We start from the raw sequence: 1,109,482 nt of genomic DNA, 5'->3' as shown, positions 1-1,109,482 counted from the left end.
TGATACATAGTGCTGCAATGCATGCAAATTGCATATGATACTCTTGGTATGTTGTGAAGCACGTACCATATATGCAAATGACAAATGTCCCCAGTGACATGCTTCAAAAGAAGCATCTATAAAAGCAAGTGGCTGCAGAATGCATCGGTTCATTTCCTGTGAGCAGACAACATGTTAAAGCACAATGTCACCATTACTGGGTGATCACACAACTTCTTGTGAAGTTGTTTTACCAAAATAGCAGCTATGCGTTAACAGCATTACAAAAGTTTAGAACATTAAAGGAATAAAAATAGGTTCTATTACTGCAAGTGGTTTATGAAAAATGATCCAGAAATTTAGAGTCAGGTTCCTTAGATGTCAAAACTGGCAGAGGTCAGAAGCCCATTGAACGGCAGACAGTGGAGGAAGTATCCACAGTGTCTGAGGAAGCAGCAGTGCACAGCATGTTGAACAGTCTAGACAAACCCGTAAGCACGATTCACAAAGTCATAAATTCTGCACTGTTATACTTACAAGATTTCTCCTGTTCAGCAGTTGCTTAATCATGACTTAGGTGCATGAGAAACCATTTTCCCTACAATTTCTTGCTCAGACTGAAGTGGACAGTGACTGGCCACAGAAGATTTTCTAGACTGATGAAGCTCACTTCCACTCGCGACTGGAGAATTTGGGCAACTGCAAACTTGCATATTGTGCAAGAGATTGCACTTCATTCCCAAAAGGTTACTGTTTAGTGTGGCACACACAAACACTTACCGACCATGCATGGCCATTTGAAGTCGGAAGAAATGTGTAAACAAATGTAAAGATGCAGTGTTAAATCATAACTTCATAAAAATTATTAATTTAATTAGCATAAAAAATGAACTACTTAATTAGCATAAAAATTTTACAGTGGAATTCATTATTGGACTTTTCTTTTTCAAGGAGCTTGATCCTGCTGGCCTAATTACCTGTGCTGTTAATGGCCAATGATGTGCATCTCTCTCTTTCTTGTAAGTGTTGGAGTCAGGTGATTCCAACACTGACAGCATCAGTGCTTGGATTCAACATTTTTTATGCAGGATGAGGCTGAGATACTGAGACAAGGAGTGATGAGAGCTTGATCCACCTTTGCTGCAAGTTGCCTGGTGTTGTACTACCTTACCTCAGTCATGAAGATATTTTCAGGTGCAAACTTTGTTTACTCACACTTGGATAAAGGATTAAACTAAATTTATTATAGTCTAACTAAGTGAACAACGATCTTTCAACTTCAATAATCTCAGGTGGTATGGTCACATAAACAGAATGGGCAAGGAGAGATTAGCAAAAGAAGTGTTCTCTGCCAGGTTGGCAGGAAAACGACCCTGAGGAAGACCAAGATATAAGTGAATTGATACAGTACAGAGTGCCTTAGACGATAGAAATATAAGATCTGATAGTGTTGTAGCTTGACAAGTAACAGACTGATTTGGAGGAAAATTGTAGATAGGAAGTTAGTAATGATGTAAATTTTTCATGTAGTACTATCATATCCTGTACACCCCTTCAGAGTACATGTCAGGAATTTGATGATGATGAAGACAACATGTGTGCACCCTACATTTTGAATACCCACTATGGTATTGCAGCGCCATGTATCCTAATGGCAACTTTTAGAACTATGGCTTTTGCACAAAATAACATTCCACCACCAAACATCATCGTGTTAAATAGTAAATCGTTCCAGTGAGTAGGTTACCCAGTTAAAGTCATTCTAAATGTGAATTTTAATTACAAGTTGATCCTTGAACAACACAGGTTTGAACTGCACGGGTCCACTTAAATGCGGCTTTTTTTTTTTTTTTTTTTCAAAAAAAAAAAAAAAAAAAAACGGAAAATTTTTTGGAGATTTGCATGAATTTGAGAAAACTCGTAGACAAACCGTGTAGCCCAGAAATATCGGAAAAATTAAGATAAAATTAGTTATGTCATGAATGCATAAAATATATGTAGATACTTGTCTATTTTATCATTTACTACCATAAAATATACACAAATTATTATAAAAAGTTAAAAATTTTCAAAACTTATTATGCACACAAATACTTACAGACCGTATATGGTCATTTGAAGTTGAGAGAAATGTAAACAAATATAAAGATGCAGTGTTAAATCATAACTGCATAAAATTAACTTGCTAATTAAATTAATTAGCATAAAAATTTTATAACGATTCATTAGGCTAGGCTACTGTGAAGCCATCAGTGCATGAATCGTTATACCTGTGAATAAATATGAATTTCTTCTTCACATTATCTTTTCATTTTTGATGTCTAGTGTTAGTAATACATATAGCAACTACAGTGTTTTGTATCATATAAGACACTACTAATGTAGGTACTGACAGACGATTCATCTTGTAAACAGACACTGTAAACTTATGGTATCGATAAATACAGTCCAGTACTGTAAATGTATTTTCTCTTCCTTAGGATTTTCTTAACATCTCCCCCCCCCCCCCCCTCCCTACTTTAAGAATACAATATATAACACACATGGCATATGAAATATGTGTTAATTGACTGTTTATGTGATCAATAAGGATTCTTGTCAACAGTAGGCTATTAGTAGTTAAGTTTTGGGGGAGTTAAAATTTTTAGGTGGATTTTTGACTGTTAGGTTGGCACCCATAACCACTTTGTTCCAGGATTGACTATAATCATCCTGCTACTAGTCTTTGATTAAAGAAGATTCTATTTTGAATAATTCCATTAAATTTCAAAAAATGGAAATAATTTTGCATCCATACTACAGGATCCAAATGCATAACTTTGCTAGGTGATGATGGGTATTAAGAATTTTTTTGTCTATCAAGTTTGAGGTCTCATTTTTAATATTTTTCTGTGGAGTACAGGCACTAAAATTATATGCCTCTTCATAATATTTCTGATTACTCTTTAAAATGCCTCTAATAAAAAAAAAGTATTCAAAATGAATGTTTTAAAGTAATATCCACCAAATTTGGCTACTACTGCATTTTATCTTTAATTATTCTGTATCTTTGAAGGATACAGAATAATTAAAGGTTAATTAATCTCTTTCTGATGAATATGAGAATTATGCAAGTTGCCATCGATTCAGTGGCAAGGTCAGCTGTGAGGGTTCAGTTTCTTTTTTCAAAATGTCCACTTCTTACAGCTATTTTTAATTTAATATGTTGTATTGCATAGAGGCTTCTGGAATGTAGTCATATGTAATATCTTTTGTGACTGAAGAAAATTGCACAGTATTCAATTGTATGTATATTATCCACATACATACCTTTCACCACCCGTTTTCATCAGAACAGACATGCAGATTGCTGTTTTGTTAGCTTATTCCAAAATGTTTCATTAAAATGATTTGGCATATAGTGATCAGAATTAAATGAATCCTTGTCTTCACAGCATAGTAAAGAATATTTCTGTTCTATTTACTTTTGCAGATACTTTGCCATTCTTTGATTTGGCTGCAAGTTCAGCTACTGTTGATATTGAAAGAAATCCAGTACATTTTGCATTTTTTTTCCCCAAATCAGCAATAATGTAAAGTCATCTACAGATGATTGCAGTCATTTTAGAGTATATTAGATGTTATCCATTTTTATTTCATTTATCTCTTCAGTGTATAGATTTAAAAGAAAGGTGGGGGGTGGGTGGGAAGAACCAATGCTTCCGTCTCGCATTCTTTTCAATCTGTACACAGAACCCTGCTTAACTCGTTTTTGCATTTCAGCAATTTCAGAATTCTCATATCTTTCAAATCTAGTTGTTTGGGATACAAGTCATATAAACTTCCTATCACTCCATTTGTTCTCTCCAAATTTTTCTGTGCCTCTATTGTTCTGATTTGATTTGCTTCAAGGCCACCCTTTTAAGACAAGATTGCTTCCCTTTTCCAGGATTTTTTTCTGAATCCAAGTTAATCTTCACTCAAGTTCTGTTTCACATGCTATTTTGTTTTTACAGTCTGTTTCATTAACTCTCTTTGGTATCGGAATTCCCATTTTGTAACAACTGAAATTTCTCATATCTTGCTTTCATTATCAGTTAAGCTCTTGTAGTATCTTGACCTAATGCTTTTTTATTGTTTAACTGGTGAGGTGCTGTCAGGTTTTTTCTTACTTTCATCTTTGCTTGTCATTAATTTATTTGTGAATCCTCTCTACTGTAGCTCCTCCAAATCAATCTTCTCTTTTCTCTATATTTTGGATCTTTCAAGATTTTATCGTTTTGGTATTTTTGTCAATTTACTTTAAATTTCACATTTTAGTATAAAATTTCAGCAAAATAAGTAAACAACAGTGGCTCAGCCAGATTATAAAACATCTTAATTACATGTATAAACAGTTGACAAGTATAACATAATAAATGCAAATAGTAAGCAAAAGTAGTTTAGGAACAAAATAGAATGTTATGACAGAATCCTAATTAATCATGTTACATGATTAATTCAAGGATTAATTCTATTTTTTTCAATATGATTTTTCTGCAGTGTTTTGAGCAAATCTTTCTAATTTAGGGAGAGGGTAAATGATATTTGCTAGGGTCGATTTCATTTCTAGGCATTTTAATATATTTGGCACTGAGTAAGCATAGTGGTTGCATATTGCTAAGTTTAAAAATCTATGTAAATAAGTCTAACCAGCATTACATGTACTGCATCAGTACATGTAATGCTGGATAGACTGTACTGTTAACTGCATCATTGGAATCTTAAATTTAAGTTTCCAACTTAAATTCAGGCTTTTAAATTAAATGTTAACAAGTTTTTCCTTTCCCAACCCACTACCCATACACGGTACTAACATACTTTAGGTTGATTAACCAGCACCTCAGGTATGGGATCAACATAAAAATCAATTTTTAATCAAAACAGGTTCTAAGTTTGTGAAGTTATGATTTGAATCTGCAGTTCTGTTTGTGTAAAAATATTTGAACTATATTGCAGGTTGGAAAATTACATTTTTGACTGTTCAAAGGGAAAAAACACACTGAACTAGTTAGGTTGTAATTAATGCGATTTTCAATTTAGGGCAAATTATACAATGATACCAGCTCATGTTTAATGCAAACCAAAATTTGGTTAATGCGAAGTTGCCAATAGTTTTCGACACTTCAGTCTGCATTTGTTTATCTTCATGTATGCATGTGTTGCTACTGCTGCCATAATGTTTTTTTTTTTTTGTCAGTTTTAATCATTTCAACAAGCATCCTTGATAAACGGAAGATTCCTTCAGATAAAAACACCATGAACGAAAAAAAAAGCTTATTACATTACAGCAAAAATGTGATTGAATGACATAGAATCTTTAAAATTAAAATAGGACAAAAAGGTTAAGCATATTCTCTTTATCCTTTACTGTAGTATTTCATTAACATAATAACGTAGGTTTAAAATTTTTCATTACCTTTTTCCATTGAGCTGGAGTAATTATTTGAATAATGCAGTCACTTTGTGGAATTCATTAGCTGTATATACAGCTATGTAAAATAAATAGCTATTATTTATTTTTAGTTTGGGATTGAGTATTTCAATGCTTGCTTCCAGACTATTCCTTTCACTTCAACTTTCCTTTTTATAAAATTTCGTGGATACTGTGTTAAAGGCTTTTAACACAATATTCACATTTTAACTAGAAAAACCACTAAAGTTGTTGATATACTAAGGTTCAAATTGAATTTCTAATTCAGCAAGCATATTCAGTACTCTAACTTTTCTCTATACCCAAGCTGTTTTAAAAATTAGTTTGTTTGATTTCTCTAATATTAAAAAAAAAAAAAAAAAAAATTAAATTTGTTTTGTTCTTAAATATAATGGAATCAAACCATTGACTACATCTAGTACTAACAATTTTGATATTAATGCCATTATATTCTGAAGTATTCTTTCACTTCTGATTTCATTTTCACAAGTGAGAAAAAGATACTTGGAAATACCAATTTATTGAGCTGTGATGGGTTTAGAATTCCTTTTCACTCGCTTTAACAAATTGATTATTGAATATGTCAGCTACCTCCATTCTCATTAACATCTTGTGCTGGAAGGATTAGATGCACCTTTGCTATATACAGGCCAGACCTATTGTTTTGTATGATTTGTATTTTAAGATTTCATTGTAATAATTTTTACTTTTAATTAAAAAATAAGCTAACTCCTTTTATTCCCGTATATAGGGAGTAGGCGAGGCCGTTTAGCCATATCTAACTTTTGGAGACTTAGTGGGCAGTTCAATCTCCACTGGTACCCAATCAGAGAGCTGGCCCAAGGCTATCTATCACTAATTAAGCAGCACACAGTGAAGACAGACGGCTCAACCAGTGCCGTCATCTCGTGGTTCCTAATACTATATTTAATGTCTGAAATAGTGTGGGTTCCACGGTCGATTTTCTTCAGTTTATGGGACGAAAAACCCGAGTTTCCGGTAGAAAAAAAAAAACGCTTGCCTGTGCCAGAGATCGACCAACTCGGGAACCGGTCGAAAAAAAAAAAAGGCTCAAAAATTTCCTCTAGCCGCCGACTAGATTCGAAACCAAGAAGTCTTCCTTCGTGCGGTCAAGCACTGTGGTGTGCAAACGCCACATCCACTGAGCTACGCAGGCCCTACTTTTCATTTATAGTATCTTAAACACCTTACCAGCCATTAAAGATCAAATACACACCCTCAAAGACTTCGTATCCATTATAAATTTCAATGTAATATCAATGGTATTAGAATTTTAATATGCACTTCGCATCCATGGAAATGTGGACGTGTATATATACATCCTGGTCTGTAGTAGTTAAACTTTTATAGTACTTGAAGCCGTGTTTGTAGTATTGATTGTCATGGTTTCCCACAGTATTGCATTTCCTTTATTAATATCTGTACACTTTGTGTGTGAATTCTGGTATCCTTTTCCTTTAATCTTTTGCACTCCAGAATATTAATTTGTCTTTTCCTTACTCTTGGCAGTCTGCTGTTTATTGTCCTATTATTTTGCACGTCTATCATTGGTCTGCAAATGAGTTCATAGCAGTTTTTCTAAATTATCTTATTTTGCCAAGGCATTTTTTGTCCTTTTTGTTTTCAAGATTTTTCTTCTGATTGTTGTCTCCTTCATTTATTATCTCCAAGAGTGTTTCAGATTCATTATTTGTAGATGTATTTTTTAGTTTACTCTTATTGAAAGCTTTCCTTTTTGAGGATAAATTTGCTGCTAGAATCTTACATTGCCCTTACTCATGACCATATTGCAATCAGTCAACATTTGCTGCAGGCTATACCTTCCAAGATTCAACTTCGTTTCAGAATCTTTATTAGGTATCAGATATCATTGGTTTTCATTTAAGTATCAGTTTGTCTAACTCATTCTATTTATGCTTCTCTTCTGAAGCAGATGTTGGATAACACTAATATAACAGCATTTACCAGTTAATTATTTTAACTATGATTAACTACATATCAGTGAATATTTCATTTCCTTTTATCTCATGTTTGATTAAAGATTTCTCCTTAATCAACAAAGGGGTAAAAATTATAACATTTATTACTCCAAAAGCATCTCCGTTTCCTTCCCATTTTACTTTAGATAACAATGTCAAATGCCTAATCTTTGTGGTGTTCTTATGTTTCCAAAGATTATAATTTTTATATGAGGGTTTTGCTTGATAATGACAAAGGACCATATAGAATCTTTTACTGGACATGACTTATCAATTCTTTATTTTTGTTACATGCACTGTCGTTATTTCCATAATGACCTAACAGGTCAATTAATGCATTTCAGTCTTCTATAACTTCCTGCATTGCAATACCTCAGCCAAGTTCTCTTTTTTCCAGCTGCTCAAGTTAATCTTGGCAGCACTCCAATGCCATGTCTAATATTTCGGACTTTTAAATTACTTGTGACCAAATCAATCTACCTAGACTTTGATCATCCTCTGGGTATTTTCCCTCCCATTTTGGCATCAAAAATCTCTTTTAATGACCTTCCATTCTGTTTAAGTGACCATTCCGTCACCTTAGATTAGCTCTGCTAACACATTCTTGAATGTTAATCTAATCCTTGCAATCACAGAATTTTTTGTTTCTTGAACTTGGAAGTGTTAGTAATAGCTAGATTTCCTTGTCTCTAAAACTCAGACAATGTTTTCATGATGTCTTCGTTTTTTTATATTTTTCTGCCATCTGTTCTGGCCACTCGTTTTTTATTTTTCCTTTCCTGAAATTTCATATCTGTGCTATACAGAGCATAAGAGAATTTAACGTTGTAACGACCATTATGTCGTTAGAAGGCGCTATGATAGCACAATTAATATCTTGAAATTTTTTTATTAATTTGGATATTATTATTATTTGACACGTCCAGGGAATCCAAAGACTCATCGAGGGAGAGTGTGCCAACAGCATCGAACGATCGGACCCCTTCCAACTACTGACCGTACTTACTTAACTGAGCCATTAGTAGCAGAGGCTCTACCAATCGACCAACCTATATCACCGATTAACTTCTTATTAGCGCCTCTTGTACGTTAGCACTGCCGTATAGTTACAGAAAAATCTACATAGTTATACATGCAATTCCACACCCATTTCTTTGCATAGTGAGCTGAAACCGAACATGGTGGGAAATTCAAGGTCTGATCAAAAGATCAGAAAAACAGGAAAAATGCAATTTTTAGTAAAGTGCACAACCGCATTATTTTCGAGTTTTTACACAAAAATGCTATAAATTGGAGCACGTGGTGTGTATTTAAGTAGTTTTCTTTACATATAGCATAATTTAACTTAGCGATTGATAGAGAACACAGAAATACATATACGTGAATTTAACGTTGTTATGACCATAATGGTCGTAACAACGTAAAAATCCAGCGGTTAGACGGTGCTGAGTTCGCACAAATCTTTCAATTTTTTTTTTTTTTTTTTTTTTTTTTTTGCATGTCACCCGCTAAACTTCTTATTTGAACAGTTTGAATATTAGCACTGCCATATATGTACAGAAATATCTATGTACAGAAATATCAATGTAGTCATACAAGCATTTCCACACGAATAATAGTCCATATGATTGTATTGTGAGCTGAAACCTCACCTTGTGGAAATTCAATGTTTTAGAACAGAAAACAGGAAAAAAACTGCAATTTTTAGTAAAGTGCACAAACGCAATATTTTCGTGTTTTTACATAAAAATACTATAAATTGGGACATGTGGTGTGATAATTTAACTTACTGATTGATAGAGAGCTCAGCAGTACACACTACACCTGAACTGAACGTTGTAACGACCATTATGCCGATAGAGGGCGTTGAGATCACACCATTAATGAATATCTTGCAATTTTTTATTAATTTGCATATCAACCGATTAACTTCATTATTTAAATTAAGGGGATATTAAATCCCACCGTTGTTTTGAAACCGAATAAGAAACTCAAAGATCGGAATCAAAGAGTTTCATGCTGAATATAGTAACTATAAACGTATCGGCGTCTACTAGCGTAAGCTAAAGCACACGTAGTTCAAGTACGTAGTACAAACTAGGGCAACTCGTAGCAAAGGTGGAGAAAGTTCTGATCGCTATTCTTAGTTCCATAATGTAAAACCCATCTCCTAGGAGACGTATGATGTTATACATTATGGTGGGAGGTCTCTACCCAGACCGGTTTCGATCTTTATTGAGATGACCAAAGTATAATACTAAGGGTATAGCGAAAAGAACTTATATACTCTGCTATACGAGTTGTCAAAAAGGTGCACCCATAAATTATTTAAAATAAAGATTTGCAACGCTTGTAAGCACTCCGTATCAAGATTGTATCATGAGCTGAAACTGAACGTCGTGAGAATTTTAAGATTTTTTGAACAGAAAATACGAAAAAAATTAAAATTTCATTTACTTAAAATTGCATTTTAAGTAAAGTGCTTTAACGCGTTATTTTTGCATTTTTATACAAAAAGGCTACGATTTGGAGCAACTGTAAAATAATTTAACTTACTGATTACTAGTGAATACAAGTGTACACATGAACTTAACGTTGTAACGACCTTTATGCCGATAAGAGTGCTCTGAGATCTCACTATTAATGAATATATTGCAATTTTTTATTAATTTGCATATCAAACTTTTAACGTCATATTTGCAACCCTTGTATGTTATCACTGCCGTATCAGGATTGCATCATGAGCTGAAACCGCATCGCTGGTTTGTTAACACTGCTGTATAGCAACAGAAAAATCAACCTAGTCATGTGCTAACATATAAGAGGTGCAAATAAGTTAATCGAGTGATATCCAAATTAATGAAATTAATGAATAGTCCATAAAATTGCATTGTGAGCTGAGGCCACACGCCGTGTGAATTTCAAGGTTTTTGAACAGAAAACACGAAAACATGAAATTTTTATTAAAGTGCACAAACGCATCATTTTCATGTTTTCACACAAAAGTTCTATAAATTGGGGCTTGTGATGTATACTTAAGTAGTTTTAAGTATATCTACATATAGCATAATTTAATTTAGGGATTGACAGAGAACACAGATTATACGTGAACTTAATGTTGTAACGACCATTTTATAGTTAGAGGATGCTGACATCGCACAACTAATGAATATCTTGCATTTTTTTATTAATTTGCATATCATTCGATTAAATACTTATTTGCACCGCTTGTATACTAGCATTGTCGTATAGCTAAAGAAAAAATCAATGTAGTCATAAAAGCAATTCCACGCGAATAATAGCCCATATGATTGCTTTCTGAGCTGAAAACGCACGTCGTAGGCAACTCAAGGTTTCTAAAAAGAAAACACGAAAAAATACTATTTTAAGTAAATTACACAAATGTATTATTTTGATTTTACACAAAAATGCTATAAATTGGGGCACTTTTTCGTATTTTCCGTTCGAAAAACCTTGAATTTCCCAAAGAAGTGTGGTTTCCGCTTACAATGCAATCATATCGGTTGTTATTCGAGTGGAATTGCTTGTATGACTATCTGGATTTTTCTGTAGCTATACGGCAGTGCTAATATACCAGTGGTGCAAATAAATTAATCGAGTGATATCCAAATTAATGAAAAAATGCAATATATTCAGTAATAGTGCGATCTCAGCGCGCTCTAACGGTATAATGGTCTCAGTAGTTTTCTTTACATATAGCAGTGGTGTTCAACCTTTTTTCTACGCGAGCTACTTTTCTATAAAAAGTTATTCGGCGATCTACTCTCTTATATAAATCGCATTCCCTCAACCTGATTATGCACAAATAAACTAAAAACTTTATTTGTGTATTTAAAAATTTATCACTTTTAATTATTTTAATACAACAAATATTTTAATACAACAACAACAAAAAATATTGGAATAAAATATTTATTTCTCTATTTTGGAAAACTAAAGTTAGAAAAAACAACAGATTGATTACAAACTCACAAGTTACAGGAAATGCTGATTGATTAAAAAAAAAAAAGTTAATGTGAAATTTGCCATTGTTTGGACATCGCAATATTTTCATAGTCAAGTTATGATATGAAAAAGTGGCCAATTGCAGACAATCATCCAAATGATCATTTGTAATTTGGTTTCTAAATTGATTTTTTATGACGGTCATATTTGAAAAAGCGGATTCTGTCAAGTATATCAATCCGAAACACGACAGAATTTTTCGCGCAATATCAGTTAATATTGGGAATTTTTCATGTGCATACTTCCAAATGACTTCATTGTTTATTGATTTTAAATGTAAACTCTTCTGAATGTTTATTATCTCAAGTTCTACTTTAGCTTGGGTTATATCAAACAGCCCACTAATTTTATTTGAAATTTCTGTAATGCTCAAGTTTTCTTGAAATGGATTATTGATAAAAGATACAATCATTTCGGTTTTATTAAAATCTTTAAATTTTGAATTTATTTCTTCCTCAAGTAATTCTATTTCACGAATAAATTCTTTTAAATCATAGCGAAGCATTTCTTGATTTTTTCAAAAAATTTTAATAAATATGGGAGATGTATAAATTCGCGGTCATTTATATTTTTCTTTAATAAAAGTAAGTATTGTTGGAAAGTTTTTATTGAACTTAACATGTCAATTAAATTTTTATCTCTACCTTGTAACTTTAAATTTAAATTTCTTAATTTCGTACAGAAATCTACTAAAAATGATAAGTGTAACTAAAAATGATAAGTGTGTAACAACCATCTTTTATCATTCAATTGTGGATAAATATCTTCTTTTTCATCAAGAAAAATGTTTATATCGTTATTTAATACAAGAAATCTTTCTAAAAATTGACTTCTGCTGAGCCAGAGAACATTATGTACAACAGAAGTTCCCTATCACCATCTGCCTGCAATTTAAATAACCACCGTTGCAGGGCTTTTCCTCGAACAGAATTTACAATTTTAAATGTAATATCCAAAACATTTTTTGTGTTTAATATTTTACTACACAGTACTTGTTGGTGAATAATACAGTGGTACGTTAAAAAATCTGGATATTTGTCATCGTTTTTACATAATGAAATGAAGCCTGATTTATTACCTATCATTGCAGGAGCACCATCAGTAGTAATAGACACAAGTTTAAAAACCGGAAGTTTGTGTTGTCTCACAAATTCATCAAATTCCGAAAAAATGTCTTCTCCCCTAGTCCTTCCCAATAATGGTATAATTTTCAAAAGTTCTTCTTTACTTGAATAATCTTGAAAAACCATGCAAATAAATACCATTAACTGAACAATATCAGTGAAGTCGTTTGATTCATCAAATTTTAATGAAAACGCAACACACTGATGAATGTCTGACATTAACCTGGCCTGGGAACTTTTCTCCGGGAATTGGAACTCTTCCTTTCGGCAATTTGAAACCTTGTCTGCGGCCTAAACGTAGTCTCTCTCTCTCTCTCTCTCTCTCTCTCTAGCGACATCTCTAACCAAGAAGCTCATTTCTGGAAGCAGGAAGGTCCTTTCTCAAGCAACCTGGATCCGGGAAATCTCTGACGGCGGCACTGGACCCGGCGGCCTCCTCTCTGATAGAAATTCTGGAATTACGACCCCTTCTTTTGCTTCATTCCCATTTTATTAGGCCTCCTCTGAGACTTTGCATGAAATTCGGCAACCCCCAAAGAATAGCATGAGTCTTTCATCTTAAGTTTCAAGTTCGGCACGCCTTTTGTTCGCCTCCGCTTTCTTTTGATTGTAAGTTGCCGGCCATTGGAAAGTTGTTTGAACTCTTTTTGACTGACTTTGGACATGTTTACACTTAGAGCCTGCAATCCTTTCTCATACATACAAGTTTCAATAACAATCTTTCTAATGCTGCTCGGTACAGCTTCGGCGACAAAAACATTGCCTTTGCTTTTAATACACTAACATATTCTTTTTAAAGCTTCAAAAGAGTTATTTACAAAAACATCTAATACAAACTATACCGAGACAAACAAAGTTTATTTTTTTACAATATTCACATGGGACTTAACCTAAGTAAAAAATCGATGTGATATGCTTTGAAATATTTAATATTAAACTACAATCGAGTTTATACACTTTGCTTATAATCGTATTCACTCGGCTCGCTGTTTGACTTCCACTGATCCAAATTAATTCATTTACCCGGACTTAAACGAAAAATAAATAAACAATGGCAATACTCTTAAAGCGAATTAAAAATAATACAAAATAATGATAAATAAAATATTATGTTTTTAGTTTTAATTAAATTTGTAAGGAGGAATACACAAGAGATCGACCAAAAATCGCTCCGCGATCGACCGGTCGATCGCGATCGACGGGTTGAACACCCCTGACATATAACATAATTTAACTTAGCGATTGTTATAGGACACAGCAATACAGAGTATATGTGAACTTAACGTTGGTAAGACCATTATACCGTTAGAGCGCTTTGAGATCGCACTATTAATGAATATTTGTCATTTTTGCAAGATATTCATTAATAGTGCGATCTCAGCGCGCTCTAACGGTCCTGGTACTTTTCTTTACATATAGCATAATTTAACTTAGTGATTATTATAGGACACAGCAATACAACATATACGTGAACTTAACGTTGTTACGACCATTATACCGTTAGAGCGCTTTGAGATCGCACTATTAATGAATATTTGTCATTTTTGCAAGATATTCATTAATAGTGCGATCTCAGCGCGCTCTATCGGTATAATGGTTGTGGTAGTTTTCTTTACATATATTTGGCATTTTTGCAAGATATTCATATTAATAGTGCGATCTCAGCGCGCTCTAACGGTATAATGATCGTGGTAGTTTTCTTTACATATAGCATAACTTACTTTCCGATTGTTATAGGACATAGCAATACAGAGTATACGTGAACTTAACGTTTTTACGACCATTAAATCGTGAGATCGCACTATTAATGAATATTTGGCATTTTTTAAAATTAATTTGGATATTCGATTAACTTATTATTTGCACCGCTTGTATGTTAGCACTGCCATATAGCTACAGAAAAATCCACATGGTCATACAAGCAATTCCACTCGAATAAAAACCGATATGATTCCATTGTGGGCAGAAACCGCACGTCTTGGGAAATTCAAGGTTTTTTAAACAGAAAATACGAAAAACTGCAATTTTTAGTGAAGTGTAGAAAGGCGTTAATTTTGTGTTTTTACACCAAAATTATATAAATTGTGGCATTTGGTGTGGACTTAAGTAGTTTTCTTTACATATAGCATAATTTAACTTAGCGATTGATATAGAACATAGCAATACAGTGTATACGTGAACTTAATGTTGTTACGACCATTATACCGTTGGAGCGCGCTGAGATCGCACTCTTAATGAATATTTTGTATTTTAGCAATTTGGGTATCACCAGATTAACTCATTATTTGCACCGCTTGTATGATAGCACTGCCGTATAGCTACAGAAAAATGAACATGCTAGCAATACCACGCGAATAACAGCCGATATAATTGCATTATGAACTGAAACCGGATGTCTTGGGAAATACAAGGTTTTTTGAACAGAAAATACGAAAAAATGCAATTGTTAGTAAAATGTAGAAACGTGTTATTTTTGTGTTTTACAGAAAAATGTTATAAATTGGAGCACGTCTTGTGTATGTAAGTAATTTGCTTTACATATTACATAATTTAACATAGCGATTGATAGAGAACAGAGCAATAAAGAATATATTTGAATTTAACGTTATAACGACCATTATGTCGTTAGAGGGCGCTGAGATCGCACAATTAATGAATATCTTGCAATTTTGTTTAATAATTTGCATATCACCCGATTAACTTCTTATTTGCAAATCATCCTAGTCATAAAAGCAATTCCATGCAAATAATTGTCCATAGGATTGCATTTTGAGCTGAAACCGCATTGTCGTGAATTTGAAGGGCTTTATTTCTCTTCTTTTTTCTTTCGTTTTACCAAAAACAAGAAAAAATGCAATTTTTAGTAAAGTGCACAAACGCGTTAGTTTCCGTTTTTACATAAAAATGCTGTAAATTGGGGGACGTGGTGTGTAGTTTTCTTTATATATATATATATATATGTGTGTGTGTGTAATAAATTTTTTAACTTGGGGATATTGTATATTAGGATAACTAAGTAATTTTATAAACTTGGTTATTTTAACTCCTAATCCCAAGTATGCAAATAATTAAGTTTGCGCCTGAAACAAAGTTCAAGTCTAAAGATGGTACAACATCAGGGCAACTCATTGTAAAGGTGGATAAAGCTCTGTTCACTATTCTTAGTATTTTCCCATAATGTAAAGCACATCTCACTAGAAGATGTATACTGCAATGCATTATGGGTGGGTAATATAGTAATATAGTTAAAATAACCAAGTTTATAAAATAACTTGGTTACCCTAATATACAATATCCCCAAGTTAAAAAATTTATTACATCTATATCTCCTCCAGAGATTTTTATTAAAAATAAAAACACCTTGTTGCAACTTCTATAGGTAAAGGTGATAAGGCTCCGTATTACTAAAACCTTGGTATTTAGGGTCTAGCTACTCAGTGAGGAGACCTCAAAAAAAGATTGAAACCGGTCTGGGTAGTGACCCCACCCATAATGCATTGCAATATACATCTTCTAGTGAGATGTGCTTTACATTATGGGAAAATACTAAGAATAGTGATCAGAGCTTTACTTATATATATATATATATATGTGTGTGTGTGTTAAAGATACCAAGCTATTTTAAATCTGGTTTTACTCCATTTCCCAAGTAAGCAAACAGACAAATAAGTCAAGTTTGCGCCTGCACGTAATGCAAGTCTAGCTGACCCTGCAGGTAGTGCAAGACCAAGATAACTCATGGTAAAATCGAAAAAGCTCTGATCACTAATCTTGATATTTACCCATAATGCAAAGCACAACTCCTGGAGGAGATGTATGATGCTTTGTATTAAAGGCAAGGGGCCACTACCCAGACCTGTTTCGACCTTTATGGGGGTCTCATCAGTGGGAGCTTGGCTAGAAATATCAAGATTTTAGTAATACAGAGCTTATAAATATTTTACCAGAAAAAGTTACCATAGGAGTTTTAACCTTATTAAATAAAAATCTCAGGAGGAGATATAAATGTAGAAAGTATTTTACCTTGGGTATATTAAATGTTAAAGATACTAAGCTATTTTAAACCTGGTTTTTATATCATAATATACCCAAGGTAAAATACTTTCTACATTTATATCTCCTCCTGAGATTGTTATTTAATAAGGTTAAAACACCTTATGGTAACTTGTTCTGGTAAAATTCTTATAAGCTCTGTATTACTAAAATCTTGATATTTCTAGCTTGGCTCCCACTGATGTGACCTCAATAAAGGTCGAAACCGGTCTGGGTAGTGGCCCCTTGTCTTTAATACAAAGCATCATATATCTCCTCCAGGAGATGTGCTTTGCATTATGGGTAAATATCAAGATTAGTGATCAGAGCTTATTTCGATTTTTACCATGAGTTATCTTGGGTAGACGTCGAAAATGCAATTCATCGAAAAAACAATTCACCGAAAAATTTTCGATGAATTCTTTCATAATTCATCAAAAAAGTCATTTTTCTTGCAAACGTTTAGAATATGTTCAGTAACAATGCGGAACGTTACTCATATTCAATGGTGAGCTATGGAAATTTTAACAAAGGGCTCGCATGGCCAACCAAAAAAAAGAAAAAAAAAACGGTATTTCACACAAAAACTTTTATTAATTGATTGGCTACCAGAAGGGAGAAGGGTAAGATAGCGCATGCGCTTATTTTATTTTCAAATTTAACGCAGAGGTTGTTAAAGAAATCAGCAATACAAAGTATAGTGCATTATACCTTGTTCCGACATTATGTCGGTAGAGAGCGCTGTTATCGAACTAATATTGAATTTTTTAAAAATTTGAATATCACCCGATTAAGTTCTTATTAGCGCAGTTTGATAGATAGCACTGCCCTATGCCTATATAAAAAGTTTCGTATCGCTGGAAATATTTTCCAGCGAGTATCAGCGTATTCGTGCTTTAAGAGTGAAAACAAGCAGATTTTAACTAAAAAACAAGAAAAAATTCACTTTTTGCAAAATTTCACAGAAACGTTATTTTCGTATTTTACACACACAAAAGCTATGAAATGAAGTAATTTGAGTGTATTTAAGTATATTTCGTTGTATGGCACATAATTTAACTCAGTGGTTGTTAAAGAAACAAGCAATACATAGTATAGTGCATTATTCCTTGTTCCGACATTATGTCTTTAGAGGGCGCTGTAATCGAACTAATGTTGAATTTTTTAAACATTTGCATATCACCCGATTAAGTCTTATTAGCGCAGTTTGATAGAGAGCAATGCCCTATGCCTATATAAAATGTTTCATATCGCTGGAAGCATTTTCCAGCGAGTATCAGCGTATTCGTACTGTAAGAGTGAAAACAAGCAGATTTTGACTAAAAAACACGAAAAAATTAACTTTTTGCAAAATTTCACGGAAATGTTATTATCGTGTTTTACACACACAAACCCTGGCAAATGAAGCTATTTGAGTGTATTTAAGTATACTTCGTTATATGGCACATAATTTAACGCAGAGGTTGTTAAAGAAACCAGGAATACATAGTATAGTGCTTTCTACCTTGTTTGGAGATTGTCATTAGAGGGCGCTGTTATCGAACTAATGTTGAATTTTTTAAAAATTTGCATATCACCCGATTAAGTTCTTATTAGCGCAGTTTGATAGATAGCACTTCCCTATGCCTATATAAAACGTTTCATATCGCTGGAATAATTTTCCAGCGAGTATCAGCGTATTCTTGCTGCAAGAGTGAAAATAAGCAGATTTTGACTAAAAAACACGAAAAAATTCACTTTTTGCAAAATTTCACGGAAACGTTATTTTCGTGTTTTACACACACAAACGCTATTTGAGTGTATTTAAGTATATATCGTTATATGGCATATAATTTAACGCAGAGGTTGTTAAAGAAATCAGCAATACATAGTATAATGCTTTCTACCTTGTTTGGACATTATGTCGTTAGAGGGCGCTGTTATCGAACTAATGTTGAATTTTTTAAAAATTTGCATATCACCCGATTAAGTTCTTATTAGAGCAGTTTGACAGATAGCATTGCCCTATGCCTATATAAAAAGTTTCATATCGCTGAAATAATTTTCCAGCGAGTATCAGCGTATTCTTGCTGCAAGAGTGAAAATAAGCAGATTTTGACTAAAAAACACGAAAAAATTCACTTTTTGCAAAATTTCACGGAAACGTTATTTTCGTGTTTTACACACACAAACGCTATTTGAGTGTATTTAAGTATATTTCGTTATATGGCATATTATTTAACGCAGAAGTTGTTAAAGAAACCAGGAATACATAGTATAGTGCTCTATAGCTTGTTTGGACATTATGTCGTTAGAGGGCGCAGTTATCGAATTAATGTTGAATTTTTTAAAAATTTGCATATCACCCGATTAAGTTCTAATTAGCGTAGTTTGATAGATAGCATTTCCCTATGCCTATATAAAAAGTTTCATATCGCTAGTATCATTTTCCAGCGAGTATCAGCGTATTCGTGCTGTAAGAGTGAAAACGAGCAGATTTTGATTAAAAACACGAAAAAATTCACTTTTTGCAAAATTTCACGGAAACGTTATTTTCGTGTTTTACACACACAAACGCTATTAAATGAAGCTATTTGAGTGTATCTAAGTATATTTCGTTATATGGTACATAATATAACGCAGAGGTTGTTAAAGAAACCAGCAATATATAGTATAATGCATTATACCTTGTTTGGAAATGATGTCTTAGAGGGCGCTGTTATCGAACTAATGAAGAATTTTTTAAAAATTTGTATATCACCCGATTAAGTTCTTATTAGCGCAGTTTGATAGATAGCACTGCCATATGCCTATACAAAAAGTTTCATATCGCTGAAATCGTTTTCCAACGAGTATCAGTATATTCGTGCTGTTAGAGTGAAAACAAGCAGATTTTGACTAAAAAACAAGAAAAAATTCACTTTTTGCAAAATTTCACGGAAAGGTTATTCGTGTTTTACACACACAAACGCTATTTGAGGGTATTTAAGTATATTTCGTTATATGGCATATAATTTAACGCAGAGGTTGTTAAAGGAACCAGCAATACATAGTATAGTGCTCTATACCTTGTTTGGACATTATGTCGTTAGAGGGCGCAGTTATCGAACTAATGTTGAATTTTTTAAACATTTGCATATCACTCTATTAAGTTCTTATTAGAGCAGTTTGATAGACAGCAATGCCCTATGCCTATATAAAATGAAGATGCACCTTGGACAATGTTGTATGCAGATGACATCTTGCTGTGTGTAGATTCAAGAGAAGAAGCGGAAACTAAACAGGAAAGATGGAGAAAAGTACTGGAAGAGAGAGGTATGAGACTGAGCAGAAGTAAGACAGAGTATATATGTTGCGCAGTGGGCGGTGGCCAGGAGACAGACCTGGAGCTGGAAGGAAATGTTATCAGGAAGGTGAGAGACTTTAGATACTTAGGTTCGACAGTGGAAGAAGATGGAGGAGGTGAGAAGGAAGTGGGATGCAGGATACAAGCAGGTTGGAGGAACTGGAGGGAGATGGCTGGAGTGTTATGTGATAAGAGGGTGCCGATCAATCTGAAACGCAAAATTTATAGGACAGTAGTGAGGCCAGCTATGACATATGCTATAGAAACTGTGGCCCTAAGGAAAAATAACATTAGCAGGATGGAAGTAGCAGAGATGAGAATGCTTAGGTGGATGTGCGGTGTGACCAGAAAGGATCATCTGAGAAACGATTATGTCAGGGGAACAGTGAAAGTTACGAACTTAGGAGCGAAAATACAGGAGGCAAGGTTGAGATGGTTTGGTCACGTGATGAGGAGCGAGGACGAATATGTGGGAAGAAGGTTCATGCAGATGGATGTGCAAGGAAGGCGGAAGCGTGGGCGGCCAAAGAAGAGATGGAGGGAGCTGGTAGAAGAGGACTTGAAGAGGAAGAATTTGGATGTGGTGACAGCCCAAGACAGGAAGGTGTGGAGGAGACTCATAACAAACAGTGACCCCACTTAAGTGGGAGAAGCTACTGAAGAAGAAGAAGAAGATAGAGTATTCGTGCTGGAAGAGTGAAAACAAACAGATATTGACGAAAAAACACGAAAAAATTCACTTTTTGCAAAATTTCACGGAAACGTTATTGTCGAGTTTTACACACATAACCGCTATCAAATGAAGCTATTTGAGTGTATTTAAGTATATTTCGTTATATGGAACATAATTTAACGCAGAGGTTGTTAAAGAAATCAGCAATACATAGATAGTGCTTTATACGTTGTTTGGAAATTATGTCTTTAGAGGGCGCTGTTATCGAACTAATGTTGAATTTTTTAAAAATTTGATTATCACCCGATTAATTTCTTATTAGCGCAGTTTGATAGATAGCACTGACCTATGCCTATAAAAAAAGTTTCATTTCGCTGGAATCGTTTTCCAACGAGTATCAGTGTGTTTGTTCATTAAGAATGAAAATACGCAGATTTTGACTGAAAAACACGAAAAAATTCACTTTTTGCAAAATTTCACGGAAACGTTATTTTCGTGTTTTACAAAATCAAATGCTATCAAATGAAGCTATTTGATGGGGGGGGGTGGGGGGGGGGGGGGGTGGGGGGGGGGGGGGGTGGGGGGGGGGGGGGGTGGGGGGGGGGGGGGGTGGGGGGGGGGGGGGGTGGGGGGGGGGGGGGGTGGGGGGGGGGGGGGGTGGGGGGGGGGGGGGGTGGGGGGGGGGGGGGGTGGGGGGGGGGGGGGGTGGGGGGGGGGGGGGGTGGGGGGGGGGGGGGGTGGGGGGGGGGGGGGGTGGGGGGGGGGGGGGGTGGGGGGGGGGGGGGGTGGGGGGGGGGGGGGGTGGGGGGGGGGGGGGGTGGGGGGGGGGGGGGGTGGGGGGGGGGGGGGGTGGGGGGGGGGGGGGGTGGGGGGGGGGGGGGGTGGGGGGGGGGGGGGGTGGGGGGGGGGGGGGGTGGGGGGGGGGGGGGGTGGGGGGGGGGGGGGGTGGGGGGGGGGGGGGGTGGGGGGGGGGGGGGGTGGGGGGGGGGGGGGGTGGGGGGGGGGGGGGGTGGGGGGGGGGGGGGGTGGGGGGGGGATGTACTATGTATTGCTCGTTTCTTTAACAACCTCTGCGTTAAATTATGTGCCATATACGAAATACACTTAAATACACTCAAATAGCTTCATCTGATAGCGTTTGTGTGTGTAAAACACGAAAATAACGTTTCCGTGAAATTTTGCAAAAAGCGAATTTTTTCGTGTTTTTTAGTCAAAATCTGCTTGTTTTCACTCTTACAGCACCAACACGCTGATACTCACTAGAAACTGATTCCAGCGATATGTAACTTTTTATATAGGCATAGGGCAGTGATATCTATCAAACTGCGCTAATAAGAACTTAATCGGGTGATATGCAAATTTTTAAAAAAATCAACATTAGTTCGATAACAGCGCCCTCTAACGACATAATGTCCAAACAAGGCAGAAAGCACTGTACTATGTATTTCTGGTTTCTTTAACAACCTCTGCTTTAAATTATATGCCATATAACGAAATCCACTTAAATACACTCAAATAGCTTCATCTGATAGGGTTTGTGTGTGTAAAACACGAAAATAACGTTTCCGTGAAATTTTACAAAAAGTGAATTTTTTCGTGTTTTTCAGTGAAAATCTGCTTGTTTTCACTCTCACAGCAACAATACGCTGATACTCTCTGGAAAATGATTCCAGCGATATCAAAATTTTTATATAGCCATAGGGCATTGATATGTACCAAACTGTGCTAATAAGAACTTAATCGGATGATACGGAAATTTTAAAAAAAATCAACATGTTCGATAAAAGCGCCCTTTATTCAGTTTTCATCCTTGTACATAGTAATGTTTGTGTTACTCATTTATTAAATATTTCCTGAAGGTAGATGACCCTCAAGGTACAAAAATAGCGACTTTCCTTTAGAGGGAGGGTGATGCTCAAGGTAGATCGGCTGGCGACTTCGTTCTACCTTGAGCATCATCGTCCCTACCTAGGGAACATGAACCTGAAGGGTGTGGAGTCAGTTCAACCTTCAGGTTCATCCTCCCTAACGAGGGATCATGAACCTGAAGGGTGAGGATTCAGTTCAACCTTCAAGTTCACCTTCCAAACAAGAAAGCACTGTACTATGTCTTGCTGGTTTCATTAATAACCTCTGCGTTAAATTATGTGCCATATAACAAAATACACTTAAATACACTCAAATAGCTTCATCTGATAGCGTTTGTGTGTGTAAAACACGAAAATAACGTTTCCGTGAAATTTTGCAAAAAGTGAATTTTTTCATATTTTTTAGTCAAAATCTGCTTGTTTTCTCTCTTACAGAACCAATACGCTGATACTCGCTGGAAAATGATTCCAGCGATATCAAACTTTTTATATAGGCATAGGGCATTGATATATATCAAAGTGTGCTAATAAGAACTTAATCGATTTATATGCAAATTTAAAAAAAAATCAACATTAGTTCGATAACAGCGCCCTGTGTTCAATTTTCATCCTTGTACATAGTAATGTTTCTGTTATTTATTTGTTAAATATTTCCTGAAGGTATATGATCCTCAAGGTAAAAAATAGCGACTTTCATTTAGAGGGAGGGTGAGGCTCAAAGTAGATCGGCTGGCGACTTCGTTGTACCTTGAGCATCTTCGTCCCTAACTAGGGAACATGAACCTGAAGGGTGTGGAGTCAGTTCAACCTTCAGGTTCATCCTCCCTAACGAGGGAACATGAACCTGAAGGGTGTGGATTCAGTTCAACCTTCAGGATCACCTTCCAAACAAGAAAGCACTGTACTATGTATTGCTGGTTTCATTAATAACCTCTGCGTTAAATTATGTGCCATATAACGAAATCTACTTAAATACACTCAAATAGATGCATCTGATAGCGATTTTGTGTGTAAAACACGAAAATAACGTTTCCGTGAAATTTTGCAAAAAGTGAATTTTTTCGTGTTTTATAGTCAAAACCTGCTTGTTTTCACTCTTACAGCACGAATACGCTGATTCTCGCTGGAAAATGATTCGAGCGATATGTAACTTTTTATATAGGCATAGGGCAGTGATATCTCTCAAACTGTGCTAATAAGAACATAATCGGGTGATATGCAAATTTTTAAAAAATTCAACATTAGTTCGCTAACAGCGCCCTCTAACGACATAATGTCCAAACAAGGTAGAAAGCACTGTACTATGTATTGCTGGTTTCTTTAACAACCTCTGCGTTAAATTATGTGCCATATAACGAAATACACTTAAATACACTCAAATAGCTTCATCTGATAGCGTTTTTGTGTGAAAAATAACGTTTCAGTGAAATTTTGCAAAAAGGGAATTTTTTCGTGTTTATTAGTAAAAATCTGGTTCTTTTCACTCTTACAGCACCAATACGCTGATACTCGCTGGAAAATGATTCCAGCGGTATGAAACTTTTTATATAGGCATTGAGCATTGATATGTTTCAAACTGTGCTAAGTAGAACTTAATCGGGTGATATGCTAATTTTTAAAAAATTCAACATTTGTTTGATAACAGCGCCCTCTAACGACATAATGTCCAAACAAGGCAGTAAGCATTGTACTATGTATTGCGGGTTTCTTTAACAACTTCTGCGTTAAATTATGTGCCATATAACGAAATATACTTAAATAGCTTCATCTGATAGCGTTTATGTGTGTAAAACACGAAAATAACGTTTCCGTGAAATTTTGCAAAAAGTGAATTTTTTTGTGTTTTTCGTCTAAATCTACTCGTTTTCTCTCTTACAGCACCAATACGCTGATACTCGCTGGAAAATGATTCCAGCGATATGAAACTTTTTATATAGGCATAGGGCATTGATGTGTTTCAAACTGAGCTACTAAGAAGTTAATCGGGTGATATGCAAATTTTTAAAAAATTCAACATTAGTTCGATAACAGCGCCCTCTATTCAATTTTCATCCTTGTACATAGTCATGGTTGTGATGCTCATTTATTAAATATTTCCTGAAGGTAGATGACCCTCAAGGTACAAAAAGAGCGACTTTCATTTAGAAGGACGGTGATGATGAAGGTAGATTGGCTGGCGACTACATTCTACCTTGAGCATCATCGTCCCTAACTAGGGAACATGAACCTGAAGGGTGTGGAGTCAGACCAACCTTCAGGTTCATCGTCCCTAACGAGAGAACAATAACCTGAAGGGTGTGGAATCAGTTCAACCTCCAGGGTCACCTTCCTAACAAGAAAGCACTGTACTACAGGGTGTTCGGGATAAATTTGACATATTTATAATTAATTATATTTTTTCGTAAGTTACATGTATTAACACACACTTCTCTTCATTTAAAAGTTTGGACCCTTCTTCATTCATATACAAGATGTCAGAAAGGATGGATAGCTGGAACCCACCTGAATCATGGAAGAGAATAACTTGTATCATGATGATTCGTGCCCGCCATCAAAATAAGGATATTACGGCTGCTGCCCAATGCTCCCTGAATACAGTAAAAACAATCAGGCATGAACTAGAGTCTTGCAATGGTGACTACGAGGATGTAGCAAGAAGAAAGATCCCTAGCAGACGATCTGATTGCGTTCGTACAGCAGAATTCCTCGCAAATCTGCAGGAACAGGTGTTGAAGAACCCTGGCATTGGAATTCGGGCTTTGTTTGTGGAGTTGCTAACTGTAGTCAAGCCCTGGATAACAAGGGTAGCCAATGGTAGGCCGTATGTATGGCAGCAGGATTCGGCACCTTGCCACACCTCTGGGAAAAGTCAAAAATGGTTGTGTGAAAATTTCTACGACTTCACCAGTCCAAATGTTTGGCCTCCAAACTCCCCAGACCTTATCCCCATGGATTATTTTGTATGGGGCGCAGTTGAAAACGACACCAATCGCAATTCCAGTAATACAAAAGCCCAGTTAATGGATAAAATTAAAACAGTTTTTGCGGCCCTTCCCAGGGAGACTGTAGCATCAGCTTGTTCGAGGTTCCGAAGCAGAATTGAAGCTGTGATCGATGCTAATGGTGGTTATATTGAGTAAATCGTGTTGATAGTATTGTAATTAACTCTGCCTGTAATGTTTTTTTGTCACTTCATTAAATTTAATAGATACAAAGAAGATTTTCTTTTTCCTTACGAAACTGTCAAATTTATCCCAAACACCCTGTATATATTGCTATTTTCTTTAACAACCTCTGCGTTAAATTATGTGCCATATAACGAAATATACTTAAATACATTCAAATAGCTTCATCTGATAGAGTTTTTGTGTGTAAAACACGAAAATAACGTTTCCGTGAAATTTTGCAAAAAGTGAATTTTTTCGTGTTTTTTAGTCAAAACCTGCTTGTTTTCACTCTTACAGCACGAATACGCTGATACACGCTGGAAAATGATTCCAGCGATATGAAACTTTTTTTGTAGGCATAGGGCATTGATATGTATCAAACTGTGCTAATAAGAACTTAATCGGGTGATATGGAAATTTTTAAAAGATTCAACATTAGTTCGATAACAGCGCCCTCTAACGACATAATGTCCAAACAAGGCAGAAAGCATTGTACTATGTATTCCTGGTTTCTTTAACAACCTCTGCGTTAAATTATGTGCCATATAACGAAATACACTTAAATACACTCAAGTAGCTTCATCTGATAGCGTTTGTGTGTGTAAAACACGAAAATAACGTTTCCGTGAAATTTTGCAAAAAGTGAATTTTTTCGTGTTTTTTAGTCAAAACCTGCTTGTTTTCACTCTTACAGCACCAATACGCTGATACTCGCTGGAAAATTATTCCAGCGATATGAAACTTTTTATGTAGGCATAGGGCATTGATATGTATCAAATTGTGCTAATAAGAACTTAATCGGGTGATATGGAAATTTTTAAAAAATTCAACATTAGTTCGATAACCGCGCCGTCTAACGACATAATGTCCAAACAAGGTAGAAAGCATTGTACTATGTATTGCTGGTTTCTTTAACAACCTCTGCGTTAAATTATGTGCCATATAACGAAATATACTTAAATACACTCAAATAGCTTCATCTGATAGCGTTTTTGTGTGTAAAATACGAAAATAACGTTTCCGTGAAGTTTTGGAAAAAGTGAATTTTTTCGTGTTTTTTAGTCAAAACCTGCTTGTTTTCACTCTAACAGCACCAATACGCTGATACTCGATGGAAAATGTATCGAGCGATATGTAACTTTTTGTATATGCATAGGGCATTGATATGTATCAAACTGTGCTAACTAGCACTTAATCGGGTGATATGCAAATTTTTAAAAAATTCAACATTAGTTCGATAACAGCGCCCTCTTTTCAATTTTCATCCTTGTACATAGTCATGGTTGTGTTACTCATTTATTAAATATTTCCTGAAGGTAGATGACCCTCAAGGTACAAAAATAGCGACTTTCATTTAGAGGGAGGGTGATGCTCAAAGTAGATCGGCTGGCGACTGCGTTCTACCTTGAGCATCATCGTCCCTAACTAGGCAACATGAACCTGAAGGGTGTGGAGTCATTTCAACCTTCAGGTTCATCGTCCCTAACGAGGGAACATGAACCTGAAGGGTGTGATGTCAGTTCAACCTTCAGGGTCACCTTCCAAACAAGAAAGAACTGTACAATGTATTGCTGGTTTCTTTAACAACCTCTGCGTTAAATTATGTGCTATATAACGAAATATACTTAAATACACTCAAATACCATCATATTTTAGCGTTTTTGTGTGTAAAACACGAAAATAACATCTCCGTGAAATTTTGCAAAAAGTGAATTTTTTCGTGTTTTTTAGTCGAAATCTGCTTGTTTTCATTCTTACAGCACGAATACGCTGATACTCCCTTGAAAATGATTCGAGCGATATGTAACTTTTTGTATATGCATAGGGCAATGATATGTATCAAACTACGCTAATAAGAACTTAATCGGTGAATATGAGAATTTTTAAAAAATTCAACATTAGTTCGATATCAGCGCCCTCTAACGACATAATATCCAAACAAGTCAGAAAGAATTGTACTATGTATTGCTGGTTTCTTTAACAACCTCTGCGTTAAATTATGTGCCATATAACGAAATATACTTAAATACACTCTTTGAGTGTATTTAAGTATATTTCGTCTTCATCTTTTCGTCTTCATATTTCGTCTTCATATTTTCGTCTTCATCTGATAAGCGTTTGTGTGTGTAAAACACGAAAATAAAGTTTACGTGAAATTTTGCAAAAAGTGAATTTTTTCGTGTTTTTTAGTCAAAATCTGCTTGTTTTCACTCTTACAGCACCAATACACTGATTCACGCTGGAAAATGATTCCAGCGACAGCAAATTTTTTTTTTGGCATAGGGCATTGATATCTATCAAACTGTGCTAATAAGAACTTAATCGGATGATATGCAAATTTTTAAAAAATTCAACATTAGTTCGATAACAGCGCCCTCTATTCAATTTTCATCCTTGTACATAATAATGGTTGTGTTACTCATTTATTAAATATTTTCTGAAGGTAGATGACCCTCAAGGTACAAAATTAGCGACTTTCATTTAGAGGGAGGGTGATGCTCAAGGTAGATCGGCTGGGGACTGCGTTCTACCTTGAGCATCATCGTCGCTAACTAGGGAACATGAACCTGAAGGGTGTGGAGTCAGTTCAACCTTCAGGTTCATCGTCCCTAACGAGGGAACATGAACCTGAAGGGTGTCGAGTCAGTTCAATCTTCAGGGTCACCTTCCAAACAAGAAAGCACTGTACTATGTATTGCTGGTTTCTTTAACAACCTCTGCGTTAAATTATGTGCCATATAACGAAATATACTTAAATACACTCAAATATTGAATTTTTTAAAAATTTTCATATCACCCGATTAAGTTCTTATTAGTGCAGTTTGATTGATACCACTGCCCTTGGAATCATTTCCCAGCGAGTATCAGTGTATTCGTTCTGTAAGAGTGAAAACAAGCAGATTTTGCCTAAAAAACACGAAAAAATTCACTTATTCAAAATTTCACGGAAAAGTTATTTTCGTGTTTTACACACACAAACGCTATCAAATGAAGCTATTTCAGTGTAATTAAGTATATTTCGTTATATTGGACATAATTTAACGCAGAGGTCGTTAAAGAAACCAGCAATGCATAGTATAGAGCATTATGCCTTGTTTGGATATTATATCGTTAGAGGGCGCTGTTATCGAAATAATGTTGAATTTTTTAAAAATTTGCATATCACTCGATTTAGTTCTTATTAGCACAGTTTGATAGATAGCGCTGCCCTATGCCTATATGAAAAGTTTCATATCGCTGAATCATTTCCCAGCGAGTATCAGCATATTCGGCTGTAAGAGTGAAAAAAAGCAGATTTTGACTAAAAATCACGAAAAAATTCACTTTTTGAAAATTTCAAGGAAACGTTAATTTCGTGTTTTACACAAAAAAACGCTATCAAATGATGCTATTTGAGTGTATTTAAGTATATTTCTTTATATGGCACATAATTTAGCGCAGAGGTTGTTAAAGAAACCAACAATACATAGTGCTTTAAACCTTGTTTGGACATTATGTCTTTAGAGGGCGCTGTTATCGAACTAATATTGAATTTTTTAAAAATATGCATATCACCCGATTTAGTTCTTATTAGAGCAGTTTGATAGATAGCATTGCCCTATGCCTATATAAAAAGTTTCATATCGCTGAAATCGTTTTTCAGCGAGCATCAGCGTATTCGTGCTGTTAAGAGTGAAAATAAGCAGATTTTCACTAAAAACACGAAAAAATTCACTTTTTGCAAAATTTCACGGAAACGTTATTTTCGTGATTGACACACATAAACGCTATCATATGAAGCTATTTGTGTGTATTTAAGTATATTTCGTTATATGGCACATAATTTAACAGAGGTTGTTAAAGAAACCAGCAATACATAGTATAATGCTTTTTACCTCGTTAGAGAGCGCTGTTATTGAACTAATGTTGAATTTTTTAAAATTTGTATATCACCCGATTAAGTTCTTATTAACGCAGTTTGATAGATAGCACTGCCCTACGCCTTTATAAAAAGTTCCATGTTGCTGGAATCATTTTCCAGCGAGTATCAGCGTATTCGTGCTGTAAGAGTGAAAACAAGCAGATTTTGACTAAAAAACACGAAAAAATTCACTTTTTGAAAAATTTCACGGAAAAGTTATTTTCGTGTTTTACACACACAAACGCTATCAAATGTAGCTATTTGAGTGTAATTAAGTATATTTCGTTATACTGGACATAATTTAACGCAGAGGTCGTTATAGAAACCAGCAATACATAGTATAGAGCATTATGCCTTGTTTGAACATTATATCGTTAGAGGGCGCTGTTATCGAAATAATGTTGAATCCCGATTAAGTTCTTATTAGCGCAGTTTGATAGATAGTGCTGCCGTATGCCTATATAAAAAGTTTCATATCGCTGAATCATTTCCCAGCGAGTATCAGCGTATTCGGCTGTAAGAGTGAAAAAAAGCAGATTTTTACTAAAAAACACGAAAAAATTCACTTTTTGCAAAATTTCACGGGAACGTTATTTTCGTGTTTTACACACACCAACGCTATCAAAAGAAGCTCTATTACAGTGTGTTTAAGTATATTTCTTTATATGGCACATAATTTAACGCAGAGGGTGTTACTGAAACCAGCAATACATAGTATAATGTATTATTCCTTGTTCAGACATTATGCCTTTAGTTTGCTCTGTAATCGAACTAATTTTGAATTTTTTAAAATGCTGTAAGAGTGAAAACAAGCAGATTTCGACTGAAAAACACGAAAAAAATGCACTTTTTGCAAAATTTCACGGAAACGTTATTATCGTCTTTTACACACACAAACGCTATCAAATGAAGCTATTTGAGTGTATTTAAGTATATTTCGTTATATGGCACTTAATTTACCGCAGAGGTTGTTAAAGAAACCAGCAATATACAGTTTAGTGCATTATACCTTGTTTGGACATTATGTCGTTAGAGGGCGCTGTTATCCAACTAATGTTGATTTTTTTAAATATTTGCTTATCACCCGATTAAGTTGTTATTAGCGCAGTTTGATAGATAGCACTGCCCTATGCCTATATAAAAAGTTTCATATCGCTGGAATCATTTCCCAGCGAGTATCAGCGTATTCGTGCTGTAAGAGTGAAATAAAGCAGATTTTGACTAAAAAACACGAAAAAATTCACTTTTTGCAAAATTTCACGGAAACGTTATTTTCGTGTTTTACACACACAAACACTATCAAATGAAGCTATTTGAGTGTATTTTAGTATATTTCGTTATATGGCACATAATTTAATGCAGAGGTTGTTAAAGAAACCAGCTTGTTTGAATACCAGATCTTTGTTTTACTAATTATGTAATTAGTGCCTTCTTGTTAGTGGTATTGGACTTTTATCCACCAAAACTAGAGAAGGTTGTATTCATTACAGTAATAATTAGAGCGGTTTCAGTATCTTTTCAGCACTCTAGCTATCACTTGTACCTTAAGTGCTTGCCATTTTGTTTCTTGAGTACTGACATTGTCTGCTTGTTTTTCAGGTTGTAATCAACTCTTACAAGAACAGGTCTGTTGCTCCTGTGGCAGGGTTGACAGTCTCTTATGAATCTATGGCCTTAAGAGAGAAGAAGACAGGAAAGATGAAGTGAGTGGTCTGTCCTGAAGGAGATTGGGGCATCGAATAATTATAGATCATATAGGATTTTTCTATTTAATTTTACTTTTAAGGGACTCTCTCCAGTTTTGGGGGACAGTTTCCCAAAAGTAGATTTTTCAAATCAATGGACTAGACAGTTTTGTCTTTTAATTTGTTTGGTGTTTTCCCTTACTGTTAATGTTTTTGCCTATGTTATATAATTTTTTTTAAGTTATTTTAATTTAATTTTATATTTTTAGTTTTTATTTTGATTTTTTATTAATTTTTTAATTATTTAATTAATTATTTATTTAATGATTATTTAATCCTTAATTTTGGTATGGGATAATGATAACTAGCTTTTCTTCTTTGCATTTAGACAGTTGCTCAGTAGTTGGTTATTTGGGAATTTTGAATAATTGTTTCATTCCCATACCTCTGCATTAACATTGCTTATTAGGTGTATGTCAGAGGCTTGGGGAAAACACTTCTCTAAAAGTGATAGAGATATTGGTGTGCTTGTTAGCCTGGTTAACATATGCTCTGATGGCATTATTTAAGAGTATAGTACCATAGGCTTTAAGTAAATAATGAACCTAAGAGGTTGATTAAACCTGAGCATGGGGGCCAGGCTAACATAAAGATATGTTTAGGATTAAATTATAATTAATTTTAAAAGTGAGAATTTGGTGATAAAAAAATAATAATGATAAATAATAATAGTAAAAAAAAAAAAAAAAGGGTTGTTGTGGCTATTTTGTTTACTTTTCTTGGAATTGATCATGGGAGTTTCAGAATGATGCTGCCTTCATATAGGTAGCATAATGCAAGTGGGGAACTCCATCTTTTCCTGAAAATATTTGGTCCCAGTTCTGCTAACTGTAGTCTCAGGTAGTTTTTGATGGATGCTCTTGAACTTCATTTAATATCCTCTATTGTTTTCTTTTGTTTTTGATATGTTACAATATTCCTAATTTTCCAATTGTGATATTTAATTTCAATTAGTAGGTAGAGCAGTTGATTTTTCAAGCTTCCTTTCCCTGGTAGGTCTTGAAGGTATAGTGCTTGTTCCTTCCTGAGTGTGGGTATGTTGAAGGTGCTGCTTACATTAGCCCATATTTGTGTTGCCACTGCGCATTCATAGAACAGGTGTTCTTGGGTTTCTTGTAGGGTGCAAAAGGCACAATTTGCACTCGGAAGTATTCTACATTTCAGGAGTTTTGCATTTACTGGTAAGATGTTGTGTAACATCCTCCAGTTAAAATTATGTCTGGATGGATAGGTGTACTTGAAGTAACAGTGTTTCCATTTTTCCTTTTCATGGGGGAGTGTGTCTGTTGGAATGTTGCTAATTGCCTGTAATATGTCCTCTTTTTTTAGTTCTTGAAGGTGCTGTTTGTTCTTCTTTGTGGTGATGATTCTTGCTTGTCTAGATATGGTTCTGTAGTATTCTGATGAAATTTTTGCCTTTTCACCACTGTGGGTTTGGCCTGTGAACATTTTGTACTTTACTCCTAGCCAGTACTGGCACATTTCATGGGAGGGTGTGCAGTTTGCATAATCTTAATTACCTGCATAATTTTCTCTACTGAAAGCATGTCTTTTATTCTTGGGATGTTCAGCCCCCCCTTGTTCCTTTCTTTGAGCCAATTTGTCTTTACTGACCTTTGCCTTTTTATTGTTCCAGAGAAAGCTGTAGATGATGTCTTCCAGTCTTTTAGTTTGTAGTTTGCTGAGTGGAAATGGAGTTGTGTAGTATTTTATCAAGGGGATCATTAACTGTTTGATGATTTGTGCTTTTCCAGTGGCACTTAAGAGTACAGATTGCCAGGTTTCTTTTATATAGATGATTTTCTTAATTAATTCTTCTTCATTTTCAAGTTGGCCTAGGTGGTTGAAAGGAATTCCTAGTATGGTGATTGGTGCTAGATGTTGTGTTGCACCAGCTCCTAATACTTTTATTTTTGTTTTTGATTTGTTAATCTGAGATCCTGTTATTATGTTGTACTTTTCTGTTGTCTGGAAGAGAGTTTTAAGGGCAGTATTGTTGGTTATGATGCAAGTGACATCATCAGCATGTAGAACACATTTTATTTCATGTTTCTTTGTTGGTGTTATAAATCCTCTAATTTCTGAGTTCTGTCTGATCATTTTTGCAAGCAACTCAATTTGTGTTACATATAAAGCTGGTGAAACAGGGCAGCCTTGCCTTACACCTTGCATTATGTTGATGTCTTCAGAGAGGTTACCATTGTTGCATATTTTGCTAATTATATTCTTATATAGACAGTTTATCATATGTTGGAAGTGTGGGCCATAGTTATGTGATGTTAGGGTTGCTGTTAAGAGTTCATGGTTAACTCTGTCAAAAGCTTTGCTTTGGTCAAGGGAAACCAGTGTTGCATTTATTTTTTTTTCTTGAGTGTACTGGATGATGTCTCTGATTAAACTAGTTGTCTGGAAGGTGTGTCTGCCTGGTATAGCACAGGTTTGATTTGTGTGTATTATTGTTTTTAGTGTTGGGCTCAGTCTGTTGGTTATTATTTTGGCTAATATTTTGTAGTCAGTGTTCAGTAAGGTGATAGGCCTCCAACTGCTGACCTGCAATATGTCTGTCTTAGGCTTTGGGATTAGGGTTATAATTCCTAGTTTCTGTGAAGGTGCTAATTCACCATCTTTGATGAGTGTGTTGTAGACTTGTGTCAGGATGGGAGCTAGATTGTTTTTAAATGTTTTGTAAAAGGTACTCCCAAGTCCATCTGAGCCTGGTGATTTATTTACTTTCAGTGTGGAGATTGCCTGCTTTACTTCTGTTTCTGTAATTTCTCTTTCCAAGTCCTCTCTGTCTTTTTGTGGTATTGTAGGTAGGTTACTGATTATTTCCTCCCATTCCTTTTTGTTTGATTGTTTTGTGGCATGTAGTTCTCTGTAGTAAGTTGTGAAGATTTTACTTATTTCTTTAGAATCTGTAACTGTTAAGCCTAGGTGCTGTATTTCCTCTATTGCCTGTTCCTGTCATTGTTTTTTAATTTGGTTGTAGAAGGGCTTCGTGAATTTTATCTCTGCTGTTATGTTGGTCAACCTGCTTTTTAACTGTAGGGTGTTTAGTTGTGTTTCTTTGATTCTTTCTATTTCTGATTCATACTTTTTGATCAGGTCCTTCATTCTGGGCATGTTGTGGTTGTTTGAGCTAGCTTTTAGTATATTGATTTTCTTGTAGAGTGTGGAGGTCATCTGTCTTTGTTCTTTCTTTTTGTTTTTTTCCCATTCCATTATTATTGTACGACATTTTCCCTTTAGGTTTTCCCACACTTCCATTAGTGGTCTTTGAGTTCTGCTTTGTTCTGTTTTTACTGTTTCCCAGTTTGCAGATACAGTCTCTTCCAGTGTTGCTAGTAGATCTGGCTCTTTCATTAGAAATGGGTTCATGCACCAGAATCGGCCCATGGTTTGGTGGTTTGTAATTTATGTTGATGATTACCATCATGTGGTCTGATAGATTTTTACTGTTATTTACTGAGACTGTATCTGTTGAGTCTAGGAGGTGATGTAGATTTTTACTGAGGTAAAGCCTGTCTATTCTTGTGGATACTCTTCCATTGGTCCAAGTGGGTGGGGGTTGGGTTGTATTTAGGATTTTGTGTGGTTCTTCCAGGCTGTATTTCACACACAGAGTGTTTAAGTCGGTTCTGCCTTGTATTCCTCTATGGGTGTTGCCTCCTATTTTATCTGATTCATCTGTTAAGCAGTTGAAGTCACCTCCAAATATGTGCTCATGGGGCCCTTCCATGTAAGTGTCAAGGTTCCTAAAGAAAAGTGATCTTTGGTGTCCATTGTTGGGTGCATATATATTTGTGAAGTTTACTCTTTGGTTTCCCAGTTTGGTTATTACTGATATTATTCTTCCTTCTTGGTCTCGTGTGCTGGAGATGGTTTTCCTGGAAAGTTTGCTGCCAGGCTTATGGCTGTTCCCCTGGCAATATTGCTTCCTCCACTCCAGTACACTGTGATGTTGTGTATTTTCTAAATTTCCTTGATTTCTGTGAGTTTGGTGATATGGGTTTCTTGAAGGAAAAGCACATGGATGCCTTTTATTTTCATTTGATTGATTATTTCCCCTTGTTTTTGTGGAGTTATGCAGCCCCTTGTGTTTAGGGTGCCTATTCTGAGAAGTGTTCTAACCATTGTTGAGTTTTAGGATTTTTTCCTCCTATTTTGATCTGGTTCCTTTTCCTTTCACTTTCCTGTTATTTTCTTTGGTCTTTTCATTGACAGTAGTGGAGTTGCTGTGACATACTGTTTTTGTATGTCAATTTCTGCTATATTTTCTCTGTTTGTTGGGCAGTTTTTTTGCCTGTGATCTTTTGTTTCTGAAAAGGTTTCTGTTGTACTATTAGTTTTAGTGTCATCCTTGGTTTCTTGGTTTGAAGGTTGGTTCTGTGTTGCTCTATTCTGTGTCTTTGTATGGTGTACCGGGGTTGCTTTTGGGTTTGGGCATGCCTCTGTTCTGCTTTTAGTTGTATTATTCTGTTTTGCTTCTCTTGGCTTGCTCTTGATCGAGCTAATCTGTACCTTGGGAGTAGTTGATGAGTTGGACTGTGGGGTAGGCAGTGATAGTGTTCCACTGCTTCTCTTGGTTTTGATTTTATCATCAAGTGGGATACTTCCCCTTTTTTCTCCATCAGAGTCATTGTCTTCAATTGATTCCGGAATTATTAGCTGCTTAGGGGTATTTCTAACATCACTTCCTCTGGTATTTGTTATTGGCATCCCTTCTTCTAAATTTGGTTGTTGGTCTGATTCTTTGCATTGTGTGGTAGTGTTTGTAGTTTTAGAAGGTGCTGGATGGTTTGGGGTTGTTGAGTGTTTTGCATTTCCCTTTGCATTACAGAGTTACAGTGATGATCTTGCATCTGTTTGTTATTGAGATTTCCTGACTTGTGGTTGTCTCTGTTTTTTCATTTTCTGTAGGTGGGTGTGTAGTACTTCTTGTATCTTTTCCAATTAGTGTCTCCAGTGTTTCAACACTTGTTGTTAGGGTAGAATTTGGTTTACCATTTTCAATTTTGTTATCTCTTGGTGTTTCTTTTCCTGTTATGTTTGCCTGAGGTGTGCTTAAATTCTTTTTATTCACGGTGGTTGAATTCTTGCTGATTGCATCAGCAAATGTTTGGATTTGGCACTGATATGCCCTATGGTCTTGAGTGCCACATTTCCTGCATGGGGCAGTGCATGTTGGCTGGGTGTGGCCAATGAGAGAGCAGTTCCCACAGCGTGAATTAGGACGGTCTTTTGCAAGATGACCTTCTTCGTAGCATCTACTACATAATTTAGTCATTCCTGGGTAGGTTATTGTACCAACATAGCCTTGGATGTCTAAAAAGTTGGGTACCATTTTTAACATTTTAATTTTTATGTGTACAATGCCATTTTCTACTGTGGGAAAATTCTTAAACACTAGCCTCTTAATGCTCAGAACCTGTCCATACTTTTGGAAGACAGTTTGCAGATTATCATCAGTAATTTCTACTAGAAGTCTTCTAATTGTCAAGGTTTTATGTTTGATCCGACGGAGTTGACCGAATAATTTTTCTGATCGTAATTTATTCCTTTATCAATCAATTTTTTTTTGGCTGACATGTTCCTAAGTGTGATTTCAAAACGTCCACGTGCTTCATCCCAACAGTTTAAAGCCTTCATATTATTTAATCCTACTATTTCTGCGACAGTTGACAACAAAATATCTTCGTTAACACGTTGTTCAAAAGTAACTCGAGTGGAAAAATACCGAATAATTTTTGATTGTGCCATAGTAAAAGGTTACTAGACACGGCAGAATATAATTCACGGTTCTAGATTATGCAGTTCAGAAAAAAAAAGGTAAGGAGATTTCGACGAGTGAGAAGAAATATGAGTGCACATATATAACTGGTGGTCAGGAACGAAGAACGATAGTGTGGTTCCAAACAAATTCACTTTCACACGTGCACAAAGAGCTATGGCAACGTTAAGCAGACGCCATTAATACGAACGTACTACACGTGGTTGCCAAACGAGTTAGAAAATACTAATGAACACAGTTCTGGTAATTTCAAGTATTGTTCACAATCGGCAGGCAGATCGGTGACGAAAATTTAATCTAACGAAGATAGTATTAATGAAAATACTTACTTTAAGAAGAGCACGGATATCAAAGCTACTGCTACACTACTACCTACTCTTGGTAGGTAGTAGCGTAGGTAGTAGCGATAATAACGTTTATTTCACTGAAACGTTATTATCGTCTTTTACACACACAAACGCTATTAAATGAAGCTACTTGAGTGTATTTAAGTATATTTCGTTATATTGCACATAATTTAACGCAGAGGTTGATAAAGAAACCAGCAATATATAGTATAGTGCATTATACCTTGTTTGGACATTATGTCGTTACAGAGCGCTGTTATCGAACTAATGTTGAATTTTTTAAAAATTTGCATATCACCCGATTAAGTTCTTATTAGCGCAGTTTGATAGATAGCACTGCCCTATGCCTATATAAAAAGTTTCTTGGATATGATTACGACCAAAAAAATATTAAAATGTACAACTCCGCCATATCGACATTTATATTCAAATTACTGGACTTATTTTCTTTTATTTTTTTTTTTCAGAAATACAAAATACCACTGAATCTCTAAGCAGTGATAAATCTATTACATAAAATAGGAAAACGACGAAATTAACATGGAAATAATAGTTAATTAAAACCAAATATCTAGAGAACTTCAATGTAATATGCACCACACATTATGTAATTCGTAAAAAGAAAGGAACCACTATATTATAATAACATGATCTCCACTTTGTCTTTGCACTAGCTCTTGACTTCTCTATAACTGCTGACACCATAGAGCACACAATCCTTTAAAAAATTATGGTAAGCTATTAACATAAGAGGAAAGTCCAAAACTGTTTTTAAACTTTCTGAGAAATGGTACCACCATTACAAAAAGAAATGGCACGTAAAGCAAAAGGAGCAAGACTAATTGTGGTCTTGTGATTGGGACAATTTTATCGCTATGTCTTTTCTAAATATTTGTAAATGATCTAACCAACCAACATTTATACAGTCAGATGTATCGGTACGCAGAAGACAGACTATTCACATCCAGACACAAAGATCTGTCAACAGCATTAAAACATTTATGGAGCAGACTTTGTTATCAGGATCAATGATTGAGCCATGAGTAATTGAAATGGCATACCATATAATGCCCTAATATACAAAAACTCATCCTCGTCAAAAAATCCATGAAGTCACAAACCTCAGATAATACGCTTTGACGGAACACAAACACAAACATCAAAACTCGCTCCTTACAAGACAGGTTACTTCCCAGTACTAGGAAAACATATAGAAATTCCTATCTCACAGTAAATTCTATAATGTCTATAGTGAGATATATTAAATCTTTCATCCACATCACATCCCCGTGAAGATTCCTGGAACCTGAGCAACCAATTGGAAGACTTGGTCTCTCGGCCGTGGGGCGGGGGAAGGGGGGGGAAGGAATTTTTCAGGTACAAACGAGTGAAGGATTACCTGGGGCAATTTGGAAGAGCTACGTTAGCAGCCTTACCACCAAACTAAGCTGTAGTTGACCATTAACAAACTCTTTGAATCTCTTCATACTCCAAAATCTCAGGAAACAAGTAACCAGCCGTGACTCTGGAAAACCACTCAGACAGCTTAAAGAACATGAGCAGGAAAAGAATGAAAATGAACAAGAATATCTGGAATATTATTTACTTGAAATGTCAGGAGTATTCATCACAAATAACAAGGTATAGACAAAACTATAATAGAAAGAAATATCAAATAACAGAAACAGTGAAATAAAAAAAACGGTTATGATGTAAGATATAATCACATCTATGTGCACAGCGGAGTTAACAAGGAAGAAAGAGCAAATGCAGAAGAAATTATTTTTAATAATCTCTAATCAAATAAAGAGAATATCATCTGTTAAAAATACAGGCGTTGCCCGGGTTACGGACGACCCGACTTAAGGCGTTCCGTACTTACGAAGGGGCTCTCAAGGCTCCCTATAAGGATAATTAATAACTAAATCAGTGGTTCCCAAACTGTGCGCCGCGAAATATCCGAATATTTTCACTGAAATATCTGAAATAACCGCACCCACTGCGCACTGCAACTGTTAGGTAGGCCTATGACTATGGGCACCATGGAAAAATTCTGGTATACTAAGGGCGCTGTTAACCGAAAAAGTTTGCCAACTACTGAATTAAATAATTTAAATAATTAAATTAGTAATTCAGGAACTAGTTTCTTCCGCGCATGTAAACAAACCCAAATATATGAGTTCGTTTTCACATTCTGTTTGTTTGAATTAAAAGAAAGAACACACAATTGTTTCTGTAACTTATTATTAGAGTACAGGGTTATTATAATTGATTCACAGCCAAAACAAGATTTAAACAACATTATTTAAACAACAGTTTGACTAGTGATACAGAACAATTCAGATTCTACCCAAGAATCTATGAAGAGGCAGGCAAACAAGTGCTGCCATCTCTTGGACCTAACCCTAACAAGATATGTCACTGTCTGAAATAATGTGGGTACTACGGTCGAAAGTTCCTCCAGTCAGCGACTGGACTAGAACCTAGGTCTTACTTCGAGCTGCCAAGACAAAGTCGCAGAGAATAAATGCATAGCCATTAATTTTCTAGTTTTGTGGTCCAATTTGTCCGGGTCTTCTTTTGTCCAATCTATTATGCCAGCAGTGCATCGGATCACTGGTATAGCCCAAGAATTCATTGCTCTAATCCTGTTTATTCAATTTAGTTTTGTTTTCAGAATATTTTTAACTCTTTTGGTGTATTCTGCTTCTGCCTGTTGTTTAACGTTCGAGTGGAGAATGTTATGGCTTCTAATATTCCTACGTATTTATAGTGCTCCTCAGCTGAAATTGCTTTTTTATATTTCTCTTGATCAAAATTAAAATCGCTAGTGTCATTAATTTTTCCTTGTTTAATAGATAAAAGTGCGTGTTTATCTAAACCAAATTCCATTTTGATGTCCTGACTGAAAATACGAACTGTGGTCAGTAAAGAATCAATTTGCTGGACCGATTTTCCATATAACTTCAAGTCATCCATATACAATAGATGGGAAATTTTAATACTACATTTAGGAATTTCATATCTAAGTTTTTTTGTTCAGAATCATAGATAAAAGTATCAAAGAAATGTTGTAGAGCAATGATGACGAGGAATAACCTTGGAAAATTCCACGTTTAATGCTAATATCTCTGAGTCGTTCATTATTCACTATTAAAGTTGTTTTCATGATTTCATAGCAGCAGACAGAAAGGAACATATGTTTATGCTAATTCCAAATATTTATAGTGATTTTAGGATCCAGGAGTGTGAGAGGGAATCGAATGCTTTCCTATAGTCTATCCATGCCATGTTTAAATTAGTTTTTCGTCTTTTTGAATTTCTGAGAATCATTTTATTAATAAGGATCTGGTCTTTTGTTCTCCTGGATTTTTGAAAATTGCCTTTTTGTTCAATCGGATAAACCTGATTATCTGATAAGTAGTGGTATATGGAATTTGCTATGATTGCAGTGAACAGCTTAAGCATAGTTGGTAGGCATGTTATAAGGCGATAAGTACTTGGGTCTGCACCATTATCCTTATCTTTTATGAAAAGAAAAGTGCGCCGAGATATCATCCAGTATTCCACTGAGCCTGACTGCAACAAATAATTAAGTTGTTCTGCCATTCCATCATGTCGACTGGTTAGATGCTTTAACCAAAATCCATGCAGTTGGATTTTGCACTCGTCTTTGCACTCCAGTATTTTTAATTTTCTAGCTTGTGCGCTGACCATTTCTTTAGTGATAATGATGTTTTGCATTTGTTTTTGTTTGATTTCTGATTCTATTTCCTTAATCCATGAGGCACTTTATTGTGTTCAATAGGATTATCTTGTCTTCCAAAATTTTAGTGTTTCATTTTTTTTGGTGAATGATAGTTTGCATTTGTATTTCTCTGGAGAGGCTGGAAGAACTGACGCTGGTTCTGTCGGAATTGCATATTTTGCACATATTGGTTTATTCTTGCTTCATATTTTTTAATTTTACTTGCAGTCGCTATAATTCTTTGTTTTAGCTCTTCAGTAACTTCAGCAATTGTTTTGTTGGCCAAATTATATGTGTAATCAGTTTGTTTTTGATGTTATTGTTTTTCAGCCGTCCTTCTTTAAAACTCTTTAAGTTGCTCAAATGTGCTCGAAGTTTGTTGACTTGTCGTTCAAACCGAATTTTCCATGGTACAGATTCTTTCATCCTCGGCTTTTGCTCTTGCGTTTTGCAACCAAGATTCACTGTAATGATATAGGATGTGCTGTATAGGATCTGATTAGTTTCCTTTATGCTGTTTGTTGTGGTGGTTTTAATCACAGCATTTGCATCTAAGAGGAGCTGTTTTAGCTTGGATTTATGTAAAGTTTTTAATGCTCGTAGTCTTATGCAGTCATTTATGGATTTCATATGATCCAATATCCCTAACTTCATTTTACACTGCACTTTTGTCAAAACATTCTGAGGTATATCGTCAGCTTCATGCCTACTGAATTGAATTCCAAAGTTTGATATAGCTACCTCTTGATGATTTGCTGTTAGTGGAGTTGTTGGTTTATTACGTAACTCTTGCAGCTGAAGTTCAGTAAATATTTTGTTATGGAAAATGAAATTCTTTTGATCGATAAGTCTCTGTTCAGTTATTGCAGATTCTGGGGATTTTTGTTTCCTACTTAAATGCACATGCTTTCTAACACCTCATTTTTCGGTCTTGATCTGTAAAAACATTTCATAACTTATCTGTTTTCTTCTACAGTCCATTTTTTACGTTTGGTTTCTTCCAGTCGCTTTTCAACTTCCTGCCCTGATTGCCCAGCAAGAGGAGCTGGGCCCTGTAGCCCACTTGTCGCCTGATGTCCAGGAACTATAACATCTGACGCAGTCCTTGATAACCCGGGCATCGACTGATCCGGAATGGATCTCTTCTTACTTTTCACCATTAAGATGGGGGATAGAACACTGTTATTCTGGTTCATCAGTTGAGACCTGTCTGACAAGGGTGGCCCTGCTGGCAGCTATGCTACCACCAGAATAGCTCTGAACATCACTGAGGCACGCAAGCCCCACCGCCAAGATAAAGTCGTGTTCCTTCGGGTTCCTTCAGGGTTATTATTATTATTATTATTATTATTATTATTATTATTATTATTATACAAATCAAACAGAGAGCCAGGAATTGATGGTATAAGACCTAAGAATATCAAGCAAATGCAACTAGCTTAGGTCCGATCCTACTAAAATTAATAAATAAAATATTAAAACAGGACAGATACCAAGTATGCTAAAGACCGCCATAATCACACCCATATACAGACATGGAAAAAGAAACTTAATCAACAATTACAGACCCATAGCAACATTACCAATTATCAATCAAATTATGGAGCGGATCGTACTGAAAAAAACTCACAGCATACACTGAGATCTTTCATATTATCCCCCAAACACAATATGGTTTTCAGAATAAGGGAACAACATCTCTCTTGGTATTAATTACAGACGTAATTAATACCGCCTTAGACAAAAACAAAATTGCCATGGTAGTCTTTATTGATCTAACTAAAGCATTCAATACACTTACACATCAAACCTTGTTAGAAAAGATGAGGCATGTTGGAACAGACGGGCCTCTGCACAGGAGGTTTACAAACTACCTCGAAAATAGAAAGCATATCACACGTATCGGGTCAAACCGAAGCAGAGAGCTACCAGTAACCTGTTGGGTGCCACAGGGAGCTGTACTCTCCCCAACTCTATTCAACATTTACTCACGATATTAATCAGTTACCACTCAAAGGTAAGATATTCCAATACGAAGACGATACAGCAATAATATCCATCCATAATAACGCAAGCATAGCCCAAACAAATATGCAATATAATATAAATCTGATCATAGACTGGCTCACGAAAAACTCCATACACCTAAACTAAGATAAGACAAAATGAATGATATTCAGAAATCCACTGATTCGACCAGTTGATAACAAATATATAATCATCCAACATCCACTTTCCAACATAAAAAACACACAGAACAACAAAACGACTACAATCACTCAGGTTGAAACAATACGATACCTTGGAAGTTACTTCGATGCAGATATGAACTGGAATAGCCACATAAACCATCTACACAACAAACTCCCAACAATAACTGGCAAATTCTACAGGTTAAAAGACATAGTTCGCGTACGGCTAAAAACACTAACATACAAAGAACTATGCTAAAATATACTAAGATACGCTATAACAACGTATGCTTTCTGTGCAAACTACAAATTAAATAGATTAATGTCGCTACAGTACAAAATGACAAAACTGATCTTTTGGGAACAAAGAGAAAATAACGACCTTATAAACATTGCAATGTCAGAACACAAAATTTTGACAGCAAAACATTTATGTCAATATGCAGCCTTGCTAAAACATTATTTCGATGCCAACTACAGGACAGTTAGAAATACATACCGTATAACAAGACCTCAGACTACTAATTATATCACATATAAATACAATAATCACTACAGAAACGCCACGTGAAACTTCTACATCCCAGACATGATAACCAAATTACCTTTTGAATACAGAAACCTTACAAACTACAATGGCCTGAAAAGAGCGCTGAGGACATACTACGAACAAGAAACATGCACCCAAAATACCATACAAACTTAATGAAACACAATATATTCGTTCAGGCTTCCAGTTCAGCGACGCATCAAGACATTCCAAGTTGTCGTGTGTGTGTGTGTGTGTGTGTGTGTGTGTGTGTGTGTGTGTGTGTGTGTGTGTGTGTGTGTGTGTGTGTGTGTGTGTGTGTGTGTGTGTGTGTGTGTGTGTGTGTGTGTGTGTGTGTGTGTGTGTGTGTGTGCGCGCGTGCGTGCGTGCGTGTGTGCGTGCGTGCGTGCGTGCGTGCGTACGTGCGTGCGTGCGTGCGTGCGTGCGTACGTGCGTGCGTGCGTGCGTGTGCGCACGCGCAAATTTCTCAATCATAGCAAAAACAAAAACCATAATAACCAACTAGTGTCATACTCAGATAAGCTTACATATAAGCTTCGAGGATGAAAGCAAAGAAATTAGTTCTCATCCAGGATGTATCATATGTAACCAAATGCATATAATGTACATATCACACGAAAACCAATGTATGTAATGTATGTATTATATAAACCAATGTACGTAATGTAAATATCGCATGTAAACAAATGTAAGTAATGTATCATATGTAAACAAATGTATGTAATGTACATAATAATTGTAACAAATGTATGTAATGTACATAATAATTGTAACAAATGTATGTAATGTATATAATAATTGTAACAAATGTATGTAATGTATATAATAATTGTAACAAATGTATGTAATGTAAAAAAAATCTTTTAAATGTAAATCATTACAATTATTATATAATTGTAACAAATGTATGTAATGTAAAAAAAATCTTTTAAATGTAAATCATGAGTTTACACCGTATGTTTGTGAGAATAAGGAACCATAATATTTAGATTGCATATGTATAAATACTGTTGTATAATCACACCTTTTCAAACTTAAAAAAAATAGTAAACTACAACATGTAATGTTATACAACTTATGTAACTCCGAACAATATAATTGTAAATTATTACTATGATTAGTATATATATAAAAAAATGTTATCATCACTACTATTTAAATCTCATTATATGTAGCACAAAGTGTTGAACCTTGTAAAGTAATATACTGAATAGATTATCATTGTACATATGTAAATATTTGAAAGAACAATAAAAAAATATTATTATTATTAACTCAGAATTACAGACCAATAGCTACACTACCAGTCATCTTCAAAAGTCTAGAAAAAATAACACACACCAGACCACAGAACTATTTACAGAAGTACAACATCATCTCACAAAACCAATATGGCGTTCAGAAAACAAAAAGCACCATTACTTTATTAGAAGACATCGCCGACACAATAAACAAAGCTCTCGACAAAAACAAGTATAAGTCGTCCTTATACTGCTGGACCTAACCAAAGTATTTGACACACTTGGACATGACATACTACTCACCAAACTATAGTGAATAGGTATAAGAGGAACACTGCATACATGGTTCAAGAACTACCACTCAAACAGAACAAGTAACAAAAATAGGTACAAGTCACAGTCGGAGTATACAAGTAAAATACGATGTACCTCAAGGCGCCATATTATCACCCACTCTATTCAACATATACATTAACGATGTTCATGACATATCCATAAGAAGTCAAAAATTTCAGTATACAGATGACACTGCACTACTAGCAATCCACACAGACATCAATACGGCGCTCTGCAAAGCACAACAAGACCTAAACGAAATCAGATCATACTTCCATCAAAACGCAATTCTAATCAACGGCACCAAAACACAGATGTTGATAATACATAACCCAAGAATCATACGCCCTGCATCACTATCGATACATTGTCACACATACCGCTGCATTAACAACAAAAATACCTGCCAATGTTCCGAAATCGAACCTGTAACACATGCAAAATACCTCGGTCTCTATATAGATTCCCACCTTAATTAAATGGACAAAACATATAGAATACCTACACAGCAAACTCCGGATCATCGCAGCAAATCTCTTCAAAGTTAAAGACATTATTCCACCCAACATAAAAAAAAAAACTCCTATATCACGGTATCTGCGAATCCCTAATCAGATACGGAATAACAGTCTATGCAAATACATCACAGAGCCACTTAACAAAATTAGAAACATTACACAGGAAAATCGTATCAAAGTGATCTGGACACTTTAAACGCAACAACCAATATCCGACAAGCACATGGCGATACACAGAATTTTGAGCATTAAAAACCTGAAACACTACATGACATTAACAAGGAATTACTTCAACATTACCTATCGAAACAACAGAGACACATATCGTATAACACGACCTACAACAACTCTCTACTTCCCCACACCCTTCAACAACTCATACGGTTCTTTTGTGAGATCACATCCGATACCCACACAACTCAACAACCTACCAAGAAAGTTAAAACATGTAGATAACCACAGAACATTAAAAAACAAACTCCTGAAAATATACTAACAAAGTTAAGAAACCATTAACACTAATATACACATCACAAATCACTAGCATCTAATGCCTACATCCCATACATTAACCGTAGCAACAACACAAATAGTAAAGGCTAAAGCCTACTCTCTTCATAAAAGCTAACACAAGCTTCGAAGTAGGTGGGATTAATTTGCCTCACTCATCTACAAGTAATCCTTATAAGCAAATGCAGAAATTTGTATGTATAATCACTCTTTCTCAAACTTTAAAAAAAATAAAATAAAAAATAAAAAAATATACAAAAAATTCTGTTTAATCTTCATTGTTAATATTAGAAGAAGATGTGTTGTGTAAATACATAATATAAAGGTAAAAAACATTATTAAAAATTTCAATTGAAATCCAATGTAGGAATTGCAGCACTTAGTGCTGAACTCTGTAAAATTATAAGGTGCAATGTCACACAAGATGTTTATTGTATGTATAAATATTTTATCAATAAAAAAAAGATTATTATTAGAATACAAAAAAATTATTATTATTATTATTATTATTATTATTATTATTAATAGAATAAGCCATTAAGCGATGAAGGGGACGGGCCGCATTGTTCCAGATGTAACAAAAAACAACACTTCCAGTTCAGTGATGCATCAAGACATTCCAAGGTGTCATGTGTGTGAGTGTGCGCGCACACGCACACACATGACATGCGAATTTCTCAATCATCGGCTGCAGAGGAAATCAAGCCTATTATACATAGATTTGATTTCATAGCTTCCCAACACAGCAAACAAACTAATAAATAATAACTGGTGCCATCCTCAGATAAGCTCACAAATAAGCTTCAAGGATGAAAGCTGAGAAATAACATCTCATCCAAGACAAAAAAATTAAAATTAAAATTAAAAAAATATTATTATTATTATTATTATTATTATTATTTTTTTTTTTTTATTTTTTATTTTTTTAGAAGATCAATAAAAATATTATCATATAAAAAAAAAACATGCACGCACGCATGCGCATGCACACATGCGTGCGTGCACATGCGTGCATGCGCTCTCTAGGGTTTACAGGGTACGCTGAGAGTAATAATAATAATAATAATAATTTTTTTTTCATATGATATTTTTATTGATCTGCTAAAAAAAATTATTATTATTATTATTACTCTCGGGGGACCCTGTAAACCCTAGAGAGGTGGCTGTCGGATAGGGGAGCCCACCATGCATGTGTGTGTGTGTGTGTGTGTGTGTGTGTGTGTGTGCATGCATGTGTGCGCATGAGTGTTTTTTTTTTTTTTTGCATGCACACACACACATGGTGGGCTCCCCTATCCGCCACCCAGGGGATGCGCTCTCTAGGGTTTATAGGCCCTCCAAGAGTAATAATAATAATAATAATTTTTTAAAAATAATATAATAATATATATTAATATTATATTAAATAATATTATATTATTTTATTAATAGAGGGCGCTTTAGCAGCAAGCGGTCGCAAGTACGCTATTTCGATGCTCTCATTTTTTAAGTTGCAAAGTAGATCTTTTCTTGTGAATTAAAATTTAAAGTACATCAGTGAATTCCGTTCTTCAAGACGAACATATTGATGTAAAAACTGTAAGTATCTGTTAAGTAATAAGTAAAATATAAGTATTGAAAGTTCGACGTATACGTTAGTCAACTACGCGAGAAGAGAACAAAGGAAGTCGTCATATTAGAAATTACAGCAAGATCGTCAAACAAGAAATATGAAGTGCTACAAATGCCAAGAAGACTTAACGGGGGAAAGAAAACAACGTAACATGTTGGAACTGCCAGAGAAACATGCATTTTCTATGTTCAGGATTGTCTGAGGCTACTTGGCAGCGAAAATCAAACAAGAATCGTGACGAGTGGAAGTGTCCCCATTGCAGAGAGAACAAAGGAATGTCGCCTTCCGCCGCAGATCTTTTCTTGTGAATTAAAATTTAAAGTACATCAGTGAATTCCGTTCTTCAAGACGAACATATTGATGTAAAAACTGTAAGTATCTGTTAAGTAATAAGTAAAATATAAGTATTGAAAGTTCGACGTATACGTTAGTCAACTACACGAGAAGAGAACAAAGGAAGTCGTCATATTAGAAATTACAGCAAGATCGTCAAACAAGAAATATGAAGTGCTACAAATGCCAAGAAGACTTAACGGGGGAAAGAAAACAACGTAACATGTTGGAACTGCCAGAGAAACATGCATTTTCTATGTTCAGGATTGTCTGAGGCTACTTGGCAGCGAAAATCAAACAAGAATCGTGACGAGTGGAAGTGTCCCCATTGCAGAGAGAACAAAGGAATGTCGCCTTCCACCGCAGGCGGAAAACAGCATATGCAGAAAACAACCGCATGCAGTAAAAAACTATCAACAACAGAGGGAATTAAAAACAAAGAAAACAACAACGGAAACCCAGGTGAGCCAACTTTAAATGCATTACTTGAAAATAGATTACAAAATCTAAAAGACTGTTTAATCGATTTTGTTGGAGAACTATTTAAAAAAACATACCGCACAAATTACAGAAAAATTCAACCAATATGAGGAATTTATGAAATTTAATAATAACTCGGTAGAAGGTGTATTGCAGACCGTTAGAGAAATTAAAAACTGCGTTAAAGAGCCAACGGAAAGACAGCATAATTTAATTAAATAGACAACGGAACTACGGCAAGAACTAACCTCTTAAAGCAAGAGTACGAACTCTCAAACCAACAGCAGCACAAAAATGATCTCTTCATAAATGGTCTCCCAGAAATAGCTAGGGAACATCTAAGAGACCGTAATACAACTAAGCCAAAAAATTGGCTTTCCCATTGAATCGAGAGATATGCAGTCAGTGCATCGGTTACCACAAAAAATGGAAAAGAGAAAATAATACCCGTCCTCCCGTCGTAGTGCGACTCACCAACAGCCCAACAAAAACTACACTTATAAAAGCTAGCAGGATTAAAAAACCTGTAGTCAAAGATCTGAAAGGAGACCACGACAATACCCCAATATACTTGTCCGAATACCTAACGCCATATTATTAGAAAATATTCTACCAAGCAAGGAAAGTAAAAACAGAAAGCAATTACCAGTTTATATGGATAAGAGACAGCAAAATATTCCTTAGAAAGACACAAGACGCAAAACCAATCGAAATAAAATCCGTAGACGACCTCAACAGGCTTCCACTTTGAAAGGAATATTGACAACTCGTAAAGAAGGAACAGCACACCAACCAACACGAATGCAGACCATCAAGCAGACGTAATCACCCCAGAACATGATAATTACCACATTCTGAAATCAATAACAGAATGGAAACAAGTGACAATCCCCCAAAAAAGAACTATCTATTCTCCACATCAACATCAGAAGCATTCAAAAATACTGGCTGACCCTGCAAGCTTATCTGAAGGAAGATATAGACGAAATAGACATTTTAATACTGACTGAAGTATCTACGACAAACGAAGAGGCATCCAGCTACCAAATGCCACACTTCCAACAACACAAACACTGCAGACGAACGGTGGTATAATAATATTTAGCAAACATAAACTAGAAGTAATAACAGCAATAAATTATAAATTAGAATATGCAGAAATCATATGCATCGAAATTAAAAACATCAAACAAGAAAACTCCCTGATATTAAATGCAATATACAGACCACCCAACTTAAGCACCACAAAATTTCTAGAAGAACTAAACAGATGGCTTTCAGCCACGAAAGTAGGCACCTCAGAATACTTGATAATAATAGGAGACATTAATATAAACATTAGGAACATAAATAACAACACAGAGCAATACCTAGACCTATTATCGGCATATAACATAACCCCATCCATACAGTCGTATACACGAGAAGAGATAGTCGGAAACACAACAACCTCATCCGGCATTGATCATATAAATATAAGGACCCCTCCAAACAGCCACACAGCAGCCATCATAACATACAAACTAGCAGACCATTATTTCACAGCATTACAGTTATACACCGAACCAGAACCCATAAAAATCACTGAGACTACAAAACAGTATTATAACATTCTAAACGAAACAATAGTAAACGATGAAATCAGAAAAACAGACTGGATGCAGATAGCATCTTTAGACTCTGCTGAAGCTGTATATAGTAATCTGAAACTTGCATTTAACAAAATTTATAACAAAGCATTAACAAAAATAAAAATAGGCGCCCAAACGAAACAAAATCCATGGATAACCGACAACATACTAACAGACATACAAAGAAAAGAAGCCCTATGGAAACAACTTAAGAAGTCGCCGAACAATATCAATATCGCTTTAAAAGCTGAATACAAAAGAAAACGGAATCTCCTAACAACACAGGATTAGAACGGCAAAAAGAAACTATTACAGCAACAAATTAACAACAGCTCAGAATGACATAAAGGAAACCTGGCACCTGATTAATGAAATGCTGTACAATATATACAGAACCACTGCCTCAGAAACAATAAAACACAGCTTTGCCTGCGACCCCAAATCCCTCAAACAGTTGGCAAACAACTTTAATCAGCACTTCGTGAACTGTGTCCAAGAAACAACCTTTCCTCACACAAACGAATATTCTCCACTAGGTCCACGAACAACCCAGTCGATGTGGTTCCTCACAGTAACAAAAGAAGAATTATCACTGGCAATTCAACAAATTAACCCTAACAAAGGGCCGGGATAGATGGAATCAGGCATCAAGAAACACTCAACCATCCTACTTCCAGTTATACAAAAACTGTTAAATAAAATCTTCGAAACGGGACACATGCCTGAAACACTGAAGACTGCATTAATCACACCCATACGCAAACAGGGAAAAAGAAACATTATAAGTAATTACAGACCCATTGCCTAGCTGTCTGTAATCAACCAAATCATGGCTCTCTACATACGTTGAAAAATTTCAAATCATACCCAAAACACAATATGGTTTCAAAAAAAGAAAGGAACTGCAACACTCCTGGAAGATTTCAGAGATCTAATAAACGCTGCATTGGATAAAAACAGAATAACATTAGTGGTATTCATTGACCTAACAAAAGCATTTAACACACTAACACACAAAACCTTGTTAACGAAACTAACACATATCGGAATTGGAGGTCGTCTACTCCAGTGGTTTAAAGAATACACGAAAAACAGAAAGCAGACGACATGTATAGGATCAGCATAGAGCAAAGAGGTACATGTAACCTGTGGAGTACCGCAAGGAGCTGTCCTATCTCCCATTCTATTTAACATATACACACACGACATAAGCCAACTCCCCCTAAAAAGCAAAATCTTCCAGTACGCAGACGACACGGCCATAGTATCCATTCACAACATTGCAAATATCGCTTACACAAATATGCAACACGACATCAATCAAATCACTAACTGGTTAACTGAAAACGGCATATATATAAACCCTGGAGAAACAAAGCTAATGGTATTCAAGAAACCCACAAACCTTGCCCGTAGAAACTAAATATCTCACTATCCAACATTCATCCTCCTATACACAAAGTGCAGAACCTAAAATCACAACCATCACACAGGTGAAAACAACACACTATCTCGGACTTCACTTCGATGCAGATCAAAGTTGGAATAGCCATACAAACTACCTACATACCAAGCTTAGGATAATAGCAAGCAAACTATACCGATCATAAGACATCGCCCCAACCCACATAAAAATACTAATCTATAAAGCATTATGTGAAAACATTTTAAGATATGCAATCACATCATACGCATTCTGCACCGACTACAGACTTAACAGGCTACAGTGGTTGCAAGATAAAATGGTAAAACTGATATTCTGGGAACAACCCACTCTTATGCAGGAAGCACGGACAAAACACAAAATATTTAAGGTGAAACACTTATACCACTACACAGTCATGTTAAAACATTACTACAGCCCAACATATAGAGTAACCAGAACAACATATGAAATAACAAGACCACAGTCAATAAACTACATAACATATAAGTACAACAATCATGACGGCAAAGCCACCCGAAACTTCTACGTACCTGACATGATAAACAAACTGCCCTTTGATAACAGAAACCTAGGAACATACAGACAGCTGAAACAGGCGCTATATAAATATTATAGCGAGAATGATTCAAGAGCAATTCCTGTTTCTCTCCCCCCACATGCACACACACACACACACACAGAAACCCCTCTCAAAAACCATCACTAAATCCAACCCTATTTGCACACAAAAAAAAAGTTAAACTGTGATAGCAGTCGAAGTCTTCCAAGCACATACCAACAAACAGTAAAATCAACACCTGGCTTGTGACCAGTATAGGAACATAACCATGAAACCATCACCATCTATCGTCTATCGTCCTCAGATAAGCTCTGCTAAGCTTCGAGGGAGAAAATTATTAACTTGCAAGTATCTGTTATTCACAATTGTAATGTGTTATAAATATTATATATATATATATATATATATATATAATTATTACAGCATCTATGTATGCAATTTATCTGAGACAAAAATAAATAAATAAATAATAATAATAATAATAATAATAATTATTATTATTATTATTATTATTATTATTATTATTATTATTATTATTATTATTATTATTATTATTATTATTATTATTATTATTATTATGTATATTCTATATTCAAAAATTCTCTATAATATTTATTGTAAATATTAGAACATGTGTTGTAAATACATAATATAGAGGCAAAAAATGTATTTTTAAAAATTTTAATTGTAATCCAATGTAGAAAATGTAGCACTTTGTGCTGAATTCTCTAAAATTATAAGTTGCAATGTCACTCAAAATGTTTATTGTATGTGTAAATATTTTAGCAGATCAATAAAAATATTGTCATATCAAAAAAAAATTATTATTATTAATATTATTACTCTAGTGGGGACCCTGTAAACCCTAGAGAGCACGTCCCCTTAGTGGCGGATAGGGGAGCCCACCCTGTGTGTGTGTGTGTGTGTGCATGCGCGTGCGTGCGTGTGTATATATATATGGTGGGGTGGTCCGAATATACTGAATAAGGATTTGTGGACCAACAGGGCCATAAGTGGCAATCATCTTGATTGTAAGGGAAGCGGCACTCCCATGGACCCCTAGCTGGATCTATCCTCTCCTTCTTCTACTTTGAGGAAGATCCACTTACTTTAATCTTTCCTATAAGGCCTTATCAGCCAACTCTTCTTATTTTATGATCCTTATGCTATTAGAGTACTCCAGGGCCATGGGGTCTTTTCATTTCTGGCCTTACAACTATGCCCACTCTATAAACCTTACTATAATTCTTCTATAATCTACTCTTTTCCCTTCAATATACCCTGTTCCTCCTATGGGTTTAAATTCGGAAGAAGGCTAGTTCAGAAGCCTTAAGGTAGCAGCCCTACCACTGAACTATTCCATCGTCAGGCTAGTCCCCTGACATGGAGAACATAATCCTACTCGTAAGCTGACAGAAAAAGATAATTGGATTGAATCTATGGGAAACGACCCTGGAATGGAAAAGGTAAAACAAAAATGGAAACGACAAAATATAATACACATAGCAAACTGGAATGTAAGAGGAATAGCATATAAAGAAATAGAATTAGACCAGTTATTAAATGAAAGAAATTTTAAAATAGCAGTAATCACTTAAAAAAAAAGAAATTAAAAGGAACTATGAGAACTGAAAATTTTAATGTGATATACAGTGGAGTCGACAGAGACCAAAGAGCACAAGCAAGAGTCATGATTTGGATTCATAACTCCCTTTCAAAACAGTTAAAACATTATAAATTATGGAATCAAAGAATAATAGAAGCTAGAATAAAAATAGATAGAGGTTATTTAACAATAATTGGTTTATATGCCCCAGAAGAAGGAAGAGAACAGGATAATATTGATTTTTATAATCAGCTACAAAACATATATAATAAAATAAATAAAAATGATTACATAATTTTAGCAGGAGACTTAAATGCAAGAATTAGAAAAACGAAAATTAATAATAATATAGGAATACAAGGAGAAAACACTCTAAACAGAACCTAAAAATAATGAATTCCTTCTATAAACAGAAAGACATACATAAATATACTTGGGCAGCAAGAGGATGGAAATCAATATTAGATTACTTCATATTAAGTGAAAAGACATCACAATTTTCACTAGATGTTAGAGTTCACAGAGGATATGAAATAAGCAGTGACTACTTCCTTGTTAAAATAAAATTAAGATTACCACCTAAATGACTACAAGTAACAAGAACAGAAAGAAAATTGAAACATTTGTTTATAAAACTAGACTATTGAATGACACAAATGTACAATGGCTATATGAACAAAGAATTAAGCAATATCTAGATAAAATAAAACAAAATGAAGAAATAGAAATAGAATGGCTTAATATAAAAACGATACTAAATGCAGCAGCAAATAAAAGCTTAGGAAAACCAAAAAATTCAATAAAAGGAAAAAACTGAAGATCTGGGATGATACAATCAAAGAAATAATCGAAAAGAAAAAAGAAGCCTATCACAAATAGTTAAGCAGTAAAAGATTAGAAGATGAAATAGAATATAAAAGAATAAGAGCAATAGCTAAAAGAGAAGTCAGAAAAAGACATAGAGAATCATGGAATAAATTTGTTTCAAATTAAGAACATGATTTATATAAAATAAGACCCAATGTATATAAGATTTTGAAACATTTAAATGCAGATACGAAAGAAAACATAAAATTAAACAGTGAATTGAAATTAGAAAAATTTCTAAATTACTACACAGAACTGTGGACAGACAAATATTTTAAAAAAGACAACTGGCAAAGAATTAACGAAAATGAAAAGGAAATAACTGAAGAAGAATTAGAAATCAGCTTGAAAGAAACAAGAAACGGAAAATCACCTGGAGAAGATAAGTTAGGTTCAGAGCTATATAAATATGCAGGAACAAGATTCAAAGAAAGACTCTTATTATTTTTAAATAAAATTTACTCAACTGGTATCCCCCCCCCCCAATAGAATGGAAAAAAGCAATTGGGATTCCTATCTTTAAGAAAGGTAATAGAGATGACCCTAAAAACTATAGAGGTATCAATATACTAAATTCCTGTTATAAAATATATGGTAGAATCTTAAATAACAAACTAATGAAATATTCCGAAAACTTTATTCTAGAAGTACAGAATGGATTTAGAAAAGGACGATCATGTATAGACCCGGCCTTTTGCCTAAAATTAATAATAGAGAAAAGAAGAGAATACAATTTAGAAACCCATATTGCATTTATTGACTTTGACAAAGTTAAAAGAAACATATATTATTTAACATATTAAAAGAAAGGCAAATACCAAATAATATCCCAAAAGCTATCACAAGTATATATGAAAATAATCAAATACAAATAAGATTAAATCACGAGCTATCATATACCAGAGAGATAAACCAAGGGGTCCGACAGGGATGTCCCCTCTCAGCAACTCTTTTTAATATCTACTTAAATGAAATAATAATAAAATGGAATAAACATTTACATCAAGGAATTAAATTTTCTCCTAAAGTTAACTTAAACACTCTCCTCTTTGCCGACGACCAAATAATAATTACAAATTCTGAAGATAACTTACAGAAAGCTATTTTAGATCTAAATGAGATATCCAAAGATTATGGTATGATAATATCAACGGAAAAATCAAAACCTATGACCTTTAAAGGATAAGATCCAGCAAGAACTAAAATAGTAATAGATAACAAGATCTTAGAACAGGTGAATTCATTTAACTACCTAGGATGTACGATCACATATGAAAATGAAAAAGATATAAACGTAAAAATTGCAAAATATTTAAAAATAACAGGTGTAATTAACTCTATATTTAAAGCAAACCTAGTTCAAAAACAAACCAGGATAAGTGTATACAATACATTAGCCCTACCAGTCTTAATGTATGGAAGCGAAATCTGGACAATAAAACAAAAAGACAAACAAAGATTAACAACAGCAGAAATGAAGTTTATGAGAAAAACTGAAAAGTATACCCTATTTGATTACAAAAGAAACGAAGATATTATGAAAGAATTAAACCAAGAACAAGTAATAGAAAAAAATTAAAAAATATAAACATAAATGGATGGAACACGTTCAAAGAATGAAAACAGAAAGATTACCAAAACAAGCCTTAAAGTATAAGCCATTAGGAAAAAGAAAACCAGGACGTCCTCTTAAACGATTCAACGATGACTTCTAAGGCCGGAACAGGCCATGCTAGGCCTAAATCCTTGATACGCATGATTATTATTATTATTATTATTAATGCAATAAGCCATTAAGCGATGAAGGGGACGGGCCGCATTGTTTCGGATGTAACAAAAAACAACACTTCCACTGTTCAGGTTCTCAGAAAGCACGTGGAAAGCAAAAAGAGCCGTGAAACGGACCGAATGGCGATGTCAACAGTGCCGTGAGAAAACGAAGAACAAAGACCAGACACCAAAGAAAAGTAACGACGCACATCAAGGTAAGCCTCTTCCGGATCCTAAAATTACAGATAATTTTGATTCATTTAAACTCATGGCAAAAGACTTATTAAATGCACACATGGAATTATCAATTAACAAAATTAACAAAAAATTCGAGGAGTATGAACATTACATACAGTTCAATAACAAGACCTCTGAAGAAATGTTAGGAACCGTGCGAGAAATAAACACGAAATTAACGGTAGCGATAGAAACGCAAGAAACACTCCAACGCGAAAATCAAGAATTGCGGAAAGAAGTAAACACACTCAAGTGCCAAATGGAACACATGCGACAAAAGGAAAGAAAAAAAGAATTTCAAATTGAGGGAATAACGAAAGAAAATACAGAAGTCTTAAGCAACATAATGCAACTGATCAGCAGCAAAATTGGAATTCAAATCACAACCACAGATATCACCTATATCAACCGAGGCCCACAAAAAAATAAAGAGAGACCTCCACCAATCATCGCTCGTTTTACCCAGAAATCTGAGAGACTCCATTCTTACAGCAAGCAAGAAAACAAGGCCGACAACAACGATCCTAACTGATAAGAAACTCCCAACACCAATCTATATAACGGAACAATGGACTCCATATTTCAAAAATCTTCTATACTAAGCAAGGAAGACAAAAACAGAGAAAAACGACAAGTTCCTGTGGACAAAGAATTCCCAGATACTTTTGAGAAAGAATGAAAACAATCGAGTATACATAATTACAAGTGAATCCGACTTACACAGCCTACCAATATAAAACACTGACTTTTCACATCCTTAAGAATAAGATTAGAACTTATTTAAAAACTATATAATGGAGATCTCAAACATAGGCGAACATATCCAGTCAGACAACATAAACTTCAAAGTCTTTGACTCTTTGAAGAAATGGTCAGACAACATTTCCACCAACATCAACTTCACTATCATACACACAAACATAAGAAGTATAAAAAAACACTGGCTTACATTGATAACACAGCTCAATTATACCATGATGAACATAGATGCGCTAATACTGACCGAAGTTGCAATAAACCACACAGAAATTTACGCATACAACATAAATAATTACCAAACCTACAACTTATGTAGACCAAACAAAAGAGGAGGTGGCATTGTGGCATTTATCAAAGAAAAATACAATGTGATAGAAAAACAAACTCACTTCGAACATGCGGAAACACTAATTTTGGAACTCACAAATAGCCACAATAGTATCAAGTACACAATAAACACAATATACAGATCCCCAGATAATAATCCACTCAGTTTTCTTCACGAGTTAGAAACATGGCTAAGCGGCATCGAACCGCGTATAACACACAGGCTCATCCTAATAGGGGGTATTAACATAAATACTCTTGACCATGCTTCTTCAACCACTAACACATATCTTGATATACTAAGTCAATACAACATAAACCTTACCATTAACTCCCCAACAAGAGAAGAAATACTCAATAACTCACTAACACAATCATGCATTGATCATATCAACATACGGGCTCCCATCCATACATATACATCATCAGTAATTAACGTCAAAATTGCCGATCACTACTTTGTCTCAACTTCGTTTTATTACGTTTCCTACCCCCCCTCCCACCACCACAAAAGTCGACAAAACTCGATCATAATAAAGAGCATTGTCGATAACCAAGTAAAAATACAGAGTGGAATTATACGATCATGTAACATTATACGAGAATTTTCAAATAAAGTTCACAGAAATATACAAAAAAGCAACAAAACCTGCACAAACGAGGCGACGACAACAATCCATGGATAAATGACGACATACTAAATACTATTACTGGAAAAGAAAATATATTGAAAAAACTTAAAAAGTCACCCTGTAACACACATTTACAAACCTTATACAAAAACACAAGAAATAAACTAACAACAAAAATTCGTAGGGCAAAAAGACGCTACTACTTCCAAAAATTCATGGAATATAACGACAATATTAAGCAAACATAGGCTTCATTCAACGAATTAGTAACCCGAAAAAGAAAACTTCAGCACAAGATTTTATTGCAAAAAGCTTCGTTCAGGACACAAACCAAGAGGAACCAGCAGACTTATTCAACCATGCTTTCACAAACAACATCACACAATTTTATTGCAAAAAGCTTCGTTCAGGACACAAACCAAGAGGAACCAGCAGACTTATTCAACCATGCTTTCACAAACAACATCACACAATTCAAAAAAGACAAACTGCCAACGATCAACAAAAAACTACCGACACAAAGTCAACAACAAACGATATATTTTCCACCCATAACAAAACAGCAACTGAAAGAAGCAATCCTACAACTAAATCCAAAGACCACTCCAGGAATTGACAAAATAAGACACACACTTTGAACAAATAAATCCAATAATTTTGAAACTCGTGAACATAATATTCGACACAGGCATTATTCCACAACAACTAAAAACTGCAGTAATTACGCCAATAATTACACGGCAAAAGAAACGATACTCAGAGCTAAAGACCAATAGCTACACTACCAGTCATCTCAAAAAATCTAGAAAAAATAACACACACCAGACCACAGAACTATTTACAGAAGTACAACATCATCTCACAAAACCAATATGGCTTTCAGAAAACAAAAAGCACCAATACTTTATTAGAAGACATCGCCGACACAATAAACAAAGCTCTCGACAAAAACAAGTACGTCGTCCTTATATTGCTGGACCTAACCAAAGCATTTGACACACTTGACCATGACATACTACTCACCAAACTATAGTGAATAGGTATAAGAGGAACACTGCATACATGGTTCAAGAACTACCTCTCAAACAGAAAACAAGTAACAAAAATAGGTACATGTCACAGTCGGTGTATACAAGTAAAATACGGTTTACCTCAAGGCACCATATTATCACCCACTCTATTCAACATATACATTAACGATGTTCATAACATATCCACAAGAAGTCAAATATTTCAATACGCAGATGACACTGCACTACTAGCAATCCACACAGACATTAACACAGCTCTCTGCAAAGCACAACAAGACCTTAATGAAATCACAACATACTTCCACCAAAACGCAATTCTAATCAACGGCACCAAAACACAGATGTTGATAATACACAACCTAAGAATTATACGCCCCGCATCACTATCGATACATTGTCACGCATACCGCTGCATTAACAACAAAAATACCTGCCAATGTTCCGAAATCAAACCTGTAACACACGCAAAATACCTCGGTCTCTATATAGATTCCCATCTTAAATGGACAAAACATATAGAATACCTACACAGCAAACTCCGGATCATCGCAGCAAAACTCTTCAAAGTTCAAGACATTATTCCACCCAACATAAAAAAACTCCTATATCACGGTATCTGCGAATCCCTAATCAGATACGGAATAACAGTCTATGCAAATACATCACACAGCCACTTAACAATATTAGAAACACTACACAGGAAAATCGTGTCAACAGTTATCTGGTCACTTTACACGCAACAACCAATATCCGACAAGCACATGGCGGTACACAGAATTCTGAGCACTAAAAACCTGAAACACTACATGACATTAACAAGGAATTACTTCAACATTACCTATCGAAACAACAGAGACACATATCGTATAACACGACCTACAACAACTCTCTACTTCCCCACACCCTTCAACAACTCATACGGTTCTTTTGTGAGATCACATCAGATACCCACACAACTCAACAACTTACCAAGAAAGTTAAAACACGTAGTTAACTACAGAACATTAAAAAATGAACTCTGGAAAATATACTAACAAAGTTGAGAAACCATTAACACTAATGGACACATCACAAATCACTAGCATCCAATGCCTACATCCCATACATTAACAGTAGCAACAACACAAATAGTGAAGGCTAAATCCCACTCTCATCATAAAAGCTAACCTAAGCTTCGAAGTAGGTGGGATTAACTTGCCTCACTCATCTACAAGTAATCCTTATAAGCAAATGCAGAAATTTGTATGTATAATCACTCTTTCTCAAACTTAAAAAAAAAAATAATAATAAAAAATTATACAAAAAATTCTGTTTAATATACATTGTTAATATTAGAAGAATATGTGTTGTAAATACATAATATAAAGTCAAAAAATATTATTAAAAATATTAATTGAAATCCAATGTAGGAATTGCAGCACTTAGTGCTGAACTCTGTAAAATTATAAGGTGCAATGTCACACAAGATGTTTATTGTATGTATGAATATTTTAGCAATCAATAAAAATATTATTATTATTATTCCTATGAAATTATTATTATGTTCCTCAGATAAGCTTACATATAAGCTTCGAGGATGAAAGCAGAGAAATTAGTTCTTATCCAAGATGTAACATATGTAAACAAATGTAAGTAATGTATGTAATAACTGTAACAAAAGTATGCAATGTAGAGTGATTATATCCATTGATATTGTATATATAGAGTGTAAAAATTGCAAAGAACCATCTGTAATAATCATCATTATGATTATTGTAATAATATATGTTGTAAACAGTTATTGTTATTATTATTATTCAAAAAAAAACTTTATGTACGAGAAAGAATTTGTTATGCATAATTGTGTTATTGTGTTCCTATAACGTATGTAATTTATCTGAGAAATAATAATAAAAAATGATTATTATTATTATTATTCCTGCCACATATGAGCCATTATAGTATTATTATTATTATTATTATTACCATATGTGCTGTTCATCAGTGATATACGAGTTACATACAAATCCGACCTAAAGACGTTCTCAGGAACGAATCTCGTTCGTAACCCGGGGACCTGTACTGGAGGGAGAGAATTCTATAACTAAGATTAAGTCCTGACTTCCTGACTTTTTTGGTGTTTATATCACAGAACAAGGAAGAGATGAAGATTATAATACCGTCTATTCAGATTTACAAAAAACAAAAGATAAAATAAAAGCGAAATATTATCTACTAAAAATGGGAGATTTCAATGGCAGAGTAGGAAACGTTCCACTTGTTACCATAGGTACGATTTTATCCATATACAGCACTAACTTAATAATGATTAATACTTTTTTTTTCAGGCATAAAGATTGCTATAAATTGCCGTGGAAACCAGAAACTTAAAAAGTATAAAAGGCTATATAATTGTTAATAGGAAAACAGCTAATATGATACTAGATAAACGGGTATTTAAAAGTGCAGTAATAGAAGTAGATAATAATCCATTGCAAGGAAAATTAAGAATACTCGAAAAGATGGTTTAAAAATAACCCAATAAATATAAAGAAAAATCCCGAGTAATCTTCTAGAATTGAAGCATTTATTTGAAAAGAATAAATGATAAACTAATTAAATGAGAAGCAAATAAAAAATATGATGATATAGAGATAGAATGGAATGATTCAAAAAACTACACTAATTAACGCAGTAAAAAAAGTAAATGGAAGTGTAGAAGGGGAATGAGAAACTGCGACGAGAACATCAATGCAATAATGAAAGCCAAAAAAACAAAACAAAAAAAAAACATATTCTGTACTCGTAAAGAATGGATAAACATACAAGCATATAATGTTAATTGCTAACCATACGGTATAAGAAATAACATTACAAGATATCCAAAATAGCAAAGAAAATCAGGCATATCTAATCGGATAGACGTAAACATTAGTTATAAACATCGCAGAGCAATAGCAAAAAAAGCATGCAGGAAAAAGAATTGAGAAACCTGGGATCAATTCATAGAAAAAATGGAAAGAAATATTTTACTCAGAAAATCCAAATACATAAATAATTTTAAGAAACACGAATAAGAGAGTGAAAGAATAAAAAAAGAGAATAAAAAAGAGAAATAACATTACAAGATATCCAAAATAGCAAAGAAAATCAGGCATATCCAATCGGATAGACGTAAACATTAGTTATAAACATCGCAGAGCAATAGCAAAAAAAGCATGCAGGAAAAAGAATTGAGAAACCTGGGATCAATTCATAGAAAAAATGGAAAGAAATATTTTACTCAGAAAATCCAAATACATAAATAATTTTAAGAAACACGAATAAGAGAATGAAAGAATAAAAATGTGAAAGTGAATGAAACTAGAAAATGCATAATAATAGTAACTATTAATCATACAGTATAAGAAATAACACTACAATATATCCACCAAGCAATATAGCAAAGTAAATCAGGAAAATCCACTCGGAAAGTTGTAATAAAGTTGGATCTTATTAAATATGCAGAAATACTGTTTGCAAACGGCTTTTAAAATCATTGCAGGAGACTCTATATGACACATAGACATTATTCACATAGACAAATACCTATTGAGGTATGATATACCTCTCCTTAAACTCATTCACAGATGAAGCACTCACAACTACCTCCGGCAACGCATTCCACCGATTCACCACCCTCCAAGCAAAAAAATGTAGCCCTCACTTCCTTGTTAGCTACATTCTTACACAATTTCCACGACTGACGAAAAAATTCATCATCAAAATCTGTCTTACTCACCTCTGAATCCTCTCCATCACGTTTTCATCAATAAGCAATCTAGGCGACCAGATCTGTGCGCAACAGCCCAGATATAGCCTTATAAACTGGAACAATAACTTCGCTATCTCTAATTGTCAGTGTGTTCTTCAACAACCATGCTATTTGATATGCTGTTTTGGCCACTTTTGCAATATGCCCTATAACTTCAATTCTCTGTCCATAATCACCACATCATGTAACCTCATACTCCCAGAGTGCATCACCTTACACTTACTTACACTTACCGACGTTAAACTGGCAGCCATTTAACTTTGTCCATACCGCCAGGATATTTAAGTCATCGTGTAAGAGCTCTACGTCACCTTCATTGACTATCGCTCTTCCCAATTTTGCATCATCAGAAAATAAATGGATAATTCATGCGAAATTATTTTCTATGTTGAATGCATAAATTAAACAATACATGACTAATTACCGAGCCCTGAAGTACACCACTTTTCATCTGCCTTCTCCCGGACTCAACTGCTCCATAAACTACACTTTTATATCTGTTCATCAGCCACGCTCTAATCCAAATTACTAGCTTTGGATCCATTCCCATTTACTCCGTATGCAGCAGTGTTCCATGTGGAATCCTGTCAAATGCTTTTGCAAAGTCCAGCAGTATCACCGAGTAAGCATTTACTTTATCCAATTCCACTGTTACTTTATTATATAAAAGTAAGTAAATTACTGAGCAAGACCTACTCCCCCTCACAAAACCATGTTTCCCCTTTAAAAAATTATCACCTTTGTGTCCATCCAGTCCTGAATTCTGATTTTTATCAATTTCTCCAAAACCTTAATCACCACTCCTGATATACTGATTGGCCTATAATTTGATATCTTGTAGCCTCCTTTATGCAGTGGAATTATTTCCCTTTCCACTCTGCTGGAACCTTTCCATAACTGACACTTCAATTAAATAGCTTGGTCAGCGGAGATGCTAATTCTCTCGCACATTCTCGTAACTCACGGGCCGATATGCCATCTAACCTAACGGAAGTGTTCGCATTATAGTTCTGCAAAACACGACGCACTCTATTTCTTCTGTCTCTAGTCTCCCATCAGTCACTGACACCTCCGGTATTGCAATATCACAACCAGGATGGTATACCTTTGCAAAATGATCACTTAGCAACTCAGCTATTTGATTTCTTTTGTTACTTCCCTACCATCGACACTTTTTAAAATCATCTTTCCGTAGATATTCCTTCTTTTACTTGACGCATAGCGAAAGAACTAATAATTTCTTTTGGACTCATCAACTAACTTCTTATCATGATTCTCTCTGGCCTTCCTTATTAAACAGCTCAATCTCCTTGCCTGTACCTTGTACTGCTCATGGATATGATGATTACCTTTTTCTTTATGTAGAAGATAAACTTTGCGTGAAGAACTAAATGGCTTCCAAAAAGATCGAACGTGTTTTTTCTAGAATTGACATTAATAATCTTAATGGAGATGCATTGTGAATTTAACACAGAAACACACACAGATAATATTTGCAGATAACCAGAAAGCCTTTCACAGAGTCAGAGTCTTAAAGAACAAACTGTAGATAATAATAAAGAAGGTGAACGTCTCAAATTATCTTCTTTTAGCAATAACTAACATTTATCAAAACAACCAAATAGCTGCTGTAAGAATCAATAAAAACTACAGAATGGAAACCAATAAACCGAGAACTGCCTCAAGGAAGTCTTGTATCACTACTCTTATTTAAATCTATATATATCAAGTAATAAAAAAATGTTAGTGAAATATTAAACCAGCATTTAAACTAGGTCATGGAACTATACTTAATATCTCTTTGTTTGCAGATGATCAAATAATCAAAGCAAGAAAATAAAGATAACCAAGGCCTCCAGAGTGCAATTTACTAAATTTGGAATGCCTATATTAACAGACAAAGCAAAAATCATAAATTTTAATCTACCATCCTAAGTCATAAGTAAAACCTTGTAGGAAAATAGAATTTAAAACAAATGAACGCTTCACATACCTCGAATTTGCAGTATCACAGACAAAAGAATCTGATATATGGATATCAAAATTTCAAACTTCCTCAAGGAAACAGGAATAATCATTTCAAACCTAACCATCTTCAAAGCATATGAGAATAGGAGTTTATAATTTTTGCAAGTCTCTCTCTACGGTAGTGAATTATGAACCTCCTTTAGCCCGAATTGCAGCACATATGCAGTTTGGCATCGATTCTACAATGTGTTGGATTGCCTCTACTACAACATACCAGGTGTTCACTACACAGCCCCTTTAACTTGCTCAGATTTGACGGAAGTGGACTTTGCTCCTGGATCTGTATTTCTGACAGATTTCTAACAGATCTGAATCCCATTGAGAATGCATGTCCCATGCATTCTCAACGAGGTTCAGATCCGGATTTTGTGGTGGCCAGGGGAGATTATGAAAGTCGCTGACATGCTTCCAGAACCTTGGAGGACATCCGCTCTTCCAGCAATATCAGAGGATTCGCTCCTTACCAAGAGAACATGTTCCACACTATCTTTAGACCTTGAGTTATTTTCACAAGGCAAGCTTGGTTCATTAGGAGGTCCTGCCAAACTCTCTGCCGATCGTCCATCATTGGCACAGAACCAGGTATACCTGACCACAAGACTTTTTTCCAGTCTTCCAGTGTTCAGTCACGGTGTTCCTGAAACCATTTGGACGAATTTTCCTGTTCTTTACAGAAATCAGTGGTTTCCGTATAGGCACCCGACTGCTAATACTGATCCTTTTTAATTCCCTGTGCATAGTTCGAGAGTTCTGGGCCCGGAACAGGCTTCATTAAATGCTTTGGCGAAGTGCTGACGACTTTCCTGATAGACTGTCTTAAGACCACAGTTATGCCTTTCAAACAAGCAATGTGAGTTATTTTTCCACGGATTAAACATCCGGATATCTTACCTTTTGAGAAAGTCGGCTCTGCTGTTTTCGAAATCGTGACTCAAGACAGTTGGGGATCCACAAAAAGTCTTTTCTCGAATTCTGAAAGATCCTTCATTTTTCCCATTGTTATTAACGCTGTTGACGATTACTGTTCATCAGCAGCGTTCTCAAATAGTTATCTAGACCACGTGGTGACGTATCTGAACCAAATATTTTGCACATACGCTGCCTAAGTGACTTTTATGTGCATTTGCATCAAGGTTTTTAATTGAGTGGCCGGTATGTGCATAACTAAAAGGTATGTGTTCGAATTCCCTCTGTTGTCCTACGTGTTTGTGAAGGTCTTTAGGTGGTAGTCAGCGTTCTTCGTTGGTACGAAACTATTGCACTACTTCTTGGAGGTCCGAAGAGGCATGAAAAAATGGTCTTCACAGTTAGGACACTCTATTATGTAATCGTTAGCCCAACCGTTGAGCTAAATGTACGAAAAAGCCATTCTAACTCATTCTTCCGAATTTCGAAATTAAACTGAAACTTGAACTTCACATAATTAAATATATATCTGCAAAGGGACCATCGATATTTTCTGTATTGAAAAATGCAAACGTGTGACATGTGACCTGATCAAAGTTTCTAGAAACAGATCTATTACGATAGAAATCTCTCATATTGTCTAGGATATTTGCAGAAGCATTTTTTTTAAAAAAATGTTCCCTCGCAAAATCATACTAAAAATAGCATATTCGTTCACTCGTATTCCATGCACCAGATTTCATAGCAAGAAATTAGCTTAAACTTGATCAAATAGATGATAAATAATTAACAAACCTGTTCAGAGATGGCGACACTAGGAAATTACCAAGGGTAACTCCTATAGAAGTGTAGCTCCCATTAGCCCTTTTCATCAAAGACGGTTCAGAATAACACACTGAAAGTACGCACTCACGCACATCCCCCCCACACACGCAAAGGCGCACACCCACACATACACACGCAGCCCGCAATCATTATGACACAATAGCAATGAACTGTTCAGTGCTTTTTATTTTTTCTTTTGTTCACTGATATTCTCACCAAATAAAGAAATCAGATTAGCCAAAGCATCATAGAACTATATTATGGTTCACATACACAAAAAGAGAATCAAATTGCGAATAAAAAAAGTGATAAAAGTAAGTTTCATCGATGATTGAGAAATACAAACTTAGAACATGTAAATTCATTATTTCAATTGGCCTCTGACTAATACCTGGCTAATGCCAGTGATAATCAAAACATTAATTTTCGAGAACTTCAAATGTAATTACTTAGTAATTTCATCAATAATTATTACTAATCGGTTAAATATCATTATTTGATTAAAGAAACAGGAAAATGGAAAAGCTGGGATAGCATATCTAGCAATGACAGAAAATGTTCTCTCTCTCTCTCTCTCTCTCTCTCCCCTCTAACCTCTGCACTTACGTCTAATCATATTTCTAAGATTAATATTACTCAAAGGCTTTGTTCATTCTATTCCGTTACAGTTTCTTGGAATGTCTGTTCACACATTAATTAAGTGACGGGGTAGGTCTCTTTCTCCCCAGGGATAAATGTCTTATTTTATACCACGGACAACGGGCAATAAAACACTAGGCAAATAAACACTAGGGAAAACTTGGCTTGTTAGTCAAGTATTTCGAAGTAATGTCATTATCTCGAGTGTTCCAAGAATGGTATATACAGAATTAAATTAGTCTATAATGATTTATCGGCCTTAGGTTGCGTACGCGATGATACTACACCCTCACCTTTACTCCAGCTTATTATTGATTTAGACATATTTTTTGTTCTTCAGTTGTGTTTCTCGCAGTTTTCAGGTTTGCTGATGAAAAAACTCTTTTCATCAGCAAACGGCGCATAGCGCCAGCCTTATACAAACTATATCACGTTTGTATAAGGCTGGCTTAACTCACTTTCATCGGAGACACCCACCTGTAGAAACACTATTTTATACTGCAAGTGGAATCGAATAGGCTTTTTCAAACAAAAGGAGTTGGGGCTGCCGACTTGCACTTCTTTAAGAATATTTAAATACTTAGCAAATAAACTGCAGTCTGCTCGATCATGGATATTTACATGCTGCTTCACTCTGCTAAAAAAATAGTACATCCAGTTTTAAAAATTATTTAAATTATAAACGTGAATGCTATCCTCGGTAATTAGAAAATTTTTATCCCAGGATTTTTCCATTTCCATTTTCTTACTTAAAAAAAAACTTAAAGAGTTTTTTTTCCTTGCCAAGTCAGTTTCCGACCGTGGTAATATCACATCGATTGGAAAATGTTTTTATTTCTTAAATATGTTATGCTACATATTCAGAGGCTTAACTGCCATATTGTGAAGTCTCACAATGTGGGTTGTAACGAGTTTTGTGTAGAAGTTTTCAAAATCGTAGAAACTTGTGTAATTTGGCATTATTTCATCACTATATACGCATACGTATTTGGTATCGAAATCTGCTACATGCAAAGATATGCAGGATCCTAGACTCGAAAGGTTGTCTAGTTTCACATATCTAAGTAAATTGCCTAATGTAGAGAGTAGAGTATCATCTTCCAAACAACTTTATTCCTATTTTCACCAACAGTTATCATACATTTTAGTCATAAAGAAATAACGACACTAATGACGTTTTGGGTCATAACTCTTTTGTCGTTATCAGGGTTACAGCGCGGTGTGGTAACGATTTTCCACATTTGCTCACATCATTTATATCATCTCTTTACGGTTGCCTCAACTAACGTGCATTATTGATGCGGTGCCACATCTGGAGTAAATTATGTCGCATGATACATGCTTAACTAATTAAGAAAAATTAAGCTTTGTTTAATTTATACATTATTTTATCATCCACGAAGTTTAGCTTTCGAAATATAACAACGTGCCAAAAGTTCTTTGCATATTACTTCACTTTATTTAGTATAAATTAAAAAAGCAAAGTGCAGCAAATAACTTAAAGTTACCTGCAGTTAGGGATGCTCTATCCTGTTGAATATTTCCTCTTCCAGAAATATCACTCGAAATGCATCAACAGTTCTAAATAGGGTTATCTCCGTATTCGCTTCAATTTTACAATCACCCGATAGAAATACTGCTTACTATAATCCAGTTACTGAAATAATTCTTGCTTAACAAAGTCCTTCATTCAACCATGAACTCTACTTTTTTAAACATGAGCTCTTGTTTTATGCCAAGCGCTTTCATTAAAAATGCAACATGATACAAATAATTAAAAATATCAGCATGGCACAAGTGGCTCGGGATTGAAACTCCTCTAGCATGCCCTCACTCTGTACTGTAGCTTCCAATAAATGCGAAGAAAACCATCAAAAATCGATATATAATTTTGAAATGGTCAAACGCTGCACCTATCCAAATGCAATCGAATTTGTTTCACTCGCCAACGGCCAATAGGCGCAGTTTAGTCCTTTCATGTTGCACCTGCTCTGATATCCAAAGCGTACTACTGGGAAACCTAACGACAAGGCTGACCAGCACCATTGATATTCTCCAACTTTAGCATAGATTATCAAGTCAAAGTTTTCACTTCACCACTAATTTTTCATCAGAAAGAAAGAAAGAAATAACCGACAAACCAACTGGCCCTGATGATATACCATCCTAATACTGTACTAAAACCTTGTGTTCCAGAATTATGTCCTATATCGCCCTGTTAACCTCTTCTGCTCGACAGATATTTATCCTTCGGCATGCAAACAAGCCCAGATTCAACTAAGTCCAAAAAAATAGCGATAAAAGTCGGCCAACCGCTCTAACCTCAGTTGTCGAAAACCATGGAAAGAGTTATCAGCAAAAATCAGAAACGGTTAACTATATTTTCACTGCATGGAAGTCCATCAGCTAATTAGTGACCAGTCTACCACTTTCCGTCGATAGCATAATCTTCTGGCCTTCACCATATCTATCTTTGAACGAAGGTCATGGGAAAGTTTGGAGAAACTCATGTGCTGTTGACATTTGTAATGCCTCTGATTGGTTATGGCACAGAGGCCTACTCAATAAACTACTATCCTACAGTCTGCTTTCCTCATTTTGCAATCGGTCTCTAGTTTCCTGTCATGTCTCTCATTTCGTCATGGTAGATAGTTTCCTCTTCTCAGGATTCCCTACCAATGCTGGAGTACTTCAGATTTTCAGAACTACTACTTATTCATGCACAAAAATGAACTTTTCTCATCGTCTTCAAATCCTATTCGAAATTTTGCTAATTACAGTACACTCCATTTTGCTTCTTCATTTGACAAATCTTTCACACCCAATCCATGAAAGCCTCAAACGTTTTCATAACCATTATCTTGATATTGATCTCCTTGATATTTTTAGTGGGGTGAGGATAACTTACGAGTTCAGTGTTATGAAAACAAAGTTCTGTTAAATTTCTCTCAAGAAAGAGCTCAAAGTATCCTTTACTATAATACCTAGATCTCAAAACATGATCAAATTTTTCATCTTAAACTGCGTTACTCTAGTCTTTCATGACACAATCACATTTACACTATTATTTCCACAGCCTACAAAAATTGAGCGTGTTTTCCGATCACGACACTATTGCTTACCTTACCTGGGGGTGATACACTCAAAATCTATCCAAATTGCTGGATGTGTTACAGAAGAGGGGAAATCCGATTAATCAGTGACCACTTTCTCACGAAATTACGACAGTCATTCTCTCACAAATGTTCGGTTTCTTCTCTGTGTCACTTCTATAGTTCCTTTCACAAATAATCTTATACAGATAATCACTATCATTCTTCCTGTATATTCCAAGATTGCATACGAAGAGTAGGTTATACAGTCTTATGATCAACACCCAGTTACCGTTCAGATCGAACCAGCTTATCTTTCAACAGAAAACGTCAACAAATTCCTTCTTTCTTCTTATCCTCTTACTCACACAGGTCTTGTGACCGACACGAGCAAAACTTATCTGATATCGACCCTATCATAAGACCTATCTTATATATGTCTTGTGATAAAGTTGCCTTATCATCCATGAATGGAAGTCTTTTACCTACCATTGGTCAACTTGTGACCAATCTGCCCAAACACTTTTATTGAAGCACTGGCTAAGAAGAAAGTTGCCCTCGTAATATGATTCTTGTGTTCCGCAAAAGTGACCTAGAGAGAGAGAGAGAGAGAGAGAGAGAACGATCGCCAAAACATTACGATCTATGTCTGCAGAAACAGAGACAAAGTGGCATTAGATATGTACAATTAGCGGACATAATATTCTTTCGCTCTTCATAGACGTAGCTGCTTCGACTATAACTTTAACCACCTCAACACGATCCATGCTATCACGATATTTAACCAAAAGTTCATGGAAATGGCCTGGGGACTTAAAATTAGTCCATATCCAGTCTTTTTATGAAAAAAAATGCCTTTTTTTCTATCGATCTGCATGCATATTGCTCTCACCTGGATACTTTCTACAATAATGAAAACTTCTACCATCTGGGACGCGAAGAACTTAATATAGGCATTTCAACTAAAGGCAAGTTAGTCGGTCTCATAAGGAGATTGCAAAACTTTCTACACGGAAACAAGGATTTTTTTATTCTGCAAAAAGAATCAAACTGGGAGAGAACGAACGTAATTCATAGACATTTTATATGCGTCTCATACTCGTAGTCTTCGTTGCTTTAGTTGTAATTAGTCAAATTTGATCGCTTCTCCATTCCTAATTTCCAAGATTCCTTCATAGCTCATTACTGGAATTAATGGTTCTTTCACAACTCAGTTATTAACGAAAACTCAGCTAAAGTGGATTATTTTATAATATTTTCTCTGTAAGATATGTCGATCATCTCTCTCTCTCGACTTTTCATTTAAATCATACAGCCAGTATGCATTTGTCCTGTCTTTTATTTACAGCCATTTTCTCTAATTTATTGCCACTCATTTTTTTCCTCGCCTCTCAGAACTTTTGTACACAGAAATAACAACCAGGAGCCACATATTTATGGTTCAATTTCAAGTGACTTCAAAACGAAATTTATACGTCTCAGATGCAAATAAGTTTTCTTCATTTCAACACACTTTCAACTCCTAACAATAATTAAAATTTTGCAGTTCAAATGTGAATAACTTTCCCCTCTATTTTATTTTCACTTTTTTTTACTGTTGAAAATCATAGATATTCGAAAATTAAATATTATTTGATTTTGGTAGGATTATGTGCTGAACTAATTACATTAAGAAAGCTTCCCGTAGCTCACTCTGTATAGACGAAGCCTTTTGGTCGGAAAAGACCCGGGTTCGATTCCCGTCAGTGCGTAAGGAACCTTTATCTGGTCTCTTTCGACTAAAGGTGCGTTAGCCGGTCTCATACGGAGGTAGAGAGTTTTCTTCACCTGGAAATTCGTTTTTTTTGTCCACCAGAACAGGCAAACCGGCCTGTAAACACACATGGATCTACAGTTATAAAATACATACTTAATTCCTCATTAAGAGGGCTTAATCAGTCTCCTAAGGGACGGTAGAGGAATGGGGGGAAACCCCATATGAATAAATAAATTACATTAAGAAATATTATTTTCCAAGTATTCTAATTTGAAAACTGTACATTTAATTCAGCAACATTTTTAAACTAATCATTTATGGTCACAATATACTCTGTATACTCTGAGAAGGAGTATACTCTGTGTATAGTATTGAACTAGGAAAATTAGACTGCGCAATCTTCTCTTGCTTTCTTCATGAAAGCAAAAAAAATTCTGATTTATTGCAGACTGTTGAATGCACGTGTTTCTAAGTACAAATCCAAACTGTACAGTACTAATGTACTATAGTTTTGCCATTTTGTGTGCGTGTCTAAAAGAACAAAAAAAACTAATAACTCATTCAAGGTACTAATTCCCATCCTTATTCCCATCTTTTCGTGGATGGGAATCACACACACACACACACACACACACACACACACACACACACACACACACACACACACACACACACACACACACACACACACACACACACACACACACACATTCCGAGAGAGAGAGAGAGAGAGCTTACAACACGCAGATCCAGAATTAGTAAACAGCTACTCTTTTTTTTTTTCACAATAAAAATTACCTACCTACTTATCCACATCGTGCTATGTGACACATAAGGCCGAGAAGTATATTCTCCATTATCATCGTCCTTTGCAACTAATTAATTTCGGTGTTTTCCCAACCAGCCATTTTTCCCCCTTCTCATTCTCTGCTGAGTTAGTTTAGGCCTTGGCCTTCTTCATTTCTTTTTCCCCTTTGGGATCCATGTCAGAGATACTCTTGGAACTTCTCCGCTGCCCATTTTCAGTACAAGTCCAATCCATTTCCATCTGAATATGTTTTATTTCATTGGTGTTTTTTTTATCTGCCTGTTTAATATAATTTATTATTTCTTATAATTTGTTGTCAAGATATTGTGATATCTTATACAAGCATTTTTTTGAAAACTATTTAATTTATCTTCTTGTTTCTTTGTTAGTTTTCATGTCTCTGAAGATCTTAGATTTAATCATAATATTTGGATGATTTCCATATGTTATTCAATCTTATGAAAGCAGTATTTGCTTTAGTTAATCTGTGTTATATCCTTCTATTTCACCTTCAGTATTACCATTCTCTCCTAGGTATCAATTTGTTTTCACTTTTTTTTTCTCTATTGAATGTTGATAAATTGAACCATGAATTTCATTCTGGCATTTGTGGTTTAATTTAAGAACTTTTGCTTTATACATACTTATTTTACGTATAACTTTTTCAGCTGTTATACAATGCTTATCATTTGCATGTATATCAGTGTGGTTTAATGATATCACAACTTCATCTGCATAATCTGTTTCTACTAGTTGTGATATGGAAATAAATATTATTCCTCTATACTTTTTTTTCATAATCCAATAAATAACAATTTTAAAAATAAGTAGTCCATGCATTACACAACTCTATCTCTCATCAGTCTTTATCTCAAACTATTCTTACCGTTCTCTAAATTTCCTAAATCTAAAAAATTTAGGTAAGGGGGAGGTTTTAAATTCTATACTGTGTTCGTTGATACTCCTTAAAGTAAAATGTGATATACTCCACGTTTTAAAACCAACTTATTCATCCTTAATATATTTCACTTTTAATTCTATTTAACAACATTTTACAATAATAACTGCGGGTGATGACAGCAGATTAATTTTTCACATCTTATGAGAGTTCCTTTGTTTTGGATTATGGTTATCATTAAAATTACAAATCGTATATTGCAAAAAAGTAACTCTATATTATACTGTATACATAACACTAGCTCTATATCATCAGCGTATTTCACAGAGCAGAAAGCAATCAACGGACACCATACAGTGAGAAACAAACACCTATGGCACCGATCTAAATAAGACGTAGGACCTCCTTTCGCTGGATGAATGCAGCAGTCCTACGGGACACACTTTTCACAAGCGTACACCATAGCGATCAATGAGAATTTTGAACCATTCTTCGTGTACGCATGTAATGAGGTCCTGAACTGTTGTGGGACGGAGGTCCCTTAACTCCCCCGAACGCTCCAGATCATCCCACAGATGTTCAATATGGCTGAGATGAGGGCTCTGTGGAGGGGCCAGCCAAGTGTCAACCATATGACACGGTGCATTTTGCTGAAGGAGACAATGGCCAGTTCCTTAGAAACGCCACAAAGTAGGAAGTACTGCATTGTCCAGAACGTTCAGATACCTCGCGGAATTCAATGTTCGTGGTACCACAAACAGAGGTCCGAGGCCAAACTAACCCAGAACTTCACTTTCAACATGTCATCCGATGAATGACTATTTTTACGTAAATATTATCCTTTGCAGCACCCTGCGGTAATAATCTATGAGTGTGGTGAGTCGTCCACTGTGGTCGTGCACGTCACTTGCAGTTGACTCCCGGCGCTTCCATCTCAGTATGATATCACTGATTGTTGACCTGGGGTGGCAGAATGTTTGAACAATTTGCCGATTAGATAGACCTGCAACATGAGATCCTATCACATTATCTCTTTCAAACTCCGTCAGTTGCACTGACTTGGGAGCATCATATTCTTCCAATTTATACCTGCTACTAACACGTGACTCGTTACATGGCACGATGTCCCTTGCCCATGGGCGTGTCCGTTGATTTCTTTCTAAGCAATGCATGTCTCTCCCTTCTTTGATTCATCACTGCTGCTGGAATAAACACGTTGCCGTTATTAGTTAACGGGAGCTTGCTTATTTCATTCTTATTCTCAGTACACCAACATGTTATTTAATTCTTAATTAAGTAACATGTTGATTAAGGAATAATTAATTCTTCTGGCATTTCCATTTATTTTACATTAATGTTTCTTACATTGAATATTACCTTTTATATAAAACTTAGGCTGTCGTTAGTTCTGCTGATGAGCTTTTTTTTTTCCTGAGTTGTGTTTATTTCTGTAACTGTTGTTGCTATTTGGAATTACTGTTGAAGCAGCTACAACTATTAGGCCACTTTATTTTCGTTGCTGGATGCTACCGAATTATGTGAATAAAACATCAACCACTGTCTGATGCTTCACCTACATGTACGGCGCCTCTGAAAGTTTCACGTCGCTTCATAATCTGTATCTCTTTCAAAGTTTATTGAATTTCATGCCCACCTATACTGTATTTCATTTTCTGTCGATCTACTAGAAAACGATGAGCATGCTGAAATGTCTCTCCTCAAAACATTACACTTCCACTTTGTAAAAGTATGAGGCCTAAATTCAAACCCTGGTAAAGCCATTGTGATTAATACGAGAGTATTGACACGAAACTTTAGTTTTTATTTCTCGCGTGAACTTTTTTCTCCTTTAAGCTGGTTAGGAGGAAGAATATATAGTTTGTTGCGTTTAATTTTGTACTCCAGGGAATGAGCGGAGAAGAAAACTACGCCTTTTCTTTTGTTAATTCCCACGAGTCAAAAATTCTACAGTGTGCTTTATGCTTCTTTAGGGAATACCCACATGTAAATTTCATCACTCTACGCCAACTGTCTCATTAAGTTTGGAGAGATTCGCTTTAAGTTAACAAGTGGTCCAGCCCCATGACTGTTAGTCGCGATAAAATATTACCCTTTCTTGCTATTCATTAGGAGAAATTTGCATGTTGAACATTACTTATAGATGTTCAATACGCTGGATAAAATCTGTTCCAGTGAAGAACCGACAAATCAAAACCATACAGTATTTTATTTAAAAAATATCTCATTTCTTTTAATTCAAAAAATTAATTTATGATAAAAATGCAATTTTCACTTTTCACTTTTTTGTTTCAGAAACCGAAGTACAGATGCAATTAAGTAGCCATATCAATATTTTAATTAGAATAGTCATAACATATGTAAACTGAAGTAGGATACAGATTGCGTCTCTGGTGTGTGTGTGTGTGTGTGTGTGTGTGTGTGTGTGTGTGTGTGTGTGTGTGTGTGTGTGTGTGTGTGTGTGTGTGTGTGTGTGTGTGTGTGTGTGTGTGTGTGTGTGTGTGTGTGTGTGTCAAGAAAAGAAACGAATCCGTTAGCTAGTGTTATAATATACTGCTTGTAGTCAAGGAGTCGAAAAAAATTAATCAGTCATATTCAAGAAGAGTTCATCAGACTAATTGATCAAGTAAACAAACTAATCATGGCAAAGCGAGCTTATTATCTTCTAATAAATACCATTATATGGGACACACTTCAGATATTATCAGGTTGTCTAAATCGAGAAAAGTCAGTCGGTCGATAATAATGAAGTCTGTAAGGTCATCCTTGTTAACAGCAGGAATAGAAATAAAATTGCAGAGGATAGTAGAGATATCAATAATAATCTATCATGAGTACCAATAAGGTAAGCAATTGCGGACGTTTAGAGACAATCATCTGCCATTTCAACCAGATATCAATTCATGTTATTATTGTCATTGTTACTATTATTATTATTATTATTATTATCATCCAAGACCTCCAAGGAGTTGAAGACTCATCGAGAGAGGCTCTAAATCACCCAAACCAGCTGCCATACCTTCCCTTAAATTCATTCACACTAAATGCACTCACTACCCCTAAAGGCAAACTATTCCACTCACTCACTGCTCTGTGAGAGAAAAACCTAGTTCTTTTCCCATTCTTGAATGAGAACAAACTTACCTTCCATGATGGCCCGTGTGTTCTCCTTCCATATAACGAAAAATTTCATCGGACGATATATATATATATATATAACACCCATTGAGAAGTTTATAGACCTCTATTATATCACCCATCTTTCTTCTGTTACCAGAGTTTGCAATCCACATATTCGTAATCTGTTCTCATAATCTGAATCCCACAATCCATAATCTTTGTAACTCTTTGCACCCTTTCCACAGCTTCTTTATCCCCTTGTAAACCAGGAGACCAAATCTGCGCACATTAGTCCAGGTGTTGTCTTATCATGGCCTTATAAAGAGTCAAAATGAATTCTTTATCCTTACATGTCAAGGTTCGCTTCGACATCGCAATTAGCTCCTGAGTTCTATTTGCAACTTTTGCTATGACCTTTGAACTTTAAATTCATATTCACCATTAAACCAAGATCCCTAGCATCATCAGTTTCTTTGTAACATAATCCTGCTAATATAATATGCAACTGGAAATCTCATCACACTAAAGTACATAACTTTACACTTACTAACATTAAACTGGCAGCCATTTTCGTTTGCCAAATTTACAGTCTGTTCAAATCATTTTGTAAGTGTTGAATATCAGTAGTATCCCTTGTTTCCCTGCCTATCTTCGCATCGTCGGGAAACAATTGCACATCTAATTAGACTCTGTATGATGTCATTAATGTATAGATTGAACAATAATGGCCCAAGCAGAAAATCCTGAGGTACACCACTGGTCAATTTATATTAATCTTTGTACTGGTTATGGGCTGTATTACCCTTAGATCACGTCCAGACATTTCGTCCAGACTTGATATAGGCCTAAGCCTTTACAAGTGTTTTACCCTATGCCTGTTCTAGTTATCATTGTAGCGACTCTCTACTGGCAACACCATGCCACCAGTGTGTCCTCTAGGGCCCTTAAGGAAAGAACTTTTATATCCTTCTGCATAAGCCCAAGCTGTTTTAAGCCCTTATAACTATTTGCACTCCATACGCCATTTAAAGAGATAGTGGCACTGGTAAACCTCGGAGTTGCCCTATGCTCCTCCCGTATCTTACTAACTAAATCATGGTTATTTTTATAATAATTTACTTTATTATTATGGCTATAGGCTAGCGGGCGCCCTGTTCCCACCACCTGGGAATCAACTACCCAAACGTCACCATCTCTTTTAATCACTAAGTCTGGTTTATGCAAACCCGCTGAGGTCCTACAATCTGGTTCCACCGCAGTCTCCCAACCTTTGTTCTTAAAGCGGTTGTTCAAAATGGAGACCACGGCATCATGCCTCCTCATGCGGACCTCATGGGTGCGGAAGCAAGGCTATATAAATCTGACAGATTAACACCCACCGTACACCACTTTTTAATATCTGTCAATCAATCGTCCACTAATCCAAGTCATGAGTTTATATTCCAATCCCAGTTTATGCAATAGCCTTTCGTGTGGTATCCTATCAAATGTCTTAGCAAAATCCAGCAGTATCATAGTGTATCGTTTACCTTTATCCAACTCTTCCGTAACATTTTTTTAAACATTTTCTAAAACATGATCTTCCTTTAGTAAACCCATGCAGAGTGTAGCTTGTTTGTCTACCCATTTCTGTATGCGAGTTCTTATCAGCTGTTCTATATCTTCACCACTACACCAAAGATACGATAGCTCGGTAGTTAGACACCTCAGTTTTTGCACCACCCGTGTACAATGGAACTATCATAGATTCCTGTGGTATCATTCCTGAGCTGAGACTAAAGTTATACAAACATGTGAAAGGGCCAGCCAATTCGGTCGAACATTCCTTTAGCAAGCGTGCTGATATTTCATCTGTCCCTATTGATAAATTCTCTTCCAGGTTATGCGACTGCTCTTCAACCTCATTATCATGCACCTCTAATTCTTCATCCAATGTAGCATCCACTGTACACTATATTAGATACACCTGGTTGATATATCTTAGCAAAGTGAGCACGCACCAATTGAACAATCTCATTAACTTCTGACACTAGAGTTCAAAAACATAGGGTGTGCCCTCGAATAAGAATTTTTTGGTTTGATTAACATGAATTGCAAAATGGCCTGGTACATTTCGCCCATTTTAATTTCTGGAGGACAGGATGAAGACTTATGAAAACGAGGCATGGCACATTTACCTCACGATTGGCAACTATGTTGGGGTCTGACGAATATTCAATGAATATTAACCATCAGATAATATCTTTCCAAGAACAAATGTTTTTGATAGTTCGAAAGAGGAGTCATGGTTCGAGACCGTTTCATATGGCTTTTATTGGCGTAAACCGTGAGAACATGAAATTCGTTAATATCCTGGACTGCTGTTGCTAACAGTGCAGTCATTCTGTTGAATTATAGCTTCTAAAAATGTACAAAAGCTTGAACTAGAATGATAATTTTAATCTAAACCACGACATAAAGTTTTGTAGCCAATTTACTGGAGGGTAATATATAGCATTACATGAACATCTGTTTACTGAACCATATGTGGACTTTGGCAGTGGAGAAAACATTGCTTGAGAGAAGAACTGATGGATAATTTTTCAGAAAGATAGAAACTGATTGAATCTTTCAGACAGATGTAATATTGATGCCATAATGACGCTAAAGCTGATGGAGAGTGCAATGACCCTTCACAGAAGGTTGTTTCTTAATTAAGACCAAACGTGGTCTGCAAGTTACTCGTTTTGGTTTAAAAAACTATGTATTTATTTAAAAATGAGGAATGATTGTATTCGAAGACGTCTGAGATTACAGAAACTTCAATCATCTTTAAATTTACTTATTTGAACTGTATTACGATTCATGGTTCAAGATGGCGTTTCATTATCTGAAAATACACCACTCTGAATTTAAAACGAAACATCAGAATGCATTGCCGCAATCAGTCGATAATAATGAGATTCATATACAGAGTTTTTGAGATTATCAGCTACGTTTCACTACTCTGTGGTGAAAACTTGTTGGCTGCAGTTGGACTGGTGTCTAACTGAAGCCAACTATTGGACTGGATCTGACTGGAGATAAAATGTGGAGAAATTTACGAGACAGCCTTTTATGTAATTGATTTCTATGATGTTCTATAGCATTCCGTTATTTAAAAATTACACTTTTTTTATTAATGATTACTTAATTTGAAAAAAATAAAGTAATCACTAACAAAAGAAAACCTCTACTAGAAACTTTTTATAGTTGATTTTCTTCAACTAGGAAGGAAATCTCTGCTATAAACTTTTTTATTTATAAAATGATAAATATGTCGTGATTAAACACATTTTGTTCCTTTCCTTCCTTTCTTCTCCTTATCAATTGCAATATCATCGTTTCTATTCTAACGTCCTTGTGTCTGTTCACAACTTTGAATTAAAGAAAGCACGCCTTCAGAGTGGAAGTATATTGAGGGTATTATACGCCCTGGAGCAAACAAAAAGTTGAATTCCCAGTCATTTTCTTTTTATACATATGGTTAAATATTGTTGTCAGCAAAAATAGCAACAGAAATAAAAACAATAAATGAAATTATTCTTCCGGAAGCTTCTGCATTCGTTGTCGTACCGCATGCTGTCGTGTTCGGTATTAAAAACGTGGAAGGTGGGGAAGGGAGGTACCTCTTAAGACTTCTCTGAACGGGTGAAGAACATAGCTTCTTCTGAGTAGTTCAACCTCAATCCCTTTCTTTCCGAATTCTTATACTATATTTCCGTGTGCCTTTTCTTTTTAATAATAATAATAATAAAATAATAATAATAATAATAATAATAATAATTTACGTGGCACCTCCAGGGATTCAAAGACTCGTCGAGGGCGGACACTTACTCAACAACTCTGTCTCCCCCCGTTCAATCCACCACTTATGCCGGCCTGGTTGGCCGACTGGTTAGCATATTCGCTTTCCAGCTGTGGGCATGGATATTTGTAACGTCTGTGAAAATACTAGTGGTGATGATGGGAGGTAGATGACGTTAGTGTAGATGATGATGGTAGTTGGTAGATTAAGTGGTGAAGCAGAGAGATGTAGAGTAGGTAGGTGCTCTCGTTCGATGAGTCTTTGGACTCCCTGGATGTGTCACATAATAAGAATGATTATTATTATTCGTATGGGGTTTCCCTTTCCTTCCTTTCTGTTCTGCCCTTTTTTTTGGGGGGGGGGGGAGTGCGGGTTGATCCCTCCTAATGAGAGATTAAGTATATATATTTTTTATGACTGTAGATCCGTGTGTGTGTGTGTGTGTGTGTGTGTGTGTGTGTGTGTGTGTGTGTGTGTGTGTGTGTGTGTGTGTGTGTGTGTGTGTGTGTTCACAGGGTCGGTATGCTTGTTCTAAGGGACGAAAAACCCGAGTTTTCGGGTTGAAAACCCTGTACTTATGAATTCTTCGTAAGAAAAGATATAAAACATGTAAAACATAAACATAAAATATGTAAAACAATAAAGAACAATGGTATTTTCAATGTCGCGCTATCAATAAGTAGAGCAGTATACTTATACTGGGTGATGAAACTCATCTACCACATAAAACAATTCATCAATATCCAATGCATAGTGAGATTAAAACTGTAAGCCTGATGGAAATCGAAGACGAAAGTCTTGGTCCAACTATTTCGAGGAACAAAGAAGTCACTAGAGTCTAGAAAATTTGGATATGCCAGACAATAGTCATATAATTGTTCAAAGAGTATTGCACGGACAATACAGGGAGAACGCACGAACCAGTCACAAAAGCAATTAGATCTGCATGTACTACTTTTGTAATTTTTTGTAGCGAACACCTCTTAATTGCATAAGGAAACAGAACCACTTGGACGTCTGTGTTGTTGTTGTTCACACAGTCATATCCAAAGGCTGTTTGCAACATTTCACAAGTTTTTGAAGCAGTTTAATAGAATATGAAAGAAAACTGGATTTAAACTCTTAGCTTTTCTCACATCACTCCGTCCGAAAATTGCAGAATACTACAAGTTGCAGAGCAATTTCATATGAATGACTTACAGTATATGGAAGCACTGCAAGCTGTATTGCACCCAGATTAACTTATCATATTTAAGCATTACAATAATACCCAAGGTTGTGGTTACAGGGGCACACCAAGGGTATTTGCCTTCCGGGTTCAAACATTTATGGGCCGCCCCTAATATTGCATTATATAATCCAAATTAGATATTAGCTACATAAAATGCCACCCTATCAATGTTTCCGGCCGGGTGCGGTGCACCCCCTTGCACCCTCGGGTTGGCACGTCCCTATGTAGTTATATCAGTTGCTTTAATATTATTTTTGTTCTAGGTGTTTATCAGAACTTTTCAGACACTCCCCTCGTATATAAGTCAATGCTTCAAGATCAGAATTCAATGTGTTTACAATAAGTGAACGTACATCCCAATCTAACGACAGTCGCCAAGTCATTAATTTGACTAGTGTTTCTTTATTAAGCAAAAGAAAAATTCATCATAACATGCTAAACTAAAAAAGAATTTAAAATAAATTATATTCATAATACTGAAATAGAAACAGCATAATCGCTTCCAGGAATTTGTATAATATGCTGTTTTCAATAGTTTAATAGAATATATTTCAAGTATAATTTTATCCTCTAAGCGAGGGAGGGATTCCAGACATACTGCACGCAATCTAGAAAAGATTTACGCGTGTTAGGAGTGATGCAATTTTTTTTTTAAGTTATTTTGAATCACTGCATTCTTCGGCATGAAACGCTTAGATCGTAGTTTTCGATCTCAGAGTTTCGCATACCGGCTGTAAAATAATAAGGGATTTTTATCCCCTTAATTTAACATATACAGCTGTTAGTATTATGAGTTCTCCCCCATATCAGTATGATTTTTTTTATTATTATACTTTCTTTCTTTTTGCATTCAGTGATGTGAGAAAAGCTAAGATTTTTCACCAGTTTTCTTTCATATTCCATCAAACTTCTTCAGAAACTTGTGAAATGTTGGAAATAGCATACATGTAAACAAGATAAACAAAATTAATAGAATATCGATAAAAACGTATTATTTAAATATCACACTTCTTCATCAAAGTTATTAATCTATGCCTAAGCTACACCATTAGAAATAGGATTATTGGCCTCTTATGAAAAATCACAATAAAAGTATACAGTCTTATCACTGGAAATCGGAATAAGATGATAACGTTATGCTTTAATGCGCTAATAAATCTGCATCATTATTCTGTTGTAGATATTGCTTTTTTATATTTCATATTAATGCTCGATAAACTAGTCCTCCTTGACACTCATAAAACACTGCGATGTTTTAGCACGTTTCAGAAATTTAATCTCGACACAGCAGAACAAACTTTAAAGTGTGAAAGATATTCATGACCCCTTTATTGGTTAACGCATATCCAAGTGCAACACCAGAGCAGTTCCACTGATGCGTTTCCCATGTTTACTCTCTCATAGATGTTTCATGCATGCATTCCCACTTGCCGAGGAGCTCAGACTTTACAGTGTAGTCTATCTCGAAGGGATTTCATAACTTCTCAGGCTAGAAAATGTAAGTGGTTAGCACAGAACTGGAACTGAACATTCATAAGGCTAGTTTTCTTCCGTAAATACACCTCATTAATTTTGCTAAAATACGGTTACAGTAGTTAACTCTTTCTTTAACGTATATTTGTTTAGGATATGTTTTTTCTTATGGATCCATAAGAAAAAACTCTCAGATCCATAAGTTCAGAAAAAACCCAGCTCTCAGATCCATAAGTTAAAACCAGTTTTAACTTATGGATCTGAGAGCTAGGTCAGAAGTAAAACACTTGACCAAAGACTAGAGACTTCAGATATGAGAGTCCTGAGAAAGATTATAGGCGTGAACAGGTGGCATCAATGGCAGTATCATATTAAAAACGAGGATATTAGGAAAGAACTTGACATTGTCAGCATCCAGGAATGCGTTAGCAGAGCTAATCTCAGGTGGTATGGTCACTTAAACAGAATGGGCGAGGAAAGATTAGCAAAACAAGTGTTCTCTGCCAGGTTGGCAGGAAAACGACCGAGAGGAAGACCAAGATATAGGTGGATCGATACTGTACAAAGTGCTTTAGACGATAGAAATATAAGAGCTGATAATATTGGAGTGTTGACAAGTAACAGACTGATTTGGAGGAAAATTGTAGATAGGAAATTAATAATGATGTAATTTTTTTCATGTAGTACTATCATATCCTGTACACCCCTTGAGGGTACATGGCAGGAATTTGATGATGATGATGATGATGATGTTTTTTCTTCTTTTTTATAAGTGAAATATTTCATGCGTTAATGTTGCTTCTCCTCTCTCTCCACACACACACACACACACACACACACACACACAAGAAATCATAGGAAACCATGTCCTATGATTTGAATTCTGTTCAGCACCCGATATTCTTTCAACATGTACAAAGGCTAAATTGAAGTAACGCGGTGGCACCTGAACGAATTCTAATAAAAAGTGATAAAATGCAGTACAATTTGCTTCTACATAGAAAAGGAGGAGTACCTAAACTGTGATTACGGATAACTTTGTAATTCGTTTTGAATGTTCTAAATTAATTTTCCAGTGCATAAGGTAGAAAATCCTTAATATTTAGAAATTAAGATAAAATAAAATAGCACGAGAATAAGCACACAAATATTTTAAAATAAGATTTTTTAGAAATATATTTTTTCGTAATTTTTAAACTGCTTTTTTATTCAAACGATTTTAATTCAGATATAGCCAGAGATGGACTACGCATTGTTTACACATTTTTCTGTCTACGATGACATATTATAGCCACTGTACCGGCTTTGATATGTTTACACTTCCGTAAATACATGAATGCCAAATTTATTATTTTTTTTATGGAAGCTTTTTCACTTGGCTATGCTACTAATTATATATTGGATTTTATTCTTTATCTAAGTGTTAGCAAACAAAGTTTGCGCCTGAAGTACTTTCTGGACTGGGGCAACTTGTGGTAAAGGTGGTATAAGTTCTCATCACTTGCCTTAGTATCTCCCATAATGCAAAGCACATCTCCTTGAGGACATGTATAATGCTACTCATTAAGGGAAGGGCCACTACCCAGACCGATTTCGACCTTTATTGAGGTATTATCAGTGGGAGCCAGAACCAGAAGTGGTGATACTAAGGTGGAAGTAATAGAGAAGTCATATTAGAAGTCATACTTCCACCTTAGTACCATCACTACTGGTTCTGGCTCCCACTTATGAGACCTGAATAAAGGTAGAAACCGGTCTGGGTAGTGGCCCTTCCCTTAATGAGTAGCATTATACATATCCGCAAGGAGATGTGCTTTGCATTATGAGAGATGCTAAGGCAGGTGATGAGAACTTATACCACCTTTACCACAAGTTGCCCCAGTCCAGAAAGTACTTCAGGCGCAAACTTTGTTTGCTAACACTTGGATAAAGGATTAAATCCAATATATAATATGAATGCCAAATGTCCATTGAAATGGAAATAATATTTGGATACTATTACGATAACATGGATACGAAGCATAAGTATTTGATATACAGTATTTCATCCATATAACCGTTTTAGTGTTATTAAAAGCATCAATTATTTAAATTGTATTTTAAAAAGTATATATTTAAATTTTTTTTTTCATTTTTTTTCTTTAAATATATAAGAAACCTTGAAATAATAATAATTACGTAACTATTATGGCTGTTTAATGTATTTTAATATTCAATTAATTTATGTAAATTAACGTGATCTAATATAAACATTGTAAAATTTATAAATGCAAAAAAAAAGCATAACGAAAATAAGGCCTACAGGTGCAAAAATAATTCAAAATTGCTCTCGATATATTAGTAATAGAATAATACTCTTCTCAGAACTAATTCTATATAAATTCAAATGAATTTGGAAAACACAGAACCAAACTGGAGACTGCTTTCTGTGATATTTAGTTTTGTATTTTATGTTTGTCAGATTTCCAATATTTGCTCCCTATTTTGTAAAAGTTATACTTTAAACCGATAGAAATAGGATTTTCTTGTTTTTTACTGCGTTTACTTATCTCTTAACTGGATATTTATTTATTTATTCCACTGTGAAAAGCTTAACTTTTCTTTGCAGCCTGCGGAAGAGGATAGTGGACCACGAAAATTCTTTCAGTCTGCGACTTAAGTGTTAAATCGATGCCTGTCTACTGGAACAACGAAGCACGACGCCTTTTTATTCAAAAGATTTCTTAAACTCAGTTGTTTGATAAAGTACAAATATACTTCTACAGACTTGACTTCAACTCTTTTCTTTCAACAGATATTCCTTCTTCTTTGGCTGTTTTCATTTCCGCTTACCTTACCGACTATTTACTTTCCTTCTTTCCTTCTCACTATATTCTTAGCTTTGCTCTTTTTATCAGTGTGAATGCTTCATTTATAACTAAATTTTTTACGTATTCTTTCAGTTTAGAGAGAGAGAGAGAAAGAAGAATGACGACTTTTCCCCGACACTACCGTTTTACGAATTAGTATGATTAATACTAATTAATACTTGCGCCCTTCGATTGGAATAGGCCTAAGTTCGATTCTCGTCGTGACGGGAGGAATCTTTATGTGGACTTTTACAATCGAAGGTGAGTTAGCCGATCTCATACGGAGGTAGCAGGGTTTTTTTCTCCCGGAAACTCGGTTTTTTCATCCCGCATACTGACAAATCGGCCATGCAGAACATACGCAATTTACAGACAAAAAATACTATTTGTGTTGGTGGTGGGCGGTAGATGGCGTTGATGGAGATGATTATTAGTAGAGGTTTGGTGTAGTGGTATGATCAATGTAGGACACCTACGAGACTGTAGGTGTCCTCCCGTGATGAGTCTTCGGACTCCTTGGAGGAGTCACGAATAATAATAATAATAATGCTTTTTGCTACAGTGATGCTGCAACACCATATTTCCTGCCAATAAAAGGCATCTTGTTATTTGAGTTCAGGTCAAACATACCCTGATTGCGGCACCACAGTGACTGTGAAAAACTGTTTGATGACTATCGGTAAACAAACTTCTAAAGCTTCTGTAAATCTTTCTCTCTTACTACATGTAATAAGTGTTGTGTATAAAGATGGTAAAACTGCTTCGAACACTGAACTACAAAATTGGAACGCCAGCTTTTTCATGAAAATCAATATATCACGTTTTTTCTTTCTCTCTTTCTCTCTCTCTCTCTCTCTCTCTTTTTTTTTATTCGAAGTCTTTTATCCTTCATCTTGCAATGTAATTTAACATCAATAGTTTAAAAATGGATATTTAATATACACATATTACATAAGTATTAAATACTTATATTACAACTAATTTTGTTATAATCATATTTATTATAATACGTAAATACATTTCGTTTGTTTTGCATATTTAATTTGTAATAAATATAATTATGACTAATTCTTTCGTACTATTAGTATTTACATTATATATAAAAAATGAGTCTTCATGAAATTCCTGACATGTGCCCTCAAGGGATGTTAGGTTATAATGATAGTACTGCATGAAAAACTTACATCATTACTAACTTCCAATCAACAATTTTCCTCCAAATCAATCTGTTATCTATCAAAACTCCAACATTATCAGATCTTATATTTCTGTCTTCTATGGCACTTTTTACTGTATCATTCGCCTATATCTTGGACTTCCTTTGGGTCAATTTCCTGCCAACCTAGCAGAGAACACTTGTTTTGCTAATCTTTCCTCTCCAATTCCTGCCAATTAAGTGACGATACCACCTGAGATTAGCTCTGTTAACACATTCCTGGATGCTAACAATGTTAAATTCTTTCCTAATTTTCTAATCCTCGTTTTTAATATGATATTACCATCGATGTCATCTGTTCACGTCTCTAATCTTTCTCAGGACTCTCATATCTGAGGTCTCTAGTCTTTGGTCAAGTGTTTCACTTCTAACCCAGCTCTCAGATCCATAAGTTAAACTTGGTTTGAACACTGTTTTGTATACAGCTAATTTAGTGCTTTGACTAATTTTTCTCTTATTCCATATAAATTTATTCAGTTGACTTCTATTGCATACTAAAAATTAAGTTCTCTTAGAATTAAGTTCAAACAATCTAGTAAAAAAATAACGACATCTAGAGAAGCTCACTCTCAGTATTGAAAATGTTTAGGTGCTTTCAATATAATAATATTTCTTAAATGATTAGAGTCAGTAGTCAGTACTTCATAAGCGAGTTCTAAGCCTTCCAACTTTTTTTAAACTGAGAACTGCATTAGAAATCTTATATTTGTTTTGATCGATTCAGGGTAGCTTTAAATATTTCTTAAGGAATTTATTTATTTATGACAGAGATTGACATAACTTGAATTTTTCGTGGTTGCTCGTAATGTTGGTATATGTTTTTTCATTTGGTTCAATAACGTTTCATTACAAACTAAAAATATAATAATTTTTCAACTCTGATTACAAGTTTTATTATATTTCTAAATAAGTTTTTAATTATTATTATTATTATTACTATTATTTATCTTTTTTAAATCTTTTATCTGTTTGTTTTTATCTATTTTTTTTATCTTTTTTCCCTCTTGTTTCACATATTTTTATTTATTTTGCGAGGAATTAACAAAGTCTCAAAATAAACACATAAGACAACCACGAGATTTTGGTAGCTCTATCATAAAGATATAGCATATGATAATTTATCATGGAATCTACACTTGCGTACTTAATTGGCAGACCTTAAAGGATGAAGGCAATTGTAATTTTCCGACTATATCTCGTGTTCTGTGTTTGTCTCGTAGGTCTTAAACATTAGTGGGAAGAATTATTGGTTACACTTTCATATTTTTCAAATCAGAAATCATTTCTAGTTTTATTCTTCAAAATCAAACTAATATGTATCGTATGTTATAATTAATTTTCTTTTAACTTTCTTTGCTCTGTCATTTAATTTCATTTTAAAGAAAATTATTCTTTGCCAATTAAAAAAGTCAAAAGAATTTATTAATCAAAGATGTATTAAGATAACTTTATTGGAAATTTAGTGGTACCGTGCATTTTATAAAAGAGGCCACACTTTTGACGGCACGAAATATCTGAAAGCTATGTTTGTAATCAGAGCATCAGAACATTTCAACTAGAGTATGCCAAACCTTTTACTGGATAGCGGAAAATTTTCTAGAGAACATAATCTGAACTAAAGCAATAAAAATAAATTTCTTTCAATAAGCACATTGAAAGAAATTTTCGTCTCCAATTTTTTTGACTGCTCTGAAGACAAATTAGTACCAAAGGTCGAAACTTCACATGTCTTATATATAATTAAAAAAACATTACGATAAAGGAACAAGAACAAATATATATTTTTAAATAACATGGTGAATTTAGATCTTTTCACCAAAACTAATTTCTTTATTGACTCAAGAAAATGAATTATAGTGGTATGATGTGGTACGGTAAACATAGTGCAGTTTCAAAGCTCATTACATGGTGGCAATTGGTGTTATTTTCATTAAAGTGAAAGAGCATGCCATGCAGTTTTTTCCCCTATATCTTTTCAGATGCAAATCAATTTAAGAAGGAAAAGATCAATGGATTAAATGAATTATTCATCTGCGCACAAGTAATCGACAATATATCAAGTAACGTAGCTCGAACTATTTGTTACTCGAAGACAACAATTGATATTGATTGAAATTGCGCGTGATAGAACGTAAACCTGTAGGTGTTTATTGGCAAAATAAACGATAGCACATCTGTGCTGCTGCATCTCTTGTGTTGAACAGAATACTGGATAAAAAGATTTCCCTTCTGTTTACGAAGAATATTCTTTGCTTTTACAGTACAGTGACAGAACTATTGAAATATACAAAAAAGGCATCGAAACTTAAAGTGAATTGAAATATATTATAGTTCGCCCACCGTTTCCAGGTCCCTGCTTCGCGTCTTTCCAAGAATAGTCGATTCATGCTGAAGGGGAGAAAAAAATGAAGGACGTCCGAATTGGTCGCCAACACGCGAAATCACGTGCTTTATAGGTAAAATTTTCCAACTGTTATACAAGCAACATAGTTAACTACAATAATCATAAAAGAGAAGTTAATTTTCCGACCGGTAATAATAAACAACTCATCCCACTATACAGACTGATTACCCTATTATCGGAATGGATTCTTCTTTTTCTGAGATGCGCAGAAGTGTCGAGGGACCTCAAATCGGTGGGCGAACTATACTACGTTCATTTGTAAAGCATGAAATATAGTTCACTGCATTGCACGTGTATTCTAAGCAGGTGTGACATACTTTCTGCTCATTGATATGTTTTACATAAAAAATCAAATGAAATAAATAAAAACATTCTACGATATCTCAAGCCACAAAATATCTTTTAGCGATTCAGCCGGTTAAGACGACCTTTACGAGCGATTCTAACAAATCTGTCTTCCAAGTGTTGTTCTGAAGTAAGAGTTGGACTCTCAACTTGTAGCATTTTCAATAAAACTTCAGACTAAGTTCTTACATTTGTAATTTCTAGCCTAACATTATTATATTAATATTCATATAACCTTTCCGTATAGACACTACCGAAGATAGTAGTATATTATCCAGGATGGCAGCATGATGGTCATTGTTACGTTAAAACAACATTAGACTGCCATAAAGTGGGCTTGCATTGAAACTATGCTATCCAATGAAGAGTTAACTAGGTAATCGCTACATCCACGTCTTTTTCATATAAAAATGGCATACGCAGAATTCGATGCTCCAGGTAACAGCTTCTCCCTTCTCCTCTGGAATTTAACGTCATCCTCAAGAGGTACATTATACACCTGAATAATAATTAATATATTTTATGAGCACGTGTTTGTTCGATATTTGAGATCTAAGGTTTGAAGAGTGATGTGTTGGATTTCATGGTAAAACGTGTGGTTTCATGTATTCGCTCTTTTGATTTTTTTTACAAATAAAGCAGCCATTGATTGGTTCTCGGTTTGCATTAGTATATTCACGTGCCATTCATTTGGATACTCGAATGTTTAGGAGATTGGGAACTTGAGAACCGTAGAAATCTGTCCGATACCTGTAAGTGGCACACACTGTCCACCTTTAAATTCTTTAAACTCAGTGATTTTTCGAATGCAAAAGAAAGTTAAGTTTTATTGAAAACATAAATCTTTATTTATATCTTTATTTATATTGATAGATACAGATGGATGTGACCTTACAGCACACAAATTCTAAAAATATAGCATATAAACGTTTCATATCTTAATCACACAACTATAATTATTACAATTAGCCTTCTCAAAACATTCTTATCTATAAGCGCTATGCTTACCGATGGATATATTAAACTGATAAATAAATAACTAAATAAATGGAGAACAAAACTGAGTTTCTATGATAAACAGTGAAATGTTATTCCACATAAGTCATAATAATATTTTTATTGCATACTGATACATGTCGCAGCCAGTTGAAAACTTGCTTAAAATATTTCGAACTCTTGTAAAAAAAAGAGCTTGAATTTACAAATAAAAATAAAATCTCTACTTCCGCTACGGAAAAATATTGATGTGTTGACATTTTGACTCGCATATGAATTTTGAAAGGAAAGATTCGTTGAAACACACACACAGATAGAGAAAGGTAAAAATACAGCACTAAAAAACAAAATTCTTCCATTCTGTAGTACTAGAAAATAAAATAGGAGGATAGTAGAAAGAAGCAACAGCACGAAAGAGGTCAATAATGAAGTGCGTATGTGAATTTATAATGCACCCAATACATTTCGAACTGGTAATCCCTACCACTTCCATTGCATTTTACTTATATATCAATGTGAATGCGCTATAAAATATTCATAAAGTTTTTAATGGATATTTTAAAAAAAGTAAAAATAAAGAGCCTTTTGATTTCCCCATAGATGCTCAATGCGATGAAACATATACAGACTGTTTGCGTTGCTTCTGCCTAACCATCTATACCAGGCCTAACATTGCTTGGTATGAAATGTAAAGATGCCTTTATTTCGCTTAAAATTATGATTTTTTAAACATTAAGTTAAATAAAGTTAAAAACTCATATGCTTAGTTATAAGGTAGGTTTTGTTTTTGTATATATTCATTTGTTCATATGCCTATGTATTTATTCTTCCCAAGCTCGTGGCTGAATTACGGAGCGAGTTAGACATATAGCTAAACTTATTTCTACATGCGTCAAACGTACGTACTTCATACTTTTGGATTTTGGATTTGACAACGAGTGAGGTCACTGTATGAATAGAATTCATACAGTGACCTCACTCGTTGTCAAATCCAATTGAATCAAAAGCCGTTTGCGACTTATATACTACACGGTAGACAGTTAACCATTTCATTTGTAACATATGTCTTTCTTTTATTTCGACGTTTTGCCGAAATATGACAAAATTAGCTGATTATAAATGCCAAATCTTGTTAAATTTCATTCCTGTTTGATGGAATTATTCATTGCATCATTTTGAATGCGTTTGTCAAATTTTGCAACTAAAAGTGATCTATTTTAAATAAAATTTGAGATAGCTTGACAAATTTGGATAACTATCCACAATGTGCTATAACAATAAATTCCATTCCAGCGAAGGCAAGAAAAAAACTTAGTTTGAATCAACAAACCAAACAGAAAGCGAACAAAACACGAATGATAGAAGCTTACCCATTATGCAAATGCACCGAAAACAACCAGTGCTTTTAGTATTTATTAGGAAGAAATCATTTCACAGTATATAAAGAAATTATTTATATAATTGCATGCAAATTTTATTTGCATATAAAATATAATCCTTATTAATACTTAGCCTTTGATTTGTGTGGGTGTGTGTGTGTTTGTAATTGCGCCTAGAAATAGTTCTTGATAACGAAAACCGCTGAGTAGTTTTAGCAGGAAATTTCTTTATCTAGTAGAAAATTTACTGTCTTCTATTTGAGGTTTTTTGTGAAGCTCGTCGTAATTCACCTGAGTATCATTAGTGCTAGCATCAGTATCATATCACTTAGAAAGATCTGAATTCGAATTCTCTCTGGGATGCACGAACTATTTTTAGGGGATTTTCAAGAGAAGGTAAGGCGGCTAAACTCACACTACTGTTACAACTGATACTAACAACAATAACAATAATAATAATTGCTCCGGTACATTGAAAACAAATAAAAAATCACTAGAATCATTGAATTATTTTTCTTATTATTCTCCTCCTCCGCAAACACGTCTATTGTCATCATTCAACCAGTTCTTACCAAACTAATATAGCTGTTTCTAACATCTAAGTCCTCTGCAAAGTGATCCCTGCATCATACCTACAAAAATACATCACACCTACACTTACAAAAACTTTGCAGCACATGATGCAGGAATCCCGTCCCTCCGACACTTCGTTAGGTCGTATTGATCAATCTCTGTCTACCAAATTTGGAATGATAATCTATAAAATGAAATTCAATCCAATAATATAAAATGAAAGGAGGAGGAGGGGGGAACTGAAGGGATTGCTTTCACCTGAGACACTTGTTCAGATGACATCGTTTGACTGTTTTAAAATAACTTGGAATATAGGTGTTGCCTAAGGTGAGTAAAGTCTCCAATTTCCGCATTCCATTGGACCATATAGTGAGCAGAATTATATTGCAGGGAGATGAAATCAATGATATAAAAAGTGTGCTTATTAAAAAAAATCTCATATATGTAAAAATGGAGCCAGGTATCAGGAGAGAAAGGAGGTTGAAGGCGATCTGGAAATGGCTACTTGATTGACACTGTTGCTCTAATTGTTGGGAACCAAAAAATCCCATTTCAAATTCATCAGTATCATGTCTGCAGCAGCAGCAACGACTACAACAACAACTGTGTTATGTTTTCCCCTCAAGCTAGTGATTGGCGAGGTAGCAATGCTACTTTACTAGGGAAATATTATAGAATAAGGTATTTTCCCGTTACATCCTTGTCCAGTAGTATGCTATGTCTGTAGATATGTGTGCCTGTTTTGAGGGACGAAAAACCCTCCATTTCCTTATGAGACGAACTTTATCTCACCTTCGATCGAAAACAACTTTAAAAAGGTTCCTCTCGCGTCATAAGTTAGATTCGAACAGGTCTTTCCAATCAAAGGGCTCCGTCTAAACCATTTGAGCTACGGAGACATTAAAATAAACTACAATTACAAAGGCCTGCAAAATTCGAGTCATGAAAAGGTGTCTGGAAACTATTATTGTTTCTGATTTATTTTTGACCGCTGATTTTAATCATCTCTTCCATTTTTCTCTATCACGTAAGAATTTTTCACAAAATGGATCTCAATATTACAGTAAAATAGTTTTAAAACGCATTATATTAAGTAAAATAACAGCATTTAAAATTTTCCGTAAATAGTTTTGGGATGAAAGTATTGGAAAACATTTTTTTAATTAAAGTAACTAAAGATTAATCTTTAGTATATACTTTATATTTCGTTGTGGTATCTTTTTCGTTTTCCTTCAAAGCTTACTTCTGACCTTTTTCTGTGAAATTCTTTTCCGGGTCATCTCTTTGCAACATCCAGCAATAGTCCGATATCATGGTGACATTCCACCTGCCCTGATACCTTTTTTCCATCATCTTGATGTCTTGATGGAATTTCTCTCCTTGGTTTTTGCTGACAGTTCCCAGATTCTCAGGAAAGTAGCCTAAATGAGAGTTGAAAAAGTGCACTTTTAAGCTCATGGAGTGTCCCCCCAAATCCTTGAATTTCTGTAGCATGTCTTCCACAATCATTTATAGTTGGGACATTGTGATTTCCTAAACATTTGGTCACCACCTCTTTCAAAGCTTTCCACGCTTCTTTTTGTCATCTTTTCTTCAAACAGTTTATCCTTTATAAGTTTCCTGATGTCCAGACTGATAAAAATACCTTCTTTCAATTTTGCTGTAGATAATTGCGGAAATTTTGCACAGATGTATTTAAAACACTCTCCTTCTTTCGACAAAAGCCTTGACAAATTGCTTAATCAATCCCAGGTTTATGTGAAGCGGGGGTAAAAGGATTTTTTCCCGAGCAACCAATGTTTCGTGCAACCAAAGTTTCACATTTTTACTTCCAGGTTCTAATGTGACTCTTTCTGGCCATTCCTTCTGATACAATGTTGCTCTCGATCTCGGCTGTCCCACTCACGCAAAAAAAGCGGGTATTTGGTGCATCTCCTCTTCTCATCTCCTTAGGTGAATTTTTGCAACTTCTTGAAGCCATTACAAACACCACTTAAAACACAGTTATACGAATTTTAACGAATGGCATCAACACTATTACATGACAGATGGAAGAATGGAATGATTTCCTTTCATCCTAACGGATGGTAGGGGCAGCTATGCTACTATACTAGGGAAGTGACTGAGCAAGGTGGTTTCCTGTTGCCTTCCTTGCATTGCTATGTCCTATTCACGGGTCCGGTTTGCCTGTTTGCGGGATGAAAAACTCCAATATAAACTGGGGAAAAACCTACTGTTCACGACCAAGACCGGTTAAATTGGCTATGGATGAGGAAGATCCTTAAGCTCCTCACGTCTCCGACAAGAATCGAACCTAGGACACTCCTCCCCCCAGTCATATGGTTGCGAAGCGCACAACCACTAGGCTAACCGCGTGGACTATTACACGCCACTACGTAAAAACATTAAACAAACCCCGCAAACACATTAAATTAAATCTTCACACTTAGAAAATATGCCACCTACAGACACTTACAAGAAAATATAAGTGTCTGTGAGTGTCTGTGTAGCCACCTGCACTTTTATCTGCATTCCTTCCTCCCTCTCCTATCTTAAGGATGAGAAGTTTCGTGGAAATTTCTTTATTTACCATAAAAAGAGACTTCATAAATGCATTTATACAACGAATTAATTGTAAATGAAGGAGAATGAAAATAAATATCAATGCGCTGAATTTAAATCCAAATACTACTAATATAATAAAAACGATAAAATTGGAAATTGGGTAAAATTGGTGGGTGATGGTATTTTTTGACTATTTTTTCTGAACTCAGCGCCTAAAAATCTACAAGAATCAATTATTAGTTCTGAGACAAGCATTCCATAGCAGGCCTGTGTTATTAAAACTAATAATAATAAAGGAATTTCCCCCCATTTTTTACATGAAAATATTTCCGAGATAAAATACAGAAATGTAGAAATATGAGGCAATAGGTTTGCGAGAAACATGAAATGTCCAGACCATCCAAACATGAGTTATCTAAATATGATTTAAAGTTTTGATTTTAATGAAAAGTTTAACTGTATCAATACGATTTGATAATGCGAATACCAAATATACCAAACTCAGAGCAAAATTCATTCGACCATCATCCAATCGAATCAGGATATGCTATAAATGTCTTCATGCATGCTCATTTTACATGAGACAGTTTCGCTCTGTACAGCTGCTAGAAAATACTTGCAATATTCAGTGGAAATATTAATCGATATCGTTTTAAAATTTTCTCCGTTGGTATCATAATTCTAGTCGTGAAACATTCAACTGAAATGGAATATCCCAAACGAAAGAACGAAATAAATTCTTAAGGCATCAAACCTAACGTAATTTCAATAATACTGTATGATAGGAATAAGAAATATGAAAGCATATTAATCCTTCATGCAGAATTTTCTTTCAGTGTCTAGTTAGGTTGCAAACGAAACCGAAAGACATCTCTTTATTAATTCTTCCCCCCCCCACCCCATATATAGTTAATAAATTAAACAAAAAAATCCATCATTGATCGATACCTTCTCGATTTTTATTTTTATTTTTTATTTTATTTTTTATTTTTTAATTCTCCTCTCAGTCATGTTATTCCACTATTTCGGCAGTAACGATGAAAAGAAATCGATCTAAAACTGAATTGATGGATCAGGCCATAATAGATGAAAGCATCAGAACCATTAGGAAAGGGCCCGCAATTTTTAGAACCTACTTATGAATTGTAAATGAATCGAAAATCTAATTAAGACTAATTCAAATATTAATAATAACATTTCAAAAAAATTTTTTTTTATCAAGTTCCAGTTTAAGTACTGGACTTCTTTTTGCGTACTAGACCAATCCGGACTTTTTTGTTATTTTCATATTGTTATTGGAGATAACGGCGGAAACATCTAAGGCTATAGAGATCGTGCATTATGTGTGTTAAGTGCATGGGGAGATCTTAGGGGGTGACCTAATTTCCGCAGAGGGAACTTCCATTTCTGTATGAGACCTGCTACCTCACATTCAGTTGAAAAGCCGAAATCAAAGTTTTTTACATCATAGAAGGGATTTGAACCCAGGTATTTCCTTCCCAAGGATATCGTCTATACTGACTACGGTACAAAGGCTCAATAGGGTGTTTATTAATGAACAATTCTTCAAATAATGAATATTCAAATCAAATGAATGGTTTCTTTTTTATAATTGAATCCTTCTTTAGAAACGCGAGTAAAGAAATGATCAGAGGAGACAATCAATAAAAAGGGTGTATTTTGCAATAATATTATTGTAAAGTGACACTATTCATTATTACAACTTACCAAATTTGGCAATTTGGTATTCATTTGCTGATAATGTTGAGCAGTCAAGAATTACAACGAAACGTAGATTCTCTGTTTTAAGTGAGTTAGTGAGTGAGTGGATATTATAATATGAGTATTAGCACATCAGACTCAATTTGAATTACATAAGGAGGCCAATTTTCATCCGACGTCATATGGCTACATTTTAATTGCAGTATGAGTTAATTTCTATGTGATAATCGGATTTTGATCCTCGCTTACCAAGTGTATACAGAGTAATCAAAATTACAGTATAGTTCGCCCTCCATTTCTAGATCCCTTCTTGGCTTTGTGCCAAGAATAGTCGATTCATGCTGAAGGGGAGAAAGAAATGAAGGATGTACGAATTGGTCGCCAACATGCGAAATCACGTGCTTTCTTGTCTGTCGCTGTACTAGTACTAGCTTAATTTTTTTTGTTCTCTTTTGGCATTATTTTTTTATTATTAATTTGTATGATGGATCCAGTACAGTCAACAAGTTCTGTTGTTTCACGTTTCAGTAGCTCTTGCAAAAGAATATTGAATAATGTGCTGACATTCTGCGAAAAAGAATCGTCAGAAGGCCGTCTTCTTGTTCCCTTTTCTCAAGTCAATAAACGTGCAAGTGCAATTGCGGGCGTATCGGGGTCGACTGTTAAAAGAATTCGTAGGGAATCAAAAGGTGAAGGTAAGCCAAAATTTAAATCTCCTAAAAAAAAAAGCGCCAGAGAAAGAAAACCATCGAAACCGTAGCTTTGAATGATTTTGATGTAGACGTTATAAGAAGAGCTATTCACGAATTTTACGTATTCGAGAAAAGAGTGCCAACTATTCTGAACTTGATTCCTGTGCTTAAAGAAAAAATTAATTTTCCTTGGAAAAGAGAAACTTTGAGGAAAATACTTCATGAAATCGGATATTGTTTTAAAAAGTCCCAGAATAAAAGGAAACTTATCATGGAGCGAAGTGACATTGTTTTATGTAGAACGCAGTATTTGCACGTATTAACACTCTACGTACATTTTTCCAACTATTATACAAGCAAAGTAGTTACACTTTAAAAATAACAATGTTCGTAAAAGAAAAGCTAAATTTTCCGACCTGTAATAATAAACAAACTCAGTTTGTTTATTATTACATCCCAGAAGACAGACTGATTATCCTATTATCGGAATGGATTCTCCTTTTTCTGACATGCGCAGTAGTTTCGAGGGACCTCAAATCGGTGGGCGAACTATATACCTGTTTAGGTCCTTGGGAAGCGCCATGCAGTGAGCCAAATGCTGCAAAACTTTGCAGGAATACAACGAACGTCATGCGGAAGCGATATCTGAGAAAAAAAAGTGGTCCTAAAATTCACCACCAGGAGCGTTATAAACACTAAGTGCATGGAAGTTGCATATCACACAAGTCGGCAGTTGCTGTAACAAATGATAATATTGGATTTTTTCCCTTCATTCTGGTTGTTCATACCGTCCACACTGCCACTAACCTTGCCACAATGTGCTTTTCTTGTGAAGATGTGCTACCTAAACAATTGCAATGCTGTTCCTGCACTTCGCGAATTTCGTCACCTGAACAAATGTTGACGAGGTACATTATCTCCATGTGCTCTGCGACGAATGATTACTCGTTTCGAAGAGACGGGATCGTTGGGAGTTAGATCTGACAGAGGTCGCAAACCAATCAGTTCCCAGCAAGTGAATGAAGTTGCTACTGCCGTTGTGGAGCAGGCCAAGAATAACAGCGTTGGTTCCTTCAGTGATCGTGCTGTATCAGTGAACGTGCACATCCATCTGTAGCAGATGGATGTGCCTTACACAACTGTCTGGAAAATTCTATGGAAGATTCTGCATTTCTACCCACTCAAGCTAACCCTGACACAGCAGTTGCGCCCGCAGTACTTTAAAAGTCAACTGACATTACTTCAACATTCCTTGCTCGAGTGGAGCTGGACGCTGCTTGGCCGTGATGATTTTGTGTTGAGAAGAGGCCCACTTTCACTGAACGGAACTGTGAATACTCACATTCGCCTGGTATCGGCTGCGCCAAACACCCTCATGCAATCCAATAAATGCTTTTGCATTCATCCAAAGTTACTGTCTGTCTGGTGCGGATGTACAGCTTCGTTTATCATTGGACATTCGCCAGTCGGGTCCTGTGACCTGCTCAGTTACTGCAGAGAGATATCGCGATTTGATAAACATTTTGTTGGGCCACAGCTACAGAAGCGCTGTGTATGGATTCAGTCATTTTCATGCAGAATGGGGACCCTCCATACATTGGTCGATCAGTACAGAAAGTTCTCCGAGAACCTTTCATGGAAGTTAGGGTGATCAACCGTGGGCTTCCCATTGCATGACCGTCTCGTTCACCCGATCTGACCCCCCCCCGTGACTTCTGGCTCTGGAGATTTTCCAAAGACAGGATTTATCAGTGTAATGTTATTTAAGATCATTATATGAATTTTTGAATTAATATCTTTAATTATGTTTTAAAAATGTTTACTCTTCTAATACTTGGCGATATAACATCACGGCTCGTTCTATATATGAATGATCAATTGTTCATATTCCACTTTGTTTTTTTAAAAACTATTCCTATGTAGCCACTGAAGATGGTCTGTAATATTCAGACCGAAATATTTGGCAAATTAAATATTCTTGTGCTAACGTATATATATTTCTAAGGGTTTATCAGGATCATCCTGATAACTTGCTAGCGCTGAAAGACTGCATAACGAAGCACGTACCCAACATCAGTCCCGACCAGCTGCGTTAACACGTTCATTGCCAAGCTGAAAATTGGAATTTCGTGTGGTGGCCAAATTTTTTTTATTTTTTTATTTAGTTAGCGACGTCTACGCGATAACGCGTGATCGGCAATGAACGTGTTAAGCTGTTGAATCCACTGTACAAAGGATGCAATTTGTGGCAGCACATTGAAAAGTACAGCTGGTGAACGCATAATGGAAGTGAATAAAATGTGTTATTTATGCTTGTTTCGCTTTTTCCCCCTTATTACACACACAGAAAAATCACTACATGGCGATTAATTTTTGACCTAATTTTTTTTTTTTTTTTAATAAGATATCGCTCCCGCATGACGCACGATGCATTTCTGCAGTTTCGCTGCAATTTGGATGACTTGGTGGCGCCTCACAAGACTAGGTACTTTAATTTTGATTACCCTGCGTTACAAGTATGTCTGTTAACTGCGCGTATTCTTCTGACAGGCGTGGCCGTTTTGCTGCATATAAAATTAGATTTTCTGGAAGAAATTAAACTCTGACACCTCCATATGAGACCCGCTAATTCAAGTTAAGCTGAAAAGTTGTTTTATCCTTATAAAAGTTGTTTACCTTCTAGACTAGATGGACTCTAGTCTTTCAAACAAAGGACGTCGAGGTCTTAGCTGTTTAATTTTAAATCAACCTACTCTGAGCTCATCTGAGGGCACTACCTTATTTACTACCATCAGTGAGAAAAATGACAGCATGGCATGAAGATTGGTGTGATCTGATTTTCCCTTTCAGTCGTTTCTGACCGTAGGTGACTTCGTACACATTGCCCACAATGTATTCCTGGTGAGATTTTTACAGCGTAATTCATCATTGCTTGGTCCAACCCCCAATTTTAACCGGGCTCGGGATCGGCATATGGCTGGGACGTATTCATGACTCTAATCCATGTGTGTTCACAGGACCGGTTTGCGTGTTCTGGGGGACGAAAAACCAGAGTTTCTGGGTGAAACCCCCCCAGAAATTAGCCTTATGAGACCGGCTAACTTACCTCGAAAAAGACCAGATAAAGATTCCTCACATCACTGATGGCAATCGAACCCAGGGCTTTCCTACCAAAGGGTCGAATAGACCTTCGTCTATACTGACTGAGCTACGGTGGCTCTAAAGATTGGTAAAATTATTTAAAATAAATATGTGATTCGTCCGCGCGGTTAGTATAGTGGCTGTGCGCTTCGTAACCATATTCCTGAGGAAGGAGTGTCTTAGGTTCGATTCCCGTCGGAGACGTGAGGAGCTTAAGGATCTTCCTCAGCCAAGACCGGTTAACGTAGCCAAGTTAGCTGGTCTTGGGCGTGAACAGGAGGGTTGTTTTTTCCCCGTTTTATTCTGGAGTTTTTCATCCCACAAACAGGCAAACCGGACCCTTGAACACAGCAGGATACAGCCATAGGATATAGTACAGCAAGGAAGGCAACGGGAAACACCTTGCTCATAGTCACTTCCCTAGTATGGTAGCATAGCCGCCCCCTACCGTCCGTATGGATAAAAGGAAACTAATCATCGTCATCATATGTGATTCATCATAATAATACGATTGTTGCCCAAAATATTCATCAATTATTTTGGCTAATCTAGATATCTAACTGCTTTCATCGTTTTATAATTTTCTGCTTCACACCGGGGATGTAGTAGGGCCAGGGCGATTCCCTGGTACTTTTCAAAAACTATCAAAAATTTTAAATTCATTATAATAAATTATAAGAATTATAATAATGAGACTCATAATCCATTTCAAGCTTTCGGTCAAAAAATAGCAGCTTGCAGCTCTTGTCATTTGTTTTCCAGAAAACAAGGCAATCTCTCTGCAATATGACCATCACAATAATAATAATAATAATAATAATAATAATAATAATAATAATAATGCCGCACTTCGTGCTCTAGATTTTTGTTTCCTGGCACTATATCTTTTAGGACTACACCCCTGGCTTCGCAGAATCAGATCACGGTGTTAAATAAATAAACGACCATTCATTTACTGAGGATTTCGCATGAATTATCTTTAGCATTTTCTGATTATTTTACTTTCAACATTTTTAAGCAAAATTATTAAATTTTGTTACACAGGAAGCTATTCCGAAATATTGATTTAAATGATTCACTTTGGAAGAACGTCTTCTTTTTAAAATATAGAATAATAATAATAACAAAAGAACAAAAATAGATCTACATCCTTTCACACTCGTGACTTCTAAAGAGAATGCTCTAAACTTATGCATATGGTAACTCCAGGCGGTTGCCTGATCGACCACGAGAAGCTTCGTTCACATTCACCTGCTCAATGTTCTTTGTGAAATGTTTTTCACAGCATCTTACTGAAAACCTAAGCAGTGGTTTACTCGATGGCAAAGATAGCGGTTTGAATTCCTTTTCAATTCAGCCTAACAATTTAGTAGACGGCTGAGTAGGCGGTATCGTTTCGATAAAATAAAGAAATCCTAAGGCCAAAATAAGTATACCTTCTGTTTCTTTTTCCTTTTTTTTTTTTTTCGTAATCTATAAATTTATGAAATAAACACAGTTTTAAGCATCTAAAATAATGTCATATTTATTCAAATGTGATATATTTTCTCACTTTTTATCTCTTTATTGAGTTATCTTCTTATTCCTTCCCTCCTCGTTCTGCCTTGGGGAGGCGAGGATTTTTTTTCTACATTTACCCCTTACCGTATAGAGGATAAGGTGGTTAGCCTATGTCTCCGGTTTGTACTATGTCTCTAGATGCGTGTATTCACGGGGCCGGTTTGCCTGTTCTGGTGGACAAAAAACCCGAGATTCCGGGTGAAAAAAACCCCTACCTCCGCATGAGACCGGTTAACTCACCTTTAGTCGAAAGAGATCAGATAGTACCTCACATCACTGATGGGAATCGAACCCAGGTCTTTCTGACCAAAGGGCTTCGTCTATACTGACTGAGCTACGGAGGTCATTCAAATTAATCCATCAATTCAATTCTCGTCCGTCAGAGATGGGTTGCGTCCTGTAATTAGGGTTAAGCAATTAATGCAGTGGCTTGCCAGTCCCCATAAGGACCAGTATTCTCCGTATGAGATCGGCTAACCCATCTTATTATTTGAAAAACCGTGATAAAGGTTTTTCGCATCATAGAAGGGATTCGAACTTTAGTCTTTCCACGCCAAGGGTTCTGTTGAAACTAACTGAACTACGGAAGCGCTTTCAAATTAATATTGCCACAGAAATCAATATCTCGTTAATGCGATCGTGAAGACTCTTAGAATGGTTCAACACAATTTACCCAAACCTACAGTCAAAACGGAGAATATAACATTATTTCGTTTGGAAGTTTATTACAATATCATTGTCGCCGTCATCGGATGATGAAGAAGAAGATATAATGTTCCAAATTACAAATATACCCAATTAATTTCATTTAAGTAATCCAGAGATTTTCCAAACACTCCGATATAAGCAAATACTAACATCTGCCTCCATATATATACTAAGCAATGTTTAGACCATTCTAAACGATGTTTAGAATGGTCTAAATATTCTAAACGATTCTAAACATTCGGATAATTCAGTAAGAATAACTAGTGCATAGTTCAAATATTGGCAAAAGTTTAAGATCTAGAATTACTTTACGAGCCTACACAAGAAACAAGATTAATTACATTATTTGTAGAACGGAACTTTGGAACTAAAAGGTAGCAAGGAAGTAAACTAAAGAAGTAGAAGTAATTAAAAGATTCCTAAGGATAGGAGTTGAGTAGATTTTTTTTATATAAGTGAATCTTATAGTTGGCTGAAAGCAAAACCAGCCGTAGTAATAAAAAGAAATTATTGCCGTAATCGGATAATTAGAGAACTGGACATTCAAAGAAGAATACTGAATAAATCCAGTCAGTCTAAAATTACGACTTATTTCTGTACTACCATGAAAGGGAATTGTACGGAGTTAAACTAGTTGATGAATGATAAATAAGAATAATTAATGTACCTTATAGTTGTTATCTGGATTTTTGAAGCGCAATTAGTAATGTTTTAGTTATTTAGTGTTTCGCAAGTGTGATAAATACAATTTGAAAGTGTGCTCACAAAATATTGGAAGTACTGAAGATTATTTCTGGTAAGGACAGTCATATTAGTTTATTTCAGTGTATGCAGATTTAAGTATCAGTTCCGTTGCGCTGTTTCTAACATTAACTGTAGCTTACCATCGAGGCTGAGAGTTGAAAATATAGACATTGAAGTGATATCTACTGTGGTTAGTGCCTGTTATGAGTTAATCGTAGAGTGTAGCTGAGAGATACATGGAAACTGAATAAATAAGAAATTCTATTGTAATAATTTGAGTAAAGAAACTTTGTGATTCTGAAACTGTGAATTTGTTTGAGAAAGTTTGAAAGATTGGATTAACATGAATGACTTGACCTGATGTACTAGCTTGACTGAGTTGTCATATTTAAAAGTGGAATTCATGTATTTGTTATATAACCATATATTAAATGTTTTGTTTGTTAATTTAAATATTGTGTTTGCCTGAAATTTTTTTTACTGCACCGTTCACAAAAATTCGAGTCTAGCGGGAATCCCAGAAAGAAAATAAATACCATCGGCCTGAATGAATGAAAAGACTGCTAACTAATTTTGAATTGATCCTACTAATTCATATAGACTTATCTAAGGATAGAGTGGCGCAGTATAACAGAAATTTCTCTACCCTTAGATCAGTGATTAATTTGCAAATTAGTTTTCCTTTATTTTATGAAAGTGACTTATAGCAAGATGGCGGATTCGAACGTCAAAAGAGAAAGAGAACACGTCACGACAAAATGGCACCGGCACCTATTGAGGCAAGCTAGCCTCAATAGGTGCCGGTCCCAAGCCCGGATAAATGTGAGGGTTGATGTCAGGAAGGGCATCCGGTCGGAAAACTTCAGTGCCAACTCAAACTATGATTATGAGTCGAAGAAAAAATGATATAAGGGCTAGGGCGTACCCCTTAAGCGACGCGCAGCCACATCGCCCTACAGCTGTGAGAAGTGGACGAGGGCTACCGCATCAAGGGCGGGTGCGGTTAAAGAAGCGAGCCCAGCAGGTGGAGAGGATTTTGCGAGTGGGAACATTGAATGTTGGAAGCATGACTGGAAGGGGAAGAGAGGTGGCAGACATGATGAGGAAGAGGAAGTTGGACATTTTATGTGTGCAGGAGACAAGGTGGAAAGGCAAAGGAACTGGGAGATGGATATAAATTGTTCTACTCTGGAGCGAATAACGAGGGAAGAAATGGTGTAGGAATTGTGGTGTGTGACAGAATGAGGGGTGAAGTACTGGACGTGGGTAGAAGGAATGACAGGATCATGTGAATGAAATTGGGTCTTGGAGAAGAGCGGGTGGTCGTATTATGTGTATATGCCCCGCAAGTTGGTTGTACAGCAGAGGAAAAAGATGAGTTCTGGAACGTGTTAGATGAAGAAATGAGGGAATTGGAAGAAAATAAGATGGTGATTGTCGGAGGAGACTTGAACGGGCACATAGGAAGACAGAATAGAGACTGTGAAAGGGTGCATGGTGGCCACGGAGTGGGAATGATGAACCAGGAAGGAGAGAGGGTTGTGGACTTTGCAGTAGCGTTTGATCTGGCAATTGTGAACTCGTTTTTCTTCAAGAGGGAAGAACATTTGATAACATTTAGAAGTGGTAACAACAGCTCACAAATTGACTACATTTTGACTAGAAGAAAACATCTTAAGGTTGTGACAAATTGTAAAGTAATTCCAACAGATCAAGTAGCACAACAACACCGACTGCTGTGCGCATACTTTAAAATAAGATCGAAGATAAGAACTTCTGGTTGCCATGGGATGAAGACAATTAAGTAGTTTCGCTTAAAAGAGGAGAGTGTGAGGAATCGTTTTAGGGAGAGAGTGTTAGAGAGGATTTCGGATGGACTGGAAAGTGTACAAGATTGGTGGAAACATAATTCAAAAGTAATCCTGAGCTGTGCAATCGAGGTGCTTGGTGAGACATCTGGAAAGATTAGAGAGCAGAAGGAGGGTTGGTGGTGGAATAATGATGTACAAGTGGCAGTGACAGCTAAGAGGAAGGCAAAGCAGAAGTGGGATGAGTCAAGAGTGGAAGAGGACAGAGAGGTGTACAAAGAGAGAAAGCAAGAAGCCAAGAGAGTTGTGGCACAGGCGAAGGCCATGGCATATCAAGATCTGTATGATCAATTAGAAACAAAGGAAGGACAGAGAAAAATTTACCAACTAGCGAAATGTAGAAATAAAGCAGCTAAGGACATCTTACATGTGAGGCAGATCAAAGATGCTGAAGGAAGAGTATTATGGAGGGATGTGGACATAAGAAACAGATGGAAAATATACTTGGAGGGACTTTTGAATGAGGAAAATGCAAGGACTCACAGAGAAGATGGGCAGCCTTCTGAGGGGATGGTGCAGAACATCAGTAGAATGGACGTGACGGAGGCCATGAAGAGGATGAAGAATGGAAAAGCAGTGGGCCCCCGACAGAATTCCAGTGGAGGCATGGAAGGCACTGGGGGAAGAGGGAATTGACCTGCGGTGGGACCTGTTCATGAAAGTTTGCCAACAGGAAAATATACCCGAGGAATGGAGGGAGAGTACTCTTGTTCCCATCTACAAGGGTAAAGGGGATGCACAAGACTGTAAAAATTACAGAGGAATAAAGTTGATGTCCCACACAATGAAGATCCTAGAAAGGGTTCTTGATGGTAGATTGAGGGAGGAGGTGGAGATTGCAAAGGAACAATTTGGCTTCATGCCTGGTAGATCAACAACAGATGCTATCTTTGGGTTACGACAGATGATGGAAAAATATCGAGAGAAACAAAGGGAGCTACATCTGGTATTTATTGATCTGGAGAAAGCATACGATAGAGTGCCAAGGCAAGAAGTCTGGAGGTGTCTGAGGGAGAAGAAGGTGCCGGAGAAATATGTCAGGTTGGTGCGGGAAATGTACAGAAATGTGAAGACAAGTGTTCGGACCTGTTTGGGACAGACAGAAAGTTTTCAAGTAACAGTTGGCTTACATCAAGGGTCAGCATTAAGTCCGTTTCTGTTTAATATTGTGATGGAGGTGAGAGAAGATGCACCTTGGACAATGTTATATGCAGATCACATCTTGCTGTGTGTAGATTCAAGAGAAGAAGCGGAAACTAAACTGGAAAGATGGAGAAAAGTACTGGAAGAGAGAGGTATGAGACTGAGCAGAAGTAAGACAGAGTATATGTGTTGCGCAGTGGGCGGTGGCCAGGAGACAGATCTGGAGCTGGAAGGAAATGTCATCAGGAAGGTGAGAGACTTTAGATACTTAAGTTCAACAGTGGAAGAAGATGGAGGAGCTGAGAAGGAAGTGGGATGCAGGATACAAGCGGGTTGGAGGAACTGGAGGGAGATGGCTGGAGTGTTATGCGATAAGAGGGTGCCGATCAATCTGAAAGGCAAAATTTATAGGACAGTAGTGAGGCCAGCTATGACATATGCTATAGAAACTGTGGCCCTGAGGAAAAATAACATCATCAGGATGGAAGTAGCAGAGATGAGAATGCTTAGGTGGATGTGCGGTGTGACCAGAAAGGATCATCTGAGAAATGACTATGTCAGGGGAACAGTCAAAGTTACGAACTTAGGAGCGAAAATACAGGAGGCAAGGTTGAGATGGTTTGGTCATGTGATGAGGAGGACGGACGAATATGTGGGAAGAAGGGTCATGCAGATGGATGTGCAAGGAAGGCGGAAGCGTGGGCGCCCAAAGAAGAGATGGAGGGAGCTGGTAGAAGAGGACTTGAAGATGAAGAACTTGGATGTGGTGACAGCCCAAGACAGGAAGGTGTGGAGGAGACTCATAACAAACAGTGACCCCACTTAAGTGGGAGAAGCTGTAGAAGAAGAAGAAGAAGAAGAAGAAGAAGAAGAACAGTTTTACATTCCGATTAAACTGCATATAGTTGTAAGTCTCATTTAAACAAATAACACTTTCTGTTTTTCTCTCTGTCTCTATCACTCTCTGTTTCTGTGTATACATGCTTCTCTCTCTCTCTCTCTCTCTCTCTCTCTCTCTCATTACAGTATGTCTAGTTACAACGAACTTCACTTGCGGGCACACCATTTCTTTAGTTTATAAACGACGTGGGCCTTTTGGCTCAATTGACTGATAAAGTCGTTTAGCCAATATCGATTGTTTGTCCAGTTACAGACAGCGGTTTATAATCCGTTGAGAGCTTTCCGCGGATTACGTAAGAGGAACAGGGGGAGGTGTAAGTGTGCCAAGCATCTCCGATCAGAGACGTTCCGAGGATATTAAACAAGTACATCCTACCTCCGATCATTAACCGTCCTTAGCGAAAGCAAGTCGAACAAATGGCGTTTTTCTCGTGTTGTTGCCGTTCCTAATTATCGATGATGTCTCTCTCGAGGTTGTAAACACGTGCTGCCAAACTGAAGAACTGCGGCAAACTAGTGATCCATCGCCTAGTTGTCTGATGTTTGCAGTTTTATGTATCCACTTTTCTTGCAGAAAGTAAATGTTACTCAATATCAATTGAGTGACATCTGATGAAATGAAATAAACATGAATAATTTATTACTTCACAAATGCGTAAGAAATTTGTTCAAATAGACTTCAAGATATCCTGTAGGGACAAAACATCGTATATTATTCCAGCTCAAGACGAATTTAAGTGTCGTTTTTTTCAGACATCAGCTGCTCTGAGACAGACTAAAACATTGTGTGAATAATCAATTACATGAGTTGTTCATATAAAATAAGGAAAAAAATCTTTCTGGGTATGCTCCGGCTTGCATAGGTTTTAAACAGTTGAGTTCCTTTGTTTACTAGACTGTTAACTTCGTAAAAAAATTAACAGCTTTTCAGATCTAATTAACAACGCATGAGATGATGTTTATAAAGCATAATGTTTATTGTTTTCACCATCGAGGGTTGTAAATCATGCTAAACCTAACAATGAAGCAGTTAAAATACACGGTCGTTATGAACAGGTAATGTTCTGTAAATCATGTGCCTCCATTTACTGTTGTATTGTCATCATTCATGGATATTTCCTTGAATAAATGTAAGGTGTTTCATTCCACATAGGATGCAGGCTAACCAAAGCACATACACAAGCACTGCAGATTGAATAAGTTCGCATCATAGCTGCTCTTATCAATGGAGAGCCGATCAAGCAGTCAGAATTGGTAACTTCTAGAATAGGGAATATATTTTCACCAATAAATTTTCGTTGCTGTTCAGACTTTTTACAGAATGTTATTTGTGTGTACACGCGTTTACTTGCGATAGCCTTCTCTGTCTGAGAGGAGCAGCCAACGTTTGAAAAAAAAAGAAAAAAGAAAAAAAAGATGATATAAATAAATCGGCCTGTTTCATAATGATAAAAATGCTTAAAATTATATCAGTACGGATCTGATATCTAACCAATATGAAGATAAGGCAATTACAACAACAACAAAAATTGATTATTATATTGAATGTTCACTTAATGATCTAAAGTTATAACATATAGGCAAACTTTAATATAATATCTAAGTTATTCTTAAATACGAAAATTAATAATTTTAAGAAATGAAGATCACTAGATATGTCTTCTACTTGGAATACGCTGTAAAAGAAATTAATCACTAAGTTTTTTTTATATAAAAAAACTTAGTGATTAATGTCATATGTTGCTATATGACACCATACGATCCACCAAACGTTGATGAACTTCAGCAAAAACTTGTAGATTACGGACAATAAGGATGGGAGATTGCTGTCGGTATTCCTCAACAAACAGCTTTCTCTTTGCCGTATATGAACCGTAAATGAAGAAGGTGTAGCAGACTGCTCATTTGAACTTTTTTAAATTAGTAAACGAAGACATACTTTTAGGTACACAACAGTGGCGACCGGTGAAAATTTTAAGTGGGGGTGCTGCATATACAAAATTAAAAAAAAATATTTTTTTTCCTAATCAGTAAACAATTTATTAATAAATAAATTTACATATTAAAAATTGCTTTATTAAAAATATTTCATCCTCACCACGAACAAACACCAATCATAAATGTTTCGTATCTCAGGGAAATAACGCGTGCAAGCATACGATACACTGCCCAAACGAGCAGTGTCGGAATCGCTTGTAACGTGCAATGATAAGCGTAAACGAATATTGGCGAGTCTAGCTGCAATTGGCGCAATAATTCTCACACTGTGTTAGATCGCAGTGCATTTGTTTCATGTAACGATAATTGAAAAAATATAAGTATTTTCATATTTTCGACAGTGACACTCATCATAATTCAGCCTTGCATCTATAATAAATAAATAAGTATAGGTTATTTTAACAAAATAAAATAAGATTTACAAAAAATAGTTCGCCCTCACCACGAACAAGCACCAATAATAAAAGTTTCGTATCTCACAGAAATAACGCGCGCAGGCATACGATTTATCTGTAATCGACACTGCCCAAACGAGCAGTGTCGGAATCACTTGTAACGTGCAATGAGAAGCGCAAACGAATATCGGCGAGAGTAGCTGCAATTGGCCTAACATGATAATTCTGAAATTACGTGATAATTATCACGCAATAATCGTGATTAATACGAAAGAAATGCACTGCGTTAGATCGCAGTGCATTTGTTTCGTAATCTAAAGCGTTAATCGAACAATTCAAATTATGAACTATTCAATGACTCTCGAAACACAAGCTGTAACCTCTAACATGTTGCACTGCATTTATATAATGTTGTAAGCATTGTTATTATTTATAAACACAAACAAAATTTAATTTTTTCATTTTTTCCTTGGGGGTGCTGCAGTGTCGCAGTGCTTATGTACGAGTCGCCACGGGTACACAATCAACCGAATAACATGCTCGAGAACAGAGAGAACTAGAAAATTAACCAGACCGCCAGCGATACGTACAGAGTTAGACAGTTGTTCAATAATTAGTGGCAGAATCGTGAAATGATCTTATCTGACCCTGCCGTACCTAGTTCAACCAATGCTGATATGCTATTTTTGCTTTTCATATAGTAGAATAAAGCCTGTCTAGCCGTGTGGAAACGATGTTTGCATCCCTAGGCTGCCGAAAGAAGACAGTTTATTCTAGTCATCGATTGAGGAACTTTTTCTTAAGCTTTTTTCTACTGGTTTCCGAGTTAGTTGATCCTAGCACGGGCACGAGGATTTTTCCACAAGGCGGTATTTCTATCTCTATTGCACTCTCTTCTCCTGGTGCCATAGTTAATATTATTAATACCATGGGCAATCTACTCTGTGATTGGCTAAGGGTAGTGGCTAGCTGTCCGCTAGTCTTCATTAAGTTAGTATTTGCTAAATCGTCTCGCCTACCCCCTTTGGGAAATGAAAAGGCATTAGCAGATTTTGGTAGAATAGAATAGAACGATACTTGAAGATTTACAGATTGCTCCTGAGGAACTAGTGTGTGTATGTGTGCAGGTGTATTTTATTTTATTTATTCTAATTGTTTAAAATACATTATTTGGAAATAGTAGGTGTCCCTCAAGAGTCCCATGTAAGTGAGTATGAAATTAAAATAAAAGATTTCACAAAACATTCAAGTGGATTTTAATAAGTAAGACATGGAAGCAGCCCCCCCCCACACACACACACACAAAGCCAAAACAAACAAAACAAAAGTCAAAACATGTAAAATTGTAAAATTCAGGTCTAAGGAGACGAGAGATAGATGACAGAAGGACACAAGAATATAAAAAAATACAAAATAAGTACCAGATATATATAAGTAGTAATTTTAAAGATGGCAAAATATACTTGAATGAACATTTGACTGCGAACACTAAGCATCTACTTTATGCAGCAAAAAGACACTTCACATATATGGAGGATAAAGTGTGAAAATGACTTCCAAAAACTTAAAAGAAAAACATTCATTCGATTAATTATTTATATGCATAATTGCATATAGATAATTATATGCCTGGGCTGCTGCTTCTGTTCAGTTATTATAGTCTTATGCCATTGGGTATGCTAGCGTCCATGGAAATGCAGGAGAGAGAGAGAGAGAGAGAGAGAGAGAGAGAGAGAGAGAGAGAGAGAGAGAGAGACGTTCGGGATTATCAATAAGTCTAACTACTGTCTTTTGGAGCGGATCAAGAATTTTTATGGTTTTTGTGCATTATTCAATTTCGAGAACAATATTTTTAGTTTGGGTTATCAGAACAGTGTTAAAACACTGAACAGTACGTTGAACAGAGTAAGTAGCTGCACAGATGCAAAATGATTATTTGAGTGCAGTGCAAAAGCACATCAAGTTTTTGGAAGTTGAAGTAGTTATGATGGGTTATTCCAAGAAAGCTGGTATCAGCCTGTCAAATCTGATCTTGCTTTACAAGCCTGGCACTTTCAGAAATAAGAAGCGGTCTTTTTTTTTTCTTTCCCGAGAAAGAAGAGAAACCTTTCTAGCATCCATTAGGTTGTTCTCTTCCATCTGAATGATGTAATATATATTGATCGATGTTTAATGTAGATCTTTTAAACGGCCTTGTTTAATCCAACTTGGAAAGTTGAATTTATTTTGTAACCTAGTAGGAAAAAATCTTTCTGCAACACACTTGTGAATAGGTTTATCAGGTTAGTGAGAAATATAGAGCAGTGTTGTATTCGTAGAGACTATCCATTATGAAGGGAAATTTCTGTCATTTAAGAGAAGACTGAATCTTTACAGAGGAATGGATCAATTCTTTAATGGGTAACTTTTATCGTCGTTTCAATGGAATCTCAATAGAATATGGACCTGCTTCCATGTGATGAAATACACACTTTTGGAGAATGAAAGAGTAGTACAGTGTACACACACACACACACACACACACACACACACACACACACATACACAGAGAGAGAGAGAGAGAGAGAGAGAGAGAGAGAGAGAGAGAGAGAGAAGAGAGAGATGATATCGTACAGGTGTTAATTCTGGAGTGCAACTTTTACGAATTGGGGAGAAGATGCAGTCACGTCTGGATGACTTATTTAAGATTCTTCTACGACGACTTTCTGGAGACGAGCCGCAAGACAATATATATAGCATTCAGCTGCATAACTGGAAGCGATTTGCCTTTGTTGTCTAGACAGGAGGTGGAGGAGAAGGATAATAATAGCAGGTACGCTAAGTTTTGCTTTTGATGCCACACCAATGCCATCTAGATGTGAGAAAGACACACACACACACACACACACACACACACACACACCGCGCGCGTATGTGTGTGTGTGTGTGTGTGTGTGTGTTGATTGTTTTGTGTGGTTCACAACTCTCTAAAATATCGTTTCTTTCTTATTTCAAAAGAATATTTGGCAGTTTCTGCCCCGTGTATTACTAGCTCCCCGCTCTCTCTCTTTCTCTCAACTAAATGGTATTGGTATAACAGTACTAAAAGACAAAGCTTAGCTTATGTCCTGTGATCATCCTAGTATGTGGAAACATAACGTTTGACAGTTGCAGCGCACCCCATATCATTGTTCAATGAAACATTGCCTATTGTGCGCATGTTTTGCTGTCAACAGGCAATGTTTCATTGCCTATTGACAGCAAAGGTTCTGTTCACGCTATTTTACTAGCGTGAACAGAACCTTCTATTGCCATGAAAACGTTGCGTCACATCATTCCTTAATTACCAAGCAGTCAGAAAGCATGTGCATTACAGTAGATTAATTCTTAATCAGAAGCGTGAATGACTCTCCTATTGTTGGGAATAAGTGTGAGGGATTTTTGATTTTTTTTTTAAATCTTTTGATGTGGGATGAGAGCCTTGATCATTCTTCATCACAGGCATTTGTTTGACTTTTTCAATCCACTCATTGTATTTCAATGTAGAAAAACATGCTTCGTGTTTTGCACTCAACTTTCTGGATCTCATAAAAATTAAGTCAGTGCACACTGGTCTATTTTGTGTACGTAGTTAGATAAACGATGATGTTTCACCCTGATATTTCTGAAATATTAAGCTAATTAGATAAAATGTTTTCCTCAATAACAATGAATGTTCACGTTTAGATGTGTGCACATACAGCAGTAGGAAAGAAAATTGAAACATGACGAATACTTTCTGGACTTAACCTTCACATCATTCCTTCGTATAAAGGTTTTAATAATTTTGCTTCGGCTTTTGTCTGCTTACAACGATCATATCAACGACTTGACTGTTGACTGAACTGATTTGTTACAATTATCAATGGAACAATGTGGTCCGCTTGACAAGTCATTATTGCTCTAAGCAACATTGAACGAAACATGGCTTGATAAAATGGTTCAAAGTTTGTTGGGAATTATGGTAGAAAGGTATTCTTTCGTGCTCTGCTTCTTTTACATTCCAGGGTAGAGACGTCTAGTTGGCTTTGCAGATCTAATGAAAAGATGACAAGGAGATGAATAAAAATAAAACTCCTAGATTTGTTTGAAAACGCTTTTACCAAGTCACGTTTCATGCATTGGATACAATTAACTTACTGCGTATTTTAGTATCATTACAGGAATTTGTATTAATGAATATGCACTTTTTTTAAAACAACAACAACAACAACTGAGGTTTGATGCATTTCCTCTATTTGAGGAACTATTTGAACTCATGAAAAATTCCCTAAAATTTTACAACCACAGAACTGCATTAATGAAACAGATTCCTTATCATCTTTAGGAGGTGAGTTCCAGGGTAACGGATGTCAATGCTGCAGCCAATGAAGTTTTAACCGTGACTCTGCTATTGACGTTACCCAGCCATGACTAGAACTCATAACTCAATAACACCCAATCCACATATTTTCTTCAATCAGATGAAGGGATAAAGAGTCAAGGACTCAGTCCATCTCCTTTTAGCACCTTCGTAGCGCAATTAACGGAAAAACGACGGTACGTTGCGTCCTTCAATTGGAAAAGGCATAAGCGCGAGTCTCTTCATGACGGGAGGAATCTTTATATGGACTTTTTCAATCGAAGATGAGTTAGCCGATCTCATAAGGAGGTAGCAGGTTTTTTCTCCCTGAAACTTGAGTTTTTCAGCCCGCATATAGACAAATCGGCCCTTCAGAACACACGCAATTTACAGACAAAAAATACTAGCTGTGGTGGTGGTGGTGGGCAGTAGATGGCGCTGGTGTAGATGATTGGTAGTAGAGGCTCGGTGTAGTGGTGGAGACGGAGTCCTCCCGCGATGAGTCTTCGGACTCCTTGGAGGTCACTAATAATAATAATAATAATAATTCAACCATTGCCGTTTATTTATGGAAAAGCAAGTTCATGCACAATCCCATCCCAGTAATCAAGATACTGAGATATCTTCTCTTTTGAGATTTATTTAAATTAGCAGTGTAATTTCGAATTTTCGAATTTTAAACTAATAAAAGCACACGTAATATATCACTCTGAGTTTATTTTCTAAACACCATTAAATAATTTGCGTTTCAATTCATTCAACATACTTCATTTAAAAATAAACAGAAAGAAAGAAAGAGAGAGAGGGAGGGAGGGAGAGACTTAGTTTATTTATTATAATTAACTATTCATTGATCGGGTAGCCTGACTTAATCTTTCGGCGAAGTTAATTTCAATTTCTTTTTTTTTCTTTTCGTTTTTCTTTTTTTATTTTTTAAATTGTCGTTGATAAACATTATTTATTTATTACCGATCACACAATGCTAGAAGAAAATAATGACGCATCTTATCCAGTATTCCGGTTCCAAATCCCACTTGTGCAGGCCAGTGTAATATTATTAAAACTGATAGGAAAACCACCTTTAGCTTGTTGTAGTTGTGTCCGCACGTAATTAACTGATAATGACACATTGGAAAAGCATTGCCGTTGCTATGGTGCCACGGTTATTGTTTGCTTACTGCGTGAACAGTAATTAAAAGGCTGTGAGTCGGGAGATTTATGTATTGTGTTTCGAAGCCTAACTTTTAATTTTCAGTGCTTGGTATATCTGGGAAACGCTTCTAAGGATAAATGCTAGGAGATTACGTCCTTAATTCGTAATACCGATAAGGGTTATTTTTTAATCGCTGTTTTCGTTACTATAAAGTCAGCAAAGAGCTGTCTGTGGTAAGCCAAACTGTGCAATTTTAAATATTTTAATCGCATTTCTTACTTCTTGCTATATTTCGTACGTTCTACCATCGCCATCTGTTCCACTTTCTATTATGTTTTAAATAGCAAACATTTTTTATATTTGCGGTTGATAACTATTAATATGGTTAGTATGTACATTCATCTACATGTTAATCATATTACTAAAGGAACAACGAAAAAATAAAATAAAACAAGGACCATTACTTCTCTTGAGTCTACAAAAACAAACCAATTATATCCCACCATGTTACCTTGTTCGTTAGACTGGAAATATCAGCTAGGTTTGCTTTACAATAGCAATGAGCACCAGAGTGATAAACAATGATATTTATGGTGACAAGAAGTTTTCTATTTGATGATAACATTTTTTTGCGGCCAAAGAATAAAAACATGTTCCACACCCAAAGACAAATATGTCGCTTTTTTTTTTTTAATTTGTTAAAATAAAGGTTGTTTACATGGTTTTCTATTTTAGGTAAACCTACTCATGTTTTCAACAGGACTTTCTCTTTTTTGTGTCTTATTTTCTTCTTTATGCGCTTCATCTATCATTATTACTGCTATTTATTTACTTTTTTTTTGTTTCTCCCTCTCTCTTTCTCTCACTACCTCTTACGCCGTGCTCATATTTGTGTCGTAAATTGGACTCTAACCCTGAATATTTGAAAGTAGTGACGAACACTTACTGCTTAACTGTGGTCTGTGGTTGGTCAGTCGTTTCTTTAATTCTTTACGGTATAATCTGCCACATGCCACCTGGTGGACGCTAGCGCACGAGAACTGACTAGCATAATTTCATATGATCTTTTTTTGATTAACTTCCGCATTAAGTAATACAAAGAAAATTCTTTAAAAAATATATCAGAAAAAAAAATAACTTTTACAAACCTACCACATATGTCCATAAATAAATAATTATGCTTTCATACCTTCTGTTTCTATTGAAAATTCGTGTATTATGATACACAGAAAATATTCCTTTCACACGCGGTTTCCCTGACATGATAAATTTCACCAGTTTAACAATATTATCATTTCCAAGTCTTTAATATTTCTTCCATTTATATAGAAGAAAAAATGGAATATCTATTCCAATTTTATTGTGAGAGTAACTTCATTGCAGTAAATCCTATACATTTATCATCGTCATAGTTTACACTAATGCGCATGCCTACACTCGAATGTGATGCGAACATTCAGAAATAAATCCAACGTATTAGAAAACCGATTATTTTCAGATACGTCGGTTATCTGGGTGTGTAGTTCTCTGATTTTCAAATTTTATGCCAGAAGAAAAAAAGCACTAGATTCCTAGAGGAAATAAACCAAAAAAAAAAAAAAAAAACCTACCATCGAGCTAATTTTTAGTTGGAGATCCCTTTTTGCAGTCGATGGGTTTTGAACATCTTTCAGACCGAAGGACAAACATCGCGGTGTTCTCGTCTCTGATTATAGAAGCTAATTTCCCGTCATGATTAAATCTAATTCAATTTGAAATTATAGTTGAACAATACCATGTAAATTTATATTTTGAGTTAAATTTGGTTTCAAGTTGAAATATGGTGGATGTCCTCATTCGAAACCGACGTCATCCGAATCAGTATTGACATACATTTTTTAGCATGACATTCGATATTCTGTTTCTTTCATTCTTCACTTAATAGGTATTGATTTTCAATTACAATTAAGGTTACTTTTAAAGAAATGTCATAAAATGAATTTATTGCACGCTCACAAGACTTATCAAGTATTGTACGTGCATGAATAATTAATATTACGGAAAAAACATGAAGAAAAAAGTTAACTTCCATATTGATCTCTCAGGGGAGAGTGGAGAAAAAGTTGTTCGATAAGCTGGACGTTATGTACGAGAGGTGTAGTCACCCTTTGGAGATCTAGCTCAACTAGAAACAATGCGTTTATTCTCTAGAACCTACAGATCTGAAGTTCGAATCTCTAGATTAATAGAAATTCCTCCCCCCCCCCAAGATTAATCTATTCTTCGGTATCTCTAGAAAAGATAAACCATAACAACAGAAGACAAACGTTGGAGTTTGTCTTTAGTTAAACGTAGAGTTTTTCAGCTAATATATTAGATGAAAGGATCTACGTTAGTAAATTTAAATTGCAGTGGTTATTTCTATGTAGAGATCATGGTTTGCAGTTTCAATTTCCCAACTTAATTAGGTAGCATTTATTGTTTTGAAGTGAAACCTTAAAATATTCTAAATAACCAAAATATCGTTTATTAGATTTTTTCTAATGAATCAATCGATCTACCTTAATAATTGCATTTTATTATTGTACAGCTATGCCTGAAAATATTTATAACTGGTGCAAGAACAGTTATAATTTTGAGATTTTAAATCGTGTTTAAATTGGTCTTTTTTAGCTCATCGAATAAAATGTTATCATCTTCACTTGAGAGTAAAATCAGGTCAGTAGCACACGATTACGCACAATACAATGACGACACTGATAGTATAATTGAGACACGAGGACTAAATTTTGTCGGTTCATTTTTCAAAATTCTTTACTTTTCTCATGTATGATCTGAGCTATTTTTTTCCCAGTAAGAGTAAGAAGCACGCATCTTAGAGAAGGTTGACCAAGTCCGTCAAGGAATTGTATAATGGTTTTAAGTTGAAATATGGCGGATGTCCTCATTCGAAACCGACGTCATCCGAATCGGTATTGACATACATTTTTTAGCATGACATTCGATATTCTGTTTCTTTCATTCTTCACTTAATAGGTATTGATTTTCAATTACAATTAAGGTTACTTTTAAAGAAATGTCGTAAAATGAATTTATTGCACGCTCACAAGAACTTACGAGAATTGAGTGTAAGGTCTAATTTGATGAATTTATTTAACAGGATAGCGACAGGTGATTAAACTTTTTTAAGTTGGCTCAGGACATTTGTAACATAAATAGATCGTAAGAGTTTGCTGCATTTGGCTGAACCTGACTTTATTAGACTGAATAAAAAGATAAAGACGAGTTAGAACATGCACATAAAGTTAATGTTTTCTATGACTGGTGAAACTATGCGGAATGGCCTTCAATAGTAGGCTACAGAAGAGGTAATTTTCTGTAACTTTAAGACAGAAAATTACAGCGTAGGTTAATTGATATTTCTGTATGATTATGTAACATAGCAGTGAGTTATTACCTTGCTTGGTTACTAACCAAATGAACGAATAACGAATAATAATAATTGGACTGTCATATTGTACTATCATTTTACACTATGGTTTAAGCCAATAAAAATACAATTTGGTACGCTAAATCTCAAATTGCTAAACGTAACAGGGTTCACCACAAGAAGGTGAGGATTGAACTTTGGGTCAGAAGCCCTGATCGGTTTTCCGCATTCGTCAAAAGGCTACATGGAGGTCCCCCCCCCTCCCACACTTATCCAACTTCATCTTACACCCTCTGAAGGTACATTTCAGGAATTTGATGATGATAATAATAATTGGGATTGCCTGAAATTTCAATTAGCACAGCCTTGTTAATCACTTCTCGAGTTTTCCAGTTAATTTTTCTGTTTTAGGGAAAATCATAGAGAGGAAAAAAATGATAATAAATATATAAATTATCATTTATATATCATATACAACTTAGGAAAATTCCAATGTAATCTAGTTGTTTTTAATCACAAAAAACTGTTATCTCTAGAGATATGCAAATTTGTCAAGATCATATGAATTAATCATATAGTAGAACTGGCATTTCTACTTCCGCCTATCTACGACTCTTATCGTTGGGTAGAATTAATTATGAAACACCTATGTGCATCTACAAAAGTCACATGGCACTAGATTATCGCAATAATTCTTTGATGACGCCTGAAAGCCTCTTGTTTGTCTTTGCCACCTGCTGAGGTAACGCTGTACTATTTAAGCGCTATCCTACACAGACATTATTTATGTGTAATATGTTGCATCTTACAGTATTACCGTTCAATTCACGTTCAAAGAGAACTACAGTATTTTATGTCATCGTGCACGGATACTATTTCTAGAAATAAAATTAATGCGCTTATTTTCGGAGGTTAATGAAGATATTTCAATTTTATATTTGCGATTTCCATTCTTCAATTTCGAACTTTTGCTTCTTTGCCTACTCGATCATTATTTGTCATTATGTTATTGTTATTCGATAATTTTCAATAATTGCTAGTGGCCTATTTTTATAAGCTGCCCGGGTTCTTTTAGAGAGAAGAGTATGGAAGAATGAATATCCTTATAGAATTTTTTTCCCTAATGTCAGTGGGTAAAAATGAAATAGGGATAAGAGTATTTATGTTTATTTATAGGGAGTACATTTGTAGTGCCAGGCGAATGAAATGGGCAGATGGTGGACTTCAGGCGGAAAAGAAGAAAATTACTGGGCGAAAAGATCTGACAAGTTAATTTTTCTGTTATAAGTGTTTCAGCGTAAAACGATGAGTAAAGGTTGGCAGTTTTCAATATTTCCTTTTCTTTTGGATGAAAATATTATTAAAAATCCATTATTATTTTATAGCCAAATATCTGACACTTAAAGTTTCCATATTGACCAGAAAGAGATTATGAGAATGCAACTTTCAGCATCTCAGTTGCCTTAGTATCGTACTGATTAAAAGATACGAACCCTTAGGATATGTTCATCTTTCATTGTTTGGCTGATTAGAACCAATAGTTCTAAATAGCTTTCATCCCAGTGATAACTTAATCAGAACACTAACTACAGGTGAACCTAAAGATCGCTGAGCAAAGTTGAATAGTTCATGTCTTTGAAGTGGAGCATTACCAATGCATTCCCGATGCTAAAAAGTTCTCTACTTTTTATTATATATAGAGAACTTTAAAACCTGTGGAGCATTCATAACTAAAAATTCACATGTATACCACAGTAATTAAATTTTAATAATATGTAGATATTTCGTCTTAAGTATCTCAAGTCATCATCAGTATAGTTATTACAAACAATACTAGGAATTACATTCAAAGCAACAGTTAGTGCGCATGCTTACATTGGAATCCCTCTATGCGTACACATGCGTGTTTGAGGACCCCAAAAAATTTTGCTGTAATTAAAATTAAATTACAATATATCTGATAAATTTATGTTATGTAATTGAGGATAATAATTTCCCAGACCTTTGAGGCTTCATCACTTTCTTTATACAAACCGCTCATTTTTATACAAGGATCTATGTAGCAGCTTGATGTTTTCCCACTGGATCCTATGGTAAGGGTTTTCAGCTTCATGTTGTGCGAGGCCAGGTTTGATAAGAAGGATGTGGTCTTGATGTTCAGAAATGAGTTTACTTGTCTGGATTGTGATGTTTTGAGTAACTGATGTTTTTCGAGTTGCTTTTTTTGTATTGTATCCATTTAATAAGGCTGTATCTTTAATAATTTCCAATTCGCGTTTTAAAGATTCTTCAGAGGAACAAAATGTGTCTTCCTCTTGTTTATAAATTTTATCTTTCCACGTGAAGTATCCTGAATTGTTAACTCAAAAATTTTCGACCTCCAGCCTATTTTCTGGAACAACTAGAAGATAGAATTTTCGTTCTTGAACCAAAAGCAAAATATGGCTACAATATGTTGATGACGTCTTTGCAGTCTGGAGTTACTCTGAACAAGAACTACACTCATTTCTAAATAAAATCAACAACTTTCCTCCTCGCATCAAATTCACACTAGAAAAAGAATCATTACAAGATAACTTCTTTCTTGATATACACATCCAAGGAAAACAAGGTGATTCGATTTTCACTTGTCTATCGTAAACTAACTTTTTCAAGTAATTACATCCAAAATTCATTGGCTCACCATCCATTTCAAAAATATGGCATCATAAATTCTTTGGTATCTAGAGCACAAAAAGTTTGTTCTTCTGAAAAATCTTTAAAACAAGAATTGGAAATTATTAAAGATGCAGCTTTATTAAATGGATACAATACAAAAACAACTCAAAAAATTATGAGGCACTTCCCTACACATCAACCCAGACAAGAAGAAGCCCGTAGGACTCCTATACCATATATCAAAAGCATCTTGGAACATCTGTCAAAAATTATGAAGAAATACAAACTCTCCGCTACCCACAAACCAATCAACCAGACCCTACCTGGTTGGATCTGATTGACTGTTTTGGTTACACATCAATCAACAAGATGCTACCTGGCGTATACAAAGTTCCATGTTTTTGTAAGATGCCTTACTATGGACAAACAGGAAGATCTATAAGTAAACGCATCTCTGAACATCAAGACTATATCGGTTTTATTCAACTGCACAAATCTGGCTTCGCACAACATGCAGTTGAAAACCCTAACCATAGAATCCAATGGAAAAAAATCCAAGTTGCTACATAGATCCATATATAAACATGATCGTTCATGATATAAACAATCTGGGAAATTAATATCCTGAATTGTATAAAATAAATTTATCAGATATATTTTAATTTAATTTTAATTACAGCTGATTTTTTTTTGGGGGGGTCCTCAAACACGCTGTTGCTTTGAATGTAATTCCAGGAATTGTTTGTAATAAATGTACTAATGATGTCTTAAGATACTTAAAGCGAAATATCTAGATATTATTAAAATTTAATTACTGTGTTATACGTACGCATTTTTAGTTAGTGATGCTGAAAGTTGTATTCTCATAATCCTTGTTCTAAAAACTAGGAATAGTAATATTTAAGTCCTCTTGATGCCTGCAGTAAGCAAAGCAGTTGGCTAGTAGCGGACAATGTAAATCACCTAAAGTCTGTCACAGATTTTGAATGCCACAGTGGAATTAGAACTCAAAGCTTATAGGTTGAAAAGCAGAGACACTATCTTTATGATCAAACATATCGGAAAATTGCATAATATCGGATTTCTGTATTTACTGATACCTAAGGGTAGCGTTGAAGTGTTGTACAACAATTAAGGGAGCACTTCGTAAGATAAAAATATATTTTGCAAATTTTATATATATATTTTATTTATTGCGCTCAGTAATATTTCTCATAATATTTCTCAAATTTGTGGCTTAGTTGTCATGGCTAGAACTTCTACATCAATACTGTTTGGTTATGCTATTATATGTGATTTTAGATTATCGAATGTTTCTTGTCAAATGGCCAAAAAGAAAACGCAGGGCAGTAGGAACAATATTTTATGCTGATGGGTTTTGTTTCTTTTCTGAGAGCAACCATTTGTAGTAATTTATTATAATTTGCAGTATCAATAGAGCCTTCGTAGCTCAGCTGGTATAGACGAGCCCGTTGGTTGGAAAGAGCCGGGATCGAATCCCATTAATGACGTGAGGAACATTTATCTGGATTTTTACAACTAAATTGTATAGGTAGCGAGAGTTAGCTGACCTCCTACGGAGGTAGAGAGTTTCTTTCTCCCGGAAACTCGGGTTTTTTGTCCCTCAGAACAGGCAAACCGACCCTTGTGAACATAGACGTACACCAATAAATACTTGCCCTTATTGGGTGCAGAAGAGGAGTGACGTGCCGGCTGCATTACTTCGTCATGACCCATAATCAGTGATCCCACCTGTCCTAAGGGACGGATGAGTTGAAGAAGCAGAGAGAAATTGGTATAATATCTCATTCCTTTCTTTTTCCCCCTCTCTTTTAACAAATTTCATAACTAAATGAATGCTTAAATATATCTTTTTTTTCTGTTTCCAGCTGTCCCCCAACCCCCTCAAAATAAACACATAAATATGCTTTCTTGATTTTATTTTGGAACAATGTTAACTCTTGAGTTCACTTCAACCAAACGACACTTTACACTCTTTTATTAAGCAGTGTAAGAATTTCCCAGTTGCACAATTGATATACGTTGCACAATGAATACAGTGCACCTATAAAGACTTCTTTGGTGAAGTGAAGAATTTGATTTTTCCGATTTGCTTATTTCAACTTATGAGATACTAGAAAACCCATTTAAGAAATATCCCAGTTTTTGACCACTTTTCAGCAAGTATTACTTGGCTTGTTCAATGTTCATTTGTTCATTTCTCAGTTAATTGTCTATTTCTTTATGTCAACAATTTATGAACAATTAATTTAAAAAAAAAGAGTCTAATAATCTTGCTTTAAATTTGTCTTACATTAATTACCTGAAATCTAAGGTGAATAAAATACAGTACAATGAAGAATAAATGGAAATCTATTGCTTTTTTAATTACATGAAAGTAAACACACACACACACACACACACACACACACACACACACACACACACACACACACACATACAAAAGCAGTTCGCATGACATCAGTTTCTCCGAAGACGATCATCGTATGCAAGCTTCTTGCATCTACTCAATTTAAGTCAAAATATAAATTTCCAAAGCGTTTTAGTTCGCCCTGAAATCAACTTAGGTTAGATGAAATATGAAGAGGTATAATAAAGGAATCGAATTCCATAAAGTCTTGAAATGAGATTTCATATGAGAACTTCGTTTCCATTTCATATCGTTATTAAGACATAAGGAATAGAAAACAGTATAAGCCGTAGAAAAACGATAATTTGTTTAAACTCCTATACTAGTTTAAATAATAGGATACTAGATTGATTTTTAGTATTATAATATTGTACAGAAAAGAATTCTTTATTTTGCAATTTATAGGCTGACAAGTAAGGGACTGCACGAAGGTGCAAGAAAATTGGCGATGTAGATGCAAGTCAAAAGAACTATCATAATAAATGTATTTACCAATGTATTCTTATCTCAAAATCAAGTGTATTTATGCTTTTATTTACACTTCGTTCAAAAGTATTCTAGCAGCAATATATTTCATAGAAACCTAAACTGCGTACATCTCTACTTTATAGCGTGTGAACTCTTTTTCTGCATTAATCACCCTTTTCATTTTTCTAGGCATATTCTCCACCTAATCAATGTATATTTCGATTTCAGTGAATGAATTAGGGCAAGTTCCAATTACAGTAATTTAGTTTAAGTAAATTTAAATAATATATAAGCAATAGAAGCTACTGCACGTAAAATACTGCACAATCCCTTAACATTCACATGCACACACAGCCGTGACTGACTTCAATACTAGTGAAAAAATAAAATTTAGTACTTTTATCTTATTTTTCATTGATTTTAATTTACGTTAATTGATAATTTCCCCAAATTCTATCCCAAGTAAACCGACATTCGATGAACAGACATTTTTATTTTAGATACTTCTGCATGTGTTTCGTTGAATTCTAATAATATCAATTTAATCTACGTGGTGCAAGGTTTTTCAACAATAAAGATTAATCTAAAGCTTAAAGTTGCAACAAAGAATTCCAAAATAAGATATGAAACAGAATCAAAGAGAATATTTTTATAGCTAGCATGATTAAGGCCCCCCTCTCGGATTAAAGATTGCACTGAAAGTGCTTGTATACCAGAAAGACGTGTTCATAATCTTTTTTACTTTTAAGCTGTCCTTCTTTGATGCTATAAAGTTATTTATTATTTTTGTTAGTTATTTTTTGTTTGTTCTAAGCCACTTTAATAAAAACTTGTGTTTACTTGTAACATAAAGTAAAGAAGAATAACGTACACTACTAGCTTAAAAGTGAATTCTGTTTCCGAACATTTCTTTTAAAAGTGCTCTCTTTGGATTACACAAACTTGATAATAATTCTAAAGGTAATGCTAAATTATCCTTCGGCTCCACTCATTATAATCAAAAGAAATTGTACCAAAATATGAATGCGTAGAGACATTGAAAATATGCTGAACCGATGCTTGCTACCGATGGAAGTTTCAGAGGTTTCTCTATTCGGAAGTCAGGGAATATTAGTGAGAATCTAATTGGCTGCTTTAAAAACAGAAGATTTTTTAATCCTTTTGAAACTCTCTAAATTAAGTTAAGGGAAACACTTTAATCCTTATGACTAAGCCATGTGAAATCTTGAAATCTTTTTGGAAATCTTTCTCTCAACTAAGTTAAGAAAAATATTTAATCCTTTCAAAATCTCTCTCTCAACTAAGTTAATAGAAATCTTTTAATCCCTTTAAAACTCTCCAAACGATCTTAAGAGAAACCTTTTAATCTTTTTAAACCTTTTGAAATCTAATTTAATAGATCTTTTAATCCTTTTGAAACTCTATCAACTAAATTAAAAGAAATATTTTAGTAAGTTTGAAATCTCTCTCTCTCTCTCTCTCTCTCTCTCTCTCTTTATCTCTCTCCTTCTCTCAATTAAATTACAGAATCCATTTCCTTCCTAACAATAAACCGCGACAGGAAGAAATCTGGTCTACTTAACGAAAACCAGCAGAAGCATTTATTATTATTATTATTATTATTATTATTATTATTATTATTATTATTATTATTATTATTATTATAATTATTATTAAATTAACAACTTCGAGCAATCTATAACAGCAATTACCATCTAGCAATCGCTAGATGTTTCAATCCGAACTCATGTTTCTTCCTAGAAATTCAGGTTTATCCTTCTACATAACATGGTCTGAAGAATGGGCGAAATTGACAGACTCTACTCAGCAAAATATCTTTAAGTAGTGGTGGTGGAATTTTTTCTAGTTGGCTGCAGTGTACATTATACTTCATTAGCGCCACTAATGGACAGGAATGAGCGATATACAGCCTCTCCCTGATACGTCAATCTCGTCTTCCCCTGGTGTGGCCTGTATCCACAAACGGGGATCTGCTGTTTGCAGAGAGCATTCTCGCTACCAAAGGATATCTTCCTAGTCGGAGGAAATGCCAAATACACTACTAGGTCGTAAATTACCTTCATCGTCCTTTGAAACACCACCACTACCAACCTGCTTATTTTTGACCTGAATTGTCGAATGTGCTTGGCCTTAAGAGCAGGAGTTTCGGCCTCTATTATATCCTTCTCTACTCTATGCAGCGTGTGATACCATTCAAGGGCTGAATAACGTACTTACCGACCCAGATCCTCTCTCTTCCATTTTGAGGGTACAGCAGTTAAAACTGTGTAACGCAGGCCGGACGCTAGATAGTATACTAGTCGAACCATTTAGTAAGGAGTCAGGAGGCTTCCCGATCAACTGATGCATAATCCTTCTGCCACATACTCTGAAAAGTCGTGCCTAGTGAGAGGGTCCAAGTAGTTGTTTGTGGGAGACACTATCGAGGCCGTGAAAGGAGCCTGGTCGTTTTCTGTATGGATGTCATGTTCAAGAGTCTATCCCCCCCCACACACAGCATATCTGCACTCTTTCTTTTCATTAAATAACAAACTAAAAATGAAAAATGAAACAAACGATGAAGGCAACACTGCGAACATAATAAATCTCCTTCAACAACCAGTTCATCCAAACAATTCAAATCAAACACAATCACAATATTTCAAACTTACCAGAATCATTACCAATATATATATATATATATATATATATATAAACCAAAAGTTTGGAAACAATGTGTTGATGATATTTTCATTATTTGGAATCACAGGCACACATCTCTCATAGATTTTCTTCACCATCTTAACATCCACATTCCTAATATAACATTTACTGTAGATCTAGAAAATAATAACTCCTTACCTTTCCTGGATGTCATGCTTACACGATGCTCTGAAAGATTAAAAATCTCTATATACAGAAAACCTACTAATACCAATAGATATCCTAGGCAGTGCACAACAGAAAGTATTAATTTTAAAAGTAGCATCTCCATCCCATACATTAGCACAGTCTCTAACAAATTAGCTGAAGTTCTTAAAAATTACAATATCAGGACGTTCTTCACCACACTCTAAAATCCGTTCTCTAATCAGCCATGCAAAGCCTACTCATCACAACTTAAAATATCCAGGTGTATATAAATTATGGTGCAATTGCAATATCCCTTATTTTGGACAAACTAACAAATCTATTGAACAACGTATAGAGGAGCATAAGAGAGACATCTCTTACAAAAGATCTCATGCAACTGCGTTATCCATTCATGTTCTTTTTTCAAATAATCCTAATGATGATCAACAAAGCCACTCCGTTTGCTGGGATAGATCAGAAAATATCTTTCGCTGTGATGATGAGTTTCAGAGAAAAATTATAGAATCAAGGGAAAACATGCTGAATCCTGTCTATTTAAACAACAATTTGAGTTATAACATCCCAGATAGCCATGCTGCAGTTATTCAATATTGACATTCACGTGAGCCTGCACGCACACTTCCAATAAACAATGGCACGCCTGTTTGAACTTGAAAAAATGCAACGTTTTTTATGTATCAATTATGTGTGGCAATTTTTACCTGTAATTTGCAGTTTTTTAGATACTTCAATGTTTATTACTATTCTCTTCCTTTATGAATACCTGATGAAGGCTGTTGTAAGCCGAAACTAGTTGTATTATTCTCATTAAAATCTTTATAAGTTATCTCGGTTTTTTAAGTCATTAAATCTATATATATATATATATATATATATATGAAAAAATTAGTTTGAATGACTATAATACCGAACTGTACTTCGGTCTTATATATTACTTCTGTTGATGTAATTTTATTATGTCTCTGTGTTATTTTACATAATTCTTTGTCTTTGATACCTGAAGTAGTTGAATTTTGTTAAACGAAACTAGTAGTATCTCAGCATTAAACCTTATTCTTTTTATTCTAGGCATATATATACCTAGATAGTCATTCAAACTAATTTTTTCATGACATTATCTACCGAATAAATATGTACGCCAATATATATATATATAGTTATTTGAATTGACTCGGGATGTATACATTTAGAAAATTAATATTTAACTGACTAGAACCCGAGAAAGTATAACGCCAAAAACTTTAATGAATCACGACTAGTTTCATCGGTGTCCCGACTTCTTCAGGTGAGTAAGAAATAACACAAAACTTATAAAACTAACAAGGTAAAAAACCTGCACTTTCCAGCTTAATAAAAAGAAGAAGAATAGTAACAGTCATATTTGAATTGGTGACCGCGTGCTTTGTTAGCGTGAGTTGAATGTGAGTGACAGCTGATTTTAGAGCGCCAGTACTGGATTACTGCGCTATTGGAATCAGGCAAACTGTAGCTCAGATTGTTGTTCATGAGTGAAGGGTCCAGAACTATTTCTTTGGATTCTACAATTCGTTTTTCAAATTCATCATTGCATATACAGTATATATATATATATATAAATTGGTTGTGCGATTCCAATCAACTTGGTGTTGACGTTCTTCGAGGTTAGAGTTGGCGGAGAAAAGAACATGACTGGAAAGGGCACTCGCTCGTGTTCTTCTGTAGGAGATGTCACGTCTATGTTCCTCAAGACGTAGTGAAATAGATTTATCTATTTCACTGGCCAAAATAAGGTCGACCACAGTTGCACATAACTTTATAAACACTGGAAAATGCAGTTGGTTGTGTTTTGGTTTTGGTCGACTCAGAAAAGAACAAAGTGTTGGCAGAGTGGTATAGTCGGTCTTTATGTTGAATTATTTCATAATCCTAGATAGTCTTGGGGTAAGAGAGCTAATAAATGGTAACTGGATGTTAGTGATAGGGTTGTATTCATTTTTCTGTCGAGGTTGTTGACGTGGTCTCAAACGTTTAGTGATGTTACGAGATAAATATCCATTATTTAAGAAGATGTTTTTCAGGAAGTTGAGTTCTGTTTGAAGGTCTTCTTCTGTAGAAGTAAGACATCTTGCACGATGGGCAAGAGTGGAGATGATGCCAAGTTTTTGAGGAGGGAAGTGATGAGAAGAGGCATGCAAATATCTATCAGTGTGGGTGGTTTTTCGAAAATTCGAAAATTTAAGACAGTGAGGCAATCTACTGATCTAAAGATAAGTAGATTACCTGATTGCATAGGCTATGCATGAGGGTATGTGCTGATTATGTGCGACTGTGGTCGACCTTATTTTAGTCAGACAGATAACTCTATTTCACTACGTCTTGAGGAACATAGACGTGACATCTCCTACAGAAGAACACGAGCGAGGACCCTTTTTAGTCATGTTCTTTTCTCCGCCAACTGTAACCTAGAAGAACGTCAACACCAAATTGATTGGGACCGCACGACCAATTTATATATATATATATATATATATATATGCAATGATGAATTTGAAAGACGAATTGTAGAGTAAACGGCATTTTACTCTTTTTGAATTAAAAGATCAGTAGATTACCTGACCGTCTTAAATTTTCGATTTTTCGAAAAAACCCACACGTATAGTTATTTGCATGCTGCCTCTTCTCATCACTTCCCTCCTCAAAAACGTGGCATCATCTCCACTTTTTGTGTTTTTTATATAACACAAAAAACATTAGAGTTTTTTGTGTTATACTTTCTCTGGTTAAATATTAATTTTCTAAATATATATATATATATATATATATATATTCAAGATACCAAGTAATTTTATATGAACTTGGTTTTAATCCTATTTCCCAAGAACGCAAACAGACAAGATAGTGAAATTTGTGCCTGCAAGTCTAAGGCAACTGATCCCTAAGGTAATGCCAGTCAAGGCAACTCGTGGTAAAGGTGGGTAAACTCTGATCACTATTCTTAGTATTTTTCCTCTGATGTAAAGCACATCCCCTTGCGGAGATGTATGATGGTAAACATTGAAAGCAATGGTCACTACCAATACCGGTTTCGACCTTTGTTGAGGTCTCGTCAGTGGGGGCCAGACCAGAAAACACATTAGAGAAAAAATACTAAGAATAGTGATCAGAGCTTTATCCACCTTTACCACGAGTTGCCTCGACTGACACTACCTTAGGGATCAGTTGCCTTAGACTTGCAGGTGCAAACTTCACTATCTTGTCTGTTTGCTTTCTTGGAAAATAGGATTAAAACCAAGTTCATATAAAATTACTTGGTATCTTGAATACATAATATATACTCAATTTAAAACTTTCTACACACACACACACAAACACACACACACACACACACACACACACACACACATATATATATATATATATATATATATATATATATATATAAAGTACAAGTAACCCTATAATATTAGGGTTACTTGGTAACCCTAATATTATAGGGTTACCAAGTATATTAGGGTTACCAATTACTTGGTAACCCTAATATACAGTATCCCCAAGTTAAAAATATGAATTTTTATAATATGAATTAAATAGAGTTGAATGACTTAAAGCGAGAGTTAGGTAAAAAAAGAGGGGGACAGCATTCATCAGGTTACATTATAAAAGAAAAAACACTAAACACTGAAGGTTAAAAAAAACTATGAACAACATTGAGGGTCTCTATACATAATTAGCATGAAAACGTTGTAGTTGTATTTAAAGCTGTTCTTTCGTTTGTTGCATTGTTGGGAGAGTGTGTGCTTGCAGCATCACGTGAACGCCAGTACATCATTACAGCCGAATGACTATCTGGGAGGTTGTAGCTCAAGTTATTATTTAGATGATCAGGGTTGAGGATGATTTCCCTAGATTCTAGGATTTTTCTCTCCAATTCATCATGGCAACGAAAGATGTTAGTAGATTTGTCCCAGCGGACTGTATGACTTGGGATTTCATCATTAGGATCAGCCGAGAAAAGGATATGGCTTGATAAGGCACTGGCTCGCTGTCTCTTTTAAGCAATGTCCCTCATGTGTTCCTCCAGACGTAATTCGATAGATTTGTCCATCTGGCCAAAAAAAAAAAAAAAAAAATATATATATATATATATATATATATATATATATATATATATATATATATATATATATATATATATATATATATATATATATATATATATATATATATATATATATATATATATATATATATGTGTGTGTGTGTGTGTGTGTAATTTTACCAAGTAATTTTATAAACTTGGTTTTTTACTCCTTCTCCCAAGTAAGCAAAACAGTTAAGTTTGCGCCTGAACGTAGTTCAAGCCTAGAGGTAGTGCAACACCAGGGCAACTCGTGGTAAAGCTCTGATCACTATTCTTAGTATTTCCCACAATGTAAAACACATCTCACTAGGAGATGTATACTGTTTTACGTTATGGGTGGGGGGGTCACTACCCAGACTGGTTTCAACCTTTATTTGAGGTCTCCTCAGTGAGTAGCTACACCCTGAAATACCAAGGTTATTAGTAATACAGAGCCTTATCAACTTTACCTATTCAAGTTACTACAAGGTGCTTTTAATTTTAATAAGAAACTCCGGATGAGATAAAGATGTGAAAAGTTATTTATCTTGGGGATAATATATATTAAGGATACCAAGTAATTTTATAAACTTTTTTTTTACTCCTTCTCACTAGGAGAAATATAACAGTATACATTTCCTAGTGAGATGTGTTTTACATTATGGGAAATACTAAGAATAGTGATCAGAGCTTTACCACGAGTTGCCCTGGTGTTACATTACCTCTAGACTTGAACTTCAGGAGCAAACTTAACTGTTTTGCTTACTTCGGAGAAGGAGTAAAAAACCAAGTTTATAAAATTACTTGGTTTCCTTAATATATATTATCCCCATGTGTGAAAATGAAGAAACCAAAAGCACAGCTACATCAACCACAGTTCACCTTCAATGCCTAAATTATACTCTTGGTGATTCATTTCGCCACAAAGGTGGAACCTGTGCTACCTTTGTATATTTTAACATTGCCTGTCAGAGAATGCCAACTTTAAAATCCCCTGCTTCTGACTTGCTCTGGTTGAAGGTTTCCTTGACCACTTGGTAATATTCGTCCGCTGCATTTACCAGTCTCCAAACTCTGAAAACCACAAAGACCTCTCGCTTTCCTCTCTACGAAACACGACCATCTTCAATCCAGCTACGCAAACAGCAAAACATCGTCCAAGGTGACTTGAATGTCCCCAACTCCAACTGGCTCTCCTTCTCCAACGCTGCATATCAAGCCGCACGTGATTCAGAAAGTTTTGCTGTAAGCAATGATTTAACGCACATTGTGAATCTACCTACCTTAATTCCAGATAATCCCCTCTACTATCCCCATACTCTCTTGATCTTTTTATTTTAAACTACTTCTCCTTCCAGACACACTGTAAAAGTTATCTCTCCACTCGGCAATTCAGACCATAATCTAGTGCAATTTTGCAGTCTCAAAGAAAGTCCCTTCTCCGACCACACCAATCTCTTGTCCTCTAGCAATGAAACGGTACAAAGTGGGATGATCTCCGGAATTATAACTCTCTTTTATTGGCATTACTATTGCACTGAGCGAGTCCCAGAAATTATCCTCAGTCATCATGAAGTTATTCAATCCAAAATTCTCATCCATTTTCCCAGACTTGGTTCAACAAAAGATCTATGAAAACAGTCGAAGAAAAGAACTCAGTTTACTGCAGATAGTTTGCATCAACAACCGAAGCCTCATGTTCAGCCTATGCAAAATCACGCAATAAATATAAATTAACTATCAGCAAATCCCAGACCCAACTTCATAAACGTCACTAGCAGAAAACTTGTCTCTTGTCCAAACGGTAGCATTGCCTTCTGGTCCCTCTCAAAATTCATCGGTCTCAACTTCTGCTCACTTGTGCCCCCACCTCTCTCACATCTAGATGTTACCCAAAGAAAAAGCTGACCTCCTAGCATCCCTCTTTTCCTCTAACTCCTGCATTGACGAAGAAGAAAAATCACTTTCTTCCATACCAGCAACTGAGCATACAGTATATGCCTCCTGTGGCCTTTGGGCAGAAAGACATAAGAAGAATAATAAACAACCTAAATACTACAAAGTTGTGCTCCAGAGTTAACATCTGTTCTTTGCCATCTCTCCAATCTTCTGTAATCAGCAGGCACCTATCCCATTTCATGGAAACTAACATACATCCAACCCATTCCAAAAGAAGAGAGAAAAAACGCTATCGTCCAACTACCGACCAACTGCCATCACCTCAGTCCTCTCGAAAATAATGGAGAAAAGTTATCGATGGTCAACTTCTTCACGGGTTAATCAGTGACTATCAATATGGATTCCACTAATCCAGATCCACGGATTATATCTTAGTCTACATCACTTACTAGTGGATACGTGCCATAGAAAGGTTGGAATAAATGTGTGCTGTTGCTCTTGACATTTCCAAGGATCCTGATCGAGTTTGGCATTAAGGCCTTCTTGTAAACTTACTTCCTTCGGTGCCACTCTCTGTAACTGGATAGCCAACTGTCTCTCTGTTTGGATAACCTAGTCAACTTCAATGTCGCCTAAACGCAGTCCTGCTTTTTCTCTCGCAAAAGAGGTCTCACCTCACCTTCCCTCCCAATCTTCAGTAATACACACATCACCAAACAGAATGAACTCTCTCTCCTCGGACTGACATTTACCTCTAATCTCTCTTGGTACAAACACATCACATCAATGTCATACTCAGCTTCTAAAAAAACTAGGGAATCTTTTCCGCTCAAGAAGCTATTTTACATCCACCAACCCACTCACTCAGTTACTAAGCCTATATTATTGTTATTATTATTAATACGTCGCACATCCACGGAGTTCAAGGGCTCATCGAGGGTGCGAACCTACTCTACACTTTTCTAACTCCACCACTCAATCCGCTAACTATAACGAACCGCAACTACACCAACGCCATCTACCGCCCACCACCACTAGTATTTTCACAGATAATCACAAATATCTATGCCCACAGCGGGATTTGAACCCGCAGTTTTTTGGCTGGAGGCGGATACGCTAACCACTCAGCCAAGCAAGTCGGCAAATATAAATAAATAAACCAGGACTATATAAATGCCAAATCCATCCATCTTTAGAATAATGTACACACACACATTTGGGTGGTGCACGTAAAACCTCCTTAAAAAGTCTTGATGTTACCCAGAGGAGAGCAATTCAACTCATAGAAAGCACTTCCCTTACAGACTCATTTCAACCTCTATTTCACAGACGCAATGTGTTTCTTCTATAGGATGGTGACTGCTCAGGTGAATTGGCAAATATCATTCTTCCTCTTGCTGATAGGTCTGTTAAAACAAGAGTCCTAAATATGTACTATAAAAGGATGCTATCCAGCATCCTTTTATAGTACAACTGAAAACTCATTGAACCTGCTTCTCCTTTTTCTTGTTTATTCCACCCTCCTCTGTCCTCTGGAACATACTTCTTCATAATGTGTTTCCTAATAATTTCAACTTACAATTCTTTAAGAAGAATGCCAATAGGTTTCTTCTTTCTCAACCCTCTTCTACACCTCACACACACACAGCACTAATGCTATGGGTTCTTTTGCCTCTCATGTGTGGGATAATAAATATAAAAAATTGCATTACATATTATTCTTAAAGTAACTTAATGCTTAATCTACTTGTGTATGGGCTATTGACTTCACGTTAGTTTCCTTAGTATCCCATAATACAAAAGTAGTATGGGACGGATATACCCAGATCCATTTCGACCTTTATCGAAGTCCTGTTAAAGTGAGGGATGCCTCTGCAAAAACTCTTGAGTGATCTGCAAAATCACTAAATCTCACTGAGTGAGAAAATATCATTAAAGTCATCACTCCTGACCTGACTGACTTAAGAACAGGTAAGACACACACACACGACATTTAGCGGTTTCTTCATCGAGTGACAGATTAAAACCTACCACCGAATAGGACCTCTCTATTCCTAGGAAGCATGCTCAAAGACGAGCTATATTAAAACATCGGTGTTAGCCAGACCCAGGAAAATACCTCTTTGCAAGTAATGGGGTCTTCTTCCAAAAATAAGAGATCATTTAGACCATTCTAATCTCAGTGAGCTAACAAAGATCATTTTAATTCTAGATTACTCCAAGATACTCAGCGGCGGTTCCTTTCAGTGACAGGCAAAAACTTATCACCGAACAGAACCGTTCATCTCCTAGGGCAAGCCCCACTGAAAGACCCTGATCAATGCAACCTTAGCAGAAGCTATGCCATAGGCAAGCTTCCATTGGAATGCAGTGATAAAGGCCACTTCAGCAAAACAGTAATTTATGCGATTAACAGCTTCCACAAGACTAGTAGTGAAGTTACTTCACCCTTATGAGTACTCTCGGGTAATAGGATTAAAACAAGATTTTAATTTCTTGTCAGGAATAATATATTCTTAAAATACTCTATCGCAGAAGTAGGAATGATTTTTGTTTTGCATATTTATCACTCCTACACATGAAGGCCATAAGGCGTTTAGCAATTAAATGCTGTGTGTCAGATAATTACGGGATTCTTCATTATCCCCGAAATGGTGAGGGCAAGTTCTAAAACAGAACCTATATTTACCACCAAATAAAAGGATTGAAAAAGGATATAAATGTTTAACCACATTGTTAACAAATTGGTTAGACATTATTATTTGTGATTAATATATTATTAACTTACCACATATATTTGTTAAAAATTAGTATCGAATTGCGAATTCGATACTAATCGTATTGCGAATACGATTTTAAGAGTTCTTTTGAACACATTTAGTAACACATTTTTAGCATTATCAGCCATCTAGAATAACAAAATAATGCAATGGCTAACTTTTCATGCTTTCGCCTTTGGTTTTTTCCTGATAACAGAAGTGTTCAATAAGCCATAGAAACTTAAAGAACTAACCACCATGTTCTGTTTCTACTATTAGCCTTTCATTTGTATGCCTTGCAACTGTCTTGCATTGGTTATTGATATAACCTCCTGAGTTAAACTGTGCGAAGTGTGACTGTAAGGCAGTGTCTAACAGCAGGTGGCGTGACTTGAGCGGACTTACTCTCTATTTTGTATTCTACTCTAAAGTGGCATCAGCGTTATCTATCGATCGGCATGATACGGAGACTGATGTATAAGGGAAGGTCGAATAGCTGGCGCTCTAGGTTCATAATGTGGACAACCAAACAGCAGCTACTCGTATTACAATTCTATGCACAAGTCTTTATCTATAAGTTTGTTTTAATACTTTATTAGAGGAGAGAAATGTACACTACACACACACACACACACACACACACACACACACACACACACACACACACACACACACAAATAGTCGATTATTTCTGAGCAGAAATTAATTAGGTTAGAGGTAATGTATTCAGGAAAGATGAAATATTTTCTATGTACTGTTTTTCACACACACAGTATTAGTGGAAGAACAGTTCATTAAACCGAAAAAATAGTAAACTGAATTAAATATTTAAGTTTTTTATGTGACCCTGGCCCACGAATGATCATAAACCTATAGTGCATCATTACCTCGATTGGCTAAGATTTTTTATTTCATTTTATTACATAATCTGGAAATTCCGCTTTAGAGAGACCAACAGGAACCTTTTGCAACTATTTCTGCCCCCTGTTAAGCTGGGAAAAAGATCACACACACACACACACACACACACACACACACACACACACACACACACACACACACACACACACACACACACACACACACACACACACAGGATGACGAAATTGATCGCCTGCCCTAAAACTGATCATAAACCTTCAATTCCAAAAAGACGGATTCAAACGCGAACATGCAACCTGTGTTGGTAGCAGAGCAACAAATGTATATTTTGTTTTCATTACTCTTCAGGTTTCGCATGATTTCTTTTGTGTATGAAGAAAATATGTCTAAGAAAAATTATTTCTTAAACCTACTGAAATCTAAAGGAAGATTATTGAAAAACTTTAAAAGCTATTCTTGCAAAGAAATTTCTTATATTTAACTGACCGTAGCTAGTATACGGAATGATAATTTTCTGCAAAAAACACATCCATTGCCCTTGAAAGAAAGCGCAGTTAAACCCTTTTAAGAATGAGCTGTTACTAAAGGAGTCTTGTTTAATAACATGAGAAACGGAAAAAAAATGGCAAAGTCATAAAAAACATCATCTTCGCAAGAAAAGTAATCTGAAAAATATTTCCAAGAATGACACCTTCTAAGAATACCGTGAAATATACATGTAATTGCTAAAATTCAGCAGGATTCACAATAAAACTCTCTCAGTTTATCTCTTCCTCTATATATTGTTGGTATTTATATATTAGTGTTGGAATCACTCAATTCACGTTCTTCTTTTTTAAATTTCTGTACTAATCGCTAAATGAATTATGTTCTTCTTCCTGAAAGGAAAAATTTTATGCTTTTGCTGCTATTTCCTACATATCATGATTCAGAAACTTTGTTTACTTCCTGCTTTCTTACTGGAGACGTTCAATATCCTTAAGTATCTACCAATATCTCTCCATTCCTCTGCTGTAACATTATCGGTTTCCTTCCATTAAACCACTGCAGTTAATCCACATTTCTCCCCTACTCTTAGACATTCCCATCTGCTGATGCTGTCATTCCCATCCCATCTTTAGACACATGTTCCCCCTAATCCACTAAAGGTTTTACCATTTCTTTCTACAGTTTCTCTTTCTGTATTATACGAATCGACGTTTGTTTCACCCCCATAAGCCATTTGGACCCACTTACGTATCGCTTGTTTGTGCACTTCTTGAAAAAAGAGCACAAACATATTTAGCTTATGGCATCGCATCAAAATCTTCACTTAGGAAGGATAAAAGTATTGTTTAATAAGCAAAACCAACTACAAATATTTTAAACATCAGCTGAATAAAATTCTTAGAGTAGAAAAATATTTTATTTTTCATTATTTCTTTATCTGCAGAAAGATTTTTTTTTTCTGTTAGGTACGAATGGGCAGAAAAAGGCATTTCTGGGATACTAAAACCACTATTGATACATGTGCCCGATAGTCAAGTCACGTTAACACACGCATTACGCAGTACGTGCGTGTTGGGATGAGAGAGTAGCAAAGACCTTGAGCGTTCTCACGTACAGTATATTATCAACTGCACGTGTCAGCGAGAACGATAGAGAGAGATGCTTGCCTGTCTCATGTTTTTTCTTTATATATATATATATATATATATATATATATCGTACTAGATCATCGAGTTAGCTATGAGAAATTATCTTTGTATGATCTAGAAACATATTTTAGATACTCCCAGCTACAGAGTCAAAGTAAATCAATATTTTACATTCTGATTAAATATTAAAAAGGCCTAAGAAGTAATGCTGAATCTTACAATGGAACAAGTGGATGGTGAAAAATTATACATAGTGAACAGCGTCAATTAATGAAGTACTATGATTGTTGTAACTTATTATTGTAAGAGAGCAGACGGCTAAAAGGCAGTCGAAGAATTTTTTTTTTCTGTCTCGTCTTATTTCCGTGCATAAAAAATACTGCTGTGATGAATTCAAGACAATGCGATATTATTAATATTAAATTGTTTAGCAAAACCTTTTGTAATTCTTTATTTTTATTTAACTTTCATTTAAAGTCTGTAACATACACTTTTCTTGATTGTAAGTGGAAGCGCCAGTAAGTGGAAGGCCTTTTCTGACGTTTTTCACCAACCTCTTTCCAAAGGACAAAGTCATAGAGAAAATCAAATCTTTTTAATTATGTTTGTGATAATTAAACTGAAATTATATCTTACTGTATAAACTTTCAACAATTTTAATGTTAGAAATATCTTTAATTTTGTCAAACTGCGAGTTTAAGAGAAAAGATTTGGTTTCTCCTCTAACCCTATTAAGTAAGAATATAAATGTGCAATAAATAATATAATAAAAGACCACCAGAAGAACTGGAGAAAGTACACCGGATCTTCCTATATCTGTTTCCTGTTAAGTCTTACTTATTATCAGGGTCGGTGCGAGAGTAGCTGACGACCCTAGGCAAAGAAAATTTAGGTGCCCCTATGTCTCTATGCAGTAATTAGTGCGTCATTTTTTTCGATACCCAAATTCGATTAGTGCGCCTCTAAAATTTGATCAGTGCGCCTATCTGATCAGTGCGCCTATTTGATCTTAAATGTTACAGATTTTAAAAATTTTCTGTCTATACATTTTTATACCTAACTATTTAAAAAAATCACTTACCAGAATGAAATAATTTAGTTATCGATTTAAAACATTTTACAACGTTATTTTTAATGGCATACTACACTACTTCCATGTACACTATGAATATCAGAGTTTCCCAAACTGTGTTCCGCGAGAAGTTCCTGGAATTTGTAAATTTAGTTTTCTAAGCATATTTTATGAATAAATATTTTATAGTGGAAATATTCTGAGGAGAATAACATTCGAGAATATGTCGAAAAGCTCGGACCCAGAACGCCTAATAACATTTGTGTATCATTAATTTTCACACATCGAAACCTTTCAACATTTGGGAAAGAGAATTATGATCGGTCATAAAAATTGCCTGCAAGCGGATTATAACAATCGGAGGCGTATAATATTTTTCGTACAAGCGAAGTTTTAAAGCAGCAATGCAGAGGCTGACCCTGATGAACAGAGAAGCAGTAAAATTTGCATAAGAGTAGAAGAGGCAATAGGGCCATACCGGCGGTTGTATGAAAAAAAGAAACAAAATGCCCGCCAAACTACGTTAGCTCAATTCTTTGTTAAGAAGTAGAATAATAAAATTTATTATTCAGAATATGTTTTATTGTCTTTCAGCTTCATGATTTTACTTTAACTAGGCCCTGAGACATACCTTAATTCTTTTATAAAAAAATTAAGGTTCAAAAAAAAATTTAAGGAACGAATTATACTTTTCCCCATAAGTTATTATATTCGATTAGTGCGTTTTCGATTAATGCGCCTGTTTTAAAGAACGCATTAGGCGCACTAATCGAGGGATTGCTGTATATATACTGTATTTTGTCATACTCAGCCAAGCACACGTACACCTACACATGTGGATATTTATAAAAATAATATCATTATGAACATTTATATATAAAATTTATTAATCAAAACCAATACATATATGATTTCTCCTAATATCTGTATAGCAAGAAAATTATTACATCTTAAATACAAAAAGTATGAAAAATTAATCTTTGGGGCTTTTGCTTTGGCAAAGTTTTGAACTAATTCATTTATATTGATTGTAGATGCAATTTCATGCTCCATAGATATTATTGCTAGACCAGTTAGTCGTTCCTGAGCCATCTTAGAGCGAGTGTAAATTTTTGTAAGTTTTAATTTCGAGAAACTCCTTTCTGAACTTGCTACCGATACTGGCAATGTCGAAAAAATTCTCAGAGCAATAAACACATTTGGAACACTATTTTCTAAACTATTTTGCATATGTATGACAGGACATCTAATGAGGAAGTGTTTTCTGGAATTCGCCTTGCTATCATTTGTAATTCACTACATAAATTTGTTCCGTCAATATCTCTAGAATTATCATGTGTTAAATCATTTTCCATATCAAACATTTTTTTACGCAGATCTGCTGAAGTAATATTTTGAAATTCATATATATTTAAAAGAAAACCAAACTTTTCGTTAATTGTAGACATGTGCTTGAATTTTTCATCAACAGATGCAATTGCGGTATCAATAATTGAAAAATAAAAATCTACCTTAAATGTTTGTTTAAAATCTTTATGAATTCATCCTCTGCTTCATACACAAATTGTTTCTTTTTCTTTTTTTCTAAATCTAACTGTTTCTTGCTCAAAACAGGCATTACACCTAAAACCTCAGCGATGTTTTCCGCATCTTTTAATATCTTTTCAAATTTATCCTCATTTCGGATTTTCATTAAGAAATTCTTTGTATCATTAATACAATTTATGGCACCATTTATATCAAAGCTTACATTCCGAAGTTGTTTACTTGTAAAGTTTATTTCAAAAAGTATATTATACCACATTACTAAGGATACGTTAAATTTGAACTTCCTTAAAGTTTTACGAAGACTACTTGCGTCTAATTTCATGGTATTTCCACTTAATCCACACAAACTATCATCTTGAGATATTTCTTGCAGTGCTTCAAAAACATCGGACAAATTCTATCTTAAGGGCTTTAATGAGTCAATTGGAATCACCAATCGTGTATCAGAAACTGGTTTGAGTGTAAAATTACTTATGTGTCTTTTGAGGTATTCCCATCGACGAGTCGAACCGGAACAAAATACATATAGACGATGTGCCGCGTCAAAAGATGCTGTGGCATCTATGTATTATTATTATGTATGTGTAATATGTATAATATGTATTATATGTATGTATAATATGTATTAGTAGTGCAATTCACTACTAAATTTAATCAATGTGAACTACTGGGTACATACATTGCTCTCGGGTTAATATTTGAAATTCGTCGCTGCACACCTTTTAGATCACCTTTCAGGTTACTGGCGTTATCGTATCCTTGACCTCGTAAATCTTGTATTGGTAATGAAAAGAGTTCCTAGTATTTCATTTGATAAAAATTCTCCAGTGGTATTTTCTATTTCTATAAATCCCAAAAAGCGTTCTTTTATAGAAGCCGTGCTATTACTAGTGTCTACGAATCGAAGTGCTATGCTCATTTGTTCCGTGTGACCAATTGTCGGACGTACAGTCGATAATTATGGAAAAATATTTTGCGGCAACAACAGATTCTAAAATTTTCTTTTTTATCACATTGGCGAAGATGTTTATTATTTCATTTTGAATATCTTTTCCAAGATAATGCACATATGTATCTTTATTTTTTATTCTTCGAAAATGTTCATTCATTATTGGATCAAACCTGGCTAGAAATTCGACAAATTTCAAAAAATGTCCGTTTCCATGAGAAAACAATGTCTCATTTGTTCCTCGAAATGGTAAATTTTGAATAGCTAACGTCTGAACTAAAGTCTGAACTATAAGTAAAGAGTCGTTCTAATACTTGCACCCAATGTTTCTCCGCTTTTCTAATAACTAGCAAGTTCTCTTCATCAATGCTTTTCTTTTCTTTTATTCGAATTTCTATTTCTTTCCACTTATGGTAATCTTCAACGTGTCTTTGACTTTTTTCATGCACACTAAAATAGAAGAAGCATTTTACCAGTCCCTCAATCCAGAATCAGCAAGGTTAATCTGCCATTGATCAAATAATAAACAGCAGAAGCAAAATGCAGAATCCGTAGATTTTGAATACAATAACTACAAACGCTGCATTGTCTCGCCGTTAAAGAGTCTTCGAGTATAATGAGTCATTGAAAATCTTCTATTATTGTTATCTTTCGGAAAATCAAAATTATGAATCTGTTCAGGTCCATGTTCAACTAATAGTTGACGTAATTGATTGATGGTATACATTTTTGGTCGTTTTTATAGATAGAAATACACTTTTATTAATACAGACCAGTATTTTACAAATAAACATTTATTAAAACCTTTTAATAGGTTTTAATAAATGTTTATTTGTAAAATACTGGTCTGTATTAATAAAAGTGTATTTCTATGTAATTGATTGATATTGGAAAATGTTGCAGGACACCAAGTTGCTAGATCATTATAATTTAAATTTGTAAAATCAAATCCTTGTATGATATATCTCGATGTTTTAATTCAATTTTTGGTATCTGTAAAATTCTCCTGCAATTCATTAATCGAAACTATAGACAAATTATCCAACGAATAATCTTGAAGATTTTCTTCTTGTATGCGATTACGATCTTCTCGGCGAAGATATTTTAAAAATGTACCTTCTTGTTTTTTCAAACTTTCTTCCTTTTCTGCTTTATGTGTGTGATATTGAAAACCCGATTTTGTTTTATCTATTTTTCAAATTCAGTAATTGAAATATTTATAAATAAAAATAAACTTAATTATAAAAAATATGGACTTTAAACTATTCAGTAATTCACAAATAAATTTTTATAAATTTATTTAATGAAGTATTTATCAATTATATATACCTTATAAGTTATAACTTATCTATCATACATTTATAATCTAATAATTCAAAAATATCGTTTTCTATGAACATAATTGACAAATTTCTCAAATGCATCTAACTTAACGGATTGTGTAAATATTTTTAACGCGTTTAAGTACAGAAAATGAGCGTTCACCGCTAGCATTACAAACAGGCAGTGTCCATGGCCGCATTTATACTTTTGGAGACCTGAGGTGCAACATCATTATGAGGCCTCCAAAATAAGCACTTTTTTAGTTTATTGAAAATAAAAGTCAACATTTCCATAACTAATTTTAATAATACAATACAAGATTGATATACATATATTTGCATTTTAAAAAAAAGTATAAAGATAAATCAGTTCAAATTTAAATAAAAAAAATCAATAAATAAACGTTTTTTTTTCCTGGCTTTGTTTTAGCAAATATATCTATAATGTCATCATAATTAATCGAGTCCATTATATCTGATTCAATGCATAATAACGATGGTTCACTTGTTTTATTCTGGTGCAAGTTACTTCTTAAATAATTGTATAAGGATAAAAGTTTTTTTATTTTTTATTTATTTTTTTAAAGAAAAGAAAAGAATTTAAATGCAATCGAATTAAGCTTGCTAATGAAGGTAAAAATAGGAACTTCATCAACTGTAAAGTTCAGATATTCTCATTAAAAATAAAAATTTTAAATTTACAGTAATAAAAATTGTAGCAAATTATGGAATTACAACATAGATCTAAATATAAATATAGAACGTTTCAGTTTGTAGTAACATGTACAGTATGCCTCCCTGGTTGACAGAATTGTTAACGTATCTGCTTTCCAACCACCCACTTTAGGTGAAAGGTAAATTTTGTCGCCTAGTGCGAGACCACCTTACTTACTGGAGGCATGGGATTCACATAAAAAAGCATATAATATATATAGGATTAATTCAGTTCCAACTTTATTGCACAATTATTAAGATTTATTCAACTCCAGATTTGATTTTTTTAAAGTTGCAGTAATAAGTATAATAATTCCCGCTTTAGTTAAAATGTAGAAGCAATCAATAGCAACGATAACTTGCTATGCTCGTTAACATCCACTTTTTTATTCGACATTTTACCCTAAAATAACTAGAATCTTGATGCACAAAAAAATGAACTGAAAAATCAATTTAATTTATAAATAATAATAAACTTGAAAATCAAATGCTCTGTTTATGTGATATAGAAACTGCTCTTACACACTAATTAATACAAATAGCAATAGCACATAAAAAATAACCTCTGTTGTCTCAGAAACGTGTTTCAAAATGATCGCAAGTTCAAAACTCAGCGATCTGTTCTTTCCTAACAGGATTCTGGGAAATCACAGGGTGAAATATTCTTAAGAACATTATGGATTAAACTGACCATATATTTAATCTCTGGATTAAACTGCTAAGTCAATGATTGGTCAACAAAGGCAAACATTTAGTAAGAGAAAATTTCAGCAGCGAAAACCATCTGTGACAAAATGAAACTTTAATTTTTCTTAAATTTTACGCTGAAATGGTACGCTAACATACATGAATTTTACGGAATACAGGAGTTCCTGTTAGTTTTATATAGTTTTACATGTAGCAAAATCTGGCGTCACGAAGTCTTGACGCCCTAATGATAAAATCGGCCCTGCCTATGATAGGCTTTTATCTCATACATGGTGTTTATGTTTTTTCCAGTTGTTTTTGATAATCTTTTATTATGTCCTTTAGTGCACTTATCCTTTAATTTTCTAAGAAATTTCATTTTCAGCCACTTATAATCAATTTCATCCTTTTTGATCTCTGGTCAACATTCCGAGCCATACAATATTGTTGTTATTGCCATGATCTCATAAAAGTTTAATTGTGTTTCTTTTTTTGTTTGGATTTTTTTTACCGCTCTCTTATAGAAAACCGTGCATTACTTGCAAATGGTGTGATTTATAATCTAAATGACTGAAGATTAATCTCCTTATTTCATAATTATTAAATAAAGTATTAAATGAATGAAGTTCTAAAGGTTATAATGTTTTAAATTTATTATTTTTTAAAATTAGTGTTGCAAAATGTAATTGACTTGCATCATAAAGCTATGTGCTTTGCTTAATGATCTGAAATAGTTTATATTTTTACTTACTACTGCTATAAGAATACTCTATAATCAATCATGGATTCTTATTCTCTCTCTCTCTCTCTCTCCGTTTCAATATAGCCCGCATTTCTCAGTACCCATAAGGTGCACAGAAGTTTGATAGAATCACCATGGAAACGGCATGTATTATGTAACGCAGGTCCTCATTTTAATCTCCTTATTTCATAGTTATTAAATAAATTATTTTAATCACTAAAGCGTAAATTATAGATCACTGAAGCTAATATATGCTTGAGCAATCGATAATATATATATATCGGTAATCTTAGATTACCGCATTTTTCACTTGGAAACTAGGAAATGCGGTAATCTTAGATTACCGCATTTCCTAGTTTCCAAGTGAAATAATATAATATATTATTCTTAAATCCCCTTCTACCGCCCATGGGAAATTTCCATTATCCCTTCATGCGATTGTTAAAATTCTTGAAATGAACTTGCGTAGCGAATTTAAACAAGTTTTCCATTCCGAGGACTCGAAACAAACAATAAAATCGTTTTAACTGTTTAGAATTAAACAAACCGAAAACGACGAAATCATTTACGTGTGGTCTTTTGACATTGATTTATTGCTCTGTTTGGAGAAAAATTCCTCAATTTAACATCACTGATTTAAAAGGATTTTGTCTTTGAAGACGATTTATTTTTATTTTTTATTATTTATTGCAGAACTATCACCTAGAAAATGGAAAGGGAGATGCAGCTGCTGCAATATGCACTTTGAATTATAAGTTGACTTAATAGTAATCTCAGATATTACTTTCGAATTTGTTTTGCAATTGGATTTAAAGTAAAATATTTCAGTTACATGTAGAATTCCATATTTTACGAAAAACTTCCTCCTGATTTGAAAGTTCTATTATGGACGATCATTCATTGATTAGCATACTGCACACTATCATTCAATAGAATGAGATAATTCTTTTTTAAATTAATTATGTGAATCCTACAGATGAAATTTTCTAAACCTACATTACATTTAGTGACCTGGATAGGCCATAGGATGCGCTAATCCCGAAACCAGGTTCAAGAGGACAAAACGTGGAACATTTTAAACTACTTCAATTATCTAATAAGAATGACAGTGATGTCATATTGGAGGAGGAAACAATCTGCCAGCTAAGGATGTTCAGATATATCCATTCCAATGGTGGGATTCTAATCAACGGCCTGTAAGAGCTCACTAAAATTGTGCCATCTGAGAAAATGTACTTAGAGAAAATGTTGTGGCGTAACGTAAAAGCTTACATTAGTGATTTATAAAAAAGTATCTTATGTCTGGAGCTGTTGCATTTGTTTCTCTGTTCAACAACATTAGCGAGTCTGCTGTTGTTGAAAATATTCCGAGGACTTATCCAGCTGACAGGTTGGTGCAGTCAAGAAGTAGCATGAAAATTTTTTGTCCAAATGAAGATCTGTGACAGAAAGAGCTAAAAATCGTCACATTGATTAACTATTAGAAAAGGATATAAAGAACACTCTCTGAAGAATTTTACAATGCGTCTACAGCCATATCCGCCAAACAACCGTCAACTGTATAAACCTTTTCATTTGTCAACTTCTCAGGATGAGAATGTCACAGCGCATTGTTCTAGGAAGTCATTGAAATAGTTGGAAGAAAAGGACTGTTTCCGTTACATATCCGATGTACACAGTCTTCGAGTCCTAATTTTATAAGGGCGCATCTGTGGCAGATGTTTCCAATCGGATAACAAATATATACGTTTGCATCAAGCTTCGTTAAAGAAAACGTTGCAGAAATTCTTCGGAATCATCAACGCCGATAATCTCAGACAGTACATGTGTTGATGATAGAGGCTGGAAGATTTGATTTAATAATGTTGTACCGTAACGTTTACTGTGAAGCATGCAGCATTTATGTTGAATGACAGTAAACTGATCGTTATTGGATTTTCCAAGAAATAGGGACCACTTATAGAAAGGCAAACATGTTTTAGTTGCTACGCTTGCATGTAGCCGCTGATTTGTGACTTTCATTCGAAGACAAAAGCGTTTCACGAAAAGTTACAAAAACAAAAGCAACCGCTTGTTTAGGCCAGGGAAGTTATGAGGAAAAAAAATTAAGAAATAATTTTTTTCTTAAAATCTCTTGAGTACTTAATTGAAGTTTATTGTACTTGACCTCGATTTTTTAGTTGTATCTCTTCGCTTTTCTTGGTTCTAATCTCCACGATAGGAACTTTTGTTTTGGAACTATTAAAATACGAATGAAGTAAAAGGGCCGGGTTATATCTGAATACCACTTGCACTAACTGAACCCATCCGAATCGATCCAGAGAACCTGACACTTACGCCACGCTACCGGAGCACAGACCAGCTATCTCTGTTCAGGGTTGCTCACATCAACTGAAGCAAAAATCGTACCTTTATTCATATTTCACAGTTCACTATTGCATTTAAGTGCCAATTTGGATTTTATTTTGCATGATGAAAGAAAATATAATTCAGGATTTGTTAAGATTATACAATGACTCAGGGGAGACTACTTTAAGAAGGATATTTTTTTTCTCTAACTAAATAAGCAGGAGATAATAATTTCAAGGAAATGATGCCTTAGGCAACATCATCCATAGACAAATACATTAAAGTGTAAGCGAAATAAAGTATTTCGTTTGCATCAATCAGGTAATTCAGTGACATCACGAGACTTCCATATCGACATTGTCCTGTTTTTTTAAATATTTGCATTGGTGCCGAGTTATCGGATTAAATTTCAATGAAGATTGCGTATTGGAATCGATGGCTGTGCTGCACTTGTGGAAATGATAAAGGAAATGCGTTTGTCGTTACAGTTTTATTTCCTTCCGGAAGAAGCTTACAAAGAAGAATGAGTTAATATTGCGATGTGTAACAGTAGTTCTACAAGTTTTTATGTTCTAGGAAGGCGTTTTTTTTGCCGTTTTTTACTACTTACAGGACTGTTCATGTTAATGATAGTCATTCCAAAATGAACAATGGCTGAAACATTTTGAATTTCTGAGGTCTTTCTTTCAGATAAAGTGTGGGAATTGAAATTGTACCCAGCAGGAATAGGATGCCAAGAATGTAGTTTTTACTATATAAGTGCTTTCTTACAAACACATTATATATATATACAGCTGTCTGTTCTTTAAATAGCTTGGCTTCATTTCTTTATTTACAAGGCGCCCCCACATAGAGATGGTAGCCCTTTTCCTTTTCGGAACACGAATTTTTCACAACAGACAAAATATTGGAAAACACACGAAACCGAAAGGCATAAAATACTAGTACCATAGCTTCAGATTTAATTCCAACTAAACCAAAACGTAGAGGCGTTATTTCTCTCCCCAGTAAATGCTCAGTTTATAACAGTCAAATATCCGAGATACTTTAAATGCTTCTTCTAAATTTGATTTTGACTTGATTTGAATTACGCACAATCATCTAAGGCTTTTGTACAGTGTGTTATTCTCTGAATGAAAACGGCTAACCAACTCACCTTCATTTGGAAACTCTTATAGAACTTCTTCGTCTCTAGAACTAGAATTTCGTTTCCTCGAGCTGAAGTCTTTTTTATCCAAAGAGCATCGTCATTATCCACATTAGAACAGCAATGCATCAAAATTCTCTATACAACCCCTACCCCATCTCTCTCTCTCTCTCTCTCTCTCTCTCTAACTGATTTACTACACTATTCTCTGTTAGTATATTTTTTGCACAATGTCTTCTTTATACGTCATACAACTGGTTTTATTCAACAAAAATGTCATATATATTCCCCTCACTTTTCTCTAATACAGAAGGAACTAGTGTGTTAGAGACAACAGACGTCCTGTCTCTGAGGAACGTTTTATAAAAATTTATGGCGCTGTTTCGTTTATTGTTGTTTCTACTCAGCGTCTTCGTTTATCGTTCTTTTCTTTGGATTGTAGACATCCTTATTTCATTTTATTTTCGTTTTCAATAAAAATTATTAAAACACATTTTTAATTTTCGAATTTTCGATAGAAAGCCTACTAACAATATCTGAAGAAGCGAAAAGTAATTAACACTTTATTTTTGTGGGATTTTTATATAAACAGTTTTTTAAGACATTTAATTATTATTACACAGATGCAATCGATGGTTCATAATAAGTAACGTTTTGCAACTTATGAATTATTGATGCCATTTTGACCGTAAAACAACTACTCGTTGTTTTATACTGTCAAAAGGTGACAGTATAAAATTTTTATACGAAGATACATTAGAGCCTCCGTAGCTCAGTTGGTATACTTTGGGTGGAAAGTACTGGGTTCGATTCCCGTCCATGACGTGAGGAATCTTTATCTGGTCTCTTTCCACTAAAGGTGAGTTAGCTGGTCTCATACGGAGGTAGAGGATTTTTTCATCCGGAAACACGTGTTTTTCGTCCCTCAGAACAGACAAACCAGTCTGTGAACACACACATGGATTTACAGTAAAAAAAATACTTACTGAAAATCCCTCATTGGAGGGCTCAAGCACTAAGGGACGGATGAGGAAAATTGGGGAATCCCACACAACAACAACAACAACAACAAGAGGATACATTAGAAACGAATACTGTATTTACTTGGAAAACAAACTAAACTCATAAATAAATAAATAAACTGAGCATTGTTGCTGAAATGTCAGCATCTCCACGTAGTCCAATTTCAAATTCATACAGCTACATTTTTCTTCTTCATCGTCCATCTTTCGACAATTTCTAATCCTGACTTTTTCTTTTGCAATGTAAATTTTATTTTTAGATGGTCTGTTATTAAACATTAATTAGCAATCGATCTGATTTACTTCATAATCTTCATGATCATCTCCTTTTTTATTGCTTTACTAGTGATGAAAAAGACCTTCACCTTATTCCTCTCCAGAATGCATATACTCCTAAGTTTTCCCAAACTTCTACTTTGCTATTATTCTCTTAATCATACTTTTATATGTAGACCTCTGCACCTCTCAAATCTCATTTACAGTCATCTTCTGTCTTACAGGTTACGTGCTTCATGAAGCACGTAACCTGTAAAAAACGAAACGTGTAGATATTTCTTTACAGCTTTCTTCCTGGTTCTCAGCTATACGCATTTTATCGAATAAGCGCTCCTCTACCACTCCCATGCACTTTCGTCTTCTCAAATGCTTTTATCTCAGTCATTTTGATGGCTCTTCCTCCAATCCGTCCCTTCATATTTTAATAGTTATTTTGCCTTCTCTTTTGTAATTGCTTCACCCTCTGTTTCTACTATTTCTAACTTAATGCATATTTCTGTGTGGATTATCGGAAGTTTACCGTATCATTTTATACTTCTTTACTAACTTTCTGTCTGCTCTTCTTATCACAGTATCATTTCAGTTCTGGTAATGGCGCTTATGTTTAGACACCTTAAGTACGATGTGTCAAGACACGTTACAAGTTCGTTAAATAATGAAAACATTAGTGTCATTCCATTAGAAGAATGTGTTAGGTGTCTTTATTTTGAATATTGAAAGCGATCGGCATTATTTTAGTACAGTAACATAAATGCTTGATGGTTACTCAAATAAAGAAAACAAATCCATAGGTAAATACTTGCTGTAGTAGACGATGCAACTAAGAGTAACATAAATACTTATACTCCTGAGCACTCAACATCGTACATTGGGATGCTCTTTATAATAAATCAGTAGTGAATCGCTTAGTGGTGATCGAAAAAATGCTATAATCAAAGTTTGTAAAATAATATATTAAAAAAAAAACATTAAAACAAACAGCATGAAATGGTACTAAATCAGTTAGGAAAGTTTATAACCTTGAACACGTTCCGTCAAGTAGATACCTAATTTCTATCTTGTTTTTCATCAGAATCCCAAGTGCCATCATATCGTCTAAGTTCACCACTGCTGGCAACGATTACAGCATGATATATAACAGCAACTTCTCTCGATCAGAAAGAGACCTCAGTACCTACCATGTTCGCATAAATAGAAGAAGGCTCATAAAAATATAATCTTGTTCGTTGGGGAGATAGAGATGCACGTGCATCAGAATCATTTTCATCGGCGCCTTCACACGAGGGAAAAACAGGGGTCTTTCCAGTCTCTTTCATTGGAAAAACACAGCTTCACATTATATCTGGAATCCGAAGAACTGTAAGGACTTTTCAAATGAAAATGAGACAGTCGTTTTCATAGGAAAGAAATTTTTTTCCTCTCAGAATTCCTGTATTTATCACCATAAACAGATCAACCTCCCAGAGAATATATACAGTTATCAGTTATGACATACTTGCTTCATACCCTTAGTTGCTTTGACGCAATCACGAAGAAAAAGGACAATTTTCATCGGAACTAGAGAAATCTGATTTATCTAGTTCTGATGAAATCTCTCAACAAATCCAGCTCACTTGAACCAAATTTCTTGAATTGGCAAAGCTATTTTTGAAATTGTGCAAATACATCTTAAGCTGTAAAAAGTACTCTTGTATACTGAACGAGCATGAATATCAACAATGACGTAGTCAATGAGACTTTTCTTATTTCTTGTGTCTTCTTCCCATGTGAACTTGTGCACATCTTTATGTTGAAACATGATGTTAGGAATGACTAGTCTGTGTACTGAGAAGTCCAGTAAATACTATTATTATTATTAGCTTTGCCCTATTCTGCAAATTTTCCCAAAACATTCCTTAAATGCCTGGTGAGATTCATTTCCTACTCTGCTGTTGAGCTCACCAACAAGGACCACTTTTTCTATTTTCTTTATGTCAGCTGCCTGTTCTAATGACTCAAAAAATTCTTCCACTGCTTCCTTGGAAGAACCTTCTGTGGGGCACAAATAAGTTTCATTGTCCATCATTTTCAAGAAGTCCAAACAATTTGAACCGTAAAGTAAACAGATCATTCAGTTTGTTTTAATCGATTCTTCATGATGTTATTCATAAATGTTTCCAGTTACGTGCGTATAAATTGCAGAAGTTCCATTATACCAAACTTCTAGTTGATTTAAACGAGATTTAGCTAAGATACTCTGCAATGAACCGATGAAAGCGATAGATTCCTGGGATCAGTTACGTTTTCTCACGCGACCGCATTTAATACCAGTGGCCAGGCAAACAGGCATAATGACCTCATTTGGGAATTTAGCAACGCGTTAAATGGCCACTGAAACATGAAGAGATTCGTCTAAGCTGAATGTATGGTTGGTTCTATTAATGATCACTTCATTGACCTATTCTAATGCCTACTGTGACAAGCAACGCATTTTTTCGATATGTTAGAAATGTGCGAAGTGACATAACGATCAGCAGGTGTAATTTTCCAACAAGATCATCAATATAGTTTAGTGACATTGATGTCAGTTTCTGGAAGAGGAATTTCCTAAACCACTGCACTGAAGGTTAGACTCGAGTGGTTGGCATGTCCGGTCACTTACCTAAATTTATGGATGGATGTTTTATTGTTATTTCGGTGTTACGTCAGGAATATCTTCTCATGTCATTATTGCATGGAATAATATTTAAGCAGATCGGTTTCCTAGGGGTGCCCGTGTAACAGTTTCAGTTGCTAAAACTTCTTTGTGAACTTTTGTGGTATACAAATAGCCTGTAATCATTTAAAATTATTTTAGAAATGTTTTACTTTGATATCAATCATTGCAATAAATTATCTAAGGCTATAAGAATGTTTATTTATATATATCGCACTATTTTTTACAATACTCCATATTCAAAACCTTTCAAATTTTCAACCTTTCAAATATTTTTAAATCTCAAAGTCTTTTATTGGACAAACAATTGAAACTTTTGTTACATAAACTGCTTGACCTATTCACAATAAAATATGAGTACGTTACTAATAGTAAGCAGTTATACTGTCTAATGGGATCCCTGGTCTCATTTACAATTAATATAATTACCGTTTCTATGGAATTTGATGCATTTTAGTGTTGAAAACTTTTCACCTTCCTGTTTAACTTCATATGCACATTCGATATTTATAAACTAAATCTATCTCACTCGATGATTTTTTTTTCCTATACGAACAAGAAACACTGGAAAAATATGATTTCGAAGCCTGTAGGTCGCAAGTAAAAATTAAGAGGACTTTTCAAATGAAAGCAAGTTAGACAATCTCATGCGAAAGTAGCGGAGTTTACTCTGGAGGAAACTGAATTCCCTGCTCTTCCAAAATGCACAAACCGGCTGGAAAACATACGCAGCTACAGACGTACACTCATCTCACGGTCTTTGCTGGCTAGGAATAATCCCAAGTACCCAATTCGCACGTTAGGACATTGGTAAACCAAGTGTTGTCCATCATGACTACTCTAAGTAGGCAGATTACGCTGCTAAGCATATTTCGCTGATGAAGGGATCACAGTAGATCATATAAGCTTCTGCTCCGATGTTGTTAACTTCGTATAATCATCTTGTGAGAGTCCAGTTAGTGACTGGCGAGCGGGTGCATAGCAACATACTTTAATTACAACAGTGATGATTTGTTCCCGTAGGAGAATGACTCCATATGGTCGTTCTTGTTCGATAACAGTCGAAGCATAATGCCTTTGTTGCAAAGGAATAATGAAATGAATTGATTTTCGTAATGAAATTATTTTCGTGTAGAAAACGAGCACTTGGCTTGAATGAATTGAAAATATTTAATATTCAAATAAATGTACATCCTTAATCTACATATAACTCCTTTAGTTTCGACTGTTATTTCAGGTGGATGTGTCTAAGCAGGCATTTTCTGTTTTGATGTTTTGCATTAAAATGATTATTAATTTACTCTTGCTAAGATAGTTTAGGTAAATGCATTCTCCACTGGTATAATAAAAATATCAAAGATAACTTATGAAATAATTAAATGATTTTGAAACATATTTTGATGTCAATAATGTCGTAGTTGTGTAGGACGAAACAAAAGATCGCACCTGTGTGCACAGCGCGGATAACTATAATTGTATTTTCCTCGGTAAGATAATTCCTACTGTAAATGTGTAATATTCGGACAGGAGTGAGGCAATAAAGTGAAATGCTGTAAAGTTATATTTATGAACAAAAAAAACGACAAACGACCTTGGACAAAAATCCAGGTTGTGAGAGGACAGAATACCCTTGGTAACTTACGAGTATTCCTAGAAACATGTGAGAAACAGGCTTTGTCATATAGGAAGGCAGCATGACGAGTGTCAATATTTAACCAAGATCCGGTGATGAGTGCATGACTAATGTTCCTGACCCTCTCCCATCATTTCCAATCCAAATATGGTTAAATTTTGGTCTGCATGTATACAAGCAGTTTTATATATTTTTATATATTTATATACAGCATGTGAGAGTGTTGTATATAATGCACGATATATTGGGAAGGCACAAGATCTCTGCACGGTGGATACCCTATCATCTCATCAAGTATGTTTATATTCGTTGTCTTTCTTTTCCCTATACACCACCACCACCACCACCACCACCAGAGCACAAGCATACTATCACTCGAAATCCAGATTTTCTTCCTTAACTTTACTCTTCGTTCATAATAATAAATGCTGTTCAGAAGTCTATTCGATGCTTGTCCAATTTACTGCCATCCAACTTGATTTGCTATCTTAGCGACTGTTTGCATTCCCACTTGTATAGTTGTCCATCTCATGAACACAGTACCGCTTTGATGACGTTCTTCCCAAATACAGGCAATGCAAAGTGTACTTTTATTTTCACAACCACATATTTTATAATGTATTCGAAACAATTAATATCACTGGTTCAACCGGATCACACAGCTGTGACATTCACATACCAAACTGGCATGTGAGACTGTGACATATATCTCATTTGTCTCACATGCATATTTATATGAATTACCGAAGAGATAATATCTTCATATCCAGTATTTTCATACATAGTACGTAGTCAAATAAAAACACAGAAACTGTTCCGTCATTTGAATTATGTGCTTTCGTATGTTTATTTTCACAGCTTATAATCAGTAATACTTCCTAGATATATAATGCTTTTTTCGCACGTAAATGTGCCTACCGGTCTGTATCTAACTCAAGTATTTGACGAGTAAACTAATTCTCTTTCGTGCAGAAAGCAACATCTGTTCGAAAAAGCAGCGTTGGAAACAAAAAATGAAACTCTACACCAAAAGTTTACATTTTTGCATAATAACCGCATTTTTATAATTAAAAACTCGCTTCGTCGAGCAGCATGCGAATTATTTCAAAAGTTATTCTTTTTTTTTTTTTTTTTTTTTTGCTAAAATGTAGCACCTAACGAGCAATAAGTCTTTTATATATAAAATGTAACAAATCCATGATATAAGCATTCATTTACATTCTTTATTTATTCAAAATAACAAATGAAAATTTGAATGAAAATTTAGTAATTAAATCCTAGCAAGTAAAGCTTGAAGACGTACTGGTATTAAAACAATTCCATAAATATTAAATTCATATTTAATTACTATAATGCACTGATCGTATTAGGATAAGATAGGATCAAGTGGAAATTAGAAACTAAGCTGTAATTTACATATCACAAATATTAACGTGATATCATAACACACACACGCACGCGCGCGCGCGCGTACGTGTGTGTGTGTGTGTGTGTGTGTGTGTGTGTGTGTGTGTGTGTGTGTGTGTGTGTGTGTGTGTGTGTGTGTGTGTGTGTGTGTGTGTGTGTGTGTGTGTGTGTGTGTGTGTTATGATATCACGTTAATATTTGTGATATGTAAATTGTTTCTAATTTTCTAATTTCTAATTTTTAAGTGTGTGCGCGCACACACGCACACACGCACGCACACACACACACACACACACACACACACACACACACACACACACACACACACACACAAAGATATTTAATATAAATTCGATTAGTTATTTGCTTTAAAATTGCCTTTTTTTAAGTAAAAAAAAAACATACTAAAATGAAATAAAAACTTGCAAACTGTTTATAAATAATGAATACACTCAGTTGCGATCTACATTGAACGTAACGGCAGAGAAATAAAATAATTCCCTAGCCTTCATTCGCAACGCAGAAACTGCTACCTGGTACGTGGATTCATCGAACTCGGAAGTGATGTTTCTTTACTAAAGCCATTATCACGGCCATTACTTGTATGTTTCAAAGGGACAGGCGATCGAATTTCTGAGCAGCAAGCTGATGTAGGTTTATGACGGAAAATGTGATCAGAAGAATGATGAAGAAATATATATGTAACAATAAATCACCTCGTTGGATTTATAACCTTCATGTGATTCTACTAAAATAACAAACCTGCACGATATCGAATATGTTCAAGAAATACGGCTATTGGAACTAATCAGTTCCCATTATTGTAATTCTTTAGAGGCAAGGGTTACTCTGAAATATGAAAATATGAAAAAATAATATGAAAAATTTTAGGTGTTTGTTTATTGGGTTGTCGATTGAATATGAAGTTTTTCACTGTACAGTGTGGGAAAACAGCATAGTACACATACTTTGCATGACTAGGACCTTTTTGTGTAAAAGGTCCTAGTCATAAGTAAATATGCCATTTTTTTGACATATTTACAAATTGTATGGAAGATTCCATGCATTAAAAAAGAGTGCAGACTGAATGAAAGATTTACAGCGAAGAAAGAATTCTGCGTTACATAGAACACTAGAAGTCCTATAATTTAAAAGATAGGTTCATTTTGATTATAAGTAGGACAAATATTTACATACCACAAATACCGAGATTAAAGTAAATCGTAATCATATTGACTAAATCAATAAAAGCCATCTGGTTTGCAGAGTGGATAGCATATATTTTCTCTCCGTACAGCAGGTCACGGACTGGAATCTCAGCTTGGCATGAATATTTTTTGAATGTCTTTAGTTGGCAGTTGAATGAGATTCTCTTTTCCTTATTGCAGGCATGAAAATTCACAAGTTTTTCATGATCTCTACTGTTGCCTCTCTTAAGATCCATAATGCCACGATTCTCCGATTTTTTAGATTGACTGTATCATCCAGAAAGCCCCTTTTTTATTTTATTAGTTTCTTGAAAACATGCCTTCTTAAACTCAAGAAGCTTTACAAGCTAGTTCAGAGCAGGCCATTATAAACATTTCCGCGGTGGGAATCCTATCCACGTCCTGTTGGTTGGAGAACGGGCGTGCTATCCACTCGGCCGACAGTCAGCCACAGCATTTTTATTCCAAGCGGGTTATTTCTTTAAAAGCGAAGCAGGTATGAATCACCTAACTTCAGTGTCTGAAGTTATGCGATTTCTAACTTCAGACACTATTCAGGCTCAGTTTTTTGGCTTATCAAACAATTTTAGTGACGTATACTGCTGTCAGAACTCTTATGTTGAAGGGTATGTTGAAGTCAAGGCCAACAATTGTTTTTTTTGGCACATTTTAATACTGTGAACATTTCACAAAGCGATATTTATTGTCAGGTGGCCATCGAATAAAAAAAAACATTTGTTATGCCGAACAATAAATTGTGGTTAAAGCAATTCAGCCATGGAATTATGGACAGACCAATATAAACGATGCAGGAAAGTCAGGTCGACCAAAACGTCAGTCTGCAAGTAATTATTACCTGAGTTTGGGACAAAGAAATTATTTTTAACCACTTTAAGCACTCTCAATACCGAATCATATAGCGAACAAGTGACTGAGCGAATTCATCTAAAAGATATCCACATTGATGTACATTGAAGTTCTGTTGATCCACAATATGCCCAATTGTACACACATCCAGTTTAATTCATCAGTACCTCTATGATTGTTCGAAATTGTGTCCCTCAATACTCTCCTTATGGGGACCTTTTGCCATGGAAGAAAAAAAATTTCCAGCATTTGATCCACAAAGGATACAGAACCCATCCGTTAACATTTTTGATTAATGTGTCATTTACATATTTAGAAAATTTTCTTTCTAAATATTTCTATTTTTTTCTTTAGTTCTAAATAAGACCTTTAGATTTATTATCTATTAGTTTTAAGTTATATTGGCTATATTTAATTATGAGAATGAAGTTATCGATATCAAATGAATAGTTCTTTAATTAATTAATAATTCAGTATTAGAGAGAGAGAGAGAGAGAGAGAGAGAGAGAGAGAGAGAGGATCGCAATCAGAATTCAAGGAGTCTAGAAGAAGTTCGATTGAAAGCAACGACACGTGTACAGATCAGCTGCATGTCATTATAATCAGCACTATTCACGATAATGTCATGTGTTTATGCCTTAACAGACAATTACTTGGTGATGGCACTCTCGAGGTCATTACGTGAAAATTTATGCTTTGTTCGAGGTTGCCCTTTCATTGCTGCAATGACAAGTGTTCTAACATTCCGTCACTTGCTTGAAAACGATCGATGCCATTAACGAATAATTATAAGCTGCAGCGAAAAGCTGTTCTCAGTGAGGGAGGTGTGGTCAGTACAGGAAGGTGGGGCACATGGGGATAACGAGTAATTTGCAGCGTAGTTTAGCCCTAACGACCGGAATATTAGGATATCATCTAAGGGAACTTTTCTTAATCATCAAGACATTAGTCTGAATAAACGTATCTATCATGAAGGTCGTAAGAGTATGTTTAGGATCAAAGTTATTTTTTCCTTACAAAGCATGTTTCTTTCTACCTTTATAATAAGTTTTCTCTTTTTTTTTTTTTTTTTAGCAAGCGGCACGATACTAAATTCTTCAAACTATTCTACTTTCTCTTTTCTCACATTATATGTGATCGTGGGTCAGATAATAATGTACAGTATATTTCTCAAATACACTGAAAGCTTGCATATCCGTATAGTAAAGTTCAGGACCCTAGATCTGAAGAAGACAGATTCATGCATTCAATTTTAGTAATCGACAAATAGAGTTAGCTAATCGTTGGCAAATCCTCCAAAGACACTCGACATTTTTAATCTCGCCACTCAGCAAAATTGAACACACACACACACACACACACACACACACACACACACACACACACACACACACACACACACACCACCACCACCACCACCATCACCACCATCATCACATTTGGAACATTACCTCTCATCTAGCATGCTCTGGGAATACACTCAACCTCTGGGACAGTGAGGAGGACTGGTTGTTGACACATTTCACCAAAGGACAGCATAGCCACTAGGCTAACCTAGTGGTTATGCGCTTCGCAACAATATGCTTGGGGAAGGAGTGTCCTAGGTTCGAATCCCTTCGACGATGTGATGAGCTTAAGGATCTTTCTCAGCCATAGCTAAGTTAGTCGGGCGTGGACAGCAAGGGTTTTTATCTGGGGTTTATCATCCCGCAAGCAGGCAAACCGGCCCCGTGAACAGACAGGCTACAGTCATAGAATATAGTACTTAATCCCTCATTAGGAGGGCTTAACCAGTCCTAAGGGGCGGTCGAGGAACGGGAGGAACCCAACACGAATAAAATAAAAAAAATTCAAAGGACAAAGAACGTCGTTGCTCACTTAGGAGGATAAACTAGACGTTGGAGGATTTTTTAACATTTTTATCAATATATTGTTATAATACCTAACTAATACATATAATGTAATAAAATTACATTGATTACGGGACGAAGTTTTAATGGTTGGAGAAAGAACAAAAGCGAATAAGTCGAAAATCCTTGGGCATGTTTTGCACATGCACAGATGATCTGTAGTTGAACAGTCGAACTAATAGGTTAGAAAACCTTTCCAGAATCATATTTACAGTACTGAAGACTCTCATAATGATTTTGAAACTGGACACTGTAAAATGTGAACACAGAATAGCAATAATTTATGCATAAAGTATACAATTTGTTAAAAAAATGTAGTACATAATTTATAAACAGCTTTGCATCTTAAACAGATTACAGTTTACACAACAAGATAATATATGTATATAATAAACATTGATGGGCGCCACGACCACGCTAATATAATAATGTACAACTAAATAATTCAGTAAATTCGCAATAATGAGTTTTACAGTTAAGCCAATTGCAATCGATAATGAGCAGCCATTGAAAAACGTTCACGTGATAGCTAGAATAGTATCACAGATCACAGTATCAAGTATAGGCAAGCAATATACAGGTTAAAAGTATTCAAATTTAATTTAACAGATTTAAATATCTTTCTTATATAATTCTTTCTTAATCCCACTATATGTGCTATATTAGAAGGATATATTCTATATGTATCACTGGCGTTCCATAGGTTAAATAAGCATACTACTTTTTCCACTAGTGCTTAACTCCACATTCTTTTGAATAACATTCTTTCGTATGCGTTCAAAAAAACTGTCTTTACGTATTCAAATCTAAAGTTACAAAGATAAGAACCTTTATTATTTCGAAGTTTAACAAAGCATTCAAATGATAAAAATATTTATGCTATTACAGTGTCTGTTATTAAAAATCTTCCCTTTTATTTTAATGCAAAATGTTATGATGTACTTTCAACAGTTATTTAAAAACCAAAAAAAGGTAACATATTTCTGTTAAAACGATAACTTTTTAGTTATAATTTTTTAACATCTGAATGTGAAAAATGTTTAATTAAAATGGATTGGAATGTGCAGTTTTTTTTTTTTTTTTACTCTAGAGATTTTTAACAGACCAAGGGTTGCCCTTTAATTCAGTCTTAATCCTTTCCTCTCAGAAAATCATTTTCTGTCGACTAAATGTCATGTGACACTACTTCGCTTAAAGGTACAAATAATACAATCCAATTGTTTTATAACTCTCCCAAAAGGATATATTATTGGGAAAAGTTGACAATAACAGAGATTAGTTTCTTCACCTGTGGAAGAAAGCGCTTTTGTGTGATAATTGATATTTGCAAAGTTTAGTAATTTATAAAATTTAAATACTTCTTTTGATAATTGAATTATTATCACTGATGAAATCATATACTGTACAGCAATGAAAATGATCAAATTATATGTTCTCTGTTATATTCCATTAAAATATTGAAATAAACGGCAGGCTGATATTTGCCATCTTCTGAGGAATCGGGGGTGCACGTTTTTCAGAAATCAACTGATGTGAAAGAATAACATGAAAGGGCTGCTTCCAATGGGAGTCTTTTCATTTTATTGCAAACGTGGGCTGGTCTTTTGAAGAATTTCATCAATAATCTATGGATGAAAATGGTACTTGTTGTGAAGTGGCAGTCATTGATTTTCAGAGAATGTTCTAACGGATAATGACATAAACAAAACTTTGACCGCATTCATATAATGGAAAATAAAATGACACCTAGCGGCAAAAACTATTTCCATTTCACAAATCTTTTCTACCTCGTCTGCGATATGTACATTTACAATACCACAAAATCGTCATGGAGTTCACTACAGTCAGTTAGATATTTAGGTTTTGTATAAAGGCAGATTAAATAAATAATAGAGTATGCAAACTGTAACAAATGATAACTCTGACTAAAACAAAATTATTTATCTTAGTTGCGCAGTTATTAAACAGTAATATTGCTTAATGAAACGCACAACACCTTCTTAGTTTTACAAAGATGCTGAAATATTCATTCCTTGAACTTCCTTCCCTTTTCAGAAACTGAATGCATTTGTATAATTGTTTCCATATTACAACATGTCATATCACCGTATTGTTACTGATATTCAAGTTACTCTTGCTGAACTTTAATTCGTTGTACTAGCTGGATTTGTGTATGTTCGTCACGTTGTAAGGGGAGACGCTACAAAGGAGCAGTCTTTAAATTATAACAGAAATGACAGCACATTTTCAGTACCATTAAACACCCCGTTATTGCATACACTAAGTTAATTCAATCATGTAATTTCTAACTTCGTTTGACCATTGGAACATCGTTTTGATCAAGGAGAAATTTATTTAAAATAGATTTATGCTATAACATAATATTAGCAACAACAGGAGAGCACTGTCATCAAATGGCGCGTTAAGATATTGTTTTATCTTAATAATTCTCATTTTCTTATTTTTTCATTTGAATTAAAACAATTACAACAATTAAATTTCAAGTTTTTGACTACATTTCAATAAATTTACGTGCCTTGATTATTAAACTATTAATTTTTAGCATTTTAGCCCACTCTATTCAACAAATTTTATGTCTTATCAGGCGACATAATCGTAACAGCATTGAACTCAGTCCTTATTAATTGTCATCGTCTTTTTATGATGCTTAATACCGCTCGGTATATGAACATTATTTGTAAAGTAAAATTACGTTTTCGTTTTTTCATAAATCCAACAATACTGTCCTTTCTGTTATAACAAACCACTTTTTAAATATATATAAGTAACATAATTAATCACCAGGAGAGGAGCAGCTTCTCCTCCTGGTTTTCCCTTTCAGTCTTTTCCGACTGCAGGTGACTTTTGTAGGCAATTGCCTACAAAGTGTTACTGGTGAGATACAGGGTAGTTCATCATTTCTCTTCCCCCCCCCCCCCATTTTATCCGGGCTCGGGACCGGCATATGACTAGGACGTATCCGTGACTGTAATTCATGTGTGTTTTAATTTACAATCATTTTCATGACTGTAAATTGAAATTTCTGATTTCTACTGATATCATCTGCGTCTATTTTCTGCATGAATTCAGAAATAAAAAAGGAAGGATTCTTTCCAGCAGTCTAGTGAGGCACTGGAAAAAAGTTCTTCCTACTCCCTTCTGCTTGGAAGAGATTCATACTAGATCCTAACTTTGTAGTACTTGGGTCCTTGGAAATATGTTTTTGTGGGGGAAGGGCCCTTCAAACCTCAATGAAAAATATGATTCATATATAGTAACTCAAGGACGTTGAAGCCGAAAATAGTATTGGAGGGAAAGCTTATTTTTTCCCTCCACCACGTGCTATTCATTAAATATAGAAGAACATTTATATATTTGGCACACAATGCTAAATAATGTTTATTATTATTATTATTATTATTATTATTATTATTAATCGTAGTAGTAGTAATGGTAGAATTTTTGTAGCCCAAAAAGTACTATAGTAATTACTAAAATGACACTTGGGCTGTAATGACTAATGCCAATGGATATTGACTGAAAGAAGAAGAAGAAACTTGAAAGGAAGTCTGTTAAAGCAGCCACTTTTGTTTCCGTTTCAATCACATAAAAAAGACATGAAAACTCTGAACGTTTTTTGAAAAATCTAACACATATAGAGAACATAAGTGGTTAATTTATGGATATTTTTTTACTCCATATACTTCTGAGACAGCGGACATCATACTATGTTTCCTTTGAGAAGAGAACAGGAGAACTTGTAATCAGTATTAGCTTTAAAAACGTGAGACTAAGAAAATGAATCTTCTTGTCAAGTTCAAAAAATATTTTCAGTAAGAATTTAATATATTTGAATAAAGATCTCTTTTCACGGTTTCGTATAAAATTAAGACAGTTTGTTATAACATTAGACAAGAATATTTCAAATATCTTTGTTGCAAATTTTCAGGTCTTTGAGATGATAAGTGTAAAAATGTTTGTGCGACCATATATAAGAAAATAAACTGCAAATGATCGCTTTCAGAAGGAAAATGACGCAGCCAAAAATTAAGCACAGGTTGGGTTTCAAAAATGTAATAACAAAAGGAAACTGAAAAGATCCCAATTTCAAAAAGCATGTCCGAAATTTTTTTAGGATCTTGGAAAAATTAAGTGCAGTGAGCGAACTGCAGTGTGATGTATTCTGCCAGGATATAAAAGATATGGAACAAAAGGAACCAGAGATACTGGAACTTATCAGGATGGCAGATTACTATTAGTGTTTAGAAAGAGAAACTGATTAGCCAAGTCTCATACAGTGGAAGAGTTGTTTTTTTTTTTTTTTTTTTTGTAGAGTAGGCAAATCAGTAATTAATTACTTTTACGTCATTATCACACATGCCAGTGCTTGTTCTTGTCCTCAATAAATAACAAAGCATCAGGAAAACAGTTAATAAAAAATGTTAATATTCTAAGTAGAACTGAAACAAAGGAAAAGTTATTTCATTACTGTCTTTAACAAATTCCAACACCACAACCATCCACCCCGTTTTGATACAGTAAACGGAATCCCCTTCTCGTTTCATGATAAGTGAGCATTCACCGTCTTTCAAATTACATTTCCGGATTAAAAGTCTTACATCTTTTGAAAAGATATATGCGTTTCATTCGAAGATGCCATTACTTATTTTTCATTAAAATGCTCAAACGTCCTCATGAAATGTCACCGACACACATGGAATGCTCCATAAGTTCTAATAATACAAATTTATGTTTCGTTTCTCTTTTATTAAGAATTACTGATCGTTGTTCATTGGGATTTAGTGGCCGTGCACACTAAAATTACATAACGTGGCGGTTCAAGTTTTGCTTCAGACCGGAAGTTAAACACCAAACTGCTACTACTAATTTCTGCAAAAGGTTAACGAAACAACAACCAAGGTCAAACACAGGAAAGCTGAGAAATGGGAAATAGACTCATTATAAATCAAGACACTGCACCGCAAATATTATGCAGCGGCTTAATATGGTTATACATATTTGCATAATATGGAACAGGAATAAAAATAAACAATCGAATCACTGAATTAAATATTTAGATACCAACGTATCGTCAGCTCAAACTAACATCATCTAGGGACTAGAAAGGCAACTGCACACACACACACACACACACACACACACACACACACACAACAAAGTGAAATTACCTATAGAATCACGTGCACAAAAGCTAGAGGAGAGAATTTCTCGCCTCGTGGCTATCTTTTGTAATTATGGTTGACAGTAAGATAAGGCAGTGCACCAAAAATTGTCTACAATCACACCATCAGTTCTGTTGCAATTATTAGGGATCTGCACCACTTTCAGACTCTTCCAAGATAATTTATGATCTGAAGTGAGATCTTCGAAGTAACTTGGTTGATGAAGTGAGTTTTATCCAAGGCATGTTGTCTGACTTTTCGGCTGTCCATTCGTTGTGTTTTTTTTCTTTTTCTTTTTCTGACTAAGATACTTCATCCTATCTGTCCGAAATGCTAGGTTGACAGGGAATAATCATATATACCCCTGGAAATGGAAGATCTTGGCAGTGATCTGTCTTAGGAATGCAGAATATGTTCAATGGTTTGTAGGCTGATTTAATAAATTTGGTTTAGAGATTGTGTTTTTTTAAGGAGTTGGTCAAGAATATTTTTGTTTTTGTTATAACCTTTTTTTTTTTTGATGATCTCGAGCCAGAGACACAGTAAGGCTTTACTTTGTATCTTTCTTCTTCTTTTTTTTTTTGAACAAGCATTGGGGCGGTATCATGTTAATCATTAACCACGCTAGTGTTTAAGTAATGCTATATTCTCTTAAATATATTAAGATGATACAACATGATGTATTAATTGATAAAACTGAATGTTAATAAAAATTGAAATATAATTGAATGTTTGACACGATTGTGTCAAACATTATATAATACAGTTTAATATTTATTTTTTAGCTAATTTAATATTTTGGATAACGTTGCTGTTGCCTACATTAACTCTTAGAACATAAATTATTTGACAGTGCCCATGCGCTGTTGATTCGAGGTTATTCGATTCTAGTTATTAGACAACCAACTTTTCAACCAATTTATGAATGGCATAAATTTAGTCCATCATGCCTAATAGAGCTTTACAATAAATTTTCATCATTGAGGTGAGTTTATGTCCAATTTCCTTATCGATTGACAATGATTTAAATATCCTCGACCAAAAGGTTACTCTTTTTCTCAATGAAAAGGGCGTGGACGTGCAATGTGTCCAGACGGGTAAAATATGCGTGAAAGTCACGCAACCACACAACAATAGTACGCGAGCTGAGTAGAGTAGGCAAGAACCAATGCCATGATGTAATTTATTTGTTTACATAATTAACAATGTAAGATAATAAAAGCAGTCAGTTAGAGGAAACAACTCGTTAACTTTCTCAAATAAAGTCGTGGTCGTGACTTTCAACTTTATTTCATTCACAGCATGCTAATAAGCTATTTAAAGAATACAAATATATAATCTCTCCACTACGCATGGATTTTAGTAAAGCATAATCTCAATATTCACACGCATGAACACAAAATTACGAAGTCTTAGCTAAATATATATTAATTTTTTTTTTTTTTAATTATCTGTTCCCAGTTGGAGGAAAGAATGTGTTATACAATTTCATAAACATCACATCTTAAATTCTTTAAAATATGTATTTTTAAAATTATTTAAGGTCTTATTTGCATTCCATATGTAAGTTTAAAGGAAATGGAACATTTGGATTTAAAAAGAAAACATTCGGCTGTTGTAGCAGTAAATTATTTGTTGTATTCTTTATCTCTGGAATAAACTTCATTATATGCTCTGCAGTTTCTGAAAATAATAAAAAAATTCCGTTTCGCTGTGTAATGTACACGATGCCTGTTTAGCTATTTTTACGTAGCTCGATTTTTTTATTTTTTATTTTTATAATAATCTTCTGTAAGAGCATCTATCATGCGTAGGTTACTGTGAGAAAGGACCATCTGCTCATGTAGAACATAAGTAATGAATCTCACTTTTTCTTTTTTTTTTTTTAAAGGTAGGTTTGCTATTAGGAAGCTGACTACTGACGAACTGCAAAGAACAAAATATCAAAAGAGTGAAAGAAGCAAGAAAGTGACTAATTCTGGCTTTGAGAAGTTTAATTATCTCCACCAGTACGATTCCTGTTACATTTAATTACACAAATTTTACAATTATTCATAAAAAAATGGACAGGAAAAACTTGCTCGATTCTTTCGCTAAGATTTTTGCAGCTATTAAAACAACTTAAATTCTTCGGAAGAAATTTCGACTTTGTTGTAAGTCGGCATTGTCATAATTTTTAATTATAGTTGTAGAAAAAAATCAGTAATTATTAAACATTAAATTTAAACAGAATAAAAATTAATAATTCAAGAAAAAGTGAATATAAGGGAGAATACTTGGCCTAGCCAAATCTAGTGAATCGCACACCGGGCGGTGAAAATCATTTACAACTTAAGAGATTCATTCTCAGATTATGTAATCCATACCTGCACTAATATACTATATGCTTATAGGCTCTCCTACGCAGAATTCGGATAAAATGGAAAAATGGAAAATTACAGTGCCAAAAATGAGAAATGGTGCTCAATGCACTTCGCCCTTTCTGTCTTGAATATCTATCTTCTATCGTGTGTGATATGGAGCAGAGAAGTGATCACATTTCATCCAGTCGAGTTGTCAGTTGTTAAAAAATATCTACAAGCAAGCAATTGTGGTAGGCAGTTGTATTTACTGCCGTATATAAAATTTCCAGGATATTCCATCTTTCTTCGAAAAGATTTAAAGTCAAAGAATATTGATGGTCAAGCTAATTGCTCTTTTATTCGACATGCTTCCAATAATTTTGAATCTTCAACTTTTCTTTTGCCTCTATTAGTAGTATTTTCATTTTGGAATACCACATTACTTGAGTGATTTTGTAATTGAGGATGCAGGTATAATAAGCACGATTCTTCTCAACGTGTTAGTGTGAGAACATGTTACGTTTTCATATCTGCCATGACTGTTCTTTTTCACTTAAATTTTATAAACAAGTATCTTACTAAGTAAATTCCCTGGAAATTAATTGAATAGTTTAAACGCCCTAGTTCTAAGTTTAATTATCCTTATAAAATTAAATGGACGATAAGTTTAAGATATTAACAACGGTGAATATGATCGATGATTACTGATGCAACGCTCTTCATGACTGCTTAGGATGGTTATTATATGAACCAAGCACGTTATTCTGTGTAGATTATCTAGGTGCTAATTTTAAATTTAGGTGATAATGTTAATCAAGACGCAAATAATATTAATAGCTTAACATTATAGGGAGTGTTCCCTTTTGTAGAAGAGGTTAAACATGATCGTTATAATGTGATTATGATTTCGAATGAGTATTCGATGATGAAATGACTTTGGTTTATTAATAGGTTGAGGAGATTATAAGAGCATGTCAGGCATGCATGTTTGTTACTGATTGGACGAAAAGAAGTAGGTTCAGCTCTAATTTCCGTCTGGCTTAAATTTCTTTTTCTCTTGTTTTAGATTTCTTTCTTTCTTGCCTTTTATCGGACTGACTGACCTAGTGGATAACATCAATGCTCTGTGATCAAAAGACTGTGGGTTCGAATTCCGTTGTAGCTTATGACCTATACTAGGTCATGAGCCACAGTGCTGAATGTACGATAAATTTACCATCTTTACGTGACATTCAGAAAACTGAATCCCACTGTAAACAGATTAAATAAACTGGTCTCATTGTAATATTTCAACAAACATAGGTAAATTCTTAATTAATCTCTTTTGAGGATTATCGAAAAATTATCGTTACTGCATTTAAATGGAGCAGTTGAAGTTGACATTCATTAGTTTTGCTGGATAATAAGTTAATTATTAAAGACATGAATAAGATTGCTTCTAGCAAATCGCTTTTTAAAATATTCTCAGACACGTGTGGAGCAGCGGTCGCCTACTAAGTAGCTCATAAGTTTTTACCGATTACATAGCGCTTGAAAGTTCGTATTTCTATTTATTTAAGAACTACATAGCTTATTAAAATGGGTTTTTATCTGAACAGAAGCCGTCAATAAATGCTGCAAGATATCATGTATCATCAAAATCATTAATACATGAAAACTTCCATTCCATAATTTACAGATGTAGTTGTTCTTTTACAGTTAACATACTTTGATATTCGAAGAATCTTTCATCTTATAATGTATAGATCACCCGAACTAATTATCAGAAATGCAAATCTCAAACTACGGATAGACCGAGAGAAATAATTAGATACATTTTGGGTTTCGAGCAGTGCATTCGAAATTTATATGACAAGATGATTTGCATCTGTAATATCTGAAAATTATTACTGCCATGGAAGCCCTGATAAAAAAAAAATAATTCACCATAAAAATAGTACACAGAGGTTCGAGTCTAATTAATAGAAGTGACAATGTCCCCTGTCCCTCCTCCTGTCGTGAATTCGTAAAGAACCTTCTTTGATGATTGGGGTTTAAGAGAGAGAGAGAGAGAGAGAGAGAGAGAGAGAGAGAGAGTGAAATGATAATATGATCATAAGAAGCAATAACAGAATGCTTTTGTGAAGCGTTGTCACTAGTGTCTACATTAATCTGATGGTATAGTTCGATTCTAAGGCAAATGGATACCTTTACTATGATAACTATATAACCAACGAAGAAACATGAAATAGAAACTATAACCTTAATGATTTATATTATTCATCATCATATTATATTCATTATCTGATTTACCTGACTTGTTAATTTTCATAGAATTTGGATCCCTTCAAGTATAACCATCATATGGATAGTGTTATTTCGTAAGCGAGATATTTCATGTCCACACAACAGTATTGCTATGAATGAATAGATGAAAAATAAATAAACTTAGGTGTTGGATATTTTTGATCGCTCGGATCGATGTTGTTACTTTGAAGGCTAACACTGTTGCTAGAAACAAACACACCAATATAGTGGTTTAATTAGATTAAAATACTAGAATTTCTTAGTAGATAATTAAAAAAATCATGCAATGGGTGCACTACTCAGTAATTCATAAAGGACTCGCTTAAAATAAATAAAACAGATAGTACAAAATAAACTTACTTAGTATACGATGTGGCTCATAAAACTAAATATCAAATGCGATATCAATCCATAAATATAATCACCCGGTTAGTTTTATGGATTGATATCACAACAAAAACACAACAATACATTAGTCTGGTTTTTTTTTTAAAATAAGGTACGTTTAAATAAAAATTCTGTATTTTGATTTGTTGAGATCAGCTAATATCAATGTAAACAAACAGATAATTAACAAAACTTAATGAGAGGCTGTTTCACTATCGTCTGAAGCTATCATTAAAAACGTAAACGCGATCGAAAGCTATGACGAACACAGTGAATTGAAAAATGGCAAAAAGTCGATTTCCTATATCATGACTTCTGCTGTAAGGCACAAATGAGGTGACCCGTACGTGACTATGTGTAAAAAACACCTTCCAATTCTTGTTTAGCAATTGGAAAGCATTTTGGTAATTCTTTGTTATTTAAACGTCTGTCAATTTACCAATTCTAGAAATGGCGTCTCTTTCATTTAGTGCATGCTTGAGTTATAAACTTATTGTTATAACTAAAGTGTTGTACATGGAATTAGAATAGTGTTCTGTGCTATTTTTATCAAGATGGTTATCAAGAAATAATAAACGCGATTGTTTCCTTCTTGGAATTCTGTAAAAATTGTTTCATCAGAAGCACTTCCATGTTACTATGTGATGAAACAAACATTACAAGATGAAAGAAGTCATAAGTGATAAAATGAAATAAAAATTTGCACCTTTTATTCATCTAACGAGTCGAGAATGATCTGTGAACAACATGAATTAATAAAACTTAATCTAAATGAAATGTATCCGCGAGCACTTAGATGGTGTCTGATGTTTCTTGATGTTGAATTATTTAAATGAAGCAGACAGTGAGAAGGAAAAGTATAAGGTCATCAAAATATTATTTCTTATATGTTTCAATTTGTCAAATCATAATAAAACCATTTCTTAGAAATCATAGTAAAACACTTTGCAGTCACATAAAATATCTTTTAACGTGAACTGTTGAAAAACAAAAAACTGCTTTCAAAAATATTGCGTTTCGCCACTAAAATGAAGTCAATAAAACCTTAAGACGAGTAATCCTCTATAGAAAAATTGCTGTAACCTACACAAATTAGGATATTTAATTATACTGATTCCAAAATTATTAGTATATAAGGAAATTCAATGAAATTTAACACTACATACGCGAAATATAGCATAAGACCCATGTAGTAGTTTTTCATGTTGCTGTTTTCAAATCAGGTCCTCACAAATGTCAATTCTTTACCGAAGAAACTACTTGTTTAAGTGATCAAGACTTTCGCTGTAGAAATGTATCATCATAGGTAGTGCTACATTATCGAAGCTTCTGCAGCCTTATAGTAGTAGTTGTATAGGACTGCATGGTAATTGCTACATTAAAAAAAAAACTAGGGGTCCAATAACCATGTGATGGTATTGGAAAACATCTAGTGGCGAAACAAGATAGCTGAGTGACACTACTGAAATGCAGTTTACTTTTTAGAGATTTCGCTTTCATATATAAATGCAAATCAATATGTAATAAATGTAATATTTTTGAAGGTTACCAACGTCTAATGTCTTAGTTAAATGGCACTAAAATAAATCCATTCATAATAAGGAAAGAAAGATGTCTTGCATTATATTGGGTGGTTTAAGCTGACTAGCGTAAGGAATGACTAAGTAAGAGGTGAGTTATACATTAACTGGAATGGAACATTGAGAGAGTTATATGAATAGATGTTAAGGTGTTACACTAGAACTTAGGATGATTGGTAGAACTATAACATTTCGCATTATGGAGTCGTCGAACTTGAAGCTAAGTGGAAGGCGAAAACTTTGGAATTATGTGCTCCATGTAACTTCGGAACTTTTGGGCTAAAGGGTTTTTAGGCAGGTTTGAACTCTGGTGGACGGGGAGATTATTGATTAGAAGATGGATTTAAAATTGATATTATTATTGTTCTAAGTGGGAGTAAATATAGGAGCTCAAGATATTTATGGATTGATTTTTACATATGTGGTACGTGGAAAGTATGCGTGATACATCTGAATATGTGGTACCCTGATGAAAGCCATTAATTGCTCTACTATGTAAATATACTCGAAGAAATGGGTTTTGCTCTTTATTGTTGGCCACGTTCTCACTTTAATATCTTATACATATTTAGACGCTAAAGCTTTAATTTCACTTTCAGTATTATTGGAAAAATTAATGAACTGACCTCTGTGGAACTTCTAAAGAAAGCGGTCTAAGGAATCATCATTCAGAGTATCAGCTTTTTTTCCATAGCCATTCTTCTAGCTACTTCAGCGGCTTAAATTTAATACTGCTTTTCTACAGTTTGTAAACAACACATTGTTTGGTGCGGTATTAAGTGTCTTGCGGAAATCCAAATATATAATGACTAAATTAATTCCGGCGTCTAACTCTTTTGTAAACGTATTATAGTCACTGATTAAGTTTGATAAATTTGATAAACAAGACTTGGGTCTAACAAAGAAATGTTCTAATTCGTTTATATTTGGTTGTCATTTAAATAGCTCTTTAACTCTATCTAAATGGAATCTCTTAACAAGAGATTCCATTATTTTACTTACTAAGGATGTTAGATGCGGAGACATAGATTCATGTCTCACTTCCCTTCTTCCTTTGTAACTTTGACCATTGACACTTGTCTTTCTCTTACTAACGAATACTAGCACTGAACCCAATGCAGCTGTTATTATTTAAATCTATTGGTTACCTGACTTGATGTGAAATGTTGGTATGTGTCTACTACATCTGGAGCGTATTAAGTTTAATATTCGTATTTTTAAAGTCCATTCTCGGTTATTAAAACATCTTCAAGTTCTCTAAGTGTGTAAAACCGATTAATAACTTCGTATACGACCAACACCTGATCATGTGTGAGTGTCAGTAAAAAGAATTAAGGCGTTGACCCTATCTAGATTTAATAATAATGTTGTCTTCTCAAGTACCAATGAGTTGGTCACTTTTCCTTTTCAATGTCTGTTAATTACGCATGCAATTACCTTCATATTTCTTTTCTTGCTCAAGTCTTATGAGCTTCTTTTATACATCTACCACTAAATTCCATATTTTGACGATGAACTTGAGCTTGAAGTTTTCCTATAACATTCATCTTATTACACTAATGCTAATTGTTTTGGAAAAAGCGAGTAGATTGACTAGTTGAATTAAATCATAGACTTCCAACTCTCTGCTACCTAAGGAATAATCACGATATTCTTTATATCAATGTAGTCTGCGTTGTTGATTGCTATAGTTGATATGTCTCCTATCTGAGCTGCTGTTTCTTAGAAACGTGACGCTCATTACTATTTGTACTATTAAATCATACTCTTTTAGATCTTTGGATTTCTGGTTGACTATTTCAACAACAGACCCCAGGTTGTTGCTCCACCTTTTCTAGCATTCGCTGATCCCTTGGCGTCCCTTGACGTTTGCTTCATTAACTCTCTGTACGATGTTTGGCTAAGGTGATGATACCCTGACATTTACATTGACCGACAATGCTGACTACGATTCATTTTGAGTAATGTAGTTCTTTACCAACGTCACTAATGAATTGGCCATGGCCCCTGATATGGTGTCCTGTGATGATTCAAGTAGCGTAATCACAGTTCTTCTCCACATGTTGTTGATAGCACAGAATCAACAACGATTCTAGTGGTATACTAAGCTGATTTGATACGGAGGAGTTTTTCCTCAAGATTTATCATCTTACAGAATAGCCATACCAGCCAGTGGTCTGTATAGTCTTAGTTGCTTTGGCCTTAACTACAACCAGCCGAGTATACGTAAATTGGTTTGCATTTTGTAGAAATAGACGTGTAAGGACAAGAATATTAATATTTTTTCATTCTAAAAGAACGGTTTTTTGTTGTTTATAATTACAACCAAAGCTATTTTAACATTGGATATACCTTAGATGTAGCGAAATCCTGGTGAAGTCCTTGTTTTTCTCCATGAAGCCAGGTTTAGTTTTGGTTCCGTAAATAACAAAGTTTGCATTCCGATATTTCGATATGAAAATATCTAAAATGGAAAGCAAATTATCGTTATTCAGCTCCATTGCTAATCGCAGTTTATTGTAGATCTCACTAAGATACTTTCAGGATCTATTTAATTTATCTTCACCTCTGAAATATGATTTCCCAGTTACTTTATGAAACTACTAAAAATAATAAATGCAGAAAAGCAATACACGTGAACTATAACACGATAGCTGCAAATGATTAATTCGAAGAATGTTTGATTTCGCTGTGAGAGACTTACCACTTTATATCTTGTTCGGAGTGCATAATTAGTCACAATCGGTAATATCGCTCGTGGAAGGCATCTGGAATTCTTTAATGTTGGAAGGTTAACATTATAATAATTATAAATTTCCACGCTAAATAAGAACTATTAAAACAGTGAAAATTTGAATAATTATCATTGCAAATTGCGGAAATGTTTTCTTGTTGGATTCCTTAAAATAAAACGGTAAGAAATATTGTTTTGTAATTAAGTTTAATAGATAACTTAAGTTCTTAAATATTATATATTTACATGAATTGGTGTTATCAACGCTGCACTCAAATTTTTTTTGGAATTGCAAACATTTTATTCTCTGGTCTGTATAGATTGAAATAAGGATGACTAGGAAATACAGTTCATCTTTTAGGACGAATATAATCTTTAAAAGGCAGCCATTAGTATTGAGAGAGAGAGAGAGAGAGAGAGAGAGAGAGAGAGAGTTTGATTATATTGGATGAGGTCGAGGAAAAGCGCAAAAAACTGACAGCATTTAAATAATTATATAAATTAACATTCTGAAAGTAAGATTGGTATTTAATTAGAACGTTTCAATTGACGGTGAGTTTGCCATGCTTATACGCAGGCGGAGAAGTTTTCTTCTCAAAAATTTGGGTTTTTAATCCTTCAAAGCAGGCAAGCCTGTCAAAAGACCAGACACAATTAACAGCCATAATCACTTTGCAGATAGGATTACCTGCCTGATAAGTGCATTAAGTAGGTTTAAAAGAAGCCAAGTTACTTGACCAGGATAGGCTATTGAGCCTAACATGCAAAGGTTTCCCCTTGATGTAATGTTTGCATTGATTTGCAAAAATATTCCCATTTTTATAAAACAAATTAATGAAGAAGTCTGTCTTTGGTCGTTTCAGTGTTACTAAACATAACTGAAACAATAGTTGAGGGATAATGATATCTTGAATGAAATTGAATGATATCTTGTATTCCTATTGGTCGAATGATATCTTGATCTGAAAGTGAAATGGCAAGGTAAAAGTCACTAAGCCTTAAGAAATATGGAGTGATAGTAAGAGATTCTGCAAATGTTTGATGTAAAGTAAAGATTACTAGGGAAAATGTTTATTTACGATTTTCTACAAACTCTGGAAGGCTGAAGGTGATGATAAGTAATATATTTATCCAAATTACTTCAGTTCATAATAGAGAATTGTAACCATGAAAATAAAAACCGGAAAGAAGAAATAGGATGAAAATCTGTTGCTCTCTGAAGAGTACTGGATAATATATGGAAGAAATACATGTTAAGGATCCTAAATTTAATGATCGAATTGAAGAGTGTTAATCTTTGTTTCCCTATTCTTCCTTAAGACACAAATACCGAAAATGAATGAAGGCAATGAATAGGTAGTACAAGAAAGAGGCGAATGTTGCTTGCAAAATATTATTGATTGATTGCTACTTTTAATTTTTTAATAGGTTTTAAGGAGGGTATTAAAGTTATGGAAGCAAATTCGAAAGAACAGTACAGGAGGGAGTATTAGAAGAGGAGGCAAAAAGGAGTGAATACTCCTTTGTGCCTGAGTATACTGAGTGAATGTGTGCAATGAGAGCGATGAGTGGTTGGTAACAGAAGGATCATTAATCAGTCTGAATGTTCTCTGCTGAACACAGAGTGCAATTTTAATGAGATTTTGTAGAAATCTTCCCAGACATGTAAGCAATAATTCGTACATGGACGAATCTGGAATTTTTAATGGATATGCAGATGTTGAAGTAGTGTCTGGAGTGGAAGAGTAAGCACAGTTTTTAAGTTTACGATGCTTTTACGTTCTCTGATTAAGAAATTCCAGTAAGTTCGTGAGCCAGACAGACTTATCGAGAGAATGCTAATACGCTGTACTCTCATCTTTCAGTCTAATTCGATGCCATATTGTCATATCAATAATTTCAATCGGATTTTCTGCAAAAAAGAATTAAGAAGTTTGGGATTATTGTCGAGAGATATACCCGCTGTGCAAAATAAATAAGAGTGCGAAAACACATTTCCAATTCGTGTTGCCTTAGTTTTGCAATAAAGATTTCCAACGGAAGTTGCTTAAGAAATGGTATGCCTGTGGCACGTAGTATAGGAATGCACTATATAAAAATGTTGTATCATCCTGATTTGTTGTGATGACTTAACGTGGATATATTGAATTTATATTATAATGGCAAAGAGGAGAAAAGATAAATTATTCTGGGATAAGAGGGATTTTATTGCCAAGGAATTTTGAGGGGAGGAATTTTCAAGGATAAGAGGAATTTTGATTTTTTTCTGGGGAGGAATTTTCAAGGAGTAAGAGGAATTTTCCTCTGACTTTTTCAACTGAAATTGAGCTAGATGATCTCAGACAGAAGCAGATGTCTGTTGTTAGGAGAAGGTGTTTTTCCTTCTGCAAACCAGATTAACCAGGGGTGTATTGGCAAAACATGTTTTCTTCATGACTGATTTTCAGCTATGAAGTGAACAATGCGTGTTCCAGTTCGGGCAAACCAGTCGAACGACAGATCCAATTAGGAGACATAATACGCTTGCCTCATAGCCTTAATTATTTCTGCTATAATTCCAACTAAAACGAAACCATACTTAATCTCGTGCTCTTAACTGCAATTACATTAATCCCCTAAGCTAGACAATTCAAACATCCGCTATCTATTACGACTAAGATTGTAACTAAGTTAGCTAAGTTAATATGTTATTGTATTTCATTGCATCTGAAAACTGAAGTTCATGTAGATGAGAATATTTTGTACTTATATTGGCTACTGTAATTTAATATTTGATAGTATGACGCTCACAATTATAGTAGAATTAGTTTTACATGATAATATTTCTCGCAGTTTTCCAGATATTTAATGAGGCTAACTACGTAATTAAAAAAAAAAAAAGAATCCGCAGTGCGGAGTTGAAATTTCAGCCCACGACTGACGTGCTGTTATGGATATGCTTATTTAGCTTTACTATCTAGAAGTAAGAGTCATTTTAATTAAAAACATTAGCTCCATGACTCACGTGGTCGCGGGTGATTTTCCTTCGTAACATCAACAACAATTCGCACTGTGAAAAGACGTTGTTCTAGGTTCAGAGACATCGGGATTTTAATTAACCTCAGAGGAAAATTCATCGGCATGGGGTCGTCGTGTGATTTAAGCAACCATACTAGTGGTCAAAAATATCGCCATATCGACTAGAAATATGTATCTGCATTTCCAGCTACTAGGCACTTTACAAAAGTCAATGTTCAACTCTGTTACTCGGATGCAAAAGAAAAGTCGAGCTCAATTCATCCCTCTCCCCTTTTACACAGCTGATTTGTATACTGATCCATAGCAGTGTAAGCTTTTAGGATTGGAACGATAAATGATAAATACTTGAAAGTATAAATAATTGTGAAAAACGGTTACATTAATTGAAATATATAGAACCGAACAGTTATAACTGGAAAAGCAAATACGATCTTGTAATTTATGGTTATAAATTTTATCGTTATAAATGTTCTATTTAACATATTTTAAGTAAATTACCACATACAGTTTCAATGATTCATAATGCGTCATTATTGATGATTGAGGATTGTTGAGGAGATTCCATGAACAAGCCAAGAGACCCCACTTACGAAATTACCAAGCAGTTTCGGTGGTCAAGGAAAGACCATGTCCTGGAATATGGACCGGAAGATATCCAAATATTCGTGATACAAACTAGAGAAGGTGACATATGGAGTAATTCATGTATTTAAATGATTGAAAGAAAGCAGTGACACTGTGTGACTATTTTCCGAGGTCTTGCAACGAATCCAAAAAAAAAAAAAAAACAGACATGATGGTTCTGTTCAACAGATGACTACCGAAATATCACAAATGTATCGCTGTATCTTGTTGATACGATATGATATTATATTTCGAACAAACCAAAACAACAATGCTTCTGATGAAGTGTGAAATTTCGCCTTTTCGGATGTAACTCGATCGTATACATATTTGAGCATCATGTGGAAGGTCTCCCCCCTCTTCGGAAAACTATAACAGACTAACGGAAGAACAGAGCCTAACTAATTCTTCCTTGAAAGGTTTGACGAAAGGCATACTGCCTGTACTTTTCTTCAAACTTTTACACCTGTAAGTTTCTTACTTCACCATCGTATAAATTTAACAATCGCATAAATTCGACACAGATGAATATATAATTGACGTAATAATTCTGCGAGCCTTTAGAGTTAAGAACAACGTTTGCGCACGTATACCATTCTTACGCATCTACCATATTATGAACTGTATCGGAAAACTTATAATGTTACAAAAGGCACGTAATATGATTTTCCGGTTTCTCAAATCATTAACCGACGCCTAGTTGATCTATAGGATAGATACATCATCTCTAAGGTAGCCATTCCCCTTGGAATGGCTACCTTAGAGATGATGTATTATTTACCTTAGAGCGAGTACTATTTTTGCTTCTCAAAAATAGTACTCGCTCAAGTAATATGATATTCCTGGCACCATCAGTCCAATTCCTAGAACTCGAAGAGTAGACATGAGATATTAAAATTCTGCTCTTCATATGGTTCTCACTATACTCTAGGATTATTATACTTTTGATAGAATGAACTTTTTTTTGTAGAATGAACTATTATACTTTTGATAGAATTATAAATTCTTCTTGTACATTATATTTGCAAGCCTCAATAGTCCATTTAAGTTGCTTAATTATATCACCTACTGAAATCAGTTGCCAGACCTCTATTGCATACTTTCATTGACGAACTTCGCTGACACGGTTGCAATTAAGCTAAATCCGTGCTTATTAACTTCATACAGTTGGTGTTTGTTCGTTCAATGATTTCAGTCCATACTTTCAGCATAAAGTGACGCTTAAGCGAAATGTATTGCCTTCAGAAAAATTGAAAATTCATGTTCTTTTTAACATTGTTTATCCACTATTGTGCATATCATTATTATGCGTATTTCTGATTTTAGGATTCCAAGAAAACCAGCTGTGATAACTCATTCACATTAGATGCACTCATCACTTCAAGAAGCAAACTATTCCACTCACTCGCTGCTCTGTGAAGGAAACCTCTCGCTCTTATCCCTTTTTTCACTGCGAGCAAACTTCCTTCCATGAGTGTCCCTGTGTTCTTTTCCCACATAAAATTTCATCCACCGATATCCTATAACACCAATTAAAAGGTTATAAATCTCTATCATATCACCCCTGTTTCTCTTGTTAACCAGAGTCTGTAGGTCCACGTACTCTCAATTTATTCCCATAATCCCCATATAATCTTTGTAACTCTTTTTTGCACACTTTCCACAGCTTTATCCCCTTGAAACCCAAGTGACCAAATTTGTTCAGGTAAGGTTTCATCAAGACCTTGTAAGAGGATAAACGACTTGATTATACTTACATATCAAGGTTCGTTTCAACATAGCAATTATTCTCTGAGATGGATTCAAGAAAATTAGTTCCTCGATATGGAATTTTCCACCATTCTATTTTGAGTTTATGACCATTCTTACAGAAGTTCCGTGTTGTTATTTTATTTCTTGATTTTTTTCATTAATTTATTTCAATTTCTATCTCTCTGTCTCTCTAGTTTCTTTCAGTTTTTCCTTGATGGGTTTTATTATTCATTATACTCGCAGCAGTAAAATTTTTCCCCATTTAAACTTTCTTCCTTTAATCTAATACTTCTTAATTTTCCTTTTAAAAATAAGTTCAGTTTATTTAAACTGAGAGTTTTAACGATTTATTGTCATATTTAACTATTTTAAAGAGTTTTATTTATTTATCCAATGTTATCCAATCTCATTCTTCTCTTAGTTTTCTTTTTAAATATTTGTAAATATAACTTTGCATTTTAATCTGCGAGCTTTTAATGATTTATCGTAATATTGTTTATTATTAGATTTACTCAGTATATCTATATCAACTTCCTTTCCACCTCTCTCTCTCTCTCTCTCTCTCTCTCTCTCTCTCTCTCTCTCTCTCTCTATCTATCTATCTATCTATCTATCTACCTATCTTTTCTCGCTATATTTGACTAAATGTTCAATTTGTTACCGTTTCTTGCTACAAGGCTTCAGTGTGATAACTGTCCCGTTGTATAATCATATGTTGCTATAGTGCTTGAGACACTAGAACCCTACTACTTCCCTCTATCAATGTGCGTGCGTGCGTGTGTGTGTGTGCATGCATGTAGCAACGCCCTCTGTGTAGGTATCGATTGGCGCATGCTGGATCGGTCAACTCCGCTATTAAGACGACGGCAGTCGGTATGTGGAGTACCGGTGACACACGTCGGCTTCGGTATCGCCATGAAGTGGTCTGGTTTCGGTCGAGCATCCTCGCCACCTGATCCCTCAATGACTGCAGCAGGTCATAGTGGGTCATCCTTCGGAGTACAGTCCAGCGACAGCTGTTTGTCTCCTTCAAGTACGGGTGTCCGTCAGCCCCCGCAGCAAGTGTATCCGTTCGGTGTGCAGAGTGACCTTGGCGAGTTTACCGTTAAACCACCCAAGGTATGGATACTTACAATAGTCAGTCGTTTTTATAGAATAGTTCTGGATATTTGGCTTTTTGTTTGCGGTAAGTAGTTATTCAAATTACCTAGATAATGATGAAAAGGATTCGTTGGAGGATTGATTGAATCTAGTAAGTAACGAAGTCGCTACTTCTCCCCCTTCAGTTTCTCTTCTTACTTCGGCTAACCATCACCTATGTGTATATTTTGATCCACAGTTTCTGCTGCTAATGTGAGGTTCTAGTTTCTTCACTTTTCCCAGAAGGTGCCTTTTTTCTAGATTTCAATTTTTATTTGATAATCAATCAAAATTTTATATATCATGGATACTCTTTCGTTAATTATTTCAACTGAATCTATGTCCGAACATTATGGATTCAGTTCGTTATGGATTATGATGTCAGAATTTAAAAATATTTCTTCTCAGATGTAAGAAACCAGTGGCATGTAAGCGAATCATAATGCCCGAAGCAAAACATCAAAAATTATCGTTCCTCTTCTTAGCTGACAGAAATTTAAATAAGCCATCTATACTTAGCTTTCCTTCACTGAGTATTTCAATTCCACTCTTACTACTTATTATTTTTAGTGATCAGATAATATTTTGCAACGAAAGGGTAAACATTTCGATTACAACATAATTCTCGAAATTCTAAAATAGTGTAGATAATATTGCTCTCATATTTTCTCTTTGTGTGAGTGTGTACATGAATTCGGCAGTCATCATTCATGCATAATATATACAGTAATTGTGGTTTTTAAATCGTACTTCAAGGTACGATTTTAAAACAGAATTACTGCATATATTTTTAAATTTCAAATATTCTTAGATTTTCAATTTTAAAATCGAACTTTGAATTAGTAATGCCAAATATAGAGAAATATATTCGCAAGGAGCTCATTTCTAACACAAAGGTAACTAATGAAAGCAGCAGGCATTTGTTTGGTAATTTGTTCCACTGTCATGTATATTTACCAATATGAGAAAACATTAACTGCGTTTCTAGCAAAATCTTCTGTTAATTTATTAAATTACGGCTACACTTGAAATTTAAATTTTTTAATCAACAGTTTAACTATTTCATATCAAAGATTATATAAATGAGCAATTCAGATTTCAAATTATATTATATTATTATTATTAGCAAATACGTCTTATTTAAACAGTAACCTCGAACTTGCTCTTTTGACAAACTGAAGATTCTTATTTGAGTCTTAATCCTATCGTTTTCTTTTATTACGTGAGACACTGTGGTGTACCATTTTGATCAGGTGGATTCCTTTTGAGAAGATGATTCTGGTATTGGTCGAGTAGTAAATGTTGAAAACTATGTGCAGATAATGTAGGTTTTGCAGTTCTTTTTAATTCATTCTGTTTTAGAGTAAACTGTAAATTCAGCCTAACTTCGGATTTTTAGCAGCTACATCGAGACCAAAAGACGAATCACCTTCCCAAAATGAAATCTATCTGATGAAAATAATGTCTCCCTCCCCTCCAATATATCACATACAACAAGAAACAGAATTAAGAATGGAAAAGACACACATATTAAAGATAAAGAACGTCTTAGTGTCTTCTAATAATACCATAATTTAATTTGCAGGGGTACACGTGAAAAGAGAGTTTCTCACATACATAGGCTTTGATATTTAATAAACATGAGCCATTTGAACAATACACACCTCTAATGCAGAAATAATATTAATAAACACTTGTAAAAACAAATATGAATGACAATAGCAGTAATGCATAACAACAGTTGAAGATCAGTGAGTTGGATTATCGCCTGTATAATATTCCTTAAAGAAGAATTAAAGGAAATATTGATGAAGATGATGGGTTGAGAGTGACGAGGAATAAACAGGAAAACGTGGAAAACTTCAAGTGCATTTTCAAAGGAAAAACCTATAGAAAAAGTGAGACACTTGAGATTTTCAAGAACAATTTTTAGTGACAATTGCAAAATTATATATGGAAAAAATAGAGAACAGAATAAGCGAAGTTGAAATGATGGGGAGTTGAATATATTATATGGAATAAGAGAGAAAAATTATTGTCTAAACAGTAAATAGCAGTAAATAAAAAGTATTTAATCCAATTTTAATTTATAAAATTGAATAAAATAAAATAAAATAAAATAGTTCATCAAAGAAAAGGGAGGAGACTTATAGATATGAATGTTCTGAGGAAAAGTATGGGACTGAACAGATGATTAAATGAAGAATCATATAAAGATGAAGATATCAAGAAGGGACTTGAAATGGTTCGTATTCAAGATGTGTGTACACAGCCAAACTCAGTTAGTATGGTCCCAAACAGAATTGGAGAGGAAATGTTAGCAAAACAGGATGCCAGGATGACAGTAAAAAGACTTAGAGGAAAATCCACATCCAGGTATATTGATGCAGGCAGAAGTTCTCTAGAAAGCAGAAATATAAGATCTGAATGTTCTGATAGGTGACAGAATGATTTGAAGGAACATGTTCTTAGGAGTTCAGTAATAATGTAAACGCAATCGTCTTCTACTATAATACGATCTTGTACTCTGTATATAGGATGTAATATAGGTGTATGTCAATAATCTGAGGACGATAATGATATAATAATCTGATGTCTTGTAGCTTAGACTGTTTTGGTACTTATTCTAAATAACCCGTCCTACATTTTCTTCTGTTATTTATTTGTTTAGAAACAATTATTACAATTATAAATACAATACGTATATAGTTTTGTTGATTTCAAGGCTGCTTAATAAGGATTGTTCATTATTTTTCTAAGTTACTACGATATTTTGCTAAGACATACACTCTCCTATCATGAAACAGAATCTAAGTTTAAGTATGATGATTACGAAAACAAATTCGGCAGATAAAGTTTTATTAACTGGTCACATGTCCTACCAAAGTACCATTACGTCACGCACGAAAAACACAAAGTAGTCTGGTAAAAAATATACTGCTGTATGAGACCATTTACTCACATTTAGTTGAATCACAGTTATATAATCAAGCCTAGTTTATGTTCAGACTGGTGATGAGATATTTCTCCTTTTGTGGATTCTTTGAAATGTTTTTCTGTAATTTATGCACGCAAATAAAACATATTTCACAGTGTATACTGAGATGAAATATAGATAAATTCCCCTCCTTTTTTGTGACTATAACACAAATGGAATTTTTTGTATCCAATGCAGGTTATCAATATTATTTTTTGTTCTCTGAGGATAAACAGGATGTTTGGAAACATTTTTCACACATGGAAGAATTGTTGATCATCCATGGTGTTAGTTATTGTTATATGTGTGTGCAACATTTATAATAAGACTCATTTTGAATAAGTGTTTCCGATTCGTCTTTCTGTTACTGTCATCCCCGTAACAGGGATTTTTATTTGTTGTTTGAGATATTTTGTGGAGCCAGTTTATAGAAAGGATGTTATCAGCCTATCTCCAATGGTGGTTTTTAATGTGACTGAACTGTACATTGGAAGTGTTTGAGGAAGTACCTACTGATAACAGCAATTCTTTAGCTAACATGTATTGCCAGTTATGAATCTTGTCTTACAACTAAATGAAATTATAAGTGGTAAAGTGCAATGCATCTTTATGCAAGGGTTGCAAAGAAAAATATGACCATTTCCACGGGTTTCATTCCTTGACTCGTTTTAGATAAAAAAGATTATATTGACAAGTGTTCCATTTCAAAACGGTGGAATGAGGAAACAGTTATTTCCCCAGATGGCCACTAGTATTTTTCGTGATGACCATGAACTTATTGTGGTCGTCTATGCGTAGTCTATTTCTCAAACCGTTCTCGCAAATGTAAATAGTATTCCGTTGTTTTGTACTCTGTTGATCATGTTCCAAATCGAATATAATTTATTGATGCACATCATCTGTAGTACACCAAAACATTGGATGTATCTGAACTTAACTAATTAATCAGAATATTCAACGTAATTCCAACAAACAAACGAAAGCCTATAAAGTACTCGAAGAATTTTTCACTGCTTTGAGTTTTTTTCCTAGAACACTGGATAACGTGAAGTAAAAAGCTTATACATCCATATCATTTGCAAATAAAATACGGACACTGAAGAGGCAGATTATGAACAGCGAGTGAACTTTTGCCGTTGGATGCTTAAAGAGCATTGTATGAGCAAGAAGTTTTGTTCTTGAAATGAAGTAGATAATACCCACAATAAACATTTATGAGCTGGTAAAAGTCAGCATTCCAGAGTAGAACGAATTTTCACTGGCAGGTTCCGTACACCAGTAAATACGACCACAAGTGTTGAATGGTGACTTTCCTTGGGCCTCAATGAAGAGAAGGCACATGTTTCTCCATTATAACAGAGTTCCATCATATAGTTTCCGATTATCCGAACCATCGTATTCTGTCTGTTGGATTGGTGTGACAAATTATGTCTCAGCTTTTTAACGTATTGACGATTACTGAAATCTTTAGTAGACACTCTCTCAGACTGATTTCAATCACTTTCTCATAAAAGATGAGTTCCTCTCTTTCTCTTTCTCTTGCGCCTTTTATACAGTCTTTTGTAAAGGGAATTGTTGTAGAACATCATCATCTTTCCTTCATCTTCTTCTATGCCTATAAGACAAGAGGAGCTGCTGGCCAACATCAAGACACAGTTTAGATTCAAAATTGCTGAGTCAGCATCTCGTCTTATTCTTTCGTTGCATCTGTTTCTTCTAAAGAACAGAACTGGAAGTGATGTTCTAAAAATAATCACAAAAATTAAATAAAATGAGTATGTCTTATAATATTTAATATTAATCATAAAGATTATGTGATTGAGTGGAAGACCACTTCATTGCATTCTGCGCAAATTTCGAAACGCATCGAACTGAAAAAAATGACATTTAACATCAGTTTAAAAGAGAATGAGCTAGACAGAGAGAGAGAGAGAGAGAGAGAGAGAGATGAATACTTTGCCATTTGAAAGATAACTCCTACTCTTCTGATTCTTGTTGAAGAATAATCAGAATAGTAGGAGCAGGAAAAGACACGTATAGAGTATGAATATGTGTCTTTATATAAAAACATTGAGAACACAAAGAGTTTCATAAAATAGATCAACATGACATAATGTTGTTTCCACGACAATAGTGGATTTCTTTAAGTAAGAAATGTGTGTTGTTGTTTCCGAACAATTCTGTGTTGTAGTTGACTGGTGCCACAAATATTCATTTGAGCGAAGCAAAAAGAAAACGAAATAACGATAGTTTAGTTCTCTGCGCAGTCGTTAAGGACCGATGTGAAAATGTGAAAACAATTTGAAATAATGAAAGAGTTCCGGTAATGGTAAAGAAACTCTTGAGAAACTCTTCTGTAGATATAGTTTATAATTCTCAATGTGTTTCAGCACACTATCATCGAAGATGTTTATATATATATATATATATAAATGTTAGTCGATTGAGAAAAGGAAGCCTAGTAAAATCTCATGTGTTGTTAAGTTCTCCAAATATAAGAAATGAAAGAGTTTTTATTTTCTCCTCAAGAAAGAAACTAACAAGTTCTTTAAACTCAAGGACTCTAGGAAAAGAAAAAAAAAAGCATATGAAAATATTTCGTGTCAAGTAATTTTGAATGTGCTTTTAGAGTGTAGCGCGAGATACATCTAAAGCACCTGCATAAAAGGAAAAGGTGACATTTCAGGAAAAAAAACTAACAAAGTTGACTACAATAATATCCTAAAATAGGCCAAACATGATAATATAAGCCACTTATGCGAATGACGCTTCTTACTTCAATGGGTGTATCATTTGAAATAGGGCAAGCAATAAAAAGTTTCTAAAAATATGAGAAAAGTGGTAGTCTGCTAGTTATTCTAGAGGGCGCCGTGTAATAAGAGGAATTTATATTATGGTATAACTGAATATCTGCCCTTGTTTGTGAGATGAGAAGATATTTTGATTTATTATTTTTTATTTACTTAGTAAATAATTGTATTCCCATTACTGTTACCGATTTATTTATTTGAATCCATGCGTTTCAGGAAGAAAGAATCGACCATTGTCCTATGGGAATTTGCGGCAGATAGTTTCGCTCAGTAGAGTTCCGTGCTGTCTGTACAAAACTAAACTGCTGAGCCACACTGAGCATGGAGCCACAAACTAGTGATCAGCGCTTTTATCGAATTGGCGCGTTACTGTGTCTATAAAAAGCATACCTTCTGGAAAGGATTCGTGATAAGAACAGAAAAAAAACGGAAACCTTAGGCACTTTTACAATTTCTCAGTATGGCAGTTTATTAAATATTTTTTTGGAACTTGTAGCTCAGTATCATTGCTGCAGTTCCCAAACATTTAGCACGCTGCACATGATGCAATACTTCTTAGGTCTGATTAACTACTACCCATATTCATTTAAATAAAGAAATTAATCAATAACAGCTGATTTTAATAGGAGAAAAGGATGTGTACATACACTCCCTTTGAAGAAAGTTAGAAAAAAATCGAAAGTTATACAACCAGTATACTCTAATAATTCACTTATGTTGCTCAAAGCGTGATATAATTGACATTTCAAGACAACCTTACAGCAGGAAAAATCATAGCAAAAACAATGGAAACCACTGAATTGCCAGGGAATTCCTTTTGCAAAATGTATAAAAATGATCAGCACATCCGCAACATTTACTTCCATTTGGATAATAACTGGTAGAAATAAGGAATCACAGACAGGATGCGATCGACCAAAAGTAAGCCTTAGCTGTCGGTTACCATTTTTGTATCACATTTCTTTATAACAGTTCAGCACAAGAGCGGTTACAAAACCGATAGTACATCAATTCCAGTAGGCAGCACAAACAATGACTCGATCGAGTAGTGAAAATATAATACCCAGTGCTTGCACTGGGTATGACTATCAGTGATTTGAGGAGCACAATATTTCAATTAGTCATTTTCAGCCCTATTCCTCCTTTTTTTAAAATTTATTTTGTTCTTCTATGGTCATTTCTGAACACAGAAAAACAAAATAATTTTTTTTTAAAAAAAGGAGGGATTCCTTTCAATGGCAAAGCAGTATAGAACCAGAAATTATAAAGCAGAAAAGGAACGCAGTAATTTGAAATTTCTTTCCAAATTTTCATTAATAAATGAGCAGTCTTAATTTTGATGATTATTGGATCCTGATTAATCCAGAATACTCTTTTTGCTTTAAAATTTCACGAACCAACGAGCGAAACTAAGAGAGAAAAAAAGTTGTGTACTGCCTAATTACATAGTTTATTACATAAAGAAGGCATAAGTGAAAAATTGTTTATTTGCCTCATGGTTGGACTTATCTTAACAAAACCATGTTATTTATTAAGGTGGAGATTTGTAGATGGAAACGAGAGTTTTTTTCTAAACTGACTGATGTAATGTGATGGAACATACAAGTATTCTCGTTACTTTCAGTATAAAATGTAGTTTTAATGCGATAATTAAAAATTGATACAAAAAGAATATTCTACTAATAATTAACAAATTAAAGTTGTTGAGAATGAGAAGCGAAATCCAAAAAGAAATTAATTCAAAGTTGAGAATGGCTGAAACCGATAATATAACAAAGGTAACATGTGGTAAGCTGTTCATATGTTTACTAATAAGTAAAAACTATGTAATGCACGGCGGTATTAGTATTAATAATTGATTTTTAACTAATAAACAGAAAAACAAACCCTTCTTAAGGACGGAACAAAAAGAAAAACTCTTGATTAGGCAACAGTATTACTAACACTAAACCTCCCCCACATCAAACATTGCTTCATTTTCTGGCAACGGTTTTATAACATCATATTAAAGAAATGTTTTCAACGCTTACGTTGGTTTTCTGTCTACCTACAAACGTTTGTGGATTTGTTATTAATGTATTAAATGTTTCGATGAAAATAAGAAAAATTTGAGCTACGAATTTCATTATAAGTATTGGACTCAAGTATTTTGAGTGATTTTCTAGTCATAAATTTTAAGTTCCGTTTCTTCATAGTTTACAGACTAAACTATTGCTATCATCCTTAGATTTATTTTATTTTTATTTTATTCATTTTTAAATGTCTTGACAAGGTACGCAGCTTGAAAGAGGAAGTTTTGTTAACCCATAAACTATTAGATTAAATGAATTTTGATGGAATTTAATACAGCTACTGAAATTCATGAAGAAAAGGTACGATTTAACCTTTCTATTAAACAGGTTTGATGTATTTCTCCATACATTAGTGAGTTGAGTATCAGGATATAAACTATTTCAGAGATTTCGATATAATTTGAGATGCCATATTAAAATTCATTAGTGAAACATCAATTTTCAGTCGCATAGATTAGTTAATTACTTTCTATAGATTTTGATAAAATTTATTACAGAAAAGAGAATATATATATGCACAGTAATATCAGTAATATATGCCGCTTAATATATTTTCTGTGATTTATATAAATAAAAAAATCTAACATCTAACAATAATAATAATTAGATATAGACTTTCCATTTTATAGGATGCCAATGGAGGTTCTAAACCAGTATGATTTGAAAAGTGTTTTGTAACTGTGTTTACTTGCTTTCCAAAATATATACACATAATGTATACAATGTACCCACAATTGACAGGTATGAAAATGTGCTACTTGGTCTTAGATAACTAGGAGTAATATCGACAACAACAATAACAACCTTCTATTGAAAAAAATCACGCAATTGCATATAATTCATTTTGGCAATTTTTGATTCTTCTCTTCCTTAACGCCACATATATAAAATGGAAAAACAACGAAGTCTTTGAAATTTTTTTTTCACATTCACCAAAAAATAATCAAATGTTTAAAATTTGTGTACATTATTATCGTTAAGTTGATCAAATGCTATCAGTTTGTTTTAAATTCATACTGACTTGTAATTAAATAATTTGCAATTTAACATATTGAAAATTTTTCCAATTTCAGATACCTCCGCAAACGGAATATTTGTACAGCACGTCTCGCAGTCACCCAGCTTCCCTTGCCGTCCATTCAACTCCTAACCATACCATTCACACCTTACCCGTGCCTGCTTCTTCTCCCAACGAAGAGGGAGTTCCAATTTCAGCCGATGTTCCCTCTCCTACAAACTCCTATCATTCTCTAGCAGGACATTATGTCCAACAAGGTCCGTTTCCCTCATCCAGTTCGTTTGGTGGAGGAGCGTGTAGCTTGGCTTCCAGCATTAATGATTTCACATTTGAAACTGAACAACTAGAATCAGCCATCCGCCATAACGATCCAATATTTGTGAAACGTATGTTGGAACTTCATCATGGTAAGTTTTCCGTAAACCTTCACGGCAGTCTGTTAGACAAGTCAAGTTATGACTCTCACAGTCACTGTGTTAGTCAAGAGGTAGAAATCTTATTAAGAAAGAGTCAGACCCTTCTAGATAGGCTAGACCGTCGTGAAAGTGTGTCAACAGAACATGATACTCCAGCCATCTTTATCAATGCCTTGCATCTTGCTGTAGAATATAATTCACTCGATGTGGCCAGGATTCTTCTTAAATATGGAGTAGATCCTAACGAAGGAGGAATACCTATGCTGCCTTGTAGTGCATCTTGGAGGCATGGCAGCATTTCTCCAACCATTGGAGAAAGCGAAACTGTAGGTGAACCAGCACGACGTGTTAGTCATCTTTTGAGTCCAGAAATGGCTCGATTTGTTTTTAATTCAAGTCCTAGTAACCATAGTGATGCTAGCAATGGTTCTCCGGGACCACCATCCTCGCCAAGAACCTTTCTTACAGTAAGGCCAGATTTAATCTTGGCTCTTAGAACTGTGTACATTATGCAAGACGATCGCCAAGTGTCATACGAAGATGAATATACCCATGAAACACTTTATAGCCTTCCGCCTCTCTTTCTAGCTGTAACTTTGGGAAGTGCCAGCATGGTGCGTTTATTACTGAAGTACAGTGCTATCCCTAACATCCAAGATCACTACGGAGTGACCCCTCTGCATCTAGCAGTGTGTCAAGAACAAGTGCCCTGGAAATGTGTGCATCTACTGATCGAAAGTGGAGCTAAAATATCTCAGCGGAACAACCAAGGAATTACTCCGTGTGATTTAGTTGATTTCGATCTCAGGAAGCTTCAATCATCCGTTATAGAAGAAGCATTTACCACTCTTCTTCCGCCTACGTCAACGCCATCTAACACAATATTTGGTGAGGAGTCAGCATTTGGTGCTAATTTCAAGAGCAATCTGTTACGTCGGTTTCAAACAACCGATAAAAATCGAAGCTCGAAGAAACGCGATTTCTTATCAGTAGATGACGTGAATCGCCTTTCTCCTGAGAGAGCATCATGTTCATCTCATCACGAGTCTTTACATAGCCGTTTCAGTAATCGGAGTACTCAGAGTGCTGGAGATGAAGAGAAGTCGATAATGGGAACAGAAAAGGTATGGTTTTTGTATGCTCTAGAGCTAATTCAAATTTAACTTGCTGAAAATAATTTACTGAAGAAAAGTAAAATGGATATGATTACGCCTAAAATAGATTAATGGATACTTTTTTATTTTTGAATAATAGAAAAAATGTACTGGTGGAAACATCTTTTTTCTGGATAATTTTTCTTAAATTATGTGGTTAATATATATGTGAATAAAGGTGTACTTATCAGAGGTGTAATATTCACCGATCACAGAGTGAAACTGAATATCCTTTGGTTTATGTGTGTGTGTGTTTTCATTCGAGTAAATAAATTGTTTTGGATTATATATTCATTTTCTAAATGAGAAAACTAAATGAGGTTTCAAAAATTTTCAGGCTGTCTTCAATGATAGAAGTTACCTTCATTTTTATCTCCTCTCTTCTCTCATATTAATAACTCTCAATTTTAATATCTGCAAACAAGGCGTATTAACCACTTATAATGATACATAAACATTTATAATTATAAACATTATCATACATATTAATTACGCAATTTTATAGTTACTAAGTATAATTAATATTTACAAATAAGAGTGGTCAACAAAAACTACAACCTGCATTATTGAAATCAGGTTAAGTTTGATAATTTTAATGTATTTTGTGGTACTGAATCCGAATCCAAAAACTCCCATCACAAAAAGATTTAATTATCAGTAATCCTAAACTTTTTAATGATTGTTATTAACTTCCTTTTTTTGTAGCTGTTGTGATTCTCAGGCATGTAGTGGTAGTTTGAAAATTAATGGAGGTATGGCGAACATGCCGGAACGAGAGTGAGCCTGTTTTATATCAAAACAGTCCTGTAAAATAAACTAGACCTGATAGAGTAGTTCTCAGCCGCACTGAGAAGGAAGTTTCAGAATCTTTGTGTGTGTGTGTGTGTGTGTGTGTGTGTGTGTGTGTGTGTGTGTGTGTGTGTGTGTGTGTGTGTGTGTGTGTGTGTGTGTGTGTGTGTGTGTGTGTGTGTGTGTGTGTGTGTGTGTGTGTGTGTGTGTTTAATATTTTATTATGTCATATTTAAAAGTTAGAGGCTGTAAAACAAACCGGAACTACTTTTTTATGGTGTATGCATAGTTGGTAACTATACTTGCGCTGTAAGGACTGCATACTTTCATTACTTTGGACGTGAAATAAAGGAAAAAAAGAAAGTAAACTTCTCGTTGTTGTCGCAGTTCAGTTAATTTAACTTAATGGATTCAGACAGAAGAATATTGTACGATTTGGAGGACTAGAATATCATACAACAGCTTTTAGTTCCTGTTTAACTAATGTATCAGGATATTCTTATGAAAAGCAAATATTTGATATCGTACACAAACTTTAATACTACATTAACAACCAGTGCTTTATTATTTAGATATTTCAGCCCAGCATGACCATTATCGCATGCTCATGCCGACACTTTTATTTTCGGTGTAGATAAAAAAAAAACTATTTCATCAGATGAAAGCATTTGAAAATTTTCAGCAAGCGTCACCTAAAATCAAGAAATTCGGAAATCATGTTAACGATTTGAATTTATTTAAAAAAACATTTTGAATCTATTAGAGTTCGTTTTAAGCATGTATTTGTTATCCACAGAAACTTTAATTAAACGCTGAGTGTTTGTGTATTATGTCTGTTAATTATGTGTAGTCTTCTGATTGCCCTTTTTTGCCGAATGAAAAATCGAGTTTGTTTACTAGAGGGCTACCTTCGGATTTAAATATTAAACTTGGCTTCATATTTTTAGACAAAAATAATGGAATTTAGCGAAATGAAACTCATGAGCCAAAAGACTGACACTTGTTTCTAGACACTTCCAAAATAAACTTGAAATACCTTTTTTTTAAATAATACTATCAGGAACAAAAAAAACATTCTATAACATCTCACATTTGAAAATATACCGAAGTTGATCAATGAACTAAGGTACACTGTGATATTTGTGGCAATTCAGTGCTAAATATGGAAGAAGCATTAAAACCACACACACACACACACACACACACACACACACACACACACACACACACACACACACACGCACACAGCTTCTCTTTTGTTCTTATGAGACAGCAGAGCAACGATAGAACCCATATGACAAGAAATTGCAATCCTCACCAATACATTTTACAGCAGGAAGAGAAACGTAAGCCTTAGTTTGATCTTTAATTTTATTAAAACTTTGAGCAAAAATGGGCACCAATCCATATTACCCAACTGAATGGTTTTCGAAAATTCTAGAAGCCAAACCTAAAGGGACTATATTTGATGGAACACAAATTAGGGAATTCTTAAAAGATAAATAATTAAAAAAAAAAAGAATCTGGATAAAATTGAACTAGCGCGGAAGTCATTCAGAAATATCGCTGAAGGTGTTATAGTCAATAATAAAGCTGATATACCAACCCGAAAGTAGCATGTTGATGAACATTTGATATTGCTTTTACTTAGACTTCTTTCCTAAAAACCTTAGTTCTTTGAGTGAATAGAGGTGCGAACTGTTCCAATAGGACATCGCTGTAATGAAGAAACGAAAATGATACGATGGGAGACTACTGCTGGTTTCTTCGAAGGTGCTTGAAAGATGAAAAAAAAAAACTTATTTACTTACACTGCACTTATAAAGACATATCACAGCGAGGTTGTAGATCATGAATCACTAACATATAAAAAAAGAGCAATGAATGTAATTATTAGGAACGAGTCATATTTTCTGAATTCGATTTCTTGTTCAACACCTTAATACTTCATTCCTTCTGTGTTTATTTTTAGGGCGTCTTTTTATTTTCATTGCGTCTTTTTATTTTTATTCATCTATTTATTTTTTATATTTAAGCTCTAGAATCGCGAAGTGGTGAACTAGAATCTGCCCAAAAAATCAGATCTTTTCCAATTTGAACAAGTTTCACAGACGTTCAAACATGCTCAAAGGAAGAATGATTTAAAATAAAAGAAAATATTTCTTTTATTTTAGATCGTTTATACCGCTTTCTTTGAAATAAATAGAAATGTAGAAATTAATTAAATTTGATTAGCGTAATAAAAATGTAAAAATACGATTATATCCCAGTCATAAAATGGGTCATGATCGACAGCGTAAGAGAGAGATGTATAGAAGAAAAGCAATGTATATTACAAACATCTGAAGTTCCTCGATTTCAGTGTAAATGTAAAAATATTAATAGACGTAATGGTTCAATATGTCAGGGCAAATTTCTATTGTACGGATAATATTTAATTAAAACATTTTATTTTCTAGGAAAAAAACTCACTCATAAACTGCATAAATGTAGCTGTATAGTTTTTAGTAACTCAAACTGTTCTCTTCGTCCTCAAACAGCATTCGTGTCTCCCTTGGGGTTGGGTGAGTCCCAGCGTTTGGTAAACGTGGATATATATTTAAATGACTGGGAATGCACATTAATCTAATGTCCAGAACTTCATTACATTGAAACATAATTTTAATTTGTAATTCAGGAGTGATGAGGCGCACTTGTTGTGACATTTGCTGTTAGAATAATTATTAAGAATTCGTTGTATGTAGTGTGTCACATTTTTTGTTCTGTGATGAGAGCACTCCTTATTGACTGGAACAGGTTAAGCTTCAAAATCTTCCCTGAATAATTAGCTCTACATTTTTCTAAATGTAGTAGGTAATTACATGAAGCGCTGGAGAAGACTGTTAGGTGATATCCTGGTATGGATTTTAAAGTGCCGTGATAAATATTCTTAATAGAAAGTGAGATGTCTTTCATTTGAAAAAATATTGAAGTAATCTGGTGGAGTTTACGTTGGAGGTATTTTGTCCAGATCATTCCATTTTAAATTAGCATCCATGCAATGAGTCAGATGTTTAACTTTCTTTCTTTCTTTCTTTCTTTTTTGTTTTTTTGAATAAGAGGTTGAATGATTCTGGAATATTTCATAATTATCGTGTGTGTTTTTAGATCTTATTTATTAAGATTAAGTTACTGTTGAAGTAAGTCTTATATTGGTAAGAAGAATGGGTGGTAAGATTGTACTTCAAGGGACTTTATAATCTGTTTATGTCACTTGACTATCATTTAAATTCATTCTTGTAACTATCTGATTTGCGAAGCATGACTATTGATGGTATCTTGAATGATCAACGTGACAAATGTTTGTGTTAATTTCTGAAACTATGCCGAGAATGGTTTTAATTAATTAATTTATTTCATTTATTGAGAGTTTCTGTTTAGAGTGTTCTGTATTATTGCTATTCTCTTTACTTTGTAGAGGAGTGTTGTCTTTGTACGTTTTGTATATGAAGAAAAGTTCTTTTGTTCTTGTTTTATGTAGACATTTAAGAAGAATTTTTTGTGACTATGTGCAGTTTTCGACATCTGTTTTACTTTATTTTCAGGAATGAATAGTTTCCGAGATTTTGGTTTTGTGAGGGAAGTACTGTGGATTATCATGTTCGCGAGTTTCAAAAATTCTAACATGGAAAGTTCCACTGCGCTCCTATTTGAATATACAGAATGGAAAAATAATCTGCAAAAGATTATCTGCTGACATAGAGTGCGATTATTCGAAAAAATAGTAAATTTATAATTGTCAGCAAGTGATGCGCTCTAAGGATAACAATATGACATGATTAACTAGTACACAAAGGAAAAGAATTCAAAGTGACATGTTTGGAAAATACAACGACAAGAATTCCTCAAAATACATTTAATATAATATGCAGTCACAGAGATGATCAAAAATTCATTGAAACTACAAATCATCAAAGGAAAAGACTTCATTGAAAAATTAATCGATGGTACAACATCTTCGGCAAACCTGAGTAGATTATAAGCGAACCGTGAAGTTTACCATTTAATAAAAGTATTTATAACAAATGAAGACGAGAAGTGTGGCTTTAGTGCATTAGTGCTGCGTGGCAAAAACAAAAATGTCCTAGTTATCGAGAATAATGGCGCTCTCGATTAACACAAAATATTATATTATTCTCATAGTCTACAAATTCACATACACAGAAAAATACAAACAACAGTTTCTTTATCTTTAATATCTTTAATATTGATACTACAATGCAAATGTGACATGCCATGCGCTTTATTATATTCAATATCATAGTAAGAACCTCCGATGCAGAGATTCTCCCAATGGTCTTTTAACCCATGAACGTTGCCTCGGGATCCAAATATGGTAACCACCTTCAATTTCATAACTCTCTAATAAGCAAAGGTGGTGATATTACAACGGTGCTGACAATTATCTACTGCCTAGAGACAATTATTACAAACGTACAGGTCACACTGAAACTCACCCATGCCTGTAGGCTGGGAATGTATAGACCTCTATCAACTCAGGCAATCAGACAGACAAATATATTCTTCTCAATTTAGGTGCGAGATGAATTTCATCGCCCGATGTGAGGCTCTTCCCTGCTTATTAGAGACCTCAAGTGGTCTCCTATAAACAGACCAAACAGAGAATTTGAAAAAAATCCATATTTGATCTTTAGAACTCAGTTTCCAGATCAGATAAAAAATAGAAAAAAATTATAAAATTAAAAAATCAATAGAAAGTCTCCATAACTAATCCACGGTATTAATGTCTATATGCGTACAACCTTTCATGGTAGGAGTCCCATAAAGATATTTGCGTAGCATCGTAGTAAGTGGCATGATCTTTGAAGAAGTAAGATTTACATATTTGATTTTACTCAGAGGAATTTATTTCCATTGCTTTCCTCCATCTCCCAGAAGAGCCTAGAATTATCAAACATTGGCTGAGGCGAGTACTATAGGAAGGATTTTTTTTTTTTTTTAAACTCCAATTATTATTCCTACAACTCACCATAATCGACCGTATCACACACACACACACACACACACACACACACACACACACACACACACACACACACACACACACACACACACACACACACACACACACACACACACACACACGCACACACACACACACACACACAGAGAGAGAGAGAGAGAGAGAGAGAATGCGCTCAGCCTCGATTATGCTGAGAGGTGGAGATCAGGCTGCCTACTGCTGTTCCAAAGTCTGTAATAGTGGGGCATACTCCATTTGGAGAATAAGAATGTATTAGAGGAGTTACTGTAAAATATAAAAATTGTTAGCTAATTTAGTAAATGAATTCATTTAGACATAAATATTCTTCGATAAACATATTGAATATATATATATGAGAAACTTTCTACAATTTTTTCACAATTTACATCTCAGCTGAGAATGCAAGAATGAAATTTTATAGAAGCAATCAAAAATATTGTTTAGAGATTAAAAATAACTGTTTCAAATTTAATGTTATTTTTCAAAGAAAATGATAATAAATAAAGGAACAAAATTTTCAAATTTATTTAGAAATTTAATTTTTTATTCAAACTAACTAACAAAACAACCAACAGTTGAAATGTTAATAAATATTAAATAAAAATAAAATTTATTTTATATTTATTACTTATTTTCTCCAAAATCTTTGGTTAGATATATATTGAATAAGAATGATCAGTCTGGTAGAATCCCAGGGGAGTTTGGCCCCGTTAGGACTAATGCCACAACAACAAAAGCCTACAAGTCAATGCATTTTGTTCTGTTAATTAAGTAGTTACTCTGCGATTTCACCTCCTCTCAGTGTTCATTGTACACTCCGTCCGTTTTACGTCATGTCTTGTTTATTACTAGCCAATCACATGATCCCTTAAGGGCGTGCCTTACTGCAGATTCAAACTCTGACATTCCAGTCGAAAGTAACAATGAATATGCATTAGCACTAAATCGATTATACTCATCAATTGAAGTTAATATTTTAACTTTTAAAATAAACTTATCATTTTAATAACATGACCATATTCTAAGGTTAAGAATCTTTAGATTCTAAGGCCAAGAAACCATTTGGTGGAAATGACTCGATTCTAATCCTATTTAGGACACGAAAAACCTTCCTTCACTGAAAGTCAGTTAGCCGGTGTCATATGGATTTTTTAATAGTCACATTAATTTCGGTGTTCTTAATTAGTGATATTTTTGTATTTTTATTGTATTTTTATAGTAGTGCAATAATTTAAAATTTTTAAGAAATATTTTACTATTAATGTTATTTTTCGAGAAACATGTGAATGATAAATTTGATATCATCATCATCATCATCATCAGCCATTATCGATTCACTGCTGAATGAAGGCCTTTCCAAGATTACTCCAAAACTGTCTGTCCATAGCTCTCCTTTTCCATTTCACTCCTGCAAATCTGATGATATCATCAATCCACTGTGATTTAGGTTAGCGTCGTAGTCGGTTTTTCCTCTCGTGGAATCCAATCCAGTATTTCTTTTGTCCATCGTTGATCTTGTCCTCAAGCAATATGCCCAGCCCATTGCCACTTCAGATATTTCACTCTACCTATGATGTCAGAGACTTTGGTTTGATTTCTAATCCATGTCTTCCTTTTGTGATCCAATCTTGTGATACCAAGCATACTTCCATACTTCTTTCCAAACTAAATTATATTGTTCTTAATTTTTGAATTTCCTTTGCATTCAGTGTCCATGTTTCACAGCCATATGTCAATATAGGAAGAATATATTGATTAAAAACTTTTCTCTTCAGGCAAAATGGTATTTGGCTTTTGAATATTGAATGTAACTTTCCAAATGCTTTCCACCGAGCATGTGCGCCTTTTAATTTCGTCCATGATATTTTGTTCCATTGATATCTGTTGCCCTAAGTATATGTAATAATCTACTTGTTTAATTTCCTCATTATTGATTTTTGTTATTTCTGTTGGACAAAGCTATTGAACATAACTTGCGTCTTCTTTAGGTTTATCTTTAGGTCAGCGGTTTTGCTAGCAATTTGGAGTTCATCGATACGAGTCTGTAATTCATGCGCAGTTGAAGTAAAGATAACTATGTTATCTGCAAAGCATAAATGGCTCAAATATCATCCATTTATCTTCGGACCTTTCCCTTCCCAATCAAGAAGTTTGAATATTTCTTCTAGGCGCACTGTGAATAATTTTGGAGATATTGTGTCACCCTGTCTTATACCTCTCTGTATTCCCATAGTAGAGAGATGTTTCCATTGAAATGAATTGCTGCTGTGTATTCTGATTTGATGGTTCTGATGTATGGCTCTTCCACTTGTTGGTTTTGTAATTCTTTAAGTACTGCACAAATTTTAAGTGAATCAAAGTCTTTGTCATAGTCAATAAAACCAAGACATAGTGGTAATTGATATTCATTACACCGTTCAATAATCTGCTGTACAGCTTGAATATGATCCATTGTACTAAAGCTCCTTCGAAAGCCTGCCTGTTCTTTTGGCTGTGCTAGGTCCAGAGTCGCACAAATCCTATGAGCTAAGACTTTTGTAAACACGTTGTAGACTACTGATAGACGACTGATAGGTCGGCAGTACGCTAAGCCTTCTATCTCATCTTTTTTATGTATCAGTTACATAAAAAAGTTTGGTACATCAATTTTTCTTCAGGCATAAAGTAAATAGATTTGCTAAGAGTTTGTAGATTATTTCTCCACCTGTTTTTAGAAGTTCAGTTATAACTCGATCCTCACCTACAGCCTTCCCATTTTGCAAGATTTGGATGCTCCACTTCTTCTGGTAGAATCGGTGGTACTTCAGCTGTGTCGTAGTTGTATTCTTCTTTATTTACTTCATTATCCTGATTTAATACTGAGTAAAATTCTTCAACTCTTTTTGCTATAGCATATCTATCTCTGGTGATGGTCCCGTCTTGTAGTTTGACTGCAACCATCTGTTTGTTGCTGTTCATCAATTGCAGCTTGGCATTTTTGAGACTACGGTTGTTTTCAATTGTTTGTTGTATGAATTTACAATTGAATTTTCTTATTTCTTCTGTGATACGCTTTCTGATCGTTTTTCACAATTCAGTGTTCGGTAGGTTAATTGATTGTTTCATTTCTCTTCGTTTCTTCATAAGCTGTTTCATTTCTTCACAGATTTTGTCTTGTTTCTGTTCTGTGGTTCCAGCTATTTCAAGTGAGCATTGTAAAAGGTTTTGGGTAATAATGTCATTACTTCCTGATAGATCAGCATTGCCATTTATAATAAGATGTTTAAATCTATTGTATAGTTCGTGTTGGAATATATCTTTTTTAATGTTAGGTTTGTGTACATCTATGTTTTGTTTTGATCTCCGAAACCTTTTCCTTCTTTCTTTTTGACAGTTTATTTGGATTTTACTGCGTACCGTACGATGGTCACTTCCAATGTTGAAGGTGTTTATAACAGAGCAGTCTTGAAAGATGTTCTCTTGTTGCTGAGGATAAAGTCAATTTCACTAGTTTTTCCATTTGGACTTTTTCATGTCCATTTTCTATGTGTTTTTTTTTTTCTTGAAAAGGAATTAATGATATATACAGGTTTTCTTTTTCTGCAATTCTATTAACCTTGCTCCTCTGTCGTCTCTCATGCCATATCTAAAAATTTCCATTGAACTTTCATCGGAATGTTGAATACCAATTCTAGCATTAAAATCTCCCATTACAATTCTGAAATGATGTTTGCCTTTATTGTAAAGTTGGGATGCAACATGATAGAAGGCTTCAATTTCTTCGTCAGTATGACTTATTGTTGGTGCATAGACTTGTATGATCTTAAGAGTGTATCTTTTCAAGATTTGAACAACAATACTTGCTGTTCGATCGGATACACCGTCAAATTCTATTATGTTGTTCTTCAGTTTTTTGTTGATCAAGAATCCAACTCTGCTGATTCTTTCCTTATCTTGGCCTCTATAATATAGTATGTCTCAATTTTTTAAATGAAGAATTTCTATTTCTTCCCCATTACGTCTAACTTCGCACAATCCAAGAATGTTCCATTTTAGTCGCTTTATCTTCAGTTAGTTCAGTTAGTTGTGCTTCACTGCTCCGAGTCCTACAGTTTAATGTTCCAAGGTCTATTTTCCAATGGCAGTATGATCTGGTTACCCAGGCATTCTTAGCACCCTCTGCCTTCATGTTTAACTACATGCTGCCATAGGTGGTAACAATTCTGCCTCCGGAGAATGAGGGCCATTTTATTTCTGTCGGATTCATCTTGGAAGCTTAGGCCATAAATCCACCAAGCTGACCAAGTGCGGGTTGGTGAATGGCAATATTTTCACATGGGATCGCCAGTCCCAAAATCATTGGTTCATGGCTCTTTATTCAATATATTCAGAGCTGCCCTGATATCCAACGGATGGTAGTCAAGGTTTACCCCCATCCACCACCTAGGGGAGGCACTCGGTAGGCAGTGGGAGCCCCGAGAATAATTAATATTATGATAGGGCGATCGATCCTAAATACATAGTATGCTGAAGCGAGGTTTTCCTTTAGGAATCTCACCTTCACTTGAAAAGCCCATAAAACAGTTCTTTACATCTCAGAAGGAATTCGAGCCCAGGTCAAAACAACCGAAACATGGCATTACTGATTCAATACGAAATTTTAATGAAAAATAAAGTAAAATAAAAATTCGTTTTCTCGGAAATTCAGCTAATATGAATAAATGCTTTTGAGGCTAGAGCTATTTGTTAATGGTAAATTAACAAACGGCTCTAACATCGAAACGCCAATTTGCGGCTGCTGTGGCATAATGGTGATCGTTTAATATCTTGTACTTTCAATATCCGCGTGTAAAAAGTAGTGCCATCATATTTTCAGGGTTTTTTTATCTCAACTTAGCGAGTCGAACCATAAGCAAGAATCGTAGTTTTTCTTCATTATCTTAAAACGAATTGACAATTGCTTGACACTATTTCTTTTTAAAAGAAAAATACTATACGAGAGTGTGGCTTAATTGCGTAAGAAGATGATGTTATTAAAAATTGTGGATCAACAGTAAGAGCTGTTTTTCATTTTATTATTATAACAGGACACAGATAAAACATATCTCAATCCAACATTTTTTCGATACATATTTGGAAAATTACATCTTATAATTCCCTTTACCTGTTGTGTGGAAGTGAGGAGTCACAGTACTCAAATTAAGGATTAATTTGCTCATTCTCAAGAAATAAAGGCGTTTTTAGACCATCACAGCTACAAACAGGGGCGGCTAATACCATCATATGCTCCTTGACATATGATTCATTGCGCGGAACTCTTAAGATTCACATGATTTGCAAGTAAGATTAGATTGGAATTAAGAAGTATAATTAGAAAAAACGTTCGAGTGAGGAAAAATAACTACAGGGATTGCTATTTAAAAAAATGAACAAAGAAAAAATTATTTAGTTTCAAAACTTAGCAACAAAATATGAAACTTAACATTTTATTTTATAATTTAAAAAAGTTATCGAAAATTAAAACCTAGCAGAACTTTTTTGGGCGATCATTAAATGTGGAATGCGAAAAAAATAATTTGTTGTTTTTTTTATAATTTATTCATTAATTTATTATTTAGTTGCAAATTTAGAAACACGTTTTTGTTAGCTGCCATGTGAATATTGTCCTTAACAAGTTAGCTAGTTAGCCACGAACAAAAAATATTATGAATAATAGTCAAAATTACCTGAAGAGTATCAAAGATAGAGATTATCCCATTTCTTCTATAAAATCCATCTTTTGTAAGGGGGCGGAGGAAGTAAGTTGAAACGTTATAGTATAAGGAAAGAAATCCAACTAGTGATATATTTCTTTATCTCATTTTATCTTAAACAAATAAATTTATTTATCTAAAATAAATAAACTATTCTCCATTTCTAAATTGCGACAAATAACTTTATTATATTACAGAATAAAGTGAATGAAGAAAAACTCATAGTTTGTAACAAATTTCAGTGTTTCATTCGATCAAATGATTGTAGATGCACTTCTTTTAATGTTCATATTTCAACAAAACATTAATGCGTTTTCTCTCTCTCTCTCTCTCTCTCTCTCTCTCTCTCTCTCTCTCTCTCTCTCTTTCTTTCTTTCTCCAAATTGTAAACTTTCATATAAATATTTATGAAATTCGTCATACTGCACCGAGAAAGTTTATGAGACGTATTCATAGCACAGCAAAATAGTAATCCGTTTTTGAGTTAAGCATACCGTACTTCGTATGTCTTCCTCCTAAGTTCGAAAACTACGTAACTTTGTTTATTAAACAGATTTTTTAATACAAAGTGTATATAAATTTCAACTATCAATGCATGAAATCACGTAAATATTTCTCAGAGTATGATTTTAATTTAGGAAATCAGTAAAAATGAGTAAAACTTTATTCATTTTTCTTAGAAAGATTAACGATTAGAATATTTTTCAGTCTTACAGGATTCTTCACTCCCCCTAGTGAAAGACAATTTTTTTGTGTCCTGTAGGAGAAAAAGGGTAGAATTACGTCCTATCTACCAAGAAAAGCTCACTGCATTTTTTTATTGTGGTCTTTCTCCAGACAAATAACAAAAGAATTCTGAATAGCTTGGACAAAACAAATCTTCAGATCCTAATGTTATCACATGTTCTCTCTACCCAAATATGCCAACCATTGATTTCACAATGAACACCTATTCGATATCATCTTTGAAATGCCTCATAGTTTCTGACATTTACCTCAACTTTGAAGCAAGAATATATTCTGCCTTCACTCCCTACAAAAAAAAGAGCACTAAAAGTCGATCATTAGACAGACTATGGTCCTATTGTCAGCTGACGTCTCTCGAAAATAATGGAGAAAGTCATTAACAGTTAACTTTGCCATCTGGAGGCCGATCAATTAATTAATGACAACCAATACGGATTCCAGTATTTTCATTCCACAGCAGATTCCCATAAAACATTATCCACCTGTGGACACGAGCAATGGAAAGGTTTGAAGGTACCTGTATAGTCGATGTAGACACTACCTGGACATTTAATCGGCCTAGAATAATATCCACAGCCTCCTCGGCCTTCAAAATTTTGGTTTCATTTTTCATTAAAGATAGTGTATTTTCACCTGCTCTACGGCTTCTTTATTATGCATGTTCTGTCACTACTGCATGATGCGTATTTCAAATTGCGCATGTGTCTATATGTTGAGGTTTGCGATATAGTCAGAGAACTACATTCATTTCTTAATATCCTCTGAACATCTTCCTTTAACTCACTTTCCACCTCCTGGATGACATTTCTATGCATTTTGAGCATTATGTCTTACAATATGCCCTACTCAGTGCACACGGATCATTTAATGGTTATTATAATTTCTCTCAGTCTGATTTAAACTCTAACCCAAATGTCGTGCTTTCAATTTTAAAGTGATCTTTATTTTTCTGAGTAGTCTTTAGCTGGTCATTGCTAACGGAGATTATGATGTCGCTTTTGAGTGTTCCAAATTGGTTCAACCTAGATGAATTCGTATGTTTTTTACTCTTTATTATATAATAATATCTGTATAAATACTATCATATCTCATTCTTTTGCCTCATTCTTTTAGAAGGACATTATAATAATATTATATTTCAGTAACAAGGTTTTCGCACGCATTTTAAGCTTGGTGTTTCATGGACTGATATAATTTTCATTATTATTATTATTATTATGTGACACCTCCAGGGAGTCCAAAGACTCATCAACAGCATCAAACGAATGAACCCTTTCCATCTACTAACCGCGCTCAAAGTTGCTTAACTTTGTTTGTGAGCTATTAGTAGCAGAGCCTCTACCAATCGACCAATATACATAAAAACATAAAAACATATAAATAAAAACAGTAAACCAATATATAAATAAATATCAGATTGTGTTGATTTGTTTATTTGAAAATGTTTTGTTTTTGAGAAGAGTTAAAATTTTGGTTGATTTTAAATACAGCATTATGATCTGAAAATTTAAATACATTTAATGTTTTACGAGTCTTCTCGACATATAGATATTTCAGAATTTTGTGTGTTTTAGAGTTCTTCTCTTTCGAGTATACTTCAAAATTTATCTAAATACGGTTTCAGAGAGACAATTTTTATCTCAAAGTTAAAAACAAATCCTCTCTGAGTTTCATTCTTTCAGAGAAATAATGTTCAAAATTTCTAGGTTGGCTTTGTATTAATTGCAGTGACTAATGATAAGTGGCAGAGTATCACGTCTACAAATTGCGACTTTTTTTTTCTGAACGATGTAATGGTTTTAATGCCAGTTTCACTTAAAGAATGACAAATGACAATCTCATAACGGAGATGGAAGGGAAATCCTTCCACCTCTATTTGGGATTGGCAATTGACAATAATACGTATGGAATAAACTAGACTTACTTTTTTAAAAAAATAATGACATAATTAAAACTAAGTTAGAGGGTTTAAGGACTAAGGGTCTGTTTTATATAACTAAAGCTTATATTATTAACTACCAGTATTACAAGAAAGAATCAAGGATCTAGGTTTAAAGTTCGGAAAATTTTTCAGTTTTTATGAGATGTAAATTTTATAAACAAAACGAATCATTCGAAAAATTCGCTAATCGTTTAGAAAAATCTTTTGAAACTTTCTACTACTACCAATAATAACGCACTGGCTCCTTTTTGATCAGTTTTTATCTATAGGAATGAAAATAAAAATAGAAAATAGACCAAAATAAATAAATAAATAAAACCAGTAAGTCCGGTTATCCTACGAAAAAACATCTTCACTTCCATATAATGATGTGATGCGTTTGACATTTCTCAGTTGATCGATATTTTTACCAGAAGCTGAGTTATTCAAGGAATCTTTACTCATGCAGGAGACAAATATAATCTGATTCTGATAGGTTGAAGGGAAAGGGTAAAGAACTACACATTCCTGCTTGTTCCAAGGTGGTGATTAATAGAGAAAGAGCGTTAGGAAATTGGGTCAGCGTAAAGCACTATAGTGTTCCATGGTTATGTGAAAATGTCAAAGTCTCTTCTTTGCCTCTGGCATCTATTCCTGTATAACTCGGGTAATTTATCAGGGATTTAGAAGGATGAGGCATTAATACGGCTAATGAAAATTAATATGAAAAATTTACAGAATTATTTGGCTTCGAGCAAACAACCACAGGGACTGAGGTTTCATACAAGCGTGTGTATGAGGATTCACACACTTAGAATAGGCTTGTGGAATAGCAACCTGGAAAAATTTACATGCAGCTCCCTGTTACTCAACTTAAATTTTTTTGCATCGGTTGTCACTTTTGAACAGTGCCTTAGAAAAATCATTGGATTTCATTTTCTCTCAAATGCATGCCGGTAGCTTGTAATAATACTTTCAGACACTTTCTTCTTGTAGAGTTTGTACACTGACAAGAGTGAATAGTATTTATTTAACAGGCAAAGTTATTGATATTTATTTTAAATGAAGATAAAGATATCGATAGCGTGGCTGTGGTCACACAATACTTAGAGATTCCGCATTTAAAAAACAAAAGGAAATAAGAAATATATCTAAGCAACATTTATGTAAACATGCTTCATAATATATACAAAATAATTGTATTGATGTGTTAGAATATGTAGCGTATATGTGGGAATAAGCATGTTTAATGATAATTCAAAGGTTGTAGTGCTTTCATTGGTTTTATTTAGAACTATATAACTCCTCAAAACCACCCCAGCTATTCACACAAAATCAAGAATTTGCTGGAACTGCGGCAGTCTGTTATATAAAATGCACCAGTGAAAAACTAAGAAAGAATGTTTTAAACACACAACATCAAAACAATATAAGAACCTGCAGACGAATTTTCGAGCACGTGATAAACTATAAACACGAACGTCTTTCTTAGGGAATACAGCATAAAATGCAAATACGATGCTGCTTACATCAAATAAATTGGTATACCTGCCAATTTAAATAAACACAAAGCAGCATAAAGCCTACAATCCTTCATCCGACTTTGACTCGAATACATATATAGAAGGATAATTCAACAATTAGTGATGCACTGAATTGCTATATATTCTATGGGGCACCGTTCTTGTTTGCATATTGTAATCCAAAAATTTGCATTATGCAATATGCAATTTTTTATCGATATTTTGATTTCGTATAAATCTTTGATTTCATATAAAGGAAATCAAAGATTCAAAGATGAGTGTTTGAATGAAGTTAATTACCTTTCAGGGGTAAATGATTGTGGTATGCAGAGGAAACGTTTGTTCGTGCAATTGCACAATTAAGCCTTCCAAAATCCATAGTTGGAAAGGTGCTGAGGAAATTAAAGCTGAAATTGAGTCTAAAATAAGAACAAGGTGCACCTAAAATACTGACTAGAGAGAGCCATGGCTTTATGAGAAGACTGCCTAACCGATTTTTCAGTCATCCCCAGAGAAACATTATTTAGACATGCGAGAAGTCATATACAGTCTCATAAGTGTTTTCATGACACGTAACTCCCATAGTTTTTAAGAACAAGTATTACAGGCCTTGGTAAACTAGAAAAATACATATCGTTGATTCACCGGCTAAGGTGAATAGACCTGAACCGTAGGGCAATAGAAATCGTTCCTGTGGGAAAACGAATCAGGCCACACGCTTTTCAGTTTGACGGACGTGTCTAAGTTTGGAGATGCCCGGAGAATGCTTTTTATCTGAGTGTGTTGTTCTATCAATTAAGTTTGGAGATGACTGCTTAATGACGTGGAGATTGTTTCTCGCGCTATTGATTAGGCCCACTGCTCTTAGTGAGTGCATTAAATCACGACTGTGTGGTCCTAGATTGAGGTTCTAGTTATTGCTGCATTTCCTTCATTGTAGTGAAAATCTGTCGGTCCTGCCTCTTTCATTTTCTAACTGATAATACAAGACATCACAAGGCAGAGATTGTATACACCTAGTGTATACAATCTCTGCCTTGAAGATACTAAATATCATTGTATTAGTGGAAAATCTTATTCTAACTTGTAAAACGTACTAGGATTAAGTGTAAAGTGTACTAGGATTAGTGTAAAGGATTACACTAATCCTAGTACGTTTTATCCAGAATTATCCAGAACAAAGTCCTGATAATTTGTTGTCGGTTTCTATCTGTAAAAATGTTTTGTTAATATCTGAGTACGTATTTTTACACGTATTAGGTCTTGACTAGAATCATCGCTAATGAAATCATTGCTGATATTACAAGTGATGCGACTAAATGAACCAAAATTATGTTTATTTACGAATACCAATTAAAACTTTTTTTAATTTACCAGGATGACGTTTTTGAACTTCATAGATGATTGTCTCGTACAGTTATTCCAAACATTTTGCTGTAGTCATACCAACTCACAGATAGTTCATTTCTTCTATCAGAAATGGGATTAGTGCTTGTAATCTTCAAAACTCAATTCAAGACAGCATACGCTAGCAAGTATTTCTTTGTAACATTGGAAAAACGACAAACGCATATAAGAAGCAGGTGGCAACAACATAAGTATAACTAAATATGCATTTAGGGCGAAAGTCGATATCATATCGACAAGAGTGAATGAACTAAGAAATTTTTTCTGTTTGTTAGGCTAGATCTAGATAAGGCTACACTGAACGCATAAGGCATTTAACTACCATATATCACGCACAGCAATATTTTATGTAATACTATTTTAGTCAGAGTAATATTGTTTTATTTTGATTCTCACCGAACTCTTTTTCCCGATCATTAAACTAAATTGAGAGCAATTAGCAATTAATTCTAAAACTAAATAGTATATGTGTGACAAATTTCACCATATTAAGATGTCTTCGCTGCCTGACGCTTTCCTTATTATATCTTTAACAAAAAACGTCTTTCTATATCAAAATTATAGTTGGTATTAGAGAACCTTTCCCCATTTCCTTTTATTTCTTTGGATTTTTTTACGGACTTTTACTTCTACAATCTCTGTTACCTTAAAAAATTGGCAAAGTAGAAGAAGACATACACAATTAACAGATATCATAGCATCGTATTCTTTGGTGCTTCGACTAAAATTTTATCGCCAGTCCTCTACTATGGATCACAACTTTGTGGCGAGAGCGAACTACTGTTTCTTATGAGTCTTAGAGCGATTCCATCTTCTGAAGAATCTAACTCTTGGTAGAATCTCATTAGGGGACAAAGTTGAGAGGTGATTCCGTATTTATTACGGAATCTCCTCTCAACTTTCTTGCGATCTGGCGATCTTGAAAGGCTAGTGGACTATCAGAAGAAAATGATTCACTTCTATTAGTCTGAATGGAGGAAGAAGATAATAGTATCAGGGAGATGATTCGTCGTCTATGGCTCATTGCTTTGATCTTCAATTTATCGAGTATCTTACACCAGGATTCTTCCGTTAAAATGTCGCTCAGAGGCGTCTTACAAAACAAGGTCTACCATCATCCCTAGAAATTTCTTTTCACAAGTAAATACTAAGAAGAGGAATATTTTGAATCTAATGGTTCCTAATCACAAAGATAAGTTGGTATTTATTTCAGCTGCGGAGCTTGAAGGGTTTAGGGGGAAGCATTTCTCAGCTGCACCTGGGGAATCTGAAAACAAATCTACTGAATTTCATTTATTTCGGTGAACAGCAGTGTCCGCTGAGATAATTTCCGTTGTAAACACTATTACATCAAATCGAATCGTGAAATGCTGGATGCTTATGGACAACTTGGAAACGGGCTGTTTTTGTCGCTCAATATATTTACTCTGTCAAAATTTGAATATAGGAAAGAGATAGCCGAGATAGCATGGAAAACAAATTTTTAATATTGGGTTTATATTAAGAAACTAATTCTTTTCGTCACTTACCTACTCTAAACTTTTATCCGAACTAGGTGAGCATGTTATGGGGGTGGTGATCTTATCTCTGTCAACAAGCAACAAATGTTAGCTTATATGACCCAGAGATAGAAGCTAATGATGATTCCATGAACTATTTCCATTTGAAACTGGAAACACATCCTTAATTCATAACTTCATTGCTGGGTGTGACTCCGTTCTGGCAAAGAACTAATGTTGGCAAAGAAGGAAGTAAGAACTCAAACTCCTGTTGTCAAAAATATAGTGATATGATTTTTGTCACCATTAATACAATAATAACAAAAGAGTTCCGTCAAAAAGCTCCCTTTTAAGACATTGTTGGACTTTGCCTTAGAAAACACCCTTAATTGAACTGCAACGCGAACGACTCAGGGGCACTAACAATGATGATGTCATTGTTTGTATTTTCGTAAAAATATCCTTCTAAGAACTATGATCAGTTCTAATTATTGCAGAACCGATTCTTGTGCTATCTAATTCACCAACATCAAAATACATCCTCAATGAAGAACGAAAGAAGCACACACACACACACACACACACACACACACACACACACACACACACACACACACACACACACACACACACACACACACACACACACACACACACACACACAGAAAAGAGAGAGAGAGAGAGATCAGAGCAGATACGGACGATGCACCATTTTCGTGGCACAGAATACTATGTATATGCAACCTAAGCAATCACCACCATTCGAAGAAACAACAGGTATGATTTGATGAAACAACAGGGAACTCCATTTCCGATCGATATTAGATTAAATGTCGCGGCTGCAGAATGACAACAAGAAACAGTTACATTAGAAAAACGTGACTCCCAAAGACTAAATGGTAGTTGCAGAAATCGAAGGAAGGAAATATAATACCTTTAATGACAAACAATAAAGAATTTATAAGTGTTCTGAGTATTTGTGAACACCTGCGGCTTATTTTGAGACCAGATGCACGACATCATGTCCATAAGTGGAATCAACAGCTAATAGTTTGGAGATTCATTTACGGTGGGAACTTCTACTAGGAGTTGATATCGTTTACAAGGAAGAGGAATCTTTTCAATCATGATAGCTTCTGACCTCAAACCAAAATAATCTAAACCACAGTTGTAGAACTCCAATATTCTGATGGTGATCCTGATTTGAGAAGACAATAAAAATTGTAAGACTTAAATTATCTATAAAATGTAAAAAATGTTTCTATTCTGCTTAAATGACTCAAGAATGCACCAGCAGTTTAGGTGAATGGAATAAACCTGGGAAATACTGACCACATTTTCTAAAATAATCAACATTTCCCAGATTAATCTCTCAGTAATATTAACATTAATGAGAAAAATCCTCTTCCAGGAATTTTTCTTTAACACACCAAAGTGGAAATGGAAGATATTCCAACCAAGTTGAATATCTCGTAGACTGTGCTCATCATGATTATTGTTTCCTCATCAATAAGACGATCAACATTGCCTTCGAATAATTTTGCAGATTCGCTTGGGACATCAAACTACTTATCCTGATATTAGTACTGTCCAATATTTTTCACTAGATTATGGCTATGGTTATCTACTTTCCCACATTTGTTCTGTTTCATTGCCGGAGCACTTATTCTTTGGAAATATAACAATTTGCTAAATACCAACTATATATTTGGTTTAATCCTTTATCCAAGTGTAAGCAAACAAAGTTTGCGCCTGAAGTAATTTCAGGACTGGGGCAACTCGTGGTGAAGGTGATATAACTTCACATCACTTGCCTTAGTATCCCATAATGCAAAGCACATATCCTTATGGGTATGATGATTATTACTAAGGTGAAAATAATGCAGAAGTCATTTCCGGGTAGTGACCCTTCCCATAATGCATAGCATTATACATACCCATAAGGATATGTGCCTATGGGATACTAAGGCAAGTGATGTGAAGTTATAATACCACTTTTACCACGAGTTTCCCCAGTACCGAAATTACTTCAGGAGCAAGCTTTGTTTGCTTACACTTGGATAAAGGATTAAACCTAATATATAATTGGTAGCATTGCCAAGTGAAAAAACCTCCATCAATGCGCAAAATGAAGTTTCGGAATTTATTTTGTTTAGTTTTATAGCAAAATAAAATAGCAACGAAAACATTAAGGAAAACTGAAGATGCAAAAATATTAAACAAGATTAGAAACTCAGAGAATGTTGTAAAATACAGCCAATAAATGATTAGATCTAAAACATAAAGAATAATGGAAAAATCATATATAAAGAATGAAGGATAACAGACGGGAAAAGAAAATAATGAACTGGATACCAAAGGAAAAGAGAAATAAAGTAAGGAGCCGAGAAAAAGAAGAAGAAAATATATGGTGGAATGGTCTTAAAAAGGGAGACACTACAAGTATTTGCGCTTAATAGTGAAGAAGGACATTAAAATAACTACTTGACTTACTAGTAGGCATAAGAATACATGCGCATGTTGAAGGAACATTATTCTGACAGGAATGCTGTACACGTATTAGTTTTCTAATACGTATTTATTTCATGTATATATATTAAATTATTTCTTAAAATAAGCCAGAAGACATGCTCATCAGTTTTATAACAACAAAGAAAAATAACGTATTTCTACATGTGATACAGACGTGTAGAGAATGCTTGATATTTAACGTTGCGTGGCAGGCATCTTTTAGATGATATTGTTGATTAGACCTGTTACATTAAACCCATTAAGATACATCCATTCTTAATTCATCCATAGCATCAGAATGGGCAGAATGAGACAAGAAAAACAGGAGCTTGCTTTAATAACAGTAAAAAATCCCAACAAGGTGGGTCATGTTTTGATTGTAGACATTAAACAGTACCAGAATATTAACTGATTCTTAGTGAAGTTCGTTATTTCAATGTTAGCCATTTTATACTCATTTGGGTCTTGCATCTTCAGTTGCCTCCTCCCTTTTCTTGTTGTGTAGATAACAAAATTAGCTGAAGAGATTGTGTTTTGCTTCAAGAAGGTAGCTGAACTTGAGTAATCACGCTGTCTCTAGATTTAACGCAACCCAAAAGCCAAGTAGCCTTACTAATCAATCACTTTTGCATGAAGCGGAAGATTACAAGGTGACGTATTTACACTGGTTTGTATGTACATTACGAGAATGGTCCACTGACTTCTGAGGAATTATTATGTCAGCCATTGATGTATCATTGAAGGATTTCTGTTAATATACTAGATTAAGAGTTCGTTATATTAGGCCTCATTAGCCTTTTAATTATACAAAGAGCTCATTTAACTTACATGTAATATACTAATTAATTCCTTTCATTTGGTTTTGTTTTTATAAAGTTTGTGGCAGGTAATATATGTTTTATTTAGAGCTGTTCAATGAAATAATTTGATTCGGTTTCATGATGAATTTTCACGAGAGATTTAAACACGAATTTTTTGTTTGCTGGACTATGCGGAATATGCTACATTTGCAATCTTCAAAACAATCCATATTTAGCTACAAAATTTACTGCATCAGATAAATAAAGCATCAGAGTTAATATGCGAGGTTTTCACATCACAAAGTATCCTTACAATTAACAGAAGCAATACACTGCGGTTTCAGTTGCTTCTGCCACAATCTCGTCATATTTTCTACACATGTATGCAGTTTGTTTTTGTAATAAATAGTGCTGAACAAAGAAAATTCATTAACGAACCAAAAATAACCTAAAGAACTATAGTAAAGAAAATAAGCTCTCACGAACTTTATGTTGGAATTACGATTGAAACAATTAAGGCTAAGAGGCTCGTGTATTATGTCTGTTAATTACAAATGTATGTTTATGTTCTTCAGGCCAATTCAGCCTGTTTTTTGAGTTGATTAAAACTTTCATCTCCTTATAACATCGGCTGACTCATCGAATAAAAAATTAGAAAAGTTCTTTACGTCCCACAGGATTCGAACTCGGCTCCTTCCAACCAAAAGACTTGGTCGTTACAAATTGAGTTAGGGAGGTGGGCTCACGATGCAGCATGAAATCTAAAGAATAAGAGGATGTTATTTACATAACAACTACACTTCATGGATAAAAGATGACGCAATTCATTCTTTGATTCACATTTTTGTTAGAAATATTCTTTATTTCTTAGTGACCACAGACGGCACTATGTCTTACTCGTGTAAGAACACAGGTATAAATAACGGTGGATGAGAAAGCGCATCAGAGTTGAAATCTCCAATCGATAAACTCAACGAATTCCACCGATCTACAACATGCTAAAATGGTCGGAGATCATCGTTTCATTTGGCATAAAGAAATAGGTCTCGCTGTTGAAAGAACATCACTCAGCTTGATTTCTCTGTTCGTATAATTATTCTCATACGGGAGAGAAAGAGAGAGAGAGAGAGAGGGGGGGGAGGCTAGATAAAATGCAGTGGAAATAACTGCTTATGTTTATTATTAAGTAAATTTAGTAAAACATTACGATGTGCTTGTAGTCGAACGACATTTTTCTTTTATTAGAGAACAAGAATGTGATGATTGGCAGACCTAATTTCTAATCTCTCTCTCCCCTATTTTGTCTACAAGTATTGAAGTATTGAGAAGTAAACACATTAACTGGTAGTGTAATATTTTAACTCATTAGACGCAATAGCGTTGTAACTTTGTCTTATAATAGTAGTTAGAGGCTCTCAAAATAGCATTAATGTTGAGTGGCCTTCTAGCTTAGGAGATAAATGAAGTGAGGGCTGTTAGCGTTAGATATTAATAAAATTTACCTGGGGAATAGAACGTTAAAATATCTCCCGTTATCCTAATTGAAACTGTTATTAACCGTAAAACGCACAACACATTCTTCACAGTCTGTAATTATGACAAAATAATTACTTAACGTTTTAAGAAGCTCTTTAATAAAAGAATTTTTTTAAAAAAATAATAGATCAGTGTGGAAATACATAAAGAAGTGAATTTTTTTTCTCTCTCTATCTTTCACTGCAAAAATAACTGGAGAGATATATTACTCCATAACGAATAACATTAAATAAACTTATGACAAATAATATAATCATAATTTTATTTGACAAAGTTTATTATCCTCTTCATATATACAAAATATTTAGAAATATACAATTGAAGTATTACTATTACATTTTTGTTCGCTACGAATATTCAGTATTTAATGTTAAGTGAATATCTTATTTAAATACATAAATGATAATAACTAACAATGTATTTTCTATTTTTCCATACATATTTACAATTATTCATTTCATGTGTTAAAAGAGCGATTTTTTCATATTAACGATATTGGTTGTGGAATATTTTTTTTTTTTTTTAGATAAATATACATAATTTTTGCAGCATTTTGTCATTTGCATTTATTTTTTTTTTCATCTGCAGTTCAATTAATTTTCAAATTATATTCATAGTTTCTTTTTTGGTATCATCAGGGAATGCTGAATGGATTTATTTCACTTTTTCACAATGCTATTTTTAAATTCAAAATAATATTAATAATATTTTTTTCATTAATAATAACACTGTATTTTACGTTTTTTCACATACATATTTACAATGATTAATATAATATGCTAAGAGTAATCTCTTTCATTTTGACAATATTGGTTATGGATAAAATTTGTATAAATATATATACAAGTTTTTTTTTCTACATTTTTATCTATTACATTTATATTTCAAAATTAACAACAAATAATGATAATAGAAATATTTATTTATTTTTTACAATTTTTATCACATTACATACATGTGTTACAATTATTATATACATTTGATTACATATGATACAACATTACTTAAATTTGTTTACATATGATACTTACATTACGTACATTTGTTTACATATAACACGTGCATTACATACATTGGTTTTCATGTGATATATACTTTACATAAATTTGGTTACATGTGATATATACTTTACATAAATTTGGTTACATATGATACATACTTTTTTCATTTTTGTCTTGGATGAGATGTAATTTCTCAGCTTTCATCCTCGAAGCTTATTTATAAGCTTATCTGAGGATGACACAGGTTCGTTATTATATATTGGTTTGTTTCGTGTGTTGGGAGGCTACGAAATCTACGATTGAGAAATTCAATCATTTACAATTCAATGTGTGTGCGCGCGCGCACGCACGCACGCACGCACGCACGCACGCACACACACACACACACACACACACACACACACATAATAACTTGGAATGTATTGATGCTTCGCTGAAATGGAAGCCTGAACGAATATATTGCGTTTCATCAAGTTTGTATAGTATTTTGGGTGCATGTTTCTTGTTCATAGCATGTCCTTAGACCTCTTTTCAGGCTATTGTAGTTTGTAAGGTTTCTTTATTTAAAAGGTAATTTGTTTATCATGTCTGGGATGTAGAAGTTTCGTGTGGCCTTTCCGTAGTGATTATTGTATTTATATGTGATATAATTAGTAGTCTGAGGTCTTGTTATACGGTATGTATTTCTGACTGTTCTGTAGTTGTCATCGAAATAATATTTTAGCAAAGCTGCATAGTGATATAAATGTTTTGCTGTCAGTATTTTGTGTTCTGACATTGCAATGTATATAAAGTCGTGATTTTCTCTTTGTTCCCAAACGATCAGTTTTATCATTTTGTACTCTAACGACATTAATCTATTTAGTTTGTAGGGTGCACAGGAAGCATACGTTGTTATAGCGTATCTTAGCATATTTTGGCAGAGTGCTTTGTATATTAGTGTTTTTAGGCATGTGGGAACTATGTCTTTTAACCTGTAGAGTTTGCCAGTTATTGTTCGGAGTTCGTTGTGTAGATAGTTTATGTGGCTATTCCAGTTCATATCTGCATCGAAGTAAATTTCAAGGTATCGTATTGTTTCAACCTGAGTGATTGTAGTGGTTTTGCTGTTCTGTGTGTTTGTTTTTTATGTTGGAAAGTGGATGTTGGATGGTTATATATTTGTTATCAACTGGTCGAGTCAGTGGATTTTTGAATATCATTAATTTGGTTTTTCTGAGTTTAGGTGTATGGAGTTTTTCGTGAGCCAGTCTGTGATCAGATTTATGTCATGTTGCATATTTGTTTGGGCTATGCTTGCGTTATTATGGATGGATATTATAGCTGTATTGTCTAATAATAATAATAATAATAATAATAATAATAATAATAATAATAATAATAATAATAATAATAATATTTGCATGGCCAATTTCTTAGAGATACTGAGGACAAAATTGAAGTGAACAAGACGTGGCAATGGTTCCAATATATACATATTAAAAAAAGAAACAGAAGAATTTATTCTAGCAGCTCAAGAACAGGCATTACAAACTAATGCAATCAAAGCAATAATTTTGAACATCAATAATAACAGTAAATGCGGATTATGCGATCGGAAAGATGAGACTGTAGAACATCTAATCGGTGCATACAGCAAGATATCTCAAACTGACTATAAATACTGCCATGATCAAGTTGCCAAAATAATTCATTGGCATGTATGCAAAAAATATTGCTTTCCTACATCTGATAACTGATGGCAGCATAAAATAGAGACATAACTGGAAAACGAAACAACAAAAATTCTCTTGGACTCTCAAATACAAACGGATCGACATTTGGAACACAATACACCTGACATCACAATTATCGAACATCGACAGGTAAGGATTATCGATATCCCTGTACCCAGTGATAACAAAATTAACAACAAAGAACTGGAAAAAATTACTACATATTGTGATCTGGAAATCGAAGTTGGCCGCTGTGACTTGAACACACCAAAGTTATCCCAATAGTTATTGCTGCACTTGTCGCAATTTTAAAGAAGCTATCCAACGATTTACATCAATTAAACATCAACTAAGTGACCCCATATGACCTACAAAAAAAAGCATTACTTGGAACATTCCATATTTTACGACGCTACCTGACGGATTATTCTTAGATTCTTGGGTAGAATCTGAATTTTTCTGTGTCACAAATCAAATTGTTGTTTAAATAATTTTGTTTAAATCTTGTTTTGACTATGTATCAATTATATGAATAATATTAAATAAATTAACTGTTAGGAAATGTCTAAAATGATGCATTTTTTCGCTTTACTGGTTTATTAAAATAATTTATTAGTTTTTCTTTTAAGTTTACATTTATAAATTAGGCTTATAAACATATAGAAAACCACTTGCTTGAATCTCTTCAGAAATCTCAAGAAATTTCATTTTCAAAAGTTGACGCTCTAACGACTAAACTTTAATTTAGACTCATTTTTTTCAAACATTCATTAACTTGGGCCAAATTATCGCTTTCCACTACCCCATCATGATGTTATTCGTCCGTATTAGAATGATTACTAAAGTTTCAAGAACAGTTGATCAAACAATTATCAGAATTTATACGTATATTACGAGTATATCCCTTTTAAAAAGTGCTCGATTTCGAGATTAGATCATGGATTTTAGCTACAGTGAGAGTGGACCAATGCTGAACGCTATGTAATGAAATTCTGATTTTATTTGTTAGTTCTGATCAGCCAACGTAAGTCCGAAATCAGGTAGTTACAACAAGGAAATAAGAGAAATTGATCTTTACAATTTTCTGCTTCGTGGAATAGACAATCATCTTTACAATTTTCTGCTTCGTGGAATAGACAATCATCTTTACTAAACTACAGCATAATACATCCTTTGTAAAACTAGTTTCTCTCTATGACAGTGGAGCAATGTGGGATAAACGATGCAACACTATTACAAAATATAGAACCAACGCTTTGTAATAATTTTGGTGTTCTGTAAACTATGATTATACATCGTACTGCATATGCGTAGTTTACACACACACATGACAAATAACCAATAGTATTGCATTTGATTACACATTGGTTAATAATAATATTGCAATTATTACTAGAATTATTAGTATGACTTTAACGTCACAGAACAATTAATGTGATTTTTTTAACATTTTATTATTTCTCAGATAAATTACATACATTATATGAAGACAATTATGCATAACAAATACTTTCTCGTACATAAAGTTTTTTTTAAATAATAATAATAACAATAACTGTTTACAACATATATTATTATAATATTCATAATGATGATTATTACAGATGTTTCTTTACAATTTTACACTCTATATATATACAATATCAATGGATATAATCACCCTATATTGCATACTTTTGTTACAGTTATTAGATACATTACATACATTTAATTACATATGATACATTGCTTACATTTGTTTACATATGATACATTACTTACATTTGTTTACATATGATATTTACATTACATACATTTGATTACATATAATACATACATTACATACTTTGGTTTACATGTGATACGTACATTACATGCACTTGATTACATATGATACATCTTGGATGAGAACTAATTTCTCTGCTTTCATTCTCGAAGTTTATATGTAAGCTTATCTGAGGATGACACCAGTTGGTTATTATTTATTTATTTATTTTTTTTTTTGCTGTGTTGGGAAGCTACGAAATCTATGATTGAGAAATTCTCGCACGGGCACGCACGCACGCACGCACACACACACACACACACACACACACACACACACACACACACACACACACACACACACACACACACACACACACACACACACACACACACACACACACACACACACACACACACACACACACACACACACACACACACACACACACACACACACAATAACTTGGAATGTATTGATGCGTCGCTGAACTGGAAGCCTGAACGAATATATTGTGTTTCATTAAGTTTATATGGTATTTTGGGTGCATGTTTCTTGTTCGTAGTATATCCTTAGAGCTCGTTTCAGGCTACTGTAGTTTGTAAGGTTTCTGTATTCAAAAAGTAATTTGTTTTTCATGTCTGGGCTGTAGAAGTTTCGCGAGGCCTTTCCGTGGTGATTATTGTATTTATATGTGATATAATTAGTAGTCTGAGGTCTTGTTATACGGTATGTATTTCTGACTGTCCTGTAGTTGGCATCTAAATAATATTTTAGCAAAGCTGCATAAATGTTTTACTGTCAGTATTTTGTGTTCTGACATTGCAATGTATATAAGGTCGTGATTTTCTCTTTGTTCCCAAAAGATCACTTTTATCATTTTGTACTGTAGCGACATTAATCTATTTAATTTGTAAGGTGCACAGAAAGCATACGTTGTTATAGCGTATCTTAGTATATTTTGGCATAGTGCTTTGTATATTAGTGTTTTAAGGCGTATGGGAACTTTGTCTTTTAACCTGTACAGTTTGCAGCTTATTGTTCGGGGTTTGTTGTGTAGATGGTTTATGTGACTATTCCAGTTCATATCTGCATCGAAGTAAATTTCAAGGTATCATATTGTTTCAACCTGAGTGATTGTAGTGGTTTTGCTGTTCTGTGTGTTTTTTTGTTGGAAAGTGAATGTTGGATGGTTATATATTTGTTATCAACTGGTCGAGTCAGTGGATTTCTGAATATCATTAATTTGGTCTTTTCTGAGTTTAGGTGTATGGAGTTTTTCGAGAGTCTGTCTATGATCAGATTTATGTCATGTTGCATATTTGATTGGGCTATGCTTGCGTTATTATGGATGGATATTATTGCTGTATCGTTTGCGTATTAGAATATATTACCTTTGAGTGGTAGATGATTAATATCGTGCGTGTAAAGGTTGAATAGAGATGGGCAGAGTGCAGCTCCCTGTGGTACTCCACAGGTTACTGGTAGCTCTCTGCTTCGGTTTGACCCGATACGTGTGATATGCTTTCTAATTTGAAGGTAGTTTGTAAACCACCTGTGAAGAGGCCCGTCTATTCCAACATGCCTCAGCTTTTCTAACAAGGTTTGATATGTGAGTGTATCGAATGCTTTAGTTACATCAATAAAGACTACCATTGCAATTTTGTTTTTGTCTAAGTCGGTATTAATTACGTCTGTAAAGTCTTCCAAGAGAGATGTTGTTCCCTTTGTTTTCTGAAAACCATATTGTGTTTTGGAGATAATATAAATGATCTCAGTTTATGCTGTGAGTTTTCTTTAGTATGATCTGCTCCATAATTTGATTGATAATTGGTAATGTTGCAATGGGTCTGTAATTGCTGATTAAATTTCTTTTTCCATGTTTGTATATATTGGTGTGATTATGGCGGTCTTTAGAATACTTGTTATCTGTCCTGTTTTAAAAAATTCATTTATTAATTTTAGTAAGATAGGACTTAAACTAGTTGCATGTTGCTTTATATCTTTAGGTCTAATACCATAAATTCCTGGGCCTTTGTTTGGTGTGATTCTGCTTCTTTTATGGTTGGGAACCATAATGTCTGTTTTGATTGTGGTCCAAGTGGAGGGTCTTGTTTTGTGATTGGGGGGATATTCCTGTGCAGTTCTTGGATGGAATCTGCAAAGTATTGGTTAAAGTCATTAGCTAGTTGTTGGATAGGTTTTGCGTCTTTCATGAAGCTGTGTTTTATGGTTTCGGAGGCGGTGGTGTTGGGAACAAAATCTAGCATCTCGTTGATCAGATGCCAGGTGTGTTTCATGTTGTTTTGTGCATAGGTTAGTTTGCCTCTGTAGCAGCTTCTTTTTGCATTTCTGATTTGTGTTGTAAGGCGATTCCTTTTTATCTTATATTCAGTTTTTAAAGCCCTATTATTTGGATATCGCTTTAATTCTTTCTATAAAGCGTCCTGTCTGTGTATTTCTAGGATTAAATTTTGTGTTATCCAAGGATTTTGTGTTGTTTATGAATGAATTTTGACTTTGTTTGTAGCTTTCTTATATATTTCCTCCAGTGTGAGTTTAATGTTGTTGTTGTATAAGATATCTGCTGAATCTGATGCCAGGTATTCCCAGTCTGTTTTTCTTATTTCGTGGTTGACTATTTCTTCGTCTATTATTGTTTTCTGTCGCTTTTCTTCTGTGAGACATTGCATGAGTATTGTCTTGGTGTGCAGGTTTAGAGCGGTGAAGTAATGGTCTGGTACTTTGCACTTTATGACTGATGCAATGTAACTGGTTGGTGGTGCTCGGACGTTTATATGATCTAGACAGGAGGCAGTGATGGTATTTCCGAATATTTCTTCTCTAGAACATGATGTTATTGTTGGATTAGATTATATATGAATAGCGTGTCTAGGTATTGTACAGTGTTGTTCCGGTTTTCGTTTGCAATATTTATGTTTTTGTCGCCAATTGTCATTAGGTATTCAGTTGAGCATATTTCATGGCTTGAAAGCCAGCAATTGAGGTTGTGCAAGAATTTTACCATGTTTAGGTTTGGTGGCCTGTAAATAGCATTTAGTATTATGGGATGCTGTCTATTGGTGGTATTAGTGATTTCGAGGCAAAGGGTTTCAGCATGCTCAAACTGATAGGCCGTTTCTTTTGCTATTAATTTTTGTTTGATAAATATTAATATTCCACCCCCTCTTTTTGTTTGGCGGCATGATTGATCTATGTTGTTGTTGGAAGCCTGGAATTTGGAAAGCAGTCTCTTCGTCATTAGTTATGGATACTTCTGTCAGAATCAATATATCAATAATATCAGTGTAATTCCTCAGATAAGTCTGTAACAATAACCAATGTTTAATAATTTTTTTTAAATAATTTATTGATTGCTAAACTATTTACATATACAAACATCTTGAGTAACATTGCAACTTATAATTTTACAGAGTTCAGCACAAAGTGCTGCAATTTCTATATTGCATTTCAATTAAAAGTTTTAATAATACTTTATTGCCTTTATATTATGTATTTACATCACATTTTCTTCTAATATTAACAATAAAGATTATACAGTATTTTTTTGTATATTAATAATAATAATAATTTTTTTTTAAAAATATATTTTATTGATTGCTAAAATATTTATACATACAATAAACATCTTGTGTGACATTGAATCTTATAATTTTACAGAGCTCAGCACTAAGTGCTGCAATTCCTACATTCGATTTCAATTAAAATATTTTTAATAATACTTTTTTGCCTTTATATTATGTATTTACAACATATGTTCTTCTAATATTAACAATGAAGATTGTATAATTTTTTTATTTTTTATTTTATTTTATTTATTTTTTTTAAGTTTGAGAAAGAATGATTATACATACAAATTTCTGCATTTGCTTATAAGGATTACATGTAGATGAGTGAGGCAAGTTAATCCCACCTACTTCGAAGCTTGGGTTAGCTTTTATGAAGAGAGTGGGATTTAGCCTTCACTATTTGTGTTGTTGCTACTGTTTATGTATGGGATGTAGGCATTGGATGCTAGTGATTTGTGATGTGTCTATTAGTGTTAATGGTTTCTCAACTTTGTTTTTATATTTTTCATAGTTCGTTTTTTAATGTTCTGTAGTTATCTACGTGTTTTAACTTTCTTGGTAGGTTGTTGAGTTGCGTGAGTATCTGATGTGATCTCACAAAAGAACCGTATGAGTTGTTGAAGGGTGTGGGGACGTAGAGAGTTGTTGTAGGTCGTGTTATACAATACGTGTCTCTGTTGGTTCGATAGGTAATGTTGAAGTAATTCCTTGTTAATGTCATGTAGTGGTTCAGGTTTTTAATGCTCAGACTTCTGTGTATCGCCATGTGCTTGTCAGATATTGGTTGTTGCGTGTAAGGTGTCCAGATCACTGTTGACACGATTTTCCTGTGTAGTGTTTCTAATTTTGTTAGGTGGCTGTTTGATATATTTGTATAGACTGTTATTCCGTATCTGATTAGGTATTCGCAGATACCGTGATATAGGAGGAATAATGTCTTTAACTTGGAAGAGTTTTGCTGCGATGATCCGGAGTTTGGTGCGTAGGTATTCTATATGTTTTGTCCATTTAAGGTGGGAATCTATATAGAGACCGAGGTGTTTTGCGTGTGTTACAGGTTTGATTTCGGAACATTAGCAGGTATTTTTGTTGTTAATGCAGCGGTATGTGTGACAATGTATCGATAGTGATGCGGGGCGTATGATTCTTGGGTTGTGTATTATCAGCATCTGTGTTTTGGTGCCGTTGATTAGAATTGCGTTTTGGTGGAAGTAGGTTGTGATTTCATTTAGGTCTTGTTGTGCTTTGCAGAGAGCTGTGTTAATGTCTGTGTGGATTGCTAGTAGTGCAGTGTCATCTGCGTATTGAAATATTTGGCTTCTTATGGATATGTTATGAACATCGTTAATGTATATGTTGAATAGAGTGGGTGATAATATGGCACCTTGAGGTACACCGTGTTTTATTTGTATACTCTGACTGTGACAAGTACCTATTTTTGTTACCTGTGTTCTGTTTGAGAGGTAGTTCTTGAACCATGTATGCAGTGTTGCTCTTATACCTATTGAGTATAGTTTGGTGAGTAGTATGTGATGTTCAGGTGTGTCAAATGCTTTGGTTAGGTCCAGCAGTATAAGGACAGCGTACTTGTTTTTGTCGAGAGCTTTGTTTATTGTGTCGGTGTAATGTAATGGTGCTTTTTGTTTTCTGAAAGCCGTATTGGTTTTGTGAGATGATGTCGTATTTCTCTATAATAATAATAATAATAATAATAATAATAATAATAATAATAATAATAATAATAAATTTAGTTATAGTTTTAAGTTAAAACTATAACTAAAACGATAATAAGGATGTTACAGTTTATAATTCAAATTTCATAATGGATTTTTATTAACATTCAGCATGAATACTGAGTACATTCTTTTATTTTTCGTAATATTATTCTATAAGTAAAATAATAATTTTTAACTGTTTGCAGAAATTTTTGGCAATTTTATAGATATCAAATATAATATCAAGTAATGTCACATTCATCTTTTGATTCATTAAATTTTAAAAATTTGTACAAACTTTAACAGTAGTAATATATGATAATTCGTGATAATTCTTACGTGATAATTCTTAAAGTATGCAAGAGAAAGAGAGAGAGAGAGAGACGTACATAAAAGAATAAATGTAATAAGATCGGACGATGGCAAAGTTGATAAGGTAGTATAACAACATATTAAGATAATATTGGATCCCATTGTGATAATGAGATTATGCATACTGTGCCTTTATAATCCCTCGTCTTCGAAGCTAACGTAAGCTTTTATGAAAAGACTGGATTAACGTTAACAATTGTACTTTCATGGATATCATAAAAGATGTGTCCCCTTTAATCTATCTCGTACATAGTCGACCTTGTTTAGCAGATATTATGTGGGGTCAGTTGTGCTAAGTGGTTTGGTAACACTTCCACAGATCGTGTTTTAGTATCCAGTAGCTACTTAGATATTTTATGTTGTGTACAAGAGAGTTAAGTAGTGTAGTTCTGTTATTCATTTTCCCATAGTTGCAATGAGTCGTTGCATATCATAGTTATTATGTAGACAGCTGTAGTAGCTCTCGTGTGCACAATGTATCTCTCTGGCTACGGTGAGTATTATTGAAGTAACTGTTCAATATGATTACGTGGTATCTCAGGTTCGATTTACTTAGAATGATATATGTATTAATTAAAGAACTGGTCAGTGATTAATGTATATTTGGTGTCCAAAACACTCTAGAATGATCTGTGTTTCTAATTTCGACTGGTATCTAGTTGCAGTGTTAGCGTGGAATGCTATGTCGTATTTTACTATTTCACAAATAGCTTGTTAGGAAGTGATTCAATTCAGCACTGACTATCCATTTAACTGGACAGTCAGTGCTGTTTTCGATAATGTTGTTGCTATCAGCCTGCTGCATCCAAATGAAGAAAATCTCTCTCACAATCTTTGTCAACCTAATCACTCATGAGTCATCCACATTCAGTTGTTTCCTACTGTTCTCATAGGGAGTCAAATAAGAGTCCAGATATTTAGCACGTTTTTATTTAGCACGCTGATAATTTGACACGAGTATAGTTTGGGGAAAATAGCAGAATTCCGTGACAACATACCTTTTGAAAGTTGCTGTTTGGTGTCTGATGGCAGGGAATGCATGTTCAACACCTTCAGTTCATCATCATTTCCCACTATAGTAGTGGAAATCAATGCTTTAAAATGGTCTCACAGATAAAAGTTCAAAGGATTTAGCTGAGATGATCATTGAATTGATAAGATGAATTGATCTATCTCTACCAATACAACTTTCAGGAAACTTTTGATGCAGATACCCTTGAGCCTCACTACTGAGGAGTAGTGGAGTTTCTCATATGTGAACCACATGGTTTTTCATTCATGCAAAAGTTACGCCATCGAGCATATCATGGAAAATGCAGTTTTGTGAGAAACCAGAGGTAAGTCTCCAGTAAGAATGTGTAACAAAACATACAGTCCTCTTAATCTATGTTCAATCTGCACACTGATTGAGAAATTCTGATGATATCCCGACTGAATGACTGCATACAAATTTTTATTGGCCCACATATTATTGCTGCGATAATTAAAAATAACATCTGACTGATCATTACCTAGTCTGTCAAAAGCACAGAAGAGTCATTGGTCCTGCATATAATGTTATGTCAACCTGACAAAAATACCATTCGATTATGTTTAAACCTGTTGTTTAAACATAATCGAGTGGTTATGATTTTCATAAAGAACTCCAACTACTTGGATCAGAACATTCACCGAGTTGCCTTTACCTGTTCTGCATATTTTCGGTGTAATTATGTATTGTAAAAACCTCCTATCCCGTAAATCCTAGAGTATGATGGGAATGCCAAATCCCTCTGTATATTGCAAGTGCAGGACCATAATATTTCATTTCAAAGGCCCATATGCTTATTTGTACATTAGAAGCACATACACTGCTTGGAAAGAAGTCAACGGATACCCCATGACAAGAGGTATAGTGCTATGTAACGAGTCACGTGTTTGCAGCATGTATAAATTAGAGGAATATGATGCTCCCAAGTCAGTGCAACTGTGTCCGAATGAAATAGCTGCTAGAAGAGAACTGACGGAGTATAAAAGAGGAGTTGTGATAGGATGCCATGATGCTAGCCTATCTATTCGGAAAATTGTTGACAAATTGGGCCATCCCAGGTCAACAATCAGTGATACCCATACTGAGACGGAAGCGCAAGGAGTCAACTGCAAGTGCTACCCACAGTAAACGACTCACCACACTCACCGAACGTGACCATAGGGTGCTACGCAGGATAATACGCAAAAACCGCCTTTTGTCTGCCGATACTTTGAATGCAGATTTCTGGGTATCGACAGGAACACGAATATATACAAAAATTCAGAAAGGAGATCTCCACATGATTTTCCATGGTAGACCACAATATGCAAGCTCCCCAGAACCTACATGCAGCGTCGTCTTTAGTGATGCAACAGGCGTGTAAAGTGGGATGCGGAAGCTTGGAAAGCTGTTTATTGAACAACGAATCACGCTACCCCATCCACTGAGCAGATGGACAGCCCACAACATTCCAAAACCTCATTACATGCGTACAGGAATAATAGTCCAAAATTCCCATTGATCGATAGCGTACTCTTGTGGAAAGTATATTTCGTTGGATTTCTGCAGTCACTGCAACGAAAGGAGGCCTACATATTATTAAGGTAGACGCCATATCTGTTTGCTCCTCACCCTATAATGTCCTGTGACGTCTTTGTAAGCTGTGTATTCAAACCGAATTTTTGTAATCTATTTGGACTGGATGACGCCTCCAAGGAGTCCAAAGACTCATCGAGGGAGGGCACCTACTCTACAACTCTCCGAATCCACCACTTAATCCACTAAATACCAACCTTATTACCATCATCATCTAAACCAACCATCTACCTTTCTTCTCCTCCTTCACCACTAACACCATTAGTATTTTTTGCTAAATTGATTGTGTGTTCTGAAGGCCAATTTGTCTGTATGTGGAATGAAAAGCCCGAGTTTCCGGGAGAAAAAAATCTGCTGTCCCCGTATGAGATCAGTTAACAGCTTCAATGTCACCTCAGATGACTATAAATCTAATCTGCGATAATGTGTAATTTATTGAACAATATTTGTTGATTGAGCATATTGAATGTTTTGGTTAGATATTAAATCTTAGCTCAACTCTAATAAGTATGCCATCTAATCAAATAAATGTGGAGAATTTTTTCAATCGCCGCATTTATTACCTTAATTTATCGCAACAGCAATGCCTTCTACTGATGTTATTATTATTATTTTTTCAATTTTAGATTTTTATTTTTATCGAATAGGAATTTCTATACTTTCAGTTATTACTTCATGATTAAATGAAATTTGCAGTACTAGTAGCCAGTAAATAAATTTAAAGTATGAAAGTTGAAAAAACATTTATAGGCCACTCTAAATGAATCAAATCAAGATTCGTAGTACTCAGAGTAATGGCGTGTGAATTTCGACGCTTTACATTAAAGATTATATTTGGGCAATGCGATTCGGTTCGGTTGTTCATTAAGCGAGGCAGGATTAATGTCCTTTGATTAAGTATTGTATCAAATAGTGAAAAGTGTCGTTGGGAGGATTAGAATATTTCACATGATTTGATATTTGATCATCAACAAAAATGTTGATATACTTCAGAAGCAATTCGATAAAAGAATTCAAAAAGTAATTTTCATTAATACTGGATTCCAACACTCGCTGGAAGTGTATACTGGTTGATAAAGGGCTTCTTATTACTTAGAAATTGTGTCAGAAAGAAACAATCCCAGAAATTTGAATTCAAAAATTAATGAACTTGAATTGCTCTCTCGTGCAACTTAAGCATTGCAAATGATAAACGATGCTGAAGAAGTATTATGTTGTAAAAATATAGAGTTGTATATTACTGATGTAACGTTCTGTGGTCGATGAAGAAACGCATTTCAAGCAATGATGAAATATAGGTATGACGAAAATTTTATTTTGATGTTCTACAATAGTTTTCAGATCACAAGAATATTAATGATGAAGATTATGGAATTTTTCAAAAACAAGAAATGTGCAATATGGAAGTAACTAAGGTAACAATAGAGTTGTATTTTAATTTAATTTAATTAGTTTTAATTTCAGCCTATTAGGTTTATTCCATGAACACTTGTCTGTGTACGTAGAGGGATTCCAATGTAAGCATGCGCGCTGCTGTTTTGTTCGATCATTGCACTGATGATGTCTTATGAGACATAAGACGAAATATTTACATAATAAAAAGTTATTTACAGTGGCATTCGTGTTATTCTATAGTTATGGATAGTTCACAGGTTTCACTATATAAGAAAAAACTCTGTAGTTAAAGTATTTCTAATAAAAAAAAGAAATAGCAAATTCAACCGAAGCAAGCTATGTACTTAGTGATTTTGAGTCCGAGGATGCTTCAGCTTCATAGTTAGTTACTTCAGTATCAATTGCGTTATTATCAATGAAGGAGAAACTTCAACTGACGATAAAAAAAAAACTGGAGTAGTCTACGAAGATCCAACTGAAATTAAAAAAAATGTAAAGACTTAAGACGAGTTTTTAGAAAGGTACTGATGGATTTTGGAAAATAAAAAAGTGGAAAATGTTTAAAACGAATGACGTTTAGTTTCTTAACGACACTCAACCAAGTATTGGAATCAAAGAGACCTTTTCCGCTGCTGGATTAATTTGCATGCTCATTTTAATTAGCATACAAATTGACACTAAACAAAAATTGACATTTATTAACATATTCAGACTAAAACGACACTGAATAAAATATTGCTTATGTTGAATTACAGTATATAATTGTTTGTATTTTTGATTTCCATATCGATAAAGTTTTTTTTAATGTTCTAACAATTTTTTTAATTTATAATTTACATTAATGAAATTATTATCGCATTTTCCTTTAGAAGAAAAATAGAAAAATGCCAGATTTTTGTATATTTCTATATGGTGTTTCATGTTTCAATAATGTTTTGTATATTAATATTTATTAATTTTCTTTAAAACATACCTGTTTAATAAGAATTACCATTAAGTTGTCACTAAAACCATATTTATGAGCTTTTTATCGAATTATTGGTAATTGAAAATAAGTCGGTACATTTTCAAATCCTATTGTCCAGGATTGGAAATAATGGTTATGACTCCACATCTTGGCTGAAGTTTTGAGCAGAAAGTCTTCTTCGGATGCTTTATTGCATTTTTGGTTAATTAGTACGTCGTATTGAGCACACTGTATTGATATTTACAATGTCTGCTGACAAATTCTGGAAATAATAGTTCCATTTTCAGATGCTATAAATAAATAAGCAATAAAAATTATATAACATCAAACGACAGGGGTGCACAGTATTTCAAATGCTATTCAGGCTCAATGCGGATCATATTATGAAAGAAAGTGGTGCTAAATCTGATATCGTTATCATAAATATTCCACTACTCAACTGGTTAATTTATGTAGATGGCGTTATGCTCCTAAATAAATCCTATAGTATACGACGTCTTCGGAATTCTTTGACCGAATAGCAAATTTATTATAATTATTACAGCAGTTATAACAAATATCGTATAAAAGTCGCAATAAAAAGACAACATAAAAAACACGAAAATAGACAGCAATGGGAAAATATCAAATGCACTCTTAATGAAGAACCTATAAAACAAGCAAAATACTTCAATTATTTAGATATCTTAGTAATAGAAATTTTCAGAAATACTAAACTAGCGGTATACAAGGCAGCACCCAATTTTAACATATAGAGCTGAAGTTGGGTTAGAAATAAAACAAACAGTTGTTCAAAGATTAGACCACAGAATTCTGAGTACAGTTATGGAATGAACAGATGGCATTAATAGTAGAATCATAACAAAATGACGCTATTAGAAAGGAACTTGATATTGACAACATGAAAGGGAATAAGGGAGACGACAGGCTAGCGATACTGATATCTGAATGATCGGAAAATAACCTCGAGGATGACTAGGATCTATGTGATTTACTAGAGATATCGAATAACGAACGAAATGTTGGCGTGACTGTATTGGCGACGCGACATATAACACTTTGCAGTAAATCTAGTATACGAATAAAAATTGTTTATAGGAAAGTTGTAATAATGGAAGCTTAATTTCTGAGTTCAAAAAATTTCTCATGTGTATCCATGTGGGTAAATATTAGTAAGTTAACGATTCTGGTGATGATGCAGCATCATTTAGCAGTTATTGAGAGTGTTAGTTGATGCCTTACTCATTTATATAGTGCGATATTTGGACGTTGTGGCTTTTTAAAGTGTTTATGAGGGCTATCTATTTAGGATACAGTTATTAATCCAATGATTCACATCTGCTTGTTTTTTGTTTTTCCAGTTCTTGTTTACTTTTTGTATATTTCTATAAAGTGAAGTAGAAAGTTTTTATGAAAAACATAATAATAATAATAATAATTTATCATCTGATATTTTTCATCACTTTTTTTCGTGATGAAAATTTTTGCTTCATATTCTAAATGAAAAGTAGCTTTTTAATGGATTAATAATAATAATGATAACTGGTGATACAATCCCAAAAGGCCCACGATGTATTATATTATATTTATTTATTTATTTTTTGAAACAGATTAAATGGCTATAAGCCGAAAGATTAAAAACAGAAACACTATTTTATTAAATAAACTGCAAATATATATATATATATACATGCAATTAATTGATATACAATTAACTGATAAATGATATAGTGAATATATTTCAAGTTGTCCGGCTTGTTGGCCGAGTGGCTATTATTGCTTTCCAACCAAAGATTGTGCTCTAATCCTGCTATGGGAGTGGATGTTTGTGATTTTCATTAGTTTAAAGATGAATTTCATTGTCTGGTGTGAGATCACCGCTCCGCTTGTTGGAAACCTGAAGTGGCTTGAAACTGTTCCGTATTTGGTCTCTAAAGTAGGGTTTCCAGACTATATAAAAATATACAGAATTTCTTAAATAAGGAAAAAATCCTAGCTCACTCACGATAGGATTTATACTATAGGTTTATAAACGAAACATTCGTGGGTGGGAGCCGTACACAAGAAAAACCGTTTCAAGACCTAACTTTATTTTAATTCCCACTCACAAAAGGTTGCAAGCGCATAGTATATTAGTACTGTGAGTAGGCTGAGGATTTTTACTTTTATAAAAGAACTTTGCTCCAGAGTGCAAACATGGAACTTTCAATACACTTCACTACTCCAGTAGTTAGGCTGGTGGTTTCAACACTGGGTGATGAAGTTCAGTTTTCTCCTAAAGAACATCACAAACATCCCTACCGGAATTCGAACCAACGACATAGTGGTTGGAAATTGAATCCGCTGTCTACTGATCGGCATAATTTTTGTAACTTTGCTCCAGTAAACCCGCTTTAGAGCAAAAATATTTTTGCCACTGTCTATGAGTTTCTTTCGATTTTTCTCACTACGATTCTACATAAGCAAATGTTTCATTCTCCTTGAAACAAATTCTCAAACCAGTAGTGGTGCTTTTTAAATTTCAAACGCCATAAGCGATACTCACTCGTCATAAACGCAAAGTCTCTACACTAATTCCACAAATGAGTATTCACAACTGCACACAGTCATTATGATATCACTACTTTCATGCATTTCAAATGCAAAACAATCAAATGATCATTTAACCGTAATTTGTTAAAATAAATCTATACCACGTTCTTCTTGGTTCTTTGAAGAAGTTTAAGTACATAGACTGACATTTCAGAATTGCTATTTTCCCATTTTTAACACGCCTATTTAAATGAACTCTTTCAAAAATTCTTAGCAAGAAAAGAATTTGGCGGAATGTACACTTATTTCTTCCATCGAACAAGTAGAATATTCTTATGATTAATCAGGAAGGTTAACGGTCTTGGCAAAGTACTGATTTGATTTTCCTAACTTCACCTGTCAAACAATGGAGTGTACTTTTTTGTTCACTTTTTTTTTTTTCCAAAGCACAAACTGCATATACCTTTATTCATTCAAAACGTATGTTGTTTCAATTATAATCGAAAATCAAAATCTCACTTGTATCTTTAACTTTCCGCTTGCTTGAAACCATAATTCAAAAGTACACTAGAACTGTCGGACAGTGAACGAATTATTAATTGGTATGCGAATGAATTAAAAAAAATCATGGTATTTTGTATTTGCTTAGAATAAACTATTTCTAAAACAGATCGAACACGCCGTCTTTATATATATATATATATATATATATGCTTCTCATATGACTCCAAACATTCCTTTATCCGACTCAAGGTTAAATCAACGAACATTTTCAACAAACCGTTTGCATCGTATTAAAATCTGCTTATAATATTTTATATCAGTGGTGAAATCACCGATGGCTAAACCTGGTTTAGTTTAGTTTGAATAATGTATCAAACAACTAGAGTTTCAAAAGTAATTAAATTATACCTAATGAAAATAAAAATATATAAAAGAAAGCGTGTTAAAATAACGAAAATAATAAAACACCTTGTTCGAAAATACATTGGGAGATTTTAGAGTTTATCAAAAGATCTGGGAAGACCACATTTTAGCGTATTAACTGAACTCATGTCTGTGAGTTGTTGACCTCTGGTCTAGTCAGTGAAAGTGACAGTATAATACAATCACAAGTTGAAGTACAATGATTTCAGAGACAATTTGAATACTGCGACCACACACACGGATAGAACTACTTGTTAACAAATGTAAAAATAAATTCAATTACATTAGTCTACCGGATATGCTGCAGGTTTCCAAAGTTTTGTGAGTTGAATTAAAAAAAAAGAAAAAAAAAAAGAGAAATTCATTGAAATTTAATTAAAGAAATAATCTACATTGCACGAGCATAAATCTAGAAACACTGACCCCTTCCCAAATCACTTTCCCGTATAGTCTCAAATTGCTGTAGACTAAACCACGATTGCAAAAACTAGCTACACACTCTCCACTCACTCGAAGGAACATCGCCTGTGTTAGACCATTAACAAATGAAGGTTAAGTGTAGAAGCTGAAATAAAAGGAATTTTCTTTCCTTTTGCGTACGCTTCCATAGCTCTAACGACCGAGAGAATAAATGTTCTTTCACACAAACAACACCAATTTGTGGTCTAGCAATATACGCTTCTCTTCAGTGCAGAAGGTAGCTAAGCATGATTGCTGCACTGTACTGTACATTTCGTTTACAGGTGTAGAACTCTGACAGAGAAAGTTAACCAATAGCAAAGCCAAGTAATTATAAAACAATTCTTTTCAAATAACATAAACTATCATTACAGTTTTTCGCGTAAGGGAGGGACGATTTTCAGATATTTTATTAAGAGCCGTCAAAGAGAATTAAGAGCTAATTTGACATCACTCAGTTTGTTCGATTTTCCGACAAAGCCTTGACCTGAAAATCGATCGAAAGTGAACAAGGTAGCATGATTTGTATCAATCTTTCTTACTAAGTTTGTGTGGATAAGTCTTTCTGTTATTGTGTGTAAATTATTTCTGTGTATAGCAGTAATCGTATTGGTTATCAGATGTGCAATCTCTGAAGAATACAATTATATTATTGCAAAGCAGAGTACACAGTGGCCAGAATATCAGACGCATTCCCATGCTAAACAAATTTCAGGTGGAACACTCAACTAACGACACGTAATAGGCAAAGTCAATAAATTAGCGATATTTTGCATTTAAAAGATAGCAAACATATTCAAGTGTGTACTCTCTTTCGAATATGATAATTGATGAAAATCATGGTGTAAGTGTCTTCAAAAGAAAGATGAAAGAGGAAAATTACCGAAAAGTTTACACTGCAGATCATTTCAAGTGGTGTGGCCTTCATTTCAAATACACATTTTATTAGATTTTTTAGAATGGTTTTTACATTAAACTGCAAGATCTCAATGCCATATACTTTACTGCAGGATGTTTGCGCACATGACTTTCTGGTCAGGGTATTTTACTATTAGAAGTTACTATTTTAGCATTATAAGAGAAGTATTTATGGCCATGAATCTTGTCTGTATTGGAGGGGTAGAAGCATTATAGCGTCTGAGAGCGGCCAACACAAATCTCTGCAGAATATAGACCTATAGGTCAAGGGATGAACATTTTACTTCAGACTGCTTCGCTGAAGCTAAAAAACTAATATCGAAACATGTATCAGTATTTATAGAGCGATGCCAAGATTCATAGCTTTATTAAAGAGATAAACTTTATACACTGCTCTGCTTGGTAAGAAGTCAACAGACACCATAGTGTGAGGAACAGATAGCCATGGCAGCCACCTTAATAAGATGTAGATCCTCGTTTCGTTGCAGTGACTGCAGCAATCAATGAGAATTTTCGACCATTTTTCTTGTACACATGTTGTGGTCCTGGACTGCTGTGGGGCAGAAGTCCCTTGATGTCAACCGACATACCAGTTCATTCAAGTCAAGTGTGGTGACATTCATGTCCACAAACAACGCAGCTGCAGCAGCCTTATGATACGGTGGATTGTTTTGATGCAAGAGACAATGGTCAATTGTGGCGTTTGAAATATTCTGGACAATGCAATGCTTTCTACTTTGTGGCGTTTCCGTAGAAACGCCACAAAGTAGAAAGCATTGCATTGTCCAGAATATTTCAGATACCTCTCGGAGTTCAATGATCTGGGCACCACAAACAAAGGTCCAAGGACAAATAAGGAAATACAGAACCATACCAGCACACCAGTACCTTCGAATTTCATACTTAGGGTTACACACCCTGATAAGAGACGTTCACCGACCATCCGCCATACTCACATCCATCCGTCTGCTCGGCAGAAGTTGCAGTATGATTCGTCGTTCCATAAAAAAACAGCTTTCCAGTCTTCTATGTCTCTGTACATGCTATTTGCACCACTGAAGACGACACTGCATGTTTCATCGGAGATTCTATAATGAGCTCCTACCATGGAAGCCTATGTTGTGAGCCTCAGTTCTAAATGGTTTTGTGCAGATTCGTGTTCTAATCAATGTCCTGAACTCCGCATTCAACATGTCGGCCGATGAAAGGTGGGTTTTACATATTATCCTTCGTAGTACCCTAAGGTCACGTTCGGTGAGTGTTGGGGTTGGTGCACTGCGGATAGTACTTGGAACTAACTCCTACGCGTACATTTCAGTAGAGTATCACTGATTGTTGACTTGGTGACCTTGAATGGCCCAATTTGTCCACAAATTTCTCAACAGATGGGCCTGCAACATGGATCCTATCACGACGCTTCTTTCAAACTCCGTCAGTTTCCTGTTCATAATTATTTCACCCGTACACAGTTGCACTGACTTGGGGGCATCATATTCCTCCAATTTATAACGACCATGAACACGTGACTCGTTACATGGAACGATGCGCCTTGCCGGGGCGCCCGTTATCTTCTTTCAAGCAATGATTCCGTGTATGTCTCATACATCGACTTACCGAAAGGACTAATTGCATTTTGAAATCAAACATTGTGTTAAATTCATAACAGAAGTGCGTATGTCAGAGAACAAAATAATTATATCGACTCTGCTTTTCTTCTTCTATAAACTTTGTGGTGCTGATGCGATTGACTAATTTCTGAATGGATAATCAAGATTCCTTTAGCAATAACATTTAGAGTTCCTCGTATCGTTAAAGTGTTCAATAGTTTTGTAAAATAAAAGCAAAACAGTATATCAAATAATATTAAATGAGATTGAATTTCTCTGAATTCGAGATTTTCCTGTTGCTTTAACAGATTAGAAGTAACTGAAAAGGGAAGTGAAGACGAAATAATAAATAAAGAGAGATTGATATTAAATAATCAATCTCTCTTTTATATACATTCACACTCGCTGGCATGAACCTAACACATATAGTTATTCTTATTTCATCTCCAAAGCCCCCATTTGATCCAACTCTTTATTCGGCAACAAACCACTACCAAAACTCAAACGTAATAGCTTTTAGCAAGCTACAACTATAAAGCATGATTTCGAGAGCATCTTTTTGTTCAAATAATTAATGCGTTTCCTCGGCCAACAATATGCTATCGCAAAGAGCATGTGCAGAGGTAAGATGGTGCTGATCTTTGTAGAAAGATTAGTTTGTTACTTCAACATGATCAGCAATTTCTAATATGAACCGTAAATTTATTAGGGGGTAAAAATTGCCTCAGTCAGACATTCAATATGTTGAAGTTTATTGCGTTTCTCGATATTCATTACAGATGATACAGAATCCCTGTACATATTAACAATCGATACACCTTGGAACTCTCTTTGATTACAATTGCATCAAGCCACTCACCAGGTAGACTTACTGTCTATTACATCTTGATAAACGGAATATGATATTTTAGCGGGTTCACTAGCAATACAGCAGTTAGTTCCTGTAGTGAAATTTTAATTTTTGGTCTTTTGTCAATTGATGTTTAACTCTTCCCAAACGTGCACTATAACATTAAGATCTGGAATCTCTATTGGCTAATTATAATACGTTAATTTCATCAAATCCTTTCATTAATAACTTTGGTTTAGTTGGGTTTGATATCCATTATCAGGCTGATTCAATGAGTAATGATGCTTCAATCATCCTTTCTTTAGTTTTTACCTGGATTCGATGTTGATCTAAAAGCTAATGAAAAAAAAAGAAAGAAATGTACAACTTTCATTAGAACTTCTCATCTCACGATATTAATTTATATTGTCTCTCTGAGAGGCTTTAATTTACTATTTCATCTTTATTGTTCAAAAGCGTCCGTCATGTTTAATATGACATTCTGATTGCAATACCTTTGCAAAAGCTTATTGTTGACTGAGATGGTATCTAAAATAATCAAACCATAACTTGTTTAACACTAAACCTAGCTTCACTGCTACTTCGACGATTCGTTTAGTGAGAATTCGCTCACCTTTATACGTTTTTGAGACACGTGGTTTATTGCTGGTAGGCAGTATTTGAAGAAAATGTGTGTTTTTCTGGACTACATGTAATTATCTCAAGGGGTGTAAAGAATATTACAATAATACAGAACGATTAATTTCACATTAATAACAACTTTCCTCCAAATTAATCGGTTATTTTTAAGAACTAAATTATTGTTAGAACTTATATTTGGTTTTGAAGAACACGTTGACCTGTATTAATCCATCTAGATCTTGGTCTTCCTCTAAGTCTTTTCTGATATAGAATCCAACACCAATTTTAATCATGCCACTTAAATCGCTCTGCTCATACATCCTTGAATACAGACAATGTCAACTTCCTTTTTATTCCTACCTTATTAATGTGATACTGCATTAATGCCACCTACTCATTTGCATATTTTCTCAGAACTCTATATCTGTAATCTTCAGATTTTGCTCATGTATTTTATTTCTAATCCAACTCTGAGATTCATAAAGTAAAATCCGCTTGAATATTTGAATACTGCAAGTTTAATATTTAACTAATTTCTCTTGTACTCATATGAATTTATTGAATCTTCTTCGAACAACACCAGATTTATTTATTATTCTATGTATATCTCCAAATGCAATTTGCTACTTTCATTAAAATTGTGCCTAAACAGCTGAAATATGTCATCTGTAATACAAATCCTCCATTGAGGATGATTTTGATGGTTTCCATGTTTTTGCCGTTTTTATAGTTTTTGTCTTCTATTGTTGTGTTACCTTTATCATGCCAAATTTATTGCAGCAGTTATTCAGTTTAGTTAAATAATAAACACTTGTTGCGGATTAATTTTGATATCACATACCTGCATAAAACTATGGATTGAGTTGATTACATCGATTTTGATAACAATCTTACTTCTACGTTTCTTCATAATGTCAAACCATAAGAAAAGTAAGAGAGTGGGGAAACCCTTTTCGAATAAGCATACTTCATGATTCCAAGAGAAAAGCTCTTAAAAAACTACAATCTGCAGAACACAATTAAATATCACTTTCATATTCTGCTGATTTCTGGTGTTTGTCTTAATGTAAAAATCTAATGTTGTTAACCCATTTTGGACTGATCCATCCTTTACTTTTTCAAGTTAAGTTTCTTTTTCACAATGTTTCTACGTCTTGTTCTGACTTATTCTTGCACAAATATTGCCTGTAATACATAGTGAGTAAATTCCTTTGTAATTCACACATTTGGTTTTATATTTCACCTTCTATAGATGAATACTATGACGGTTCTAATGGTAATCATCCGGATTTGACCTTCTGTCTTCTGTCTAGACAATGCAAAACTTGCAAACCCAATAATTGAGCATTTTTAGTCTGACATGATCTACTCCAACATTTCGGGTTTTTGCTAGCTCTTTCTACCTAAAATATTATCACTAATTGCATTCCTCTTGAATTTCTATCACTGTTTTTCTCTCATTTAATAGTTATCAACATTAATACTCCCTACATGCAGAAAATATTTAAGTTGTTATGTAATCTTTGTTACCTTTAATTCATTTTACAGTACACTTTCGAAACTTTATTTCTAAGCTCTTCGATAGCTTCGTTATTGTATTACAAACTTAATCTTTCTTTGACTTTTGTTTAGCTACTTTCACATGTATACCTCAGCTTTCTTACATGTTCTCTAAGAGTACCTGATGACGAACTTGCCCAATATCACTTCTTCTTTTCCAGTATGGCCTATTGAAATTCTTGAATCTACGATTAAATTCGGATTGTTCCTTGCAAACAATTGACCACACATTTCTCTAGCTTCAATCAATGTTTTTTTTTTCTTTTTCAGATTTAACATAACCAATCATTCCTTTATTCTTACTTTGTCACAGAGCCTTCGATGAATAATTTTTGTTTACAAACGTTTTTGTCTTTTTTAAATAATATTTGTATGTATAAGCCTATATTCACCTCTGAAAGCTGCTAGAAATTTATTTTAAAAAGTTTTGTGTATTTTTTCAGTTGATGCGCATATTATCTTGATCAATATTAAATGGTGATCACTTCCTATTTTAAAACTTCTACATACTCTTTTATATCCTGAATCACAGAGAATATAACACTATCAACAATAACAGTCAATGAGATATTTCGTGTTTCTTGCGTCTTCTCTCCATAAGAATTTATGTACGTCTTCATATTGAAAATAAAGTTTTAGTAATTACTACTCCTGTCCTGAACAGAAATCCAGCAGGTACTTACCATTTCTGCTTGCTGTACTTTTTTTTAATTTTTTTTGTAAACATTGCAGTATATTTGGTATTGATTTACACTTTGCTATTTTAGATATCCAACAAAAACTATCTTTTCCTTGTTCTTTATGTCATTGCCTTTTTTAATATTCCGAATTTTTTAAAATATTTTTAGTAGAACCTCGCGTTCAACCAAAAAGGAAAAATAACTGTCATTGTGCGATTTCCCATTTTTGATTTGCTCACATCACTCGAGAATTTCTACTGTGTTATTTTGGTAACGAGATTAAACTGCAGATTTAAAATTAATCCAATAGCAATAAACAGGAGAAAGATACAAGGAAGAACACTCTGCATGAATGAACTATCTTTGGATTTCAGTTAGTATATTGTCGATTTTTAATTTTCAATTCATTACTTGAGGATTTGAAATGTAGAATTTCCATAAATATCCTAGAACAATTTTATTCATTTTTGCTCTACCTGAAAACCAAATGGAGCTAATCTGAACCAAAAATGACAAACGTTGAAAAAAGATTCTTCACTAGCCGTAAAACATTTATACGGTTCGATTTCTCATAAGTATTTGAATATATTTTAATGGTCAAAATTAATTTTGTATAATAAACAACATTGTTGAAAGTGGTTTACAAATAACAATATGCACTCATGAGCTAAAACAGTATGACCACCTGTCTAGTAGTGTGTTAATCTTCCTTTGTTCGAGATCGCCACTTGCGAATTATATCCTGGAGATCAGTGACCGAGGAAGGCGCTGCCATCGACAGACGGGCTGCGTTCTACATGATCCCACAAATGTTCAATGAGATTCCAATCAGGAGAATCTGGAGACCAGTGGAGCAAACCGGATGCTAGGATATTATCTTCGAACTATGCTTGCACAATGTGAGCCTTGTGACACGGGAGGTTGTATTGCTGGGAGAGTCCAGATCCATCAGCCGACGTTATCACCATGTCGGCCAATATCTAGGTCGAAAACAATTCCCAGGTAAGAATTAGTGGTCAATGCATGTTTGATGTAGATGGGGATTCAATGAGCTCATAAGAACAATCTCCATGCAGAATACCACCACAATCAGCCTGTTTTCGGGTAACCCAGTAGTCTGATTGGCCAAAACAGTGTGGGCACCATGTATGGGCTTCTGAGTGTATTAGTTACTAATTCCATTTTATCGGCACTTAGTGAAGAAAGATGAACTGATACTTAAAACACTTTTTAGTATACATGTAGAAGTTTATTAGACCTCATAAAATAATGAATGGGATGAGACATGCAAAATGTTACCAATAAGAATGAATTGATTTTTAAATTCATTCCTAAATTTATTTATTGAAATTTATGTAAGTCACATTATTACTATTAACATTGCAGTTCGTAGTGAAAGGGCTATAGTTATACGCATTAGACGTTCTATTTAAAGTTATTAATGACCAAGGAAAATTATATTAAATGTATACTTCGTAATCTTTCCGTTTTTTTTAAAACTGTTTTTAAAATAGTTTACTTGGATAAACGATGGAATTGTTTATCCAAGTAAACTTATGAAACGATAGCTTATTAGATTTAAGAGTTACAAAACAGCGAATTAAAACTTTGCTTTACTTTTTTTTAATTATGCAGCAGAAACTGTTATAAGCTAATCTGTATAATTATTAAAAATATATCATCTATAAAGCCTACAGTTTCTAGGAAAACAGTTAAAACACACATCACAAGAGAAGAAACTTAAAAATTGCTCACTATGAAACAATATATCTTTTTTTATGTGTACGCTAGCTTATGAATCTAACATTGAAGTTTCTGTCTCTATCTCTCTTTGCCGAGCTACTTGGCAGTGGATAATGTGGTAGCTCCTTTCCAGCCAACAGACTGTAGTTAATACCACCGTTCCATGGATGTCTGTGAAAGTCTCCAGGTGACTTGATTTAATCCGAGGAATAAGACCACAGTTTTGTTTATTAGAGGCCTGAGTAGTTTGAAAAAGTTTCATGCTTATATACAGTATATATATATATATAGCAGGTTTTCAGATTATCTAACCATAGTCTATGTGCGAAATGTTAAATGAGCAAAAGGTGTACCATTTTTTGAGTTATTTTTTGAAATTGTGCCAGAAGCAGAAGTTGTTAGCAATAACTTACGCATCTAAGTTGTTGCTAACTTCTTAGAACTGCATATTTCCTTCTGATCTGCTTGCTTGTTTGCTGGAGGAAAAATCATATGAAACCGGCTAACTTATTATCAGACGAAAAAAGCCTATAAAGGATTTTCGAGTCCTTTCGTGGGTGAAAGGATATAAAAATCTGATCCCCCATATAGCATGATAATGTAACAATATGCATTTGCGCCCTCTCAACGAAGTATGAAATACCTTTCAAGTGTTTCAAATATTGCAACATGCTTTAAATCATTGCTGTCTCATATTCAACCTTTTCTTCTGTAATTGTGAATTTCCTTTCTTGTCATAATTAATAAGATAATTCTTAACTCTTATAGATATATCATAAACGCTGTTTCTTCCTAAACTGGAAGAAATAAAATTTATATTCCTGCTTTTCAGATTAAACAGATTTCAAAACTATTTTTGAATTATTCATAATGACTGCCCACAGTTAAGAGAACCGTAGCTGGTAGGGTGCCAAGAAGAGTTTCCGACGTCTAATAATAAACACTAATCCCACAAAACGCATTGAATACCTTATTATTGGAATGGATTCGCCTTTTTCTGCCATGCCCAGAAGTTTCTACGGTCTCTCATCTGTGGTCGGATTTCATTAGGAAACTAACACAACTTTCGAAAGTATATTCTTACGGAAGATAGTAACAAAGAGCTAAAGATAAGATTTAATTTGGAATGATTTAGTTCACTTCCGAGACTTTTTTTTTAATCAGTGGAAGAATGACTTCGCCGTAGTCATTGTTGAATAATTGATGCTGATTTTTCACTTCCATGAAGTGATATGCGTTTCAAACCTCATATGTTTATCTAATGACAACTGAATAAGTATGTTATTGTCCTGAGAAAGTAATTGTTGTTGAACTTCTTCATCTAACAGTTCGACTATAGATTGCCATTAGACTGAGTACTGTCCAAATTTGTTGGAGCCATTTTTATGCATTCTGGTTAGATGGAACTGCAAATAACCAACGGTAATAGGCACGCATGATTTATGATTGTTTACTGTTTTAAAAAAATGGAAATACCTTGGTAAGCCAATGAAACAGAAGAGGCCAAAACTCTTCATAAGTTTTCTACTAGGGAAGAGTGAAGTCTTCGCTAGTGGCAGTGGTAGGGTTGCAGATATCTTTCCACACAGGAAAGATATCTAGAAAGACAATTACAAATTCATGACTTTTTTGGGATTCGAACTCATATCTTGTTGGTTAGAGAACGTGTATGCTATCTATCCACTCGGCCAACCAAGCCGACTGGAGAATAATGTCAGAAGTGGCTAGTGCTGAATATTTTCAAAGAGAAATGAGTGAAGAAAAAGTGTAGTAATTGCAATGGAACCGATCTTTATGATCTTCATAATATTATTGTATCTAAAGTTGGGAAAACTCTGTATAAAAATTTCATAACAGGCTATGTATATAATTCGGAAGATAATTTGTCTCAGATCATTTTGATATAAAAGAGCGTTTAAACATAATTTTATTCCTATATGTAATTATTACATGCATCGTATTTTAAAGTAAACAGAGCTGACTCCGCGATTCCACTATTTCATTAATTCACGTTAAATATTTTAATTTCTCTTTGGTAAAACTGAACTCTTTGAAAGAAACTTTCTAGGTCGCGATACAGTGTACTCCTAGTTAATGGGCATAAACGGGTGGCATACCAAGAGATGGTGGGAAGTGGTAGTAGTAAGAGCAGGAAGGATTAATTGATTAGTTGGTGAATCTGGATTGATTTATTCTTTAGGAAAAATGATAAATAAAATGCACACAAGCATTAAGTGTAGTTAATAAAATATGAAAAAATCTCAGTGATATTTATTTAATATAATAACAGTTTATCCATTGTCAAGGATTCGCCTTTAACTAGTCTTTTCAAGGCGTTTCATTTCTTTTTCATAAGTGTTATTTTTCCTATTCTCGAGTATTTTTGCAAATTAAATATGCAAGTTTAAACTATTAACCAAAACACGTGGAACTAAAGAGTACTAAAAAGAGTACTTTTAATACTCTTTAAAATAATACTAAACTATTGCACAATTGCATATTTAAAGTAATATACAGTATATTTAATTTGAAATGTTTACCGAGATTCCACCACCTTTTCAAATAAGTACTCTATGTTTTGATCTAGCAAAATATTCTGCAATATTTTGAATTGCCTTACTGAGATTCATATTGATTTGTATCTTCAAAAAGTAAGAGATAAAGTCCTTTGAGCTTTCTGTCAAGTGACCTATATAGAATTCAATGGTTTTAATAGCTGTTTCGACTGATCTCTAAATCGGAAGTGGGTGGATTCAAAACTTGAGATTGTGGGGTTGCCCTTTCATGCATTTTAAAGTGTTATCCTGTCCATTAGACAACAGGCTAAAAAGAAAATAATTCAAAATTCTGCGAAGATTCAAACGTATAAGAAATAATTAAAGGACGAAAAATTTTATAAATTTTGAAAAATAAATCTTGATATTATTTTTGTTTTCGCTACCCCTTCTAGTTATTGGTATATTGAGGAAAGGACGACAAAACGTCTTGCAATAAACTGATAAGATGAAAGGCTAGCCATTCTGCTCTAAAGGAAAAGAATAAACTGACATTTATGAATGCCATTTTATTCTTTATGTTTAGGAGAGAGAGAGAGAGAGAGAGAGAGAGAGAGAGAGAGAGAGAGTAAACAGAAATATGAAAATTATTAAACGATTGGCGTCAGGAGGAACAAGAATTCTGCTGAAGCGCAAAGAATTAAAATATGTGAAAAACTCGGAGAATGTTCAGCGAGTTTGTTTAAAAATAATAAAAGGCGTCTCTTCTTTTTTCATATGGATGAGTTTGTGAAATATCGAGAAATGAAATGAATTAATAAAACTGTGAGTGAAGAATAAGCCTAATAGGACCGCTAGTAAATGTGCCTGAATTTATCGATTCTTTCTTGGATAGATAAGCTATTTTGGTTCCAGCCGTCTTTGCTGCATATGTTCCTTTTCAGAGAGTGACTTTATGATTTTATTTATCTTAATTTTTTAAAACTTTCTTGTTACCAGACTAGTCCCATGTTTATTTTAATTGGTGACTTTTCACACTGCTTTTTTACTGCAGGAGTTTTATTAAATCGTGATTACTGATGACAAATCAGTTGAGGATAATATCTGAAATATAGACTCAGAAGGCTTTATTATTTTTCTACAAACTAAACGTACAAGATTAACTTCATAAATTAACACAAAAATTGCTTAACAAAAATTTCTACTGTGTGCGCAGCGCGCGCGTGTGTTTATGTGTGTAGAGAAAGACTATCTACATTTGAAGAGAAGGCCTATTTGTGAAAACGAATATTAGATAGGTACAAAATACATAGTTTTTAAGGTAATCTATTTATTAAGTTAAAATTTAATTATAGGCATGTGTTTCCATATGAAGAATTTTTCCCCACATAATGAGGTTTTCCGGTTGTACTAAAAAGGTCTGCTATTTTCAGCGGTTTTTTAGTGGAATGAGCTCTCATCTACTTAAGAATATTGATGACGACTTCTACGATGTTGGAAACGGTACCCGTTGGATTCGGTTCTTCAAGGAATTGAGATAGTTCTCTGTGATGCTAATGCACAAAGGAATAGCCAGTTTGTAGTTTTCTGCGTAGGCTCCACTTGAAATTTTTGTAGAGTGAGTGAGTGATAGATGACCATTGTTTCTTATGAGCTTTAGATGGAAACTATAAATAATGGCTATTACAGCTATGAAGAGGTATTTTCATATTCCCTGAGATCAGGTGGAGAGGTTCCAGTAGTTTTCTAGGTTGTGTGTCCTGTGTGTGTCTGATTGAACTTAGCAGATATAGTGTCCAGTACACATCTGATAATCGCTGTATCTACGGGCCAAGTATAGGGTTTCAGGAATTTTGAGATAAATGCAGAGATCTGAGTCAATAAGTGTGAATTTATTCAAATTGGTCAGAGTTGATGGGAAATTACGCCACAGCCTCCACTGGATTTCTGAGTCTGCTTTGATGGTTGCAACTTCCTAAGGGAGGTTACACTGCAAATTGGATAGCACACGTCACTGTGAAGTAGATTATGTAGGCAAGATGGCTGGATGCAGTGGCAACATTGAGCGATATATTTCCTTTTGTATTTTATAAGTATTTAGACTCGTGTGTGTTCAAGGGGACGGTTTGCCTGTTCGGGGGGGGGAGTAAAACGCAAGTTTCCAGACGAAAAACACTCCACCTCCGTATGAGACTGACTAAGTCATCTTTAGTCGAAAGAGACCAGATAAAGGTCTCTTTTACCCTTTATCGAACCCAGGTTTCATGTCACTGACTAGAATCGAACTCAGGTCTTTTCAACCAAAGGGATTCGTCTCCACTAACTCCACTCCTCCGATTGAGCTACGGAGGAGTGGAGTTATTAAGCATACTTTTCACCTACTGTCCTTGTTTTTTTATTTTATTTTATATTTTTATTTAATTCAGTTCATGGATTTTGGACTGTTGCACTGGCATTAATTTTCCTCTACATGCACCGATTTCCCCTTCAGAAACAGAAAACTTTCCGTGAACACGTTTGGCAATAGTTACATACGTATAAAATGAATTTAGGCAATTAGTTGGATTCATGCCGCTGCTACCATCAATGACTTTATATCATGTTGGAAGGCAGACAATTTTTTTAAATTCTTCTGAAAATACATTATTAATGATTATTTATATAGGTACATAACAATTCTTGATTAAATGCAGACAATTCATTTCACAACGATCTCACTGATCGTTGTAAAGCACTGCACTTGTTTCCCTTTTGTTCTGATAATGTTTCTTCTAATATCCTCCAAGCTTGCGTTAACAGTATTGGAGGTTGATTTTGAACAGTGCAAGTCGCAGTATCACCACAGGTTAGGTTTCGTTTTAAATGAAAATATATTTCTGATTTGGCATGCAGAAATATGCTACATTTCCAAACAGAAACGAATGTACGATGTAACTGGTGTTCGAAGTCGTATGAAAATGATGTTCGCTAGGCTGCAAGTATAGGTCCGATTCTAGCGGCAGACTGGAGGAACCTCTTGTATGTCTTTCTTCGGCAGGTTTCAGAGTTAGACGACCTTCAGCACAGATAAGTAGGATTTTTTCTCTTTGACATTTGAGTTTTTTAGATTTTGTTGGCAACGTGATGACCGCAAGTTGTCTGTACTCTCTCCTGAATAGCTTAGTGGTCCAGTGATAACTTAAGCTCACTATCAGTGAAGGCTTGACTACCCACCTCTCTTTAAAACGTTAGTTACAGCTAAAAGAGCTCCGCTTACTCCCTTTGGGGAATAAAAGGCGTTAGATTATTTATTTTTTATTTTATTCAAACGAATGAGCGCCCGCACAAATTAATCTTTTCGCATTCATGCATGTAATTTGAAGGAGTTGCTGCCGTATTGCACTGGGCCTTGCGTGTTTTTGTTTTCTTCTTACCATCCGAGAGAACTTCATTAGGTTTGTACTGAAGCAATTTTCCATAACGTTACAATATCTATACGGTGCTATTTTCAGCTCTCTAAAAGTCCCAGATTTCTTTTGTCAATGACAGTTTGTTAATCATATCAGGTATATAAATCTTTTGGTTAGTATTTATGCAGTGATTATTATATTTATGTGAAATATTTTGATGCCTGCGATCTTGTTAATCCCATATGCTCTTCTAGTTATTCTATAATTAGGACTGAAGCAGCGTTTAACCTTATTTGTGTCGTGGCATAGATGTGTGTTGTTCGCACAACTCATATATTGTTATACTGTAACTGAAGGTGATTTCACATAATTTCTTGTAGATTACTATATTGATGTATGGCGGAGTTATGTCTTTGAATTGATAAATTAAGTGTTTAAGGGTCTATGTGTATATGGTTTTCGGTCAGCCAGATGGTGACAAGATTAATGTCATGTTGCATGTCTGTGTGAGTTAAGTTGACATCATTATGTATGGAAATTATGGCGTATCGCCTGCATATTGGAAAATCTTACCTTTTAATGGAAATTTGGTTTGATTAATACCGTGCGTCTATATGTTAAACAGAGTTCGAGAGAGAAAACATCCCTATGGGACTCCAGAAATTACCCGCAGCTCTCTGCTGCGGTTGATCGTATACGTGTGATGTGTTTTCCATTTTCAATGTATGTTTTAAACGGCAGTAGAGGTCCACTAAAACAGCACGTGTTAGCTTGTCCAATAAAGTTTTGTACGTCTGAATCGAATGCTATGCATAGTTCAACAAAAAACAACTGTTGCTATATATTATCTAATTAGCTCTGCTTTAAATCAGAGAAACCCTTCGGAAGTAATGTTGTTTTTTAATTCTTCTGAATTTACATTATGTGGAATTTTTCTATATCTGTGGAGAGTTTTTGTGATATACGATGCACTCCAAAATTCAGTTGGTCCAACAATGCGAAGTGGTCTACAGTAGTTTACCATGCCTCTTTTTTGCATTTATGTCATGGGTGTTTCACGCTGTCTTTAGTGTATCAAATGGATCTACCCAATTACAATGATGCTATTTAATAGGTTTTAGATAATCAGATGACTTCATTTAATACCTTATTTAATACCAATCATTGATTGGGATTAATGTAGTGAATTAAAATGAGGAGTTCCATCGTTTTGTTATCGTTAATGTCTGGATTGCAGGTGGACTTGGCGATGAATGCCTTTTGCAAGAGATGGGGATTGTTTATCCTTTTTCAGATGGAGTTCGCAAAGCGTTAAATTACACTAATAAATGTATCAAACTGTTGCATTAATGGTACTGCATTAACTATTATTTGCATTAAATATTAATTAGAGTATCAAATACTAACTATTAATTGCTAACTATTAAACTGATAATTAATGTATTAAATATTAACTATCAATAGCTATAATTATTACTTATTGTATTCACTAATGTAAATTGCTGAATTAAATCTATTAGAACAAACATTGTATTAAATTTTGTTTTTAAATGTCTTCAAAATAGTCTTCAAAATAGCTATAGAAATTAGGATTTATTGAAACTAACATATGCAGATACTGCTGTAATAGCTACGTAAACATTTGAATGGTTTCATGCGGTTTGCTGATGATTCCTGAGGATGATAATCATCGGGAATTGACGGAACCTTTGTAAACTCTTTCAGTTCTGCTTCGAATTATTCACGTTTAATTAGACTTGCGATAGCAAAAGAAGTTGGAATTTTTATAGACTCGTGTAACTGGAATTTAAGTGAACAAAACTTGGAGTGCATTTGGACTGAATGGAAACAGTAAGTGAAGAATTTTCAACATTTGTTGGATTTGGGTCAGTATGATGTTTGGTGTACTCGATACAATAACGGCTGGCTTTTCATGTCCGCATATTTTATGATGTCGAGAGGTTATTAACCAACATTTGACGAAACCGCTCTGGAAAATGTAAAAAATGATTTAGATAATTGTTTCCAACTTTTCAGAAACGACGGATAAAATGCATTGCAGCACTATTAAGCAATGTTGAAGAAAAAATGGAATATTGATACTTTAAATGCCTTTCATCCTATTTGATCAAAATATTAACTAAAACCGCTAGGTAGAATGTTACTAGATTACCGGAGACTAAAATGGAACCGTAATCAAACTGGAGTGAAACGTTAGTAGCGCTCTTCAACTTTCTTACGTCCGTTTTCATTTTATTTTCTCGTAGAGCTGTAGTCTTTTTCGATTTACTCTAGAAGGTTGCAACACTAAAACGCGCTGCAACTGTTCCAATAATGTAAAAGCCGCATAACTAACGCATTTGTGTCTTCTTGGTCATCTCTTCGTTTGAGCTCATGGGGGAAATACTGTTAGTGCCGAGATCGATGCATTTTCATTTTAAACTTTGTTTCTTTCCTCTAATCTATACTATATGCAGTCTAACAGGAAGTCTCTTTCATGGTACTGGTGTGAATATCATTAACTGGTGATTTCCATTACTTCTTCAAATAATCGAGAAAAGTTGCTGAAGCATTTGCTACTGATATCACCTTACGGTATACACGTATCTATAAGGATTCCGATAAATTATCAATTCTACTAACACATTTGTCATCATTGATGTACACTGTATATTGATATTTTCTTTCTCTTCGACTGAGCATACCATATAACAAGTTGCCTTTCTTTGAATGTGGTTTCAAACCACCACTCTCATCTCTTTATCTTTTGAAAAATGAGTAGAATTCTGTAATTTCTCTTTTCTAGAGAAAAAAATAATTTTTTCACTACCTGTAAGGCACTATTGAATTTTTTTCACCTGCATGAGTACCTTCATCGATCATCCTAAGAAAGAGAAAAATACAAAGCCATTACACATGATTAACAGCTCATTACTTTCACTTAAATATTTTACAAAGTAATGGAGAGTTATAAGAAAGTTCAGTCTATGCACCGTCTAGAAATTTACCATTTCATCGACGATCTTCAACTTTCTTACGTCCGTTTTCATTTTATTTTCACGATTTTATTTCGATGATTTTTATCGCAAACGTTCCAAAGGACACATCTCTTGATATATCACCCACTTCCTGACAAGTGCTGCAAAAGGCTCTGAAAGAAATTCAAGAATTTGATCTGTCTTGCAACAGCGTCCTTACTGATGCAACACTACAGCGCAGATATGACGATATGGTGTGCTATGAAACCTGATTACCATTGTTTGCGATAAAATTTCTCAGTCACGCTAAAATGAAATAGAAAAGTTATTTTGCAACGAGTTATTTTGTTATTATTTAACAGCACTGAATACATTTGGCATTGCGAATGTATTCAGTGCTGTTAACTCCTGCAATCGAAAACTTTTCCTTCTTTGAATATTATACAGTATAATTAATTGCTATATTTAACGATCAGAGCAATAAAATTCAAATTCTCCTCCTTTAGTCGATAAAGGACTTAACCAGATTTTAAAAGGTGTTCTTAATAAGGTTTTAATGAGGTGTTTTAACTTGTTCCATAAATATTAAGTTAGAATTGTATTGTAGATGGAAGCTTACTGCCGACGCTGGAATTATGGCTTTAGAAAAGTAATCAAGGGTAATAGTATTGTGCTAATATCTTTGGCTAGTTATGAAAATGCAGATGGTCTACATTTATATAATATATATATATATATATATACTTTTTCTTTTGTAAGTACCTGTCGAAAGCATGCAGCATACCGAAAATGATGGCAAACAGTTCATTAGACAGCTGGAGTAACGGTACTCAGTAGGCAGTATTTTATCGAATAAGGTTATCAGCCTTAGTTTTCTTTTGTTTAAGACTATTGACTTTAGAGAATTCCTGAAACGAAATCATCAGTATTGACCTATTAAAAAAGGAGACAGATCTCAGTTCTTAGGAATAATTAATGACATCCATGTGAGAGGCTTCTGATAAGAGAAGTTATTCAATACTTTTATTTAACCGTATTGACTGAAATAAAGTTTGTAAGCTTATGATAAACAAAATCGCACTGAAGGCGGAGGAATATCATCGACGAATTCCAGTTTGAATTTCAGTAACTTCGTGAAGGATTTCTTTTATTGATTTTACAGTTAAGTGTAATCTGTATACTGTAAATGCTGCATACATATCAATCTGAATTGGGTGCAAATAACAAAAGTTGTTTATTAATAATTGTCTTATATTATTGAAAATTAAATTAACTGATCGAAATGATAGATATACAGGGTGTTCGGGATAAATTTGACAGTTTCGTAAGGAAAAAGAAAATCTTCTTTGTATCTATTAAATTTAATGAATTGACAAAAAAACATTACAGGCAGAGTTAATTACAATACTATCAACAAGATTTACTCAAAATAACCACCATTAGCATCGATCACAACTTCAATTCTGCTTCGGAACCTCGAACAAGCTGATGCTACAGTCTCCCTGGGAAGGGCCGCAAAAACTGTTTTAATTTTATCCATTAACTGGGCTTTTGTATTACTGGAAGTGCGATTGGTGTCTTTTTCAACTGCGCCCCATACAAAATAATCCATGGGGTTAAGGTCTGGGGAGTTTGGAGGCCAAACATTTGGACTGGTGAAGTCGTAGAAATTTTCAGACAACCATTTTTGACTTTTCCCAGAGGTGTGGCAAGGGGCCGAATCCTGCTGCCATACATACGGCCTACCATTGGCTACCCTTGTTATCCAGGGCTTGACTGCAGTTAGCAACTCCACGAACAAAGCCCGAATTCCAATGCCAGGGTTCTTCAACACCTGTTCCTGCAGATTTGCGAGGAATTCTGCCGTACGAACGCAATCAGATCGTCTGTTAGGGATCTTTCTTCTTGCTACATCCTCGTAGTCACCATTGCAAGTCTCTAGTTCATGCCTGATTGTTTTTACTGTATTCAGGGAGCATTGGGCAGCAGTCGTAATATCCTTATTTTGATGGCGGGCACGAATCATCATGATACAAGTTATTCTCTTCCATGATTCAGGTGGGTTCCAGCTATCCATCCTTTCTGACATCTTGTATATGAATGAAGAAGGGTCCAAACTTTTAAATGAAGAGAAGTGTGTGTTAATACATGTAACTTACGGAAAAATATAATTAATTATAAATATGTCAAATTTATCCCGAACACCCTGTAGTAGTAGTAGTAGATTATTGTCAGTACTTTACGAATTTGTGGAAACTGATTTCTGATTAATTTGGCTAATTTTGAATAATTCGTCTTATATTTAGAATATTTAGACTTGTTTTCCCTCAATCTTTCTGTATGAAAAAAAAAATAGTAACTTCTTCATAAAACAAGTCACAGCGTTTTATTTCACGATCGACATCATCATAATGAAATTCCTGGTATATATATATGCTCAAAGGATAAAATGAATATACTACACGATCACGTTAGCATTATTACTTACTTCCTGTCAATAGTTTCGTTCTCAATTAGTTCGTTATTTGTCAAGCTCCCCTACTGTCACATTTTATATTTCAGTCTTTTAAAGTATACTACTAGCAGCATCAACCCTCTTAGGTCTTTGGTCTTCCTCTGTACCTTTTTCTGTCATCTTGTATATCAAACGCCTGCTTGCTAACCTTTCATCTTTCTTTCGTGACCATACCACTTCAGATTAGCTGTGCTCACACATTCTTAAATGCTAACAGTGTCGATTTCCTTCCTAATATCTTCATTTTTAATATTATGATATCTGTTCACACTCATAATTTTCTCAGAATTCTGTTATCTGCCGTCTCTTGTCGTTGATCAACATAGGTATTTCTTTCTAACTCAACTTTGCTTCATAAGTCAAATGTTTTGAACACTGTCTTGCATATTGCTAATTCAGTTTTTTCTCTACTTTCTCTCTTATTTTATATAAATTTGCTCAACCAACCTCCAACATACCGTCATTCTTATTCTATTGTCTATTTCCATATTTTGCCTAAAATTGTTCCTAAATAGATGAAATATTTCATTTGTTCCATATTTTCCATGTCTATATGTATTTTCATGTTTTTTAATCGTTTTATTGATAATTATTATTATGCTCAATTTATCATAACAGTTATTCAATTTAGTTAAAGAATCATGAATATTTGTACTGCACACTTATATAGGAGTATAACATCACTGCATAGGTAGCTTTATTTTGGAGATATTTAATGCCACTTTCCTTCATAATTTGATGCATGTCGCTAATAAAAAATGTGGAGACAGAGTGTACCCTTACCCGATTTTACATCTAGCCATCTTCCCATTTCTTCTTTAATTACGACTGCTGAGTGTTACAACTTTAATATTAATATTTTCTCTCCTTTTTGATTTAAAATGAAAATATAAAAGTAAAAATATTATTAATTTCGTTTAATAATCTTTAAAAGTAATTACTAGAGACATTCAAAATATCGTCAGTGTTTATATCGCCTTCATTATCTCCGATTTCATTTAGAACAGGGGCTTTCCTCAGTTTATTAGCTTACTGAATAGTCATTAGAGCATTTTGCCACAACTGTTATCAGGGTCGGCCTTACGCCGATTGGACTAACTGAGAACAGTCTGGCCGCGTGCTGAACAAAAGCAAAAAGATTCTGTTAAATAGAAAACACGAGATAAAAAACTAATTATAAAGAATTATTATTAATTTTTTTTTGTAAAACTATAATCAGCATTTTGTTCGCTATTTTTAATATTACTTAATGGCATATATCTCTGATACCTAATTATCTGAAATTAGGAATCTACTAAAATGATTTCAATTGAACTCCGTTTTTGTCATAGCAGGAATGCTTGTTACATTTTTCAAAATTCTTTTCCAATTCTTCCAATGACTTTTGTTTCGCTATTTTTTACGCAAAACTCAGGATTTTACTTTTTTCTCTGTATTCTCACAGGGCACCTACTTCCTTACTCGCTAGGAGTTTTAGATTTTTTTCGTCCTGATTCTAAAGAGACAGTGTGCATTTAACTTCTCGAGATCACATGCAACTTGGCTTTTTCTGCTCTTGCAAAGATCTTCCCCAGATGCCTTCCTGAATGAATTAATAGTTATTTTCTTTCGACTTTGCGAATGATTCTCCGAGGTTTAGTGCTTGTTTTAAAACTTTTCTTATTTTTTACCAAGCAGTATTAGTATTTTTTAGTCTAAAAGTTCGCCCGTGAAAGATGCTCATCTTTGTTTTCTTAGTACATATTTTCTTTATAATACGATATTCATTTTTATCCTGTTCAAAAATAAATAGGGTTCACTTTCTATATCAAGTACCCTGTTTGAGATACTTGATATAGTTTTGTTTCTCGATCCAGCATGAAAATGACCACAAGAACATAGTCAATAAGATTTTTCTTACTCCTTGTGTTCTCTCCACGTCATTACTCATATGGTTTGAGTAATGACGTGTCCCTCTGATCCATGTCATGAAGAAATATCGAGTGTGAACTTACCATTTTTTAATAGTTTTGCTTGTTCTACAAGTTTTCTCAAGACATTTCTAAATGTGTGGAATGCATTTCCTAGTATTCTGTTTAGATCAGCAACAAGAATGAGGATTTTCTGTTCCCGATACTTACTATGATGACCGAAAAAAATTCATCTAATGTTTTTTCTCTGTAGATCCTTCTGCGGTTACATATGTACAAGGAATGAAGTCTTATTGTCCAATTTTCCGATTTGAAATATGTCAATTTGTGATCGTCACTCTTTTTAAAGATGTTTGCCACTCCAATATTTAGTTAGAGATATGAATAAAATGATGGCGTAAAAAGTAACAGATTTTATAGAGATTTTTGCAATGTGTTTATTATGATTATTATAATTCTAATTCTAATTATAATAATTATTATTATTATTATCTGAGACCTCCAGGGAGTCAAGGACTTATCGAGGGAGGCTATAAATCACCCAAACCAGCTATCATATCTTCCCTTAAATTCATTAACACTAGATACACTCACTATCCCTAAGGGAAAATTATTCCACTCACTCACTGAAGTTTGGGAGAAAACCTGGCTCTTACTCCTTCTTGACTGCAAATAAATTTAATTTCCATGGATGTCCCCGGATTCTCTCTCTCTCTCCCCGCCTTCCATATAACGAAAAATTTCATCAGTTGATATCTTATAGCACCCATTCAAAAGTTTATAGACCTCTATCATATCACCCCTCTTTTTCCTATTAACCAGAGTCTGCAATCCACATACTCTCAATCTGTTCTCATAATCTAAATTCCATAATCCAGATATAATCTTTAACTCTTCTTTGACCCTTTCAACAGCTTCTTTATCCCTTTGGAGACCCAATATGTGTAAAATAATCCAGGTGTGGTCTTATCAAAGCCTCATAAAGAGGCAAAATGATTTCCTTATCCTTACATGTCAAGGTTCGCTTCAACATCGCAATTATCCTCTGAGTTGTATTTGTACGTTTTTTGCTATGTGACATTTGAACTTTAAATTACTATCCACCAGTAAGCCAAGATCTCTTGCCTCTTCAGTTTCTTGTAGCATAACCCCGCTAATATAATATGCCGCTGAATCTCTAATCACGTATAAAGTGCATAACTTTACACTTACTAACATTAAATTGATAGCCATTTTCGTTTGCCCAAATTTTTAGGCTATTCAAATCATTTTGTAAGCGCTGAATATCAGTAGCATCCCTGATTGTCCTGCCTATCTTTGCATCATCGGCAAACAATTGCACATCTGATATTAGATCCTGCTTGATGTTATCAATGCATAAATTGATCAATAATAGCCCAAGGACTGAACCCTGAGGTACACCACTGTTCACCTTAAATCTGGCAGATTCACATCTACTGTATACCGCTTTTTGATATCTGTCTACCAACCATCCACTTTTCCAAGTCAAGAGTTTATATTCCAATCCCATATTCTCCAGTTTATGCATCAGACCTTTTGTGTGGTATCCTATCAAATGCCTTAAAAATCCAGTATTATCATAATGTGTCCATTCCTTCATTACTTTGTTTATATAAAGTAGATGAAATATCCCATATTTACCTCTGAAGACGAAGTCGTTATTAACTAGAAAAGGTTTCTACTGCTAACATGGATTAGGTAAAGTCTGTTTTTTTTATCTTAATTAACTGAGTACTTTTGCCTTGTCTCTTTTCTCGAGTTCTGATAAAATGTCATCTGCTGTTTTATGTCTCTTATATTCCTTTATTTTTATGTTGAACATTATACCTTTTATGACGCTCTTTTATGACTAACATTCAATAAAAGTAATATATTTTTACGTGAACTCAAGGGATTTTTATATTGCCAGAGGTTGTTTCTTACTTATTGATCCACTAGTTTTCCTTACTTCAACTTAAATAGAATTTCCATGTGCTTATTTTCATATTTTATTGTTAAAAGTTACTTCTATTATATTTTATTTTTTCCCACCGAATTCACTGTTAACTCTTTATTTATTGTTTTGATTTTCATTATAGAATAATTTCTCTTAGCAATTAGTTTATATTTTCAGCAATTCCTTGTAATTACTCTGCTTTCAAAATTATGTTTCCGAAATTAATTCAGTTTTAGAAATACAAAAATAATGCTTACTAATTGATAGCGACAAATATCCTGTAAAATCCCCATAAAGTCCAATTATCCAGTTTCAAATCAGGCTTCAATGTATATTTGGTATGTCCACTAACATTTACTATTACTGTCTTGTTCGAAAAATTTAATACGGAGAGGGAAAGGAACGAGTTTTATCCTTATTGGACATGTGTCGGGTGATCTCATTAACGGGAAACTGTCTATCCCGTCCCACCCATCCTCTCCTATCTTATTCATAATTTCCCATACTTCGTATGGATATGAATATATAACATATTTACTGAGAATAGTGCTAGAACTATCCCTGGATAATAAACCTCACTTGAACGTATCATTGTATTTTAAACATGACAGCACTCACGGTCAGCTGAGTTGAGAAGTGGCCAACTATGAAGAAGACAGAGGAGGATTCGAATGAACACATGTTTTTTGCACAAGACGGTAAAAAAATCTGCCTTTTTACTGAATTAAACAAAAGCCATTTCTTTTCCAATGTATAACATTTTAAAAGTATTTCTTAAACTTGTGTTATTTGTTTATTTATACGGTCAAGATTTTGAGCCAACATCTAAGCGGAGTCTCAGAACCAATGCTTATGCTGTCTGAGCCTTAAGATGGTACGTGGAGATCAGTTTCTCCTATGAGCGTACAGTGGCAAAGTGAAAAGTTTGGGCAGATAAAATAATATATAGTGATTGTGTGTGTGTGTGTGTGTGTGTGTGTGTGTGTGTGTGTGTGTGTGTGTGTGTGTGTGTGTGTGTGTGTGTGTGTGTGTGTGTGTGTGTGTGTGTGTGTGTGTGTGTGTGTGTGTGTGTGTGTGTGTGCGCGCGTGCGTGCGCGCGCTCGCAATACCTTAATCGATATTACACGCTCACTTTGATATATTTGCCTTTCTTCACCCACTACTTTATTCGGTTAGTTACCCATCGTAATCCTAAACAAACATAATGCACAGATAACATTCATCACTGAAAGGCAAATGTTACTTTTTTTAAGACAAAGGGTGGGACTTTTCTTCTGTATATTTCCCACAAAATTAATAGCTACGAAGTTTAATCTGATGTCGGGATTCTGATTTACTTTTTTGATGTGTTGCGGCATACAATGGATTCCGTGGGAAATAATGCAACCGGCTTTAATTAGAGAAACAAATTAAACGTTCATTACATTTTCTGACTATTTGTTTTTCTGTAATTGTAGCTACTGTAATTAAAAAAAAAGTTGACGTTAGTTTCATCCTTTTTGTATTTTATGGCAGTTTCACTACTAATTAAACAAAAGCTGAACTCACTGAAAGGGAGAAAGCTAGCTTAGTCGGTAAAGCACAAGACTTTTGGTTGTGAGTTCAAGCCATATGTTGGACTCTTCCTTTTAATTACAGAAAAACCCATTATTTTTATATCCTGAATACCTTCCTACCACAACACGTAAATTTGTCGTATATTTACTTCCATGGATGGATTAGTGGTTCAACTCTGCTCTAGAGGACAGAGTTGGAGCGTTTTCAAGACACTTCCGGTCTCCGACAAACAAGATGGAGGTCTCACACCGGGTGATGAAATTTATGTCTAATTTGCTATAAATTACGAAACCTCTTGCGTGCGACTGTTAAAGAAAGAACTGACTGAACTCTGGAAATAGAAAACACTATTATCATGAATTAATTACTCATATACATAAATTTTAATTATTATTAAAATGTTAAATTTTCAAGAAAAAATTTAAAACTTTCTTAGAATATTATCAGGAGTGATTTTCTATTAAACATAAGAAATGTAAATTTTACAGTTATCCCGAGAGAGAGAGAGAGAGAGAGAGATCAGCGATTTAGCATACACTGTTGTAGAAATCACTAACAAAATATCACACACACACGTCCCACCTGCGATAAGTTGTAATTTTATTTATCTAATTTCGCACTGAAAGCAGTGAGATCTATTATGGTCCCACATGCAGGACAAGAAGAGGCCTAGGCTCCAACAATATCATATGATATTCAACTACAGACCTAGGGATTCGAGAGGTCATTCTTTGATAAGTCCTCCATGCCGCCAATGTGCCCTGCAAGACACGCATATCTTGAAATCAAACAGAGAAAGAGTCCAGAGCAAAGTACACTAATACATATAATGCATTAGTTGAACCAGGAATCCTATTTAGAGTCCATTAGTTGAACCAGGAATCCTATTTAGAGTCCAAATACGGAACTTTTCTCACCTCTGATTTTGTATCCCAAAGAGATTTCCAACTATTCATATCCATGTAGTTTCAGCTCTACCGATAAAATTCATATCCCAAAGAGATTCACGAATATCCATGTCTATAGTGGGATTCGAATCCATTGCCGGTTTCTTGAAAAGCGGATACGCTATCAACTTGCAAGCCAGACGTTCTTATATGCTGAGGATTTTCATAAGAATGACTACTTTTAACACGTTCACTTAAGAACTCTAGAACGTGTGAATAAGATCTTCATTCGGAACTCCAGACTAAATCCACTTCATATGCTGTTTCTAACCGCTATCTTTTTTATTATTTAATGACAGTTTTTATGTTGTTATTTTTTCTCTTAATGAGCATGTTATAATGATTCGTGAAAATTCCATCCTTTCGCTTACTGCTGCTTACTGCTATTTGTCTTTCTGCTGTTCAGAGTACATAAGTATGCATCTGGTCTTGAGGACAATCTTGTTAGGTTGAAACATTAAAAAACTAAAAAAATATTTCAGTAAAACGGTAGTTTATCCGATCATTTTTTAATAATGAGAGAGAAATTTTGATTCTTCTGAAAAACAATCCTCCTTCTCCAACGCACGTATCACCATTAAAAAGAAATATGCAAGAGTGTGTGTGTATGTGAGCTTCAGAAAGTTCGTTAATGAAGCACACTTCTTTTTGAGATGTCTTTCGAAGATCTCTCGGCTCTCTGTTATTCTTGATTTGTTCTGTACACATCTTTTTATGCAGAGTAGCTTTAAGAGAAGTTAATATCTGGTTATTTTATTATTTATACTTCACGTGTACAACGGACTGACATTGAAAGAATTTAACTGACACTTGTTTATTGTCAACGTTTGAATTTCATCCCCGCCAGACTTTCACACATTGAAGAAAACAAAACGAATTTGATTCATTTGATTCAATTCACGAACGTACTATCTTTCTATTCAACATAGAATGTGAAAGATTTTAGAAGATTATTTATTTTATTTAGTCAATTTACGCTTTCAATTCATTTTGGTTTAATTTCTAGTAGTAGTATATGTAAATAAGCTCCGTTCAGTTTTTCAAATATTTCGTTATCACGTACTCAATTTAAAATAAAAGAAAAAAACAACACTTTGAAATAAAAACGAAACATTTAAAGTAGCCGATTTTCATTCATTTTTCTGCCAATCTTTTAATATATAATATCAGAAATCTATAATAATGCTAACATCTTTTGTATAAGATAAATGTATTTCATTCCTCTTCTTCATTATTTATTTTTTTGTGCATTTTTGTTTCAAATTGTTTCTTCATCTGTAATTATAACGTTAATAATCGCATGGTGTTATCAAATTTAACGGAGATCAATTCTGTGTTGTGAAATTTTCTTGTGATACTTGGCAATTCCTTTAACGATTTAAATAGCTTCCCACATGTTAGTAGCTCAAGTAGTGCTAAGCCGATAATTATGTTTAGCTTTTCAGTGCCATTAGAGCATTATGTTCATTTCAGCTCACTGTGCATTTCCCTAAAGGGATGATAACAGATATATTAAAATCGTTCTGACTGGACTGTGATATAATGTGTTTTAACAGACACCAGGATAGTGTCTAATGAACTATGAAAGAGCCTGAACTACCTTTGTAGAAAATATGCTACTTAAGACTCTGAAACGTCTAGATACTGTTATTTTTTTATCACAGCTAATTCATGGACTCTTTATAAACTATTATTAATGTTCTTGTCACGTATAATAGACAATTATATTAAAATTACTAGACTAAAAGCTTTTTAAATGCACTGTTGATCCTGAAGCCAAACAAAATTCATTTTTTCCCTCTTCATTTTACTTTTAATACGGATATCATCTCTCACATAAGCACATTGAATGAAGTTCTTTAATAAACGCGATTGTATCTATTTTAGCCGATATCCATTATTCGCGGATTTCAAAGCTTTCAGATATAATAATTAATTCTAGGGTACTTTTGTGTGTGGGAGGAAGGTGGGCATGGGGACTGTAAAATTTCTCTGAATTACTACAGTGTTCAACAACACAAAAATTATAAAGTAAATTGAAGAACTTTATTGAAATAATGAGCTTTTATTGATTATTTATTTTCTATAAATAATCAATAGCTTCTATACTAAACTTAACCATGATTATATATCAAATTAGCCTAATTATAATTCTATATTAAGATACTTAAACTTTTGTTTAACAATTAATAGGTACAGGTGTTAGTAATGTGTTAATTAAACTACTTTTAGACATATAATGACATGACTAAATTTTAACTTATATATATTTATTTACTAGATATTATCAACATATAAAGAGACATACAAAGAATACATTTTAGGAGAACATGTTTTACGTTTCTTGAACGTAAAGTGTATAATGTTTTCGAATTTAGCTATCTAGCTTCTAGTTTTGTGAATGTTTAAATAATATCATATATATTAGAGTATACAATATATACGGAGAATTAATATCATATATATTAATGTAGATGTCCTTCAGGGCTTTTGATTTCATTAATACTCATATTCATAAATGACCTGCTTTCACTGACCTCCAACCCCATTCCCAGTTTTGCGATGCTAGCATTTTCTACTCATATGACAAACCTTGCAGTACGCAAACATCTCTGCCTGCAAGATCATCTACAATAAGTGTCCTAAACAAGAATCTCTGCACTATCTTTCAGTGGGGGTGATAACGTATGCTCAGCTTAATGTTTCCAAAACACAGTTTATATTTTTTTCTAGTAAAATACCTTATTTATTATCCTTTTAACTTTCGTAATGCTCAACTTTACACTTCCTCACTTTATAATGCTGAACTCAATACTGACGACCAGATCTCTCTCTTCTCGACACATCTATAGCATACTCAACTTCCAAAACAGCATTATTGTTTTGCATGAGACGTTATTAGTTTTCACTCATCCAATTTCTTTCTCTGTTCAAATTCTGAATCAGCCCGACCTTAGAATGCAGATCTCACATTTGCGATGTACGCCTGAAATCTATTTAAAATCTTGATGCTGATCAGAAAAGAGCAGTTCAGTTGATTTATAACCATTTCTCCGAGAGTCTCTTCAGCCACTGTCTCACAGACGGCTAGTTTCCGCAAAGTGTTTCTTCTACAAATTTCTCAATAATCACTTTTCAATAGAACCAGCATCTATTATATTTCCCTTTATGCTGAGCTATAGCTGCCCCGCATCCTATTACAGTTGAACTCTATCACACCGAACCCGCTTCTCCTATTCATCTTTCTTTCCATCTACCTCAGTGATCTGTGAAACAACTTTTCCTATGAAAGTATTTCCTAAGGACTAAACGATACATCTTTTCGAGAAGAATATCAACAGATTACTTTACTCCACGCCAACCCATACACCGTATTTATTTGCTATAAAAATGGCAGCCACTTGTATGTGACAGATATAAAAATTTTAAATATTAATATGAAACACGCATAAAAGGCTTTGTAAAATATTTCTTGGAATCGTCTCTACTTTATTTATGAAGAACAACATACGTGGACTTCTAATTAAAGGTGTTGGCTCAGTTCGTTGCTTGACAATGATTTTTCAAATGTTGTGCTAGCATCCTTCGATTCATTAATTTTGATTTAAGATGATTCGTATTTTACAATATTGCATATAACTTTCTTGATATGCAGGATTTCTATTTGGTAAATTATTTGCTATTCTTTGTATCTCCGAGTTTCAATAAATAAATCAAACTGATTAAGCTACGATTAAGAAAGAATGTGATGAATTGTTTAATTCATCCTCCTCCACCTTATCATCAGTATCATATTTTCAGAGATTTAGGCTTGTTTCGGTCATTCCATCTTTTCCTTTGTCGTTCTTAACGCGTATGTCCTCGAGCTGTATGATATCGAAATATCTCACAGGGTAGTTTCGAATTCTCCATTCTTTCAATATGTTCAATCCATTTATTTCTGTATTCATACATTTTATCTAATACTGAGTATATTTTTAGTTCTTTACGCATTTCTGGGTTTCATTTTTGGTCCTGGAGAGTATAGCCCGTAGTGCTTCGTAGAAATTGTATTTTTCTACTTTTCGTTTTCCCTCACTACCATACAGTAGTAAAGAAGCTTCAATTTTGTATGATATAGAGCAACCGAAGTATTTGTAGTCAGATAATTTGTTGTAAAATTTTATTTTTAATCCTGATTTTACTTTTGACTAGAGATGACCCTTTAAAAGGCACGATTATTTGTCATCTGCAGATTGTATATTAAGTATAGTTTCACGATGTACTCATAGTGTAAATGCTGATTTTATATTTTCTGCCATTTCTTTGCTATTTCACCTGTATAGATTAAAAAGGGTGATGATATTGGGCACCCTTCACTGAGTCCCCTGTTTATTAGTTTCCATTCTGTAAATTTTCTGTGATTTTAAGAGCTACTTGATTGTATGGATGCATTCTAGTTATTGCTGAGTGCAGCTAATTTGAAATATCTAACTTCAATGTGATCCATGGTTTATTCTCATTGCTTTTGCCATAAACGGTAACCAACAATTACCTAGTGTTTCTCTGTTGAATTCATTACTTTTACTTTGAGGTGTTTATTGTAAAAGCCAGGTCAACAAAATAGCGTCCCTTTTGGAAGCCAATTTTTTTCCTTCCCAAAAGTTTATCTTCTACATATGATTTGCGTTTCGAAGTTCATATTCATATGTAAAATTTATCTAATATTTACGAGACTTACTCTTCTGTAATTTTACAGTTATTGCATTGCCTTTTTTATATAGTGGAATGATAATGGCCTTATTCCAACTTTTTGAAATGTTATCTGCTTTCTGGAAAGCAGATGCGATTCAGATACTGTTGCGAAATGAAACAGAAGATATCGCTGAGAACAAAGCTCTACAAGATATAATTAAAACTTTCTGAACTATGCATTAAAACAACTACATTCTTTGAGTAAATATATCATTATTAAGAATCGTTCAATCTAAATTGAAAAAAACATTTACTAATCATTCTACAGTATTTTAAGTGGCAAAGCAGCAAAGCTCTTGAAAAAGCAAAATACACACGCATCACTAAAATTTGATCATATAACAGAATAACGATTTTCTCAAAGACAAAATAGCCTGCACTTTATAAAAGGGAAACGTTTGAATAGCAGCTTCTGGTTTTCGTGTAGTGAGATTCAGGAATAATGGGAGAAATCTCTAGACAATACCCAAAACGAAAACATTGTTGATGCTGCGAAAGAAAGAAAAAATCTTCCCTGGATTACCATATCGTTACGAAGTGGATTTGAACGTATGTGCTTTCAACTCCGCAGGTTATTATAGTGATAATTTAAGAAAGTCATTTGGGACAGCCGCAGTCGCCTCATAGAAATGATTTCACTGAAGTTTCTCATTTTACTAAATTTATTATTATTATTATTATTAAGAGAGACCTCCAGGGAGTCCGAGACTCATCGAGGGAGGCGACATACTACACACACCAGCTATCATACTTATTCTTGAATTCATTCACACTGCTTGCACACATAACATCTAATGGCAATCTATTCCAATCATGCACCACCCTCTGAGAGAAAAATTTAGCCCTTACACCCTTCTTGGCAGCCTTCATTCTCAGCTTCCAAGGATGCCCTGTCATACTTTCCCCACCCTCCATAAATTGAAAAATTCCATAAATTGAAATCCTCTATGACCCTTTCAGCAGTTTGTAAGTCTCAATCATATCGCCCCTCTTTCTCCTATTTGCAAGTGTCTGCAATCTACAAATTCTCAACTTGTCTTCATAATCAGTATTCCGCAATCCTGATATCATTTTTAACACTCGCCTTTGTACTGTCTCTCCAATATATCAGAATCACATCGGAAACCACAAGACCATACCTGCGCACAATAGTACACGTGAGGTCTTATCAAGGCCTTGTAAAGAGGCAAAATAACATCCTTATCTTTACATGTGAACGTTTTCGTTTGAGCATTGCAATTATCTTTTGAGTTGTATTTGCAATCTTTGCCACATGGCTCCTGAAATTCAACTTCCTATCTATTAACACTCTAAGATCCCTAGCTTCATCAGTTTCTTCTAGCCTAATCCCACCAATATAACACAACATTGGATAGGTAATCATGCCGAAGTGAATGACGTTACATTTGCTGACATTGAACTGACAACCATTTTCCCATGCCAACAATTCTAGCTTATTCTAATCATTCTGCAAGGACTGCATATCAGCAGCACTCATGATTATCCTGCCTATCTTTGCATCATAAACAAATAACTGTGTGTCGCTTGTCAAATCCTTCCCAATATCATTAATGTACAGATTGAATAACAGTGGACCAACCACTGAGCCTTGTGGTACACCACTTGTTACCTTAAACCTTGCAGACTCAGATCCACCGTATGCCACTTTTTGATGTCTGTCAGTAGGCCATCCTCTTATCTATGCTAATATTGTATAACCCAAATCCATTTTCTCCAATTTATGCAGCAGTCTGTCATGTTGTATTCTGTCAGAAGCTTTAGCAAAATCCAAAAGTATCATGGTGTATCCATTCCCCTTGTCTAGTTCAATGGTAACATTGTCATAGAATGTGAGCAAGTTGCTAAAACATGACCTTCCCTTACTAAACCCATGTTGTTCATTGCAAAGTAGAGATTCACTGTCAACCCATTTCTGAATGCGTGCCCTAACCAATGTTTCTAAAATCTTCACCACCACTCCTGAGATACTAATTGGTCGATAGTTTGATACATCGGTCTTTGTACCACCCTTATGCAATGGAATTACCATACATTCCTTCCATTCCTGCAGAATCTTCCCTGTTTTGAGACTCATATTAAACATCCTGGTCAAAGGAATGATCAATTCAGTTGAACACTCTTTTAGCACACATGCTGATATTCCATCAGTCCCTATTGCTGAATTCTTATTCAGATTGTGCAACAGCTCTAATACCTCGGCCTTACACACCTGCGTTTCTTCATCTAGTGAAGAGGTAAGAGTGAGCTCAATGTTGCGCTCACTAGGTTGATAGCTTTTAACGAAATAGGCACTCATTAACTGAACAACCTCTTCTGCATCAGTAACCCTCACTCCATCTGGATTTTGATTCTTTCTTTTACTTGCAGCATATCGATAGAATTCGTGTAGGTTGTCTTTAGCACGCAGAGCCATTTTCTTTTCATAATCAGACTTTGCTCTCCGTACAACAGTTGTGACTATTCTAGCCTGCTGCTTATTACGTTCATAACGGACGTCATCCTTATGCAAATGATATTCCTTCCACATCGTCCTTTTCTTACGAATTTCTTGCTTCATAAGATTACATATCCATCTGACTCCTACTCTATTTATTCTTCGAACTCTCGGGACACATTCTGATATCGCATCATTTAAATATTGTTTAAATGCTTCCCACACACTGTCGATATCCTTTCCATCCAGAAACCGATCCCATTAAACTGAACTCAGTATCCTCCTCAGTTGGTCATAATTTCCTTCTTTTTAGTTCAACATGTAACATTTTCTGAATGGAACATTCATAAACTTAGTCACTTCCAAGTGAGTACCGCATGATCACTCTCACCAACTGGAGGCAGAAGTTACGTCTTAACTGAAATCCCCTCTGACACTATAATGAAATCTAGCACTTTTTGATCCCAAGTTCCTTCTGTCACATGCTACGTGAGGAAGTTGTCCCGCACCAGCTCAATAAATGCATTTTCATTCTTGTCATGAGATTCTACTGCTACCCAATCAATATTTGGATAATCAGCCTCCCATTATGATTACTCTTTTCGCGCTCACATTTTCTATCTGGTGATGCATTTCTTCATCACCAGCAACCGATTCACCAGGTCTGTAACAGCACCCCACTGTGAAATTTGTCTTATTAGATTCCACCTCACATCAGATGGCTTCAAACTCACTGCCACGTGAATTATTGTTACTAGTATTACTACATTCATAGGTCTCAACTCTAGCTGGATTTAAGTCATCCAATATCATTAGCGGCACGCCCCCTCCTCTCCTATCCACTCTATCCTTCCTAAAAATACTATATCCATGACACTCGATACCAGTTAATAGGTCTGATTCTGATAGCCAGGTCCCACTGATTCCCACAATCTGAGGGCGCAAAATATTGACTAAGGCTACAAACTCTACCCTTTTGTTCCTGATATTCCTAGCATTCGTGTACAGACATAATAATCTACCTTCATGTTCTTTAGTATACCCTTGTTTGCAGTCTGCCTGACCCAATTCGACAACTTGCAGATCTTTATTCTTCTCTAATGCTTTGCACATTTAGACATCTTTGCACACGTATGGTTGGTCCGAACCGGACGAACACAAACCCGAAATCGTTTTCACCTCCTCAACATTCCCATGACAAATCCCATTCCCATCATTCAGTTATATACCATTTTCGCTCTTACACTCACATTCACATTATTCCTCCCTTTATAATTTAGTTTCCCTGACTCTCTGTGTTAGGTCTCGTACTAGTTATTAGTTTTTCCAGACTCCTGATACCAAACGAATTCAGGTGTAGGCCATCCCTCTTATACAAATCCAATCTTCCCTCAAACTCACTCCACACATCCGAAAACTCGCATCCATTCCTTCTATTTAGCCTACGCATTGAATCGTTTGCCAACATAGCCCTTCTTTTTTAATCATTTTTGTCATAGCGAGGTAAAATACAACGATTTTCACTTTCTCACTCTTCACTCTCGCCTCTTCCATCAACCCTTTCATGTCCTTTCTCATACTGAACTTATCACCAGTTAAATCGTTCGTACCTGCTACAACTACGATTTCATTTACTTTTCTTTTCTGTTTCTGAATTGCTCGTGCTATATTTTTAATTTTCGCTCCAGGAAAACTCGATGTTATAACTCGCTCATCTATAGCATGTTTTATTATAGAGTCACCATACCAAATAATTTCTTTCTTTTTACTAACAACGTCACTGACCTGATTTTCGTTATTTCCTGACTTACCTGTTTCCTTGCTTTGTTGGTTCTTATTTTCCTGTTCATTTTTCTTTTTCTCCCTGTGTTCATTTAAACGTCTCTCGACTTTTTGCAATTCCAGCGTTATCTCTCTGATGATCTGCTTCGACTTCGCTATTTTGGCGGTTAATTCGTTTTCGTTAATCTCCTCCATGTACACAATAACCTCGTTGGCAGGGCTAACCTTCTTGTTCTCGCCTGCGGTGCTTTTTTTCAGCATTACCGTTCTTGCCCTTTTTTGGCGCCATTTTAAACGTATACTAAATATTAAAATGTCTTAATAAAAATATATGATAAAATACTAAATACACTACAAAACACTAAAATCTACACTAGTATACTACAAAACACTAATTTTCTAAAGGAAAACACAATAAAAACAAACAAAAATCTTTACAGGAGCACTAAATTCGCCATCCAACCACTATGTATTCTCGAAACAATCAAATTTATTCTGTTAAAAATGAATTAAATTCGGTTACAAGACCGAATTGAATAAAACACTGAAACAATCTGAAATTGCACAAACATAAATGGAGATATTTAATCCCTCCCAAGATAGGTTATAAATCTACGACACATTTGCACCAAATGTGATCAGCGATCAACGACCAAATATAATCTGTAGAGCAACGTTCTGAGCTTATCTTTTCATACTAATTAAGGTCCTTCTGCTGTTAACAGGAAGAGTATTCCATGCTATTAAAAAACATTTATTCTTACAGAGATTCGAACTCATAACATCTTGGTGGAATAGAGAAGTGCTCACCACACATCCAAGCATCGTATGCTTGCATTAAATGTAAACTTTTAAACGTAAACATTTATATATTTTCAAATACAAAAAGTATTTATTATAATAATGATGCTGAGCTGGTATTTAATCGTTGGGGAAAAATTCAGATTTTAACTCTCGATGAATGAAATCCATTGAGAGTTAAAATCATGAATTAAATACACTGAAAACAACATAATGGTGACTTCATAAGTAGCACAGGAATAATAACGATATATATTTTTTGTGTTTTTTTTCATATCAATGTTAATAAAATTTTACATAGCAAAAAGTTTCCTTTTGCCTTCATTACTGCAATAAATAAGCACAGAATAATACTTCTTAGCAAAATCATTAAATATTCCTTTTTTTAAGTTATTCGGCTACTTTTTGTATTTTGTACTTTATACCCAACTGTTGTCTCAACGTAAAAGTAATTTCTAGTCTTTTATTATAGTGTTCTATTACTATTTTCCTAACAAGGAGCCCGAATTCTTTGTGTAGGTTTAATTAATCGTATTCTCTATTGATTACCGTAATGAAATCTAGAAACGTGAAGAAGGGGAAGAGAGAGTATTGCCAATTTGTTTAGGCAAGTTGGAATTACTCTGATCGCCAACACAATTGATTTTTGACTGCAGTGAATTACCAGATTTTTCCATCGAGGTGGATACTCTGCGTTTCACGTTAACACCAAAGCAATTAATTCTTCAAGTGTGTAGAAAGCAATCCTGATCGAACGAACGACGTTTGCAGAGCACATAAGAATTCAGCTTTACTTTTTTTCTTTGAGAATCCCTAAGTGATAAATAACGAATTTAATCAATAGTCAATCTACCATTTTAAGCCCTGTGGCTAAGTATCTGTGCAAGTTGAAATTGAATACTTATTAACTGAATGCCATAGAAACACTAAAATGAATTTTAAGGTTCACACTTAAACATTTTTCTGATGCCAACTCGGTTATTAAAATCTTTTCAGAATCAAAACCAAATGGCATTTCACTTTCCCGTTCTTAAATATTATCTGTTAAACTATTCTAGAACAGCTACTGTTAATTACTGTTAATAATTATTGTTAATTAACAAATTAACAAATTTAATTTAATTAATAAGTTTCACAAAGCGTCAATTATTTGTAAATCGAAGAAAGACTTCCAAAGGATTTCACACTTTGTTTTTACTTACTAGTTTTAGAAATTTGGTGATTTGGTTTTCCTTCACAATACTTTGCTTTCAGATATAATCATAAATTTCAGATATATTCAGATATTTCTATAAAGGAAAGCACGTGTTCAATCATTTCTATAAATAAACAACAGTCTTGCGAATGATGGCAGCCTGCATTGCCCACTCCCTGTCCCAGGCTAGGAAACAGTAACGTCCGACCAATACCTCATCTAAGATCCAAATTCCAGTAGTAGTATCTTGGATACTCCCATACGCTAACAATATCTTTTACAGTAGCGCTGAGATCTTATTTCTGTACATAACATTTATAGAGAAGAGGTTGTCGGGAAAAGAAATTAACTGAATAAATAAATTAATGGAGTGATTATAGGAGATTAAGTTAATTTAACAGCAGTAGTCGAAACTTATATCATTATTATATCGTATCATTATTATATCCGTCATTGAATTCACTGATGATGATGATAATGCCGGCTTCTGAGTAGGAATATGGTCCATTCCGGCTTCAATCTCAGATCAGAAGCTGCAGCAAGTTTCTTTAAAGGATCGCCTGGATTACTTCCATCCAAGTTTTTGTTTCCGATATTCTTCATCTTTCTTTATTTTATTTGTTACTTGTTTAATGTTTTAATTATTTCTTTGTTTCTTTTATGAACAAATAGGATATATATATTTTGCAATTTTTCTTATAAATTCAGTTTTGACTATATTGCTATTTGCCTAACTTTTTTGTTTTATATTACAGATACCACTTTTAAAAAGTAATGTTGGTATAGTTAACGTATTGTAATTTTTAATTTAAGCTGTGTCTGCACTAGGTTAGGTTTATGCACAGATTTTATTACTCCTTGTATTATTTCAGTAATTTTCGCTATTATGTCCTTTTCATCTTGATATGAAATCCAGCACAATAAATAAGTAAAGAATCAACTTGTTCGAAAGTTTCATTATTTGTTACTATTTTACTTCATTATTTAAAGATCCGAGCTGCATTTTATCTTTGAATCAGTGATTATTACCTAATCATATGCAAAAATGACTGAATTTAAATGCATAGTAGAGATAGTTTAATGCCATGATGGTTACAGTTCCATCATTCTATATCATCAGTATATATATAATTCATATATGCAGTAAAATAACGTAGTTTAAGATCTATTCCATTCATGAAAAATGCAAGTTCTGAAACAAAATTTATGAAGGTAACTTTGTATAACAATATTTTAATAGAATAATGCTAACTGCATTATTATTATTATTATTATTATTATTATTATTATTATTATTATTATTATTATTATTATTCAATTCAGTTCAATCACCCATGAACATGGAGATTTTTCATTTCACAACGTTCCAAATAAGGTCATTCACCTCCATACCATTAACTTTCTCCCACTCGGAATAAAAAAAAAACATTTGATGGAATGAAATGTCCTAATAAAATGCTCATTAAAAGAGTTCGGCTAGCACTTCTTCCTAATTCACTTTACTACGAATTTTATTAAACAAATTCTGTCTCATATGATCATGCTTTATCATGCTGAGTTTGTAGCGCACGCACGCACACACACACACACGCACACACCTTCCCTGTATTTTTCTTGGTCTGTATTCATGTAAGTTTTCTTCCGGTACTGCTTTGTTGACAGAATTATCAGTTAATTCATACACCATTAAGCAACAATTGAAAAATAATATTAATGACTGATTATTATTCTTTTTATTTAATTGATGGTTTAGTTACGTCTTACTGATTCGAATCATACGATTCTTGTTTCAGAATGCATACAGCTGTTTAAAATTTATCTATTCCGATAATTTGATATTATACATTTGTTTATAATTAACTGTTCTCTTAGTTAAATGAATATAATGTTTTATAAAAATTGCACTGATCACAGAAAAACTAGTTTATATACATTTTCACTCCTGCACTGTCCCAATTAAGTACGATAATTAACTCATAAATTCCCAATAATAATGGAATTATTCATTCATGCACTAGAAATCGGAAAATATAGGAATAAGTTGTTTTTTTAAAGATATATTGCCCATTTGATGAATATAAAAGAAAAAGCACCAGAGAATCGAAGATATTAAGTTGAGAAGTGGGCAAGGTGTTTATGATTTCAGTACCGAAATGCGTTTCATGTAATAACTGAAAAATTGCTGAGCCTATTTCGACAATGTCACGTGTTGTTCTAAAAACCGTGCGGGGTGTAATTACGAATGTCGAGTTTCAACTGCTTGTGAGATACTGAATTAGTCATGATCTCCAAAAAATTGTCATTAGTTTTTTTCAAATAAGCACTCCGAATTCGGTTTCGGCGTCTCACTAATAATAAAGACAACTGCTTATTAAGTTATTAGTTATAAATTATCATGCAAAGTTTGAAAAAATAATGAACAGCTCTCCATAAGTAAATTATGTATGTCGATCTAGAGCAACTTATTAGTCAAATTTATTTTTTTTCGAGAAACATCTAAGACCTAGAAAGACATATGCATTAATCAACGACTTCTGTATAGGTTCACTTTATTAAACTGTAATAATCAGAATAATTACACAGGCCTGCGATGGAAAAGTTGCTGAGAAGTAATAATTGATTCTTATAGATTTTTAGGTGTTGAGTTCAGAAAAAATAGTAAAATTCCATCACCTACAAATTTTACCCAATTTCTAATTTTATCGTTTTTATTATATTAGTAGTATTTGGATTTAAATTCGGTGCATTGGTATTTATTTTCATTCTCCTTTATTTACAGATAATTAGTTGTATAAGTGCTTTTTTGAAGTGCCTTTTTATGGTAAATAAAGACATTTCCAGGAGAGGGAGGGAGGGAGGGAGGAATGTAGATAAAAGTGCAGGTGGCTACTTTGAATCTGATTCGCCAAGATAATGGATGCCTTTCTTGTTGTCACATATTTCCTTGTGTGATTCTTTAGATGAACTTTAGTCGTTAACTACTAAGGTTATCATATTTCTGAAAGTTGGCATATTTTCTAGGTTAGTGTGAAGATTTAATGTAAAGTGTTTGCGGTTTTTTTAATGTTTTTAAAAAGTGTCGTGTAATAGTGTTCATGTCATTCGTTAAAATCGTTTAACTGTGTTTTAAGTGGTGTTTGTAATGGCTTCAAGAGGTTGCAAAAATTCACCTAACATTTTCTGTTACATATACGGGGAGTTAATGATAAAAAAACTTACAGATTTCGTGAAAAAAGTGTATTATGAGTATTTTGAGATGAAACTTGGTGACTTAGATAAGCCATGGGCGCCGCATATAGTATGTTCCATTTATGTAGAACTTAGAAGGTGGTGAAAGGGAGAATAAAAATATTTCCATTTCGGAATTCCCATGGTATGGCGGGAACCCCGCTACAATACCGACTGTTACTTCTGTTCTTTGAATGAAAATTAAAAAGACATTCCCTATCCTAATTGACTATCTGCAAAACTCCTAGTGGAACATGGGCTTGAAATACTTGCCAACACCTCCACAAATTTTAGAAGAATCACTCCGCAGCAATTCAAACCAAGAAGTTGAAGATTTAAATGATGATGAATACAAAGATAGTGGTCCACCTGAAATATTTTCACAGACCGATTTAAACGACTTGGTCAGAGATTTGGGTCTTCCTAAGGAATCTGCAGACGAAAAGAATTTGTTAGCCCCTGGCACTTCTTTCTCATGGTTTAGATATAGAGAAAGAGATTTTCTTCCCTACTTTTCAGAGGAAGGTGATTTGTTTTACTGTAGAGATATTCCCGGACTGATAAGCAAAATCAACGTAAAATATGAAGTCATTGATTGGAGGTTGTTTATCGATTCCTCAAAAAGAAGCTTGAAAGCTGTACTTCTATATAATTACAATACGTATGCTTCAGTACCAGTAGCACATTCCGTGCATTTGAAAGAACGATACGAAAATGTAGCCTTTATTCTCGGTAAACTTAAGTACAATGATCATGGATGGACAGTTTGCGGTGATCTTAAAGTCATATCTATGATTTTGGGACAATAAAGAGGATACCCCAAATACCGTGCTTTTTGGGCAAGTGGGACTGCCGAGATCGAGAGCAACATTGTATCAGAAGGAATGGTCGGAAAGAGTCACATTAGAACCTGGAAGTAAAAATGTGTTACATAAACCTTGGTTGCTCGGGAAAAAATCCTTTTACCTGCGCTTCACATAAAGCTGGGATTAATGAAGCAATTTGTCAAGGCTTTGTCGAAAGAAAGAGAGTGTTTTAAATACATCTGTGCAAAATTTCCGGGATTATCTACAACAAAATTGAAAGAAGGTATTTTTATCGGTCCGGACATTAAGAAACTTATGAAGGATAAACTGCTTGTAGAAAAATGGCAACTGTTGAAAAAGAAGCATGGTAACCTTTGAAAGAGTTGGTGACCAAATGTTTAGGAAATCACAAGGACCCCCAACTATAAAATGATTGTGGAAGACATGCTACAGAAATTCAAGGATTTGGGATGCTACATGAGCTTAAAAGTGCACTCAACTCTCATTTAGGCTACTTTCCTGAGAATCTGGGAACTTTCAGCAAAGAGCAAGGAGAGCGATTCCACCAAGACATCAAGGTGATGGAAAAAAGGTATCAGGGCAGGTGGAATGTCACCATGATGGCGAACTATTGCTGGATGTTCCACAGAGACGACCTGGAAAATAATTTCACAGAAAAGTTCAAAAAAAGAAGTTTTGAAGGAAAAATAAAAGACACAACAACGAAATATAAAGTATGTACTAAAGATTAATCTCTAATTACTTTAAAAATTTTTTCCTATACTTTAATTCCAAAAATGTTCACGGAAAGGCCCCGCCTACTCCCTGTTCGGGAACAACATAGGCGTTAACTGATTTTTTAGCTGATTTCTGATTGTATATAATGCGTTTTAAAGCTATTTTACTGTAATACTGAGATCTATTTTGCGAAAAATCCTTACCTCATAGAGAAAAATGGAAGAGATATTTGAAATCAGTGGTCAAAAATAAATCCGAAACAGTTAATAGTTTCCAGACAACTTTTCATGACTCGAATTTTGCAGGCCTGTGTTATTAATATCATGAAGCTTTAATTTGTTGTTTATAAAGAAATAATTGCTATTTGTGTAATGAATATATCATATTTTTATCAAATTTAAAATACCAAAAGAGAATTTAAGAATTTTATATCCTTCTGGAAAATACTAATTTAATTAAATAAATATGTGAAACATGGAAAGAAAGTTATACAGTTAGATATTAAATTAATTAGATATGAAATTTAGTAAGTTATTTAATTAGGTAAATTCGGTATGAGTGTGTATGATTAAAATTGATGAACTAAATCCAGTGAGAATAGAACAAAAAGTGTCATGGAGAACATATGACGGTTAGTGTTATTATAGCGACTTACCTGACTGTTTCGGCTTGACCTTTTCTTCCAAGAACTGCTCATTGCTTCTGTTTTTTTTTAATTTTTTATAATTTCATTCTTTCCTGCTAATTTTGATTAATCGCTCTCTCTCTCTCTCGCTCTCTCTCTATTTCATCTTCAGTCTATTTATCTTTTTATTTCTAGAATACGCTTCTGTAGTATTGCTTAGATAGAAGGATTGTATCTGAAAAGATCAAACTTCGACTAAAATGTTTAAATCCCTTCTAAAGTGAGATTTTAAGCAATTACATAAGACATTCCGAATTCCTAATTTCTACAAACTCTCTTTATACCACATGTGGACTAAATAGATGCAATATATATTTTGTTAACAACCACGGGAATATTTAAGCCACCCAAAATATAATAAACATGCTAATAGACTGAATATTGATTTAGAACTAAACGAACATTACATCTGAGAGAGATTCATTAATAAAATACCATTATTTTAATGACATTTAAGAATTAACAACCCAACGTAAAATTAAGATGAAAGTTTAAGTAATTTTGCGGTTAGCCTTATTCAATCCTGAAATATATGTTGCCAATGGTGAGCGTGATGTTCAGTTATCTGTACCCGGCAGGTAAACGGTGAGCAGGTTCTGCAGACGAGGAGTGTTTCCGGTCGATATCATATCTTTTTAGTATAGTAAGTGCTCTTCATGCTTAACAGTGCTAAGCCGTCCGAAATAATGGGCACTCTTGTGCTTACCAGGAGTGACCCTGACAAAAGGTATAGACAAGTAAAGTATCCTCTCGAAGCGATGCTCCTTATTGGGCTTGTAAAACACCCAAGTTATCCGGCTTAAAAAGAACGTAATTTGAATACCGCTACAGAATTAAGCATTTTGTGGTTAATTAAAGTGGTCTATCGTAAAATGACTTAAATACACATGACTCAAGAAGATTTTTTTTAAAAAAATATGAAGACTAGTACACAGGAGATATCCAATAAGCTTGATTTTGGCGAATACTTGAAAACCAAAAAATTCAATGAAATAGTCAAGTTGCGCTTTGCAATGGCTCATTTTAGTGAAGATCAACAAACCCATAGATTTTTCTTTTGTTAATCTTCACTGCTCTTAAACATTAGAAAAGGTTTCCCTCCAGGTTCAAGGAGCGTCCTTTTTTCCTCATTTTAATATGTTTTTTTCCAGTTTTATCATGATCTTATTTTGTTTCCAAAGAAGTTTTAAAAATTGTTTTTTTATTTGTATTTTATTTTACATTTAGTTTTAGTTTATCGTTATTTAATATTTTTCTGTTTTATTTAATCTTGATTTTTATGCATTGATTTTTTAATCCTCGTTTGGTTTGTTTGGCTTGTTTAATTAGTATCACTCGCTTACACACACACACACACACACACACACACACACACACACACACACACACACACACACACACACACACACACACACACACACACACACACACACACACACACACAAAGTTTCAATTTAATGTTTCTTTTCTCCCAGAAACTCAGGTCTTAACTTACATCCTAGAAAAATCAACAGTAGATCTTATACGTTTTCAGACGATAATATCAGAGTGAAGAATCTTGACACTAGCAGTTTCCTGGTGTATACTCTCATCATCTGAAAGTTTACATATTGTCTGTAGCTATGATCAACAGATAGTGACAACTATGGTAACAGCTACCAACCGATTTCCAAAAGATAGAGCTAAGCGTTTCCAGGTATATCTCTTGGGAATAACATGACATAGAAGATTTATTTATATGTAAAGGATTTATAAATTTTTATATATGCTTAAAATTAAATAATAGACAAAACGATAAATGCATCCTCATGTATATTTTATGTTTTTATTTAATTTTATGTAAATAATTTCTTATTTTCACAGTACTAGGCATCTGTAACGCAGATCTTAAAAAGACTTTCTATAAAAATATAGAATCTAAATAAATTTGAATTAAATTTTAACTATTAATTTTGTGAATTATATTAGTAATAATATAATAAATAAATACACTTATGTACCTGGGTGACCTGAAAAATATTGACTATTGGAAGTCCAACAATAGCAAATAAATATGTTTTCTGGCGTTCACATACCAGTAGTAGTACTCAACGTTGCTACCAAATAATGAAACAATTTAAAAATAATTAAAAAATAGTTAAAAAATAAACGTTTTGAGCAGTTATGCACTTTAGCTAATGGTGGCGCTCTTGGTTAGGCTTCAACACGTATTTTGTTACTGCGTTCGCATTTATTTTTTATTTTTATTTTTATTTATTTTTAAATATAAATACTATTTTACAGTCTTCTGCAGCCATAAAAGTCTTGTCACAAGTGTAGAGATTAAGGTGGAGATAAGGCTTGGTAATTGTAAATAATTTCCTCGCGCTTAATTTATTTTTATATTTTTATTTTTATTTTTATTTTTTATCGGCGTAAATCTTACTGTTTCATTATTTCGACAAAATAATAATCCGTTATTGAATCTTCTGGTTTGTGCCTATCGAACTGAATCTAATGTGTCTTTATGAACAGTTTCGTTAGTTGGTTGATTCCGTTAGTTTCTTTTCAGCCTTTGAAGTTTTATCGATCAGTCAAAACTCGTTCGTGACGTGTTATTTCACATAAGCGAATTTACCATTTCGCGTGTATTCTGGGAAAGATTAAGCGCAACTTAAATTTCATGTATTTTTTTATTATTGAAGATGACACAAAAGAGCTGATGAAGACCTATGAATGTTGACGAAGTCTTAAAGTTAAAATATGATCAATGTGGTTATTAGAAGTAAATTTCTATGAAATAGGTAATTGTAATTGATTTTGTATTATTTTATTTTGTATTAATTTATTTCTAAAGTAAAAGATAAATCTCCAGCATTAAACAAATGTCAAGTTATTCGTTCTTGGCTCCCCCCCCCCTTTTTTTTTAACTAATAGAATCGGCCTTCAAATGCAACTTCTGCACTAACTTTTACACAGGATTTCGTTCTCATTTCACAAAACTTCTTTAAGATTCGCAAATTATACTCCATTTTATCATTTTTTCACCAAAAATATTTCTCTTTATCTATGAAATAATGCTGAGATTTTCAGGAAAAAACAAACAAACATATTCTCGCACATTGATGCTGGTCTCTACCCCTTTCCTAACATAAATGAACTGCATTTATTTCTGCTTAGCATCCAGAAAAGCAATTTTCTATTCTCTGGCCTTACTCTTTTCCGAATAATTACTATGCGCATTTCAAATCCTTTCCACACAGAAAGCGAGCTTCTAATATAAATATTATGATCTTAATGCCATTTTCTTACATTATTATTATTATTATTATTATTATTATTATTATTATTATTATTATTATTATTATAGAATCAAGAAGCTGCATAATCGAATGCAGTGAATGGTTGAAATAAAAACTAGTTTACATGCGAGTTTTGAAACATTCAGGATGTTTAGAATTCTACAATTTGAGATTTGTCTTCATAAAGCATTTTCATTTCCATTAAAATAGTTTCTTTGTAACACAAGAAAGAGAATAATTTATTTTTAGGATTTAATTTAGCAAAGTTCACTATTTTCTAAATCCCAATTTACAAGATTGCAAGTTGCAAATTTTCACTTATTATTATTTGAATAGAGGACTTCGGATATTAAATGCTTTATTGAATATTTTCACAAAAAAGATCAGAATAAAGATGGATTTTCTTTATTTCCTGTGTTGAGGAAATTAGAATGGAGGTATCCTCAAATAAAGTGGATGTTTTGCAATTCATATCAACTCTCACTATCTCTTCCAATAATAAGATAAAAGATCACGTGGTTCGAAGGAACAGTAAATTATGTTTACCTTTCATCTTGTCTGTGTAAATGCTTCATTATGAAGCTAAGTGGGGATGAAAATCTTGAAGACTTCGTACCTTTTCCGACGAGAAAAGCTACTCCAAGGATCTAAAGCTATTTAAGATATAAAGCAAACACAAAATCTTAATTAATATATCTTAGAAAGACGCACACTTGAATGAGCTGAAACTTTTGTTTCTTTCAGTACTTCGATGCAATAATAAAATTTACATATGTTTCTCGTTTTTTAATCATTCGAGGATATTACAGTTATTCGCAAGAAATAATTATGTTCCAAAGATAAATGCGTTTTATTTAAAGCAGAAAGAATCTGGTTCGAAAAAATTTCTTAATTAGGTGACAAAAGGCCGATATGATTAACTACTTACTGTATAAGCATTTTTATATTCTTATAATCATCTGTGTTTAATACTTCGTTGAAAATCTCTTTGTTAACCTGTGTTTTATATGCTATCTGCTTTTAGCTTTACATATTTTTAGAATTATAAATTAAATAACACTTCCTTATTTCACTAAAAGTCATTCTAGTGACTGGTTTTTCGCAAAACAAATATCCCAGTCACAGCAGTTCCAATCATAATTCTCAATCCGTATGGAAATTTAAGTGAACATACAATCCCTTTCATAACAATAGATCTGCCCCTACACAACGACCAAACACACACACACACACATCAAATTTTTTTAAAGAAATGAATAAATAACAATAATAATAAATCATATTTTAACAATGATAAAATACACATTAAGATGGGCATTTTACCAACGTATATTATATGAATATGAATAATGGGTATTATATGAATATGAATAATGGGTATTATATGAATATGAATAATGGGTATTATATGAATTCTATAAAGAGTTTAGCAATGATTACAGAATTCATATCTTTTGGTTCATCAAAAAATTCAGTATCTTGAGAGGTACCACTTACAGTGTTGTTTTTCTTGGACCTCCCTAGTATCTTTCGCAGGCAGTTTCATTGCTCCTGTCATAAAACTCTTCTGTCATAAACTTTAATGGCGCATTCTACTTGAAAAGTAATGCAGTAATCCCAATAAACATGGATCAGAAAATCTCGAGTTTCCGCAAAACACCTCTCGTAGCTGCAGCACGAACGTGACAACCTGTAGTGCTGACAGAAGATAAAATGTAAAAAATAAGTATAAATCCCTTGACAACTGCAAAAGAACGCTGTTAGGAACCTCACAGCACGTACTATCCCGCCAGTTATATGCCATTGAGACTTCTCGCCGTGGATAGCTTTATGAAGCCAAAATTTCTTGATTCGTGTGTGATAGCTGTGCATCCATGTTCAACATGTTCTTGCAGTTCGTCGACATTCTTCACTGGGGAAGAATACAAGAATGATTTCAAATACCTTTTCCCCCAACATAAAAATCTACTGGATTTATGTCAGGTGAGAAAGATGCCATGTAATTGGTCCATCTCGACCAATCTATCTTTCTAGAAACCTTTGATCAAGAGATTCTCTAGTCTAACGGCTGAAGTGTGGTAAGGCTCCGTCATTGCTCAACTACTTCTCTGCCACTCCAAGTGAACATCATCGAGAACGTCATGAATGATATTTTCTACAGGTTTTGCAAGAAGTCATGATACAAAGGTCCGGTAATCCTGTTTTTCCAAACAGAATTACCGGACCTGGGTATTGGGATTTTTTGCAAAAGACTTTCGTATTAAGCTAACCGATTAAGCTACCGAACAGTAACCATCAACATGGAGAATTGCTGTTTATTAACCGAAGGCTTCATGCTTTGTCACTGGTTTTCTCTCAGCCCTTTGAACTCTTACTGATCCGTCAGAAACCCTTGTTCGCGATATGAATTGAAACTGTCATCTCGAGTAAACTTTGCCTTGTCTGTTGTGAAAGTCACACAAAAGAAAAATAATCTATCTCGTTACACCATTGTTACAAATTTGCTGAGCCACTTAAGGCTCGATAAATACACTTGCCCACTTGCTCGTGGCGAGTAATTGCAGACTGGAAAAATAGAATATTTTATACATTAAAATATAACTCGAACTGGTTCAGCAATGTTAATGATTTTGTGGAACTCCTATTTACTTATTGAGACATGTCAATTAAAAAGTCTTGAACGAGTAATTTTTTTTTCTTGGCGAGTAGTGTTTTGCATAATTTGTCGAGCCCTCTTGAACCACTTACAAAAGGATGATGGTTCGTTAAGGTAGAAAAGGCCAGTCTGGGTTTTCAATGGGTTTGGTTTTAATTGATTGCTGCTATAATATGTGGTTAGACTATTTAAGACAAGTGATAGGGTAATTTCAATGGACTTGAAATGTTTTGATTGAGTAGCTATGGCAAGGTCATCAGCATAGAAAAAATTTCTAGTTCCTGGAAAGATGGGGAGATCATTGACTTAAATATTGAAAAGTGATGGTGATAACACACTTCCCTGGGGAAGGCCATTTTTTGGGGGATGCCAGAGGCTCTTCCTATCCCCAGGTCCACAAAAAAACGTCTGTTTTCCAAGAGTGATTGGATCAGGACAACTAGGCAATTATCTCTAGTTATTCTGCATATTTTATTTCTAAGTGTGAAATGGTTTATGGTATCATAGGCTACGGTTAGGTCTACAAAGACTTCTCGTGTGGCTAGTTTTTGCTCATAACCATTTTCTATATATTGGGTAAAGTTGAGGATTTGTGATGTACAGGATTTTCTCGGTCTAAAGCCCGCTGCTCATCAATAAGATGGGGTTCGATTAGGGGTTGCATCTATTCAAAATTAATCGTTCGTAGAGTTTGAAGAGGTTGCTGAGTAGTAATATACATCTGTAATTTTTTGCTTCACTTGAAGTTTTCCCTGGTTTCAGAAAGGCCACCACTTTAGCATGCCTCCAGATAGTTGGTATCCTTAGGGTTCTGAGGAAAGTGTTGTATAGTTTTAATAACCAGTCTTTAGTCCTGAATCCAAAATGTTTAATTTGTTCATTACAGATATCATCAAGGCCTGCAGATATTCTAGGTTTTTAATAGGTTTATGGCAGCATTGAGTTCATAGATTCATAGATTCATAGAATTCAGGATACTCTTGAGGGTTGGTGCGACTGGTTCTATGGAGCGGTCAAGATCTTCTACGAAATCTGAGTTATTCATATTTTGTTCCTCACTTGGGGTTCTAAGTATTTTATTTTTTGGGTGCTTTTTAGGAAATTTTCCATTCAGCAGCAACTGGTGAGCAATTTGATTAGCTGTTACCTGTGGATGCACATATAGCTTAGTGAAATCCTTCCTAATTATGCTGTTCCTAACGTTCCATGCCTTTCTGCTACTATAGGTCGTATCAAGGCTTCTGTTTCTTTTTTCCCATGAGGAACGCCTTTCCTCTGCCATCTTGGAGCATAATTTTTCTCCTGCTTGGATAGTCTCCTCTGAGAATGGGTTGTTGTTGTTGTAAGTAATTAGCATACTGGGATTGTACGTCACTGGAAAGGCCTGGAATGTAATTTGTGCAGCTTCCTCGGGGGGATGTGTTTGCTGGAGATTTTCCTCAGTATTTGTATGAATTTAGGATACTCTTGAGGGTTTGGTGAGACTGGTTCTATGGAGCGGTCAAGATTTTCCATGAAACCCTTCCAATTAGTTCTTTTTTTTTTTAAATTAAATCGTCGTCTGTAAGGGACTGCGTTAGGCTTAATGGCTGGGTTCAATTGAAGCATCATAGGTCTATGTTGGGTAAATGGAATGGGATTTAAAACCTTTTTAACACAGATGTTGGATATTTTTGAGCTAACAAATATGAGGTCAGGGTTATAGCCTCCCTTCCATCTGCCACTGTTGAAAGATGTAGGGAGTTTCAGATTATGTATTAGGTTTAGAGAAAGGTGTTCAGCCCATTTTTCAACAAGTTCTCATCTTCGTTGGACTTTGTGTAACCCCAGTTAATACTATGACTGTTGAAGTCACCTAATACAACATTAGTCATGTCTGCATTATTATTGAGGAGAATGTCGGGGAAGGAGAAAGCTTCTTCTGGCGGTTTATAAACTGAGGTGATTGAGATATTTTTAAATGTGATTGTAATAATCTCAATGTTTCTCTTGTTCGGTGAGTCAATGGAAGATGGCATTAAGTTTTCTTTTGTAAATATTGCACTACCATATTTATCATGTGATATCTCTTTGATGAGTTTCATGCCATGGATGTAAGGTCTTGCGGCACCTTCCCCTCTGTGAGTTTCTTTCAGGCAGAGCACATAATAGTCATTTTCTCTGCAAATATTTGCAATGAAATCTTGCTTGACACTGGAGAAACCTTCAATATTAAATAATATTATTTTTAGGCACTAGACGGGATCCTTTAGGCTGGAATTTGGGAGCATTTCAGATCGATCACTTGAGTTTGGTTGATAGCAGCTTTATCTTCCCCTAATGGTATAACAGGGTTCAGGAACGAGAACCTAGCTGCTGCGCACCCCAGATATTCCGATATGCAAACAACACAGCTATGGTGTTTTCATATTTACAGTGTAAATTACCCTATGCAATTATGAACCCGATATTAATCTATTTACTGAATGGTTTACAAATAACGCCATACATTTAAATTACTAACAAATCGAAATCTATGGTATTCAAAAACCACAAATACAATTTCTTGACACAAAAAACCAGCAGTCTTCTTTCTATTCTTCATATTTTGGATGGTAGTTATTTCTGTGCAACTAATCATCATGCAAGTAAATGTAATAACAATAACTTGGAGTCTACCACGATATGAACTGGAACATATAAAGACATTGCTACCGCGCAGTCATACGCGCACGCATGCACGCACGCACGCACGCACGCACGCACGCACGCACACACACACACACACACACACACACACACACACACACACACACACACACACACACACACACACACACACACACACAAAGTCATTATGTAAATTCATTCCAAGATATGTAATAACATGTGTAATAACAACATGTTTACTGTGCCTATGCAGCGATGATAAAAGCCACCTTCACCGAGAACTATAGAATAATCAGGAACGCAAATCAAATAATAATACCACAGTCAATAAAGTATAGAACATATAAATACAGTATTTACTATTGCAAAGCTGTCTAGTTTTTATATTCCGTGCGTGATAAATAAACCACGATCTAATAATCGAAGCCTTCCTTCTTATGGAGAGCTAAAAAGGGCATTACAAAAATATTAAGATAGATGAAGAAGTTGTAGCTTTAAGGAAATTGCCTAACATTAATTCACCTAACGGCCACTGAATTAATGTTCGCAGAAATCCGTATAGACATGCACCTGCCAATACCAATCCTCTTCAATTCTTTGCATAGTAATGAGCGATATGGATCGGGAACACCCTCATTAAATGCATCGGTCAATTGCTGCACACAAAGATGTTCTGTTTGTCAATAAAAGCTTGTCGGACGAAAGTGATCTCGTTCTTAAAGACTGCTTAGGATCACAGTTACGCCTATTAGACAAGCAAAATGGGCTATTTTTTCACTGATTAAAATCCCAGAATATCTCACCTTTTGAAAAACCAGTCAACTCAGCTGTGGCCCAGCCAGACGGGCACCCACAATAAGTTCTTTATCGAAAGATCCTTTGTTTTTCCTATTGCGATCAATGCTATTGACGATTGCTGATCAGAAGCATTCTGAAATAGTTGCCTGGTGGCCAAGTATTTTACATAATACGCTGAGTAATTGACTTTTAAGTATACCTGCATAAAGATCTCTAATTCAGTGGCCGGTATGTGTATTTCGGTCTCGTACTACCATATCATATCACATTATCATATTCTAAGGCATTAATATTCATATAAATATTCATCGCGATTCTCTCCATGATGGCTTATGTATGCGCGTGTACATATACTCTTATATGCTAAAATAGAGGCACATGAGCTGTCAAACAAATCCCTGAATCACACCAGAACCAGTGTCGCGTGGGACTATCCACTATTATCCTCAAATGAGTTTAATATAAGCAACAAGGTTGTTGGTTGATGCCAACTAGGAAAATACAAAAATAACAATGGCAATGCAACGAGCAACTTTCAATGCATATATCACAATAATAAATCTGTCGCATGTACAGATCAGCAGTAGAACCCAGCAGAAGATAATAAATATTATTATCATTATTATTATTAATTCTTGATTAATAGATCTTAAGGCTTCTTCGATTAACTTTTCTTAATTATTCACCTAATCAAATAAAATCAATCAAAGATTTAAAAAAAATTCAGTTACTTTAGAAAACAGAATATATATGCAGGTGTGAAATTTTGAACTTGGTAGAAGTACTTCAGTGCGATTATAAATGCTCTTCCGATCAATAAATAAAAATAAAAAATAAATTATTCACTGACTTGGAGACAAAAGATTATCTGGAATAACTGGCAGTAACTAAGCAGTTTATTTATTTTATTTTATTTTTATTTTTTAAACACCAGGTTGAAAATCAATAGTAAATTCCCAGTCAGACAAGAACAACTTATCCGTAATAAAACACTACTTTACCACTACTTCTGTTACTACTACTAATATTAATAAGGTATACATAAAAAAGTGCAACGCCTGCCTAGTTTGGCCGAGTGGTTAGCTTTTCTGCTCTCCAAAACCAATAGTATGCGGGTTCGAATCTCGCCAGGGTAATGGATGTTTGTGATTGTCCTACCATTGCCTTGTGGAAAGGGCATCTGTGATCCTATCCTCTTCTTCTAGCAGAAGGGTTCGCTCCCAAAACGTATGTCTGTACAGGAGTGACCATACCGCGTCAAAACGACGTCAGATGTGAATAACTAACTAACTAAAAAAGTGCAGTGTAAGAGATTGAAATTCAGCGACTTTGAAACAAAAAGACAACAACAGTTCCGATTTGTCAAAGGACGCTAGCAACACCAATGGCATTTGCAAAGCATTTGGAAAAGCTGAGCATCCAATATAACACCATCTCAAATCCAGAAAATAGTGTTATTAGGAGCATCTCGCATTTTATTATGCTGTGGAGATAACAGAATTGGAAATATCAGCCAGCCAAATCTTAGATTGTATTATTACATGTTTCTTGTGACTCTGTGATTGTGAATCCTAATAATAAAATTTTATTTTTAATTTTCTTATTTACAGTGACAAAGCTTATTATCCCCATCGCATATAGAATATTTACAAATATACAGTCGTATTACTGTTGAATTTTCTGTTCACTATAAATATTTAGTCCGAAATGTTAAGTAAATAATGTTATATAAATATGCATAAATATTATTAATAATAAAAATAATAATGTATTTTACATTTTTTTAACCCATATTTACAAAGATTCATTTAATGTGCCGAGAAAGATCTTTTTCATTTTAACGATATTCGTTATGGAATAATTATATAACTACACATATATATATATATTTTTTTTAATTTTATGTTTTTTGCTAGCAGCAGGGAATTCTAAATGGATTAATTTCGTTTTTCACACTGTAATGTTTTTAAAAAATCGATAATAATAATAATAATAATAATAATAATAATAATAATAATAATAATAATAATAATAATAAGTTGTTGTAGGTTTGATAATTATTTATGTTGTATGCGTAAATTTCTGTGTCGTTTATTGCAACTTCGGTCAGTATTAGCGCATCAATGTTTATCATGGTATAATTGAGCTGTGTTATCAATGTAAGCCAGGTTTTTTTATACTTCTTATGTTTGTGTGTATGATAGTGAAGTTGGTGTTGGTGGAAATGCTGTCTGACCATTTCTTCAAAGAGTCAAAGACCTTGAAGTTTATGGTGTCTGACTGGATAGTTCGCCTACGTTTGAGATCTCCATTATATAGTTTTTAAATGAGTTCTAATATTATTCTTAAGGATGTGAAAAGTAAGTGTTTTATATTGGTAGGCTGTGTAAGTCGGATTCACTTGTAATTATGTATACTCGAGTGTTTTCATTCTTTCTCAAAAATATCTGGGAATTCTTTGTCAAGGAAGACAAAAACAGAGAAAAACTACAGGAACTTGTAGTTTTTCTCTGTTTTTGTCTTCCTTGCTTGGTATAGAAGATTTTTGAAGTATGGAGTCCAGTGTTCCGTTATATAGATTGGCAAAGAATTCTTTGTCTTCCTTGACAAAGAATTCTTTGTCAAGGAAGACAAAAACAGAGAAAAACTACAGGAACTTGTAGTTTTTCTCTGTTTTTGTCTTCCTTGCTTGGTATAGAAGATTTTTGAAGTATGGAGTCCAGTGTTCCGTTATATAGATTGGTGTTGGGAGTTTCTTATCAGTTAGGATCGTTGTTGTCGGCCTTGTTTTGTTGCTTGGTGTAAGAATGGAGTCTCTCAGATTTCTGTTGGTAAAACGAGCGATGATTAGTGGATGTCTCTCTTTATTTGTTTGTGATATCTGTGGTTGCGATTTGAATTCCAATTTTGCTGCCGATCAGTTGCATTATGTTGCTTAAGTCTTCTGTATTTTCTTTCGTTATTCCCTCAATTTGAAGTTCATTTTTTCTTTATTTTTGTAGCATGTGTTCCATTTGACACTTGAGTGCGTTTACTTCTTTCCACAATTCTTGATTTTCGCGTTGGAGTGTTTCTTGCGTTACTATCGCTACCGTTAATTTCGTCTTTATTTGTCCCACGGTTCCTAACATTTTTTCAGAGGTCTCGTTATTGAACTGTATGTAATGTTCATACTCCTTGAATTTTTTGTTAATATGTTCCATTTGTGCACTTAATAAGTCTTTCACCATGAGTTTAAATGAATCAAAGTTATCTGTAATTTTAGGATCCGGAAGCGGCTTACCTTGATGTGCGTCTTTACTTTTCTTTGGTGCCTGGTCTTCGTTTTCTCACGACACTGTTGACATCGCCATTCGGTCCGTTTCACGGCTCCTTTTGCTTTCCACGTGCTATCTGAGATCCCTGAACAGTGGAAGTGTTGATGTTTGTTACATCCAGAACAATGCGACCCGTCCCCTTCATCGCTTGATGGCTTATTGCATTTGTTGTTACAGCTCATTTTGCTTGAACTTCGTTGTCTCGGTGACCTTTAGCCTTTCTTCCCGTTAGCGACTATAGTGCGACTTTTAAAATGGCGACGTCCTTTGTTCTTCGTTGGCTGGTGACTACAGTACACTCTATGAACTTCCAACAACAACAACAATAATAATAATAATAATATGTCATACAGACCACATCGTTTATACAATTCACACATTGTATTTTCTGTTTATATATATATACAGGGTGTTCGGGATAAATTTGACATATTTATAATTAATTATATTTTTCCGTAAGTTACATGTATTAACACACACTTCTCTTCATTTAAAAGTTTGGACCCTTCTTCATTCATATACAAGATGTCAGAAAGGATGGATAGCTGGAACCCACCTGAATCATGGAAGAGAATAACTTGTATCATGATGATTCGTGCCCGCCATCAAAATAAGGATATTACGACTGCTGCCCAATGCTCCCTGAATACAGTAAAAACAATCAGGCATGAACTAGAGACTTGCAATGGTGACTACGAGGATGTAGCAAGAAGAAAGATCCCTAGCAGACGATCTGATTGCGTTCGTACAGCAGAATTCCTCGCAAATCTGCAGGAACAGGTGTTGAAGAACCCTGGCATTGGAATTCGGGCTTTGTTCGTGGAGTTGCTAACTGTAGTCAAGCCCTGGATAACAAGGGTAGCCAATGGTAGGCCGTATGTATGGCAGCAGGATTCGGCCCCTTGCCACACCTCTGGGAAAAGTCAAAAATGGTTGTCTGAAAATTTCTACGACTTCACCAGTCCAAATGTTTGGCCTCCAAACTCCCCAGACCTTAACCCCATGGATTATTTTGTATGGGGCGCAGTTGAAAAAGACACCAATCGCACTTCCAGTAATACAAAAGCCCAGTTAATGGATAAAATTAAAACAGTTTTTGCGGCCCTTCCCAGGGAGACTGTAGCATCAGCTTGTTCGAGGTTCCGAAGCAGAATTGAAGCTGTGATCGATGCTAATGGTGGTTATTTTGAGTAAATCTTGTTGATAGTATTGTAATTAACTCTGCCTGTAATGTTTTTTTGTCAATTCATTAAATTTAATAGATACAAAGAAGATTTTCTTTTTCCTTACGAAACTGTCAAATTTATCCCGAACACCCTGTATATATGAGATAATTAATTTTTAGATGAATATACATACTATCAGCAACGGAAGTAGTAGAAGTAATAATTTATTATTAATATTTTTCAGTAAATTAACATGTGGTTTCTCAAGTTTGATATGATTCAAATTTTATGCGAGGGCATTAAAGATTTGGTGTTTTGTGTGTGTTGGCTCTCCAAAGCACCATGGAAATGACTCTTTTGTACAGGTCACTGTTTGTTCTGTTCGAATAGACTGCTATGCCGTATCTTAGTATTGTTTCACAGACATTATGATAAATAATATCGAATAATAATAGTTTCTTTTGGAGGTGCATATTTCGGCCATTACTTGATTTCTTGTCTGTTTATATAGTGCTTGTATTTGGATGTCATTAAGTGATTTTTAAAACTAAAAAATCACTTAATATAAAGATTAATCTTCCAGAGATTAATCTTAAGGACAGCGATATGCAGTATTTTGTCGTTTATCCACCAGGGGGTTCCCATCTGTTTGCTTTCTGGTGGGAAAAGTTTTCATGGAAAGTTATTGGTTCCTGTAAACTAAGGAGTCTGTTCTAGTTTTTGTTTTTTATGAGATCGTCAATAATGTTTTTATTATTACTATTATTATTATTATTATTATTATTATTATTATTATTATTATTATTATTATTATTATTATTATTTATTATATGACTACATCAGTCATAAAGTGCAAAGTAGCAGTCCATTACTTCACCGCTCTAAACCTGCACACAAAGACAATATCCATGCAATGTTCCACAGAAGAAAAGCGACAGAAAACAATAATAGACGATGAAATAGTCAATCACCAAATACGAAAAACAGACTGGGAATACCTGGCATCAGATTCAGCAGATATCTTATACAACAACAACATTAAACTCACACAGGAGGAAATATATACGAAAGCTGCAAAGAAAGTCAGAATTCGTTCAAAAACAACACAAAATCCTTGGATAACACAAAACTTAGTCCTAGAAATATACAGTAAGGGCGCTCTATGGAAAGAATTAAAGCGATATCCAAATAACATAGCTTTAAAAACACAAATAGGATATACAAAAAGAAACTACTACAGAGACAAATTAACCTCTGCAGAAAACGACATTGAAACACACCTGGCACCTGATCAACGAGATGCTAGATTGCGCTCCCAACACCACCGCCTTCGAAACCAACCATAAAACACAGCTTCATTAAAGACGCAACACCTATGCAACAACTAGCAAATGACTTTAACCAATGCTTTGCAGACTCCATCCAAGAAATGCACAGAAATATTCCCCCAAGTGACCCTCCACTTGGACCACAATCAAAACAGACATTATGGTTCCCAACCATAAAAGAAGCAGAACTTCTCTCTGCAATACATCAAATCAAACCAAAGAAAGGCCCAGGAATTGATGGTATAAGACCTAAAGATATAAAGCAACATGCGACTAGTTTAATTCCTATCCTACTAAAATTAATAAATAAAATATTTAAAACAAAACAGATACCAGGTATGCTAAAAACTGCCATAATCACACCCATTTACAAATATGGAAAAAGAAATTTAATCAGCAATTACAGACCCATAGCAACATTATCAATTATCAATCAAATTATGGAGCAGATCATACTGAAGAAACTCACAGCATACACAGACACCTTTCATATTATCCCCAAAACACAATATGGCTTTCAGAAAAATAAGGGAACTTGGAAGACTTTACAGACGTAATTAATACCGACTTAAACAAAAAAAATTGCCATGGTATTCTTTATTGATGTAACTAAAGCATTGGATACTCACACACATCAGACCTTGTTAGAAAAGCTGAGGCATGTTGGAACAGACGGGCTTCTGCACAGGTGGTTTACAAACTAACTTCAAAATAGAAAGCAGGTCACACGTATCGGGTCAAACCGAGGCAGAGAGCTACCAGTAACCTATGGAGTACCACAAGGAGCTGTACTCCCCCCCAACTCTATTCAACCTTTACATGCACGATATTAATCAGCTTCCTCTCAAAGGTAAGATATTCCAATACGCAGACGATACAGCAATAATATCCATCCATAATAACGCAAGTATAGCCCAAACAAATATGCAACATGATATAAATGTGATCACAAACTGGCTCACGAAAAACTCCATACACCTAAACTAAGATAAGACAAAATTAATGATATTCAGAAATCCACTGACTCGACCAGTTGATAACAAATATATAACCATCCAACATCCACTTTCCAACATAAGAAACAAACAGAACAGCAAAACCACTACAATCACTCAGATTGAAACAATACGATACCTTAGAATTTACTTCGATGCAGATATGAACTGGAATAGCCACATAAAACATCTACACAACAAACTCCGAACAATAACTGGAAAACTCTATAGGTTGAAAGGCATAGTTCCCACACGCATAAAAACATTAATATACAAAGCACTATGCCAAAATATACTAAGATACACTATAACAACGTATGCTTTCTGTGCACCCTACAAACTAAACAGAGTAATGTCGTTGCAGTACCAAATGAAAAAAACTGATCTTTTGGGAACAAAGAAGCAATAACGACTTTATATACACTGCAATGTCAGAACACAAAATACTGACAGCAAAACATTTATGTCACTATGCAGCTTTGCTAAAACATTATTTTGATGCCAACTACAGGACAGTCAGAAATACATACCGTATAACAAGACCTCAGACAACTAATTATGTCACATATAAATACAATAATCACTACGAAAGGCCACGCGAAACTTCTACATCCTAGACATGATAAACAAATTACCTTTTGAATACAGAAATCTTACAAACTTCAATAGCCTGAAAAGAGCTCTAAGGATATACTATGAAAACGAAACACGCACCTAAAAATAAAATACAAACGTAATGAAACACAACATATCCGTCCAGGCTTCCAGTTCAGCGACGCATCAAGACATTCCAAGTTGTCGTGCGTGCCGTGCGAATTTCTCAATCAACGGCTGCAGTGGAAATCAAGCCAATTAAAGATAGATCTGATTTCATAGTTTCCCAGTACAGCAAATAAACCAATAAATAATAACTGGTGTCATCCTCAGATAAGCTTCGAGGATGAAAGCTGAGAAAATATATGTCATCTCATCCATGAAAAAATAAATAAATAAAAAGAAATGTATCATATGTAATCAAATGCATGTAATGTACGTATCACATGTAAACAAATGTATGTAATGTTGTATCATATTGTAATGATAAGTATGTAATGTATGTATCACGTGTTATAAATTACTATAATTATTATTGCGAAAAAAAATATTATTATTATTATCAGAATACGTGAATGTATTAAATGTATGTAATGTTGTTTCATATGTAAACAAATGTATGTAATGTTGTATCATACGTAATCAAAACTATGTAATGTATGTATCATATGTAATAAATTATTATTATTATTATTATTATTATTATTATTATTATTATTATTATTATTATTATTATTATTATTATTATTATTATTATTGTCGAAACTGGTTTGCTTTGTAGAGTTCTGTTGCTCGTGTTTGTGGAGCAACTGGTACTAGTGCTGTGGAAAATGGTGGCAATTAGATAATGATCGGCTATTTTTTGTTGTTATTATTGATGATGTGTATAGGTGTGTAAGCGCTTTTATGTTAATATGATCGATACATGATTTTGTAAGTGTGTTTCTCAACATTTCTGCTCTTCTTGTATAGTTGATTGTCAAGTTCATTTTACACTGACAGGCAACAGACCGCCCTATTAGAATAAGGTGGTCTGTTGCGTGAATGGTGATACCATTTATCCAGGTTTCTAGTTCACGGAGCAAATTTTAAGGATTTGTGTCTGGAGGTCTATATATTGTTAATAATGTTTTTTTTTTGTTGTTGTTTTGTTTTGTTTCCGCATGTTCATAGCTTAATGCAATTTCGGCAACACCCCATCCTTCCTTAACGAAGACCATAATGCCAACCCCTATTTCATGATTTCTACAGCAGGTGTGCTTGTGAAAATTTACAATGTTGCACGTACGCCACTTTGTATCGTTTTTAGAAATTTCCGTTAGAATTAGTATGTCTATATTAGTCAGTTTATCATTAAACAGCGCTATTAGGGTAAGCCAATGTTTTGTCATACTTCTTATGTTACTATGTAAAATTGTGAGTTTAGGGACTGAGTACAGGTTGTTTTTCCAATGGCTCAGTGTCTCGTGAACAGGGTGTTCCTGAGGCTGTTCTGTTTGACTGGTTCATCTGGGTTTGCGTTTTCCATAACAGTGTGTAAGGTACTTTACAGAGTTACTTTTTATTAGGGTGGAAGAAGGTATTACCTTCCCCACGACTATCCATCTCAACCTTCCAAACTATACACTTAAGTCCTTTCTTTGGTTGAAAATATCCCTTCCCCACTCAGTCAAATTCATCTGCTGTCTCTATCGCTCTCCTAATACCACCAACCACTCCAAGCTCTTTAATTTCCTCTTCTTAAAATTTGATTTTCTCCAGTCCCACTCTCATAACAGTGAAATCATCCTCCTAGGTGATTTTAAAGTCCATAACACCAACTTGCTTTCCTCTTCCAGTTGTACAGATCCTGCAGACAGAGATGCTGAAACATTTGGTATCGCTAACCACCTTACACAAATTGTTCACAAGCCAACCAGAATATCGGATAACCCGAACCACTCCACAAATACCCTAGATCTCTTCCTTAACAATGATCCTTCCAAATATGCAATGAATGTAGTGAGCCCCCCCTCCCCTCTGGGAATTCTGACCACAACCTGGTGCTCATTTCCTCCCACATGCAACAACGCTTTCGCAGTCACTCACACACAAGAGTAGTTTGGCATTATAACAGTGCCAAATGCAACAGCCTTCGAGACTACTATGCTTCATTCCCATGGTTGGACCATTGTTTCCGGTCTTCCAGTCTAAATATGCACCGAACGTATCACCAAAGTAATCTTCACTGCCATGAAAACATTCATTCCCCACACTTTTCTGTACTGCCGTCCCTACCTAAACCCTGGTTATCCAAACGATGTGCCAAGGCTGTACAAATGAAAAATCAGGCATACCACAACTGACCCAAATCAAGAAATCAATCCTCCTTCAATGCCTATACTGAAGCCCGAAACAGATGCAAGAAAATTATCAATGTTTCCAAAAGAGAATTTGAACGGGAAAAAAAGCAGGAAACTTGCAGTCTGTCGAGATGGCAGCAATGCCTTTCGGTATCGTGCCAAAGCAATTGGTCGTAACTTTTTCCCTACACTATTCCTACCCCTAACATACCCAGATGGCTCAATTGCAACATCCCCGCAGAAAAGCTAATCTCCTAGCTTCACACTTTGCCTCTAATGCACGCATAAATGACAATGGCAAACGTCCTCCAGTCATTCCAACTGCCCAACATACAATACCTCCTGCATCCTTTTGCCAGAAAGAGATAATAAACCTTAAATTAAGGGGATAAAAATCCCTTATTATTTTACAGCCAGTATGCGAAACTCTAAGATCGAAAACTACGATCTAAGAGTTTCATGCCGAAGAACTATCGGCGAATCCAAGCGAATCCAATTGGCTCACCTCAGTCCTATCTAAAGTGATGGAGAAAACCATCACTTTAGATAGGACTGAGGTTAGTCAATTTTCAACTCCTACTCTACCTTGAAGGTACCCAGCTATTAAGCGACCACGAGTGCGGATGCCAATCAACAGGAGGTCTATTCTCATATATCTCTGGACAAATGCTATGGAGAAATTTGGCGAATCCCAAAAGGTTGCACTTAATATCTCTAAAGCTATTGACCGTGTCTGGCACAAAGGCTTGCTAAGCAAACTCCTATCATTTGGACTGTCTCAAAACTTCTGCTGATGAATTATCGGCTTTCTCTCTGAACTCACACTATGTGTGATGGTAGACGGCTCCCTATCCTCTCACCAGGTTTAGTTCTCTAACCGACCCTCTTCCTTTTGTATATCAATGCCCTACTTCAATTGACCTCCCATCCAATAAGCAGTTTTATAGATGACAGCACATTATACTCATCCCTTTCATTTAACAAACCCTACTCTACACAACTGACTTCAACCCAGAGAACATCAACCACCACTGCCCTTAATTCTGACCTCCAAGCCATCCTTCCATGGGATTCAGATAATCTCGTCAACTTAAATGCTAGCAAAACTCAGTTCTGTCTTATTTATAAAAAAGAACCATTTCCCCCAGTATTATTTTTGATAACATTCAAATTCCCAGACAAGATGATATTTATCTTCTCGAATTACCCTGACATAAGGCCTCTCCTGGTATAAACACAACCATTGCATCCTCAGCTTCCAAAGAACTAGGCTTTCTCTTTCGCTCAAGACGTTACTTCGCTTCAAAACAGCTGCTAACTTTATACAAATCGCAAATCCGCCCAGCTGTCGAATACTGTTCTCACATTTAGAGTGGGGCTCCTAAAAGCTCCCTCAAAATGTTTGACTCAATACACACAAGAGCAATTAGACTGATAAATGACCCATCTGTTATCAACTCACTCGCCCCCCCTCACTTTCACATAGACGTTTGATCTTTGCAATTTGTATATTCTATAAATATTTCCATGGGAAATGTTCATCTGAAACAGTATCAATAATAATTCCCCCCACTCTATACTGAGTCCATTGGAACACGTATAGCTGCCGCCCAACATTCATTCACAGTACACCTTGAGCCCCAGAGAACAAGTTTCTTTTCCTCCTCCTTTATTCCTGCTACTGCTATACTGTGTAACAGTCTTCCCCCTGACGTATTTCCCAAGGAATACAATATACAGGCTTTTAAATCAAATGCAAACAAGTTTCTCCTTTCCCAACCCACTACTCATATACGGTACTAACGTACTTTTGGTTGATCAGCCAACCTCTCGTGTATGGGCCCAACATAAAAAAAAGTTCTACAGGCAGGCTGATTAGACTAAAGCGGATGAAATTACATATACATGACTCCGATCCTCGTTTCGCATAAATATCTAAGAGTTTAGTCCAAATAAATCTGTAGTGTTTTTCCATTTTCGTTTTCCTGGCTTAAAATAGTAGGTTCTTGTATATGGGGTCCAATGGTCTGTTGCATATATCGGTTGATAGTGGATGTTAAATATTGTTATTGTTGACTGAAATTTTTTGCAAGCAACAATAATACGATCTCTCCAATTTTTGCTGCTTAGGTTTGTTACGTTGTGGTCCACGGCTAACTGAAGTGATATCTGTTGCTGTCACTGGAATTCCTGCATTAACGGATACTATTTGTATTAGGGTGGACAAGTCTTCTGTCTTGTCACTTGAAATTCCCTCTATAGCTAGTTCTTGTTCCCCTCCTTTTTGTGTCATATGTTCCATCTGTATTTTTAGGATGTTTACTTGATTTGTTAATCTCGTGTTTTCTCTTTTCCTAATCGGTTGATATCACTTGCTGTGTTTTAATAAACTCTTTTTACAATCATTGTTCGAAATGATGTTTCGATGAATTGTTGTTCGACGAATTGTTATTTGATGAATTGCGTACTTTGTATGAAAGCAACCCATAACTACGAGCCTTTCTTTTTCTCTCACTCTTTGCTTTTCATTCCACGCTCTCTCATTTTCTTCAGTTCTATTATTTTATTGAAGCTGTTACGCGCACGCACACACACACGCACGCACACACGCACACACACACACACACACACACACACACACACACACACACACACACACACACACACACACACACACACACACACACACCAATCAGACTTTGTTCAATAAATTATTTTAATATAAACTGCGATGCTAATTTATAAGCGGAAGTTTTAGCATTTAATTCTGTCTTACTTATTTCTCTTTGCTATTTTGTGTAAGTAATTATGTAAATATCCTACCTTAAAAATTCTCTTCATGCAACAAATTATTAATGTAATTATACTGTATTAATATATGACTTGTACTACGTATTATTAAATAACTGATACATATGAAGTAATTCTATTTTCATTAATAAAATCATTTTAGAGTTCTGAGCGTTATCCTGTAAAATATTTCTGCCTAGAAAACGAAGCGCTTCAGTTGAATCGGTCGTATGGATGGTAGATATCGATCCGCGTAAAGCTGTTTGTTTTGCTCTTAATAGTCTACAAGATACAAGTCAAACACCAACATTCTTTGATACCCACAATTGTGTACTCGCTGCGGGAAATAAAGCTCACGCGATACCTCCTTCCGGTAACCTCCTAGAATAGTCACGGTCGTAGGACTATTTTGATGGAGTACTTCAGCAGTAATACTTCAGCAGCTCTTTTCCTCCTTTTTGTTCTCGTTCGCGTTTATGTCTTCCTGTTGATTATAACGGAGTTTATTCTTTGTTCCGTAAGATGAGTATAGTGAAAGTATTAACTCCGTTAACTTAGTCAATTTCTTTTTTAATGAGTACAATTTAATATTGCATATTTTAAATGACAATTGATTTTCCTGTTTTTTAATACATTTCTTTGAATTTTAGTAAGTGTCAAAAAAGAGCATTCATAATTTTATGATAAAATGTAGATGCATTATAGTAGTGCAGTACAAAGACTGCAAGATGTGTTCCTAAATTACTTATCATGAACTTAAAGTGTTTAGGTCTATAGCCTATTCATGCTCTCAAAAGCAATCGGCCGGCAAAAGCAAATCTCTCCAGTGGATGACCTGATCTTTTTTTCTCCGATAGTTTATATTGAAGTGTTTGTTTATTCTTTCTGTTTGCATTCTTTTAACATGCTTCATTCAAGTTTTTTTATGTTTCTTTGTTTTCTCAATAACTGGTTCTTGATTTAATTTTTCGTTATGCCGATATTTTTTATGATTATATAGATTATGTTTTTCTGTTTTTTTTCTTATAAATTTCATTTCAGTTGGTATTAATCATTATTCATACATTTGCTTTTCCTTCCATAAAGCAGCGCTGGTATAGCTATGTATTATACATTTTTAATCTGATCTTCTTTGTTCCAGATTTAGGTTTAAGCAAAGAATATATTACGCATGATTTTTTTAGCTATTTTATAATTTTAATATTTATTTTTTCATTTTGAAATCTTCTTGTAATATGCTAAATAAAAAGTTATCTTTTATCTTGTAGGTTGCTTTTTCAAAAAAAATCAATAAATGTAATATGTACTTAAATATGTCTCTAGATTTTTACTCTCCTCTCTTTTATTATAACGTTTAGGCAAAAAACATGAACGTCCTTTCCTAGAACCTCTTTTTTAAGATGCCTGAGTTAATCAGGCTAGCAAAAAGGAATATAAAATTTTGCAGGTGAATAGCATCTGTTTCTTTTCATGATTTTACAATAGAGAAGTAGTTTCTAACCTTTGCATCATTATGAAGTTCTTTTAAATGAATTTTACGTTCCACTGATGAGATCTCATCCCATCCATGTGTTTAAGATTTTTGTATACATTTCTTGCGGTTTTATTATCAAATAGCGATTATCAAATAGCGTACCTTTCGGAAATTAAGAGAGCAAGAAAATTAAAAAGAAAAAAATTGATTATCAGGTTGCGTATGAACTGTCCATCCTAACATTTAGATGTGGACAGACTATGGTGATGATCAGGTGAATTACATTTCAAACAGAGGTAAATTAAACAGTTATTTGAAATACATATTTCCGATTCATTTTCTTCTAAAACTTCAGTAAAATATGAGATGTATCAGGAATACAATTTTCATATAATTTTTTTTTCTTATGCAAATAGTACAGTAATTTCTTGATTCACTACTTCGTTTTTTTTTTAATTTCGCCTTCTGACTATTACCGTGATTCTTAAGTCCTTCCTACTTCCTTTTATTTTTGAGCTAAGTTTCAAGTAGCTGGCTCTATATACCAATTCTCGTCATTTCTAAAATTCGAAAGGTTGTGAATCAGCACACATACTCTAGATAGTCTTGATGATGCTAGAATAATTGCGTACATTTTATTCGCCTAAAAATGGTAATGTGTAACACGAAGTTTCTCTCTCTAAATTTGAATTAAGTAAAAATATACTTCATTTTGAAAACCATAATATAAATCATTGCCAGTTGGCTTTTTTTTTAAATATGCATATATTTATTCACTATTCGTATTCGTATTTAAATTTCCATCTTACTTGAAAAACATTAATCATTGGAAAACTCAGTACTGACTTATTTCACCTACATATTTTTTTTCCACATTGCCATATACGTGGATATGACGAATTAAACTCAAGTAGAGAATATTTCTTAAAAACGTTTTATGTAAATCTCAACCAAGAACGGATTGCAGATCTAATAGTTTCTAATTATATAAATTATTAGAGAATAATTTACTATATAAATTATAATCCCTGTTCTCTTTTTACAGTGAACAATAAAGAGTGATTCCGCAGTGTTGTAAATCTATATCATTTCGTAATTGAAACTCATCGTTATCATATCGCTCCTCTCCAAAATAATGGAAAAATCCATAAAGATTAACCTAATTACTTTACTTAGAACCCTCCCAGATAATTAAGAATTTTGCAGAAAGTCTGCCGGAGGCATTCGAGAATAGCTCTTTCTGGTAGATCACTCGATTCTGACAATCGCTACCTATAGAGAAGTCTAAACGATATTTGTTCACAACAACTTCTGACGAGCACCTATACGTATGTGTATATTATGTATATGAGTGTATTATCTATATATCTGCATTATGGCTGTCAGTTGCGTGTGTTATTTTTAGCCGATTTTTCTGTTTCGCGGGATAAAAAAAATCTGAATTTTATGGTAAAAAAAAACCCTATCATATCCGTATGAGGCCGGCTAACTCGCCTTCAGTTGAAAAGTCCTTATAATGGTCCAACTTAGGTCTTTCTAACCGATATATATGTCTATTAATTTTTTCCTTATGAGGTCAGTTTATTGAGAGAGAGAAAGTTGAGTCTGTTTATTTTATTTTATTTTCGCCAAATATTATGTTGCATTTGTGATACAGCTAAGATTAGGACAGAACAGAGAATAACGATGAAGGGCGAAGGAGCAGCTATAAAATAAAATATTTTCATTAATTTTTTTTTTTAGCATGCAATCAAAACACCGAATGCTACAGTCGCCTGAAGATTATTACTGTCAACAAAATGATAGACAAAATGATACACGTTAAAGGGGAAGTTGGGATGTGATATCAACTTTGTTTGTCGTTGTAGTTCTAAGCAACAGAAGGTGCAAGACCTACGAAGGATAGGTTTTATAGCAGAGAAAGTCTATCGAGTTGTGACTGAAAGGATTGTGAGAATTTAGAGACGACGATATAGCTCTCAGTAAATCTCTGGGTTTGTGTGTGCTTTATTTGAATTAAAATATTGCTGATATATCCTTCAGATCTGCCTGTAGTATTTGAAAAGGGGGGGGAAGCTGGTTAACGTCTTTCATATCGATCAATTTGATTAAACTTATAGCTGCTTATTTAAAATTTCGGGATCTGCTTATCATGTGACAACGAAACTTTAGTGTTGGAAAGATTTCTGCTCTTGATATAGAAACCTAAATTTCTGAAAAAAATAGAGAAACAGTCCTTACACTATGATACATCCTAAACGTTTGTGAGGAAAGGTGTTCAGACCTTCTCCAAGACATCAAGGATGTACAATGAATCAGATCAGATTAGATAGGATTAAGGCTATCAAGGAAGGTTTGCAATATTCCATAAAAATTACTATGGATCAAATGCTTTAGGGCAATGTTTTTATAATATGCAAATGAATGGATTATTGAGTTATTACTAAATAAGTACATCCCAGAATTGTAAAGGCATTTATGGCAAGAAATAATGGTAAATATGGAGCAGTGAGAAATAAAAAGCGAGAGAGAGAGAGAGAGAGAGAAAGGTCAGCACTGAAATACTTAAATACAGAAGGCAAAGTTTGTGGAAATGAGATGCTGAGTTTAAATTCAAATTTTTACCTTTTTTTTTTAGGAAAAATTTGTGTTAAATCTACAGCATTATGACACTTAATAAACAACTAGTAGTTACTTAACAGACGCAAAAGGATCTGCGAAAAATAAGAACATACACTAACAAATAGTGCACGTAATGTTATTGGAAAGAGGCATTCATCTCAACTCTGTGTCAAACGTACTTTGCAATAAGCAGAGAATAAATCACACCTGTAGAATTTTAATTTGGTTTAATCCTCCTGGCAGAATAACAGAGTGAGAAGAAAGAAAATAAAATATTGATTTTCATACTTGAAGAAAGGCAAGTGAAATAAAACATGGATAAAATATTATGTTGTATTTAGGGATGAACTCAATTTGTGGTAATAAAAGGAAGTAATTAAGACGAATTGATCAAGAAAAAAAGAAAACAAAAAATACGAACTAAAATACGAAACGAGGAAAATTTACTGCAAAGATGGAAGACAAGAAATTAAGATCATCAAAAAGAAGGAAATGAGAAAAATGAATTATAATAAAATGCAGGAGACGGTTTTTATGTGTGTCATCTTAAAGATAATCCACAGTTATAAATGAAAATGGAATGGGAAGAAGTAGACCGATATAATTTTATGATATCTTCTCTTGAAAAAATAAAAAAATAAATATAAAACAAAATAAGAAATCAGAGATGAAGGTAAGAAAATAAGTAAGAAAAAAAGAAGGAGAAGGAAAGAAGTGTCATAGATAACACTCAAAAGTGAGAGGAGGCAGTTTGTGTCAGATATCAGATTTTGCCATCTAGATTGAAGTGAGACATTATTATTATTATTATTATTATTATTATTATTATTATTATTATTATTATTATTATTATTATTATTATTATAAATTTTATTAGTATTATAATTTTAAATTTTATTATTATTATAAAACAAAAAAATGAATGAAACTACACGAATTCTGATTATAAAACTTAGAGAAGCATATCGAAAGAAAACTATATAATACCTGGAAATGTCATTCATATGTTTTTTTTATATATTGTATCATCATCAGTCCCGTTGCTTTATTAAGATTTAATTAACTTACAAAAATAAGAAAAAGAACAGAATCGATAATTTAGTAAGGGTGAAGAGCAGCTTTATCATGATGATGCAATCATTCATTGGGTCACTCCCTTTTATAGCTGTTTTCTGCGTGCTGTATTCTGAAAATGTTTAAATTCCTCTAAATCATTTATTTATTCATTCATATAATTAGTTTACAGGACTAAACTGTTTAAATAACAGATTAGCCTACTAAACAGTAATTATAATGTGTAGTTGTAATTCATATTTGTGATTGAAGAGAAACAATCAGTATTCAATGCATTTGGATGATAATTGATGTCTAAAACGGCAAAGCCACTCGAAAATTCTTGCACGACTCATTGAGTGATTACTAAACGTTATTTGTGTTAATATACGTGTCAGTATACTGATTTTTGCAAAAACAATTATGCATACATGATGGTTTCTTTCATATCACGAAATGCTACGTGCTACAACAGCACGCTAACCTCAACAGAATGGAACACTACAGTAAGATGTGGCATTAAAACATTTGCAGTAACATATCCACCGATACGTTTCAATTCACGCACTCAGGTGGCGCTTTTTAGAATTTGTCTCTTACTGTTTACTTGTCTTTCTGTGATCTTGTACTGACATTTCCTACGATATTTAGGCGAAAATTCTACGTTAATAAAGTTTTACTTACGTGAGTTTATCTCCATTTTTATAATTCTTTTAATTGAAGTTTACATCTCACAATAAATTGGTTAGAAATGTCATGAGTTTCGAACTCCTAAGAGTCTAGTATACTGTGAATAAAGCCTTAACAAGTTTAATATGTACATCCCCGGACGATTTGAATCTTTTGAACAGAGTAAAATATAAATAGTAGGAAAAATAGTCTCCTTGTATATGATCGACTTACTTGGCATTAGCTGAAGATTACTCGATCTGACTTGCAAACTTTTATAAATAGTCTCAAATCTTAGATGGGACGGACTGGAACCCAAGTCTTTCCTCTCAAAGTGCGTCCTCCTCCGTAGCTCTAGGTTCACGTCTATTATTCGTGTATTACTCAAGCATGCTTTATAAGAGCTTTTTAATTATTAGTCAGATAATTAGTCAGATGAATTAATCAGACTCATACGGAAATGAAAGAGAATTTTCACTGTTTTCATTCCCCCCCATAGTTCCAACTAAACAAAAGCAAACCAAACCAAATCAGAAGAAAGTCCATGACAGAATCTTTCGAACAGTGCTCTACCAGAGATAGTACGTCCATAGCGTAGTTGGTAAAATGACATCTAATGATTCCATAAATTATACCATATGCATAAAGTGGTGCAGCATGTGGAGTTGCATCCTTTTTCGAACTATGAAAGAAGCAAAGCCAGGTCACTCCGCATGAGTCAATTGTCTAGCCTGTAGTTGATATAAACGTTTCTATTCCCAGATGAGATTCGAATCCAGGTCTTTCGAATCGAAAGATAGATAAGGGATAGATAGGCTTTTCTTTATTTTTGAAGTTCTAAATATGAATTTCAACTTGTATCAAGTTCAGTATCAAATTAATAGTGGCCAATGATGAGATAAGAATTGTTATTAGCAATATAATCAGCCAATCAAATAAAATTAATTATCCAGACAGAAAATTTGATTCACAACCCGTGTTCGATAACGGTGTTTGGTGAATTGTATTCTGGGACGAGAGGGACATAAAATATTTCTCTACTTTATCAAATTACAATTAGAAGTACTTCAAAATTGAATCCAGTATCGTTTGAAAACAAATATGAAAATTCAAAGCGGATAATATTATTTGAACTATTTGTTCTATCTGCAGAAAAAATGTTTAAGTCACATTTTACGATCATAGTGGTTATGAATATACTTTCATTTAGCAATCATCTGTTTTCTCTTGGTTATAATATGGATGTAAACGCGAATATAATTTATGTATACAGTAAGTTCATCTGTGTTACACCCATAGCTTGAATAAAACACACACTCATTTAAAATGTTGGAACCACCTGTTGAGGGCGGTATCACAAGGGCGGTTATTGCATATATTGGGAAATCCATCACTTCGCGAATGAATAGTTTTACGAATAGTTTTTCTATTTGCAAAAGTCAAATGCCAAAAATTGTACAGTTCAAAAGGATAACTGTGCATTTTGATGTATGATTAAAATGTTTATCACTAAAGAAATAAAACTACTTTTATCAGCAACAAGAAGTTAATATGGCAAGAAATTTCTTTAATAAATGTTATAATATAATTAATACGGTGCTATCATTTAATACAGTGTTAATATAGGTAATATGGTGTTATCATTTTGACATTTTAACTAAGAAGAATAATTAAGAAATGCAGTGTACAAAACAGAACATTTTATGATATAAAAGTAAATAATACCGATCAAAATATAAAGTTAACCTTACTCATATTATAAGAACAATTGCTTCATCGCATTGAAAAGAATGAATAGTACTTGATCCAGTTTGCAATATTATTAACTTCTTTTGTTGGTCTTCTACAGTATTGTCGAATCCTGTATTTCATCTTACGAATAAGCACTTCTAATTGCTATCCACTCAAATATTGATCTTCTTCTGTATCTTTTCCTGCTATTCTGGAATTAAACACCTGTTTCACTAACTACCGCCTCTCATTCTTTTTAAGTGATGATAACATCTTCCATTATCTCTACTCTCAAGTTCATGAATCCTAACATCTTCATTTTTCATATGATTCTGCATTTGATGCCGACTATTTGCTCTTCTATCTTTGTTGGTCTTTGATCGATTTTATGCTTTATTTCAAACATAAGTCTCCAATTCATAAATTAAAATTAATACGAACATTACCTTTTATACTGTTAGTTTAGTATTTCGACTCATTTCTATCTCATTTCTCTATAATATAAATTTTAAAAAATATCATTCAGTATAAATGTATTCAATTGGCTCCCTACGACATCAGCTCTGATCACTTCATTATTTTTCCCTGATAGTACTGCCCATTTTCATAATATATATAATGAATTTGATGTTGATTTCTCAACTATTAGTTTTAAAAGTGAAATCTGATCCAGACAACTCCAGTTGTTTGGCCTCAGCTGAGCTTGTTGTATCCACTGTAAATTTCATATTCAGATTTATTTTTCTTTTCTATACATGGTAACCATGAACGTTGTAACCTAATAATCAGCATTCGATCCTCTGAAGGCCTTCTGAAGTATGCAGTTCAACCGGTTTAAAACTTTTATACCTCAATTTTTCAGCCTTTATGATAAAATATCATCTATTTCATTGCGTTTTCACATTTCAGGTATTGGATGGCTTTTTCTAAATATCCTTTCCACCATTTCCCCCCCCACACACACTCACCTTTTTCGTCTCAGATTCTTTTCACACTATTCCATCCCTAAACTTTTTTTTATTAGCATTCAGGACGTTTTCTCAGCTTCGCGATATTATTTTCTATGTTTCTATCAAGGTGTTCCAATGACCGGCTAGCTAACTTTTAGACATTGCTTCTCGTTCTTGCCTCTTTCTCTGTATCCTGTATATGCACGTGCCTATTTGCTAGAAAGTTTCATATGTTTTCTTCATTTCGAGGATCTCTTTTTTATTTTTTTACTTTTACAATGTTCTGATTTTCAACATACTTGTGAACAACTTCACAACATGCTTGTTTGACTAGTCAACCAATGTTTCCTTCATGTTTGCTACTAGTTTCCCTAGGTTTGGTTCTTGTTTACGTTTATAATATTTTACAATATATTCCAGATGGATACATACCTCAGAAAGTTGCTCGACTTTGATTGAATTTAGTTTTTGAATATATATTTGGTTTGAATACGATCAGAACTACTTTAGCAGAACTGAATGGTGAATTTCTGTTCTCTTCTTCCAAATCTCATGTGTAACGCTTTTGTACTGAATTAGAGCGAAGATATCACTATCAGCAATAATATACTCAATAAGACTTTTCTCATTTCTTGTTTCTTCTCTTCATGAATTTGTGCACATCTTTATGTCAGAACATATTATTATTATTATTATTAGCTTTGCTCTTTTCTCCAAATTATCCAAAAAACATTTCTGTGTCTGGTATTAACTGATTAGTCTACTATTTAGACCTTTAACAAAAACAGTGTTTGTATTTTATTTATTTTTAATATACCAGTTACTTTCTTTAATTACTCAAATAATTCCATCACAGCTTCCTTAGCAAAACCTTCTTATGAGTCCACAAGCAAAAATACATCTCCAATTCTCTATTTCGAAATTTGCTAACATCACTCTTCCTGAAATTACCTGTCAATCAAGGAATTTATTTGCAGTTTATGAGCACTTCATTTATCCTTCTGTTCAGCTCCACTTATTTACCTTTGACATTTCTTACATTGATGGTGTTTGGCTTCAGTCTGCTGATGTTAAGTTTGAGTTTGTTCCAGTAGTTGAGTTTTCACTATAAGTCCTTGTTCCTTGGTGAAAACAGAGTGGATCCCTTGTTTAAATGGAAGAAATCCTAGCAGGTAAAACAGTTATTGTACTGTACCAACATTTTGTTCTGGGTTGTTCAGCAAAGTCACAAACTGCCAGCCTATCAAGTTCATTCAGTATCTCAGTGGATGCCTGTTAAAGGGAAGCACCACGAGAAGGTGAGAATCGGACATTGGGCCAGATGCCCGTCAGTGCTTCGCATTCCTTAAAGAATATTTAAAGAAAAGCCAACGTAATCTCTTCCAGTTATGTTGACTGTGCTTGTTGTCTTCTTCATTACCAAGCTACAATATGTAAACCTTATTGCGCATGTCCAGTACTTCCCCCTGAAAAATGAACCATTGTACCACTCGATATTAAAATTAATCAAAGTATATTTTAATATAAATAATAAATATTAATATTAATAATAACATATGATATAATTAATATAATTGTAATATAAATATTAAATTCATATGGAATATCTCATTAAAATGTATTTTAAAGCCTAACCGCACTGTTCCTATTTTCAACATATTTAAAACCAGTTGTAACTGCAGCTTAAACAAGAAAGGAATACATAAAATGTAGAATAAATTCATTTTATATGTTATTTTATTATCCCTTTATCGAAAGGAGACACCTACCGAAACTGAATTTATTTGTATTTTAATATGAGGGGCCATTTACTCTAACTTTAACGTGCCATTTTTAGACTTATTCTGAAGACGTGTTTTTGTATATAAATTTTATCGACCAGAAGAATAAAAGTATAACTCTGTAATGAAACGGAAACTGTTAGCTAATAAATGTTTTAGCCGACATTTAGAACGATACCATTCAGTGTCTGCTCATCGCACACTGGTTTTTTTAATGTTAGTAATTTATCATCTTATGACATGTAACTTCTGGCAATCTTTATTGCTTTCCGTTCCACTCCTTCGATAAGTACTCTCATTCATTTATAATACTTCAACTAAATTCTTCTTAGTATTGATATAATCATTTGATAGAACTTCTTTTCGATATTTTCCAGAGTTCCGTTTAGATTCGTATTTCAGGCATTTTTTATTGTGTGAATGTTTTCTTTTTCGTTTCTTTTTCTTCGTGTGAAAGCGCCCTCTTAAAATTAATATAGGATATTAAGGTTGTCCTTAAATAGCATTTTATTTGGTTTTAATCACTGGATTAGACGGTAAATGAAAATTTCTTGGACGTATTACTCTAAACTGAACGAATTAATAACCTATGATTCGCTTAAAATTTAATTTTGTGAAAAAGATAAATAACAGTACGGCATTAGACTTTTATTTAATTTTATGACAAAGAAGGATAGAACTTTATAGCACATTAGCACCATATAAAACAGTGTTGATATTTTTATAAAATCAAAGTCTTTTATTGGCGCTTGAGGTCTCCAGTAAGCAAGCAGGCAGTTTCATAGTTTTATACTCGGCAACAAAAATGATCTTTTGCCTTCGAAAGCATTCCTGATAAGAGAGAGATTCGGAAGCTTCCGTAGGCCGAATCTCATCTGGGACACAAAAAACTTAAACGAGGTTTGGTCAACTGAAGGTGAGTTAGTCGGTCTCACACACTGGTGGGAACATACTTCCAGAAACTCGGATTTTTCATATCACAAAAAAGGCAAGCAAGCCAAGGAACACATGCTTTTCACAAACGCCAGCACTCATAGCTGCTTGTGTTGTTTCGTCCGTAATTCTAAACAACGGTAACAGCTTAGCTGGAATCGAAGGCTCGAACTCAGTCTGTTATTACAAAAAAGCGTAAACGCTATATACTAATCCAAAAAACCAACAAAAATATTTCAATCGCTTTCTCAGAGTTTTCGCTGTCTTGATTGCACTATTCAGTTACTCAACCGACTGAGTTTTTTTATTCTTTTCTATTGACAATTCTACTTTCAAGAATTTAAACGTTCCCTTCACTATGGAAAACGTTTTATAATAAGCAAGATGTGCAGCATCTTGCTTATTATAAAAGCTTGAAAAGAGTATGTCTGGTTGTGGTATGAGAATCTTAAAATAGAAATTTTGAAACATATAGCGCATATTAAACAAAAAAAATGAATTCCGATACTTCCTCAAAGTCAGACTAATCTGACTTTGAGGAAGTATCGTCATCATCATCATCATCAGCAGCAGCAGCAGCCATTTTACGTCCACTGCCGGACGAAGGCCTTCCTCAGAATTCTCCATTCATTTTATTCCCAAGCTTTTCTATCCCATTGAATTGCAACCATTTCTATAATCCCATCATTTCAGTCTCTCTGGTCTTCTTGTAGCTCTCTTTCCATCTCTGGGACACCATTCAGATAATAACTTTGTCTATTTCTGAATGTTACATCTTGAAATATGACCTGCCCATTGTAAGTTGGATCTTTTGTTGCTGGTCTAATATCTCTCACCATAGTCTGAGCTCTCATACAAGTATTGCCCTTTTTGTCTGAAATGATAACCCCGAGTAATTATCTTTCCATTTTCTTATGGGTAATCCTCAATTTGTTGGAATATTTTTTTGCTAAAGTGCACTCGTCACTCCATATGTCATCACCAGAAGTATACATATGTCAAATATATTTCTTGTAAGGCAGATTGTCACGGTGTTTTCAACAGGCTATCCAACCAAGTTGAATTCTACGTATAATTTCTTCTTTACAGTTTACCCTCTACTGTGATATTTTTCCTAGGTAAACATAACAGCTTACTATATCAATTTCCTGCTACTCAGTTTGTATTGGGTTTTTGGTGATGTGTTTATTATACATTATTTTTGTTTGGTGCTTGTTTATATTTGATCCCTTCTTTTTACGTTTTGAATTCAGTTCACTGATCATTTGTTGAAGTTCTTCTGCAGAGTTTCCTAAAAGAACACTGTCATCAGTGAATCTTAGGTGAATTAGTTCTTTCCCATTTACCATAATCCTCTATTTTTAAAATCCAGATTTTTAAAAAATTTCTTCTAGGGCTGCTGTAAATAATTTAGGGGAAATGGCATCTCCTTGTCTAACTCCCTTTTTTTACAGGAAATTTCATATTCGGCCCTGATTTTATAGCTGTAGTTGAATTTATATATACATTGCGAAGCATACTAATGTAGGTTTTTCAATTTCTTGATTTTTAAGTGCCTTTTCAAAATCAATAAATGCCAGGCCTAAAGGGTTTTAATATTCATTTATCTTTTCAATGATTTGTCTTATTACAATATGACTAATAGTCTACAAATATGCATTCCAAAATAAAGCTTAAGCATTCAAATTATTATGACAGAACAATTAGTTGTTACAATTGTTTATTTACGACTATTCACTTATTTACATTACTTTAGGAATTCAGTAAAAGAAAGTTATTACTAAAAAGAGTGTGTGTAGAAGGATAATACATGAACATTTCTATATATATATATATATATATATATATATATTATTTGATCATCAAGGATTATTTAGATGTACCGATACCTAAACATAACCGATCCTGAAGACAAATAACTACTAAATGTCAAAACCTTAATACTTAATATTATGCTTCAGAAATCCTAAGGTCGTTCATGAATATTTCAACAGTGTAAGCGTTCCATCAAATCGCGCGTTACATGTTAACGAGCTTTATAAAGGCGTATTACTTCAGAAATAATTGCTCATGAAATCTGTGCTACTCACAGTTCACATGAAAAGTGTCTTTGATAAAAAAAAACATTAAAAAAAAACTAAACCGAAACAACAAAACGGAATTTACTTTAGAACTTTTTTTCCTGATTTTTCAGTGATCCTAGAGTTAGTCGAGCTTTGGGGTGATACGTAGCGTTCTTTGAGGAGAAAAACACTATTTACCAGCGAAACTTCGTAGAATCTCCGAATTTTATTCGCAGAAATAAATTAAAAACTAACTAGAAGATAGAGACAGCATAATACTACTTAGAACTAGTTCAAAGCACTTTTTTACATCTGCTTTTGAATATAGTAAAGAAGAACATGCTATCTAAAGACAATAAAACATTTAAGCAACCAATGGCTTTGAACAAATTCTACAAAACACCGAATAACCCAAAACTTACAATTATAACTGTGAGCGACTTATTGTTGACCAAATGTTAATTCAAGTGGTTTTAAAAGGAATATAACCATATTATTATGGTTATGATTTCTTTCTTAAATGTTTAATAATTGGACATAAACGATCTGTAGTTTCGAACACATTATGAAAGAACTCCAATTCAACTGTTTCACAATATTCTTAAAGCAATATTTATATATAAATTCTATATCATAATTAGACATATATTTATTTCAAATATTATAGACCTGTACAGACCCTTTTTCATAGTTAAAATACGCATAGTATTAATAATTTCAATAGCTACCTCCGTTGTTATTTTTCTCCAGACTATTAAGTAGTGCATGGAAAAGAGACGGATTGTTCATCGAAGTTCTTGAAGTTTTCACTAAAGATAAATGGATTTCTCTGCGGAAAAGACATTTCCACACAGACACGCTTGCATGAAGTAAACCGGCTATGCCTCCAGGAAAATATGTTAATGCATTGATTCAAGCGGAAACGAAAAGTTTTGCGAAACGTCTGAGAGAAAAAAAAAGTGATGACAGTAACGCCTGCTGTGGATTACTCAGTAAATGATCAGCATTTGGATATGCAGGTAGTTCAGATCAGAGCATGAGCACGAATGATTAGACATATTTCGTACACTCGTTCTACGTAATAACGTTTAATGCATAGTATTTAATTGTGAAATGGCTAAAAATAAATAAATCTAATGCAGCTATGACAACTAAAAATCACAATTAACTCCTTCAACGTCTCTATTAAGTCTACTGTTCATATCTATAACAGCAGACGCACAAAGGACATAAGGAAAAGAGAAAGAAAGACTGTTTAAAATTAAAATTAAAAATTTCTCTTAGTTATTCATAAATTTCACCTCTAAGATGGGTGAAATTACATTTTATGAATTCGGTACAGAAATATTTTTAAGAAGTAGAGGTGCAAAACAAGAAATAATTCTGTTATCATCCATCCGACAATTTTAAATATTTGTTGCAATGAATAAATTGTGCTCTCTCTCTCTCTCTCTCTCTCTCTCTCTCTCTCTCTCTCTCTCTCTCTCTCTCTCTCTCTTTCTCTCTCTCACACACACACACACACACACACACACACCCGTACACAGCGTATTATCTTGTCATCAACGAAGATGACGTTGTTACGGTAACTATTGTTTGTTTACATTAACTGCGATCAATATTTAGACAGCGCCACTTCATTAGATTTTCTTATTCACATTAATAACTGATTAGTCTGATTTAATTAAGATGCAATTAACTAACAGTCCAAAATCAAGCTCGCTTTTAAAGTAAATATTTACATGATTGTCAGAGCTTATAAAAATTAAAAACAAAACTAAAAACTATCAAATCTTGCTTATATTTTCTCTCTTAGTTATTCATAAATTGTATAATTAAATGACTTTTAAATAAATAAATTTAAATACTTCGCTTAAGGGAACATGAAAAAATTAATAATGTGTGCATTATCATAACAAAATTATTCCTACGACAAACAACAGAGTGCGGGTGCAGTTACTGTATAAGATAGCCAGGAAACGTAATTGGTGATTGCAACTCCAGGCTTCAGATGTAAAGCCCTTATAGCTTGTTTTTGCATCACACGACTTAAACACAGGTCCGGAAATTCTAAACCAATGAGCAATCACTATCATTTCAGAATCGTCCTCAGAGGACTTTTCTGCTCAAGTTCTACGCAATGCAAACATTTCTCTCACATAAAGCGATTGACATAAATAAAAAATAATTTTCAAGGAACTTTATTATCATTTAGAATATTTGATGGTGTCTTTGTACTAGACTTTATCACATTAATTTACATGTTTCATTTCCCATTTCGGAATCAATGTCTAACTTTACTAACACTAAATACAGTATGTCATACCTATATTACCAATGAATTGTTGTAGTGTTTTAGATATATTTATGGGGTACAAATTATTATTAAATTATTTACAAGTTTACTGTAATTCTAATTACACTAATTTTAAATTAAGTCATATTAATTTAATTATTTTTCGAAATTTTATTTAAAAGAAAGCGATATTGACGTGTTGGGCAATTGTCATTTTTGTTATTCATAAATATAATATTACGTATTCCTTAATACTCTAAATCGCCTCAGGTAATGTATTTTTTTGTTTTGTCTTTATCTTAGATATAAGATAAAAAGGAACAGGTCTCTCAGGGCACTATGGAAACATATTTAAAATATAATCACAAAGGTTAATCCTTTAGAAGGGAAAGAGATGAATAACTTTTCTTTAGTTGGTAAATTAATAAATAATCGAGGGTAACGCACAAATGGTAGTAAAATTATAAAATTATACTGATTATTTAGAAAAAAAAATTCATTTGAGAAATTTTGTTGTGGAAACCCGCTTACTCCCATAATATGAAATGCTAAAATTTTTGAGTTCCTTGTCTGAGTTTTCTATCTAACAAGTTGGGCTCATACTTTATAGTTTTAATGCTTATGCAAGTTTCTTAATAAGATGTTGTCAAGCGCCAGAAGATCGATCGATAATATATTTCGTGCGAAAGAAAGCCTGTGAACAGACATATCGCGACATAAAACACAAAGGGCGGCTTCGTGCAAGAAAATTTGTTTAAAAGTCTTGTCCAGCAAGATATAATAAGATGAACAGAGTTGAGATAATTTTTCTCAATTTCCAAGCCCGTAACAGCTTAGTCAAGATGTTTTCCTTGACCAAGTTATTAACTTTAAATTAGGATACTTTCATCTATAAATTCAACTTTTGTGAATATGAAGAAATACATTCGAAATTAGTCAAGAGATCTCAACTATATTTCCATAGCATCCTGGTATACCTTAGGGTACACCTTAATAATTGAGAGGATAACATATGATTTAAATATGAAAGTAAATATTGCGAAACATTCTTTTATTAAAGTCAGAATAAGAATCGATTTTATATGCAAAAATATAATTTGTCACTTTATGCCTGAGTGAACAGAAATAATGCTACCAACTTCAATTTTCAATGGAAGCTAGCAGTAGTATTGGAAATTATGAAAATAATTAAATGAAAATCATTCATCTCTCAATATCGATAATGAATTTGTTTTGTGCATGTGCGCGCTTGCATATTAACTAAAATATGTAGATCCTCAGAAGACTTCGTGTTTGGTAATATGATATCTCTAGAGGAGGATCTCATGTAGCATATAATGCTTTAGTCATCTTATGATACCGAATCAATTTATATCAATGTATGCAAGTGTAGAAATAGGCAATTTGTTACAAACAAATATTCACAAGGGGTTCCCTCTTTCGAATAGCTTTACTAACACACACACACGCACGCACGCACGTACACGGTAGTTGTTTCTTGGTGAAAAGAGTTAAAAATTTAAAAGCATAGCAAAAATATCCTGAACTTTTCATTATTGAATATGAAAAAAAAATCGCATATTTCGCTCTTTAAAAAATACAAAAATAGCGAGTCAGTGTATTTTTATGAATCCATATACTTTGCCAGCGAGATTCGTCTTTCGGTAATGTCTGTAACTTGGAAACTTTCTAACGACAAGTAAGCATATGCATTGACCTATGCGGAAGTTTTAAAGAAGGAATGCAATATTCATGTTCTAGGAGACGAATGCAATATTTCTATTTTTCTCCAAGTTGGAAAACCAACACAAGAAATTGCATAAAATAACAACACGCGGAGCTCATTTCATTCCTGCCATGAGCTGCTTTAGTATTGCACTAGTTAAAGGAATGATCTTAGGAAAACGCATTTTACTTTTTCTTTGTTGGTATTATTTTATATTCGGGTTTTAGCGATCTCTGAACACTGTACTCTTTGGCTCTCTTCAGAGGCCACGCAGAAACTCTATGTCACCTAGTTAATGTCGTTCTTCATATCATTGGTTTGGAGACACAAATTATTATTTGAAGAAAAGAAAGTCTTAAAGGCTACATCTTATAATTAACCTGCTTAGAAAAAGAAAGAGTACATCCGTATCTTTTATGAAGCACAATGTCCTGCATCGCGGTTTATATACAGGAAATCATGCGTGCTATCGTACCATGGTAAACGAACGTGTAGAGTGTTAGTAGCCACACATACCGGTCACGGAATTAGAAACCTTTATGGGGATATGCATAAACGTCACTTACGTAGTGTACGTAGAGCATGTGATGACTCATGTGACCAAGTATTTTGGTCACATGAGTCACCACATGCTCTAGGCTGCTATTTAAAAATGCTGCTGGTCAGTAATCATCAACAGCGTTGATCATAGTGGGAAAAATAAAAAATCTTTCGGAGTTCCATAAAGGGCTTATTGTGGGTGTCAGTCCGGCTGGAGCCACAATTTCGTAAACAGCTGAGCTGACTGTTTTCTCAAAAAAGTGAGATATCCAGGCTGTTTAATCAATGGAAAAATAATTGTCTAAGAGGTGTAACTGTGCTCCTAAGACAGTTTGTCAGGCTCGAGATCGCTGTTCTCTGAGAAGGCGTGCACAGCAAACCGAACTTCTTAAGTGCAGCAGTTGACCGAAGCGTTTAATGAATGCTGTTTCCGAGCCAAATCTCAAAGAAGTATACTCAGGAAAATTGAAGGATCGATATTGGCTGTCGCATGCCTATACAGAAACCACTGATGTCAGGAACACTGTGACTATACAGTGGAAGACTGAAAAAAGTCATTTGATCCTACGACTCACAGAATTTAACGGGAGCCCCACGAAGCAATGCAACGCAACTTGCCTCGCAAGCACAACTCAAGGTTCTAGACGTCGTATTATGGTGTGGGGCATGTTCTATTCGTATGGAGATGATTCCCTGATATTGCTAGAAGGTCTGGTGTCCTGCAAAGAATATAGGAACATTGTTGCCGATGAAGTCCATTCTCAAATGTTGACTTTTTATCCAACGTGTGACGGTTGTTTCTTGAACGATAATGCGTATATAGCGCAAGAATTGTTCAGCAATAGTTCAGAGAGTATCACACCTACTTCAACCATCTTTCTGGCTACCATAAACCCGGGATCTGAACCCTATTGAGAATATATGGAACACTTTAAAAACAGATCAGGAAGCGAACTACTCTTCTGTCAAATCTGAGCAGTTAAAGGACTGTCTTATAGACGTAGATGCAATTACAGACGTAGTTGCAATTATGGATATACACTGACATCCATAAAATGACAGCCAGTGGCAGTACCGTCGACAGGGTGTAGCATAGAGGCAGCCTAAAGGAGGTCCAAATCGGTATTTCATAAAAGTTTCAAAATTCATTGGCTCGTATGTGTATATCGCTATTAAGAAAATCAGCATGTTCTCGGTATGTGTATCCCATTTTCTATTGCATGTTAGAATCAATGGTCTCCCGCAACCACGTACCTCGGCTTTGTAAGCCTACTTAGGGCTCTTATAGGACGAATAATTCTGTCTGCACAGTATATTATGGATGGCAGTGTACACACACACTGACATCCATAAAATGACACCCAGTGGCAGTACCGTCGACAGGGTGTAGCATAGAAGCAGCCTGCCTCACGGCGCAGCTTAATAAGGGCGCTCGTTCAGCCATATTGCGGTAGGCGCTGTCACTACGCTAACAATTCCTGTTAGTGTTGCAAGTACGGAAAGTTAAGTTTTTCCAAGCTTAAACTGATTAAAAATTATTTTGCGAACAGCAATGACCCAAGAAAGATTGGTCTAGCAACTATATTGATAGAGGTGGACATAGCTTATACTTTAAATTTAGAAGAGCTTATAAACAGTTTCATTGTGCGATATCCCCGTAGAGCAAACATTTAATTAATATTATTATGTAATCGTTTTGCATTAATAATTCTCTTGTAATAAAATCAAAACAGCAATTGTAGATTTTCTTATATTTTTGTCTTATAATCCATCAGGGGAGATATTTAATTGGTTGCCTCAGGACGCGATCTAATCTGGCGACGGTCCTGCGATTATATGTATATATATATATATACAAATTATCTGTCCCTTCCACCTCCTCACATTCCTCTCAACATAAGTATTACAGTAATGCCATTACCATTCCATATATATATGGAACTTCAGAAAAACTAGAAAGAACTTGAAAGAAACATAATCTCCTCAATGATTTCAAACCTCATTTGAAGCTAGCTTCCCTTCTTCGCTCTCCTAAGGATCCACTTCCTGCTCACTCTATTCCGGTTATTTACAAAGTTCCTTGTTCTTGCATCGTATCATAATATTATGGTCAGACTATAATATGATAAGGGCATATACCTAACATACGTCTGAAAGAAAGCAAAAAATTCATCCGCTGCCACAACTATCGTCAGTCAGACCTTGGATAATTTGAGCAGAATCGGATCGAAGAAAACTACTCATTTGCAGCAAATACAAACTTGAAAGGCACTTTTTAGAATCAATAGCAGACTTAAAAAACCTGCTCAATCTTAATAAATATGGTTGTATTAAACTTCTACAAATTTGAGAAACTAATTCTAAAGTCTCCCGCCCAATATCTAAGACTAGTAAACAGTCATAGAGAGGAGTGCCTTCATAGAACTTTTGTCCCAATTTATTCTAATCTCATTTATTCTACTTATTGTTTTTGTGTGTTATTACAATTTTAACATTGTATTCCAGAAGATGTCTCTGTGACTGAGATGAAATACTGAAACAATTAAACCTGTTGTTTAATTATCTCTCTTTATTCTGTAAATTGTTCCACTATAAACACATGATTATTACATTGAGAGAACTTAATAATATACATACTGACCTGTTTATTTTTCGAGAATAGAAGCACCAATTTTCATGGGCTAAAATCTTTCTCTCCTAAGACCTGCTAACTTATTCTCAGTAAAAGTGTACGTATATGACACAATCATAGATTATAAATAATATGCAATACAACTGATTAATTAGCTGACGCCTTTAAAAAGATGAAATACCTAGAACAACACTTACTGTTAATTTATGGATGGGCTGATGTTTTTTTGTTTACTCTACATATAGTTTTTTTTTATTAATTTTATATGTTTTTGCATTGTTTTCATAATACAAAAAACAAGCTACATCGGCTATACATTTGTTGGTTAGAGAACGGTTACGCTATTCACACTACGCCAGTTGACAGCATTTTCTGAAAACAAACTGCGAATTCTAATCTCAGTTGCAAGATGCCGTTTACCTGAGACCTGAAGTAGCTTGAAAAAAATTTCTATGATTGGTTCCTAGAGCAGGGTTTTAGATTAACTCGTAGCTCATTCATGGTACTAATGTAAGAAAAGTTTGCAACTTTTCGCGGATGAGATTGTCATAAATCAACTTTTTTCCTTTCAAAGATAAAATATTTTCAGGCTCTTTCTTCGAAATATATTTGCTTAAACAATATGCAGTATTTTTAATACTTACCATACGATAATCTCTATGCGATATTTTCAAAGGTATTTTTCCACCAAAAATTCTCCAGTTCAAAATCTCTTGATTATTATATACCAATATCTTATAAATATTTTTTTCTTAATTTGCTTAAAAAAACCATTATATAATGCATGTCGCTACCAGCGTAATACGCTTGCCTCAGTTGCTGCAAAGAGATAAACTTCCATTATTTCAAAGAGTAGAAATGAATTACAAGTGTAAAAATTAAATTTCTCAATAATCTTTTTGGTTTTGGACTAAACGTATTTAAGAAAAGTGAAATAAAATTAATAGATATCAATGTTTATAACGATGTTGCATGTACTGTATATACAACATCTCGTACCTAATAGCTCCGAGGATGCATATTTTCCACGCATAACTTTAATTCAAGAACGACTTCAAGTTTGGAACTGTATTTGTTCCCAAACTACTCTCTTTTACCAAGATAACGTTTTTCCAAAGATGAATTACTTCTATTTTTCTATAATACAGTATTATAAAAAATAAAAAGAAATGAAAATAAACTCACTTTTTAGCTCTGACTTTTTTGAAAATCTCACTCTCTATCCTAGACACTGATAGTCATCACTGTATTCATAGTTATTCTGGTAGGAGCGGGGGGGTACTAGAGACAAGTGCCACCATTATGTAGTTCATAAGTTTAACTCTATAACGTTATCACGTTCACATTAATCGAGCTGTGTTAAGTACCTTATGTCGCACTAATGTAGCATAATGTCCTCCTGGCTTGTAATATTATTACCTAAAGCAGTGTGAATTCTACGATCAATTTTATTGAGTTATATGATTCAAACCCCCAATTTCCTAAAGAAAACACTCTATTTGCTTATTTCAAAGATTAACTAACTCGTAATCCAGTTGAAAAAAAAAACAAAAACTGACAAAGCTCTTTTAGTCGTAGACTATAATCGAACACAAACGTCTTTTCTTTGGCATTCTACCGCTATGGAAGCAAACGTTATTTCCTCAGGGCTACACAGGAATGTAAAATGTATAAACATTTAATTAACAGTTACATTAAGTAATTTATTAAGTTAATTAATCAAGATTATTAATTTATCCCCTTTAATTTATTTCAAGGCCTTTATTAAAATGAGCTTTTTTCACCCTTAATAGATATTTTTTCGATTTTAATCCCCGAATATCACCTTAATTGTCATTTCTTCTTTCTTTCAGTGCTAAACATATTCTGATAATCATTTGGCCTTGATATACCACTACTAAACAGTAACAAAGATTGTAATCATGACATCGATACAGTAATACTATTAATACTACATGACAGACATCGAAGGACTTCAGGCTTAAAATTTCGATATTATATAATGTCACAAAAACTGAGAAAAATATTATTTTTTTATTTAGATTTCATAGACACTCTTTCTTTATCCCAGAGAATAAATACAGCTCAGATCATCACACGTCACACTGTCTATCAATACATATTGTTTTATCGCAATTGCATTTTCGAAACCATTCGTTTTCTTTTTCTGCAAACGTAATCACAGTTTCTCACAAACCATGATTTCATTACACTGCGGTTCTCTTTTTTCGTTTTAAAGTTCCCTTCCATTTCCCAGTCAATATCTCAGTATGCTTTTCAGATATTTCACCGATTATATATCAACGCTTCTCACTTTTGTTTTTGTTTCCGAATGGGGGTGATTTATTTCCTGTTTGAAAACAGTTTTTAATATATTTTCACAAAACATAAAAATGAGTTGTTGTTTTTTTGTAAATAAAAAGTCTAAAATTACTTCGACTTCCCTTTAGATATGTTATTTTCTTTTCCATTACGTAAATATTTCAATAGTGTTCTCTAAAAGATGGATCCTAACTTTTCACGTAATGATGAAAGATTACTGATAGTAAGAGTACTCCATGTCTTCGTTTTTATAATTCGACTGTAAGTTTTTTCGAACGCATTAATTTAAACATGATCTATTGTTATCTTTCCCTGTTATTCCTCCTATAATAAATTCTCGGCATACCGTTATAAAATCAGTATCAGTCATATGCTGTCAATTAATATTCCCATTTTATCGTCTAAAACTGCATTTGCTTAACACAGTCATTTTAAAAGACACCCATCCATCGTTCTTTGTTTCCAAATCGCTTTCTTATAGTCTGATAAAATACCTATAATTCTAAATAGATATTTATTGGAAATCACTTTGTAATTTTGCTGATTTCAGTTCAGTCAGGAAACGAGAATACGGAAATTTGAAAGGAAGAAATATAACTAAAATAATTAGCCTGCTATCATAAAAAAAGGGAAGAGTTCATTTTAAAATAGCTACCAGTATATTGGATTAGAACTTTATCGAAGCTATTATACTTTATATACAGATATATACCTCCTCGATACCGACATCCAAACACGTTGTGCAAAGAGAAATAACTAGTGATTCGCTGGGTAATGCTCTTCGCAACGCAAATTGGCATTGATTATCAATTGGATGCCAATCGATGATCAGATTATTATAGGGAAGGGTATGCTATCCAAACTCTGCTGGTATAAAAATGTTTGGAGTCACAATATAATATAGCGTCTTTTCAACTACAAATGAGGAAAGATAATGCAAAACTTGAAGGTGGGGAACCAAATGATATAAATTTGTATTGGACAGGCAAACAAAGAAACATTCGTCTTTCAATCAAAGATTGAGATAGTTTAGTATTTTAATTGGAGGCACTTCCTGATTTATTGGGGAAATATTTCTACGGTGTTTGTTTCAATAGGTTATATAACAGAATAATTGTTGCGGAGGTAATAATGGTTGTAGCAGTAGTAATGACTAAAATCTCCATGTCCTATCACTAAAGCATAGATTATAAGATAATCCTACCAAATACCACGTACACAGTAATGTATTCTAAGTTCCAACCTTCCGTGGGTGAAATTTTAATTAAAAAAGAAAATAAAAGTAAAATCGATACTAGTTCGAAATAAATTTAAACAAATCAGTGTGAAAAATAGGAAAGAAATAAAATATATCGCATGCATATGAAAACATGTGCCATTTATTCATTAAGTAAACACCTCGGTTACAACACATTTCTGCACATTTATAATAAAAACCGTTTCAAGTACTGCTGTATTACGTAACATGAATAATATGACTGAGAATTACTCTAATTTTACCCTTTTTTTAAAAAAAATATAAGATACGATACGATATGATATGGACCATTGATACAGTGAAGAGGGCACAAAGGAAAGTGTAAAAGATGATACTGGGATTGTGGAATACAGATTCCGAAGACAGATTGAGAATTTGCAGACTGTAGACATTAGAAAACAGTAGAAAGAGGGCTAATATGATTCAGCCCTCTTTACTTTTCTACTTTATGGAGGATGGAGGAAGGATCGTAGGCCAACCACGAAAGTTGAGGATGAAAACAATCAAGAAGGGGATGAGAGCTACATTTTTCTCTCATAGAGTTATGCGTGATTGGAATGGATTACCTTTGGAGGTTGTGAATGCAGATAGTGTTAATAAATTAAAAAAAAAGTATGACAGCTGGTGAGGATGTATTGCGGCCTCCCTCTATGAGTCCCTAACTGACCGAAATCTCCCTCTTAATAATAACAAAGCTAATAATTTTATCTTATGTAATTAACTGAAAGTGAGTTCGTCATGTAAGGGAAAAAAATATTTCCTCCTGAAAGATGAACATTGCATGCATGAATGCTCTCGTTACAAATTCACTGAAAGAACGAATAGGTTATGTATGTTTAACCAATTAAGATCATATACATTGAGATCTATATTTATAAAAAAACGTCTCCTCTGCTATTAAGGACAATCTACACTGTACAAGGAATGCTATAAGAAAAACGAATCCTTTGTTTTGTAACCGCGAAGGCAATTCTGTAATGCGGTGAAGATGAGGTGTGCAGGATTATGCCCAGATTATTTATTTATTTATTTTTATTGCAAAGAAAAATGTGCAAAACATTTCTTAGCCGGGAGCTCCTCCATACCAACTCCACAATCACTAAATCATGACAAATTCAAAAAACGTTTAATTCTACCTTGCTGGTAGAATTCAACTGGCTTATCAGCAAATAAGTTTAAGGTAAACTTATTGCTAAGTTTAGCAATGTTTAAGTTAAACTTATTGTTAAGAAGATTTAATCTTTAGTCTGATAGATGGAATCTTGTTAGGTTTGCTTACTAGTAGTCAAGGCGGAGGGGAGAAATTGAACCACCGACTCCATAATTCTGATCTGATTGCTGTATGATTCGACTTGAGCAACAGTGACCATATAAAAATGTTTATGTGGTCTTTGCTTCTTAGATGTGATGACTTTTATAGCTCGTTCATTGATTCTAGTAAAACTGAACACCTAAACGTAAAAATTACGGGAAAAAAACGAGTCATATTAATTTAAATATAGTCGCAGTAAAATGCATTTGATTGTGATTGCTATTAGTAGTAATGAAGAGAAATGCGATCTTTTTATAATGTAATTTAGATCGATATTTTAAATCTCTCGGGTTTAAAAAAGTACTTATCGCTTCAACAAAACATGCTCAAGGCTACTGAAAAACCAAACAAACACTTTTATTAGACAGTATCGATGACTCATGTGGTTTCAGCTGTATGTTCGAAAAATGCGCTATAGAAGGCATTATAAATGAATTCGTGATAAAAATGACACGAATATAAGTCACGTGTGTTCTAATGATAGTCACTATGAACAGCACAAAATAAGGTGTCAATATTTCAGTGTTTAGTAGTCTTAAGGAACTAATACGTTCAGACACATTAAAAATATCTCGCTAATCAATTTTCGCAATTCAATAGATATTATTAGAGATTTACCTAAAAGCTTGTGTAAAACGACGAAAAAAATTCCAGTTGTAACGCACATAAAACAGAAGTAATTTAACCAATAAAGTTAATTAAAATAGTCTTTGGATAAATTATAAGTATTAGTAGCGCGGCTGCATCCCGTAGTATACGTTGAGTTGTAATTTGCACCGTCATCCATAGCCTACATCCTGGATAAGATGTGATCTGACCACTTAATAAGTAGTAAGTAGTAAGGATTTACCAAAGTAAGATATTCAAAGCGATTAATTAAAAACAAGTACGTGACATAAATCTGAGTAATTATTAGTATTATATATCATTCCGTATTTTATAATGTGAACTCACCAAGGAAAGGCTGTTTGCCTATAAGTATCTTACTATGGGTACTGTGAATGGGCTAAAGGTTAAATAATTTGCAAAGGATCAACAATCTGGAAATGAAATACGAAAAACAGTTTAAACCCATTACTGGTCTCGGTAAGCATGTCTCATGATAACAACATATGGAAGTTTCCACAAAATATGTAGAAAGCATGATGTCGAAAAAAGTTTTCGCTGCACGGTTTATTGAGAGATTTAGACGTATACCGTTTTATTAAATATAGCTTAGATTTTTGCTACAGGTGACATTCAAGTTTTTACACTACTCTCCCCAACTTTATGTGATTTGTCTGATTTGCATTAACTTATTCCAATGCATAATTTAACACGAATAGGTAAAGTACTCAGTTAAAAGAACCATGGCAAGGCTTTCGTTTACTAACTCTCGTTAAAACAGATATATGAATAAAGCATTATTAATATACTTTTCTCTACAACGTGGCAGTGATTTACTGTAGAGCAGAAAATATAACGTCAGTCAAAGAGCTACAAGTAAGCAACTGCGAGAACAGTTTGAAATAAATAATAAAATCACTTCGCAAGAAAGTTTATTATTCTGAGAAACTGCAGAGAAAGGAGGCAATAAAGAGAATAGGTTAAATAAATGCATTTTACTTTTGTTTAGAGAGAAAGAATAGAACCTTTATAACTTTGTAATTAACAATGATAGCCTTTGGTTGGAAGGATCAAAATTCGATTCCCTTCGCATTGATTTATCGGAGCTTCTCAATTAAATATGAATTAATTCAGTATCGTGCGTAGTGGTATAGTTTCTTTCAGCACTCACAGATTTTTAATCCTGCAAAACTTGTACTTTGGTCAGGAAATACACGCATCTGTATTCTCTGACATGTTTTACTTCGTGGTTTCCTTTGATTGATGAGAAACGCATACGTTGACCTATCGTGGGAAGTTTCGTTATTATTTTCAATGGGAACTAGATACGGTAAGAATCACAAGTTGGTATTTACAAGTATAAAGCGTTTTTATCGGAGTATTTAGTTATTTTCCTTTAATAATTTATTTCAGATATTGCGTTTAACATTGTTTCTAACGTTTAATTAGGAGTTTCATAACTCCTGTATGTAGCAATCAGTCCACAATACCGCTCCACCCTCTCTCTCTCTCTCTCTCTTTCTCTCTCTCTCTTTCTCTCTCTCTCTCTCTCTCTCTCTCTCTCTCTCTCTCTCTCTCTCTCTCTCTCTCTCTCTCTCTCTCTCTCTCTCTCTCTCTCTCTCTGTCTCTCTCTCTCTATGTATATAAGATAATATTAGTATAAATTTTGACAAGCATGCTGCTATCACTGGTCGCGTGTTGTTATATTTCAATTGCAGTATTTGGAGTGTACTCAGATGTACTTAGTTATATACTAGAGATGTCTCTAGTTATACCACGCAGTCATTTGAATAATGCATCACATCTGTTGACTTTACGACACTCGATACTTATTTAATTCTCTCATCCATAAGCTGTTTCACACATCCCATCATCGGCTTATCAGATAATCATTCTAAGAGGATAACAAAGTAGACTTGTTTGGCTCTCTAGTTTCAACGCTCTCTTCCTCTCCCGTGTGAAGTCACTTAGATCATGGATTTAAGAAAAATAAATGCATTTCCTTAGAGAATGCAAAGATACATTTATGAGGCTTAACGTCATGATTACCCAGCGTCTCTTTTCTTCATTCACTATTTTTCCAGTTGTGTCAGTTAATGGATGAACAGAGCTAATCTTCCAACGAGTCACGGCCAACGCACACTATATTCATTGTTGCATTGGGAAAAATTGTTGCAAAAAAGAGAAATTTTCGTAATCTCCACATCATATTCTTGTGGATGGTATGTGGTGTTAAGTTCATTTCACGTAGATATTGAATTACGGCAATATTATCCATTTTCAGAATATTAGTTCGCTTGATCATTTTGGGGACACATAAAAAAAAGACAAACGTTGGAATAACTTTATATTTCTACAATTACTTACAAAGAGTTATTAATGACACAAAAAAGAGCCTCCGTATCTCAGTTGGTTTAAGTCGAGCCCTTTGGTTGAAAATCCCCAGGTTCGAATTCCGTCTGTTAAGTGAGGGACCTTTATCAATTATTTTGAATCAAATGGTGATAGCCGGTATCATAAGTATATGAAGGATTTTTCGACCCTCAAAACAGACAAACAGATTCCCCGTGAACCTACGTGAACTATAGGAATAAATACTTGCTCTTAGAGAATGCAGCATAGAAGTGATATGCCCTCTCTATGAATTCGACGTGACTCCTAATCAGGGGGCTCTACCCATCCTAAGATACGTATGGGTTTAAGAAGAATGATAAAGAAAGAATTCTCTCCTTCTAATCCACCGTCTTTATACTTAGGTTACGAACTTTTCATTCTTCCCTAGTATTTATGATTCTATAATCTATCAGGCGAACTATAAAATATACAAGAATCTACTATTTATAGCGCACTTTAAATTTTAAGCATATAATATGAAGCAAAAAGAACAAAATTGTATACAAGGAAAGTTAGAAAAGTTAATTTTTATTTGAAAACATATCTGTTTTAAATTAATTTTTTGAGGCCTGCGTTAAACTCATATTGTAAATGAGTTAATCCCCTAAATGTCCAAGTCCGCAGAAATACCATAAGTTAGATATTCCAGTTAGCAAGCAGAGAAACTTTGTTTAACCTTTTCTTTTCTTATCTTTTCTTTCTTTCTTTCTTTCTTTCTTTTTTCTTGAAAACAAAACTTGAGATTTTAATCTAAATTAATATAACGCAAGACAAAAAAATAAATTGTCTCAAATAAATTGATACAAATAACTACAAATCATCAGTAAATATTTCTCCTCACCTTTTGTGATTCAAGTTAAAATCACAACTTCCTCATACAACTTGAGAAATATTCTTATATCTATTTTTATTTCCAATTCCCGCATATTACGCTTTCAAACAATATGATCTTGTCATCTCACTTCTCCAAATTTTATGACGATGTATTTTTTGAACAATATTTAAATTATACTGTTTATCTGTACGTCTGTATTCCAGAGAATTTTCCTATAAACAAGTAATAAGCCTGGTGTTTCTGTGGGTTTTGGTATTTCTTTTATATCATAAATCCCGAGGTAACTGTTTCAGCGAAAAACGATTACTATATAAAATATGAGCAAAGGCTATTTTTTGTTTGTACGTGCAATATTTGTTTGTACGTGCTCATGTTTGTACGTGCAATATTTCGATGAATAAAATATTGGGGGATAATTCAGATATCTTGCTTTAAAATTGTAGATGACTGTAAAATCCATGAGAAATGAACTGCCAAATAAATTTTTTATTTAGTGTAATATATATATATATATATTTAAGTTTAAAATAACTCACATATTTACTTTATTTTCATGTGTAGTAAATATTCTTAATAGAGTCGAGAGATATCTAACAGCTCTAACGGTGAATGATTGAACGAGATATAAGCATATTAAAACAATGAATGGGGAATGACACAAGAAATAAATTTTCTCGCTACTGTTTTCACCAGAATAAAAGCAAGAGAAACGTAGTCAAAACTACAAAAGAAATTCTTCTTAACAAGAAAAACTCAGTTTTGAAAACAAAACTGTGTCGGGTAGAAAGAAGGGTAATGAAATAGAAAAAAAGTCCAAAGGAATGCAATGTAAAATATATGAGTAAATAAACATGAAGAAAGCGATTCTCCCTGACCTGAAGAACTCTTGATACGATGTAGGAGACAAAAGAAAGATGAATAAAGTTACTGAGAAAGAAATTCGAGCTAGTGAAAAGAAAGGTAACTGCTGGCAGATATCCAATCGCTATATCAGAGAAATAACGCCATAATTGAGCAAAATTAAAAACAATTATTAGTGAAAAATCAGTCAGAAAATAAACGGAAGGTATATGGCAAAAACGATTTTCTGGATTTGAAGCATAACATAAAAAATATTACTTATGAAAATGCAGAACGGGAAACGATAAAGTAGTACACGGGCATGATGATTATTATGTTATTGGACTCAATGTAACCTAAGAAGCTGGGACATACGTTAGAAAGTTATTCTAATTAGCGATAGGCGTTTTTTCTATATACTCAAAATTACAAAAAGTCAAAAACCTCAAATGCTGTTTCCGCATCATACCGTAAGTGCATTCGAATCCTTCGCTTTCAACTCATGAAGAATAAACTTAGGAAAACTGAGATAAAGACATTTGCAGTGACAGCAGAATGAAGAAAATGAAGAAAAACATAGCATAATAAAGGAAATGATACTTGAATGAACTTCAATCTGGAAGGTGAAAATAATGAGGTTGATGCATTACCAGAAATTATAGTGACCACGGATTTCATATATATATATATATATATATATACTAAGATTTCTTTTATTAAAGTTCATATAGATTGTAGCGGTCTCATTGGTTCACGAAACTGTGAACTTACATGAATCGGTATAAAATGATTCTTGACATCGTATCGTTATGTATGGGATTCGAAAACGCATGGAACCCCCTTTTAAAGCCGAAATTGTTCTTTTAAAACAAATTATATTCTACTTTCATAATCCAGAATATGTAGACAAGGAGGATGTCACACGATAGGAATGAACTTTACGTTAAAATATTCATAATTCTGTTTCTGGCGAATGAAAACATAACAGCTGTTAATTAGTTCTAGTAATTTCCTATTTTCCATAAGAGAAATCTGATCAATAAACGAATGACTCTAATTTCATTAGAGTCACTTTATTTATTGATCGTTCTTCGTTTTCCACATTACACAGCGCTTTCGATTAGTGGAAAACATACTTCCAATTCTCCTCTAGAACTGCGAAATGAAAGCATTATAAATATCCCAGAATGCAGCGTATTTTAATTTAGAATTAACCGAGCTTAAATTCACAGTTAAAAGCATTGGATCATTTGTATCAGCATTTATGTTTTCGTTTAAGAAACCAGTTCTGAAACGTACACGTTTCACGCTGTTAAAAAGCGGATGTAATTTGAAAAAAAAACAGATAGAAATAATACAATGGTATTCCCAAAACAAGTAATACTTTAAAATTAAGACATTCTTTTTGTTCTCTTTGACAAACATTATTGGTCTTTCAGTCTCCTTGCAGCAGCGTTGTTCCACACTGAAGCACGCGTGTGCAGTGATGCTCTTGTAGAAGGAAGGTGGATTGAGTTAAAATCAATAAAGTGTCCATTAACCGTCCTACCTTCCCAGCAGGCGAGGGTATATTTAATTTGGTGACTTATTACCCAGTGACGGTAGTCATTAGCACTAGGCTGCGGCCGGATATTAGCAGGTGGACGGCATGAAATAATTATTCGAACTGTCGCAATTATTAGGCGTCATTTAGAGAAAATGCGATTACAATCCTGTCGCTACTCTTCTTTTAGTTTTATTCAGGAAGTTATGAGAGATCTTTTAGAGAAAAGATTATGCACTTGGAGTGCTAGTAATATAACTGTAGGACCTTGGACGTAAAATACTTAAATACTGCATACCTAGACTTGCGATGATAATATGTATTATATATGCATTCAATTAAAGATTAAAAGTTAGGCGATCTTTATGTTATGGCAGCATCCTCTCAACATGTAAACTTAAATAGTATTTAGATGTTTCATTGAAACATTAATAAAAGATGATTTATGAGGATTTATGAACATTGTCATCTTCATATGAGACGAACTAATGCATTTTACTTCAAAAACTTTCATATAAATATCCTGTTCTCCCATACGGGGTGAATCCCAAATCATTTCAAATAACCAGCGTCGTCACGATAACTGCACTGTGGAGCATCTTCAGCAATAATATTAAATTTGTTGCATCTCATTTCTGGTAACTAAAACTAAAAAAATTTAGGCGTAAATATTGGTTTATCTTAATATTGCATAATAGCATTATAAACTATATAGAACTTTGAGTAACAGAAAAACGAAAAATAAATGAGAGTTCAACCAATGTAATGAAAATTCATGCCGACGGAATATCTCATAATATTCAACCAAAGTCTCCCGGCAGAGAACCAGGAAATCAGGAAATTGTGCTTATGGAGATAAGCACAATCAGTATATGAAGAATCTTCGGAAAAGAAGTCTAAGACTTAGGAGGGAGGCAAAGTATCTTGTCGATATAAGTGTAGTTATCGAGAAAAAGAAGACTAAATATTGTGAGATCCTGTTAAATATAAGATATTATATTCGGGAAATGGTGATCAGAGAAAGGAAAGGGTAGTTGTAGAATTCAATACTAATTACAAAGATAAACTTCGTTGACAGGTAATTTCAAGTAGAGTGATAAGGACACATTTTAAGATGGGGGAATTGTGCAATGAAACTTATTTGAGAATGTAGGCTTATGAAGATTCAATTAACGAAGAAGGGGAGTAAATTGTTTTGGTCAGTATAGACAGTTAACGTAAAAATAATAACGAAAATGTGTCTGTGTTTGTGGGGTCTGATTGACAGAGTATACACAAATGTTTTTGGAAAATTTGAAGAAAATGGCAAAATTAATAATAATGGTAAGTTCTTGATAGATTTCTCCTCAGTACACGAAGTAATCATTACTGACATTATGTTGCCAACATAAAAATGAGCATAAATTCACGTTGGGTGAAGACGGAAGAAATAAGAAAAGTCTTATTGACTAACTCGAGCAGCTTTCATGAACTGTACGTAGGCTTATTAAATATACAATATTATTCAAGAAAAAAGGAAAGGGTTTAAAACCAAACCTTGCAACTAACCTTGAAAAAAACTTAGGAAAATATTGATTTAGCCAGGGAGCAATGTGGGGAGGTTATTCGAATAGACAGAAAGATCCGAAATTCGTTGGGACTCAGTAAGTTACATAATCATGGAAAGGAAGAACTCATATGGAAACTTACTAGCTAGCAAGTTAGCAGACACCCTGAGAGAGACACACCCAAAGAAAGACGTAAGAAAGGTATGGTGTGTGTGGGGAGGGGAGGTGAACGTAGCTAAACAAAAGTCCTTGGAAGAATTTAGTAAAAATGTAAAAGATAAATGTAACGAACGTGGAAGTATATTTTAGAGGCTGTTGAAAAATCTTAGAAATAGAGAAAGGATACCCTAGAAGGAATCACAGATGAAAAAGGTGATATAAAATTGAAGATAAAGACATTCTGGATGTTTGGAGTAAAAACTTTGAAGAAGGAGCATTGATTCACTATATGTAATTTTTCTTTCCTTTGGACTCTTTTTTAATTTAAAATATGGCTGCATGGTGAAAATCATCATCCAGTATATCACTATTATCATGACACATCTTAAGTTTATTGTAATCAGTAAATATATCTTTATCTTAGTTTATTGTAATCATATCTTTATCTTAACTTTAGACGTTCCCTATTAAAACATTAGCTTTATTTCTGCTCCAGTATTTCTTTCTCTTTTAATTAAATCAACAAATCAGAAACTAGAAGGTCCTATATTAAGAATCACTGCTTTATAATTAATTAAAATTTTCTGTAATGTACGTAAGTCCCATAATAACTCCATTTTAGACTGAGGTTTAAATTTTTGATTTTTTCATTATTATTAATCATCTGTTATATGTAAGAGAACATAAGGAAGATAAATTATAATTCGTTTAGGGAAATGAGAATTATTCATCGCAAACATAAATGGCATCTTTCAGTTAAGGTGTACACTTCTGTAATCAAAGGTCTGTCATTTCTGATTTCCCTTAATTATTTATTACAAAGTAACTACAGTGCTGATTTTATAAAACAGTAGTATGCAATCTTACTTTAATGGAGCATTAGGGACATTAACAGTTATTGATAGAGTCCACACAGGAACATTTCTCATTAGTGCAGGAAAATGTGACTTGCATGAGTAATAAGAGTGATATATCTCAAGTGCAATAATTCAAAAAGAAGAATATATCTTTCATAAAAAGTAATTTCAATAACTGTCCGTTTAGATCTGTCTATACGTCTATGGACAATATGCTAAAAACTAAAACAAAGTAAAATAAAATGCAGGTAGCATTCATCCTTTGATGAAGAAACAAGAATAGTGTTCCACTTGACAATGAACCGCGTTGAAAGGTAACACAATGTTACCTTTTCAATCTTCATTAATTTCTTTAAAATACGAATTTACAACCCAGCCCGTTAAAGAAGGTCGGTGACCACCCCTCGCAAATTTTGAGCGATCCTCAGCCACTCTGAACAGTCCCTCAGAGCTCATGCCAGTCCACTGTCTGATGTCTGCCAGCCACGATTTTCTTCGTCTTCCTTGTCCTCTTCTTCCATTTATCTTCCCTTTTAAAGGGAAGTCTTTATTTATGTCAGTAACACTTTAAGAAGAGTTTCCATAGATCAGTCAGTTTCGATCATGTTTTTTTCAGTTGGCAAGATCCGAAGTCGAATTCCACAATCAGTCACAGTGGGCATATTACACATTCATTTATATAGAAACTTGGCCACTTCTTCCTAGAATATGGTTACGAGATCCAAAGATACTTGGAAGGTAGTGGACAAATAAAAGTCAGTTGAAACCACTTACGAAGATCATGAAAATACTTTAAGATGTAATTAATGGTGCCATTCTGGTCCGAGTTGTTATATAAGAAAAAGTCACTTCTTCACGGTAATGGAACTATGGGCTTGATATTTGAAATGGACAGCAGTAGGAGTGTGTGCATGTTAGTTAATAAGACATTCCGATGTAGCAAATCAGCTCATAAACTAGCAAACAATAGTACCAAACAATTCATCACTTTATCGCACTAATCTCATAACAAATCTGATGTTTTGATATTAGATTTTTTTGCGATTGATCTCTTTGTTCTGATACTTAAATAAATGCAGATATTGGTAGTGTGATTATTTTTTCCCCTCGGAATCACAGGAAATGCAAATGAAGTTTATTCTTGAGAGTTAGAACACAAATGACTATATCCTAGATTTACTGTACATTATGATAAAGGAATGTTTTGGCGAAATAAATATTAGGATAACACACACTATTGAGGCATCGAAATGTTCCATAATGCGTGAGTCGTACTTTGGAACTGATCACAATTTCTGCTCTTGCAGATACAACTATTTCCAGTTTCTGACAACATGAATCAGGTATTTTGGATCATTCTTCCTTCAACATGACCACTAGTCCATTTACTATAGTAGGCCATCCATTTGTCGCAAACGTTTGCTGTTAAATTCAGATCGTGAGTTTTTGTAGGCTAGTTGCGATTTTTCATTATTTCATTCAAGCCATAGCAACACCTGAAGTATATCATATTACGTTATCGTATTCTGATACAGGGCTATTCTATAAAACTGCTGCAATCCCAAGAAACATCTAGAAACGTTGCATATCCTTTCGTGTAACCCCTCCCCTCCAACACACACATATTTAAATTATATGACATACATTAAATTTAAACATTTAAGCATTTAAACACACACACACACACACACACACACACGCACGCATACTCGTATGTGTGTGTGTGTGAAGGAGTGCGTATAGTAAAGACACACCTGTGACCACAGAGTAACAAGTAAAATACTGAAATATTCATATTCGTATTCATAGAAGATTATAGCATCTTTAAATGTAATTTATTTTACCCTAAGACCTAATTGGGATATAAATAATATTTCCATTAGGACATAAGGCAATAAACAAATTTTTACACTTTATTTATAAATATATTATACCTGTCATAGCAAATCACTCGCAGTATTTGGGCAAGCGTGAAGTGCAGTTTGGTAAAACAGTAACAATTATGGGTGTGTGGGGGGAAGCTACTCCAGTTATTCGAACATGTTTATTTTATCAGCTTAACTGGTAGCAAATGCTATACAATAATCAAGCGGAGAAGATACTACGGGTAGTAAAGTTATAAGTCAAAAATGATTAAAATGATTAATATATTAAGTTAGATGAGTTACTTAAAGCTGTTGCAATTGATTAAAAAGTGACGAAGCCATCTAGTCGAATTCAAGCCATATTAGAACGCGTAGAACTATTTAATGCTATTTAGAAAGAGATTCGTTTATATTTGCATCGAACTGAGAAAGGTGTATAAACTTAGCAATGTGTTCCACATAAACTCACAGCCGACAATAAACTTGTAGTATATTCATTTGCTTGTTGCTACTTTTGCTTTAAAAATCCAAACGGGTCCAAAATTGTTATTGGACCGGTTACTTGATGTAGTGAAACAACCGCTCCAATAAGAAAAATTTAAGAAGCTAAGAAAAATGGTTCACAAAAAGAAACCTCAAATGATCATCCTTAGTTATCATAAACCTGTGCAGCATGTTTCGAAGCTCAAAACTCGCTGAAGATTCTTCTGCTTGTGTTGAAGGAATAAAGCTATCATCGTAGTAGCATTGTCCACTACGAGCTACCATCTCCTGTCCAAATGATCACAAGGGACGTTATTCGATACGCCTGTAGCGGGTTTTAATTATGATGCGCTTCTCCAAAAACAGCATGATTGGGTAACCGCAAAAGCGTCGTGTTCCTACAGGATAGAGTGAAGCCTCACAGGAAGAGAGTGATGGGAATGGAGTGGAACTAGTTCCACAGCTTTAGTTGGGAAATTCTATCCGGTTCACCATAATCCAAAGACACATTTCCATCTAATTATCACATCTTCTCTTTCAGGACTGTCATATAAACAAAAGATAATTTCAGAATCAAGTAGACATTGGAAACTGAATTGAATGATATTTTTGATTCTGGAATCTTGAGTCTTTAAGAAGATTTAGTTTATAAACCTTCTTCTCATTTTAAAATGTTACCAGTTGTGAATGTGCATAATTTTTAGAGTGTCTTTTTTATGTATTTAAAAATATTCTGTTGAACTTTCTGACATTATAATTTGATATTCACGTCACAAAATAATTTAATAAAGATGTTAACTGTTAACCACTTTCATTATGGCTAAATGGCATGGTCATAATTATATATCTGGAAATATGAACACACATAATGCGTTAATATCATCTATTATAATAGGCAAGTGATGCTAAAAAGTTCAAAAATGTATGAAAATTCTTACATTTTAGATGCCTTCATGTCTCGTTTGGAAGAACTACACTAGTCTTTGTTTTAAAATTTCTATAACTCGTTAGATGAATTTCATTTCCTGTTACTAGATCACTATTGTACTTATTGGATGAAAATTACATGTACAGAACATTGTTTACTGGTTATCATTTCCTAATTCTACCCACGGTACCAAATGTAACAGAGGTTTACTCCTTTTAGGGTTAAATTAGTTAGTTAGTCGTTATTCACATGTGCCTTCAATGGACGCTTAATGGTCACACCAGTACTTCGCAGGGTTGTGGGAGTGAAGCCTTCTGCGAGAAGAAGTGGTAGGGTCACAGATTCCCTCTCTACACAGACAAAGGGAATCTGGAAAGTAGAACAATCACAAACATTTATGCCCATTGTGGAATTCGAACCGGCTGCCTCTAGACTGGAGAGCAGATACACTAATCACACGGCCAACCAAATCGGCTTTTAGGAGTAAATGCATAAGTTCGTAACTCAGTCTCTTTAGGGGTAAACAGACTGAGTTATGGGCAGTCTTTTCTCCTGAAATACAAATCTTGTCTCCCAAAAACGAAAAAAAAATAACATTCAAACAACGTTTGAATTTACGGCCGAAGCAGCTCAGACTATGAGTCCTGTGTATTATATCTGTGAAATTATATCTGTGAAAACCCGAAATTTTCCAGGAGGGAAAACCCTTCCACCTGCGTACGAGACTGGCTAACTCATATTCAGTTAAAAGCCCTGATAAAGATTCTTCTCATCCTAGACCATATTTGAATATAGATCTTTACAATCAAAGGGCATCGTCTAAATCAACTAAGCGAAATCTCCACATTTAAACAAATGTAATGAACTGATAAAATATTTTTAAACTCATCACCTTAGGTACTTCTGAGATAATTTTAAACAATTAGGAAGCATTGATTAAGTCAATGGAAGTTTTCTTTAATATGCTAAATAAAAACTGACCTTTTTCTAGTTCTTTGAGTAAAAGCTTATGGTACAATTTTTAATGAGTGCGAGTTCATTTGCAGGATATTTGAAACTTTAACCGTTAAGCACAGCATAATAATCTAAAAATGACATCACTAGCTCTAATTACTTTACTTTCTAGAACTTTTTATAATAATTGCCCTATTACACAAAAAAGTTATTTACAGAACGTCATTTCCATGCTCTTCAGATCCCAACGAACATTTGTGGTGTTGGCTTTTCTTGGAAAGGTTTCGGGATTCGATAGCGAGTGTTCAACGGAGGACCGCAATTTTACTGCCACGAGGCACAGAACTCGCCTTTCCACTTCTCAATAATATGACTTAAAGATGATCCGAACAGCTGCAGCAGGAAAGAAATTTTCAAATGAGTTGTTACAAAGTGACATCCTATGATGGTACCACGTCCAAAGTCACTGAGCTCTTCAGTGTTATTTTTATTTTACTGCTAATAATAGTCTGATGATTGCAAGACCGCCTGCTTCGTTTTATGCTTGTAAGAGTGATGACTATGATATATCCACTACTACGAGGGAGTGTCCAGATATTTTTGTTCAGTATTCATTTTTTTTTATTTCTGTAAATTGAAAATAAATACATTCTTTATTTCTCAAAATATTCTTCACGTTCTTTTTTTATGATAATAAGCATTTTTGTGATTCCGTTAAATGATTGCGAGTTTGTTGTGTGCTGTTGAAAATAATTAAATTCCGCTGCCATTCTCTTATTTCAAATTAATTGCTCACAAATTAGTATTTCAGTATGAATATGACAAAATTCTAAGGTTTTTGGACCCAACTAATGCCAAGAATTCAGTTTTGATTATTAGGTATAATCGTCAGAGCAGACCAGTTTCAATTGCATTCTTATCTGTAGGTAATTTACCGAGATGTTTTCTCACCGTCGAGTTAATCTATCTTGCCGTTGTTTCTGCTAATCACATAATCCCAGTTCCAATCATGACAGACATTAGCTCACGGAAACTAACACGCATTGTAATGACAAAGCAGTGCAATTTACTGCATAAAATTTAAATGAAAAAAAAAGTTAATTTCTTAATCTTAAGTTTTGGAATTTGCGTTTTGAATAATTTCACGTAAGGAGAATTAAAACATCAATGTAATGATTATAAAGAAAAATCATACAAGGACTACAAGAAATATACATTTAAGAATGAGAAAAATCTTTAAAAATCGCATGCTTAATTCGCAAGAATTTTCTCCTACGATTATCTGCCATGAATATTTATAACAAAGGTGTCGCTGTCGGATGATATGTAATAAGCCGTTTGTGCATGAAATGCATATACTTTTGTTTCAATGATAATCAGTTTAAATAGATATGTTAGCCCGAATGGAAACGTGTGCAGTATAGATTAAACTTAAATAAATATTTCATGGTTATCAAATGAACGGAAACGTCATAAACAAGCAGTTAGCTCAACGCTCAACAGATAACGACACAACAGTGAAATTGAGAGGTCTGAGAGTTGTTATGTTGATAACGATTGAAATGTTGATTGAAATGTTGATAACGATCAACATTTCTATATTAATATCAAAATATAATAACATGATGTTCCTAAATGAGAAAATTAATTTATTATTTTAATGAGAATTTCTGTGTATAAGAAAATACATAATAATTTCCCCCTTTAGGCATTCCTATAGACATACAACGTATATAGGAAACATATAATAACACGAGAAAGTTTTTTTCAGATTCTATTAAGCATTCCCTGAAGTGCAAGACGAAAAGCTAAAATTCTTTCTGATATCATTAACGTCTTCATGAAAAAAAAATGGTATAAGATTTCAACTGTTTTGTGAAATACTAACAATTAAAGAGAGAGAGAGAGACACACGCACAGATATGATGACATTATTTTTAGTCTAACATATTTGAAATATATTTAAAGAATATGCTTATTTGTAATGTAATTTTTTTTCTCAAGAAACTCCATTGCAAGTGAATAACGATCAACATTTCTATATTAATATCAAAATGTTTTGAAGAATGTGCAGTTTTTATTATATGGACGAGATCACTTATCTAGTTTGTGGGAAGTTCAGAAGAATACATTTAATTTATTCAGAAGGTGATTTAGAATTTGAGTGGACTCTGATAACTAGCAGAGATATACCTTCGATTGAAGTTACAGTCGCAAGTTAATTTAGGCAGTGTGCACAGCAAATTGCCTTGTTCATATTTCCATAGACAAGACCTGATTTTAATCGTTTGATGAATCATAATAGAACTTAAATAGCATTAAGGAATTTTTGATTTTATTTATTTTTCTATAAGTGTTTTTTATTGAATGATTTTATGTATAATACTATTTGCAACGATTTGATGTCATTATGATTATTATGATAGTTGAGAAATATCTTTTTATCTGTCACCATAATTTTATCTACCTTTTGTAGGTAAGTTTCTGACTCTTTAGCTAGAGAGCTTATTCATTTACCGACCATCTCGTAGCTCAGTTACTTTAGACGACGTCTTTTGTTCAGATAAAAATGGGTTTGAAAGTGTGTAGGACGTAAGAATCTTTATCAGGGCATTTCAAATGAAGGTTAGTTAGTTAGCCAGTCTCGTATGCAGCAGGAAGGACTTTTTCTTAAGAAACGTGGTTTTTCTTCCTGCAAAAAGGAAAAAAAAACCCGCAAGAATAACACACACTCCACTAACAGAGATAGTACATTGACCTTATTAGTTTTTGTTACTTTGGCCTTAATTCCAAGTAACCAACTGACCAGCCTTGAACTACGTAATCCTCTTTTGAAAGAGGTTGTCATTTTGTGTGGCAATAGCAAGACGAGGAGTCTAACAATGTTATAGCAGAAATGTTTCACTCGCTTTTCATATCCATTCAGTAATTATTTTTTCCTCTTTCCGAATGCATCTCTTTTCTTCTTTGAAATGCTTGATCCACATGAGGGTGTTATTAATCAACAGAATAAAGAGTATTCATTTAATATGATTTCATTTTGAGTGAACAACCTCACCAATTTAACCTGTCACGCATTTAAACTGCATGAAAACAGGAATATAAAATAATCAGCCATTTGACATTCTTACACCAAAATACTGCATTCTAAGAGCAGATAAAGATTAGAATATCAGTTTAATAAAGAAATGACGGCCCCTTGAAATTATATACCCCACGGTGTATACTAACTAGGACATTTAACTGACAGTCTATTGATTTTAAGACGAAAAGGAACGTGAGATTGTATGCAAAAACCTCATCTTCAATTTTCTAGTAAGCAGAATGGGAAGAGTCTTCTCACACTGGGTGAAGAAATTCATTTACCACCGAAAGATATTCCCAATTATCCCTACCTTGCTCACAGCTGGTTTCGAACCAGCAGATTGTTGGACGGAGAGCGGCTATCGAATGGACCAACCAAACTGGTAGTGGGATTTCCCGCCTGTAAAAGTTTGTGAACCTTACCTTACGTTAGGACCGTTGGTGAGCCAAAACCAAAACATTGTTTACTACTTAAGCACTTTCACAAATATCGATTACACAATGGGATTCATATCTAGAGACTGTTGGTTGAAGAGAATAGATGCTATACATTTGGCCAACAAAGAAATGGATATACACATGGTTTACTAGGCTAGTTTGTTGACCAAATGGATACCATCTCTTCTCTTGAAAAAGTTTGATTTGGTTTCTAGAGCAGAGTTTTCGGATTATCAAAACCTTACTCCCATTATGGTACTAGTAATAATGTATTAGAGGTTTACAAATTTTTGTGGGTGGAAATCACATATAAACATAAAATAAATTCAGCGAACTACAGTAAAAAGGGATAAGACAACGCCTACACCCAATTCGAAATGTAAATGCATTTTAGAATTTTTTGAATAATGAAATCGAGATAGTGTTACTCTTTTTGAAAAAAAATGAAAAGATTAGATATTAGTAATGCGATTTTTGAGAGTGAATTCTAGTTCAAAACTTGAATGACGCTTGTAAGTGTCATTCAAGTTTTGAACAATTATCGTAATCAAATCTGAAAAGAAAAATTTAGTAATCAAATTTAGAATAGAAAAGTACATTATACATTTAGCCGCTTTGTAAAGGAATGGGTTTACTTTGATTCGGATCAACATAAAGCTCAGGTTTTAGAAACAATCGTGAACTCTTCATGCTTGTCTTCCGTAATTAAAATTTATGCTAGACTGATTTGCTTATATAACTTGATATCAGCTGAAACAATTTAAGTGAGTTGGATATTACCAAAAACAAATTTGAATATAATAAATATTTTTCAATATATTATAATATGATCAATATAAGTTCATTTTCTTAGGCTAACACAATTTCATTGGAAATTCTCTCTTCGCCAAAGGTGTAAAATTCTTAAATTCGCAAATAGGTTGTTCATTCTCTCTCTCTCTCTCTCTCTTTCTCTCTCTCTCTCTCTCTCTCTCTCTCTCTCTGCTTTTCCTTCTTTTTTTCAATTGATACGTTATTCGAAAGAAGAGCATTTCTTTTCACAGTTCTGAATTTTAGTATTTTCCTTTCCTCGCTTGAATGTGCGATGAAAATAACATGTTTTCCCTTGGCAACCAAGCAGCTGAATATATTTAGAAATCACTCTTTTTTCCTCACTTTGGGATCTCAGCAGATTTTCTGCCAAATAAATTTATGATTCTATCTCTAGAAGATGATATTGAAAAACAAAAGAATAAAGGTTTTCAGTTCTTTATTCTGTAGCTAAGAGACATCACCATCTGTCCTTGGAAAATGATGTAAATTCTTTGAGAGGGAAAACGAAAACGAGAGTTAGCACCAAGAAGCGTGCATTTAAAAACATAACACCAGTAAATCTCTAACATATTTCAAAATGATACAAAATGCCATTGACATTCATAAGTAAACAACAACTTTATTGAGTCTATTTCAACGTGTTTTTTAGGAAACATGTTGTTGTAATTGTTTTATTGCTCACCTGTTATCCATTTTCTCTTTTCATTGCTTATACACATAACGGCCACTGAATTAGAAACTTTTATTCAATGCCATGTTGGACCTCCTTTAGCAACTGCCAATACCGATCCTCTTCAATTCTCTGTGCATAGTTCGATGACATAAGTCTGGAACCGCCTTCATTAAATGCTTTGGTCAATTGCTGTGGACAGCGATCATCGTTCCTGACAGACTCTCTTAGGACCACACTTACGTCTCTTAGATAACCAATAATCTTTCCGTGTACATTCATCTTCCTTTAAAGGCAATGCATGCCTTTAGAGGAAGATGAATTTATTGAAGACTTAAAAGAGTTCCATCTGGTCTCTCAGAAAAAAAATAATACAAAATCCTATAAAATAAATGAAACAAACACACGCAAGTACACGGTACTAATATGTTATATGCTTGTTTGTAACCTGAATAAAGCACCTTGAAATTAAGCTATAATGAAGTCCTCTTTTTGCATCCAAGATAGGATTCAAGAGAGATCTTCGAAACTGGCGTAGATACTAACTGAGCTGCAGATTATTGCAAATGGAATAAACGTTACATTTGCCTCATTGCGCAAAAAACTTTATAAAATCATGGAGATGTTCAGAAGAATGCCCAAAAGGGAAGAGATGTTTCTCTCTGTGTCTCTCTCTCTCTCTCTACCGGCTGTTTTCTGCTTACGTCTTTACAGGTATTTCCAGACACTTCTACCAAAATAAAATCCATAGCTACTAATCAGTAAGCCTATAATTACCTTATCAGCAGTTAGTCAACATACTGAAAATCCAACTTCAAAACCACAGCACACGTGCGTTTTCTTCTCCTATTTCTTTCTGTCTTTCCATGGATTCAAGTGTTTTTCACGGACTAAAGCTTGGAAAAGAGTACAGAAAGTTTTGCTTTCTTAATCCATGTTCAAACCACTTTCAATATATCTATAAACTATGCGTGTATGTGGTTGAATAAAAATTTCTCTTATATCAAGATAGGGAGATATTTTTAAACGCCCCTTATTAATTAAAGCATTTTAGAAAATCATAATATTCTCGAACCTTCCACGGTTGATTTTTTGTTAACAGCATTTACGTTTTCGTGGCAATTTGTATAATTGACGATTTCAAGTAGAAAGCGAGTAGTATGCATTCAAATTTTCGAATCGCGCGCAAAGCGTTCACGTGGTAGCACTCAACAGGATAAAAGGCAAAAGCGGCTGCGCTAAGCGAATTGTGTTAGAAGGAAGTGCGCTCCGTGAAGGAATAAATTTGCAAACTAGGATATCTTGTAATGTCTCAAAGACATCATTTAGATGATTTCACGAGAGGAAGAATTATTGCAAAACTTGAAAAACACCGCAGAATTACTGATATTGCCAGAGAGTTTGGAATACATAGCGTTATATCTCCAGGCTCTGGGAAGCGTTTCAAACCAATAGAAATGTGTTCCAGACGTTTGCTAAGAGTTTTCGTTATAACAGCAAAAAATCGATGGAGAACGGCAAGTCAGTTTGCAAGTCGGCTCCATTCAAGCACAGGGCGATTCGACAAACTGTGGCACGACGTCTGCGACAACTAGGACTTTACGCCGAAGATGGTATTGTATCCATAAAAAATGAACTAATGTACGCTTTACAGAAAAGTGGATTTTTTCTTGTTGAGATCATGGGATACAGCGTGAAAGTGCTACTGCTTACCATCTTTAGAATGTTCTTGAAAGGGATAGATATGGCGATGTTGGGAACATTCTGTGGGAAGGCATTATGCTTAATGGACGCATCCACCTACAAGTGCTTGAAAAAGGGACTATGACTAGTGAACATATTGCAACGAAGTTTATCGTCATGTTCGATTGTTCTAGTATGCGAAGAATTCATTCTTATGCATGGCAGTCCAAACCACATTGTACAAGAACAGTTGAGATACTGCTGGAGTCCGAATATATTAATCGAATTGAGTGGCCAGCACGGTCCCCAGATCTCAACCTCATAGAACATTTTTGAGACGCAACAGGGGAGACGTATTCCTGCTCGAAATTCCCCTCCAGGAAACAAACTAAGCCTTATCCTTGCTCTGAAGGAGGAGTCGGCCAGTTTGCTTCGAACTCCTGAATCACTTGGTGCTAAGCATGCTACCTCGCTATGAGAGCTGCATCGCAGATAGGGGTGGACATACGGCATACTGAAATGTCTCTCCGCATAGTTTTGTCTAAGCACTGTACATAAATACATCCTTAAGAAATTTGTAACTTTTACCAAAAATGTTTTGAAGTTTAATTTGTTAAAATTTCTAACACGTTTTTGTGTAATCTGATTTATTAGTATGCTAGCGATAAATTTATGTCCAGATTTGGCTGTAGCCATGAAAATTGTTTCACATACAGGTTTCAAATATATTTCGTTTGGGCACTAGTGTATTTTTAGCAAAATATGTATGAATATGAAACCGCTCTTTTGAAAAAAACGAAAGTCATGGCATTTAAAGGAAGGGAATAAATAAGAAACAAAATAGTTCTAAAAAACAAACCGGTTGAACAAGTTCATAATTTTGATTATCTTGTGAGTAATATAAGTTACATTGAAGAAACAGAAACAAACATATTCAACGAATTCATGCATCTGTTCATTGGACATCAACTGATACCGTATGGTCACTCAGATGCTCGGTGACATTCCACGCCTGTCCTCGTCACGTGGTCCTGTTGTATACTTTTATGAAGGATTCAACTGATCTTCAGAGAGTTGATCAGTTGAATCCTTCAATCTCATTGACGGTCTACCCCTTCCTCTTTTCCAGGAACTTTACCTTCTATTACTGTTCTGAGACGTCCTCCTACCATCCTTTTAATATGTCCAAAGGATTTCAACTTTTTTTTTGTCGATATCCGTAAGGAGCCTTAAAGTTCTACCAATCCTTTCTAGCACGTATCCGTTTGTCCTCAGTATATGATATCCTCAACAGCCTTCTGTAATACCACATCTCAAAAGCAGATAGCCTTTTCCTACCAGAATTCTTTAGGTTCTAAGTCTCACATCCTTAAGTCACTGTTGTAAAAGCAGCTATATCTAAAATCCTCAAGTTTTTTTCCTATGGAGATAGGCCTATCCTTCCAGATTTTAGACACGACTCTGATTATTGTTTTAGCCATTTTTAATCTTCTTTTGATGTCTTTTAAGGAGCAATTCTTCATATTAATAATGAATCCCAAGTACTCGGACTTCCTGACTTCCTCAATTCTTTCTCCATTAAAATAAACTTGTTTCTCAGGAGCTTCCCTGTCTGTATTTCCTTTAAGAATCACAATCTTTGTCTTGCTAGGATGGAGCTGAAGTCCTGTGTTATTACTGATCTCTTTAACTTTGTCAAGAATTTGTCTTAATTTTTCCATGTCATTACAGAGAAGTACTATATCATCAGCATACCTGAGATTACTGATCAATCTACTATCTATCCTAATTCGTGTCTTGAGGTCATCCAATGCTTCACGCGTGATGTCCTAATTCTAATTCTTCTAATTCTCTTCTAATTATTCTTCTAGTACTAATTCTTTAGAATTCCGAACACTTTATTTCCATGATCCAGGGCGGTTTTAAGGTAACGGCGAACCCGGCGGCGGCCGGGGGCCCCGCTCTTTAGGGTCCCCATTCTCTTATTGTGAACTTAAATGAAATGACTAAAAAATGAATTAAGAAAGAGTATGGCACAGTCACGATTAAACCACCTAAGTTTAATGAGCATTGAACATGAGATTTTATAAAATATTAACTTTCATGACCTAATACATAATTTTGCAACATCAAATTGTAGAAACGTCACTTTATAATGCTAGTTTTGTTATGGGGAAGCGTGTGGGTGGGAAGGAGTGAATTGTGTTATTTTTGTTCTGAATATCGCCTTCACATCCACCAATGGAATTACTTGGGACTTCAAAATCGATGAGTAACTTATTATTATTATTATTATTATTATTATTATTATTATTATTATTATTATTATTATTATTACTGAACATTAGGAAATATGATAGGGGCCTCACATTTCTCTTCCCGCCGGGGACCCCAAGAATGTGTTGATTCGGCCCTGTAATGATCAAAGACATATATCTACAAGATCATGAAATCTTAGCCAGTTTTGATATTACTTCTCTGTTTACTAATGTATCCACAAAATAAGTATTAGTTCTTTTACGAGATATATTATCTAAAAAACTCGACACTCTTAAGTCACTTCTTAAGTTTATCCTGTATAAATTCAGGATATTTCATTCTTGGAAACACTACCTCCAAGCAAAATTACGGGTTAGCCATGGGCAAACTATCTCCTGTACTGCGAATATATAACTAGAAGCTGTCGAAGAAAAGGCTATGAACTCTTTTCCATTAAAACCATTATGGAAAAGATATATAGACGACATTTTTTTATTTGGAACCATGGTCCAGATTCACTTCAATAGTTATTGAATCATCTTAACAGCCAACATACTAGGATAAAAATTTACAAAAGAACTAGAAGTTAGTTAACAGTTCGCTTCCTTTTCTTGATGTGAAACGTACTCGTTCATCTGGAAAACTAAAAATCTCCAACTTCAGAAACCCAACACATACGAATAGATATCTTCACGCACAGTCCATTCATTATCCACCTCCAAAATGTGGTATTATTTCTATTTTGGGAACTCGTACTCTCATCAGCGAAGAAGAAGGAATAGCGGAAATCGCCAATGAATTCCTTCAGCTTTAATAAGCTGCTTTTATTAATTTTCCAAAATAACGGTTATCCTAAGCAGAAGAATTCTAAGCTCTTGTTCAATCCATCTACACACCATACAGGGGAGAGTAATGCTATAAAAAATTATATCACTGTTCCATATATTAGCTCCATTTGTAACAAATTGTCAAAAATCCTCAAGAAATATAAAATTAATATCTATTCAACCTCTTCGATCCTGTCTTCGTCCAGTTAAACGTAAGCATAACAATTGAAAATGTCCAACTGTATACTCCGGTGTATCCAGGTGTGACTATAATTCCCCATATTATGGACAAACAGATAAATCAATCGAACTTCGTATCGAAGAACATTTTAGAGATATCAACCTATGGTAAAACCAGGGTCACAGCCTTATCTAGTCATGTACTTAATTCTTTTGATCCCAATCACCATCAGTCCACTACACATTCAGTAAACTGGGTTAAATCCGAAACTATTTCTAAGCGCTGTGATGATGAAGTTGAAAGAAAAATCTTGTAATCAACAGAAATTGCACTAAATCCTGTTCACATTAATATCAACCTCAGCCACAACATTTGTGATTGTTATTCCTCTGCTATTCAGCTATGGCAGTCTCGAGACCACGTCCTCACATGAAAACCACAACTCAGCTGGTCTGTGAATCAATTCTAATTTGAGCAATCCGTTAATAATTTAAATCTTTGGTGATGTACCTAAGTAATGTTTTTTGTATATCTTTGTTTTCTTCTTCGTATGTATTATGAAGTCTTCTAGAAAGACAAAACTAGCAGTGCCTTTAAAAATAAATTAGTTTTTCTTAATCAACATTCGGCTATATAATCCCATAAGTGATTCTCCTTATATATATATATATATATATATATATATATATATATATAAGAGAATTCTTATTTTTTCTAAAGAGATCAGCGCTTTTAAAAAGATTTCTTCTGAAGCGACTGGTCTCTTCAAATAAGCGTTCATCAAGTATCCAGAAAATTGGTAGTGTAGGTGAAGGCAGACAGTTTGTAAACATCATTTATGAACAAAATCTTTTCAATGTTCAAGATTTCTTCTACGTTTAGATAAACAATGTTTTTTAAAAATCTAACTACTCATCAGGCGGACGCTTCACAACTCCTCTTCTGTTATATAGAATGTGTTGTGGTGTTCTTTTTTTAGCATTGCAACTGTTTTTTTTTTTTTATTTTCTGACGTTCCTTTTATAATTTACGGTTCTTTCTATTTTTAGACAAACAGTTTTCCTCGTGGAAAGCTTTCATTTATTTCTTTCATTTATTCTTTAACTGACGGACTTCTTTATTCGACCATTTTTCTTTAAGCTTTCATGTCTAGTATTTTGTTTTTATTACTATAAGAATAACTTCTTGAAAATATTACAAATTCCCCTTCACCCACATAACACCTAAGTGTTTCTTTCCCATGACACTCGATACATTATGTTCTTCAGAAATATTACCGTTTGCATGTAAATGCAGTAGAAGATATTTTGTAACGCTCACGTTTGTAGGAGCTTCAATTAGAGATAAAGAATTGCGCGTCTTTTATTCTGTACATATTTTAAGTGAAAAGATAAAAGCTTAACATGTCTTGCATGTTATCATAACTTTATGTATTCAGCAATGCAAGTAAACACTTAGTTATTATACTAAACTTATTAGCACACCTGACAGCAAAACTTCCTGGTCATATTCGATCAGTTTGTTTTATATATTGAAATAAGAACTTCGGAATCTTAGATATTATTCGAATTAAGTAAGATAAATTGTATAAACGTAAGGTTCATTCACATTTTATGTGCTCTATTGCAAAAACAGTGCAAGAACGCCAGTCTAATTGAAGCAGAAAAAGTTCATTTCCCCAAATTCTACGAAGAAAATAATTTGAATTCGAAATTCCAGTTAACTAAATAAACAAGCTTTATAGACATATGCTTTTTTAATTTAATAAAGTAAAAACTAGAGATTGTATGTGGGAAATAAAATCGGTTACATGTTCAATATCCGGGAAAACGCAATTAATTAGATTACGAAAACAAGGGATGCTCAAAAATACAATAGTACTTTTCCATCATCCCTCGAAAAATACGTCTGCACCCCCCCCCCCACTAAAATGAAATAAAAAAAAACACATACATACTTTTTATTTTTATAATTTTCATATCATTCAGAGTGTTTTATCATACGCTATTAATTTCAATATCAAAGTATCAAGTCTTAAAATATCAAAGGTAATTCAAATTAATAAAACGTTCAACGTTTTTGAACAAAATTAAGGTTCTGTTTCTTCCTAATTTCATCCATTCTACACCAGATAAGCACTCATGTGAGACAACTGGTTTATTTACTTCTTAGCGAGGAACCAAACACCGGTTTACTTTTTGATCCCTTTTGATTAGGTCATATGCTCAAATTCTCTTAACTTGTGAAGTGGCAGCTCAATGCATGAAAAAAAAACATGAATAATTGACTTAGTACAAAGGTAAGAAAAGAAATTTCAATAGTGAATTTCGATTTTATGTACAAGTAGGTTTTCGTTATTGAATTACAGTCGTAATTGTCTGTGGTTCAATAAACATTGCAATAATTTCTCTTGCTAGCATAGCGAAAGAAATTTTATACGATAACACAATAGATTTTCGACATTAAGCCAAATATATTATACTATAAATTATAATATATAATAAAGTAACAAGAGTGGTTGATGAGGGTTAATCAAAGACAATGAGACTATGAACTTTTTAATTTCACAAAAACAAATATGCTTTTAATACTTTGGTTGACGATAAGTTGACGTTGAGTAGCAACGAGTACATTTAGATATGAGGCTAATGGAATGGCTTAGAATTCAGCTATCTGAGAGATACCGAAGAGGTGTGTATGAGAGAGCTGTTTTAAGGAGGTGAAAGGTTACAAATGGAGTTCTAAGAGTTCGTTACTGGGAACATTAATATTAAACCTCTATGTGTCATGATATCTAATTGAATTTAAAGGCGATATTCAGTTTCTTGCTGATGATTATGTAAAACTGAACATCACGAATAATTCTAATGTATTGGCTCTTCTGATGGATTTGAGTAGTCTGAAATTATAAGATCGATGCTTGGAGATATATTATTATGCTTTCATAATCAAAGACGAAAGGCTGTGTATTCTACTGGTCGACTTTACTGGAGGGAGTACAAGTGCCAAGGGGTTTGGTAACGAGAGCTGAAAGGAGGATAAAATTCAAAGAATGCAATGCAGATGTGATGAAACCCAGAGGATAACCTGATGCTGAAATCATTGCTCAGTAGAGAAAAGGATATGGTGTAGTTCACTGTATAAGGCCCGATTAAACCATATCGGGAATACTAAGCTCAGAATTGGTTACATGGATTTCGAGGGGGATGGTTCTCAATATTACTAGGCTATGAAGATAAATTGAAGATGTAATCTTCAGAGTTCGATAGGAGAATATTATTCAGAGATATAAGATGTTATTTATCAGATAGGTGTCGAGGAGTATTTTCTAAATAGTAGAATAAAATGACAAGTCATAGTGAGGCGTAATACCTTGGAGGTAATCGTTTGTGCGCGTGTGTGCGTGCGTGGAGTTCCGTGCCTGAGAATGTAGTAAGAGCTTTGCATTAAATAAATTTAAGGACTGATACGCAATTATTTTGTACAACCTAGAGCCTCAGGCCATGAGTCCTTTGATCCAAGGAGGTGCTGTCACAACAACAACGACAACAACATCGATTACTTTTGACTGTTAACATATAGGGGACATATATTTACATTTCATTGACAAAGATTTCGTTTTGGATAAATACGTTTCAAGAATTACATTTGAACAGTTCAGTAGGAGGAAACTTTTGGTCACAATAGAGGACTTTTACATTTACTTCCTCTCGTTGATTGGAAAAGTGACATAATCTGCAGACTTCTTTATCTGCTCGACACATTCCTTCACCTAAACACGACTGGTATTGACACAATTTAATTATTACTGCAATGCAATTCGGGATGATTTTTTCGATTTCAAATTCAATATTTATTATGAGCAAATATTATGCATAGAATTACAATTAATCAAACAGCCCAGCCAGAGTGGAGATTGGAATGGAAATTGGTTTCTCTTCAGTTACATTTCTCGCTTTCTTGAGAAAGAAAGAGCATTGCAGAAAAACCAATCTAGAGAAGGAACTTTTGGAATAAAATTGTACTATTGGTTCGCATTTTCCTTATTTTCCAGGCCTGAAACGTCTTTATTAAACTCAAACTAGCTCTTACAAGATGAACGTTTGAGTGTATCAGGATTCAAAAAACAAAAATATAGACATATTTATTTTATTTTTAATTCATTAAAAATAAAATAAATATCTTCAGATGTTTTCAGTTACTGAAAACATCTTCAGATGTTTTCTGTAACTGAACAAATGTTGAGTTCGCTTAATAAGTTAAGTGAGATCTAGTTCGAAACAGGAAATAAATGCTACAAATAAAACACTGTATCATAAAATAGTTTTATTATACTTTACATTATGATGAATGACCAAAACATTCTTATTCGATGACCATGATTAATAAGAATGAATATAAAATGAATGCATGAATATTCTGTATAACTAAAGGAGAAATATTATTATGTAACACCTCTAGGAAGTCCAAAAACTCATCGAGGGAGGCATTATCTACTGCCCACCACCACCACCATGTGCACAGACAATCACAAACATCCATGCTCATGGCAGGATTCGAGCCAGCCGCGTTTTGGTTGGAGAGCGGATACGCTAACCACTCGGCCAACCAGGCCGGCAAAGACTCATTCAGGGAGGGCACCGCCTGTACAGTTCTCCGTCTTCACCAACTACAGAGAATCGCAACTACATCAACATCATCATCCACACCAACGCCATCCACTGCCCACCACCACTAACATTTTCACAGACAATCACAAACAGTCATGCACAAGGCGGAATTCGAACCCGCAGCCATTTGGTTGGAGAGCAGACACGCTAATTACTCTGCCAACCACGAGCGACTAAAATTCACAGAGAAAAAAATTTGTTTTTGAGAATGATGGCGTGCCAAATGAAATCAATCCTCCTCTAGAATGGTGCACTTTTCTATATAGTACAGCTCGCAAACCGATAAGCGTTTTCTATGTCCCATTTATCTTAAACTTTGAATCTGTGTTTAGAAAAAAGAATATTTTCAGGTGAGTGCTTTTATTTCATTCATAAATTGAACACTGCCATACATCTGGAGCTTTGTACTTGCTTATGTGTTCGAAGACTGGTTTTGGATGATTTGTATCCATGCAAGGATAACTAATGTTAAGAACGTTTTAGTTTGTAAACAGCTCAGTCGAAGATATCAAATTCATATTCATAAAATTAAAGTGATGAATAACGTCTTGAAATGAATTTGGAGTAGATCGGGACTACAAATATTTAAGTATTTATTTTGCAAGTTTCTTTTCCATTCTTATGTTAGGATTCATGGTTGATAGTAAAAATATGGTAAATCACAAATTCTGCCAATCTCATCTGTGATGTGGGAGAGAGCTGTGATATGAATTGTTAATCACGGCACACAGTGACATATGTATCTGTGACAACTGTAAGTGCTGCGTTGAAAATGACACTTCAGTAGTCTAGAAACGTTGCTCTATTCCCAAACTAGAAAAATATTGGCAGACCATGAGTGATTCGCAATGGACTGTATGAGTGCGTGCTTTACATAAAATCTGTGGAATGAAAGCAATGTCATATGAAATCGTTTCTTTGATAGGTAAAAATCTTTCGAAACGTTCGTGTCAGTGATCGATGATCGCTTGCTTGTGACTGTGACAGTGCGTGTGTCCTCTTTGGCATGTTGTTCTTGCAGTGTGTAAAGATTAAAAGACAACGCTTTTGTTCTTACTTCGGCACTATTTTCGAATAAAAAAATATACTGGTTGGATTCTCTTCAGAGTTTGTGGAAAATGCACAAACCGTAAGGCCAAACTTGTAAAAGGATTTATGAATTGATGAAGTAAGGAAATATTATACAAGAGCTTTCCAAAGTGAATTTTAACTTCGAATGAAGGTCAAAGATAAAAAGAATCGTATTATAGAATTAAGACCTTCTCCGGGAGGCGTTTTGAGAACGAAAAGAATCAGTTGGATACGTTCATAACCAATCTGTGAATGAAACTTCAGGTTCACAAATGTGTATAGGGAAAAGAAATGTAAGTTACCCATATAAAAGCTTTCTTTTTTTTTTGAAAACAACAGTTCCTCGCTCTTATGGTAATATAGCGACAAATATTTGTCCCTACTACCAGAGATATTTTCATTTCAGAAGTTTCACAGAAACATTTCAATAATTGAAAATATTCCGGACATTACGATCTATTTCTACACCAGATATCAGTATGGTAGCAAATATAAATACACTGGAAACCGGAAAACCCACAACAGATATACCTTACATTGATGAAACGTTAATCACAATAGCCAAATATCATTTCCCTATCGTTGATAATATCAAATAGGTAATGCAAATCCACGAAATTAAACTCCAAAAGTAAAATTAGAAATAAGCTGTATTTACATATTTTGCCTACATTACAAGTCTATATCCAATTTTTCCTTGCCTATTAGGCTGAATGGCCTGTCACAGCCAAGTAACAAGGCTTTCTATGACACCTACTTAATGTTCTGATAGCGCAGTTAAGCCTATCTGAATAGTATTATAGCAGTCAATTCCGTGTGTTTTTCTGTCCGGTTTGTCTGTTTTGCGGGATGAAAATCCCGAATTTCCGGGAAGAAAAACCTCGCCACTTTCGTATTAGACTGGCTACCACACCTTCAGCAAAAGTCCATATTAAAGGTTTTTCCCGTCCTAGATGGGATTATTCGAATCTAAGTCTTTCCAAACCAAAGGGCTTCGTCTATACTGACGGAACTACGGAGACTCATAGAGATTTATATATCATTCTTAATTTCATTTTAATGAATTTTAGTCAGCAAAATAAAATTGCATATATATTAACCAAGGTTTATATATAGTGGAGTTTAGCATGTTATAAAACTTTGTCATACGCACATAGCAACTGATAAAGGCTTATCGTGCAAAGAGTGAATAATTTATTACTTTTATTGTTGTTTATTTTGCTGCAGATCTCTTTAAGCAGAAATGTTTGGCTAAATCATTAGATTACTGATAGCTGCTTGATAAAGTATTACTAACAACGCTTTCGCGAATACTCCTAACATATGAAGTCTCAATTTTGTGGAGCTGAACTAGATATTTCACACGAAGAATTTTATTTCGTATCCATTGGCGCAACTCTGGAGAATCCTTCAGTTCCTTTTGGGTCCCCCATATTAAGCACGAAAACTATTTTTTTATGAGTTACGTTCCTTCCCCTGTTTCTAGGATACAGCAAAATGCGTGAGCCTCGGTCTCTCTGTTTATCACTTTTACTCTGCTCACTAACGTGCCTTACGCTTCAAGATACTGTGCGTCTCTGGCTGCGGTGCAATTTCATAACTTCTACGACTTGAGAGCAATTTCATAAAAGTTCTGACATGTTTTCGATCTTTGAAAGGATTCCAGAAAGAAAAAAAGCACATATATTAGCAAAAATATAAGCAACATTACGTAAATATGTACAGAGCTTCTGAAATAACTAAAGATCAAGAAAGAACCCAGCTGGAGTGTTTTCTGTTAGAAATTGAAAATCGGAAATGGAAATATTTAACTAAAACATTTTTTAGCTCTTGGAAACGCCGTGATCCATTTTGCTTCAATTGCCTTACTTTAAACATATTTTCGGACATTTTTAATGGTCGTATTTTTTCCTTCAAAAGGAATGACAGATAAGCTGGAATGTAACTTAAAAACTTTACGATTCCCTTCTCTACAAACGACTTTATCAGAACTTCTAGAGTATATAAAAGTCCTCTTAGTATCTAACATAAAAATTTGTACGTCAGTGGTCTCATTCGGAGTAGATAATCCATTTGTTTGAATAAATATTTCCTATTTTTAAAATCGAAATTTTAAATTCACTTTCGTTTATTATTATTGCAGTACTTGGTGATATCGATAATAAAGATGATAATATCTACAAGTAAGCAATTATGTACACTTGAAACATTAAACAAAACTATGTGTCTACTTCTCTTTCTAGAAGGTTGCAGCATTTAAAAAAAGGATTTTTAAATGACTGATAATAAGAGAGTTTCTAATTTTGTTAGTAGTTTGTGAAATAGATTAAGTTACTCGCTTTAGTTTGCAGTAAAATCAAATTTATTTGTTTCTCTCATTAAGATTATATCAAGACAACTTAGTCTACAAGTTGAGCGCACCGTCTGCAGTAGTGTGCCTTTTGCTGACAGGTTAGTTTGTTTTGTACAAGGAAGAGTTAACTGGAGTCTCTTGAAAGGAAACTTACTAATTCAGCCAATGGGAATGTTTCTAACATTCTGGTTGAGAGTTGTATTGAGAAATTTAACGCATCTCAATAAAAAAGTTTTCAAATGGTTTCTTAAAAAAGTACATAACAACCTGACAAATGTTAGGTCGTATATTTTATATACAAATCAGGTTGCATAAAAATTTTCTTCGAATTTTTGAAGTGCTAAAATTTATGATTATTTATGATTACGTAATAAACGTAACCATAAATATGGATTATTTTTAAAATATTTCAGATTACGTTTTAAATCATACTCGTAAAACGTAATCTGAAACTATTTACTGCATACCTCATATCGCTGCACTTGTATAAAATTTTCCATTTACAATTAATAGAATCCTTCATTTTGAATATTCTAAAATAATGGAACTGCAATTGCTAGACTTTACCGGATTATATGTTTGCATTCATTTTATATTAACCAAATCTATGATCTGTCCTATATACGAAGTGTTCCCGTTTTCTATATTAAGGGAATAGTAACATACTTAACTTAAGGAAACTGACAGTGAAAGATCCTTAAAATTCTTGGAGCGAATTGATTTTATAATAATATAATACTGATGGATTATTCATCATTCGAAATATTATTTTTAGCTTTCAAAAAAAGGGTTCAGGAGAAGTAAAGAAAATATTAAGAAAGCCGCTTCATATTGAATGCATAATGATTCTGGAAAGAATGCAATTTCTGTAGGCTGCATAAATATTTATCTGCCTTACTGACAAAATCGACTGTATTCCGAAAAATGCAAAGCGACAGATAATGGATTGCAGACATATTTTAATGTTAATGTATTTGATTTTGGATGTTTCTGACGTATTAAATAAGTACAAAAATGAAACCAAAAGCTGTCTCATCTACTTAGAGGTGAAGAAAACTGAATGTGCTGATATAATTTAATGCGTCCCTAAGATTGGCTTTATTATGCCTCCAAATTGCGTTTATTCTCTAACCAGTTTTTATGTTCGGCAGGACAAAGATCCCAGATTTCGTGAGGAGGAACTCTTTAACAGTTGTACAACACCGATTACTTCACGTTTAACTGAAACACACATAAAGAGTGAATGAAAGCGTTTCCTTTAGATACTGATAGTCTTCGGATTCCAATCCCACATTCGCATGAAAATTTAAAGTTTTTAGAACTCTTCCTATAATTTGTTTTGGTTATAAAAGTGTATCGTAAACGACTTTTACTGCCTTATCAAATGGAACAAGAAGTGCTATAAAGCTGTTCAGTTTTTACAGAAGCAATATTCTCAATTTATTTCACTAAGAACTGTTCTAATGTATTATATACTTTTAAAAACTTTTGCTGTTTAGATTAACAAATATGCATACGTAATACTGAATTAAAACTTTATTGTAAATAAGAAAACAGAACATTTCAATTTAAAACTGAGTGAATATCTCTAAAATAGCAAAAAGAGCCAAAATAACATCCTTAAGTAATGAAGTTATGATAACTGAGTTTTCTCCGGAAAAGTTAAAAGGTACATTCAGATGCATTTGCTACTTAACTAGCTGAATTTAATAAAGTTGAGTGCACTGTGTATTATAATATCTCCTCTTGAATTACTAAGTTTGGAAACATCGCTATCGACATAATGAAATTTCGGGAGGACGGCAACAAAAGGGTGGGGGGAAAATGGTTTAATAAAATCTTTGCCTGAAAAATAACAAAGCTAAAATGAAAAGTATGGGGAACTAATGGCTTATGATTAAAAAGGCAAAGGTGAGTATCTGACACTTTTTCGTATTCCAGTTATTATATCAACTTCTTTACGATACCTTTCTTCTGCTTTTTATTACGACGAACTGATATTAACAGATATTTGCTTTCACAAGTTATATTAAATCTGTTCCCTTGAAATACTTTTCCTGAAATGATCGATGTTACTCAATAGAGGTCAAGCGGCTAATGTATGACCCTTCTCTCACATACTCATACTTACTCGCTAATGGATGACTTGTTTCTGCCATACGAGCTTTTACAGGATATTTTACAGGGAACAAGGATATTGTTCCCTTAGCATAGAAAAACATGAGTAGCTTCTGACAAACATTCATATACAGTGTTTAAAACTCACAGAACCAACTTTTCACCATCGTTTTCAATCCATTGCTACTCTTCTTTAGATCTCCACTTACTTTTTTTCCTAAAGACTACGGCCTCCAAGAGAAACACTTGATTAGGTTCCACCCCCCATCTCTTCGTAAGTAGTTGTCACATGAGTCTTCGTGTTTTATAATCTGTTCGCATAAAGGTGCGTAAGATATAAAATTAAGAAAAGGGGTTATCACTGAAAGACATCCAGATATTGTTTTTCTTTTTCTGCATTTTCTGCAAATATTTCCATAGCAATATCACGAGGATGATCAGAATATTCTTTTTTATTTCACTTTTTTAAAGCAATTGGAATTGATTCAGAAAAGCACGTTCTCCAACTATCAACCATCCATTATTATTCTGTCCCAAATTACTATTAATTTTTTTCATCTTCATTTTTATTCCATTGAAATTTACTGTTAATTTAAAATATCTGCCTTTTTACGTATTTTCTAAAAATTGCAGCTATAAATAGTTCACAATCTAAGTTAATAAGTTTTTTCTTTTTCTTTTTTACAAGTCTTTGGGTCTTCCACTGTATTAGTGGAAGACCCAAAGAATCCAACAACGTTTGATATTTCAGATTCATGAAATATAAAAATAATGAATTGGCGCCGTTCTGCCTCACTAAACATTTCCCTCGTTTACAAACCTCTTAAAGGTTGTTTAACAGATGAATTAACGACTATGCTTTTCTTTATTTTTTAGATAAGAACATTGGGCGTCGGTTGACAGTTCACAAGTTTATGCATTGTGAAAACCAGAACACAACACATATATTTTAAGTGGAATATCGTGCTTTTTTCCACCATTGCTTAGATAATATTTCATATAGTTTAATATATATATATATATATATATATTGCCATCTATATATATATATATATATATATATATATATAGATGGCAAATAGAACCGTATATTGAAAAGGAAAGATTTTAAAATTTTAACACAGATTTGAAAATGGAAGTATTCAATCGGCACCAGAGAGAAATATACGATTCAAATTAAAGTGGGATAAAGTAAGGCTGGTTTCCACCGTCACGTTATTTTCAAGCTAAGCGTTGATTGTTTTAAAAATGTGTGTTCTTTTCCTGTTTCTGTTTCTTGTTCCAGAAAAATAGAAGAAGAAGAATCTGTCTTCGGTCGGCAATGACCAGCGTTCATCATCAAAAATTATCGAAAACTTTTATGGAGAATGCCTTGAATGAAGTTTATGGAGATGGCGCAGTGGATCGCAACACGGTGTCATATTCGGACCATGCTTTCCTTAAGGGTTGCACCGGCATTAAAGACGATTCAGGAAAGCGAGGTCCCCTGTGATACCGTGCTGTGATTTTATGCAACATCTCCAAAAACTTAATTTAAGGTGCATTAAATATCAACTTGGGCAGGTCATTGATACTTACGGTATCATTTGCTTGCTGGAAAAAAAGATCGGCGCAAAACATGCGATGAAATCAGAAATGAAGCAAACAGCTCAACCCCATCTCTTTTCAGAAATCTTCTGAAATTTTGAAGAAAATGTTCTCTGACAGATAACACCTGACAAATAAGAATCCTGTAAGATGATTGCAAAAGAAACGCATCGCAATGAGACTGAATGTAAACAGGATTTGAAAGCAATGGTTGTATTACCCGAAACATAAATACAAGATTTTGAACGAAAACCAAAAATTCACTTCTCACAGTATGGAAACATCCAATGCAATTGAAGGCACTTAGCCTTCAATAATAATAATAATAATAATAATAATAATAATAATAATAATAATAATAATAATGATTTATGAGATAACAAATGAAGTCACAGAGATAGGGGGACTGCATGTGGGATCGACTGGGAAAGCAGCATGCTACTGGAAGTTTAAAAAAGACATTTTCTTCCCCGAAAATTTACAGCAGCACTTCTTCATGTGAGGTAGGTTTGCTTCTTTGTCTGAAAATGAGAATACATATTTGACAAGTGAAGTATCGAATTTCATGATAGACTGCGTATGGCAATTATTTCCTCATCAACCCTCACCGTACGCTCCTGAAATCGAATAATCAAACCTTAGCGTCTTCAATCTATTCCATAAGATGAAAGAACCACTTCTTGGGAAAATGCTTCACTACCATTGACAATGTTTCTACATCAAATACATCAACAGAATAGGTTTGCTGATAGGAACGACTTACGCCAGTTTTGGACAGCAGTGATGGTGTAAAATGACTTCTATACTGAAGACCCGTAAATGTATATTGTTATATAAATGTTAATTTAACAACAAACGTAGAGTGTGCAAAACTTTAGAAATCACCGTTGTACAATACTACATTTGAACAATCCATTTTATTATAAATTCGAATTGATATGAATAGATGCATTCGTATTTTTGAAGGCTCTTTATGAAGCATTTACTACATCATTTGAGAAATTCTGTTAGTGTGTTGTATAATTTTAACGATAAGTTATACATTTATTCCTAGAGAGATATTTTTGAATAATAATACTCAGAAAACATTGTATTGTTTATTCTCATAGAAGATTGTTCTAAAAATAATCTTATTCTTTCTCTCCTACTTTCATGAAATTTCTTAAGATTCTCGAAACACATAGCGTAAGAACATAAAACAGCTACTCTCTGACGTTGTGTGCATAAGAACATCTGATGACTTCTAGTTAAGTACTTTATAGAATAAAAATAATCATTTATATTTAGCTGGTTTATCTTATCTGTTATACCTATAATCTTATATGGAGGAAAGTGCATGAATCTCAAGCTGCCGCAGAGGATACAGATATGTTTAGAAAACGCCAATGACTAGGAAAAATTAACCATTTCTTTAAGGAGAGGAAGAAGCGCTTACATAAATAACTGGTGAAAGAGACGTTTTTCGAAAGAACAAGAATGATAATGCGCTAACGGCGATGAAGCTAACTAGTTAAGTGCCTTAAGACAAGAGTCTGTTTTGAGAATACGTAACATGTACTGTAGTGGGATCTGTCTCTTACAGTGAAGAAGCAATAGATACTGAATCTAACCCAAAAATAACAAAGTAAAGTCGGAATGACATATATCAGCTGAGTGAACTTTAAGTGCTGCATAAAGCACTTCTTCATTGAAGAAGAGAGACACAGACAGTAAGAGGAGTTGACATTGATTATAAATTCTCTTGAGATAACGTTGCACTCAAAGCATGTTTCTGCCCGGATGTAAATCATACATTTTTACAAATACACAAAGATATGAAAGGAGGAGCATATCCTGTTGGCTATTCTAATATTCAGAATTTTAATATGAACTATATCTTTCGGAATTGAATAATATTTTTAAAAACCAGCTTTAAGGATTCTGAGAAATGGAGATGCGATATTCTCAATTCTTTGAGATTTCTGCATGGTTACATTATTGAGTTTCCATGTAAGAATGAGAAACAGTAATACATAAATAATGAATTCCATGACTACTTATTATTTCCCAGAGGCTATAGAATGACACTGTACAACCGTAACCTTTTCAAAAAAGTAAAAACTGAACAAATTATTCCTAATCCTAACTCATGTCTGTATTTTCTACGGTCGATTTCTATTAAAGAAGAAAATCCTACTTTCCGGGGCCAAAAATCGTCTAAGCTGTGGAATTTGCTCAAAAAATGTTTTAAAAACGTTTCGGTAGGAAGCGACGAGTATCGAAGTTATCAGTTCGTTTTCTGCATACCTAACAATCTTCGGGACGTCTCCAGAATGCTATAGGCACTTGAAATAGTAAATAAGCCAAACTATTTACCTATGGGATATACTAGTGGAGCTTCATTATTTTAACATCAGCTCGCAATTAATGGATGCATAATTGAAGCTCTCTTACTCCAGTGTTGTTAGAAATCGTTAGCAAACACAAATCGGCAGAAATCTCTCGATATTGAATACGATCGATGATGTAACAGTAGCAGTTGCTGTTTTATCAATAGCACACGAATTTCTATCACTCTGGATGAGACCCCTCCCCCAATAATTGGCTTATTAGAGACCTGAATTACTTGGAAAAGTGTCGTTACTTAGTTTTGTTTCTAGAGCAGGGCTTCCGAATTATCAGACATTTAATCCACTCAGAGTACTGATGTAATATATATTTATATATTCTGTAACCTTTCATAGGTGGGATTCGCATTAAAGAACTGAGAAGAAAAGTTGTTGCCGATGGCTATTATAGCAAGAAGTGAGAAAGAAAAGTTTAATAAAGGTTTTGGGTTAAAATGTAGATGGACGAAACTGGTCGCAACACGTGTGTTAACAGAGGAGGGAGAGAGAGAGAGAGAGAGAGAGAGAGAGAGAGAATTATTGATGCACATTATGACGAATAACTATTAGCATTAACATGCACGCACACGAGAGTGACTAATCCTTGATGAATCTAATTAATTTCTATCCACATTCCGTCAAGAAGTTTTAGGAAAATCTTCGGAAAATCACCTCTAATACCAGAACTATTTTCCATAATTGGATGGATTAACGACATACATAAGTTAATTGTTGAAAAGTGAAGTGATGTTTGGAACGAAAATGAAAATTAATTCACGTCTGATGGAAAAGGGGATACTATGCATATGCCAAGATAAATAAAATTTATTTTGTGGCAAGAATATCATGTTTTCTAGAGATTGCAGTGTTATTAATGCATGTGAAGAAAACAACAACAGAGAAATAAGAAAAGATTAAGTTTATTAGCAATGACTTTAACAAGTTTATTATATTCCTTCTGAAGAAAATTTTATGGATCAATATTTAACTCTTTAGAATTATATGTTCTACAAGTAGCGTGCAATTTAATCCAACATTTCAAATAAAATCGGTAGTGCAATGCCTGCTATCAACAAAACTTCGGATTGGATTTACAGTCAATTGGAATAGGTCGTTGTTATATTGAATAAAGAGAGCAGATAAAAGTGTAGAGCCCTGTGAAAGATAAAGTTCGATCTATCATCGGATGCACTTCGCGACCACGGAGGAAAGCCTGCAAATCCGATTGCAAAAGACCGAAGAGAGACCATAAGATGAGAGCTTACTTAGGAGGCCCTTATGCCGAACCTATCAAACAGCATTCTTTCGTCTGTCGCGAACGATATGTGAGGGTGTTACCACTCTATTATAATAAAACGCAGTATCGGTAATCTCCCCATCGGCAGATGGACTAACGGCCTGCACAGATGGATAATGCAAGCTTATTATTGACCGTACTAACGTTTCTTATTACAGTAATACGAAACGAAGAGAAGGACGTTTAGTGATGTCACGGGGGGGGGGGAAGTGTGATGAGGTCAATCTACACATATATAGATGACATTATAGATGACATTATTGAACAGCGTGCTCCATCATATTTTTACTGAAGAAAATATTGTGTGATAAGAACTAATTTTCCTTGAATGAGGCTATTTTTATTATTGAAAGTATCCAATGATAATTATAGGCATTTAATCAACTGACGGATTAGACGCCTTTATTTTTCGGATTGTTTGTTTGGTTTCTTTCTTCTGATGTAGAAGAAGCACGTAGTATATAGGAACATTAAAACAAATAGTTGTGTGTCCTACGTAGTGGTGTCATCGTATCAAGTGCCATTGAATTTAATCATCAGAATCAAAAATAAATGAAATAGAAATCTATGTGATATCTTGGCTTTATTTTATATTATAAAATAATAATAGTTATATAAGAGAATTTCCTTCTCAAAAGCAAGTAGGCAACACCTTTTTAAACCTAAATTCCCTATTCTTTCATGTTCTTCACTATTCTTCATCAACTCAGCTTGGTGCAATTTGGGTAGCATGCTGGGTTATTATTATTATTATTATTATTATTATTATTTCGGGCAACTGCAAGGAGTCGACAGACTCCTCGAGGGAGGCCCTAACATCATGTCAAGAACAACTATTCGACATTCACACATACTATCATACCTCGCCTTGAACTCATTCACGGTCATAGCACCCACAACAGACGCTGGCAGCTTATTCCACTCATTCACCACTCTCCAAGTTAAAAACCTAGCTCTAACACCCCTGCTAACCATATTCTTGCCCAGCTTCCATGTATGGCCCCTAGCCTTCCCACCACCAGTCCTATTCTCAAAATTATCTTCTGGATTAATCATATAGAAACCCTTCAGTAATTTGAATGTTTCAATCATATCACCCCTTTTCCGCCTATCAACCAATTTTTGCAACCCACAAATCTTCAACCTGTTCTCATAAGGTTTATTCCACAGACCTGATATCATCTTGGTCACTCGTCTCTGGATCCTCTCCACCTCCTCCCCATCAAGAAGAAACCCTGGCGCCCATATATGGGCACAGTAGTCTAGATGGGGTCTTATCAAGGCTCGATATAGAGGAACAATAACTTGTTTGTTTCTGATTGTTAAAGTATTTTTCAGCAAACAAGTGATTTGATGAGCTGATTTAGCCACTTTTGCAATGTGCCCCTTAACTTCAACTCCCTATCCACCAACAATCCCAAATCCCTGGCCACATCAATCACCTGAAGTACGGTTCCACCAATGTGATATACTGCTGCTAATCTTTTCACTCCAAAATGCATAACCTTACACTTTGCCACATTAAATTGACACCCGTTTTCCCTAGCCCAGTCCTCCAAACTATCCAAATCATCCTGCAAAATTTTGACATCCTGTGCACTCACAATTGCTCTACTAACTTTGCATCATCAGCAGACAAGTGAACACTTCCTCTCAGATCCTTTCCTATATCTTTAATGAACAAATTGAAAAGTAGTGGTCCAAGAACAGAACCCTGTGGCACACCACTAGTCACAAGCTGTCTTTTGGACTCCACTCCTGAATAAACTACTCTCTGGTATCTCTCCATCAACCACCCTCCTATCCATCCTACCAACCCTATATCCATCCCCATCTGCTCCAGTTTACTGATTAGAGTGCCATGTGGTATCCTGTCAAAGGCCTTTGCAAGGTCCAGTAGAATCATTGTAAATCCATTACCATTATGCAGTTCAGCCGTCACTGTGTTATAAAACGTGAGCAAGTTACTGAGGAATGATCTACCCTTCACAAAACCATGTTGTCCCCCATACAGTATTCCATTTTCATCTATCCATTCCTGTATTCTTTTCTTGACTAATTTCTCCAAGACCTTGACAACGATTCCTGATATGCTAATCGGTCGGTAATTTACAACAGCAGTCTTGGAACCTCCTTTATGCAGTGGAACTATTTTCCCCTCTTTCCACCCCTTGGGACTAACCCAGACCCGAGACTCAAATTAAACAAAATGGTCAAGGGTACTGACAATTCTTTAGCCGTGTCACGTACGACATGAAGTGGTATGCCATCCAATCCCACAGATGTATTGACATTGAGGTTTTGCAATAGACTACTCACCTCCACTTCATTCACCACAATTCCCGTATAATCTATTGGTTCATTCATTTATGCAATGTCACCACCTGGAAGATATATTCTTGCAAAGTGCTCGCTCTGTAATTCAACTATATCAACTGATTCGGTTACCTCCCCGCCATCGGCAGTCTTTAAAATCATTCTGCCATATACATTTTTCCTTTTACTTGCAACATATCGAAAAAGTTTAGGATTCTGTTTAGCTTGCATGGCCAATGTTCTTTCGTAATCCTTTTTTTCTTATTTGCTTTTTTGTTAAATATTTGAGACAAATATTTTATAAACAGGTAACGACGAAAAGTGTTGAATTGTTGTTTACGATAATTCCAAGTCATTGAATCATTAATCAGATGTATTTTGTGTGTTCAGTTGTTGCTATTATTTAGATTTATGGCCGAGGCAACCAATTATAGCGATGATGGGCCTATTACGTCGGTTCAGCTGCTTGTATTTTTCTGGCTGAATTGTTTGTTTTGTGAAAGGAAATCCCAATTTCAGGAAGAAACCGTATCACTTCCGTATGAGACTGGATAACTCACCTTAAGAATCGCAGTTGAAATCGGTTGAAGGATGCGACTTGCTGAAGTGTTTCGGAAGGAAGCGCTCTTTACACCACCTCATTTTATTCAGATTAGACTGAAAGTCTAAAGGGGATTAAGTAATATAAGAAATAACAATATTCCAAATTATGCAAAACTAGTTGTTGAAATTCTATCTGTGGAGATGTCTGGGGAGGATGAAGAAAAGAATAAGAGTCTTCAAATTTTAGCTTATATCCTGGTGAATAATTTTGTTTCTTGAATAAATGTGATCGATCGATGATATTCAATTAAAAGCCGGAGTTACCGAAGGTAGAATTTTGACCACAATAATTCTTGCAATAATCGTAATCAGTACTCGCAGTATTTATGCTTAAGAATCAATACTGTTTGATATCTTAACGAAATATTAAAAAAATGCAGATTTTGTAATGACAGCTACATCAAAGTGACAGTTAGATCTTAATAACAGATATGGATTTGGATAATGAATATTTTTGATCTAAGAAGAGAAACAAAAGCAGTCTTATTTGTTCATTTTTTCTATTCAGAGATCGGTTAAATTATAAAAAAAAAAGAAATTACTATTTTTTAATGTCGAGATTCAATCTATTTCTTTTATTCTGATCGCAAAATTTATATACTGTATTAATTAATGATATAATATTCTGATTAAAGAAATAATATGAGATTAAAATGTGCATACATAACATATTTAGCAAAGAGTTAGATGGCTGATTATTTCTTTTGACGACGGAAATTACTTCCTGTCCACTGTGAAATATTAACCTTTAATGTTACCCTTTGGCACACTTATTATTCTTTTTTTTTTTAAAAAATTTTAACCTGCGCACCGAGTGATTTTATAACCTGTCAAACAGCACTCGTCACATTCGTCTTGATTTTAACCATTGATGAAAAACAACAATATTTCATGCCAGCGTGAAATATTGTTGTTTGGCTATGTTACAACATGCCCAAGTAGCGATTTGCTAATCAGCCGATTGCCAAATGCCCTAGGTGCTAGTCTGTTCCATTAATTTTCTTACGTGTACCATTTCGTCTAGCATCCATAATCCTTTCTTGTAGGAACTGCTAGTGAATGAAAATGCTAATGAAGTAACAAATAAATAAATAAATAAATAAATAAATACGAGTTCCTACACGAAAAAAAAAAAAAAAGAAGAGGCAAACCCTATAGCTTGGGAACAGAGAGACAAAGAGATGGTTATAGAGCATGTGCTAACCTGTAACCGTTAGACAGGGCTCAACTCCATCGCTTTATTCAGTACGAGTGGACGCGTGTTCAAATATAGACGTTTTCTTACCCTCGGTCGGAAAATGTTGGAGTGAAAGAGTGAAAAGCGAGTTAACATCAAGTTTCTTGTGAAACTGAAGAAATCCGCGACGGAAACTTTTCAATTATTGACTGAGGCTTACGGTGAAGAGTGCATGTCTAGTTCACGCATTTTTGAATGGTACAAACGATTTTCGGAAGGCAGAGAAAGCATGAAAGATGATGATCGCCCAGACCTCCCACGCACAGCAGTTACCGGTGACAACATTAAAGAAGTGCGATATGTGATTCGAAAAGACACAAGGTTGAGTGTTCGAGCTGTAGCTGAGAAAGTTCATTTGGACAGGGAAAGTGTTCGACGCATTTCAACCGAAGAATTGAACATGAAAAAGGTTTGTGATGTGAAAGGAAAAACGAAGGCGATCCTTAACAGCCCTCCAGAAAATGATCTGCAGAATTGCTTTGAACGTTGGCAGCATTGTATGCAACTGTGTGTCAACTCAGAAGGGAACTGTTTTGAAGGTCGTATTCTCAATTTGTTAAATAAAAAGAGATACAGACACAGTCTCGTTTTTACTGTCAGACCTCATAAATAACTATATTATCATTGTCATACCGATAATATCTTTAATGTTTTCTGACTGTCCTGAAACTAACTAGAAAACAACTTAAGACACAATCCTGCAGGACTGACATTACATTTTTCTGTAACATTTTCATTTATAACACTTGATTTGTAATTTAACAGCTAATAATTCATCTAATAAGGAAAAATACTAGTGCAAGGTTTACTAGAAATGAATCAGAACACTAATAGTTTTGTGTGTTTAAAGTAAGATAAAGGAAGTTCTACATGCATAACGAAGAGCAATTCGAAACCACAGCCTCTTAACTGGTGATCGGAGACATCATTCGCTCTGCAAACGAGCTCAGCATTTGGTATAACTGAAGAAACTTTCTTGATTTAGACAGGTCATATAGTTAATGCAGAAATTTGAAAGATAAAAATAATTGCATTAAGAGGGTTAATCATAAGCTCCAAATCACAGCGAAGTATAAAAAATAAGATTATCGATTACATTAAGTTACATATCAGTACTACATTCTACATCATTCTATAATCCTATAATTCCTATAACATTATGGCACGGCGTCATCTCCGTACAAAAAACACAGCAAAGCTTCTGTTTAGCGTTACTAATTGCTTTATCGTTTGAAGTATTATACATAAATCTTTTTTTTAGAAAACTGTTGCGTGAGATAAAAAAAATATATAGACTTCTTTCGTAATTACCGTGCCAAAAATCAATACGGAATTTCGATAAGGAATAAAAAAAAGTTTTATTTTGTGTTCCAGCGCAACTAACATCTTTTTGCAAGAAGAATAAGCAAAAGGTTTTGCTGCGACAGCAGTAAAACTCAAAGCATTAATCCGTCCTTCGGAAATTTGCTACATTATGGCAGAATTATTTTTAGACAATATTATTCAAAATTATTTGACAAGATGTATTATATAGACAAGATACGAGATTAGTTGCACAAGATTTCTGCTAAAAAGAAGATTATGTTTACAATAAATGATAGTAATAAGTTGTTATTTAAAAAAATATATATATAACTGCCACATTATCTAAATTCTGATGGAATGTTTCTTCTCCTTCTGTTCCCTGTGATCACAGTGAATGTTTTATTATTTATTTTTTTAATCTTTAAATTTCCCTGTTAGTGAAGAATTCGCTTAGAAGTAATTCTTTCGGTAACATTGTCTATATAGATACAGGTTCCGTATGTGTTGTGTACACTTCTCTACTTTATGTAATGTTTGCTGTTAAACCATCTTTTCTTATTTTCTTATTTACTTCATCATCATAATTGATGTGTACCTATCTAGGGGTATTTGTGCATTAATTAGTTTCCATTATTTCCAAGTTCCATTCAACAGTTTTGTTTTAATTAATCTGTTGCTTGCAATCACTTTATCATCTCGTGGTCTTCTATGCACTACTATCTGCATTTTCCTAACCTCTTGGTCTTCTATGCACAACTAACTGCATTCTCCTGGATCTCTGTCATCCTCTGGGTATTATTTCTATTCACTATCCAAACATCGAAACCCTGTTATGCTAAAAGTATTTCTAGTGTTCCTAATCTCATATAAATATAGCAGTTTGAACTGCTTTTCTATTGGAACTTGTATGCCTTTTCAAGACTCGAAAACAAGTAAAAATCCTTGTTATATTCCCATAATTTCTCGAAAATTTATCTTAAAATAAACCCAGCTTGTTCTTCTCCAAATTTTTTCCCGCTATTTTTATTCCTTTGTTTTAAGTTTGAACGCATAAATCCTACTTGACATTATTTTCATTTAGGTAATTTATTTAAGCCTTTCGAATTTAGGCCTTTCGAATCATTTCAAGAGTTATATACCTCCTTGTTTGAACAACTCAGGTAGAATATCATTTAATCTAACTCCATTTCAACATTTAAGATTTATGGTGTAATTTCATGGCTCAAGAACGGATATTGTGGTCCTGATTGTATTCCTCTTGACTACTTCCCACCACTTTCCCTGATTGTTTCGTTTAAAATCGTCCGAAGAAATTTGTCTAGCCATCCAGATTACTTTTACACTTAATTCAGAATTCTTACATGTTTTACTTATTAACTTACTTGATAAGAACTTTTGATATATTTCTTTTTTTATGCCTTGGAATGCCTCTGCAACTTCTGATGTTTATCAATGCAGAGAACTTTACGACATGTCACCCTGACTGAATCAATTAATCAATCCCCGTTTTCTTCAAATTTTGACACCGAGTTTTCGATGTATGATATTTGTTTTAACATTTTCCATACTTTAAAGGAATATTAGTTCTAATTATATTTTTAATATGGAAATCATCGCAGAAAACATCGCAGGACCTAACTTTTTTTTGCATAATTTTAATAAAAAAATTACTTAAACCAGAGATCCAAAGATATGATAAATTTCATTAATCGCGTGCGAGTGGAGGGATGGATGACAAAGTGAATCTAACACATATTTACAGATGTCGAGATAGGTACGTGACACATATATTTCTTTAAAAATTGAACTCTACTGAATTTCAGTAAAACTCGTACTCACATAAAGTGCCACAATACATCAACTCAAATCAACATATATGGTATAGGCGTATATTTTACCTTCCTAAAATTTATTTTTACCTTTCATAAGTTATTAGTCAACATGGTTATAAGTTGACCTTTAATTTCGGAAAATCGCATACTGAAGCTTACTGATAGATAATTAATTTCAATCAATATAATAAAATATTTCAGGATTTTCAGATAAAACAGAAGAAATTATCTTATTCATTTTTATTAATTTGATATGGATGTAAATATAATGGCTCAAATATTCTATCTCTTCTTATATTTAATTACATTATTTCTTGAATGATATTATCAAATTTACCCACTAGTTTCGGAAAATAATTTCTGTATCATATTAATGCATGGATGCCAATCTAAGATCCATGGAACTGTTAACTATATTTGCTATCGTAGTATTAAATATTAAATTAAAAATCATTTGAAAATAACTATATTGAATGCATAATTTACAAATAACATTTCATCCATAAATTACAAAATATCTTTGAAATTAGAAGAGGTTTATTTATGTATCTTATGGATAAAAATATAAAAATTATGAGCAAAACTATATACCTCTTGGCAATTCAGTTAAGCAGTCAATAGCGTCAGTAGCACTATTTGAGAGTGAATGCAAATTCCTGTTGCCTGCAGGGACAAAGTGCGTAGAGCATTCATCAGTGATGTGATGCATGGTCTTCACAGCTACACATGCCAAAAGGGTGACTGCAAATTTCACGACAAATGTAATAAGTGAGCACAACAGTTTTGTCCCGTCCTAAATCTCTTTAGCTGGTTGAAGAGATGATGAGGTAGATTAAATTCTGGATATTTGACAGTTGGATTTGTGATCAGATACTTGTTTGTTGTTTATTTATTCTGGAGTCTTATCCACCAGTCCCGGGGACAGTGATCTAGTATTTCGACAAGCCAGATAGAAGTTCTGGAAATAAGACGGCGAACTGTAGGTGTGAAGATATCTTAATGTATGGGAAGGTTAATATTATTTCGGATTTTATTTATTTCTTTGATGGTAGCTTCTCTACTGAAGAATTGAAGAAATGATGTGGGATAAGACATGTAAGCACGGGAGAGGGGTAGACCATAAAGGTAAGAGCTTAAAGAGATAATTGTGATTGTTATGGTGAGCTATGTATCCACGAGAGTTCTGTGGTTACTTCGGATTCAAACTGGAGAGCAATATTTTGCAACTCACTGCTGTTCTAAGGGTCGGCTCTAAGTTGCACATGTGAGCTTGTTTACGATATTGTTACTGGCAGATAACATTAACCTAGTATTTTCCAAATGGTGGAGGTATATGAAGCTGCAATTGTGTATGAGAACAAAGCAGCAAGGGTTATATTCATGGCTTAGAGTACTACTGTTGCGTTTAGTTTTCTGTTGGCCTTGTGATTAATTAGGTGAAAAGCTGAAGTAACCGTTGTGCTAGAAGTTGAGGATAGTCCTAAGTTTCAGAATAATTTTGTAGTAAGCTCAGATCTTTGCTTGGTGTTTCCTCGAGGCTTTGGAAAGTATTATTGTGGGTGGAAATTGCTCTGTCGTCACCTTAGAAAAGCTTTCGATTGACTGTTGGAGTGCTGCCATTTGTATACAAGTTGAATAGAGCTGGAGTGAAGACAGATCCTTGTGGTAGTCCATCCTGTAAAATAAATATTTTGCTTTTTTTGTGAACTCAGAAAAATCTTTATTTTCCTATTGGAGAGCATTTTTTATAGCAGGTTTTTTTTTTTTTGGCAGTTCATTATTTTGGCGGATTTATACAGTAAAACGTTCTTCCATACAGTGTCATAGGGTGATGTTAGATCTATAACGGCAGTACCTGTTTTTAAATGTCTTTCAGTATTCTTCTATGTGGGTTGTGATGGCCAGGACCTGATCACAGCAGTTTCTGTCAAATCTATTAATCTTGCCTGTTCATTTGATAAGATGGCTTCTATTTTTGGAGAAATCCTAGGGAGGATAATCCTTTCAAGAAGTTTGTAAACATGTAGGGCAATACTGTAAGGTAATAGTTATTAGGAACGTCTTCTGATTTGTTGGGTTTAGCAAAGACTGCTATCTTTGATTCATGCCAAAGTTCTGGGAGTCGTTCATCATTTATTATTGAGGAGATGAAATTAGACAGCCAAGTTTTTGCTTCTTAAATCAATGAAAATCTTTTAGAACATCCATTCTTCTCTTGTTGTATGGAGAATCATTCTTTTCCATATCAAGACAGAGAAATAGAAATCAAGACAAATAGTGAAGGAAGCACAATCAGAGACAATCATAAAAATGATACGTTTCACAATTACATTCTTATATAATGAGCTATTCATTATCACACAGTGTGATGGAGAGATAATTTTGTTTAGCCTAATTATGTCTACGAAATGATCCTATCTATCAACCTATTCATTGAACATCATCAGATTCCTTATATTCAGTAAGATGCTCGAGGTTATGCAAACACCAGTCCTCGCCAGATGGTCTTGTTGTATGCTTTTTTGAAGGCTTCAACTCTCTGAAGATCAGCCACACCAGACACACCATCCATCATCTCACTGACGGTCTACCCCTTCCTCTTTTTCCAGGAACTTCACCTTCTATTACTGTTCTGAGAAGTCCTCCTTCCATTTTTTCAGTGTGTTCAAAGTATTCAACTTTCTCCTGTCAGTATACTTATGGAGCCTTAAACTTCTACTGACCAATTTTATTCGCCTTTCAATATATGATTTCCTTGATATTCTCAACAGCCTTCCGTAACACCACATCTCAAAAGCAGCTATCCTCTTCCTATCAGACTTTTTAGGTTCCAAGTCTCACAGCTGTTGTAAAGTAGCTGTTGGAAACAGAACTGCATCCAAACTCCTCAAATTTTATTCCTTTGGAGATAGATCCATCCTTCCAGATTTTAGACAAGTCTCTGACTGTTGTTTTAGCCATCCCTAATCTTCTTCTGACGTCTTCTGAAAAGCAATTCTTCACACTAATAATGGATCCCAGGTACTCGAACTTGCTAACTTCATTAATTCTTTCTCCATTAAGGCACACTCGTTACTCAGAAGCTTGTCTGTCTGTATTTACTTTGAGAACTATACTTTTTTTTTGTCTTGGTAGGATTGAGCTGAAGTCCTCTTTTCTTGCTGATCTTATTCTCTTTGCCAAGGATTTACCCTAGATTTTCCTTGTCATTACAAAGGGTAACCGTATCATTAGCGTAGCTCAGATTAGTGATCAACATACTACCTATCCTACCTAATACCTGTCGTAAGCTCATCCAATGCTACACGCATCATATCCTAGCGTAGATACTACACAGGTGAGGAGAAATCCTTGCCTAACTCCCTTTCCAAACTGAAGCAATCAGTTAATCAAGTATCAGTTCTTACGTAGCGTCTTGCTCACTGTACAAGGTAATTTTCGCCCTGACACTGTGTTGAGGAAAACCAATAATTTTCATTATCTCTCGCAGTTCAATAAATCATAACAGACTTCGTAAATATGAAGTTTCATAAAACTTTGTCCAGCTAATGTGTACAATTCTTAACATTAGTTGGAAACATTTTATCCGACCTTTATCAATAAGAATTCACTGATTAAAACCCAAATCCAGATGAACATTTTTAGTGTGCATCTTAAATCCCTACTGTAATTTCCTTTCAATTTGAATAGAGTTTTCTCAGTATACAATTCGACACCTTTTTTCTCTTTGCGACTCACAAAACGGTCAGAATGAAAAGAAATAACAGATATTTTTTAGAATTTCAAATCCATTGTGTTCCTCAAAATCGAGGATGAACTCTGCTGAATTCATTCGAATGGACAGATGGAGTTGGATGGGCTTATTTAATCTTATAGGTGCTATTCATCTTGCGAAATGAGTTATGATACCCACACAACAATATTCGAAGTCGTGTGAAAAATTCACTGAATTCTGTTTGTGATTAGAAGCATTTAATATTTGATTTTAAGGTGTTAATAGATATTTTTAATATTTTACATTTTTTTATCGTTTATGAAATTCAGAATTTAAAAAACAATTTAAAGTTGTTTGAAAATTAAGTTTTGTTTATTTATGCATTAAATATTTTCAGCAGCTATTCCATAGTACTCGATTTTGGCATTTTTCAGTAGCTTTCTTCCTTTTTTTTTTCCTGTTTTTCAGAAATACTAGTTGAATTTTTATCTAATTCAGCAAAACCGAGCTTATAACTCATATTATTTCATACAATAACTACTAATTAAATCATTAGAATCACGGAATGATAGTTATTATTACCCTCCTTTGTCTATGTTCTGTGGCCAAGAAAACATTCATCTTTGGCGATGAGTGTTCCTAACGCGGTGAGTGTTCCTACCAGCTGCTAACCAATTCCTAAAACCTAGGATTAGAAGGACCCCCTCTCACTTTATGATGAAAGAACCAAATAAACTCAATAAAAGGAATAAATAAAAATAATATTAAAAGATTTATTTTTATATGCTTGCAAAATAAGTCGACGCCTTTCTAGATACACTTTCCGTTAATGCTTTAATAATTTGCACAAAATCTCAAACTCCTTCTCTATCTCCCACATCGAGTGCACATCATTTTAGGATAATGTTTTATTCAACGTTAGATTTCCCTTGCACAGAATTTTCAAATTAAAACTGAAAGTTTGTAATTTTGGCAGCCTCATGATTGTACTTTTTGATGCTCATGAAATATGCAAGCGAATATCCACAAATGTGTAAAAGTGTTATGCTTTTTACATTCATTTTTTGAACTTTTCTTTTATTTTTATTACCTTTAGGAAAGTGTGATTCCTCATCTCAGATTATGTACTCGTAAGTTACGCAGACGAACTTTCATCGCAGACCAAAACCTTTTAGAATTAAATTTATTATTCACTTTACTAAACTTGATAATCATAATCTTTTAAAGAAGGGCTAAAAAGTAATCGAAATATATGAATATCTCAAAATTATTATCCGTTGCAAGAGTGGAGAAAGAATTCACCTCTGACAGAAGAAAGCATTTTTTAATTTAGAAATGCTTTCTTCTGTCAGAGGTAAATTTATGAAGTAACAGGAATAACATTTCGTTTTTTTATTGGAAAAATAGACTCTCCGATATTTTTATAGTTTGATATAAACCAACATTTTTGAAAGATTCTTCTTCTTCTCTCTATTAGGCCTACTGGTCTGTTACAGCGCTATCTTAGGCCCTTTCAGGATAAGGTGACTAGCCCTATGCCTCCCGGTATATTCTATGGCTAGAGCTGCGTGTGTTCACAGGGCCGGTTTGCCTGCTTGCAGGAAGGAAAAAAAAACAAAAACTGATAAAATGTTGCTACTCACGCCCGGCTAAGTCGGCTATTTCTGAAAAAGATCCGTAAGCTCCTCAAATCAACGACGGGAAACGAACCCAGAACAATCTTTTCCCAGACATATGGTTACGAAGCGCATAGTCATTAGGCTAAAAGTTTGAAAGCTCTTTCTGATGTAATATCATATCAATAATATTTCTAATAAAGATAACGAATATAATTTTTATGCTGATGCTGCATACAGGATCGTTTAAATTTTCAAATTTCTTACATGGAATCATAATAATTTAATATATAGATGAACTAAGAATAATCTTGTGGTAGATATTATTTTAGATCTAATCTTCAATAAGATATCTTCAACCAATCTTCAGCCAAATGTGATCTTCAGGCCACCAATAGCTAGCATCCTGGTCTCCAACTGAGTGAGGAAAATCATACATCACCTACAGATATTTACGGATATCCAAATCACAGTGGGATTCCAATCAACATCCTCTTGGTATCATAGCGCGGATGTTATTTATTCTACCAACCGGACAGTATTTTATTCTATCTCTTCCAATGTTCCTCATGCAATAACGTAATTAAATTTAGAAGTGTTAATACTAATGTATACAAATTTACTAATGATTAAATAAAATATAAGGAAAAATTATTTGAAGTTGCAAAATATAAATATACACAGCTCAGCTTTTTCTTACATAGATGAAAACAATTTACTAATACGTTTTTTGTTAGCAGTGGGTTTTGACTTCATAAAGAAAGTTTATAAAAAAATAAAAGAGTTAAAAATAATACAATAAGTTAAAATTACGCAATATGCATTTCGGAAAATGTAGTTTCCTAAATAGAAATTTCTAATACATTGAGAAAAATAACTTCCTTTGTTCAGTTTTAAATAAAGAAAGCAAACGTACACAGTGAGCGACACTAGTGCTTCAAATCAATATTTATGTTTAATGTAACTAATTTCTTGTGATTTATGGCAGATTATCAGAAGTATCTCTTCCGTGATGTCAGTAAACTGCTGATTCTGTTTATTGTTAGCTTTTCGTTTAGTAACAAACTGATATACTGCAGAAATTGTATTGGCGTTCATCGGTTCTGAAATGTGCTGCGATGAACTAAAACAACTACCTACACGAAAGACAAACAAACTAAATAGCACGACGAAGGAAATCTGTCTATAAACCCATTTCGACAAGAATGAATCCTCAGTTATGGATTAGAGAGCATGAAAGCTGTCAGCCAGCTGTTTCAAAAGTGATGCCAGAAATTCTCGACATTTCCAACTCCTGCTCTTCTAGTTCGCACAGCACTTGTGGCGACGTTTCTGTGAAGGTAAAAATTGATCCATTTCTTAGGTACTTTACGGCAATCACGTCATCCGCAGCGGAAAGCGCAACAGGGTTTGTGTCTACACTTATATGACAGCAGGTTGACATATCTTACTTCCCGTGCTCTTAGATACAAATCTTGTTCTTGCCTTGCCCCTGTTCCGTCCATTATTTCTTTATTTACTGTTTTTGATGTTAAATTAAGAACACTACTATAATGGAACGATATACACAATTTGCACCAGGAACAACGACGAAGGGTGCACATTTTGAAATAATGAGGAATTTTTTGTCGCCGAAAATAAAACAGGTGTTTGTTTTCTTTTTTTATTGAATATAAATAAATATCGTTCCCTCAGCTTTTTTGTTGTTTTCTACCACATTCTGAAGATTTCATCTAGAAATATTTGTGCATTGTTTTTTCCCCGGTTCCATAAGAGTATGATTTAACTTATAATTTAACTCAGATTAAAAAAAATAATAATATCATGATGTTATGACATACGGAGCAGAAACCTGGCCGGTCAAAAAGGAAATAATAGATAAAAAAAACAGAAAGAAGAATGGAAAGATGTCTGCTCAACATAGGACTCAGAGATAAAATCAAAAATGAATAACTAAGAGTTAAAATCATATTTTTAGATATTGGAAAAAACATACTTCGAAAGAAATGGAAATGGGTGGGACAAGACTCAAGGATAATAGATAGACAAAAGTTATACTGGAGTGGCAGCCATATGAAGGTAAAAGATCAGCTGGAATACTTGAAAGAAGATGGTCAGACGATATAAGAAAAATAATTGGAACTCTTTGGCACCAAAAAGCTCAGGATAGAAACAGATGGAGAGGATTGGGAGAAACCTATAGCCAGAAGTGACTATAAAAAGTTAAGAGAAGAAGAAGAAGAAGAAGAAGAAGAAGAAGAAAAAGATAATATTCATTAAAATGGCCTTTAGAAATAACATATAAAAATGTTATAAAATTTTGAAATGTGATATTAAATGGCCAACTGTCAATCACATAAGATATGCAAAACTGCTATATGTACAACCAAGATACACAAAAACCTAATATGGTCTAACAAATGCGCGATCGGCAAAAACTGAATGACCATAACAACTTATTTAAGTGACCTGTGCAGTTCCTTTTCAAAAGGATTTTTGTATGACGTTAACATAGGAATCTTGTGTAATACATCTTCTAAAGCACCGGCTAGTTCGTTCACGTCGTATTACAATTTGTCCTCCTATCCTTGGTATTGCTATAGATATTCTGTATGACTGAAGTTTCGTATTTCTTTTTTAAGGGTCGAAATATCCTAAATGCATTTTGGAGAATAGTTTGGATGACATACCATGTTTTTATCTTCCTTTCATGATATTCTTCTGATGTTATGAAAATATCGTATGATTATTTCTCTTCTGGACAATCAGATCTGTCGAACGTTACAGCATATTTTTATCAAGTCGAAACTCTCATCATGATAACAATTTCCCTGTTCACCTATTTTATCTGGCAATGAAATAGTTCGAGAAGAAGAAGGAGTAAGAAGAGAACATACACAACTTTTATTAGTTACCTCGGCACGGAAGGAATTCTATCCTTCTGAGAATGCGAATATGAATAAGGAATGTTTGTAATAATCTACACAACCAGAGAGAGAGACTCTTCATATTTCTTTTAATCGAAACAGAAATAAAATCTTTTTTATGGTATTTGTACTTCAGAGCACCTCAGTGAGCAGAAAAGTGAGGAGAAGAAGAAACTTGTTGACATTAAATTGAAAACGGGTAGATTGCACTCTTTAGAAATTACATAAGATCAAAGATCGTTGCCCAAAACAAAACGATAGAAGGAATGAATGAATGAATCAAAAGAAGAAAAAAATTGTTCTCTGCTCTGCTCTGAGTTTGGAATTGAACTGTGCAAAGGTGTTGAATAGTTGCTGCAAATGTATTAATAGACAGAGAAGAGAGAGTGAGAAAATTGTAGATGCCAATTCTGAATAATTTCCCATGGAAATATTTATAGAAAATGTGCAAATAGCAGAAACTGATCATCAATGGGAAAGAAAATGGAGTGACGAGTGATGCGACATGGGTCATTAATCGACATAAATACTCTCTTGTGTACTGGGTTAAGTATTTTAGTGGACTATTAGAGCCATCAGCTTAAATAAGAGAATAGTATTCAACTGTTGTAAGAATTTGTGATTTTCAGAGTCAACAGCTGATCATAGATTAGTTATCTCCTTGAGAGAAATAGGAAACATATTTTTTGAAACACCGAAGAAACGATGAGAGAGAGAGAGAGAGAGAGAGAGAGAGAGAGAGACAGACAGACAGACAGACAGACAGACAGACAGACAGAGACAGACAGACAGACAGACAGACAGAGAGAGAGAGAAAGAGAGAGAGAAAGAGAGAGAGAGAGAGAGAGAGAGAGAGAGAGAGAGAGAGAGAGAGAGAGAGAGAGAGAGAGAGAGAGGTTAAAGTAATGCCAAGAAAAGAAATCTCGTTTTGTTTAGAAATTTGAGTGTTTTCAAAAGTAAGACCGGAAGAAAAAGATCAATATTTGATAGAATTGAAATAGGATTCTGTTTTAATAGCATTGAAATTAATGGATTTATCATAATCCTATTGAAGGATGCTTGGGGATCAGAATTTAGAATTGAATAAGCTAGTATTCTAGAAGTTCAGGAGATTTATAGAGTGCAAGGCTTGTCATACAAGAATGGGAAGAGTAGCGTACTTTCATCAGCAAAACAGCATATTCCACTTGATCATAGTCTCAGGGAACATCAGAATTGCAAAGTTTCAGGATGAAGATTCATTCAAAAGGATTTGCAGCTGACAATCCATTTGCAATTGAAGAAATAGAAAATAGAAGGCAGACAATATAACAGGTGCTTAGCTAACAGGCTTTTGTACTAAATCCAATCCCATGTCTTAAATATAATCCTCCATAGTCTCCATATCACTTTTCCAAAAGGGGTTAATATAAGTGAGAAGATCCCTGTTGATTGATAGTGGCAGAATCCATATCGACGATAGTTTATTAATTGACCAGCTTCAAGGGTAGCATAGAAGTTGCGTAAATGATTTTTAATTACTAAAATGAGTGGAATTGAACAATATGGGAATAAAATGAAAGGCGAAATAGAGCAGGAATCAACTGTGAAGCACAAACGTTCAGTACAATTGGAGGAATGCCAATAGGATTAGAGGTATTCACTTTGGACACGATTCTTCAGATCTTTTTTCAGACTAAAAATGAAAGGGAACCTCTAATGTGTTTAGAAACCATAGGAGAGCATTTACAAAATCAGTTGTGAGAAAAATTAATGAAACAGGCGTGTGGTTTCTTCTGTGATAAAGAGAACATCCCGAGTATAAGAAGGTAGAAGTGAAAGCAGAGTTGGACACGAGTCATAGCCTAAATTTCGCAAGAGACCAGAAAGCATGACTGCTATTTGTATATAATTTAATTTTCTGCTTTCAGTCCTTTCAAAATTAGTTTTGAAGGCTTTATATTTTTGCTTGCAGCTGTTTAGGGCTTTGCTATTAAGTGAAAAAGAACATGAAGATTTTGATGAAAGCTCATTGTAGTATGCTGGTTCTTCTGTTCTTCAGCATTTACAGATTTCTTAGAGAACTAAAGTTTAGATAAGAGGCAACACTTAAAATGAAATGTGATAGAAATGATACTATGATACTAATAACACTAAACATTAATAAGATATCAAATAAATAAAATTGCTTGAATGTTCGATTAGTAGGAATGTCTCGAATGAAAATAGGCTACAGATTCAAATCCTTCTCTGTGCATGGATATTTATGATTGTCTTTAGATAGGAGAAGTATTTCATCTTTCGATGTGAGCTCACCACTCCTCTTACTGGAGGCCTGAAGTGGCTTGCAAATGTTCCATCGTTTGTCTTTAGAGCTGATGTTCTATACGATATTGAAAAATAAATTTAAAAATATGAAAATATATAAAATTAATAAAAACATTACCCACCCATGGTACTAATGCACTGTCAGTTTTTAACCTTTCGTGGGTGGGAGTTACAGAAAAAGTGGATGAGAGTGGATGTGTGAGTATTGTTTCATGGGAGAAAAAAATTATCTGATATTCTTTAGGCAGGTGAACAATATGTGTAGGCTACCTGGTTCGTTAGTTATTATATAATGATACAACTGCCGTGAGGTCCATACGGACAGGTACGGCGTCATCTTATGAAGCCAACATAAAATTATTGTGATAACGTACATTTGTCTGTGAACTGAGACGAATTGGGGGCGTTAACCTAGATCCCCGCTTAGTTTAGTTCACTTTTTAATAATTTCTTTCAGAATGGCGGTCTAATATCTGTTGGCTTAGGGATTATTCACGGATATGAAAGGGAGTGAAGATGTAGCTAGCGGATTTACAGACAGATCGGATGCCATTAAAGTTCGACCAATTTTTCATTGTTTTTTGCTAGAAAGCATCCCATCTGCGTTTTAGACATCTAAGGATTAGCCATAGATACCGAGATTATGCAATATATAGGTATTCTGAGAAGAATGTAGTCATCCCCTCTTTTAAACACATCCACAATCCATCCACATCTTACCAAGGAAAAATCGGATCGCTTCCCCCCCCCCCCCCGATTGACAATGCAATGAAGCCATCTGAATACAAAAACAATGAAGTGGAAGAAGAGTTCGATAAAAATTATGACCAATAATAGCTTGGCTGCCTGATATGTGGATATCAGGCAGCCAAGTTGCCTGATATCCACATTAACAATTGCAAGTAACTTATCCACTTCTGATATGTGGATAACTTACTTGCAACTGTTTCAAGATTTATTCACAAGAAAAAAGGAACGGTTAAGATTTCAATAATAACTAATTATTAAACGCTTGATTTTTCACTTTTATCATTGGTACAGGTCTTAGAGAACCATGACTTAGATACGGAATGGGAATTTTAATTAAAAAGAAAAACGTTTCCAGAACCAATAAGAACTGTTTCAGTGAATGTTGGGCACAAGCACAAATATTTGGGTTAAAAGACACAAACTAATAATCCTGCCAATGAAATAATGCACAGAAATCACATAGAAGATCATATTTATTATACTGTACATACAACACTAGGATGAGAGTGTAAATTCCTGAGTATGCTTTGATATGCATGCTTAATATTGTGTAATTTTGTTTTGTTTGCCTTGCGTATTTTAGTGCGTCTATTTTTGGTGTGTTATAACGTATAATTTGACAAAACACGTTACAGATAATTATGGCACCTGTGCGAAGGAAAATGGCGGCCAGTAATGAAGGTTCGCCATCGTTATCAAAGAACGGTAGCATAAAAGAAATGAGTCAGTGTACTAGCTGTGAAATGTACGCTTTGCGGAGTGCGGTCGGCGTGTGGTTAGATGATAATAAAGGATTGAATGTGTGTAGAAAATGTAGGGAGAATGCGGAATTGAAGTGTATTTCGGATCGTGAGTGTGATATTTTCGTCAACCTTCAGAATGAAGGAAATAGGGATATGACAAGTAACGGCAAGGTTGTACATGAAAATTGTGAGAGTGTGAATGTAGAAAGTGTGAATGATAGTATAAATGGTTTCTCAGAGAACAAAAAAGATGAGATAGATGCATTGAGTGAGATCGCGTTGTTGAATAGTGCGATAGAAAGAGCAAAACAGCAGCTAGAGTGCATGAACAAAAGTAGACGGAATGAACCAACCAATAATAAAAGGTATGACAGGAAAAATAGACGTATGAATGTGAACATGAACAAAATGAAGGATAGAGTGCTGTATGGAGACTTGTTAGTACGAGGTGTGTTAGTAGAGGATTTGACAAAATCGTACCAACCTGATGCAACCATAAAGGACGTAACTGCGTCTATTAGAGAGCAAAAGGAAAGGGTGAAAGAAATGATTGTTGTGGCAGGTACGAATGATTTGAAAGGAGATAAAATGGAAATGATAGAAGACCTGAATGAATTGTTTGAGGTAGCAAAAGAAAAGAGTGAGAGAGTTAGAATGATTAGTCTTTTGCCACGGTATGACAGTGAAATGTTTAAAAGGAGGGCTATAATTGCAAATGACTTTATGCGTGGGTTATGTATGACGAGTGGTGTGGAATTTGTGGATGTGTGGAGTGAGTTTGATGGGCGAAAGGATCTATATAAGATGGATGGCTTGTATTTGAATGGTTACGGTGTAAGAAGACTTGAGAAAGTGTTGCTGAATGTAGTGGATGTGCAAATTCAGGGAAACTAGATTTGTTAGGGGGGGGAGTAGAGATACAGTCCTTATGGAGGCAGTTGAATGTAAGAATGAATATAATATGCTAGAGCAAATAAGGACAACAAATCTGAGTGGGATAGTTAATATAAGGCATCAAGGTAGGGTTGGGGCTAATGGGGGTCTTAAATTCATGTACACTAATACTAAGAGTATTAGGAACAAGAAGGAAGAGTTTTTGGCCATGGTTGGCACTTCCAGACCACAGGTTATTGGTATTAGTGAAACATGGCTAACTGTAGATGATATAACTAGTGGGATTGAATGTGATGGGTATAGTGTGTTCAGGAATGACAGAGAGAATAAAATGGGGGGAGGAGTATTGTTGATGATACTGATGAGCTCCAGCCAAGGAGAATAGAAGTTGAATTGCAGGATAGAGAAAAGAGCACATTTGAGGCCATTTGGTGTGAGATTGTGGCTAGCAGAACTAAATATACAATTGGGTGCTGCTATAGACCAGGTGATGGAAAAGATGGTGGCGACAGTATGCACAAGCAAATAGAAGAAATGGGTGGAAGGAGGGTGATTATTATGCGAGATTTCAACTATGGTCGCATTGATTGGAGTGAGGAGAGAACACACGGGAGGAAGGAACTGTATTTTATGCGGTTATTAAGGGATAACTATCTGCGACAGCATGTAATGGAAAATACTAGGGGTCAGAGAGTGCTTGACCCAGTAATTACATCTGAGGATTTGGCTGTAACAAATATGACCACATTGCCACCAATCGGTGAGATTGATCATAGGGTCTTAACTTGGGAGGTGGCTAAAGGTGCAGAATTTTCAATTAAGACAGGGTACATGTGGAATTATCGGGCTGGAAAGTATGACAAGCTTAGGAGTTTGGTTGGTTCAGTGCCATGGCATGTACAACTGCAAGGACTAGAAGTTGATAGTGCATGGGAGGTAGTTAAGAAGTGCTTGCATGAAGCAATGGCTGACTGTATACCTAGAGTCCGAATAATAAATCAAGTAGGGGTTAAATGGATGAATAACACCATTAAGCTTGAGTTGCAAAAAAAGAAACAACTATGGAGGGAATTTAAGGAGAAGGGTGACCGGCAGGCACATGAACGGTATAAAGCGCAGGCCAGAAGGGTGACGAGTGTGGTAAGAAAAGCAAAAAAGGATTACGAAAGAACATTGGCCATGCAGGCTAAAGAGAATCCTAAACAGTTTTTTTAGATATGTAGCAAGTAAAAGGAAAAATGTACATGGCAGATTGATTTTAAAGAATGCCGATGGTAGGGAGGTAACTGAATCAGTTGAGATAGTTGAGTTACTGAGTGAGCACTTTGCAAAAGTATATCATCCAGGTGGTGACATTGCAGAAACGAATAAACCAGTAGATTATACGGGAATTGTGGTTAATGAAGTGGAGGTGAGTAGTCTATTGCATAACCTCAATGTCAATACATCTGTGGGATTGGATGGTATACCAGCTCGTGTTGTACGAGAAGCAGCTAAAGAATTGTCAGTACCCTTGACCATTTTGTTTAATTTGAGTCTCGGGTCTGGGTTAGTCCCGAGCGGGTGGAAAGAGGGGAAAATAGTTCCACTGCATAAAGGTGGTTCCAAGACTGCTGTTGTAAATTACCGACCGATTAGCATATCAGGAATCATTGTCAAGGTCTTAGAGAAAATAGTCAAGAGGAAAATACAGGATTGGATAGAAGAAAATGGGATACTGTATCGGGGACAGCATGGTTTTGTGAAGGGTAGGTCATGCCTCAGTAACTTGCTCACGTATTATAACACAGTGACGGCTGAACTGGATAAGGGTAATGAGTTTACGGTGATTCTACTGGACCTTGCCAAGGCCTTTGACAGGATTCCACATGGAATTCTAATCAGTAAATTGCAGCATATGGGAATGGACATAGGGTTGGTGAGATTGATAGGAGGGTGGTTGACGGAGAGATATCAGAGAGTGGTTTACTCGGGAGTAGTGTCCACAAGACGGCCTGTGACTAGTGGTGTGCCACAAGGATCTGTTCTTGGACCACTACTGTTTAATTTGTTCATAAATGATATAGGAAAGGATCTGGGAGGAACAGTTCATTTGTTTGCGGATGATGCGAAGTTGGGTAGGGCAATAGGGAATGCAGATGACGTCAGAATTTTGAGTCTGACGTCATCTGCATCTGAGTCTGTGGTGGATGCTGTGACAGTGAATGAGTTTAAGGCGAGGTATGATAGATACTGTATGAATGTCAAATAGTTGTGATGAACATGATTTGGGGACTCCCTCGATGCGTCTAATGACTCCCTGGAGTTGCCCGTAATAATAATAATAATAATAATAATATATCAGAGCACATATTCAGGAATTCCACATTTGACACAAAAGTAATGATTAAGGAAGCCCAAAATTTAAGATGTTAGAATATTGTTCCAGAGACATTCAGGCCAAATAACGAATAATGTTCTGCTATTTTTCTGATTCTATTTTGCTTAATGTTCAGTTCTTTTGTAATTCAGCTCACTTACGTTACCAAATATTTGATAGATTACAACATTTCGTGAGTGTAATTCGCAAAAATAAATAATCGAACTTTGGCGGGACGCTGTGGAAGCCACGATTTGTAGATGTTTTTATAAAATTCTAACAAGTATATAGCTTAGCAAAGAAACCTTACTAAATATTCCACATCCCTCTCAATTTCAGCTAAAACAACAGCCGTAATAATTCAAAGAGATTCAAATAGATGCATGCAATAGATACCAGAAATAGACTATACGCAGAAAAAATTATCCAACATCTAGATCCTCTATAAATAGTATATATTTGTAGTTATTCCTAAGTGTAACATTCCAATTTCCATGTGAAATCTGCAAAAGAGCATTTACGTTTCCAGAATATGAAGCCTTTTTGCAATTTTCCCAAATATTGTCTTCGCTTTGTGTCGTCTCAAAGGAGATATTTCTGCTTATGAAGGCTCTAAAATTCAAGGACAGAATGCTCAGACCTAAATTCCACCATTTTTGATCTTCGAATAAAACTTTCTTTCTTCCTTCTATCAAATTTATTTAATTGTCCCTATTGTTCTCATAAAATTTCCAAGTAAGTCTGTACTTTTTGATTTTAAATTTCCTATTGAGAAAATCATAATTTTATTCAGCCTAACTTATATGTTCAGAATTCCAACCTGCTTATATTTTTCCAACTGGTCCGATCTAGCAGAAAGACATGCCAAAGTATTAACCTGTCTTCTCTGTCTCATCCTAACAGAATCCAAATTAGTACAACTATTGTAATTCGGAAGAGATCTCTGAACCATCCTTTGGTGTCAGTGTTATTGATTTAATTAAGTTATCCTGTTTATTATTTCTTCGTTTATTTCTTATCTTTTTTTCAGTTTTACTCTCCAAAGCATACCAAAACCTCTGGTTAAAAAGCCAGAGTTTTTTAGCCAGATTTTTTGGTATGCTTCTTCTTCTTCTTCTCTTCTTGGAATACCCGTAACCTGCATTTTGTGGGAGGTTAAGATGTATGAATTACAATTAATGTAATATATCAATCAAGAAATTAGATGTACTAGTTCTGTTCTCTCATTATTCCTCCTCAGAACAGTTGACAAGTACTATTAACAGCTGAACTTCAACATATCCATCTCTTCAATTCACTTTACTGTCTTTCTAACAGAAGTCGGTTATTACTGATTTGTACTGATTCTGTCATTCTCCTTTAAATCTGTTACGACACTCGCAGTAGCTATTTTCCACAAATTCACAATTTAACTCGAAACTCACAATACAATTTTTTCTTACTTTTAGTTCCTTTTCTGTACTTTCATTTTGAACATCTCTCACTCTTTGTTTTAAATCCAGTGTTAACTTCTTTCCTCCAGTTTTAGACGATCCACGGTGATACGTTTATAGGTTAAAATAATTTCTATGTGCGATTGTCATAAAAAATAAGAACGTTCGATTCATAGAAAATCAGAGAGAAAAACAAACAGAAAATATGATTCCTTAAGCATACTGATTTAAAGAAAAAATACAGATGATATATTAAAATGAATCATCGCTGTGCCAGAACCAGTTTAACAAGTAAATTGCCACTGAATCGACGGCAATTTAAATATCAATGCAAACAAATGGACATTAGAAAATTTCTCACTATTGCTTTACTTTGGTCTTTTCAATTATTATTGCATTTAATAATACAATCAACACCAGATTTATAGTTATAAATGCGATTAATCAATACACATTCAAAAAACTCTAGAGTTCTTTGTTAATGTGTATCGATTGATATACGACGAAGCAGTGCAGTCAACTTTTCACTTCACTGTTTTCTCAAGAGGCAAGTTATAAGATAGTTATTTTCCACAATGCAGCATAGTCAAACGTTAATATCTCTGCAGCTGTCACAACCTACTGGAAAATATTTTTCAATAGCGAACCATGAGTGAAAATATCTGTTCTTGTTGAAGCAAGGAATGACTAAACTGCGAAAAAAAATAACAGATGCACCAAGTTCGCTCCTGCTTGCTTGCTTCTAAGTTTAAAAACAACAACCGTGCAGAAAGTTCATTTTATTTGATGACATAGGGGAAATTTTAGCGGTTTGATGTTTCATACCGAGAGAATCCAGGTGAAGATATAATCGATGATCGTAGATCAGAACGTCATGAAGTTCGTATCTCAGTTATGCAACTATATAACTTGTGATTAACGTCTCTGTGACACAACTAAAAGCGAGAAGATATTTTTATACTGTACATAGCGATGTAGAAGGAGCTAAACATATATAAGTTCTTTTCCCTATTATTGATTTAGCTGGTATCACAGAGAGTGGCAAAGTTTTTACTCGGGGTTTTGGGCTCTACAAGAACTGCAAACTAGTAGCAGAGCAAATGCAGTAACAGATGGGAACTTTATAGATAGGATTAACTGCCCTTTATATTAATTAACTAGTTAATTGATTAGTTTTCATGAAGCTAAGTTACTTACTCAGTCACCGATGAGCTATTGAATATACTATAGCACATTTATAACAGGATTGCTAAAGCTCTCTAGTGGCAAAATGTTGATGTTCTTTTATTTCTTTTTTATAATAATCGCGACACACTTTCTCTCTCTCTGGAGACCAAATAGGAACTTTTTCAAGTCACAGTAAACGCGACAGTAGTCTCTCACGTGGTAAGAAATTCATTTCTGTCATGTCCAAACGTTTATAGTCACAAGCGTCCATGCCCAAGCAGGATTTAGCACACAACCCTTCGGTAAAAAATGACATGTTTACCTCGGGCCAACAAATATAAGCCAACAAACAATACAACTAAGTTAAAAATTGAATTACTAATCCACAAAGTTGTTTGTTAATATTTTTCAGTACTAAATTAATTATAGATGAACTAAATTTGGTAAACGATAGAATATTGATATTACTGCTAAAAGGTCTATAATTTCATGTGGGTATTGACATAGCATTAAATCTGATATAGCAAATAATTCGTCTGGACAAGACCAAAACACTAAAAATATCTGACTGTAGTAATTCAGTTTGTCTACAAAATAATTCAAATCAATTATAAAAAGTACAATGATATTAGTTTTAAAACAAAAATAAAACAATGAAATCTGTTCTGCCTGTTTTATTTCCCCCAAATCACTCTTACAAATTATCTATGTTAACACAAAGGAATTTCAGAAGTCCTTGACTAAATTATCACACGATAATCCGCACATACCAAGAAATGAAATCTACACAGTCTTCATGCTCGACGTCCTTTAAATTTTAAAAGAGGACGTCCACTGCAGGCAAGAAACATAATCATTTGAAATTTGGTGGACAACTAATTGCTAGTCTTTTATGCTGCATTAAACATTTAAGAATATTTTTTTAATGAACCCACTTTTGTTGAGGAGAACGTATTTAATGACGAATTTCGATATGAATTCCTAACATTAGCTGATACTCTGGAAATACGTGGAGAAAATATATATTTAGCCGTTATGCCTATACTTCTTCGAACACATTGCGTACAGAGTCGAGAAGTGATCGTACGTTTAAAAGGACAGATTCCATGATGACACTTCACTCTCATGATCATAGAGGGATAGACTTTTTTAAAAAGTAAGGTATTGGATGAGCTTATTTATTTGGAATATTTCGATTAGAATATCAGTAGATTTATCTGGATATCTATCATGCCTTTGCATGAAACTGAAAAGCAAACGCTTTATTTAGGAGTCTTAATAAAGAGAAATTAATTAGTGAAATCAATTTTTACACTGAAAGGCGTACAGTACATAAAAATAATGACCCGTCATTATTGATTGTGTCAACTTATATTAAGGCTGATTTTTAAATTTACTTATGTTCATTGTCTTCAAGAACATAATGAATGTCTGGCTTCTTTAAAGTGATGATCATCATTTTATGCTTTGTAAGTGTTTGTTCTTTTCACTTCAAAGGAATAACGCCTTTAGCCAAAAAATAAGCAATGCGTGATGACATATGATCTTTTAAAACTGGTATTTTGTGTGGATGCGAGGTACAAGTCAACTTTGATAAGGATTAAAAGCTAATATGCTTTCATGTTGTCATTAAACATTGCAACTGTACTCTAAGCAAAGAAGCTGATTGCAATTTTTGTATTTGTCTGCACAAGAAAAGACATTGGTGATACAATATCTAATCTGGCAGATGTCTTGTACAACCTCTAATCTATTTCAACGTACAAACTCTGAAGAACTTCACTGACTAGCTGATACTGAACTTAAGCAAACCAACTGGGGAACACACATCATCATATTATATCGGCTTCATAACTGAGCTGTTCTGTTAATAATGTCAATCAACCCAATCTATTTTGATTATTATTACTATACTATCAGAAAAGTAGTCCTTTATGATTTCTGTCATTAAGTTGTGCCCATAACGATGGTTACACTAGAATTAGACATCTCTGCATATTACTTGACCTGAAGTAATATGAAGAAATTTCATTAGATAAGAACTACGTTAGATAAGATAGCAGACGAGAGGATGCGCTGCTAATGATATTAGATGATTTGAATCCATTTAGGATAGAAAGCTAGGACTAAAATTTTCGTAACAGTTTTCCATGTGTTAGTAAGTCTGAAGCTATCTTGTGTAAGTGGGGGGTCTAACAAAATAAAATAGATTAAGGTATTGTTACAGACGTAATGGATCAGTTGTTAGTGATAATGAAATTCATCGCTAGATCAATCGGGTGGGTTCTGAATGAGTAATCATCATGGATGGCTTTAATTATCCGAACATTCATTGGGTAGAAGTGAAACATCATGATCAGAATGAAGCCAAATTTATTGAACTCTTGCGAGAGAACTTGCTCAAGCAGATAATGTAACAGAAGAAGTGAGATGTCAAAGATTATTAATTAGGATTATGTTAGACAGGTTTCAGTTAAAAGTTGTGATTATTTCTGCCTCTGGTTGGAGAGAGTGATCATGCTTTACTGGCCTGAGAAGTTTCTTAGAATACGGATGTCTTCTGAGAAAGGTTACACGCTGGTAAACAAAGCAGGAAATTATGAAGAGAATGGTAGTTTTTTTTTTCCATGGTATCGGTGGCTGGATGGAAAGGATATCAACAGTGCAAGAAAAGCACTAAAATACTTCAATGGTGAAATATCGAAATGTGTCCATAGAGTTCGAAGAATAAACAGGATAGGAGTTATAAAAATGGATATGCAGACTTATTAAGCAAGACTGGATATCCATAGATAAGCAAGAAGAAATACTAGGTGTGAGACATACTATCTACATAAGGATGATGTCGGTTATGAAAATGTTTACGCTCAGGCGAAGGAGCTACAAGTATCGTAGGGAAAACGAAGTCTGAGTAGGAAAAGAAACTGCCGCTGAACGCTTAAGATAATTAAAAAATAATTCAAAAAATAAAGAAGTTTTATGTAAGAGAAAGAACAAATGTTAAAGAATAACTACTGAATGCTTGTGGCAATGCAAGAGTGATTGTTCAAAAAATGAGTGCCCACTTTGTTAGCCCCTTTGCCAAAATGGCTAGCAGTTAAATATTAATGAATACAAAGTTATGCATTAGTATCTCATATCACACTTATCTAATGTGATATGAGATACTAAATGGCATATTGTAGCGGAGGGAATATGCTAGACCTAATCAGGTTAGGTATAAGTTCACGGTCCATACAGCAAAGATTGAAAATACAACAGAGGTTTCATTTCAATGCTCACATATTAATATGTAAGGATAAGAAAATCATAATGCCTCTTTACAAGGTCTTGATACAACTGCACCTGGACTATTGTACGGAGAAAATCTGATCTGGTTTTCCTAGTAATACAGATACAGTGGAGTGGGAGCAAAGGACAGTGCTAAAGATCATATCGGGATTACGGATGTGGATTATGAGGACAGATTGAGAATGTGTGGACTCCAGGCACTGCAAATAGGAGAAAGAAGGAGCGATCTGATATTTACTTATAAACCTCTAAAAAGGTTATATGGGGAACTAGCATGTGGAATTTTTCGCTTTGTGGAGGATAGGATAGCACGAAAGTGCATCCATGAAATTTGAGAATGAATGCAATCGAGAAAGGGAAAGAGCTATATTTTTCGATCGTAGAGCGGTATATGATTGGAACAGCTTGTCCTTGGAGGTGGTGAATGCAGATACTAATTCAAGAAAATGAATTCTAGAGTCAGAGCTGGCGTTGGTAACATATGGTCTTCCGCAGTTGGTCGCTAACTCCCTGAAGATCTATGATAATAATAATTAACTGTACTGTAATAACATCTTATTTATCATCATACAGAGTATTTACATACATACAACAACGCATACTATTACACTTTCTGTTCAGTACGAAATGTAGAGTACAGTGATTTTTTTAAATATAAATGTGCATAATTTTTTTTTCAATATCAATATCATAGCTTATTATTATACAGCCTATTTACATATGCACATTTTTTATATCAGTATCTTCATTATTATTATATACCGTATTGACTGTTTTGTTACATAATTCGCAGTCATTGATTATGAGGATTACGTGTAGATGAATGAGGCAAATTAATCCCACCTACTTCGAAGCTTCGGTTAGATTTTATGAAGAGAGTGGGATTAGCCATCGTTGTTGTTACTGTTTATGTATGAGATGTAGGCATTGGATGCTGGTGATTTGTGATGTGTATATTAGTGTTAATGGTATATCAACTTTGTTGGTATATTTTCCGGAGTTTATGTTTTAATGTTCTGTAGTCATCTATGTGTTTTAAATTTCGTGGGAGTAGCGTGGGTATCGGATGTGGTCTCACAAAAAAACCGTATGAGTTGTTGAAGGGTGTAAGGATGTAGAGAGTTGTTGTCGGTCATGTTATACGATATGTGTGTCTCTGTTATTTTGATAGGTGATGTTGAAGTAATTCCTTATTAATGTTATGTAGCGTTTCAGATTTTTAATGCTCAGGATTCTGTGTATCGCCATGTGCTGGTCGGATATTTGTTGTTGCGTATAAGGTGTCCAAATCACTGTTGACACAATTTTCCTATGTAATATTTCTAATTTTGTTAGGTGGCTGTTTGATGTGTTTGCGTAGACTATTATACCGTATCTGAGTAGGGATTCGCAGATACAGTATAATATCTATGGAAGAATGTCTTTTACTCGGAAGAGTTTTGCTGCGATGATGCGGAGTTTGGTATGTAGGTATTCTATATGTTTTGACCATTCAATGTGGCAATCTATGTAAAGACCAAAGTATTTTGCATGTGTTACAGGTTTGATTTCGAGACATTGGCAGGTTTTGACATTGACAGATATTTAAAAAAAAAATTTATTATATGTATTACGACATATAATACATACTTGATTACATATTTTTCTTTTAAAAAAATTCAATTCAAAATAAAATAATAAAAAAAAACAAATTTTTTATTATTATTAAAATTATGATTACATATTGTGATTACATATTTACAACACATAAGATTACATACAACAGGTTTAAATCTGTTTTTTGTTTGTGACAATGAAATTCGTACAGAATTTTTTTTCTTTCTTTTCTTTTTTTCCCCTGTATAATGTATTAATAATAGTAATAATAATAATAATAATAATACAACAGCTTTTATTCATTTAACAATGAGTTATATATATATTTATAATTTTGATTTTTTAGTATATTTAAGCGCTGTAACTACAGCATGGGATGTAGAAGTTTCGTGTGGCCTTCCCGTAGTGATTGTTGCATTTATAGTGATATAATTAGTTGTCTGAGGGCTTGTTATACGGTATGTATTTCTGATTGTCCTGCAGTTGGTATCGAAATAATGTTTTAGCAAAAGCTGCATAGTGACATAAGTGTTTTGCTGTCAGTATTTTGTGTTCTGACATTGCAGTGTATATAAAGTCGATATTGTTTCTTTGTTCCCAAAAGATCAGATTTATCATTTTGTGCTGCAATAGGGTGCACAGAAAGCATACTTTGTTATAGAGTATCTAAGTATATTTTGTCATAGTGCTTCGTATATTAGTGTTTCTAGGGCTGTGGGAACTATACCTTTTAACCTGTAGAGTTTGGCCAGTTATTGTTCAGAGTTTGTTGTGTAGATGGTTTATGTGGCTATTCCAGTTCATATCTGCATTGAAGTAAATTCCAAGGTATCGCATTGTTTCAATCTGCGTGATTGTAGTGGTTTTACTGTTCTGTGTGTTTTTTATATTGGAGAGTTATATATTTGGATGGTTATATATTTGTTATCAACTGGTCAAGTCAGTGGATTTCTGAATATCATTACTTTTGTCTTATCTGAGTTTACGTGTATGGAATTTTTGGTAAGCCAGTCTATGAGCAGATTTATGTCATGTTGCATATTTGTTTGGGCTATGCTTGCGTTATTATGAATGGATATTATAGCTGTATCGTCTCCGTATTGCAAGATCTTACCTTTCAGAGGTAGCTAATTAATATCGTGCGTACAAATGTTGAATAGAGTTGGGGAGAGTACGGCTCCCTGTGGCACTGCACAGGTTACTGGTAGCGCTCTACTTCGGTTTGACCCGATGCGTATGATATTCTTTCTATTTTGAAGGTAGTTTGTAAACCACCTGTGCAGAGGCCCATCTATTCCAACATACCTCAGCTTGTCTATTAAGGTTTGATGTGTGAGTGTATCAAATGCTTTAGTTTACTCGTTTTATGTGTTATTAATACTCTTAAAACTTAACTTGTATCTCACATGCACAGTTTATAATTATTTTATATTTTTTACCATAATTTATGTTGTGTAATAAAGAATTTTTAAACTTTGATCTAACCGAGTTGTCCCCTATCAAATCTATCTCCCATCTATCCTGTCGATAAGTTGAGTGTCATCCTGTCAGTCGATATAGACGATGCCCTTTCGGTTGTAAAGACCTGGTTTCAAATCACGTCCAAGACATGAGGTGTCTTTATTCTAACTTTTCATTATAGGTATCTGTTCTCTAATACGGAGGCGAAAAGGATTTTTCTCAGAAATTCGTGTTTATCATCCTGGAAAAGTGCGGGATGATACCCCTTCCACACACATTCAGAGAATATACCTTTGATAGATAATTAACTGCCATATCATAGTATTAATTAAGTATTTATGAGTACAAGTAACTTGTCCTTAACAGGCCATCCGACTTATCAAGATAAGGAAAAATGAGGTGAAGAAAGCTATAATTTTTAAGCTATTTGTGTATAATACGTACTAAATTTAGTCGTAAGAGTAATTCTAATTTTGAAAAATGGCATATAAAAATATCATTTGCAACAATGTTGTTAAATGTAGGCTTATATCTAAAATACTATCACATACACGATATTACAGAGAGAATAGGCAAGATAAATGATTTAACTGATAGGTAAAAGAAAAAAAGCTACCCCTTTTACTTTTGTTCTTATTCTCACACTGTGCGAAAGACAACATGACAACTAATGATGTCATGTACAACACAGCTTATTTCCTATTTCCTTATATTGCACAAAACAAGTTAATCCTCTTCTTCATTTTCTACAACTGCTACTACTATCATCTTTATTTTAGTTATCAAAATTTCCTTAGAAGTGCCACTTTTCTGAACTGTTTTTTTATTCTAAGAAATATTTCATTTAACTTCATATCTTTGCGTCTAATTCCCATAATCCTTTTAATAGTTTTCGGGGTATTTTCCCCCCTTCCTTGTTCATATCTATGTCTTCATAAGTTGTTTGTTCTCTCACTTCTCTCCACTCAAGAGAAGTCCTGTTCATTACAGTGAAACTCAATCGTTTTTTGCTACCACATCACGATTTCATTTTTATGGTTTTCCATCCACTCGTGAACACTCTTTTCTTCCTTCTTAACATTCTAATTTCCCACCATTAATTTTCTTTTCAGAACAGAATTGCCTTGTATACGAAATACCTCACGGGTTGTGGTTAATGGGATTCTCTTGAAATATAGACTAAGTGAACAAGCCAGAATATGAGATGGCTGCTGAATAAACAATTAGGCAATCCAGCAGTGATGCTAAGAGGATGTAAGTAGTAAAGAATACAGCTCTTCTTAGATTAACACATGCGCAAACTGATAACGACATCATGACATAACTTTTTTTCATTCCATATTACATGCATACATGTTTGTTTAGTGCTTCCATAGTTATTTCTAAAAAAACTCATTAAAGATTTATATTACTGTTAAAAAAAAAGAAAGTGCAGGAATTGCGCTATAAAATTGATGTTCTTTAAGTGATTAAAACAATTCTCGTAGGAAAAATTTATTACCATAATTATTAGCAGTAAAAAGAGTGTAGTATTGCCGTTCCACAAACATATCTTGGATAGCAACGGCATGAAGTCATGAAATTCATAATTTGTACCTTTACACTACATGTAACTACCGCTAGATGGGTTCTAGGTTAGCTTCTGTGCTTTAGAAGCAGAGTTGATTTCTTTTGTGAGAAAAATCAAATCATTCGGTCGAAAAATCGTATGCAAAATGCCATAAAGTAAATATTGAAGAAGAAATTTTCCGAACGTTTCGGGAAGTGACTGATCGTTAACGTGATTTTTTTTTTTATTCAGACTCTCCTTGGATATAAGAAGTGGATTGTTGTAATTGAAGACGATATTCTTCACCATCTTATAATTAACTATTCAGTTATGATTAAAGAATTTTAAAATTTTTCAGTGAAGTTTAGTATGAGTTATCAAGAATAAAAGTTTCATAAATTTTTGTGAAATTTTTGAAATTGACGCAATTTCTTAAGAAACTTTTCTGAGACATAAGTTTTGATGAAGCTATGAATAAAGCACAGTTTTCGGCAGGTCGTTAACATTCATCATATGGTTTGAAAGTACTGCAGATAATATTCTGGGCTCCCCATAAACTATTTCAATAGATCGCAACATTGAAAGAACCCTCAGATTTTTATTTCACTCCTACCGAAGAATTCTTGTAAACCTACATGGGTTGGTTAAGGTTAGATAATGGGAAAACTCTTCTCTAGAGATCAAATTGAACACGATTATTTTTTCAAGCCGCCTTAGGGCTTCAATAGGAATTTTTGTCAGACCTGGATTAGAAAGTTTAACTTGTTGACAGAAACGCGGTTGTGGATGAATAGCTCACCCTTTTATCTGATAAAGGAAACTATCCTTAATTTAGTCGGCTGAACAAGGAAACTACCCCCTTGGATTATTATTATTATTATTATTATTATTATTATTATTATTATTACGCGACACCTCCAGGGAGTCCAAAGCCTCATCGAGGGAGGGCACCTACTCTATAACTCTCTATCTCCACCACTCAATCCACCAACTACAGCGAACCGCATCTACTACCATCATCATCTCCACCAACGCCATCTACTCTCCACCACCACCACCACCACTACTAGTATTTTCACAGACAATCACAAACATCCATGCCCATAGCGAGATTTGAACCTGCTGCCTTTTGGCAGGAGAGCGCATACGCTAACCACTCGGTCAACCAGGCCATTAGTGACCACAAACTATTCCCAGTCAAACGCACACTCCATTTTTCCTGATGATAGTTTATTGCAAAAAAAAATCGGTTGGTAATGATCACCCATCCTTGAATCTTTTCCAACCGCACCTTCAAACCTTTATTTCTTGCCCGATAATATGCAAGCTAGAACTGCATTGCTCTACTAGATGCACAGATGGATATATTTGCAGTTCTCCAACTACTGTGGTTGATTCTTTTGAAACACAAATGTGTTTCAAAAGAATCACATTTTGACATTTTGAAACGCAAATAGACAATAGATACTCACATTTTAACATTTTGAATTTATTTTGGACTGCCCTGTTAAGTATCATCTTTATCCAGGAGGTTAAATATTAGATTAGATTTCTACTGGAAATCAATGATGTGAAATAGAAAGATAGGATGGCGAGACTTCAATCTCTTCCGTCTCGCAGCTAGTATGCTATGTCAGTAGATACATGTGTTCACGAGAGTGATTTGTCTGTTTTGAGGAACCATAAACCAGATCTTTGAATGAACATCCCTGATGAAGGTTCCTCGCATCATACAGGAGATTCGAATCCAGACTTTTCAAGCAAAGGGATCCATCAAAACTGAGTTACGACGGCTCTCTCTTGGTGGGCAGAAGACGTTAAATAGGAAGTTCTGAAAAAGAAGCAATTACATCAAAAGTTCCTGTCACTGAGAGAATGAAGATGAGAAAATGCGAGAAAGGTTTGTATAAAAGTATATAAACAAAAATCATGGAATGATTTTGGTAAGAATATATATCGAAGGTAAATATTATGAATTCGAAGAAATGTTCTGGAAACCGTTGAAAAATATTATAAATGTGGAAAAATCATCAAAAGAATAAAAGACGGCAGAGGTGATATAAAACTAGATAAAGATATTCTGAATGTTTGAAGTATTTTGTATTTTGTATTTTGTAGCTGTTTCAGAACAGACAGTGGTTGTCGGGATCAGATTTCACTTTATGACAAGTAGCTGAAACATTATAGGAATATAATGAGGATCTGGAAATCTGGGAACCATTTGGGAATATTTCCATTTACTTCGCCACATTTATATGCACAGACCTCTCTCTCTCTCTCTCTCTCTCTCTCTCTCTCTCTCTCTCTTTCATATTTATATGAGAGACAGATACAAAGTTGTTACAGATAGAGGGATACAGTCAGATTCGAAGTTTGTTATTAAGTCAATTGCACAATGTATTTGTTTAATCGTCAACTCCATTCGTTCGTCTGTTCACTCTGTCACTTATTATTAAAAAGTTACTACAGGTCAGGCGTTAATGGTTTTGTATGTTTAAAAATAATTTGTATTTAAACTTACTTAATTCAAACTTCTAAAGAAATGAAGCCTCCTGAGCATTTGTCTTTCGTTTATTATTATATATGCTAAAATTGACAATTCATAGTAATATTTAAAAATATTTAGCGCATTTTAAAGCTAAAACATGTTATTATTCATGCCACGTAAGTAACTTTATATACTGTATGTTGCAACAATCATCTTTGTAAAATATGTCACTTTTACTTTATAATTTGTCATAAACAGAATATTTTAAACAGAGCATTAGCAATGCTGTAGCATTGCTAATGCTGTAGCACTTTGGAAAATATAGCAGACGACAAAATATTCAGAACAATTTCATGTTTTTATACAATTTATAAAGTATGCTATTAACGGAAACATTTTGGCTTGAGATCATTTGTTTAGTGTTTATTAATACTTCAAAATTGCATCTACCATATATTATATCCTTTATTATTTCGGAAAATTTCCATCAATTCTCGTTATCTTCTCTCTCTCTCTCTCTCTCTCTCTCTCTCTCTCTCTCTCAAATAGCCGGGAAGGCACACAAATATCTGCTGTATTGGAAGAGTGTGAAAGTCATGCGACACGCACTGTGCGATGAAGTTAATCATATGGACATCTTAGCAAATTTCTTAACACATATCACACTCTGTCAGAAGAAACGGCGCCTTTATGCCTCGGGCGGCGTGCACGCTTCTAGCTTCATTTGGTCAGTCGACGATCTGTCACATGTTTCGCTACTATCGCTTAACTGTAATTCTAATCATGGTGGGAGGTGAAGTGACATCACCGTTCTAATAAAGAACTCTTGAGCTACATATTTCCGTTCTCTTCTTTTCCCTCTGATTTTCTTTTTCTTTACTGCCGGTAACCGAAAGAAGGGTTATTGAAATTAGCCTTTTTTTCTTCTTTCTTCTCCCCCCCCCAAAAAAAAAAAAATTGAATCAGATAAATGTAGTCATCATAGCTTTTTTAGTATGTTTAGGTGCTATTAATCTGCGTTCTTGATATTCTTTACCTTGTTTCTCATTGCTGTCCATGAAGGGAAAAAAGTGCAATGACAGAAGTTGACCGTTCAACAGCTGTTGCTGCGCAGAAACTAATGCCTATAAATGGCTCTTCACGGAAGCGTGCCAAATGCGTAAGACAGGTTGGCTGCATTACTTCCGATGGGATTTGTAAATCGAATTTTGTGGGCTTTGCCAAGAAATAGTCGTGAAGAAATACGAGGAACTTGAATATACACAAAGGGATGATAGAAAAGTTTCCAAATACTTCCCTTTCGGTTTAAATGTCATTATGAAATACGAATAAACCAGTAATCAATCCCGCACCCCTCTTTGTGTGTATCAAAATAATATTAATCATTTGATTCTTATTTTAATTATTGGACTTCAAAAGTTGAAATGCATTTTTGTTAATTTTATGTCGTAATTAATAATTTTTAGCTTTTTATCTAAAGACAAGAACAATCATTAGGATTGACACAATAAGTACATATTTTTATACAAAAATGCTTATTAAAATCTTATTGCACGCATTGCATTGCATAACAGATTATTATAATTAAGCAAAACACATTAAAACCAAATATATTGAGCTATTGACTTCCACGCGCCTTTCTTAATAGCCACGCATGGTGTTTCTATATGAATCTAAACATTACTGTCAGAATCAAACTTGACTGAAGCCATAACGGTTCATTAATTCATTTCATTTCATTCGGAGCGGAATAATGGATTAATGAAATGGTTCGAAAGACCCCTCTAAAGTAACATAATTATATTGCAATATATTATTTTGTATTTGTAATTAATATAATCATTTTGTAAAGTGCTTGTACACAAATATATGGATAATAAGAGACCAGTATAAGTATGTTAATAAAAATGGTTTCTGAGATTTTTATAATAATAATAATAATAATAATAATAATAATCAGGTTTTATATATTCGTCTGTCTGTGATTAGCACTTACCGACCAGCCTGTGGTCATTCAGGTAAGGGTCTCCTCTCAAAATTATACTTACTCTCAATTTTTGAAGAGTTTCCGATTTAAAAAAAAAAAGAAAGAATGAAAGAAATGAAGATATTAGACTTCACCTGAAATTTTCTAAACCACAGAAAGCTAAGTGATGCGCAATGATTTTACCAATTTTTATGTAAATCGTTGAACTGAATTCGTTAGTTGAATGCATTTCGGACATTAATTAGATTTAAGTTGATGAATTAGCATTATATCGGCACATTTATCGATATTCTAGTTGTGAAACGTTTTAGTAAGCTTACAAATAACAAACCTAAAGCAATGGATATATTTTTGCAATACTGTCAATAAATTTAGTGGTTAATCATACAAATTATGCTTAAGTTGTGAGCTCAGAGTATTGTTGCCACTCTCAAAAACGTAATATTATTGGTTATCTACTCCAGTTATTACTATTACAGTATACCTTCATGAAATCCCAGGATTTTTATACTAATTCCACACTACACCGTCTAGTCCACCGTCTGCAATCCAGAATTAAACTTGTACTGCCCGCACAGTGGTATTTTTGATTGTTAAGTTAGTGTGTTCTCTGGTCAGTTTGTCTGCTATCTGGAAGGTTTTTGGGGGATGAATTGTACTTTCTCCGTATAAGACTAGCTAACTGTCCTCATTTTCACAGGACCGCTGCATTCATTCCAGCGAAAGGAGGTCCTATATCTTGTTAAGATGGATGCCATGGCTGTTTGTTACTCAAGGTATGGTGTCAATTGACTTCTTTCCAAACAGTGTATGTGATTTGGCATAGATTCCACCAGGTGTTAGATTGCATCTACGTCTATGTGAATGCATAGATATGTTTTGATATCATATTAACTTTTGGAAATCGATTCGCACCCTGTCTTCACACGTAGCTGTCAACAGTCGCAGAACTCATGGCTATTGATAATTTTTAAGGCATAACAACAAAAGCAAGCTAGAAGAATGTTGCCATCTTGTCCCTGAACTATTACTATCTGAAATAATGAGTTCTACGTTCAATCTTTCTGAATTTGGTTTAAAAATCGAGTGTTAAAGAGAGAACCCTACTTACCTATCGCAAATATCGACGAACTTCGGAACAGCCTAACAAATCCTACAAAAAAGTTCATGTTGTCGGTGATTAGAATAAAACGTACGACAGCTTTTCTTCTGATGGTGTAGCATTATGAGAAAGGGCAGAATACTAGGAATAAACAGCATAGCATTATGAGAAAGGGCAGAATACTATGAATAAACAGCACAGCATTGGATAGATTACAAAAACATTTAGCATGCGTGCGTGCATGTGTGTGTGTGTGTGTGTGTGTATGTGTGTGTTTGGTGTGTGTGTGTGTGTGTGTAGTACATTGGCAGTACCATGAGTGGTCTAAGTTTCATATAATCCGGAATCTCCACTTTAGAGATTGAACACGAACATTTTCAAGCTACTTCAGGTTGCATTAAATAGAATAATGGTTTCACACTTGCCAATGAAATTCACCATACATGGAAATTATCATATAAATATATGGACAAACTGTATCGTTTTCAACTTTCTTCCTATTCAGGTAAAGATGTTACTACTGTGAATAAATATTTCGCTCGATGCAAAATAAGCCTTTGATTTTGGAACCTGAAAATGAAGAATTGAAGTGAAACTTTTATTTTATTTTTATTTATTCAATTTCTTTATGAAGCTTGAAGTATTATGTTTACGAATACAAAACTTCTAAAATATTGAATAATATATAGTTCAAAACAGTGGTTGTTGTACGTCGAGCACGGAAGACAAAAAACTTGAAGTGCAAGTGCAGTGGAAGCTCGTCATAACGGGAGCTCACGCTGTTCGGAATTGCCTATAACAAGTATTATTATTATTATTAATAATTTTAAAAAATAATTTATTTTTTTAAATATAATTTATAAAAAATTTATAAAAAAAATTATTTAAAATATAATTTTAATAAATAAAAAAATCAAAATTATAAATATACATACTTCATTGTTAAATGAACAAATACTGAATTATTATTACTATTATTATTAATACATTATACAGCGAAAAAAAAAGAAAAGAAAAAAATTGTACGAATATCATTGTTACAAAAAAAAAAAAAAAAAAGAATTGAACTTGTAAATAGGTAATCTTATGTTGTAAATATGTAATCACAATATTAATCATAATTTTAATTTTAAAAAAAAATTGTGTATATGCAAATAGGCTGTATAATAATAAGCTATGATATTGATATTGAAAAAAAAAAATATATATATATATATGTACATTTATATTTTTTTAAAAATCACTGTACTCTATATTTTGTAATGAACAGAAACTGTAATAGTATGCTTTATTGTATATATGTAAATACCCTGCATGATGATAAATAAAATGTTATTACAGTTACATTTAAAAAAAAAAAAATCATGGTACTTCAAGTTTGAGGTCATTGCTCTGCCCAGAGTGAATTTCGTTATGAAAGTCAGTCTGTATTTACAGCCAATATCTATTTTTGCGTGTTAATTGCGTGCGTTCTCTTGACCAGTTTCCAGATAAAGAACTCCAATTTTCCGGAGAAAAACCCTTCCGCTTCTAATGAAATTGATTAACTCATCTTCAGTTGAAATCTAGACCGGGTTGGAATCCAAGTCTTTCCATCTGAACGGTTTCGTCGAAACTGACTGTGCTACCGAGTCTCATAACAAGTATTAGTTATAACGAATATCCATTAAAGGCAATTCCTTTTTTTTTTTTTTTTGTAATAGATTTCACGGTTTGATATGAACACAGATGATTAAGAAAATAACTATTTATTAACTTAAAAGCTAATATTTCGCTGGTATTATATCCAGCATCTTCAGTCTAGTCTTAGAAAGTTTGAAAAAATGAAATAAAATAAAAGTAATAAATATTAATTTGGTCTTAAGATGACTGTCTCCCAACGGAGACAGTCATCTTAAGTCATCCTCTTCTTAACAACGGTTATAATCCCCATAAAATAGATAACATACTAAATGCTACCCAGAAATCCTCTCTATCTACCACAGAAGACTACAACAAAACTATCACCATCCCATACATAAAAGGCACATTCTGAAAAGATATCTACGGTGCTTAACAAACACCAACTACGCACAGTATTTAAACCTTATGTAAGATTAGCAACTCTCATCCGTTCACCTAAGGACAAATGCACTCCTTTATCACATCCAGGAGTCTATGTAGTGCCCTGTTCTTGTCACCGAGCCTACTACGGACGGACAGGAAGAACTGTGGACATCCACCTCAGTGAACACAAAAAATATATCCGACACTTTCGCTATGGCAAGCCAGGTCTGGCAGACCATGCTTTGGATACCCCTGCACACAGGATCAATTGGAAAGAAACAAAAGTAATGCACAGAAGCTTCTACAAGTCAGAAAGGTTGTTCCTGGAATCAACAGAAGCCTTAAAACATACTCCAAACCTTAACAAGTATGGCTGTATAAATCTACCAAAGATTTGGGAGACAGTCATCTTAAGACCAAATTAATATTTATTACTTTTATTTTATTTCATTTTTTCAAACTTTCTAAGACTATCATTTGGACTACTATTTCAAAACTTTGAATTTTTTTTTTTAAAACCTAGATGGCGCCATATTAGGACTTTAGTCTTGTGTTGCACGCTGCAATTACTTTTACTAGCCCCACTGTTATATCGGATTGTGGTTGTTTTGCATTTGTAACAAACTTTGTGTTGTGTGCTCTGAAGATGCTGGATATAATACCAGCGAAATATTAGCTTTTAAGTTAATAAATAGTTATTTTCTTAATCATCTGTGTTCATATCAAACCGTGAAATCTATTACAAAAATGTCTGACGAACACATAAGCCTATCCACGCGTATAAAAGGCAATTCCGTTTCTGATTAGAATGAAAAATCCATCGTGGAGAATAACTATTTGCATAAATTCGGTAGCGTAGGATGAACAAATACAAAAATTTCGTATTTTGACTGGTAGAAATTAAACTTGGCTTTATCGAAAATACGTATGTAATTTTTATGTTGAGTAATTGTGATGGAGGTTGAGAAGATGCAATCTATGCTACAATAATCTGTTTCATATTAACTGTAGATCAACAGTCCGTTGGAATTCGAAATATAAATACAACATTCGAAGTATGAGTAGAAGCTCATTTTACTTCATATCTTGTGTCACTATCGGACAAGTGTACTTTTTAACCAACAATGCAATCGCCTTAAACATGAAATATCTTCAATGACAAACCATTCCTTAAACAAAGTGCTGTTTTCTTAACTAGTGCTTTTATTCATCAAATTTAAATCAGATTAGGAATATATAAAACATATTTGATGAACTAGAACGCATGTGTCTAGATGGCTACGAAAATTTAATTCTAGTTAATGTTTCGTTACATATCCTTAACTAGTATAATTTTAAGCCCTGACTCAAATTTCGATCAAAATAACACTAAAACTGCCACTACAATCTGAATAGCTTTTGAGTTCATAAATGATAAATTAATCGTTCATTAGACACCTTTTGAATATCTAACAGTGTAGTTAATGAGATGCGCATCTTTTAAGATGGATATAATATATAAACGTCGGAAATATGTCATGGCTTATAGTTGCCTTAGAATAAATAAAAAATAAACTTGATTCAACACATCCATTGTTATGTGGAAGAGTTTCAGGAAATAAGGTGTATTTACATAAACTAGTTTCCTTTTATTGAATTATCAACCTTGACTCTCAGTTTCAGAACGGGCTACGGGCACTTCTTTAACGACATGATTTAAATGATTTCCAAGATTATGGTTGACGTGATTTAGCATATCAAACACTTTAATTAAGACTTTTCGTCATTGAAAATAAGTTACATTTGTTTTGTATTATTCTGGTTATATTTATACCCGAATTACTATTCTTTGCACATTGTGATTAGATTTGTTATTTTTGTCTGTCATTTACGTAATAATTATAATTTACATAATTAATATGTGCGAAATATCTAACAAGTTGATTTGAAGAGATAACAAAAACATTATCCTTTTAATATTCATCTGTTCGTTGATATGTTTTATGATTACTGAATAAGATTTTAATCACGTTCTCTGTGAGGGAATCAAATATATTTATGTTACTTCAGTGTAATTGGTAAGCTTATTCTTATTCTTTTTTTATTTCCATCTTATTAATAACTACTGCAGTTTATTAGATTCATGTAATTATACTGTTTATGTAATCCCGTTTGGATTACATAAACAGTAAAGATTAGTTAATTATGAGTTATTATTATTTAGTTTATTTATTTTAATTAAATGAGACAAATATTTTTTCTAATAATATTAATGAATGTAGCATTATAAATTTCCATCTGAAAGCCAACTCATTTTCTGAATGTTAATGTTGCTATATATATTTAGCAGAAAAAAAAAAGTAAAGTGTACTCTTAAACGAAATAGTTACTTTAAATGATTTTTCACTATTTTGGGTAAATAAATTTACCAGAAATAAATAAATTTATATTTAATAAATTTAGTGGTTTTATTAACGTATTTCATCCTGTGGTAAAATATATTTGTCCAACTTAATGAAATCAAGACTGTAACACAAACATCCATTTACCTTGCTATCGGTGATCTCACAAAGAGAGAATATTGGCTCAAACATTCAAATAATATTTACATAACATGAATGTAGCATTATAAATTTTACAGCCAGTCCAAGAAATATTCATAAAAGTAGATGGAAACTTTGATTAAAACTTTTGGTGCAAGCCGCATGAATCTGAGCTACAGCTATTGGCCCATTGCCATAAGATAAGCTATCTACACAACATAAGTCGTTTAGCATAATTTGGTTCGATGTGATGCGAGTGATCAAACTCTCCAAGCTGGAATTAAAAACGACTTTTGAGAATAAATTTAGTATAAGCCATCACTTGCTCATATGTTATTTGCCCGTAATGTTGTTTTTGATGTAAGGTATCTACTGTGGTTTTGTTTGTTTGTTCATAAAAATTTAAAGAAAAACATTTTTAATAAAATATATATCATGAACACTCATCTATACTGTAGCATTAAATAGACTATCTGTTCAACGAATCCGAACTGTTGCCGGTTACTTGTTACTATCAGTAACCGAAGCCAACCGCAAATGACAAAATTTCAGGTGAGGGCAACTTGCTCCCAAAACATAGTAGAAAGACAAAAGCGATTACCAACCATACTGAATCTAGCACTGAACACAATGATATCCACTGAAGGAAGCAACATGGACAATAGAGAAACTTTATAATCTGCAGTTTTCCACTGGTAGAATATAAACGCATTTCATAAACGGATAATAGTGTAGCAGCTGCGGCATCAGTTCACTGTAGAAACCGTTGATCTCAGCTACCAATAAAAACGTCTTTGAAAGAGACAAGAAGGGTAGACATTAAACCAAGAAAGGAGCGAAAAATAGACATGCAGCGGTCCGCCAAGACTCAGCTTAGTTTTACTCCAATAAAGCGCAATAAATTTAGAGAAAATCTCATAAACCATTCTTCGGAAACGTGGGCGTCAACTCGAAATACATAGTTTCAGAAATGTTTCGCTGGCAGCCTCTGAATCTGCGGTTATCGTTTTTTTTAAATCTAATTTTTTAAATTTCAGATGACATCACGGGTTATTTTATTGCTGAGAAATCACAATTGTTGCAGTGGGCATAAAAATATCATTAAACTTTCCAAAGGTTAATGATGAGCCACTTTGCAAAATAACGGTATACGTTTGCAACGCAGGAACTAGTCGGTCAGTTGACGAAATGAAAAATGCTACTGATCGGATCTTTTTTTCCCCACTAACAACAACTAAATTGATATACTTAAATAATTAAGAACTCGGATCGACGCAATAAGCCGAAGACCTGTTATGATCCTAACGAGAAAGAATCTTTTTTCCGGTTTTATTTTAAATAAAAGAAATTTCTAGAAGTACATTAAACTTTTCTAGTAAATATAACTCATCTGAATTTGCAGTAATATTCTAATTCTATATGTAGGTGGGAGGGTAGACTGAATACTGAAGCTTGGGGAGTTTGCTGTTGATTGGATACATCCTACTTATAATATGTTATAATATAATATAGTGACACACCTTTCTGGCAATCGTACAGCAAAAGTATGTAAGTTCTTTTCACTTAAACTCTGATATTCTAGGTCTAGCTACTCACTGATGAGACCTCAAAAAAGGTTGAAACCGGTCTGGGTAGTGACCTCTCCTCATAATGTAAAACAGTTCTACAACTCCTAGGAGCTGTGTGTTTTTACATTATGAGAAAATATCAAGAATAGTGAGGGATCTTGCTCCACCTTTGCAAAGAGTGGCCGTGGTGTGGCACTACCAAGTGGTCATTTACGCTTGGATCCGCCGACAGTTCGTCGGCATAAAACGTTCAGATCGTAGTTTTCGATCTTAGTTTCCCTTATTGGCTGAAAAACAATAAGGGATTTTTATCCCCTTAACAACGGCTTTGTTTATTGATTTCGTCCAAAAGAATAAAAAAAGAAGTATGCGCGTAAAATATTTTCTTCGTAAATTTACTAAGAAAAGAGAATAAATTTTATAATTACTTATTCATAATTTTAGCTCTACATCCTTAAGAAATTGTGGCAAATAATGTGCTCTTACAGCTTGCGTAAAAGCACTGTACAGTTTGAGTAAGCAGGGTACAGTTGCAACGTAGGGGCCGTTTGCATATCTTTTATCTACCATTGCTCTTTGGTAAAAATTGAAAACCGGTCCCCACTCTAGAGACCAACCATAGAACTTTTTCAAGCCACTTCAGGCCTCCAATAAGCGGGGAGGTGGTCAAACATTGGGCGATGAAATTCATCTCCCATCTAAGGCCAGATACCAACATTTATGTTCGTAGTGGGAGATTCGAACCCGCAGCCTAATGGTTGTAGAGCAGATACGCTAACCACTCGGCCAACAAGTTGTGTCACCATGTTGTGTCAGCTGTGCTGTCCAGAACACTCGTAAGGATATGACATGACATATAACCTGTAAGTTAATCACCTTGATCGGTAAGTCAAAAGTATACAGGATGTCCCAGCTCAATATGTATTTACCACTTTTATCATAACTGGACGATGATCATGGCGACTCTTCAATTATTGACTTACTTTCGTTCAACTAGTCATAAATATTTACACTATTTTTGAGATATTTGAGGGGAACTACTTTTAACAACTAAGCAGTGTTTTTTGCTATTTTGTCCTCAAATAGCTTGTTTTTGCAAACTGTTATTTGCATATTCTACCTTTCACGAGAGTTAATTTTCCGCCGTGTTAATAACACGTTGAAGCTTTGGGGGGAAATTGCATGCTATTTTAAGAGTTAATCTAAAAGTTGGAAATATTAATTAAAATTCCTTTCTTTGGCAACATAGCTTCTATCTTCCTTTTCGGTTCTATTAATATACTTAATTATGTTTACCGACTTTCGTTTCTTGTTTCAGTGTATTTTGACCCTCATACGTCGTACTTTACATTCAAATATTTCTCGTTAATTCTACATGTAACCGATACTGTTTACATTTCCTCTCAACTGGATGATATCCGGTAGTCGGAGTCTTTTCTGTTACGAGTGCCAGAGCTTGGTTCCCTTTATATTCTATTCTTTCCCTTTATGCAAAGAGCTTCTTTTAGTTTAATTTAAAAGGTTTAATGTAATGAAACTGTAGTTATATAAATTTTTTGTTAATATTAGATTAGAGCGGCGACTCAATAATATTTTAGTCACAAATTTAGTTTCTTTCTTCGCTTAATAGCAACATCTACGACACGCTTGCTGAAACAGAAATATTATTTTTATTCGAAGAATCTACTCGGTTCTCTGAAATACTGCAGATTTTTCTAGAAACCTAGTTCTCTTTCAGATAACTTTCTTTCGTAATGATAAAGAACAGAGCGGGCATTCTTCTTAAATATTAATGCACTCGTCCTAATTTGCTCTGTTTGATTATGAATTTTGAATTCTTCATGAAAATTGGATCTGGACTGAGTTGATCCCACTGATGATTAATTAATGATTATTGATAAAGCCAATCGTAAATTGTATTTAATCTCTTAGAGAAATTAAGAAAATTGAAACCTAAGATGACTCAATGAGCAACAGAGCAAGCTTCGTCTTATTTTAATTTTTTTTAAATCCTATTGGTTAGCCCACTTTTTTCAGTTAATTTTATAATTTCTTATGATTTGCTTATGGCACTAACTTAATCATATAATTATGGAAGTTCATAACAAAGAGGCTACCACATAATGGACTCTGTTTGTAAATTAATAATCTTATAATTTTTTAGCAAAATACTACGATTTTTAATAAAGTTGGTTATGTATTATTTTCCTAGTGCTTTACAAATAGACTGATACTACACTTAGCGACAGTTATTAGATTAATTAAAAGAAAAAAATTGTGCAGCATTTAAGATCTCTTATCAGCACTCCGTAGCTTAGTCGGTATAGACGAAGCCCTTTATTCGGAAAGACCTGGGTTCGATTCCCGCCTATGATGTAAGGAACATTTATCTGATCTCTTTCGACTAACGGTCTCATAGGGAGGTAGAGGTTTTTTTCACCCAGAAACTCGGGGTTTTCGTCCCTCAGAACAGGCAAACCGGCCCCGTGAACACACACGGAAACTTACGTCGTGAATACTTACGACAGTATGTAGAAGAGATAGGGTACTCACCACATGTCGTTACGCCCGTAGTTAACCATGAGTCACATTATGGTAGTTTACCTCCCAGATAGGAGACGACACGTGAATGGGAATTAGCACCCAAATAGCCTTTTGACGCCTGTATAATCCTTCCTTATTAGAGCTTTGTTATTCGGTCTCTGACATGATAACAAATAAAGTTGTGGGCATCAATATTTTACCGACTTTTTCATCATCATCATCATCATCATCAAATTCCTGCCATGTACCCTCAAGGGGTGTACAGGATATGACAGTACTACATGAAAAATTTACATCATTACTAACTTCCTATCTACAATTTTCCTCCAAATCAGTCTGTTACTTGTCAAGACTCCAACATTATCAGATCTTATATTTCTATCGTCTAAGGCACTTTGTACCGTATCAATCCACCTATATCTTGGTCTTCCTCTGGGTCGTTTTCCTGCCAACCTGGCAGAGAACACTTGTTTTGCTAATCTTTCCTCTCCCATTCTATTTAAGTGACCATACCACCTGAGATTAGCTCTGCTAACGCATTCCTGGATGCTGACAATGTCAAGTTCTTTCCTAATATCCTCATTTTTAATATGATATTGCCATTGATGCCATCTGTTCACACCTCTAATCTTTCTCAGGACTCTCATATCTGCGGTCTCTAGTCTTTGGTCAAGTGTTTTACTTCTGACCCAGCTCTCAGATCCATAAGTTAAAACTGGTTTGAACACTGTCTTGTATACAGCTAATTTAGTGTTCCGACTAATTTCCCTCTTATTCCATTTGAATTTATTCAATTGACTTCCCACCATACCAGCTTTGCGGATTCTGTTATCTATTTCTATATTTAATTTACTATCTTCAGTAAAAATCGTGCCTAAGTAACTGAAATGTTTTACTTGTTCCACAGGTTCTCCATTCACAACATAGTTGACATTTTCAATGATTCTGCCTATTTTCATTGTCTTTGTCTTTTTATTGCTGACCTTCATACCATATCTATTACAACAGCTATTCAATTTTGTCAGAGAATCTTGCAGACTTGTAGCGGATTTATTTAGAAGTATAACATCATCCGCATAAAGCAAAGAGCTGACATTAACATCTCCAATTTTGATATCAGGTTTAATACCACTTTCTTTCATAATGTGATCCATATAGATAATGAATAACAGAGGGGATAATGTACATCCTTGTCTCACACCAGATTTAACATTAAACCATCTTCCTGTACTTCCTTCAATTCTAACTGCTGACTTACAACTCAAATAAAGACTAAGTATTGCTTGATATAATGCCCCATTGACACCATATAACTGCAACATATTGAATAGCTTCTCTCTTGGCACCTTGTCATATGCCTTTTCCAAATCGACAAAACTTAAATACAGATCTATGTTATATTCCCATGCTTTCTCGACTATTTGTCGTAAAGTGAAGATCTGATCCTGACAGCCTCTATTTGGCCTGAATCCAGCTTGTTATTCACCAAGCTTTACTTCCACAATTCTTCTCAACCGTTTCTCAAGTATACTTGCATAGATCTTGCCAGGAACACTCAGTAGGGAAATACCTCTGTAATTCTCACATTCAGTTTTATTTCCCTTTTTATATATGAGTATTATGAGAGCTCTACTCCAATCATCGGGAATTCGTCCCTCTGTCCAGGCTTTCTGAACTATGCAGTGCAGCCACTGTAAGACTTTTATACCACCATACTTCAGCATTTCTGGTCGAATATCATCTATTCCTGCTGCCTTTCCACATTTCAAGCCTTTGATGGCTTTTTCTACTTCAAGTATGGATATGTATTCCTGACTACATGCCTGGTCAGTGTTTTTTTATCACTGTGCTGTCATCACTGCTTGTTTCATTTAGCAGTTTTTCAAAGTAATTACTCCATACTCCAAGGATATCTTTTTCTCCTGTTTTCATGTCACCTTTATCATCTCTAACTCCTTTTACAGCATTCTTTCCTCCATTCCTAAGCTTCTTCTACAACCTCCAGAATATTTTGCCACTTCTTGATATTTATTTTCCATATTCTTGCCAAAGTCCTCCCATGACTTTTGTTTAGCTAGTTTTACACACTGTTTAGCTTTCTTACATTTGTCCCTGTATTCTATAAGAGTAAAAGCTGACTTATTTGCCAGGAACTTTTGATATGCTTTCTTCTTTTCCTTCACTGCCTCTTTAACTTCCTGTGTCCACCAGGGAGTTCTGATTTTTTTATCCTTGCACACAACCTCACCACATGCCTCTCTGGCAGAATGAATCAATGTTTTCTTCAGAGTTTGCCACTGAATCTCCAAGGTTTGATTCCTGTTCTCAAACTCTTTCATTTTCTTTTCAATAATCTTTCTGTATTTTACTCTACAGTTCACATCTTAGAGCTGCTCAATTTTTATTCGCTTTAAAACTTTCTTACATGTTATTCTTTTCAATATGAAATTCAATTTTAACCTGCTCAAGACTAAATAGTGATCGCTTCCAATTTCAAATCCTCTGTACACTCTGGTGTCCTGCACCAGGGAGAAAACATCACTATCAACAATAACATAGTCAATGAGACTTTTCTTATTCCTAGCCTCTTCTCTCCATGTGAATTTGTGCACATTTTTATGTTGGAACATGGTGTTAGTAATAACCAGTCCATGTCCTGAGCAGAAATCCAACAGATATTTGCCATTATTATTAGCTTTGCTCTTTTCTCCAAATTTTCTCAAAATATTTTTATATGTCTCGCAATCATTTCCTACTCTGCTATTTAGATCCCCAACAAGGACCAACTTTTTCTTTTTCATTGTGTCAGTTGCTTTTTCTAAAGCGTCAAAACATTCCTCCACTTGTACCTTAGTAGAACCTTCTGTGGGACCATAGGCACAAATAAGTCTCATTGTCCAGTTCCCCATTCTCATATTTGCCCACATTACTCTACTTGAGACTAACTGCCATTCAAGAAGATTAGCCTCATATTTTGTGTTGAATACTATGGCTACTCCTTCTTTTCCTTGATTGTCATTGCCTGAATATAACATTTTGTATTTATTGCTCAGAAAGATCTCACCAGTTTTGGTCTTTTTTGTTTCAGTCACCCCTATTATGTCGATCTGGTACTTATCTAATTCCTCATTTAGCTCCATTTATTTGCCATTCAGGCTTCTTACGTTGATAGTACCGATCTTTAACTCTGGTGATGTTGAGTTGGGGTTTGTTTTCAGATTTGTTCCAGTAGCTGACTTTTCGCTGTTCGCCCTGGTTCCCTGGCGAAAACAACGGGGGCCTTGTTTAACCGGGCGACGCCCCATCCGGCATGAAATTTTGTCATGTTGTACCATCATTTTTTATTTTGGTTTAACCAATAAGAATACAATTTGGTCGGCTAAATCCCAAATTGCCAGCCCATCCTCGTTCGTTCAGTATCAAAGTAGATACCCAACAGGGTGCACCACGAGAAGGTGAGGATTGGACATTAGGTCAGGAGCCCTGGTCGGTTCTCCACATTCCTTTAAAGGCTATGTGGAGGTCTCCTCTCAGTTATACAGCTTTGACCCTTAAGCACCCCGACTTTTTCTAATTATATAATTAGACTTAATTTATTCAGACCAGAATTATGTTTACGAAATTTTTCTATGAAGTTTGTAACTGTTCATCTTACTAACTAAGGAATTTTCATTCCCATCTAGGAAGATGCCTTTTATCTATAAATGAAAAACATTACTCTAAATGTAAAATTGCTCACGATACTTCTAAGAATCATTTCATATTAATTTACTGATTTTTAAAATTTTTTTTTATCATTTTTGCATTAAAATATTGTTATTTTTCCGTATTGATTGCCTTCCTACCTTGGAATGCGAATAGTAAAACCTTACCGAAAGATGATTATATTTTACGTCGTTAAATTTGTAATGCAGTCTAGTCTTAAGGCAGTTCAGCATTCTTTTGCGAAAACTCTAGCAAAAAATCTTTAATTTAAAGTTTGCACAAAGATAAACACTTGATTCTTATGTCTCTTCTTTATAAGATTCTTTCTGCTAACTTGTAATTTAAAAATCTAGTTCTCTTGTTGTAAATATTAAAAAGTTATATAAAAAATAAAGAGATGTGCGGTAGGGGAAATAAAGCTTCATTTTGGCACTGTTCCAACTTCATATCTCCTCTTTTCTCGTATCTTCAGGCTTCTGCTGCATCCATTTAGTATCTAAGATCGGACTTGACACAGTAAACTATAGCAATAACGCTGAAGAGATACATGATCCTTGACTTCAGTGTCGATCTCGCTGCAGGTGAATTTTAGTCGTTCGCCCACCAGTAGACACCCGAGAGACACAATACTTTGATATCGATTTCCGATTCACAAGTAACCAAACCTTCACAGCTTTGCTTCTGACTAGGTGTTCAGTGCTCACCTCTTTCTCCTCTTACTGCGTGTACTGGTGGCCGCAGAATCTAGGTGAGGATTAATTAGTCTTAATAGCTTATGTATATCACAATGATACTTGTTCTTTTCCCCATATTGGCTGTTTTAAGCAATTTCCTATGCGATTAAATCCGTAAACATGTATCTCTGTGATTTGATATTGATTTTATCCAATACTTGCTTTGTTTATTTGTCAAACACACTGAAGTCCATAAATGGACAATTCTCTTGTCAGAAATTCTATAAATTGACTTAAAGAAAATATAGATGTCACGAATGAAATGGTTTGAAAATAACGATATATTAATAATGTAAGCTTACAGACATGCCTATATGAGCACATTTCATCAAATTAATGACTGCTATAATTAATAACGGATAAAGATTGGTTTAAAATGATGATGAGAATACGGTTCACTATGATAAGGAAGTGGTCATCCATTGCATAAGCTCCTTGTTTTCGAGGTGTTGGAGACATGACAGAATACTGAGGAAGGTTCAGGAGAATAATTTCTAATGGTAAAGAGTGCGAAGTTTTGAGCTGCGATTCTTAAGGCGACTGATATATGCAGGTTGCTGAAAGGAAGTCACATCGACACTCCTTTTGTAATGTCTTGTGAGTGAGTAGAAGGAGGAGGAAACATGCTTGAAGCATCTACAGAAAATCTATGAGAAAACGAATTGAAAGGATTTTCCAATAACATATCAGGAGACACTAGAATACAATTTGGATCAATCATTTGGATTGAATAGTCTGAAAGGCATTTAAGGCTAATCTTGAGATCAGTTTAGTTTCTTTTCTCATCCTTCTGTTAACAATCGTGAGAATAATGGGCAACGCTGAATACGTGTCTGACCTGATCGACTGATTCTTTGAGTATACCGTTATACACACGTCTCTAGGAATGTCGGAGTACATTTGCATATCAACTGCATCTGTGTTTCATGCATCGTAGACACTGCATTGCAACTACCGATAACGCGACCCGATAGCTCAATGTTTCCATTTATTTGTTCATTACCTGTACATTAAATGGGTAGCATACAGGTTAAAAAAATACTAGAAGCAAATACTTATTAAACACAATGTTCATATTTTTACACGTATAAATATATATGTACCTAACGATATGCTGTACATATACTAAATATAACTATATTCAGTGAAAGCCAAGGATAGTTGGGCAGTCGTGAGCTGCAAAGACCATGACTAATACTCAAGTATACTCAAGATGATCAAGAATATTAACGTATATGAAATCATGCTTAGGTGGAGTGAAAATTCATTCTATATTTATTCAATAATTCTTCTACAGTGATCTCAGAAAACAAGAAAAAATCATTGGCCATAGGAACCACACATCATTAATACACATATCTCCCAATCCCATAGTTTAGTTGATTTGGCCTCAGTTTCAAAAAAATTATTGTACAGTGAGCATTTAGCCCTCTTGCTTTGTCCGTTGTAGTAGGTAATGGTTGCATGCATATATAAACATGCACTCATGAGCCTAAATATTATGACCACATTATGGGCATCACAGGCTTCTCAAAATCACCATGGAACACCCTGACGACCTGGGGATTGTTTGGTTTAACTGGTTTGGACTCTCTCTCTCTCTCTCTCTCTCTCTCTCTCTCTCTCTCTCTCTCTCTCTCTCTCTCTCTCTCTCTCTCTTCCAGTAAGACAATTCCCTGTGTCTTAAGGCAAATTTGTAAGCATGGTTTGAAGAGCATATGCGAGTATTCTATATGTCCCCCCCCCCACAGAAGACCAATATTTGAATCCCATCGAGAGTTCGTGACCGTGTAGAACGCAGCATCCGCTGGTCGCGCCAGTGTCTCTCGCTGTCGTCGACCAACAGATGTTTTCCTGTCTAGTTGGTCCAGAAGACCTCAGAACAGAACACCCTCTGTGGTCTAGTGGACTCAGAGCCAAGACGAATGCAAGCGGTTATCTCGGCCCAAGGAAGCCACTAGGTAGATGGTCATAATATAGAATAAAGAATAGAATAAAAACAAATAAAAGCGAATATAAATAAAATAAAGAGAGTAATATAATAGTGATATAAATAAAGGAAAAGTAACAGCAAGTATAAAATGATTTTAGTGAACAAAATGGAAAACAAAATTATGGGACAGACGAAAAGAAAAGAAAATAATATGAAATGTGTTTAATCACGAATGAAATTCATACTGCTCATAAGAAAATCACAATTGTTAAGGGCGATAATTAACGAGGATTTAATCTGATTTCATTGCCCTCTTACTTGCTATGCTCAATGCTCTTTCACGACTAAGTAACGTGGCTTCATAGAAACCTAATTAATGCTCTTAGTGGTTAATCCTATCTAAATAATCTGCTATTTCTGTCAGTTACGTCGATTCTCTGCTATTGTAGTTGTTTTTGATTTACGGCCAAATCAACTAGGCCTATAAAGTCGGTGTGTTATGGGAGTTAATTACGTTTGATCTTCTGGCTAGTTTTTTGGTATGTAAAACGAGAATTTTTGGAAGAAAAAATCCCTACCATGTCCATATGAGACTGATTATCCTACATTTAACTAAAAAGCCATTATAAAGATTTTTTGCTTCCTAGATGGTATTCGAACTAAGGTCCTTTCAACTAAAAAATATGATCCTTATCGAAGGCTTGAGGATACATTTTTTAAGGAAAAGGACATCACAAAGTTCTTCATTCTTAACCACCAACTGATCCCCACCTCCACACGGCACTGATAGGCTGCGGGTTTTTCTATCTCTTGTGTATTGTACTGATATAAAAATGAATACAATGAAGGCATGTTTTTTTTTTCAACAAATACAAACTCTGATTTCAACAATGAGTTAATAGATTCCTTCTGTTATATGTATTGAGCGATTGTAAAAGACACTTAATCGTCCACGACCTTACATACACCACTTAGGAGACATTTACTCTACTCTTACTCTCGAACACACACACACACACACACACACACACACACACACACACACACACACACACACACACACACACACACACACACACACACACACACACACACACACACACACACACACAGTGATTTTGTTGGCAATACTAAAAGGATACATGAATGTATTTCAAGATAATATTCTGATGGAAAGTTCGACTTCCACTCCAATTAATTCTATGCCTATAGATGACATGTGCTTTGCAGGAAGGTGAAAAACACGAGCTTCTGAGAAAGAAAAATCTTTCATCTTCATATGATACCAGGTAACTCGTCTTCGATTGAAAATATCAGCTGCTCTTTGCAACTTGGATATGATTGGAATTTTGACAAACGTTTCGAATTTCTCGTAACGGAGCTTAATAGGCGCTAAAATTTGTAACATTCTCTTTAAGATTCTGTTTATATTGTTTCTGTAATCATCAATTCATAGGTATATACACAGTTATAAAGTAAGGTCTGAGTAGCTCAGTGGAAGTAGTGTTTGCATTTTCTGCATTAAGCAGCCCGAAGATAGATTTAAGTGCAGGTCTAGTCGCCGACTAGAGGAACATTTTCCCCGCGGAAACTCAAGAAAATCGACCACTGCCATCTCTTGGTACCAAACCCTGTTAAGGTTAGGTACCAAGAGATGGCAGCACTTGTTTTCCCGTCTCTTCATCGGTTGCCTTATGATTGTAATGGGCCAGCTATCTCTGATTGGCTACTGTTGAAGTGCCCAATCGGTCTTAAAAATCTAGGTATTGTTAAAAGGCGTCAGCTACCTTCTGTAAGGGAATAAAGGCGGCAGCTGATTATGTTATTTATTATAAATAAGGTTTTCATCTTACCTGTTGCACTCTTCGGTTTTAGTTTAGTCAAATTTTGCTTTGCCATCAACAAATAGTTTGCTTTTGCGCCATTTAATGAAAAAATATACCTATGAGTTTACTAGTGTTTTAGATTTCATATTTCATCTTTTTTTCTTTGCAGGTTCTTCTAACTAGTTTTCACTACATATATTTGCCTATAAGTCCATACTGGTTAAGCCTAAATGTAAATATAATAAAAAACAGTTCTGTAGCCACTCTGGAATTTTAATCATATGCTGAATACGTTGATTTTGTGTGTGTGTGTGTGTGTGTGTGTGTGTGTGTGTGTGTGTGTGTGTGTGTGTGTGTGTGTGTGTGTGTGTGTGTGTGTGTGTGTGTGTGTGTCCCTCCCAATAGTAACCCGACCAGGAAATCATTTATTACCTATATGCTCGATTGCATGCAATGCATATATTACATATACCTTCCAAGTACTGATTAACATTTATATTTATATTTTTGTACAATATTCATATTTACATTTATATTTTTGTACAATATTCATATTAGATTTATATTTTTGTACAATATTCATATTTACATTTATATTTTTGTACAATATTCATATTTACATTTATATTTTTACATCTATATGTACATATTCCGACCTTTACATCCATATTTATATTTATCTTTTTATATATACATATATTTGCACTATATATTCACACACTATCAGTAATTTATGTTACATTACAATGACTGGTGTTATTGGCAAATTTAATTAATTCTGAGTAATACTCTTGGTAACTGGTTTCCATTGTGATTTTGATATGTTGGAGAGAAAGAGTGTACAAAGGAGAGTGTTAGAAATGATATCAGGATTGGGAAATACTGATTATGAAGACAGATTGAGAACTTGTAGACTGCAGACACTAGCAAACAGGAGAAAGAGGGGTGATATGATTGAGACTTTCAAACTTCTAAAGGGTTACACAGGATTTCAATTGATGGAATTTTTTAATTTATGGAGAGTGTGGGGGGAAAGGACAAGAGGATATCCTTGGAAGCTGAGAATTCAGTCCACTAAGAAGGAGGTGAAGGCTAGATTTTTCTCTGAGAGGGTGGTACGTGATTGGCATGGATTGCCATTGGATGTTGTGAGTGCAAGAAGTGTGAATGAATTCAAGAACAAGTATGTGGCCTCCCTCAATGAGTCTCTGACTCCCTGGAGGTCTCTCTTAATAATTTTTTTAACATTTTTTATTACTTAAAATAAGGGGATATTAAATCCCACATAGTTTTAAAACCGAATAAGAAACTCAAAGATTGGAATCAGAGAGTTTCTTGCCGAATATAGTAAACTATAAAGTATCGGCGACACTAGCGTTAGCAAATGCAAGTGATCCTAGTACGTAGTACAATACTGGGCAGCTCGTTGCAAAGGTGGAGAAGTTCAGATCGCTATTCTTAGGTCTTTTCCATAATGTAAAAACACATTTCCTAGGAAATGTATGCTGTTATTACATTATGGAGGGAGGTCACTACCCAGACCGGTTTCAGCCTTTTTTGAGGCTTCATCAGTGAGTAGCTAGACCTAATAATACCAAAGTGTATAGCGAAAAGAACTTATATACTCTGCGAACGAATTATCCAAACAGGTGCAACCATTAAGTTACTTAAATATAAAGAGCTAATAAGCTTCATTTCGGCAATGAAAACATTACTTAAAATAAGGGGATATTAAATCCCACATAGTTTTAAAACCGAATAAGAAACTCAAAGATTGGAATCAGAGAGTTTCTTGCCGAATATAGTAAACTATAAAGTATCGGAGACATTAGCGTTAGCAAATGCAAGTGATCCTAGTACGTAGTACAATACTGGCAGCTAGTTGCAAAGGTGGAGAAGTTCAGATCGCTATTCTTAGGTATTTTCCATAATGTAAAAACACATTTCCTAGGAAATGTATGCTGTTATTACATTATGGAGGGAGGTCACTACCCAGACCGGTTTCAGCCGGGGTGAAAGTGAGGGGAATCCCATCATTGGCCTACGAAAAATGCGGGGTCAGAGTGCCCCTAGTAGGAAAGAAAAAGAAGGGAGGGGAGTGACAGTGAGGTTGAGGTGGGGAAATGAGGGGGGATGGGAAAGGGGGAAAGGAGAGGAAAGGGAATAGGATGGGAAGGGCGGGTGGGGAGGTGAGGAGTAGGAAAAAGGAAGTGTAGGCCTCAGCTCATATCTCACATCTATCTAGCTCCTCACTATTAGATGATGCTGTTTCACCCCAGCTGTCCCGGCTCTCAAGATTGAAAGGACCACGGAGGTAGCCGGTGCCCAGGTGACCTGCCCCTTCAGGGCAGCCCGCCTCGAGTAGGTCTGCGCTGCCTGGGTTTTTCCTCCGAACTATTTCCGTGGGAGACCAGGGAACAGAACAGACCTCAGGGGGGACGCAGAGACCAAGGAAATGACTCAGAGTGGAGCTGCTGCTGCAGATGGAGATCTTAAAGCAGCAGCAGGCAGAACTTGATGTTGTTGTGTCTGACATTACACAGGATTGGAGGTGAACACCACTTGCTCTTAAATGTGGTGTCCCCCAGAGCCTCTCTTTCAAGATGTAAGAATCTCCTTAAGGAACCGTAGAACTTGTAAAGAACGATCCTGGAGAGATCCAACAGATTGGGAGGATTAGTAGGATTAGAAAATTTCTTTCTTACCTTCCAGATGTGGTATTTTAGCTCGTTAATAATAAACACCACTAACTTCTGCTTGTTGTTAGCTGGGGGAGCGAACTGCAGGAAGATTACTTGCTCCTGCAGCAGGAGGGGGATGCGGAGCACGTCGCTTAGCCTCCTCCAGATGAAGATGGAGATGGGACACTGATAGAAGGCGTGCTCCACGGTGTCCAGGCTCCCGCAGAAGTCACAAAAGGGGTTCCGGGTGTTGTGGAACCGCCAGATGTTGATGTTGACTGGAAGGTGTCCATACGCAATCCTCCATGCCAGGTCCTTTCTCGACGGGTAGCCTCGATGTTTGGAGAGGTGGCCGAAGAGGATCTCGTTGTGGTTGATCCCCAGATCCGGAACATCGGTACGAACGATGTTGAAGAAGTGTTCGTACCAGGTGTAACTGTTCCGGATCGCGGCGATGTTCACACCCGACGAGCGGAGTTGTTGCATTAGCTGGCACAGTCTGTTGTAGTCCTCTGGAACAATGTCCGCCTTGGGACCCTGGTGGACTGGGATCCCAAAAAGGGGAAGCTTGTGACCCAAGAAATACCGCACAGGGTAACTGCAGGGATGTGTAGTCTGCAGCACCCTGTTTAGATGGAACGCGGTATTACTTAAGTACCTGATGTTAAAGGAGGGGAGGCCAAAGCCCCCCCGCTTCTCCGGAAGTTGAAGGATGTTGAGTCCAACCTCCTGGCGTAGATTTCCCCAGAAGGACTTCAGGGGCTTCCTGTAGAGCCGGCTTTCTTGATCCTCGCTGATGTTAGTGATGTTCAGGACGTGCTGGAGCGCAGGGCAAATGATGGTCTTGATGACGGTGGCCCTGGAGGAGAGTGACAGCTGTCCATTTTTCCAGTCCTCGAGTTTCTCGACGGTGTTGTTGTCGAGATGTTCGATGTTAAGCACGGACTGTTCTTCAAACGGGACCCCCAGGATGGTGAGGGGTCGGCAGTAGGGACGAGGCCTGCAGGAATGTTGTGCAGGTCCCAGACTCCGTACAACTTGATCTTGGTTTTGTCGGGGTTGGATGTTAGTCCCGACACATTGAACTTCTTGAGGATGTTAAAGAAGTTCAGTACGGAGTCATTGTCCCTAAGAGAGCCCACCACGTCATTCGTGTAGGCAATTACCTTAGAATCATCCGTGGTGAGAGGAAGTGGAATTCCTCTAACCGCTTGAGAGTTATTCACAGCCCACAGGAACGGTTCGAGGGCTAGAGCAAAGAGCAGCGGACTGAGGGGACACCCTTGTTTGACCCCTTTCTGGATGGTAATGGGGTCAGATAGGTGTCCGAGTAGAGCTGTTGTTGTAGCCTCCTCTGATGATGTTGAGGAGTCGACTGCTGACCCCGACTTTCTCCAGGATGTAAAAGAGAAAGGAATGCCGGACGCTGTCGAACGCTCGGTTGAGATCAATTGTCAACAATGCCATAGAGTACTGTTTGATGTTAACCAGACGTAGCACTTCTCTGATGAGGATGAGATTGAACTCCATCGATCCACCAGGAACACCATACACTTGTGTACTTTTGATGATGTACCTCATCCCGATTTTCAGTCTGTTGTTAAGAACACGGGCGAGGATCTTGTTGTCCGTGTTCGACAGACTAATGGGGGAGTCAGTTTTTGATGACCGAAGGGTCCCTGTTGGTTTTCGGGATGAAGGCGGTATGGCATTCCAGAAATGGAATCCTTCAACATCTTCCTTACCACCGGGAACCTGCCACGAGAATGGGGAGGATGTGATCCCAGGCCTCTCGGTAGAGTTCCGTGCTTAGGCCGTCTGGCCCAGGCGCTTTCTTATTACGGCACTGTTTGAAAGCTGATGTTATTTCGGCCCCTGCGCACATCCAACCCTGCTTGGATGTGCGCAGGGAAGGAGTCAATGTTCCAACAGGAGTAATCCTGGGGGGTACTGTTGTCTGAGTAGAGTTGACTGTAGTACCCCCAGAAGGCGTTCATGATGTCAGGTGTTGTTGTGTGGTCACACCCGCCTTCACTGATGGAGGTGATGGTTCGCTCCTGCCGGAAGTTGACGTAACGCCTGTTGTAAAAAGCGGCCGATTGCCTGTCTTCCGAGCGGAGGTGGAGACGGATCTTTATGTTCTTTTCTTCCACCTGCTTTTGCTTCTCCAATTCGATGTCGAGATTAATGTCACGGATGGTGTTGTGACATGGAAAGCCTTGGCGTTGGCTGGCCACGAACCAGCTCCTCTCCTTGTAGAGGTCACGGAGCCGAGCTCTTCTGAGAAAGGCACGTTCCTGGTCCCATTTTTTCATGTTTTCTTTGATGGTGATTTTGAGCCGTGCCCAGGCGTCCCAGTCCCAGCCAGCAGTGCTCCAGGTGGAGCACAGTTGGTTAAGCTTGGCCGAGAACAGGGACGGGAAGTTTGATGGTAACTTCCAGGGGGCCGGACCAACATCTACTACTTCTAAAGGATGGTACCTGAGCACGACTAATTTGTGGTCCGAGATGGAATAATTAACTGGAACGTGCCTTATTGCTTCGGCTCTGGAGACAAGGGATGGTGACAAGTAGAGACGGTCGAGCCGTGTGCCGATGCCTTGGCCTGTCCAAGTATAATCCCGACGGTAGGGGTAGTGAGTCCTCCAGATGTCCGTCAACTGGAGATTCTTAAGGTGAATTTCCAAGTCTTGGTAGCCAGCAGTACCTGTATTTGGATTTCCCCCTACTTTGTCGTAGGCCGGGTCCGCCACACAGTTGAAGTCCCCCATCAGGATGACATGATGGGCGCCGTACAGATAGTTGTGTAACGACTGGAAGAATGCAGGTCTTAATGTTGCATTTGCCGGGGCGTAGATGTTAATGTACCTGGTGGTACAGCCCCGGTACTTCCAGTCGACGGCAAGGACTCTCTCCCTTCTGTATCCCTCTGGATGTTATGGAAGGCTCCGAGGAGGGGGGATAGCATACGTACCCCGACCCCGGCACGTTGACTTGTGCTGAAGCTCCAGAATGATGTCACGGGGTACTTATGGCTCAGTTCCTGCATGTCCCGGAAGTGGAAGAAGTGAGTCTCCCGCAGGAACAAGAGCCGGATGTTATGGGCTAGCATCAGATTCCACACCTCCTGTTGTTTTGATGGTGAACGGAGCCCTCGGATGTTAAGAGAGGCGACACAAAAGGGGGGTGGCGACACTACGATGTTTTAGGTTATTAAACCCGGCCTAGATCTTTAATGCGTAGCCTCTTTACATACTTGCTGAGGTCGTCGATCTGTAGGGGGGGAGGTAGTATATCCCGCTTCCTGCAGACCGGCTTCCAGTTTTGAGCGCAAGTTCGAAAAGACCTCGAACTCGTGCTGGCTGTTAGAGATCTTAAAGCTTGTGATCTTGTTGTCCTTAATCTTATAGCTATAGAGATTAAACTGGGAGCCGGTAAGTCTTTGGATCTTAGAGTTGATACTTTCCCTACGGGAAGAGGAGGTTTCTACCTCCATCTCGGACTCCGATGTTGTGGAGTCCAAACCTCCCTTGGGGCGACTTCGTTGGTGTTTCTTCTCTATTTTAGGGGAAGCCGCCTCTTTCCTTTTCTTAGGGAGGTCTTGTGGGGGTAGAAGCTGTTGGTCCCCCTCTTCGGTGGTCAACTCTACTGCAGGGGGGATGCTGGCTGCCTGCAGGGGTGTCTTGTGAAGCGTCCATTGACGACGCTACCTCTGATGTTGTTGAGGGGGGGATAGCTGTTGTTGTGCTATCCATTGCGTCGTCTGTTCCCTCGGCTGTGTGGTGTTCTGCTTCCGACGGTAGTGGAGAAATGTCGGAAGTGGCCGAGGGGGGGACTGGTTCCTCAGTAGATGTTATCACTGGCGGGGAAACAGTCTCTTCTGCTGATGTTGTTGCAGTAACTGGACGCTTCTTTATTTTCCCAAGATGGTCTGGGAAAATGTTTTGTCCCCTGCGGCGGTGGTGGTGGTGGTGATGGTAGGTGGTGCTGGGAATTCACCCGCGTCTATTACAGGCTGCGGGTTCAACGGTTCTATGGGCGCCCCTGCCCTCTCTGCAAATGTGCGCAGAGAGCATGATGTTACTGTGTGTTCAGTACTCGCGCACTTTCGGCAGGGGTGTGTGCACTGATGGGAAATGTGCCCAACGCCGGAACAGTTGAAACACCTGGCTCGGGGGCAGTCACTACCCAGATGTTCCACCGAGCCACATCGCAGACACTGTCTTTGAACTCCGGGATAATTCACCAATACACGCGCCGTGCCGATGTTCACGAGGTTGGCGCATGTCCATGGTGAAGGTGACCTCACCGGAGTACCAGGCGGGGTCTTCCTGGGAGACGCTCTTTTTAATGTTGCTCACTTTTCCCCATTTTGAGAATGTTTGTATCAGCACGTCGTTGCCGGCTTCTAAGTGCTCCATGGGGAAGCGGCTGATGGTTAACTGGCGCACTTGGGACCCAACCATGGAAGGGGTTACCTGCTTCTCTTGTACTTGGAAGCCCTCTAACAGTCTATCTCTCGTGGAAACGTTCTTAACGACTATCAGAAATCTTCCCCCTCCATAGAAGGTGAAGGAGAAGATGTTATGAGCTCCTACTAGCTCCTTTAGGAATTTAGAAAGAATCCTTGGGTCCTCCATCCCTGGTATCTCCACTCCTAGAGTCCTGGTCCTGGGGGGACGAGGATTGTTTTGCTTATCTCGATCTCTGCGTTCTAAAAAGAAAAAAAAGAAAAAGAATTAGAGTCCGAAGACTCTGAATTAATCCCGTAGTACTTCAAAGGAAGTACTACCAGCAAGTTAGTACAGTTAGTATAAAACAACAAGTTAGTATCCCGATATTAATACAAACAACAAGAAAAACACTAATAAGACAAATATAAAGGATATCCGGGATCACGTGACTTTCCGTAGAGGTTACGTCTCGTCAGTCAGGCTTCGTCAGTGAGTAGCTAGACCTAATAATACCAAAGTGTATAGCGAAAAGAACTTATATACTCTGCGAACGAGTTATCCAAACAGGTGCAACCATTAAGTTACTTAAATATAAAGAGCTAATAAGCTTCATTTAGGCAATGAAAACATTACTTAAAATAAGGGGATATTAAATCCCGCATAGTTTTAAAACCGAATAAGAAACTCAAAGATTGGAATCAGAGAGTTTCTTGCCGAATATAGTAAACTATAAAGTATCGGCGACACTAGCGTTAGCAAATGCATGTGATCCTAGTAGGTAGTACAATACTGGGCAGCTCGTTGCAAAGGTGGAGAAGTTCAGGTCTGGGTAGTGACATCCCTCCATAATGTAATAACAGCATACATTTCCTAGGAAATGTGTTTTTACATTATGGAAAATACCTAAGAATAGCGATCTGAACTTCTCCACCTTTGCAACTAGCTGCCCAGTATTGTACTACGTACTAGGATCACTTGCATTTGCTAACGCTAATGTCGCCGATACTTTATAGTTTACTATATTCGGCAAGAAACTCTCTGATTCCAATCTTTGAGTTTCTTATTCGGTTTTAAAACTATGTGGGATTTAATATCCCCTTATTTTAAGTAATTTTTTATTATTTCTCAGATAAATTACATACATTATAGGAACACAATTATGCATAACAAATACTTTCTCATACATAAAGTTTTTTTGAATAATAATAATAACAATATCTGTTTACAGCGTATATTATTATAATAATCATAATGATGATTATTACAGATGGTTCTTTGCAATTTTTACACTCTATATATACATTATCAATGGATATAATCACTCTATATTGCATACTTTTGTTACAGTTATTACATACATTACATACATTTGATTACATATGATACATTACTTACATTTGTTTACATATGATACATTACTTACATTTCTTTACATATGATATTTACATTACATACATTTGATTACATATAATACATACATTACATGCATTTGGTTACATATGATACATCTTGGATGAGAACTAATTTGTCTGCTTTCATCCTCGAAGCTTATATGTAAGCTTATCTGAGGATGACACCAGTTGGTTATTATTTATTGTTTTTTTTTTTTTTTTGCTGTGTTGGGAAACTACGAAATCTATGATTGAGAAATTCGCGCGCGCGCACGCACACACACACACACACACACACACACACACGCGTGCGCGCACACGCACGCACACACACACACACGCACACACGCACACGCACACACACGCGCACACACACAATAACTTGGAATGTATTGATGCGTCGCTGAACTACAAGCCTGAACGAATATATTGTGTTTCATTAAGTCTGTATGGCATTTTGGGTGCATGTTTCTTGCTTATAGTATGTCCTTAGAGCGCTTTTCAGGCTATTGTAGGTCGTAAGGTTTCTATAATAATAATAATAATAATAATAATAATAATAATAATAATAATAATAATAATAATAATAATATCTTTTTTTCGTACTGTAAATATAAAAACTTAGCAAAAAGCACTAACCCATCCACGCAAAAATACACTCACTCTTGGGGGGGGGGGAGCAAACGGGCTGCATCAAATACAGTTAATCCCTCACTTTGAGAGATACATGAATCACCCACAGAAGGTAGAAGGAAAAGAAAAGAAAAGAAGAGGAAGTATTCACCTGTTAATTTTCTTATATCGGTCAAAAGTTTATGAGACCAATGGATTTGTTATCTTAATTGATTATACAATTTACTGAGACATCAAAAATACCTGAAAAGCTCTTCACTTTTATAATCTGGAAGTATTTATCGCGTAATAAATTTAAGCAAATTTTCATTTGTTTCATTTTAGACTAAATTTTATCTTTAATTATCTCTAATATTCTTTTCTTGTTTGTATGATCGTACTTTAATTTTTTCCTTTTAGATAGTTACTGGCGATTCCTCATCTGCTGGTCATTCATCAAAAACCACTCGTCGAAGGAGTGGACGTAGCCTTGGAGGTCGCAGTAAGTTATTATTATTATTACGTATTCTTTGCGATTGATCTAACCCTTCATTTAAATTCATAAAGAGTTTTATCGTCATTTTATTTTCTTGATTGAAAATTGCTCTAGGATATGTACTTTCAATGAGTCTACCATCGATTTAATAAATTATCCGTGATGTATAAAGAGCAGGTTACAAACAATTCTAACTTACTCGTATTATTTTAAATCCTTAATTAATTCATTCTGCACTAGTTGCCATTTCGAAGATCCAATGAGTCACTTTACATTACCAAGTAGCAGCGATAGACCAGCTAATATTATTATCTAAAATTTTATTAGTTACTTTCAACAACAGATAATTCACAAATCCCAAATCATGTTGTTTAAATAAACAACACGAATATAAACAAATCAAAGTAATTTTCCTTCATCTCTTGTGTTCAGTGTTTACCTGCATACCATTTAATTAAAATTATGTTGGATACACAAAAGAAACAAAAAAAGACCGCGATGTGTGAGCAAACTTAATTAAATGAATACTGTAGTCCAAAAGAAAGTCGAAAGAAGCCGCAAGCAAAATGTTTGTAATATTTAAATCAGAAAGTAAATTATTACACTTCTTCCTCTCTCTGGTGGCTTTTACTGAGTAGTTTCTTGATGTGAGGTTGTTTTCCATATTACGAGTTTGTGATCAAAAGCTGTTACTTATTTCAGATGAAAAAATCTTTTCTGTTACTCTAATCATAATCTTTAAAAGTAAAAGGGTATTAATACACTGTTTGCCATGAAAAAATAATTTATATAAATATTGTTGGGATTTAGAACATAATTAGAGATAAAATGAATTTTTATTAGCTCTAATAATTCTTTATTAAGAATAGCATTAACAATAGTTTAATTTTAAAATATTTAATAAAATAATATTTTACTATTACTCTTACTTGTCACCTCTAAAGACTCATTGAGAAAGAGAATTTTCCAGCACATAACTCATCGTCTCCAATACTTAATCCACCAACTACACACAACGCTGCTACCATCAAATACCGTATATACAACACTGCCCACTATTTACCATCGATGCTATTTTTCGTTTGTAAATTGCATGTGTTTTCCTGGTAGACGTGCCTCAATGCTAATGTCATGGACGAGTTTGAGTTTGGGAGTTGCTCCTTCACTTATAAAAAATCAAGGCAAAGGAGTATTGAAACGTTTTTCCATTATAACCTTCAAGCAATAATGTTCGCGTTAATTCTGAATAAAACGTAGTTGTTAGCAAGTAGTCGTTTTTCAATTTTTATGATAATTATTAATTTTTACTTGTGAGTGTAAATAGAACAATGGAATGATAAGGAATGCAAAACTCTTGCAATTAGAATGTATGCCAACTGTTGAATCTCCATTAGTATTGTGCATATTATAAATTCCATCCTCTTTTTTGATGTCTTCAAAATACAAAATTAGCAAAAAATTAACAGGGCTTTCTCAATCAAGTGTTACTCTGTTTACACTTAATTATGAATGGAGAGAAGGCATTGATTATGTTTTAATATATGCAGATGCTTTCTACTCATATTTTGTATTTCCATGAATTTGAGATATCAATCATTCAGTACAATTATGCATTTTTATGGGATCCCGAACAGCAGAAATAGTATACCATAAAAAGCTTGAAGAATGGAGTTTCCAATGCGCTATTATTATTTACAAAGTTTCAGGTTAAACATCCTGTATCTCTCACACGTATTATGTTACCACCAGATAGGGAGCTGAGACTTTGGTAGCAATGAGTTTTCTTCACTAGATATTAGTGTCAAATGTGATCGAATTCCTTGAGCTATCAACAGCTACTTTCAGTTTCGTCTGTTAATTACTTCAGAAAGCTAAAGTTAGATCAGTAGAATAATTTGATAGTTCTTGTCACTTTTCTTAGAACTATATTGAATATCAACTAATTTTAAAAGAAAAGGGTAAATTCCACTGCCACTGGAGCACACAGAAGGCGGCTCAAGACAGTATTCATCTTTGGGAGCACTAACTTCAGAAACAGTCGGAGAAATATTAACAATATCATCAGAACCAAGGAAAGTTTGATATCCAGAAAGAACAAAAATTTTCTGCTATTTTAATGAAAAAAAAATCAAAGCAAATATTTGAAGGTTATGACGTGTATGAATGTAAGGTTATTAGTGTAAGGTGAGGATCCCATTTATCAAAATCATCAGTGCTAAAATTGGCTGAAAAATAAAAACCAGAAGATTTTTCTATGGATAATAATTCTAGAACAATGGATGAAAAAAAGATGAAAGTGTGAAAACCAGTTTAGATATGTTAGAGAAGAGTTTTTGGAAGAGGAACTAGAAAGCTAGACTGCTATTTGAAAGTAACGTAAGTTTACAGCTGTTGGTCCATTGCGATCAATTTTGGATCTGTTTATAATTGATTGCAATGCTTTGAAGGGTTATGCTGAGATTTCAATGAGATTTCCATTATGATATACTTGATCTTGTCTCGAGTAACTCCTGTACATCATTTCACAGAACCAAAACTTAATATACCACAGAACACAAGAATTTAAACTAAAACTGAGTAATAAGTGATAGATGTATAATTGTTTTATTGATGTATTCAGCGAAGTGCTTAGAAAAGAAGCCATCATCATCATCATAACGATAATTGCGAATATAGACCTTACTGGTCTCTTCCTTTCTCGTTATCCATCTAATATCCTCTTTTGAGGTTTACCCTGCCTTCTCTTTCCAAGTAGTTTCTATTTTATTATTTATTTAGGATATCGGGTGTTAGCTATTCGGTTTAAATGTTGTATTCGATTTTGTTTATAACTGTTTAGTTTTTCTTCTATTGATGTTATTTTTTATTCTTTTAAAATATCTTCGTTCCTTTTTTGGACTAATAATGTGTATTTTGCAGTTTTTCTCATGAATCTCATTTAACGTGTTTTTATTCTTTGTTTATCTTGTTTGTTAATTGCCCAAATTTCGCTGCTATATAATAAAGTGGGCATTAGTAAATTAGTGATATTTTCGAGCGTGTTTCTTTTTATACCATGATTGGATTGAATGTTCTATTTGTCAGGCCTATAATCGCTAAACATTTTGAAGTTTTTAATTTTGTCTTTTTCTCCCTCATATGATATTTCACATCCAAGATAACTGAAAATATTTATTTGCTCTATTATTTTATTATTAATAACTATTTTACTTGTAACTGGAGTTTGTCAACAAAATGCCATTGTTTTAGTTTTATCTATGGATATTTTCATTCCAAACTGTTCTACTATAACGTTTAAATTATATATTGCTCTTTGTAAATTGTCTTCCTTATCTGATATTATTACCTGATCATCTGCAAATAATAGCAAACAATAACAATAGCGTATTGTATTCCCGTAAGCTCTCTGGTCAAATTTTATACGAAACTTTTATAGTTTCTATATTCAGCTTTGAAATAATGCTAGTTTTAATATCCAATTGATTTTTATAATTCTTGCATCGCCGAACTGAAGCCTTTTTTTTTGGCTCTTTATTTTAATAAATAGTGTATTTATTTTGTTATTCCGGGAAATTGCTATACCTGGATTGTTTAAGGTGTTCCACTGTATTAATATTTCATTAATATATATTAAATATTAAAATAAATATTAAAAAGTGTTGAAGACTGAGGACATCATTGTCTTACCCCTCGGTTTATAGATTGTTTTTCAGATACGTTTTTATTTATTTTTATTTTTATTTCATTATCTTTGTATATATTTAATATTCAATGCATGTAGTGAAGTATTAGGTATATTTATTCTTTGTAACATATCAAACAGTATACATCTTTTTACTTTGTCAAATGTTTTTCTTTTCATAATTTATAAAAACAAAAGATGAGTTTCTAAATCAAATTCTCTTATTTTTCCTATAAGTAATTTTAAACAAAAGCAGGTTTTGTTTTATTCCCCTTTTAAGTATAGGCATTACAATATCTGTGTTCCATTCTATTGGTATTTGTCCATTTGTATATATTTTATTTAAACTTTTTAATAATCTGTGATGAATTTTTTTCTAGAAAATTTATACAGTTCGGAGTTCATTCCATATTCTCCTGCTGATTTATCATTTTTTATTTCGTTTCGGTTGTCCATTAATTCTTTCATTGTTATTATATCATTTAAAGCATTTTCTAAGGTTTTGGTGCAATTTTAGTTATTTTTTAACGGATCTTTTAACATTATATATTTTAACATTATATATTTAATATTCAATGCATGTAGTGAAGTATTAGGTATATTTATTCTTTGTAACATATCAAACAGTATACATCTTTTTACTTTGTCAAATGTTTTTCTTTTCATAATTTATAAAAACAAAAGATGAGTTTCTAAATCAAATTCTCTTATTTTTCCTATAAGTAATTTTAAACAAAAGCAGGTTTTGTTTTATTCCCCTTTTAAGTATAGGCATTACAATATCTGTGTTCCATTCTATTGGTATTTGTCCATTTGTATATATTTTATTTAAACTTTTTAATAATCTGTGATGAATTTTTTTCTAGAAAATTTATACAGTTCGGAGTTCATTCCATATTCTCCTGCTGATTTATCATTTTTTATTTCGTTTCGGTTGTCCATTAATTCTTTCATTGTTATTATATCATTTAAAGCATTTTCTAAGGTTTTGGTGCAATTTTAGTTATTTTTTAACGGATCTTTTAACAGATAATGTTAGTATTATCTGTTAAAAGATCTGTAAACTTATCCAACAATTCTTTTAAATCTATTTCGCAATTTATATTTGCAGTTTCGTTTATATCCGTATTCATGTGGTTTAGTATTTCATACGCATTAGGTCTTATTTTGCATATGTAATTTTCTATGTACAATATGATACAAATTTTTCTCAGCTTTATCTGTCTTTTTCTGGTTTCTCTTTTGGCTATTACTCATATTTTTTATTATTCAATTTCCTATTGTAACCATCTTTTAAAAGCCAACTTTTTTGTTTTCAATTATTGTTTTTATTACATTGTCCAATATACAGGGTGTTCGGGATAAATTTGACATATTTATAATTAATTATATTTTTCCGTAAGTTACATGTATTAACACACACTTCTCTTCATTTAAAAGTTTGGACCCTTCTTCATTCATATACAAGATGTCAGAAAGGATGGATAGCTGGAACCCACCTGAATCATGGAAGAGAATAACTTGTATCATGATGATTCGTGCCCGCCATCAAAATAAGGATATTACGACTGCTGCCCAATGCTCCCTGAATACAGTAAAAACAATCAGGCATGAACTAGAGACTTGCAATGGTGACTACGAGGATGTAGCAAGAAGAAAGATCCCTAGCAGACGATCTGATTGCGTTCGTACAGCAGAATTCCTCGCAAATCTGCAGGAACAGGTGTTGAAGAACCCTGGCATTGGAATTCGGGCTTTGTTCGTGGAGTTGCTAACTGTAGTCAAGCCCTGGATAACAAGGGTAGCCAATGGTAGGCCGTATGTATGGCAGCAGGATTCGGCCCCTTGCCACACCTCTGGGAAAAGTCAAAAATGGTTGTCTGAAAATTTCTACGACTTCACCAGTCCAAATGTTTGGCCTCCAAACTCCCCAGACCTTAACCCCATGGATTATTTTGTATGGGGCGCAGTTGAAAAAGACACCAATCGCACTTCCAGTAATACAAAAGCCCAGTTAATGGATAAAATTAAAACAGTTTTTGCGGCCCTTCCCAGGGAGACTGTAGCATCAGCTTGTTCGAGGTTCCGAAGCAGAATTGAAGCTGTGATCGATGCTAATGGTGGTTATTTTGAGTAAATCTTGTTGATAGTATTGTAATTAACTCTGCCTGTAATGTTTTTTTGTCAATTCATTAAATTTAATAGATACAAAGAAGATTTTCTTTTTCCTTACGAAACTGTCAAATTTATCCCGAACACCCTGTATGTGATTTTTTATTTGTATGATACTTTTCGTGTGTTCTTAGACTTTCATATGCTGCTGATGTAATGATTTCTTTTATATTATTCCATTATTAATTCTCGATGTGTTTCATTCTCTTGTATTTATCTAAGTAGTCAATCCTCTGCTAATATAAATTTATTGTACTTGAATAGGCTTACTTTGTAATTAGAGTTTGTTTCTCTAGTTTGTTTATTTATTTATTTATTTATTTTTTGTAACCAATTTTGTGGAAACCTTCATTTTGTCTTTACTAAATGGTGATCTGTATCTATTTCTAGCCCTCTCCTGTCTTTAACATCTAGGAAGAGGTTTGCTGCGTTTTCATTTGCTATAAAGAAGTCTATTATTGATTTTTATCCTCTTGCACACGATGTATATTTATGTATATTTTTATGTTTGTAGAGCGTATTTATTATTTTTAAATTATTATATATTAAAATATCAATGAGTCGCTTTCTATTTTCATTTACTATTGGTTCTCCAAATTTTTCTATAATATTATTAATTTTTTCATTCCTATTCTGGCATGAAGATATGCCTATAATTAATATATAATCTTGTAACTGTTTGTAAAAGTCATTTTCTTCTTCTTTTGCTTCTTGAGGGCACTACACCTGTTAAATTTACTTTATTTTATTTTAATCACACTTCTGTTATTCGTTCATTCCAGTATGTATAATTAGTTGTTTTTGCTTTAATTGATTTATGGATCCAAATTATTACACCAGCTTTTGCACGCATTTGTTTGTCCACTCTACTCCACTATATATGATATGATAATGAGTTGTTTCTTTTGTTCCTTTAAGTTTCTTTTTTGTTTCTGCAAGAACTGCAATTTCTATATTTTCATCATTTTATCTAATTCTTCTTTATGTGCTACACTTCTAACGTTGCATGTATCATATTTCACCACATTTTTCTTTTTCCAAAGTTTCTTAACCTTTTCCAGTTGACGGTCTTTTCCTATGTTTTCTGTCCGGTTTGGATTACGTTGAGACTTGAAAGTAACATGTGTTTCCTTTTGTCAAGTTACTAGCATGAAAATAGATATCTACTAAAAAAAAGACAAATAGGCCTGCATTTTTAGTAGATAGTGGAAACTACAATTTGAGAGGAAAGAGTCATCTCCTCGCCCTCGAATTGCTCTAGTAGCACTGGGGGAGGGGAGTAAGAAGTAAGAGAGAGAGAGAGAGAGAGAAAGAGTAGAGGAAAAAAGAGTAGAAGACCAGTCTAGAGATATGGCATTCCCAGTGTATATTGTACGAAGTAAGATCGGGAGTCTAGTCTAGAAATTATAAATTTCATCCTACTTGCTATTATTATAAATCGGGCGACATGAATATGAGAGTAACTGTGTGTCTTGCTGCACAGGAGAAGAAATTAACACCACCTTGCCGCCTGAAATATCCAGAAGGAAATCAATATCCACCGCATTATTTCTTGGTGATCTATTCGAATGATCTTTGGTAAGGAAGAGATCAAAAGTGTTTGGAAAGTGATTACGATTCTCTGTTTTTTTGGTAAGAAGCAATTCCTGTGGGGTACTTGCTAACAGTAAATCTCAGCGCACGTATAACTGTTGGGTCAAGTGAAGATGCTGAGGAGAGATGGAAAATGGAAGCATTCAGTTAATTGGAAACTGTGTGTGCACTCAGACAGGTTTGCCTGTTTTAAAGATGAAAAACATTTTCTAGGCGGATAAACTTAGCAACCTATGCATGAGAATAGCTAACTCACCTTTAAAAACACTTCTAAGGTTTCCTCACCTCCACGACAAATGTCTCTTGCTTTTGCGAATGCATTACAGAGAGATATTATAATGAAATTAGCTGAAGTTACGCACATTACAAGGTTTGAAGAACATTGTTTTTCTACTTGATTTTTTTTTTTTTTTGATAAAAATTGAAGAGTCACAAATTTCCCTGATTGGCTGGTCGAGTGGTTAACGTACCACTCTTCAAACAACAGGCTATGAATTCAAATCCCGTCGTGGGAATGGATGTTTTCTGAATATCTTTAGGTAGGAGATGAATTTTATTTACGGGTTGGTGTGAGACCACGACCCCGTTTATTGGAGGCCTGAGGTGACATATACATTCCATGCTTGGTCTCTATAGCAGGATTTATATAGTCCTGTTTTAGAGATCAATTTACACCCAATCAAGGTACTAATGAACAACTTTTCATGGATAGAGTAGCATAAAATTATAACTAATTTCTGTCATTTCTGTCCAATATAGCAATTACCGAAGGAAATAAAAAAAATAACAATCCTAGTTGTGTAAAAAAAGTGGTAAACTATTTTTTAAAAAAAATGAAGCGGCTTTGAATCATAGGTACTTGTTAACTCAAAATACGGATAGCGGTATATCGAATTTCAAAATAAATAATGTGCTGTTTTGGGTATTAATCACTGTGTTGATAACTGCTAATCAGTACACTAAAGCGTTTTATGTTAACAGTATCAATATGATCATTTTCTACAAACAGAAATCATAGCAATTTCTTAAAAATAAGGAATACCTACTCAATTATTTTTTTATTTCGTATACTGTTTTGTGCACACACAAAAAATGAATACTAAGTTTTTATTGGTTGGAATTAACAACTTCTTCGTTAAAACGTTGAATCGAAAATAAGTAATATTATAGGCTACAATTTGCCTTCTGATTCAGTAATCCTTGAAATTATATTAATACACTCATGGCTCATTGACTGTTCCAGCAAATGTCTAACAATTTGTCTTCGAAGTCATTAATATCATGGGAAGCAACCATTGCCAACTCCAGAAAACAGAGTCACAAAATCCATTAAGATGAATGTCAAACGCCTTCGGTATGCAGGGTCAAAGTTCTGGTTCCGCTACCTATCGCAGCTGTCCTATGAGCCAATTAATTATCATCAAGCACTCAGCCATCTGAGTACGAAACGGTTCGGAAAACGTGTCAGAGATTAAACGCATGGTATTTTAGGAACAAGAAGGAGTGGTTCAGATGGTTTGTGAATATGTTTATCGATTGGCGATGATTGTCGTGCACCAATTTTTAAAGAAGCGTTTAGTCCCGAGCAGCACAAAAAAGTGAATTTCATGCGCGGATATTCGGAAGGTTTGGACATTTTTGCAGTTTTTTCCAGCGGATTTTGCTTTAATTTGGCTCAAAACGTATTTATAATAATTTATAACACGAATAATATTTATTTCTTTGAACCAAAAGTCACAAAACGATGATATCACACCACGGTATCTCAAAAGGAAAACAAATTGTATGTATTATACCTAAAACGCTCAGGAAGAAATTACCATTGAAAGCTTTTAACGTTAGTCCTTATTCATTGCATAAGAACTACGGAAATTTGACAAAACAGTGTGGTTTTAAAGTCACTCTTGAGCATTTTAAGGTGAGATTTTGAGAAATATCACGAAAGTGTTTACTAAAATAGTTTCTGTTAGCGGTGAAAGGTTAAAAACAACAAACGAAGAAGGTAAAAAATGCTTTTGCTAGAAGGAACTCAACAGATTTTTTTCTCACTTTATAAATAAAGAATGCCTGAACTCGAATAGAGGGCAGCATCTTCGGTTTTGTTTATTTATAGCAAGACGCTTAGAAAGATGAAGAGAGTAGAAAGTTACCACGTAAGTGGAACATTTCTGCTTCGATGAAGACAAATTTTTACTTTCCAAGAGAAATGGAATATAATGTCTTTGCCTACTTGAGAACGTGAGGGTGTGAAATAGAAAGGTGCAAAGTATAGCATCGATCACTTGAGATTACCATGGACGACATAATTTATACTTTGGCATGAAAAATATGACCTCGATGTGGTAATAAAAACACTTTGACCAGTTTCGCTGAAATATACAAAAGGATTAAAGAAGGAAACAACATAAGCTGCGTGTATTATAAATATGAAAGAAGCGTAAGCACTTCTACAAACATACAATTTTGTTTATATAAGTCTCCCCATCTAAGAAATTTTGCCATTTTAATCAGGAGATAGCAGATGCGCTTATTATGATGCATCAAAACAAGCTGCGTTCAGTTAAATATTACAATTATTTAGCATTGTTCTCAATTTGATGAGGTGCCCTAAGAGCTCCCTAATTATACGTGACTCAATACAGAGGAGAACAATTAGATTGATTAATGACCTATTACCATTTCACTCCGCCCACTTTCACACAATCGTTTAGTCTTATTGCATGCTTCGTCTAAAAATATTTCCACGGTAACTGTTCATATTAAATTCCATCAATAATTCTTCCACTCTCAACGAAATACATTGAAACGCATGCTACGGCCACACAGCACCTCTTCATACTTCAGTTCCAAACTCAGATAACAAGCTCCTCCCAACATTATTTTTGCTGCTACACTCTGGAAACAGCCTCCATTCTAACTTGTTTCCCAATGAGTACAGTTACACGTCTTCAACTCAAATGCGAACAATTTCTCCTTTCCCATCTCTCTACCTATCCATGGTACCTAACGTGTTATAGGTTTTGTGGATTCAACATACAAAATCCTTCCATAATTATTTCCTGTATTAGTATATTTAATTCCATTCCTTTTCTGAAGAAGATCGTACAATACATAAGACTCTCAGTAATCCGGCCCGTTCAATTATATGGTCGCACCCTTTCATAATTTATGGAGATAAAATAAGAATTCTCAATCAATTATTCTCAATCAATATATTCGGATATTGATTTTTCTTTTTAAAATACACCCATCAAAATTACTTTTTTTATCTTTCCAAGTTATTACTGATAAAAGCAGGTTTTCATCTAGAGACTGATAATTGATAATGTCAAGTATTGGTTTCCATAAAACACTATTTCTATTCTATTTACTTTACATTACGTTTGCAGTTTTGGACTGAAATTTTAAAACATAATGTTTGGAATAAATATGAATTGTCACTTTTCTAATATAGAAGTCCTATCTATAAAAGACCGAAAAGAAAGTATCGTGATTTGTTTAATAATCACACAGAAATGAGAAAGTTATTGACATATCATCTAAGCGGCTTCAGAGTGTAGTTTGTGGGTGGCATTAATGGAAGATGCTCCTTCCATAGCACGTAAACAGGAGACATGAATGAAGAGAGGTCAGTGGCGTAACCACCATGCTATTAAACCGCTCAGTGCAAGGGTCCAACAGCTCGGAGGGACTATTGAAAAGTCTCTCTAGGGCTCAGTGAATCGCTCACGAATCCAATGATTGTCTGTTGCGGGAAGGAGGAGAAGGAAGTGAATAGTCAGTGCGGCGAGTTTGAACTGAAAATAGATGCTCACCGATTGTGCTTCGGTTTACACAGATTTACGAACAATGGTGGGGGCTTTAATTGCAAGATCATATGAGCTTGCAACTTAAGTTACTTTCCCCCATTGAAACAAGATCAGGGAAATGAATGAGAAAGCACGTTTTATTCGTTTTTATAATACTTTAAATGGAGACGAGTGAATTGATGTTTAAAAATACATTTTACTGGCTATAATCTTAAAATGAACTCATAGACAACGATGAAGGAATCTCTGTAAAAATCTTTAAGATGAATAAATGAATGAATCTCTATAAACCTTTAAGATGAATGAATCCTTGTGAGGTGGCATCAATGAGAACCCTACTGTTTTGATGGAAACTTGCCAGTGCGAAAAAATTTACAACATTGTTACTAAAATTGGAGTTGCGCCAAAAACGTATTAATGTAACGTTACTATTTTATAGCCTGCGCGTGATGGATCTCGATTTTACTAGGCTACCGAGGCTAAGAATGAAAAAATGACTCGCTTGTACTTAAAACATATGTGAGGAGATCACATGTTTTGGAACTGACAGTGCAAAAGAAAACAGTTTGTCATCAAAATGGTGAACTTTGCTTTCACTTATTATATCTGTCATTGTTCTACTATAATAGGGTATAGTAAAAGACGAATATAAAAGATGGCGATAGTGAATATCTATATTATTCACTATGCCAATAAGGAATAAGGAATGGAATAGTATAGCATTCACTTTAGTTTATTCAAAGACAAGAGAATAACAATTTTATTTTTAATTCAATTTTATGGCAATTCTATCTTTGAAATGCGTAGCACATTTGTAGTATGGATGATTTAGATAATCTAGAAACATGGCATTTTTTCTAGCAACTTAGGTTTCTAATAAGCGCAATGATGGCATTACACCAATCGTTGAAAATAATCTTAACTCATTGTCATTTAATTCAATGTTAAGACAGAAGCATAAAATATACAGCTTTTGTCAGTTTAATAAAAAAATAAATGAATATTGGTACTACGGTTGTCAGTGCTTTCTTAGTTTCCTAGCTAAAAGGTTAATAGACGACTAAATTTTTTTACATGCTTAAACGAGTAATATTTCAAACGCCTAAAAGTTAAATTCGGAGTTTCTCACGTGACATGTAATAGGTAAAATCCAAGCAAAATGTTATAGCAAGTGAAATATTGTTTGTTTAATATCAGTTACATTATTTCTTTGCAATTCTGTAAAATTATAAAAGAAGAAACTAAAACCTTTGATTTGTTTAAGGTTTTTTTAACATATTATTCCAGAATAAGTCATAAGACAGACCACATATGCATGGCTTACTTTATATCCATAATCAGTAACTATTTTTTGAACATTTTGGCTTTTTTGGCTCCATACTTTTTTATATAATCTATATTGCTCTTGAAATTTATTTGGGACTTGAACAATTTGGAATTTAAGTCGGTCACAGTATTGTGAAGAACCATTGAACAGTAAATGTAATAATTCCATCTAATCATATTTGTTTAAATATCGAACAGATTTCCGTACTTGAACTTCTCAATTATGCAATCGTTAATAGCAAACTACCCTTTTTAAGGTTTGAATTTCCTATCGTTTTCCAGTTCCCTTAAAAGCATAAACTATTCCCACCAGAGAACATACGTGCATTGACAGATCCTACAGAGATAGTAATAACGGACATGCCCTTACCAAAATTGGGAAATGACTTACTCTTAAGATATAACAAATCACTTAATCTTTTTCTTATTTTATTCAGCCATTTTATCCAGTGTTGGACGAAAGCCTCACTCCCAAATTCCTCTTCTATCCTGTGCCATTTCCGATTGTGTCTTTAATCTTCTTCTCCTCCTGTCTCTTTAGACTTCCTATAACTTTCTTTCCGTCTCTAAGATAGCATTCATATATCATCTTTGTCTATTTTCTAGTATTACTTGAGTGATGTATCCAAGTGATATATAACGACCTGAATACATCACTTGGATTTTTAATGGGTTACAATGTCTCTTTATTTTGATCTCCAAGCATTGCGCTATCTTGAATCGTAACATTAAGCAGTGATCTTTCCATTTTCCTCTGAGTACTTTTCAACTTGTCGGTCTTTTTTACAAAGCAAGGACTATTCGTTATTTCTATATATCATGATCGGAAGTAAAATTGTGAAATATTTTAAGGCAGATTGGGATGTCTCCTTTGAGAGTTTCACAGTGATTTTCAAAAGCTATTCATCCAAGAAAGATTCTTCATATACTCGTAAGTAGTTCCTTACAGCTTTTCATAATCTTTTGGTCCTAAGTTAAGATTAAGATTATTAAGTCAATGTGCTAGGGTTTCATCGGTGCTGTTTTTTTTTCGGTATGTATTTGTTATACATTTTTGTTTTGTTTTTATATTTAATAATTTTTTTTTCATTCAATTCATTAAACATTTCTTGAAGTTTTTCTGCAAGCAGTATAATGCTAACACATCGCAGGTGATTTAGTACATTTCTAATTACTGTAATATTTGAAACATTATACGAATGCATAAAACGGGATCTTAATATGTAAAAAGGGATATGTGATTGAACTTATATTCTACGAAATAACAGCTTATGTGGTAACGATAGCCTTTCAGATTCAAATTTAGATCTGTGTAGCAGTTTTGGACTTCCAAGATTAACAAAACGATTCTGCAGTATTGTGTAAGCTCTTCTGACTTTGATGGATGATAGTTCGCCAACTCTCTTTTGTGTTATTTTGATCTGATAAGCGTTGTTTTTTCTGTCTATCAGAAGCGATATTTCCGTTTTCTGAGATATAAGAAGAAGAATAAGAAACAGTATTTATGAGATCAAAAGAACGAACAACATACCTCGAAAACTGTTATCCATCAAGTTCACTCCCTGTCTAACACGCAAAAGAGATATCATTCTATTAAATGATGAAATTCAACACTAATATAGATTTCTAAAATTCCCATCTAAAATAAATAGACTTTTTTTTTATGAAAATAAGTTGAAGTTTTTGTTTCAAAATGACAGATTATGAACAAAAGCACAAAGATGAGGGGATGAAATTTCATAGAATATAGGAATTAATGATTAACAAAAAATATCGAAAATCCCCACAATCACATTGTCAATAGCATAGATAGATAGATAGATATTTTTTTTTATTGTAAACATAACAATCTAGATATATATATATTTTTTTTTTATTTATTTATTTTTTTTTATTTAACTTGTTAAAATAAACATTACACGATAGGCAACAATGACTATTTACATATTATAAGTATATATTTACAGAGAAAGAAAAAAAAACATTTTCCTTTCGGGTGTACAATAGAGATATAAATGAATATTCAAAATTAACAGTTCAGTTTCATTCTGAGTTATCATTCAGATGGAGCACATTGTCGTCGTCAATCCAGAAGAGGGTACCAGTTGGATTCCACTCCTCTAGGAATTTCGCGACAGTTCTTGTTTCTTTGAAGTGCTCAAGTTCCAATAGAAGCCTGCTTTTTAGTTTCCGACGGAGGATGAGCATGAGGGTTTGTGCAGTTTCAGTGATGGATGGGTGCTGGTTACTTCTTGTCTGTTTTAGGTAAAAGCTGTAGATGACGGCCTTAGCGCAGATGAAGATGAAATTGCATGTTCTGTGTCTGTTTTCTTCTGTGTGGACTAAATTCCAGTAGTCTTCTTGGCTGTGTGTGTAGTTACAGGTGCTAGAGGCGGTATTCACGGCATAGGTGATTATCACTTTGTTTGCAGGGCAGGTCAGATATGTGTGTTCCACGGTGCCTGAAACGTCACAGAATGGACACAGATCCGTTTCTCTTAGCTTAAATTTGTAGAGCTTTGAAGGAGTTGGCAAGATGTTATGCCATAGTCTCCACTGTATTTCGGAATCTGGTTTGGCACATTTTGATTTATATGGCAGATCCCACTGAAAACTGTGTGGTATATGCAGCCTTGTAGATGAGAGTGTTAAGGCTGAATATAAGATTGGTGAGGATGGGGACACTGACATGAGGAAGTGGTATATTTTGGGGGGGTGGGGGGGGGGGGGGGTGGGGGGGGGGGGGGGTGGGGGGGGGGGGGGGTGGGGGGGGGGGGGGGTGGGGGGGGGGGGGGGTGGGGGGGGGGGGGGGTGGGGGGGGGGGGGGGTGGGGGGGGGGGGGGGTGGGGGGGGGGGGGGGTGGGGGGGGGGGGGGGTGGGGGGGGGGGGGGGTGGGGGGGGGGGGGGGTGGGGGGGGGGGGGGGTGGGGGGGGGGGGGGGTGGGGGGGGGGGGGGGTGGGGGGGGGGGGGGGTGGGGGGGGGGGGGGGTGGGGGGGGGGGGGGGTGGGGGGGGGGGGGGGTGGGGGGGGGGGGGGGTGGGGGGGGGGGGGGGTGGGGGGGGGGGGGGGTGGGGGGGGGGGGGGGTGGGGGGGGGGGGGGGTGGGGGGGGGGGGGGGTGGGGGGGGGGGGGGGTGGGGGGGGGGGGGGGTGGGGGGGGGGGGGGGTGGGGGGGGGGGGGGGTGGGGGGGGGGGGGGGTGGGGGGGGGGGGATAATGCAGTCGCCCTGCTTAGCCAGGAGTTGATTCCGTGGATTCCATTCTTGGTGGAAAAGTTCTAAGGTGTTGTTTTGCCTATGGTGGTGATGCTCGTGTAAGATCCGACTTCTCACCTTTTGTTGGAAGGCTGCAGTGAGTTGGTCAGTTGCCTCTCTCTGTGAAGTTGCTGTGCTGTCTGGTCTTGTATGTCTGAGATAGAAGTTGTATATTACCGCTTTTGCGGTGATGAAAAGGTAATTGCAGAATGAATGGTTATTTGGCTCCACATGGACGAGATTGAAATATTCCTCTTCTGTATGAAGATTACCACAGGTAATAGCTGCCGTTTCCCGAGTCAAACTGATTAATTTAGTGTTGACTGGGCATTCCAAGTAGATATGCCGGACCGTTCCTAATTGGTAGCAGAAGAGGCAGTTATCTGAGACGTTTGAGTTAAATTTTCGTAATATAGTAGGAGTAGGTAATATATTATGCCACATTCTCCACTGAATATCTGCGTCAGGTTTGATGGCTCTTGTGCGATATGGTAGATCCCATTGAAATAGTGTTTGATCAGATGATGCAGGATTTTCCAACAAAGTGCTTTGGTTCGCCTATTGTGTTAGTGTGCTGTAGATCTTGTTGGTGTTGCTGGGTGTAAGTTTCTCCCATGAGTTATTGGTTTTTATCAGAAAGATAGGCGCCAAAACTTCTGAGTTTGGAGGGCTAAGCCCCACTTCTGTTATGCTATCAGGCATAGTGGCTTGAAAAGCGGCCTTTACGGTGTCTATCTGCTCAGACTCATTCCCATATTCCAGGTTTTCGAGCGAATTTGGAAAGCGCCAGGTGAGGCTTGGAGAAAGAATGTCACCCAAGATCCTCACGTTTCGCCAGCTCCATGGAGGAAAGAAAAATTCTTTCTGAGTGATCGGGCTTCTTACCATCGTGTTGTGAAAGATGGGTTCCATGAGGATTTCAGGTAGGGATGCTGTCTTCACTGTGTGCTGGAGGTTTAGCTCTTCCATCGTCGAAGGGCATCTTTGTAGAAGTTTGTTAAATTTACAGGCACTTGAGCTGTTGTCATTCTTAAGGTGGTGGAGAGAGAGACCTCTAGTGGCAGAAGTGAAAATATACTCAGTTGTGCATTAGATAGGCAAGAACTCCTCATTATTACCTAGCATGCCTATAAAGACTGATCAACCAGCACATCTTAATTGTTGAAAGTGTTTCACTTGGTTATATTATAAATTAAACATACCAAGAAATTATATACTTGGTTTAATCCTTATCCAAGTGTAAGCAAACAAAGTTTGTGCCTGAAGTATCTTTCAGGACTGGAGCAACTCGTGGCAAAGGTGTTATAACTTTTCATCACTCGCCTTAGTATCCCATAATGCAAAGCACATCTCCATGCATGTATAATGCTATGCATTAAGGGAAGGGTCACTACCCACACCGGTTTCGACCTTTATTGAGATGAAAAAGTAAAGGGCTGCTCATCATATGTCTAGAGTAGTTACTATATGGGGGGTGCAAGAGAGCCTGGTAGTATTAGGAGAAAAAAAGACAGATAGATAGCATGAGAGAGAGAGAGAGAGAGAGAGAGAGAGAGAGAGAGTGCCTCAGCTGTCTTATATCATCGTATAGCCAAAGGCTATCAGTTTTCCTTTTTCACCAATCTCATATAGATGAACAACCGAAAAACCAATTGAAACTAAAGCGCAAAGATGACTGATACCCAGGTGGTTAGCCCAATCTGGGTTAACCGCCTTGAGTTGCCTTTCTCTGCCTGGGATTGCTCTCCAGTCATCCCTGCAACTGACTATAAGACTACATTGAATTAAGAGGATGCTTCTTTCTAAATTCAAAAAACCTCCGACTGAATAATAAAAGTTCCACAATACAATATTATAAAGCATTTGGATGTCATATTGTTGCTTGTCAAATCCATGTTTGTTTGTTTTTCTAACCTTCCATAAATGGTATTTTAATTCGTTAATTATAAAAATCAAAATTCTCTTCACATTGCTGAGAGGTAGTGGGTATTGTAAAAAAAAATAACCCGTTCTGTTGTAAATCGTGGCATGTCCAACACATTATATAATCTGTTCCAAATACGCAGAGCAAGTGGGCAGCTGTAGAATGCATGTTCTACTGTTTCGAATTGGTAAGAGATGTCACAGATTGGATCTCCGATGTTAAAGTACTTCCATTTGATGGCATTGACTGGAAGGGCTACCATATGCAATTCTCCAAGCAAGATCCTTCCTGTTATCAAGTTATGAAACAAAATATTGTTGTCAGTGCCCAACTGTGGGACTTCGCAGCGAAAGATATTAAATATTTCTTTATACCAAATTTTACTTTTTTTAATGTAAAGAATGTCAATCCCGGAGTGTTTTAGCAGTCTTAGAGTTAAGCACAGAGTGTTGTAGTATTCAGAAATAATCTGTCTTTGGACCTTTATAATCATTAACTCCAAACAGGGGAAGATGAAAATCCGAGTAGTACCGGAGAAGGTCTGAACATGTGTGATTAGTTTGCAACATTTTATGGATTTTTGAAGCTGTATTGCTTAAATAGCAGAATTTTAAGACTGGATGTCCAAATCCTCCATGCTTCGTTGATAGTTGAAGAAATTCCTTTTTGACTTCTTGGTATCGGCTAGACCAAAAACTTGCACATGTTTACTATGTAATTACTTTTCTTCAGCTTCTGTGATGTCTGTAATATTTATTATGTACAACTGAGCAGGAAAGATTATGGTTTTGAGTACTTTGAGTCTCTATAGAAGAAAAGGAGAGAGGCCATATTTTCCAGCCTTCTAACATTTCCAAGTTCTTGTATATAACTTGGACTGGTAATATCGCGGTCTCATCAGTGGGAGCCAGACCTAGAAGTGATGATACTAATGGAGAAGTCGTATTTTCCTATATGAGTTAACAAAAGGTGTCACGCCTTATTATTAAAATACTCTGGATTAGAGATACATAGTTGCTGATGGATTTTCACTTGGTTATATTTATAAATTAAAGATAACAAGAAATTATATACTTGGTTTAATCCATTATCCAAGTGTAAAGCAAATAAAGTTTGCGCGTGAAGTATATCTTAAGTTGTTGTGCTAATCTCTTTATTTGTATCGGATTGTTAATCTTGAAAAGACCGAAAATTTTTTGATTGCTATTTTCAGATAATTTCTCCCAAATAATTATGAAAGATAAAAAAATGCTCTCTCTCTCTCTCTCTCTCTCTCTCTCTCTCTCTCTCTCTTATCTTCTTTCTTTCTCTTTCTTTGTTAGCAAGGTAATACTACCAGAAACATGCTGGTTTTTATAAAGATAGCAAAAGTAATTCAATTACATTATTTACCTTTAAATGCAATTTAAAAGAGAGTATGAAAGTAATAGTTCGTCCTACAAAATGCAAAAGACTTATACCGACATCTACTGTATTACTTTCCATTCTTATAAAACGTGGTATGCATTTAAGGATATGTGGCAAGATATTTTAATAGAAATCTACCCGAGGGGGTGTGCAGGATTTGTATTAGACCCACTCATGTGGAATAATCATGAGCATTGATCTATGCATTCCATTGCTTTACGGGATGTGAGTGCATTATAGAAAGAATTGTTTATGTTGTTAGTTAACCCATCGCGTTCAGCACGCTCAACTTCAGCTTCTGACTGTAAATACCATCCTTCCAGTCCCTGTTTCAGAGCACTGACGATAGCAGTCTTATAGGGTGTGGTTTGGATTGTATGGAGAATAATCTAACATATCGCATTTCATTTTACAGGTCTTTTTGAAAAAAAAAATGTCGATACCGAGAGGCAAGTAGAATACGCAAAATGGAAGGTCCGGGAAGGATGGGAGCACATAATTTGGATGATATGTAACAAAAAGTGAAATGCAGAACTTCTGTAATAAAATTTGTTTCTATTATTATATTTATACTTTCACATCTTCGAATTCCACGAAAGAAAACGAAGAAAAAACAAGAATTATATATGCTTCACATTAAAAACAAATCTTGGATTTGTTTTTAATTTTTTATGTGCAATTTTTTTTTAAATATCTTAGCAACTTCACAACTTTATAAACTGAATATAGCTAGCCAGAGTATTTTACTGATGATCTAAGGTCTTTACAAATTGATTTAAAACTTTGGAAAAGCCGACAAGTGCGGTTTAATATATACGGTGCAAAAATGTGCAATTTAATAAGAATATATTAACAATATTATGTATATATATAATATATTGTTAATATATTCTTATTAAATTGCACATTTTTGCACCATATATATATATATATATATATATAAAATATACCGAATAAACAAGTTTAAGTGGAAGTTAACGAATACAAATAATTTGCGCGTTTTCGTACACAAAGAATTCAAGAAAACTATTAAAGCTCATCAGATTTGCAATCTTATGATCTTTTGAGCTTGCAATATAAAAACTCATGAAGTCCAGAATGTAAGTGTAATTAAAAGAAGCTTCACTTCTATGGAAAAGGAGGTTATTATAAAGTTATACACGTCTCTGGTTAGGCTAATATTGGATTATTATGGCTGTTAGATTTACTCATTAAAGTTTTAATGAATATCAAGAAAACAGAGAGTAGCTGAGGATAAAAAGTATTATTGTATTATAATCTTATAAAACTAGTTATAATTATGAGAAATAGTAGATGAGTTTTGATAAATTTATCGAATAAAAGATACGAGAAAGAGATTTAATTAAAGTTAGTAATGGTCATATATAAAATGCAGTATGTAGGAGTTTAGTTAGCTGGACTAGAAGGCGTAATAAAAGCGAGAGTGCAGAATAGCTTGAGAACAGATATAAAGTATTGTACAATACTTGAATCGCCCTCACTAATGAGTTACAGAAACGGGGAATTTATGTAACTAAGAAATAAAGAACGTTAGACATTATTATTATTATTACTTGATCCCTCCAGGGAATCCAAAGACTCATCGAGCGAGGATGGCTACTTTACAACTCTCTGTCTTCACCACTCAATCCACCAACTACACCAACGGCATCTGCTTCCCGCCATTATTATTTTCACAGACAATCACAATCATCCGTGCCCACGGAGGAATTCTAACCCACAGCCTTTTGGCTATCCACTCGGCCAACCAGACCGGCAGAAATAATAAGGGTAAGTAAAAAAATACCACGCCCAACGTGGGGTTCGTACCCATGACCCCGAAATTAAGAGTTTCGTGCTTTACCCTCTGAGCTAACCAGGCATTCAGCGTACCTATTCTATTATGATGCTTTTGTGTATAAATATGTCTGGAAAATAACGAAATAATAATAATAAATAAATAAATAAATACATAAAAATGTGAGGGAATGAAAAATAAGGAGAAGAAAAGCTATGCCTTAATAGATAAAAAACCAAACGATACGTACTCGCGTGAATTTCGCGGTGTCACTTTGGCGGTTTTTCTCCTTGAGCTCCTGAATAAAATTAATCATAAGCATAGCAGACTGATATTTTCCAATTATGAATAAAAATTACTAACTGCATTTGTTAATAAAATCATCTCTCTCTTCTCAATCATATGTTCCTATTTGATTCATAAATTTATATAAATGCAAGCGACCCACTAGCTTTTGCATCACCAAAGATTAACTGCCAGCGGTGTCTTTGTGATAACTGGAAGTTAGCCAATTACTTACATGGGGAATTCGAATGTACCGTGGGGAGATGCGATAAGGCGATCTCCAATCCTTCAATCTCTCATTTCCGTCAATCGCTCAGACCGCCTCTTCAGGGGATAAACGGTATGGGTGATTGACAGATAGGGTAATCTTTATAATATTGGGTAATCTTTATAATAGTAGCGTCCCACAAAGAGTCAATCCTTTTTATAGGCTTTATAACGTGACATTTGGACAATGCATGGATGCACTGATATGGAGCATTATATCAATACGTATTAGTTACTTATTACAGATTTCCTAGCTTAACAATTTCTTTCTAATTATCCAACCTTCGATGTCTTAAATTGATATGATATCTTTATTAAGAAAGAGAAAACAGTGTCTATCAATTCTTAAATTCGATTCGGTATTTCGACTAAATGCCGAATCATTTGAAGCATTTAGTGTGGTAATATTATTATTTTCACAACATTAATGGCATCCGTTCTTCAGTAATGAAGAACATGATTTCATTTACTACTAACCAACAAATTCTGAAATATTCATTTATGGAAGAGGTGGTAGCTGCCAGCCACACTTTACACATTTCATAGTCCCTTTTGCATCGCGGTAATATCGATATTGACTGTCTTAGCTACTGTATCGAGGGTATATATATATCAATTACTAAAGATTACAACAGCGATCACAACCGAGTTCTCTTTAATGTCCTTCCTGTAGTAGAGGTAAGTTCTACACTTTAGTGTAGAACTTACCTCTCATGCTTAGGTATATGTAAAACCACCTTGTTAATCAATGAAACTTTCATTTTTTTCCTATTGAAATTCAACATCTTAATTCTGGTTAATCCACGCATTGCAGTTTGTCTGAATATATATATATATATATATATATATATATATATATATATATATATATATATATATATATATATAAGGGACCACTTGCAATTTGGAAATCGAATTCGTTTGGATACAATTACACATCCAATACATAGTAAATAGATGTATAATTATTATTTGCCAATTCTACAATTAACAATATTTCATATTGCTACTGCTTATTCTCAAGCGTGTAATTCCCGTAATTTTGAGAGAAGACCATTTTCACAAAAGTATTTCTCTTGTAACTAAAGCACAAATTCCAATTTTCTATTAGTCTTCCCATTGTACTAATTGAGTACGGCGAGATGACGTCACGAAAGTGAATAGCTGTTTTTGTTGCTTTTAATTAATGCAAGAGTCCAAATTGAATATTAATTCAACGGTGTTCCAACAGAGTTTCCTTCTATCATGATGAACTCGAAAACTGTTTTAACTCATTCTTCCTAGTAACGAAATAAATTTAAATCTCGAATAGTTACTGCTTTGCATTTTGAAATATTAGATATGACTGTTAGAATATCTGACAGGTAGTACACTTAGCATTAAGTTTGCACTTCTTTCCAGTTTTGACTATTTACTTAATCCCATAAGCCCTTAAGCACTAAGCTATATTCTGCCAAACAGCTTACTAAGCTGGCAAATTAAATGATTACTTAAGTTCTAATTAATTAATTCTGCGCACTTTTTATAACGAAGAATGCTGACTAAAATGCAATTAAAAGATAACGTAAAATCAGTTGATCAAAAATAATGCGACGAAACCTGTTGAATGCTCATTTAAAATAATTTTGTGTATATCGTCAGTTTGGAATTTCCTATTAATCTAAAATTACTCAAAAAAGTATATTTGCCCTGATTTATGCCCATATATGTTTATATATTTTTTATGAAGTTCTACATTCGTGAATCACGTATATATCTGTAACGAAAAGCTTATTTTTATAAGTTTTTCAGTTCTCGACTATTTTATTTTACAAAACTGAATCGATGGGTTCTTTTTTCCTTCTTCTTTATAAAGATCAAGGATATTAAATTTATATACGAACAAATTTACTCTGTTAACTTTATCACACGTAAATGTATAATTGAGTCAATCTTTTTTTGAATCACCCTGTATATAATGTAAGGATCAGGAACACGAGATGGCGACAGTTGGCTGCTGTACTAGTTGGCCAGTGAACTAGACGGCGCCTCCCTAGGAGACGAAGCTTCACTCTTTTAATTCTTATTGATTTACTAACCTTACTTGGTTAAGAAGTCGCACTTAGCACTCCTCTCTAGTAATGTATCAACCGATGTGCAACGTGTTAAGAATCGTTCATTTGCTACTATGGGAATCATCTCTGCGATTTCAAAACTTCTGCCATTGAGGGTACAATATGAATAAATCAGAGATTTATTACAAGATAAATTAATAATTAAAAGATTATTCTTTCAAGATTATTACAAAAGAAGCCTAATAATTTATCTTGTAATAAAAGTTATATTATTTTTAATCGTATTTGTTTGTTTTGTTTCATTTTCTGCATTATACTACTTTATTATCTGCCAATTTCTGCATTATATTTCATACACATATTCTCACTTCCCACTTCTGATACTCTGATTTACTTCTGGTAAAGGCTAACCACTCGGTCAACCAGGCCGGCGATGACGTAAATATTTTGATAATGTACAACATTATTTTTTATACAAAATTATACAGCAATAATTTAAGACAAACCTATTCATTTTGGCTTAGACATTAATGCATTGAAGACATAATATTGTTGTAATTTTGCCACTGCAAATGGTTCGTTTGAAAACAAAATTGAAACGCTGCAAAAAAATCAGTCTATGGTTATTAAATTTAGTTGAATAAATAAATCCTAATAAATTCGTCAGTTGTACCCAAATCCAGTAAATTATGTTGAACCATTTCTAAATTCAATAAATGCTACCGCATTTCAGTGTACAGGTTTTAATATCACTTATAAACATATGCCAAGTTTTGGAATAAGAATACATCACTTGAAACTAAAATTGAAGCATGCACTTTCTAAATCCAATATTTTATTAAATTCAATTCAGTCAGAGCTGAATTATTATAATTTATATTTTCCGCTCGTTTTTCGTCTTTGCACCTTTATCCCCTGCAATCTTTTTTTCTTTTGGAATGTTAATTGGCTTGGATAAATTTCAAACTTCTGACATTATTTGAAATAATGACAGAAGAACAGGAAATGATAAAAAAAATTTCACTAATCGGTAGAATGGAATTAAAATGGAACTCAGCGTTTATGGGAAAGATACGATCTCGCCTTTTATTCTTCAAAGGGAAAAGGCGAGACCATTTTTCCCTAACTCACTTTTAAAGAAGGATAAGCAGCCTGTCTCCATCTTTGCCATCACAAATAGTTAGGCCAAGGCTATCAACGATTTTAATAGATATCCACCGAGAGGAGAGGAGAGTACAGCAGCCAACTGTCGCCATCTCGTGTTCCTGATCCTTACATTATATACAGGGTGATTCAAAAAAAGATTGACTCAATTTTTTAAGTCTATATATCAAACATAGAACTAGTGACAAATATGATGGAAAGTATATTTGATTATACTCACAATAAAGTTTATAGATGTTCAGTTAACGTTTATAGATTTTCAATTAAAGTTTATAGATGTTCAATGTCCCCCCCCCCTCTGGCTGCACGGATAATATCAAGACGGTAGCTGAATTCATTCCATATCCGAAGAAAAATGTCCGAGCTTTTTCCCTCACACAGACAAACCTGTTTACTCAAATTGATAATTCCAACGACAAATGCTCTTCCTCGTTGGAGATTTATTGTTAAAACAACGACGAAACGAACGCTGCACTGCATCGCCGACTCGGTTTTAATGAGCTCACGAACGTAAAACATTGTGTTCTGCATAGTAGCCATTTTGCTCACAGCTAACGCTACTGCACGGCTGTGCGCTAGGCAAGTACTCTAGCGGTAGTATTTAAACTTTAGGACCTCCGCTTTCAAATGGTATGTAGATCATTCACATACGATGTATAGTTCAAGAAATACAACCGTACAAAATTGAGTCCATCTTTTTGAACCACCCTGTATTATTGTCTAAAATCGACTATGAATGAGTTCTACGGTCGATTTTCTTGAGTTACGAAAGAAAAATTCCGTGACAGAGATGGAATGACTCGGAAACCAGTGGAAGAAAGGATTAGAAAATAGTTCTTCCTCTAATCAGCGATTAAAAACAAACTTATATCTATCTTTCTTCTCCAGATTAACACTTTGGATGTAAATGATATTTCCATTAGATACACTGTATAGTTTATGGTGTTTATGATTTGTATTAAAAGTTGGAGTTGTTTCATTTTTTTTTTCACTTACGCCATTTTGATGGCAAAATTAAACGATACAATTGCCCACAGTATCTAGGGTGTACTATTTTACGAACTGAATGGTGAAGACCATAAGAATGCTATTACAAAACGCATCATTTTTATGATTGTGTGCTATCATTTAGTGGTTATTGAAATTACTGCAGGTGAATCAATTTATCCCCTTCGCATGGACAGTAACTTGTTTCATTTCTTATTTAAATGTATTAGAATTATACTTTTGTTTTTGTTTTTAAACAAAAGTTTTTAAATAAAAACTAAAATAGTTTAGTCTAAAAGACATATAAATATTGTATGGCTTTAGAGATGCTTCCACATATCAGTCGAAATTTCTGCTTTATGAACAAGCTTAGGAGCCTAATACACAGAGAACACTTTAAATACTAATCTACCAATAAATACCAATATATTTAAATACTAATTTACTAATTTACTAATTTACTAATTTTAAATACTAATTATATGAAGAGCCAAAGACTTTTCATATAATTGAAGCCTTTGGCTCTTCATATAATTAGTAATTTATTAGGATACCTTCTTAGCAATTCTCATAGAAGGGGTGTAAGTTTTGCTCGCTACAAACTTGGTATTAACTAGGTCTACCTACTCACTAATGAGACCTCAATAAAGGTTGAAACCGGTCTGGGTAGTGACCGTCTCTCATAATGTAGAACAGTAATACAGCTCCTAGGAGTTAAGTTCACATTATGAGTAAATTCCAAGAATAGTGATCGGAGCTTGCTCCACCCTTACTATGAGCTGCCGCTTTTGAGTTTCTTATTCGGCTAAGAAACAATATGGGATATAATATCGCTGAACTTAAATACTAATTTACTGTTGATAATTGTATTCTATATTTTTATGGCTTCATTCTTAATTATGTCTCATTTCATTAAAATTTTTCCAATCGAAACTTTATCATAATATTAAAACTACACTTACATTTAAAATATAGTAAAATGTTGATATAAGAAAATGAATGCTAAAACGATCAGTAATATGTTCTTAAAATGCTTTAGCCAACATTTTATAAAACCGGAATGTTTTGGTTTCTAAAATGATACCGTAGGCTTTGTTTGTTCGATAAAATTTACACATATATGACTTCCATGATGTTCATATCTTGCATACTTTGGTCTATATGTTTATAAAGCATGTAAAACATACGCATGAGAGAAGAAAAAACATCTTTATCATGTTAATACGACGGAAAAAATTCCATTCTGCTGAGACAGTCACCTCAAATGGCTATTGAAAAGTGGAAAGTAATTCATGAAATTCTCTCTCTCTCTCTTAGAGAAATCCCACCAGCAACATCAGATGGAAAAATTCTGAAGTATTCCTTTATAGAATATGCCTGTAATACGTGATAGTTTACCAAATTCCGGAATAATAATAGAAACGGATTCTCCTTTTTCTCCACAGGTTCTGTTCCCTTGAAGTATAAGGAATTATCCCGATCAAATGACTGCGGCATGGAAGTCTTCTTTGCACGCTATAAGGATCCACTATCGTATTTACTGTTGGCTTAAAGTCAATTGAATAAAACACTGTATTTGGTATAGAGAGAAGAATTCTGGATAATTTAACTCTTAGCCTTTCCATGGTACTAATGTACTACAGATTTAGACCATCTCAGGAATGAGTTTATCATTAAAAGGATAACTAGAATGCTCTCATTTCTGCAATTGTACGTTTTTCGGTGTTTGGCGGCATTTTCATCGGTATATGAATGATTTAATACTTCGAAAGAATTTAATAAATGAAACGGAATTCAATTGAATACAAGCTTATCTCTAGCATTTAAATAAAATTTCAGAAAAGTTTGAAATTTAATAATAGTTAGCACAGCATATATTAGAAATTTAATTTTCCTTAGCAATATTGCATTTTTATCTTAGGGATTGAATGTTTAAAAAGTCAACATTTTCATTACAATGGATTTTATTTTCCATATCATGTTACTCCAAGCGTGCAGCTACTTTTTTTTTATTTTTTGAGAGGAACGTAATACGTCGCATCCAAAGACCTTATTTTTTATTCAATATTAACAAATAGTCACATAATATGTGAATGTATTTCATTCAATAAAATATACCAACACATTTCAATTCAGAATTACTTTAATTTGTAGTGCTTGCAATCAATAAGTACGATATTGTTTTCGCCTGTTAATAGTATTTCAATAACTGATTGGTAATATTCTGCTACATAAACGATGTAGCAGAATATTCTACATTTTTAGAATAGAAGTGTGCAGTTGAGTATAATAAATTACTCTGAAAAAATTATTTCTCAATAAAATAGGAAAAGTATATTTCGAAAGCTTTGGAAATGTAAAGGGAAATGCATCTTGTTACAGTCAGATTTCAAACACAGAATAAAATAGAACAGAATAGAATAAGCGAATTAATTTTACATTTGTTGTTCTTTTGATGCATTGTAACGTGAAGATAATATGTTAACCAAATTCTGAGGAGCCTTTATTATTACTAAATTTATTAAAAGGAAGACATTATAAAATGTAGACGCTTATGAACTTCATCTGGTATAGTGCAGAATTATTCCTAAAAATTAATATTTTTTTGCTTCTTGAAATATTTTATAATAATACTCCGGCTGATACTCGGAAATACTTATGAACTTGATTTTTTGTCTGAGTTTGATAAAGTGGGTAGCATTTTTCACCAGAAACTTTTCCTATGAATTGTAGATAATTTGTTATTTATTTCAGAATAATGTTTATAAATTTAAACCTAGCGTGAAGGGGGAAAATGATACTGCTGTTTAATCAATTAGATGATGGAAAATATGAATCTCAGTTTATGTTTTTGTTGCAACAATAGGTTTAATGATCACGTTGACGAATCATAGACTGGGCATTGTAGGATCCGATACAAAATATTAAAAAATATGTATATCATGGAAGTGGGTCAGAGTAAAGCTATTTTACTCCAACTGCATTAATGATACTACTATCTAGATTATTTTGTTTCTGAGTTGTCAGCAAAAACACTAAATTCATGTTGAATTTTTTCTTGACAATTATTCATAAGACTATTACACTTTTTTTATATAATCTTATCAAGTAGCTTTATTTTATCCTCCTACATGTTTCGCAAATTTTTCTATTGGCATCCTCAGGGAATACAAACTAGTAAGCAAAAATGAAGGTTACAGACTAGGTTATAACTGATGGTTCTAATTCATACAAAAATTCATACTCATTCATTCATACATTGGTATTGTCGCGCACAATACCAATTTTTTGTATGAATTATACCATCAGTTATAACCTAGTTTGTAACCTTCATTTTAGCTTACTAGTTTGTATTCCCTGAGGATGCCAATAGAAAAATTTGCGAAACATGTAGGAGGATAAAATAAAGCTACTTGACAAAGATTATATAAAAAAAGTGCAATAGTCTTAAGACTAAATTTACTTTAAAATTACATAATCGAAAGTTACTCACTGTGAATGCAATTCTTGATGCAACCCCAAAAAAAAGGATCTCCTTATATTGGTCATTGCTAGAATATAAGTTTTCGGGAGTTGAAGAAAAGAGAACTAAAAGGAAAAAGAAGTAGAATAGAATGGCTGAGGAAAGAGCAGACTGAGGTTTCCCCGTTGCCAATATGTTTCTTCTTTCTTTAACATTTTTTTCTGCCCACCTCCTTTTTTGTTCACACTCTTCTTCCCTTTCATCAACTTTCAGAAGAGTAATCTGCTAAAAATGATCAGAGAAACGAAGTTATTTCTACTGCACCAAGAAAGACAACAATCATTGACGAGTAACTTTTTCAATCCCGTAACTTTAAATTTAATCTAAGTGTTTTGGCAGGCGACGCGAAATTAAAATAATTGCCTAGTTACTAATGTAGTTTTAAATTTCACACAACGAAGAACTTTCTTGATTCAGAAAGAAATGTATGAGCATTTATTCTCTTGAATAACTTTATCAACTTGTTGCAGTAATCGCCATTTTCAGGGGTGCTGATTTGGAAGATTTTGAGCAAAAAGCACATCCCACTGAGAAAAACGTAAAATGAAAGCGTAAATTATATGCCCTGATTCAAATGAGTATCGATTGAAATAAAACCATAAAGTAATGACTAAACTAACGATACAGTCCAATCAATAATTTGTTTGTAGTTGATTTGATTACGGCGTACATCAACTGAAATCTCTTACTGTAGCTGAAAGAGGAGCGACTTTTATTTATACTCCACAACAACAACAACACACACGCACGCACGCACGCACGCACGGTGTTAAGCATTTGAGAAATATTAGTAAATTCTGAACAGACTAAAATGCATAAATCAATTGTTGTTTAGTCTTCAGTCTTCAAATATTAAGTAAAACTAATCGGAAACATTTATTCTGCTGAAATATACCCCATAGAGACCAAAGATCATATTAAGAATCTGACTGCAGTTTCCCAGTTCCATATATTCAAAGTGCAGATGTTTGAAAATAAATTGAACCATTTCGAATATTTCTTGCTCAGTAAATAGGATTCGTGTAGTCTGTAAAGAAATTGACATAGTAATATTGTTATAATCGTACAAATGCTCAATGTTCACATTGATGTTCATATAAAACACATCAAAGCCACTATAAGGAAAAGATAGTCTCACACTGAATGATAAAATCTAACTGCAAAGGATTCACAAACATCCTTGCCTTAATATGATTAGATCTGGTGAAAAATATCTGATTTTGATTTTTTTCCCCTCTCTGTTTGTCTGATGGGCGTGTAACTACCTCAAGATTTAATTAATTTTTTTTTTAAAGATTACCTAGTATTGTCATTAATCTCTTGGCGAAATCTATAGAAATCACATATTGGACTCGAGAGAAGAAACTTGATGATTTCCTAGAAGTTCAATCAGCTTTCTGCTATAGTTTCGTATCAGCTTTTCCACCAGATTAATTCTTTAGAAATCAAGTTCCTGGTACTAATTGAAACCACGAAACAGCAAATATAGAAAGATTAGGAAGGAATGAAACCGTCGATTGCTAAACCAAAGAAAGAAAAAGTAGTTCTTTCTTAAGTGTACAAGTTTAGTTGACAGACACTGGGTTTCTTACTTGGAGATTTCAGATGAGCTGCAGACTGCAATAATAAACCTTCGTAAACGTTAATTTACTTCTTGATAACAGATAGGAATTTAAGTTGAGATTTAAGAGAAGAATTTTCATTGTTGAAAATACCAGTGGAATAGTCTTCATCACCTGGCTACGGTAAATTTATGTAACTTTCAGAAATATGTATGGAAAAAAATAAAATTAATAAAACAAATAAATAAGGTGAGAGAATGAATGTGAAAAGAAAGATAAACTGAGTAAACTTACACAAGCTACCGTAACGGGTGAAATTCATGGTATGCGCTTGGATTTAAAACAGTGATGATTAGTCAGTGTATGGTGTCAGTGCACTGATTTGGCTGATCTCAAACTGCGGCTGAAGCTTTCTTTTCATTCGGATGCTCCAGTTTTACCATCAAAAATATAAAACCTCCCTTGAACACATTTTAGACTTATTCAGTTACATGAGTAAACCTGGATATTTTGTGGAGCTCATGCCTTTGCCACCCTAGATGGACAGACATGTCTCTTGCTTGAAGGCAGATATGATATTAATAATAAGAAGAATAAATTACTAAAAAAAGGAATAAGTTCATGTGTGATTAAAGTGTAATTTAGAAGCACTTTTATCTTTTTTCTAAATTCACAAGTATATCTCTTCGAATTTTGTCTTATCTTAGGAATTAACAGCGCAAAAGTCTCTCTGCAATAAGACATCAGTTTCTTGAACATTTCTTAGAATCATATTCCAGCTGACAATCTCACTATGGTTTTATGCATTTCCAAAGATTTTATATAGAACATATTGGCTGATTTTCAGGGTTATTTCCAATTAACTGTCAATATCCTTTTTTTTTTTTTTCCCATAATAACTGTTTGCAAATTTCGTGAAAATAGTCTCTGGGGAAAATGACAATTTTTAACTAGACAGATCACTTTTGTATTCCTCGGTTTATTACTCTTTATTCCACGCGTATCTCAGGGTGTGGTTACACTGCTCAGTTCTGCCGGTGATGAGCACGTGTTTGGTGCAACAGCGGAAGTTGGTTGAAAAGGTATTTCATATATTCATTAGGCTAGACGACAACTATATCTCCGAATTATCTTTCATCAAATAAATGATAGATGCTTTATCGACGTCTATTTTCTTCATAGAATTATGCGAAATCATAATTGTCATCGTCAAGTATTTCCCATTGCAGTAAATGATCAGGATTTTTGTGTGTGTGTGTGTGTGTGTGTGTGTGTGTGTGTGTGTGTGTGTGTGTGTGTGTGTGTGTGTGTGTGTGTGTGTGTGTGTGTGTGTGTGTGTGTGTGTGTGTGTGTGTGTGTGTGTGTGTGTGTGTGTGTGCGTGCGTGCGCTCGCGCGCTTGTGTTGCTGCAGAGAAACGAATCGATCGCTATTGCATGGCGATGCTGATTTTGACAGCCTAATTACGCGGTCTCTGAACAGGTCAAGTAGTCGGCAAAAGATAAGCACACACAAGAGCGACAAAGAGAAGAAATTGAGAGGAGGTGAGAAGAGAGTGAAAAGAAAGAAAGAAAGAACTAAAAACGAGGAAGAAGTAATGTATACTATATTTACAATTTTTACCTATATAAAATTGATATAATTTCTAGCCATATATAATCTGCGTTATCTCTGTAATTCAAGAAATATTATCTAATGAGTTCATGAAAATAAAAAGAAATGTAATAAAAATATATATACTTAATTAATGTGAACATGTTCTCGTCATATAATCAATATTGGCCTGTGCTGTTAACAAAAAAAACCATTAAAGCATCTTCAAATTACTTTTCTGTATAGTCCGATATCTGCCACAGATCTACCAACAGTGTATTTATCTTCATGTTAGAATATCCATTTATTCCACTTTTCCTAGTTGGAAAATGTTTCCAATTTCTTTGCCGGCTCTGCGAAGCCGCAATGATATTTTATTTTATTATTTCATTGAGGATGCGATGAACGGCTTTTCATTTGCAGGTGAGTCAAGTCGTTGCGGCATGGTTTTCCCCCTGCAAAATAAACAAATAAATAAAAATAAAAACTGAGCAACTTGCGGGGAATACACGTAGATAACGCACATAATACATTGAATTTATAGTATTAGTTTTCTTAGCCGTAATTCAACGAAATGATTTTTGCTTTCTCTGCGCATGAGCCAAGTAACGCGTCGTGTTTCCAAGTATATGATCATACGAATCATATGAACTTCTTCTTCTTAACATGCTTCATATCCAAATAGAAAATGTATGATGTATTCAAGGAACGAATCCTCGTATAATTATAATTTTGCAATAAGCATACTATATTTTAATGCAAAAATATAAGTGCAAAATATACCATTATAATCTAGATTAGATATTAAGAACCAGCGGCTTCGAGCGAGATTCTACATTATGCTGTGCTTAGTGTTTTGTATTTTAATTTGGTCTTTTATGATTTAATGCAGAAAAATAAGTAACTTTATTTAAACATAAAACATGATTTATCTTTACATATGTAATTATAATCCATGGTTGAAAATTGTGGTGAAAAAATTCACCACAGCGAATTTTTTTGCCATTAAGTCTGATATTTGTTAATTTATTAAGATTTACTCAATCTACAAAATGAGAGCGTGTGTTTCAATCTCTGAAGTAAATTCTCAAAACTCCAGCTGAAATGAACCATCACTTAATAGAAAGGTGTTGTCTCCCTGATATCTCTTTTATTGTTAACATGTGTGCGTTTTTTATGACGCTCCCAACAATGAAAAGTTGAAACCCTCTAAATACACTGGCTGCATGAAAATTAACTGAAAGCAGTACGTCGAAAAGCAGTCAACTAACAACATTTAATCGAACAACAGTTCACCGAAAAGGCAAATGATCTTAAAAAAAAAAAAAAAAAAACTCTTTAATTTTCGATGAATTTATCGGAACATTTTTCTTGCGAATTAATGTTTTACAGTTTCTTTAACATTATTTACCACACTTTTAATAATTAGTTTGTTTTAGAAAGTATACTCTGATTTGTACATATATACTTCAGAGTGTGGTTCAGTTAGTGATTCATCCTATAAAACAATTCGTCTTTGGATTATGCACAATACATATAAAACATTGCTTTGTCTAATTTTGTTAAAACACATTGTATGACTGAAATCAAATTCTACACATATTAATATAGCTCATAATTACTAATTCCAAATAAAAATTCACAATATTTTTGCTTGTGGTGGTGGGGACAAAAATTTCTCCCTTATCATTCTAGATTTGCAGTTGGCATTAATAAATAATCTAGTATTAGTAACAGGTACAATCGTGATACTAAATCCGTCCGACCATTGAAACCGTTCATGCATTTGGAGTGATGCCCCTAAGAGTTCCATAAAAATTTTGGATTCTGTAAGGAAATGAGATGTTAGATTGATAGGTATTCATTTTCTTCTGCAAATACTTCTAGGTTCACACTGTTCCTCAGAACTGGTATCAATAATTACCACACTCTAGGTGCCCAGCCTTTCGTGGGATGAGTTCTCCACAATAAATAAATACCATATATAGTTTTATTCTCCGTAATGTATATAGGAGAATATTACAATATGTATATTGTAATGTATATAGTTCTCTTCATTAAGTGAAAATGTATCCTATATAGAATTTTATTTCTCTTAATATTCAGGAATTTTAAACATATTAAAGAATAATCACTGGCTGAAAAAATCCTGTTCTGAGTATGCAAAGATAGAGAAACCTACGGTCGTATGTGGACTGCCTGCTGTTGCGATCAATTAGTTATAACTTCGATCTTTTCTTTGTCTATGATTTGATGTTATTCCAATGTCCGATATAAATACTTATTATTATTATTATTGTTGTTGTTGTTGTTGTTGTTGTTGTTTCTTTACACTCTAATTTTCAAATCGATCGGTGTGTAGTGAAAATGTTTTTTTTTTTTACAATTCATTCATTTTTAGTAATTATTTTATTATATGATGTTTGTGTTCCATGAACTGTGATGTCGAATTAACAATTTTTCGATGAATTGCATTTTCGTTAATTATGTTTCGAGTGAACGGGCTTTCTATGGATTTGTTTTACGTTAATCATTGTTCGATGAATTATTTTTCTATATAATATTTTTGTCTGTAAGTTAGGTTAAATAAACTGAGGATATTTCTCAATAAATAGATCACTATATTCTTCATACCATGCAGCATATAATAAACTGTAATCAAGATATTGATGTTCAGGTGGAGCAATGAAAATAATTTAAATAACCCCGTTATTAGCATTATTGGATTGAAACCTAAACAGCACCTTTTATGTAGTTTTGGTTTATGCTAATCCCACCCAACAAAAGTTGTAAACCTATAGTTCATTAATACCGAGGGATGACGAAGGGTTGGATAATTGGATAGTGTAAATACTAAAATGACAAAAATCATCTACCATATTCACCAATCCATGTCCACAATGTGACTTAAACCCACAGACCGTTGGTAGAGAGCGAAAACACTACCTCCTCGAACAATAAGGTCATCAAGTTGGTGATAAAGCAAATAATTTATTAATTCTGGAGCACTTTCTACTTGTTATGTGAGCAAAAATGTATTTATTGTTTATGAGCCTCTGAACCAGCATGCGCTTTCCTACTAGGGTAAATGAAAGCAGGGAGGATGAAGAGAAAATTATGTATTAAAAATTAACCTAAACAAAAACTATGACTGGAGCGTTTAAAAATCTTTGGACTTCAGTAGGCCTTATTGGACTCAGTACACATGGAACAAACCATGGATATTAACACAACAGAAGAGAGAAATGTCCAGTCCAAATAAAAATAGCACACAAAAAAAACAAATAGTAACTCGTCAAAACATCACATGTACATCGCTCGCCGAAGAATTTCCCAATACTTTAAACCACGCAACATTTCTCAGAGAAAAAAAAAATTGAACTCCGTTTTTCTTTGTTTTTATGTTAAGAGAAAGATCATGAGGTTTCGCAGTGTTGTGCAAATGATTCCCTTTCATTAAATATTTCGGGGATTAATCAGTCAAAGAAGATCCCAAGATACCGGTCTTTTTTAATGTTCATTTAAAGAAAGTAGAATGCATAATGGAAAGGAACGATTCATTTAGTAAGTTTCTTTTCTTCTAAGATGTTCTTTCACCTTCACTGACTGAAGTATACAAATCTAGAGTGCATGAAATGACTGAATGAGGTATAAAAAGCCTTTCCCCTCCTTCATCAAATCCCCTTCAGAAGAATAGGAGATCCATGGAATACTTGTTTCCCACCTAGTGCTTCTTGGTATTTCTTTCCTATGATTTTCCATCTGCACACACATAAACACATACACATAGACACGCTCTTCGTACACTATCTTTTCATCCTCTATTTCCTCCCTCCCGCCCTCTCATCTCTTTTCAGCCACGACAACAGTTGAGTGGCGTTCTAATGATGTGTCTGCACGATACAAAACTCTTCTTTTTTCTGATGCACGAGCAGGTCAATTCTTTCTGGCTAGTAGGAAAAAAGGCAGATTGAGCAATGGTTATTGTACAGTCTAAACATGTGCATTCGTCAATAAATATTTTAATCAACTGCAATTCAAGCAGGTTTCTTCTTTTTTTCTTTTTATTATTAATCATTAATAGCATTTCCGGTTACAAAAAATTTTATTGCATGTAAATGATATAACACTATATTTCATTTTTGGGAATTCATTGTGTAAGCGCTTCCTTAGGGAAATTGAAAGTACGACAATTCAGAATCTGTTTGAGTTACATCTTACAACTGAGCTTTGTACTGATTTCTTCAACGCCATGTGCCAGTTATGAACCTCTTTGTTCATACCTCGCAATATAATCACTTTTTTTCTCTACACATTCTAATTGTAGCCCTTTATATCTTTTTAACAGATTAAAATGATTTGTGCTGAAGAAAAATATTTTAGAATTAAACTCGTAATCATGACATTGGTTGTTATACAAGCAGTTCCTTATATATTGAATAAGTTATACAATATAGTTGAACTATATTTAGTTTCATGCATTAAATTCTCTTTATTTGATGGTAATTAGCAAGTAATGCATTAGATAGTGATAGCGGTATGTACTGTGTCACATGACGTGATGGAGTAATCAGGTACATCGACATTCCCTGGAGAGAGAGAGAGAGAGACTGTGTGTGTGTGTGTGTGTGTGTGTGTGTGTGTGTGTGTGTGTGTGTGTGTGTGTGTGTGTGTGTGTGTGTGTGTGTGTGTGTGTGTGTGTGTGTGTGTGTGTGTGTGTGTGTGTGTGTGTGTGTGTGTGTGTGTGTGCTGTTGACCTTTCGCCGAACAAAAAATTATCTTTTTCCGAAAATCTGAAAAAAAAACCCAAAATCGTCATAATTTATATGTTCAGTGTAAACAATGTTAAAGTCATCTAGTTTTGGGTAAAGCATATTTTAGAGTTGTAAAGTGTGAAATAGAAAACTTCGTGTTCTGAAGACACATAATCAGACATGCTGGCTCGCTCATGACAAGACGCAGAGTTCGAAGTGGATACTATCTATCTAACAAATGCACTCATGTCGTAAGTTAAATGCAACAAAATTCACGAGTCAGCCTATATATACAGTAGATGTATGTTACACAGGAGATCTGTTACACTTTTTTTTTTCTTTTTGGTAGTAAGGGAACAATAACTTTTACCGACGAACATTTTCATATAATAAATTTAGTTTAATCCTTTATCTGTACTGTGTCACATGACGTGATGAAATAAACTTTCAACATTTTCATATCAAAGGTGCTCAATTGGTTTTGAGCCATTCAATATATAAATAAATAGACTGTTTTCCTTTTTACAAATAATTGAAAGATTACAGCCTTCGACAACGGCCATTACTAAGGTGCCGTTGTCAAAGGTTGTAATATATTTGCTTTTTTATTTTATGGATTATGATGATGATGATGATGATGATGATGATGATACGTTACTCTGAGCTTTATGCATCATTACTTTACCTTCACTAATATAATATCTAGAAACCTGCCGACAAGTACTTAAATTAATATAATTAATGATTCCGGTTCGTTACATAATGTAGAAAGTTCATCCAGAAATTACGGCCGTTAGGAAAAGATCCATGTTTACACCCCACCATTTAGTGCTACATAATTAGTCTTGTTATGGCGATATTCCACCCTCTACCTTTTCTCACTCAATTACATTAACTGCGGTTTCTTACACTCGCTCTGATGACGACGCCTACTAATTAAACGGTGTCAACATTAATTAGTACATCCACAACTAAGGAAATAAATTAAGGGACGCTATTGAATGTAAACTGCCGTTTTGGAGAGTGCATTACTCATATACTGCCCTCAGGTAAAACAATGTGGATGGATATACCCTGAAGAGCTCCACTGAAAGTGACCAGACTTCCGGAAAAATAGTTACACTCAGTGACGTAGATATTCCTTGAAACTACTTCCTCGATGCCATGTAGATTATGAATTTTATTATAAATTATACAAACCTTTCATCCTTTAAACAGTTTGATTTATTCCCAAGAAAGCGTGACGATTGTTTTATTTATTTATTTATTTATTTTTCTCATGCCAGAATTTCCTTTATTTCATCTCTTCATATATTTCTGGAGTTAGATATTTAGGCAGTAATTCTAGCATTAATGAAACAGAGCATTAATCCCTAGTATTACATTAAATATTTATTAATAGACAAGAGAAAGGTGAACACCAATCTTCCCTTCGATTCATTAGTTCGTGGCTAGTTGATGATTTCCGCATATTGAAAAATATGTGGAAAGTTAATTAATGCGGAAAGGAGATCTGGAAAAAAAATTTGGAAAAGAGAGGGAGATGGATGATGACAGACAAATATAGAGTGGGATTGTAAGAAGCTGTTGGACTAGAACTGGAGAGAATAAATCACTGCGGAGAGAAACTGCAAAGATGGTGAAACTTTTCAATATGGGTAAAATCCATACTTTTAAATTGAGAGATGACAAACAGCACATTAGGGGCATTTAGCGACCTTTCTCAGGAGATGCCTCATCCGGTTCACAAAAAAAGGACGATGAGAAAGAGAGGTCGAAGAGGTTTAAAATTATAATGAATGATAATTTAGATAAACATACGAAATCAAATTTATAAAATTTTACCAGTAGCTTAATCTTCACACACACACACATGCAAGCACACTTTACACACACACATGTGTGTGTGTGTGTGTGTGTAAAGTGTATGTGTATATATATATATATAATTGGATACACACTTCATTATATATACACACACACTTCTAGGAAAATTTTAATCTGTTATAATGGAGAATGTAATAATAATAATGGCTCTAAAGGAATATTGGAAAAGATATCGTTCGACACTCCTTTGCAGAAATCAATAGCTAAACTATGTTCGCACCATAATGGGATCTATATTAAATATTGCTAAGATCAGTCTTGCAGTTGGAGAAAAGTTCGACTCTGCGAATGCAAATACCTCGAATATCGCATGATATCCTGCGGCATCTACGTTCACCAGTTTCATTCTATTAATAACTCTTGTTTGTTTCATAGATTCATTTCCTAATGATTTTACTTCAGTAGATATGATTTCTGAAATTAAAGCCATGCATTATTTTAACGTTTATCGCTCAGTCATAAGTTTTCCTGATGAGGTTTTTTGTTTTTGCTGACCATAAGAATACGTTAGCATTCACATTATTTTATCTAGTTTTGTGCATGTACCACTGTTGTATGAGCGCATGTATAAACGACAAACCTCCGTATTATTTAAGAGAGAGGTTTCGACTTGAATAAATTTTCTTCATTTATTATCCACATGGACATGGTTACTCCACTGGCTACATGAAATAAACAAACACATTTTGCTATGATTCTATTTCTGTAGTTAAAAGGTGTCTCAGCCTGTGAAATACAACAGAGACTTTTGATACAATATGATAAGAATTTATGCTGCAGCAAAGCGCAGACAAGTCAGTTCACGTATAGAAAAAAATTGCTGAGCAAGTGATTGATGAAAAACGAACAGAATCCTGTTCATATCAATGCCTCATGAAGCATAAGCCCATGCAGTGTTTTTTTTTCTCTCAACGGGAAGGTAATTATTGATGACATGGCAAACCAGGTGTGAATTATGTAGAGTTATTTTTATGAACTCACCTAAACCAGACTTCATTTCCACAAAGTTTGGGCAAGACATTCTGAAGCAACCCACAGAGTAGCGTAGACAAAACTCTTTGGATATTTGTAAATCACCTTCTGATCCAATATTCTGAAGACGGTTTGAGACGCATTGTCATTGTGACGAAACGTAGATCTATCACTATAAGTAGAAAGGTAGAGGATGAGATATGGAATGGAAACAGATAGCTTACCATGTCAGAGAAAACATCCTACTCTTGAAAACGCCAACTCGAATGTTAAAAATGATGGAATGACAACAATAAGATCTGCATAGTATAATGAATTCTGCATGATATCACAAAACCAGCAATTGTGTAGTAAGTATAGCATTCCTTTCAAGGTGTGATTGTGTGAATTGCTGTATAGCAATTTCCATTATGAATCAAATTATAGAAACACTCAAGGTGTTACTTGAGGTCCAACAGCACCTAACATACAGGGTGACCCAGAATTAGCTATCTATTTCAGTGAAATTGGACGAGTTTTTAAAACAATCATGTTTAATGATGTTTATAATGTTTAATATGTATTATAAATGTAAAAATTTCTATTTTAGTTTTATTTTCATCTCCTTTGAGAACCTCAACCCTAATAATGAATACACAAAAACACATCTTTGTTGTAACATCTCGTATCAAAGGAGTGCGATGCAATGAAATCAAAAAAAGATTTACAAGGAAAACCGGTCACAGAACCGGTCCTACAGACAAAGCGATTCGTGAACTTGTGAACAAATTTAAAAGAACTGGATACGTACACCACGAGGCGGGAAGAGGACTCTCAAGGAGAGCACGTAACATTATCGAAGGAGTACGAAAATTGTTCGAGGATGGACCAACAACGTCGGCTAGGGAAGCCAGTCGAAGACTCAACATATCCAAAATAACAGTTCATAGAATCTTGCGTTCGACACTGACGACAAAGGCTTATCACATTCAGGTATTGCATGCCCTAAATGAAGAGGATTATCCAAATAGAGCAGCAAGATGTGCAGAATTTGTGGATCAGATCGAAAACGGAGGTTTATTGGATAACATCATATTCAGTGATGAGGCGACTTTCCACACGTGTGGTGAAGTCAATCGACACAAATTGTCATATCTGGTCCAATAAAAAACCACCTGAAGTCATAGAATGGCAAAGAGATTCTCCAAAAGTTAACGTGTCGCTTGGAATGACTAAATCCAAACTTTATGGCCCTTTCTTCTTTCGGGAAGCATCTGTAACAGGTATCGTCTCCCTTGATATGCTTCAGCAGTTTCTCGAACCGCAGCTTCTTGACGATGGCATTCTGGATAATGTTGTGCTTCAACAAGATGGAGCACCATGTCATTATGCACTAACTGTCCGAGAATACCTCAACAGACGCTTTCCGAATCAGTAGATTGGACGCGGAGGCCCTCAACCTTGGCCTCCGCGTGCTCTTGATTTCACACCCCTGGATTTCTTTGCATGGGGATTCATAAAAAGAAAGGTTTATCGCCAAAAGATCAAGAGTTCAGCTGAACTTAAAGAATGCATTCAGTTGGCAGTGCAAGTCATAACTCCTGAAATGCTTCAAAATGTGTTTCGCAACGCAAAGAATAGATTTAAAAGTTGCAGGGATACAGACTGAGCACATGTCGAAAGTTCTTAATAAAGATTTGACATATGATTTATAAATCTATCTGTTTTTGTATCATAATTAGATAATAAACATGAAATTATGTCAGTTTTTAAGATTTTTTCAAATTCATAGAAATAGATAGCTAATTCTGGACACAGTGTATATATACTGGAACGTCGCATGCGTTTTTATTATGCTGCTGCATCACCTGTTTGACGTTCAGGCGCGCTTGTATGGCTTTTATTTTTTTACAATCAGGGTGAAGGATTAGGTGCAAACTGTATGTGGCTTGTCGCCCAGTAGTTTTTCTTTTTGTCGTATTAGTGGTGAGTGGAGAATACTATCATCAGAAAGCCTGTGGCTAGAGTTTGGAGTCAGCGAGAGAAAAGTGTTTATGTATACGTGTATAAGGAAGAGGGTTAATGAAATAACAGATTTCTGAGGAACACGTACTCTAACAGGAAAATCTGAAGAGAGAAACCTTCCACGATTACACGTAGCGAACGACCCCAGAGAAAACTTGGCAATCCAATTATAAAAAGAAGGCAGACCATTAGATGGTAATTTGCTGAGAAACCCTCACAATAAAACACAATAAACTGTCATGGAAATGTTAAGTGCAACAGCAAAGGTTTCTTTAAATCTTTCAATGGCACCTTTGTAGAGTTGGATGATGTAATTAGAAAAAAAAATAATGCAAAGTGGGCTGAGTTCAACATTTTGGGATATTTATTATATGTACGAATATTGTTTTTATGTACATCTAAAAACATTTTGATATTTCTCCATGTTATTTCACTTTTGGGGGCTGAAAAATTTTCCCTGTTAATGACTAAGACTAGTAATGTGCCAAAAGCATTTATGATTATTGTTATTTCAATCACGCTGTAGATCTAAACATCATTCAAGAGGTAAAGATCCATTTCATTATCGTCGCTCAGCGGAAATTCCTAAAAATGATTCGTGTGTTGTATATGTTCAAAAACAAACTGCCATACAGAAGTCTTTAAAGCGTAAGAGTCGAGCAATTTCAATTCGTTTATCAAGTCATCCTACCCCCGTGCTATTTTATCTCAGTTCACACACACAACATAACGCTTCTATTTCTAGCTGACAATAGCTGAGCGTGACTAGTTTTCCGTATCACCATGGTGACTGCTCCAGAGGCAACGAAATCTCTTTTCTCGAAAGCAGGAAGTCCTAGAAATGACTTCTTTACACGCCAACGCGAAACCTTGTTTTAAACATGTGTTGTTCGTGCGTAATTACATAAAATGTTTAGTTTTACATGTCTTCTATAACTTCGTTCAATCATTAAAGCTTTTTCTCTTTGATGATTGATTAACAATAAAGTTAATGAATGATTGATTGATTGACGATGTTTTCTTAAATAGTTGCTTACCAATTTAATTACGAAAAATAAGAATGGCGTTATTTATTCATTTGCGGCAATGTTTTATCAAAGTTAATTAAATGAGAAGCGCAATAAATATAGATAAGGCAAAAATAAATAACATAAAACGATAGCAAATGTTATTAAATGATAAAGTGTAAGTAAAATGGGATAAATATTTTGTGAACGTTATAACCAGAAGTATTGGATTATTATTATTTTATTTCTATTTTTTCGCTTTTTATATGGAAACGATAATATTTTATTCACAATGATACACAATAAAATACTGGGGTAAATATTTTTTTTATTTTTAATTATCAGAAATTTCTTTCAAATTTTAACACTAAAAATTCATAATTGGATCCATGTAATTTATGGATCAATCTTCTCGGTAAGCCATTGACGTTTTGACTTTACTTGACTACTTTGAAATTATGAAACTCAGAATACTAATTTTCTTCTCTTTATAGGTGTGAGATCAAGATCTCCAGTTGATACAACTAGCACTAGTTTACAGATATTAACCAAGATGGCTACTAATTCTGAGTGCCTACTAGCGATACTGAATGGTTTACAGAAGCGACTGACATCCATCATCGAAGTTTCTGATCAAGTCGATGGAGAGATGTTGCATAGGCCAGTTGCGGCCTTACTAAATCAACTCCTCATGGTAAGTTCATAAGCTGGGTGACAGCAGTAGATTACACCAGAATATTTTAGCTGAAATATTTAGCATAAAAATAATCCATTTAGACAGGGTAACACTACATATTCCATATTTTCATCCAAAACAGTCATAACTTGATACCTTCTTCTTCTTCTTTGAGTGCTATCGCTTATCGGAGGTCGGCGACCACCTTGGCAAATTTTGAATGATTCTCAGCCACTCTGAGCAGTCACTCAGAGTTCATGCCAGTCCACTGTCTGATGTCTGCTAGCCAAGATTTTCTTCGTCTTCCTTGTCCTCTTCTTTCATTTATCTCCCCTTTTATAATCAATTGAAATCATATATTTTCATTATATGATAGTAGGTGACCAAGATATGCAGTTTTCCTTTTTTTATGGTATCTAAAAGTTCACGTGATTTCCCCATTTTTTCCAGTACTTCCTGATTGGACGTTTTTGCTGTCCACGGAATTTTTAACATTCATCTATATAACCACATCTCAAAAGCTTCAAGTCTTTTTATTGATGTTTATAGCATTTAACCATGCGTATTCTAAGCTCTAAATTTAAACTGCGGTTACACAGTGGTGATTTCATGAAGAGAACATTTTTTCTTGCCATTTCAGTTCTAACTTTTATTTCCATTTCTGGATTGCAATCTTCATTTAACCAGCATCCGAGATATTTAAACTTTGCCACTCTTTCTATTTGTTTTCCATTTAAAGAAAGTGATGAATTAAGAATTGGTTTCTTGCTTATCACCATGAATTTAGTTTTGATGATATTTATTTTTAATCCCAGTTTTTCACTCTCTTCATTCACTAGTTCCAGAAGATTTTGAAGATCCTGAATATTGTCAGCCAAGAGAGCTGTGTGTCATCAGCATATCGGATGTTACTGATGATTTCACCATTTACAGTAATCCCTTCCTTTCTTCCTTTCAAGACTTTTTGAGATATGGCTTCAGAGTATATGTTAAAAAGAAGAGGTGACAGCACACATACTTGCCTACGAGTACTAAAATCTTCATTTCTGTACATTTAGATATTGACTTGAAATGAGTAAAAATTCTCCATCAGTTCGAATGTATATGTCATGCATTGGTGGTCAAGCATGAATTCCTTCTTCCCATAGTTATTTAGCATATATTCACGCTAACAAAAAAACAGCATTGCAATCGTTCCCATTTGATATTATTGTAGTGCCAAAGGACACGGCAATGAGTTTGGCCCAGTGAACTGCATTCTACAGGAAAGAGACTCGGATTTGGATTTATCGGAGTTACCAACAGCTACCTTATATGATATCTTATATGTATCATATATCATATATGTATATCATATATATATATGATATATGGTATACCATATCATATATCAGGCCTATCATATATGTATCAGGCATATCATGTATTGTGGTGGGAAAACGGATAATATGTGAAGGATTGTTACTGACAGCAAATGACTTCGCATCTCTTTTGAATCGTTATTGGTCTGAATGGTAAAGACTGACTCCCCAAAGAAGAAGAACTCGCACAGTTAAGCTTCACAAAAAATAACTCAGAATGGCATCAGTACCTGGAGAGAATAAGAAAAGCAAATAAATGCATTCAGATGAATGCGGCAAGACATTTTAAGCAAAAGTAGATCGTAATAACGGGTTCGATATTTCCGGAATGCCATATATAAGTTTATTAGCATATTAAATTTATTAGCATATTAATATTTAGCATATTAATATGCTAAATATGAGTTTATATTTAGCATATTAAATTTTCAGAATGAGCCCTCTCCTAATGAGGAATTAGTATATATATATATCTTATGACCGTAAATCCGCGTCGGGGCGGTTTGCGTGTTCTGAGGGAGGAAAAACCCGAGTTTCCGGGTGAACCACACCTACGTATGATACCGACTAACTCACTTTTAGTGGAAAGAGACCAGATAAAGGTTTCTCACGTCATGGACGGGAATCGAACCCAGGTCTTTCCGATCAAAGGCTTCGTCTATACCGACCAAGCTATGGAGGCTCTAAGTTGCTGATGATTGTGTAATACAGTAAGGTTAGTGTATTTTTTTTCCTGATATCCTATAGGAATAACTTTCTAATGAGTTTTCGTTTATTTTAACAGACTGCTGTTGAGGAATACTGCAGGGATCACGAGAAGACAACGAAAAGTAAAGAAAATTTAAGCCTTTCTCTGTGCCATTTACTCCAGATATCAGTTGGCTTCCTTAGAGGCGGTCAATCGCTTCAGTACACCGGGCTGCTCATCATTAACAAAGTTATTGACGTGTGTATCGTATACGGAGTGGGTCTCTATCAAGTTGACAGCAGTAAGGAACACATGTTCTCCCAGAAGGCTTCGCACTCTTCTAGTTTCAAAGAGAACCATAACCAAATTCCGATTCATCTAGCAAGTTGTGTACATTTATTGCCATGGAGGACTAAACCTTCCCCATCAGATCAATACACCGACAGTAGTGAGCTGTGTGCCAGAGACAACACAGGCAGCAACAAATGGTGGACTATTAACTGGAAGATGGGACAGAAAGACCAAGTGCCAGGGTTCAGTACTCCGATTTCGCAGAAGACAACAGAGAAGCAAAGTGTGTTAAGCATACTTACAGAAGAGGGAGTGGAATTAATCTTGAACGTGCTCAACAATGCCATCACATTGCATAAACGTGTCATAGGTACTCGGCAACATTGCACACCGGGACACAGGTAAGTTAAAAAAAAGAGACTGTTTTTGTTCTCCTTGTATCATGATTTCCGACTGGGCAACTCTGAGTTGTTGAAAAAGAATGGTTATAATAAATTAACTGTTTTATGTAATGAAGATTGAACACTTATCAATAGGTCGTCAGGTTTCGTTTATGAAAAGCATTAATCTCTCATAGATTATTCGTCTTAAATTAGAACGTTGATTTTTATTCAAAACATAATTTTAGAAGACAAGAAGAAAGCTACAAGAAAAGAGACTTTGGATTAATATATTTGTTTACATACAATTTAAAAAGATCTTCACACTGTACACACTACATTGCTGAAACATTCGCTTTTAAGAATTTTCTCAGTGATTCAAATCAGTCAATTCGAATAGATATTCTTTTTAAGGAAAAAAATATCCATTCGAATATAGATTAAATTGTTGTTCTAAAAAGATATATATTTTAAATTCTTAAAAATATATAATTCCCTCGAGATATTAAAAAAACTGGGCAGTGATATACTCTCTTCAAAGAAAATATAGACCAGAAATTTAAAAAAAAAGCTTCCTTATCAAGAATGAAATATCACGAGTGAAATATTTATAATTAATTTCTTGTTAAATTAGAAAATAAAGGCTTCCTATCAAATTTGATACTCTTAGATCTAGTATAAGAGAGGGTTCTTGCGGAGCAATAATAAATCCAAATGATGTTTTTATAATTATCTTCTCCTGAATCTTAGCTACTTTGACGTAAACAAACGAACCATTTAACCTGATTATTATACAAAATTTCCCAGCTTAATCCAAAAACAGGGATACATTTCTGAACAAAACAAATGATGATTACACATGCAAAGTATAATTGTCATATGAGAATCATATACAAGACTGAGGCAAAGACAGAGTGAGTCGAAATTGAATGGACCATTTTGAACTGCAGAAATACTGAATACTAAGGAATGGTATTTCTACCGAGGTACATCGCCGTAAAAGTACAGGAGTTTTTCAGAAAATAGAGCAAAGCAATAGCATATGGCATGTGAATTTACACCGTTCCTTCTGGAGTTTGAACAGAAGAGTAGAGAGTTTTTGAGCATCTATTTTCACACATCACTACTAGTTGACATCACATGGACATTGCATGGACGCACCATAAGTTTCATGATAACAAAACGACACATAGAAATGCACAGCAATTGCAAATCTCTTGATGTTAAGGTAATACCGCAAACGACAGAACTCTATCATCAAATGTTCAATAAAAAAAAATAAGCGCAATGCCATCTGAAAGGTGCATTACGATTAATAAAATATTTTACTGTAAAGATATGCTTTCTGTTGAGTGTCTTCAGAGAGGTTTAAATGTGAATGTTGAAGGCCTCTGTAACACTGAATCACTTAGGGTTGGCTTTCGACGCAGAAACTCTGGGTTGTGTGAAGACTCATCATGTCATATGACAACAGCGCACGCACGTGGGCACACACACACACACACACACACACACACACACACACACACACACACACACACACACACACACACACACACACACACACACACACACACACACACACACACACACACACACACACACACACACACACACACACACACACACACACACAGAGCCAGCTTGCGATCGAGTCGTAATAGACGATGATCTGTAGCACGCTATCATTCGTAGGTTAAAGACACTTGCCGAGATGTTCTATGCCGGAATACAAGTCTCCTTGCATTATCTTTGGTGACTATGTAAAAATAAAAGTGATGTGTTATACGAGAGTCGACAAAGCGTGGCTACTTTTATGATACACAGCTGTGCTTATTGTCTTATTTTATACAAGATAAAAACAAATAAAAAAAACATCTTGTTGGGTTATAGTTGTTACAATGCACAAAGTGAATTTATCTTATTAACTTTCCCGCTAAAATTTATAAGGAGCGAAATGAAAACAAAAATTAGAGGGGCAAAAAAAGCCATCCGTTCCGAGATAATTTCAGTTTTGGAAATCAGCCAGATGTTGAAACTCAATTTCTACACTACATGAAATGCAGTGTGGGAATTTTTACCTAGTGTAAAAATGAAGCATTTAATGGGATGACCTATAAATTATGAACTAGATGTGTTTAAAATAAAATGACAATATTTATTCAATTAAACGTGATATTACTTTACAGCATTATTTCTAACATGACATAAATAACAACAACAACAACAATAATGTCGAATTCAACACTGCAATGCCCCTTCATATTTCGCCTACATGAGTATAAAAAAGATTAATGCATACCCAAGCGCTGGCTCTCGCATTTGTTTCTGAATGTTGAGACGGAAACAAATATTCAGCTAAAACCAATATCTAATGTAATGTGGAGCTGTGGATATTGAATCCAACCCATGAAATGTGTGCTTTCCAAAATCATCCTCAGAGAAGTTTAACACAAACTTCGAGGATGTCAGTAAAAACGTCACAAAACAAAAGAAAATGAGTGCTGTGTAAATATGACTAAAACACTTGGGTAATTTTAATGATTAATTTCTCCACAAATTTACAAATGATCCATTATTATAATGTAATTAAAATCTTAATAATAATAAAAATAATAATTTGAAATATGGAGTATGTATATATATGCGTCACTTAAGTGTCGATCTTTGTAAAAAAGAAATGTTAGTAGCTATGCAAATAATTATTTACCAGCATTAATAAATTATTATTATCATATTAATATTATTGAAGATAGTAGATATTTCATATTTTGTACTGTAATCATCACTGTAAGATTTAAATTTTTGGGATAGACAGTTACAGTCATATACAGGAACGAATATTTTCCTGTGCATAAGAATGGAGTACATTATTCTACGATTTACAACGTTGCTTGGAGATAATAATAAAAACATAAGAACTTTTCCTAGAGATGCGTTCGGCATAATATAATTTGACTAATTTTGCCTTTGCAATAGTAAAACTGAAGAGACATATTTTAACAGCGCTTGTTAAGACCAAACTTTAATTTATTTCATTCAGTCTTGGAGATATTATTATTATTATCATATGTATATCATATCCTTTCGAAAAGTTTTGCAAAAAAACGATAAGTTATAATAAAAGAGTAAAGCATTAAATTTAAAAAAAAGTCGTTTTCGATAAATAAAACCGGAATTATAACCAGAGAACTCTAGAAGCGAGGACTACATCTAACAAGAAATTTATTTCACGGAAGCATACTCCACATCTAAACACATCACCTTTGTAAGTTCATTCATTTATTCACATAAACTAATAATAGAGTCTAAATTTATTCAGAATTTGAATTTTCGGTAGCTGATATTTCTGTTGTTTAGCGAGAAGTGTCACGTGTCTGTAATAGATTTACATTATTGAAAACAAAATTAAACTGCGCTGTTATACTTTTTAAAATGCATCTGACAAAAATAAATGAGATGACTGAACAAAATTTTGCAAGCTTTTCAAATGGCCAAATTTTAATAAAATCCATCCAGTGAGGTATCTGGAATAGCTTCTTGGTAGGCAAAACGAATCTAATCTAATCTAATAACGCATCTTCTAAAACACAACGTTTTGCAAGAATGGCATTGGTATCATTCAGCGATGCAGTGATATCATCTCATGGTACATTAACTGAACTAAGTACTGTTTTTGAAATAAATGTTGTAGACAGCTTATTTATTTATTTAGTATGAGTCGTTCACAGTTATTGTCATTTGTATCATATAAGCTGTATCATTTTAGCTAATTTCATTCCACAGATTATCGGATTTAAAGAAAAATTGAACGATTCAAGAGATCTTAATGAATATTCCACTAAAGTTCATTAAAATCCATTAAACTAAAAGCGGGGAGTTGTCATATGTGTACGGAAAGGAGGGATAAAGTGAATCTATTAATAGGCACATAGTTTAGCAAAACGCATCTAAAACGCGATAGTAAGTACATTGAATAACAAAACTAAAATAAAGGTTTGTTTTAGTTTTGTAATACCATTAACATTATGGAGTCAGAAATTAAATTACTTGGTAATGGTGGTTCTTGATAAATTTCCTGAAAGGGTACCTTTAGCACTTTCAAATGTCCAACACACTACTTGCTTAATGTCACACGCTATTTTAGTAATAGCAAGCATACGGTCTTAAAAGAATCAAAAAATGTTGCCAAGCCACTTTCCTAAGTGGTCTAATGGACACGCCGTCCGTGTTCCTATCTAAGATGAATTGAGCCAAAGGCGCATCTTGAATTGCATGCAATAAGGTCATATAACTGTAGACTTTTGCCATTAATCAAATTAAAATAAAAACCATAGACTACTATGCATATTGAAATAAATGTAAGTCATTTTTTATAACTCCCTAGCAGTAGATAAGAATTGCTATATACGGTAAAGGGAAAATGCTAAACTCTGCCCAAATATTTGTAGGCCAGAGTTCCAGCACGAATCATTTTAGAAGCAAATGAAAATGTGCTAGCTGTAGAAGGAACTTAAGAGCACCATTAAGTAAAAACCTTTGGAGCGACAGTTCATTTTTTAGAAGCGTGTTGTAAATTTGCAAGCAGAAGAAACGTGCTAATGCATATTCTGATGGCACGGGATGACAGGTAAAAGAAGGAAGCTCATTCTTGAAGGAATGAAAAAAACAGAAAAAATAAATAAAAATGCACATTTAAATGACGAAAATTTGAATAAAAATGTTATTGTAGAAAATCACGTAGTAGTAGTATAATAATGTGATTACAAGATACTGTTACTTTTATTATTATTATTATGCAGATTCCTTGTAAGATATAGAAAAACCTCAATGAATATAACTACGTGGTTTTAAATGAACAATCTATATGTATCAGAAACTGGATTATAATAATAAGAATTTTTCAGTAGATCATAACAGGTAGTCTGGTTAAATCTGATAATCACTTCCACCAGCAAACATAACCTGTTCACGCTGAACGGGAGGTGACTATCCAGAAATTGTCAGATTTCATCCATTGTGTAATTTGTTTTAGTCATCGAGAATTTGATGATCGGTACAACGAGATCAGTTCTATACTTCCGAGCAGAAAAAATGCCTAAGCCTATGACCGTCATCTCCGTCCCTCACATGAAAGCTGGAAGTCTTCCAAACAACCACGAGAACGACGACGACGACGAAAGAGATTAGGGTTGTTCTTGTGTCACAAAACGACTCTGGAGAACATAGCAACTGTTAGTTGCATGTGGTGGTCAAGTGCACAAAAAAGGGGCGTTCTTTGGGACTCTCAGTTCTTGTCCTTTGGCGTATCCTGTTCATAATGATCATTACAGATGTCAGCTTGGTCCCATAATAATGACAATAATGAATATCTTTATTTACAGGAAGGGAACTTGCTTAAACCACAGTTACTTCTTAATTGAATGAAGTCCACTTTGAAGTATGTGCGGATAATAACTACACAGGCTTCATCACGGAGTCTGTAATTGAGGAAAAGCAAGCGGAAAGCTTTATCTGAAGCAGTGCATTAAAATTCAAACATGTCAAGGCACATTCAATTCACTAAGTGATTTCACTTCATTCTAAGCATAGAATATTAGGCATCAATAGTAAAAATGTGCAGTTTTGTGTTTGCAAATATCAAACATAATGTGATGCTTGTTGTTTGGAAATTACAAGATTGCGCAGTAGGCAATGCTTTATATATATATTTTTTTTTTTTTTCAATTTATCTGCAATTATTATAATTGCAACTATTATAATTTATGCAAGGATTGAGAGTCCAATGAAAAAAAATACAGCTTTCAACACAGAATTTCTCAGTAATGAAAAGAGAGTTCTCACAATACCCTCATAAGGTCTCTGATTGGTTTGTGCGGAGAATGAGCATTCGAATTAGGTATCAGGCCAGGACATGTTAATGAAAGCAATAATAAAATCATACAGACTCGTGGACTATTATATAGGGCAATACCGAGGTAACACATGCCGAAAGTTCTATTTTTATAAGCACTCTGATCAATTTTTATGTATTTTAAGTTGCACATTTTTAATTACTTGGCTATGAAATAATAACGGACTCATAATATTCTCTATTTATAGTACTAGGGGAGGGGGGCTCTTCCCCATGACGCCTACGGCGCCCAACCCCCCGAGCTCCGGACTGGTAGGCCAGTTCTTCTTGAATTCTGATGACTCGAATTTTGAAGATTCGACACTCAGGGTAGTCCTGAGTTTCTAAATATTTCAAATAACTTGACAAAAAAAACGTGACACAAAAACGTTACAAAAAAAGGCTTATCATTTTATATTATAGAGTAGATACAACTCCAAGTTGAATCACTTAGCTCTTATTCAACTATTATAGAGAATTTATATTTTATAAATCAATTTATAAAATAATATAAATTGTTTAATCTTTCGTTTTCCGGAGAAAGTAGAAGTCATTACTGTTTTAACCGTAACCTTTTTTTGATCATGAACAGCCATCTCTCACCATCGCCGAAATTGAGACTTGCCATGGTGCTGGATAAGAAGCGATGTTTAATGCTAACATTTGTTCTAAGTACTCTCTCTCTCTCTCTCTGTGTGTGTGTGTGTGTGTGTGTGTGTGTGTGTGTGTGTGTGTGTGTGTGTGTGTGTGTGTGTGTGTGTGTGTGTGTGTACGCGTGCGCGCGCACGTATATGCGCTCTACAGTCGATTTTGCTGACTTGCAGAATTAAAAACCAGTAAAGAAGGCCAAGAAATGTTCTCGAAGTGATAACAAAAAATCTGTAATAGTCGTTATTCTGCAGACCTAGACTTTCGGAATTGAAAGTACGGAGGCTGAATTCACTGTACATCTTTGTTAATTTATGTTTATCAGAGGAAACGTTTAAAATACTATTAAAATATTTAGCCATATCACAGAAAATATATATATAATACATATCACAGAAAAAGCGATTCTGAAAAGTTAGAATTGGAGATCAACTGATATTATTTGTGAAATTCTGATTTTTTATCCTCTTTTTAATGAAATGTAACACAAAAGGCAACCTAACTTGGTTAGTTTTGTTCCTATTTTTTATTAAAGGATTGTATTTATCAACGATTTTTTTCCCTAAGAGAACGGTTTGTTCTGTTTCTAAAACACCGTGTCGCTTTAATTATTGCGTAAGAGATGATGGAGAAATCTAATTAAGAGTTGCTTATTACTTGAACATAATTTCGACTTTAAGTGAAACATTTTAAACAAAGAAATCGTGTCCCTGCACGATATTAATGTATATTATATACCACAGAAATTTTTAAAAAATTGAATTTCGAAAGATAAAGGAAAAATGGAATGACTTGTTATGAACATAGAGTACTTTAGTACAGATGGGGGGGGGGGGGGAATTCTATTAATATTATTATTTTTTTTTTATTTTATTTATTTCTTATTTTATATAATCTGGAAATCCTGCTGGTAAACCGAACGTTTTTTTTTTTTAAATCATTTCATGCCAACGAAAAGGACGTCGGTTTCAAACAGGACTATAATATTTATCTCCTTCCTCAAGACAATCAACATTCATGCCCAAAGCGAGATTCGAACTGGTATTTGTTTAAGACAGATACTTGAACCAAATATCCATGCTCTTCCAATTAGGCCGGTAACATGAAAGTAATAAGCGCGATGATAAATAATAAGAATATTTGCAGCAGTTATTTTTATGACCATTGCAAAGTCAAAAATGACTTTGCAACAGCCATGCCGCCCTAGTCACACACTGATATCAATATTCAGTGTCGGAACTAAATTTCCACGAATAACCAAGTAAAGACAGCTTTCTTCCATTACAATGATCAATTTCAACTTTTGTCTAGAGTGAGGAACCTTTATAACATCCTTTGTACATGTAGGAAAGCTAACTGATGTTATACGGCGATGATTGCGATTTTCTTCCCACAAGAAAATCTTTTGTAATTATGGCCTCAGTAATTAGGCTTTGAAGACAGTATTCTCTTAGAACAAGAATTGTAGGAAGTCACTCCTCAAGAATCATTAGCGCCGAAAACTCCATTTACGAGTTGAATATTATTGATTCTTCACAAATCTCATCATTCAACGTATTTCGACTAGTTATTTCTCTACCTCACCAGCTGCATCTTTTAAAAATAAGTGATATATCATTAACACTCTTCTATGTACAAAAAGCGAACCAAAGCTTTGCTGAAACTTTCCATAGCATGTTTTCAGTGGTGAGTGACATAAACTGAGAACAGCAGTGAATTTTGAATGGCGAATTCATGCTGGTGGTTAATGGGCTACTTTGTAGTGGAGAATTTGACTATTGACTATTTGACTTTCTCCATTATTTTGGAGATAAGTGGGGTCACGGAAGTTTCTCGATAGTTTCACGGTAGACTTCTATCTCCTTTTTTTTTTTTTTGAAATAGGCTGGATATGAGATTGCTTCCACACATTGGGATAAGTACCAACTATGTATAATAGATTGTGGAGACGACACAGAACAGATGTTAGCTCTGGAGAAAAATATTCGAGAACAAATGAAGAGATGACATCAGAACCAGGAGTCTTTTTAATATCCACGTTATTATTAATTTTACGTATTTTTGCCAAAAAACTACAGGAGGCATAGTGTTTAGATTCCGGTATGATAGGCTGCTATTCCTCAATGCAGGAGTCTGTGGAAAAGAGTGAGGTTAAGAGCTCGGCTTTATCTTTGAGTGAAGAAAGAGTGGTACCATCAGGATGACAGAGAGAGAGAGAGAGGGGGGGGGTGGAAGTGCAGGTAAGCAAAAGTTGCTTCTAACAGCCTTAGCAAGAGAAGAGAAGGCACGACTTCCATTTAGATAGGACATATAATTTTTCTTGTCGGCCTTTATGAAATCGAAGATCTATTAATGACTACTTTACATTTGTTTCGTGCTTATAGGACAATTATGAAGTTGGAGGTTTTTATGCAAGCCACCAGCGGTAAAAAGAATTTTTTTCTTTAACTGCTCTGATACATTTTCTATTAAACCAGGGGATGGAAAACGAACGAGAGTTCTGAGTAGAATGGAGGATGAAGGTTCTATTGCCAGTAAAGTTCAGAATCAATAGTCGAACCATGAAAAAAAAGGAATAGATGTTCAGGAGGTCATCCCATTTAGCACCTTTGTAATGACAGAGGATGCAATGTTGGGAGAGTGGCTTGAGGAAGGGCGTTCTGTGATGGAGGCCTGTACAAGATTGTGGTCTGAGTTGTGGAGAGGGGAAGATGACCTTTACTGTCATTTGGAGGGAGAAATGGTTAAAAAGTGATTCAGAGTATTGGTTGTGTGAAGATTGTTGTCAGAAATCCGTGCAAATAGATGAACGATTTGCGTTAGGTCATTGCAAATGACCAAGATTTCTGCCTCTCGTCCAGCTTGGTCGGTGGTATTGGAAAAAGAGAGCCAGTTGAAATTATGAGGTCGCCTAGAAAATGACTTCACTCGTTGGATGGCTTGACTGCAGATGGTCGAGTTCATGGAGAGGAATGTGAACAGGTCTAAGTAGATATCGGAGTTTGGAGGACTGTAAATGCAGCAGATGAATATTTCTAGATGGGGCAAGGAAACCTTGAGCCAAAGTATGTCGAGAGTAGGGGATTTTAGATTAGCCAAGCTAGACAATATAGTAAACAGAAATTATTTATCATCATCATCATACTGTCAAGTATTTAGGCTGAGAGTGGCCTGTTCCGCCTAAAAAATCAAGATTGAATCTCTTAGGAGGATGTCCTGGTTTTCTTTTCCCTAATGGTTTGTAATTTAAGGATTGTTTTGGTAATCTTTCTGTTTTCATTCTTTCAACGTGTTCCATCCATTTATGTTTATATATTTTAATTTTTTCTATTACTGATTCCTGGTTTAATTATTTCATAATTTCTTCATTTCTTTTGTGATCAAATAGAGTATACATTGCAGTTTTTCTCATAAACTTCATTCCAGCTGTTATTAATCTTTGTTTGTCTTTTTGTTTTATTGTCCAGATTTCACTTCCATATAATAGCACTGGTGGGGCTAATGTATTGTGTACTTTTATTCTGATTTGTTTTTGAACTAGGTTAGTCTTAAATATAGAGTTAATTACATCTGTTAGTTTTAAATATTTTGAAAATTTTAGGTTTATATCTTTTTCATTTTCATATGTAATCATACATCCTAGGTAGTTAAATGAATTAACCTGTTCTAAGATCTTTTTATCTAATACCATTTTAGTTCTTATTGGATCTTCTCCCTTAAAGACTATCGTTTTTGATTTTTCTGTTGACATTATCATTCCATAATCTTTGGCTATGTGATTTAAATTTAAAATATCTTTCTGTAGGTTATCTTCAGAATTTGTAATTATTATTTGGTCATCAGCAAAAAGGAGAGTGTTTAAGTTCACAGTAGGATAAAGTTTAATTATACCTTGATGGAAATGTTTATTTCATTTTGATAAATATTAAAAAGAGTTGCTGAAAGGAGACATCACTCGGACTCCTTGGTTTATCTCTCTCGTACATGATAGTTCATAATTTAACGTTATTTGTATTTGATTATTTTTATACTTATGATAGCTTTTAAAATATTATTTGGAATTTGTCTTTCATTTAATATGTTAAATAAAATGCTTCTTTTCCCTTTGTCAAATGCTTTTTCAAAGTCAATAAATGTAATATGTGTTTCTAAATTGTATTGTCTTCTTTTTTTCTATTATTAATTTTAGGCAAAAGGCCGGTCGATGTATGATCGTCCTTTTCTAAATCCATTCTGTACTTCTAAAATAAAGTTTTCAGAATATTTTGAGTTTGTTATTTAAAATTCTGCTATATATTTTGTAACAGGAATTTAGAATACTTATACCTCTGTAATTTTTAGGATCAGCTTTACTACTTTTTTAATGATAGGGATCACAATTGTTTTTTCCATTCTATTGGTGGATTACTTTGAATAAATTTCATTTAAAAATAATAGGAGTGTTTCATTGAACTTTATTCCTGCATATTTTTACAATTCTAAACCTAACTTACCTTCTCCAGGTGCTGTTCCATTTCTTGTTTATTTCAGGCTGATTTCTAATCCTTCTTTAGTTATTTCCTTTTAATTTTCATTAAATTTTTGCCAGTTATTTAAAATATTTATCTGTCTACAATTATATGTAAAAATTCTTCTAATTTCAATTCGGTGTTTACTTTTACGTTTTCTTTAGTACCTGTACTTAAATGCTTCAAAATAATCGTATATGCATTGGGTTTTATTTTATATAAATCATTTTCTAAATTAGAAAAAAATTTGTTCCATTATTCTCTATGTCTTTCTCTGATTTCTCTTTTAACTATGGCTCTTATTCTTTTATATTCTACTTCATCTTCTAATCTTTTACTGTTTAACTATTTATGATAGGCTTCTTTTTTCATTTTGTTTATTAATTTGATTGTATCGTCCCATATCTTCACTTTTGTTTTTCTTTTTATTGAATTTTTTGGTCTTTCTTAAGCTTTCATTTGCTATTGTATTTAGCATCATTTTATATTAAGCCATTGTATTTCTATTTCTTCATTTCGTTTTATTTTATCTAAATATTGGTTAATTTTTTGTTCATACAGCCATTGTATATTTCTGTCATTTAATAATCTAGTTACGATCCAATTACGATCTAATCTTAATTTTATTTTAACGAGGAAGTGGTCACTACCTATTTCATATCCTCTATGAACTCTAACATCTAAAGAGAACTTTGATGTCTTTTCATTTACGATAAATTAATTTAATATTGATTTCAATCCTCTTGCTATCCAAATATATTTATGTATATCTTTATGTTTATAGAAAGAATTCATTATTTTAAGGTTATTATAAACTACAAAGTCGATCAATTTTTACCATTCCTGTTTAGAGTATGTTCTCCATATATTCCTATATTATTACTAATTTTCGTGTTTCTAATTCTTGCATTTAAATCTCCTGCTAATATTACATTATCATTTTTATTTATTTCATTATATATATATTGTAACTGATTATAAATTTTACTTATATGTTATTTAATTTTGTTGTCATTTTATGTAATGTTTTTCATAATATATCGCAATACAGCGGTAATAATAAATTATACCTGTCGGAAAAAACGTAAAACTAATTGCAGAAATATTTATCCACTTTATTCTTAGAAATTCCTATATTAATATCGCTATAATTTTAACTTAATTCCCAATTCAATTTAACCACTTTTCTTATCCGTCTTTCCAAAACAATATAATATAACACAACACAGAACAATAATATTCTGCTATATTTGATAAAAAATGTTTAATTTTATATTATATGTTCAAAGTGAACTATATATTCAAGTTTTCGGAATTTGATTTTGAACATATAGTTTGTACTTTGAACAAATTTATAAATTTGAAATAAATATTTATACTCTTCATATTACATGGGTAGTTTGAACAAGCATAATCTCAGTAAAGCGTACTTTCTTTAGAAGGTAGCGCTGCTTAACCGGAGGCTTTTTATTTTGATTTGAGCTACAGCCAAATCAACTATGTCCCTCGGTGTATCTATTTATTAGCATAACAAAATGAAAAACACGAGTTGATGGGAAGGACAACAACAAATAAACAACCATCGTTATATGAAACCAAATAACTCGCTTTCAGTTGAAAACTCCTTATAAATATTCTTTGCATCCTGGATAATATTCAAGCTTTGGTCTTTCTAGTTAGCCGTAAGGCAAAATAAACTAATTTAATAATATTGTTATTATTATTAATACTTTCTTCATACATTCAGCCACTTCCTTGTCACACGTAGAATAATGATATGTGTCCTTTGTCTGGAATGACCTGGCCTCAGTCTTGTTTCGGAGAAAATTAACTTTATAAAAGAGTTTTAACTGAAGTAACACTGCCAAACCAGATGAAGAACACAAGTTTCAGTGATCTAATACACTCTATCATCATAGCCTTCTTAATTCTTTTACCATATTTCTAAGTGAAGGACTTTGCTAAAGCAGAGCATTTTATACCACATAAGGGCCCTTCCCCAATAAGTAAAAAGTTGTAGTATGAACAAAAAGGTAATAAAAATCATTCAAGGTGTGTGTGTGTGTGTGTGTGTGTGTGTGTGTGTGTGTGTGTGTGTGTGTGTGTGTGTGTGTGTGTGTGTGTGTGTGTGTGTGTGTGTGTGTGTGTGTGTGTGTGTGTGTGCGTGCGTGCGCGCGCGCGCGCTCTTTAGGATAAGAAACACTTGTTTAACATACAAGCACATGCCACTAGGATTCCAATACACTACGTAAGTAGCAAGGTAGTAGTTTAGGAATAGAAGGTTATAAATAATTAACAGAACATCATAAAATGCAAACTTTTCATTGCTATCTCCAATCCCGACCTAAAAGTGGGAAAGAATCGTTCGATAGAACCATATAATAATATTGTCATAATTTACAATGATTCATATAGATGAACATGTAATGATTATATAAACCCATATTTATAAAGAAATACAATTCTGATATTTTCCACACTCTTTACTGAGTACTAGCGACTACTTCAAATTAGCAAAATTATCTATTTGCACGTTAGATACGCATCCACTACAGATGATACCTCCAGTAAGGAATGACGGGAAATCATTATTCATAAACGTGCTAAGAAAATATGCTTTATGTTCATCAGAGATTCATTTATTCCATTTATCGTCTATATTATTATTCCATTTATCGTCTATAAAAACCCTCCATATGAGATCGGATAAATGCATATATAATAAAACATTAGTCATCAAATTATAACTGCTTTATGTACAGCAGAATATTCTAAGATCAAATTTAAGGCCTGTGTGTGTGTGTGTGTGTGTGTGTGTGTGTGTGTGTGTGTGTGTGTGTGTGTGTGTGTGTGTGTGTGTGTGTGTGTGTGTGTGTGTGTGTGTGTGTGTGTGTGTGTGTGTGTGTGTGTGTGTCATCTCTCCGGCTGGCAAAAAAACAAAATGGGCGTTGGACGTGCTAATGGAAATTACCTGTTGAGGAAGATCAGTGATGTGAAACACAATGACATTAATAACGGGGATTGAACAGAGACAATGTGCTTCTAGGTTTAGATGTATTAGTGCTGAAAAAAAAAATCACGATACAAAAAATAATCTTCAATATCAACAGAAAAAAAAACCCTCACTAACCGAGGTGTAGAAACGGAGCTTTATTGCTACAGGGGTTAAACAGTAAGAAACGTGCGAGTAAAACTTTGATCAGAATACGTAATACACTGTGACGTAAAGAAGAAGCTACAGACGCTGAAAGGGCCTTAATCTTGAATGGATTTTGGGATTTTGGTTCCCAAATGTGAAGAGACTGGCGTGCCTAACACAAAGGAATAGAGGCTATTGCTGTACATAAGAAAAACGCCTCAGAAAAGTTAACTAAATTATTATGAAACTTTCACGTAGGAGTGATATTCATACCACACAACCAGCTTGCAGTACATCATCGCTCTCTTAAAATTTTTCGCTTTATTTACAAAGGACCGGAGGTGTAAAAAATATGATTCATGATATTTGCATCAGGTTGAAGGGATATTCGTTGTAAAAAAAGACTAAAAGAAAATGCTGAGAACGCGATCTCTAAAAGAACCACGAAATCGGGAATAGCGAATCATAGCTACAGATTTCCAGAAAGATAAATGTCAAAGTTCTCTCCTTCATTTCATGAATCACTGGTTCTAGCAAAAGAAAGCCGCAAAAAAGACAAAGTGTCTAATAGAAGATAAGTGACTATCTTTCTTCTACTCACCAGTTTCACATTAAACCTAGTAAAATCTGTCGAGATTGTAGACACTTAAGTGTTGGTTGTAGATAATGTATTCAAATAAAACTAGCGCACACTTGAATTCATTGTTAATTTATTGATAAATTGTCATGAAGTTCTGAAAAATATATAAGTAATCTGTTTAGTAATATAAAAATCTAATTACATTACGCTTGCTTATTAATGAACTAGATGTTAGGCGCAAATAATTTTTTCCTTGAATTTGTTGATAATATTCAAACGAAAAAAGTGTTTAAAAACGATAAAAGGTATATGTGGATAAAAGAATAATTTATTTCTATTTTGAAGATCACTTATTACAATAGTAAAAGAATAAACATCTCAGCTGACTAAAACAACAGTAATGAATGATTTATAGTGCGGCATATCTCGAGAATTCTCATGTTATATGCATTGAACATGAATACACCACTCTTCGTTCTGCATATATTTTGTAGCAAGTTTTCCTGGCTTCAATTGGCTCAGAAATGCTGAAAGAGTGACCCAACATTTCCACTTAGGCTAGAAATATTTGGGTTTAAACTTTTATCGGAAAGAGGAATTTTTTAAAAAAGTCTTTGCAGTCCAATGAAAGTTAGTAGATGCCAAATGGCATCGGCTAACTAACTTTATGGAATATAGAATACATATTTTTGGAATAACACAAATCATCATTTCTAATGTTTGACACTCATATACATACAACATACTATACTGACTGGCTGAGTCTTTTTCGGACTGAGTCTCTTTTATCAAGAACAGCTAAATCTAACACTGCTGTAGAATCTTCCAGTTATTAAAATTATCTTAGAAATAGTGACAAATGATGAGTAGTGCCATTGAGTATTCCTTTATTTCATCATTAAAGGAACCAAATATTAAGTTCTGCAAAAGAAGCAATTTTTCTAAATCCTCATAGTGATCATTTCCTGATCATGAGAATACTCGTTTGGTTTGGTTTGGAATACGGAGCATATAAAGCCATGAAATTGGTTATCATATTTCTTGACTGCCTGTGTTCTGTTTTTCGTGTGAAAAACCCGTGTTTCTTGGAGGAAAATCTTTGCCACCTCCATATGAGATCGGATAACTCATCTCCAGTTGAGGAGTTATTATAGGGTCATTCCAACAAATTCAATTGAGATACAGAAGATCCCTGTGCATTTTCCCACCTAATATTATCACGGTTTATATAGTTTATATCACTGTCTTCCTCATCGCAACCTTTGTCATGAAGTACCTGATGGCAATTAAAGTGTGCCTCATTCGTAACAACCCTCAAGTAAACGCTCTCATTTGGTACACTTTTACTTTTGCATATATAATAAAACATTAGTCATCCTTTAGCAGTATAACAGAGGCTTACATCATAGAGGCTTAAGTCAAGGTACCCACCTATTATAACGGCACAACGACTTGTCACTGAGGGCTATGATGCAACAACAGTATGGCACACAGAATGGACTGCCCAAGCCCCAGTAATCCGGCAGACTGTCTTTAACTCAAACAGCCTTCCATTAGGGTTAGACCTACCTCGAAAAACATGGACCTCCCTAAATAGGGCTCGAATCAACCATGGTAGGTGCGGAGCTTCCTTGTTTACTTGGGGGTATAAGACCAAACTTATCTTGTCACTCTGGCGAGGATAACCAAACTATACAACATATCACATTTGACTGTCCACACAGACTGACTTTATAACAGTTTCGACAGATGCTGTCGATTAGCTAGAACTTTCAATTTAAATTTTATGTTTACTTGTATATTTTATATGTATATATATGACTATAGTGTCACTTCACACTACTGTATCCTTTTATACATCTCTTATAGCAGTATAAGATATGTATAAAAGATGATGGATATTATATTTTATTATCTTGTATTGTCCTCTTGTGTGCGTGTGTGGTGGCATATGCATATATTCTTCTTTGCCAATCGCTAAATAAATAACAACATAGTCGCAGTTATTTGTTTATATATTGGTTTCATCAAAATTTTAGATTTTATCATGTACTTTTCCTAATTAATTGTGAAATCGATGTCCATTTTCCCCCAGTGCTATTTCTGCTTGACTATTTCACAGTGCTATCTTAAAATTAATATTAATTTACAGATTTAACAAAACCTAAGCCTGATTTAAAGGATGGATAGGTCCTATTAAGTGATTCATCAATAGTATATGTATTTTACATGCTTGTATCTTAAAATATTCTGAAGGAATATAAACTCTGATTCGAATTTCCTTAAAACGGGAAGTTTCTGCTAATTCAACATATGCATAATTGAAAGCATGTAATGCTACTGTGTCTTTAATTCTGCATCGCAGGAGTTAACAAGGCGCAACACGATTCGATTGTAACCTTCTGATAAGTTATTTCGAGACGTCTACCAAATGCACAAACATCGTCCCACGCACAGAGCTGAGGTGATTGCTCAACCGAGACATTCGAGCAGTCAATAATGCAGTGGCTAGGATCGCTTTGAGTTCCCGTAACACAGCGAAAGACGTATACGGAATGTGAAGGATTAAAATTCTGTTACCTCACGTATAGAACTGTTATAATTTTAATTAACATGTAACTTTCATTATAATTATCTTTTAAGCTAATTATCTCTAACATTAGTTAACAGAAAGATTAAATTATTCAATGGTATACATTTTTATGCATATTTTGTTTACCACAAAAATCACCTTCACGGTATTCCAAAAGCATAAATAGATATTGAAATGTTCAAGTAACAGAAAAAAAAAAAACATATTAATTAAGTAATTAATAAACTGAGTTTTATAAGTTGCATTTCTTAAGTTCTTAGTTGTACTCAACGAGAAGCTGATGAAAAGACTTCATTATTCGGCATAGAGTGGGGATAAAAACAGGAAGAAAGAGAGAGAGAGAGAGAGAGAGAGAGAGAGAATAAAAATGGAGTTGTGCATGCTTAAACACGCAAAATGTATATACATAGCAAGACAGTATTGTTTATGAACCTTATTTTAACTTAATTTTAAAGTACTGTATATAATAAAAATACAGACTAAATAAGAGTTAAGCTTATGATAACTCAGCACTTATCCCAGTTTAGCCGAATAATTGCCGGACATAAAGTTGATTGCATATTTAACCAACTCTCATCATTTGGTGTTTTTTAAAATCAGATCTTGCCGTGGTCTTCATGATCATAAAACAGATTCACTGAGAAAGAATAGACTGGCTTTTGAAGCTCTAAATTTCGTGATTCCTAAAATGTAACATTTCGCAATAACATTTATTATTATTATTATTATTATTATTATTATTATTATTATTATTATTATTATTATTATTATTATTAGCTACTATTAAAATCATAAGTAAGAGTAAAGTCGAACTTTGCAATATTTCAACTGCGAATAGATTCGCATTTCTTGGCAATAAAAATATGAATTTCTTAGGTGTTTTAGAAAATCATTGTTTTTAAACAGATTTGTCACTTTTCGGCTAAATGCCAATTTGAATGTCACATTTCAAGAGAAGAATAAGATGAACTCTTACTGACAATTCAGGTAATTGGAAATTCTGGTAATTTAATCTGCTTATTGTCCATCAGTTAACTACTGAACTGCTCATAGAAAACGTCTGATGTGACAGCTCGTGGTGTAACGAGTAACAACAACTGACCGCTGGGGAGCGATACAGAGACGCGAAAGTGTCCAGTAAATTGTATTAGAAAGATATAGCACAAGAGATGGGAGACACCAAATATCGTACAGTGCATTTAAATTACGTTGAAACAGTTTATTCCCATTTTCTACACTTGAAGTGAAGCAGCACGGTCGCTTCTCAGCGCTTTCTTCTTTCATTTTATTTATTAAAAAACTTAATAAATAAAATGAATATGGGTAACTGAAAATTTCCTTTCGAACTCGTTTCATTTCTGGAGGAAGCAGAGATGTAAAATATGTTTAATGCATTTTTTTCTTGTTGTATTTCATAAATAGCAAGCAATAACAATGCTTTATTAAAACTCCTCCTAAGTGACCGATCATCCTGTGACTGCCAAAGATAGTGTATATTAATTAAATCAAATTAGGTTCTTCAAACATCAAACAAATAACGAGGTTCGAATACCTGATTTTCGAAATATAGCCGTCGATGTTTTCTTTCTAAAAATTTCTCCATAGCGAACACCGTCTGCGGAGATGAAGCACTTAATTGAAAAATTTGATTACATGAATTGAAATGCAATAACATAGTTTCCAGTTACAGCTCATGTTCTTAATATCATCCTCATACACTCGTAAATGATGCATGAAACTAAGACTGGATTATTTTCTTCTACTTGTTGTTTACTTGCCTGAACCATTATAGAAATAATGTTCAAGAAAATGAAGTAATTATGTCACTCCAATCACAAAAGTTTGTAAAACTATAGTATATCAGTATATGTGTGAGCTGAGATACGTGAGCTAAGTTGGGTGAGATAAGGATTTTGTTTCTATTTTTTTATTTATCTTTACATAAGCCGAAAACAATCATTCTCTAAAACCAAACTTGGAACTTTTCACGTCTGGTGTTTGATTTTTTTCAAGTTACTTCAGGCCTCAAATAAGCTAGCCTTTAATGTTCAGTTGTTGTTCTTGTTATTGTTGTTAAACTGTTTTTCACTGAACTTCTGAAGGCAAATCTCTCGAGTTTTTCTTGCATAGAAATTGTGATCATGGACTCACATATAACCTAATATTTTCAAGTAATTTACTTAAAAATTACATATTGATTCGAGAATTCTTAAACAGATTAATAAATGAATGGATAAACAGAATAAATATTTCAAACGTTTTGAATAAACAAAGTTGTTATCAGAATGGGAATTCGATTCTTCTTCTCTTTAAATAAAAATATGATGAATAAGACAGAGATCTGTTTGTAAGAGGAACAGCGTACCTCATAGCTGTAATGCACAGAACTAGTTTCAAATCAAGATAGCATTCAGATATAATGTTTGTATTTCAGCATTTTGCAAACGTCTACTAAATTGCCTAGGTTGTATAAGAGAAATTAGTCTGTTACGTTAAATGATAAAAGAACATTGTTTCAATAAATGAAATCCGTTAACATATTTCTTATTAATAGATCAACACTAAGAAACTAAGAAAAACTGATTCATCGCTTGTTTTATAGCAATTACAATTATACGTTTAATTAGTCGCGATTAGCGATACAGTATTCCGAAATTAGAACCTGACAATATCCAAAGAATAATGCAGAAGAACGAAAGTACCTATGTAAAGTACTCCACTACCTGAAGTTGTATACATTTTTAGTTTCGAAATGAAAGTACCTATGAAAGCACTCGATTTCAAGTAGCGGAGTAGTCACTCTAATAAGCACAGGAAATGTAAATGTTCAGACTTGTTCACAGATGAAAAATGTTCACACATGAAATGTAAATGATCAGTAAATTATATCCACAGACTGATCTACCACAATGCGATTAGAACATACAAAAAATAGTTCAGAAGAGGGAGATGCTGTGTACTTAGCCAACCAGGGGAATTGTTACTCATCAGGTGTTTATCAAAATGTTATCTAAATTGTCAAAGTCTTAATATTGTTTTCATATTTCTTAATCATTTACTTTCCCCTTTCTCAGACATGCGATGGCCTACCGTGTCCCTATCCTGCTCTCTCTCTCTCTCTCTCTCTCTCTCTCTCTCTCTCTCTCTCTCTCTCTCTCTCTCCCTATTGTTATTTAGAAGGAACTCACTGGTTTAGTATATTTCTCTGAGTAATTGTGAACGCAGACTTTAAAACAATACAATACCCACTTACACATGCTAGCAAAACGTGATCACATAATGTTTATCGCATTTTCTTATTTGTTCGAATTATAAACACTCTGGTACTTTCTGGTTTATTCAATGTCACTTCTGTTAGCCCAAATATCGCTAGCCGTTCACAACTTACTACTGGAAGCATTCTAGTTATAAAATGTAATAAAATATAATCTTAAAGAGATTATATAAAATCTAATATGTCGAAATATTACAATATCGATAAACTGCGCTGACAATTTGTATTTTCAATCTTTACACTTTAAGAGGTTATTACTATTATTACTATATCTTTACTAATTTTTGTGCACCACAGATGGCGTCACTGTAGCTATCACTGCCTTCAAATTCTGAGTGCACGAATTTTGCAGTACGTTAGTCACTCAGAAGATGCCCAGCGGAAGTTGATGGAAGAAGTGCATTTAAAAATATTAGTATCAGCCTTAGATTCAACTCATGATCCTGTAAGTATGCTTCTCTTTTATTAAGATTAAAATATGATTTTAAAGCATCCTTATGATATTGTGATTGTTGTTGCATGACAGAGTTATATATTTACTCGATTTCATTAATTTATAGAGAGTGCCTCTTCATAAAACGTGACTTACATCAGTCATTCACAGCTGAAGTGTACTGAATAATACCAGTAATATTTCAAGAATAATATCAGGATAATACAGCCGAATTATAAAAGTCCTCTGGAAGTTCAGGAAATATTTGATATCAGTCATTATGATATCAGTCAGAAAATATTTGATATCAGTCACAAAAAAGGCGTGTTAGTTTGGCGTTAATAGCTTTTGAAATGATATATGTGCGGAATTAGACGTTAAGACCATTATTTCTAATTTTGTGAATATGAAATTCAAAAATTCTAAAATTTTAATTAAAAACATTTCAAGTATATTTTATGTAATTTAATTTATTTTTTGTTATTCTGTAAAGATGTTATTTTTTGAATATTTATATTAAATGTTCTAATTATTTCTGAATTCTTTTCTTATTTTACTTTTTCATCTATCTTGGGTTTCTTTTATTTTCCTAAAATATAGTTCCACTTATTAAAATTATTTAAAATATTTTACAAGTTACCAAGAATTTAGTAACTTGTAAAATGTAAGAATTTTTTAAACTTTAGTTCAAATAAATGTTAACTTTAATTAAAATTCATTTTAATTTTGTTAGCGATTCGGGTCGGTGAGAAGGCTATAATCTCTATCATTATATTCAACGATTAAAGTGAAGTGGCTTTATCAAAATTTGCTTTAACTTTTGAGAATGTTTTGAATATTCGGGTTTTTAACGATTATCCTGCCTAGTCAACACCCCCGGTTCATTACATTTAGCGAACCAATGTGTGGCTGTTCTGTCAAAATTTATTTAAGAAATTTCAGATAATTTAAATTTTTATTATCGTAAAAGAACCACGCACTCTCGGATCGTTACAGGGGCGCTTAGATAGAAATTGCATGCGGGCGGCAAAGACCCTAGCGCCAGTTCTGACCCTACGTATACGATCATAGGTACTTTCATTCTTTTGCATTATTCTTTGGATATTGTCAGATTCTAATTTATGAACATAAGTGTTATATCAGGCGATGTGTGTCCTATTAAGAAGAACTTCATGATAACATTATAAGGATAATATGCAGAATGTTGTTTTATATATCGGTATGTCATATTATATGACATATCGTAGTTGTCATTAACCAGACAGAGAATGGAAGAAGAGGATGCCCAAGAAAAGTAATTTTCCTGTCTTTTCTGTCTCCATGGTGATTGATTGGAAAGTGTAGGCTGTTGATTCTGGGTTAAATGAAGGTGAAGCAGCTTCAAATAGTTTACACATTTATGTAAGCCATACCAATGGCTAGATAGTTTACACATCATCCACATAGCGTCCAAAACGATGGTTGAGGCTGCGTGAAGACAAATAGTCTTCTACATCTAGGTAGTAATTTACTAGATAAGAGGGGAAAAGGCTCTCCATGGCCTAAATAGGCATCATCGACAGTCTTCTCTAGACTGATGTTGATGATGCCTACTTCATCTGCTCGAAGCATTATTATTTTGAACTAGACAACGAGCACTTATTCAAAACGAGTGCAAAAGCGTTATTACAACAGCATTGTAACTTGAACCGGAATTACTGTGTTTGTATGTGTAGCGTGGTTCTTATAAACTGTTTATCTCTCGCGCCTGTGTGTGTGTGTGTGTGTGTGTGTGTGTGTGTGTGTGTGTGTGTGTGTGTGTGTGTGTGTGTGTGTGTGTGTGTGTGTGTGTGTGTGTGTGTGTGTGTGTGTGTGTGTGTGTGTGTGTGTGTGTGTGTGCAATGTTTCAACCCTATACCACTATTGTTGTTATTCTACTTATTTCAATATTCAGCTCACTATGGATTATCTGTTAATTATAGATTGAAATTATTTGATTGTGTGATTTGAATAAATATTAAATAAAAATTTCTGTTTCTCCGTGTTCATTTATACTATTTATAAAAACGGCATGCTTAGGAAATAACTAAATGATTATAAAATGACGACTACACTAACAAGGACAGGAAGATGTGCCCAGTATGCAGATTATAACTGCTAAGAAATGGGTTATCTTTAAAAGAAGTAACAGAAAACTGTAAACAGTTGAAGAAGGTGGAAAATAATGAATTAGCCGACGGTGATAGCGTAAAGTACGAAAACTAGAAGAAGATTATGAAGAAGTCAAACTCACGAAAAACCCTGGTTCGGAAAACAGAAATGGGAAATTGATTAAACCTCTGCCCAGAGAATGGAGAAATTTCAGTGAATAGCCTTGACTCATTAGAAGAAAATGTAGAGAATTCAAATAAGTTGTAGGGAATTTCCAGAATATTCATTTGGATATATAATAACAATAAGAGTTCAAAACCTGCTCAAGACATGTTACTAGATTTACATTATTCACAATGTAACGAGAAACATCGAAGTTAAATGATGAATTATGTGTGTATTTTTTGTCTCCTTCTTTAACTGGGCGCATTGATACTTTTCACAAGAGATTAATTTGGTAACCTTATATCATCAATGTAATCACAGCATATTTTGAAATGATTTGAGAATACTTGTAAGCAATTTATTTATTTATTTATTCGTATGGCATGAATAACAAAACATGCAGTATAATACTGTCACTTTAAATATATAAAATTTAAAAAAGTCAAAAGTCATTTTAAAACCAATAAAATTAAATGGTTACATCCATATTGGTCAGATAGTTCATAGCTTCTGGTCCAATTTGTCTCCTGAATATGCTCTGAGATAACACTGAGTCACAATATGGTCCACAGTTTGTCTTTGAGCTCCACAATCACAATGCGGGGATGGTCGTTTACCCCATTTAAAAAGCATGTCCGCACATACACATGACCAGTTTGTATTCTATTAAGCTGAGTCCAGGAGTTTCGTGGGAGGTGTGAGCAAGCATCAAAACTATGTTGTAATTCTTTGAGAGAAAATTTTGTGATGTCATCTGTCTGGCTCTCCCACTGTTCTTGCCACTTTTGCTTCAGGTCAAAGTTAGATTGTAGTAGTAGTAGTTAGGCTAATTGTAGTGGTGGATGTCTTGATCTCAATCGTCGTACACTTAAGTCTGGGAGATCTAAATGTATTGGTAGGGTTGTGTTCTCCAAGATTTTCTTATACTCCTGTAAGAGAGCTTTAGTCCTGCGCAGATTTGGTGGAACAATGTTGCTAAAAGCTGGAAGCCATTGTGTGGGCGTTGATTTAATTGTACCAGAAATCAGTCTCATTGTATTATTTAGTTGGAATCAACACGTTTAACATGTGTGCTATTTAGCCACACTGGTGAGCAATATTCGGCAACAGAAAACTTGACCAAGAGCTGTAATCCGCAGATTATCAGCTGTTGCTCCCCATGTCGTGCCTATTAGTTTTTGTATTATGTTGTTACGGGTTCTTAACTTAGCAGAAACGTTTGTTAGGTGTTGCTTGTAAGAGAGCGTGCGGTCCAGAGTCACGCCCAAGTACTTTGAAAACTTATTGTGTCGTAGTAAACATCCAACAAAGAAGATATGTAAAGTGACATCTGCCATGTAATTATTAAGGTGAAAGCTTGATACTTCTGTTTTGTCTGGATTGAGCTGGAGCCTCCATGTTTTGTAATATTCAGCTATTGTTTTCAGATCTTTTGTAAGTACGTCTTCAGCCTGACTCATGTTTTTGTGTCGAATGGCAATTACAGTGTCATCAGCATAACAGAACTTGCGTGAGATGGTAGCAGGCAAATCATGTGTATAGGTTATAAAGCAAGGGTGCCAATAATGACCCTTATGGAAAACCATTATTAAGTTTTCGTTGTCGTGACATTTTATTTCCTAATATAACTTGAAAGAAACGTTCAGTGAGCATGGAGAAAATTAAATGTTCAGTCCGTTTACATGGGGCAATGCTAAGAAATTTGTATATAAGACCTTCACGCCATACTGTAACACAGGCTGCTGTTAGGTCCAAGAAAACAGCTGATGTTTTTTCTTGCTTGAAATCCAGCTTCTATGTATGATGTTAAAGTAAGCACTTGATCACAGCAAGTAATCAAGTGCTTTTTCAAATGTTTTTCTCTAAAACCAGCTTTTTCAAATGGACATGCTGCATAATTGGTATGGACAATCTGTTGTACAGAAGGCGTTCTAACATTTTATAGGTGCAACTCAATAAAGCAATAGGTCTGTAACTTTTTGCCTCTGGGGTGGTTTTCCAGGTTTAAGAATAGTAACCATTTTTGACTTCTTAAACTGGCTAGGTAGTCAGCCAGTCAATAATATATCAGAAAAGAATTCACAGAGCCAGTTTATAGTATTTGGCCAGCTATTAATCAGAAATTCAGGATGGACACCGCCGAAGCCTGTGGCCTTGCCTGCTTTGATATCTTTTATGACGGCTTTTACTTCATCTATAGTGAAGACTGAGGCATATTGTGAGAAGCATTTGTTTTTAAAGCTCTAAAGTTTTTAGAGCTTTAAAAACAAATTTGTTTCTAAAGCTTTCTTGGTATTTTCACGGTCCCTAGGTTCCCTTGACATATTAACGATTTGATTAGCTATTTTCTCAGGGGAGATAATTTTGCATTTTCTTTTAGGTAGATTAGTTGTGGATAGTTGTTGGAGAAGATTCCAAGCTTTTCTACTTGATTGTTTGAAGTCAAGGTTTTCAACCGTATTAATCCATTTTGTTTTTCGAGATGAGCTCAGGCTATGGAGTAATTCATCTGCTATTTCAGAATCTTCACTTTTCGGGATCTCTCTATAGAGATGTTCACTCTTTTCATTCCATCCGGGGACATAATCTTTTCTATAACCTCTAGAAATATATTTTTTCGCAGTTGATATGATTGCTCCTACAAATCTATTGTACTCCGCAACTCTAGCAGGTATTCAACGAATACATTTATCCAATTCATTAGCAACATTTATCCAATTTGTTTTTTTTTTTTAAATTCCAACGCGGTCGTGGAAAGGATCTTGCTATAGGTAGTGTCATACCAATTTCCAGTAACACCGGTCGATGTTTAACTGTGTGAGAAGTTAGAAAGTACATATCGTCTTGCTAGTAATGGTTGCCCTTCTGTGTTTATTGAAACAAAACATAAGTCCGGATTAGACTCTGTTTGCCATGCTGACGATCTCAAGGTGTTTTTATCCTTTGCATTAAATACAAGGTGTATATTATTTATTTCTGCCTATTGAATGAGGGTAGTACCACAGTCGTTGTTATCACGGTACTTCCATTCTTCATGATGGCTATTAAAATCACCAATCCATACTGTTGGACGTCGATAAGTAGGTATCACATCTATAGACCATGATGTTAAAGGAGGTTTATAGATATTGACTATTGTTATGTTGTGAATTTTCACACTCTTAAGATGAGTATCGTTATCACATCTCGTTGTCAGGACAGAAATATTTTTCTATATCATCCTTGATATATATTGCAATGCCATAATTCCTGTGGTATGTAGCACCAATCAGAATGTAACCAGTTATTTTTCCTCTTCTGTTAAGGTCGTCTTTGTTTTCAGCATGCGTTTCTTGAAGAAGTACAACGTCAATGTTTTTTTCTTGTAGTATTTTGCAGAGGTAGTCACATTTTGCTCTGTTAATTCCCTAGATATTCAGTTGACACATCTTAAGGATAAATCCCAGTTTTTTGTCAGCATCATGAATAAAATTAGAAAAATAAGTATTGTTTGATTGCATGCCTAAGTCAGGAGAACTAAGTGTTAGACTGGCTGCCAAATCGCTCTAGCTCAATTAGCGTTACCCAGGGTGCACCACGAGGAGATGAGCTAGATTACACCCCTTTTATTATAAGCAATAATAAACACTATCGAAATTTCAGGAATGAGGTTGTGATATATTAGTTTATATTTAGGCTTAATTTATGTTTTTATTTACTGCTGAGTAAATTGAATTTTTGGAATGATTTGAAAGACGTCTATAATCTTATTGCCCTCGGTCTAAGATCAAGGAGTTGGCATAAATGCTGAAACTATCTTACAAAGTGTCCATAATGAGCTGAGTAAAACACCTGATGGCTACAATCTTTAAAAATAGAGCAAACATAATGGATATCTTGGCATAAAATGAAAAGAAGAAAGAAAGAAAGAACGAAAGGAAGAAAAGGGCTCTTAATGACTTTTACTTGCGGGGTAGAGTAGTAAGATAGAGAGATAGATACATAGAGAGGGGGGGAGGGGAAGGAAAAGGCGACAGTATTTATTTTATAGACAGGATGGATATTTGAAAGCAGAGCTCTAACTTAAGATTCTTCAAACATAAAGTTTCTATTTGAATCTGCGCGGAAAAATAAATTCCATTTTGTTTTATGGGTTTGAGTTTATTATACCGTAACATTTAATGGGTACATAAGACCAGCTCTAATCTTAAAATGAAGCGTGTCTATAAGAATTTGCAAGTTAGTTTATTTTCTTCGATCGTGTTTTCTGGAAGAGAAAAACTTCAAATAGCTTAGTTTATTTCTGTGGCCAGTACCAACTTTTTCGAAATCTGCTTGATAGATTCAGTGATCACACTTTTCCGCTAGTCCGTGTAGAGTAGGACTGCCATTTATAAGAATGGTCCGCACCAATTAGTATGTAATCCGGTACAAGAGTAGCAGGTTTTCCAAAATGACAGCGGTCACTAGATTCTACCTTAGTGTCGGCAAAGTGGTCATAATTTGCCTATCAGTATCTTATGGATGTAGTTTCTTCTTCTTCATGTAGCTTCCTCAGTGAGAGGGTGCAGCACCATGTCCTTCCAGTTCTCTCTGTTGGTGGCTTTCCTTTTTGTTTCTGCATAGCCATGTGATCCTGTCCATGATCTTATATCTTCAAGCCATGGCCTTCGTTTTTTGCCTCTTGATCTTTTTCCCATAATTTTTCCTTCTAAAACTGTTAATATCCTCTGTCCTGCTGAACCTCTCAGTACATGTCCTGCCAATCTCATCTTTCTCTGGATCATTTCCTGTAATAAAGATCTCTTTGTTCTCATTCTCTGCAGGACATCTATATTTGTATTTGTATGTAGTTTTGTATGTATATTTGTATGTAGTTTACCTTAGTAATATGCTATAAGTTACTAACTGTCTGCTGGTAGACAGTTAGTAACTGTCTACCAGCAGACATCATCAGATTATCAGATTAAAGAGTAATATTAATAATAATTTTATTGCAATAATTGTTGTTGAAAAATACACGAATAATGTGATACTATTAATTAATATAAATCCTTTTGTTCTTTTAGCAACTTTTATGTCTGGTGCTCCAAATTGTGGCTACCTTAGCACTCCATCCTCGACATCACGTCACCTTAATTCAGGCCGACATTCCAGATTGTCTCACTCAACTTGTATTGCCGTCTGATGAATGGTATTATACAAACCACAGCACGAAATATGCGCGTTATGTGAAACACCATGCTGCGCGAGTGCTAGTTTACGTAGGACAAGAACAGAGAATAAGAAACAAAGTATATCTGTTTGATATGCTAGGTGAGAAACTTTCTGATTTCTGATAATTATATATCGAAAATGGCATTTGCTCAATGAGTTGTTATTATTAATGAGCGTGTATTTTCTTGATCACAGAACTAATGTAAATAACTATTTGGGAACATTGATCAAGTGTAAACGGATAAGTATTTTAATACCGACTAGTTTCACCAAACTTTAGCTATTGTTGCCTAAATTCAAACTATTTTTCTTGGAAGTAAACTATTTACCAACAATTAACTGGCCTGACAATGGGTAGCCCATTTCACCTTCTTGTGCTGACCTATTTAAGGAGGATCTCGAAAATAAAATTCTATTCTCAAATAAATCCTAAACCAATAATTTGGTGGAGATATGTAAATGATATCTTCATTGTATGGAACCACAACAAAGATGACCTAATTGATTTTCTCAATAAAATCAACTCATTTCACCATTCTATTAAATTTAGTCTAGAACTTGAAAAAGACAAACAACTAATGTTCTTAGACATCTGAATTAAGAAGAAAGTTAATGGCCTTATGAACCTATCAGTCTACAGTAAACCTAGGAATACAGGACGTTATCACCTCCTCACACCACATTTCTCGCAAACTCAGCATAGTACACATACTAAAGAAAAGAGCTGTCCGCATTACAACAGATGAAAAGGGCCTCCAAGATGAATTAACATTGATATCTAATAACCTCGCCTTGAATGGCTACCCACGAAGACTCGTCAACAAAATCCTTTTCTCTGAGCCACCACAAAGAGAATGAGAAGAAACTCAATATATTACAACAATCGCCATTCCGCATGTGAGCAGTATCTCTAACAAGCTCGCTAATCTCCTCAAACCAAACAAAATAAGAGTGACATTCAAACCTATAGAAACAATTCGTAAACTACTACGATCTCCAAAAGATACCCATCCTTTCTATAAGTATGCTGGAGTCTATAATATCCCATGCTCAGTGGTTCAAGTTACATCGGCCAGACTTCGAGAAGCCTCGAGATTAGACAGAAGGAACACATTGATTATGTTAAAAACAACAGACAAAACATATCAAGCCTGTCATCACATTTCTCCATAACTAACCACATCATTGAGTGGGACAAAAGTTGCACCCCTTACATAGAAGAAGACTACCACTCTCGAATGTTTAAAGAAGCAGCCACAGTCGCACGCACTACAGATAACCTTAACAGGAACTAAGGTTTAATACTTTCAGAGATACGAAAACCCTAATTAGATCTCTGAACACACAAGAAATGAACTTTAATGCTAACTATAAAACGTTCCTTAGCAACAAGTAGTAAATCATGAACACGCGATACGTATATTATTTACGTTCAATGCTATTTTAGTTTGTAACTATAATTTTTAGAATTTACAGTTAAGATCTATTTTGTGATATGTTTTAACCTCAGTGCTTGTACCCTGACGATGCCAACAGCTTAAGTTTGGTGAAACTAGTCGGTATTACACGTTTACACTTGATCAGTGTTCCCAAATAGTAATAGTTATTTACGTGAGTTGTTATTATTATTTGATTTTTAAATTATGATTTTTTTTGAATGCCGAATAAAAACTGTTGATAATTGATTGTTGATAATTTGCTGAGGGAAAAACATTAAAATATCTTTTTTTCTTTCTCCTTTGTTGAAGTATACGAGTTAGTTGATTGATGCGCAAATCTTCCATTACCCTTCTGACTGGACTGACTTTACTCATTTTCTGAATCACATTATACATTACACTATACTGAAATCTACTGTATATAGTTTTTATTATTAAAATATAATGAAAATTAAAAATCTAAGATAAAAAAAATTGTATAATTAAAGTGGTGCAACAGGATCAATCAAATTAAGAAGAAAAGCCAAACGGCTATTTTTTTTCTGGCAAAGTTGATAAATTAAGCGGATAAAAATCCCTTATTGTTTTTCAGCCAGTATGCGAAACTCTAAGATTGAAAACTACGATCTAAGCGTTTCATGCCGACGAACTATCGGCGAATCCAAGCGTAAGTGACCACTTGATAGTACCACACCAAGGCAACTCGATGCAAAGGTGGAGCAAGCTCCCTCACTATTCTTGATATTTTCTCATAATGTAAAAACACACAGCTCCTAGGAGATGTAATACTGCTTTACATTATGAGGAGAGGCCACTACCCAGACCGGTTTCAACCTTTTTTGAGGTCTCATCAGCGAATAGCTACTCACTGATGAGACCTCAAAAAAGGTTGAAACCGGTCTGGGTAGTGGCCTCTCCTCATAATGTAAAGCAGTATTACATCTCCTAGGAGCTGTGTGTTTTTACATTATGAGAAAATATCAAGAATAGTGAGGGATCTTGCTCCACCTTTGCATCGAGTTGCCTTGGTGTGGTACTATCAAGTGGTCACTTACGCTTGGATTCGCCGATAGTTCGTCGGCATGAAACGCTTAGATCGTAGTTTTCAATCTTAGAGTTTCGCATACTGGCTGAAAAACAATAAGGGAATTTTATCCCCTTAATTAAGGATCAATAAAATGTTATAATTCGATATACGTGGGTGGTCTGAAAAGTTCTCGGCCTAACAATGAAAATACGAATTTGTGATTCCAAAATTAATTTTATTTTTCAACATAATCTCCCTTAAGACTACTACATTTATTCCAGCGATTCTCCAGCACCATTATCCCGTCCCTGTAGTGGTGGTTCTAAATAAGATCTGCAAAATATCCCCTCAACAGCTGTGATTAGAAGAAAAACGCTAACCAGCGAGCAACAGTTTTAGTTTTTGGGAAGATAAAAAAGTCAGAGGAAACCAAATCTGGGGAATAGGGTGGATGTTCCAACAATTCATAGTGCAGATCCCTTAATTTTCCCATTGCCAATACATTTTTGTGGGCAGGTGCATTGTCCTGATGAGAGATGATTTTTTCCTTCTGCAAACCGGGTTTTATCGAAATTTTTTCGTCTAGTCTGGCTAAAAGATCGAAATAATATTCTTAAAAAGATCGAAATAATATTTGCTTAAAAAGCATTGTGCTTAAAAAGCACAATGCTTTTTAAGCAAATATCGATGTCCACGGCAGGATTCGAACTGTTGGTTTTTCAGAGCGTGTAGATTAGCCACTCTGCCACTAGGCTGGCGGGCAGTATCATTCTATTAGTTATTATTATTATTATATTTCTATACATATTACTTCAATTTATCCCATTACTTAATTGTTTGACGCAAATTTCTCTCTCTCTCTTTATATATACATATATATATAAATATTGGAACTTTTGTTTTTTGCTTAATGCAAAGCAAGCTCTGCATAAAACAAAGTATTAAAATCAATTTTTATCAGTGAATTACTTAAACTATGAATTTCTCAGAAATAAATTATGAAAAAACGAAAAAAAAAAATAATTAAAAATGCCCGTTTGATACTTATGTCATTAACCAAAAGTAAAATATCTCTCATTCTTAATATTAAACACAATATCAAAAGTGGTTAAACAAATATTAAAGTAGTTAAATAAAGATCTCCCGAGAGATTTCATAGTTTTATTTCTGTAAGGTAAACTTTGACTAATATTTATTCAACATATTTTCACTTCGTATTTTCTCCATATTTCCGTGTTTTCAGCATCTTTGGATGTCTTAAGACAGACCTCTGATTTGATTGGAATATTTGTAAATATATACTATTCTTGTTGCTCCGTATTTTGCTTTAATAAGATTTCACAATTCATAACAAATTAGTATCTATAGCAATAGGTTTAAGAAATTTGCATTTTAATCTTACAAACAGAGCAACTGACATTACCTCCGGCCCTTGGATATTACTAAATTAGCTTTGAGAATTTAAACACAGGTTCAGAACTTTATTAAAATTAGAATTTCAGGATTCGAAAACTAGCATGTTCATATCTAGTACTGTGCATGCTGACAACTATAAAGAACTAACAATTCCAGGCAAATTTCTAAATTATTCTGGAAACGAGAAACAACCTTTCAAAATTATGAATTCATTAATCAAGCCAAACATAATCATATAACATTTCTAATAATGAAAATGCATAGAATTTTTTTTCGTATTTATTTATTGGATAACTATTTCTCAAATTCAAAACATTTTTGTACAGTCTTGAAAATTTTTCATGAGGACTCAAACAAAATTGGCGTATAGTCTCGAAAAATTGACACACTCATTCTTGTTCGGAATTGGATTGTGTAGAAAGGCATGCATCGCAATATTATTTGAAAAATTTCTCAGATCTCTCAGATGTATAGGAACTATGAAAAAATAAGTGTTCTTTCCTGCTATTTAATCTAATCCTGAGCCTCCGTAGCTCATTCGGTATAGACGAAGCCTTTGGTCGGAAAGACCTGGGTTCGATTACATCCATGATGTGAGGAACCTTTACTGGTCTCTTTCGACTAAAGGTGAGTTAGTCGGTCTCATACAGAGGTAAAGAGAATTTGTACCCTGATACTAGGGTTTTTCGTCCCTTAGAACAGGCAAACCGGCCCAGTGAACACACACACACACACTAATCTACAGTCATAATTACTCCATGAGGGGGGGTCCTCAACTCTTCCTAATAGGGACAGGGGGGGAAAGGGAGGTGTCACCATACGAATCAATAAATAAATCTAATCCTAACATTCCATGTTCTTGAAAATGGGTGTCGTTCCTTAAATCTCACTCTAGCAGATTACAGTGTCCACTAATTAAGATTGCATAAGAAAATAGCTAAACAAAATGCAGAACCCAGGGACTTATTTTGTATCATTACCAGACAGATGATATCAAAGCTAGACGGATAATGGGAATTAATATGGATATATTTTCACTTAAAGTGAACTAAATCTTAATCATCTATCATAAAGACAAGGCAATGTTTGAGATAGTATAAAAAGGATATAGAAGAAAGCCCTAGTTCTTTTCCACAGTAATAGATGTATGGAATAAATGTGAATTTCTTTTTTTTTTTTAAGTACAAAGATATTGTAGAAATGTTTACCACAGTTTGTCATGGAAGTAAATCTGATCAGTCTATGGGTATAATTTCCACAATTAACAAATTAGAAGAGTGTGGAGTTCATTTTCATAGGTAAACCAGATGGTTAACTTATCTTTTATGAAACAATAACTAACACCACCACAGAAACGCATTTGAAAACGAATGTTTGTCAATTTGAATCCTGTAGAAATTAACAAAGTTGTGTGATCGGGTTTCCTCTCCACATGTTGAAAAATCTTTTCTCTGCATGAAGATATTGCCATAGTGTGTAGGGCAAAATTTTTAATTTTTGTTTTCTTTCATTTTTCAAGAGTATCCAACATTGATCACTTAAAACTGTTCTAAGTTCTGCAACCCCTCGTGTTTAGTATCCATGTAAAAATATTGAATCATCAAATGGATATTTAAATTAATGTCTTCAGTTACAGGAGTATATCCTATATGAATTAGTCAAGCTGCTGCATTTAGAAGTCCTAGAATTTTTTTTTAAATATTTATATTTATATTTACCTGCCGAGTTTCTTTGGATTTCGGGAGCATAATTTTAGGACAGGATGGTTAGTCATATCCTTAAATATATATTTTCGTATGTAAACTGCTTGTGTTCTCCTGGCCGGTTTACTTGTTTGCTGGAAAAATTTCAGTTTTGTGATAGGGTTTTCGGGATGAAAAACCTATCACTAATGTATGAAACTGGGTAACTCACCTTCTGATGAAAAGACGATACAGGTCCTTCATATGCTAGACTGATTCGAATCCCTTTTTGAACGCAAAGTGCTAACCAAAGCGCTTCGTTAAAACCGACTAACCTACGGATACTCCGAAGTACATCCAACATACATCAAAATCACTTTAGATGTTATTTCAGGTACAAAACATTTAAAATGAACTCAAAATGAGACAATGGTAAGGTGAGATTCAACGATGCATCTTTATATACAAAAATAACCATCACAGAAAATTTTATTTTCTTTAACATTTTATCCATATTAAGCTTGTAAATACTGTAACGCATTGTAAATACTGTAACTATTTTTCAGAAAAGCTTTCTCCAGAGGTCAACGAACGGGATATTTAACCATGTTTTTTTTTTTAATTTAGTTAATTTCTGCGTGACTTATCTTGAAGAGGGTTTGTTTTCAAATATATTTCTCCATCCTCTTGTTTGGTATCTTTTAGTAGACAATGAATTATTTGGCATCTAGCTTCTTTTTGAAGAAAACTAAATAGCTTTATATTTACTCTTTACTTTTTTTTACTACATCCTATCCTTTTTTTTTATATCAGTCAAATTCTGTTATTTTTTGTCAGAGACTACTTAGTATTATGAAATTATATGTTCATTGATTCTCTGCTCTTTTCACAAATGATGACACACTGAATTATAAACTTATAAGAATAAATCTGTCTTAAAATGTTCGCCAGATATCTACCATTAATAAACAGACAAAAAACTTCAAAAAAGGATAAATTTTTTGACATATCTAAACGGCACATCACACTAATAGAAATATTATACTGCTGTTCATAATACTTTCGTTAACATTTAAGAAAAACTGTTTCATAAGCACTTTTGAAAAAAAAAAAAACGAACAACAGCGCTTTATTAGATATGATCGGAGTTAATGCTTTGCCAAATAAAATTCCATCCTTTCCTAAATAAATACTGCTAAAACAATGTCTAATAAGAGACAGAGGAAGAAAAATCTTATTTTATCATTCAGTAATTGCATTTTTACTTAACAAGGAATTCCATGGAAATAAAGTTTGCTAGAACTGTTTACTGCCTGTAGAGTCATCTATTTTGCTGTTGGTTTGAAATTATAGTAAGAAGCAGTCTTTTGCTTGTTAGTTACAATCAAAAATCTAGTAAGTTGAACGCTTCAGTTCGAAGCTTTGTCATTACTACTGTAGAAGAAATAAAATTTCAAGAAAAGAAAAGTAATTTGTTTCACTAATCCATCTAAATCACTTTTATACAGAGATTAGATGTTCTATTTTAACAAAACCTATAAGAAGATTTCAACAAAAACAAATTACTTTAAGAATTAATATAAGAATAGAACGGACTGCTCCTGAGTAGATATGTGAAATTCCATATAAAGATGTTATCATGTTAAAATACTCCACAGATGTCTTGTGTTTCAGTAATATTTTGAACGCTGTCAGTACAAGAGCATCGTGCATCTCCTGCTCTCTCTCTCTCTCTCTCTCTCTCTCTCTCTCTCTCTCTCTCTCTCTCTCTCTCTCTCTCTCTCTCTCTCTCTCTCTCTCTTTGAGATTCTTAGAGATGCACAATAACTTCATAATTAACTTCATATTTCACTGCTTGTTGCATAGATCACTAGGATAGCACAATTTTCATTTGTATTGTTAAAATGAATTATCATCATGTGAAGATAGTTCGTAGTGTTCCTCCTTCACAAGAATAAATTAACTCAGCATAGTATAATTCTGTATTTGATCACGAAGCTCTTGATATTGTTGAAATAAAATAATGAATAATATTGAAGCCTTAATTGTTCATCACTATATAGCTAACATCATATTTAACCAACTTCCTCCTTTAGATATTAGTAAGTAATGTTAAAAATAGTAATCTTAACGAATACTTATATATAAGCATTATCAGTCTCTCTCTCTCCAGATCAACTCTTAGAAGTTTCCATTAGGTTATAAATAAACTCATGTTTTTGTTCTATTTTTTTCGTAGAGAAAAATGTACGATGTTTCCGATAATGTCCTTTCGCAGTCTTTGAGACACGTGGAAACACCTTCGTATTTGATTTGATTCTAATAGCTGTAATGTTATTTTTAGTAAGTTCTATTTCTCCTTGTAGAAGAGCCGATCGCCCCACCTACTCCACTGATGGACTCTGCTGACGACACGTACATCTTGGAAACATCACTGCCTCCATCTAGTGTCGTGGATAGTAACAACAGAACCATCGGAGCTTCTGTAGAAGCCATCGTTCTGGAAATGTTAAAGACTACAGAGGTTCGTGTTTTCTCTTCATTACCGAATAAACAACAACCACTTCTCATTATTTTATGAGGAATTTGTAATGAATTAAAAGATAATTGATTTTCATTGTGAAAACTGAATAATAAAAATACATTTAAATATGCCTGATTTCCAAGGTTTTGTTATAAATTATTTATATATATATATATATATATATATATATATATATATGCCTCTCATTTAATATATATATATATATATTAAAAAAACTTTATAATTTATATAAGTGCTGTGTGACAATTTGGGAAGCTTATTAAGAGTCAATATTTTGTTATTTAGGGATCGCTGTTAAAACAGTATCAACAAGAAGACATTTCCAAATGTAAGTTTCAACAGAATACATTTTAGAAGCATATTTACATTATAAAATGTAAATGTTTGAATATACTTTTTTATTTATTCGAAATACGTTTAAACGCTGCAAGCGTTTAAACGTATAAACAAATAAACAACATCCCTATTAAAGTCTGAGTACTTCCACTTTTTTATTGGATTGAAACGGATTAGTGTTAAATGGTCTTTAAGTGGAATTAATTGCCTCTCATCTGTTTTTAATATGTAGTGTGGTCGATGCTGTCCTTTGTCTCCTTTATAAGGTGATTGATTCACAATTAATTTATTTGGATAAACATCTGTTGTCAACAGTAATAGGGTAACAACACGATCGTATTTTTGTGTTTGTTCATATAATTGGAATCAATTAATCTAGTATAAAATAAATAATATTACATTTTGTCATAATATTAAATAATGTCAGTAAATGTAAAGTCATTCACTTCAGCTAGAAGAAACTGATGAGGCTAGGGATCTTGGAGTGTTAATAGATAGGAAGTTGAAGTTTAGGGGCCATGTGGCAAAGATTGCAAATTCAGCTCAAAAGATAATTGCAATGCTGAAAGGAACGTTCACATGTAAAGATAAGGGTGTTATTTACCTCCTTACAAGGCCTTGATAAGTCCTCACTTGTACTATTGTGCGCAGGTCTGGTTTCCTGGTTTCCGTTGTGATTCTGATATATTGGAGAGAGTACAAAGGCGAGTGTTAAAACTGATATCAGGATTGCGGAATGCTGATTATGAAGACAGATTGAGAATTTGTAGACTGCAGACACTAGCAAACAGGAGAAAGAGAGGCGATATGATTGAGACTTACAAACTGCTGAAAAGGTCATACAGGATTTCAATTGATGGGATTTTCCAATTTATGGAGGATAGGGAAAGGACGAGAGGGCATCCTTGGAAGCTGAGAATGAAGGCCGCCAAGAAGGGTGTAAGGGCTAGATCTTTCTCTCCGAGGGCGGTTCGTGATTGGAATGGATTGCCATTGGATGTTTTGAGTGCAAGCAGTGTGAATTCAAGAATAAGTATGATAGCTGATGTGTGTGGTATGTGGCCTCCCTCGATTAGCCTTTGACTCCCTGGAGGTGTCTCTTATTAATAATAATAATAATAATTTTTATTGGAATGAAATTTAGTAGAATTACGTGAGGATAATACTCGTAGAGGATCCACTCTTTTTAAATGCATGTAATTATATAATATCGCCCCCTGATATATAGACAAAACAGAAAGTATATCTCTTATTTATCGTGTGAGGACAACTCTAAATTTGTGAAATAACTCTGTTTCCATTTTGTATAACATCAGCTAAATCTCCTTCGCTAGCTAGTTTCCTGCAGAGGCTGATATTATTGTTCATTGCTTTCTATACGTTTGGCTCTACATCTTTTTTACTAAAGGAAAGAGTCATTCTTGCCACTGCGCGACGGGATGCTCTTTTTTTTATGTTTTCGACAAACATTTTGTGTAAGCAGAGTGCACGAGTATGAATAAATGAAAGGTTGATAATAAAGAAGAAACAGATTAACATTGGATTTAAATGTATAATTTAAATTTCTGAAAAATGCATAGAAAAGACAGGTATTGTTCGTATAAATGAGAGTAGAGGATATAAACAAAGAATGAACAGAGTTAGTTTGGAGCCGAACTATCAGTAAATAATGGTTGACTGGCACTTGTAGAATCGGAAATGTAGGAGAACAATTGCTGTTTAAGCGTCTGTAGATGTCTCGATGTCTATGCAATAGGGAACGGATTGAATCAATGAGCAAGAGTCAATCATCAATCTAAATACTCAATTCACGATTAACGCAAGTATTTTAGGAGAATTAACCTATATATGAGAGATTGATTTTTAAGATTATGTAGATTTAGGATTTGTACAATATTAATAGATGTTCAATGATAAAAGCTAAAGAAACAATATACATTGCTTGGAAAGACGTCAATGGACACCCCGATGGGCAAGGTGCATCGGGCCATGTAACGAGTTACGTGTTTGTAGCCGGTATAAATGAGAGGAATATGATGCTCTTAATTGCGTGCAACTGTATTTTGGTGAAATGGCTCCTAGAAAGGAAGTGATGGAGTTCAAATGAGACGTTGTTATAGAATGCCATGTTGCAGGACTATTTGTTCGACAAATTTTACGCAGTGGTGGATAGTCCACTGCAAGTAGTCTACCTGCAGTGGACTACCCACCACACTGAACGTGACTGTAGGGTGCTACGAAGGATAATATATGTAAAAAAAAACACCATTTGTTAGCCGGCCCGTTGAACGGAGGTTCTGGGCATCGATTGGAGCACCAAACTTCATAAAATCATTCAGAACCGTGTCTCAGTACATGGGTTTTCATAGTAGGACACAATATGCAAGCACCACGTTACCCAAACCAACATGCAGCTTCGTCTTCAATGATGCAAAGAGCATGTACAGTATCATGGAAGTTTGGAAAACTGCGTTATGGAGCGATGGATCACAATATATCCTCTACAGAGCAGATGGACGGGTGTGGAGGATGCCGGGTGAACGTTTCTTACCAGAGTGCATAACCCCAAGTATGAAATTCGGAGGTTAGTATTGTGATGGTACGGTATGGTCCGGTTTTTCCTCGATTGGCCTCGGATCTCTACCTGTGGAGCCACGAACATTGAACTCAGAGAGGTATCTGAACCTTCTTGACAATGCAATTCTTCCTACTTTTGTGGCGTTTCTGCGGAACTGGCCATTGTCTCTTTCAATAAAGGTTGCTGCTATAACTGCGTGGTTTGTGGACACGAACCTCACCACATTCTACTGGCCTTCATAGAGCTATGTTTGCAGCCATAATGAACATGTGTGAGATGTACTAGAGAGTCGAGTGAGGTAAAAGGATGTCCTTCCCAGAACAGTCCAGAACCTCATTACATTAGGAAAAATGGTCCAAAATTCCCATTGATCGCTATCATACGCTTGTGGAATGTATTCCCAGTAGGACTGCTGCAGTCATTGCAGCGAAAGGAGACGCCATGGCTGTTTGTTAAGGTAGACGCCATGTCTGTTTGTTCCTCACACTATGGTGTCCGTTGACTTCTTTCCCAGCAGTGTAGTTTAACTCTGAAAAACTTGTCCTGCTGCAATATGTTTATGCCAAAAATATTACACAGCTATTCGAAAGAAATCAATAAAAAATGTCATCTTGTGTTCAGATTCTACTAACCTACCGCTATCGTAACAGTGAAAATCATAAAGACAGTGTAAACAAATTATCATATTTTCTCATAAACGATGTGCACCAATGGAATAAAAATGTTCTCAAAAAGTTTTACCAAAGTTAGTGAAATGTTCATAAAAATGTAATCATTATGTTTACTTATTTTTTTTACTAAAGGGTGATACTTAATAGATTGATTTTAATACCTTTACTTAGTTTTTTATTTTGATTCATGATTTTCACGTAAATCGTTATCAAATATACATCATAAGTTTGCGTTTGTTTGGACACTTGCAAAAAAAAAAAAAAACACTGAAGGTCAGAAATGATGCATGCTTCATTAGTTTCCGCCGACACGACAATATTTGTCTAATACAAAATCAGAGTATGTTACAAAATTACCAGTCACACGAGTACTGAATTTATAATCAATTTTTGAAGATTATCAATGTCCTCCTACAGATGAAATAGAATGGACCAAAAAAAAAAGTGTGTATACGTAATAATATGGCATCAGTAGCGAAAACGAAGATAAAAAACAAATTCTTCCACTATTATGGATATTATAGGGATGGACGAACAAGAGAATTTAATTGTAAATTAAATAATATTTTCCAAAGCTTACTTAATAAAGTATTTAATCTATATCAATCACATATTAAAAGTGCATACTCGCATTTTTAAACTCATTTTTAAACTCGACATCTTTAAATTCGTCGAAAAATATTTACATATAAACGAAAAGATTGATGACAATGAATTGACAGAAATTCAATTAGAATTCATATAATTGTTGAAAGATTACTCAGCAGAGAAATGAAATATTAATTGAGCTTTTTTGGGGGTAATTAATTTTGATATGATGTCTGAACCATCAGTAATACCTGAAGGTATTTGCGTAGATCATCTTGTAGGAACAGAGGAAAGGAAAAAAGCTGGAACATTAGCTTTCTTTGGAAGTAATGTTGTGGTACAACTAACTGAATATATAAAAGAGATTAAAGACAGATTACAACGTGGATAGAATTTACGATTTTATCAAGTAACGAGAAGAAGTAATATTAATTTTCTTTAATTTTTATTTACTTTCAGCCTTTTGGATTTTAACAATCGCAGTTATTGAGAGATTTAATGCTGAAAAAATGTTGCTTTAGGAAATAAGTTTGCAGAGTGATGAAATAAAAGTTTTCCATTTTAAAATAATGATAATCGTATACTTCTGATCAGAAATTAAAAAGAAGAATCACCAAAGAACGAATGAAATAATAACAAATCTCTTCCATTTTTGCATTCTCCGCATAAACGTAAGCAGTAGGAAGTTGAGAATAGTTGTGCAAATGATACTGCACAGCAGGAAATCAATACGGATTAATTATAATACGAATTTTGAATATGAATTGTGAATTAGATTGACTACAGGACAATATGTACCTATAGACGAGCTATTAGCGTAGAAGATATCCGGAGTATTTGGAAAACAGATATTTTTTTTCTTTTTTTTTCTGGTGGTTTGCTAAACAGATTGCTGTCTCTAATGAGATCGTTAGTGGTAGCTAGGGTTTTCGTTGGGTTGTTTAGAGATAATGCTTTCATTTCGAAACAAGGGCGTCATGTCTATAAACTACTCTTGAACAACGGCTGCGACTCTACAAATAAGCTATTATTTGCAAAATTTACTTACAGTTTTTATATCCTTGAAGGAAACGGAATTCGAATAGACCGACATTCTTGTTCGTACAGTTTTGAATTCTTTGCTAAACCTTGTATAAGAACAAAATTTATAAAACAGTTTTAAAGTGTGGCAGCGGAAATTTTTACAATTACTCGGATTCCCTTCAGTAATATATTCCCTCAAATAATGTAGTGACAAAATTATTCGCTAATTTACCTGAAAGTACACAAATGCTTATCATTAAGTCGGATTCAGTACACTGTTTAGCGGCCAGCGAGTAGAGCATGTTGAAATTTATCCTGTCTAATGTTGCTTCCACGGATGCTTTCCACTGTTGCCTGTGTTCACTCCTAGATAGTATTATGTAACGTGATTATTTAACGCCTGTTGCTGAGAGATACTTCTGTCCATCGAGGATATTTAAATGCTGCAGTCAGATGGGGGCTTAGAGAAGTTTAGCAATTCTAAGATCAGGATGACCTGAATATCACTTTTTTTAACTGAAGTTATATATATATATATATATATATATATATATATACAGAATGGTTCAAAATTCCACGTACAAACTTTGAGCGGAGGTAGAGAACATCAAAATTAACCATATTCACATAGGAAAGCATGACCGGAAACGCTACCGGAAGTTACTAACAGGGACACAATGTGAAAGATACAGAAATAACACAAGGCAGTAAGTACTGTAAAAAACTTTATTAGGCGTAACTGAACAGTTCAATAGTAGTTGGATACATAATATGGTAAACGAGGTGCATGTCTGCTATCTCAGCTTTCGTAAAACGACGTACGACGTCGAAAGCTTGAATGAGGAAGCCTCAATTGCTCACCTGGAGCGCTGGCGAACAGCGCCACCTATCACTTTCAAGTGGCGTTTCCGGTTATGCTTTCCTATGTGAATATAGTTAATTTTGATGTTTTCTCTACCTCCCCTCAAAGTTTGTATGTGGAATTTTGAACCACCCTGTATATATATATATATATATATATTTTTTTTTTTTAATTCTTCCTTGCTGACCTAAAGAAGAAAACAAAAACCTATCAAAAGTTTTAAATTCCATCTTAAACACTATGATAGACCTCAAAATTAAAAGGTTTATGAGAACTGGTTCATGTTATTGATGATACACTGCCTCATAACTTTCAGCATTATGCTAACTATATACTTTAAAAATGCCTCTCCTGTTAGATACACTCTTCGTAATAGTTATGGATATTGTTTCAAAGATTCGTTACAATTTTGATAAACTTAGGCAATCTCCAGAAAACTATACATGAAAGGATGCTACTTTTTTCTGGGTGAAGTTGTATGATTCAACTATTCCGAAAAAGAGAGAGAGAGAGAGATTCTTGAGACAGAACCAATAAATATCGAATGATGTTATCAATTATAGAATCAACTTCCGATCAATGGTTAATATCAAGACAAAAGTTTCCTCCATTATTATTTTGGGATGGCTGTCAGACCTGCACAGAAAATAATCAACTTTTCATGCAATATGACCTGGTTTTATTAAGTATTTAGTGAATATCATGGCATTGTCACGCAGGTGATGTATTCTAGTTACGTGTTTTTATTATATTGGTAAAATCATTCACATTAGAAGGAAAAACAGTGGTAAAACATTTGATTGCTGTGACGAAAAAAAAAATTAATTTTTGCATCGGATGAAGGGATATCAAGAGCTACTACAGGGAGCTTATCCTTCGCTTGCTTATCTTCTCTTGGAAAGTTTAAGATTAAGATTTGTATAGGCAATCCTCATTCAGGCAATGTATTGTTTCCTCAATTGTTCAACAACAGTATACTGAATTAATTTTATAGTGATTCTTGTTTCAATTTCTTTATAGTATAAGATAATTATGCTGATATAAGTACTAAGATAATTAGTATTTATACTTGTACTAAATATCATAGTGCTTAGTAATTGTCCTAGTATTAATTACTATTTCTACTAGTGCTAAGATAAAGTTTACTATTATAAGAAAAGTTTTGAAGAAACCACATCTCCAACCAAAAAAAAGCTGATTTTTTTGTGAAATTATATATCAAATTTAAATTATTACAGATCCTGTTAGAAACATAATAGAATCATATCACTAAGAACATTTTTTGAATAATCATTGTAAGTCTAGCCCACGTCATAGTACGGAGACTGGTTTCTCTCTAGATGGAAGTTATATCCGAGTGTCTATCCATTGCACGTCCCCACTATATTTTTCCAGCTAATTACAATTAAATTTATGAAGCCACTTACAAACAGTGATAGTAACACTGCGATAAATATGAATCTCCCTAATAAACTACTCCCATCAAAAAAGTCACATCACAAACAGACACAACATACAAACCAAGCCGGAATCTCTTCACTAAAACTCACTTTCACATTAATTTTACTAACATCCGTAGCATTAACAAAAACACACCACTTCCAGACCAGACATCCTATTCCTGACAGAAACCCAGATTGCCACTACATCTCCTACATCCGACATCCAGTAACCAAACTACATACTTCATGATTCCTTTCGCCACAACGGTGACATCTGTGCCTTTGTGAAATCCGACATAGCCTGCCAAAGAATGTTTACTTTAGAATCCCCTGATTGTGACATTCTCTGGCTGAAGGTTTCTTTTCCCCATTTAGTAACATTCATTTGTTGCGTTTACCGGTGTGCAAACACTGATAAACATTCTGACCTCTTCACATTCCTTTCCATGAAACTCGACCATCTACAATCCAGCTATCTAAATAGTGAGGTCATCTTCCTGGGCGACCTCAATGTCCAGAATTTTAACTCGCTCCCCTATTCCAACACCCCTGACCAAGCTGGTCGAGAAGCAGAAGTCTTTACCATAAGTAACGACCTAACATTAATTGTGCACTTACCTACTCGAATTCCTGACCGCTTCACCATCCAAATATTCTTAAACTCTTTTTGACAAATTCTCCATCCATTTACACTGTAGAGGTCACCTCTATTCTCGAGAACACTGACCACAATCTTGTACAAATCTCCTTTCGTATAGAACGCCTCTCCCTCAACCACTCCCGCCCTCGTGTCCTCTGGCACTAGAAAAGAGCCAACTAGGATCACTTCCCGAATTTCTAATCCTGCTTTCCTTATCTGACTATTACTTCCACTCATCTGAACTTATCACCTCCTGTGAACAAGTTACAGAAATTATTCTCACTGGTGAAGACCTTCATCCCCAATTCTGATATAGTTCCGCGTTCAGTTTCCAAGCCATAGTTCAACTGAAAGTGTACCAAAGCAATTGAAGAAGAAAGTTTGGCTTACCGCAACTGTCTCGTTTAGAGAACTCCAGCTTCATACTCCATACACCAAAGCACGCAACATATGCAAATTAGTCATCAGCAGAATCAAATATGATTTCATAAAGGCGACAGCAAAACACTTGCCTCCTGTCCAAGTGGAAGCCGTGCTTTCCACTGTGGAAGGCACGGCTCAGTAGAAGTCAGTCCCTCGCTATTGGACGCCACTTCGGCTCTCCCACACTTCCACCTGTCTCTGATCCTGATGGCACCACTCTTACTTCACCCAAAGATAAAGCTGACTTCCTGGCATCACTCTTTTCCTCAAACTTCTACATTGATGAACAAGGGATATCACCTCCGACCGTACCAGAATCCAAGCACCGTATGCATTCTTTAGTTCTTCAACAAAAAGAACGGGAAACTACTAAAAATTTGGATACTAAAAAGTCTTCTGGTCTTGATGGCATCTCTCCAATTTATGCTATGCAGTACACTGACATCCCAGGCCACAAGGTCATCACCAATTAGTTCTTAAACATTTATTTTCATACTATCCTTCAATGGGGCGAGCACAATCCTATCATGTTCAATGCCACTAAAACACCAAAAAGACAACAGAAACAAGAGAAATGACAACACCAAAGTGTTGCCTTTTCTCTTGTTCTCTTGCAAAAGAGAACTCATCTCATCTAATCTTACGTTAAGTAACACACAACTCACCAGACAAGATCAGTTTACTTGGACTAACGCTTACCTCTAGTCTTTCCTGGCATAAACACATCACATCAATAGCCTTCTCAGCATCCAAGAAACTAGGAATTCTCTTTCCTTCAAAAGGCTGTTTTACATCCAACCAACACCTAACTATATACAAATCGCAACTCCACCTGTGCTTATAATACTGCTCACATGTTTAGAGTGGTGCATTAAAACTTCCGTTAAAAACTTTGATACTGTCCAGAGGAGATCAATTCGGCTCATAGATAATCCCTCTCTTACAGATTCACTTCAACTTCTATCTAACAGACGCAGTATTTCACTACTACGTCTGTTCTACAGGTACTTCCATGGTCATTGCTCTAGTGAATTGGCAACCATGATGGTTGCCAATTCATTCTTTCGCCTTTTGCACCTGTTAATACAGGAGCCACTACCGCTCAGCATCCCTTATCTATGCAACTGCAAACACACCGAACCTGATTCTCTTCTTATTCTTTTATTCCGTCCACCTCTGGTCTCTGGAATAGTCTTCCTCATGAAGTATTCCCAAACAATTACGACTTGCAGCTCTTAAAAATACACATCAATAAACTTCTATCTCATTCCTCATCTGCACTCCACACACGGCACTGATGTGCTTATAGGTCTCTTGACCTCTCGTATAAGTAATCAATATAAATAATAATAATAATAATAATAATAATAATAATAATAATAATATTCCGCGGTACTTCAGACTTTTAAAGTACATGACCCCTGTACCGATTGGCTTTCATAATATTAGAATAAGATTCTTAGTCTTACTTCTCAATATGTATTTCTGTGTGTGAATTGCGTGTATTCTCTCGGCCGGTATGCAGGATAAAAAACGGATTTCCTAGATGAAAAACCAACCCACTCCGTTTGAGACCTAGTAACTTATCTTTCGTTGAAAAGGTTCTTCACGAATTCGAACCCATATCTTTGGTTTCGAATTCGTGAAGATTCGTGAATTGGGGTTTGAAACTCTTTCAATGAAAGAGCTTCACTGAAAGCGACTGATCCACAGAGGCTCTAATCATTGTTAAGTAGCAGTTCATTTTAAATAATTCAGTTATTAATAGTTAACTTAATGCAACACATATACTAAAAGATAAGTCACGAATGTTTTGTTATCATTTCCAGATAACTTTCTGCCGTCACAAGCAGATACAACATCTTTCTTCCTTGCTGGATTACCCATAGTAGCTCATCCGATTATAATTCTCCGACTTTTACAGCATAGATTAGTTGGAAGCATGATTCACCGTCGATGGTGTGGTTCGACTCCCAGATCCAGTATAGGTTCTACCGAAAACCGTAGTAGAAAGGAATCAACTGGAGATGGAGATTCTTTAAGAATGAGGCGTAACGTCAACTTAACTATCAACTGTACTGTGCCTTCTTCTAGAATAGACATTGAAAATCGGAGCTCCATAAAAGACTCTACAGACACGCGTCTCATTATTCAGACATCGGTTCCAGTGACGTCAGTAAAAGTCATGATGGGTCATTCAAGTAGTCAAAGGTCGCAAAGGTATAGGAAAGACTCAGTGGGTGTAGCAGAAAAGTGTCCTCAGAACAGCAACAAAGATACAAGTCAATGCACCTCACCCAACTCCTACCAGAAACGTATGTTTCAGTTGCCTAACCTAAAGAAGAAAATAGCAAGGAACCACAGCGCTGATCACAGCACTAAAAGTACGCAGAGTGAAGAAAATGACACGAGTGAAGCCGATATTGCAGCTTTTCAGAGGGAGCTTCAGAATCTTCCACGATTTGATCGACAGGTTAGAACTTCTAATTTACATTTTTATATCTAATTATCTAATTAAGACTAATTACTTTAATATAAGTTACTAGCAGCATCCCCACTCCATATCATTAGAGTATAGTAGCGAACCTTTAAAATGCAATCTAAATAACCAATAACCTGAAATAAATCATTAAAAACACCAATAATGAAAAATATTGTGAATACACAGATCATCAATAATGAAAAATATTGTGAATACACAGATCACCAATAATAAAATCATCTGTCTGCTTCAAAAAAAGTCTGTATACTTTTGAAATCTTTATTTCAACCACAATATGTTATTAACAAATAACCACAAAACCTTAACAACAGTACACATTTATATTAGCAAACGTTATTTTAAAACATAGTGTGCGAGAAATGCCTAAGGTAGACTGAACTAGATTATTACAGTATTGTTCATAATCCAGACTGTTGCTTCATTTAAAATCATTGAAAAACATCCTTAATATCTTAACACTTGGTGTTGATTTTAATTTTCTTTCTTTTCTTTTTTTTCAGATGATATGTGACCAATTGGTAATTATTTTTAATTGTACAATCAGTACTTTTAATTTAAATTTTACTTGTTTGCAGTTTTAATTGCAAAAGAAGTTTAATGTTAAGAAGCCAAATATCTTCAACATGAATTATAATTCTAAGTAATGCACAGTTATCTCTAAATCAGCGTTTCAAAATGAATGTTTCGGCATAATTTTAAGTTGGAAAATATGAGATATAATCTCAAAAAATTTAATATTGTATTTATCATCAATATCTAATGAGAAATATTCTAGGCGAAAGAGACAAGCACATTATTTAAAGATATATATATATATATATAGTAAATATTAGTGTTTACTGTTCGAAAGTGTTCACATTGTTTACATATTCTTCTATAGTTAAGTTTTGATTCTCCCTTTTCGAACCCTTTTGAAAATTTGAAATCCTTTGGAAAATTTAGTCAACAGATAGTACAGAACAACATAAGTTTTGCATGAATTCTACCAATTAGTTACCTCAGTGATTACGAACGGGTTCTTATTTTTAAATCACTAAAGTATTTTAAATATTTACTTAAGTCTACAAATTTTTAGAACACTCTTTTGGAATAAACGATGTAAACAGAACGTGGTAAAGAAATACAAACGTTTGGTAGCTTTATTATAACCTAAGTACAATTGAAAAAACCAACATAATTAACGAAAATATGTAATTAAATTCTCAACTGAAATACAAATATCACAGAAGAAAAATAATGCAAGAAAAGTTCAAAAACTACCAAAATAGATTAGAGTATTTATACAGAAACGACCATGGTTTATATCGATTGAGAGAAACAAGTAATAGAAATATGAATGGCTATCGCAAATTTTATTTTCAATAATTAAGTTTCGTATCGACATACTTGAAATTGTCGTTGTCGAAATTAAATGAAATTTACAAATTTATCACAAAACATGAAAATTCACTTAGCCAAATTGATGTAATTATAATCTTCACAACAGACACAATGCGATATTAAGAATCATTGCATATTGTTAAAAGAGACCCATAGAATATTGAAATTAGATGTAATAATGGCACAGCTCTTTATTAAGTTAATCAAAGCAATCGAAAGTTTGTTTATTGATTTTTTTCTTAAATGCTTCCTATTATACTGTATATGAAGTCAGTGCATCGAATTAAGCTTCTAACATTAATTTAATAACATTATTTTATTTTCCAGCTCTCGGCTGATGATTATTTACGAGAAATGGTCGATTCTGCAGACCCTCTGATCAATAGACCACGATCCTGTTCTGTGCCTCGTATAACTTTTGATGAGAATTCGTTGATGTTGCCTTGTGGAGGTCATGGACCTCTAATACGTAGCGCTACTACGGAGGGAACTTACACTGCACGTCCAGTAATAACTCCAGCTTCATTGTCGCCAGGTAGGAGAAACAATACAGTTTCACGGTATATAGTTTGTACGTTTTGATAAGAGAATAATTGCTTAACGTAGAAAGACATGACAAATAGCAGACAAAATTCAAATATTTGCGTTCACTAACAGTTTTTGTAAATCATAATAAGTATATTTTATTATGTGAAATGTTTTAAATCGTGTAGATAGCTCGATATGAAACATTTGAAGGAATAGGAATGGTTTACGTCTGTTCCGCATTTCACTTAGAACTTACATGAGAAAGACTTACAAAATAAAAATAATAAATAAATAAATGCAGATGTTTCACTTTAACAAAAAATTAAAAAGAAATTGTACCGATTTATCATGAATGCTTCTTTTTACCAATAGGAAAAACAGATCTTGATATTACCATAGGTTACGGGTTTTGAAAATGTCAAAATACAAAAAAAAAAAATCGAGAATGAAGCAAACATGGTTTTGTTATGATAAAATGAAATATAATGAAAATTAAACGAAACTGTAATATGAATTAAGAAAAGCGAAATTGAAATTAAAATTTAAAAAGCGAGAATTTCTCTGGTATCGTAGTATGAGAATCATAGGTATACAAGTCTTCTTATATTTCTTGACTTTAGATTATTTTAATTAATTAATTGAATTATTTTATCTAATCATATATAGTTGACTGTTTTTCTTCCTATGCTTTTAGTAGACCCTTATCCTTCCAATCATCCTTGCATTTTTAATCGTTATTAAGGGTAGCATGGTTAGGCCTCAACCTATGCAAATTATGTGATCTTCTGACTGGTGTGCCTGTTTTGCAGAATCAAAAACCCGAGTTTCCTGGAGAAAAAACCTTTATTTAACTGAGTCACGTTCAGGACCGAAAATTCGAACCACGTCTTTCCAACCAAATGACATAATCGAAGATGACTGAGCTAAGGAGCATTCCTTTCGGTTCACAAGTGATGAATAGCACTCGTCCGTTATCAACAACTAGACCAATATGATATAATCGGTCTAGTTGTTGATGGCGCGCACATATTTTAAACCTATCAAAGCGAATTAGACCTTACAAACTTCAACAAATGTATAGCAAGAGATTTCTAAACAATCTGTCCGAATCTTTCACTGGATTGTTTCGTTAGTTGGATTGATCCAATGTTTTTATATGTTCGTATTGTTAACCAGACCAACTTTTTTTACAGATAACACTCCTTTGATGGAACATTTCTTCCAAAAATCAATGAGTAATCTTCTACTGATACCAGAATGCACCCCGTCTTCTAGTATCAGTTCGACAACTTCTTTAGACACATTAAGGTAGCAATGATTTCTTAACAGTTTCCCTTGGTGTATCTAAATTATCTGAATATGAATTTGAAGTGATAATCGCTTTTCGGTAATAGCCTTTCAACTGAAGGAATTAGCCTTCATCATACTGGGATGGTACGGTGTCAATCAGAATCCAAGTCCATTTATCTGTTTTACAGAATAAATTTACTATTGCTATGAAGGAGCCCGGCCTCATAGTTTTATTGATGTCAGCATAATTCCGACTGCTGCATTCTCCAAGTTTACACGGTGAAAAAAAAATGAAATATAAATCATCCATATATCATTTTATTCAGCAGAAAAACTCTTCAAATGTCGTTTACAGAAACGGCTATAAGTATTTATTATAAAACTCAGTAAAACATAAAAATAAAAATTCTTAAAAATTTGGTATATTCCTACTAAATCACCCGGTGTGAGACCACCGCCCGCTTTTTGGAGACCTGAAGTGGCTTGAAAATTTTCCATGTTTGGTCTCTAGAGCAGGGTTTCTGCATCATGTAAGAAATAAATAAAAGATACAATATATATATATAATTAATAAAATATAAAAAATCTCCTTAGTCCCCCTCGGTACAAAATGTACTACAGGTCTGCAAATAACCTTTCGTGGGTGGGAACAACACAAAAATGTAACTATCATCGTTTACAGAATTTGCAGGATGCAAGTAGTGATACTTGTTATAATTAGGTACAGATTTGTTTACGTTATACGATATTTATACAGATAAAGAAATATAGAAGTGATCTGTATTACAGGGACCATGACTTCACACGCCACAGAGACATCAGGGACAAGCTCTGAAGAAATTCCACCTTTACATCTAGCTATTCTGCAAGTACTGAGGAAATGGATCTGTATGTGCCGTCAAGACTTCCAGAATCCCAAAGTTGTTCAAGAAATGGTCGACTTTTTGTCACGAATTGCGTGTATAGGAGAACTTTACCAGCGATGGACTGATGAATTAAAAAATTTGCTTGATATCGAGGTAGGATAAAGTTTAAATTTCCATTCTTAATATTCAAAGTTGATATCAAAGTTGAATGCTCTGTTTCTAATCGCTGCACAGAACATTCATTTCTAATGAAAAATTACCGAAATATAATGAATTATAGACATTTTTTAAATGATTTTCATTGTTTGTAACAAAATTTATCTGATAGATACTGTAAATGTCTCCTACATTAAACAAAATAAATTCAAACGTTTTAATGATTCAATAATAAAGTTCTAGCACCTCTGACTTGATAAATGTCCAACGAGCTGTTCCAACTTTTTATGACATTTAGAAAATTAATTAAAATGATACATTTTTAAGCCAGTTCGCCTTCCTTACGAACTGCTCTTAATTCGAAACAAAGAACCAAAGTAGTCGAAATACGAGAGGAAACTTTTCAAATGATATTTTCTCTTAATCCACACACACACACATACGCTTTATACTTTGCACGAATTCTACGGACTTTTGTGTATTTGGCATAATACTTATAATATACTGTACTTTTATTTATCTGTCATCTATCATTTCGTTTTTTTTTGTTTTTTTTTTGTAGTTTTCCAGATAACTACATCAATGCTATATTAAATTTGTCTATAGTATACGTACAGTTATATTGCAGAGTCAACTTTCATATCCCTCATCGATAAAGAAACGATTTAAAGGAGCTTCTAATGGAAACTGGAGGCTCATTCAAGTTTTCTTGCCTCACATTAAAAACTGGAATTGTTGGGGAAAAATGGATAAATCTAAAAAAATAAATAAATAAATAAATAAAAAACGATGAGTTAAATTATACGAAGATTTAATTCCCAGTAAGTGAAATTAAAATAAATGAAGACATCTTAAGTTAAACTAAAATAACATTTTGCCTATAAATATGCTGCAAGTCGGTTTGTTCGAACTTCTTTGATGACATCAACAGTGACGATCACCTTAATAATCTGAAAACTGGTTTTCCCTTTCAGTCGTTTCCGACGATAGGTGACTTTGTAGGCATTGCCAACAGAGAATTCCTGGTGAGTCGTTTACAGGGTAGTTCACTATTGCTTTCCCCAAGCCCCAAATTTTATCCGGGCTCTGGACCGAGATATGGCTGGGACTTTTTAATGACTGTAATCCATGTGTGTTCACAGGGCCAGTTTGCTTGTTCTGGGTGAAAAAAACACCCTACCTCCGTATGAGACTGGCTAATTCACTTTTAGTCGAATGAGACCAGATAAAAGTTCCTCAGGTCACTGACAGGAATCGAACCCAGGTCTTTCCGACCAAACGGCTTCTATACTGACTGAGCTAAGGTGGCTCTAATAATCTGAATGAGATGTTTAACTTTGTTATAAATCCGTGGATTGTAATATATCGTTTACGATGCATTTTCTTGATTCTTATGGATTTCTTCCAGACTAACTTGGACGCATTAAATGCTACGCGCGGCAAAGGAGTTTGCACTGACAACACTCTCCCTAGAAAAGCTTTTCAAGTAAGATTGAATATTCAGGTATTTTAAGTTTTATTACTATGGAAACACGGCCAATACTACGAACGGAAAAAAAAGGAACACACACACACATACACACACAAATTTCTCTTTGCAGCTGATTCTCTTCCAAGTATTACATAAAAGTATGCCGGCTTGCAATTTGCTTTGAATCACGTAATCGTATTTTGCTGGTGGTATTACTTGGAGATTCGACGCTCTTGCAGAAACAGTGCACGCTACTAATTCAGTGTGCCGAAACTAAATAATTCATGTATCGCATATCACTCTAGGTATAAAAGCACCTACGGTATGCTAACAATCCTATCCAGAATATCATTATCAAGTATAAACATGTTGTTCGTGTGTTTCAGAGGTTTGACTAAATTTGAGAGCGCATAGTACATGGGTTAGCGAATATGGGTTATTATTATTATTATTTAATTCAGGGATTCTGAATTTTTTTCTTTTTTTTTTCTTTGAAGCAACCACTAAGCAAGCTCCATTATATACACAAAAATATTTCTTGACAGCAAGTGACCTTATAGATAATGAATAAAATAAAATATATTTCACACATCGAAATAATGACTAAGTGTACTGCTAATAATAGTAGACTGGACTGGGATAGTCTTGTTCCTAAATCAGTTTCTAGACAATCTTATAGTTTTTTATTTCATAAATTTTTCACCTGTAAAATCTATAAACGCAAACATAAATGGAAATATATTAGAAAAAATTATCATGATCATCTCAAAGATTAAGTTATTTTTCTATAAATTTTAAATTTATGATCACCGTATTCTTTTTTTCAAAATTTCCTTATTGTATGATTAGATCTTTTATTTGATCAATCCTTAGTTTTATATTGGCTAAAGCACTTTTAATCAGCCGATATACTGGGCTTCCTCAAGGTCTTTCTTACCATTTTAAAGTTTTACTTCATTCGCTTTACTAATCTTTCATATCCCATTCTGTTTCAGTGACCATCACATCTTAAATTAACTGTTTCAAACATTACTGAATATTAGTAAAGTTATTTTCTGATACCTTTGTTTTAATAGTCTGCTCTTAATAATCTATTTAGTTCCTACTTTCCATCAGAACTCTCTTATCTCTGGTCTCAGTCTTGGATGAACTTTTCTTTTAAGCTCAGCTCTCAAATCCATATAACGTAATAATTGGGGTGAACACTGTCTTATACACTAGAAGCATTTATACATAAATTATTAAAGTACAACGTAATCAGATTTTAAATTTAAAGTCTATTAATAGTTATAATCCATTAATAGTTATTAAAATATATTTTAATAACTATTAATGAAAATAATTTGAACATTTTACTTGAAATCATAATAAAAGACAAGTTAAATAATGATTGAGGATCCTTCAAAATTGAATAAGTCGCCACAGGTATTTTCAAATGCCAGTTTTTAAATGATAATATTTGAAAATGCTCACTGTTTGGGTATTATTTTCAAATGCTACTTTATTTAATTTTTTTTCTCTTTTCTTCTTTCTTTTTCTTTCTTTCATGGTAAGTCCTTCACTGAAAAAATTCCGGTATCACTTTTTTTCAACTTTACGACAAAATATTGCACTGTTTATGAGTACGGGGGGGGGGGAGTCTTGAATCAGAACTTTCCAGAATTCCCCCCCCTCTTATATGCATAACGAAAATTTTTAGGTGAAATATATTTTGAACAACAATATCGAAATGGGGAAAGATGTTATGATGTTCTTTAGCATGGTTATCGTGATTGTTGGCTCCAGGTAGTTTCCTGATTATGTTCTTGGTCATAGAGAATGGGAGACCTTTTTAGTGTGATGTAGTCTCTTCCCTGATAATAGGAAATATGTATGCAGTTGTGAGAATTGCTACTTATCTTTAAATGAAGAGTGGACAAGATACATGGAAATGGGAATAATTTACCATATTGATTCCCTTTATGCAAAATCCAGAATTTTAGCATTCGATTGTCGTATTCTGATATTTCAACGATACATCGTTTGGGATTCTCGTAGAAGTTGGTATATTTATTGAACAGGTTAGTGATTACTGTTAAAGTGCCAATTATATGTTGTTGACGTACGTGATACTTGATCAGATTAGTCAATGCGGTTCAGGAATATATCTTGAGTTAGAAATATATCCAAGAATCGTTTGGTGGCCAAAGTTTGTTAGACGGTCAAAAGGGAAACTCAAGATCCAAGTAACGTCCAAGATATTGTGAAAGTTAGATTGGTTCGTTTTTTTATGGTTACCGTTATGATCGAGAAAGTTACATATGATATTGATTTTCATCTAAAGCTGTTGTAAGAGGGTGGACAGTCCAATTACAGGATTAAAATTTAAAATATTCAAAATGGGATATAAATAAGTAGTTGTCTTACTTTTGCAATAGAAACCTCAAATTCTGTCATATAATGTGGGTTATCGAAAGAGGAGAAGGAGGATGAGCGCAAAAAAGAATTAAATGCTGCAAAAGAAAAGAACAGTTATCAGATATATTTGAGAAAGAAAATGTTCTAAGGATAAGTTGTATGAAAGCTAAATTTCAGCGCTTCCAAATAGAAGGTAACTTTCCATCTCTACATTTCATTTCCTATGAACATTTAAAAATGTAGTACATGAACAGATTACTCTGAAAAATTGTAGTACTAACAGGAAAAATATTTACAATAATCGGCTGATCCAAATTACTGCTGCTAGATTATGCGTGATGTTTTTCATTAAGTGTCTATTTTAATTTGTAACATATTGAATTGAAGTTGAAAACAGCGATATTTTTATTCAAAGCACACGATCGTCAACCACAACATGAGAATATGAGCAGGTTTCATATAGGTAGCATACTTGTAAGTTAGCAATATGATAATATTGCTGACTTACGAGTGGCATCGGATATTGTTTAGTATTACTAAGAGGCAACTAAAATTATGCTGATTGGTGTATCTCTTGCAATTGTGAGTGGCAAAATGTTTTCTCCCACTTTTTGCGCGATACCATCTACCCCACTTTCAGTTGAAAAACTTATGAAGGTTGTTCGAATTCCAAATGGTTTTCGAACAGAATTCTTCCCAACCCAGTTCATGCCATTCTGATTGCCCTGGAAAAGCATGAAAAATATCTGAATATCTGAGTGAATTAAAACGTTGCCTATTTATTTGTACACGTATTTTATTGCTTCTGAAAGGCTTATTAATTATAATTTGGCTAGACCTAATAATCATATATGCTTTATTCTAATCTTTTTCAGGAAACGGAAAACATCGAAGATAGAAAAGATGAGCAAACAACAATTGACGAAGAGTACGAAAAGGTAGGTAAATTAATAATGGTAGGAAAATTGAAAAACAAAATAAATAAATACGAATAAGAACGTAATCTATAAATGTGTGTCTAGTAGAGTGTGAGTATAGACTATGCTGCCAAAAATCATCGAAACACAACCAGAAATACACACAAACAATCAAAATATTATGCACTTTTCATAAGGTATAGGCTCATCTTTGGTTAATATTATACATTCAGTCTGGTTTTCAACTTCCTGGTATCTCTGGCAGAGTTCAAGCGACCAACTACCATAGCGTATCAGAAATTATGGAAAGGAAGTTATCTCTTGAGTCCTGCTAGCGGCACTGCTCGTACCTCCAGAAATGATTCCTCACATGTCGTTTCACGCCATTCCACAAGTGTTTATGATTCCGTGGTTGAAAAGCCCTTATACATTGACATTAGTCGAACCCAAGCTTTTCCGTCCAAATAACATCATTGTTACAACTGAGCTACGAGCTTCTCTAGAAGAACAAGAATTATTGAAATGCCATTTTATGTAGTTCTCACCCAAAACAGTTATAGACCTAAAGAACATTAGTACAGTGGATGGGCTCAGATTTATACTTTTTTAACTTATTTTTAATTCATTTTTACATAATCCTGAAACTTTGACATCACGCCACAAGATTGTCATTGCAAGTGTCATACTTTTTTTCAAGCCACTTCAGGTCTCAAGTAAGCGGGTTGGTAGTTTCACACAAAGCGATGAATTCATCTCCGACCTAAAGACAACTGCAAACATTTATGCCTACAGAGAGATTTGAACTCACAGTCCATTGGTTGGAGGAAAGCAGGTAAAGTTAACCAAACGGCCAACTACTTATGCCGGCCACTGAATTAGAACCTTTATGCAGATATACGTAAACGTCACTTAGGCAGCGTATATATATGCAAAATACTTGGTCATAGCGTCACTACGTGTTCTTGCCAACTATATAAGAATACTGCTGGTCAATAATCGTTCAATAGTGTTGATCACAATGAGAAAAACGAGGGATCTTTCGGAGTTGGATAAAGAGCTTATTATTGGTGCCTGTCTGACTGGAGCTATAATTTTGAAAACAGCAGAGCAGATTGATTTCTCAAAAGATGAAATATCTCGGATGTTGAGTCAGTGGATCAAAACGTTAGGTTAGAAATAAAAACTGGAGGCGTATTTGAGAATCTTCAGTGAAATTCAAGAGTGAACAGATGGCACTATGGATATAGCCATATTAAAAATGAAGATAACAGAATTACCTATTGGCTTTTTATCGAAATAACAGAATGACGTTGACATTACTGTTGTTAAAAGATGTGCAAACAGATCGTATCTAATATGGTATTCTGACTTCAACAGACCGGAGAATGAAAGATCTAAAGCAGATGTTTGAAACAAAAAAGTCACGAAGAGTACCCAGATAGTGGAAGTCCAAAATGTAGGTGAGTTATGGAAATACTTTACAATCGAAATGTAAGAACCGATATGTAGAGACCTAACAAGTAATAAAGAGGTCTGGAAGGAAATAAAATAATAAACTATTAATTCTATTAGACTATAATCTCCCAATGAATGTACACATTGGAAGATCTTAGTCGTTAGAAAAATCCGCTTCATGGATTTCTTACGACTAAGAAAACTGCAGCGTAAATCACTTACACACTTCCTTATGTTAAACCTCAGTGTTTGACAATTATGTTTATTTTTATTTTATTAGACAAGTATAAATATACAATTGTCTCGCCATTGGTTAATTATAGATGCCATCATCTTGAATAGCTTTTCGTTAAATGCTAAAAACTAGACATACAGCATGTATTATAAGAATGCCTTTGTCTGATGCCAGTGTTTTTACTGCGTGAACAGATTGTATGAAGGTGTGCTGAAAAGCTGTGATGATCACCATGAAAGAATTGGGATAGAACCACGTAACTTACACATTATCCTACATATTCCCCAAGAAGTGTTATGTGTTTTATTATTACCACTTATTACCACGCTGCTGCATCATTTGCAATCCTCTGAGAAAAAGTCTTTCCCTTATTGCAGTCCTCACCTGCAAATATGCTTCATGATCCATGGTAAATTTTGTTCTTTTCAAGTGTGTCTTTAAATTTGAGAATACGAAAGAGTCGATGGGGCCAGGTCTGGTGAATAGAGTGGGTGGGTGAGGCAGACATTGAAAGCCCAAATTATGTATTGTTGGTTGGGTTTCATGAGCCGTGTGAGCAGGTGCGTTGTCCTGGAAAAGCAACACGCCTCTGCTCAGTTTCCCGCGGCGTTTTTCTTTCCGTACCTTCTTCATTTCCTTCAGAGCTGAATAAACTGCTGCTGCTGCTCTAACATTTTCACCTTTTTTTAGGTCCTTGGTAAGGATTACACCATCCACATCCCAAAAAGACAATGGCAAGAATCATGCCTGCTGACTTTTGAGTTCGGACCTTCTTTGGCAGTGGAGAAAACCTTTGTGTCTGCACTCCATTGACTGTTGTTTGGTCTCTGAGTCATAGTGATGAAGCCATGTTTCATCAACAGTTAAAATACGAGCCAACAAATTTGGACCTGCTTTCTCAAAATGACCCAAAATCTCTTGACATGACAGCACACGTTCTCTCTTTTGTTCGGTATTCAAACATTTGGGGACCCACTTCGCTGAGAGTTTGCAGTCCAGATTCTGGTGAATAAATAATGACCCCAACTCATTCCATGGATATCCACATAGTATTTACAATGTTTTGCTGGTATTCGTCTATCATCACGGATCGTGGCGCTGCGTCAATGTGTTCACTTGTGATCGCTGTGGAAGGGCTTCCTGACCTGGGGGCATCTGTTGTCTCAGAACGCTCAGTTTTAAACTTAGCCACCCATCTGGCAATTGTTGGATATGCTGGAATACATTACCCCTAAAGTATCACACAGAATTAGATGAATCTCAGTTGTGGACCATTCTTGCAGCACGAAAACTTGATGACTGCCCGCACCTCTGTGTCTTTGAATTTCTTCAAAACCTCTGACATGTCTTCTTACATATCCTAAAAGAAAAAAACAAATTATTACAATTTGATGAAACATGTAGATTAAAGAGTTTTAAGATATATACTGTATTGTGGTTATATCAGTATCAGTTGCTTTAATATCATTTTGTTCTTGGTGTTTATCAGAACTTTTCAGCCCTTGTAGAGTAAACTACAGAGTAGAAGTGGTTGGCCAATTGAAATTTTTTTTTAAAAAAATTAAGAATTCGCTACTATTCAAATATTCGTTCTCCTATCAGACAGACATACATTTTGAAATTTCATAACCTTACTTCAAGTTTACACAAATGTACTAAGAATTCCGGATAAGTGTATTCACTTATAAATCCAGAGTCCTTCAATGGGTAGCACTTTGACATTTTCTTCTTTTTCTGAAAAGTGAAATAAGTGGGGACTTTAAATGTCTTTTGTTGTTTAGTTATTGTGAAAATAAGTTTATTTAATTATACTTCAAACATAATATTTTATGTTTGAACAAACTAACTAACTAAATAGTTTGTTTGTTTGTTTCTTATTCAATCATAATAAAGTCGAAGATCTGTGGACAGCCATCATTATTATAATTTTAAATCAATTCATATTTACTTCAATGGCGTTTATATTTTTGAAGGGAAAACCCACACAGTTGTAGTTGAAAGTCTGAGAGACACAAACAGTTCTGAGATTATTTTTGAATCGGTGCTTCTTTTTCAGTGGTCGCGAAGGTATGAAAGCTCTTCCGAAAACAAAAAGTTAAGAAGACACTCTTTTTTCTCAAGCTTAATATGCGAATGCCTAATGATTCACTTATTTAGTTGGAATCTAGCTATATTTTATTGATTTTACACCCCGAATAAGCATTTGTTGGAAACTACTTGGCCAAATAACTTTTTATTCTTTCACACTTTTTACTAAAATACTTAGAACATATTAGTTCTGATAAATATTGTTAAAACATTTTTACTATTATCAGCTTCGATTCAGCAATAAATACACCAATACTAAGACAAACCAGAGAAAAGGAAAGGATATCAGTTAACATTATATAAGGTCATTCTGTTTTTTTTTAAGTTCATACTGATTTTAAAGTATCTCCGAACATTATATTTTTTATGCACGCATTCGCGTACATCTAATATTACTATACTAATGAGTATAGAATGTTCTTTTACTCAGAAAGTTTAACAAATATATATTTTTTTTCGAAGATGGACATACATTAAAATCACGTCGCGCATATTATGCTGTGTGAATTCGAGAAGCGAATAACTAGAGTTCTTACAAGAAACAACATTCAAGACTGTTTTCAGTAAGTCAGTTTTGACTGCAAAGGAATGCTAGCGGTGTTTCTAGGAATTCATCTAGAATACAAATGAGTCGATGAAGCGCGTTTGGGGCTTATCTGTTCAGTTCGATAATGACCTGCTGCACTATACTTGAAGACTGCCCTGCTGCAAATGTTCAAGAACTTGCCCATTAGCGTGGTTCGAGTCATTTCGCCATTCATTGCCACTTGCAACAGACGAGAATTATGCTTTCCATAGGTTGTTACTAGACACTGTCAAAGATCTGGTAAATATTTGTGCTTCACTGCATTATCGTGAACTTCGAGCGCCGTTTTTGAATGGATTCATTACTGGAGATGAGAAGGGAATGCTCGGTATCAATTTCAATTGTCAATAGAGGCTTAGTTGCTGAAAATCGGATATACAATAGATGAGTCCCAATCTTCAGTTCTACAAAGGTTTTGGTGTATTTTTATAACAAAAATAAAGATTTTCAGGAGGGGATTTGTTTCAAACTATTTCGGTCCAATCAAAACTAAACTATCTTATCTTATCAAAGCTGAAAGTCAACGTAATCACGTAAAGCTTTTGTTTTTCATCATAAAAACGCATTCTGCTAGGATTATACATTCTATAACCTTGGGTGGAGGTGAAAAATTCAACATCTACTGTGTTTGCCGGACGTTACACTTAACTGAGATAATAGACTATGGTACACTCTTTATTTTATTTATGTGATTCCCGCACAAGAAAGGTTGTAAACTTACAGTGCATTATTACCCTGAGAGGGTAGGTTAAAGATTATTTGATTATTTCTCTTTTTTACGTTTCTTACGTATCTCTTCAAGTTTTGAAAAAAATTAAAAATAAAATAAAATAAATATTGCAGGATAGACGTACTAGTTTCTCATTAATTCATTAATTAATGCTTACGTTGTAAAATATCGTAATTTAAACGTTTAAATGTTGTATGCAATTATTCAATATTAATTAATAAAATGAGATAATAGTGATCTGGAATTTTATTAATTATCGCACACCAAGAGACCTGTACCGTAACCAGTTTCCTTTTTCCTAATATGCACTACGAAATAGGCTAATCGGTGACTCTTGTCTTAAAGTCATTAGATTGCCAACTGTTCATAAGTCTACATTTGTCTGAATTAAAAATTATTTCATTGTTTAAAGGTACCAAAATGAGTGTTATCTGCATTCTTTACTTCAAAGCTAATGGGATTTTCACAAATGTGACAAGGAAACGTTTGTAGCAAAGATAGCAAATTATCGTATAGAACAAAATAAAATAGATGCTTCATTATATATATATATATATATATATAAAGGAAAAGAATACTAATAAACATTGAATTATTTAACAAACTGGAAATTACAGGTACAAATTGCCTCACATAATCGATACATAAAAACGTTGTATTTTTTCAAGTTGTTCCAACTGGCGTGCCATTGTTTGTTGCAATTGTGCGTGCAGGTTCACGTGAACACCAATATTGTGGTGCGATTGCAATATCCCATACTTTGGTCAAACTAACAAATCTATTGAACAACGAATAGAAGAGCATAAGAGAGACATCTCTTACAAAAGATCTCATGCAACTGCGTTATCCAGTCATGTCCTTTTTTCAAATAATCCTAATGATGACGAATATCTTTATAAATATCCAGTCATGTCCTTTTTTCAAATAATCCTAATGATGACCAACGAAGCCACTCTGTCTGCTGGAATAGATCAGAAAATATCTTTCGCTGTGATGATGAGTTTGAAAGGAAAATCGTAGAATCAAGGGAAATCCTACTGAACCCGGTCCACTTAAACAACAATTTAAGTTATAACATCCCAGATAGCCATGCTGCAGTTATTCAATATTGGCGTTCACGTGAACCTGCACGCACAATTGCAACAAACAATGGCACACCAGTTGGAACAACTTGAAAAAATACAACGTTTTTATGTATCGATTATGTGAGGCAATTTGTACCTGTAATTTCCTGTTTGTTAAATAATTCAATGTTTATTAGTATTCTTTTCCTTTATAAATACCTGACGAAGGCTGCTATATGCCGAAACTTGTATATATATATATATATATATATATATATATATATATATATATATACAGTATATATATATATATATATATATATATATATATATATATATATATATATATATATATATATATATATATATATATATATATATATATCCACTATACAAGAGGTAGAAGAATCTATAGTACATTAGCACAGTGTGTAGGGTGTGAGAATTGAGGAAGAAGAATTTTATTGACATGTTTCTCGAAGGATTGGCGGTTGTTTGTGAAAACTTCAGGAGGACAGCTGGTTCAGAAGAGAGAGAGAAAGAGATGAAGATAACAGGGAGAGAAGAAGTAGGTTCAGTGTGCTTGTAATTGTGCTGAAAAGAGATGTCGGAAAATGCTGCTTTTGTATTAACAGGCCGAACGGAAAGTGGCAGAATAACGATGGCCGGTTCAGTGGAGTAGTCACCATGTAAGTATCTTTAGAAACGACACAGAACTATCATTCCGTCTGTGAGATAGTAGATGAAGTGAGTCAAGAGAGGGATCATCTATCAGTCGAATCGCTCTCCTCTGGGCAGCATGGAGAATTTTAGGGAGGTTTTAGGCGTACCATCCCAAATGAGAACAGTATTAATATAGATGGATTTGGAATTTGTACAGAGTTAGCAGATTAGTAAAAGTAACATCATTAGCTAAAAATAATGCCTAGGTTTATTATAGATTAAGGAAGCTATTGATGTGATGTGTTTGTCTGGAAAGGCTGCCGGTAATTGTCAGTCCAAGGAATGAAATCTGATACAGTATGGTGATTTTTGAATTGCTGAAGGGTAAGGATTCTTCTAGGTAAGGACTGTACAGTAGATATTAGGAAATGTGTCTTACATAAATCTTCTAATTAGCCCTAGATTAATACCTGGCTTTCAGCTCTGTAAGTGAAGCACTGGTTCGCCTTTTTATATTGTCTATTCACTTTATTCTAGATCTGCCTCTTTTTCGAGTTTTTGTAATAAGTCCTTCAAGAACTTGCTTGGTAGACCATTTAATCTACTGATATGGCCAAGCAACATGAGTTGTTTCCTTCGAATCTTAGTTATAATGATATCTCTTGGACCGGCGAAAGAACCGATTCTTTGTCTTACTTGAAAGTTTTTCATGTGATCAGTGTATGTTATCTTTAGGAGTCGTTATAGCATCCTATTTCAAATGCCAAAAATCTCTTTTCATCTTCTTTTAGGAGGGTAAAATTTTCACTTCCGTGTAGAAGTACTGAATTAAATAGTAATGCCTAATGTGTTGATAATTGTATGCTTCCTATTTGTCCATAATGGTTTTAGTTTTTAGAGTGCTATTGTTGCTTTTGTAATTTTTGTACTAATATCCTGCCTTAATCTGCCATCTTTATTAAAGATATTTCCTAAAGTATTTAAACTGATTAACTTCTTCTATGGGTGTATCCTCAAGTATGATTTTTCAGATTTTCTCTGATTTGCTTTCCGCTAGAAAATTAATATTATCAGCAAAGTTTAGATGTTTATTTCGTTTCCTCCTACCGTTATTCCAATATCGCAGTTCTCCAGGACTTCATTTACAATGTTATTTAACTGCTTCCTCGAAGCAGTTAAATAACATTGGTGATAATTTGTACCACTATTGGGAGCGCTATAATTCCTCTTGATTTCCGCCATATCATTTCAGAAGATGAGTACAGGGATTCAATCAGTCGTATTATTTTGTTGTATTATTATTTTTCCAAAGGGCATCTTGCCCAACAGAATCAAAGGCTTTCTGTAGGTAAATAAAATTATGGTACTTTTTTATGTTCTACATATTTTTCTCTAATGATATGGAGCGTAAATATATAATCCATTGTACGCCTGTTCTTTTAAAATCCAACCTAGAAGTCGGAAAAATTGATTCCATTTTTGCTTCAATACGCAATACTTGAGAGTAAAATGTCCAAAATATTTTGCTTGGGTGTCTTATGAGGCTAACTATCCTCAAATTATTACACTTTTTGCTGTTTCCTTTTTTTTTTTTTTTTGGAATAAGGATAATGTTCCCAAGTCTTTTGGTCAGATCTAAATGTTCCACACCTTCTGGCAAATTTAGTGGATCAAAAGAGTCAGTATGGATTTCAGAAAGAGCAGAAGCATGATCTGTTTTAAATAATTCCTTTGTGGTATTTGATTTGAGTTGTGTTAAACTCATAGCAAAACATGAATGTTTCTCACGAGAAACATTCATGTTGAAATGTGAATGTTTCTCGTGAGACTAAATCCAAATTTCAACATAAATGTTGCTATTACTAAATTATGGTCATTTCCAATGATGTCAGCCAGTAAAAAACCTAGTACGGCCTGAGTGCTGAGTTTATAAGGTTTTATATTTAGTTTTTATAAGAATATAATCAATTAGATTCCATGTTTTTCAATCTGGGAAGATCAGGATTTTCGTGACATTTTATGTGAGAAAAGTGTGTTAGTTATGGTTAGATAATGTGGAGGTGAATAGTCTACTACAGAACCTTAATGTGAATACATCTGTGGGATTGGATGGTATACCGGCACGGGTCTTGCGTGAAGCGGCTAAGGAATTATCAGTGCCCTTGAACATGTTGTTTAATCTGAGTCTTGGGCCTGGTTTAGTCCCGAAGGTGTGGAAAGAGGGGAAAATAGTTTCACTGCATAAAGGAGGATCCAAGATTACAGTTGCAAATTACGGACCGATTAGCATATCAGGAGTCGTTGTCAAGGTCTTGGAGAAAGTAGTCAAGGGAAAAATACAGAAATGGATTGATGAAAATGAGATACTGTAAAGGGGACAGCATGGCTTTGTGAAGGGTGACAAGGTGACGGCTGAACTGAATAATGGTAATGGGTTTACAGTGATACTGCTGGACCTGGAAAAGGCGTTTGACAGAATACCACATGGAATTCTAATCCGTAAAAACTACAACATATGGGAATGGATATATGGTTAGTGAGATGGATAGGTGGGTGGTTGATGGAGAGATATCAAAGAGTAGTTTATTCAGAAGTAGAGTCCAAAAGACAGCCTGTGACTAGTGGTGTGCCGCAGGGTTCTGTTCTTGGACCACTGCTGTTTAATTTTGTTCATTAACGATATAGGAAAGGATCTAAGAGGAACAGTTCATTTGTTCGCTGATGATGCAAAGATGGGTAGGGCACGATAGTGAATTCAGAAGATGTCAAAATCTTGCAGAACGACTTGGATAGATTGGAGTTCTGGGCTAAGGAGAATGGATGTCAATTTAATGTGACAAAATGTAAGGTTATGCATTTTGGGGTGAAAAGATTAGCAGCAGTATACCACATTGGTGGAATGGAACTGTACTCCAGGAGATTGATGAGACTAAGGACTTGGGAGTGTGGTGGATAGGGAGATGAAGTTTAGGGGGCACATTGCAAAAGTAGCTAAATCAGCTCATCAACTCACTTGGTTGTTGAAAAATACCTTGACGAGCAGAGACAAGCAAGTTATTGTACCTCTGTACCGAACCTTGATAAGATCTCATCTCGACTACTGTGCCCAGATTTGGTCACCTAGGTTCCTTCTTGATGGGGAGGGGGTGGAGAGGATCCAGAGGCGAGTGACTAAGATGATAGCAGGTCTATGGAATTAACCATATGAGAACAGGTTGAAGATTTGTAGGTTGCAGAAATTAGTTGATAGGCGGAAAGGGGGAGATATGATTGAGACAATTCAAATTGCTAAAGGGTTTCTATAGGATTAATTCAGAGGATATTTTTCAGAACAGGACTGGTGGTGAGAGGACTAGGGGACACCTATGGAAGCTGGGCAAGAGTGTGGTTAGCACGGGTGTTAGAGCTGGGTTCTTTGCTTTTAGAGTGGTAAATGAGTGGAATAAGCTGCCAGAGTCTGTTGTGGGTGTTATGACTGTGAGTGAGTTCAAGGCAAGGTATGATAGATACTGTGAGAATGTCGTATAGTTGTGTGGACATGATGTTTAGGGCCTCCCTCGATGAGTCTAAGGACTCCCTGGAGTCGCCCGTAATAATAATAATAATAATAATAATAATAATAATAATAATAATAATAATAATAATAATAATAATTCTATAAAGCAAATTCTGTCAGTTTCATTGCCCTTTTGTTTGTCATTTGTTTCTCCTAATCCAAAACGGGAGAAAATTCCTTCCTATATCTAATTCTATTTTTGCAATCTAATCTCCCTTATATTATTAGAATTTTTTTCCTTAGGTGTTTCACGGATCAGGTATTGATTTGGTGATAAACGTGATCCACTTCCTGATCATCATATGAGGTTTTTGGTATATATACTTGTATAATAGATAGATTTAGTGGTTTATCCTGTAGTTTTACTACTGCAAATCTACTTACTAGTCAGGGGTTTAAAGTCTGTGACACAGTACTTAACTTTTTTTTTTTTTGGATAAAGAAAGCAACTCTTTCTTGTCCTCCTTCTGGAGTACCTGACTAAAGAAAGAGATTTCTCTTTTCTGTTGTTAATTCTCCATTATTCTGGCCATCTTCTTTCACATAGTCCAATGATGAACCATTCATGGCGTGCACATTCTTGTTGCAGAATCTTGAATTGACCACGTGAATATAATGCTCTAACATTCCATCTTCCAATCATAAATCTGTTTCTCAGACGAAATTCATGTTTAAATATATTTATATTCGTTGGAAGGTCATTGTCATCAGTAGAACATTTTTCATCATCTCCCTTAGTGTCTCCAAGAAATGTTGCAGTCTTTGTTTGTCCTGGCATGATTTGTAAGGTTTTCTTCATAACTCAATAGTGGGTAATATCTCATCTTCCTTTTTTGGAATCGGTTGAATTGCTTACTTTCCCAAAATGTGATAAGTGCCAGCTGGCTAGAAAAGATTGTAGAAACGATTCAGAACAGGTGTTAGTTCTAGAGTACAACATTCGTGCTCTAAAACAATTACAAGGATGCAGTCGCGGCGCGAAGAGTTTTTATTTCCTAAGTGTAATATTCTTCTGATGTCATTTTTTATCGAAAACCAATAAGAGGCATATGATACCCTGTTTATGATATGACAGGACGCGATTTGTCTTGGTCATCTATGCAGGAGCTGGAAGAGGAGTGTCTTTGTCGATCATTTTAATAATGCTTAAGAAAGTCAATATAATATCAGGTTAGTTTTTCTTTTTTCTTTTATTTCTCTCTCCTTGAGAAGTATGCTGTAATGCACACGAAACTAGCACAAAGTCAAATGTATCAAAATAATTCTTCGACAGTCTTCATGTGGAATATGTCCCAACACCTGTTGGGACATATTCCACATGAAAACTATAGGGTGGTTTATTTTGGCCGCAGTGACAACATTGTTTATTGTATGTTTCATTTTGATTGGGTAATATATTAGAAGAGAAGAGTATGAGGAATGAGGAAATAAAATGAGAGGAGGACTCAGTGATGGCGCTCATACAGAAAGCAACCAGTCTCCTTTTCATAACGAGATCTTGGCAGTGCCTTCCACGTACTACTCATACTTCCTCTCCCTTCAGGCATGACCTGGCAGAATATGTAGTAGCGCGATTATATCCCATCTGATCGGTAATTCTTTCCGATTCGTTATTCACAGGTCCGTGTACTATCTAGCCGCCAGCGTGGGGTACTATTTCATTGATACACTGAAAGTGGAGGAGGTTCAGGTTCTAAATATATTTGGTATATTCTTGAAGGGAATCACTCATTTCCATGGAGAAGAGGAGGGGAGGATAGATTCCAGACTTCATCACAACCAGATTGAAATACTGTTGCGTTCATACAAGGGAAGACTAAAAATCAGTGCCGATTGCCTTATAAAATACTTATCGTTGTACTTTGTGTCCTCATTTTCACTCTCAGAATTTTCAATCTTTCTATCTACAGAATAAATATTTTTTTGTTAGTGCAGTTTTTTAATAATGGCACATTCAACTGATTTCCGTCCATTCGGAATGGATGGTTACTGAGTTATGATCAAATCATGAGAGAAAATGCCGTTGAAATTCATCAGTAACTATTCAGTATTCATGATATTATTAATCAGAGGACTGAACAGCAAAATAAAAGATGGGAGAGTATAGTTTAAAAGAAAAATCTATGTTAGGCGTTTATACTGTGAAAGGTTAAAAAAACAAAAAAAGTATATCTCGGCAAAGAAAAGACTTCACCTAGAATCATCTGACATCAGTATATATATAATTATTATAATTAATTATATATATATATATATAATATTGTGTGTGTGTGTGTGTGTGTGTGTGTGTGTGTGTGTGTGTGTGTGTGTGTGTGTGTGTGTGTGTGTGTGTGTGTGTGTGTGTGTGTGTGTGTGTGTGTGTGTGTGTGTGTGTGTGTGTGTGTGTGTGTGTGTGTGTGTGTGTGTGTGTGTGTGTGTGTGTGTGTGTGTGTGTGTTACTCTATCGTGCATTAGCACATGTTGGATATAATCCAGATATCTAGTCGAATACAATACTAGTACAATTCGTATATAATCCTGACATCTTACTCTTTGATTGGGTCATGAGTACGAATGGATCCAAAGCAGTTCAATACATCAATTTATGTGCACTTGATCGATCAAATGTCTTGCGATTCGCGACCAATGATTACTCCGAATCGGCAGACACCATTTATGCCTTGTCATTATATTTACTGCTGTTAATTTAAAATTTCGGCTAAAGCAATTACGTCTCTGATGTTAGCATGTATTGCGTATATTAATAACCTGTGTTTATTTGTCCGGTTTGCCTGTTTTTTTTTTTTGCGGGATAATAATCGTCTTGCGTTTTCTGAAGGGAAAACCTTTCCATCACTGTATGATTTGTCATTAGCGAAAACAACCATTTGCCTCCTTGTGTAGTGATATTATTAGTTACTAAAACAATTAAATCTAACGCTTCTTTATAGACATATGCACTGTAGAGATATTTTTTTTTATTAGATCTTGCATTACAATGGCGATTGATCTTCCATCTCATACAAAAGTCTCATACTCAAACTGAACACAGAACATATACAGTTAACAGTATAGTCCAGAGAGCTGTCTAATTGACCGGGTGGACAGCTCTTCCACTCCTCAACAGGCTATGGGTTTTATTTTCACCTTGAGCATCAATATTTGTGAATACCTTTAGGAAATAGATGAATTTTATACCCTGTCAGCTAAAATCCCTGAGGCGGCATTAAAAGTTTCCATGTTTGTTATCTGGAGCAGGGCTTCTAGATTACCTAATCATCCTTTGTCCATTCACAGTAGCAATATACTATAGGTTTACACTTTCTATGTGTAGGATTCACATAAAAATTTTAAAAATATATAAATCTTTCCTCTAGCCGAACTATGTTAATCACTGAAACTATTGCACAGTATCAAATGTATTCCACCACATTGGCATTGGGTGAACTCTTCTTATAAATGTTTCTACATAAAAGAATAATTATATTGATCACAAATAAAGTTTTAATTGTCAACATTTCCAGATATATAAGTTATATAAAGTATATAAATTAATAATTATATGAAAAGCCAAAGGCTTTTCATATAATTATTAATTCGGCGACATATAAACTTGTTTAAGTTAAGGGATGTTACATCCCATATAGTTTCTTAGCCGAATAAGAAACTCAGAGAGTTTCATGCCCAATATAGTAAATATATATAAAGTTCGGCGAGTCCAAGCGTAAGCAAATACCTGGATAGTGTTACAACTGACCCTTTAGGGAATGCAACGCTGAGGCAACTCATGGTAAGGGTAGAGCAAGCTCCGATCACTATTCTTGATATTTCCCCATAATGTGAAAGCTGAGGGTAATATCCCTTAACTTAAATAAGTTTATATAAGTTACGTTATTAAAAGCACTCTACAGATTGGTAAAACTGTTGTAAAAATTCAATAACCTTGTCAAATGTTATCATACTTGTACGTAGAAATACTGATTTTCTCTTCTCCTTCTGATGGTAATTCTGGTCAGAAATTCTGACCAGAATTACGATCAATAAGTAATCGGCTGAGGTACACATACTGACCACAGAATTAGAAACCTTTATGCAGATGAACGTAAACGTCACTTAAGCAGCGTATATGCAAAATACTTCTAGGCAACTATTTAAGAATGCTGATGGTGAGTAATAGTCAGAAGTGTTGCTTCCCAATGGGAAAAAAACAAAGGATCTTTCGGAGTTCGATAAAAGACTTTTGTAGCTGCCTGTCTGACTGGAGCCATCATTTTGAAAACCGCAGAGCTGACTGGTTTCTCAAAATGTGAGATAACCCGGGTGTTTAATCAGTGGAAAAATAACCACCATTTCTTGTCTAAAAGGTGTAACTATGGTCCTAAGACATGCTTATGCTCTGAAAATGCTTGTACGGATAAGCAAAACTTCCTGTGTGCAGCGATTTACCGAATTTAATGTAAGCTCTTCCCGACCCATATAGCACAACCCGCACGCACAGTTGGGAGCGCTGATCATCAGACATGTTTGAACTTGTCGCAACATTTAAAACCATTTAAGGCTCATATTAATTTTGATAATTTTTCACGGAACACTTATTCACTTTCCGCGGAACACAGTTTGGGAAACCCTGTTGTAGGGAATGGAAGAGGATCGGTATTCACAATCGGATGCATATATGGAAACCACTCTCTTAAATAACGTTTCTAATTCTAAGGGTATGTGTAATTTATTTATTTAATCGTATAAAGTTTCCTCCCTTTTCTCACCCGTCCCTATTGGGGCGAGTTGAGCCCCCCCTCACGGAGGTTTAAGTATTTATGACTATAGATCCGTGTGTGTTCACGGGGCCAGTTTCTTGTTCTGGGGACGAAAAGCCGGAGTTTCCGGGTGAAAAATAATCCCTATCTCCGTATGAGACCGGCTAACTCACTTTTCTTAGAAAGAGACTAGATAAAGGTTCCTCAAGCCATGGACGGGAATCGAACCCAAGTCTTTTCGATAAAGGGTTTCGTCTATGCTGAGTGAGCTACAGTGGATCGGCTTGTGTAATTAAGTCATAGTGTCGAAGAGCTCACCAGCCTAACACTCTCTGCAACTAATATAGACCAGTGTTCTTAAACATTTTGACACTGACTCTGATAACCCGTCAACATATTTGAATAATATGTACTCTACACATGTTTTTTTCATCTGTTTTCAGTTGATACAAAAATGGTGCGACTAAACCAAAATTTTAACGGTTCGACAGACTTTAATAGAGAAGATCCTAAATACCAAACATCATTTAATTGCATCTAGTGGAATTATTAATAACAGTTAGAATATTTTTTCCAATAAAATTATATGAATGAATCTGAAATTGAACGCGACTTGGGCAACTGCTTGTACCTATCGTAATTGCCAATTTTTATTGACTTCCATCCAGAGCAGTGTGGAATTAGAACAATAAAATAACCGGACATTTCGGTATAATTTCTGCAAATTTTGCATTGAAAATGGTACGATGAGGCAGAAATTAGTGGAAGGACTCGACAAATTTTTGCAACGAATGAATAAATAAAAGTCGTTTTATCTGCGATTTATAAGTGTTTGAGCATTTTGCTACAAGACGTGGGTATATTAGAGTTATCGTTACAACTGGAAAATACTGTTTTCATTTATTTAATATTATTACACAGCTAGACATAGAGAAACATTTGTTAAGCAGGACTCGTTATTATAGGATGCACCCGTTACATTGGGCAGCATAATTTTTACGAATTTCAAAGAAGTTTAGAGAGTGTAATTAAAAGCGGAAATTTCTCTAAATAACACCAATGCATGTTAAGAACTCTGTTCACGCTCCTTGAAACTTGCAAAGGATGATTGAGCATAATTTCCTTAATCTTGGGACTTTAATGTTTTCTTGATGTGGAAACTCGAAACACGATTAGGATTTTATACTAAATGCACACCACTATTATTATTCTCTCTCATGACTATTTCCATATATATTTCATTAAATTTATCACCTATAATCATATCGGTATGAACTTATTCCGTAGAGTTTTTCCGTAATACTTTTAACTCCTTAATGAAGAAGTCTTTATCTGCAATTTACTAAATTGCCTTTCGTTAATTTTACAATTCTTCCCCATCCTAACAAATTTAAAACTTATTTTCATATTTACTCCCATTAAATATTCTGTATTGAATTAATTTCCAAAATTATCTTTCACATTATCTTCTCACGGCAAAAAACTCCATCTCACACATAATCCTCCCATGTATACAGGTAAAGACACATAAATACTGAGTTTTCGCTTCTTCTTCTCTACCTTCTGCATTTCGTTTTTTCTTTGGCAGTGTGAACACATTAATCATAAATAAAGTTTGATATCTTTCTCGATCAAATTAAAGACCAACATTTGATCTGTTGAAGTAATTAGGTAGCAGTGCCGAACAAATATCCAGTTCAATACTCACTAACTATAAAGATACCAATGTGTTTAAAACGTTTTGAGACTCTGCGGAATCCTACATAAAAGTATTTCTTTTTCGCTGAACTCACATGAAAATTTTCATACAAATATCGGAATGAAATGATCTCAATCAACCTTCACCTGCAAAATATCAATTAGTCTAAACAGAATACGATACATATCACAAATAATAAAGCAACATAACTGTTATAGAAATAAGTCAGTTTAATAAAAAATTAGTATTTTCCAATTCACTGATGGGTTATTGTTATTTTCAGAAACAACATTTAAGTTATAAATGTTTGTATTCTCTTAGCTATCCTTACAGAGGAACAGAGTTTAAGAAACATTGATATAGACCATACTTGGTACTTCTATTCAACCGAATAGAGCCGATCCTTGTGAAATCACCATCTTTAACATTCCTGTAATTTATCACAGGCTATGCTGAGGTCAGATGATTCCATTCGTTCATTTGTGTAGCTTATTAATCTAGTAAAAGGTACAACTGAAAACTTTTTAAAGCATTTCAGTAGCACTTCTAAATTTGATAGATCAATCGCCTAAATTTTGACATGAAGTGAAAGTGAAACACGAACTCTTTACCAGCATTATAGCTCTATGCATTCACTTAGTTCCGCATTTTATAAGCTCTCGTAACTCTTCTTCTGGTTTCGTACAGAGCTGATCTGAAGTACAAGAGTCTGCATCAACTACGTCCACTCTCCAACTTGCATGATGAATTTTCTATAATTAGCAAAGTCGGCAGAATGCTTAGAAAGTCATTTCCGGTACTTCCGTTTAGACTGAAGCTCATAAAGCACCCTTCTGCTCCTTTCAGTTCGTTACATTGTTAGCCATGTCACTCTAGGCTCTCTTTATTTCTCTGAATCAATTCAAAAAATAACGATGTGCTCTTTTCTGAAAATTCCCAAGACTTATACTTTTCCATTGCCAATTACATATTGAGAAATCCATTGTCTCCAATATTCCATTGTCTAGTACGTCTTTTTGTGTGTGGCTTGTTACTGGTTGAAAGATTATTAATTACTTTTTTATTCATTAAAATAATTCAAGTTTGCTGATTATTCCAGAATGACTGAGCTACCCTTCATATGCATACCTTATCATGCCCATTCGGTTCTTCCCATTGCAATTCTAGTCCACATGTAATCATACAGACAGTCCATATCAGAAAGTAAGTAGCACTTCTCTTGTACTATATCCACTTTGAGTATCTGAATTTTTATGAATTTTATTTAGATTTGGGCTTGGTAACAATTTGTAAGCAACGTTTTATAAGCGTTATACTTTATCCTAACGAGCAGTATAATAAAATTTGATTAACGTCATATGTGAAATATAGAAATCTTCTACTAAACTAAATTATTAAACTACATTTAATTATAAAGATATAAAGAAGACAAAAACTAATCACAAAGAATTTTCAATGCGTATTGATTCCGAAATGAATTTTAACTTGAAGGAAATGAATATGTTAATTTTTATGTTAGTGTTTTAATTGCTTTTTTTTTAATTTACTTAATATGGAATTGACTACATAGGATTATGAATAGGTAGCCTGACCATGAGGCGAATGTATTTTTTCAGTTGTAAATTCTATCGATTTGTAAAATTTTCATTTTTCGGAGGGGTGGGAGCCTCGCTTCTGCACAAGACTAGTTAATTTACCTTCAGTTCAAAAATTCTTATAAAATGCTCCTAATGCGTTTGTCATTCTTTTTATTATAGAACAAAGGCGTTTTTATTTGGAAGGAGGAAATTTTATGATTTCATATGATTCCGATTGTCTTCTGTAAGCTGTTTCATACACGTCATTGTAACTCGAATTGCACATTGCTGCCTTGAGTTAGTAACACTGAGCTTTGCGGTTTACAACAATAATTAATTGTCTTATTACTAGTTTTATTCATTTGTTTCCAAAGTAACTAATTACAAGATGCTTTCTATAATTTATTACAATCTTTCGAAGTATAACAGTAATGACCAGTCGATTGTCATGGCAGTTTTACAAAATTTGTCCATTTTGTGGTTTCTGGTTTCCTTTCGTAAAATTTCGAACTTTCATACTTTCATTTCCGCTACAAATATTAACTGCATTCATACAGCCGACTAATTTACAGTAATTATCACTTAATTGTATTCATATTTACATTTAAACCAAAAATGTTAAAAATTATGGGTTATAATGAAACGTTTATTAACATGCACGTTATAATGAAACGTTTATTCATTGTGGTCATAATGCTAATGAATGCTGTAGACATGAGTCTAAGGGCATGTCAATATTTTCAGGTATTTTATCATATAAATAATTCTCGTTTTAAAATAAAAGGTATTAATAATTTTTTAAATTGTTTAATTTTAATTAGCGAAAAATTGTGAAAAATCAAATATTAAATGCTGCATACGATACTGCTTACTTATTTCAGCATATATTATCAAATAATATTATTTTATTGCACGGCCTTTCGTAGGTGAGATTCACTTTAAAAATAAAATAAATTACTTCATATTAATATTATAAATTAATCGATTCGGAAGTCTTCCCATATCTTTTCTTTTAATTGATCTTTTTTAAATTTAAATGTTGAAATTTTCTGTTTTGATTGGCTCCGATATTTGTTTTGATTGGTGTATTGAGGTGTTTGAAGATAACAGAGATAACTGTGAAAACTAACGCTGAGAAAATTTCATCACCTTTAATGTCATATGTATGAAATAGATGTAGAGTCATTTGCATGAAACAGAGGAGTTGTTTAAAGCGGAGTTGTATAATCCGTTTAAAGAGTAACTCAGCAGCAGTTACTAATGCCTATATGTGTTGGTGGCACACCTTCAGAACCATTTTTACGTAACCTGACTGTAAATGACCTTAGCATATTCAGGAATTATCAGTATAGCAATAAAGGGTTATCTGTAGTGAGCAATGTTTCCACATTTTGTTCAGTCGCGATAGATCATATTTATCACTTCAAAAACTGACCAAAAAATAAAATAAACGGCCTACTTTCAGTTCTGTAGAATTCATGTTCCGGTCAGAAACTTTTTAAAAAAATAAACTTGCTTCCAAAAATAGCTTCTGAAACCCGTAGCAATGAATGTGCTATTGCAGTTATGAAAATACAAGCAGGACGTGTTACGTATGCTTATCAGCATTCGTATCTTTCAGCAGTGGGAATGTCTTGGATGGCTTTAGATTCCTGCATATTGTATGTGATAAAATGACTCGAAAAGAAGCGAACGTCCACACTATTGTAATATTACGTGATGACAGAAATCTTGCATATTCTCATTCCAATCTGCTTCGTAGCCCATCATGAAGTATAACAGTTGCATGGTAATTTATTTTCTTTACAGTTCTTGTTCACTCACTATAAATTAATATCATATTCATATTTGATTATGTTCAGAGCGATGAGTTAACAATTCGTAGAATCAGTTCAGCTCTCGTAATAGAATAAATAGGATATTTTTATTACAACAGCGTGTAGACTTTATATGCAAATATTTGTCTCTAAATAGTTCTTTAATAAATAATGAACATTTGGAAATATTCATTATTTATTGAATTTTTGGAAATCAGCAGGCAGTCATTCTTTATGCTAAACCCGTCATTAAGACGGGTTTAGCGTAATTGTTTCCTGAAACGTCACAAAAGTTTTTCAGTTCTTCAATCTGACTGTGCATATATTGAAGTATTTGTGTAATTTCTCTGCAAAACATTCAATATCAATTGGTAAATAGTCGACAGCACACTGGAGACAAATGTGCATAATGTGTGGCCTACAACCAATACCGATAATCTGCCTCTTCAGTTCAGGTTCAAGTTTTTGACACACATTATTTTTGCCAAGTCTTTTGCAACCACCAAAATTGGTGTTCGTGTTATCTGCACACAAAGTAACAATTTTGTTTTGTAAGGCAAGTTTGGCACTTACTTCCTTCAACATAGCACACTGTAGGTCAGATGCTTCACCAGATAAGGAAATGAAGTTTATAATTTTGTCTTGAACACCAAATGGCAAAAACGACTGGAAGAAGTTTGATGTCTTTTTTGTTTGATACATCTAAACATACTGTAATGCTTTTTTTGTTTTATTCAAATCCTTTATTACTTCTCCCAATATGCATGGCACTAAAACGTTGGTAATTCTTGCTTCTGATTTGGTACGTGCTGAAGAAAATTTTGGTTCATAAATTTTATTTATCAATGTCGACAAGCAGTTATTTGCGCGAAAACTTTGTCCATGACGCACAAAATGATAAGCAACAAGAGCTTCACTTCCTGCAAATTTATCGCTTTCACTATCACCATCACGTTCTCACCATAAATGAGATGATGTTTTAAACTGAAGCCAAAGTCTTTTCAGCATCCTTATGTTTCTGGCTACGTAGATGTTGGTTGATATCGCTTCTGCCTCCATGAACGGACATTGCAATGTTTGGCATACCACTTTTGTTCCATCGTTACCCAGCTTGTCCAGTTTAATAAATTTGAATTCTTTCCGGAGATCGTCATTAAAACTGCAGTTTCGCCTCTTTGACATCAAGGATAGACTTAAAGCTTTAAAAATAATACTTAAAACTTTAAACCACCAGCATTGAATAACAAAGCCACGAGTTAGCATACCTATAATACGATTATAGATTTATGATTGACCAATAATAATTTATGATTGACCAATATTTATAGTTTTTATAGTATATTTATAGTTTTTATTAAAAACGGGATGTAATTAAAATGGTCGCAGACTACGCGATTTTGTCGTTTATAATAATATGAGAATGATGCATTCAGTGTTTAAGCACAAGGAAATATAAAAATATACTTGGTCAACCAGAGGATACAAATCAGTAGTTGACTACGTTATGGAAAATTTTAAATCAGCGAAGTTATTTTAGACGTAAGAGTATATCGATGCTTTGAATTAAACTCCGATAATTATATGGTATCAGCAAAAATTCGATTTAAACCAAAGTGGCTAAAAATACATAAAATTGAAAATTCTTACCAACCAAGCTACAAAATTTCTTCATTACAGGATCCCCAAGGTAGACAACAATATCAAAAATGCACAAACTCAAAAACAGAAACCATACATGAAACAAGTGTCATCATAGAAGATGAATGGAAAAATTTGAAACAAATTCTCACAAAAGCAGCAATAGAAATCTTAGGAATAAAACGCAAATGGATTAGAAAAAGAGGACTACGATACTGGAACAAAGAAATAGAAAATATAATAAAAACAAAAAAGGACATTTACCAGAAATGGCTAAATTCCAAAACAATAGAAGCAGAAATAGAGTATAAAAGAAATAGTGCAATTGCCAAACGAGAAGTAAGGAAAAAACATAGAGAGGTGGATGGAACAATTTGAATACAACGAATACAGGATATAAAATATATGCAGGAATAAGCAGGATTGTAGAGGACAAACTACTAGATAACTAGAAGAACAAACTGGTTTCCGAAAAGGCCAAACCTGCATAGATCCAATTTTTACTCTAAAATTATTAATAGAAAAGAGAAGAGAATTTCAAAAAGAAACACACGTGGCCTTTATTGATTATGAAAAAGGCTTTGACAAAATTAGTAGACAAAAATTATTTAAAATATGAACTGATTTATATATACCAAACCAACTTTTACAATCCATTCCAGAAATATATACGGAAAATAAAATAGCAGTTAAATTAGAACACACCTCAGAACGGAAAGATATATCAGGAGGAGTACGCTAAGGATGTACCATCTCACCTCTGCTTTTCAATATATATATAAATAAAATTATAACAATCTGGAAACAGTATAACCCATTTGGTATACCTAACATATGAAGATAGATACACTACTATTTGCAAATGATCAAATAGTATTAGCTACATCAGAAGATGATTTGCAAAGATCATTAAAATGATATGATATCTCAAAACAATATAATATGACAATATCTAAAGTTAAGAAAATGGCATTCAAAGGAGAAAACCCAACAAGATTTACGTAAAATAGTGATAGATAATAAAATATTACAACAAATAAATACTTTCAGATACTTGGATTTGATTTATCATACGATGAAGAAAAAATCATATACACCAAAATATCAAACTTTGTCAAAGTAAATGGCATAATAAATAATATATTTAAGTTAAGCCATCCTTAGTACAAAAACACACTACAATCAGACTATATATTGTCTTGTTAAAACCTACTCTACTATACGGAAGCGAAACATGGGCCATAAAAAGGAAAGATGAAAAACGAATTAATTCAAACAGAAGAAATGAAATTTCTCAGAAAAATAGTTGGATATACCAAGTGGGGTCACAAAACAAATGAAGAAATTTTACAATCCCTAAAAATAAAACCAATTAATTACTACATAAGACAGTATAAACAAAAATGGCTAGAACATTTAAATCGAATGGACAACAGCAGACTACCAAAAATATTATACGGATACCAAATAAGTGGGAAAAGAAGAATCGGAAGACCAAGAAAGAGATGGCATGAGACCGGAACAGGCCACTTGGCCCAAATTCCATGTCAGGAAGAAGAAGAACATTAAAAACGGGACAAAATTTACATTTTTATTAAAAAGACGGGACGCCCGGTAATTTTGAAAACAACAAACGAAAACAGTACTGTCCCGTTCAAAACGGTACGTATGGTCAGCCAATCGAGTTACCATATCTTTACAGGCACTCCCTTTATTTTATTTTATTTTTTTCGAAATTGACATATCTCTACCAATCAATAGGAAAAATAGATTTTTCTCTTAATATTTTCCAAATAACAAATGTATATACTATTCTTATAAGGTAAGATAATAAAGAAGCATACAAAGTAAAACCTAACAAAACCTGATTAAATAAATCTCCATATAAGACAAAATGTATTCCGATCCATACGTCTCTAGAATTCCTGATGTTTCTAAAGTTAGCTAATTTTTCTATCAACAAAGAAGCAGATTAACTGTTTCATGAATAAGCCAAATGCTATTTATCGTTCTTTTACTTTCCTTAAGTTTTCCGATTATTTCATTCAACATCTTTTATGGAAAGATATGAGGTACATCAAGGTGTCCACGTAATTTAACAAGGCAACTTCGTTTATGTCAGTTCAAAGAAATTGACAGATTTAAATGGTGTCTGACAATGACATTTACTCAATCAAATCACACTGTGAACTGAACTACGAGTTTCTTCTTGATAGAGTGTCGGATGAAAAACTAATTGTCTTATTTCGATACTTTTATTTGGAGATCATTATTTAATAAACAGCAGTTCTAGATTATTAGCTGCTTTTGTGGGGAAAACCACTAACTTAAGTTATTTTAAACTAGTAGTTTCCAAGTTTTGTATCTGCGCTCCTCAAACACGATTTAATCGCATCATTTTAAATGGTAGGTTTTATCCTTCTTTCCCTCCCACAGATAGACACCATAACTTTAAGTACTCTCTCAAATAATATCACATCATATTCAGTATTTAATTATCTATTTTAATCGCTCGAAGTTATCTGAGGATGAAATAGGTATATTTATTGGAAAAAGCATAACATTCTAATCAAAGCACAAAGTTGTTCTTAACCCAGTCTGAAACTGCAAGGTTTTGTATTTAAGTGTACAAAAGTGACAATATTGCTGTGAGAGAGAGTGAAACAGAAACATATGTAATAAATATGTCAAATAAAATTCAACATAAAGAGGCGATCATCATCACCCCTGAAGTTATGCTGAAGATATTCGCATAGGATAATGAGCGAAAGAAGTTTAGTTGAAGGAATATCGTTATAAAATTATGAATTGCTTGCGTGATGGTCCGAGTAGATAGAGTGCCCACTCTCCAACCAATGGGTTGCGGATTCGAATACCACGGTGGCATAGATGTTTGTCCTTAGGGTGTGGGATGATTTCTTTCCCAGTGTAAGATTACCATCCTGCTTAATAAAGGCCTGTAATGACTTTTGAAAATGAACCATGTTTGGTCTTCAGAACAGGATTTCCGAATTATATAGCACTTAGCTCACCCAGGGTACTAATATGTACTATATATAGGACTGTAACTTCTCACTGCCGAGATGAGCAATAAAAAATATAAATGTCTAAATTGTTCACAATGAAGGTTGGATCTTAATCTGTGGTCACATACACCTTACTGGGGAATAGCCCTTGATATATTCAGGAGGAAGAGAGAAAATATTTTGGAATTATTAAAATTATGTAATGATATCTACATAGTTAAGAATGAAGTAATGAACTTCATACCGAGAATGAAGTAAGTTTTAGTCATATATTGCTTTGTAGTTGAAATTTCGATAATATCTTAAGTTACTTACCGTTTAACATTTTCTCTGAACTTAATAGGCAAAAAAATGCAGCGATGCTGTGTGCGTGTGTGCGCGCGCACCACACACACACACACACACACACACAACATTATGCACAGGAGAGGAGGCAATACAACACAATGGTGGCATGTGTTATGATGTTACTGTCCTGTCAAGAGTCACTTCCATCCAGAAGTTGACTATTATGAATCTGTACCTGCAGCAGAAACGACAAGATAAGGCTCTAATCTCTTTTATCCCGCAGTATCCTATCTGTTCATTTGGCCGGTTTGCTTGTTTTGATGGACGAAAAACCCAAGTTTCTGGGAATGGCTGACTCACAATTCGATTGAAAACATCTGTTTTCAATCGAATTGTGAGTTGAAAACAAGTTGAAAACATTTCAACTTTTCAGCTCGTCTATACCAATTGAGCTACGAAGGCTCAGCAGTGTTACTATCTTTCCATGAAGACAAGAATAGAAAAATAATTTATTATTTCCAAGGATTCTGCATGAGCGGTGTCTGGATAAAACGTGCTTTTTTATATAGTTCTGTTGTTAATGAACAGCAGTAATGAAGAGTTTCTACGAGAACGAAACGAAAAGCCAGAAGAACTAACAAACGAAGATCAAGAAAATATGAGGAATTATATTTATTGCTTGGTTTTACAGGTTTGTTGATCGGTAATGAGAATGTTCAGATATTTATTGGCTGTCGGTGTGATATCAAAGAGGTTAAAATATCACTTTTATTCCAAATGTTTGGACAGTAATGACAAACCTCACTTGCTGCAACAAAACTATCTATTAATTTGTTTAATAATGCGAAGTTGAGAAATATTTATGATGTTTACGTAGCATAGTCGGTGGCGACAATGCTCTTTGTTTAGGTGGTCCAACCACGTGTGCAGTTGGTGGGATTTTAATCACAAAATCTCGATTCTTTCTCTCGTCTCCGCAAGAAAAAAAAAAGCGGGATACCTACTAATTTAGGGTCATCGCAGACTAAAGAGATAGGATTAACCGCCTTTCATTAACAAAATACAAAATTAGGAAGAGAGAGAGAGAAGGAAAACACACATAACGAAAGATGAAGGGAAATGTTTTCATTTTTATTAATTTTTGTTTGTGTTTTTCCAAATTTTTATCTTTTTACTTTATATTATTCGATTAAACATAGCATAATTTTAGCAATATTTCTTGTAAATTGAAGATATTTCGCTTAGCAAATTATACGAACACATCACATTAGAATAATAGAGATGTGTGCATACTTTTTTTTTTTATATAATTTTGGTAAGCATGAGGGAACGAAAATTTTAATTCGCTTTTATTTTTAAGTTGCACCTTTATTTCTATTGTCCATGATAATATTCTTTATGCTGAGAAAACTTGCGATGTGACTTTCAATCATTCTAATGAATTATATGTAAAGAAACGACCTGTCCAATGAAGGTCTCAACGTTCCATCGATTTTGCTTTATTTACTAAATGCCTCGATTTTTCAATGTGTCTTATATATATATATATATATATATTAGAAAAATTTGTCGCTGCATAAAATTAATGTAAAATTAAAATTAAATAACATAAAATGAAAATCACTTTTATATGCTAAATACACATATTATCATAAGAATTTTTTTCGGTAGTATGAACACATCATACCGTTCCCATTGATTCTCCTTGAAGTTTGAGTCTAAAGCCAACAAGTCGTCTAAAATAAAACAAACATTAAAAAAAGATAAATGAATAAACAAATAAAGCCGAAAAAAAGTAAACAAAATTAATAAGATCAAATACAACGACTGGTAGTAGCTCAAGTTCCAAAGACTGAAACTTTCAGATAACGCGCGATAAAACAATATAAAAGAGTTTATATGTTTTCCAAATATAATACAGTTATTACTCCTGAGAGATTCTGTCAGGGATACGGTGATAAGGAAACCAATACTTACCATAGCAAGAAAAAAATTTGCTTCCAACGAAGTAACAGTGGAATTTTAATTTCAACTATCTCTTCAAACAATGAATTGTTCCCCCCTCTCAGAAAAGCAAACAACGCAGCAGCCACTGTGCATATGAGGGTGTCTCGCGCAGAGTGGCGGTTGAGGGGGGGGGGGGGGAGTAGAAAGACGCTTTTGGTAGCGTCATCATACTGATGCCCGTCTCTTAAATGCAAACATTCGCCGATGTCTGCCGTCCTCAACGCATATGTACAAGCAGTTTACCTGTTAATACCGTGATTTTATTTATCATTCTAGAAGTAGTGAGGGGGAAAAGTCTCGGTTATATCTGATGACCGTTGAAAGATTAGTTCGATGGAGAGTAACTGGTCCAACGTGTAGCCACTAGGAGGAGTAAAGCGTGCGTGGAGGGACGGTAAGTGTTTAGTTCTCATGTGCTCTTTGTGTATTGCGAGGGAGTATGTGCTACTGTGGGCGATACTCGGGAGCGGTATTAGAATTTGTCAGTCAACCGTGATTATCTAAACTTTTTCCCCTCTTTTTTTTCTCCATCAAGCCTTAAAGGAAAGATAATCGGATTACATCACAGAGAAAGAAAGAAAAGAGAGAGAGAGAGAGAGAGAGAGTCTAAGATTAAACAGTGCATATTTAAACTTGGATTCACATGCAGTGTGCGGTAAATTGCTGGTCCAACATATTTTAATATTTTATCGCAGCTGTTCAGGATGAAGTTTTGTGCAAGAGTGGTTGTTGTTATTACTTTGTTGCAGTTGTTATTGTTATGTTTCGTCTTGTACACTTTCGTATTTTTATTTATTTTTTTATTTTTTTCATTCACGTTTTTTACTCAGAATACAAACAGAAAAATAACGAGAAAAAATAATGAAAATTATTTTATTCTGCAGAATAAAAAACAGCATCTAACATAGAAAGTGCTTTCAACGAAAAGAGCATTCACATCTGGACTTTCAATTATTTCAATTTTCAATTTTTATTATTTGCCTTTCTTGACTTGTGTCCATTCTGATCGTAATTATGTCGATAATAATAATTATTCAAGTCAGTGTGTAAAGTTATGTTATTCGTACTTGCTTTATACTTCGATATAGTCAGTCAATATTTTTCATTTGTTACAGAATTTATTTTATTCTTATTTTTTTCGAGTAATTTTGTCTGTCTTGTATAAATGAGATTACCTACAAATTGCTCACCTTTTCTAGTTTGATGAGAAATTTCTTATATCCCAAAACGTAGTCTTCCGCTGTCTCAAGACAGTATATCTTGTCTCAAAATACTGTATAATACATTTAATCTCACTCTTGAGGTAAGGTAAAGATTACAACAGGGAATAGCTTCCCAGAAGTGCATCTTTTTTGTGTTATTTTTGTAACTCTTATTTTTATTGTGGTTTTGGATAAACTTTTAATGTAGAAATGCTTCTATGTAGAGCTAACTGTAAGTAATTTCGCCTGCTAAAATTAAGCTAGGTTTCCCTTTCAGAAAGTTCGCACAAACATTTTTATAATAAAATTGCAGATGAGAGAAACTAGTCTTTGTTTCAAATGCCAATCAAGCTGTCTTGAGAATAACATCTTCATATAACGTCTGCGAAATTCCTTAAAACGTTTAGGAAACCATCTCCTTATAACATATATCAGTGGTTTCTTTTTTTCACTGACGGTGTTTTTAATACTTGATTTATCTACATCACATCCTTATTTACTCTCCATAGTTTTTCATCATCAAACACATCCCGGCCTCTGAATTAAAAACCTTTATGCAGATTTACGTAAACGTCACTTACGCAGCGTATATGCAAAATACTTGATCACGTGCGTCTTCGCGTATTCTAAGCAACCATTTAAGAATAATGTTGATCAGTAATCGTCAATGTGCGTTGATCACAGCGGATAAAACAAAGAATCTTTTAGAGTTCGATAAAAGGCTTATTGGGTGCTGGTGTAGTCTAGCTGGAGCCACGATTTTGGAAATATCAACGCTGACTGGTTTCTCTAAAGAAGAGACTTCGCGCGCGGGTGTTTAATCAGTCTAAAAATAACATCCTTTGCTTGTCTAAGAGACCTAACCGTGGTCCTACGGCAGTCTGTCAGGAACTAGATCGCTCATCTGATCGGCTTGTACTAACAAACAGAACTTTCTGTGTGCAGCAGTTGACCGAAGCATTTAATAAATGCTGTTCCAGACCCATATCTCACCGGACTATTCGCAGAGAATTGAAGAGGATCGGTATTGGCAGTCGCATGCCTATACTTCCAACACGGTATTAAATAAGTATTGAATTCGGTGGACGGTATATGTCTGGCCCTTTTCTCCAAGTTGATTACGGTATCCATCCTCTGCCAAAACGAAAGAAGATAATTAGTTATTAGATTCTTCATTTCTTAAAATTTTCAGGATCTGTGATAGTTCTTCAATTGTTAAAATGCCTACCCATATACAGTTTTCTTCCATCGACATCGAAATATGCTTATCAAAAGTTTCACCTCATTAAATATATTTAGAATGAAAAAGCACTCTTAAAATTCGGTAATTTCAATGGCTTTCATCAGCTGCTTGTTATTAGCAAACGAAGGATTTAACTCTACTAGAACTCAGATTTACGTAAACTGTAAATATACTAAAATAACTTAGAAAGCATCCGTAATGTTTATTAAAATTAGACATTTGACATGACTAATACAGGCTTGCTCAAGTATCCGCATAAATATGGCTGCTCCACTGGTTTCAAAGAACAGCATGCAAGGATTCAATTTTTGTGAACTGGAGGTGTGACAGCTGAAGAAATATATTAGGGACTAAGGGCGCCGCATAATGACCGTGTTTCGTGTCGCAGAAGTTAGAAGAATGGTTGTTGACAACAATAAAGGATTATTGATGAAGTGCAATGTTGTTCATGGTCGCGCTGACAGAATTATGAACAACCGACTTCACTTCTGTAAAACTTGTTCGAGACTAGGGACACAAGCGACTCGCAAACACAGAAAAGCTATTTGATTATCTAATACTGTTTGAAGTAATAGCACGAGGATGGTGACGCTCTTCAGTGATACACTGTCCCTGACAACGAAACAAGTATCCGCCACTAGAAACCGGAGAGAAAGCGCCAAAATTTGGATTGCAAACACACGATATCCTCGGTCATAAAATAACACCTTCGGAAGGGTGTGTGTGTGTATAGTAGCGGGGTTAGGGGTGTTCGAGGCTCGCATTTTTGGATATAAGGATTACTCTTTATTATCAGGAAAGTGACTGGACACCAAACATTGCAGGTTACAGTCAGATGCCACCTAATTAGCTAAAGCCGTCGTTACTTTACATGATGCACACCATACAGAGAGCCGAAATGAGAATGCAGCATCCCTGAAAAGCGTTCGGCTTTAAAGTTGCTCTTGAAACTAAGAGGAATAAATAACTTGCGTATATAGTTTATTCCTCCTCATCCCACAGATGTTCAGTTCGGTTGCGAGACGGTGACTTTAGCAGCAGCGATATGGCAAAATAACTTTCATGCTTCTGAAATCATTCCTAAACAAGCTGTGCCATGCTGCATGTCGAATTTTCTTGTCGAAAGTATCCATTACTAGATGAAAAACACAAACATGAAGAAATGCATATAATCTGCAAGTAGGTGTTCGTATGCTGTGGCATTCAGACGTTGATCTACGAATCTAGCGCGTACCAAACAAACACCTCTTCCACACGATTAACCGCCAGATTGCATTATTGCCACCTGACACGATGAGTCCATTCATTCATTTATGTTGTTATCTATAGGTTGGGCCACACATGGCCCAACCTATAGATTGAACAACTGAACTGGAATTCGTAAAGCCAACAGACCTTCTCCACTTTTCGAGTCTAGTAGGTATTCCTGCATCCGCTACACACACACACACACACACACACACACACACTGAAGTCTAAAATGTAGACAGGATCTACACTCGATACTGTTGCATTTCATCAAACAATCTGACTAATCTGCGATACACTTACACTTGACTCTAATAATACATTCGGAATTGCATAGGTTGCGCGTGTAGTCCACTTCTGGTTCGATCTGTTAATATGTTTCTTGAATAGCTGGAAGTTGTAGTGTTTCGGCAAAGAGGACGAAAATGGCGGTATCAAAGAACAGAGGGAAATGCAACAAATCTATCCATGAGTTGGCTCAATAAGTGTGAAGCTGAGAAGTATATAAATGATGTTGGCTAGTTCAGTGCATTAGTGAAATGCTGTATTATAGTTCTAGAAGTCTCTTTCGGTGTCGGATGATTAAACTTAGAAGAGTGTTCATGGTCATGAGCGCCCTGTAGACCAACCGGTCATAGGTTAATCATTAACGTTAGTTCCAATTCTGACGAATTAAGCAAATCTCATCCCATGGTATTCCACCTCAATCGGACTTGATATTGGAAACCTTGTATGAGGGATCCATTAACTTTTGCTACTGCACCATATGCATAACTATCAGTCTACGTGATGTATCAGGAACTGCGAATCAACTGCGGCTAACATACCCTTTTCCCTCTTCTCTGGTGTTCAACCAGCGTGCTGCTGACATCCTATGATGAGTTTAGTAATGAGAGTGTATTGTGGACTTTATGTTATAGAATTAATAAGTGAGAACGTCCAGGGCTCTCTCTCTCTCTCTAGGATATTGTGGAATTGTTCCTGCGCTCCCCTACGTTGCATAGAGATGTCGACTGTTGTGCAACCTTCACCTATTGATCAGTCTGTTCGAGGTTATACACTTCGCTCGCCACCAGTGCATACTTTCTTTCTTTACAGTTTAACAGTGGGTGATTTCCAAGGAAATAGTCTTATAAAATCAGCTTGTTTGTGTACGTGGTTATTATATCTGTCACTTTCCCCACGTGTATGTATTTGGTGTATTAATTAATTCGATTTCTGCACTAGATTTTCTTCGCTCTCCTATTCCCAGAATTCAGTGTATTGTTTGTCCGTCCTGTAGATTCGCTGTTTTGAGGTCCATCAAAAAATGTACGGTGTAAATGTTAATAATGATCATGATTAAAGGAAGTAAAAACAGCAGTTTGATATATACAGAACTTGTAACTGAAATGCCTTAAAATACAGCGCAGATGACAAAAATTTAATGCTTAAAGTACGATTGCTGAAGAACTCTCGACACTGTGTAGTAAGTTTGCACAGTGTCGAGTGCAAAGTTAGTGCAAATTGGCAGTATCATTTGCCAATTCGGAACCTTAACATACGCATTAACAAATCGACGTATCTGAATACCAATTAACATTAAGAGAAAAATGGCAGCAGCGAAATAACTGTCGTTAACAGCAAAATAATGATCAAAGGCAATCAAAATGGCATTAGCAAACTTATATATGTATTGGTAGCGCCTTCATAACGCTGCCGCCAGGACAACCGACATTTGCCCTACAGTTAGAAAGAGAACCAAGGTTCGAATCTCGTGTAGGAAGACTTTTTTCAACAGAAGGTGAGTTAGCTAGTCTCGTAGGTAAGCTTCAAAGTTTCTACTCCCAGGAAGTGTGAGTTTTCTTCCCGAAAAAACAAAAAAAAAAGCTTCAGAGAACACTCACCCTTAAGAGACACAACACCTAAGATATTCATTTTATATCTTGGTTGCTTTTGCGTAATATCGGCTAACCCAAAGAACATATAATAGAATTAAGGTATACAGAAAACCTAAAACTTAAAAACTTGCTGTTCTGATCAATTTCTCTCTTATTCCATATGCATTCGGTCATTTAACTCCATATCATATTAGCTTTGCTACTTATGTTGTCAATTTCCATATTATTTTTCTGCCATCTCTAAAAAGCATGCCTAAATATCTGAAATATTTTACTACTTCTAAATATTTTACCTAAATATTTAGAAGGTATTTAGAAGGGAATAAAATAGTTGTAGCTGGATTCCCAGCTATAACTATTTTATTCAGTTGTAGCTGGGAATCCTTTAGATTTGAACGGTATTTATTTAACTTATAACATCATCCACATAAAGGAAATAACTGCGATTCTGGTATAAACATCTCCAATTCTGATATTAAGTGGAATGATACTTTCTCCATAGTGATCGCTACAGATGATGAATCTTTAACAGTGTATATAATGCGCACCCTAGTCTCACACCTGATTTAACATCAAACAATCTTCCACTACCTCCTTGAATTCTCACTTCTCATTTACATAACACAGAAATAGGCTGTATATTATGTGAAATAATGTACCATTTAAATCATGTTAATGTAACGTTTTGAACAGATTTTCTCTTCTTACCTTTTAATGTGCTTTCCTAGATCTATAAAGTTGAAATACAGACATTTGTTATATTCCGATGATTTCTCAACTATTTGTCTTAAAGTGAATATCTGATCTTGCTCTTTTTGGCTAGAAGCCAGCTTATTGTTCTTCAACTTTTCCTTTCAAATTTAGCCTTTACTCAAGTATGCTTGCATAGATCTTACTTGGAACACTCAGTAAAGAAATTCGTCAAATTCCTCTGTAATGCTCACTTTCAGTTTCATTTCCCTTTTCATAGGTGCTTACTATGAGAGCTTTACTCCAATCATTTGGAATTCGACCTTGTGATATGAGACAGATAGAGAACGTCCGTGAAAAATGGAGTTGGTGTTCTGTGTGTGTGTAAGAGAGAGAGAGACCTTCTGAATTGAATTATGCACTGCAACCGCTGTAAAACTTCTCTCCCTTCATATCTAATCTGAGCACTTCATGTCGAATCATGCTTCACGCCTCCAGTTTCTTTTCCTTATTTCAGGTTTTTAATGGCTTTTTTCTACTCATGTATTAACTTGTACTGCTGGTTTCATTCCTCCTGAATATCACTGTTCTATCATTTCTTGTTTCATTTAGCAATCCTTCAAAGTAATTTAATGACATCTTGAATACCTATATCTTTAGTTTTCATATCACCCTTAATCATCTCTGAATCCGTTTATATTACTCTCTCCTGCATTTGTAAGCTTTTCAATAGCCTCCAGAACATTTTCCCACTTCTTGATATTTATTTCTATGTTCATACCAAAATTTTCCCATGACGTTTGTTTAGCTACTTCTTTTACACATAATTCGATGTCTTGCATTTTTCTTCTGTATTCTCTTAGCCTTTTGATATGATGTCTTCTTTTCCAATGATGCCTCTTTAACGTTCTGAATCCGCTATAAAGTTTTCATTTTTCTATCCTTGTAGACTACTACATGCCACCTTTCTGGCTGAACCAGTTAACGTTTCCTTTGGAGTCTTCAGGTGAGTCTCCAAAGTTTTGCAAACCCTTTCATGTATTCTTGGATAATATTTGTACATTTAAATCTACAGTCACTTTTGAAACTGCTCGACTTTGCGCCTTTTAAAACGTTCAATATATTTTTCGATTTTATCTTACTCAAAACTAAATGGTTATCATTTCTTTCTCTTTTTTTTTCATATTATACACTCTTGTGTTTTCCGATATCACTTTCAGTAATCGCATAGTCAATTAGAATTTTCTTATTTCTTGTGTCCTCTCCATGTGAATTTGTTCATATCTTTATGTTCAAACATAGTATTATAAATGAGTCTAGTCCTTCCTGTAAAACGAAGAAAACTTCATATATCAGCATGGCATCGACAATGTATTTCTGTCTGAAATCATGAGTGTCAATATATCGACACTGATAATTCCTTGAGATGCTAATGTGTCGTGCACATTCCAACATTGGGAAAGTAACATCGACTAGGAAGATTTTATTAATTTTTCATGAGATCGAATTGAGTACATTAAGTACAGAATGTTTCAGATTAAAGTACCTCTATTCAGAGCACTCTATAGAGAGAACCAGTAGATGAAATACCCTTAAATCGGTAAGTACTCTGACAAGATCATAGGGAAGAGATTTTGAAATAAACAATTTGTTCAAAAATGAGCGATAGGGGAAATATGGTGCTGTGAACGCGATAAAATTACATTAATATGAACCAAATGGCACGTTTATATTAGCAGTTCTGGAATCCTATGGAATTGATAAAAAAAACTAATAGCTATATTAAAAGATGTTTACCAGAATGCAGTTGCAGCAGTTAGAATAGGTGATGATTTGGGGAAATGGTTTAAAACAAGCAGAAGTACTAGACAGGGAGACCCAATATCACCAAGCATTTTCATCGCACATTTAGAAAGAGCAATGTATAAAATGAAAGAAGATGCCAAAGGAATATCTGTACACGGAATGAGAATTAACAATCTGAGATTTGCAGATGACATTGTTATTATTGAAGAAGACGAAAGAGAACTACAAAAAACACTGAAACTGTTAAATGAGGAAGGGAAGAGATTTGGACTTGCTATGAACTTTGAAATAACAAAGACAATGGTATTTGGTGAGAAGAACATAAAACAAAAGATACAAGTGGATGGAACTGATATAGAAAATGTAGAACAATTCACATATTTTTGAAGTAAACTGACATATGACTTGGACTGTAAAAAAGAAATAAAGATCAGGATTGCAAAGGGAAGAACAAATCGGAAGGCCATGGATAACATCTGGAAAAGTAAAGTGATCAGTCTGCAAACAAAACTAAGAATATTGGAAACATGCATCTTCAGCGGTGTACTGTACGGATCTGAAACGTGGGTAATAAATAAGGAATAAATTCTGATAGAGCTCTTCATAATAAATTATGAAGAGCTCTGTCAGAAGATACAACCAAAACAGAATCTAATGCAGAAGATTATAAAACGGAAGCTGCAATTATTTGGACACATCTGTAGAATGAGTGAAGACCGACCGGAAGATAACGACATTTATGTTTGGTATTTTGGATGGTTTAGACAGAAGAGGTAGACCATACAGAGAATGGATAGACGATATAAAAGACTGGTGTGGAATGGGTGTACAAAAACTGCGACACTGTGCACTGGACAAAGAAAGGTGGAAGAAGATAGTGAAACAGGCATCAGACATCAACGGGCAGTGAGCCCATGATTCGTGATGATGATGATGATGAAATGGCACGTGATTGTGATATGAACTAGAGTCCATGACTAACGATATTATTCAATGATGTTTATTTCGCTCATTTCGTAAAAATACTGCGATGTAAAAACCATATCATATAGAGCTGACATGCTTCAAGAAGATACGGATGACAAATGGCGGTGACGTTCAATATCTTGACCTTTGTGATGGACCAATAGCTGCTACCGCCATACAGCATTGTCTAAAGCAAAATGCAACTATTCTGTCTCACATGATGTGCAATTTTGGCTTTTAAATCTGCCAGGTGAAGAATTTGCCCCGATACGCCATGCTTTTGTGGTAACCCCAAAACCAAACGTCACAGGGGTTAAGGTGTAGTGAACGGGTTGGCCATTTCATAGAAAACGAATGGCTGATTACCCGTGTATTATTACGTATAATGCGAAACATTTATGGTTAAAATTTATGGTTTAAAGTTAGGGGTTCGCATTATATGCTTATCTTAAAAAATATAACATCATATTAGACTTGCACACACAATATATACTACCAAATGCCTATGCAACCAAATCTACTTGACCCACTCGCATTCGGCGTCCGAGCGCGCATCGTATCTGCGCATAAAGCCAGTAATGTTAAGTAGTGCTAATATCCCAGCCCCCTTAGCGGGATATTAGTACAGTTATATCGGTTTAACCACAGTTCATTTTAAATATTATTCATTAATATTTAAAATCTGAAAATAAGCTCATTTTGTTGGCTCATTTTCAGACCTAGTCTGAAAATGAGCCAACAGAAACATAAACGTTCATCTTTTGAAGCAGAATTTAAATTGCGTGTCTTGCAGTTTGCAGAAGAACATAATAACAGTGTTGCTATGAGAGAATTTGGTGTAGCAGAGAGTAACATTATACTTTGGCGTAAGCAAAAAGACAGTCTTGAAAAAATCCCCAAAACGAAACGTACCCGTCGTGGAGATGTACATCTTTTCGAGAACTCGAAGAAGAGCAAAATGAATGGATTTTGACGCAACGACAAGATGGTAACAAGAAATGCAATTCGTTTTCGAGCTCTACAACTCAAGAATGGTAAATTCAATGGAAAAACACACCGGGTATTTCATATTTTCTTGCTTGGCCTGGGTGGTGCAACAGATTTATGGAACGCAAAGTATTAACATTACGACACCGAACAAAAATTGCGCAGAAGTTACCAAAGCATCTTGAAGAAAAAGTGGAGTCCTTCCATAAATTTATCATAAAATTACGGAAGTGTCACGGATATGAACTTTCTCAAATAGGCAATATGGATGAGATGCCCATGTACTTTGATATGCCTGGGAATCGAACAGTAAACTCAGTTGGTGAAAAGAGTGTCCTCATAAAAACAACGGGACATGAAAAAAACGCATTTTACCGTTGTTCTAGCATGCATGGCAGACGGAACCAAATTAAAGCCGACAGTGATATTTAAAAGGAAGGCAATTCCGAAGCATATGCAATTCCAAAGCATATTAACAAAGAGTATGTCTTTGTTCACGCCAATCAGAAAGGTTGGATGGATGAAGAAGGTGTACAATTGTGGCTGGATCAAATATGGAACATACGTCCAGGCAGCCTGTTACGTCAACAAAGCACGCTAGTCTGGGATATGTTCCGGGCGCATTTAACGGAGGCAAGCAAAGAGAAAGCACGTGAGCTACGTACAGACCTAGCAGTCATACCGGGTGGTCTAACATCTGTTTTACAGCCGCTTGATATCAGCTTGATTAAGTCGTTTAAAGATCACTTACGTGAAAAATGGAGAGAATGGATGTCATCTGGTTTGGTGAAGATGACAAAGGGTGAGAATTTTCGGAATCCTGAGATCACCCTAGTCACCAGCTGGGTTAAAGAAGCTTGGGATTCGATACCATCTGAAATGATTCAACGCTCATTTCTTAAATGTGGAAGAAGTAATTCAATGGATGGATCCGAAGATGACGTCATATACGAAAGCGAGGATTACGCATAACAAAATGGAGAGCATGATGACGACAACTGCTACACTGATGACGCAATGCCTACAGATGAATTTATAAATGAAATGTTTGATGACTCAAAAGATGAAGAATTTAAATGATCTTGACATTTTGTTTTAAAATAAATATTTCTTTCGTTAATTCGTATTGTTTTATTTATGATATTAGGGAACACGATTAACAGATCGCATTATACATGGACATGGCATTTCAGGGTAGTTTTCAAACAAAATTTCTAGTTCGCATTATACCCGAAAATATACGGTACTTTAATTTCTGTGAAATGTTGGCGCAATAATTGCTGAACCTCACATCCTACGTGGAGAGATGCTCCATCTTGCATCAACATTGTTTTGTTTAGGTATCCCTTTGCTGCACTTGCGGTATGACGAAACTGTTCAATATATTCCGATAATGCAAAGCTGTGACCGTGCAGGTCATAGAATCAGTGGATGGCTTTCTTGGGAGAAAAGCAGCTCGATAAAGAAACTCTCTGTAAATCTTATCGATACTGTGACGTTTATCGAATCTAAGGGAGCTTGTTGAAATGCGAAGATTCTTTGTAATCCAGGTGTGACAGTTTTACTGTTCCACCAACAAGAAAATACGCTTCATCACTCCACAAGATGTTCCAAGGCCAATCCTCGTCCACCTCCAAGCGTTCCAGAAATGTCAATGCAAACGTTCCTTGTTTTTATAGAAAATCTAATTGTCTTGCCGCCCACGAGCACTGCATGAACCTATGAGATTCGCATTTGACTGCTCAACAGCCGTAGTAACTACATCTTCAGTAATTTGAGGAATTTCAGATTTACGCCTTATTCCTGGTCGGACTGTCATACTGCCTGTTCTCTTCAAATCGACGAACCATGCGTCGCTCTTCATTTGGCGTTTGCGTAAAGTCTTTAGGCGTATGTACTCGCGAAGTGCTGCTGCAGAATTTCCCCCATTCCTATAGAAATAATTCACAAGCAAGGCAGGGTCAGGCAAAGTGAGACCCATCGGGCAAGTCATATTACTGACCGAGTGAGCGTGGCTGCCTATCGACTCACGTAGTGTGCAAAATTCCCTATCTTTTCTCGCTCACGGCGCCATATTTCCTATATCGATCATTTTTTGAAGTCATTGTTATTGTCAAAATCTCTTTTCCCATGAGCTGGTTAGAGTACCCAACAAGTTTGAGGGTATTTCGTCTGCTGGTTCTCTCTACAGATTGCTTTGAGTAGGGGTTAAGTATGCTTTGTTATTTTGAAGTGCAGCTTAAGCAACTTAGTCTATGTCTATGAGATCAGTGCATTATGTTTGTTAATTGCTTGTTTTCTCTTGGCTTTGCCTATTTTGCGAGCTGAAAACCTCGAGTTTCTGGGATGAAAAACCCTTTCACTTCAGTATGAGCCAGCTAACTTACTTTCAAATGAAAAGAGCTGATAACGTTCTTCGCATCCTAGATGGGATCAGAACCCGAAATATCTGTATAATCAAATGGCATTCGCGTGGATGCTCGGAATTGTAAATAATAATAATAATAAACTGATAGAATTCCCTATTAAATTAGTTTTAAGTAGATTTTACATTGCAAATTATACTTAAACGATATCTTTTAACTAAATTTATATCGGTATATGATACGCTAAGATACACTTAGGAATGCTTATGCTCGGTGATACTTAGTAATACACTTTGTCATCTTTTATAAAGTGTATAGCTAAAATTATAAACTTTTATCATCGTCGAGAAATTATTAAGGAATCTTTAAGCTTTATGGAAGATCCTTCAATTCACAAAAGTTATTTGGAACTATTTCACGAAATGCAGTGTGGTAGGCATCTATACAGGCTAACTACGCTAATGTTAATGTTATCGGGTTCTATTATTTGGCCAAAAGAACGATTTGTTTTCTGTTTGCAACTTTAAAATGTCCTTGAGAGATATCATTTTTACTTTCCACACCCATTATTAGCTTACATCTATTTTATACGGAATACAATTCAACTAAAAAAACAAAACAAAACAGAGATGTTTGTCGTCTGATGGTATTTGTTAAGTTCCTTCAGTTTTGAAGCTAAGGCGCGTCAAGTAAGGAAAGTCAAAAGTCAAGACGGATTGCCTCTTACTTCATTAACGTAGCAGGAACAGCATCCATTAGGCAGGCATTAATACACATCTAACGATATACGCGAAGATAAAGTGGGAAGTTTTCACGCCTCGATCGCCGTTGAGTTCGCCATTCACAGGCAGGTTCATGTTTTACTCAGAGTACGCCATTTAGCCAGAGATGGAAAGTGGTTCCACACGGCTAGAATTGAATCTACAGCTTAACTAAGTGGTATAATAGTCTTCTAACATTGTTTCGCATTTGCTTCAGGGAAGAACGTCCTATTCTAATAAAGCATTTCATTGAAATCTCATGGACAAATCGAAGTTTGCTTGAAGGTCTTTAATTTCTACCTACATTATCCTTCTGTTGAATATAATTAACAGTTAACAGTTAATTATTTTTAGCTTACTGTTTCGAATTGTATTATAATGCGCTGCTGAACACTACACTTTACTACTGTTGAGATGATTTGTTGAGTGAACGTGTCTATATTTTCTTGAGCGAGTCTTACGTCGAACGAATGATTCTAGTACACTGCCCAGACAATCTTATGTGTTGCTATGTATTTTCCGTTGTAATGTGATTAATACGACCTTCTATAATTGGTTGTACCGAGATCGATCGATGCAAACAAACAAAATTAAATCAATCGTAAAATATCTAGGCACACACAGACACACACACTAACCAACACCATCTCTGAGAAAAGCAATAATTGTATTTTTGTAGTCGGTTGGAGAACGAGCGTCTTCCCCCCCTCCACACACACACACCCTTTCCTCTGAACGCACAACAAAAGAAAAATCGTATGGCAGTACCAGGCAGTAGAAATTCCAACATTTTCCAAATGAGGTGGTAAAGAAAAGAGTTGAATTCTCCACGATTAATTCCTTGGAGACACCTGCATCTTAGCCGAGACCAATAAATGGTTTTAAACCCGATGGGATTCACGGTAACAAGTACTTTACCATCCTACGAACTAATTGGAAGAAAATCTGAAAAGAGTAGCGCATAGCACACGGTCTTTAACATTCTGGAACGTGCGTCAGCAAGGAGGATAGATTTTTTCTATTTTTTATTATTCGATAAAATTTAATCATTTGCTGATACCGGTGGTGACTAATGCTGTGTATACTAATAGAAGTAGCCTTGACTGAAGAATGTAGAAACAACACAGTTTTCACTGCAAAGTCAAACCTTCAACGTGTGTCACTCGAATTTTCAAAAATAAATAATAATAAATCATATCGTGGCTTGATCTCATGATTATAGATATTCGATAAAGCTTCACTTTTACTTCTGTGTCGTCTTTTATTTCTTGCTGCTTGAGGCTATTTTGTCAGCATATATGTCACTTCAAGGATAGTGTAATGCATTCTCCCTGTATTTATTTATCGAAATGAAAGCCGAGAATTTTCTAGTGTTTTCTTTTTAGTTCATTTGTGGTTTTGTAAGGAAAATTAGTACAGCGCTATGTTTCTAAATATGCGAATAAACTAAAAAATCGCATATTTTTCATTGGAAAAATACCAATCACTATTTCTTATTATGAAAAATAAATGCGAGGTAATGCTGTAAAATAAAAATTTAATGAGGTAGCCCAACTACGAAAGCCTTCAGAGAAAATACCCAATGCTGTTACATTTCGGATGTAGTCATTATTTTGTTTGTAGATGACATTCAAAATTATTGACAAATGCATTTCAAATAAATAAATAAAAAAAACAACTTTTATAAATATAATGTAGGTTACCTTCGTAACAAGTAGATATTACATGACACCTAGTGGATTCCAGTTTGTGCTGCATCGAAAGTAACGTCTGTACTTTCTGCAATTCAGAGCTATTAGAAAGATTAGTAAAGTCAGTTGCAGTGTTACGAAACTACTATTTCTGTTTACGAATATTATCTTTGTAAACAGAAAATAATAATTCCATGATAACCCCTGATATAGGCAATGGATACATTTATGTCCGATTAACGTCAGCACGATATTAACAAACTTCAATTCTAGTAATTTTAAAGTACCATCCGAAATACCATTAATAAGTTTCTCGTGGTTGAAAAACTGTAGGATTTTTCTTTCTTTCTTTTCCTTTATCGATTTTTCCAACCAAAAAAAAAAAAAAGGAAAGGAAAGAAAAGAAAAAAGAAACCCGTCACGTTCTGTAATTACAAAATCTTAGAATCTTTTATCATACTCAAAAATTTATTCTTTAAAACGCTTACATTTTTGGGAGGAAAATTAAAAGTTATATAAAAAAGATTTTTTGACTTTTATTTAGCATACCTTTAATAAGATTCATCTACATTAAATAATCCCAGGAAGTCATATTGAGAACAATCGTTTTTTATGAAAAAAAGTTCCATTGGAGAAAAAATTACAGTCGTTATAAATAAATACATATGTAAATAACCAGTCCTGATAAACATCGTGTCCTCTGTTTAAAAAAAAAAATGAGAGTCAATGCCAAAATAACATAAAATAATATAGAATATCTTAGGATATTCTATCACAGAGCCTTTTAGCGACATCTTAGGCTTGAATATTAGCAGCATTGATTTAGGTGAGTCTGAATATGTATTTAAAGCTTAACAATATATATATATATACTTAAACACTGTTCCTTTCTGTTCGGAATGTCTTCTCATCGCAGTTATTATTCGGAAAAAAATTGAATTTTACATTAAGAATAATAAACAAAAATTAAATAATAATAACAATAATAAAATTAAATATAGACTTTAATTATTAGGTTTTGTTTTTGTGTCTGGTTAGTACACGCACAATTTTTTCAGAAAACAAAATTAATTACTAGTTTCGTACAACATTTTATTGTATTCTTGCAGATTAAAAAACAAACAGAAAAATGTATTCATACGAACCTAAGTTATTAAGTTTTGTATTTTTATAAACGAATATTTTTTCATTATTGAGTAAATGAAGATATTAACATTTTCACATTTAAAAAATAATGCTTGTAATTGCAACAATATGTCTTTTACATTTTATGGATATGTCAACAATGTACTGTTTTGTACAACGTCTGATGATTCTGAAATGATTTTCTTTCTGTATCTGCCCAACATTTGCCTCACGTAACCTTATTGTCCAAGGCTTTATTCGATAACGTTAGACGTGATTGCTTCATGAATGAAATCCCAACAGAAACGTGTATTACATTTATCCATAATAACATTGCAGCCAAATGGGTAATATTCAGTAAGTTCCATAAAATAACTTCAGTCTGATAAAGAGAACAGAACATGTGAAAATAGTTTTTATTCAAAACGACAGGTGAAAAAAAAGGAAACAGTTTCACAATCAAAAGAAGTCATAATTCCATTTTTTGTTTTTTTTCGTGTAAAAAACAAAATCAGCAAAATCTAATAAATAGCATATGCATTCTAAGTCGCTACCTAACATGTGATACCATATAATAAGTAAAGTAGAAATTTGTTCAAGTCTCTGTCGCTTTTCGTCTCAGAAATTGCTGTTATATTTAAGTAAAATTTGATAAGGTTTCTTAGCAAAATGTATTTAGACATTCAAATTCAGTTCTTTTGTTCCAGACTAAACAGAGAATGTTCTAAAATTGGGCATAATTTCACGTTTCAAAAAAAAAAAAAAAAAAAAAAAACGAATCTATTACATTAGTAGATATATCTCTTTACATTATATCAATTAAAATTATTCGAAATCAACAAATATAAGTATAACGTAACGTAACATAACGTAACTAACAACTGATAAACTGCTAAAACGAATTTTGTATTATTGTATGCTAATATCCATCAATAACATGAAAATCAAAATAGGACTCTGTGCTAATCTGTTTCGGCTATCTGGAATTCCGGTTACACCGCAATTGCGCGCCACCACTTCATGAGTTTAGAACCAAAAATACAAAATAAAAATTATGGCTTTCTTTTAAAAAAAAGTACTTTAATTTACTGTAATCAAATTATATATTTATTATTTTTTTATTTACTAAAATACTTCATCTTGACAAGGTTAGGCCACCTTAGCACAGCAGCAACACTACTATTGGTAACTTGATAGTATTGTTTTAGAGTACTGATATTTCGATACATACCCTTCTTAAAGAAGTAGAACGCAGTGTTTTATTAAATTGCATAGTAAACATAAAGGTGCTGCAATTCCGGCATAACCTTCCATCATCTTGTTGATGTCATTAATTGCACTCAGATTGAAATAGAAAATAAGTGAAGCATTTATCAAACGTTTGTTGAGAAAATGTTGTCTTTTTCGTTATTCTATAAACGTGATGGCATATTCTGTATATGTAAGTATAATGTAATAACAGTAATTATATACTTTATATAAGAGGATATGCCTGTATAGTTCTTTGGAAATGACGTTTGCTTCATGCGCTACTCTGTCCAAAGAAAGACCGTCAGAGTTCGATTCAAGTAACCAACCATAAGAATTTGCCTAAGCCTTTATTCGGATGGTTACTGAATTAGCTGATCTTTTGCAGAGGCAAGTAGAGTTTTTCCCTCCCGGAAACTCGGCTTTTATTTTTGCACCTCAAATAATCGACTGTAGCCTTCAAACTATTAAAACAATAATACAAGTGTTAGGGTTAGGGCAACAAGATAGAGGCACATGTCTACCGTATCTTCCTCTCCTGAAAGTCTTGATTCATTGATTCAGTGGGAAGCAGTTCCTCCTTATTGATTCAAGAAGGAGGAACTGCTGCCCACCAATCTCTTCAAAAGTTAGTTAGTGCTAACTTTATACAACAGAAAAGGTGGAGAGACCAGATAAGAGAAGATTCTTTTAAGTATTGAAGGGATTCACATGTAGAAGACGAATCTTGTATTATTCGCATATCTGGTTGATAGGTTTCGAGGAAAAAATCGCTTATTCAGGTGGTTCAGTTTTTCTCGTGTCCTTTGAGAGAAATAATAGACCGCAGTCTGTTAGTTCTCTCAAAGTGTGTTTTAAGACTGAAGTTTTTGTTTTATAGCATAAAAATGTTTACATTTCAGAACAATTCCTTGACACATTCACTTGAGTCCCATTAACTTCTTTTCCTCCTCTTCTCAAGAAATAAAAAATTGCAGTCTCTCGTATACAAGTAGCAACATATGGAGGGATAAACGCTTTTTGAGTGAAGTTCACTTGGCTTTTTCTGATATTACGTAGGAGCAGCGTTAAATATCAGAATGTAAGAGTCTGTTTAGTCTTAATATGAATTGATTTATCTGAATCATTTATCAAAGTGATTTATCTGAATCATTTATCAAAGTGATTTATCTGAATTTATCTCAGTAACATCTTAATGCGTTTTACTAGGTATAATATGCATCTGAATTTTACCACTAAATTTTGATTCTGTTTACAGTTGCAGTGAGTAATAAAAGTGAATTCTATTGTTCCTAATTACAAAACAAGTGGTTAAACATTTTACTTCGATATATAGTTCTTCGTAATTAACGTCGAACCCGAATAAATTCATAACAACGAATGGTATCAGAACTTTCAGGTACATGGTTTCTTCATTTAGTTTACTGAATGAAATAAATAATAAGATAGATATTAATAGGAAGAAAAATAATAAGAAAAGTTAAAAGAAAAGTAATACAGACTGCTAAACTAAACGATCTTGATTTATTCTTATTATTATTAATTGCCAAAAACTGCTCTACGATGTAGTAGGGAAATTTATCTAGTAAAAAAATTACCATTATAACTTCCACTGTTTCATATAAAAATGCTGGCGTTAGGCTTAGGAATACTTGGCGTCGTACTCTCGTACAGAGGACTTAATATTATCGATAGCCCTGAACTCAGTTTCCAGTGAGTATCCATATGGCTATAATAGGATGTACTAATTTTCTATTTACATTGTTTACAGAGACCGGAAATAGAGTGAAGATGTACAGAATGAGAATCAGAGCATATTCTATAGTGTATTAGAGTGCGGCTAGACAGAATACTTTTATGGCAAATAGTTGAAGTGAAATTATAATGGAGTGTCAGCAACCGAAATTAACTAGATGAGTGAGAGAGAGAGAGAGAGAGAGAGAGTTGTACAGATTTAGTGTTATAAGCACATTCCAGTGGGGTGATTTCACGGCGTGACATTCACCGAGCAACTTGCTGATATTTCGGCCATACAAGGGAAGGCGACCCGGAAATTAAGCTACGTTGGACTAAGATGGTCAGAGTTTCATGAAGCATGCATTACCATCTCTCTTTCTCTCTCTCTCTCTCTCTCTCTCTCTCTCTCTCTCTCTCTCTCTCTCTCTCTCTCTCTGTGTGTGTGTGTGTGTGTGTGTGTGTGTGTGTGTGTGTGTGTGTGTGTGTGTGTGTGTGTGTGTGTGTGTGTGTGTGTGTGTGTGTGTGTGTGTGTGTGTGTGTGTGTGTGTGTGTGTGTGTGTGTGTGTGTGTGTGTGTGTGTGTGTGTGTGTGACGTTAAGATATGGTGTGTATATTTTAGTTTAAACCTGCTTATCTATCAAGAAGAAATAGTAGAAGCCAAAATTCTGTTATCATCATATGGCGTAGTTAGTGTCATCATCATTTGTTCTTTTACGTGTTATAAGTCATGGAATCTTTCTTTTTGTTTTTTTTTTCAAAATCACAAAAAAAAACGTAGAAGAAACAATAATGACATGTTTTGGGAAGAATATAACAAAAAAAACGTTTCGACATCTTAAAACCCTTTTCAGGTGGTGAAATTGGTTTCCAACTTGCTTGGTGGCTTACTAGATAAGATATTGAAGTGGAATTTTGGTTACGCAGTTTACTCGCACAGGACGAATATTTATTATTACAATTATTATCAGAGTATCTCCAAGAAGTTAGGAGACATCCATGGAAACCTGTGTTAATAAATACCCACCCTAGATGTCATATATTTCTTGAATTCATTCCCACTACCTGCACTCACAACCTACAAAGGCATTCCAAGCAGGCAGCTCTTTGTGAGAGAGAGAGAGAGAGAGAGAGAGAATCTAGCTCTTATTCCTTCTTGCCTGCCTTCATTCTAAACTCCCATAGATGCCCTTTATTCTTCTACTGGTATCCTATAAGACGCTTTCAAAATTTTTAAGTGTCTATTATTCACTCCTGTTTACTAGTGTCTGTAATCTGCAAATTCTAAATGCCTCCTCATAATATATATTCCACATGCCCAATATCATGTTTAATGCTTTTCTTTGTACCCTATCCACTATCACCTCTGTAAGATTAGAATAACCGGATCATAAGGGTAATTTTAGTACATTTAACCGGATCATTTTAGTACAGCAAAATGTGTTTGGTATTCATTTCTTGAAATATTTCCTGCAGATAATAAGATAAAACTAGTGGAAGACGTGTGCATCATGTAGTTCATATTTTTCTATCTTTGTTGACGACTTCACATGCCACGTGCTTCCTGGTAATTAACGTGTTTTCTTCAGATTTTACCTTTAATACTTTATTCTTGATTTTGCACTCATTCACTGTTTCCCAATAACGATTATATATTTGAGTCTTCAGATCGCATCCGAGAGTTTTTTTCCGCATTTATGGGTTTCAAAACTGTATTAAACATTTTCCTTCAATATGATGTTAATTTGTTTTCTTTCTAAACACAGTGGTGGTATGACTGTTAAGTCATACCACCACTGTGTTTATGACTGTTAAGTCATACCATCAATGATATGACTGTTAAGATTCTTTATGTTGAAACTTATTAGAAGCATTAATTTCAAACATAAAGAATCTTATGTTGTAGCATTAAGTTCCAACATAAGATTCTTTATGCTGGACCTTAATGCTACTAATAACTAGTCCATGTTGTTCACAGCAATAATCTAGCAGCACATGCTAATAAGCCTTTCCCATGTTTCCAATGAGAAAATATAAAATTTATATATGCCTAGAATTGCTTTCCTGCTTTGTTTAGGTCTCCAATAAGACACAACTTTTTATTATTCCTTATATCAAACTCCCTCTCTCTCTCTCTATCTTTCTCTCTGTTCGCGTTCATGAATGTTTGGATCTTTATCCGAACTTTTGCAATTAATTCTCGAATATCGTAACAGAAAGTAGAAGATATACACCAATAACTTAATTCAATTGAATCCACATCAATTGTTTTTGGTGAAAGCAGTTCATTGCAAAGGCATATTTTCGATACTGTTCACTAGACAACACAATTCCTATAATATATGTCATATACAATGTTAAGTAAATAGTAAGCTGATAATATAATATTGTTAACTTTAATCATATTAAAAAGTAGTTTGCATTATTTAAATAAAAAAATTTGCAGGTTAACCTGCAAATTTTTTTCCCGTAATATGACATATAAGAAGCCTACGAATATTGAATAAATAGTTTTTCCTTTCTTCGCTCAATACTGTACATATGAATATATGTTAATATTAAAACATTTGCTGAAATTAAAAGTCTATTTAAATTTGATCTCAATTGACACTTTCTATCCCATAAAGTTTCTAGTCCTTCTAACCAAAAATTATATTTTTGTACAGAGGCAGAACACCAAACAACTCCCTTGAATATTACAACTCCCTTATTGAATAGTAATACATTTCCTACAACAGCGCACTCTATTTTGTATCACACAGACATTGGCTTTGCTGTTTAAGTTCTGATATTTTTCACTGTTGAAATTAGTATCACTAATTTCCATCACTTCGTTCAAAAAAACTCTAATTCCAATAAAAATTCGATGGATTTTTAGTTTTCTAAAATGTTGGTGCTAAAATTAAAAATCGTTTAAAATTTGAGTCGCGAATAAACTGATTATAGTATTGAGAATTTAGCGCAAAACGTTTTCTGATACCGAGATTATGCATTGTAACGAAGAGCGATATTGCGTATAACAGTAGTTCAAGCGAAACAGCTTCCCACAGCATTCAACATACAGGTGGTGGATAAAGAGACCTAGAGTTTCTATAGCAACGAGTGAGATTACCTCCCAAATGCTGGGAGAGTTTAATGCGGTGTTGACCAAAATGCGGTAGATTTGTGAAAAATCAATTCACTAGTTCTACGGGAGTGTTAGATGTGTGATGCTATAAAAAATTGCAATAGGATTTGTGTAGTTCACTTTTGTTATTTTTTCCCCTTGGCGTTTGTACTGGTAGCATCGCAACTTAGGGTTACGACTGCATTGCTTGAATACCTGACAAGCAAGGAAGATATAATTCTCAAGTTGAGGGTTAAAATAAGAGCATCAGAAGTTTTACATCTTGGCAACCTTAAATATAACATTATGCATATGATTTATTTTTAAAAGTGTACATCAAAAGCATTTTTTTGCCCGCAAGTATGATATATAAAATTACAAAACCACTCATGTTAAACTGTATTTATTACAAATTTAGAAACAGGAAATTATTATCTATTGGTTCTCTCCAAAATATATTTCAAACCGCATACTTCAATGTATGAAGAATATTCTTCATATAAAGTTATTAGGAAATACCACCACAGTTGTAAGTAAAAAAGGACATGCGAAGACATGTAATATTCAAATAACCGTCGAAGTAAACCAATATCCCAAAATTAGGACATCGTATATACCAGAAGGTCAAACTATGGTAGAAATTAGCAAAAATGACGAGAAGTCCACTCCTTCTGCTTTAGGTGTAAAAACAGTAAGACCACTAACGGTGAAAAAATGTACTAAAGTGTGAAAAGAAAAACCGAATAAGCCTTGATTGTAGCACACCTATTGGCCGAATTTTCACATGACCTCATCTTTACAAAGATTTCAGAAGATACGATGACAGGACAGCAATGGTATTTCAAATAACAGATGTCAAAAAATCCGAAGCAAATCACTCAGCAGAAAAAGGCACAAAAGATAGCTTGACAGAAGAAATAATTCAAGAAACCGCTGAAGAAAATGATATTTCAAACAGAGTAAAATAAAGTATACTAAAAGCGACAGCGACTTCCTTTCTAGATCTCGCAATCGGAGACGTAGAAGAGAAGAAAAATTGGAAAGAAGAGGAAGAAGAACTTGGAAGCATTAAAAAGCGACAATGAGAAAAGGATTAAAAAAGTCGAGCCAAATTGTGTGTGTGTGTGTGTGTGTGTGTGTGTGTGTGTGTGTGTGTGTGTGTGTGTGTGTGTGTGTGTGTGTGTGTGTGTGTGTGTGTGTGTGTGTGTGTGTGTGTGTGTGTGTGTGTGTGTGTGTGAGAGAGAGAGAGAGAGACCTAAAAATATTTTAGGCTTAAATATAGACGTTTTATAAACTTCGCCTTAATTTTTGACAGACTTTGATTTTCTTCAAACGTGCTACCCCCCACCCCCACACACACATACACACATTCGGAAAGTTCAAGCGAAAAGGACAGTAATATCAATACTTCAAAATTCAACCCAAGAATCTCTCAAATTGTTATAACGTATTTATCTCAAAAGACAAAAGTATGCTAATCTGGCATATAGCGAGTCAGATGAATAAATTAAAGAGCAATAATTTTTATTACTTGGCTGTAAATTACTTAAGGAAATATTCTTTCCTTTTTTTCTATATTCCTTTCTCGCATTTTTAGTGAACCGTTTATTAAACTTTAGTGAATCGATTCGAAGCTATAATTATAATTCTACTCTAATTTGATGGAATTTAACGTATAATATGCCCACCCTTCAACTAACAGGCATCTAGTGTGAGACCAACATCCTGCTTATTGGAGGCCTGATGGTGTTTGAAAAAGTACCATATTTGATCCCTTAGCACATCACAATACCAATAATAATCTACTATAGGCTTATAGCTTTTTGTGTGCTGTACGAAACTTTTTCAGATGAAACAAAAAGCTAAATAAAATAAATGCTTCTTTTTATTAGTGTTTACGATGACTAACTTATGCACTATAGACTATTTCAATTTGTAGTTTATAATATTCTAAAGTTTCGAAATCGTTTTGTCTAATCTTTATCCCGATTGAAGCAGTGGCATAACAATGATTTTTGTGCTTCCTGCATATGAACTAAGCTTTGAGAACTCTTATTGTAATCGTTAGCGCCTTTAACTGATCCTCTTTGGGAGATATGTAAATAGTAAACACGCTAGAAGAAAAAACTGCACATATTATTTTATTTTGTGCCATTGCTTCTGTTGTAATCAGTTGTGGCGATACACCAGCTGAAATAACCTGGGCTCGAATCCCATCTAAGACATTAGTCGAACGCATACTTCTTTCTTTCCAGTCATGAGTAACCCTTGTGAAAATTCAATGGCAACGCTATGAAAGATGAACAGTTTACTGGAGATGTTTTTATTTATAAAGAAATAGAAAATCATAAGAATGGGACGAATTTATATAACAAATAAAAAGAAGCAAATAAGCTTGGAGAATGTCAGAAAGAATCACGCTTAAGAAAGGAGAAAAATGAAGTAAAACCAGTAAATAAAGGCATTTTCTGGATTAAAAGAAACTGAAAACAGAAAATAAAAATATATATTCAGAGCCTGGTTTAGAAGCAGATTAAAAGTGATAGCTCATGAACGATGTAATTCATAGCGGCACTTTAAAAAAACGACAATTGAAGAGAAAAAAGGTAATCCACCTAATTAGAGTCTTCAGCAGCAAGCACTTCTATAAAAAACAGAAAACATCCTTTTATCTCTTCATATTAACAGAATTAGCAGATGAAGAAGTTTACAAGGCATTAAGTAATTAGTAACAGAAAGTAAATGAGCAAGAACGCAGAATAGAATACTAATCCCCTCACAAATCTTTATCCTTTTAGGGAAGGTGACTCATGACTTAATTTTAAAACAAATTTTTCTGTACGCTAATGATTTCAACAAACATACTCTTTAAAAGAGCATGTTTGTTAAAATAATTAGTAATATTTAGTAATATACTAAATCAGTCTTTCCTAACTTTAGTATTGAGCACATTGAGTTTTCGGGATTCCATTCGTCATTCATCAACATCTAAAAAAAGGAAAATAATAGGAATAAACACGTTTTCGGAAATATATCACATTACTGGAAAAAGCTGAATAGATCTATGTTTAGGAAGATAAATGAAACAAAAAGTGATTGATTTTTCACAAAAGCAAAAACGTTGAGAACTAGAAAGTTAAGAGGGCCTCCCTCTTAACTTTCTAGTTCCGTCTGTCTTTGGCCAGTATCCACCATCTCGTGTCAAACCTTTGTAGATCATTCCTTCATCTTTTTCTTTGGCGACCTTTCGTTTTCTTTATATCCACTCACTGCTTAATTTTGTCTACCTTTCGCCTGGCAATCGTCTAATACGCCAACCCATTTCCATGCTTTATAATACTTCACAATATCTTTCACGTCGACTACCTCTCTAATTTGAGTATTCCTAATTCTATTCCTTTCTGTTCTGGAGAGCATTCATCCAATGCTCTTTGGGCGACATTTTTTTTTATCTATGGAAGTGAGACATCTTTACTCATGTCTCACTTCCACAGGTAAACAATGAGCACATATTAAATAGATTTCTTTTTAAGCATACAGCCAAATATAAAGGATAATCCTTACGCAGCCAAAATGCTTTCTTTCCTTGTGGGATTCTTCTATTTATTTCTTTATCTGGAACAAACTAATTGAACCAGGTAGATATAGTCCTCTCCCGTTTCAGTAGGATTATGTACTAATTTTAGTTCGATTAGATATGAATTTGTCATCAGTTTTATTTTCGTCATGTTACTTTTTTAAAAATCTTAAGAAAAGATTTAATGAAAAGAAGACATTTCAGTATGAAGAATAATCGGAGTCGATACCTCAGTAGGGAGGTCGGTAGCAGCAACCTCCTTTGGTTGAAAATACTCGCTGTGAATTTCATCTAGGCCGCCAGAAACATTTAAAAAGAACATCTCAAGGTAAAAGGGTCTGTCTCACAAAAGACAGCAGGATTTCCTAATTAGTTCTTTTCCCTGCGAAACAGCTTCGCCGTCCGGAGAAGAGGCATTCTCAGACAAGACAGATTATGACGATATGATTAACCGCCTTATCATAGCACAAATTAGATTAATGAAAAGCGAAGTTGCTCGTTCATAAGAGCTGACTGAGCCGAAAACACTAAGGAAGAGTGGATGCAGTGAGAAAATTCGGAATATTTAAATACTACTGTTAGAACTATAATATATGATTAACAAAACAGATTATAATAACCAGTATAAAGGATAATTTGGAAAGCTTATTTGAAAATCAAATTACACACAGTAATGAAACGAATCACTATTATAAAACTGTGACAAAAATAACTTTAGTATCTACAAGGATACATTAATTAACAACAAAATTACCAGAGGAAGAATATAAAAATTGTATTTACATCATGGAGTTTGATTATGAATAGAGGTGAAGGATAAAGATTATGACAGTGAAAATTGGGAAGTTTAAACACATTTATTTTGGCCTTAATTGATTAATATTTGAGGACATTTCTTGATAGTTAATTTGATGGAATAAACTATCAGTGAACCATGTCTGCTGTTCAAGCGTATAATTTCTGTTAATTGCTTGTTCTTCGGATGGATTGCTTGTTTCGGTATGATAACTTCGGTTTCCTGAAGGAAAATCGTTGATACATCCGTTCTGAAATGGATAATCTACTTCGATTAAAAAAGTGGTTATAAAAATTCGTCATCCAAGATTGTATTCAAAATCAAGTCTTTCTAACTTCGGTTTCCTGAAGGAAAATCGTTGATACATCCCTTCTGAAATGGATAATCTACTTCGATTAAAAAAGTGGTTATAAAAGATTCTATTTAAGAATACAATCTTACAAAAGATTGTATTCAAAATCAAGTCTTTCTAACCGGTGTGCAAAGGAATCACTTTCGATTCACGAAATCCTGAAGATTCGACCCTTTAGAGAGTGTTAAAATGTAATGAATTAAAAAAAAAATACAGATGCAGAGAAATTTTGTAAATAACATGTTTAATGGAATATTTGCTTAAATAATAACTTGTTTAATTACTTTGCACAAGTAATGAAGTAATATGGATGGAAATATTATAAAATCATGGATGTAATGGAAAAATATTATGCTGTATATCTAATCCATACAACATATAAAACTGAAATATTCAATCTAAAATATTCTTCTTACTTTATTAATTAATAAAATAGCTATGCGGTATGCAATATACTGTAGTGTTTTTTGCTACATTTCATTTTATCATTTTTTCCTATTTGGTTTTTCTTTATCATTCATTTCTTTCAAGTTAGTTTTATCAGTTCTCACTCTTCAAGCTGTTTTCTTTTCCTTACTTCCATTTTGTTCATTAATCCTTTTTTGATTCCTTGTAAAGGTCACTCGAACTTTTCAGCTATAGCTAGTTGAAAAGCATGAGAAAGTTGCATTTCTTAGATTTCGGTATTGTGCCTTTCCTGAAATTGTGCAGCGGGTAGGCCTTTTATTTATGTAAATTGTGATACACTCATAATTTATGCAAACAAATTGATTAATTAAAATAACCAAGTTAATAATTTCATTAGGTAATCAGGATCCATTTGAACTAATCGGCCTATTTTAGATGTGCTTTCATATAAATGTTATCTCTTGTTGAATGGGATTATTTGTGCACATTCGAAAATACCAATATACCTCAATAAAGTGAAAATATATCAGGTGTATATAAATATTTAACACACGCTATTTCCTTAAAAGAATTTAGTTGTATGTCTGCTTAACTACTATTCCATAACGCTAAATCTGCAGAAGAAAAAATTATCTGTACAATGACTATATAATCTTTTGTTTATTTATTTAACCGATTACCTGATGATTGGAGTTCTGTTTACTAACTTCACATCTCCGAAAAATCGGCCGTAAAACATATCGTATTAAAACATAATTTCAAAAAATTCCACACTAAAAATTGCTGCCTGGTTCTCTTTTTGGAAATTAAAAATCTAGAGGGTTTATCCCTATTTATTTATAAGTTTTACTAGAAAAATTATTTGCTGAAAGTGCTACTAAAAGCGGAAAGATGGAAGAATATCATAACTATGTCTCGTTTCCTGAATATTATTAATTATCCAAATGAGATTACTATAAATACAGTTCATTTATAATTTAGTTTATATATTCACACATTAGGAAAACAGAACAAAAACTATAATTTATTTTAAACGAATAGCAACCTTTCATATTCATATGAAATTTCCTCATTTCAGACAGTTGTGTTACAATGTTTTTAAACCGATTCATGTATAAACTTGGATAAGTGACTGACTTGGTGAGATCACGCTGTATTTCAATGTAGTCGATATACACATTAGTTTTATAAGAAATTTGTCATCTAAGTTGCATAATGTAATCATGGTTTCCATTAAGGGCACTCATTTTTTTTTTCTCCAAAAATTCAGAGGTAAATTTTCTCGACTTTCTATTTTTTTTTTCGCGGATACATTAGCAATAACGACGACCAGTGAAAAATGAGAAACTGATAACTGACAAATTGTAAGTCGGAAGGAGCCCAGTCGTAGAGCTACTGTTACCTTAGGGTAAGAAGTTCTCCATTAAATGCTAATGCTGATAAAATATTGCAATTTGTTGGCGGTAATATCGTCTTGGCGAAGATCAGTATCAATACTCGGTGTTCGGAAGATTCACGTTTCTTTCAACTGTAAATGTTAGATATATCGCAACTGTTATTATTGAATTAACATTATTGAATTAATTTTAGATTTTTTTCTTAAATGCTCCACGTTTCGGTTAATGCTCTTGCTAAAAACTCCACACAAGTATTAAAACACCGATTAGAGTAGCTGATATATCACCTAAGTAGGAAGCAGGTTATTTAATCGACAAGTTTCGAAGAGCTGAGAGTGTACTGGTTTAATTTTTTATTTATTTATTTTGACCAGTAACAAGGTGGTTCATAGTTTTCTGTTTAATGTTGTAGTCTACGACATTAAAAATAAGTCTCTCTCTCTTAGAAAAGAAGACGTTTGAGTCATCATCACGAACCATGGGCTCACTGCCCGTTAGTGTCCGATGCCTCCTTCACTATCTTCTTCCAGACGTTTGATTGAGTACTGTTAATCATAATATAAACGGTATAGATGATTTGGTTTACAGCAATACAAATCATTCGGTTTTCGTAATAATTGTGAAAGAATTACAGTGTGCGTATCGTGCAGGCCTTTAAAAATATTGAACAACTTTTTTTAATATCAGTATTCTCTGTGAAGACGCACTCTGAATAAAAATGGGATTACATAACTTAAATATAAAGAGCTAATAAGCTTCATTTCGGCGATATAAACAATATTTTAAATTAAGGGCATGAAACTCTCTAATTCCAATCTCTGAGTTTCTTATTCGGTTTTAAAACAATGTGGATTTTATATCCCCTTAATTTAAAAAAAAGGGATTACATAAGTAGTTTTTTTCTCTCTTCATCTAATTATTTTATAGTGGCGCCAAATCTTGTATTTTCGCACGCACGCACAATATTATATGTGTGTACGTGTATACCTAACTCGTATGTAGGCATTAAATGGCTCTCCCTATAAGTCGCGCCTTTATATAACAACTGTTAAAAATCACCGAAATAAACATGAATTCGTGTTTTTTTTTGTTTTTTTTTGATCATTTACACGCATTGACAACTGTGTATTACTGATTGAACACTTCAATAATTAAAATTAAATTCATCCTCCTCAACAGCTTAATGGTGTGTTTAAGTCTGATGCTGCATCAATAGATTTCTCCATCTGTCTCTGTCATAGGCTGCATGTGGTGCAAAGTGTTCATCTAGCTGTCTTAGGACTTTCATTACCATATCCATTCATCGTGCCCGGGGTTTTCCTGCGGATCTTTTCTCGGCAGTTTTATTTTTAAGTACTTGTTTCATAAACTGACAACCTGCCCTCCAAACCACTCAAATTTCTTACTTCTTATAAATGATAGAACGTTAGGTGTTAAAAATAGGTGTCGTAATTCTTCATTATGTCTTCTTCCATACAGGTCCAGTATATTACTTGTAAGACGGTCCAAAACATTTTCTCGGTACTTTTCTTTTCACTGTGATAAGTTTCTTCTGTCTTCCTTTGATAGTGACCTTTCACAAGAGTATGTTAATATCTGTCTCAGGTTAAATAGAGTTTATCTTTGGATTTTCTTAGTACTATTCTAAATTCCAGGGGTTCTAAAATTGCAAACTATCCACAACTGGCCTGTTTAATTCTCGCGTCTCTCTTTAAGCATATCATTGTTACTATTAATGTTGACTCCTAGAGTGTTAAAACTATCCACTTGCTTAAACATTAATTACACACATATATTTAATCTTTCCTGGTTTGTGACAAAACCCAATTGACTTATTTGCATTAATTAAATTAAAAGTAGGTTCCATAATATCCTGGAAAGATCTCCGAGGATAACGATATCATAAGCATAAGCCAATAGGTTTCTTTTTCCATTATTTTCCATATCCTTTGGTCATTTAGGTCGCTAAATGCTTTTTCTATTGCAACGTTGAACAGGGTCAGTAAAGAAATGTTTCTTGGCAAAGTCCAGATTTTATTTTAAAATTTGAAATGTTCCCGTATGAAACGTACCTTACAAAGGACGTGGCAATTACATAATTATATCATATTCATACACTTTGTTAGTATTTAAAAAAAAACATCTGATTGCATCCTATAATGCGTTTTGAAGTATGCTGTGTTTTAAGTCCACAAATATTAGATGTAAATCTTTATCAAATTGATAATGTTTTCTCTAACAGTTCTGAAAGCTTAAAAATATGATAAATTGTCAACTTTCCCTTGCAGAAGACACACTGATAGTTTTAGATGATGATTCAAGCATATTCTTTAATTCTTTTCCAGATTAGTGTAGACAGTGTTTTGTAGCAAGTGTCAAAGAGGGAAATACTTTTATATTTAGTGGTAATCACGCGGATGTCCGTTTAAAAAATAGGACATAGTATGGCTGTATTCCAATCAACTGTTATTTCTTATTTTTGTTATATTAGCTTGATGAGTCCATAAATCTCAGTTGTTAAGGGTATTCCTAGAATTTTAAAAATGCTGCTTTAATTTTATTTTCGCAAGTTGTATTATTATTTTCAGTGCTTTAATAACATACTCGATTCAGTCAGCGATGGTTTCTCAATAATGGGTTCTTCAATATTTCTTCTGAACTTTGTAACCCTGCCACATAAAGTTTTTACTAGGTGATATTGGTTTGTTTAGTACTACCTCAAAATACAAATTCCTCAACAATTCCCTTTTCTTGAGTAATTACATCTTATCGGTCGTTAGTAAATATTTGAGTTTTTATCCCCTTTTAAGTATATTACTACATCTAAAGAACCTATTTGGTTATCTGTATTATTTTCATTTTCTTCAGTTAATTTTTTCTCTACCAGCCTTTTCTCTCGACCACAGTATTTTGCATTCTGCAAGTCTTATTCTCATTATAATCTGGTGATTGGTCCTGTAGTATTTTAACCTCATCCCATTACGTTCTTAGCCTCTTTACATACATTACTGAACCTGTTGTTTGTTAATAAAAAGGATTTTCTTCCGGACAATGTACTAATATTTTTGAATTGAGTCCATTTGTTTTCTATGTTTCTTTCAGGTATAGGAAGGATCGAATATTGCATTTCCTGCTTTATCTCTTCTGCATATTGCCTATATATTTTACATCTTCACTATTCGATATTATAGCAAATTATGCTATTTCTGTTAATATCTTAATTTCAAAGGAAATCTAGGTTTGAAATATGCTATTCTCAGGAAGTGAGCAGTATCTGTATTAGCTCCTTTCTAGTTACTATAGTTTCCTGTACATATCTTTTGCCTATTATTTATCATTAAATAGTCTCTTTGGTTGTTAATGTTCTATCTGAGGGAGTCAAGTGTTTTTTTGTTTTTTTTCAAATGAAATGAAATCATACCCATGATTTTTAAAATGAAATTGTACGCAAGTAACATTGTTTGCAAAGAAAATATACTTTGCCATCTACATAACACTCTACCAGGAGAAGAGCATTTATGAAGGAGTTTCGACCGAAGATAACTTAGAGATAATTTATCTAGTCTCATCCGCGAGTAACACGCAGAGGGTTTTCATTCCAGAAACTCTGGCTTTTAATCCCTACAAACAAACCATCCAGAGGACTACACGCAATTAGCATACATAATCCGCTAACCTTCTTGCTTTAAACTGGGCTAGAATAGAATTATTCTAGCACAGTTTAAATTGTATGACGCGATGACATCTACAGCCAAGTTTTGCATCCGGACATTAGTTGTAAACCCAAATCTAACTCACCATTTATCGATTAGAAATATACAGAAAAGTGGAAATATAGGAAAAAAACTAATGAATTCATAGAAAGACACACTTCATGCTTTTGAAATGAGAGATAGAGATAGAAAGAATATTTCCGTTTTGCATACTATAAATAACTGCGGAGAATCTTTCACAATTCAATTAATTCAAATCTTCTCTCTTAAAAGCACTAATCTACCTTATGCACACTTTTAGAGCTCATTGTGATTGCTGGGAATGCCATCATCCCGCTTGGAGTCCTCAAATTACTTTAAAACTGTAATGCTCGGTCTTTAGAGCAGGGTTCCGGATTTACATAATAATCTTTAATACCTAAGTATCTTTAATACCTCTAAGATACTTAGATGTTGAAGTTTACAACCTCTCGTAGTTGGGTTTCATATTTTTTCATATTATTCATACTATATTTGTAATATTCTGTTTAGGATTTCTTTGCATATATGCGTAATTTTCACTTTATTCGTTTTAATTTTATTTCAGCTTCAGCAGCTTGTTGTAAATGGCGAACTACCATGTTCCAAAGAAGAAGTTGCAGTGTTGGCTGGAATACAACTCAGAATTCAAGAAACCAGGCCAGCAACCAGGAAAAAAACGCTTTCTCGCCCGACTAGCGAACAAAGTATGAAACTAAAAACCATTACTGAAGATGCCAAGGTTAGTACTAACATTCACGTCTATGTAATCGTTAAAAAAAGAGAGATAGAGAGAGAGAAAAATTCATCGTACACAGATTTTAAACAGAGTAATCGGAATTATTTGATTGCCTTTCCAGTCAATTAGGAAAGCCGCGTCTTTTCGTCAAATGCTAGTTAAAAATACACTAAACAAATCCTATTGCATTCGCTTAAAATCTGTGAGAATGAATTTTATTGTGATTAAATCTGAACAGATCCATATAGCTAAAATTATTTTGTAGCAAATCAGCCATATAATAAAGCAGCTATAGAATCACATGTACCACAGTAAAAATAAATTTATTATACAAATATTTAGTTTTTCGTATCGTAAGACATCATCCGTATGAACAGTAAATAACAATAAGGAATGTGTATAAAACACAGTAAAGCGCATGCGTTAAATTGGAATCACTTTCTGTATACAGTCGTTCATAAGGTAAAACTTATGAACGACTGAAAATAAAAAAAATAGATCAGTAAAATAACACCTGAGATTGCAAATTTATTGAATACGGTTGAGGATGACAATTACCCTCACTTTAGGAACAGTAGGCAATCATTACGATCAAAGATAGATCGATGATGAAGTAGGGCTTCAGCACGTTCTTCGTATAAACCGTTCGTGTTTATATATGGAGCTATGTAAACAGCTTGGTGCTCTCTCATTGAATGCTGTGAGTAGTGTTTTCAATCCAGTGTTGTGACAGGCCATATTTATGAGGTTTAATACGCAGAATATGGTTCTAATATTAAGAGATGCGTTTATTGACAGATATACCTGATTATCCGTGGTAAGAAAAGTTGCACAACCATGGTACTCTGTATACACCAGGTAGCAACAATGGATAGAGAGTTTGTCTTTTGGAGAAGAAGGTAGCAGGTTATGTATTTAGTTGATGAGTTATAGCTGGCGATGAGATTATATATATATATATATATATATATATATATTTTTTTTTTTTTTTTTTTTCCCCAGAAAGTTTGTAATCTGTTCAGAAGATATTAATTTAATATATAGTTTAGGAGTCCTGTGGACTTCTTTTCTGGATTACTGCATAGAAAAGTCGTTAGTTATTTTCTGAGTTCTTGGATTATAACCATTTAATAGAATCCTGTTCTTGTTTAAGAGATTCTTCCGAGGAACTAATCTTGTGTGCACCAGACACTAGGAGTTTTATGATGCCATATTTTTGAATGATATATATCTGATGCCATATCAGATGAATGCTAGGCTGATGTATTGTGGATATAGCGACCTGTAAAAGTTGGTTTTCGATAGACAGAAGCGGAAATGGATCCATCTTGTTTATTGTATATGAACATATAGAAAGGAAATTCCTTTCGGTGATTATTTTTCGGTGAGTGTGAACTTAATACAAGAATGTAGGGTGTTCATTTTTTGTCGAATGAATGAAGTTCTGGTTCTGTGTGACTCCAGACTGTAAAGACGCCATCTATGTATGTATAATGTACTAATATAATATAATATAATATAATATAATATAATATAATATAATATAATAATAATAATAATAATAATAATAATAATAATAATAATAATAATAATAATAATAATAATAATAGGTTAGGTGATATTGGTGAGCCCGTTGCAATTCCTTCCACTAATCTGTATATTTTAACTTATTGAAATAAGTCCACTAATGCCTCGTAGCCTTAGTTGATTCGGCCTTTGTTCAAACCACACTGGTTAACTATATTTTATTGGAATAGTAATTAAATTATGTTTGAAATGTAAGCTGCTTTAACAAGTTCTCAGTGGACTGTGAATGTATAAGTTTTAAAATGTATAATAAAAGTTATCTAATTTTTAAAAAGTAGCAGTTAAAAGTTAAAATAAGAAGAGTATATAATAAACATGCGAACAGCAGTGCAATTATTTAGATGAATTGTTTCTTCAGTGGGGTCATATTATTTATTTAGTGAAGGGACCTAAATGATTACATTCACTAAACTCCTTGAGTGTTGTCTTAATGCATACATCTCACTAATTTGGAATAATATCGGCAACATAGTAGTCTTGAAGACCGAGAAATACCAGGACATGATGAAAAATACGTTGCGAAAGATCGTATGCCGTGTACTTTACAGATATAATGAAAGTATGTAAATTGTGGTGAGGTTCTAAAACTAGAGTGAAAACTTCATAATTCTTCCCCCTGTTCGCTTATAAAGTAGCATTTTGTGATTGACAATAATTCATCAGAACACATTGTATGTATCTTGCTGATCACTTGGACATATCAATCGTATACGATCAATCTGTTGACTCAGATGCTGCAGGCTAGAATGATTATTTTCATAATTTAGTTAGTGATAACCATACGTATTTCTTGTTTAGCATAAAATCTTACACTTGATTTAATTTTTCAGGAAATGCCTTTACACGAAGTAATCTCTCCAAACTCTTCTCGTCATAAAATGACAACAGTTGATTCCGACGACGATCAAAATCATCATTCAGAAAGTAGCTCACAGACCAACTGTACTGCTTGGAGAATTCCTAAAGGTAGTTTTATTCTAAAGCAGTGGATGAGTGCTAACGGTAATAAACCGTCTCTTTCTAATACAATCACATTACAGGAATGTGTTCCCCCAATGTATTATTCAGCGAAGAACATGGCGAAGACAATAAAGGTAGGTCGAGTTTTCTTTCGTTAAATTTCTTGGAGACAGAACAAGTATTAGAAACAACTCAGATAAATAATTGTTTACATCTTCTCTTAATACTTTTGAAGAATAACGATCTTTTGATGATGATGATAATGATAAGAATAATAAATTAAAAATTCCACAGTCATCTTTCATTTAAAATGTTTACTGCTGTATGCTTTCATTCCTAATGCATACTCCATATTAGATTGTTGGATTTCTTTAAAAAAGAATCATATAATTTTTAAATATTACACGTTACTGCGAAAAAGTCGCAATTGGCGATCAGTAGCTCTTTATACTTAAATCAATAAGGGTATGCAAATCTGTAATTTCTTAGTATTTTATTGTTTTAATAATTCAAGTATAATGTGTAATGAATCAAGTTAAGTATAATGGTTAATAATTCTTAATATATAGTACATTTATATCGCATTAAAAATGTTATATCTCAGTGAAACATAACTTTTTAAAGCGTGTCCATAGATAGTTTTCGTCAGCTTATTGTTACTGTTGTTATTAAACTGTTCCATCCGCTACTGGGACAAAGTTATTCTCTAATTTACTTTATTTCCCGCTATTCCTATGATCTCGTCTCTCCGCTTCATTCTCTCCCTCTCTCTCAGAAAATCAAACTGTATTAGTACATTTTACATTATATTTAGTTATCAAACTTTATCTTTAACTGTTTGGCTTTGAGAATAGAATTGGCGATTTCTGTGACATGTTATGGACTGAATTTTTACCTTCTTTGGTCTTTTAATTACCATAATATGTCGCTCCATTGCTCTTTTGCATATATTTTCTAAATATGTTTATGAACTCTTTGTAAATGTATGGAATATAATAGAGTGTTTCCGCTTTCTTTTAAGAGGAGATAGATACATCTCAAATAATTATTCCATACTTTGGTTATTTTGAATTGAAATTCTATTATTGTTGAAGGATATTATTTGTTTTAGAGAGGTATATTGTGTCACGTATTCAGTATTGATCCAGCTAACCAAACAGGGATTTTTGATCTTTTAGTCATGATCAGTCTAAATTGCTGCATTGTTCAGATCATTTGTTAATGCCATCAGCTCACTAATGCCCTTTGGCAAGATGGTAATATCATAAACAATTTGAATATTGCTTATCTTCTTTCCTAAGACACCAACACCACTGTAGATCAAATCACGTTTGTTCCAATAAAAATTCTAAAAGAATAAATAGCATGGTCTATGAAATTAAATATTTTCTTATTTCCGATAAATAGTGATGTACAGAGATTTTTTCTCATTGTTTTTCAATAATTTGATTTTCTGTATGCAAGTGATCTGTTGTAGAACGGTTTTTCCTAAGTTACACTTCCTCAAATGGCTGATTTTCTTCTAGTTGTTATGAGGTTCTAATAAACGATTTGTAGTTATGGGAAATAACTAGAAATTGTACAGTTATTTATTTCTGATTTACAGTTTTTGTGATTTTTAAAAGGTCCGCCTTTGATTTTATCCGCCGTCTAGGATGAATCCACTGATAGTAACGTTGTTGAGCAGTTTCACGGGAGTAGGCAAAAAATCTTCAAGCACTGCAAAACTTAACATTGATCTTGTCTTCGTCAAGAGATTTCCCAGTTTTTCATTTCGTATATTGTATTCTTGATTTCTCTGCTGCTTATCTAAGGACAGCTTGCTTAATTCTTTTTTTCCAATTGTGTAACTAGCAAACGCTAACTTAGATTTAGGTTATCACAGAACAAGTATACAAATGCTTCCCTCATATTATAGGAACAGAAACGGAAACTCTTTCATTCTCCAGTATACGAGAGTGAATTACACCTGAAAAAATTGTACATTCAGACTTGCAAGAGACTTCCTGCTTACAGCTGTCGAATATTTCAAGTTAAAGAATTATTGCGTGGAAAAACGAAGAAAAAAGTAAGTGGTAATGATTATATTGTTTTCGTAAGGTGCAAATTCCAAAAATCTTTAATTATATTCACTTCATTCCTGTATTTTGGCATTTAAGCAGATAAATACTTTAAATCTCGAGCGAGGGTGACATTTTTATAACTGAATATAAAGAAATTATATCAAATGTTTTATGAAATGATACTTGTGAAAATTGTCTATAGAATGTGCTAATATATGATAACATAATATTATCGATATTATTTTATCAAATTATATTCATATTAACATTATAATATTAATGTGTGCGAATGATTATAAACCGGTCGTATATTTATTGCCGTTCGGTGTGCTAAATGTTAGAAAATCCATTCTCCTCTTCCAGACACTAAACATGGTATTTCTTCAAGTCACTTCAGGGTTCTAATTAACTGGATGTCCGTGGTAGTCTCTCATCAGGGAGGAGAACTGCCCACCTATCAAAGATTTTCACAAACATGCAATATTGGAATTTGAACCAAAGACCTGTAGGTTGGGAAAACGGAGACATTAACCAATTAAACAACTGGTACGCACTCACCCACATGCATCTAGTCAACAGTGAAATTTTGATCGCTTCAAAGGTTTTAGCTCATTCGATTAATTCACTGTTAATAATATATGAATATAATTGGAATCAATGGGTATCCACTACCGTTATTGAATTCATTTAGAATTATTTAAGCAAATGGAAAAATTTAATTCTTAAACAGATTTTTAAGATAGAAATTGAAAATGAATATATATATATATATATATATATATAAAAATATATATATATATATATATATATATATATATATATATATATATATATATATTATTATATATATATATATAATATATATATATATATATATATATATTATATATATATATATATATTATTAGCCTACTGTTGACTGGAAGACTTACCTGTAACGTAAACAGTCGATTAATGAGGAAGAGAAAATACATGTACAGTACTGTACTGTATTTATCGATACCGTAAGTTAACGTCGTCGGTTTACAAGATGAAGCGTCTGTCTGTCAGTACCTACATCAGTATTGTCTTATATGATACAAAACACTGTAGACGTTATACGTATTACTAACACTATACATCAAAAATGAAAAGATAACGTGAAAAAGAAATTCATATTTATTCACACGTATAACGATTCATGCATTGATAACGAAGAAGCAGCAATATGATTGCTTTATAGCAGCCTAGCCTATACACTAATGAATGAATCTTTAAAAATGTTTACTTTATGCTCATTAATTAATTTAACTAATTAATAACAGTTAACTTTATGCAGTTATGATTTAATACTGCATCTTTACGTTGTTTGCATTTCTCTCGACTGCGAATGGCGCCATGTACGACCTATAAGTGTTTGTGTGTGTAAAGTGTTGATCACTGTCGACAGTGATCAATACTCGACTGTCGAGGCTCTCAACTAATTCTGGCTATTCATTCCATCCCTTCACCACTCTCCAAACAAAAAATTGTCCCAACCCGCTTACTTACTTACACAACTTCCGCGAATTGCTTTTAATATTTCATTTAATACTATAAATAATTAGAAGTGCATTTCAAGTCTGAATTTCGTCTCTTTTGTTGATCAGTATTTCTTAGAGAAAGGCATATGTTTGATGTATTATGTAATTCATTATAAACGAATAAATGCTAAATTTTAAACCCAGTGAGAAAATAAATAATAAAGACAAAAACGAAAAGAAACAATATAATAAAAAAATAAACTGCACAAACTTCAAAACAAATTAATGCATAAAACAGATTTTGGATGTTGTACTGAAGTTTTCAGAACAGTCTCAAGAAAGCTGACAACTCGCAAATAACAACATAAGACCATAATTACCTGCAGTTTTGATGAAAGAATGCGTCTTGCTAAACAAAACATAAAAATATATTTTAGATATTATTCAAAGATTAGAAAAAATATTTAGGACTTCTAATTACCTGCAGTTCGTTGATCATTTATTTGAATATCTGTTTCTTTAAGACTAGAAATAATTGAACACAGCTTCTTTTGAAGTAGTCCATCCTGTCCGTCTTCAAAATTCTGATGACATGAGAGTTCCGTGTAAATGGGTGAGAAAAAAATAAATAAGATGATAATAAAGATTGCAGTAACAAGATAGAGATTTGTAGATTAAGTTAATCTTTTAACTGGTATTGAACCGACTGGATTCATGAAAAAAGGTTGGTCTAGCGAGAAAAAAAAACGTGTTAATTGAGATCTTTACGGGAGGGGGGGGGGTTATCGCAGTTAAAACTAAAAATAAGAAACGAAAACTTGATCACTGAAAAATGTGCTGAGAAAGAATTAAAAAGATTATTTAATTTAGGTAATTATTCACAGAGTGTGCTAAGAAAACAGTTTCGGCCAACTAGAAAATAAAGAGCTCTTCCTTCCGGAGTTATTAACCGGTTATTCGTAGTGATAGCGACATCAATTATTCGTGATGAAAATGGGTATTTAGCAGACACACACAGTTACAAGAATTGGGGAAAAACTAAAATTTGCTCTCTTGTTCATAATGGAGGCCAATTCTGCAACAAAATTTGAGAAATCTGAATCGACCAAAGCAAGTTTTAGAAGGAATGATGAATGTATGCAACCGGAGACACTGGATGAAAATTGAGGGTGGGCATTCCTCACAAAATGAAAGAATACATATGATAGTAAAATGAGATTATACAAGAACGAAAATAGTTCGGATCGAAAAACCTTAAAACCGAAATGAACATTTTTAAACCTTAATATTAAATTGCGAGAACGATTTCCCTAAGATAGATTATTATATCTTCAAAGTAACGTAGCAATGTAGACAGAAAAACTGTGAATGGGAATTAAAATCTATACCAAAAGAGAAGTCATTTTCCATCGTAGTAGTAACAATATTGCAAAACATAAATGAGTTTGATAAACAGGACTTGCTTTTAACAAAACAGAGACAAGATTTCTTTATAATGTTAATCTAAAATATCACTGTATTCTAACCTCTACAACACATTATTTTTACCCGTTTTTTTTTAATTATTATTCATTGGGGTCCCCCCCCCGATCCCCGACCGCCACTTAGGACTGGTTGATTGAGTATGTATATAAATGAGGGATTAAGTATGTATTTTTGACTGTAGCAGCGTGTTTCAAGGGACCCGTTTGCCTATTTTACGCGTTACAAAGTAACGAAATAACGTTTTGCCCTTCTGCAGTCAACGAAACAGAACTGCCTCGCCCGAGTCTTGTGTACTTTCATACTTGGCAGATTTTATCTAAGTTCATTCGCAGTTATAAGTAAACGGATTAAAAATATCTCTAATTCGACGATGGGTTATTTATGTTGAACTGTGTTTAAGTTCAAAACGTGAAGAATTGAAGAGTATTAAATTTCTTTCGAGTTTGGGCAAAAAAAGCTCAAAATTTGCAAGCACTCAAAGGAGCATAGACTGAAGAATGGGAATGAACATTTTCACCGTCTCCAGGAGAGGGGATGAAACAACGGTGTGTTCAGGCCTAAGCCTAGCACCCTCTTCCGATGGAATAGGGTGCTAGGCTTAGGCCTGAACACACTTCCGGATGAGACCGTCTAACTCAAATTCAAACGAAGATCCCTTATAAAGGTTTATTCTAGCTCTAGACAGGATTCGAACTTCGATCCTTTCACACCAAAGGCAACCTGGAAACCGTCTGCGCTACTGAGATAAAGCTGAATTATTTTGAATTAATTCAGTACATACTGAGTGTTCGGCTTATTGAATAGCTGAAAATTCAGCAGTTGGAGCACCCTCCGTTAATGATGTCACGAACTTCGTGACATCGTTCTTGACTCATTCTTGAGAGAGGCTCAATTTGGTTCAAATACGAGCACGCTAGTCGACCGTAAAGCGGTTGAATTTGTTTCAAATGTGAATAAAGTCAACGACAGAAAAATGTAAATTTGTAGTACATTAATAGCGTGGGTGAGCTAAGATGTAGATATGCGAAAACCTGCTCTTCTAACGACCAAACAGAACTTATTGGAGGCCTGAAGAGGCTTTTGACTCGTGCGATTTCCTAAAATTTCGATTTGTTCAAAGTTCTAAAAATTGAAAGTTGATAAATGTAAGGGAACAGCAAAAATTCAATCAGGTCGCTAATAACGTGCTCCCTTCGTGACCTTAAAGGAAATTCCTTAGAAGAACCAATAACTTGGTTCATTCCAATTGGCAAAAGTTGCGTAACTGTAATGATAGCCCTAAAGGGGTGGAAATACTGAGTCTTTTCTCCAAATATTAATAGAAACTTATATTAGAAAGGATTTCATAATTTTCATTAACGAAGAGAAAAAAAAAGAGTCCATTTGTCGATCAAGGTGGAGTATGGAACATCCTCGCTTTAGTTTTAGCCAATAAAACTTAACGCTTGTGTTGAATTGGGTTACTTAAATGACTTGATTGAATCTTATGCAGGTTTTTAATCGTTTTTTAATCAAAGAAATTTGTTTGAGGAGAAGAGGAAGGGTCTGAAATAGCAGAATAACATTCAAAATCAATTGGGCATGTGTGTTTTCCGAATAGATTTTCATCACAGATCTTGAAATTTGTATCCTAAATCCTCTTATAATGATGCAGGAATAATTATTGAGTATCAATGGTTCCCGCTTGTTTCACTGTCAAGTCTCTGCTGACCATCAATGTCACGATGGTCAGCAGAATCCCATCTTTACAGGAGACAACACAATCTTTAGTATTACATTAGGTTATTGATCTCATCGGGAAGGCGCAAGGTGGTGATCCAGATATTTCAGTTCTTTCCCCACCCGCAAAGCAGACAAACTGACCAGTAGAGCATACGCAATTAACAGACATAACACCTTTGCCTGCGGCCTGTTTGACTGGGTGTACATGAGTCAGCTTTCCAACTAAAAAGCTGGGGTTCGAATCCCATCACGGCCGTGGATGTTTGATTGCCTTATTAATTCAGTGTGGAACAGCATCTAAGACCTAACCACTTCTTTCAGCAAGAAGTTCAATTCCGAAGCCCTGTGGTGTTGTGCAAAAGTGGCCATACGGCGTCGATGGACGTCAAATGTGAATAACTGACCACGCACTGATTTCATTGTCTTCGTTCTTTCGGCTATAATACCAACCATACCGCAAACAGAGAATTTCGTCACTAATTAATTCATAAAAGATTTGCCTTCGGAATTTTAAAAATGCCTGCTAACATCTTCTATTAATTTATCGATGGTTTTGAACCAATTACTCAGTCAAGTTATATTCTCGCAAATAAGAAATGCAAAGAAATAAATGCGTGCTATTTTGAGTTCCGTGAATGTGTTGTGTCACATAAACAAAGCTCCCTCAATCATTGTTTTTCCGTTGGCATATTAGATTACATTTCTAGTACGTTTATAAATATGTACAATGTTCATTTATTCTCCTTTTAATTTCCTTGTACACATTAAATTAACGTTATTTGTAAAGCATACTAACTGATTTAATATTTCTGATTTTCGTGATCCCTTAGTTATCTGAAAACAAAAGCATTCATTACTGAAAAAGAAACAATTTTGTACGCAGTGTTGTTGCGGACTTCGTCTGGTGTTAATAAAACAGGAAAAGTTTGTAATTATTGGCTTTCTTTCAACATAGCTGTGTCGAGATCTTTGGTTTTACGAATGAAATATTAATAATCTTCAATCCACTATTATTTTAAAAATCAACCAACGAAGTTAACAATCCAATTTGTCACTATGAATGTCAAATGAACTTCGTGCGAACAAAACTAGAAGTTCCTCTTCAGAAATACGATAGAGAAATCCTAAATTGAATGAATCAGTAATTAAGAAGTGATACCATAGTTGTTAGCATAATTCAAATGATGACTCGCTTCAGTTAACAAAATGAGGTGCTTGTTAGATCGGTTGAGTAAGTCGTGGGTCGTACTTAATTGCATTAAGAGTTTTATTGATGTTACCAATGATAAAGAATTTTATTGGTGATGTTACCAATGATAAAATGACTATGGGCTTGTGTTGATGCCGCCATTATACTACATATGAATATGCTGCTTGGAAAGAAGTGAACGGACATACTCCCCCCCCCCTTCATTGGCAAGGTGCATCGTGCCGTGTAACGAGTCACATGTTTGTAGCTGGTATAAACTGGCGAAATATGATGTCATTGCAACTCTGTTCGGGTAAAAAACTGACGGAGTCGGAAAGAGGCATTGTAACAGGATGCCATGCTGCAAACTTATCTGCTCGGCAAATTGGGCAAACCCAGGTCGGCAGTCAGTGAAACCATACTGAGATGGAAGCCCAGGGAAATAATTGCAAGTGCTACCCGCAGTGGACGACCCATCACACTCACAGAACATCACCATAGGATGTTGCGAAGATTAATATGTAAGTATCATTCTTCGAACGACACTTTGACTGCGGAGTTCCAGCATCAACTGGAACACGAATCTGCACAAAATCATTCGGCATCGAGATTCACAACATGGGTTTCCATGGTAGGACCGCAATTTACAAACCCAACATTACCTGAATTCACATGCAGCGTCATCTTCGGTGGTGCAAAGAGACGTGGAAGCTCGGAAAGATGTGTTATAGAGAGACAAATCAAGTTACACCCTCTACCTACCAGATGGACGGGTATAGGTGTGGCGGATGCTTGATGAACGTCTCTTACTAGAGTGTGTAACCCAAACTATGAAATTCGGAGGTTGCGGTGTAATGATATAATCCTGTTTTTCCTGGTTTAGCCTTGGACCTCTGTTTGTGGTGCCATTAACATTGAATTCCGAGAGGTATCTGAGCATTCTGGACAATGCAATGCTTCCTAGTTTGTGTCGTTTCTACGGAACCGACCTTTGTTACGTTCAGCAAAACAATGCACGGTAAGGCTGCTGACATATGTACTGTGTGGTTTGTGGATATGAACGTTACCACACTTCCCTGATCTCCACAGAGCCATTATCTCAACCCTATTGAACATTTGTGAGATGAACTGGAACGTCGGGTGAGGTCAAAGGACGTACGCCCCACAACAACCCAGTACCAGGCCTACAAGAAGAATGGTCCAAAATTCCCTTGACCCCCTATCGTACGCTTGTGGAAAGTATGCCCTGTAGGATTGTTACAGTCATCACAGCTAAAGAGGTCCTATATCTTATTAAGGTGGGCGCCATAGATTTTTGTTCCTCCCACTATGGTGTCCGTTAACTTCTTTCCGAGCAGTGTAGTCATATTGTGTCTTTCAAAACACCAATAATTATTTTGTTATTTCTTATTGTTTAGGAGTTTTTTTTTTGGAATTTGTACACTATTCAGCATCTCTTTGTAATAAAAAAGCGAATAATTCTACAATTTACTTGTAACCCATATTTAGAAAGCAGAAATCAAAATTTTTTTCTGTTTTCTTTCCCGTTTAATAAAAAATAGTTAAAAGCGCATTTATTACAAAGAGATTCTGAATAGTGTCCAAAAATCCTTCATTGTGTGTCACAGCACAAATATCTGATACGAAAAGCAGGCACTATTTGGTTTCTCCTTAAGAAAATATATAAGGAAATAATTTTTAAAAAAATTGTCTTTTTATGGTTTTGATGCAATTTTGTCAGTTTGTTTTGCCAAACTTACCTCTCTTAGTGAGTTACGGAAGCCCTACTCCCCCCCCATTACCACCACCACCAACAACAACAACAACACGCTTTAATCGTGAAAACTTTGGCGACAACATTTTCCAAAGACATTTTTGTTGCTTTGTTTCATTTTGTATCAGGTATTTGTGCTGCTACACAACGAAGGATTTTGAGTTGTCGTCGCTCCAGAATTACTTTGCAGTGCGCATGAATGTCAGATGAATTTGTACATCGTTTCATCAAGAAATGTTACATTTCGCCATGAAGCGCTGTTATGGCATCGTAATCGTAATAGGTCCTGAGGTATCATTTGTTTTCCTTTTTTTATAGGATTATTCTCATTAAAACACTGTTGAATTTTACCACAAAAGGTGTCACCGTACCACATAAAGGACAATGGGTTCCTTAGCAAAATCAAAATTCTAACTCAGTCCTGGGAAACAAGAAGCATTTAATTTTGAAGTCTCCTATTTTTTAACCATTAATTATACGGCTAAGTCCTGTTAATGTCTATTTATGTATATTAATGTATATTATGTTAAAGAAAATTCTCTAAAACATAAAAACTAAACGATCACTTTATTTTTATTCCTTTTGGCTTGCTCAGTTATTATTCTGTCATAAGTAGCTGACGGTAGGACAGTGATTATGTTACTGCCCTATCATACTTGCTAGCACAGTCAATTTCAAGTACCATAAATATATTTATGTAATGAATTCAGATAGTCCAACTGAGAATTTAATATTCTGATATGAAATAAATGTTCTTTGGTATACTAAGAATTGCTTCTCTTCATCTCATCTTGCATAGCCCTACTCTAATTTAAACCTATTTATTTGTCACCCACTTTCCCGATTTGCCAGTGGCATACTTTATGTCTGTAAATACGTTTGCTCTTGATCAATAAATAGGCAGTAACGTTCACGTTGAAAGACTATTTCTGAGAACTAAATTTGCCATTGCAACTGCGATAATGTACAATTAAACGAATTGAAACATGTTAGGCTATTTCTAATAAATCCATATTTTGGAGCATCCTATATACTATTTTTAAAATATACCTAGCAATCATTATAAAGAAGAGCAATAAATTCCCCCCCGCCCTCTTGGACTGTTATATTTTCGTGCTAGATTATGAAATGTTGCTCAGAAATATCTTTGCTTTTGAATTTTCAGTGTAGTTTTGTTTGATTATCATCTCCCAGGAAACACATTTTATATTTTTGTATGTTTATGTTAAAATATAACATTTCTCTCAAAAATATATATATTAAAATTCACAATACTAACTTTAATTGGTATATGGAGGATGCTAATCTTAATTTGTATTATTGCAAATTCTTTTGATCATATAATGTCCCGATCGTCGCTAAATAAGGATATTATTTAGTTTTACAAAAGAAAAAGAATTAAATGTGTCAAAGAAGTTCGCTTTGATTAAATTCTATCTAGCATTGCGCAGTTTAGAAAAATAAAAATTATACAGGTGACCCTTGAATAACGCGGGGGTTAGGGGCGCAGATTCCCCGCGTTGTTCGAAAAACTCCCCAAAAACTTAACTACTAATAGCCTACTGTTGACCAGAAGCATTACCTTACATAAACAATTGATTAACACATATTTTGTATTGTATGTACGGTTATATGCTATATTCTAACAATAAAGTAAGCTAGAGAAAAGAAAAGGTTATTAAAGAAAATCATAAGGAAGTGAAAATACGTTTACTGTATTTATCGATATCGTAAGTTTACGTGGTCTGTTTACAAGATGAATAGTCTGTGTGTCAGTACCTACAATATTATTAGGTATAATATCAACTCTCCATCTTCACTACTCAATCCACCAACTACAGCAAACCGCAACTACCACCATCATCATCTTCATCAACGCCATCTACTGCCCACCACCACTAGTATTTCCACAGGAAATCGCCATGCCCACAACTGGATTCGAACCCAAAGCCTTTTGACTGGAGAGCGGATACACTAACTAGTTGGCCAACCAGGCCAGCATTTATTAATATTATTATTATTTGACACCTCCAGGGAATCCAATCGAGGAAGAGCACCTACTCTACAACTCTCCGTCTCCACCACTCAACTTCATCCACCAATCGCATTTACACCAACGCTATCTACTGTCCAACACCACTACTATTTTCACAGATAATCACAAACATCCATGCCCACCGGAGAATTCGAACCCGCAGCCTTTTTAGCTGGAGAGTGGATACGCTAACCACTTGGCCATCCAGAATATTGTCATATGTGATACAAAACACCGTATATGTTATAAGTATTACTAACACTATACATCAAAAATGAAAAGATAACGTGAAAAATAAATTTTTCATATTTATTAACAAATATAACGATTCATGTATTGATAACGAAGAAGCAGCAATATGATTGTTTTATGGTAGCCTAGCCTATACGCTAATGAATGAATCGTTATAAAGTTTTATTTCATGCAAATTAATTAATTTAACTAATTAATAAGAGTTAATTTTGTGCAATTATGTTTTAATACTGCATCCTTAGGTTTTGTTTACATTTCTCTCGACTGCAAATGGCCATTTACGGTCTGTCAGTGTTTATGTGCGTAAGGTTTGATAAATTTCAATTTTTTATATTAGATTGGTAGCAAATGATAAAATAGACTAGTATCTACATATATTTTATGCAATCATGACATACCTAACTTTTTCTTAATTGTTTCGATATTTCTTGGCTACGCGGTTCGTCTGCGAGTGTTTTTAAATTGTCGCAAATCTCCAAAAAGTTTTCCAATATATTAAAAAAAATAAATAAATAAAAAACGCGTATAAGTGGGAACGCGCAGTTCAACCCCGCATTCTTCAAATGTCAACTGTATATATGAGTGTGGAGCTTCCGTAGCTCAGTAGTATAGAAGAAGCCCTTTGGTCGGAAAGACCTGGGGTAAATTCCCGTCAGTGACGTGAGGAACCTTTATCTACTTTCTTGTATATAGTATCTAGAGGACTAACTCACTATTAGTCGAAAGATACCAGATAAAGGAGGTGGGGGGGTTCACCCGAAAACTCTGGTTTTTCCTCCACAAGAATAGGCAAACCGGCCCGTGAACATACGTATCTACAGGCATAGAGCTAAATGAACAGAAAATCCTCGACACCGCAAGGTAAAAGAGGAGGGAAGGAATAATAATAATAATAAGATATATATATATATATATGTGTGTGTGTGTGTGTGCCTGTTTTTGGTCTGATTGCAATATCTCATACTTGGACAACCCGACAAATCCACAGAAAAACCAGAAAACTTTATAGCATAGCATGTTACAGCCAGTGTCTCAGTTCTCTCTATCTCTCTATTTATATATATATGTATATTGCAGTAAAATACTCTAGTGGAAAGAATGATGAGTTTAGCTTAGAACTGCTCAGTGAATTTGTATCTTCACAGTGCTATCACACGGATGTAAATATAAAGTGATGTTTTAGTGAAAACATTGAAGTAAAGTAAATATGTGCTTTACGAATAGATTTCTCAATAGGCTGTTCCAACTATCTGGAAAGGGATCACAAACTTCTATGATTAAATATAAAAAAGGACATTTTAGGTATCAGATAATAATATTGGTTTAAACTCGTTGATGTGTCGCACACAAGCAATCAAAGAAGGTAATTAAATATTGATTTTTTTCTTTTAATAGGCGAAAAGCGAACCGTTTCGATGTTATAAAAATGATAGATAGCGGCAAATTTATGAAATGATATTTCTGTTTGATTTTAGCGCTCGACAGAAAAAGAAAACAAGCTAGTCGAGATGGAATATTTTTTTCAGGCAATCGCTCTTCTTCATACGTGTGTGGTTGTTGGAAGTGAAGGAATGCACACTTGTGATCTTTGGAGATTGTTTAGGCTGATTAAATATTGATTTAATGCAATGAATCTTAGGATTTATACCTCTGTAGAGTTGAAAATATCTTATTAAAACAGAATATATTTTATTCTTAAAAATAACTTTTTTGTTATTCATAAAATAATGTGATATGTCGAGTTAATAATGAAATAAATAAATAAATAAATAAAATAAAAATGATATCGTATGTCTAGTGAGATTTGTGAAAATAATCAGAAGACTAGCATACTGTAGAAAACGACTTATGGAACATAATATACTTCGTATATTTTGTCATCTAATCGCATAATATAAAAATAAGTTCTTTCAGATAGATATTTGTTACTATCTAATTAAACCATCAATACTTAGTAGATAATCTGTGAGTTTTTTTACTGTTTTACAGGCTACTCGTCTTCTAGGGATTGGTTTAGACCACATTGTGATTCTTGACAGTAAGACCTTGCTTCCTGCCAAGTCACAATTTACTTCTGATCTGCAACAGTGGAGGACTGGAGGAGGACGGTCTCATGACAGACTGGTGTTGGAGTTCAGAGGAACCAAGTGGTCCTTTATTACCCCGTCACAAGGAACGCTACATTCTATCAGTACGGTCTTGTGGGAAATAATGCAGGATCTTGATTCTCATTTCCTGGAGGATCATATTATTACTACGAAACAGGATCTTGATAAAGGTAGAAACGGAAGGAACTTTCTAAATAGTATTATTATTGTATAAACCTTGAGCTAAAATTGAAATATAACTTTATATATTTCAATTTTAACTCAGGGACAGGTCTATTCCAATAATAAAAATATTATTTGAAAATGAATACAGGTTTTCATAGGTTCATCATCTGTTTACGATTATTCTCTCACTGTATCTACTATGTAGACTTTCGAAACTAAATCCATTGTAGTAATATTAACTCTTATTTCACTGGTTTGATATATCTGTTAAATGCGTGTATTTTCCTAGAAGCTTCATCGTGCGTTTTTGCGGACGAGAAAGGTGAGTTTCTGAGAGGCAAAAACGCTTCCACTTGTATGAAACCAGCTATTCAACTGAATGGTCCCCATTCTTCTAGAATGGATTCGATCCCAGGTAAAAGCCATTGTTGAAATCGACCGAGCCACAAAAACTCCTCATACATTCATATTTGAGCAAAATGATTTGTAAGCCTGAGGAGTTTTACAGAATTATTTCAGAATTTATTTACGAATATTCCAAGTTATGCCGGATATATAGAAGACAATAGTTTCTCGTTCATATCCATATATTACTTGTCATTTCATTTTGTTGCCCAATTGCTAATTATTATTATTATTGGCCTTCCAAAGGAGATTGAAGTCCATGTAGAATGGCAAATTAGTAAACTTACCAATTACCACAATTCATACTTTATACCTTTACATTATAATGGGCCCGAACTTATAATTTGTTTAATTCTTAACTGAATTGCTAACGGTATCTGACCCAAAAATGTCGCAAATTTCATAGTAACATACAATATTCAAATACAATTTAATATTCAGTGCATATTTCCAAATAATTGCGAAACAGAAGCAAAATACAAAACATATTAGCTTAAGTACAGCACATACCCTTCCAATGTCATTAGTTTGAAGAAGATAAAGTCGGTTACAATTTACGATTGTTGCATGTTGCTCCTTTTTCGTGTATTCGCAGTCATATTTATATAAGCTTCTTGGGCTACCAGTAATCTATAGGTTTATATTTCTATTAATTACACATCAGCAGAATTCTTATTTATGTACTTGTGCTCTTCGTAACTGAACTACTATCTATCTATATGTTCAATGAGCATCTACAGATTCCGTATGGTCACTCCGATGCTCGATGATATGCCACACCAGGCCTCGCCATGTAGTCCTGTTGTTTTCTTTTCTGGAGGCCTCAACTCTCCGAAGATCAGTCACTCCACATACACACACACACCATCCATCCATCTCATTGATGGTCTACCCTTCCCCTTTTTTCAGGACATAAACCATATCGCAATTACTTATTTCATTTATATTTAGAATTACTTTTTTTAGATCTTACAATTTACCAGTATTCAGAAATAATTAATTGGTGGACCATATTATCGCATCTTGAAGCATTTTTATGACGGCCTTTGTACTTCATATACACTTTATTACAGAAACATCGTGTTCTTTACAGCGTGTTTATTTCCAGGATATGTTATAATAGCTCATCGATGCAATAGCAAATGATAACGTTAGAAACTATACAAATTTCGAATTCAAATATATTTATTAATATTAACTGCCATATTTCTTTCCACTAGAATACAGGAAGTGTCTTCTCCCAGGATTGGAATGCATGACAGTCTATAAAGAAGAACTAGAAGAATTACAAAGGCTTCTGCATTTCCCAGAAGAAGTTGCCTTACGGCTAACCGACAGAGAATATGACCTCTTTTATAAAGTTGCTCCAGTCCACTATGTTCGTCAGATGACTGTTGATCTGACCCATCACTCCCCATCTGTACAAACATCGGAAGAAACTGTTCAGGCTCTTGTCAAAAGATTCAATGAAGTACGTTTTTGCTACCATATGTTTTGTATTAAACAGTAACGCAGTGTTTACTGATATTATTTAAAGATATAATGTAACGGCAGTGGGATTGGTTGGACGGGTGTACGGCATAAGCACCCTAAGGTTACCAAGCCAATATATTGTCTGTTAATCGCACGTGTTTTCAGGCTGGTTTGATCCTTTAGAGTAAAAACAATACGAGTTTTTTTTTATATAGAGGAAATTCTTATCACTTCCATATAACTCACCGTCAGTTGAAAAAGCATTATAAAGGTTCCTCGCCACCTAAAGAAATGAATCGGGCAAGCGTTTCATGCTCTGGCGAATGAACAAAAAGAACATTAGAATCTAAGCAAACAAAATATTTAAATGTTACTACCCTGACTGAAAGATCATCATAGAAACTCAACTAGTTCTTCGTCACCTCTGAATTTCATAGCTGGGGGGCACTCTTATAAGAGACATTCACCACAGCCACACCATCTGCTCAGTAGATGGTGGAGCGTGATTCTTCGCCCTTGAAATAGCTTTCCGAGTTTCCACGTCCCGCTGTACACGCTCTTTGCACTACTGAAGACGACACTGCATGTAGGTTTGGGTAATGTGGGGCGCTCATATTGAGGTCCTACCATGGAAACCTATATTGTGAGCCTCGGTTCTGAATGTTTTGTGCAGATTCGTGTTCCAGTCGATGCCCAAAATTCAACGTGTCGGTTGAAGAATAGCTGCTTTTACATATTATCCTTCGTATCACCCCTATGGTCAGTTTTGGTGAATGTGGATAGCACTTGCAGTTGATCACTTCGCTTCCATCTCAGTATGGTATCACTGAATGTTGATCTAGGATGGCCCAATTTGCCAACAATTTGCATTGACTTGGAAGCATCATATTCCTCCAATTTATACCAGCTACAAACATGTGACTTGTTAAGTGGCGCGATGCAGCTTGCCCATGAGGGATGTCCATTGGCTTCTTTCCAAGTAGTGTATACGTAACCTTGCGACATACCATGACGACATATTTTGCCCACACTCATCGTGAGCATCCCTTAAAATAATAATGTTTTCTGTTTTTGTCATTTAGTTGCATACAAAAAATTGTTTTTTCCCACATTGGTTATTTCCTGTTGGCTTTATGAATGGAGAAAAGAAAAGAAAAAAAAAAGAATACATCATGCCAGTGTCAGTGAACAAACACTATTCAATGTGACATGATCATCTATTTTGTGCTCATTATTTCATGTATCATCCATCTACACCCATCAGCGTGAAATGTCATTCTTTAGTTATATCACCGCCGGCATATCTTGAGTTGTCTATCTAAATGGCACTGGATTCTCGTGCGATATCTCTAAATGTGCTAGGCATTTCTGAATGTCTCACTTTCTAATCAGTGCCTCCAGCAGTTGTTTCAAGAGATAGTTCTAAATAAATAATTTTACGGAGTGATCAATACATGTGTATATAATACTGCAGTATAGTAATCGGTGGCGCAGCGACAACGAGGAGTGGTGATGAAATATTTACTTCTCATCTCGGCTTTTGTGTATGAGTCTAATGTAACCTAGTTTCTTAAATACTCTCAGAATTAAAATGCCAAGTTATTCCTAGATCTGCTGTCTACCCATTGATATGTCTCTCGGTTGGTTTTTCTTTGCAGGAGAAGATCCCTGCGCCACCGAAAGCGACTAACTCGGCTTCAGTTGAAATGCTTTTATAAATATTCTTCGTGTTTTGTATGGGACAGAACCAGTTCTCTCCATCATTAAGAATATACTTAATAATCATAATAATAATAATAATTACATAATAAAAATTAAAAATTCATTTTCCAAATTCCCTGTTTTTTTTTTTAATATGAAGTCTTGTTCTTTACCCGTGCACAAATATGAGGCAATATTCACTCGCTACACAATTCATTATTAGTGACAGTTCTGGACTCACATATTTGTTTCTCACTGTGAACACTATAACTGCTAATCAGATTCATTGTAGTTATCAATATAATTAAGTAATAATTACTGAAAATATCATTAGCTGTAATGAATGTACTAGTTTCGCTTACTATAATAGTTATGCTTAATATCAAACGTGTGGAGTGCATCCGTAGCTCGGTTGATTTCGACGAAGCCCTTTCAGCTGAAGGTAAGCTCCATAGTTTCATACGGCGTAGCAACCTTTTCGTCCTATATATACACACACACAAATATTTAAGCATAAGACTCCCTTATTCTAAAAATTATGGTTATGAAACCAGTCTTAGCAGGTTGTTGTGGGTATTGAAGGTCGCCTGTAAGTACAAATAATATACTGCGATTAGATAAATTGGCTCTATATATATCTCAAAACCAATTTTCTTGGTGAAAACAAAAACAATCGCGCACCAAGATTTTTGATGAATAATTTATGTTTCATATTTTAAAAATTATTGCTAGTTTATGAAATGTTATGTAGCATTCTGCTTTCAAATTGAAATTAAAATAACAGTGGAATATACTTAATGGTTGATTTATCAAAGATGTCTAACTAAAAGTTGAATCACCACTGTGAGCTTTCAGAGCTTCCTCAGTACTTCAAGAAATGGACTTCACGAGGTATTGAATATACATTCACGTGTCCTATTCCGAAGGACTGCAGAATTCTTGTAGTATCATCAGATTTACTGGTGGAGATGCTGGCACAAGCATTTTGTCCTACCCAGTCCCGAAGATGTTCAATGGAGGGGAAATCCAATGACATGGGTGTCCATTTCATTCAAGATCTGTCGAATATCACACAAATTGAATATCACACAAATTGCTATAGGGTAAACTGTCAATATGAATAAGTATATTTGGCCTGCAACGATGTTCAAATTTCATATGACCGCTGTATTCAGCCGTTGTTAAACCGGTATCACTGAACCAGAAGAGCATTAGCAAAGCATTCCTCGGACGAAGACGTGAACCTGGCATGCTAGATTGTAACAATGCGAGTCAGTGAAGGTCCAAGTTTTCGTGTTGTTGCTGCTGTACTCTTTTCCATCAGGACTCGAGGTTCATCTCACCATGCGACCTAATGATAGTGTTCCTTCGAATATCTTAGCCATGGACGCTTGTTTTTGTTGTATTGGCGTTGTGGTAGTCTGATGTTACATTCCATTCAGGACAATGTCTCGCACATAATGTGCATTCAAATAAACGTTTACTTCCAGTCCCGGATTTTACTCAGCAATCATGTGACTAATTGTAGTACATCCATTGCAATTTACGTAGTAACATTTCCCACTTTCACTTACATTTCTGTTATTCATACCATTCTCGGAATATGTAGAATAATGTTATGCATGGCGATACTTGGATGGCAAACGGTTTCGCAGATATTACGATAGTTCTGTCTTGCTCCAACTGTTATCTCCGTTCTAATTTACCTTGTCATTACCTTTGTTCATTACTTCGCACACTTAACGCATATACAGGTTCCTAGAGTCTAACCCACTACTTCCTATTCATAGCCAGTACTGTCAAATATCATAAATTATTGGTCCTCTACTGTTGGATTCCATTTAGCATGACGATGCCTCTTATATTTTGATCACTGAGTGTATAATATGCATTTCCGAACACCTTCAAGAAACATCTCAAGTGCTTATGTTGGTAGACTTATTAAACAGAGTTTTTTCTTTTATCAAATGTCGTATAAAAGCAACAAAATCAGACAAGTTGCTTTCGGATTCTAGAATGTGGGACATTAATAAGGCCTGTAATACGACGATGCAGGAAAAGGGAAAAATACTTATCAGAAGGGATAAAACAAAAGAAAGCGATGTGTATGCGTGTGTGTGTGTGTGTGTGTGTGAGAGAGAGAGAGAGAGAGAGAGAGAGACCCTTCCGCCCTTTTTATCTATGTAAACACTAATTTCTCGACACCCGCATCGATCCTCGTATGGCTTTTTAAAAATACATCAGAAAGTTCAAAACTCCTTGGTCGAGTTAACAGATGCCACGAAGGCGATACAGCCAACATAAAAGAAAAATTGAGCATGCTCAAGATGAAATAGTCGATTAATCTGCGATGAAAGAACAATTTAAAATTTATTCCAAATTAAAATAAACATTCATAGAAAAATATTTCCAGAAGCGTTCTAAAAATCGTGATGTTTGTATCTTAGATTATGAAGAAAGCAAAGTTTAAAATTTTCAGAACAGGGATCGGAATTTTTTTTAATGGAGTTATATATAAACACCTTTCGATAATAAATGGAGGAAATAAGACTAGCATATCAACATATGTATTCGTCAGAATTTCATGTTTTACAAACTCACATTTTATTTTAATAAACTGACAAAATATTTGTGTGATTAATAACGGCGCATAACTTTTAAACAGAGCATAGAAGGCAGCTACGAACTGATGGCAAAGCATGTTATTACTCTTTTTGCCTTGAGGCATTTTTTCGAGTTGCCATTTCGAATAATCATTTCTTCTTAATGCAAATCATGTAATCAATCTTGGTAAGATTTTAATAAATGTTTCATCAAAAAAAATGGTCTCTCTCTCCCTTAACCTGATAAAAAAATCTTGGCATGTTTAGAATTTGGAATGTAAATTAAAAATTATTTCGGAAAATAAATAATAGTGTTGAATATTTACGCTCTGCAACTATCTAATTTTTTAAAAAATATGGCGTTTTCTAATTATCTCTTTCTTTTATTATTTTAAAATACTTAGTTTGCTTATTTCCAGAAAATGTTTAAATTCCTAATATATTTTTAGGAAGAGAGTAGTATTCATTTCCGATCTCTATTCATATCTTCGTTAATATAGGTCCTGCATTTTAAAAATGCGTTTTTCAATAATGTCTAATACTAGAATTATTTTGTCCATTTGAATCAGGTTATTTTAGACTTCAAACTACTTGAAGCAACCATATGTATAGAATCGATCAATTAAAGTGCCATATATTGATCGAAATAATTGTTTTGGATAAGTAGTAGCAGTGACCTCCCTTAATAACGGATTGTTTCTTCTTCAGGTTAGCTCCTGGGTAACTCATATCATCATTTCTCAACCTACGCATGAGGATCGGAAGGCAGTACTTTCTTGCATTCTACGAGTCGCTATGTCGTGCTGGAATCTCGGCAATTTCAATGCCGCTGTAGAGATATTAGCAGGACTAAAGTAAGTCAAATATGATTCATCTTTATACCATGCAAATAGTTAAACGATAATTGTTTTCATATCGTTACAACTGTTTTGCAGTTGTAACTATGATTGTTTTCATAACAATTACGTTACAACTGCGCAAATAGTTGTTACAGAATGTAACTTAGTTAAGCGCTTCAAGAAAAGGTATGCAATCATCAGAATAATTCTGAAATCTAAAGTTTTTCGCCTTGTTGAATAATGTATTTTTTTGTGTGTTCTGTGCTAAATGACTGGTGTTATTTTTATGAAACGAAACCAATCAGATTTAAGTATTGTAAACGGTATGACTGAAACCCTTAAACTAATTTAGATAACAGAGTGAACGAGATGGGTTTGATGCTCACTCGGTTTCGATGATGTGTTTTGGCTAGAAATATCGAAGCTCGAATCTCGTGTAGAAGATGAAGAACTTTTGTAACTTAAGAAAAAAAAAAACTGAGGTTGAGTTACCCTGTCTCATATGGTTTTGATAAGGTTTGTCTCGTTACCTGGAGTGTTAGCATTCCGAAAAACTGCGACTGACGTATCTCCAACCAAGGCTACAGGTTCGAGTCTCGCCATGGAATGGATGTTTGTGATTGCCTTGTAGATGAAAGATAAATTTGATCTCCTGGTATGAGACCACCACTCCACTTATTGGAGGTCTGAAGTGGCTTGAAAAAAAGTTTCATGTTTGGCCTCTGTACCGAACATGAAAAAGGATTTCCGAATCATGTTAAAAATATATAAAAATATAGATATAAAAGTATTAAATAAAATGTGTGTGTGTGTGTTATGGTAGAGTTATCCCAAAATATCAATATAAATAGAAACAAAATCACTAGCCAGATAATGTACAATCCCTTTCGTAAGTGGGAGTAAGATTTTAAAAAAAAAACTATAATAAAACTTGTTTGATAGTCGAGATCATGACATCTAACGAATGATTAGCATAGTCCGATTGGCAAATACTAATATCATACTTCTCCGGAAAAGCTTATTCAGATTAATACATTTAATGTTTATTTATTAAGATATGGGTTATGTAAGAAGATATTAATGCTTAGTGATGAAGTAATGCATTCAATCATTAAAATATGCTACATATTGTTTACCTTTTAGTATTCACATAACTTCAAGTAATTGTAACTTCTACCTAAGAAAGATTTGTTTTAGACTATTTCTTTCTCTCTCTCTCTCTCTTTCTTTCTTTCACTCTCTCTTTCTCTGTCCCCATAATCAATTTAATAGAGCTTCATTTAACTTATCCTACTCCTGTATCTTGAGAGGATTTCTTTAACAAAATGAACCTAAATTTCTCCCGAGATGAGATCATCACGGTATTGAGGCTGACTGATCATTACATTAAATCAGTTATCCCACAATAACCGCCATCCTGAAGAGTGCGCATTCATGATATAAACTCTAAAATAGTTTTCTGCAGTGTTTACAGTTCTTGGTTACAAAAAAATTAATAAACAGCGCATAGTAGCAATAGATTTGGAACTACACTGAAATTTCTTAGAGTAAAAAACTTTCTCGTCAAAAATGAGAACTTGTTATTTTGTAGGGGGAAAAAAGCGATCTGTAGGTTACGCTTCATCTCTTTTCAGCGATATGCATTAATCTTGAAGGATTAAAGGAGGTCATTCGGTATAATAAATCGCCTTACAGTAATTTAATCCATCTTAGCTGTGCGATGACGCGTCTGTTACCTACAAGCTATCTGCAGTAGCAATATTTAATGTATTCATTATACAATATGCCTGACCAATCCGTTACTCACTCCGACATTCTCTCTCTCTCTCTCTCTCTCTCTGTGTGTGTGTGTGTGTGTGTGTGTGTGTGTGTGTGTGTGTGTGTGTGTGTGTGTGTGTGTGTGTGTGTGTGTGTGTGTGTGTGTGTGTGTGTGTGTGTTCTGGTAGAGTAAATATAATTTACAGGTGTGCAAATAGTGCTGTTATAGTAAATGTAAGATAATTAGATGTCCATCAGATCGATACATGCTCTCATCGGATTAATTCTGGAAACCAGAGTTTGCTTGCTCGTTCTGAAACATTTTATTGCGGATTCGATTTCATGCGCTTATATTATTTCCCTGTAAAATAACAATACTTTCGGGTATCAAAATTCTTTAAACTGCATAAGTTGGGAAGAAAGCACTGGTAACAGAGTTACAGTTAAGACCACCATCATAGCAAGCCTGAGTGCATGGCGATGATAAATGTACCAGCAGGGAATGTAAACATTCTCGGAAGGCAAAAGTGATGCACGGACGAGTGTGAAGCAGTGAAGTGGATGAGCAACGAACAGAACGCTGTAAACTTGTGTTTATAAAAGAGGAACAACCTTTAGGGATAAAATTCATCATTGCAAGAGAATCAATGTAAAAAGAGAGGTTTGTAGCTACCACCACTTTTACTAATAAAGGGTAATGAACGTGAAATGTTCAGTGAGATAAGAACGAATATCACGGCGATCTTGAGCATTTCTAAGATGCCGCACTGAATAGCATTGTACTTGTCTATGTCAAATTATTTTCTACGAAACGATTTTTTAGTTACTAAGTAAATCAATATAAATTAATATATACATATATACTGTATATATATATATATATATATATATTATGTTTTTTTGAGTTATTTTTATGCAGCCCCGAAATAGCACCGCCTGCACGAGAGGGATTCTCACTTTCATTGAAAATGAAAGAGCGCAGTGGGCTCTTTTTTTATTCTTTTATTTTTTGACACCATCTCCGCCCTGCCGAATGGTGACACACACGCGCGATTCACCTGTCCGATACGACAAAATTGGATTCCAATATGGTTTTCGCGCAGAACGTGCAGCTATCTTCAAAGCAGTATTTCTGGATTACATAGAATTAAATAACATAAATAATTATAATATATTATAAATATTTGTTTGTCGATATCGGTCCTCGGACTTCACTGGCTCTCTCTCTCTCTTTTCCTCACTTTCTGAGTGCGCGTACTACTTATTCTGCAGTGTAAGTCGATGTTTATCATTATTAAGAGAGACCTCCAGGGAGTGGAGAATCATCGAGGGAGGCCACATACTACACACACCAGCTGTCATACTTATTCTTGAATTCATTCACACTGCTTGCACTCACAACATCGAATAGCAATCCATTCCAATCACGCACCACCCTCTGTGATAAAAATCTAGCCCTCACACCCTTCTTGGCGGCCTTCATTCTCAGTTTTCAAGGATGCCCTCTCGTCCTTTCCCCACCCTCCATAAATTGAAATCCTGTGTGACCCTTTCAGAAGTTTGTAACTCTCAATCATATCACCCCTCTTTCTCCTGTTTGCTAGAAGTCTGCAACCTACAAATTGTCAATCTGTGTTCATAATCAGTATTCAACAATCCTGATATCATTTTTAACACTCTCCTTTGTACTCTCTCCAGTATATCAGAATCGCAACGGAAACAAGGAGACCAGACCTAGCTACAATAGTCCAAGTGATGACTCATCAAGGCCTTGTAAAAAGGCAAAATAACATCCTTATCTTTACAAGTGAACGTTCCTTTCAGCATTGCAATTATCGTTTGAGTTGTCTTTGCAATCTTTGCCACATGGCCCCTAAACTTCAACTTCCTATTCGTTAATTAGGCAAGATCCCTAGCCTAATCTCACCAATATAATACAACATTGGATATCTAATCATGCCGACGTGCATGACTTTACATTTACTGACATTGAACTAACATCCATTTTCCAATGCCCACAATTCCAGCCTATTCAAATCATTCTGCAAAGACTTCATATCAGCAGCATTCCTGATTACCCTACCTATATTTGCATCATCAGCAAATAACTGCATGTAGCTTTTCAAATGCTTCCCAATATCATTAATGTACAGATTGAATGACAGTGGGCCAAGCACTGACCCTTGTGGTACATCACTTGTTACCTTAAACCTTTGCAGACTCGGATTCCCCGCATACCACTTTTTGATATCTCTCAGTCAGCCATCCTCTTATTCATGCTAATATTGTGTAACCCAAACCCATTTTCTCCAATTTATGCAAAAGTCTGCCATGCTGTATTCTGTCGAAAGCCTTAGCAAAATCCCAAAGTATCATGGTGTATCCATTCCCCTTTTCTAATTCAATGGTAACATTGTTATAGAATATTAACAAGTTGCTAAAACATTACCTTCCCTTAGTAAACCCATGCTGTTCATTGCAAAGTAGAGATTCACTGTCAACCCATTTCTGAATGCGAGCCCTAACAATTTTTGCAAATTCTTCGCCACCACTCCTGAGATACTAATTGGTCGATAGTTGGATACATCGGTCTTTGCACCACCCTTGTGCAATGGAATTACCATACATTCCTTTCATTCTTGCGGAATCGTCCCTATTCTGAGACTCATATTAAACATTCAGCTGAATCGGCCATTCAAGGAATGGCCGATTCAGCTGAACACTCTTTTAGCACATGTGATGATATTCCGTCAGTCACTATTGCTGAATTCTTATTCAGTTTGTGCAACAGTTCTAATACCTCGGCCTCACACACCTGCGGTTCTTCATCTAGTCAAGACGTAACAATGAGTTCAGTGTTGCGTTCACCAGGTTGATAGCTTTTAACAAAATTGGCACTCGTTAACTGAACAACCTCTTCTGCATCTATAACCCTCACGCCATCTGGATTTAGAAGTCTTATTCTTTCATGTTCATTCTTTCTTTTACTTGCAGCATATCGATAGAATTCTTGTGGGTTGTCTTACCACACAGAGCCAGTATCTTTTCATATTCAGACTTTGCTTTCCGTACAACACTTGTGACTATTCTAGCCTGCTGCTTATAACGTTCATAACGGACGCCATCCTTATGCAAACGGTATTCCTTCCACATCGTGATTTTCTTACGAATCTCTTGCTTCTTAAGATTACAAATCCATATGACTCCTACTCTATTTATTCTTCGAACTCTCGGGACACATTCTGACATCACATCAATTTTTAGTATTGTTTAAATGCTTCCCATGCACTTTTAATATTCTTTCCATCCAGCAACCGATCAAATTCTACTGAACTCAGTATACTCCTCAGTTGGTCATAATTTCCTGCTTTGTGGTTCAGCATGTAACCTTTTCTGAATGAAACACATATAAACTTAGTCAATTTCCAAGTGAGTACCGCATGATCGCTGTCACCAACTGGAGACAGAATAGTTACGTCTTTAACTGAAACGCCCTCTGACACTATAATCAAATCTAGCACTCTTTGACCTTAAGTTCCTTCTATCACATGCTGCTTGAGGAAGTTGTCCAGCAACAGCTCAATAAATACATTTTCATTCTTCTCATGAGATTCTACTGCTACCCAATCAATATTTGGATAATTAGCCTCCCATTATGATTACTCTTTTCGCGCTCACATTTTCTATTCAGTGATGCCTTTCTTCATCACCAGTAACCGATCCACCAGGTCTGTAACACCAACCCACTATGTAATTTGTCTTGTTAGATTCCATCTCACACCAGATGGCTTCAAACTCACTGCCACATGAAATATTGTTAGTAGTATTAATACATTCAGAGGTTTCAACTCTAACTGGATTTAAGTCATCCAATATCATTAGCAGCACGCCCCCTCCTCTCCTATCCACTCTATCCTTCCTAAAAATACTGTACCCATGACACTCGATACCAGTTAATAGATCTGATTCTGATAGACAGGCCTCACTAATTCCTACAATCTGAGGTTGCAACATATTGACTAAGGCCACAAACTCTACCTCTTTGTTTCTGATACTCCTAGCACTTATGTACAGACATAATAATCTACTTGCATGTTCTTTTATACTCTTGCTTGCAGACTGCCTGACACAATTGGACCACTTGCAGATCTGTATTCTTCTCTAATGCCTTACACTTGTAGACATCTTTTCACACATATGATCGGGTCCGAATCGGACGAACATAAATCCCGAAATCGTTCTTGCAAAAATCTATCAAAAATTCCATATTTGCATTTTTGAATGTCCTTTTCGTAATATAAAGAGCAGATAGGGTGAAAGTCCTCACATTATCAGACATGCCACTTTGGCCCGATGTTGATGTGTAACGTTATTTAAAAATACATAATTCATCGGTATTCCAGCAATAGCATTTTTATATAATAAAAATGATATTGTTGGAAAGCGATGAATTATGTACTTAAATTCTCAAATATGTAAATTGATCTTATTGATCTCCATCAGATGAATTCAATGAGTTAGTTTGGATTGCCTTTTTTATATTTTATACTTTTATTCAATGACATTCGCTGTTCAGTTTAATGAGTAAAATGTTTTCTTTTCTAGTCACTGGTAGACATTTGCACTTTTCAGATTTTATGAATTTAATTCTATGTAAAAATGCTTAAAGATGAAAAGGAATTGCTTTCTTGCTACTGAAATATATTTTTGACATTTATAAGAAATATTTCTTATACCTGTCATTTAGGGAGGAAAATTTCAAGATGCATTTCTAAATCCCGTGAGTTCAAAAATGAATCCACGTAATTCATTTCTGAACCCACGGAAGCTTCATCTCTTGATTGTTGAAAATTTTTCCTTCACATTAAAAAGCATGCTTCATGATTTCACTCCCCGGATATACAATTTAAATAAAAATTTAACAAATATACACTCTCTTTTAACTTCGTTTTCTCCTGGTTTAAACTCAAATCATCAAATCAGTGATATTTAGAAAACTGTTCAGTTTCAGGCTAGATAAAACTGGGTCATCTGCGTTATAAATGCAAATATTCTCAATGGATGTCATTATCTTTGGATGAAGTATTTATTATGTAAACATGATTTTTGGAAAACATTCTTTTTAAATACGTTTTCTCATAAACGTATAAAGTCAAAATAAGTAAGTGTTTCATAATGGGAGAGAATAAAAATATATACCTGTATTTTTCTTCATTAATCTTTGATCATAATGATCAAATTAATGATTATATAGTTTAGAAAGCAATCACTATTCAATTTAACAAAACTGAATTGCAGGGTAGCCCATAAGTCACGAAAGGGTTTAAAATTTAATAACGTTTTATTTATTAACTATTTATTATTAGTTTTGTTAAAATGAAATACAGAATCTGGATATTTTTAATAGTTATGTTTTATTTACATTCTAAACATCATTTGTGACTTATGTATCGCTCTGTATATCAATAATATGAATAACATAAGGCGGTATAATCGCAAGTTAGAACAAAATGTGCTCTGTGTATTTGCTTCTGAAAGAATGTAAAAGAATATTTTCGAAGAACGGTATATTTGAATAATAAGAATTATTCAAACATTGCAGACTTTAACTGGGAGACAATTTTGAAATCCACTTTTTTTCTTTGCAAAGATGCAAATTGTAGTACAGAAATATATAACGAACAGTAGCAGTTGTGATAAGCACATAACACATTATTAGTTTCTTGTACAAACATATATAGCACGTACATCTTGAATGAAATGGTTGGATCATACCAAAGATACGAGGAACTTTCTATAGGCTTTTTTCTTTTTTCAATCAAGAGCAAGTTAATCCATTCTTAGACGAAGAAAGCAGGATTTTCTTTCTTTCTTTCCTTCTTTAGCGAACTGACTCTAACTTTTCTTTCTCTGTAAACGTTCAGTAGACTTACAATGATATGTCTGGTTTCTTTGGTTGTTTTTATACAACCAACCAACCTTAGCCATTGTATTTTTTATTTAATAACAGGATAGAGTCTTTTGAGATGGCACATTACAGAGAAGTAACATATACAAAACAGGAGACAGTGGGGTGATTAAATCCTTCTACTGCTGATACAAAAAAGTAAAATGATTTCCTTTTATAGATAATTGATGAAAAAATTGGAAAGTAAGTAGCGGCGAGATACGAATGAATACTATGACATTGATATGAATATGTCATACCTGCTTTAAGATACATATTTCTAATCTTTCTTTTTGAATTATCTCAATAAATCATTTTTATGAAAAACTATATACACCAATCTTTTAAGTATCATTCAGTATAATTTGCAAACATAAATTCAAAGTGGATTTGACAGTGAATTCTCAAATTTTGCGAAAATATGTTCCGCACTATTTTAGGAGAAAAGTATGAAAGTGACAAAAAAAATAGTGCCTTGCGTTTCCGTTGAACCCGCTCTATTCTTATAAAATAAACGTCGAAGAAAAAAAAAAAAAAAGAACATACAAAATAAATGGAACAAAAGCTGTCTTCTCTTGCAAGCTAATGATTTTCACTTCACAACAAAAACTAAATAGCTACAAACTGTATAACACCGGAAGATTCTTACCTGTAGCATTTGCTGTTGATTTTTTTTTCTCTTTGAACCCAATCTTGATATTCTTGATTTTCTTACTACTTTTTCTGTGATTCCATTATTTTTTTCTGATAGTCTATATACTACGCTTTCTCTCTCTCTTTCTCTCTCACTAAGCATAAGAAACTCGCTCCCATGTTTCTAACTGTATTTTAATATTAACGTGCTGTTACATATAAGAAAATGTAAAATCATGTTAAGATTTGGTTGTGGTAGGGTCAAAGGCAAATTTCTATAAGTGGATATCCAAATCAACATTACTTTTTTTTATATATTTAATTGATTAAGGTTGAAGGATAAAAGCACTGTGCGGAAACATCATTGATATTAATGTAAGGAACATTTGTAATTATTATTTCTACACTGTTTTAACATTGTGAATTGAAATAAAAAATGGGATTTAGTAAAAATGGGACCCAGTTAATGATGTTTGGGGAAACCGTATTTCGTAGTTGTATGCGAAGATGGATAGTAAAAAACCACTGGTGGTTTTAACCCAGAAAACTAGGAGATTTTTCATTTCTATATAACTGCAGTGTAGAAGAATTTTTGTAAATTATTCTACCGCTAATCGTTTGATGGTGTAATAATCCAGTAATCGGTGTGCGTTTCTCATTAGCATTGAAGGTACTTATTGAATAACAGTAAAATTAATTGTAATATAATGCTGATTGCCTTCTACTAAATATTACCATGAATTATTTATAGATGGCTTAATATGCTTATGTTCGTATACTTTCACAAATTAGAAAAGAAGTTTATATTTGCTTTTCTCCCAAACAGGTCTGAGAAATTGAAGCCTTTCTGGTTATCTCTGTCAGACAAAGATAACTTGACTACATTGGATATGCTAAGTAAAGCTCTTTTAACATCGGAAATATCCCAAGAGTATAGAGATGCGGTGGACCGATCTCTGTCTATTCCCCATAGTAAAGTGGTTCCTTTCTTTGGAAGCTTTCTTCGAGATTTGCAATCGGTGCTTCACGGCATGCCTAGTCTAGTAGTTCTTCCAGCTCATAACAGCCAGCACTTAGATGTGAGTTTCATGCATAGATCATATTGTAAACATTCAAATAAAACTCTTGTTTTCCAAAAAAAAAGTATCTCAACAACGAACTCAAAATAGCGAAATATTAAAATGCATATTTATATCAGTTGTCATTTTAACTTGTTTTTAAATGGTAATATACTTTGTTTCCCATTTATTGTATCTCTTTAACTTGATATTTATCATAATTTATCACAAATAAAATAGAATCTAATCTCGCGAAAAACAAATAAGATCTGGGACCTAAAATACAATAATATTATTGAAATAAATGGAATAAAGTATTTCAAATGAAAAACTGTAACGGTGGATTTGGTATGCTACTCTAGTTCCAGCTATTACTTCTGTGTGGTTCTTACTAATTTAGATTATATTTTACTAATATATCTTACTAACAACTATTAATATAATAATAATAATATATTATTATATAATAATAATAATAATAATTTTTTACAGGTTTGTGTTTTTTAAATACATTAAGTTTATTATCGTCATATATACAGAATATTTACAAATATACAATTCAAATGAAGCATAAAATGCTAAGTAACAATTTTTATATTAACATACACAAATAATCATAACAATGCTACACTCTGCAATTTTATGGGCATATTTGTAATGCTATATTTGCAATAGGTAAAAACCTTTTTGAAATAATTGAAATATACAGTACATTTTAATTAAATCGGTTCTAGATAACATATGATGCAATTGCATGTATTCTCAAAGCTTGTGCTAAGGTGTCATATCTATAGAGGATAGTTTGCAAGGTGCAAATCAAACGGCAGTTTGTTTAGCAAATCTGGAATATAAAAATTCCGGGTGGCTTTTCCGTAATGATTGTTGTATTTATATACAGTATAATGTAATTAGTTATCTGAGGCGTTGTTATACGGTATGTGGTTCTAGTTATTCTATAGTTAGCATCAAAGTAATGCTTCAGCATAACTTAGTAACATAAATAATAATAACAACAATTAAGAAAACGAAAACATGTAAAGTAGACTGCTTCTTCAAATGGCAATGGATTCGAACAAAATAACACAGAAAATAGCGCTAGAGAAAGTCATATATCAAGTTTCCAGTGTTCGACTTACGCGATTTATTTATTTATTATTATTATTATTTTTTTAATTTATTTCCGTTTTTGGCTAGTTCATACCGGTTCTGTGTATGAGAAAATTAGTTTACGTGTTTACGTGAAAATCTTACAGTGTTTGTTTAAATTTAATTAGAAGCTTTGGTTAATTAAAAGCCTTGGTCAGAGCTGTTTCGCAGTTGCATATCTTCAGACTTTAATTTACCTGTTTTGGTTGGCGGTATATTTTTTCTAATTGATTGATCCCTGCAATATCAAATTAATAAATAAATCTTGAAAGAAAAAAAAATTGTTTATTACCATACTTAGACTTAGAAGAAAGTGTTGCTGCAGTGAGATTAGATCTAGAAGTAAAAGTTAAAGGCGGATGATATAAAATGAATCAACACTTCATACCGTTACGAAAAAACTAAAGTATATAAAAACGCCGTGTGTGAAACCAGCAAGAGTTTCTCTTATACGACTATGGATAAGGACAAAAAAATGGAAACGATTCCAGCTTCATGTAATGAGCGTCAAAATGAAGAAGCGTTCCAGTTATTACTCAAGAAAAAGTCTGAATTTTTTGAGTCTTTAAAAGTGATGATCCTGATAGTGAAACATTTAATGCTAGTACCAGATGTTATCAGAGCTTCCATAGCTCAGCTGGTATAATGATCCCTTTGGTTGAAAAGACCAGGGTTTGAATCCCATCTAACGTGAGGAACCATTATCAAGTATTTTTAATCAAACGGTGAGTTAGCCGGTCTCATACAGGGATAGAGGTTTTTTCTCCGGAAATTCGAGTTTTCGTCACTCAGAACAGTCAATAGGTTTCGTAAACACACAGTTCTACATAAAATACTTACCACCCCCCTAGAGCAGTGGTTCCCAACGTTTTACCACTTACGTACCCCTTTTAAACCCATTTCTATAAATTGTACCCCTTGTTTTTAAAATAGCTGTTTTTAAATATTGACACTTTTGTTCAGTGTCTATCTTAATGTAACGCACTTACTTATACTCAGTCAATAACTAAACTAATACGCGTCAATAACGTCTTAAGTCAATAACGCGTACCCCGGGGGTACGCCTACCACCGGTTGGGAACGGACCCTAAAGGAATGGCAAGCCAGCTGCCATTCCACTGTTGAGGGGACTCAACCAATCTTGGAAGGATGAGAAACGAGAGCCAAATGTTGTCAAATCCCAAAGACCACCACATAATTTCTTACAATGGGAGAAGTTGCCAAAATTCCACACGCATATTGAAGACGGTAACTGATGACCAAAATTATGAATCCAGGTAAAATGATCTATTTTTGGAATCCATGTCGTGACGAACATTATTTTTGTTATTGAAAAAGAGAATGTGAAATTTCAACTTAATCAAGGATACAAATGCATATTATGAAGATGTTCATAAGGAGAAACGACATTGTACCAAGAAATGAACGTTAGCCCCCCATTAATATGAATGCTTCCAAGTCTTCATGCCAGGCACGTAGTGAAGATGAATCGGTGATTATCTGTGCCAGTTTACCTTACTGTTTCTTTCTTTTCGTTTTTAAATTTTCGTAATTTCATATCATGCTAAATTAAGGTATGCATTTTTTTTTCTTTATTTTGATTATGTTTACGAATCCCAGATTTTTCCCTTTTGTTCCACTTCCATTTATTTTGAAACTAAAATCTCTCGAGCTCGCGAATTTCGAGTTGAGTTACTTTTGTTTTAAAAATTCAAGTTTTAATAAACTAAACTGACATATTCCAAAATATTTAATCTGAACAGCATATCCTATCAAAAGTCTTTGTCCAATTGTGAACAGAAAATGGCTGATGATGATGAACGTTACATTACAGTTAGAGGGCTTTTATATATATTTTTATAAAACGTGTACTGAATGTCATACCCATCGTTTTGAGTGTTATTTGAATGAATAGCACAGCAGTCAATTATCTCTGTAAACATTCCAGTCATGTTTTATACACTCATTAATCACTATATATTGTGAATATCTTTTTTAGTTTGTTTCGGACTTTCACGGTGAAGATCACTTTATGACTAGGATAGGAGTCGGAGGAATAATCAACGTCGATAAAATCTTCAAAATTCATCAAGTGTTAGAAGACATCCAAGCCTTTCACATGCATGCCAGTAGACGAATACAAGCTGCAGCAGAAATTGGTCCCGTGAGCGATAATACAACGTAAGGATGATTCCACTTTCTTTTAGATGTAAATTGTGTTTCATTGAGACGTGTAAACATATCTGATGTTTTTCCTAATCTTCTCTTGTATTATTATACATTAAAAACAATATATTAGAATACTCCAATTTATTATAACAGTCAATCTATAAAACATCTGTAGAATCGTGTGTTTGCCAAAATGTGTTTTATTCCTAGCGCCTGCGTAGTGCAATCGTGAGAATAATTCAAAATGTGTTCAGCCTTACACATAAGCACATGTCATGTATATTAAGCACATATATGCATTCTTCAGCTTTCAAAAAATTTGGAAGTGATGATAGTCGGTATATAACTCACTTATTGCTGATTTTTAAGACTCTCTCTCTCTCTCTCTCTCTCTCACCCTCTCTCTCTCTCTCTAACACTGTCGTATTAGTTGCAGTGGTATGGATTTCTTCTCTGTGAGCCCCAGTTTTTCCCCAAAAATATAAGCTTCGGATACAGTTTTTGCAGAGTTTGAAATACTTCACTACACAGCAGAAGTGAATGCGTAGAGTTTGGCATTGCCATCGTTGATAGAATGAAGTTTTATGCTGGAAAATTTAATAATAATAATAATGTCCATTAAGAACCAACATTAATTAGGTAATAATCAAAAATTACACTCATTCACGGGACTCTTCCGAACTTTGAGAAGACGTTTTACAGTTCTACCACGAGATGACTGAATTATAGCAAAAAATAAAATAAATAAATAAATGTCTGCAAGGAAGCGTTGTCTGCGCAGATGAACTCCGTAGAAGGTTTCTGTTGTAAGAAAGTTCCACAGACTGATATTTATTTCCGAATAAAGTTTTATTATTAAAAAAATAAACAAAACAATGAGGTTTATAATTTGTTAATGCAGCTCAAAAATAAAATTCTATTAGAAGTTATTTTTAGTCAATACGAAAACAGTACATTCTTATTAGTTTCTTTTTTTTGTTGTTTGACTTCGAAATAGATTTCAATCCTTTCTAATTAATATTTATTGTAATTTACAAGTGCTTTCTTCAGAATAATTAGTACAAAACTAATGATTTTAATTGTGAAATAAGAGCTATTATTATCATCAGTGTTTTATTTTACAATGCGTTACGAGCTATTTGATAATACTGGCGTTCATTTCGCTACGCAGTATGAAAGAAACAATCCGAAGTGACTGGAGGGGAAAAAAATCCTCTGAAAAACATTAACTCACTATTTGGCCATTAGCTGTTTTTTTATCACTTTCATTGTTCCCGAACTTCACAGTACACCACTGTTTCTTTTTTTTTTTTTTCATAGCATAATTTTATTCTTTAGACAGAATCATTTTCAGAGAGTGTATTGAGTATTACATGTGGCGTACCAACAAATATCACCTCACCTGCTACTTATAGCACGTGTGCCACAGAATTGCCATCACCGAGGTGGTTTTCGTGAATCGTGGGGCAGCACTTTAAGATATGAATAATGTGAGGAATATTTTTTCTTATTTAGACAAAAAGAGTGGAAGTTCAAAAGAACAGTCGTATCATGGATAGATGTCATAAGCCAGGTTAAAAAAAAAAAAAACGCATTTTCTCATAACATAAATCTACAAATAAGAAAAAAAAAATTCTCGCAACACCTGAAAATGTAATCTTAAAAAAACTGAAAAAAATATTTTTAAAAATACTTAAAAATATTACTGTTCTTTTTTCAGTGAAATAATTACTTTATGAGCAAAAATAAATATATAAAATAAAAATGAATAAAATAAGATAAAATAAAAATCTTATTATTTCGATGGTGGTCTGAAATGTTCTCGGCTTCGACTATCGACACGATGGTGTTGCCATCGTACCGATAGTTTTCTAAGTCGGTACATCTGTCATAAGCATCCATGTGAAATTGCAAGTCATTCTATCAAGTAGTTTGTTTTATACAGCTGTCTGAAGCAAAAGTGTTGTCTGTATCCCTTGAAATGGATAAAATTGAGTATCGTGCGGTTATAAAATTCTTTGTAAAAGAAGGTTTAACGCCAAGATAAATTCATTAGAAGTTCATAAAAGTTTATGGGCACTCCTCTAGTTAGTTTTCGACAATTAAGAAATGGGCTGCTGAGTTTAAACGTGGCCGTACCAGCCTTGAAGGTGATCCATGTGATGGACGTTTCAAAAGTGTAACACCAGAAATCGTCGATCAAGTGGACAATATGGTATTGAACGACCGACAAGTCAAAGTGCGTGAAATTGCTAAGATTATGGGAATTTCAAAAGAACGTGTAGGACATATTTTTCATGAAGAATTGCATATGAAAAAGCTTTGGCAAGATGGGTGCCGTGCTTGCTCACAGCAGATTACACTCGCATGAAAATCTCTGAACAGTGCTTGGAGTGTTTTAACAAGAATAAAACTGATTTTGTACGTCGATTTATTACTATGGAGGAGACTTGGATTCAGCATTACACACCAGAATACAAACAGCAGTCAAAACAGTGGACAGAAGCCGGTTGTTTAGCGCCAAAGAAGACAAAGTCGGTTCCATCAGCAGGAAAGGTCATGGCATCGGTGTTTTAGGATGCTAAAGGCATTTTGTGTATTAATTATCTTGAAAAGGGTAAAACAATAATTGATCTAATAACTGATAACTAATCGGAATATTATTCCGATCTTTTAACCAGACTAGACGAAAACATTTGTGAGAAAAGACCCAGTTTGCAGAAAAAAAAATCTTTCATCAGGACATTGCACCTGCCCACAAAAGTGTTTTGGCAAATGGGAAAATTAAGAGATCTGCACTAGGAATTGTTGGAACAGCCACCCTACTCCACAGATTTGGCTCCCTCTGACTTTTATCTCTTCCCAAAACTAAAACTCTACCTCGCTGGTCAGCGTTTTTCTTCGAATCAAGAGGTGATTACAGCTGTAGAGGGGTATTTTGCAGATTTTACTGAGCACCACTACAGGGACGGGATAATGGCGCTGGAGCATCGCTGGAATAAATATATTAGTCTTAAGGGAGATTATGTTGAAAAAAATTGAAATTATAAATTAGTTTTTTTCTGTTAGGCCAAGAACCTTTCAGACCAGGGCTCGTGATTAATGGCGAATAGGCAGTAGAAGGTTAGGAACACATTGAATACACAGTGAAGCCAGAAATCAGAACAACAGTGCTAGAAAGACATAAGTACCTTATAGAGAGTTGTCGTTCCTCTGAATAAGGCCTCGATTCAGAGGTTCATAAAGACACTTATGAACTTGATTCTAATCACAGACTTGAGGATCTTTTCCTAGGCCTTTTGCCGACTGAATCTAGGTTAGTCACAAACAAAAAATCGACAAGTCGTGTTTTCTCCATCAAACTCGTTTTTTAACCGCACTACTTAGAACAATCAACTGCAGGCACTACTGGTGTTTGCCCCTTAGCAGCCTGAGTAACGATTCCCAACTGGACATCGATGTTTGTGAGAATATTGAAGTGGCAGACATTTTTGTTACCTGGTAGAAGACTACCACTCCGCTTATGGAAGGCTGTGGTTTGAAAAGGTCCTGCGTTTGGTTTATAGAGCAGGGTTTCCTTAGTTGACTCAACTTACCCAAGAGACTAATATTAATGTTCTATATGTTTACTATATTATACGCGAGCACACACACGAATTAATGCAACATCAATAAGAAACAAAATTTGTATGATCTCCGTGATATTTATTTATTTAAATATAATTTAGTTATGTTTGATTTCTACTGAATAATTTTATATTTTCAGGAATATCACTTCAGGTGTTCCTCAGGAAGACGACAGTTTGTATGAATTAAGTATTAATTCTTATCAGTCAGTCCAACCGCTAACAAACAATCACTCCATCAGTTACATTCCTCTGAATCCCAAGAATCTCGATCTCCATGTTCTCCAGTGTATGCATCATGGAACCACAGTAGTCCACTGGGAAGAAGAAGGATCGCGCTCTGCCGTCTGTTACTTAAAACTCGAATTAAGTAATGGCACAGTGACATGGTGTCGACCTACATGGAGTGCGCTTCGCGGAAGTGGACCTCAAGACTACATACTGAGTCTAAATATTGAAGATCCTGTCTGTCCTGGACTACTACTAAAGTATGAATGTGGAGATATAGCACTGAACAATCTCGAAGAAGGATTCCTCGACCTCGGTTATGTCAAAGACATTACGCTAGGTAGTACTGCAGATTTCACATTAGTATCTCGTCGTCATGGCCTGGAGCAATTTACTCCTTCTTCTAATTGTCTTAAACTACTCTATGGATCAAACCTTTCGGATAACAGATCTGTAGAGTTCGTAGCACCATCCATGGTGGCCCGACTTTGGTATGACGGTCTGCAAAGAGTTGTCAGTCTTTTAAAGCAACAGCAGAGATTGAGTGATGGCAGAATTCAATGGCTGAAAGAATGTTTTCTTCAGTTGTACTTCGAGGACCAGTTGTGCTGTGGCCCCACACCTGCAGATGCTATCAAAGTAAAAATGTTTTGTCATTATCACATCATTATCGTTTATTTTTATTTTTAAGTCTTATTTATATAATATCATTCTGTGTGTGTGTGTGTGTGAGAGAGAGAGAGAGAGAGAGAGAGAGAGAGAGAGAGAGAGAGAGAGAGAGTTTAAAATGCTTTTAGAGTGCAGACAGCCGTGCTTGTTTTTCAATTAATTGATGACATTTAACTAAAGCATTGTATAAAATGTCTTTACAAATATTGGAATTCCGAAGTAGTGACCAACAAAAGTTATACTATCGAATATATAATGTTTCTCGTATATTGATAATATGGGTATATGGTTGGAATGAAAGTATTATTATTATTATTGGACCTCCAAGGAGTCCAAAGACACATCGAGGGAGGCACCTACTCTACAGCTCTCTGTCTCCGCCAACTACAACTAACCGCAACCACACCAACACAATCTACAGCCCGACACCACCACTAGTGTTTCCACATATAATCACAAACATCCATGCCCACGGCGAGATACGAACCCACAGCCTTTTGGCTAGAGAGCGGACACGCTAACTGCTCGGCCAACCAGGCCGGCTTGTTTGCAATACTTGTTAGGATAGACATTGCACCCTTTTTTCACACATGACTGATAACTGTATCGGTGGCCGTTACCCAATATATTGTTTAAAGGCCCATGTTGTCCGCGGTTTGTCGGTTTTGCATGTTGAAAGCAAAGTTTCTGGGAAGGAAAATAAAAAGCTGTGCTACTTTCTTATGGAACCTGTTACCACACCTTTACTTAAAAACGCTTATACTTAGTCCACGCATCCTAGATAGGATTCTAACATTGGTCTTTCCATGTAAGAAATCTTCGTAATCCCCACGACTGCTCTGTGGAAACACTTGTAGTGTAGTAGTAGTAGTAGTGAGGATTCTCATCGAGTATTTCACATTCTTCATCTTCGTTGGTCTTTTTTAAGCCAATGCACTTATCTGATTGCTGATACTCGCCAGTCTCAGTGATTATGCTGAACCAAGTATAATTGAATGCATTTCAGCAGTAGATATAAACTAGGTATATTGTGACAATACACTAGGCATATTGTGATACTTCGTTGAGTACAATATTTCGAACAGTGTCAGCGTCGATCAGTGTTTATTAAGGTCTAAACTTGCTTCTTGATTTTTAACACTAAAGAAAATATAAATTATTTGTACATTAGAGTTGTAAAATAAGATTGAAGTTTATTAAAAGAGTCTCCTTATTATTAGTATAAACAAATACCTTTTTTTCCAAATTGTTTAATGTCTTTCTTCTTCTACTGTTCGTACGTATCAACCGCACCACTTACTTATTTATCCTCTTCGTGTCTCATGGCGCATAAGGCCGAGATTCGTTTCTTCGAGTTACCTTTGAGCCGCCAGTTTGCTAGCTCTTCCAGCCAGCCAGTTTTCTTTCCTTTTCAGTCATTTTCTGTCAAGTTAATTTAGGCCTTCCCCTTTTCCGTTTTCTTTCTAGAATCCATGTCAAAGCTACTTTAGGAATTTCTGTGCTGTACATTGTTAGTATGCGTCCACATTTTTAGTATTTTACGCAAACATTTTGGTTTGAAAACTATTTAATTTAGCGTCCTGTTTTTTTTGATCGCTAAAAGATCTTTATTTTGGTTTTATTCTGGTATTTTGAAGTTTTCCATATATTATGTAATCTTCTGAAAGCAGTATTAGCTTTTGTCAGTCTTTCAATTATATCCCTCTCACCCTCTCAGTTCCACCTTTAGTATCTACATTTGCTCCCAGGTGCGTAAAATTTTTAATGCGTAGAAGTCACTATTTCAGAAAATAATATACCTTAGAGCTTAGGACCATTAGATTATGTCAGTTATTTGCTATACGTTTCCATCGGATGTCTATGCAATCATTAATAGCCATGGGATCAGTTATCAGTGACGGCTATGGGTGAATACTAGTTGGCTGTCTTCCAACTTATCTTCCACATGAATGTTAGTTAGTACTAGGAGAACTATGGCACTCCTATTAGGAATAAAATGCATTATTGGATTTCTTTGTTACAAAATGCTTTTACACAGTATAATTTTTTAAAGTTTTTTCCTTTAAAAAATCAATTATTTTTAGAAATGGGCATCAGCAAATCCTTATCATATTTTCACAAAGTGTCTGTCTTGCTGATTACATATTCTCGCGAGTCATAATGCTTGCTCTGTTCTCTTGTTACCTTTTGGTTTGTCATTTCCATTATAGTTATTTCGAACTTTTGCCTCTTGCACTTACATAAACTCCTCTTTCACGTGATTTCAGAGACAACATATCTAGATAGCTAGGGATATGCACCTCCTCAACCAATCCGGTCACTGAAACGATGACCTTTCAGATAATTCGAAACCTGTCAGAATAGATGCAGAGAATCGCTATCATGATAGAAATGGATATGTTATTGCTTTAATAAGAAACATCTTCCCAAAAGTCGCTATTTATTTTGAAAAAAAAAAAATTGTATGTTGCACCACTGAGATAATCTCGCAAAACGAACTTCCAACGCTGAAAATTCATGTTGGAAATTCATTCCAACTGTCGCTTAATAACTGTCAGTCACCAACCGTATAAATTATTGCAACGAACATTATCAATTCAGTCTGGAGTACGTCACTTCGTTGGTGATCCAAAATGTTACCTACGCATGTCAAAATCAGGATCACGTAATGATAAAAGTTCACTCCCTGCACAAATGAATTCTTCAAAGCCAGTATACATTTTGTAAATTGTACGAATGTACTATTTACAAGTCGAATACTGTAGCATCCTCTAAGCCTTTCTCCAGGAGTGCGTTGCCTGCTAGGAACATGCCATGAACTTCATGAATTACGTGACGTTCAGTTTCCATCACACATCTACGTACATCGATAAAAATTTGTCGATTTTGTCAAGACAATTTGTCAAGCCAATTTGTCGAGACAATACGTTCGAGCGTATTCTTATTCTTCAGACAACTAAGTCTATGAGGTTAGTGCATTGTGAGAGTTAACTGCCTATATTCGACGTCGGTTTGCATGTTTTTTTTTTTTGTTTGTTTTTTTGATAAAAATTCATAGTTTTCGCTAGGGAAAAAAACCTTACCAACTCCGTATGAAACCGACTCATTCACCTTCAGTTTGAAAGTCTTTATGAATGTTTTTCTTGTTTTAGATGGTATTCAAACTGCGGTCTTTGCAATTGTCACTTTGTTTGAGACAAACAAAGTGACATCGTTTTCGCGACTTCGCTTTGGAGATGCCTTCTTTTCAGTACATGCAAATAATTAAACATGGCAAATATATTAGCAAACAATACTTTTCAGAAGCTTCAGAAATGTTTGTGAAAACTAGATATCATAGCTATACACACTTACACAGCCAGTCAGCACTGTAACAGACTATATTTGTATTGGTTACATCAGATGATATAATCAAATATAATAGCTCAATAAAATGCTAAATAAAAACTCAGTTATTGGTTTAACATATGATGTCGAAATATGATAGTGAACATTATTATACGTACGTATTGAAGTTATAGAAATAAACTTACATTGGAATTTTAAAGAAAGTATGCCTTTTTCCTATTCTTTATTAATTTGTGCGGTCAATTTAGAGACAGCTTTGTGATATTTTGCGAGGAGAGAAAATCCAAAAACTAATAGAAAGGGTGACATCATAAATTATGTCACACACTTTCTTTTAGTTTTTGGATATTTAGATGCATCAGCTAAGCAGTTCAGCAGAAAAAAAAAGAAGTATTTGAGTATTGTTAAGAAACAAAAGGATTCTACATTTCCGATTCGATGTAAAGAAGTATAATTCCAAGAAAGATCACGCAAGTAAGAAAGAAGACAATTTTGAAACAAACAAACAAAATAAGAAAACATAATGAATCCTGGAATTATGCTGGAGTTTGCGTGCATCTTAAGAAAGGAAGTTTACAAGTAGAGTGCGTAATTTGTGGTCTTCAACTTAAAACGATTTTAAGCCGGTATTTGTGATAAACAAGGCAAGTACAATGCCAGAAATCAAGTGATTCTTTTGGAGAAAAAAAAAAATCTTTCCCAGAAATAGCAATTAAGGTAGCTGCTAGTTGAAAACTTTTTTCATTATCGCAATGCACATTGTAAGAAACGTGTATTTCATTAAACCCTCCTCTGACTTGATTAAATCGTGTTGTATTGAAAAGGCAGTTAATCAACTTAAAAGATGAAACAAACAAGATAAATGTTTTGTTTCGAAATCTTTCAGATTTAATCAATTTAAACAAAAGCGATGTTTTCGAAATAGTATAACTAGAGAATATAATGGAATTTAAAGTAGTAAGGTTGCATAGACTTTGGTAAATATAAAAATAGAAATTTAGGTCATATAAAATAGAAATTTAATGTACGCAATTGGTTTTAATATTTTGGTTTATAATTTAAGTTTTTTGAAGCTTGAAAACTTGCATTATACTGAGTGTACTTTTCATCATAACAGAATCCTTTGGTAAGAATTTTGTGTTAAAATTAGATCATATATACTAGACCTTTCGCAATTGCGATTTCACTGTAATTCTAATGCACTTGCCTATATAATGAAAATAATTATATAAGATTTTATTTAAGTTAAGGGATATTACATCCCATATTGTTTCTTAGCCAAATAAGAAACTCAAAGAGTTTCATGCCGAATATAGAAACTATATAAAGTTCGGCGATTCCAAGCGTAAGCAAATACCTGGATAGTGCAGCACCTGATCCATTAGGTAGTGCAAGCTGAGGCAACTGATAGCAAGGGTGGAGCAAGCTCCGATCACTATTCTTGGTATTTATCCATAATCTGAACTTAGCTCCTAGGAGCTGTATTACCGTTCTACATTATGAGAGAAGATCACTACCCAGACCGGTTTCAACCTTATGTATATATAGGTGAAGCGGGCTCTAAAAATTAGACGATCCCGAAAGATCGCCCAACTTAGCGTTGTTCCACTCGATGATAGGCTCACCCCACCATCAAGCAGAGCCATAATCTCAGCGGTGGCCCCACTCAGAGACAGGCAAAAACCTACCTCCAAGTGGAGCCTCTCAAGCCAGATCCGCCCCTGTTTCCACCCTTCTGAATAAGTAAAGCCATCTCTAAAAAAATTCGGACGATCACTAGGCCATCAATAGTGGGCGAAAGACCGTCCATCTCAGCGTTGGCTCCACTCAGTGTTCGCCATCCACCCACCACCACTACCGCCACCGAGCAGAACCACTCATATTCCGGAGAAAGGCATTCACCGATAAAGCCCTTCGCCGGGCCGTACCGGAAAACACTTTCCCTGGAGACTCAAATTGCTCCCTTAAGGCTAAACCTTAAGAGAGCGAACTCATATTAGCCGAGCCTCAGTTAAACTTCATTGGCTACAGCATTGCCAGACCGGTTTCTCATAATGTAAAACGCAGCTCCTAGGAGATGCATTGCTATTTCACATTAGGAGAGAAGGTCACTACCCAAACCGGTTTCGACCTTTTTTGAGGTCTCACCAGTGAGTAGGTAGACCTAGTTAATACCAAGTTTGTAGCGAACAGAACTTATATCCCTTCTATGAGAATTGCCAAGAAGGTGTCCTAATAAATTACTAATTATATAAATAGCCAAAGGCTTCAATTCGGTGACATGAACTTATTTAAGTTAAGGGATATTACAGCCCATATCGTTTCTTAGCCGAATAAGAAACTCAAAGAGTTTCATGCCGAATATAGTAAATATATAAAGTTCGGCGAGTCCAAGCGTAAGCAAATACCTGGATAGTGCAGCAACTGACCCATTAGGTAGTGCAAGCTGAGGCAACTCATAGCAAGGGTGGAGCAAGTTCCGATCACTATTCATGGTATTTACCTATAATGTGAACTCCACCCTTGCTATGAGTTGCCTCAGCTTGCACTACCTAATGGGTCAGTTGCTGCACTATCCAGGTATTTGCTTACGCTCTTGGAATCGCCGAACTTTATATAGTTTCTATATTCGGCATGAAACTCTTTGAGTTTCTTATTCAGCTAAGAAACAATACGAGATGTAATATCCCTTAACTTAAATAAGTTCATGTCGCCGAATTGAAACCTTTGGCTCTTCATATAATTAGTAATTATAAGATTATAATTGATTATAAGATTAAGAATATTGTCCAATCTCAAAAGTAAATATAGCATTTTCAAATGTTAGATGGAGGAAGAGATAAAAATTATACAATAAATATTATTGTATCGCATCGAAAAAAAAAACAATTATACGTATTTAATATGTATTGCTTTTTGAGGATATAAACAAAAAAAGAAATGTTTTAGCTGAAAAGATGAAGGTGTGCTTGCACAGACATAATGGAACAGTTTGGTGTCATAATGCTAGACCTACTACAAGAAAAAGCACTCCAGATTCGATTTAGGCTGCTAATTAGAACAATTTTCTCTGTTTTCAAGTTAATTGATCTTTGGAGTGGACAAGTAATTTTTTTTTCTTTATATACATGTGAAATATATATTAGAATGCGAAAAACTGAAAGGTAGGAAATTGCCGTTATTACAGCAAAGATTTCTGAATACTTCGAATATAATGAAAATATAAATGATTAATTGATTGAAATTTTATTAGAAAAACTTATCAAATATTTTCCAGCTAATTCTCATAAAGCCTGGCGGCTCTTGACAATCTTAGTGTAAAAAAATAAATAATAAACGATGGCTTATTATTATTATTATATGGATCATTTTTGGCTTGTTCCATCCTCTGCATTGAAAAGTGCACTATCCTATAAATATGCATAAAAGAAATAAAATGTTAAGTCTATAAATTTCAAATTAATCTAATATCGTTATTTGGCTGTGATTGTTCATTCATAATTAGGAGAAAAAATCCAATTTCGTTACCACCATTAACTGGCGAGAAAAACTTAACTTATATGAAGATATACATTTTATTATTGAAGTTATTCTTAGTTTTTTTTCTCTTCATATATTGCACTTTATGCTGGAATAATACAATTAATCGTTATATACATTTTATTGAAATGAACTGGTAAACATTTTTTCTTTGTGATACTTATTTTTTTTTAATGATATAACATTATTTTTTAAACAAATGCTTAAATGAAATTTCTTTTTTTTTTTTTTTGGAAACAGGTATTTGGAGGAAGAAAATGGACTTTAGATTGTGGCGGAAGCAGTTCATCATCAGTAGACATATCTGGATTCAAAAGAGCTTCCAGTTTTGCTGTTAGCTCATCGAAATTACGGAAAAAGAAATCCTCAAGTTCCCTGGCGGCAGTTAGGGTTGGGTCGACACATCAAGTGAGTACAGGCCATTATATATGAAAGGAGTTAATCTTATATATAATTTTTCTTTCCACATATGGGATATTATTGTGAAATGAAATAAATCGTTAAATTCCATTATTTCTCAGTGATGGAATTCTATATTTATGAAAATACACATAAGAAACAGGTAACTCACCAATAACCATGTAAATAGGAAAATCAGTGAGAGAGTAAAAAGATATACGAATCTATTTAAAAAAATCCCAGTGGAACCTACTAATTAATATTAACAATTTTATCTGATCACTTATATTCATTTCTTTAACAGTTAAGCTATCAATCATGAAATAGTTTTAAATAATTTATATTTAGGTTGTTCTGTTGTAATACTGACGTCATACTAAGGAGGCGATATCTCTCCATACAAGGGAACTGGCCCATCAAATTAAGCACATCCATTATATATTCCTCATCATATTCCTCAAGAAAAAAAAAATAACCATCCCTGATATGCAATATATCCTAAATAGGATCTCAGAAGAATTGAAGATAGCTATTACCTATTTCGCCGGCAATTTTGGATGCCCCCTTTTACAAATTAGCATTAATCCTTACACTAGAAAACACGTTACTATACTTGATAGTAAGGTCCAGAGATGCAAACGCCTTGCTTTAACGAAAGTATAAATAACAACTCTCTCTCTTCCGGGAAATCTCCAAAATTAAACAATTCATTCTTTCGGTAATTGGAACCGAAAGTAATCCACTTAGGAAATCCCATAACGTAAGGTAATGGAGAAACTGTATCAGTTGATCGTGAGAAATCTCTTAAGGAAAAGAACTAATTGGCTATATCTGCCAAATGAAATTTCCTTCAATGAGTGATATTAATTAAAGCAGTGCAGTTTGGCTAATTGGGTTGCCATGTGGAAAACACCGTGATTGAAAATAAAAAGAAATAACTAAGCCGTTGAAGAGAGATAAATCCAAAAATAGTTAGACCGAAACGAGATTTCAGATTCTCTTCTATTTTGTTTTTCTCGAAGTTTGATTTTTGCACTCCTGGAATATAAAAGCTCTTCCTCAACGCACAGTTTATCATACTTCAATTCAATTTTCTGTATTATTTTTATCTATCAGTGAGTTTTTAAACCAATTATTATTTTTTTGTACAATTTAAATTTTTATTTTCATTGATACCAACATCACTTTACATTTATAGTCTCGCCAGTATCAATCTCTCTTTCTCTCTCTCTCTCTCTCTCTCTCTCTCATATTAAAATTAAATCTTATATTTTCTTCGCAATGTACTTACTAAACTGATTTATTACTTCTCTTTCTTTCGGCAAATTTTGTGCAAATCCTTTGTTCAATATTCCGGACTATCTTCAAAGTTAATCTGTCCGTAAGTGGAACAACTCTTTCCGCAATTGGAGCAACACCTATTGTAGGCTACACGTTACCACTAATTGAAACACGCTATCTGTTCAAAAATATTCGGAAGTCTGCTGATCTCAACTCTCATTCTAATACGAAAGACATTAATATGGAGTCGATCGACCTTTTCCTCTATAGCAGCCTTCAATTTTCTAGGAAAACTTTCCACTAGATTTTGGTGCATTAGTGAGATCAATCATTGATATTGGACGATTCTTCCTGGCTCGCAGTCAGCGTTCCATTTCATCCTACAGGTTCTCGATAGGATTGAGAACAGGGTTCTGCGCAGACCAGTCAAGTTCCTGTTGATACAGGAAAGGACTTCGCCAAAACCGTTGCCATTAGAGGCACGGAATTGTTTGAATGTCATTACAGGCCGCAATGTTACGATATCCCACCACAGGAATTACGAAAACATGAGAACTTTCTTCACAATAGCACATTTGGGCAAGTAGCGTTCTCCTGTCATCCGCCAAGGCAGATTCGCCTGTCGGACTACCAGATGGTGAAGCGTGATTCATCCCTCCAGAGAACACGATTCCATTGCTCCAGATTCTAATGGTGACGAAATTTACACCACTTCAACCCGACGCTTGACGTTGCCTTTGCTAATATTTGGTTTATGTGCTGCTGCGTGGCCATGAAAACCCATGTTCTTTAGCTCCCAACGAACAGTTGAAGTCACTGAGCTCTTCAGTATGGCACATTTTACCGTTAACGTTTGTCTATGAAGATCGGAAGACTGCGAACTTTATTTTTATACCTGTATTAGTCATGGTTGTGATGTGTATAGCCACATCCGCCACTACGAAAGGGTGATCGGATATTTTTGATCAGATATTGTATGTTTGAAATGACTCTTTGGAGAGAGCAGTATAAGAGGGTTATATAATCATATTCACACAAAAATTGAATGAATCTATGGCTATATTTGGTGGAATCTAATCACAATGTTTACTCGTTAATTCCAATTTCCTCCCTTACTGTTATCTTTTGCAATCTAAACCTCGCTACTATGGTTTCTTTTTATTTTCTTTACTGAGCGTATAGCTTCTTTTTAGTCTCCCACAGAAGCCTAATTGTCCCTCATACAGAATGGTATAGACAACAAAGATGAGAGATAACCTCGTATTCTTTTCAGTTACTTTTATTTGTCTCACGATAATAACAGTGTATCTGTAATGCTCATTTTCTGAAGCTAAATTGAATTTTGTTTGGATCACTTATCTCCTATGTACAGCTTCTAAATATTCAATTTTTGATTACTTTTAATTTATTCTCTGCGAGGAGATTATTCTTCAGTTTATAAAATGCTTTCATTAGAATATTTTCTTGCCGCAAGCATTATACAAGAATAAGTTAAAAACGGAAATCAGTTAATAGAAAGACATACAGCATAAATAGCTTTTCTACTAAATTTGAGTAAAACACAAATATATTTTCATAAGAATTATACAAAAATCAAAGGTAAACGATATCAATAAAAGTGTCTAAAAATAACTCAAAATGTGACGATGAACAAAGTGAAATTATATATTTAAAATTTTATTTATTTTTATCGACATCCACTAAAGAATGATCTACTAGCATAAATCATCTTGGATAAACAAAAAGTAAATAATTCGGTAATTATTTAAAAGTTTAGAATAAGAGACCAAATGGAAAACATTTTTGATCTCTATAAACGGATGACCAAATAAATAAATAAATAATTGAATTTTTCAAACTGCTTTAAGACATTACAGTAAGTAGAATGGGTGATTTCACACAGGCTAGGAAAATCATGACTCCTTACAAACATCCGTGGGAATCAGACCTGTTTCAAAGTAGGTTAGACTGGAGACGATACAACTTTTTATTTAAAGAAGGGTAACCAGGTAGCGGTTTTGCAGTATTGTAACGTTAACTGATAAACAGTTCACACACATATTAGTAAGACCCTATTGTGCATGGTGAATAAACAAAATAGTTGTCATTTGAATAAGTATTTTTTTTAAATATTCATGTGGTAAGGAACTAGTGTTATTTCCCTTCCTTACAGTCAAAATGCAATGGGAATTTTCTGTAATTCAAGATATATATAAGAAAGATACCAAGGGTTTGGTCATTTAGCTGAACCAGGTTCTACTAAGCGACACAACAAAACGTTAGTAAAAAAGAAAGCTAAATACAGTATGTGAGGTTTATTACGTAACTTTAAGAAAGAATTAGACAGTCGTTATGGCTGGAAGATAAGATAGGTCAATTTTAATGAAGTATAATAATTATCTAATTTAGAATTTTTGAACATGTTGGTATGGTTATGTATCTGTGTATAATTATGTACGAAAAAATTAAATCATAACAATAAATAAAAATGAATAAATAAATAAAGATGAGAAAATTAACGAGAAAATAAGCTGAATGAATATACATAGGCCATCCTATCCGCCAGTAGGTGAAATTCGTAGTGCGCATATCAGTTTTGCTATAATCGTGGTTATATTTGCCTGTTCATTTTCCCCTCAGTTTGTCGAACTCTAACTATGGCCATGGAATTCGTCTGGTTTTCGTCTAGATGCTCTGGTTGTTATCTCACAAACATGAAAGCGACCTTGAACATAGTTTAGATACATGCAAAAATATGAATTTGAGTATTTCATAGAGTTCATATCATTACTACCCTAAATAGATACTCCTCTTGGGGGAAGGATTTTTTATAATATATAGGAATATATAAGAATATTAATATTTATCGAACGTACATTAATAGCAAAAAAAACTGTTCATCAGTTTGAGCATGCTGAAATCCTTTGCATCGAAATCATTAATACCGCCAACCAATCGACAGCCCCCCTTAATACTAAATGCTATTTACAGGCCACCCACTTAAATGTGATAAAATTCTTGCACGAACTAAGTTGTTGGTTTTCACGCCAAGAATTATGCTCAACCGAATACCTAATGATAATCGGTGATATAAACGTAAATATTGCAAACGAAAACCATAACAACACTGTACGATACCTAGATACTCTATATATGTATAACCTAATACCAACCATAACATCATGTAGTAGAGAAGAAATAGTCGAAAATGCTATCTCTGTTTCTTGTTAGAACATTCAGATTATAAACAGGCACCACTGCAGCAGTCATAAAGTACTAAGTAGCAGAACATTACTTCATGGGTCTAAACCAGCGCACTAAGAAAATATCTATGCAATGCTCCACATATGAAAAGTAACACAAAACAATGATCGACGAAGAAACAGTCCATCACGGAATAAGAAAAATCGACTGGAAACACATGGCGTCACCAGATTCAATAGATGCATTATACAACAACATTTAACTCTCACTGGATGAAATATATAAGAAAGCTGCAAAGAAAGTCAGAATTCGTTCCAAAAATTCCAAAATCCTTGGATAACGCAAAACATAATCCTAGATATACACAGAAAGGACATCCTATGGAAACAATTAAAGCGACATCCAAATAACGCAGCTTTAAAAACCGAATATGAGATAACAAGGAATCGCCTTACAACACAAATAAGAAATGCAAAATGAAACTACTACAGAGACAGTTTAACCTCTGCACAAAACAATGATCAATGAGATGCTAGATTGTGCTCCCCGCACCACCGCCTCTGAAACCGTAAAACACAGCTTCATGAAAGACGCTAAATCTATCCAACAACAAGCAAATGACTTTGTAGACTCCATCTACAACACTCCATCCACTCCAGTCTACAATACTTTGTAGACTCCATCCAAGAACTACAGAGAAATATCCATCCAATCACAAAACGTGATCCCCCACTTGGACCACCATCAAAATAGACATTATGGTTCCCAACCATAAAAGAAGCAGAACTTCTCTCTACAACAAATCAAACCAAACTAAGGCCCAGGAATCGATAGTATAAGACCTAAGGATATCAAGCAATATCCTAAATCCTATCCTACTAAAATTAATAAATAAAATATTTAAAACATGACAGATACCAAGCATGTTAAAAACAGTCATAATCACACCCATATAAAAACATGGAAAAAGAAATTTAATCAATAATTAAATTATTGATTAAATTCTTAAAAATTTTAATACATTTTTTTCTTAATTTTTTTACGATTAAAAATAATTACAGACCCAAAGCGACACTACCAATTATCAATCAAATTATGGAGCGGATCCTACTAAGGAAAGTCGCAACATATACAGACAACTTTCATATTATCTCCAAAGCACAATACGGTTTTCAGAAAAATAAGGAAACAACATCTCTCTTGGAAGATTTTACAGACGTAATTAATATCCCCGTATATAAAAACAAAATTGTCATGATAGTCTTTATCAATTTGACTAAAGCATTTGACACACTCACACATCAAACTTTATTAGAAAAGCTAAAACGTGTTGAAATAGAATGGCCTCTGCACAGGTTGTTTAGAAACTACCTTCAAAATAGAAAACATATATGTATCGGGTTAAACCGCAGTAGAGAGCTGTCAGTAACCTGTGGTGTGCCACAGGGAGCTGTTCTCTCCCCATCTCTATTCAACATCTATATGCACGATAATAACCAGCTACCTCTCAAAGACAAGATCTTCCAATACGCAGACGATACAGCTATAATATCCATCCATAATAATGCAAGCATAGCCCAAACAAATATGCGGCATGACAGAAATCTGCTCATTGACGTCACCAAAAACTCCATACACCTAAACTCTGACAAGACAAAATTAATGATATTCAGAAATCCACTGACTCAACCAGTTGAGTCAGTTACAAAACAAACTCCGAACTATACCGGCAAATACTAGAGGTTAAACGACATAGTTCCCACGCGCCTGAAAAATACAAAGCATTATGCCAAAATACGAGAATACAGAGTTTATAAACGTGTGTGAATAGAGTTTATAAAATATCTAATGTAGTTTAATTTAGGAGTTTAAAACTGAATTAGTCAATGATAGCTAATGATTTTCTTTTTCATTCTTTAAAGTCTGTTAGACATGCGTTAATATTTCTTATCCGAATATACAGGGTGGCTATTGCGTTAATATTTCTTATCCGAATATATAAGGTGGCCATAAAATATTTTTCCCCTCTTTGGAGGTATCTGTAGCTAAAACCAATAAACGGGATGAGACCAAATTTTATATTGAAACTTTTGAAGGCATGGGGGGGATGATTTCCGCAGAAAAAATATTTAGTACCAAAAATCGCCGATAGGGAGATTTTGGCGCTGGCGGAGCCGAAAACAAACGGATAATTACATTAAAGGCAGATAGAATGGAATAATAACATTTCGACGGTGTAAGCGACAGCCGCGTCACTCATTCCAGCTGGATATGTGGCACGTTACAATGATAATAATAATTATAATCAAACTAAAACAACAACTTGCGAGAGATACAGAAATTAATGTAGTCAGTGGACTCACAGGAAATAGTGTTTTATTAATCAGAATCAGGGTCCCCTGGACCACATACACAATTTTCTATGTGCTGACCTTTCTTGTGTACAACAAATTGTGTACAACTGCGTTGTCGAGCACCGTAGTAGCAACGTCTGTTACTGTCTCTTTCTTTCTGTTCTCTAACTCCTAGTGATCCAGTTTCTTCAAACTTCTTAATCATAGCTCTCAGTGCTACAGCTGACATGGGACCTGTACACTGGTTATGAAGAATTCTAAATTCTCGAAGGGCCGCTACGGCATTGCACTGATTAAGGTAAAACAACTTAACAAGTAAAGCACGCTGAAGCAAGGTAGTAATTGAGCATAATTCGTCAGTCATTCGAATAACTCTGAACGTTCCCAATTCCTTTTTAAGTGGAATTGGTAGCGCTTCTGTCGCGTACGCACAGTAAAATTTGCATAATCCTTTTTACCTGCGTTTACTGCAAATGTTTAACTGCTTTCGGCTCCGCCAACGCCAAAATTTTCCATATTCGGCGATTTTTGGTACTAAATCTTTTTTTCGCGGAATTCATCTCCCCATTCATTCAAAAGTCTCAATATAAATGGTCTCATTCCGTTTATTAGTTTCAGCTGAAGATGTCTCCAAAGAGGGAAACTTAATTTATGGCCATCCTGTGGGGAAAAAAATGGAAAAATAAAAAAATAAAAAAAATAAAAAAGTGAAATCAGTCCTGAAAATACTTTGATTTAAACATAATTGAAAAAAGAAAAATAGAAAAAAATTGAAAAAAAAATGTAATTGTTTAACATATCTTATTTATAAATCGATGTAATTATTTATGAATTATTTATTTGTAATCGATGCTTGTCTCTAACCTGAAAATTACATACTCCTAGAGTTTTCATTATTATTGTTGTTGTTAGTGGTTAATATTTTTCTTTTTTTTTCTATTGCAGGACAGCAGTCCCAAATCACAGTCTAGCGTATCTTCGGAGCCCTATGGTGAGATTGCTACACGAAAAACAAGTCCAAGTACGAAACACCGTCGATCCGGAATTAAATCTAGTCCACAGTTCCGCACTCACTGTGATCACGAAGTGGATTCCGGAAACTGTAGTCTTCAGCATGGTGGCAGTCCTCCCCTACCGTCTTCATGTGACAGTTTTACGAAGCTCAGTAATTCAACTCTTCAGACAACTTTTCTTGCTTCTAATTATAGGTAACATCATTTGCTTGTTTAAACTAGAGAGTATGCACGATTATTTTCTAAAATGGCCATTACATATGACTGACAATATTTAAAATATATAATAAATATAAAATGTTTCAGAAATAATTAACAAAATATAGTAAAAAATAAAGGTTGATGAAATATTTATAGTGCATAACACAATGAAATTTAAATTAAGAAATGTTAACAAAAATACAGGATCTATCAGTCATGAATGTAGAAACCAAGGCACTTCAAATGACAGTATGTACTCGAACCGCCAAAGTATTTTTCACGCACCTCAGGTAATTTTAGTCTGACTCAGTGATCTATGTATAAAACAATTATTTTAATTTGGTATTTGTTTTCTGGTCTCTTTATTTTAACGTGTGATATTTAAATAGTTCAGCTGCGTGTCTGTAAGCCAATCATGAGCACCCCTTTATCTACGCCATTGATGAAATTAAGTGCAGTATCTTAATGAACAGATACTCCTTCTTTTTCTTCTTCTTCTTCTTCATCTTTTCATTACAAATGCTTGTATTGCCTCTGTTTTCAAAGACCATCCGTCATTTTTCCTTGATCTTCCTCTATTTCTTTTTCTTTCTGGTATCCAGCTCTTTACTTTTTTTTTTTTTTTTTTGTCTATCTGTTATCCGGCATTCTTTCTATATGATTGTACCATTCTTCTTTCCGTTTTTCAATCCAATCGTTATTGGCTGTGTTTTACAATTTTCTCTGATTTGTGAGTCCCAGATTTTGTTTAATATTGCAACATTTAATATTGTAAAAATTGAAAATGTAACATTACATTTTAAATTTTTCTTAAAAATTGAAAATACACCCACTAAATTCAGATAGATTCTTAGATCTATCTGATCTAAGAATTTATCTGAATGTTGCGTTAACTCCCACGAGATGGCGCAATGATAAAATTACTTATTGTCGCTGTTATCGTCAAAAACTATGGGATGTGGAATCTATACAAGAATAGTAACTCATGAAAGAAGAAAAGGATGAACACGCACTCTAAAAGCTGATCAATTAAATATCAAATCAAAACAGCCTTGCTCAAAATAAATCATGAAATATATCAGATAAGCTATTAACAAACTGGCAAGTGAAATTACATATATTATTTTAAACCATCGCAACGTTTCAAACAGCTGAACTGAAGTAATGGAGAAAGTAAACGATGAAGCATGATAAAAGTAATATTTTATAAAAAATCAATCTAAAGGTTGATAAGATAACCCATTTCAGATCGAAGAATCACACAGAATTATACTGAGACTGTATGCAAATGCACTTGATATAATTTTGGAAATGAGCAATTGGCTTAACAATCATGTCTCCTTGGGCATGAATTCAGTTATAACTGCATGACTTCTACTACATTACATCGCGCGTTGATATGAGAAATACGCCAGCAGATAGCTATGTACTTAAAGTCTTACTTTAAGTACATAGTTATCTGCTTTCTTACTAAACAGTGTCATTTCTTACCTTCAAAATGTCTGCTGCAAGTGTGATAATTCTTCTTGGAACGGCAAAGAGAGAAAGAGACAAAAAAGTTCTTACTACACCGCTTGCTCTCCACGATTATTAGTAGACTGAATCTTAATCAACAGTTACTAAAAAGTCACTGATGATACATTAAAGTAGGAATTATACCTAATTTCACAACTCCAAACCAGTCGTAGTGCCTTATCGCTGCAATCTAACTGCAACTGAAATCACCCGAAGGTTAAATCACTCATGCTCGCTTGTTTAATAAATGCATTAACCTCTTAAAGAATGAGTCAATCGTTTCATCACCAAAGGCATTCGTAACTAGAACCTTGCGGTGAGAAATAAGTTCTTATATCATAAATAATTACAGTCTTCTAATGTTTGTAATAAATAAATTTGCTAAGAAGTATACAGCTCTCTTTTTAGCCCTCATTTTTTTGATTATGTATGCAGCCAATCCCAACTTCAATCTTCATAGTCTCAGTGAGTGTGCACCTGGTTTGATGTGCTAGACGAAAGATGATGTTCCCAACGCGAAGTAGTATTTATTAAACAGTATATTTGTTATTACTGGTTTTATGAACTGCGGGATTAAAAAAAAATACTTGCCTCGCTAAAGATTAACTAACTCTGGAGTCAGTTGAAAAAGAGTGTAGAAAAAGTGTCTTTAGTCAATGACTAGTAGAAAGCTTATAAATCTTTGTTCTGGAGATCCCTTACGCTATGAACATTATCATGAGAGCAGCCGGATATTTGGAATTCAACTAAAGTAATTAAACCTAAAAATATGCAGACAGAGATCATATAATAATAATAATAATAATAATAATAATAATAATAATAATAATAATAATAATAATAATAATAATAATAATAAGGGAAGAAAAAAGCAAGTTCCAAAATCGAAAAAGAAAGTGAAAAAAAAAAAAAAGAGGTGGGGACACGTTCCATAAACAGCGCATGCGAATTACATTTAAACATTTTCTTTTAAAGAATATGAATTACTTATAAGTAAATCATTCGAAACTCAACAATAGTCTTGAATTGTAATATACTGTATATGCTAAACTGCAAAATATTAATTTATCATTTATAGAGAACGAACCTGTTGCCGATCTCCTCCCTCCACTGGAAGAGCGGATAGTCCATCTCCAGTAATCTGCCGCCCTGCTGTTACCCACTCCACCCAACTTGATTTTCTAGAATTTGCCGAACTTTTCCGTTCCTTTCTTGTTCAAAGCCGTAAAGACCTTCGTGATTTGTTTGAGCAGGTTGCCGTACCATGCAAAGGTGTACAAGAATCGCCAGGAAAAGACACAGATCTCTGTTTGACATCATATAAAACACCGTATTCTCAAAAAATAGTAGGTAAGTCCCAATGATAATCTTATTTCTTTAATATGTTTTATTATTGTATCCTTTTCTGTGAAACATCTGTAATTACTATTTTGTGAATTGATCATCTAATTAGCAGTAAGTGATGCTGTCAAGTGAATTGGCTTTACAGGATCAGGTACTGCTGTAATTATTATCTGCAATTTTGTAATATAATGCGAATCACTGCAATTGATATCATACGTAGTACATATTGAGATATGTACTATGTGCTATGAAAGTTGCTCATAATAATAATATTACGAACAACTTTCTATAATAATGTACGATAATTCTATGTGTTGCATCGCCTCATTGAAAACGAAGCCTCTTTTCGTCGCTTAACTTTAGTGGTATCCGGAATGAGAAAGTTACATAGGGAGAGGTCACGATATATACAGGTGTTTCCCAGCATTCAGAACTATACTTTTGACTTTGTCACCTTTAACTGACAGTGTGGACATTGGAGCTGACATGCAACGAAAACACCCTAATCAAAAGGCTAAGACTTCAGCTTTAATGTTTATCGACGTTTATCAATGTTCTTTCCAACTAATGGTATATTCGCGATCCAGCAAACTCAGGAGATCAAATTTCCGTGACATAATTTGCTTCGAGTAACATAAGCATTGATTATGCCAAAATAAACATAAATCGTCATCTTGGAATTTTTCAAGTATTCAGCGGAGTTCTGCTCTATCCTAAAAGCATTCAAAAGTCAATAGCTCGAAGCATTTCAAATTATGACGTCTTAAAGAGAGTCACTGAAATTCAGGGAGCATATATCAGTTTCAAAGCTATACTGATCAGTAACATCGGTGTTTGGCGATTTGCTTCTATAATATACTATATATACAAGGACTCAAAGAACGTTTCGCCACCAACATGATTAATAACTGGCTATTTTCACCCCTTGAGAATTTTTTTACTAACAAGAAGAAGAACAGATTTATAGACATTTCATTTATATATTTTACTTCAAGCTAAGTTAATTTGCATGTCGACAATATAAGATTGCAAAAAATCTACTAAAATATAGCAGCATACGTGGCGAAGGGATGGCAAACGTTAGCTAGCTTATAGGAACTCGACTCTGAAGAACAAGATTCTTTTTATGCCACTTCAGATCGCTTTTAGCATTGTTGTGGTTTATATGCACCGGACAATTTTATCTGTTTTGTTTGACTGTTTGTCGGTTCAATTTATTTTGGAAAACTTATTAAAGTTCAAGGCCGAAAAATATTTTATAAAGACATGAAAACGGTAGCCATTCGAGCCAAACTGCTTATCTAAGTGTGCAATGAAGATTTTTGTTCACCCAAAAATCAACGTTATTATTATTATTATTATTATTATTATTAATTCTTCATAAACTTTAATTAATGCGATACTCAATTTTGGAAATGCTATTGTCATCAAAAGTTTCTTTGTGGCCATAACCCGTGCTTCACGTTATCATCAGTTGATAAAACAACAACAAAAAAATTATTCTTTTAAAAAATTAATTAACTCTTAACTCGTGAACTTAACAAAGTATGCTGTGCTATGCTAAGCCTCATAATAACTAACTTTAGTTTATGAATACTGCTAAAACTAGAAGCACGTTAAACTACTAGTGCGTTATTGAAATTTATGAATCAATTACAGAAATGTGTTATGAAATATTATTAATATTTTTACGAATATCTTATGTTTCTGATGTGCATATCAAATTTCTGTATCTGAAGCTATAGCTATGGAAATTTTTCAGTAACTGTTCATTTGTACAGTTACATCAATAAGTAAATAAAAAAATAAGATTTTCCAGAGAAACATCTTTCCACCTTCTTAAGATCGTATTATTAATTTCACTTAATAAAAAAGGGTAAAATTACCCATAGGAAAACCTTTGAATAATTATGAAAATGTTTGCTTACACACACACACACACACACACACACACACACACACACACACACACACAACGTTTACTATTTCAAAGAAATTTTAAAAGCGTTCTTCAAAGAAAGACAGCTTTAAAATTGAAAACGTGTTGTTTTATATTGGCGTTCTGTCTGTTGCTATTACTTAAATATAAAATATAAATATTTTTATAGGTCTGCTTACTAGGAATAATCCTCCGTATTATGAAGATCAAAATCATAGGAAAAAAATATTCGACGCCATTGCTGCAGCCAGCATTGTAGCCAATTGTGCAGGAGTGGACACCTCAAAAACTGTCTGTCTTGGAATTCAAGAATTTAAAGAGTTTCTGTGTACACATCAGGGAGAAGATCTCCGTGAAGATGAGGTCGCTGCTCTTATTGAAGTAAGTGTATTAATTTAGTGTTGAGGTTTAAATTTCAACGAATTTTAATGGATTAAATACAGAACCTTAATACTATTAAATACACTTAAATTAAATTCATAAATAATTTAAGAAACGCTTCAAACAGCATCTCTGTATCAGTCCCGACTATCTTCATAAAGGATGTATGAAAGAAACTGAAAGGTGTTAAATGAGAAAAAATGTAAAAAAAATATATAAAATTCAAGAAATCAAATTGTAACCAATATTAAATATCTGGTAAAACTTATCTGAGACAAAGTGGGAACATCGTGTCAATAATGGAGATCAGTATTAAATAAACTACGGAAGATGCATCTATTTTGCAAACTTTTTTGACCAATCTTAATCTAGCTATCCAGTTTAAAGTAGAGCTGGAAAAAAGAAGCACACCTTGAAGGCAACGGGAAACAGTGGTTGTTTCCCGTTGCCTTCCTTGCTGTACTATATCCTGTGACCGTAGCCTGTGTGTTCAAGGGGCCGGCTTTCCTTCTTGCGGGATGAAAAACTTCAGAAAAACTGACAGAAAAAAGCCCTGCTCTCCACGCCCAAGACCAACTAACTTTTCTATGGCTGAGGAAAACCTTTTCCTGTAACATGGCTCTCCTTTACCATCTTATGGTAAAGGATCCTTTACCATGTTATGGCTCGTTATTAAAGATATGTTTTCGAGGAATCCCTACTACGAGGAATCATTGCATTACAGATTTCTAGGATTTTAAAGAATTTCAAACTAGTTTGAAATTCTTTAAAATCTTATGTGAGATCATAGGAATATATGTAACGAACGATGACCACAAGAAAAGATAAAATACCATTATCATTATCTCCTACTGAAAATATACCTAAATATACCTGAAGTAGACTAGATTCCAGCAAAAATTCTTTTTCGCAATGTAAACAAGAATTCATTTTCAAGGAAAAGGCTCCAAAAGGCTAAATGGCATTCTTATGCTCAGTAGCATTTGGCCCTCTATTTTAACTCTGCTTAGCAAACATAAAATAGTTTGTTTGACAAAGTTAACCTTTCAAATAACCAGAATAATTGTGTGATATGTGAGGTGAATAGACAACGGGGGTCAGAGAATATAGCTTTCTGATATTGGGCTGATTATCCTATGTCTATTAATTTGCCTTTGTTGAGTTTGTATATTTTCCCAGGTGTTTTTGCTTAATAGCTTTAAGTCATTAAACTAAACTAATTAAGAAAAATCATCTATAAGAAATTATTCCCTTTTGTGGCTATTCTGATTAAGGTCCTTGTCCAACAGGCTTTCGTGGAAATATGGCCCGTCTATTAAAAAGTTGGGAAATGACCCCTCTTTTCAAGGGGATTATTAAGATGGAACATTCTCTAGATACTTTCCTCATGTGCTACTGATAAACGTTTATGACATTGCTTGTTTTAACTTTGATATATTTCCTTTCCTCCGCTTTGGCTTTTCTCCATTTGTGTTCAACTCTTTGATGTACTTGTTTTCCTCCTTAAAGTATTGCAACTTAAAGGAACTTTTTATTTCGCTATTTCAGAGAATTTTCTTTTGTCGTCATGAAGCATTATTTATAAGCATCGTTTATAAAGGATTATGCAAGGGCATGATTATTTGTCAAGGCATTCCAAAAAATCGGTTATTTTGGCTGTGTACCATTTGATGTATGTACTGTACCTTTTGGAAATGTTGCTGTGTATACTGTCTGTTTGGTTAAAATTTCCTCTTCTCACCTCCTCATGATGAATGTGAGTTGAGAAACAAGCTGGAAATGAAATGAAACGTATTTCACTGATTCTAAGCCGAGTTTTGATGACTCTAGAAGAATACTGTAGACACGTCTACAATGTGCAGTTTTAAAATATTTTATCTTTCGCTTTCGAAGGGTACGTAACCTAAAGATATATATATATATATATATATATATATATATATATATATATATATATATATATATATATATATATATATATATATATATATATATATATATATATATATATATATATGATATAAAGTGGGATTTAAATTCAGCTGATGTGAGATATGAAGGATATAAGAATGGAGATAAGAAACGAGACATCTCCATACTTGCCATATTAGAGCAAACAGTGGTATAAATACTACTTTGCTTCCCCAGAACATGCAAAAGATCTCAAAGACAGGGTCTTTGAGATCTTTTGCATGTTCTGGAGATCTCCTCCTCCTGATTGAGCCTTTTCACTAGCTCTACTGAACGCCTCGATAATCTTATTGTGGTGTTTTTCCCTTGTGATATTTAAGCCACTGTAGATAAACAGAGAGAGAGAGAGAGAGAGAGAGAGTAAATTTTTCTATGTTGAGCGCGGTTAGTAGTTGGAAGGGTCAATAGTTCGATGCGGTTGCAGATCAACACACTCTCCCTCGATGAGTCTTTGGACTCCCTGGAGGTGTCACATAATAATAATAATAATAATATCCCAATAGTTATCGGTGCAATTTCAAAGAAGCTATCCAACTATTTACAGCAATTAAACATCAACATAGTGACCCCATATGACCTACAAAAAACATCATTACTTGGAACAGTCCATATTTTACGACGCTACCTGACAGACTGTTCTTAGATTCTTGGGTAGAATCTGAATTGTTTAAATCGCCAGTCAAATTGTTGTTTAAATTTTGTTTTGACTGTGTATCAGTTATGTGAATAAATAATAATAATAATAATATTCCAATAGTTATCGGTGCAATTTCAAAGAAGCTATCCAACTATTTACAGCAATTAAACATCAACGAAGTGACCCCATATGACCTACAAAAAACATCATTACTTGGAACAGTCCATATTTTACGACGCTACCTGACAGACTGTTCTTAGATTCTTGGGTAGAATCTGAATTGTTTGAATCGCCAGTCAAATTGTTGTTTAAATTTTGTTTTGACTGTGTATCAGTTATGTGAATAAATAATAATAATAATAATAATAATACTGTTTCTTAGATTTCTCTGCTGCATTAGTGAAATGTGTTTCTTGTTGGTTACAGAGACACGAATGCGATCCGTTTATGAGGAGCCGTCATTGTTTGTCATTCGAAGGGTTTAGTATGTATTTACTGGACAAAGACAATTATGCTTTCGTACCTGAGATTCTGCTTCCATGTGAAAAGGTAAATAATCCTTCAAACGTTTTGGCTTGTGTGTGTGTGTGTGTGTGTGTGTGTGTGTGTGTGTGTGTGTGTGTGTGTGTGTGTGTGTGTGTGTGTGTGTGTGTGTGTGTGTGTGTGTGTGTGTGTGTGTGTGTGCGTGCGTGCGTGCGTGCGTGCGTGCGCGCGCATTGTGCAAACTGTACTTGCTTCCAGCACCTGCGAAAGTATTCAAAAGCATAACGCACAAAACAGGCTGTGTGAGGTTGGAGTTCTGTAGAATAGATCATTATTTAGTTTATGCTTTCTTATGAACAGAATCAAGCATTTTGAGAATGTTTGGCATAAATGAAATGTGGGAACCATTGAGGTAGGCAGATTTGCGGATGAAAAACTCGAGCTGCAGTGAGAAAAAATTGTTCCTCTTCGCACGAAACCTGTTATTTCACTTTCAGTTAAAAGCACTCTTAAGGTTCTTAGTATTCTTGCTAGACGATATTCAAACCAAGGGTCAGTAATGTGAGTAGTACACAAGAAAATTAAATATCTAGAATGAATTAGCCGCTGAAACTTTTAAAGTGACTGCAGTGATGACACCTACTTGATACGCTACTGCAAATCCTGCAATGTGGAGTAGGATGGAAGGAAGAGATGTTTAGGATATATATTGCCCATTGAAAACTTCCGGGAGATTCTGTAAAAATAAACTATAAAAATGAATAACTAAAGCTCTCAAAGGGCTCACTAATAGCTGCTTGGGTGATCTGAGAAAGTATACTTAGGCCACTGTAGCTACGGAATATGACTGTGCTTCAGTTCGTCCAGTATAGCTAATATGATTTCTTTTCTCATCATTGTTGCATAGATAGCAATTTAAGACAATGATCAATGCGCTTGAAAGGTTTGAGCAAGATTTATGAAATGCGGTTTTCTTTAAGGTTTTTCTGATTTCATATCGTCTGTTTCCACCAACTACACTCTAGAGGCGAGTATTACTACAAGTTAAAGGAAATACCTATCATAAGTTGTAGTCACTCATCTCCCGGCGAAAACTATCTCCCTGCTTACTGGAAGTGGCAACTTCCAAGTTTCACCTCCAAAAGAAGATTTCTGGTTTCCGTCTCTCCTTTCCTATTAGATGCAGTGCAGGTGATGGTTCTGATGGCATGTTCAACACACTGAAATTAACTAGGGAGCCAGAACTTCTCTATTCCAGGGTACAGCAGTAAAGAGGTTTCCGCTGGTCGGCCGCTGGATAGCATACGGAAGCACTTGATGGTAAGGTGTCTGGATCAACTTGATCAGCCTGCGAAGAATCCTGTTGTTGTGACTGCTTACTCAACCAGGTCATCTTGAAAAAAGTCAGACAATAAAGTGTGAAGGGGATATAGTCGAAGCTTCGAATGAACCTCATTCTGAGCAATCTCTGTGTGGAGGTTATATACACGTCTTTCACCTTTGCTTCATGCCGCTGCTCTTTATGCTGTATTATTTCAACAGTGATAGATAATAAAATACTAGTGTCACTACAGTTATGAAAATGCCTTCCGCAAACAAATAAAATAAAAAATTATATATATATATATATATATATATATATATATATATATATATATATATATATATATATATATATATATATATATATATATATATATATATATATATATATATATATATATATATATATATATATAATAAATCAAAAACGCAGTAAATACCTGAAAAACCAAAAGCCTAAAGGATTACTGGCTGCTGTCATGAAACATGATTTATGAAACTATAGAATTCTTCTAGAAGCAAAATGATTTGTAATTTAAAAAAAAAATGGTAGATTTAAAGAACTTAGTTTAAAACAACATAACATTTATTATAAACTTACGGTAACAATATTTACGTTGTCTTTTTCAGAACATGGATTATCCTTTAGCCTATTACTACATAGCTTCATCCCATAATACCTACCTTACAGGACATCAGCTGAAAGGAGAATCTTCAGTGGAACTGTATAGCCAGGTAAAATTCTTTTGCGTTTCTCTTAATAACTATTTAAGCATTTGATATTTAAAAGATCTGTGCTACGTCCATGAGTGACTAAATCCCGACTTGGTAATACATAATGATTAAAAAAAAAATGTTAACTTTCAACGACATTTGGAAGAATTATATTTATGAATTATATATACGAGTATATCTGTGAATTATTTCAATTATTTACAGACAGTAATATAAGAATTTCTGTGTAGATAAAAAAAAAAACATTCAACGATTAAAATTATTATCCTCCTTTTCTCCCACTCAATGATGTCTCTGTCTTATTCACAGAAGGAACAGTACAGTATAAGTATTGAGATACACTAGCGATTTCAGTTGTACTCAATATGAGTTCATCAGTAGAAGTAGCCTCTATCCTATGGCTAGTAACAATTTTTCTATCCGATGACCAAAATTAATAATAATAAAAACAATCAGCTAAGGCCTTTTATTCCCTTATAAGGAGTAGAGAGACCGTTTTAGCTCTATCTGACTTTTCGAGACCGTGTGGTCAGCTCATTCTCCACTAGTAGGCAATCAGCGATAGCTGCCCCAAGACTATCACTAATTATAAGCTACAACTGATGAAGACACTGGCAAGCAAGTGCTGCCATCTTGTGGTCCTCAACCCTAACAGGATATGTCATTGTCTGAATAATCAACTTAGGTTATTTGAGAAGTAAATTATTGAAAGTTTTTTCACATGGTTATAGATCAGTGGCGGCCTGTAAGCACTGCGACACTGCAGCACCCCCAAGGAAAAAATGAAAAAAATTAAATTTTGTTTGTGTTTATAAATAATAACAATGCTTACAACATTATATAAATGCAGTACAACATATTAAAGGTTACAGCTTGTTTTGACATTGATTAAATAGTTAATAATTGGAATTGTTCGATTCTCTTTAGATTACGAAACAAATGCACTGCGATCTAACGCCGATACTCGTTTGCTCTTGACATTGCACGTTACGTCATTCCCAACTGTAACTACTCAAACGGCAGTGTATTATTAGTATCCTTGTGCACCTTATTTCTGTGAGATATGAAATGTTTATTATTGGTGCGTGTGCGTGATGAACTATTTTTTGTAAATCTTATTTTATTTTGTTAAAATAACATATAATTATTTATTATAGATACAAGGCTGAATTATAACGAGTGTCACTGTTGAAAATATTAAAAGAGTAATATGTTTTCAATTATCGTTACACGAAACAAATGCACTGCGATGTAACTCCGATATTCGTTTGCTGTCGTTGCATGTTACGTCATTAGATACACTTGATCAGTGTCTGCCACTTGGGCAGTGTATCTTATGCCTGTGCTCGTTTTTCTGTGAGATATGAAACGTTTTATTGGCACATGTTCGTGGTGAACTATTTTTTTGTAAATCTTATTTTATTTTGTTAAAATAACATATATTTATTTATTTATTATACAAGGCTGAATTATGATGAGTATCACTGTTGAAAATATGAAAAGAATTATATTTTTTCAATTATCGTTGCACGAAACAAATGCACTGCGATCTAACGGCGATATTCGTTTGCACTTGCCATTGCTATTGATACGAAACTTTTACTATTATAGAAATAAAATAATTACCGAAAATAAGAAATTTTACCTATAGTTACAGATAATTTTTGCTGTCATTTACCTGATTTCTTTCAGAATAAAACTCGTGAAGTTCACAAACTATAAAAACGTAAGAAACTCACGTTAAAATTTATTTATTTGTAGAATTTTCTTATATGTCATAGAAATGTTCAGTATAGAATTACCAAATGGCAATCAAACAATAACAAACAATTCTAAAAAGCACTAACTTAGTAACTAATAAAAGATAACTAAAATGGTAAAAATTTTCTTCACTATATTATTATTCCTGATACCTCCAAGGAGTCCGGAGACTCATCGCGGGAGGACACCTACAACTGTCTCAACCACTACACCGAACCTCTACTACGAATCATCTCCATGAACCGCCCACCTCCACCACCACAACAACTAGTATTTTTTGTCTGTAAATTGCGTGTGTTCTGAAGGGCCGATTTGTCTGTATGCGGGGGATGAAAAACCCGAGTTTCCGGGAGAAAAACCCTGCTACCTCCGTATGAGATCGGCTAACTCGCCTTCGATTGAAATCGTCCAGATAAAGATTCCTCCCGTAGCGACGAGAATCGAATTTAGGCCTATTCCAATCGAAGGGCGCAATGTACGTCGTTCTTCCAATTGCGCTACGGAGGCGCTTGAAAGAAATGTTTGTGCCCTATTTTAATGAGCGATAACAAACGACTTCAATCATACATAAGAAAAAAAAATAATAATAATATATATATATATACAGGATATGATTTTTTTCTTTTAGTTAGGAAACTTTTTACAATTTAGTTATCTTACATTAGTTGTAAGAGTGGAGCATTTTAGAATTGTCTGTTATTGTTTTATTGCCACTTGGTAATTCTGTACCGAAGATGTATATGACACTTGAGCAAAAAATTATATAAATAAACAAGTTTTAACGTGAGTTTCCCTTCGTTTTTTTTTCCTTTTTTATTTATAGTTTGTTATTATTATGCCAACTCACGGTAATCCAAACTGAAACAAGTGAAACCTTTACAATGCTCTCTTATGGACACAAGGAATAAAATTATTAAAATGGCTGCAAGTGTTTTTCGAAAGATTGTTGCTGTAATGTAGATAAAATTACAGAATCAAGTTATTAATCATGAAATTCACAATTACTTTTCGTGTTATTAGCGTTCAATTTAATTTCATAATAAACGACGTTTCTGGTTTATTTGAAACTCAGTGGGTTATATATGGCCATACCATTATCTTCTCTCCATTCTTGACATTACTTTTCGTTTCAAATCTTTGGATAGATTCTCAAGTACGGCTCATGGGACATCATCTGAGAACATCGTTAGTAGTAATATAGTAGCCTTTTAGTGCCCTTGGTAAATTCTTAGCTAAGCGATTTTTATAGAGTAAGAGTTTCGAAAATTGGTAAAATATTGGTAGGTCCAGTGCAGGAAGTGAGAGAACGAGGGACCATCCCTGGAGATTGTGTAAGAGTGTGGTTAACAAGGATGTTAGGACTAGATTTTTTACTTGGAGGGTTGTGAATGGGTGGAATGCTTTGCCAGAGGTGGTTGTGAATGCTTCAACTGTGAATGAATTTAAGGAGAAGTATGACAGGTATTGTGTAAATAATGGTTAGTGTGTCAATGTCGGGTCTCCCGCGATGAGTCTTTTGACTCCATGGAGACACCGTTAAAATAATAATAATAATAATAATAATAATAATAATAATAATAATAATAATAATAATAATAATATCCTGCCACTGGACACTTTTCACACATGTGCGAAAAGTGCCCAGTGGCAGGATATTATTTTTTCACACACTTTTCACAGCAACTGCCTCTGATCGTCAAAACAACCTTAAGGGCAGTAGTTTCGTATCTTCCATCAGGCATATATTTATTACAGAAATGCAGTTAGTGGGGACATAACCAGTAACATTCGCATAATTGCGAAATAAACAGTACGAAAGTTTATTAATACTATTTAACCTTTTGTGAATTCATAACTAATGAAGTTTAAACTTCTAAATAACTCATGAAAATTACTTGAAACTAAAATTTGTGGTTCCTTCAAATTTAAGTTGTATATATTTTCTATAATTTTATCTCAAAATAAATAAATAGAAACATAAAGTAATTCAACGAATATTTAGGTTCTTCTAACAGGTTGCCGGTGTGTTGAACTTGATTGTTGGGATGGAGACGATGGAATGCCTGTAATATACCATGGCCACACTCTCACAAGCAAAATTCCGTTCAAGGTAAATTTCTCTTTAAAAGAATTTAAATATCGTTTTTTATCATGCATATTTAAACTGCCTCTTAACTTATTAAAATTAGTAAATCAAATGAATTATAATAACCTTGATGATTTTTTCTGTATCTAATTATTCAATATCGTGTGACGGTCAGGAGTTATGGTGCAAAATACGAAGTGTGTGTGTGTGTGTGTGTGTGTGTGTGTGTGTGTGTGTGTGTGTGTGTGTGTGTGTGTGTGTGTGTGTGTGTGTGTGTGTGTGTGTGTGTGTGTGTGTGTGTGTGTGTGTGTGTGTGTGTGTGTGTGTGTGTGTGTGTGTGTGTGTGTGTGTGTGTGTTTCCTGAGAGATTGCATTAAAAATGTAGTCTGGGAGTCAAAGTAATGGTGGAGTGTGAAGCTGGTATAGCCCAAACAGACTGTTTGTAATACACCAAACTGTCAACGCCGAAATCTTGTCGTACTCTAGACAATTTATTTTTCTTCATATTTCCAGAATTATTTGAAGAAAGGCTTAATCTATATGGAAACTGTTCCTTTTTGGCCTATTACTGTGATCTGTAGACTGTAAAAAGATAGTCTGTCAAGATTGACAGGGGCTGAGATCAGGGCTCTGTGGAGGCCAGTTAAGTGTGCTGCTGCTGTTCATGTCCACAGACCACCCAGTTACAGCAAGTAGCCTTATAATGCAGTGCATTGTCTTCCTGAAAGAGACAAAGATCAGTTCCATATAAACTCCAGAAAATAGGATGTATTACATTGTCCACAATATTCAAATATCTCTCGGAGATCAGTCTTCGTGGCACCACAGAGGTCAGAGGCTAAACAAGAAAAAACAGGACTATACCATCACACAGCCATCTCCAAATTTCATAGTTAGGGGTTACTCTTTTTACCGCCTGTTCGGTAAAGGGTGTAGCGTGATTCTGTACTCCATAACAGAGCTTTCCGAGCTTCCACGTCCCACTATACACGCTCGTCATCACTGATGACGACACTGTATGTTGGTTCGGAACACCACGTTGTGAGCCTCGGTTATGAATGTTTTTGTGCAGATTCGTGTTCCAGTCGATGCTCCGAACCCCAGATTCTACGTGTCGGCTCTAATGGCGGTTTTACATATTATCCTTCGCAGCATCCTACGAGTTTTGGTGAATGTGATGGGTTGTCCATTGCTGGTAGAACTTGCAGATGACTCCCTCCACTTCTATCTTAGTATGATATCACTAATTTGTCGAATATATAGGCCTATCTGCATCCTATCACATCGTCTCTTTTAAAGTACGTTAGTTCCCATCTCGCAGCCATTTCACCAGGACACAGTTGCACTGATTTGGGAGCAGGGCCGTCGCCAGGTTAGATCGCTCCCTGAGGCAAACAAATAAATATATCCCTGATTGATTATAAGACAAAAATATAAGAAAATCTCCTGCTATTTTGTTTTTATTACAAGAGAAACATAATGCAAAACGATTTCATAATAATATTAATTAAATGTTTGCTCTACGGGGATATCGCACAATAAAACTGTTTATAAGTTCTTCTAAATTTAAATTATAAGCTATGTCTGCCTTTATTGATATAGTTGCTACACCAACCAATCTTTCTTGAGTCATTGCTGTTCGCAAATTATTTTGAATCAGTTTAAGCTTGAAAAAAACTTCTTTCCGCACTTACTACGCTAACAATTCCTGCTAACGTAGCAAGTGAATGAGCGCCCTTATTAAGCCGCACTGTGAAGCAGGCTGCATCTATGCTACACCGTATCGACGGTACTGTTTGGGAGCATCACACTCCTCCAATTTATACCGGCTACAAACACGTGATTCGTTACATGGGACGATGAAACCTTGTCCATAGGGGCGTCCGTTGAATTTTGCGCGAGCATTGTACTGAGGATGTTTTGGATTGCTGAATCAAACTCTCAGTGAATAACTATCTACCAATGAATGAGACTGCTCTGAGAGAGAAGTTACAAAATATTTTTGGTTTTGCTACAATTCCACTCGAAAAAAAAAAAAAAAGTTGGAACTTTTGTGGAAATCCAATATTATTAGACTGTAAAGTATAGATTAGGTGGGGTTTTGATTACATTATAAGTCTCTTCTAGACTCTGAATAGTTTTCATGCCACTTCCTACCTACAGTTAACAAGGTGATCATGACACACTTGGCCATGAATCCCATCTACCAACTAATAACTTTCTAAACATCTATGACGCAGTTCAATGCAACGTAGAGATTTTATCACTCAACTACCAACCCTGGCAAGTTATTAGATACATTCAAATTTCTGTTTCACATTACAAAGCTGTAGTTGCATTAATCGAGGAAAATATCAAATTGCACCTTTATTTTTAAGTCTATAATGTCCTTCAAAAATACCTCTTGGTATTTTTCTAAGAATTCTTAATTCACACTATATGTTTGGAGAATGATTATTATTAGCAGTAATAATCTGAGTTCGAATCTTGTCTAGGACACAAGGATGTCTTAGAAAAGGTTTCTTTGTGTCCTAGACACGGACGTGTAAGTATCCAAGGTACTTGGAAGGTAGTGGACGATAAAGTGCCTGTTAGAACCAGTGATGATAATGATCATCATCATACTAATTAGGTTTATTTTAAGCCAAGTTACTTCGCCATGACAAACAATTGAGCCCAACACTTGGAGGATATGAAATTCGATTAAAAATTTATTTATTATTTAAGAGCATTTTGTACATTACATATATTATACTGTATATTGTAATGTCTTCATAATCAGTATTCCAAAATCTTGATATCATTTTTAATGCTCTCCTTTGCACTCACTCTGTCTCTCTCCACTGTATATCAGAATCACACCGGAAACTAGAAGACCACCATATCTGCGCGCAGTAATCAAGTGAGGGCCTTATCAAGGCTTGGTAAAGAGAAAAAACGACATCCTTATGTAATTTTTCCTCTTTACATGTCAGAGCTTGTTTCAGCATTGCAATTATCATTTGAGTTATGTTTGCAATCTTTGCTACATATCTCCTGAATTTCAACTTCCTATCTTCTAATACTCCAAGATCACTAGCCTGATCAGTTTCTTCTAGAAAAATCCCGCCAATTATAATTAGACACTGGTCATCTAATCACGTCAAAGTGCATGCCTTTACATTTACTGACATTCATTTTCCCATGCCCACAATTCCAGCCCATTGAAATCATTCTGCAAATACTGCATATCAGCAGCATTCCTGATTACTCTACCTATCTTTACATCATCAGCAAATAGCTATATGTCGCATGTAAAATCCTTCCCAATGTCATTAATGCACAGATTGAACAACAGTGGACCACGGACTGATTCTTGTGGTACACCAATGAGTACCTTAAATCTTGCAGACTCACTTCTCCCATATACAACTTTTTGATATCTGTCAGTGAGCCAACCTCTTATCCAGAGCCGGCGCTAGGGTTTTTGCCGCCCGCATGCAATGTCTATCTAAGCGCCCCTGTAGTGATCCAGGCGTGTGTAGTTCTTTTACAATAATAAAAATTTAAATTACTTGAAATTTCTTAAATAAATTTTGACAGAACAGCCACAGGTTGGTGCGCTAAATGTAACGAACCGGGGGTGTTGACTAGGCAGGATAATCATTAAAAACCCGAATATTCAAAAAATTCTCAAAAGTTAAAGCAAATTTTGATAAAGCCACTTCACTTTAATCGTTGAATATAATGATACAGGGATTAGGATTATAGCATTCTCACCGACCCCAATCGCTAACAAAATTAAAATGAATTTTAATTAAAGTTAAAATTTATTTGAACTAAAGTTCTTAGTAAGTTGTAAAAAGTTTTTAATAATTTTTATAAGTGAAACTATCTTTTAGGAAAATAAAAGAAACTCAAGATAGATGAGAAAATAAGAAAAGAATTCAGAAATAATAATTAGAACATTTTATTAATATTAATATAAGTATTCAAAAAATAAATTCTTTACAGAATAACAGAAAATAAATTAAATTACATAAATATACTTGAAATTTTTTTTTTAATTTTAGGATTCTTGTTTTCATATTCACCAAATTAGAAATAATGGTCTTAACGTCTAATTCCGCACATACATCATTTTCAATAGCTATTAACGCTAAACTAACAAGCCTTTTTTGTGACATACTTGTTCTTAAGTAGGTTTTAATCAATTTAAACTTGGAAAAGGAACGTTCACCTCTCGCTACACTAACAGGTAAGGTTAATAGTATTCTTAAAGCAATTGAAAAGTTAGGGAAAGATAAATTATTGGACACAATAAAATTAAGAATATCGAAAGGGTTTTGAATATTTAAATTATCCTTTCGAAAAATATCCCGGAAAGCACATAACTCGTCATATAGTTCTATTGCATTTACGTCTTTATTGTCGCCGTCCTTCAAGAGAATCTCTAAATGGTCACATTTTTTCGTAAATCTTCGTTATTAATTTGTAGTAATCTATACAATAAATTGAATTTATCATAATGTGTTTTTAGTTGTTCAAAACGTTCTATTAACGAACACATTGCAACGTCTAGAAGTGTATAAAACACATTCACTCTAAATTTATCTTCTGGCGATTGTGGCGTTTCGTCATGATACTCGTAGTCAAATTGTCGTGTCTTATTTCGTCGTCGAACTTCTGTACCAGTTTTAAATTCTTGTTCTCCATCCACCTCTTCACTCAGTTCATTTGCCGTGTTTAGAACTTCTTTAAAATTTGTATCTGATCGATACTCTTGTAAGAATATTTTTTTTTAAGTTTTCGATAGATTCTAAAGCAAGTGTAATGTTCATATTTTTGTTTTGAATCATTTTACTCACAGGCTTTATTCTGTTAAGTAAATCATGCCAAATTATAAGAGAACAAATAAATTTGTAGTCCTTCATTTTAGCACATAATGTTTGTGCTTCATGCTGAGTTTCTTTATTAAAATTTTCATTATTTAAATTTTCAAAAAGTGCATCGTAAATTTCTCCTAACTGATACCGTAGAGGGCGGATTGCATTAATTTTACTTTCCCATCGCGTTTCTGATGGCTGTTTCGATGTCAAATTTTTTACGAACTGTAAAAGGATTGCCCAACGTTTGTAAGAGAATGAAAAGAAACTATATATTTCTTGAATAATTGCAAAGAAACTAATTGTATCTGCATTCACTTTGGCTGCATCGTTAATGATTAAATTTAGAGTATGAGCAGCACATGGCACGTAAAAAAACTCGAGAATTTTTGTTCAAAAGCAAATTTTGGAGCCCATATTTTTTCCCTTTCATATTTGCCCCATTGTCATATCCTTGACCTCGCATGTCTTCAATGGGAATATTCCATTTTTCCAGTTGTTCCACTATTGTTGCACATAAAAACCACGTCCTGTGGAATCTAATATATCTGCAAAACCTAAAAGGTTTTCCCTGATCTTGACAATTCCATTGTCACAGGAAAAAAAAAAAAAAAAAAAAAAAATCAGCTAACGCCTTTTTATTCCCGTATATACGGGAGTAGGCGAGGCCATTTAGCCCTATCTAACTTTCGGAGACTGAGTGGGCAGTTCAATCTCCACTGGTACCCAATCAGAGACAGATGGCCCAAGGCTATCACCAATTAAGCGGTACGCAGTGAAGAGAGATGGCTCAAATAAGCCGCCATCTCGTGGTCTCTAACCCTAACACAATATATTTAATGTCTGAAATAATGTGGGTTCTACGGTCGATTTTCTTGAGTTTACAGGACGAAAAATCCGAGTTTCCGGGAGGAAAAACCTGCTTGCCCGTGCCAGAGATCGACTAACTCGGGAACCGGTCGAAAAAAGGCTTAGAAAAATTTCCTCTAGTCGCCGACTAGACTCAAAACCAAGACTTCCTTCGTGCGGCCTAGCGCGGTGGTGTGCAAACGCCACATCCACTGAGCTACACAGGCTCATCAGGAAAAAAAGCGAATAATAATTGTCATCTGTTCTGTTTTACTTGCATCAGGTGTGCAGTCTAAAATTATGGAATAATATTTAGATTTTCGAATTGATAATAAAATTGTATCCCTGATTGCATTACTTAAAGTTTCCAATATTTCATTTTGACTGTCTTTACTCAAATAGTGTACTCTATTGTTTCCTTGTAGGGCCCTTTCGACATGATTTTCCATAACGGGATCAAACTTCACAAACAGTTCGACTCATTTTAAAAAATTGCCGTTATTCCTTTCATATAATTTATCAGATGATCCGCGAAAAGCTAAGTTTTGACTTCCAAGCAATTTTATAATTTCAATCAAGCGTTCTAAAACACTCGTCCAATGTTTCTTTTCCATTTCATACATGCTTTGAGTCTGGCAATCAATAGTAGTTTTGTTTTTTCAATTTTTATCAAGTTCCTTCCATTTTTAGAAATTTTTCATGTGATCTAAACTAGTCTCATGTCTATGCAAAGTTGTACTTACATTTCTCCAATCGTTATAACCTTCTACAAGACTTCTTGATTCAGTAGGTACGAAAAGTTTGCAACAAAAGCAAAACACAGAATTTAAAGTTTCGGAATAAATGAGCCATGTTCTTGACACGAGCTGCCGTTTTCCATTTTTCTATTATAATACGTGTCGCCAAATTTACGACGATATGTATCTCTGGGATGTATTATATTTTTCTTTTGAACAGGTCCCATTTCAATTAAAACAACCCTTAATTTTTCATCAATATTTCCCCATTCACCTGGATCTTCTAAATTTACAGAGACTAACAATGTGTTAGTTTCGTGGTCAACTACAACTAAATCTTCTTGTAACTATTTTTCACTTAAATCCTGCGTCTTGTTATCTTGTTCAACAGTTGTAATGGTACTTTCATTCAAACTGGATGATGTGCACGGTTCGTCAACTCTGATTTCTGATCTATCGAGTTGGTTACAATCTGCATCAGAATATTTTAATATTTTAACATGTGTATTAAGAGCCCCAGTTTGTTTCTTAATATCTGCTTCTTTTGCAGCATTACGCTTACGATTTTGTGCACCAGATAACGTTTTTGAATTTTTGATTCCATTTTTATTTTATACCCACAAGAAATTATTACACAACACGACACAGAGACAAAACAATAGTCTGCACTGTGCTACTGTCAGTAGCCTATTGCGATGCGTACTGTTATAAATCTACTGTTGCTATCCTGTCAACACTGCGACATTGTAAAATTTTATTATTATTTTAACTTTGTATACTTGTAATTTCCATTAATTACTTGTGATGTCTTTTCTCTTTACTTTATACTTTATTCTCCGTTATTCTAATGTAGCTGTGCACGCTTTCTCTCTCTCAGAATCTCTCGTTTATATTATTACATGCTATGTTTACAAGAAAGTCAAATAACATTTATTTACATTACTAAGAAATGTACACGAATTTAAACATTAGGGAGATTGCTTTCTCTATCCTTCTATAAAAACTCTTTAGCAAAATTTAGAACCTTTTTTTCTTCAAATTTAAAATACTTTCTTAACACAAAACGTTATCTACTCTCAGTTTACAAATTTTACTTATTAAACTCCAAGCTTACTCGCAAAGAGGTTACCTAAATCTCTGTTAAGTTATCTTTACAAATTTGATATCAACTTCTAACATGCCAATTGATTCTCATAAGGACACTTCTTAACCTTATTAAACATATATCTTAAAAGTCTTTCTAATGCAACTATAAGAGGAAATATATAAAAGTTTTGAACTTACGAAGACTCTGTATCTCACAATTAGTCAAAAGTCTTTCACTAAAAGTTCTATGGCAATTCTTTCATCTCAGATCTTCATCTGGAACTTTGGCTTCGGCTATGTCAATTGGGAATGTAGCGGGACTCGTACAGTTCCGGAAAAACGTTATTCTCCCACGGCAAAAAGAAAAACTTACGAGCAAAGGTACTTCTGGAAATTTGCCTCGCCTTTTCTCCTCTACTTGGGCTCGCCGAAAATGCCTGGACGACTGCCGTCTCAATTAGCTTGAATTGCCGCCTCTAAGAAACTGAAAATGCTGCCTCCAAGAAAAATGAAACTGTTGTCAACTGTCAATCAGGATCCCTCTGGACTGGAAACTTTTCTCTTCTATGGCGTTTGGGAGGACTTCTCCTTGCGGCAATTTGAAAGCCCTGTCTGTGGCCTAGAAGTCGTTTCTCTCTAGCGACGTCTCGAACGGAGAAGCTCCTTTCTGGAAGCGGAAAACTCCTCTCTCAACCAACGTCTGGATCTGGGATGCTCTCTGACGATGTCTGGAACCGAGCAGCTCTGTCTCTCTTCGGCAACGTCTGGGACCGGGCAGTTTTAGCAATGTCTGGAACCGAGCTGCATCCTCTTTGACAGCGTCTGGAACCAAGAAGCCTCTCCTGTCTCTCTGTGGACGTCTCTGGAACTGGGACCCCTCTACTTCTGCAGCAATCTCTGGATCCGTGCAGTCCCTTCTGTGTGCTTCAGTCCCTTTTTATTATACCTCCTCTGAGGCCTTGCATGAAGTTTGGCAACCCCCAAAGAATCAGTATGATTCTTTCATCTTAAATTCCAAGTTCGGCACACCTTTTGTTCTCCTCTGCTTTCTTTTAATTGTAAGTTGCCGGCCATCGGAAAGTTGTTTGAACCTTTCTGACTGACTTAGCAGATGTTTACACTTAGAGCCTGCAAGCCTTTCTAATACAAACAAATTTTAATAACAATCTTTCTAATGCCGCCATGTAGATCTATTACATGCAGCTTCAGCAATATAAACATTTCCTTTGTTTTTAACACTCTAACATATTCTTATTAAAGCAGTATATACAGTTAACTTCCAGAGTGTTATTTGCAATAACATCTAAAACAAACTATACAGAGACAAACAAAGTTTATTTTTACAATATTCATATGGGACTTAACCTAAGTAAACAATCGAATGTAATGTGCTTTGGAATATTTAAGCTACAATCGAGTTTTTACAGTACCATATGACTTGTTACGTAGCAACAAATGTTTTGTAAGAAATGCAGCTTCAGCAATATAAACATTTCCTTTGTTTTTAACACTCTAACATATTCTTATTAAAGCAGTATATACAGTTAACTTCCAGAGTGTTATTTGCAATAACATCTAAAACAAACTATACAGAGACAAACAAAGTTTATTTTTACAATATTCATATGGGACTTAACCTAAGTAAACAATCGAATGTAATGTGCTTTGGAATAGTTAAGCTACAATCGAGTTTTTACAGTACCATATGACTTGTTACGTAGCAACAAATGTTTTGTAAGAAAATTTGTTTCTGCGCATAAAAACCATTCACCGTTTCACTTTAGATTCTGGAGGCAAGCATTTAGCCTGCTCTCGCTGCAAAATTGTAAACAGCCGGCAATATACAATTTTTTTTAAATTTTTATTCGGTGTATCCGCCTTATTTATTTTAATATTGATCATTCTAAGAATTTTTTGTTTTTATGATAAAAATTTTGTTTCTTAAAAATGAACTTATGATCCGTGCCCCGGCACCCCCTTCGTAGCGGCGCCCAAAATGCACCGCATGCCCGCTTCCGCCAGCCCTGCTCTTATCCACTTTAATATTTTCTAATCCAATCTATCCAAGTATAAACACAAGTTTCGATTCGCTTCGGTCAAGAATGCCGATATCATTATGTGGCTTAAGTGAGTAAAAAAATATTATTTCATTATTTTATGAAAACAAGTATTTTTATCTGATATTGCTTTATTTACACCTTGATCTACTTGAATGAAAAAATAGAAAGATATTCGTGTCCGTTTACCTCAGTACTGTTTTTAAATTAAGGGTATACTTATACATATATGATAGTTGTGAAAGATAACAGTTTCTTTATACCACTTGTTTCTATATACCACTACTATTTTTTTTTTTTTTGAATTTCCAGGGGGTTGTGGAAGCAATTAACCGAAGTGCCTTTGTAACGTCACCTTATCCCGTGATTCTCTCCATTGAGAACCATTGCTCATTACAACAACAAGTAAAAATGGCTCAGATCTTCCTGGTAAGGTTTCAGATATAAAGATTTAATTATGTTTTTATTCATATATACATTTTATCCTTTCCATTAATAGTAATAGTAGTGCAGTGGACGAATAAAAACAATAAATCATAAGGTTTATTATTCGGCTATGAAACAATATGGGATGTAATATCCCTTAACTTAAATAAATTCATGTCGCCAAATCGAAGCCTTTGGCTCTTCATATAATTAATAATTTATTAAGACACCTTCTTGGCAATTCTCATAGTAGGGTATGTAAGTTCTGTTTGCTACAAACTTTCGAAATTCTAAGAGTTCTAAGAAAAATCTTAGATTTCGATCTCCTAGTTTCGTATCCGGCTTTAAAATAATGAGGGATTGATTATCCCCTTAACTTAAAAACAGTAATATATTGTAATTTTACAGTAATCTGTTTTATTATTTTCTCCGCATTCGGGAAAAAATTTTGCATAACCTTATATTTCTTCTGGCTTTGCTAATTGACATACTTCGAGGAGGAAGTATGTTAAGTTAACAAAGGCATATACCACTCAACTGTTGTGGTTCAGATCGATTCAGCTTAATTAGCGTGCATAAACATGAAAAAAAAAAGTCTTAAATATATGAAAAGCAAAAAGAGAACAAAAAAACAAGGTTTAGCATATCACGCCACGAAAGAAAACGCTTCGTGCATTGGCAAGTCATAATTATTCCATACATCTTCTGCAATGATTTAAAACAGGTAAGAAACTTCTTAACTGTTTTACACATTGTAACAAAATAATTCAATTATCCTAGATAATATCTGGTCAGCAAGCACCAAGTATTTTAGCAATAAACCAATGCAGCATGGATACCAATAATCAACCTTCATACATACGCTATCTGATCAAAAACATCCGGACACCTACTAATCAAAACTTTGACTCTAATATGAAAGTCATTAATATGGAATCAGTTCCACGCTTCTATAATAGCCTTCAGTTTTCTGGGAAGGATTTCCACGAGAATTCGGTATGTTTCTGCAGCGATTCGCTTCCATTCTTTCAGAAACGCATTAGTGAGATCATTCACGAATGTCGAGCGATTCGGCCTGGCATGCATAAGGTGTTTCATTTCTTCTCGCACTTGCTCGATGGGGCTGAAATCAGAACTTTGTGCAAGCTAATCAAGCCCTTCATCATCCATTCCATAAAACCATCCCTGCACAGACCTCGCTTTGAGGATGGGGACATTGTTTTCACATAACTGTCGCATAAGGTTATAAGCAGGAAATTGCATATAATATCATTATAGGTCGCAGCATTAAGAATCCTCATTCTAGAAATAGAAGACCCGACTGGAGCAATGTAAACCTCCCATACATGATGCTTCCTCCTCCAAATTTAACAGTTGGCACAACACATTCGTTCAGGTAGCGTTCTCCTGGTATCGGCAAACCTAGACTCGTCCTCCCGGCTGCCAGATGGTCAATTATGATTCATCTCCAGAGCTCTACTGCCATTCTACTGCTGCAGAATACAGTAGTGACGAGCGTTTTGATAGTGTCAGGTCGAAAGTCACTGAGCTCTTCAGCAATGTTCAGATAATGTTTGTTTATGAGACTGCATAGACAAACCAACTACCTGTATAAGCCATGGTTGTTATTTATATATACTGTATAGCCATATCCACTACTAAGAATGGCTCTCTGGATATTTTTGATGAGATAGCTCATAACGGATTTGTAAAAATCGAATACTTTTATTTATCAATCGCAAATACATACCTTGTAACTGTAATTTCAAAACTTGTAGTTTATAAAAGATCAGTATGCTTGTGTGTGTGGGGGAGGGGAATTGAGAACAAAAGAATCTGCTGAGTTTCTTGAATACATGAAGAGTGTTATCTTTTGAGAAAAATAAATGTGCAATGCTATACTGAAAGTAGATGTACTAAAGATGAAGAAGCAGGAGAGAAACTTACTTGGTGAAGTTTAAAGATGTAAAGGAAAGAAGTATGATGGATCCACGTCATGTAAGCAGAGCGTGCTGAAATACTTTAAGAACAGAGTATATATCTACAATAAAGACTGAAATCAGTTTGCAAGAGAGGGGGGGGGGTAATGGATTGTTAATGATGCATAGGGAAGTCAGAAGTTTGAGACAAATGAAATCTAGAGTATTCATTAATAGTTTTTGGAAATGAGAGATTTATATAATTTATAAGACATATATATATATATATATATATATATATATATATATATATATATATATATATATATATATATATATATATATTCAGTGTTCAGTATTGTTCAGGTAATGTGCAGACAAGAATGTGTTCAAAGTGACGTAAGAAATTAAGCTTTCATTCCTATGAGAAAGATTGTTATCAGTGATGTAGTCACTGAGTTAGAATCAAGTGTTAAAATCATACTCTAGTCGATGAATACTGATAAATAAAAGATTCCACAGTAGTATAAAGAGTGCAAAGACTTAACCTGGAGCAGATATCTCATCAGACCACAATTCCCATAGTTGCAGAAGTACGTCTTAGATTAAAATCAGCTAAAAAATCACAAAAGAAGAAAAAGAAAATTGATGTAGAAAAACTGAAAGACCCGAACATAAATAAAAGTGCCAAGCCACAGCTTAACCTGCGATTACAACAGATTAACATAGAAGAAAATAAAAGTGTGGAATCTCTTTGGAATAGATTAAAGAATGCCATCGTAACAACAAGTATTGAAGAAGTAGGTTATGTGAATAATATAAAACAACAGGAATGGATGACAGATGAGATTCTTTCTCTTATTGATACAAGAAGAATGTACAAAAAAAAGTCCTAGCCAGGTATACAGGAACCCATAACATCATCAAGAAAAAAATAAAAGAAGCCAAGGAAAATTGGATGAAAAATTTATGTACTGAAATTGAACTGCTTCAGAAGAAACATGATAATTTCAATCTGTATAAGAAAATCAACGAAATTTCCGGAAAACTGAGGAAAAAGCAAATAGTGTCTCTAAGAGACGAAAATGGAATAATAGTTCTAGAAGAAGAGAATAAAGCACAGATTTGGATAAAATATGTAACAGAACTTTTCAATGATACTAGACAGAAGCCTATAAATATAAAAGATAACATTCAAGGACCAGCAATCATGAAATGCGAAATAGAGAATGCTATACGAACAAGTAAAACAGGAAAGGCCAGTGGACCAGATGGTGTGCAAACAGAATTTTTAAAATTAATAGAACCAGATAACATCAAACTTCTTGAAAAACTATTTAATAAAATATATGAAAGTGATGAATTTCCATCAGATTGGCTCAAATCTACATTTATCACTGTCCCAAAGAAACCCGAAGCGAATTCTTGTGGTGACTTCCGACTTATTAGTCTATTGAGCCAAACATTAAAAATATTTTTGAAAGTAATTCAGAATCGCATTTATAGAAAAAGTGAAGAAACTCTAAGTGAAACACAATTCGGCTTTCGGAATGGTTTTGGTACTAGAGAGGCCCTTTTCTGCACCCAAATATTGATACAAAAATGCATAGAAAAACAGAAATCTGTCTTTATGTGTTTCATAGATTTTGAAAAAGCATTCGCCAAAGTCAGACACACAATAACTTAATAGAAGTCCTTCAACAAATAAGGCTAGACGAACAAGACAAGACTAATAACAAATCTGTATTGGAATCAGTCAGCTACCGTTCAATTAGACAACATTACCACCAGTGATATTAACATCAAAAGAGGAGTGAGACAAGGATGTGTGCTCTCACCACTCCTGTTCAACATATATGCAGAGGTAATCTTTAAAAAAGCATTGGAAGAATGTCCAGAGGGAATCACAATAAATGGAAAGATTGTTAACAATCTACGATATGCAGATGACACCGTGCTAATTGCAGATAATATTATGGATCTCCAAAAACTCATTGACAGAGTATACATAGAAAGCCAAAGAATGGGAATAAATATAAACATCAACAAGACAAAATACATGATCATCAGCAAACATCCAATGAAACTGACACTCAATGGGAAAAAATATTGATCAAGTGTCAAGATATAAATATCTTGGTTGCTCGCTTAATGAACGGTGGGATCCAGAAATAGATATAAAGACAAGGATTGAAGTTGCATGGCAGTCCTTCATAAAAATGAGAACACTATTCTGCAATAAAGACGTAAACATGGAAGTCAGATGCCGAATGCTGAAATGCTACGTGTGGTCTATTCTGCTCTATGGAGTTGAAACACGGACATTGAAGGCAACAATCATCAAGAAAATCGAAGCCTTTGAGATATGGCTATACAGAATAATGCTAAAGATATCATGGACAGAAAAAATTACCAATGAAGATGTTTTAAAATCCATTGGCAAAGCTAAACATCTTGTACAAATAATCAAGAAACGAAAAACATCATATCTTGGCCACATCATGAGAAACAGCAAATACCAACTTCTACAAACTATTTTGGTAGGAAGAATTGATGGCAAAGGAACTAGAGGAAGAAAGAGAATATCATGGTTTGACAACATCAAGACGTGGACAGGAAAGAGCAGTGCACAACTGCTCAGATTAGCACAAGAGCGCAGTTTGTTCGCCAAGATGATCGCTGACCTTCGACAGAAGATAGCACAATAAGAAGTCGATGAATATATGAACAGAAAAAGGATTGATCATAGGGAAAATGTAAGAGAAATGGTTATGCAGATCTGCTTTAGATCTGGACATGCAATAGATCCTAGTAGGCACCCGAATAGAAATCACGAAGCTCATAACTGAAGAAATTAAGAAAGTTTTGATCATATTTAGTGTTATAGAAGAACTAATACGTTCCTTGACAAAGTATTGTGATAAAAACATAAATTTTAGAGTGTGATTATTAGATCTGCTTATGCTTGTGGAGTGAGTCACCAAACACTTTGGTAATCATTATGGGTAACTTAAATTATCAAAACATTGATTGGACAGTGATAAAAATTCATGATAAGAATGAAGAAGAATTTATTGAGCTGTTGAGAGATAACTTTCTCAAGCAGCATGTGAAACAAGAAACTCGAGGTCAAATGGAGGTTTGATCACGGCATCAAAAGGGATCACTCTCACCACTTTGATGAGAGTGATCATTCCGTAGAGACTCAGAAGTATCCAATTATACGAAACTTTCAATCGGGATACTAGGTTCCTAAGCTGGAAATTATGACAAATTCAGGAGAATACCATCTTTGGTCCCATGGTTATCATTTACTCAACGGAAAAGATATCGGCAAATTGACTTAAATGAGGCAGTATCTGAATGTGTTTCTAGAATACGAAGAACAAATAGTGGGAGTGAAATGGATGAGCAGTCTTATTAAGCAAGAGATTCATAATAATAAGAAGATGATGTTGAAGAAAATTCGTGAGAATATGAGTGAGAGGATTTATGAAATATGAAAAATGCAGACAAGACGAGAAAACTTATGATTATTGTATGGAAAGCTAAATGGGACTGCAAACGGAAATTGGCTCTTCAGACCAAAGGCAATCAAAGAATTTCAACATTATAGTGGGAAAATATCTTTAATGAATGCAGATGGTACCCTTCTGTCAGAAGTGGATGAATTTTTTCAAACAATGGTGCACAGTGCTACCACTACATTGGATAAACAGATAGTGGTGCATGAGAATGAGGTTCAACAGTTGTACAAAACCTGGATATGAATTCAGCAATCGGGGCAGATGGAATATCAGCAGGTATACTAAAGGAATGTTTAGTGTCTATTTGGCTAGGCTTTGACATGTTTGCATATCTTGAGTCGCAGATTGGGAAAGATTCCACAGGAATGAAAGAATGTATGATAGTTCCACTGTATAAGGGTGGTGCAAAACGTCGATGTATCTAAACAACGGACCTATCAGTATATCTGGAGTGGTGGTGAAAATATTAGAGAAGTTGGTAAGAACTCGCATATAGAAATGGATTGACAGACAAACTACTCTCTAAATCCAAGTTTGCTCAGTCACATTCTGCTTCGAATAGTTATCTTACAGTAAATACATGAATCCCATGTCATGCCATGCAATCTTCCTTCTTCCAAGTTATATCTCCAAAGTTGAAGTCCCCCATAATAATTAATCGACTTGCACTCATTGTGCTAATGCTCTTCCACATATTCCATGGCAGTCTCTGTCCTATCACAGCATCCAGTTTTGCATTTTGTCATATTAGCCTGAATCTCCCAAAATACTGCCATCTTCCTGCCTGACTCCTACTCCTAAATAATAATAATAATAATAATAATAATAATAAACTAACGCTTTTCATTCCCTTATAAGGAGTAGGCGAAGCTTTTAAACCCTATCTAGTTTTTGGAGATTGAGTAGGTAGTCCAATCTCCACCCGTAACTAACCAGAGATAGCTTCCCAATGTCTATCACTAATTATAGGCAGACATCGATGAAGAGACCGGAAAGCAAGTGCTGCCATCACTTGGTACCTAACTCTAACAGGATACATTACTGTCTGAAATAATGTGGGTTCTACGGTCGATTTTCTTGAGTTTACAGGATGAAAAACCAGTTTCCTGTAGAAAAAAACCTGCTTGCCCGTGCCGGAGATCAACTAACTCGGGAACTGGTCTAAGAAAGGCTTAGAAAAAGTTCTTCCAGTTGGTGACTAGACTCAAACTATAAGTCTATCTTTGTGCAGCCTAGCTCAGAAGATACAAGCCCCACTTCCACTGAGCTACCAGACTTCTATTCTTGTTGGTTCCAATTCTTCTGCTATCATCAGCAGTGTTTCATTCCCAGTCCTTTCTACTGTTCTCCATAAGAATACTAAATCCATTGCATTCTATTCCTGTAACTACATCATCTGTTATTACTTCTAGCATTAGTATAAAGAAATTGTGGCATCACCTTAGGCCCCAACCACCTTTCATCCTGCATTGGGTACCCCCATTTGACATTGCTGCCTCAGAGACTACATTCCACATTTTTGCTCATTCACATACATTTGTTTCATGAGTACTTTCATGCATATGCTCCTCTGCATCTACCCTAATTTCTTTAGTTTTCCTGACTTTTAGCTTCCAATACTCTTAGTGAATAAAGCTCTCTCTGGAAACCAACTCTGAATCCATTTAAGTGCAGTCCATTAGTATTGTACAAATCTTTCCGTCCATCAATTGCTCCCTTCGATTGGAATAGAACTAAGTTCGATTGTCTCGTCGTGATGGGAGGAATATTTATATGGACTTTTTCAATCGAAGGTGAGTTAGCCGATCTCATATGGAGGTAGCAGGTTTTTTCTCCTGGAAACTTGGGTTTTTCATCTCGCATACAGAAAAAGCGGCCCTTCTGAACATGCAATTTACAGACAAAAAATACTAGTTGTGGTTGTGGTCATGGGTAGTGGATGGCATTGATGGAGATGAATTGTGGTAGATGTTCGGTGTAGTGGTGGAGAGGGTTGCATAGTAGTCGTCCTCTCGCGATGAGTCTTCGGACTCCTTGGAGGTGTCACGAATAATAATCAGGTAACGCCTTTTTATTCCCGTATACGGGGAGTAGGCGAGGCCATTTAGCCCTATCTAACTTTTGGAGAATGAGTGGGCAGTTCAATCTCCACTGGTACCAATCAGAGATAGATGGCCCAAGGCTATCACTAATTAAGTGGTACACAGTGAAGAGAGATGGCTCAAATGTGCCGCCATCTCGTGGTCACTAACCCTAACACAATATATTTAATGTCTGAAATAATGTGGGTTCTACGGTCGATTTTCTTGAGTTTACAGGACGAAAAACCCGAGTTTCCAGGAGGAAAAACCTGCTTGCCCGTGCCAGAGATCGACTAACTCGGGAACCGGTCAAAAAAAGGCTTAGAAAAATTTCCTCTACTCGCCGACTAGACTCGAAACCAAGTCTTCCTTCGTGCGGCCAAGCGCCGTGGTATGCAAACGCCACATCTACTGAGCTACATAGGCTCTAATAATAATCAAACTGAGGGCATAGGTCTACAAACCCTACATCATTCCTTCTGCACAACTGCATATAAAGAAAAGAAATTATTAAATATAAACAAAGACAAAAAAATAATAATAAAAATAATTACCAAAAAGCCAGTACAAATGGAACATCAAGAAATTGATATAGTAACCTCCTATGTTTACCTAGGACAATCACAGCAGACTGTGACTGTAAAGAAGAAATTATACGTAAAATTCAGTTTGATTGGAGAACCTTTAGAAAACACCTGAAGCACTCAAAGGAAGCATCCCAATCTGCCTAAAAGAAAATATTCCACCATTGTATACATCAGGTAACGACATATGTATGTTATGACAACCAGTGCTGCGGCATTGGTAGGAGGCACCCTTGTGCAAGACCTTTTTCAACATCCCCATAAAATAAGTGTCCATGAAAAATTTTTGCGAAAAATTTTACTTTGTTAAAAGTACCAAAACAATTTATACGCATACATAAAAATAAATTTTATTTAACAGTAGTAGAACATTGTAATCACTGAAATTCATTAATAAGGAATTTTTAATAATAAAAATTTTCAAAAATGTTTATTCCTTAATATATAAATACAACAGAATATATATATATATATAAGTTTCATTAAAACTTAATATTTTATCTCAGTTTAAAGTCATTAAATATTTATTCTTTAAAAAAAATATATATACATATATATTATTAAAAGGTTTTAATAACTGATACCGAGAGATAAAGAGATGACATGGTATATTATTTGAAAAGATACTACTAGTTTACTAGTTTCGTTGAATTGATCAACATCTTCAGGTATCACAATCAAAGAAGTATATAAAAAATTACTGACTTAAAATTTCATTAAATAAGAAGAGCGTTAAAAGTTGTCCAGCAAAATAAATAATAATTTCTGAAATTTTCCTTTAACACTTTCATTGCCAAGCTGAAAATTGGAATATCGTGTGGTAGCCAAATTTTTTTTATTTTTTTTTATTTAGTTAGCGATGTCCACGCGATAACGCGTGATCGGCCGTTTGGTGAGGGTTCGCATCGCGCGATATCGCGTGTTTGGCAATGAACATGTTAAACTTATTTTTTAACTCCTTAACTGACTATTATATTTAAGGTGAATGGCCAAAGACTGACTATTTTTTTTTATTACAGAATTTGATTTTTCAGATGTTCTGAATAATAAATATGCTTACATTTTAGGTATTTTTTGAAAATTAACATGTAGAGATATTAGCCACTGATTGATTTCTCAGTTATATTTATTTAATATATTTTACAATCTGGTAATTGTTTAATAATTAAGAAATTTCTAGGATATTAAAATTATTTATTAAAGAAATTAGTAAAAGGACCCCATCCCCAATGTCTTCCAACCAGAACAAGAACAAATATATAAATAAATCTCTTATTGAAAATTATTTATTTTCTAGACGTCTACCCAACATAACATACAAATCTTTCGTTTTCAAAATGAGACAATTAACTAAAATGAAACAATTTAACTGATTTTCAAACTTAGCAAAAATATAATAGATGTAGAAAGTACTTGCAAGAGTTGCCTGTCTTGCACTACGAGCAGGCGCGAACTTGACATACTTGTCTGTTTGCTAACTTGGGAAAAAGGATTAAAACCTAGCTTAGAAAATTGCTTAGTATCTTTAATATATAATAGATGTACTTACTTTACGTGAATAATAATCCAAATTCACAAAAAATTTACTAAACAACAACAACTTGTTTGCAGAGACAAACAAGTTGTTGTTCCTCTGTATCGAGCCTTGATAAGACCCCATCTGGACTACTGTGCCCAGTTATGGGCACCAGGGTTTCTTCGTGATGGGGAGGAAGTGGAGAGGATCCGGAGACGAGTGACCAAGATGATAGAAGGAATGAACCTTATAAGAATAGGTTGAAGATTTGTGGGTTGCAGAGATTGGACGATAGGCGAAGGAGGGGTGATGTGATTGAGACATTCAAATTACTGAAGGGTTTCTATAAGATTGATCCAGAAGATATTTTTGAAAATATGACTGGTGATGGGAGGACTAGGGGCCATGCATGGAAGCTGGGCAAGAGCGTGGTTGACAAGGGAGTTAGAGCTAGGTTTTTTACTTGGAGAGCAGTGAATGAGTGGAATAAGCTTCCAGAGTCTGTTGTGGGTGCTACGACCGTGAATGAGTTCAAGACAAGGTATGATAGATACTGTTTCAATGTCGAATAGTTGTTCTTGACATGATGTTAGGGCCTCCCTCGATGAGTCTGTCGACTCCTTGGAGTTTCCGGGAACAACAACAACAACAACAACAACAATAATAATAATAATAATAATAATAATAATAATAAATATATCTTATAAAACAAAAGGCAACTGCACAGTAACACTGTTACTGTAACGCACAAAATGAAATGATGCAAAAATACACCAAAGAGGTATCAAGAAAGGGCCAATTGCAGTATGTGTAAACAAACTTAGATCATCTAAAGAGTTTTATAGCTCACAAATAACCTAAGTTTATTAATTTAATTCGAGCCGCGTCAGCCTGACGCGCTGATAATATAATTTAATATATATATATAGATAAATAGATAAATAGACTATAGAAGTTTATGAAATTCACATCGTATGATACGGGAGGATTGATTCAATCCAATACCTATGGAGGATAATGGATGGCAATGCTGTAGCCAATGAAGTTCTAACTGAGGCTCGGCTATTGCTGTTACCCTCCTGCCATGATCACAGCTTCAATAGCTCAATCGTATGATACTTTATAGGTTGTTTCCTTAAGTATCTAATAAGTGGGTTCTAAAATGTTTAGTTTTAGTATGTATGACTATAATTTTTTTATTCATAAAATATAATAATCACATATTTAACTGTCAATGGGAAATGGCGCCTTTTTTATTTGGTAAACTAAACGGTGTTTTTTTTTGTAAAATATCTTGTTGCTGTAATACGGCTGAACGAGCGCCCTTATTAACCAGCGCCGTGAGGCAGGCTGCCTCTATGCTACATCCTGTCGACAGTACTGGGCAAAGCACAGCGTACTAATGAATTCACGGTCGTCTTAAACTAACAATTTCCACTAAAAATATAATAAACAATCGAGAATATTTATAAAATTTTCGCTGAGTCGATGCATACTCTGCAAAATAAAATCTGTGGTAATATTGATAGCATTTCACTTCAAACAAATTATAATAAAACTGGTGATGTATCAAGTTAAAAATATTGTTAGATTATTAAGAATTCATAATAATTTGACTCATTTAAAATTTCATTTTTATTGCATTAACTATAATTTGTAATTGTGTAATTTATATAGTATGATATAATTCAAGAATAAGAAACTCTATATATTTTTTATATTATTTCCCGTGGTGAAATGGCACCCGTATCTTCAAGCACCCTTGTGCGACGCACAATCTGCACAGCCACACAGCGTGGCCCTGATGACAACTCCAGTCATGATACATGGATTTTGACTAAGAAAATTGACCAGCAAGTTGATGATTACCGAGAGGAAAATGGAAATAACCGGAGGGATTAGCTATATATATTTTATGACTGTATGTTTACACGTGTGTGTTCACAGGGCCGGTTTGCCTGTTCTGAAGGACGAAAACCCCGAGTTTCCAGGTTAAAGAATTCTCTACCTCCATAGGAAACTGGCTAACTCACCTTAAGCCGAAAGAGACCAGATAAAGGTTCCTCACGTCATGGACAGGAATTGAACCCAGGTCTTTCCAACCAAAGTGCTTCGGCTATACCGACTAAGCCATCAGGGTCTCATAACAGTCCTTAAAAGATCCAAATGGTAATGGGGAGTTCATAATGCAAGAAGTAACACTTCTTGTATTAGGCCTAGTGGCCTGTTATGGTTACGTATTAGGCTTTGTGACCTATTACGATTTGAAACCAGAAATCCAACTGAATAGGTCAGTCAATCCCATTCCAGGAGTGTTCTATGTCTGTAGATGCATGTGTTCACAGGGCGGGTTTGCCTGTTCTGGGGGACGAAAAACCCAACTTCCGAGCTATGGAGGCTCAGAAGTCACACTTGAAAATGATAAATATATCAGAATGGTATCCTAGAGATGGTAAAAGAGCTACCAGAAGACCAAAGAAATGGAGAGAGGATGACATTAAAGAATTCACTGGAACTTAATGGCATAGAAATGCTCAGGATAGAACTGAATGGAGAATGGAAATGTGAGAGAGGCCTATGTCCAGCAGCAGGCAGAAAATGGCTGCTGCTTCTGCTGATGATGAAAAAAATAGATAAATACATAAATAAATTATAGAAATATATTTAGTAACTGGCTTATGTTTCTCTGGATATCAAACTGGCATCCTCAGAGCTCAACTTCTTGTCAGATGATGATGAGTGTTAGGAAATAATTCAATTGAAATAGACAAAAAAGACCTAAATTTATAATATAATTGGTGCTCTCAACTGACAAAAAGAGTGTTTAAGTCTTTTTACAAATTTAGCCCACCAAATTTAACCCAGTGTTTGGGTTAAATTTGATCTTAAGATGATATCTTCCAAATGTTTGTCAGATTAATACATAATAATAATTATTACTACAGCTATACCTGTTAAGGTTAGGCAAGAGTTTCGTAGCCAACTCTGTAAATAGTCTCTCTGATGTGTAATGACACACTGGTTTTCTTCCATTTGATCCTTTGGGAAGCAGGTGTCTAAAACTTGACCTGCCTTGCATTAATGATAATGACTGTATTTCTTCTATTCTCTGAGTCGGGTGATAATCGATCTTCCTGTTTGTCCATAGAAGTCGATAGAAATATCGATTTCTATATCGATATCGATATAGAAATATCGATATCCGACTTTGTTGCTCCCGGAACGGGGAATGAATGTAGGAAGACAAGTAGTGTGATAGGAGAGAATGAAAAAAAGATAAATATGAATGAGAAAATAATAGTTGATAGTGTGGAAGGTGTGAGTGACTGTGAAAGTTTAGGAGATGGTTTTGTTTGGGAGAGTGAATTTAGATTAAGAGTGACTGACCTGCAGAGAGAGATAGATGAGTTGAAAGAGGAGGTGGAATGTCTTGTGAATGAGAGCAGAAGTATGAAAGATAAGATTAGGAGAATGGAAGAGATAAATGCAAGGAGAATCAGAGTAGGAGAGAGAGAGAATTTAGGGAGTATGAGTGAGAGGTATGGGGGTGCTAGAAGAGGAGAGGATGGAAACAGTAGGAGAGACAGAATGAGAGAGAGATATGGAAGTGCTAGAAGAGGAGAGAATGGAAACAGTAGGAGAGATGGAATGAGAGAGATGTATGGGAGTGCTAGAAGAGGAGAGAATGGAAACAGTAGGAGAGAGAGGTATGGGAATGCTAGAAGAGAGAATAGCAGTAGAGGAGAGGGAATGAGAGAGACCTATGGGAATGAAAGAAGAGGAGAGAATGGAAACAATAGGAGAGAGGGAATGGTAAGAGGTATAATGTATGGTGACTCAATGATTCGTGGTGTTCAAGATAGGATGCGTGATGAGTGTTTGCCAGGAGGAACAATAGAAAGGGAGGCTATGGCAATTAAGAGAGGTGATAGGGTGGATGAGATGATTGTGATGGTAGGAACGAATGACTTGAGTGGTAATGTAAGTCGAGCAGCGAGAGATGTGAGGTTTTTGCATGAGACTGTACGGAAGAAGACAGAGAGAGGAAAAATAGTGTGTGTGTGTTGTCTAGGTATGATAATGATGAGCTGAGCAGAAGAGCGTGATATTGAATGGCATAATAGCAAGAATGTGTGACAAGAGAGGACTGGTATATGTGGATGCTTGGAGTGCGTTTGAGGAAAGAGAGGAATTGTATACGAGAGACTGTTTACATTTGAATGAGGAAGGATGTAGGCATCTGGAGAGATTGCTGTTCTGAACAAGTCAGTGTGTCCCAGGGAGGATGATAGGAATCGAGTGACTGATGCAGAGGACATAGTGGAATTGTTCAATGACCACTTTATTGGAGTATTTCATCCTGGAGTCAATTTTAATGCTAGAGGGATAGGGCAGGTTCAAGGTTTAGAGGTACAGGAGGACAGTGTGTTTCAGACACTGAGAACTCTTGATGTCAATAAAGCTTTGGGACCGGATGGTATTTCACCACGAGTTTTGAGAGAATGTACTAGGGAACTGACAGTGCCTTTAACCTGGCTTTTCAATGAAAGTCTGGCTTTGGCAAAGGTGCCCAGGGAATGGAAGGAAGGTAAGATAGTGCCATTGCATAAGGGTGGTAACAGACTGGAAGTGTCTAATTATAGACCAGTCTGTGTGTCATCAGTAGTTGTTAAGATCTGGGAGAAAGTAGTGAGGAACCATATACAGCACTGGGCAGATGAGGGTAATGTTATCTGTGAGAGTCAACATGGATTTGGGAAAGGGCGCTCTTGTTTTAGCAATATGCTAGCCTTTTATAATAAAGTTATGAGAACATTAGATGAGGGAAAGGCATATACTGTAATTTTCTTAGACTTAGCAAAGGCATTTGACAGGGTGCCACATGATAAGCTGATATTTAAGTTGCAACACATGGGTCTGGATATCAGATTGGTCAACTGGATTCAGGATTGGCTGTATGATAGGTATCAGAGAGTTGTGTATGGTGGAGCAGTTTCAAGGAGACAGAAGATTAAAAGTGGGGTCCCACAGGGCTCAGTACTAGGACCTATATTGTTTAACCTTTATATCAATGACATTGCCAGTGGATTGCAAGGGGATATTCAGTTGTTTGCGGATGATGCGAAGCTGGGAAGGATTATTAGTAATAGTGCAGATGTGGTAGCCCTGCAAGAGGATTTGAATAAGCTAGATAGATGGGCAAATGAATGGGGGGTGTCAATTTAATGCAGCAAAATGTAAGGTCTTGAGGTTTGGGAAACATCGATGGGATGCTGCATACTCTATGGGAGGAGTTATACTGGGGGAAGTTGGGGAGACAAGAGATCTGGGGTTGATGATTGATAGAAACTTGAAGTTTAGGGGACATATTGCAAAGGTGGTGAAGGTAACACAGAGGACTGCTGCAATTATGAGACGGACACTGACCTGCAGAGATAAGAGAGTTATCATTCCGTTGTATAAGTCTCTGATCAGACCATACTTGGATTATTGTTCTCAGATTTGGTCCCCAGGATTTGAAGGGGATAAATTAACTGTGGAAAAGATACAAAGACGGATGACAAAGATGGTCTCAGGACTGTACAAGAATAGTTATGAGAATCGGCTGAGGGAATGTGGACTGCAGAGTTTGGTGGATAGGAGAAGTAGAGGTGATATGATTGAGACTTTTAAACTGTTGAGAGGTGGTTACAGGGTTGACACTGGGGAGTTCTTTCACTTGGTTAAACAGTTGGAAAGAGTGATGACAAGAGGCCATCCCTGGAAGTTACGAAAGGAAACTGTGAGCAAGAGGGTGAGGAGTGGTTTCTTTGCATGGAGGGTGGTTGAGCCGTGGAATGCATTGCCTGATAGAGTGGTGAGGGTTAGAACGGTCAATGAGTTTAAGGAGGGGTATGATAGACTTTGTGTTTCTTAGGGGGGAACCTCCCCTCGATGAGTCTTGACAGACTTTATGTTCTTAGGAAGGACCTCCCACGATGAGTCTTTTGACTCCATGGAGGCCTGAATAATAATAATAATAATAATAATAGAAGTCACTTTATACACTCCATGATGTGATACAGCATGGAGTTTGTTGTTTCGTGGGTGGATTAAAGTTGCTAATGCACTCTCCAAAGGACAAACTCCCTCCTCTATTGCATCATAATTGTAATTTGAACAGGTGTGAAGGTTATATTTTTTTAGTACTGCATCTGTCTTTTCAACTGCATCTCAGATATGTGCGAATAAGAACAGGAATGCTTTGTGACAAAGCCTTTGTATTGTAATAGCATTGTCACTCATGCATCGTAAGAAGTAGTTGGGCTCTGATAGATGCCGGTTTGCCATCCATAAAAATATAAATCAGTTAATAAGTATTTTTATGATTTACTGTTCTGGTGTTGTAATGTGTTATTTGCCAACCCAGATATACAGGTTGGCATATAATTTGTAGCCATAGCCTTATCACCACTTTTATGCAGTGGAACAATTTTACGTTCTTTCCACTCCCTTGGGAGTTGTGCTGTTGTAAAACTTATTAAACATGCCAAGGCATGCCAATGCTACTGTCAATTCTCTGGAATATTCCCTTAAGGCATGTGATGATACGTCATCAAATCCTATCTCTTGACATCGAGATTATTTATTTTCTGAAATACTACCTGCTCACCCAAATTAAGCTGTCCTTTCCTAAGTCCTCTACACTTAAGTTTCATCTTGATTCCATCCTGATGAGGATGAAACACCCTCATAAATTGATCACTGAATATCTCAACAATGTCTTCTGCAGCAGTTACCATTCTACCATTTTCATCCATTAACATCATACTGCATCAATCATTCTTCCTTCTACTTACCAGATATCAAAAAACTTTCTACAGATTTTCGGCACCTGATTTGCTAATTTCAGCTCATACTGCACTTTTCTTTTCCTTACTAACTGAGTCACTCTTTATACTCTTCGTGTAACTTATTATTACCATTATCATCTTGTACTGCCTCCAATGTACCTTCTTCTTCCAGATTTTATGCTTATGATAATACTTAATAATACTTATTAACTGATTCATTCATTTATAGCTACCTTATTCAGCTTTTGGCCTTAGAAATACATTCACACATTGATGCCATTATGTATTTCTTTGTCAGTTCTCAAGCAGCATTTATTTCCTTATCACTCAAGTCCTTATTCTATGCCATAACTCTAAGCTGTCTGCTCTGCTTGTTATAATCCTTAGCTTTGTACTTCCACATATATTCTTTCCTCACAGAAGTCTGCATATGGCTAGCTACAATCCTGGTGATTGCTTCATGGTCACTCTCAGAAACTGGAGGAAAATGGAAATCTCACTCACATCCTATGATGAAATGATCAGATCTGAAGCTGTTGATCCTTGCCCTCCTTTGCATGCTGCCTGAGATAGTTATCTCTCAAGGACTCGAGAAATTCATCCTCCTTATTCCCAATGCTATCTCTTCATTCTAATCTATATTGTCATAATGAAAATCACCCATAATAAATACACTTCTTTTGTTCACTAATCCAAGTTGTCTATACATTTCTTCATCACCACCTCTACATTCCCTGTCCTATAGCAGTATCCAACTAAATGTGTCTTCCTGTCAAGGTAAAACATTTTGTATTTATGAATTTTGTGAACATGAAGTACTTTGAAGATATGTGTATGAAAGACTGTGAAGGGGAATAATGAATAAATCCCAAGTGTGATGTCACTTAAAGATGACCCCTAAACAGAAGATTCATTTTTTGTCCAGAAAGATGTTTTTCATTCTCAAAGCAGGCAAACTGTCCAGAATGATACACTTAGTGAATAAACGTAATGGACAGGTATCATAACCTTAGCTGCTTCAGTTATCATTTCAAAACACATTCTCAAAGGAGGAGGAGAATTCTAACTTTGAGCAACAGTAGTCCTATGTGATAACAGAAATGAATTTCAAATTTCTCAGAAAACATTAAAATAATGCAGATAAGGTTACTATTGTATTAGTAAGCTTCTTTCATTTTTTTCTTCATTTCATTAAAGAAAACAAAATAGGCTCATCAATATGCCCAATCTAACTTTCTGCAATTGTGCTTATGTATTGTTTCAGAAGTTGTTATAATTTTTTTTTTTATTTTTTAATAATACTTTTAGCATGTTCCTGACACATTTTGTACTCTAAAAGTAAGGTTTTATCTTTTCAGAATGTGTTTGGAGACAAGCTAGTTACTAAATTCCTCTTTGACTCTGATTACTTAGACAACCCCCAACTTCCTACACCTAATCAACTGAAATTCCGAATTCTAATCAAGAATAAGAAACTTAGAGCACCACTTACTCCAGCACGCACAGTAAAATCTCGGGTAAGTTGTGATTAAATCAAAATATTTATGAGATCTGTCACTGGACACATATGATACTGTTGATGTAAAAGAAAATTATATATATATATATATATATATATATATATATATATATATATATATATATATATTTATTTATTTATATTTTTTAAGAAATTTAATCCTGAAAAATGAATATTTAAATAGTAATGATATATAATAAATTCTAGGATCAAATTTCTTCATTTCTTTGATAATTTTAAGTAACAAGATTTCCTTTTTTTTTGGTAGTATACAATAATAAGGATCATTTGTTTAAAGAAATAGTTTTTTTGAGATACTTAAAGTTGGTTCAATATGGAAAGGGGTGTGAGTAAGGCACAGATTTTTTGCATGGAGAGTGATGATGGTGAGTAACATGGATTGTAAAATGAGGTAGTGAGTGCATAACTGGGTGATTAATTTAATCATGGATTGATAACATGGATTCAAGTTTAGGAATCATTGACTATTTCTTTAATTCATGAGTTGGAATGATATATTTAAAAGTATATGTAATAATTTTAATATAATTTAAAATCTAGGTACCATTAAAACAGTGCAATGACAGAAAACAATAAATTGATAGAGTATTTGAACCTGCATTGTATTATATTCTTTCTTGCACTCTTCTACAAATTAAAGTTTTATGATATTATTGATGTCATCCTCTTTTATTTTATTTTATCTCACACACACACTTTGTTGACGTTTTTGTAGTGCTAAGTTGTTTTCTGGAATACAGGTATCCATCAGTGGTTGTTTTTTGAAGTTAGTTGTTGTCGCGATATTGTGTATTTTGGTTACCGAGAAGACGGGGTTGGAATCAAATGCATAACGGTGGAAGACAAGACAAAGGATGAGTTTTCATTATCTAGTTATTTCATTTTATTTATTTGTATCTAGTTGCTTAAATGTTCTTTTTTGAAATTGTTGTACTTTTTCTTACAGTTATACTCACTGATACTTATTTAGCGTTTATTTTGTGACACTAATTAGCGACACTATTTTAAATAATGGCAGCAGTGACAGTTAAATTACAAATGGTGTACTGCCAAGCCCCCATTTAACGACTCCATTTGTGCGATATCATACAGGATTTTGTAGCATGCAGGACTTGTGGAATGTGTGCGTCCCGGCGATTGTATATGTGGCAGGAGAAAGAATGGGGAAAACGTATATGCGCAAAATGCAGGCAACGGGAGAAACCTGGTGATTTAGAAATGATCATAACCGACCTCGTCGAGTCAGAGATGGGAGATTCTCCATGTAGAGAGATGACATAGAGAGATATAAACTAATAAGAGTGGGGAGTATGGAAAGGTTTAATGATACTGAAGTTTTAGGAGATAGTCTCAATTGGGAGTATGAATTGCAAACAAGAGTGGCTGACTTACAGAGAGAGATAGATGAGCTGAAAGAGCAGGTGGAATGGCTGAGGAATGAGATGAGAAGTGTGAAAGATGAAATTAAGCGAATGGAAGAGACGAATGCAGGGCGAATCAGTGGAGGGGTGAGAGAAGAGGAGAGAATAGGAACAATAATAAAGGAGAGGAATTGAGAGAGAGTTATGGGAATTGTAGAAGAAGAGAGAATAGGAACAGTATAAGAGAGGGAATGAGAAGGAGTTGTTGGAGTGATAGAAGAGGAGAGAATGGGAACAGTAGAAGAGAGGGAATTAGAGAGAATTGTATGAATGACAGAAGAGGTGAGAATAGGATAGGTGGAAGAGAGGGAATGAGTATCAGATATAGGAATAATAGAAGAGGAAAGAATGGAAACAGCAGGAGAGAGGGAATGAGTATCAGATATAGGAATAATAGAACAGGAAAGAATGGAAACAGCAGGAGAGAGGGAATGAGATGAATGCAAGGGAGCACAAGGACTAGAGATAGAGTGATGCCAGGAAGGCAGGTAAGTAGGGGAGCACAGAGAGAGAGTGAGGGATGCATCTGAGCAGTCGAGAAATACGGTGGTAAAAGGTGTAATGTATGAGGACTCAATCATCCGTGGTGTTCAAGATAGGATGCGTGAGGAGTGTTTGCCAGGAGAAACGATAGAAAGTGTGGCTATGGCAATTAAAAGAGGTGAAAGGGTGGATGAGATGATTGTGATGGTGGGAACAAATGACTGAGTGGTGGTGTAAATAGGGCAGTGAGATATATGAGATTCTGGCTTGAGGCTGTAAGAAAGAAGACACAGAGAGGAAAGATAGTGTCTGTGTTGCCTAGGTATGATAATGTTGAGCTGAGCAGAAGAGCGGTGATATTGAATGGCATAATAGCGAGAATATGTCAGAAGAGCGGATTTGAATATGTGGATGCTTGGAGTGCGTTTGAGAGCAGAGAGGAACTGTATGCGAGAGACCACTTGCATTTGAATGAGGAAGGACAATATAGGTAATCATCTGGAGATATTGCTGTTTTGAACGAGTCAGTGTGTCCCAGTGTATATGGTAGCAGGGGTGGCCTCTTGTGGGAATGGGTACTTGGGAGAAGGGAGACGACATCAGGTAATGATGAGTCCAGTGGAGTCTACAGGGGATAATGCTGGGTATAGAAACAATGGCATTTATATGCTTTATACTAATGCCAGGAGTATCCGGAATAAGGGAGAGGAATTGGTGACACTGATAGCATCAGCCTGGCCAAAGATTATTGGGATCACTGAGACGTGGTTGACAGAAGAGGATATAATAACAGGAATAGAAGTTGCTGGGTACAGCATTTTTTGGCAGGATAGGAAGGGAAAGTGTGGTGGTTGAGTACTGTTTTTTGATAAGTGATGACCTATGTCCTCTAAGAGTGGAGGCTTTGGAAGGCTGTGACACTAATGATTTTGAAAGCATATGGTGTGAGCTGGAGGTGGGCAAGACAGGATATTTAGTGGGGTGTTGCTACAGATCAAGGAGCACAGAGGGTGGGGACCATGAGATGTTGAGACAGTTGAGCATGGCAAGTACAAGAAGAATGATTGTTATGGGAGATTTTAACTACAGCAGTATAGATTGGGGAAAGGAAGATGCATATAGCAATAAGGGAATGGAATTTCTAGAATTCTTGAGGGCAAATGTCTTAGGCAATAGGTAACAGAAAGAACAAGAGGTTCAAGAGTTTTGGATTTGGTTATAGCATCCGAAGAGCTGATAATAACTGAGATGACATCTCTCCCACTAGTTGGAGAGAGTGACCATATGGTTTTGACTTGGAAAATGAATAGACATGCAGGAGTATCAAAGAGATGGGAACTTATGCGGAATTATAATGCAGGTGATTATAATAGTCTTAGACGTCAACTTGGGGAAGTTTTTGTGGAGGGAGGAATTGAAATGCCAGGATATCATTAGTGATTGGAAAATTGTGAAAGAATATTTGTTAGCATTAATGGTAAGCTGTATTCCACGAGTAAAGAAGAGGACACAATTTGGGGTAAAGTGGATGACAAACAATATTAAACAGGAGCTACATGCAAAAAAGAGGTTAAGGTAGAGATATAAGGAGATGGGTGAAGAGATGATGCATGAAGAATATAAGACACGGGCCAGAGAATGACAAGGAAGATCATGGTAAGGAAGGCGGAACTGAAATATGAGAAAAGATTGGCCCTTGGATCCAAGGAAAACCCTAGGTAATTTTTTAGCTATGTGGCCAATAGGAGGAGAAATGACTGTGGAAGAATGACATTGTGGGATAAAAATGGGAATAGAGTGACTGATGCAGAGGACATAGTGGAATTGTTCAATGAACACTTCATTGGAGTATTTCATCCTGGAGTAGTCAATATGAATACTAGAGGGATACAGCAGGATCAAGATTTAGAGGTACAGGAGGAGAGTGTGTTGCACATACTGAGTACTCTGGTGTTAGTAAAGCTGTGGGACTGGATTATTTCACCTCGAGTTTTGAGAAAATGTGCTAAGCAACTGACAGTGCATTTGAACTGGCTTTTCAATGAAAGTCTGGCTTGGAAAGGTGCCCATGGAATGGAAGGAAGATAAGATAGTGCCATTGCATAAGGGCGGTAGAAGACTGGAAGTGTCTAATTATAGGCCAGTTTGTGTGTCATCAGTAGTTATTAAGATCTTGGAGAAAGTAGTGAGGGACCATATACAGCATTAGGCAGATGAGGGTAATGTTATCAGTGAAAGTCAACATAGATTTGTGAATGGGTGCTCTTCTTTTAGCAATATGCTAACCTGTTATGATAAAGTTACAAGAGCATTAGATGAGGGAAAGGCATATACTGCCATTTTCCTAGACTTAGCAAAGGCATTTGACAGAGTGCCACATGATAAGCTGATATTCAAGTTGCAGCACATGGGTCTGGATGTCAGATTGGTCAACTGGATTCAGGATTGGCTGTCCGATAGGTATCAGAGAGTTGTGTATGGTGGAGCAATATCAAAGAGGCAGAAGGTTAGAAGTGGGGTTCCACAGGGTTTAGTACTGGGACCTATATTGTTTAACCTTTATATCAATGATATTGTCCGTGGATTGCAGGCGGGTATTCGGTTGTTTGTGGATGATGCGAAGCTATAAAGGGTTATTAGTAATAGTGCAGATGTGGTAGCCCTGCAAGAGGATTTGAATAAGCTAGATAGATGGGCAAATGAATGGGGGGTGTCAATTTAATGCAGCAAAATGTAAGGTCTTGAGGTTTGGGAAACATCGATGGGATGCTGCATACTCTGTGATAGGAGTTAAACTAGAGGAAGTAGGAGTGACAAAAGATCTGGGTTTGATGATTGATAGAAACCTGAAATTTAAGGGACATATTGCAAAGGTAGTGAAGATAACACAGAGGATTGCTGCAATAATGAGAAGGACACTGACCTGCAGAGATAAAATGGTTATCCTTCCATTGAATAAGACTCTGATCAGACCACACTTAGACTATTGTTCTCAGATCTGATCCCCAGGATTTGAAAGGGATAAATTAAACATGGAAAGGGTACAAAGGCGGATAACAAAGATGGTATCAGGACTGTACAATATTAGTTATGAGGATCGGCTGAGGGAGTGTAGACCGCAGACTTTGGTCAATAGAAGAAGGAGGAGTGATATGATTGAGACTTTTAAACTGTTGAGAGGTGGTTACAGGGTTGACACTGGGGAGTTCTTTTGCTTGGTTGAACAGCGGGAAAGAGTCATGACAAGGGGCCATCCCTGGACGCTATGAAAGGAAACTGAGAAAGATGGTGAGGAGTGGTTTCTTTGCATGGAGGGTAGTTGAACCATGGAATGCATTGCCTAATGGAGTGGTGAGAGCGAGAACGGTCAATGCATTTAAGGAGTGGTATGATAGACTTTGTGTTTCCTAGGAGGGACCTCTCTCAATGAGTCTTGATAGACTTGTGTTTCTTAGAAAGGACCTCCCGCGACGAGTCTTTTGACTCCATGGAGGCCTGAATGATAATAATAAATTACACACACAAGGGGGAGTCTGGAAAGTTATGATACACATCTAGATGTTTATTTTAATATTATTTTTGTTCTAAACACCTAGAACAAAAATAATATTAAAGCACCTGATATAACCACAAGAAAGGACATAAGAGAATATAAGAACATAAATTACCTTCATAACTCTGCTGCTAGTATATTTTTTTTGTGATTATATCAGTTACTTTAATAATAAGTTTATATATATATATATATATATTTTTTTTAATTGAATGACTAAAACCGAGATTTAAGTAAAAAGGTTTTAATATAAAAACATGGCTAGTTTCGGCTTGTAACAGCCTTCATCAGGTAACATTATAAAAGAAAGATAAAAGAAAACACACTAAAACACTGAAGCTTAAATATACTATGAACATCATAGAGAGTCTCTATACATAATTGACATTAAATCGTTGTGGTTGTATTTAAAGCTGTTCTTTCATTAGTTGTATTGTTGGGAAAGTACGTGCTAGTAGCATCTCGTGAATGCCAGTACATGATTACAGCTGAATGACAATCTGGGAGGTTATAGCTCAAGTTATTATTTAGATGAACAGGATTGAAGATGATTTCTCTAGATTCCACAATTTTTCTCTCTAGTTCATCATTGCAATGGAAGATGTTAGTAGATTTTTCCCAGCAGACTTTGTGACTTTGGTTTTCATCATTAGGAGTAGTCATGTCCATTTGAAATCATGTCCATTTCTTGATGTCAAACTGACTCGCTCTTCTGGTAAACTCAAAATATCGATATATAGAAAGCCCACACATACCAAGAGATATCTGCATAGTCAGTCCCATCACTTTCCTCCTCGTAAGCTTGGAATAATTTCCGCCTTGGGACATAGAGCCCGTTCTCTTCTGGATGACCCAAATGAACTTCTTACAGAAATAAACCATCTCAAAACTTCTTTCAAAGTTAATGGATATTCCAAGAGAATCATTGAAAGATTCCTTCTTAATCCTCCTAGACTCACTCAGAAGAAACAAATTGATTCAAAGGCAATATATCTATCTATTCCTTACATAAGTACAGTTTCACATAAATTAGCAAAAGTTCTAAGAAAATACAATATCAGAACCTTGTTCACTCCACTTCCAAAGAGCCGTTTCTTAATAAGCCACCCAAAACCTTGTCGTCGTCATCATCTCAAATACCCAGGTGTATATAAAATATTGTGTGATTGTGATATTCCTTATTTTGGGCAGACAAACAAATCTCTCGAATTGCGTATGGAAGAACATATGAGGGACATTACTTACAAGAGACAGTGAGCCAGTGCATTATCAAGTCATATCCTTTTCTCGGCTAATCCTAATAATGAAAACCAAAGTCACGAAGTCTGCTGGGAAAAATCTACTAACATCTTCCATTGCAATGATGAACTAGAGAGAAAAATCGTGGAATCTAGAGAAATCATCTTCAATCCTGTTCATGTAAATAATAACTTGAGCTACAACCTCCCAGATTGTCATTCAGCTGTAATCATGTACTGGCATTCACGAGATGCTACTAGCACGCACTTTCCAAACAATACAACTAACGAAAGAACAGCTTTAAATACAACCACAACGATTTAATGTCAATTATGTATAGAGACTCTCTATGATGTTCATAATTTATTTAAGCTTCAGTGTTTTAGTGTTTTTTCTTTCTTTTATAATGTCACCTGATGAAGGCTGTTACAAGCCGAAACTAGTCGTGTTTTTATATTAAAACCTTTTTACTTAAATCTCGGTTCTAGTCATTCAATTTTTTAAAAAAATGTATGTTAGCCGAGTTAATGATCATTCTTTCATATATATATATATATATATATATTTTTTTTTTTTATTTTTTTTATTTATTATTATTATTGTTTTTGTTATTATTATTATTTGCTTGAACAATATGCTGTAGTTAGTCTAAACATGTAGTTGTGAAGTTAAGGAAGTATTATATACTACTGCACTACCAAGAATATTTCCCAATAAACATGAAAACATATATGCAGACTGTAAATGATTTACAAAATGCCTTTATTAATAATTACTTCTGCTTTCTATAATGGTTATCTCTAAGAGCACATCAACAACAGAATATGAAAATCATACAGTATTAGTAAAAAGAGCTTTCTCTGGTTTCAAGCGTTATTGAGGTCATACTTTGTGATCAAGTGATTAAACTTTCTACAGATATCTCTGATTTAGAGTGTTTAACACATTCACTGCCACTCATTTATGACAGAATGTCCCTAAGCCATTCAGAATGACCTTGCTGCAATGCCTACATCTCCACATAATTTGACTGTCCAGGCCAGCAGACTGAGTTCTGCAGCATAGAAACATGTTTACAAATACTTAGAAGTAACAGTGGCACTGAATGTGTTAATAATGTGGTGATATATAATTTTACTACTTTTCTGTGAAAAATATATGAATTCTATATTTATTTAGCCTTAGTATTTTCCTGGGTTATCTTCTTTCTAGAGCTAGTTAGAGGTAATTCTAGAGGCAATAACTAGAGATAATTCTAAAGCTAATATTTGTAGTAGAGCTCTGACCTTTGGGGATTAGTGCTTTTATTAGACCAAGATCAGTCATTCTTTGATTCAAAGCTCTAGCAAAGCTTAAGGTTTGAAACTGGTATCCATGGGTATTGGGGAACTTGAAGGCAATGAAGAGATGAGAACTCTGGAAGTGGTAATGGAGGACAGGGACCTGTAGCTTAGAAGTCAGCTCAGCTATCAGCTAATGCCTTTTTTTATTCCTGTATATAGGGAGTAGGCATGAGGCCATTTAGCCCTATCTAACTTTGGAGACTGAGTGGGCAGTTCAATCTCCACCAGTACCCAATCAGAGATAGCTGGCCCAAGGCTATCACTAATTAACAGGCACGCAGTGAAGAGAGATGGCTCAACAAGTGCTGCCATCTTGTAGTCCCTAACCCTAACACTCGTATTTAATGTCTGAAATAATGTGGGTTCTAAGGTCAATTTTCTTGAGTTTACAGGATGAAAAACCCGCTTGTCCACGCCAGAGCTCGACTAACTCGGAAACCGGTTGAAAGGCTTAGCAAAATTTCTTCTAGTCGAAGAAATTTTGACTAGATTCGAAACAAAGTCTTCCTTTGTGTGGTTAAGTGCTATGGTGTGCAAACGTCACATCCACTGAGCTACACAAGCTCTTCGAAGTCACATTGCTCAAATTGTAAAATGATCACAACAGATTATAGCAATGATGAGGCTGCCCTTCTTCTACAAAAGTAAAGAAGATATGGTTCCTTAGTATAAGGCCTCGTTTGGATTATTGTGTCCATATTTGGTCACCTGGCCTCATCCCAAATGAATACCAGGTGACCAAATCTGGACACAATACTGGAAGGGGTCCAGAGAAAATTGACCATAGTGGTTTCCAGTCTGTGACGTATGGAGTATGAAGATGCTTTTGAGAGATAGCTCCATTCTGTGATGTATGGAATAGAGGACACTTTTGAGAGACAGCTCCATTTGCAGAGCTTAATAGGAGAAGAAAGGAAGGGGAAGGATATGACTGAGATATACAAGTTAGTAAATTTTTGTCACCAGGTTGGTGTGAAAGAGATTTTTCATAAAACCAAGGTAGACAGAAGATAGAATAACAGGCCATCACTGTATCCTATAGTTGTGTGAGCATTGACTAAGAGTGAGATCAGTATGGAAATACTGAATGAATTTAAGGCACAGCTTTATGAATCTTTTGATTCCATGGAGATGTGCTAATAACAGTAACAATAACACAAGAAATAAAATATCAATGACATTGTCAGTGGATTGCAAGGGGATATTCAGTTGTTTTGTTTGCAGATGATGCAAAGCTGGGAAGGATTATTAGTAATAGTGCAGATGTGGCAGCCCTGCAAGAGGATTTGAATAAGTTAGATAGATGGACAAATGAATGGGGGTGTCGGTTTAATGCAGCAAAATGTAAGGTCTTGAGGTTTGGGAAACATCAATGGGACGCTGCATACTCTATGGGAGGAGTTAAACTGGAGGAAGTAGGAGTGACAAAAGATCTGGGTTTAATGATTGATAGAAACCTGAAATTTATGGAACATATTGCAAAGGTGACGAAGGTAACACAGAGGATTGCTGCAATAATGAGAAGGACACTGACCTGCAGAGATCAAACAGTTATCATTCCATTGTATAAGACCCTGATCAGACCATACTTGGACTATTGTTCTCAAATTTAGTCCCCAGGATTTGAAGAGGATAAATTAACTGTGGAAAGGGTACAAAGGTGGATAACAAAGATGGTTTCAGGACTGTACAATGATTAGTTACGAGGATCGTCTGAGGGAATGTGGACTGCAAAGTTTGGTGGATAGAAGAAGGAGAGGTGATATGATTGAGACTTTTAAACTGCTGAGAGGTGGTTACAGGGTTGACATTGGCGAGTTCTTTCGCTTGGTTGAACAGCGGGAGGGAGTGACAAGAGGCCATCCCTGGAAGTTATGAAAGGACACTGTGAGTAGTGGTTTCTTTGCATGGAGGGTGGTTGAACCATGGAATGCATTGCCTGAAGGAGTGGTGAGAGTGAGAACGGTCAATGAGTTCAAGGAGTGGTATGATAGACTTTGTGTTTCTTGGGGGGGGGGGAACCTCCCCTCGATGAGTCTTGATAGACTTTGTGTTTCTTAGGAAGGACCTCCCACGATCAGTCTTTTGACTCAATGGAGGCCTGAATAATAATAATAATAATAATAATAATAATAATATATGGAATTACAAGGCTGGTAAGTATGACAAGCTCAGGAGATTGCTTGGGTCGGTGGCATGGCATGCAAAACTGTAAGGACTAGAGTTTGATAGCACATGAGAAGTGGTAAAGAAGTGTTTGAGGGAGGTAATGGCAGTGTGCATACTTAGTCATGAGAGTAAATCAAGTGGAAATTAAATCAATAAATATCATCAAGCTGGAGCTACAAAAAAAAAAAAAAAAAAAAAAAAATTTGGAGGGAATTATTATTATTATTTGACACCTCCCGGGAGTCCTAAGACTCATCGAGGGAGGGCACCTACTCTACAAATCTCAGTCTCCACCACTCAACATCATCCAGAAACCCTCATCTACTGTCCACCATCACCACTATTATTTTCACAGACAATCACAAACATCCATACCCACGGCAGGATTCGAACCCACAGCCTTTTGGCTGGAGAGTGGATACGCCTAACCACTCAGCCAACCAGGCCAGCTATTCCAGGCTGGGAGGAGAAAGGTAACCTGCAGGTGCATGAACAGTACAAGGCACAGGCCAGAAGGGTAATGAGTGTGGTAAGAAAGGCAAAAGCAGATTATGAAAGGAAGTTATCAATGCAGACCACAGAGAATTCCAAACAGTTATTTCGATATGCTGCAAGTAAAAGAAAATGTATATGGCAGAATGATTTTAAGGAATGCTGATGGTAGGGAGATAACCAAATCAGTCGAAATAGTAGAATTACTTAGTGAACATTTTGCAAGGGTTCCTGCAGTATCATCACCTTGATGATACTGCAGGAATGAGAGAGAGAGCCAAAGGCTATACGAGAACTGAGGTAAATGAAATAGAGGTACGTGCATAGCATATTACAGAACCTTAATGCGAACATAGCTGATGCCAGTTTGAGTTTTACATAAAGCAGTGAGGGAATTGTCAGTGCCCTAGACCATATTGTTTAATCTGTCTCTGCTCTGGGTTAGTCCCAAGTGGGTGGAAAGAGGGGGAAAATAGTTCCATTGCATAAGGGAGGGTCCAAGACTGATGTAGCAAATTATCGATTGATCAGCATATCAAGAGTTGTCAAAGTATTGAAGGAATTGGTCAAGAGCAAAATGCAGGAATGGATAGATGGAAATGGGATACTGTACGGGGGGGGGCAACATGGTTTTGTGAAGGGTAGGTCATGCCTCAGTAACTTGCTCATGTTTTTATAATACAGTGACAGCTGATTTGGATAAAAGTAATGGGTTTCCAGTGATACTGCTGACCTTTGCAAAGTCCTTTGACAGAATACCACATGGAATTCTAATCAGTAACTGCAGCACATGAGGATAGGGCTGGTAAGATGGATAGGAGGGTGATTGATGGAGAGATACAGCAGTATACCATCGACAGGATGTAGCATAGAGGCAGCCTGCCTCACGGCACCACTTAATAAGGGTATTTGTTCAGCCATATTACGGTAGGTGCCGTTTAACAGCAACAAGATATTTTACACCTGAAGTAGATGCAATAGATTTATTTGAAGAATTAAAAATTCTCTCAACAATAATACAAGAGAAAAGTGGTCCTCACCAAATTTTATCATATATCCCAATGTAACCACTGCTGTAAGGATAGTGTTAACAATTCCTGTTAGCATAGCAAGCTTGGAAAATTTTTTTTTCTCAAGCTTAAATTGATTAAAAATTATTTGCAAATAGCAATGACGCAAGAAACATTGGTTGGTCTAGCAACTATGTCGATGGAGGCGGACATATCTTATAATTTAAATTTAGAAGAGGTTTTATTGTGCGATATCCCCATAGAGCAAACATTTAATTAATATTATTATGAAATTGTTTTGCATTAATGTTTCTCTTGTAATAAAAACAAAATAGCAATTGCAGATTTTCTTATATTTTTGTCTTATAATCCACCAGGGGCAATATTTAATTGTTTGCCTCAGGATGCAATCTAATCTGGCAATGGCCCTGGATATCAGAGTAGTTTATTCAAGAGTAGAGTCCAAAAGAAGACCTGTGACTAGTGGCATGCCACAAGTTTCTGTTCTTGGACCGGTACGGTTTAATTTATTCATTAATGATATATGAAAGGATCTGAGAGGAACTGTTAAGTTATTTGTGCTTGTGCCATTGTTGTTTAATTTGTACATAAATGATATAGGAAATGGCTTAAAGGGAGATATTCAATTGTTTGCTGATGGTGCAAAGTTGGGTAGCGCAATAAAAAATCAAGCTGATGTTGAGAGTTTGCAGGATGATTTAAATAAGCTGGCAAAATGGGAAAAAGGTAATGGATGTCAGTTAAATGTGGAAAAGTATAAAGTTATGCATTTTGGGATTAAAAGATTACCAGCCGTGTACTACATTAATTGAACTACTCCAAGAGATCGATGAGGCTAGGGACTTAGGGGTGTTGGTGGATAGGGAGATGAAGTTCAGGGGACACATCGCTGAGGTGTCCAAGATTGCATATAGGATTACTTGGTTATTGAGGAACACAGAGATAAAGGTTATTATTCCCCTTTATAAGGTGTTGATACTTCTACATTTGGATTACTGTGCTCAGGTCTGGTCACCTGGATTCTTTGAAGATGAGCAGGTTGTGGAGAGGGTTCAGAGGAGAGTGACTAAGTTGGTGAGTGATGTAAAAAAAATGCTCCCTACATTGATAGATTGAGAACTTGTGGATTGCAGAGGTTGGTTGATAGGCGGAGAAGAGGGAATATGATAGAAACATTTAAATTACTCAAGGGTTTTTATAAGATTGATGCAGGGGAAATGTTTCAGCTGTGTGATAGTGATGGAAGAACAAGAGGTCATCCCTGGAAATTAAGGAAAGGTGTGGTTAACAAGGGTGTGAGAACGAGGTTTTTGCCTGGAGAGTGGTGAATGAGTGGAATTCATTGCCTGACTCAGTTGTGAGTTCTTCATCTGTAAATGAATTCAAGAAGAGATATGATAGATATTGTTTTGATAGTTTGGGTCTCCTGCGATGAGTCGACTGACTCCATGGAGATACCCGTAATAATAATGATAATAATAATAATAATAAATAAAGTTAAAAAATATAAAATATACTCAAATAACTTAAATATAAAGAGCTAATAAGCTTCATTTCGGCAATGAAAACATTACTTAAATTAAGGGGATATTAAATCCCACATAGTTTTAAAACCGAATAAGAAACTTAAAGATTGGAATCAGAGAGTTTCTTGCCGAATATAGTAAACTATAAAGTATCGGCGACACTAGCGTTAGCAAATGCAAGTGATCCTAGTACGTAGCACAATACCGGACGACTCGTTGCAAAGGTGGGGAAAGTTCAAATCGCTATTCTTAGGTATTTTCCATAATGTAAAAACACTACTTAAATTATATATTTTACTTATGTAAAAACACATTTCCTAGGAAATGTATGCTGTTATTACATTATGGAGGGAGGTCACTACCCAGACCGGTTTCAGCCTTTTTTGAGGCTTCATCAGTGAGTAGCTAGACCTAATACCAAAGTGTATAGCGAAAAGAACTTATATACTCTGCGAACGAGTTATCCAAACAGGTGCAACCATTAAGTTACTTAAATATAAAGAGCTAATAAGCTTCATTTCGGCAATGAAAACATTACTTAACACGTTCGCTGCCAACTACGAGTATACTCGTAGTGGCTAAACCTGCTTCACAAGCCAGCTACGAGTATACTCGTAGGATGCTTACCGCCGGGAACGAGATTATTGTAGTGACCTTGAAGAAGTGAAAATCCTTGGCTTGTAGGGCTAGCATCAACACTGTGTATACTCATAGACCGTATATGCTCTGTACAAGCCAACTACGAGTATACTCGTAGGACGTTTACCTCCGGTAACGAGATTATCGTACTGATCTTGAAGAAGTAAAACTGCTCGGCGTAGGGGAACAGACCATTCCAAAGTAGCGTGGCAGCGAACGTGTTAAATTAAGGGGATATTAAATCCCACATAGTTTTAAAACCGAATAAGAAACTTAAAGATTGGAATCAGAGAGTTTCTTGCCGAATATAGTAAACTATAAAGTATCGGCGACACTAGCGTTAGCAAATGCAAGTGATCCTAGTACGTAGTACAATACCGGACGACTCGTTGCAAAGGTGGGGAAAGTTCAAATCGCTATTCTTAGGTATTTTCCATAATGTAAAAACACTACTTAAATTATATATTTTACTTATGTAAAAACACATTTCCTAGGAAATGTATGCTGTTATTACATTATGGAGGGAGGTCACTACCCAGACCGGTTTCAGCCTTTTTTGAGGCTTCATCAGTGAGTAGCTAGACCTAATACCAAAGTGTATAGCGAAAAGAACTTATATACTCTGCGAACGAGTTATCCAAACAGGTGCAACCATTAAGTTACTTAAATATAAAGAGCTAATAAGCTTCATTTCGGCAATGAAAACATTACTTAAATTAAGGGGATATTAAATCCCACATAGTTTTAAACCGAATAAGAAACTCAAAGATTGGAATCAGAGAGTTTCTTGCCGAATATAGTAAACTATAAAGTATCGGCAACACTAGCGTTAGCAAATGCAAGTGATCCTAGTACGTAGTACAATACTGGACGACTCGTTGCAAAGGTGGGGGAAGTTCAGATCGCTATTCTTAGGTATTTTCCATAATGTAAAAACACATTTCCTAGGAAATGTATGCTGTTATTACATTATGGAGGGAGGTCACGACCCAGACCGGTTTCAGCCTTTTTTGAGGCTTCATCAGTGAGTAGCTAGACCTAATACCAAAGTGTATAGCGAAAAGAACTTATATACTCTGCGAACGAGTTATCCAAACAGGTGCAACCATTAAGTTACTTAAACATAAAGAGCTAAAATACCTAAGAATAGCGATAAATTTCAGATCCTCATCCGCTATAACCCCAAGATTTCTTATTTCCTCAACCTCTGACAATATATCCCCATCAAGCATAAATTCTACATCCCATCTTTGTTTCCCAAATTTTAAAGCCTTACATTTTGCAACATTGAACTCACATCCCCATTTCCATGCCCATTCACTCAATTTATTCAAGTTTTCATAATAAATGTATACATTTATTCATAGTTCATTCTAACTTTGCATCATCTGCAAACAACCGAATATCCCCATCCAAATCTTCGCCAATATCATTAACATACAGATTAAACAGAACCCTGGGGCATACCACTAGTGACTTTTCTCTTCCTGGACATTGCTCCCCTGTACACAACTTGCTAATACCTATCAGATAGCCAGTCTCCGATCTAATGCACTAATCTAATATCCAACCCCATCCACTCTAGTTTGACTATCAACTTATCATGCGGTAATCTATCAAAAGCCTTTGCGTAATCTAAGTATACTACTACGTATCCATCTCCTTTCTCTAAGGAAGCCATCACCTTATTGTAATAAGTAAGAAGATACCACATGATCTCTCTTTAGCAAATTCATGCTGTCCATCAAAGATAATACCATAATTGTCAGCCCATTTCTGGATCCTGGTTCTCACCAGCCTCTCCAACACTTTAACCACAACAACTGACACAAAAATTATTCCTATAATTTGATGCTTGAGTTCTGTCACCTCCCTTATGAAGCTTGACATTCTTGATTTCTTTCCACTCAACTATAGTATAATGACTATAATAACTACCGTACAACTATAGTATAATATATTTAATGGAATGCTTCTATGATGATGATGAGCAGGAAATGTTTAGGCCAATTAGTTTGGCAAATACAAAGCTGATCATGGGGTGGGGGAGGTGGTAATGGGCAGAGGAAGCAGCATAACTACAAAGGAACTAAATTCTGGACTTCTTGAGTCAACTGTCTGAAGCAGCATGTGGTAAAATGAACACAAGGATCAAGGGTTTTGCATCTGGTCATAGTATCAGAGGACCAACTGTGAGTGACATATATCTTCCTTTTCATTTGAAAACAAGTATGACATGAACGGGCCTTCATGTCAGACATGAAGACCTATTCATCTTCCTGCCTTGGAAGATGAATAGGCATGTAGAAGCGCAAGGCAGAAGGAATTTATGTAGAATTAGAAAGCATGTATCTATAATAGACTTAGAAGCCAACTTTGAGTAGGGTGGAAGCATTTGAAGGAAGAAAGATCAATAGTGCATGGAGGAAAAAAAATTGACAACAATGGAAGTTTGTATGCCTCAAGAGAAGAAGATTTGGAATCAAATGGATGAGTAGAGAAATTAAACAGGAATTGCAGATGAAAAGGCGATTATGAAAGGCACATAAAGCAAAGGTTGGGCAATTGGTAGAGTCTCTGCTACTAATGACTCATGCAAAAAGTTTAGCAAGTTTGAGCATGGTTAGTAGTAGGAAGGGGGTAATCATTCGATGCTGTTCACACACTCTCCCTCAACGAGTCTTTGGACTCCCTGGAGGTGCCACAGAATAATAATAATAATAAAGAGAGAAATAGAGAACAGTTGAATGAGGAATATCAGGCTAGGGGAGACAGGACTTGTTAGGCAGGAGTGCGAGATGGAATTTCACTATGTATTTTAAGGGAATATGCTGTATAACTGTATAACCATGCCCTTGACCTGGATGTTTAACTAAGGTAGATGACATAGTTGAGTTATTCAATGATCTCTTTTATTAGAATATTCTATCCTAGTAAAGTAAAGTAAGTTTTATTCCTAAAGGGATAAAAAGGGGTGAAGCATTAGGTGAATGAGGAGGATGAGTAGGTTTTATTCCTACAGGGATAAGAAAAAGTGGGTTTAAACATTAGATGAATGAAGAGACTGTATTCCAAATACCAAGTATGTTAGGCATCGGTAAGGCAGGAGTGTGAGATGGAATTTCACTATGTATTTTAAGGGAATATGCTGTATAACTGTATAACCATGCCCTTGACCTGGATGTTTAATGAAGGTCTTGCAACAGGCCTAGTTCATGGAGATACTGATTCTACCACCACCACTATCCACCATTGCATAAGAGCATTGGTAGAATGGAGATATCAAACTATAGACCAGTTTGTATTTCTTCTCTGGTTGTTAACATTTTGGAAAAATTGCTAAAAACTCATATACAGAATTAGGCAGATGAAGACAACATTATCTGTGTAGGCGAACATGAATTTGTTATGGGGTGTTCACAATTGTTTTAGTAATTTGGTTGCCTTTGCAATAGAGTAACAAGAACAGTGGATGAAGGTGAAGCATACTCTATCATTTTTTTATTGAATTTCCAGAAGCATTTGATAGGGTACCACATGACAAGTTGGTTTGGATATCTTGTAAGCAGATTGGATTGGTAATTAGCTTTCTGATAAATATCAGAGAGTTGTGTATGAGGGACAGTATCAGGGAGTAGATAAGCTACAAGTGGAGTTCAACAGGTTTAGTACTGGGACCATTGCTGTTCAATCTTTGCATCAGTAATACTGTCACTAGACTATTAGACTATCAGGAGTCATAGAGATCTCTTGTAATGCTGCTACTTGGAGGCATGGATTGGGGAATGGTTTGAGGACTAAAGTTCTGTTTCCCGATGATTCTCTGTTGACTGGATGTCTGCATTTTGTCATTTTGGGCCTTGCTGAAACCCACTAGAGTGAGAGAGAGAGAGTCGTCATTTTATGGTTGATAGTAACACAACCAAACCTGTACTTTTTAGTGTCAGTTTTATCAGCAACAAAATTATGATCTTTTGAATTAATGCAAAACCACTACAAATCACATTTATTCAGGTTTATGTGCTACTATAACTGAAGCTTATGAGAATGCCATTTGACCTTCCACAATGAACTAAATAGAGAGGAATACAAAATAGGCACAATACTCCAAGGACACCTAAATGTCAAGATTGGTTGTAGATGTGATGGCAGAAGGATATATAGGAAGCTTGGAATTGGTATTAGAAATAAGAGAGAAGAAAAATTAATAGATTTCTGTATTGAGAATTAACTTTTTATTATGAATTCATTTTTCTTACGACATGAGAAGATTTTACACATAGAAGAAGTTTCCTGGAAATCAAATATACTATATAATAATTAGAAGCAAATCAAAAACAATGGTACAAAACTCAGACTTGCCTTGGAGCAGACCATGGACCAGATCATCAACTGCTAATTGCTGAGTTAGTATCCATTTAAAATCCAAAAGAATAAAACTGTAAAAATATGATTTTACCAATATTTATAAGAATGAAAGTGAAAAAAGATTCAATGAGGTCTTACATCTTCCACACTGAACACAATGCAGGAAATACTACATCAGATGAATTATGGAAATAAAGATGGAAAAAGTGTCTAAGGCATCTTCAGTACATTGCCAATGGAACACAATTAAAATGCAAATAACAGAAGTATTTAAAAAAGTGTCGCAGCCTTATGTGCCAATAAACATGGAAAGACTTGATGATGATGATGATGGTGATTTTAAAAAGTGTCAGCAGAGCATAAATAAGACAGAAAATTGTCAACAAATTGCTAACTACAAAAATAAATTAATTAATTAAATAAATACAATAAATAAAATAAAAATACATATATTCAGCTATAATCAGACAATAATTACAAATTTACATGAGATTGATACAGTAATATTTTCCATCAAAAAGGATAACAGGCTATGAGATCTATTTAAATTTTGCTGATGTAGAAATTGCTTCACAGCTCTCTTTGTGTAATAATTCGATAAGGAATCTACTTTTGTTCAGAAGTTTATTTTGTTGTTGTTTTTTTTCCCCAAAGTAGTATCTGGTTGAGATGAATGTTCAGCTGGGCCAGATTGCTTAGGTGCATGGTACTGGATATAGGATTTATGTTCCCTGTGGCAGACAGCTGCAGATCTACCAGACTGTGAAGAGTGTGATTACAAAGACCAATTTCCTCCATTCAACTTTCTAGGTATCTACCAGATTCCTTGCTCCTGTTACTTGTCTTATGCAAAAGTAGATTCCTTGTTGAAAAGTTATTATTATTATTATTATTATTAACACCTCCAAGGAGTCTGAAGACTCATCACGGGAGGACACCCACTATACAACTCTCCGTCTCCACCACTACCGAACCTCTACTACCAATCAACCACATCAACGCCATCCACCGCCCACCACCACAAGAAGTATTTTTTGTCTGTAAATTGCATGTGTTCTGAAGGGCTGATTTGTTTGTATGCAGGATGAAAAACCCAAGTTTCTGGGGGGGAAAACCCTGCTACCTCCGTATGAGATCAGCAAACGCACCTTCGATTGAAAAAGTCCATATAAAGATTCCTCCCGTCATGACGGGAATCAAACTCAGGCCTTTTTCAATCGAAGGGTGCAATGTACCGTCGTTCTTCCAATTGTGCTATGGAGGCACTATATAAGTTATACAGAAAGAGCTGTGTGGCATTTTTTCATCAGCTGAATGTAAACAGATCTGATAGCCTTTAGTTATTACCACTATGGGAAATATTATTGTATCAGTCTTCTATAAATTCCTAATTATTGTCTTATTATAATTGTATGTATGTATTTTTATTTTATTTTATTTTATTTATTTATTTTTGTTTTTGGAATTAAAAATTTGTTGACTGTTTGTTGTCTTACACCAGCGCCACTTTCATGCTGCACTTCAAAGGAATAACTTACAGCCCAAAGAGAAATAATTAAACAGGTTTTATCAATTTCAATATTTTGTCTCTGAATAAATAAAGACTTAAGTCCTATAAGGAGTGTCTTCTATTAGTGCTGTTGGCTAGCCTTAGATGTTGGGCAGTAGGCCTAAGAATTAAAGTTTTCCAAATTAAATAGGTTTTATCAATTTCAATATTTTGTCTCAGTTACGGAGACATCATCAGGAATACAAACTTAAAACTGTAGTACCACACAGAAACCACAAAAAAACAGGAAGTGGAAGAAACAGGATAGAATAAATAAAGAATTAAGTCCTATGAGGGGTGCCTTTATATGAGTGCTGTTGGCTAGCCTTAGATGTTGGGCAAATAGGCCTAAGAATTAAAGTTTTCCAAATTTGGGGAAGTTTAATATAATCATATTTATTAAGATTATGCTGTTTTTTTTCAAGTCTACTACAGATTCTAAAAAGAGTCTTTCAAGTTTATGTTTGCTGCATGAAAACTACCATGGAGCATGGTAGTTTTCTTCCATCTCATTCTGTCTAAGGTATCTAAGGCATAATCTGCTAAACCTGACTGACTATTGTTGTGGTGTCAGATGTATGTTTTTTGTGTTCTTCTAGGTGGATGTTAGCAGACCTCCCAGTCTGACCATAATAAATTAGCACTTAAGCCAAAATAATTGTTTACTAGTGCTACTTGTTAAAATGATTCTGTTATTTGCATTTTAATTGTGTTCCATTGTTAATGTACTAAAGATGCCTAGATACTAACGCTAAAATTTTCCATCTGGTAAATTCAATTTTAGAGCCTCCATAGCTCAGTCAGTATAGATGAAGCCCTTTGGTCGGAAAGACCTGAGTTTGATTTCCATTCAAGATGTGAGGAACCTTTATCTGGTCTCTTTCGACTAAAGATGAGTTAGCTGATCTCATACAGAGGTAGGATTTTTTTTTCACCCAGAAACATGGGGTTTTTCATCCCCCAGAACAGGCAAACTGGCCACTTGAACACACATGGATTACAGTCAGGAATACTTAAGACGGATCCCTACAGACATAGGACACACTGGGAGGCATAGGGCCAACTACCTTATCCTCAAGACAGTCACGGTTGTGAAGTCCACAGCTAAAGAACCTCAGTGGTTCATGGAAAGCTTAAAATAAGACAAATTCAGTTTCATCTAGGTTTTGGCTTCCGTGTTTATTTTCACAAGATGTTAACTTATTTACCTATTCTGAACAATGATTGAACCAAGCCAAGATGATTCTGACTGAAACAGCAAATAAGTATACCCCAAAAGTAAGTGCAAAGAAAATTAATAAATCTCTTTCAAGAACAATGATTGATCTGATCAACCTCAGGAAAAAAGTTAAATCTAAGGAGATAAACAATGAAAACAATAGAAATTATTAAGATGTAATCACTAAAGCAATAGAGAAATCTTATAAAAAGGATGTTGTTGTTATATGCCATCCAGTTGTTTTTGACCTTTGGTGAGCTCGTGAACAAACCCTGTCCATCCCACTCAGCTTCTTGTCCTTTCTTTCAGCAATTGTAAATTCAAGTTGGTAAGTTATTTTATGTTGTCCATCCAGCTGCTTTTTTGCCATCTTCCTCTTCTTATTATTCCCTAAATCTTTCCTGAGTAACTGTTTTTCCAGTGATTCATCAGCTTGCATAATATGTATTCTAATAATATATATTCTAAATGTATTCCAAGGGTCAGAAGGCTAACTAAGTTAGATGTGAAATGGATGAATGAAGAGATTAAGCATGTGATACAGAGGGGGGAAAAAGGCATTATGGAGGCAGCATAAGAGAAGTGGTAATAACCAGTTCCATGAGGTTTAAAAAGACAAGGAGAGTGCCTTGATTGGTAAGGGTAGCAAAAGTGAGGTATGAGCAACAGTTAGCTAATGAAGCCAAAAAGAATCCTAGGAAGGTTATTATTATTATTATTATTATTATTCAGGCCTCCATGGCGTCAAAAGACTCATCGTAGTAGGTCCTTTCTAAGAAATACAAGTCTATCAAGACTCAGCGAGGGAGGTCCCTCCTAGGAAACACAAAGTCCATCACACCACTCCTTAAACGCATTGACCATTCTCGCTCTCACCACTCTATCAGGCAATGCATTCCATGGTTCAACCACCCTCCATGCAAAGAAACCACTCCTCACCCTCTTAATCACAGTTTCCTTTCATAACTTCCAGGGATGGCCCCTTGTCATTATTCCTGGCAGGTTGGGAAGCAGTGATGACCCCTTGATGAAACTGTTCAACCAAGTGAAAGAACTCCTCATTGTCATCCCTGTTACCACCTCCCAACAGTATCAAAGTCTCAATCATATCACCTCTCCTTCTTCTATCCACCAAAGTCTGCAGTCTACACTCCGTCAGCCGATCCTCATAACTCACATTGTACAGTCCTGACACCATCTTTGTTATTCGCCTTTGTACCCTTTCCATGGTTAATTTATCCCCTTCAAATCCTGGGGACCAGATCTGAGAACAATAGTCTAAGTGTGGTCTGATCAGAGTCTTATACAACGGAAGGATAACCATTTTATCTCTGCAGGTCAGTGTCCTTCTCATTATTGCAGCAATCCTCTGTGCTATCTTCACTACCTTTGCAATATGTCCCCTAAATTTCAGGTTTCTATCAATCATCAAACCCAGATCTTTTGTCACTCCTACTTCCTCCAGTTTAACTCCTCCCATAGAGTATGCAGCGTCCCATTGATGTTTCCCAAACCTCAAGACCTTACATTTTGCTGCATTAAACCGACACCCCCATTCATTTGCCCATCTATCTAGCTTATTCAAATCCTCTTTCAGGGCTACCACATTTGCACTAGTACTAATAACCATTTCCAGCTTCGCATCATCCACAAACAACCGAATATTCCCTTGCAATCCATGGACAATGTCATTGATATAAAGGTTAAACAATATAGGTCCCAGTACTAAGCTCTGTGGAACCCCACTTGTAACCTTCTGCCTCTTTGATATTGCTCCACCATACACAACTCTATGATACCTATCGGACAGCCAATCCTGAATCCAGTTGACCAATCTGACATCCAGACCCATGTGCTGCAACTTGAATATCAGCTTATCATGTGGCATGCTGTCAAATGCCTTTGCTAAGTCTAGGAAAATGGTAGTATATGCCTTTTCCTCATCTAATGCTCTTGTAACTTTATTATAAAAGGCTAGCATATTGCTAAAAGAAGAGTGCCCCTTCACAAATCCATTTTGACTCTCACAGATAACATTACCCTCATCTGCCCAATGCTGTATATGGTCTCTCACTACTTTCTCCAAGATCTTAATAACTACTGATGACACACAAACTGGCCTATAATTAGGCACTTCTACTGCCCTTATGCAATGGCACTATCTTACCTTCCTTCCATTCCATGTGCACCTTTCCTGCAGCCAGACTTTCATTGAAAAGCCAGGTCAAATGCACTGTCAGTTCCTTAGCACATTCTCTCAAAAATGCATGGTGAAATACCATCCAGTCTCACAGCTTTACTAACATCCAGAGTACTCAGTATGTGGAATGCACTTTCCTCCTGCACCTCTAAACCTTGAACCTGCTCTATCCCTCTAGTATTCATATTGACTACTCCAGGATGAAATACTCCAATAAAGTGTTCATTGAACAATTCCACTATGTTCTCTGCATCAGTCACTCTATTCCCATTTTTATCCCACAATGTCATTCTTCCACAGTCATTTCTCCTCCTACTGGCCACATAGCTAAAAAATTCCCTGGGATTTTCGTTTGATCTGAGGGCCAATCTTTTCTGATATTCCAGTTTCGCCTTCCTTACCATACTAGTCACTCTTCTGGTCTGTGTCTTATATTTTTCATGCATCTTCTCTTCACCTGTCTCCTTATATCTCTTCCATAGCCTCTTTTTCACATGCAGTTCCTGTTTAATATTGTTTGTCATCCACTTTACTCCAAATTGTGTCCTCTTTTTTTTTTTTTTGTATGTAGCCAGCAAATAAGGAATGATTATGAAAGGATCACATTGATTGGAGAAAATGGTATAAGGACAACTGCTGTGGAAGATGTAGTGGAGTTACTTAATGGGCAGTTCATAAAGATCTTTCATTCTTGTAAATGTGACATCATGGAGAGAAATTGAGAGCAGTTGGTGATGGAGAGGAGAGACTGACTGTAAGTGAGCAAAAGGTGTATGGAGAATTGAGAAAACTTGATGTTAATAAAGTTATAGGACTTGATAATATATCACTATGTATTTTGAAAGAATGTGCCCGGGAATTCACATCTGCCTTGACATATTTTTTTAATATGAATCTTGCACTGGGTCGAGTTCCAAAGGTGTGGAAGGAGGGCAAGATTGTGCCGTTTCATAAAGGAGGTGAATGTACTCAGGAATCAAATTATAGGCCTATCTGTGTGTCAGGAATTGTGGTTAAGTTGTTGGAGAAGCTAGTGAGAACTAGATTCCAGAAGTGGTTCGACAGGTATGATATTGTCTTTGATGGACAGCATGGATTTATTAAAGGGAGGACATGTTTTAATAATCTACTTATTACAATAAGCTGCCAGTTTCCTTGGACAGAAGAGAGGGATACACAGTAGTATACTTAGATTCAAAAGGATGAAGAGATGTTGGAATGGGTCCAGAGGCAACTGACTAAGGTAGTTTTTGATCTCTGGAATGTCAAATATGAGGAAAGGTTGAGAAGAAGCAATTTTACAGAGTCTAGTGGATAGGAGGAAGAGTTTGGGTATGTAGGAAATGCCATATTCTGATGGACCATGAGGTTTGCTTAAATAAGTTTAAATATGAGTAGAGAAAATGATGTAATAAATGCTACGGTAGTTGAATATTGTGCAAATGTTCCGAAAGTGTGTGTGGAAGTGAGAGCAAGAAAAAAAAAAGTTTTTTGATGATAAAATGGTTGATAATGATATCCAAAAACAGAGTGCAATTAGCGATAAGGTGGTGACTGTTGTTGTTGAGCAAGTGTGTGTGAATGGTGATAAAGTAGCAAGAGTGAATGATATAAAAAAAAATAGAGCACAAGATTTGAAAGCTGTGTTGGTGAAAATGAGGCAAGAAAAGCAGAACGAAATGAAGAGAATTGGTTTGAAAAAGGTAACAAAAGACCCACAATTGGCTTTGTATGGTGATTTGATTATTAGGGGTTTGGTAAACGTAAAGATGCACAAAGGTTTGTTTTCCAGGAGGTAAAATGAATATCAAGTCTCTATTATATCACCTCTTTGCCTCCTAATTGATTGAGCCATTAGATATGCGTAGTAAGTAAGCAAATGAGTTGCTGGTATAGTAGGGAAAAATAACTTGACTGGGATGATGTTAATTACCTAGTTATGTTTGGTTTTTATGGTGCAAAGACATTAAAAATCATACTGCTCCAGGACACAAGTTACAGCAGTCCACATGGTAAACAATTAGCAAGACAACCACAAACATCCATGCCCCAGCTGAGGTTCGAACTAGCAACCTCTTGGCTAAAGAGCAGATATCAGTGGCCAACCAGGCTAGAAAGGATAATGTAAGATTGGATATCAGGAAGTTGTTGAGAAGGATAAGAGATAATAGTGTTATACGAAAAGTCTGTGTTGCCCAGTATAACAGTGATGAGATGAGATAAAGAACAAGAATTATTATTATTATTATTATTGCATTCTCCATGGAGTTGTGAGACTCATCATGGGAGGTTCATTCCACTGTCAACATAATTATCATACCGAATCTTAAAACCTTAACGCTTCTTGCATTAACAACACATTCTGGTAATGTGTTCCATTTACTGACAATTCTCCATGAAAAAAATCTACTCTTCGCACTCCTCTTTACCACGTTCTTACATAACTACCAGGGATGGTCTCTGGTTTTTTCCCCTCCTGCTCTTTTTATAATACCACCTGGATTAATCCAATAAAATCCTCTCACTACTTAAAAGTCTCTATCATATCACCTCTTTGCCTCCTAACTCTGTAATCACATTTCTTAGTCATGCAACTCTGGATCCTCTCCAATATTTCCACATCACACTGAAAACCAGGTGATCAAATCTGAACACAATAGTCCTAGTGTGGTCTGACCATGCTTTATACAGTGGTACAATCACTTCCTTATTTCGACATGTTAGACTACTCCTTATAGCAGCACTACAATGTGCAGCCTTTGCAACATTTGCAATATGCCCTCTAAACTTCAGTCTAGTGTCAACCATCATTCTCAAATCTCATCCACTTTCTGCAGTATGGCACCATCAGTATAGTACACAGCCTTATATTTCTGCACTCCAAAATGTAACACCTTGCACTTATTAATATTAAAACTACAATGCCACTTCTTTGTCCAAATCAAAAGTCTATTCAAATCTTCCTGAAGGGAATTAACATCATCTGTGCTTCATTATGAATGTTAGAAGAAATGTGCGAAAAGAAAGGAGTGCAATTTGTTAATATGTGGAATAAGTTGTTTGAAGGAAGAATTGATGTATAAGAGAGAGACTGCATTTGAATGGTTTTGGTGTTAGTCATTTAGGGAGATTACTGCTGGAAGGGAGATTAATGAATGAGAGAATGAATCTGAGGAAGTAAGAAGCAATGAAGAGCAGAGATGAAGGAAGGAGAGATTGAAGTGGTGCTTATGAATGCAGAAGTGGGTAGCATGAGTGTAGATAATGAGAGAAGAAGTGTTCAAGACAAACAGGGAAATGGGGAGACTCATAGTGGACATGAGAACACAGCGAGAGAAAGGTTGATGTCCAAAGAGGATGTAAATGTTTGTGTAGATAAAAAGGGAATTTGAAGGTTAGGTTGGGATGAGTAAGGAGAAAAAGAAATAGCTCAAGGAAAGTATGGAGAAGTCATATCTAATAAGTGGTGTCAGCAAAACTTGTTATAGATCCAGGTGTAAAAATAATCACATTAAAAATTCTGAATATTTTTACGTATTAATTATGCTTGTTAGTTTTGTTTTCATACACGCAGTGTCTGCACTTGTGATGTGCTCGTTATGAAAATGTTATATTAAAAGTAACATGTAAAGAAGTAAAAATATTGATGTACTTACTAAACTGAATATTTGTGTTACTTATAAGAAAGTTTGTTGTGGTTTAAAAATGTTGAATTTTGTGTTTTGTGAAAGACTTTCTCTTAGCGCTAATGGATACAGCGAGTCAGCCATTTTATTGCAGTGCGTAGTTTCTGACTTTTGTGGAGTGCGCATGCTCCCGGAGAGGATTTGATGTGTGATTGACAGCTGACAAGGAAAGCGTTGCGTATCCAAGTAACGGTTGTAAACAAGACAGCGTTCGGAAGTTTTTAGAAGACTGGCCGGTAAATATTCAAGTTGGAAGGAACTTGATTTTTTTGTGTGTAGCAGTCGGAAGAAATTTTATAGTGTATTCCGAAAAAGGAATAGTGGAAATAATAGGTTTCAAGGAGGAATAAGTAATGAATAAAAGGGAATCTTGAAACTGTAAGTTTTTTTAAAGTGGAAAAAGTTAAGACTGTCATTTAGTATTGTGAATGAAAGAAGAACTTGCTGCTTACATTCTAAAGTGAATGTTTTTCTTAGAGAAAATATTGATAAGGAAGTTCTATAAGTATTAAGGATGCTTGAAAGTGAATGTTTAGAAAATATAGTGATTAAGAAGATTTATAGATATTAAGGATGCCTGATCTGATGAGTATTGCTACTAAAAGGAAACAAGATTTAGTCAAGAAGACTTTTATGTGTGTTACATTGATTGATGAAAAGGATCCTGAAAATGAAGTACAGAGGTGTGTAACTTCTGGAAAAGAGCCTTAACAGAAAGAGAAAAAGACTATGAACATTTTTTGTGATTGTGAAAGAAAAAGTGTTTAGTCTTAAGAGTAAGTTTATAATTTTAAATAAGGCCTTGGATCCATATAATCTGTAGTTATAGTTATGTATTATTGCTAGAAGTGTATATATATTGTTTTAGTTTTAAATGTGTTTATTTTGTACTTGGTTTTGAGTCAATGATTAGTTGGATTCTGAAAGAGAGAGTTAAAGTCATTGCACCAATTGGAGTGAACTTATGTGCAATACAATAATATATAGGGACAATATAGAGAAAAAATTATATAAAAAAGTAAAAAAATAACAATGGCACAGTCGATGACAGGATTGGTTATGACTAATTGGTTATACCTTCTTTCTCAGGTGATAGTAGTGAAAGCATAGAAACATTTTTTAGGTATGCAGAAAAAATTAAAGATTTAGGAAATTGGTCAGATTTTCACTTGTTAATTATACTTCGTAATAAATTGTTGGGAAAAGCCAAAACATTCTTAAACACATCTCCTTTACTAAGAGATACTGACAATTATGCAACCATTAAAAGTTTGCTAATATCAGAATTTTCAAATGTAAGAGATTTAGGGCCTAACATTTGGAAGATTCAACAGTGTATCCAAGGTAATAAGGAATCTGTTTCTGAATATTATCATAGATTGTGGAGCATTGCTCAAGGATTTAATATTTCATCTGAAGAGAAATCCTCTTTAGAATGGTTGCTCTTTAATCAATTTAGGCTTGGCCTTAAGGATAATTTAAAAGAAACAGCATATAAGAAAAAAGTTAGAAATCTTGAACAATGTTTTGAACTTGTTAAAGAAAAGGAAGAAAGATTTAGAGATATTTTTCATTCCTCAAGCAATAAGCAAGTAAATTCTTTTCAGTATAATCAAACTCATTCTCCTAGCATTGTGGGTACAGATAAAATGAGAGAAGAAAAGCTTCAAAAAAGTAAAGTTGCAAATAAAAGGAAAAAGTCTAAGGAAACTTCTGTGAATTTTACTAAAGATATTCCAGAATCTGATTCCAGGGTAAAATTACATGATTTGGAAAAATATGAGGAACTGAAAACATTTCTGAGTGAAGAAATAGAAAGACAACAGAGACCTATAGTACAAGGACAGGAACTTCTGTTTAAGATGATGTCGGATTTAACAATATCCAAAAATCTTACAGATAATCAATCTTTTTCTTGTAAATCTGATGGCATTAACAGGAATAAAGCATCTCATAGAAGATACATTCCAAAATGTTTTAGATGTAATAAACAGGGTCATTTTGCTAAAGATTGTTATGTTAGAGATCTTGTTTTCAAAATAAGAAATCAGAGAATAAAAGTAAATCTGGAATTAGTTATTATTCCAATATCATACTGGCAAGGACAGAAATGTCAAACTATTCACTAAACATGGGTAAAGCCAAAGACAGCTCTAACCATAAAAGAAAGTTTGATGTAGCATTAGCTCCTTATGCTAATAAAAGTAATCCTTTGACAGTTTTACAAGGATTTATTGAAGATGTACCTTGTGAAATCTTACTTGACACAGGTGCACATATTTCACTCAATTCTTATAGCTTATTTAACAAAATTAAATCTCTAATTCCAAATGATATTTCAGTTTTAAGCAATCCTTAAGTTAAAAGGAATATTTGAATCTGAAATTTCAGCTTATAAGCAAATTAATGTCTTTATTTCAATTCCTTGTTTTCCATTGAAAGTTTCTCATCCATTAATTGTTCTTCCAGAATCTTCAAATCCAAATGTACAAATAATATTTGGAATTGATTTTCTGAAATGTCATGGGTTTGTGTGTAATTTTGTTGATAATACAGTATCATTGTGTGGAATAGAATGCTGTTTGGACAGGAAATCAGGTGACAGTGGAAAATTAGAGCAGTCTCCTGAAGTTTTTCTAAATGATAATGATAATGATCAAGTATTTAATATTGAGACTCTAAAGAATAAGGAACCTAGTTCACAAATTTGGGAAAAGGATAAGATTGTCCAAGCTCAGAAGGATGATCCCATACTAAAAACTATTTATGAAGCAGTATTGAAAGGTGAAATTCAGCTAGATACATTTTTGAATCTGGAAAACTTGTATTTAGATAAAGATGGGTTACTCTTATCTAGACAAATGGAAGATGGAAAGTTGAAGGTGAAAATATTGGCACCAACTGAAATGATTCCTTGGATTATGTATACTTTCCATGATTCTGACTTAGCAGGACACCAAGGGTTTTCTAGAACTTTGGAAAGAATAAAGGATCGTTACATCTGGAAAAGTATGAAGAGTGATATACTCACGTATGTCAAATCATGCCATAAGTGCCAAATAAGATCCCCTTTTAGAGGAAAAGCTCCTTTACAACCATTTCCAATTCCAACTAGACCATTTCAAGCTGTTGCTATTGATGTAGTAGGTCCACTACCAATTACTAAAAAAGGAAATAGGTATATTCTAGTAATCATAGACATGCTAACTAGATTTCCTGAAGCAGTATCAATGAAAGACCAATCTGCAAAAACTATTGCAAGAAAGTTTTTGAATATGATAGTTTGTAGATATGGAACTCCTCAGACCTTACTTTCAGATCAAGGAGCAAATTTCACATCTGAACTATTGTAAAAGTTATGTAAATTACTTAATGTTAAGAAGATTTTTGCAACACCTTATCATCCGCAGTGTAATGGTATGTGTGAAAGACTGAATAGAAACATAAAGCAAATACTTTCAAATTTGGCAAACACTAAAATGAATGATTGGGATACACATATTTCTCAAACATTATTTGCATGTAGATCTGCTTTTCATTCTGCTATCAAAGAAAAACCATCTTTTGCTTTATATGGTTTTGATCCAATTTTTCCTAATGAACTTGTTTCAGTTATTCCTAATACAGGATACAGTGATATAAATGAATATTTAGAATTAGTAGTAGATAAGTTTTCCACTACTCATAGACTAGTAGGTGAAATAAGTAAATTAAGTGCTCAGAAAACTAGACAGTATATAAATCGTTTTAGAAAGTATAAGTCTTTTGTACCAGGTGATTTAGTAGTGTTAGATGATAAATCTAGTATTAAAAGAGTTGGGAAATTAGGAAGGAAAGCCTTAGGTCCATTTAGAATTTTAGACAATTTTTCTCCTGTGAATTTTAGGATTCAAGATGTCAATAATCCTAGTAAAATTTTAAATGTACACTCTGATAGATTAAAAAGGTACTTTTTGGGAAATAAAAATTTAGTTACTTTAGGTGACAATATGAATAAAATATTGAAAGATGAATGTAGTTTTCCTAATACTAATTGTGAATCTTATTCAAGGTTAAATGATAGGAAAGGGAATAGATTTAATACTCATAATTCAAATATGCAGCGAAAGAAAAAAATTAAATTTTGGTAAAATGAACCATAATACAAGAAAATTTAGAAATCCCAAGACACATGTTTCAGATGATGTACAATGTAGGAATGATGATAATCAAATTAACTCTAACATTGATGAAAGTATAGCGGAATTTCATAGGTTGATAAATATAGGATTAAATAAGAAAAGGGAAGTTAAAGATACCTCAAATTTAGTTAGTAAGGATAAGGAATCCCAGAAACTTGTAGAATCTCAAAAACCTGTAGAAATTGATTCTGATAGTGATGATTCTGTAGATTTAGGACATAATTCAAGTAGTTTAAATGAAATATTTGAAATGTATAAAAATGAAATTTGTAAGTGTACTAATTTAGAAGAAGAAAATTCAGACTTATCTCTAGCGTCAGATGATTCTGAAACTAGTGATTCAGAAGGTATACATAATGATCAGCAAGAATCACGTTATATTTTAAGATCTAGAAATAAATATTAAAAGTTTGTTTAGATATAGGTTAAATATTTAAAAAAAATTTTTTCACAGAAAAATGAAACTGATGTAAAAATAATCATATTAAAAATTCTGAATATTTTTACGTATTAATTATGCTTGTTAGTTTTGTTTTCATACACGCAGTGTCTGCACTTGTGATGTGCTCTTATGAAAATGTTATATTAGAAGTAACATGTAAAGAAGTAAAAATATTGATGTACTTACTAAACTGAATATTTGTGTTACTTATAAGAAAGTTTGTTGTGGTTTAAAAATGTTGAGTTTTGTGAAAGACTTTCTCTTAGCGCTAATGGATACAGCGAGTCAGCCATTTTATTGCAGTGCGTAGTTTCTGACTTTTGTGGAGTGCGCATGCTCCCGGAGAGGATTTGATGTGTGATTGACAGCTGACAAGGAAAGCGTTGCGTATCCAAGTAACGGTTGTAAACAAGACAGCGTTCGGAAGTTTTTAGAAGACTGGCCGGTAAATATTCAAGTTGGAAGGAACTTGATTTTTTTGTGTGTAGCAGTCGGAAGAAATTTTATAGTGTATTCCGAAAAAGGAATAGGGGAAATAATAGGTTTCAAGGAGAAATAAGTAATGAATAAAAGGGAATCTTGAAACTGTAAGTTTTTTTAAAGTGGAAAAAGTTAAGACTGTCATTTAGTATTGTGAATGAAAGAAGAACTTGCTGCTTACATTCTAAAGTGAATGTTTTTCTTAGAGAAAATATTGATAAGGAAGTTCTATAAGTATTAAGGATGCTTGAAAGTGAATGTTTAGAAAATATAGTGATTAAGAAGATTTATAGATATTAAGGATGCCTGATCTGATGAGTATTGCTACTAAAAGGAAACAAGATTTAGTCAAGAAGACTTTTATGTGTGTTACATTGATTGATGAAAAGGATCCTGAAAATGAAGTACAGAGCTGTGTAACTTCTGAAAAAGAGCCTTAACAGAAAGAGAAAAAGACTATGAACATTTTTTTGTGATTGTGAAAGAAAAAGTGTTTAGTCTTAAGAGTAAGTTTATAATTTTAAATAAGGCCTTGGATCCATATAATCTGTAGTTATAGTTATGTATTATTGCTAGAAGTGTATATATATTGTTTTAGTTTTATTAAATGTGTTTATTTTGTACTTGGTTTTGAGTCAATGATTAGTTGGATTCTGAAAGAGAGAGTTAAAGTCATTGCACCAATTGGAGTGAACTTTTGTGCAATACATTAACATATAGGGACACTCGGAGTCAAAATAAAAATAATTGTTAGTAAAAGAGATTTATATAATAAATCACCTCATAAGTATATAGTATAATTATTAACAAAGGCACAGCCGGTAGACTGAATAGTTAATATACTATATATATATAAAAAAAGAGGGAATATATAAAGTATAAAAAATAACACAGGAATGAACTGTTTTTATGTTTGTATACAAATGCTAGAAGTGTAAGGAACAAGGCAAATGAAAGGGTTGCACTGATTGAGTTTGTTCACCCAAAAATTGTTGGAATAAGTGAGATATGGTTTGATGAGGATGACGTCCTAACACAAATAGAGATCGAAGAGTATGATGAGTTTTGTGAAGATAGAAAGAGTAAAAGAGAGATAGAATGCTATTGATCATAGAAAAAGAGTTATGTCCATACAAGGTAGAGATGCAAGGAGGAAATAGTGGTAGTGGTTTTGAGGCAGTATGGTGTGAGCTGGAGGTGTATAAAATTAAATATTTTGTTGGATGTTGCTGTTGACCTGGTAATGTGGAGGGTAGTGAACAAGAAATGTATATAAATATAACTTGGTTGGTAAGTCAGTCTAGAGGCAATTGACAAAAAGAATTTCTGATCTTTAGAATGTTGAATATGAAGAAATGTTGAAACATTGCATTTTGCAGAGTTTAGTGGATAGCAGAGAAGATAGGTGATAGAGACCTACAAGATGGTAAGGGATTGCTTTAGGATTAATGTTGAAGAGGTTTTTCATAAGAATTTGAAATTAAGAGGACATATTGCCAAAATTGTGGAGACAACACTGCAAATTCTGGCAGAGGATACTGACTTATAGAAGTAAAGAGATTCTAGTTGCATTGTTTGAGCATTGATGAGGCTGAATAATATGGACTAGGAGGGAAGATGGGACATGTGAGAGATATAGAAATTAGTAAGAGATTATTATAGGATAATACAGTGATATTCTTAGACGTATGATAGATTACCACATGATAAGTTGGTGTACAAGGTGCAGAGGATGGGAATAGATAGAATATTGGTTGGATCAGAGATTGCCACTCTGAACGATACCAGCAAGTTATGTATGATGGAGCAGTGTCTCAATAAAGAAGGTTAACCAGTGGCGTGCCCCAGGGTTCTGTTCTTGGGCTCCTGCTGGTTAACTTGTTTGTAAATGATATATCATGTGGACTAACTGGGGATCTTCAGTTATTTGCAGATGATGCAAAGTTGGGAAGAATTATAAGTAGTGCTGCTAAATCCTTCAGGAAGATTTTAATAGACTTTTTATAAGTGAACAAAAGAGTGGGGTTCTAGTTTTAATATCAATAAGTGCAAGGTTTTGCATTTTAGAGCACAGAAATATAAGGCTGTGTACTATATCGATGGTGCTATACTGCAGGAAGTGGATGAGATTAGAAATTTCAGAGTGTTGGTTGACAGTAGACTGAAGTTTAGAAGGCATATAGCTAGTGTTGCAAAGGTTGCACATTGTAGTGCTGCTATGATAAGAATTACTCTAACATGCAAGGATACGGAAGTGGTTGTGCCACTGTGTTAGGCACTGGTCAGACCACACTTGGACTATTGTGCTGAGATCTGGTCATCTGGTTTTCAGTGTGATGTGGAGACATTGGAGAGGGTCCAGAGGTGAGTGATTAAAATAATATCAGGAGTTTGGAATGCTGGCTATGGAGAGGGGTTGAAGAAATATGGATTGCAGAGTTTGATGGATAGGAGAAAGAGAGATGATATGATAGAGACATTTAAGTTAGTGAGAGTTTTTTATCAGATTAATCCAGAGTAGATTATAAAAAGAGTGGAAGGTGACAAGGAAAGAACCAGAAGTCATTCCTGGAAGTTATGTAAAAGTGTGGTGAAGAAGGGTGTGAGGAGTAGTTTTTTTACATGGAGAATTATCAGTGAATGGAATGCATTGCTGGAATGTGTTGTTAATGCAAGAAGTGTTAAATTTTAAGATTCTATATGAAAAATATGTTATTATTATTATTATTATTATTCAGGCCTCCAAGGAGTCAAAAGACTCATCGAGGGAGGTCCTTTCTAAGACATAAAGTCTGTCAAGACTCATCGAGGGGAGGTCCCCCCCCTGAGAAACACAAAGTTTATCATACCACTCCTTAAACCCACTGACCGTTCTCGCTCCCACCACTCCATCAGGCAATGCATTCCACGGCTCAACCACCCTCCACACAAAGAAACCACTCCTTACCCTCTTGCTCACAGTTTCCTTTCGTAACTTCCAGGGATGGCCTCTTGTCATCACTCCTTCCCGCTGATCAACCAAGCGAAAGAACTCCCCAGTGTCAACCCTGTAACCACCTCTCAACAGTTTAAAAGTCTCAATCATATCACCTCTCCTTCTTCTATCCACCAAACTCTGCAGTCCACATTCTCTCAGCCGATCCTCATAACTATCCTTGTACAGTCCTGAAACCATCTTTGTCATCCGTCTTTGTATCCTTTCCACAGTTAATTTATCCCCTTCAAATCCTGGGGACCAAATCTGAGAACAATAGTCCAAGTGTGGTCTGATCAGAGACTTATACAACGGAATGATAACCCTCTTATCTCTGCAGGTCAGTGTCCTTCTCATAATAGCAGCAATCCTCTGTGTTACCTTCACCACCTTTGCAATATGTCCCCTAAACTTCAGGTTTCTATCAATCATCAACCCCAGATCTCTTGTCTTCCTTACTTCCTCCAGTATAACTCCTCCCATAGAGTATGCAGCATCTCATCGATGTTTCCCAAACCTCAAGACCTTACATTTTGCTGCATTAAATTGACACCCCCCATTCGTTTGCCCATCTATCTAGCTTATTTAAATCCTCTTGCAGGGCTACCACATCTGCACTATTACTAATAATCCTTCCAAGCTTCGCATCATCTGCAAACAACTGAATATCCCCCTGCAATCCACTGGCTATGTCATTGATATAAAGGTTAAACAATATAGGTCCTAGTACTGAGCCCTGTGGGACCCCACTTGTAACCCTCTGCCTCCTGGAAACTGCTCCACCATACACAACTCTCTGATACCTATCAGACAGCCAATCCTGAATCCAGTTGACCAATCTGACATCCAGACCCATGTGCTGCAACTTAAATATCAGCTTATCATGTGGCACCCTGTCAAATGCCTTCGCCAAGTCTAAGAAAATTGCAGTATATGCCTTTCCCTCATCTAATGCTCTTGTAACTTTATTATAAAAGGCTAGCATATTGCTAAAACAAGAGCGTCCTTTCACAAATCCATGTTGATTCTCACAGATAACATTACCCTCATCTGCCCAATGCTGTACACGGTCCCTCACTACTTTCTCCAAGATCTTAACAACTACTGATGACACACAGACTGGCCTATAATTAGACACTTCCAGTCTGTTACCACCCTTATGCAATGGCACTATCTTACCTTCCTTCCATTCCCTGGGCACCTTTGCCAAAGCCAGACTTTCATTGAAAAGCCACGTTAAAGGTACTGTCAATTCCCTAGCACATTCTCTCAAAACTCGTGGCGAAATACCATCCAGTCCCACAGCTTTACTGACATCCAGAGTACTCAGTATCTGAAACACACTCCCCTCCTGTACCTCCAGACCTCGTACCAGTCCTATCCCTCTAGCATTAAAACTGACTCCTCTAGGATGAAATACTCCAATAAAGTGTTCATTGAACAATTCCACTATGTCCTCTGCATCAGTCACTCTATTCCCATTTTTATCCCACAATATCATTCTTCCACAGTCATTTCTCCTCCTACTGGCCACATAGCTAAAAAATTCCCTAGGATTTTCTTTGGATGTTAGGGCCAATCTCCTCTCATATTCCAGTTTCGCTTTCCTTACCACACGAGTCACTCTTCTGGCCTGTGTCTTATATTCCTCATGCATCTCTTCACCTGTCTCCTTATATCTCTTCCATAGCCTCTTTTTCGCATGCAATTCCTGTTTAATATTGTTTGTCATCCACTTTACTCCAAATTGCGCCCTCTTCTTCACTCGTGGTATACAACTTACCATTGCTGATAACAAATATTCTTTCACAATTTCCCACGCACTGGTGATATCCCTGCCTTCCAATTCCTCCCTCCATGAAACTTCTCGAAGTTGACGTCTAAGATGTTGTTAGTTGAGTGAACCTCCCACAATGAGTCTGTTGATTCCATAGAGGGTGTAATAGTAATAATAATAATAATAATAATACATTGAAGAGGTTATTCATAAAATGGTGGGAGATTGTGAGAGAACAATAGGTCATCTCTAAAAGCTGTATAAGAGGGTGTGATCAAGAGAGTGAGAAGCAGTTTTTTTTTTTTTTTGCTTGTAGAGTTCTGAATTATTGGGCTGCATTGCCTAAGAGAATGGTGTTTGCAGAGAATTTGAATGTTTTTAATGCACGGTATGACAAAAGGGACATCCGAGATGCATCTGTGACTCTATGGCATCTTTGGATAATATTAATAATAATAAAATCCCTAGTTCTTGTCAAAAAAAAATCTTAGCATCTACACTTGGGATCAGCTAAGGAACCACCTGAAAAAAAAAGCCTAGAAAAAATTCCTCCAAAAAGAAGTACTTTTTCTGTAACCTATAAAAGTCTTTTTTCTGACAGTATATTTTTAATGCTCATTAGCATTAATTATTTCTTAATTAATATTATTAATAAGTAATATCATATATGCTTATTGCAATAACTATACCAGTTTGTTGACATATACTATAACGACCTTTCAACTTTACAGAGTATTGAAAGTTTATTTTTTCACTTGGTTAGAGTATAATAAAATTAGTTTAATCCTTTATCCAAGTGTGAGCAAACAAAGTTTGCGCCTGAAGTATCTTCAGGACTAGGGTAAAGTGATACAACACTAGGGCAACTCGTTGTAAAGGTGGAGAAAGCTACCAACACTCCTAACTCAGTATCTCCTATAATGCAAAACACATCTCCTTGCGGATATGTCTAATGTTATGCATTAAAGGAAGGGCATTAGCAGGTCATCTCTACCTATAGGTAGAGATGACCTGCTAATGCTTCTGCCTGGTATTTCCACTAGGGCCTGGCTCCCACTGAAGAGACCTCAATAAAGGTCGAAACTAGTCTGGGTAGTGGCCCTTCCTTTAATGCATAACATTAGACATATCCGCAAGGAGATGTGTTTTGCATTATAGGAGATACTGAGTTAGGAGTGTTGGTAGCTTTCTCCACCTTTACAACGAGTTGCCCTGGTGTTGTATCACTTTACCCTAGTCCTGAAGATACTTCAGGCGCAAACTTTGTTTGCTCACACTTGGATAAAGGATTAAACTAATTTTATTATTATATTTACAGAGTATTTTATATATATATATATTTATTTATTTATTTATTTATTTATTTTGTTTACTCAGTGGCATTGCCAACTACTGTAAAATATTGTAAAATGTGTACCAACCTCCCATGATGAGTCTCTGAGTCCACAGAGGTCAGATGTTAATAATTGATATCTACAGAAATTCATTGCTATCTATAGAAATGATATGGATGGTGGAATGGTGAGATATACAGGTTAACTGGAAACAACCAAGAATGCCTAATAATAATAATAATATTAGTTATATTTCATTGATATCATTAACTTGAATGTATTTTGTAATTTCAGAATTATGAAACACATTAAAATGAACTTGATCATAAAAATACATGAAAATATGATAGCATAGATTCTAAAAAGATTTAGATCACCTCCTTATATCAATTTTTTTTTTTTTTTGCTATATCATAAAACAAAAGTTTCTGAACTGTTTCATTTTCTTCTAGGCAAAATCAATTCCTAGTCGAACAAATAGCATTATTTCTACCTCAAGTACAGTATCACTGAATGATGATGAGGATGATGACGATTCAGAAGATGAAGATGAGGATGATGATATATTAGAAGGCAATAATTTTTACTTATTATGTTGTTATTCACTTGAGGTTTAAGTTAACAAGATGCAGATTAAAAAATTAATTTGTTCTATGCCATTGAATCAGACTGTTTCTTGTTATGGATTATTTTCTAAATATTCTGAAGCTCAAATAGTCTGTGCAGTCCAGCTGCAGTAAAACAAATCACTTGATTATATAGTGCTAAAAGTACAAGAATATAAAATAATAATAATAATAATAATATTCTGTGCTGTATGTGTAAGTTTTTTTTACCTCTTGAGAGCTGAAACTACTTTGCAGTTTTCTAATTGGCATATCTACAGAAATGATATGGATGGTGGAATGGTGTTCAGATATACAGATTAGCTGCAAAGAATCAAGAAAGCCTAATTAAATAAGCATTGTCACAGAAAAGATGCAGTTATTAATTTACAGGACTGTTCTAGAATTTAATAAGTTTAGTTTAATCCTTTATCCAAGTGTGAGCAAACAAAGTTTGTGCCTGAAAGTATCTTCAGGACTGGGGTAAGGTAGTGCAACACCAGGCAACTCGTTGCAAAGGTGGAGAATGCTCTCATTACTCTTATCTCATATCTCCCATAATGCAAAGCACATCTCCTTGCGGATATGTGTAATGCTATGCATTAAGGCAACGGCCACGACCCATACCGGTTTCGACCTTTATTGATGTCTCGTCAGTGGGAGCCAGGCCCTTTCTCCACCTTTGCAATGAGTTGCCTGGTGTTGCACTACTTTACCCCAGTCCTGAAGATACTTTCAGGCACAAACTTTGTTTGCTCACACTTGGATAAAGGATTAAACTAAACTTATTATAGTCTAACCAAGTGAAAAATAAACTCTCAACATGTTCTAGAATTCTTTCTCACTCCTGGGGAAATCATCCTAAAAATACTACACACATCACAGCATAATTCTCTGCTATAGCATCAGTAAATCTTTTCTTTTCTTTCTTTTTTTTTTTTATCCTGGACATCCTTTCAGTTTTAGAAATTCTTAATAATCATTTTGGGAGTATAAACTCTAAGATGCAAATTGGAAGAAAAAGAAATAAATAATCCTAGGGCAACAACCAGTCCATCTACTATTTCAACTCAAAAAAGAAACAGTGCATGAAAAGGAGAGAGAGAGAGAGAGACCGGTGGGAGATATTGAGAATATAGTGGGTAGGCTATAATAGAAATGTGTAACTGTTACTATATGAAGATAAGGTGGTACTGGAGCAAGAATTAAAGAATACTGTATGGAATGCAGTGAAGAGGAGAAAGAAATATCTTTTATATATGAAATATTTCTACTACTGCAAAGGAAGAAAGAGGTATTGATTAATAATGAATCCATTGGATTCATTACCAACAGGGTCACAATTAATCTGGGATATAAAAATGTAAATTAAAACTAACACAGATCTATATATCTATAGCATATTTTACATTTAATTCTTCATCTCCATTATTTTTATTTAACATAAATGTAAAATAAAAATAATGTAGATCTCTACAGATAGTTATATCTGTAGAGATCTTGATTGTATGTATTATAGAATGGAAAGATGAAGAAGTACAACAAATGCATAATGATAGACATCAGAGATGCTAAAATACTGCAGAACTTTGAATCACAATTATAGCAGTGGGATTAGATTAAATGGATATATGTGTAGGAAAATTAGGAATACTATTGATCTAGTTGTTCACTTTGATTCTCAATAGTGACAAAGTCAGAGTGGAAAGAGTGAAAGATAGTATGGATTATTGCATAACGGGTGACTAAACAGTGACAGAAAATTGCAGATTAAAATTACAGATTGGTGGCAAAAGTCTTTAAGAACTTATTTCATGCTCATCTGAGTTCATAAAGTCCCTACATAAAGTCCCTAGACTATATGTAGGGACTTTATAAATGGACTATAAAGGGACTTTATATTCTCTGACCAGTTATCTGTTTTGCAGATAGAAAAATCCAAGTTTCTGAGAGAAAATTTCTGTTATCTAAATATGAGCCTAGCTAACTTATCTTCACTTGAAAAATTCCATATAAACATGCTATTAGAATAAAAATCAAATACAACACTGATCCACCTGCAGGGCACCAGTCCTGTGTTTCTATTAGCTGTGTTACAAAGAAAGAACAACCTAGTTGTATTAAGGTAAAAATGGATATGCCATGATATTCTTGTACTTTTTTTAATGTATTTGACATGGAATTAACCAGAGCAGATGAGGATAGAAAATTAGATGGTGATATCATAATGGGCAGTGAAATCATTACCAAAAATACTACTAGGTGCAAACTTGGAATATTTTGGCACTTCTATCCTGGGAAAATGTGATTTGGGGATTTTTCCAGTGTTTGGATAAAAAGCAGATAGTTTAATGATGGTAAGGTGGGATTAGTGGTATCCTTTCTGATTTATGCTTAGATGTAGACCCACTCTTTGAATACATGCAGGTATACAGGTATTCAAAACCAAATTCAATGGAATAGGGTGGTTAATCTTTATTCCTATAGTGTCCTATATCTATATTTGGTTTGAAAGCAATAGTGGTGGAAAAGTGTGCCCCAAACTATGAGAGTGAGGATAACAGTGTCTCAGGTTGTGAGATTGAAGTAGTGGATGGAACTCAGAATATAATTAAAAATGTGTATGATGTAATGCCATATAAAATGCCAGATGAGAATGAGATTAAATGTAACATGATTGAGAGAGAAAGTGAAAGTGCTGAATGAAAGAAGAGTGTGACTGTAAAGAAGAAAGAATTGGTCTAGTTGTTGAGGGCTTGATCAAGAGAGAGAAGAAAAATCAAGGAGCAAGTGTTGTATGGTGATTCACTCATAAAAGGTGTGATCGATGAGAGTCTGACGAAATTGTTCTTTCCTGGTGCAAAAATTAATGATGTCAATAAAGCTATTAGAGCACAAAAGGATAGGGTGAAAGAAATTATCACATTGGCTGGAATGAATGATTTCAAAGGAGAAAAGTATGCTATGAGAGAGGACATGAAAGAATTACTGGAAGTAGCAAAAGAAAAGAGTGAGAGAGTTAAGAAAATGTGTCTGTTGCCATGGTATGACAGAGTAGAGCTGAGAAGGAGGAATAAATAGCGAATGACTCAATGTGTAGGTTATGCAGGAGGAGTGGTGTGGAGTTTGTGGAATATGTTTGATGGGCAAAAGGACTTATACAAGAAGGATGCGTGCCTCCGAATGGATTTGGTTCGGAGACTGGAAAAAGTGTTGTTGAATGAAGTGAAAGTGAATGTGCAGAATCAACAAAACTAAAGCTTTTAGGGGGGGGGAGGTAAGATGTTCAGTGGATATGCAGACATCAGTGAGGCAGTTGAGTGTATGAATGTGTATAATTATGCCTAAATTAGTACCACTGATAACAAACCAGAATGTGATAGTTAGTATAAAGCTTCAGGATAGCTGTGGGCCTAAGGGACTTTTGCCTAAATTAGTACCACTGATAACAAATCAGAATGTGATAGTTAGTATAAAGCTTCAGGATAGCTGTGAGCCTAAGGGACTTTTGAACTTTATGTACACTAATGCCAGTGAACTGCAACCAAAAAGTAGAAGTTCAACTGCAGGCCAGTGAAAATAGCACATTTGAGGCCATCTGGTTTGAGATTGTGGCCAGCAGAACAAAATATACAGTTGGATGCTGCTATAGACCAGGAGATGGAAAAGATGATGGAGATAGTATGTAGCGGCAAATAGACTCAACGATTTGAGGACAGGTAATTATTATGGGAGATTTCAATCATGGTTGAAAGAGGGGAAAATAGTTCCATTGCATAAAGGAGGCTCCAAGACTGATGTGTAGCAAATTACCGACAGATCAGCATATCAGAAGTTGTTGACATAGTATTGGAGAAGTTGGTCAAGAACAAAATTCCGGAATAGATAGATGGAATACTGTATGGGGGGGGCAGCATGGTTTTGTGAAGGATAGGTCATGCCTCAGTAACTTGCTCATATTTTATAATACAGTGACACCGCTGATCTTTGCAAAGGTCTTTGACAGGATGCTACATGGAATTCAGTAGAAGAGCTAAAGGTCTTGACTTAACTGCAGCACATGGGGGTGGATATAGGGTTGGTGAGATGGATAGGAGGGTGGTTGATGGAGAGATATCAGAGAGTTGTTTATTCAAGAGTAGAGAATTCAGGAGTCCAAAAGAAGTCCTGTGACTAGTGGCATGCTGCAGGGCTCTGTTCTTGGACTGCTACTGTTTAATTTGTTCATTAACGATTTAGGAAAGGATCTGAGAGGAACTGTTCAGTTATTTGCCGATGATGCAAAGTTGGGTAGACAAATAGTTAATACAGATGATGTCAAAATTTTGCAGGATGATTTTGATAGATTGGCAGACTGGGCAAAGGAGAATGGATGTCAGTTTAATGTGGCAAAGTGTAAGGTTATGCATTTTGGAGTGAAAAGATTACTAGCTGTATACCCCATTAGTGGAACTGTATTCCAGGAAACTGATGAAGCCAGAGATTTTGGAGTGTTAGTGGATAGGAAGGAAATTAAAGTTTAGGGGGCACATAGCAAAAGTGGCTAAAGCAACTCATCAGATCACTTGGTTACTGAAAAATACTTTGACGATCAGGTTATTGTTTCTCTTTATTGAGAAGCATGCAGATTTGGGTGCCAGGGTTTCTTGGTGATGAGGAGGAAGTGGAAAGGATCGATAGGTGAGTGACAAAGATGGTAGCACATCTATCGAATGAACCGTATGACAGGTTGAAGATTTGTGGGTTACAGAAACTTGTTGATAGGTGGAAAACGGGTGATATGGTTGAGACATTCAAACTACTGAAGGGTTTTTACAAGATTAATTCAGAGGAAATTTTTCCGAACTGGTGTGGTGGTGGAAGAACTAGGTGCTATCTGTGGATACTGAGGAAGAATGTAGTTAGCAAGAATGTTAGAACTAGGTTTTTTTGCTTGGAGAGTAGTCAATGAGTGGAATAGGTTGCCAGGGACTGTTGTGGGTGCTATGACTGTGAATGAGTTCAAAGCAACATATGATAGATACTACCCAAATGTTGGATAGTTCTTGACATGATGTTTAGGGCCACTCTTGATGAGTCTAAGGACTCCTTGGAGTTGCCTGTAATAATAGTAATATATATACCATGTGTTCGTTGTTCTTCCTGCCAAATTTGCCTGTTTTGAGGGACAAGAAGCCCTTCACCTCCGTATGAGACTGCTCACTCACTATTGGATTGAAAACACCTGATAAAGGTTCCTTACATCATAGATGGGATTAAAAGCTGGGTCTTTCCAGCTAAAGGTCTTGACTAAACTAACTGTGCTATGGAAGCATTTAGTGGTAAACAAAAAAATAAAATATGCTTAAATATTATTATTATTGTTATATTACACAGGTATCTCCATGAAGTCCAAAGGGTATCATGGAAGCATATTCTAATGATGATTCACAAAATACCTATCATACTGCTCCATAAATTCATTCACTAATAAAGTGCTCATACTGATAATGCTATGTCTGTCTCATAATCTCTTTTATGTAATAGAACTATCTTGGCCCTCCTTTTGCTCCCTCAGGAATGTTTTCAGAGCAGAGACATAAATTAAACATTTTGGTAAAGGCACGGCCAGTTCTCTTGAACATTCATTCCTATAACACACTGGTACATATTGCATAGAATTCCATATCTATATTTAGTTTGTATTTTGCATTTTTCATTCGACTTTGCCACCTTTCAAGCAGAGAAGTTGTTCTCACAACCTAACTGACCACACTCCTACAAAGCTTCCAGGGATAACCCCTTGTTCTCTCCTAGTTTTCATGTATTGAAAATTTTTTTTTCTTCATTATTCTTATAAAATCTCTTTAGTAACTATAGAAACTTGTATGTTTCTGTCACATTAAGTCTTTTTCCATCTGCCCACTATACTTTGCAATATACACACTTTCAGTTATCATAATATATATCATACAGAGGCCTGTCACTATCTTGGTTACTTGCCTCTATTCACTCTGTCATCTCTTCATTCTTAAGAAACCCAGACAAACAAGCCTCTGCACAGTTGTCAGTATACAGCCATATCTTATAAAGTGGAATAATGACCTGTCCTCCCTCTACTTGTCAATGTGTTCATCTCAAATTGGTCAATGCGTTCTTCATCACAATTACAACCATAATGCAACCTTTAAATCCCTTACAAAACTGAAAAACATCATTATTATTATTATTATTACATAACACCTCCAGGAAGTCCAAAGACTCATCAAGGGAGGGCACCTGCTCAACAACTCTCTGTCTCCACCATTCCACTAACAGTAAGTACCTTATTCATCTACACCAGCACCATCTACCGCTGACTACCACCGCTATTTTCACAGACAATCACAAACATTCATGCTCACTGCGGGATTCGAACCTGCAGCCTTTTGGCTGGAGAACAGATAAGCTAACCACTCGACCAACCAGGCCGGCAAACCAACACCGACGTGACTGTGATGACACTGCAATGCTCTCCCGGCACTCTCTCTCAGGCGACTTGCTGTCATAATCTCATTGCTGAAGAAACAAGCATGGAGGTGCTTCTTATTCTTTCCTTATATTGATGAAACAGGATGAACAATTTGCAATCTGGAAACAAGAACACAACACATTAAATTTAAAAATTTTGGTAAATCAGGTTTCTATGATCATACTCTTAACACTACACCAAACTGACTGGAAAGGAACTTGTTCCTTATATCACAGTTTTAAAACTTTGCAGAATGCAAATTTAAGTAAGCCTGTGAAATTTTGATCAACCATTCTAATCTCAGCAATAACGGTGGCCTTAAAAATCCCAAGAATATCATTGGCACAAATTCAGCCTGCATACGTTCTGTTAAAGGTTCTTCAGCAAACACTCACTTCAGGACGCTAAACAGTCATTTTTGTTCTTATTTCATATAATAACCACCACTACTACCAAAACTGTTTTGTTTTAATTTATCTATCAGTGGTCTCTAGCCAAACAGATAAGAGAACTTAAGCTTTTATGTAGTACATTTTTGGACCCAAGGTCAGGCCGGTAGTGTTCATGGTTGACCACATTAGTCTTACTTTAGCTTACTGTGTGTATTGCAAAGTAGCTTGTCTCTATTTGTGTGTATATTATATATTATTATTAACATTTAATTTCCATGGAGTCAGAGACTCATTGTGAGAGGTACACACTATAACATACAAAGCTCATCCGATTGTGCTTAAACCATACTCACAACACACTTGAGCAATTCATTTCACTCACCAATCATTTTCCATGCAAAGAACCTTCTCCTCACTTTGCTTACACCCTCCTTACACAGTTTCCATGGATGGCCTCTTGTTCTACATCCCCCTCTCCCAGTTTATGAAAAATTTCTTCCATATCTACTGATAACAACCCCTGACTAACTTGTCTCAATCATATCCCCCCCCCCAATTCTTCCTCTTATTCATGATGTTTCTCAGTTTACATTCTTTCAGTCCGTCTTTATACTCCACATTCCAAAGATGATTGACCACCTTTATGAATCTTCTCTGGACCCTCTCTAACCTATCCTTGTCACCAGAAAATCCCAGCGACCAAATGCGTACACAATAATCCACATGAGGCCTGATCAAGACCTTATACAATGGAATCATAACCTCTTTATTTCTACATGTCCAGGTCATCCATATTATTGCCATTATCTGATGTGATGACTTCAAACTTGTGCAATGTCATCCCTGAATTCCAGATTCTTGTCCACCATCGCATCACTCCTAGATCTCTCATCTCCTCTACTTCCTTTAATGTTTCTCCATCAAGTGTATAATTTGCATCCCATAATTTTTTAGTTTAAAACCATATTTCTGAATATGCTTTTAAACTACTTTTCCAAGACACTAATTGCTGTTCTGAAGATACAAGTAGGTCTGATGCTACTTCTGTCTCATAACTTCTTTTATGTGATGGAACATAAAAATGTAATTTTTTATGTAAATTAAACAGCTTAGTACAGGTACTGCCAGTTTTCTTGCACATTCATCCTTGTATCCCACCCAATCTCATAGCTGTATTTTGTTTGTATTTTGCAAGGAAAAAGAAAAAAATAATAAAGGCAACTGTTGCATGCATTGTTTTCAGTATATACCTCCTATCGATTTATTTGAACATATTAAAAATGGAGATATCTTGGGTTAGTAGATTTTTTTGTCTGGCAAATAGGGTTCATATAATTTTTTGAGTACCCTGTGTGTATGTGTGTTGGACAGAATATATATATATATTTTCATTTAATACAAAATAACTTTCTAAACTTTTTTTTTTTACTTTAAGAAAACGCAATGCGACAACACTAACTCCTATCGAGTTTGGATCATATTAAAAAAAAAAATTTTAAATAGAGCGTTCTTGAGCAAGTACAGTTTTAGTGTGGCGAGTATGGTTCTGTATAATCTATTATAATCTAACGATCTCTGTGTATATGCATATACAGAGCTCTATATAACTAAGAGTTTATAAAGCAGAACACCAGAATAAGATGATAAAATTTATTTTAATTAACAAAACAGCATTTCATCCTAAATGCACAGAATTTCTACACACACACACACACACACACACGCTGCTTGGAAAGGAGTTAACTGACACCTCTGGGCAAGGTGCATTTCACCATGTAATGAGTCATGTGTTTGTGGCCAGTATAAATTGGAGGAATATGATAGTTTCAAGTCAGTGAAACTGTGGCCAGGTAAAATGGCTACAAGAAGAGAACTGACTGAGTTTGAATGAGGTGTTGTTATGAGATGCCATGTTGCAGGCTTATGTGTTCAGCAAATTATTGACAAATTGTGCCATCCCAGATCAACAATCATTGATACCATACTTAGGGAGTGTCGTGGACAATCCAAAACACTCCCCAAGCATGACCATAGGATGCTACAAAGGATAATATGTAAAACTACCATTCAGCTGATACTTTGAATGCAGAGAACTGGAATTTGCACAAAAATATTCAGAATCAAGGCTCACAACATGGGTTTCCATGATAGGATCGCAATTTGCATGCCCCACGTTACGTAAACTAATATGCAATATCATTGGCTTCAGTGGTGCGAAGAGTATTTACAGTGGAACAAGGAAGCTGGAAATTTGTGTTATGGAGTGACAAATCACGCTTCACCCTTTGGCAAGCAGATGCCCATGGAATGCCTCTTACTAAAGTACTTGACGGCAACTATTAAATTCGTAGGTGGCAGTTCAATGGTATGGTCCTGTTTTTTCCTAGTTTGGCCTTGGACCTCTCTGTTTGTGGTGCCACAAACATTGAATGCTGAGAGGTATTGAACGTTCTGGGCAATGCTTCCTGCTTGCGGCATTTCTGTGGAACTGACCATTATCTCCTTCAGCAAGAAATGCACTGTGTCATAATGCTGCTTCTGTAAATGCATGGTTTGTGGACGTGAACATAACTACACTTGACTGATCTCCACGGAGCCCTGATCTCAACCCTATTGAACATCTGCAGGATCAATTGGAGTGTCGGGCGAGGTCAAGGGACATCCACCCCCACAAAAGTCCAGAACATCATTACATGCCTACAGTAAGAATGGCCCAAAATTCCTATTTATTACTATCATACACTTGTGGAAATTATGCCCTGTAGGATTACTGCAGTCACTGCAGCAAAAGGAGGTCCTACACCTTATTAAGGTGGGCTATGGTGTCTGTCAATGCTATAGTGTTGATAGACACCCTGTATATACACTCCTTCTTTCAAAACAGTGTATACACAGGGTTGGCAAATACACTTGCCCCCTTGGATTTAAGGGTGATGTTACAATTTGGTAATAACAGCAGAAGATGTGACAGTGAATGAGGAGTCCATAGTCTATGTTTCTTCTGTTGATGAAATTAACCATTCTGACATGCATGGTTGATTTATATGTTCCTCTGAAGAATGGGCTTATTTGAAACACCAACAGAACAGGAGAGAGTAAACCTGTAGTACATTTGTACTGTGCGTGGGCGAAGAATTTTTTATCTTCCATTTTATTAAATCAGTTTTATATTTATTATGTATTTTTTTAATTTACTTTTTACATAGTATGGTAATCCTGCTTTAAAAACCAAACATGGGGCTTTTTCATGTTCAGGCCTCCAGTAAGTGGGGTCAATAATTTTTTGTCTCACACTGGGCAATGAAGTTCATCTCCCATCTAAAGACAGCTTCCATTCAATCACAAACATTTGAACCTGCAATATGTTGGTTGGAAAGCAAATACACTAACAATTCGGTCACCAGATTGTAACAGTCTTAAAATTGAAGCTTTCAAGTATACTGTGGCATGAGAAACTGCATGCAGAAGAATATTAATAAGGCTTGAGAACTGGTTTGAAACTGTTTACAGACAGGTGACTGACTATATTCCTATATTTAGGAGGATAAAAAAAGCAAATGAATAATGAAATTAGGAGATATGTTTGCTAAGTAAAGAGAAAATTAGATTATGAAAAATTAGAAGACCAAACTAAGCAGAATTCTAGAAAAATCTTTAGTTATATGGTGAATGAAAAGAAATTATACTTTAGTTGATAATGATGGTGGAAGGTAGCAGGAAGATGTAGGGAAATTATTCAAATAATACTTCATTTAATTATGTAAGATGAGGAGAAGTGAGATGACCAGAAGCTGACAAATCTGTATGAAATATTGATAAAGTAAGATTTCATCGACTTGTTTTTATGATTATTTTTACATTTGGACTTTAAAAAAATAGTAAAAAATCATAAATCATCATGTTCTTCTCTTTCCCATGTGATATTAAATCTCATGTCATTCCACACACAGACACTCACACACACAGACACTGATGATGACATTGTCAGTGGATTGCAGGGAGCTATTCAGTTGTTTGCACATGATATGAAGTTGGGAAGGGTTATTAGTAATAATGCAGATGTGATAGCCCTGCAAGAGGATTTGAATAAACTGGACACAGGCCTGGCTGATGGCTTGTGCAAAGTATGCAATATACACAGGTGCCACAGAAGAAAAGGTGCCTAAAAGATGTCAAAAAATATGAGATAAGAGTTTAAACAAACAATGAATGGTACAGAATGGTACATATAATTATGAATGTACGTTGTCTTCTGTTTGGGGCCCTTCAGATCTTCCCAGAAACGAACAAATAAATTCTGAAATTGTATCCTGGACCCGATTATATTATTGATTATAATAATTTTAATTTTTGATTAAAATTTACGAAAATATACCTAAAATAGTTCTTCTTTATTTTTTGATGTATCATAAATCAACTTATGATTAATTGTTCAGTTCCGTGTAAGGGCCGTATCCTAATTTTAATCAGATTGGATGCATGTGGTCCGGCACTAAAAGTCAGCTTACTACTGATAACTCATTCTTCTCGACATTCGAGCTTGTTATATTAGCGGGCTGTTAGGGCGGCGTCAAACCAAGAATATGATAGACTATATTATTGTAAACCAAAGATGGAAATCAAGTATCCTAAACTGCAGATTGTGGATCAGATCATAAGCTAGTATTAGCAAACCTAAGAATAAAGTTAAAATCTGGAAGCACTTCCAGATTCAAAAGGAGTCAAAAGAAGACTGAATGTAAAAAAACTACAAGACAACAATATTCTAAGAAAATATCAACTAGAACTAGATAAAAATCTGAAGGAACTACCAAAACAGAATATAAACATCGAAGAACATTGGTGCAAATTAAAGGAAATAATATTAAATTCGGCAGAAAAAACAATAGGTTACACAGAAAGAGAAAGTAAAAAGGATTGGATCTTGAATGAAGTAAAAAGGTTAAGCGATCAAAGGAAAAGCATGAAACTAAAACAGAACTATAACAGAAATGAATATAATAGATCCAAAAAAAAAATCAGCTAACGCCTTTTTATTCCCGCAAATTATAATTATTATCATTATTATTATTATTCCAGGCAACTCCAAGGAGTCTACAGACTCATCGAGGGAGGCACTAACATCATGTCAAGAAGAACTATTCGACATTCACACAATATCTATCCTACCTCACCTTGAACTCATTCACGGTCGTAGCACCCACAACAGACTCTGGCAGCGTATTCCACTCATTCACCACTCTCCAAGTAAAAAACCTAGCTTTAACACCCCTGCTAACCATGCTTGTTGTTATTTAGGAACGTTCTATAGTTGGCACCATAATTCAGTTCTGGCGAGTTGACGGATCTGATAAGGGTCTTCCAGATCACGGGCAAGATTAGTCCTTGGTTCCTGTTAAGGTTTTGTGTACAGCGGGCTACACTGTTGTGGCCTCCTTAAAAATTCGGGAGCGGAAGTCCTCCTCCATGTAAGGAATTGTGCTTCTATCCCACTCTATGGTATGGTTCGTTCTTGAGAAATGAAACGCTAACCCTGATTTTTCTTCTCTGTTATTATTGACGTCACCTATATGTTCTTTTTGCCTAATTTCGAGGCTCCTTGAAGTTTGGCCGATGTAATTCAAGCCGCACGAGCATGGTATGTTATAAACTCCAGCAAATTTGGAGAAAGGATGGCTATCTTTTGGAGATCTTAATAATTGTCTAATTGTTTCTGTGGGTTTAAAGGCCACTCTTATTTTATGTGGTCTAAGGAGTCTAGTCTTATCAGATCCTTCAACTCGCCAGAACTGAATTATAGTGCCAACTATAGAACGTTCCTAAATAACAACAAGTGAGATCATCCACACTCTATGAATGTATTGTATGCGCTCTGTTCTTTGTTTAATATAATTGGAATCGGTTGATTTTAGTTTGTAACAGTTTTTTACTTTTTAGTGCCTTACATCAGTTATGTATCCTGAAGATGCCAACAGACTTAGTTCGTGAAACTAGTTGGTATAACTTAGTTATTTATTATATACACTTGATCAATATAATCCCAATAAAAGTTTTTCCAGAGCCATTGCTTCATCCAAACACTTCTTAACTGCCTCTCATCCACTATCAACTTCCAGCCCTTGCAGTTGTACATGCCATGGCACTGAACTAAATCAAACTCCTAAGCTTGTCCTACTTACCAGCCCGATAAACCCTGTCTTAATTGTAAATTCCACACCTTTAGCCACCTCCCAAGTGAAGACTCTATGATCACTCTCTCCAATTGGTGGCAATGTGGTCATATTTGTTACAGCCAAATCCTCAGATGCAATTACTAGGTCAAGCACTCTCTGACTCCTAGTATTTTCCATTACATGCTGTCGCAGATAGTTATCCCTTAAATTCCTTCCTCCCGTGTGTCCTCTCCTCACTCCAATCAATGTGACCATAATTAAAATCTCCCATAATAATTACCCTCTTTGCACACATTTCTTCTATTTGCTTGTGCATACTATCTCCACTATCTTTTCCATCACCTGGTCTATAGCAGCACCCAATTGTATATTTTGTTCTGATAGCCACAATCTCATACCAAATGGCCTCAAATGTGCTCTTTTCTCTATCCTGCAATTCAACTTCTATTCTCCTTGGCTGCAGCTCATTAGCTATCATCAACAATACTCCTCCCTGCATTTTATTCTCCCTGTCATTCCTGAACACACTATACCCATCACATTCAATCCCACTAGCCATATCATCTACAGTCAGCCATATTTCACTAATGCCAATAACCTGTGGTCTGGAAGTGCCAATCATGGCCAAAAATTCTTCCTTCTTCCTAATACTCCTAGCATTAGCGTACATGAATTTCAGACCCCCATTAGCCCCATCCCTACCTTGATGCCTTATACTAACTATCCCATTCTGATTTGTTGTCCTTATTTGCTCGGGCATATTATACTCATTCATACACTCAACTGCCTCCCTAAGGTCTGCATATCTATTCCCTCCCCCTTAATAAATCTAGTTTCCCTGATTCTGCACATCCACTTCATTCAACAACACTTTTTCTAGTCTCCTTACACCGTTCCATTCAAATGCAAGCCATCTCTTATATAGATCCTTTCGCCCATCGAACTCACTCCACACATCCACAAATTCCACACCATTCGTCATACATAACCCACGCATAAAGTCATTTGCAATTATGGCCCTCCTTTTAAACACTTCACTGTCATACCGCGGTAAAAGACTAATCATCCTAACTCTCTCACTCTTTTCTTTTGCTACCTCAAACAATTCATTCAGGTCCTCTATCATTTCCATTTTATCTCCTTTCAAATCATTCATACCTGCCACAACAATCATTTCTTTCACCCTTTCCTTTTGCTCTCTAATAGACTCAGTTACGTCCTTGATGGTTGCACCAGGTTGGTACGATTTTGTGAAATCCTCTACTAACACACCTCGTACTAACGAATCTCCATACAGCACTCTCTCTCCTTGATTTTGTCCAAGTTCACACTCATACTCTTATTTTTCCTATCATACTTTTTATTATTGGCTGGTACACTCAGTAGACGTTTGTTCATACACTCTAACATAGGGAGTAGCTGAGGCTGTTTAACCCTATCTAACTTTTGGAGACTGAGTGGGCAGTTCAATTTCCACCAGTACCAATCAGAGGTAGCTGGCCCAAGGCTATCACTAATTAAGCGGCATGCAGTGAAGAGAGATGGCTCAATAAGTGCCGCCATCTCGTGGTCCCTAACCCTAACACTCGTATTTAATGTCTGAAATATGTGGGTTCTAACCAGAGAAATGAGAAAATTAGTTAAAAGAGACAAGAATAACTGGTTAGAAGAAAAATGCAAAATGGCAGAAAAGCTATCAAAAGAAAATAATCTTCATGGATTATATAAACAAATAGACCAAATTAGTAAGACACGGACAACAAAAATTATAATGATCAAAAACAAAGAGGGACAACTAATTGAAAGTAAAACAAAAAGAATGGCCAGATGGGAAGAATACTTCAAAGATTTATATAATAAAAACAGCTCCCAGGATATTACGATTCCAGCCACTGAAATGGAAGAGGAAACAAATATCTTTACCAAAGAAATAATAGCACACAGTATAGAAAAACTCAGAAATAGGAAAGCACATGCCATTGATCAAATACATGCAGAATTCTTAAAAGCGGGAAAATAACAACTTTTGGAACCATTAAAAACATTATTTGAAAGGATCTACAAAAACAAAGAAGTGCCTACTGATTGGACTAAATCAGGCATAACTTATATATATATACAAAAAAGGAGATAAAATAGAATGGAATAATTACAGTGGCATTAGCCTCCTCAGTATTCCAAGTAAGGTTTTTACGAAAGTACTCCAAAAACAAATTAAGCATATATAGAACTGGCACTAGGAGAAGAACAAGCTAGTTTCAGACCAGGACGAAGCACAATTGATCAACTATTCACCCTAAGACAGCTAATAGAAAAGACACTATAGTACAACCAAAGTTGCTACATAAATTTCATAGACTTTCGTCAGACATTTGATTCAATCCGTAGAAGAGAACTATGGAGAACTACGGAAGAATTTGGAATTCCCAACAAAACCATAAGAATAATAAAGAATCCATATGAGAAATCTGAAAGTGCAGTACGAATGGAGGACACCTTAACCAACTGGTTTCACACAGAGAGCGGAGTAAGATAGGGATGTAATCTGTCACCAAACCTGTTCAGTCTTACACTGGAAGAAACAGCCAATAAGGCCTTAAACAATGAAGACTCCGGAATCAAAATATATGAGGAAAATGTGACATATTTAAAATTTGCAGATGGCATTGCATTACTTGCAAGCACAGAAGAAAATCTACAGCGAATTTCTGATAAAATAAAGGAGGGGTGTGTAAAATCTGGATTAAACATAATCATAAAAAGATTAGCAGCAGTATACCACATTGGTGGAACTGTCCTCCAGAAGATTGATGAAGCCAGGGATTTGGGAGTGTTGGTGGATAGGGAGTTGAAGTTTAGGGGGCACATTGCAAAAGTGGCTAAATCAACTGATCAAATCACTTGGTTACTGAAGAATACTTTGATGAGCAGAGACAAGCAAGTTATTGTTCCTCTGCATTGAGCCTTGATAAAACCCCCATCTTGACTACTGTGCCCAGATCTGGGCACCAGGGTTTCTTCATGATAGGGAGGAGGTGGAGAGGATCCAGAGACGAGTGGCCAAGATGATAGCAGGTCTATGGAATGAACCTTATGAGAATGGGTTGAAGATTTGTGGATTGCAGAAATTGGTTGATAGGTGAAAAAGGGGTGATATGATTGAGACATTCAAATTACTGAAGGATTTCTATAAGATTAATTCAGAGGATATTTTTCAGAACAGGACTGGTGGTGGGAGGACTAGGGGCCATCCATGGAAACTGGGCAAGAGTGTGGTTAGCAAGGGTGTTAGAGCTAGGTTTTTTACTTGGAGAGTGGTGAATGAGTGGGGAATAAGTTGCTAGAGTCTGTTGCGGGCACCATGACTGTGAATGAGTTCAAGGCAAAGTATGAGAGATACTGTGTGGATGTTGATAGTTGTTTAGGACCTACCTTGATCAGTCTAAGGACTCCTTGGAGTTGCCTGTAATAATAATAATAGACAAAACAAAAATTATGCAAATAGAAAAGAAGCACCAATCTGAAAATTGAAATTGATAGTAAGAATCTAGAGCAGGTAGAAAACTTCACCTACCTTGGAGGAATTATTGAGTACAATGGTGAAATTATAAAAGATATAAACAGACGAATCAGTTAAGCATCCCAAACTTTTGGATGACGAAATAAAATATGGAAGTCAAGAGACATCAAACAAGTAACAAAAGTAAGAATCTGTGAAACAATGTCCTCCCAATACTCCTCTATGGAAGTCAATGCTGGAATCTCAAAAAGGCTGAAGAGAAAAAATTATTAGTTACTGAAATGGGTTGGCTAAGAAGATTACTTGGAGTATCTCTGCTGGATCGACTAAGAAACGAAGACATAAGGAAACGACTAAAACAAGAAATAACAATAATAGACAAAATCCAAGAAAGAAGACTGCAATGGTTTGGCCATGTGACCAGAATGGGAACAAAAAGACTACCATCTAAGGCCCTGGATATAACAATGGAAGATAAAAGATCCAAAGGATGGCCCAGAATTAGATGGATAGACAAAATAAAAGAAGACCTGAAAACCAAATCACAACAAGCGACACACCAAACTGGACAGAATTGTTTGGACTCCCCCAGGACAGACAGAAGTGGAAAGAGTTCATTCGGCCTCATCATCATCATCCACATAGATGATGGAAGAGAGAGAGAAGAAGGGCAGCATCAGCGACACAAAATAATTGGCGAACTCTTGAGTCCAATGCGAAACATTCTTGCAAAATTCTGTTATCTATTTTCGTTGAATCTTCAAAATTAATTTATTTATTAATGCAAAATTAATGTAAAGGATATTTGAATAAATCTCTTAACACGTTCGCTGCCAACTATGAGTATACTCGCAGTTGGTAAACCAGCTACACAAGCCAGCTACAAGTATACTCGTATGACGCTTACCACTGGCAACAAGATTACTGTACTGACCTTGAAGAAGTGAAAATGCTTGGCTTGTGGAACTAGCATCAAAACTGTGTATTCTCATAGATAGTATATGCTCTGCTCAAGCCAACTACAAGTATATTCGTTTGATGCTTACTGTCTGCAACGAGATTACCTTACTGACCTTGAAGAAGTTAAATTGCTTGGTGTACAGGAACAGACCATGCCGAAGTAGCGTGGCAGCGAACGTGTTAACTTTATATTACTATTTTATATTATTTTGAAAATTTATATAACTTGAAAAAATTTATATAAGCAGGACTAATCTGTAGGTAACATTATACTGTAAAGTGGTTTTCATTTGTTTCTCATTTCCTGTTCGTTTTATTCACACTTTATTCAAAAAAAAACTTTTTTGGAAAGGCGCTGAACATTAATTGCACACACAAGAAAAATGCTATGTGCCGGTCCTGACTGGACAGATGGGCAAATGAATTTGGATATCCGTTTAATGCAGCAAAATATAAAGTTGAAGTTTGGGATACACCGATGGGTGGCTACATATTCTTTTAGAGGAACTGTATTAGAGAAAGTAGGGGAGGCAAGGATCTGGGGGTGATGATTGATAGAAACCTGAAATTCAAGTAACATTTTGCAAAGGTGATGAAGCCAGAGGATTGCTGTAGTGCTGAGAAGGATGCTCACCTGCAGAGATAAAAGAGTTGTCATTCCATCGAGTAAAGCCCTGATCAGACCACACTTGGACTATTATTCTTAAATTTGGTCCCCAGGATGTGAAGGGAATAAATTAGCTGTGGAAAGGGTGCAGAGGCAAATAACAAAGATATTATCATGACTGCATAATATTAGTTATGAAGACAGGCTGAAGGAATGTGGACTGCAGAGTTTGATAGATAGAAGAAGAAGAGGTGATATGATTGAGTCTTTTAAACGTTTGAGAGGTAGTTACAAGGTTGACACTGGGGAGTTCTTACATTTGGTGGAACAACAGGCCATCCTGGGAAGTTTCAAAAGAAAGTCATAAGCAAGAGGTTGAGGAGTGGTTTCTTTGCGTGGAGGGTGGTTCAACCATGGAATGCATTGCCTAATAGAGTGGTGACAGTCAATTAATTCAAGGAGCGGTATAATAGACTTTGTTTTCTAGGATGAGCCTCTCATGATGAGGCTTTTGACTCCATGGAAGCCTGAATCATCATAATAATAATAATAAATTGAAGGAATTTTTTATTCCTGCAATTACTTAGTGTCTGGACAAAGTTTCTTCATCATTCTGGAAATGGATTCAGATAATGGTCAATAATATTTAATTTGCTTATTTTTGTGATATTTTATTTTTCATTTAGTTATTTTCTAAATTTTTTACTTTTTCTTTTTTTCATTAGAAATTCTTCCCTCCAGTTCTACACTGGATCCAGATGAGCGACAAAGCACTGGAACAGTTAGTAAATCAACATCTCTCACTGTAAGAACTGAATCTTTATCCAGCCAAGAGGGGTCATTCTATTACAAGGATCGGATGCTTAGTCCAGGATTAGCATCTTTGGGAGTACCCGCCCGTCCACGAAGTCATTCTGACATGGCAGTTGAATTCTGGCACATGGATGAAGAGTCCAAAGTCAGAAAATCAGGTAGTCAGATAGCTCCAGAACTCTCTGATCTGGTAAACTACTGTCAAGCTATCAAGTTTAGAGGTAAGTGCTTCTTCCTTAGTATGACTTTCTATGTAATGAATAACCTGATGCCTTTCCTGTTCAAAGATTACAACTATGAAGGGAATTAAAACAGAAATTTAACTTAACCATTTAATTTTACCATCACAGTGCTCATGGAGTTTGTACTACGTCCTTATTAATTACTGCTGTTATTATTGTTATTATTTGATCTATGTGGAATCATAAATCTCATCACAAAAAGTATATTTTGCTATTGTTATGTTTGTGATATCCTTCCATACATTCATACATCATCAACATCAGTGAAGCTGCTGATCTCACTCTCTCTCTGGAATTACAGTCCATTCAACTGTCATGAAATAAATATATTCCTTGCTACCTGATTTCATGATTTACTTGGAGAAGATAACTTTGAAATTGAAACACATACACACACAAAAAGGAATACATTGTTACTTGCTTATATATTGTTTGTGATTCTATATGTGCATTTTCAGAGCACAATTAATCAAGTATATGTGAAGTTTAGTAGCTTCATGTAGACAAAAGAAATTTAATAAGTTAATAATACAGATATATCAATCTGAATCTAATAGATCATCATCAGTGCACTAATTTCCAAAGGTGGAGTATGAGTATGGAGTATATATATATATATATATATATATACAACTGGGACAAATATTATTATTATTATTATTATTACCCCAAGACCTCATGGAGTCAAACGACTCATCTGGGAGGTCCTTTTATCACGCACACAGCTCATCATACCGTGCCTTGAACATATTCAAAGTCCTTGCAGACAATACACTCTCAGGCAAGGCATTCCAATCATTTACAACTCTGCATGAAAAAAACCTGCCTCTCACTCCCCTACTTGCACCTTCTTTATACAGTTTCCATGGATGACCTCTGGTTCTCCCCCGATCTCCCACTACTTTCTGTAGAACTTCTCCAGCATTGATCCTATAACAACCCCCTTACCAACTTGTATGTCTCTATCATATCTCCCCCTCTTCCTCCTGTCCACCAGACTCTGCAAATTACATTTTCTCAATCTTTCCTCATACTCGACATTCCAGAGGTCAGAAACTACCTTAGCCTTTGGACCCTTTTCAACATCTCTTTATCCTTATGAAAACCAAATGACCAAATCTGGGCACAATAATCCATGTGTGGCCTAATCAAAGCATTATACAACGGAACAAGAATCTCCCTATTTCTATGTCAGTGTCCTCTGCATCATTCCCAGAAGCTTTTGTGTTGTCTTCACAGTTTTGGCTATGTGTGTCCCCTAAATTTCAGATTTTTATCCACTATCACCCCCCAGATCTCTTATTTCTTCCACATTCAACAATATATCCTCACCAAGCATTAATTCTGCATCCCATCTTTGTTTTCCAAAATTTAAAACCTTACATTTTGCAACATTGAACTTACATCCCCATTTCCATGCCCAATCACTCAATTTATTCAAGTCTTCTTGTAAGGCCACATCATCTTCACTACTCTTCATGGTTTGTCCCAAATTTGCATCGTCTGCAAACAACTGAATATCTGCATTCAAATCTTCACCTATATCATTAATATGCAAGCTAAACAGTAATGGTCCTAAAACAGATCCCTGAGGCACTCCACTAGTGGCTTTCCTTTTCCTGGATATTGCTCCCCCATACACAACTTGTTGATACCTATCAGATAGCCAGTCTCCAATCCAATGCACTAATCTAATATCCAACCCCATCTGCTCAAGTTTGACTATCAATTTATCATGAGGTACTCTGTCAAAAGCCTTTGCAAAATCTAAGTATATTACTGTGTATCCTTCTCCTCTGTCCAAGGACGCAGTCATCATTTTATTGTAATAAGTAAGTAGATTACTAAAACATGACCTCCCTTTAGCAGATCCATGCTGTCCATCAAAGATAACAACCCAATTGTCAACCCAACTCTGGATCCTAGTTCTCACAAGCTTCTCCAACAACTTAACCACAACACCTGATATACAGATAGGCCTATAGTTTGATGCTTGAGTTAAATCACCTCCTTTATGAAGTGACACAATCTTGCCCTCCTTCCACTCCTTAGGAACTCAACCGAGTGCAAGACTCGTATTAAAAAAATATGTCAAGGCAGGTGTCAACTCCAGAATACGTGGTGATATATTATGAAGTCCCACAGCTTTATTAATATCTAGTTTACTCAACTCCCCATACACCTCTTGCTCACTTCAGGGTGTGTGGTGCATACTCAGAATAGCATTATCATTGATGTTATATTTTTGCAATTATTCCTGTTAAAACTCCCCTAATTATTTTCTGGATGCACTTAATTCCTAAAATTAAACACAATATACTAATGTCATGAAGAGGACACTTCTTGATGTTTAAACATAGCACCACATTTGCATTAATAGCCTAGGTGTGCAGTCATTAGCAGCTGTGATTGGTTATTGTGTCAACCATTCCAATTGATGTTGTCATTTGTCCTGAGTTGCTGTTTTTGTTTTCTGAGTTTCATCTGTTTTGCATGCATGAGTGTGAACTGACATGGTAGGCAAGTTTTTATATATAATTTTTTATAAATAATTTATAACATTTTTGTCCATATTTACAATGGGAAACAGTGTTAACAATCTAATGAATGTCCTGTTTTTTGCCAGAAATTTTGCAGATTTTATGATTCCACATTGAGCGGTTCATTTTCACAAAATTTATGCAACATATTTCACCTCTCTTGGTAGATTTTGTTTCTAAAATTAGCATTTGATAAAGGTCTGAATAATATCGAATATCTCAAATGTAATTCAAACTGATTTCGAGTTATATATATATTCATATTTATATATACTGACTTAGATCTGAGAACTGGAAAAAACAATTAAATTTATTCAAAACACAACATGTTTCTTCGGATTGTCTGACTTCTTTAGGCATGGGAACATAGAAAGCAAATAAAAAACACTATAAGAAACATCGTATCACTATAAAAACGACTATTATCAAATTCAGTTAGCTTTGAACTGTAGCTACAGTCCTATTGTTGGGCATCTGCATGTGTCTGACTTTATGAGTATGCCAATATCGGATAGCAGAGCTGAAAGAGTCCGGTAGATTATAACTAAGGTTATTATTTATATGATCAGAGTCCATAACAATTTTCTTAGATTCGACTATGTGGCGTTCTACCTCGTCATGGCATATATGAAGGTTTGAAGTTGTTGTCCAGTTTATCTCATGTTGACGGCCTTCATCATTTGTGTTTACTGAAAACAGTACATGGCTTGATAGGGCACTTGCTCTAGTTCTTTTGTAGGCAATGTCTCTCTGGTGTTCTTCCAGACGTAGGAGGATGGATTTTTCAGTTTGGCCATAGTATTGTTTCCTGCAGTCAATGTGATTTTGTACACTCCTGGGAATTATAGATGGTTGTGAGCTTGTTTATATTTGCTTAAAATCGATCTTAGTTTAGGAAGAGTAGAGAAGCAGGTTTTTATGTTGAACTTTCGTAAAATTCTTCTTAGTTTCATGGAGTGTGAGCTGATACATGGTAAGAGATATAACCTTCGGGGTTGTCTTGTGTTTCTGAGTTGTTTTGATGGTGGCGGTATAGATGCTTATTAATAGTTTTTGACGAATAGCCATTACTTGTACAGGTTCTTTGTAGATGTTGTAGTTCGTTTTTTAGCTCTTCATCATCTGACAGTACAGATCTGGCACGATGTGCTAAAGTTGAGATGATACCAACTTTCTGTGCAGGATAGTGATGTTAGGATGCATGTAGGTATCTATCTGTGTGTGTAGATTTTCTAAAGATTGAGATTTTTATAGAATCAGATGTCTTAGTAAGTCTTATGTCCAGGAAGGGAAGAGATCCATTTTCTTCAACCTCCATTGTTAATTTGATGTCTTGGTGGAAGTTGTTTAAATGATTTAAAAAAGACTGAAGGTTATCGGTGCCATGTTCCCAGATAAGAAATACGTCATCTACAATTCTAAGGAAATTGTTATGGACCCTCATCATTTAAATAATAACCTTAGTTATAATCTACCGGACTCTTTCAGCTCTACTATCCGATATTGGCACACTCGTGAAGTCAGATGCACGCAGATGCCCAACAATAGAACTTCAACATGGACTCTAGCTACAGTTCTAAGCTAACTGAATTTTATAATAGTCGTTTTTATAGTGATACAATGTTTCTTATAGTGTTTTTTATTTGCTTTCTATGTTCCCACACCTGAAGAAGTTGGACAATCCGACGAAACATATTGCGTTTTGAATAAATTTAATTGTTTATTCCAGTTCTCGGATCTAAGTCATATATATATATATATATATGACTTAGATATAAATGAATATATATATATATATATATATATATATATTCATTTTGCTTTTTATAAATTAATTGGATGCTTTCTCTATCCAATGATTGTATTATAAACAGCTGTTACAGATAATTTCTGGAACTGAAAATTTGAAACTGGATGTTAGGACAAATGTGTTGAGTTAGCTGCCATGTTTACTGCTACAATAATACTGGAGGAAGTAGGGGAGACAAGAGATATGGGGTTGATGATTGATAGAAACCTGAAGTTTAGGGGACATATTGCAAAGGTGGTAAAGGTAACACAGAGGATTGCTGCAATTATGAGAAGGACACTGACCTGCAGAGATAAGAGGGTTATCATTCCGTTGTATAAGTCTCTGATCAGACCACACTTGGACTATTGTTCTCAGATTTGGTCCCCAGGATTTGAAGGGGATAAATTAACTGTGGAAACGATACAAAGACGGATGACAAAGATGGTTTCAGGACTGTACAAGGATAGTTATGAGGATCGACTGAGGGAATGTGAACTGCAGAGTTTGGTGGATAGAAGAAGGAGAGGTGATATGATTGAGACTTTTAAACTGTTGAGAGGTGGTTACAGGGTTGAAACTGGGGAGTTCTTTCGCTTGGTTGAACAGCGGGAAGGAGTGATGACAAGAGGCCATCCCTGGAAGTTACAAAAGGAAACTGTGAGCAAGAGGGTAAGGAGTGGTTTCTTTGCATGGAGGGTGGTTGAACCGTGGAATGCATTGCCTGATGGAGTGGTGGGAACGAGAACGGTCAATGAGTTTAAAGAGTGGTATGATAGACTTTGTGTTTCTTAGGGGGAGACCTCCCTTCGATGAGGCTTGACAGACTTTATGTTCTTAGGAAGGACCTCCCACGATGAGTCTTTTGACTCCATGGAGGCCTGAATAATAATAATAATAATAATAATAAATCTGTTCTGTTTGCATGCATACAGCATAGTCTATGGGAGTGGAGTGTTTTCCATTATGTGTGTTGTTCGAGTTTTAGTAATTACTCTAATTGTTCCTAAATATAGTATACGAATGTTAAATGTTTGTTTACTGCATTTAGTGATAAACAATGCTACTTGTTTTTCTTCTTGTGCAGTATTGCATCTGTTAAGGTTGGAAAGTTTTTCACAGTATAGTAATATTTTTATTCTAGTCTTCAGAAACAACAGACATAAAAATTTATCTATTCCTGAATAAAGATGAATACTTCTGTAAATTATAAGAAGTTGTTGATCTACAACAAAATACTAGCATGCATAAGATATCTATTATTGTTAAGACAGAAGAGCCACTGACACCCTCACCCCACACAAAATCTAATGAATGGAAGATTCCCAAAAGTGTGGATAATTCCAATGATGATAAGATATTACATATCCTATTATTGCATAAAATATATACTGAGTCTCAGTAAACAAAAGAAAATTCTTAGAAAACAAAGAGAAATATACATAAACCAGGGAAATACACATAACACATGCACAACAAATTTTACGAGATGATTTGCTGCTCCATCAACCCCCATGTATTCCTGCATGCCTAATTGAATCACCTGATCAACATTATCAGTTCATTAGATTCACCTCTCCCTATAGCTTTTAACTAAACTACTATATAGTGGCTGTTTATTATTGGTTGGTTATTTATAAATAACTAACCAATCTCTTTCCCTCTCGTAAGTTTTATCTTTAATTATTATTATTATTATTATTATTATTATTATTTGTCACCTCCAGGGAGTCCAAAGACTCATCGAGAGAGAGCACCTACTCTAAACTCGGTCTCCACCACTTGCAATCCACCAATTGACTGCTGACCATTATTACTAGTATTTCTACAGACAATCATAAATATCCATGCTCATAGCAGGATTTGAAAAATTATACCATCACAAATTCACTTACACATGTCTAGACTTTATAGAATCTCATGCTGTTCTCTCTATCCAGCAACTTATATGACACACATCACAAACGTTAATTATTAATAGTTTGTTTGCCATTAATGAAAGTATTTCTACACGCACTTATTCTTTCCTTTACATTTTCCTTTCCACACGACTTATTAATGATGGTTCACATATTTACACCTTTGAATAATTCAAATATACCAACCAAATATAGTATTCTCCTTAATTATTGTTTTCTAATATATCTTAAAACAGACACATTGTTCCTCCACTCTATGAAGATTTGGTTGCAATTACTTGATAAATTAAAGTATTCAAAGTTCTCCTACAATTGATTGCATCGGACCAATTAAGATGAGCACTGATGCACTATGCACTCTTAAAACTTTTCTACATCGATAAAAATGTAATCGTATGGTCAAATTGACATGAATTTTGTAGCATGAGTTGCATTAAGCCACATGACAGCACAGCCAACCAAAATGGACAGCAACACTACTAATATATAAGCTGCTATTAGAGTACTACCATATCATATGCTACCATGCAATAGATTATTATTATTATCCAAGATCCCATGGAGTCAAAGACTCATTTAGGAGGCCCTTTTATCAAACACACAGCTCATCATACCGTGCTTTAAACACACTCAAATCCTCTGCAGACACCACACTCTGGCAAGGCATTCCAATCATTCGTAACTCTGCATGAAAAAAAACCCTACCTCTCACTCCCCTACTCACACCCTCCTTATACAGCTTCCAGGGATGACCTCTGGTTCTCCCCTGATCTCCCACTATTTTCTGTAGAGTCTCTCCAGCATTAATCCTATAACAACCCCTTAATAACTTTTAGGTCTCTATCATATCTCCCCTCCTCCTCCTGTTTACCAGACTCTGCAAGTTGCATCTTCTCAATCTTTCCTCATACTCGACATTCCAGAGGTCAGAAACTACCCTAGTCAGTTACCTCTGGACCCAATCCAACATCTCTTCATTATTCTGAAAACCAGGTGACCAAATCTGGGCACAATAGTCCATGCCTAATAAAGCCTTATACAATGTAACAAGAATCTCCCTACTTCTACAAGTCAGTGTCCTCTGCATCATTCACAGAATCCTTTGTGCTTTCTTCACAATTTTGGTTATGTGTCCCCTAAATTTCAGATCCTTATCCACTATCACCCCCATATCTCTTAATTCCTTCACCTCCGACAATATATCCACATCAAACATAAATTCTGCATCCCACTTTTCTTTTCCAAATTTTAAAACCTTATATTTTGCAACATTGAACTCACATCCCCATTACTGTGCCCAATCACTCAATTTATTCAAGTCTTCTTGTAAAGCCACAACATCCTCTCTACTCTTCATGGTTCATCCCAACTTTGCATTTTGTAAACAACTGAATATCTCCATCCAAATCTTCACCAACATCATTAATATACAAGTTAAACAGCAATGGCCCTAAAGCAGATGCCCGAGACACACCACTAGTAACTTTCCTTTTCCAGGATATCGCTCCTTCATACACAACTTGTTATTACCTATCAGATAGACAGTCTCCAATCCAAGGCGCCCATCTAATATCCAACCCTATCCACTCCAGTTTGACTATCGACTTATCATGTGGTAATCTATTTGCAAAATCTAAGTATATTACTGTGTATCCTTCTCCTCTGTCTATGGAAGCAGTTACCTTATTGTAACAAGTAAGTAGATTACTATAACATAGCCTCCCTTTAGCAGGTCCATGCTGTCCATCAAAGATAACACCATTGTTGTCAACCCAACTCTGGATCCTAGTTCTCACAAGCTTCTCCAACAACTTAACCACAACACCTGACATACAGATAGACCTATAATTTGATGCTTGAGTTCGATCACCTCCTTTATGAAGTGGCACAATCTTTCCCTCCTTCCACACCTTATGAACTCAACCGAGTGCAAGACTCATATTAAAAAAATATGTCAAGGCCAGCGCCAACTTCCTGCCACATTCCTTCGGAATACGTGGTGATATATTATCAAGTCCCACAGCCTTATTTACATCTAGTTTGCTCAACTCCCCATACACCTCTTGCTCACTTACAGTCTCTCTTCCACATCATCAACTGCTCTCAATCTCTCCATGAAGTCACATTCACAAGATTGAAAGACCTTTATAAACTGCTCATTTAGTATCTCCACCACACCTTCTGCAACAGCTGTCTTTATGCCATTTTTACATAGATGGTTAGGTATGATAAAAAACTGAATTAAATAAATAAAATAAATTAAGGCAAAATAATAATAAAATGTCAAAAACTTTAAATGTGGAATGGCAGCTGAAATAGATGATATTCAACCAGAAATGCTTAAGTATGGAGGTATTAAAGTTTTGCAGTGGCTATACTGCATAATTCAGAGAGCCTGGTCAGAAGGTCGAATTCCTGATGATGGGAGTAGAGCTCTCATAGTACCAATCTATAGTAAAAGGAATATAACTGAATGTGAGATTTATAGAGGAATTTCTCTACTAAGTGTTCCAGGTAAGATTTATGCAAGCATACGTGAAAAGTGGATTCAGGCCAAATAGAGATTGTGACGATCAGATTTTCATTTTAAGACAAATAGTTGGGACAAAAGTAGGAAGGAATATGACAAGGATCTGTATTTAAGTTTTGTAAATCTGGAAAAGGCATAAAACAAGGTGCCGAAGAAAAAGCTTTTCAAAACACTACAATTATATGGGTGAATGGAACATTACAGAGCAATACATAGTCTATATTTAAGTTGTCAGTTAGTAGTTGGAATTGAAGGAAGTGCAGGAAGATACTTTCATGTAAAATCAAGGGTAAGACAAGGATGCACATTATCTCCACTCCTATTCATCATCTATATGGATCACATTATAAAAGAAAGTGACATTTAACCTGATATTAGAATTGGAGATGTCAAACTTAGCTCTTTGCTTTATGCAGATGATGTATTCCTAAATGCATTGAATACAAGTCTCTAGGATTCACTAACTAAATTGAATAACAGCTGTAACACATTTGTCATGAAAATCAGCAATAAAAAGACTAAAACTCTAAAAAGGCAGGAGTATAGAACACTTCAGCTGTATTCTGAATGGAGATCCTATAGAACGAATAAAATATTTCAGTATTTAGGCACAGTTTTTAGTGAAGATGGCAGGTTAAATCTGTAAATAGACAACAGAATAAGGTATTGTGGGTAGCCAGCTGAATAAATTTTTGCTGAAGCAGTATACAAGACAGTGTTCCAACCAGTTTTAAGCTAAGGATCTGGGAGTTGGGTTAGAGATAAAGCACTTGATCAAAGACTAGATACCAAAGATATGAGGGTTCTAAGAAAAATTAACAGAATGAACCAATGGCATCAATGGCAGAATCATATTAAAAATGAAGATATTAGAAAGGCGCTTGACATTGTTAGCATTGACAAATGTGCCAGCAGTGCTAATCTAAGTTGGCATGGTCACTTAAATAGAATGGCTGAAGGAAGGTTAGCAAAACAGGTGTTTATGTCAAGATGGCAGGAAAGAGACTCATATGAAGACCAAGGTCTAGGTGGATTGATTCAGTCAGAAGTGCCTTGGAAGCACGGAATGTTAGATATGACAGTATTGGAGTGCTCACAAGTATTAGATTGATTTTGAAGAAAATTGTGGATAGGAGATTAATAATAATGTAAACTTAATCGTGTGTAGTGCTGTCATTGTAACCTGAACACCCCTTGAGGGTACATATCAAGAAATTGATGACGATAATAAAATAAAATAAAAGGGGTTACTGCTTACTGTTAATCAAGATGAGGCTCTCCCAAATTTTTGCTATGAAAAGCAGTCATTCCAGTTTAAATTTCGGTGATATAAAAGTGCTTCAGCACACTGTTTAATCAAATGATACCAATGAGAGAAGACAGTCTTCTACCAAAGTTTTTTTTTTTAATAGACACCTTGTGTTAAAACAGTGCATATAGGAAAAATGACTGCAGAATCGGTGGTTTTACGTCATCCATCAAAAAAAAAACCTGTTCAGCACAGCAAAAAATCCTCTGGTCCAAGATCCAATTTTTAACAGTGGGGAAGGAAGTTTGAGCAGTTGTTTAAAGAGAGAGAGAGAGAGAGTGTGTGCGTGCTGCACTGCTTTTGCACTGCCAAAACTTAAATTGGAATGACTGACTACGTTTCCAAAGCAAATATTTGAAAGAATCTCATCTTGATCAATGGTAAGCAGTAATTTATTATTTAATTTAATTTTTTGTTATTATATACCCTTAATTTATTTTTTTTATTATTAATTGGTATCTGTTTGCAGTCATTCTAATGCTGCTCATGTATTAGAATATATAGATAAAGCAATGTAAAGATTGTTTCATTTATAAACTTCACATTTTCCAGCTAAAGCCATCACATTGTTCGCTGCTTTTTAAGTTTCTGCAAATCTATATTAGTCCTGCTCTGATGATGCTAATCCAAATTACTAAAGAAATATAAATATTATTATTGTCATCAACAGGACCTTCATGCAGCTATATATCATGAAGAGGTCTACTGCAGGCACCCTTAGTCTAACATAGAAACCTTAAACTTATTATCTGAATTCTCAGTCTTCATGCAAAAAGACAACTTCTCACATTCTTACCACTCTTTTTTTGAACAACTACCAGGGATTGCTCTTTGTCTTGTTTCCTCCAAATATTCTAACATTTGAAAAAACTGCTGAACCTCAGCCCAACAGCTAAGAACATCTATTCCAGCCAACTAGGGGGCATTCTTTTAAAACTTTAGATTTATGTAGCGCTTGTGAGCACACATCAATTTGTTCTTTGTTCATTGAAGATGGCGATTTATTTTGCTGAAATATTGGAAGTATTAATTAAAAGTTTTTTCTAATTAGTATATTGTATACATTGCTAATTTCTTTAAATAATACTGTTGAGAATGTTCAGCCTTTCTGCACATTTCTGCACTAAAACACCATTTTGCAAACTAGATTAGATAGCTATCAGCAATATGGTTTAATTACTTTCATTTTCATATGCTAGCATTGTTTTGTGGAAAGACTATAAAAAAATGGCTTCTTGCCCTAATTTTTTTTGTGAAGTCTGTAAATATAGAGAATGTGAATTAATTTAAAGCATGAATTACATTATCATGTAATTTATTCATAGGGTTCATTACCAGTTCTAGCCCTACAAATTCCGTAAAATTAAAAAAGATGTCCTCTAAGAAGACGGTTTTGTCAACGGGAAATGTGACATCCATTTCTAGTACTCCTCCCTTAGTTACAGGTAAGAAAATTGTAACACAAACTTTATGCATTGATTACATTGTATGCATGTGCATTGCAATAGATTTACTGGTGTCATGATTAAAAATGATGTTGAAACAATATTCCCAATTTTTTTTTTTTTTAGAGGGCATACTGTAGAAAAATTGAGAATTTTTGATTTTGAAAATTATACCATCTTTCATGCAAGTTCTTTCTCTGTATTTAAGTTATTCTCTTGATATTATACTGTAGATATATAAGGACAGAAAAAAAAAAATGTGATAAGAATAACATCAAGTGATACCATAAGATACTATGAGAGTATGACACTAGTGAAATGAGATGAAATGAGCTAACATCATGAATGGTGTGGTAGAGCTGTGTTAGGGGAATGGAGGAGTGCAGCTTGTGAACATGCGTGATGAATTTGGAGGACAGATGGAACAATATATAAGAATGAATTACATTCAAATGGAGACTGTTGCTAGAGTTAAAGTAATTAGAGGTGAAAGAAAAGTCTAATCAAGTAAGAGGTGATGTGAAAGAGAAAGATAATGAGATAGGTGAGGCCGAAGAAGTGCTCGTGAATGGACAAGAAAATGGGGAGGAAATCCAGGTAGATGGGGAGAAATACAGAGTGTGGATACTGGAAGCAGTTGGATGCATGTGTATATATGTTTGAGGCTAATCTAATCGACATAAGAATGGGATAGGATGCAAGAGAAGTAGTTGGCCTCCTTGCATTCCAAGGTCATATGTGGAGAAGTCACATCTGAAAGGTGGTGTGGGTAGGTCTGGTTATAGACAAAAAAAAGTGAGTTACTGTGTTTGCTAAATGCCCAAGTATCAGATATAAGGAGATGAAATTGTTGCATTGATTAATTTCACCTATCTGAAAATTGTTAGCATTAGTGAAACATAATTGGATGATATCCTAACAGGAATAGGGATGAAGGAGTGGGATATATATATATATATTTTTTTTTTTGTAAGGAAAGGAAAAACATGATGAGGGGGAGATGCTATTGAAGAGAGCAGAGGAATTGTGCTCACACAAGGTAGAGATACAAAGAAAAGCAAATAGCGGTTAAGAGACAGTATATTGTGTGTGTGTGTGTTCATGTGTGGGTGTGGGTGTTTGATTACAAGGGTGTTCCCAAGGCCGGCAGCCAGTAATTATAGAAAACTCAAGAGACAGCATGGTGCAAAAGCATGGAATTAAAAGTTAGGTGAAAAGGAGATCAAAAATTGTTTAACAGTAATGGTGTCATAAAATATTATGAAGGTTAAATAACATTAGTGTCAAACAAGTGAATGGAAATATTAAGCATTCACTGTGGGATAAAAATGGAGACAATATAAGATATGAAGTAATTATCTGCGCGAGGTTTATAAGCCAGCCTGGTTGTCTGAGTGGTTAGCATGTCCACTCTCCAGCCAAGAGGCTGCAGGTTCGAATCCCACCATGGGTATGGATGTTTGTGATTGTCATACAAACTCTGTGTGGAATAGGAATCCACAACCCTACCACTTATTCTAGCAGAAGACTTCACTCCCAAAACCTGGTGAGGTACAGAAGTGATCATAATATGGTGTCTACAGACGTCAAATGTGAAAAATTTATAAATTTAATTTCAAGGTTTATAAAGAACAACCTGGGAAATTGACTCAGTTAAGGAAAGCAAAAGTGCAGCATCAGTAGTAATTAACCAGGGCCAAGGAAAATTCCAGAGATATTTATTTTGGCATGAGTTTAATAAAAGAAAGAATGATTATAAGAAGATGATGTTGGTCACTTGAAATGGTAGACTGGTAACCACATCAGAGGATATAGTTAGGGTATTTGTTAAGGTATTTTATATGAGATGTCATAAGGAACTCAAGTGTAGCGAGTTCGGTGGATGAGGGAAATGATAATAAGTGAGCAGGAAGTATAGGAGGAATTAAGTAAACTTAATGTTATTTAAGGTAACAGTAATAAGGAAATAAAACTTGATGACATATCACTGCATGTCTTAAGGAATATTTTAGTTTATATATTGCAGCCTTGTCATACTTGTTAATTTCCAAAGGAATTGAAAGAGAGTAAAATTATTACACTGCACAAACAAAAAAAAAAAAAAAAAAAAAAAAAGGAATAGGATGGGCTTCAAATCTAGGTCAGTTTATGGTCTGGAGTTGTAGGAATGTTGGAGTTGGAGAGAGCAATGAGTTATACAATACAAAACTGGATCAATATGTAATTCTTTGTGATAGCATTGGTTTGCTAAAGGGAAGTCATGTTTAGGCACCCTACCAGTGGCGGCCCGTACATAAGCACTGCGACACTGCAGCACCTCCAAGGAAAAAATGAAATTTTTTATTAAATTTTGTTTGTGTTTATAAATAATAACAATGCTTACAACATTATATAAATGCCGTACAACATGTTCAAGTTTACAGCTTATGTTTTGACATTGATTGAATAGTTAATAATTGGAATTGTTCAATTAACGCTTTAGATTATGAAACAAATGCACTGTGATCTAATGCCGATATTCGTTTGTGCTTGTCATTGCACATTTCGTCATTCCCACACTGCTCAAACAGCAGTGTATCTTTAGTATGCTTACGTGCCTTATTTCTGTGAGATATGAAACGTTTATTATGCATGTGTGTGGTGAACTATTTCTTGTAAATCTTATTTTATTTTGTTAAAATAACATATAATTATTTAAATTATTATAGATACAAGGCTGAATTATGACTAGTGTCACTGTTGAAAATACAAAAAGAATTATTTTTTTCAATTATTGTTACATGAAACAAATGCACTGCGATCTAACGCCGATATTCGTTTGCACTTGTTGTTGTACATTACGTCATTAGATACACTGCCATTTGGCAGTGTATCTTATGCCTGTGCTCGTTATTTCTGTGAGATATGAAACGTTTTATTGGCACGTGTTTGTGGTGAACTATTTTTTTGTAAATCTTATTTTATTTTGTTAAAATGACATATATTTATTTATTTATTATACAAGGCTGAATTATGACAAGTGTCACTGTTGAAAGTATGAAAAGAATTATATTTTTTCAATTATCGTTATGCGAAACAAATGCACTGCGATCTAACGCTGATATTCGTTTGTGCTTGTCATTGCTATCGATACGAAACTTTTATTATTGGCGTTTGTTCGTGGTGAGGATGAAATATTTTTAATAAAGCAATTTTTAATATATAAACTTATTTATTAATAAATTCGTTACTAGTTAAGATAAAAAGCCAAATGGCTAGTTTTCTGGCACCTTAATATAGAAAATAAGGGGATAAACATCCTTTGTTGTTTTATAGCCAGTAAGCGAAACTGAAGATCGATAACTACGATCTCTAAGTTTCATGCCGAAAAACTATCGTGAAGGCAATTCGAAGTAAAGGTGGAGCAAGCTCCCTCACTATTCTTGATATTTTATCATAATGTAAAACACAGCTCCTAGGAGATGTACTGCCATTACATTATGAGGAGAGGTCACTACCCAGACCGGTTTCAACCTTTTTTTTTGAGGTCTCATCAGTGAGTAGGTAGACCTGGAAGATATCAAAGCTTAGTGAAAAGAACATACATACCTTCACTATACGAATGCCATAAAGGTGTAATTATATTTTAGTTAAGATAAAAAGCCAAATGGTTAGTTTTTTGGCAGCACCTTAATATAGAAAATAAGGGGATAAACATCCTTTGTTGTTTTATAGCCAGTAAGCGAAACTAAAGGTCAATAACTACGATCTATAAGTTTCATGCCGAAAAACTATCGGCGAAGGCAATTCGAAGTAAAGGTGTTGAGACCTCAAAAAAGGTTGAAACCGGTCTGGGTAGTGACCTCTCCTCATAATGTAATGACAGTACATCTCCTAGGAGCTGTGTTTTACATTATGAGAAAATACCAAGAATAGTGAGGGATCTTGCTCCACCTTTACTTCGAATTGCCTTTGCTGATAGTTTTTCGGCATGAAACTTATAGATCGTAGTTATCGATCTTTAGTTTCACTTACTGGCTATAAAACAACAAAGGATGTTTATCCCCTTATTTTCTAAATTCTTTACTAATTAGGATTTTTTTTTTTTTTTTTGTATATGCAGCATCCCTACTTAAAATTTTCACCGGCCGCCACTGCCTCTGCTTTCATATTACAACAGGGTGACTATGCATCGGACAAGGAGTAGTATATTTAAGTTTTGCAAAGGCCTTGGATTTTGTTAGGCAACAGATTTGAGATTGGGACAGGTGATTTGCTGTCAAATAGGTATCAGCAAGTTGTGTATGGAGATGGTATACTGAAAGAGAAAAGTAGTAGCTAGTATGTTGTAGGGGGTTTTCTGGGACTTTTGTTAGATATTTACTGGAAGTAACTGGTTTGCCACATGGGTCTATTTTGGGATTCTTGTTAGACATTTAATGGAATGAAAACAGCACAAGGAATGAATTAAATGACAGATCCTACATTCCAATATTTCATCTCTATCACAGAAACATTTTTTCTTTGGGAACACAATATAAATTAGAACATATATATTCAAAGTAAAGTGAGGAAGGCTGTCCTCTATGTCCGCTGGTAGGCAGCCATGGTTATAACACAGGATACCCAAGAAACATACCTAATAAGATTCTCCCATCTAATCCTGTGTGAAGGGGTGTCCAAAGCATGGCCTGCCTGTCCTGACTTGCCAATAATAATGTTAGTGACTATATTTTTACATTCTCCAAGGCAGATGCTAACAGATCTTCTTGTTGTTGTTGTTGTTGTTGTTGTCGTGTCCTTTGAAGAGTCTTAGATGTTTCCGTGTGCTCTTTGTACTGCTTTGGCTATGTCTGTGATTTTGTTTGTATAGAGCTGTTGTTCAGGATTAGGATCTATTTCTTGCAAGGCTGCTGTAATTGCTGGACAGGTAAAGATGTGAGTGGGTGTCAGTTCAGTATTGGGGCAGTTGTTGCAGTTTCTATATGTTCTCGTATCATCTGTATTGATCTTCATTCCTCTATAATGTCCTGTTCGTAGTCTTGCTATCGTGGTGGAGGTCCTTCTGTCAGCATTGATCTCGGGAATTTGATGTTGTATCATTGATTTCAATGGAATTAGTTTAGCTTTTGCTAGTGCATTGACATCAGCAAGAGTTATCATATGAGTTTCTTGGTTGAGTTCTCTGGCCTCTTTTGCTAATTTATCAGCTGCTTCGTTGTGATCAATGCCTACATGAGCAGGAATCCATTGTAAAATGCAACTTTTACCTAAACACTTTAGATGATTTAAGAGTTTATGGATGTCTTGTGTGAGCTTGGTATTGCCATTTTTGATTGCCTCCATAGCTGATCTTGAGTCACTATAAATTATAATTCCTTCAGATTGTTGAGATGATGTTAGATTTAAGTAGGCTTCTAGTACTTTATTTATTGCGTAGAGTTCGCTGGTAAAATTGGAAGCGATTCTCCCAGATCCAACTTTTATTGAAAGTTTTTCACCTTTCGGGAGTAGAAGGAGAACACCAGCGCCTCCATTAATCATATTGGTGTCTGATGATCCATCGGTATAACAAATAACCTGTTTGGAGGATGAAAGAAGGTTGATGGTATTTAGGCCTTTTTCTTTAAGCATTTCTTTTGGTTCTTTTTTTGTACAGAGTTTGGTAAGGTTTAGATTTATGGAGGTATTTGAAGGTAAAGGACTGGAAAATAGAGGTTTTTAATAAATAAATAAATGGATAGACAAGAAAAAAGATCTTCTTGTCTATCCATTATAGGCTAAGTCACAGTCAGAAGAAACTTCATACATTCCAGGATATATTGGAGGAAATAGAGTTTGTCCTTAGGAGAGCAGATTCAAGTTGCTAATTTGACATGTGGTGTGAAAATTATATTATATTAGTACTTTGGCTGTCTTTTCAGATATACTACTTCAGATATACAGTATAAGAATAATGTTGTTTTGTTCTTTTGTGTGTGTGTGTGCGGGCGTGCGTGCATGCATGCATGTGGGTGTGTGGGCAGGAGGGAAATGGGAATGGCCATATACTATTTTAACTATTTTGTTTGAGCTGTAGCCAGTGGCCAAGAAAGGGTGACAAAGATAGTTGAGTTCTGTGGAAAGGGTTGCATCTTTACAGCAAATAGCCCTGTCTCTTTATCTAAGTGTTTCTAGAATTCCATGTTGTTGGGCTGCATGTTATGTAGATATCTGCCTTTGTGTGTGCTGTCTGTCTATAGATGGAAAAAGATAGTGAACCATCTAAAAGATGTGTGTAATGTGTCAAAAAACAGAGAGGCAGTCATTTAATTATTTTCCTAATGTGAAGTGAATTTTGGTGTATTGGCTATTAAGGTAAGTTACAGAAGAATCCCAAGTGTCTTGCCTGAGGCCAAATGGCAAGCATTATGAACAAAGTGTAACCACACTACGGGTTTGAAAGTAGCTGTAGCAGGTACTTAGAGAAAAGTACCTTAGAGTCAGATACTTTTCTTTGAGAGAAAAGTATTTGTCACTCTCACGTAAAAGTAAGCTGTATCATTAATCTGTTTGTGGACTTTGACTAGGCTGTTTAAGTTAAGTTTCAGCTCGGACAAAGTTCCAAGGGAGTGGGTGGAAGACAAAATAGTTCATTTGCATGAAGATGTTCCAAGAGTGCAGTAGAAAATTATAGACCAATCAGTATCTTGCAAGTCGTGGTAAAAGTATTGAAAAAGTTGGTCAAATACAGAATGCAGGAATGAGCTGATTAGAACATCATACTCTGTTGAAGGGAATCCCCCCCCCCATCTTTTAGTAATTTGCTATTTAGGAGGAATTAAAGATTAAAGTAAACTTAATGTTATTTAAGGTAACAGTAATAAGAAAATAAAACTAGATGACATATCACTGCATGTCTTAAGAAATATTTTATTATTATTATTATTCAGGCCTCCATGGAGTCAAAACACTCATCGTGGGAGGTCCTTCCTAAGAAACACAAAGTCTATCATACCACTCCTTAAACTCATTGACTGTTCTCGCTCTCAATACTCCATCAGGCAATGCATTCCATGGTTCAACCACCCTCCATGCAAAGAAACCACTCCTCACCCTCTTGCTCACAGTTTCCTTTCCTAACTACCAGGGATGGCCTCTTGTTATCACTCTTTCCTGCTATTCAACCAAGCGAAAGAACCCAGTGTCGACCCTGTAACCACCTCTCAACAGTTTAAAAGTCTCAATCATATCACTTCTCCTTCTTCTATCCACCAAACTCTGCAGTCCACATTCCCTCAGCCGATCATCATAACCATCTTTGTTATCTGCCTTTGTACCCTTTCCACAGTTAATTTATCCCCTTCAAATCCTGTGGATCAAATCTGAGAACAATAGTCCAAGTGTGGTGTGATCATGGTCTTATACAACAGAATGATAACCCTCTTATCTCTGCAGGTCAGTGTCCTTCTCATTATTGCAGCAATCCTCTGTGTTACCTTCACCACCTTTGCAATACGTCCCCTAAATTTCAGGTTTCTATCAATCATCAACCCCAGACCTCTTGTCTCCCTACTTCCTTCCAGTATAAATCTGCCCATAGAGTATGCAGTGTCCCATCGATGTTTCCCAAACCTCAAGACCTTACATTTTGCTTACATTAAACTGAGACCCCCATTCATTTGCCTCTATCTAGCTTATTCAAATCCTCTTGCAGGGCTGCCACATCTGCACTATTACTACTAATCCTTCTCAGCTTCGCATCATCCACAAATAACTGAATAATCCCTTGCAATCGACTGACAATGTCATTGATATAAAAGTTAAACACTATAGGTCCCAGTACTGAGGTGGGACCCTACTTGTAATTCTCTGCTTCCTTGAAACTGACCCACCACACACAACTCTCTGATACCTATCGGACAGCCAATCCTGAATCCAGTTGACCAATCTGACATCCAGACCCATGTGCTGCAACTTAAATATCAGCTTATCATGTGGCACCCTGTCAAATGCCTTTGCTAAGTCTAAGAAAATGGCAGTATATGCCTTTCCCTAATCTAATGCTCTTGTAACTTTATCATAAAAGACTAGTATATTGCTAAAACAAGAGTGCCCCTTCACAAATGCATGTTGACTCTCACAGATAACATTACCCTCATCTGCCCAGTGCTGTATACGGTCCTTCACTACATTCTCCAAGATTTTACTAACTACTGATGACACACAAACAGGCCTATAATTAGACACTTCCAGTGTGCTACCACCCTTATGCAATGGCACTATCTTACCTTCCTTCCATTCCATGGGCACCTTTCCTGGAGCCAGACTTTCATTGAAAAGCGAGATCAAAGGCACTGTCACTTCCTTAGCACATTCTCTCAAAACTCGTGGTGAAATACTATCCAGTCTCAAAGCTTTACTGACATCCAGAGTACTTAGTATCTGAAACACACTCTCCTCCTGTACCTCTAAACCTCGAACCTGCCCTATCCCTCTAGCATTAAAACTGACTCTAGGATGAAATACTCCAATAAAGTGTTCATTGAACAATTCCACTATGTTCTCTGCATCAGTCACTCTATTCCCATTTTATACCACAATATCATTCTTCCACAGTCATTTCTCCTCATATCTAAAAAATTCCCTAGGATTTTCTTTGGATCTTAGGGCCAATCTCCTCTCATATTCCAGTTTCGTCTTCCTTACCATACTAGTCACTCTTCTGGCCTGTATCTTATGTTCTTCATGCATCTTCTCTTTACCTGTCTCCTTATATCTCTTCCATAGCCTCTTTTTCGCATGCAATTCCTGTTTAATATTATTTGTCATCCACTTTACTCCGAATTGTGTCCTCTTGTTCACTTTTAGTTTATATATGGCAGCCTTGTCATACTTGTTAAGTTCCAAAGGAATTGAAGTGGAGTTATTATACTGCACAAAAAAAAAAAAAAAAAAAGAAAAAAAAAAGGTGATAGGACAGGCTTCAAATTCTAGGTCAGTTTGTGGTCTGGATTTGCAGGAATGTTGGAGTTGGAGAGAGTAATGAGTTATACAATACAAAACTGGATCAATATATCATAATTCTTTGTGATAGCGTTTATTTGTTAAAGGGAAATCATGTTTAGGCACTCTACCAGTGGCGGCCCGTACATAAGCACTGCGACACTGCAGCACCCCGAAGGAAAAAATGAAAAAATTAAATACAAAATGAAATGAAATATAATGATAGTACTGTGTTTTGCGGGATGGAAAATCCAAGTTCCTGAGAAGAAAAACCCTGCCACCTCCATATGAGAATTGCTAACATGCCTTCAATTGATGAAAGCCCTTATAAAAGTTCTTTGCATATGAGATGGAATTCAAACCAGTCTTTCCAGCCAAAGAACTTCATACTAATAAGTCTTTATAACTGAGCTATGATGACTTATTAGTATGCGGTATCATTCTAATGGTGATATAACAATCTTGTAACTCATTCTAGCAGGCAAGAATCATCTGGTTAAACCAATATATTACGATTGGTTGAAAATATATTTTGTATTTTATGTCTATAAACTGTGTGCATTCTTGGGCTTGCTTGTCTGTTCTGCAGGATGAAAAGCTTTTCCATCTTTATCATCAACAACTGCGTAACAGTTGATGAAGAAGACATTCATATTGTCTGATCCTTTATGTAAATTTCCATTCTTTTCATAAATGTATATATTGCACATACTCTTATGTTAAAGAACAAATGTTTTTTTCCAAGATGTAGTGAATTTAGTGAAATTGTAATGTCCCTCATTTTGGCTATTCTGAAAAGCCATTACACAGTGTTTTTTAGACTCTAGTAGAAGCAAGATATCATAAAATTGTACAGAACTGTTGTTACAATGAACTGATTGGAAATGAAGAAATCTTCTTTGTTTGTGATATAACTTCCATCCCAGCTTTAATTTTTCTGATATATATGAGGAGTGGGTCTGGAAAGTTCTGATAAACACCTAGAACAAAATGATATTAAAGCAAACAAAAAACCACCATGCTCCACCACAGCAAATTCAAAAGAGAAAGACTATTCTTAGAATCAGCAGCAGCTCTCAGGAATCAAGCAAATCTTAACAAATATGGTTGCATTAAGCTTCCTAAGATTTGGGAAACGCTTATCACCAGAGCTCCCACTTTACATTCCAGGCTACCTACAACCGCCCTTAGAGGGCACTCCACCTAGATAGGACTTTAGTGTCACCCACGTAGTTGGGCTTAGTATTGTTTGTTATTTGTTTTTATGTTACATTAGTTTTTTTGTAATCCCTGATGACGTCTCATTGACTGAGACGAAATATAGAAAGAATTAAATTCTGTTTTTAATCCTTTCTGATTGCTGTATACAATCCATTAAGCCTCCAACATGATGTCCTCACAGCACTTAAGCTTCTACACACGAATTAAAGCAACTGATATAACCACAAGAAAGACATACTAGTAGCAGAGATATGAAGGTAACTTATATTCTTATATCCATATATGTTCTTTCTTGTGGTTATATCAGTTTTGTTCTGGGTGTTTATCAGAACTTTCTGGACCCCCCCCCCCCCTTCCATAAATGATTATGATACATGAATTACATGATACGTTGTCTTTTTTTTGTAAACTTATAGTACATTCATACCATGTATGACTAAGAATTTTTTATTAGTTTTATATAATTTTTTTTTTGTATTTTTATTATTTTTTACTTAGTCTAGAAACTCTGCTCTGGAGGCCAAACATGGAACTTTTTTCAAGCCACTTCAGGCCTCCAATGAGCAGGACAGTGGTCCTGCTCATTGGAGGCCTGAAGATGTGAGATGGGAGATGTGGTGGGAGATGAATTTCACTGCTCACACCAAGCAGTGAAATTCATCTCCCACCTAATGACCATCACAAACATCCATACCTAATCAATATTCAAACCTGCAACTTGTGGATCCACTAACCATGCAGCAATCTGACCGGCTCAAAGTTTCTATTATGAGTAGGACTTTACCACTTCTGAATAATCTTTACAATTCATGTATCTCTATGTCACTGACACTGTTGTGATGGGCTTAAGGTAATGTGCCATTATTAGTCAACAATGCAGCCTTGCAGTATGGTTGTTTAAATAAAAACATTACAATACCTTTGCCTTAAGACTGTAACCTGGATTTTTATATACATTTCTGATTCATTCTACATTGCTTTTCTACCAGTGAAATCAGTGGACAAGTCTTGAAGCAATAGGGAATTTGCTTTTTGGAAGATAAAACATCTGTCCTGGCTTTAATTTTCCTAATCTGATTTGCTTATTATTATTATTATGGACAACTCCAAGGTGTCATTAGACTCATCGAGGGAGGCCCTAACATCATGTCAAGAACAACTATTCAACATTCGCACAGTATCTATCATACTTCACCTTGAACTCATTCACAGTCATGGCACCTGCAACAGACTCTCGCAGCTAATTCCACTCGTTCACCACTCTCCAAGTAAAAAACCTAGCTCTAATACCCTTGCTAACCACACTCTTGTCCATTTTCCATGGATGGCCCCTTAGTCCTCCCACCACCAGTCCTTTCTCAAAAATATCTTCTGAATTAATCTTATAGAAACCCTTCAGTAATTTGAATGTCTCAATCATATCCCCCCTCTTCTGCCTATCAACCAATTTCTGCAACCCACAAATCTTTGCCCTGTTCTCATAAGGTTCATTCCATAGACCTGCTTTCATCTTGGTCACCTGTCTCTGGATCCTCTCCACCTCCTCTCCATCAAGAAGAAACCTTGGTGCCCATATCTGGGCATAATAGTCTAGTGGGGTCTTATCAAGATTCGATACAGAGGAACAATAACTTGCTTGTCTCTGCTCATCAAAGTATTCTTCAGTAACCAAGTGATTTGATCGGCTGATTTAGCCACTTTTGCGATGTGCCCCCTAAACTTCAACTCCTTATCCACCAACACTCCCAAATCCCTGGCCTTGTCAATCTCCTGGAGTACAGTTCCACCTATGTGGAATACTGCTGCTAATATTTTCACCCCAAAATGCATAACCTTACATTTTGCCAAATTAAATTAACATTCATTCTCCTTAGCCGAGTCCTCCAAACTATCCAAATCATCTTGCAAAATTTTGACATCCTGTGCATTCACTATTGCTCTACCCAACTTTGCATCATCAGCAAACAAATGAACATTTCCTCTCAGATCCTTTCTTATATTGTTAATGAACAAATTGAACAGTAGTGGTCCAAGAACAGAACCCTACGGCACACCACTAGTCACAGGCCATCTTTTGGACTCTAAATACTCCTGAATAAACTACTCTCTGATATCTCTCCATCAACCACCCTCCTATCCATCTCACCAACCCTATATCCATCTCCATATGCTGCAGTTTACTGATTAGAATTCCATGTGGTATCCTGTGAAAGGCCTTAGCAAGGTCCAGCAGACTCACCATAAACCCATTACCCTTATCCAGTTCAGCCGTCACTGTGTTATAAAACGTGAGCAAGTTACTGAGGCATTATCTACACTTCACAAAACCATGCTGTCCCCCATACAGTATCCCATTTTCATCTATCCATTCATGTATTTTCCTCTTGACTACTTTCTCCAAGACCTTGACAATGACTCCTGATATGCTAATCAGTCGGTAATTTTCAACAGCAGTCTTGGAACCTCCTTTATGCAGTGGAACTATTTTCCCCCTCTTTCCACCCCTCGGAACTAACCCAGACCCGATACTCAAATTAAACAAAATGGTCGAGGGCACTGACAATTCTTTAGCCGCTTTACATATGACATGAGCTAGTATACCATCCAATCCCACAGATGTATTCACATTGAGGTTTTGTAATAGACTATTCACCCTCCACTTCAATCGCCACAATTCCCTTATAAGCTGTTGGTTCCTTCATTCCTGCAATATCACCACCTGGATGATATACTCTTGCAAAGTGCTCACTCAGTAATTCAACTGTATCAACTGATTTGGTTACCTCCCTACCATCGGCATTCTTTAAAATCATTCTGCCGTATACATTTTTTCATGTACTTGCAACATATTGAAAAAACTGTTTGGGATTCTCTTTAGCCTGCATGGCTAATTTTCTTTCGTAATCCGCTTTTGCTTTTCTTACCACACTCGTTACCCTTCTGGCCTGTGCTTTATACCATTCATGTGCCTGCAGGTCACCTTTCTCCTTAAATTCCCTTCACAGTTGTTTCTTTTTTTTTGCAGCTCAAGCTTAATGGTGTTATTCATCCATTTAACCTTACTTGATTTACTATTCGGACTCTAGGTATACAGTCAGCCATTGCCTCCTGCAAACACTCCTTAACCATCTCCCATGCACTGTCAACATCCAGCACTTGCAGTTTTACATGCCATGGCACTGAAACAAGCAATCTCCTGAGCTTGTCATACATACCAGCCCGATAATTCCACATGTACCCTGTCTTCATTGAAAATTCCACACATTTATCCACCTCCCAGGTCAAGACCCTATGATCACTCTCACCAATTGGTGGCAACATGGTCATATTCATTACAGCTAAATTCTCAGATGCATTTACTAGGTCAAGCACTCTCTGACCCCTGGTATTTTCCATTACATGCTGTCACAGATAGTTATCCCCTAATAACTGCATAAAATCCAATTCCTTCCTCCTATGTGTCCTCTCCTCCTTCCAATCAATGTTACCATAGTTGAAATCCCCCATAATAATTACCCTCCTTCCACTCGTTGCTTCTATTTGCTTATGCATACTGTCTCCATCATCACCTGGTCTATAGCAGCACCCAACTGTATATTTTGTTCTGCTAGTCAAATCTCACACCAAATAGCCTAAAATTTGCTCTTTTCTCTATCCTGCAGTTCTACTTCTATTCTCCTTGGCTGCAGTTCATCAGCTATCATCAATAACACTCCTCCCCCTATTTTATTCTCTCTGTCCCTCCTGAACACACTATACCCCTCACATTCTATCCCACTAGCTATATCATCTTCTGTCGGCCATGTTTCACTAATGCCAATAACCTGTGGCCTGGAAGAGCCAACGAAGACCAAAAATTCTTCCTTCTTGTTCCTAATACTCCTGGCATGAAAGGCAGAAGCCCGTTAGTCCCATCCCTATCCTGATGCCTTATACTAACTATCCCATTCTGATTTGTTGTTCTTCGTACTTGCTCGGGCATATTATACACATTCATAAACTCAACTGCCTCCCTAAAGAATGCATATCCATTTCCCTCCTCCCCCTTAATAATTCTGGTTTCCCTGATTCTGCACATCCACTTTCACTTCATTTAACAACACTTTTTCCAATCTCTGCACACCAGATCCATTCAGATGCAAACCATCCATCTTATATAAATCCTTTTGCCCATCAAACTCACTCCACACATCCACAAACTCCACACCACTCCTCTTGCATAACCTGCACATAGAGTCATTTGCAATTATGGCCCTCCTTCTCAACTCTTCTCTGTCATAGCATGGCAACAGACTCACTATCTTAATTATCTCACTCTTTTCTTTTGCTATCTAGTAATTCCTTCAGGTCTTCTCTCTTAGCAAATTTATCACCTTTTAAATCATTTGTTCCTGCCACTACTATCATTTCTTTTACCCTCTGCTTTTGCTCTGATAGATTCACTTACATCCTTAATTTGCACACCCAGTAAGTACAATTTTAACAAACTCTCATCTATTATACCTCTTACTAAAGAATCACCGTACAACACTAACTCCTTCAATTTTTTTACACTCCTGATCATACTCTTATTTTTCTTATCATACATTTGCCTTTCATTAGCTGATGTCCTCGGTAAACAATTTTGCAAACGCTCAAGTTGCTGTTTCACCCTATGTATCACTCCACGCAACTGTGTGATCTCACTCATTGAACCTAACTCTTAATTTTTTTTATCCATTAAACCTTCACTCTCACTTTCAACACCACTCTCAAAACTATCTGGTACTACATTACAAATTCCTATGATATCACTATTTTTCTACATTCTGACTTTCAGCATCGACATCAATCTCTCAAAAATATTATGCCCAATGTGGGGCGCAAACCCATGACCCCGAGATTAAGAGTCTTGTGCTCTACCGACTGAGTTAACCAGGAGCTTTATGATACATGAATTACCCATGTGTAACTTCTTCTTCTTCTTCTTTCATTATACGTTCCTCTTTCTTTACAATTACACTCATAACTTTGTGTGATAAACATCCAAAAAAAAAAAAGATAAAAAACTAATAGCAAATAAAATATTGGCATTTAATCATTCAGGGTTACTCAGAAATAATGGCATTATATATCATAATTTTAGTATAACACTCATTTATTTCCTCTCATAAATTTATGGGATGTGTGTAATTTTTTTCTTCTCCTTTATAACTATTAGAGTCTAGATATGATATCTCTCCTGGAAAAAGACCAGCAATTTCTGCTCCCTGCTATCAGGTTTCATCAATGAATGAAAGTACCTCTAAGAAGTTATGTAAAAGGCATCCTTTGGCCTTAATTGCATATCCTTTGTATTTGGAAAAATTCTAAATGAAGATTTTGTACTAATTATATTGTTTTCATATTATGAATTACTTTTGAAATAGCATAATTTACTTTTATTTCAGTTCTGAGGTTTCTATTACAAGAAATTAATGTAACAAAAAAATTATGATTCAACATTTTGACATTGGGTTGCTTAAGGATTGAAAATAGATAGCTGGGAATAGACCCCCCCCCTACACACACATAGTCTTTAAGAAATGCACAGAACTGAAATTGCCTTTTAACCTAATGTTCAGTTCACTATCATGTGGTGTGTCCCATTAGCATCTATCCACTGGGATACTGCAGAAATAAGAATGAGCTAGCAGTTAGGACTTTACTGAGAAAACTGTGCTCTGTATTGGATTAAACCAACAACAAAATGATATTATAACATGATGAAGTGTTTTGCGTGTTAAGGCATCACCTAGTTAAGCATGACCCTTGCTGTTTTTGTCAAAGAACAAAGGTGAAAAATGAAAATCCAGCTACTATAATTGACATAATTGGTTTTTACTAAAATGAAGAAGACTAAAACAGGTGAGATTCTGCTAGCTAATAACAATGAGAGAGAGAGAGAGAGATGTTGTATATCAGGTGATATACTGCATAATGATCAGAGAAAGGAACAAGTAGTTATAGAATTTAACATTAAACAGGAAGCTACATTTCTTGAATGGTAGGCATTTTCAAGAAGTATGATATGGGCAAATTTCAGAATGGAAAATCTGAAATTTTTGGAAAAATTTTCAATAAAAAGGCAAAGCTGATAATAATGGTAACATCTGCAGGATTTCTCTTCAAGATATTGATTGGTCATTATCATTAGTCATTAGTTGAAATGATCCAATATTCAGATTTGCACAAATTTGCATGGAGAGGAGAAATAAAAGTATTATTGACTGTTGATAGTGACATGTTCATGCTAGTTCAGTATACAGAGCATTTGAAGTATAAAGTGATCACCATTTAGTGCTGAACAGGATAAAATTGTTATTAATAATAATAGACATTCAGCAAGTCAAGGGCTCATTGAGAGAAGGTATGACAATGAACCATGAGTGAGCAGAACAGTTTTCCTGTTGAAGTAGTGAGAAAACATAATGAAGAATTTTATCAACTGATATCCTATAACACTCTCTCAAAAGTCATATCACATCACCCTTATTTCTTCTTTATACCAGTGTCTGCAGTCCACATTCTCTCAATCTGTCCTCATAATCTATATTATACAATCCTGATGTCTTCTTTGTAATTCTTCTTTGAAACCTTTCCTTAGTTTCTTTATCCCTTTGCAATCCAGGAAACCAAATGAATAGCATTTTGAAAAGAAAATATGTAGGAAATTTCTAAAAAGGAGCAAGGTTGATCAGTTTTCAGAGGAGAATGTTAGGATCATATATACAAATGTTATTCAAGGAAAAATGAGAGTTGTTTGAAAAACTTGGAGACTCAGTGGCAAACTCTGAAGAAACATTGATATGGTTGTTTTCAAGGACAGAAAAATTTGAACTTTATGGTGGACTCGAGAAGTTAAGGAGGCAGCTCTGGAAAAGAAGCAAGCACTTCATAAAGTGTTCCTTGTAAGTAGCATTTGTCATGAGAGAATATGGAGAAAAATATGAGAAAGCCAAGCTTTGTATAAAAGCAACTAAACAAAAGTCTTGCAGAGGCTTTGTATTATTATTTTTATTATTTTCTTGGTCATCTCCATGGAGTCAAAGACTCATTATAGGAAGCATGTCTTGACCATTATTCACACAACATCTATCATACTTTTCCCTTGAACTCATTCATTGCCTCACAACCACCTCTAGCAACCATTTCCACCCATTCCATCCTCCAAGCAAAAATTCTAGTCTTCATGCTCTTGTCAACTACACTCTTAAAAAAATTCCTTGAATAACCCTTGTTTTCTCATTTTCTGCCATGCATTGGGAAAAAAAAAGTCTATGTCAATACTGCAAAACCCCTTTAATAGCTTTTATGTTTCTGTGATATCCTCTCTATTTCATCTTTCAACTAGCCTTTATAACCTGTGGATCATCATTCTCTCCTTATAGGAGCATTCTGTAGACCTGTTATAATCCTGTTCATTCACCTCTGAACACTCTCCACCACTTCCTCATCTGCAAGGAATCCAGACAAGCAACTAGGTCTTGCACATTAATCCAGATGTGGTCTTATCACTAGTAGTGATAATAACATGCCTACCTCTGCTTTTCAGTTTGTTTTCTTAAACATCCAAGTAATCCAGTAAGCTATTTTGGCCAACTGCAATCCAGTTTTGTCATTGCATTATACAGCTTTTGATCGCTTCATCCCACAGTGCATAATCTTACACTTCAGAAGATAAATATCAGGAAGGTAGCAGAATGTATTGAAGAAGTGTGGATATGGAGGAAACAGTTTGTAAAAGGAACCTGAGATCATGTTATCCCTTTAACCCTTTAATAAAACTCAAAACTTTAATAAAAACTCAAGATGAAGTGAGATTACATAAAATCTGACAGTTTATTTTATCTGCTTATATGGCCCAATGGGAAAAACCAAAATCCAAAAGGATTTAAACAATTAGAAATTCTTTAAGAGACAGAAATATATGGTCTAATAATATTGTAGCTAACAACTAACAGACTAATTTGGAGGAAAATTGGTGATAGGAAGGTAGTAACAATGCTAATTGCAATTCTATAATACTATCCTATATCCTGTATGCTTCTTAAGGATACTTATGAGGATACTTATTGATTATTAATATGATGATGACACTGATCATGACATTTTATTATTTATGAATAGCCTTAGAAGTCAAAAACAAACTCAAATTAACATGAAAGGTTTTTGTAAATGTTTAGTACATAGAACTGTGGGTGGCATAAGGATTTTTTTAAATATTTATTATTGTTGTACATATAATTTTATTTGTTTTCTTTATGTAGTCTGGAAACCTACTCTAGACACAAACATGGAACTTTTTCAAGCCACTTCAGGCTTCCAGTAAGATAGACAGTGGTTTCACACCAGGCAATGAAATATCTCCCAACTAAAGATAACAAACCTATGAGAAGGATAGTGGCCATTCCCATAATTCATAGCATTATACATGACTGTGAGGATAGGTGCATTGCATTAGGGAACAAAAGGCAATTGATGTGAAGTCATTAGCCTCTGTATACAAGTAGCCCAGTTATGAAGTGACTTCACATGCAAATTTTGTTTGCTTACCCTTGGATAAAGGATGACACCAAGAATGTAATTTCTTGGTAGTTTTAATTTATAGTATAATGTGAAAAAACTTTCAACATCTATCTGTAATTCAGAGTATTTTAGTAATAAGTGCGACACCTTTTGACTACTTGTATATGGAAATTTGACTTCTCATTACTCAATACTGGTATCACTTCTGGGTTTGGTTCCCACTGATGAAACCTCAGTAAAGGTTGAAACTGGTCTGGATTGTGGCCCTTCTCATAATGCATAGCATTATACATGTCTGTAAGGATATGTGCATTGCTTTATGTGATCCTAAGACAAATGATGTGAAGTCACTAGCCTCTATATACAAGTAGCCTAGTCGTGAAGTTACTTCACTTGCAAACTTTACTTATGCTTGGATAAAGGATTAAACCAATAAATGTTTATTTTACAGGCCAGTTTTAGATTGACTCTTAGTCTCCTTGAATATTTTGGCCATGCATTTTACAGTTGTAAATTTACTGTTATGGCTAGACTGGTAGGACAGCAAATATAAGACCTTCATTACAATAAGAATTATATCTAGTTATACTGCTATGACTGCTCAAGACTTTCTGATTGTACTATGAATACCTGTCATAATTAAGTGGTGGGAAAAAAAAAAGCCAGTGCACAAAAAATTGTAACAGTTCCTCAATTATCTGACTGCAGTGAGAAACTAGTTTGTTATTATTATCATTATCATCCGACCTCCATGGAGGCAGAGACTCATCGTGGGAAGCACACACTATTGCACACAATGCTCATCCAATCATGCTTTAAACTGATTACATGTATCTAAATTCACAACACACTCAGACAATGCATTCCACTCACCAACTACTCTCCATGCAAAGAGCCCTATCTCACTCTTCTGCTTACACCCTCCTTATACGGTTTCCAGCAATGACCTCTTGTTCTATTCCCCTCTCTCATTCTATGAAAAATCTTTTCCATGTCAATCTGATAACAACCCTTGACTAGCTTATATGTCTCAATCATATCCCCTGCCTCTTCCTCCTATTCAGGATACTCTGCAACTTGCATTCTCTCAATCTGTCCTCGTACAACGCATTCCAAAGACCACTGACCGCCTTTGTAAATCTTCTTTGAACACTTTCCAACATATCCTCATCGCCATGAAAACCCAGTGATAAAATCTGTGCACAATAATCCATATGAGGCCTGATCTAGGCTTCATACAATGGCAACATAACCTCTCTCTATTTCTGCATGTCAGGATCCTCCACAACATTGCCATTATCTGATGTGATGTCTTCACAACTTATCCATTGTGGCCCCTGAATTTCAGGACCCTGTCCACCATCACTCCTAGATCTCTCATCTCCTCTATTTCCTTTCATGTTTCTCCACCAAGTGTATAATTTGCATCCGATCGTTGCTTAACAAATCTCAAAACCTTACACTTTGCAACATTGAACTGACAGTTCCACTTACCCGCCTATTCATGCAATCTATTCAAGTCCTCCTGTAAGCCCATAACATCCACTCGACTCTGCATTGTTCTCCCTAATTTTGCATCATCTGCAAATGGATGGCTGCATATCACTAGTTAAACCCATCCCAATATCATTAACATACCAACCGAACAACAATGGTCCCAAAACTGACACAACTGGTGACCTTCCTCTTTTGGGATACTGCACTCACATAAACAACATTCTGATGGCTATCTGAGAGTTAGTGACTGATCCAAGTCAGAAGTTTGTTAACCAATCCTATCTGTTTCAATTTATTTAACAGTTTCTTGTGTGGCAGTCTATCAAAGCTTTTTCAAAATCCAAGTACACCACTGTATATGCCTCTTCACTGTCCAAGGTATTTGTCACCTTATTATAGTACGTAAGTAGGTTATTAAAGCATTATCTTCTTTTAACAAACCCATTCTGATAACTACAGAGAATACTGCCGTTATCAACCCATTTCTGTATCCTACTTTTCATCCATCTCACCAGTACCTTCACAACTCCTGATATACAGATTGGCCTATAATTTGAACCTATAGCATTATCACTACCATTATGTAGTGGAACAGTTTTACCCTCCTTCCACTCCCTTGGAATCTGTGCTGTTGTAAGACTTTTGGAAGTTTTTTCTCACTTGGTTAGACTATAATAAATTTATTTCAATCCTTTATCCAAGTGTAAGCAAACAAAGTTTGCACCTAAAGTATCAACTGAGGCAACTCGTGGTAAAGGTTAGACTAAGCTCTCATCACTTGTCTTAGTATCTAATGCAAAGCACATCTCCTTCCAGACATGTGTAATGCTATGCATTAAGGGAAGGGCCACTACCCAGACCGGTTTCGACCTTTATTGAGGTGTGTTTAAGTAAAAACGTCTCTAAAAATTAAGCAACCCCCCCAGACCACTCTCTATGAGTGACTGAAGGATCGTCCAACTCAGCGTTGTTCCACTCAGTGACAGGCTCACCCAGTCACCTGTCAAGAACCTGTGCTGTTGTAAGACTTTTGGAAGTTTTTTCCCACTTGGTTAGACTATAATAAATTTAGTTTAATCCTTTATCCAAGTGTAAGAAAAGTTTGCATCTAAAGTATCTTCAGGACTGAGGCAACTTGTAGTAAAGTTGGACTAAGCTCTCATCATTTGTCTTAGTATCTCCCATAATGCAAAGCTAATCTCCTTGCAGACATGTATAATGCTATGCATTAAGGGAAGGGCCACTATCCAGATTGGTTTCGACCTTTATTGAGGTGTATTTAAGTAAAAACGTCTCTAAAAATTAAGCAACCCTCCAGACCACTCCCTATGAGTGACCGAAGGATCGTCCAACTCAGCATTGTTCCTCTCAGTGATAGGCTCACCCAGTCACCAAGAGGAACTTCTCAGAGTTGGCTCTATCCAGTGGCAGGCTCACCCAACCACCAGACAAGGCCATAATCTCAGTGGTGGCCTCATTCAGAGACAGGCAAAGACCTACTCCAAGCACAGCCTCAAGGGAAGTGACCACTTCTGCACAAAAGCACATCAGTGAGAGCCAGACCCTGAAGTGGTGATACTAAGGTGGAAATATGGAGAAGTGATATTTACCTATACGAGTTTCCAAAAGGTGTGTCACCTTATTACTAAATTACTCTGAATAAGAGAATGATGTTGAAAGATGCTTCCACTTGGTTAGACTATAATAAATTTAGTTTAATCCTTTATCCAAGTGTAAGCAAACAAAGTTTGTACCTGAGGTATCTTCAGGACTGAGGCAACTCATGGTAAAAGTGGACTAAGCTCTCCATTATTTCCACCTTAGTATCACCACCTAGGTCTGGCCCCCACTGATGAGACCTCAATAAAGGTTGAAACCGGTCTCAGTAGTGGCCCTTCCCTTAATGCATAGCATTGCACATGTCTGCAAGGAGATGTGTTTTGCATTATGGGAGATACTAAGACAAGTGATGAGAGCTTAGTCCACCTTTACTACAAGTTGCTCCAGTCTTGAAAGTACTTCAGGCACAAACTTTGTTTGCTTACACTTGGATAAAGGATTAAACTAAATTTATTATACTGTTCTAAGACTCTTATTAAACAGGCATGCCAATTCCCTTTAAGAATTGGCATGCTTGTTTAAGATATGTGGTGGTGTGTCATCAAATTCTATCATCTTATTGGCATCAAGGTTATTTATTTGCTCAATTACCTCCTGCTCAACTTACAATTAAGCATCCTCTTCTATGTCTTTTACACATAAGTCCCTAATGATTCAACCCTGATCAGGATGAAACAACCTTATAAATTGATCACTGAATAACTCAACAATGCCTTCTACAGCAGTTACCATTCTACCATTTTCATCCATTAATATCATCTTACCATAATCATTCTTCCTTCTACTTGCTACATATCTAAAAAACTCTCAAAGGTTTTACTATACCTGATTTGCAAATTTCTGCTCATACTGCACTGATTATTACCATTATTCATCTTGTATCACCTCTAAAGTACCTTTCTTTCAAAGTATCTCCTCATTCATCCATTTTACACCAACCTCAATCAGCCTTTTGGCCTTGAGAATACATTCACACATTAATGCTGTTATGTATTTCTTTGTCAGTTCCCATGCAGCATTTATTTCCTTACCACTCAACTCCTCATTCTATGTTATAGCTCTAATCTGTCTCCTAAGCGTGTCATAATCATCAGCCTTATAATTCCACATATATCCTTTCCTGACAAGTCTGCATATTGCTAGTCATTCTCACCAACTGGAGGGAAGTGTGAAATCCTACTCACATTACGTCCTCTGATGAAATGATCAGATCTAAAACTCTCGATTCTCGCATGCCCTCCTTTACGTGCTGCCTGACATAGTTATCTCTCGAGAACTCGACAAATTCATTTTCTTTTTTCCCAAATGCTATCTTTTCATTCCAATCTATAACACCATAATTAAAATCACCTATAGTAATTAACCTTCCTTTGTTCACCAATCCAAGTTGTTTATACATTTCTTCATCACCATCCTCCACATTTCAGGGCTTATAGCAGCATCGAATTAAATATGTCTTTCTGTTAACCTCCACATTACACCACACTGCCTCATAATCATTGCCACTATTTCCCTCTTTCATGTCTTATGTTATTAGTTGGATAATTGTTGAAGAGTTAACTGAATTTATCTATTCTTTAGATAATTGAGAGTTCATTATTATTGCTGAGAAAGAAATCACCAGTTTTGTCTTTTTAGTTTCGGTCACCCCTATTATGATCTGGTACTTATCTAATTCCTCACCTAGCTCTATTTCTTTGCCATTCAGGCTTCTTATGTTGATAGTACCGATCTTTAACTCTGGTGATGTTGAACTGGTGTGTTTTCAGATTTGTTCCAGTAGCTGACTTTTCGCTGTTTGCCCTGGTTCCCTGGCGAAAACAATGGGGGCTTTGTTTAACCAGGGATGCCTCAGCCGGCATGGAATTCTATCATGCTGTACCATCATTTTGTATTTTGGTTTAAGCCAATAAGAATACAATTTGGTCGGCTAAATCCCAAATTGCCAGCCCATCGTCGTCCGTTCAGTATCCAGGTAGATACCTAACAGAGTGCACCACAAGAAGGTGAGGATTGGACATTAGGTCAGAAGCCCTGGTCAGTTCTTCGCATTCCTTTTAAAGGCTATGGAGGTCTCCTCTCAGTTATACAGCTTTGACCCTTAAGTATCCCCAACACTCTCAAATGCCTGGTCCCCTCTATAGCATGTTGTTTCAGATAATTATCCCTTAGCAACTGAATAAATTCTATTTCCATCTTACCATTTCCCCCTTTCCTCCCTCCAGTCTGTGTTCTCATATTTAAAGTCTCTCATAATGATTGTTTGGTGCATTCATTATGCTAATCTGCTGATAATACATGGCATCTACATTGTTCCTGTGGACCCCCCCCTGGTCTATAGTGGTAACCAACAATATATTTTTCCTATTGTCCTCTATCTCACAGTAGATGGTCTCAACCTTGCTTTCCACATGACTCACATTCTTGCACTGTGGCATGCAAAACATTTATGATAAATTCTCACTTTCATACCATAATCCATTCACTCTTGCCCTACACCATCTGCCCCATACCTATAAGCTTCTTTAACTTCTAATTTTGTTGGTTGTAATTCTTCAGCTATCATCAGCAGTACTCCCATCTGCTGTTCTATTCCCTCTATCCTCCCTGAAAATATAATACCCTTTACATTCTATCTGCATAATTATATCATTTTCTGTCAACCATGTCTCTCTGATGCATATAATTTTTGGCCAAGTCGAGCTGACTAGTGACTAGTGCTGACTAGAACACTCCTCTCCCTTATTCCTGATACTTCTGGCATTTGTGTACATGCATTTCAACATCCTCTTGTACAAATTACATTCAGCATTGCATAATCATTTCTGTACACATGCTCATTTATCACAGGGGTAGCCAGACATGTTTGATGGTATCCCTCCTCATATCTCTAGTTTCCTTGTTTTGCACTTCCAACTCTTACTAAACAACACTTTCTCCAAACGTCTAACTCCAAAACCATTTAAATGTAGTTAGTAAGGCATATATAAGTCCTTTTGTCTATCAAATTCACTTCATACATCAATAAACTGTACACTATTCCTCCTACACAATCTTCTCATTGACTAATTAGCAATCATGTCCTTTCTTCTCAACACTGTCCTATCATACTGATGCATCAGACTCACAATTTTTACTTCCTTACTCTTCATTTTCACTTTTTTCAACAACTCTTTCATATCTTCTCTCATTGCATATTTCTTCTCTTTCAAATAATTTGTTCCTGCAGTAACAATCATTTCTTGCACTTCTCCCTTTTACAACTAACAGTTTCACTAACAGGCTTGATTTTTGCATCTGGAAAACATGCTTTCATCACTCTCTTATCATCAAATTTCCATACAATACCGTCTCCTTATTTCCAGTTTCTTTCACTTTTATACTTTCCAAATTCATTTTTCCTTTCACTCTCCCACCTGCTGTACCATACAACAGTCATTTCTCTAGATGCTCTGAATCCTATTTTGTTCTGTGAAGGATGCAATGTAAGTACACTATTTTACTCCTTGCTGTGACATCATTACCCATGTTATTTTCAGCCACTTTTTTCATGCTCTCATTCGGCACACTATCATTCAGTACTTTCTGCATTCTCCAGAACATTTTTGCTATCTTTCCTTACATTGTTAATATTTGTCACTTCATTTTTTTGCTTTCCACATGACTCACATTCTTGCAGTGGCACACAAAACGTTTATGACAAACTTTCTCTTTCTCTCTATTCTTGCTTTCATACCATAACCCATTCACTCTTGGCGATGACTACATAGAACATACACTACATCGAACAAATTCTTCATATTAAACTCGGTGAACAAAGAATTCTTGGCTGCCATTTTCCTTGTATGTGTTGGTGCCATACATAAAAATGCTTTCTAAACAAGATTATATATTAAATTTCACAAACAAACACACACACTCAACATTATAGTCTAAAATAAGTAAGACATAACCAAAAGTAATTACTAATATTCACTAAAATAAAAGACTTCTCTGCAGAACACATGCAACACTGCTCTACTCTGTGCTATGCTGGCATCACTTCCCAATCATCCAGTTACTGCTCTAGTTTTTTTTTCAGTGATGATATCATTCAAATTCACTGTTAGAAGAAATGACCAGATTCCAACCTATTTTAGGATCTGGTGAATTCACAATCTCAGAGATTGGAACCCTGTGGTCTGTTGAAGAATCTTGAAATGTTGTTCCAACAGACCACAGGGTTCCAATCACTTATATTTCTGGCATCTCTGAACCAATTGGTAGAATTTTGAACAAGTGTCATCTCATTCCCACATATTTTCCTATCAACAAAATTTCTCACCTGTTGCCATCTACAAAAGAAAAACTGTCACCTCTATCATTAGCTGGCATTTACCAGATACCTTGTGAATGTAATCTAACATACTTTGGACAGACAGGCCGTTCTGTGGGAAAAAAAAGAATTTATGAACATCAATATTATATCGAATACATTAAACCTCAAAAGTCTGGTCTGGCACAACATAGTATTGAGTAGTAGTAGTACACTAAACACAGTATCCAGAGATGAAACTCATCTTCTCCATAGAAGAATATGGATGTCTTTTCAAAGAAATTTGCAAGCCCTTTTACATGGGCCAAATTTGAATTGGAGCGATTGTCTCTCTCTCTCTCTCCCCCAAAAGTTTGGGAGATTCTTATTTTATCTAACTATCGAAAATAGTTTTTGATAATATTATTTATTAATATTAATTTCTAGCACACAGCAACAGTTTTTAATTGGTAAACCACTGACTGCTGTATGTACCTTGTATTCCCGTTTCTTTGATTTTCTTGTTTCTACACGCTGGTGATGTACTGTTATTTTCAGTACAAAATATCTGTTCTTTCATTTCATTAAAGTTAATTACTGTCGTTATCTTGTAATTTATTGTTTATATATATATATATATATATATATATATATATATATATATATATATATATATATATATATATATATATATATATATATCATTCACACTGCTTACACACATCCAATGGCAATCTATTCCAACCATGCACCACCACTCTATGAGAGAAAAATCTAGATCTAACCTCCTTCTTGATGGCATTCTTTCTCAGCTTCCAAAGATGCTCTGTTGTCCTTTCCCAACCTTCCATAAAATGAAAAATTCCATAAACTGAAATCTGTAAGACCCTTTCAGAAGTTTGTAAGTCTCAATCATATCACTCCTCTTTCTCCTGTTTGCTAGTGTCTGCAGTCTACAAATTCTCAATCTGTCTTCATAATCACTATTACACAATTCTGATATCATTTTTAACACTCTCCTTTGCACTCTCTCTCTCTCTCTCTCTCTCCACTTCACAGAAACCAGGAGACCAGCCTTGTGCACAATAGTCCAAATGAGATCTTATCAAGGCCTTGTAAAGAGGCAAAATAACTTCCATATCTTTACATCAAAGTTTGTTTCATCATTACAATTATCTTTTGATTTGTATTTGAAATCTTCGCTACAAGGCCCTGAACTTCAACTTCCTATCTACTAACATTCCAAAATCCTTAGCCTGGTTAGTTTGTTCATAATTTCACCAATATAATATGACATTGATATCTAATTACACCAAAGTGCATGACTTTATTATTACTGACATGGAACTCTATTTTCCCATACCCACAATTCCAGCCTATTCAAATCATTCTGCAAGTACTGCATATCTGCAACGTTCCCTGATTACCCTACCTATCTTTACAACATCAGCAAATAGCTGTATGTCGCATGTCAAATACTTCCCAATGTCATTAATGTACAGATTGAATAACAATGGACCAAGGACTGATCCTTGAGGCACACAACTGGTTACCTTGAATCTTGCAGACTTACATCCCCCATATACCACATTTTTGATATCTGCCAGTCAGCCATCTTCTTATCTATGTTAATATTTTATAATTCAAACACATATTCTCCAATTTTATGCAACAGTCTACCATGCTGTATTCGGTCAAAAACTTTACCAAATCCAAAAGTTAAATGATGTATCCATTCCCCTTGTCTAACTCAATGGTAACATTATTATAGAATGTGAGCAAGTTGTTAAAACATGACCTACCCTTAAAATCCATGCCTTTCATTGTAAGTAAAAATTCTCTGTCAACTTATTTCTGAATGCGAGCCCTAACCAACTTTTCCAAAATCTTCATCACCACTCCTGAGATACAAATTGGTCTATAGTTGGATACATCTGTCTTTGCACCACCATTGTGCAGTGGGATTACCATACATTCTTTCCACTCCTGCGGAATCTTCCCTGTTCTGAGACTTGAATTATATATAGCCTAGTTAAAGGAATAGCCAGTTCAGCTGAACTCTTGTTTTTACCCATGCTGATATCTCATCATCCACTATTGCTGAATTCTTATTCAATTTGTACATAGTTCTAATATCTCCTCTTCATACACCTGAGTTTCTTCATTCAGTGAAGAGATAGCAGTGAGCTCAATGTTACATAGAGCAGGTTGATATTTTTAAGCAAAATGGGCACTCATTAGTTGAAAACTTCTTCTTAGCCTGCAGAGCCAGTTTCTCTTCATACTCAGACCTAGCTTTCTGTATAACAGTCATGACTGGCCTGCTGCTTATAATTTTCATAACAGACATCATACTTATTGCAAAAAAAAATGCTTATTTATAATTATATAAGCATTATATAATTATACTTATGTAAATGCTTCTCATGCACCGTTGATATTCTTCCCATCACTTCTCATCATATACTGAGTTCAGTGCAATAGAACATTCATAAACTTAGCCATTTCTCAAGTGAATACCGCATGATCGCTGTGACCAACCAGAGGAAGAATAGTTACGTCTTTAACTGAAACACACTCTCACACAATAATGAAATCTAACATTCTTTGACTTCAAGTTCCTTCTGTCACATCTGGCTTGCAAAAGTTGTCTTGCAGCTGCTCAATAAATCCAGTTTCATTCTTTCCATGAGATTTTACTACTATCCAATCTATGTTTGGATAATTAAAGCTATTCATCCTGATTCCTCTTTTCATACCCATCATCTTTATACAGCGATGCATTTCTTCATCACTAGCAGCCGATCCACCAGATCTGTAACAACACCCCACTATAGATTTGTTCCTGTTATTTTTCACCTCACACCAGATGGTTTCAAACTCACTGCCACATGAAAAAACTCTTACTAGTATTACAATAATAGGTCTCAACACTAACAGAACTCAAGTCATCCAGTATCATTAGCAACACAATCCCTCTTCTCCTATCCTCTCTATCCTTCCTAAAAATACTGTTCCCTTTGCACTCAATAACATTTAGTATGTCTGTTTCTTATAGCCATGTGTCACTAATGCCTACAGTCTGAGGTCCAATCATATTGACCAAGGAAACAAACTCTACTCCTTTGTTTTTGATACTGATAGCATTTGTGTACAGACATTATAAGCTATCTGCATTTTTTTTGCATACTCTTGTCTGTGGTCAACTTGACACAGTTGGACAACTTGCAGATCTCTCTTTTATTCTAGTGCCTTATTATTATTATCCAGGCCTCCATGGAGTCAAAAGACTTATCGTGGGAGGCCGTTTTTAGGAAACACAATCATACTACTCCTTGAGCTCATTGACCGATCTTGCTCTAACCACTCTCTCAGGCAATGCATTCCATGGTTCAACCACTCTCCATGCAAAGAAACCACTCCTCACCCTCTTGCTCACAGCTTCCTTTGATAACTTCTAGGGATGGCCCCTTGTCATCGCTCCTTCCCCCCGATCCACCAAGTGAAAGATCTCCCCAATATCTACCCTGTAACTGCCTCTCAACAGTTTAAAAATCTTGATCACATCACCTCTCCTTCTTCTATTCACCAAACTCTGTATTCCACATTCCCTCAGTCGATCCTCTGACATTGTAACTGACATTGTACAGTCCTGAAACCATCTTCGTTATCTGCCTCTGTACCTTTTCCACAGTTAATTTATCCCCTTCAACTCCTGGGGACTAAATCTAAGAACAATAGTCCAAGTGTGGTCTGATCAGGGTCTTATACAATGTAATGATAACTCTTTTATCTCTGCAGGTCAGCATCCTTCTCAGTATTGTACCAATCCTCTGGGTTACCTTCACCACAATATGCTCCCTGAATTTCAGTTTTCTTTCAATCATCACCCCAGATCTCTTGTCTCCCCTACTTCCTCCAGAATAGTTCCTCCAATCGAGTATGCATCCTGCCATCGATGGATCCCAAATTTCAAGACTTTACATTTTGCGGCATTACACTGATAACCCCCATTCATTTACCCCTCTGTCTAGTTTATTCAAATCCTCTTGCAGTGCTGCCACTTCTGCGCTATTACTGATAATCCTTCCCAGCTTCACATCATCTGCAAATAACTGAATATCCCCTTGCAATCCATTGACAATGTTATTGATATAAAGGTTGAACAATACAGGTCCCAGTACTGAGCCCTGTGGAACTCCACTTGTAACCTTCTGCTTCCTTGATATTGTCCCACCATACACAACTCTCTGATACCTATCAGACAGCCAATCCTGAATCCATTTGACTAACTTGACATTTAAACCCATGTGCTGCAACTTAAATATCAGCTATCATGTAGCACCCTGTCAAATGCCTTTGCAAAATCCAAAAAAAAATGGCACTATATGCCTTTCCCCCATCAACTGCTCTTGTCACTTTATTATAAAAGACAGTCATATTACTAAAGCAAGAGCACCCCTTAACAAATCCATGTTGATTCTCGCAGATAACATTTACCCTCATCTGCCCAACACTGTATATAGTCTCCAAGTTCTTAACAACTACTGATGACACACAAACTGGCACATAATTAAGCAGCTCCAGTCTGCTACCACCCTGGTGCAGCGGCACTATCTTACCATCCTTCCATTCCTTGGGTCCCTTTCCCACAGCTAGACTTTTATTGATGAACAAGGTCAACGGGGCTGTCATATCTTTAGCACATTCTCTCAAAACCCGTGGTGAAATACCATCCAGTCCCGCAGCTTTCCTGGTATCCAGAATAATCAGTATTTGAAACACACTATCCTCTTAATGATAAACTATGATAATGTTGGATTATTCTAAGTCATTTGATAGGATTCCACACGAAAGGCTGTTGCATAATTTGGAGAATATGGGATAGGAATATAATCTCTTGACTTGGATCAGGGGTTGGTTGACAGACAGATATCAAAAAGTGGTGTACAGTGGGTGTGAATCTGCCAGATTTAAGGTAACCAGTGGTATACCTAAGGGTTCAGTCCTTGGGCCATTATTGTTCAATCTGTACATTAATGACTTCAAGCAGGGTCTATCATCAGATTTGCAATTGTTTGCTGATGATGCGAAGATAGGCAGGGCAATCAGGGATGCTACTGATATTCAGCAATTACAAAATGATTTGAATAGACTGGAAATCTGGGCAAATGAAAATGGCTGCGAGTTTAATGTTAGTAAGTGTAAAGTTATGCACTTTGGCGTGATTAGTGAGCCAGCAGCATATTATATTAGCAGGGTTATGCTACAAGAAACTGAAGCGGCAAGGGATCTTGCCTCTTTAGTTTATTGGTGGATAAGAATTTAAAGTTCAAAGGTCACATAGCAAAAGTTGCAAATACAACTCAGAGGATAATTTCTATGCTGAAGCGAACCCTGAAATGTAAGGATAAGGAAGTAATTTTGCCTCTATATAAGGCTTTGATAAGACCACACTTGGATTACGGTGTGCAGATTTGGTCTCCAGGGGGATAAAGAAGCTGTGGAAAAGATGCAAAGAAGAGTTACAAAGATTATATCTGGATTATGGGATTTAGATTATGAGGGCAGATTGCAAGTATGTGGATTATAGATTCTGGTTAACAAGAGAAAGAGGGGGTGATATGATAGAGGTCTATAAACTTTTGAATGGGTGTTATAGCATTTCAAATGATGAAATTTTTTGTTACATGGAAGGCGTGGAGAGAACACGGGGGCATCCATGGAAGTTAAGGTTGTTCTCAGTCAAGAAAGGGGTAAGAGCTAGATTTTTCTCTCAGAGAGCAGTAAATGAGTGGAATAATTTGCCCTTAGGGTTAGTGAGTGCATCCAGTGTAAATGAATTTAAGGGAAGGTATGATAGCTGGGTTCGATAATTTACAGCCTCCCTCCCAATGAGTCCTTGACTCTCTGGAGGTCTCAGATAATAATAATAATAATTATTATTATTTTTATTATTATTCAGGCATCCATGGAGTCAAAAGACTCATCGTGGGAGGTCCTTCCTAAGAAACACAAAATCTATCAAGACTCATCGAGGGGAGGTCCCCCCCCATAAGAAACACAAAGTCTATCATACCACTCCTTAAACTAATTGACCATTCTCACGCTCACCACTCCATCAGGCAATGCATTCCATGGCTCAACCACCCTCCATGCAAAGAAACCACTCCTCACCCTCTTACTCACAGTTTCCTTTCATAACTCCCAGGGATGGCCTCTTGTCGTCACTCCTTCCTACTGTTCAACCAAGAGAAAGAACTCCCCAGTGTCAACCCTGTAACTACCTCTCAACAGTTTAAAAGCTCAATCATATCACCTCTCTTTCTTCTATCCACCAAACTCTGCAGTCTGCATTCCCTCAGCCGATCCTCATAACTATCATTGAACAGTCCTGAAACCATCTTTGTTATCCACCTTTGTACCCTTTCCACAGTTGATTTATTCCCTTCAAATCCTGGGGACCAAATCTGAGAACAGTAGTCCAAGTGTGGTCTGATCAGGGTCTTATACAACTGAATGATAACTGTTTTATCTCTGCAGGTCAGCATCCTTCTCATTATTGCAGCAATCCTCTGTGATACCTTCACCACCTTTGCAATATGTCCCCTAAACTTCAGGTTTCTATCAATCATCAACCCCAGATCTCTTGTCTCCCCAACTTTCTCCAGTATAACTCCTCCCATAAAGTATGCAGCAGCCCATCGATGTTTCCCAAACCTCAAGACCTTACATTTTGCTGCATTAAATTGACACCCCCCATTCGTTTGCCCATCTATCTAGCTTATTCAAATCCTCTTGCAGGGCTGCAGCATCTGCACTATTACTAATAATCCTTCCCAGCTTCGCATCATCCGCAAACAACTGAACATCCCCTTGCAATCCACTGACAATGTCATTGACATATAGTTTAAACAATATAGGTCCTAGTACTGAGCCCTGTGTGAACCCACTTGTAACCCTCTGCTTCCTTGAAACTGCTCTACCATACACATCTCTCTGATACCTATCGGACACCCAATCCTGAATCCAGTTGACCAATCTGACATCCAGACCCATGTGCTGCAACTTGAATATCAGCTTATCATGTGGCATGTTGTCAAATGCCTTTGCTAAGTCTATGAAAATGGCAGTATATGCCTTTCTCTCATTTAATGCTGTTGTAACTTTATCATAAAAGACTAGCATATTGCTAAAACAAGAGCGCCCTTTCACAAATCCATGTTGACTCCCACAGATAACATCACCCTCATCTGCCCAGTGCTGTATACGGTCCTTCACTACTTTCTCCAAGATCTTACTAACTACTGATGACACACAAACTGGCCTATAATTAGACACTTCCAGTCTTCTACCACCCTTATACAATGGCACTATCTTACCTTCCTTCCATTCCATGGGCACCTTTCCCAGACAGACTTTCATTTTAAAGCCAGGTCAAATGCACGGTCAGTTGCTTAGCACATTTTCTCAAAACGTCTGGTGAAATACCATCCAGTCCAACAGCTTTACTAACATCCATAGTACTCTGTATGTGGAACGCACTCTCCTCCTGCACCTCTAAACTTTGAACCTACTCTATCCCTCTAGTATTCATATTGACTCTTCCAGGATGAAATACTTCAATAAAGTGTTCATTGAACAATTCCGCTATGTCCTCTGCATCAGTCACTCTATTCCCATTTTTATCCTACAATGTCATTCTTCCACAGTCATTTCTCCTCCTACTGGCCACATATCTAAAAAATTCCCTAGGATTTTCTTTGGATCTTAGGGCCAATCTCCTCTCATATTCCAGTTTCGTCTTCCTTACCATACTAGTCACTCGTCTGACCTGTGTCTTATACTCTTCATGCAACTTCTCTTCACCTCTCTCCTTATAATAAAGTTTACATTATTACTTATATCCTACGAACAATTTTTATCCAAATTTGTTCTGTTACTTGTCAGCATTCCAACGCTGTGCTGTCAAATCCAATAATTTTTTCTTCTAGGAAGTTCTGACTGAATTGATCCAACTAGATCTTGGTCTTCTTCTTCTGATTTTTTTTCCTGTCATTTTGACATCAAACCTCTGTTATGCTAAACCTTTCCTCTTCCATTCTGTTTAAGTGACCAAATCATCTTATATTAGCTCTGACACATTCTTCACACATTTTTATCATATTAAAAATGATCGTGCCATATGCCATCTGTTCGCTCTCCAATTTTTCTCAGAACTCATATTTGTGGTCTCTAGTCTTTGATCAGATGCTTTATATCTAACCCAGTTGAATACTCTCTTATGAGCCACCATAGCTCAGTCTGTATAGACCAGTGGTGTTCAACCTTTTTTACTATGCAAGCTACTTTTTTATAAAAAGTTATTCAGCGATATCTACTCTTTTATATATAAGTTATTCGGCGATCTACTCTCTTATATAGATCACGTTCCCCCAACCTGATATCTGATTACGCACAAATAAAGAACTAAAAAAAAATTCACAACTAAAAACTTTATTTGTGTATATAAAAATTTATTTATCACTTTTAATTATTTTAATACAACAAAAAAAAAAATATATTGGAATAAAATATTTATTTCTGTATTTTGGAAAACCAAGGTTAGAAAAAACAACAGATTGATTACAAACTCACAAGTTACAGGAAATGCTGGTTGAGTTAAAAAAAAAAAAAAAAAAGAAAAGTTAATGTGAAATTTGCATCGCAATATTTTCATAGTCAAGTTGATATGAAGAAGTGGCCAAATGCAGACAATCATCCAAATGATCATTTGTAATTTGGTTTCTTAATTGATTTTTTATGACGGTCATATTTGGAAAAGCGAATTCTGACAAGTATGTCGATCTAAAACAAGACAGAATTTTTTGCGCAATATCAGTTAATATTGGGAATTTTTCATGTGCATACTTCCAAATGACTTCATTGTTTATTGATTTTAAATGTAAACTATTCCGAATATTTATTATCTCAAGTTCTACTTCAGCTTGGTTTATATCAAACAGCCCACTAATTTTATTTGAAATTTCTGTGATGTTCAAGTTTTCTTGAAATGGATTATTGATAAAAGATGCAATCATTTCAGTTTTATTAAAATCTTTAAATCTTGAATTTATTTCTTCCTCAACTAATTCTATTTCGCAAATAAATTCTTTTAAATCATAGCGAAGCATTTCTTGATTTTGTTCAAAAAATTTAATAAATATGGGAAATGTCTAAATTCGCGGTCATTTATATTTCTCTTTAATAAAAGTAAGTATTGTTGGAAAGTTTTTATTGAACTTAACATATCAATTAAATTTTTATCTCTCCCTTGTAACTTTAAATTTAAATTGCTTAATTTCATACAGAAATCTGCTAAACATGATAAGTGTAACAGCCATCTTTTATCACTCAATTGTGGATAAATATCTCTTTTTTCATCAAGAAAATTTTTTATATCGTTAATTAATACAAAAAATCTTTCTAAAAATTGGCTTCTGCTGAGGCAGCGAACATTATTGTACAACATAAGTTCCCTATCATCATCTGCCTGTAATTTAAATAACCGCCGTTGCAGGGCTTTTCCTCGAACAGAATTTACAATTTAAAATGTAATATCCAAAATATCTTTTGTGTTTAATCTTTTACTACACAATACTTGTTGGTGAATAATACTGTGGTACGTTAAAAAATCTGGATATTTGTCATCGTTTTTACATAATGAAATGAAGCCTGATTTATTACCTACCATTGCAGGAGCACCATCAGTAGTAATAGACACAAGTTTAAAAAGTGGAAGTTTGTGCTGTTTCACAAATTCATCAAACGCCAAATAAATGTCTTCTCCCCCTAGTCCTTCCCAATAATGGTATAATTTTCAAAAGTTCTTCTTTATTTGAATAATCTTGAAATATCATGTGAATAAATATCATTAACTGAGCAATATCAGTGAAGTCGTTTGATTCATCAAATTGTAATGAAAACGCAACACATAGGTGAATGTATGACATTAACCCGGCCTGGAAACTTTTCTCTGGCAATTGGAACTCTTCCTTTCGGCAATTTGAAACCTTGTCTGGGGCCTATTAGTCTCTCTCTCTAGCGATGTCTCGAACCGAGAAACTCCTCTCTCAAGCAACATGGATCCAGCAGTCTCTCTGATGGCGACTCTGGACCGAGCGGACTCCTCTCTGACAGCAATTCTGGAAACAGGACTCCTTCTGCTTGCTTTAGTCCCTTTATATTAGACCTCCTCTGAGACCTCGCATGAAGTTTGGCAAACCCCCCCCCCCCCAAAGAATCGGTATGAGTCTTTCATCTTAAGTTTCAAGTTCGGCACGCCTTTTGTTTTCCTCCGCTTTCTTTTGATTGTAAGTTGCCAGCCATCGGAAAGTTGTTTGAACTCTTTCTGACTGACTTTGGCGATGTTTACACTTACAGCTTGCAAGCCTATCTCATACATACAAGTTTCAATAACAATCTTTCTAATGTCACCACATACAGCTTCGGTGACAAAAACATTGCCTTTGTTTTTAACACTCTAACATATTCTTATTAAAGCAGTATATACAGTTAGCTTCAAAAGAGTTATTTACAAAAACATCTAATACAAACTATACCGAGACAAACAAATTTTATATTTTTACAATATTCACATGGGACTTAACCTAAGTAAAAAATCGATCTAATGTGCTTTTGAATATTTAATATTTAAGCTACAATCGAGTTTTTACACTTTGCTTATAATCGTATTCACTCGGCTCACTGTTTGACTTCCACTGATCCAAATTAATTCATTTACCCGGACTTATAAGAAAATTACTAATTTGACAATTTTAACGAAAAATAAATAAACAATAGCAATACACTTAAAGTGTACTTAAAATAATACAAAATAATGATAAATAAAATATTATGTTTTCAGTTTTAATTAAATTTGTAAGGAGGAATACACAAGAGATTGACCAAAAATCGCTCCGTGCTCGACGGGTTGAACACCCCTGGTATAGACTGTATAGACCCTTTGGTCAGAAAGACTAAAGGGTCTATACAAGAATTGAACCTGGGTTCAATTCTTGCCTGTGACGTGAGGAACCTTTATCTGGTCTCTTTCAACTAAAGGTGAGTTAGCCAGTATCATATGGAGATAGAGGGGTTTTTACATCTGGAAACTTGGGGGTTTTTTTGTCCCTCAGAACAGACAAACTAGCCTCATGAACACACAGAGATTTAATATGGAATATCAAATATGGAATAATTGATTGCTCTATTATTCCATATAAATTTATTTTGACTTTCTACAATATCAACTTTGCTAATCCTGTTGTTCATATCTATATTTAATTGCTATCTTCACTAACAATGATGCCTGAATAGCTGAAACATTGTACTTGTTCTATAGGTTCGACGTTGAGAATGAACTTAAAGTTTTCTAAGTTACTACGTACTTTCTCAATTTTGGTCATTTTATTGCTGATTTTCATACAAATTTGTTACATCTGTTATTCAATTTAGTTAGAAAGAGACAAGACTCACACTGATTTGTTTAGAGGTACAACATCATCAACATAAAGCAAAGAGCTAAGTTTTATATCACATTCTAATATCAGATTAAATTCCACTTTATTTCATAATGCAATTCATATAAATAATGAATAAGAGTGGAGATGGTGTGCACCCTTGTTTTATACCTGATTTTATATCAAAACTATCTTCCTGTACATCCTTCAATCCTAACTGCTGAAGTACAACTCAAATATAGAATTAGCTTGATTATTGTCACATTTACACTATATAAACTGTAGCATTTTGAACAGCTTTCCTCTGAACACTTTGTGATATGCCTTTTCCAGGTCTACACAACTGAAATATAGATATATAGGTCCACAATTTCTCGACTGCTTGTTGTAAAGAAAAAATCTAATTCAGACTACCTGCATTTGGTCTGTACTCAACTTGTTCTTCAAGTTTTTTTCTGCAAATTTTATTCTCAAGTATGCATGCATAAATCTTAGAAATATTCCTCTATTATTATTATTATTTTTATTATTATTATTCAGGCCTCCATGGAGTCAAAAGACTCATCGTGGGAGGTCCTTCCTAAGAACATAAAGTCTGTCAAGACTCATCGAGGGGAGGTCCCCCCTAAGAAACACAAAGTCTATCATACCACTCCTTAAACTTCTTGACTGCTTTCACCACTCCATCAGGCAATGCATTCCACAGTTCAACCACCCTCCATGCAAAGAAACCACTCCTCACCCTATTGCTCACAGTTTCCTTTCATAACTTTCAGAGAGGGCCTCTTGTCATCACTCCTTCCCGCTGTTCAACCAAGAGAAAGAACTCTCCAGTGTCAACCCTGTAACCCAGCTGAAAAGTCTCAATCATATCACCAAACTCTGTAGTCCATATTCCCTCAGCCGATCCTCGTAACCAAAATTGTACAGTCCTGAAACCATCTTTGTCATCCGTCTTTGTACCCTTTTCACAGTTAATTTATCCCCTTCAAATTCTGGGGACCAAATCTGAGAACAATAGTCTAAGTGTGGTCTGATCAGAGACTTATACAACGGAATTATAACCCTTTTATCTCTGCAGGTCAGTGTCCTTCTCATAATTGCAGCAATCCTCTGTGTTTCCTTTACCGCCTTTGCAACATGTCCCCTAAATTTCAGGTTTCTATCAATCATCAACCCCAGATCTCTTGTCTCCCCTACTTCCTCCAGTATAACTCCTCCCATAGAGTATGCATTGTCCCATCAATGTTTCCCAGACCTCAAGACCTTACATTTTGCTGCATTAAACCGAAACCCCCATTCATTTGCCCATCTATCTAGCTTATTCAAATCCTCTTGCAGGACTACCACATCTGCACTATTACTAATAATCCTTCCCAGTTTCGCATCATCTGCAAACAACTGAATATCTCCTTGTAATCCACTGGCAATGTCATTGATATAAAGGTTAAACAATATAGGTCCTAGTACTGAGCCCTGTGGGAACCCACTTGTAACCCTCTGCCTCCTTGAAACTGCTCCACCATACACAACTCTCTGATACCTATCGGACAGCCAATCCTGAATCCAGTTGACCAATCTGACATCCAGACCCATGTGCTGCAACTTAAATATCAACTTTCATGTGGCACCATGTCAAATGCCTTTGCTAAGTCTAAGAAAATTGCAGTATATGCCTTTCCCTCATTTAATGCTGTTGTAACTTTATTATAAAAGGCTAGCATATTGCTAAAACAAGAGCGCCCTTTCACAAATCCATGTTGACTCTCACAGATAACATTACCCTCATCAGCCCAATGCTGTATACGCTCCCTCACTACTTTCTTAACAACTACTGATGACACACAAATTGGCCTATAATTGACACTTCCAGTCTGCTACAGCCCTTATGCAATGGCACTATCTTACCTTCCTTCCATTCCATGGCACCTTTCCCGCAGCCAGACTTTCATTGAAAAGCTAGGCCAAGGGCACTGTCAGTTCCCTAGTGCATTCTCTCAAAACTCGTGGTGAAATACAATCCAGTCCCAAAGCTTTACTGATATCCAGAGTACTCAGTATCTGAAACACACTCTCCTCCTGTACCTCTAAACCTCGAACTTGCCCTATTCGTCTAGCATTAAAACTGACTCTAGGATGAAATACTCCAATTAAGTGTTCATTGAACAATTCCACTATGTTCTCTGCATCAGTCACTCTATTCCCATTTTTATCCCACAATATCATTCTTTCACAGTCATTTCTTCACTTACTGGCCACATAGCTAAAAAATTCCCTGGGATTTTCTTTGGATCTTAGGGCCAATCTCCTCTCATATTCCAGTTTTGCTTTCCTTACCACACTAGTCACTCTTCTGGCCTGTGTCTTATATTCTTCATTCATCTTCTCTTCACCTGTCTCCTTATATCTCTTCCATAGCCTCTTTTTCGCATGCAATTCCTGTTTAATATTGTTTGTCATCCACTTTACTCCAAATTGTGTCCTCTTCTTCACTCGTGGTATACAACTTACCGTTGCTGCTAACAAATATTCTTTCACAGTTTCCCATGCACTAATGATATCCTGACCTTCCAATTCCTCCCTCCATGAAACTTCCCGAAGTTGATGTCTAAGACTATTATAATCACCTGCTTTATAATTCCACATAAGTTCCCATCTCTTTGATACTCCTGCATGTCTATTCATTTTCCAAGTCAAAACCATATGGTCACTCTATCCAACTGGTGGGAGAGATGTCATCTCAGTTATTATCAACTCTTCTGATGCTATATCCAAATCCAAAACTCTTGAACCTCTTGTTCCCTCTGTTACATGTTGCCTAAGACATTTGTCCCTCAAGAATTCTAGAAATTCCATTCCCCTATTGCTACATGCATCTTCCTATCTCTAATTTATACTACTTTAGTTAAAATCTCCCATAACAATAATTCTTCTTGCACTTGCCAAACTTAACTGTCTAAACATCTCCTTGTCCCCATCCTCTGTGCTCCTGGGTCTGTAGCAACACTCCACTAAATATCCTATCTTGCCCACCTCTACCTCACACCATATGCTCTCAAAATCATTTGTCTCAGTGCCTTCCAAAGCCTCCACTCTTAGAGTGCATAGGTCATCACTTATCATAAACAGTATCCCACTACCACGCTTTACCCTCCTATCCTGCCAAAAAATGCTGTACCCAGCAACTTCTGTTCCTGTTATTATATCCTATTCTGTCAATCACGTCTCAGTGATCCCAGTAATTTTTGGCCAGGATGCTATCTGCGCCACCAATTCCTCTCTCTTAAATTATTCATACATTCTGTTTTATTCCCCTTTTTATAGTAGATATTTCTCTACTTTTTCCTCCCCCTCCCGCAAGAAACTATTAGTTCTTAATAATAAAAAATGTAGTTGCAGTTCTGATTGATTTTATTAAAATATATGAGTAGTTTCCTATAATCTAAATAAATTCTCAATTTTTCTTTAATTTGGGTGTGTAATATTATGGTTATGATATGCATTTATTGGTTATTTTATCTATGTATTGCTTATTTACTAGTTATTTATGGTAAATGTTAATCATATTTAATTTAGAATCACTTAGAATTCTGTATTGTTAGTGTTCTTCTTAACTCTAGCTCCACTCATTGTGAGGCACAGTTGATGCGCACTTACCCAGCAGGAATGAGGATTGATTCTTCTAATTTTAATCCAGTAATTTTCTGGGCCTTTGGTATGCATATGGTAGCACTCAATTATCAAACAGAAGGTATGATTCATTTTGACTAACAATATTTCGACTAGTAGAAGCTATTAGGCAGTTTCTTCTTATTCTATACAAAATATTATTTATTATATACCCTTCCTATGAATAGTAATTTAAGAAAATAAACATACTTTTGGATGGATAATTTTATTTAAAAAACTACTCTTCACATGCTATTCAATTTTGGTAAGTTACCCTAAGATTAGTACAGTGCTGCAAAGGGACATACCTTGGACAGAGGAGATGCATATACAGTAGTGTACTTTGAGTTTGCAAAGGCTTTTGATAGGCTCCCACACGACACACTATTAAATAAAATGAAACAGATGGGATTAAATAACAGAATTCTGTGTTGGATCAGTGACTGGCTTTCAGATTGGTATCAGAAAGTTGTATATGGGGGGATGCAGTATCCTGAAAGAGGAAAGTCAATACTGATATGCCTGAAGGTCAATTTTGGTACCATTATTGTTTAGTTTGCATGTTAATGATATTGCGATGGATTGAACTAGTGATATGCAGCTGTTTGCAGATAATGCAAAACTGAGGAGAGCAATTCAGAGTCAAGTGGATGTCTTGGCCTCACAAGCAGACTTGAATAGATTGAATGAATAGACAGTAACTGGAAACTATCAGTTCAATGTTGAAAAGTGTAATGTTTTGAGATTTGGTGGGTGATGGTGGACAGGGACCTGAAATTCACAGATCACATTTGCACAAATGTGAAGCCGTTACATTCAGTAATGGCAATGATGCAGAGGAGCCTGACATGCAGAAATAGAGAGGTTATGATGTCATTGTATAAGGCCTTGATCAGGCCTCATATGGATTATTGTGGACAGATTTGGTCACAGGTTTTTATTGTGACAAGGGTATGCTGGATGGGTCCAGAGAAGATTCACAAAGGTGGTCAGTGGTCTTTGGAAATGTGAAGTATGAGGACAGATTGAGAGAATGTAAGTTGCAGAGCCTCGTGAATAGGAGGAAGAGGTGGGATATGATTGAGACATATAATCTAGTCAGGGGTTGTTATCAGGTCGACATGGAAGAGATTTTTCATGGAATGGGAGAGGGAGGTAGAACAAGAAGCCATCGCTGGAAACTGTATAAGGAGGGTGTGAGCAGAGGAGTGATGAGAAGGTTTTTTGCATGGAGAGTGATTGGTGAGTAGAATGCTTTGCCTGAGTGTGTTGTGATTATAGACACAGTGAATCTGTTAAAAGCATGGTTGGATGAACATTGTATGCAATAATGTGTACCTCCCACGATGAGTCTCTGACTCCATGGAGGTCAGAGTTAATAATAATAATGGTAATAGTAATAATAGTCTAGCAAAATATCACACTTTCTTTCATCTACAATTCTCTCTCTCTCTCTGCAAACACATCCTTCACATTGTATCATGTATATATGTTCCCTCATGACATCAAACCATTTTCAAAAAATCCATGTTGTTAATGGCATTTGATTTTCATGCCATTCATCTAATCTTGCTACTCGCACCTCATCTAGACCTCTGCAAACTTCCCTTGTGTGTTGTTCAAGGCAAGATTCAAAATTTCAATAAATTCTATAGATAAAGTCAGTAGCAAATCCATAACACCAATAATCACACAAACACAACACACTAAGTTATCAAAAATCAACAATAGTATACTAAAACGCAAGCAATATCACCAATTATTACACAAAATAGCAAATCTTTTCCAGAGCTCTTTACTAACATGAAGCATGTCTTGACCCACTTTAGGTATAAGTTAAGGTGTCATGAGAGGTAGTGGGACAAGGATAATCTCATTGGGAGCATAAAAATCAAATGTCTTGTGGAATGAAAGTTGAGAAATTGTGAGAGTGGTAATCAGTTCTATTTATACCAATGCTTGGAAAATTAGGAAAAAGAGGGCAGACTGATAATATTGATTAGATTATTTGGCCAACAAATCAATGATGTTAACAAGGCAGGGTTGAATGAAGATGACATTTTGAATAGAATGTTGGATATAGTGTTGGTTTTTGAAAATACAGAAAAAATAAAAGATGGGATGGTTTATAATTCTGTCATTCTGATGTTCTTCACTCCATTTCACTGCAGATCTGTTGTACTGATAATTGGTGAATATTTTTTGTAGAATAGATAAGGGAAGCTAGTTTTGATATTAGTTTATAGGCAGTCTAATGATTTAATGGCTCTCTATAAGTTTTTCTGCTATTAGGTGCTGGGTTTGACATTTTTTTTTTTTTTAGAATTTGTAATCATGACTGTTGAAATTACTATTATTATTATTATTATTATTACATAACACCTCTAGGGAGTCCAAAGACTCATCGATGGAGAGCACCTACTCTGCAACTCTCTATTTCCACCAAACGCAATTACCTTCATCATCTACACCAACAAAATCTACTGCTGGCCACCACCACTAGTATTTTCACAGACAATCACAAACATCCATGCCCAATGCGGGATTCGAACCCACAGCCTTTTGGTTGGAGAGCGGATATGCTAACCACTCAGCCAACTAGGCTGGCCGAGTGGTTAGATTACTAAAGATATATATTATAATTATTTTGGATTATGTTGTCATTTAAGCAACTAGCTCTAGATCTGTATCCAAATGTTTTTATTATACCATATACATGTGCTGGGTGGTGAGAATTAATGTTTAGATAACTGTATGTGTTAGTTTTCAGTAGATATTCTCTCTCTTATATATCTACAGAAACTCTATAAAATTGGCCTATCTAAAAAGAGAAAACAATTGTTGTTTTCAATTTCTAAAGTAAATTTTATTCTGGGGTTTTGGTTATTTAAGTGCACTAAAAGCATATCTAATGTGCAGGGCTGGATTAACCATTAAATAAAATAAGTGCTTAGGGCATCATGGAAAGGGAGGGTTAGTTTTTCATTGTTTTTATTTTTTCTTACAGTTACCTACTTTGTTTCACTAAATAATGATGTGTAAAAGGCCTAATAAAACTCTAACCATGTACATGATGGTTCTTTACATTGTATTATCACTCATGACGCTTTCTGGCACTACCATTGCAACAAATGGGGTAATTTTTTATAATTAATGTAACCATTTTATTTTTTATTTTCCTGTTTTAGGTCTTGTTTTAATAAATTATGTCTTCTAAAAGGCTCAAGAAGCAAATATAAAACAAATCACGTGGTTGTCTCAGAAACGTGTCTCCGGTAAAAGGCCTAGCTGTCGCATAAGTGTGACTCCGGTAAAATAAGAGTTAATTATGTTGAAAGTTTATTTTTCACTTGGTTAGGGTATAATAGAGTAAAGTAAACTGGGGTAAGGTGGTACAACACCTTACCCCAGTCCTGAAGATACTTTCAGGTGCAAACTTTGTTTGCTCACACTTGGATAAAGGATTAAACTAAATTTATTATACTCTAACCAAGTGAAAAATAAACTTTCAACATCTTTCTTGAAATCCAGAGTAATTTATTAAAAAAGGGTGGCACACCATTTGGCAACTCCTATAGGTAGAGATGACCTGCTAATGCTTCTGCCTGGTATCTCCACTTGGGCCTGGCTCCCACTGAAGAGACCTCAATAAAGGTTGAAACTAGTCTGGGTTGTGGCCCTTCCCTTAATGCATAACATTAGACATATCCGCAAGGAGATGTGTTTTGCATTATGGGAGATACTGAGATAGGAGTGCTGTTGTCTTGCTCCACCTTTGCAAGGAGTGCCCTGGTGTTGTACCACCTTACCCCAGTCCTGAAGATACTTTCAGGTGCAAACTTTATTTGCTCACACTTGGATAAAGGATTAAACTAAATTTATTAAGAGTTAATTAAAGCATAAAAGCACAAGATTCAGCTGTAAGTTAAATTTTATTTAACTTACAGTTTAATTACGAAAGTTTAATTACGAAAATTAAATTGTTCGTATGATTTTGCCTGTGATATGTGTAACTGTGTTGATTGTCACCTAATATTCAACAAAATAATCTTTTTATTTCTGTATTTAACAGATCCCAAGAACCAAGATGAAACGTGTTCAGTTAAGTGATGCAAAAAAGTGAAAACTATCAAAAAAGAAACAAGAGGAGACTTTGGAATTAGATTCCAAGACTGCAAAGTTAACTGATTTCTTCACACAAGTTCCACAACATTATATACCAATTCCTGATCAGAGCCAATCTCTGTCATCAGAAGTGGACAAAAATACCACTTTGATCACTTCATAATCAAAATATGATGATGTTGGAATCATCATGGTGTCACAAGCAGGTTTATCTAGCACATGTCTCGCTATTGACCTTACTTTGTTTGTAAATTCTCTTTATATCTCTACTGCAAATGTTGATGTAAGTTGCTTTACAAAACATTCTGAGGTTGAAATAATTGCTGAAAATGAAAATTTAGTGGGCCATGGTGATGGTGGCAAAATGATTCAGTCTACAAAAGATGAAGTGAATATTGAAAAACCTCCAGGTTTGTGGCTTGATTTCTCTGCTGATGATGTCGCTTATTGGACTGCTTGTGAACCCAGTGACTGTCAACACCAAAATGGACCATTTGACAAGTATTACCGACATTTCAGTAGTGGCAAACCAGTAGGATACTGTGCCAGAAACGTTTTGTTGAGACAAAAGCCAGTGGTGAGTAATACAAGAAAGAGTGGTTATTGTATTCACCATCAACAGGATGAGTTTATTGTTTTGTTTGTAAAACGTTTTTCTCCTAAAAATTTCACACATTTTGTTACAAGAGAAGGGTTCAGTGATGGGCGAAATACTATTGTAATTGATCAACATGAAAAAAGCACTACTCACTGAGACTCTATGCTAACATATTTAACTCGTAGACAAGGTGTGGGGTTGGGACAACAGTTGGAAAAACAAATTCAGGAAGAATGTGATTACTGGGAACATGTCCTGAGGTGTGTCATAGCTGTTATTCGTATGTTAGCTGAACGTGGCTGACTGTTTGAGGAACAGAAGAAAGATTTAAATCATTGCAAAATGGGAATTTTTTAGAGCTGCTTGAGTCCATAAGTCAGTTTGATCCATTTTTAGCAGGTCACATTGTGAAATATTTAGATAATTGGAAATCCTTTTTATCTGTCCAAAGCCACCTGTGAGGAACTCACTCAACTGATGGCTCAAAGGGTCCACGTGCTTATTGTTGATGAAGTAAAATCTTATGGAATGACTTTTAATGGTATTATATTGATCAAGTGCATATAATAAACAACTATGTTATACCAACTAGTTTCACCAACTAAGGCTGTTGGCATCTTCAGGGTACATAACTGATGTAAGGCACTAAAAAGTAAAAAACTGTTACAAACTATAATCAACCGATTCCAATTATATTAAACAAAGAACAGAGCACATACAATACATGCATAGAGCATGCATGATCTCACTTGTTGTTATTTAGGAACGTTCTATAGTTGGCACTGTAATTCAGTTCTGGCGAGTTCAGAGATCTAATAAGGGTCTTCCAAATCACGGGTAAGATTAGTCCCTGGTTCCTGTTAAGGTTTTGTATACAGTGGGCAACAGCTGTGGCCTCTTTAAAAATTCGGGAGCGGAAGTCCTCTTCTATGTAAGGAATTGTGCTTCTATCCCACTCTATGGTATGGTTCGTTCTTGAGAAATGAAAAGCTAACCCTGATTTTTCTTCTCTGTTATTATTGACGTCACCTGTATTCTTTTTGCCTAATTTCAAGGCTCCTTGAAGTTTGGCCAATGTAATTCAAGCCGCACGAGCAGGGTATGATATAAACTCCAGCATATTTGGAGAAAGGATAGCTATCTTTTGGAGTAGGTTTAAAGGCCACTCTTATTTTATGTGGTCTACGGAGTCTTACAGTCTTATTGGAAACTGTCCCTAAGTATGGAATGACGATTGTAGAAATATAATGTATATCATCTCGTTGTCTTTGTCGGGGTTCAGAGAAAAGTATCTTGTGGACGAGTCTTCGAGGAAATCCATTCATGGTAAGATCGGTAGATATCAGGGATAGTTCTTCCTGGAGGTCTTGTTGATCTGTTGTAAGGAGAGAGGCATGATTCTTCAGCATGTGTACAATACTAAGTTTCTGAGAAATGTGGTGGGAGGAAGTGAAATGTAAATAACATTCTGTATTGGTAGGTTTGCGGTAAACTGAGAGATTGATACCACCATTCGGAAGCTTCTTAATTAAAGTGTCCAGAAATGATAATTGGTTATCTTTTTCAAGTTCTAGAGTGAATTTGATTGTGTGGTGTAGAGAGTTGATCTTGTTAAGAAAGTCGAACAGGTCCCTTTTGTCTGGTTCCAAACAATGAAGATATCGTCCACGTATCTCCACCATACTTTTGGTTTAGGGTCTGTTTGAGATAAGATTTTACTTTCAAAATCCTCCATAAAGAGATCAGCACAAGATGGAGAGAGGGGGCTACCCATTGCAAGGCGAGTCAATTGCTGATATATGGTTTTATTCCATAAGAAAAAGTTTGATGTTAAACAATAACGGAAGAGAAGTAATGTCTTGTGGGAGCAAACTTCCTAAAATGTTGATGATTTCCTCCACAGGGATGTTAGTGAAGAGATGTAACATCCAGGCTGGCAAGTAGATCCGTATTGGAGATAGAGATGTTGTTCAGTTTCTCAACAAAATGTTGCAAATTTTGTATATAAGTATCCAAATTATGGATGTGTGGTTTGAGGAGGCCTGCCAGGTGTTTAGATAACAGATAAGTTGGCGAATTGATTCCATCTACAATCGGGTATAGTAGTATTCCATTTTTGTGTAGAGTACCATATAGTCTTGGTGTTAGTGGATGCATGGATTTCAATCTTTGTTTTAAGTCTATAGACCAGTTCACCATGTGACGTATTAAATTGTTGGTGTCATTGTGATTCTTTAGTGTCGGATCTGTGACTAGGACACGGTAGGTTGATGTATCCGACAGTAAGCTGTTAATCTTATCTTCGTAATCACTGGTGTTTAAAATCACTGTAGAATTTCCCTAATCTGCCTTCAATATGATAATGTCTTTCTTTTTCTTCAAACTATACAATGTTCTTTTTTCCAGAGTAGTGATGTTTTTGTTAGGAGTTCTGGAAGATGAGAGGATGATACTACTTTTAAATTTAATGTCATTTGCTATGGGTTCCGGTAACGATGAGACTGCCTTTTCTATATTACAAATGATATCCACTTTAGGAACGTGATCAGGTGTTATCGCAAAATTGAAACCTTTTTTAAGTATATTGATCTCTGGTTTTGTTAATACGTCATCTGATAAATTAAAAATAACTTTGCTGTCTGGTAGAGAAGGTTTTGACTTAAAACATTTTGTATAAAGATTGTTAAATTTTTTTATTTGGTTTCGTTTGCTTGTTGTAAAAGCTTTATCATAACTAGTAGTGACCATTCTGTCCAAATGCGACCATATATCTTGGTCTAAAGTACTAGAGATATCGTCATAAATCTGATAACATTCTAAATCTATTTGGCTTAAAAGAAATCTGGTATGCTGTATCCATTCACGTAGAAGTGCCAAAGATGTTTTAAAATAAATATGTTTTGCTCGTCTTGAATGGAATTGTTTTTTTAAAAATAGAAACTTTGGAATAATCTTGTTGTCTCGATCAGGTGAAACTAGTTGGCATAACATAGTTATTTATTATATGCACTTGATCAATATAATCCCATTAAAAGTCATTCCAGAGCTTTTTGGTCAAGAAAATTAAACGTTGGTCAAGTAAATTAGAATCCATGGGGAACCAAAAGATGCTGAAGAACTGTGCCTCTCTCCTTACAACAGATCAACAAGACCTCCAGGAAGAACTATCCCTGATATCTACCAGCCTTACCATGAATGGATTTCCTCAAAGACTCGTCCACAAGATACTTTTCTCTGAACCCCGACAAAGACAACGAGATGATATACATTATATTCTACCATCGTCATTCCATACTTAGGGACAGTTTTCAATAAGATTGCAAGACTCCTTAGACCACATAAAATAAGAGTGGCCTTTAAACCTACAGAAAAGATTAGACAATTCTTAAGATCTCCAAAAGATAGCCATCCTTTCTCCAAATATGCTGGAGTTTATAACATACCCTGCTCGTGCAGCTTGAATTACATCGGCCAAACTTCAAGGAGCCTTGAAATTAAGCAAAAAGAACACATAGGTGACATCAATAATAACAGAGAAATAAAATCAGGGTTAGCTTTTCATTTCTCAAGAACGAACCATACCATAGAGTGGGATAGAAGCACAATTCCTTACATGGAGGAGGACTTCCGCTCCCAAATTTTTAAAGAGGCCACAGCTTTTTGCCCGCTGTATACAAAACCTTAACAGGAACCAGGGACTAATCTTACCCGTGATTTGGAAGACCCTTATTAGATCTCTGAACTCACCAGAACTGAATTACAGTGCCAACTATAGAACGTTCCTAAATAACAACAAGTGAGATCATGCACGCTCTATGCATGTATTGTATGCGCTCTGTTCTTTGTTTAATATATTTGGAATCAGTTGATTATAGTTTGTAACAGTTTTTTACTTTTTAGTGCCTTACATCAGTTATGTACCCTGAAGATGCCAACAGCCTTAGTTGGTGAAACTAGTTGGTATAACATAGTTGTTTATTATATGCACTTGATCAATATAATCCCATTAAAAGTCATTCCAGAGCTTTTTGGTCAAGAAAATTAAACGTTTTTTAACGTAAAATCTTCTGGTTATTTTAGTTTGTCAGTTGATTCAACACCAGATCTGTCACATATCGACCAGTTAAATGTTGTACTTAGGTACTTAAAAGATGGACAGCCTATTGAACGCTTTTTAACCTTTCTGGAAATGAAAAGCCATACCGGTCAGGAAATGGCAAATCAAGTGTTGCAGTACTTACGTAAAGTTTGTCAGCTAAACTTTTAAAAATGTAGGGGTCAGTCTTATGACAACGCTGCTAGCATGTCTGGGCGTTATAAGGGGATGCAGCAAAATATTTTAGAAACAAACAAACAAACAGCTCATTCACTAAATTCAGTAGGCCGAAGTGCTGTTGACTGCTGTCAAGAGGTGGTTAATTTCTTCTCTACAGTGCGGTTGCTCTATACCTTTTTTTCAGCCTCAACCAGCCAGTGGACAATTCTTAAAGGTTGTATTGGAAATGAAAATGTCTGAAAATCCCTCTCTGATACCAGATGGGAGACACATGCTATGGCAACAGCAGCAATTTTTAAATCTTTCCTTCAAATTTTAGAAGCGTTAGACTGTATAGCCGAAGACCAGACACAAAAGGGAGACACTAGAAGAGAAGCAGATAATATTGCAAATAAGATGCAAGAGCTAGAATTCGGTTTTATGTTGAATTTTTGGGATGAGATTTTGCAAAATTTTCATAGAGTAAGCCAAGTTCTACAGAATGTCAACTTAAAAACATGTGCAAATCTGTATGAATCATTAGCTGACTAATTGTGCACTTCACGAAATGAATTTGAAAGATATGAAGCAGCTACAAAGGAAGTGCTACCAGATGTTGATTACAAGGCAGCTCAAACTCGCAAATGTATCAGAAAGAAGGTACCCAATGATGGAGATGCTCCAGAAGTATATCTGAATGACAGAGATAAATTTCGTATCACCACCTTTTACACAGTTGTTGACAAACTTGAAACTGAGATGAGAAGAAGAGGAGAGATATACAAAGAAATATCAGAGAGATTTTCTTTTCTAAGTGATGTGCCACATAATGCTACTTCAGTGACTTCATCATCTACTGAAATTGAAAGGTATTCTCAGTGTTATCAAAAGCTGATTGATGCTTACCCAGAGGACTTGAACACTAATTTCTCAGCTGAGCTTCAGCAGTTTCACTCATATGTGTGCCATAAGTTCAGTGCAACAAAAAATGTAAAAACAAGATTCAGTCATGCTGAACTTTGTAAAATAATTGTAAAAGACAATATTGAGTGTGCCTTTCCAAATGTAGGCATTGCCTTTCGTATATTTTTAACATTAATGGTCACAAATTGCTCAGCTGAGCATTCATTTTCTCAGTTGAAGTATATTAAAAATTCCATCAGAACAACTATGCAACGAGGCAGGTTGAATGCCTTATCTTTACTAAGTATAGAAGCAGATGTGTTACGCAAGATTAATTTTGGGGATCTGATCAAAGCTTTGCAGTTAAACAAAGTAGGAGAAAACTTTTCAAATTTAAATAAAGTTGAAGTATACAAAAATAAATATTATTTTCCATCTTACTATAAGTTTTGTTTCATTTTGAAAAATAAAAATTTATTTTATGGTTTATTATTGTTTATATTTTGAATTACATGTATATGGGACACCAAAATCTTTTAAGTGCTTAGGGCTTCTATGGGTCTTAATCCAGCCCTGCTAATGTGTCAGCGCAGCCAAATAGCAAACAAATGATCGGTGTAGTACAATGAGAGGGAACGGTTTAAAGAGAAGCTTAGTGATTAATCTTCAAGCATCCATGAGAAAAATTGCGCAAGTGATAGTGAGAGAGGAAAGCCCATTGTTGCATGAAGAAGCTATTCAAGAAACTCATTTTCATTACTCACACATGTTTCCTTCCACAGTTAAGAATCGTCCATTATTATCATCTGCATGACATTTACCAGGCTGATCTGCTGGAATATTTCAAAATTATTCTCCTTCCTATTAACAACACTCTAACTTATATCTAATATGCCTGCTTGCCTTAACCTCACTCTCAAGCTGCTTTCCTTGACCATCTGGCAGGGGCACACTTATTCTGAAAATCATCCTGTACTCGTTTTATTATTATTATTATTATTATTATTATTATTATTATTCAGGCCTCCAAGGAGTCAAAAGACTCATCGAGGGAGGTCCTTCCTAAGACATAAAGTCTGTCAAGACTCATCGAGGGGAGGTCCCCCCCCCTGAGAAACACAAAGTCTATCATACCACTCTTTAAACTCACTGACCGTTCTCGCTCCCACCACTCCATCAGGCAATGCATTCCACGGCTCAACCACCCTCCACACAAAGAAACCACTCCTTACCCTCTTGCTCACAGTTTCCTTTCGTAACTTCCAGGGATGGCCTCTTGTCATCACTCCTTCCCGCTGATCAACCAAGCGAAAGAACTCCCCAGTGTCAACCCTGTAACCACCTCTCAACAGTTTAAAAGTCTCAATCATATCACCTCTCCTTATTCTATCCACCAAACTCTGCAGTCCACATTCTCTCAGCCGATCCTAATAACTATCCTTGTACAGTCCTGAAACCATCTTTGTCATCCGTCTTTGTATCCTTTCCACAGTTAATTTATCCCCTTCAAATCCTGGGGACCAAATCTGAGAACAATAATCCAAGTGTGGTCTGATCAGAGACTTATACAACGGAATGATAACCCTCTTATCTCTGCAGGTCAGTGTCCTTCTCATAATAGCAGCAATCCTCTGTGTTACCTTCACCACCTTTGCAATATGTCCCCTAAACTTCAGGTTTCTATTAATCATCAACCCCAGATCTCTTGTCTCCCCTACTTCCTCCAGTATAACTCCTCCCATAGAGTATGCAGCATCCCATCGATGTTTCCCAAAACTCAAGACCTTACATTTTGCTGCATTAAACTGAGACCCCCATTCATTTGCCCATCTATCTAGCTTACTTAAATCCTCTTGCAGGGCTACCACATCTGCACTATTACTAATAATCCTTCCCAGCTTCGCATCATCCGCAAACAACTGAATATCCCCCTGCAATCCACTGGCTATGTCATTGATATAAAGGTTAAACAATATAGGTCCTAGTACTGAGCCCTGTGGGACCCCACTTGTAACCCTCTGCCTCCTGGAAACTGCTCCACCATACACAACTCTCTGATACCTATCAGAGAGCCAATCCTGAATCCAGTTGACCAATCTGACATCCAGACCCATGTGCTGCAACTTAAATATCAGCTTATCATGTGGCACCCTGTCAAATGCCTTCGCCAAGTCTAAGAAAATTGCAGTATATGCCTTTCCCTCATCTAATGTTCTTGTAACTTTATTATAAAAGGTTAGCATATTGCTAAAACAAGAGCGTCCTTTCACAAATCCATGTTGATTCTCACAGATAACATTACCCTCATCTGCCCAATGCTGTATACGGTCCCTCACTACTTTCTCCAAGATCTTAACAACTGCTGATGACACACAGACTGGCCTATAATTAGACACTTCCAGTCTGTTACCACCCTTATGCAATGGCACTATCTTACCTTCCTTCCATTCCCTGGGCACCTTTGCCAAAGCCAGACTTTCATTGAAAAGCCACGTTAAAGGTACTGTCAGTTCCCTAGCACATTCTCTCAAAACTCGTGGTGAAATACCATCCAGTCCCACAGCTTTACTGACATCCAGAGTACTCAGTATCTGAAACACACTCTCCTCCTGTACCTCCAGACCTCGAACCAGTCCTATCCCTCTAGCATTAAAACTGACTCCTCTAGGATGAAATACTCCAATAAATTGTTCATTGAACAATTCCACTATGTCCTCTGCATCAGTCACTCTATTCCCATTTTTATCCCACAATATCATTCTTCCACAGTCATTTCTCCTCCTACTGGCCACATAGCTAAAAAATTCCCTAGGATTTTCTTTGGATCTTATGGCCAATCTTCTCTCATATTCCAGTTTCGCTTTCCTTACCACACTAGTCACTCTTCTGTCCTGTGTCTTATATTCCTCATGCATCTCTTCACCTGTCTCCTTATATCTCTTCCATAGCCTCTTTTTCGCATGCAATTCCTGTTTAATATTGTTTGTCATCCACTTTACTCCAAATTGTGTCCTCTTCTTCACTCGTGGTATACAACTTACCATTGCTGATAACAAATATTCTTTCACAATTTCCCACGCACTGGTGATATCCCGGCCTTCCAATTCCTCCCTCCATGAAACTTCCCGAAGTTGACGTCTAAGACTATTATAATCACCTGCCTTATAATTCCACATAAGTTCCCGTCTCTTTGATACTCCTGCGTGTCTATTCATTTTCCAAGTCAACACCATATGGTCACTCTCTCCAACTGGTGGGAGAGATGTCATCTCAGTTATTATCAACTCTTCTGATGCTATAACCAAATCCAAAACTTTTGAACCTCTTGTTCCCTCTGTTACATGTTGCCTAAGACATTTGTCCCTCAAGAATTCTAGAAATTCCATTCCCCTATTGCTACATGCATCTTCCTCTCTCCAATTTATACTACTGAAGTTAAAATCTCCCATAACAGCCAAACACACTCAGCCAAAGTTTCTCAGCCAAACACACTGTTTCTCCAAAGTAAAAGAGATGATAATCATAAGGAACTTTGTAAGCATTTATCCTGGGTTGAAGGTAATATTTCTTGAAGATCTTCAAGATTGGTTAAGCTAATTTTAAAGAGTCAGCCTTAGCTAATTTTTACCTTGAGCATCTAAGTGCCACTTTATTCTCCTTCATGCCACCTCAACCAACATTTTAAATATGTTATGTGCTATGTAAATGATGTTTTCAACATATGGCCTCACTTTGAAGATGTTCTACCTTAACTAAAATCAGCAGCCTATACCCCATATAAACTTTACCACAGAGATAAAAAAAGGAAAATTAGTGTCCTTGGACATCCTCCTCTCCTACTTTCCTTCTAATGTACTGACTTATCATATAGCAGTTATATAATGCAAGATTCAGCACATCATCAAAACTTTGCTGAATACAGCTCAGGTTGTTTGCTCTGACTCCATGACCTCAAATTAGAACATCCAATGAATTATGCAACAAAATGGCTTCTTCCAACAGATCAGTGCATCTTTGCTTCTCTGAAACTGTATGAAAAGCTCCAATTCCTTATTTTGCTGAAATCTCTGAACCAGCTTCAAAGATCCTTGAGATATATAATTTAGTGCCCATGTTTTTTCTTGTCAGTGAACTCTTGTTATTTTCTACCAAGGATAAACAATCTTCTCTGTCACCTTCAGGTATTTACTGTGTTCCTTGCAATTGCTGTCTCTTTTTCTTTGGAGAAAAAGGATGTTCTCTTGAGAAAAGAGTACAAGAACACCATTCTTATATCATCCATGAAATTTAATCTAGCACAGTATGGAGTTGACACCAACCACAGAATCTTTTTTGGACTAAAATGTCTAGTACACTATGACCATTTCAGATTAGAGCTTTTGATCAAAGAACATGTTGAAGTGCTACTACAACACTGCTGCAACTTAAATGACAATGACTGTCTTTCTTTCTTTACCTAAGACCCTAAAATTTGGGAGAGTCTAATCCTTATAATTTGCAAGCGGTATTTTTTTTTTAAATCACATTTAGTAATCTGCTGTACTGTATTATACAGGCATGTGGATTGTATCTATTGAAGTTTGCTGTTTGATTTTTTTTGAACTATCTATTCAATAATATCTATTCTTTTCAGATTGAAATATTTGATTTAATAAAGTATTATTAAGCTTTTCATGTCTACATATGCCTGTATTTGATGTATCAAACTTACGTCATCATGAAGATACTTCACATGTAAACTTTAGTTTGCTCAAACTTCAATCAAGAATCAACGCAAAAATTGAATTTACTTTCTAACCAAGTAGAGAAAAATTCACCTGTTTCTCATTTAGAATAATAATATATTTTTTAAAACTATAATAACATTTTATTTATCATCATACAGAGTATTTGCAATAAAGTATGCTATTACATTTTCTGTTCAGTACAAATGTAGAGTACAGTGATTTTTTAAAATATAAATGTACATAAATTTTTTTTTTTCAATATCAATATCATAGCTTATTATTATACAGCCTATTTACATATACACAATTTTTTTTAAAAATATCAGTATCATCATTATTGTTATACATTTTACTGACTGTTTTGTGACATAATCTGCATTCTTTGATTATAAGGATTACGTGAAGGTGAGTGAGGCGTATTAATCTCACCTACTTCAAAGCTTAGGTTAACTTTCATGAAGAGAGTGGGATTTAGCCTTCACTATTTATGTTGGTACTGTTTATGTATCAGATGTAGGCATTGGATGCTGGTGATTTAGCCTTGTTAATGCAGCAATGTTTCCAGAGTTCGTGTTCTAATTTTCTGTAGTTATCTATGTGTTGAGTTGCATGGGTATCTGATGTGATCTCACAAAAGAACCATATGAGTTGTTGAAGGGTGTAGGGATGTAGAGAGTCATTATAGGTCATGCTATACGATACCAAAGATTGTTGGAATAAGTGAGACATGGCTGGAAGAGGATGACATCCTGACTGGAATAGAGATGGAAGGGTATGATGTGTTTTGTGAGGACAGAAGTGGTAAAAAGGGAGGGGGAGTGCTATTGATGATAGAGAAAGAGTTATGTCCATATAAAGTAGGGATGCAAGAGGGGAAATAGGGACAGTGGTTTTGAGGCAGTATGGTGTGAGATAGAGGTGAATGGAATCAAAAATTTGATGGGATGTTGTTATAGACCTGGTAATGTCGATGGTGGTGATAATGAAATGTACAATCAAATTAGCCAAGTAAATAAGAAAAGGTTGATCATTATGGGTGATTTTAATTATGGCAATATAGACTGGAATGATGAGATAGCAACTGGAAGTAAAGAAAATGAGTTTTTCAGGGAAAACTACCTTAGACAGTATGTAACAGAGGGCACACGAGGATTGAGGGTCTTGGATTTGGTCATCTCATCAGAGGATGTAATTATAAATGAGGTGTCAAATCATCCACCAATTGGTGAGAGTGGCCATGAGGGGGATTACCTGGGTGGTTGCCAGCAGTGCAAGGACCCCTGTCAGAAAAGGGTATATGTGGAACTACAAGGGGGGGGTGGGTGATTATGAAGAGCTCAGCAGACAGCTTGCGGGTGTAGCGTGAAATGAGGAGTTAGCTGGAAAAGCGATCAATGAGCTTAGGGGATTTTCAAAAACTGTTTAGTAGATGCAATGTCTAAATGTATTCCAAGGGTAAGAAGGTTAAATAAGGTGGGTGTGAGATGGATGAATAAAGAGATTAAGCATGCGATACAGAGAAAAATGGCATTGTGGAGGCAGCATAAGAGAAGTGGAAATAACCAATTTGATGAGGTCTACAAAGACCAGGCAAGGAGGGTGACTTGGTTGGTGAGAGTAGCTAAAGAGAGGTATGAACAGCAGTTAGCTAATGAAGCTAAAAAGAATCCTAGGGAGTTCTTTCGATATGTAGCCAGCAAATGATTATGGAAGGATGACATTGATTGGAGAAAATGGTATAAAGACAGTTGCAGAATGTGTGGTGGAGATACTTAATGAGCAGTTCATAAAGATCTTTCAATCTTGTGAATGTGACTTCATGGAGAGATTAAGAGCAGTTGATGATGGGGAGGAGAGACTGACTGTAAGTGAGCAAGAGGTGTTTGGGGAGTTGAGTAAACTAGATGTAAATAAGGCTGTGGAACTTGATGATATATCACCGCGTATTCTGAAGGAATGTGCCAGAGAGTTGACACTTGCCTTGACATATTTTTTTAATACGAGTCTTGCACTTGGTCAAGTTCCTAAAGAGTGGAAGGAGGGCAAGATTGTGCAACTTCATAAAGGAGGTGGTCGAACTCAAGCATCAAACTATAGGCCTATCTCCGTGTTGTTGTGGTTAAGTTGTTGGAGAAGCTTGTGAGAACTAGGATCCAGAGTTGCGTTGACAACAATGGTATAATCTTTGATGGACAGCAAGGATTTGCCAAAGGAAGGTCATGTTTTAGTAATCTACTTACTTATTACAATAAAGTGATTGCTTCCTTGGACAGAGGAGAAGGATACACTGTAATATACTTGGATTTCCAAAAGCTTTTGATAGAGTACCTCGTGATAAGTTGACAGTCAAACTAGAGCAGATGGGGTTGGATATTAGATTATTGCATTGGATTGGAGACTGGCTATCAGATAGGTATCAACAAGTTGTGTATGGGGGTGCGATATCCAGAAAAAGGAAAGTCACTAGTGAAGTGCCTCAGGGGTGTGTTTTAGGGCCATTGCTGTTTAGCTTGTATATTAATGATATTCGCGAAGATTTGGATGGAGATATTCAGTTGTTTGCAGATGATGCAAAGTTGGAACGAACCATAAAGGGTAGTGAAGATGTTGTGGCCTTGCAAGAAGACGTAAATAAATTGAGTGATTGGGCACGGAAATGGGGATGTGAATTCAATATTGCGAAATGTAAGGTTTTAAAATTTGGAAAACAAAGATGGGATGCAGAATTTATGCTTGGTGAGAATATATTGTTGGAGGTAAAGGAAATAAGAGATCTGGGGGTGATAGAGGATAAGGATCTAAAATTTAGTGGGCACATTGCCAAAATTGTGAAGACAACACAAAGGCTTCTGGGAATGATGCGGACGACACTGTGTAGAAGTAGGGAGATTCTTGTTCTGTTATGTAAGGCTTTGATTAGGCCACACATGGACTATTGTGCCCAGATTTGGTCACTGGGTTTTCAGAAAGATGAAGAGATGTTGGAAAGGGTCCAAACGAGACTGACTATGGTAGTTTCTGACCTCAGGCATGTCGTTTATGAGGAAAGATTGAGAAGATGTAATTTGCAGAGTCTCGTGGAGAGGAGGAAGAGGGGAGATATGATAGAAACCTACAAGTTGGTAAGGGGTTGTTATAAGATCAACGGTGAAGAAGTTCTACAGAGAATAGTGGGAGATCAGGGGAGAACCAGAGGTCATCCCTGGAAACTGTATAAAGAGGGTGAGAGTAGGGGAGTGAGAGACAGGTTTTTTTCATGCAGAGTTGTGAATGATTGGAATGCCTTGCCTGAGTATGGTGTATGCAAGGAGAAAATCACACACACACATGATGAGATGTGTGTGTGTGATAAAAGGACCTCCCAGATGAGTCTTTGACTCCATGAGGTCTTGGGGTAATAATAATAATAATAATAATAATAATAATAATAATAATATCCAGTCAGACAATATAAACTTCAGTGTCTTTGACTCTTTGAAGAAATGGTCAGACAACATTCCCACCAATACCAACTTCACTATAGTATAAAAAAAAAAAAATGGCTTACATTGATAACACTGCTCAATTATACCATGACAAACTAATACTGACCGAAGTTGCAATAAACAACACAGAAATTTACGCATACAACATTAAGAATTACAAACCTACAACTTTTGTAGACCAAACAAAAGAGGAGGTGGCATCGTAGCATTTACCAAAGAAAAATACAATGTGACTGAAAAACAAAAAATTCACTTTCAAACATGCGGAAACTCTAATTTTGGAAATCACAAATCACAAACATGGTATCTAATATACAATAAACACAATATACAGACCCCCAGATAATAATCCACTCAACTTTCTTCATGAGTTAGAAGCATGGCTAAGCAGCATCGAACCCAGTACAACACATAGGCTCATCCTAATAGGAGACATTAATATAAATACTCCTGACCACGCTTCTTCAACCACTAACATATACCTTGATATACTAAGTCAGTACAACATAAATCCTACCATTTACTCCCAACAAGAGAAGAAATACTCAACATTACACTAACACAATCATGCATTGATTATATCAACATACGGGCTCCCATCTATACATATAGTAATTAACGTAAAAATGGCCGATCACTACTTTGTCTCAACTTTGTTTCATTACGTTACCTACCCCTCCCACCACCACAAAAGTTGACAAAACTCGATCATATTAAAGAGCATTCTCGATAACCGTGTAAAAAATACAGCTGGAATTGCCTACTTAAAATAAACGATCCTATAACATTATATGAGAATTTTCAACTAAAGTTCACAGAATTATACAAAAAAGCAACAGAGCTTACACAAACGAGGCGACAAACAGACAACAATCCATGGATAAATGACGACATACTAAATGGTATTGCTATAAAAGAAAATCTATGGAAAAAACTAAAAAGTCACCTAGTAACACACATTTGCAAACCTTACAAAAACACAAGAAATCAACTAACAACAAAAATTCGTAGGGCTAAAAGACACTACTACTTCCAAAAATTCATGGAATATAATGACAACACGAAGCAAACATGGGCTTCACTAAACAAATTAGTAACTCGAAAAAAGAAAACTTCTGCACAAGATTTTATTGCAAAAAATAGACAAATAGAGGTGACAAACAGACAACAATCCATGGATAAATGACGACATACTAAATAGTATTGCTATAAAACAAAATCTATGGAAAAAACTAAAAAGTCACCTAGTAACACACATTTGCAAACCTTACAAAAAACACAAGAAATCAATTAACAACAAAAATTCGTAGGGCTAAAAGACACTACTACTTCCAAAAATTCATGGAATATAATGACAACACGAAGCAAACATGGGCTTCATTAACAAATTAGTAACTCGAAAAAAGAAAACTTCAGCACAAGATTTTATTGCAAAAAGCTTTGGTCAGAACACAAACCGAGAGGAACTAGCACACTCATTCAACCATGCCTTCACAAACAATATCACACATCTCAAAAAAGACAAACTAACGACGATCAACAAAAAAGTTCTGACACAAAGTCAACAACAAACTATGTATTTTCCACCTGTAACAAAACAGGAACTGAAAGAAGCTCTCTTACAACTAAAACCAAAGACCACTCCAGGAATAGACAAAATAAGACTCACAGACTTTATAACACACTTTGAACAAATAAATTCGATACTTTTGAGACTCATGAACATAATATTTGACACTGGCATTATTCCACAACAACTAAAATCTGCAATAATTATGCCAATTTACAAACATCGTAAAAGAAATCGATACTTAGAACTACAGACCGATGGCTACCCTACCAGTCATTTCAAAAATTCTAGAAAAAATAACACACACCAGACTACAGAACTATTTACAGAAGTACAACATCATCTCACAAAACCAATACGGCTTTCAGAAAACAAAAGCACCATCACTTTATTAGAAGACATCGCCAACACAATAAACAAAGCTCTCAACAAAAACAAGTACGCCTTCCTTATACTGCTTGACTTAACCAAAGCATTTGATAGACTTCAACATGCATACTACTCGCCAAACTATACTCAATAGGTATAAGAGGAACACTGCATAAATGGTTCAGGAACTACCTCTCAAAAAGAACACAAGTAACAAAAATATGTACATATCACTGCCGGGGTATAGAAATAAAATACAGTGTTCTCAAGGTGCCATATTATCACCCACTCTATTCAACATATACGTTAACGATGTTCATAACATGGCCATAAGAAGTCAAATATTTCAGTCAGATGATACAGCACTACTAGCATTCCACACAGACATCAACATGGCTCTCTCATCAAAGCACAACAAGCCTAAATGAAATCACAACATACTTCTACCAAAATGCAATTCTAATCAACGGCACCAAAACACAGATGTTGATAATACACAACTCAAGAATCATGCGCCCCGCACCACTGTCAATACACTGTCACACATACCGCTGCATTAACAACAAAAATACCTGCCAATGTCCTGAAATCAAACCTGTAACACATGCAAAATACCTTGATCTCTACATAGATTGCCACCTTAAATGGACAAAACATATAGAATACCTACATACCAAACTCTGGATCATTGTAGTAAAACTCTTCCAAGAAAAAAGACATTAATCCATCCAACATAAAAAAACTCCTATATCACAGTATCTGCGAATCCCTACTCAGATACGGTATAACAGTCTATGCAAACACATCAAACAGCCACCTAACAAAATAAAAACATTACATAGGAAAATTGTGTCAAAAGTGATTTGAACACTTCACACGCAACAACCAACATCCGACAAGTACATGGCAACACACAGAATCCTGAGCATAAAAAACCTGAAACACTACATAACATTAACAAGGAATTACTTTGACATCACCTATCGAAACAACAGAGACACAAATTATTATTATTATTATTACCACTCCAAGACCTCACGTAGTCAAAGACTCATCTGGAAGGTCCTTTTATCACACACACACACAGCTCATCATACCGTGTTTTAAACACATTCAAACTCTTTGCAGACACCACATTCTCAGGCAAGACATTCCAATCATTCACAACTTTGCACAAAAAAAACTTGCCTCTCACTCCGCTACTCACACCCTCTTTATACAGTTTCCAGGAATGACCTCTGGTTCTCCCCTGATCTCCCACTATTCTCCATAAAACTTCTCCAGAATTGATCCTATAAAAACCCCTTACCAACTTGTAGGTCTCTATCATATCTTCCCTCTTCCTCCTGTCCACAAGACCCTGGAAATTACATCTTCTCGGCCTTTCCTCATACTCGGCATTCCAGAGATCAGAAACTAACTTAGTCAGTCACCTTTTGACACTTTCCAACATCTCTTCATCCTTCTGAAAACCCGGTGACCAAATCTGGGCACAATAGTCCATGTGTGGCCTAATCAAAGCCTTGTACAGTGGAACAAGAATCTCCCTACTTCTACAAGTCAGTGTCCTTCACATCATTCCCAGAAGCCTATGTGTTGTCTTCACCATTCTGGCTATGTGTCTCCTAAAGTTCAGATCCTTATCCACTATCACCCCCCCCCCTGATCTCTTATTTCCTACACTTTTGACAATATATCCTCACCAAGCATAAATTCTGCATCCCATCTTTGTTTTCCAAATTTTAAAACCTTACATTTTGCAACATTGAACTCACATCCCCATTTCCATGCCCAATCACTCAATTTATTCAAATCTTCTTGTAAGGCCACAATATCTTCACTACCCTTTATGGTTCGTCCCAACTTTGCATCATCTGTAAACAACTGAATATCTCTATCCAAATCTTCGCTAATATCATTAATATACAAGTTAAACAGCAATGGCCCTAAAACAGACCCCTGAGGCACTCCACTAGTGACTTTCCTTTTCCTGGATATTGCACTGTCATACACAACTTGTTGATACCTATTAGATAGCAAGTCTCCAATCCAATGCACTAATCTAATATCCAACTCCATCTTATTATTATTATTACCACTCCAAGACCTCATGGAGTCAAAGACTCATCTAGGAGGTCCTTTTATCTCACACACACACACACACACACACACACACACACAGCTCATCATACCGTGTTTTAAACACATTCAAACTCTTTGCAGACACCACATTCTCAGGCAAGACATTCCATACTCTATCAAAAGCTTTTGCGAAATCCAAGTATATTACTGTGTATCCTTCTCCTCTGTCCAAGGAAGCAGTCACTTTATTGTAATAAGTAAGTAGATTACTAAAACATGACCTTCCTTTGGCAAATCCTTGCTGTCCATCAAAGATTATACCATTGTTGTCAACCCAACTCTGGATCCTAGTTCTCACAAGCTTCTCCAACAACTTAACCACAACAACACAGAGATAGGCCTATAGTTTGATGCTTGAGTTCGATCACCTCCTTTATGAAGTTGCACAATCTTGCCCTTCTTCCACTCTTTAGGAACTTGACCAAGTGCAAGACTCGTATTAAAAAAATATGTCAAGGCAGGTGTCAACTCTCTGGCTCATTTCTTCAGAATACGCGGTGATATATCGTCAAGTCCCACAGCCTTATTTACATCTAGTTTACTCAACTCCCCAAACACCTGTTGCTCACTTACAGTCAGTCTCTCCTCCCCATCATCAACTGCTCTCAATCTCTCAATGAAGTCACATTCACAAGATTGAAAGTCTTTATGAACTGCTCATTAAGTATCTCCACCACACATTCTGTAACTGTCTTTATACCGTTTTCTCCAATCATTGTCATCCTTCCGTAATCATTTGCTGGCTACATATCGAAAGAACTCCCTAGGATTCTTTTTGGCTTCATTAGCTAACTGCTGTTCATACCTCTCTTTAGCTACTCTCACCAACCAAGTCACCCTCCTTGCCTGGTCTTTGTAGACCTCATCAAATTGGTTATTTCCACTTCTCTTATGCTGCATCCACAATGCCCTTTTTCTCTGTATCGCATGCTTAATCTCTTTATTCATCCATCTCACACCCACCTTATTTAACCTTCTCACCCTTGGAATACATTCAGACATTGCATCTACTAAATAGTTCTTGAAAATTCCCCAAGCTGCATTGATCTATTTTCCAGCTAACTCCTCATTCCACACTACACCTGCAAGCTGTCTCCTGAGCTCTTCATAACCCTTGTAGTTCCACGTATACCCTTTTCTGACAGGGGTCCTTGCACCTGCTGGCAACCACCCAGGTAATCACCTCATGGCCACTCTCACCAATTGGTGGATGATTTGACACCTCATTTATAATTACATCCTCTGATGAGATGACCAAATCCAAGACCCTCAATCCTCGTGTGCCCTCTGTTACATACTGTCTGAGGTAGTTATCCCTGAAAAACTCATTTTCTTTACTTCCAGTTGCTATCTCATCATTCCAGTCTATATTGCCATAATTAAAATCACCCATAATGATCACCCTTTTCTTATTTACTTGGCTAATTTGATTGTACATTTCATTATCACCACCATCCACATTACCAGATCTAAAACAACATCCCACCAAGTATTTGATTCCATTCACCTCTATCTCACACCTTACTCCCTCAAAACCACTGTCCCTATTTCCCTCTTGCATCTCTACTTTGTATGGACATAACTCTTTCTCTATCATCAATAGCACTCCCCCTCCCTTTTTGCCCCTTCTATCCTCACGAAACATATCATACCCTTCCATCTCTATTCCTGTCAGGATGTCGTCCTCATCTAACCATGTCTCACTTATTCCGACAATCTTTGGGTGAACAGACGCAATTAGTGCAACCATTTCATCTGCCTTCTTTCTTATACTTCTAGCATTGGTTCGCCTATGTTTGAGATATCCATTATATAGTTTTCAAGTGATTTCTAATCTTGTTCTTAAGGATGTGAAGATTTAACGTTTTATATTGGTAGGCTGTGTAGGTCGGATTCTCTTGTAATTATATAAACTTGAGTGTTTTCATTCTTTCTCATAAATATCTGTAAATCCTTAGTTTACAGGAACTTGTAGTTTTTCTCTATTTAGTCTTCCTTGCTTGGTATAAGAGATTTTTAATGTATGGAGTCCAGTGTTCAGTGATATATAGTGGTGTTTGGAGTGTCTTGTCAGTTAGGATTGATGTTGTCGGCCCTGTTTTCTTGCTTGCTGCAAGAATGGAGTCTCTGAGATTTTGCTGGTAAAACGAGCTATGATTGGTGGCGGTCACTCTTTGTTTTTTTGTGGGCCTCGGTTAATGGAGGCGATGTCTGTGGTTGCGACTTGAATGCCAATTTTGCTGCCCATCAATTGCATTATGTTGCTTAAATCTTCTGTGTTTTCTTTTGTTATTCCCTCAATTTGAAGTTTTTTTTTCTTTCTTTTGTATCATGTGCTGCATTTGACACTTGAGTGTGTTTACCTCTTTCCGCAGTTCTTCATTTTCGCGCTTGAGTGTTTCTTGTGTTTCCAACGCTACCATTAATTTTGTCTTTATTTCTTGCACGGTTCCTAATATTTCTTCAGAGTTCACGTTACTGAACTGTATGTAACGTTCATACTTCTCAAATTTTTTCTTAATTTGTTCCATGTGTGTATTTAGCAAGTCTTTAGCCATGAGTTTAAATGAATTCAAGTTATCTGTAGTTTTAGGATCAGGAAGTGGCTTACCTTGATGTGCATCTTTGCTTTTCTTTGATGTCTGTTTTTTGTTCTTCATTTTCTCACGGCATTGTAGACAGCACCATTCGTTACGTTTCACAGGTCTTTTTGATTTCCATGTGCTCTCCGAGATCCCTGAACATTGGAAGTGTTGTCTTTTGCCACATCCAGAACAATGCAGCCCGTCCCCTTTGTTGCTTAATGGCTTATTGCACTTTTTACAGCTCATTGTGCTTGACCTTTGCTGTCTCGGTGACCTTTAGACTTTCTTCCCATTTGCGAGTGTGGTGCGACTTTTAATATGGAGACGTCCTTTGTTCTTTATTGGTTGTGTGACAGCAGTTCACTCTCTGACTTTCAGCACTGAAAATCTCAATATTACTTAGTCGATTTTGATGATTTAAATGTCTCTGTCTTCAGTGTGACTAGAAGAATTAAGTAGCAGCACTTTCAAATTAAAACCATGAGTTAAAACCACTTTAAACCTATAAAAACGGGAGCAGCGATAACAGGGGTGCGTGCATTCATCTGCCTACACAGTGCCCTCTGTGTATATATTATCAATAATATTAATTAATAATAATAATAATAATAATAATAATAATAATAAAATTTTAATAATAATGTAATGGACCATTGTGAAACTTGTATTTGTATTGTATTGTATTTTTATGGAACCTCCATAGTAAAAGATGGTCAAACAGAGCAGGTGTTGATAGTGTATGTTTGAGAGTAGGCAGGGAGGATGACTAAGGCTTTGTCAAGGAGAGAAAGAGCAGATAAATTGATTGTGTTGGTTGGGACATATGATTTATGAGGAAGAGTGAATGAGGTATTATTGAAATTGTGAGGTTTTCTTTTTTTTTTTATTGACTCCCACTCAGGAAAGGTTGTATGCCTATAGTACCATAGTACCAGGAGTGGGCTAAGGCATTTTTTTTCTGTTTTTATATATACGCGTGGATAGGCTTATGTGTTCGTCAGACATGTTGCAATAGATTTAACGGTATGATATAAACACAGATCAATAAGAAAATAACTATTTATTAACTTAGAAGCTAATATTTCGCTGGTATTATATCCAGCATCTTCAGAGCACACAACACAAAGTTTGTTACAAAAGCAAGACAACCACAATCTGGTGTTTATATTTTAACATCTAGGTTAAATTATAAGTTATTTTAACCTAGATGGCGCCATATTAGGCGCCATCTAGGTTAAAATTTGTGTTGCAGACTTTTAGTCAACAGAGACTTTTAGTCTTGTGTTGCACGCTGCAATTACTTATATTAGCCCCACTGTTACACCCGAGTGTGGTTGTCTTGCTTTTGCAACAAACTTTGTGTTGTGTGCTCTGAAGATGCTGGATATAATACCAGCGAAATATTAGCTTCTAAGTTAATAAATAGTTATTTTCTTATCCATCTGTGTTCATATCATACTGTGAAATCTATTGCAACACGTTTTTATATATATTTTGTATTTTTATTTATTTTTTACATAGTCCAGATACTGAAAAAATGCAGAATAGTTCTTGACATGATGTTTAGGGCCTCCCTCAATGAGTTTAAGCACTCCTTGGAGGTGTCAATAATAATAATAATAATAATATCTGTCTGGAGTTGTTGTTGTTGAGGTGTTGGAGAGGTTAGCAAGTACTAGGACTGAGAATTGGATTGATAATAGCAACATTCTCCATGATGGTCAGCATGGGTTTGTTGGGGATGCAAGGGGGTGGGAATCACATTTGTGCATGGGAGAGATTTACTGACTTTAAACTTTGCGAAATATCTGTGAAACCTGATATCTCCACACATAGGAAAAACAGAATGATTTGTACAGAATAGTTTACATTTCATTGAAAAGGTAAAAGATATAAATATAGAACCTTACATCTTAGCAAGTTTTGATATAGTTAGTCTCTTAACCAATGTACCCAGAAATGATAAGGTAGATTTACTTGTAAATCTTTTCCTGCTGGACACTGTAAGACTATTCTAACACTGCTGCATAGAAAACACTTTTTTCATATTTCAAGAGAAATATTGGGAACAAAAAGAATTTCTCCTTTTTGTTCCCTAAAAGAAGAAAGCCTGGAGAAAGGGTTTCTCCCTTTCTCCAGCTTTAGCCAACCTGCTCATGGAAAATTTCGAAACTAATGCATTAAAAACATATCAGAAGAAACCAAAAATTTGGTTGCATTATGTCGATGATATTTTTGTTATTTGGTCAGGAAGAGTGGATGGAGCTGATTGTTTTCAAAGATTATCTGAATAACTTGTACCCAATAATTCACTCTTGAAACTAGAACAGCACAACAAATTACCCGTCCTTGATATCCTTGTCGAAGTAAACTAAAAGGAAAAAGGTTATCCTTCTCGATATACAGAAAACCTACCACAATGCGAAGATTTTTTTGAATGCTGCTTCACACTACCATCCTTTGCAAAAGATAGGCATAATTAAAACTTTTCAAGACTGGGCATACAATATATCTAACACATCAGTTAAAAGGAATGAAGAACTGCTCTGCCTGTAACAGAACCTCACACTTTATGGTTTCGAACTCAAGATGATCAGAAAAATTCTTAATATATCTCCTGCAACTCCTTTACTTAAACAAGATTTCAAGAATTCAATCATGCTGCCTTACATCAAGAATGTCATAGACAAAGTGGCTGCATTGCTCCATGGGTATAACATGAAAGTGGCTTTCTTACCTTTACAAAAATATCGAGATTTTTGCATCCACCAAAACCTCCACGTTACCCCATAAAAAAACAAGATGTCTATGTCATTCATTGCTCTTGTGGCATTTGTTATGTAGGCCAGTCAGGATAGTTGGGAGAGATCTGCATTTCTGAACAAGTAAAAGATGTCGAAATCAATTTCATCAATTTCTCTGGCAACAAACAGAAATGTCATATATTGATAATAACTGTTTCACAAGAAAATTTAAACCCTCACAAATGCTTAGGATCCCTACACAATGCAGTAAAAATCAAGGCTTAATTTTACATTGAGTATGGTCTACTTTCATCAAAAATTTAACTGCAGTGGAATGTGATAGCAACAACTAGCAATGTTCTAACATGCATACAGTAATGAATTTATCATTTGTATTCTGGTTTATCAATTATTGTGTGTAATTAATTGTTAATCGGCTCTTGTTGAGAAAAACGTTTAGGTACCACTATCCCTGATGATGTAAGTCTTACAATGTATGAAACTTGTCAGGTTTTAATTACTTATTTTTAATAAACTCCTTATTAAACGCAATACCGAAAACTTTCTGCAAATATAGAACAAATCTTTAAAGGTATACAAACAATATTTGCTGTATATTATCCATTATGTGCTTTCTTGTTTAAAGTTTTTTTTATTTTTATTTTATTTTTTTATCTGTATGCACTATTATAGATTCTGCACTTCATGTAAATACTGCCATGTTTGAGCAGAATGGACGTTCTGGTTTTGTTCTGAAACCAAGAGTAATGTGGGATCATACACTGATGATGTATGGACGTTTCAATCCTTGGGATAAAGAATTTGATGGGCTGCATGCTATTAGTTGCACTATCATGGTAACAAATTATCTTTGCATATTATCTTCAAAAAATATTTATTATAAACATATTGTTATATTTTTAGATTCATGAAAAGTTAAAATTTTTGTTATTATTATTTTCAAAAATTTGTTATTTTTGTTGTTGTTATAAATCCTTGTGGCATTTTCTTAAAAGACCACTTGCTTTTTTATCAGAAACTATTTAAGGATTTATAATAATAACAATTATAATAATTATTATTATTCCTCCCCCTCTCCAGAAGCCAAAAGATTCATCACACTTTTCCTATCCATCAAGCTATAACTAGCATTCCTTCAGTCTGTGCTCGTATTAATATTCCAGAGATTTTGATGAGTGATTTAGGCAATCACTTTCTGTGAACTGTCTTTAAACTCTCTCGCTCTCTTTATTGCTTCTAAAGGCTTAATTAGCATATCTGTATACACAGACGTCCAAATTCAACCAAAACAATGCCTTTTGCAAAGTACAACTACTGCCATTTTTATTTCTACACATGAGAATCCTCCTTTTATTTGCCATAATCCATTGTATATTTTTTGCACAGTTCTTGTAATGTGATCAAAAAATTTTATATCCTTCACCACAATCCCAAGGCATCTTGAGATTGAGATATATTAAAGATTATCCCCCACCTTTTTAATGCATCCTACTAATCAAATATACAGCATTTCATCTTTGTCTTCTAAATTTCTGAACTGCACACTATGCAGCATTGAATTAGTAGCCTTCATCTGTCCACAAACTATGTCTAGTAAATTCTTCCTAGGGAGCTGAAATATCACATTTTTGTTGAACTTTTCTCCAGCTTTTCATCACCTGCAAATAAATGCATATCCTCAATTTAAATTTCTCACTGATCAACACTTTCTCCAGACACCTAATTTCAAATTCATTCAAGCACTAATTATCATTCATATATAATTATTTTCATCCATCAGAATTACTTTGCACATTCACAAAGTTCACAAAAAATGTCCTCTTATGTGATCCATGAAATGACTCATTCGCTATCATAGTCTTCTTCTTAATGTACTTCTATCATACTGTCACAGCAAACTTCTTCTTCTATTTTTGCTTCTTCAAGTAGTTGATAGTTCAACTAGAATGGATAGACCTGTGTGCTAAGGCTTAAATGCTGGGAGAAACTCATGTTGGAGGCTTAATGGAGTAAAACAGAACTAAGAAAGGATTGAAAATATTATTTAATTCTTCCAATATCTTGTCATAGTCACTGAGACATCATCAAGGAATAAAATATGAGACTTGTAACACATACCTAAAGGCAACATGAAACAAAGTGAAAGATGTGGACAAAAGACTAGAGTCCTAACTAGGTGGCACACCCTCTGTGGGCACATATTGGAGTTCTAGCAATTGAAGTATTAGTATTTCCCATATTTTGAGAAATTGAATGCAAATATATTTATTTAATAGGCTGATTTCTAAGAGCAGTTGCTGATTCTAAACATAGTCTTTCTATTCTAAATTTACTGCAATGGAGCTTGGTGATCTTTTTCCAGTTGATTCTATGAGCTGTATCTAAAGCATGGTCCTAATCCTTGATTGACCATAGTCATGACTGCAGATGTATTTTTTGTGTTCTTCTGAGTGAATGTTGGCTGATCTATCCATTTGCCCATAGTAGGCCAACTGAAGGAACAGGGTACTTTATGTACACCAGGCACAGAGAGAGGAGGGAGCTGATCTTTAGTAAAATGTGTAACCCCTGGCAAAAAGTATCCGATCAACAACTGTAACACTAATATTGTATGCATATTAGGATATATTTTTCTCAATACATGAATTTTGCACAAATTGAACAGTTATAAATATAAAAAAGAAATAAAATTTATTACAAAAAATATTTTATAGTTACTTTTAACCAGAAATTAGGTGAATGGAAAATCAAACACTAAAGAAAAATGTATGCAATCATTCTTTGATCGGAAAATATATATCCGATCACCAAACTCAGTATTTTGTTATTTCTCCTTTAACCTGAATGATGGCTTTCATCCTTTGTGGCATGGATTCAATAAGCTTTTAAATCCATGTTGGCAGAATTTCACTCCAGCTTTCTGTGATTGCTTGACAGAATTCTACAACATTGGCCTTTTATTGTTGATTTTTCACTTTAAAATATTCAAAATGTTTTTGATCAGATTAAGGTCCTGGCTATTCGAAGGCCATGTCATAGTTTTAACTGGAGTGTTTCCATTGTTTTGCAGATAGTTCTTGATCATCTGCTGCAGTGACAAGATCATTATCATCTTGAAAAATGAAGTCATTGGAATCCCGGAATGACTTTTCGATACTAGGAACCAAAAAATGCTCTAAAATTTCTTCATAGACTTCAGAGCTGACTGAATGTAACACAATTAATAGTTTTCAAACACCTTGTAATGTTCATGCAACCCCAAACAGTAAATGAGGGTGAAAATTTAGCCTTGGTATTAATGCACTCATCAAAGAACTTTTCACCAATTCTTCTCCATACAAAGGTACCATTCTTTGATGAAGAACGGTACCTTTGTATGAAGAAATTCGAGATTCATCACTAAAAACTACTTTTTTCCCAGTCATCAAATTCCCAATTTACATGAATTTTATGCTTTTTTGTGTTGCTTTTGTGAAAAAAGGTTTTGTTTTTGTTTTGCAAAAGTGAAATCCTTGACCATTCAGCTGCTTTCGTACTGTACTGTCACTTACCTTCACTCTGTAGTTTGTGCATGCAGCATTAAGATGTTTGGATGTTGAACAGCACATGGATTTTGCAAGTTCAGCCAGTTTTCTGTCCTGTCTATGTGAGGTGGCATGTGGACGTCCACTTCGAGGCATGTTTTTTACTCTATTAGTCGAATGATATTTTTTCCATATGTTCCATACAGTACTTTGAGCACATTTATCTATCTACTTGTCTTGGAGACATTCTGTCTTTCAGATATTCAATCATTGTTTTTTAAATTGCTTTAAACTTTTTTCACAGGAGCCATCCCTTAACACCATAGAAAGAATTCAGATTTTGCGACCATGATTATGCTCCTTATAAACGTTTTCTCTATGTTTTACGCATGCAAGACAGTTGTAAATTTGCATATTGAGGAACGATAAGTGTTTGTTTTCAGTGACTGCTTACTTTTTTCCACCTGTTAGCTTGATTGAATACTTTTTTCTAACACAGATAATTTTTCTTCAAATTAACCTTTAAATCTTTGAATCTCACATAAATTTTTCTTTTCTTTTTATACTTTAAAGTGAGTTATTTCACTAAAATAAAGAGCCAAATGGCTTCACTTCAGTGATGCAAAATTATATAAATTAAGTGGATATTAAATCCACTTAATTTATATGAGTTATTTCATTTTTTGCATGCTAAAACGTTTGTATGTTAAACTTTCCAAGAAATATATGGGGTATATTGCAGTTGTCGCAGTAATAAACAACATTGATCAGATACTTTTTGACAAGCGTTGTATAAGGGTAGTAAGTTTTTAGTGGGGCGTCAAAGTCCTGCAGAGATTGTATTTCTTTAAGTCTCTGGCTATTTATCTCACTTGATACACTTATGCATTCTGCTAAAGATCAGCTCCCTCCTCTCTCAGTGCCTGGAGTGTATAAAGTGCCCTGTTCCTGCAAGTTGATCTACCTATGGACAGATAAATAGATTAGCCAACATCTGCATGGAAGAACACAAAAAATACATCTGCAGTCATGACTATGGTCAATCGAGCCTTGTGAACCATGCTTTAGACAGCTCATAGAATCAGTTGGAGAAGGATCACCATGCTTCATCACAGTAAATTTAGAAGAGAAATACTATTTTTAGAATCTGCAGCTGCTTTCAGAAATCAGCTTAATTTAAATAAACATAGTTGCATTAAACTTCTCAAAATATGGGAAGCACTAATAATTCAAGATTCCAGTTTACATTCTAAGCCACCAACAGGTCTCACCTAGTTAGGACTCTAATCTTTCATCCACATATTTCACTTAGTTTCACACATTGCATACCGAGCCTCCATAGTCCAGTTGGTATAGACGAAGCCCTTTGGTCGAAATGGTGGATTCGATTCCTGTCTGTGATGTGAGGAACTTTTATGTCTCTTTTAATAAAAGGTGAGTAAGCCAGTCTCATATGGAGGTAGAGATAAAAATAGGGGGGATTGAGATGATACCATACCCACCCATGAAAGGACTCGCAGCCATTGTATCATCATATGAAATAAATAAAACTTAGTCTTGTGTTACCCTTGTGTGTGTGTGTGTTACTAGTGTCATATTGTACCCCCTGACGATATCACAGTGACTGAGATGAAATATTGGCAGAATTAAAGAATAATTTTAATCCTTTCTCAGTGCTGTTTCGCTCCATTAAGCCTCCAACATAGAATGGATAGAGTTGGGTGTAATATTAGTGCAGTGGATTGGAGATTAGTTTTCTGCTAGGTGTCAAGTTTATGGGGGGAGTAATATCCCAGAAGAGGAAAGTTACTAGTGGTGTACCTCAAGAGCCTGTATTAGGACCATTGCTGTGTAACCTATATGTTAATGATATTAAGGAAGGTTTGAATAGTGATATTCAGTTTTTTTGTAGATGATGGAAAGTTGGGAAGAACTATTAGGTGTAGAACTGATGTAGCTTTGCAAGAGGATTGAATATAGGAGGCACAGTAGTGGAGATGTCAGTTCAATGTTACAAAGTGTAATGTTTTAAAATTTTTATTTAAAAATTATAAAAAAAAATAATTATTTGGTTTTAAATAAAAATGGATGTAGATTTTACACTTGGTAGGATATATTGTTGGAGGTCAAGAAAATAAGAGATTGGGGTGATGGTGAATAGGGATCTAAAATTTAGAGAACACATAGGAAAATTGTGAGGGCAGTGAAAGGAATTATGGGAATGATGTGGAGAACACTGACCTGTAGAAGTAAGGAGATTCTGGTTATATTCTATAAGGCCTTTATTATGCCACATATGGACTACTGTACACAGATTTGGTTGCTGGTATTTAAAAGGATGAAGAGGTATCAGAAAGAGTCCAGAGGCAATTCACTAAGGTGGTTTCTAGTCTCTGAAATGTTGAGTATGAAAGTCTCAACTGAAGGGTGTATAATATCCTGCACAAAAAATTGCACATGAAAAATCTGATAAAACACTTTTATTTCAGAAGTGGACGGCTGTCAGATCAAAGCTGAGTTAGATGCGTTTCATGGGGGGGGGCTCTGCACAAGCATTAAACGCTATTAATTTTTGGGATAAATGAGTTTAAAAGTGGACGTAAGTCCATCGAAGATGAAGTGTACTCCGGATGCCCAGCTAAGGTCACTACAAAGGAAATTATTATTATTATTATTACGGGCAATTCCAAGGAGTCCTTAGACTCATCGAGAGAGGCCCTAAACATCATGTCATGAACAACTATTAACATCCACACAGTATCTATCATACTTTGCCTTGAACTCATTCACAGTCATGGCACCCACAACAGACTCTGGCAGCTTATTCCACTCATTCACCACTCTCCAAGTAAAAAACCTAGTGCTAACCACACTTTTTCCCAGTTTCCATGGATGGCCCCTAGTCCTTCCACCACCAGTCCTGTTCTGAAAAATATCCTCTGAATTAATCTTATAGAAACCCTTCAGTAATTTGAATGTCTCAATCATATCACCCCTTTTCCACCTATCAACCAATTTCTGCAACCCACAAATCTTCAACCTGTTCTCATAAGGTTTATTCCATGACCTGCTATCATCTTGGTCACTCGCCTCTGGATCCTCTCCACCTCCTCCCCATCAAGAAGAAACCCTGGCGCCCAGAGATGGGCACAGTAGTCAAGATGGGGTCTTATCAAGACTCAATGCAGAGGAACAATAACTTGCTTGTCTCTGCTCATCAAAGTATTCTTCAGTAACCAAGTGATATAATGAGCTGATTTAGCCACTTTTGCAATGTGTCCCCTAAACTTCAACTCCCTATCCACCAACACTCCCAAATCCCTGGCTTCATCAATCTCCTGGAGGACAGTTCCACCAATGTGATATACTGCTGCTAATCTTTTCACACCGAAATGCATAACCTTACACTTTGTCACATTAAATTAGCATTCATTTTCCTTAGCCCAGTCCTCCAATCTACCCAAATCATCCTGCAAAATTTTGACATCATGTGCATTCACTATTGCTCTACCCAACTTTGCATCATCAGCAAACAAATGAACAGGTCCTCTCAGATCCTTTCCTATATCGTTAATGAACAAATTAAATAGTGGTCCAAGAACAGAACCTTGTGGCACACCACTAGTCACAGGTTGTCATTTGGACTCTACCCCTGAATAAACTACTCTCTGATATCTCTTCATCAATCACCCTCCTATCCATCATCCATTCCGATATGCTGCAGTTTACTGATTAGAATTCCATGTGGTATCCTGTCAAAGGCCTTAGCAAGGTCCAGTGGAATCACTGTAAACCCATTACCCTTATCCAGTTCAGCAGTTACTGTGTTATAAAACGTGAGCAAGTTACTGAGCCATGATCTACCCTTCACAAAACCATGCTGTCTCCCATACAGTATCTCAGTTTCTTCTATCCATTCCTGTATTTTTCTCTTGACTACTTTCTCCAAAACCTTGACAACGACTCCTGATATGGTGATCAGTCAGTAATTTTCAACAGCAGTCTTGGAACCTCCTTTATGCAGTGGAACTATTTCCCCCTCTTTCCACCCTCTCGGTACTAACCCAGACCCGAGACTCAAATAAAAAAAAACGGTCAAGGGCACTGACAATTCTTTAGCTTCTTCACGTAAGACCCGAGCTGGTATACCATCCAATCCCACAGATGTATTCATGTTAAGGTTTTGTAATATACTATTCATCTCCATTTCATTCACCTCAATTCCTGTATAAGCTATTGGTTCCTTCATTCCTGCAATATCACCACCTGGATGATATACTCTTGCAAAGTGCTCACTCAGTAATTACACTATATCAACTGATTCAGTTACCTCACTACCATCGGCATTCCTTAAAATCATTCTGCCATATACATTTTTTCTTTTACTTGCAGCATATCAAAAAAACTGTTTGGGATTCTCTTTAGCTTGCGTGGCTAATTTGCTTTCATAATCCGCTTTTTCTTTTCTTATCACGCGCATTACAAATTGTTATTATTATTGTTATTATTCGTGACACCTCTCATTGCGGGAGGACACCTACTACACAACACTCTGTCTCCACTAGTACACCGAACCTCTATTACCAATCAACAACATCAGTGCCATCTACTGCCCACCACCACCACTACCGCAGCTAGTATTTTGTCTGTAAATTGTGTGTTTTCTAAAGGGCTGATTTGCTGTATGTGGGAAGAAAAATCCGAGTTTCCAGGAGAAAAACCCTGCTACCTCCGTATGAGATCGGCTAACTCACCTTCAATTGAAAAAGTCCATATAAAGATTCCTCCCGTCATAACGAGAATCGAACTTGGGCCTTTTCTAATCGAAGGCCGCAACATACCATCGTTCTTCCAATTGCACTACGGAGGCGCTAATGATTGACAAAATCCATGATATCGTTATGGAAGACTGCCAAGTGAAAGTGCGTGAGATTGATGAGATTGTAGGCATCTCAACTGAACATGTATATCATATCCTGCACAAAAAATTGCAAACGAAAAAGCTGTGTGTGCGATGGGTGCCGTGATTGTTGACTGTCGATCAAAAACGCATGTGAAAAGACATTTCAATGCAGTGTTTGGCAATGGTTAATCGCAATTTGCAGGATTTTTGAGTCGATTTGTGACTGTACACGAAACTTGGATCCACCACTACACGCCTGCGTCCAAGTAGCAGTTAAAACAGTGGATGGACAATGCCTGGTGAAAGAGCACTGAAAAAAGCGAACACCATTTTCTCAGCTGGGAAGGTGAATGCCACTGTTTTTTAGGATTCCCAAGGAATTATCATGATAGACTATTTGGAGAAGGGTAAGACAATAGCAGGAGTCTATCATGCGTCATTGTTGGACCGTTTATAAGAACTGAAGAAAAAACCACCAAGATTGGCACACAAAAAAGTGTGCTTTCATCAAGACAATGCATCAGCCCACACCTCGACCACTGCAATGGCAAAATTGCACGAATTGAGGTTCGAATTGGTTCCACATCCACCGTATTCTCTGGAAATGGCCCCGTGTGATTTCTTGTTCATAAACGTAAAAATTTGGCTCGTAGGAAAAAATTTCTTTTTAACGAATATGTCATCTAGGCTGTCAATGACTATTTTGCACAATCTGACAAATCCTACTTTGTAGGTGGGATGAAAAAATTGGAAATTTCACTGGACCAAATGAGTAAACCTCGATGGAGACTATGTTGAGAAATGAAGGTGATTTTTTCCAAAAAGATGTGTTCGACTTATTTTTTTACCAAACTTTTCAAATCCTCATATCCTTATGGACATGTATAATGCTATGCATTATGGGTAGGACCCAGAAGTGATACCAAGATTGAAATAATGCGGAAGTCATATTCCCATGTATAAGTAGTCAAAATGAAATTAATAACCTGCACTTGAAAAGATTTGAAGGCAAGTGTCTGGAGAATATAAGTTAAAGATGCCAAGAAATTATATTCTTTATTTCATCCTTTATCTAAGTGTAAGCAAACAAATAGCCCATTCATGAAGTTACTTCACACACAAACTTTGTTTGCTTACACTTAGATCAAGGCAATTGTTGAGAAGTCAATAGCCTCTATATATAAGTATCCCAACTGTGAAGTTACTTCACACTCAAACTTTGTTTTCTTGCACTTCGATAAAGGATGACTCCAAGAATACAATTTCTTGGCATCTTTAACTTAAATTCTCCAGACACTTGCCTCCAAATCTTTTCAAGTGCAGGATAAAAAGATTTGGAGGCAAGTTTCTTCTATTTCTTCTATGTAAGCAATGCATTGAACTAATTTATTAACATAGTTCTTTTTCTCCCTGGTGCAGGACACCAGAATGTACAGAGGATTTGAAATTGGAAGTGATCACTATTTAGTCTTGAGCAGGATAAAATTCAATTTCATATTGAAAAGAATAACATGTAAGAAAGTTTTAAAGCGAATAAAAGTTGAGCAGCTCGCAGATGTGAACTGTAGACTAAAATACACAAAGATTATTGAAGATAAAATGAAAGAGTTTGAGAACAGGAATCAAACCTTGGAGATTCAGTGGCAAACTCTGAAGAAAACATTGATTGATTCTGCCAGAGAGGCATGTGGTGAGGTTGTCTGCAAGGATAAAAAAATCAGAACTCCCTGGTGGACACAGGAAGTTAGAGAGGCAGTGAAGGAAAAGAAGAAAGCATATCAAAAGTTCCTGTCAAATAAGTCAGCTTGTGTTCTTAGAGAATACAGAGACAAATGCAAGAACGCTAAACATTGTGTAAAACTAGCTAAACAAAAGTCATGGGAGGACTTTGGAAAGAATATCGAAAATAAATATCAAGAAGTGGCAAAATATTCTGGAGGTTGTTGAAGAAGCTTAGGAATGGAGGAAAGAGTGCTGTAAAAGGAGTTACAGATGATAAAGGTGACATGAAAACGGGAGAAAAAGATATGAAGTATGGAGTAATTACTTTGAAAAGCTGCTAAATGAAACAACCAGTGATGATAGTACAGTAGTAAAAAACACTGACCAGGCATGCAGTCAGGAATACATATCCATACTTGAAGTAGAAAAAGCCATCAAAGGCTTGAAATGTAGAAAGGCAGCAGGAGTAGATGATGTTCGACCAGAAATGCTGAAGTATGGTGGTATAAGAGTCTTACAGTGGCTGCACTGCATAGTTCAGAAAGTCTGGACACAGGGACGAATTCCTGATGATTGGAGTAGAGCTCTCATAGTACCCATATATAAAAAGGGAAATAAAACTGAATGCGAGAATTACAGAGGTGTTTCCCTACTGAGTGTTCCTAGCAAGATCTATGCAAGAATACTTGAGAAATGGTTGAGAAGAATTGTGGAAGAAAAGCTTGTTGAAGAACAAGCTGGATTCAGGCCAAATAGAGGCTGTCAGGATCAGATCTTCACTTTACGACAAATAGTCAAGAAAGCATGGGAATATAACAGAGATCTGTATTTAAGTTTTGTCGATTTGGAAAAGGCATATGACAAGGTGCCAAGAGAGAGAAGCTATTCAATACACTACAGTTATATGGTGTAAATGGGGCATTATATCAAGCAATACTTAGTCTTTATTTGAGTTGTAAGTCAGCAGTTAGAATTGAAGGAAGTACAGGAAGATGGTTTAATGTTAAATCTGGTGTGAGACAAGGATGTACATTATCCCCTCTGTTATTCATTATCTATATGGATCACATTATGAAGGAAAGTGGTATTAAACATGATATCAGAATTGGAGATGTTAATGTCAGCTCTTTGCTTTATGCGGACGATGTTATACTTCTAAATAAATCCGCTACAAGTCTGCAAGATTCTCTGACTAAATTGAATAGCTGTTATAATAGATATGGTATGAAGGTCAGCAATAAAAAGACAAAGACAATGGAAATAGGCAGAATCATTGAAAATGTCAACTGTGTTGTGATTGGAGAACCTGTGGAACAAGTGAAACATTTCAGCTACTTAGGCACGATTTTTACTGAAGATGGTAAATTAAATATAGAAATAGACAACAGAATCAGCAAAGCTGGTATGGTAGGAAGTCAATTGAATAAATTCATATGGAATAAGAGAGAAATTAGTCGGAACACTAAATTAGCTGTATACAAGACAGTGTTCAAACCAGTTTTAACTTATGGATCTGAGAGCTGGGTCAGAAGTAAAACACTTGACCAAAGACTAGCGACCGCAGATATGAGAGTCCTGAGAAAGATTATAGGCGTGAACAGATGGCATCAATGGCAATATCATATTAAAAACGAAGATATTAGGAAAGAACTTGACATTGTCAACATCCAGGAATGCGTCAGCAGAGCTAATCTCAGGTGGTATGGTCACTTAAACAGAATGGGCGAAGAAAGATTAGCAAAACAAGTGTTCTCTGCCAGGTTGGCAGGAAAACGACCCAGAGGAAGACCAAGATATAGGTGGATTGATACGGTACAAAGTGCCTTAGATGATCGAAATATAAGATCTGATAATGTTGGAGTCTTGACTAGTAACAGACTGATTTGGAGGAAAATTGTAGATAAGAAGTTAGTAATGATGTAATTTTTTTTCATGTAGTACTATCATATCCTGTACACCCCTTGAGGGTACCTGGCAGGAATTTGATGATGATGATGATGATGAGTTCTTTTTCTCAGTTCACTCCTATTATACAGTGGCAGTTATGATCTTTATTCTGTTGCGCTTGCTTTTTTTTTTTTTTTTTTTTGCTTCTTCGAGTATTCTTTCATATAGTCTCTCATTCAATATTTGTCACCTTTTAATCATTGGTACCTTTCAAATTGTCCTCTCTTTTAGTTTCTTTCTAACAGCATCACTCAACATCTGAATATCCTGAACATCTTGAACATCACTCTCAGATCATTACACTTATCAGTTTCTTGCAGTGGAGACCGCAAGCTTGAAATCGTTTTTCCTCAGGGTTCCTAATCTTACACTTTGCATCACTGAATATTGAATTAGGAACCATTATTCTTTTGCACAATATCAGACTATTGAAATAATCCTGTATGATTTATACATCACCTTCATTTACTATTTCTCTCCCAGTATAGAGAGGAGTTATAATAAACAGTACAAGAGTCAAGTTGTGAGATAAGAGAATTTGAATTAATATGAAAAATAGGAGTAAAATAGGCACTCATTTCTAAAATGTATTAAGACCAATGACATCTTTATCAAATACAGAAGCATTATAAATTAAAACAAATATTTGTTGTTTGAGGAAGTGAGTGCCACTTCTCAATCTGTCTTCTAATCCTCATCCAGTCACACCCCATGCCATATTCCATTGCAATTGTTTGTATAGTTCAATCTATATCTAGTTTCTAAGGTTTTGGATTTGAGTCCTACCTATAAAAATACTTTATTTCACTTTTTACTTATAAATTATACTGACTTTCCATTACCATATAAGAAGCACTACCAGTGTCAGACTAAAATATAACTGCCGTGTCATCATCTCTGTAAAACTACACTCACTCAGTAGGAGTAAAGGAGCTATGCATAGCTATGACTCAAATTGAAATCCATTTTGTAGATACTTCTTATGAAAAAAGTAATGCAGACTGTTCTTGAATGTTTTGAATTAGTAAAAGAGTTAGTGAAATGAAGATCAGTTAATTATAAATGTGAAGTAATTCTTTACTTAATATAATATTACTATGCTATGCTATATTATACTGTAATACTGCATCAATCAAAAATATATAAACCTCCTTTAATATCATGGTCTATAGATGTGATACCTACTTATCAACATACAACAGTATGGATTGGTGATTTTAATAGCCATCATGAAGAATGGAAGTACCGTGATAACAACGACTGCGGGACTACCCTCGTTCAATGGGCAGAAATAAATAATATACACCTTGTATTTGATGCCAAAGATAGAAACACCTTTAGATCATCAGCATGGCAAACAGAGTCTAATCCAGACTTATGTTTTGTTTCAATAAACACAGAAGGGCAAACATTACCAGCAAAACGATATGTACTTTCTAACTTCCCACACAGTCAACATCGACTGGTGTTACTGGAATTTGGTATCACACTACCTATAGCAAGATCCTTTCCATGACCACGTTGGAATTTTAAAAAAGCAAATTGGAGAAATTTTGCGAATGAATTGGATAAATGTGTTTGGTGGATACCTGCTAGAGTTGCAGAGTAGAGATTTGTAGGAGCAATCATATCAACTGCGAAAAAATATATCCCTAGAGGTTACAGAAAAGATTATGTCCCCGGATGGAATGAAGAGAGTGAACATCTCTACAGAGAGTTCCTGAAAAGTGAAGATCCTGAAATAGCAGATGAATTACTACATAGCCTGAACTCATCTCGAAAAACAAAATGGATTGATACGGTTGAAAACCTTGACTTCAAACGATCAAGTAGAAAAGCTTGGAATCTTTTTCAACAACTATCCACAACTAATCTACCTAAAAAAAAAGCACAATCATCTCTCCTGAGAAAATAGCTAATTAAATCGTTAATATATCAAGGGCACCTAGGGACCGTGAACATACCAAGAAAGTTAAGAAAGAACTTAGAGCTTTAAAAATAAGTGCCCCTGCTTTCTCACAATATGCCTCAATCTTCACTATAGATGAAGTAAAAGCATAAAAGATATCAAAGCAGGCAAGGCCCCAGGCTTCGACTGTGTCCATCCTGAATTTCTGATTAATAGCGGGCCAAATACTATAAAATGGCTCTGTGAATTCTTTTCTGATATATTATTGGCTGGCCGACTACCTAGCCAGTTTAAGAAGTCAAAAATAGTTACTATTCTTAAACCTGGAAAACCACCCCAGGAGACAAAAAGTTACAGACCTATTGCTTTATTGAGTTGCACCTATAAAATGTTAGAGCGTCTTCTGTACAACAGATTGTCCACACCAATTATGCAGCATGTCCCGATTGAGCAAGCTGGTTGTAGAGAAAAACGTGGTTGCTGTGATCAGTTGCTCACTTTAACATCATACATAGAAGCTGGATTTCAGAAGCAAGATAAAACATCAGCTGTCTTCTTGGTCCTAACAGCAGCCTATGATACAGTATGGTGTGAAGGTCTTATATACAAATTTCTTAGCACTGTCCCATGTAAACGGACTTCACACTTTTTTTTTCCTCCATGCTCACTGAACGTTTGTTTCAAGTTATATTAGGAAATAAAATGTCCCGACAACGAAAACTTAATAATGGTCTTCCACAAGAGTCAGTATTGGCACCCTTACTTTATAACCTATACACATATGACTTGCCTGCTACCATCTCACGCAAATTCTGTTATGTTGATGACACTGTAATTGCCATTCGACACAAAAACATGAGTCAGGCTGAAGACGTACTTACAAAAGATCTGAAAACTATAGGTGAATATTATAAAAAATGGAGGCTCCAGCTCAATCCAGATAAAACAGAAGTATCAAGCTTTCACCTTAATAATCACATGGCAGATGTCATTTTACCTATCTTCTTTGAAGGATGTTTACTACGACACAATAAGTTTCCAAAGTACTTGGGCGTTACCCTGGACCGCACGCTGTCTTACAAGCAACACCTAACAAATGTTTCTGCTAAGTTAAGAACCCATAACAACATAATACAAAAACTAATAGGTACGACATGAGGAGCAACAGCCGATAATCTGCAGATTACTGCTCTTGGTCTAGTTTTCTCTGTTGCCGAATATTGCTCACCAGTGTGGCTAAATAGCACACATGTTAAACTTGTTGATAGCCAACTAAATAATACAATGAGACTAATTTGTGGCACAATTAAATCAACGCCCACACACTGGCTTCCAGCTCTTAGTAACATTGTTCCACCGAATCTGCGCAGGACTAAGGCTCTCTTACAGGAGTATAAGAAAATCTTGGAGAACACAGCCCTACCAATACTAGATCTCCCAGACTTAATTGTACGACGATTGAGAGCAAGACATCCACCACTACAATTAGCCTGACTACTACTACATTCTAACTTTGACTTGAAGCAAAAGTGGCAAGAACGGTGGGAGAGCCATACAGATGACATCACAAAATTTTCTCTCAATGAATTACAAGAAAGTTTTGATGCTTGCTCACACCTTCCACGAAAATCCTGGACTCAGCTTAATAAATTACGAACTGGTCATGGTGTATGTGCAGACATGCTTTTTAAATGGGGTAAACGACCATCCCCGCATTGTGATTGTGGAGCTCAGAGACAAACTGTGAACCATATTGTGACTCAGTGTTATCTCAGAGCATATTAAGGAGACAAATTGGACTTTTTAAGTGCTACACCCAAAGCTATGAACTATCTGACCAATATGGATGTAACCTTTTAATTTTATTGGTTTTTAAAATGACTTTTGACTTTTAATTTTATATGTTATTAAATGTATTGTACTGCATGTTTTGATATTCATGCCATACGAATAAATAAATAAATAAATCAAAAATATGTGTACCTTTCGAATTTTTCCTATTAGATAGAATATATAAGCTTCAGTTTTTTAAATAACGGAGAGGTCATGGTAACATATTGAGAAATAAGAGACACCTGTCTGGATGGATGCATTATTAACATGTCATTAAATACTTTTTTTTTGTAACTAACTTACAAAAAAAAAGATATGAATCTTTTTTTTTAAATTAGTTATAATAATCCAGTGATTATTATACATGGCATTCAATTTTGCATATTTTACTTGTAGGTAATATCTGGGCAGTATGTTTGTCCCACAACTCACACAGGAAGTCCTCAGGTAGAAGTTGAAGTTATAGGTATTCCTGTAGACTGTAACAGGCAAAAAACTAAACTCATCCAGAGAAACAGTCTTAATCCAATATGGAATGATACATTCCATTTCAGAGTAAGAGATATTTAAAATATGTTATTGATATAATTTTTTTATGGTGATTGTTTATCTTATTGTAATTTCACACGTAAATAGGAGAATAATAATGGCTACCAGGATAGTTTGAAAAGTTTGGTAAAAAAATAAGTTAAACACATTTTTTTTTGAAAAAATCACCTTTATTTCTCAACACAGTCTCCATCGAGGTCTACACAGGTCCAGCGAGTTTCAAATTTTTTCGTCCAATCTAAAAAGTAGGATTTATCAAATTGTGAAAATTAGTCATTGATAGCCTTTATGACATACTCGTTTGAAGAAAGTTTTTTTCCCACCGAGCCAAATTTTTAAGTTTGGGGACAAGAAGTCACATGGGGCCAAGTCCAGAGAATACAGTGGATGTGGAACCAATTCGAACCTCAATTCGTGCAATAGTCTATCATGATAATTCTTTTTGAATCCTAAAAAAAACAGTGGCCATCACCTTCCCAGCTGACAAAACAGTATTCGCTTTTTTCGGTGCTCTTTCACCAGGCATTGTCCACTGTTTTAACTGCTGCTTGGACTCAGGTGTGTAGTGGGGGATCCATGTTTCATCTACAGTCATGAATCGACTCAAAAATCCTGCCAGTTGCAATCAAACATCACCAAACACTGAATTGAAATGTCTTTTTGCATGCATTTTTGATCGACAGTCAACAATCGCGGCACCCATCGCACACACAGCTTTTTCATTTGTAATTTTTCATGCAGGATATGATATACATGTTCAGTTGAGATGCTTACAATCTCATCAATCTCATGCACTTTCACTCGGCAGTCTTCCATAACGATATCATGGATTTTATCAATCATTTCCTTTGTAGAGACCTTAGTTGGGAATCCGGAGTGCACTTCATCTTCGATGGACTTATGACCACGTTTAAACTCATTTATCCCAAAATAAATAGTCTTTAATGCTTGTGCAGAGCCCCCAATGAACTGCATCTAACTTGGCTTTGATCTGCGTGGCTATCCACTTCTTTAAATAAAAGTGTTTTATCACTCCACGAATACTCGTTTTTCTCCATTTTTATGAAAAATGCAAACATGTTTTTTTTTTAAATGTTTCCCAAACTAAAACTACACATCGCACGTGGCTAAAATTTTGTCAGGGGTCATGAAAAAGATCATAAGTGCCGACACTGGTATGAATGAATGAATTGTGTCACCATCTATTGGAAATTTACCAAACTTTTCAACCAAACTCTCGTATAGAGAAAGCTGGCTTGGTTAGCTAAGTGGGTAGCATTATCGCTCCTCAACAGCAGTTTATAAATTCAAATTCCAGACCCTGCTATTTAGAAATGGTATAGATGGATGGATGTTTATGAATGTTTGCAGTTGGTAGACAATTGTTGTTGTTCACTGTAACACCACTAGCATGTTTTTTGGAGGCTTGAAGCAGCATTAAAAAGAACGATTTTTAGTCACTATACCAAACTGAATTATCTGACTCTTAAAATCTACCTCCACTCTAAATGCATGATAGATTTTTTCAGCCATTTATGGCTACAGTTCATATTAAAAAAAAAAAAAAAATACTGGCTGTTTTGTCTCCATGAATGCTAGGAGCATTTAAAAATAAGGAAAATGAGTTAGTTGCCTTTTTAGAAGTTTTAACTAGTGAAAGGGTGATTTCAACTATGAAAAGATAGACTGGAAAGAAGAATCAAAATATAATAATAAAGGAAATGAATTTCTGGAATTTTTCAGAGTCATTTACCTCATGTAAGATGTAATAAAAATAAAATGAGGATCAAGCATTTTGGATATAATTATGCCAGTGTGAATGAGATATCTTCATTCCATTTGGTGAAAGAAGTCACTTGGTCATGAATAGGGAATGCAGTTACCTGGAAAGGAATAAGAAGAAAGGAATTTCCTTTCCTTTCTTATTAAAGGGAAGACTACAATGGGAATTTTTCTTTATTTATTAAAGGAAATACTACAATGTCACTGAATAGACTTTCAGCTATACCTTAGATCAAAATATATGGGTAACTATGTATGGGGAATATATGAGTTGCTATTGCTATTGATAAATATTTCTTCAGCTAGCCCTGATGAACTTTTTTTTGTATACAGTATATCTTTCCATTGCAATTCTTTTATGCATTAACTACCCTTAGACACTTTCTAAGATTATAGTCACATACATTATAATTCCACATAAATTCCTTTCTACTTGATATTTCTGCATGTCTCTTCAGCTTTCAAGTCAAGACTGCAAGGTCACACTCACCATTTTTTTGGGGGGGAAAGGAGGGAAGAATGACATCTCAAAAGAAATGATCATAGTAGCTGAAACAAATGATTTATTATTATGATTTATTTATTATTATTTATTATCCACCTCTCTTTTATTATCCATCTCTCATTTCCTCCACTAGAGGTGGAGGAAATGAGAGATCTTAGGGTGATAGCAGATAAGGATCTGAAATTTAGGGGACACACTGCCAAAATTGTGAGGACAGCACAAAGAATTCTGGGAATGATGCAGAGGACACTGACTTGTAGAAGGAGTGTAAGGAGATTCTTGTTCCATTGTATAAGGCAGGCATGGGCAACCTTTCCTAGTTCGTGGGCCAAATTATCATTCTGTCTCCGAGTCAAGGGCCGGACCAAATTATTAAATAAAATAAATTAATATTAAATGAATTAAAACAAGTTGCTACTTCATATTTCATTTATTTATAATATAATGCTTTGGTATAAAGCTCTACATAAATTTTATAATATAACGAACGACATAACAATTTAATGTGAAGATTGGCCTTGTACTTCAACTACGAGACTATCAATAATGACGTTAATATTACTTAAGGATAATCGCATAGAATTTTCGAGGTTTTCGTCCATTATTCTTTTCCGAATTTTTGATTTATTATATTTCATCCTCGAAGAAAACTGTTCACACATATATGTGCTGCCGAAAATAAAAATTATTTTTCTTAAAAAGGCGTGTAAATTTGTATATTTTTCTTCCACCAAATAAAATTTATAAAAATCCGTCAAAGCAATGTTGTTAAATTGTGATTTTAGCACTAAATCCGCCTGAAGCTAGATAAGTTCCATCTGTAAGTTTTTGGCACATTATTTACATCAGCATCCGTTGGACGAGCAAATATAGCGAATGTGGAGTTTTTGTTTTTGAAGTTGGCAAACCTTGTATCAAATTTCTCTATTAGTGCCTTCAGTTCATCTCCAGAACAATTATAAGGGATATTTTTTATGAGTTGCTAGAGTAGGAAAATGATAACAATTTTTAGCTGTTATCTGACTTTCCAACAATCTTAGTTTATTAAAAAAAAAGCTTTGACATGGCCATGCAGTTCATGAACCAATTGTCCTTGTTTTTGCACTTTAAGATTCAGTTCATTTCGGTATCTGGTGACATCTACAAGGAATGCCAAATCACACACCCACTCATCATCTTTTACTTGGTAAATTATGTTTCCTTTTATGTCCATAAAATCTGCAATGTCTTGTCTCAGAACATAAAATCATTTTAACATTTTACCTTTACTCAACCACCTCACTTCACAATACTAAGACATATCTTCATAATCCGAAAATAGGTCTGCCAAATACTCCTTAAATTGGCTGTGATTAAGTGACATAATAAAGTTAATACTGGCTACTACAACTTCCATAACATTTGTGAATTTAATCGATTTTGCACACAGATTTTGTTAGTGGAAAATGCAGTGAAAATTTGTTACATTTTCCAGATGGATCTGTAGTTCTATTGCTCTTTCATGAACTATTCTAATAAATCCCTTCTATGCACCAACCATTGCAGGGCTCCATCAGTGCATCAACTCCATCAACCACCTCACTTCACAATACTAAGACATATCTTCATAATCCGAAAATAGGTCTGCCAAATACTCCTTAAATTGGCGGTGATTAAGTGACATAATAAAGTTAATACTGGCTACTACAACTTCCATAACATTTGTGAATTTAATCGATTTTGCACACAGATTTTGTTAGTGGAAAATGCAGTGAAAATTTGTTACATTTTCCAGATGGATCTGTAGTTCTATTGCTCTTTCATGAACTATTCTAATAAATCCCTTCTATGCACCAACCATTGCAGGGCTCCATCAGTGCATATGCCAGATAGTGAACTCCATTTAAGCCCAAATCTCTCGAAGACTGTGTTGACTGTTTCAAATATATCTTCACTGGTAGTTGTTCCTTTTAACGGCCGAAGCACCAATAATTCTTCTGTGATGTTGAAATCCGCATCAACTCCTCGAATGAATATTGCTAGTTGTGTTGTATCAGAGGCATTGGTGCTGTCATCCAAAGCTGAAAATGCTTCCAATCTAGAAATCTTCTCTTTTAAACTTTTTTTTGATATCATCAGCCATAATTTCTATCCGTCGGACAACAGTATGTCTCGACAAACAAATATTCTCGAAGTCTTTTTTCTTTTCAGGACATATTATACTTGCAACATCCAGCAGACATTCTTTGATAAATTCTCCTTCACCAAATGCCTTAGAATGCTTAGCGATTTTTTCGCTTACCAGAAAGCTGGCTTTGACAATGCTGTGGTGCTGCGTTCTTTGCTTGTTGAACATTTGCTGCTGGGTATCCAAGTTCTTCTTCAACTTCTGTATTTCATCTTTTCATAGTTGTCCATCAATTTTTGGGTGATCTGCATGTCTCTATGTAAAGTGTCTCTTCAAGTCGTATTCTTTGTTGGCAGATACGGATTCGTTGCACAGCAAACATACAGGCAAACTTTTATTCAGAATAAAATAATAATCCTCCATCCAGTTGTCTTAAAATTGACAATTCTCTGCATCTACTTTTCTTTTTTTTTGCAATAACCCCTGACATTGTCCCAAATTTATAAGCGATATTCAGAACTGTCAAACAAAACTGTCTTCTACACTGCAGGCACTGAACAGAACAAAACATCAACGCAGGCACCAAACAGAACATAACATCAATGCAGGGACTGTACAAAGCACAACACCAACGCAAGTACCGAACTGACACGTCGTAACACGTTCACACATGCTGCTAGTCAAAGTGAGAAAGAGACCTTGGTTGGAGAAAACATGCAAGTCTTATTACGTCAGCTTAATGTGAGTTAGTAGAACACACCATGTTTACTCCCACCATGCATCAGACAAACTTCGCTGAAATAGATTAGGGCTGGATCAAAAGAAGTAGAGGGCTGAGGGTTGCCTATATGTGGTATAAGGCTTGATTAGGCCACACATTGACTACTGTGCATAGATTTTGGTCACCTGGTTTTCAAAAGGACGAAGAGATGTTGGAAAGGGTCCAGAGGCAACTGACTAAGGTAGTTTCTGATCTCTGGAATGTTGAATATGAGGAAAGGTTGAGAAGATGCAATTTAACAGACTCTAGTGGATAGGAGGAAGAGGAGTAATATGATAGAGACCCAAGGTAGTAAGGGGTTGCCATAGGATCAATGCTAGAGAGGTTCCACAGAAAATAGTAGGAGATCAGGGAAGAACCAGAGGTTATCCCTGGAAACTGTATAAAGAGGGTGTGAGCAGGGGAGTGGGAAGCAGGTTTTTTTGCATGCAGAGTTGTGAATGATTGGAATACCTTGCCTTGCCTTGCCTAAGAGTGTGGTGTCTGCAGAGAATTTGAGTATGTTTAAGGCATGGTATGATGAGCTGTGCATATGACAAAAGGACCTCCTAGATGAGTCTTTGACTCCATGGGGTCTTGGGATAATAATAATAATAATAATAATAATAATAATTTCAGTTAATATATTTTAGAAGCAAAGCTGCATTCTCATAGAAATAGAGATATTTATTTTCATTATGCAGGACTTCATCCTTCCAAGCATCGGTCTTAACAACCAGAATTCATTGGAATTTTTCTCCCTGGCATTTCCATTAAAAGTACAGCAAACCTTCTATTAATGCACCCCCCAATTAGTGCATTTTCGATTAGTGTGTCAGTTTTTTTTGACCAAATTTAATTAGTGTGTCTATATATATCTTAAAAATAAATGTTACAGATTTTAAAAATTTTTGATCTATACATTTTTTTATGGCTATCTATTTTAAAAAATCACTCACCAGGATGAAATAATTTAGTTGCCAATTCGAAACATTTTACAGAGTTATTTTTTAATGGCATAATACACTATTTCCCTGCAGTGGCGTAGCTAGAGCTGTTGCCACCTGGGCGGTCCCTGAGTTTGCCGCCCCTCTCAATACACACCAAAAATACTACAAAAAGTCAAAACAACATATAGGGAAATAAATTAAAACACTAAGTTAAGTTTTGAAGTAAAACTTTAATTTCAACATTCTAAAATGTTATTTTTCTTGTTTTTCTGTTAGCAAAATCGTCGATGACATTGAAAAAGTCTATTTCATAGTAATGTAGGTAATTCTTAATCAGATTTTATTTAGAAAAACTCCTCTCACAACTAGCAATACTTACAGCAATTGTGAGGAAAATTCGCAGGTAGTATTACAAAATATTTGGTACTGAGTTCTCGAGACTGTATTTTAGAATTAACTACAAAAGTTGAAAGAGGTTCAAAGTGCTGCCCAGGCAGACTGCTCCCTCTGCACTCCCCCCCAGCTATGCCACTGTTTCCATCTACACTATGTTCCAAATTTACCCCCCAAAATTTATGTCGTCTGCTTTACATAGCATTTTGCTGATCATATCTCGTGCTTTTCCATACTTTTTTTTTTAAATTATTTTCCTAACCTTTAATCGTGAGTAAAAGAATGAGTGAGCAAAAAACAGAATTGTTTAAGTGATTCAAAAAGTAATCTGATTGGAAGAAAAACTTGAAATAATAAAGAAAAATGAACAAGGCGAGTCCAGAGCAAAGATAGGACAAGAACACAAAAATGGGTGAATCAACTGCTGAATACAAAGAGAAAGGTAAGGCTGCTTGAAGTTCATCATGCATGCACTTAAAATCAAAGTATTATAATGATTGAATTAGAGAGAATTCTTTTTACATGGATCGAAGATTGTAACCAGAAATGGATCCTGCTGTTCACTGGCCTTATTAAATCAAAAGCATTGTGTCTTTGTAACCTGGAAAGAAAGGGCTATCAATGATGGAAAAGAAGAAGAATTCCATGTTAGTGCTGGGTGATTTGAGCATTTCAAAAAGAGAAATAATCTACATAATATTCTAATCGTATTGCTGCAAGTGCAGATAAGGAGATATCCAGAGATTTTGAAGAAATTTGTGTATAAGAAGGGGACTATTGCGATCAACAAATATTTAATGTCGATGAAACCAGCCGTTTTTTGGAAGCGAATGCCTTCCAAGACTTTTCTAGCCAAATCAGAGAAATCTGAGCCTGGTTATAAAATCGCAAAGTCGAATGAAATTACTGCTAGCAATCTGTGAGCCGTTTGGAAGCACATTCTTCCACATCGTGCAAATGATTTTAGAGGCTTTTCAAATAATTTAAGTTAATTAAATCTCATTCTCAGAAGTTGAGTGATTCCGACCTGCTAAATTTAGATGCACAGCAGGAAGATCCTGAAGAATAAGAAGAAAATTTAATCACTGACAAGCCCAAAGAGGTTTCACAGAAACAATTTGAATATCCCCTTGCAACCCACTGGCAATGTCATTGATATAAAGGTTAAACAATATAGGTCCTAGTACTGAGCCCTGTGGGACCCCACTTGTAACCCTCTGCCTCCTTGGAACTGCTCCACCATACACAACTCTCTGATACTTATCAGACAGCCAATCCTGAATCCAGTTGACCAATCTGACATCCAGACCCATGTGCTGCAACTTAAATATCAGCTTATCATGTGGTACCCTGTCAAATGCCTCCACTTAGTCTAAGAAAATTGCAGTATATGCCTTTCCCTCATCTAATGTTCTTGTAACTTTATTATAAAAGGCTAGCATATTGCTAAAACAAGAGCACCCTTTCACAAATCCATGTTGACTCTCACAGATAACCTTACCCTCATCTACCCAATACTGTATACAGTTCTTCACTACTTTCTCCAAGATCTTAACAACTACTGATGACACACAGACAGGCCTATAATTAGACACTTCCAGTCTGTTACCACCCTTATGCAATGGCACTATCTTACCTTCCTTCCATTCCTTGGGCACCTTTGCCGAAGCCAGACTTTCATTGAAAAGCCAGGTTAAAGGCACTGTCAGTTCCCTAGCACATTCTCTCAAAACTCGTGGTGAAATACCATCCAGTCCCACTGACATCTGGAGTACTCAGTATCTGAAACACACACTCTCCTCCTGTACCTCTAAACCTCGAACCAGCCCTATCCCTTTAGCATTAAAACTGACTCCTCTAGGATGAAATACTCCAATAAAGTGTTCATTGAACAATTCCACTATGTCCTCTGCATTAGTCACTCTATTCCCATTTTTATCCCACAATATCATTCTTCCACAGTCATTTCTCCTCCTACAGGCCACATATCTAAAAAATTCCCTTGGATTTTCTTTGGATCTTAGGGCCAATCTCCTCTCATATTCCAGTTTCGCTTTCCTTACCACACTAATCACTCTTCTGGCCTGTGTCTTATATTCTTCATGCATCTTCTTTTCACCTGTCTCCTTGTATCTCTTCCATAGCCTCTTTTTCGCATGCAATTCCTGTTTAATATTGTTTGTCATCCACTTTACTCCAAATTGTGTCCTCTTCTTCACTCGTGGTATACAACTTACCATTGCTGCTAACAAATATTCTTTCACAATTTCCCACGCACTAATGATATCCTGGCCTTCCAATTCCTCCCTCCATGCAACTTCCCGAAGTTGACGTCTAAGACTATTATAATCACCTGCATTATAATTCCACATAAGTTCCCGTCTCTTTTATGCTCCTGCATGTCTATTCATTTTCCAAGTCAAAACCATATGGTCACTCTCTCTCCGACTGGTGGGAGAGATGTCAACTCAGTTATTACTCAGTCATCACTTGCAGAAAGAAACACTTCTTAATTTGCTAATGCTTTGTAAATGACGTCTTCCTGTCCTTTTTTAAGGAGGTTGGAAACATGCAATACAGATCATAAGATTTACATTAGTGTTTTGATAAGATTCAGATTTATTATAGGATAATTCAATTCTGCTTGTTTTATCAAATGAGGTCCCTACATACCTGATGATTGAAAATCTTTTTAATGAAATTATAATCTTGCATCTTCAGTTCTACTGGTAAATTTTTCATCCACAGTCCATGTCTCAGGTGGTTTAGGAATCGACAATGTACTGTGCATGAGATTGTGGTCTCATGGCATTTGGTATTTTACTACACAGTAAAACTTTGCAGAAAAGCTGGAAATATTTGTTAAACAGAAGAAGTCTCTTGCATAAGTTCTCTTTTTATATATGAGATAGCAAAGGGTATTGACAAATTCCATTTAACCAATCCCTTAAATATTACATACATCAGCTACAATATATGTGCAAAAGCCAGATCCTCTTCTGCTTTTCCACTTTAAAGCATATGAGATTTATTTTTTTTGTGGATTTGAATGTCACTTTAACAAATACAACTACATCATTCAACAATTACACCTACAAGAAGAAATGCACAACTGCAAATACAACAGCAATCAACTTCATGCAATCTGTTCTTTGTAAAACAACAATGACCAGTCACACCAAATTATACTTTGCAAAAGTCCTACTAAACACACACAGATGAAAACCAAATGTGGGACTCAGAGTGGTAGCAACACCTCTGCATTCCCTTCACTCTTTATGATAATGTGATCATCCCTGCATATGAACAAAGCTATATCTTTAAATGGGATATTAATGAACAAGTAAAGCCATCAAACTGGCCAGTAAGTCAGGCTTGTGGAAGGTAAGGTTTCCTATACTAGATGTGGACTGGATATTAAAATGGGCAGAGCTCTTTATATATGAAGTGGGTACTGCCAGTATTCAGAGAGAGAGAGAGAGAGAGCACTTTCGGTAAGAGTTTGGCTAATTTATAGGTAGGTGACTCCTTGTCATCTAGTGTTGGATGACAGTGGCACATTCTGTTTGTATATTTTAGGTATATATCTGGGAGGGAGCATATGGAATTATAAGCCTTTAATTTATTTATGACTTCTGTAGACCAAGGATACATAAGCTCTTCATTTTTTAGGAACCTAGTGAATACATTCTTGAAGAACATCTAAGGAGTCTCTTTATACATATAAACAACTCTGTCCATTTTAAGTCCAGTATAGAAAACCTTACCCTCCAAAGATAAACTTAGTAGTTACTTTTGATGTTTACTTGTTCACCATCATCCCATTTAATGATTCCCCTGGCTTTATTCTCTAACTTTTGCCTTGATAAACTATTACTCTACACAAATTTACATCATCAGAAAATGACTGTATAAATTAACAGCAGAGGTCTTAGCACAGAGCCTTGCAGTTATGCACATAACTGGTGTATATCTTATCTTTATTCAACTCAGCTGTCACTATTATAAAAAGTACAAAGTTTTGTATATTATACAAAGCCATGCTGTCTCCTCCCTCATATAAAGTAGCATATTCTTATCCACCAATTTCTGAATTCACTCTGACCAACGTTTTGAGTACATCACTACTGAGAGATGCTGATTGGTCTATAACTTTCTGCTGCAACTGTAGAACTCCCGCCTCCCTATACAAAGGAATTATTTTAATCTCTTTCCACTCCATTGGGGCTCTGCCAGAGCTGAGACTCAAAAACCCTAGTCAGAGACATTTGCTAGTTCCCTTGCACATGCTCATAAAACATGACCATCCCATTTAATCCCACAGCAGAATTTACATTGAGATTCTGCAATATCCTAAGAACCTTCAATCCATCCACCTCTGTTCTCACATCAGTCTTTGTCAAATGTCGCAGAAGTAACCTCACATAGTTGATTCTTTCTTTTAAGGTTACAAGTGGTAAGCATTCATTGTGAGGAATTTATGGAGACACAACACACGTTAGAATAATTACTTTACTTAAAATTAGGAAAGTAACATTTGGCATTTCGTTCTCTGTATGGAGATCATCATCAGGAAAAATATGTATGTATAAGATACAAGCTACATGACACTGCACTATACAAAAGTAAGACAAATCTAAATGCTTTTAATCATTTAACCTAGCTTGATCATTTGTGGAAAAATAAATAAATAAAATAAAATAAACATATAAAAAATAATTTTTTTTCGATAACAATAAAATATAAACGAAACTACATTAAACATTTCTAAAATCCTCTCCTATTGAGATTTTCTTCTGTTTGGGGTTGTTCTTGTTGATATATGGATAGCATATGGGTCTCCACATTCTTGGAATGATTAATCCATCATTTTTGTTCAGGTTTGGATAATGTTTCAGCATTTCACAGGCTTCTTTGAATTTTCTTTCAAACCAGGTTTTGGTTTGAAAGAAAATTCAAATTTTGGTGTGGTGTAGGGACTCGGTGCCTCTCTAGTCAATTCTGTGACATGTTTGGAGTGCATTGTCTAATAGGCCTGTTTTACCATAGTGGTGGTATTTAATGTGTCATTTGTGTTCATCTTTTTTTATTTTCCCCTATGCAAGGTAGGTTATAGGTACATTGAATTTTGTAAACTCCTGGGTGGGCCAGGTATGGAAGAGGATCTTTTGAAGAGCTAAGAAAATTTCTTAATTTTTCGGGGGTTTGAAGGTAGTTTTAATGTTATTTAAGTAGTGTTCTATCTATTTTTTCTGAATCCCTAATGTAAGGTATTGCTATGGTATTCTTGTAATCTTTTTTGTTTTTAGTAGCATTTTGATGGAGGATCTTGTGAACTGTTTTTTTTTATTGTAGCCATTTTTATACAAATGTTTAGTTAATAATTTCAAATTCTTGGTTCAGAGCTTGTTCATTGGAGCAAATTGTTAGGGCTCTGTGTCTCCTAGTTTTTGTAATCTTTTTAGGTTTTGTGTTGGATGGTGGTATGAATTTTTATATATGAATTGGCCTGTGTGTGTGTTGTGTGTATGTAGGTTTGCCATAGACTGTGAAGGAGAGCCAGCCTGAGGGAAGACGTGTGACAACTGTGTCTAGAAAAGGAAGAAAGTTGCTGTTTTTGATTTTGATAATGAATTGAATATGTTGGTGTTGTTTGTTCAGATGTCTTATTAATGTATTTAATCTTTCACGACCATGGAGCCAAATGGTGAAAATATCATCAACATATATGAGCAGACTTTGGGCTTTAGGCTGGAATCTAGAGTTCATTGCTCAAAGTCTTCCAATTAAAAGTTAGCTATTGGGAGGGAAAGTGGTGAGTCCATGGCTGTAACTTCTTTTTGTAGGTAAAAATTATTTTGCCACACAAATACCAGAGCAGAGTACATGGGCAAAAAGGGCCATGATGTCAGGCAGAAATATATTCTGTAAGAGAAGAACAGTATCATTGATCGGGATATTAGTGAAAAGGTGCGGTTATGTCAAAGCTGACTAATAAATCTTTGTCGTTGAGTGTGATGTTTCTAATTTTGTTTATGAAGTATTGTGTATTTTTTATGTAGGAGGGGGAGTGACCTACCAACTTCTTGAGTGCTAGAGGACAACTGTAGCATATCTGCTTTTGCAATCAATACTACTGTTGTCCTCGATCCTAGAAAAAATGAACCATTTGGTATCCAATCTCAACATATACCAAATGGTGAACAACCTACAAACCGCATCAAAAAGAAAACAACAGAATTAATCAAATCGGTGATCACATGGCAGAAGAAACAACAAAAAACTAATATACCACATTATGCCTGCTCTCCCAGAATTTGTCCTGACAGAAATACACAAAACAAACATATCACTATGACCGATAGTTGAAGGAATCGACAGCCCTAATTATCATTTAGCCAAGAAATTAGCAACCACACTCAAGGAGTTGGTAGGTCACTCTCCCTCCTACATAAATAATACACAACACTTCATAAACAAAATTAAAAATATTACACTCAATGACAAAGATTTATTAGCCACCTTTGATATAACTGCCCTTTTCACTAAAGGGCAGTTATATCAAACCCCTGAAAAATTAAGAAATTTTCTTAGCTCTTCAAAAGATCCTCTTCCATACCTGGCCCACCCAGGAGTTTAAAAAATTCAATGTACCCATAACCTACCTTACATAGGGGAAATAGGACGCACCATCTCAATCAGAAAAGATGAACACAAATGACACATTAAATACCACCACTATGGTAAAACAGGCCTATCAGACAATGCACTTCAAACATGCCACAGAATTGACTGGAGAGGCACCAAATCCCTACACTGCACCAAAACCAGGTTTGAAAGAAAATTTTAAAGTCCCGAAAATTGACAAATCAGGCAAAGAAAAACCATAGAGATTTTTTAGATATGTGGCAAGTAGAAGGAAGAATGATCATGGTAAGATGATATTAATGGATTTCATCCATTAATTTCATCCATTCGGTGATCAATATATAAGGGTGTTTCATCCTGATCTGGTTGGAATCATGAGAACATAAGTGTCTAGGACGAAGGAGAGGATGGATTAATAGTGATTGAGCAGGAGGTATATGAAGAAATAAATAAACTTAATATCAATAAAGTGATTGGATTTGATGACATATCACCATGCATCTTAAGGAAATGTTCCAGGGAATTGGCAGCAGCATTGGCATGCCTGTTAATAAAAGTCTTGCAACAGCACAGGTTCCAAGGAAGTAGAAAGAAGGTAAAATTGTTCCACTGCATAAAGGTCGTGATAAGGCTGTAGCTTAAAATTATAGGCCAGTCTGTATATCTTGAGTTGTGGTGAAGGTACTGGAGAGATTGGTGAAAGATAGGATACTGAAATGGGTCGATAACAGCAGTATTCTCTGTGGTTTTCAGCATGGGTTTGTTACAGGGAGATCATTTCGCCAACTTACTTATGTACTATAACAAGGTGACAAATACCTTGGACAGGAAGATGCATATACAGTATGTACTTGGATTTTGCAAAAGCTTTTCACAGACTGCCACTCGACAAGTTCTTAAATAAATTGAAATAGATGGGATTGGAGTTGTATATGGGGATGTGGCATCCCAAAAGAGAAAGGTCACTAGTGGTGTGCCACAGGGGTCAGTTTTGGGGCCATTGTTGTTCAAACCAATCCCAATATGTTAATGATATTAGGATTTGTTTAACTAGTGATATGCGACTGTTTGCAGATGATGCAAAACTGGGGAGAGCAATGCAGAGTCAAGTGGATGTTATGGGCTTACAGGAGGACTTGAATAGATTGCATGAATAAGCGGGTAAGTGGAACTGTCAGTTCAATGTTGCAAAGTTTAAGGTTTTGAAATTTGTTAAGCAACGATCGGATGCAAATTATACACTTGGTGGAGAAACATGAAAGGAAGTAGAGGAGATGAGAGATCTAGGAGTGATGGTGGAGAGGGTCCTGAAATTCAGGGACCACAATGGATAAGTTGTAAAGGCATCACATCAGATAATGGCAATGAAGCAGATGACCTTGACATAAAGAAACAGAAAGGGTATGATGCTATTGTACAAGGCTTGATGAGACCTCACATGGATTATTGTGTTCAGATTTCATCACTGGGCTTTCATGGTGATGAGGATGTTGGAAAGTGTCCAGAGAAGATTCACAAAGGTGGTCAGTGGTCTTTGGAATGTGTTGTACGAGGACAGATTGAGAGAATGTAAGTTGCAGAGTATCCTGAATAGGAGGAAGGGGCAGGGGATATGATTGAGACATATAAGCTAGTTAAGGGTTGTTATCAAGTTGACATGGAAAAGATTTTTCATAGAATGAGAGAGGGGAATAGAACAAGAGGTCATTGCTGGAAACCATATAAAGGAGGGTGTAAGCAGAGGAGGGAGGATCAGATTCTTTGTCTTTGTATGGAGAGTGGATGTTGAGTGGAATGCATTGCCTGAGTGTATTGTGAATGTAAACACATTGAATCAGTTTAAAGCATGGTTGTGTGCAATAGTGTGTACCTCCCGTGATGAGTCGCTGATTCCATGGAGTTAAGATGTTAATAATAATAATAATATATTTTTTTTTTTTTTTATTGTTCTTTCAAAAATTTACATATGTACAATGATCATCTATTCAGTATATTATTTTACAAGGTTCAGCACTTTGTGCTACATATAATGAGATTTAAATAGCAATGATGATAACAGTTTTTTTTTTTAGATATAACAATCATAATAATAATTTACAATTATATTGTTCAGAGTTACATAAGTTGTATAATATTATATGTTGTGGTTTACTATTTTTTTTTTTTTTCAAGTTTGAAAAGGTGTGATTATACAACAGTATTTACACATATGCAATCTAAATATTATGTTTCCTTATTTTCACAAAGATACGGTGTAAACTCATGATTTACTTTTAAAAGAATTTTTTTTTTTTTTACGTTGCATACATTTGTTACGGTTATTATATACATCACATACATTTGTTACAATTATTATATACATTACATACATTTGTTACAATTATTATATACATTACATACATTTGTTTACATATGATACATTACATACATTGGTTTACTTATAATACATACATGACATACATTGGTTTTCATGTGATACATACATTACATGTATTTGGTTACATATGATACATCTTGGATGAGAACTAATTTTTTTTTGTTTTCATCCTTGAAGCTTATATGTAAGCTTATTTGAGGATGACACTAGTTGGTTATTATGGTTTTTTTTTTTTTTTTTTGCTGTGTTGGGATGCTACGAAATCTATGATTGAGAAATTCGTGCACGCACGCGCGCGCGCACACACACACACACACACACACACACAATAACTTGGAATGTATTGATGCATTGCTGAACTGGAAGCCTGAGCGAATAGATTGTGTTTCATTAAGTTTGTATGGTATTTTGGGTGCGTGTTTCTTGTTCATAGTATGTCCTTAGAGCTCTTTTCAGGCTATTGTAGTTTGTAAGGTTTCTGTATTCAAAAGGTAATTTGTTTATCATGTCTGGGATGTAGAAGTTTCGTGTGGCCTTTCCATAGTGATTATTGTATTTATATGTGATATAATTAGTAGTCTGAGGTCTAGTCATACGGTATGTATTTCTAACTGTCCTGTAGTTGGCATCGAAATAATGTTTTAGCAAGGCTGCATAGTGACATAAATGTTTTGCTGTCAGTATTTTGTGTTCTGCCATTGCAATGTTTATAAGGTCGTGATTTTCTCTTTGTTCCCAAAAGATCAGTTTTGTCATTTTGTACTGTAGCGACATTAATCTATTTAATTTGTAGGGTGCACAGAAAGCATACGTTGTTATAGCATATCTTAGTATATTTTGGCATGATGCTTTGTATATTAGTGTTTTTAGGCATATGGGAACTATGTCTTTTAACCTGTAGAGTTTGCCACTTATTGTTTGGAGTTTGTTGTGTGCATGATTTATATGGCTATTCCAGTTCATATCTGCATCGAAGTAAATTCCAAGGTATCGTATTGTTTCAACCTGAGTGATTGTAGTGGTTTTGCTGTTCTGTGTGTTTTTTGTGTTGGAAAGTGGATGTTGGATGGTTATATATTTGTTATCAACTGGTCGAGTCAGTGGATTTCTGAATATCATTAATTTTGTCTTTTCTGAGTTTAGGTGTATGGAGTTTTTCATGAGCCAGTCTATGATCAGATTTATATCATGTTGCATATTTGTTTGGGCTATACTTGCGTTATTATGGATGGATATTATTGCTGTATCGTTTGAATATCTTACCTTTGAGTGGTAACTGATTAATATCGTGTGTGTAAATGTTGAATAGAGTTGGGGAGAGTACAGCTCCCTGTGGCACTCCACAGGTTACTGGTAGCTCTCTGCTTCGGTTTGATCCGATGCGTGTGATATGCTTTCTATTTTGGAGGTAGTTTGTAAACCACCTGTGAAGAGGCCCGTCTATTCCAACATGCCTCAGCTTTTCTAACAAGGTTTGATGTGTAAGTATATCGAATGCTTTAGTTAGATCTATAAAGACTACCATGGCAATTTTGTTTTTGTCTAAGGCGGTATTAATTACATCTGTAAAGTCTTCCAACAGAGATGTTGTTCCCTTATTTTTCTGAAAACCATATTGTGTTTTGGGGATAATATGAAAGATCTCAGTGTATACTGTGAGTTTCTTTAGTATGATCCGCTCCATAATTTGATTGATAATTGGTAATGTTGCTATGGGTCTGTAATTGCTGATTAAATTTCTTTTTCCTCGTTTGTATATGGGTGTGATTATGGCGGTCTTTAGCATACTTGGTATCTGTCCTGTTTTAAATATTTTATTTATTAGTTTTAGTAGGATAGGACTTAAACTAGTTGCATGTTGCTTTATATCTTTAGGTCTGATACCATCTATTCCTGGGCCTTTGTTTGGTTTGATTTGATGTATTGCTGAGAGAAGTTCTGCTTCTTTTATGGTTGGGAACCATAATGTCTGTTTTGATTGCAGTCCAAGTGGATGGTCTCGTTTTGTGATTGGGGAAATATTTCTGTGAAGTTCTTGGATGGAGTCTGCAAAGTATTAGTTAAAGTCATTTGCTAGTTGTTGGATAGGTTTTGCGTCTTTCATGAAGCTGTGTTTTATGGTTTCGGAGGCAGTGGTGTTGGGAACAGAATCTAGCATCTCATTAATCAGATGCCAGGTTTGTTTCATGTTGTTTTGTGCGGAGGTTAGTTTGTCTCTGTAATAGCTTCTTTTTGCATTTCTGATTTGTGTTGTAAGGCGATTCCTTGTTATCTTATATTCAGTTTTTAAAGTTGTGTTATTTGGATATCGCTTTAATTCTTTCCATAAAGCGTCCTTTCTGTGTATTTCTACGATTAAGTTTTGTGTTATCCAAGGATTTTGTGTTGTTTTTGATCGAATTCACACTTTCTTTGTAGCTTTCTTATATATTTCCTCCAGTGTGAGTTTAATGTTGTTGTATAAGATATCTGCTGAATCTGATGCCAGATGTTCCCAGTCTGTTTTTTTTATTTCGTGGTTGACTATTTCTTCGTCTATTATTGCTTTCTGTCGTTTTTCTTCTGTGGGACATTGCATGGGTATTGTCTTGGTGTGCAGGTTTAGAGCAGTGAAGTAATGGTCTGCTACTTTGCACTTTATGACTGATGCAGTGTAACTATTTGGTGGTGCTCGGACATTTATATGGTCTAGACAGGAGGCAGTGATAGTATTTCCGAATATTTCTTCTCTGGTACATGATGTTATTGTTGGTATTAGATTATATATGGATAGTGTGTCTAGGTATTGTACAGTGCTGTTCTGGTTTTCATTTGCAATATTTATGTTTATGTTGCCAATTATCATTAGGTGTTCGGTTGAGCATATTTCTTGGCTTGAAAGCCAGCAATTGAGTTCGTGTAAGAATTTTATCACGTTTAGGTTTGGTGGCCTGTAAATAGCATTTAGTATTATGGGATGCTGTGTATTCGTGGTATTAATGATTTCGAGGCAGAGGGTTTCAGCATGCTCAAACTGATAGGCCGTTTCTTTTGCTATTAGTTTTTGTTTCATAAATATTAATATTCCACCCCCTCTTCTTGTTTGGCAGCATGATCTATGTTGTTGGAAGCCTGGAATTTGGAAAGCAGTCGCTTCGTCATTAGTTATGGATACTTCTGTAAGAATCAATATATCGATAATATCAGTGTAATTCCTCAGATAAGCCTGTAATAATAACCAGTGTTTTCTAATGCTTCTGATGTTAATATGCAAGATTGAGAGACCTCTCGCTTGTACTGTGTTTTGTTTCCATGCATCAAGAGATTCGAAAGTACAATTACTGATGTATTCTGGTGTAATTACATCTATCTGATGGTTCACATTCATTTTTGTTGTGTTGAGATCTTCTTATTGAACTAAGTTGGAGTCTTTTGTTTCACTCTGGCAACCTGTCTATATCTTCCAAGGTTTTTATTTCTATAGACTTTGAAGTCTGTGACTTTCTCAAGAATATTTTGCCATCTTTGATCCATAAAAATTGATACTTTTTTCTGTATTTTCTTTTCTTGCTTGGTACAAAAGATTCTGATTGAAAGGTGTTAAATACTCAGGTAGAAAGATTGGCATATTGTCTTGCGATGCATTTAAATCCTTGACTACTGGTTTTTTCAGTCTGCTGGCTTTTATGAGATTGTCTCACGTAGCCTTGTTTGTTAGACGAACTGTGACTGGTGCCAGTCGTGGCGAGCCTTGTTTTCTCTTCTTCCTGGGAAACCGATTTATGGTCTGAATATCATTATGCTGTAGGGGGATGTCAATTGCATGGCATAACTTTAGAACTACATCTCTGAGATTTTCTGTGGATTCGGTTTCTGGAAGACCATTTACGACAAGGTCTTCTTTATGTTGTTGTTGGTTTAAAACTTTGTATTGTAGTTTCAGGGAATTAAATTCTTGATGGAGTTCCGATGTGTCTTTTATCAATTTGTGCTGCCTCTCAGTTAATGCGTTAATGCTGGTTTTAATGTCTTTTACCGTTTGTAAGACTTTTTCGACTTTTGAATTATTAAATTGAACAAACTCTTCATATTCGCTAATTTTTTTTGTTATTTCTTTATTCTGTTTATCAAATAGTTCTTGGATAAGATCTGCCAAGCTGGCTTTTATATTTTCTAAACCTTTTTCTAGTAATAAATTAACGGAACTCAAATTATAAGACTTACCGGTGTTTTGTTGTCTGTTCAGTTCATCGTCCGATTTTGCCTCCGGCGTAATCAGTTGCGTCATGGGTGGTGGCGTTTCTTTGTTCTCTCTACAGTTTAGGCACTTCCATTCTTCTCGTTTGGCATTGGATTTGCGTTGCCAGGTTGTTTCTGAAATTTCAGAACATGTAAAGTGAAGATTCCTATGGCATTTCCTATGGTTATGTAACATCCGTCGGACGGCAATTCCTTCTGACATTTGTTACACTTCATGACTCTCCTTTCTTCCTTTGGACAGCTGCAAAGATGGCGACGTCCTTTGTTCTGTACTCGTTAGCAACTGCGGTGTACGCTTCAGTTTTTAGCACACTCAGATTTTGGATTCCACTTGGCCGATTTTGAAGAATTATATGTCACTGTCTTCAGCGTGACAAGTAGAGTTACTTTATGACACTTTTAAATTAAAAACAGGAGTTAGAACCACATTAAAACTCAATATAATAATAATAATAATAATAATAATATTAAATATTATTTTATTCTTATTTCATTTCAAATTATATATGATTTGTTTCCTTCCTGAACAGGTTTTTAAATTATTTCCATTTCAGGTTACCTTTATTGATCTAGCTTTCCTTCGCTTCTCAGTTACTGATATGGGTACAAGCCATGTGACTGCACAGAGGGTTCTTCCATTAAAATGTCTTAAACAAGGTATGGCTTATTATCACCCTTGTTTTCACAAGTCTATCTTAAATTTATGTAAAATGTTTTAAAATATTTTTATTAATAATTACTTTCCAGACATTCTTTATAAATGAAGTTGATGATAACAACTCCATATGGGTATCATGATATGATCCTCTCCCCTCGCCTTCGTAAAGTGCTTGATGAAATTTGATATACCAAAATAGCAAGCTAAGATTCATTTGTTGTTGTTTTTTTCAGAGTAAACAGTTTAATCAAAGTGTTCACATAGACTGAAGTGTATATTTATTATTATAACAGATTATTACTCATTGAGGAAGATCTTGCTTAATGAATTATGTATCTATCATACTGACCTATAAATTCATATACAACTCTAATATTCACACACATCTTGGCAATGCATTCTACTCACCACTTTCTATGTAAGAAATCTGTTCATCATTCCCTTCTTAATCTCACTTTTACACAAGTGTCATGGATGGTTTTTTTATTCTTTCCTTTCACTTTCTGCTCTATGTATAATCCCTTTTGTATTAATCCATTAAAATCCCCTTACCATTGTAAACATCTCTATCATGTCACCTCTTTTCACCACTAAATCTAAATTCTTTAATTTACATTTCCTCAACTACTTCTCATAACCAATTCTAGAATCCTGATATTGCCTTAGTCACCAATCTCTGGACCCTCTTCAGGCATTTCATATCACAATAGTAACCAAATATGAGCACAATAATCTATGTGTGGTCTGACCAAGACTAATACTTTGGCACAATCCGCCCTGTTTATACATACTCTTCTTATAATAGTAGCAGTGCACTGTGTATCTTTTCAACACTTACAATGTGTCCTCTGAACTTCAGGCTGCTGTCAGCTCCATATCTTGAATCTCCTTCACCACCTGAAGCACTGCTCCACCAGCTTTACACATCTGTACTCCAAAGTGCTACACTTACACTTATCATACTGTGGTCATATTTTATATGGGAAACCAGAGATTAAATAGCAAGGATGGCATGATAGACAAATGCCAGAAGTGAGTGAGCAGAATATTTTTGAATAATTTAATAAGCTCATTTTGATAACTCAAGAAGAGGTGTGACATCATGATATATAATCAGGTATTAAGGGGACTGTTCCAGGGATTTAATGGTATTCTTAATATTCTTGTATAGCAAAATCATTGGAATAGGAAAGATTCCAAAGAAAGAAGAGTAAAATTGTTCAGCTCCACATAGGAAGACAAAACTGCAGAAATTGCAGGAATCTTTGTATCTCAAATGATGGTGCAGTATGAAGATTATTATTATTCCTGACACCTCCAAGGAGTCCAGAGACTCATCGCGGGAGGACACCTACAACTGTCTCAACACTACACCAAACCTTTACTACGAATCATCTCTATCAACGCCATCTACCGCCCACCTCCACAACTGGTATTCTATGTCTGTAAATTGCGTGTGTTCTGAAGGGCCAATTTGTCTGTATGCAGGATGAAAAACCCGAGTTTCTGGGAGAAAAAACCCTGCTACCTCCGTATGAGATCGGCTAACTCACCTTTGATTGAAAATCGTCCAGATAAAGATTCCTCCCATTGCAACGAGAATCGAACTTAGGCCTATTCCAATCGAAGGGCACAATGTACCGTCGTTCTTCCAATTGCGCTACGGAGGTGCCAATGTTAGCTAGAGCAAGGATTCAGGAATGAATTTACAACAGCAAAATTCCCCACAGTGGTCAGCAGAGATATCTCAAGGAGTAATGGTGTTTTAGCAGTTTACTTATATATATAATAGTGATGTGAGTGATGTATCAGATTGGTGGAAGGAAAGATTCTTTTGTCACACATACACACAGAGGTTCTACAGAAAATAGTGGGAGATCAGAGGAGAACCAGAGGTCATCCCTGGAAACTGTATAAAGAGGTTGTGAGTAGGGGTAGGGAGAAGCCGGTTTTTTTCATGCAGAGTTGTGAATGATTGGAATGTCTTGCCTGAGAGTGTGGTGTCTGCAGAGATGAGTGTGTTTAAAGCACAGTGTGATGAGCTCCCAGATGAGTCTTTGACTCCATGGGTTCTTGGGTAATAATAATAATAATGATATATCTATTGTACATTTTGTAAAAAGACCTTTTTCACATTGCCTCATGAAAATTTTGTAGTAAAATTGTGAGATTGGACTGGAAAACAGATTAATAAGTTGGGTATAAAATGTTTGATAAGTTTCTACCATTCATTCATGGTTAAGTGGGAGTGTTCTAGAAGAGGAAAAGTCACTGGCCATTTTCAGCACATTATTTTATTATTATTATCCCAGGACCCTATGGAGTCAAAGACTCATCTAGGAGATCCTTTTGTCACACACACAGCTCATCATACCTTGCCTTAAACACATTCAAATTCTCTGTAGACACCACACTCTCAAACAAGGCATTCTAATCATTCACAACTCTCCATGCAAAAAACCTGCTTCTCACTCCCTTGTTCACACGCTCCTTATACAGCTTCCAGGGATGACCTCTTGTTCTCCCCTGATCTCCAACCATTTTATGAAAAACCTCTTCAACATTGATCTAACAGTCCCTTACCAACTTGTATATCTCTATCATATCACCCACCCCTCCTTCTCCTATCTATGGTTCGCCCACCAATTAGAGGTCCTTTGACACTTCTGCGCATGTCAGAAAAAGGAGAAGCCATTCCGATAATAGGGTAATCAGTCTGTCTTCTGGGATGAGTTTGTTTATTATTACAGGTCGCAAAATTTAGCTTTTCTTTTACGAACATTGCTGTTTTTAAAGTGTAACTATTTTGCTTGTATAACAGTTGGAAAAATGTACGTAGAGTGTTAACAAAATTAAAAAAGGTATTGCTTAAAACAAAAATGTAACTAAGTTTATTTTTAAGAAAGTTTTCTATAAAATAAAAATAATTATACAGAAAAACAGAAATTATTTCAAATGAACTTAGATATTTTAAACTTACAGTTGAGAGAATTGAGACACTTTAATGTCCTAAACTGATTAATTATTTATGACTTGTTGTGACTCTTTTAACAAACCCATGCAAAAAAAAATGTTGGAAAAAATACAATTGTCAAATTCTTTTAATCTTCAGAGTCATCTGAAGCGGTGTCCACATCGCCATCACTTTCACTTAAACTGATCACCAAAGGTTTGCATAATTCTTCGATAATTCCGTCTTTGTCCCAATATATATTTTCCAATGAAGTGACATGAGAGCAATATTTTCCCCAGTTTTGAACTGTAATACTTTCAATCGCCTGTTCTGAAAGCTTAAAAAGTTTTGACGTGTCCATATCCCCAGTTACGTTGGGATGGCGAATGAAACTTTTCACTTCTGCCCAAACATACTCAATAGCATTAATATCACGATGATATGGTGGTAGCCTCAAAGCTAGAAATCCATGCTCTTTGAGCATCGTGTCGAATTTAAATAGTTTAGTTGTGGGTGAGTTTCTTTTGACCAAATTAAGCAATTCAATTTTTCGCATATCTGGGTAATGAGAAATGTTATTTGCAGAGAGCCAATCCATAAGAACTTGCTTCTTATTAGACCAATTTGGAACTTTGTTTAATCGAATAGAGTGATATGAAGCGTTATCAATTATATCAACACACAACAGCATTTTTAGGAAGGTTTGGAATCAGATTTTCTTCTGCCCACTTTTCGAAGATCGTAGAATTCATTTACCCATGGTAATCTCCAGTAGTTGAATTGGCTTTGTATAGTAAGATTGAATTCGGTAAAAAACCCATTTCTCCACCCACACACAAAATTATTATTCACCGCGAGGCATTTCCGGTTTGTAGCACTCCACATTCTTCTTTAGACTTCCGACATTTTCCATAAGTTAAATTACTATCAATCCAAGTTTTATCTAGATACACAATCAGTCTTTTCTCCTCCCTGAAACGTCTCACTGCTCTCAAATACTGCGTTCTAGATAAAACAATGTCACTTCGCTCCATGATAAGTTTCCCTTTATTCTGGGACTTTTTAAAACAAAATCCGATTTCATGAAGTATTTTCCTTAAAGTTTCTCTTTTCCAAAGAAAATTAATTTTTTCTTTAAGCACAGGAATCAATTTCGGAACAGTTGGCACTCTTTTCTTGACCACGTAAAATTCGTGAATAGTTCTTCTTATGACGTCTACATCAAAATCATTCAAAGCTATGGTTTCGATGGTTTTCTTTCTCTGGCGCTTTTTTTTAAGAGATTTAAATTTTGGCTTACCTTCACCTTTTGATTCCCTACGAATTCTTTTAACAGTCGACCCCGATATGCCTGCAATTGCACTTGCACGTTTTATGACTTGAGAAAGAGGGAACAAGGAGATGGCCTTCTGACAATTATTTTTTGCAGAATGTCAGCACATTATTCAGTAAGAGCTACTGAAACATTTAACAACAGAACTTGTTGACTGTACTGGATCCATCATACAAATTAATAATAAAAAAAAATGCAAAAAAGCGACAACAAAAATCAAGCTAGTACTAGTACAGCGACAGCAAGAAAGCACGTGATTTCGCATGTTGGTGACCAATTCGTACATCCTTCATTTCTTTCTCCCCTTCAGCATGAATCGACTATTCTTGGCAAAATCCAAAGAAGGGATCTACAAATGGTGGGCGAACTATACTAGACTCTGTAAATTTCACCTTCTCAACCTTTCCTCATATTCAACATTCCAGAGATCAGAAACTATCTTAGTCAATTGCCTCTGGACAATTTCCAACATCTCTTCATCCTTTAAATTAACATATCATTTTTTAAATGATATATTAATGATACTGGTCAATTTAACAGTATTATCAGCTATATACAGAGGATATGAATCTTCTTGAGAAGCTTGGGTGTTGGATGTTACTTTATTTGTTACTTATTTTAATGCTATTACAACACCAAATAAATTAAATTATAGAAAGATGTCTATTAACTGGCTTATATTTTGCTGAATTTCAAACCAACATCTTCATGGCAAACAACATATTACAGTTCTGTAGACAGCTTCTGGTATTGAGACCACATTTTTAAGATAAATAACAAAATATAACCTTACATATTTTGTAAGTCATCAGATTTACATTGTCAGAAGTATTAGCAAAAGTTTTACAAAAAATAGTCTAGAAACAATTAATTACACATATTAGATGTTATCAGAATTCACAATTGGTACATATAAATAAGTAACCAGAATAAAAAAAAAACATTAAATTAATTACTGCCAGCATGTTGGAGCAATGCTAGTTGCTACTGTCAGGTTCTGTAGCATTACATATGTCATATCCTTGGTCCGTGGCATTTAGAAATTTAATGAAAGAAAGCGAAACTTGGTGTTGGATTAAGCCTTGATTTTTGTTACATTGTGTGGGGATTAGCAGCATTTGCAAGGCTTTCTTGAACTTTCTTATAAGACAGTTATGATCAGTATAAGGCATTTGTGTTTGCTACTAAACTATTCGATGGCCTATGCAAGTTGTATAGGATTCAAAACTTATTTATGCTGCTTTTTTTTTTTTTTTTTTTTTTTTTTTCCCAATGTCTCCTATGTGTTCAGACATGCAGATCTTGAGTGACCTTCCTGTCTGGCCTACATAGCAAATATTACAAAAGCAATGAATTTCATTGCTGGTTTTTTCATGGGATGATAAGGAGGATTTTGTGGCTGTAGGAATCAGGAGATTTTATGCAATGGTAAACAAGCTACTTTATAATCTTTAAAGGTACCTGTGGAATAACTAGAAACAACAAAAATACATGATAACCACAGTAATAAACTTTAAGGAAGTGCAGATATTCCATTCTGAATGTAACAGTACATCATCAGTGTGTAGAAACACTAATGATGTATTGTTTTGCAAATCAAAGAACAGGAATACAGGCATTGTCACTTTTATGTTGATTTATATGTCAATTTATGTCACTCAAGGGTACATAAAACAATCAGTTTACCAATTAAAAACTGTTGCCACAAGCTGGAAATTAATATTAATATTAATAAATAATATTAAAACTATTTTCGATGTTTACATAAAATGAGAAACTCCCAAACTTTTGGGGAAGAGAGAGACAGCTGTTCCAATTCAGATTAGGCCAATGCAAAAGGGCATCACAACTTTCTCTAAAAAAACATTCATATTTAAAACTGCTTCTATGGAAAAGATGAGCATCATCCTACTGGATACAATGTTTATTGTCAATATTGTGTTGTGCTCCTTTATCATTAGCTGGTGTTTATCAGATTCCTTGTGAATATAATTTGACATACTTTGGGCAGACAGGCCATTCTATAGAACAAAGAATTAATGTCTTCTTAAATGATTCAACGATGAGTTCTAAGGTCGGAACAGGCCACGCTAGGCCTAAATCCTTGATATGCATGATGATGATGATGACTGTGCTGTGCCAGACCAGACTTTTGAGGTTTCATGTATTCAATGTATTACTGATGTTCAGTATTTTTTTTTTTTTTTTTGTAATGTGTGCTTCTAGCTCACAACAAGAACTTCTCACTCTCAAAACATTAATGGAATTTAATGGTTACAACCCTCATCAAAAACAGCAGATAATTGACTCCTATGTTCTACACCTAAGGATTCTTCAACAGACCACAGAGTACCAATCCGTTATATTTCTGTTAACTCTGGTCTGGATGGCTGAGTGGATAGCGTATCTGCTCTCCAGCCAAAAGGCTGTGGGTTCAAATCCCACCATGGGCATGGATGTTTGTGATTGATTGTCTGTGGAAATACTTGTGGTGGTAGTCAGTGGTAGATGGTGTTGGTGTAGTTGTGGTCAGTTGATGATTGAATGATGGAGACGGAGTTGTAGAGCAGGTACCCTCCCTAGATAAGTCCTTGGACTCCCTGGAGGTGTCAAATAATAATAATAATAATAATAATAATAACTCTGAACCTATTAGTAGAATTTTGAAGACATATCACTTTATTCATTCCCACATAGTCCTGAAGATACTTTCAGACGCAAACTTTGTTTGCTCACACTTGGATAAAGGATTAAACTAATTTTATTATACTCTAACCAAGTGAAAAATAAACTTTCAACATCTTTCTCTAAATCCAGAGTAATTTATTAAAAAAGTGTGGCACACCATTTGGCAACTCCTATAGGTAGAGATAACCTGCTAATGCTTCTGCCTGGTATCTCCACTTGGGCCTGGCTCCCACTGAAGAGACCTCAGTAAAGGTCGAAACTAGTCTGGGTCGTGGCCCTTCCCTTAATGCATAACATTAGACATATCTGCAAGGAGATGTGTTTTGCATTATAGGAGATACTGAGATAGGAGTGTTGGTAGCTTGCTACACCTTTGCAACGAGTTTCTCAGGTGTTGTACCACCTTACTCCTGTCCTGAAGATACTTTCAGATGCAACTTGGATAAAGGATTAAACTAATTTTATTATTTCCTATCAACAATTTTTTCATCTTTTACCATAAACAAAAGACAGATTGTCTCCTTTATCATTAGGTGGTGTTTACCAGATTCCTTGTGAATATAATTTAGCATACTTTGGGCAGACAGGCCATTCTATAGAATAAAGAATTAATGAACTTCAATGTAGCATGAAACCTCATACTACATTGACACACCTCATATTGACAGTAAACACAGTATCTAGTGGGTATCTCAGGTACTGGAACTTGCTGAGTTCCCCAGTTCTTCTCCATGAAAGCAGTTTTAAATTTGAATGGCTTTTCAAAGAAAATTGTGAAGCCGCTTTACATGGGCCCAATCTGAATCGGGAAAATTGCCTTTCTCTCTCTCTCTCTCTCTCTCAAACTTTTGGGAGATTCTCATTTTATATAAATCAAGTGGATATTAAATCCAGCATTATTTCAAAGCCGAATGTAGAAACTATGAAAGTTTTGTAAGGAAGTTGACCAGAGAGTTTACAGGAATACGCTTGCAGGCATCTTTATGAGTTGCCCTAGTGCAGACCATATAGAAGGCATAGGCACTACCCAAAGCAGCTATATATTTGCCTTTTATTGGTCCATTTCGATAAGGTTTCACTGGCCTGACAGCTGTTTCAAACTGGTTGGTTCTCTTCAGAAATCAGACAGAAACCATAGAGAGCAAAAACTCTCATTCAGTACTAAGGAACTCGAAATGTCGCAGAGGTGTATTTTTTGTAAGCGAACTCTCAGTCGGTGCATAAAGTATTTACTAAAATAAAGAGCCAAAAGGCTTCATTTCATTACAGCAACTGTAAATTCTGGCAAGTGTATTCCTGTAAGCTCTCTGGTCAACTTTCTTATGAAACTTGCATAGTTTCTACATTGGCTTTGAAATAATGCTGGATTTAATATTCACTTCATTTATATAATTGTGCATCACTGAAATGAAGCCTTTTGGTTCTTTATTTTAGTAGATTCTTATTTTATGTGAATATCAAAATAGTTTTAATATTATTTATAATATTAATATTAATTTCTAGCTTGCAGCAACTGTTTTTAATTGGTAAACCAGTTGTTGTATGTACTCTGTATTTTATCCTGTTCTTTGATTTGGTTGTTTCTACACACTGATCGTGTACTGTTATTTTCAGTATGAAATATCTGTACTTTTGTTAAAGTTTATTACTGTGGTTTTCGTGTAATTTTGTTGTTTTGTAACCACTTATGTTCTACTCATGGAGCAACTTTGCCACTTTATTTGAAATATCCTTGATGTAAGATTGCATGATTGCACTCTTAAAATCTTGGTTAAGTAATGCTGTAGGAGGAGTATTAAGAATTTTGTTGATCATCTTGTGTTCTATACATTGAGTATGGGGATATGCCTCAAGGAGCACAGTTCTTCAATCCTGTTAATTGACATACTATTTAATTACATCAGTTAAGTTAACTTTTTGATCAGCTTATTAGTTTTATTAGCTGGCCTGGTTGGCCAAGTGGTTAGCATATCCACTCTCTAGCCAAAAGGCTGCAGGTTCGAATCCCGCCGTTGACATGGATGTTTGTGGTTGTATGTGGAAATACTAGTGGTGGGCAGTAGATGGCATTGGTGTAGTTGTATTTGGTGGATAAGTGGTGGAGAGAGAGAGAGATGTAGAATAGGTACCCTCTCTCGATGAATCTTTGGACTCCCTGGAGGTGTCATGTAATAATAATAATAATAATTATTATTATTATTATTATTGTGTGAATGTCATGTGATCTAAAAAGTTACCTAATTGGCCAGTAGAATTTTAAAAAATCTTTATCATTGAAAGCTTTTTGTCCCAAAAATTTATGGAACACCAAAAATATACAAAAAGATATTCCATTATGGTGATTTGTAGATGGGAGAGATTCCCCTAACTCAAACTTGGGCAAAGTATCTGTCGAACCTGGTAGCTCCACGCATAGGAAAGACGAAATTATATGTTAACAACTTACATTTTATCCATCCATCTCTTCATTAGGCATCCACAGATGCCATATGGTCACTCAGATGATCAGTGATGTGCCACACCAGTCCTTGCCATGTAGTGCTGTTGTATGCTTTTCTGGAGGTTTCAACTCTCTGAAGATCAGCCACTCCAGACAGATCATCCTCCATCCATCTCATTAATGGTCTATCACTTCCTCTTTTTCGAGGAACTTTACTTAGTATTACTGTTCTGAGAAGTCCTCCTTCCATCCTTTTAATATGTCCAAAGTGTTTCAACTTTCTTCTGTCAATATACTTAAGGAGCCTTAAAGTACTACTGATCCTTTCTAGTACCCTTCTATTTGTTTGCCTTTCAGTATATAATATCCTTCTTTCCAGGAACTAGAAATTTTATCTATGCTGATGACCTTGCATAGCTACTCAATCAATATCATACCTATATCACTACTCAGCAAGCTCTATGAACAATTAATTTTGAATAGGCTACAACCCCTAATTGAACCCCATCTTATTGCTGAACAGGCTGGTTTTAGACCAGGCAAATCCTGTACATCACAAATTCTCAACTTCACTCAATATATAGAAAATGGTTATGAGCAAAAACTAGTCACAGGGGCAGACTTTGTAGACCTAACTGCAGCATATGATACCATAAACCATCTCACACTCAGAAATAAAATATACAGAATAACTAGAGACTATCACCTTGTTCTCCTGATCCAATGACTCTTGAAAAACAAATGTTTTTTTGTGGACTTGTGAGGTAGAGAGCCACTGGCATCCCCCCCAACACACACACACCCCAAAAAAAATGGCCTCCCCCCCAGGGAAGTTGTTATCACCATTACTTTTCTACATCAATGATCTCCCCATCTTTCCAGGAATTAGAAATTTTATCTATGCTGATGACTTGCCATAGCTACTCAATCAAAAAATTTCAAGTCCATCGAAATTACTCTATCACTTGCCTTAAATAGTCTAACCACATATTATAGCAGCAATCAATTAAAACCAAACCCCCTTGAAAACCCAGACTGGCCTTTTCCACCTTAACAATAAGGAAGCCAACAGGAAGCTACAGATTTCTTGGAAAGGCTCTAATTTAGAACATTCCTGGAACCCAATCTACCTCGGTGTGACTCTCGATTGCACCCTTTCATATAAAACACACATCGAAAAAACGAAGGCAAAAGTGAATGCAAGAAACAACATACTAAGAAAGCTTACCTCCTCCAAATGAGAGTGCACACCCTAGCAAACTGAGATCTTCTGCCTTGGCCCTTTGCTATTCTTTTGCTGAATATGCCTGCCCAGTATGTTCCAGATCCTGCAATGCTGAAAAACTTGACCCAGCATCGAATGAAAGCTGCTGCTTAATTACAGGATGCCTGAAACCAACACCACTAAAATACCTGTATACTTTTGGCTGGTATTGCACCCCCCTTCAATTCAAAGATACCACAGTGCCCCAAAGACTAAGATCCTGATATAGCTTCCGAGCAACCACCTAAAAACTCTCCAGAAACAAGACTTCAACAATGGTTTGCACTATACCTGGAGAATAATACTGGTATTCCAACAGCCGAACATCTTCCACGTGGTGCCCACGTGGACTGGAATACTTGGAAAAGCCTCGACAGAATTCGAATAACAGGATGTTGTAAACAAAACTCATCAAATGGGGCTACCTCACTGGACCAGATAATTATGAGTGTGGGACAACCCAGTCCATGGAACACCTTCTTTCTTGTCCCTTCTTCAATCACCTTGCACAAAAAGAGGACCTTATATCTTGCACAGAAGGAGCAGTTGATTGTGCAAGATACGGGAGGAACATCTTACCATATTTATTGTACATAACTTATGTATAGGTTTTTTCTTCATATTTTACTTAATATTCCCTGTATAATTCACTTATCAAATTTAAGCTGTTCTCATTTATAATGTATCCTAATTTATTGTAAATAATGTTGTACCACTTACTACTGTACCACTTGTGTTTGGATATGAAATAAATATATGATATCCTTAAAAAGATTTCTGTAACACCATATCTCAAAATCAGCTATCCTTTTCTTGTTGGACTTCTTTAGGTTTTCAAGTCTAACATCCATAGGTCGCTGTTGGAAAAACAATAACTGCATCCAAAATCCTCAACCTTGTTCCCATGGTCATAAACACATCCTTCCAGATTTTAGATTGCTGATTTAGCCATTGTTAATCTTCTTCTTCTGATGTTTTCTGAAGAGCAATTCTTCACATTAATAATGGATTCCAGTTACTCAAACTTGCTGAGTTCCTCAATTCTTTCTCCATTAAGGTACACTTGTTTCTCAGGAGTTTCACTGTCTTTATTTCCTTTGCAAACCATAATCTTTGTCTTGCCAGGATTGAGCTGAAGTTCTCTTTATTACTGATCTCATTAACTTTGTCAAGTATTTGTCTTAGCTTCCTTGTCATTACAGATGAATCATCAACATACCTCAGATTACTGATCAATTCACAATCTATTCTATTACTGTCTTGAGCTCATTCAATGCTTCACGCAAAATCTCCTCAGCATAAATACTAAACAAGTGAGGAGAAAGTAGATATCCTTTCGATAACATATCACCTAGAGCTACTCAATGGTTCAGAAATGTAGATGATATTTTTGCTATTTGGAATGGTTCTTCTTATGAATTACAACAATTTCTCTCTAAATTAAACCCCCATCAACCAAGGATCCAGTTCACCCTAGAAGAAGAAGTAAACAAGCAGTTAGTCTTTTTAGATCTTTTAATTCTTCATCAACCAGATGGTAACCTTACATTTCTCAGTTTTTCAGAAGAAGAAGATTCATACAGGCCATTATATCCATGCTGAATCTGATCACCATCCCAGTCAAAAGGCTGAAACTATTAAAACATCATTGCTTCATTGGGCCCAGTCCTTATGTTCTTCAGATGAACTATTACAGAAAGAACTACAACATATTATTTCAATTTTTCTATCTAATGGTTATAAGAATTCTTTCATCAGAAGAGCTTTGAACAGTTTTGGTATCTCTGCCTCTTCAAATACAGAAGAAATAGCTCATAAGGGATAAGAGCAAGGCATTAATGAACACATAACAAAAGTTTTAAACCACAAAATATTTTTGTTGCCTTTTTCCCCATGAGAAAAATCTCCACCTTACTCACTTCTCTAAAGGAAAAGCATCCACATCTCAATTATCCAGGTATTTACCAGATTCCTTGCTCTTGTAGTTATCTTATTTTGGACAAACAGGAAGATATGCTTTTATTCAGCTAGAAGAACACAAGTCTTATATTCAATACCTTGAGCCTGTGAACAGTCTGGAATTGCAGAGCATGTTATCGACACTAGACATAGATTTCATCAGAACGAGACAAGACTTCTTCACAGAAGTTAGTTCCTCATGGAACAGTTTTATAAAGAAACAGAGAGAAAGTGTTAGAGGAGAGAGAGTGAGGGATGCAGGTGAGCATCGAGGAATAGGGTGGTAAGAGGTGAGAAGTGTGAGCACTCAATGATCCGTGGTGTATAAGATAGGATGCGTGAGGAGTGTTTGCCTGGAGGAACAATAGAAAGAATAGCTATGGCAATTAAGAGGAGTGAAAGGGTCAATGAGATGATTGTGATGGTAGGAACGAATGACTTGAGAGGCAATGTAAATTGGGTGGCAAGAGATATGTGATTCTTGCTTGAGATTGTACAAAAGAAAACTCAGAGAGGAAAGATTGTGTGGATGTTGACTAGGTATGATAGTGACGAGCTGAGCAGAAGAGCAGTAATATTGAATAACATAATAGATAGAATGTGTCAGAAGAGAGGATTGGAATATGTGGATGCTTGGAGGGCATATAAGGACAGAAAGGAATTGTATGCAAGAGATTACTTGAATTTGAATGAGGAAGGACATAGGCATCTGGAGAGATTGCTGTTTTCTGAATGAGTCGGTGTGTCAATGCAGGGAAACCAGAATATCCAGAGAGGATGGTCGCAGGGGTGGTCTCTTGTAGGAATGGGTGCTTGGGAGAAGGGGAACGATATCAGGTAAAGCTGAGCCCAATAGAGTCTAGAGGGGAAAATGCTAGGTATAGAAACAGTGGCATTTTTATACTAATGGCAGGAGTATCCAGAATAAAGGAGAGGAATTGGTGGCACCGATAGCATCAGCCTGGCCAAAGATTATTGGGATCACTGTGACGTGGGTGACAGAAGAGGACATAATAACAGGAATAGAAGTAGCAGGGTATAGCATTTTTCGGCAGGATAGGAAGGGAAAGCATGGAGGTGGAATACTGCTTGTGATAAGTGATGACTTATGTCCTCTAAGATTGGGGACTTTGGAAGGCAGTGACAGTGATGATTTTGAAAGCATATGGTGTGACGTAGAGGTGACCAAGACAGGATATTTAGTTGGGTGTTGCTACAAACCAAGGAGCACAGAGGTTGGGGACCATGAGATGTTTAGACAGTTGAGCTTGTCAAGTGCAAGAAGAATGGTTGTTATATATTTTAATTGCAGCAGTATAAATTGGGGAGAGGAACATTCATGTAGCAATAAAGAAATGGAATTTCTAGAATTCTTGAGAGACAAATGTCTTAGTCAACATGCAATAGAGGAAAGAAGAGGTTCAAGAGTCTTGGATTTGGTCATAGCATCAGAAGAGTTGATAATAACTGAGATGACATCTCTCCCACCAGTTGGAGAGAGTGACCATGTGGTTTTGACTTGGAAGATGAATAGACATGCAGGAGTATCAAAGAGATGGGAGCGTATCTGGAATTATAAGGCAGGTGATTATAATAGTCTTAGATATCAACTTGGGGAAGTTTCATGGAGGGAAGAATTTAAAGGCCGGGATATTATTAGTGCTTGAGAAATTGTGAAGGAGTATTTGTTAGCAGCAATAATAAGCTGTATTCCATGAGTGAAGAAGCAGATACACTTTGGTGTAAAGTGGAAAACAATATCAAACAGGAACTGCAGTTGAAAAAGACATTATGGAAGAGGTATAAGGAGAAAGGTGGAGGGCAGATACATGAAAAATATGAGATGCAGGCCAGGAGAGTGAACAGTATGGTAAGGAAGGCGAAACTGGAATATGAGAAGAGATTGGCCCTAAGATCCAAAGACAATCCTAGGGAATTTTTTAGCTATGTGGCCAGTAGAAGGAGAAATTATTGTGGAAGAATGAATGGGATAAAAATGGGAATAGACTGACTGATGCAGAGGACATAGCGGAATTCTACTCTAATTAAGTGTTCAATGAACCTTTTATTGGAGTATTTCATCCTGGAGGAGTAAATTTTAGTACTAGAGGGATAGGGGAGGTTCAAGGTGCAGGAGGAGACTGTGTTCCAATTACTGAGTATTCTGGATGTCAGTAAAGCTGTGGGTCTGGATGGTATTTCACCATGAGTTTTGAGAGAATGTGCTAAAGAACTGACAGCTCCGTTTCACCTGGCTTTGGGTGAAATTTGGGAATGGAAGGAAGGTAAGATAGTGCCATTGCATAAGAGCAGTAGCAGACTGGAAGTGTATATTATAGGCTAGTTTGTGTATCACCAGTAGTTGTGATACTACTGGTGATCTTGGAGAAATTAGTGAGGGACCATATACAGCAGTGGGCAGACGAGGGTAATTTTATCTGTGAGAGTCAACATGGATTTATGAGGGGCTGCTCTTGTTTTAGTAATATGCTAGCCTTTTATAATAAATTACAATAGCAGTTGATGAGGAAAAGGCATATACTGCCATTTTTTTGGATTTAGTGAAGGCATTTGACAGGGTGCCACATGATAATCTGATATTTAAGTTGCAGCACATGGGTTTGGATATCAGGTTGGTCGATTGGATTCAGATTTGGCTGTCCGATAGGTATCAGAGAGTTGTGTATGATGTGGCAGTTTACCTTTATATCAATGACATTGTCAGTAGATTGCAGTGGGATATTCAGTTGTTTGTGGATGATGTGAAGCTTGGAAAGGTTATTAGTGATAATGCAGATGTGGTAGTCCTGCCGGAGGATTTGAATAAGCTAGATAGATGGGGGTGTTAGTTTAATGGAGCAAAATGTAAGGTCTTGAGGTTTGGAACACATTGATGGGATACTTCATACTCTATTCGAGGAGTTGTACTGGAGGAAATAGGGGAGACAAGAGATTTGGGGGTGATGATTGATAGAAACCTGATATTCGGGGAGCATATTTTAAAGGTGGTGAAGGTAACACAGATGATTGCTGCAATACTGAGAAGGACACTGACCTGCAGAGATAAAAGAGTTATCATTCCATTGTATAAGGTCCTTGATCAGACCACACTTAGACTATTGTTCTCAAATTTGGTCCTCATAATTTGAAGGGGATAAATTAACTGTGGAAACGGTAGAGAGGCAGATAACAAAGATGGTTTCAGGACTGTACAATGTTAGTTATGAGGATCAGCAGAGTTTAGGAGAGGTGATATAATTGAGACTTTTAAACTGTTGAGAGATGGTTACAGGGTCGAAACTGGGGAGTTCTTTTGCTTGGCTGAAGAACAGGAAGGAGTGATGACAAGGGGCCATCCCTGGAAGTTACGAAAGAAAGTTGTAAGCAAGAGGGTGAGGAGTGGTTTCTTTGCATGGAGGGTGGTTGAACCATGGAATGCATTGTCTGATAATGTGGTGGAGCGAGAACAGTCAATGAGTTCAAGGATTGGTATGATGGACTTTGCATTTCTTAGTATCACCTCCCACAATGAGTCTTGATAGACTTTGTGTTTTCTAGTGACTTCCCACGATGAATCTTTTGACTTCATGGAGGCCTGAATAATAATAATAATAATAATAATAATAATAATAATAATATGTGAGACTTTACTTCATTCTTCTAACTTAAATAGATCCAATGGTCTTCATCTCCTTTGTGGAAGGTAGTACTTTTTAAATCCGCTAATCTTTCCTAACTTTATTTATTTAATTTAATTGTGTGTGTGTGTGTGTGTGTGTGTGTGTGTGTGTGTGTGTGTGTGTGTGTGTGTGTGTGTGTGTGTGTGTGTGTGTGTGTGTTTAATTTTTTTTTTAATAAGTTAGGAAATTTAATGACTTTTTTTTTATTTATATGATATTAGGTACACTTAGGTGGTGCCTTTTGGAATTGTCAGTTATTGTTTGATTATCTTTTCACATGTACTGAAAATTACTTTGATACTTTTGCAAAATTATAATAATCAAATAATTTTATATGTGAGTTTATTCTAGCATTGTAATTTATTTAAAAGGGTCCTATGTTATTTAAGTTGGCTCTATGGCTGTTTGTTTAACACACTATGGTGTGTGTCGACTTCATTTGAAGCAATGTATTCAAGTTCTCTTGTAATGCCACAACATCTGCTCCACTCCTCTGATTGCTTCAGAGTATTAAAATATTATGCTTTCAGTATGGTGCCTGTTTATCCCTCTAATTTTGCTCAAAAATTCTGTGGTCTCTAGTCTTTGAAAACTTCTGACTTGCTATACAGATAATTACAAATGTTGTTTTTATATTCAAGCCAGATGTTAACAAATATACCAGTCTATCATGTAGGCTAATTGGCAGGCACAAAAGAACCTTATATACTCTAGGATTCACAAGGGTATGAGGCTGATAATTTAGAGAATCGATGAATGTTACTCAGTGGTGTAACATTCTGGGGACCAGGATGTTACACCACTTTACACCACTTTTCAGGATGTTACACCACTTTTAACTTTTCTGGGGACCAGGGCCCTTCCCCCCCCAGGGGGGAAGGGCCCTGGTCCCCAGAAAAGAAAAAGGAAAAAACACTAGAAAATTTTCCAAAAATCTTTTCCTAATTAAAATTCGTTTTTTTTATTTAGGTTGTGTCTGTATCTATTTCTATACTACTTATGAATTAACTGTCACTTAAGGTGGGAATGCTCTATAGCTCTTGGGAATCACGGTTGCTGTGAACGCAAGGCAAACGAAGTAGTTCTTGGGAGGACCAAGTGCTACTTTGTTTGCCCGAGCCTGGCCAGAGGAGATCACGGGTATCATGTATTGCCAATCACTGCAGATGCTCAGTCATATGCTCAGTCATATGCAATGTGTAGTATATATTCTCAAATCGTCTACTCAACTTGGCCCCTCCCCAAGATTAAATCTTGAGTGCCCCCCCAACTGGATGTGTGTGTGTGATTTCAAATGGCATGGAGATTATGTTTATGAAGAATTTTAGCTATCTTTTCATATTTATCTAAGTAAAAGGTGATGGGAATGATTTTGTTCTGATTGTGTATGTTAAGGATGTGGGGGATGCAATATTTTATCTATTTTACAGTGCTTGTATTCTTTGGCTAAAAACAAAAAAATGTGTGGTGGAGATAAACCAAGTTCTGTCATAACTGCTTAAGTCATAGAATCAGACTGAAAGATGTAACTAACATGTCATCTAGGAAGGGAAGACAGATTTATTCATTTTTTATTATTTTGTTGTTTATTTTTTTTTATTGTGTGGTATATTTTTAGATGTTGACTTTTAAATGCATGAAAAATGTAAGGCCATGGAATCAATAGCAAACACATCACCCAAATGGCATAGTCTGACTAATGATGTGTCCTATCAGTAGAAGACAATTCCTGGTTACAGAGTAAATTATTGTTATTATGGGACACCTCCAGGGAGTCCAAAGACTCATCGAGGGGAGGGCACCTACTCTACAACTCTCCGTTTCTACCACTCAATCCACCAACTACGCCGAACCTCATCATCTACACCATTGCCATCTACTGCCCACCATCGCCACTAGTATTTTCACACAGACAATTACAAACATCTATGCCCATGTCAGGATTTGAACCTGCAGTCTTTTGGCTGGAGAGGGCCAATATGCTAACCACTCAGCCAACCAGGCTGCCATCATCAAAAATGACAAGAGCCTTAAAAGAAGCAGATTGTGCTTGCAACTCCATCACCTAAGCTGTAGATGACATCAGATTTGCTATTTTCAGTGTGCGGCTTATTGCCTAGACAGACCATTAGCTCTATCAGTCACATTCAATAATGTTCTCTAAATGATTTTTATTGCAGCTTCGTCAGTGAGAGCTTGAACCATGGAGATAGTAATTAGTACAGTTGCATGTCTTGCATTTCATTAACTGTTTGCACCTTGATTACGTTTAGAGCATGGTTTGACTCTGTGCTGAAGGATTGACAATATTGGAGCTACTTAATAACAAATGACATATTGCTCATAAACAAGCAGCAAAATGATGTGTCATCACAATAGTTTTCCATATTATTGGAAAGTATATTCTACTTTATTAACCCAGTCAACAATAAAGTATATTCCTGTTTTCAGCTATATTTTAACTTAGTTTGAACAAAGAATAAAAATTAACACTTCAAGCATCATCAAATAAATAACTTCCCACTGACAATCTCAAAGACTAAAAACACTTATTTGAGGGAGGGGGGGGGGGAGAATGGCTTTTCATAAGCTACAGCAGTATATGTATATATCTTAGAAAGCTTGCTCTCTGTTATGGGATATCTAAGATAATTTGAAGTGAAGTCAGATGCTTTGTCTTTGGTTACAGTAAGTTAAAATATAGATGAAACAAGAATATTCTTGTCAAGTATATATTTGGCAGGATATTTGGGTAATATATCAATTACTGTATAAATAAACACAATGTTATTTCATTTAGTCCTTTTTCAAAATGGAAATTAGGTCTAATAATTAAAGCTAAACAGTGGAAATATTTTTATTATTTATTAATATTCATGGATATTAATATTTATTAATATTCATGGAATATTAATATTTATTAATATTCATATCCATAAATCTGGAGCCACTTTCACTGACCTAACATCTGCTTATGAGACTGTCTGGATCATGGGCCTCCTCCTAAAACTAGGAAATATTATAAAGTATAAAAAAACTTGATAACTTTTTGAATCTGTTCTCTCCAACAGAAAGATCTGGGTCCATATTGGCGGAAAAAAGAGCAGGTCCAGATTCCTTCACAATGGTCTTCCTCAGGGCTCTGTGTTATCCCCTATACTTTTTAACATCTACATGTATGATCTACCTCATACCAGATCAAACAAGTATTATGTATGCCGATGACCTAGCGATCTTACATCAATCCACCTCCTTTACCAACCTAGAATCAACCTTGAATACAGACCTGAACACCCTGGAAGAGTACTTCAAGCAGTGGTACTTGAAGCCAAATCCAAAGAAAACAGTGTCCTCAGTATTTCACCTGTACAATGCAGAGGCGAATTGACAACTCAACCTTTCTTTCTGTGGAAAAATGGTAGAATACAAGCCTCACCCAAAATACCTTGGAGTTTGCCTGGAAAAAAGCCTAACCTATAAAAGGCACATCATCAACTTCTCCAATAAAATTAAAACCAGAAATAATATAATTTCAAGGCTTGTTGGAACAACCTGGGATTGTGGTGCAGAAGTCCTAAGGTTGTCTGCACTAGCCCTCACATTCTCTGCAGCAGAATATTGTGCCCCTGTCTGGGAAAGAAGCACACACTAACATTATTAGACACCCAGCTAAATTCCCATGTGCACAATTAGTGGGACAGTGAGCAGCACCCCTCTCTGCTGGCTGCCTGTTCTATCTAACATTGCTCCACCACACGTACGGAGAAGACAAGCCTCCATTAAGGAATTTAATAAAGCAACGAGCAACCCACTCCTGCCCCTACACCAGACTCTCATAAACCCACCTAGTCTTCATCTCAAATCTAGAAAGCCTCTCTGGTCCATGGACGAACTCTCTTCAGCTGCACCGCCATCAATATCTGACATATGGAGAGAATACTGGTCCAACAATCTCCCAACAAATGGCTTCCTGGTAGAAGATCCCTGTGCTCCGCAGCCTGGTTTTGATCTTCCTAGGAAGATTTGGTCATCAATAAACAGGATCAGAACTAGTCAGGGAAGATGTGGCTACTTTCTACATAAATGGGAACTGTCAGATCACCCTTATTTTGATTGTTCTCCCATGGCTCAGACGATTACTCATATTGTGTACGACTGCCCAAGGGGCCAATTTCACAGTAGTGGCCTACAGCAGTGCTTCCCAAACTTCTGGATGTCAAGGCCCCCTTTTGAAAAATTAAAATTTTTCACGGCCCCCTCAAAAAAAAAAAAAAATCGTAATATAGACATATATTATTATAATATTTATTGTATTTATATTCAATACAAAACATACACAGCGAATATTGCAAAAATCAAATGCAAATATTACATTTTTAGTATCTTACACATTTCACATGGCACATTATCTGATATTTTTATATAGATAGATATATTGTTATTGTACATTTGCAGTACAAGCACATGAAACGTAAAACATTTAGTAATAAAGAAAGAATTAAAAACATAAAAGAAGTTTAATAACAATTTAATGTGATGGATGTGTTTCAATACTGCTACACCAATATTGGGTGAAATATTTGAAACTGCAATTCTTAGATTTCTGCTTTGAAATGAAACTTATATGAATAAGCATATATTTACTAATATTCATTAAGTGCCGAAATATGCAGGAAGCAAAATTTGTGAACCCGCATCAATGTGTGATTTTTTTCCATTAAAATATAAAAAATAACAAAAGAAATAATAAATAATAAAAATTAAATATGTTTCATTTAAGATAAAAAAAAAATCTACTTAGTCTTAAAAGATTAAAAAAAATCTTTCATTATTTCATGCCCCCCCCCTCCCCTCAACAAAACCTATGGCCCCCAAGGGGACCATGGCCCACAGTTTGAGAAGCGCTGCCCTACAGGACATCCACAAGGTGACGGATGAGGCTTTGAATTGACTTTCCAGCCTGGACCTTGACCTGTAGTTGGTATGGTGGTGGCAGTGGTTATGGAGGAAACAGAAGATCACGGTCCCATCTCACCACAAAGATGTTATTCTCATAGTCACTCTCATAGTCCTCGTCATAGTATCAGCAGAACTCCTCCTCATGTTAGAAGATGATGATACAATGTGAAATGGGCCTCCTCTAATGGATCAAGTTTTCTCACACAAGACACAACTGCTCTCTACTTAAACCTCGGATACAGCTACTTTTATGTTGTGGAGTGTTGTGAGAAAATGCAACACTGTTGTGAGAAAATGCAAAATGCAGCCTTGTCATACTTGGTGCAGCAGGGCGATAATTGTCCCTGGCTTGATTATGACAAATTACTTTTGCTTTATTTTAAAAAAAAAGGAAAGACTTAGAAAGCAGGTTGTGTCTTTTATGTAATGAACTTTTATATGTTAAGATTTTCATCATTTGTTTCTGGAAATTGTGATTGTACTTTTCACTTAGCAGTTTCATGAAGCCATAAGCATAAATAAATAAATATTCATACACGTGGATAGGCTTATGTGTTCGTCAGACATGTTGTAATAGGTTTCACGGTATAAAAAGAACACAGATAATATAAAAAGTACCACTGATTGAAACACTTAACTTACTAAATTCACAATTTCCCCCAGATATATTCCAGCTATTTAAATTCACAGTACAGGCAGGTTATTTTACATGGAAAGGGAAAATATACAAACAGTTAGATGGGACAGCTATGGGTTCACCTCTTTCTCCCCCCTTAGCCAACTTCTACATAGAACATCTGGAAAAATTAGCTATCAACACAGCCACTCTCAAACCTAGTCTCTGGCTATGCTATGTTGACGATGTGTTTGCCATTTGGCCACATGGCTCAGACACATTGAATACATTTTTAGTGCATCTAAATAGCCAGCATCCTAAAATCCACTTTACAATGGAACTAGAAGCCAATGACTGCCTGCCTTTCTTGGACATGCTGATCACACGTCTTCCAGAAAGTTCCTTATCATTTTCTGTTTACAGAAAACCCACACATACAGGGAGATACTTACACAAACAATCACACCATCACCCTTCTCAACAATATGGTATCTTAAAAACACTAACGATAGAGCTAGAGCAATCTGTTCCAATGACATTGCTCTCACTGCTGAACTTTCTCACCTACGTCAAACCTTCTTAAACAATGGTTATAATCCCCGTAAAATAGATAACATACTAAATGCTACCCATAAATCCCCTCTATCTACCACAGAAGACTACAACAAAACCATCACCATCCCATACATTAAAGGCACATCTGAAAAGATATCTAGGGTGCTTAACAAACACCAGTTACGCACAGTATTTAAACCTTATATAAAATTAGCAACTCTCATCCGTTCACCTAAGGACAAATGCACTCCTTTATCACATCCAGGTGTCTATGAAGTACCCTGTTCTTGCCATCAAGCCTACTACGGACAGACAGGAAGAAATGTGGACATCCGCCCCAGTGAACACAAAAAATATATCCGACACTTTCGCTATGGTAAGTCGGGTCTGGCAGACCATACTTTGGATACCCCCTGCACACAGGATCAATTGGAAAGAAACAAAAGTAATGCACAGAAGCTACAAGTCAGAGAGGTTGTTCCTGGAATCAACAGAAGCCTTGAAACATACTCCAAACCTTAACAAGTATAGCTGTATAAATCTACCAAAGATTTGGGAGACAGTCATCCTAAGACCAAATTAATATTTATTACTTTTATTTTTTATCATTTGGACTACTATTTCAAAACTTTGAATTTTTTTTTTTTTTTTTTTTTTTAACCTAGATGGCGCCATATTAGGACTTTAGTCTTGTGTTGCACGCTGCAATCACTTATACTGTCCCCACTGTTACACCGGATTGTGGTTGTCTTGCCCTTGTAACAAACTTTGTGTTGTGTGCTCTGAAGATGCTGGATATAATACCAGCGAAATTAGCTTTTAAGTTAATAAATAGTTATTTTCTTAACCATCTGTGTTCTTTTTATACCGTGAAACCTATTACAACAAATAAATATTCATGGATATAATTACTTCACTTTTTTTCTATTTGGTGTTTTAATTTGTAATTACTATACATATGAGATTTTATTGACTCTAATATTCCTTTCTATAGGCTACCGTCATGTAAGACTTAGGAATCCACAAAACATGGCACTTCCTCTTTCAACATTATTTATATATTCCAAATGGGAAGAGGAAGGTCTTGAACTCCCACAGGCAAATGATGAACATGACACATCTGCTTCTGGTAGAAAAGCTCGCCTGCGTGGAAAAGATGGTGGTCTATCAATGGATTGTGGTCGAACAGAGTGGAAAGAAGTATGACTAAGTTTAACCCCTCAGCAAAGTTTCATGCACTATGTATTGAGCATGCAGTTTACCCTGCGCTACCGTCACGAATTACAAAAAGTTACTTAGTATTTATTAGATAGCCTCACCCAGTATTTGCCACACAGAAACACATAGTAATTAGTACAGTTGCATGTCTTGCATTTCATTAACTGTTTGCACCTTGATGATGTTTAGAGCATGGTTTGACTCTGTGCCGAAGGATTAATACTGACCTCTTTAAATATATCGATAAACTAGTATTGTTAAATGCATGTAATGAGTGCATTTTTAAGTTTTAGAATTTGCAGTGAATAGGAATAGTCTTCCAGATCATGACAATTTCCTCTGCAATGTGATATTAATATTCAATACAATTGCTATATGTTAATTGAAAGGGAGATGGTAAATCCCGTTTTATTTTATAGCCGGGTCCGAAACTCGGATTGTATCCATAGAGTTATTCATGCCAAAAAAACTATTGGCGAGCCCAAGTGTAAATGATCAATTGGGTAGTACAACATCAGGGCAACTCCATGCAAAGGTGGAGCAAGATCCATCACTAACTTTAATATTCTCTCATAATGTAAAACCCAGCTCCTAAGAGATGTATATATATTGTTTTACATTATGAGAAGAGGTCACTACCCAGACCGGTTTCAACCTTTTTTGAGGTCTCATCAGTGAGTAGGTAGACCTGGAATATCAAGGTTTTTAAGTGAACACAAACGTACATACCTCTACTATCGAATTGCTGAAGTGGTGCACTCCTATATTGTAAATTATTGTTAATTACTAAGATAAGCCGAAAGGCTATTTTATTGGTGAATTTGTTAATTGAAAGGGAGATGGTAAATCCCTTTAATTTTATAGCCGGGTCCGAAACTTGGATCGAAATCCATAGAGTTTCATGCCGATAAAACTATTAGCGAGCCCAAGTGTAAATGATCAATTGGGTAGTACAACACCAGGGCAACTCCATGCATAGGTGGAGCAAGATCCGTCACTAACATTAATATTCTCTCATAATGTAAAACCCAGCTCCTAAGAGGTAAAATAGCCTTTCGGCTTATCTTAGTAATTAATAATTGCTATATGTTATTTTCTACTGTATTTCTTTCGATCAAGATTAGATTTTTTTTTTTATGCTCTTGACTTTTAAACTTCTTCCATTATCTCAGTGGCATAGCTGGGGGGGTCCCCCCAGGCGGCACTTTGAACCTTTTTGAACTTTTGCAGTTAATTCTAAAATACAGTCTCGAGAACCTAGTTCCAAATAATGCAATACTACTGCGAATTTTCCTCACAATTGCCACATGTGTTGGTAGTTGTGAGAGGAGTTTTTCAAAATAAAATTGATTAAGAATTACCTACATTACTATGAAATAGACTTTGCCAATGTCATCGATGATTTTGCTAACAGAAAAGCAAGAAAAATAACATTTTAGAATGTTGAAATTACAGTTATGCTTCAAAAATAAACACAGTGTTTTAATTTATTTCCCCATACGTCGTTTTACCTTTTCATAGTATTTTTGGTCTGTATTGAGAGGGGCTGCCCCAGGCAGCAAAAGCTCTAGCTACACCACTGCATTATCTGAGTATATTTAATTTTTGTTTTTTTCTGACTACATTTCTAATCTTACAACTGAGCAAAATGAAAAACAGGGAAAATATGAAAAATTATATTGCATGTGATCTAGTATGATATCATCTACAGGTAGTATATCAAAATATGCAGCATTTTCTTAAAGCCAATAAAGAGTTATTTCAAACACATGACCACATGAAAATATAGGCCAAAAGCAATTAGTCAAATTTACTTGGCAAGCAGAAATGAAAGTTGATGCTTGTGGAGGAGCAGAATGCAGTATGTGAAAGTATTGCATGTAATTCCATAACAGGTAGTGGTGTAAGTGTTGTTGGTTCGTATATCTCTGATATTGATATATCGAGGCAATATAATTAACTTTATCCTTTCCTACTTCAGCTGCTATATAAAATTCTATCACATGTACCTCTTTCTTAAGTCGGTTGCGTCATTGTTATGTGATCTTCATTAATTTTAGTCTTATCGTTATGTCTCGCTTCGTTTATACCTTTTCTTACATAATTTAACCTTTTAAGGGCCACCAGAAATTACCTGTTCCCTGAATTCCATGAGTTATCCTGGTCACTCAGGCAAAATTTATTTTTTATCTGCGCCAGCCTGGGCCTTAAGGTTAGAGATAAACTCAGACTTTAGGGTAATCATAGAATATCAGGTGCCACTAATAATGTTAATTGAATTCATAGAAGCCTTGGGTTCTCTGGCTTATTTTATTTGCAGTCGTGCCCTACTACTTTCAATTGGGGTATTCCCGCACACACGATCACAGGTTCGAAGTTTTACGAAGGGTCATGGTCAGTCATCATGATCAGAAACACATGTAAGTAAGGAACCAAAATATTTATTAAAGTCATTATATAATGCCATACAAGTTAAAGTAGTTATCAATTCTAATTTAATCTTCTCCCTTTCTCTCACCCTCTCACTCTTAAAACAATTATGCATTGACTTCAAAATGTTAGCAAATTCAATAACTCAACGTATAATACATTCTTAATTACAGCTCAATTGGACATTAAGGCATTTCAGCACATAAATAATCTCTCTCAGATTAATTACGACAGAATCTCTATCTAACTGAAAGTTCTTAAAGTTCATTTCAAAAGCATAGTCATTTACATAAATCTTAGTTCTTCACTCTTTCTTCCATTACAGATTTTAAGATGCATTCTCTTAACACTGTTAGTCAATTCTCAAAAGGGGTTAGAACAAGTGAGAGTACTTATCTATTCTTTATCGGTTTTCTTCCATCCCTCCTTCTTTGTTTCGACTCTGGTTGTCTCGATCTTATCGCCACGTGGGTTACACATGCTCTTCTGAGCTGGGCGCTATCTCTCTGCTAGGGTTTTACGTCGATGACCTTCTCATTGACGGCCTACGGTTGATCTTGCTGAAATCTGCTGCGGTGTCATGCCGGAACTTTTGATAAGTCAGCCCTCAAAAATGAGAGCTGAACTGCGATGAACTCCTGGAGCACACGAAGTGAAATGCAGGAACAAGAAAAAATGGGGTGATTTACTTTCGTGTCGTGGGTTTTATACGCTCCCATAGAGCGCCACCTTTCCGAGTTTGAATTTCTTTTATCGTCTCACCCATTGGTCTCAGGCTGGGTAACTTCACCGATCAACATACGGGACTTCTTGTTTCCGAGAACGTATGCATCATAATGTCTTCTCAGATGTGATGCCCACGGGTGCTTACGCTGCTCTTATAGTATTAGGGCGATCTTTGCCCTATGTTGCTGAATAATATGCATTCTTTCATTTATAATATTTCACTAATGATTTCTCTCATATCTGCCCCTTTTTTCTGACTTACATTCATGCTAGACATATAGATATATTAATTTAAATTCACATAATTCACAGTTTATCGTGCAAGATGTTATTACAAAAAAAAACATGGTTACACTGCGCTAAAAGATAAGTATGCATATATATGTTTTTTTTTTTTGTTGATTGTTAGATTCTGGAATGGTGACGTCATGTAAAATTTGAAGTCGCCTATTTCAGATCTAACAGTGTAATCGTGATATTCAGTATGTTGTATAACTCAGATGGAATGCTCGGAGATCATTTCTGATGCAAAATTTTGGATATCTTCTTCATTAAAGAAAATGATAACTAGACACATTAGGTAGTAAATGACCTTTGTCACCTGGTAAACTATTCGCACCCTACTTATTAGAGCCCTAACATGGCCACTGTGCATTTGCCATGTTTGGTTAACTTCAGCATGGGTTCCAGCTTCCCTAACACTTTTCCATGCAGTGCGAATGATGTCCTTCATATTCTTAGAGACCCAAAACCTCCTTAATTTCAAGATCCTATCCTAATTTATGCTCACGCATAGACCCACACATTTTACCATCTAGGCAGTCAGAACTGAAATCATCCTGCAGAATAGATTGATTACTCCTTATTCCTGGAGGTGTCCTATGTCTGTAGAAGCATGTGTTCATGGGCTGGTTTGCCTGTTCTGGTGGGACGAAAAACCCAAGTTTCCAGTTGAAAAAAAAACCCCTGGCTAACTCACCTTTAGTGGAAAGAGACCAAATAAAGGTTCCTCACATCACTGATGGGAATCAAACCCAGGTCTTACCAACAAAAGGTCGTCATCCATAATGACTGAGCTAAGGAGACTAATTTCAAGGGTACAGCAATAAAATAGTTTCAGGGTAGCTGTCAGATATTACCAGGCCTTGAACTTGATGGTAATATGTCAGACATCCTGATTAGCTGTCACATAATCTGGTAGATACTCTGCCAGCTGGTGCCTGGAAGGGGTGAGATAGGTTTGGTGTGTGTGTGTGGGAGGCACTGTTGAGGCTATGTTATCGCAATGCGACTGGTCTTGCTCTATATGCCTAAGAGTCTCTGTCATCTCACTCTATGTCTTTACTCCCTGTTTCACTATTCCCAGTTCAAACCATGAAAAGCACAACAAATGATCATATTGTCACTGCAATAAAAAAATAAAAAAAAAACTCCCATAAAAATTAATTCCATCAAAAATTAGAAAACAGATAAAATATCATAACCAGCAAAAAAAAAAAAAAAAAAAAAAAACCATATGCACATACAAAAATCCTTCCAAAAAATCACTTTCACATCCACATACATCCATCGCATAAATTTCCAATATAAATGACTTGCATGATCACCTGTAGATAACTAGACCAGATCCCCTATTTTTGAAAACTAAACTGAAGCTTCAACATTACAGTCCACCTTAACTGCCCAAATTACACTGTCTCTGTCTCAAGTCTCTCCACCATCACTCATCTGTCATCTCTTCCACCTTCTTTAGAATTCCTCCACTAATTGTATACACTATATCTCAACTGTTTTTACCAAATTTCAAGACCTTGCACTTTGCAACATTTGGACCAGTGATGGAACTGATAGTTCCATCACTGGTCCACTCAATAATGCATGTGAAAGCCAATCATCCTCTTCAGATCCTCATTTAAAGCCACATCATCTCCTCTACTCCTCATAGTTCTTCCCAAATTTGCATTATCAGCAAACACGGCATATCTCCATTTCAGTCTGTCCCAATATCATTAACGCACATATTAAAAAATAATGGTGACAAGACAGACCTCCCTCCAGTACTACACTAGTGAGTACTGGAGGGAGGTCCTTCCTCTTTTGAGATACCACATCCTTCAAACACAATGCACTTATTCCTATCTGAAAGCCAATCATCCAACTCACTAATTCTTATTATTATTATGTTGGTGTCCAAAACTTGATGACGAACACTGTTTCTGAAGATTACAAAGATTAAATATGATTTATCTGCAAATTCAGATAAATCATATTTATCTGAATTTGCAGATATATATGATTCATATATAACTGATGATTTTGAGTAGAAAGCAGGTACACATTCAAATTTTCGAATTGTGCCAGAACGGGTCACGTGGTAGCACTTAACAGGATAAAAGGCAAAAGACTGCACAAAGCGAATGGTGCTTGGAATTTTTTTTCATGAAGAAATAAAGTTGTAAACTTGATTGTCTTGTAATTTCTCAAAGTTAGTATGTAATTATTTCATGCAGGGAAGAATTATTGGAAAACTTGAAGAAGGCAGCAGAATTACTTATATTGCCAGAGACTTTGGAATCTCACATAGCATTGAATCCATGCTCTGAGTAGCATTTAAGATTTGTTCCAGATATTTGCTAAGATGTTGTCCTTTTTGGTTATAACAGTAAAACATAATTGTCGCACCAAGTCGGGTCACATTGCATGTTGGCTCCATTCAAGCACAGGTACATGGATATCTCGACAAACTGCAGCAAGATGTCTATGACAAGATGGCCTCTACACCCCAAGGCCTATAGTCTTCATCCCTTTATCCACACCTCATCACAGAGCATGTTTTCAGTGGTGTTGTATTAAAAAAAAAATTGAACAAGACACCAATGGGCTAACATACTATTTACAGATGAGAGTCGTTTTAGTCTTTCTTCCAATTCTAGATTACACTTGATCCAGCGTGAAAGTAGTACTGCTTACCATCACAAGGATGTCCTTGAAAGGGATGGATAAGGTGCTGCTGGGGTCATGGTGTGGAGAAGTATTATTCTTAATGGCCTCACTGAGCGCTAGAAGTGCTGGAAAAAAGGAACTATAACTGGTGAATAATATTGCAATGAAGATCTGCAATATCATGTTCAATTGTTCCATGGTGCTGTAGGCAAAGACTTTGTTTTTATGAATGACAATGCCACGCATCGTACATGAGCAGTGAAGATACTTCTGGAGACCAAGGATATTTATTAAATCAAGTGGCCAGCATGCTCCCCATATCTCAACCCCCCATAGAACACATTTATGACTAAATAGGGAGATGCATTGCTGCTCAAAATTCCCTTCCAGAAAAACAAACAAGGCCTTACCTCAAGAACTCCTGAGTCACTTCGTGCTAAACATGGTTATGACATTGTGAGTGATGCATCATGGTTCATGATGTACATATTTTGTACTGATATGTCTCTCTCTGCATAATTTTCTGTAAGCATTGTACATTACAATGTACAATGAATGCAGATACAATAAATAAACTCATTCATTGTATCTGTATTCACCACAGTGCCAGTCAGTGAATTCCTCTCACCAGCCACTCTCCGTGAAAAGAACCTTCTCCTTCTCTCCCTGCTCATACCCTCCTTATACTGCCTGCAAGTAAAAGAGAGAAGGAGTAAAACACTTTGTTCTACTCCTTCTCTCTCTTTGTATGAAAAATTTCTTTGCTATTAACATGGTAAGAACCCTTTACCAACTTAAATGTCTCAATCATATCCCCTCTCTTCTTCCTATTCACAAGGCTTTGCAAACTGTACTTCTCAATCTGTCCTCATATCCCACATCCCAAAATCCAGTTACCACCTTAGTTAGTCTTTTCTGGACCCTTTCCAATATATCCTCATCACCGTGAAGACTAGGGAACCAAAGCTATGTATAATGTCCATATGAGGCCTGATCGAGTACTTATGCAATGGAATCAAACTTCTTATTTTTTGTTGGTTATGATCTCCTCTGCTTCATTCCCTTAATGTAAGTGTGATGTTTTCATAGCTGGTATGTGACCTCTGAACTTCAGATTCTTGTCTACCACCACTTCAAGGTCTCTTATCTCTTCAACTTCCTCCAAAAGGAGGATGTTTGCAGATGATGCAAAGTTGGGATGAACCATGAAGAGTAGAGAAGATGTTGTGGCCTTACAAGAAGACTTGAATAAATTGAGAGATTGGGCACGGAAATGGGGATGTAAGTTCAATGTTGCAAAATGTAAGGTTTTAAAATTTGGAAAACAATGATGGGATGCAGAATTTATGCTTGGTGAGGATATATTGTTGGAGGTAGAGAGATCTTGGGGTGATAGTGGATAAGGATCTGAAATTTAGAGTACACATCGCCAAAATTGTGAAGACAGCACAAAGGCTTCTGGGAATGATGCAGAGGACATTGACGTGTAGAAGTAGGGAGATTCTTATTCCATTGTATAAGGCTTTGATTAGGCCACACATGGACTATTGTGCCCAGATTTGGTCACCTGGTTTTCAGAAGGACGAAGAGATGTTGGAATGGGTCCAAAGGCAATTGACTAAGGTACTTTCTAACCTCTGGAATGTCGAGTATGAGGAAAGATTGAGAAGATGTAATTTGCAGAGTGGTGGACAGGAGGAAGAGGGGAGATATGATAGAGACCTACAAGTTAGTAAGGGGTTGTTATAGGATCAATGCTGGAGAAGTTCTACAGAAAATAGTAGGAGAAAGGGGGAGAACCAGAGGTCATCCCTGGAAACTGTATAAAGAGGGTGTGAGTAGGGGAGTGAGAAGCAGGTTTTTTCATGCAGAATTGTAAATGATTGGAATGCCTTGCCTGAGTGTGTGGTGTCTGCAAGGAGTTTGAGTGTGTTTAAGACACAGTATGATGAGCTGTGTATGTGTGTGATAAAAGGACCTCCCAGATGAGTCTTTGACTCCATGAGGTCTTGGGGTAATAATGGTAATAAAATTTCCTCACCAAGTGTATGCTTTGCATCTGATTCCTGACTATCAAATTTCAGACCCTTACACTTTTCAACATTGAATTGAAAGTACCATACTGTTGTCCACTCACACAATCTATTCAAATCCTCTGTAAGACCACAACATATGCTTGATTCCTCATCACTCTCCCCTTTTTCATTCATCTGTAAATAGTTGTATAGGACCAGTTATCCCAATATCATTAATATACAAATTAAATAACAGTGGTCCCAAAACAGACCCGTGTGGCACATAAGTAATGACTTCCTTCTTTTGATATAGTCTCACCCCCACTAGCACAACTTGCTCATACCTATCTTAGAGCCAGCCATTTGTCCAATTCACTAGTCTGTTATCCAGTGACATCTGCTTCAGTTTAGTGACCAACTTATGGTGTAGCAATCTGTCTATCTAAAGTCTTTGCAGAATTTGAGCATATTACTGTATGTACATCTCCCTTGTTCAATATATTCATCATCTTGTTATAGTACATAAGCAGGTTGGTAAAACGAAAACTCCCTTATCACACCAACGCTGGCTAGCACAAAGATTACCACTGTTATCAACTCACTTTTGTATCCTATTTCTCACCAACTTCTCCAATACTTTAACTATGACTCCAATTATACAGTTTAGCCTGTAATTTGTTGCCTTGGTTATCATCACCTTTGTGAAGTGGAACAATTTTGCCTTCCTTCCACTTCTTTGGTATTTGTGCTGTTTCAAGACTCTTAAACAGGTAGGTCAAGGCTGATGCTAACTACTATCGCCTTATTGACATCTAACTTAATTCCATATAGCTCTTCTCACCATTAAATCTTCTCTCATTTCATTCTCTACACTTGAGCTTCTGATTTCACACTGAGGATGAAACATCCAGATGAACTGCTCACAGAATACCTCAACTATCCTTTGCAGCAGTTACCAATCTCCCATTTTCACTCATTAACATCGTCTTACCATAACCGTTCTTCTTTCTACTTGCTACATAGAAAATTCTCTGTGACCAAGATGACAACTTCATCAGGCCAAGAAAAATCTTGAGGATTTTTCTTTGCCTGATTTGCTAATTTCTGCTTGTACTGCACTTTTGTTGTCTGTAACAGCTGAGTCACATTTCTGGCCTGTTCTTTATACTATTTTCGCAACTGATTGTTACCATTATTCATCTCATACTGTCTCCAAAGTACTTTCTTCTTCCAGATTTCATGCTTAAGTTCCTCATTCATCTATTTCACACCTATGTTATTCACTCTTTAGGAATTGAGAATACAGTCACACAACTGATGCTGTTATGTATTTCTTTGTCAATTTCCAAGCAGCATTTATTTCCTTACAGTTCAACTCCTCATTTATATGCTATAGCTCCAAGCTGTCTCCTAAGCTTATTATAATCATCAGCAATGTATTTCCACATATATCCTTTCCTCATAGAAATTTTCATATGACTAGCCACCACCCAGGTGATCACTTCATGATCACTCTCACCAACTGGAGGGAAGTACAAAATCCCACTCACAATTTCATTCTCTAAAATGATCAGATCTAAACTCTCAGTTTTTGTGTGCCCTCCTTGTATACTACCTGTGATAGTTGTCTCTCAGAAACATGAGAAATTCATTTTCCTAATTCCCAAATGCTATCTCTTCAAAATGCTATCAAATTCCATCCTCCCTTGTTCACTAACCCGAGTTGCTTATACATTTCTTTATCACCTCCTATAGCAACATCCAACTATGTATCTCTTCCTAGTGCCTCAGAGCCATTCCCACTATTTTCCTCTTTCATGTCTAGTTTATGTGGACATAATTCTTCTGCTATCCATCATCAGCACACACCTCCCTCTATTCTTGTCCTTTCTGTCATCATAAAAAATACTGTACACTTCCATTTCTATTCCCATTAGGATATCATCTTCATTCAACCATGTTTCACTTATTACAAGGATTTTGGGTTGAACAAACTCAATTTGTGAAACAGTTTCATCTTCCTTATTTCTGATACTTCTGCCATTTTGAAATAAACACGGAAGTTCACTTTTACAAGATAGTTCTATAACCAGTCCTATATATGTCACTTGTTTTTTCTGATTTTATAATATTATCAAATCCCATTTGTTTCAGTTTAGTTACTAGCATTTCATGTCAAAGTTTTTGAAAAATTCAAGTATATCACTGTATTTTCATATACCTTATCCAATGAAGTTGTCGTCTTGTTACAGTATATTAGCAGATTGCTGAAACATGACCTCCCCTAATAAATCAATGATGAAATAAAGAATCCTGCTATTATCAACCAAAGTCAATCTCAGTGCTCACCAAAATTTTTATTATTGTTGTTGCATGGGCACACCATGGAATCCTAGAACTCATCATAATGAGACCCAAACTTTCTCCACAATGTTAATCGTGCCTTTCCTTGAAACCATTAACAGACAGAGCACTCTTAAGTGATTCAGACAACCCATTCCATGTGTTCACTACTTTCCATGCAAATAATCAGGTCACCATACCCTTGCTCACAACATTCTTACCCAACTTCCAGAAATGACCTCTTGTCTTTTATTTATGTCTGCCAAGTACCGAAATATTTCCCCCACATCAATTTTATAAAGTCCTTTAATTTATAGAATTGATGTGGGGTTAGTTCATATGCCCTCTTTTTTTTTGCCTGTCAACCCACTTTTGTAATCCACAAAACCTCAATCTCTCCTCATACGGAACATACACACAGACCACTCACCATCTTGCTCACTCCCTCACTTCTGGTTCCTCTGTACCACTTCCTCATTTCCAAAAAATCCATGTGACCAGACCTGAGCATAGAAATCTAAATGTGGTCATATCAAGGCTTTATAACTTAGAATGATAACTCCCTCATTTCTGTTTATTAGTATATTCTTCAATAACTCTTAAAGGTCTTTCAATCTTGTGAATGTGACTTCATGGAGAGATTGAGAGCAGTTGATGATGGGGAAGAGAGACTGACTGTAAGTGAACAAGAGGTGTATGGGGAGTTGAGCAAACTAGATGTAAATAAGGCTGTGGGACTTGATAATATATCACCATGTATTCTGAAGGAATATTCCAGGGAGTTGACGCCAGCCTTGACATATTTTTTAATATGAGTCTTGCACTGGGTCAAGTTCCTAAAGAGTGGAAGGAAGGCAAGATTGTGCTACTTCATAAAGGAGGTGATAGAACTCAAGCATCAAACTATTGGCCTATCTGTATGTCAGGTGTTAAGTTGTTGGAGAAGCTTGTGAGAACTAGGATCCAGAATTGGGTTGACAACAATGGTATTATCTTTTGTGGACATCATGGATTTGCTAAAGGTAGGTCGTTTTTAGTAATCTATGTACCTATTACAATAAGGAGACTGCTTCCATGGACAAAAAAGAAGGATACAGAGTAATATACTTAGATTTTGCAAAGGCTTTTGATAGATTAACACATGATAAGCTGATAGTCAAACTAGAGCAAATTGGGTTGGATATTAGATTGGTGTATTGGATTGGAGACTGGCTATCTGATAAGTATCAACAAGTTATGTATGGGGAAGCGATATCCAGGAAAAGGAAAGTAAATACTTACTAGTGGTGTGCCTCAGGGGTCTGCTTTACGGGCTGTTTAACTTGTATATTAATGATATTGGATGGAGATATCCAGTTGTTTGCAGATGATGCAAAGTTGGGACGAACCATGAAGAGTAGAGAAGATGTTGTGGCCTTACAAGAAGACTTGAATAAATTGATTGATTGGGCACGGGAATGGGGATGTGAGTTCAACGTTGCAAAATGTAAGGTTTTAAACTTTGGAAAACAAGGATGGGATGCAGAATTTATGCTTGGTGAGGATATATTGTCGGAGGTGGAGGAAATAAGAGATCTGGGTATGATAGTGGATAAGGATCTGAAATTTATGGAACACATGACAAAATTGTGAAGACAACACAAAGGCTTCTGTGAATGATGCAGAGGGCACTGACTTGTAGAAGTAGGGAGATTCTTATTCCATTGTATAAGGCTTTGATTAGGGCACACATGGACTATTGTGCCCAGATTTGGTCACCTGGTTTTCAGAAGGATGAAGAGATGTTGGAAAGGGTCCAGAGGCAAATGACTAGGGTAGTTTCTGACCTCTGGAATGTCGAATATGAGGAAAGATTGAGAAGATGCAGCTTGCAGAGTCTGGTAGACAGGAGGAGGAGGGGAGATATGATAGAGACCTACAAGTTAGTAAGGAGTTGTTATAGGATCAATGGTAGAGAGGTTCTACAGAAAATAGCTGGAGATCAGGGGAGAACCAGAGGTCATCCCTGGAAACTGTATAAAGAGGGTGTGAGTAGGGGAGTGAGAAGCAGGTTTTTTCATGCAGAATTGTGAATGATTGGAATGCCTTGCCTGAGAGTGTGGAATCTGCAGAGAATTTGAGTGCGTTTAAAGCATGGTATGATGAGCTGTGTGTAGGATAAAAGGACCTCCTAGATGAGTCTTTGACTCCATGAGGTCTTGGGTAATAATAATAATAATATAGCCAGGTGACCAGATCTGTGCACAGATCTGGTCACTGAATATTGAGGACAGATTATAAGCTGAGATGTATAAGCTGGTGAGTGGTGCTTATCAGATAACTACAGGAGAATTATTGCATAGATTGAGATTTAGTCCCTGGAAACTTAACATTGGTCATATGAGTAAGGAAATGAAAAGTAAATGTTTTTCATTACAGGTGGTGAATGCAATATTGCAATGGACTAGTGTTCGTTCCATGGAGGCTTGGAAGTAATACTAATAATTCCCTTGTATTTCTCTTTTTTCTTTGTAACTTTCCTTTGCAACACTCACACCTTACTTCTTTATCCCCCTGGAATGCAGGAGACCAAATCTGTGCGAATCGTCCAAGTGCAGGCTAATCAAGACCTTGTAAAGAGGAAAAATGATTTCCTTATCCTTACATGTTAAGGTTTGCTTCAGCATTGCAATTATCCTCTAAGTTGTATTTGCAATTTTTGCTATGTGATCTTTGAACTTCAAATTCCTATCCACCATTATACCAAGATCCCTAGCCTCCATCATAGCTTACTCCCACCAATATAATATGGCATTGGTAATTGCATCACGATAAAGTGCATAACTTTACACTTACTAACACTGAGTTCACAGCCATTTTCATTTGTCCAAATTTCCAGTCTAAATAAGAGACTCCTTGCCATTATTCCTGATGCTTCTGGCATTAGAGTATACATTTAATGGCAAAACCACCAGCCTGATGACTATTCTGTAATTCTTGAAACATGACAAATTCAAATAGTAGCCAGAATCAATTCCTCAATCACACACACACACACACACACACACACACACACACACACACACACACACACACACACACACACACACACACACACACACAAACACACACACACAGTCTTTCTACACTTTTATTTCTTGACCAACTAGATCTGTCCTTGGGACTATTACTAACTTATCATTTCCTTTTTCTTAGTGAGTATGGCATTACACTTATCACCTCTTAATTTAATTCACTTATCCATGCTTTAATGCAACAGCTAGACATCTAAGTTTCCTGACTATTTTATTTACATTTATTATTTCATTGAACAACAGTTTCTCCAATAGTAAAATGTGGAGAGTGTGGATAGCACATATCCACTTTTTACTATCTTTTGTGACAATGACTATAAATGAGGACATAAAGCAGCCTGCATTGAACCAGAGGCTTCACATATGCTCATGTGCTATCAAAAATTAATAAGGCTAAATTAATTTTAATTAATTAGGAAAATTAATAATAAGGAAAAAAATAAGGATGTTTATCCAACTCAATATACTTGTTCCTTCCTGGTAGTAAGGCTTATACATTGATTATTCATAATAATGTTACTTAAGGAAATTAACTATTGTGTGCTATATATTAATTAGTAAAAAAATTTTAATTAATATTTCCAGTATTTTTGCAGAGTTAAATTGTCGTCATTAGGTGACAATGAATGGACTGAGGTGTGTATGCTGGCACTATGTAGAGTGAGTGTGACTGAAGCAAAACAACAAAGTCTTAAATAGTGCAACCTAGTGGTCTGGGGTGGGTGTTCTGGGCTGTTGTGCTGGGGTTCTCAGGATGAATATTTCCCAGATTTGAAGCAATTTCATCCAAATTTGTTGCAATTTGAGTAGTTCCTTAAAACCAAGGCAGATGATGTACAGAAAATTTGGCAAAAACAATTCATCAGAAAACGGTTTATTGTCTTTTGATGAATTGTTTACTTGGAAGGCAATCTATTGAAAAACAATTAATTGAAAATAATTTGTCAATTAGCAATTCATCGATGATTTACCTTTATTGAAAGGTAAATCATCTAAAAATTACAGCTCATAGAGACTACAAATCATCGAATGAACAGTTCACCAAAAAATGAAAGAAGTGAAGCTGTAATAGACAAATGCCTAATCCTTGAAGAAAAGAAGAATTGTAAGGCATGTACAGTCTGTTTATCAAAAATTTTGGTTTTTATAAATGTTATAAATTTGGTATTTATTGGCTTATCTGTGTCAAGCTTTCTTTCTCTCTCTTCCTCCCTGTTTTTCTTATTTTTAGAAATATTTATTTCAGTCTGCATGTGCATTCCATTTATTTTAATGTATTTTACATACTTATGGAAAAGATTATGCAAAGAATAATATTTACTTGACAACAAAAATTGAACTTTTTCCAGCCACTTAGTTCTCCAGTATATATATATATATATATATATTTAAAATAAACTTTCAGTCCATTGGAAAATAAGACAAAGAGTAGCTATATACATATATATATAATGAATACCCAAGGAAATAATTAAAATCTTTCCATTTTGAAAAGTATATACAACATATTTTCCTTCTTCAGCTTTTTTGCAGAGCTTAGACTCTAGTCCATTGTACATTAATACAGTTCAATACTTCTTAATACCGTTAAAAAAGAATTGGGATCACTGATTAAATCACAGGCCAAATTGTGAATATTTACATTCCCATTTGCGAAAATTATTTCAAAAAAGGCTTTATTTATAGTGACTTTCATGGACTGTCCCTGGGATCTTATTACAAGGTAAAGTCCCTGAGGTTCTACTTTCAAAAACACATAAACTATAGATTGATTCAAGATTTATGCTCATTTTGAAGATTTCCAATTGCATCTGCCACCCTGCCCACTTCAGTAGCTCTTTATCTTATTTCTACTGGTTTGCAAGTTTCAGAGAGCTAATTCAAATTATTATTATTATTATTCAAGCCTCCATTGAGTCAAAAGACTCATCATGGGAGGTCCTTCCTAAAAACACAAAGTCTATCAATACTCATCAAGGGGAGCCCCCCCCCCCTAAGAAACACAAAGTCTATCATACCACTCCTTGAACTCATTGTCTGTTCTCGCTCTCACCACTCCATCAGGCAATGCATTCCATGGTTCAACCATCCTCCATGCAAAAAAACCACTCCTCACCCTCTTGCTCACAGTTTCCTTTTGTAACTTCCAGGGATGGCCTCTTGTCATCACTCCTTCCTGCTGTTCAACCAAGCGAAAGAACTCCCCCAGTTTCAACCCTGTAATCACCTCTCAACAGTTTAAAAGTCTCAATCATATCACCTCTCCTTCTTCTATCCACCAAACTCTGCAGTCCACATTCCCTCAGCCGATCATCATAACTATCATTGTACAGTCCTGAAAATTGTTTTTGTTATCCGCCTCTGTACCCTTTCCACAGTTAATTTATCCCCTTCAAATCCTGTGGACCAAATCTGAGAACAATAGTCCAAGTGTGGTCTGATCATGGTCTTATACAACGGAATGATAACCCTCTTATCTCTGCAGGTCGGTGTCCTTCTCATTATTGCAGCAATCCTCTGTGTTACCTTCACCACCTTTGCAATATGTTCCCTAAATTTCAGGTTTCTATCAATCATCAACCCCAGACCTCTTGTCTCCATACTTCTTTCCAGTATAACTCTGCCCATAGAGTATGCAGTGTACCATCGATGTTTCCCAAACCTCAAGACCTTACATTTTGCTGCATTAAACTGAGACTCCCATTCATTTGCCCATCTATCTAGCTTATTCAAATCCTCTTACAGGGCTGCCGCATCTGCACTATTATTAATAATCGTTCCCAGCTTTGCATCATCTGCAAACAACTGAATATCTCCTTGCAATCCATTGGCAATGTCATTGACATAAAGGTTAAACAATATAGGTCCCAGTATTGAGCCCTGTGGGACCCCACTTTAACCCTCTGCTTCCTTGAAACTGTCCCACCATACACAACTCTCTGATACCTATCGGACAGCCAATCCTGAATCAAGTTGACCAATCTGACATCCAGACCCATGTGCTGCAACTTAAATATCAGCTTATCATGTGGCACCCTGTCAAATGCCTTCACTAAGTCTAAGAAAATTGCAGTATATGCCTTTCCCTAATCTAATGCTCTTGTAACTTTATCATAAAAGACTAGTATATTGCTAAAACAAGAGTGCCCCTTCACAAATGCATGTTGACTCTCACAGATAACATTACCCTCATCTGCCCAATGCTGTATACGGTCCTTCACTACATTCTCCAAGATTTTACTAACTACTGATGACACACAAACAGGCCTATAATTAGACACTTCCAGTCTGCTACAGCCCTTATGCAATGGCACTATCTTTCCTTCCTTCCATTCCATGGGCACCTTTTCCGCAGCCAGACTTTCATTGAAAAGCTAGGTCACAGGCACTGTCAGTTCCCTAGCACATTCTCTCAAAACTCGTGGTGAAATACCATCCAGTCCCAAAGCTTTACTGACATCCAGAGTACTCAGTATCTGAAACACTCTCCTCCTGTACCTCTAAACCTCGAACCTGCCCAATCCCTCTAGCATTAAAACTGACTCCTCCAGGATGAAATACTCCAATAAAGTGTTCATTGAACAATTCCACTATGTCCTCTGCATCAGTCACTCTATTCCCATTTTTATCCCTCAATATCATTCTTCCACAGTCATTTCTCCTCCTTGTGGCCAGATATCTGAAAAATTCCCTAGAATTTACTTTGGATCTTAGGGCTAAACTCCTCTCATATTCCAGTTTCATCTTCCTTACCATACTAGTCACCCTTCTGGCCTGTGTCTTATACTCCTTATGCATCTTCTCTTCACTTGTCTCCTTATATCTCTTCCATAGCCTCTTTTTCGCATGCAATTCCTGTTTAATATTGTTTGTCATCCACTTTACTCCAAATTGTGTCCTCTTGATCACTCGTGGTATACAACTTACCATTGCTGCTAACAAATATTCTTTCATAATTTCCCATGCACTAATGATATCCCAGCCTTCCAATTCCTCCCTCCATGAAACTTCCCCAAGTTGACGTCGTAGACTATTATAATCACCTCTCTTATAATTCCACATACGTTCCTGTCTTTTTGATACTCCTGCATGTCTATTCATTTTCCAAGTCAGAACAATGTGGTCACTCTCTCCAACTGGTGGGAGAGATGTCATCTCAGTTATTATCAACTCTTCTGATGCTATAACCAAATCCAAAACTCTTGAACTTCTTATGTTGAATTTTTTCTTGACAATTATTCATAAAATTATTTTATAAAAAAGTGTAATAGTCTTGAACTTCTTGTTCCCTCTATTACATGTTGCCTAAGACATTTGTACCTCAAGAATTCTAGAAATTCTATTCCCTTATTACTACATTCATCGTCCTCTTCCCAGTTTATACTACTGTAGTTAAAATCTCCCATAACAATCATTCTTCTTGCACTTGCCAAACTCCACTGTCTAAACATTTCCTGGTCCCCACCCTCTGTACTCCTGGGTCGGTAGTAACACCCCACTAAATATCCTGTCTTGCTCACCTCTACCTCACACCATATGCTTTCAAATTCATTAGTGTCACTGCCTTCCAAAGTCTCCACTTTGGAGGACATAGGTCATCACTTATCATAAGCAGTACTCCACCACCACACTTTCCCTTCCTATCTTGCCGAAAAATGCTGTACCCAGCGACTTCTATTTCTGTTTTTATATCCTCTTCTGTCAACCACGTCTCAGTGATCCCAATAATTTTTGGCCAGGCTGATGCTATCTGCGCCACTAATTCCTCTCCCTTATTTCGGATATTCCTAGCATCAGTACATAGCATATAAGTGCCGTCGTTTCTATACACAGCATTATCCCCTCTGGACTCCACTGGGCTCAGTGTTACAGTGATGTCATTCCCCTTCTCCCAAGTATCCATTCCCACAAGAAGCCTCCCCTGCTACCATCCTTCCTGGGACATGCTGACTTTTTCAGAACAATAATCTCTCCAGATGACTACGTCCTTCCTCATTCAAATGTAAGCGGGGTCTTGCATACAATTCCTCTCTGTCCTCAAACGCACTCCAAGTATCCACATATTCCAGTCCTCTCTTGTCACACATTCTAGCTATTATATCATTCAATATGACTGCTCTTCTGCTCAGTTCGTCATTATCATACCTAGGCAACACACACAATATATTTCCTCTTCGTGTCTTTTTTCGTACCACCTCAAGCAAGAATCTTGCTTCTATGTCTCGCTGCCCTATTTACAACACCACTCAAGTTATTTGTTCCCACCATCACAATCATCTCATCCACCCTTTCACCTCTCTTAACTGCCAAAGCCACCCTTCCTATCATTTCTCCTGGCAAACACTCCTCGCCATCCTATCTTGAACACCACGGTTCATTGAGTCCCCATACATTATACCTCTTACCATTCCCTCTCTCCTATTGTTTCCATTTTCTCCTCTTCTTTCATTCCCATACCTCTCTCTCTCTCATTCCCTCTCTCCTACTGTTTCCATTTTCTCCTCTTCTAGCACTCCCATACCTCTCTCATTCCGTCTCTCCTATTCTTTCCATTCTCTCCTCTTCTGGCACTCCCATACCTCTCTTTCATTCCGTCTCTCGTACAAAATTCTATCACTTCATTTTACCATTTTTAAAAAAAGAAATAAAATAATATTGTTAAGTGTTGAAGCAAATTCTTTTAAAACTGGATTAATTATTTGTAATCTATTTAAGCTACTATCTTCTTTTTCACGAGTTGTTCAGCTGTTTGCTTAAATTTTTTCTGTGTTTTACAAATATATTTCACGTGATATTTTCACTCCATAAAAATAATTTATGCCAAAAGAAAAAAGTATTTTTGAGTGTTAGTTATTTTTAGTTATTTACGAGGGTGGTCTGAAAAGTTCTAGCAATGAAAAAAAAAAAAAAGTTCTAGCCTAACAATGAAAAAACGAATTTATAATTTCAAATTTTTTTTTTTTTTTCAACATAATCTCCCTTAAGACTAATACATTTATTCCAGCAATGCTTCAGTGCCATTATCTCATCCCTCTAGTGGTTCTCAGTAAGATCTACAAAATACCCCTCTACAGCTGCCATCACCTCTTGATTCGAAGAAAAACACTGACAAGCGAGGAAGAGTTATAGTTTTGGAAAGAGATAGAAGTCAGAGGAAGCCAAATCTGGAAAATAGGGTGGATGTTCCAATAATTCCTAGTACAAATCCCTTAATTTTCCCATTGCCAAAACACCTTTGTGAGCAGGTGCATTGTCTTCATGAAAGATGATTTTTTCTTCTGCAAATCAGGTCTTTTCTCATGAATTTTTTAGTCTAGTCTGGTTAAAAGATCGGAATAATATTCCCTGGTTATTGTTTTACCCTTTTCAAGATAAGTAATAAACAAAATGCCTTTAGCATCCGAAAACACCGATGCCATGACCTTTCCTGCTGATGGAACTGACTTTGCCTTCTTTGGTGCTGAACAACCAGCTTCTGTCTACTGTTTTGACTGTTGTTTGGATTCTGGTGTGTAATAGTGAATCCAAGTCTCATCCATAGTAATAAATCGACACACAAAATCAGTTTTATTCTTGTTAAAATGCTCCAAGCACTGTTCAGAGATTTTCATGCTAGTGCGTTTTTAATCTGGTGTGAGCAAGCTCGACACCCATCTTGCGCAAAGCTTTTTCATTTGCATTTCTTCATGCAAAATATATATCCTGCACATTCTTTTGAAATTCCTATAGTCTCAGCAGTTTCAAGCACTTTGACTCGCTGGTCATCCAATATCATATTGTGCACTTGATCAATGATTTCTGGTGTTGTTACACTTTTTTGACGTCCTTCACATGGATCATCTTCAAGGCTGGTATGGCCATGTTTAACAACACCATTTCTTAATTGTCAAAAATGAAGGAGAAGAGTGCTCATAAACTTTTATAAACTTCGAATGAATTTCTTTTGGCATTAAACCTTCTTTCACAAAGAATTTTATAACTGCACAATACTCAATTTTATCCATTTCAAGGGATACAGACAATACTTTCGCTTCAGACAGCTATATAAAACAAACTACATGATAGAATGACTTGCAATTTCACATAGATGCTTATGACAGATGTACTAACTTAGAAAAAAAAAATCTTGCTGATAGTGTTGCCATCTATGGTCAAGTCTGAGAACTTTTCAGACCACCCTTGTATAATTCATTTCCTGGAGTGGCAGGGTGGGGAATGCGGTTGAGCACCTTTAAAATTAGCATAAATTTTGAATTAATCTTCATATTCACACATTAAGACAACTCATTGAAAAATCAATTGAATACAATAAACCCTCATGTCTGGCCTATATAGACTACGAAAAAGCATTTGATTCAGTTAAAACATTTGCAACACTAAAAGCACTTGAAACCCAGGGAACTGAGAAACCATATATTGAAACACTAAAACATATTTATGATAATGCAACTTCTGTAATTAAATTATATAAAAACAGTGAAAAGTTCCCAATACAAAAAGGCATTTGGCAAGGCGACACCATATCTCCCAAATTATTTACAGCTGCACTAGAGGAAGTCTTTAGAAGCCTTGACTGGGAAACAAAAGGACTAAACATAAATGGAGAAAGGCTGCATCATCTGAAATTTGCAGATGATATTGTCCTAATAGCAGATAATCTTGAAGATCTGGAAGAAAGGCTAAATCAGCTAAATGAAACCTCCAGAGTAATTGGATTAAAAATAAATAGAGAAAAAATAAAAATAATGATGAATAAATATATTAACCATAGAACTGTCAAAGTTGAAAACCATGAAATAGAACAAGTTACTTCATATGTATATTTGGGCCAATTGTTATCCTTTGAGGAGTGCCAAAGAAAAGAGATTGAACGAAGAATTCACCTTGGATGGATGGCTTATGGGAAAATGGGAGACATGTTTAGAACTGATATCCCTATGAGTCTAAAAAAGGAAAGCTTTCGACCAGTGCATGCGTCCTGTCCTAACATATGCAGGAGAAACATGGACTTTAACAGAAGCCCTAAACAAAAAGCTGAGAACATCACAACATCTCATGGAAAGAAGTATGCTAAAAATAACATTAAGAGATAGGAAGACAAATACCTGGATAAGATCTCAAACAGGTGTCATGGATATTGTAAAATACATTAAGCAGGCTAAGTGAAGCAGGCTAAGTTGGATAAAGGATTAGGTGGCCATATTGCCAGATGCAGTTACAGGAGATGGACTAGAAAAACAACAGAGTGGAGACACAACAGAGCAAGACAAAACAACAGAGCAAGACAAAGAAGAAGACCAAGAAGAAGGTGGAGGGATGAACTGGAACAAATTGCAGGAGCGAGATGGATAGGAGAGGCAGAAATCCAAGTGATCTGGAAACCCATGGGGGAGACCTTTGTCCAGCAGTGGACAGAACCAAAAGGTTGAAGAAGAAGAGTATAGGATATATCTCATATATTTTCACCATATCTCATATACAGTGGGTAAACATTGGATGCTATTGAAATTAGCATCCTACAAAGAGTAAAAATTCAAATGTTGCAAGTTTATTTTTCACTTGGTCAGACTATAATAAATTTAGTTTAATCCTTTATCCAAGTGTGTGCAAACAAAGTTTGCGCCTGAAAGTATCTTCAGGACTGGGGTAAAGTGGTACAACACCGGGCGACTCCTTGCAAAGGTGGAATAAGCTACCAACACTCCTATCTCAGTATCTCCCATAATGCAAAATGTTATGCATTAAGGGAAGGGCCACTACCCAGACTAGTTTCGACCTTTATTGAGGTCTCTTCAGTGGGGGCCAGGTCCAAGTGGAGATACCAAGGCAGAAGCACCCAGACTAGTTTCGACCTTTATTGAGGTCTCTTCAGTGGGAGCCAGGCCCAAGTGGAGATACCAAGGCAGAAGCATTAGCAAGGTCATCTCCTCCTATAGGAGCTGCTAAATGGTGTGCCACCTTTTTATTAAATTACTCTGTTGGTAGCTTACTTACTAATCGCCCAGTGTTGGTACAACACTGGGCGATTTGCAATTAGTCGCCTTTGCAATTAGTCGCCCAGTGTTGTACCACTTTACCCCAGTCATGAAGATACTTTCAGGTGCAAACTTTGTTTGCACACACTTGGATAAAGGATTAAACTAAATTTATTATAGTTTAATCTGACCAAGTGAAAAATAAACTTTCAACATCTTTCTCTAAATCCAGAGTAATTTAATAAAACGGTGGAACACTGTTTGGCAGCTCCTATAGGAGGAGATGACCTTGCTAATGCTTCTGCCTTGGTATCTCCACTTGGGCCTGGCTCCCACTGAAGAGACCTCAATAAAGGTCGAAACTAGTCTGGGTAGTGGCCCTTCCCTTAATGCATAACATTATACATATCCGCAAGGAGATGTGTTTGGCATTATGGGAGATACTGAGATAGGAATGTTGGTAGCTTACTCCGCCTTTGCAAGGAGTCGCCCGGTGTTGTACCACTTTACCCCAGTCCGGAAGATACTTTCAGGCGCAAACTTTGTTTGCACACACTTGGATAAAGGATTAAACTAAATTTATTATATCAAATGTTGCAATCTTAAGCTAAAGGTGGTGAAAGTGACTGAGATGTTGTTGTTGTTGAGTCCATTGAAGAGCTTCTAGATATGACCATGGATCTATAGAATTGCTTTGGTAATCTGTTGAACTTTTGTGGAGTAGAGCTTTACTCTAGGGTTATTATCAATTTTCTGTAGAGCAGCAGCAATTGCTGGACAAGAATAAATATGGAAAGGTGTTAGTTCAACTCTGGACAGTTTTTGCATGTTTCTTAGCTATCTGGCTGAATTTTCATGCTTTTAAAATGTTCCATCCTTAGTCTGGTGATTGTAGTTATTTCTTTATTTTCATTAATTTCACTGATTTCATTCTTCTTCTTCTTGATAGTTTGTTTTACCAATCTTATTTTGGCAACAGAGTTAGCATCAGTTAGTGATAATGGGTGTAATTTTTGAGGTAAGTATCTTGCTTCTTTGGCTAGACTGTCTGCTCTTTCATTGCTTTCAATATTTACATGGGCTAGTATCCATTGCAGTGTGTAGTTCTTATTTTTCAAATTTAAGGTTGTTAGTAGTTCATGAATTTCCTGTGTGAGTTTTGTTTTTCCATTTTTTTAATGCCTCAAGTGCAGATTTTGAATCACTGTAGATGGTTATTCTGTGGTGTTTATTACTGGATTTGAGAGATAGAATTTGAGAGCTGTTTGTATGGTTGTTAATTCACAAGTGAAGTTTGAAGCTATTTTGCCAGCTGTGGTTTTGATTTGCAGTTAGAAAAACCCCTGAACCTCCTTGTTTGAATGCTTCATCAGATGATCCATCAGTGTAGGCAATGACATGGTTTGGATTATTTAAGTGATGTATAGTGTCAGGTCCTTTTCTTTTATTTTCTTGCTGTGATTCCTTTTCTGAATAAGGTTTAATATCAAGTTAAGGGGGGATAATAAATCCCTCATTATTTTAAAGCCAGATAAGTAACTCAGAGATTGAAATCTAAGAGTTTCATGACAAAGAACTTTTGGCGAGTCCAAGCGTAAGTCAACACCTGGTAGTACGACACTAGGACACCTCGGAGCAAAGGTGCAGCAAGCTCCATCACTATCATTAATATTTTCTCATAATGTAAAACGCAGCTCCTAGGAGATGTATTACTGTTTTACATCATAAGGAAGGTCACTACTTAAACCGGTTTCGACCTTTATTGAGGTCTCATCAGTGAGTGGGTAGACCTGGATAATACCAAAGTTTAAGTGAACTGAACTTACATACCTTTACTATATGAATTGCTAGAAAGGTGTACCCATATATTATTACTACAATAAAGAGCCAAGAGGCTATTTTTTCTGGCGACGTAAATTAATTTATGTCGCCGGAAAAAATAGCCTCTTGGCTCTTTAAGGTTTGATATCATTGTGTTTTTTGGTAGAATAGTGGAAAAGAATGATTTCTTTCTGATTACGAGTGCCTATTCTTATTTCAAAGGATAGGTGCTCTAAGTCAAACTGTTTTCTAATTTCTTGATCATATTGTAACATAGATGATCTCTTTAGTCTAGATTTTCTTGTCCAAGCATTGAAAATCCCAAGTGAGACGTGATCCTGTTAGTGGCTCCTGATTCTGTTAGTGAATTTAACTGTGGAGAGTTTTCTTCTGTCTTCTAGAATGTGAAGCCCACACTCTTGTTGAGCTTTTTTGATTGTACTCTGTCAAGTTTTTCTTTTCAGCTAGTAGAAGCTGGAGGCCAGATTGATGAGGCATATTCCATAGTGGGTCGTATCAGTGCCATATATGTAGTTTTCAGTGTCTTCGGTTTTGCACCCCACTTTGTTCCACAATGCCTTTTGATGATATTAAGCTTTTATAAGAGCTTTATTAGATGTGTTTGTAATATAAGTTGTAAATCTCAGTTCAGTGTCTAAGGTTAGGTCTAAGTATTTTGGAGACTCTGTTTTTTCTATTTTGGTGTTATATATTTTGATTTGAGGGTTGTAATTGTGTCTGTTTTTTCTATCAGTGGAGAAGATGCACAGTTTTTTTTTTTTTTTTGGTTTATCTGTAGTTTAAGTTCCTTTGCCCATCTTTCTAAGCCTTTTACTGAATTTAAATTTTTTTTTTTTTTTTTTTTTTTATGTTGGGCCCATACACAGGAGGTTGGTTGGTCAACCTATAGTACATTAGTACTGTGTATGGGTAGTGGGTTGGGAAAGGAGGAATTTATTTATATTTGATATGAATAACTTTAAATTGTATTCCTTTGGAAACACAGCAGGTGGGAGATTGTTCCACTGTGCAGCAGTTGCAGGGATGAAGGAAGAGGGAAAGAAACTTGTTCTGTTTATTTCTTGGTGTATTGTGCAGCAGCTGCACGTGTTCCAGTGAGCTTTGTACTGAGCAGAGGAATTATTGATGTTATTTCGGATGAGCATTTTCCATGGAAATATTTGTAGAATATATATACTGCAGAGACTATACGTCTGTGTGAAAGTGGGGGGAGAGAGTCGGCAAGGGATGGATCATTGATAAGTCTAATTGCTATCCTCTGTATTGAATCGAGCATTTTGAGAGAGCTTTTAGGGGCCCCCACCCCATATGTGGAAGCATTATTCAATAGCTGGGTGGATTTGTGATTTGTATAATGTTAGTAGCTGTTCGAGGTTGAAGTAACGTCTTGAGCGAAAGAGAAATCCTAGTTTTTTTGAGGCTGAGGATGCAATGATTGTGATATGTTTATGCCAGGAGAGGTTTGATGTGAGGGTGATGCCAAGAAGCAAGATCTCAGACTGTCTGGAAATTTGGGTATTGTCAAAAAGGATACTTGGAAAAAATGGTTCTTTTTTATGGGATATAGTACAGAACTGGGTTTTATTGGCGTTGAAATTTATGAGGTTATCCGAACCCCATTGTAGGATGGCTTGGAGATCGGAGTTGAGGGTGGTGGTGGTTGATGTTCTGTAGGTTGAGGTGAGTTATGAAGGGTAAGGCTTATCAAATGCAAGCAAGGAGTGAAGTGTGCTGTCATCTGCAAAACTGTGCATTGGGTTGGAGGTCAATTGCAGTAGGTCATTGATATATAGCAGGAAGAGGGTTGGTGAGAGGACAGAACCTTGTGGGACCCAAGCATTAATTGAGTGGTGAGAGGATAGGAAGCTGTCCATCATCACACACAGTGTGCATCCAGACAGAAAGCTGGCAATCCAACTACAGAAGTCCTGGGTTGGACCGAATGATGGTAGTTTGCCTGGTAGGCCTTTGTGCCAGACCCGGTCAAAGGCTTTGGAGATATCTAGTGCAACCACTTGAGATTCGCCAAACCTCTTCATAGCATTTGTTCAGAGATGGGTGACATATGTGAGTAGATCTCCTGTTGATCGGCCATGGCAGAATCCATACTGGCAGTCATTTATTTGGTGAGTGTCGTCAAAATAGTGTAGGAGTTGGGAATTTATGATTTTTTCCATTACTATTGACAGGACTGAGGTAAGCGAGATAGGGAGGTAATTGGATGGCAGTGACTTGTCACCCTTCTTGGGGCTGAAGAAAGGCCAATTTCCAGTTTGTGGGATAGATTCCAGTAGAATAAGAGAGTATATATATATATATATATATATATATATATATAGGTGACATAGGATAGAGGTCAGTTCTGGAGCACAAACTTTCAGAACAATTGGGGGAATGCCATCAGGGCCAGGAGACTTTTTTGTGTCTAATTTGGACATTATTTTTCTGATCTCATCCTGGCTAAAGGATATAGGGGGCACTGTATGTTGGGTGTCTGGAATGGTTGGGGGACATTTACCATCGTCAGTTATGCATGCATTTGAAGCAAAGTATGAAGCCAGAAGATTGACTTTTTCTGTGGGTGATGATGCAGTAGAACCATTTGGGTATGATAGGGGTGGGGAATGGTGTTGGACAGAAGTTACAGCCAATTGCTTTGGTGAGAAACTAAAAGGCTTGGCTGCCATTTGGACATGCTGCTAGTTTCCTGCTTTTTGCTCTTTCGAACTCTGTTTTGGAAGCATTGATTGTTTTTTTTTTTTGCATCTATTATGGGCTTCGGTGTAAGCTTTGAAGGAGGATGAGTTTCTTGATTTCAGCCAGTTGTGGTATGTCTGGTGTTTCATCTCTACAGCCTTGGCACATCTTTTGGAGAACCAGGATTTCTTTAGGGAATGGCAATTCAGAGTGCTGTGTGGAATGTCTGTATTCATGCCGGTGAGGATTACTTTGGTAATAAACTCGTTGCATATGTTTGGGTTGGAAGCAATAGTCCAACCATGGGAATGCGGCATAGAAGATGAGGAGGCTGTCCCACTTGGCAATGTTATAGTGCCAAACTACTCTTGTATGGGGGTGTCTGTGTAAAAGTTGCATGGGGGAGGAAGTGAGCACTAGGTTGTGGTCAGAATTGCCAAAGAAGCTCATTACTTTCACTGTGTATTTGGAGGGGGTCATTGGCGAGGAAGAGATCTGAGGTGTTTGGGAAGTGGTTTGGATTATCCGGTATTCTGGTTGGCATCTGGACAAGTTGTGTAAGGTCGTTAGCGATGGCAAATGTTTCACTATCTCTGCCTGCAAGATCTGTATAACTGGAGGAGGAAAGCCAGCTAGCATTGTGGATTAAATCTCCTAGGAGGATGATTTCGCTGTTGGGAAAGTGGGATTGGAGAAAGTTGATTTTTAGGGAGAGTAAATTAAAGAGCTCAGGGTGGTTGGTTGGTTGTGTTGGGGGAAGCGATAGAGACAGCAGACGAATTGAACTGAGTGGTGAAGGGATATTTTCAACCAAAGAAGGTCAAAGTTGTGTGATTCTAGGTTGGGTGCTCTCTGGCAAGGTATGTCAGAGTGGATGTATGCACAGACACCACGCTTAGGATGAAAGTTGTTAAAGAGTGAGTAGTTTGGAAGGTTGAGATAAGTGGTGCTGTGGGGAGGTGAGATTTGAGTTTCTGCCAGGAAGAGTAGGTGGGGTTTGTTGACTGTAGGTGGTAGTGGACACTATTCAGGTTGGAGTTTAGGCCACGGATGTTGGTGAAGTGGATGTGTTGGGTTTGTGAGTCATATGTTGGACTTCATGGGTCTTGCACATTTCCTATGCGGTGCCTGCATACTGGTCTCCATGGTAGCTGCTAGTGGCATCACTTGGTTTTTTCACCAGTTTATCTTGTCTGTAGTTGATGGTCCAACTGTTGTCACCATTTTGACATTTTTCTTCGAGTTGTCTTCGAAGCTGGCATCTTGTTCTCTTTGTGCAAATGATAAGTCTGGTTGTGCATGTATGGCGACTGGGGACAGGTGTCTTTGAACTTGTTGTCGATCACTGTTATTAATTTTGCTGTGCTTGTCGGCATATCGCAAGTCACTTTTACTAGGTGTGGAAAGTTCATTCCGTCCTCCCTCTTATTTATAGGCCCGAAATGATGGCACCTGACGATATTCTTAAGATCAATGTTGCATTCTTCAGCTAGTTTGTTGATGTCCTCTTGTAATGATTTTCCGTTTTCTGTTGGGAAGTTCAAAATGATGGTGTTCAGTTTTTTGTGTTTAGCCTGCATCAATTCGTTTACCATTGATGCGATTAGATCGTGAAGTTCTTTTGCTGGCGAAGTAGAGCTTGCATTGTGCTGGTTTTCAATTTGTTCTAGCTTAGCTTCGACTGCACATATTTTGGAAGTAAGATTGTTGAGGATTACTGCTTGTGTGCCATATTGCTATATCATCTGCATAGCATGCTATTTTTGTGTCATATTTTATGTGAGGATGGATATTGTTCATATAGATGAGAAATAGGAGTGGACTTAAAACAGAAACTTGTGGGACTTCAGCCCAAGTTCGATGAATGTTGAAATAAATTCCATTAACTTTTACTTTCATTTTTCTTCCTTTCATATAATCTGAAATCCAAATTAATGTATTTCCCCTTATTCCAGTATCATATGCAATTTTTATTAACTTTTGTCTCCAGACGCAATCATAGGCTGCTGTGAGATCTGAGAATATTGCCATTGTCTTCTTTGGTGGCTTTTCTTGAAAGCCATCTATGACTGATTGGCAAAGATAAAATAATTGATCTTCTATACTGTGTTGAGACTTGTATGCAGTTTGGTAGAAGTTGATCTTGTTATTTTCTAAGAGCCAATTCATAAGTCTGGTATGTATTATTCTTTCATTTAGTTTACATAGAGTGCTAGTCAAAGCTATCGGTCTGTAGCTGTTACAGTCACTAGGGTTTTGTTATGTTTTAGTAATGGTATAATGACTGATGTTTTCCAGATTTTGGAAACTGAGATTCTACTGAAATATTACTGGATATAAATTTTTGATATTTAAAAAAACAAAAATCCAATAATCAGAAAGCAAGTAATGCCAGACTGGTTGGCCGAGTGGTTAGCATATGGGCTCTCCAGCGAAAAGACTGCAGGTTCAAATCTCGCCATGGGCATGGATGTTTGTGATTGTGTGTGAAAATATCAGTGGTGCTGGTGGTGGTGGGCAGTAGATGGTATTGATGTAGATGATGCAGTTCATTGTAGTTGGTGGATTGGATGGAGACAGAGAGTTGTAGTGTCTGTGCCCTACCTTGATGAGTCCCTTGGACTCCATGGAGATGTAAAGTAATAATAATAATAATCACAATAATAATATCTGCTCTCCAGCCAAAAGGCTGCAGGGTTCAAATCCTGGATTTGAACCATGGGCATGGATGTTTGTGATTGTCTTTCTCCTTCATACATTCATTCATACAAATATATATACACTCTCCCAACATAGAGTGAGTTGCCATTCAAGATCTAGACCCAACCCTCCTCCAATGGAAGAGGACTTCGCCCTGAAGTGGGAAAGATACAGACTGATATCATCATTGTCATCATCATAAGGAGAATGATGATGATGATGACTAATTAGAAGGAGTGAAGAAGCTTCACTCCTTCCAATTAGATTTGAATCGACTTTTAGCTTAATAAGCTTACAAGTTTAATATTAATAAGTGCAAACTGTTTTATTTTGGAATGAAGTGATATAATAAGGATGTGTATTATATTGGTAGAATTGTGCTTCAAGAGGTGGATGAGATTTGAGATCTAGGGACTGATGATTGATCAACAGTTGTCTAAAGTTTAGAGAGTATACAGCACTATAATAATAAACAAACTGACAAGTATGGATAAGGAGATAGTTGATTGCTACTGTGTAAAGTACTGGTTAGACTGCAAATTGGCTACTGTGCTCAAATTTAGTTAGGAATCTGGAGTCTGGAATGTTGAGGGAATTAAAATTGCAGAGTTTGATGGATAAGTAAAAATGAGATGAGATGATAGAGACACTTAAGTTAGTGATATTTTATACATTGATATAGAGGGAATTTTAAAAAGAATGAGAGGGAAAGAATGTGAGACCATCCATGGAAATTAAGTAAAAATAAGGTGAAGAGGAAGTGAGCAGATTTTTTAGGTGGAGAATTGTGAGTAAGTTGAATACACTGCTGAAAAGTGTTGTGAATGCTAAGAGTATAAATGAATTTAAGGTTCAGTATATCAATGACATAGCCAGTGGATTGCAGGGGGATATTCAGTTGTTTGCAGATGATGCGAAGCTGGGAAGGATTATTAGTAATAGTGCAGATGTGGTAGCCCTGCAAGAGGATTTAAATAAGCTAGATAGATGGGCAAATGAATGGAGGTGTCAGTTTAATGCAGCAAAATGTAAGGTCTTGAGGTTTGGGAAACATCGATGGGATGCTGCATACTCTATGGGAGGAGTTATACTGGAGGAAGTAGGGGAGACAAGAGATCTGGGGTTGATGATTGATAGAAACCTGAAGTTTAGGGGACATATTGCAAAGGTGGTGAAGGTAACACAGAGGATTGCTGCTATTATGAGAAGGACACTGACCTGCAGAGATAAGAGGGTTATCATTCCATTGTATAAGTCTCTGATCAGACCACACTTGGACTATTGTTCTCAGATTTGGTCCCCAGGATTTGAAGGGGATAAATTAACTGTGGAAAGGATACAAAGATGGATGACAAAGATGGTTTCAGGACTGTACAAGGATAGTTATGAGGATTGGCTGAGAGAATGTGGACTGCAGAGTTTGGTGGATAGAAGAAGGAGAGGTGATATGATTGAGACTTTTAAACTGTTGAGAGGTGGTTACAGGGTTGACACTGGGGAGTTCTTTCGCTTGGTTGATCAGCGGGAAGGAGTGATGACAAGAGGCCATCCCTGGAAGTTACAAAAGGAAACTGTGAGCAAGAGGGTAAGGAGTGGTTTCTTTGTGTGGAGGGTGGTTGAGCCGTGGAATGCATTGCCTGATGGAGCGGTGGGAGCGAGAACGGTCAGTGAGTTTAAAGAGTGGTATGATAGACTTTGTGTTTCTCAGGGGGGGACCTCCCCTCAGTGAGTCTTGACAGACTTTATGTCTTAGGAAGGACCTCCCTCGATGAGTCTTTTGACTCCTTGGAGGCCTGAATAATAATAATAATAATATATATTGCTCTGTGTTGACTTCATGGAGGTTTATTTACTAAAAATAATAAATTATAATGATGGACTTTTTTAATTTATTTTGTTTCTTTCTAGACCTTGGCAGTAAGTAATATGCCACTGAAGAGAAAGATGTTCTTTCTTATGGTTCATGGTGTTATTACAGATGAAGATAGTACAATACTTAAAATTACCCAAGAAAGTACTACCAAAGAAGTAATTATACAGGTAATAGCACAACTATTTGTATTTGTTGTGTTTATGTTTAAATCATATTAATGTATCATGTCATTTTTTATGTATTATAAATCCATTTAGCCTCAATGAAATATAGTGGATATAACCTCTGTTTTGTTATTGAAATACTGAGGTTTGAATCAGATCAATGTGACATTTGTAAAAACCCTCTCAAGATATACTGATAGACTTGGGAAGTTTATATAAGTTATCTTCAGAAATATAAACTCCATGATCATTAACTATCAACTACATGTGATGTGTGAACTGCTGAGTGAGGCTATATACATATGATGCATGCATCATACATAATAGTCATAATCCTTAATTTTACCACTTCTAGGATTTTTTCCCTTTTTCTTATTGAAATTAATATTTTATACTACTAAAGGAAACATGGCAATTAAAAGAATTATTTTACTGTTAAGAATGTTATGGTGAATTTCTTTGGAACATTACCTGGGATTCCAATGCTGGCCAGAGCTTGTATATTTTTGTTGCATAGTACAACATCCAGGACTCCAGCAATTCACTTGCTGACTTGTCAAAGGCAAGAGAATTTTCAGCCTCTTTTTAAAGCCATTCAAAACAATGTTACATTATTTGATTCACATAATTTACATCCCCCCCCCCCATTTATAGTTGAGTCTTGAGAGAGAGAGAGAGAGAGAGAGATAGGTTAGTGGTGATAAAAGCAATTGGCTATGGTTAGATGTGGGGAAATCACAACCTAAAAGTGGCATGCACAAGACAGACCGGTTGTAGAACTAAAAGTAAATTTCTGTGTTTATTTACAAATGCCAAGAGCATCAGAAATAAAGGAGATGAAATGGTTTCATTGATTGAGTTTACACCCAAAAACTGTCAGATAAGTGAAGCATGGTTGGATAAGGATGACCTCCTGACAGGAATATAAATGGAAGGGTATGATGCTTTCCATGAAAGGATGAGGGGATTATAAAACATTCCCCCCTTCCTTTCCAAGAAAGGAGGGCAGGGAATGCTGTTGATAACAGGAGGTGAATTATGTCCATGAAAAGTGGAGATGTAAATAGTGGTAATGGTTTTGAGTAATCACCAACAATAATCACCCTTCTCTTGTTCACTAACTAAATTGCTTATACAATTCTTCATCACCACCTTCTACATTCCCTGGTCTATGGGAAGAGATGTTTAGTTATATGCTGCTATAGGCCAGGGAATGTAGAAGGTGGTGATGAAGAATTGTATAAGCAATTTAGTTAGTGAACAAGAGAAGGGTGATTATTGTTGGTGATTTTTATGGCAGTATAGATTGGAATGAAGATATAGCATTTGTGAATAAGAAAATGAATTTCTTAATTTCTTGCAGGCAGTATGTGAAGGAGGGCACATGAGGATCAAGAGTTTTAGATCTGATCATTTCATTGGAGTATGTGATTAGGAGTGGGGCCTTGCACTTCCCTCCAGTTGGTGAGAAGTGGTCATGAAATAATAACCTGGATTGTGACTAGCCGTATGAAGACTTCTGTGAGGAAAAGTTATATGTGGAATTACAAAGCCGGTGATTATGAAAAGTTTAGGAGACAGCTTGGAGTTATAGCATGGAATGAGGTATTAAGCTGGAGGGAGATAAATGGGAACCAACCATGAGATTAACAACATCGATGTGTGAGTTTATTCCAAAGGTCAAAAGACTGAATAAAGTAGGTGTCAATTGGATGAATAAAGGGATTAAGCATGAAACCTGGAAGAAAAGGATATTGTGGAGGCAGCACAAGATTAATAATGGTAGCAATCAATTGCACATGGAGTATAAAAAGCAAGCCAGGAAGGTGGCTTAGTTGGTAAAAACAACAGAACTATAATAGGACAGAGAGGATACGGAGGTGAGTAACAGAGATTGTGGCAGATAATGTAATGTCTATGTAATGCTTCATATGAATACATTGAAGATACGTGGGCTTCAAAAACTAGTTGATAGGTGAAAGGGTGTTAGGACTAGATTTTATTGCTTCAAGGGTGGTGAATGTATGGAATAGGTTGCCAGAGTTAGGTGTGAGTGCTTCATGAGTGCAGAATATGAATCTGATCAAGTGGTAAGCGATGTGGAACAATGAGAGACTAAGGCAGGAGTGACTGAAGAGGTGGTTGTGAATGAAGAAGTGAGTGGCATGGGTATAGAGAATGAGAAAACAGGTGTGCAAGATAGACAGAGAAACAGGGAGGCTCAGTGTGGACACAGGAACACAGTGTGAGAAAGGTAGATGCTCCAAGAAGATGTGAATGCATGTGTAGACAAAAAAGAGAAGGGATGTTCTGAGATCAAGGGAAAAGTATTGGATCTGAAGAAGGTTCGCAGATGGATAAGGAGAAAATGAAATGGCTCGAGTTAAGCATGGAGAAGTCACATCAAATAAGTGGTGTCAGTGGAACTAGCTATAGACCCAGGAATGAGCTGCTGTGTTTGTATACAGATAGATGCTAGAAGCATAAGAAAAAGGCAAATGAATGGTTGCATTAATTGAGTCTGTTCATTAATTGTTGGAATAAGTGAGACATAGTTGGATGAGGACGACATCCTGACAGGAATAGAGATTGAAAGGTATGATGTGTTTCGTGAGGATAGAAAGGGTAAAAAGGGAGGGAGAATGCTATTGATGATAGAGAAAGAGTTATGTTCATACAAAGTAGATATGTAAGAGGGGAAATAGTGCCAGTGGTTTTGAGGCAGTATGGTGTGGAATAGGAGTGAATAGAATAAAATACTTGGTTGAATGTTGTTATAGACCTGATAATGTGGATGGTAGTGACTATGAAATGTATAATCAAATTAGCCAAGCAAATAAGAAAAGGATGATTATTATGGATGATTTTAACTATGGCAATATAGACTGAGATGATGAGATAGCAACTGGAAGTAAAGAAAATGAGTTTCTTGAGTTTTTGAGGGACAACTACCTCAGACAGTGTGTAACAGAGGGCATACAATGACTGTGGGTCTTAGATTTGATCATCTCATCGGAGGATGGAATTATTTATACCCTCCAGTTGGTGAGAGCGATCATGGAGTGATTACCTGGATGGTTGTCAGCAGTGTGAGGACCTCTGTAAGAAAAGCATATATGTGGAACTACAAGGCTTGTGGTTATGAAGAATTCAGAAGACAGCTTGCAAGTGTAGCATGGAATGAGGAGTTAGTTGGAAAAGAGAGCAATGCAGCTTGAGGGATATTCAATAACTATCTAGTAGAAGAGATGTCTAAATGTATTCCAAGGGCCAGAAGGTTAAATAAGGTAAGTGTGAAATGGATGAATGAAGAGATTAAGCATGCGATACAGAGAGAAAAGGTATTATGGAGGCAGCAACAGTGCTGTAATGAGGAAAATGTCACTGATAAGTGACATTTTATTCATTACAGCAATCCTCAGAATAAGTTATGAAGTATTACAATTTGCTCTCTTTTCTGATGATGAAAGTAAAATATAAAGATTTGTGTATCGATTTTCAGTAATAACAGTAAAATGTTGCAATCTGATCAGTTATTACTTGTTTCTTATTTATTATTATTATAAGATCTCCATGTAGTTAGGCATATTATGTTAGGTCATCTGTCCAACAAAATGTTCATCAAACCATACCTTAAATTCATTTGATGTTTCAGTATTCACTATATTCTCATTCATTGTTTTCCACTTTAGTAGTGGTTTCAAGCAAAAAAACTTTTTCACTTTCTTGCTCACATCCTTGTTATAGAATTTCCATGGATGAACACTTGTTTTACCCCAGCTGTGCATTACATCTTCTTAAAAGATTTGTTGAAGTTTCATAATGTTTTTGTGATATAATATGACTTTTCCTTTATTATCATTAGGCTTTGGCAAAAGCTAACAAAAGTACTGAGAAGGTAGATGAATATGTACTGATTGAAGAAGTGCAGAAAGGATGGGAAAAGAGTGTTATAGAAAAGTCTACCACACAAAGAATTTTAGATCCAGAAGAGCATCCATTAGAAGCACAAGGAAAGTGGCAAGGAGAAGGACGATTTATTCTTAAGAAGCTTGGAGATGTAAGTTTATGAATTTTAGGATTCCTAAAGTAAAAATTTTATTTTAAAATTTAGGAATATTTTATGAAATATTATTCTGATAATCAATGTTGTATTAGTAATTTCCTTAATTCTGTAATAGGTACAGTTACCCCACCCTACCAGAACCTCAATCAGATGAGTTGAAATAATATGTTAATAACATGGTAATTCATTCTTAGTTGCTTCATATGCTTTACATTAATAAGAGGTTTACAAAAACATTTCCTAGATTATTTTGTAATAGGTGCAATTCTTTTTCCACCCCAATCCCAATGAAAAGAGTTTGCAGAGGCTCTAATCAGAAATCAGGTGACTTGTTCCTTTTGCTGGCATTAAAAGTAACTAAGAACTTGGTAATTCATTCTCAGTTTCTTAAAATGCCTGTAAAAGTAGCATCATTTCTGATTTCTGGTTAGTCCTCTGCCACTGCAATCAATGTTATCAACTTCCTCTCTCAATGAGTATATTTTGGATACACTTCTTTATGATCTACCTCAGTTGTCTTTTTCCCCCACATTTTCTTTAGGCGTATCTTTCATTGTGCTTTCCGTGTGTATATTCAAATCACCTATGTTTTTTCAAATAATGGTTTTATATGTAAACTCATTATTATTGTTTAGTTTCTTATCTTTTCTAGTTTGGCCAACAAGAATAGAAAATCAGCAGAAAAACAGCACATTAAGTTTATCTGATGTAAACTAGAGGCTCTAGAACAAAATATATATTCACTATTGGGTACATAGATTATATCGATGAACTGTGGCAAGATGTCTGCAACAAGTAGGCCTATATGCCCAAATGCCTGTACTCTGCGTCCTTTTGTCCACTGCTCAGCATAAAGCACCTTTTCAGTGGTATTGTATCCAGAAAAATTGGGCAAGACACCAATGGGCTAGTGTATGCTTTACAGATAAGAATCAGTTTAGTATATCCTCCAATTCTAGATGACACTTGATCTGGTGTGAAAATGGTATTGCTTACCATCATGAGAATGCTCTTGAAAGGGATAGATACGAGGCAGTGCTAGGTTCATAGTATGTGGAGGCATTATGCTTAATGGATGCACCAAGCTGCAAATACTGGAAATTTGTACTATGATTGGTGAAGGATATTGCAATGATGTTCTTCAAGATCATATTCGATTGTACAGTGGTGCTGTAGACCAAGAATTCATTTTTATGGATGACAATGCCACACCACATCATACATGAGCAGTGGAAATACTTCTGAAGACTGAGGATATTAATCAAATCAAAAGACCAGCATGCTCTCGAGATCTCAACCCCATAGAACACATTTGGGACCTAATAGAAATATGCATTGATGCTTGAAATTCCCTTCCAGAAACAAACAAAGCCTTATCTGTGCTCTGAAGAAGGAGTGGACTAGTTTCCCTCAAGAGTTCCTGAATCACTTGGTGTTAAACATGGTACGATGTTGCGAGAGCTGCATCAGAGTTTGGGATAGAATATATTCCGTACTGAAATGTATCTCTGTAAGGTTTTCTGTAAGCACTATACATTAATTCCTTAATTATGTCCTTAGGAAATTTGTAACTTTTCCCAAAAACGTATTGCAATTTAATTTATACGACATTTATAACACATTTTTTGTGTAATATAATTTATTCTGCATTTGTCTGTAGTGAAGAAAATTTTTTACATACTGATAAAAGTGTAGCTCGTCCTTAGTTTTTGGACACCAGCATATGTCTCATATGGATTATTGAGCACAATAATCAAGCTAGTAACCACATGCTTCACGATTAATTCTTAAGATTGATGTTTTGAATGCAGTTGCCAATCTTTCTCCTTCATGATGTCCACATTATGCTGGATGAAATGTATTGGAGTTTTTGAATAAAACTGCTTTCTATACATGTAAGGAATATAAGTATCTATAAAATATGTCCATCGTATAGCAGGAGCCAGTTGCACACTCAGGATTTAATCTTGGAGGGGGCCAGACACTCAGGATTTAACCTTGGGGGGGGGGAGAGTTGAGGGGACGATTTGCGAATACGCACTACGCATCGCATACGACCTATGACTGAGCATCTGCAGTGATCGCTAATTCATAAGTAGTATAGAAATAGAAGACACGACACAACATAAATAAAAAAAATGAATTTTAATTAGGAAAAGATTTTTGGAAAATTTTCTAGTGTTTTTTCTTTTTCTTTGGGGGGTGCCTGGGCCCCTTGGTCCCCCTCTGGGTGCGCCACTGGCAGGAGCATTGCTACTCCTGCCAGTTATGCTACTGATATGTTTAATGGATCTTTGTTTCTTGATGCATCCTCATATCATCACTCTCTTATATAATTTCATATTGCAAAATGTTATAGTAATTACTTTAAGCAAAAAAAAAGTCAGAGTGCAAATTAGATATAGACTTGTAAACTGTTATTTGTCTTTATCATGTTGCCCATGTCTTTTACATAAGGAAAATACATAAATTCTTATTTAGAGAAAAGAATAATAATAATAAAAAAACTATATCTGCTTTTCATAAATCAAAGTGAATTAATAGAATCCTTGTATTCTCAGGATCCCAGTACAAGAGCATGGATGAGAACAATCCAGAGTTCATCAAACAAGGAAAAGGTAATTTATAAATAATTTTTATTTCTTAAATTGGTTGATAGGTTTGATGAAACTTAGTATAGATGATTCTGAATAAAACTGATTTTCAAATTCAGTGTCTGCCTGACTGGGAAATTTGATTTGTCATTTTATTCAGATCTCTAGTCAAGAGCAGATTTTTCTTCTTGGGCAGCCATAACTCCTCCTGGAACAAATAAATAATATTCATAGCCTTCTCACTCTTGAAATAAACCCTGTGTCCTCTTCCATTCAAGACACTCCCTCTCATATGTACAACACCTAATATGCTTTATAAATCCCACCTGCCAAAACTTAGAATAGTGCATTTGAAGTGATGCACAAAAAAAACTCTTCCTGTTAATGCTTGATGCTAGTAAGAAGAGGCAGTCCACTTAATAGATGACCCCCCCCCCCCCACTCTCTCTCTCTCTCAACTCACCCCAGTTACTTTCTCACAGATTCTTTGCTTGTACACTCTTGTCCTTCCTGTAGGTATTTTCATGGGTAATGTTCCACTAAGCTGGCTACCATACCAACAGCTTTTTCTTTAAGCAAAGAAAACTTATGACCTCCAGTATCAGTTGATATAAAAAACAAATAATAATAATAATAATAATTAAGAAAAGTAAAATGCAGTAACTTTGACTATAGTGAACATGTATGGAAGGTTTTCTGTGGTAATTTGCATTGATACTATGGAACTCTTGCCAGGAATTTTTTGTAGTTTGTTATAGTGAGTTAACTATAGTGGTATTTTCTAGAATGAGCACTAATTATTATTATTATTATTATTATTATTATTATTATTATTATTATTCAGGCCTCCATGGAGTCAAAAGACTCATCGTGGGAGGTCCTTCCTAAGAACATAAAGTCTGTTAAGACTCATCAAGGGGAGGTCCCCCCCCCCAAGAAACACAAAGTCTATCATACCACTCTTTAAACTCATTGACCGTTCTCGCTCCCACCACTCCATCAGGCAATGCATTCCACGGTTCAACCACCCTCCATTCAAAGAAACCACTCCTCACCCTCTTGCTCACAGTTTCCTTTCGTAACTTCCAGGGATGGCCTCTTGTCATCACTCCTTCCCGCTGTTCAATAATTATATGGTATAACTTCAGTACTGCATTTTAGATACAATTAGATTGAAAGAATGAGCACTGATTATGCTGTATAACACTTAATTGAAGCATCATTTTTTTTTCATCTGAATGTTTCAGTAAAATTATATGCTTCAAAGGAAGTTCCTTGTTTTCTTTTCTTTTGATCAAAACATAAGTGCATACTTAAAAATGGAAATGTTAAAATAACTAAATATAAGGAAAGAAATTTCTGTTAACGTGAGCATTTTGAAACCTAGGCTATCTGGTGATAACATTATTATTAACAGACAGTAGATTTGGACACTTTTGCTCTTGCAGCATATCTCAGTTACCAGATTACATAGTCTACAAACAGATCTTATCATGGTGATATGTACTGGGCTAAAACACTTTCTGAAGTTTCAGTGCAGACACAACAGTAGTTGTCTCCATTATCAAAAATTATGGAGACAACTACCATTTTAGAGCAAACTTTGGTTTAATATAAACTAAAATGAACACTCGACGTTTCGACCTTCATATCAAGGTCATCATCTTCAGCATACACACAAGAAACAAGCTGCACTACAATCTACATGGTTTGCTAAAGTTACTGACTAACCATTACAACAATTATTGGCCTGACCTCTGGTGAGGGGAAAAAAAAACTTTAATACATCAAAGCTAGAGCAGTGGTTAAATTCAATCGGGGCTTCTGGGGCCTGGCCCCGGAACTTTTTATGCACCGGACCCTGAACATTTTTCTGTTTTGTTACTTTTCTCTATTTACGGTAATTAAGCCTAACTTGAAACAAACAGCAATGGCAGATTATTAAGACGTGCATATGATTGGTGTGGTATTAACAAAAGATTGCGCAACTGAAAGATAAAAGCATAGCCAACAATTGTGTTGAAATACCAACTCTCTTCAATCGAATTGTGAAATTCCATATGTGAAACTGCCATAACAACATTCACTCTATATATATTTCTTAGTTTTAACACGTTTAGAATTTTAACGGGTTAAAATTCGTAAACGTGTAAAAAGCAATAAAATTGTGTTAACTTTTAACACAATTTTATTGCTGCTTTGGGGCAGATGAACTCACACACACACATCTAATCAATAACAATAGTTTTTAGTTAGATACTTTGTTTGCTGGTGCAACATATGGTTTTGCTTGAATCTATACAGCATAGTTTCTGTATGAGGGAATATGTGATTCATAAATTAGTGTCATTTTTATCCTTGTTGCACTCTCTAATTGCAATATTTTTTGAGAAATATATTACACAGACTGCTCATACCTTATTCACTGATATAATAAAAGTACTTGTTTTTCTTGCCTCTGCAGTATAGTGGCTGTTGGGGAGAGTGTGTTGCTTACCACTGCAAGTGAGTTACTATCGCCCCGACATGAATATATTTAAGCTTCTTTTCACGTGTGAGGTATATGCAACACTTTTTAATTTCTTTTTTCAAAAAGTAAAATCAGGGGTGCAAGTTATATGCGAGGGCGAGTTATTATTATTATTATTATTACATGACACCTCCAGGGAGTCCAACTGGTATTTCAACTATGGATAAGTACATTGGTACCTTCTTTAAATAGAAAAATAGCTCGGATGACAGTGATTTACAAAACGAGTTTTTAATGATAGTTTGTGTGTAGTTTCTGAAGAGAAAGAGGTCTGTAATGAATCCACAGAAACACAGTATTCCCATCAATTGCAATGCAATAATATTAATACACTGAACGAAAGGAAAGATTTGCTGACTTGCTGGACACTCGACCAGTGGATCGCATTCAAAGGTAAATACAATTGGTTATTTTGTAGGAACATTTTTCTGTTTTGTGACTTTTCTTCCTTTATGATAATTATGCCTACATTATTGTGTTATTATTCAACAATTGTTTACTGCTTTGAATGTGTATATAAAGTCAATGTGAACAGTCACTTGATTACAAATATGTGATGAAAGGGACAGGGAGGTTTGGAGCTTCCCCGGATTGCATTCAAAGGTAAATACAATTGATTATTTTGTATAGGGCCCCAGAACTTATTTGTTTAGAATTTAATGACTGAGCTAGAGTCCTATTATTATTATCTATTAGGTTGCAAAATTAAATTGGGCTCGAGAGCAACATGTTTATATATATATATAGAAAACTATGTGATTATACATATAAATTTCAACCAATTGGTATGGAATGGTTTCCAATAAAAGCTGAAAATTGCTTAAAGTCCTAAAGTATGCTGGAAATTAAGTAGGCTGAATATGTGCCATCCAAATTCTTGGAATTTTTATGCCACCATTATTGTTGAGATTAGGATGGTTAATCAGAATTTCACAGGCTTCTTTAAATTTTCTTTCATACCAGGTTTTTGTATGATGTAAAGAGCAGGTACTTTTCGAATCAATTTGGTGAAGGGTGTTGAGAGCTTAATCTGAGAGGCCTGCTTCACCAAAATTGTTATATTTAATGTGTCTTTTGTGTTCTTTTTTATATAAAGGGATTGTATGTACAGTTTCATCAATATAAGGTGAGTTACAGTTGCAGTAGATGCAATAAACTCCAGGATGTGCCAATGGGAGGAGAGGAGAGGATCCTTAGAGGAGTTTATGTTTTTTAATTTTATAGGTAGTTTAAAAGTGGCATTAAGATTATAATAGTGTAGGATTCTATTGATTTTTTCTGATAACCCTTTAATTTATGGGATGGCTATGGTTTTTCTTTTTTGATGAAGTTTTATGAAGAACTTTATTAATAGTAATTTTGTTATAGCCATCATTTATAAATGTGTTGCTAATAATCTTTAATTCTTGTTTAAGAGCTTGTTGATTAGAGCAAATTGTTATAGCTCTGTTTTTAAGGGTGTTAATGACTCCAAATTTTTGTGATGGGTGGTGATATGAGTTATCATGTATATATTGGCCGGTATGTGCCGGTTTGCAGTAAACCGTGAAGGATAGACTGCCTGAGGGAAGACGTGTGACCAGTGTATCCAGGAACAGGAGAGAATTCTGATTTTCAATTTCAATAGTAAATTGTATGCATTCATGTTGTTTGTTCAAGTGGCTAAAGAATGTGTTTAAAGTTTGTCAACTGTGTGGCCAGATAATGAAAACATCGTCAACGTATCTAAACCACACTGTAGGTTTTAAAGTAAAGGAATCGAGGGTATTTTGCTCAAAAGCTTCCATATAAAAGTTAGCAATTGGGGAGGATAATGATGAGCCCATGGCCGTACCTTCTTTTAGAAGGTACTGCCATGGACTGGACGTTCAATTCCTAAACATAAAAAAAAAACACAAAAGACATTAAATGTAACAATTTTGGTTTAGCAGGCCTCTCATATCATGCTCTCAACACCCTTCACCAAATTGATTGGAAAAGTGCCTGCTCTTTACATCATACAAAACTCCGGTATGAAAGAAAATTTAAAGAAGCCTGTGAAATTCTGATTAACCACCCTAATCTCAACAGTAATGGTGGCATAAAAATTCCAAGAATTTCGATGGCACATATTCAGCCTACTTAGTTTCCAGCATGCTTTAGGACTTGAAGCAATTTTGCTTTTATTGGAAACTATTCCATACCAACTGGTTGAAATTTATATGTATAATCACATAGTTTTATACATATAAACGTTGCTCTTCGGTCCAATTTAATTTTGTAACCTAATAGATAATAATAATAGGACTCTAGCTTTGATGTAGTAAAGTTTTTTCCCCCTCACCAGAGGTCAGGCCAATAATTGTTGTAATGGTTAGTCAGTAACTTTAGCAAACCATGTAGATTGTAGTGCAGCTTGTTTCTTGTACATATGTGTATGCTCCAGATGATGACCTTGCTATGAAGATCGAAATGTCGAGTGTTCATTTTGGTTTATATTAAACTAAAGTTTTGCTCTAACATGGTAGTTGTCTCCATAATTTTTGATAATGTATTCTGATCACTGTGTAAGTATTAAAGAAAGGTAATGTATGTTCATTTTAACTCCCATCATCATTATCCTTTTAAAGGCTGATAAGAGAGAATAAATATAATGGAATATTCCTGGAAACTGCATACAAATATGGAAAATAGGAGTTTGGGGACTCTGATTGTACTTAAAGCATGCTATAGCAGATATTATTATCATATTCCTTTATGTAGCTAAGGTTCCACAGTAAGTATTTTAACTACATAAAGGAATACGATAATGATAATAAAAATAATTAGCTTCATATGTTATGATTAAACAAGTAAAAACAATGTATTTTATCTCTGCCAGTTTGTTGGTTCACACCAAAAGAAAAGGGTTCTTTAACAATTTTCAAAAATCTCTTCTCCTTAGAAACCAGATGATAAAATCTGTGCATAATAATCCAAAATCTAATCGAACCCTCTGTGGTAGAACTATGGCATCTTTATTTCTAAATGCCAATGTCCACATCATCATTTAGATAAACCATCAAGTTGTTTTGAGAATTCTCACAATGCAACCTTTAATTTAAGCTCTATGTCTATCATAATCATTCCCAGGCCTGGCAATGGTCTACGTTTTTGACATTTTCACCAAATGGATACACAGTATCCCATCATTGCCATTTAAATTTCTAAATATTACACTTCATAACACTGAATTGTTATTCCCATGTTTTCCCTACATTGATGGTGTTCATCCAAACGTAGAAGGATGGATTTGGCATGATGAACACCGTAGAGATATCTCCTATAACAGGACTAGAGCTAGCGCTCTCTCTAGCCACGTTCTCTTTTCTGCTAACTCAGACGAAGGCCGCCAGCACATTGTAAACTGGACTCAAACTACTAATATCCATGTGTGCTACGATGAACTCGAAAGAAAGATTGTTGAATCAAGAGAAATTTCTCTAGATTCCTCTCATATCAACAACAGCCTGAGTTACAATCTCTCGGACGCACACGTTGCTTCTGTTCAGTACTGGCGCACTCGCGACAGCGCGTAGTATTCGTTTGTATGGAACTCATACTTGTTTTTTCAAACATGCTACTGTTTTTCACTTGTTCTGTTAATACAATTTTAAGTCTCTGTAATTTTTTATATATTTCTTTGAGTATGATACCTGATGATGTTCTTGTAACGAAACTAGTAAACTAGTAGTATCTTGTTAAATATATCTTGCCATCTTTTCTCTCGGTAATAGTCATTAAACTTATTTTATAATATTCCTACCGAGTAAAAATGAATTCTCCTAATATATATATATATATATAAATCTTTATATATATATATATATATATATATATATATATATATATATATATATATATATATATATATGCACATATTCATGAGCATTGACTCGGTTACTTTGATACATTTAGAAAGATATTTAATGACTAAAAAAATGAGAATTAATTAAAAGCTTTAATGATAAAAAACACAACTAGTTTCGGCTTTTTACAGCCTTCATCAGCTATCTTTTTAGGAAGGGGAAACAATAATAAAAACTGAATATTCTAAAAAACTGAGAAGCACAGATAAATTGCAGTACATAATTGAAATAAAAAACGTTGTATTAACATTCAAGTTATTCTATTTTACGTGCCATTGTTTGTTGTATGCATGGTTGCAGACTCTCGAGAACGCCAGTATTGAATAACAGCATTATGGGTATCAGGGATGTTATAGTTTAATTTGTTGTTTAAATGTTCAGGATTAAGGATGATCTCCCTGGATTCCACTATCTTTCTTTCAAATTCATCATGGCAGCAGAAAATGTTTTCAGATCTATCCCAGAAAATTGAGTGACCGTGAAAATCATCATGAGGATTGTTAGAGAAGAGAATATGGCTGGATAAGGCACTGGCATGTGATCTTTTATAGGAGATGTCTCTTTTATGTTCCTCCATACGAAGTTCAATAGACTTATTAGTTTGATCATAATAAGGAACATTACAGTCACACCATAGTTTATATACACCAGGATATTTCAAATTGTGATGCTTAGGCTTAGGATGTTTTTTTTTACATAATATTCATTTTGTTCAAAGGCATGTGAGAGGTCATTAATTTCTTTTTGAAGTTCATCTAGATCATTTAAAAGACAGTGTGCTCTGTGTCCCAAGTTGGAAATAGTTCTGAGTTTTTGTGGTGGAAAATGATGAGAAAGATTGTGAAGATATCTATTAGTATGCGTTGGTTTCTGTACATAGAGATTCTAAATTTTCCAGAGCAGCATGAGAGTTTTATATCCAGGAATGGTAGGGAGTTTTCATGTCTAGTTCCCCTGTGAATTTTATTTTTGGATGTTGGTTATTGAGATGATGAAGAAAATTAATGAGAGAGTTTTTGCCGTGACTCCATATAATAAAAATGTCATCTACATAGAACTTCCAAACTTTTAGTTTAAACAAAAAGGACAATACAGCTCTTGTTTCGAAGTCCTCAAGGTAAATATTCACCAGAATAGAGGATAAAGGGTTCCCCATCACCAAGCCCTGGTTCTGTTTATAGATGGTGTCTTAATATCGGAAGTAGCCAGATTGAACGCAATGCTTTAATAAAGCAAACATTTTTTTGGATAATTTATCCTTTAGTAAAAGTAATTCTTTTTCAGTTAGCATATTTGTAAATAATGAAATAATATCTAAACTTTTTTATCATTAAAGCTTTTAATTAATTAATTTCAATTCTCAGTTTTTTTAGTCATTAAATATCTTTCTAAATATATATGTATGTATATATGTATATATATGTGTGTGTGTGTGTGTGTGTGTGTGTGTGTGTGTGTGTGTGTGTGTGTGTGTGTGTGTGTGTAGATACATAGACACTTCTATAAACTGCCAACGTAATGCTTTTTTTTATTGTCTCCCCATTTTTCTTCTATGTACTTTGTATCTGATGAAGTTTTCTAGAAAGATGAAACTAGTATTTTTAAGTACTAGTATGAAACTAGTACTTAAAAATAAATTAGTTATATTCTAATTTAATATTTAGCTATGTAGTCATATTATTATTATTATTATTAGAGGTGCTTAAGGGTCAAAGCTGTATAACTGAGAAGAGACCTCCACATAGCCTTTAAAGGAATGTGGAGAACTGACCAGGGTGTCTGACCTAATGTCCAATCCTCACCTTCTTGTGGTGCACCTGTTGGGTATCTACCTAGATACTGAACGAACGAGGATGGGCTGGCAATTTGGGATTTAGCTGACCAAATTGTATTCTTATTGGCTTAAACCAATATACAAAATGATGGTACAACATGACAAAATTTCATGCCGACTGGGGCGTCGCCCGGTTAAACAAGGCTCCTGTTGTTTTTGCCAGGAAACCAGGGTGAACAGTGAAAAGTCAGCGACTGGAACAAATCTGAAAGCACACCCCAACTCAACATCATCAGAGTTAAAGATCGGTACTATCAACATAAGAAGCCTGAATGGCAAAGAAATGGAGCTAGCTGAGGAATTAGATAAGTACCAGATCGACATAATAGTGGTGACTGAAACAAAAAAGACAAAAACTGGTGAGATCTTTCTGAGCAATAAATACAAAATGTTATATTCAGGAAATGACAATCAAGGAAAAGGAGTAGTCATAGTATTCAACACAAAATACGAGGCTAATCTTCTTGAATGGCAGGCAGGCAGTCTCAAGTAGAGTGATGGGGGCTAATATCAGAATGGGGAATTGGACAAAGAGACTTATTTGTGCCTATGGTCCCACAGAAGGTTCTACTAAGGTAGAAGTGGAGGGATTTTTTGATTCTTTAGAAAAAGCAACTGACACAATGAAAAACGAAAGGTTGGTCCTTGTTGGGGATCTAAATAGCAGAGTATGAAATGACTGTCAGACATACAAAAATATTTTGGGAAAATTTAGAGAAAAGAGCAAAGCTAATAATAATGGCAAATACCTGTTGGATGTCTGCTCAGGACATGGAATGGTTATTACTAAGACCATGTTCCAACATAAAAATATGCACAAATTCACATGGAGAGAAAAGGCAAGGAATAAGAAAAGTCTCATTGACTACGTTATTGTTGATTGTGATATTTTCCAACTGCAGGACACCAGAGTGTACAGAGGATTTGAAATTGGAAGTGATCACTATTTAGTCTTGAGCAGGATAAAATTGAATTTCATATTGAAAAGAATAACATTATTATTATTATTATTCAGGCCTCCATGGAGTCAAAAGACTCATCGTGGGAGGTCCTTCCTAAGAACATAAAGTCTGTCAAGACTCATCGAGGGGAGGTAACTCCTTAAATTCATTGACCGTTCTCGCTCTCACCACTCTATCAGGCAATGAATTCCACAGCTCAACCACCCTCCATTCAAAGAAACCACTCCTCACCCTCTTGCTCACAGTTTCGTTTCATAACTTCCAGGGATGGCCACTTGTCATCACTCCTTCCCGCTGTTCAACAAAGTGAAAGAACTCCCCAGTGTCAACCCTTTAACCACCTCTCAACAGTTTAAAAGTCTCGATCATATCACCTCTCCTTCTTCTATCCACCAAACTCTCTCAGCCACATTCCCTCAGCCGATTCTCATAACTATCCTTGTACAGTCCTGAGACTATCTTTGTCATTCGTCTTTGTATCTTTTCCACAGTTAATTTATCCCCTTCAAATCCTGGGGACCAAATCTGAGAACAATAATCCAAGTGTGGTCTGATCAGAGACTTACAAAGGAATGATAACCCTCTTATCTCTGCAGGTCAGTAGCCTTCTCATAATTGCAGCAATCCTCTGTGATAACTTCACCACCTTTGCAATATGACCACTAAACTTCAGGTTTCTATCAATCATCAACCCCAGATCTCTTGTCTCCCCAACTTCCTCCAGTATAACTCCTCCCATAGAGTATGCAGCAGCCCATCGATGTTTCCCAAACCTCAAGACCTTACATTTTGCTGCATTAAACTGAGACTCCCATTCATTTGCCCATTTATCTAGCTTATTCAAATCCTCTTGCAGGGCTACCACATCTGCACTATTACTAATAATCCTTCCCAGCTTTGCATCATCCGCAAACAACTGAATATCCCCTTGCAATCCACTGGCAATGTCAATGATATAAAGGTTAAACAATATAGGTCCTAGTACTGAGCCCTGTGGGGCCCCACTTGTAACCTTCTGTCTCCTAGAAACTACTCTATCAGACAGCAAATCCTGAATCCAGTTGACCAATCTGACATCCAGACCCATGTGTTGCAACTTAAATATCAGCTTATCATGTGGCACCCTGTCAAATGCCTTTGCTAAGTCTAAGAAAATTGCAGTATATGCCTTTCCCTCATCTAATGTTCTTGTAACTTTATTATAAAAGGCTAGCATAATGCTAAAACAAGAGCGCCCTATCACAAATCCATGTTGACTCTCACAGATAACATTACCCTCATCTGCTCAGTGCTGTATATGGTCCCTCACTACTTTCTCCAAGATCTTAACAACTACTGATGACACACAGACTGGTCTATAATTAGACACTTCCAGTCTGATACCACCCTTATGCAATGGCATTATCTTACCTTCCTTCCATTCCTGGGTACCTTTACCGAAGCAAGACTTTCATTGAAAAGCCAGGTTAAAGGCACTCTGAGTTCCCTAGCACATTCTCTCAAAACTCATGGTGAAATACCATCCAGTCCCAAAGCTTTATTGACATCCAGAGTTCTCAATATCTGAAACACACTCTCCTCCTGTACCTCGAAACCTTGAACCTGCCCTATCCCTCTAGCATTAAAACTGACTCCTCCAGGATGAAATACTCCAGTAAAGTGGTCATTGAACACTTCCACTTTGTCCTCTGCATCAGTCACTCTATTCCCATTTTTATCCCACAATATCATTCTTCCGCAGTCATTTCTCCTCCTACTGGCCACATAGCTAAAAAATTCCCTAGGATTTTCTTTGGATCTTAGGGCCAATCTCCTCTCATATTCCAGTTTCGCTTTCCTTACCACACTAGTCACTCTTCTGGCCTGTGTCTTATATTCTTCATGCATCCTTTCTTCACCTGTCTCCTTATATCTCTTCCATAGCCTCTTTTTCATATGCAATTCCTGTTTAATATTGTTTCTCATCCACTTTACTCCAAATTGTGTCCTCTTCTTCACTTGTGGTATACAACTTACCATTGCTGCTAACAAATATTCTTTCACAATTTCCCATGCACTAATGATATCCCGGCGTTCCAATTCCTCCCTCCATGAAACTTCCCAAAGTCGACGTCTAAGACTATTATAATCACCTGCATTATAATTCCACATAAGTTCCCGTCTCTTTTATGCTCCTGCATGTCTATTCATTTTCCAAGTCAAAACCATATGGTGACTCAGTTATTATCAACTCTTCTGATGCTATAACCAAATCTAAAACTCTTGAACCTCTTGTTCCCTCTGTTACATGTTGCCTAAGACATTTGTCCCTCAAGAATTCTAGAAATTCCATTCCACTATTGCTACATGCATCTTCCTCTCTCCAATTTATACTACTGTAGTTAAAATCTCCCATAACAATCATTCTTCTTGCACTTGCCAAACTTAGCTGTCTAAACATCTCCTGGTCCCCATCCTCTGTGCTCCTGGGTCTGTAGCAACACCCCACTAAATATCCTGTCTTGCCCACCTCTACCTCACACCATATGCTCTCAAATTCATTTGTCTCACTGCCTTCCAAAGCCTCCACTCTTAGAGGACATAGGTCATCACTTATCATAAGCGGTACCCCACCACCACGCTTTCCCCTTCTATCCTGATGAAAAATGCTATACCCAGCGACTTCTATTCCTGTTATTATATCCGTTTCTGTCAACCACGTCTCAGTGATCCCAATAATTTTTGGCCAGGCTGATGCTATCTGCGCCACCAATTCCTCTCCCTTATTCCGGATACTCCTGGCATTAGTATAAAGCATATAGATGCCATTGTTTCTACCCAGCATTATCCCTTCTAAACTCCACTGGGCTCAGTGTTAGCTGACATCGTCTCCCTTCTCCCAAGTATCCATTCCCACAAGAGGCCACCCCTGCTATCATCCTCCCTGGGACACACTGACTCGTTCAGAACAGCAATCTCTCCAGATGCCTACATCCTTCCTCATTTAAATGTAAACAGTCTCTCGCATACAATTCATCTCTTTCCTCAAACGCACTCCAAGCAGCCACATATACCAGTCCTCTCTTGTCACATATTCTTGCTATTATGCCATTCAATATCACCGCTCTTCTGCTCAGCTCATCATTATCATACCTAGGTAACACACACACACACACACACACACACACACACACACACACTATTTTTCCTCTCTCTGTCTTCTTCCCTACAGTCTCAAGCAAAAACCTCATATCTCTCGCTTCCCGACTTACATTACCACTCAAGTCATTCGTTCCCACCATCACAATCATCTCATCCACCCTTTCACCTCTCTTAATTGCCATAGCCACCCTTTCTATTGTTCCTCCTGGCAAACACTCCTCACGCATCCTATCTTGAACACCACTGATCATTGAGTCACCATACATTATACCTCTTACCATTCCCTCTCTCCTATTGTTTCCATTCTCTCCTCTTCTTTCATTCCCATAGGTCTCTCTCATTCCCTCTCCTCTACTGCTATTCTCTCTTCTAGCATTCCCATACCTCTCTCCCCTACTGTTTCCATTCTCTCCTCTTCTAGCACTCCCATACATCTCTCTCATTCCCTCTCTCTCCTACTGTTTCCATCCTCTCATCTTCTAGCATTCCATCTCTCCTACCGTTTCCATTCTCTCCTCTTCTAGCACTTCCATATCTCTCTCTCATTCCATCTCTTCTACTGTTTCCATTCTCTCCTCTTCTAGCACCCCCATACCTCTCACTCATACTCCCTAAATTCTCTCTTTCTCCTACTCTGATTCTCCTTGCATTTATCTCTTCCATTCTCCTAATCTTATCATATCAGAATCTAATCTTATCTTATCAGAATCTTATCTTTTATACTTCTGCTCTCATTCACAAGACATTCCACCTCCTCTTTCAACTCATCTATCTCTCTCTGCAGGTCAGTCACTCTTAATCTAAATTCACTCTCCCAAACAAAACCATCTCCTAAACTTTCACAGTAACTCACACCTTCCACACTATCAACTGTTATATTCTCATTCATATATATCTTTTTTCCATTCTCTCCTATCACACTACTTGTCTTCTTATATTCATTCCCCGTTCCTGGAGCAACAAAGTCAGATATCAATATTTCTAATGCACTTATTTCGTCCAAAGCATATACGCTCTCCGCTCTCTTTCAGAAGCCACGTATCTATTTCCTGAGATGCATACATGCCGCAAGTACTGCATGCCACAAAGTACCTTATGATATTGCTAATAATTGAGTTTTTAAATTGCGGAGGACTTGGCGATACGCCATTTGCGACTGCTGCTGAATCCGTTATCATTCCTTACTGCCGAGTAGCATAATCGCTAATTATTCAATTAATAAATTACGTTAAATAAATAGAAAAAACAGTACAAACAATTACAAGCAAAACAAAACATTTAAGTACACTAAATAAAATGAAATATAACTAAATGCAGTAATGAAAACTTAGCTTCGTTTTGTCTTCCACCATTATGCATTCGATTCCGAAGGTAACCAAAATATATTATATCGCGACAGCAACTAACTTCCAAAAAACAACCACTGAAGTACACTCGTATTCAGAGAAACAATTTAGCACTCAAAAACGTAGAAAACAGGGAAAAAATGGACTATTCACCAATTAAAAATCACTTTCTTCTACACAGCTCAAATTCACCGCCCATGCCACGGCGACGCTCAACATGTAAGAAAGTTTTAAAGCTAATAAAAGTTGAGCAGCTCTCAGAAGTGAACTGTAGACTAAAATGCACAAAGATTATTGAAGAAAAAATGAAAGAGTTTGAGAAGAGGAATCAAACCTTGGAGATTCAGTGGCAAACTCTGAAGAAAACATTGATTGATTCTTCCAGAGAGGCATGTGGTGAGGTTGTCTGTAAGGATAAAAAAATCAGAACTCCATGGTGGACACAGGAAGTTAAAGAAGCAGTGAAGGAAAAAAAAAAAGCATATCAAAAGTTCCTGGCATATAAGTCAGCTTGTGCTCTTAGAAAATACAGAGACAAATGTAAGAAAGTTAAACACTGTGTAAAACTAGCTAAACAAAAGTCATAGGAGGACTTTGGCAAGAACATAGAAAATAAATATCAATAAGGTGGCAAAATATTCTGGAGATTGTTGAAGAAGCTTAGAAATGGAGGAAAGAGTGTTGTAAAAGGAGTTAGAGATGATAAAGGTGACATGAAAATGGGAGAAAAAAATATTCTTGAAGTATGGAGTAATTACTTCGAAAAATTGCTAAATGAAACAAGCAGGAGTAAAAAACACTCAATAGGCATACAGTCAGGAATACATATCCATACTTGAAGTAGAAAAAGCCAACAAAGGTGTGAAATGTGGAAAGGCAGCAGGAGTAGATAATATTCGACCAGAAATGCCGAAGTATGGTGATATAAAAGTCTTGCAATGGCTACACTGCATAGTTCAGAAAGCCTGGACACAGGGACAAATTCCCGATGATTGGAGTAGAGCTCTCATAGTAACCATATATAAAAACGGAAATAAAACCGAATGTGAGAATTACAGAGGTATTTCCTTACTGAGTGTTCCTGGCAAGATCTATGCAAGTATACTTGAAAAACGGTTGAGAAGAATTGTGGAAGAAAAGCTTGGTGAAGAACAAGCTGGATTCAGGCCAAATAGAGGCTGTCAGGATCAGATCTTCACTTTATGACAGATAGTTGAGAAAGCATTGGAATATAACAAAGATCTGTATTTAAGTTTTGTCGATCTGGAAAAGGCATATGACAAGGTGCCAAGAGAGAGGATATTCAGTATGCTGCAGTTATATGGTGTCAATGGGGCATTATATCAAGCAATACTTAGTCTTTATTTGAGTTGTAAGTCTGCAGTTAGAATTGAAGGAAGTACAGGAAGATGGTTTAATGTTAAATCTGGTGTGAGACAAGGATACCTTATCTCCTCTGTTATTCATTATCTATATGGATCACATTATGAAGGAAAGTTGTATTAAACATGATATCAGAATTGGAGATGTTAATGTCAGCTCTTTGCTTTATGCGGACGATGTTATACTTCTAAATAAATCCGCTACAAGTTTGCAAGATTCCCTGAATAAATTGAATAACTGTTGTAATAGATATGGTATGAAGGTCAGCAATAACAAGACAAAGATAATGAAAATAGGCAGAAGCATTGAAAATGTCAACTGCATTGTGAATGGAGAACCTGTGGAACAAGTAAAACATTTCAGCTACTTAGGAACGATTTTTAGTGAACGAATTTTTATTTTTAGATATTTAATTTACCATATTTAATGGTAAATTAAATATGGAAATAGACAACAGAATCAACAAAGCTGCTATCGGTAGGAAGTCAGTTGAATAAATTCATATGAAATAAGAGAGAAATTAGTCGGAACACTAAATTAGCTGTATACAAGACAGTGTTCAAACCAGTTTTAACTTATGGATCTGAGAGCTGGGTCAGAAGTAAAACACTTGACCAAAGACTAGAGACCGCAGATATGAGAGTCCTGAGAAAGATTAGAGGCGTGAATAGATGGCATCAATGGCAATATCATATTAAAATTGAGGATATTAGGAAAGAACTTGACATTGTCAGCATCCAGGAATGTGCTAGCAGAGCTAATCTCAGGTGGTATGGTCACTTAAACAGAATGGGCAAGGAAAGATTAGCAAAACAAGTGTTCTCTGCCAGGTTGGCAGGAAAAAGACCCAGAGGAAGACCAAGATATAGGTGGATTGATATGGTACAAAGTGCCTTAGACGATAGAAATATAAGATCTGATAATGTTGGAGTCATGACAAGTAACAGACTGATTTGGATGAAAATTGTAGATAAGAAGTTAGTAATGATGTAAATTTTTCATGTAGTACTATCATATTCTGTACACCCCTTGAGGGTACATGTCAGGAATTTGATGATGATGATTATTATTATTATTATTATTTGACACCTCCAGGGAGTCCAAAGACTCATCGAGGGGGGGGCACATACTCTGCAACTCTATGTCTCCACCACTCAATCCACCAACTGACCGCAACTACACCAACGGCATCTACCACCGGCCACCACTTCTACAGACAATCACAAACATCCATGCCCATGGTGGGATTCGAACCCGCAGCCTTTTGGCTGGAGAGCGGATACACTAATCACTCGGCCAACCAAGCCAGCCATATAAGTGATTTTCCTTAATATATATATATATATATATATATGTATATGTGTAAATGAATATAAATCTGGAACCAATGACCTGAGATGTGAGTGTTATTGTATGAGGATGTGAAAGAGTTATTGCAAGAAACAAAAAAGAAGTGCAATAAAGAGAAGTTTGTTAGTCTTCTGCCATGCCATGATAGAGGCAAACTAAGGAATGATGATGATAGCTAATGAAACAGTGCATCATTGTGCAAAAGGAATGATGTAGAGTTTGTTAACACATGGGCTGATTTTGATGGTCAGAAAGATTTGTACAGTGCTGATGGACTGCACTTAAAAATGGATTCAAAGATAGGTGTCTACAAAGATGTTTGTTCACTAAGAGTGTGTAAATGTAAAGTCAGGAGGATGCAGACAAGTGTGTGAAAGCACCCATGAAGTGAATGATTGTCTGAATGACCAAAAAATGTGGAATCTAGTCTCCCAGTCAACAATATTGATGGAGGAATTTTTGGCATTTGTTAGTTCAACCTTGCCAGAAGGTATAGGCATTAGTAAGACTTAGTTAATAGCATATGATGAAGTTACAGAGATAGAATGTGATGGATTTGGTATTTTTATAGAGGATGGAGTAGACAGGACAAGGGGAGGGTGCTACCAATGATAGTAAGCGAATTTCAGCCAACACAAGTAGGAATCAGTTGGACAGATGGTATCTTGTTTTAGTGAATATGGTGCAGGATTGAGGCAAATAGGACAAAATATAAAATCAGTTGCTGCTATGAAAGGGTACAAAGGCGGATAACAAAGATGGTTTCAGGACTGTACAATGTTGATTATGAGGATCGGCTGAGGGAATGTGGACTGTAGAGTTTGGTGGATAGAAGAAGGAGAGGTGATATGATTGAGTCTTTTAAGCTATTGAGAGGTGGTTACAGGGTTGACACTGGAGAGTTCTTTCACTTGGTTGAACAGCGTGAAAGAGTGATGACAAGGGGCCATCCCTGGAAGTTACGAAAAGAAACTGTGAGCAAAAGGGTGAGGAGTGGTTTCTTTGCATGGAGGTGGTTGAACCATGGAATGCATTGGCTGATAGAGTGGTGAGAGTGAGAACGGTCAATGAGTTCAAGGAGTGGTATGATAGACTGTGTTTCCTAAGAGGGACCTCCAGTGATGAGTCTTGATAGACTTTGTGCTTTGTAGGAAGGACTTCCTGCGATGAGTCTTTTGACTCTATGGAGGCCTGAATAATAATAATAATATAGGCCATGGATGATGTGGAGAACATTATTATTATTATTATTATTTTTTTTTTTTTTTTATTATTATTACCACGGGCTATTCCAGGAGTCCTTAGACTCATCGAGGGAGGCCCTAAACATCATGTTCACACAGCTGTTCAACATTCTCACAGTATCTATCATACCTTGCCTTGAACTCGCTCACTGTCATAGCACCCACAACAGACTCTGGCAGCTTATTCCACTCATTTACCACTCTAAAAGTAAAGAGCCCAGCTCTAACACCCCTGCTAATGACGCTCTTGCCCAGCTTCCATGGGTGTCCCCTAGTTCTCCCACCACCAGTCCTGATCTCAAAAATATCATCTGAATTAATCCTATAGAATCCTTTTAGCAATTCTCCCCTTTTTCGCCTATCAACTAATTTCTGCAACCCACAAATCTTCAACCTGTTCTCATATGGTTCATTCCATAGAACTGCTATCATCTTAGTCACTCGCCTGTCGAGATGAGGTCTTATCAGGGCTCGGTACAGAGGTACAATAACTTGTTTTTCTCTGCTCGTCAAGGTATTTTTCAACAACCAAGTGAGTTGATGAGCTGATTTAGCTACTTTCGCAATGTGCCCCCTAAACTTCATCTCCCTATTCACCAACACTCCCAAGTCCCTGGCCTCATCAATCTCTTGGAGTACAGTTCCACCAATGTGGTATACTGCTGCTAATCTTTTCACTCCGAAATGCATAACCTTACATTTTGTCACATTAAATTGACATCCATTCTCCTTAGTCCAGAACTCCAATCTATCTAAGTCATCTTGCAAGACTTTGACATCTTCTGCATTCACTATAGCCCTACCCAACTTTGCATCATCAGCGAACAAATGAACTGTCCCACTTAGACCATTCCCTATATCGTTAATGAACAGATTAAACAGCAGTGGTACAAGAACAGAACCCTGTGGCACACCACTAGTCACAGGCCGTTTTTTGGACTCTACTCCTGAATAAACTACTCTTTGATATCTCTCCATCAACCACCCAGCTATCCATCTCACCAACCCTATATCCATTCCCATATGTTGTAGTTTACGGATTAGAATTCCATGTGGTATCCTGTCAAACGCCTTTGCCAGGTCCAGCAGTATCACTGTAAACCCATTTCCCTTATCCAGTTCAGCCGTCACCTTGTTATAAAACTTGAGCAAGTTACTGAGGCATGATCTACCCTTCACAAAGCCATGCTGTCCTCTGTATAGTATCTCATTTTCATCAATCCATTCCTGTATTTTTCCCTTGACTACTTTCTCCAAGACCTTGACAACGACTCCTGATATGCTGATCGGTCGGTAATTTGCAACCATAGTCTTGGATCCTCCTTTATGCAGTGGAACTATTTTCCCCTCTTTCCACGCCTTCGGGACTAAGCCAGACCTGACACTCAGATTAAACAACATGGTCAAGGGCACTGATAATTCATTAGCCGCTTCATGCAAGACCCGTGCCGGTATACCATCCAATCCCACAGATGTATTCACATTAAGGTTCTGTAATAGACTATTCACCTCCACTTCATTCATCACAATTCCCATATAAACTAATGGTTCCTTCATTTTTTCAACGTCACCACCTGGATGATATACTTTTGCAAAGTGCGCGCTCAGTAACTCCACTATATCGTCTGGTTCAGTGAACTCTTTACCATCGTCATTCCTTAAAATCATTTTGCCATGTACAGTTTTTTTCTTGCTTGCAGCATATTGAAAGAACTGTTTGGGATTCTCTTTTGCTTGCATAGCTAGTTTCCTTTCATAATCGGCTTTTGCTGTTTTTACCACACTCGTTACCCTTCTAGCCTGTACTTTATACCGTTCGTGTGCCTGCAGGTCACCCCTTTCTTTAAATTCCCTCCATAGTTGTTTCTTTTTTTGCAGCTCAAGCTTAATGGTGTTATTCATCCATTTAACCCCTCCTTGTTTCACTATTCGGACCTTAGGTATACAATCAGCCATAACCTCCTGTAAATGCTCTTTGATCACTTCCCATGCTCTATCGACGTCCAGCCCTTGCAGTTGTACATGCCATGGCACTGATCCAAGCAATCTCCTAAGCTTGTCATACTTGCCAGCACGGTAATTCCACATATACCCTGTCTTAAACACAAATTTCACACCCTTAGCCACCTCCCAGGTCAAGACCTTATGATCACTCTCACCAATAGGTGGCAACATGGTCATATTCATTACAGTCAAATTCTCAGATACTATTACCAGTTCAAGCACTCTCACACCCCTAGTATTTTCAATTACATGCTGTTTCAGATAGTTATCCCTTAATAATTGAATAAAATCCATTTCCTTCCTCACATGTGTCCTCTCCTCCTTCCAATCAATGTTACCATAGTTGAAATCCCCCATAATAATTACCCTCCTTCCACTCATTTCATCAATTTGTTTATGCATACCATCTCCACCATCTATTCCATCACCTGGTCTATAGCAGCACCCAACTGTATATTTTATTCTGCCAGTATCAATCTCACACCAAATAGCCTCAAATGAGCTCCTTTCACTATCCTGCAATACTTCAATTCTCCTTGGCTGCAGTTCATCCGCTATCATCAATAACACCCCTCCCCCAATTTTATTCTCTCTGTCCCTCCTAAACATACTATAACCTACACATTCTATCCCACTAACTATATCATCTTCCGTCAGCCATGTTTCACTAATGCCAATAACCTGTGGCCAGGAAGAGCCAATCAAGGCCAAAAATTCTTCCTTCTTGTTCCTAATACTCCTGGCATTAGTATACATGAATTGCAGTGTTCCCTTTGTCCCACCCCTATCTTGATGCGTTATTCTAAATATCCCATTCCCATTTTTTGTCCTTATTGCTGGCTCAGGTACATTATATACATTTTTACACTCAACTGTCTCACTGATGTCTGGATATCCACTTCCCCCCCTCCTTGGTAGTTCTAGTTTCCCTGGTTCTGCACATCCATTTTCACTTCATTCAGCAACACTTTTTCCAGTCTCCACACACCAAGTCCATTCAAATGCAGTCCATCCATCTTGTATAAGTCCTTTCGCCCATCAAACTCATTCCACACGTCCACAAATTCCACACCACACCGTCCGCATAACCTGCGCATAATATCATTTGCGATTATGGCCCTCCTTCTAAACTCCTCTCTGTCATACCGCGGTAACAGACTCACCATTCTAACTCTGTCACTCTTTTCTTTCGCTACCTTTAACAATACTTTCAAGTCCTCTCTCATAAAAAATGTATCACCTTTCAATTCATTCGTACCAGCCACAATTGTTATTTCTTTCACCCTCTGTTTTTGCACTCTAATGCTCTCACTTACATCCTTAAATTTCGCACCCGGTAAGTACGATTTAGTTACACTCCCATCTATTACTCCTCTTAATAACGAGTCACCATACAATACTCTCTCCTTCATTTCGGAAACTCGCCCACGCTGTTTATTTCCGTTAGCCGAATCACTCTGGAAAGAGTTTTGCAGGTGCTCTAATTGCCGCTGTGCATCTTGTATCACTGCGCGCAGCCTAGCGATCTCACTTCCTACAAATAATTCCTCATTTTTTTTATCATTCAAAATTCAAATGGTAAAATTCAAATTTTACCATTTTCTCTTTCTGTATAATTGCTCTCACTCTTTCTTAGATCACCGCTCACATTGCCATCTTGTACACCACAATTCCCTATCGAGCCACTATTTTCACTCGTGCAAATTATTATAGTGGGTGCAAGTTGAGTAGTTATTATGGAGAACTTCAGCTTCAGAGACATTGACTGGAAGGAAGAAGATCACATGGTAGGAAGGAACTGGAATTTGTATGCTTGCTGAGATTTATTTCTTGTAGGAGAATGTGACAGAGGGGACTCAGGTTTGAAAGTGTTGAATCTTGTTATAGGATCAGAAGACCTGTCCATAACTAAATAGGGAAAGTGATCAAGTCGTCTTGACTTGGGAGTTAGCAAAACATGTGGATATTATAGTTAAGAAGGGCTATTATATGTAACTATAAGGCAGATTATAATAATACACAGAAGCTCGAAGCAGTACTATGGCATAAAAATCTGCTAGTGAAGGATGTTCACAGTGCATGAAGATAATCCAGGGATATCTCGAGGAAGCAGTATCACACTTTATACCCAAGGTATGAAGGTAAATTGAGTAAGAGTTAGATAGATGAGTAATATTATTATTATTATGGACAACTCCAAGGAGTCCTTAGACTCATCGAGGGAGGCCCTAAACATCATGTCAAGAACTATTCACTATTCAAGGGGAAATTCAGTTGTTTGCGGATGATGTGAAGCTGGAAAAGGTTATCAGTAATAGTGCAGATGTGGCAGCCCTGCAAGAGGATCTGAATAAACTAGACAGATGGGCAAATGAATGGTGGTATTGGTTCAATGCAGCAAAAATGTAAAGTCTTCAGTTTGGGATCCATCGATGGGAGGATGCATACTCGATTTGAGGAGCTGTACTGGAGGAGGTAGGGGCGACAAGAGACCTGGGAGTGATGATTGATAGAAAACTGAAATTCAGGGAGCATATTGCAATGGTGGTGAGGGTAACTCAGAGGATTGCTGCAATACTGAGAAGGATGCCTACCTGCAGAGATAAAAGAGTTATCATTCCGTTGTATAAGCCCCTGATCAGACCATACTTAGACTATTGTTCTCAGATTTGGTCCCCAGGATTTGAAGGGAATAAATTGACTGTGGAAAGGGTACAGAGGTGGATAACAAAGATAGTTTCAGGACTGTACAATATGAGTTATGAGGATCGACTGAGGGAATGTGGATTTCAGAGTTTGGTGGATAGAAGAAGGAGAGGTGATATGATCGAGACTTTTAAACTGTTGAGAGGCAGTTACAGGGTAGACATTGAAGAGTTCTTTCACTTGGTGGAATGGCAGGAAGGAGTGATGACAAGGGGCCATCCCTGGAAGTTACGAAAGGAGGCTGTGCGCAAGAGGGTGAGGAGTGGTTTCTTTGCATGGAGGGTGGTTGAACCTTGGAATGCATTGCCTGAGAGAGTGGTTGGAGCGGGAACGGTCAATGGGTTCATGGAGTGGATGATAAAACTTTGTATTTCCTAAAAACAACCTCCCACGATCAGTCTTTTGACTCCATGGAAGCCTGGATAATAATAATAATAATAATTTGCACAGTATCTATCATACTTTGCTTTGAACTCATTCACAGTCATCGCACCTACAACAGACTCTGAAAGCTTATTCCACTTATTCACCACTCTCCAAGTAAAAAATCTAGTTCTAACACCCTTGCTAATTACACTTTTGCTCAGTTTCTATGGATGACCCCTAATTCTTCCACCACCAGACCTGTTCTGAAAAATTTCCTTTGAATAAATCTTGTAAAAACCCCTGAGTAATTTGAATGTCTCAATCATATCACCCCTTTTCTGCCTATGAACCAATTTCTGTAACCCACAGATCTTCAACCTGTCATAAGGTTCATTCCATAGACCAACTTCCATCTTGGTTACTCACCTCTGGATCCTCTCTACCTCCTCCCCATCAAGAAGAAACCCTGCCACCCAGATCTGGTCACAGTAGTTAAGATGGGGCCTTATCAAGGCTTGATAAAGAGGAATAATAACCTGTTTGTCTCTGCTCGTCAAAGTATTCTTCAGTAACCAAGTTATCTGATGAGCTAATATCATTAAGCAAGAGTTTCAAAAGAAAAAAAAAAGATGTTGTGTGTGTGGGGGGGTTATAAGGTGAAAATGTCCAGCACCCTCTGGAACAGACAGGAAAGGTGACCAGCATAGTAAGGAAGACAAAATCAGATTATGAGAAGTTATCTAAGCAGTAAATGGAACCCCCAAACAATTTATTCATTATGTGGCAATTTGGAGAAGGAATGACTATGGAAGGATAACTTTAATGAGTGCTTTTAATGAATTTCACTTAAATGAGTAACAGAGGCAAATGAAATTATCGAACTACTGAATAAACATTTTGCAAAAGCATCCAAGTGAAGATATTGTTATGGAAGAAGTGACAAAGACTGATGTGTGAACAGAGTTTGATGAATTGCAGGTACTTAGGATATTGTAGAATCTGAATGCAAATACAACTGTGGGATTGGATTGAATATTGGCTTGTGTTTTAAGAGAATGTGCAGGGTAACTGGCAATGCTTTTGACGATATTGTTTAATTTAAGTCTCAGCTCTGGCAAAGTCCCAAGAGACTGGATGGAGGGAAAAACAATTCCTTTGCATAAAGGAAGATCTAAGTCTCCGGTAGCAAATTGTAAACCTATCTCAAAAGTGGTGGTAAAAGTACTGGAAAAGTTGGTCAAAATGAGAATTCAGGGACGGGTAGATAACAATATGATACTCTATGAGGGGCACATACTTTTGTGACGGGTCAGTCATGCCTCAATAATTAACTAACTTTTTATAATAAAGTGACAGCTAAGTTAGATAAAGGCTACATGATGATACTGCTGGATTTTGCAGAGGTGTTTAACAGGATACCATATGGAATTCTGTCACTCAAACATGAACAAATGGGGATGAATATGAAACTGTGATATGGATAAAAGAGTGGTTGATGGATTATGTAGTATATGGAAAAACAGAATCCAGGAAAAGGCAGGGAGTAGTAGTGTGCCACGGGGCTGCATGGACCACTGCTGTTTAATTTGTATATAAATGATATCAGAAATAATCTGAAGAGAGATACTGAGTTGTTTGCTGATGATCCAAATTTGAGTAGAGTAAAGGTTAATGAAGGAGATGTAGAGAGCTTGCAGGATGATTTAAATAAGCTGACAGCATGAGCAAAACATAATGGATGTTAACTTAATGTGGAAAAGATGTAAAGTTATGTACCACATTGAGGGAACTGTATTCAGGAAGATAATTAAGCTATAGATTTTTGGATAGTAGTAGTAGTAGATAGAGATTTGAAGTTTAGAGGGCATATTGCTAAAGTAGCCAGGGTAGCTCACAGGATTACTAGGTTATTGAAGAATATACTATCAAGCAGAGATAAGGGAGTTATTATTCCAATTTATAAAGCCTTAATACGACCATATCAGGATTATTGTGCTTTATGTTTGGTCATCTGGGTTTCTTGAGGATGAGAAAGTGGTTTTATTTAAGCCTTTACTGATATCAGGAGCAAAACTAATATCAGGAACACAACAATGGCTCCAAAGTAGAAATGTAGAAAAGTCTAAAGCATGAATAAAACACAGCTGAATTTTTAATTAATTTATTTGTTTGTTAATTTATGAAATTATGAAAAATAAAATATTAAAAATTCTCCCATCTAAAGATAATAATTACATTTCATCTTTTTTCAATCTAGCAGGCGTTGACAAATCATTAGTTGATTGTCAGATATTTTGTTTGTTCAATCTCCAAGTGGATAGCTACATTTTTCTCAAAAAGTTTTAAGAGTGCGAGTCTTATTTTGTGTTGTTTTCTATTCCTTCCTGAAAAAATTTCTGACATGTCAGTGTTACTGTGAATATGCATTCTGCTTTAGTTATTACTGTGCAGCGTTGAGGATTTAGGAAAGGTCTGCATCAGTCAACGTAATTCATGTCTTGTGTTCCTGCTCACATAATGTTGGATCAACATTTCCTTTAATTTAGCTTCTTAATTCTGTCACTACAATATTATAATTATGTTTTCTGTTAAAAATTTAGTCATAAGATTCGTTGCAATATTTGTTCCAGTTCTCTTGCCATATTGTATTTAATTGTTATTGATTACAATTAAATCAATTGTAATCAATAACAAGCACAAAAAAATGCACAATTTAATAAGTGGTACTTACATTTTCAATTTTCATTTTTGTGGTTCAAGTATTAAAAAGGGTTGAAAACTGCTGGTCTAGGAATATTAGCACTGAAAAGAGAAAAACAAAAAGAGGTGCAAAAAAGAGAGAATGGAATATATGACAATCATGAGAGGCAGTTTTGAACTGTAATTCTATATTACAGAGTGAGGAAATCATGTTTCTCAGGTACAGAGATTAAGTATATCAGTGAGGCTACCAGGAAGTCAATGGTAACGAGAAAGAGTTAATTGTTTTTCCTTGTATGAATGATTACAAAAGCAAAAAGTATAGTATGAGAGAGGATATGAAAGAGCTATTGGAAAAGTGAAAAGAAGATTGAAAGAATAAAGATTGAGTCTGATTCCATAGTTTGATAAAGCCAAGTTAAGATGGAGAGATGTGATTGCAAATTAGCCATTGTATAAGAAGGATTTTATTATATATGAAGTATTTTATTCCATATAGTATTTGCACTGGTCATTTGATTTGGATTAAGTGATGAGGTTAATTGAATCCAAGATTGTTTTTGACTCTGATGTCTCACCTAATCTATTTTGGCCCAAGCATGCCTAAAAGCTATTAAGGTTGATGTTGTGGGATATCTACAAAATATATCTGATGCTCTGTATTGATCTTTTTGGCTGCCTGGCATTCTGCGTTCCATGATGGCTTTGGATAGAGTAGAAATTGAGATGGCTTTTTTGGAATGGAGGTTGTTGCTGTTTGGGCCATGCAGTCTGTTATGTACTTTACTGCTTCTTTGATAGGTGTTTGTGTCAGTATTAAATTTTGCAAGATGGGAAAAAGCGTTCCAGTCAGCCTGGTCCACTTTCCGTATAGGCATCTGTGTAGGAGAACATGGGTAATGTGAAGACATTGTACAAAGAACAGGCAAGAGATAGTGTCCATATATGTTCTCTTCAACATCCCACATGAATAGTTTATTTATTTCGTATCCAAACACAAGTGGTATAGTAGTAAGTAATTGGTACAACATTATTTATAACAAATTAGGATATGTTACAAATGAGAACAGCTTAAATTTGATAGGTGAATTATACAGGGAATAATAAGTAAAATATGAAGGAAAAAGAAACTGTACATAAGTTATATACAATAAATATGGTCAGATGTTCCTCCAGTATCTTGCACAATCAACTGCTCTTTTTGTGCAAGGTATTGAAAAAGGGAGCAAGAAAGAAAGTGTTCCATGGACTGGGTTGCTCCACACCTCACAATTATCTGGTCCCATTATGTAGCCCCATTTGATGAGGTTTTGTTTGCAGCGTCCAATTGCAGAATATGAGCAGGTAGGCATATGGAAGAAAGTATCGACTCTGTTATTCAGAAGGGAGAGATCACTATTGTCAAGGATTCATTCAATGATATGACTTCATCTGTTTGTGTTGGCATTACCCCACAGGGTATTGTGACTGTTAGTCACCCATAAGAAGTAGTGGTTCAGGCAGTTGCAAGATAAGGTTATCTATATTGATTTCATTTAACTCAACATTCAGTGGTAAATAAATTGAACATGCTGTAATAAGAAAGCCCAAGGATAGGCGAATTGACTACTTCCAGATCAGCATTAAGTTGGACATGATAGAAAGGAGTATGACTGTCCACTAGGATAGCTACTCCTTCATGAGTAGGACCACTTTTATTTCTGTTCTTGCGTATACACCAGTGAAATTCTTTAAGGTAGGGTCCTCGTTTTGGGTCTTAAGTGTGTTTCCTGTAGACAGAAACAGAAAGGTTTGTGTTTATGCAACAAAATCTTGATATCATCAATATTCTGACAAAACCCACAACAGTTGCAAAATTTTTCCTATTGTTTTGCCTTTATAGACTTGTCTGGTTTTTGGGAGGTTGAGGATTTACCTTTGTCAGGTTTATATTTATCAATTATTTTTGGGAAGTATGGATAGCCAGCATCTGTCTCTTCTTCTGGTAAAATATTCAATCCATCTGATGTGGGTTCTAATTGAATGGAATCATTTTTGGAGTTGTCTCTGGAGTAAGACCATAGGTTAAGCAATTGATGCACTCAACAGATAAGCCACTCGCAATGATAAAGTTCAGGTATGGTGAAATTATCAGATGGTGAAATAGACATATGTGCTTGAGATGCTGTTGACATTTTCTTAGCTGCCACCTTCTCAGCATAAGAGGATCTCAGAACAGATGTAGTGGTGGTTAACTTTGTGTTTGTATCTTGATATGATATATTTTGTTTGGTTTGAATTTCTTTCTTTCTTCCTTTTTTTATTTCACTTCTGACATGCACGAGAGTAAGATGGATGATCTTCCTGACAGTTGATGCATTTAGCTTTTTTTGCAGAGCATTATTTGTTATCATGTTCTTTACTACCACACTGAGGACAGGTGGTAAAGCCATGACAGGCAGTATGGGCATGCCATATTTCTGACATTTAAAGCATCTTAATGGATTAGGAAAATATGCTCTAACAGGACAGATGTATCAAAAGTAAGGATGTTCCTGATTGGAACCAGGTGACCATCCTTATGTATCAAGATGCTCCTCACACCTGTCACTCCCTGATCTTTAAGCTCTGAACATATCTCCTCATTAGGTCATCAAGGAGATCCCATTTTGATATCACTCTTCTACAAGAATTCAGTATTTTGAGGTGTAACTGTGATTGGTATTCCAATTGATGTTGCCGTCACTAGTTTCTTAGAATGTTGCTGACATGTTTCCACAAGGATATCACCAGAACGTAATTTCTTAACAGTTTTGGGAGGTCCTGTTCTTCTAAACCCTTTTGAATAAAGAAGGGTGACATTTTCCATATTGTCTTTTCACCAGTTGAGTGGATGATCAAAAACACTGGTACATTTATACTAACATCATATATCTTTTGTTTCTTACTTCTGTGACCAAATTTTTTATCTACAATATCAGTACTTGTTTGGACTTTGTTAGGACCCTTGAAATGTTTGAGGATGAAGAATTCATGCTCAAGGGGTTTTTGGTTCGGTACCAGAGTTCCCCACCCACCACAGAGTACCATATGATGGATGCCCACTCACTAGCCTGCAATGGCTGTGCTTGGGAGTGGAAGACCAGGGATACCCTAGACACTATATCAGCGCCAAACTGTGGATTCCGACTATGCACCATGGGGTAAGAGACTTACTGCCACACCATTGATCCTTGCACACAAGCCAACTAGCCGATTGATACGGGCCAGGCCATCCAGGACTGCTCATCTTCTCAAAGCAGTAAGAGACTATCAGGATCACCCCTCTATGTCTATGCGTCACACCATGTTTGCTGTGCAGTAAAACCCTTTCCGATTGTCCATGGGTCACACCGCACAGCAAACACGGTGGCAAGGCATTGGATTTCAGCGATGGTGATCTGGAAGAAAGAAGAGTAAAAAAAGACTCAGGAGAAGTAGCTCAAAGAATATGGGAAGAAAAGCAAAGAAAGAGAGGAAGAATGAAAAATAGCCAGTACCATCACTAGGAGGTTCCCTCCACCACGAACAGGTGCCATGCAGGGAGAGACATGGCTTTACACTCTACAAGAAAAAAAATGTCAGTAATGTATGGGAAGTGGTCAGGGATTGTTTGAGAATAGCCATATCAGACTGCATACACATGGTTAGGAGTTTAAACAAGTGGGAGATAAGTGAATGAGTAGGGATATAAGGCAAGAGCTGCAAAAAAAGAAAACATTGTGGAGGCAATATATTATCTTTATTATATTATATTCCCAGATTACAAGTGAAAACTGACTAAGCAAGCCAAAGTAAATTATTATTATTATCCAGGCCTCCATGGAGTCAAAAGACTCATCGTGGGAGGTTGTTTTTAGGAAATACAAAGTCTATCATACCACTCCTTGAACCCATTAACCATCCCCACTCCAACCACTCTCTCTCAGGCAATGCTTTCCAAGGTTCAACTGGCCCGCACGCAAAGAAACCACTCCTCACCCTCTTGCTTACAGCATCCTTTCATAACTTCCAGGGATGGCCCCCTTGTCATCGCTCCTTTCTGCCATTAACACCAAGTGAAAGAACTCTCCAATGTCTACCCTGTAACTGTCTCTCAATAGTTTTAAAGTCTCGATCACCGAGGGAATATGGACTCTTCAGTCCACATTCCCTCAATCGTTCCTCATAACTCATATTGCACAGTCCTGAAACCATCTTTGTTATCTGCCTCTGTACCCTATCCACAGTCAATTTATCCCCTACAAATCCTGGGGACCAAATCTGAGAACAGTAGTCTAAGTGTGGTCTGATCAGGGCCTTATACAACAGAATGATAATTCTTTTATCTCTGCAGGTAGGCATCCTTCTCAGTATTGCAGCAATCCTCTGAGTTACCCTCACCACCATTGCAATATGCTCCCTGAATTTCAGTTTCTATCAATCATCACCCCCAGTCCCTTGTCTCTCCTACCTCCTCCAGTACAGCTCCTCAAATTGAGTATGCATCCTCCCATCGATGGATCCCAAACCTCAAAAATTTACATTTTGTTACATTCAAGAGCCAACCCCATTTATTTGCCCATCTCTCTCTAGTTTATTCAAATCCTCTTGCAGGGCTGCCACATCTGCACTATTACTGATAACCCTTACCATCTTCACATCATCCGCAAACAACTGAATGTCCCCTTGCAATTCATTGACAATATCATTGATATAAAGATTCAACAATACAGGTTCCAGTACTGAGCCCTGTGGAACCCCACTTGTAACCTTCTGCTTCCTTGATATTGCCCCATCATACACAACTCTCTGATACCTATCAGTCAGCCAATCCTGAATCCATTTGACCAATTTAAACCCATGTGCTGCAACTTAAATATCAGCTTATTATGTGGCACCCTGTCAAATGCCTTTGCAAAATCTAAAAAAATGGCAGTATATGCCTTTCCCTTATCAATTGCTCTTGTCACTTTATTATAAAAGACAATCATATTACTAAAGCAACAGCTCCCCTTAACAAATCCATGTTGATTCTCACAGATAACATTACCCTCATCTACCCAACTCTGTATATAGTCCCTCACTAATTTCTCCAAGACTTTCACAACTAGACTTCACAAATTAGACACTTTCAGTCTGCTACCACCCTTATGCAGCAGCACTATCTTACCTTCCTTCCATTCCCTGGGTACCCTTCCTTGAGCCAGACTTTTATTGAAAAGCCAGGTCAACGGAGCTGTCAGTTCTTTAGCACATTCTCTCAAAACCCATGGTGAAATACCATCCAGTCCAACAGCTTTATCGGTATCCAGAGTACTCAGTATTTGGAACACACTGTCCTCTTGCACCTCTAAACCCTGATCCTGCCCTATCCCTCTAGTATTAAAATTTACTCCTCCAGGATGAACTACTCCAATAAAGTGCTCATTGAACACCTCCAATATGTCCTCTGCATCAGTCACTCTATTCACATTTTTATCCCATAATGTCATTCTTCCATAATAATTTCTCCTTCTACTGGCCACATAGCTAAAAAATTCCTTAGGATTTTCTTTGGATCTTAGGGCCAATCTCTTCTCATATTCCAGTTTTGCCTTCCTCTCCATTCTGGTCACTCTCCTGGCCTGCGTCTTATATTCTTCATATATCTGTCCTCCACCCCTCTCCTTATATATCTTCCATAATCTCTTTTTCAACTGCAGTTCCTGTTTGATATTGTTTGTCATCCACTTTACACCAAATTGTGTCCTCTTCTTCACCCATGGAATACAGCTTACTATTGCTGCTAACAAATATTCTTTCACAATTTCCCAAGCACTAATGATATCCTGGCTTTCCAATTCTACCCTCCATGGAACTGCCCCTAGTTGATACCTAAGACTACTATAATCACCTACCTTATAATTCCACATACGCTCCCTTTACTTTGATACACCTGTATGTCTGTTCATCTTCCAAGTAAAAACCACATGGTTACTCTCTCCAACTGGTGAGAGAGATGTCATCTCACTTATTATCAGCTCTTCTGATGCTGTGACCAAATCCAAAATGCTTGAACCTCTTGTTCCCTCCATCAGATGCTGCCTAAGACATTTGTCCCTCAAGAATTCTAGAAATTCCATTCCCTTATTGCTACATGCATCTTCCTTTCCCCAGTCTATACTGCTGCAGTTAAAATCTCCCATAACAATCATTCTTTTTGCACTTTCCAAAGTGAACTGCCTAAACATCTGCTGGTCCCCACCATCTGTGCTCCCAGGTTTATAGCAACACCCCAATAAATATCCTGTCTTGGCCACTTCTACCTCACACCATATGCTTTCAAAACCGTTTGTGTCACTGCCTTCCAAAGCCTTTACTCTAAGAGGACTTAAGTCATCACTTATCATAAGCAGTACTCCACCACCACGTTTTCTTTTCCTATCCTGCCGAAAAATGCTGTACCTTGCCACTTCAATTCCGGTTATTATATCATCCTCCATCAACCACGTCTCAGAGATCCCAATAATCTTTGGCTAGGTTGATGCTATCAGTGCCACCAATTCGTTTTCTTTATTTTGGATACTCCTGGCATTAGTATAAAGCATAAAAATATCACTGCTTCTATACCTATCGTTGTCCTCTCTCGTCCCCCCCCCCCCCCGGCTCAATGTTTCCTGACATCGTCCCCCAAGCACCCATTCCCACAAGAGGCCATCCCTGCTACTATCCACCCTGGGAATTCTAGTTTCCCTGCATTGACAGACTCATCCAGAAAACAACAATCTTTTCAGATGCCTTCATCCTTCCTCATTCAAATGCATGCAGTCTCTAGCATACAGTTCCCTTCTGTCTTCAAACACCCTCCAAGCATCCACGTATATAAACCCTCTCTTCTCACACATTCTGGCCATTATGTGATTCAGTATTGCTGCTCAGCTCGTCACTATCATGCCTGCGCAACACACACACACTCCATCTTCCCTCTCTGCATTTTCTTTTGCACAACTTCAAGCAAGAATCTCAGATCTCTCCCTGCCCGATTTACACTGCCTCTCAAGTCATTCGTGCCACCATCACAATCATCTCATCCATCCTTTCACCCCCTCTTAATTGCCATAGTCACATTCTCTTTGTTCTTCCAGGCAAACACTCCTCACGCATCCTATCTTGCACACCACGGATCATTGAGTCACCATACATTACACCTCTCACCATTCCCTCTCTCATACTGTTTCTATTCTCTCCTCTTCCATCACTCCCATAACTCTCTCTCATTCTCTCTCATTCCTTCTCTTCCACTTATCCTATTCTCTCCTCTTGTGTTATTTCCATACATCTCTCTCATTCCATCTCCTCTACTGCTCCTGTTCTCTCCTCTTCTAGCATTCCATACCTCTCTCTCTCCTTCCCTCTCTCCTATCGTTTCCATCCTCTCCTCTTCTAGCATTCCCATACCTCTCTCTCATTCCCTCTCGCCTACTGTTTCCATTCTCTCCTCTTCTAGCATTCCCTTTCTCCTGCTGTTTCCATTTTCTCCTCTGCTATCATTCCCAAAATGCTCTCCTCTCCTATCCTTCCCAAATCTCTCCCTCTCTCCTCTCTGATTCGCCTTGCATTTATCTCTTCCATTCTCCTCATCTCATCTTTCATACTTCTCATCTCCTTCACAAGACATTCCACCTCCTCTTTCAGCCCATCTATCTCCCTCTGCAAGTCAGTCATTCTAAATCAAAATTCGCTCTCCCAAACAAAACCATCTCTGAAACTTTCACAGTCACTCACGCCTTCCACACTATCGACTATTATTTTCTCATTCATATTTTTTTCTTTATTCTCTCCTATCACACTACTCATTTTCTGATATTCATTTCCCATTCCTGGTGCAACTAGGTCAGTTATACATATATCTATTTCATTTATTTCCTCCCATTGCCTGCATTTCACGCACACACACGCATCCCCCCCCCCCCTCACCAGTCACATATCCAACTCCCGAGATGCATACATGCCGCAAATACTGTATGCCACAAAGTCCCTTATTATATTACTTATAATGGAGTCTTAAATTGCAGAGGACTTGGCGACACGCCATTTGCGACTGCAGCTGAATCTGCCATCATTCCTTACTTCCGAGGAACTACTAAAGTAATTATATATAAAGGCTAAATAAATAATGTATTATATATATATATAAATGCTAAATGTATATATACATATATATAAACACTAAATGTATATATACATATATATAAACACTATATTAATCTATACCAAATAGCGAATAACTTATCTTTTCTTCCGCCACCAATACCTCCGACTGTGACCCTGCTACATAACAAAAATACAAAAGTATTTTTTGCTATGTAGCAAGTAAAGGAAAAATGACTATAGACTGATGACTATAATCAATGCCAATGGTAGGAAGGTGACAGAGGCAAAAGAAATAGTTGAGTTGCTGAGCAATCACTTTGCTAAGGTGTATCATCCAAGTGTAGATTTTGCAGTTGCTGTTGAGACGAATACTCATGTCAAAAATAAATAAATAAATAAATAAAGCAGATGAAGAGGAGCAGTAGAACTGGATGGCATGTCAACCCATATATTATGTGAATATGAAGGTAATTGGCATTCCCTCTAAGAAGTTATTTAATCTAAGTTTCAGCTCTGATAAGGTTCCAAGGGAGTGAGAAGAGAGTAAGATAGTTCCATTACATAAAGGTGGCTTGAAGAGAAAGCAGCAAATTACAGACCAATTAGTATTTTTGGAGTGGTAGTTAAGGTATTGGAAAAGTTGGTTAAAGGTAAAATTTAGAATTGGGTGGATAGAATTATGCTACTAGGCTTTATAAAAGATGGATCTTCCTTTGTAATTTATTCATAGTTTATAATAAAGTGACAGAGGAACTAGATGGCTACACCATGATACTACAGGACTTTACAAAGGCATTTGATAGAATACCACATGGAAAATGATTAACATCGGATGTTGGAAATGGATAGGAGGCTGATGGCATGGATGAGGTGGTTGACAGACAGCGATCAGAGGGTGTATGCTGGAGTGGAATCAAGGCAAGTGAAGGTGATTAGTGGAGTGTTCCAGGGCTGTACTAAGGGCCACTATTCTTTAATATTCAGTTGCTTGCTGATGATGCAAAACTGATGAGGGAGATAGTTACTAAATATGATGTAGATAGCTAGCCTGCAGGATGATTTAAATCAATTCGCATTGTGGGCAAAGGATTGTCAATTTAATGTTGCCAAATGTTGGGCTATGCACTTTAGGTTGAAAAGGTTACATAGTGGGCATCACATTGATGTTATTGGATTGCAGGAAATTGATGTATCTAGGGACTTGAGGGGGGGGGGGGGTATTGGTGGATAGAGAGTTGAAGTTCAGGTGGCATATTACAAAAGTTGGTAAAATAGCTTAAAGGATTACTTGGATGTTCCAAACCACATTAACAAGTTAAAGATAAAGAGGCTATTATCCTTCTTTATAAAGCAATGATTCAGTCATATTTTGACTACTGTGCTCATATTTGATTAGCTGGGCTTCTTGGGGGATCAGGAGTTGGTGGAGAGGATTCATAGAAGAGTGACCAAGATGGTGAATTGTCTCCAGAATGCTGTCTATAAGAATAGGTTGAAACTGGTAGGTTGCAAAGTTTCATTGATAGGTGGAAAAGATGGGACATGATAGAAATAAAGGTTATTAAATGGGCTCTATAAGCTGACATTAAGGAAAATCTTCAATACATGACAAATAGAGAGAACTAGGGGTCTCAAATGGAAGTTTTATAAGAGTGTGGTTAGTAAGGGTGTATAGAATAGATTTTTTTGTGTGGAATGTGGTGAATGAGTGGAATGGATCACGAGAATTTGTTGTGAATGTCCCTATGGTGAATAAATTTAAGGAGACGTATGATAGGTTTTGTGGGTTTCCCATGATGAGCCTTTAAACACCATAGAGATACCCATAATAATAATAAAAATAATAATAATAATAGGTGAACATATGGGTTCCTACACAGAGCTTATATCGTTTAAGTAGTGCAAATCAAGGTGACTGCAGTGTTAAGGTTATATTCTGATAAGCCTCCTGTTAAATTTTGAAACTTTTTAAAGTTCTTTCTATATTTGGCTATAAAATATGAATGGATCCATAGCCAGCCTGGTTGGCCGAGTTGTTAGCATGTCTGCTCTCCAGCCAAAAGGATGCAGGTTCGAATCCTGCCATGGGCATGGATGTTTGTGATTTCTGTGAAATTACTAGTGGGCGGTAGATGGCATTGGTGTAGATCATAGGTTGCCAAACTTTTTCGGGCCACCACCCACTTTGCAAGACATAAATTTTGTAAAGCCCCACCATTATAACAGTTTGAATAAAACCATATTTCAAATATTTGAGACTGAATAAAACCATATTTCAAATATTTGAGACTGAATAAAACCATATTTCAAATACTCAATACTGTACTGTCGACATTTCTTCTTATATTCAGACATAATGAAGTAATAAAATTTGCAAAAATATTCACAAAATAAAAGATTTAATTTACACTCTGTATGACTCCACTTATCTATCACACTTTCGACTGATGATTGTTGGCAAAGCACACAAAAAATAATGAAACTTATTCCTAAACCACTGGTATTTATAGATTTGAAATCTAGCCCGAATTGACTTGCATGCATTGACTTGTTTGCGATACCATTGTACTCGTGCTTTGAACAAGTCACTGCAAGCACCCATATTCCTGTCAAAACATACTGAATTGAATGAATTACCTACATAATAGTTGACCGACATACTACTAGTTAAGACTCGTCTGCTACGTGGATAGACTAAAGCCTGTATGGCATGATCAATTTTTACAATAGCAAAAAATGAATAAATTTTTTAAGTATATAAAAAATAGAAGTTAAAATATCCTGTATTACACATTCAATTTTTTATTTTGCACGCAAGCGCATTTTGTTCGGCAGATAAATTCAATATTTAAATTTTAAATGATTATCTAATCGCAAAATTACAAAAATAATTAATTTTTAAATATATATTATTAATTTCTTCTATAAAGAGCCACCGATCCCTAGACCGCCTGAACACCCCCAAATGCTTCTGATCCCACTATAGCCCCCTAGAAGGCTTCAGCACCCACTGGGGGGGGGGGGCGCTACCGCCCACTTTGGGAACCTATGGTGTAGATGATGATAGTGGTAGTTGTGGTCTGTTGTAGTTGGTGGAGTGAGTGGTGGAGGCAGAGAGTTGTAGAGTAGGTGTCCTCCCTCAATGAGTCTTTGGACTCCCTGGAGCATGTAATAATAATATTATTATCCATTTTTACATTATGCCAACATGAAGCCATTTTTCTCTATATTCAGTAATTATAATTTTTTATTATTTTCATTTTATATTTTAAGAAATGTAAAATTTAGGAGGCACACGTGCAGATATTGTCCATAGTTAAATAGATAATAGTTAAATACTTAATGCCTTGTTAAGGTTGAAGTGGATATATTGCAGAAGTGGACAAAATAGCACAAAGGATCTTGGAAGTTTTTTTTTTTTCCATTTGGTAAGACTATAATAAATTTAGTTTAATCCTTTATCCAAGTATATAAAAGCAACTCGTATATTTACCTATACGAGTTGCCAAAAGGTGTCTCACCTTATTATTAAATTACTCTGGATTAGAGAAAGTCCTACTGATGAGACCTCAATAAAGGTTGAAACCGGTCTGGGTAATGACCCTTCCCTTAATGCATAGCATTATACATGTCTGCAAGGAGACGTGCTTTGCATTATGGGAGATACTAAGAGAGCTTAGTCTGCCTTTACCACAAGTTGCCTCAGTCCTGAAGATAGTTCAGGTGCAAACTTTGTTTGCTTACATTTGGATAAAGGATTCAACTAAATTTATTATAGTGGAAAAAAAAAACTTCCAACATCTTTCCCTAATCCAGAGTAATTGAATAATAAGGTGAGACACCTTTTGGCAACTCGTATAGGTAAATATCACTTCTCCATTACGAGTTGCCAAAAGGTGTCTCACCTTATTATTAAATTACTCTGGATTAGAGAAAGTCCTACTGACGAGACCTCTCAGTAGGACTTTCTCTTAGTATCACCACCTCTGGGTCTGGCTCCCACTGAAGAGACCTCAATGAAGGTCAAAACCGGTTGGAAGCTTGGGTGATGAATGGCAATACTGTAACCCATGAAGTTTTAACTGAGACTAGGCTGTTGCTGTCACCCAGGTCCTGTGGGGAGGGGAGGGGGGGGGAGAATGAATGGCAATGCTGTAGCCCATGAAGTCAACTGAGGCATGGCTGCTGCTGTTACCCCCAGATGAAATATGAGCAGCTCTGCGTCATGGTGGGGTGAGCCTGTTACTTAGGAGAACAACACTGCGTTTTTGATCCTGCAGGTCATTCATTGTCGGGTGATCTGGGGGATCTCATGAGTTTTTGGAGAGGTAACCCAACACTTAAACAGGGAAACTGGTTTGGGTAGTGGCATTTCCCTTAATGCATAGCATTATACATGTCTGCAAGGAGATGTGCTTTGCATTATGGGAGATACTAAGACAAGTGATGAGAGCTTAGTCCACCTTTACCATGAGTTGTCTCAGTCCTGAAGATATTTCAGGTGCAAACTTTGTTCGTTTACTCTTAGATAAAGGATTAAATTAAATTTATTATAGCACAAAGGATCGTTTGGATGTTGAAAAATACACAGACAAATAAGGAAAAGAGATATAAAATATAAGAGATATAAGATATAAGTGATATAAAAGTGTGACATGATCATATCTGGGTTGTATACAGATTTGATTGCCTGGATTTCTTTGGGATAAGAAAGTAGTGAAAAAGATTTTGATCTGGGCAATTCAAATGATGATTGGTCTGTCGAATGCTGCCCATGAGAATGCAATTAATTAAGGGAATTTTTTAGGATGAAAGCAAATGAATTTTTTTTCCCCAGTCATTGTAGAAAAAATGAGACTGGGAAGAAAAAAATGGAGTTCATTTCTGGAAGTTGGGTAAAAATATGGTGTGCAAGGATGTGGGAACTACATTTTTTTCATAGTGAATGAATAAATAGAATAGTTTGCCAATGAGAATAGTCTTGTTATCAGTGAATGAGTTTAAAAAGAAATGTATGCATTCTGTAAGTTTGATATGTGTTTCAGAATGAGTTCTAGGACTACATGCAAGTACCCTAATAATTATAATAAAGAGAAGTTACATGAAGAAATTGAAATGCTCAATGTAATTTTTATAACATTATTACATACTGTGTGATAGATTTACCTATTATCAAATTTGTCTCTGCAGTAATTAATTATTTTATTTATAGAGAAAACATATCTGTCAGCTTGGATGTGATGAGCTACATGACTGGGGAGAGGAAGATGAAGAAGACACATTCTTGGTATGCATTTACAATGTTTCTCCAGAGCAGCCATATGCAATTCTGAAAGCTCCTATATCCAGCACTGCTCAAGATATATTATCACAAGTAAGCATATTGTTACCAAAGGCGATGTGTTTAACAATCATTTAATTATTTTTTTAACTTTTTGAAATTTTGATTATTGTACAGGGTGTCCCAAAATTCATGCAAGAAGTAATTTTGATAGAAAACACAGGTTTTTAATTAAAAATTGTAATTTCTTATTGATTCATAAAGTATACAGTATAGGGTTATGCATGGAATAGCATATCGGGTAAATGGCCTCCATGGTTTTGCTGGCACATACGCACCCTTTTGTCGAAATTTTCCATGACCGTTTTGCATAAATGTGGCTGAATTTCGTTGATACAGCGCTCAATTTCCTCCTTCAAGGCGTGGGTTTGTTGGCATAAATCTTAGACTTCAAAAAACCCAAAATTAAAAAGGCCAACGGCGTTAAGTCACATGATCTCGGTGGCCAATTCTGATCACCAAAACGGGAAATTACATGACCAGGAAATGACTCATGCAGTAAAGTATTGTTTCTCGGGCTGTATGGCATGTGACACTGTCTTGTTGAAACCACATGTCGTCCACATCCATATCTTGCAATTTAGGCACAAAAAACTGGATTATCATGTCGCGATAGCGAGCACCATTAACTGTTATTGCCTTACCAGCCATATTTTCGAAGAAGAATGGACCGATGATGCCTCCAGCCCAAAATCCGCACCAAACAGTGACACGTTGTGGATGCATTTGTTTCTCAACAATCACTCGTGGATTTTCTGAACCCCAAATGCGACAATTTTGTCGATTAATGAAGTCATCAAGATGAAAATGAGCCTCATCTCTGAAGATGATTTTGTTTGAAAAATAAGCATTCACTTGTTGTTGTTCCATAATCCATTCAACGAACTCTCTTCGCTGTGTGTGTGGTCAGTAGGCTTCAGTTCTTGAGTCAATTGAACTTTGTAAGCATAAAGATGCAAATCTTTCGTGAGAATATGCTGTAGAGAGCTTCTCGAAATGCCCAATTCAAGACCACGGTGCCGAATTGGTGTTCCTGGACTCTCAGCAACACTCTCACGAACTGCTTCGATGTTTTCTGTTGAACGACTTGTTGAGGGATGGCCAGAGTGTATAAGATCACTAATTGATCCAGTTTCCTTGAATTTTTTAATTAATCTTTTCACAGTTGATGAAGTTAAATCACTATTATTCCGACCATATTTTGTACGAAAATTGACTGTAGCTGACAAACCTTCATTATTTTTAAAACATTGCTCAACAATGAAAATGCGTTGTTCTTTCGTGTAGCGCTCCATTTTTAATAACCCTGAACTGTCAGCTGTCATGCTGTCTTTTTTTCTCATTGGCAACACTTTACCGCACAAATGGCGCTAAATTTAAATCTTGCGTGAATTTTGGGACACCCTATATAAGTTAATAACCTTTATTTCTTTGTTGCTGGAGATGTTGTAAGCACTGCCCCCTTAGTGTTTTGATTATTTCCACTTCTATATGGCATTTGGAGTGGTGAAAAGAACCGTGAAGGAATCTACTAGTATTGCTGGGTTTTTTGTACATTAAGAACTAAATGTTTATCTTCAGAGAATTAGGAGACTGTCAAAGAAGGATTGTGTGGTGTGGCAGCCTGTCAAACGCATAGTATACCACTATATATGCATCTCCCTAGTCGAATACATTCATTACCTTATTATAGCATATAAGTTAGGGGGTATAGTGTATTCAGGAAAGAATGGGAGGATGGGAGTGTTATTGATGATAGCTGATGAAATGCAGCTAAGATCCAAAGATAATCCTAGGGAATATTTTAGTTATGTGGCCAGTAGGAGCTGAAATGATTGTGGAAGAATGACATTGTGGGATAAAAATGGGAATAGAGTGACTGATGCAGAGGACATAGTGGAATTGTTCAATGAACAATTGGTGTATTTCATCCTGGAGGAGTAAATTTTAATACTAGAGGGATAGGGCAGGTTCGAGGTTTAGAGGTGCAGGTGGAGAATGTGTTCTCCTCCTGAGTGCTCTGTACTGAGTACTGTGGATGTCAGTAAAGCTATGGGACTGGATGGTAGTTCACTATGAGTTTTGAGAGAATGTGCTAAGAAACTGACAGCTCCTTTGACCTGGCTTTTCGTTGAAAGTCTGGCTATGGGAAAGGTGCCCAGGGAATGGAAGGAAGGTAAGATAGTGCCATTCTATAAGGGCGTTAGCAGACTGGAAGTGTCTAATTATAGGCCAGTTTGTGTGTCATCAGTAGTTAGTAAGATCTTGAAGGAGCATTGGGCAGATGAGGGTAATGCTATCTGTGAGAGTCAACATGGATTTATGAGGGGGGGGTGCTCTTGTTTTAGTAATATGCTAGCCTTTTATAATAAATTTACAAGAGCAGTAGATGACAGAAAGGCATATACTGCCATTTTTTTGGATTTAGCAAAGGCATTTGACAGGGTGCCACATGATAAGCTGATATTTAAGTTGCAGCATAAATCTCTAAATCGGGAATTAAGATATTCTCCCGCAATAAATCTTTTAACTCCTTGGAGGCCTAAATAATAATAATAATAATGTTTTGCAGTTTGAAAGTCTAAGGGTAAATGTATACTATACTAGAGAGTAGACCATTAATATAGTTCTTGAGGGCTTTCAGTTCTTTGTTTGAACCTGGTGAGATGATGCAAATATTGTCAACCTATCACAGCCAAATTTTAGATTTTTGATTGTATATTTCTATGGTTTTCTTTTCAAAGGATTCCATATCTACAAATAACACATCTTTGAGTAATTTATGATCTCTTTATAATTTATGATTAATTTATGAGTAATTTATGATTAATAATCTCTGAATAATTTTTAGTAATCTCTGATAAAGTTGAATAATCATTGAATCTGACACACATTCTTGTTCACCACGCTCTTACATACGATCATCTCTGGTTTTTTCCCTCTTGGCCTTTTACTCTTTTTATAATCTCCTCTGGATTAATCCAATTAAATCTCCTCACTAACTTAAATGTCTTTATCATATCACCTCTTTTCCTCCTACTCACCAAACTCTGTAATCCACATTCCTTCAACCTCTCTCTCTCTCTCTCTCTCTCTCCATAGCTAACATTCCAGAGTCCTGGACCCTCTCCAATGTTTCCACATCACATTGAAAACCAAGCGACCAAATACGAGCACAAAAGTCCAAGTGTAGTCTGACCAGTGCTTCATACAGTGGCACAACCACCTTGTTATCCCTGCATTTTGGAGGACTTCATATCATAGTGGCACTACGATGTGCAGTTTTTGCAACACTAGCAACATGCCCTCTAAATTTCAGTCTACTCTCAACCATCACTTCCAAATCTCAAATCTCATCCACTTCCTGCAGTATGGCACCATCAACATAGTACATGGCCTTATATTTCTACACTCCAAAATGCAACACCTTGCTATTTATATTAAAACTACAACCCCACTCCATTGTCTAAATCAAAAGACTAGTCAAAGAAGGGAGTTAACATCATCAGTACTACTTATAATTCTTCCCAACTTTTCATCATCAGCAAACAAGTAAAGATCCTCAGTCAGTTCACATGATATATATCATTTACAAACAAGTTAAACAGCAAGGGCTTAAGAACAGAATCCTGGGGCCAGTGATGCAGCATACCATTGGTTACCTCTTTTTTTGAGATATTGTTTCATCACACAACTTGCTGGTATATTTCAGAGAGCCATCAACAATCCATCTAACCAATATACTGTTTATTACCATCCACTGCAACTTGTACACCAAATTATCATGTTTTCTCACATAAATCCAGACTTTTATTTTTGTTTTATTTTATTTTATTTTACAATTGCAATTATTTTCTTGTGATGAGATAATGTATTTAAAGTGACTTCTTTATTCACTGCTTCTTTCAGGCATTACTGAAGGCTAGGCGAATGGAAGATCCAAACAAGTTCATACTTATGGAAGAAGTAGAATTCCAACCACTTTCTGATCCTACAGCTGGAACTGTTCGCAAAAGAGGTTTACAGCATCAAAGAAGGTATCTCGATGACAACGAAAATGTTTATCAAGTGCAATCAAAGTGGAAATCTAAAGGGTGGTTTGTACTAAAGGAAAGAGCAGAAGTAAGTAGCTTTGTATCATACATATTTATGTGTCTCACACACACACACACACACACACACACACACACACACACACACACACACACACACACACACACACACACATACACACACACACACACTCTCTTTCTCTCTCTTTGCTGTTTGAATCCAGCATATTCAGTGTAATTATACTGTGTATCTAAGAATCTGTACCTCTTGCTATTGTACATACAGTAAATTACCTAATCTCTAGCTTACATACAGTAATCTCTAGCTACATACAGTAAATTACCTAATCTCTCTCTCTCTCTCTCTTTGCTGTTTGAATACAGCATATTCAATAATTATGCTCTGTATCTAAGAATCTGTACCTCTTGCTATTGTACATACAGTAAATTACCTAATCTCTAGCTTTCTAAATGAGCAGGGAAAGATTGGAGGATTTTGAAATTGAAAAAAGAAAAAACAATAAAGAACACTTTTTACTCTACTTCAGTACCACAGATTGGAACTAAAGTTTAATAAATGAGTGTTACTGATTCTTTAATTTCTCACTGATAACAGTTTACATTAAAGATGTTAATTATAGTGAATTATATTTGAGAAAAAATTATATTGTCAATATATAATTGCCATCCTGGTTGGCTGAGTGGTTAGCATATCCGCTCTCCAGCCAAAAGGCTGCCGGTTTGAATCCCACCATGGGCATGGATGTTTGTGATTTCTGTGAAAGTACTAGTGGTGGTCTGCAGTAGATGGCTTTGGTGTAGATCATAAGTTCCCAAAGTGGGCGGTACCGCCCCCCCCCCCAGTGGGTGCTGAAGCCTTCTAGGGGGGGCTCTAGTAGGATCAGAAGCATTTGGGGGCGTTCAGGTGGTCTAGGGGTCGGTGGCTCTTTATAGAAGAAATTAATAATATATATTTAAAAATTAATTATTTTCGTGATTTTGTGATTAGATAATCATTTAAAATTTAAATATTGCATTTTAATTCATCTTATGCCCATCTTACATGATCAATTTTTTTTTATCAATTTTCTATTTCAATTATTTAATCATTTGAAAATTTACCATGTCAGATAGAAATAGATGTCAATTTTCTATGTCAATGAGAAAGCAGAGCATGTATGTATGTGTGTATAATAGGTTATGTTTACAGTAGCAAATATATTTGTTATATTTCATTTCAAAATATATAAAGCCACTTTTCTAATTGATTTGTACAAAAATAAACCCAATTTTATATAATTTAATATTACGAGTAAAAACGCGGAAAACTGTTATAATGGGGGGGGGGGGCGTTACACAATTTATGTCTTGCAAAGTGGGTGGTGACCCGAAAAAGTTTGTGAACCTAAGGTGTAGATGATGAAGGTAGTTGCAGTTGGTGGAATGGTGTAGATGGAGAGTTGTAGAGTAGTGCTCTCCCTCGATGAGTCTTTGGACTCCCTGGAGGTGTGATGTAATAATAATAATAATAATAATAATAATAATTTAATCCTTTATCTAATTGTAAGCAAAGTTTGCATGCAAAGTATCTTCATGAGTAGATTAAAAAAAAGAAATTCAGTAGATGCCATATGGTCACTGCCGTACCTTACATGGTTTTGGCAATGATGTCTTCTGCTAGAATAAGTGGTAGGGTCGCAGATTCCCTTTCCACACAAAGTTTGTAGGACAATCGGCCAACCAGGCTGGCTATGAGTAGATAGACTACTTATATATAGAAGCTATTGACTTCACATCAGTTGCCTTAGCATTCCATAATGCAAAGCACACTTCCTTTTGGATATGTATATTACTATGCATTATGAGATGGATCACTACCCAGAGTGGTTTTGACCTTTATTGAGGTTTCATTAGTGAGGGCTAGAACTAGGAAGATTTTAAGATTGAACAATACTAGAATTATCATGCTGGAGCAAAGGTTAATGGAGAGATGACTGAGAATTTTCCTATTTCCACTGACATGCTTCAGGAAGATGCTTTGGCACTATATATTTTTATTATGGCCCTTGATTATGTATTCACTCACAGGAAATATGTTTGGAATAACTGCCGAAATTTTCCAGGACAAACCCGCATAAGCAGTCTCTGTTTTGCAGATGATGTCGAGCTGATTGTCGCTAACATTCAGACTGCCCAAAACCATCCAGATAATTTATATATAAAAATGGAGCACTGATTGGGTTGGCAGTCAGTAACAGTAAAACTAAACTTCTAAAGAACAGAATGGAAGGGAAATATTAGATTAAATGGCCATTCTTGAAAAAGTAAATGATCTTAGGATACCTTGGTTCCTACATCGATACTTCAACTGACATAGTGAAAAAAAAAAAAAAAAAAGCATAAAGCTCTTCAATTTCATAAAAGTCATCTAATTAATATATGAAAATTCAATCTCATCACCACAAATTCCAAAATTTGTGTGTACAAAACCACCAGTCAAGTCATACTTACATATGGTACCCAGACATGGAACATCACTACTCAGCAAGTGGCTAATATCATCCAACAGGAAATAATTCAGAATAAAGAGCCTTTGTTGAGATTTAAGTGGAGCTTTATAGAGAGGAGAGAGTAACAATCCTAGAATGGATGGAAAGGAGGAACTGAAGTGTCTTAAAAAGTTCTATGTTGGTCTCTAGAGCAGGGTTTCTGGATTATGTAAAAAATAAACTACAAAATATATATATATATATATTTGTAAATAAGTTTTTTTAACTTGGGTAATATATATTAGGGTTACAAAGTAATTTTATAAACTTGGTTATTTTACTCCTAATCCCAAGTAAGCAAACAGTTAACTTTGCACCTGAACGTTAGTTCAAGTCTAAAGGTGGTGCAACACCAGGGCAACTCATTGTAAAGGTGGGTAAAGCTCTGATCACTATTCTTAGTATTTTCCATAATGTAAAGCACATCTCACTAAGAGATGTAATACTGCAATACATTATGGGTGGGGGTCACTACCCAGACCGGTTTCAACCTTTTTTGAGGTCTCCTCAGTGAGTAGCTAGACCTTGGGTACGTCGCCTCCGGTCTCTAAGTATTCCATGGGGAAGCGGTCGATTCTGATCTGCCGAACCTTTGATCCCACCATGGTTGGGATCACCTGCTTCCCTTGGACGGGGGAACCCTCTAGAAGTTTGTCTCTCGTGGCCGCATTTTTAACTACGAATATAAATCGTCCTCCTCCATGGGTGGTGAAGGAGAAGATGTTATTTACTCCTACAAGCTCCTTAAGAACGGATATTAGTATTCTGGGATCCTCCAAACCTGGAATCTCCACTCCAAGTGTCCTAGTCCTGGGGGGGACGTAGGCTGCTCTACTCATGTTGATCTCTGCGTCTAAAAAGTAAAAAGAAAAAAATTAAGAGTCTTGCGACTCTGAAAATCCCGTAGTGCGTTAAACGCACTACCAGCAAGTTAGTAAAATTAGTATGAAAATGCAAAATGTTAGTAAAACGAGATAAATAAATAACAAACACTATATTAGTAAAAATCCAACAATAAAAAAAAAGCTATCATGATCCACTGCGAACGATTAGGGTGAAAGTGAGGGGAATCCCATCATTGGCCTACTGAAAGGAAGTGGGGTCAGAGTGCCCCGTTAGAAAAGAGAAAGAAGGGAAGGGAAGTGACAGTGAGGTTGAGGTGGGGAAATGAGGGGGGATGGGAAAGGGGAAAAGGAGAGGAGAGGGAATAGGATGGGAAGGGCAGGTGGGGAGGTGGGGACTAGGAATAAGGAAATGTAGGCCTCAGCTCATATCTCACATCTATCTAGCTCCTCACTATTAGATGACAACATTTCACCCCAGTCGTCTTCCTGGCTCACAAGATGGAATGGACCACGGAGGTAGCCGGTGCCCAGGTGACCTACCCCTTCAGGGCAGCCCGCCTCGAGTAGCCCTGCGCTGCCTGGGTTTTTCCTCCGAACTACCCCCATGGGAGACCAGGGAACAAAACAGACCTCAGGGGGGGATGCAGAGACCAAGGAAATGCAGTATCCTGCTAAGATGGAAAGCGGTATTACTTAGGTATCTGATGTTAAAGGAGGGGAGGCCGAAGCACCCCCGCTTCTCCGGAAGTTGAAGGATGTTGAGATCGACTTCCTGGCGTAGATTGAATTCCTGTAGAGATGGAATTCCTGATCCTCGCTAATGTTGGTGATGTTTGGGACATGCTGAAGCGCAGGGCATACAATGGTTTTGATGACAGTAGCCCTGGAGGAGAGTGACAGCTGTCCATTTTTCCAGTCCTTGAGTTTCTCGACGGTCTTGTTGTCAAGATGTTCGATGTTAAGCACGGGCTGTTCTTCAAACGGGACCCCCAGGATGGTAAAGGGGTCGGCAGTAGGGACGAGGCCTGCAGGGATGTTGTGCAGGGCCCAGACTCCGTACAACTTGATCTTGGTTTTGTCGGGGTTGGATGTTAGCCCCGACACTTTAAACTTCTTGAGGGTGTTAAAGAAGTTAAGTACGGAGTCGTTGTCCCTAAGAGTGCCCACCACGTCATCCGCGTAGGCGATTACCTTGGAATCATCCGTGGTGAGAGGAAGTGGAATTCCTCTAACCGCATGAGAGTTGTTCACAGCCTGCAGGAATGGTTCAAGGGCTAGAGCAAAGAGCAGCGGACTGCGTGGACACTCTTGTTTGACCTCTTTCTGGATGGTAATGGGGTCAGATAGGTGTCCGTTAATGAGGAGGCGAGTAGAGCTGTTGTTGTAGCCTCCTTTGATGATGTTGAGGAGTCCACAGCTGACGCCGACTTTCTCTAGGATGTTGAAGAGAAAGGAATGCCAGACGCTGTCGAACGCTCGGTTGAGATCAATTGTCAACAATGCCATGAAGTACTGTCTGATGTTAACAAGACGTAGCAATTCTCTGATGAGGATGAGATTGAACTCCATCGATCGACCAGGAACACCATACACTCGTGTGCTTTTGATGATGTACCTCATCCCGATCTTCAGTCTGTTGTTGAGAACACGGGTGAGGATCTTGTAATCCGTGTTCGACAGACTGATGAGACGCCAGATCTTGATGATGGATGGGCCCTGTTGGTCTTCGGGATGAAGACGGTATGGCATTCCAGAAATTCCCGTGGCAAGTTTCCGTTGTTAAGGAAAGTGTTGAAGATTGCCACGAGAATGGGGAGGATGTGGTCCCAGGCCTCTCGGTAGAGTTCCGTGCTTAGGCCGTCTGGCCCAGGCGCTTTCTTTGTACGGCACTGTTTGAAGGCTGATGTTATTTCGGCCACTGTAAACAGTGCATCCAACCCTGCTTGAATGTGCGCAGGAAGGATTCAATATTCCAACAGGAGTAATCCTGGGGGGTACTGTTGTCTTGATAGAGTTGACTGTAGTACCCCCAGAAGGCGTTCATGATGTCAGGTGTTGTGGTGTGATCACATCCGCCTTCTTTGATGGTAGTGATGGTTCGCTCCTGCCGGAAGTTGACGTAACGCCTGTTGTAAAAAGCGGCCGATTGCCTATCTTCCGAGCGGAGGTGGAGACGGATCTTAATGTTCTTTTCTTCCACCTGCTTTTGTCTCTCCGATTCGATGTCGAAATTAATGTCACAGATGGCATTGTGACATGGAAAACCTTGATGTTGGCTAGCCACAAACCAGCTCCTCTCCTTGTAAAGGTCACGGAGCCGAGCTCTTCTGAGGAAGGCACGTTCCTGGCCCCATTTTATCATGTTTTCTTTGATGTTAAGTTTTAGTCATGCCCAGGCGTCCCAGTCCCAGCCAGCGGTGCACCAGGTGGAGCACAGTTGGTTAAGCTTGGGCTGAGAACAGGGACGGGAAGTATGGTGGTAACTTCCAGGGGCTCGGACCAACATCTACGGCTTCTAATGGATGGTAACACCATCCATTAGAAGCACGACTAATTTGTGGTCCGAGATGGTAGAATTAATCGGAACGTGCCTTATTGTCTCGGCTCTGGAGACAAGGGATGGTGACAAGTAGAAGCGATCGATCCGTGTGCCGATGCCTTGGCCTGTCCAAGTATAATCCCGACAGTAGGGATTGTGAGCCCTACAGATGTCCGACAACTGGAGATTCCTGATGTGGGTTTCCAGTTGTCTGTAGCCAGCAGTACTTGTATTCGGATTTCCCCCTACTTTATCGTAGGCCGGGTCCGCCACGCAGTTAAAGTCCCCCATCAAGATGACGTGATGGGCGCCGTATAAGTATGGATGGAGCGACTGGAAGAATGCTGGTCTTAATGTTGCATGTGCTGGGGCGTAGATGTTTATGTCTGGTGATACAGCCCCGGTACTTCCAGTCGATGGCAAGGACTCTCCCTTCTGTATCCCTTTGGATGTTATGGAAGGCTCCGAGGAGGGGGCTAGCATAAGTACCCCGACCCCGGCGCTGTGACTTGTGCCGAAACTCCAGAATTAATGGACGGGGTACTTATGGCTCAGTTCCTGCATATCTTTGAAATGATAGAAATGTGTCTCTTGCAGGAACAAGAGACGGATGTTAAAGGCCAGCATAAGCTTCGACACCTCCTCTTGTTTGGATGGTGAATGGAGCCCTCGGATATTAAGAGAGGCAACACAAAAGGGGGGTGGCAGCATTCTGATGTTTTTATACCCGGCCTAGATCTTTAATATGTAGCTGTCTTACGTATTGGATTAAATTGTCGATCTGAAGGGGGGGAGGTAGAATATCCCGCTTCCTGCAGACCGGCTTCCAGTTTATCGCACGAGCTAGAGAGAACCTCGAACTCGTGGTGAATGTTCTTGATTTTAAAGCTGACGATCTTGTTTCGGTCTGTCTCGTAGTTATATAGGTTGAACTGGGAGCCGGTTAGTTTCTTTATTTTTTGATTTACGCTGGAATGGTAAGAGGAGGTTTCCACTTCCATTTCAGACTCCGATGTTGTGGAGTCCGTACTCCTCTTGGAGTGGCTTCGATGTTTTTTTTCAAGTTTGGGGGAAGCCGCTTCCTTCCTTTTCTTAGAGGGTTCTTTCGGAGGTGGAAGGTCTTGTGTCCCCTCTTTCACTACAGGGAGAGGGATGCTAGCTACTGCAGGGGAAGTCTCTGAAGCGTGAACAGAAGCTTCCTTTGATGTTGTTGAGGGGAGATAGCTGTTGTTGTTGCACTATCCATTGCTTCTTCTGTACTCCCCTCGACTGTAGGTTGTTCTTGTTCCGATGGTGGTGGTGGTGGAACACTGGAAGTTGCCGAGGGGGGGACTGTTTCCTCAGCGGATGTTGTTGCTGGGGAGGAAACAGTTCCTTCTGCTGGTGTTGCTGCAGATTGTTGCTTCGGTATTTTACCCAAGATCGTCTGGGTAAACTTCGTCTGGGTAAAGGAGGGGAGGCCTCCCCTCCTTTAACATCACTGCAGACTACACATCCCTGCAGTTATCCTGTGCGGTATTTCTTGAGTCACAAGCTTCTCCTTTTTGGGATCCCAGTCCACCAGGGTCCCAAGGCAGACATTGTTCCAGAAGATTACAACAGATTGTGCCAGCTAATGCAACAACTCCGCTCGTCGGGTGTGAACATCGCCGCGATCCGGAACAGTTCCACATGGTATGAACATTTATTTAACATCCTTCATACCGACGTTCCGGATCTAGGAACTGACAACAACATCCTCTTCGGCCACCTCTCCAAACATCGAGGCTACCTGTCGAGAAAGGACCTGGCATGGAGGATAGCATATGGACACCTTCCAGTGAATGTGAACCGATGGTGGTTCAATAACACCTTGAACCCCCTATGTGACTTCTGTCGGAGCCCGGACACCGTGGAGCACGCCATCTACCGGTGTCCAATTTCCATCTTTATCTGGAGGAGGTTAAGTGCTCCGGCATCCCCTCCTGCTGCAGGAGCAGATCATCTTCCTGCAGTTTGCTCCACCAGCCAACAACAGGCAGAAGTTGCTAATCTTCATAATAAATGAGCTTAAGTATCACATCTGGAAGGTAAGGAAAAAATTTTCTAACTCTGCTAATCCTCCCAGTCTGTTGGATCTCTCCCGGATCGTATTTTATATGTTCTACGGTTCCTTAAGGAGGTTTTTATATCTCGAAAGAGAGGCTCTGGGTGACACCCTATTTAAGAACAAGTGGTGTTTACCTCCAATCCTGTGCAGTGTCAGACACAATAACATCAAGTTCTGCCTGCTACTGCTTTAACATCTCCATCTGCAGCAGCAGCTCCACTCTGAGTCATTTCCTTGGTCTCTGCGTCCACCCTGAGGTCTGTTTTGTTCCCTGGTCTCCCACGGGGGTAGTTCGGAGGAAAAACCCAGGCAGCGCAGGCCTACTCGAGGCGGGCTGCCCTGAAGGGGCAGGTCACCTGGGCACCGGCTACCTCCGTGGTCCATTCCATCTTGTGAGCCAGGAAGACGACTGGGGTGAAATGTTGTCATCTAATAGTGAGGAGCTAGATAGATGTGAGATATGAGCTGAGGCCTACATTTCCTTATTCCTAGTCCCCACCTCCCCACCCACCCTTCCCATCCTATTCCCTCTCCTCTCCTTTTCCCCTTTCCCATCCCCCCTCCTTTCCCCACCTCAACCTCACTGTCACTTCCCTTCCCTTCTTTCCCTTTTCTAACGGGGCACTCTGACCCCACTTTTTTTCAGTAGGCCAATGATGGGATTCCCCTCACTTTCACCCTGTCCCAGATCCCAGATTTAGCGGCTCCGAGAGAAAGCTCCATGTTCTGCAGTGAAAGTATCCCAACCTTGGATTCCAGTTTCCAGACCCTGAGAGAGAGCTCCTATTACAGTCCTGCTGCCTTGGTAAGAACCCTTTGTCTTTTTTTTTCTTTTTTGGTTCTTTGTGTTCCCCCTGTACCTAAGTTTAACAGGTTTTTCTTATCCGCAAACAGGGAAAGCTTGGCCTTTTCTACGGGTCTGTCCTTTTGTGGACTTGGATCGTACAAGGGTCTACTCTTCCCTTATTTTTTTGAAGTATGTCTTTGGCTGTACCGAGAGTAAGAACTCTCGGGTTCGAAATCGACGCAAGTGTACACAAGAGGACGTTTGCGAAAGCGCTAATTGACTGCGTAGGGGCAGATAATATTTCTGGCTTTACCCCCTATGGGGGTGGCAGATATCAAGTAGTTTGTAAAAATACAACAACAAGGGAGAAACTACTCAAAGGGGTTGAGTGTGAAGGGAAACTTTGCCATCCTTTTGTCGTTGGTAGCATCTCTAAAAAGATGAGAATAGAGCGATTCCCTCTGGAATACCTAGAAGGAGGCAACGACATAATTAATCAAGTATTTTCGAAAGGGAACTGTACGAGATGTCCAAGTAGGCAAAGACGCTGACTACCCTGAATGGATGTCGGGGGAAGTCACGTTCTCGTTAACGATGAAAACAGAAGTTCTGAATTTTGTAATGATCGGATCGGCCAGGGTAATCGTGAGTTACCCGGGAGTAAAGAGGCAATATTTTAAATGTGGAGCCCTGACTCATCTCGGGGCCCAGTGCCCGAAGTTAAAGTGTAAGAACTGCCTAACAGTGGGTCATACACTGGCACAGTGCCAATCGGCATGCCTAAAATGCGACATTAACGGCCATAAAATAGACACCTGTCCGGACAGAAATCTTGCTGAAAAATTGGGAGGCACTATTACGCCCAACACAGAAACAACAGCCCAAAATGTTATTGGCACAGAACCGAATGATTTCCCCACCCTGAAGGCCGCGCATGAGGGAACAACAAAGAATCATGCCGCCACCTCCGAAACACTGCCAAGTACACCAGTGGAGAAGCCTGCAACCAGGAGAGATGAAGGGCAGGAGGATCTGGCCACCGATCAAACCGCCACTACAGACGTAGCAACCGAAAATAACCAGCAGCACCAACAAAACGGAACTATCACTGCAGTCACAATAGACGAGGACACAGAGGCAGTAGATATGGAAATCAAATGCAGAAACCACACAAAAGAGGCCAGCCAGCCCTGAAGAAGTAAATATTAAAAAATCGAAACAAGGAAGTCCAGCACAAGTTGGAAATATAAAGTCAACTTCAGAACCCACAAAGTTCCCTCATGCAAAGGCCAATGCACCTATATTGCATCTCTTAAAAGATTTCCCCGAGGAGGAGGAGGCGAGACTACGAAAAGCAATAGAAACATTCGGAGACATTCAACTGATACTCACAGGACAAAACGGGCCAAGAGTCGTCAGTGCAGAATGGAACGACGTGTTTGTCGATAATATAGATGAAATCACTCCTGAATAGATCATTGGTCTTATCGATGCAGAGGACGACGTGGGACTAGCACTGCACAGAGACCTCTACATTTTAAACCACATCCGTGGAGACAAATTAGCAGATCTCATCATTAAAACCCACAACAATAGACAGCAGGAGGATTTAAACCTCGCCTAACAAGTCAGTCAACTCCTAGTATCAATCTGCCAGAGGGAAAAAAAAAAAAAAAAAAAAAATTCTGGTTTGTTTTTTCTTCTTTTTGTCCTCTTTCAGATTAGAATTTTTGTTGTAAAAAAGGTCTATGTCTATTCCACACAGGAGGGGGTATCCTGAGAACCTGGGCTGCGAAGGCTTACACCGAGGCGGTGCAGCTCCTTGTGGGCTGCATCACCCAGGCCAGGCTCTGCCTCCGCTCTTCTCAGTATTAAACTGGTCATTCAGGTTGAAATTTCAGAATTTACCTAGTTTCTTACAAATTGTTATATGTAATTTTTAATGCTATTTACTAGTTCCTCTTTTTCATGTGGTGCTTCTTTCATTTGTTTTTCCCCACTTTCCTCGGGCAGACACCTGAAGAGGTGACTGACCGGGGAAAGCTGAAAAGAACGGATGGAGGGAGATAATGTCGGAGATCTGCTTGGTGCTAACATTTAAGTCAGGCCAAGTAGATCGACTGAGGCCTCTTTTAACTATCTACTACTATCCACTCTATCTTTTCTCCTCCTCTCTCACTATCAAGCTGACTCTCAGCACAACTTTTTTTTAAATCTAAAGAGGACAGTGATGAAAGGCATGAACTCCCATTCGACCTCAATAAAGGTCGAAACCGGGCTGGGTAGTTGCCCCTTGCCTTTAATACAAAACATCATACATCCCCTTCTTGGAGATGTGTTTTGGCATTAAGGGTAAATATTAAGATTAGTGATCAGAGCTTGCTCCACCTTTACCATGAGTTGCCTTGGTCTTGCACTACCTGTGGGATCAGCTAGTCTTGCATCAATTGCAGGTGCAAACTTGACATTTTGTCTGTTTGCTCACTTGGGAAAAATGGAGTAAAACCAAGTTTAAAATTGCTTGGTATCTTTAACATAATTATACCCAAGTTAAAAATACTTTCTACATTTGTTTGCTTACACTTGGATAAAGGATTGAACCAACAATATAATTTCTTGATATCTTTAATTTATAGTATAACCACGTGGAAAAACTTCCAACATATATAAGAAAGGTTAGATTCACTTTGGAAGGACAATAAAATACAGTTAACTACAAGACTCTACCTCATAGCTCTCTATTACTAGGGAGATGTGAGAGTTTGACATTCATAAAGGAAGATGAGAAAAGGCTATTGGTGTAGATGAAGTGTTACAGAAAACTTTTGATGATATCATACACCACACTGGATGTGACTCCCATCCTGGAGCCGGTTACCGTCCTTTTTTGACACAGCTCCATCATACACAAATTGCTGGTATCTTTCAGAGAACCAATCCATCTAATGAATATATTATCTATTCCCATCCTCTGCAGCTTGTACACCAACTTATCTATTCCCATCCTCTGCAGTTTGTACACCAACTCATCATGTGGTAATCTATCAAATGCTTTTGCAAAGTTCAAGAATATCACTGTACATATCATTCTCCCTTATCTAACAAACTAATTACTCTATAATAAAATGCAAGTAAATTGCTAAAACAGGACCTACCATTTACATATCCATGCTGACCATCATAAAGAATGCTACATCCATCAACCCAATCCTGTATTCTATTCCTAACCAATCTCTCAAACACCTTGACCACAACTGCAGTTATACAGACTGGTCTAGAATTGGAAACTTCTGTCCTAGGACCATGCTATTGGAGTGGTATTATTTGCCTTCTTTCCACTCCTTAGGATCCCTACCCACTGCATGACTTTCATTAAATAACCAGGCATAGCCAACTGTTGTGCACATTCCTTAAGAATACTTGGTGATATGTCATCTGTTCCCTCAGCCTTATTAACATCTAACCCAATCAACACCTGATACACCTCTGATTTTTTCACTTGCAATTCTACTAATACTTGCTTCCCTTCTATATATTGCACTGCATCATTTACACTGGTGTGATATACACTTATAAAGTGCTCTTTCAATAATTCCACTGCTGCAATGACTATCCACTAGTGTCAACCTGCCATAATTATTCTTTCTCTTGCTTGCCACATAGAGGAAAAATTCCCTCGAGTTAACCTTGGCCTGATCAGCCAGTCTTCTCTCATACTGCATCTTTTCTTTCTTTACCATGCCCATCATCTTCCTAGCCCTGTGCTTTATACTCTTCGTGGATCCAATCACCACCAATTGTTTTGTGCCTCCTCCATGGCATTTTCTTTTCCAAAACTGCTTGCTTGATTTCACTGTTGTTCCATTTCATTCCTACTCTTGCACCTTGCTGGTATCTTTCAACATGCTTAACCCTTGGTAATCCTGGGTGATCATGAGTAATGTAATCACGATCACGCTCACCAACTAGCAGCAGTGTCAACACTTCATTAATAGCTACATCTTGTGAAGTCATCACCAAATCGAAAACATTAAGGCCTCTGCTTGCTTCAGTCACATGCTGCTTAAGATATTTATCTCTCAGAAACTTAACAAAGTCACTCTCCTTGTTCCCATACACTGTCTCCTCCTTCCATTCTATATTCCTGTAATTAAAGTTTCCCATCAGGATCACTTTCTTTTATCATATCCAACCAATTTGCCTAAACATTTTGCAATCAGTATTCTCTACATTTCCTGGCCTATAACAGCATCCTATCAGATATACTAACCTGTTTATTTCAACTTCACACCACACAGATTCAAAATCAACAGTGCATCCACTATCAATTTCCACATTCTGTGGACAAGTAGCACACTCAGGATTTAATCTTGGAGCGGGGGGGAGTCCCAAGTTGAGTAGACGATTTGAGAATACACACTACGCATTGCATACGACCTATAACTGAACATCTACAATGATCGCTAATTCATAAGTAGTATAGAAATAGAAGACCCAACACATCATAAATAAAGGAAATGAATTTTATTAATTAGGAAAAGATTTTTGGTAAATTTTCTAGTGTTTTTTCCTTTTTCTTTTGGGGGGAGCTTGGCCCCCTACTCTGGGTGCACCACTCCTATGGACATAGTTGATCATTAGATCTGCAATCATTAACATCACTCACCCTCCTCTTTTCACATTTCTATCCTTCTGGAAAACTACATATCCTTCTATTTCTATTCCTGATATCGAATCCTCCTCAGACAACCAACTTTCACTTATTCAAATTATCTTTGCTCATACTGACTCAATCAATACAACAAACTCAGCCTTTTGTTTCAAATACTCCTTACATCAGGGCTGCATTTATACTTTTGGAGACCCAAGGCACAACATCATTATGAGGCTCTCAAAAATAAGTATTTTTTTAGTTTATTGAAAATAAAAGTCAACATTTTCATAATATCTCATTTTAATAACACAATACAACATTGGTATACATGTATTTGCATTTTAAAAAAGTATAAAAATAAATCAGTTCAAATCAAATTTAAATAAAAAAATTAATAACTAAAAGTTTTTTTTTTTCTGGCTTTGGTTTTAGCATATATATTTATAATGTCATCATAATTAATCGCGTCCATTACATCTGATTCAATGCATAATAACGACAGGTCACTTGTTTTATTTTGGTGCAAGTTGCTTCTTAAATAATTTTTTATTCGTTTCAACACTGAAAATGAGCATTCAGCACTTGCATTTGAAATAGGCATCGTCAAAAATATTTTTAAAATATTTTCTACGTTCAGAAAAGTAGACCTTAACTCATCGTTTATAAATTTGTGCATATTTTTAATTCAAGAATTTTCTTCCTTTATCATTATTAAAAATTGCTTAACTTCATCAGTAAATTTTTCTGGATCAATATCAGTCCCATAAGTTTATAAAATTTTATCAATACTAATCTTGTACTTGTCTTGATCTATATCTTTCTTCAAAAAAATGTCAAATATATCTAATATGTCGAAATAGCTTTTTGTTCTTTCATTAATTTCCAAAATAAGCTTATCACAAATGACATTAAAAGTGTTCCCAGCGAAATTTTCTTTCCCATGTAATATAATCTCATTGTTAGATTGTGAAACTTCGTCACTCATTTTTTTTCGTTTTTTAACTCTTTCCTTTTCATCTTTAAATTTCATCTCATCTGTTAATAAATTCACTTCTTCATTTACAGCAGCAAAACTATTTCTTATATCTAAAATAAAACCAACTAAAGAGTGTAACAAATTATTAGCTAAAAACAAATCCATATCGGGATCTTGTAGAGATTTACTAGTAGCATTTATTCGTTGTAAAATTTTGTCCCACATAACTGTTAAAATTGCTGTTTCTGGTTTGTCAAAATGTTCAGCCAATGATGAGCTCTCTAATTTAGAAATAGGTTTTTCATGAGGAGAAATAAATAGTTAAAGTAATTATTATTATTCCTGACACCTCCAAGGAGTCTGAGGACTCATCGCAGGAGGACACCTACAACTGTCTGAACTGATACAACTGTCTCAACCACTACACCAAACCACTACTACGAATCATCTCCAATGCTCAAATTCAATGTCTCAAATTAATGCGGCTTTAATTTGTTTATATCCACGTTTCAAAGCCATAGCGTCAGCTCTTGCGGACCACCTCGTTTCACTTAGTCTTTTAACCGTTAAAGATTTTTTTTCTAAATGTTTAAGGAGTATACTCCATCTTCTTGTTGAAGATGAAAAGTAAGTATATACATTTTGAATAAAACAAAAATATTGCACTGCTTCTGGACAAGATTCCGCAGCATAGTTGCCAATTAAATTTAAGGAAGACTAGAGCACGGTATATAATGTGCAGAGGGACTACATTTTTTCAGCTTGTAAACCTGTATAGATACTGTTCATATTGGCAGCATTATCATAGCTTTTCCCTGTGCACATTTTTATATCCAAAGATAATTCTTCTAATTTTTTAATACTACCTCTTCTAAATATAAGGAATTATGTTGTGTAATTCTGATGAACTCGATAAATGTTTCTCTAATGTCAGAATTTGCGGCAACATACCTAAATATCATAGCTAGTTGGTCATTATGGGTAATGTCTTGCGTTGAATCAAGTATTATTGCAAAATAAGCAGCTTCCTTAATTTCTGGTATTAATATTTCTCTTGTTGTTTTAGCTATTAACGCTATGAATTCATCACAAGTATGATAAGAAAGATAATTTGATCTGCCAGAACCACAGTTGGCTTACATTTTCATGTGATGTTTTAAAAAATCATCAAATTCACTTAAATAATATAAACACGATAAATAATTTCCGCAAGAATCAGAAAAAATATCATTTGTATTTCCTCTAAATGCTAGCCCTAGTTTACTCAGTAACTTAATGGTAGCTATTATTCTTTTAAAAACCTCTCTCCAGTAATTTTCTTCAGATTGTATTTGTTTGATCAATTCAGAATCAATTTGACTATTTACAGAACTTGATTTTCTTTTGCGCATCGCTCGTATATGCTCAGTAGAATGCTCATGATCACATAAGGTTCGTGTTATATTTTCTCAGTCATTACATTAAGCTATTATTTGACTTAGAAAACAATTTACAAACAAAGCAGTAAATTGCTTTGCTGGTTTCTGAAAAAATTAGCCACTCTCGTTTCTCCTTTGTTCCATTCGCCTTTTTACATTAAAAATGTGATATATTTACATATATTCTATTGCGTTCTGTGTATTCTTTTTTTTTAAATTTTCTATTTTACCAACATTCTGGGGCATATTTATTAAAATATGCTCAATAAACTGTTCTTTAATAGTAAGTGGCCACACTGCTATATCGGTAGGATAAGAGATAGCTTGATTGCTGGTAAGTACAGACTCCGATTGAAAATTTTCTTCAGAATCCTCTTGATTTGTTTCATTTACTTCTTTCTCTCCTTCTATGTTTTTCACATCATTTTGATGTTCTTCATTTTCACTTTTATCTCCTCCTGATAATGAAAGGAAAGGTTTGTCGATTGGTAGAGCCTCTGCTACTAATGACGTTAAGTAAGTTTGAGCGCTGTTAGTAGTTGGAAGGGGATCAATCGTTCGATGCTGTTGGCACACTCTCCCTTGATGAGTCTTTGCCCTGGAGGTGTCACATAATAATAATAAAATTCCGAGAACTGCGAAGTACAACTTCAGTTCTACGAAATTCTTCATTTTCAGAACGCAAGAAAGACAAAATTGTCCCCTTTTGACTATTTAGCTGTTTTTCATTTTCTCTAAGTCGTTTTCTTTTACTAGCTATGGATTCAAATTTTCTTGGCATCATTATGTGTATTAATCTATCAAAAGCGAAATGAATATTTATTAAATCCAAAATAAACATATAAATAAAATAAACAATTACATTAAAAGCTTAAAAAATACAGAAATAGAAACAGTAGTATCTTGGTTTTGTTAAAATAAAGGCGTAACAGTAAAATAAGAATAATAATTAATTGAATAATATATTCTTACCGACTGCGACAAGTACTTTAACCATATAATTAGGTATACTGCTTTACTAGCCAAAGTACTAGCCAAATAACAGTAATAAACTATCAGTTTAATTACCATTTTTTTTTGGAATTTCCTTTGCTGTTCTACAATATTTATGCCCTTTTAGGTGCACAATTTATTTATTGTGTCTCTTCCCAAAAATATAAACGAATTTCACATGTATACAATAAATATTAATATTAAAAAAATCTTGCTAATATTAAACTAGCAACCTTGTAAGTCATTTTATATAAATAAATGACTAACTTACATCAATGGATTATAAATAATTATGCAACTTCTACAATACTTTATATTTAATATTAAATTTTCTAAATAGTTTAAAATCTTTTAATTTAATTCTAAATATATATATTTTATATACACTTTTAAATATTCCATGTAATTGAATCATAATTAATTTAAAGAAAGATGTAATTAAAATCTTTCTGCGAAAGATTTCAATTGCAGTATTGATTATTGATTTTGAGAACATTTTGTTTGACAAGCTTCGTTGACAAGCATCATAGTTGCTACAAAAATTCTGAATACCAAAAAAATATTAAAAGGTATGGTAATAATTCAGTATAAGGATAAAAGTTTAAAAAAAAAAAAAGAATTTAAATGCAATCAAATTAAGCTTGCTAATCAAGGTAAAAATTTGAACTTCATGAACTGTAAAATTCTCACTAAAAATAAAAATTTTGAATTTACGATAATAAAAATAATAGCAAAAATCATCATATTTATGGAATTACAACATTTATTTATTACAAGATTTATTCAACTGCAGCTTTGATTTTTTTAAGTTGCAGTAATAAGCATAATTCCAACTTTAGTTAAAACGTAGAGACAATAAATAGTAATGATAACTTGCTATGCTCGCTAACATCCACTTTTTTTACTCGACATTTTACCCTAAAATGACTAGAATCTTGATACACAAAAAAATGAACTGAAAAATCAATTTAATTTATAAATAATAATAAACTTGAAATTCAAATGCACTATTTATGTGATATAGAAACTGCTCTTACCCAACTAATTAATACAAATAGCAGGAGCACACACAAAAAACCTCTGTTATCTCTGGAACGTATTTCAAAATGATCGCAAAAACTTTCTTTAACTCAAAAACTTATTTACTCTGTTTACAATTTCCACTTATTAAACTTCTAGTATACTTGCAAAGAGGTTAGCTAACTCTCTATTAAGTTACTTTTACAAACTGTATATCAACATCAAATATGGCAATAGATTCTCTTAATGACACTTCTTGTTACTGTTAATCTAAATCTTAATTGTCCAACTAAAACAGATTATAAGAGGAATTGTACAAAGGTATATAACTTACAAAAGCTCCGTATCGCACATTCAGTCAAAGTTCTAAGTTCTAAGGCAATTCTCTCATCTCAGATCTTGAGCTTCCTTCAGGAAATCTGGCTTCAGAAATATCTCATCGGGAAAATAGCAGACTGTGAACTGCGCCCTGTGTTACTCATATACAGCTCCGGCAAAAAGTTATTCTCCCACGGTGAAAGAAAAACTTCCGAGCCAAGGTGCTTCGGGTAATTTGTCTCGCCTTTTCTCCTCTGCTTGGGCTTGCCAAAAATGCCTGGGCGACTGCCTTCTTTTCTGCCACCGACTGTCAACTGGGATTCCTCTCTAGCCTGGAAGCTTTTCTCTAGCGATTTGGCAACTCGAAGCCCTCTCTTAAGACTGAAACCGGAAGCTCCCCTCTGCCAACGTCTGGAAACGGGAAGCCCTCTCTCTCTCTCTCTCTAGCGACTTCTAGAGAGAAAGAATATTGGGCTTCTTCGGAAAGCCCTATATACTTGGCTCTGTCCCCTTTTACGTGTGTAGACTTTTTTTCGGAAACTTCCGCACAGAGAGAATTCCAAAAAATAAAAAATAAACACATCAAGAAATATAGCAACCTTGTGAAAAACAAACCACAACCACAAATTCAACCGCTCAAGACAGTAATAAACCTCTCTTCCAAAAGGCTCAACGACGATGCCGTCAGCGCCCTTTGCCTCGGCCGTAATTTTGCCATCGCTCCGAAAGAAGTGCCGGTGCTTGACGTAATGGTGAATATCGAACGTGGAATCGGTCGCTTACAGTCGGAGAAAGCTAACAACATCAGACTTGACGGAGCCAACATCCTCGCACATTCTTTGCCGCCAAAAAAGTAATTTATCATATGCCCAACGCACGGCTCTCCTGAAACTACGTAAAGAAAAAAGTATCGTCAACACCAGAGCGGATAAGGGTAATGCCACAGTCGTTCTTAATACCAGTGAATACAATCGTGAAATGAACATTATCCTCCACGATCGCGCTACCTACATCCCACTAGAACACGACCCCACAAAAACACAAGTTAAGAAACTAAAAATCTTACTCAAAAAAGTATCTTCCTGGCCCCTTGACGTCACAAAAAAACTTAAACCTTTCTGCTCCCCCCCCCCCGAATATACGGTTTACCAAAAATCCACAAACCCAATTCCTCACTCAGGCCTATAGTAGATGCCACCAATGCACCTTGCTATAGACTATCTAAACAGCTGGCCAACTCTCTGATCCCCCCTCACCAGAAGGTCCCCTTCCTATATAAAAAACTCGACCCACTTTAAAGCCCTCACAGAAAATTTAACCTTGAAGAAGACAGACATATTGGTAAGCTTTGATATCTCCTCTTTGTTTACCAATATTCCCTTAATTGACACCTTATCTCTTAGAAAACGTTTTTCCCTCTGACATCTTAGATCTCTTTTCCTTTGCCATTAACTCTGGGTATTTCTCTTGGAACAACAAAATCTACAAGCAGATAGAGGGAACTGCCATGGGTTCCCCCCTCTCACCCCCCTGCCAATTTCTATATGGAAGATTTCGAAAAATGAGCCATAGACTCAGCCCCACTCAAACCTTCTATCTGGCTAAGATATGTAGATGATGTGTTCTCTATTTGGCCTCATGGCCCAGACACGTTAGACTCCTTCCTCAGTCATCTCAACCGTCTACATGCAAGAATCCAGTTCACTATGGAAAAGGAAAAGAACAATTGTTTACCCTTCCTAGACACCTTAGTCACATGCCTGCCTAATGATACACTTACCTTCACTGTATACAGAAAACCCACACACACAGGCAGATACATTCACAAACTCTCCCACCACCACCACCCCTCTCAACAATATGGCATTATTAAAACTCTTACCAAGAGAGCCCACAATCTTTGTTCCAGTGGAACTGCCCTCACTACTGAGCTTAACCACATACACAGCACTTTCCTCTCCAATGGCTACAGCGATCACAGTATCAAAAAAATAATCAACTCCTCCCCCATTCCCCGTCCTTCTCGTCAACAAGATTTTAAAAATGCCATCACCATACCCTACATCTGTGGCACATCCGAAAAAATAGCCAAGATACTAAAACAGTACAACCTACACAGCATATAAGCCCCACCGCAAACTTGCTACCCTTATCCGTTCTACGAAAGATCAGCTCCCTCCTCTCTCTCTCTGCCTGGAGTTTACAAAGTACCCTGTTCCTGTAAGCTGGCGTACTTTGGACAGACAGGCAGATCAGCATCCCTATGTCTAGAGGAACACAAGCCTTACATCTTCAAACACAACTATGGCCATTCAGGCTTGGCTGACCATGTTTTGGACACCACCCACAGGGTATCATGGAAGAAAACCACCATGCTCCACCACAGCAAATTCAAGAAAGAGAGACTTTTCTTAGCAGCAGCTCTCAAAAACCAACCAAATCTCAATAAATACGGTTGCATTAAGCTTCCGAAGATTTGGGAAACACTCATCACCAGAGTTCCCACCTTACATTCCAGGCCACCTACTACTGCCCTTAGAGGGTGCTCTACCTAGATAGGACTTTAGTGTCACCCACGTGGTTGGGCTTAGTATTGTTTGTTATTTGTGTATATGTTACATTAATTGTTTTTGTAATCCCCGTAGATGTCCTAGTGACTAGGATGAAATATAGGAAGTATTAAATTCCATTTTAATTCTTTTTGAGTGTTGTAAAAAATCCATTAAGCCTCCAACATGAAGTCTGTCCCCTTTTATTATGCCTTCTCTGAGACCTTGCACGAACTTTGTAACCACCCCAAAGAATTCGGTAAAATTCCTTCATCTTAAGTTTCAAGTTCGGCCCACTCTTTGTTCTCTTCTGTGCCTTCTTTTGATTGTAAGTTGCCGACCATCGGAAAGTTGTTTGAACCTTTCTGACTGACTGCAGAGCTTGTAAGCCTTTCTCATACACACAAAATTTAATAAACAACCTTTCAAATGCCGACATGTACAGCTCTGGCGAAAAACATTGCCTTTGTTTTTAACACTCTAACATATTCTTATTAAAGAAGTATATACAGTTAATTTCCAAAGGTCTATTTACAAAAATATCTAATACAAAATATACAGAGACAAACAAGGTTATTTTTTACAACATTCTTATGGGACTTGACCTAAGTAAAAAATCGATGTAATGTGCTTTGGAATATTTAAGCCACAATCAAGTTTTTACAAAATTGATAAGAACAATAGTCTAAAAGTCCAGGTAGTCCAGCAAAAACCATCTGTGACAAAATGAAACTAGTTTATTTATTTAAAAACACAAGAATACAAATTTATTAAGTATATCTTTATAGAGTTCATAATTAAAAGGATTCTAATAATAATAATAATAGTAATAGTAATAATAGATTTCTACAGATGTGTCTCATCTTCTTTTGGTATTATCAAAATTATCAAGTTATTCTGAAGCATTATGAATTTTTCTATTTTATTATTATGCCGCTAATATTTCTTCAAATGCGGCACTTTTACAACACTAAGTTATGTTGAATATATCTGTTCACAAATATACTCAAAATCCCTTTGACCTAATGAAAAGGCAGAATGCTGATGAAACTTCATCAGCATTCTATCTGTCAAAATGCAATTACCCTTCCCCCCCTCTGCCATTAACGGATTATTGTAGTTATGTGCACTGTATTTCTTGGATTGACCCTTTTTTGCTGCATAATTTACTTATTGTGTCTCTTCCCAAATAAGAACGAATTTCACATGTGCAAAAATAAATAATCAAAATGTTTGTTTGCATTGGAAATATGTCAAATATTTATATTTTTTAAATAACATTTATCGAAATAAATATGACATTTTGCTTCCTTTCCTTGCAAAATAAGATTATATGAGTTGCACATTTCAATTTTAGGAACGATTTTTTTATTTTTTTATTTTTTTTATGAACAACAAGTGGTGTTAAATTGCATTACTCGGTGTTTTTGATTGTGAGTCCTTTTAATTTATATCCAGTGGTATTTTATCAGCGATTCTATGCCTTTGTCTTTTGCTTAAAACTGCAACAGTACAATTACTTTGGAAAAATAACGAATTCAAACAAAAATAATGTTTGTGTGTGATGATAATTTTGGGAGGGGGGAGTTAGCCATTAAAGGCGAATTAATTCTTTTATGAAAATTTTGGAAATAAAATTTCATTTTGTTACATGCACCTTCACACGTTTCGAATGATAAACTGTAGGGAAAATATCGCTACTTCAAAACTGCCGCATAATATCGAAATTAGCCAAAAATATGTACATAACAGTTGACTTCATAACTGCTGTTTATTTTGATTTCTAGTGAGTGATTAGGGGGGGAAACCAAGAAAGTTGAAATGCAAAAACCTACAGATCACGTTATAAAAATTATGCATTACATGATATGATTCAAGATTTGCATATGATAACTAACCTTCGAACTAAGATTATGAATAAAATAGGAAACTTAATTTGGAACAGATGGAGGCTGTATTCATTTTTAGATTCGGATTTTCATGAATTTATAAAATAATTGTTTGACAAAACATAATTATCTTCAATCAAGTTCCTGGAGAATTTTAAAATGTATTGGCGATTAAAATAATTAGCAAAAAAATTGATAGTGACATTGATCTTCCAAAGTGATACAATATGAAGTGAAGAAAGTATAGAAGGATTTCTTATTTTACGCTGGCATTAAAAACTATAATTATACGATAAAAACAAGCAGCAAAATGAATATAACTCATAGGTATTTAGTCTGATATAACTTAGATTCCGGTTACCGAGCAAATGGCAAGCCACTGCGTTTCTTGGTGTAGGCCACAGAACGTAGCCGCTACATACGCCTGGTAATGTAATTAAGTGTTCTTTTCAGCGTGAAGGATTATCGCTCCTTCTAATGGACATGACGGTCTAACTACACTTCTTATCCATGTTCTTTCAGCAGGTGGACAGAATATTATCCAGGTTTGCTGGACATGTATATACGTCCAGCAAAGAAATGGTACGCACTTACATACATGAATTTTATGGAATACAGATTTCCTGTTACTTTTATATTCTATGGAAAGAACAATGTATTTCAAATGGAAGCTGGAAGCCTCACAAATTTTTCAGCAGCCTCTAGTATTTATATTATGAATTTAATATTTAAAAATAAGTATTTTATTTTGCAACTATAACTATGCTGTTTTTTTTATTGTTCTTTGTGAGGAGTAATGTTTTAAAATGAGGCCCCCCCTAAAGAGTGAGGCCCCCATCTTGCACCTAATGGTAAATGCGACCCTGCCTTACATTTCTTTACAAACATAACAATCCCTGTGTCCCGAGGCCATTTTACCAGCATCAGCATTCTCTAGTCTAGCTGCTATACCATACAGGTCTCTCTTCGGTCTGACCACTCCCATTTCCCTGATCCTGACTATGATTTCCATCGTGATCTGTCTAATCTTCACCTTTATGCATTCCATCACCTTGTGCTGCTGCAACCACATTTTCAACCTCGTAACCATCTTTTTCCTGTCACACAATCATTTTAGTTGTGCTATTCTGCTTCACAAATAGACTCTGATCCTTTAATACATTAACTTCTTGACTCTGTGCCTTCTCAGAAAACAATAGTCTTTCTAAATGCCCAACACCAAACCCATTCAAATGCACCAGTTATATATTTGGTTTAATCCTTTATCCAAGTGTAAGCAAACAAAGTTTGTGCCTGAAGTATTTTCAGGATTGGAGCAACTCGTGGCCAAAGGTATAAGTTCTCATCACTTGCCTTAGTGTCCGCACGGTTAGCCTAGTGGCTTTGTACTTTGCAACCATATGCTTGGGGAAGGAGTGTCCTAGGTTTGATTCCCGTCAACGATGTGAGGAGCTTAAGGATCTTCCTCAGCCATAGCCAAGTTAGTCAGTCTGGGCGTAGACGGCAGGGTTTTTTCCGCCATTTTTTCTGGTGTTTTTCATCCCGCAAGCAGGCAAACTGGTCTGAGGAGACATGGATTACAGTCAGGAATACTGAACCAGCCATAAGTCTGATTCGTCAGCCTATGCCGCTTCGGAGCCCGGATAAAATTTGGGGAGACTAGATTGTACCGTGAACTCCTGTAAAAAGGTGGAATGCAGTATCATCACACGGAATTTATTTATTTACTTGCCTTAGTATCCCGTAATGCAAAGCACATATCCTTCCAGACATGTATAATGCTATGCATTAAGGGAAGAGTCACTACCCAGACTGGTTTCACCGATGAGACCTTTATTGAGGTCTCATCGGTGGGAGCCAGACCCAAAGGTGGTGATCTGGGTAATGACATTTCCCTTAATGCATAGAATTATACATGTCCGCAAGGATATGTGCTTTGCATTATGGGATATTTCTCTAATCCAGAGTAATTTAATAATAAGGTGTGACACCTTTTGGCAACTGGCATATGGTTAATGACATTTCCCTTAATGCATAGAATTATACATGTCCACAAGGATATGTGCTTTGCATTATGGGATACTAAGGCAAGTGATGAGAATAAATTTTATATTTGGTTTAATCTTTTATCCAAGTGTAAGCAAACAAAGCTTGCGCCTGAATTATCTTCGGAACTGGAGCAACTCGTGGCAAAGGTGGACTGAGTTTTTATCACTTTCCTTAGTATCCCTTACTGAAACAATTAAGTTTCAGTAAGGAAATACCGTGAGTAGACATATTACTAACTATTATAATAACGGAAATTAACTCACGTCGATTATTCTTTATTTGTAGAATTTTCACCTGAGTATCACAGGCATCATCAGTACAGGTACAAGGCTAATTAAACAATAACTGTTATATTCACAAAGCGCCACCTAAGTAGCTAAGGTTAAATTTCCTAAATGTATTTAAATTATTATTATTATTTATTTTTTTAATTATTTAAATTTAATTATTAAATAATAATTATTCAATTTTCATAAATCACAATTTTTTTTAATATATGTGTGTGTGTGTGTGTGTGTGTGTGTGTGTGTGTGTGTGTGTGTGTGTGTGTGTGTGTGTATATACAATTATATGTTAGGAAAGATTTGCTGCTTTATAAAGTACTATCTCCCACAGGGGGGAAAGACGTAAACCATCAGATCTGTTTAGGTTAGGGGAGTGAAGTAATGTTTCACATGTTTCTTTGTTTAGGCATTCCAGTAGGAACCGACTTTTGTGAATGACTTTTGTCTTGTTCCACTTAACTCTATGTCAGGTGCTGATGGCATGTTCTGCAATTCCAGACTGTTCGGGTTCAAGGTACTGGATGTACGACTGGTGTTCTTCTAACCGGACCTGAGGAGATCTTCCTGTTTGTCCAAAATATGATAATCCACATGAGCAGGGAATCTGGTAGACACCTGGATAGCTGAGATGTGGGAGTTTGTCCTTTGGAGACATTAGGAAAGTGGAAATTTTTCTGACGGGTCGAAAAGCCACACAGATATTTAGTGGTTTTAGCACCTTAGCTATGCGTTCACTAACCCCTTGTATATAGGGGATAGGTATACGTGTAGGTTCTTCTGTACTTGAAGAGGATGCTGGAGCACGACTACTTAAAGCTCTTTTTATGAAAGACTTCTTATAGTCATTGGATATGAAGGAGGAATTAATATACTTAATTCTTTTCATAAAAGTTCTTCTGAAGAACAAAAGGAGTGGGCTCTATGAACTAGTGTTTTTATAGTAGCTGCCTTTTGGCTGGGATGGTGATGTGATTCAGCATGGATGTACTGGCCTGTATGAGTCTCTTTCCTATAGACTGTGAATTGTAGATAACCATCTGGTTGGTGAAGAATCAAGAGGTCTAGAAATGCTAACTGCTTATTTACTTCTACTTCTAGGGTGAACTGGATCCTTGGATGAAGTGCATTAATTTTTGAGAGAAACAGTTGTAGTTCTTCTGAGATAGTTTTTTTTTTTAAATTATGATTTATGATAATTAAATAATTAAATAATTATTATTTAATAATTAAATTTAAATAATTAAAAAAATAAAATAAAAATAAATAAATAATAATAATTTAAATAAATTTAGGAAATTTAACCTTAGCTACTTAGGTGGCGCTTCATGAATATAACAGTTATTGTTTAATTAGCCTTGTACCTATACTGATGATGCCTGTGATACTCAGGTGAAAATTCTACGAATAAAGAATAATTGACGTGAGTTAATTCCGTTATTATAACAGTTAGTAGCATATAGTAATATGACTTCTGCATTGCTTCAACCTTGGTATCACCTCTGGATCTGGCTCCCACTGATGAGACCTCAATAAAGGCCGAAACCAGTTGGAAGCCAGAACCTGGGTGACAGCAACAGTCACACAACAATCAACTGGGGGTAATGAATGGCAATACTATCACCCGTGAAGTCAACTAAGACACGGTTGTTGCTGTTATCCCCCCCCCCCCCCGATGAAATATGAGCGGCTCTGTTCGGTGTTTGGGTGAGCCTGCCACAGGGTAGAGCCAATGCTGAGAGTTCTTCTCGGTAACAGGGTGAGCCTGTTACTGAGGGGAACAACACTGCGTTTCTAAGTTTTTGATCCTGTGGGTCGCTCATTGTTGGGTGATCTGGGGGATCTCACGAGTTTTTTTGGAGAGGTAACCTTGCACTTAAACAGGGAAACCCTTCCCATAATGCATAACATATATAATGCTAGGAGATGTGCTTTGCATTATGGGATACTAAGGAAATTGATCAGAACTGAGTCCACTTTTGCCACAAGTTGTCCCATCCTGAAGATACTTCCGGCACAAACTTTGTTTGCTTAAACTTGGATAAAGGATTAAACCAAATATATAATTGGTAATATAGCCAAGTGACAAAACATCCATCAATCTATTCAAATGCAATCCATCAACTTTAAACCATTCCAATTCACTCTATAGATTTACAAATTGAACCATCCTTTGCATCACACAACTCAGCCATCTCGCTATTCATGATTATTGCTCTCCTTCCTAATTCACTATTGTCATATCTAGGCAACATGCTAATGACTTTTCTAATAACACTATTATTCTTTACCTGCTGCAACAATTTCCTCAAATCTCTATCGACATCCTTGGCATCCTTTTTTTCCCCAACTAAATCATTTGTCCTATGACTACCACTAATTTTGATGCCCAGTCTTTTCTTTTTTGCAGTGTATCAATTATTTGTTACACCAGGAAAGCATGTGTTGTGTGCACTTTATTAGTCATCACACCTCTAATGATCGAGTCCTCATACAATGATACATGATTATTCTTTGACTCTTTCTTCATAATATTAACTTCCTCCTTCGCATTCCCATCAGCCAGTCTCATTTTTCAATGTTTAATATCCTCTTCTAGGTGTTTCATTTCGTTTTTCATTTTCTTGCCAAAGCTTTTCATGCTGCTGACGTGTGCTTCTTTATGGATTCTATTTTCAGAAGCAGAAGGAGTAAGAATAAACAAGTAGCAAAACACAATATAAATAACAAAATATTCCAACAACAACACTAATGAAAGACACTTATATCCAAACTGAAAAAAATGCAGCAAAGTTTGTGATAAAAAGCAACAGTATATACTAATTAAAAACATTTTTTTAGCAGAGTTCAAATCTATTGCTACATTCACTTGTGACTCCAGTGCCACTTCTGTGCAGAAACTTTGGAGAAAAAAATGTGTAGATGTGTAGAAAGAAAACATAATATATGAGAATGTATGTGCATTTATTGTCTTAGAACAAGCAGAAAATATACAGACACAAAAAGAGATCTACAGTGAAATAGAGGAGTCATTGCAGAGGAGTAACTTTAAATATTTAGAGACACTAACTAATTCAGTAATTTGAGGAAATTATGAAGAAATACCTTAAGTTGGAGCAGTGTCACATAGTAAAATTGGAAGCTTCAGGTGTCTTGTATGTTGTCAAGTGGATGACATTATGAATGATGCAAATCTGATAAGGTCCATTTTACTCTAATTTTTTTAATATGCAATGGACTAGCACTTATCCTCATTCCACACACACACACACACACACACACACACACACACACACACACACACACACACACACACACACACACACACACACACACACAGTGTTGGGGGTTCCATTTGCAAGATTCTTGCAGTCGTCAACCCAAAGGTATAGCTAATTCATTTTGTACATGCCCTCAAAATTTAAAATATATGGTAATATCTCATTGCTCCACATCTTTATAAATTACTTATACATTTGACATCTATTTTGTCTGTTGTTTAGTAGCAAAATTCAGACTGGTGAGACTTAAAAATGATTAATAACTCCCTGACATGTGTATTAGCCAAATCATTTCGGGGGAAAAAATCTTGATTTATAATAGATATAATCAATTATTTTTTATTTCTAGCTTGTTCAGGAAAGAAAGAAATCAACAACATCAAAAAGTCTAAACTTGGGAAAATTTGGAAGGATGAGAAGTGCCTCAACAAACACTAAAGGTAAGCACACAATGTGTGTGTGTGTGTCATTATCGTTACTATTATTTATTATTATTATTATTATTATTATTACCCCAAGACCTCATGGAGTCAAAGACTCATCTGGGAGGTCCTTTTGAAAGAACTTGGGAAAATTTGGAAGGATGAGAAGTGCCTGAACAAACACTAAAGGTAAACACACAATGTGTGTGTGTGTGTGTGTGTGTGTGTGTGTGTGTGTGTGTGTGTGTGTGTGTGTGTGTGTCATTATCGTTACTATTATTTATTATTATTATTATTATTATTATTACCCCAAGACCTCATGGAGTCAAAGACTCATCTGGGAGGTCCTTTTATCACACACACACATCTCATCATACTGTGTCTTAAACACAATCAAACTCCTTCTGACACCACACTCTCAGGCAAGGCATTCCAATCATTCACAACTCTGCAAGAAAAAAACCTGCCTCTCACACCCTCTTTATACAGTTTCCAGGGATGACCTCTGGTTCTCCCCTGATCTCCCACTATTCTCTGTAGAACTTCTCCAGCATTGATCCTATAACAACCCCTTACCTCTCTATCATATCTACCCTCTTCCTCCTGTCCACCAGACTCTGCAAATTACATCTTCTCAATCTTTTCTCATACTCGACGTTCCAGAGGTCAGAAACTACCTTAGTCAGTCGCCTTTGGACCCTTTCCAACATCTCTTCATCCTTCTGATAACCCGGTGACCAAATCTGGGCACAATAGTCCATGTGTGGCCTAATCAAAGCCTTCTACAGTGGAACAAGAATCTCCCTACTTCTACAAGTCAGTGTCCTTCACATCATTCCCAGAAGCCTTTGTGTTGGCTTCACCATTCTGGCTATGTGTCCCCTAAATTTCAGATCCTTATCCACTATCACCCCCCCAGATCTCTTATTTCCTCCACCTTCGACAATATATCCTCACCAAGCATAAATTCTGCATCCCATCTTTGTTTTCCAAATTTTAAAACCGTACTTTTGCAACATTGAACTCACATCCCCATTTCCGTGCCCAATCACTCAATTTATTCAAGTCTTCTTGTAAGGCCACAACATCTTCACTACTCTTTATGGTTCATCCCAACTTTGCATCATCTGCAAACAACTGAATATCCCCATCCAAATCTTTGCGAATATCATTAATATTCAAGTTAAACAGCAATGGCCCTAAAACAGACCCTTGAGGCACTCCACTAGTGACTTTCCTTTTCCTGGATATCGTACCCCATACACAACTTATTGATACTTAGTGGTTTACTCAGGAGTAGAGTCCACTAGACGGCCTGTGACTAGTGGTGTACCACAAGGATCTGTTCTTGGACCACTGCTGTTTAATTTGTTCATAAATGATATAGGAAAGGATCTGAGAGGAACAGTTCATTTGTTTGCGGATGATGCGAAGTTGGGTAGGGCAATAGTGAATGCAGATGACGTCAAAATTTTGCAGGATGATTTGGATAGATTGGAGGTCTGGGCTAGGGAGAATGGATGTCAATTTAATGTGGCAAAATGTAAGGTTATGCATTTTGGGGTGAAAAGATGGGAGGCAGTTTACTGCATTGGTGGAACCGTGCTCCAGGAAATTGATGAGGCACGAGATTTAGGAGTGTTGGTGGATAAGGAATTGAAATTTAGGGGACACATTGCAAAAGTGGCCAAATCAGCTCATCAAATCACTTGGTTGCTGAAGAATACGTTGACAAGCAGAGACAAGCAGGTTATTGTTCCTCTGTATCGAGCCTTGATAAGACCTCATCTCGACTACTGTGCTCAGATTTGGTCACCTAGGTTTCTTCTTGATGGGGAGGAGGTGGAGAGGATCCAGAGGCGAGTGACCAAGATGATAGCAGGTCTGTGGAATGAACCGTATGAGAACAGGTTGAGGATTTGTGGGTTGCAAAAATTGGTTGATAGGCGGAGGAGGGGAGATATGATTGAGACATTCAAATTACTGAAGGGTTTCTATAAAATTAATTCAGAAGATATTTTTGAGAACAGGGCTGGTTGTGGGAGGACTAGGGGACATCCATGGAAACTGGGCAAAAGTGTGGTTAGTAAAGGTGTTAGAGCTGGGTTCTTTACTTTTAGAGTAGTGAATGAGTGGAATGCGCTCCCTGAGTCTGTGGTGGATACTGTGACAGTGAATGAGTTTAAGGCGAGGTATGATAGATACTGTATGAATGTCGAATAGTTGTGATGAAAATGATTTGGGGCCTCCCTCGATGAGTCTAATGACTCCCTGGAGTTGCCCGTAATAATAATAATAATAATAATAATACCTATCAGATAGCCAGTCTCTAATCCAATGCACTAATCTAATATCCAAACCTATCTGCTAATTTTCATAGGCATTTTCATGGAATCAAAAATTTATTGTGGGAGGCCCATACTAACCAGTGTTCAGTGTTCATACCATACCTGTCATAGTTCTTGAACTCATTCACTGACAAAGTACTCAAACCTCCTCTGACAACACATTTCATCCATTCTCTACCCTTCAAGCAAATAATCTAGTCTTCACAGCCTTGCTAACACTCTTGCACAATTTCTATGAGCAAAAAAAACTTCTATTTTAATTCTAGAAACCCCTTGCATAACTTATGTTTCTATTATATCTTCTCCTTTTTGCCTTTGACTAGCTTTTGTAGCTCACAGACCTTTGGTTTATCCTCACAGAGAGTATCTGTCAAAATAGATGTTTCACAATATTAGTAACTCATCTCATTCCTCTCCATCATCGTTTATTCACCCCCAAGGAATACAGGTGAATAAATACACAGTTAGCCAGATGTGCTTTATTTGTTTTATTAGAAAATGATCAGATTCTACTTGTGAAGCAGGACAGCACAAATAAATGGATTGTATGACAGGAGGAAGATGGATTTTGAAGATGTGGTTGCATCAGCACAATATGATGGAATGCATACAGGTGAGGATGAGATAGGTAGGAATGGAAATCAGAGTCAGGAACAGAAAAACAGGAGTGGTCAGACCGAAGAGAGAGTTGTGTGGTATAGCAGCTAGAATAGAGAATGTGGGTCTGGTAGAATGGCCTCAAGGACACAGGGATTGTTATGTTTGTACACAAATGTAAGGAGTATTTGAAAGAAAAGAACTGAGTTTGTTGTATTGATTGAGTCAGTTTCAGCAAAGATAATTGGAATAAGTGAAACTTGGTTGTCTGAGGAGGATGCGGTGTCGGGAATAGAAATAGAAGGATATATAGTTTTCCAGAAGGATAGAAATGTGAAAAGAGGAGGCCAAGTGATGTTAATGATTGCTGAGGAATTGTGTCTGCAAAGTGTGGAAACTGATAGAGCATGCACAGATTTTGAATCTCTGTGTGGTGTGAAGTTGAAAAAATGGGTTAGTTCTGATAGGATGCTGTTATAGGCCAGGGAATGCAGAGACTAACGATTGTGAAATGTTTAGGCAAATTAGTTGGGTATGTAAAAAGAAGGTGAACTTGATGAGAGAGTTTAATTACAGAAATACAGAATGGAAGGAGGAGATAGTATAGGGGAACAGGGAGAGTGAATTTGTGGAATTTCTGAGAGATAAGTATCTTAAGCACCATGTGATTGAAGCAACTAGAGGAATTAATGTTTTGGATTTGGTGATAACTTCACAAGATGTAGTTGTTAATGAATTGTTGACACTACCACTGGTTGGTGAGAGTGATCATGAGGTGCTTGTTGGAGAAGTGATGAAACAAGAAATGGTAACTGCCAAAAATGGATACATATGGACTGGGTCGCTCATCCACAACTATAAGGCTATCCTTTAATTTTTATAAGAAATAAATAAAATTTTCAAAAAATACATAACTGGTAAAAAAGTACAATTAAAATTTTGGCGACATAAATGTATATTTTTTACCAATTACAGTGTACATATATTGTACATATTACTGGCAGTATTCAATAGATACTAAATGTAAATACAGATTGTTATAATTGAATTTTTAATTTTTTTTTAATTTTAAATAAATGGTGGACATTTTTAAATAATTTGTTTGTACTGAACATTTTACACATTAACAGGTGTAAACAGGTAGTTCAAAAGCATATTTCATGCAGTCCACTATATTAAGACCAATAGATGATTCTGCAAATCTGTCAATAATTGCTTCTGCATCCAATTCATCTAACAATTCCTTTTCAATGGATAGCAACATGTATGATTCCAAGTTCTCCTCAGAGAGTGAAATTCTTAGCCTTGTCTTCATGATTCTTTATCTTTGAAAATATCCTCTCACATTGGACATGAGTAACTGATAGTGTGAAGATGACTTTAAAAAGTTCATAAAGGTTATCATATGCCTTGTCATGAAGTTTGTTGGATGATAGAATTTTTAGTACTATACACACGATGGACAAGTGCTACAAATTTTACACTTGTTGCAACTGGAATCCATATTCTCACCATCATTAAGCAATAGCTTTAACACATCAAAACTCGAAGCAAAAGAAAACAATTCCAATATTACTTGATCTTTGCTGATTTGTGGAGATAGCTTATTAATACCTTCCAATGCTTCAGGGCACTTCTCTGCAATAGTTTTAAACTTTGTTGGGTGCAAGCAGGATAAATCTTTATGCCGCTCGAAAATCAGCTAAAGAGTCTGAGGAATTTTCTTCATCATCTACAAGCTCATCTGCCATTCTTTTCTTCTTCCTCTGCCTCTTAACTGGCAATGCTGTTTCCAAAGAGTCAATTTCCAATGTTTGATTTTCATCCATATTCAACTGTGAAATCTATGTTATTACATTTATTTACAAATTCCAATGCCTTGCTCTGAACATTATCAAATGTTCTTGTCTGTTCCTTCAACTTTGTTGTAGCTGAATCTATTAAACTCCATGCAGTAAACATATCTAAACCACTTGTCTGTAAATAACTTGATAACGAGGCTGTAGTTTCAAATATATACAAGTAAGTAAATGCTGTCAATATTGTTTCAAACTTTAGAAGACTTTGAAGTAAAATATTTGCTTCTTGTTTTGTTTTTTCATCACACTTGTCTGAATCTTGTATCATTGATACGCATGTCAGTAGATTTATAAAAGTACTGACAGCAGCATCAAAACATCTAAGTATAGTTGTTGCTACGTTGAATTTTCCTGACCATCTTGTTTCACCAATTAGCTTTAATCGTTTCATTTTTTCTTGTCCTAGATGTTTTCCAACAACTTCCATCCATACGGCCATTCTCATGTATGATGTTTTCACAAAAGTTTCTAAATTCCGGAGCAAATTATAAAAAGAAACTGCAGGCTTTCAACATTTTGTTGCTTCAGTTGTCACCAAATTCAAGACATGGGCATAGCACCATATATGAACATGTTGATCAGCCATATCAGTAATTTTACTTTGTAAACCATTATACTGGCCATGGTAGCTTGCAGCTTCATCTGTACTATCAGATAAACATTTTTTGGGATCGATTTTAAGATTCTGTAATGTTTCAGTCAATAGATCAAAAAGTCCCTGTCGTGTACCATCATTACTTGGTACAAATTAAAGTAGTCACTCACAGATAACACCTTTAAGCACATACCGAATAATAATGCTAAACTGATTAATGGATGCATTATCTTGTGTTGAATCAACTTGAATAGAATAATATTTTGCTTGAGAAACTTCACAACTAATTCTTTCTTTTATTCTATTCTCCATAATTTGGATTAACATGTTAATAGTTGTTTTTACTCAGGTATGTAACAAGTTCACCACGGCTTTTACTTTGAGCCTTTCCTTGTTTTCTAATTGTTTGATTCTTTGTGTAGACTTGTTTTGTACTGTAGAAACATGAGCTGCCATAATGGGGTCATATTTTGCCATCACCTGCACTGTAGCTAAAAATTGCCATGATTCAGAACCTCATTATCCAGAGTGACCTCAAAAGGAATTACTTGCTTGCCTAACATTTTTATGATGTCTACAATCCTCATGACAGTACTCCTCTGCTTCAACGCTTCTTTCTTTTTAATTAGTGAAGATGCAAAAAATTATCTATAGTGCCATCATTAAACACACTGATAAATTGCTGAACATTTCTGACATGTGTTGTCAGGGCCAGTCCTAGGAATTTTGTCACCCAGTGCAATAGCATATTTTGCCACCATTCCCCCTAAATAAATTCTTTTAATGATGTCTTGAAAGCCATGATGTTAAGCTAGGCTTCAACATGTCTCATCTAGGTACGAATGATTTAACTGGCAATAAGTTCACTATGAGAGAGGGTTGTTGGAAGAGGAGAAAGTGAAAATCGTTAGTATTTTACCTCACTATGATAAAAATGAATTAAAAAGAAGGGCTATGATGGCAAACGATTTGATGCATATGCTATGTAGAAGGAATGGATGTGAGTATTTGGATGTGTGGAGTGAGTTTGAGGGAAGATTGGATTTCTATAAGAGGGATGGCCAACACCTGAATGCATTTGGTATCAAGAGTCTAGAAAAACTAATAACTGGTATGACACCTAACACAGAGAGACAGGGAAACTAAATTATAATGGGAGGAATGGTGTGAATGTAAGAGCAACAATATCATATAACTGTGTTAATGATGGGAATGGGCTTTATCATGGAAATGTTGACGAGGCAAGAACGATTTTGGGTTTGTGTTCATCCAGTTTGGACCCATCATAATGTGTGCAAAAATGTCTACATGTGTAAGGCATTAGAGAAGAATTGAGATCTGCAAGTTGTCCAACTGTTCAGGCAGACTGCAGACAAGACAATCCAAAAGAACAACAGGTAGATTATTGTGTCTGTACACGATTGCTAGAAGTAGTATTAGAAACAAAAGGATAGAGTGTGTTGCCTTAGTCAATATGTTCCAACCAGTTAACAACAATATGTTAACTGGTATCAAGTGCCAAGAGTACAGTATTTTTAGGAAAGATAGAGAGGATAGGAGAGGAGGGAGCATGCTGCTAATGATATCGGATGAGTTGAGACCTATGATTCTAGTATTGCTACTAACAACATTTCATATGGTAGTGAGTTTGAAGTCATATGGTGTGAGGTGGAATCTAACAAGACTAGTTACATTGTGGGGTGTTGCTACAGACCTGGTGGATCAGTTGCTAGTGATGAAGAAATGCATCACCAAATAGAAAAGATGAGCTCGAAAAGAGTAATCATAATGGGAGACAGACTTTAATTATCCAAGTATTGATTGGGTAGCAGTAAAATCTCATGAGAAGAATGAAAATGCATTTATTAAGCTGTTGCGGGACAACTTCCTCAAGCAGCATATGACAAAAGGAACTCGAGGTCAAAAAGTGTTAGATTTGATTATGTCAGAGGGCATTTCAGTTAAAGACATAACTATTCTGCTCCCGGTTGGTGACAGTGATCATGCGGTACTCACTTGGGAAGTGACTAAGTTTATGAATGTTCCATTCAGAAAAGGTTACATGCTGAACTACAAAGCAGGAAATTATAACCAACTGAGGAGTATAGCGAGTTCAGAGGAATGGGATCGGTTGCTGGATGGAAAGAATATCGACAGTGTATGGGAAGCATTTAAACAATATTTAAATGATGCGATATCAGAGTGTGTCCCGATAGTTCAAAGAATAATTAGAGTAGGAGTCAAGTGGATGTGTAATCTTATTAAGCAAGAGATTCGTAAGAAAAGGACGATGTGGAAGGAATACCGTTTGCATAAGGATAACATCTGTTATGAACGTTATAAGCAGCAGGCTAGAATAGTCACAACTGTTGTACAGAAAGCAAAGTCTGAGTATGAAAAGAAACTGGTTCTGCATGTTAAAAACAACCCACAAGAATTCTATTGATATGCTGCAAGTAAAAGAAAGAATGAATATGAAAATATAACTCTTCTAAATCCAGATGGCATGAGGATTACAGATGAAGAAGAGGTTGTTCAGTTAATGAGTGCCCATTTCATTAAAAGCTGTCAACCTGTTGAACGTAACATTGAGCTCACTGTTGCCTCTTCACTAGATGAAGAAACGCAGGTGTGTGAGACCGAAGTATTAGAGCTGTTGCACAAATTGAATAAGAATTCAGCAATAGGGACTGATGGAATATCAGCATGTGTGCTAAAAGAGTGTTCAGCACACATGCTGATATTCCATCAGTCCCTATTGCTGAATTCTTTTCCTTTGACCATTCCTTTGACCAGGATGTTTAATATGAGTCTCAGAACAAGGAAGATTCCACAGAAATGGAAGGAATGTATGGTAATTCCATTGCATAAGGGCGGTACAAAGACTAATGTGTCCAACTATTGACCAATTAGTATCTCAGGAGTGGTGGTGAAGATTTTGGAAAACTGGTTAGGGCCCACATTCAGAAATGGGTTGACAGTGAATCTCTACTTTGTAATGAAGAACATGGGTTTACTAAGGCAAGGTCATGTTTTAGCAACTTGCTCACATTCTATAACAATGTTGCCATTGAACTAGACAAGGGGAAACGAATACACCATGATACTTTTGGATTTTGCTAAGGCTTTTGACAGAATACAGCATGGTAGACTGTTGCATAAATTGGAGGAAATGGGTTTGAGTTATACAATATTATTAGCAACAGTCTACCATGATGAGAACTTGAAGAAAGTTAAAAGAAAGGACTGTCATCAACCCATTTCTTCAAGTTCTCATCATGCTTGTTCCAGTGGTCAAGGAGTTCCAAATCTCAGGCACTTCGTATGTCAGGTCTCTGATCGTGCATTCTCCAGTGCAGTCAGCCTTGGTGTGCATCGCACCTCGAAACATCCAGCCAAAGCCAATGCTGCAATAAGAACTGAGCACATCAAAGCATGTTGGACTGCTGAAGAAGAAAAGATCCTTGCCGCTCATGAGATTGATTTGATGGCTCGAGGGATAAATAAACCAATCAGGCTTTATTTAAGGTGTTGCTATTAAGATCTTTGGATGCCATCAAGTGTCATAGACTGAAAGCCAGTTACAAAGCCTTAGTTGAAGAATTGGCATCCCATCCGCCACAGGTAGGGACAGGTAATATCTCCGTATCTCCTGTCCCTACCTCTCCATCCATCTTCCAGCCACCATCTTGCTGTTGAAGAAGAGGCTTTGAATCTCAGACTGACATCATCTCTAGCTGATCCTCCTCTTCTGAAATATAACCATTAAATTCTTAAATCTCTCATCCAGACTTACCTTCTGGGAATGGATATCACAGATCAGTTAAATGACTACCTCCATGCTGAATTCTCCCAACACTTGATGCCTCGTCAACATCAGCATACGTCTCATTCTACAATGACTTTGTCAAATAGGAAGCAGAGGAAGAGGAGCTATGCAGGCCCTCTATAAAAAGAATAGAGGGCAATGTGCCAAAACCATCCTTGACGGTGCTTCCCCTCTACCTCTAGCAAACTTATATGATGATTTTGGAGTACAGCCTTTTCTACTACACCTCCACACTTCACTGATGATGACCATCCTATGATATTGAGGTCTTAGATTGGTGATCCCATGCCTGCGGCTGTCCATTATCACGAAATTAGAAGTATCTTCTTCCCTATCTACAGAGAGGCTTTCTATAGCCCATTAACACAAGAAGACTTTAGGGAGGGACTAAAGGCTGGTCCCGTTATCAAGGTACCGTAATTGAGTCAGCACCTGCAGAACACAAGAGATGGACATCTCTGCTGCACTCTTCTGTAGATCGTTCTCCTTTAAAAGAGTCATATCTGGTGCCTCCCCAGCATGATTGGGTAAGGGATGGCACCAAACTCCTCCCTGGGTTCGAGTATATTGACCTTATCAGGACAAGGATCAATATGCTTTTGCATAACCCACTCGAGCCCACACAGCTCGATGGGGTAGTGATGACTCAAACTGTAGTGCTGGCTACCACTACAGTGAGACATTGTCTCATATAGCCCAGCATTGCTTCCACACCCATGGGGTCTATGCATGGAAGCATGATGCCATGGTCTCCATTCTGAACAACCGCTTTAAGAACAAAGGTTGGAAGACCGCGGTGGAACCACATTATAGGACCTCTGTGGGTTTGCATAAGCCAGACTTAGTGATTAAAAGAGATGGTGATGTTTGGGTAGTCGATGCCCAGGTGGTGGGAACAGGGCACCCACTAGCCTATAGCCATAATAATAAGGTAAACTATAATAAGCATAACCAAGATCTAGTTAGTAAAATACGGGAGGAGCATGGGGAAACTCCGAGGTTTACCAGAGCCACCATCTCTTTACATAGCGTACGGAGTGCAGATAGTTATAAAGACTTAAAACAGCTTGAGCTTATGCAGAAGGATATAAAAGTTCTTTCCTTGAGGGCCCTACAGGGCACACTGTTGGCATGGCATTGCCACCAGAGAATGACTACAATGATAACTAGAACAGGCATAGAGTAAAACACTTGTAAAGGCTTAGGCCTATATCAAGTCTAGACAAGATGTCTGGACGTGATGTAAGGGTAGTACTGCCTATAACCAGTACAAAGATTAATAAAAACAATAAAAAAATAATAAATAAAATAATAAAATAACAAGTGGTGTACCACAAGGATCAGTGCTTGGTCCACTGTTATTCAATCTGTACATTAATGATATTGGAAAGGATTTGACAAGTGGTATACAGCTATTTGCTGATGATGCAAAGATAGGTAGGATAATCAGGAATGCTGCTGATATGCAGTCTTTGCAGAATGATTTGAATAAGTTGGAATTGTGGGCATGGGAAAACGGGTATCAGTTCAATGTCAGTAAATGTAAAGTCATTCACTTTGGCATGATTAACTATCTGATGTCGTATTATATTGGTGGGATTAGCCTAGAAAAAACTCATGAGGCTAGGGATCTTGGAGTGTTAATAGATAGGAAGTTGAAGTTCAGGGGCCATGTGGCAAAGATTGCAAATACAACTCAAAAGACAATTGCAATGCTGAAATGAATGTTCATGTGTAAAGATAAGGATGTTATTTTGCCTCTTTACAAATCCTTGATAAGACCTCACTTGGAGTACTGTGCATAGGTCTGCTCTCCTGGTTTTTGTTGTGATTCTGATATATTGGAGAGAGTACAAAGGAGAGTGTTAAAATGATATCAGGATTGTGGAATAGTGATTATGAAGACAGATTGAGAATTTGTAGATTGCAGACACTAGCAAACAGGAGAAAGAGGGGTGATATGATTGAGACTTACAAACTTCTGAAAGGGTCATACAGGATTTCAATTGATGGAATTTTTCAATTTATGGAGGGTGGGGAAAGTACGAGAGGGCATCCTTGGAAGTTGAGAATGAAAGACGCCAAGAAGGGTATGAGGGCTAGATTTTGCTTGCAGAGCGTGGTGCATTGATTGGAATGAATTGCCTTTGGATGTTGTGAGTGCAAACAGTGTGAATGAATTCAAGAATAAGTATGATAGCTTGTGTGTAGTATGTGGCCTCCCTCGATGAGTCTCTGACTCTCTTGAGAGATTACTTCTCTCTTAATAATATAATAATAATAAATTCTAAATAGTAGCATTAGCTAAAGAAACTTCATAAGGTAATGAAAAATTATCATAAACTATGATTTTAACAGAAAGAGAGACACAATTAACCCTTCAAATGTGGAATTTTGTTCTGAAAATGTGCATCTGCATGGGTAATTAAAATCAAGCAAAGATGGGTATATTTGTCAAACACAGAGCAAATGCACTTCCTGTAAATTTTAATTAAATTATAACATTGTGACAATTATTAAAAGTTAGCTTATTTGAAAAATCAATAACTTTATTGCTCCAAAATTCATTAATATCACAAATACTATCAACACAACCTAAAAAATATTGTTTTTTAAAAATCGTGAAAAATCTGCAAACATAGAGAAAAGTATAGCAATTTGTGGTACTATTAGAGCTTGTAAAAAATCGGATTCGATTTGCTAAAAAACACTACAGATTAGGAATGCATTGCACGATATTTTTTAAAAGTTTTTCTTAGAATTTTCATTATTTTTTGGGGAAAATTAGGTGCCGTTTGCAGAGTTCTCACAAGAAATTATTTGAATTGTTGCAATGGTATTTTATTTGCTTCACATTTAACATCATTTTCATAAAAAATGCAAAAAATCATTGATCATTAGATTCCTTTATATATAAAAATATATAAGAGAAATATATTTTTTCATTTTTATTAAAATTTTAATTTTTGTCAGAAAGGGTAATTTATTTTTTTCACATGATGAGTGTACTCATCGAACACGATTAAAGGGTTAAAAGAAAGAAAGAAAATAATATATTATTATTAACTTACATGTTAGTAATGTTCATCATGTCCTGTAGAATAAAGAACTGCTAAATCACAAGCACATAACTATGTTAAATATAATTTTTTTTAGATTTTAGAACATGTGCCATGTCTTAACATAAGTTAATTTACATTTTCACTGTTAAAATGTAAACCTATTGTTTAAAACGAAACTTTTCTTGCTTTCATATTTGCAAAATCACAAATAAGGCCAGTCTAATTTTTGACCGATTTCATGTTCAACTGAAATTATGGCAAGACCTTCCAATCTAATTTTGGCCATTGTAGACCATAAATAAGTTTTAATAAGCTTTGGTTTTGAAAGATTATGCTCGCCACTTGGGAAAAGACAGTGTCTGCATTAAAAGTATTGTTTAAAATTACTTCAGAACCAGCTGTATTCCCTGGGCTCACCACAATGTAAAACCCGAAAAGACAGTCATCACATCAATGTTAATGCTGCACTGTGGACCAGTTGGATTCTCACTTGCAAATAAGAAACAATAGAAATCACACATAACAGACAGAATAACGACCATTGTCAAGTCGTACAAAATTTCAAATTAATTCAATCATTCTGAAATTTTATATATAGTCTAATCTTGTTATTAAGAATATGTTACTGTACTTTCATTAAGCAATTTTGATAAATATGCATGTATTTTAACCTCAAGTCAAGGTCAACTCACTGGCCCAACAGCAGAATCGGAAATAAATTCAAGATAGAAAGTGTTCTGCTATTGTCACGTCGTCTGATATTAACAGTAACAGTGTGATATTATATTATAATTACAACATAATACATTATTTTAAATAATTATGATTTTAAAAAATATATTAAAAATAATATTTTAAAATAATAAAAATATTTTTAAAAAAATTTAATATATATTAAAAAATTGCCAGCCTAGTTGGCTGAGTGTATCCGCTCTCCAGCCAAAAGGCTGCGGGTTCGAATCCCGCCATGGGCATGGATGTTTGTGATTGTCTGTGGAAATATTAGTGGTGGTGGGTGGTAGATGCCGTGGTATAGATTATGATGTTGGTGTAGTTGGTGGATATGAGTGGTGGAGACAGAGAGTTGTATAGTAGGTGACCTCCCTTGATGAGTCTTTGGACTTCCTCTAGGTGTCACGTAATACAATGAAGTTTTATTATGTAAAATTTAACTAACAACATTCCTTCTCTGGTTTCAACACAGAAGGAATAAATGACTTTTTTTTATGATTTATAGTTGCATATGATTTATAGGTGCATCTATTATTAACAACAATTTTAACAATCACAGTAATTTTAACTGTAGAGTAAATAAAAGGTATCATTATTTATTGAATTTGCATTATGCATATATATTATTATTTGAGACTGCAGCCTAAATATATTTACTATCTAGTATTTTTATACTAATTTTATACAATGAAAGAAAATACATTATATTTATATTAAAGAGCATAGGGTGACAATATATAAAAAATGTTAATTAAATACATACGTTTTATAAAACACAGCAAGAACGAGGTGAAGGCTGATGAAGCACACTCAAACCAAGGCCGACGCAATGAAAAATATTGCTGTCTTTGCAATGTATGCAATAGCTCAATATAAAGTTGACTCCGGCTGCACGTCACAATCCCAGGCTGGGATTCCCAGCTAAGCTTCATTGTGCAATCGTAATATTAAAGATCCGAGCCTGTATAACGTATGCGTCGGCCTCACGTAACCCGAATCAGAATTATTTTTTCAGTTTTTTTATTATATTCTTAAATATAAAGTATCCTCGAAAAGTGATTTTATTAATTTTTTTTTTATTAAATTAGTAATACAACGTATTTATTGCATACAGTAATAATGTTATTACTATATGACATTATGGTAATAACATTATAATGTCATATAGTAAGATATAATAAGAACTTCTATTATATTTTCATGCTACTAAAAGGTCATTAACATTTTTAACATATTGTCTAATGTTTAATGGGGTCCACTGGTCAGTCTGCCACTGCTTGTGGAAGTATAAAACATGTGTTTATAGAAAGCTCTGTAGTCAGTTAGCATCAGTACAATGGCTCGATGAGCTGAGCGGAGCTGAAAAGATATTGACAATGCACAGAAACTCACAAATCAGTATCTGACAAAAGCAATGTATGATTTCATATCAAGGATTAAGTGAGTAAATAGAGTAGGAGTGAAATGGATGAACAGTGAAATAAAGCAAGCTGGAAAAGAAATTTTACGGAGGAGGTACAAGACAGTTTGTGGTGATCGGATCCGTGAAGAGTATAAAGTGCAGGCTAGAAAGGTGACAAGCATGGTAAAGAAAGAAAAGGTGCAGTGTGAGAGGAGATTGGCTGGTCAAGTTTAACTGAATGGAATTTTTCCACTATATGGCAAGCAAGAGGAAGAATAATTATGGCAGATTAACACTGGTACATAATCATGGCAGCAGATTTACACTTACAAAGGACATAGTGGAATTATTGAACGAGCACTTTATCAGCGTATATCATGCTAATGTAAATGACGCCAAACTTAAGCAGTGCATTAATCTCAAATTCCTTGTGAAATTGAGATTAATATAACATGTGATGAGACATGGATTTTCCTGTACGATCCAGAAACAAAGAGACAACCTTCACATGTGTGAAGTTGCTTTGCCAGAATAATGTCTAACTTTACACTCAAGCAGCGCATCAATCTGAAATTCCTTGTGAAATTGAGATTAATGTGACATGTGATGATACATAGATTTTCCAGTAGGATCCAGAAACAAAGAGACAATCAATACACTGGAAAACGGCCACGTCACTGAGAATGAAAAAAGCAAGAATGAGCAAGTCAAAACTGATGGCAATGTTGATTTTTTTTTTTTTTTTTTTTTTTTTTTTTTTTTATATATCAGTGGCATGGTAATGGTTGAATGGGTACCAGAGGATCAGACAGTTTACCCACATTATTACCTTGAGGCTCTGTCCAAGCTGAGAGAATGAGTGAGGAAGAAAAAGACCTGATTTGTGGAAGACAACGCTTGGATTTTCCATCATGACAATGCTCCAGTCCACAGTGCACTGTCTGTAAAGCAGTATCTGGCTGATAAGAATATCCCAGTGTTGGACCATCCATCTTACTTGGCAGACTTAGCTGACTTTTACCTTTTTCCAAAGTTGAATTCCGTATTGAAGGGCACCCATTTTCAGATGGATGAAGTAAAGGAGAAAACGGCAGCAGATAACACCTGATGATTTGTAGCACTGCTTCCAACAATGGAAAATTCATATGCAACAGTGTATAGATAGAGAGGGGGATAACAATTAAGTTGTACAATTGTAATAATAAACAACATTTTTGCAACCAGTCTCGTTATTTATTAGCCACACCTCATATATTGGTTAGATGGATCAGAGATTGGTTCTCTGAACGATACCAGCAAGTTGTGTATGTGGAGCAGTGTCTCAAAAAAGGAGGGTAACCAATGGCATGCCCCAGGGTTCTGTTCTTGGGCCCCTGCTGGTTAACTTGTTTGTAAATGATATATCATGTGGACTGGATAAAATGCAATACCTTGCACTTATTTATATTAAAACTGCAACCCTTTGTCCAAGTCAAAAGTCTATTAAAATCTTCATGAAAGGAATTAACATCATCATTGCTACTTATTCTTCCTAACATGAAGATTTTAATAGACGTTTGACTTGGACAAAGGGTTGCAGTTTTAATATAAATAAGTGCAAGGTATTGCATTTTCGAGTGCAGAAATATAAGGCTATGTACTATGTTGACAGTGGTATACTGCAGGAAGTGGATGAGATTCGAGATTTGGGAGTGATAGTGTTGCAAAGACTGCACTTCATAGTGCTGCTATGATAAAAAGTACTCTAATAGAGATAAGGAAGTGGTTGTGCCAGTGTATAAGGCACTGGTCAGACCACACTTGGATTATTGTGCTCAGATCTGGTCACCTGGTTTTCAATGTGATGTGGAGACATTGGAGAGGGTCCAGAGACCAGTGACTAAGACAATGTCAAGACTTTGGAGTGCTGGCTATGGAGAGAGATTGAAGAGATGTGTATTGCAGAGAATATGCAGAGTTTGGTGGATAGAGGAAAAGAGGTGATATGATAGAGACATTTAAGTTAGTGAGAGGATTTTATCCGATTAATCCAGAGGAGATTATAAAAATAGTACAAGATGAGTGGGAAAGAACCAGAGGTCATCCCTAGAAGTTATGTAAATGTGTGGTTAAGAGGGGTGTGAGGAGTAGACTTTTACATGGAGAATTGTCAGTGAATGGATTGCATTACTAGAATGTGTTATTAATGCAAGTAGTGTTAAGGATTTTAAGATTCTACATGATAAATATGTTGTCAATTAAATGAACCTCCCATGATGAGTCTGCCAACTCCATGTAGGGTGTAATAATAATAATAAATATTTACATTATTATAGCCTTATAAAGAGGAATAATAATATCTCTCATCCCTGCTTGTCAATGTGTTCTTTAACATCCAAGTACTCTGATAAGTTATTTTAGCCACCTTTGTAATATGCCCTCTGAACTTCAACTCCTGGTCTTCAGTTATGCCAAATCCCCACTTTATTCATTTCTTGTAGTCATTTTTTTCTCTCTCTCTCTCTCTCTCTCTCTCTCTCTGATCTGGTCTTCCAAATTTTGATTTCTCTGAATAGTTTCTCTATTATTATTATTATCATCATCATCAGACATCCATGGACCTGGGGGAAGAACCCACTCCTACCAGGCATGTCCCTCAGGTAGTAGATGTGAGAAGCTATAAAAAAGTTGCTTCAAATGAACAATAAGAATCTGTGGACCAAGGATAAGTGGGTGTTCTACCCATTATTTGGAAAGGCCTTAGCAACGTACCACCTTTTCTTGCACTGACTTCACTTCAAAATCCTAACAGGGGTATGTCTTATAGTGACATAAGACATAGTGACATCTCATGCAGCATTGACTGTTGTGCAGAATGATTAAAGCCATGTCTTAGGCAGAGGGTCATGTTCAAGAAGCATATTAATCTCCAGCACAATAATCCAGTGTTACTCTGAATAAGGAATATAATGAACTTTACAAAGGCATATGAAATGTATTGTGTGTGTGTGGGGGGGGGGGGGGGGGGGGTTATAGATGGGCACTCAAAATTGTGTTTAGAGAGATGGAGTATAGAATTGGTGTCCTGGGAATTACAGAGACCAGATGGAATGGAGAAGGTCATTTCAGAAGACAGGATGGTGTGGTAGTTGTTTATTCAGGAGGTGATTGAAAGCATCACGTGATACTGTGGTTCTGAGGAAAACTATGGCAAGACCTCTTTTTACCTTTCAAGCCAGTCCTGCCCCACTAGTTTAAATGTAAGGGTAATCTCTAATGGGCTCACAGAAGAAACATCAAAATAGTTGGATGCTTTTTTTGGAAACTAAGAAGAGAAAATACTGGAATGCTTTGGAATGGAGTCAAGGTTATAATACAGGCTATAGCTAAGAATCTCAGCTCAGCATAAGAAGACCAAAAGACCCAAGGATCTCAGATTCAACATGATATCTGATTGAAAGGAAACAGGAACTCAAGAACTTAACATAATAATTTTCCTAGTCATCAGGCAGGACTGGGAAAATTATTATGTTAAGAAATGTGAAGAGATGGAGTTCCAGATGAGTAAGCACAAATTATAAAACAAGGCATTTTGGTTAGTTTGTGAACTTAAGCACAGGTTTAAGCCCAAATTGAATGTTACTAAAGACGGGAAAGGAGTAGCACTAACAGAAGATCTGTAAATAAACAAATGGATAGAAAGAGAACTGTTGGGAAAAGTACAGCAGGAAGGATAAAAACAATTCAGAAGAAGCCTCTTACCAGGAGAATTTCGATCTGGAACCACCTTCACTTAAGCATGAGGTTGAAAGAGCAGTTAAGGAGCTTAACAGCAATAAAGATGCAGATGGGATCCCAGCAGAGTTAATTAAGGCTACAGGTATGGAGGAATAAGAATGTTTCGTAGATTAGTTACAAGGATATAGGAGACAGGTTCATAGCATAGAGACTGGAAGAAGTTGGTATTCATACCACTGCAGAAGAGAGAGAGAGAGAGAGAGACATGAAGGATTCTAAGAACTATTGCACTAATAGTTTAATTTCTCTCACAAGCAAAATTTTATTGACGATCATTCTAAATAGGATTGAGGCCAAAGTTGAGATGAAGATGCCTGCAGAACAAGCAGGTTTCAGGAAATATAAAGGTACCAGATATCAGATTCTTTGCCTTAGACAGATCATTGAGAAGTATAAAGGGTTTACATACACACACACTCCTTTTGGTAAGATGCTTCATAGACTATTCCAAAGCTTTTGACTAGGTTTTGGCATGTGAAATTGTAGGAAGTAATGAAATTAATGGGTTTTCTTCAACACATTATTAGGTTGGTAGTTAACTTGTACGTTGAGTAAGACACCATGGTAAGAACAGATGTTAGATTCACTAATTGGCTTCATGTGTAGGCAGGGGAGTTAGGCAAGGATGCCTACTTTCTCCTCTCTCTCTCTCTCTTGTTTAGCATCATGCATATATCACTGGATGCGCTTAAGATAGGAATTAAGATGAGTGTCAGATGGGTCAGTTGGAAGCACAGAATTGTTTAGATATTCATAGTGTTAGGATTCCTTTTCAATGGAACTAGGGGCCCAGTCCAAACCATGAAAAACAGCCCCAGCCCATAATGCCTCCTCCACCAAATTTTAGTTGGCACAACACATTCAGACAGGTAACATTCTCCTGGTATCTGCCAAACCCAGACTCACCTATCAGACTGCCATATGTAAAGCATGCTTCATCACTCCAGAATCCAATGGCATCTAGCTTTACACCACTCCACCTGATGAGTGGCATTGACCTTTGATAATGTTAGGCTTGTTTGCAGCTGCACTACCATGAAAACCTATGCTCTTCACTTCCCGATGAGCATTTGTGGTACTGGCATTGTTTGCAGAGACATTTAACATGGTAGCAAGTATTTCAACTGAGTACAGGCAAATTTTTGTGACATGTGCTTCAGCAATCCTGTTCTATGATTTTATGTGGCCCACCAGTTTACAATTGTGCTGTTGTTGCTCCTTGGTATTTCCTCTTCACCATAACATCACTTATTGGGGCAGAAATTTCCCTAACTAAGTTGCTGCAATTATATGTCATCTTATGATAATGCCACATCGAAAATCACTGAGCTCTTCAGTTTGGTCTAGTTAGCTGTTATGATTTATCTATGAAGACTGCAAGACCATGTGCTTCCTTTTATATCTGTTTCAGACATGGTTGTGATGTATATAGCTATGTCCACTACAACAAAGGGGATATCCAGATATTTTTGATTAGGTAGTATATTTTACTATATGAATTAAACATGTCTGTATTGCTCATTTTATAATTAGGAATTACTGTTTCTCTTTTTACATTACTTTAGTGGGTTTGTAATAAATAAATTTTATTCCAAAATAATGACTCTTTCTCTAAATCTTATTCCTTCATATTATGAGTCTGAGATAATGATGATTTTCCATTGTTATAAATTTATAATTTTAATTCTTTCTTTGCCAGATATTTCTTTTGAAATTATTGATGGTCTATAATTCTGAATAAAAATTAGAAATTATGTTGTTTAGAGTTCACTACTGATAATTATTATTATAATGAAGACATAACAGCTTTTAACTTTTACTCATTCATTGTTTATGCACTCAATATGGTCTCAGAAAATATATTCCATTTACAATCCACCCAACACAAAAAACAATTCCTCCTCACTCCTCTGTTAATGTACATTCTTCCCATATACTCTCCTTATAACCTCTCATTCCATACTTTTCCTCCTTTATCCTATGAAAATTTTCTTCTATTTTAATCTGGTAAAAAATCCTTACCAACATGTCAAACTAAAACATACTAAATCAGTAAAGCCATTTTCATTTCTTCACTGTTTTAGTATCTACTAAATGTTAGGTCCATGTCCAGCATCACTCCAAGACCCCTTATTTCCTCCACCTACTGCAATATTCCCAACCAATTATATATTGTGCATCACGTTGCTGACCTGGTTGGTCGAGTAGTTAGCGTATCTGCTCTCCAACCAAAAGGCCTGCTGGTTTGAATCCTGCCATGGGCATGGATGTTTGTGATTGTCTGTGAAAATACTAGTGGTGGTCAGTGGTAGATAGCGTTGATGTAGATGATGAAGATAGTTGTGATTGGTGAAATGAGTGGTGGAGATGGAGAGTTGTAGAGTAGGTGACCTCCCTCAATGAGCCTTTGGACTCCCTGGAGGTGTTACGTAATAATAATAACATAGTAGCAAGGCTTATACGTTGGTCATACATAACTGGTAATTAGTTTACGGAATTAACAATGCATATAAAGTATATTAATTAAAGGTAACTTTAATAAATAACTTCTATATTTCGGCAACGTCACGTTGCCATCTTCAGGAACATAAAGATATGGTATGTGCACACAGGCTCTAACAAAAGCAAATAAGGAAGAAAGCAAGAAACTAATATTGTTCCTAAAGTCCTAATGGTGCCCTTGGGCTAATTTGGTTGACTTGGCAGTTGGGCTGAAGTTCTCAAAATGTAAGTCTCCCAAATTTGGGGTAGTTTCATGCACTCAAATTTGTTGAGGTTATTATTATTATTTTTTTTTTTTTTTTTCGGGCTACTCCAGGGAATCCTTAGACTCATCGAGGGAGGCCCTAAACATCATGTCCACACAACTATACAACATTCTCACAGTATCTATCATACCTTGCCTTGAACTTGCTCACTGTCATAGCACCCACAACAGACTCTGGCAGCTTATTCCACTCATTTACCACTCTAAAAGTAAAGAACCCAGCTCTAACACCCCTGCTAACCACACTCTTGCCCAGCTTCCATGTATGGCTCCTAGTCCTCGCACCACCAATCCTATTCTCAAAAACATCTTCTGGATTAATCCTATAGAAATCCTTCAGTAATTTGAATGTCTCAATCATATATCCCCTTTTCTGCCTATCAACCAGTTTCTGCAACCCACAAATCTTCAACCTGTTCTCATATGGTTCATTCCATAGACCTGCTATCATCTTAGTCACTCGCCTCTGGATCCTCTCCACCTCCTCCCCATCAAGAAGGAACCGAGGTGACCAAATCTGGGCACAGTAGTCAAGATGAGGTCTTATCAAGGCTCGGTACAGAGGTACAATAACTTGCTTGTCTCTCCTCATTAAGGTATTTTCAACAACCAAGTGAGTTGATGAGCTGATTTAGCTACTTTCGCAATGTGCTCCCTAAACTTCATCTCCCTATCCACCAACACTCCCAAGTCCCTGGCCTCATCAATCTCTTGGAGTACAGTTCCACCCATGTGGTATACTGCTGCTAATCTTTTCACCCCAAAATGCATAACCTTACATTTTGTCACATTAAATTGACATCCATTCTCCTTAGCCCAGAACTCCAATCTATCTAAGTCATCCTGCAAGACTTTGACATCTTCTGTATTCACTATCGCCCTCCCCAACTTTGCATCATCAGCAAACAAATGAACTGTTCCACTTAGATCCTTCCCTATATCATTAATGAACAGATTAAACAGCAGTGGTCCAAGAACAGAACCCTGCGGCACCCCACTAGTCACAGGCCGTCTTTTGGACTCGACTCCTGAATAAACCACTCTTTGATATCTCTCCATCAACCACCCACCTATCCATCTCACCAACCCCATATCCATTCCCATATGTTGTAGTTTACAGATTATAATTCCATGTGGTATCCTGTCAAACGCCTTTGCCAGGTCCAGCAGTATCACTGTAAACCCATTTCCCTTATCCAGTTCAGCCGTCACCTTCTTATAAAACTTGAGCAAATTACTCAGGCATGATCTACCCTTTACAAAGCCATGCTGTCCCCTGTACAGTATCTCATTTTCATCAATCCATTTCTGTATTTTTCTCTTGACTACTTTCTCCAAGACCTTGACAACAACTCCTGATATGCTGATCGGTCGGTAATTTGCAACCGTAGTCTTAGATCCTCCTTTATGCAGTGAAACTATTTTCCCCTCTTTCCACGCCTTTGGGACTAAACCAGACCTGAGACTCAGATTAAACAACATGGTCAAGGGCACTGATAATTCCTTAGCTGCTTCACACAAGACCTGTGCCGGTATACCATCCAATCCCACAGATGTATTCACATTAAGGTTCTGTAATAGACTATTCACCTCCACTTCATTCACCACAATTCCCGTATAAACTATTGGCTCCTTCATTTTTTCAATGTCTCCACCTGGATGATATACTTTTGCAAAGTGCATGCTCAGTAACTCCACTATATCGACTGGTTCAGTGACCTCCTTACCATCGTCATTCCTTAAAATCATTTTCCCATGTACAGTTTTTTTCTTGCTTGCAGCATATTGAAAGAACTGTTTGGGATTCTCTTTTGCTTGCATAACTAGTTTCCTTTCATAATCCGCTTTTGCTGTTTTTACCACACTCGTTACCCTTCTGGCCTGCACTTTATACCGTTCATGTGCCTGCAGGTCACCCCTTTCTTTAAATTCTCTCCACAGTTGTTTCTTTTTTTGCAGCTCAAGCTTAATGGTGTTATTCATCCATTTAACCGCTACTTGTTTTACTATTCGGACCCTAGGTATACAATCAGCCATAACCTCCTGTAAATGCTCCTTGACCACTTCCCATGCTCTATCGACGTCCAGCCCTTGCAGTTGTGCATGCCATTGCACTGATCCAAGCAATATCCTAAGCTTGTCATACTTGCCAGCACGGTAATTCCACATATACCCTGTCTTAATCAAAAATTCCACACCTTTAGCCACCTCTCAGGTCAAGACCTTATGATCACTCTCACCAATAGGTGGCAACATGGTCATATTCATTACAGTCAAATTGTGAGATGCTATTACCAGGTCAAGCACTCTCGCACCCCTAGTATTTTCAATTACATGCTGTCTCAGATAGTTATCCCTTAATAATTGAATAAAATCCATTTCCTTCCTCACATGTGTCCTCTCCTCCTTCCAATCAATGTTACCATAGTTGAAATCCCCCATAATAATTACCCTCCTTCCACTCATTTCATCAATTTGTTTATGCATACTATCTCCACCATCTATTCCATCACCTGGTCTATAGCAGCATCCAACTGTATATTTTATTCTGCCAGTCTCAATCTCACACCAAATAGCCTCAAATGAGCTCCTTTCACTATCCTGCAATACAACTTCAATTCTCCTTGGTTGCAGTTCATCAGCTATCATCAATAACACCCCTCCCCCCATTTTATTCTCTCTGTCCCTCCTAAACACACTATAACCTACACATTCTATCCCACTAACTATATCATCTTTCGTCAGCCATGTTTCATTAATGCCAATAACCTGTGGCCAGGAAGAGCCAATCAAGGCCAAAAATTCTTCCTTCTTGTTCCTAACACTCCTGGCATTAGTATACATGAAATGCAGTGATCCCTTTGTTCCACCCCTATCTTGATGCGTTATTCTAAATGTCCCATTCCCATTTTTTGTCCTTAGTGCTGGCTCAGGTACATTATATACATTTTTACACTCAACTGTCTCACTGATGTCTGCATATCCACTCCCATCCATCCTTCGTAGTTCTAGTTTCCCTGGTTCTGCACATCCATTTTCACTTCATTCAGCAATACTTTTTCCAGTCTTCACACACCAAGCCCATTCAAATGCAGGCCATCCATCTTGTATAAGTCCTTTCACCCATCAAACTCATTCCACACGTCTACGAATTCCACACCACACCGTTTGCATAACCTGCGCATAATGTCATTTGCGATTATGGCCCTCCTTCTAAACTCCTCTCTGTCGTACCGTGGCAACAGACTCACCATTCTAACTCTGTCACCCTTTTCTTTTGCTACCTTTAACAATACTTTCAAGTCCTCTCTCATAAAAAAATTATCACCTTTTAATTCATTCGTACCCGCCACAATTATTAATTCTTTCACCCTCTGTTTTTGCACTCTAATACTCTCACTTACATCCTTAAATTTCGCACCCAGTAAGTACGATTTAGTTACACTCCCATCTATCACTCCTCTTAATAACGAGTCACCATACAACACTCTTTCCTTCATTTCAGAAACTCGCCCACTCTTACGCTGGTTATTTACGTTAGCCGAATCACTCTGGAAAGAGTTTTGCAGGTGCTCTAATTGCCGCTGCGCATTTTGTATCACTGCACGCAACCTAGCGATCTCACTTCCTACAAATAATTCCTCATTTTTTTTATCATTCAAACCACTTTCCCTCTCTGTAATGGTGGTTAGGAACGTGTTTTAGAGCTGCTGAAGATTCCTTGAATAATCTCTCGCATTTAAACTTGCTGCGGTGTATTATTTTTGTTTTCTTCCAGAGCGAATTCTATGGTGGGTATCTAAGGCATGGTCTGCCAGCCCAGAGCAGCTGTACTGGTGAAACCGGATGTAGTGTTTGTGTTCTGAAATCCTGATATTTGTTGTTCTGCCTGTTTGGCCAAAGTAGGACAATTTGCAGCTGCAAGGGACCTGGTATACACCAGGTAGGTCTAGGGGAAGTGGTTGGTCTTTGGTAGAGCGGATAAGGGATGCCAACTTTTTATATGGTCTGTAACAGGAAGTAAGGTAATATTTTCTGAGGATATTGGTTATTTTCTCAGAGATGCCCTGGATGTAGGGGATGGTGATAGATTTGGTGTAATCTTTATTGTGGAGGGGGGTTGTGGTTTACTGGTTTGAGTATTTTTTGGATTTTTTTGGGGTTATAGCCATTGGCTAAGAAAGTGTTGTGGATGTGGTTTAGTTCAGTAGTTAGGGCCTTGTCATCTGAGCAGATTAATTTTGCCCTGTTATATAGTGTTTTTATAACCCATATTGTTGTGAGGGGAGGGGGGATTGCTGGTGAATGTATCTGCCAGTATGGGTGGGTTTTCTATAAACAGAGAAAACCAAAGATCCATCAAGCTGGCGGGTGATTAAAGTGTCTAGGAAGGGGAGGGTGTTGTTTTCCTCTTTTTCTAAGGTGAACTGGACTCTGGGGTGTTGGTTGTTTAAGTGTGTTAGGAAGGAGTGAAGTGAGTCTGAGGCATGTCGCCAAATAGCGAACACATCATCCACGTAACGAAGCTAAATAGTGGGTTTTTGTGGGGCGGAGCTTTCGAATACATTTGGCCATGATCTTTGGACGATACTTTATGACGTCTCATGCGCATCGGCAAGAAAAAGAGTTCGAAAAAATACGAAGGCGGCACTTGAAAAAATACGAAAATCTGACAAAGAATTCTACTTCCTTACCACAGCCGCCACTCAACACAGTAGTCAACCTCTCGTCTGTAGTTTTTAAGCCTGAGGCACTCACCGCACTTGCATGTGGTCACAATTTCGCCCTAGCTCCTAAAAGAATACCTGCCGAAGATGTCATGATCCAAATAGAACGTGGGATTTGCAACCCACCTAACCATATTGCCAACAACGTCAGACTGGATGTAGTCGGTGTTCTCACTAAAGCCAAACCTCCAAAAACCAACCTATCCAAAGACGAATATGCAGCCCTACAAGAAATGAAGAATAACACAAAAATAGCAATCACCAAAGCAGATAAGGGAAATGCCACTGCGGTGCTAAATCAAAAGGACTACAAAGGTAAGCTTAATGCTTTAGTACTAGACGGTACTACTTACCTCCCTATTGAATATAATCCTACCAGCTCTCAGATTAGAACTCTCCACAGACTCCTTAAGAAAGTCACTTCTTGGCCTGTGGAAGTCACTAACAAACTAAAACCTTATAACTCTAGACCCCCCCCGATTATATGGACTCCCAAAAATACATAAACAAAATGTTCCATTATGTCCCATAGTGGATGGCATTGATTCCCCCACATATAAATTAGCCAAACATTTAGCCAAAACGCTCACACACTATACTGGCAACACACCATCACACATAAAAAACTCAACCCACTTTAAAGCCAGTGTAGAAAACTTCTCACTCCAACACACTGACATAATGGTCAGTTTTGACGTCTCCTCCCTATTCACTAATGTCCCACTCAAAGAAACCCTAGAGCTCATCCAAGCCAAGTTTCCGCCCGATATCTCAGCCCTATTTCAGTTCACAATGAACTCAGGCTATTCGTTTGGCAAGGAAAGTTCTACAAACAGATAGAGGGGACAGCCATGGGTTCACAACTTTCCCCACCCTTGGCCAATTTCTTTATGGAGACCTTTGAAGAGAAAGCCTTAAACTCCGCCCCAAAAAAACCCACTATTTGGCTTCATTACGTGGATGATGTGTTTGCTATTTGGCCACATGGCTCAGACTCACTCCACTCCTTCCTAACACACTTAAACAACCAACACCCTAGAGTCCAGTTCACCTTAGAAAAAGAGGAAAACAACACCCTCCCCTTCCTAGACACTTTAATCATCCGCCAGCTTGATGGATCTTTGGTTTTCTCTGTTTATAGAAAACCCACCAATACTGGCAGATACATTCACCAGCAATTCCCCCCCCCCCCTTCACAACAATATGGGGTTATAAAATCACTATATAACAGGGCAAAATTAATCTGCTCAGATGACAAGGCCCTAACTACTGAACTAAACCACATCCACAACACTTTCTTAGCCAATGGCTATAACCCCCAAAAAATCCAAAAAATACTCAAACCAGTAAACCACAACCCCCCTCCACAATAAAGATTACACCAAATCTATCACCATCCCCTACATCCAGGGCACCTCTGAGAAAATAACCAATATCCTCAGAAAATATGACCTTACTTCCTGTTACAGACCATATAAAAAGTTGGCATCCCTTATCCGCTCTACCAAAGACCAACCACTTCCCCTAGACCTACCTGGTGTATATCAGGACCCTTGCAGCTGCAAATTGTCCTACTTTGGCCAAACAGGCAGAACAACAAATATCAGGATTTCAGAACACAAACACTACATCCGGTTTCACCAGTACAGCCACTCTGGGCTGGCAGACCATGCCTTAGATACCCCATAGAATTCGTTGGAAGAAACTTTATATGCGTTGTTAATTCTGTAAACTAATTACCAGTTAAATAATAACATACTTGCTTTACAAATTTTAAAATTTTACACTTTGCAACACTGAATTACAATTCCACTTATCCACTGACATTTCAGACACTCCTATAATGCCACAACATATACTCTACTCTACTCGTCATTGTTTACTTTGCGTCATCTGCAAACAGTTGTGTATCTTGGCATAAACTTGTCCCAATATCATTATCATTATTATTATTATTATTATTATTATTATTATTATTATGTGACATCTCCAGAGAGTCTAGAGACTTATTGAGGGAAAGTGTGCCAACAGCAACGATTGATCCCTTGCAACTACTAACCACGCTCAAACTTGCTTAACAATTTTTCATGAGCCATTAGTAGCAGAGGCTCTACCAATCGACCAACCTTCCTACAATAATGTTAAATATCAACATATATATTAATAACCCAAAAACAGACAGCTACCAGGGGCTTTCCTTTTTTTTTGGTTACTGCTTCAATAATATACAACTTACAGACACTTATATGATAGCCTTTCACCTCTCCAACTCAGTAATTTCTTATCTAATTATATCCATTCTATTCAGTTACCAATGTCATGTTGAAATCTGAGGCTTTTGCAAAATTGAAATATATGTATATCTCTTGTCCAATGCATTTGTCAACTTGTTATTATCTACAAGATTATATACAGGGTGATGAAAATTAAAGTATCTGTTTAAAGCCTTGTGGAGTGCCAGCCAGTGATCCAAATGTTGTGAAACTGTGCAGGAATACGTTGTGCGTAACGTAGAAGCAATATCTGAGGGAAAAAAAAATTAGTGCCAAAATTTATTACCAGGGTACACTATATGATGTACCGAATGTAGATGCAGTAATTTTTCTTTGTGTGCAAGAAGGAGAAAAGTGACACATGCATAAATAACACATTTTTATTCACTTCTATTATGTATTCATGGGCTGTACTATTCAATGTGCTGCTCTTCCTGGTATGCCACAAACTGCATCCTTTGCACAGTGTTCAAAGACAGAAACACATCTGGTTGGGACTGATATTGCTCACATGCTGTCTTTCAGTTCTGAAAAGGTTATCAGGATGGTCATGATAAACCATGCCTTTTGAGAAACCCCAGAGCCAGAAAACATAGAGGGTCAGAACAGGGGAATGAGGTGGCCTTACAGTGGGAAACACATGGCTGATCACTCTGGCTTCCGTGAAATGTTCTTGAAGAACCTCCTGTGCAGATCAGCTGATGTATGGAGGGGGCCCCCCCATCCTACATGAAAATGACTGAATTCATGCATAGGTGTTGCTGTGGAACAAAAAAATTGTTGATCATATCGCAATACTTCTCAGCAATAACTGAACAGGTCACTGGATACAACTAGTGAATGTCCTCGAAAAAAAATGAAGCTGTAAACATGCACCAGACACTAACTTTGGTTGAATGCAAAGGAATGTCTGATTGCATGCAGGTTTTCCATATTGCCCATACCTGGCAACTGGGAGCATTTACAGCTCTTATCAGGTGAAAGTGAGCCTCATTTCCCCCCACAAAATCATCAATGGACATGCAGTATCCAATTCCACTCAAGCAAGGAATATTAAAGTGAATGTCATTCAACTTTCAAAGTCCTGCAGGCACAATTGCTGTGTCAGGTTATCTTGAATGGGTAGAAATGCAGAATTTTCCATAGAATTTTCTAAACAGTTGTATAAGGTACATCAGTGTGTCTTGATATAGCACGTGTACTGCAGAAATCAATACTGTTATTCATGGCCTGCTCCACAATGGCAGTAGTAGCAACTGCCATTGAGCAGGCCATGTTCCTGCTCCACAATGTTCCCTTGTTTTGAACTGATTGGTTTGCAACATCTGCCAGGTCTAACTCCCAATGATCCCTCTTCTTTAAAATGACTAATCATTTGTTTCAGAGCATATGGAGATAGCGGACCTCATTGACATTTGTTCAGGTGACAAAATTTGCAGAGTGCAGCAACAGCATTGCAGTTGTTTAGGCAGTACAGCTTCACAAGCAAAGCACATTGGGACAAGTTAGTACCATCACTGGGGACAGTATTAATAAACAGAATGAAGGAAAAAATCCCGTGTCCATCGTTTTAAACCTTCCTGGCCTGTTGAGTTGTGTTGGATCACTGGATGGTGCTCCACAAGGCCTTAAACAGTGATACTTACATTTTGATCACCCTGTATTTGTATACGTAGACTGCTAAAACATGGTCTCCATTTAAATCCCATCTTGATGGATTTTAAATGGGGGGGGGGGCATAAGGGCGAATTCTAAATCATAATCCTAATCAACCTACCTACCTACCTACCTACCTACCTCTCCAACACATTCATCAATTCCTGACAGACAGATTGGCTTATAATTCTAAGCTTGACTTATCACTCTTCCTTCTGTGCACGGGAAAAAATTTGCCTTTTTCTACACCTTTGGGACTCACTGTGTTAATGAATGTTAATCCGTGAATTGCCATTCATTAACTCTCACTGGCCCATTCACTTAAGGCATGAGTACTACCTTAAAATAATGTTTCAGTTTTTGACTCAGGGTTAGGAAAATAAACCCACTCAGTTTATTTTCCAAACCCTAGGTATGCAGTCTAATATTGCTTTGCTCAAACACTATTTCCCATGCACTTTTTTTCCTTGTTAGCTTCTTATGCTATGGTGCTGATCCAATGAATGCAGTCAGGTAGAAAAAATCATCAGAAATGTAGAAAGGCAACTGGAATAGATATTAGACAGAAATTTTCAAACATAGAGGTATAAAAGTTTTACAGTGGCTACACTGCATTATATAATGAGAAGAATCTGGGATTATTATTATTATCCCAAGACCCCCATGGAGTCAAATACTCATCTAGGAGATACTTTTGTCATACACATAGCTCATCATACTGCCTTAAACACCCTCAAATTCTCTGCAGACACCACCCTCTCAGGCAAAGCATTCCAATCATTCACAGCTCTGCATGCAAAAAATCTGCATCTCATTCCCCTGCTCACACCCTCTTTATACAGCTTTCAGGGATGACCTCTGGTTCTCCCCTGATATCTCCCACCGTTTTCTATAAAACCTTTTCAACATTGATCCTATAACAACCCCTTATTATTCTGTAGGTCTCTATCATATATCCCTCTTCCTCCTATCCAGTAGACTCTGTAAATTGCTTCTTATCAACCTTTCCTCATATTTGACATTCCAGAGATCAGAAACTATCTTAGTCAGTTGCGTTTGGATCCTTTCCAACATCTCTTCGTCATATTGAAAACCAGGTGACTAAATCTGTGCACAGTAGGCCATGCATGGCCTTATACAATGGAACAAGAATCTCTTATACAATGGAACAAGAAATACAGGAGACTCCGAGATAAAGGTAGTGAATTACAGAGTAATCATTATCTCAGAAGCAGTGGTAAAAGTATATTGAAGAAGTTTTGAAGACAAAATTCAGGAATATAGTACTCTGTGTGGAATAGCATAGCTTTGTAAAAGGATGGATCATACCTTACTTTCCTCACTCTTTTTATAACAGAGCAATAGCTAAGTTGGATGGTGGGAATGGCTACATATATATATATATGTAGCCATTCAGTATATATATATATATATATATATATATGCTGCAAAATCAAGAAGACAGTTGACTATGAGTTGACATGAGCCCTGCCATGTCAACTCATATTTTCCACCTTTCCATTAAATGGAAAGGTGGAAAAATGCATGTATGATAGAGAGTTTTAAGTTTGAGAGAGAATTTTACAGAATTAATAAAGGGAATTTTCCCTTTATTAATAGAATGGAGGCTTTGACATAGAAAAATTGTAGAAATTTTATAAGGAGTACACTGGCAGGTAGAGAGGAGGTAGTTGTACTACTGTACAAGACACTGACCCAAACATATGAGCTACTATGCAAAAACACTCTGTTATTTTATAATTTATACTAATCTAGTCTCTCTTATAACAAACATAACAGAGTGTTTTTGCATAGTAGCTCATCTGTTTGAGTCAGTGTCTTGTACAGTAGTACAACTACCTCCTCTCTACCTGGCAGTGTACTCCTTATCATAGCAGTCATTGTGTGGTCATTAGTATATGTACAGTGTGCATTGAACTTCAGGCCTCTGTTGTGTCACTCTCAGCAGGGGCGAATGCTAGTCTTGAAATTCACGCTTGTTATTATTCAGGGAGTGAGAGGTGTGACTGAAGTCTGATTAGTGGAATAATGAATTACTGACCATTTAAAACTATATATTTAGAAATTTATGTACATTTAATCATACAAATACAACATTTATTTTACAAATGATATTCTACCTTTTTCAATTTAGCTACTTGAATACAAATTCTACCCTATGGTTCTTCTTTATGAACTGGTCAATAATATTCTCATAAAGAGTTGGTTGTAACTTAATTTTCCCAAGCAACATGCACACTTGTAAAGGCTGGCTGAAGCTCACTGGCTAGAGCTACTTTGACTGAGTATAGCCTTGTGTTTAAGACAACGTGAAGGAAGCAGAAAAGGCTATGCGTGCTCATGAAATCATAGTGCTGCAGCGAGGACCCGGAAGCTCCTACAACCGAGCAAGCAAGGTAACTTTGACTGGACGAGCAAGCATCGGCCTTCGATACACAATGCAAAGGTCAATTATTGCCACACACGCTTCAGATGTCTTCTGTCTACAAAAATAATAGCCTAAATGGAATGCTTATAAATGCATGCATTTATTAACAAATAAATATTACTTCTTTCTCAATTAATGAGCTTGTGCAGCAAGCATAGCAAGCATGGAGACTTTGCCCCTGACTCTCAGATACCAAATCTCATTTCTTAAAGCACAGATTCCCCAACACAGTGTGATTTCACTTTTGCACTCCCAAATCTAATACCTTCCACTTATTGACATTCAAATTGCAACCCCAATCATTTGTCAAAACAAAAAGGCTGAATCTTTCTTTATAACTCTTCCAAACTTTGCATCATCAACAAACAAGAATATCTCCTGTCAATCCACATGAAATATCATTATAAAATAATGTAAACAATAGGGAACCCAAGTATAGACGCCTGCACCATGCCCTTGTTATATAACTTTTTTGTAACACTGCTCTTCTCTATATATACAACCTACTGGTTATGTTCAGATAATGAATATTATTATTATTTTTTATTATTATTATTCAGGCCTCCAAGGAGTCAAAAGACTCATCGAGGGAGGTCCTTCCTAAGATATAAAGTCTGTCAAGACTCACTGAGGGGAGGTCCCCCCCCTGAGAAACACAAAGTCTATCATACCACTCTTTAAACTCACTGACCGTTCTTGCTCCCACCACTCCATCAGGCAATGCATTCCACGGCTCAACCACCCTCCACACAAAGAAACCACTCCTTACCCTCTTGCTCACAGTTTCCTTTCGTAACTTCCAGGGATGGCCTCTTGTCATCACTCCTTCCCGCTGATCAACCAAGCGAAAGAACTCCCCAGTGTCAACCCTGTAACCACCTCTCAACAGTTTAAAAGTCTCAATCATATCACCTCTCCTTCTTCTATCCACCAAACTCTGCAGTCCACATTCTCTCAGCCGATCCTCATAACTATCCTTGTACAGTCCTGAAACCATCTTTGTCATCCGTCTTTGTATCCTTTCCACAGTTAATTTATCCCCTTCAAATCCTGGGGACCAAATCTGAGAACAATAGTCCAAGTGTGGTCTGATCAGAGACTTATACAACGGAATGATAACCCTCTTATCTCTGCAGGTCAGTGTCCTTCTCATAATAGCAGCAATCCTCTGTGTTACCTTCACCACCTTTGCAATATGTCCCCTAAACTGCAGGTTTCTATCAATCATCAACCCCAGATCTCTTGTCTCCCCTACTTTCTCTAGTATAACTCCCATAGAGAATGCAGCATCCCATCGATGTTTCCCAAACCTCAAGACCTTACATTTTGCTGCATTAAACTGAGACCCCCATTCATTTGCCCATCTATCTAGCTTATTTAAATCCTCTTGCAGGGCTACCACATCTGTACTATTACTAATAATCCTTCCCAGCTTCGCATCATCTGCAAACAACTGAATATCCCCCTGCAAGCCACTGGCTATGTCATTGATATAAAGGTTAAACAATATAGGTCCTAGTACTGAGCCCTGTGGGACCCCACTTGTAACCCTCTGCCTCCTGGAAACTGCTCCACCATACACAACTCTCTGATATCTATCAGACAGCCAATCCTGAATCCAGTTGACCAATCTGACATCCAGACCCATGTGCTGCAACTTAAATATCAGCTTATCATGCGGCACCCTGTCAAATGCCTTCACTAAGTCTAAGAAAATTGCAGTATATGCCTTTCCCTAATCTAATGTTCTTGTAACTTTATTATAAAAGGCTAGCATATTGCTAAAACAAGAGCGTCCTTTCACAAATCCATGTTGATTCTCACAAATAACATTACCCTCATCTCCCCAATGCTGTACACGGTCCCTCACTACTTTCTCCAAGATCTTAACAACTACTGATGACACACAGACTGGCCTATAATTAGACACTTCCAGTCTGTTACCACCCTTATGCAATGGCACTATCTTACCTTCCTTCCATTCCCTGGGCACCTTTGCCAAAGCCAGACTTTCATTGAAAAGCCACGTTAAAGGTACTGTCAATTCCCTAGCACATTCTCTCAAAACTCGTGGCGAAATACCATCCAGTCCCACGGCTTTACTGACATCCAGAGTACTCAGTATCTGAAACACACTCTCCTCCTGTACCTCCAGACCTCGTACCAGTCCTATCCCTCTAGCATTAAAACTGACTCCTCTAGGATGAAATACTCCAATAAAGTGTTCATTGAACAATTCCACTATGTCCTCTGCATTAGTCACTCTATTCCCATTTTTATCCCACAATATCATTCTTCCACAGTCATTTCTCCTCCTACTGGCCACATAGCTAAAAAATTCCCTAGGATTTTCTTTGGATCTTAGGGCCAATCTCCTCTCATATTCCAGTTTCGCTTTCCTTACCACACTAGTCACTCTTCTGGCCTGTGTCTTATATTCCTCATGCATCTCTTCACCTATCTCCTTATATCTCTTCCATAGCCTCTTTTTCGCATGCAATTCCTGTTTAATATTGTTTGTCATCCACTTTACTCCAAATTGCGTCGCCTTCTTCACTCGTGGTATACAACTTACCATTGCTGATAACAAATATTCTTTCACAATTTCCCACGCACTGGTGATATCCCGGCCTTCCAATTCCTCTCTCCATGAAACTTCCCGAAGTTGACATCTAAGACTATTATAATCACCTGCCTTATAATTCCACATAAGTTCCCGTCTCTTTGATACTCCTGCATGTCTATTCATTTTCCAAGTCAACACCATATGGTCACTCTCTCAAACTGGTGGGAGAGACGTCAACTCAGTTATTATCAACTCTTCTGATGCTATAACCAAATCCAAAATTTTTGAACCTCTTGTTCCCTCTGTTACATGTTGCCTAAGACATTTGTCCCTCAAGAATTCTAGAAATTCCATTCCCCTATTGCTACATGCATCTTCCTCTCTCCAATTTATACTACTGAAGTTAAAATCTCCCATAACAATCATTCTTCTTGCACTTACCAAACTTAGCTGTCTAAACATCTCCTGGTCCCCATCCTCTGTGCTCCTGGGTCTGTAGCAACACCCCACTAAGTATCCTGTCTTGCCTACCTCTACCTCACACCATATGCTCTCAAAATCATTTGTCTCACTTCCTTCCAAATTCTCCACTCTTATAGGACATAGGTCATCACTTATCATAAGCAGTACCCCACCACCACGCTTTCCCCTCCTATCCTGACGAAAAATGCTATACCCAGCGACTTCTATTCCTGTTGTTATATCCCCTTCTGTCAACCACGTCTCAGTGATCGCAATAATTTTTGGCCAGGCTGATGCTATCTGCGCCACCAATTCCTCTCCCTTATTCCGGATACTCCTGGCATTAGTATACAGCATATAAATGCCATTGTTTCTATACCCAGCATTATCTCTTCTGGACTCCACTGGGCTCAGTGTTACCTGACATTGTCTCCCTTCTCCCAAGTATCCATTCCCACAAGAGGCCACCCCTGCTATCATCCTCCCTGGGACACACTGACTCGTTCAGAACAGCAATCTCTCCAGATGCCTACGTCCTTCCTCATTCAAATGTAAACGGTCTCTCGCATACAACTCCTCTCTTTCCTCAAACACACTCCAGGCATCCACATATACCAGTCCTCTCTTGTCACACATTCTCGCTATTATGCCATTCAATATCACCGCTCTTCTGCTCAGCTCATCATTATCATACCTAGGCAACACGCACACTCTTTTTCCTCTCTCTGTCTTCTTCCATACAGTCTCAAGCAAAAATCTCATATCTCTCGCTGCCCGACTTACATTACCACTCAAGTCATTCGTTCCTACCATCACAATCATCTCATCCACCCTTTCACCTCTCTTAATTGCCATAGCCACCCTTTCTATTGTTCCTCCTGGCAAACACTCCTCACGCATCCTATCTTGAACACCACGGATCATTGAGTCGCCATACATTATACCTCTTACCATTCCCTCACTCCTATTGTTTCCATTCTCTCCTCTTCTTTCATTCCCATACCTCTCTCTTCTACTGTTTCCATTCTCTCCTCTTCTAGCACTCCCATACATCTCTCTCATTCCCTCTCTCCTACTGTTTCCATTTTCTCCACTTCTAGCACTTCCATATCCCTCTCTCATTCTGTCTCTCCTACTACTGTTTCCATCCGCTTGTCTTCTAGCATTCCCATACCTCTCTCTCATTCCATCTCTCCTACCGTTTCCATTCTCTCCTCTTCTAGCACTTCCATATCTCTCTCTCTCATTCCGTCTCTCCTACTGTTTCCATCCTCTCCTCTTCTAGCACCCCCATACCTCTCACTCATACTCCCTAAATTCTCTCTCTCTCCTACTCTGATTCGCCTTGCATTTATTTCTTCCATTCTCCTAATCTTATCTTTCATACTTCTGCTCTCATTCACAAGACATTCCACCTCCTCTTTCAACTCATCTATCTCCCTCTGCAGGTCAGTCACTCTTAATCTAAATTCACTCTCCCAAACAAAACCATCTCCTAAACTTCTACAGTCACTCACACCTTCCACACTATCAACTATTATTTTCTCATTCTCTGCTATCATACTACTTGTCTTCCTACATTCATTCCCCGTTCCTGGAGCAACAAAGTCGGATATCGATATATCTAATGTACTTATTTCCTCCAACTGCCTGCATTTTGCGCACATACGCTCTCCACTCTCTTTAACAAGCCACATATGTAATTTACGAGACGCATACATGCCGCAAGTACTGCATGCCACAAAGTCCCTTATGATATTGCTAATAATTGAGTTCTATATTCTATATATTCTATATATTTCTATAGAGTTCTATATAGTTCTATATAGAATATAAGTATAAATATAAATATAGATATATAAATATAGAAAATTCTATATTCTATATAAATATAGAAAATATAAATATAGTTCTATATAGTTCTATATATTCTATAGAGTTCTATATATTCTATCCATATTTGCAAAGAGCCTTAATTTTGGCTTTCTCAATAATAGGTGAGTTAGTTAATCTCATGTGAATGTGGCAAGGTAGCTTCTCATATTGTGCCTTCTATTTTCTTATCTTGCTTACATTTTTCTAGTCCACATATTATATTCGTACATCTATTCACTGCCCATATTTCCTGTATAATAATGTTTTTTGTTTTTTTTCCCTGCACACACACTATGCTAATTTCACTGTTCTTCTATTTCAGTGCTGTTTATTTATTCATCTATCTTTTGGATGGACATTGCTCATGTATGATGTTAATAATTATCAACACGTTTGCACAAGAAGATTATTTAATATATTGCCAGATATCTGGCAATATATTAAATAATCTTCTTGTGCAAACGTGTTGATAATTCTTAATTTCATGTCACAAGTTTCTCTCAACAACAGAATTGTGTATGATGTGTTGTAACCAATTCCCATGTTCTGTTAATCTCTTTTCTCTACAGCACATCAGCCATGTAATAGTGTCCCATATATCTCTCCTTGATTGTAACCATGCTTGATTGACCACCTCTCAAGTCATCCAAAATCACTTTCACCAAAAGCTGGCAATGTTGATACTCTGTCACAATGTTATGTGAAGCCAATCATCAAGCCAACACTCTAAAACCTTTTGTTTTGTATTTTTTCCTTTACATAAAAGCCGTTTTCCTCATAAAAGATAAAAACATAAATTCTAGAAATTCATTCTCTTTGTTTCCATACACTATTTCCCTCTTGCATTTCATATTGTTATAATTAAAATAGCCTCAAAAGCATGTACTGCTGTTTTCCATCTCTATTTTATTCAGCGCAATACATCTGTGATCATTTGCAATATGCCCCATCTTCACTTCTTTCCTTCCTATCCTCTGATTATGCAAGCTTATCCCTGTCATATGAGATGTTAGATTCCAGACCACCATCATATAATGAATTTGATCAGACAGTGGATCACTGCCTTTTTATCTTTTCCCACTATTAGATGCATGCAATGGTTTAATAACATTTTTATGAAGTCATATATGTGCTTAAATGATGTAAATAACGCATTTATTTAAGTTAGATATGTAAGCAAAAAAAAAAAAATAGAGCAATTTTTGCAGATGAAAAAGTTAATCTGATTAGCTGGGCTTAAGGAAAATTGCTAAAGAGTTTAGCTTTAGGTCTACACAATTAAAAGTTTTTCCATTTCACCAATAAGATTGTCATGTTTACAGATAACTGGTATTAACTAGTGTAGAGCTTTTCACTTGAACTTTATCTTTGTTTTTAATAACTGTAACAACAGTAGTGCAAGGTAAGCTTACCCTGTGGCCTCTCTCTCAGTGTTTGATACACCATCACCAAAATTAATAATTCTAATGTTAAAAAAAATGTTTAAAAAACGTATGTTATAAACTCCAAATATGCTGGAGTTTATAACATACCATGCTCGTGCGGCTTGAATTACATCAGCCAAACTTCAAGGAGCCTTGAAATTAGACAAAAAGAACACATAGGTGACGTCAATAATAACAGAGAAGAAAATTCAGGATTAGCTTTTCATTTCTCAAGAATGAACCATACCATAGAGTGAGATAGAAGCACAATTCCTTACATGGAGGAGGACTTCTGCTCCCGAATGTTTAAGGAGGCCACAACAGTTGCCCGCTGTATACAAAACCTTAACAGGAACCAAGGACTAATCTTGCCCGTGATCTGGAAGACCCTTATCAGATCCTTCAACTCACCAGAACTGAATTACAGTGCCAACTATAGAACGTTCCTAAATAACAAGTGATATCATCCACGCTCTATGAATGTATTGTACGCGCTCTGTTCTTTGTTTAATATAATTGGAATCGGTTGATTATAGTTTGTAACAGTTTTTCACTTTTTAGTGCTGTACATCAGTTATGTACCCTGAAGATGCCAACAGACTTAGTTGGTGAAACTAGTTGGTATAACTTAGTTGTTGTTATATGCACTTGATCAATATAATCCCAATAAAAGTATTTCCAGAATTCTAATGTTAGCATGTAATGTAATAGGTTTGCATGTCTTTCTTCTTCTTTTCACTGGAAGCAACACCATCCTTTGATTCATGCATCAGTTGATTCATGGCACCATTATGTTGCTAAAACCATCATATGCAGTATCACATCAATGGGCATTGATTATAATTGAAAAGGACCATATGAGTAGATTGTTAGAAAGTGAAGCATTGTATGGAAGGATGTTACTGTATTCTCTGTCCTTCCATTTCTGTTTCTGTCTGCATATCAGCCTGGTTGACTGAATGGCCTTTGAAAAATCCAAGTACACCACTGTATATGCATTTCTTTTATTGAGTGAATTTGTCACCTTGTTGTAATCTGTAAGCAGATTGCTGAAACGTGACCCCTTGCTAACACACCCATACTGACCATCATAAAGAATATTATTATTATTTTATTATTATTATTATTACGGGTATCTCCATGGAGTCAGTAGACTCATCGCGGGAGACCCAAACTAGCAAAACAATATCTGTCATATCTCTTCTTGAATTCATTTACAGACGAAGAGCTCACAACTAAGTCAGGCAATGAATTCCACTCATTCACCACCCTCCAGGCAAAAAACCTTGTTCTGACACCTTTGTTAACCACACTCTTCTTTAATTTCCAGAGATGACCTCTTGTTCTTCCATCACTTTCACACAGCTGAAACATTTCCCCTGCATCAATCCTATAAAAACCTTTTAGTAATTTGAATGTTTCTATCATATCCCCTCTTCTTCGCCTATCAACCAATCTCTGCAATCCACAAGCTCTCAATCTATCAATGTAGGGAGCATTTTTTATATCACTCACCAACTTGGTCACTCTTCTCTGAACCCTCTCCACAGCCTCCTCATCTCCAAGGAATCCAGGTGACCAGACCTGAGCACAGTAATCCAAATGTGGAAGTATCAATGCTTTATAAAGGGGAATAATAACCTCTTTATCTCTGGATGTCAGTGTGTTCCTCAACAACCAAGTAATCCTATGTGCAATCTTGGACACCTTAGCAATGTGTCCTCTGAACTTCATCTCCCTATCTACCAATACCCCTAAGTCCCTAGCCTCATCAATCTCTTGGAGTACCTTTCCATCGATGTAGTACACAGCTGGTAATCTTTTAATCCCAAAATGCATGACTTTACACTTTTCCACATTGAACTGACATCCATTTTCTTTTGCCCATTTTACCAGCTTATTTAAATCCTCCTGCAAACTTTCAACATCAGCTTGATTTTTTATTGCACTACACAACTTTGCATCATCAGCAAACAACTGAATATCTCCCTTTAAGCCGTTTCCTATATCATTTATATACAAATTAAACAACATTGGCCCAAGCACAGAGCCCTGTGCTTGGGCCAATGCCATTATCAATACTGCCATTATCAACTCAATTTTGAATCCTTGTCCTCACCACTTCTTTAATACCTTAACAACATTCCCAGATACGCAGATTAACCTTATAATTTATAGGCATAGTCTTTTTTTCCCCTTCAAAAAAAGGAGAGAGGGGATAACCTCTCTCCTTTTTTTGAAGGGGAAAAATTTTTTCCACCTTGCATTCTTTTAGGATTTGCCCTGTTGTAAGACTAATGTTAAATAGTTGTGCAAAAAGGTTCCATTAATTCCATACAGTATTCTCTCAAGGACACATGGTAATATACTGTCACATCCTATTGCCTTATTAATATCAAGTTTACTTAATTCCTGATATATTTCCTGCTCATTCACCATCAGTCCTTCCTCCACCATTCCCCCTACCCTCCAGCTTCTAAGGTTGCAATCATTGGAATAAAATACACTAATGAACTGATCATTGAAAAATGCAAATATATCCTCTGCTTTGATTACCAGTTTGCCAGTGTCATCAACAATCGTCAACCTCCCATAATCATTTTATCTTCCACTTTGCCACATATCGAAAGAACTCACTAAGATTGGCTAACTTCTTCTCATACTGCATTTTTGCTGCCTTTACCATTCCTGGCCTGCCCTTTATACTCCATGCAACTGATCATTACCATCATTCATCTTGTGTTGCAAGTGCCTCTTAAGTGCCTTCTTCTTCCAGATTTCACACTTAATTTCTTCATTCATCCATTTTACTCCTACCTTATTTAGTCTTTTGACCTTTGGGATGTAGTAGTATGTTAAAAAAAATGCAACTGATAATTAATTATAATATCCCTCATTTTGTTAGTATAAATCCAAGGGTAATCTACTGTTTGGCTAATATTAAATTGTATACCATGGAAGTAAAAAGGATTGAAATAATGCTGCTGTCAAGCTGAAGCCATTAACAGAAACTCCAGGAGTTGTATGGATAGGGAAACAGCCCTCCAGTAATGAGTCCTGGAACTCCATGAAGGTGCTAATTAAAAATAGTGATTATAATCAAAATTATTATATATATTACAGTGATCTCTCAATTATTTGATTATTTACATTAAATTGTTTGACAGTGAACTGATTTCCTGTTACAGTCAGATAACTGAGGGGGTTACAATTGTTTACTTAAATTTTTTTGAGTATTTTAAATTGCATAGAAATGAATGCAGCAAACATCATCCTAATTCAAATATTAATTTTGTTTTCCATTCAGATTCAAAATCTCTTTCTCCTGTTACATCCGATCAGCGAATGCGAAGTCTTAATGAACCTGTGTTGCCTGTTAATGTTGAGGATTTACGAGTGTCAACACGTCAAGTTCATAGTGAAGGAGAAACAATTTCAGACGATGATAGTCGAGAAGATACACCATCCACTGTTGCCAAACTGAAGAAATTTTCTTTGAGAACCTTTCGTATGTGGAGGTGATGCCAAACTAAAATTTCATTATATAAAGATAGAATGACCTGTAAGGAACAACTGAGTGCCAAAATAGAGCTGGAACCTCATGATACCCAGTTTCTTGTCATTTTCACTTTTATGGAATACTGGAACTTTTTGCTGGGGAATTGAACATAAGAGAGAGAGCTAAGTCCCATCATAATCGACAATCTGAGATTTTGGTCTCCGTACTGTTTTCGAATGACGAAGTTCAGTATTTCAGTATGTGTGCAATTGTGCAAGATATATTACTATATAAAAGCAATGAATAACAGCATTTCTTAACTATTTCCTACAGTTTTATTTTATTGTCTAATGTCTCTATATGTAGAAAATATATTTAATCTTAAATAACAAAATAGATATCAAATAAATTGAAAATGGAAACAGAAATATTTCCAAATAACAAAAAGAGAAAAATTGTTTACTTATTGTATATGATGTTTAATATGGCCATAAATCAAAAAGAAAACAGAATATCCCTCTCACTAGTATACTCTTCTATAGATGTATAACATATATAATAAGGAAGAACAAACCATTTATTTACCATAACAAATACTTTAAATATAGCAGATCTCATAACTAAGGTGTGAATATTATGCAAATATTAGTTGCAACTCAAAAGAAAAGAAAAAAAGCTAAGTTGTAAATATTTTGATGTAACTTCACATGTATATAAGGCCTCCCATATTTATGCACTACAGCAGTCTTTTGGACAAACTGCCTTATATTTCCGCACAAATGCTGTACAAAGGGCTTGCTGATCTTACCTTTCTAACAAGGACACATTTTTGTATAGCTGTCCATTTTTCCTTTCATTTTACAAATATGCATTTTGTAAGCCATTTAAATACATAGCTGTACCCTTTAGCACAATGAAGTAACCCCATCTTTTGCAGATGAAAGGAATTATCATAAAAGTACTCTCTTATATTTCATAAAAAAATTTTATAGCTATTATAGCCTGTATAAATTGCATGCAAATTAATGTACATCAAAAGATCTATTTTATGTAGATTTTATATTGCATTTTATAGCTGTTTTCTATAAATTATATGTAACATTTTGATTCCACGCCATTTCTATATTGCATGATGACCTGTTTCTGTGTACTTGATTAACACTATTATTCAGCTACCATAATAAAAAAATAATAATAAATAAATAAGACTTTTCACTTAATAAACTAATATCTCCCCCCCAACACACACACACACACTTTTCCATATAAAACAAATGTAATTTATGCTACTGGAGAGCATAAAAAAAGCAACTAATTAATAAGTGTAAAAGTGGTAGTGTAATTTGTAATTTTCAGATTGTAATTTTTTTAAAGCACTAATATCTGCCTAATACTCACTTAGGTTTATATAGTGTCTGCATTAAGGAAAAGTTGTGCAGAGGGACATTCAATGTTTTTGATTTAATTAAGAGAAGTGCTGTGAAAGTTGAGCAATGACTGCTTATATATATATTGCATTTTATGTATAGTTATTGAGCTTTTACAGTGTATGTGCACTGAAACCAAACCTCAATAGTATAATCTCTAAAAAAATTAATAGCTGACATTCAGAACACTTTTGAATCATAAGTACATAATTACTATTGATTTCAAATAGCAACATAATTCTTGCTTCTATACAATGCCATTCTACAGTAATTATATTGTATTAACAAAGTGCTAAATTATTTTAGAAAAAAAGGTCAGCATTTTTTACGTTTTAATAATACTGGGCATCAGATGCACCTTGTCTACTTATCAAAAAAGATATTTCTTAGTTTAGTTGTGAAAAATGCATGCATGTGAAAAATAAAATATAAATTCTGTTTATACTTTTATCTGTATCAAGATAATATTTACAAAATTTACAAATACCAGTATCAAGATAATATTTACAAAATTTACAAATACCAGATCAGCCTGCCTTAAGTACAGCAGTGAAAAGTAGATTTAGATATGTTTAAAAAATAATATATATTATTATTATTATAATCACAAGACCCCATGGATTAAAAGGCTCATCTAGGAGGTCCTTTTGTCATACACACAGTTCATCATACCACACCTTAAACACAATCAAATTCTCTGTAGACACCACCCTCTCAGGCAAGGCATTCCAATCATTCACAACTCTGAATGCAAAAAACCGACTCTTCACTCTCCTGCTCATACCCTCCTTATACAGCTTCCATGGATCTCTGGTTATCCCTGATCACCCACTGTTTTCTGTAAAACCTCAGACAACTCAGTAGACAACTCAGGATTTGATCTTGGAAGAGGGGGGGGGGGGGCCCTGAGTTGAGTAGATGATTTGAGAATACACACTACGCATTGCATATGACCTATGACTGAGCATCTGCAGTGATCGCTAATTCATAAGAAGTATAGAAATAGAATACACGACACAACATAAATTTAAATTAGAAAAAGAGTTTTAGAAAATTTTCTAGTGTTTTTTTCCTTTTTCTTTGCAGGGGGGCCTTGCCCCCTCCCCTCTAGGTGCTCCACTGCTCAGAGGTTTGTAGTTTCTGATTTTCAGAGGCAACTGACTCTTTGTCCTTTTACAAAACAAGTGATCAAATTTGGGCACAGTAGTCCATGTGTGGCCTAATCAGATCCTTATACAATGGAACAAGAATCTCCTTACTCTACAAATCAGTGTCCTTCACATCATTCCTAGAATGCTTTGTATTGTCCTCACAATTTTAGCAATGTGTCCCCAAAATTTCAGATCCTTATACACTATCACCCCAAGATCTCATATCTCCTCCACCTCCAACAATATAGTCTCACCAAGCATAAATTCTACATCCCATCTTTGTTTCCCAAATTTTAAAACCTTACATTTTGCAACATTGAACTTTCATCCCCATTCCCATGCCCACTCACTCAATCTATTCAAATCTTCTTGTAAGGCCACAACATCTTCTCTACTCTTCATAGTTGCATCCCAACTTTGCATCATCTGTAAACAACTGATATCCCCATCCAAATCTTTGCCGATATCATGAACATACAGGTTTAATAGCAATGGGCATAAAACAGACCCCTGAGGTACACCACTACTGACTTTCCTCTTCTGGGATATTGCTCCCCCTTGCTGATACATATCAGATAGCCAGTCTCTGATCCATTGCACTAATCTAATATCTAACCCCATCACTCTAGTTTGACCATCAACTTATCATGTGGTAATCTACCAAAAATCTTTGCAAAATCTAAGTATACTACTGCATATCCCTCTCCTCTGTCCAAGGAAGTGGTCATACACACAGTTCATGACCTTCCTTAAGCACATCCATGCTATCCATCAAAGACAATACCATTTTTATCAACCCGATTGTGGATCATAGTTCTCGCCAGCTTTTTCTGATACAGAGATAGGCCTATAATTTGATGCTTGAGTTCTATCACCTCCCTTATGAAGTACCACAATTTTGTCTCCTTCCACTTCTTTGGAACTCGACCCAGTGCAAGACTTATATTAAAAAAATATGTCAAGGCAAATGCAACTCCCTAGCACATTCCTACAGAATACGTGGTGATATAGTATCCAGTCCCACAGCCTTATTAATATTAAGCTTGCTCGATTTCCATATATACTGCTTGCTTACTCACTGTCAGTCTCTCCTCCCCATCATTAACTGCTCTGAAACTCTCCATTAATTCACAATTAATGGAGAGTTAATTCACAAGAAGGCAAGGCATTCCAATCATTCACAACTCAGTATGCAAAAAACCTACTTCTCACTCCCCTGCTCACACCCTTCTTATACAGCTTCCAGGAATGACCTCTTGTTCTATATATATATATATATATATATATATTATTGTTATTATTGTTATTCAACATTTCTCTGTGTAGTTAGTATCACAGAAAGAAAACTTCAAATATAAACTTAATCTATCTGTATTGTGCCTTCTGAATTGTAGTCCTTGACCAGTTTACTACATGATCAGGTACTGTGAAGTGTATTGTGGGCTGTTGTGCATCCCAAAAACTTCACTATCAACATCTGTTACATAAATTTAATGTATCTAACGAAGTTTTGGGATCTTTTTTTTACGTTACTGGAAAACAGCATAAAAGTAAAACAACTAATTAATAAGTGTAAAAGTGACACTGTGATTTCTAGTAGTAAATTTCAGAAAAAATCTTAACCGAGTCTGAAATTTGATGTATCTAGTCTTATTACATACCTATTCCAATTCCACACCCCCTTTGTCTTCTATCTACCAAATTCTACAGCTGCATGCACTCAGTCTATCCTTGTAATCAATATTGTATAGTCCTGATATCATTTTTTTTGTTATCCATCTCTGCACCTTCACTTCATCTCTTTCAAATCCCGGTGACTAGATCTGAGCAAAGAAATTCATCTTACCACGTAACGTAGTTACATTACAAACATGGTAAGTTGCACCCCCTTTAATTGCAAAAGGCCTAAGTTCAATTCTTGTCATGACAAGAGGAATCTTTATATGGGTTTTTTCAATTGCAGGTGAGTAAGCTGATCTGCTACGGAGATAGTAGGGTTTTTTTCTTCCAGAAACTCATGTTTTACATCCTTCATACAAACAAATCAGCCTTGAGAACACACTCAATTTACAGACAAAAAAAAATACTAGTGGTGGTGGGCAGTAGATGGCGTTGGTGTAGGTGATGATGGTAGTAGTGGTTCGCTGTAGTTGATGGATGGAGTGGTGGTGAAGGCGGAGAGCTGTAGGTGTCCTCCCTCGATGAGTCTTTGGACTCCTTGAAGGTGTCATGTAATAATAATAATAATAATAATTTTTATCTTTTGTGATTAATATACTCCTCAGCATTGCAGCAGTTCTCTTAGATGTCTTCACAACCTTTAAAATATGAACTTAAAATTTTAAATCTCTCTCTCTGTCTATAATCACTCCAAGATCTCTTGCTTCCTCCACTTCCAGTATCCCATCTGTGGATTCCAAATTTTAAAACTTTACATTTAATTGAATTAAACTCGCATTCGTTTGTTGACCTTTCTAGCCTATTCAAATCCTCTCAAAGAGCCAAAGCATCAGCACTATTAATAATAACCCTCCCAAGCTTCACATCATCTGCAAAAATTGAACCCTGTAGTCCTGTGACAATCATTGACATAAACATTGAACATCAATGGTCCCAATACTGAACCCTGTGGAACTCCACTTATTCATGCAGGCTAGCATGAATAATATTATAATATTACTAGAATAATATTATAATATAATACTAGCCTGCATGAATAACATTGCCCTCATCTACACAATTCTGTATATAAGCTCTTACCAATTACTCCAAAATCTTAACAACTTCAGAAGAAATGCAAACAGGTCAATAGTTTGATACCTACATTCTACTGCCACCCTTATGCAATAATACTATTTTATCTTCCTTCCACTCTTCAGGAACCTGTCCCATTACAAGACTTTCATTAAAATGCAAAGCTGTTGGAATAGTTGGTTCCATGGCACATTCTCGTAAAAAATGTGGCAATATTCCATCTAGGCCCCCTGCCTTATTAACATTTAGCATACTCAGTATTCAGAATACTTCCACTGCTAACACTTTGTCACTCATGATCTTTCTACGAATATAGCCTGCTATTCTAGGATGAAACATTCTAATAAAGTGATCATTAAATAGTTCAACTATGCCATTTGTTTTGGTCAACCAATTCTCATCTCCATTCAGCAAGATAATCTGTCCACTATCCTTTTTCATCCTATTTGCTACATAGCAAAAAAGCTCCTTGGGATTCTCCTTGGATTGCAGCACCAGTCTCTTATCATATTCTAATTTTTCCTTCCTTATAATACTAGTCACTTTCATAGCCTGAACCCTTATTCCTAATGCAACTGTTCTCCACCTCATTCTTTGTCTTCCATAATCTTGTTTTCTTCCTCTGCAATTTCCCTTTTTTTCTCTTGTTATCCATTTGATTCCAAATTGCTTTATCTTCTTCACTTGAGATATACAACCTGCCATTGCTCAACAACTCTTTCTTAAATATCTCCCAGTCCTTCAAATTCTTTCATTCATTTCACTGCTGCAAGCTGGTTTTTAGGTTTATGATAGTTGCCTGCCTTATAATTCCACATAAATTGTTTCTGTTTTGATACCTCCACACAGTGCCATAACTAGCTTTTCATGGGCCCTGTGCAAGATTTTATTTTTGGCCTCCCTTTTTTTTGAAAAAAAAAACAAACAAAAAAACAAATACAGTAGAAATAGAAATTTTGTTTATAAATAAACTTTATATACATAATAAATATGCAGGATATTTAAAAATTAAAATAATTATTTTAATTGCACTTTTCTGGCTTTCATTTCAGCAAATTCATTAATCACATCATCATAATTAATATCTTTAGCAATATTATATTCTATTGAAAATATGGAAAGATTGGATAATCTCTCTTGTCTGATAGCAGATCTTAGATATATCTTGATTAATTTTAACTTGCTAAAACTCCTCTCACACGAAGTAGTGGAAATGGGAAGAGTGAGAAATATTCACAGAGCAATACTGATATTTGGATATGACTCAATTAATCCAAAATCATGAAGGGCCTGTAGGATATCAAGCAAAGTTGCAGTTATAATGTTTTGAATATGTTTTGAAGTTTCAAACTTAAAGCTTTGAATTTCACAGCTGAGATTATATGTACTTCAAATCTTTACTGTAATTAATAGCCAAATCTGCAGCCAATTTTTGTAAATCAGCAGTTCTCACTGATTCTAAAAACAAGCCAGAGAGAAAACAAAAATCGTTACATACAGTTCTCAGTTGTTGATAATGCCAATCTGTTTCAGACAGTAGAATATCTAAAAGAGCATACATTTACATTTTAAATAATTCTTCAGATGTCATACTATTTCCTTTATCTGAAATCGGCCAGTAATGTACACTTTTCAACAGACAATATAAAATTGACCAAAATTTGTTAAAAATTGAAGCAACCAACGAAAATTGTTGATTTACAACAATGTGAAATACAGATGGCACAAAACTTTATGAACAGAATGAAACTTCAGTACAATAATACAAATACAGCTTTTATCATTCTATGTGGGATTATTCCCCAACGCTTTTGGCTGCCGACTCAGACAACAGACCCCAAGGTCAGTTCTGTAACATTTTAGATTAAAGTTAAAATTTTACTGCACTAATAAGAAAAATCTCTACTTATACAATTCCTATTTAATAGTCATTTCTTATTGGTTGGTTAATTTTTAACTCTAACCAAAAAAGTTATGGAATTGTCCCCCCCCCACACACACACAATGGAAAAAAATTTTAAATTTGAAAACAAACGTATAATACTGATTATTTTTTGCACCCCATTTCAGGGTCCACTTCATCCTGGGCCCTGTGCCTGTGCAACCATTGCATGTGCCTAGTTACGGCACTGTCTCTACATATTTATTCATCCTCTATATGGTCCCTCTCACCAGCAAGTGGCAGGTGTGACATCTCAGTCACAATCTTGAACACTCTTCAGAGTTTTCTTTTTACAATGGAAAGCAGGTGACCAAACTGATACACAGTAGTCAATGTATGTCCTGATTATTGTCTTATATAATGGTTTAGGAACTTCATTTCTCTACTTGTAGTCCTTATTATAGCTGCTACATGGTGTGTAGTGTCTCCATTCTTACAATGTGCCCATTGAGTTTTAAGCCTCTGTCAGTAATTATCCTCAGACTTCAAATCATATCCATTTTCTTAATCACAGTTTCACCAATACAGTTTGAAGTCCTATACCTCTGCACTCTAGAATGCAATACTACACACTTTTTAACATAAAAATAGTGACCTGCTTTCATTTGTATAAGCTAAAAGTCTATCTAAATCTTTCTGAAGAAGAATTTCATATCAGCATTGATCCTTACAATGCTCCACAAACTTACCATATAATTAATTAAAAGATGTTTATGTTGTTGTTATTGTAGTTATTCACTGTTTATGATGTTCAGCATTTATTATGGAAAAAAATTATGCTGTCTGCTACTGTCCTAATTCATTAGTAATCTCCATATTTTTTTCCATAATAAATGAGAGGAGTGAGTTTGTACTTTAAACAGCATAGTAGAATGGAGATTTTTGTACAATTTCAGTGTAGTTCTCTTGTAATATATGTTAAGAGTTTTTAGTTTACAATCACATCTAAAAAAACTGAGAACACTTAACAAATACAACCAGAGAACTGCATTTAAAACACCACCTATAAAAACTCTCCATTTTTCTATTCTCTTTAAAGTATAAACCCAATAGCTTTATTTATGATGGAAAAAATGATCCCAATGTGATCAGACCCCTTGAATTCTTTTAAAAATTTTGTTTCATTTTTAGGAAACATTAAAAAAATATGTACTACAAGTACCTGTTTATTGAAATAGGTTCTATAATGTAGATATACAAAAATGTAGTACTTCAACTAACTAAGATATATCCAAGGTATAATTTTCACAAAGAATTTCTTTGCATAAGTACATGATTATTATTATTACCCAAGACCCTATGGAGCCAAAGACTCATCTAGGAGGTCCTTTTATCAAACACACAGCTCATCATACCATGCTTTAAACAAACTCAAATTCTCTGCAGACACCACATTCTCAGGCAAGGCATTCCAATTATTCACAGTTTCCAGGGATGCCCTCTGGTTCTCCCCTGATCTCCCACTATTTTCTATAGAACCTCTCCAGCATTGATCCTATAACAACCCCTTAACATCTTAAAGATCTCTATCATATCTGTCCTTTTCCTCCTGTCCACCAGACTCTGAAAGTTGCATCTTCTCAATCTTTCCTCATACTCGACATTCCAGAGGTTAGAGACCACCTTAGTCAGTCGCCTCTGGACCCCTTTCCAACATCTCTTCATCCTTTTGAAAACCATGTGATCCAATTTGGGCACAATAGTCCATGTGTGACCTAATCAAAGCCTTGTACAGTGAAACAAGAATCTCCCTGCTTCTACAAGTCGGTGTCCTTCACATCATTCACAGAAGCCTTTGTGTTGTCTTCACCATTCTGGCTATGTGTCCCCTAAATTTCAGATCCTTATCCACTATCACCCCCCAGATCTCTTATTTCCTCCACCTTCAACAATATATCCTCACCAAGCATAAATTCTGCATCCCATTTTTGTTTTCCAAATTTTAAAACCTTACATTTTGCAATATTGAACTCACATCCCCATTTCCATGCCAAATCACTCAATTTATTCAAGTCTTCTTGTAAGGTCACAACATCTTCACTACTCTTCATGGTTCGTCCCAACTTTGCAACATCTGCAAACAACTGAATATCTCCATCCGAATCTTCACCAATATCATTAATATACAAGTTAAATAGCAATGGCTCTAAAACAGACCCCCTGATGCACACCACTAGTAACTTTCCTTTTCCTGGATATCGCTCCCCCATACACAACTTGTTGATACCTATCAGATAGCCAGTCTCCAATCCAATGCACCAATCTAATATCCAACCATATCCACTCCAGTTTGACTATCAACTTATCATGCAGTAATCTATCAAAAGCCTTTGCAAAATCTAAGTATATTACTGTGTATCCTTCTTTTTTGTCCATGGAAGCAGTCTCCTTATTGTAATAAGTAAGTAGATTACTAAAACGACCTTCCTTTAGTAAATCCATGCTGTTCATGAAAGATAATATCATTGTTGTCACCCAATTCTGGATCCTATTTCTCACAAGCTTCTCCAACAACTTAACTACAACATCTGACACACAGATGAGCCTATAGTTTGGTGCTTGAGTTCTATCACCTTCTTTATGAAGTGGCACAATCTTGCCCTCCTTCTACTCCTTAGGAACTTGATCAAGTGCAAGATTCGTATTAAAAAAATATGTCAAGGCCGGTGTCAACTCCGTGGCAAAATTCCTTCAGAATACGTGGTGATATATTATCAAGTCCCATAGCCTTATTTACATCTAGTTTGCTCAACTCCCATACACCTCTTGCTCACTTCAGTCAGTCTCTGTTCCCCATCATCAACTGCTCTCAAACCCTCCATGAAGTCACATTCACAAGATTGAAAGACCTTTATGAACTTCTCATTAAGTATCTCCATCACACCTTCTGCAACAGCTGTCTTTATGCTATTTTCTCCAATCAATGTCATCCTTCCATAATCATTCTTTCTTTTGCTGGCTACATATCGAAAGAACTCCTTAGGATTCTTTTTTGCCTTCGTTAGCTAACTGCTGTTCATACCTCTCTTTAGCTACCCTCACCAACCAAGTCACCCTCCTTGCCTGATCTTTGTAGTCCTCATGGAATTGGTTATTTCCACTTCTCTTATGCTGCCTCCATAATGCCCTTTTGACCTGTATCGCATGATTAATCTCTTTATTCATCCATTTCACACTTACTTTATTTAACCTTCTTCCCCTTTGAATACATTTAGACATTGCATTAACTAGATAGTTTTTGAAAATCCCCCAAGCTGCATTGATCTCTTTTCCAGCTAACTCTGCCTTCCGTGCTACACCTGCAAGCTGTCTCCTGAGCTCTTCATAATCCCCCCCCCACACACACACACACTTGTAGTTCCACATTGAGCACGTGCTGGTGAATTTGAGCTGTGCAAAAGAAAGTGATTTTTAATCAGTAAATAATCTGTTTTTTTCCCCCATTTTTCTATGTTTATGAGTGCTAAATTGTTTCTCTGAATATGAGTGTGCTTCAGTGGTTGTTTTTTGGAAGTTAGTTGCTGTCGCGATATAATATATTTTGGTTACCGTTGAAATCGAATGCATAATAACGGTGGAAGACAAAACGAAGCTACGTTTTCATTACTGTATTTATATTTCATTTTATTTAATTATATTTAGTGTACTTAAATGTTTTGTTTTGCTTGTAAGTGTTTGTACTTTTTTTTTTCTTATTTATTTAACGGAATTTATTAATTGAATAATTATTAAAGATTACGCTACTCGGCAGTAAGGAATGATGGCTGATTCAGCTGCAGTCTCAAGTGGCGTATCGCCAAGTCCTCCGCCATTTAAGAACTCTATTCTAAGCAATATCATAAGGGACTTTGTGGCATGCAGTACTTGCGGCCTGTATGCGTCTCGGGAACTGGATATGTGGCTTGTGAAATAGAGCGGAGAGCGTATGTGTGCGAAATGCAGGCAGTTGGAGGAAATAAGTGCATTAGAAATATCGATATCTGACCTTGTTGCTCCAGGAATGGGGAATGAATATAGGAAGACAAGTAGTGTGATAGGAGAGAATGAAAAAAATATATATATGAATGAGAAAATAATAGTTGATATTGTGGAAGGTGTGAGTGACTGTGAAAGTTTAGGAGATGGTTTTGTTTGGGAGAGTGAATTTAGATTAAGAGTGACTGACCTGCAGAGGGAGATAGATGAGCTGAAAGAGAAGGTGGAATGTCTTGTGAATGAGAGCAGAAGCATGAAAGCTAAGATTAGGAGAATGGAAGAGATAAATGCAAGACGATTCAGAGTAGGGGAGAGAGAGAATTTTGGGAGTATAAGTGAGAGGTATGGCGGTGCCAGAAGAGGAGAGAATGGAAACAGTAGGAGAGAGAGGTATGGGAATGCTAGAAAAGAGAATAGCAGTAAAGGAGAGGGAAAGAGATAGACGTATGGGAATGAAAGAAAAGGAGAGAATGGAAACAATAGGAGAGAGGGAATGGTAAGAGGTATAATGTATGGCAACTCAATGATCTGCGGTGTTCAAGATAGGATGCATGAGGAGTGTTTGCCAGGAGGAACAATAGAAAGGGTGGCTATAGCAATTGAGAGAGGTGAAAATGTGGATGAGATGATTGTGATGGTAGGAACAAATGACTTGAGTGGTAATGTAAGTCGGACAGCGAGAGATATGAGATTTTTGCTTGAAGCGGTACGGAAGAAGACAGAGAGAGGAAAAATAGTGTGCGTGTTGCCTAGCTGAGCAGAAGAGCGGTGATATTGAATGGCATAATAGCGAGAATGTGTGACAAGAGAGGACTGGTATATGTGGATGCTTGGAGTGCGTTTGAGGAAAGAGAGGAATTGTATGCGAGAGACTGCTTACATTTGAACGAGGAAGGACATAGGCATCTGGAGAGATTGCTGTTCTGAACGAGTCAGTGTGTCCCAGGGAGGATGATAGCAGGGGGTGGCCTCTTGTGGGAATGGGTACTTGGGAGAAGGGAGACGATGTCAGGTAACACTGAGCCCAGTGGAGTCTAGAAGACATAATGCTGGGTATAGAAACAATGGCATTTATATGCTTTATACTAATGCCAGGAATATCCGGAATAAGGGAGAGGAATTGGTGGCACAGATAGCATCAGCCTGGCCAAAAAGGATCGTGATCACTGAGACGTGGTTGACAGAAGGGGATATAATAACAGGAATAAAAGTCGCTGGGTACAGCATTTTTCGTCAGGATAGGAGAGGAAAGTGTGGTGATGGTGGGGTACTGCTTATGATAAGTGACGACCTATGTCCTCTAAGAGTGGAGGCTTTGGAAAGAAGTGAGACAAATGATTTTGGGAGCGTATGGTGTGAGGCAGAGGTAGGCAAGACAGGATATTTAGTGGGGTGTTACTACAGACTCAGGAGCACAGAGGATGGGGACCAGGAGATGTTTAGACAGCTTAGTTTGGCAAGAAGAATGATTGTTATGGGAGATTTTAACTACAGTAGTATAAATTGGAGAGAGGAAGATGCATGTAGCAATAGGGGAATGGAATTTCTAGAATTCTTGCGGGACAAATGTCTTAGGCAACACGTAACAGAGGGAACAAGAGGTTCAAGAGTTTTGCATTTGGTTATAGCATCAGAAGAGTTGATAATAACTGAGTTGACATCTCTCCCACCAGTTGGAAAGAGAGTGACCATATGGTTTTGACTTAGAAAATGAAAAAACATGCAGGAGTATCGAAGAGACAGGAACTTATGTGGAATTATAATGCAGGTGATTGTAATAGTCTTATACATCAACTTTGGGAAGTTTCGTGGAGGGAGGAATTGGAAGGCCAGGATGTCATTAGTGGGTGGGAAATTGTGAAAGAATATTTGTTAGCAGCAATGGTAAGTTGTATACCACGACTGAAGAAGAGGACACAATTTGGAGTAAAGTGAATGACAAACAATATTAAACAGGAATTGCATGCGAAAAAGAGGCTATGGAAGAGATATAAGAAGACAGGTGAAGAGAAGATGCATGAAGAATATAAGACACAGGCCAGAAGAGTGACTAGTGTGGTAAGGAAAGTGAAACTGGAATATGAGAGGAGATTGGCCCTAAGATCCAAAGAAAGTCCTAGGGAATTTTTTAGCTATGTGGCCAGTAGGAAGAGAAATGACTGTGGAAGAATGATATTGAGGGATAAAAATGGGAATAGAGTGACTGATGCAGAGGACATATTGGAATTGTTCAATGAACCCTTTATTGGAGTATTGCATCCTAGAGATGTCAGTTTTAATGCTAGAAGGATAGGGCTGGTTAGAGGTTCAGAGGTACAGGAGAAGAGTGTTTCAGATACTGAGTACTCTGGATGTCGGTAAAGCTTTGGTACTGGATGGTATTTCACCACGAGTTTTGAGAGAATGTGCTAGGGAACTGACAGTCCCTTTAACCTGGCTTTTCAATGAAAGTCTGGCTTCGGCAAAGGTGCCCAGGGAATGGAAGGAAGGTAAGATGGTGCCATTGCATAAGGGCGGTAGCAGACTGGAAGTGTCTAATTATAGAGCAGTTTGCGTGTCATCAGTAGTTGTTAAGATCTTGGAGAAAGTAGTGCGGGACCTTATACAGCATTGGGCAAACGAGAGTAATGTTATCTGTGAGAGTCAACATGGATTTGTGAAAGGGCGCTCTTGTTTTAGCAATATGCTAGCCTTTTATAATAAAGTTACAAGAACATTAGATGACGGAAAGGCATATACTGCCATATTCTTAGACTTAGTGAAGGCATTTGACAGGGTGCCACATGATAAACTGATATTTAAGTTGCAGCACATGGGTCAGGATGTCAGATTGGGCAACTGGATTCAGGATTGGCTGTCTGATAGGTACCAGAGAGTTGTGTATGGTGGAGCAGTTTCAAGGAGGTAGAGGGTTACAAGTTGGGTCCCACAGGACTCAGTACTAGGACCTATATTGTTTAACCTTTATATCAATGACATTGCCAGTGGATTGCAAGGGAATATTCAGTTGTTTGCAGATGATGCGAAGCTGGGAAGGATTATTAGTGATGGTGCAGATGTGGTGGCCCTGCAAGAGGATTTGAATAAGCTAGATAGATGGGCAAATGAATGAGGGTCTCAGTTTAATGCAGCAAAATGTAAGGTCTTGAGGTTTGGGAAACATTGATGGGATGCTGCATTCTCTATGGGAGTTATACTAGAGAAAGTAGGGGAGACAAGAGATCTGGGGTTGATGATTGATAAAAACCTGAAGATTAGGGTACATATTGCAAAGGTGGTGAAGGTAACACAGAGGATTGCTGCAATTATGAGAAGGACACTGACCTGCCGAGATAAGAGGGTTATCATTCCGTTGTATAAGTCTCTGATCAGACCACACTTGGACTATTGTTCTCAGATTTGGTCCCCAGGATTTGAAGGGGATAAATTAACTGTGGAAAGGATACAACGACGGATGAACAAGATGGTTTCAGGACTGTACAAGGATAGTTATGAGGATCGGCTGAGGGAATGTGGACTGCAGAGTTTGGTGGATAGAAGAAGGAGAGGTGATGATTGAGACTTTTAAACTGTTGAGAGGTGGTTACAGGGTTGACACTAGGGAGTTCTGTCGCTTGGTTAAACAGCGGGAAGGAGTGATGACAAGAGGCCATCCCTGTAAGTTACGAAAGGAAACTGTGAGCAAGAAGTTGAGGAGTGGTTTCTTTGCGTATCGGGTGGTTGAACTGTGGAATGGATTGCCTGATGGAGTGGTGAGAGCGAGAACGGTCAATGAGTTTAAGGAGTGGTATGATAGACTTTGTGTTTCTTAGGGGAGACCTCCCCTCGATGAGCCTTGACAGACTTTATGTTCTTAGGAAGGACCTCCCACGATGAGTCTTTTGACTCCATGGAGGTCTGAATAATAATAATAATAATATACCCTTTTATTACAGAGGTCCTCGCACTGCTGGTAACCACCCAGATAATCACCTCATGGTCACTTCCAAAAATTGGTGAATGATTTGACAATTCATTTATAATTACATCCTCTGAAGAGATGACCAAATCCAAGACCCTCAACCCTCGTGTGCCCTCTGTTACATACTGTCTGAGATTGTTATCCCTCAAAAACTCAAGAAATTCATTTTCTTTACTTCCAGTTGCTATAATCATTCCAGTCTCTATTGCTATAATTAAAATCGCCTATTATGATCACCCTTTTCTTATTTGCTTGGCTAATTTGATTTATACATTTCATAGTCACTACCATCCACATTTTCTGGTCTATAACAACATCCAACCAAGTATTTCATTCTATTCACCACTATCTGACACCATACTGCCTCAAAACCACTGGCACTATTTCCCTCTTTCATCTCTGATTTGTATGGACATAACTCTTTCTCTATCATCAATAGCACTCCCCCAACCTCCCTTTTTACCCCTTCTGTACTCATGAAGCACATCACATCATATTCTTCAATCTATATTCCAGTCAGGATTTCATCCTCATCTAACCAATGTCTCACTTATTCCAACAATTTTTGGGTGAACAGACTCAATTAGTGCAACCATTTCATCTGTCTTGTTTCTTACACTTCCAGCAATTGTATATAAACACAACAGCTCATTCCTGGATCTACAGCTAGTTTCACTGATAACACTCATTCTATGTGATCTCTCCATGCTTGACTGGGGCCCTTTTCCTTTCTGCTTATTCATTTTAGAACCCTCTTCAATTCCAACTGATTCCTCTTGATCCCAAGTCATCCCATTCCTTTCCTGTCTACACATGCTCTCACATCCTCTTGGAGCATCCACCTTTCTCATGCTGTGTACCCCTGCCCATCCTGAGCCTACCCGTTTCCCTGTTCATCTTGCACAACCCATTCTCTCATTTTCCATACTCATGCCACTTACTTCTTCATTCATTACCACCTCTTCAATCTCTCCTGTCATACTCTCCTATTCTTCCACATCACTTCCCACTTGATCACATTCATTTTCTATACTCACTTCTCTACCTTCCAGCAACAGTCTCTCCAAGTGACTCACAACATAACCATTCAAATGCAGTCCATCACTCCCATACAGTTCACTTCGTCCTTCAAACTCATTCCACACATTAACAAATTGTACTCCCCTCTCCTCACACATTTCAGCCAATATACCATTCATAATCCTTACTCTCCACCTCATCTCACCACAGTCATACCTAGGCAACACGCTTACTACCCTTCCTGTCACACTATTCTCTTTTTCCATCTAAGCAGCCTCCTGATATCCATTCTGAAGTGCTCTTTGTCAAGTAATTTGTACCTATTAAAGCACCAACTCCTTCACTTGCTCCCTCCTCATATCTAATGCCTCAATCACTTTATTCATTTTACCGCTCGGAAACATACCTTGTGCATCCTCTCATCCAGCACACCTTTAATAATGGAGTCGCCATACCACACCACTCAAACTAAATTTTGAGTATATCAAACTAAAGGTTGAAGTGTTCTTTTCTAATATCTAATACTAAGCAGTAATATATAACATTAAAACAAATAGTGAAAACTATATATCAGTAACCAGATATTTGATTATTGAATCATAGCGATTTAAATTATTTGAACCTTCTTGGAGATATGCAGCAGTTTGCAGATGATGCCAAGTGGGAAGAGCAAAACATTCTGTGGTATTCCAGGAGAAATTGAATAGAGTATATTATTATTTGTCTGTGTGTAGGGAAATGAGCTGAACAGCCATTTGAGTATTATCAATTGTAAAGTTTGAAATTTGGGATGCAGTGTATATAATTGATGGGTTTATATATATAAATACTGAAGAGAGTTGGATATGAACCGCTAGGGTGATGGTACCCAAGGCTCTGACATTTATGGGCCATATCAACAGAACTGAGAGTACATGGATTCTGGAAAGAATTAGGAGGATATTAACAGGTAGAAATAAAGGAGATGCAGGTCAGTCAGTATATAAAGGCTTAATTAGGCTGATAGACTACTGTATTTGGATTTGGTCAACACCTAATTCTTTTGCAGAAATGAAGAAATTTTAGAATGATCCTCAGATCTCTTTGTAATCGTTGTGTATGAGGAGAGATTGAAGTCATGTGATATGCAAAGCATGGTGAATAAGATGATGATATCATTGCAATATATGTTGTTCAAGGATTTGGATCAAGGATTAATGCTAAGTAGAGATTTTTTTGTTATAATAAAGTGAGAATGAATAGAATAATAGGCACTTCCTGGGAGGTATATAAGGGTATCATTATATTCATTATATCTTTATATTATCTGATTTATGTTTTATATTGTTTCATTTCTGCTTTGATTAGCTATTTTGTGCTGTTTTTCTCTATATTCTCTAAGGATACATGCTGATTCACTTGCAGGAATTTATGATGCAATTTCTTCTTTAAGACTGCATCTACTTCTTGACTCTGCTACAGAGTTCTGATTTTTCTTTCAGTGCAGGCAACTTTGCTACATGCTCCCTATTCAGTCAGTGTTTTCTTCATAATCCATTTAGTCTTTAAGGCCTGTTTCTTGATTCCAAAATGTTTTATTTTTTTCCCCACCTAGTAAGATTTGTACATTTGTGTCTACAGTTCACATCTCAGAACTACTTGGTTTGTTTTTTAAAACTTTTAAACATTTACTTTTTCAATGTGGTACTCATTTTTAACTCAAAACAAAATGGTATCCATTTCATATTTCTATTTCTTGTGTATTCTGAACCAGTTCAAAGTTACATATCAACAGTAACATAATTATTAAAGGCACTTTCTTGTATGCTCTCTCCATGTGAATTTATGCACATCTTTATATTGGATCATATTGTTAATAATGCCAAGTTCCTCTAATGAGCAAAAATACAGCAGGTATACTGACTATTATTATTAGCCCTTCATTTTTATTTAAATTTCTCTATAACATCTTAGTAACTCTGTGATTTATTGCATACTATGTTGTTTTAGCCTCCAACAAGAGCTAGTTTTGTTTTGTTTTTATTAGTAAACCTTACCATCGAATTCCTTTATTTTTTTCATTCTTGAAACATTTTGGGGATCATTTTGTAGCACAGATAAAGCCAATTTTCCTGTTTCCCACTTTGAAATTTGGCAATGAATCAAATGCCTATAGAACATTCATACCTTGGGTGGGCTAAGGATATTTTTCTTTTTGTTTTTTATTTAATTTTATATATATTTTTGGCATGTTTTAAATTTATTTTTTACATACTCTTGAAACCATGCTCTAGCAATCAAACATGGAAGTTTTTCAACCCACTTTACGTCTCCATTGAGCAGGGTGGTGGTCTCACACTCGGTGATGAAATTCACATCCCACATAAAGACAATCACAAACATCCATTCCCATGGCAGGGGATTCTATTTCACAGCCTGTTGGTTGGAGTACTCCTTCTTTCTATGATCACTGTTGTCTCAATAAATCATGTTATTCTTTTAAAAGAAAATATAACAGTATTGGATAATAAGTGTCCATTACTGATTTATAGCCAAGCAGCAAAACAATGTTGTCATTGAAAGTTAAAATTTTGAAAGTAACTGAGGTCATTCCTAGAATACTATCTTCAGTATGAGAGAGAGTCTTCTTGATAGTGTACTAAATAAGATACAGTGGGCTGTGTTTGGGGGCCCATAGATTCATCTTTCATTAGTGAATTTATTTAGGATTTACCAGTATGAGAGCTGCTTCACACTGTTGGTTCTCATCAAAGACCAAACTGAAACCTTCACAATAAATGGAATCTCTAACTCTGAAAGCTGTATTTTTCAAATTCAAAAATGCAACTCTTCTGGCAGTGAGGGTAAGCAGGAGAGGAGGAGAAAGTCTTTTACTTTGGAGATTGGTCAGTTAATAGGATGCATTGCCTGGGAGTTTTTGTGAGTGCAGAAACAGTAAATGAATTTAACACACAGCTTGATCGGAATTAGTCCCATTATAGTATGTGTTAACATATGACAGAACCTCCTGCAATCAGCATTTGATTGGAATATTTCCATATTCCAATTATCCTCTGAGTTGTAGTTACAATTTTTACTGTGTGACCTTTGAACTCCAACTTTTTATACCATAGCTCCAAGATCTCTAGCCTCACCAATTTCTCCAAGCAGAATAAATCACATTATACCAAAGTGTATAACTTTAGACTTATGTATATCAAATTGAGAGTCATTATCATTATCAACATCTGTGGAAGTTGTGTTTGTGTGCAGAAATCGGTCTTAATTTTAATTAATATTCTGTGCTGTAATATCCTTAAAAATACCAGTATGAATCAGCATACAAGCCTGACCACTAGACTCATTCAAAACATGCCAATATAAAATCTGGAACTGAAAATTAAAATTGATAAGTATTACTAATTATCAATTAATATTTTTTTAATATGTTTGCAGTTAAATTGTAAATATGATCATAAATATGTTAAATATTTATGGTCATATGATCTTGGTTATTACTAAGCATTTGAAATTCATAAACCAAAGTTTGTTAAAAAAAAATGGCAGTATTGGCATAAATGCTGTATTTATGACAATATTGTTAATACATAAATGCTGCATTTATTGACAATATAGTTAACTATTGGCAGACAATTTTTCAAAAAAAATAAAATAAATAATAATAATAATCAAAATTATAGCATCATCATTTGATTTCTTATCCCTTAAAATTAGCAGCCAAAAATAATAGATGAGTGCATCTGATGTCAGTAAATCTTTGCTCCAATGTCTTCTAGTCAGTTTCAAGATATGAAAAATGACAAAAACGATGCTAGTTGTCTTAATTCATGTTTCTTTATTAATAATTAATAGAAATTGTAGTCTAAAATAATTATCAATTGAATTTCTGAGCAGAATAGTCATTTGCCTCTCTACTTCCATATTCAAAAGGAATAAGTCTATAGTCTGGTATTTTCTATGTTTTTTGATTTATTTATTTATTTTTATTTTTGCTGTTCTCATCTTGTAAATAATGTAATTACTTTTACATTCCATGCCAACATTATTCTGTCTACCAGTATTTATATAATTTAGTTATATATATAATCCTGGTAAGCAGGTGTGTACAGAAATATATTCTCCATTTAATAGTTCAACTATGTATAAATTTATCCTATCATATCACAAAATAACAATATTCATAATAAAATCTAAAATAAATATATATATATATATATATAGAAATATATATAGAATTGTATATAGTTATATATAAAAACATATGCACTATATATATATATATATATATTATAGTATAATTTTGTAAAAAGAATTATCAAGTGATTTGCACATATCTCTTTGTAATATATATTTTCATTTTTTTTATTAAGTGAAACTGCACTCATGTAAAAATGTAATGTAACTTTACAATACTTAACATATGCATTGTAAAATATGATGGCAATGTACATTTTGTATGTTTTTTTTTTGTTTTTTTTTGTCCAGTTGTCATTTATCTTTTTAATTCTGTGATGTTTCCTTTTTTAAAAAAATAATTAAAGGGATCACTGCAGATTTAGTGTTTAAAAAATTCACACAAAAGCTTACATTACATCATCATTTATTATTATTATATGATCAACATGGAGTTGTTATATTAGTGATGTACAGTCCCATTCAAACATATCTGTCATCTGAGGAGATAAGGAAGAGTGTGTGTGTGGGGGGGGGGGGCGCAGAGGTGGGTAACTGAGATGTCAGTCCTGTGGTATGTTGGGTATGAGGAGACAGATTAAGAGAATGTATGCTAAAAATGATTAATTGGCAGAAGAGAGGAGATGTGATATAACAGAGACATAAAAACTTAGTAAAAGGAGGTTACTAGCTGGCATAGGCCTGCTAATGGAAGTGTGTGTTGGTGGAGATATATAATCTCTTAATGAATTTAAAGAGAAAATGGTTTGCCTGTTGAGTGTGCTTCTATGATGAATATTTGGACTAGATGCCCTAATTATTATTATGATTGCATAATAAATAAGTAAATAACAATCATAATTATGATTGTATAATAATAATAATTATTATTATTATTATCACTATCCTAAGACCCCATGGAGTCAAAGATTATATAGAAGGTCCTTTTGTCATACACACAGCTCATCATACCATGCCTTAAACAGACTCAAATTTTCTGCAGCACGCACTCTCAGTCAAGGCATTCCAATCATTCACAACTCTGTATGCAAAAACCTGCTTTTCACTCCCTTGTTCACATCCTCCTTATACAGCTTCCAGAAATGACCTCTTGTTCTCTCCTGATATCCTACCATTTTATGAAAAACCTCTTAAGCATTGATCCTATAACAACCCCTTACTAACTTGTAGGCCTCTATCATATTATTATTATTATTATTATTCCTGATACCTCCAAGGAGTCCGAAGACTCATCGCGGGAGGACATCTACAACTGTCTCTACACCTAACCGCTACTACGAATCATCTCCATCAACGCCATCTACCGCCCACCTCCAACACCACCACAACTAGTAATTTTTTGTCTGTAAATTGCGTGTGTTCTGAAGGGCCGATTTGTATGTATGCGGGATGAAAAACCCGAGTTTCCGGGAGAAAAAACCCTGCTACCTCCGTATGAGATCGGCTAACTCACCTTCGAATTGAAATCGACCAGATAAAGATTCCTCCCGTCGCGACGAGAATCGAACTTAGGCCTATTCCAATCGAAGGGCGCAATGTACCGTCGTTCTTCCAATTGCGCTGCGGAGGCGCTATATAAAACCTCTCTTCCTCCTATCCACTAGGCTCTGTAAATTGCATCTTCTCAACCTTACCTCATAATAATTATACTAATTATAATAATTATACTAATAATTAGAATATGAACTCTTTGTCTATTCATCAATCTATGCAGTGTAGATTCCCTTGACCTCTGCTCATAAACTTTTAGTTCCATTATTGCCATCTTATTTATTTATTTATTATTATTTTTTTTTTTTTTATGTTGGGCCCATACACAAGAGGTTGGTTGATCAACCTATAGTACATTAGTACCGTATATGGGTAGTCAGTTGGGAAAGGAGAAACTTGTTTACATTTGATTTAAAAGCCTCTATATTGTATTCCTTGGGAAATACATCAGAGAGAAGACTGTTCCAGAGTACAGCGGTAGTAGGTTTGAAGGTTAGTTATTGGTTTCTTAACACTATAGATTTGTGCATGATAATAGTAGTCTGTCTCATTGTCTCAATATAACAGCATGTGAGAACAAAATTAAACTTAAGAAACATAATGAAATTATTTAATTGATATCACTTACATAACTTTATTACACACAAAACTTTGGCCTGATATCTAGTCATTCAACAATGAAATGATAGGGTACAAAATGTCAGAACAAGACAAGCGAACCAGAATAATTTAAGTAAAACATATAAATTTTTTTTTTTTAAATCAGCTAACGCCTTTTTATTCCCGTATATAGGGAGTAGGCGAGGCCATTTAACCCTATCTAACTTTTGGAGACTGAGTGAGCAGTTCAGTCTCCACTGGTACCCTATCAGAGATTGCTGGCCCAAGGCTATCACTAATTAAGCGGCATGCAGTGAAGAGAGGTGGCTCAACAGTGTCGCCATCTTGTGGTCCCTAACGCTAACACTCGTATTTAATGTATGAACTAGTGCGGGTTCTACGGTAGATTTTTTTGAGTTTACAGGGCGAAAAACCCGAGTTTCCGGGAGGAAAAACCAGCTTGCCAGAGCCAGAGATCGACTAACTCGGGAACCAGTCTAAAAAAGGCTTAGAAAAATTTTTCTAGTCGCAGACTAGATTTGAAACCAAGAAGTCTTCCTTCGTGCCACATCCACTGAGCTACACAGGCTATCGTATAATGATAAAACTTTTTTTTTTTGGTTTGTTTGTTTTGTTTTGTTTAAAACATTAATACTCTCCTGTTCAACTTCTAGCAGTTTATAATCCCAAATTAAGCTGACCTTAGAATACTATTCTTACATTTGGGAGTAGTACACCAAAACTTCCTAAGCAATCTCAGTTGTAAGTTGTACAGAAGAGGGCATATCCACCTAATGATCTCTTTTTCTCCCTCACACACTGACTCCTTCCAATCACTTTCTCATAGCTACTCTGCTTCTACGTTATGCCCATTTTATAGGTACATTCATGAGCACTGATCCACTGCACCATTCCTCCAATTTCCTCTAATCATGTAAGAAGATGGGCAGCCATCAACAGTGGCCACTTTTGTTCTTACATTCACATATGGTTCCACTCTACCAACCTGTCATTATTTTCTTTCATTCTGTCTACTGCTGCTCTTTGGAACAACCTTCCTCATACTGTTTTTCAGTTAATACAACTCCCAGCTTTTCAAAAAAACATGTCAATATATTCACTTCCTTACACATGGCACTGTTGTGGTACAGGTTTTGTGACCTCTTATGTTTAGGGTTAACATATATATCATGTTTTTACACACACACACACACACACACGTGTGTGTAATGTGTAAAATCATGATATGATTTATAACATTGCAGGTAGGTGTCAGGTCTCACATGATGAGTCAGTAGACTCATCATGGGAGACCCAAACTATCAAAACAATATCTATCATATCTCCTCTTGAATTCATTTACAGACGAAGCACTCACAACTGAGTAGGGTAATGCATTCCATTCATTCACCACCCTCCAAGCAAAAAATCTCATTCTCACACCCTTGTTAACCGCACTTTCCCTTAATTTCCAGGAATGACCTCTTGTTCTTCCATCACTATCACACAGCTGAAACATTTCCCTTGCATCAATCTTATAAAAACCTTTTAGTAACTTAAATGTTGCTATCATATCCCCTCTTCTCCGCCTATCAACCAACCTCTGCAATCCACAAGCTCTCAATCTATCAATGTAGGGAGCATTTTTTACACCACTCACCAAATTAGTCACTCACCTCTGAACCCTCTCCACAACCTCCTCCTCTCCAAGGAATCCAGGTGACCAGCCCTGAGCACAGTAATCCAAATGTGGAAGTATCAATGCTTTATAAAGGGGAATAATAACCTCTTTATCTCTGGATGTTAGTGTGTTCCTCGATAACCAAGTAATCCTATGTGCAATCTTGGACACCTTAGCAATGTGTCCCCTGAACTTCATCTCCCTATCCACCAACCCGCTAAGTCCCTAGCCTCATCAATATCTTGGAGTACCATTTCATCACTGTAGTACACAGCTGGTAATCTTTTAATGCCAAAATGCATAATTTTACACTTTTCCACATTGACAATCCATTTTTTTACACTTTTCCACATTGACAATGAATCATCCACAACTGACATCCATTTGCCCATTTTACCAGCTTACTTAAATCATCCTGCAAACTCTCAACATCAGCTTGATTTTTTATTGCGCTACCCAACTTTGCATCATCATCAGCAAACAACTGAATATCTCCCTTTAAGCCATTTCCTATATCATTTATGTACAAATTAAACAACAATGGCCCAAGCACAGAGCCTTGAGGCACACCACTGGCCACCTGCCTCATCCTGGATGCTGCTCCTCCATACACTACCTTCTGGTATCTCTCCCTGAACCATTCTCCTATCCATATCACCAGTTTAGTATCCATCCCCATCTGCTCCAATTTGCACAACAGTGTTCCATGGGGTATCCTGTCAAAAGCCTTAGCAAAATCCAGAAGTATGACTGTGTAGCCATTTCCTTTGTCCAATGTCATTCTATATAAAAAGTTAATAAATTGTTAAGCAGGATCAACCTTTAACAAAACCATGTTGGCCCCTATAGAGTATCATATCCTGATCCACCCAATCTTGAATTTTGTCTTTAACCAACTTTTCCAATACTTTTACCACTACTCCCAAGATGGTGATTGGTCTGAAATTAACTACTACAGTTGAAGAGCCACCTTTATGCAAAGGAACTACTTTGCCTTCCTTACACTCTCCAGGAACCATACCAGAGTTCAAACTTAAGTTAAATAACCAAATAAGAGGTGTTGACAATTCCTTTGCACATTCACGCAACACCCGAGCTGATATTCCATCTAAACTTACAGCAATGTTTGTATTTAAATTTTGCAATATACTAAATACCTCTGATTTCTTAACTTCAATTCTCACATTAGTTTTTTCTGCAGGTACAGAGATATCCTCACTTGGGTGATAGACTTTTGAAAAGTGATCACTCAGTAACGCTACTATTACATCTGAATTTGTAACTTCAATACCATCAGCACCCACTAAAGTTATCCTTCCAAAGTCATTCTTTCTTTTACTTGCCACATAACAGAAGAACTCTTTGGGATTACCCTTGATCTCCTTGGTTAGGGTCTTCTCATAATCTGATTTAACTTTTCTTACTAGGCTGGTAACCTTCCTAGCTTGAGCCTTGTACTGCTGATGGGTGATATAATAGATATCAACTCTTTGATATATATCAGAAAGCTATTTCTGATAGATATCAAAATTCTGATTGATTGTATTGGAAATTGGAAATTTCCAATAAAATCTATTAATATGATATATAAACTTATTATTATTATTCAGCCTCCATGGAGTCAAATGACTCGTGGGAGGTCCTTTCTAAGAAACAAAAAGTCAATCATAGCACTCCTTGAGCTCATTGACTGTTTTCACCCTCACCACTCCATCAGGCAATGCATTCCATGGTTCAACCACCCTCCATGCAAAGAAACCACTCCTCACCCTCTTGCTCACAGTTTCCTTCCGTAACTTCCAGGGATGGCCTCTTGTCATCACTCCTTCCCGCTGTTCAATCAAGCGAAAGAACTCGCCAATGTCAACCCTGTAACCACCTCTAAGCAGTTTAAAAGTCTCAATCATATCACCTCTCCTTCTTCTATCCACCAAAGTCTGCAGTCCACATTCCCTCAGCCGATCCTCGTAACTATCATTGTACAGTCCTGAAACCATCTTTGTTATCTGCCTTTGTACCGTTTACACAGTTAATTTATCCCCTTCAATTCCTGGGGACCAAATCTGAGAACAATAGTCCAAGTGTGGTCTGATCAGGCTCTTATACAATGGAATGATAACTGTTTTATCTCTGCAAGTCAATGTCCTTCTCATTATTGCAGCAATCCTCTGTGTTACCTTCACCACCTTTGCAATATGTCCCCTAAATTTCAGGTTTCTATCAAACATCAACTCCAGATCTCTTGTCTCCCCTACTTCCTCCAGTATAATTCCTCCCATAGAGTATGCAATGTCCCATTTATGTTTCCCAAACCTCAAGACCTTACATTTTGCTGCATTAAACCGAGACCCGCATTCATTTGTCCATCTATCTAATTTATTCAAATCCTCTTTCAGGGCTGCCGCATCTGCACTATTACTAATAATCCTTCCCGGCTTCGCATCATCTGCAAACAACTGAATATCCCCTTGCAATCCACTAACAATGTCATTGATATAAAGGTTAAACAATATAGGTCCCAGTACTGAGCCCTGTGGGACCCCACTTGTAACCTTCTGCTTCCATGAAACTGCCCCACCATACACAACTCTCTGATACCTATCGGACAGCCAATCCTGAATCCAATTGACCAATCTGACATCCAGACCCATGTGCTGCAACATAAATATCAGCTTATCATGTGGCACCCTGTCAAATGCCTTCGCTAAGTCTAAGAAAATGGCAGTATATGCCTTTCCCTCATCTAATGCTCTTGTAACTTTATCATGTTACAAGAGCATTAGATAAGGAAAGGCATATACTGGCTTGCATATTGCTAAAACAAGAGCGCCACTTAACAAATTCATGTTGACTCTCACAGATAATATTATCCTCATCTGCCCAATGCTTTATACAGTCCACTACTTTCTTCAAGATCTTACTAACTACTGATGACACACAAACTGGCCTATAATTAGACACTTCCCGTCTGTTACCACCCTTATGCAATGGCACTATCTTACCTTCCTTCCATTCCATGGGCATCTTTCCTGCAGCCAGACTTTCATTGAAAAGCCAGGTCAAAGGCACTGTCAGTTCCCTAGCACATTGTCTCAGAACTCGTGTAATACCATCCAGTCCCACAGCTTTACTGACATCCAGAGTACTCAGTATTTGAAACACACTCTCCTCCTGTACCTCTAAATCTTGAACTTGCCCTATCCCTCTAGCATTAAAACTGACTCCTCCAGGATGAAATACTCCATTAAAGTGGTCATTGAACAGTTCCACTATGTCCTCTGCATCAGTCACTCTATTCCCATTTTTATCCCACAATATCATTCTTCCACAGTCATTTCTCCTCCTACTGGCCACATATCTAAAAAATTCCCTAGGATTTTCTTTGGATCTTAGGGCTAATCTCCTCTCATATTCCAGTTTCGTCTTCCTTATCATACTAGTCACTCTTCTGGCCTGTGTCTTATACTCTTCCTGCATCTTCTTGTCACCTGTCTCCTTATATCTCTTCCACAGCCTCTTTTTCGCATGCATTTCCTGTTTAATATTGTTTGTCATCCACTTTACTCCAAATTTTGTCCTCTTGTTCACTCGTGGTATACAACTTACCATTGCTGCTAACAAATATTCTTTCATAATTTCCTATGCACTAATGATATCCCGGCTTTCCAATTCCTCTTTCCATGAAACTTCTCCAAGTTGAAGTCTTAGACTATTATAATCACCTGCCTTATAATTCCACATATGTTCCTGTCTCTTTGATACTCCTGCATGTCTATTCATTTTCCAAGTCAAAACCATATGGTCACTCTCTCCAACTGATGGGAGAGATGTCATCTCAATTATTGTCAACTCCTCTGATGCTGTAACCAAATCCAAAACTCTTGAACCTCTCGTTCCCTCTATTACATGTTGCCAGTATTTCATCTCAGTTATGGAGACATCGTTAGGGAGTATCAAATGAAATTTGTAACACATACACAAAGGTAGCACAAACTAACTGAAACATGTGGATGATAGACTAGGATCCTAACTAGGCAGAGCACCCTCTATTGACACCTGTCAGCAGCCTAGGAAGTAAATTGGGATCTCGAAGTAATCTGGGATCACAGAATCAATTGGAAAAAGACCATCATGCTTCATCAAAGTAAATTTAGAAGAGAAAGTCTATTTTTAAAATCTGCTGCTGCTCTTTAAAAAATCAGCCTAATTTGAATAAATATGGTTGCATAAAACTTCTCAAAATAAGTCAAATACTAATACTTCAAGATCATAATTTACACCCAAGGCTATCGACAGGTGTCCATCGATGTGTGTTACAATCTTATTTTGTATTCCCTGATGATATCATTGTAACTAAGATGAAAAATTGGAAGCATTAAATATTATTTTTAATAGTTTTCTATTGCTGTTTCACTCCATTAGACTTCATCAAGGATTTCAATGAAAGTCTGGCTTCGGCAAAGGTGCCCAGGGAATGGAAGGAAGGTAAGATAGTGCCATTGCATAAGGGTGGTAACAGACTGGAAGTGTCTAATTATAGGTGAAGTCTGTATGTCATCAGTAGTTGTTAAGATCTTGGAGAAAGTAGGGACCGTATACAACATTGGGCAGATGAGGGTAATGTTATCTGTAAGAGACAACATGGATTTGTGAAAGGGAGCTCTTGTTTTAGCAATATGCTAGCCTTTTATAATAAATTTACAAGAACATTAGATGAGGGAAAGGCATATACTGCAATTTTCTTAGACTTAGCAAAGGCATTTGACAGGGTGCCACATGATAAGCTGATATTTAAGTTGCAGCACATGGGTCTGGATGTCAGATTGGTCAACTGGATTCAGGATTGGCTGTCTGATAGGTATCAGAGAGTTGTGTATGGTGGAGCAGTTTCAAGGAGGCAGAGGGTTAGAAGTGGGGTCCACAGGGCTCAGTACTAGGACCTATATTGTTTAACCTTTATATCAATGACATTCCCAGTGGATTGCAAGGGGTATTCAGTTGTTTGCAGATGATACGAATCTAGGAAGGATTATTAGTAATAGTGCAGATGAGGTAGCCCTGCAAGAGGATTTGAATAAGATAGATAGATGGGCAAATGAATGGGGGTCTCAGTTTAATGCAGCAAAATGTAAGGTCTTGAGGTTTGGGAAACATCAATGGGATTCAGCATACTCTATGGGAGGAGTTATGCTGGAGGAAGTGGTGGAGACAAGAGATCTGGGGTTGATGGTTGATAGAAACCAGAAGTTTAGGGGACATATTGCAAAGGTGGTGAAGGTAACACAGGATTGCTGCAATTATGAGAAGGACACTGACCTGCAGAGATAAGAGGGTTATCAGATTTGGTCTCCAGGATTTGAAGTGAATAAATTAACTGTGGAAAGGATACAAAAGACAGATGACAAAGATGGTTTCAGGACTGTACAAGGATAGTTACGAGGATCGGCTGAGGGAATGTGGACTGCAGAGTTTGGTGGATAGAAGAAGGAGAGGTGATATGATTGAGACTTTTAAACTGTTGAGAGGTGGTTACAGCGTTGACACTGGGGAGTTCTTTTGCTTGGTTGAACAGCGGGAAGGAGTGATGACAAGAGTGATGACATTTCGTAACTTCCATCCCTGGAAGTTACGAAAGGAAACTGTGAGGAAGAGGGTGAGGAGTGGTTTCTTTGCGTGGAGGGTAGTTGAACCATGGAATGCATTGCCTGATGGAGTGGTGAGAGAGAGGACGGTCAATGAGTTTAAGGAGTGGTATGATAGACTTTGTGTTTCCTTGGAAGGACTTCCGACGATGAGTCTTTTGACTCCATGGAGGCCTCAATAATAATAATAGTAAGGATGTCTCCTTGTTTTACCCCTTCCTCTCTCGATGAAAAATTTGTTCCACATTAACCTGGTAATAAGCTCAACCAACTTAAATGTCTCAATCATAATCTTTTCCTCATATTCACAAGGCTGTGCAAATTGCATTCCTTCAATCTGTGTTCATATTCCACATCACAAAGACTAATTACCCATAGTCAGTCTAGCCTGGTCTCTTTCTGATATATCCTCTTCACCATGAAAACCAGGTGACCAAATCTATGCATAATAATCCATAAGAGACTTGATCAAGGCCTTATACAATGGAAGTATAACCTCTACTTCTGCACTTTAGGGAAATCCACATCATTGAATCTGATGTAAAGTATAAAATGTGACCTCTTAAGTTCAGATCCTTGTTCACTACCACAATCACATCTCCTCCACCTCCTTCAAAGTTTTTCCCCACTAAGTGCATCCCATCGTTGCTTATAAAATTTCAAAACCTTCCACTTTACAGCACTGAACTGGCAGTTCCATGCACTTGCCACTCATATAATCTATTCAAGTCCTACTGTAAGCCACAACATATGTTTGATTCCTCATCACTCTTTCCAGTTTTGCACCACCTGAAAGAATTGTATATCTCCAGTTAATCACATCACAGTAACCCTCTCAATCTCAATATCCCTTCCCAACATTCCATACCAATAACATTTAACTTTTTTCCAAGTTAAGTAACAATGGTCACAAAGTAGATCATTGTATGGCACCCACAAATTTCTTTCCAATTCCAGGATACTGTATCCCATACACAACTTGCTATCCAAGGAGCCAGTAGCCTATTCAACTCACTAATCCATCATCCAATCCAATCTGTTCCAATTTAGTTAGTCATGCGGCATTCTATAAAGCCCTGCAAAATCTAAGTATATTGGTGTATATCAATCTCTCTTGTCAAATACATTCATCACTTTGTTATAGTACATAAGTAAGTTGGTAAAACATAACCTCCCTTTAACAAAGTAATGCTGAGAAACATAGACAATACCACTGTTATCAACCAATTTTGTATCCTAGCTCTCACAACCTCTGCAGTAGCTTAACTACAACTTCAGATATACAGATCAGCCTGTAATATGTAGCACAGCCTTATCACCACCATTGTGAAGCAGAATAATTTTACCTTCCTTTGACTCCTTTGCACTTTTTACATTTTCAAGATTCTTGTTAACCAGGCAGGCCAAGGCAGACGCTAACACCCAGGCCTTATTGACATCTAGCTTACTTATCTCCTCCTATGTGAGTCTTAGATTAGCCCAAGTTCCAAAAGAGGGAGAAAGATGGCAAATTGTTCTGCTTCATAAAAGGGACGATAAGAATAAGGCTTTGAACTTTAGGCCAGTGAACTTGTCTGGAGTAGGGGTCAAGGTGTTGGAGAAGCTAGCAAGAACAAGAATTCAGAACTGCATTGACAGCAACAGAATTCACTTTAATGGACAGCATGGATTTGCTAAAGGAATATTGTGTTTTAGCAATCTGCTCACTTACACTAGTTAATGGGTTCGAGGAGAAGTATGATACATTGTGTGGATAGCTTGGGTCTCCCATGATGAGTGTTCAGACTCCCTGTAGGCATCCATACAATAATAATAATAATATACAAATACTAGAAGTATCAGAAACAAGGGAAATGAAATGGTTGCATTGATTGACTTCGTTCAACCAAAAATTGTTGGAATAAGTGAGACATGATTGGATGAGGATGATATCCTGACAGGAATAGAGATGGAAGGGTATGATGTATTTTGGGAAGATAAAAAGGGGAAAAAAGGAGGTGGAGTGCTATCGATGATAAAAAGAGTTATGGCCAAACATGATAGGAATGTAAGTGGGAAACAGTGGTGTGAGATGCAGGTGAATAGAAAAATACTTCATTGGAAGTTGCTATAAACCTGGTAATGTGGACGGTAGTCACCAACCAAATAAGAAAATTAGCCAAGTAAATAAGAAAAGGTGATTTTGATTATGGTAATATAGATTGGGATGATGAGATAGCAATTGGATGTAAAGAAAATGAGTTTCTTAAATTTTTGAAGGACAACCACTGGAGGCAATATGTAACAGAGGTCACACGAGGATTGAGAGTCTTGGATTTGGTCATCTCATCAGAGGATGTTATTATAAATGAGATATCAAATCAGTTGGTGAAAGTGACCATGAAGCGATTACCTGGGTGGTTGCCAACCATGTGAGAACTTCTATGAAAAAAGAGAATATGTGGACCTACAAGGCTGATGATTATGAGAATCTCAGAAGACAGATTGAGTAAACCATGGAAAGGAGATCAGTTCTGCTTGCGCAATATTCAATAAATATCTAGTAGAAGCAATGTATAAATGTATTCCAGAGGTCAGAAGATTAAATAAAGTAGGTGTGGAATGGAATGTGGGCTCATGGGCTCACTTTAGTGAGTACAGGCATGGCAAACCCGAGGTACCTGATGCTGGACCATGCCTTACTTCACGTAATATACGTCTATTATATTATCTGTAGGCTGGTCCTCTCCCCTTCTTTCTTCCCTTCTTGCTCCTTACCCCCAATGCTATTAGAGTATTCAAGAGCTAGGGGTGATTCTTTCCTACCTTGCTATGTCACTTTGCCTATTGCAGCCACCGAAGGGGCATGCTAGCTCCAATAGGCGCGGGTCACAAGCCGGATAAATGGTGAGGGTTAACGTCAGGAAGGGCATCCGGTTGTAAAACTTCACTGCCAGCTCTAGCTATGATCAAATGAATCTAAAAGAAAGTGATACAAGGGCTAGGGCATACCCTTTAAGTGACGCACAGCCATATCGCCCTACAGTTGCAAGAAGTGGACGAGGACTACCGCATCAAGGGCAGGTGCGGTTAAAGAAGTGAGCCCAACAAGTGGATAGAATATTGCGAGTGGGAACATTGAATGTTGGAAGCATGACTGGAAGGGGAAGAGAGGTGGCAGACATGGGGAAGAGGAAGTTGGACATTTTATGTGTGCAGGAGACAAGATGGAAGGGGGGAAAAGGTGAAGGAACTAGGAGACGGGCATAAATTGTTCTACTCTGGAGCGAATAAAGAGGGAAGAAATGGTGTTGGAATTGTGGTGTGTGGCGAAATGAAGGATGACGTACTGGAAGTGGGTAGGAGGAACGACAGGATCATGTGAATGAAACTGGATCTTGGGGAAGAACAACTGATCGTCTTATGTGTATAAGTCCCACAAGTTGGCCGTACAGCAGATGAATTCTGGAACATGCTAGATGAAGAAATGAGGGAACTGGAAGAAAATGAGATGGTGATTGTTGGAGGAGACTTGAACGGACACATAGGGAGACAGAATAGGGACTGTGAAAGGGTGCATGGTGGCCATGGAGTGGAAATGATAAACCAGGAAGGAGAGAGGATTTTGGACTTTGCAGTAGTGTTTGATCTGGCAATTGTGAACTCCTTTTTCTGTAAGAGGGAAGAGCATTTGATAACATTCAGAAGTGGCAACAATAGTCCACAGATTGACTACATTTTGACTAGAAGAAAACAAGGCAGTAACAAATTGTAAGGTAATCCCAACAGATCAGGTGGCACAGCAACACCGGCTGCTGTGCGCAGCCGAAAGTGTACAAGACTGGTGGAGACATAATTCAAATGTAATTCTAAGCTGTGCATTTGAGGTGCTTGGTGAAACATCCAGAAAGATTAGGGAGCAGAAGGAGGGTTGGTGGTGGAATGATAATGTACAAGATGCAGTGATGGCTAAGAGGAAGGCAAAGCAGAAGTGGGACAAGTCCAGAGTGGTAGAGGACAGAGAGAAAAAGCGAGAAGGCAAAAGAGTTGTTGTACAGGCAAAGGCCATGGCGTAAGACCTTTATGATCAATTAGGAACAAAGGAAGGACAGAGAAAGCTTTATCGATTGGCAACATGTAGAAATAAGGCATCAAAGGACATCGTACATGTGAGGCAGATAAAAGATTCTGGAGGAAGGGTATTAAGGAGGGATGTGGACATAAGAAACAAATGGAGAATATACTTTGCAGGGCTTTTGAATGAAGAAAATTCAAGGATTCACAGAGAAGATGGGGAGCCAAATGATGGGATGGTGCAGAACATTCGTAGAGTGCAAGTGAAGGAAGCCATAAAGAGGATGAAGAATAGAAAATCGGTAGGCCCTGACAGGATCCCAGTGGAGGCACTAGGGGAAGTGGGAATTGACCTGCTGTGGGACCTGTTCATAAACATTTGTCAACAGGAAAATATACCTGAGGAATGGAGGGAAAGTACTGTTGTCCCCGTCTACAAGAGTAAAGGAGATGCCCAAGACTGTAAGAATTACAGAGGAATAAAGTTGATGTCCCACACAATGAAGATCCTAGAGAGGGTTCTTGAAGGAAGACTGAGGAAGGAGGTGGAGATTGCAAAGGAGCTATTTGGCTTCATGACTGGTCAATCGACGACAGATGCTATCTTTGGGTTACGACAGATGATGGAAAAGTTTCGAGAGAAGCAATGGGAGCTACACCTGGTTTTTATTGATCTGGAGAAAGCGTATGATAGAGTGCCAAGGCAAGAAGTCTGGAGGTGTTTGAGGGAGAAGAAGGTACCAGAGACATATATATGGTTGGTGCAGGAGATGTACATAAATGTGAAGACAAGAGTTCGAATCTGCCTGGGGGAGACAGAAAGTTTTCCAGTGACAGTTGGCTTGCATCAAGGGCCAGCATTAAGTCCGTTCTTGTTTAGTATTGTGATGGAGGAGGTGAGAGAAGATGCACCTTGGACTATGTTGTATGCAGATGACATCATGCTGTGTGCAGAATCAAGGGAAGAAGTGGCAGCTAAACTGGAAAGTTGGAGGAAAGTACTGGAAGAGAGAGGTATGAAACTGAGCAGAAGTAAGACAGAGTATATGTGTTGCAATGTGGATGGCAACCAGGAGACAGATCTAGAGCTGGAAGGAGATGTCATCAGAAAGGTCAGTGACTTTAGATACTTAGGTTCAACAATGAAAGAGGATGGTGAGGCTGAGAAGGAAGTGGGATGCAGGATGGAAGAACTGGAGAGAGAGAGATGGCTGGAGTGCTATGCGATAAGAGGATGCCAATTAATCTAAAAGGCAAAATCTACAGGACAGTAGTAAGACCAGCTATGATGTATGCTATGGATACTGTGGCCCTGAGGGAAAATAACATCAGCAGGATGGAGGTAGTGGAGATGAGAATGCTTAGGTGGATGTGCGGTGTGACCAGAAAGGATTGTCTGAGAAATGACTATGTAAGGGGAACGGTGAAAGTTACGAGCTTAGGAGCAAAGATACAGGAAGCAAGATTGAGATGGTTTGGTTATGTGATGAGGAGGGAGGAAGAGTATGTGGGAAGAAAGGTCATGCAGATGGATGTGCAGCAGAGGAGGAAATGTGGATGGCCAAAGAAAAGATGGAGGGAGATGGTGGAGGAGGACTTGATGATGAACTTGGATGTGGCTACAGCCCAAGACAGGAGGTTGTGGAGGAGACTCACCACAAACAGCGACCCGACTTAAGTGGGAAAAACTGCAGAAGAAGAAGAAAAAAGGTGTGGAATGGATGAATGAAGAGATTAAGAATGCAATACACAGAAAAAAGGCCTTATGGAAGCAACATAAGATGAGTGGTAAGAATCAATTCCATGAGAAATACAAAGAACAGGCAAGGAGGAGTGACTCAGTTCTCAAGGGTAGCAAAAGTTCAATATGATCAGCTAGCTAATGAAACCCCCCCAAAAAAACCTAGGGATTTCTTTCAATATACAGTCAGAAAAAAAAAAATTATTATTGTAGAATGGCATGGGTTGAGAAAATGGTATAAGGACAACTGTTGTAGAGGATATAGTTGAGATATTTAATAAGCAGTTCATAAAGGTCTTTCATCCTTGTGAATGTGGCATCATGGAGAGTATGAGAGCAACAGATGATGAGGAGAGACTTACTTGTGGGAGGAAGAGGGAAAATAAGAAAGGATGATATGAATAAGGCTGTGGGAATTGACAATATATCATCATGTATTTTGAAGGAATGTGCCAGGAAGTCGGCATCTGCCTTCGCATATTTGTTTAATATGAGTCTTACACTGGGTCAAGTTTTCCTAAGGAGTGGGAGGAAGGCAAGATTGTACTGCTTCATAAAGGAGCTGATAGAATTCCAGCATCAAATTATTATTATTATTATTATTATTATTATTATTATTTTCACTATTGCATTACTCTCCGTCTCCACCACTATACCGAGCCTCTATCACCAATCATCCACACCGCCACCACCACAACAACTAGTATTTTTTGTCTGTAAATTGTGTGTGTTGAAGGGCCAATTTGTCTGTATGCAGGATGTAAAACCCGAGTTTCCAGGAGAAAAAACCCTGCTACCTCCATATGAGATCGGCTAACTGACCTTCAATTGAAAAAGTCCATATAAAGATTCCTCCTGTCACAATAAGAATTGAACTTAGGCCTTTTTCTAATCAAAGGGCATAACATACCATCGTTCTTCCAATTGCATTATGGATAGATCAATCTTTGTGTCAGGTGTTGTGGTTAAAGTGTTGGAGAGGCACAGCTTAATAAGGGCACTCATTCAGCCATATTGTGGTAGGCAGCGTTGCTAGGCTAACAATTCCTGTTAGCGTAGCAAGTGCGGAAAAAAGTTTTTCCAAGCTTAAAGTCATTAAAAATTATTTACAAACAGCAATGACCAAAGAAAGATTGGTTGGTCTAGCAACTGTATCGATAGAGGTGGACATAGCTTATAATTTAATTTTAGAAGAGCTTATAAACAGTTTTATTGTGCAATATCCCTGTAGAGCAAACATTTAATAAATATTATTATGTAATAGTTTCGCATTAATGTTTCCCTTGTAATAAAAATAAAATAGCAATTGGAGATTTTCTTATATTTTTGTCTTATAATCCATCAGGGGCAATATTTAATTGTTTGCCTCAGGGCAAAATCTAATCTGGGATAGCCCTGCGACAATGGTATTATTTTTGATGGACAGACTGATTTGTTAAAGGGAGGTGATGTTTTAGTAATCTATTACAATAATGTGACAGGAGCATTGGATGTGGGAGATGAATACACAATAGTATATAGTCTGTCCCCACAGTTGAGAGAACCGTAGCTAGCACAGTGTCAAGAAGAGTCAATTCATGCTGAAGCGGAGAAAGGAATGATGTGATGTACGTATTCGTCACCCATATGCAAAATCACCTGCTTTATATGTAAAATTTTCCAACTGTTATACAATCAAAATAGTTACCACCTTGAAAAGTAGAATGTTCATAAAAAAAAAGCTAATTTTCCAATGTGTAATAATAAACAAACTCATCCCCCAAGGCAGATTGATTACCCTATTTATGGAATGGATTCTCCTCCTCCTGCCATGCACAGAAGTGTCAAGGGGTCTCGCATCTGTGGTCGAACTATACTTAGACTTTGCAAATGTTTTGATAGATTATGCATGATACTGTATTTACTCGAATATAAATCACCTTTCTCCCCAAAAATTAAAGTTCAAAAATCGTGTTGTGAAATATATGCGGGGATTTTTGGAAACTAAAGTTTTTCTAGGAAAAAAACAAAATTTTTGCTTATAATTGAATCCTCGGTATTCATTATAATTTATAATTACATTGTTTATGAAATGAATGCATATAAATTTTAATTGGCAATGTTATTTATGTGATCAGACGCTCACCTTCATCATGCGATATATTTGAATCTTTAGCGACAATGCTTTTATTACTATTACTATTATTACGGGCAACTCCAGGGAGTCATTGGACTCATCGAGGGAGGCCCCAAATCATATTCATCACAACTATTTGACATTCATACAGTATCTATCATACCTCGCCTTAAACTCATTCACTGTCACAGCATCCACCACAGACTCAGGGAGCGCATTCCACTCATTCACTACTCTAAAAGTAAAGAACCCAGCTCTAACACCTTTACTAACCACACTTTTGCCCAGTTTCCATGGATGTCCCCTAGTCCTCCCAAAACCAGCCCTGTTCTCAAAAATATCTTCTGAATTAATTTTATAGAAACCCTTCAGTAATTTGAATGTCTCAATCATATCTCCCCTCCTCCGCCTATCAACCAATTTTTGCAACCCACAAATCCTCAACCTGTTCTCATACGGTTCATTCCACAGACCTGCTATCATCTTGGTCACTCGCCTCTGGATCCTCTCCACCTCCTCCCCATCAAGAAGAAACCTAGGTGACCAAATCTGAGCACAGTAGTCTAGATGGGGTCTTATCAAGGCTCGATACAGAGGAACAATAACCTGCTTGTCTCTGCTTGTCATCGTATTCTTCAGCAACCAAGTGATTTGATGAGCTGTTTTGGTCACTTTTGCAATGTGTCCCCTAAATTTCAATTCCTTATCTACCAACACTCCTAAATCTCGTGCCTCATCAATTTCCTGGAGCACGGTTCCACCAATGCAGTAAACTGCCGCCAATCTTTTCACCCCAAAATGCATAACCACATTTTGCCACATTAAACTGACATCCATTCTCCTTAGCCCAGACCTCCAATCTATCCAAATCATCCTGCAAAATTTTGACGTCATCTGCATTCACTATTGCCCTACCCAACTTCGCATCATCCGCAAACAAATGAACTGTTCCTCTCAGATCATTTCCTATATCATTTATGAACAAATTAAACAGCAGTGGTCCAAGAACATATCCTTGTGGCACACCACTAGTCACAGGCCGTCTTGTGGACTCTACTCCCGAGTAAACCACTCTCTGATATCTCTCCGTCAACCACCCTCCTATCCATCTCACCAACCCTATGTCCATTCCCATATGCTGCAATTTACTGATTAGAATTCCATGTGGAATCCTGTCAAAGGCCTTGGCAAGGTCCAGTAGAATCACCGTAAACCCATTACCCTTATCCAGTTCAGCCGTCACTGTGTTATAATACGTGAGCAAGTTACTGAGGCATGACCTACCCTTCACAAAACCATGCTGTCCCCGATACAGTATCCCATTTTCTTCTATCCAATCATGTATTTTCCTCTTGACTATTTTCTCTAAGACCTTGACAATGATTCCTGATATGCTAATCGGTCGGTAATTTACTACAGCAGTCTTGGAACCACCTTTATGCAGTGGAACTATTTTCCCCTCTTTCCACCCGCTCGGGACTAACCCAGACCCGAGACTCAAATTAAACAAAATGGTCAAGGGTACTGACAATTCTTTAGCTGCTTCTCGTACAACACGAGCTGGTATACCATCCAATCCCACAGATGTATTGACATTGAGGTTATGCAATAGACTACTCACCTCCACTTCATTAACCACAATTCCCGTATAATCTACTGGTTTATTCGTTTCTGCAATGTCACCACCTGGATGATATACTTTTGCAAAGTGCTCACTCAGTAACTCAACTATCTCAACTGATTCAGTTACCTCCCTACCATCGGCATTCTTTAAAATCAGTCTGCCACGTACATTTTTCCTTTTACTTGCTACATATCTAAAAAACTGTTTAGGATTCTCTTTAGCCTGCATGGCCAATGTTCTTTCGTAATCCTTTTTTGCTTTTCTTACCACACTCATCACCCTTCTGGCCTGTGCTTTATACCGTTCATGTGCCTGCCGGTCACCCTTCTCCTTAAATTCCCTCCATAGTTGTTTCTTTTTTTGCAACTCAAGCTTAATGGTGTTATTCATCCGTTTAACCCCTACTTGATTTATTATTCGGACTCTAGGTATACAGTCAGCCATTGCTTCATGCAAGCACTTCTTAACTACCTCCCATGCACTATCAACTTCTAGTCCTTGCAGTTGTACATGCCATGGCACTGAACCAATCAAACTCCTAAGCTTGTCATACTTTCCAGCCCGATAATTCCACATGTACCCTGTCTTAATTGAAAATTCTACACCTTTAGCCACCTCCCAAGTTAAGACCCTATGATCACTCTCACCGATTGGTGGCAATGTGGTCATATTTGTTACAGCCAAATCCTCAGATGTAATTACTAGGTCAAGCACTCTCTGACCCCTAGTATTTTCCATTACATGCTGTCGCAGATAGTTATCCCTTAATAACCGCATAAAATCCAGTTCCTTCCTCCCGTGTGTCCTCTCCTCACTCCAATCAATGCGATCATAATTGAAATCTCCCATAATAATCACCCTCCTTCCACCCATTTCTTCTATTTGCTTGTGCATACTGTCACCACCATCTTTTCCATCACCTGGTCTATAGCAGCACCCAATTGTATATTTAGTTCTGCTAGCCACAATCTCACACCAAATGGCCTCAAATGTGCTCTTTTCTCTATCCTGCTTCTGTAATTAAATTAAAACAAACGGTCATCTAATCTTTAGAGATATCAGTGGCATAATAAATTAATAACTTAACATGTATAAAACCAACAGTAATAACTTTAATGAATTAAAGGTACAAATATTTCATACTGAAAGTAACAGTGCATTATCAGTGTAGAACAAACAGTTAAAGGAATCGAATACAAAGTACAGAACAGTCGGATCACCAATTAAATTGTGGCCGAGTGCCAGAAGATTAATTAAAATAATATCAAATAATTATTTCATTGATGGTTGCATAAAATAAGAATCTCCCAAACTTTTGGGAGAGAGAGACAGTCATTTCGATTCAAATTCAGTCGATGCAAAAGGGCTTTGCAACTTTCTTTAAAAAGGCGTTCATATTTAAACTTGCATCTGTGGAGCAGACAAGCTTTATCCAACTGAATATTATGATTAATGTCAATGCTATGTTGTGCTAGACCAGACTTATGAGGTTTCAAGTATTTGATATAATATTGATGTTCCTTCATTCTTTTTTCTACAGAATGGCCTATTTGTCCTAAGTATGATAAGTTACATTCACATGGTATCTGGTAAACACCAGCCAATGATAGAGCTGCCAGTTTGTCTTTAGCAGATGGCAAAAAGTGAGAAATTTTGTTGATGGAAAAATATGTGGGAATAAGATGATACTTCTTCAAAATTCTGCCAATAGGTTCTGAGATGCCTGAAATGTAGGGATTGGAACTCTGCAGTCTGTTGAAGAAATCTGAATTGTTGGGACATAGCAGTCAATTATCTGCTGGATTAGATTAGGGTTATAACCAGTGGCGATATTTATTAATTATTAATAAATTCATTAATTAATAAATACTAATATTAATAAATTAATATTAGTATTTATTAATAAATAAATCTACAGATTTATTAATAAATTGGTTACTGATTAGGAAAAAAAAATTTTTTTTTTATTTTGTATAGGCAGCACCCACACTTAAAATTTCACCGGCCGCCACTGGTTATAACCATTAGATTCTATTAACTTTTTTATAGTGAAAAGTTCTTGTTGTAAGCTTAAAGGAGAGGAGCACACTTTATGTGCTCTATTAATTAAAGATTTGATAATGCTGATTTTTTGAGAGGTGTGAGGAGCAGACTTTTGTTGAATGTATCTGCCAATAAAGGTAGGTTTTTTATATACACTTGTAGACAAAGTACCAGAGGATGTGCGTTTAAGGAGGATGTCCAAGAATGGTAAACTACCATAATTTTCTTTTTCCATGGGGAACTGAATGTGTGGGTGAAGGCCATTTATCTGTTGTAGAAATGTGGTAAGTTCCTCCTCATGTGGCCAAATAGCAAAGACATCATCGACATGACGAAACCAAAGAGAGGGCTGGGGATGAATGGATGAAAACAAGGTATTTTCCAGATGTTTCAAAAAATACTTTGCCAAAGGTGGAGACAGAGGACTACCCACAGCAGTACCTTCAACTTGTTTGTAGATCTTATTTCTCCAGATGAAATATCCTGAATGTATGACAAATTTAAAAATCTTTGCAAATCGGAGAGAGTAATCATCATATATTAAGTTGACAGTGTCAGCTAATGGAATATTGGTAAAAAGGGAAACAATATCAAAACTAACTAATAAGTCAGACTCTTTGATTTGAGCATCTTTGATTTTTTTCAAGAAAATGTGTCGGATTTTTGATGAATGATCTAGAATGTCCAGTAAGGGCAGTTAATGAACGTGACAAAAATTTTAGCAATTCGATAAGTGGGAGAGTCAATATAATTCACGATGGTTCTTACTAGATAACCTTCTTTATGGATTTTTGGGATACTGTAAGCGAGGAGTTCTTCCAAAATGAGTGAGCAGTTTATCCACAGTGTTTTGATCCCAACTGATAGCATCATCAAGCAACTTATATTTAAGCAACTTAAATTTTTAGGATTATGATTGATTTCATAATCCTTCGCATTCAGTTCACCATGGAAAAAGAAAATTCTGGTAGTTTACCATTCTTGGACATCCTCCTTAAACGCACATCCTCTGGTACTTTGTCTACAAGTGTATATAAAAAACCTACCTTTATTGGCAGATACATTCAACAAAAGTCTGCTCATCACATCTCTCAAAAAATTGGCATTATCAAATCTTTGATTAATAGAGAACATAGAGTGTGCTCCTCTCATTTAAGCTTACAACAAGAACTTTTCACTATAAAAAAGTTAACAGAATCTAATGGTTATAACCCTAATCTAATCCAGCAGATAATTGACTCCTATGTCCCAACACCTCAGGATTTTTCGACAGACTGCAGAGTTCCATTCCTTCACATTTCAGGCATCTCAGAACCTATTGGCAGAATTTTGAAGAAGTATCATCTTATTCCCAGATATTTTCCCATCAACAAAATTTCTCACTTTTTGCCATCTACAAAAGACAAACTGGCACCTCTATCATTGGTACCATGTGAATGTAACTTATTATACTTTGGACAAACAGGCTGTTCTGTGGAAAAAAGAATGAAGGAACATCAATATTATATCGAATACTTGAAACCTCATAAGTCTGGTCTAGCACAACATAGCATTGACACTAATCATAATATTCAGTGGGATAAAGCTTGTCTCCTCCACAGATGCAAGTTTAAATATGAACGCCTTTTTAAAGAAAGTTGCGAAGCACTTTTGCATTGACCAAATTTGAATCGAAATGACTGTCTCTCTCTCTCTCCCAAAAGTTTGGGAGATTCTTATCTTATGCAACCATTAATGAAATAATTATCTTTAAAGAATTATTTAATATTATTTTAATTAATCTTCTGGCTTGAAGCAACAATTTAATTGGTGATCCACTGACTGTTCTATACTTTGTATTCGATTCCTTTAACTGTTTGTTCTACACTGATGATGTACTGTTACTTTCAATAAGAAATATTTGTACCTTTAATTCATTAAAGTTATTACTGTTGGTTTTAAACATGTTAAGTTATTAATTTAAATGGTCATCTACTGAAATAGAGAACATAGATGAAAAATAAACTTTCAACATCATCTCTGCTCCCATTCAAGGCATTAGAGATGATGTTGAAAGTTTATTTTTCACTTGGTTAGAGTATAATAAATTTAGTTTAATCCTTTATCCAAGTGTGAGCAAACAAAGTTTGCACCTGAAAGTATCTTCAGGACTGGGGTAAGGTGGTACAACACCAGGGCACTCCTTGCAAAGGTGGAGCAAGCCAACAGCACTCCTATCTTAGTATCTCCCATAATGCAAAACACATCTCCTTGCAGATATGTCTAATGTTATGCATTAAGGGAAGGGCCACAACCCAGACTAGTTTCGACCTTTATTGAGGTCTCTTCAGTGGGAGCCAGGCCCAAGTGGAGATACCAGGCAGAAGCATTAGCAGGTCATCTCTAGGTAGAAGCATTAGCAGGTCATCTCTAGGTAGATACTTCAGCAGAAGCATTAGCAGGTCATCTCTAGGTAGAGATGACCTGCTAATGCTTCTGCCTGGTATCTCCACTTGGGCCTGGCTCCCACTGAAGAGACCTCAATAAAGGTCGAAACTAGTCTGGGTTGTGGCCCTTCCCTTGATGCATAACATTAGACATATCTGCAAGGAGATGTGTTTTGCATTATGGGAGATACTAAGATAGGAGTGTTGGTAGCTTGCTCCACCTTTGCAAGGAGTGCCCTGGTGTTGTATCACCTTACCCCGCCCTGAAGATACTTTCAGGTGCAAACTTTGTTTGGTCACACTTGGATAAAGGATTAAACTAAATTTATTATTAGAGATGACGGTTTTTAAAAAATTCTTAGCAATTATTTCTGGTGAAATGATCTGCTCTATATAGAATATAAATCTCACCTCATTCACCACTCCATCCCCACACAATCCAAGATTGAGTAGAAGTCAATATTCTCGCTCCCACATTTCCTCTATTGGTTGCTTCCATCTCTATGCATATGATTGGTGCGGTATTAACAAAAGATCATGTGACTCAACAACAAAGGCAAGCCGATGATTGTTGAGTTGAAATGCTGATTCTCTTCAACTGAATTCCAAAATATCTGAAACTGCCATAACAACATTCATTATCTATTTCTTACATTTTTAAACTTTTTTCGTGTGTGAGGTGTATGCAAAACTTTTTAATTTCTTTTTCCATAAAGTAAAATCAGGTGTGTGAGATATATGTGAGGGCAAGTTATATTCAGTAATACTCAAACTAGAGTGAATAGAACCAGATATCAGAATAGTGAATTGGATTGGACATTGGCTGTCTGATAGGTGTCAACAAGTTGTGTATGGGAAGCATGATCCTGGAAGAGAAAAGTATCTAGTTGTGTGCCTCATGGGATCTGTTCTAGGGCCATTGCTATTTAACCTGTTTGTAAATGATATTGAGAGGGATTTGGATGCTGATATTCCGTTGTTTGCAGATGATGCGAAGTTGGGATGAACTATAAGGAGTAGAGCAGATGTTCTGGCCTTACAAGATGACTTGAATGGGCTGAGTGAATGGCATGGGAGTGGGAATACCAGTTCATTGTAGGAAATGTAAGGTGTTAAATTATATAAGTCAAGTGGATATTAGATCCAGCATTATTTCAAAGCTGAATGTAGAAACTCTGAAAGTTTCATAAGGTAAGTTGACCAGAGAGAGCTTACAGGATTGCATTCATGAGCTGCCTTAGTAAGATCAACTTACCTTATGAAAATTTCATAGTTAGTACACTAGGCTTGAAATAATGCTAGATCTGATATCCACTTCACATATAATTTTACATCACCAAACTGAAGCCTTTTGGCTCTTTATTTTAATAAGGTTTTAAAATTTGGAAACAAAGATGGGCTGTAGAATTTTACTCTTGGTGGGGGATATTATTATTATTATTATTACATGAAGCCTCCAGGGAATCCAAAGACTCATCAAGGGAGAGCATCTACTCTACTCTCTGTCTCCACCACTCAATTCACCAACTACCATCATCATCATCATCTACATCAATGCCATCTGTTGCCCACCACCTCTAGTATTTTCACAGACAATCACAAATATTTATGCCCATGGCGGGATTTCAACCCTCAGCCTTTTGGCTGGAGAGCCGATACGCTAACCACTCAGCCAACCAGGCCATTAATATATTATTGGATGTAGAGGAAATAACATATCTTGGGGTGATGGTGGATAAGGGTCTAAAATTTAGTGGACATTTTGCAAAAATTGAGAGGACAACACAACGAATTCTGGCAATGAGGCAGAGGAGATTCTGGCTCCACTGTGTAAGAGTGATTAGGCCACATATGCACTACTGTTCACAGATTTGGTCACTTGGTTTTTAAAAGTATGATGAAATATTGGAGAAGGTGTTGAGATGCACTTGACCAAAATAGTTTCTGATCTCTGGAATGTTGAATATGAAGAAAGGTTGAGATGATGCAATTTTCAGAGTGTAGTGAATAGGAGGAAGAGGGCTGATATGATACAGGTGTACAAGTTGGTAAAGGGTTGTTATAGGATTAATGCTGAAGAGGTTTTTCATAAAATGGTAGGAGACTGGGGAGAACAAGAGGTCATTCCTGGAAGCTGTATAAGGAGGGATTGACCAAGGGAATGAGAAGCAGATTTTTTGCATGGAGAGATGTAAATGTATTGCCTGAGAGCATGATGTCAGCAGAGAATTTGAATGTGTTTAAGGCATGGTATGATGATCTCTGTGTGTGATAAAATGGACATCCTAGATGAGTGTGCAACTCCATTGGGTTTTAGTATAATAATAATAAAATTTGCAAAAAAAAAAAAAAAAACTCATCCAACATTCAAATTATATAATTGCCATTCCATTATCCCCTTAGTTCTGTTAAAAATAATGATGGATCATCCTGAATAGCTAACTTCTTTAACCTGGATATCTACCAATTAAACAATCTCTGTTGAAAGTTTATTTTTCACTTGGTTAGACTATAATAAATTAATCCTTTATCCAAGTGTGAGCAAACAAAGTTTGCGCCTGAAAGTATCTTCAAGACTGGGGTCAGGTAGTACAACACCGAGCAAATCGCAGCAAAAGTGGACCAAGCTAACATATTAGCTTGGTCCTTCAAAATTAGCATATAACTTGATAAGTAAGAGAATTTAATTTATGTCTAGAAAAAAACCATATTTTTTAAAGATTCTTCTCTCTAAAGAATGGCTAAAAGGTAAGCTATGAGTGGAATAATCTATTCCGACAGAGATTGTTTAATCCTTTATCCAAGTGTGAGTAAACAAACTACCTGACCCCAGTCATGAAGATACTTTCAGGCGCAAACTTTGTTCCTTTATCCAAGTGTGAGCAAACAATGTTTGCACCTGAAAGTATCTTCAGGACTGGGGTCAGGTAGTTTGTTTGCTCACACTTGGATAAAGGATTAAACTAAATTTATTATAGTCTAACCAAGTGAAAAATAAACTTTCAACATCTTTCTCTAAACAGAGTAATTTAATAAAAAGGTGGCACACTTTTTGGCAACTCCTATAGGTAAAGATGACCTCGCTATTGTTTCTTCCTGGTATCTCCACGTCTGGGCCTGGCTCCCGCTGAAGAGATCTCAATAAAGGTCGAAACTAGTCTGGGCAGTAGCCTTTCCCTTAATGCATAACATTATACACATATCCGCAAGGAGATGTGTTTTGCATTATGGGAGATACTGAGATAGGGGTGATGTTGGTCCACCTTTGCTACGAGTTGCCCGGTATTGTACTGCCTGATCCCAGTCCAGAAGATACTTTCAGGCGTAAACTTTGTTTGCTCACATTGGATAAAGAATTAAACAATCTCTGTTGGAATAGATTATTCCTCATAGCTTACCTTTTAGCCATTCTTTAGAAAGAAAATTCTTTAAAAAATATGCTTTTTTCTAGACAAATTTAAATTCTCTTACTTATGTCAAGTTATATGCTAATTTTGATTGTGACAGTTTATCCCATTCCTGTCTTCTTTTGACAAATTTTTTAGTGCTGCTCAAACATTCTTACCTTCTCAATATCTTCCATAACCAGTGCCTTAAATATTGATATTTAAAGAACTGGTTATTCTCCATTGGGGCAGAAATAATCTTTGCCAATTTCAATATTATTAAAATGCAGCCCTGTCTTATTTTTCACACGATTTCACTGTGCCTCTCTTGCCACAAACGTATTACATCACATTTTTATTTTCTGCTTGAGACACAATATGTCACCTGTACAATTGCTACCCTATCTAACTTCCAAATCTGACTATTAGAATAATGTTCTCACATTTGTGTGACATAGCAAAAGCTTTTCTAAAACTGACTCAATGCTACCCACTCAGAAAAGGTCCATCTAGCACTTGACTCTCTCTGTCTCTCTCATACACACACATATACCCAGATGTACTTGAATTGCTTTCACCTTAATATTCTGTTTCTGTCTTATGACGTTATTATTATAGACATCAAGAAAAGTGATCAAAGGTCTATATAGTTTTTGCAAAGTTAAAATTTTGTCAAAAAATTAAGCAGAAAACATTGCAGATGGCAATTATATGTTGATGCACTTTAAAATTATATTATGCACACAAACAAAGCACAATTGCTACACAAGTGCATGTGATTTGGAAAAGGTACAGTAATTGAATGCACAGTCCAAAAAATGGTCTGTGCACATCATTGGTATTGTCAATTTGGAGTTTTGCTCTCTATTCAAATGATCGCAGGGAGGATACTATTCAGCACATCTGCAAAATATGTTGCTCAAAAAAAAAAAAAGCAGAACTGCAAAACATGTTAATACAAATGTTGCTTTCATTCCATCTGTATCTATGGAAGAGACTTCTAAATGCTATTTTCATTAAGGACTACACACTGTTCCTTTATTCTTATTCACTTGTCACACATGAAACTGACATGATGCAGGAGTGGCAACTTTTGTGTGTGAAGTTAATAAAATAAAATTAATAAATAAACAGTAGTGCAATTTCTACTTTATTTGTATATAATATGCAAAAATTCTTATGAGCATAATGCATTGATCTTTTGCAAGTATATAAACAATTCTTTATTGAATTACCTCAACAACAACAAATATACACATACACAGTAAATGCTTGCACAGCATAGTGGCAAAAAGGTTTAGTGCTATGCAAAACAGCACTGTTTAAATATTACTATAATGTGTTATAGTGTAATACATTCCTAAAAGACAATTACAGCATTGGTTAAAATAATAAGTGCTTGGCAGTTGAAAGAGTCCTAGTGTGAGAGGTAAAGAGAGAATGGGAATGCAAGAGGAACAGAGAAATGGGGGAAGCCTAGGTGGACAGGGAGAAATGGCATAGGGAGAGGGGATGTTGAAAGTGGGTGAATGTGGAGTATAGTTGTTGGAGTATAACCTACTTTATCAAAATTCTCATAATTATCAACAGACAGACAACTATGGAGCCAATGGCATGAATAATATGTTTATTTCAGAAGTTCAAAAAAATTACACTTCATTAAGATACTGGAACATCATCATATTTTTGAAATAAAAATAAACATTATAGCACTTTATTCTTCATCATTTATAACACAGAACTGGTTTTCTGTAATACCTTTTTTTAGGCACTGTTCAAAATGAAAACAGCTTCAATCTGCAAATATTTAAGGAATAGCAAGAATATATTTTAACAGACATTTTAGTATGAAAGCATGACATAGCTTAAATATTAGTATTATTTATTATGTTTTTTATATCACAATGGAGTTAGAAGACTCTGCAGGAGCTCCACACTAACCATTATACCCATGAAACCTATCATTCCTCTCCTTAAACTTGTTAATTGTCGGGATTCAATTAATTCTGGCAAACCATACCACTCACTCATACTCTCCAAACAAAAAAAAAACTTGTCTGCATACTATTACACAACTTCCAGGAGAGACCTCTAGGTCTCTTTTTATTATGTATTGAAAAATTTCTTTTGTCTTATAAAATGTCCCTGCTTTTCTGTCTGTCATGTCTATCATGTCCCTGCTTTTCTGCCTATCAACTAAACTTTGCAGTCCACACACCTTCAACCCATCCTCATAGGAAGCATTTCACAGACCTCTCACCATCTTAGTCACTCATCTCAGAATCCTATCTACCACTTCCTAATCCTCAAGAAACTCAGATGACCTAATCTGTGTCATAATGCAGCTGAATCATAGCCTTATAGAGAGAGACAATAAGCCCTCTATTTTTATTAGCATGTTTTTCAATATCCAAGTAATTCTTTGAGCTATTTTGCTTTCGCTAATATGCCCTCGGAACTTCAACTTCCTGTTCACCATACTCCCAAGTCCCTAGCATCATTAATCTCCTGTAACTCAGTATTATCAATGTGATACACAGGATGTAACCTTTTTGACCCAAAGTGCATATCGTTATTTTTTGTCCACAATGTCAATTGATTTAAATCATACAGCAGGATATCTACATCACCTTTATCAATTGAAACCTTACCCACTTTTGCACCATCAGCATCAGCAAACAAATGAATATTCCCCCCCTCCCAAAAAAATCTTTTCCTATATCATTAACACACAAATTAAAGAGTAGTAACCCTAGTGCAGAACCCTGAGTACTCCAACAGTCACCCTCATTCTCCTATATTTCACTCCACCATATACTACTCTGTAGCATCTGTCTGTCAACCATCCCATCCATCCTAGCTTCATATCTATTCCCATTTGTTCCAACTTTTGTAATAGTTTTCCATGTAGTATTCTGTCAAATGACTTTGTAAAGTCTAGCAGTATCATTCTATAGCCATTTCCTTTATCCAATTCTACTGTAACTTTATTATAAAATGTGAATAAATTACTAAGACAGGACCTAACCTTTAAAAAATTATTACCATTGCTTCCGACTACAGAGTATTATATTCTTATCCACCCACTGTTAGATTTTACCTTTAACAAAATTTTCAAAACTTTAACAACCACTCTTGATATATTGACATAATGAGTTTGTGGTTTGATACCTCTATCCTGAAGCCACCTTTAAGTAAAGGAAGTACTTTACCCTCTTTCTGCTCCCTTGGAACCTTGCAGAGCAGAGACAACTTCATAAGAGGTAATGCAAAATCTCTTACACATTCACGTAGCACACAGGCTGACATGCCATGCTATCCAAATTGATATTTTTGATTATGCTGAACACCTCCTGTTCATCTATCTCAATTTTAACATACATCTCTGTCACATCAGCAGCTGCAAAATCTTTGCCTGTATGATACACCTTTGCAAAATGATCACTCAATAACTCAACCATGTCTTTTGTTTCTGTCATCTTTCTACCATCAACATTGATTTAAGTCATCCTTCAATAGTCAAAAATATCAATTTGGATAGCATGGCATGTCAGCCTGTGTGCTACGTGAATGTGCAAGAGATTTTGCATTACCTCTTATGAAGTTGTCTCTGCACTGCAAGAGAAAGCTCTTACTTTCTACATAACCAAAAAAAAAAAAAAAAAATTGGGAGAGGGATTTAGTTTGGCCTGCTTAGGTAATTTTCTCTCATAATCAAATTTGCCCTTTCTTACCATTACCATTCTTGCTTGCAGCTTATATTGCTCGTGAGTATGCTGATCACCTTTTTCTTTATATTCCCTACACAATACTTTCTTTCTTTTTTTTTTTTTTTTTTTGAGCTCTTGCTTTATATCTCTTCTCATCCACTTACTCTACACCAACGGGAAAGAGTGACTCTCCAATTGGAAGCAGAGTCTATTATAGGTGCATTTTTTGATGCTGTTGCCAGATCCTCTACTTTCAAATCCCTGGTTCCCTCCATGACACCTGTTTCAGGTAATTATCTCGTAGTAACTGTATAAATTCCTCTTCCATCCTACTATGTCTCCTTGCCTCCCTCCAATCTATGTCCCGATAATTAAAGTCTCCAAAAATAATTGCTCAGCCTGCACTCATTATGATAATTATGCCGATGTTTGGCATTCAGAGCTGTTGTAACCCAGGAGCAGAAAGTTTCAATAGTGGAAAAACTTGAAACTGTTAAAAATTAATATTGGATATATTTTATTTCTCATTTTAAAAATTCAGATTGGTTTAATGAAATAATCATTATAACACAGACACTTGTGAACATTCCAATAGCACTTTATTTATTTGTCTGCAATCATCTATGACAACATATTCAGTCTGGCAATTTTTGTCAGCAATTGCTAACGACTGATTCTGTATGCAATCAATGAGTAATATTCATGGTATTTATCTATGCATGACATTTTCTTCTCTGGTTCATTACAACACAAATAGTATTGACATCAAAATAATAATAAATTCAACAATACAAATGAAACAGCTTGAACTATGGAATAATTTAAATGAAGCACACAAATTTGATTTTTAATACTAACTTCATTCAGGATGAATTTGATGTACATGTAAATTATGAAAAAAAAATAAATCATTTAATGTAAAACACTTATATTTTGCTATGAGTGTCTCATCACATCAAAAGAGTGACAACGAAAAGAATGGACAGTTATAAGAAACAAGAATGCATTCAAGATACCACAAGTAGCCCAGATGTAAATATATTTCATGTGCAAAACATTGTTTTGCTTCCTTTGCCCAAGAAAGCAAAACAATAAATTATATATTTAGTTTAATCCTTTATCCAAGTGTAAGCAAACAAAGGTTGCACCTGAAGTATCTTCAGGACTGGGGCAACTCGTGGCAAAGGTGGACTGAGTTCTCATCACTTTCCTTAGTACCCCATAATGCAAAGCACATCTCCTTGTGGACATGTATAATGCTATGCATTATAGGAAGGGTCACTACCCAGATTGGTGTTTCCCTGTTTAAGTGGGGATTACCTCTCCAAAAATTTGTGGGATTCCCTGGATCACCCAATAATGAGCGACCCACAGGACCAAAAACTCAGCATTGTTCCCCTTAGTAACAGGCTCACCCTGTCACCGAGAAGAATTCTCAGCGTTGGCTCTACCCAGTGGCAGGCTCACCCCTCCACCAAACAGAGCCGCTCATATTTCATCTAAGGGGTAACAGCAACAGTCGTGCCTCAGGCATCCAACCGGTTTCCCCTGTATTAAGTGCAGGGTTACCTCTCCAAAAACTTGTGAGATCCCCTGGATCACCAGACAAAGAGTGACCTGAAGGATCAAACTCAGCGTTGTTCTTCTCAGTAACAGGCTCACCCTGTCACTGAGAAGAACTCTCGGCGTTTGGCTCCACCCAGTGTCAGACTTGCCCCACCACCAAGCAGAACCGCTCATACTTCATTTGAGGGGTAACAGCAACAGCAGTGCCTCAGTTAACTTCATTGGCTACAGCATTGCCATCCATCATCCAAGCTTCCAACTGGTTTCAACCTAGAGGTCTCATCAGTGGGAGCCTGATCCAGAGGTGATACTAAGGTTGAAGCAACGCAGAAGTCATATTTCCATATGCCAGTTTCCAAAAGGTGTCACACCTTATTATTAAATTACTCTGAATTAGAGAAAGATGGAAGTTTTTTTCACTTGGTTAGACTATAAATTATATATTTAGTCTAATCCTCTATCCAAGTGTAAGCAAACAGAGTTTGCACCTGAAGTATCTCCAAGACTGGGGCAACTCATGGCAAAGGTGGACTGAGTTCTCATCACTTTGCATAGCATTATGGGTGTCTGCAAGGTGATGTGTTTTGCATTATGGGATACTAAGCAAAGTGATGAGAACTCAGTCCACCTTTGCCATGAGTTGTCCAGTCCTGAAGATACTTCAGGACTGGGGCAACTTTGCTTACTTACAAAGTAAACATTTTGTTTACTTTGTAAACAAAATGTTTATATTTTGTTTACAAAGTGTAAAACAAAATATAAAGTGTTTTATATTTTGTTTATTATATTATTCACACATGGATAAAGGATTAAACTAAATATATAATTTACTATAAATAACCAAGTGAAAAAAAACTTCCAACATCTTTCTCTAATCCAGAGTAATTAAATAATAAGGTGTGACACTTTTTGGCAACTGGCATATAGAAATATGACTTCTGCATTGCTTCAACCTTGGTATCACCTTTGGGTCTGGCTCCCACTGAAGAGACCTCAATAAAGGTTGAAACAGTCTGGGTAGTGACCCTTCCCATAATGCATAGCATTACAAATGTCTGCAAGGAGATATGCTTTGCATTATGGGATACTAAGGAAAGTGATGAGAACTCAGTGCACCTTTTCCAAGAGTTGCTCCAGTCCTGAAGATACTTCGGGTGCAAGCTTTGTTTGCTTACACTTGGATAAAGGATTAAACTAAATATATAATTTATAGTCTAACCAAGTGAAAAAATCTTCCAAAAGCAAAACAATGTTTTGCGCATGAAAACCAAGTATATAATTTCTTGGTATCTTGAATGTATAATAGAACCAAGTTAAAAACGTTCAACAAGAAGCAAGAATGGGATGACAACAGATGTTACAAAATAAAATGAAAATAGTAGGAGAAAGGGAATGAGAGAGACCTATGGTAATGAAAAAAGAGGAGAGAATGGAAACAATAGGAGAGAGGAAATGGTAAGAGGTATAATGTATGGGGATTCAATAATCCATGGAGTTCAAGATAGGATGCGTGAGGAGTGTTTGCCAGGAGGAACGATAGAAAGGGTGACTTTGGCAGTTAAGAGAGGTGAAAGGGTGGATGAGATGATTGTGATGGTGGGAACAAATGACTTGAGTGGTGGTGTAAATAGGGCAGCGAGAGATATGACATTCTGGCTTGAGGTAGTACGAAAGAAGACACACAGAGGAAAGATAGTGTGTATGTTGCCTAGGTATGATAATGACGAACTGAGCAGAAGAGCGGTAATATTGAATGACATAATAGCTAGAATGTGTGATAAGAGAGGACTGAAATATGTGAATGCTTGGAGTGCGTTTGAGGACAGAGAGGAATTGTATGCAAGAGACCACTTACATTTGAATGAGGAAGGACAAAGGGATCTGGAGAGATTGCTGTTCTGAAAATGTCAGGGTGTCTCAGGGAGGATGGTAGCAGGGGTGGCCACTTGTGGGAATGGGTACTTGGGAGAAGGGAGACGACATCAGGTAACACTGAGCCCAGTGGAGTCGAGAGGGGATAATGCTAGGTATAGAAACAACGGCATTTATATGCTATATACTAATGCTAGGAGTATCCAGAATAAGGGAAAGGAATTGGTGGCGCAGATAGCATCAGCCTGGCCAAAAATTATTGGGATGACTGAGACGTAGTTGACAGAAGAGGATATAATAACAGGAATAGAAGTCGCTGGGTACAGCACTTTTCGGCAGGATAGGAAGAGAAAGCATGGTGGTGGGATACTGCTTATGATAAATGACGACCTATGTCCTCTAAGAGTGGAGGCTTTGGAAGGAAGTGAGACCAATGATTTTGAGAGCATGTGGTGTGAGGTAAAGGTAGGCAAGACAGGATATTTAGTGGGGTGTTGCTACAGACCCAGGAATACACAGAGTGGGGACCAGGAAATGTTTAGACAGTTGTATGAGAGAATGGGAGATTTTAACTACAGTAGCATAAACTGGTGAGAGGAAGATGCATGTAGCAATAATGGAATGGAATTTCTAGAATTGTTGAGGGACAAATGTCTTAGGCAACATGTAATAGAGTGAACAAGAGGTTCAAGAGTTTTGGATTTGGTTATAGCATCAGAAGAGTTAATAATAACTGAAATGACATCTCTCCCACCAGTTGGAGAGAGTGACTATATGGTTTTGACTTGGAAAATGAATAGACATGCAGGAGTATCAAAGAAACAGGAACATATGTGGAATTATAAGGCAGGTGATTATAATAGTCTAATACGTCAATTTGGGGAAGTTTCATGGAGGGAGGAATTGGAAGGCCAGGATATCATTAGTGCGTGGGAAATTATGAAAGAATATTTGTTAGCAGCAATGGTAAGTTGTATACCACGAGTGAAGAAGAGGACACAATTTGGAGTAAAGTGGATGACAAACAATATTAAACAGGAATTGCATATGAAAAAGAGGCTGTGGAAGGATATAAGGAGACAGGAGAAGAGAAAATGCAGGAAGAGTATAAGACACAGGCCAGAAGAGTAACTAGTATGGTAAGGAAGGCAAAACTGGAATATGGGAGGAGATTAGCCCTAAGATCCAAAGAAAATCCTAGGGAATTTTTTAGCTATGTGGCCAGTAGGAAGAGAAATGACTGTGGAAGAATGATACTGAGGGATAAAAATGGGAATAGAGTGACTGATGCAGAGGACATAGTAGAATTGTTCAATGACCACTTTATTGGAGTATTTCATCCTGGAGGAGTCAGTTTTAATGCTAGAGGGATAGGGCAGGTTCAAGGTTTAGAGGTACAGGAAGAGAATGTGTTTCAAATACTGAGCACGCTGGATGTCAGTAAAGCTGTGGGAATAAATGGTATTTCACTATGAGTATTGAGAGAATGTGCTAATGAACTGACAATGCCTTTGACTTGGCTTTTCAACGAAAGTCCGGCTACTGGAAAGGTGCCCATGGAATGGAAGGAAGGTAAGATAGTGCCATTGCATAACAGTGGTAGCAGACTGAAAGTGTCTAATTATAGACCAGTTTGTGTGTCATCAGTAGTTAGTAAGATCTTGGAGAAAGTAGTGAAGGACCATATACAGCATGGGGCAGATGAGGATAATGTTAGCTGTGAGAGTCAACATGGATTTGTGAAGGGGCACTCTTGTTTTAGCAATATGCTAGCCTTTTATGACAAAGTTACTAGAGCATTAGATGAGGGAAAGGCATATACTGCCATTTTCTTACACTTAACAAAGGCATTTGACAGAGTGCCACATAATAAGCTGATGTTTAAGTTGCAGCACATGGGTCTGGATGTCAGATTGGTCAACTGGATTCAGGATTGGCTGTCCAATAGGTATCAGAGAGTTGTGTATGGTGTGGCAGTTTCAAGGAAGCAGAGGGTTACAAGCGGGGTCCCACAAGGCTCAGTGCTGGGACCTATATTGTTTAACCTTTATATCAATGACATTGTCAGTGGACTGCAGGGGGATGTTCAGTGTTTGCAGATGATGCAAAGCTGGGAAGGATTATTAGTAATACTGCAGATGCGGCAGCCGTGCAAGGATTTGAATAAACTACATAGATGAGCAAATGAAGGGATCTCGGTTTAATGCAGCAAAATGTAAGGTATTGAGGTTTGGGAAACATAAATGGGACACTGCATACTCTATGGGAGGAGTTATACTGGAGAAAGTAGGGGAGACAAGAGATCTGGGGTTGCTTTTTGATAGAAACCTGAAATTTAGGGGACATATTGCAAAGGTGGTGAAGGTAACACAGAGGATTGCTGCAATTATGAGATGGACACTGACCTGCAGAGATAAGAGGGTTATCATTCCATTGTATAAGTCTCTGATCAGACCACACTTGGACTATTGTTCTCAGATTTGATCCCCAGGATTTGAAGGGGATAAATTAATTGTGGAAAGGAGACAAAGGTGGATAACAAAGATGGTTTCAGGACTGTACAATGATAGTTATGAGGATCAGCTGAGGGAATGTGGGCTGCAGAGTTTGGTGGATAGAAGAATGAGAGGTGATATGATTGAGACTTTTAAACTGTTGAGAGGTGGTTACAGGGTTGACACTGGGGAGTTCTTTCGCTTGGTTGAACAGCGGGAAGGAGTGATGACAAGAGGCCATCCCTAGAAGTTACGAAAGGAAACTGTGAGCAACAGGGTGAGGAGTGGTTTCTTTGCATGGAGGGTGGTTGAACAATGGAATGCATTGCCTGATGGAGTGGTTAGAGCGAGAACGGTCAATGAGTTCAAGGAGTGGTATGATAGACTTTGTGTTTCTTAGGAAAGACCTCCCACAAGAGGTCTTTTGACTCCATGAAGGCCTGAATAACAATAATATAGTCACATGATAATTAGGAACATGTGGATACAGTAGCATAGCTGGGTTTTTGGCAACTTCTGCAAATTCATAGCCACATGTCTGTTTCTTTAATGTGACAATTTAGATAACATATCTAAACTTGAACTTTAATGTTAAAATATCCTGTCAGTAGCAATCCTGAAAACTGCCCCATCGCCAAAGCATAGTTTCCTACACCACTCTGTGGGTAACTGTAATAAGAAAATCAATACAGCAATAAACAAATGTTGGCAATGGGCAAAGCATTAGGATGTAAAAGTAAACAGATGGTTTAACAAGAAGAATTTAGTAAATTAAAAATGAAATTATACTATTACACTTTTTTTTATAATCTTTGTCAAGTAGCTTTATTTTATCCTCCTACATGTTTCGCCAATCGTTTTCTATTGGCATCCTCAGGGAATACAAACTAGTAAGCTAAAATGAAGGTTACAGACTAGGTTATAACTGATAATTCTAATTCATACAAAAAATTGGTATTGTGCGTGACAATGTGTGTGATGAATGAATTAGAATTATCAGTTATAACCTAGTCTGTAATCTTCATTTTAGCTTACTAGTTTGTATTTCTTGAGGATGCCAATAGAAAAGGATTGGCGAAACATGTAGGAGGATAAAATAAAGCTACTTGACAAAGATTATAAAAAAAAAGTGTAATAGTCTTATGAATAATTGTCAAGAAAAAATTCAACACAATGAAATTATACTATTTGTATAAAATTGCATTGGAGTACATATACAATAAATAGATTATTCACATAAAGTAAATAAGAAAAGTTTGCGTGTAAAAAAGAATGAATAACTAAATCATGACTACATTTATTCAACTTCTGAATAGATGAATGTATGTATGTATGTTTATATATCAGTGGGGTCTTGTGCCCATTTCAGTTGGGTTTGCTGTCATGTGGCTTATGCAACCCACAGTATAAAATTCAAGTCAAGTCATCCTAATTGGTCCAATGCCATTAATTGTAGGATAACTTTGAACACTTTAATTTATCAATTCATTGCAACTAAATCTTCATAGAGTGGGAGACAATGTGTTTGCATTAAGATATATTAGAAACCAATAATGAAGGAAAATGCTCTATTTAGTTGGTATATTTGAATTACTCAAAGGTGTAAATATGTGAACCATCATTAATAAGTCATGTGAGAATGGAAAATGTAAAGGAAAGAATAATTTGAGTAGAAATGCTTTCATTAATAGCAAACTAATAATTAATATTTGTGATATGTGTGTGTGCTATAAGTTGCTCGGTAGAGGCGATAGCATACAATTGTATAAAATATAGACATGAATAAGTGAATTTATAATGGCATAATTGAAAAATAAACTTAAGAGGAGAGGGAAAGAGATTTGTTTGCAAAGTATAAATAACTAAGCAATAATAAACAGCCACTAATACATTTAGTGGTTCAGTTAAAAACTACAGGGAGAGGCTAATCCAATGAACTAATAATGTTGGTCAGCTGATTCATTTAGATGTGGCAGGAATACATGTGTTTGGATGGAGCAGCAAATCATCTCATAAAATTTGTTGTGCATTCTATGTGTATTTCTATGGTTTAGGTATATTTCGCTTTGTTTTCTAAGAATTTTCTTTTGTTTACTGAGATTCAGTATACAATTTATGCAATAATAGGATACATAATATCCAATCATTATTGAATTATCCACATTTTCAGGAATCCTACAATCATTAGTTTTATTTATTTTTATTCTTTTTTATTTAGTGTCAGCTGCTCTTCTGTCATATGAATCATAGATATCTCACACATACTAGATATCTAGTATTTTGTTGTTGATCTACAACTTTATATAATACACAGGAGTATTAATTTTTATTCAGGAACAGATAAATTTTTACTACGTCCTACTGCACAAGCAAGAAAAACAAGACACTTTGTTTATCACTAAATACAGTAACATACATTTAACATCTGTGTACTATATTTAGAAACAATTAGTGTAATTAGAGACAACTCGAACAACACACTTAATAGAAAAACATGCTGATCCTGCAGACTATGCTGCATGCATGCAAACAGAACAGATTTATTGTAGCAGCTAACTAAACACATTTGTCCTATCATCTGCTTTCAAAGTTCCAGAAAATATGTGTAACAGCTATTTATAATAGTCATTGGATACAGAAAGGGCTCAATTTATGAAAAGCAGCAAAATTATATATATATATATATATATATATATAAACTTGAAATCAGTTTGAACTGCATTTGAGATATTATCCAGACACTTAACAAAAATGCTAATTTTAGAAATAAAATTCTACCGAAAAGAGGTGAAACTAACTTGCCATATAACATCTTTAACTACATCAGATATAGTGCTAAAGATATCATTTTGAACTGGGGAAGAAATTCCTTGAAATATAGTCAAATCCTTTAAATGACTGTTGAAAAGAGGATCATACTCAAGGAGCACATTTAAATATTCTATATAATTTCCTCAATTAGCTGAATCTTCAGACTCATGACCTTTCAAAGGAAGCTCTTGCTTAGCCAAATAGCATGCAGCATCAATTAATATTTTTAAAAATGCCTCTATTTTTCTTTATCTGTTCATTATGATGGGTATCTTCAATTTTTCTTTGTTTATCAATAAGAGTATCAATTCTCTGTTTTCCAATCATCTTAAGATTTAAAAATGGCTGAACATGTGATTAGGAGTGCTCATGTTTTTGCACTGCTACTGTTAAATGATTAAGGTCAGAATATCCATGCTTTTTCCATATGCCTTTCTCTCTAAAGAATAATAAACAAGGCCAACAACAACAAAAAAGTCTTGCCCACACTTCACATTCAGTTAACCATTCTACTGCATCGTATTGTGAAATAAAGAACTGTCTTACTTACTCAGTTTTTGCATCTTTGTGCTTGATCAGGAAATTTGGAAGAGGAAGATGAGGTTTACTTTACCTCCTTTTGACTACAGTCATACAATCTGCAATAATTATGGCAGAAAATGGGATATTCATTAGATCATCAACGTTGTTTCTCATTATAAATATGGGCAAAAAAGTTATAAATTTGTGGAAAATTATATGTTAAAAATCGTCTGTATTATATATAAAAACTTGCTTACAATGTCAGTTCACGCTTCACACATGCAAAACAGATGATTATTCAGAAAACAAAAACAGCAACTCATGACAAATGATAATGTTCGGTTGCATTGGTTGACACAATTACCAATCAACAGCAACTGATTTCTAGGTGCTATTATCTCAGAGCTTACCCTGCCTCGCCTTCTGGGTGGTTTAAAATCATTGGAATACTATGAATTTGACCCACTGTGCCATCTACACAACTGATCAAAATGCTCAAAGGTGAATGTATTTTGAAAGCACACCCAAACACAAATTTAGTGCAATGTTTATGCATTGAAAGTGTCCACTTCATTAAGCATCAGTATATTGTATTTAATTTTAGGAATTATGAAGCCAGGAAACAATTAGAGCAGTCTTTAATGGGAATAAATGCAAAAATATAATATCAGTGACATTGCTATTCCATGGGTGTGCAATGCACACTTGGAATATTTGCCCCTGATATATATATATATATCCAAATTATCAATAAATAAATACCGGTATCCCTCGATTAATGCGGTTAATTAATCTCTCGATGTTACTGCGTATATCAAAATCGCGTTGATCAAATCTAATAATGAATGGTAAAAAGTACAATTCATCCCTGATCGATTACTGTACTAATAGTTCGTTTTATATGGTACTCTTTTAGGAAAGATAAAAAATGAATGCAAAGTAAATGTTTAATAAATATTTATACCTACATACATTAGTTACTGCAATTTTTTTTAATCAAAAGAAGTTATAAAGAGTCGTTTGAACAGTTTTAGTTTTTTCTTATCGGAATAAGTTCTACGATAACAAGCAAAAGGACTCTCCAGACCTCGGCAAACAAGCATTCTTCGATTAACATCTGGATCCATATCCATCACTTGCTGCTTAAGCGATTCTAAACTGCGAAATATTCCATTCAGTTCTTTGACTGTTATTTCCTTTGGAACTTTATCTTCACATTCCATTTGTTCGTTGTCTTCATATGTGCATTGTTCAATTTCAAGAAGATCGGTGTCACTGAAATCTTTTGAATTTGAATCCAATAATTCTTTAACATCTTCTGCATCAACACCATCAAAACCGAGGTCTTCACCAATTGCAATGATTTCTTTGACCATGTTGTTCACAGGATTTTGAAAACAACCTAAGTCATTAGCGCATTCTGGCAGAAGGTTTTTTCCAAACAGCTTTCATGCAACTAGAAGACACTTGCTCCCACGAGTCACGAATGTTCTCAATTGCGTGTTTAATGTTAAATTTTTTCCAAAATTCGTGGAGCCTAATCGCATTTTCTCCCGTTGTTGTTTCTACTGCCTTTGATAATGTCTTTTTAAGAAAATAGGCTTTGAAAGTTGCAATGATGCCCATGTCCATGGGTTGTAGCAATGATGTCGTATTTGGTGGAAAAAATAAAACTTTCACATTCTCACACAGATCATTAAGAGAATTTGGATGACCACGAGGCTAGCAGCCTCATGGCATGAGCATGATTTTGCATGGTAAATTTAAAGGAGCGTTAATCAAAACTCTTGCCGCGTATCAAGGGATTGCTGCAATTAATTTCGCCGCAATAATCAAATCCGTGTTAAGCAAGGGATACCTGTACATTTATTTATGTATTCCTGTAGGATTCCTACTGCAAGGTCTTGTGGCAAGTAGGAATTTTATGTTCTCCAAGACCAGATTTCTTAGCTTGGAGAGAAAAATAAACACTATTATTATTATTTATATGGGTACTCCATGGAGTCAAAAGACTCATCACAACTCACTCTACCAATTAACACAATACCTATCATACATCTCTTTAAACCTATTCACTGTTGGGGTGCTCACAACCATCTCTGACAATCTATTCCACTTATTCACCACTCTCTAAGTCAAGAACCTAGTCTGCACGCCCTTACTAACCATAGTCTTAGACAAGTTCCCCTTGTTTTCCTACTTACTCCCCATGTATTGAAAATTTTCTTTAGTGTCAACCTTAGAGAATCCCTTTAGTAACTTATAAGTTTCTATCATATCCCCTCTCCTCCACCTGTCAGCTAAACTCTGCAACCCACACACCTTCAATCTGTACTTATAGGAAACATTCCACAGACCTGTCACCAGCTTGGTCACTTATCTCTGAATCCTCTCCACCACATCCCAATCCCCAAGAAATGCAAGTGACTAAATCTGTGCACAGTAATGACTAACATGTAGCTGAATTATAGTCTTATAAAGAGAGATAATAATCCCCCTGTTTCCCCCATTCCCCAGATCCCTAGTCTTGTCAATTTCTGGTAAATTATTACCATCAATATGATATGAAAAATGTAATATTTTCATCCGAAAGAGAATTGCCTTACATTTTATGACATTAAATTGACAACTATTGTCCTTAGCCAACACTGCTAATTTATTTAAATCATCCTGTAAGATATCTACATCACCATTATCAACTATTGCCCTTTCTAGTTTTGCGTCATTGGCAAACAACTGAATATCTCCCTTCAAATCTTCTGCTATATCATTAATGTACAAATTAAAGAGTAGTGATCCTAGTGAAGCACAGAGCCCTGAGGTACTCCACCAGTCACACTCATTCGTGCCTTCATTCCACTCCTTCGTACACTACCCTCTGATAGCTGTTTGTCAGTCATTCCCATTTGCTCCAACTTTATTAACAAGTCATTACCTTTACTGCTCTCCATAGAGTATTGTATCCCTATCCACCACTGTTGGATTTACCTGTAACCAGTTTTTCCAATACTTTAACAACTACTCCTGATATATTAGTGGGTCTGCAATTTGTTACTTCTGTCTTAGAGCCACCTTTATGCAAATGAAACCATCTTATCTTGAAAACCTGATAGAGCTAAGATTAAGTTTAAACAACTTCATGACAGGCACTGCCAGCACACTTGCATATTCTCGTAATACATAATCTGACATATCGTCCAGGCCTACTGCTGTATTCATATTGATATATTTTAATATGCTGAGTACTTCTAGTTCATCTATCTGAATGCTCACATCAATCTCTGTCAACTCAGCTGCAAAATCACCACCTGGATGATATACCCTTGCAAAGTGATCACTTGGGAAATGAACAATCTCTTCTCCTTTTGTCACTTTCCTACCATCAGCACTGAGGAAAGTTATCTTTCCATATTCATTCTTTCTCTAACTTGAAATACAGCATTGCTCATGGATAATGATCACCTTTTTGTTAATATTCCTTCCACAATGATTTCTTGTTTTGCAGCTCCTACTTTCTATTGCCAGTCATCCACTTAATCCTTACTTGGTTTATCCTCTTGACCCTGGGTATGTACTCTGATACTGCCTCGTTCAAACAATCCTTGACCATTCTCATGTACTAATGGCATTCATTCCATGTAGTTTTTTATGCCATGGCACTGCTCCAAATTGTCTTCTAAGTTTGTCATAATCACCAGCTTTGTAGTTCTGCATAAACCCTTTTTTGACTGAAATTTTCACATGTTGAACAACCTCACAGGACTGCATGGTCACTTTTCCCAATCAGAAATAGAGTTACTACTATAGTTATAGTTAGATATTCTGATGCTATCACTAGATCCAACACTCTCAAACCCCTGGTGCCTTCCATCACATGCTGTTTCAGGTAATTATCCCTTAATAACTGTATAAATTCCATTTGCATTTTCCAATGCACCCTTTCTTCCTTCTAATGACTATAGTTGAAGTCTCCCTTGATAATTGCTCGGCCTGCACTTATTGTGCTAATATGATGATGTATATGTCTGCATCTTCTTCTGTACTCCCAGGTGTGTAGCAGCAACCAAAAATATATTTTGTCCTATTGGCCTCTATTTCACACCAGACCCCTCAAATGAACCATTTCCATCAAATCTACAATTTCCTTAACTTCTGTTTCTGTTGGTTAAATTTCTTAAGCTATAATTAATAATAACTCCACTCCTGCCCTATTTCCACTACCTTCTCTGAAAATACAATATCTGTATAGTGTATTTTCTATCCCTGTATATTGCAATTCACATTGTATATTGTAATTCAATATCCTCATTCATCATTATTCAGTTTTTTAATGTTCAAAATACATTCATACATTGATGCTGTCATGTATTTCTTTGACAGTTCCCAAGCAGTCTTAATTTCTTTACCACTCACCTCTCATTCTATGCTGGTAGCTTATTTAAATATATCTGGAATGTAAATTTCAGAGTGCAAGATATTGTTATATTTATATGTGATATTAGTTAGCCATCTGAGGTCCTGTTATACAGTATATATATTTGGATATCGTGTGGTTGGTAACAAAATAATATTTTAGCATAGATGCATAGTGATATGGGTATTCGCTGTTAGCAATTCATGTTCTGTCATTGCAGTGTAAATAAAGCTAGCATCATTTCTTTATTCCCAAATAATCAGCTTCATCATTTTATGATGTAAAACAGTTCTAAAGGAGTTGTTAAAAGAGGAAAAGCTAAACAGTGAAAAGATTGTAAGTTTCCTAACACACAATTAGAAAGATGAACTGAGGAGGAGGGTGCTGGTAATTAATGAGTCTATAAGTAGGATGTACTGAAGGAATGATGTAGGATATGTGGATCTATGGTGTTTGATGGACTGCATCTAAATGGTTTTGGTGTTAAGTGTCTAGAGCAGTGTTTCTCAAACTTTTTTCAACTACGGAACACTTCACAAATCCTGAAATTTTCACGGAACACATTGGTTATTTTGTAATGTATAAATTGATAATTAAATGGTAATTTAGCTGATTTTTATTATTAATCGATAATTGATAATTAATTAATAATTAATTAAACCATCGTTGAATTTGTGCTGACAAATTAATTTTAAAATTACAAATTCCAGAACTTCTCGCGGAACACCGGTTAAGAACCACTGGTCTAGAGAGAGAGAGCTATGCTCACTGAGCATGCAGAAACACACATTCAGGAAAACTTAAGCAATTAGAGTGGAAGCAGGTGAGTTTGTGTGAAAGCATCCATGAGGCTAGTGAGTGTGAGAATGACAAAGTGTGGAATCTAGCCTCTCAGGCAAATACACTGAATAGGGTAGTCAATTCAGGAAGTAAAGGTTGGGGAGGGCTAAAGGGATGCTGCAGTTCCTATATATACCAGTGGTGTTCAACCTTTTTTACTATGCAAGCTACTTTTCTATAAAAAGTTATTCGGCGATCTACTCTCTTATATATAAGTTATTCGGCAATCTGCTCTCTTATATATAAGTTATTCGGCGATCTACTTTCTTATATAGATCACGTTCCCCCAACCTGATATCTGATTATACACAAATAAACAACTAAAAAAAATACACAACTAAAATCTTTACTTGCGTATTTAAAATTTTATTTATCACTTTTAATTATTTTAATACAACAAAAAAACAACAACAAATATATTGGAATAAAATATTTATTTCTCTATTTTGGAAAACCAAAGTTAGAAAAAACAACAGATTGATTACAAACTCACAAGTTACAGGAAATGCTGGTTGATTAAAAAAAAAAAAAAAAAGTTAATGTGAAATTTGGCATTGTTTGGACCTTGCAATATTTTCATAGTCAAGTTGATACGAAGAAGTGGCCAGTCGTAGACAATCATCCAAATGATCATTTGTAATTTGGTTTTTTAATTGATTTTTTATGACGGTCATATTTGAAAATGCGAATTCTGACAAGTATGTCGAACCGAAACACAACAGAATTTTTCATGTAATATCAGTTAATATTGGGATTTTTTCATGTGCATACTTCCAAATGACTTCATTGTTTATTGATTTTAAATGTAAACCATTCTGAATGTTTATTATCACAAGTTCTACTTCAGCTTGATTTATATCAAACAGCCCACTAATTTTATTTGAAATTTCTGTGATGTTCAAGTTTTCTTGAAATAGATTATTGATAAAAGATACAATCATTTCAGTTTTATTAAAATCTTTAAATCTTGAATTTATTTCTTCCTCAACTAATTCTATTTCACGAATAAATTCTTTTAAATCATAGCGAAGCATTTCTTGATTTTGTTCAAAACATTTTAATAAAGACGGGAGATGTCTATATTTGCATCATTTATATTTTTCTTTAATAAAAGTAAGTATTGTTGGAAAGTTTTTATTGAACTTAACATGTCAATTAAATTTTTATCTCTACCTTGTAACTCTAAATTTAAATTGCTTAATTTCGTACAGAAATCTACTAAAAATGATAAGTGTAACAACCATCTTTTATCACTCAATTGTGGATAAATACCTTCTTTTTCATCAAGAAAAATTTTTATATCATTATTTAATACAAGAAATCTTTCTAAAAATTGACTTCTGCTGAGCCAGCAAACATTATTGTACAACAGAAGTTCCCTATCATCATCTGCCTGTAATTTAAATAACTGGTGTTGCAGAGCTTTTTCTCGAACAGAATTTACAATTTTAATTGTAATATCCAAAACATCTTTTGTGTTTAATCTTTTACTACAGTACTTTTTTGTGAATAATACAGTGGTATGTTAAAAAATCTGGATATTTGCCATTGTTTTTACATAATGAAATGAAGCCTGATTTATTACCTATCATTGCAGGAGCACATTCAATAGTAATAGACACAAGTTTAAAAGTGGAAGTTTGTGTTGTTTCACAAATTCATCAAATGCCAAAAAAATGTCTTCTCCCCTAGTCATTCCCAATAATGGTAAAATTTTAAAAAGTTCTTCTTTACTTGAATAATCTTGAAATGCCATGAGAATAAATACCATTAACTGAGCAATATCAGTGTAGTTGTTTGATTCATCAAATTGTAATGAAAATGCAACACACTGGTGAATGCCTGACATTAACCTGGCCTGGAAACTTTTCTCTGGCAATTGGAACTCTTCCTTTTGGCAATTTGAAACCTTGTCTGCAGCCTAGAAGTAGACTCTCTCTAGCGACATCTCGAACCGAGAAGCTCCTTTCTGGAAGCGGGAAGCTCCTCTCTCAAGCAAATGTGGATCTGGGCAGTCTCTCTGACGGTGACTCCTCTCTGACAGCAATTCTGGTACTGGGACCCCTTCTGCTTGCTTCAGTCCCTTTTTACTAGGCCTCCTCTGAGACCTCGCATAAAGTTTGGCAACCCCCAAAGAATCAGTATCAGTCTTTCATCTTAAGTTTCAAGTTCAGCACGCATTTTGTTCTCCTCCGTTTTCTTTTGATTGTAGTTGCCGGCCATCGGGAAGTTGATTGAACTCTTTCTGACTGACTTCGGAGATGTTTACACTTAGAGCCTGCAAGCCTTTCTCATACATACAAGTTTCAATAGAGTTATTTACAAAAACATCTAATACAAATTATACCGAGACAAACAAAGTTTATTTTTTTACAATATTCACATGGGACTTAACCTAAGTAAAAAATTGATGTAATGTGCTTTGGAATATTTAATATTTAAGCTACAATCGAGTTTTTACACTTTGCTTATAATCGTATTCACTCAGCTCTCTGTTTGACTTCCACTGATCCAAATTAATTCATTTACCCAGACTTATAAGAAAATTACTGATTTCACAATTTTAACGAAAAATAAATAAACAATAGCAATACACTTAAAGCAAATTAAAAATAATAAA

The 1,109,482-nt window shown here is 35.5% G+C and overlaps 1 protein-coding gene and 1 non-coding gene across 2 annotated transcripts; both read left to right on the top strand.

Annotated features, from left to right (window-relative positions):
• Window positions 1-191,045: 191,045 nt before the first annotated feature.
• On the top strand, window positions 191,046-1,042,405 carry LOC150110581 (uncharacterized). Its single transcript, XM_090402114.1, is given in 53 exon segments — window positions 191,046-191,066; window positions 191,583-193,067; window positions 311,448-311,600; window positions 350,012-350,071; window positions 367,760-368,050; window positions 428,600-428,681; window positions 469,272-469,787; window positions 472,188-472,387; window positions 474,515-475,110; window positions 496,022-496,169; window positions 503,501-503,747; window positions 511,579-511,736; window positions 512,043-512,085; window positions 522,150-522,793; window positions 523,324-523,341; window positions 524,531-524,738; window positions 526,811-527,040; window positions 531,787-531,849; window positions 591,876-592,049; window positions 594,464-594,727; window positions 596,512-596,661; window positions 608,605-608,893; window positions 610,514-610,764; window positions 615,779-615,924; window positions 625,074-625,326; window positions 628,451-628,632; window positions 632,387-633,113; window positions 640,272-640,439; window positions 648,215-648,477; window positions 651,077-651,348; window positions 653,451-653,662; window positions 656,697-656,847; window positions 658,630-658,811; window positions 662,575-662,682; window positions 672,565-672,681; window positions 690,497-690,655; window positions 716,934-716,948; window positions 729,237-729,356; window positions 748,346-748,565; window positions 759,999-760,118; window positions 775,504-775,636; window positions 801,383-801,513; window positions 829,628-829,791; window positions 845,190-845,348; window positions 865,658-865,760; window positions 889,203-889,408; window positions 921,080-921,211; window positions 925,074-925,268; window positions 927,836-927,892; window positions 966,667-966,828; window positions 970,705-970,917; window positions 999,434-999,524; window positions 1,041,214-1,042,405. Coding segments are annotated over 53 exon segments (11,667 nt in total). The 3' UTR covers window positions 1,041,429-1,042,405.
• On the top strand, window positions 475,798-475,880 carry LOC150110582 (small nucleolar RNA SNORD36). Its single transcript, XR_016549042.1, has one exon. It is a non-coding gene; the product is annotated as a small nucleolar RNA SNORD36 (small nucleolar RNA).
• Window positions 1,042,406-1,109,482: the final 67,077 nt, after the last annotated feature.

This window comes from Typopeltis vanoorti, chromosome 1 (assembly GCF_054136105.1).
Source record: "Typopeltis vanoorti isolate ZY-2024b chromosome 1, IOZ_Tvanoo_1.0, whole genome shotgun sequence".
Taxonomy (NCBI): Eukaryota; Metazoa; Arthropoda; class Arachnida; order Uropygi; family Thelyphonidae; genus Typopeltis; species Typopeltis vanoorti.
The sequence above is the reverse complement of the archived record's forward strand: the minus strand, read 5'-3'. Positions and strand labels throughout refer to the sequence as shown.